This window comes from Lagenorhynchus albirostris, chromosome X (genome assembly GCF_949774975.1).
Source record: "Lagenorhynchus albirostris chromosome X, mLagAlb1.1, whole genome shotgun sequence".
Taxonomy (NCBI): domain Eukaryota; kingdom Metazoa; phylum Chordata; class Mammalia; order Artiodactyla; family Delphinidae; genus Lagenorhynchus; species Lagenorhynchus albirostris.
The window spans coordinates 39,678,995-40,832,427 of NC_083116.1; the positions used below are offsets into that span (position 1 = coordinate 39,678,995).

General features: G+C 37.5%; 4 protein-coding genes across 5 annotated transcripts; 1 reads left to right on the forward strand and 3 right to left on the reverse strand.

Annotated features, from left to right (window-relative positions):
• Nucleotides 1-2,356: 2,356 nt before the first annotated feature.
• Nucleotides 2,357-27,461, reverse strand: PWWP3B (PWWP domain containing 3B). Of its 2 annotated transcripts, XM_060137420.1 has the most exons (5): nt 23,564-23,581; nt 21,175-21,360; nt 9,695-9,826; nt 7,254-7,318; nt 2,357-6,225 (listed from the first exon to the last, which is right to left on the reverse strand). In XM_060137420.1, the coding sequence occupies exon 5, from the start codon at nt 6,000-6,002 to the stop codon at nt 3,921-3,923; it is 2,082 nt and encodes a 693-aa protein (XP_059993403.1). In that variant the 5' UTR covers nt 6,003-6,225; nt 7,254-7,318; nt 9,695-9,826; nt 21,175-21,360; nt 23,564-23,581; the 3' UTR covers nt 2,357-3,920. The 2 variants fall into 2 exon arrangements, with proteins under 2 accessions (XP_059993403.1, XP_059993404.1); XM_060137421.1 differs by lacking the exons at nt 7,254-7,318; nt 9,695-9,826; nt 21,175-21,360; nt 23,564-23,581 and adding an exon at nt 27,441-27,461.
• Nucleotides 27,462-103,159: 75,698 nt separating this feature from the next.
• SERPINA7 (serpin family A member 7) lies at nt 103,160-108,298 on the forward strand. Its single transcript, XM_060138417.1, has 5 exons — nt 103,160-103,166; nt 104,716-105,351; nt 106,431-106,704; nt 107,409-107,556; nt 108,101-108,298. Exons 1-5 carry the CDS (start codon nt 103,160-103,162, stop codon nt 108,296-108,298), a joined length of 1,263 nt encoding a protein of 420 aa, XP_059994400.1.
• Nucleotides 108,299-151,046: 42,748 nt separating this feature from the next.
• NRK (Nik related kinase) lies at nt 151,047-314,615 on the reverse strand. Its single transcript, XM_060138161.1, has 29 exons — nt 314,449-314,615; nt 307,388-307,453; nt 238,117-238,173; nt 236,726-236,797; nt 228,237-228,362; nt 225,058-225,168; nt 223,470-223,560; nt 220,699-220,829; nt 218,769-218,823; nt 214,564-214,642; nt 213,323-213,498; nt 197,706-197,769; nt 196,125-197,292; nt 193,739-193,846; nt 181,071-181,138; nt 178,809-178,903; nt 175,971-176,068; nt 174,547-174,911; nt 172,660-172,996; nt 169,409-169,595; nt 168,808-168,963; nt 166,505-166,648; nt 164,512-164,670; nt 160,770-160,874; nt 159,004-159,146; nt 158,564-158,713; nt 155,638-155,797; nt 152,850-152,989; nt 151,047-151,142 (listed from the first exon to the last, which is right to left on the reverse strand). The coding sequence occupies exons 1-29, from the start codon at nt 314,503-314,505 to the stop codon at nt 151,047-151,049; spliced, it is 4,764 nt and encodes a 1,587-aa protein (XP_059994144.1). The 5' UTR covers nt 314,506-314,615.
• A 75,657-nt stretch (nt 314,616-390,272) lies between these two features.
• On the reverse strand, nt 390,273-894,858 carry IL1RAPL2 (interleukin 1 receptor accessory protein like 2). The gene is made up of 7 exons (XM_060138167.1): nt 894,727-894,858; nt 879,794-879,947; nt 431,651-431,780; nt 417,337-417,482; nt 408,344-408,487; nt 402,806-402,976; nt 390,273-390,970 (listed from the first exon to the last, which is right to left on the reverse strand). The coding sequence occupies exons 1-7, from the start codon at nt 894,775-894,777 to the stop codon at nt 390,273-390,275; spliced, it is 1,494 nt and encodes a 497-aa protein (XP_059994150.1). The 5' UTR covers nt 894,778-894,858.
• Nucleotides 894,859-1,153,433: the final 258,575 nt, after the last annotated feature.

Here is a 1,153,433-nt window from a genome sequence, read left to right on the forward strand (position 1 = left end):
GGCACTCCATATATACTAACCTCAATAGCATATAAGGAGCTATGTTTTAATTGGCAAGTAGTTTACTGACATAGGAGGTATGGCTTTTGTTAAGAACCCCAGGAGTCTGTGTTGCAACTCCCATATTATGGCTTAGAATGACTTAGTGCATCCTTATCCATCACAGATGCTGTAAGCATTATCAGATATGCTGAGTCATATGACCTGAGTAGCAGAACAACTTGCACTGCAGATCTGAAAACTTGGTGGGGGACCACAATTTTCCACTGCAGCTGCTAACATCAGACTTTGACTTGCCAAGTCTCATGTTTTTCTTTTTGTACAAAAGAAGTGAGCTGTTCATACTCTAGCCCTGGAATACTATCTATAAGGTATTGCCACAGATTCCTGTCAGTCAAACTAGTTTGACTCCACTCTGACCTTACTTCGCATTATGGTAATTGTACCCAACTTGCTTCTGAGGTTTTGTGCTGCTAACTGGGCTCTGACATTCTGGAATCTTATCATCTCCATTGCAACATAGTTTAGTTCCAATCATGGCTTTCAGAGGAGAGCCAACATTGAGTTTCTCAAAAATGTCAAGTGTTCCCCCTCACCAGCACAGTCTTTATTATTGTAGTGTCTTCTCTGCCCTCCTAGGGCAAGTAGTTTAGAGATAGGTCCTCGTCCCATGCAATAAATTATTTCTAATACCTTCACTCCCTTTGACCTTCTCACCAATTCCTCAGTACTCTGGCAAGGAAGTTCTAATATCTCCATCTCATTTACTGTAGCCTGTTGTCCAAGCTTAAAGATGCTACCCAAGCAGCATATGAAGGCAGCTCCAGGATATTGAACCCTGAGTCATAGCTTTGTACTCCTATGACTCATGTCAGTGAGTCCTCAAAATCCATTCCAATGTATATTATCCCAGTTCATACTAGTACACATTAGCCCATTCCTACAGTTCTTTCTGGATTTTCCACCTAAACAGAGACTGTATTTTGTTCCTTGTGCTGTGATGATGCCTTACCCTTGTCATGAGTTGGAAGCAATGAAAAATATCAGTGTTGGGTGTTGAGAAAGACAAGCAATGTCTTTTTGAGGTAACTGCCTTAGATGAGGCTATTGCCTTGTCTCTAGGAACAGGGAGGTTGCTCTCCAATAGTAAGGGTTAGGGGGCTGCTTTTACCAGGCTGAGTGTACAGAGGATTATAGGTATTCAAGATTCCCACACTCATCACTATTCCAGGTCTCAGAGTTCTACTCCTTCCTTATTAGGATACATATATTGATATAGAGATCTTTGAATGTTGTGAATGCAGTTTCCATGTAGCTCTGCAACCTTACAATTAGAATCTGGGTCTGATATTCAGCAGTCTGCCTTATGACTGGAGGAGATGAGGGTCTTCTTAATCCAATGTGTTAGGGTGAATAACAGGTTGTGCATTTCCATTAGACACACAAACCTAGATTACAGATCCAGTTTAGGGCAATCTTAGAGCCTGCCCTAACAACCACTCAGGCTGAAAGGGATCTCAGAATCCACACTGAGTTGGAAGCCAAACTCATCTATTTCCACACCCCAAATGCCAACTTACTTAAAGAGAAGAATAAATGCATGTTTAGGCACATCTTCCTTACTTCAAAATATGCCACAATATAAATGACATCCTAGGAGGAATTAGGTGCCCCTCCTTTACCCCAAACCAAACACCCAGGAACTCACAAATATGGGGAATCCTCGGGCTTTGGTTTTCAAATACAGTTAGTCCATGAGGTTAAGAAATATTTCTCATTATTATGATGAAGAAGTGCATCTTAGTCATTTTAGAAATTAGATTGTCATCTGGCTCACCTTAAATCTGGTACCTTAAATTCTCAGAGCAGAGCTTTAACCCACACATTGCTTGCTCTATTGACCCACAATTGTATGAATAAATGAATAAATAAATGAATTAGGTAGTAAATAAAATATTAGAACCAAGAGATAGAGTTAGCTTCACTGAGAAAACAGAAGCTGGGTAATATATCAGAATCAAAGGGACACAATATTATAAACAGTGTGTTTTCCCAGGGTATAAGGTCCACATATAGTGTGGTGATGGTCTGTTGTCAAATGATCCTCAGAATCATGAGGATCATGAGGAAACTATGTGGATTGGTACAGGCTATATGCCCAAGGAGTCTGGTCTTTGTCAGGCAAGAGACAGGGTCCAGAGAAGGTTCTGTGAAATCTGAAGCTTACACAGTTTTGAAGGGTTTCTTTTAAAATAACACAGAATCAATCATGAAAGTGAATATTTATTTAGAATTATAAGATAATGTATAACAAGATTAAAATCATGACAACTACAATAAGCAAAAATTCCAAACAAATCATATATATATATATATATATATATATATATATATATATACGCAGAAACACCACTTATGTAGCTGTACAATCTGAAGTATGGTGAAGTGGACATCCAAGGTGAAAGATATAATAGTTTTATGGAAAATCAAAACATCGAACTTCTGCAACTTTTACATAAACACGTGGCCATGTGAACACATAACAAAAGCCCAAGAGTGACAGCTGTCTCACTCTGAAAAATGCAGACAGGTTCATGTAGAGCCCTTAGCATTTATTTTTACATCAAACTTTTAAAATAAAATAGTTCTCTTAATATTTATTCTCACTAAAGTCTTGTTTCCAGTTAGAATAAACAGTTCACTGGCTTCAGGCTTTAACTTTCAATTGTGTATTTTTAAACACATTGGGATAATTGTCATATTTTGCCAAATAGAGACTTTTTCTGTGACCCATTTCCAAATTCACAGACTTTGGTCCATCTACTCTTTCTAGTAGTGTGGAATGATTTACCAGTTGGAATTTATATTATTGAAAGCAACTGGAACTACTGCATGAATAAGCCAGATGATAAAAATTGCTTGGTTTGAAACAAGTGACTATGTATTTGGAGATACAAGACTCAGAACAAAGTGCTTGCATTTTCTACAGTTTGTATCAAACCAGATGGGCTCTTAAGCAGTCAGTCTGGACTCATACATCTAGAGTAGCCAGACCATGAATACAATGATTCTAGCTACCTTCCACGTGTGGTCAGAAGGCTATATTAAGATACAGCCAATGTCAGTTATGAAGACAGCCGAAAGCCTGTCTGTTTTAAGAAACCATTCAGCTATTGAATGATAGACACTTCCATACATGGAATTTCAGGGAAGTGTAGAATGGGCAATCTTGTTCAAGGCTGCCAAAATTATTTTCTGCATGCTGAGATGTTATTCACACACACAAAGACTGCATGCTGGTAATTCATTAACTTTATTTTTGAAGTCCACATTGTTTTCTTGCAAAAGCAATTGTAGTTAGTTATAATATATAGCAACGCATCTCTATCTTTGGTTCTATATCTCAGAGATATTTTTTTCCAAAAATAAATAAGCATGGCAAGAAAAATAATTCAGCTATCTTAAGAGAAAACCTAATATTTTATAAAAATTAAGCAAAAATATATAATTGATGCTTTTTAACTTTTTTCTAATTATCTTGCTTAATATCTAATACCAGTGCAACTTTAATGTTAAAATGATTATGCACACTGTATTTAACTATACAGCATAGACACAAAAATGTCAAAAAACAAAATAGCACTTTCCCTTATAAATCATTTAGGAATTATGCATTCTAAAAATGTATGGGAAAGTAGAACTGCTGAAATATGTTAATAATTTGACTTTGAAGAAGCACAGGAAAAGGAAATGAAGATGTAGGAATAGTCGTAGATCCTAGAGATTGCAAAGAAAAAGTGAACTCATCACCCAAGATCTCCCATTTCTGGAAAATATTTATATGTTAGAATCATTCAGAGATTTTTTTAAAAACTAGCATCTATGGAAGTTCCCTGTTATGGTTTGGACTCTCAGAAGATTTAAGGAGCTTCATTTGTTAATGGTTTCCGTCTCTTTTCGAATATGATTTTTGCATCAAATAATTCTCTTTCCCTGTATCCTAGAGATGGCCCTTTTAGATACTTTGCTTCTGCTGCCTTGTAATCTAATCCATCAACAGCAGAAATTGAACAAATGATTGCTTCCGGCAGAAGAACTTCCAGGATAAATTTAATTTTATCATCTCTTATCAGAGTCAGCATTTTTTCATCTATTTGTTTGTAGATTTCTTGTAAATATTTCACCACCTCATCCAACTGATCTTCATCCTCAAAGTATGTTTCAATACAGGGTGTGAACCTATTTGCATTCAAAAATGATTTCAGCCATCTGGACCCTTTCGTGCCTTTTAAAATGGCTAAAAGATGGCTCTCTGTTCCCTTTGTATTCACAATGAAGTCCACTAGGTTCTTGTTGGCTCGGTCCCGAGCAGACTTCATTCGGTCTGGAAGAATTTTCTGGAAGGACATTTTCTTGGTCTGGGAAGTCACAACCATTGATTCCACAGGATTTTCATTTTGCAACTTTGGAAATAAGTTCCTGAAGGTATCCTGTTTGATTACTTTCCTAAGTGGATAACTAATGTCAGCAGCATAATACTCAAGGAAAGAGCCTACAAAAGAACCACAACCTATTCTAACTCTGTAGTCACAAATCAGTGAGATGCACCAGTCAATACTTTCACTGTAGTCCTCCCTGGCTTTATCTACTAGTGCTTGTTTCTCTTTACAGTCAAATTTCTTTAATCTTCTAAAAGGCACTCTAATGCCTCTCTTTTCAGGATTCATATTTGCTTCAACAAAAAGCACACTTGCTTTTCTCTCTTTTCGCCTGATGCTTTTTACCACTGCTGGCCAAAATGGATATTTTTGATATTTAAACCAGACTATCATTCCTGTTTCAAATGAACGTGGCTCATAATGAAAAATGAAACGTGGAAGTTCTTCATCTTCCTCATTGTCATCTAATATGGAAGTATCAATAGAATTTAGATGAACTGACTTGTCAGAGGCTTGAAGTTCTTCCCCAAGTTCCTCAAAATCCAGTCTCTGAAGATTTCTTTCATTATTCACAAGGAGTGAATAATCCATGGCATGGTTAGAGGCACTAAAGGAAACCTGGTGTTCCCATGAAGAAGGCCTAGGGGATGCCACAACACCCATCTCTGATTCCACAGTAGGTTGATTCTGGCTGGTATCTGAGCATGGATTGGAGGGGCCCTCTCCAGGATCTTCACTATTCTCTGAGAAGGTAGAGCATTCAGAGGAAATAGCTGGGGCCTCTGGGCAGATGTCCTGTGCCTCCTCTTTCAAAGCTTTGGGCACAGTGAAGCTATCTGATTGTAAAGTTGGAGTGAACTTTTCATCTTTAACATATACATCCTCCTCTTTAATTGTGGAATGCAAAGGCATAATTGTTGAGATGTCAATCTTTTTCTTGCTCTCCTTTTCATCCTCATCTTCTGAAAGTGAAGGGAAAGTGTGGCGCCAGCTGAAGTTTTGTGATGACTTTGTTTCCATTTCACTTGGAATAGTATCAATGACTGCATGCACCCGTGATTTATCATCATACAGGGAATCATCACTCTCTGAAGATACTAACAGGGATGTTGAATTTTCATTTTCCTCAAGACACTTTGGTAAGTCTCCTTCGTGCTTCCGATACATTTTACGAGGGGGTGAATCAGAAAGCTTTTGTGGTACATTTTGAGACAGTGTCGTGGTCTCTCCCTCATCTGAACTGCTTGCTTGAATCAAATTTGTTATCTCATTCAGAATATCCAGTGCCATTTTTAGTGACCTTGCATAGGCTGTTTCCTCTCTAGGTGGGTTACTGACCTCTGACTGTGCTGCTAGTGAGAAGGCAATAGCTTCAACTTGAGATTTACTGAGGATCTTTGTTTCTGTGCTTTCCACTTTAATTGTTTTATCTAGTGAGAGTATCTGAACTTCTAGGGAAAATGTCTTTTTTCTCTTACTGTTTGATGAAGCCTCAGATCTGGACAAAACTTTTGCTGGCCACAGCTGGCCTTGCCAATTGCATAAGACATACTTGGCATCCATTATGATTTAGATTTGTGTGCCAAGAGTTTACTAGCAGAGATTGAGGTGTCTGGCTATTCTTGTCACTGCTAAGGAAGTTCCTACCACAAACAATACTTTTAGCAATGCCCCTGTTAAAACTACAAAGAATTACAAAGGGTTTACAGCTTGTGTGGCCTGTTCTCCAGCTGAATTTCCCAAGGATGCTTGAACACGTTGTTTGAATGGGATGATATGGAAGATACTGAAATAACGAAAAGGAAGAGAAGTATCAGCAAATAAAATTATTTTGCCAAAGTTGGTGAGCAACTGCAAATAGAGCAGAGACAGAAGAAAGGACAATGCTCAGTGGGGCATCAGACGGAGGAGAAAAATGCAGAATAATATAAGGTGTGGGATGAGAATTGGAAAAGTATTTTTATAATATCCCAAACTAAAGAACTTACCCTCATTATTGCACATGATTATTAAAGAGTGACTGTATGTGCATGATGGCAGAGATGGTGTGTCAGGAACTCTATGTTATTAGATATTTTCGGACTTCTGTGCCCCTAATGTTATACCTGGGGCAGCGGGACTCTGAACTTAGTGTGCATCAGAATCATCTGGAGGATTGTTAAAACTAGATTTCTATGCCCTATCCTGAGAATTTTATTCAGAAGGTCTAGACAGAATCCAATGTTTTGCACTTCTAATAAGTTATCAAATGATGCTGAGGCTACTTGTCTAAGAACTCTTTGGAAGCACTGCTGTAGCTGAACACACAGCTTTATAAATTTTAAGCTATAAATGCTTCCTTGTCTACCCAAAGCAGGGAGACAAAGATAATAGGGTCTCTATCTCTTGAACCCAGACCACAACACAATGACCTTGTTAATAGCATGAGCTTAGAAGATAAAAATTTAGAATGGCTACCAGGTTCACATATTGGATAGGATAATTATCAAGGATCTCTTGAGAGTCAAGTGGTTGGATAGGACCTCATGTAGAAATCTGAATAGTCTCTTGCATGAATTCTTCATAGTGGTTTAACACATGAGATTCTTTCCCCAAAGGAGAAGCTATTACTTTTAATTACAAAACATTATGGCTATAGAACAGGGAGCAAAATGAATTACACCTCAAATTCTCAACCTAACATGATTTTAATATGAAATGTAGTTTTTAATTTAAAAATGCTAAAGCTGCAGAGAAAGAAACAAAATAAATTATACCCCAAGTTCTCAACGTGTTTTTAATGTGAAATATTTTGTGAAATGAGAAGAGCCTTACCCAATGTCATGTAGATCAGGCCCTGTGATCTGTCTGTCTTGATTCTCACTCCAAAAGGAGACAGGCTGTTCAAAAGGAGACAGGGAATCAAACAAATGGACAAGGCATAAAGAAACTTCTCTACCAAAACTTTAGCAGGCATGTCATTCTGAAACACAGGAATGAAATGAAATCTCATCTGTGATGTAGATGTTTACTGTCCTCCTTGGTTTTATTATTTTAAATTCTCTCTGTGTGATATAGTTATGATATCTGGTTCATGTTTAAATCATCTTTCCCAGGAAAAGTGTGAGGTTAGGACAAGAAAGGGAAGTAACAATTGCCTTGTGTCTACTATGAACCCGACTATAGATTTTGTTTGAATCCTCAAATCAATCACCGTGTGAATTTTTCATCCTTTACACACATAATTTTTTTTCAACAGAATTTTATTCACACTCTACATGCTGTTTCACAGTCCATTAATACAAAATATGTTTCATTGCTTTATTGGCCTCCTTCATAAAAATGGTTGCCTGGAGAAAATTTAGGAAACCTGTCAAGCGCCACCTTGTGACCAGAAGCAGAACTGCAGCCTCCTCAGGAGCTATACACAGAGCCTCAATCACTATCAGATTTTTCTTATTTATGAGAAGGGTGGGAACTACATTTAGCCAGCCAGGAGCCTTTTCAGGCTTCTAGAACTTTCTAAGTTCAAGGGGTTTATTGTGTAGGATAAGAAGATTAAAGTGTCTTCAACTATAATGTTTCTGGTTATAAAACATGCAGAAGCTTATTAAAAATTGAAAAGATGCAAAAGGATATATGCAAAACTAAGTACAACTCTCTATATAAATAATCACTCTGAATATTTTCTATCTTTCCAGAGTTTTTTACATGTATAGATAAATGCATATCATTTCAAAACAACATCAGATCTCAATTAAAAGCATAGTTCGAACATCATCCTACATAAGTATTTTCCACATGATTTATGAATTACTTTAAATGAGGTTTTTTCCACATTTATAACATTTTATCTCAATATTTTTCCTGATGATGTAAAACAAGTAAATGAGTAAGTATATATCAATATTTTAAATATTTTAAAAATAGCAGTAAAGCTAGTCCTGTCTCAATATTTTTCTTGAGAACATTTTATCTCAATATTTTTCCTGATGATGTAAAACAAGTAAATGAGTAAGTATATATCAATATTTTAAATATTTTAAAAATAGCAGTAAAGCTAGTCCTGTCTCTACAACTACACAAATAAACAATCCTGTTAATAGTGTGGCAGATATGTTTTCCCAGATTTGGTTGCATGAATTATATAGTAGCATATATATGTTTTACTAACACACATATTTATTTTTAAGTGAGATAATATAACAAATGCTATGCTACAAATTGCTTTTTTCACTTTATTTCTCAGACATTTCAAATCTCTACATGTAAAGGATTATGTTTTTACTTTCCAGATACATAGGTATTCCACTTATGGATGCACACTGCCATATAATATTTTTAAAATTGCTAGTAGAAATAAGCCAAATCCTCTCTCTGTCTCACTCTTAAACTATATAGAAAAATGGTTATTGCTGACCATGGCCATACCTGTGGTCTGAAAGAATGAGTTGCAAGGAGGACACAGGCAGGGCTGTAGCCAACACAGCAACCAGGCTACACGCTTGATCAGGTCCAGGAAAATTTCCACTATCGGCAAAAGACTGGGGGGGGTATGTCTGCATGTCTATGTGTGTCTATGAATGCTTATGTGTTTGAAGCAAATTGGATATGCTGTTTCAGCTTCATTTTTCTTTCATGATTATAAAATTAATCATGGGGAAATTTACTCTAAAGATGGTGACATAGGCTAAGAAAGAATATTAAAATAGTAACTTGACCATCCAGAAATGCTAACATGGGAGCTTATTTTCTCCCAGATTTTTAAAAAATATCACACATATATACATGCATATATATGTGCAAGTGTCTTCACTCAAATACATACTTGTTCCCCTTTCCACGCTCATGTACAGGTGACACACACATAGTCTATGTGTCAATCAAATTATAGAAGTATTTCCCTCCACGCTGTCATATATTTTTATCCATCATTTTCTGTGTAAATTAATAAATGCTTAAAAATTCAAACAGTAACAGAATGTCTAGCAATATAAACATCGAATGCCAAGTCAATAAATTAGCATGAACGCCCGTGCTGCACTGAGGTCTTAATATAGAGGCTGTAATCTGATCACCCCTTCTCCCACTGTGGACTTTTAAAGCACTGGGAGATACAAAAATTCCAAAGGATTAATTCTTTCAAAATGCCAGCAATTATCTCAAAACCACACACTTATCCCACCACTCTAAGACCACTGTCCCTATTTTTCTCATCTTCATTGTAGGGTCCTGAGAAATCCCTATAAAATAACTAGCTTTAAGACAGCCATTACCTGGAAGCTTCTTGTCAGCTGCAGCCTGGTGAAATGCAGCTCCTCCCCCAAGACTGGTCAGGCGCAGCTCACTCCCAAGCTTCTCAGAGAATGCTCCGCCCCCTCCCTGTGATGAAGACAGACGGTCCTTCCCTGAATTATGGGAGGGAGAATTGCCCAGTTAAACTGCTGAAGTGTTAAAGGGTAGAAATGTTCCTTTTTAAAGAACTTGAAAGTGAATTGGCAACAAGTGTCTGTTTAGTTTCCCTTAGGGTGTTGATTTCTTGAAAAAAAGAGGTTGCAAATCACTTTATTAAAAAAAACTAATTTAAACTATTTTATATTTTTTCCTTGCCTTCTCTGCACCTTACCTTGGTAGGTAAATTTAAAACCCAGCTGGTCATGCTTCATTAAAATAGTTCACTAAGGATCTTGACTGGGATTGCACTAAAACTGCACATCATTTTGGGGAAAATGACTTCTTTATAATTTTTTTTATGTTTCCAGGCCATGGTATGTCTCTCCTTTTATTTAGTTCTTCTCTTAAATGCTTCAGAAATTTCCAGAGACGTCTTCATGAACACAGATATTTCTGTCAGAGGCTGAAAATCACTCATTAGGCAGGAAAGCACCCATTTCATATACCCTCATCAATAAATGGCAATTACTTCTTCTTATATTTTATTGGTATTTTTCACTCACACAATTCAATGTGGGGGAAGTTAACTTTCAAAAATTCACATGTATTTGTATGTCTGAAATATATCTTGCACATTCTATTAGTTAAAATGCTCCTGTGTAGGGGTTTCCCTGGTGGCGCAGTGGTTGAGAGTCTGCCTGCCGATGCAGGGGACACGCGTTCGTGCCCCGGTCAGGGAAAATCCCATATGCCGCGGAGCGGCTGGGCCCGTGAGCCATGGCTGCTGAGCCTGCGCGTCCGGAGCCTGTGCTCCACAACGGGAGAAGCCACAACAGTGAGAGGCCCGCATACCGCAAAAAAAAAAAAATTCTCCTGTGTTAAATTAAAATTTAGATTTCTGCTTTAATTTAGAAAGTCAATTTTAAATATTGCTAGTGGTAATTTTGGAAATGAAGATATATGGAATGAAGTGTTTTATTTGGTCTCTGTATTATATAATATGTAATATATATATTTATGTATAAAATATTTATAAATAAATTTATTTTATATATCTTATTTATATATAAATTTATTTATTTTATATAAAAACTTATATATAAAATAAACATATATATGTAAAAGTTTTTATTATATAATAAAAAAAGTTGATCTTATATATAATCAGCAACAAAAATAATTTTCTTATTATATAATTAATCTTTCCAAACTTTCAAAGTATTATTACCTAATTTAAAGAAGATTATCAAGCTAGTGTAAATATGGATTTATTTAAATGAAGAGATACATTCAATTATATATTTTATAATGTAATATTTCTTTCTCTCTTCTTATTTCACATGTTTGGGAAAAACCAAATGCACATAAAATATGGTCATTACATTAAAATTATACTTTGCTGTGTTTATTTTGTCTATTTTCTATATTGCACATAAATCAGGAAATACTACACCACCACACCATTTTCCAAACAAAATGCAAAGTAAAAGATTAATTCCTTGGACAATATTTTATATTTCATTGTTCTGTAGAAGGAGGAGGAGAGGAATGATACCCAAAAATAATTAATGCTACTACTACTACTACTATCATCTTAATGTAGATAATAATTATAGATATAATAATATCTATACATCGCCGTATGTATATACAATGGAATACTACTCAGCCATAAAAAAAGAACGAAATTTTCCCATTTGCAGTAACATGGATGGACTTGGAGGGTATTATGCTAACTGAAAGACACTTAGCATAATATCACATATGTGGGATCTAAAAAATACCACAAACTAGTGACTATAACAAAAATGAAACAGACTCACAGATACAGAGAACAAAGTAATGCTTACCAGTGGAGAGAGGGAAGAGGGGAGGGACAATATAGGGGTAGGGGCTTATGAGGTACAAACTACTATGTATAAAATAAGCTACAAGGATATATTGTACAACACAGGGAATATAGCCAATATTTCATAATAACTATAAATAGGAGTATAACCTTTAAAAATTGTGAACCACTATATTGTACACCTGTAACAAAAAAAAGATTATGTATTCTGAGTTGCTAATATAGTTGCTATATTAGTATGAGTTGCTAGTATAGAGTTGTTTCCATAGATACCTAATCAAGACTAATTAAGGTGTTTTCTAAACAAACAAAAAAAATAAAGTAGACACCAGCCACTGAAAACTAAGGCTTTGGCTGCTCTGGCAGAAGGATACCCAACATCATCCTAAGTTTGGGAGGACCCTAGAACTGAGGTCTTCACAACCCATAATATCTTGTGTCTCTTTACATCTCCCATTCTGGAATTCAAACTGGATTATACATTGAATGCTGTCAATTCAACAAACATTTGTTAAGCATGTGTATTTCTAGATGTTGAACTGGGTTCTGAATTAATCAGGAGCAGATAGTAATTCTCTTTGACCAAGTATTAGTTTACTAATACACCATCTCCCTCGATTCTCACAAAATCTTGTTAGGTGGGTATTCTGAATATTACCACTTTGCAGATGAGGCATTAGAGAGGTTAATTAACTTTTACAAGGATATCTAGGGACTACTGGGCATATGGGATTTGAATCCTGTACTTCGACTCCAGAGTCCATGCTTTTAATCATTAAAACACACTGAACCTACCTCATCACAAATGAAAAATGCTCTAAAAATGTGGGCTGGATGAATGGTGAATTAATGAATTTGAAATAGTTATGTACTGGGAGTCACTTCAACTTAAAAGAGAATCCTGTATCTAATTTAACATAAATTAGTCTTTTATAACATAATTATTGGAGTGACATCCCATCACTTTTGCCAAATTCTATTGATTGGAAGCAAGTCACAGGTTCTGTCCATACCTAAGGGGAGGGAACTACACAAGGGAGTTGGCCACCTAGGGTGTGTCTACCACAATACTGTATGATTACATTTATGTGACATTTTCAAAAAGAGAAAAGTATAGTGACATGATCAGTGGCTGCTAGGGGTTATAGGTAGGGAGAGGGTGTGCCTATACAGGGATAGCACAGGAAGTTGTTGGGGTGATGGAATCTTCCATATCCTGACTGTGATAGTGATTATATGAATTTATACGTGTAAAATCCAAAGAAGTATATACAAAAAGTCATATATTATATATGATACTTTAAAGTATGATTTTAATGTACAATAATTAAAAAAAATTAAATGGAAAAATTTAATAACTAGTATATAAAAATCAACTCTTGTAAGTATGCTTTAGAAATATTCAGCTTCTTCCTAAAGCACATTTAATAACAAAGAAAACAAAAAATAACACCCATACATATATTATTAGAAAGCATGAGTTCCATTTCAAATTAGGATATAAAAAGCTGTAAGAGAATGCCACCCATAACTTAATGACAAAAATCTAAATAATCTACAAAACTATAATATCCCTTGAGCTCATCACAGAACTGAGGTAAAACGAATTCCAAAGGGTAACCAGCCCCTTTGGCAAAGCATGGAGACAGAAGTAGCTGTCACACAAGCAGGTAAAAAAAAAAATCAGCTGAAAGCTTAATGAATTTTTAAATTCTTAAACTTTTAATGGGCTAGTGTGTCAGTAGTTTGGAATATGTGGCATCCAAGACACCTATACGCTCACTGCTATTTTTCACAGTCCTTAACCAGAAGCACATAAACATGACTGGGGACAACGCAGAAGACCAAAAAGAACCCATGTCAGTGTTCAGGTATGCAGGAGGCAATCAGCTGTTGCTGGCGGACAGACACGTAGCCCCACACACTAATTCAAACCCTTCAATCATGGGAAGCAAAAGCCTTAAGTCACTAGGGGAAAAGCAGACGCCACCTTCCTGGGGAGGGGAAGATAGGAAACCCTCCCATCCCCAAGACAAAGGCAGAAATCCATAGCTACCGGGGAGCAGTAAAAGCAAAAAACCTCTGCCCTTGAGAAGGAGCAGTAAACCTTTGAGTCCAGGATCCTATATGAGTAAAAAGCAGTGGTGAGCTACTGCTGAGGAAGGGGCAAGAATATATCTCCCACCAAAGGTCAACCCCAGATGTAAATCAGAGGCTAGCTGACATTCGGAGGAAAGAATGCTGAGAAAGTGCAACCATCAGGTCTAGGTACATAGTGCCTCTCTAAGGTTGAGGTTAGACAGAAAAACAGAGAACACTCCTTGCCTCACCACGAACCTAGCACCTAATAACAGAGGCCCACTGCTGCAAAACAGGCAAGAGCATGAAGAGAGACACCACGCTCCCCAACCAGTGGCACAGGTGTAAAGGGACTGCTGAAAATTTAGGATGGAGAAAGACCATTGGGAAAAATCCTCTGGCATTCAGGCTGCACTCTAAGCAAAATAAAGTTTGTTATGCAAGCCAGATGATAATGAAGTGAGAAAAGGAGGACACAATCTCCAACGTATTTTATGATGCAGCATTAACCTCATACTAGAAAAAAAATATAACAAGTGAAGAAAATTACAGATCAATATGCCTCAGAAACAAATCCAATGATACAGAAATGATATAGAATTACAGAAAATGATACAGAAAAAATCCAATGGTATAGAAAAAGGATAAAATATTATGAATAAATGGTGTTTATCCTGGAAGTTTAAGGATGGTTATGTATTTGTCAATCAATCAATGTAACTCACCATATCACAGACTAAATAAAGAAGAAAATAGAGAACATCTCAATTGATGCGGAAAAAGCATTTGACATAATTCCACAGACATTCATGATAAAAATGTTTGGCAAACTAGGATTTAAAGGGATCTCAATCAACCTGATCAAGGTTATCTATATAAAACCTAAAGTTAAAATCACACTTAATGGTGAAACATGGAATGCTTTTCACCTAAAATCAGGAACAAGGCATGGGTGTCTGCTTTCACCACTTCTATTCAACATTATACTGGAGGTCCTAACCAATAAATAACACCTGAAAAATAAATTAAAACCATGCAGATTGGAAAGGAAGAAATAAAACTGTTTTTAATTGCAGACAACATGATGATCTATGCAGAAAATCCCAATGAATTTACCAATAGAAAAAAAAGCTACGAGACCTAATACGTAAGTTTATCAGTATAATTGCATATAAGGCTAACATAATTTGTTTCTATATAATAAAATTTGGAAGTCGAAGTTTAGCAAAGTACCATTTATTATATCATCAAAACCCAGGAAATACTGTTAGAATACATCTAACAAATATGTGCATGATTTCCATGCTGAGGACTTCAAAAAAAATGGTGAGAGAAATTAAGGAAGAGCTGAATAAATGGAGAAATACATCAAGTTCACTGACTGAGAGATGAACTATTTTTAGGATGTAACTTCTCCCCAAACATATCTATAGAATCATTGCAATCTCAATCAAAATCCCAGCAGGATTTCTGTAGAAATTGAGAAGGTAACTCTAAAATGTATATGGAAAAGCAAAGGAACTAGTAGAACAGCCAGAACAATTTTGAGAAGGAAATACAAAGTTGGAAGACTCACGCTACCTGATATCAAGACTATAGTAATCAAAATAGTGTATTATTTGGCACAGGATAGACATATAGATAAATAAAATACAAATAGACCAGCAAATATGGTCTACAGATTTCTGACAATGGTAATTAAATGGAGAAATAATGGTCTTTTCAACAAATAGTGCTGGAAAAATTGGACATTATATGCAAAAATATTCACTCTGAACCCTTAGATAAGATCATATACAAAAATTAACTCAAAATGAATTACTAACTTAAATGTAAAAGCAAAAACTATGAAATTCCTAGAAGAAAACAATGTAGAAAATCTTTGAGACTTTCATTTAGGCAAAGATTTATTAGAACACAAAAAGCATGGACTATAAAAAAATTTCATAAATTTGACTTGAAAACTTCTGCTCTTCAAAAAATAAAATGAAAATCCGGAGTGGGAGAATTTATTTGCAAAACAAGTATCTGATTTAAAAAATTGTATCCAGAATATATAAAGAACTCTTACAATTCAATAATAAGATTAACAGCCCAATTTAAAAAATAGACAACTAATTTAAATAGATCTGCATCAAAGAAAATATATAAACATCAATTGAACACATTAAATAATGCTCATCACTATTAGTAATTAAAGATATGTGAGTAAAACTACAATGAGACACCACTAACACCTTTATAAAAATGGCTAATATTAAAAAGAGAAAAAAATCTGACAATATCAACTGCTTGCAATGATGCAGAGCTACTGGAACTTATACATTATTGGTGGAAATACAAAACATCACAGCTACTTTAGAAAACAGTTTGGCAGTTTCTAATATAGACATACACTTACCAAAAACCCAGATATCCCATTCCTTGGGTACTTACCCAAGAGAAATGAAACTCATGTACAAAGATCTGTTCTGGAATGTTTATAACAACTTTAATCATAATCAGCATAAACTATAAATCTACTGGTGAGTGGATACAGAATTGTAAATAACAGAATACCTGTAAGCTATAATAAAGAATAAACTACTAATACATGCACCAACATGGGTAAATATCAGAAATGTTACGCTAAGTGAAAGAAGCCAGGGGCAAAAGGCTAGATATTGTATGATTCCATTTATATGACATTCTGGAAAATGAAAAACTATAGGGACAGGAATCAGACCAGTGGTTGCTAGGAATTGGGGTTGAGAGAGAGTACTGACTACAGTCAGGCAAGAAGGAACATTTTGGAGTTATGGAAATATTCTATACCTTGACTGTACTGGTTATTACATGACTGTATATGTTTGTCAAAACTCATAAAATTATATACCTAAAAGAGTGAATTTAACTCTATGTAAATTATACCTTAATAAACCTAAGTCTTAAACAGGCATCCAATCAGAATATGACCTATCTAAGAAGTTGAAATTTTACAGTAGAGTAATGGGGATACAAACAGGAATTTTGTTTCTACTTTTGGCCAATGATTGCCAAAGGAGGTTGTGAGTTCCACTGGTATGTGTAAAAATATCCTCTGGAGTGTGCAAAGAATATATTAGATATTCAATTTGTTTAACTTCTTTATAAATTTTTTGTTATGCTTAGCATCTTTATTTTTTTAATTTTTATTTTATATTGGAGTATAGTTGATTTACAATGTTGTATTAGTTTCAGGTGTATAGTAAAGTGATTCAGTTATACATACACATATATCCATTCTATTTCAGATTCTTTCCCCATATAGGTTATTACAGAATATTGAGTAGAGTTACCTGTGCTATACAGTAGATCCTTGTTGATTACCTATTTTATATATAGTAGTATGTATATGTTAATCCCAAACTCCTAATTAACCCCTTCCCCCCACCTTTCCCCTTTGGTAACCATAAATTTGTTTTCTGTGTCTGTGAGTCTGTTTCTGTTTTGTAAATAAGTTCATCTGTATCTTTTTTTAGATTCTACATATAAGTGATATCATATGACACTTGTCTTCCTCTGTCTGACTTATTTCATTCAGTATGACCATCTCTAGGTCCATCCACGTTGTTGAAAATGGCATTATTTTGTTCTTTTTTATGGCTGAGTAGTATTCAATTGTATATATGTACCACATCTTTTTTATCCATTCCTCTGGTGATGGACATTTAGGTTGCTTCCATGTTTTAACTAACTTTTATTAACTTCTACTTCTGAATTTGTTTTAAAAATGTTGCGGGGGGCACCTAAGAACCTGACTTTTTTTTTTTTGCGGTACATGGGCCTCTCAGTGTTGTGGCCTCTCCCATTGCGGAGCACAGGCTCCGGATGCGCAGGCTCAGTGGCCATGGCTCACGGGCCCAGCCGCTCCGTGGCATGTGGGATCCTCCCGGACCGGGGCACGAACCCATGTCCCCTGCATCGGCAGGCGGACTCTCAACCACTGCGCCACCAGGGAAGCCCCAGAACCTGACTTTTGATGCGTGCCATTCAACCTTATGAGTAGAAGGACAGGAAGGAGCAGAAGTCAAAGCGCTATAATCTGGAGACAGAGATCTGGTTAAGAATATGTCCCCAGTAAGAAAGTAGAAGCCAAATAACATAAGAGATACAGAATGGTTATAGAATAAACAAATGTCAATATTTTTAGTGTATAAGGGCCATATAAAAGAGTAGAAATGGTCCATTTAGAATACTCCCAAAAACTACAAGGGGGCCATAAGCATAGTTAAAGAAAGAAATTTTAGATTCTTAATGGATATTCGAAATATTCAATGACCCCTAAGGCACAGGCACAAACAGTTGAAACTGCCTGTAAACAAAGTTAAGATCTTATTATTAATGTTCACTGGCCGAATGTCAGCCCACCTAAAGCAGAAGAGTATCAGAAGAAAACTTGCGAAGGATGAGCATTCCAGGTAAGAAAAAGGCAAGCCAGATAGTGAATCACTGCCAGGGCCAAAGGGACACAATGATCTCTGGTCAAATGCATGTAAACATGATTGGGAAAAAAGAAAAAACAACAACAACCAACCAACCAGTGACCTAGAGGTCACAAGAAGATAAACCTGCCATATTTGGAGATTTTTGTATTTCCCAAGTAATGCTAAAACCTACACAGTGTCCATGGATGAAGCTGCTAGGAATTCAAGAGTCAGGATGATGGAATGGGAAACATTAAAAGAAATAAAATGAAAGGAAGGTTGATGAGGACCCCACAACGTCATCATCACAGCACATAGCAAATAAAACTTTATTACAGGGCTTCCCTGGTGGCGCAGTGGTTGAGAATCCGCCTGCCAATGCAGGGGACACAGGTTCAAGCCCTGGTCCAGGAGGCTCCCACATGCCACGGAGCAACTAAGCCTGTGTGCCACAACTACTGGGCCTGTACTCTAGAGCCCGCGAGCCACAACTACTGAGCCCATGTGCTGCAACTACTGAAGCCTGCGTGCCTAGAGCCCATGCTCCGCAACAAGAGAAGCCACCGCAATGAGAAGCCTGCGCACTGCAACGAAGAGTAGCCCCCGCTCGCTGCAACTAGAGAAAGCCCATGCACAGCAACGAAGACCCAACACAGCCAAAAATAAATAAGTAAAATAAATAAATTTATAAAAAAGAATAAACTTAAAAATAAAAAAATAAAATTTTATTACACTCTGAGTATTCAAGTAGATAGACTAGGTTGTAGTGTTCTTCAGAGGATCATCAAGCAGAGAAAGACCTTCACTGTATCTGCCTTGGGGAATTTAAAGATAAAGGGAATCCCTTTCTCACTGCACCCTCCACCCCCACCAGCTTCTGAGACACCCAGAGGAAAAGAAAGATCCACGCTGGACCAAAATTATTCCTGTGAGCACTCTGAATAAAGGTACTTATCAGTTCTTTAGTGAGGAAATATGAGAGACTGTTAAACATATACTGTCTGAATTTCAGAATTTCTCAGACAAACTTTATGCCAAGCTTGTTATGTGTTAGAAGTCCTCAAACAGATATTCAGACATGGGTTTCTGACTCAGTTCTAACTTTAATAGCTCACTAAAGGGACCACTGGAGCTACCAGATATCAAAATATATTACAAGGTTAAAATAATTTTTAAAAGTTCAGTAACAGTCTAAGCGTGTAGCAAGGAGTAGATATGAACATAAGAAGGAAGGGGAAAAGAAGAAAAGATTTCAAAATGAGCCATTGAAGATGTGAATGTGCATGTGATTGATTGGTACATCTAGATATAGACTGGGAATCAACCAGTGAACTCCAAATCATCTAGAAAAATCCTTAGGTCATTGGTCTGTATATGACTGCCTGGTTAACCACAAACACAGTGATTTTACAGGCATCTATTTGCCTTAGGGCTACTAAGCAGTTTCCCCCTTCTGTGCTCATACATATCCTCCTGAAAACTTGCAAGGAAGCTTGAATAAACAATTCTGAATGAGCAATACTCAAAGAAATGGGAAAGAGAAAAGAGAATAAGCAAAGGGATTTCTCTGTCAAAGGAGAAGAAAGGTGGAAAATAAAAATGGAGAAGACAGGCAAAAAGATGAATAAATACTGGGCACCAAAGAAACATACTGTGGTTGGGGAAATATATTTAAAAATACAAGAAAAGAGGGCTTCCCTGGTGGCGCAGTGGTTGAGAGTCCGCCTGCCGATGCAGGGGACACGGGTTCATGCCCCGGTCTGGGAAGATCCCACATGCCATGGAGTGGCTGGGCCCGTGAGCCATGGCCGCTGAGCCTGCGCATCCAGAGCCTGTGCTCCGCAATGGGAGAGGCCACAACAGGGAGAGGCCCGCCTACCACACACACACACACACACAAATATATATATGTACAAGGAAAGAGAAATAGTTCTATAATGCCCCTGTATGTAGGCCTATTATAGCTATTAAATATAAGGAATGAATGAGCGTGTGTATGGTGGGAGCTTCAGAAAGGGGAGTGTTGAGGAATGAAATGCATCAGGGGCACCATTGCTATTACTGGGTGTTTTGGTATTTTGGGGCCTCCTGAGGGTAATTCTAGGGTGATCTTTTAAACTTTTAAAGTTTCAGTGCTGCCCTTTCTAGGCAGCAAGACACAGATACTGGGGTTTGTGTCTCTTGGATTCAGACAACAACACAATGACCTCATTAAGAGGATGAGCTTAGGAGTCAGATATTTGGAATGGCTGTCATGGCTACTTATTGGATAGGGTAGTTTTTTTTTTACATCTTTATTGGAGTATAATTGCTTTACAATGGTGTGTTAGTTTCTGCTTTATAACAAAGTGGATCAGTTATACATATACATGTGTTCCCATATCTCTTCCCTCTTGCGTCTCCCTCCGGATAGGGTAGTTTTCAAGGATTTATTGAGAGTCAGGCAGTTGGCTGGGACCTGCAAGTCTTCCAAAAGTAGACATCATCATACTCATTTGCATAACTTCTTTTTTTTTTAAAGAAGATTTCTGCTGTATCTTCAAAGTACAGAAACATACTACCAAGTGGCGATCACGGCCAGTGGCTCTCCTTAGATGGCCAGTGAGGGCCTTGGGGCACAGAAGGGCAGTGCGACCTGGACTGGGGCTGCGTCCTGTGTCTTCTGTATTATTTCTTCATAGGAGCTTAACACATTTAATTCTTTTCTGCTTAGAATCCGTGGTTTTCATTTAAAAAGTATGGTCACTGGACCAGAATCGAAACAAATTGCATCTCCCTCCCAAGAGGGAGGAGATATGGGGATATATGTATATGTATAGCTGATTCACTTTGTTATAAAGCAGAAACTAACACACCATTGTAAAGCAATCATACTCCAATAAAGATGTTAAATAAAAGTAAATTCATCTTTTCCAAAAAATAAAAAAACAAATTGCACTCCATATTCTCAATTTAACCATGTTTTAACATGAGACGGGAAGAGTCTTACCCAATGTCACATGGATTGTGCAGGATCTGGCCCTGTGACCCGGTTGTTTTTATTCTCACTCCAACTGCTTGTCCAGCAGAGCCTTCTCCCTGCTCGGCACTTTTGTGGTCGTGCTGCCTTTCTGAGGCTCAACTGGCATCACATGCAGATTCCCCAGGTCGTGTACATCTCTGATATTAATCTAAGCTGTCCAAAAGTAGACAGGGAATCAAACCAATTAAATGGAAAAGGCGTAAAGAAGCTTCCCTACCAAAACTTTAGCAGGAATATCATTCTGAAACACAGGAATTAGATGAAATCTCATGTGTGATGTAGCTGCCTTATTTTCCTTCTTGTTCATGTTATTTGAAATGTTCTTTGTGACACAGTTATGTTATTAGGTTCATGCTAAAATCATCCCTCTAGTGAAAAGTATGCTTTGGGGACTGGAAAGAAGGGAAATAACAATTGACTTGTTTCTTCTATAGGCCAAATCTGTGTAGCTTTGTTTTCAAAATGTTTCTGTTTGGGTCCCCACATCAGTCCTCATATAGGGCTTTTTTTTTCTAGGCATGTACAATTTTTTCAATGGAACTACAATCACATTCTACATGTTGTCTGATAGTCTGCTAACATAAAGTACATTTCATGGCATTGTTTCCTTACTTCATAAAAATAGTTGCCTAGAGAAAACATGGAAAACCCTACAAGCGCCATCTTGTGACCAGTACCAGAGCTGCATCCCGTTAATACTAGATCCTTCTTAAGGGAGACGGGTGGGATCTTACATCCTGGCAAGCCAGCAATTTTCTCAGGCTTCTAGAATATACCATACTCAAATTTAGAGTTTTGTTATGCATCACACAAAAAATGGAATGCTAATGTCTTTAGCTGCAAGGGTCTGACAAAAAATTGCATGCTTACTGAAAATTGAAAAGATACGATTTTTAAAAAGAAAGTATAATTCTGGAAAAATGATCAATATTATTATTTCCTGAGTATCTTTCAATATTTTTCTTTACATATATACATGATACATATAACTTCAAACCAGCTTTTTACCGTGCTCAAGCGCACAGTTTGAAAGTTTTTCCATATTGATAAGTATTTTCAATGTGACTTTGTTTCAATCACTTCAAATGTAATTTCCCCCTAATTTGTAACATTTTACCTCAAACTTTTTTCTGATATTGTTAGGAAATGACTAAATATGCGTTAAGAATCATTTTAAAATAGAGATAGTAAGGACTGTCCTCTCACACTATACAAGTAATCCCATTTAGTGTAGGTACCCTTCTATTTTTTCTGATGTTGTTACACATATTGTATTAACACAGTCCTCTATCTTTAAATGACCTAATATGGTGTTTGCCATTCTTCAATTTGCATTTTTCAGCTAGTACTACTTCTCAGACATCTTTTCAAATCGCGACATTTTCATACTTTCGTCAGCTATTTAACGTTCAATTGTAGTTGTATGGATGCACCACGTCACATAATATTTTTAAAACTGCTAGTAGAAATAAACCAAATCCTCTCTCTGTCTCACTCTTAAACTTAAAAGATATAGAAAAATTGTTATTGCTGACCATGGCCATACCTGTGGTCTGAAAGAATGAGTTGCAAGGAGGACACAGGCAGGGCTGTAGCCAACACAGCAACCAGGCTACGCGCTTGATCAGGTCCAGGAAAATTTCCACTATCGGCAAAAGACTGGTGGGGGGGAGCGGTATGTCTGAATGTCTGTGAATGCTTATGTGTCTAAAACCAAATGGATACAATTTGTTTCAGCTTCATTTTGCTCTACTAATTATAAAAATTATCATGGAATAAAACAGTTCTAAAAATGCTGAAAACTGGTTAAAATATATTTTGAAATCCCCAGAAGTCTGAACACTCCAGAGATGCTGACTATTAACATGGGAATCTAGTTCCCTCTGTAAGAAAAATGCACATATTTTTTTACAAATGTTATCACTCAACAGCATATCTGAATCCCTTCCACGTTCGTTGTACATTTATATTTGTGGTTGTATGTGCCAAGCACTTTTTATGGTTACATTTTTCTATCAGTTATGTTTTGTAGAATAATAAATGTTTAAATATAATAAAATCTGTAACGAAGATAGAAACATGGAATGCCATGTAAACAATTAACATGAACAGCATGCCTCACTTAAGTCTTAATTTAGATGCTGTAATCTGATCGCCCATTCCCACACTGTGGACTTCAAAAAATATCGGGAGAAACTGAATTTTCCAGGGGACTGATTCTGTCACAGTAACAGGAATTTCCCCCACACTATATTCTATTCCCACCTCTCCCAGGCAACAGTCTCTATTTTTTTCACCGTAACACTAAAGCCGAAAGAAATTCCCAGAAAAAAACTAGCTTTAAGACAGCCATTACCTTGAAGCTTCTTGTCAGCTGCAGCCTCGTGAAATATAGCCCCTCCCCCAAGAGTGGCCAGGCACAGCTCACATCCAAGCTTCTCAGAGGATGCTCCGCCCCCTCCCTGTGATGGGGAAAGCAGGGGGCCTTTCCCTCAATTAGAGGGAGGAGAATCGCCAAGTAAACTGAAATTCACTTAAAGGGGAAAAACGTTCATTTTTAAAGGACTTTAAAGAGAAATGGCAACATGTGTCTCTTTCATTTCCATTCAAACCACAGGGGTAGGTGATTTCCTGTAGAGAAATAGCAAATCTCTTTATCATACAGTAAAGACCCAGTTGAAAATATCTCTTACATATTTTTCTTGCCTTTTCTGGTAACATTTCTACAAATTATTTTAAGACTCAGCTGGTCAAGGTCCACTAAAAGACTACACAAAAGTCCTTGTTGTGATTGCAGTGAATTAATACACTATTTTGTGGAGAATTAAATCTCTACAATTTTAATTCTTCTGGCCCTGGGACATGATATGTCTCTTTTGTACTCAGTTTGTCTCCTTCATCCTTCAGAAAGTTTAAGTTTTTTTCAAGTAAAGTCATTTTTTAAAACACAAAACATCAACCAAAATCCTTAATGAAGAGAGATATGAGAGATATGTAACTGAATATACTAAAACTGAAAAAAGAACTACTTATGGTAAAAAACACTATAAAGCAAAGTTGAAAACATAAGAATAAACTTGACAAACTGTTTTTCATTCAAGAAACAGCTCTAAAGTAGCTCTTACAAATTAATAAGGAAAAAAAGTGAGGTAAAAAAATGAGCAAGGGACAAAAATAGACAATTCACAATATTCTGAGGGAAAAATTCTTACCCCCTCCCAACATTTACTTTCCTGTGAGCAAGCTCATGCAGTGCAACTACATCTCTGCAAGGGTATCTCTGTCCTTCTTGTACAGTTGCAAACCTCCAGGCTGTTTGGTAAAATTGTTAAAATTTGTTGTTTTAAAGTCCGCTTGACTCACAATAATCAATGCCCTGCAACTTACCTTCACCTTGTACTAAAGCTGACGTTTAGGCTTCCATCTGCAACTTCATTTGTTTTATATCAGTTTGTTCAATTTGTTCAGTGTAGAAAAGGAGGTGCTATTCAGTGGGGGTCCTCAAAACCCAAACATCCAAAATAAAAATTAAAACTAAACAATCCATAAAGGTACTCACCTCCCCTAATAAAGAGATGCAAACATAGACAGCAATGAGATTTCACTTTTCTACCTAATTTGACTTATAATGAGGCCAAAAAATGATACAATGGAGAGTTGACAAGAGAGTGAGGAAATGGGCACTCTTGCTCACGAGCAAGGTCACAAAGCTGGGAAGACGGCAAAACAAAATCAAAGCCAAAGTCTTATCAGAATCCCAAACAGAAAGATGTGTTCTCTCTCCACCAGTACTCATTGCCTCCTGGGCTTGGAATCCTGTCTCTTGAGTAGAACCAAGGATGATGTCATTCACCTTCAGATTGTAGGGGAATTAGTCAATGTAACCTCCAGTGAGTGTCAACCTATGTCCTTCCTGGTGAACACACTGGTGAACCACAATAATTTTCAATAATTACCATACTTATCTATAACTCTCCACCTCTCACACAAATTAAAAAATATATTTCTGCACTATGCTCTTGCACTGACCATATCTTCATTATAGTTTCACTTAGCCATAGAGTAGTTACGATCTGTCTCTTTTGTGTTGCAGGGTCCTGGCAGTACAACGACTGAAAATAATTTGTTACGCAGGGAAATGCCCATTTCATCCTATCCTCATTTACAATTGGCAACTTCTTGTTCTTGTGCTTTTGTTGTTTGCAATTTCTAATTCAATATCCTCTTTTATTGAGCTTTTTTGTTCACAAAATATTCAAGAAATTAAGAGTTAAATTTAGAGTTTTATTGCCTTTAACCTAGGGGTGTTGTTTCCCAGGAAGTGCCAAAACCTACATACTGCCAGTGGATCGTTCTGAGGGTTAGTTCTCTTAAGATAATGTTATGCTAATTCAAACACAAAAAATTATAAAGTGTAGGTAAAGTTGGTAAGGCCCTCACAACCCCATCCATCGTCACAGTGAACAAGTAAACACAACTCCTGTCTCTTGCCACCTCTGACTAATTCACCTTAGAGAAACAGAGCTGCAGTATGACACAGCTCTTCCTGTGATTAACAAACACAAAGAAAGAAAACTGTCTGCATGAGGGTCTCTAAAGAAAGAAGCCATCATTCTTCCAGACACATATAGCAGAAGGGTCAGGCTGGATCAAAATTATTCTGTTAACCAATCTGAGTAAAGGACATTAAAATTTCTTTGGTGAGGAGATATGGATTTCTGTCTGTAGAACCCAATGTCTAGCCTTGGGTTTTGTCACAGAGGCATTATGACAGAGTTACGTTTTTGACGTGTTCAAACAGGCAGGCAGGCAGGCAGACAGCTGTGGGTTTGAGACCTTTACTAGCTCAGTGGAGAGAAAAATTTCAAATCCTTGATAACTATGCTAACTTGTCATGTCCCCATACTAGATAGCACAGTTAAGAAACATGCATGACTCACAAGCATCTCTGACATTAACCTAGGGTTAAACCACATTTAACGGTACAAATAATAAAAAAATAGTTTAGTAGCTGTCTAAGGTGTAGTGAGAGATGGATGAGACAGGAAGGAGGGAAAAGGGGGAAAAGAAGTCCTAATTTAACCACAGGGAAACTGAATTTGCACATGTTCAGTTAGTGCACTGGGATATAGACAAGAACTCAATCAACAGATACACAATGTGCTGGAACATTCCTCAGGACCCTGGTCTGGTTCTAGTTGCCTGGTTTTCTAGAAAATCAGTATTTATGAAGAGCCCTTAACTTTATTGCATTAGGGTTAGTAAACGGCTCTCACCTGCTGTAGCCTCTTCTTATCCTCTGAAACTTCACAAAGTAGCTCGACTAAAGTGTTTTCAATGGGCGATAACTGGATTAGACTGAAATAAGGCAAAAAAGAAAAGGGATCAGATAAGAAGTTCACCCTCTTAAGCAGAAAGAACATGGACAATGAGGATGGAGGCAAGATACGAATCAGAAAAATAAGTAGTGCATAACAGACAGAGGAGGTTGGAGACATGGACATCTTTTGGGGGAGGGGAAGGAAAACAGAGAAGAATTATGATAGCACAAACCCAATATCACATCTTTATTATTTCTGTTGTACTGTAAGAACGGAATGCATGTGGGAGGGGCTTTGGAAGTGGCAGGAAAATTATTTGTGTTCCTGGATAATTTGGGCCTTTTAAATCCCACTGGGTTATTAGGAGGGAATGCTGGGCTTTAATGTTTCCAAAGCTGCTAGTGCTGCCCTGTCTGTCCAAAGCAACCAAAGATCTCATGGACACAGACAGTGAGGTTCAGCATCAACAGCCTTATTCAAGAGAGTATGCAGAAGTCTATTCAAGGAAGGCTGTGAGACCTTAAGCAGGTCTTAAGAAATACTTGTAACTATGCTATCTAGCATGTGGTGATGACAACCTAGCAAAGGTGTCAAGGATTGTAGAGTCAGGTCATTGGCTGGAACCTCTGGTAGACACCTGAATAGCCTCTTTCACTATTTCTTCATAGTGGTTTTAATACATGAGATATTTCCCCCAAAACTAGAAGCTATGACTTTTAATTACAAAACGTTATGGCTGCAAAACCAGGAGCAAATTGAATTGTATCTCAAATTCTCAACCTAACATGATTGTACTATGAAGTGTGACTTTTAAAATGCTATGGCTTCAAAGCAGGAAGCAAAATAAATTATACCCCAAGTTCTCAACATGTTTTTAATGTGAACTATTTCATGAGATGGGAAGAGCCTTACCCAATGTCATGTGGATCATGCAGGATCCGGCCCTGTGACCCGGTTGTTTCTATTCTCACTCCAACTGCTTGTCCAGCAGAGCCTTCTTGCTTGGCACTTTTGTGGTCGTGCTGCCTTTCTGAGGCTCAACTGGCATCACATGCAGATTCCCCAGGTCGTGTACATCTCTGATATTAACCTAAGCTGTCCAAAAGTAGACAGGGAATCAAACCAATTAAATGGAAAAGGCATAAAGAAGCTTCCTTACCAAAACTTTAGCAGGCATGTCATTCTGAAACACAGGAATGAGATGAAATCTCATGTGTGATGTAGCTGCCTTATTTTCCTTCTTGTTCATGTTATTTGAAATGTTCTTTGTGACACAGTTATGTTATTAGGTTCATGCTGAAATCATCCCTCTAGTGAAAAGTATGCTTTGGGGACAGGAAAGAAGGGAAATAATTGCCTTGTGCCTTTCTACAGGCCAAATCTGTGTAGCTACTTTTTTTAATGCTTTCTGTTTGAACTCTCACATCAGTCTTTGTGTGTTTTTTAATTTTATACATGTGCAATTTTTCAACGAACCGCAGTCACACTCTACATATTGTCTCATAACCTGTCTCATAATAGCAAATACATTTCATTGCTTTGTCCACTTCATGAAAATGGTTGCCTGAATTTAGGACACCTGGCAAGCGCCATCTCGTGACTAGAACCAGAACTGCAGGCACTCAGGTCCTTGGTCAGGAAGGGTGGGAACTAGAGCCATCCAGACAGCAGCTTTCTCAGGCTTCTAGACTTTTACATTAACTTAAGAGCTGTGTGCGTATTATAGAAAAATGGGATCATATTTCCTCATTTTAACGTTTGCTATTATAATATCTTTCATGCATATTGTATATCTTTCTTCATCTTTCAATTTTTCAAGAAAAAAAGCAAATCCCCACAATAATGTTCAAAATATAATGGTTTGCTCTATATATTAACAGATTTCTCTTATACATATTAATAAATGTGCATATTTTTTGAAATCAGACCTTTATCCCTCCTAAGAATATATTTTAACATCTTTCCACATCAATAAATATTTTCTACATCGTCTTTTTGTGAATAACTTTTCAAGACTATTCTACATTTCTAAAATTTTTTCTCATTTTCTCACAATGAAAATTATTCAAGCTTACTGTTTTAAAAATAAGATTTAAAAATGGAGAAATGTAATATATAAAAGGTTGAAATGTTCTGTTTCCAACTACACTTATATATCCCCAATTAATAAAGTAGCATGTATATCTCCAAAATTTTCTTACATATAATGTACTAATATTATTACAGGCCATTCTGCAATATGCTTATTTTTAGTTTTTTAGAGTATACCTTCTACATCCTTTCTTATTTTTACATTTAGCTCATTGCATTAGCTTATTCTTTTTATAGCTGCATAGTATTCAAAATTATGGATGTACTATCCTACATAACTATTCCATAATGTTTTAAACATTTTTTGAATTATTTCTCAAAAGTACATAAAACTTCAAATAAATATCTTCTGCTTGAACCAAAGTCTGTACAATAGTCTAAATATTTGAACTGCAAGAAATGCACAAGCAGCCAGATAACCAGCCTTCTCAGATCCACAGAAAAATCCACCTTCAGCTAAAGACAATGGTGTGTGTGTGGGTATCCATTTAAATGTCTGTAACAAAATGGATTTTTCTCTTTCAGCTCCATTATGTCTTTCCAAAAAAAATCTAAAGGTACATAAAATCTAAAGAAGAAAATACTCAACGTTCTTTCTCCAACCCCTGAGTTGTTTACTGCTTACATTTGAGTCTAATCCCCTTGATTTTTCCCTCATCATATATATATATGTGTGTGTGTATATATGTAATTTCAAATAATGTATTCATATATATGTACATATCAGAATACACTATTTTAAATTACATTTATTCACCAACATATTTGAACACATTTCCACGTTTCTATATGTTTACACATTTTTTTTTTGGCAGGTAGTTTTCTTCCCCCATGGTTTTAAATTCTCATCTCAGTTTTTTTTATGCTGACATAGCTACTCATGCTAAGTGAAATGTGGGAAAAGAAGTGGAAAATCTCCTCTCTTTTTTCCCTAGACATTTATTACTAGATATATTGCTGTGTTTTATTATATCAATATAAGTCTATTATTCTTCAGTTTATGATCTTACAAATATTTTTCATATTACAGTACAAATAGGACTATATCATTCTTTTCATAGCTAGGTAGAGATGTAGACAGTGATTGTCCTTTGCACATCCATAAAAAAGTGATCCTCTTAAGACATTGAGTATTCCCCGACAATAAACTAAACTTCTTATTGCCAGAAGTACTTAAATTTGCAGTTATACATTACTTCAGATTATTACTATACAAACTCCACCAAAACAGTAAGATTTGTTGGAAACACAATCAACAACCAAAGTAATATAAAGAGGTAACACTCCAAACTAATAACTTCATTTTTCATTTGGCATTATCACAATCTTTTTTTTTCAAAGTAAGGAAGATAAATTTTCAAGTTTTGTTTCATCATTTATCTCTGTTACCATTGCTTTTTGACTGAAAGATAAAATGCCCTATTCGAAAGTCAACTTTTGCAACCTCATGAAGTATTTTTTCCGCAGGTGTAATCTGATCACCTCCCCCACTTTTAAAGTGTGTACTTTTAAAATATCTGGAAGGAATACAAAATTCAGATATAATTCCCTCACAGAAACAACGACTCTCACAAAACGACACTCCTTTCCCACGACTCCAAAGCAGCAGTCCCTTCTTTTCTCACCTTAACTGCCAAGTCTCCAGAAATCTCCGAAAATAACTAGCTTTTTACGACAGCCATTACCTCCAAGCTTCTTCTCTTCTCTCTTCGGCGGAGGCTTCCGAAGTCTGTATGTAATGCGGCTCCTCCCCCAAGACTGGCCAGGGCCGGCTCACTTCCAAGCTTCTAGAGGATGCTCCGCCCCCTCCCTGTCATGGGGAAAGCAGGAGGTCCTTCCCTCGTTTAGAAGGAGGAGAACCTCCAAATTGAACCGAAATACAGTTAAAGGAAAGAAATGTTCATTTTAAAGAACTTTAACGTGTAATGGAAACATATGTCTGTTCAATTTTCTTTTAAACCCCTAGGGTCTGTGATTTCCTGAAAAAAGAAAAGGAGGTAGCAAATCTCTTTTTCATATAATAAAGATGCAGGTAAAATAATCCTTACATATTTTTTTCAGTCTATCTCTCATACTTTGTCTCTGGTAAATTTGTTAGTCAAGCTTCACTAAAAAGCATGCTAAGTGTCTTGATTGCGATTGTAGTGGATTAATAACTTTATTTTAGGAAGAATTAATTCTTTACAGTTTTGAATCTGAACCTGGAACACAATACTGTATGTCTCTCCTTTCATTCAGGTCTCCTAATACTTCCTTCCTTAGGTTATTTCTAGAGAAAAATCCCCAAACAAAATCTGACCAAACCGAAATTGAAAAAAAAAAATCAATCGTAATATCACAATAAGCCACAGTCGAAAATCAACCACACATTTACAAACGCTTTTCAATGGATATGATTGGGTAAACAAAAATATCCCTAAACTGCTGTTATATTTCAATAAAAAAGAAATGATCAACATAGCAGAATCAGACAAAGGGCACTAGCAGACAATTCACAATGTTCTTTCCTACTTGTGATATTTACTTCCCTATAACGAAAGTTCAAGCAGTGCAACTTGTAGGCTCTCTCTGCTTCTTCTAGATCAGAAAGGCCTCTAGATGATGGACAGTTTGCTTAAATCTGGGTTTCTGTTACTCTCATTTTATTCTCATAATGAGCAGTATCCTGCAATTTATTTCCCCCCTCTTAATAAAGCTGACATTTTGTTTTCATCTGCTATTCCATTTGTTTTATTGCAATTTGTTCATTATTTACCAGATATGACAGTTGTAAAGTTTTGTGTACCCACTAAGTAACATCAAAATGTGTAATACTGCAAAAAAATGTATAGAAATACATCACTCAGCAAGCAAGAAAATTTTGTTTAAAATACCGTATGCTAACGCATATATATGAAATCTAGGAAAATGGTACTGATGAACCTAGTGGCAGGGCAGGAATAAAGATGCAGATGTAGAGAACAGACTTGAGGACACGGGGAGGGGGAAGGGTAAGCTGGGATGAAGTGAGAGTGTGGCATGGACATATATACACTACCAAATGTAAAATAGATAGCTAGTGGGAAGCAGCCACATAGAACAGGGAGATCAGCTCTGTGCCTGGTGACCACCTAAAGGGGTGGGATAGGGAGGGTGGGAGGGAGGTGCAAGAGGGAGGAGATATGGGGATATATGTATACGTATAGCTGATTCACTTTGTTATACAGCAGAAACTAACACAACATTGTAAAGCAATTATACTCCAATAAAGATGTAAAAAAAAAGATAATTTTGTTTAGTTCTAACAGAAGTGAGAGAAAGTGAGGCCAGCTTTTCTTGAAGCTCTTTCAGCATACAAAGCATTTTGATTTCTCCCAGATTAAAGTCTACGTATTTGGTCTTGTAGTGTCTAATATGATTCCTTTTTTTTAAATTTTTATTTTATTATTTTTTTATACAGCAGGTTCTTATTAGTCATCAATTTTATACACATCAGTGTATACATGTCAATACCAATTGCCCAATTCATCACACCACCACCCCTATCCCCCTGCAGCATTCCCCCCTTGGTGTCCATACGTTTATTCTGTACATCTGGTTCTCAATTTCTGCCCTGAAAACCGGTTCATCTGTACCATTTTTCTAGGTTCCACATATATGCATTAATATATGATATTTTTCTCTTCCTGACTTACTTCACTCTGTATGACAGTCTCTAGATCCATCCACGTCTCAACAAATGACCCAATTTGGTTCCTTTTTATGGCTGAGTAATATTCCATTGTATATATGTACCACACCTTCTTTATCCATTTGTCTGTCGATGAGCATTTAGGTTGCTTCCATGACCTGGCTATTTTGTAAATAGTGCTGCAATGAACATTGGGGTTCATGTTTTTTTGAATTATGGTTTTCTCTGGGTACATGCCCAGTAGTGGGATTGCTGGATCATATGGTAATTCTATTTTTACTTTTTTAAGGAAACTCCATACTGTTCTCCATAGTGGCTGTATCAATTTACATTGCCACCAACAGTGCAAGAGGGTTCCCTTTTCTCCACACCCTCTCCAGCATTTGTTGTTTGAAGATTTTCTGATGATACCCGTTCTAACTGGTGTGAGGTGATTCCTCATTGTAGTTTTGATTTGCATTTCTCTAATAATTAGTGATGTTGAGCAGCTTTTCATGTGCTTCTTGGACATCTGTATGTCTTCTTTGGAGAAATGTCTATTTAGGTCTTCTGCCCATTTTTGGATTGGGTTGTTTGTTTTTTTAATATTGAGCTGCATGAGCTGTTTATATATTTTGGAGACTAATCCTTTGTCCATTGATTCGTTTGCAAATATTTTCTTCCATTCTTAGGGTGGTCTTTACATCTTGTTTATGGTTTCCTTTGCTGTGCAAAAGCTTTTAAGTTTCATTAGGTCCCATTTGTTTATTTTTGTTTTTATTTCCATTATTCTAGGAGGTGGATCAAAAAAGATCTTGCCGTGATTTATGTCAAAGAGTGATCTTCCTATGTTTTCCTCTAAGAGTTTTATAGTGTCTGGCCTTACATTTAGATCTCTAATCCATTTTGAGTTTATTTTTGTGTATGGTGTTAGGGAGTGTTCTAATTTCATTCTTTTACAGGCAGGTGTCCTGTTTTCCCAGCACCACTTATTGAAGAGACTGTCTTTTCTCCATTGTATATCCTTGCCTCCTTTGTCATACATTAGTTGACCATATTTGCATGGGTTTATCTCTGGGCTTTCTATCTTGTTTCATGGATCTATGTTTCTGTTTTTGTGCCAGTACCATAGTGTCTTGAATGCTGTAGCTCTGTAGTATAGTGTGAAGTCAGGGTGTCTGATTCCTACAGCTCTGTTTTATTCCCCTCATGACTGCTTTGGCTATTTGGGGTCTTTTTGGTCTCCATACAAATTTTAAGATTTTTTGTTCTAGTTCTGTAAAATATGCCATTGGTAATTTGATAGGGATTTCATTGAATCTGTACATTGCTTTGGATAGTATAGTCATTTTCACAATATTGATTCTTCCAATCCAAGAACATGGTATACCTCTCCATCTGTTAGTATCATCTTTAATTTCTTTCATCAGTGTCTTATAGCTTTCTGCATACAGGTCTTTTGTCTCCCTAGGTAGGTTTATTCCTAGGTATTTTATTCTTTTTGTTGCAATGGTAAATGGGAGTGTTTCCTTAATTTCCCTTTCGATTTTTCATCATTAGTGTATAGGAATGCAAAAGATTTCTGTGCATTAATTTTGTATTCTGCAACTTTACCAAATTCATTGATTAGCTCTAGTAGTTTTCTGGTGGCATCTTTAGGATTTTCTATAGTATCATGTCATCTGCAAACAGTGACAGTTTTGCTTCTTCGTTTCCAATTTGTTTTCTTTTTATTTCTTCTTCTTCTCTGATTGCCATGGCTAGGGCTTCCAAAACTATGTTGAATAATAGTGGTGAGAGTGGACATCCTTGTCTTGTTCCTGATCTTAGAGGAAATGCTTTCAGTTTTTCACCATTGAGAATGATGTTTGCTGTGGGTTTGTTATACATGGCCTTTATTATGTTGAGGTAGGTTCCCTCTATGCCCACTTTCTGGAGAGTTTTTACCATAAATGGGCGTTGAATTTTGTCAAAAGATTTTTCTGCATCTATTGAGATGATCATATGGTTTTTATTCTTCAATTTGTTCACATGGTGTATCACATTGATTAATTTGGGTATATTGAAGAATCCTTGCATCCCTGGGTTATATCCCTCTTGATCATGGTGTATGATCCTTTTAATGTGTTTTGGATTTTGTTTGCTAGTATTTCGTTGAGGATTTTTGCATGTATATTCATGAGTGATATTGGTCTGTAATTTTCTTTTTTTGTAGCATCTTTGTCTGGTTTTGGTATCAGGGTGATGGTGGCCTCATAGAATGAGTTTGGGAGTGTTCCTTCCTCTGCAGTTTTTTGGAAGAGTTTGAAAAGTATGGGTGTTAGCTCTTCTCTAAATGTTTGATAGAATTCACCTGTGAAGCCATCTGGTCCTGTACTTTTGCTTGTTGGAAGATTTTTAATCACAGTTTCAATTTCATTACTTGTGATTGGCCTGTTCATATTTTCTATTTCTTCCTGGTTCAGTCTCGGAAGGTTATACCTTTCTAAGAATTTGTCCATTTCTTCCAGGTTGTCCATTTTATTGGCATAGAGTTGCTTGTAGTAGTCCCCTAGGATGCTTTGTATTTCTGCGGTGTCTGTTGTAGCTTCTCCTTTTTCATGTCTAATTTTGTTGATTTGAGTCCTCTCCCTCTTTTTCTTGATGAGTCTGGCTTATGGTTTATCAATTTGTTTATCTTCTCAAAGAACCAGCTTTTAGTTTTATTGATATTTGCAATTGCTTTCTTTGTTTCTATTTCATTTATTCCTGCTCTGATCTTTATGATTTCTTTCCTTCTGCTAACTTTGGGTTTTGTTTGTTCTTCTTTCTAGTTCCTTTAGGTGTAAGGTTAGATTGTTTATTTGAGATTTTCCTTGTTTCTTGAGGTAGGCTTGTATAGCTATAAACTTCCCTCTTAGAAATGCTTTTGCTGCATCCCATAGGTTTTGGATCATCGTGTTTTCATTGTCATTTGTCTCTAGGTATTGTTTGATTTCCTCTTTGATTTCTTCAGTGATCTCTTGGTTATTTAGTAACGTATTGTTTAGCCTGCGTGTGTTTGTGCTTTTTACGTTTATTTCCCTGTAAATCATTTCTAATCTCATAGCGTTGTGGTCAGAAAAGAAGCTTGATATGATATCAATTTTCTTAAATTTACTGAGGCTTGATTTGTGACCCAAGATGTGATCTATCCTGGGGAATGTTCTGTGCGCACTTGAGAAGAAAGCGTAACCTGCTGTTTTTTGATGGAATGTCCTATAAATATCTATTAAATCTATCTGGTCTCTTGTGTCATTTAAAGCTTCTGTTTCCTTATTTATTTTCATTTTGGATGATCTGTCCATTGATGTATGTGAAGTGTTAAAGTCCCCCACTACTATTGTGTTACTGTCAATTTCCTGTTTTATAGCTGTTAGCAGATGCCTTATGTATTGAGGTGCTCCTATGTTGGGTGCATATATATTTATAATTGTTATATCGTCTTCTTGGATTGATCCCTTGATCATTATGTAGTGTCTTTCCTTGTCTCTTATAACATTCTTTATTTTAAAGTCTATTTTATCTGACATGAGTATTGCTCCTCCAGCTTTCTTTTGATTTCCACTTGCATGGAATATCTTTTTCCATCCCCACACTCTCAGTCTGTTTGTGTCCCTAGGTCTGAAGTGGGTCTCTTGTAGACAGCATATATATGGGTCTTGTTTTTGTATCCATTCAGCGAGCCTGTGTCTTTTGGTTGGAGCATTTAATCCATTCACGTTTAAGGTTATTATCGATATGTATGTTCCTATGACCATTTTCTTAATTGTTTTGGGTTTGTTTTTGTAGGTCCTTTTCCTCTCTTGTGTTTCCCACTTAGAGAAGTTCCTTTAGCATTTGTTGTGGAGCTGGTTTGGTGGTGCTGAATTCTCTTAGCTTTTGCTTGTCTGTAAAACATTTGATTTCTCCATCGAATCTGAATGAGATCCTTGCCGGGTAGAGTAATCTTGGTTCTGGGTTCTTCCCTTTCATCCCTTTAAATATGTCATGCCACTCCCTTCTGACTTGTAGAGTTTCTGCTGAGAAATCAACTGTTAACCTTATGGGAGTTCCCTTGTATGTTATTTGTCGTTTTTCCCTTGCTGCTTTCAATAATTTTTCTTTGTGTTTAATTTCTGCCAATTTGATTACTATGTGTCTTGGTGTGTTTCTCCTTGGGTTTATCCTGTATGGGACTTGCTGTGCTTCCTGGTCTTGGGTGGCTCTTTCCTTTCCCATGTTAGGGAAGTTTTCGACCATAATCTCTTCAAATATTTTCTCTGGTCCTTTCTCTCTCTCTTTTCCTTCTGGGACCCCTATAATGCGAATGTTGTTGTGTTTAATGTTTTCCCAGAGGTCTCTTAGGTTGTCTTCATTTCTTTTAATTCTTTCTTCTTTCTTTTGTTCCGCAGCAGTGAATTCCACCTTTTTGTCTTCCAGGTCACTTATCCGTTCTTCTGCCTCAGTTATTCTGCTATTGATTCTTTCTAGTGTGTTTTTCATTTCAGTTATTGTATTGTTCATCTCTTTGTTTGTTCTTTAATTCTTCTAGGTCTTTGTGAAACATTTCTTGCATCTTCTCGATCTTTGCATCCATTCTTTTTCCGAGGTCCTGGATCATCTTCACTGTCATTATTCTGAATTCTTTTTCTGGAGGTTGCCTATCTCCACTTCATTTAGTTGTTTTCCTGGGGTTTTATCTTGTTCCTTCATCTGGTACATAGCCCTCTGCCTTTTCATCTTGTCTATCTTTCTGTGAATGTGTTTTTTTCTCCCACAGGTTGCAGGATTGTAGTTCTTCTTGCTCCTGCTGTCTGCCCTCTATGGGAAGATTTTTCAGGACCTTGAGATTTGTCAATCACAATCCATAAAATGTTCTTACACTTACTTTTGACAAATATTGCCTAAATCTCTAAGGAAAAGTCATGGTAGGTCTATATATTTGTGTATTTTACCCAGTAGGTGAATCCATGCTCCTATCCTGATATATTCAACCACTCTAATAAATTAACAAAGCCTGTCAGTATTGTATCTCCCTTCCACATACATGTAAACTTAAGGGTCCCTGTCACAAGCTACAGGTCAATGTTTGCATATAATGGAAGAGAGTTCCATGAAAGTTAGCCATAGATCCACAATGAATGGATTGTATAAAGGACTGGAGATTCAAAATTTCTGGGACTATGTTAGTCTAGAAGCAAGGGCTTCAAGCAATAAACTGCTGATTGAAGATGAACTGAACAAGAATTAGTTATATGTGACTAAGGGAAGACTGAGTGAAAGGAATGAGAAAAATTTGTGATTGTTTGCATTGAGATGTTTTAGGTATTGTGCTTGATATTCTCTATTCAGTCTTTGTACCATCAAGTTTTTCTCTCTCTTCTTTTTTTAAACATTAACTAATGGGGTTTCTCTAGTTGCAATGAGTAGGGGTTACTCTTCATTGTGGTGTTTGGGCTTCTCATTGTGGTGGCTTCTCTTGTTGCAGATCACGGGCTCTAGGCTCGTGGACTTCAGTAGCTGTGGCTTGTGGGCTCTAGAGCACAGGCTCTGTAGTTGTGGCACATGGGATTAGTTGCTCTGCAGCATGTAGGAACTTCCTGGACCAGGGCTCAAAACCATGTCCCCTACATTGGCAGGCAGATTCTTAACCAGTGTACCACCAGGGAAGCCCCTCTCTTTCTTCTCTTTTTTCTTCTCTTCCTCCTCCTCCTTTTAAATTCTACCTCCCCAAATCATAGGGTAACAGAAATATCTCACCCTTCATGTGGCATGCAATTCAAGTGATTCCCACCCATCCCACCAAGAAAATCCACAGAGAATATATTATGGTGTAGCTCATGTCATCAAATTTTAGGATGCAACATATTAATTTCTTCAGAATATTACAAGATAGTGCATAGCCCATTAGAATTCAGAAACACATAAAATTTCATATGTGTTTATATTATGACATTTTAATGTAAAAACAGACTGTAAATATGAATTTTCAGGGGAATAAAAAACTTAGAGATGATAACTCTAGATATCTAGAAGACTGTTCAAAATCCCACTCTTTAGCCTTTGTATATTGCCAGGGAGGCATATGGAAAAATGGTTACATGTTTGATATTTTCAATATGATGGCAGTCTGACAGACATTAATTTATTTCTCAGCTCTGCCACTTATTAGTTGTGTAATCTTAAATAAATTCCTTAACTTCTGTGTGCCTCAATTTCTTTATCTATAAAATGTGTATAATCATAATATCTATTTTTAGAGTTGACAAAATTAATTGAAACAATACTGTAGTTCAACAGAAATCAAATCAAATTTGTAACTGTAACCACACTGGAAATATCACATTTGAAGGTAAAATCACCTAATCAGAATTGACAAAACTACTACCAAGAAACAAGGATTATACTTGATAACAATGCCTAAAAAGACCTCCCAGGGAACTGTCTGCTACTTGCTCTGTTGCTCAAAGAGTCGCTGCCTCACAGGTAGTAAATAATATCTCTTTTCTGTCAGGTCAGCAACCTTAGAAATTTGGGTTGATCTCTGGAAATGTGGGATTGCTGCACAGTAATAAGTATGCATACAAATATAGGTGAATTTCTTGGTCCTTGTTCTCTAACTTTGCATAAGTTCATGAAAGTGGGAAAGGGCATTTCTGAAGTAATAGGAACTATTTAAAACAGAGCTTTGAATTCCTTTCATAATCTTCCAACAAAAGTTATCAGGCCTTGGTAGTTTCTCTCCATAAAAGTTGTTAGCTATATAACTAGGAGGCATGTGTATGTTTAGTAATGTTACCAAACCAGACTTGGGTCCATTTGCCTGGGTACAGTAAAGCCAATCTACTGACACCAGGTTGTGGTAAAGGAAAGTACAGCGTTTATTGCAGGGCACCAAGCAAAGAAAATAGGCATCACATGATCAAAAGACCCAAACTCCTCAATGCCATTCAGGGAAGGGTGTTTAAAGGCAGTGTTAGGGAGGGAGCTACAGCGTGCTTGATCAGCTCATACATAATTCTCAGATTGGTTGGCATAAAGGTTAAGTTTCAAGCATCACCAATCTTCTGTTTTCAACCTGTTTGGGGTCTATGTGCTTGTGGTCAGCAGTTTTCATCTGGTGGGGGTCTGCTCCCTGTAAAAACAATGTAGGAATGTGTGTCAAGCCTGTATCTATATCTTTCAGGGAACTGGGAGTTCAGTGATTCTGCTATTTGGTGGATTTATAGTCTACATTGTTACCAGTTTCCCAGGCAAAAAGCTATTCTTTGTTTCTACATCTTCACATTTCCTAATCATCAGCTCTTGATCCAGCCTTTCCAGACTCAGTGGAGGCCTGGGAGACTAAAGCCAAAGTCTTTTGCTTCAGAAGACAGGGACACTGGGGTTTGTATATGGTTTCACTACCCCCTTTTCTTTGATACTCCTCAATCTTGAGGGGAACAGGCTCTGGAGAAGAAAGGAAATAAAGTTTTGGATAGAGACGTTAATCATAAACTCAGCTTTAGGGGGACTCAGTTTCAGTAACACTCTTGATGCACTTATGTAAATATAACAGGTTATATAGAAAAATAACACACTCTAAAAGCCCAAATTCATAGAAAAAATTAATTTGTTACCATTAAGATTGATTTACTTTGGAATTATATGGAAATTCTTCCTAGGTGTTGAAGTTGAATTAAAGCAATAATATCAATATAAGTACAAATCTTACTGATGATCATGATTGTAATAATAGTGTACAAAGTAAACCTGTGTTCAATTTTTGCTAAATTCAAAAATTGTAAAAAATGATTAATCTAACAGTAAGTTAAAATGAGAATGAGTATTGCTTTTTGGAAGAGGAAACCAAAAGGAGTGATAGTCAAAGAAAAAACAATTATCCCCAAACTAAGAAATGGGCAAACTTTATATTCTGTATCTTCATTTCAGCTTGAAAAAAACCCACTGGCACTAACTTATTTTTTGGTATGCTGTTTCCAATCTCTGTTGACTTTGTTTCATGCTTTCCTGATAGATGTCCCTATTACTCACTATTGCTGGAGGATGAAAACTGAATCCCAATCTCAGGCAGCTATATTCAGAACATTTGCTGCATAAATGCCCTGTTTTTTGCTCTTCTGACTGATAGTCAGCATGTACGATATTGCTACAAGCTTACTTTGTAACAACTGGCAAGGACATTATGTGTTTAAGACTTTGTGAAAGGAAACTTGAATTACAATAAAAAACTACTTGTATTTATGTAAGTATTCATAGTCTCCAATTTTGTAACCATTCCATTTCAATGTCCTTTCAGAACTGGCACATTCTCTTCTAAATGTTTTTGTTATCTTGCTGCTTCCCTTATTAGTGAGTTAAATTTTGACACGTTAGAGGTAAATTTATCTAAAGCAGATTTTTTATCAAATGATATACAAAGCATGTTAACAATCCCTAAGTCATTGGCCTTGACCGATATACAAGACTGGCTATTAACAAACAGCATGATCATAAGCATGCATACGGGCTAAATGTCAGCCCATCTTAAGTGCAAGAGCAGGAGAAAAGAATTTACTGGAGTTGAGCGCTCACACACAGAGAAAGGCAAGCTAATCAGTGAGTCACTGCCAGCGCCAAAAGGGACTGAGAAATCTCTGGTGAAATGTGTGTGAATATGGCAGTGAGGGAAAAAGTGCTTCCAGTGCAGAGAAATGAAGTCCCACAGAGAATCCTCTGACCTATGACCTCTACGAATACAAGTTTGAATTTGCTCCATTTGGAGATTTTGTGTTCCTGAGTCAATACTAAAACTTAGACACTGCCAATGGCTAATGATACTATGAGTTAGACCACTTAGGGTGATATTACAGTAAATTAAAAAAAATTAAGTAAGGGTGATGAAGAATTGACAACTACATTATCACAGTACACAGGTAATTAAAAAAATAACACCAGCTCTTGCCACACTCTGAGATCATAGGTTAGAGTTGCAGTGTGACACAACTCTTTTTGGGATTAACACCATAAAGCAGGTCCCTTTCTGGTCTTTCTTGAGAACTCTAAAGCAAGAAGGAGCCATCTTACTCTCTAGGGGGCCCATAAAAGAAGGATTAGGGTGGACCAGAATTATTCCTGTATTTACTTTGAATAGAGGTTATCCTCATTTTCTAGTGAGAAATGATAGATAGGTAGCTAGCTAGCTAGCTAGATAGATAGTTGTTCACAAGGTCCACTGTTTAGTCTATATAAATTGTCAGGGAAATGCATACCAGGATTGTTATATATTTGATATTCTCAATATGACAGGCAATCTGATAGATATGAATTTATTCCCCATATTGCCACTTATTAGTCATGTGATCTTATGTAAATTATTTAACATCTATATACCTCAGTTTTTTGAGTGCATAAGTATGAAATTAGAGAAATATTAATAACTATCTCTAGAGTTGATAGAAGTAATCAAAAGAATACTGTAGTTCAACTGAAATGAAAATATCTGAGAATTTCCAGGAAACTTGTGAAAAAGTTTAAGTATGGAAGACTAACAACACCGTATATGAAGGCATATAAACAAAGTAATAATGATTAAAAGTGTTTAGTACTAACCTATGTAGGTGTGTATCAAGAGGTTAAAGTAGGTATAGCAAGAATAGGAGAAAGGAAAAAAGAAGCCCAAAATGAACCACAGAGTATCTGAAGGTACACATGGTCCATTAATGTAGGTGAATATGGACAAGAAATCTAGCATGGATTCTCTATGCTCTGGAAAAATCCTTGGGCCATTGGTCTGTGTTTAATTCCTGGTTCACTACTGAAGCAGTGGTTTTAATCAGACTCTTCTGTTTTAGGATTACTAATTATTCTCACCTTTGGGGCCCTTGTCCTTTCCTCCTAAAACTCTAAGGGGGCTTGAAAACTTGTTTTGAATGGGCAATATTTGAACATACTGGATTAAGGACAGGGCAGAGAAGAAGAACCAGCAAAGGAATGTCTTATGTCAAAGAAGGAATCTTGTCAATGAGAATGCAGTAGAGACATAAGAATGAAGAGAAAAAAATGGGGATCATACAGAGTAGGCCTCATGCATGGAATCTACTTGAAAGAAAAGAACTATAAGAGTACTATCATACCCCAAGACCAACATATTCTCATTGCTATTTTATTTTAAGGTGTAAGTATGTGTGTCTGTATTCATGTGTGTGAGAGAGAGCAACACTGATGTTATAGAAATCTGCATGCTTGAAGTCACCTGTTACTTTCATCATCAGAGCCAAAGCACATGAGTGCCCTGAAGCTATGGGGATCAGAGCAGACAAGTGCTGTGTCAACAAGGCTTCTGGCACTCCCACTGCTACAGTTAGAGCCAGAGCCTGGAGCACACTGCTGCCTAGGCAGCCAGAGCATCTGTGACTTACCTGCACAACTGGGCACTTTCTGCCTGAGGAGGAATCAAGGAAAGATAGGGGAAGGGGAAGAAAGGGAAGGGAAGGAAAGAAAAGAAAAGGAAGAAAAGTGAAGAGAAGAAAAGAAAAAGAAAAGAAGAAAGGAAAGAAAAGAACACAAAGAAAAATGGCTTCTCTCTTTCTCCCACTTTCCAATCTCCTGATAGTGCCTCCCATTGACAGAACCTAATAGACACCAAGCAGGAAATGGGATCTGGGGAAAGTAGTCAATGGGTTTTCATCACCTATAATACGGAAGGATGGGAAAGGTACAATAGGTACAGTAGGAATATAGTGTCTATTGCCAATATTTTTCTGTAAAATAATTACACATGCTTATAGAAAATACAAAAATACAGAAATACAAGAAGGTGTATATATATATACTGTCTAGTATAACACACCAGAGATACTCACTGTTAATGTCTGTAGTTTTATCTTTCATAAATTTTCACACATATGCCTGTGAATGCTATTTTTTTTTACATCTTTATTGGAGTATAATTGCTTTACAATGGTGTGTTAGTTTCTGCTTTATAACAAAGTCAATCATTTATACATATACGTATGTTCCCATATCTCTTCCCTCTTGCGTCTCCCTCCCTCCCACCCTCCCTATCCCACCCCTCTAGGTGGTCATAAAGCACCGAGCTGATCTCCCTGTGCTATGCGGCTGCTTCCCACTAGCTATCTATTTTATGTTTGGTAGTGTATATATGTCCATGCCACTCATTCGCTTTGTCACAGCTTACCCTTCCCCTTTCCTATATCCTCAAGTCCATTCTCTAGTAGGTCTGCGAATGCTATTTGAAATTAGGATTATTGTATTCGACAATATACTTGAACACTTTCATACCCAAAATATTTTTCATCATTTAAAAGATAATTTTAACAAGACAGTCCCTATGTTTTTAAAATGTTATATCATTTTTCTGATGACAAATATAATGCATGTTTTTAAAGAAAATGTGAATACTACAGAATTGTATAATATAGAAGTTGATATGATCCTGTATCTCTACCACCCCCACCTCCTGCCTGCCTACCCAGATATACTCTGTTAATTATTGCCATATATTTCCAGATGTTTTTACTTTAAAAATGAGGCCATGGGATACATGCAATTCTGCATTTTACTTTTCTTTTAAATGTAATATGACATGTTTCCATATTACTACATATACCAACTCATTCTTTTCAGCAATTACATATTGTAGTATCTAGTGTATAGACCCTCTTACTTAGTGTTTCATAACCTGTTTTTCATTATACAACTTTACTGAGGTATAACTGACATATAATAAACTGCACATATATAAACTTTTACAATTAATGTTTTGATGTATGTATGCCCTGATGAAATTATCACTACAATCAATATAATTAATATATCTATCAACCCTCCAAATTTCCCTGCACTGCTTTGTTCTGCCCCTTTCCCACTCAGTTCCCAGTCAGCCACTGAGCTTCTTTCTGTCACTATAAACTTGTTTGTTTGCTTTTTTCTAGGATTTTATGTACATGCACTTATACAGTAACAATCTTTTTAATGTTTCTTTTACTCAAAATAATTATTTTGAGATTTATCCTCGTTGTATGTATCAACAGTTTATTCCTTTTTATTACTGTTACTTTTATTACTGATTAGTATTCCATTGAATGGATGTACAACAATTTATTTTTTCATCTATTAATAGGTATTTGGATTGTTTCCAGTTTTTGGCTATTAAAAATAAAGCTGCTATTCCTGCACAAGTCTGTATAGACACATGCTAGTTTTTTACTTTTGGGTAGATACTTAGGAGTAAAATGGCTAGATTATATGGTAGGTGTATGTGTAACATTTTAAGAAACTGTCAAACTGTTTTCCAAAGTGGCTGTACCATTTTACTATCCCATCTGAAGTGTATGAGAGTTCAGTCTTTCACATCTTCACCAACATTTGGTATACACGATTTTTTTCTTGTTTTTTTTTTTTTTTTTTTTTTTTGTGGTACGCGGGCCTCTCACTGTTGTGGCCTCTCCCGTTGCGGAGCACAGGCTCCGGACACGCAGGCTTAGCGGCCATGGCTCACGGGCCCAACCGCTCCGTGGCATGTGGGATCTTCCCAGACCGGGGCATGAATCCGTATCCCCTGCATCGGCAGGTGGACTCTCAACCACTGTGCCACCAGGGAAGCCCGGTATACACGTTTTTTAAGCCACTCTATTACACGTTCAGTGGTTTTGATTTATTCTTCTTTAACTACTAATGATGTTCAGCATCCTTCATATGCTTATTTGCCATTTGTAAGTCTTCCTTGGTGAAGTGCTGATTCAAATCTCTTGCCTTTTTTTAAAAAAAATTGGATTGTTTGTTTTTCGGAGCTCTTTATATATTCTGGATGGAAGTCCTTTGTGGGATATCTTCTTTTCAAATATTTTTTCACAGTCTGACTTGTCTGTTTGTTCTCTTAGAGTAATGTCTTTCAAAGACCATAATTTAAAATTTTTGATGAAGTCTGATTTATCATTTTTTTCTCATATGGATTATACTTTGATGTCATACCTAAGTAATCTTTGTCTAACTGAAGGTCACAAAGGTTTTCTTCTATGTTTTCTTAAATTTTCTTAAAATTTCTTAAATTTTTTATAGTTTTAGGTTTCAAGTTTAGTTCTATGATCTATTTTAAGTTAATTTTTGTACCTAGTGTGAGTTTTAGATCCAGTTCATTTTTTTAAAAAATGTGGTATTAAATTGATCCAGCCTCATTTGTAGAAAAGACTAACCTTTCTCCACAGAATTGCCTTGGTACCTTTGTAAAGTATCAATTGTCCAGGTATGTGTAATCTGCTCCTGGACTCTCTCTTCTATCCCACTGTTCTATATGTTTATCTTTACAGTGAAACGCCACTATCTTGATTGACACATCTTTATAATAAGTTTAGAAATATATCTTCCAACTTTGTGCTTTATCAAAATTGTTTTGGCTATTCAAATTTCTCTGTATTTCCCTGTGAATTTTAGAATCTGCTTGTTTATTTGTACCAAAAAGACTGTTAAGATGCTTACTGGGATTGTAGTGAATCAATCAATCAGTTTGGGGAGAATTGAGACCTTAACAATATTGAGTGTCCTGATCGATGGACACCAGTACACCAGTTATCTATTTAAAACCTGTACTGTCTGATATCAATACAGCCATTCCAACTTTCTCTTGATTAGCATTAGCATGGCATATTATTTCTATCCTTTTACTTTTTGGTGTACTTTTATTTTTACAGTGGGTTTCTTGTAGGCAGCATATAGTTGAGTCTTGCTTTTTTATCCAGTCTCCCAGTCTTTAGCTAAGGAGTGTTTAGACCATTTATATTTGATGTGGTTATTGATGTGATTGGGTTTAAATCTACCATCTTGCTGTTTAACCCACCTGCTCTTTGTTCCTCTTTGCTTCTTGTTCTGCCTTCTTTTGAATTAATCAGATATGTCTTATCATTCCATTTTATATTCTTTGTCGGTTTATTATCTATTACCCTTCATTAGAGTATTTACTGATTTTTTGAATTTTATTTTTTATACAGCAGGTTTTTATTAGTTATCTAGTTTATTCACATTAGTGTATATATGTCAATCCCAATCTCCTAGTTCATCCCACCACCACTGCCTCCCTCCATTTTCCCCCCTTGGTTAGAGTATTTATGGATTGCTTTAGGGTTTTAAGTATACATCTTTAACTTGCCCATAGTGTATCTCCAAGTTATATTATTCAACTTCATATATGGATTAAGAGCATTACTACGGTATGATTTGATTTCTCCAATTTCAATCTTTGTGCTGTTGTTATCACACATTTTACTTCTATATATGCTGTAAAACTCAAAATATCTTATTTTTGAAAACAATTTGAAGACATTTAAACAATAGGAAAAGTATTTACTGATGTAGTTACCATTGCTGGCAAACTTTATTACTTTGTTTAGATCCAGATTTTCATTCAGAATCATCTGAAAGACTTCTTGTAATGTATCTTCTAGCAGAATTCTGCTGGTAATGACCACTTTCAGCTTTGTATATCTGAAAGCCTATTTATTTCACATTTACTTTTAAAAGATATCTTCACTGAGTTATAAATCTAGCTTAATTTTCTTTTGTTCATTAATTTAAAGATGTAGCTCTATTGTCATCTAATTTGCATTGTCTCCAATGAGAAATCTGATATCATTACTTTCTTATTAGTCTGCACATAATATGCCCTTTTTTCCTTTTATGCTTTTAAAATGGTCTCTATCACTCATTTTAAACAATTTGGTTATGATATGACTTGCTGTAGTTTTTGTCATGGTTCATATGCTTAGAACTTATTGTATACATGGATTTATTATTTTCATCAAATTTGGAAAAATTTGAGGCAATTATTATTTCAGTTATAACTTCAAATATTTTCCTCCCTGCCCCATCTTTAAAGGGTTACAATTAAACCTGTATTAGACCACTGGAATTTATTTCATGTCTCATGCACCCTCTCTTCCCCCAGATTTCTCTCTTTGTTCTATTGCTCTGTCTTCAATGTCACTAATCTTTCTTCTGTAGTATCTAATCTGATGTTAATCCCATCCAGTGTATTTTCCATCTCAGAAGCTGTAGTTTTAATCTATAGAAGTTGGATTTAGCTCTTTTAAAATATCATTCACAGCTCTACTTAATACATTCAATTATTTCTCCAGTTTTTGGCATATGTAGAGTGCAGTTATAAATTATTTCAATGTACTTGTCTATCAGTCCTATCATCACTAATATTTCAGGGTCAATTTTGTTTCCCTCCTAATTCTGGTCATATTTCCCTCCTTCTTTACATGACTGGAATTTTTCACTGGATGCTAAACACTGATAAGTTTACCTTGTTAAGCGCTCAATATTCTTATATTCCTACAACTTTTCTTGTGCCTTATTCTAGAATATGGTTCTTGAAAATAGTTTGATCCTTTCAGGTCCTGTTTTTAAGCTTTTCTAGTTGGAATCAAAGTAGCCTCTCATAAATACACTACCAAGTGTAAAATAGCTAGTGGGAATATGCTGTATAGCACAGGGAACTCAGCTCGGTGCTCTGTGATGACCTAGATGGGTGGGATGGGGGGGGAGGGAGGTCGAAGAGGGAGGGGATATATGAATACATATAGCTGATTCACTTCATTGTACATCAGGAACTAACACGACATTGTAAAGCTATTATACTCCAATAGAAACAAACAAACAAAACCAAAGCAGCCTGTAATCTAAAGCTAATTTTGCCCCACTATAGAGGCAAAAGATTGTGAGTATTTTTACTATTCGCATGTTTATTTGCCATCTCTAATCCTATTCAATGAAATGTCTGCCCATTTTCTAATCAGATTGCTTCTTTGTTACTATTGACTTTTGAGAGTCTTTTATATATTCTAGATATTAGTCCTTTATCAGATATGTGGTGTTCAAATATTTTCTCCCAGTGTATAACTTATCCTTTCATCTTCTTAATTGTGTCTATCAGAACAAAAGTTTTAAATATTGATAAGTGACAATTTTTCATTTTTTGTTTTTATGGATTGTGCAGTTGGTTTCAAGTTTAACAACTTTGCTTAGCCCTAGATTCTGAAGATATTTTCCTCAATTTTTCCTAAAAGTTTTGTAGTTTTACATTTTATATTTAAGTAAATTATCTATTTTGAGTTAATTTTTGTATGAAGTGTAAGGTTTAGGGTGATTTTCACTTCTTTGCCTATGGCTGTCCAAATGCTCCAGCACTGTTTGTTGAAAAAGATTATTCTTCACCCATCAAATTGTCTTTGCTTGTCAGCACTCAGTTGAGTATATTTGTGTGGGTGTATTTCTGGGTTCCTCATTCTATTCAATTGATTTATGTGTCTATCTCATTGCCAGTACCACACTGTCTTGATTATTGTAACTATATATTAGGTATTACTGTCAGTAGAGTGACTTAGGTATTTTAATTCCTTTGCCTTTCCATTTTAATTTTAGAGTAAGCTTGTCTATGTCTGTAAAAACATGCTGGGATTTTGATAGGAAATGAATTAAACTTATAGATCAATCTGGGGAGAATTGACATCCTTAATGTGTTGAAATTTCTAGTCCATGAACACACAATGACTGCTCAAGTATTTAGGTCTTCTTTAATCTCTTTCATCAGCATTTTGTAATTTTCAACATACAGAACCTGTTTTGTTAAATGTATACCTGCGTATTTAATTTACATTGGAGGGAATGTAAATTCTATATATATATAAGTTCTTGGTCTCCACATGTTTATTGTTAGTATGTAGAAATATAATTGATTTTTGCATATGATCTTTTATCCTGAAACATTGCTGAACTCACTGATTAGTTCTAGAAGTGTTTTGGTAAATTCATTGGGAATTTCTACATAGGTAATTACATCACCTGTAAACAAGGCCATTTTTCTTTCTTCGTTTCCAATCTGTAAGCCTTTTATATATTTTCCTTACTTCATGTGGAATAAGGGTGGTGAGAGCAAACAACCTTGCCTTGTTCCCAGTCTTAGGACATGTCTTAGTAAAGTCAAGCTGCTATAACAGAATATCATAGATTGGGTGGTTAATAAACAACAGAAATTTATTTCTTATGGTTCTGGTGGCTGGAAAGTCCGAGATCAAGGTGCCAGCAGATTCAGAGTCTGGTGAGGGCCTGCTTCCTGGGTTATAGTTGGCTGTCTTCTCACTATGCCCTTACATGACAAAAAAGGGCAAAGGAGTCTCTGGGGTGTCTTCTTTTTTGTAGTTAAGATTTATTTATTTTTTGGCTGCATTGGTCTCAGTTGCGGCACTTGGGATCTTCATTGAGGCATGCGGGATCTTTCAATGTGGCATGCAGGCTCTTTGTTGCGATGTCTGGGCTGAGTTGTCCCATGGCAGGTGGGATCTTAGTTCCCTGATCAGGGATCAAACCCATGTCCCCTGCATTGTAAGGTGGATTCTTTACCACTGGACCACCAAGGAAGTCCCCTGTGGTGTCTTTTATAACGTGACCAATCCCATTCATAATGGCTCCATCTTCATGACCTAATCACTTCTCAAGGGCTCCACTTCCAAATGCCATCACATTGAGGGTTGGATTTCAACATATGAATTTTGTGGGGACACAAACATTCAGTCTATAGCAGAGGGAGGGTATTGCATTTCTCCATTAAATATGATGTTAGTTGTAAGTTTTTTGTAGATTCTCTTTATCAAATTGAAATAATTCCTTTGGATTCCTAGTTTTCTGAAAGTGTTTTTCATGACTGAGTATTGGGTTTTATCAAATATGTTTTCTGCATCACTTGATATGATTATATGATTTTTCTTCTTTAGCTTGTTGATATGGTATAGTACATTAATTAATCAATTTTCAAACGTTGAACCAGCTTTGCATAATTTAAATAAATTCTACTTGGTCTTGTTGCATAAACATTTTTACACATGGTTGGATTTAGTTTGCTAGTATAGTGTTGAGGACTTTTTGTGTCTAATTTCATGAGAGATGTTGCTCTGTGTTTTTTGTTTTCACTGTCTTTAACTTATTTCAATAACAGGGTAACACTAGTCTTATAAATGAATTAGGAAGTATTCCCTCCTTTTCTATTTTCTGGAAAAGATTGTGTAATATTGGTTTTAATTCTTCTGTAAATGTTTGATAGAATTCTTCAACAAAACCACCTGGAGATTTCTTTTTCTTGTGGCTTTAAGTTTTGAATGAAGTTTATTTAACATTTATGGAAGTATTCCGAGTGTATATTCCATCTTGATTGAGTTTTGTTAATTTGTGGGTTTTGAGGAATTGGTCTATTTCTTTTAAGAAGTTGAATTTATGAGCATAAAATTTTTCATAGTATTCCCTTACTATCCTTTAAATGACTGAAGGATCTTTAGTGATATCCCATAGTTTGTTTCTGATATTGGTGATTTTTTTTCTTTTTATCTTTGTCATTTTTGCTAGGTTTATCAATTTTATTGATTTTTGAAAAATAATTTGCTTTTGTTGCATTGATTTTCTCCATCATTTTTCTATTTTCAAGGATTCCTGCTCTATCTTGATTATTTCCTTTCTTCTACTTGTTTTAGGTTTACTTTGCTCTTTTTCTAGTTTGTTTAGGTGGGAAATTTGGTTATTAATTTGAGACACTTTCTTTTTTCTAATGAAAACATTTTAGTGCTATAAATTTACATTTCAACTCTGCTTTAACTGTGGCTCATGTATTTTATACTTTATATGTTGTATTTTAATTTTTTATTTAGTTCTATGTTTTTATTTCCTTTGGGACTTCTTACTTGATCCATAGGCCATTTACATGTATTTTTGTTTATTTTTCAAAAGTTCAGAAGTTTTCCTGTTGTCTTTCTGTTATTGATTTCTGGTTTGATTCCATTATGGTCAGAGAATATGATCTATCATGGTGAATGTTCCATGGGCACTTGAAAAAAAATTGTCTTCTGTTGTTGTTAGGTGGAGTGTTCTATAAATGTCAATTATTGCCTATCGATGCTGTGTTGTTTTGTTTTTGTATATCCTTGCTTATTTTCTGTGTAATATTTCTACCAATTTTTGAAAGCAGGGTATTGAAATCTCCACGTGTAATTGTGTATTCATCTGTTTTCACTTTTAGCTCTATCAGTTTTTACTTCATATATTGTAACAATCTGTTGTTTGGTATATACCTATTAAGGATTGTTATATCTTCCCAGTGGATTCATCCTTTTATCATTATGTAATATCCCTCTTTGTCTCTACTAATTTTCTTTGCTCCAAAGTCTACAATATCTAATATTAATATAACCATTCTGGCTTTTTTTCAGTTAATGATTGTATGGTGTATTATTTCCATCCCATTACTTTCAACCTAGCTATATAATTGTAGTTGAAGTGAGTTTCTTGTTGTCGGCATATTGTCGGCTCATGAGGTTTTGCTTGTTTGTTTGTTTTTTAAATATTAAAATCCCCTTTATTTAGATACATCCATTTACAAAGCAAGCAGATAATGCATATATTAGAAGTCTTTCTGTTTCAAGTTATAGAAAATCCAACTCAGTCAATGTTTTTCCAGTTTTATTGAGATATAATTGACCTACAACACTGTATAAGTTTAAGGTATGATTTTCTTACATACATCATGAAATGATTATCAGAGTAAGTTTAGTTAACATCCATCATATCATATAGATACAAAAAATGTGCTTTTCCTTGTGATGAGAACTCTACTATGTTTATTTCTTATATAACACACACCAGTGTTAACTATAGTCATCATGTTGTGCATTACATTCTCAGGACTTATTTATTTTATAAGTGCAAGTTTGTGCCTTTTGACAATCTTCATCCAAATCCCCTACACCTACACACTCCCACCTCTGGTAACCACAAATCCAGGCTCTTTTATCTATGAGTTTGATTTTGATTTTGTTTTTGATTCCACGTATAAGTGAAATAATACAGTGATGGTCTTTCTGTGTCTGACTTAGCATAATGTCCTCAAGGTCCATTCATGTTGTTGCAAACGGTAGAATTTCCTTCTTTTTTTTTTAATATGGCTGAGTAATATCTCATTGTGTGTGTGTGTGTATATATATATATATATATATATGTATACACCACACTTCTTTATTCATTCATCCATTGATGGATTTTTAGGTTGTTCCCATGTCTTGGCTGTTATAAATATTGCTGCTATGAGTATGGGAGTGCAGATATGTTTTTGTTTCATTCAGATATGTCCCAAAAGTAGAATTGCTGGATCATATGGTAGTTCTATTTTTAATTTTTTAGGAACCTCCATACTGTACTGTTTTCCATAGTGTTTGTACCAATTACAATCCCACTAAGAGTGCACGAGGGTTTCCTTTTCTCCATATCAGCTGCCTGCTAGCGTCTCCATCACCTGCTTGAAGAATCACAGTGCTGCTTGCTTCTTCTGAGTGGGGCATGAATTAGCTTCCTGGCCAGCCCCACTGACACTACCAGTAGGGAAATTAGAGTGCAGCTAATTCCATGGGGTGGGCATATACGATAGATAACCCACTTTCTGTTCACCCCACTGAAACTGGGAGAGGAGTGTGGTTTTATCATTTGTGTTTCACTGGAGTAGGGTGGGTATTATCAAAAAGTTTTTCTGTTGTTAAGCCACTGTTATCCAGGATCTGGCCAGGGGGAATAGACTTTCACTGGAACTTTTATTTATTTACTGTGTCTGTGCCTGTTGGTGTTTCTGAGTTGGAGGATTCCGCAATGCACTGTCTGGCACATATGTTAGGCAATAAGGAAACCAAAGTAGCTAACTTGCTGTGTTCTTTAAATCCTAACTCCCTAGCCAATCTGTCTCCTCCTTTCTAAATTTCAGAGTTTTCTTTGCTTGTTTGCTATGTTATTTCTTAGGTTTTTTAGTTGTAGGGATAGAGGAGGATGATCATCCTCATTAAATCTCTAAATATGCATGTGCAAAAATGATATAAAAATCAATGTATGCTTATCACTTTTACTAACATTAAAAATAAACTAATACCCTGACTTAAAGAATGTAGAAAAAAGATACACTGCTGGTGGTATTATACCTTGCTACAATGATTTTGGAGTTAATATTTTTAAAATTTTTAAAGTACTTTTCACAGCTATCACTATTATAATACTTTTTATTTCACTAAAATAGATGTATTTATATACTATCTTTGGTTCTAGTCTTTAAACTTGTTTAAAGTGAAAAAAATTGAGATATGTGTATCGGATGGTCAACCCACTTACATACATGAAATGTATTAATTTTAAAATCAGAAGTTTTACTTTTTCCAACTTTTTTCCCATTGTTTTTCACTTTTTCAGTTGAGACATACTTTTCACAAATTAAAATAAACAAAAATTAATTGTACAACTCCATGTCATTTTATGTATATAAACACCCCTATAATCACTACACAGTTCAAGATACAGAGCACTTTTCCCATTGTAGAAAGTTTGCTTGGGCTTCACTGGCAGTGCAGCAGTTAGCCTGCCAGGCACTAGTCATCTCCACCAGGAAGCCTACACAACCCACTGAACCAACCATAGCCACTGGGGACAGACACCAAAAACAATAGGAACTACGAACATGCAGCCTGCAAAAAGGAGACCCCAAACACAGTAAGATAAGCAAAATGAGAAGACAGAAAAACACACAACAGATGAAGGAGCAAGATAAAAACCCAACAGACCTAACAAATGAAGAGGAAATAGGCAGTCTACCTGAAAAGAATTCAGAATAATTATAGTAAAGATGATCCAAAATCTTGGAAATAGAATAGAGAAAGTGCAAGAAACATTTAACAAGGACCTAGAAGAACTAAAGATGAAACAAACAACGATGAACAACACAATAAATGAAATGAAAAATACTCTAGATGGGATCAGTAGCAGAATAACTGAGGCAGAAGAATGGATAAGTGACCTGGAAGATAAAATAGTGGAAATAACCACTGCAGAGCAGAATAAAGAAAAAAGCATGAAAAGAACTGAGGACAGTCTCAGAGACCTCTGGGACAACATTAAATGCACCAACATTCGAATTATAGGGGTTCCAGAAGAAGAAGAGAAAAAGAAAGGGACTGAGAATATTTGAAAAGATTATAGTTGAAAACTTCCCTAATATGGGAAAGGAAATAGTTAATCAAGTCCAGGAAGCACAGAGAGTCCCATACAGGATAAATCCAAGGAGAAATATGCCAAGACACATATTAATCAAACTGTCAAAAGTTAAATACAAAGAAAACATATTAAAAGCAGCAAGGGAAAAACAACAAATAACACACAAGGGGATCCCCATAAGGTTAACAGCTGATCTTTCAGCAGAAACTCTGCAAGCCAGAAGGGACTGGCAGGACATATTGAAAGTGATGAAGGAATAAAACCTGCAACCAAGATTACTCTACACAGCAAGGATCTCATTCAGATTTGATGGAGAAATTAAAACCTTTACAGACAAGCAAAAGCTGAGAGAGTTCAGCACCACCAAACCAGCTTTACAACAAATGCTAAAGGAACTTCTCTAGGCAGGAAACACAAGAGAAGGAAAAGACCTACAATAACGAACCCAAAACAATTTAGAAAATGGGAATAGGAACATACATATCGATAATTACCTTAAATGTAAATGGACTAAATGCTCCCACCAAAAGACACAGATTGGCTGAATGGATACAAAAACCACACCCATATATATGCTGTCTACAAGAGACCCACTGCAGACATAGAGACACATACAGACTGAAAGTAAGGGGATGGGAAAAGATATTCCATGCAAATGGAAACCAAAAGAAAGCTGGAGTAGCAATTCTCATATCAGACAAAATAGACGTTAAAATAAAGACTATTAGAAGAGACAAAAAGGACACTACATAGTGATCAAGGGATCGATCCAAGAAAAAGATATAACAATTGTAAATATTTATGCACCCAACATAGGAGCACCTCAATACATAAGGCAAATACTAACAGCCATAAAAGGGGAAATCAACAGTAACACATTCATAGTAGGGGACTTTAACACCTGACTTTCACCAATGCACGGATCATCCAAAATGAAAATAAATAAGGAAACACAAGCTTTAAATTATACATTAAACAAGATGGACTTAATTGATATTTATAGGACACTCCAGCCAAGAACAACAGAATACACATTTTTCTCAAGTGCTCATGGAACATTCTCCAGGATAGATCATATCTTGCATCACAAATCAAGCCTCGGTAAATTTAAGAAAACTGAAATTGTATCAAGTATCTTTTCCGACCACAACGCTATGAGACTACATAACAATTACAGGAAAAGATCTGTAAAAAATACAAACACATGGAGGCTAAACAATACACTACTTACTAATGAAGTGATCACTGAAGAAATCAAAGAGGAAATAAAAAAATACCTAGAAACAAATGAAAATGGAGACACGACGACCCACATTCTTGGGATGCAGCAAAAGCAGTTCTAAGAGGAAAGATTATAGCAGTACAAGCCCACCTTAAGAAACAGGAAACATATCAAATAAACAACCTAACCATGCACCTAAAGCAATTAGAGAAAGAAGAACAAAACCCCCCAAAGTTAGCAGAAGGAAAGAAATCATAAAAATCAGATCAGAAATAAATGAAAAAGAAATGAAGGAAACGATCGCAAAGATCAACAAAACTAAAAGCTGGTTATTTGAGAAGATAAACTAAATAGATAAATCATTAGCCAGACTCATCAAGAAAAAAAAGGAGAAGACTCAAATCAATAGAATTAGAAATGAAAAAGGAGAAGTAACAAATGACACTGCAGAAATACAAAAGATCATGAGAGATTACTACAAGCAAATCTTTGCCAATAAAATGGACAACCTGGAAGAAGTGGACAAATTCTTAGAAATGCACAGTGTTCCAAGACTGAATCAGGAAGAAATAGAAAATATGAACAGACCGATCACAAGCACTGAAATTGAAACTGTGATTAAAAATCTTCCAACAAACAAAGCCCTGGACCAGATGGCTTCACAGGCCAGTTCTATCAAACATTTAGAGAAGACCTAACACCTAGCCTTCTCAAACTCTTCCAAAGTATAGCAGAGGGAGGAACACTCCCAAATTCATTCTATGAGGCCACCATCACCTTGATACCAAAACCAGACAAGGATGTCACAAAGAAAGAAAACTACAGGCCAATATCACTGATGAACATAGATGCAAAAATCCTCAACAAAATACTAGCAAACAGAATCCAACATCACATTAAAAGGATCATACACCATGATCAAGTGGGGTTCATTCCAGGAATGCAAGGATTCTTCAATATACACAAATCAATCAATGTGATACACCATATTAACAAATTGAAGGAGAAAAATCATATGATCATCTCAATAGATGCAGAGAAAGCTTTCAACAAAATTCAACACCCATTTATGAAAAAACCCTGCAGAAAGTAGGCATAGAGGGAACTCTCCTCAACATATTAAAGGCCATATATGACAAACCCACAGGCAACATCATCCTGGTGAAAAACTGGTGAAAAACCCACAGGCAACATCATCCTGGTGAAAAACTGAAAGCATTTCCACTAAGATCAGGAATAAGACAAGGTTGCCCACTCTCACCACTCTTATTCAACATAGTTTTGCAAGTTTTAGCCACAGCAATCAGAGAAGAAAAAGAAATAAAAGGAATCCAAATCAGAAAAGAAGAAGTAAAGCTGTCGCTGTTTGCAGATGACATGATACTATACATAGAGAATCCTAAAGATGCTACCAGAAAACTACTAGAGCTGATCCATGAATTTGGTAAAGTTGCAGGATACAAAATTAATGCAGAGAAATCTCTGCCATTCCTATACACTAATGATGAAAAATCTGAAAGTGAAATCAAGAAAACACTCCCATTTACCAATGCAACAAAAAGAATAAAATATCTAGGAATAAACCTACCTAAGGAGACAAAAGACCTGTATGCAGAAAATTATAAGACACTGATGAAAGAAATTAAGGATGATACAATTAGATGGAGAGATATACCATGTTCTTGGATTGGAAGAATCAACATTGTGAAAATGACTCTACTACCCAGAGCAATCTACAGATTCAATTCAATCCTTATCAAACTACCACTGGCATTTTTCACAGAACTAGAACAAAAAATTTCACACTTTGTATGGAAACACAAAAGACGCCGAGTAGCCAAAGCAATCTTGAGAATGAAAAACGGAGCTGGAGGAATCAGGTTCCCTGACTTCAGACTATACTACAAAGCTACAGTAATCAAGACAGTATGGTACTGGCACAAAAACAGAAAGATAGATCAATGGAACAGGATAGAAAGCCCAGAGATAAACCCACACACATATGGTCACCTTATCTTTGATAAAGGAGGCAGGAATGTACAGTGGAGAAAGGACAGCCTCTTCAATAAGTGGTGCTGGAAAAACTGGACAGGTACATGTAAAAGTATGAGATTAGATCACTCCCTAACACCATACACAAAAATAAGCTCAAAATGGCTTAAAGACCTAAATGTAAGGCCAGAAACTATCAAACTCTTAGAGGAAAACATAGGCAGAACACTGTATGACATAAATCACAGCAAGATCCTTTAAGACCCACCTCCTAGAGAAATGGAAATAAAAACAAAAATAATCAAATGGGACCTGATGAAACTTCAGAGATTTGGCACAGCAAAGGAAATGATAAACAAGACCAAAAGACAACCCTCAGAATGGGAGAAAATATTTGCAAATGAAGCAACTGACAAAGGAATAATCTCCAAAATTTACAAGCAGCTCTTGCAGCTCAATAACAAAAAAAACAAACAACCCAATCCAAAAATGGTCAGAGGACCTAAATAGACATTTCTCCAAAGAAGATATACAGACTGCCAACAAACACATGAAAGAATGCTCAACATCATTAATCATTAGAGAAATGCAAATCAAAAACACAATGAGATATCATCTCACACCAGGCAGAATGGCCATCATCAAAAAATCTAGAAACAATAAATGCTGGAGAGGGTGTGGAGAAAAGCAAACACTCTTGCACTGCTGGTGGGAATGTGAATTGGTACAGCCACTATGGAGAACAATATGGAGGTTCCTTAAAAAACTACAAATAGAACTACCATATGACCTAGCAATCCCACTACTGGACATATACCCTGAGAAAACCATAATTCAAAAAGAGTCATGTACCAAAATGTTCATTGCAGCTCTGTTTACAATAGCCTGGAGATGGAAACAACCTAAGTGTCCATCATCGGATGAATGGATAAAGAAGATGTGGCACATATATACAATGGAATATTACTCAGCCATAAATAGAAACGAAATTGAGCTATTTGTAATGAGGTGGATAGACCTAGAGTCTGTCCTACAGAGTGAAGTAAGTCAGAAAGAGAAAGACAAATACCGCATGCTAGCACATATATATGGAATTTAAGGAAAAAAATGTCATGAAGAACCTAGGGGTAAGACAGGAATAAAGACACAGACCTACTAGAGAACAGATTTGGGGATATGGGGAGGGGGAAGGGTGAGCTGTGACAAAGCGAGAGAGAGAGGCATGGACATATATACACTACCAAACGTAAGATAGATAGCTAGTGGGAAGCAGCCGCATAGCACAGGGAGATCAGCTTGGTGCTTTGTGACCACCTGGAGGTGTGGGATAGGGAGGGTGGGAGGGAGGGAGATGCAAGAGGGAAGAGATATAGGAACATATGTATATGTATAACTGATTCACTTTGTTATAAAGCAGAAACTAACACACATTGTAAAGCAATTATACTCCAATAAAGATGTTAAAAAAATAAATGAATAAAAGTAATATACCTTTTTCAAGAAGAAAAAAAAAAGAATTTGCCTGCCAATGCAGGGGACGTGGTTTCGAGCCTAGGTCCGGGAAGATCCCACATGCTGCAGAGCAACTAAGCCCATGCGCCATAGCTACTGAAGCCCACACGCCACAACTACTGAAGCCTGCACGCCCTAGAGCCCATGCTCCACAACAAGAGAAGTGACCACAATGAGAAGTGACCCACGCACTGCAACAAAGAGTAGCCCCTGCTTGCCGCAACTAGAGAAAGCCCGCATGCAGCAATGAAGACCCAACACAGCCAAAAACTAAATAAATAAATAAAATAAAATAATAATAATAATTAATTATTTTTTTAAAAAAGAAAGTTTTCTTGTATCCTTTTCTAATCAGTATCCAGACTTCCTAATCCAACAGTTTTTCTGACCTGTATCAACATGGATTAGTTTTTTCTGCTCTTGAACATCATATAAATGGAATCATATAGCATGTATCCTTTTGTGTATGATCTCTTTCAATAAACATATATGTTAGATTCACCCATATTGAATTTATTGATAATTCCTTCTTTTTTTATTGCTGCATAGTACTCCATTGTATAAATCTCACATATACTTCAGGAGAATTGAGGGAGTGACATAGGTCATTCCCGACCCAGTGCCTCTCACAAGAAGATCAATTAGCAGCTATCCATAGACAAGACACCATTGTGAAAATCCCAGAACCTTGGAGGTGAGACTGAAGCATACTCCTAGACCACAGAGACCAAGAGAAACCACATTAGAAGTGTCCAAAGAGCAGCTTTACTTTGACCACACTGCCCCTCTCTGAGGCCAGCCCAGTGCCACACTGACAGGGTCCTCCTTGGATTTATAGTTTCTCCAGTGGGAAAAAGAGAACCAAAGATGAACATTCAGCTTCCCCAGCATTGTGGGATGCTTCTTGGAGGCCCATTTAAGTCTCATTTCATGGGGATCACTGGGGGAATCTGTGGAGTTCGACCACTGGGGATCAGATAGAGGTGGAGAAGGTGGGTGGGATTTACAGCAATGAATGCTCAATCTTGGTGGGCCATGTGCCTGCTTGCAGTGGTGCCTGAGCAGGAATCCCAGCCAGTGATTTTCTCTATTATAGAGTCAAGCCTGTAGCCCTCTGTAGCCAGGGAGCTCTGTTGGCAGTTCTGAATGGTTTGGATCCTCAGCTAACAGATTATACTAGCTGTGGAGCCCATTCTAAGGCTCTGCTAAGGCAGGGGAGCAGATTTGCAGTCTCACTCAACTGTTAAGCACAACTTCCAGTCCTGCCACTCTAGGAAGCATGGCCACAGATGGCCAGCAGCTGTGGAACACATCTTATGGCCTGCCTGGCCGGAGAGCAAATTTGCAGTCTCATCAAGTTGTTGAGCATAACCTCCAAGTCCTGCCCCTCTGGGAAAAGTGGCCACAGACATCTGGAAAGTGCAGAGCACATCTGATGGCACACCTGGACAGGGAGCCAAGCCAGCAGCCCTGACCAGCTTGTCCGAACTGTTACCATGAGCAGCCTCAGAGCACAGTCTATGGTACCACCAAGCCATGGAGCTCAGCCTAAAACTCCACTCAGAATTGGAGCAAAGCCTATAGCCTGGCCTGATTACTGAACACAGCCTGTGGCTTCACTCAGGCAGGAAGCTGAGCCAGTGACTCCACCCAATGGGGAATCATGGCCTGTGAGCCAACCTGACCAGGGAGATGGGACATCAACCCAGCATCAAACACCGTCTCCAGCTCCACCCAACTGTGGGGTACAGCTGCAGTTTCCACCCAATCAGAGAGCCTGGCTAGTGTCCTTGAACAACAGCAGAGAATAGCCAACAGCTTACCCAATTGCAAAATCCAGCCTGTGGTCCTATTCAACTTCAGGGCACAGCCTGCAGACCCCTGCTTGATCTCAGAGCACATCTGAAGCCCCATCCAACTGTGCTGCCTGGCTTGTGGTGCCACATGAATGTAGAGTCCAGCCAGTGGCACCATCTGTTTGGTTGGGGAGCACAGCTCCAGGTCCCATCCAACTGGAGGTAATTGCAGAGACTAGCTAGTGGCTTCACCTGACTGCAGAACGCAGCCAGCAGCCCTGCCCAACCAGGGAGCTCTACTTGGACAAGGAGCTCAGCCAACAGACAAACCCAACCATGGAGCCCAGGCAGTAATACCCTGCCCTCCCAGAGTACAAGCAGTGGCCTTGGCCAGCTAGAGACCCTGATAGCAGGCCCTGCCTGCCTTTGAATGCTACCAGCTGACCTATACAGTACTCCAAGTCGAGCTGACTGGTGAAGCTCTTTCCCTGCTGAAGCAAACCTGTAAAGTCTAGAAGAGGAGACTGCTCATTCAAATGTGCAGATACCAATGCAGGGATTCAAGGATCATGGAGAATAGTATAAAAATGACACCACTAATAAAGCTCTAGAATCTGACCTTAAAGAAATGGAGACCTGTGAATTGTCTGGCAAAGAATTCAGAATAGTCCTCTTAAGGAAGTTCAGCAAAATACAAGAACATACAGACCAGAAATGAGGAAGGAAGGAACAAAGGATCTATAAGACAGTCAGAAAACAATGATCAAAATAGGAATAACAAGTTCTTGCCTATCAATAATTACTCTAAAATAAAAATAGATTAAATTCTCCAATCAAAAGACATAGAATGGTTGAATGGATTAAAAAAATAAAACAAATGGGGCTTCCCTGGTGGCACAGTGGTTGAGAGTCTGCCTGCCAATGCAGGGGACATGGGTTCGTGCCCCGGTCCAGGAAGATCCCACATGCCGCGGAGCGGCTGGGCCCGTGAGCCATGGCCACTGAGCCTGTGCGTCCGGAGCCTGTGCTCCACAACGGGAGAGGCCACAACAGTGAGAGGCCCACATACCGCCAAGAAAAAAAAAAAAAAAAAAACCAAAACCAAAATCCAATAATATGCTGCCTTAAACAGACACTTTAGTTTTAAAGACAGTCTGAGAGTGAAGGGATGGAGAAAAAGATTCTAAACCTATAAATAGTAACAAAAAGAAAATGGAGGCAGCTATACTTATATCAGACAAAATAGACTTTAAGCTAAAAATGGTCACAAGATACAAAGAAGGTCATTAGATAATGATAAAGGGATTAATTCATCCAGAAGATATAACAATGCAAATATTTATGCACTCAACATCAAAGCAGCTAAAATATATAAAGCAAACACTAACAGAAGTAAAATAAGAAATAAACAGAATACAATAATAGTTGGAGTCTTTAGTATCCCACTCTCAAAAATGGATAGATCATCCAGAGAATCAATAAGGAAACAGTGGATTTGAACACTGTAGACCAAATGAACCTAACAGCCATATACAGAACATTCCATTCAACATTAGCAGAATACACATTCTTCTCAAGCACACATGGAACATTTTCTAGGATAGGCATATATTAGCGTAAAAAACAAGTCTGAACATATTTAGGAAGGTAGAAATTATGTCAAGTATCTTTCCTGACTAAAATTGTATGAAACTAGAAATTAATAACAAGAGGAAAGTTGAAAATTCACAAATTGACAAAATACAACATCTATTCATGATAAAAATTTTCATTAAAGTTGATATAGAGGGAACATACTTTAAAATAATAAAGGCCATTTATGACAAAACCACAGCTAACATCATACTCAATGGTGAAAAGCTGAAAGCTTTTCCTCTAAAATCAGGAACAAAACAAGGATGCCCAGTCTCGCCACTACTATTTAACATAGTATTGGAAACCCTAGACACAGCAATCAGACAAGAAAATGAAATAAAAAGCATCCAAATTGGAAAGGAAGGGAATCCCCAAAGAAAGAAAGCGAAGAGCTGGGACCAAAATTTGGCAGGGTGTTTTCCCATAAGACATTTGTTGATTTTGAAAGTAGTAGCTGAGGTTTTGGAGCTGAGCAGAGCTTCCAGAAGCATCTTGGGGCTTGAAGAACAATAACTGGATTTTTCTCTGATACTGAGAAAAAGCCCTTTGCATGCCCAAGGACTTCAGTAAGGAATTATGAAGGGCTAAGAATAAAAATCAGCCCTCCCAAACATTGAATCTCAGCTTTGAATCACCTGTCTGAATTAAGGTCCTCTGCCTTAACAGACATAACTACCTTGATGCAAAGGACTAAAGGATGTGTAATTGCAGCCTCAGAATGAGAGGGGATACAGAATCAATGAACAAAATATTGTAAGTAACATAGCTGGGAATTTTTTAAATATTAAAGGCATCAAAACATACATTCAAGAAATGCCACAAACACCAAAGGGAATGCAAAGGACATCACAACCACATTATGGAGAAATTACTGAAAATAAAATGCAAAGGAAAAAAATAACACACATCAGTTATTTAAATAGGTTGAATGATGAATTTTTTTAAAAAATTGGAATATTGAAAGGGACAGAAAAAGAGAAGGAAACATTGAGACAGCATACAAGAAGTAACAGCAGGAAGTAGCTACCGTAATTAGAGACAGGATGAAAAGTGGGGAAGAGATTGGGGCTATTCAAATATGTTTAGGAACCTCTCTTTCTATAACTCAAAAGTCACAAGACCATCAAATCGCAGGCCTCTGTCATCTTAAATCACAGAATAAGAGGCATATGGGCACAGCTGGACTATCAGTCTTTTCTCAGCAGAAGCAACAGGCTTCTCCCACACAAGAGGATAGATCAGATGTCACTTATCCTGAGTTACATCCTCCCCCTCAAAAAATACAAAAGCTCATAATAATGGTAGACAAGCAATAAGCCTGTTGTTGATGGAAGCATTCTTCCATCTAGTGTAAATATGCTGCTAATATTTCTGCTTCCGGAATATGTGGATATAATACAGGTATCATAGAAAGCAGAATGCCATTATAAAGTTCTAATTGTTGTTAGGTTTCTATGGAAACTGGAAAATACAAATTCATTCCCAGTGGTACCCCTTTAATCTAGACATCAGCCATTTATTTTCCACCTAATCCAATTAATAAATTAGTAAATAAAATATTAAAGGCAATATCAGCAACCCTCAAAAAAATTGAAGAAATAATCTTTTCAAATAGTGAGTTATGGAGGACACAAAGGAACAGGTTTGTCTTTTCCAGTAGACACACAGACATAGATAAACAGGGTGGAAAAGATCTCAAAGTCTACAAAGCCCCAAATTTAATCACAACACTTGGTTGCCATGATTGATCCCAAGACCCAAAGATGGAGAGAATGCAGGCATGTCTGAGATATATCTGATGATCTTTCCTAAAGATCTCAGGTTTGAGTCACTTGCCAAGGGGCCTTAGGCCCTTAGTTTCAATCCCCAAGCAAACACACACATTAAAATCTGCAAAGATTGGGTCTTTAGGGATTCCGGATATCATATCTTTGTATACAACATATAATTTCAATGCATAACTGTATTCAATAACTGGACCTCCGCCATCCCAGGCAACAGAAAAATGAAAATGCAATGGGTCACAAGACTAATGTATACATGGGTATAAATACATGGGTTGCAAGATTAACATATACTTTCTATGGCACATTCACAAGCACTGTCTTTAATACTTCTCAATGATCACACATTCCTCCCAAAGCTAGAAATGAATGAATGGATGAAGCAAAAGTGAAAAAGTTAGAACCTGGAGATAAGACTCAGGTGAGAAAGGAGAACTTAAATAATATATCTAAGTTTCTTATAAGAGATCCATATAAAGAGTGAAAATTGCCCAATTATAATAGTCACCAGGACTCTAATAAGGAGGAGAGAATTTAATGAAGATAACCTCCACAGGTTCAGAGAAAATAACCCACACTGAGGCAATGCCAGGGCCAAACATGTAGATAATCATTGGAAAAACATGTACAATGATATTGGAGAAAAATCAAGCTCCCAGAGATGAGAAACAAACTCTAAAAACTATCTTATGTTCTTGTGACCACAGGGAGAGAAATTGAGCCTGTCATATTTGGGAAATTGCATTCCCCAGGAAATGCTAAATTGATACCCTGCAAATGTATAAAGATGCCTGGAGTTAAGGAATTTTTTATCATCCTATGATGAAACAAGCAGACAAAAAAGTAAGTAGCTTTGCAGAGACCTCACATCCTCATCATCAGAGTACATAAGGAAGGACACTGTTACACAAATTCAGGATATTCCAGTTAGAGAGACAGAAACATAGTATGGCCTTGATTGATTTTGGGAGGTTAATAATAAAATTATTTTTAATTTCAATTGTTTATTAATAAGAAGATTAATAATAAAAAGCCCTATCTGTTCAGGCCTAAGTATTCTAAACAAGATGAAGCCATCTCATACCTCTGGGGCTCACAAAAGAAGAACCATCTAGGACAAGATTATACATATAGCCAAACAGGATTGTTTTCACTTCTCTCAGAGAGAAAATGTAAATAAAGAGAGACATCTTCAGAAATAAAATACTGAGAGAATAAATAGAAACGTGATTCCACATTTTAAACCTGTTTTGAATGACCTACTAGACCATTAGCATGGGTGTGAGGAAATGGTCACTCTCAAGCATGTGCCCAAAGTCACACAGATGAGAAGCAGAGGAGCCCATATTGGACCCAGGTCTGTGTCCTCCATAGCAGTCAGTTGTACTCTCTCCACCACCCTTCCCCACACCCTATGTGAGGAATCAGGCTTTGTTTTAGCAACCAGGGTGATGTTCATCCATAGAATGATAAAACTGATGATTATAATCCCAGCGTATGTTTTGTTTAATTCTATGACCCTGATGGACAGTTTTGGAAAATTCTGGCTGTTTTCAGTAAACCTATCCATATTTTTTCACTCTCCCTCACATTCTCATACTTTCATACTATCATTGTCACATTTCACACTCACTCACAGTCATTCACATACTTCTTGTTTGTTTGTTTATTATGTCTTAATATCCCTCACCTATTTCTGTCATCTTCTCATTCCCTTCCCGTCTGGTGACCACCTGTTTGCCCTCCGTATCTATGACTCTGTTTCTGTTTTGTTATGTTTATTCATTTGTTTTGTTTTTTAGATTCTGCATATAGGTGAAATCATACATTATTTGTCCTTCCCTGACTTATTTCACTTAGCATGATAACCTCTATGTCCATTCATGTTGTTGCAAATGGCAAGATTTCATTTTCTATAGCTGTATAACACTTCCTTGTGTATGCATGCCACATCTTCCTTATCCATTCATCTATTGATGGGCACTGAGGTTGCTTCCATATCTTGACTACTGTAGAAAATGCTGAGATGAATATAGGGGTGAAATCACTCAAGATGAATATATCTTTTCTAATTAGTGTTTTTGTTTTCTTTGGATAAATACCCAGTAGTGGTATGTAATGTCGTTCTTTGTCTCTTGTTACAGTCTTTGTTTTAAATTCTATTTTGTTTAATATAAGTGTTGTTACCCTGGCTTTCTTTTTTATTCCATTTGCATGGAATAACTTTTTCTATCCCTTCACTTTCAGTTTGTGTGTATGTTTAAATCTGAAGTGAGTCTCTTACAGGCAGCATATAGATAGGTCTTGTTTTTGTATACATTCACCACTCTATGTATTTTGATCAGAGCATTTACATTTAAAGTAATTATTGATAGGTATGTACTTATTACCATTTTGTTAATTGTTTTGTAGTTCCTTTTTGTTCTTTTCTTCTTCTTTTGCTCTCTTCTCTGTGATTTGATGATTATCTTTAGTATTGTGTTTGGATTCCTTTCTTTTGTGTGTGTGTGTATCTAGTATAGATTTCTTGTTTGTGGTTATCACGAGGTATATATATATTTTTTTTTTTAAGTTGATGATCTCAAGTTATAACAACCCTGAAGTTTTAATCCTCCCCACAACATTTAACGTTTTTGACATCATACTTTACATCTTTCTGTTTTGTATATCCCTTAACTACTTATTGTGGACATAGATGATTTTACTACTTTTGTCTTTTAACTTTCCTACTAGCTTTATAAGTGGTTGATCTACTACATTTACTATATATTTGTCTTTATCAATGAGATTTTTCCTTTTGTAATTTTCATATTTCTGGCTGTGGTCTCTTCTTTTCTGCTTAGAGAAATCGTTTTAACATTTCTTATAAAGCTGGTTTAGTGGTGCTAAACTCTTTTAGACTTTGGTGGTCTGTAGAACTCTTTATCTCTCCTTCAAATATGAATGATAACCTTGCTGGGTAGGGTATTCTTGGTTGTAGGTTTTTCCTTTCATCACTTTAAATATATCAATATCATGCTACTTCCTTCTTGTCTGCAGAGTTTCTGCTGAAAAGTCATATGGGAGTTCCCTTGTGTGGAACTAATTGCTTTTCCCTTCCTGGTTTTTAATAGTCTCTCTTTATTTTTAATTTTTGCCATTTTAATTACAATGTGTTTTGGTGTGGTCCTCCTTATGCTTCTTAGAACTGGATGTCTGTTTCTTTTCTGGGTTAGGGAAATTTTCAGCTATTATTTCTTCAAATAATTTCTCTGCCCCTTTCTCTCTCTCTCTTCTCCTGTAAAGTGAATATTAGTATGCTTGATGTTGTGTCAGAGGTCTCTTAAACTGTCCTCATTTAAAAAAAATATTTTTTCTTTTCAACTTGAGTGATTTCCACTATTCTGTCTTCCAGTTCACTGATTCATTCCTCTGTATCACCTAATCTATTGTTGATTCTTTCTAGTATATTTTTAAGTTCAGTTATTGGATTCTTCAGCTCTGTTTGCTTCCCCTTTATATTTTCTAACTTTTTGTTAAACTTCTTACTGTGTTCATCCAATCTTCTCCCAAGTTCATTGAGCATCTTTATGATCATTACCTTAAACTCTTTATTGGGTAGATTACTTATCTCCACTTTGCATTGCTCTTCTTCTGGGGTTTTATCTTGTTCTTTTTTTTCCCCCAAATTTTCCTTTGTCACCTTATTTTGCCTGATTCTTTGTTTTTTATTTCTATGCATGAGGTAGGTCAGGCATGTTTCCTGATATTGGAGAAATGGACTTATGTAGGAGATGTTTTATGGGTCCCAGCAACACACTCCCCTCTGTTCACCAGAGTTATATGCTCTAGGGGTGACCCCTATGTGGGCTGCATGATCCCTTCTTTTGTAGTGAGACCAACTACTGTGGGTGTTCTGCTAAGTGTGGCTAGCCCCCAAACTCATTGGTTGCTAAGTCCTGCCTAATGTGGGAGCTGCTGGCCACTAGTGGGCAGGGCTACATCTTAAGGTGGCTGGCTACAGACCCCTGGGGAATCCCAGGCCCAGTGCCAGCCCACTGTTGGGCAGATCAAGTTTCTGGAGTTGGGTCTTGGGGAGGCTGGAGTGCTCAGGATGACCTACGACTGCTGTTGGCCTTCTGATGGGTGGAACTATGTCCCTGCATGGCTAACTGCTTGGTCTCGTAGGTCCCAGAACTGAGGCTGACTGGCTGGTTGGCATGGCTGGGTCCAGGTGCCAATAAGATAGAGGAAGCACTCCAAAATGTCCTCATAGTAGAATAAGCTCCTCCAAATGGCTGCTTCCAGTGTCTGTGTCCCTAGGGTAAGTCTCAATTGCCTCCCTCTTCTCTAAGAGGCTCTCCAAAGTCAGCAAGTGGGTTGCTTAACCAGAGGTGTGAGTATTGACTATACTGTGTCTCTGACCATCCTACCCATCTCATTGTGGTTCCTTATTTATATCGTTAGTTGTAGAAGATCTTTTTTGCTAGTTTTCAGGTCATTCTCTTCAATAGTTTCTCTGTAAATAGTTGTAATGTTGGTGCACCTGTGGGAGAAGGTGAGCTCAACATCTTCCTACTCTACTATATTGGCCACTCCCTCTGGGAGGATGACATTCACATATTTCTAAACTGATTCTCAACCTTAAACAGAACATACACTCACATCTGTTTATGACCTTTCATTTAACCTTATGTAAGAGCCTTTGTCCTGATCTTAGAATGATCTAAATCAGTGGCTCTCAGACACTTTCAGATAGACAAAACATCTTCTAAGAATCGTAAAATTATAACTCAAATTAAATTATAGGACTTCTTAAAATTTCAAAGGTGTATCCTATAAGAGCTTCACAGAATTCCAAGGTAGAGAAGAAATTTCTAGGTGTGTTTTTTGTTTAATGGAGTAGATTATAAATTGATATGCAGGAAGCCCCCAAAGGTTTTAAAGGAACTGCCTCAGTTTGAACTGAAATGGATAGGGGTTATACAAAATAAAAAGAGGCATTTGGGCACCCAAACTTCTCTGAGAGTGTAGAAGACTGAGATTACTCCATTTTACACACAGGCCACTTCTTAGGGAAAAAAGAAAGATGACTCAAAGAGTAGAAGCAAGACACACAGTGCAAAGCCAAGAGCCTCAGAGAACAGATCCCAGGGAGTAGTACTACTACTTTATCAAGGAACTGCAGGAAATGACTAGTTGGATTTTAGAATTGCCATATTCAGTGGCTAAGTGCCTCTTATTTTACCTTTTGAATGGGAGTCTCTATAGTAATTTTCCTGTGCCTGTCTTAAATTTTATGTTGGGAGGGAAGGAGAAATTACTTGTCTCATTAGTTCACAGGTTTTCAGATTGAGAAGAATGGTACTCAAAGAGGCAAAATTGAAGAACAATAACCAAAGAGTGTTATGTGCACAGGGACCTGATTGAGATGATGAGATCCGGGTCTTGAGCAGAATCTTTAACAGTATGAGACTTCTGGGGGTTCTTGAAGGAGATGAATATAATTTGCATGCTGGAAGAATATAAGTAATTGTTGCTAGAGAGCAGACTGTGGAAGATTGTATTTTCCAAAGATATCTATGACTTCGTCTTCCATCCCACAGGCTGCTCAAGAGCATTGCTATATCTCATTGAGAATTGGCGCCTATGTCTCTAACCCTTTCAACTGGGCAGGTTTGGGGGGAATGTTTCATTTAATAGGGTTTGGTGAAGGTGACACTATTTGACTTCCAAGGATAGACCCTGAAAGTCAATGCAACTTTCATATGGCCTTCTGTAACACTTGTCTTTGAATTCTTGAGCTGCCATGTAATATGTTTATCCTGAGGCCAATATGCTCTAAGGAAGCCAAGCCATCTAGAGTTCACATGCATGCATGTGTTCTGATTGGCAATCCTAGCTTTTGCATCCTTTCATCTGGGCATCGTATGTGTGAGTGAATGTACCTTCATATTATTCCATTCCTCAGCTAATGAAAGACTCCTAGATTTCAGGTCTATCCAGCTGAAGCCCAAGATATAATGGAACAGAGATAAATCTTTTCTGCTATGCCATTTCAGAATTCCTGACCTAAAAAATCTGATAGCATAATAAAATTTTTGTATTATATCACAATTTGGGGGATGATTTGTTGTGCATAAATATAGCCAGAACAGGTATCAGGAGTGGTTCCAGAGGAACTGCTTTAAGGATGGCTTCTCTGAATTAGTTCTCTGATCTGATTATATTTAAAGACATTAATAGCTTTTTCCATTGGTAAAGTGCATAGTATAGTTTACGGTGTACAGCAGCAATACAATTTCTTATATTATCACCTGTAGACACCTTGAAGCAAATGCATATACATGGCAAGACTTTGAGTGTCTGAAAAACACTTGCAGCCATAAAATACTTTATTGAAATAAGGTTTATAATGAGGTTGGTTGTTTGCTTCTACATGTTTCAGAGAACTTGGGAGAGAGAATGATGAGTTCAGGGTTTTAAATTCCCAGATCAAGTTCCTGGTAGGGAAGCAAACCATATCTATGACTGCTCTAAACAACAATTGTTATCTCATGTAGTCATAAGGCTGATATTTCTGAAAAGCAAAACTAAAGTATAATCTTGTGGGTGACTGAAGTACAATGAAAATTTATTTTCCAAACTCATGGATTCTCTTATATTAAAGTTAGAACATGGATAGAAAAGTAATTGAACAATGAAAATTTAGAGAGGAACATGCAGGAAGATTATCATGAAGCTGAAGTCCTTGAAACCATAAATTCTGCCAATCTTCCATTGCTATTAGTAGCAGTCTTTACACTTGTGTCTGAGGAGATCAGTCTTCCTTAGTATGAAAAACCTGTAATGGCCTTGCCTGAGGTAACTGACTTGCAAGGGACTACTGATCCTCCTCAGCACCTACCCACACCATGTATCTTTGCTTTATTTTTACTTTCCTACCTTTATTAAGATATAATTGTCATATAATATTATGTAAGTTAACTTACATAATATTATGTAAGTTAAGGTATACAATGCATTATGACAAAATGATTATCACCATAGTGCTAGCTAACACCTCCATCATATCACATAATTACCACTGCTTTTAGGTCTATAACCAGACTCAAGTCCTAGCAGCTTCCAGAGCATGAGGTAAAAAGTGTAGCCTATGGGAAGGTATGATACATATCAAAAGAGTTATATGATTTTGTCCACTTATATTAATGAAATCTGGGGAACAATTGTGGAAATAGATCTTAAAGTTGTTGGACCATGATGTAAAAAGATATGTTGGATTGGGCCATATTTATTGATATGGTCTCACTAAGTGGAGAGTATTTAATATGTCAATTTCAGTGGCAAGAGTGAACTTAACAATTTGCTTAATTGGTTGACTGAAACACGGACCCAAAGGTATCCTATAGGAAATGAAGTCAAAATGTCGGTACTTCCTTAGAACACTGGAGATGAAGGTATCTAAAGGTTTAAGGAGTTTGAAATGGTAGAGTGGATTTATCACTTAAGACCTACTCTCAACACCCCACTGTGACATCCAGAAAAGTCCAGAAGACTCTTTCTTTACCAAAGCTGTTAGAAACACATCCATGAGGGGAGCCTCAGCATCATTGAATGCTCTGTGATGTATAGTCTTTGTAGGGCATAGATGAGAGTGGGAACTGCTGCCATCAAATTGAGCTTCCTGCATCAAAAGGGGACATTGTGTTCTTGGTTTGGAAGGAGACAAGTGGGGACATGTATTTGCCAGAGACAAGATGGGTATGGTTGCTATAATAGGTGTCAGAGCTTAAGCAGTAATGAGCATTTTCTGACTCACAGTGAGCTTTGGTGTTGACAAGTAGATTGTGGTGTCCCTAGAACTAAAATAGATGAGCAGTCTACTAAATTCTACTTCATCTGTATAAACTAAACAGCTCTATATCTAATAAATAGAAATCTGACTTGAATCGCTACAATAAAAAGTCACAGGGCCTTCTTGAGCTCAACTCCCATACTTGAGCCACTTCACAAATTCCATGCCCCGTGAATAAAGGGGAGGCCAGATCCCCTTGAAAAAGGACTCTGCTACCCAACCAAAGGAAATATTGTAAATCTTTATTTGGTCTTCCCTAAAGGAACTTGTATCCATTTATCAGGGTAACTGCAATGAGGAAGGAGGGAAATAATAAAAATTTTCAGAGATTACTAGACACTGACTCTGAAGTAATTCTAATTCCCAGAGACTCAAAATGCCACTGTGGAGTTTTGACTCAAGTGAGTGACACATATCCTGCTACACTGTTGTTATTCTCATTACAGAATGCATAAATGAAATAGACACACTCAGAAATAGACACTCAACATGGGGAAAGAATCCCCATGTTGGTTTCCTGCTCCATAGAATATGGACTATTACTGCAGGGAAGGCCAAGTGAAAAACACTAAAACTGCCTCTGTCTACTAATACAGTAAACCCAAAGCAATATTGTATAGTAAGTCCCCTGCATACAAACAAGTTCCGTTCCGAGAGTGTGTTCGTAAGTCCAATTTGTTCATAAGTCCAACAAAGTTAGCCTAGATATTGAACTAACAGAATCCGCTATATAGTACTGCACTGTAATAGGTGTATAATACTCTTCATACAAATAATACATAAGAAAACAAACACAAAAAATAAAACATTTTTAATTTTACAGTACAGTACCCTGAAAAGTACAGTAGTACCAGGTACATCACTGCTGCTTTTATGCTTGCTTCCGGACATCCTGGGCTTGAAATAAAGGTACTGTACTACTCTACTCTATACAGTAAAGTACACAAAAGCACAACTACCTGTAGAGGATGCACTCACATTACAATGTACACCGGACATGTGAACTAACTTATGTGACTGGACATGCAAATGCACGTTCGCATCTTTGAAAGTTCATGACTTGAAGATTCGTATGTAGGGGACTTACTGTATTCCTGGATGAAACTTGAGACTACTGTATTCCTGGATGAAACACCACTATCAAGGACTTCAAATATTCAGGTAGTGGACATTCTCATCATATCCCCATTCAACGTTCCTATTTGGCCTGTGTAGGAGAAAGATGGATTTTCAAGAATAGTAGTGGATTATTATAAAAGCAGTCAAATGGTGAACCCAATTGTAGATGCTATTCAAGATGTGGTTTCTTTGCTGGAGAAAAGCAACATATCCCCTGGCACCTGGTGTGAAGCTTTTTTCCCTCTGTATTTGGAAATAAAGACCCTATGAAGCAGTTTGATTTTAGCTGTCAGGGCCAGCAGGTTATCTTCACCATTCTGCCTCAGGGCTCTATCAATTCTCCAGACTTATGTCAAAAACTAATCCTTCGGGATCTTGATCACTTCTCCATACCATAGGAAATTACACTGTCCCATTACATTGATGATATCATGCTAATTGAACCTGATGAGTAGGATGCAGCAACAACCCTAGACACCTTGGTAAGATGAATGTATGTCAGAGAATGGGAAATGAACCCCACAAAAAATTCAGGGAGTGGCATCCTTGGTGAATTTTCTAGGGGTTCAGTGGTCTAGAGAACATTGAAATATTCCTTCAAGGGGAAGGAAAAGTTGCTGCACCTGGCCCATACTAGTGGGCTTCTTTTGATTTTGAAGGCATCATATATCTTACTTGGGAGTGCTAATTCTACCCATTTACTGAGTATGCTAAAAGGCTGCCAGTTTTGAGTGGGGTCCAGAATGAGAAAAAGATCTGCAATATACACAGGCTGCCATGAAACCTGCTCTTTCACTTGGTCAGAATGACCCAGCAGATCTAGTGGAATTTACAGTGACTGGCAAATCAGGATGTTGTGTGGAGCACTTTTCATACTTTTATAAGTGATAGTTTGCTTATATTTCCTTCAACTGCCCATAGCAAATAGTTTATTTGGGTTTATACCCTTCCTCAAGATAATTGTAGCATGCTACACCTCCCACCCCTTTGTTTTTTTCTCAGGGGGGACCAATATAAAGTTATTATCACTCTGACAATTCCTGCATTAATATTTTATTTTCCAAAACTAACAATATAACTTTTTTAAATGAAGAGGCTAAGAATTTCTAAATTCACAGAGACACATTTTGACAAGTTTCCAGCTTTTTTGTGGCTTACTTAGTATTTCGCTCTATGAAAAACTACCCTTACAAAAATAGAAACTGTTCTGTAGCTCATCACAATCTATGATTAACAGAGAGAAATCAAATAGGATATTGACAGGTCAGATAGGAAGGCTGTCAGGGAAGCAAAATGTTCTTAAGAAGGATTGTTTTTAAGAATGATTGTTCTGTATGATCTTAAATGGGTTCCATACAAGTGTGTATGAACAAGTTGATGGCTGTAGCCTCAAGGCGACTGTTTGCATGGGGGAGAAGTAGTTTTGAGTAAGAGGATTTATGCACCCAATATGTGTGGAGAAAGTGAGATATGAATGGGAGAAAGGGTGTATGTGATTGGGCATGGGAAGGGGAGCAAGAAGATGGTTGGTAATTATACTTTAGCCTTGCCCAGGGACTAGGTCCATAGGTCCAACCTTGTAGAATGATGAACTATGGGATCCAGCTGCAGAGACCATTTCCAAAGCAAGAAGCAACACTATTTCTGTGCCTAGGTAACAAAGTGTGACAGGGAGTGAGGATGGGAAAGGGGTAATAGGTCAAATATCTAAACTGGACCACCTGTAACATTTGAAATATTTAAAGGTTTAGGGCAAGAGTTTAATTGGGGGCTTACAGGCCATATATAAAATATGTGAAAGGTTTAAATCAACTAATAGACTGTTAAACAAAATATCTTGACATTAACCTGAATGGTCAGGTTTGCATTTGAGTAGTTGGTGTATTGTGTTGTTTTTCTTATATAGTTGACGAGGAAATTAAAAAACAAAGCTGTCAGTACAGGTGTATGTCAGGAATGGTTCGGTGGTACTCAAGATCACATCCAGATACTTATCTCCAGGGCTGTCCTGTGCTAAATCGAGTGTATTAATCATCTATTGTTATATAACAAATTACCACACAAAGGATCTCTCTCACCTTTCCATATTCTATTGGTTAGAAAGAAGTCATTAGTCCTGCCAAACTCCAGGGCAAGGAATTATACAAGATTGTGAATACCAGAAGGTGGGGATTATTGCGGATCAGCTTTTGGTCTGTCCACTATACTTGGACTCCTTTCAGTTCTGTTCCAGTGATGTGGGGAGAATAGAGCCACCACCCTAGGTCCATGGTCCTCCTCTCAGACCACAGCCTCTCCTTTACCTCTTCTTTACACTCACTGAGCTCCATTCCTCACCTCAAGAGGCTTCATATGCATATATGCAGATAATGTAGCTAACTTGTCCTCTGTTCCCTGCCTACAGCCATTACCTCTTGGTCACTTCTCAGTCCTGGGAGTATATATCTTGGCTGTGAACTCAACTCTCAGAAGCACAGGCTCACTGAAGAGGACCATGCAGGCCTCTTGGGCCTTAGGACTACAAGGGGAGAAAATTTCGGGCCTCAAATAGGTAGGGGGCAAAAGTTCTGAGCATGCACATCCCCTTAACCCCACACACTGGACTCTTGGCCATTTGCAGAGTTGAAGCCCACCTTGTAACCCTTCCCAATTAAAATTTCTTCATTTTCTCTCCACTCGATGTAGACACTATCCTAAATAAGTTGTTTATAATTCACATACATGATTTTTTGTGTGCTACATATGCATGCATAATTCTTATACATGCCTTTTATTACATGTATATTTACCCATAATCAATTTATGGCGATTGTTTTGATTGTTTTTAAACTTCATATACAAGGCATCATAATGTTTGTATACTTCTGGGACTAGATTTTTACCTTATCTATTTTTTTTTTCACTGCTACCACCCAATCTTTGTACCTGGTCTTTCTCTGTCTCTCCATACCTGAGAATTCTGGTGTCTTTCCCAGTTCAGCCTTTATTGTCCTGTTCAATTTACTTGAAACAGTCACAAGCCAGTGAAGTAAGACTGGTCATCACATAGATCAAGCCTAAGCCAGTGGTTTTCAAACTTTAGTGTACTTCAGATTCACCTAAAGGACTTGTAAAACTCTGATTGCTGGACCACCTTCAAATTTCCAATTCAGTATGTCTGGAATGGGGTCTGAGAATTTGTATTTCTAACAAGTTCCCAAATGACACTGATGCTACAGCTCCATGTCAGCCCAGTAAGAGCCCAGCATCATCTGGTCTCGAGGTAAGCTAAGTCATCCATCAGGTTCTTTCAATAAAATGCAGTAGGGCCTAGACCTCTATCCGTCTTTACATAAATTGTTTATAACTTGATATTTCAATTAATTGAAGGATGCAATAAAAGAACTTGATCCCTTTCAATGACAGTAAGGTGGGCCAAAACAGAAAGAAAGATAAATTTGAATCAGGGTTATTTATCTAAAAAAATCTTTCAGATTATTCATTTTAAACAAAGTTTTATTTTCAACTTGAACAAATGCTGTCAGATATATCTGAAAAAAGAGAAAAAATCAGATATCAGTGGATGTTACTTTTTGGGTGATGAACTTTGGAACAAACCCATGTTCATAAAATTTCCCACGGACTACTGAAAATCAGAAAATCTCAAATCCGTAAAGAACAAATTCACTGTTTCTCCTTCATCCATGTCTTTCTATGACTTCAAACTGTAGGAAGAAATAAATGAACAATTGAACACAATTAAAATACACCAGTGACTTTCTAAATCTAAGAATAGTCAATCATACATATATCTGTTGTCTCAACAAGAGAAAACACAATTTTCCTCTTGTAACCCAGACCCTTGGGTATAAGGGTGGTTGTCCATCATTTGATGCCTTCAATCATCTGATCACACCAATATCATCTCCCACTTGCCAAACACCAAAAATGCTTGTTATTTTTTTTTTGGGGGGGAGTAGGATACCACTCAGGGATATAAATATGTCTTTCCACCTTAAAAGACTGTGCTCTTTCCATAAACCATAATTTCTTAATTTCCCAGACCCTCAGTGTCCATATCTGTAAAAGGAGAAAGAAAAAAAGAGGGAAATAAAATGATAGAAGAGATATAATTTAAATTAACAATTTAATGATAACCAAAACCTTAATATAACAAATTTTCTTTTAAGTGTCACATGAAATACAAAAGTTTAAAACTAAGAAAATACTTAGGTATAAGTCATTAAATATGGTCCTACTTGAAATTCTTAACTTTTCACAATTTTTAGGTAGTCACATTATCAAAGGCATTGCCTCCTAGTTAGTACAAGAGACCACATATAATTGGCCACCGAATGATGAAGTCCCATCTAATGTATGTTCTAGTCACTTTAGCTACTAGTTCTGGCAACTGTGTTCTAAACAAATGATCTCAGTTACCAGGTGTGATAAATTTCCCACCTATAAAAGTCTTATAATTACAGCTCAAAGAATGTGTGCCTGTGAAAGAAGTACAATTCAGAATAAGCTGCATTCTATATGATGTAGTACATATGTATATTATTAACCCTAAAACTGGGTCATAAAATTTTTAAACAATTTATTATTGTTTATTGAGAAAATTTAAGAATATGACATGTGTATGGCAGGAATAGTTGGATGATATTCAACCTGGATTCTTCCAGGCTGCACTCTACTGGATTTGGATCTTTCTCAGGCCCTTCTTCTGGTTCTTCATTTTCAGCTTCTTTCTCCTCCTTGCCTTCAGATTCTTGGACCTCTTCAACAGAGTTTTCATACTGATATTTAATTGCTTCCTACATGAAGAGTAATATGGACTTTGAGATGAGAACTTCATGGAAAAAATAGCCCAACTTATAATCAGTGGTGACATCCAGAACTCTACCCTCTGGAGAATCAGGAGGGTAGAAGTAGGTGAAGAAAGAAGAGCTGGGCACCTTCCTAGGGGTCGTTACGACACTTCCAGGGCCCTCACATTTCTGCAGCTTCAGAGTTTTCACGGTGAGGTCTTTCCCGTCTTTCCAGTAGATCTCACACACTGTGCTGCTGATTATTTCTGGCCCTTTGGAGAAGAAGGATCAGAACCATCTGGGTCTGATCACATTTGGTATGTTTTTGTCAGAAAGTTGTTGAAAAAGTATTCATTTGACTTAAAGAGAAATTCTACACTGAAGCTCATGGGTTCCCAACCCCTGAAAATTTTATTTTTACATCTCTCAGGTGCTCCAGTACAAGTTCATCATTTCCCCAGATCACGCTACTGAGAATCTTTACATTTTTACAGGCCATCAACCAAAAGTGAAGTATGCCATTTGCCCCTTTCCTTCAGGCTCTCTTTCCATTTCCTGCCAAGCTCCTTCCTGAACACCTACTTGCCACTGACTTCGACTTCTGTGGGCTCATGTATTGCATTGATGATGTCAGCTCTCTTATCAAACAGAGGTTGGTAGAAGGCAGCATACTTTTTCTCAAGATCCTAAAGGTCTTTAGAGAACTGGGCTTCTACTTGTGCATATCGTACCTGAAGGTTTTTGAGAGCTTTAACCCGCTGCTTAACCGCCAGAGGGCAGCGCTGAGCGCAGCCTGCCTTTGAGGCCGATGCCCCAGCAGGGGCTGCAAGGGCCTGAGGACTGGGCCGCCACTCGCCAGCCTCGGCCCCGTCGGGTCCACACGCCGCAGTCTCCCAGGACTCGGAGGCATCAGCCAGGACCTTGCCCACCCAGAACTGGGCCTCTGCCGCCGGTTCCTCTTCCTTCTGGGATGCCGCCTCCTCTACAAGTTCCTTGGGCACTTGCGGGGAGGTTCCCTCTACCAGGTCCTCGCCCTCCCGAGATATGGGTCCCTCTTCTGGATCCTCGGGCTCTGGGGAACAACTCCTGACCACTATGCGGCCTGCATGAGGGTGATTCAAGACGTGGTCATTTTAATGGATACAGCGTGTAAGGGACTGGATCAGATCCTGGAAAAGGGATTGAAACCCTGCCATGGGTAACTAAAGGACCCCTACAACGACTACTTCACCCTCCTCCTGTACCTCTCGTTATGGTCTTCCCCTTCATACTCACCTTCCTCCTCGCCATCGTAGTCCTGTTCCTCTTCCTCCTCCTCCTTCCCCTCCTCCAGGTCCTCCTCTTGCTCTGCTGACCGGACATCCCTGTCCTCCTCGACTGTGGGCTGGGAGGCCTCCTGCTCACCCTCGTCCTCCAGAAGAGCTCTGGCAACTGCCTGGGAAGCCAGAAAGGCTGAAGCCCCCACAAATTCATCTGACCCTTCTTCAAGGGGAACCACGGGGTCCTTGATGAGTCCAGGGTCACGGTCTGCCCCACCATTAGCTCTGTCCTGGTCACCTTGAGTTGGGTCTTGCTCCTCTGTGGCAGACATGGCAGGAGGGATGCACGAATCCCTGCCTGGACCTAAGCTGTGATCCAGTGCAGTGATGACTGCGGTGAAGATGGCAGCCACCAAACTGACTGCCACTGAGGGGACGCTGCTGGCACTGGGGCCACCGGGAGGTGGTGGAGGCACAAAGAAGATGACTGCACAGGGGACAAGAGTCTGCGAAGGTGCCTGTGGGGGACCCGTGACAGGAAGGGCGGAGTGCAGCCTACCAAAACTGCACCTGCGGTGGCAGTGGACAAGGTGGGAAAGAATCTGAGGGGCGGGTGGTGTGAGCGGAAGCTTGAAGGGTCAACAAAGGACCACTTCTGTCATCGCCCAGCTCTAAGCTCATTTGCTGAGAAGTGAGGATTGACATGCCTGTGGTCCAATGAGTGATCAAGACCCCTTGGTTCTGGATTGCTTAGAATCTCCCTTTGAACCTTAGAGTCCTTGTTCGTGCTTTAGGCCCACACGAGTTCATGAGTCCTGTTAATTTCACCATTGTCAGCAAAACTATAGTATTCCAATATGGCTGCACCCTGCAGCACAGGAACTGTAATACCCTCCCACCATTTTCATCTAAGGACAGCTCATGTCAGTAGGGACAAAGTCATAAAAAATTGTATAGCTCAGATCTCAGCAGTGGCAAAAGTCTTCAAGAAGAGAGAGAGAAAGGATTTTGGATTTACTAATGTTATTAAAACTCCTTAAAAAGTACATATAAAGTTAAAATGAAATCAGTCAGAACAAAGGGTTGAAGAAATGTTAGAAACAGGAGCTGGAAGGAGTTTAATAAATGCTGCCAAAAACACATCAATCCTCTAAAGAATAAGTATAGAAAGGAGAATTCTTATTTAAGGCAACCGTAAAAGACTTTAAAAGGGCAGCCTTCTTAGTATGATTTGAGTTAAACTAAGGCTTTCTGCATTCTGACCCACTAAACCAAGAAATCAAGTGTAAAAAAATTCTTAAAAAAATGGATAGATCACGTTTATGGTATTTATTCTGAAAATTAAAATATTTTGTAACTGAAAAATATTTTAGAAAAAAGAAACATAGGAAATGAATTATGAAATATCATATATCAGAAAAATAACACTGATAAATCCCTTTCATCACTCCAACAAAATTTCAATAAATTTTAAATTTAAAAAATTTAATGATTTTTATTGAAATAATATTAGTTTATAATATTATGTAAGCTTCATGTGTGCAACATTGTATTTTTACTTCTGAATACACAACAGCATGCTTAGCACCAAAAATTTACTTTCCATCCATCACCATATTGAAACAGAGCAGGACCCTGTGGGGCCTTCCCAGGACAGACCGTCCGCCCCCTGCCCCAACCATGTCCTCTGCCTGCCTTTTGTTGGTGAAATAATCTTTAGCCAAAAAATAAGTTTAATCTGAAAAGTGAGAAAATGCAGAAACAAAAGAAAATGGTCCAACAAGACTAAATAATAATAGTTTAGTCATTAAGCATAGTCAAGGACCTTTAGTTCCTTCTCAAGGGCTATAGATAATATTCTGAGCCATATCCTTTGAACTGTTTTATAGATACTGAATCTCCCACCAGGTGGAAGAAGTTAACTACATGATGACTAGACTGTAGCCATGACATAAGCTACCATAATTCTGAGAACTGGCCTCAAGGAAATGGGACAAACCCACCCTGGAACCGAAGATTAACTGTATTTAAAACAATCAAGATAACACAGATTAGACCACTGCATGACCAATTTCAAGACGACTGTCAGAGCTGACTGTGTCGTTTCTGCATGCCCCCCTCCCTCTGCCTATAAACCCTGAAACTCCCCCTTAAAGGCTATTCCCCACTGATTGTCAGGAGAGAGTTGGCCTTTGGACATGAGTCTACCTTCTCCCCCACCTGCCAGCCTCTGGAATAAAGCAAACTTTCCTTTCTGCCAATCTTGCCTCTTGAGTATTGGCTTTTGAGCAGTGAGCAGCTGGACCTGAGTTTTGTTACCCATTTTGCCCTCCTCCTCAGTGGTTACCCTCTGGTGACCACTACTCTGTTTTCTGTATCTAGGTGTTTGTTTGGGTTGCTTTGGTTTGTTCATTTATTATGTTTGTTTGTTTTTTACATTCCAGTAATGAGCAAAATCATATGATATATGTCTTTCTCTGTCTGACTTATTTCACTTAGCATAATACCCACAAGTGGAATCCATGTTGTTGCAAATGGCAAAATTTCATTTTTTAAATGACTGAGTAATATATATATATATATTATATATAAAGAAGATATATATCACATCTTCTTTATCTATTCATCTATTGATTGTCACTAAGGTTGTTACCGTATCTTGGCTATTGTAAATAATGCTGCCATGAACAAGGGGGTACATATTTCTTTTCAAATTAGTGTTTTCATATTCTTTGGATAAGTACCCAGAAGAGGGATGGCTGGATCATATGGTAGTTAATTTTGTCTCTGGTCTCACCTCAAGAATGGAACATGGCATTGCCAAAAAACACTGATTTAAATTTGAAGGGAATGTAGCAAAGTAACTAACCAGACACAGAGAAAATCAATGTCCCAGAGCACCTAATTGGCTTGCTGAAAGTCACGCAAATTAATGGCAGAGTCAAGTCTCCATCCAAAATTTCTTGATGTCTAATCTGCATCTAAACAAGATTGCTTTTTCTATCCAGCTTAGGGGGCAACATGACATCTGAAGGTTAATTAGCCAGCCACAGAGAAAGTCAGTGGCCCCAATTAAGGGAATCTGAAAGGACCAGACTAAGCTATCTCTACCACCCTCCCTCCACCTTTGACCAAAAGCATTGCCAGGGACTGAGAAAGAGGTGCCACAGTCCCCCAAAATGAGAGGCTCAAAGCCTGGCTTGGAGAAAAGACTGAATGTGAATTGGATCTATAAAGTATCATTACACATAATACATTTACTACTAAATGTGTAGCTGAAAGAATCAGGAGGGGTCACAGTGGGTGGGCTTTTCTCAAGAAAGGAGGAGGAAGGACTTAAGGTGGGCACCGAAAGCAAGGCATCAGACACCTGACTTGGTAGGACAGTTTTTGCTTTGCCCCTTCACAGTTCCCTTGTCCTCTCAGAGTGTCCTTGACTTTTTCTCTCTGGAGGAAGGAAAATATAATGGAGATTTGACTTTACGTTACTGTAGGAACTGGTAAAACAATTTTGGTTCAGCTGTTACCTTCACATCTGGTGCTGATCCTCAACTCACAAGACACATGGCTGGGAAGGAAGAATAAATATGAACTGGGGAAATGCAGGGAAAAATTGAAACATGCAAGCAAGATGGAACCTGTATCATTCCTTTCTTTCATTGGCCCCCATGTCAGAATTTGTCTAACATCAAGCCTAAAAATTTGCTGCCATGTATGACCTGCAAGAGAAATGCAACTCTTGCCACAAAGTCCATCTTGAACTTGGCCCAGAAATGATAGAAGCTAGAGGAATATGACCCTGGAGGCTGGAGTTGTGAGCCTGGTCACTGCCATTATCAACAAGTGGAACCAGCAGATGTACAAGAAATTTTGTGATCTACATCATGGTACCTGACCTGCATCATCCTTCCAACAATAAAACATGGCTACTGTTTCATTTTAGCTTTCCAGATTTTAGGCACAATTTTTTGGTGACAAACACTAACTTGTAACATGCAAAGTAAACAATTCTGAGAAATGTAGTTTGGCTTAGACAAGTTGACACAGAACAGTGCTTTCACAGTCCAGCCCTTGTCAACTTGGCACCCATACACAATTCAACCAAAGGAAAGAGCAAAGCCATGCTTCAGCCTATCATGATGCAACTCTCCTATGTAAAAATCAGAACATGCTAACTCTCTTCATAAAAGAAGATACAATCCCCTTTGTCCATCTTGGGATCTTGGGTGATGTTCACTTTTCCTCTCAGACCACTTTGACATCTGGTAACTTGTACACCAAAACAAAAATTAACCATAAGTAGCACATGTTATATAAATAGGAAGGAATAAGGGAAAAGGAAGGTAGAAGAAAAATGGTTAATATAAAGACAGATATATTGATATCAAAATAAGGAAGAAATACTCATGACTATTACAGTCCTGGGGTTCGCAACTGGTCTGGTGATCATAACTGAGGTTTTCACCTACCTTCTTCTACTACCCATTCCATAGTCTCATTGCTGTCAGCAAGTCCCTTAGCTCGGTGAGTTTCCTTGTCTTGTGTGGAGTGACCCAATTTTTCCTTTCTGGAAGGTCTGGACCATTAGCAGTTCTCTTTGTATGGGCTGCTATAGTTTTCCATTGATTTTGTTCACAAGACATGGGAGTGTTAATGAACCAAACTTGAGTCCGCTTGCCCACATGCAATAAAGCCAATCTACTGACCCGAGGTTGTGGTGAAGGACAGTGTGATGTTTATTGCCAGGCACCAAGCAAGGAGTCCAGGTAGCTAGTGCTCAAAAAGTATGCTGGGAAAGGTTTCTAAAGGCAGGGTGAGTGATTGGGGTGGTGGGGTTGTGGGTTATGTGATCAGATTTTGGACATTCTTCTGATTGGTTGGTGGTGAGGTAATTGGGAGTCCACATTATCAACCTTCTGGTTCCAATCAGTCTGAGGTATATGTACTTGTGGGCAGCATGCAGTTAACTTCTTCCACTTGGTAGGGGGCTTTCAGTATCTTCAAAACAGCTCAAAGGACTTGGATCAGAATAATATCTATAGACCTTGAGGAGGAACTAAGTGTTCTTGACTTCGTTTAATGGCTAAAGTATTGTTATTTTGTCTTGCTTGACTAGATCTCAGGGAAGGCCTAGGAGGCTAAAGTTTTCTACAGACAAGAGGCAGGCAAAGAACATGGGGGGAAATATGTCCTGGGAAGGCGCCATAGGGTCCTGCTCAGGTACAGGAGTAGTAAGAGGAATCCCTGGGAAACTCCTGCATTACAACCCTCCATTTTGTGTGACAATGCCATTTCTTCTAGATAGTCAGGATCTACCACCCCAATCAGTACTCTAACTCCTCTCTTTTCCTGTTCATTCAGTGGCATGAGTAACCCAAGGTGGCCAGGTGACAATCTCAACTACAGGTTCAGTGGAACCATTGTTGTACCCCTCAGTGGAAGCACTCATCCATTTGAATCCAGAGAGCCTAGTTCACAGGGACAGGAAGCAAGAATTGTGCTAGTGGATTAGTAGGGGAGTAATGAGAGGATCCACACTCATTTTCACTCCTTGATTCCCCAACCTGTGAATCCAGGCTATGGGAGAAACAGCACCACATTTTGGATGCTGATTTAGAGCATATGCCACATCACAAAGGACATTGTCCTACCCTACAAGGTGTTGTCATCTAGCTGGCACTGTAACTGAGTTCAAAAGGCCTTTTCACTCTCTATTAGGCCAGCTGTTTCAAGGTGATGGGAAACATGGTCAGACCAGTGAGTTTCATGAATATCAGCCCATTGCCACATTTGGTTTGGTGTGGAACGAGATTTTTTTTGTCAGAAGTGATGCTATGTAGGGTATCATGATGGTAGATAGGGAAGTCTGTACGTCCATGGATAGTAGTTTTGGCAAAAGCATTGTGGGAAAAGAAGGCAAAGCCACATTTAGAGTCAATGTCTATTCCTGTGAGAACAAAGCAATGCCCTTTCTATAATGTATGTGGTCCAATGTAATCAAGGTAAAAGCAAATAACTTGCTAGTTCCCCTGAGGTATAGTGCCTTACTTGAAACTCAGTGTTGGTATCTGCTGTTGTTGTGGTCTCATTGAACTTGTTGAGTGGAGGTCCTCATTTCTGAGCCCATGCATAAACTTTATCTCATTTGGCATAGCCACTTTCTTCATGATCTCATCTGGCATGGACAGGAATATCTGGGAAAAGTTGCTGATTGACATCCACAGATTGCATCATCTTATCCACCTGATTATTAAAATTTCTACTCTGTTAATATTGCTCTTTGGTGAATATTTGCATGGGACAGAAATATCTTCATGCTCCATGGTCATTTGCAGAGAGTTACACACATACAGCTTCCCCAGACCTCCTATCACTTGTTTTCATTCATGTCCTTTCCATGTTCCCAATCATTCAGGCCAACTATTAACCATTGTCCATGAATTAGGGCAGATGCATAATTCTGTTCATGTTTGCTTTCAGGGAAAATGAGCAATCTGGTGCACTGCTTGAAGTCTTGGCCACTGAGATTTTCCTTCATCACTGTCCTTTTAAGAGCAGCTTATTTTTTGATCTTGAACTCTAGAACAAACTAATGTTTGACGGTGGGCCACCAAACACTCATGTAACCTGAAATGCCTATTGATGAACTGAATGTTGCTTAACCCATTAAACCATAGAGTTGGGGGTGAACAATAGTATTTCATTAACACATGATAGTGGTATTGCTGGGAAGTGGAAGATTTGTCTTGAGCAAGTCCTGAGGGGACAAGCAATTTGCACAAGTGTGGTATAATGGAAAATATATATTTGGTCTTTGTCCCTAGTTCCTAACACAGAGTTCCTAAAACACTTGGAATTTTCTGAGTTATAGGGGGTGATAGAAACTTCTTTTGTTATTCATAACAAGCCCCTTTAACCTTTAAACCATACCTGAGTTTATGCTAATGAGGTGACTCTTGGCTGGACCCTAGATAGCTTCAGGATTGGGGCTGGTTGCCAGAAAGACCAAGCCATTATTAGAGGTTTAGAACTTTCAGCCCCATGTACTAATCTCTAGGGAGGGGAGAACTGTTGGAGATTGATTTCAATCACCAATGGCAAATGATTTGATCAATCATGCCCACGTAATTAAATCTCCATTAAAAATCCCTAAACAACAGGATGTAGGAAGCCTCTAGGTTGGTAAACATCAAAGTGCTGGGAAAGTGGCATGCCTGGAGAGGGCATGGAAACTCCATGCTACTATCCCATACCTTGGTTTATGCATTTCTTCCAATTCACTATTCCTGAGTTGTATCCTTTATAATAAACCAGTAAATGTTTAATTGTTATTTTGATTTCCCATATATTTGGGTCTTTAGAAAAAGATAAAAGGATATGGAAGGCCCTTGCAGGGTCTACTACAGAGACCAAAGTGTCAATACTATAAAAGAAGGGTACACAGTTGAAGGAAGGAGGTAGACAGTGTGGTCAAACATATGGCATAAGGGCTTTTTTGGGGGAATTATTGTGTTGATACCCCAGACTACTCACTCGAGATATGTAGTCCAAGCTGGGATTATTTTGTCCCATCTTGTCAGCTGCTTAAGCTTGTCCTTTGATTATCCTTTAAATTTTCCAATTACCTCTGTGGCTTGGGCATGATATGAAGCTTGGAGATTGTATCATATATCCCATGATTGGGTCCACTGATGTGTACTTTGAATCACAAATGTGAAGCCATTATTAGATGCAATGTGTTCAGGAAACCTGAACAGAAAACAATTGTTGTTTTGTAGGTCCAGGATAATGTGACCAAGTCAGTGAAATACATATAAATGACTAGGCCAAACCCCAGAGAAAATGTCTGTACCAGTTAGGATCCAGTGAATCCCTCCAGATGTGACCAGAGACTCAATGTGATTAAACTGTTAAGAATGTCCTGGCCCATGGCTTGGGGAATGTTGGGCAGTGTTTTAAGCTTTGGGAAGGGTTTGGCAGGTGTAGTAGGTTTTCTGTGTTGTTTCAGTATTTTCTAATGGCACTGGCAGTGCATGTGTATAGACCAAGTCTAGGATTGCGTCTGAATTTCTATGAGCTATCTCTGGTGGATCCCAGGGGCAAACTATCACAAATCTACCTGCTTTAGGGTAGAAGATACTTCAGTCTCAGCATTTAGCGGACAATCACAGTCTACACATTGATTATGTTTTCCTTCACCATTATTAGAGGCCTTTCTAGTGAGCATCTGTATGGGTAACAAAAAGTTTATTAGGAGCAAAACTGATTTTTATTTAAATGTTTCTGCCCTCCAAGGGGCCCATTTTAATAGGCCAGTCTGAGACTTGCAAGTGGCCAGATCAAATTTACAAGCCATTAGCTATAACCTATGAGTCACATAGATTTATGGTTTTCCATATGACCCACTAAAATGGCCCTAATTGTAGCAATTCCCATCAGGTCCTGAGGGCAAAAGCTAGCAGAGATATATGTAGACAATATGTCAATACGAATAACACATTAAGTTGTGGGAGTCATAAAAATAGAGATTTGTAGGAGCTCTAAGGGACCCTGTCAGAGTCAAGCTTAGGTAAGGGTATTAGTGGTTGTGGATTTAGACTCCAAATCAGAGGGTATTATCTACTTTTCCCTCATCTTGGTGCCAGTGGTTGTGTGGAGCACAGTAACCTATGAAATGATACTTAGAAAGCCAAGGAGTTTAATTTTTTCACCTCTCTATTGAATTTTAACCTTTGCATAGGAACTCTGGTCCCCTGGTAACATAGGGACATTGGCTTGATCCCAGTCTTATTTGTATTTGAAAGCTGAGAGGTCAGATTCTGGTTCAAGATGGCTATATAGGAAGATCCTGAACTCACTCCCTCACATGGATACATTGAGTCTATAGCTATATGGAACAATTTCCTCTGAAGGAAACCTAAAGGCTGGCTGAGCAATGACTACACATCAAGCAAACAAGAAAAAAACAAAACCTCACAGAAGTGGGTAGAAGAGACTGGGACACAATCTTCCTATAAAACCCACCCCTAGCATGGTGACCCACAATTGGGATGGAACTCAAAACCTAGAGCTTCTCCCTGAGTAGCAAAGGATTTGAACACCACATTGGGCACCCAAACTTTTAAGACCTGCACCTGAGGGCTGAACCCCCAAAACATCTAGCTTTGAAAACCAACTGAGTTCACAGCCATGAGATCTACAAGACCGTAGCAATATGAGAAATGGCTCTAAAAGGGCTTGTGTGCTTGGGCTCACCCACGCTAGGGCCTAGCTCAGAGGTAGCCAATTGCACTCAGAGGCTAAGTGAAAGAAGTTTGTGTGTATTAAAGTATTGGCCTTAGGGGCAGGCATCTAATTTAACACACATATCTAAGAGCCTGCTGGAATACTCTCTGGGAGCAGACTATTGGGCGCCATCTTTGTACTCTCCCTCTGCCTTACTCTAGCCAGGAGGTACCATCTTTTTATTTATTTATTTTTATTTCTGGTGGGAACCATCTTTATGCTCCCCCTCTGCCTCATTACTGCTGGTAGGCACCATTTTCACACTCTCCCTCTGCCATGCTCCGAAACACCAGTATCTCAGGGAGGGGAGCTTTTATACAAATCTGGTGCCCTGATTTTTGCAGCTAACACCTAGGGTATGCCCCTTGATTTCCTGGTTCTGGAGGCCAAGAGAAATTGTGTTCCTGGGTACCATGGAACTGCATCAATCAAAGAGACAGTTCTTGGCAGTCTACCACCCCCAAGGCATTGCACATACAGTAGACTGAAACACACTCTGGTATTTATATGAAAGAGGCCTATTTGCTTGTCCAGGAACTTTGGCCTGAGGGACAGGCTTCTGGTTTAACACACATCTGGTGCCCTAAGAAGTGATTTCAGGGAACAGAGACCAATGGATGCAATCTTTGCACTCTCCCTCTGCCTCACTACAGCTCATTGTTATCTCCCAGGAAGGAGCTTATACCCTTGCCTGGTGCCCAGATTCTTGCAACTGCCACCAGGGGACACCTCTACATGGCCTGGCTCTGGTGACCAGTGGGGCTTATGCTTGTGGGTCCCACAGGATTTTAACCAACAGAAAAATAGTTCTTAAATAGTTACCATCCCAAGGGCACAGCAAGAGACAGCAGATCCAGGAGCTCAGTCTCTGAAAGAAGCCTATTAGCTAATCATCATAGATGCAGACTGAGGGGCAAGCTTATAATTAAGCACACATCTAAGGCATGACTGTAATCTTTTCCACAGACCTCAGAGGGTGGGTGCTATCTTTACACTCTCCCTCTGCTGTGCTCAGGAGCAACAGTATCTCCCAGAGGGGCACTCTTATACATGTCTTGGGCCCTGATTTTTGTGGCTGCTGCCGAGGGGATGCTCCTTGACTGCCTGGGTTTGGTGGCCAGAGACGTTCGTGTTCCTGGGTCCCATGGGACTGTAACAATCAGAGAGATATTTCTTCACAAGCTAACATCTCGATAACACTGCAGAAACAATGGACTGAAATGCACCCCCAGTCTTTCTGTGAAAGAGGCTTATTTGCTTGTCCCAGAGCACTGGCCTGAGGGGAAGGCTTCAGGTTTGGCTCATACCAAGGAGCCTATGGAACTGCTCTCAGGGAATGTAGGACAGTGGATTCCATCTTTGTGCTCTCCCTCTGTCTTACTAAAGCTTGCCAGTATCTCCCATAAAAGAGCTTATATACTTATCTGGAGACCCAACTTCTAAAACTGCTTCCAAGGGGACACCTGCAAACGGCCTGGATTTGGTGGCTAGAACGGCACACGCTTGTGATCCCACCAGACTGTGTATACTTGCATACTTTAAAAGCTGCTGCCTGAAGGTCTGGATTTCAATCAGCCTGAATCTAGGAGCTGAATGAGATCCTCCCCTTTGGGATGCTGACAGGTCTTAGCACACCCTCAACTACTTGGAGCTATTAAAATTATAATAGGCTGCTTGGACAATCAGAAAGGTTTGAGAGATAACCAAGAGCTATGGAAGGGTTGAATGACAAGGTTCATCTCCTACCTAAGGCCACTACTTCAAGGCTGGGAGAGGTGCCTGGTTCATCTAATGCACTGAAACCAACACAGAGGGTCAAGCAGAATGAAGAAACAGGGGAATATGTTCTGAATGAAAAAAGATGAAATCTCAGAAAAAAATCTTAGTGAAATGAAGATAAGTAATTTAAACCTGATAAAGAGTTAAAGGTAATGGTAAAGTAAAAGTAAAGATGTTCACCAAACTCAGGAGAAGAATGGATGAACAGACTGTGAACTTCCACAAAGAGATGGAAAATATAAGAAGTACTAAGTAAAAGAAGAAATCAAAGAAAAATTTTAAAAATACATCAACACAAACAAAAATGGAAATACAATGAATTGAAATTTAGGGGATGCAGCAAAAGCAGTTCTAAGAGGGAAGTTCATAACAATAAATGCCTACCTCAAGAAACAAGAAAAATGTCAAATAAACAACCTAACTTTAAACCTAAAGGAACTATAAAAAGAACAAATAAGCCCAAAGTTAGTAGAGGGAGGAGAATAACAAAAATCAAGCAGAAATAAATGAAATAGAGACTAAAAAGACAATAGAGAAGATCAATGAAACTAAGAGCTGGTTCTTTGGAGAAATAAACAAAATTGACAAACTTTTATTTAGACTCACTGAGAAAAAAAGAGAAAAGACTCAGATAAATAAAATCAGAAAAGAAAGAGGGGATGTTAAAACTGGTACTACAGAAATACAAAGAATCGTAAGAGCTTATTATACATCAAAAAATCTGACAACCTAGAAGAAATGAATAAATTCTTAGAAACATACAACCTACCAAAGACTGAATCATGAAGAAATAGAAAATCTGGACATATTACTAGTAAGGGGATTGAATCAATACTCAAAAACTTCCCAAGAAACAAAATTCCATCTGCACTGATAAATTCTATCAAACATTTAAAAAAAGAATTAAGAGCAATTCTTCTCAAACTCCTAAAATATAGAAGAGGAGGGAACTCTTCCAAACTCATTTTACAAAGTCAGCATTGCTCGGACATAACTAGGCAAGGACATCACAAGTAAAGAAAATTATAGGCCCAAATCTCTAATGAGCATAGAGACAAAAATCCTCAACAAAATAGTAGCAATCCAAACTCAACAATAAAGATATTAAAAGGATAATACACCATAATCAAGTGGGATTTATTCCAGGGATACAAGGATGGTTCAACATCTGTAAATCAATCAATGCAGTACATCACATTAACAAAATGAAGGATAAACGTCATCTCAATAGATGATCCTCTCAATAGAAGGTCATCTCAATAAATGCAGAAAAAGCATTTGACAAAATTAAACACCCATTTATGATAAAAATCTCAACAAATTGGGTATAGAGGGAATGTACCTCAACATAGTAAAGGGCCACATATGACAATCCCACAGCTAACATCATACTCAATGGTAAAGAGCTGAAAGCTTTTCCTCCAAGAGCAGAAACAAGACAAGGGTGCCCCCTCTCACCACTTTTATTCAACATAGTATTGGAAGTCCTAGCAAGAGCAATTAAGCAAGAAAAAGAAATAGACATCCAAATTGGAAAGAAAGAAGTAAAACTGTCACTATTTGCACATGATAAGATGTTATATATAGAAAAACCAAAAGACTCCATTAAAAAACTGCTAGAACTAATACAAGAATTTAGTAAATTTGCAGGATACAAAATCAATATACAAAAATATGTTGTGTTTCTATTCACTAGTAACAAACTATCAGAAAGAGAAATTAAGAAAACAATCCCATTTACAATTGCACCAAAAAGAATAAAATACCTAGGAATAAATTTAACCAAAGAGCTGAAAGACCTATATAATGAAAGCTACAAGAACTTAATCAAAGAAATTGTAGAAGACACAAATAAATGAAAATCTATGCCATGCACATGGATTAGAAAAATTAATATTGTTAACATGTTCATACTACCCAAAGCAATCTACAGATTTAATGCAATCCCTATCAAAATTCTAACGGCATTTTTTTATAGAAATAGAACAAACCATCCTAAAATTTGTATGGAACTGTAAAAGACCTCAAATAGCCAAATCAATCTTGAGAAAGAAGAAAAGAGGTGGAGACATCATGCTCCTAGATTTCAAAGTATATTATAAGGCTATAGAAATCAAAACTGTATGGTACTGGCAGAAAAACAGACACATAGATATCAATGGAACAGAATAGAGCACTCAGAAATAAACCCACGTATAAATAGTCAATTAATCTACAACAAAGGAGCCAAGACTATACAAGGGGGAGAAGACAATCTCTTCAATAAATAGTATTGTGAAAACTGTATAGTCACATGCAAAAGAATGAAACTGGACCATTATCTCACACCATACACAAAAATTAACTCAAGCTATATTAAAGACTTAAATTTAAGACTGGCAACCATAAACTAGAAGAAACATAGATGGTAAGCTACTTCACATAGGTCTTGGTGATAATTTTGAATCTGACATCAAAAGCAAAAGCAACAAAAGCAAACAAACAAACAAAACCAAGTGGGACTACATAAAACTGAAAAGCTTCTGCACAGCAAAGGAAACCATTAACAAAATGAAAAGGCAACCTACTGAATGAGAGAAAATATTTGTGAATCATATATCTGACAAGGGGTTAATATCTAAAATATATAAAGAACCCCTGAAACTCAAGAGCAAAAAAAAAAATGCAATTAAGAATGGGCAGAAGATCTGAATACATATTTTTTCCAAAGAAGACATACAGATAGCCAACAGGTACATGAAAAATGCTCAACATCACTTATCATCAGAGAAATGAAAATCAAGATCATAATGAGATGTCACCTCACACTTGTTAGAATGTCTATTATCAAAAAGAAAACAAATAACAAGTGTTGGTGAGTATGTGGAGAAAAGGGAATACTTGCGACTTGTTGCCAGGAATTTAAATTCGTGTAGCCACTATGTAAAAGAATATGGAGTTTCCTCAAAAAATTAAAAATAAAACTACCATGTGATCTAGCAATTCTACTTCTGGGTATTTATCTGAAGAAAACAAAAACATTAACTCAAAAAGATACATGAACCCATGTTCATAACAGCATTATTTACAACATACATTAGCCAAAGTATGGAAACAGCTTACATGTCCATCGATGGATGAATGGATAAAAAAATGTGACATACGTACATATGTGTATATATATATATATATATATACACACACACACACACGAATATATATATATACATATGTATATATGTATACATATATATATTATAATTCAGCAATAGAAAAGAATGAAATCTTACCATTTATGACAACATGGATGATCCTTGAGGGCATTAAGCTAAGTGAAAAATGTCAGATAGAAAAAGACAAACAGAATGACCATCAAAAAGTCTACAAACAATAAATGCTGCAGAAGGTGTGGAGAAAAGGGAACCCTCCTACACTGTTAGTGGGAATGTAAATTGGTACAATCACTATGGAGAACAGTATGGAGGTTCCTTAAAAAACTAAAAATAGAACTACCATATGATCCAGCAATCCCACTCCTGGGCATATATCCATTGAAAGCCATAATTTGGAAAGATGTATACACCCCAATGTTCATTGCAGCACTATTTATTTACAATAGCCAAAACATGGAAGCAACCTAAATGTCCATCGACAGAGGAATAGATAAAGAAGATGTGGTACATATATAAAATGGAATATTACTCAGTCATAAAAAGGATGAAATAATACTATTTACAGCAACATGTTGGACTTAGAGATTATCATAATAAGTGAAGTAACTCAGAGAGAGACAAATATCATATGATATCATTTATATGTGGAGTTAAAAAAAATGATACAAATGAACTTATTTACAAAACAGAAACAGACTTAGAAAACAAATTTATGGTTACCAAAGAGGAAAGGTGGGGGAGAGGGATAAATTAGGAGTTTGGGATTAACATATACACACTACTATATATAAAATAGAAAATCAACAAGGACTTACTGTTTAACACAGGGAACTCTACTCAATATTCTGTAATAACCTATGTGAGAAAATAATCTGAAAAAGAATGGATACATGTATATGTATAACTGAATCACTGTGCTGTACACCTGAAGCTAACACAACATTGTAAATCAACTATACCTCAATATAAAATAAAAATTAAATTAAAAAAGAGAAAGACAAATACTGTATGGTATCACTTATATGTGGAACATAAAAACAAAAACGAAACTTAAAATAAAACAAAACCAGGGCTTCCCTGGTGGTGCAGTGGTTGAAAGTCTGCCTGCCAATGCAGGGGACACGGGTTCGTGCCCCGGTCTGGGAAGATCCCACATGCCGCGGAGCAGCTGGGCCCGTGAGCCATGGCCACTGAGCCTGCGCGTCCAGAGCCTGTGCTCCACAACGGGAGAGGCCACAACAGTGAGAGGCCCACATACCGCAAAAAAAAAATAGTAATTAAAAAATAAAGCAAAATCAAAAACCCAAATTCATAGATACAGAGAACGGATTGGTGGTTGCCAACAGTTGTGGGTGAAGAGTGGGAAAAATGGGTAAAGGGGATCCAAAAGTATAAACTTCAGTTATAAAATAAATAAATCATGGGGATGCAATGAACAGCATGGTGACTATAGTTAATACTCTATTTCATATTTTAAAGATGCTAAGAAAGTACGTCTCATCACAAGGAAAAATTTTTTTTGTAACTATGTAAGGTGACAGATGTTAACTAGACATTGTGGTGATCATTTCACAATGTATATGCTGAATCATTATGTTGTACACGTGAAACTAATATAATGTTATATGTCAGACCTCAATTTAAAAAATATTTCTTTTAAAGAAGAAGAAAAAAAATGCTGAGAGGTCTAGACAAAGCTTCTGGGCCTTTTGATACATTCCCAGGTCCACAGGGAGGCGTGGACCTGCATCAGTCACAGGGGCTGACAACATAGAGACCCCAGCAAGGCAACCTCCCTGGATTTGGCCACAGTTTCTCTGGAGCAGGAGAGGGAGAAGGAGCAGAGAGTGGGTGAAGCAACTGACTAGGGTGGACAGCTGTTTCCTGGCTAGGACTCCTGGGGGCGTGCAGGGTGGGCCTGTTCAAGCAGCGATCAGGCTTCCCTGGAAGGAGGTGGCAACCAGAAGGCTGCAGCTGCTGTTGCTGCTGCTGTTTGCATTCTGTTATCCTGGCAACGGCTGCCATAAGGGCAATCTGAAGGACAGAGTTTGTAGTAATGCACCCCACACTGTGCCACTCTCCCTTTATTAACTTTAGCTAGATTACCTCTGGTGGGATCTAATTAAGTTTCTAAGGTCTCTTTGGGGCTGCTGGACAAAGCAATCTTGAGGGGTACTACACTTCTTTTCTCTCTTGAAGTTTCAACAACTTGCTGACAGCAGGGTGTTTATTGGCACCAGGGACATAGAGTACAAGTTACTCAGCTTGCGCGACAGCACCCCTCCCATCTCATTGTTGGAGAGCCCTAAACAGTGGCTACAATATTGCTTCCCTAGCTTTCTTTGAACCCGTCTGTTGGATCACTTGTCTGACTAGCCAGGTGAGATCTGCCAGGGAGTCAGGCACTAAGGAGGACTAGAAATTGCCCTCAGAGCTGAAAACTTTATATAAAAATATGCTAACACACTCTAAGAATGCCCCATGGCTTCCTCTAGCATTTCCCAAGACCCATACGCATGGCTGGCAAAGTGCCCCATGGGACTTTTAGACTCTTGCAAATAATCCACTAGCAACCTTTTAATATGCCCTGCAGACTCTGCTAATACCTCTCAAAGGTACTGCGCGGGATCTTCAGGCTGTTTGATTTTCCAGGATAGCATTGTGGTTAATTGACCGCTTGGCTCTCTACACCAATTTGTCAGGAGCTCAGTTGAGCTGGAGAGAAAGCTGATCTGCCAGATGTCAGAGTAGCTGTTTAAGACAACAAACCAAAGTGAAAGTAACACTCAAGCCTTACTTAAATCACTTACTGCAATAAGATAAGCAAAAAGCTAAACTGGAGAAAGTGCTGATTCCACTCTTTTCCATTTTGCCCATGGACCAGTACCAGCACAGGGTCAGATGGATGAACACAGACATGGAGATTGTCTCACTGTCTCACTGGAAGGAGCCCTGAACAAAATGCTCCCGTTGTTTTACGGTCCGAGGAGCTGGAGAATAGGAGAAGGGGAAGAGCTAAGAGTGTAATGAGTACTGATTCAGAGAGGAGAAAATGTGTCTTCAAGGTTCCTTCCCTCTCCATCCCCCACCCAAGGAGATTTCAGCAGAGGCACCTGAGGAAGGCCTCTGCCAAAGGCACCTGTTAAAAAGGCCCCCAAGTGGAGGCACTCAGGCTAGGAACGCAGCTATGTGTAAGAGCATGGCCAGCCAGGAGAGGCTGATTCCTTGACAGCAACGCCCTCCAGAGACTTCAATGCATTGGTTGTACAAGACATCTGTTGTAGGGAGAGCAATGTTCTCTTGTGAAGTCTGCCAGTTAAAGCCTTTGTAATTGCCTATGGTCAGGCCTGAAAATCACACATAAGTTTTTAACCACGAGCCAGACTCTTCATTTTCATTATATTTTTTAGTGGGTTTTTTTTAAGTGGATGCTCTAGGGCTCACCTTAACTTTTTAATACATCTTAACTTTTTAATATCAGCTTCAGATTTATATTAACTTAATTCCAGTTAGATATAGAAACACTACTTTTATATAGCTGTATTCACTTTACCCTATTTTGTGGTATTATTGTTATACATGTTAACTAATAAATGTTACAAACCCAAGAATACATTGTTATAACTATTACTTTATATAATTTTATGTTTCTTGAAGAATCTGAAAGAAGGAGAACAAGTACATGTTTATAGCTTTTGTTATATTAACGTTATTTATCATAGCTGGTTCTCTTCATTTGTTCCTGTGAATTCAAGTTACCATCTGGAGTAATTTCCTTAGTCCAATACAGCTTTGCTCCTACCTTCCACCATTGTGCTGTTTTTGCTAAATATATTACATTTCTATATGTTATAAGCTCTACAATATATTATGTACATATTTTTAATACAATTGCCTTTTAAATCTGTTAAGAAAGGAAAGGAGAGTAAATATGCTTGTATACAGTCTTTTTATAATTACATAGTTACTGTTGCTCTTTGTGTGTGCGTGTGTGTGTGTGTGTGTGTGTGTGTGTGTATTCAAATTACAATCTGGGGTCACCCATTGTCAGCCTGAAGAACTTCCTTTAGTATTTATTGTACATTGAAGCTGTAGATTGCTTTGGGTAGTAGAGTCATTTACACAATGTTGATTCTTCCAATCCAAGAACATGGTAGTATATCTCTCCACCTATTTGTATCATCTTTGAGTTCTTTCATCAGTGTCTTATAATTTTCTGCATACAGTTCTTTTGTCTCCTTAGGTAGGTTTATTCCTAGATATTTTATTCTTTTTGTTGCAATGGTAAATGGGAGTGTTTTCTTAATTTCACTTTCAGATTTTTCATCATTAGTGTATAGGAATGCCAGAGATTTCTGTGCATTAATTTTGTATCCTGCTACTTAACCAAATTCATTGATTAGCTCTAGTAGTTTTCTGGTAGCATCTTTAGGATTCTCTATGTATAGTATCATGTCATCTGCAAACAGTGACAGCTTTACTTCCTATTTTCCAATTTGGATTCCTTTTATTTCTTTTTCTTCTCTGATTGCTGTGGCTAAAACTTCCAAGACTATGTTGAATAAGAGTGGTGAGAGTGGGCAACCTTGTCTTGTTCCTGATCTTAGTGGAAATGGTTTCAGTTTTTCACCATTGAGGACGATGTTGGCTGTGGGTTTGTCATATATGGCCTTTATTATGTTGAGGAAAGTTCCCTCTACCGCAGGTATGCTAGCAACAAATTCTTTAAGCTTTTGTTTGTCAGGAATGTGTTTATTTCACCTTCATTCTTGAAAGATCACTTTGCTTGATATAGGATTACTGGTTGACAGTTTTTTTCTTTGAACACTGTATTTTGGCCTCCATTGTCTCTGTCTCTCTCTTTATTTTTTAAATTGAGGTATAGTTGACATACAAAATTATATGTTTCAGATGTATGACATAGTAATTCAACATTTATACACATTACAAATTAAAAACCACAAGTGTAGCAAACATCTGTCATTGCAACATTATTGACAATTATTGTTACAATAACTTATAATAATAAGTTATTGCAATATTATTGACAATATTCCCTATGCTGTATATTATATATCTGAGACATTTATTTTATAACTGGAAGTTTGTACCTCTGAATCTCCTTCACTTATTTTGCCCAATCCCCCACCACTCTCCCCCCTGGTGACCACTGGTTTGTTCTCTGTATCTCTGAGTCTGTTTGTTTATTTATTTATAAAATATTCCACGTATAGGTGAGATCATACAGTATTTGTCTTTTCTGACTTATTTCACTTAACATAATATCCTCAGCGACCATCCATGTTGTTGCAAATGGCAAGATTTCTTTCTTTCTTTAAGGCTGAATAATATGCCATTGTGTGTGTGTATATATATATATATATATATATATATATATATATATATATATATATATATATATATCACATATTTATCCATTCATCTATCGATGGATACTTAGGTTGCTTCCATATCTTGGCTATTGTAATTAATGCTTCAAGAAACACTGGCGTGCATATATCTTTCAAATTAGTGGGTTTTTTCTTTTTCTTTCTTTTTTTTTTATAAATACCCAGAGGTGGAATTGCTGGATTGTATGGTAGTTCTATTTTTAGATTTTTGAGGAATCTCCATACTGTTTTCCACAGTGGCTGCACCAATTTACATTCCCACCAACAGTGCACGAAGGTTCCTTTTCTCCATATCTTCACCAACACTTTTTTGTTGTCTTTTTAAAAATTTTTATTGGAATATAGTTGATTTACAATGTTGTGTTAGTTTCAGGTGTACAGCAAATTGAATCAGTTATGCACATACATATATCCACTCTTTTTAAGATTCTTTTGCTTTTTGTTGTCTTTTTGATAATAGATATTCTGATAGGTGTGTGGTAATATCTCATTATAGTTTTGAGTTGCATTTCCCTGATGATTAAGGGTATTGAGCAGCTTTCATGTATCTGTTGGCCATCTGTATGTCTTCCTTGGGAAAATGTCTATTCAAATTCTCTGCCCAATTTTATTCAGATTTTTAAATATATATTGAGTTGTGTGAGTTTATTATATATTTTAGATGTTAACCCCTCACTGGATATACTATTTGAAAATATCTTCTCCAATTCAGTAGGTTGCCTTTTGCTTTTGTTGATGGTTTCCTTTACTGTGCAAAAACTTTTTAGTTTGATGTAGTAACATTTAGTTATTTTTGTTTTTATTTCCTTTTCCTGAGGAGACTGAACCAAAAAATGTCACTCTGACTGATGTCAGAGAGTGTACTGCCTATATTTTCTTCTAGGAGTTTTATGGTTTCAGGTCTCACATTCATGTTTTTAAACCAGTTTGAGGTTATTTGTGTAGATACTATAAGAAAGTGGTCCAGTTTCATTCTTTGCATGTGGCTGTTCAGTTTTCCCAACACTATTTATCGAAGACACTGTCTTTTTCCCACTGTATATATATTCTTGGCTCCTCTTTATAAATTAATCAACCATATAAGGATAGGTTTATTTCTGGACTCTCTATTCTCTTCCATTGATATCTATGTGTCTGTTTTTGTGGCAGTGTCATATAGTTTTGATTACTATAACTTTGTAGTGTAGTTTGAAATCATGGAGTATGATACCTCCAGCTCTGTTCTTCTTTCTCAAGATTGCTTTAGCTATTCAGGGTCTTTTGTGCTTTGTACAAATGTTAAGATTATTTGTTCCAGTTCTGTGAAAAAAATTTTGATGAAATTATGAAACTTTGAAATTGATTATCTGGTCTAGTAGAGGTAAAGGGAGTTGAAAACCCTATAAGGGGAATATCAAATGAAATGACAAAGTAATTAAGTGGTACTCTGAATTATAAGGGAGATACATATTTTTAGATCTGGTTGAGTTTATTGATATGGCTGCACTTCCTAGAGATTCTTTATTCAATGTGCTAGCTCCAGCAGCTTTACACGAGACCAAAATAATTATTTTAAATATAAGAACTACCAGACGACCCAGCAATCCCACTACTGGACATATACCTTGAGAAAACCATAATTCAAAAAGAGTCATGTACCAAAATGTTCATTGCAGTTCTATTTACAATAGCCAGGACATGGAAGCAACCTAAGTGTCCATCAACAGATGAATGGATAAAGAAGATGTGGCACATATATACAATGGAATATTACTCAGCCATAAAAGGGAACGAAACTGAGTTATTTGTAGTGAGGTGGATGGACCTAGAGACTGTCATACAGAATGAAGTAAGTCAGAAAGAGAAGAACAAATACTGTATGCTAACACATATATACGGAATCTAAAAAAAAAAAATAGAAAATGGTCCAAAGAACCTAGGGGCAAGACGGGAATAAAGACGCAGACCTACTAGAGAATGGACTTGAGGATATGGGGAGGGGGAAGGGTAAGCTGGGACAAAGTGAGAGAGTGACATGGACATATATACACTACAAAACGTAAAATAGATAGCTAGTGGGAAGCAGCCTCACAGCACAGAGAGATCAGCTCGGTGCTTTGTGACCACCTAGAAGGGTGGGATAGGAAGGGTGGGAGGGAGGGAGACGGAAGAGGGAAGAGATATGGAGATATATGTATATGTATACCTGATTCACTTTGTTACAAAGCAGAAACTGACACACCATTGTAAAGCAATTATACTCTAATAAAGGTTTTAAAAAAAATAAAAATATATAAGTTTTAGAGAAGATCTTACACATTAACAGTCAATCCATCAATTTCATCTTAGGGAAAATGTGTTACCAGAAAGGAGAACTGAACAGTAGTCTGGAATGGGAGGGAGGTGGAGTACAGGGACTACGGAGACTTGGGGTGGGGGAAGAGAATCAAGATAGTAGATGAAGGGGAAGAGAATGAACAGTTTCTGGATCCCTGCTATGTGCCAGGTACTATATAGTAGCTATATATATACCACCTCTAAATTTTACTTGATACTCCTGATAACCACATGATGTGGGGATTGTTATCATTCTGCTCTAGAAGAGAGGAAACTTAAGTTCAAGAGTGTTAAGTAACTTGCCCCAAATTACACAGTTCTTACATAGCAAAGGTATGACAGGAGCACAGGACTCCAGAGCACAGAACAGGGGAGTCTTTGTGTGTGGGGGGGGGGCGGAGGGCTGCCCTTCTCATTTGTCAGCAACAGATCTTGCAGTTGTTACCTGATAGCAAAGCTCAGCTGAATCAGATACAGCAGAAAATAAGCTGTGCCATTGTCTGACTATGCCGCCAGAGGGCACAACTTTGGAAGTTTTCTTTCTGGTAGTCTGCCTGTTTCGTCTGAAGCAAATACTTATAACTGAGAGAGCAGACTGTATGTTGTATATCAAGAGTGAGTATGGACTGACTTCAGTGTTGGGAGATCTGAGCTTTCCATTGCCTTGCTGCAGGACAAATACACCCATGACCATCCTATATGTGAGGTGTGCCCTCTCCTGTTCAGTTTGGGCAGTGGGTGTCAGGTAGTTGGAAAGATCCCTTGGGTTCAGGACTGATAGCAGCAGTGGGATTTTGAAATCCCATTATTAAGTGTGGTCATTTCCACACAGTAGGAGCTCTGTCTATGTTTGCTTGAGAAGAAACAATGTCACAGTACAATCACCCTCTATCTAGTTACTGCTTTGTCAAAATCCTCCAGTGGCTTTCTAGTGCCCTCAAGGTAAAGTTTGCACTATTTAACCTGGTTTCCAAGTCCTACCATAGACTGTGATCTAAGTTTATCTCAAACTAGCTCCCATTTCCTCAACATTCATCCCAATCTTAACATACACATATCCTTAACATAGTCCTGAAGAAGTGAGTGTCTGGAATTAGATGCTTCACATCACATCCTGCACATGGTAAATACTCAATAAGCAGGAGTTTCTACTACTACTACTACTAGACCTAGAAATTGGCAGAGGCAAGGTCGAACTCAGGTGTCCTGACTGAGTCTAGTGCTCTTTGCTCCCACTGCTTCTTTGCAGCACACAGTTCAGTACATAGTGAATACCGAACAATGAAATCTTTGATTCCACACTCCTTGGCTCCTTCTGTGTTCTCTTTTGGGGTCCTGTGACACAGGCAATGGCACAGATGATTTTAGTGACCAGAGGACAGGACTGCTTTCCCCCTGAGCAGACATAGATGTGTATAGCATCAGAAGTCTAGCGTTGGAAGCTACCTTTGACATCATCTCCTACAAGCCAATGCATAAGTAATTTCTACAGCACCCATTAAAAGAGATACACCCAGCCTCTGCCTATGTATATTTTTCTCTCAAAAGGCTGCTTATCCCAGCACTGTTTGGCTGTGATGGAGAAAATAATCTTTGCCCTGCTGCCTTTTGGCATGTTTGCCCCTGGTTCTCATCCTGCCTGGTGAAAAGACATATTTCCTAGCATGAACATGGGCCCTGCCTGCTCTGACAATCTTCTTCCTCTCTTGTTATAGATGAAGGATGTGGCAGCAAAGCAATCATTCAAAGTTCTATCCTTATCATTTTTCACTTTGTTCTTTTTGGCCTTGGTTTTGTACACCAGCTTTGAAACTATCACCCCAGGGCTAATGCCTGGGGTTAATGAGTAACTAAGAACACTCTACTTTTGCAATACAGGGCATGTTATAAAAATGGAAAGATTTTGCTTTCTGAGAGATGCAAGTGGCTTCTTGGGCATGTGCTGTAAGTACATTTTTTCTCTTTTGGAACCTTGAGCATCTCTATCAACAAGTCAGAATCCCAAATAACCATGAGCTCCAAATTATTACCTCTAGAGGCCAAGGTCTAAGTGTGATCATCTGATAATTGACCTCCTACCAGCCTCTGTGACTTTTTCAGAAAAAGGACTTTGGTGACAATGTGGAGATTGGATAGAAGGGTAGAAACAGGGGGATTGGAGTGGGAGAGACTGAAGGTCGTGTGACCTGCTAGGAGCTGGTGAAGTAGTTCAGTCCATGAACTGAGGCAGTGACAGTAGAAAGGGAGAGAAAGGAACAGTTTTGAGAGGTATTTAGAAGGTAGTACTCATAAGGCATCATGACTCATTAGATGTGGGAAATGAGAATGAAGAAGCCCCTAGGATGACTCCCAGGTTTCTGGCATGGGAGCCTCAATAGACAGTGAGGTGGAATGAAGATGAAGGAGCAGCCTTGAGGGTGAAAAATATGATGCGTTTACTTTAGGAAACTGAGATTTCCAAATTGAAACTGAGGTATGTGTGGAACATTCTGGTGGCTATATGCAGTAGGCAGCTGGACAAATGGCTGGGAACACAGTACACTCTGCAATACAGTATGTAGTTTTGTGCAATGGCAGTTTAGTTCCTGGAAGTGGATGAGATCACTCAGGAAGAGAATGGAGGGCTATCTCTTCCTTCCTATCACTCATATCCATGGTCACTGGATTCCACAGCTGACTCCCTTTCTCTGCTGCCTCATACTCATCCAGGCTCGGAGAATCTTACATCATATTTTCTGGCTTCTGCTCTAATAATTAAAAGAAACCTGAATGAGTTTAAGAATAATAGTGATAAGATGTCTTGCAACTTAAATATGACTCTTTAGATGATACTGATGGTGAAAGATCTGAAATGCAAAAACTATACTTTAATCTTCCTGTTGTTTAGAAATATTCCTGTGACTTCCATATGTTGCATGAATGCATTAATTTCAGGTCATGACCTTATACATGGCTCCATAAACTACCACCCTTCCATTCCAATTAAACATATCTTGTGAAAATTATTCTCCTTTGTCTTTTATCCAAAGAAAAGTACAGGTATTCTCTTATCTCTCATAGATTTTACCTTAAGAAAAACACCAAATTAAAAAAAATTTAAATTCTTATCTATAAAAAATAACGTAAGCAGAGAGATTGCTAATTTTATCTAAAGAGTCTTCCTTCTCCAAAAGGTTGCCTCTGGTTCAAATAAAAAGTAATTCAATTTCCATAAATTTGATTTATTCCCAGAGTTTTCATATGTCACTATTACATCTGAATGACAGTCCTTGCCATTATTTCTGTGGCCTCAGGAGGCCACCTATTTCCTGCTCCTATTAGATGTGGCATCAGTTTTTCAGGTGAGAAAGGCCTCCCCACAGGCCCTAGTGAGCACACCAGTAAATATTTTCTACAGTTTTACTAATCACAATGGGTGAATATTACGTGTTTCTGGTTCAGAGTTTTCATCCAGCTAAGATCCCCAATGGTTTTCTCACCTCATCTCTTATAGATTACCCTCCTTCCAAAATGCCACTGTTCTTCTATCTGGTTTTCTTGGTACTTGGGCTTCATTGTACACCACCTAACAGCTGTGAAGGCAAAATAACCTCCTGCCTTTCCCCCCAACAAAATGCCACTCTCTATAAGATGTCATCTATCAATGCTGACTTTGCATTCAACCTGTACCGGAGGTTCACCGTGGAGACTCCAGATCAGAACATCTTCTTTTCCCCTGTGAGCATCTCTGCAGCTTTGGCCATGCTCTCCACTGGGGCCTGCTCCAGCACCCAAACTCAAATCCTGGAAAGCTTGGGGTTCAACCTTACAGACACCACAATGGCAGAGATCCAGCAGGGCTTCCAGTACCTGATCTGTTCACTGAATTTTCCAAAGAAGGAGCTGGAATTACAGATGGGAAATGCCCTTTTCATTGGGAAGCAGCTGAAACCACTGGCAAAGTTCTTGGATGATGTCAACAACCTCTATGAGACTGAAGTCTTTTCTACAAACTTCTCCAATGTTTCTGCAGCCCAGCAGGAGATCAATAGTCACGTGGAGAGGAAAACCAAAGGGAAAATTGTGGGCCTCATCCAAGACCTCAAACCAAACACCATTATGGTTCTGGTGAACTATATTTTCTTTAAAGGTAAGGTTCTAAGATGTCCATTTCTAGTTCAGTGTTCCAATAATTTCATGGGGGCACTTGGGGAAGCTCGTGGTGTCTTCTCACTGGCATCAGTAGGTGTCCCTTATACTACAGTGACCTGCTTCACTGGACATAGCTGTGTGTAGTTTTGGATCTTCCAGGAGGGATACACAGCTCGTGGATGAGCCCAGGAAATTTCTAGGGAGAGGGAACTTTCAGAGAGGTTAGTTACAATGGTATGAACACCTTCCTCACATCTAGCTACAGAATCATGGTTTCCAAAAGATTTGGTGAGGTGAGACAAGTTTGCACTTGGCAGGTAAACAGAATTAGTTTTAAACCTTAAAGTGACCCTCACTTGCTGTTCATTCTTGGGCATGTTACATAAAGACTATCATGTCGCTATCATGTACTATGTACCCACTATATACTAAGCACCATGCTACATGTGTGGTTTACACACATTTTGTCTCATCTAATCTTCACAAGTGCCCAGGTTCACACAGTTAATAAGTTTCAGAGCTGGTATTCCCACCCAGGTTTGTCTGATTCTAAAGCTGGTGCTTGTAACAACAAGAATCATGTGACTCTTTCCTGAAGGTGCTGTGCCCAAATGATTTCTGCTGGTTCTACAGCACATGTCAGCCATGTTTGGTGGAGGAGTGAACGATTCTTGGCCACAAATCACACACTTGTAGACGGATAAAACGGCAGAACAGATCTGTTGTCTCATTTCACCCTGTGTGTTGGATGTGCTTATGCCTTTTTACGGAAGAGGAAACTGTGGCTCTGATGGGTTTAGTGTAAGTATAGTGGTTCTGAACACAGATGGAACATCTGTTGAACATGGAGTCTAACAACCCTGGGTGTGACTCCTCGCTCTGCCACCAGCTACCTGGGAGAACATGTAAAGTCACATTCTCTCCCTGATCCTCAGTTACTCATTTGTAAAACTGGTTGACAGAAGGTACCTACCTCTGTGGTGGTATTAATTACTAGATTAGATGACTGATAGAGAAGTTCATATTGGCACAAATACTGGTTTTAAACAAACAACTCTCTTCTCTTTGTATTTTAAGCCCAGTGGGCAAATCCTTTTGATCCATCCAAGACAGAAGAGGGTTCCAGTTTCTTAGTGGACAAGACCACAACAGTGCAAGTGCCCATGATGCACCAGATTGAACAATACTATCACCTGGTGGATACAGAGCTGAACTGCACAGTGCTGCAAATGGACTACAGCAAGAATGCTCTGGCACTCTTTGTCCTTCCCAAGGAGGGCCAGATTGAGTGGGTGGAAGGGGCCATGTCATCTAAAACACTGAAGAAGTGGAACCGCTTACTGCGGAAGGGGTAAACATCTTAGATGATGTGAGAAGTGGAGGGTGGGCATAATGGCACAGAGACCGAATTCAGCAGAAACCCAGAGGCAGGAGACTCACTCTGAACCACTTAGGAGGTGTGTGTTGATCACTACAATATAGTGAGGACATACTCTTTGCCAATCCCTTTGCTGGGCACTTTACATACTTTATTTCACCTAAGCACATCAACAAACCTGCAAAGGAGATAGTATTATAGGCATTTTTCAAATGAAGAAATCAGGACTAGAAAAATAAAATGAACTATCCAAAGTCAGCCAGCTAGTAAATTGGTGCCTTCCCCAGAGTCCAAGTGGAGCTTGGGGGATGGGTAGGATATTGATAGATATTTCATACTGAGCTGGAAGTGCTAGATGGAAAACGATGAAATTCCCCCTGGTACTACCCATTGACATTCATGCCACTGGCTTCCCAACCTTCATGAACACCCCCAGAGATTATAAGTGGGTCACATCTTCCAACTTCCATTGTTGCAGTCCCAAATGGGCTGAACCAGAGAGCATTCCTTCCAGGATAACTTCTGAGGTTTTGGTGCCACGTGTTGGCCTGCATAGTAGTGGTTGTCAATACCTAGGGGAGGAGCAGCGCCCAATACAATAACATGGAGACAGAGAGGGAGGGAATCATGAGCTTGGTGTACTGATAGCCATATGTTCCCTTCCCCTTTCTCCACAGGTGGATTAACTTGTTTGTTCCAAAGTTTTCCATTTCTGCCACATATGACCTTGGAGCCATCCTTTTGAAGATGGGCATCCAGGATGCCTTTGCTGACACTGCTGATTTTTCTGGACTCACAAAGGACAATGGTCTTAAACTTTCCAATGTAAGTTGGTAGATTAGAGTCCTTTAATATCCTTTAGATGTAAGAGCCATTGAGAGTCAGTTAATTCAACTCTCTCATTTTATCAGTGATAATTCTGAAGCCTGTAGAGGCAGAATGACTTTTCCTAAGCCAGGTTTACTCCAGGGCCATTCTCATTACCCCCAAACAAGTCATTGTAACAGTTACTTCCATCCTTGACCTTCATGTCCTAAATGATTCTGATAGAAGAACTTAATCATAAGAATTGACTCTGATGCGATACAGTTCTTGAGGAGGTGGCGGGGGCAGGGGAAATCTTAATAAGTGACTTCTAGAGGCAGAAAGCCATGGAAAGAGTGGTGGTTCCTTGACATCTAGCTCTAAAATCACCAGAGAGTCATTAACTACACTTAGACAAGTGTCCTTCATATTCAAGCACCATCAACACAATACAGGAAAGGGGTGGCCCCATCCTTCCTTCTTCTTTCCTGCTTCTAAACTGTTCCAAAGATGTTTCCTGTTTCTTCAGGGGATCAGCAATATTTATTCTCCCCCCCCTCCACAGGCTGCCCACAAGGCTGTGCTGCATATTGGTGAAAAGGGAACTGAAGCTGTCCCTGAAGTCAGATTTCTGAATCAGCCTGAAATAACTCTTCTTCATCCTATCATCCAGTTTGATAGATCCTTCTTGTTGTTGATATTGGAGAAAAACACCAGGAGTATTCTCTTTCTAGGGAAAATTGTGGACCCAACAGAAGTGTAGTTGGGAAAGAGGTTGTTGGCTAATTGCATGTGCTTATTGCAATGAGAAATAAATAAATAGTATAGCCTGATGTGATCGATGTGGGCTTGGATGTGCTTTCCTTTGTACAGGGGTGGAGACTGGACCCTAGCCGAACTGCATTGGGTGTGAAAGAGGCCACTCTTATGTTCAGATAGTCAATGAGTGACTCATTACCCAAAGCAAAAGAAGGCCCCATGTCAATGCAATCCTCTTTGTCAGAACCCCAGTTAGTTAGCTCCCAGTTAGTTAGCTCCAAGGAATTTTACTGGGCTGACAAATGCTCTGTCTTCTGCCCTCTTGGAGAATAGTTGAAATGCAGGTCAGGTCCTCCTAACCCATTATTTTCATAATAAGTACAATGAATATTAAGCAACATAAATGCAGTAGATTATGTATGAACTTCTCAACCTCCTTCCTCCCACCCCATCAAAATTGTTCTCTGTGTTCTTGCCAGAACTGCCATTGGTGGGTTGTAAAAAGGTGTTTTCACTACAGGACTGAGTCACCGACTGAGAGCTACTGCTAGGGATGTCGCTTTTGTGACCTAACAAGCATGGGACAAAAAAGCAATAGAGACAGAGATGAACTTCACTGTACAAGCCCACCTTGCCCCTAAAAAGTTTCCTTATTGATAAGCTATAAGTTGGCAGTGGAGAAGGAAAGTGATTCATTCATATTATATCTCATGGCCCTTCCTTTTCTGTATTCTAATCAGACTCCTTTCCAAATGTTGTACCTCAGTCCCACTTGCTCAAGTATAAATCTCCTGGTTAGTTTCACTGAAGTTTGATACCTCCCTATCCTCAGATCCTTCAGCAATTTTCCCTTGTCTGTTCATGCCCTTCTACCCCCATCCACCATACTAGACTTCCTCTCAGACAATACGTATTCAAATCTTCAATATTAGAATTCAGTACACATAAATAGTACAATGACTGTTAATGATGTACTGTCTGAAGTTCTAGCCCTAAGACGAAACTCTTCAGTGACAAGGAAATAATAATAAATGCATCAGTGCTTTTGCAGATATTGTGCTTCCAGATTGAACTAAATAGATATGTTTAGAAAAGTATGTAGCCCACAAACATTCTAGTGTTTTATTAGACAATTTGCATGGAGGTTTGCTGACTCCTGGTATAGTTTGCATTTTGGTTTTATGGATAATAAACTGGAAGCCCAGGAAGGGAAGGTGATTTATAGCACAGAAAAGTCATCACTAACATGCAGTTTGGTTTCACTGAAGTTACAATACAATCCTGGCTCTGCTACTTATACTGTTTTGTGATCTTGGACAACGTATTAAACCTTGCACCTTGTTTTCCTCATCTGTAAAATGGGAACACTAATAATATTCGTGTCAGCAGGATTTTGTGAACATTCCTTGCTACAGAATATGTAATGTTCTCATCACAGAGTCAGACATCTGATAAAAAGCCTTGTAAATATTAATTGTTTTTCTTGTTGGTCAACATCAGCCAGGAGCCTAGTGTCAAAGCCAAGGTTGTAGTGTGGGTCTCCCAGTTTGCAGATTTATGTTCTCTGGCACAGACCCTACATCCAGAGGCCAGAGTTAATGTTATACAGGCACCTTCCTAAACCTCCCCAAATGAATTGGATCAGAGGTTGTTCTTGGAGGAATATCAGTTTCTCCAGGGGTAAGTCAGGAATTACCAAGACACTGTCTTTCAAGCAGAGACTAAATCTCATTCAATCATTCATTCCTGTAGCCAGATCATGAAGAACTACCACTATTCACCATATAAATCTCAGCTTATTCTAGCAAACTAGGACTAGAAGATAACTTCCTTAATTTCAAAAATGTTAACCATAAAATACCTATACCAATATTTCAGTAGTAAAAGTTCACAGCAGAATTTTTACTAAATTGGGAAAAAGACAAGTATTTTCTCTATCATTGTTTCTATTAAACTTATACTGGAGGTCCTAGTGAATACAGCAAGATAAGAAAAAGAAATACACATTATAAAAAATGTAATGTAAAGGAGGAAACAAATCTCTCTACTCAGAAAAACCAAGAAAAATCTATGGGTAAACTCTTAGAACAAAAGGGAGAAAACTTGTTGGGGGACAGGGTACAAAAGAGTAGTGGCATACATCGTATGAACTTCATCAGCTCTGTTTTCCTTTCTCCATTATAACAGAATCATAGCCACAAGGCTTCCCTGATATATTGCATTTCCTAGCCTCCCTTACAACTAAGTGTGACCATGAGACTAAGTTCTAATTAATGGAATATGAGTGTAGGTGTGGTGTGACATTTACTGGTCAGGGCATTACAATAGTTGGGTACCTCCTTCACTCTTTTTCCATCTCCTTTGAACTGGATTGTGGACTTACTTATGATCTAGTTTGACCACCAAGCAGATGAAGAGCTTTTTGGCAGTCTGGTGTAATGTATGTGCCTCTTTTCAGAATAGTTTAAATGCCAAAAATTTTAGGATTACAAAGGCCATCAGTAACATTGAAATATAATTATAAAAATAATACAATTGAAATGACTGATATAGTAATATGTATGCTTCCATCATAACATATTAATTAATAAGATCTTATAACTGGTATAATAAATACATTCTTTCCAAAGTAATAGGAAGTATAATTGTTTTGAAATTATGTGAACTTTGTTTGTGACAAAATCACAGGTACATTTGCCACTACTGTGGTTTGTGGCCCACAGTTATAAATGAACAAAATGCTAAATTTTGGTTGGAGGCTGGCAAAATTAAATATGAATTTTTTTCATAAACAAATTTATAGATTCTCAGAATTTTTCCCTTAGACATCCTTGAAGTTTCTTTGGACTCCAGGTTAAAAATTCTGCCTTTGCAGAAAAACAGGATGGAAAAGACCTGATATCTAAATACCCACATGGAAAAGAGGTGGCCACTGACCTAAAATTCTTATCCCAGATGATTAGGTGACCAGAAATAATTTTCTGTCTTCTTTAAGAATTAGACTTATTGCTGAGTCTATTTACTAATTAGGCTGCCATAACAATACTACAAACTGATTAGCTTAAAAAAGAAATTAATTTTGTCACTGTTCTGGAGGCTAGAAGTCTGTGATCAAGGTGATGGCAAATTCCATTTCTGTTGAAATCTTTCTTCCTAGCTGAAGCCTTTGTGCTATGTCCTCTCATGGCTTTTCCTCCCATGCATACATGTGTGTGGAAAGAGCAAGTGAGCTCTCAGGTATCTCTTCTTATAAGGATACTAATCTTATCAGATCACGGCCCCACTTTGGTCACGTCATTTAACCTTAATTACTTCCTTAGTCCATATATAGCCACACTGGGGGAGGGGTAGGGCTTCAATGTATGAATGGGGGGAGCAAATACATTCAGTCCATAACACTAGCCTTATTCCAAGTCATACAGAAATTGGTAGCACTAGTGGGGATGTTGCTGGTTATATTCTCCAGGAAGCAGACAGAGTTCATCATACAGGATGTTTACAGGGAGTTTCTTTGTGACCGATGCAATGAAATGGATGAGGCTTCACACAACTCCCTCAATCAGTCATTGGATATGGGCCAGACATCTCTCTACAGCTGAGGCTATCCTATAAAGGTCTAAAGCTGAAGACTTTCTACTGACAGGACACCTAGAATCTGGAAAAACAAGTCCTTTCCCTGAAGAGGAATATGTATGGTACATCTCCATGTCCAACACAATCTATTTCTTTGGGGGGGGGGGGGGGGGTTTGGATCTAGAGGGGTCAGTCAAGAAGCTGTTCTCAGATTCCTCATTTCTGTCTAGATGGCTATTCTTCTCGTGGCCTCTGTACCTCACTTCGTGACATGATTGAGACCCTCATCCCTGACAAGTTTGAAACTTCTCTGGCCAAGGTTGCTACATATGTCTATTTCCATCAAAACTGGTCAAAAGAGTATCAAAAGGCACCATTTGGATTGCTCTGGTGCCAAGCATATTCAGCTTGCTCCCACTGTGTAACATTTCTTCCTCCTCCTGATAGAGAGGGTCAATTGCCTTTGCCTTAGATGGTGTAATAGTCTGAATCCATTTTTTAATGCTTGACTGCTAACATCTTCTAAGCCTCACCCCTCCCTATTCCCCTTGTGTACCACATCTGGGCAAGCTTATAAGTAACTAAGGTGTTCCCTCCTTTGGTGCTGATGGGAGGTTCAAATCACACAGCATGTACAAAAGAATCTCCATACCCTACGCACCATAAAACCCCAAGCCAGTTTCATTTCCCTGATCTCTGAAGTCATTTTTGGACGAGCATAAGAAGCCAGCTCTTTTGAAAAATCCTTACTATGTAAGTAATAAGACTTTAACATGTGTATGTGTGTGTGTGTGTGTGTGTGTTTACCAGTCTTGACGTCTGAAACAAATTTTGAGCGGGGGTCTATTCTGTGTCTATAAGGATGGCCACAACAGATGGTGACTCCTCTTGTTGTTTGCTATTCCCTGAACAAAAGAATCCTGAAGTGTCAACACAACATCCATAGCTTATAGTACAATGGGACTCTTGCTGGTTTTCATGGGAGAAGTGTTTGTCTTTTGGAGATCATGATCTGTCACCCTAAAGAGCCCAGAATTGTAGGAACAGAAAGAAAAATTTCATCTCTGGACTGTCTTTAGATACAAGACTACAATATCAACTCTTCCCTGGATCTCTGCTCTGCTAGCATGCCCTGCAGATTTTGGACTTGCCAGCTTCCACAATCATGTGACCCAATTCCATAAAATCAAACAATGAATCTCATATACATTATATGTGTTGCTCATTTCCAGCTGAGGCCTCACTAAAGTCACCTTAATGTCCATATTTCTAGATTTCACTGTAAAACTCTTCCAGCATCTACCCGTTACCCAGTTCCAAAGCCACTTCCACATTTTTAGGTATTTGCTATAGCAGCACCCTATTTCTCACTAACAAAACATATCATAGTCTGCTTGGGCTGCCATAACAAAATGTCATCAATTGGGTGGCTTACATGACAGAAATGTATCTTATCATAGTTTTAGAGGCTAGGAGTCCCAGATCAAGGTGCAGTAGGAATTATTTCTAACAAGTATTAGCCTCCTGCCTTATAGATAACCACCTTCTCACTCTATCCTGACATAGACTTTCTCAGTGTGTGTGTGTGTGTGTGTGTGTGTGTGTGTGTGTGTGTGTGTGTGTGGAGAGAGATCGCTCTCTCTCCTTCTTCTTGTAAGGTCCTCAGTGTTATCAGATTAGGACCCCACCCTTATGGCTTCGTGTTTAGCTTAATTACAGTCTAAAAGCTCTATCTCCATATACTGTTACATTGTGGATTAGGGTTTCAGCACATAAAATTTGGAGGGACATATTCAGTCCATAGGAGTGGTCCTGCAGCATTTAAAATGCCAACAGTATACTTCTGGACTCTAAATAGAAAGACTTCAGCCTGAAAAAGTCTTCAAGAAAAAAGGCTTGTTACTATTTACAATAGCCAGGACATGGAAGCAACCTAAATGTCCATCAACAGAGGAATGGATAAAAAATATGTGGTACATATATACAATGGAATATTACTCAGCCATAAAAAAGAATGAAATAATGCCATTTGCAGCAACATCCTTGGGTCTAGAGATCATCATACTGAGTGAAGTAAGTCAGACAAAGACAAATATCATATGACGTCATTTATAAGTGGAATCTAAAAAAATGGTACAAATGAACTTATTTACAAAACAGAAATAGTCGCAGATGTAGAAAACAAACTTATGATTACTAGGGAGAGGGGGGAAGGATAAATTGGGAGATTGGGATTGACATATACACATTACTATATATAAAATAGATAACTAGTAAGGACCTACTGTATAGCACAGGGAACTCTTCTCAACACTCTGTAATGACCTATATGGGAAAAGAATCTAAAAAAGAGTGGATATGGGGCTTCCTTGGTGACGCAGTGGTTGAGCGTCTGCCTGCCGATGCAGGGGACATGGGTTCATGCCCTGGTCTGGGAGGATCCCACATGCCGCGGAGCGGCTGGGCCCGTGAGCCATGGCCGCTGAGCCTGCGCGTCTGGAGCCTGCGCTCCGCAATGGGAGAGGCCACAACAGTGAGAGGCCTGTGTAGCGCAAAAAAAAAAAAAAAAAAAGAGTGGATATATGTATATGTGTAACTTATTTACTTTGCTGTACACCTGAAACTAACACAACATTTTAAATCAGCTATACTCCAATAAATTTTTTTAAAAAGTCTCATTAAGTCTCTTCAGTTAGAGAGAAAATGGTAGAATAGAAAACCTTAAAAGCCCATTCTTCCACAAAAATAGTAAACTGGCAAAACCTGTCAGAATCAATTTTACCAAACTCTGGAAAGTTATTAATATATACACACCTAACATAGGAGCACCAAATATATGGCAGTTATTAGCAGACCTAAAGGGAGATATTGACAGCAACACAATAATAGTAACAGACTTTAACATGCCACTTACATCAATGGATAGATCATCCAGACAGAAAGTCAACAAAATAACTTCAGCCTTAAATGAAATACTATAGCAGATGGACTAATAGATATATACAGAAAATTCCAAAATGCTCAGGCCCAGGTGGCTTCACTGTCAAATTCTACCAAATTTTTATAAAAGAATTAAAATGAATTATTCTCAAACTCTTGCAAAAATATAGAAGAAAGAACACTTCCCAACTTATTCTATTAGGCCAGTATTACCTTGATACCAAGGCCAGACAAAGACTTCACACACACACACACAAAACAACAAATACCAATATCATTTATAGATATAGATGCAAATATCCTCAACAAAATACTAGTAGGCTGAACCTGGCAACATATAAAAAGTATTATACACCATGCCCATGGGAGATTTATCCCAGGAAAGCAATGGTGGTTCAACATACAAAACTCAATCAATATAATACAGTATATTAACAGAATGAATAAAAAAGCACAATAACATTTCAATAATTGAAGAGAAAGTGTTTGAAAAATTAAACACACCTTCATGATATAAGCAATCAACCAGGTAGGAATAAAAGGGAACTTCCTCAACATAATAAAGGACATTTGTTAAGAACCCAAAGCCAATACCATACTCAATAGTGAGAAACTGGCAGCATTTCTCCCCAAATCAGGAAAAAGACAAGGATGCCCAATATCACCACTTATATTCAATATTTTACTGGCATTTATATCCAAAGCAATTAAGCAAGAAAAATAAATAAATATCCGACAGATTGGAAAGGAGGAAAAATTATTTCTATTTGTAGATGAAAACCCTTAAGAATCCATAGGATACTACTGAAACTAATAAAGAAGTTCAGCCATATTGTAGGATATAAAGCAACATACAAAAATCAGGTCTATATCTATATACTAGCAATAAATAATCTTAAAGGAAATTAAGAAAACAATTCATTTACAATAGCATCATAAAGATTTAAATATTTAGGAATAAATTTAACTAAAGAAATGCAAGACTTGCACATTGAAACTATACAATATTGTTGAAAGAAAGTAAAGAATACATAAATTAATGGAAAGTCATCCGGGGTTCATGGATTAGAAGACTTAATATTGTTAAACTGGCATTACTCACCCAATATGGATCCACAGATTAAATGTAATCCTAGTCAAAATTCCAACCACCTTTTCTTGCAGAAATGGAAAAGCCGGTCCTAAAATTCATAAGGAAGTACAAGGGACACTGAGTAGCCAAAAAATCTTGAAAAAGAACAAAGATGTAGAAATTACACTTCCTGGTTTATAAACCTATGCCAACCTATAGTAATCAAAGCAGTGTGGTACTGGTATTGATAAACATGTGGATCAATGGAATAGAATTTAATTCTACAAATAAACCCATACATCTATGGTGAGTTGATTTTGGGCAAGGGTCCCAAGACCATTCAATGAGAAATTATAGTCTGTTTGACACATGATGTTGTGACAGCTGGATATCAACATGAAAAAGAATGAAGTTGGACCGTTATATCACACCATATACAAAAATTAACTTCAAATAGAAAAGGTTCTAATTAACTCAAGTAGATAAAGGTCTTTGAAAGGCTTATTAAGACTTCATTTAAACTGATACACTCAGTCTTTCAGCAAATATCAGATTATAGCTGTTTCCTTCTCACCCAACCCAACAGATTTAGATGGCCTCAATTAAGAAAAGAGGTTGACAGAGAGTGAGGAAGCAAAGAAATAAGGTAGACTTAATCGTGTCTAGCAAAAAAGTTGGATATTATTGCTGTCATGTGGGACTGAACGAATGCAAATAGACTGAAAGCTTATTGAGTTTTGAGGCAATTGCACTGACAGAGAAACCACAAACTTGTTGTAGAAGAGTTTATGACTGTATAGCCTGGTCCCCAAACCTGTACCATCAGGAAGAGGGGTGTGGAAAATTGTGTATCCACCAAGGAAGGAAATATCCCCCAAACCCACTTGAGATATTACTATGGATAATGTAATGGACAAGGGAGTTTCTCACAGAGAGAAGATTCACTATCTAATCAGTGAACCTCCCTCACTACCAGGGCAGAGTGTCTTCAGACCTGATCAGTAAGATTCCATCATTGCTATGAACAAGTGATCACAGTATATCTTTCATTCTTCCGTTTTTATAATGGAAGTTTTTATTCAGCTTACTCTGTCCATATTCCACCATTGTCTATTGGAGACGTGGGAGAGACTTATAATTTAACTTTTAGTTCAAAAGGATCTACATGTGGACCTCATGGAGAGGACTGCACATCACCCAGAGATCCTGGATTTTGAACTGAATGTAGTAACTGGTTAGAACATTGGCTTATCTTCTTTGGAGAGGGAGTCAGTATATTCTAGATGTGAGAAGAAAGATGCATACAGATATATATAGCTAAGGAAACACTGTAGATGAGGGAATAAAGGCTCAGGGGCTTAAGGAATTTTCCCAAACTTAAATGGCTTTTTTAGTGTTGAGACAGGATTCTTACTGCCATCTCACTCTGGAGCCTTTGCTCTTGGCTAGGACATTACTTGTCTCCTGGAAAAATAGTAGAAATAAGGGCATTGCCAGCAGTACTGGTATTTGTACAGTTACTTCCTGCTACAGCAGGAGGCCACCCACAGGTAAATAGAAAGCAATTAGCAAAAGCAGTCAGAAAGCTTCATCATTTTTCAACATTTCCAAGAAGTTAGTTGGAAACTTGGAACTTGGAATTAAAGGCCCAGAAGCAGAGGGGGACCCACAAACCTTCTTGATGCATTCATTCATTCATTCAACAGACATAAATGGAGGGCCTATCATGTGCCAGGATCTGTTCCAACAAAACAAAACAAAAATAGTCATGGAGATTACAATCCAAGTGTGGAAAGACTGACAGTAAACTAAATAAGTAAAATATATTAGGTCTTGCATAGTTATGAGTATCATGGAGAACAATAAAGCAAGGAAGAAGGAAAGTACAACAGTTCAGATATAATGGTCCCTTTCTGTGGGTTGGAGAAACAAGGGTTACTCTTTCTGTTTGATATACCACACTTCCCAGAACCTGAGATGAAACACCCTCACAAGGTCTAAGTTGATTTTTGCTCCCCCCTATCACCTATTTGTTTTATTTCCTTGCAAATTATTAACTTTGCAAGGTACGATTTTGCAAGGGTTTGTCTCAGTCTGCACCTCCCTTCCCCTATCCTGTTGTGGCAATTGTCTTATCTACTTTCCATCTCTCTACTGCCCATCCAACAGGCCTGTTCTTTGCTGATTGTGGGCCTATGACTCCTGATGTTGTTCCACTTATTTCCTGCCTCTTATCTCAGTCTTTTCTTATTCATTCAAGGAGCCAGACTAGCACCACAAGTGTGAGTTTTGGAATCAGAGGAACCTGAATTTAAACCTTGGTTCTATCACTTACTGGGTATGGGAACTTTGGCAAATCACTTAATGCCTGAATAGCATGAGATGAATATAATGCTAGGAAAACAATCTAAACTTGTTATTTAGATTGACAAGTTGGCACCAGAATGTAAATTAATGCGACTCTTCTCTGGCAGTACATCCGAAGGCTCAGATCAGGCAAGAATTAAAGTTTGAGTATACCACTGAACAATGAAGTCCAACTGCTAAGGTGCTGGTAAAAAGAAAAGGGTATATTAAATGGAGAGTGGAGTAAGGAAGTCATAAATGCTAAATATGATCTCAATACCAGCTAAAGAAATATGGGTTTTGCAAATAGGTCTTAACAAGTAGGTTCTTTCTTCCTGGTCATGGATTTATACCTATATATTTTAATTAATATAGTCCCTTTCTTCCAAAACTGTACATAAACTGTGTTTATGATGGCGAAATTCAGTCCACAAGTTGAGGAATATTGAAGTATAATCACAATAAGTCTAGAGGAAGTATGAGCATTACCCATAGATCCTGGAATTGGAGGTCAGTGAAGTGACTGAAGAAATGTTGGAAAGTGACAGAATTTATTTTGGATTATATATAAGATAATTGTACCTTTTTAGGTAAGAACATTTTTGGAAGAAAGTATTTGAGAAGAAGGAGATGTAGATATTGGGTAGCCCTAAGCATGGATTCTAATAGACATGTATTGCTTTTTAGCAACCCAGCATCAACTTTCCCAGTTCTTATTGTACTCCAGTTTCCTTTTAAAGAAGTACCCTTGCCTTTTATATTAAATCTACTTAAATCAATGGCACTTCTCTCCTCTAATGAAGGGGCAGGCATATCTTGACCTAAGTTAGAATAATCTAATGCTCTGTGGCTAGATTTTGGATCTTAATAATAGGGACACAAGAATGAAAATGTCTGAGGTCTAAGCAATCCATGTGTCAGTATCTTCATCAGACCAATCATGCTACATCACCACTTTTGATTATTCCTAGCCCAGTTGTCCAGTTTCCTGTTGGTTCTCTGAGCTCTTAATATCATTATAGCAAATTCACTTTTTAAGTTTGCCTGAGTTATTTTCTATTTTTTTAACTTTAAAAAATTAAAGAATTTCAATATGATAAACCAATGATGTACATGGGTACTAGCATTAGAGCATGGGTTTAAATTCTGGTCCCACAACTTATTTAAACTCTCTGGGCCTCAGTTTCTTTAGTATTTGTAGAAAGGAGATGATTAAAATGGCACCTACATCATAGAGTTATTGTGTGATGTGTCCAATAAATGTTAGCTTTTACTATCATGTAACTGACTAAATTTTCTTAAATTAAATATTCCTACCCTTTTGTCCTTCATTGCCATGTTATAAGGAGGAATCCCCTGTTGCCTGGGCAGCTCCCAGACATGGGATTTTATTGTGCTGATTGGTATAATGGATAGAGCTGCAGGACTGAAGGACCCTTAAAAGATTTGCTCAGTTTACCTTTGAAAGGTAAAGGTAAACTGAGCTAATTCTTAGGAAGAGGTGACTATTTCAAATTGATTTTCAATGATTTTTGGATATCGGACTGGAGTCTTTTGAATATAACGTTGTGATGTAACTGATCAGAGACAACAAGCTTTACATTGTATTAATTAAAATAAATTAGGTGTTTGTGCGATGTTATGGGGGAGGTTCTTCCCCTGATATGTTCCTGGGAGTTTCAGCTGAAGCATTCTGTCTTGTCCCCTCTGCCACATAATTTCTTTTTAGGCAATGTCGATCAATACTTCCTCTATCTGTGCTCATTTCCCGATTGTCTTCTGTAATTAAGTCTTCATCACCAACATGCACATAGTTAAATTTTTGACCTGAATAGTCTCTATGGTTCATAATATTCCCATTGGCCTGCCTCAGAGTTCTAAAGCACTTTGTCAATATTATTTAACTAATGTTTACTTTGAAAACACTGAGGACCTTTAAACTCTCCCCATTAAGTACTTTACTGTTTCCATCTGGCAGCAACAAGTTTTGCTAAAGACAGGGTTCAAATGTCTCTTTCCCTGGTGCTAGAGCAGGACTACTTGAGAAAAATCTCTGCTTTTAATAAAAGTGACTTTAACTATGAGAGGAACATCTTTTCTTATTGCTTATCCTAAATTATGCTCCCAGAATTTGCTAATTCTGTGGGAGCTTGGATTTATTTATTTGTTTATTTATTCATTCAGCTGTGAATCTTCCTCTTTATGGGAATGTAGCCCTTTTACTCCCCAACAATGCTGCATTTGTAGCAAAAGGCTTTGAAAATCAACTACATTTTTGATGTTCAGGCATACATACAAAACATTTAATAGTAGTTGACCCTTAGTAGTGGGGGATGGAGATGTGGATGTTGGGTATTTAAATTTTTATTTTATACATTTCTTTCTTTTTTAAAAAAAAGGATCATGTGATGCTTTTATAATTACACATTTTCCTAAACTATAGATCCTTCCTTATGAAGCCATTTTCTAAGGAAATCTATTATAATAATACTCTCTATATCTAGGTATTTTATCCAGCTCAAATTCATGCTCAATCATGATAATTATTTTCTTGCATATGCCCTTGACTCCCTTGCTCTTCTTTCATTTTGGCACACTTACTTGGGAAACCAGAACCTTGATTAAATCCACCTTTCTTTCATACCTGCACCTGAAAAGCTGACCATGACTGGAGAAAAAAATTGCACAATAAATTAATGACCACATACCTAAAGTATGTTTTTAATGCTGCCAGATACCTTGTTATTTGTTTTAAATCCATTAAATCTCCCATCCACAAAGGTGACTATTTCACAGCTTCTTCTCTCTCTTCAAACCTCTAATACCATCTCCCCCATCTTCTCTCTCAACTGATTTCTTTGCTTCCTACTTTGGAGATAAATTGAAACAAAGGGGAATTTCCACATACTCTCATCACTACTTCTAACCACTTAGCGGCATCTGCACCCATATACGCTAACTTCCTGCTTGTACAAAGATGATCTTTCCTTACTTTTCTCTAAAATCAATCTTTTTTGCACTAGATTGCATATTCTTTTAACCACTTTTGCTTAAGCCCCAGAGATTCTTCCTTCACTCTCCTATAAATTCTTATTTTTTTCTCTCTAGTGGATCATTCCAATAAATACACAAATTTCCTATTACTTCTTCCATCATAAAAGAAAAGTTCCCTGATATCACTTCCCTGTTATCTGGCACCAAATTCTTTTACTCACTTGCACAGTAAAACAAAAATTTTTACTAATACTTGACGTATACAATTTCTCTCATCCCATTCTCTGTTCTCTCTCTCTCTCTGCCCCCTCTCTCTCACACATGTGCATACACACTCATCTTTAATATAATTCACGTATTGAAATAATTATATTGGAAGTGTACCGTTCAATGAGTTTTCACAAATGTAAACACCCTCAAAATCCATCCTCAAATGGAGATATAAAATATTTACATCAATCCAGAAAGTTTCCGCATGTCCCTTTGCAATGTCTCCACATCATTTACTGTTTCCATTTCTATTACTATAGGCTAGTTTAATCTGTTCTTAAATGTAAATGTACTTAATAGTCCATAGATAGATGCTTTTATGCCTAGCTTTTTTACCTCTGTATTGTAAGTATTGAAATTCCATGTGCTGCCTTGACATCTTTGAGACTCACGTAGCCCCAAATGGTTAGCTGTGAGTTCCCCTGATCTCACCATGTATGCTCCACATCCAGCAGGGAAAGCTTCCCACCTAGTTAGTCTCTTTATCAGTGGGTTCAGCGGCACCCAATCGGGTCCTGAACCTAAGGTGTTTTACTTCCATGACAACCCGTGAAACTATTCAAACAAATTACAGGTTTGTTTAAAGGTACTGTTTTTCACACGTCTGTATTTTTATATACTTCATTATAATATTTATATAATTTTATAGTAATGATTTTGGATTTGGGCAGAATTATAAATTTCTGTAATGGATGAGAATATCTTGTTTACTTCATACCACCAGGCCTCAAGACTGGATATAAACAAGGGAATGAGTATAGACAGAGAAGGGAAATAAGGACTGAACCCTGGGGAATGCCAGTGTTAAGGGGTTAGCTAGAATAGGAGAAACTAGAAAGGGCAGTGAGAAGAAGCTGTCAATGAGGTTGGAGAAAAAAACATAAGAATGCCATTTCTTGGAAATCAAGGGAAAAAGGTTTATCAAAGAGAAGGTGTAATCAACTGTGTCAAATGCTGTTGCTAGGTCAATTAATATGAAGTCTGAACCACATATGACGCACCTCAGCCCTGGGGTCTGACACTGGGAACACAAGCCCCCTTAGCTGTTTGAAAAACAGTGAGACTTTTAGTAAATGGCTGTAAGAAGCAAAGACTCTTCTTGAAGAGCATGTGCATAGACTTGCACACTCACAGTCACAGCTCAGAGGCAGCAGATTGAAAACTGCCTAGAGTTCTGGCCAGTTTTCCAGGACTGCTGCAGCACACCCCCAGCCCACACCAGGCTCCTACTCCAGCCCCTCTTGCTCCGGTGTTGCTCCCCTCTGAGACGGAGCCTACCATTGCCAATGAGAATGCACACACTTGAAGGGAATAGAGGCAGCTCAGACCTGACCCTGCCTCTGACCAGAGCTGGGCAGCGATTACCAGCTTGCATGTCCCTGTACACACTCCAGAGAAAGTGAAGCTAGCTCCAGGGCAGAGACAGCCACTGCAGGAGCATGCATTCCTCTACACACTTGGGAGAGGGTGGGGGCTGCTCAGTGGTGTAGTACCCACCCCTCTGGCCAGGACCCAGCCTCTAACTAAGGTATGCATACCAGGGGAAAAGTGAAACCAGCACAAAAGTGCAGCACCAAGCCCTCAAGCCCCAGCCATGTCCCAGACCAAGATGGAGACTGCCTTTATACCAAGGAGAAACCCAGTTCCCTGAGGGCTCCTGCTCCAGCTCCTCAGCCCCCAACCCCACCCATGATAAGGGGATGACAGCCACTAAGCTTAGGAAAAGTCCTGACTTGCACCTGGCTTGGTTCTAGTCCCTCTGACTCCAGCCCTACCTCCCACTAAGGTGGTGGCTTCCAGCACACCCCAGGGAAAGATGCAGCCCATGCTCATTTCAGGTCCAGCTCTTCCACCAAAGCCACTGTGCACAAGCAGATTGCATAGAGATACTCCCACACAAGGGCACACCTTGAAGACTGGGATGGGTAAATGTTTCACCTAATTTCACAGAGACAGAGAAAGTTAAACAAAATGAAAAGACACAGGGACATGTTTCAAATTAAAGAACAAGGGGGAAAAATCACTGAAAAAAACCCCTAATGAAACAGAGATAATTACCTGATAAAGAGTTCAAAACAATAGTAATAAGAATGCTAACTGAAGTGAGGAAAAGACTAGATGAACATAGTGAGAATTTTAACAAATAACCAGAAAATATAAAAAAGAAACAGTCAGAGCTGAAGAATACAATAACTGAAATGAAAAATACTTTAGAGGGAATTAACAGTGGATTAGGTGATACAGAAGAGTGCATAAGTGATCTGCAAAATAGAATAATGGAAGTCACCCAATTAGAACAGTAAAAAGGAAAACAAATTTTAAAAATGAGAATAGTTTAAGGGACTTCTGGAGAAACATCAAACATATATTTTTAAAATTAATTAATTTATTTTTGGCTGCGTTGGGTCTTTGTTGCTGTGAGTAGGCTTTCTCTAGTTGTGGCAAGTGGGGGCTACTCTTCATTGCAGTGCACAGGCTTCTCATTGTGGTGGCTTGTCTTGTTGTGGAGCATGGGCTCTAGGCATGAAGTCTTCAGTAGTTGTAGCTCGTGGGCTCTAGAGCACAGGCTCAGTAGTTATAGTGCATGGGCTTAGTTGCTCCACGGCATGTGGGGTCTTCCCAGACCAGGGCTCAAACCCGTGTCCCCTGCATTGGCAGGTGGATTCTTAACCACTGCACCACAAGGGAAGCCCCATAAAATGTATTAACATTCATATTATAGGGGTCCTGGAGGGAGAAGAGAGAGAGAAAGGGGTAGAAAAATTATTTGATGGAATTATGGCTGAAAATTTCCTGAACCTGAAGAAGGAAACATATATGTCCAGGTACAGGAAATACAGAGTTCTAAACAAGATGAACCCAAGAGACCCACAACAAGACATATAATTAAGATGGCAGAAGTTAAAGATAAAATGACAATTCTGAAGGCAGCAAGAGAAAAACAAACAAGAGTCACATACAAGGGAACCCCCACAAGTCTATCAGCTGATTTTTTAGCAGAAACTTTGCAGGCCAGAGGGGAGTGCCATAATATATTTAAAGTGCTGAAAGGGAAAAGCTTACAACCTAGGATACTCTGCCTAGCAAGGTTATCATTCAGAATTGAAGGTGAGATAAAGAGCTTCTTAGACAAGCAAAAACCTAAGAGTCCATCAATACTAAACTGAACTTATAAGAAGTGTTAAAGGGTCTGCTTTAAGTGAAAAAGATAAGGCTACAACAAGAAAAATGAGTTATAGGAAGGGAAAAATCATACTGGTAAAGGCAAATGTATAGTAAAGGCTGTGGATCAGCCACTTAAATAAGCTAGTACAAAGATTAAAAGACAAAATTGTAAAATCAAATATAACTACAATAAATAGTTAATAGATAGACAGTAAGATGTAAAATATGACATCAAAAACACAAAACATGGAGGGGAGAGTAAAAAATGTAGAGCTTTTAGAATGTGTTTGAACTTAAATGATTATCAGTTTAAAACAGGTTAGATATGGTTATAGGTCAGCACATATGAACTCCATGGTAACCACAAATCAAAACCCAACAGTAGATAAACAGAAACTAGAGAGAAAGAAACAAAAACATAACACTAAACAAAATCATCAAACCACAAGGGAAGAGACTAAAAGAAGAAAAGAACAGAAAAAAACTACAAAACCAACCAGAAAACAAATAACACAATGGCAGTAAGTATTTACTTGTCAATAATCACTTTAAGTGTCAATGGATGAAATGCTCCCATCAAAAGACACAGGGTGGCTGAATGGATAAAAAAACAAACCATCTATATTCTGTTTACAAAAGACTCACTTCAGAGCTAAGGCCACAGACAGACTGAAAGTGAAGGGATGGAAGCAGATATTCCATGCAAATGGAATTGAAAAGAAATCTGGGGTAGCAATACTCATATGAGATGGAGTAGAATTTAAAACAAAGAAATCTATAATAAAAGACAAAAAAGAGCATTATATAGTGATAAAGGGATCAGTACAAGAGGATATAACTTTAGTAAATGTATATGCACCTAATATAGTAGAACTTACATATATAAGGCAAATATTAATAGACATAAAAAGAGAAACTGACAAGAATACAATAATAGTAGAGGACTTTAACACTCCACTTACATCAATGAACAGATCATCCAGACAGGAAATCAGTAGGGAAACAGTGGACTTAAATGACACACACATTATAGCAGTTGGACTTAAAAGATATCTACAGGGCATTCCATCCAAAAACAGCAGAATACACATTCTTTTCACATGCACATGGAATGTCCTCCAAGATAAATCACATGCTAGGCCACAAAACAAGTCTCAACAAATTTAAGAGGACAGAAATTATACCAAGCATCTTTTCTGACTACAAGGATATGAAAATAGAAATCAGTTACAGGAAGAAAAATGGGAAAAACATGAAAACGTAAATACTAAACAACATACTACTAAACAACCAATAGGTCAATGAAGAAATCAAAGGAAATCAGAAAATACTTCGAGACAAAAATAAAAACACAACTTTCCAAATTCTATCTGACTCAGCAAAAGCAGTTCTAAGAGGGAAGTTTATAGTGATAAAGTCATACCACAAGAAACAAAAACCCTCAAATAAACAACCTAACCTACCATCTAACAAAATTAGAAAAAGAAGAACAAACAAAATCCAAAGTTAGAAGAAGGAAGGAAACAATGAAGATCAGAGTGGAAATAAAATAGAGATCTCTGACCAAATAGAAAGATCATTGAAACCAAGAGCTGGTTTTTTAAAAAGATAAAAAAAATTGATTAGCCTTTAGCCAGGTTCATTAGAAAAAAAGAGAAAGGGCCCAAATAAACAAAATAAGAAATGAAAGGGGAGAAGTTACAATTGATATCACAGAAATACTAATATCATAAGAAAATACTATGAACAATTATAAGCAAACAAATTGGACAATCTAGAAGAAATAGATAAATTCATAGAAACATACAATTTTCCAAAACTGAATCAGGAAAAAAATAGGTAATCTGAACAGACTGATGATTAGCACTGAAATTGAATTAGTAATCAAAAAATTCCCAACAAACAAAAGTCCAGGATGAGATAGCTTCACAGGGGGATTCTACCAAACATATAAAGAAGAGGTAATACCTATCCTTCTCAAACTATTCTAAAAAATTAACAGAAGGGAACACTCCCAAATTCATTCTATGGGGACACGATTACCCTGATATGGAAACCAGAGAAAGACACTACAAAACCCCAAAATTACAGGCTAATATACCTGATGAATATATATGCAAAATATCTTCAACAAAATATTAGCAAACTGAATTCAACAATATATAAAAAGTATCATACACCGTGATCAAGTGGGATTTATTCTAGGGTTGCAGGAATGCAAGATCAATATCTGCAAATCAATGTGTGACACATATTAACAAAATGAAGTGTAAAAATCACATGATCATCTCAATAGATGCAGAAAAAGCTTTTGACAACATGCAACATCAATTTATGATAGAAACTCTCAACAAAGTGAGTATAGAGGAAATGTACCTCCACATAATAAAAGCCATAAATGACAAACCAACAGTTAACATCATACTCAATGTTAAAAAGCTGAAAGCTTTCCTCTAAGATGAAGAATAAGACAATGATGACCACTTTCATCATATCTATTCTGCATAGTATTGGAAGTACTAGCCACAGCAATTAGACAAGAATAATACATAAAAAGTATCCAAATTGGAAGGGAAGAAGTAATGCTATCACTATTTGCATATGATATACTATATATAGAAACCCATAAAATCTCCACCAAAAAATATTAGAACTAATAAATTAATTCAGTGAAGTTGTAAGATGCAAGATTACTATACAGAAATCTGTTGAATTTCTATACACTAATACCAAACTATCAGAAAGAGAACAATCCCATTTACAGTAACATAAAAAAGAATGAAATACCTAGTAATAAATTTAATCAAGGAGGTAAAAGAGCTATACTCTGAAAACTATAAGATATTGATGAAGGAAGCTGAAGGTGATAAAATAAATAGAAATATATCCCATGTTCATGAATTGGAAGAATTAATATAGTTAAAATGTCCATACTATCAAAAGCAATCTACAGATTTAATGCAACCCCTATCAAAATACCATGAAAATTTTCATAGAACTAAAACAAATAATCCTAAAATTTGTATGGAGCCACAAAAGATCCCAAATAGGCAAAGCAATCTTGAGAAAAAAGAAGAAAGCTGGAGGGATCATGCTCCCTGACTTCAGACTATACTACAAAACTATAGTAATCAAAACAGTATGGTACTGGCACAAAAACAGATACATAGATCAATGGAACAGAATAGAGAGCCCAGAAATGAACCCACATAATATGTTCAATTAATCTATGACAAAGGAAGCAAAAATATGCAATGGAGAAGATAGTCTCTTCAATATGTGGTGCTGGGAAAACTGGATAGCTACATGTAAAAGAATGAAATTAGAACATTTTTCACACCACGTACAAAAATAAACTCAAAATAAATTTAAGCTGTGACAAAGTGAGAGAGTGGCATGGACATATATACACTACCAAACGTAAAATAGATAGCTAGTGGGAAGCAGCTGCATAGCACAGAGAGATCAGCTCGGTGCTTTGTGACCACCTAGAGGGCTGGGATAGGGAGGGTGGGAGGGAGGGAGACTCAAGAGGGAAGAGATATGGGAACATATGTATATGTATAACTGATTCACTTTGTTATAAAGCAGAAACTAACACACCATTGCAAAGCAATTATACTCCAATAAAGATGTAAAGAAAAAAAGACCTAAATGTAAGACTAGAAATCATAAAATACCTAAAATAAAACATAAAATGCACGAAGTACACTCTTTGACATAAATCTTAGCAATATTTTTTTGGACCTATCTCCTCCACCAAGGGAAACAAGAGCAAAAATTAACAAATGAGATCTAATTAAACTTAAAAGCTTTTGTGTAGCTAAGGAAGCCATCAATAAAACAAAAAGACAAACTACTGAATGAGAGAAGATATTTGTAAATGATATGCCTGATAAGGGGTTAACAGCCAAAAAATATAAAAGAGTTCATCCAACTCAATATAAAAAAAAACCAACCTGATTAAAAATTGGCCGAAGATCTGAATAGACATTTTTGCAAAGAAGATATACAGATGGCCAATAGGCACATGAAAAGATGCTCAGCATCACTAATCATAAGAGAAATGCAAATCAAAACCACAATGAGATATCACCTCACACCTGTCAGAATGGCTATCATCAGAAAGACAGCAAATAATAAATGTTGGCAAGGATGTGGAGAAAAGGGAACCCTAGTACACTGTTGGTGGGAATGTAAACTGGTATAGCCACTTTGGAAAACAGTATGGAGATTCCTCAAAAAAAGTAAAAATAGAACTGCCATATAATCCAGCAATCCCACTCCTGGTCATATACCTGGAGAAATCTCTAATTCAAAAAGATACATGCACCCCAATGCTCATACAAGCACTATGCACACACACATACACACAATGGAATATTACTCAGCCATAAAAAGAATGAAATTTTGCCATTGTGACAACATGGGTGGACCTGGATGGTATTATGCTTAGTGAAGTCAGACAGAGAAAGACAAATACTGTATGTTTTCACTTATATGTGGAATCTAAAATATAAAACAGTTCTTGCTCTCCTACAGTCTATTTTCAAAAAGTCAGAGTAATCCTTTTAATACTTAAGTCAGTTCATGTTTCTTCTGCATAAAACCATCTAATGACATCCTCTCAGAATAAAATCCAAAGTCCTTTAAGTGGTTTAGACTTTAACTTTATGAATTCTTCTTCTACTATTTGTTATCTCCATCAACTACAGCAACTTTAACCTCCTTGCTCCTTGAACTTACTAGGCATGTTCCAACCTCAGAGCCTTTGTGCTTGCTATTTCCTCTTTCTGTAATGTTTTTTGTTGAAATAGACATATGACTTGCTCCCTCACCTATTTAAAATCTTTGCTCAAATATTAACTCAGTGAGACTTACCCTGACCACCCTCTTTAAAATTGCAGCCAACAATTCCAGCACTCCTCCCCTTCAGCATGTTTTATTTTTCTGTAATATTTCATCTTCTAAAATACTCTATACTGTACTTATTAATTTTCCTTATTTAGTGTCTCACTCTCCTAGAAAATAAGTTCCACGAAGACAAGGATTTTGTCTCTTTTGTTCACTGCTATGTCACCAGCACCTAGAAGAGTTACTAAAAAAATACTAGATACTCCAGAAAAGCTGGTAAATTTTGAATCAAGCTCCACCTGGACTGCTTTTAAGGCTATTCTTAACGTGACATGTGTCACATCCTGAATTCATCCATTCTCACCATTGTTACCTTGCTGCCACTGCACAGATGCAGGTGATTCCTATTACTGACACTCTCCACCTATAAGTGCTAGTTACTGCTGCCACCATTTGGGGCAAACTTGACCAATGTCCAGCTTCATGGATCTCCTGTCCAAATGCCACTGGTCACTTATGCAACCTCAGTACTCCAAACTACAACTTAGATTTTGCCTGAGTCATTATTTTCACCATCACAATGTGCTTTTGATATATTCATTTGTTATAATCATCTCTTGGTCTTAAACTTGGAACTATAAGGAAATGCCTTTTTATCACATCTCTGTGCTGGTTTAGAAAGGTCTAACAGTAAATATGCAATAACTCTTGTGCTATAACACATTTTGTTTTATGCTCACAGCTATTTCTTCTCCTAGGACACAAAGGTGCTTCTTGGGAGTGGGGTTAAGGTGAGTTCAATCGTCTTGGACTGAGTATGCCTTAATGTTGTCAGAAGGCCACATACTGTACCGATACTTACTGTTCTCTAACTTCTGTCTCTGTTACATGGGTGACTCATGTTGCTAGACTGGGTTCATTTGCAGGGCCCTAAAGTCTCTTCTGTCATACTCTCTGCATATAGTTTGTCAGATATACTTCTATGCAGGGCACATAAACCTTTAGTGTTCAAGGTTAAGTTCTTTCCTAGGAGATGAATTGCATCTAATAAGGGCCTTGATCAAAGATGGCGCTGCTATGGTCTAGTCAACACAGACTCAATCTCCTCCACATATCTGTCAGATGTGTTTAGAAGGGTGTTTATATGACAAAATGAAATCAGATTTAGTTTCATGGAGTCAAGATTCTTTTACTGAGACTGTGTATCTTTTCAGCTGTATCTGGGGCAATATTGTTGGGGAGAAGACACCATAGATTTGAAGACTGTGTGATCCTGTCTGGGAAAGCAGTGTTCTGATATAGTCAATAGGGCCTAAGGCCTGACTGCATTCCTGGCCTTTAGTTCTCCTTTTGAAAAATATTTTATCCTTATGATGTTTAGGATTAGAATCTGCGGCCAGTGACTAAAAAATTCAAAATTTCCATTGCTTAAATATTTTAGAAATGTATTTCTCTCATGTAAAATCTGGAGTTTCATATGTCAGGGGTGACATGGCAGCTCTGATCAATGAAATCTTAGAGAACTTAAGCTCCTCCAGTTCATTTTCTACCTTGCTGGGTGGGGCCCTTACCTTTAGGTCTAAAGCATCAACCACGTTCCAGGCAGCAGGACAGATGAAAAGATAAAGAAAAACGTGCAACATGCAACCTTCAGCACTTTTATAAAGAAGGTTGTTGGAAGATGTCATGTGACACTTCTGCTTTCATCTCATTGGCCAGAACTTAATCACATGTCATACATAGGGAGGCTCAGAAATTTATTCTTTATTCTAGGGAGCTACATTTCCAACTAAAAATACTATTATTTGGCTGATTGAATCGAAGGGCTTGTAGTAGGCTTGAGAAAAATGCATATTAGGAGCAATCTCTGCTACCACACTTCTCAATTACATATATATGTAGTGCAGTTAGCATCTATAGGTATATGTGTGTGTATGTAGGTGCTCATGTGTGTAATGGGAGTAGTCTTTATGCGAGAGGTGGTATGAAATGAGATAGCGGTTTAAAACATGGACTTGATTCCATTCAATTTTGCTGTAAACTTAAAACTGATCTAAAAATAAAGTATATTAAAAATAGGAAAAATAACCCATGATCTTGGGTCAGCAGACCTTAGATTTAAACCCTGATTCTTCTACTTATAGGCCCTATGAACTTGGACAAGTTATTTCACCTCCCTGAACCTCAATTTGTCATCTGTAAAGCAGAAAATATATCAACTTTTGGGGCTATTGCAATTTTAATATCAATAATATATATAACTTGCTCAAGCATAGAATTTGACACATAGTAAGTTCAACAAATAGCAGCTCATATTATTTATATATATGTATGATTATTTACATAAAAACTCACATATATATCCATATGGAAGCCATTCAAACAACAATTTCAAAATTGTTGTAGCATTGCGTATTGATTTTCAAAGAGATAGTGTGGCTTTCTGAAAGGGCCTTAAAGTCAGAAGAGCTTTTAACTCAGATGGCCTTAAGCAATTCACTTACAATTTTTTTCATTTCCTTCCTTCCTTCCTTCCTTCCTTCCTTCCTTCCTTCCTTCCTTCCTTCCTCCTTCCCTCTCTCCCTTCCTCCCTTCTGTCTCTCTCACTTTTTTTTTTAAAACATCTTTATTGGAGTACAATTGCTTTACAATGTTGTGATAGTTGCTGTTGTATAACAAAGTGAATCAGCTATACGTATACATATATCCCTATATCTCCTCCCTCTTTCGTCTCCCTCCCACCCACCCTCCCTATTCCACCCTCTAGGTGGTCACAAAGCACGGAGCTGATCACCCTGTGCTATGCAGCTGCTTCCCACTAGCTATCTATTTTACACTTGATAGTGTATATATGTCTGTGCCGCTGTCTCACTTCGTCCCAGCTTACCCTTCCCCCTCCCCTTGTCCTCAAGTCCATTCTCCACGTCTGCGTCTTTATTCCTGTCCTGCCCCTAGGTTCTTCAGAACCATTCTTTTTTTAGATTCCATATACATATATGTGTTAGCATATGGTATTTGTTTTTCTCTTTCTGACTTACTTCACTCTGTATGACAGACTCTAGGTCCATCCACCTCACTACAAATAACTCAATTTCGTTTCTTTTTATGGCTGAGTAATATTCCATTGTATCTATGTGCCACATCTTCTTTATCCATTTACCTCTAGATGGACACTTAGGTTGCTTCCATGTCCTGGTTATTGTAAATAGTGCTGCAATGAACATTGTGGTACATGACTCTTTTTGAATTATGATTTTCTCAGGGTATATGCCCAGTAGTGGGATTGCAGAGTTGTATGGTAGTTCTATTTTTAGCTTCTTGAGGAACCTCCATACTGATCTCCATAGTGGCTGTATCAATTTACATTCCCACCAACAGTGCAAGAAGGTTCCATTTTCTCCACACCCTCTCCAGTGTTTATTGTTTGTAGAATTTTTGATGATGGCTATTCTGACTGTTATGAAGTGATACCTCATCATAGTTTTGATTTGCATTTCTCTAATTATTAGTGATGTTGAGCATCCTTTCATGTGTTTGTTGGCAATCTGTATATCTTATTTGGAGAAATGTCTATTTAGGTCTTCTGCCCATTTTCGGATTGGGTTGTTTGTTTTTTTGATATTGAGCTGCTTGTATAATTTGGAGATTAATCCCTTGTCAGTTGCTTCGTTTGCAAATATTTTCTCCCATTTTGAGGGTTGTCTTCTAACTTTTTTTTCTTCTTTGCATTGTAGTATCAAGGATCACAAAAGGTAATGGAAATGAATTAGGGAAAATATAAAGTACATCCTCTTTAGCATCCCTGGTCTCTACACACTACATGCTAGTAGCACCCACCTCACTCATTTGTGACAATGCAAATTATCTTCAGACATTGCCAAATGACCTCTGGGGAACAAAATTGCCCCCAGTTAAGAGCCACTACTGTAGGCAATAAAATATTGAGAAAGTAATGCTAAGTGTTATCAGTTTAGAATAGAATCATTTAATAAAAACTCTATTAAATACGAAATAAACTTAAAGCATTTTCTTTTGTAGTCTCCTGGTGTGCAAAGTTATTCTTTCCATAATCACAGGTTCATAGTGGAATGGCATGCAGGAAGCTGGAATTTTAAAAGAAAAAGACAAAATTATATGATACTAAAATTGTTGTACGTTCTATAATACTGCAATTGTTTTTAATAATCTGGTATGAAGTAGAATAATGAAACAAGTGTCACCTGTATAACCCACCCCTAGGCCTTCTAGTGAACTCATCCAGTCTTTCAACATCTCAGTTTCTGAATACTCATTTTGAGCAAAGGAGTAAAATTTTGGGAGGAAAATCGGCCTGAATATTTGTCAGTTTTCTTGGAATATTCCAAAAACATCACTATATCTATTTTCATAAAATAATTGAACTTGTCCCTTATTTCTCATACTTGAGCCTATAGCGCCACTTAGTGGCTAGTATGGTTCACAGGAAAAGCAAGTTTAAGAGTAGTTTTCTTCCTAAGGTCTAACAGGAAAACAGGTGCTATTCCTATTTTCTGATTTTGTTACAACGCTTATTTAAAATAACCACGTGCAGCAGAACTATAATACAAATATCAAACAGCTGTATTTTCATCTAATCTCAGGGAAAAATTATATTCCCCCTTGATATTGCATTAGAGGCCTAAGCTCAAGTCCAGGTGAAGGAACTCCTTTTCTCTCCTGTGCTGCCTGAGTTTGCTCCAAAAGCAGCAATTAGAGCAAGGTAGAGGAATCAAGGGAAAAGGAATAGCTGGTAATAGCATAAAGGAGTTTTCCAGTGAAGAGGGTGATGGTGCCACCCAAACATGCCACGCAGAGCTTATGAAAATATTTTTTGAGGGGAGAGGACTTTGTTACTTTATTATTAAAGTAATACAAACAATTCAGAAAAGTATGAAGAATAAATAAGATAATATATAGTCCTACCTCTATGTAGATAATTACTTTTAACATTTTGGTGTGTGTGTGTGCATTTGTGTGTGTGTATGTGTATTTTCTATGCACAAGAGCTATAGAACAAATTGTTTTTCTCTCTGAAACTGCGACACTAAATTAAACTGAAGATTAATTTCAATTACAATTGAGGAACACAACATCCATTATTTGGTGAATTATTTTGTAATTGAAAAAGTAATATACGGGCATGACTAAAAATTCTAAGAGTACAACAGGATAGATAAAAAGATGTTTTACCCAATCAGAAACTGTTTTTCCTTCCTCAGAGACATTGTATGTTAATGTTAAAAGTTATTATGTAATATAGTAGGTAATATAAATAATATGATTCTTAATTATACTATGTACATTTTTGCACCTTGTGTAATCCCTTTAATGAATCTGATTTTCCATATTGGCCCACATAGATAAACTCCATTTTTGTTAATGGCATATTTTCTGCTGCATAGGCTTACTATACTTTTTAAACCAATCACCTGTGGATGGAAATTCAGTATTTTTTCCTCAGTCCAGTACTTTATTACAACCAATCCTGCAACAAACATTCTTGTGCATATAACTGTGTCTGAGTATATCTGTAGTATATATTTCTACAAGTAAAATTGCTGGTTCAAAGGGAATGTGTGTGCTGAATGCTATTGTCAGATTGCCTTGCAAAGAGATTGTAACAATAGAACACAAAAGTGGCGTAATATCAAAATCTTTAACCTTTGCTAATCTGACAGATAAAAAATGGTTTTTTTTTGTTCTCATTCCTGTGTTTTTTTCATTATGAGTGGGCCAAACATATTTAATAAGTTTATAAGTTATTCATATTTCTTTTGATGACCTTATTGTTCATGTTTTTAGCCTATTTTAGTCTATTGGGCTTGTCTTAGTTTGGCACTGAAAGGAGAACATTATACAAGGATATGGATTCAGATAGTTTATTTGAGAGATGATCTCAGAAAGCAGGAGTTGGAGAGTTGGTAGAGTGAGAAAAAGAGGAAGGAAAGACAATAAAATGATGTATGGATGCATTATATAGGCCACTGCAAGTTTTAGGGACAAGATGGAACAGACTCATTTCTCCCTGCTCCTTCCCACCAGGTACAGCTATAAACTCTGAATTTACAGTGCATTTGGCAACCAAAGAATTCTAAAAGGTGGTAATAGGAAGGCAAGGTTGTTGGGACTCCCAAGACTGGAGAAACAACACAGTGGCAAGTTATCATAAGTATTCCCAATCCTCAGCTGAGTAAAAAGAGATAGCCCAGATAGGATCATTTCTCCCCCAGATTTAAAGAGAGTCCCTCTGACAACATCAAGAAAGCCCAACACTACTAGAAAAGGAAATTTATCAGTAACCTCATGAGAAATAAGTGAACAAAGGAGGCACTCTTTCACCCCGCTGGGCCAGAGACTCCAATCCCACACTGGAAAATACTGGGGGTAGCCTGGTAACACCAGCAAGAGGGGTTCCACCACAATAATCAGCCCAGCCTGGAAAGCTCCTTTGTCTCCACTAGCATAAGACTCCCCTTCCCAGCCCAGAGACATTAGTTCACCAGTAGATGAGCTCCTACAACAACTGACCAGCCAGAGATATACACTCCATCATCCACAGACAGAGGAAACTATGCTACAACAACCTCATTGCCAGGGAAGCCTCTTTGGACCATGGTTTGAGACTCCCCTCTCCTACCCAGAGAACCAGGTACCTAGGACTAGGGAAACATCTTCCACCCCAGCAGCAGGTGGGAGCTACAGCAGCACCAGATAAACCAAACAGACCAAAATAATACTGCAAAGACTCTGAAAATAAATAAACTGTCATTGTAACCACAGATCACAAAAGTAGACCAGGACTTTGGTGTTAAATCTAGGCATGATGGCTTCCTGCTTAGATAAAAGATTTAAATGCGAGTCTCCTAACATAACCAATAAAATGTATAGGAAATATAAATCTATCATACCAAGAATCAGGGAAATCATAACTTGAATAAGAAAAGATAAGTAACAGATGCCAAAAGTAAGATGAATCAAATGTTGGAGTCATCTGGGCATCACTATCATGGTACCATAAGTCGTCCTTTGTATTTGTCCTCCCACTTCAACAACAAAACTTTGACAACCATCTATGAACAAAATCGCCTCTCTGAGATCCAGCACAATATGCCAAAGCACCTGGGAGGAGTCTCATCCACCTGTGCATTGGATAGCAGTCAGACAGACCTTGGTACTGGTTTGGAATTTGCAGGAGACAATGAACTGGTTCTAGTCCCTATCGCCTATGGTCTGCAAACAACTGGAGGACGCTGACTTGAGCCTGTGATCTCTCCCAGAGGAGAATGGGAGAGTAGATGGGTAAACACCTGGCTTTCCCAGCTGTGTGGGACACTGCCAAAGAGACTCATTTCTCCCTCATAGCATCTAGAGTATTAACTTGTGAGCTCCACTACTGGGAGGAAGAAACAGATCAGGGGAGTGGCATAAAAGATTCCTGGAGGGTATTAAAAGGACATGATTCCTACTGACTGCATTCTGGACTCAATTAGGAAATCTACCCAGAAGCTGTAGGGAAAATCTCAACCACAGATCCCCTGGACTGGCCCATAGACACCCACAGTGTATTGCATACCAAATCCACACCTCCTCCAACTCTGTAGCTGGCTCCCTGTGGTGACCATGAGAGTGTGATTTGGAAGAAGACTAGGGAACATTCACAGAAAGCAGGCCAGGGTTTGTGGGCAAGGGAGAAAGCACAAACTTGAGCTGTAGTATCTCCTTCAAGAAAGCAAAAGAGAGACTATCAGCAACTGGCCTGATGCACTGTAGGATCAAGAGAAGCCATACAAGCTTAAGAATTCTGCCACAAGAAGGAACAGGAAGCAGGGAACAGCTGTATCCATACAAGGTCTGAGAGACTCAGAATTTACAGCAGGACTGATTAAAGGTATTTCTACCCTGAATGCAGTTAGTAAAGATTGGAGGTGGTAACTGTTATTTCAAATGTGAAAGCAGCAACACAAACCTCCAAGGAACATGAAAAATCAAGGAAACATGACAGCACTAAAAGATCACAATAATCTTCCAGTAACCAAACACAAAGATATGGAGATCTATGATTTATACAATAAAGAATTCAAAATAGCTGTTTTAAGGAAACTCAGTGAACTACAAAAAAACCCACAGACAATTCAATGAAATCAAGAAAACAGTACACAATCAAAATGAGAAATTTAACCAAGAGAAATCATAAAAAAGAACCAAACATACAGTCAGAGCTGAAGAATTCAATGAATAAAATGAAAAAAACTGCAGTAAAGAACATAAACAGCAGAATAGGTCAAACAGAAGAAAGAATCAGTGGAATCAGCAAGATAGAGGATAGGGACTTTGAAATAACCCGGTCAGAGAACAACAAAAAGAGTGAAAAAATCCTATGTGATCTATCAGAGACCATAAAAGAAACCAATATACAAATCATTGGAATTCCAGAAGGCAAAGAGAGAGTGAAGGGGTCAGAAAGCTTATTAAATAAATAGTGGCTGAGAACTGGGGAGAGATTTAGACACCCAAATTCATGAAACTAATAGGTCACACCATTATTTCAATCCAAAACAATCTTCTCCAAGACACATTGTAATAGAACTGCCAAAATGACGACAAAGAAAGAATTTTAAAGGCAGCAAGTTGAAGAGAAGTTTGTAATCTACAAAAGAACTCTCATTAGACTATCAGTGGATTTCTCAGCAGAACACTTACAGGCCAAGAGAGAGTAGGATGATATATTCAAAGTGATGAAAGGAAAAAAAAATTTGCTAACCAAGAACTCTCTATCTGGCAAAGTTATCCTTCAATGAAAGAGAATAAAGACTTTCCCAGACAAACAAAAGCTTGGGGAATTTATCCCCACTAGACATGCCTTACAAGAAATACTGCAAGGAGTTCTTCAAAAAGAAATGAAAGGCGCTTCCCTGGTGGCACAGTGGTTGAGAGTCCTCCTGCCGATGCAGGGGACACGGGTTCGTGCCCCGGCCGGGAAGATCCCACATGCTGTGGAGCGGCTGGGCCCGTGAGCCATGGCTGCTGAGCCTGCACGTCCGGAGCCTGTGCTCCGCAACGGGGGAGGCCACAACAGTGAGAGGCCCGCGTACTGTAAAAAAAAAAAAAAAAAAAAAAAAAAAAGGAAATGAAAGGACACTATTTAGTGACAAAAACATGTGAAAATATAAAATTCAGTGGTAAAGGTAAATACACAGTTAGATTAAGACCACTCTAATTCTGTAATATGATGATGTGTTAACTACTTAACTATAGTATAAAGATTACAGGACAAGAGTATTAAAAATAACTGTAGCCACTATAATTTGTTAATGTATACATAGTATAAAAAGTGGTAAATTGTGACATTAAAAACATAAAGGGGGAAGTAAAAGGGTACAGTTTTTGTATGTGATTGAAGTTAAGTTTTTACCAGCATAACATAGAGTGTTTAACTATAAGATATTTTATGTACGTTTCATGGTAACCACAAGCTAAACTCCATAGTAGACTCACAAAAATAAAGAGAAGGGAATCAGAGCATACCACAGTGGAAAATCACCAATTCAAAAACGAAGGCAGTAAGAAAGATAGCAAGGAACAAGGGAACTACAAAACAGCTAGAAATCAATTAATAAGATGATATTAGTAAGTCCTTATATATCAATAATTATTCTAAATATAAATAGATTGAATTCTCTAATAAAAAGGCACAGAATGACTGGATGGATTGAAAAAAAACATCCAAGTATATGCTGCTTACAAGAGAATTGCTTCAGCTTTAAGGACACACTTAAGCTCAAAGTAAAGGAAAAGATATTCCATGCAAGTGAAAACCAAAAAGGAAAAGGGATAGTTGTCCTTATATCAGGTAAAATAGATTTTAAGCCAAGAACAATAATGAGACAAAGAAGGTCGCTATATAATGATAAAGAGGTCAACTAAACAAGAAGAGATAACAATTGTAAATATATACATACTTAACATCAGAGCACCTAAATATATTAAGCAAATACTAACAGATCTGAAGGGAGAAATAGACAATATAAAATAATAGTATCGAACTTTAATACCCCACTTCTAGAAATGGATAGATCATCCAGACAGAAAATAAGCAAGGTATCACTGGACTTGAACCACACTTTAGAACAAATGAATCTAACAGACACATACAGGACATTCTACCATCTACCAACAGCAGAATACACATTACTATCAAGCATGAATGGAACATTTTCCAGGATACATCATATAATAGACCACAAAACAGGTCTTAGCAAATTTAAGAAGACTAAAATCATACCAAATATCACTTCTGACCACAATGGTATGCAACTAGAAATCAAAATGAAGAAACTGGAAAATTTACAAATATATGGAATTAAACAACATTTTCCTGAACAACCAATGAATCAAAGAAGAAACCAAAAGGGAAATTTAAAATATATTAAAGAAATGAAAATGTAAAAACAACATACCAAAACACATGGGATGCTGTAAAAACAGTTCTAAGAGTTTAATCAGATTCTTGAATTGTTAGGCTTATGTCTTTCACCATATTTGGACATTTTCTGTCATTATTTCTTTATATTATTTTCCATACTACCCTCTCTTTCTCTTCTCTCCATCTGGGACCTTGACGGTACTCAAAAGTAATTAATCCAAAGACATCCACTCCCAGGCACAGAATAATCTTCTGAAAACAAAAGGCAAAGGAAAAAGTCTTGAAAGGAGACAGAAAGAAAAAAATGTATTACCTATAGAGGGGCATCAACTAGAATGAGAGCAGTGTTTTCATCTAACACCACGGAGGTCAAAAGGAACTGGCACATATTTTTCAAGTGCTGAAATAAGAGAACTGTCAATTTTGGATTCTATATCATGTGAAAATAGTCTTCAGGAATAAAGGTAGAAATACGTAAATTCATTCTAGGATTAAAGAAAACTAAAAGGATTGGTCTCTAGAAGAGCTACACTGAAAGATTGGTGAAGGGGTGTTTTTCAAACAGAAAGGAAATGATACGAGAAGCAATCTGGAGACTCAGGAAGAAGGAAGAAAAAAGGAAAGAGCCAGAAATATGATAATACAATAAACTATCCCTTCCCTCATGAGTTGTATAAATTATAATGATATTTACATGCCATTATCTAAAAATGATAGATGAAGACTAAAGCACAATCTGATACTCAAGTTAAAGATATTTTAAAATGGAGAAGGTAAAGGGACCTAAATGGAAGTAAGGTTTTCACATTTTACTTCAAGTGGTCAAATGTTGATATCATTAGGCTATGATGAATCCCATAAGTATATATATAATTTAAATTTTTTTGAAGTATAGTTGATATACAATGTTGTGTTAATTTCTGCTGTACAGCAGAGTGACTCAGTTACACACATATATTTTTCATATTCTTTTCCATTATGGTTTATCACAGGATATTGAATATAGTTCTTTGTGCTATATAGTAGGACCTCATTGTTTATCCATCTTATTTATAATAGTTTGCATCTGCTAATCCCAAACTCCCTGTAATTCCTTCCCCCACCCCCTTCCCCTTGGCAACCACAAGTTTATAAGTCTGTTCTCTATGTCTGTGAGCCTGTTTCTGTTTCATGGATAGGTTCATTTGTGCCATATTTCAGATTCCATATATAAGTGATATAATATGGCATTTGTCTTTCTCTTTATGACTTACTTTGCTTAGTATGATAATCTCTAGGTCCATCCACGTTGCTGCAAATTGCATTCTTTCTTTCTTTTTTTTTGAGGCTGAGTAATATTCCGTTGTATATATGTACCACATTTTTATCCATTTCTTTGGAGATGGACATTTAGGTTTTTTCCATGCCTTGGCTATTGTAAATAGTGCTGCTATGGACATAGGGGTGCATGTATCTTTTTGAAGTTTGTTTTTTCTGGGTATATGCCCAGTAGTGGAATTGTTGGATCATATGGTAACTCTATCTTTGTTTTTTTGGGAGGGTCCATACTGTTCTCCACATGGCTGCACAAATTTACAAGACCACCAACAGTGTAAGAGGGTTCCCTTTTCTCCACACCCTCTCCAGCATTTATTATTTGTAGACTTTTTAATGATGGCCATTCTGACCAGTGTGAGGTGGTACCTCATTGTAGTTTTGATTTGCATTTCTCTAATAATTAGTGATTATGAACATGTTTTCATGTGCCTATTGGCTATATGTATGTCTTCTTTGGGGAGATGTCTATTTAGGTCTTCTGCCCATTTTTAGATTGGGTTGTTTGTTTATTTTTGTTATTGAACTGTATGACCTGTTTGTATATTTTGGAAATTAAGCCCTTGTCAGTCGCATTGTTTGTAAATATTTTCTCCCAGTCTATAGAATGTCTTTTCATTTTGTTTATGGTTTCCTTTGCTGTGCAAAAGCTTGTAAGTTTGATTAGGTCCCATTTGTTTATTTTTGCTTTTATTTCTATTGCCTTGGGAGACTGACCTAAGAAAACATTGGTACAATTTATGTCAGAGAATGTTTTGTCTATGTTCTCTTCTAGGAGTTTTATGGTGCCTTGTCTTATGTAAGTGTTTAAGCCATTTTGAGTTTACTTTTGTGTATGGTGTGAGGGTGTGTTCTAACTTTATTGATTTACATGTGGCTATCTGACTTTCCCAGCACCATCTGCTGAAGAGACTGTCTTTTCCATTGTATATTCTTGCCTCTTTTTTCAAAGATTAATTGTCCATAAGTGTGTGGGTTGATTTCTGGGCTCTCTATTCTGTTCCATTGATCTGTATGTCTATTTTTGTGCCATTGCCATGCTGTTTTGATTACTGTAGCTTTGTAGTATTGTCTTAAGTCTGGAAAGGTTATGTGTTCTGCTTTGTTTTTTGTTTTCCTCAGGATTGCATTGGCAATTCTGGGTCTTTTATAGTTCCATATAAATTTTAGGATTATTTGTTCTAGCTCAGTAAAAAATGTCACAGGTAATTTGATAGGGATCACACTAAATCTGTAGATTGCTTTGGGTAGTATGGCCACTTTAACAATATTAATTCTTCCAATTCAAGAGCATAGGATATCTTTCCAACTTCAATTTCCTTTATTAATGTTTTGTAGTTCTCAGCATATAAGTCTTTCACCTCCTTGGTAAGGTTTATTCCTAAATATTTTATGTTTTTGATATAATTTTAAAAGTAATTGTTTGTTTACAGTCCCTTTCTGATATTTCATTATTAGTGTAAAGAACCAATAAGTATATTTTAATACCCAGTGTAACCACCAACAAATTATACAAAGCAATACACTAAAAATCATTATAAATAAACTGAAACGGCCAAGTAGCCCACAGGAAGTCAAGAAAAGAGAACTAGAAGAAAGAACTAGAAGAAAAAAAAATAATACAATGACAGAATTAGGTTTTAAATTACTTATAGCACTAGATACTTGCACTGTAAACAACGAAATGTCTCAAACCAATAATGTAAGTTCCTACCTCAAGGAAATAGAAAAAGAAGAGCAAAATGCATCTATAAAAAGCAGAAGGAAGAGAATAATAAAAATAAGAGCAAGAATCAATAAAAGTGAAAATTGGAAAACTATCTAGAAAATCAACAAAACAAAGACAAGGTTTTCAAAAAGTTAATAAAATTGATAAGCCTCTGGCAGGACATACAAAAATAAAGAGATAGAAGACATAAATCACCACTACCAAGACTGAGGCAGGGAATATCACTAAGGATCCAGCAACTTAAAATAATTGGACCACTCCTCAAAAACAATACACTACTAAAACTCAACCAAGATGAATTAAACAATCTTAACAGCCCTATAACCATTAAAAAATTTAATTCATAGTTTCACAGCTACTCCCCAAAAAGAAATCTTCAGGCACAAGTGGTTTTGTTGGAGAATTCTGCCAAAAATGAATATATCATATAAGCTGTAGATTACATGAGTTTGGAGCTCTGAAGAGTGGTTCAGACTGGAAGTAATTATTTGGATGTTGTCTGTGTATAGATGACATTAAAATGCACTAGAATAAATGTTATCACCTAAGGAGAAATTGTAGATAGAAGAGATATAATATACTAGAACTGAACCCTGAGATACTACAACATTTAGAGATCACGGAGATGAAAAGAAATCAGAAGAGGAGACAGGAAGAAATGAGACCAGTTAGCAAAATTGTTCATGACTGTAGAGCCACAATCAACTGCACTAGTGATGTAGGAGACAAATCAGGAGAGAGTGGTATCCCAGTGGCCAGAGAAGAAATTATTTCAAGGAGGAGGGACTGATCAATTTTGCCAAATTGCTGATATGTTAAATGAAAGAGGACTGGGAAAAACTGGCACTGTATTTAACAATGTAGAGGTCATTAATGACCTTGCAAATAACTCATCAGCTCTTTCTGTGGAATGATGGGAATGAAAATCTGACTGGAATTACTATAAAAATGATTTGTAGAAGAGGAATTGCAGAGAATCAACTTAATACATGGGTGGATAAGATGGTGGGAGCTACTGATTGCTTTTATTTTCTCAGTGAAGAATGCAGGTCATTAGGTGAGAAGGAGAATCAGTGGAGGCAGATTTTAGAAGATTAAGGACAGAAGAGAAAATATGAAATTTTCATCTTCCCATATGTAAGTGGGAAGAGTGAGTGGAATAGGGAAATGTTGTATAAATTACTGAGTTGCATTGCCAGCCCACTGGTGGCTTTCAGGAATGAATTCAAAATGAGACAAGTTAGCACAGTTGTGTGTTTTCTATAGCCACAATCCACTGCACTGATGTGGGTGTGGAGGAGACAAAGAATATGATTCAAGGAAATTTATAATTTTGCTAAGCTAAAGAAAGGCAATGAAGTTAAGGGCCCATGCATAGGACTGATTATGTTGATATACCACGAAATGTTAGCTGAGCCAATAAGGGATTGAGAACTTCTCTGAGTGAGGGTGAAGGGCAGTAAAAAGATGTTAGGATCATTGAATTGTGGGTCCATATGAAGTCAAAGAATTTTTGGAGTCCAGTGATGGAGTCAGTTGGAAAATGACGGTGGTGGTCTGAGACTGGAACAATTGAACCTAAGCTTGTAAAAGTATAATTAATGGTAATGATACAGTCTAGAGTGTATTACTCTGGAGGTGGGTGGCTGAGATAATGTGGTCAAGTTTAATTGGATAGTAAGCCATGGATTACAGGCCAAAGGATATTGACAGAATCATCTAAGTAGATATTAACTTTATCAAGAATTAGAAATAGTGTTGGAGGAAATGACAGCAAGCCAGCATTAAAATTTTTAAGGAATGAAGAGGAATGATGTGGCGGTCTATACATGACTGAAACAAGGATGAGTAATGGATAGTATAGTCTGATAGCAAGAGATTCAACAGTGGAGACTACCAAGGAAAGAGAGACAATGACTTAGAAGGGACAATTGTTTGGAAGCTGCAACAGGGCACAAAGGAAAGGGTCAGGGTACTAGGGAGGGGACTGTAGAGAGAGTAATGAGAAGTGATTAGACATTTCTGTACTTCCTTATCATTGCAATAATAATGTTTCACTTTGAAATGTTCATTTCTTTGATTACATTAAGTTGAATTATTTTTTCATATGTAGGTGACAGGATAAGTAATTGTGGTCTTAATTTGTTCTAACTGAATTTACTCTCCCCAAGTTTATGGATGGGTCCTTTTCCTTGGGCAGGTACAAAGGTTATACAGTGGAACTCAAGGTAAAAATTGTGTCAAAATCTCATGCTGGATTTTTGTTTACTTTTTGCTTAAGCTCTTTGACACAATTTTCACAAAGGGAAAGGAAAGAGGTAATTACATTTTATATGGGATGAGGTGAGGACAGAAGTACAAGAGCTTAACAGGAGAGAGAGAGAGAGAGAGAGAGAGAGAGAGATTCACCAGGAATAGGAAAGGATAGGAGGAACTGTGGTTACTTAAAGCAGCAGGGACCTATGCCCACCCAGCACCCAGGGAGGTACTGTGACCACCGTGGATATGACCCTAGGTATCTGGGCTCCCTGCTTTGACAAAGATTTCCATAGCTACACAAGACACAGAAGTTGCAGAGTCACCGCAAGAGACTAAGTGAGCAATGAGTGTAACAATCTTGACCAGTGTAGACTATAGATCGGTGGGGTACCCCTATTTTTTCTGATCCCTCAGACCTTCGTACAACCCTAGTAGCTAAATAAGGAAAGAACAAATAATGATTAAGTTTAAATTTCCTCTCAGACTGGTGGGATAAGAGTTGGAGTTCAAATAACCAGTTTTTGTTTGTTTTGGATTGGTTTTTGCACATACAGGTTTGTGGAATAAAATTCATAAATACTTTCTACACTGTGAAATGAAGTGCCTATTTTCCCAGCCTGTCGTATAATATTAATTTTACTTTTAGAGAGAAGATTTTCATTTTTGTGTAGTCCAATTTACTTTGAACTTCATTATATTCATTTCTCACTATCTGGACTTGTGAGACTCAACTTCATGGTGTTAAAAGTTTGCTTTTAGAATTTTGGAAATATTGTTCCATTTGGCATGCATTTTAATGGCTACCTGCAAGTCAGACACACTCTTTCATCAGCTAAAAAAGTACCTTCAGGGGATGCCTGGAATTTGATATATCGGTTTATGGGAACATAATTTAAAATTTTGGGATCAATAGTATATTGACAAACTTTGATGACCCTTAAATATGTCTCAGGATGCTGCAACGTTGAGTCATTCTTGTGAAAAAGAATCAGATTCAAATCAAATGTTTGTACAAAACAGACAGTTATATAGCTTGTTTTTGTGCTGTTTTTATGTTATTAAATAACCTTTGTCATTTCTCATGATCCTTGGGTAATTACTAAAGGGGCATAGTGGTCCCTTATGTGTTGCTTTTAAAGGTAAACAAAACTTTAAAAGACACCCTTTTAGTTTTGTTTTGACCTACTCTTTGTTACATTTCAGGTTTGTAGGGTAAAGTAATTTGAAGTTACCCAAAATAGGTCATTACACTTTGGTCACTGGAACCCAGATGGTACTCTGATTAAACAATTGGATTTGTGAGTTTCCATTTCAGGCTGTTGTAAATTAAATAGCACTAAGGACAATCAAATCAAAAAGCCTCAGTTTTCCCTTTAAACTCATGTTTTTATTGGGTCTTTGCTGTATAAGCACCAAATGAGGCACTTTGATGTATGGGATGGCAACATTATAAGAAAAAGTTAATCCCAAACCTGATTTTGTATTTCTCTACAAAGTAGGCTGTGCACTAGCTGCTGAAAATATAAATCCATATAGAATCAATTTTATTCCCTTAGGAACTATTCTTCTTTAATCAGTTGCCATGGTTGTAAACAATATAAAATGTAATACTGACAATGTTTTTTGAAACATGTTGGCCTTTATTACATTAGCTGTCTATTAAAGAGCAGGCACACTCAACCTGACTATCCTTAGGTGAGGGTTAAAGGACCTATAAAGAAAAAAGTGTTATTATACTGGAAAAAGATTGTTAATAGACTTGCAGTGTTGGAGTCTGTAAACCCACTGTTCCCTTTGAGAATGATAAAGTTACCAATAGCGATTTCTATTCATGACCTACACTATCCCATCCTTTGGTAAAGGATCCCCAGGATAATGCCATCTTTCAGCCTTAGGGCATCACCCTGCCTATTCTAATTCCAATCTGTGACGATATTTTTGTTCCTTGGCTCATAACACTGTCCCTTAAAGTAGTTGAAGTCGGTGGGTCCTATGTATCAAGCTGAATGAGTCAATTTGATCATAATGAAGTATTTTGAATTTAGCCTCTAAAAGCCTGAGCAAGCATGTCATGTCCACGTAACCCAACTCCTGAATGTCTGGCCATACTTGACAAATTAGGACCACACCAATTGGCTCTAACAGGAAAGTCTGATGAACACCTCTCCAGAATGTTCTGAGACAATAGGATCTTCATGGGACCGGTCCTCTAACGCTTTTGTGACCTGCTGAGAGAAGTGCTATTCCTCTCCTGATCCTAACTGAAGAACTTGGCTTCCTTGACAATCTTCCATGTTTATCTTCCATTTTCTACCATCACTCTGCACTAAACCCTTTATTGAATGTTAATAAACTATAAATCTTTACTCCACTTTTTGGATAAAGTTTCTCCTCTTTTTTCTCCACTGGACTTCAGGACAGACACTGGGATGGGATGGGAAGGAAGTCAACATTAAAACTTGCTCAGGTTTTACCCATACCCTGTGAGTCTGTGTGTCTGTTTAAAGTTCCACATATTTAGAGGAAAACTAATCCCACCACTGTACCCAGAAAGATTTTACTTTCTAATTCCACCACTGTACACAGAAAGATTTTAGTCAGGTTAATATACCCCTCCTTGGCTAGAATTCCTAATGGAACAATAGGCAGAACATGTAACACCTCCCAATCAGTGCATTATTATATACTTTATAGAAATGAATATTCCTTGAATGAGTCTTAATTCTGAGGTATTGGACGAGTGTATTTCAAATAATGACATCAATCAATACATTTAAAAACATTTTATTTTTAGAGGTTGAACAATGATTCATTGCAGACTTTCTGATGAAACAATTAGCAGTCTCAAAGATTATTTCAATAAATTTTAAAGTTAGAGCACAGATTGAATATAAATTGATTTAAATAGGCACAGTTTTGAAAAGAACTGAAGAGTACTTAAAAGATCCCATTGAATTCATGTGGCACTATTCCTAGTTTTATCGATAGTGTCTCAATTAAATGTCCTGGCAGAAAACACTTAGTGATTAATTTATCTAGAAACTGGTAGCACTGAAAATATTAAAATGTATGCATTCTAATGGTTTGCGTGTGTATGCTTCTATGTATACATGTGTGATTTCTGCTTTGCCTATTTTACTATCTTAATGATTATCCTTTCTTACTGCTTCCTCTGAGGCTCTTACCTTACTTCAAGAGACCTAATCACACTGAACTTTTCTTGTCAGCCCTTTGCATACATCATTTTCTAGCTTTTGAACATTTTCAATAATTCCTTCTATTTTGGACAAGGGCTTTGGTGAAAGAACTAAAGTACACTAAAATAACACTGTACTCTGTCCCAATGCTACTCACAACTTGCCAGAACTTTCATGCTTTAACTCACAGGACTCGGGAATCTGGCTTTTCAGAAATCCCCCTCAATGCTTCTCTGGTGGGCCAGGGCTTCCAGGTACTGCTGCTACAAGGTGAGGTGTAGTTATAATTTTTTCTGTCACTGTGCACTGACTGTGAAATTTAATTGTCCCTTCACTTTCTTGTTTCAGCTGGCAAAGGATGTAAAAATTCCAGATGGATTAACATCTAAATTGGAAATATTCATTACCTACAAACCACTTTAAATATTTTCAGTCCTTCCTAAGTTGGCTATCCAACATCTCAATCTCCTTTCTTAATATGTGCCCAGCTTCCTTTCCTCATTAGCACCTTATCATTTAACGCTCAATTACACATTTGCAATGTCTCTTGCTTGTTTACTTTGGGACACCTCTGTAGATGCAGTTCACTATTGTGTATATTTATTAGAATAACAGCCACAGAGCACAATGGGAGTTGACTTCCTAAAATAGTTTACTGTCTTACTGTGTTAAAAATATGATTTTAAGATAAAATTTATTTTTGAACCTTAACTGAGTAAATATTATGAAGAAAAAATGAATTCTTAAAAGACTTGATTCTACACGCTACTTAAATGAGAAAATTTTCTGAAATTCAAACATAGCAAGCTCCATTTGCTCAGCGATGAGGCACTTGCACAAAGTTCCCCATGGCCTTTTTGGTGTACAAATTTATAATAATGAAGACTACTTCTAAGGAAATAATTTGACATAAAACTTTGTTTTCTCTTTAAACTACTGCATTTAAAAAGTCATTTGAGTTGTAAACACTCAAGGATAAGCCAGTTTTAAGATCACATTATTGTGTCACAGTAACAGAAATGTGAATCACATTTACTTTTAATTCATGGATTCAGGTTCTCCTAAATTCTCATTATTGAGCTACTACATTCTTGATATAAGTTGTTAGGAAAATCCAAATCATCATTCCTGGCGCCAAGGTGCCAAGAAATAACGTGCTATCATGAAATCACACATAGTCTGCTTTTGTATTTTGGTTTAACCAGGTAGCTTGAAAATTATTATCCCACTAGCACCGTCTTCAGATTTTAGAAGCAGAACTAGAGGAATTATAGTGAGGTATACTTTGTGGTAGTTCTGTTGCTTCTCTACTGCTCCAGAACTAACCATGGTATTGAGGATGGATATGCAGAAATGATGCTTTTCACCAGGTAGCAATTACCATAGGTGACCAAACGCCACCTATCTATGGCGTCTATAACTTATTGGAGTGATGGACTAGAATGATTTTTTCACGACTATAAATTTGTAGACCTAGGTATTTGATGAAAGTTGTATTTTCTTTCAAAATCTTTTTTAACCTATTACATTAAGTCCCTACATGTGGACTTATCACTTTTAGATTAATTTCTGATATTACAGAAATAGAAACATGAAAAACACAAGCATTAGCAGCCAAAACTTTTTGCTGTTACATTTTGTAATTTTTGTTTAATGACTGGAGTGAAATTTTTATATAGTTTAATCTGGAATCAGGAAAATATTTAATGCTTCTGATGGTCACACTGTTGGCCAGATAAGAATTTTGATAAATCAACCAATTTGTCTTTGGGGATATAATTTGACGCCTACTTTAAAGTATTAAAATATACAACTTATTCTACAGTACATGTGTATAGGAGTTCAGTCCTGTATTCAGGCTTGCAAGTGTATTATTCGGTGGTTTTTAAAAACGGCTATTGCACATCTTTGGAGTTTCTGAGGAAAATCAAGCATCCGAGGCTTTCTTCCTTTCTTCTTATCAGGAGAAAACCTGATAAATGGGGTGAAAGAACACAACTGTTCTCTGTCTGTGGGCTTAACTGTCATGGAGCAATGAGGAAATGGGTGGCCTTTTCCCCTTTATCACTGTAGTTTTCTCCAGGCATGCAGGTTGTTCAGCCTTAGTCTGGTTTATGTTTAGTCCTTATTATTTTCATTTCATAATCTAACCTTTGGTTCTTTATAGGACTTGGCAAATTTACATATGGTTTGTTGCTATTTTTATTTTTTTCCAAAAAAACCCCCCTCATATAGGGCCAATTCTTTTGAAAGCTGTTTGGAATCTAACTTATTACAGGTTTCTTAACTCCATGTTGTAAAATCTGAATATAGATACTGTCCAAACTGTCCAAAGAGTAATGTTTGAATTCACAGTAACAAAAGTTACAAGGTTTGTGCAAAAGATATTGTACACCATTGGAGTACATAGAGCTTGCTATAGTTAATTTTATACATAAAGCTACATTTCTCATTAAAACTATTCTGTGCTACATTAAAAGTATCTGATTTAATTTTTCCCTACCAGTAAAACTGTATGCTCATTTAATATCAGAAATTTAAAATGCAAATTGTATATTTATGATGTTTGTAATTGTTATAATAAATCATTGGAACCTTTTAAACACCATAATTGCTTTGGAGCTCTTCAAGTTTTCCAAGGGTCATGAAGTAAACCCGGCTATGGCGATTGCGCAGGATAGAGGTAAAGAACAGCTTTAAAAAGAGAGAAAGAGACACCATCAGTAAATATTTAATACATTGCAAACTGATATTTGATAGGTACAACTATAACTTCAATTTATCTTCACCAACGAATAAAATATTAAGCCATACTGTTTTTCAGAAAGGGATTTCCTCAGATTAAAGAATACAAATTTAAATTGGTATGGAGTCTAAATTACAATTAAAAAATAACCTTTTACCATATCCTATAATTGTACTTCATATAGTTTAAATAAAATTAGATTTTTGTAGGTGGAATTCATCTGCTAAACTTCTTGATTGGTTTGGTTAACAATTCTCCTTTGCTATTTGTTTAAAATCTATTTTTATTCAAGCTGGCTTTCCTTTTTCTTTTAATATATGGAAAATATTACCTTATTTAGATGTTCACATTGTTGCTGGTGTTTAAGTGACCACTGAAATTTTCTACTTGGTGCAAGTCTCTATTTCAGTGGAACAGACTGACATCAATAGACTGAGATTATGAGCTAAACCAATCGGCTTAGAGAGGAACATGTTGTGTAAATATGGTCTGTGCCATAAAGAAAATTAGGACAGTACAATAATATAAATAGCAAACAGAGGTATCCTTGTTAGGACTAAGGTTTTCAACGTCCACAATGGATATACTTAGGAGGGTGTGTGATGTAATGATGATGATGATGATAATAACACTAGCTACCTGTGATTTAACACTTTTATGTGCCAGTCAATCTGTGAGATGCTTACTATATACATATTATTGATAATTTTCAGAATTGTTCCCAAAGTAGTTATTAATATTCCCATTCCTGAGATGAAAAAGCTAAGGTTCAGAAGGACTAGTCAAACTTCTAGGTTTTTACACGTAATTAGGTGGCAAAGCTGGGACTGCATCCTAGATCTATCCGATCTCAATCACTGGTTCTTGCCATTATATCCCTTTATATTACAAAAAAGTACCTTTTCTTGATGCCCAGTGCTTTACCCTGCTTGTTCTGATATTAATTCAAATCCTTTGCAATTTCTTCCAAATGTGAATGTTTTCTGGTCTTATTAGAATTATTTCTTCACGCTATTATTTCTCATAACATGTCGGGACTGTAATGATGTCATGCAATTCATTTTTCCATCTAAACTATATGAATTGGTTAAAATTGATCACATTACACAAATAATTGCCAAATCTTGATTTTATTTTTCTTTCCTGTGAAATGGACATAATAATGTCCACTTGTGAAGATTAACTATGATAGCTTCTAAAGTATTTAGCACAAACTCTATGATATAATTAGGTGTTCAGCAAACATAAGTAACTTTTTCCTTCTTCTGTTATTGGATTACGTTGAAAACTATAAAAGGCAGATTTACTCAAGCATTCTTTTTCAAAATATCATATTAATATGAACATGAAAAGAACTATGCACCAAAGACAATAATGGAATTTGTAAGAAATAAAATAAAGGCTAAGCTTTGCTTTGGACACAATTAGAAGTTTTACATTTTTGAAAATGATTTCTTTTGAAATCAAATTTCATGATTTACCAAATCAATGCTTCTAATGCAAATTGCAAAATTATTTTTATTAATTTATTATATTATTAAGAGTATGCCAATTTGGGAAATATATTTATAGCCAGAAAGAAAAGGATATAAATTTCCTTAGTTAATTTCATCACTTGCTTTATTTTTGCTTTAACTGGGGGATGCAAACTATACCTTGTCACCTCGGGTACACAGAAATCTCAGCTTCTTAATTGACCTGCGCTTCAGTTCACTTTCCAGAACCCTTGACTGCAAAGAGCGGACTTCAATGGCTTTTTGGCCCCATCCTGTGGCTCGCTGTGAACACTCATAAGCTACAATAAAAATTTAAAAATCAGAAAAACATAATATCTTTCTGTCAGTGATAGAAAATTATAAACGCAGTCAACATTTGATTATTAAGAGGGACATTATTACAGTTCAGGTAAATACATTCCTTTTTTCCTGCTTATAAGACTGTTGTTTGGCCATTATGCTGCTCAACAGTGTTGTTCAAACCTGCTATGTACTATCACCATTGTGACCAACTATTTAACATTGTGAATAACTAGATCTCAGTTAATGTTTGTATTCATATTCTCCAATACCACAGAAAAAGCTAAGGGTTAATCTAACCCTGTTTGTAGAAAGTCAAATCTAGCTACAGTGATTCTTTATTTTATAATCTAGTTGAGGTACAACATCCTGTAAGGGTTTCTACTTGTGCTTAAGTGACATATATGGAAACCTGACTAACTTTTCAAAATTAAAACTGCTAAAAAATGACTCGCTCAAATAATGACTTTAGCAACTCTAATGTAATTCAATTAATTACCATGTTATACATAGAACTAAAGCTAATTTGATACTGCTAAGCATTTCTCTTGCTCAGGAAATTTTTATTAAGATATAAACTATTGGACCCTGTTTTATATTACTCAGTGACAATAAAGACTATGACAATTGCTTTAAAGCAGAAAACCTAATTATGTAAATAGCTATATAGTCAGCTGACACTGTAAGGTATTTTCTGACATGGGGAGCAGTATTTTTTCCAACAACTGCATACAGCAAAATTTTCTAAACATAATGCACAGTGTACTTGCTGAGCCCAAATACACAGTTCACATGGCATTACATAATTTCTACCTTAATTCTAAAACACATTAATCAGCCACTTAACCTAGCTACTGAGCTAGCTTGTGTATGGGATGGAATCCAGTGATTTAGTTCAGAATGCTTAATGATACTTGCTGTGATTGCTAAGTCTCTATATATTTGTTTGAAAAGCCAAAGCAAAGATCTTATTCGTAAAAGCATTCATTATATCTAAAGGAATGTAGATTGGGAAAATCTGGATCTAGGTTAGTTTTAAATAACAAAGCAGTTGTTTTTAGACAGAAAAAGAGAGTAATTGATTTTCTTAATATTAGTGTTATAATGCAATCTTTATATACGCTCAAAATACCCTTCTTACACAGACCAAAATATCATGTTTTTATAGTGCTATAATTTAGTTTACACATAGAGGGATGCTTTTCAATTTTAGTGACTTAAAATAGCTCTTTGTTTTAGGTCAGAAGTTGTCCTGCCTAAGGACAAGAACTGTACCAGATGACTTTTTAAGACCTCTTTGAGTCCTATCATTGTCTACATGTGGCATAAATATGGCATAAATATAGGGGTTCTGTTTCCCATTTGAACTGAATTTCCTTATTCCAATTTCTGATTAATATATTGATCACAACCACTGTAAAGGTTAGAACAAGATTCATTATTTCAGGGTTTTTTTGTCCCAGATCTGTCAATTATATTGTAAGCGTTTACGTCTTGTCACAAAATGGTTTTAAACCCTCTGTGAGTTCTTACCTTTTGAAGAAATTGGAGGTTTTCAGGATAATCCTTAACACTATGTATGCAAAAGGAAAGGATTCTGCAGATGCAGTGCAAAGTGCCATCATCCCATAATGGAAAAAATGTCCATTAAAAAGAAGTTCTTTCAAACTGGTCTTTAAAGCCACATGTGGATCACATTTAGCCATTTTATAGAGATTTCAGAAGCTTCTGGCTTCTTTATTGATAAACTATTTTCTCTCTGTCTCTCTTGTCCTCCTTCCCTCCCTCCCTCCCTTCCTTCTCTCTCTCTCTCTCTCTCCCTCTCTCCCCCCCTCCCTCCCTCCCTCACCCTCTCCTTGTCCTTCTCCCTCTCCCTCTCCTTCTCCCTTCTCCTTTATTTGCTTCATTAACCTTATCTTACTTCCAGGAACATTTATCTTCAAGCAAATCATTCTACTCTCTCTCTAATATTTTTACTGTTCATATGCATTATTCTGTTCCCTATCTAGAATCACCTCTGTAGTCATCAAGACTCAGAGAAATACGAGTTTCAAGTTATTCAGATTGCCCAGATCAGCAGTCCTGCGATGGTCAGGAAGAAAAAAAGATGTCCTGGTCTAATGAAGATGAAAATTTTGTAAATGAAGTTTGACGAAATCTTAGTGACAACCTATATGTCACATATTCAGTTTGTATTTGATTCTTCACAGAAATATTACATGCTGAACAGAACACTATTGACTGTATAAAATGGAAGTATTTTGCTCTTCTCTTATGACTATTTGGCAGTCTCCTAAGATAAAGGTAAACCCCAAAAATCAATGTGATGGAATGAAACACTTTCAACACCTGTGTAAAAGCTGCAAGCAAAGGTATTTAAAATAAAATTACAGATTATTGTGGAAAAGAATTACTTTCCTATTTTAATTACATGATTATTAAAAATGAACAACTAAGACAGCCATAATCAGTCTCTTTGTGATAGCCTGGTGAAGTAATTAAGCATAAGACAAACATACACATTACCTTACAAGGGAGTAAGTATGCCATATCCCAAATTAACACTATATGCCTTGAGAAAAAGTGATACTTCAGGAAATAGAAGCTTTTCTGGGATCATCTGAAAGGAGAAAAATTTTATACATACCTACTGAAGATGGTATGTCTTTCCACACTTCAAGGATCTTCTTGAAGAGTTGTTCATTTGCTTCCATGGAAAGGGCTTCGGCATTGAAAGTGAGCATCATGCCAATTCCCAAGGAATCAGGTAAAATGATGATATTCTGTGGTATAATGATTTCCAGGGGCTGGAATTATGTTTCATAAGGATTTACATGTCCAACATTTTATCACTACTACTTTCATTGAAGCAGCTTGGTTGAGCAATAAAGACCAAAAAGGGGTTCAAAATGCAGGGAGGAGAGAAATTTCTATTTCAGTACTAAACAACATGCTATCCAACACTTGAAAAGAGCCTTCCCTATGTCATAAATCTGTCACTGTTTAATATTCTCCTTTATATTTAGGAGAAAACTTTGTAAAAAGCAGAGATATACTTCCAACACAGAGAAATTCATTGAAATTTCACAAACTATTATGTATAATGATAGAAGAAACATTACTTGTTTGATTTCAGATTCATTTCAGCACACTAATTAATACTTTAGTAAGGAATGTGTGAACCAAGTAACAAATACAAAATCACTGCTTATCAACCAATTTATTCAAATCAGAAATAGAAAATTAACTTTAAAATAGCTTGAGTTTAAATATTTACAAGGGGCAGCTTTATAATATCCTTCACTGCTTGAAATATATCCTCCCTTCACAAAAATATGGAATTTCTTATCTAATTTATATAATCTTAAAATATCTTCAATTCAGAGATGTATTAGGTGACAGAAGATGAAATACTAAGAAATATCTAAGAATTTCTAAATTTCATGATGCATAAAACAATGTGACAAAACTTGCCTAAACTACAGATATTGTCACATTAATCATATTTCCCTAAAAATCGAACAATTAATTCCTCTATCATTTTTCGAATTTAGCAAGTTAAAGGAAAAAATGTCAGAAACTATACTTGCCAAACCCAGCGTACTCAGGCCAAGTGCTTGAGGCCATGTCTCAGTCTCAGCAACAACAATTCTTAAAACTAAAATGGGGATCCAGAGGCGAAAAGCAATTTTAATGCGTTCCCTGGGCACTCTCATGAGCAGTTGAATCAGAAAAGAGATGAAGGAAGAGAGAAAAAGAAATTCAAGAAAAAAGATTGTCTCAAAAACTTTGTTTAGAATAGATCTGGGCTGTTGTAAATCCAGAAAGCCTCAGAGGTAATCTTCTTGCTTCTCAGATGATTCCTGAAGTAACCAGATATTCTGTAGCTTTACAGCTTTTGTAATCTAGCACTTTTGGAAAAGTATTATTTTTAGTACATTCTGTTTCAGAAGACACTCTCTCCTCCTTTATATTAGAGTCCTTTCTCTTTTAATGGGTCAAGACACTAGGGCATTTAGCTAAAAATTCTATTTTTTAATACACTTAAGGTATCCTAATTAGGCCAGAAAATGACTTTTTAAAAACCTCACCTTCTCTTATTCTTGTTTCCATAATAATTAACTGATCGTTTCAAAAGAAAATAATTCTTCTTGCTTAGTAGTCAAGTGGAACACAGAATTCAATCTTCCTAAATGACTTTCCAAATAAGTATAAACTTGGACCAACACTGTGGTGTTCAATAATGCACTACCTTCAAAATAAAGGCTATCTGACATGACATAAAAAATAAGATGCAGGAAGTGATGGAAGACACTCCAAGTGAAAAGTACTATAATATTTATAGTAAAATTAACCTACACTCATTTAAATGGCTTTGGCTGGGCTTGGTTCAGTATTTTCTGCCTTATGAACAGTGATTTCTATATAGTCATAGGTGACAACAGAATGATCAGCTAATTAGATTGTTAAATATGACCAAAACTTAAAAAAAATTCTCCACTAATGATCTGACAATTGCTCCATGTAATCTGTCAGAGATATATAGATAATTCTGAAAGCTGTGCAAAATATCACATTACTACAGTGGCTTAGCAGTACATAAAAGTTTTCTCCTGGAATTTTGTATAATGCTAAACTGCTAAAACTTTAGTGATTGACAAAATGGGGAATTCAAAAAGGGTGAAGCAGAGATTTGTTGGTTCAGTCCTTCCTTTTTAATATAATTTTCAATAGGACAAATATCATTTCTACCATCAAATTTGAGATATAGGAGAATTATATTATGTATGGTACGTGTGTGTGAGGGGTATTGTGTTATGTTCAATCTCTTTAGACAAATGATGTGTATAGTATTTTTACAACTATCCATATTTTAGATGCTGTGCCATATTTTCATATTTATAATTATTTGAGTTAAGAGTTGATGTGCATTAGCTTTTAAAATGCTGAATCTTTGATCAGAAATTCTAAGTATAACTTATACTGTAAGAGAATACTTTATGATAATTTGCTATATATCACAGTTAAAGTACTACAATCTGGATAAAGAAAGGACATACACATAATAATGTTGCAATACTGGTGTAATTTAAAAAAATCTATTAATGCATTATGAGGTGCAGAAGACTAAAGCAAGGGTTGCAAACTCATATGGCTACAAGGGCCAGTTATTATAAATACATAATGGTGGATGAATAGAGAATGTATAGCATATGTTCCATCTAAAAGTGGACAGGCACAAATTGGTTCCAGTTGATTATGGCCAGATAGTAATGTTGGCCTGATATTGTCAGATCATTGGTTTTTCAATAGAAATCCAGATTTTAAATGTAAATGATATTCACTTCAAACAAAAACCACTGTTGCAGACAAAATCTATCTGCGGAACAGACTTAGCTGTCTGGACTAAGAAACCATCAGTGATTTTTGTTTATCCATTACTACTTTCTGGCACTTTATACTTACCTTTTACATTTCAGTTCTAATATAGATATTGATACTCATATTTTTAAAACTTTAAGAGTTTTGACAGTTGGAAAATTGTGTTATACAGTAATTTCTAGGGATCTTACATTATTTGGCAGGGTCACATCAGACATAACCTCAGATTCTGCATCAATGATGTGATATCCATCTGCTGAACTGAAGAAAATCTTTAGTCTTTTTTCAGAACCAATAGCCAGGTCAACTGTCACTGGCTTATGACCAAGTGTTGGAAACACCTGTAGATATAAAACCAAATATGGCCAAAAGGCCAAAAATGACACTCTGTCTAAGGAGAAAATTCCCCTGCCCTTTTGTTTAACAGGTTTATAAAACCCAGAATTATTTTTAAAGTTACGTAATATATTTAGAGACCTATGTATTATAACTTTTCTTAGGTCTGTTATTACAATAAGAACGATTATATTCAGGTTCTAAATATTGAGTTTTCCTTCGAAGGCCAAATCTCCAAAAATCATAAGAGCCTTGTATGGCCCTGTACTCTGTTTGCTGTCTTTAAATTCCTTGCCTTGAGCTTCAGCAAATGAAGGAGCTCATCTGGTCTCTTAAACCGGTTTGCTGGATCAGCTGCCTGTATTTTTGCCAGTATTCGTATATAGGCTTCATAGGACATGTAGTCTCCTTCGGAGTCTGCTGATTGATCAACGCACACTTGGTAGGGAATGAGAAAGGCCAGACATGTTAACCTACCATAGACTGGATGTACTCTAGGCTCTTATGGCTCCTAGTCCAAGGAAACAAAAAGCCAAACAGGATTCATTGACAAGTTCAGGTCGCAGTAGAGGACTGGGCATCACAGGTTTCACCACACTGTAGTCATGAGGTGGGATTCAAGAACTGGAGTGAGGACTTGGACCAGGAATTGTGTATCAGGCTACACAGACTGTTGGTACTTACCTTCTTTGCTTTCCAGCTCCATACCAGGCAGCTCTGACCAATCAGCAGACACCCAAGAACAAACCCATATCCAAATACTGACAGCTGACCCAAGACCCAATTTAGGGAGATCAGATCAGGGATGTGATTTGTGTCAGGACAGACCCAGACTATCTATATAGTAGTCTGTGCTATTTATAAAAGAACATATTTATTGTACAAATAGACATTGAGGAGTAGTCATAGATATTAACCCATCTTTATTGTATACATGTGATGTTTTGGCCTACAAAATATACCACGTAATCAGATCCTGACCTAAGATACAATAGTATTTCACGAATATGTTGTTGGGGTCTATCATGATGTATCCCTATCAGTGCTTTGTAAAAACTTGTCCAGGGACCAACCAGTTCAAAATCTCCTGGGTTGTTTGCTAAAAATATAGATTCCCAGGCTCCACTTCAGACCTACTAATTTGGCCTGGAGTTGGGTCTGAGATCTAAACTTTTAACAAATGCTCCAGATGATTCTTATGTATATCCCAGGTTAGGAGCTACTGGACTCTATGTAATATTGCCAGCTCATTAATCAGTCCTTATTACTATAGAATAAATACAAAATAATCTTATTTATGTTGAATTCTGGAGCATTATAAAAAGATAATGAAGATAAAAATAGTCCCTAGTTTATGAGATGTGATTAAAAATTTAGTGTTTGGGCCACTAAATGGTTACCTTAAGAGGCTGATCCATAGAAGTTCAATTAAACCATAATAAGGGTGGAAACAGTACTCATAATCCAAATAAGCCTAACCACCATTCCTTGTAATAGTTCTAGAGAAGAATGTGTTTAGAGATCCAGCTTGGAAGGAATATAGAGCCATCCTTTCCTCCCCACCCCCATCTACTGTAGCCCTGGTAATTAGAGCAAAGCCTTTCTCTTCCTTCATTCCTCTTCCAGGTTCATTGCTCTACCATTCCTCTACAATGGTAGCGGTTTCCCCCTTTACCATTGTCACACCTTTCCTTACCTTCCCTCTGCTCTCCACCCCCCACTAAGAGAGAACAGGGACTTTCTCAGCTTCAAGTCATTGGGGTGGCACCCAAAGCTTGTGTTTGTGGCTTTAGAAGAGAAGGTCTTCATGTTGACTACAGGAATTGGGAGTGAGGAGCTGGTGGGGAGGTCCTTTAAGGGGAGGGGTCAGGGATTTCCCTCACACTCTCCCTTGGTGTGGTGCCTGTGAATTATCTAAAAAAGGGTTAAATGATAATTATTGACATGGTATATTTAAATTACATTAATTGTAGAAGAATGGTATATATTTCTGCTACTCTATTCCAAATACTGTTCTGTTTACAATTTCTCAAAAGAAAAACCAAAGGAAAAGGAGACCACTCACTTTAATGGCAGTGCTTTCATCAAAGGACTTTGGTGCCCATGCATACAGGTGAATTGATGATTTCAAAGCAATTGCAATATATGTTGTTTCTTCATGTTGCACTACAGTGATAAAATACAAAGAAGTAACGATGCCACAGAGTTAACAAGAACACTCAAGTATTTGTGTTTGTTGTTGAAAATGTCATAATAACAATGTAAGACCATAGATCATTTATTTTAGAATAGTTATTTGGTTACAATTTGATTCCCAAAAGAAGGTGACAAAAATACTGTATAGTTTTATGGAGTGTATGCATTAGCCTTTAAGAACACTCTAAATTGTACACTGAAAACTACAGAAAATTGCTGAAAGAAATTAAAGAAGACCTAAATAAATGGAAATACTTCCTCTGTTCATGGACAGGTAGACTTAACATTGTTAAATGAGAGATGTGATTAAAAATCATCAGCAGTCAGCAGTACTGACCTTAAGAGGTCAGTACTATCCAAAGTGATCTACAGATTCATTGCAATCTCTATTAAAGTCCCAATGCCCCCCTATGCATAGATGGAAATGCTGATTAAAATTCACTTGGAATTAGAAGAGGTTCCAAATAGCCAAAACAATCTTGAAAATGAAAAACAAAGTTGGAGGACTCACAGTTCCCAATTTCTAAACTTACTACAAGCTACAGTAATCAAAACAGTGTACTACTGACCTAAGGACACGCATATAGATCAATAGAGTAGAATTGAAAGTCTACAAGTAAAGCCATTCATTTATGGTCAGTGGTGCCAGGACTATTCAATAGGGAAAGAATAATCTCTTCATCAAATGGTACTGTGACAACTGAATATCCAAGCACTAAAAAATGAATTGGACCTCCTACCTCAATCCATATATAAAAAATAACTTGAAATGGATCAAAGACCTAAATGTAAGAGTTAAAACTATGAAACTCTTAGAAGTAAATATAGGAATAAACCTTCATGGCAATAGAGTCTATTTGACACCGAAAGCATAAGCGACAAAAGAAAGAAACAGATAAATTGGGTTTCATTAAAATTAATACTTCTATGTATCAAAGGACACTATCAAGAAAGTGAAAAGGCAAAGTATGGAATGGGAATAAATATCTGCAAATCATATATCTGATAAAGGTTTAATGTCCAGAATATATAAAGAATACTTACAACTCAACAACAAAAAAATAAATAAGCCAAGGAAGATATACAAATGATCAACAAACACTTGAAAAGATGCTCAACAACATTATTCATCAGGGAAGTGCAAATCAAAACTATAATGTGATGCCACGTTACACCCACTTGGATGGCTAGGATCAAAAGACTGACATTTACAGGTGTTGGTAAGAATGAAGAGAAAAATGGAGCTTTCATACTTATGGCAATGTAAAACAGTTCTGTCAGTCACTTTTAAAAATATTCTGGCAGTACTATCTAAGAGAAAAGAAAATATGCACTCCAATGTACAAAGACATGTATGAAAATGTTCATAGCAGAATTATTCCTAATAGCCAAAAAGTGGAAAAAGTGCAAACGTATAAAACAATGGATGTATAAAAAATTGGATAAACAAAAGGTGATATATATATATATATATATATATATATACAATGCAATACTATTCAGCAATAAAAAGGAATACTGATACATGTTGAATAGGTTAAAGCATGGATGAACCTTGAAAACATTATGCTAAGTGACAGAAGCTTGTCACAAAAGACCACATAATGTATAATTCCATTTAAATAAATCGTGGAAAAAAGACAAATCCACAGCAAAGAAAGTAGATCAGTAGCTACTTAGGACTATGAGGGGAATAAGGTAAGAGGAATAAAATATGGAGTGACTGCTAATGGCCATGAGGTTTCTTTTTGGAATGATGAAAATTAGATCATGGTGATGGTTACACAACTCTATAAACATATCCTAAAGCCTTTAATTGTACACTTTAATGGGGTGTATTTTATGATATGTAAATTATTTCAATAGAGCATTTTTTTATTAAAAAAGAGAAAAAATATAAAAAGTATATGCTTGCTCTTGGCTAGACCTTCTGGTTCTCATGAAATATTTTGTCCTACTTCTAGATTTATATTTGTGCTAAAACCCCGCTTCTTTGACTGAGACACTGCTTCTATATTCGCTAGCCAGACTTCATCTGAGACTAATATATACGAATTCTCTCTCTCCTCTCCCCTCCCCTCCTCTCTCCTTCTCTTTCTCATTCTGTGTCGCTGTCTCTCTGAGTCTAGCTTTGCTTTCTTTTTTTTTAAACCGTTCAGAAGTAGGTCAAAGAAGCATGATTAATAAACCCCCAAGAAGCAAAGGAATTCTTTGTTAAGCAAATAGTTCCAATAATTTTAATAAACGACAGTAACTGATGTCGGTCCATTATTTTGTTGACCTTGGAAGGCCATGAAAATACCACGCAAGTATGGCTATGTTGTTGTCCTCCTATGTAAAGGTGCTACTGTTCCACCTGTCAGTAGGACAAATGTCATTGGTTGTTATGAGAGCTGGGATGGGTTGGAATGCAGTCAGCCATGAAAACTGGACTAAACTAGTCCATCTGTTTACCAAAAGCATAGATTTGCAAGATGATTATCTTTGTAAACTCTCTCTTATTCAACTAAAAACTCGATAAGTTAGTAAGAGGCAGTTCTGCTCTATAAACTTTTGGGTTAACATCTGGGAATATCTTTCACCTCTGGCTACCACATTTATGTAATATGATTTGGAGGAAATTAGTGATACATAAAACTAGAAGAAAGTAGTATATTTAGTTGATGCCTAAGTTGTCTGGGTGCTCATTCCTACCTTTATTGGTGTTTGTGTACATATGTACACACATATGGAAACCTATCCTTGGAAAGGCTCTTTGTATGCAGAACAAAAACGGTCAGTCAGTGTAGAAATATACTGTTGCAACTCATATTATGTGATTCCAGCTATCTCTTACCTATGCCACTAGTTCTGCCTCACAGGCAATTAGTAAAGAGGAAAGAAGAAAACAAAGGCTGAGAGTAGAGGGGATTTGCTTCAGAAACAGAAAGAATTGGATAACATTACTTCCAAGTTGTTGACAGATTAGAGCAGGACTCTAAGACCTTGGATGTGTTACTCCATTTCACAGTGGATGGTTGTGAAGAGACAGGGGAAATGAAAACACAGTAATCAGATAGGAAATATTTAGCAATTATACTCATGAATATCGACAGTGGGAATGAGAGCCAGCAGATAATTGATGAATTTTCGTTTTGACTCATGGTAAAGTTTCCTGGTCAGTATTAAGAGGGATTTTCTGATTTTGAAAAATAGGAATTATTATGTGATCCTATTTTATTGCTGTTCCAAGAAAAGATAATGTCATATAAATCTCCTTGTAGGTTATTGAAGATACATCAACACCATTTATATAATTGAAGTTAGATAGAAGCAGGAAGAAATATCAGTTCATATGAACTAATTAGAGTGACTGGGAAGGGAAGAAAGGTGAGAAAGTGAACCAAACTTAACTCCAATAGCTATTTCAGTCAATCTATATTTTCTCAATAACAGCCAAGATTGTGACATAAAAGACCTGAAAGGTATCTCAGTGAAATTCACTCATTTTTGTATTTGAAGTTGCAAATTCTTTTCTTTCTCTACTTTGCCTTTCACAATAATGTTCTTCACCAAATGAAGGGAAGCAAAATTTATATAGCTATAGTAAACACGAAATGAGACTTACAGACACTGAAGTGTTCACAGCCTGTCAACTTATCAATAGCTTTGCAGGCTTCCTCTGTCTTGAGCATTTCCTCTTGTCTTCTTTTACTTTCTGGATCATCATTCAAAATCTTGTTTCTCAGCCAGGTCAAATGATACACCCGAAGTCTGTTCTTATGGCCTAATAAGAAAAGATACAATGTTTCAATTCAGTCTATTTTTTTTATATATTAGAACAAAAATGGTAAAGGTATTTTTGTCTTTTTAACCAAATGTTTTCATTAAAGTAAAAATGCACTTTAAAAAATCTATGCTGCATCAGAGTCTTCCCTTTAGAGTTTGGAAATGTGATAGCAAAGTCTCTCAGTCTCTCACTTCCAAGAGATAGCTGAAGTATCTACCAGCTACCTATGTAGAAGCAAATGTAAAATACTTCTTTGGGACAGGTTAAGACTGCCACTGTGCAGGCAACAGAATCACCATCCATTCATTTGTACCTTAGCTTCTTATCTAAGTCATGACCTTTCTGGGATTCAGAGACCCAGAAACTATCTCTGGTAGTGTGTATATATGAGAAGGGTGTCTTATGTATTGCTTGTTAGGCATTCTGGGCCAGTGAGATGGGTCTTTGTACTCTTTCATTCCAGTATACTTACGAAGTAAGTCCCATCAAATTTCTACAATTCCTTCAGAAAAACAAGCCATTAAAATTACACATTTCTTTTCATATATAGTGACTTTACATCCATTTTTAGGGTTTATGACTGTAAGATTCCTGGGCCCAACAATAAGATTCTCATTTATGTAATTAATCTTAAATATATTTTTTATACAACATTTTTGAGCAGTGTTAGAATTCAAGCATCTATAGCTATTGCCATTCTATTCTCAAATGGTAAAATAAAATTGAAATCCAAACTATTAGATATCTTTCTATACTGACATTCTCAGTACTATTTGATGCAAAAATAATCCACATTTAAGAGAAACTTAAGAATTAAAAAGAGAACATTTGGGTTAGAGAAAGCTGGATAAAACGTAAAGAAATCTGTTATCCAGATGTGCAGTCTGTAAGCCACCCAGATGTTTTCAAAAACTAAATGTTGCTTCTGTGTGCCTCAAGCAATTAAAAATGAATGACCAAAAAATCATGACACTTTAGTATATCTGTAGAGGATTTCTCTAACCAAAACTTAAAGCAAAGTTAATCATATTTAGGACTATACATAATCATTAATTAATGTGCAATATCGTTATTAGGTACAGACAGGAAGTATATAAACACATAAAATTACTGTGATTAGCATAATTTTATTCTACAGTCGAACCATTTAAAAAATTTTTCCTAATCTTTCAACAGTCATTTTTTTGCCTAAAGTCAGCATTAATGTTATTGCTTTCCTGATACCAAGTACTGTTTAGTAATCACAATAATTATTAACATCCATATACTTGGTCTTTCATATTTCAAGGTTCAGGATCTGACTGACCAAAACTAAGAAGTTCAACTACTATGTGGGAAGAATGGAGAGATCTTAGGGGATCCATTCTTGTTACTAGTCCTATCTGTAGGCCCTTATTATACAGCTGTGGCAGAGACAACAGAGTCTCATTTTTATCCAATTATTGTCCTTTTTGTGCTTTGTTGCTTCTAACACAGAAAGGTATATAGTGGTGGTTAGTGTGGTCGTGTGTGCATGGGTGGGTGAAGCTGTGAGTTGTGAAGATGTAGGTGGCTACTCAGAAAAGACGTGAAAGGATGCAAATGGCATGGTTTTTCTTGTCACTGACCTTGGACAGGTACATTGCAATCAAATATCCAGACACCAAAGGAGAGTCAGAAGTTTAAATTGTAAATAGGTAAGAAAATACAAGTAGGAAAGCCTGGTGTCCCAATTAAAGTGTATATTTATAGTGCTTTCCTATGAATACTTTCACTTGAGAGAGTCTTTAGCCCAGTTTGAAACCTAATTTATCTGCATAATTACTCAGTTAATTTTAGTTCTTAAACAAACCGGAGATGGTAATCAGCAAATTGAGTGGCTCTACAACTTGAATTTGACGGAATGGTCTTCGCTTTATAAGTTTAGTAATGTCTGCCTTTCCGCTTCTGTCCATCAGATACAGATTTGATCGAGTTCCCAACAGCAAATTCACTCCTGTTCGTATATGAAAAGAAAAGTGCTATATTAGCTCAGATTACATTTTTATAATTGAATTTATACTAGTATTTTTGCTACTCCAGTGTGCTGATCTATGTAAAGGTGACGTTTATCATCTTAGGCTAATGTTAACTTCATTCTGTGTAAAAATGAACTCTCTGCCAACAGAACAAATTTATTTTTATTAAAATATTGAAGATAATACCCTCTGGCAATATTCTACTGGCTGGTGTCTTGTTTGCCATCACACAAATAGAACTTTATGTATATCTCAGCACCTTTCAGTAGTGTCCCAAACTTTATAAAAATCAATCAACCTTTTTGAAAGTTACCATTAAATATAAAATATGCCTAGTATATATCAAGCCTTCAATTCAGTTGATTTCTCATTGCTAACTGTAACATGGTTTTAATGCTTTTAGAATAATTGCATGTAAATTGTTTTTAAATTGAGTGATTCTGTGTTCACACATATATTAAAAAAACTTATATTGCTAAATGCCTATAAAATTAGTTTCTACTTTCATGTATTTACACTCCTACACTCTGTTATTTGTGTGCTGGCTTTATTCATTCTAATAGAAGCACTGTTTATAGACTGAATGAGAAGACTAAAATAGCAGATTGAAGTAAAGTTAGAATATACTTCAAATGGGGGTCAGTCTCAAGATGGTGGAGTAGAAAGACCCTGAACACACCTCTTTCCATGGGCATACAAAAATTACAACTATTTACGGAGCAACTGTGTATCAGAATGACCTGAAGACTAGCAGAAAAGATTTTCCACAACTAAAGACATAAAGAAGGAGCCACAACAAGATGGAAAGGAGTGGCAGAGATGTGGTTTAGTAAAGACCCACACCCCAGGGTCGATGACTCATAAACAAAAGGGATATCATAACCACAGAGGTTCTACTCAAGGAGCAAGGGGTCTGAAACCCACATTGGGTTCCCCAGCCTGGGGGTCTGGCACTGGGAAAATGAGTTCCTAGAACATCTGCCTTTGGAAATCAGGTGGGGCTTATGTTCAGGGGAGCTGGAGGGCTATAGGAAAAGGAAATTTCATTCTTACAGGGCATGCACAAAATCTCACATGCTCCAAGTGGCATGACGCAGGGCAGATGCAGTAGTGTGAAAGATGCCTGGGTCAGAACCACTTGTTGTTCTTAGAGAATCCCCCTGGAGAGGCATGAGGCAGCTGGGACCCCCCTGAGGACTGACACTGGCAGCAGCCATTTTGGGGATCTCGGTCTACCACATTGACACATATTATAATCTTTTATTTTTCAAAATATAAAACCACAAATGATAAAAATGAGTTACTAGACATTAAGTTCATCTCTGGGTAGTTGCCTGACTGGAATGATAATGAAGTAAACTTTGCTTTCTTGTTATCCAATACATTTTATTAGTAGAACTTTGAGGATGGCTTATTTTTTTCCAAATTGTTTAATCCACATAACTATAATGTTTGCTACACTGCTCTATTTTTAATTTAAAATTCTGTCTCCTGTTCAATCATACATTAAGCAAAGTCTATGAAACTGAAGGTAGGATGTTGGCATTTATTTGGGATTTTTCCCTTCCTTTCATTCATTTATTCTGTTTCATTTATGATTCAGACCCGCTTGAGGTAAAATATTGTCTCAGCATTACCAATGTGGTTACAATTCTTCTGGAACAAAAGGTTGAAAAAGTCTATCAAAGTTAAGATATTACACAAGGAACTTTCTCTACAAATCCTCAAGATGTTTTAAAAACAAGAACCTGAAGAAATTTCTTGTAATATCTCATTAGGTATTATATGTTGCATTCTGCCCAAATTAAAAATGCTAAGCTTGAATTTTCAAATAATCATAACCTAGTCCAATTTTATATTTTAGCCAAGTTAATTTGGGCCGTAAAGAAAAACAGAATAAAAAGAGTAGGAAGTAATTCAAATAGCAAACTGCATTGAGTAAAAATAAATCAGCAAATAAATAAATAAACAAGTTAACTACTGTGTGTGTATATGTATGTGTATATATGTATATACTTGGAAATGGTTTTTCAATAGCAAACACATGTTTACATCTATGATTTTTCACAAGTTTGCTATATAGATAAAAATATATTCTTTAAAGTATAACAACTCAGTTTTAAGAAACAAAACTCACCCCACAAAGAACCACAGCAGATCTCAGAAGTGAATTCCTTTTCATACATGTGGATTAGTGGTTTTTTACATTCAGGAGAGACATAGAGTGGGTTAACATTGACTTCAGAGGGTTGCTTAGATGATTTCTCAGGTACTTCCACTAATCCAGCATATACTGTGAAGAGAAGATATTGAGAGAACTTACACCATATGCGCTTGAGTGTTTCCACAAATGAGACATAGCTTAGAAATATTCCTTTTCCTTTACTGTATTTTATTTTTTTATTGGAGCTATAATTTCTATAAATCCTAAACCATCAGTTAACACAAATCAAGATGGTCAGAATACATTTCTGAATATGAATATACTTCAAGTTACTGTGATTAAATTGCAAGTAAAATCCAGAAGAGGGACCCAATTTCTCAATTGTAGTTCAAATTTAGGTGCCATAAAGACTAAGTGAAGAGTAGATTTAAAAATATATATACGTCCATCTGAATTTATGTCAAATGAGTATCAGAATGATTTGATTCTTTTCTGATAATGAACCAGTGGTCAAACACTGTATTTAATATGTGAACAGACTGCAGCATTCGGAGATTATATTAAATACACTTACAGATGGTACTGGCAAAGTCAGCATTTGCAGCCCCTTCAGAACCTTTGGAAGGAGATGAGTGGCTGGCAGAAAAACCTGATTCTGTTGATACTTCTGATATGTCCATAGTGTCATTCTCATCACCAGGTGCTGCAGGTGCAGCGCCTGAGGCAACGGCATTTGAGGCTTCACTTCTACCACCTAACTCCTAAAAGATGATTAAAAATTTATTTTGACTTTATTAGGAAATTAACAGTGAGAGAAATATGATATGCCTAGCGGTTATTTGAAAAAGAGAATACAAAATTTGTAACATCTTATAATTCTTTATCCTTATAAAATCCACATTTACCAGTAGAACTCAACAATGTTATCAAAAAAGAAATAGGGCTTCCCTGGTGGCGCAGTGGTTGAGAGTCCGCCTGTCGATGCAGGGGACACGGGTTCATGCCCCGGTCTGGGAAGATCCCACATGCCGCGGAGCGGCTGGGCCCGTGAGCCATGGCCGCTGAGCCTGCACGTCCAGAGCCTGTGCTCCGCAACGGGAGAGGCCACAATAGTGAAAGGCCCACGTACCGAAAAAAAAAAACCAAAACTAACTAACCTATATTGAGACAACTGATGCCAAAGTAGAAATTCAAGGAGCATGAACTCCTTAGCTGTATAATTTACGGACCTAAAATTTGTGGAGTTTTTACTATGCATTAGATACCCTGCTAGGCATCTTATTTACATATTGTTGTGAATCCTTGCAACAACCCAAAAAGTAAGATCATCTCCATTTTACTTACAAGGAAACTAAAGCTTAGCGAAGTTATATAATTTATTCAAGGTCATAGAGATAATTAAGAGGATCAGTTTGAAGCCAAAGTCTGTTTGATTCCAAAGCTTACATTCAGCTATGCTATGGTAGATTCAATTCCATTTTGTCAAATGACAAAGCTAATGATGGAAAATCAACTAACACAAATTCAAGAGTGTGAACATGCTTCAGTGAAAATTTAGCCAGATTCCATTAATTTACAGAGAAGAAATTCAACGATAAAAGTCACAAAATGTGACAGAATTTATGTGGGATGCCATATCCTGTGGAAAAACATACCAACAGGTTTTGGTAAGCCTGTTTGCTGATAAGCATTTCTTTGTTTCTAAACAGTGATTGAGACAGCTGTGCTGCCCTGTCAAAGACTTGTTTTTATGACCTTTCCTGCCACAAAAGTGTTGCCGCATAGCAATGGGAGATCAGCTCGGTGCTTTGTAACCACCTAGAGGGGTGGGATAGGGAGGGTGGGAGGGAGGGAGACGCAAGAGGGAAGAGATATGGGAACATATGTATATATATAACTGATTCACTTTGTTATAAAGCAGAAACTAACACACCATTGTAAAGCAATTATACTCCAATAAAGATGTTAAATTAAAAAAATAAAAGATTATCTCATCCTAAAAAAAATTAAAATAAAAAGATCCATTTACTCTGTAAACGTCAAAAACATTTCTTAAGATAACTGGAGATAACCAGGGGTGCTATGAAAACTGTGCTGGGACATCCTTTTTTAATGTTTTTAATCAAGATAAGTAAGTAGGCAGTTAGGTAGGTAGGTAGTAGGTAGGTAGGATGGATGGATGGATGGAAAGATAGCTAGATAGACAGATAGATAGATAGGTAGATAGATAGATAGACAGATAGAGAGGCAGACATAGATACTTTCCCACTGATGTTGCTTTCCCATTGGAAACCATCTAGGGAGTTTCCTCCTTCCTTGTTTTCTTTGTTTCCTTCCTTCATTGATTTCTTCCGTAATTACTGTATGCCTGCCATAGACGAAGCCCTAGGTTGGACCCTGGGATTGTGTGAGTAGGTAAAGAAAAGTAATCAAGGATGGATTAAAAATAGTTCCTGCCTTTTAAGAGTTTACAATCTATCGTGACAGAAGAGCAAGTAAACAAATAAATAAATTACAAAGTCATAAGTACTAAAATAAAACGATGGGCAAAATGCTTGCAAGTGCAGATGAAGGGGTGTGTAATTCTGCCTTGGGAAGTCAAAGATGATATATGAGTTGGATCATGAAGGATGACTAGTTCACAAGCAGAGAAGAGGTAAGGGGAAGCCTTATAGACAAAAGGAAGTGCTTGAACATGGTCACTAATTCATGAAAGAGCGTGGCATCTTCTAAGCTAGTTATGATAGGACAATAGGCTGGGAAAATAAATTGGCATGATTTTTCCTTTGTCTGGAATCTCATCTCTGTTTTCAGATATCCAATACTCCCCATTTGTCAAGAATTAGTTCAAAACCCACGTGTTCCAGGAAATCTCTGTGATAATTCCTATTTATCTAGCATATGTGAAGCTACTTGAGTATTTTAAAACATATCTATAAAGTCTGTAAATATTTTGTGAATGACAAAATAATTGTCTAAACACAGTACACTACTTCTGTTTTAAATTGTATGTGTTAACACTTCCTCAAATAGTTAAAATAGAAGATAACAATTCCACTCCTAGGTATATAGCTCAAAGAATTAAAAAGAGAGACTCCAACAACTGATATTTGTATACCAATGTTCACAGCAGCCAAAGGTGAAAACGACCCAAGTGTCTATCAACATATGAATGGATAAACAAAATGTGATATATTCATACTACAGAATCTTATTCAGCCTTAAAAAGGAAGGAAATTCTGATACATGCTACAAAATGGATGAACCTTGAAAATATTATGCTAAGTGAAATACAGACACAAAAGGACAAATATTGTATGATTCTGCCTATATAAGGTACCTACACAGAAAGTAGAATAGAGGTTATTAGGGACTGGGGGGAGGGATAATGGGGAGTAAATTGTTTGTTTGAGATGATAAAAAATTTCCAGAAATGAATAGTAGTAATTGTTGTAAAACATTGTGAATGTACTTAATTCCACTGAACTGTACACTTAAAAAATGGTTAAAACATAAAATTTTATGTTATGTGTATTTTATCACAATAAAACCTCCCAGAAAAATGTATGTGTTAAGAGACACTATCCCAAGCATGTGATCTGAGTAATAAAGGTAAACAAATAAGATATTTTTGTCCCTGGAAGAAAATAGGAACCATCCAAATTAGAAGAAATAAAGATCTATCTACAGCTATAATTAAAAGTCTTTAAGGCTTTGGGATAGAAGTTTAAAATATATTTGTAATGGCTGGAAATATGACATATCACATGAAGAAATGCATTCACAAGGAGAAGAGTTCATTCTCCTTTTCAAATGGCGCATTACCTCTGGTTTATGTTCAAATTCCTGGGATGCTGGTCTCTCCAATACTGGATCATGTATCTCTGAGCAATTTTCTTCTCCATTGAGTTCAAGGGCTTCACTCTCTTCATTGGTTCCACTGATTCCCTCATTTCCATTACTCTCTTTGCCTCTTCTTCCACTGCCTGTATTGGCTCTGTGTCCTTCATGGTCTCCAATGGCTTCACTGCCCCTAATGGCTGTACTTCCTCCGTGGCTTCTACTAGCTCTCTGGCTTCCATTGCTGCTGAAAGTTCCTTCCCCTCCATCACTTCCATCTTTACCATCTTGCTTGTAACTTCCACCTCTGCCACAGCTTGGTCTGATAACAAGATCCAATTAATGATAGAAAACCACCCAACAAAAACATATTTGAAAGTCAACAAATGAAACAAAATTAGTATGCCTTACACATATATACTATCTCCAGGCATGTTTTTGTTCTATGTGAACACTACTGGTATGATATAGATATGAAAACTGTCCCTATGTCTTGTCAGTCTTAAATATTAAATTAACACCATAGCCACTGTCAATTCCCTGGCTGCATTTGGATGGCAGATGGAAGAGAACTTGCATCCTTTATTAGGAACATGTGTTAGGTTAGTAGCAATAATATGTTTTATTTTCTTAAACCGTAGACTACTTCATGCATTAGCAACTTCACAGCCACATGAATGATCAAGCCCATATTTTTGGTTCAACCACAACATATTTAAATAATTCTTATAATATATGTAATTTATGTTAATTTAAACATGTGCCTTTATTTTCTAACATGTGTATTGTCTGCTTTGCAACAGATTTCCATTGATTGTTCTACTGTTATCATCAGGAAGTTCAGTAATATAGATCTCATTAAGTTAAGATAGTCACTTAATTATTTGCTAAGAACACCAAGCTTAGCAAAATGTCTCAATGATCTTTTGCATAAGGGACAACATAAATATGTACCTATGATAATTCTAAAAGCAAATGAATTTAAGAACGGAATTCCTGGTAGTTTTTTAGTTGGCAAAAAAGAAAAAATGTTGAATGAATTGTAGTTTGTTCTGTCATGTATATCCCCAGTAACATTTGAAAATTAAAATAAAATATGGATTTCAATATTATAAAGCAAACAATTCTCCCACTGTTAATTACTTTTCTAAAAATATACTATATTAATGAATCACCTTTGAGAGCAGTTTAAATACAAACCATAAGCACATGTAAATAAGAACACACTGGCTGCTTATAGAGCAGGAACAAGTAACTATATATATATATATATATATATAGCATACTGGTGGTATGCCAAAAACACTACTTCACTAAATATTACCTCTTTGAGCAGCTACTCTATAAGAAGATAAAATTGAACAAGCACTGAATTTAGTTACAGCAGTCTTCAGAATCCCAAGGATAATGCTATGTTAGTAAGTTGGAGCTTAAAACTATCAAGTGAGTATCATGTTTGCACTTCATTTTTCTCAGCAAATTTAGAGATTTTGTTCACAAACATCAGGGCTTCAACTTACAATTATTAATAGGCACACTACTTAATTTGTCAGCCCATTTCTCACACTCATTGTGTTTTACAGGGTAGAATGATTCAGTAGCATTAATTTTAACAGAAACACCCAGACAGGTCCAGTTATAAAGAACTTAATAAATAGTTAAATGCTAATAAAATATAGTATTACAAGAAATGCAAAATTAAGTGTTTTGCATTAAAATAATTTAAAATCTATTGTTGAAAATCAACCATTTACCAACATGCACGTGCAATTCATTCATCCTCTTGGTAATAAATTTTAAAAGTAAACCAAAGATGCAAATAGTTTTGAAATGATAAAATATGGATAATGCAAGTAATCCAGAAAAACCAACCTTGGCCAACTAGGAGCATCATCACGACTATTGCCTTTGTCATCAACAACCTCATCATTGTCATCATCATCTTGGTCTTCACCAGCATCATTAGCCTGATCAACCTGGTTATCCAACTCATCACAGCCATTGTCATGGTCATAAGTATCTTCATAAGCATCATTAGAATCATCATCATCACCATCAGTATCAGCACCAGCATCATAGAGTTCAACATAATCACCATCCTCTTCAGGTGGCTGAATGACAGGTGCAGGAGTTAACCAATCATTCCGGAAGATTTCAGAGAGTGCATTATAGCCTACCCATTCATTTGTCAAGTAAACGGGGGGTGATATTTTTCCTACTTTAAATCCATCTGGAACCTGTGTGCACAAGAAAGGTTAATGTAGTCTCTAGTAGCCTTTCATTTTCTTCTAGATTGGAAAGCTTCCAGGCTGATAATATTTTAAAATGTATTTTCAATTGAAATGAAGATGTTCACTCACTATATAGAGCCAACATTTTTGTGAGGATGAGCTGCCAAAACCCAAACCTCAGGCTATGATCATTAATGGCCTTTCTGGATCACACAGGGCAAAATTTACTCACTTTGTTTTATATTAGTCCTACTTATCTGCTGAGAACTAGACATTTGGTTTTGGTGCTGGAGAAGAGAACAGATGATTTAACATTCTAGAGAAGACTGTCACTTTTTTCCTTTTGCTTTATCCTTTGATATTGGGATTAGCTCTTAAAATTGATATGTTAATTTCCCAGCTCTAGTTTTATACAACATAGGTTGTATTAAAGTAATGTAAACACTTTTAAGAAGTAAATTCATATAAATTCACCTTTAAGTATGGTATGTGTCCTATAAGCAACCTCTGAGCAATCTGAAAGGGGTGTATGTGTAGTAGGGTAGAGGTAATTACAAAAGTAAAACAGAATGATCTGAAAGCAAACTGCAAAAATAAGTAGAAGGCCTTTTTATTTATGAAATTGGAAGGCATTTTATTTTTTGCTAAATGTTTTATCTTTATGCATTGCCTCATCATCCACGAAATATTAGACAAAAACTGAGCATCTAAACCTTACTCCTTAATTTGAGATTAGCTTCTGCAAATAGCTTTTTATCACTCCTCTCCCGAATATGTTATGACACAAGAATGTGAAAGTAAAATATTTTATGATAGATTAAATGTTTTTATATTTTACATTACAAAACATTTTATATTAAATGTTTTTACATCGATTAAATTTAATTTCTAGATTTCATATTCTGCATACTGACATACCAATAGAAATATATATTTGAAAGATTAATTTAAAAACTGAACACTTTAGCCTTTCCCTCGAATGAAGCTGAAAATATGTAAGTTAAAAGAAATTGAAATTTAAAAAGAACAGATATAAATGCTTTAAGAGTTAAGATGGAAACCTACATGGATGTCAACCAGCAACCTCTGATCAATAGTAGAATAAGGTGGTGATGACTGGGACCTCCTCCTGGTCACAGGGCTCTCTTCCTCAGAAGAAGATTCTGTGGAATGCCAAAAAGACATTAGTAACAGTTGTGATCACAGCCATGGACTTCATTTTTATAGTGTACCAGTTCAATCCCTTGGTATTTTTCTTGTAGTCTCTTTCCATTCTGGAGATATCACTTGGTAAATTCTTATGGGGCTAAGATCCTATGTTCTGTTTTCACAGACAGTGACAGGCTCAAGGTTTGTTCTGTTAGACCTGCATGGCTTTTTTTTTCAGTATTAAGTGTACACTTGCTAGGTATTTCTCTCTATCTGTGTAACAAGGTACATAATAAGACTGGTATACAGATAGTCCCATGGAAAAAAGAGAATGTATCAAGAAAAGGAAGGGCTGGGTGGTATTTCTGGCCTCCCATACTAACCAGTAGAAAAAGAGCCCAACAGTATACTAGAAGATGATGGATTAGACAAAACTTTCAAGAGGAGAGTTGACTCTTGAATCTTAATCCCCCAATTTCTACTCAATGATATATCTTCAAGTATTTCAATACAGTTGAAAAGTGAACAACTGAAAAGTGGCAAATCTTAGCCTTTTTTATAAAGCCAGGAACCCTTCTATAGAAGCTCTCTGCAATAGAACTTTCTGCAGTAATAGAAATGTTCTGTATCTGCATTGTCCAATACAGTAGCCACTATCCACACATGGCTATTGAGCATTTGAAATATGGCCAGTGTGTCTGAGAGGTTGAATTTAAAATTTAACTTCATTTTCATTTTAGTTTTAATTTTAATAGCCACATTTTGCTAGTTGTATCACAATGCACAGCTCATTTCTATAGTGTAAATATTTCCATTTAAAATGCAAATTTGTCTGGATTAGAAATCTGGATTTTTTTTTTTTTTGCGGTACACAGGCCTCTCACTGTTGTGGCCTCTCCCGTTGCAGAGCGCAGGCTCCGGACGCACAGGCTCAGCGGCCATGGCTCACAGGCCAAGCCGCTCCCGCGGCATGTGGGATCTTCCTGGATCAGGGCACGAACCCGTGTCCCCTGCATCGGCAGGCGGACTCTCAACCACTGCGCCACCAGGGAAGCCCAGAAGACTGGATTTTTGATATTAAGATTTGTGGTATAGTAAATAACATCTGTGGTTAAAATAGAGTGAGAATATTTAGGCTCAAAGATCAGTAGATCTGGGTGAGTGTACTTAGAAAAAGCTTCACTAAGGGGACTCTCATGTCCCTTTTTATGGTTTTTGTGTGCTTGGAATTTGAAGATAAATAGTACCATCCCTCTTTTATTTGCAGCCTTGATACATAGCCAAAGTATTGACACTAGAACTCGAAAAAGCATGTATTTGAAAACATTTCTATCTTTTGAGAATATTGTACTGAACACATGTTACACTTTATGTTCACATCGTCTGACACCGTTGTACTTTTGCAATTTATTATCTTTCCGTAGGAAACTATTTTCTCTCAGGTCTTTTGGTGTATCATTAGGCTAAGTAAGAAGTTTGGGTGAATGTCTGAGATTTTGAGGCAAATTTGTAGTAAGGTGTTCTGATTTCCTGCATCATGAAGTATTGAGTCTCATGGGAACTTCAAATCATCTATGTAGCACACACAATAAAATAAAAGAATTTTAGAGCTAAAAAGAACTTTAGCTATTATCTACCCAGATACTCTCCCTTTCTCCCTCCCACCACTGTTCATAAACGTTTTGGGGCCTATTCCAGAGTTTCCTTATTTCAAAATATACAATATGAATAAACCTTAAAGTTTTAGCTGTTTCTTCAGTATTAGCAAAATTAACCCTAGTCAAACCAGAAAGATTCTGGGGAAAAAAGTCCTAAAGTTTCTCTTCACACAGGCTTATCTTATTTCTCACAAGATAATATTTCTGCACAAGGGGACACTACCATTTAAAAGAATTATGCCATTATCTGAGTCTCCTAAGAAGAAGAATGGGGTTTTAAAATTCAGGTCTTCGACTATATGATTTTCATACAGTGTACCTATATATCCATTTAATTATTGACATTTTAATAAAATCTATATGCTATATTTTACAGACAACTTGGGGACTCAGTCAGGCATTTTTCCCTTACTTAACTTACTTGAATTGCTTAAAAGTAGATAGTGCAAGATTTTATGACCCAAGGCATAACTTTTCACTTTGTTTATCTGATATGTCACAAATCTATAATTCATTTAAACTCTCTCAAAAGTACATCATAAAATAAAATACTTATTTGAAATTCATATCACAGTTTGTAAAGTTATTTTCTATGATTTTATGGATTAATTTTTCATTTTGAGTAACTACATTAATTTTTAACATTTAAGAGATACTGTATATATCTTACTTTGGGGAGGTGAAATAACAAACTGATAAATAAAACACATGCCCGCAACTACTCCATTTAATATTTCAATATTCTAAAGATTGCCTATAAATTTTAGCCTGTTGTAGAAGCCTCTCTCAAATTCCTTTCCCATATTTTTCACACATGGTTTAGAAACTAAAGCTGACACCCCCTCCCGCCTCCCTAGACACATTCTTAACTACTACCCAACTGAAAGAAGAAACTTCAGAAAAATTACTTTCCATTTCTCAAAGGTCATCACTGATCACCTAATTGCCAAATCCAACGGCCTCCTGGTCTTAATCTTACTTGGCTTCCCTGACAATATTGATTCATTCCTTCTTGAAATTCTTTCTTAACTTTTGCAAAATAAACTATTAAACATTAACTCCGTTTTGACTGTTTAAACTTTGTGCTTTGAATCACCTGATGCTGCTGGGCAATTTTGAGGATTTTGCGAACTTCTTTGTCTCATGTCAATGGGCTTCTGAGCTTGTTCCAAAAGAGACCGCTGAGGAACACTAATGAAAAGACAGAAAAGCATGTGTCACATTCTAACATTCATAAAGGGAATGTACAACTCCACATCAAGACCAACAAAAGTTTTAAGTATATGGGTATATATCAAACTAAAAAGAAGTAGAGCTTAAGTAATATTTTCCAATTTCCCCAGATCTGCTCTTTTATCTAGAAGAGAGAAACAATTTCCAAAATATAAAAAATTGTCTTTATACAAGTATGTTTCCTTCACATATATATTTATTTCTAAAAATTTCTATGAACTTTCTTTAAGCTAATATTCAGACATTATTGCTACCTGGGTAAAACAGCAAGAAACATAAATTTATAGTGTATGTGAGTATTTTAACATGATAAAAACTAAGTTATTTTTATGTTAAATATTCCACTATTATAATCCTTATTTCAAATGTTTGGAATTTGTGTTTTTTAATGTCCTGTTCCTAATTTAGATACATGGATAAATAGATAGGACACTTTAGTTTTCACTATTCAAATTCAGGGAATATTTAGAAAGTTTCTTTGGACCAGTTCTGTAAATTTTAAAGCTGCTTTGGAATTTCTAAATAGGAAGGACTTTGGTTATTGATTTAGGCCTAGAACAGACAAGAGTCTTTTCTATGACCCCAAATTTCAGGAAAGACTTAAGTTTCAGTTAAATTGATTTCATAAATATAACCATATTTAAAGTAAATATATATGCAATTCATAAATTCAAAACCCTTTTTTGTAAGAAGAACAACCAATTCCAGTTTAGTAACAATATTGATTTTTATATACCCCATGCTTAACAGTTATATTGATTTTATATCATACCCCATGATACCAAAACAGATACACAAAACTAAACTGATTTCTCCCCCTTTGTTGTCAGAAGGATCATGACAACTCATTCATTGAATGCATAGTAAGAGAAAGTTCCCAATCTTGCTTTAAAATTTTTCAAAATTTCTGCACACCAGTTAAATCTAAGGACACAAATACATGGGGGTTTTAAAGAATAATAAGATAAGAATATACATGCTAAATACTATCAGCTCTATGCTATCTGACCATACTGTCCAGAATCTTGAATACAGTAAGTACTCAATAAGTATTTACTGAATGACTGAGTGAATGAATATAGGTTAAGTTCTCTCCACTATGAGTTGGAGTTGGAAGGGGTATGATTTTCAAGGAACATCTAAATTAAAATTTAGCATTCAAAAAATATGTCATGAAGAACCTAGGGGTAAGACAGGAATAAAGACACAGACCTACTAGAGAATGGACTTGAGGATATGTGGAGGGGGAAGGGTAAGCTGTGACAAAGCGAGAGAGTGGCATGGACATATATACACTACCAAACGTAAAATAGATAGCTAGTGGGAAGCAGCCGCATAGCACAGGGAGATCAGCTTGGTGCTTTGTGACCACCTAGAGGGGTGGGATAGGGAGGGTGGGAGGGAGTAAGACGCAAGAGGGAAGAGATAAGATGGGAACATATGTATATGTATAACTGATTCACTTTGTTATAAAGCAGAAACTAACACACCATTGTAAACCAATTATACTCCAATAAAGATGTAAAAAAACCCCAAATATAACATATTGCATACATCTAAAATATGAAACATGATCTTTGAAAATTACTGAAGATTATCAATATTACAGAGTTAAAAATTACAGTGACTGGTATAAAATATTGCTATAATATTGAGTTTTAGATTTGATTTTCCCTATAGGTTATTTTAGGTTTGCCCATTCTGTGGCATTAGGTTCTGAGGTTAGCGATTATGTGTGTGTTTTACCATGTAGTACATCACAAATATCATGTAATTGAAGTGTACATGATACACATGAAATTTCACATCTTTTTATTGTAAATTACTAATTGAATGCTGTCCAAGAATTCACTGCTGTTTGTGTTATTAAATTGTGAATGTTACCAGCTAATCATCAAACTAAATAACACTGAGATTGCAGTATGTCCAAAGGTGAAAGATGTAGTTAATGGATTGTTGCAGTTTTAAGGTTTTAAATATGGGCCGGTGATATCATTGATGACTATGTTGTCATTAATATTTTAGTTTTGAATTCACACAGAACTTAGTATCAAATAAATAAGCTTTAATTTCTCATATGACAGTAAATCAGAGTAATCTGAATATAGAAATCAGAGACATATACCTTGAAGAGAACTTGACACGATGTACACGATCCTGGTTGTAAGGCATAGAAATAGATCTCTCTTGAACCTTAAAGATACAATGCAATACTTTGGTAGAATTCTGAATCATACGTTTTTTGAGTTATTAATTCATGGGAAAATGTCATTCTTCACGAAGAGATATTTTCTTAAAAATCTAGCTTATAAAATCTGATTTTCATAAATAGATTGTATTTCATTATTACTTATAGTATAACATTAGAACTACTTAACCATAATTTTTGAATACATCCTTGAATTTTAGTATAACAACAGATTCTGGAGATCATATAATAAAACACCCTCATTTATTATTGAGGAATCTGTATCCCAGAGATGGAAAATGACTTTTCTAAGAACTTTACATCAAGTCAAAGGATATCTTTAATCAGACTGTAGGTCTCCCACCTGCTAATTTAATGTTCTTTCTATGTTTTCATATTACTTTTTATACCAAGTTCAAACTTCTCACTCACTCACCCTTTCTAAAGCTAATACTAGATTTTCAAAAGTTGTAACACACATACACATCACTAAAAACCTCTCAGGAGTCTAAAATATTCCTTCTTTATTTTAAAAAATTTTTTATTGGAGTATAGATGCAATATTGTGTTAGTTTATACTGTACAGCAAAGTGAATCAGCTATATGTATACATATAGCCCCTCTTTTTTTTTTTTTTTTTTTTTTTTTTGTGGTACGCGGGCCTCTCACTGCCGTGGCCTCTCCCGTTGCAGAGCACAGGCTCCGGACGCACAGGCTCAGCGGCCATAGCTCACAGGCCCAGCCGCTCCGCGGCATGTGGGATCCTCCCAGACTGGGGCATGAACCTGTGTCCCCTGCATCGGCAGGTGGACTCTCAACCACTGCGCCACCAGGGAAGCCCCCCTCTTTTTTGGATTACCTTCTCATTTAGGTCACCACAGAGCATTGAGTAGAGTTCCCTGTGCTATACAGTAGGTTCTCATTAGTTATTTTATACATAGTATCAATAGTGTATATATGTCAATCCCAATCTCCCAATTCATCCCACCCCCCCTTTTGCCCTTGGCATCTATATGTTTGTTCTCTATGTCTCTATTTCTGCTTTGTAAATAAGATCGCCTGTACCAATTTTTTTCAGATTCCACATATGTGTGTTAATATACAATATCTGTTTTTCTCTTTCTGACTTACTTCACTCTGTATGACAGACTCTAGGTCCATCCACGTCTGCACAAATGACCAATTTCGCTCCTTTTTATGACTGAGTAATATTCTGTTTTATATATGTACCACATCTTCTTTATCCATTCCTCTGTTGACGGACATTTAGGTTGCTTCCATGTCCTGGCTATTTTAAATAGTACTACAATGAACAATGGGGTGCATGTGTCTTTTGAATTATGGTTTTCTCTGGGTATATTCCCAGTAGTGGGATTGCTGGGTCATATGGTAATTCCATATTTAGTTTTTTAAGGAATCTGATTACTGTTCTCCATAGTGGCTCTATCAATTTACATTCCCACCAACAATGCATGAAGATTCCCTTTTCTCCACACCCTCTCCAGCATTTATTGTTTGTAGATTTTTTGATGATGGACATTCTGACAGGTGTCAGGTGGTACCTCATTGTAGTTTTGATTTGCATTTCTCTAATAATTAGTGATGTTGAGCATCTTTTCATGTGTGCATCGGCCATTTGTATGTCTTCTTTGGAGAAATGTCTATTTAGGTCTTCTGCCCATTTTTGGACTGGGTTGTTTATTTTTATTGATACTGAGCTTCATGAGCTGTTTGTATATTTTGGAGATTAATCCTTTGTCAGTTGCCTCATTCGGAAATATTTTCTCTTATTCTTTGGGCTGTCTTTTCGTTTTGTTTATGGTTTCCTTTGTTGTGCAAAAGCTTTTAAGTTTAACTATGTCCCATTTGTTTATCTTTGTTTTTATTCTTATTACTCTAGGAGGTGGGTCAAAAAAGATCTTGCTAAGATTTATGTCAAAGAGTGTTCTGCCTATGTTTTCCTCCAAGAGTTTTATAGTGTCTGGCCTTACTCATCTTTAAGAAAGTATGTTTTTTTCACTTTACAACTTGACTGTAATGTCATAATAGAGTTCCAAATACTTTTCAATTCTAAATAAATAAATTTTTATTTTATTAACTATTCATTCATCTCATACAGCAAAAGACTCAAGAAAGAGCACATATAATGATCCAGCTTCCATCAGCAGTGCAGATTTACCTTCTGCCAGCATTAATATATAGGGCCATGGAGTGTTGCCTTGCCTAATTTAATTTTATATCTCTAGGTTTCTACTCAAAATAGTTTTTAGCTACCCCCCAAAATAGATCATTCTGACATTCAACAAGGCAGTCATATTAGATTCTTTAGAAAGGAAAATTCAACATGTTACAATAAAAAATAAATTTAGCATTTTCATGCTGATAACATCACGCTATAGTTTCTAGAAACTATAATAACCTTACTACACTTTTTTTCTCTTATGTAGTAACTTATCAAGGTTGTCTTTATACTCCAACAGACAGATACATAAGAAGTGAGAAATGTTGTCAATCGTTCACATGTTTTGTTAATGAATGTTTCCAAATACAACCAGATGTTTGGCAGTATGCAGGATAAGCATCTGACTGACTTTTTCCACTTTTGATTCAGATAACTGGAATCATATTGACCCAGTCTAGGCCTCCTGGTTCATGAAGCTGATCTCAGAAAGTTTATTGAAACTAGTTTACCAGAGGCCAAAATTACTCAGAAGAGATAAAGGCCCAAAATAAGTAAGGCTAATGCCTAATATGAATTGACTGTATTTGTTCTGAAAAATGGGGAGAAGAAAATGAGTAGTAAGAATAGCATATGTTATGGCAAATGATGTATTCCAAATCAACCAGACAGAGCTTATTATATTTTGGGCTTAACGTATCATGCTTATAGTAATAATTCTTATCTGGGAGTAAGAGTAAAGTCATCATTTAATAAGGCAGAGAGGGGGACACATTGCCTCTTGTAATTAAATAATAAAATCCAGCTTATGTTCCTTCTGCCAGTAATTAGTATTTATAAAGCAGTACTCTGTTATTCATTTCAGAGGACTGTTAGTATCAGAAAGAACATATTTATAAAGGATGGACCCAGCAATTCCTCTACTGGGCATATACCCAGAGAAAACCATAATTCCAAAAGACACATGTGGATAGCTTCAAGACGGCAGAGGAGTAAGACATGGAGATCACCTTCCTCCCCACAAGTACATCAAAAATACATCTACATGAGGAATAGCTCCTACAGAACACCTACTGAACGCTGGCAGAAGACCTCAGACTTCCCAAAAGGCAAGAAACTCCCCACATACTTGGGTAGGGCAAAAGAAAAAAGAAAAAACAGAGACAAAAGAATAGTGATGGGACCTGCACCTCTGGGAGGGAGCTGTGAAGGAGGAATAGTTTCCACACACTAGGAAGCCACTTCACTGGCAGAGATAGGGGGTGGGCGGCGGGGGGAAGCTTCGGAGACATGGAGGAGAGCACAGCAACAGGGGTGCTGAGGGCAAAGCGGAGAGATTCTCGCAACAGAGAATCACTGCTGACCAGGACTCACCAGCCTTAGAGGCTTGTCTGCTCACCTGCTGGGGCGGGTGGGGGCTGGAGGCTGAGGCTTGGGCTTCGGAATTCAGAACCCAGGGAGAGGACTGGGGTTGGCTGCATGAACACAGCCTGAAGGGGGCTAGTGCACCACAGCTAGCCAGGAGGGAGACTGGGAAAAAGTCTGGAATTGCCTAAGAGGCAAAAGACCATTGTTTTGGGGTGCGTGAAGAGAGGGGATTCAGAGTACCACCTAAACAAGCTCCAGAGATGGGCGTGAGCCATGGCTACCAGCACAGAACCCAGAGACAGGCATGAAATGCTAAGGCTGCTACTGCAGCCACCAAGAAGACTGTGTGCAAGCACAGGTCACTATCCACATCTCCCCTCCTGGAAGCCTGTAGAGCCCGCCACTGCCAGGGTCCCGTGATCCAGGGAAAACTTCCCCGGGAGAACACACGGCGCGCCACAGGCTGTTGCGATGTCACGTGGGCCTCCGCCACTGCAGGTTTGCCCTGCATGCCGTACCCCTCCCTCCCCCTGGCCTGAGTGAGCCAGAGTCCCCAAATCAGCAGCTACTTTAACCCTGTCCTGTCGGGGCGGGGAACAGATGCCTCAGGCGACCTACATGTAAAGGTGAGGCCAAATCCAAAGCTGAACCCCAGGAGCTGTGCGAACAAAGAAGAGAAAGGGATATCTCTCCATGCAGCCACAGGAGCAGCGGATTAAATCTCTACAATCAAATTAATGTACCCTGCATCTGTGGAATACCTGAATAGGCAATGAATCATCCCAAGATTGAGGCGGTGACTTTGGGAGCAACTATAGACTTGTGGTTTCTTTTCTGCACCTAATTTGTTTCTGGTTTTATGTTTATCTTAGTTTAGTATTTAGAGCTTATTATCATAGGTAGATTTGTTTATTGATTTGATTGCTCTCTCCCTTTCTTTATATATATATACATATATATATATATATATATATATATATATATTTCCCTTGTTCACCCTTTGTGAGTATGTATGCTTCTTTGTGTGATTTTTTTCTGTATAGCTTTGCTTTTAGCATTTGTCCTAGGGTTCTTTCTGTCGGATTTTTGGGGTTTTTTTTTTAGTATAGTTTTTAGCACTTGTTATCATTGGTGGATTTGCTTTTCGGTTTGGTTGCTCTCTTCTTTCATTAATTACTTTTTATTTTTAATAATATATATTTTATTTTAATAACTATTTTTCTTTCTTTCTTTTTTTCCTCCCTTTTCTTCAGAGCCATTTGGCTGACAGACTCTAGGTGCTCCAGCAGGTGTCAGGCCTAAGCCTCTGAGGTGGGAGAGCTGAATTCAGGACATTGGACCACCAGGGACCTCCCAGAGCCATGTAATATCAAATGGCGAGAGCTCCTTCAGAGATCTCCATCTCAACGTGAAGACCCAGCTCCACTCAACGACCAGCAAGCTACAGTGCTGGACACCCTATGCCAAACAACTAGCAAGACAGGAACACAACCCCACCCATTAGCAGAGAGGCTGCCTAAAATCACAATAAGTTCACAGACACCCAAAAACACACCACCGGATATGGTCCTGCCCACCAGAAAGACAAGATCTAGTCTCATCCACCAGAACACAGGCACCAGTCCCCTCCACCAGGAAGCCTACACAACCCACTGAATCAACCTCACGCACGGGGGGCAGACACCAAAAACAACGGAACTGTGAACCTCTAGCCTGTGAAAACGAGACCCCAAACACAGTAAGTTAAGCGAAATGAGAAGACAGAGAAATACATAGCAGACGAAGGAGCAAGCAAACCAAATAAATGAAGAGGAAATAGGCAGTCAACCTGAAAAAGAATTCAGAGTAAAGACAGTAAAGATGATCCGAAATCTTGGAAATAAAATATACAAGAAACGGGCTTCACTGGTGGCGCAGTGGTTGAGAGTCCGCCTGCCGATGCAGGGACCATGGGTTCATGCCCCGGTCTGGGAAGATCCCACATGCCACGGAGTGGCTAGGCTCATGAGCCATGGCCACTGAGCCTGTGCGTCCGGAGCCTGGGCTCCACAATGGTAGAGGCCACAAAGGTGAGAGGCCCACATACCACAAAAATAATTTAAAAAAATACAAGAAACGTTTAACAAGGACCTAGAAGAACTAAAGAGCAAACAAACAGTGATGAACAACACAATAAATGAAATGAAAAACTCTCTAGAAGGAATCAATAGCAGAAAAACTGAGGCAGAAGAACGGATAAGTGACCTGGAAGATAAAATAGTGGAAATAACTACTGCAGAGCAGGATAAAGAAAAAAGAATGAAGAGAATTGAGGACAGGCTCAGAGACCTCAGGGACAACATTAAATGCACCAGCATTTGAATTATAGCGGTCCCAAAAGAAGAAGAGAGAAAAAAAGGCACTGAGAAAATATTTGAAGAGATTATACTTGAAAACTTCCCTAATAATGGAAAGAAAATAGTCAATCAAGTCCACAAGCACAGAGGGTCCCATACAGGATAAATCCAAGGTGAAACACGTCAAGACACATATTAATCAAACTATCAAAAATAAAATAAAAAGAAAAAATATTAAAAGCAGCAAGGGAAAAGCAACAAATAACATACAAGGGAATCCCCATATGGTTAACATCTGATCTTTCTGCAGAAACTCTACAAGCCAGAAGGGAGTGGCAGGACATATTTAAAATGATGAAAGGGAAAAACCTACAACCAAGATTACTCTACCCAGCAAGGATCTCATTTAGATTCAACAGGAAATTAAAACCTTTACAGACAAGCAAAAGTTAAGAGAATTCAGCACCACCAAACCAGCTTTACAACAAATGCTAAAGGAACTTCTCTATGCAGGAAACACAAGAGAAGGAAAACACCTACAATAACAAACCCAAAACAATTAAGAAAATGGTAATAGGAACACACATATCAATAACTACCTTAAAGGTAAATGGATTAAATGCTCCAACAAAAGACACAGACTGGCTGAATGGATACAAAAACAAGACCTGTACATATGCTGTCTACAAGAGACCCACTTCAGACCTAGGGACACATACAGACTGAAAGTGAGGGGATGGAAAAACATATTCCATGCAAATGGAAATCAAAAGAAAGCTGGAGTAGCAATTCTCATATCACACGAAATACACTTTAAAATAAATACTATTACAAGAAAAAAAGAAGAACACTACATAATGATCAAGGGATCAATCCAAGAAGAAGACATAACAATTGTAAATATTTATGCACCCAACATAGGAGCACCTCAATACATAAGGCAAATGTTAACAGCCATAAAAGGGGAAATCGACAGTAACACAATCATAGTAGGGAATCTTAACACCCCACTTTCACCAATGGACAGATCATCCAAAATGAAAATAAAAAAGGAAACACAAGCTTTAAATGATACATTAAACAAGATGGATTTAATTGATATTTATAGGATATTCCATCCAAAAACAACAGAATACACTTTCTTCTCAAGTGTTCATGGAACATTCTCCAGGACAGATCATATCTTGGGTCACAAATGAAGCCTTGGTAAATTTAAGAAAACTGAAATCTTATCAAGTATCTTTTCTGACCGCAATGCTATGAGACTAGATATCCATTACAGGAAAAAACCTGTGAAACATACAAACACATGGAGGCTAAAAAACACACTACTAAATAACCAAGAGATCACTGAAGATATCAAAGAGGAAATCAAAAAATACCTAGAAACAAATGACAATGAAAACAAGATGACCCCAAACCTATGGGATGCAGCAAAAGCAGTTCTAAGAGGGAAGTTTATAGCAATACAATCCTATCTCAAGAAAGAAGAAACATCTCAAATAAACAACCTAACCTTACACCTAAAGCAATTAGAGAAAGAAGAACAAAAAAACCCCAAGGTTAGCAGAAAGAAAGAAATCATAAAAATCAGATCAGAAATAAATAAAAAAGAAATGAAGGAAACAGTAGCTGAGATCAGTAAAATGAAAAGCTGGTTCTTTGAGAAGATAAACAAAATTGATAAATCACGAGCCATACTCATAAAGAAAAATGGGAGAAGGCTCAAATCAATAGAATGAGCAATGAAGAATGATAAGTAACAACGGACACTGCAAAAATACAAAGGGTCATGAGACATTACTACAAGCAACTGTATGCCAATAAAATGGACAACCTGGAAGAAATGGACAAATTCTTAGATTAGAAAAGCATGACCTCCCGAGTCTGAACCAGGAAGAAATAGAAAATATAAACAGACCAATCACAAGCACTGAAATTGAAACTGTGATTAAAAATCTTCCAACAAACAAAAGCCCAGGACCAGATGGCTTCACAGGCGAATTCTATCAAACATTTAGAGAAGAGCTAACACCTATCCTTCTCAAACTCTTCCAAAATATACCAGAGTGAGGAACTCTCCCAAACTTATTCTACAAGGCCACTATCTCCCTGACACCAAAACCAGACAAAGACGTCACAAAAAAGATAACTATAGACCAATATCACTGATGAACATAGATGCAAAAATTGCCAACAAAATACTAGCAAACAGAATCCAACAGCACATTAAAAGATTCATACACCATGATCAAGTGAGATTTAACCCAGGAATGCAAGGATTCTTCAATATATGCAAATCAATCAATGTGATAAACCATATTAACAAATTGAAGGAGAAAAATCATATGATCATGTCAGTAGATGCAGAAAAAGCGTTCAAAAAAATTCAACAGCCATTTATGATAAAAACTCTCCAGAAAGTAGGCATAGAGGGAACCTATCTCAACATAAAAAAGGCCATATATGACAAACCCATAGCCAAAATCGTTCTCAAAGTTGAAAAACTGAAACCATTTCCACTAAGATCAGGAACAAGACAAGGTTGCCCATTCTCACCACTGTTATTCAACATAGTTTTGGAAGTTTTAGTGACAGCAATCAGAGAAGAAAAAGAAATAAAAGGAATACAAATTGGAAAAGAAGTAAAACGGCCACTGTTTGCAGATGACATAATACTATACATAGAGAATCCTAAAGATGCTACCAGAAAACTGGTAAACGTAAATCAGTGAATTTGGTGAAGTAGCAGGATATAAAATTAATGCACAGAAATCTCTTGTATTCCTAAACAGTAATGATGAAAAATCTGAAAGAGAAATTAAGAAAACACTCCCATTTACCTTTGCAACAAAAATAATAAAATACTTAGGAATAAACCTACTTAAGGAGACAAAAGACCTGCATGCAGAAACGTATAAGACACTGAAGAAAGAAATTAAAGATGATACAAACAGATGGAGAGATATACCATGTTCTTAATTGGGAAGAATCAACATTTTGAAAATGACTCTACAACCCAAAGCAATCTACAGATTAAATGCAATCCCTATCAAACTACCACTGTTATTTTTCACAGAACTAGAACAAAAAATTTCACAATTTGTATGGAAACAAAAAAGAGCCCAAATAGCTAAAGCAATCTTGAGAAAGAAAAACGGAGCTGGAGGAATTAGGCTCCCTGACTTCAGACTATACTACAAAGCTACAGTCATCAAGACAGTATGATACTGGCACAAAAACAGAAATATAGATCAATGGAAGGATAGAAAGCCCAGAGGTAAACCCATGCACGTATCACCTTATCTTTGATAAAGGAGGAAAGTGTATACAATGGAGAAAAGACAGCCTCTTCAGTAAGTGGTGCTGGGAAAACTGGACAGCTACATGTAAAAGAATGAAATTGGAACACTCTCTAACACTATACACAAAAATAAACTCAAAATGGATTAAAGATCTAAATGTAAGGCCAGACACTATAAAAATCTTAAAGGAAAACATAGCAGAACACTCCATGACATAAATCCCAGCAAGATCCTTTTCTGACCCATCGCCTAGAGAAATGGAAATAAAAACAAAAATAAACAAATGGGACCTAATGAAACTTAAACGCTTTTGCACAGCAAAGGAAACCATAAACAAGACCAAAAGACAACCCTCTTAATGGGAGAATATATTTGCAAATGAAGCAATTGACAAAGGATTAATCTCCAAAATATACAGACAGATCATGCAGGTCAATGTCAAAAAAACAAACAACCCAATCCAAAAATGGGCAGAACACCTAAATAGACATTTCTCCAAAGAAGATATACAGATTGTCAACAAACACATGAAAGGATGCTCAACATCACTAATCATTAGAGAAATGCAAATGCAAATACAGTGAAGTATCACCTCACACCAGTCAGAATGGCCATCATTAAAATATCTACAAACAATAAATGCTGGAGAGGGTGTGGAGAAAAGGGAACCCTCTTGCACTGCTGGTGGGAATGTAAATTGATACAGCCACTATGGAGAACAATATGGAGGTTCCTTAAAAAACTAAAAATAGAACTACCATACGACCCAGCAATTCCACTACTGGGCATATACCCTGAGAAAACCATAATTCAAAAAGAGTCATGGACCACAATGTTCATTGCAGCTCTATTTACAATAGCCAGGACATGGAAGCAACCTAAGTGTCCATCGACAGATGAATAGATAAAGAAGATGTGGCAATATGTATACAATGGAGTATTACCCAGCTATAAAAAGAAATGAAATTGATTTATTTGTAGTGAGGTGGATGGACCTACAGACTGTCATACAGAGTGAAGTAAGTCAGAAAGAGAAAAATAAATACTGTATGCTAATACATATATATGGAATCTAAAAAAAAATGGTTCTGAAGAATCTAGGGGCAGGACAAGAATAAGAGGCTGATGTAGAGAATGGACTTGAGGACACGGGGAGAGGGAATGGTAAGCTGGGAAGTTCTGAGTGAGTGGCATGGACATATATACACTACCAAATGTAAAATAGATAGCTAGTTGGAAGCAGCTGCATAGCACATGGAGATCAGCTTGGTGTTTTGTGTCCACCTAGAGGGGTGGGATAGGGAGGCTGGGAGGGAGATGCAAGAGGGAGGAGATATGTGGGTATATGTTTATGTAAAGCTGATTCACTTTGTTATAAAGCAGAAACTAACACACCATTGTAAAGCAATTATACTCCAATAAAGATGTTAAAAACATATGTACAGCTGCATGTAAAGGATGTTTTAAAACATCTATCATGCCTTTCTGTGTGTGTATGTGTACAGATATGGAATTAAACACATAAGAATATATAAAAAATAAGTCACATGCACCCCAATGTTCATTTCAGCACTATTTACAATAGCCTGGTCATGGAAGCAACCTAAATGCCCATCAACCGACAAATGGTTAGAGAAGATGTGGTACATATATAAAATGGAATATTACTCAGTCATAAAAAGGAACAAAACTGGATCATTTGTACTGATGTGGATGGACCTAGAGACTGTCATACAGAGTAAAGTAAGTCAAAAAGAGAAAAACAAATATCGTATATTAATGCTTTTATGTGGAATCTATTAAAATGGTACAGATGCACCAGATTGCAAGGTAGAAATAGAGACAGAGATGTAGAGAACAAACATATGGATACCAAGTGGAGAAAGCAAGGGTGGTGGGGTGGTGGTGGGATGAATTCGAAGATTGGGATTGACATATATACACTAATATGTATAAAATAGATAACTAGTAAGAATCTGCTGTATAAAAAATAAATAAGTGAAATAAAATTAAAAAAATAAGAAGGATGATTGTCCATGACATACATCATAATGGACTACTGTGAAGTATCTTGAAAGAGGAAATATAGTGATCTTGGGCCCTTGTCCTAATTAAGAACAGCAATGAGACTCATGACTCACTATGAGTAAGGCAAGAATTTCTGAGTTCTTCACCCATCCACCTATCTGTCCTTAGTGACCAAAAATTTTTTAGCTAGCTAGCTGTAAGGAATGCTGTCTATAATGACACTACCTTGTCCACACAGGAATTGAAACTGCTACTTGGTCCTCACCAATACCATGTGCTAAATATCTATTAATAAACTCGTGAAAACAAAAGTCAACCTGGACACCAGGACTGACTTGATTATTCCCATAAATCTAAGAAAATAAGTGACAGATTAAATAACCCAGACCCTGTCATAAACTACATCTCAGAACAGAAATGATCAAGGGAAGAAGTATGTGTGATTGTGTTACAAGCTGAACTACTGAATATTTCATGGGCAATATTTTTACTTAGAAGAATGACTGATGAGACAAACTGTAGTTATTCAACTTGGGTATCTGGCAGGCATTTTATTTAAAATCAACAAAGTAAGCCTATCAATTCAAAGATAAAGCAACTGATGTTAGTTGTTAGCAATGATAAAATTGAGTTTTCAATTGAATATTAGAATTTTAAACTCATCTATCACTGTGCATTTGACAGCTTATCAATACTCAATAATTTTTATGATGAAATTGATGATATTAACAAATGCCATTTTTTGGTGTTGTAAAATAAAACATGTAAATATTTGGAAAGATCTACATACACAGTGAACCAATATTTTCCGACTGAGCAATGCACGAAGATACAAAATTGTGTATGAGCAAAACATATATTCACAGCACACAAGAGACTTACAGATTTTAATATTACTGAATATTCAAAATTTCACTGATATGGTTTTGGACTCCACTTCTCTAGTTGTGGTGTATTTCAAAGAATATCCACAATTATCTGAAAAATCTATGGAAATTCTCTTTTTCCAACCACCTATATGTGAGAAGTCAGCTTTTACTCATATACTTCAACCTAAACAACATATGGCAACAGGTTGAATGCAGAAGCAGATATGAGAATCCAGCTGTTTTCCATTAAGCAAGATGGAAAATTGTTATTTTCACTAAAATTTGTTTCTTATATTAATATCTAATAGTTTTCTTACTTTTTAAATGAAGTAATAAATATTTCAAATTTTTTGGTTTTAATTTCTAATACATCATACATTGAATGACACAATCCAACTAAGTAAAAGCTTTTGGGGTCTTCAATGTTAAAGAGTATAAAGACATCCTGAGACCAAAATGTTTAAGAACCATTGTTCCAGGCACTTATTAGTGCCACAGCAACTCACATAGAGAAACTCACCTCATTTTCTTTAGGATTTGGAATGTATGGCTGCAATGGTTCTATTTGGACTTCAGCCTGAATCGAATGAAATACTTCATCATTATCTGATGATTCATCTTCCTTTTCCTTGAAACAAAAGGAAAATAAATATTTTAAACTGTAAATAATAACCTGTAAATAATACGAGCAATTCCCATCATCTTAATGTTCAATTAAAAAAATAATTTTCAAATATTCAAATTGATTTAAGCCTGTAGTTTCTAATAGTTTTTGGTCCTGGATCCCTTTCAGAATCTGAGTAATGCTACAGATTCTTTGTAGAAAACTGCATACAGACAGACACATATCTCTGCAAGTATTTTCAGGGGGATCACTGGCCACCTGCAACTCACCTATTAGACCCAGGTTAAAAATCTCTGGTCTAAAGCTTAACTCATAGCCGCAAACTGTCATATTTAATAAGCGGTTATAGCTACAAAGTTTGGTCCTCCTGTGCAGTGGAAGATCTGCAACACAGCAGTGCAAATATTTCTTCTTGATTGAGTCCTAGTAGTTTAGGAAAGTTTCTGTTTTCCCATTTAAGCCAACTGATATTTCTTCAACTCAAACAGAATAATGGGAATGTGTTTTCTTTCCTTCTAGTGAGTTGAAGCACTCACATATGTCTTTAAACTCTAATAAATTTTCAGGTATTTCAAAAGACCTATGACTTTGACTAGAACATCAATAATTTTCTTTTTCTTTATGCTTTCTTTAAGAGTTACACATAAAGGCAGGAATGCCTATACAAGATCCTAGGGTCATGGGATTAGTAACTATTATTTAGTGAATTTTTCTTCCATTTTAGAATGGCTTCTCACATAAATATTTAAAACACTGAATGCCAATAAGTATGGGTCATGCTACTAGTCTTGCAGAAATGCATAAAAGTCTTTTTAAAAAATGCAAAGCCCATTAGATCCAATTGCTACTAAGGCTCATTGGGAATAGTCATTAGCATTTTAGATGCCTTAATGTCAGGCAAATAGTAGCATTCTAGACTCATGCCACCCTTTCTCTATTTGGTTTCTTTTGCTTCTTATCTTCCTGTTTTTTGGGGGACTAGACATTCATTTCCCCTTTCGGGTCTTTCTTTTCTTGTTGCTTTTACCTTTTCTCATGTTAAACATATCAGGGAAATAGTATTTGCTCAATTAACTCAATGGACAAAAACCAAAAGTCTCCCTTATTCAGACATTCAGACAAGGTTCATTTGTAATAACTACATTAATTATTATTAGGTAAATGGATGTTGATACCAGGGTTTAATTTAGGATCTTCACAATGATTCCTTTTATGTAAATGGATGCTATGAAGTATTAGGAAACAACTGCTCTCCTGGTCTTTTTGACCTCTATAATTTGCTTACAAAGCCCACAAACCCTTCAGGATCAGATTAGATTTGCCAGATTGTATCCATGAACTCCAGCCCAATTATATCCATTTATATTAGAGAATTTTGAAAGAATGAAGTTTTGTTGACTAAACCAAAATAAGATAAAGATATTAACATATTGTACCCCACACTTCAAAAGAGTGCAGAGATGAATTTGTAACTTGTGTCATGTTCTATGCAGGTACTTCATCAATTATGTAAAATGAGTGAAAAATAAGTGAGACAAGTCATACTTATGGTAACCATGTACAAAATGTTTTAGAAAATGCTTTTCCTTCTCAGTTTGACCTTTAACATCCTGATGTACAAAAGCTAGTGCAATTCTCTTAAATAATACATTCAGCATTCTATGGGAAGGAAGAGCAAAATAAACTTAGAAGTTGGAGGAACAAAATCAAATTTGTTTTTGTGTTTAGTTTTAATGAGTTATATTTGAAATTTTGACCTATGAAAGTAATTTTTTTTTTTTTTTTGCTGTATGCGGGATGCACAGGCTCAGCGGCCATGGCACACAGGCCAAGCCGCTCCGCGGCATGTGGGATCTTCCTGGACCAGGGCACGAACCCGTGTCCCCTGCATCGACAGGTGGACCCACAACCACTGCGCCACCAGGGAAGCCCTGAAAGTAATTTTTAAAGATCCAGTATAGTAACTTTAAATGTGCATATGACATCCCTTTATTGGCTAAGGGAATAATAGGTAGAAATTTAACTAATAATTAAAGCTATATCTCTACAGAGATATTAAGCAATTACCTGGGTCATTCAAGCAAATTTTTCTTTCTCAAATTTAGTCACAATTATCTGGAAATTTCAGGATAATTTATTTGAAGCACAAGTTATTTAGATAATCTTCTCTGGGACACAAGGAATATTTATTTCATTTGGTTTTTACAGAGGGAACACTTGAGTATGAACTAGCATATTTTCTCTGCATATTTGACTTAGGAAAAATATCAGAAACTCTTACATTTGCAACTTGTCTCAATTCTTCCTCATGCTGATTAAAGATATCCTCCCATCTGCGTTGGCGCCTTTGCCTATGGGCTTCTAAATCTGATAGCTCAAACTCTTCAGGTCTGCGTGACAACTTTGCCCGGAACCTCTTTGGTGATAGTCTTTTTGCCAATGCCTGCCTTAGACTAGAAACTTTTGATTTTTTCTTCCGTGCTTGTTCTGGTTGAGAGTAAAACACGTCTGATGACAGGTTTTCCATCAGTGTTTGCAGTAGACCAAGCGGCTTTGAGTTATGTGAGTTTGGTGCTCGAAGTAAGTCTCTTGATAGTCCCTCTATCAGTGCTTGAACAGAGCCAACTGCCTGCGTGGGCTCTAGTGCCCAGGCCTGTGCTTGAGGTGACCTTTCATTTTGCCCCTCTACTGGAATGAGCACCTGAGTATCCAAATGTAGTGGCAACAGCACGTGGTGGTTCTGTGACAGTAGGGGCAGGAATACCTGGGCATGTACTCGTAATGACTCAGGTTCCTCTGCCTCTGTCTCTGCCTGTGTAGGCTCAGCAGCCTGTTCCTGTACCTCTGGCTGCTCGGGTGCCCTGTTCTGCTCCAGCTGCTGTTCAGGTACGTGGTTCTGTCTCTGCTGTTGTTCAGGGACCTGGCCCTGCCTTTGCTGTTGTTCAGGTACCTGATCTTGCCCTTGAACTTCCTCTGGTACCTGGTCCAGATCCTGCAGCTCTCCTGAGGCCTGGGGCTGGGCCTGAGCCTGCTGCTCTTTGGGTACCTGGGCCTGTACCTTTAGAGGCCTAGGGGCCTTAACCTGAGCCTGTAGTGGCATAAGCATCCAGGCTGTCCTCCGTAGTCGTGGAGGTGCCTTCATTTGCATCTGTAGGGGCCTAGATGCCTTAGCCTTAACCTGAGCCTGTAGTGGCATGAACACCCGAGCTGCCCCCTGTAGTCGCTGAGGTGCCTGGGCTTGCCCCTGTAGAGGCCTAGGTGCACTGTCATGAGCCTGTAGTGGCATGAACACCCTGGCTGCTCCCTGGAGATGCTGAAGGGCCTGAACCTGTGGCTCTTCTCGATCAGGTAACCACCTTGGCTGAGACGGTTCTCCATGCAGGACTCTAAGTGGTCTGCATCTACTGCTCGTAGGCAATCTCAGAAGCTCATGAGTACAAGAAGGTCCCCTAGAAATAAACATACAAATGAATGCTGTACAATTAGAGTTGTCAGTAGAGTGAAGTCATTCAGGGGAAATGCTTTTATTTTAAAAGATGAACATTTTCTGCAATAAAGGTATCTTCAGTAAATCTTTCTTGAATCATTCCTGTAATGTCTGAAAGTCTTTGCATTACTAATATATTCAGTACAAACGGTCTAATAATATACTTGATCATTCTATTACCAGAAATTAAGGACTCTTTGGGTAGTAATAAAAACTTTTCCTCAACATTTCCACTCAAATATCTCTTGCAAATACAGATCTGTTTTTATTTTATCAGAAAGGATTAAGTTTTCTGAGTCACATACAACAGTATGGAATCAACTGTCTTACATGAATTGCTAACATCAAATTATATATGTAATATGTCTAACGCACCTGAATCTTCTCATGGTATACTGATCCTTAATAGCTTCTTCTCTTTCAAAGATCAGAGGTATTCCTTTTTATGAAAGAGGAAAAAAATGCATAACAGTCAACAGAGATTAAGATAATCCACCTTAGTCAATGTGCACCTTTACTGCTCAGGAAGCTGAGTGAATTTATAAGGACAAGAGGACTGTAACCCTTCACATAACGCCTAGTTGGTAATGTAGACAATATCCTTGTTCCTAGGCCTACTTCTGCAGCACGGTGAATATATTCCATAGAGACTAATTTCTCTCAGCATAGGAAAAATATTTAGCAATCTGATTGCTGCAATTCTAAAGAGGAAAAATTGAGAAAGGTAAAAAGGGAAAGGGCCAAGAGAAACTAGATGGTTGGTGAGCATGGCTTACAGGTGTGTACTCTGGATTTAAGGACATTATGGCTTGGGCTCACACCTATCTTTTGTCCTTTCAATGAGAAGGTAAAAATCTAAATTCTGGGTTTTACACTTGACACACTGAAAATGTTTGGCATCTTTCCTGTCAGCTGTGAAGTACTGAAATATAGAAGCTTAAAAATAAAAGACTTTTCTTTTGAATTTCCTATATTAAAGACTTCGGGAATGCGGCCCCCACTTTTCATGCATCGCCGCAGGGACTTCTATAGCCTCATGAAGAAGCTCAGGGTAAAGGCACAGCTGCCAAAGCAGGAGTAAGAGATACTTGACACCAGGAGGGAGATCCCAAAGAGGCCGCAGCTGCAGGAGGTGGGAGTCCTGGTCACTGTTGGCCTTCCCTGAGGGCTTTGACTGGGTCCCTCAGGCTGTGCACTGGCTGAGCATCACCCGCCTCATGGACCCATCCTGCCTCACGTCACCAAACCAGTCGCCCTATTGCCAAAATGAGCTAAAGTCTGAAAATTGCTCAGCAGGACCAGGCATAGCACGAGCCTCCTATCTTGTGGTTTCACTTGCCAAGGACCACTATCTAAATAATTCCGTGTGGCTGACAGGGTCTTGGTGCTCCAGTCAGGTGTCAGGCCTGAGGCTCTGAGTGGGAGAGCTGAGTTCAGGACATTGGACGACTGGAGACCTCACAGCCCCACATAATATCAATCAGTGAAAGCTCTCCCAGAGATCTCCATCTCAATGCTAAGACCCAGCTCCACCCAACAGCCAGCAAGCTCCAGTGCTGGACGCCCCTTGCCAAACAACTAGCAAGACAGGAACACAACACCAGCCATTAGCAGAGAAGCTGCCTAAAATCATAATAAGTTCACAGCCATCCCAAAACACACCACCAGACGTGGCCCTGCCCACCTGAAAGACAATATCCAGCCTCATCCACCAGAACACAGGCACCAGTCCCCTCCACCAGGATTCCTACACAACGCACTGAACCAACCACACTCACTGGGGGCAGACACCAAAAACAACGGGAACTATGAACCTCTAGCCTGTGAAAACGAGACCCCAAACACAGTAAGTTGGGCAAAATGAGAAGACAGAGAAATACACAGCGGATGAAGGAGCAAGGTAAAAACCCACCAGACCAAACAAATGAAGAGGAAATAGGCAGTCTACCTGAAAAAGAATTCAGAAAAATGATAGTAAAGATGATACAAAATCTTGGAAATAAAATATAGAAGAGAGGACGAGGGGAAGATGGCGGAAGAGTAAGATGCGGAGATCACCTTCTTCCCCACAGATACACCAGAAATACATCTACACGTGGAACAACTCCTACAGAACACCTACTGAAGGCTGGCAGAAGACCTCAGACCTCCCAAAAGGCAAGAAATTCCCCACGTACCTGGGTAGGGCAAAAGAAAAAATAATAAACAGATACAAAAGGACAGGGAATGGGACCTGCACCAGTGGGAGGGAGCCATGAGGGAGGAAAGGTTTCCACACACTATGAAGCACCTTCGCGGGTGGAGACTGCGGGTGGCAGAGGGGGAAGTTTTGGAGCAGCGGAGGAGGGCGCAGCAACAGGGGTGCGGAGGGCAATGGGAGAGATTCCCGCACAGAGGATCGGTGCCGACCGGCACTCACCAGCCCGAGAGGCTTGTCTGCTCACCCGCCGGGGCGGGCGGGGCTGGGGGCTGAGGCTTGGGCTTCGGTCAGAGCACAGGGAGAGGACTGGGGCTGGCGGCGTGAACACAGACTGCAGGGTGCTAGTACACCACGGCTAGCCGGGAGGGAGTCTGGGGAAAAGCTGAACCTGCAGAAGAGGCAAGAGACTTTTTCTTCCCTCTTTGTTTCTGTTGCGCGAGGAGAGGGGATTAAGAGTGCTGCTTAAAGGAGCTCCAGAGATGGGCGCGAACCGCGGCTAAAAGCGCGGACCACAGAGACGTGCATGAGATGCGAAGGCTGCTGCTGCCGCGACCAAGAAGCCTGTGTGCGAGCACAGGTCACTATCCACACTCCCCTTCCGGGGAGCCTGTGCAGCCCACCACTGCCAGGGTGCCAGGATCTAGGGACAACTTCCCCGGGAGAACGCACGGCGCGCCTCAGGCTGCTGCAACGTCACGCAGGCCCGCCTCGCACTCCGTGCCACTCCCTCCCCCCCGCGGCCTGAGTGAGCCAGAGTCCCCGAAGCAGCTGCTCCTTTAACCCCGTCCTGTCTGAGGGAAGAACAGACGCCCTCCGGAGACCTACATGCAGAGGCGGGGCGAAATCCAAAGCTGAACCCCAGGAGCTGTGCGAGCAAAGAAGAGAAAGGGAAATCTCTCCCAGCAGCCTCAGAAGCAGCGGATTAAAGCTCCACAATCAACTTGATGTACCCTGCATCTGTGGAATACATGAATAGACAACGAATCATCCCAAATTGAGGAGGTGGACTTTGGGAGCAAGATTTATGATTTTTTCCCCTTTTCCTCTTTATGTGAGTGTGTATGTGTATGCTTCTGTGTGAGATTTTGTCTGTATAGCTTTGCTTCCACCATTTGTCCTAGGGTTCTATCTGTCCGTTTTTTAAAATTATTATTATTTTTTATTTTAATAACTTTATTTTATTTTACTTTATCTTCTCTTTCTTTCTTTCTTTCCTTCCTTCCTTCCTTCCTTCCCTTCTTTAGACAACGAATCACCCAAATTGAGGAGGTGCACTTCGAGAGCAAGATTTAGGATTTTTTCCCCTTTTCCTCTTTTTGTGAGTGTGTATGTGTATGCTTCTGTGTGAGATTTTGTCTGTATAGCTTTGCTTCCACCATTTGTCCTAGGGTTCTACCATCTATTTTTATTTTTTCTTAATAATTAATTTCTATTTTAATAACTTTATATTTTATCTTACTTTATTTTATTTTAATTTATCTTCTTTCTTTCTTTCTTTTCCTTCCTTCCCTCCTTCCTTCCTTCCTCCCTCCCTCCTTTCATTCTTTCTTTCTTTCTTTCTACTCCTACTAATTGCTTCTTTCTACATTTTCTCCCTTTTATTCTGAGCCAGGTAGATGAAAGGCTCTTGGTGCTGCAGCCAGGAGTCACTTCTGTGCCTCTGTGGTGGGAGAGCCAACTTCAGGACACTGGTCCACAAGAGACCTCCTAGCTCCACATAATATCAAATGGCGAAAATGTCCCAGAGATCTCCAACTCAACACCAGCACCCAGCTTCACTCAACGAGCAGCAAGCTACAGTGCTGGACACCCTATGCCAAATAACTAGCAAGACAGGAACACAACCCCACCCTTTAGCAGAGAGGCTGCCTAAAATCATAATAAGTCCACAGAAACCCCAAAACACACCAACAGACGTGGATCTGCCAACCAGAAAGACAAGATGCAGCCTCATCCACCAGAACACAGGCACTAGTCCCCTCCACCAGGAAGCCTACACAACCCACTGAACCAACCTTAGCCACTGGGGACAGACACCAAAAACAACGGGAAATACGAACTTGCAGCCTGCAAAAAGGAGACCCCAAACACAGTAAGATAAGCAAAATGAGAAGACAGAAAATATGCAGCAGATGAAGGAGCAAGATAAAACCCCACTAGACCTAACAAATGAAGAGGAAATAGGCAGTCTACCTGAAAAAGAATTCAGAATAATGATAGTAAAGATGATCCAAAATCTTGGAAATAGAATAGACAAAATGCAAGAAACATTTAACAAGGACCTAGAAGAACTAAAGATGAAACAAGCAATGATGAACAACACAATAAATGAAATTAAAAATACTCTAGAAGGGAAGAATAGCAGAATAACTGAGGCAGAAGAATAGATAAGTGACCTGGAAGATAAAATAGTGGAAATAACTACTGCAGAGCAGAATAAAGAAAAAAGAATGAAAAGAACTGAGGACAGTCTCAGAGACTTCTGGGACAATATTAAACACACCAACATTCTTATTATAGGAGTTCCAGAAGAAGAAGAGAAAAAGAAAGGAACTGAGAAAATATTTAGTTGAAAATTTGCCTAATATGGGAAAGAAAATAGTTAATCAAGTCCAGGAAGCACAGAGAGTCCCATACAGGATAAACCCAAGGAGAAACACGCCATGACACATATTAATCAAACTGTAAAAAATTAAATACAAGGAAAGCTTATTAAAAGCAGCAAGGGAAAAACAACAAATAACACACAAGGGAATCCCCATAAGGTTAACAGCTGAACTTTCAGCAGAAACTCTGCAAGCCAGAAGGGACTGGCAGGACATATTTAAAGTGATGAAGGAGAAAAAACTGCAACCAAGATTACTCTACCCAGCAAGGATCTCATTCAGATTTGATGGAGAAATTAAAACCTTTACAGACAAGCAAAAGCTGAGAGAGTTCAGCACCACAAAACCAGCTTTACAACACATGCTAAAGAAACTTCTCTAAGCAAGAAACACAAATGAGGGAAAAGACCTACAATACCAAGCCCAAAGCAATTAAGAAAATGGGAATAGGAACATACATATCGATAATAACCTTAAATGTAAGTGGACTAAATGCTCCCACCAAAAGACACAGATTGGCTGAATGGATACAAAAACAAGACCCATATATATGCTGTCTACAAGAGACCCACTTCAGACCTAGAGACACATACAGACTGAAAGTAAGGGGATGGGAAAAGATATTCCATGCAAATGGAAACCAAAAGAAAGCTGGAGTAGCAATTCTCATATCAGACAAAATAGACTTTAAAATAAAGACTATTAGAAGAGACAAAGAAGGACACTATATAATGATCAAGGGATCGATCCAAGAAGAAGGTATAACAATTGTAAATATTTATGCACCCAACATAGGAGCACCTCAATATATAAGGCAAATACTAACAGCCATAAAAGGGGAAATCGACAGTAACACATTCATAGTAGGGGACTTTAACATGCCACTTTCACCAATGGACAGATCATCCAAAATGAAAATAAATAAGGAAACACAAGCTTTAAATGATACATTAAACATAATGGACTTAATTGATAATTATAGGACATTCCATCCAAAAAGAGCAGAATGCATATTTTTCGCAACTGCTCATGGAACATTCTCCAGGATAGATCATATCTTGGGTCAGAAATCAAGCCTTGGTAAATTTAGGAAAATTGAAAATATATCAAGTATCATTTCTGTCCATGACGCTATGAGACTAGATATCAATTACAGGAAAAGATCTGTAAAAAATACAAACACATGGAGGCTAAACAATATACTACTTCATAACGAAGTGATCACTGAAAAAATCAAAGAGGAAATCAATAAATACCTAGAAACAAATGACGATGGAGATATGAGGACCCAAAACCTATGGGATGCAGCATAAGCAGTTCTAAGAGGGAAGTTTATAGCAATACAATCCTTCCTTAAGAAACAGGAAACATCTCGAATAAACAACCTAAACTTGCACCTAAAGCAATTAGAGAAAGAAAGACAAAAAAACCCCAAAGTTAGCAGAAGGAAAGAAATCATAAAAATCAGATCAGAAAAAAATGAAAAAGGAATGAAGGAAATGATAGCAAAGATCAATAAAACTAAAAGCTGGTTCTTTGAGAAGATAAACGAAATTGATAAACCATTAGCCAGACTCATCAAGAAAAAAAGGGAGAAGACTCAAATCAATAGAATTAGAAATGAAAAAGGAGAAGAAACAACTGACCCTGCAGAAATACAAAAGATCATGAGAGATTAGTACAAGCAACTCTATGCCAATAAAATGGACACCTGGAAGAAATGGACAAATTCTTAGAAATGCACAACCTGCCAAGACAGAATCAGGAAAAAATAGAAAATATGAACAGACCAATCACAAGCACTGAAATTGAAACTGTGATTAAAAATCTTCCAACAAACAAAAGCTCAGGACCAGATGGCTTAAGGCGAATTCTATCAAACATTTAGAGAAGAGCTAACACCTATCTTTCTCAAGCTCACCCAAAATATATCAGAGGGAGGAACACTCTCAAACTCTGTCTACAAGGCCACCATGACCTTGATACCAAAACCAGACAAGGAAGTCACAAAGAAAGAAAACTACAGGCCAATATCACTGATGAACATAGATGCAAAAATCCTCAACAAAATACTAGCAAACAGAATCCAACAGCACATTACAAGGATCATACGCCATGATCCAGTGGGGTTTATTGCAGGAATGCAAAGATTCCTCAATATACGCAAATCAATTAGTGTGATATACAATATTAACAAATTGAAAGAGAAAAACCATATGATCATCTCAATAGATGCAGAGAAAGCTTTCGACAAAATTCAACACCCGTTTATGATAAAAACCCTCCAGAAAGTAGGCATAGAGGAAACTATCCTCAACATAATGAAGGCCATATATTACAAACCCACAGCCAACATCGTCCTCAATGGTGAAAAACTGAAGGCATTTCCACTAAGATCAGGAACAAGACAAGGTTGCCCACTCTCAGCACTCTTATACAACATAGTTTTGGAAGTTTTAGCCACAGCAATCAGAGAAGAAAAGGAAATAAAAGTAATCCAAATTGGAAAAGAAGAACTAAAGCTGTCACGGTTTGCAGATTACATGATACTATACATAGAGAATCCTAAAGATACTACCAGAAAACTACTAGAGCTAATCAATGAATTTGGTAAAGTAGCAGGATACAAAATTAATGCACAAAATCTCTGGCATTCCTATACACTAATGAAGAAATATCTGAAAGTGAAATCAAGAAAACACTCCCATTTAGCATTGCAACAAAAAAGAATAAAATATCTAGGAATAAACCTACCTAAGGAGACAAAAGAACTGTATGCAGAAAATTATAAGACACTGATGAAAGAAATTAAAGATGATACAAATAGATAGAGAGATATACCATGCTCTTGGATTGGAAGAATCAACATTGTAAAAATGAATCTACTACCTAAAGCAATCTACAGATTCAATGCAATCCCCATCAAACTACCACTGGCATTTTTCACAGAACTAGAACAAAAAATTTCACAATTTGTATGGAAACACAAAAGACCCCGAAGAGCCAAAGCAATCTTAAGAACGAAAAACGGAGCTGGATTGGTGCTTTGTGACCACCTGGAGGGGTGGGATAGGGAGGGTGGGGCGGAGGGAGATGCAAGAGGGAAGAGATATGGGAACATATGTATATGTATAACTGTTTCACTTTGATATAAAGCAGAAACTAACACACCATAGTAAAGCAATTATACCCCAATAAAGATGTTAAAAAAAAAAGAAAAAGAAAAACGGAGCTGGAGGAATCAGGCTCCCAGACTTCAGTCTATACTACAAAGCTACAGTAATCAAGACAGTATGGTACTGGCACAAAACAGAAAGATAGATCAATTGAAAAGGATAGAAAGCCCAGAGGTAAACCCACGCACATATGGTCATCTTATCTTTGATAAAGGAGGCAGGAATGTACAGTGGAGAATGGATAGCCTCTTCAATAAGTGGTGCTGGGAAAACTCGACAGGTACATGTAAAAGTATGAGATTAGATAACTCCCTAACACCATACACAAAAATAAGCTAAAAATGGATTAACGACCTAAATGTAAGGCCAGAAACTATCAAACTCTTAGAGTAAAATATAGGGAGAACACTCTATGACATAAATCACAGCAAGGTCCTTTTTGACCCACCTCGTAGAGAAATGGAAATAAAAACAAAAATAAACAAATGGGACCTAATGAAACTTCAAAGCTTTTGCACAGCAAAGGAAACCATAAACAAGACCAAAAGACAACCCTCAGAACGGGAGAAAATATTTACCAATGAAGCAACTGACAAAGGATTAATCTCCAAAATTTATAAGCAGCTCAATAACAAAAAAACAAACAACCCATTCCAAAAATGGGCAGAAGACCTAAATAGACATTTCTCCAAAGAAGATATACAGACTGCCAACAAACACATGAAAGAATGCTCAACATCATTAATCATTACAGAAATGCAAATCAAAACTACAATGAGATACCATCTCACACCAGTCAGAATGCCAATCATCAAAAAAATCTAGAAACAATAAGTGCTGGAGAGGGTGTGGAGAAAAGGGAACACTCTTGTACTGCTGGTGGGAATGTGAATTGGTACAGCCACTATGGAAAACAGTATGGAGGTTCCTTAAAAAACTCCAAATAGAACTACCATATGACCCAGCAATCCCAGTACTGGGCATATACCCTGAGCAAACCATAATTCAAAAATAGTCATGTACCAAAATGTTCATTGCAGCTCTATTTACAATAGCCCGGAGATGGAAACAACATAAGTGTCCATCATCAGATGAATGGATAAAGAAGATGTGGCACATATATACGATGGAATATTACTCAGCCATAAAATGAAACAAAATTGAGATATCTGTAATGAGGTGGATAGACCTAGAGTCTGTCATACAGAGTGAAGTATGTCAGAAAGAGAAAGACAAATACCATATGCTAACACACATATATGGAATTTAAGAAAAAAATGTCATGAAGAACCTAGGGGTAAGACAGGAATAAAGACACAGACCTACTAGAGAACAGACTTGAGGATATGGGGAGGGGGAAGGGTGAGCTGTGACAAAGCAAGAGAGAGGCATGGACATATATACACTACCAAATGTAAGGTAGATACCTAGTGGGAAGTAGTCGCATAGCACAGGGAAATCAGCTCGGTGCTTTGTGACCACCTGGAGGGGTGGAATAGGGAGTGTGGGAGGGAGGGAGATGCAAGAGGGAAGAGATATAGGAACATATGTATATGTATAACTGATTCACTTTGTTATAAAGCAGAAACTAACACACGATTGTAAAGCAATTATACTGTAATAAAGATGTAGAAAAAAACCAAAAAGAAACCAGGGAATGAATGTGCAGGTAACAATTCACCATAATGCATATTTTACATTAATTCATAAAATATGTAGCGAGTGTCAATGTGATATATTCATATATATGCATATATATGAATATATATGCATATATTCATATGCAAGTATAAATATTATTATATGGTTGTTAACTGAAGCAGAGTTTAACCTCAACATGCATTTTCCCTAATTTTACCTTTATTCTGAGAGAATGAGAATAAGTTCTGTACCTGCTTATGCTCAGGGGAAATCAAGTCTATGCACTGAGATTTAAACAATCCAAACTCATTAAGAGGAGGTTGGGGAGGGTTTACACAAAGTCTAGTTTAAATACTGAAAACTGAAATAAATTTTTAGAAACCATGAAAAAAATATATACAAGAAACATTTAACAAGGACCTAGAAGAACTAAAGAGCAGGCAAACAGTGATGAACAACACAATAAATGAAATTAAAAATTCTCTATAAGGAATCAATAGCAGAAAAACTGAGGCAGAAGAACGGATAAAGGACCTGGAACATAAAATAGTGGAAATGACCACTGCAGAGCAGGATAAAGAAAAAAGAATGAAAAGAATTGAGGACAGTCTCAGAGACTTCTGGGACAACATTAAATGCACCAACATTCGAATTATAGTGGTCCCAAAAGAAGAACAGAGAAAAAAAGGCACTGAGAACATATTTGGAGAGATTATACTGGAAAAATTCCCTAATATGGGAAAGGAAATAGTCAATCAAGTCCACAAGCACAGAGAGTCCCATACAGGATAAATCCAAGGTGAAACACGTCAAGACACATATTAGTCAAACTATCAAAAATTAAATACAAAAAAAAATTAAACCCAGCAAGGGAAAAGCAACAAATAACATACAAGGGATCCCCATATGGTTAACATCTGATCTTGCAGCAGAAACTCTACAAGCTCGAAGGGAGTGGCAGGACATATTTAAAGTGATGAAAGAAAAAAACCTACAACCAAGATTACTCTTCCCAGCAAGGATCTCATTCAGATTCAACAGGAAATTAAAACCTTACAGACAAGCAAAAGTTAAGAGAATTCAGCATCACCAAACCAGCTTTACAACAAATGCTAAAGGAACATCTCTAGGCAGGAAACACAAGAGAAGGAAAAGACCTACAAAAACAAACACAAAACAATTAACAAAAAGGGAATAGAAACATATATATCGATAATTACCTTAAACGTAAATGGGTTAAATGATCCAACCAAAAGACACACACTGGCTGAATGGATACAAAGAAAAGACGTGTGCATATGCTGTCTACAAGAGACCTACTTCAGACTTAGGGACAAATATAGACTGAAAATGAGGGGATGGAAAAAGATATTCCATGCAAATGGAAATCAAAAGAAAGCTGGAGTATCAATTCTCGTATCAGACGAAATAGAATTTAAAATAAAGACTATTACAAGTGACAAAGAAGGACACTACATAATGATCAAGGGATGAATCCAAAAAGAAGATATAACAATTGTAAATATTTATGCACCCAACATAGGAGCACCTCAATGCATAAGGCAAATGCTAACAGCCATAAAAGGGGAAATCAACAGTAACACAATCATAGTAGGGGTCATTAACACCCCACTTTCACCAATGGACAGATCATCCAAATGAATCTAAATAAGGAAAAACAAGCTTTAAATGATACATTAAACAAGATGGACTTAATTGATATGTATAGGACAGTCCATCCAAAAACAACAGAATACACTTTCTTCTCAAGTGCTCATGGAACATCTTCCAGGATAGATCATATCTTGGGCCACAAATGAAGCCTTGATAAATTTACAAAACTTGAAATTGTATCAAGTATCTTTTCTGACCACAACGCTATGAAACTAGATACCCATTACAGGAAAGAATCTGTAAAAAATACAAACACATGGAGGCTAAACAATATGCTACTAAATAACCAAGAGATCACTTGAAGAAATCAAAGAGGAAATCAAAAAACACCTAGAAACAGATGACAATGAAAACACAGTGACCCAAAACCTATGGGATGCAGCAAAAGCAGTTCTAAGAGGGAAGTTTATAGCAATAAAAACCTACCTCAAGAAATGAGAAAAATCTCAAAGAAACAACCTAACCTTACACCAAAAGCAATTACAGAAAGAACAGCAAAAACAACAAGAAAACAACCCAAAGTTAGCAGAAGGAAAGAAATCATAAAGATCAGATCAGAAATAAATGATAAACAAATGAAGAAAATGATAGCAAAGATCAATAAAACTAAAAGCTGGTTCTTTGAGAAGACAAACAAAATTGATAAACGACTAGCAAGACTCATCAAGAAAAAAAGGGAGAAGACAAAAATTAACAGAATTAGAAATGACACTGGAGAAATAACAACAGACACTGCAGAAATACAAAGGATCATGAGAGATTAACACAAGCAAGTATATGCCAAAAAAAATGGACAACCTGAAAGAAATGGACAAATTCCTAGAAAAGCACAACCTCCTGAGCCTGAACCAGGAAGAAATAGAAAATATAAACAGACCAATCACAAGCACTGAAATTGAAACTGTGATTAAATATCTTCCAACAAACAAAAGCCAAGGACCAGATGGCTTCAAAGGCAACTTCTATCAAACATTTAGAGAAGAGCTATCACCTATCTTTCTCAAACACTTCCAAAACATAGAAGGGGGAGGAACACTCCCAAACTCATTCTATGAGGCCACCATCACCCTGATACCAAAACCAGACAAAGATGTCACAAACAAAGAAAGAAAACTACAGGCCAATATCACTGATGAACATAGATGCAAAAATCCTCAACAAAATAGTAGCAAACAGAATCCAACAGTACATTAAAAGGATCATACACGATGATCAAGTAGGGTTTATACCAGGGATGCAAGGATTTTTCAATATACGCAAATCAATCAATGTGAAACACCATATTAAAAAATTGAAGGATAAAAACCATATGATCATCTCAATAGATGCAAAAAAGTTTTCGACAAAATTCAACAACATTTAAGATAAAAATCCTCCAGAAAGTAGTCAGAGAGGGAACTTACCTCAACATAATAAAGGCCATATATGACAAACCCACAGCCAACATTGTTCTCAATGGTGAAAAACTGAAACCATTTCCACTAAGATCGGGAACAAGACAAGGTTTCCCACTTTCACCACTATTATTCAACATAGTTTTGGAAGTTTTAGCCACAGAAATCAGACAAGAAAAGAAATAAAATGAATTCAAATTGGAAAAGAAGAAGTAAAGCTGTTACTCTTTGCAGATGACATGATACTATACATAGACAGTCCTAAAGACTCTATCAGAAAACCACTAGAGCTAATCAATGAATTTGGTACACTAGCAGGATACAGAATTAATGCACAGAAATCTCTTGCATTCCTATACACTAATGATGAAAACTCTGAAAGAGAAATTAAGGAAACACTCCCATTTACCATTGCAACAAAAAGAATAAAATACCTAGGAATAAACCTACCTAAGGAGACAAAAGACCTGTATGCAGAAAATTATAAGACACTGATGAAGGAAATTAAAGTCGATACAAACAGATGGAGAGATATACCATATTCTTGGATTGGAAGAATCAACATTGTGAAAATGAATCTACTACCCAAAGCAATCTACAGATTCAGTGCAATCCCTATCAAACTACCAATGGCATTTTTCATAGAACTAGAACAAAAATTTTCACAATTTGTATGGAAACCAAAAAGAGCCCAAATAGCTAAAGCAATCTTGAGAAAGAAAAACGGAGCTGGAGGAATCAAGCTCCCAGACTTCAGACTATACTACAAAGTTACAGTAATGAAGACAGTATGGCACTGGCACAAAAACAGAAAGATAGATCAATGGAACAGGATAGAAAGCCCAGAGGTAAACCCACACACATATGGTCACCTTATGTTTGATAAAGGAGGCAAGAATATACAATGGAGAAAAGACAGCCTCTTAAGTAAGTGTGCTGGAAAAACTGGACAGCTACATATAAAAGGATGAAATTAGAACACTCCCTAACACTATGCACAAAAATGAAATGGATTAAAGACCTAAATGTAAGGCCAGACACTATAAAACTCTTAGAGGAAAACATAGACAGAACACTCTATGACATAATTCATAGCAAGATCCTTTTTGACCCACTTCCTAGAGAAATGGAAATAAAAACAAAAATAAACAAATGGGACGTAATGAAACGTAAAAGCTTTTGCACAACAAAGGAAACCATAAACAAGACGAAAAGACAGCCCTCAGAATGGGAGAATATATTTGCAAATGAAGCAACTGACAAAGAATTAATCTCCTAAATATACAGGCAGCTCATGCAGCTCAATATGAAAAAAACAAACAACCCAATCCAAAAATGGGCAGAAGACCTAAATAGACATTTCTCCAAAGAAGATATACAGATTGCCAACAAACACATGAAAGGATGCTCAACATCACTAATCCTTAGAGAAATGCAAATCAAAACTACATTGAAGTATCACCTCACACCAGTCAGAATGGCCATCATCAACAAATCTACAAACAATAAATGCTGGAGAGGAAACCAGCAAGGAACACTCTTGCACTGTTGGTGGGAATGTAAATTGATACAGCCACTATGGAGAACAGTATTGAGGTTCCTTAAAAATCTAAAAGTAGAACTACCATACGACCCAGCAATTCCACTACTGGGCATATACCCTGAGAAAACCATAATTCAAAAAGAGTCATGGACCACAATGTTCACTGCAGCTCTATTTACAATAGCCAGGACATGGAAACAACCTAAGTGTCCATCGACAGATGAATGGATAAAGAAGATGTGGCACATGTATACAATGCAGTATTACTGAGCCATAAAAAGATACGAAATTGAGTTATTTGTAGTGAGGTGGATGGACCTAGAGACTGTCATACAGAGTGAAGTAAGTCAGAAAGAGAAAAACAAATACCGTATGCTAACACATATATATGGAATCTAAAACAAAAAAAGGTCTTAAGAACCTAGGGTTAGGACAGGAATAAAGATGCAGACATAGAGAATGGATTTGAGGACACAGGGAGGGGGAAGGGTAAGCTGGGACGAAGTCAGAGAATAGCATTGACATATATACACTATCAAATGTCAATTAGATAGCTAGTGGGAAGCCGCCCCATAGCACAGGGAGATCAGCTCGGTGCTTTGTGACCACTTAGAGGGGTGGGATAGGGAGGGTTGGAGGGAGACACAAGAGGGAGGGGATATAAGTCTACATATAGCTGATTCACTTTGTTATATAGAAGAAACTACCAGAATATTTTAAAGCAATGATACTCCAATAAAGACATTAAAAAAAAAGAGTTTAGGACAACTATATTTACATCTTCCATGTAATCTCCATATAATCGTGTCTTTTCCTGCAGGTTACATTTTGAAAATCTTGCAGCTCTGGTAATTAGCGAATTCTCAACTAGATGTGTGGTCCTCCTGTATCCATTTGTGACTGGTCGGCTTCTGTGATGCTGGTCCAATAAATTCTCCACCATGGGTAAATAAATTAATTCCTTCTGCTTCTCACTCCAAAATAAGATATGTATATTTATGTAGATGGAAGGAGCTCACTGCAATCAATCTTAGAGTGAATCTGAGAATGCCTGCTATCTTTTTCAGGCTCCCCCCTTGCTATTCCATTACCACTCAACCCTGCCTATGGTGCCCTAAGTTAAATGCGGAATATGGTATACAGCCTATAAAGTTAGAACTTCCTAAGTAATTTCCTCTGGGTTTGATGAACATTCATCCTGCCATTTTTGACATTAAAATCTAGAAGCTTACTTTTATTTGCATAAATGTGTTCCTTTAATTTCATCTTAAAGTTGGAGATTCGTACATAAAATCAACTTTGTATGGTACACTGATATTACTTCAAAATTAGTAGTCAGAAAATGGATAATTACAAATCCATTTATCTCACTGGAGTTAATTAACATATTAGCCAAAAAAGAATAATAAGATATAGATTTTGTTATCTTTTTTAAAATTTTATTTCTTCAGTTAAGAGTTTTCTTAAAATGAAATTGGCATATCACAAAATTCTTCTGGAGGCCTTCAAAGTCTTTGTAAATATGAACACGTGCCAGTTGTAACTGACAAAAAATTATAATCTTATGTATATATATATGATCAGGTAAGAGATAATGAATTAAATGCATATGGCATATTAGTGGAAAAACTAAATATCAGTGGTCTCAGAATTTTTACTTTCAACCTAATTCTTAAATATTTTTTTCTGAAAAAATTTAATAAATTTTGCTCTCATTTGAATATTTATTCCAGTAAAATGAAGATTCACATATTCTACCTTTTTTCTGTCTCTTTTTAATGATTCCAGTAAGGTGCTTCTTTAATGACTCAACAACATGCCCTTCATTTTTTATATTCCGAACAAATGGGTGATGAAGCATGTTTGCAGAAGTAGGACGAAATAAGAAATTTTTTATCATGCACTTTTCCATGAAATTATGGAACTTGCGGGACCTAAAAGAAATGAGTCAAAGAGATAAAAGAGCATTCTCAGGCCTGCCACACCTCCTCCCACCTCCACCCACATGCCACTCTGAAGGTTGTATTTTTGAAGAGAGTTGTCTCTAGCTATTAATAGTCTTTTCAATAGCCAAATATTCTGCAGTTTGACAATATACATTACACAGCAATGCCATTCAAACCTCTGAAGAGGCCAGAGTCAATGGCATTTTCTACCCAAATAATAGTAGAAACTTCAATGAGTTCGGAAGTATGTACATGATAAAAAGTCAAGTGGTGTGAAGGCAATTAAGTGGTTGATGTGATTTATGTAGACCATGAGACTAGATTGGTCATCCCACAGTAGTCATACTTTGAAGCCTGAGTGTTTCACTTGACTATATGCACTTTAAGCTATAAAGGTGCCAATGTAATGATCCAGAAAAGGGTGTTAATAGTACCATGACTAATTAATCTTATAAAATGGCCCACAGAAACAGATGTGACCAGAAAGCCTGAATCTGTGGGAAGGGTTAAATTTAATCACAAGGAAGAATGTCTGCAATCAAATCATAGTAACCACTTCTACCAGGAAAGCAATAAATACTAAGACAAGCAAGAGCTTCAGGTACTAGATCAAAAAGCTTCAGGAAGAAAGATTCCCAAGTTTAGTTGGGCTGTAGCACGCTGAGAGAACAAGTCCTCTTTTCTAGGTCTTTGGATGTTTAGTTTAATGGGTAAAAAGACTGGGCTATATATCACAATCACTGACTGCCTATCTGGGCTCAGTGAGAAACTTCTCAAATGGCTTCCATTAGTCCATCCCATTACTGAAGAAATAACTGAATATGCCACTAATGCCAGGACAGTAATGTCATCACAATATACTATGGAGAGTATTATTTCTGATTGGCTAGCTAGCTCTTAATGAACACTAGTCATTTAGACCCCCTTACTTAAGGTATTGGTTTTTAGGAAATATTGTCCAATAAGGATGTTGAAGCAGGACTGACCAAATGAATTCTGCTACATAAAAATGTCAGGTTAATGTGTTTAAGAGATTAAGTCATTCATCTTTACCATCCGCTGGATTTGACTTTGGGAGCAGATTCTCGCAAAATAACGAATAGGGCTTCCAAAGGCTGAAGGTTACACAGGGCTGCAAAGTAAAATAGATAAGCTTAGAATGAGTAATAAGGGTAACTACAGAACACACTTCTTATTCCAGAGGGGATTCTCACTATTCTTTCACATATCATGTTGAATAGATACTAAGGAATAGATACAAAAGAATGTAGTTAGAGGAAAGCTGATTTTAACGCAAACAGTCCATTATATAAGATCCTAAAGCTTCACTATTGCCAGGTGTGACAAATAATAATAAATTACACTAGATAAAAATTTTGAAATGTGTGATTGATAATTTATATCTAGAGAAGTAAACAATACAGGTGGAGACAAGCACTCTTCTGTGTTTTGTACTGCAGGTATCTACAGCTGTAAAATTGGAATATGTAATTATAGGCTGAAAAAGTCAACCAGACTAATAACTATTTGCAATAATATATAAACAATGATTTAGTAGTCTAAAAAGAGGAGAATAATCTGTTTTGGAAGCTGACAGTCCTAGGAAAAGAAGTAGATAGAGTAACTATTAAGAACACACCCTCTAGAGTAAGATCATCTGTGTTCAAATCCTAATTCTACCTTTGTGACCTTGGGCAAATTACTTAACCTCTCTGTGCCTTGGTTTCTTCATCTTAAAAACAGGAAATATATCAAGAATTCCTTCAAAGAGTTGCTATGAGGATTAAATGGCAACCTACATATAAAAGTGTCTGGCACAGAGTAAGCACTTAATAAATATTAGCTATTGATATTATAAGATTTTAACTATCTGGCACCTCAATTCTGTGCCAAATTACTAGACTTTCATTCTCTTTTTTTAGACACACAGCCATACAAAGAAAAGCCTATTCCAATATGTGGTATATAATTTCATTACCTCATTGGCTTGGGAATTCTGGGATTTTCTGTAAGTGTTTAAATATGTGTCTCACTTCACTTATTTCCTCTTGTGTTTTGATTAAAGAAAACAGGCAGTGCAATAATTCCCCCAAAGGAAAGCCATAGTGTAAATTTCATCTAACACTAGAAGTGTGCCATTCATCTGAGGACATTTTGATATTAATAACTCTTTAGAGGCATCCTTCCTCTCCCAAAATACATCTCCAGAGAAATTACAATGTCGAACTGGCCTCTCATAGTAGTAGAAAGAAACTCCCCAGGGTAATTTCATTAGAGTAATATAAAGGCAATTGTTCAAAGGTCAAACTTTCGTTTCAATTACATGGGTATAAATTAATAGAAGGTGCAGGTATATAAATGAGGGCAAAATTAGCCCCCAGCTCAAAACATCAGGATAATATTTGATTCTCTTCATTCCTTTACTGTGTCCAATCAATCACCAGAATCTGTCCTTTAAACATACTGTAAGTAAATTTTTACAATATTAAGCAGTTGTCATTTATTAACATCTGAGCATCTCAGCTAACTAACAACATCTTCAGTGTCAAGAGTTAGGGCATAGGCTGGGTAAGTTTTCATGAAAGGAAACGAGAAGTCCACAAATGAATGAGGCATAGGGTGGGTACAAGAACTATGTCAAACAGCAATTGTGGAGGTTTCCTATATTGTTTAATTTTAGGAATTCCAGTTAATGTCCCCTTCACCCCATATATCCTAATGTTGCCTAAATTTTCACCATTAGAAGCTCATTCCTTTGAAGTAGTAAATCTACTTTAAAAATACATATCTTGATAGATTAGAAACATTAAACTGGGTGTAGTTTGAATTATTTTAAATAACGTGGTTTAACACCTACAATATGTTGAGATCCAAAGGAATCTTCCGAATACTGAAGAAATGGATCTCCTGATGGGACAGGGGTAAAGACACACAGGTAAAGATTGATCTGGGGTGTAAGGGAAGGACACTACAAGGAATAGAAGTAGGACTATAAACAAGCATGTCTGATAGTATTACAAACAATCTCTACAACACCAAGGAGAATGCTAACACAGGAAAAGATACAGTTCTGATTAAGGTAAATTGGCTGGTGTAGATCCTTGACAAGGAAGGAGAGTTGGAGTAAACTGTCAATCCAGTCCTGCTTCTCCAGGCAACGATTCACTTTTCTATAAAAAACAAAGAAACTAAGAACTACACATATTCAATATTAATTGACCTATGATATTCCGGTGTTTGAATAACTACTAGTAATGTTCTGGCCTTGGTTTAAAGGACTGCACATCAAGTTTGAATTTCTATCCAGAATCCAAGGACTTAAAGTCCTGATGTGTCCTGATTCTCTCTCCTCTGAGAGTCCCTACAGCACCCTTTTAGTGAGAAGGTATTCTCTATTTCTTTTTACTTCCCTGGGAGAGACTCACCAAAGGCAGAAGGGGATTTTGTTATTTGGACCTCAGAGGTAATTATCACATAACTGTCACTTTGGAAGGCCATCCTTTCTGAGATGATAAATATCACAACCTGGGGGATTTCTGTATTTAAATTGATGACAGCCATTTCCATCCAAAATTAATACTCCAGGCAATAAAGGAGACTGGTGAAAGACAAATGTTTTAGCAGTATGGCTATTTCAAGTTGTTCATGACTAAAGTTGCACCATTCCAATGACTACTTATCCAGGCATGCTGGTCCTATTTTCTACTGTGAGTTAAGAATCTCCTGGTCCTCAGCTATCTTTTGCAAAAAGTTGCCATTTGTGTATTCTGTGAAGAAATCCCTCTCTGTATTTCTTCTGTGAGTTGCTCATTACGCCTCTTTTCTCCAATGATTTATTGTTTCAGAATAAAAAAGTGAAACCAAAAAAGGTGAATCAAAAAGTACAAATCTGCAAAATGTAGAAAGCTAGTCTTTTTGGAAAGACAATAAAAATAATATACTACTTGATGCAGTCATTCATCCTAACCAAATACATGCATCAATATTCATGAAATACAATATGTGTATTTAAAGAGAGCAAGAGAGGAGGAGGAAGAGGAAGAGTGGAGGAGCTCAATATAATTTAAGCATGTTTCATAAAGAGAAATAATCATGAGATAATGAGGAATAATATGTACCTTCCCAGTTTCATCTCAATTATATATATGTGGAGTAAACAATTTTTCCATCATTTAAAAACTCACCCAATATAGGTACTTTGTAGCTTTTTGGGCACTAGCAGAGACGCAGCAGTGACCTGATCTCCACATCTGGCTCAGCTTTAATCCAAGCCCGTTCTATGATATGTGATATTCCAAGGGACACCAGGAATTCTTAACAATTCTGTTACCACTATTTCTACTCCCATTAGCCTTGAAACACAGTGATAATATAGTAGATACTGTGCAGATGAAGCAGGTAGGGACATGGGAACCTACAAGATCTGCTTGGAGAGGGAGAAGCAAAGCAATTCCAACCCCTGCCCCCTGACACACACACACTCCAGGCACTTCTCTCACTTCTCATCAATACTAGGAATGTATTTATTATTTATATCCTTGGATTTAGGTATTGAGGACAACAAATATGCTCTGCTTATGGGGTCATACATTAGATGGTTATTAATCATTTATACACAAATTCACATTCTATTTTCACTTTCCTATCAGAAAACAGTGTCCTGAGAGAACAGAATGCTGACAGGTCATTTAAATGATGGGAAGGAGGGGGAAACAAGAGGAAATGAAGCCTTCTGAACAATTAGGGGCAATGAAGTGGCTGATAGGAGCAAGGAAGGCACCAATGATGAGCTAGACTGACTCCAAAGGAAAATAAAAAACTTACTTCTCAATGTTGTTGAGGATTGGCTCAATTAAAAGGAACTACTGGGGGATTTTCTCAACTGTCACAGTCTGAAGTAGTAGCAGGGTATAACTGTAAATGTTTGGGAACCTAAATATTCCACCAGTGAATATGTACTGAATGCCTTTATATTCTGTTTGGTTAGGACTATCAGGACCAAATGTTATTGAGGCTAAATTGAAACAACACTCAATCATCCTAAAATAAGATATCTTAAGAGAGAAAAATACAAACTCTTCTTATAGACATATCTGGCCATTCCGACTGCAGTGTTCGGTAAGCAGGAAAAGGCCACCATTTATAGTTTGGCACATAGTGTGGCACCTTTGTAGCCAGTACAAGCTAGCTAGTACAAGTGACAGATTTGTACAACATGTTTCCCTAACTTTGAACAAACAACAAATATTTTTACTCACGAGGAGCCCCTTCAGCCATTTCAATAGCAGTGATTCCCACGGACCACACATCACTCTGCAAAAGAAAAGATGATCAAAAAAATGTCACTTAAAAATGGGAAACTGATAGTATTTAGAATCTCAAAACAATCTTTGGCTGAGGGGAGATGTCAATGCTACAGCCATTTTATGGGTTTTCTATAATGGGGCTTCATTAGAGACTGATGTTATAGGAAGATCTTATTGACCCTGTGACCAGCCAGTACTACACTACACAACCAGTTGACATGGGATGGGATTCAATGTAAGGAAAATTCATCTTGGATGTATTGCTATTGTTACCTTAACTGAAATAACAGAAGGAATTTATTGTAAAGAAGTCCTATCACATACTACTAGCTGTAAAGAAGTTGGATCTTAGGTAAATGATTTAACTCTTTGTATCTCAATTTCACCTTATGTAGAGATGATAATGGTATACACATCATAGAACTAGTATAAGTATTAAATGAAATACTATATATAAGCACTTCAGCAGTGCCTTGAATATAGTATATTGAGGATAGAATTATTATAATTCTAGGAAATTATGTTCTAGGAGGCTCTAGGAAATGACCCTCACTACTATTAACTGTACTTTGTTTTTTAGAATGTGGAAAGGGCACAGGGCTAGAGGTGCACTGTTTGGCTTAATGACTCCTAAGCAAGTTAACTGAATTGTTAAAACACCTGTTTATAGATGTCTTAGCTTCAAAGGGTTGTTGTGATGGTTTAAGTTTTCTTTAAGTTACATGGGACTAAAAATTAAAGACATATAATTAAAATGGGTGAAAGTCCTTGGAAGACTGCCAAAAATTGTACAGCTATAAAACATTATTTTTTTTACAGCAAGCCACTTAAAGAACATTACACTTCCATTGTCTCCATAGCTCCTAATAGTACTGGGCTATAATAAGCTCTCATCAGGTCTGCTTGCAGATCAAGCAGGGGGCATTTAAGGGAAAGGGAAAAGAGATGAAACTTGAATTAATCAACTTCAAGTATTGAGTCCTAGGTTCCATACAACGAAACCACAATGAATTGTTTGGATGACTTATGATGTGGAGAGTGAGTGTGGTTTTTCCAGTCTATAGCAAATGGAGAGTTTTCTTTCCACACCAGCTTTTTGAAATGTGTACATAGATGTATATTGTCCAAATTGCAGCTTCAGTGGAAATTTTAATAAATAGCATGAATTGTTACTTAATTTGTCTATTCCACTGATTTTCTGTGGTTTGGAGGTGAACCATGCCAAGGATTTTCTCCATTACTCTGAGTAATCAAATTATTATTTTTTTCTCTCTGGAGCTAAGTTACTGTGGGGATTAATAATTGGCTTTACATTTATTCATTTTTAAGTTTACAAAGCACTCTGTCCCTGGAAGTTAAATTTCCATATAAAGCCACATAATATAATATTTTTACCAAGAAGTTGCAAGCAATATGAACTAAACATTCTTCCTCAAATATGGATAACTCCCAATGGTCTACTTTGTCTACATTCTTAGAAAATATTATTTTTATGCACATCATTAAACCACATATAGGAACAGTGTCTAGCATTTCTTATTAGAGTCTATGTGAAAGAAGCAACTGCCTGCTTTTTATAGGGAAATCAGCTTGATGCTTTGTGATGACCTAGAGGGGTAGGATAGGGAGGGTGGGAGGGAGGCTCAAGAGGGAGGTGATATGGGGATATATGTATACATATAGCTGATTCACTTTGTTGTACAGCAGAAACTAACACAACATTGTAAGCAATTATACTCCAATAAAGATATAAAAAAGAATACATTAAAAGAATCATAAAAAGGGAGCTGCCTGCTTTTTATTCTTTTATTTCATAAATTAAAATAAAAGTCAAAAGTCCTTTCCAAAATTTGATTCCTACTATCTGAATCCTTACACTTACTCTGTAATCATAGGAGCGTCTGGGGTCCTCGTCACAGTCAATCACCTCAGGTGCCATCCAGTATGGTGTCCCAATGAAGCTATTTCTCCTCCCATTAGTTCTGCTCACCTGGGCACTCACTCCAAAATCCACTGCAAAATTCATTTGTCAAAATAATTAATCAGTAACAAGAAGGTCAATAAATTATTGCTTTAACTTGGAAAGCCAATACAAAAGCCACAATGGATAACAGATTTTCATTCCAGCCCAGCAAACTTTACCATGAAGTCTACTCCAGGAACACTGGGAAATAGGCTTTTGCTGGTATTTATATTGGAAAGAGAATCAGCAGTGCTATTATAAATCTACAGTAGGTTTGGCTGAATGTTTACCATGAATATTAAAAATAAAGTTCCATCAGTACACCCTGAACCTCTGAAGTGATAACATATGTAGTATTTGGACCTGCCACCAAGCTGGAGGAAGACCAGCACTATAAGCAACATCTAAGAAATCTAAAACTTATTAGTACTTTACTAGGAAGTCTCATTTGTGATATTAGAAAGCCCTACCACATTGATAAAGAAAAAGGAATTTATGCTAAAATTTAGTTTAAGTTCTTCTACAGATCTTCTGAATCAGATGCAAATATTTACTGCAGTATCCATATCTTAGCTTAGACTATAAAAGGTCAGTCTTCTATTCATCTGTGGAATATATTATATGAAAATATTTAGTATGGTATCCTCAGAAACAGACAGAAAAAAGGCTAAAGTAGACTGGGGTTATTTAGTCCAGAAAAATAAGACAGGGATGAAAAATGAAGTAGATTTCCTAATTTAGAATGGTTTCCAGGAATCTAGAGGATGGCTAACAACCTTGACTGAAAAGTAGTTTAAAGAACTTGGGAAAGGAAAAGAAAATTTTTAAAGTTAAGAGTTTAAGGCAGTGTTAAAGGAAGGACTAAGAAGAACAATAACAACAAAATGTCCATAATATATGAAAATCATCATTGGGTGTTGCACGATCTCATTAGCTAGATATTTTATTGAGAATAGGTTACATCAGAGCTCAGCATTTTCACTATCCCTGAGGGCCAACATTAAGGGCCAAGAAATACCTATGAAGGCCATAAACTGATATATGACATTCAGAGAAGAAAATGAAAGGAGAAAAGACTGGAAGAAACAGTGATGAATGGAAGAAAAGGGAAAAAAGAAAAGCTGAAGTTAAAAGTAGAGATGAGACCCCAGCAGTGGCATCATTCACCTTTTCTTTAAAGACCTAGGTACCAGAATATGAGGATTATTGATCAATTGCAATTGCAACAGAATCACTGTCCAGTCTCTTTCCTTTCTGTTACTCCCTTTGGCTGTCATTGAGTTTGGTTTCTGCAACTTTCTCCTTATAACATGTTGTTTAAAAATATGCTGGGATCTAAGAAATCTAAAACCAAATGTATAAGGATTATGTATATAATAAGCCTGATTAAATTTTACTCTAGTGCTAAAAGGTCTCTCCTACAGAGTCAAGTACATGATCTTTAGTGCATGGACTTTGTGACAGGTTTTTCAGTGGCTTTTCACGTATTTACAATTTCTCTTCTGTGTTGCAAATGGTAGGGCTGGCCAGTAACTTGACCCAGATATATGGTAGTGCTGCCACATGTGAACAGAGTAGCTGTGTGACATACTATCTACCCTGCACACTTGAATGTGAGATCCAAATGACTCTCATGAATTTTAACACAGTGTCTTAAAATTCTGTTTCTAGCTTTGTAGCTTGTAGACACAAAATACACAGTACATTTTCTTGAAATTACTTTTCACTTATTTTAAGAACAATTATTGCCTCATGCTTCTTCCAGAAATATTCAGTGAAAAGCATTCTCAGTGAATGAACAAACTCTCTTCTTTGGTTATATTTATTTAGCAGAAAAATGGGAATGATTTTAAAGTCATGCTAGAGACATGGTAGGCAAGAATTGATATGATTAAAAAGTAATGCAGGGTTTGATACCAGTGATTTTATGTTCTATTGTATATATCAGTGAGGTCATCTGCCATTACATAGTACTGACATTATTCATATGGTATTATTTAAAAACAAATCAGCAATATTTATTTTAAACCTTAAAAGGTGCAATATATTGTCCCCTGTGTGCCTGTGAGACATTATGTGTAGTTTTTCAAATAAATTATGCCATTCTGAACCCTGGAATAGAAAGCCAGGAACTTTTTGGTATTTTGATTTCTAATTCTCAATTTGATTTGGATATTACTGGAGCATTATTTCTAACTGATATCAGTTCTTTAAATATTTGAGGGGAAATTCCAATGAAGCAATTTGTGCTTAAGTCATTTAAAAGTTCTTTGATTTTCTTTGGAAAATATGGCTCTGTGATGTGGAAGAATTGTCTTTTTGTTTAATCCTTGTCCATGGCGCAGAAACTTCCACATAGTAAATACTCAATTCAATTGTTAAAATAAATGTAATAGCTGAATCTATTAGAGGGTTAAGCAATGATCAAAATGTAAAACTCCTATTATACTTGAAAAGTTGTTTTTATCTACATGATTTCAGAGAAGCAGTTAAGTGCATCTTTCTCTTGTCCCAACCTCCCTTCCCAAACAAATTTTCAAACTTTGACTTGTTTTGCAGGCAGGGAAGACACGGCCTAAATAAGTAGAGGGGATTGTTAGTGACATGATAGAAAACACAGTAATCTTAAAGGATTTTTCTCTATTAAGATATTTTGGGCCTCACTTAAAGTATTACAAGAATAAACTTACCTAGTTTTACTTCAGCATTATGAGTCAGTAGCACATTCTGACCTTTGATGTCCCGGTGAATTACACGGTGTGCATGAAGATGAGCTAAGCCCTGCATATATATACATATATATATATATATATACACATTTATATTAAAAAGCAACATCAGTATATATTTTTCTCTTTTTCTGGTACTCTTCTTAGTATTTTTGAAAAAACTTTTGGTAAGAAAAATGGCCCAGATTTGCATTTTTCAGACAAAATTCTTTCTTTAGGCTGGAATTACTACAACCAGTTCCCAGACATACTACTTTTGGCTATAAGGAAAGGAAAATAAATCAGGACACCCATGAAAGAAACAAAACACCAAAAATTAATGTTTGTATACATTGGGCCATTTACCGTCCTTTCTAGCCTCCATTTTTCCAACGAACCATATGAGTAAAGACCTGGATATCTTAAATATCATAGCTCGCATTGTTTTACTCTATTCCTCATCCAACCATTTGTTTAGTCCAAAATATTTTCTAGTCAACCTTGTAGGCTGAGAATTTGGGGGAATATGGAAATTCATTTTAAAGCATTTGCCATTTGTATTGGCTTACCATGCTGTCTCCAGACCATTCACCACTAAAACTAACCCTTGACCTGGCTAACCCATGCCCTGGCTTCAGTGAGATTGCTCTAGATACGAACTGGGGATTAATAACAGAAGTAACAGTAAAAACAGCTAATATTTATTGGGTCCTTATTCTTGGCCAAGCACTTTGCTAAGTGCTTTACGTGGAGTAAATTACTAAGTCCTTATAGCAACCCTTTAAGGAAGGTGCTAATACCACCCCAAATTACAGATGAGGAAAATGAGATTTGGAGAAATTAAGTAATTGGCTCAAGGACACACAACTAATACATGATGAACCAGAATTTAAACTCAGTCCAGAGTTTGCACTCTTAATATTTACACTATTACCACAAGTGAATCCAATTAAGATGACAGGAAAGACATTCTAATCTTTTATCAGTGGTGCTGTTCAGTTCTGTTAATATCCTTCTTGGGTGACCCTAAGCACTTAAGACACAAAGAAAAATTTGAGTTTGGTAGATCAAGAAGATTGGCACTTTCATCCAATTTGTTGTTAAAAATAAGGAACGTTTTAAAAGTAAGCCATTATTCAGAGAGAATATCTGTCTGCAAAACAGTTTGTAGATGGTTTGGAGCCATTGAGTAAAACACTGACTTCTCAACTTATCTTAATCTCTAATGACAGTGCTATGCTTTTTTAAAAAAAAACTTTAAAAATCATAACAACATAATAAATACTCCAAGTTGTCATATCCCTGATCCACTGAACACTACAGTCTGACTTTGACAGAGCCATTAAAGGCCATGATTTGGAAGGACCTGGTTAGCCATCTGCTGGTGTACCTTAAAGTTTAAGGACATCATCTGAAAATCTGCTTTCTCTAAAGCCTTTTTCAGTATCCTGACCCAGAAGTTATGTTAAGAATTCTCAAATCATCCTCTATGAGCAGGTATAAGGTACATTGTATATATTACCACCAGGTTTTTTCAAGACCAGGGGAGAATGACTATATGAATGCTCACCTGGAGGATTTCTCGGCAGATATAAGCAATCCAATCTTCTTTCAAACTCTGATTTCTGGTCATTCTCACTACATCAGTGACTGAGCCTGCTGCACATAACTCCATCACCATCTGCAGGGAAGCCAGCAAAGTATCAAGGTTTAGGAAGTAATTCTCTGAAAATATCTGGAGAGTTTTAGTTCATATGGCTTGTATTTATATGCAATGTTTAGACACTAAGACATTGCAAAGACTGGCTCAATTGTCTGGTAGAATGAAAAAGAACTGGGAAAAAATCCAAAGATCTGTGGAGGGAGAGAAGGCAGGTACCACACCAGGGATTTTTAACCAGGACCTGGGATTTGAGCTAAGCCTTGAAGGATAGGTAGTGTTTGTATATGCTGAGAAAGAAAAACGTTCAGTTTATTGAAAACCGAATAAGACTTGCCTTTAGAAAGAAGCTTGTACAGGGGTAAGTCTGAGTGATGACTGGAGTAGAACAAAAAACACAGTTGAGGGAATAGTTTGCAGGTGGAGAAGCAGGATATGGAGGATCTCAAAACAATTTACACTTCAACATTAAGACTAGATTTTTTTAAATTGTTGTTTTATTTTCAAATTCTAGAATATTTTCCCCAAGAAACTGGCAAAATACAACTCCAAGGGGGAAACTCTCAGTTCCATTACTGTAGGGCATTTTTTTCCAAATAACTTTACTGCTAAAGAAAATCTATTTTAAGGTTAATACTTTGACAGTATCTCATTCAGATTTTACTTTATTAATAAATGCAATTTCTCAGGAAATTTATTTTTGCCACTAATGAATCAGGTGCCCAACTAGTAAATTTGCTTCCCTATATTAGCTAATTAGAGGGCTGACCAATGTGAAGGAGAATGTAACTATTATAATCAACTTCACAAACTTTAAGCACAGGTTTATGCATTAATGCCCATGTCAATACTACCTTGCCAGTAGAACAAGACATGCCTTTTTTTAAAATAAGTGTAGGTAAGTTAATTATTGCCATAGATGAAGGGAAGCAAAGGATAAACCCCAAATCATGAATATTCAAAAAGTCTACCTTATTTCCTTTTGGAATACTAAGATTTTCTTTTCAGAAAATTACTCCCTTATTTTATATTTGTTCACAATTGATATATCATGTGTTTTTTACCTGAGTATACTCTCCCAAAAAAGAAGAAAAGAAAAACAGCCTAACAAAATCAATAATACAGATAAACCCAAAAGGTTAATTTTCATGTCAACTATATCAAACAGGCACAACATATACACTGTGGTAATGGAAGAAAAGGGGCTCATTTTGAATCATGACAAACATGAATTAAAGCCATTCACTAAGATGAACATTGGAAAATCTTGCTAGTATTACCAGAGTCAGAAGAGATCTACTGTGAAAGGAATGCAAGGCATTCTCATTTTCCTGGCTTTGTAAGCACAGTGCCTGGCACATACATTTTATACATGGTAATTATTTAGTCATTTACTTCCTATGTGTTCTGATTAACATGGGAAAGAAAGTGTGAATGGTCCCATGAAAATTCTTACCTCAATAAATAACTTTTGCATGCAGTGCCTATTCATCCTTCAGATCTCAGTGCAAGAAAAAGTTTCTCAAGGAAGAGTTTCCCATTCCTTAACTTAGATTCCTTTGTTATTTGCCCACACAGAAGCATGTTATTTCCCTTCTTACAAATTATACATTTATTTGTGTGATTATTTGATTGATATTTGTCTTTGCAAGTAAACTTTAAGTTCCAGTGGGCCAGGGTCATGTCAATTCAGCTTACCATGGTATTCTCAGCATCTAGCAAAGCCTGGCAAGTCGATGGGTTTCGAATGAATAGATGTTGAATGACTAAACAAATTGAGCACTAAGAAACATATCTAATAAGTAGACCGCCATACTGTCAGGAGGAAAAAAACTTGTAAGTAAAAATATATTAAAAGACAAATTTTGTATGCCCCCACAAAAGAAAAATAAAAACAGTAGCCGCGAAAAATGTGCAGTGATATTTAATAAAATCTGAACTGGAATTGTCAGAGAATAGAGGATTTAGTTAACTGGACATTTGGGAGAAAATAGGGTTAAATCGAAGATCTCTAAATTTGAGGGTTCTCGAAGTGTGGTACCCAGACGAATAGCATCAACATCACCTGTAAACTTGTTAAAAAGTCCAAATTTGTGGACCCACACCCCAGACCAATTGAATCAGTAACTCTGTGGGTGGGGCCCAGCAATGTGTGTTTTATCAGGATCCCCATGAAATTCTGATGCAGGCTAAAGTTTGAGAACCACTGTTTCAATTCAATCCCTTGTTGAAAACCATTCTATGTCCACTATCCTGCTTCCGAAAGTTCACACATAAAATGTAACAGAATCTTTCTTTGGCTCTTGAAGATCCTGAAAAGTCTCAGTCATTATTTTTTTAAAAAATGCTGCTCTTGACTTGGACTAGAAATCGAAATGTAAGCAAGTGTACACCGACCCCAGATTATGTTCTAAATATTCCTTTTTAAATAAAGATATCGTTGATCAAAGCTCATTTTCCTGTGATTTGATTACGTCTCCTATAGGGGGAGGCAGCAACAATTCTGGTAACTGTAGCATGGGTCTCATTTAGCCTCTAAAATTTATACCTTCATTGATTTGTAATTCATGATGCTATAGGCATGAAGCCTAAGAAAAGGATGTCAACTAACCACTTAGAAAACAGTTTCTAGGAATTATGTTTAAACATAAGTGTATATACTTAGCAAACACTTAAATTGCATTCATATGCTCTTCCCAAATGTGAATTAGAATCTATATTTATCCAGTCATTATTCCCAGGTCCATCAGGTAGTCTCCTTAGCTATACCTTTAATTTACAAGTAAATGTAGTAACTACATAAAGTTAAAAGCAACAAAACTCTATTAAAAAATATGTTAGATATTTCCAGAGTTCGAGTCTTCTCCCATCCTACCCCTGAGCCCCTTGACAGGCACTTAATTTATTTTTCCATATTTTATCACTCCCATATCCAGGAATCAGAGCACTTTTTTTCCATACTACTTTGATCAGTTGAATGCTTAAGTTTTCCTGTAGGTGCACAAAAATGACATCTCAGCTTATGAAAGTTTATGCCCTCAAGTGAGACTTAGTCTTATGCAATAAGATCAAGGTAACTGAATACACACCCAAAGTTGATGTCTCTGGCCAGGGGGACTCAGCTTGAAAAATGCACCGTAGAAGGACACAATGTTCTTGTGGAAAGAGTACTTCTTCAAAAGGTTGAGTTCAGTCCTGAGATCTTCTTCTTCATCCTGTAGAATAAGAATAGACAATAAAATTCCGAAGCTATGCCACTCAATGACTATGGGATCCTAAACTATAGTAGATCAAAGAAGGAGAATCCTATGGCAACCCATTATATCCCACAGCAATTTATAATAAGATCTCAACTAGAATTGTCAGGATGGAGATCTGGGGTTAACTGGGAATTGGGGAGAAAATAAAGGTTAATTAAATATCTTTTAATTCAATGGTTCTTTAAGTGTGATCCCTGGACCAGCAGCAATGGCCACTGTGTAAAGTTTTCACTAACTGGAATCACCCAATTAAAGTGTAAAATTCAATGGTTTTTAGCATATTTACAAAATTATTCAACCATCACCACAATCAATTTTAGAACATTTTTATCACCCCAAGAGGAAACCCCATACCCTTTAGCTATCACCCCCAAATTCTGCCACACACATTCCAGCTTTAGGCAACCACAAATATATTTTCTATCTCTGTAGATTTATCTATCTTTAACATCTTATATAAATGAAAATCATACAGTATGTGAACTTTTGTGACTAGCTTTTTTTCCCCAGAATTCATCCATTTGTAATACATATCAGTATTTCATTCCTTTTCATTTACCATTCATCAACTGAAGGAGTTATTTCTACCCTTTGGCTCTTATGAATAATGCTGCTATGAGCATTCATATCAATTTTTTGTGTGGATATGTTTTCATTTCTCATTGGTATATACCTAGAAGTGAAATTGTTAGGTCAAATGGTAATGCTATATTTAACATTTTGTTGAAATGCCAAACTTTTCCACAGTGGCTACACCATTTTACATTCCCAGATCAATGATGGTTCTCATTTCTCTATACCCTCACCAACACTTATTATTTTCTGTTTTATTATAACCATCATAGTGGGTGGAAAGTTGTATCTCATTGTGGTTTTGATTTGTAATTCCCTAAAGACTGATGGTGTTAAGGATCATTTTATGGGCAGAGGCATGTCTAATAGAATATCTTTGCCCCTACTTTTAAATTGGGTTAATAGTCTTTTTATTATTGAACTGTAAGATTTATTTATATATTCTATATATAAGTACTTTATAAGTGTATGATTTGCAAATATTTCCTCCCATTCTGCATGTGCTCATTTCACTTTCTTGATAGTGCCTTCTGAGGGACAAAATTTTTAATTTTGATGAAGTCCAGTTTATCAATTTCTTATTTTGTTGATTGTACTTTTGGTGGCATATGTAAGGATCCATTGCAAATCCAAGGTCATGAAGATGAACTCCAATTTTTCTTCAAAACATTTTATAGGTTTAGCTCTTACATTTAGGATTTTTATCCATTTTGAGGTAATTTTCATATAAAGTAGGGGACTAACTTCATTCTTTTACATGTGGATATCCAGTTGACTCAGCATCATTTGTTGAAAAGACTAGTCTTTCCCTATGAATTGTCTTTTCACCCATGTCAAAAATTAGTTGACCACAGATATATGGAAATAGTTTTATTTCACTGATCTATGTATCTATCCTTATGCTTGCACCACACTGCCTTGATTAATTTGTGATTGACTGAAGTTTAAAGGTATTGGATTGATTTGTCCTATCTTTTTAAATGCTGAAATTCATTATTTTCCTAATCATTACAGTGGTAAATATGTAAAAAAATACTACCTATCTATCTAGAGAGATAAGTGGTCTGAATTTCTACTAGCTATAAATTTCATTTCATTGTAAATAAACAAAGCTCTCCTACAGCATCTATAAAACTTCAATTTAAACTTTTCAGGAATACTATTATTGTACAAAGTGAAATATATTTGTAGTATGTAAAAAAAGACTTATTTTTTAACATCTTTATTGGAGTATAATTGCTTTACAATGGTGTGTTAGTTTCTGCTTTATAACAAAGTGAATCAGTTATACATATACATATATCCCCATATCTCTTTCCTCTTCCGTCTCCCTCCCTCCCACCCTCCCTATCCCACCCCTCTAGGTAGTCACAAAGCACCGAGCTGATCTCTCTGTGCTATGCGGCTGCTTCCCACTAGCTATCTATTTTACATTTGGCAGTGTATAAATGTCCATGGCAATCTCTCACTTTGTGCCAGCTTACCCTTCCCCCTCCCCATATCCTCAAGTTCATTCTCTAGTAGGTCTGTGTCTTTGTTCCCGTCTTGCCCCTAGGTTCTTCATGACCATTTTTTTTGTTTGTTTCTTAGATTCTATATATATGTGTTAGCATACAGTAATTGCTTCTCTCTTTCTGATTTACTTCACTCTGTATGACAGACTCTAGGTCCATCCACCACACTACAAATAACTCAATTTCGTTTCTTTTTATGGCTGAGTAATATTCCATTGTATATATGTGCCACATCTTCGTTATCCATTCATCTGTTGATGGACACTTAGGTGGCTTCCATGTCCTGGATACTGTAAATAGAGCTGCAATGAACACTGTGGTCCATGACTCTTTTTGAATTATGGTTATCTCAGGGTATATGCCCAGTAGTGGGATGGCTGGGTCGTATGGTAGTTTTATTTTTAGTTTTTTAAGGAAACTCCATACTGTTCTCCACAGTGGCTGTATCAATTTACATTCCCACCAACAGTGCAAGAGGGATTCCACACCCTCTCCAGCATTTATTGTTTGTAGATATTTTGATGATGGCCATTCTGACTGGTGTGAGGTGATACTTCACCGAAGTTTTGATTTGCATTTCTCTAATGATTAGTGATGTTGAGCATCCTTTCATGTGTTTGTTGGCAATCTGTATATCTTATTTGGAGAAATGACTTTTAGGTCTCCTGCCCGTTTTTGGATTGGGTTGTTTGTTTTTTCGATATTGAGCTACATGAGCTGTTTATATAATTTGGAGATTAATCCTTTGTCCATTGATTCATTTGCAAATATTTTCTCCAATTCTGAGGGTTGTCTTTTCGTCTTCTTTATGGTTTCCTTTGCTGTGCAAAAGCTTTGAAGTTTCATTAGGTCCCATTTGTTTATTTTTGTTTTTATTTCCTTTACTCTAGGAGGTGGGTCAAAAAGGATCTTGCTGTGATTTATGTCATAGAGTGTTCTGCCTATGTTTTCCTCTAAGTGTTTGAGAGTGTCGGCCTTACATTAGGTCTTTATTCCATTGTGAGTTTATTTTTGTGTATAGTGTTAGGGAGTGTTCTAATTTCATTCTTTTACATGTAGCTGTCCAGTTCTCCCAGCACCACTTATTGAAGAGGCTGCCTTTTCTCCACTGTATATTATTGCCTCCTTTATCAAAGATAAGGTGACCATATGTGCGTGGGTTTATCTCTGGGGTTTCTATCCTGTTCCATTGATCTATTTTTCTGTTTTTGTGCCAGTACCATACTGTCTTGATTACTGTAGCTTTGTAGTATAGTCTTATGTCAGGGAGCCTAATTCCTCCAGCTCCATTTTTCTTTCTCAAGATTATTTTGGCTATTTGGGCTCATTTTGGTTTCCATACAAATTGTGAAAATTTTTGTTGTAGTTCCGTGAAAAATGCCATTGGTAGTTGGATAGGGATAGCACTGAATCTGTAGATTGCTTTGGGTAGTATAGTCATTTTCACAATGTTGATTCTTCCAATCCAAGAACTTGGCATATCTCTCCATCTGTTTGTATAATCTTTAATTTCTTTCATCAGTGTCTTATTATTTTCTGCATACAGGTCTTTTGTCTCCTTAGGTAGGTTTATTCCTATATATTTTATTCTTTTTGTTGTAATGGTAAATGGGAGTGTTTTCTTAATTTCACTTTCAGATTTTTCATCATTAGTGTATAGGAATGCCAGAGACTTCTGGGCATTACTTTTGTATCCTGCTAGTGTACCAAATTCATTGATTAGCTCTAGTAGTTTTCTGGTAGCATCTTTAGGATTCTCTATGTATAGTACCATGTCATCTGCAAACAGTGACAGCTTTACTTCTTCTTCTCTGATTTGAGTTTCTTTTATTTCTTTTTCTTCTCTGATTTCTGTGGCTAAAACTTCCAAAACTATGTTGAATAATGGTGAGAGTGGGCAACCTTGTCTTGTTCCTGATCTTAGTGGAAATGGTTTCAGTTTTTCACCTTTGAGAACAATGTTGGCTGTGGGCTTGTCATATATGGCCTTTACTATGTTGAGGTAGGTTGCCTCTATGCCTACTTTCTGGAGAGTTTTTATCATAAGTGGGTGTTGAGTTTTGTCGAAAGCTTTTTCTGCATCTATTGAGATGATCATATATTTTTTCTCCTTCAATTTGTTAATATGGTGTATCACATTGATTGATTTGAGTATACTGAAGAATCCTTGCATCCTTGGGATAAACCCCACTTGATCATGGTGTATGATCCTTTTAATGTGTTGTTGGATTTTGTTTGCTAGTATTTTGTTGAGGATTTCTGCATCTGTGTTCAACAGAGATATTGGCCTGTAGTTTGCTTTCTTTCTGAAATCTTTGTCTGGTTTTGGTATCAGACTGATGGTGGCCTCATAGAATGAGTTTGGGAGTGTTCCTCTCTCTGCTATAGTTTGGGTGAGTTTGAGAAGGATAGGTGTTAGATCTTCTGTAAATGTTTGATAGAATTTGCCTGTGAAGCTGTCTGGTCCTGGGCTTTTGCTTGTTGAATATTTTTAATCACAGTCTCAATTTCAGTGCTTGTGATTGGTCTGTTCATATTTTCTATTTCTTTCTGGTTCAGTCTCAGAAGGCTGTGCTTTTCTAAGAATTTGTGCATTTCTTCCAGGTTGCCCATTTCATTGGCATAGAGTTGCTTGTAGTAATCTCTCATGATCCTTTGTATTTCTGCAGTGTCATTTGTTACTTCTCCTTTTTCATTTCTAATTCTGTTGATTTGAGTCTTCTCCCTTTTTTTCTTGATGAGTCTGGCTAATGGTTTATCAATTTTGTTTATTTTCTCAAAGAACTGGCTTTTAGTTTTATTGATCTTTGCTATTGTTTCCTTCATTTCTTTTTCATTTATTTCGATATAATCTTTATGATTTCTTTCCTTATGCTAACTTTTGTATTTTTTTGTTCTTCTTTCTCTAATTGCTTTAGCTGTGCGGTTAGGTTATTTATTTGAGATGTTTCTTGTTTCTTAAGGTAGGATTTTATTGCTATAAACTCCCCTCTTAGAACTGCTTTTGCTGTATCCCGTTGGTTTTGGGTCCTCGTGTTTTCATTGTGATTTGTTTCTAGGTATTTTTTGATTTCCTCTTTGATTTATTCAGTGATCTCTTGGTTATTAAGTGAAGACTTTCAAATTAAAGATACAGTTAAACTCCTGTTCTTAAATCCAGTGAAAAATGATACCTTTGGCTTATTTTGGGCAATGAATTAGAACAGGGCCAACTGACATTAAAAGCAATTAATGTGTGAACTTTTAACTATCTTTAGTTCTCCTCAGCATTTCCCTCAATTACCTTGACTTGAAGACCTGGAGGTAGGGAAAAATGCATCTCTAGAACATTTTTTAGCATTTCCCTAGGCTTTTCCAGTGGATTTATCCATAAACATTCAATTACTATAAAAAAATCTAGACACCTGTATGTCTTTGGGGGAGGGGATGGAGCCGTATTTCTCCAGTTGGAAACCCCAATGACAGTTTCTCTTTGTACTTATTGTGTAATAAAGGCATGAATGAATAAAACAATCACTTGTAGCATGAGAATTATATGGAAGTTCAGGTTCCCGTTTCGTCCCAGCCTCCCAAGGAAGCTTGGTTAATAAGTTTCCTTCGAATCCCCTTAACCTGTTTTCTACAAGGTAAAGATCAATCCTTGTGGCTTTCATTCTTGCCATGTAGGACCCTTAAACGTTCTGCCTCCCTTGTGATGTTGCCCTTCTTTGAAATTGTAACAATATCTGCAATCATAAAGGAATAAACCTCAGAACCTAGCAATTCTTTATGTACAGGGGCACTCTCAGTTCCTAGCAAAGCATCAAGGTTCTGCTGAGAGAAATATGAACTCATAAAGAGTGCAATAAATAAGAATGAGATGATGGTGTGAGGATAAGAACTCAAAGAACAGGTTAAAAAGAAGCACAGGTTAGATTGAGTCGTTTAACTTGTTTGGTAGTTTGATATCAAAGAGCTTCCTTTTCTTTTCTGGGTAAGAAATCTCATGTCCTCAGGCAGGAAGAGGAGAATGGCTCGGCTCTAGGCAGCTCTGTAGTTACATTTAACCGTACTTTTAACCTTGTTATAGGCAGGCCAAATATTCTGGTGCCATTTTACCTATGAGAAACCTGAAGCCTAGAGAGGTAAGACTACTTTTCCAAGTACTTCTTGGCTATTTAGTGGTAGACTTGGCATTTGAACTCATGTTTCTGGACTTCCACTTTATTGCTCTTTCCATAAACTCCTGACTTAATGAGATGTGTGTGCAAGTCACAAACTCTTTACCCCAAAGGATTCAGGGTGATTTAGAGACGCTAACTGGCTGATCACTTATTTTTCTTACTAAAATATATAATCAGAGGATACAAAGTTCCCAACTAGAAAAACTTTTAAGAGTGGGTTTCCCATATAAATGTAAACTCCCCCAAAACCAATAGACCAAGATCAGATATGTTTGGAAAGCATTAGTATGTTTGTCATTCTCAATTAACAGGAAGTTGAGCTTGTGAGAAACACATAAGTACATTATATCTATCAGGCCAAGTGGGTAATTTAAAACTGTCACATATATCCCAGTAATATGATGCTATAGCATTTCCTGGCTCAGGGCCAGTTGATCCCAGAGTGGCCTGAATATCCTGCTTTTTGTCAAGAAGAGGCAGCTCAAGGATGCCAAAACTTGCTTTGAAATTTCACCCAGTTCTAGAATCAAAATGTTTTTCCTTATAAAAAGAATATCAGAGAGGGTTTGAAGATGAACTTTAAATGAATTTATTAACACAAATGTTTGATGAAACCAAAATTGGTGAAACAATTATAATTTTCATACCTTACCTTCCACAGCTTTTTTTTAAAAGAATGTGATCATTTTATTATTATTTTATTTATTTTTTTGGCTGCATTGGTTCTTCGTTGCTGCACACAGGCTTCCTCTAGTTGTGGTGAGCGGGGGCTACTTTTTTTGTGGTACGCGGGCTTCTCATTGCGGTGGCTTCTCTTGTTGTGGAGCACGGGCTGTAGGAATGCGAGCTTCAGTAGTTATGGCACGTGGGCTCAGTAGTTGTGGCCCGAGGGCTCTAGAGCGCAGGCTCAGTAGTTGTGGCACACGGGCTTAGTTGCTCCACGGCATGTGGGATCCTCCTAGACCAGGGATCGAACCTGTGTCCCCTGCATTGGCAGGTGGACTCTTAACCACTGCATCACCAGGGAAGTCCCTTTCACAGATTCTTGATCAACCAAAGCATGTTATTAATCAGTACTGCCTGTTACTTTTGGATATGCTTTGTTTCCCAAGATACACTGTAAACAAAACAGGAGCCCAGTACTTACTAAACCAATCATGAAACTCTTTACCAATACCTTCCTAATATAACTAGAATGTTCTTCTGGATGTGATTGTTAATGGAAAAGGTTATTTTAAATGAGCCTGAGAGCATTTATTAAGACACAAAAGGTTGAAAATATTTGACTACTAGATAGTTAACTGCAGGGGAGACAATTAAGAAAAAAATATCAATTATATTGTAAGAGCAAAATTCTACATTTAGGCCCAGAGAATATTTTGATAGATCACCAACATCTACTGAAAAAGAATTTCCTTTGCCAGAGCTTATTCTAGAGCCAGCAAATTATCAGAGTAATAGAGATTGCTTTGTAAAGCAGTTAAAAAGCTTCAAGTAGAAAGCACTTTCACACTCCTTCATGTATTCAAGTACTGTGCCAGATGTCTGAACACTCTTAGGCTGGGTAGCCTGTTGGTTTTCTGTCTGCTACTGGTCTCACACATACAAAAAAGTAGTCATCATTGTGCTCATATATGATGGCAATGTTTCTTAGAATCATAATGGGGGGAAAGCCAGTCAGTCCGGAATACCATGTAAAAGGTGTAAAAAGGACCTTGCCAAGGCCAATTTTAGGCAAAATTCACTCTTGTTCGCATCATCTCTTTTGTTATTACTCAGCTAAAGGGCATAGAGCACTGTGAATTTACTCAGTCCTTCATCTGCAGTCAACACTTACCTGTTCAGGGAACCATTTCTTCTAGGCCCTGCTTTCTGATAGATGCTAGTGTTCACATATAATGAATGAAACTATGTGAATATGTTAAAAACATAAATATGTTATCACTTTTAGGCAAGAAAATTTTAGTGGTGGCCTTCTAAAGATAATGATACAACACAAAGGGACTTGTTTAACTTGAAAATTAAAGGAAAGACGGCTTGCGGGCTAATGAAGACTTTCAGTACTTACACTGTATCTCCACCCGACAGACTTTTGATATTTATTCACTCTCACTCGCCTCCCTATTTCAGGTAAAGGGGTCTGCAAAACCAAGAACAAAATGTTATTAAACCCACTGGTACACTCTGAAAATGATTTATTCTTAAGTGCTTTGTGCTCTTCTAGTACTAAATGGAAGAGTAACATAATATTATTCCTCTCTCAATTTTTACTAATAGTTTTAATAAAAAATCAGATTCTAATATATACAGAAACTTGGCACAAAATTCATAGTAACAAATTTAACTGCCATTAATGGTATATTACAATTTGATATTAGTAAAGTGCTATTTCCCCTAAAAAATAAACAAGGTAATTGACACTATCTATGGGCTGAACATGAGTTTTAACTATTTCAAGTTAGAGTATCTGAAATGTAGATTGTGGGTCAAAGTCTCTCAAGTTAAAAAAAGGAAATAAGTATTTTAGAGAGTCTCACTCAAAAAGCACCAGGCTGATTATTTGGAAGTCATGGTTTATAGGGCAAAATAAATCCACAAAACCTCAAAATTCATTGAAACTCACGTTGGTTTGCAACATTTGACATTTACTGGCAAAACAAAAAGCATGCAACTCTTTAAATAGTTTCAGCAATTCACTTCCTGCACAAATTGGAAAAGAACAGTTTATGGCATTGATAACAACTCAGTCAACATGTACAATTTTTCAGATATAATATTTGAGAATTTTCCTTTAGGGTGTAGTGAAGTGAATATGTTTTGACCTTTGCTATGCTCATGCTAATATTATCTTGAGAAAGTGAGGCACTCATGCTAAAGAAAGAGGACAGAAATCAGGGCTTAACAAATTCTATGACAATATGTTATGAACCACGACACAGCTTTATGAATGTTAGCAGGAACAGTGCCAATTAAACTGCCTATCTTGCGCATCTGTCAGAAAATACATGAAAAATGTGCATCTCAGACAAGTTCTTTTCCTTCTACCTGTCATTGAAAATCTAGTGTCCTCAACTCTCAAAATGAATGGTTGGGGAGGGAAAGAAATAATGATGAAACAGAGGATTAACACAACATTAGAGGAAATCGACTTTTTACTATCCCTGGAAACAGATAATCAACTAGAAATAGACAGGAGTACAGCTATTTTTTCATTTTTACAGAATACTAAAATATATAGCACTTTCATTGTGAATAAAAGTTTTTTATGTGTAAATGTAATAAATAATAAAAATAATATACTAATGATAGAAATAATATTAAATTCTAAATATAATAAATGCAGATTAAGATAATTATATATAACAATGATGGAAAAAACAAATACAATATTTTCTGAGCTGTTTATCACAAGACCATAGTCCACTAAGGGAACAGAATACCGATAGGAGGTAATATTACCTTACGAGCATTCATCACTTTAACAGCTGTAAGTGCACCAGTCTTTTCATGGAGTCCCTGAAACACAGGATAGTAATAAACATCAAATGCTGGCTATATAATCTAGCAATCAAGAAGTAAACAAAGTAAAAAATATTAAAATTAAATAAGGTTAAACATTGTAGCCTATTGTGAAATATAAAATATTATATAGAGATTAACTATAAGGTATTATGTAGAGGACAGAAATATTAAATTATGAACATTTTAAAGAAACCCCAACCATGTCACTCAAAAAATCAAGCAAATTTATGCAGTTTGCTTTTTATGTTTTGATTTGAGTAGTGGACATGATTGGCCATTTGAAGGCATTGCTTTCTTAGTATCTTTAATCTAGGTTTACATGGCACTGAAGCACCCAGATAAAAAGTAAAAATTTCAGACTGGAGATAGGGTAAAAGGAAATGTTTTATTGAACATTTTTCCAACTGATTATGTGGTACTATGCAGACAGATATTTCTATTGAACACCTCTTCACATACTAAAAAAGTTTTTTCCATAATGATCACAGATAAGAGTGATACATAATTAATTCAATGGCCTTTAAACCATTTAGTGTGCCCTCAATCATATGAACCAAAAATATTTATGAACAGGAGTTCTGAAAGATTCTTTCTTATTGAAAACACTCTGAGTTCTAAGTACTTGGACTTAGAAAATGTGAGTACAAGTTACAAGTTTATAATTTTCATAAATGAACACAGAGGTTTGGAACAAGAGTTCTTGTTTTGTGGCTGGTGCCTTTTAAAATATTTCAAGCTGTAGTCATAGAAAAAAATCAGTCTGATATTGATATGAGTAAAGCTTGAACTTGAAACAGAATGCCTTTTATGATAGTTCTCCAGCAGATTTGATTCTTCAGCTGTACTGGGTTAGACAGTATCTCCACAGAATTCAGGTTCACCCATAACCTCATATTGTGACCTTCCTCGAAAATAGGGTCTTTGCAGTTGTTATCAAGTTAAATGAGGTCATACTGGATTACAATGGTCAATGACTAGTATGTTTATAAGAGAAAAGGGAGGGATATTTGCACACACACACACACACACACACACACACACACACAAAGGGAAGATGGTCATATGAAGACAGGAAAAAAGTGGAGTGATGCAGCTATGAGTCAAGAGATGCCAAGGATTGCTGGCAACCACTAGAAGCTAGGAAGAGGGAAGGAAGTATTCTTCCCTAGAGCCTTCAGAGGGAGAATGAATCTGCAGACTTATAGTCTTGAGAACTATAAGAGAATAAATTTCTGTTTAAAGCCACCTAATTTGTGGATTTATTACTGCAACTGTAGTAAACTAATATAGGGGCAAAAAAAGGACTGTCACTAGTCACAGATCTCATGTGAAAAACAGCCACACTTTTTAACTTATAGAATGATCAAATGAGGGATGGTATTTCTGTATAATATTTTAAATATCTTGGGTAACCTGTCAAGTGAGTAACTATGCAAAATATCGAGATTCCTTGATTTCAGGACAGTGATACTTAAATATATTGTTAGTTTGTTGTTAAACCTCTCTTATAAAGCATATGCTTTGAAGTATATGAATACTGTTTTTAGATGATTCCTACAAGTTTTCTCATCAAAATAAAGCCAACTGATCAAAGAAGCTCAAAAGAAAAAGAATCCCACTCTACCATTACTATCAATGTTACATGCTACATGAGTGTCAAAACTCCATTTTATCCACTGATATGTTTGATAGGATTTAATCCCATACATTTAAGGTTACTTCAATCCTATTGATCAAGCCACTGTTTGTAAATGAAGCCATGTGTCAGAAATGGATCAGAAGACTTTCAAGGAAATACAGTAACTCTAGAAACACCAGCACTTTGATTTAACTCCAGTTCATGCCTAAGAACTAGCATTAAACAGCTATACTGGTTAGATTGTTGTAGCACTGATGGGGAATGGCATGGATTGTTGGTTTCACTTTATGCAGTCAGGCCTGTGAGAGTCAGGTCAAGGTGTTTTGTGTTCAGTTGTGTCCTCCAAAAAAATATGCTGAAGTTCTAACCACTGGTACCTGTGGGTGTGACCTTTTCTGAAAATAGAGTCTTTGTAGATGTAATCAAGTTAAGATGAAGTCATACTCAATTAGAGATGGCCCTAAAGCCAATAACTAGTGACCTTATAAGAAGAGGAAAATTTAGACACAGATACCCAGGGAGAATGCCATGTGATGACAGAAGCAAAGATTGGACCAGTGTGTCTACAAGTCAAGGAAAACCAAGGATTGCTGGCAATCGCCCAAAGCTAGAAGAGGCAAGGAAGTCTTCCTCCCTAGTGCCTTCAGAGGGAGAATGGCCCTACAGACACTTTGATTTTGGAATTCTAGCCTCCAGAATTGTGAGGGAATAAATTTCTTTTCTTTTAAGCCATCCGGTTTGTGGTAATTTGTTACAGCAGACCTAGGAAACTAGTACACAAGGCTAGAAGGATAGAAACTAAACAAAGGAATAGGGCTGGACTTGGGATACAGTTCAGAAACTAATGATCAAGGTATAAGGAAATGTCTAGGATCAGGCGAGCAGTTTTGGGTGGAGCATGACAGCTATCAAAGACTAGAATTTTTAAAGGAAAGGAAAATGTTGTAGGTTATTGACTGATCAGAGAAAAGTAATTAACATTTTAGATATTAACCCCTCATCAGATAGATGATTTGTAAATATTTTCTCTCATTCTGTAGGTTGCCTTTTCATTTTGCTGATTGTTTCTTTTGCTGTGCAGAAGATTTTTTGTTTGATGTAGTCCCACTTAAGTTTTTGATTTTGTTGCTTGTGCTTTTGGTGTCATATCCAAAAAATCCTTTCCAAGATCAACGTCAAGAAGATATTCCCCCTATGTTCTCTTCTTAGGAGCTTTACAACTCCAGGTTAAGTCTTTAACCCATTTTGTGTTAATTTTTGTAAGTGGTGTAAGATAGGGGTCCAATTTCATTCTCTTGCATGTGGAAATTTAAATATGTTGGAGAGTCCCACATTTATTTACAGCTCTGGGAGAAAATATATATTAATATTTTAATCTATTTAGCCCCATCATGACGTAGAAAGTATTGTTTTTCTAATTATTCCCATAAACACTTTTTAGTCAAATTTTACTCACATCTGTGTGCACAAATACAACATGTTGGAAACTGGTTCTCACACACCCTTTAGAGGAGTTAAAATGTTTACTCCCTTGATTCTAAGAGGTTTTTGTGAGCCAAAATACTATCCTGTGCAACACAAATATTCGGCTTGTTAGCAAAGGTATTAGCCATATATTGCATTATTTGATCTATGGTTAGTAAACCACAAAAGTTTTTAAAGTCTGGAATACACAGCCATCATACTCATGTCACATATTAGTGAGATAACTGAATATCTTTAAAAGGTGCCACCAATTGCCATAGAACAGAGAAAATCAACTTGGTTCCATCCTCATTATCTGGGATTTATTCTCTCACTTGAAAACTGCACAAAATTATTTTGACAGACAAGGAATCCTAATGTGGGGTTTTAAAAACATGCTCACTGTGTCTATAGAGGAATTAAACCCCAGATCTTGGAACCATATATGGGGTTAATATGCCTAACCATTATGCAAACTTCCATAGAAGTCTAGAATATCCAGATAATAGATAAATGGAAAACTGCTTCCTGTTAACTTAGTATTTCAGAGACTATCTTTTGTATCTGGACTTTTAGACTATTTTTATTTTAAATAATAATTTCAGACTTAGAGAACAGTTTCAAAGACAGTAAAAGAGTGTTCCTGTATATCCTTCACCCAGCTTCTTTTAATGTTAACATCTTATATGACCATGGCACAATTGTCAAAACTAAGAAATTAATATTGGTCTAATACTCTTAACTGCATTATAGTATTTATTAGGATTTCCTCAGTTTTTACACTAAAGTCCTTTTTGTAGGACTTGCATTGGGAACCTGCATTCCATTTAGCTGTCATATCTCCTTAGGCTCTTGCAATCTGTGACAGTTCCTTAGTCTACTTTTCTATTTTTCATGAACTTGAGACTTTTCAGGAATACTCGTCAAGTATTCTATAGAATGTCCCTCACTTTGGGTTTGTCTGATGCTTTCTCATGATTAGACTGAGGTCATGGGTTTGAGGAAAGAACACCACAGAGATGAAGTGCCTTTCTCATTACATCATGTCAGGGGTACATGGTATAACCATGACTTATCACTGGTGAAGTTAACCTAGATCACTTGGTTTAAGTGATGTCTGCCAGGTTTCTTTACTGTAAAGTTACTATTTGCCCCTTTCATACTCTATTCACTCTATCAATCAGAAGTGATTGATGTTGCTTTTGAAGAGGGATAACACTATTCTTGAGCATTTATCTAAAGAACGTAGAAGTCATCTTGAGATAAACAATATTTGTTCAGTGGTGCCATCTTGTGGTTCACTGACTACATAGAAGCTGTTTTGTGATCTTAGCTGAAGGTCATGTTGTCATAAACAGATTGTCTCCCAAATGAGATGTTGAACCAGCACCAGCAAATTCAATTTCTAGAATGTGCCTTTTATCAATTACAATGTATGTTTTATGGAAATTTAAACACCATTTGTTGAAAACACACATAGAGAACGCTAAGAAAGGAGTTTGGCTTTGAATTCTAGATTGAATGTTAGATAATCTCACATTTCCCACTGGTCTTAGTGACTATTATACAGGAAAATCACAAGGAAAACCTTAAACTATAAATGTGGGTTTTTTGGGTCTGATTTTCCTACCATCAGTAATTCCAATAATATCATGCAGGAGGTACTAACTGCACTGGATTAGCAATGCTCCCTTAAATAGAGTTTGTGTGCAAAGAATGACCTTTTAATTCTCAAGCATCACAGAGCAAGAAGAATATTTTCCTAGCTCTCATTCCTACCATAAGAAAAGAAGCCCTCTCATATTTTTAAATTAATTTTTATTGGAGTATAGTTGCTTTACATTGTTGTGTTAGTTTCTGCCGTACAGCAAAGTGAATCAGCTATACGTATACATATATTCCCTCTTTTCTGGATTTCCTTCCCATTTAGGTCACCACACAGCACTGATTAGATTTCCCTGTGCTATACAGTAGGTGCTCATTAGTTATCTATTTTATACATAGTAGTGTATATATGTCAATCCCAAACTCCCAATTCACCCACCCCCCTTTCCCCCCAGTATCCATACATCCATTCTACATCTGTGTCTCTATTTCTGCTTTGCAAATAAGTTCATTGGTATCATTTTTCTAGATTCCATATATAAGCGATATTACACAATATTTCTTTTTCTCCTTCTGACTTACTTCATTCTGTATGACAGTCTCTAGGTCGATACACATCTCTACAAATTGCATAATTTTGTTCCATTTTATGGCTGAGTAATATTCCACTGTATATATATACCACATCTTCTTTTTTCCATTCTTCTGTTGACATACATTTAGGTTGCTTTCATGTCCTGGCTATTGTAAATAGTGCTGCAATGAACATTGGGGTGGATGTGTCTTTTTGAATTATGGTTTTCTCTGGGTAAATGCCCAGGAGTGGGATTGCTGGGTCATATGATAGTTCTATTTTTAGTTTTTTAAGGAACCTCTATGCTTTTATCCATAGTGGTTGTATCAATTTACATTCCCATCAACACTGCAGGAGGGTTCCCTTTTCTCCACACCCTTTCCAGCATTTATTGTTTGTAGATATTTTGATGGTGGCCATTCTGACCAGTGTCAGGTGATACCTCATTGTAGTTTTGATTTTAATTTCTCTAAAAATTAGCGATGTTGAGCATACTTTCATGTGTTTTTTTGGCCATCTGTATGTCTTCTTTGGAGAAATATCTATTTAGGTCTTCCACCCATTTTTTGATTAGGTTGTTTTTTTCATATTGAGCTGCATGAGCTATTTGTATACTTTGGAAATTAATCCGTGGTCAGTTGGTTTGTTTGCAAATATTTTCTCCAATTCTGAGGGTTGTCTTTTCATCTTGTTTATAGTTTCCTTTGGTGTGCAAAAGTTTTTAAGTTTCATTAGGTCCCATTTGTTTATTTTTGTTTTTATATTCATTACTCTAGGTGGTGGGTCAAAAAAGATCTTGCTGTGATTTATGTCAAAGTGTTCTGCCTATGTTTTCCTCTAAGAGTTTTATATTATCTGGCCTTACATTTAGGTCTTTAATCCATTTTGAGTTTATTTTTGTGTATGGTGTTAGGGAGTGTTCTAATTTTATTCTTTTATGTGTAGCTGTCCAGTGTTCCCAGCATCATTTATTGAAGAGGCTGTCTTTTCTCCATTTTATATTCGTGCCTCCTTTGTGAAAGATAAGGTGACCATATGTACGTGGGTTTATCTCTGGGCTTTCTATCCTGTTCCATTGATCTATCTTTCTGTTTTTGTGCCAGTGCCATACTGTCTTGATTACTGTAGCTTTGTAGGATAGTCTGAAGTCAGGGAGCCTGATTCCTCCAGCTCCATTTTTCTTTCTCAAGATTGCTTTGGCTATTTGGGGTCTTTTGGGTTTCCATACAAATTGTAAAATTTTTTGTTCTAATTTGGTGAAACATGCCCTTGGTAATTTGATAGGGATTGAATTGAATCTGTAGATTGCTTTGTGTAGTATAGTCATTTTCATAATATTGATTCTTCCAATCCAAGAACATGGTATATCTCTCCATCTGTTTGTGTTGTCTTTAATTTCTTTCATCAGTATTTTATAGTTTTCTGAGTACAGATCTTTTGCCTCCTTATGTAGGTTTATTCCTGGGTATTTTATTCTTTTTGTTGCAACAGTAAATGGGATTGTTTCTTTAATATCTCTTTCTGATCTTTCACCGTTAGTATATAGGAATGCAAGAAATTTCTGTGCATTAATTTTGTATCCTGTTATTTTACCAAACTCATTGATGAGCTCTAGTAGCTTTCTGGTGGCATCTTTAGGATGCAAACAGTGACAGTTTTACCCCTTCTTTTCCAATTTGGACTCCTTTTTTTCTTTTTCTTCTCTGATTGCCATGGCTAGGACTTCCAAAACTATGTTGAATAAAAGTGGCGTGAGTGGACATTCTTATCTTGTTCCTGATCTTAGAGGAAATGTTTGCAGTTTTTCATCATTGAAAATGATGTTTCCTGTGGGTTTGTCATATATGGCCTTTATTTCGTTGAGGTAGGTTGCCTCTATGCCCACTTTCTGGAGTGTTTTTATCATAAATGGGTGTTGAATTTTGTTGAAAGATTTTTCTGCATCTATTCAGATGATCATATGGTTTTTATTCTTCAATTTGTTAATATGGTGCATCACATTGATTGATTTGTGTATATTGAAGAATCCTTGCATCCCTGGGATAAATCCCACTTGATCAGGGTGTATGATCCTTTTAATGTGTTGTTGGATTCTGTTTGCTAGTATTTTGTTGAGAATTTTTGCATCTATGTACATCAATGATATTGGCCTGTAATTTTCTTTTTTGGTGATACCTTTTTCTGGTTTCATTATCACCATGATGGTGGTTTTGTAGAATGAGCTCAGGAGTGTTCCTCCCTCTGCAAATTTTTGGAAAAGTTTGAGAAGGATATGTGTTAGCTCTTCTCTAAATGTTTGATAGAATTCACCTGTGAAGCCATCTGGTCCCAGACTTTTGTTTGTTGGAAGATTTTTAATCACAGTTTCAATTTCATTACTTGTGATTGGTCTATTCATATTTTCTATTTCTTCCTGGTTCAGGCTTGGAAGGTTGTACCTTTCTAAGAATTTGTCCATTTCTTTCAGGTTGTCCATTTTTTTGCATATAGTTACTTCTAGTTGTCTCTTATGATCCTTTGTATTTTTGCAGTGTCAGTTTTAACTTCTTCTTTTTCATTTCTAATTTTGTTGATTTGAGTCCTCTCCTTTTTTTCTTGATGAGTCTGGCTAATGGTTTATCAATTTTGTTTATCTTCTCAAAGAACCAGCTTTTAGTTTCATTGAAATTTGCTATTGTTCTTTTCATTTCTGTTTCATTTATTTCTGCTCTGATATTTATAATTTCTTTCCTTCTACTAACTTTGGGTTTTATTTGTTCTTCTTTCTCTAATTGCTTTTGGTGTAAGGTTAGGTTGTTTATTTGAGATTTTTCTTGTTTCTTGAGGTAGGATTATATTGCTATAAACTTCCTTTTTAGAACTGTTTTTGTTGCATCCCATAGGTTTTGTGTTGTCGTGTTTTCATTGTCATTTGTTTCTAAGTAGTTTTTAATTTCCTCTTTGATTTCCTCACTGATCCACTGGTTATTTAGTAGTATATTGTGTAGCCTCCATGTGTTTACGTTTTTTACAGTTTTTTTTTTCTGTAATTGATTTCTAATATCATAGTGTTGTGGTCAGAAAAGATGCTTGATACAATTTCAATTTTCATAGATTTACTGAGGCTTGATTTGTGACCCAAGATGTGATCTATCCTGGAGACTGTTCTGTGTGCACTTGAGAAGAAAGTGTATTCTGCTGCTTTAGGATGGAATGTCCTATTAACATTAATTATGTCTATCTGGTCTAATGTGTCATTTAAGGCTTGTGTTTCCTTATTAATTTTCTGTCTGGATCGTCTGTCCATTGGTGTAAGTGGAGTGTTAAAGTCCCCAACTATTATCGTGTTACTGTCGATTTCCCCTTTTATGGCTGTTAGCATTTGCCTTATGTATGGAGGTGCTCCTATGTTGGGTGCTTAAATATTTACAATTGCTATATCTTCTTCTTGGATTTATCCCTTGATCATTATGTAGTGTCCTTCCTTGTCTCTTGTAATTGTCTTTATCTTAAAGTCTATTTTTCTGATATGAGTATGGCTACTTCAGCTTTCTTTTGATTTCCCTTTGCATGGAATATCTTTTTCTATCCCCTCACTTTCAGTCTGTATGTGTCCCTAGGTCTGAAGTGGGTCTCTTGTAGATAGCATATATATGAGTCTTGTTTTTGTATCCATTCAGCCAATCTGTGCCTTTCGGTTGGAGCCTTTAATCCATTTACATTTAAGGTAATTATCGATATGTATGTTCCTATTACCATTTTCTTAATTGTTTTGGGTTTGTTTTTGTAGGTCTTTTTCTTCTCTTGTGTTTCCCACCTAGAGAAGTTCCTTTAGCATTTGTTGTGGAGCTGGGTTGGTGGTGCTGAATTCTCTTAGCTTTTACTTTTCTGTAACGCTTTTGATTTCTCCATCGAATTTGAATGAGATCCTTGCTGAGTAGAGTAATCTTGGTTGTAGGTTTTTCCCTTTCATCACTTTAAATATATCTTGCCACTCCCTTCTGGCCTGCAGAGTTTCTGCTGAAAAATCTGTTGATAAGCTTATGGTGATTCCCTTGTATATTATTTGTTGCTTTTTCCCTTGCTGCTTTTAATATTTTTTCTTTGTATTTAATTTTTGATAGTTTGATTAATATGTCTCAGCATGTTTCTCCTTGGATTTATCCTGTATGGGACTCTCTGCACTTCCTGGACTTGGGTGACTATTTCCTTTCTCATGTTAGGGAAGTTTTCAAGTATAATCTCTTCAAACCCTTTCTCTTTCTCTTCTTCTGGGACCCGTATAATTCAAATGTTGTTGCATTTAATGTTGTCCCAGAGGTCTCTGAGACTGTGCTCAATTCTTTGCATTCTTTTTTCTTTTTTCTGCTCTGCAGCTGTTATTTCCACCATTCTATCTTCCACCTTACTTATCCATTCTTCTGACTCAGTTATTCTGCTATTGATTCCTTCTATTGTATTTTTCGTTTCAGTTATTGTGTCATTTATCACCGTTTGTTTGTTCTTTAGTTCTTCTAGGTCTTTGTTAAACATTTCTTGTATCTTCTTGATCTGTGCCTCCATTCTATTTCCGAGATCTTGGATCATCTTTACTATCATTACCGTGAATTCCTTTTCAGGTAGCTTGCCTATTTCCTCTTCATTTATTTGGTCTTGTGGGTTTTTTATCTTGCTCCCTCATCTGCAACATATTTTTATATCTTCTCATTTTGTCTAACTTACTGTGTTTGTGTTCTCCTTTCTGCAGGCCACACGGTCATAGTTCCTCTTGCTTCTGGTGTCTGCCCCCAGGTGGGTGAGGTTGATCCAGGGGCTTGCGTAGGCTTCCTGGTGGGAGGGACTGGTGCCTGTGCTCTGGTGGGTGGAACTGAGTCTTGTCCCTCTGATGGGCATGGCAGCTTCAGGTGGTGTGCTTTGGGGGGTCTGTGAGCTTAGTACAAATTTAGGCGGCCTGTCTGCAGATGGGTGGGGCTGTGTTCCTGTCTTGCTGGTTGTTTGGCATGAGTCTTCCAGCACAGGAGCCATCTGGGTGGCCGTCTTGTCACAGAGACACCTGAGGGGTGGCCATCCTCTCATTGGCTCCTCCTCCAGGTGCAGTCTTCTGAGGGCCAGGCACTAGGTCTGAGGCATGCAGGGCGCTGGGTGCTCGGGCCTGGAGGGCTACATCTCAGCTCCAGAGTGTAGTGTTAGTAGGCTCAGCTGGTGCCTGGGGTCTAGTTTATGTCTCAGATCTGAGTTTCACCCTCTCATATTTGAGTAACAGAAGATATGTAGTAACAATTGTTTGTAGCCATTCCTGACTCTAGGCTCAAGCCTATTGACATTTGGCACCAAATCACCTATATTTCCACCTCAGGCAACTGTCTGTCTTGTCAATAAGCTCATTTAATTTATTTAAGTTTAGTTATTAATAGATGAAGCTCATATGATATGATTTTAGGGGCAACAGAAGGTCAACTACTCAAAAAATCTCCCCCTCCAATCCACCTTACAACCCACTACAAAGTATAAAATCACTATTATGGCCTCAATTTTATTAAAGGAATGATACTCTCTGATCATTCAAATGTTAGCTGAGAAAGACACATTGATTTATCATTTGTCATTAACACTTTAGCATGAGTTATAGGATCCGATTAAATATCTGCAAGATTGATAATGAACAGTTAAGTGTTGATGGAGGAAGGAAAGGGCTAGAGTCTGAGGAGTTCCAGGAGAGATTGCTCCTCAGCCATAATGAAGGTAGGAGGTGCCTAGAATGGGTGAAGGTGGCTGAGAAGGCATTCTCAAAGTGTGAGGGAGTAAAAAAAATGGGTGGCGGGGTGGAGAGATGAAGAGACAAAATGCAACAAGTCCAATTTTACTGGAGGAATATACAGTATTTAAGATGTATTACCTGAAACAATTACAGAATGAAACCAAATACAAAGACTAGTTAACAACATGAACTCGTTGGTCCCAAATATAGTCTAAGTACAGTTTAAAGGGTTCAAGAGACTAAATATATGATAAAACAAGAAGGTCTTAAATAAAGTCCTAAGAAACATCCCTTACTAATTTATGATGGTACTCTTTTCTAGGATTGTACTCCAAAATATAGTAATTAGGATAAACTTGTATTCTTTTTCCAGGACCATTTGAAATTATCCAGGAAAGAACATAAATTCCTCAATGTGTTGATTTCAATTTGGCAGTGATTTGTGTTCTTATTAATTAATTAATTTAGATAATCAAATAAACAGCATTATTTCATCTGCCTCCCCCAGGAAAAACAGAGTTTATTGCTGTGCTGTTGTTCTTCAATGGCTCCAAGCTGAATATAAGCATTGTGAATCTGTCCTATGAACATAAAATGTGACATGTCCCTGAATTTAGGGCACTAGTTACATATAAAAGATTGTTAAAAAGTATATGTGTCTGCTTTAAACAAAAAACATTACAGGAAAATCTTTGTATACATAACAAAATAAATGAAGTAATGGCCATAAAAGAACTCTCTGGTTTACAAATGGACTTATACTAGCTTTCATTAAACACCAAACTCCTCAAATTTATTTTTGGAAAGTCAAATTACCACATTTCAGATTATTTCCAATTTGAGGGAATATATCAAAAGTAGTAAAGCAAGGTCAACTTGTAGATTGGGAATCCAGAATCAAACTATAGATTACCTAATGATTACAAAAGAAAATTACAAATTGTCAGTATCCTGGTCACTTGAAACTTAGCCTTATTGACTTCTAGCAGACCAACCAGTCCACCATACTTCCTTTTGGCCCACAGCATCTCAAAATTTCCATTTTTGTTTGATTGGCTTATCTTCTGCCTTTGGACCTATTCAGATGGTGATAAATAGCTATTCCACTTATTCATTATGATTTCTGTTAGGAAATCTAGAAGATAGATGTAGATATGGAAGGAAGAGTAGGGAGAAGGAAGAGTAGGGAGAAGGAGAGTAGTAGAGCAGGGAACAGGTGACTGCCCCAGGCAGGGCCCAATCTTCTCAAATCCGTTATTATACAGAACCACATTGACAATGATAAATAAGATATATGGGTAAATTAATTACATGCAGACAATTACAATGGAAAAATAAATTAAGGCAATAAAGTCTAGTTCTCAAGCACATAATCATATCAAGGATTTAGTCACTTCATCAATAAACTCAGGTAAAAAATAAAAGTTCCTGAAATCTGGGAATATATGTCTTATATTTTGGTATCTCTAGTGCCTAGCACAACGGCTAGTATATAAGACCCTTTTAACGAATACTAGTTAAGTGAATGATGAATAGAGTAACTGGGAAGGCTTCCTGGAAGAGGTAGAATATCAATTGGACCATGAAGATGGCATAGCATTTGAACAGATTCTGAAGGGCAGGATGGACCCAGTGAGTGATACACCATGAACAAAGACTATGAGGTAATACAGATTATGAAGGCACAGCCACTGAAAAAGAAAAGAAAAGGAAAATGTGGGAGTGGCCATAAATAGAAGAGAGATGAAAAGGAGAGAATACAAGAGTGCACCTGTTTTTGTAATGCCAGAAATTTCAGTGTAAATTTTTAAAAACTAAAATCTTGTTTAAAAGAGGACAGAAGTGATCACTGAGAAATTAGCCATTAGTAGTATAGTACGTTATGACTGGCTTTTGTTAGCTAATGGTCTAATGCAAAGCTCAGGTGGTTAAAGCAATGAAAAACCAGCACTGAATTTCAGTAATGATCAATTTCTTGGGGATTACACATTTTAAACCATAACAAATGATTTAAAATAGCAGTTGTGACAGCTGTGTTGGAAAAATCCATCATTATGCAGCAGTTAATTACCACGTTTTTTCCCCCCGGAAAGAACACAAGACAGTCCTCAATGGCCTTGTAATTTTGATTAGGCTAAAAACTTTATTTTTAATAATGCAGTTAAGGAAACTGTTGTGGAAAGACTGCCAACTATTCGGCAGTTCTTACATAGTCCTTCTAGTTATTTACTTTGCCTTCTGTTGGCAAATCTAAACCACATAATCTCCAGGGCATTCTTTCTTTCTTTTCAATTGGTTTTGTGGTGGCAAAAGGCCACAAGGCACTCACTGCACTCATGTCCATTTGGTAACCTTGTTTTTCATTCACACAGTTTTGTCCTTCTAGTCATTTGTTTGGGTGCCAGCTTTCTCCTAGCAAACAAACCAAGTGAGGCTTCAAGGCCACCAAGAGTGCAGCCCTAAACAGCATTGACTGAGTACTTCATGCTGTGCTGTGGAGGGATAAGACAACATGGCTAACAGGATAGTTTTTGTCAGCATCGTGTCTATGCAGAAAAACAAAGACATGGGTCGCAAGAGAACTTTCAAAGGTTAGCAAGCCCATAACCCTGCCTCCAAGCAGGGACTTTCCTTAACCAATGTTTGAGATGGGGAGTAATGGTGGTTTGGTCCTTGTTTGAAAAGTCTTTTCCTTTGCTTCCCCTTTTAGTCTTCATCACTACCAACAAGCTCAACGATGCCAAAGGAACAGATGAATTTGGAGAAGTCAGGGTTTGGAGGTGTGGCCAAGATTGGAGAGGATCTAGCACAGACTGGTAGTAGTGGTGAGTGGGCAGAGTTGGGAGACGTATAAGGGAACATGTTAATCACCCTACACCTCACTGCTTATCCATCAGGAAGATTTATTTACTCTAAAGATTGCCAAAGGAAGAGATGCAGTCTGTTAGGGGAGCTCCTTAAAGGAACTCCATAGACTTTAACTTTAGATTTGCTTTAAAATGTTGCAAGGAACTCACAGATGTGTAGATGTTTGAAAAGCACAATTTGATAATTGACAAGATTATTAAGACTCACAATTTTTATAACTCCCACAAAGCCTAGTACAGTGCTAGGACACAACAGCTGTGTTCATTAAATTTGATTGAGGGGAAATAGTTATTTAACTGACAAGGGGTACTAAAAAGACTCTTTGATTTGATATTTGCATGAGTACCCCATCATCACAAAAGTCTTGATACAACCAAATGTATAAAAGTTGGAAAATTCTTTTTGGATGTGACTTTCTCCTTTTGGAGAGAATTCAGAATAAGCAGGAGCAGATATTTCTGGCTTTGAGCAGATGGAGCCTGGAGTTGAATAAATACTATTTTAACCTTGACACCTTAAGATAGAAAGCTTCCATAATCAAGTTGCTACAACTTGCAGAACTTGCAATTTTGGGGGAAACAGGAGATACACTTCCTTCAAGAATAGTAACAAACAGATTGTTGCTGGACTTTATATTTTTTATGACACAGTTGTCACTTCTAGGTCCCTATGAAGAAGTGTCATATCTGTATAAATATATCATGAGATTTAATCTGCATTCATGTTGTTTCAGCAACATAAATGAAACTTACATTATAAGTTGGTACTTTATATTTCTGGGGCCTCATAAATTCCTTTTACCTAATTAGTCTATTTACCTATCCATCTCCACTATTAGACTGGCAGCTCTCTAAGGACAAATTTCCTCTCTGTATATCTTTATAGTCTAGCACAAAGCCTGGCATATCACCATCACACAGCAAATATGTGTTAAACTAAACCAAGTCAGTCTCCATATGGAGCTCTAAATAGGGGAGGACAACGCATGGGCAAAGGTGTGTATGTATGTGTGGGTGTGATGGTGGGGGAGTGTGCAGAGATATGCCAAATTATGTGGGCAAAGATTTGGAGAGAGGCCAGAGTCCAATGTGCCTTATGATACACTGGGTTTTCTGACAAAGACTGAAATGCTGCACTGCAGCAGGCTACTCCAGGAACTCAAAGACCGTTACTTGTCCATAGATGAATTTCATTTTTTGACCCTATAATCACCTTTGTGGTTCCACTCTGAGGCCACTCAAAGTTCCTCACAATTCTCTTTTGTCAGAGATCCTCAAGGGAGATGATATGTGCTAGTCAGAGGGCATGATCTTACATAAATAATAGAAGTACCAAGGCTCTTGCCAAATTGGTACAAGTTTGGTTTGTCAGGTGAAATTACCTAATTCTTATCCATGCTTCCCTTAACCCATGGCTACTATTCCCAAAGCTTCTTTAGTAAAGATCTGCTGTTTATACCCCTTGTGGCTATATCTACTACAACTACATGAGACAGAAAGAGTTCCAAGTTCCTCGCTTCTTTTTTTCTTTTTGTTAGCAAGCCCCCAAATTACCCAAATTACCTGGCTAAATGGAGCCAAATAATATGTACTGAAACAGAAATTTTGTAGCTAAAAAGCTACTAACCATCAGCATAATCCAACAGAATAATGTTTTTCCTCATCCAGAAATCTGGGACAGTCATAGCAATGCTTATTAGAACTGTGAAGGGAATCAGAAGAGGGCCTTCATGGTTTAGGTGCCTATGTAGCTTAGAAACTGCCCTGTAATTTGAGGCAGTTATGTATGCTTATACAGCAGCTTCAAATGAGTTTTATTACCCTTGTTATTACTCCTGCAGGAAAAATAGGTCAAAATATGTAGCAACATCATTTGCAAATGGAGCTACTCTCTATTGTGCTACAGCATTCAAACAGCAAATTGCTCAAAATGGACAATAAAGCTCAATGTTCTTGGCTGCAGGATACACACAACATTTGCTGGAAATAAATGAATAGCTACTAGTAGGCCACTAAGGGAAGCTCTCAACGCACTGCTATGTGGCAAGCACGTCAGTGTCCACGAGGGACAAAAGTATAAAGCCATTGAGTATTTGTGCTACAAATGGGTGACATCATGAAAACTTTGATGCTGGTCACAAACTCAGGTTTAAAGTCAGTCTGTAACTATGCTCATGCTGAGTAAACTGTGTAAGAACTCTGTGAGACTAGGGACCACACTATGTCAAATGCTCTGAAAACACTTCCAAACAGCTTTGTCTATAATATATAGTGAAATAATGATCAAGTGAGAGATGATGATTTAGTTCTCCATGTGTGAAGCTTCCCCACAGTGATATCTTCCCCCTCTGAAGGCCCAATACACTACAAAAATAAAGAAAGAACTCAGCTACTAGAAGCCACTTTTGTATTCAGATTTTTTTCCTCTCAGTTTCCATTTTCTTCCATTGCCATAGATAGTATCCTTTTTTTCTTTAAGGTTTGTCTGGGCTTCACTATGGGGTAGTTGGTGAGGGCATGGGCAAGGGCAAAGGATGAACCCCTCTATAAGCAAACAGGCTTCAGCATACACTAGATAATGCTTCTTTGCAATGTCACAATGTTTTAACGCAGATTGCTGTCTTTATGCAATGCATGAATCAGTTAACACTCAGGCAAAATGCATTCCATCTGCTCACACAGATGAAAGCTACAGTGTTTTCAATTCCATCAAATAGCACAGCTAGTTGAAAGAAAAAGACAGATGGGTAAGGAAAGAGACTCAACCAAAAGAAGCAGCTTTGCCTCAAAATCTACCCAATCAAAACAGGATCCTCAACTCTCCCAGGTCTGTCTACAGAGGTACAAACACAACACCCTCAGTATGAAGCTAAGGTGGAGAGGATGCTTATGCCTTAAAGAAAAAAAGTCCTTAAAAACCTAATTGTCGGGCTTCCCTGGTGGCGCAGTGGTTGAGAGTCCGCCTGCTGATGCAGGGGACACGGGTTTGTGCCCCGGTCTGGGAGGATCCCACATGCCGTGGAGTGGCTGGGCCCATGAGCCATGTCCGCTAGGCCTGCACATCCGAAGCCTGTGCTCCGCAATGGGAAAGGTCACGTCAGTGAGAGGCACACGCATAAAACAAAAAAAAGGTACCGCATAAAACAAACAAACAAAAAAAACCTAATTGTCTCCATAATCTACAGCAGTGATTAGCAGTTCTCTAAGGCACCTTTGAAGCACCTATATTTGACAGGGATGGACACTAAGACTTAGGGAAATGCCAAGGAGAAGGGAAAATGGAAAAAGAAGGAGTAGTGGGGGAAGTGAGAGAACAGGCAGGGCATAGAAAAGATTGAGAAAGGAGGTGAAGAGAGAAAAATGGTTTCCACAGAAGATAGGCCAAGAAACACCAACAGCTTTCAGGGTCTAATCAATGCTCTAAAGCATAGATGTGAAGAAATTAAAGGGCATTTTCCACCAATATTAATTTGGTAATTTACCACTAACTCCCCATCTCTGCCAGCCTCAAAAAGTTTGGGAGTCCTCATTCTAGCCCCTAAGATGACTTAAACATACATCTCATTGAACTGACCTTTAACTGACCTTTGTGGGCAATACTTCATGCCTTAGATGTTTACCCCCTTATTACTCCACTGATACCCCATTCCTTCAGGATCCTGCTCTGGCCTTTCCAAAGTCAAAGCATTAGCTAACCTTCTCTTACTGATGTATTGGGAAGGTCTTGTCTAGTGACCTTCCTTCTCACCAAGGAACTACACGTGCATTTTAACTAGAGCTGTCTGCTTTTTGGAGGGCCTTTTTAACTCAAAGGAATTATCTAGGCAAAGGGAATTTCAACACATTTTGGCAACTATAGTGCTGGATTTGCCAATAACAGGCTGTTTACATCAAGTCTGCAGAAATGAAATCTGAAGAGTGTGAAATCAACTAAAAGGCTCGAAGTTAAACCCCTCAGTGCATCTCTCACAGTTGTGTGCAGACAGAAGTGGGTGGGGAGAAAGGATAGCGGGATATAGCCTCCCAAAAAATGCTGAGTTGAAAATTGTAACAGGATAAAAGGAGAATGGTGCTAGTACACAGGGAAATAAAAGTACAGGAAGATCTTAGATAAGGCTAATCAAAAGAGGAAAGCTACCGAGGCAAGTCAAATCTAGCAAGGCAATATGGAAGACTAAGAGACTAAGGCAATAATAAGGCTGAATAATAAGGCTGAAAACATATGTTTATGCCAAATACCTCATTATTTCATTAAATTCTGTGTGTGTGTTCACACACATGTGGGAGGAGCATCAGTGGGGAACAGTGTGTGCGTGTGTGTGTGTGTAGCAATGACGACTCCCAGATTTGCAGGAAAGGAACAAAAGAGATCTAAAGGATCATGGGGGCGTATAGAAATAAACTTTGCCTTTTACACAATTTTGACTTTTTCCTTTCCTCTTTCAAATAGTTTTGCCATTTTTTCCTGCTGTATTCTCTACCACTAGTCCCCCAGATTAGCAGCAGAGGCACAATTAAGCCCAAGACTTCCTTCACAGTCTGATGCTCCTTTCACTCCTTCACACAACCTCCATATTTAAGGAATATTTATTAAATCCCACCTATATGCTAGACACCAGGCAATACATTATAAAAATTAGTTATAGTTTCTACTTTTAAATAATTTTCTAGATAGTAATAAAGGTACACAAACTACCAACATGAAGGAGAAAAAGTGGCAACTTTTATAAGGGTGCACATGAAAACTTATGAGGTCCTTGAAAGTATCAGAATTATATTTAAGATTTTCCTATTGAAAGTATTTCACAAATCCAGACCAGCATTCCTGTAAATCAGTGAGATCCTATATATTTGACTATTTTCAAATTCCTAGTATATAACTGAAATCATACATAACAGCTACATTTTCTTAGCCCATATGTTCTATATGGTCTCATATTGATGGCAATGCCACATATTACTGTTATAATTATAAGCTTCAGGGTGGATTCTTGATGAAATCCAATGGAGCAATCTGCTAATATTTAGAGGATATAAGGAAAAGAACTGATATAATAGGCTATTTGAATTTTTTGTTTTAATTTTTATTTGTAATGGAAGGAAGAGTTTCATCTGTAAAGATCCCTGTGAATTCAAATGCAGGCACAGATGTGCTGTTTAAATATTATTTTAGCCAGATAAGTGTTTCTTTGACAATGCTGAGACATTAAATAATAGAAATATGTTTGATGAGATTTATTTTCAGGGTGGGTTTGTGTAAGTCAGGGACTGTGGCCTAATTCTTAGTCTGTCATTAGGCCACTACGTTTAGGTGGCCTATATATAACCTTAGCAGGCTCATTTTGGCTAATAATCAGACCTTTCAAAAACATATATCAGTTTTCCCAGCACCACTTATTGAAGAGGCTGTCTTTTCTCCATTGTATACTCTTGCTTCCTTTATCAAAGATAAGGTGAGCATATGTGCATGGTTTTATCTCTGGGCTTTCTATCCTGTTTCATTGATCTACATTTCTGCTTTTGTGCTGGTACCATACTGTCTTGATTACTGTAGCTTTGTAGTATAGTCTGAAGTCAGGAAGCTGGATTCTTCCAGCTCCATTTTTCTTTCTCAAGATTGCTTTGGCTATTCGGGGTCTTTTATGTTTCCATACAAATTGTGAAATTTTTTGTTCTACTTCTGTGAAAAATGCCATTGGTAGTTTGATAGGGATTGCATTGAATCTGTGGATTGCTTTGGGTAGTATAGCCATAGTATTCCTCAGAACCTCCAAAAAAACAAAAACAAACATATATCACACCTGGCTTAGGATCAGAGTACAGAGTCCAGAGAAGACACTTCACCCATACCTCACTTTGTCAAAAGAGCATCTGTAAGATGTAGCTTTGGTTGTCATTTTGCCTTTTCAGAAGATTAAGTAGATTATGCTTCATAATTTAGAAGAATTTTCAGAAAAGACATTCTGAATTATTTCAAAATCTAAATTGAAATAACTTCAGTATATTTATCCAGGTTGCCAAATAGACAATATTAAGAAATCTACTTTAATGACTGGGTAAGAATGATTTTCAATTAACTCATTAAGACTATACCAAGGATAGTTTTTCATTAATTTTTACTGCATAAAATCCAACAAAAATTAATTGAATGCCTGTTTGCAAAGCATTTTGCTAGGAAGTGTGTGATAGAAAATCTAGTGCTGCCAAAGGACTTGAAAAAAATTGTTATTCTTAACAGATTAAATAATCTTACGATTGTCTATTATATTAATTTGCTTAACACTTTTTTCCAATCAACCAACAAGTATTATTAATTATTATGCTATGTGTTTACTACTATTATTTGATATCCATGGGAGGTTCAAAATAGCCCTTTCCTATTTAATCAAAATTATTGCTGGATTGGATAAATATCTGAGTAAAAAAATATTTTTGAGTATATATTAAAATATTAATTTCTCTATGAACTATTTATATATACAAGTTTTTGATTCCTAAATACATGAGGATTTTTGTTACCATTTTGTTGTTGCTTTCTAAATTGTATTGACTTTTGGTCAGAGAGTATGTTCTTTGGGATACAGATTTTTTAATATTTAAGATTTTCTTTATAGCCAAGCATATAACCAAATTTTCAAAATGCCTCTTATGTGCTGGGAAAGAATGTTTGTTCCCTAATAGTTGGTTGCAGAGTTCTACTTATTTCTAAGAAATCAAGCTTGCTAATTATATTTTCATTAATTTTATTTTTGTCAACTTGGTCTGTAAAATTCTGAGACAGGGGTCAAAGTCTTCCACTGTGATTGGGGATAGACCAATTTCTCCTTGTAATTCTATCAATTTAGCTTCACTTACTTCTGATATTTTAATATTTTACCGATACATTTTAAATTTCATCATTATGCAATAAACTTCTTGTAATAAAAATACACTTAAGCCAGGAAAAAAATCCATTTGAGTTCATAACACAAATTAAAATCTATCATGAAAAAAATCATGCTTTTATTACTTACTTTTTGTTTTGGTTTGTTTTAAGCACCTGACTTACACTTTTTGAGAGTTATGCCACCTAGAGTACTTCCCAGGCTAAGGAGTGTCCCTTGGGCCAAACTTTGAAAACAAAACAACTGACTGAACTGGTTTATCCCTGAATTGACTGACAAATGGCTGTGTTGGCAGAATCTAAAAGAAGAAAAGATTATTTTGCCGTAGTAATGCCTACAAGGCTGTAAGACCAATATCTTTTTCCTAAATAAGTGTTCAACAGATAGGGAAATAGAGCTAGAGACCTGCAAAGCAAGGTAGCAAAGGCAGATTTTTTCTTTTATTCCAATTTTATTTATTAATACACAAAGTCCAATTACTTTCAGGCCCAAATTACAATATTTACATAAACAGTAGCTCAGCAGCCTTCACCACTTGTGTGGGTTTAAATGTTTGTTGCACCGCTTATCAGAGGCTGCAACATATTGCAGGGTTTCCACTTCAGCAAGACAATTATTTAAAAAAAGATTCCACTATCTCTCTAAGTCCACAAGTGGGATTTCACAAAACAAAAATACTCTGGTTCCAAGGGTCTTTGCTGGTGATATGGTCATGAGTCACTGTCAGTGAGGTAATACAGAAGTTGCTCTTATTTATCATATAGTGTACCTTTATTCCACTGTGAATTATGAGAAGTCAGAAAATTCCTTGTCTTTGTGGGGCAGTACCTGAAAGGGTGTGAGCTCAGGGGCCTCCTCTGGGAGGACACTGTACCTGTAAAAATTGAGCCTTCCCTCCAAGGAATAAAATGCTATCTGCTATCCTCCATTATCTCTCCTCCTGTCTTCCCCAAACTACCACTCCAGGCATAAGCTTAGAGAAATAGTGAAATTGTTTTATAATTGTCTTGCTGAAATGGAACCCCTGTAATATGTTTCAGCAGCTGAAAGGAATGCAAAAACATTTACGTTCAGGGGAGATTCACAAATTAAAATAAACATCTGGGGCAATCATGAAGGGGAAAAATATTTCTGAAGAGGACCCTGAAGAGGAGCTGTGTAGAAGAATGGAGTAGACTCATCCACTTTGACTGGGTGAAGGTGGGAAACTGGGGGAAGCAGGGAAGGGGAGGGAGGGAAGGAAGGAAAGGAGAGGGAGAGAGAGGGATGGGGAGGGAGGGAGAGAGAGAAGGAGAAGAGGGAGAAGAAGAAGAAGAAGACGAGGAGGAGGAGGGAGGGGGGAGGGAGGAGAAGGTAGAAGAGGGAGTGGGGAGGAAGATGATGAAGGCAGGAAGAGAAAGAGGTGCAGGAGGAGCAGGAGAAGGTGGAGAAGAAGGAGGAGGAGGAGGGGAGGGGAAGGAGGAGAGGGGAGGAGATGAGAAAGACTGACTCTCTTTGAGAGTAGGCAAAGTGTGCAGCCAAAGCAATTCATTTTACAAGTCCTTTCTTCTTAGTATCTATGAAGTTTACTAGTCTCGTACCAAAATTCAGACACCTTAAATGACTTAGGTTTACTCTTTCAAATTAACTCTGGACTAACCAACTCTTGCCTCAGAGAAAGCCAAATGGAAACTAGTTTTCTACCTTGACAAGTTTAACTACCAAATTACATCAATAAGATTATTCAGGTATTGAGAACCATATATGTGTGTGCATGAGCATATGTGTGTTTCACTTATTAGGTATATATTCATTAAACTTTGGATGGTTTGGTACGTTTGCCACCAGCTAAAATAAATGACAATTTTCTATAAAGATCAGATTTTTTCCTCTACTTGGTACATTTGATGGTTTCAGAGTTTTCCCACTAATACATATTTTATTCCTTTTACTTTTAAAGGATTTCGAAACTTCTAGCTCAAACAATAGGGAGAGATTTTTCTAATCAATAGGGTGAATAAATTTGCAAAATTGGCCGGATATAACTGGGCAGTGGCCTATAGTATGTTAAGATCTCCTCTATACTTACAAGGTAATGAGATGTACTACACCACATTACAGACTAAATATCTGTCTTTTGTCTGTGTCCCATTTAGAGTTTTGAAATTAAGCAGCACCGAGAACTGCAGGATCATTTCTTCAGGAATTTGTAACTCTATGTTCTGCCCCTTCGGATATATAAATTAAACTCAGCATGTCCTTGCAGTATGCATTCTAAATATACTTATAACAATAGAGAAAAACCTTTTTAATCCTTTTTTAAAAGTTTCCATTCAAATTACAACTTTATACTGTTATGCATGACACTGAATGACCATGGATAAAGAAGAACTTAGAAGATCATCCTCTTGCAAAAAGTGACTCAGTTTGGTTTAAACACATTGTTCTCCTGCATTAATGACCAAATTGACTCCAAAGGCAGAGCATCTGAGAGATGCTTTGGCATAAGGTTTTCTTATATAGTTTTCAGATATGACCACACATGGTGAGAAACAACAGTTTGAGAAATGTCAAGGTGAGAAATGAAAGTCTCCTAAATAGAATTCAGAGATTGTTAGGCTCCCTCTTTCATTTGAAAAATACAAAAAGTTCAGACGCTCCTGAAGAGACTCTACTTAAGCCAATTTGAGCATTATCATTTTTTAAAGAGAAGAATATTCTTTTACAAAGAATAACAGAAATCACTGAAGTGATGGTAATTGAATCTTTCCAGGAAAGTTTAGAGGTATTAAGGTTATAAAGCTGAGAGAAGGTTCAATGGTAACCTGGAAGATTGTCTTCAAATATACACATATATATATATACATACACACACACACACACACACACACACACACACACACACACATATATATACATATGGTGTGACTACAGGAAAGTGATAAAAAGGAAATAGGCTTTAATTAAAGCGGGAAATATTTTTTTAATTTAATTTTATTTATTTTTTTATACAGCAGGTTCTTATTAGTCATCCATTTTATACACATCAGTGTATACATGTCAATCCCAGTCTCCCAGTTCATCATAAAGCAGGAAAGATTTTGACTAAATGGAAGCAAGAATTCTTTGACAATTAGAATGATAACACATGGGAATGGGTTACCTTCTTTTCACAGAGACTTTTAAAAACTGTGTGTGTGTGTGTGTGTGTGTGTGTGTGTATAACTAACTTGAAAGTATGAAGTTTGGCCAGTCTAAATATAGGTTTTGGTGTTGAAACAAAACTCTCTATTCTCTGATATTAACAGTATTCAATAATACAACTGCCTTCTTATCTTTTGCGACTTTAGCATCCTTAGAATCATCTCTAGTGTTTTCATAGTGGCTTTCCTTCTTGTCTTTCAGGAAATGTAATCAATGTAGTACAAAAGACTGGGCTAAGGTTTCATAAAAATCATATATTATACCATCCCATAGCTTAACTATTATTCCTTGTCCACCGTTTATACAATATTGCTTTTGTTTTTCCCAGGCCTATCATGCAGGATAAATGGAATATAAACTCCCATGCTAGTTCCTAATTTTTTGGTGAATACAATTCCTAATTCTCAAATCAGTCACTCAGCATTCAGAAGATTTAAGGACAGTTAAAGTATGAATTTGCTAAGTACTATGCAGGGCCTCTCTCACCCAAATGTATTGCCCACTGGAAACAAATTCAGTCAACTCTTGATGCTGCGATGCATCAAGAGCATAACAAGCACAAGCCCCTCCACCCTGGTTTTAACATCTGCCATTAATTGTATCCATCATAAACGCTGACTTAGGAAAGTTAAAGCTACAAACACATGCATTTCATATTTTTAATTTTTTCTTCCAGTTTTATTGAGATATAACTGCCATATAGCACTGTATACATTTAAGGTGTATAGCACAATGACTTGAACTACGTACATCATGAAATGATTACCACAATACGTTTAATGAGCATTATCTCATAGATACAAAATTAAATAGCAAAAATATTTTTATTGTGATGAGAACTCTCAGGATTTACTCTCTTAACAACTTTCATATATAACATACAGCAGCATTAATTATATTTATCATGTTGTACATTACATCCCTAGTAGTTACTTATCTTACAATTGGAAGTTTGTAGCTTTTGACCACCTTCATCCAATTTCCCCTTCTCCCACCCCCACCTCTGGTACCCACAAATCTGATCTCTTTTTTCTATGAGTTTGTTTTTGAAGTATAATTGACATATAGCACTGTTAGTTCCTGTTACACAACATAGGGATTTTACCACCTGTTTTTATAAATAAAGTTTTATTGTAATACAGCCATTTACATATTGTCAATGGCTGCTTTAGTATAAACACACACATTTTAAAACCAACTTTTTCTCTGTATACTTTGTGTATTAAATGATCCATATCATAATACCAAAATATTCTGTCCTCCATTGCTATTTTTTGAAACAAATCTATGAATAATCTTAGCCAAAGGAAAGTTCTAAGGAAAGCACTTTAGAGACTATAAAATATATTTCTTCTTCATTTTGGAGATGTGTGACAACTTTCCTTTTATTCTGATTTTTTAGTGTCTTATGATTATATTTCATTTGTGTAGGATAATTATCTGGCTGTGTTTTTTCTTTTCCCCTTTGTAATTTTAGTGGTTAACCAGTAAAAAAATTATTCTTACATTTAATAGAAGGCAGTCAATGATATTTATATATTACTGTGTTCAAAACTAGCTCTTGAGTAATCCATTTCACAGTTAAGGTGAAAGTACAGTAGAGAATAATTTACTGTAACAAAGACCCAAGTATAATTATTTTCAAAATTAGAAGCCACTCACTTTTTCTTCCTTGATGACAAAATTCTTTCAATAACTATTTTAGAGCAAGTAAGTTTGTATCTTATCACTGTTTCATTTTGTGTGAAGCTCAAATATCTAAATTAAATTCATGGCAGACATCATAAAAATTTGATAATATATGAAAATAATTTTTTAACATTTTTATTGGAGTATAATTGCTTTACAATGGTGTGTTAGTTTCTGCTCTATAACAAAGTGAATCAGTTATACATATACATATGTTCCCATATCTCTTCCTTCTTGCATCTCCCTCCCTCCCACCCTCCCTATCCCACCCCTCCAGGTGGTCACAAAGCACCGAGCTGGTATGAAAATAATTTAAATTATTTAAAACTATGTCTATATGTTTATATTTATGTTCAAATGGTTGTTGACAAGAGTGTCAAGACAATCGTGGAGAAGTAATAAATTTTTTTAACAAACGGTGTTGGGATAACCTGCAAAAGAATTAAGTTGTACCCCTCCCTCATACCATATACAAAAATTAACCTGAAATGGATCAGCTGCCTAAACATGAGAGCCAAAACTATAAAACTCTTAGAAAAAAACATAGGAGTAAATCTTTGGATCAGGTAATGGTTTCTTAGAACAACTAAAGAAAATATAGATAAATTGGAGTTCATCAAAATTAAAAGAAAAGAAGAATGGGAGAAAATATTTGCAAATCACATGTCTGATCAGGGACTTATATCAGCAAAGGATTTGAGTAGACATTTACCCTAGGAAGATTCACAAGTGGTTAATAAGTACATTAAAATATACTCAACAACATTGGCCATTAGGGTAATGCAAATCAAAGCCACAATGAGACACTACTCTGTCTCCACAAGGATGGCTATAATATTTTTTTATAATGAAAAAGAGTGTTGGTGAGGAGGGAAAGAAAGCAGAAATTTTATACACTTTTAATGAGAATGTAAAATGGTGCAGCCATTGTGGAAAACAGTCTTGTAGTTCCTCAGTCATATACTTATCATGTGATCCAGAAATTTCATCCCAAGGTGTATACCCAATAGGATAGAAGACATACATCCATGCAAAAACTTGTACGTGAATCATCATAGCAACATTATTTATAATAGTCAAAAATTTTGAAATAACCTAAATCTCTATCAAAACTGAAGAATAGATAAACAAAGTGTGGTATATCCATACAATGAAGTATTATTCAGCCATTAAAAAAGAATGATGCACTGATTCACACTACAACATGATGAACCCTGAAAATAGTATGTTAAGTGAAAGTATCTGGTCACAAAAAGGTCACATATTGTATGATTCTATTATATTTATGTAAAATTTCTAGAATATGCAAATATTTTGAGATGGTATATTAGTGATTGTCAGTGGCTGGGGGAAGGGGGAATGGGGAATGATTGCAAATGGGTACAGGATTTCTTTTGTGGGTAATGAAAAGGTGGAATCAGATAGTAGTCATGGTTGCACCAATTTGTGAATATATCAATACTAAAAAATACTGAATTACACACTATTAAAAGGTGAAATTTATGTTAATTTTATCTCAACAAAGCTGTTATTGAAAAATGAAAATAAGTTAAATAATGACTGTAGGAACATTAAGTATGAATCTCCTCTAGTCTTAACAGAACAATGTAGCAAAAGAAACAGCTTAATAATAATTGCTAATATATTAGAATGGCACATAAATATATGTTTAATCTCTTTGGACAGTGAAGCAAGCTCTGGTATGGTAAAAAGAGTGTGCTGGTCTTTGAATTTCAGATGTTTACCATTACATGATTATGTGACCAGCTATCAGGCAAGTTACTTGACCTTCCTGAATCTCAGTTTCCTCATCTGTAAAATATGAATGATGATACCTTTCTCACAGGAACGTTTTGGAGGTCAAAAAAATAACGTACATGGAGGACGAGGGGAAGATGGTGGAAGAGTAAGACGCGGAGATCACCTTCCTCCCCACAGATACACCAGAAATACATCTACACGTGGAACAACTCCTACAGAACACCTACTGAATGCTGGCAGAAGACCTCAGACCTCCCAAAAGGCAAGAAACTCCCCACGTACCTGGGTAAGGCAAAAGAAAAACAGAAAAAGCAGAGACAAAAGAATAGGGACGGCACCTGCACCAGTGGGAGGGAGCTGTGAAGGAGGAAAAGTTTCCACACACTAGGAAGCCCCTTCGTGGGCGGAGACTGCGGGTGGTGGAGGGGTGGAGCTTCGAAGCCGTGGAGGAGAGTGCAGCAACAGGCGTGCAGAGGGCAAAGCAGGGAGATTCCTGCACAGAGGATCGGTGCCGACTGGCACTCACCAGCCCGAGAGGCTTGTCTGCTCACCCGCCGGGGTGGGCAGGGCTGCCAGCTGAGGCTCGGGCTTTGGTCAGAGCGCAGGGAGAGGACTGGGGTTGGCAGCGTGAGCACAGCCTGAAGGGGTTAGTACACCACAGCTAGCAGGGAGGGAGTCCGGGAAAAGGTCTGGAGCTGCCAAAGAGGCGAGAGACTTTTCCTTCCCTCTTTATTTCCTGGTGCGCGAGGAGAGGGGATTGAGAGCGCTGCTTAAAGGAGCTCCAGAGACGGGCACGAGCCGAGGCTAAAAGCGCGGACCCCAGAGACGGGTGGGAGATGCTAAGGCTGCTGCTGCCGCCACCAAGGGGCCTGTGCGTGAGCACATGTCACTATCCACACCTCTCTTCCGGGGAGCCTGTGCAGCCTGCCATTGCCAGGTTCCCGGGATCCTGGGACAACTTCCCTGGGAGAACGCATGGCGGGCCTCACTCAGGCTGGTGAAACGTCATGCCGGCCTCTGCCGCTGCAGGCTCGCCCCGCACTCCGTGGCCCTCCCTCCCCCCGGCCTGAGTGAGCCAGAGCCCCCGAATAAGCGGCTCCTTTAACCCCATCCTGTCTGAGCGAAAAACAGATGCCCTCCAGCGACCTATACGCAGAGGCGGGGCCAAATCCAAAGTTGAGCCCCTGGGAGCTGTGAGAACAAAGAAGAGAAAGGGAAATCTCTCCCAGCAGCCTCAGAAGCAGCGGATTAAAGTTCCACAATCAACTTGAGGTACCCTGCATCTGTGGAATACATGAAGAGACAATGAATCATCCCAAATTGAAGAGATAGACTTTGAGAGCAAGATTTATGATTTTTCCCCTTTTCCTCATTTTGTGAGTGTGTATGTGTATGCTTCTGTATGAGATTTTGTCTGTATAGCTTTGCTTCCACCGTTTGTCCTAGGGTTCTATGCGTCCGTTTTTTTAAAAAATTATTTTTAAAATTTTTTTCTTAATAATTAACTTTAATTTTAATAACTTTATTTTACTTTATCTTCTTTCTTTCTTTCCTTCCTTCCCTCCTTTAGAGCAACAAATCATCCCAAATTGGGAGGTGGACTTTGAGAGCAAGATTTATGATTTTTTCCCCTTTTCCTTTTTGTGAGTGTGTATGTGTATGCTTCTGTATGAGATTTTGTCTGTATAGCTTTGCTTCCACCATTTGTCCTAAGGTTCTATCCATCTGGTTTTTTTTAATTTTTTTCTTAATAATTATTTTTTAATTTAATAACTTTATTTTATTTTACTTTATCTTCTTTCTTTCTCTCTTTTTTCCTTCCTTCCTTCCTCCCACTGTCCCTCCCTCTTTTCTTTCTTTCTTTCCTTCTTTTCTCCTTCCTTCCTTCCTTCCTACCTTCCTTCCTTCCTTCCTTTCTTTCTTTCTTTCTTTCTTCCTACTTCTACTAATTCTTTCTCTCTACTTTTTCTCCCTTTTATTCTGAGCCGTGTGGATGAAAGTCTCTTGGTGCTGCAGCCAGGAGTCAGTGCTGTGCCTCTGAGGTGGGAGAGCCAACTTCAGGACACTGGTCCACAAGAGACCTCCCAGCTCCACATATATCAAATGGCGAAAATCTCCCAGAGATCTCCATCTCAACATCAACACCCAGCTTCACTCACTGACCAGCAAGCTACAGCGCTGGACACCCTATGCCAAACAACAAGCAAGAGAGGAACACAACCCCACCCATTAGCAGAGAGGCTGCCTAAAATCATAATAAGTCCACAGACACCCCAAAACACACCACCAGACGTGGACCTGCCCACCAGAGAGACAAGAACCAGCCTCATCCACCACAACACAGGCACTAGTCCCCTCCACCAGGAAGCCTACACAACCCACTGAACCAACCTTAGCCACTGGGGACAGACACCAAAAACAACGGGAACTACAAAGCTGCAGCCTGCAAAAAGGAGACCCCAAACACAGTAAGATAAGCAAAATGAGAAGACAGAAAAACACATAGCAGATGAAGGAGAAAGATAAAAATGCACCAGACCTAAAAATGAAGAGGAAATAGGCAGTCTACCTGAAAAGGAATTCAGAATAATGATAGTAAAGATGATCCCAAATCTTGGAAATAGAATAGACAAAATGCGAGAAACATTTAACAAGGACCTAGAAGAACTAAACATGAAACAAACAATGATGAACAACAGAATAAATGAAACGAAAACTACTCTAGATGGGATTAATAGCAGAAAAACGGAGGCAGAAGAAGGGATAAGTGACCTGGAAGATAAAATAGTGGAAATAACTACTGCAGAGCAGAATAAAGAAAAAAGAATGAAAAGAACTGAGAACAGTCTCAGAGACCTCAGGGACAACATTAAACATACCAACATACGAATTACAGGAGCTCCAGAAGAAGAAGAGAAAAAGAGAAAAAGAAAGGGACTGAGAAAATATTTGCAGAGATTATAGTTGAAAACTTCTCTAAGTTCTTCCCTAAGAACTTCCCTAAACTCCCCTAAGAAAAGAAATAGTTAATCAAGTCTAGGAAGCACAGAGAGTCCCATACAGGATAAAGCCAAGGAGAAATATGCCAAGACACGTATTGCCAAATATGCCAAGACATGGATTAATGAAGCTGTCAAAAATTAAATACAAAGAAATAAAAGCAGCAAGGGAAAAACAACAAATAACACACAAGGGAATCCCCATAAGGTTAACAGCTGATCTTTAAGCAGAAACTCTGCAAGCCAGAAGGGAGTAGCAGGACATATTGAAAGTGATGAAGGAGAAAAACCTGCAACCAAGATTACTTTACCCAGCAAGGATCTCATTCAGATTTGATGGAGAAATTAAAATATTTACAGACAAGCAAAAGCTGAGAGTTCAGCACCACCAAACCAGCTTTACAACAAATGCTAAAGGAACTTCTCCAGGCAAGAAACACAAGAGAAGGAAAAAACCTACAATAACGAACCCAAAACAATTTAGAAAATGGGAATAGGAACATACATATCGATAATAACCTTAAATGTAAATGGACTAAATGCTCCCACCAAAAGACACAGATTGGCTGAATGGATACAAAAACAAGACCCATATATATATGCTGTCTACAAGAGACCCACTTCTGACCTAGAGACACATACAGACAGAAAGTAAGGGGATGGAAAAAGATATTCCATGCAAATGGAAACGCAAAGAAAGCTGGAGTAGCAATTCTCATATCAGACAAAGTAGACTTTAAAATAAAGACTATTACAAGAGAAAAAGAAGGACACTACATAATGATCAAGGGATCGATCCAAGAAGAAGATATAACAATTGTAAATATTTATTCACCCAACATAGGAGCACCTCAATACATAAGGCAAATAAAAACAGCCATAAAAGGGGAAATCAACAGTAACACATTCTTAGTAGGGGACTTTAACACCCCACTTTCACCAATGGACAGATCATCCAAAATGAAAATAAATAAGGAAACACAAGCTTTAAATGATACATTAAACAAGACGGACTTAATTGATATTTGTAGGACACTCCATCCAAGCACAACAGAATACACATTTTCCTCAAGTGCTCATGGAACATTCTCCAGGATAGATCATATCTTGGGTCACAAATCAAGCCTTGGTAAATTTAAGAAAATTGAAATTGTATCAAGTATCTTTTCCGACCACAATGCTATGAGACTAGATATCAATTACAGGAAAAGATCTGTAAAAAATACAAACACATGGAGGCTAAACAATACACTACTTAATAACGAAGTGATCACTGAAGAAATCAAAGAGGAAATCAAAAAATACCTAGAAACAAATGACGATGGAGACACGATGACCCAAAACCTATGGGATGCAGCAAAAGCAGTTCTAAGAGGGAAGTTTATAGCAATACAAGCCCACCTTAAGAAACAGTAAACATCTCAAATAAACAACCTAAACTTGCACGTAAAGCAATTAGAGAAAGAAGAACAAAAAACCCCAAAGTTAGCAGAAGGAAAGAAATCATAAAAATCAGATCAGAAATAAATGAAAAAGAAATGAAGGAAATGATAGCAAAGATCAATAAAACTAAAACCTGGTTCTTTGAGAAGATATACAGAATAGATAAACCATTAGCCAGATTCATCAAGAAAAAAAGGGAAAAGACTCAAATCAATAGAATTAGAAATGAAAAAGGAGAAGTAACAACTGACACTGCAGAAATACAAAAGATCATGAGAGATTACTACAAGCAACTCTATGCCAATAAAATGGACAACCTGGAAGAAATGGACAAATTCTTAGAAATGCACAACCTGCCAAGACTGAATCAGGAAGAAATAGAAAATATGAATGGAGCAATCATAAGCACTGAAATTGAAACTGTAATTAAAAATCTTCCAACAAAAAAAGCCCAGGACCAGATGGCTTCATAGGTGAATTCTATCAAACATTTAGAGAAGAGCTAACACCTATCCTTCTCAAACTCTTCCAAAATATAGCAGAGGGAGGAACACGCCCAAATTCATTCTACGAGGTCACCATCACCTTGATACCAAAACCAGACAAGGATGTCACAAAGAAAGAAAACTACAGGCCAATATCACTGATGAACATAGACGCAAAAATCCTCAACAGAATACTAGCAAACAGAATCCAACAGCACATTAAAAGGATCATACACCATGATCAAGTGGGGTTTATTCCAGGAATGCAAGGATTCTTCAATATATGCAAAGCAATCAATGTGATAAACCATATTAACAAACTGAAGGAGAAAAACCATATGATCATCTCAATAGATGCAAAGAAAGCTTTTGACAAAATTCAACACCCATTTAAGATAAAAATCCTGCAGAAAGTAGGCATAGAGGGAACTTTCATCAACATAATAAAGGCCATATATTACAAACCCACAGCCAACATCATCCTCAATGGTGAAAACCTGAAAGCATTTCCATTAAGATCAGGAACAAGACAAGGTTGCCCACTCTCACCACTCTTATTCAACATAGTTTTGGAAGTTTTAGCCACAGCAATCAGAGAAGAAAAAGAAATAAAAGGAATCCAAATCAGAAAAGAAGAAGTAAAGCTGTCACTGTTTGCAGATAACATGATACTTTACATAGAGAATCCTAAAGATGCTACCAGAAAACTATTAGAGCTAATCAAAGAATTTCGTAAAGTTGCAGGATACAAAATTAAAGCTCAGAAATCTCTTGCATTCCTATATACTAATGATGAAAAATCTGAAAGTGAAATCAAGAAAACACTCCCATTTACCATTGCAACAAAAAGAATAAAATATCGAGGAATAAACCTACCGAAGGAGACAAAAGATCTGTATGCAGAAAATTATAAGACACTGATGAAAGAAATTAAAGATGATACAAATAGATGGAGAGATATACCATGTTCTTGGACTGGAAGAATCAACATTGTGAAAATGACTCTACTACCCAAAGCAATCTACAGATTCAATGCAATCCCTATCAAACTACCACTGTCATTTTTCACAGAACTAGAATAAAAAAATTCCACAATTTGTATGGAAATACAAAAGACCCCGAATAGCCAAAGCAATCTTGAGAACGAAAAACGGAGCTGGAGGAATCAGGCTCCCTGATTTCAGACTATACTACAAAGCTACATTAATCAAGACAGTATGGTACTGGCACAAAAACAGAAAGATAGATCAATGGAACAGGATAGAAAGCCCAGAGATAAACCCGTGCACATATGGTCACCTAATGTTTGATAAAGGAGGCAGGAATATACAGTGGAGAAAGGACAGCCTCTTCAAAAAGTGGTGCTGGAAAAACTGGACAGGTACATGTAAAAGTATGAGATTAGATCACTCCCTAACACCATACACAAAAATAAGCTAAAAATGGGTTCAAGACCTAAATGTAAGGCCAGAAACTATCAAACTCTTAGAGGAAAACATAGGCAGAACACTCTACGACATAAATCACAGCAAGATCCTTTTTGACCCACCTCCTAGAGAAATGGAAATAAAAGCATAAATAAACAAATGGGACCTAATGAAACTTCAAAGCTTTTGCACAGCAAAGGAAACCATAAATAAGACAAAAAGACAACCCTCAGAATGGGAGAAAATATTTGCAAATGAAGCAACTGACAAAGGATTAATTTCCAAAACTTTCAAGCAGCTCATGCAGCTCAATAACAAAAAACCAAACAACCCAATCCAAAAATGGGCAGAAGACCTAAATAGACATTTCTCCAAAGAAGATATACAGACTGCCAACAAACACGTGAAAGAATGCTCAACATCATTAATCATTAGAGAAATACAAATCAAAACTACCATGAGATATCATCTCACACCAGTTAGAATGGCCATCGTCAAAAAATCTAGAAACAATAAATGCTGGAGAGGGTGTGGAGAAAAGGGAACAGTCTTGCACTGCTGGTGGGAATGTGAATTGGTACAGCCACTATGGAGAACAGTATAGAGGTTCCTTAAAAAACTACAAATAGAACTACCATATGACCCAGCAATCCCACTACTGGGCATATACCCTGAGAAAACCATAATTCAAAAACAGTCATGTACCAAAATGTTCATTGCAGCTCTATTTACAATAGCCCAGAGATGGAATCAACCTACATGTCCATCATCAGATGAATGGATAAAGAAGATGTGGCACATATATACAATGGAATATTACTCAGCCATAAAAAGAAACGAAATTGAGCTATTTGTAATGATGTGGATAGACCTAGAGTCTGTCCTACAGAGTGAAGTAAGTCAGAAAGAGAAAGACAAATGCCGTATGCTAACACATATATATGGAATTTCAGAAAAAAAAATGTCATGAAGAACCTAGGGGCAAGACAGGAATAAAGTCACAGACCTACTGGAGAACGGACTTGAGGATATGGGGAGGGGAAAGGGTGAGCTGTGACAAAGCGAGAGAGAGGCATGGACATATATACACTACCAAACGTAAGGTAGATAGCTAATGGGAGGCAGCCGTATAGTACAGGGATATCAGCTCGGTGCTTTGTGACCACCTGGAGGGCTTGGGATAGGGAGAGTGTGGGGGAGGGAGACGCAAGAGGAAAGACATATGGGAGCATATGTATATGTATAACTGATTCACTTTGTTATAAAGCAGAAACTAACACACCATTGTAAAGCAATTATACCCCAATAAAGATGTTAAAAAAATAAAGAAATAACGTACATGAAAGAAGTAGCACAGTGCCTGACACAAAGCAAGCCAAAAAAAAAAAGAATCCAAACAGAACTAATTCATTCAATGCAAGGTGCTGGGCTTGAGCTTTAAAAACAAATTAAGTCAAGGACTTCACCTTCAAGAAGTTCAGGGTCAACTAGGCTATTAAAAATTACCATAAAACAGGTTTATTATTCTTTCCAAGCTTTCTGTGTAGCAAGGGCTACTCAACTGCCTATTTACCCCTCAGAAGATTTCTGTACCCTCCTACCCCCACTGTCACACATGATTATGGAAACATCAAGTAAGTTAGTACAAAGAATTCTACTTGTGTATGTTGTTGTTAAATGAACACTATAAAGCAGTTATTTCTCACTGGGGATATCTATAGTATATTTTTAAAAAGTAGTTTACAGTAGAAGCTTGGTTTCCATGCACTCTGTTGAGAAACACATTCCAGTGTGTTTCTGAGATATATGAGGACTTCTCAGTTGCTGCTGTTCTCTAGGTTCAAGCCACATTTTATCTTAACCACACCCTTGTTGGGTTATGAGTAACTAAAATAATGCTGATACTGGCTATATATAATTGTTTGACAAGTCACTGACATAAAAGTACTCTAATTTATCACTGGGGATTCTTGTCTCATAGGTTTCATTTATAGATGCTCTTTATAGGTTGAAGACAACCATGTTCAGCCAGAGAGCATAGTTTGCCTTGGCTCCTCTTATTTCTTTTTCAAAATTATCACCTTATCAAGTTTACTATTTTAATAGGTCTATTTGTGCTTGGAAATGGAAATCTGGTCTCCCAAACATAATTAGGTTATATTACAGCATATATTGCTCAATATTGCTCAATGAATTATTCTTTCACATTCAATACTGATACAATCAATGATACAGGTTTTCCTCATTTCTCTAACTGAAAGAAATATTTTTGAGCAAGCAATTACAGGAAAGCAAGACAGTAAAATATTCATAAAATAATACCCACTCCTCTTAGAGGCAATCTTTACTCTTCTAAGATGAGTATAATTCTCTTACACTGAGAATAACTGTTCATTAATTCTTTCCCCCTTCCCCCATAGCTTAAAAAAAATCTACAACAATTCCCAGTGAAAGTGAAAATAATCCTAAAAACTATAAAACTGATAATAGTCTTTTTTACATTGGCCAAAATGTCTTGGGTCAGTTAGATTCTGATTTCGGCAACCTGATACATCACTTTGACCCAGGTGACTCCATCTTGACCCAGACACTGCGATAGGCTAACAGATGTTTCTCAAATTTCACATGACATTATCCATTCCACCTGTTTTTGTGACAGATGATTTACTTTCTGACACTTAAACAAATCTCCCCTCCTCCCACCCTCCCCCCAAATCAGGTCACCTCAACAGAGAATGAGGTGACCTTAATGAGGTTCTAGTCCAACCCCTTAAGCTTATAAGAGGCAGAAACAACCTCCAGAAAGTGTAAGTAACCTTAGCGGTGTCACTTGGAGGAGGGGTGTAGCCAGTGGTGTGGCTGAGCCTGAAATTATGCCTCTGGGGTTTCAGTCTCAGTGCCTTTCTATAACTACATAATTTTATCTCTATAGCATTTTGGATATCTATCCATTCATCCATCCAGATATCTTTTAAATCACTCCCTTTCAAAATCCAAGGAGAAAACAATTGGAGATGGAGCACATTTTGGGGGGTCGGGTTTACTTAAGTAAAATTTACATTAGTAAAATTTACTTGTTTTACTGTATATTTCTATGTGTTTTGACAACCACAGTCGTGTAACTACCACCATAATCAAGATATAGAGTAGTTTCATTATCCTGGAAAATTCCCTTGGGTGGCACTTTATTCTTACTATATTGACAGTGCTGGTAATGAACTTAGCAGTCAATGGAAAGTTCTGTTTGACTAAATGTTTAGCTTAACTGTGAGGTAACCATAAACACTTTTGGTTCCACTTTTGCTGAAAAGCTTTCTAAAATGCCAGAGTACATTTGCTGCCTTATTATGTAGAAAAGAGAAAGGCAGGAGATACAGACCGATTTACTTGATCAAGTAGGGTTCCTCAGGTGACAAGTCTGGGAGGGATGCTACCAAGTTAAGGAAGGAAGGAAGGAAGGAAGAACAAAAGAGGAAGGGGAGATGGCAAAGGAAATTTTGCTTATTCATATATTTTGCAGACAGTCTTAAAGGTTGATATAGACAGAAGATTTGTGAAACCGTGGGGAATGTGTGCTTGCCTGACAGCAAATGCCTGGAAATAGCTTTTTATGCTTATTTTGTTATTTTCCTCCTTGTCCTACAAGTTATTTATGTAACAAAACCCCAGTAAATTAAGGCTCCCTTAGGTTGGGATTAACCAATCAAGATAGGATTGTAAAAAAATTAGTTTTCTTTTTCTTTTAATATAGTTTTCTACAAATTGATATAAATGTCATCAGGATTTTTTTTTAAAATTTCCTTTTCTTGGCCTCAGATGCTGAGAAATCCAGATCTTTATTATTCAACTAACTCATTTTCTGATGTTAGATTACTGGTGTAATTATCTTTATTCTTCTCCTAATTGGTTTCTGATCTCTCACCTTGATCTTAACAAATGTATATTAACATTATAAATTACCTCAACATTATAAATTACCTAATATTATAAATTACCTTTTTCTCTGAAAAAGGAGAGGTTTAATTTACATATTATTTACATCCGGTTGCTTGGAAACTGGCTAAAAAAGAGTAATGTGGAATCTAAATCTGTACCAACCTTTTGCTTTTTAACTGACAGCCCATTTTATGAGGAGTGTGATTCTAATCAAAGATTATAGAGCAATACTACTTTGTTAATAATAGATCAGAGCAATAAAAATAATGATTGCTTTAAAAAGGAAATAAATCAATCTCAATTTCTTCTACATGCTGGTTATTGTTTCACTATTACTGCAGGACAAAGAGCCATTAGACTCAAATAACTAATGACAACGATAAAAATTAAAATTTTATATGGCTTTCTATGTACTGGGTTTTGTTCTAACAATTATTACCATATATAAGCCCAATTAATCCTCACTACTACCTTATTGGGTAAGTAGTATTATTACACCCACTGTGCAGATGAGAAAATTAAGGGGTCCCATGTCCAAGATCATATAGGTACTTAAGTGTCAGAGCCAGGATACAAATTCAAAACTCCAGATCCTATGTTTTGAATGATTATACAACACTGCCTTTCACTATTTGTTGAGTCAAATAATTCTCTTAACTGAACCCAACAACCCACTTACTGATCAAACCTATTTGATTTAGCATCTATCTGAAACAGCCTCATATACATGGATAGTTAAGTTTAGATACTACTGTATCTAAGAAAACCAGGCCCTTTTATCTCTATAAGTGGTCCTGAGGTACCTATTTCTGTCCCTAAGTAGTCAGTGATCCTGTGGTGGTGGTATCCTTAGCTTGTATATTGTTTTTTTCTACTTGGAATTGCCTACAAGCATAATAAACATTGATGTCGTTTTCTACTGCTATTGCATCCATGAAGAGTCTTAAATAAGGATCACGCACATTGGCAATATTGATGTGATGCTGTAATCAAACATCTAGATGTTTAGCATCTTATGTACATAAGCACTAACCCTATGACATAGTGGACTACAATGAGACTTCTCATGGCATCCCAGGAGCATTAGTGTTACTTTATTACAGACTGTTTACATACCACTGAAGACAAAGTGGCAAAAGTGGAAAATAAACACACTCCCAGAATTTGGAATTCCTTTAAGAACAAGAATTCTGGTGAGAGTTGTTAGATACCTAGGTATTTTCTCAGCAAAGGTTTCTCATAAATTTCTTGATTTTCAAATTTTTTGTAAGCAACAATTAATGTATCTAAATAAAATGATTAGATATATTTTCATAAGGTATCAATTCAAAGCTTTGACAAACTGTCCCAAAAGATTTCTTTTTAATTAAAGAAGGAATGATTACAGGACATAGATCAATAGAAGCAACAAAAAAGTTACTATCCCCAATTTTTCTTTTGAGTGTGGTTGATAAACATAAAACTTGAAGAAAGATGGTAAAAATTAGGTAAAAAGTATCTTCATGGATCAAATGGCTCAGAGGAAAACTATCAATATAATGACTGTTGATTGACTAATAGCTATAGAGTGACTACTCATCCTAATGACCCTTAGTTTATTTATTAAATTTGTTGTTCTGTTAATGTTAGGTACATTAGAGTGGTGTTTAAAAGTGAGGCATGAACAAAGAAGTGATGCCTAAGTTAATACCTTAATTACATATTTTATCTTCCACAAAAATATAGTATCTACAGTGGTTTAGTGGATTTCACGCTATGTTCTTTGTGTCAGAGTCAGACCACAATTAAAAAATATTACTGATTCACTTTGTTATAAAGCAGAAACTAACACACCATTGTAAAGCAATTATACTCCAATAAAGATGTTAAAAGATATTACTGTCTCAATAAAAAGTGAGGCATGAATATCTATGGGTCTCTACTGCCAATAATTTTCCTTCATTCTTTTGTTTTATAAGATAAAGATCATCATTTAGGAGATAGTAACCTGAGGAGATAAACAATTATGTATGCTGCAAATGCAGACTTGTCCCCAGCTAGAGGAGGTGAGAGGGCATGAGGAGAAAGCTTCCAGAAACTCCCCCAATTTCAATCTTCTCAATCAGAATAATTTCAATGTCTTTCCCTCCTTCTCTCCCACAAACCCCCACTGTCATTCATAGCTCCTTTTATAGTACTCATTTCAATATGCACTGTATTACAATTATTTCTGAATTCTCTCCTGGTTGAATTATGAAGATACATTTCCCCTTCTCCCAATTCTAGTTTTTGCTTCTTCCCTGAGATCAGTACTTCCATTTTACCGTTCAATATTGTTTCTTCCATTGAACCAAAACTCTTTTTTATCCTTGTTATTGAATCAAAGCACAGAGATGCCAACCTCAGGCCCTTTCACCTTCTCTTTCCCTCTGTTCAACAGCTTATGTATTACCATGTGCACAGTTCATGATTGATTCTGTCAGGAAGACAAACAGTATACTCCCTTCAGGTCACTAGGACAACTCAGTGTTTATGCCTCTTAATTAAGATTAGTTTCTCAAGTGTAGATTTCTGTGTCCTGAAAGGTGGTAACTAACATTTACTGAGTACTTCTTAAGTATCAGGTACTGTATCTTGTGAGGTAAGTATTATTATCATTACTTTTGCAGATGAGGAAACCTGAGGCTCAGACTGGTTAAGGAATTTGCCTAAGGTCACACAGAAAGGGGCAGAGTTAGGGTTAAAACCCAGGTCTGAGTGACTCCAAAGCTCATGCTTTCTGCAATACACTATGCAGCTCCCGAAGGCAATCCAGGAGAGCTAGTACAACTGAGGATTCCCTTGCAAATACTGAAACTCAACCTCAGAGAGAGCAGAATATTTATCATCTGACATGTGCACTTACGATGTCATGTACCAGACCATAGTGAACCTGGGTTTAGTCAACTTGGGTGCAGGTTAAAAGAAACACAGGTGAAGTGTACTTTACTATAAAAAGTTTGGTGCTTCCTGTGACTCAAATGATTAAGTTTCATCTGAAGCCCATCAACCAGATATAAAATTATATTCATGTGGCTTGCAGATGTTAGCGTTTCCTCAGTTTCTTTCTGGGAATATATCAAACGTAGGTTGTGTCTTGAGGCTATTGTGTCCTGAATGAAATAGCCAGCCATATAGTTAATCAAGAGTTAATTTAACCAAATAATTGGTTTGACAATGTTTCTTTTTCATTATTAAACTGATTGGCTAAGTTGACTGGAATAGACCAATCTGTTTGGTGGCAAAACAACAAAAGTTCTAAAATCATTTGCAAAGTATTTCACTCTGTAAATCTTACCAGGAGAGGGGATCATACATCTCTCTCCATTACCATCCTCAACTTCTGCCCTTTCTGAGAAATCTTGCACTGGTTTACAGATCTGAAAGTTCTGCAGAAACATTTAGTGAATTCTAGCCCATCATCACAGGGAAATTTACTGCAGAATGCTGTTACAGTATTCCAAACCATGGCACTAAGCTGCCACCACTAACTTGCCAAAAAAGAACTTTGCGAAGACAGCCCCAAAATGCTACTCGACTGTGTATTAAGATATAAGGAACAAATTGCTTAAGTTTCCAATTCACTAACAGGATACATATGCAAAGCAAGGAAAAGTAACTAATTCTATAATCAAAACCAGGGCTACATGTATTTCTAAACTTTTAGGGATTTGCGGTGTGGGAGTAGAGGAGTGAGGAGATTTGCTTTTATCAATGCCCAAGGACATGCTTGCATAGTTTATAGTTTATTTTTACTGTGAAAGAGAGTCTTAAATACCTTCCTCAAGTCTATATCCTCTAAGAACTTAATCTGAAGGATAACCTATATAAATGCATGTGCTTAACATGGGGACATAGAGTATGTGCAATGGAGGGACAAAAGAGCACCTACAAGGATGGTATATAGCTAAGGAATGTACTAAGGCAGTGGCTCTCCAGGTTGGTGCATGCATCAGAATTATTTAATCTGTTAAGACAAACTGCCTGTCCGCACAACCAGCACTCCTTCCACAGAGTTTGAGTTTCTGATTTAGTAGTTCTGAGGTGGCAACCAAGAATTTGTACTTCTAACAAGTTCCTGAGTGATACTGATGCTGCTGGTCCAGATGCCAAACTTTGGGAACCACTGTGTAAGGGTATTAACATGTGAAAGTAGAATCTGTGAATCAACTGCTCCAAAAGGTCATAAAAATAAAAAATAAAGAGTAATTCTAAGGACCACTGGGACACTGCACTGAACTTTACAGGAAGAACCTGGTAAACCAGGGGAGGAAAAAAACTAATTTCATTACTCAGTTGACGGATGTGAAGTTCACAAGGGTGTAATAGGGTATTCAAAAGGATTTTTAAGTCATTATATCCCACCTTCCTTTGCCACCAAGGCTGTTAAGGTCTTACGGGTTTTGGGAAGTTGAGCATATTTCCAGTAAGTCCATATTGACTAGATTTTAATTCTACTGTATGATCTGCCAAGACGTCAGTACCAGCTTCTGGGCTCCCCGTAAAGAAAGTGGTCCCCACTCATGCCACTTCAGCTGGCTTCCTTAATTAAAAACATTGGTGCTGCTTTAGGGAATAGATGCTAACTTGGGAGCCAGGGGAGTAAAAATGAGTTCATGTGCTTGGCTTGGTTTAAATCCTGCTGCTTAGATTTGATATGTGCTTTAATCCCTGTTTTACATGGCCAAATACTAAAAAGAAAAAAAAATAATAAAAAGTCCAAGACTCAAGTCATCTGACCAAAGAGCAACGAAAAAATCCAAGAGCAGATGAATTAAAACCACATTTTTTAAGGGAACATAGTCTCTTAACTATATGTTGCTCAGGACGTCTGGACAAATGGGCTTTATTGATATCTGGAAAGAAAGATAAAAGTCATGGTAGAATTCATGATTACCAATGTCCCAAAACTTCTTTTTAACGAGACCAGTACTTTCAATATTTCACTATTTTTCATTTAACTTAAAACAACCTAATCTACAAGACCATTTTCCCCATCCCCTCTAACCAGCCTTCAGCCAAGATCCCTGTGCTTGCATTTTCAGCATATTGAAAGGTTCTGACAGGTCTTCTGAAAGGTTTCTTTCACCTAAGAGTCAGTTCCCCTATCTGCCAGAGGACGTAGTAGGACACACAACTCTGGCTGAGGTTCACGTGAGCAAACAGAAAATGGCATTTCAAAATGATATGACATAGTTTAACTAATTTCCCTGAATTGACAAATAAATTTAAAGTTGCTTTGAATTTGTGTTTTTGCCTGCGTGTGTGCATGCGTGTGTGTCTGTGTGTTTCTCTTCACTGAATAGGCCACATCAATCAGCTGTTAAATACAGTGTAACCTAAATGGTAGGGTTAAGTCCCTCCAGCCTTTCTCCTTTTGTTGCTTTGCATTTAAATGAACCAGGGTCAATGGAGGGTCATTCTAAGCAAAAGTGACTTGAGCCTGTGAGAGTAAGAGAAACAGGCTCCCTCCATCAAGGGCAAATGGATAACCTCTGGCAAAGTGTATTTTGCCTTCATCTCCTGCCCCACTTTCACTGGCTCCTCCCATGTCGCCCTTAAGGCTCTCTCTTACAGAGGTGCTACATCTGGCTTTGCTTTCCTTGGGAACAACTCCCATGTTACAAAACTCTCCCTCCCGACTCTCTCATAGCCACCAAAAATAATTTACCTGCCTTGTGCCTCATTTCCCTTGGGATTAGGGTGAGAACTAATCTCATCTGTGCTAAAATGTTAATTAGTAGTTTAATGTATTACTTAATTTATAATATGCATGTAAATAGGTGATTTCTGGTGAGAAGTCCAAAGAAATGACTCTTTAATAATGGGAATTTTCAGGAATGCAGCAGGTTTGTCTTTGGGATATATATTTGGTCTGGGATATCTTTCCTGAAACTCATACCATACTGAGTCAAATCTCTGCCCTCCCAGCACATATGCTTAATTTTTTCCACTTATGAAAAAAGTAATATACCCTCTCTGAGATTTCTAGGTTACACGTAGAATTTCAAGTTCACCTAGGCAGTGGTTCCCAGTCAGAATCTCTTAGTGTGGGTCTTGAACATTTGCATTTTTAAATGATTCCTCCAGAGGATTTTGATATGCACTCCTGCTTGAGAACCATGGAAATACAGAAGTAAGGGCATTCTGCTCCATCAGAAGGCAGCAAGTCCAGGCCTGATACTGCCTTTGCTCATAATGCTGCTTAAACACAGTTTCTTAGTTCATGTCAAATTATGAATTGCTCTGGAAAAAATGCAACATTGAAATCCATGAGTATATATTCTTTCATTCATTCTCTCTCCCTTACTGCCTCTCACCCCACCCCTGCATATCAATTATCAGTGGTTATTTGACCTGCTACAGGGCCATAAGGAACAATACAGAGAGACATTTTAAGATTAGGCAGGCCAGGACTTCACTTAATTTCAGTGCTTTCAAGTGTTCATCGCCATCTAATGTATCTGGGACAAATTACTCAAAATTTTACATAATAATACAAAGCATATGGAGATAAGCATGGTGCAAAGTGACTCTGGAAAGTCAACTAATAAGTCACTTTTACATTTCTCCAGATTTTGTCCAAAAAAATTAAAGAGACTTATAGCAGTCAAGGTCATTTACCACACTTAGAATTGTCAGTATGTAAAGAAAAAAATGAGAGGGTATATGAAACGAAAATAAAAGAACTTGTCAAGGCAAAGAGATGTAAAGTGGGGCTGATGTGAGTTGAAGATAGAGGATTCATTTTTCAGAGGCTGGAATAACTAAAGCCTGATTTATGAAATTTCTTTTTCTCCTTGTATTTTGATAAATACTAATAAGCCTCCTTAATGTAAATTGAATAATATCCTTTATTCCTAGCTGTCACTCAGAAGAGTCTGAAGGTACATTTGAATCGTCATTCTGATTTCAAAAATTATAGTTTCACTGGTATAATAAGAGAATAATTATAACTATAAACTTGAATTATTACAGTTTTAATTAGTCATAATCTGGTATGAGAGGGAAAATGAGATATTTCATCTCAGGTCCCTATGAAGAATTAGCATACTTAGGGGATGACTATCTGGAAATTAGAGCATTAGCTAACATCTAAGAAGCCTTGAACAACTGAGTATGAGTCAACAAGGAATTGGAACATGGTACTTCTAAAACAAAGTGAGGCTTTACACCTTTAGATATTTGACCTTAAGCAAGTCACATCTCCTCTCAGGGTTTGAGTTTCGTCATCTGTAAAAATCTGACCTCTAGGGAGTCCTTCCAGCTCTATCCTGCAGTCAAGTTTGATTCTTCCTCACTTGTCTCAGCTTTCTGACTAGCGAATATTAAAATAACTTTTATATTAAAGAAAGGCATCCCTCCATCAATTCCTGCACTCAGTGGTAATAACATTTTTATAATGCTTTCAGTCTTGATGAAAGGCTTTTTGCATGTTCTCTCCTGGGGATAATAACAGATGCACTGAATAATGTGTTTATTATCCCCATTATTTTTGTGAAACTGCTGCTTAGAGATGTTAAGTGACCCACCTCCTGGTCACTCACTTCATGGATTAAATTCATATCTGTATGACACCAAAACACATGCTCCCACTATGGCATGGCAGGGGACTAGACAGACTTGATTATCCAAGGATGGAAGATGCATACTTCAAACTTGTGTCAAAATAAGTCCCTACATGAATTTTTAGCTGACTACTTAGAATCTATACTATGAACCTAAACTGAAACCTTCCTGGCCAGGGCTCTCATCAAAGGGATTAGTTTTTTAAACAGTATGTGTCTACTGTCTAGTTTTTTTGAGAGAAGAGCTTTTCCTCTTGAAATTGTATAGCACAATATCGATAGCATGTCTAATTTATTTCTGTTCTGGTTGGTTCCAAAACCTATATTGTGCACCAGACACTTTGCTGTTGAAAGACTTTACATAAAATTTATTCTTAAAAATAAAAGCCAGTTCTCAGTGAGAAAATTTAATTGAATCCTTCTTAAATATTTACTATTCAGAATAGGCACTTCATGAATGGCTAATTAATTTCTCATGTAGCTTCTAATGTTCCCCATAAAATATACCATGTAATTTGGCTTTGTCAATTGACTGAAAAGATAATTCTCTAATTCTCTCTGTCTTCATTAGAAAGGCTCTCTGAGACTGAGTGGAAGAAAACAATAATGCTTGAAACTGGGAGAATTATATACACTGGAGCCTTATCCTAAACACTCCTTTGGGGCTTGGTGGAACCACCTTCTAGGTTCTCATTGATCCAACTATATCATGTATCAATAGAAAGGTGTTACTTTTTGTACTTACCAATCCTCTTGTGGTTTTATATAGCATAGTTAAAGTGAGGGCTTTGAAGGCCAGAGAGATCTGGTTTCAAACCTGGCTTGGCCACTTACTGCCTGACTTTAGATGGGTTATTTAACTTCTCCATGCCTCAGTTTCATATACAAAATGAGAAATAAGATTTATAAAATCTACCTCATGGGATTTCTATGAGGCTCAAGTCAGTTAATGTTTATAAAGAATATAGAATAGTGTCTGGTATATAGTAAGCAATTAATGGTAATGAATTGTTTTGGGCTAGGGTTCAAGACTGATTTACTTTTTATCTATATATTAGAGTGCATGGCCTTCCCCACTTATTATTTAGGAACTACTTTTGCCTGAAACACTAGAAAGAGTTGATGATGGCAGAAGGTCCAATAAATTAAGTCACTGAGAAAGCTGGGAGATGGTGACCTTGTTTTAGGCTCTATTTCTCTCTCTACTGGGGACTCTTAGCAAATCCAGAGAGGGCATAACTAACAATGTCACATCAAGTAGAGAGCTCCAGTATATCACTGCCCCTTTTGTAATCTTCTTAAAATCTACAGAAGCATTCTTCCTGTGTGATTATCAGTTGTCCTTGAGGACATTCTCTGGGCCATCCTGAGGGAATTAGGAGCAGAGCGAGATGGTTGGATTTAAACAGTTCTGCTGGCAATGTCTCTATTCTGCACTGTAGATCAGTCATGCCCTATGTATCCTTCTTTAAGGTAAACTCCCAGTATCACAGGCAAAATGATTTAACTCACAACTCTTAAAAAGAAATGAACCACATGCAGCGGGGCTCTAAACAACACAAATGGTCTTCCTATGAAGAAACAACTCTGTAAATTGAAGCCAGTGATATCCTGGCCTGTGAAACACAATAACGAAGACTGTTTACCGAGAAACAAAACAAACAAACATCATTGACTGATATTGGCTGAAATCACATTAGGTGCTTGGGTCCATATTAGGTACAATAAAACTGGAGAGTGACTAATCAAGTCATCAGCCCGGTGCCCTTCCACTTTTAGAGAAGGAAAAAAAAGTGATATTGATTCTCTTTTTCGGCCCAGGGGACTGAGCAGGCAAAATGTTCTCCTCGGCATGTCAAAGAGAAATCTCTCCTTTCCTCTACTCAGCCTCTCAGCAAAGAGAAAATTACACACTTGTACTAGGTGGGCCCTATAGCTACCAGCAAAGCAGCCTTGCTATGGAGCCTGAAAGCACACCAAACATTTGCCAGAAGAAGCAAGGAGGAGTAGCAGCTGTTCTAGGACCAGAAGACCACTCCTATCTAGACATTGGAAGCTTCTTAGTAGGCTGAACTGGCATTCTCTACCATACCACAGCAGGTGGGTGAGATAATCTCCCTCTTACTTCTTAACACAGGGCTGGTGGATGGCAAATCTGTGACCTGGGGAAAGCTGTTCTAGATAAGGCTGGCAGATAAACTATAGGACAGGCCCAGTTAAATTTGAATTTCAAATAAACAAACATTTTTTAGCATAAGTATATACTATTGGGACATACTGACACACACACAAAAATTTGTTCTTTATCAAAATTAAAATTTAACTGGGCATCCTGTATTTTTATTTGTAAAATCTGGCAGCCTTTATTGTAAGTTCTCTCTTTCCCTTCTATTTTTTAAAAAATTTTATTTTATATTGGAGTATAGTTGATGTACAATGTTGTGTTAGTTTCAGGTGTACAGCAAAGTGAATCAGTTATACATATACATTTATCTATTCTTTTTCAGATTCTTTTCCCCACATAGGTTATTACAGAGGATCGAGTAGAGCTCCCTGTACTATGGAGTAGATCTTTGTTGATTATATATTTTATATATAGTAGTGTATATATGTTAATTTTTTCCTCTCCATTTCCCCCACTCCCCCATCTGATCATCAGGGCCCTGGAATATAAGATTTTAATAAAGAAAACCACAAAGTATAGAATTAACCAATGAAATTTCATTCATCATAATGCTACTTCAGGGGATATTAAAGAAACAATGTATAGTATCTAGTCCCTGACCTCACAGCCTTTTTACAATAAAAAGTTTGATTGGGGCCAAGTGAAGTTACTTGGGGCCACATTTCATTCTGCATATTTTAATGCAAATAAAGGGCAAGTTGCATCCTTAAAGGCTCAAGTGACTTTTGCTTCTATATAAACCTGAGATACAACCTTAGGCACTAAATCTCTGTTGCTATAACTCATTCAAACTGCATTGCATTTCTCTACTAAGTACATAATGATATATTAAATGCAAATAAATGGCAAGATAATTCGCAGCACCAACAGAACTCAGAAGAGATAAGTATTTATAAAGGAGTTGATACCACATTACTATATTTACCAATACTGTAGAAAGGCCAATCATTTGCCTATTTTTTTTAAAAAATACAAACTCTGCTGATTTGTAGAGAGTTAGGAAGGCTTTACAACTCAATTTCAATGGAGTCATGTAAATAGTTACTTTGATATTTATTTCTTTAAATGAATTATCCTTATAAATTAACTGGCCATATTCTAATTGATTTATGTAAACCCTCTCCCAACCCAACTCATCACTCATGCCACTGCCAGATCCAAAATGGTGAAGGGAATGGGGGGAGGTTAATCTGAAAAGTTCTGGCCTCATACTGGAGCATCCCATCTGAAGGGCGTCAGGGAGGTAAGTTGACAGTGCGTTATGCTTCTCTAATCTCCCTCCCTTGATGTCCAAGCATTAAGATCTGTCTGAGAAGTCCCTTCTAAAAACCATTTTGGACACAATGTAAAACATCCATTTTCCATTTTAGTAAGGCTATGGGTACTAGATGGCAACAAACATTTTGGTAATTTCTGTCAAATAATCAGTCAATTAATTATGTCAGTTTATTTTTGGAGGGGATGGTGGTGGTGGTGAAGAAATCAGTCAAACCAATTTTCACATTGTGCTGGCTGGGGTAAACATAGACTCTGCTCCCTACAAATATCAACACTCTGTTTTTCACTTCTCTTAAACTACTTTGCACCTTTCTACTCCCATCTGTTAGTTCTGTCCTGAGTACAGTTGAGGGGAGGATACAACTACCTCTTACTCAGTACAATATGTTGCTCAAGTATGAAAAGGCATAAATCAAGCATGTATGTATGGTGCCCCTAACTGATGGGAGTTTCCCAAGACATGGGACTAGAAATGTAACCCAACAACCAAGGTGTGTATATATATATATATATATATATATATATATATATATATATATATACACACACACACACACATATATATAGATATATACATAGATATATACATATACATATATATGTATATATATATCAGTGTAGGGCCTTGCAAAATCCACATTACTAAAACTTTTAGAGTTTAACATTTTGGGGCATTTAATTTTTTGAAACTCACTAAAATTTAAGGTAGTTTAAAAACCCATTACTGCAACTGGCAAGCGTGGGTAGAAGGCTGAGAGAAGCAAAGGCATTTGAAGGCTCTTATTTATGTGTTTTTCTTTCTAATGGCTGCCAATCTTCCAAGTCAGGAAATATTTGCACATGTTCTAGACATCTTCCTGAAGGTATGAGGCTCTCTTGAAACCATCCTTACACTTGGCTGTGCCAAAGACACTACAGCAAACTACAGTACCCCAAGAAAAAATATACTCTTTCAAGCTTCCTAAATGACTCATTCAGCAGAAAGTAATTTAAAAAAAAGTAAGGCTAATATTTCCATCCTTTGGAAATATTTATCTCTACACAGTGCCACCTTTTTCTAATAGTCAGAGTAGAAATTTACTTAGGTGGCATAATTTTTTTTTTTTTAGGTGGCATAATTTTTAAAGGCCAACCTGTCTCCAGCACTGGCTTAACAGGGTGTCATTAGTCAATCCTTTCCATCAAGGCACATCTGCAGACAGCCCCTATTAAAATATGTCATTTGGGAGGGGGTCACTTTTGTACACATCTTTTTAGTCCCACAAGAAATTGTGCCAAGCACCCACATGTAGAAGGTATTCTGCTAGTCCCAAAGAGATTATAAAGGTGATTCAGATAGATTTTTCTGGACACACCTCATTTTTTCATAGCACGTACTTGTAGAATGACAACGATGATAATAAAATGAGAAAATGAATGTAGGCAATAGAAAACATACTAAGACATTTACATTGAATTTTTTGCTTGGCATACATTCCTGATGCTCTTTGTGCCTAGTACGTGCAAGGCACTTTATGAGGTGTTCTGGAAGTACAGCCAAAATGAAAATGTCCTGGTCTCTGCCTCTGAAGAAATTTGTGAACTAGTTTTATTTATATATTTATTTATTGTGAACTAGTTTTAAAGACTAATGAATTCTTAGGCATCAACTGCAAGCTTTGGAACTGGTTTTTTACTGTCATTGCAACACATTATTTTGTGACAAGGTGGGAGGAACTTGGCTGCCTACAAAATTCTTGTAGAGGCTAACCACCAGGAAAGCCTCAAGTTCTGCTAAAACTTGCATCTCCATCTGGAGGGATACTATAAGAAGAATTTTACTTAAGCAGCACACCTGGTATACACCTCCTCATCTTCCTCATCTCAATGCCAAACCTGCCTCCATCTACCTGTTCAACTCTCTTCCTCTGCCAGCCTCTAATCTTCCAAGCTATAGCCACTTAGCCCCTACATGTAATTTATTCCCAGCCTAGACTGTGGGAGAAGTTGTGCTCTTAAGCAGGAAACAAACAATTATTCCTAGAAATGCATCTATTAGATAATACACAGATTATTTTAAATTTGTTAATTTTAAAAATACCCACCAATCAGAAACCAATCATCCACAAAGGAGATCCTGAGGTTCTGTTTCATCTTTGAGAGCCACTAATTTTCAATGATCATTTGTTGCCTCGCCCTTCCCTGGGGCTCCCAGTAGGAGCAGTAAGTGAGGCAAAATACCTCTGGCCCTGCTCACTAGACGAGAGTAAAGCATTAGCAAGCACTTCTTTGCCTTTCTAGGGCTTCTAAGGGTTTGAGTGGGGATTTAGTCATGAGCTTCGAGTGTCCTATAAAGCCCATCTGCTTGCTCCAGTCCACTTCTGGAATTCTACTAAGTCCCTCAGACTAGACTGTGCCTTAGTGCCCATCATGAAAAAAACAAATATGCCAGAGGGACAAATCATAAATAATCGTCATCACTGACCTCAGCTCACCAGTCTCCTGTAAATTTTTATATTTGGGCAGATATATTTTTCAACTGGCTGATCTAGTTTAGTGTTTTTTGACTCTGGCTTGTACCTGTTGATCTGAATATAATGTAGTAGAGTTAGGAACACAGACCTAGTGGCCAGGCAAATTTTGGTTTGACTCCTGACTTTGCAACTTAATAGCTTTGTTCAGTAACTCAAATTTTGGATCCTTAATTTCTTCTTTTATGATATGGGGGAGATGATGATAACAATGGTACCTACCTCAAAACACTTGTATGAGATATAAATGATAGTGTAAATTAAGCACTAGGCGCAATGTAAGCACTCAGTGAATGTTACCCAGTTTTTCTTTAATGATACCAGTTCTTAGAACACTGAGCTCACTATCTCTAAAGTGACAAACATTTCATTCTCCATCTTTTTTTCTCACTCAATTTGTGTACCAAATAATTTTATTTAATTTTAATTCTTTTCTCAGAGTTAGGAAAAGCTGTCCTTCTCTGAGGACTCTCAGACATGTCCTTTTTGATCATGGTGGTGTTTTTGTTTTGTTTCTCTTCAGAGTTAATGATTTATACAAAATGTTACTGGCAGTGCTTAGAATGTAATCAATCTTCTTTTCCCTCAGGGGAACCTGAATAATCCAACCTCCTTTTCCTAGTCATAAAGGAACTCTGCCTATAAATGACATACCTAAAATGAGCTTTATTATTTTTCCAGCACGAATTACACATAAACCACCTCCATATTATTATTTCTCCAATTGAAAAGACACATAATTTATGCCTTATTGTTCCTCTCTCCATGCTCTGCTAGAGGAGGAATACAAATTACTGAGTGTAGCTGAACAGAGAAAAATAAGAGTACTGGTTAAATAACTGCTTAATATTCTGACATTCTTTGATATTTTAGCATTATTTTACTCATAGCCTCTTTATAAGAGCCTGCCTTTAATGTAGCCCCAGCAACATAAAAGTTTAAGAGCTTCCACTTTTGCTTTGGCACCTCCAGAGAGCTACAGTGGCACATTAATTTCTAAATGCTATTTTGGCATCATCTACAAAACTACCTTAGACACAGATACACAAGTATGGTATAATGTTGAAAAGTCCTAAAACCAAGTTAGGGCTCATTGTTATTTTCAAGAGTTAGAAATGCCTAAATGCTATTTTCCAAAGTGTCTGTTTCAAGAAATGTGGAGAGGACCTGGCTAACTAATTTTTTGTGGTCAACTATTAGAGGATCAAGGAAAGAAAGAACTTTTGATCCTTCAACCACCTTCACCGAATTTACTGAAAATCTGACAACAGTGTCATACACACACACACACACACACACACACACACACACACACGTATATAATATTCTATGTAGTATAAATAGATGGTATGTAGAGCTTAGAGGGGAAGATGGCGGAAGAGTAAGACGCGGAGATCACCTTCCTCCCCACAGATACACCAGAAATACATCTACACATAGAACAACTCCTACAGAACACCTACTGAACGCTGGCAGAAGATCTCAGACCTCCCAAAAGGCAAGAAAGTCCCCACGTACCTGCATAGGGCAAAAGAAAAAAGAATAAACAGAGACAAAAGGATAGGGATGGGACCTGCACCAGTGGGAGGGAGCTGTGAGGAGGAAAGGTTTCCACACACTAGGAAGACCCTTCTCGGGCGGAGACTGCGGGTGGCAGAGGGAGGAAGCTTCGGAGCCGCAGAGGAGAGCGCAGCCACAGGGGTGTGGAGGGCAAAGCGGAGAGATTCCCGCACAGAGGATCAGTGCTGACCGGCACTCACCAGCCCGAGAGGCTTGTCTGCTCCCCGCCGGGGTGGGCGGGGCTGGGAGCTGAGGCTCGGGCTTTGGTCGGAGCGCAGGGAGAGGACTGGGGTTGGCGGCGTGAACACAGCCTGCAGGGGGTTAGTGCACCGCGGCTAGCCGGGAGGGAGTCCAGGGAAAAGTCTGGACCTGCCGAAGAGGCAAGAGACTTTTTCTTCCCTCTTTATTTCCTGGTGCGCAAGGAGAGGGGATTAAGATGCTGCTTAAAGGAGCTCCAGAGACGGGCGTGAGCCGCGGCTAAAAGCGCGGACCCCAGAGACTGCATGAGACGCTACGGCTGCTGCTGCCGCCACCAAGAAGCCTGTGTGCGAGCACATGTCACTATCCACAACCCCCTTCCAGGGAAACTGTGCAGCCCGCCACTGCCAGAGTCCCGGGATCCAGGGACAACTTCCCTGGGAACGCACGGCACGCCTCAGGCTGCTGCAACATCACGCCGGCCTCTGCCGCCGCAGGCCCGCCCCGCACTCCGTGCCCCTCCCTCTCCCCCGGCCTGAGTGAGCCAGAGCCCCCGAATCAGCTGCTCCTATAACTGGGTCCTGTCTGAGCGAAGAACAGACACCCTCCAGCGACCTACACGCAGAGGCGGGGCCAAATCCAAAGCTGAGCCCTGGGAGCTGTGAGAACAAAGAAGAGAAAGGGAAATCTCTCCCAGCACCCTCAGAAGCAGATGATTAAAGCTCCACAATCAACTTGATGTACCCTGCATCTGTTGAATACCTGAATAGACAAAGAATCATCCCAAATTGAGGAGGTGGACTTTGAGAGCAAGATTTATGATTTTTTTCCCCTTTTTGTGAGTGTGTATGTGTATGTTTCTGTGTGAGATTTTGTCTGTATAGCTTTGCTTTCACCATTTGTCCTAGGGTTCTATCCGTCCATTTTTCTTTTTCTTTAAAAAATTTTTTTCCTAATAATTAATTTTTATTTTAACAACTTTATCTTACTTTCTTTTACTTTATTTTATCTTCTTTCTTTCTTTCCTTCCTTCCCTCCTTCATTTCTTCCTCTCTCTCTCCCTCCATCCCTCCCTCCTTTCTTTCTTTCTTTCTTTCTTTCTTTCTTTCTTTCTTTCTTTCTTTCTTTCTTTCTTTCTTCCGTTCTTTCTTTCCTTCTTTCTTTCTACTATTTTCCCTTTTATTCTGAGCCGTGTGGATGAAAGGCTCTTGGTGCTAGAGCCAGGAGTCAGTGCTGTGCCTCTCAGGTGGGAGAGCCAACTTCCGGACACTGGTCAACAAGAGACCTCCCAGCTCCACATAATATCAAACGGTGAAAATCTCCCAGAGATCTTCATCTCAACACAAGCACCCAGCTTCACTCAACGACCAGCAAGCTACAGTGCTGGACAACCTATACCAAGCAACTAGCAAGACAGGAACACAAACCCACCCATTAGCAGAGAGGCTGCCTAAATCATAATAACTCCACAGACACCCCAAAACACACCACCAGACATGGACCTCCCCATCAGAAAGACAAGATCCAGCCTCATCCTCCAGAACACAGGCACTAGTCTCCTCCACCAGGAAGCCTACACAACCCACTGAACCAACTTTAGCCACTGGGTACAGACACCAAAAACAACGGAAACTATGAACCTGCAGCCTGCAAAAAGGGGACCCCAAGCACAGTAAGATAAGCAAAATAAGAAGACAGAAAAACACAGAGCAGATGAAGGAGCAAGGTAAAAACCCACCAGACCTAACAAATGAAGAAGAAATAGGCAGTCTACCTGAAAAAGAATTCCAAATATTGATATAAAGATGATGCAAAATCTTGGAAATAGAATATACAAAATGCAAGAAACATTTAACAAGGACCTAGAAGAACTAAAGATGAAACAAACAACGATGAACAACACAATAAATGAAATTAGAAACACTCTAGAAGGGATCAATAGCAGAATAACTGAGGCAGAAGAACGGATAAGTGACCTGGAAGATAAAATAGTGGAAATAACTACTGCAGAGCAGAATAAAGAAAAAAGAATGAAAAGAACTGAGGACAGTCTCAGAGACCTCTGGGACAACATTAAATGCAACAATATTCGAATTATAGGGGTTCCAGAAGAAGAAGAGAAAAAGAAAGGGACTGAGAAAATATTTGAAGGATTATAGTTGAAAACTTCCCTAATATGGAAAAGGAAATAGTTAATGAAGACCAGGAAGCATAGAGAGTCCCATACAGGATAAGTCCAAGGAGAAATAGGTCAAGACACATATTAATCAAACTGACAAAAATTAAATACAAGGAAAACATATTAAAAGCAGCAAGGGAAAAACAACAAATAACACACAAGGGAATGCCCATAAGGTTAACACCTGGTCTTTCAGCAGAAACTTTGCAAGCCAGAAGGCACTGGCAGGACATATTTAAAGTGATGAAGGAGAAAAACCTACAAACAAGATTACTCTACCCAGCAAGGATCTCATTCAGATTTGATGGAGAAATTAAAACCTTTACAGACAAGCAAAAGCTGAGAGAGTTCAGCACCACCAAACCAGCTTTACAACAAATGCTAAAGGAACTTCTCCAGGCAAGAAACATAAGAGAAGGAAAAAACCTACAATAACAAACTCAAAACAATTAACAAAAAGGGAATAAGAACATAAATATCGATAATTACCTTAAATGTAAATGGACTAAATGCTCCCACCAAAAGACACAGATTGGCTGAATGGATACAAAAACAAGACCCATATATATGCTGTCTACAAGAGACCCACTTCAGACATAGAGACACATACAGACTGAAAGTAAGGGGATGGAAAAAGATATTCCATGCAAATGGAAACCAAAGGAATGCTGGAGTAGCAATTCTCATATCAGACAAAGTAGACTTTAAAATAAAGACTATTAGAAGAGACAAAGAAGGACACTACATAATGATCAAGGGATTGATCCAAGAAGAGGATATCACAATTGTAAATATTTATGCACCCAACATAGGAGCACCTCAATACATAAGGAAAATACTAACAGCCATAGAAGGGGACATCGACAGTAACACATTCTTAGTAGGGGACTTTAACAAGCCACTTTCACCAATGGACAGATCATCCAAAATGAAAATAAATAAGGAAACACAAGCTTTAAATGATACATTAAACAAGATGGACTTAATTGATATTTATAGGACATTCCATCCAAAAACAACAGAATATATATTTTTCTCAAGTGCTCATGGAACATTCTCCAGGATAGATCATATCTTGGGTCACAAATCAAGCCTTGGTAAATTTAAGAAAATTGAAATTGTATCAAGTATCTTTTCCGACAACAACACTATGAGACTAGATATCAATTACAGGAAAAGATCTGTAAAAAATACAAACAAATGGAGGCTAAACAATACACTACTTAATAACGAAGTGATCACTGAAGAAATCAAAGAGGAAATCAAAAAATACCTAGAAACAAATGACAATGGAGACACGACGACCCAAAACCTATGGGATGCAGCAAAAGCAGTTCTAAGAGGGAAGTTTATAGCAATACAATCCTTCCTTAAGAAACAGGAAACATCTCGAATAAACAACCTAACCTTGCAACTGAAGCAATTAGAGAAAGAAGAACAAAAAACCCCAAAGTTACCAGAAGGAAAGAAATCATAAAGATCAGATCAGAAATAAATGAAAAAGAAATGAAGGAAATGATAGCAAATATGAATAAAACTCAAAGCTGATTCTTTGAGAAGATAAACAAAATTGATAAACTATTAGCCAGATTCATCAAGAAAAAAAGGGAGAAGACTCAAATCCATAGAATTAGAAATGAAAGAGGTGAATTAACAACTGGCACTGCAGAAATACAAAAGATCATGAGAGATTACTACAAGCAACACTATGCCAGTAAAATGGACAACCTGGAAGAAATGGACAAATTCTTACAAATGCACAACCTGCCAAGAGTGAATCAGGAAGAAATAGAAAATATGAACAGACCAATCACAAGCACTAAAATTGAAACTGTGATTAAAAATCTTCCAACAAACTAAAGCCCAGGACCAGATGGCTTCACAGGCGAATTCTATCAAACATTTAGAGAAGAGCTAACACCTATCCTTCTCAAACTCTTCCAAAATATAACAGAGGGAGGAACACTTCCAAACTCATTCTATGAGGCCACCATCAACTTGATACGAAAACCAGACAAGGATGTCACAAACAAAGAAAACTACAGGCCAATATCACTGATGAACATAAATGCAAAAATCCTCAACAAAATAGTAGCAAACAGATCCAACAGCACATTAAAAGGATCATACACCATGATCAAGTAGGGTTTATTCCAGGAATGCAAGGATTCTTCAATATACGCAAATTAATCAACGTGATACACCATATTAACAAATTGAAGGAGAAAAACCATAGGATCATCTCAATAGATGCAGAGAAAGCTTTTGACAAAATTCAACACTGATTTATGATAAAAATCCTCCAGAAAGTAGGCATAGAGGGAACTTTCCTCAACATAATAAAGGCCATATATGACAAACCCACAGCCAACATCATTCTCAATGGTAAAAAACTGAAACCATTTCCACTAAGATCAGGAACAAGACAAGGTTGCCCACTCTCACCACTCTTATTCAATATAGTTTTGGAAGTTTTAGCCACAGCAATCAGAGAAGAAAAGGAAATAGAAGGAATCCAAATCAGAAAAGAAGAAGTAAAGCTGTCACTGTTTGCAGATGACATGATACTATACATAGAAAATCCTAAAGATGCTACCAGAAAACTACTAGAGATAATCAATGAATTTGGTAAAGTAGCAGGATACAAAATTAATGCACAGAAATCTCTGGCATTCCTATACACTAATGATGAAAAAACTGAAAGTGAAATCAAGAAAACACTCCCATTTACCACTGCAACAAAAAAGTAAAATATCTAGGAATAAACCTACCTAAGGAGACAAAAGACCTGTATGCAGAAAATTATAAGACACTGATGAAAGGCATTAAAGATGATCCAAATAGATGGAGAGATATAACATGTTCTTGGATGGGAAGAATCAACATTGTGAAAATGACTCTACTACCCAAAGCAATCTACAGATTCAATGCAATCCCTATCAAACTACCACTGGCGTTTTTCACAGAACTAGAATAAAAAATTTCACAATTTGTGTGGAAACACAAAAGACCCCGAATAGCCAAAGCAATCTTGAGAAAGAAAAATGGAGCTGGAGGAATCAGGCTCCCTGATTTCAGACTATACTACAAAGCTACAGTAATCAAGACAGTATGGTACTGGCACAAAAACAGAAAGATAGATCAATGGAACAGGATAGAAAGCCCAGAGATAAACCCACGCACATATGGTCACCTTGTCTTTGATAAAGGAGGCAGGAATATACAGTGGAGGAATGATAGCTTCTTCAGTAAGTGGTGCTGGGAAAACTGGGCAGGTACATGTAGAAGTATGAGATTAGATCACTCCCTAACACCATACACAAAAATAAGCTCAAAATGGCTTAAAGACCTAAATGTAAGGCCAGAAACTCTCAAACTGTTAGAAGAAAACATAGGCAGGACACTATGACATAAATCACAGCAAGATCCTTTTTGAAACATCTCCTGGAGAATGGAAATGAAAACAAAAATAAACAAATGGGACATTCAAAGCTTTTGCACACAAAGGAAACCATAAACAAGACCAAAAGACAACCCTCAGAATGGGAGAAAATATTTGCAAATGAAGCAACTGACAAAGGATTAATCTTTACAATTTATAAGCAGCTCATGCAGCTCAGTAACAAAATAACAAACAACCCAATTCAAAAATGGGCAGAAGACCTAAATAACATTTTTCCAAAGAAGATATACAGACGGCCAACAAAGACATGATAGAATGCTCAACATCATCAATCATTAGAGAAATGCAAGTCAAAACTACAGTGAGATATCACGTCACACCAGTCAGAATGGCCATTATCAAAAAATCTAGAAACAATAAATGCTGGAGAGGGTGTGGAGAAAAGGGAACACTTTTGTACTGCTGGTGGGAATGTGAATTGGTACAGCCACTATAGAGAACAGTATGGAGGTTCCTTAAAAAACTAAAAATAGAACTACCATATGACCCAGAAATCCCACTACTGGGCAAATGCCCTGAGAAAACCATAATTCAAAAACAGTCATGTACCAACATGTTCATTGCAGCTCTATTTACAATAGCCAGGAGATGGAAACAACCTAAGTGTCCATCATCGGATGAATGGAGAAAGAAGATGTGGCACATATATACAATGGAATATTACTCAGCCATAAAAATAAATGAAATTGAGCTATTTGTAATGCGGTGGATGGACCTAGAGTCTGTCATACAGAGTGAAGTAAGTCAGAAAGAGAAAGACAAATACCGTATGCTAACACATATATATGGAATTTAAGAAAAAAATGTCATGAAGAACCTAGGGGTAAGACAGGAATAAAGACACAGACCTACTAGAGAATTGACTTGAGGAAATTGGGAGGGGGAAGGGTAAGCTGTGACAATGTGAGAGAGTGGCGTGGCCATATATACACTACCAAACGTAAAATAGATAGCTAGTGGGAAGCAGCAGCATAGCACAGGGAGATCAGCTTGGTGCTTTGTGACCACCTAGAGGGGTGGGATAGGGAGGGTGAGAGGGAGGGAGATGCAAGAGGGAAGAGATATTGGAACATATGTATATGTATAACTGATTCACTTTATTATAAAGCAGAAACGAACATACCATTGTAAAGCAATTATACTCCAATAAATATGTAATAAAAAATGAACAAAGTAGTGGTACCGACAACAACAAGGATGAATCTCAAATGTATCATGCTAAGTGAAAGAAGCTAGACTTAAAAGGATAAATATGTGTGCATCTAATTATAGGACATTCTGGAAAATGCAAAACTATGGGGATGGAAAACAGACCACTAGTTGCCAGTGGCTGGAGTTGAGGAAGGGTTGGCTACAGAGGGGCATCAGGAGGTATTTTGGGGGGTGATGGAACTGTTCCATATCTTGATTGTCAAAATAAACTGTATGCCCCTCAAAAATATATATGGTATGTATATACATATATTTGCATTTTGTGTATATATGTATATACAAACATATGTACATTTATATGTATATTCCTATACATAAATGTACATATATAGTTTATATAAATATATTCATATATATTCAAAATAAAACAAAACTTGATTTTCAATATATTAGACAAAGAGCACATTAGTATTTTTAGCAATACTCCCAGCACTCTTTAAAATGGGCTTTTTCACATAAATTTTCCTAGGACTGATATATTTAAAACATCTTTAAGTGTAAAATTGAAGCATCAATTTTGTAATTTTGTATATCAATTTTTAAAAATTTATTTAAAAAAAATTATTGGAGTAGAGTTGCTTTATAATATTGTGTTAGTTTCTACTGCACAGCACAGTTAGTCAGCTATACATATACATATATCCCCTCTTTTCTGTATTTCCTTCCCATTTAGGTCACCACAGAGCAGTGAGTAGAGTTCTCATTAATTATCAATTTTATGCATAGTATCAATAGTGTATATATGTCAATCCCAATCTCCTAATTGTACGCCAATTTTTAAGTAACTGCATTATTTCCCACACAGAGATTTATATTTTATTAAAAATCTATAATTGGGATGCTTTTATCTGATTGAACAAAGCCACCATGCTATAGTTTATTAGTCTTGGCTTTTGTTTAGAAATATGTATTTGTCTCCATTCATTTAAATTTGTCTTTTCTGCTCATAAAACCCATTTATAAAATCAACTGGATTAAGTATATGAAGATATGAAGACATGAGACCATGATTTTTGTATTACCCCAACACACCAAATATAGAATTTCAATTTCTCCCCATATATATCTGTGAACTTATTAAATAGATGTGTAGTTGTGAAAATTTTTTATTGTGGCCTCCAGAGAGCACAAATTCTACATACGACTTTTATTTTTACCTTTCATTTCTATCATGCTATTGCTTCTTCCTCCCTCAAGTTTTATCAGGAGGCAGAAGTAAATTTTGGTATAACACAAAAAGAAAAAGACAAGCCTACAACTCAGAGACTGGGTTATATTCCACAGTTGGAGAGATGTCATGGACATGATAGAAATATTCCATTTTCTCCAAGGCCGCTAAGCCTCAGCACTTTCCACTAATTTGGTCCCCTGAGTCTCAATTTATTTAGTGTATGTTGTTTCTTTCACCCCCATTGCAAATATTCAAACTCAGTTTTCTTGTTGAGGAAAAACTTGTTCCTGGAGGGTGAGTTAGAAGGTTCATTAGACTTTCCACATTCAAAAAAAAAAAAAAAAGGACATCCCTATGTTCTCCCTCCTTTTGCCCAATCTCACCCTGGCACTCCCTTTCCTTTCTGTTACTCATCACTCCCTCCTTAATATAGAGCTACAGTCATAGGGAAAATAACTTCCTTCTTTAAGTCTACTAAAACTAAATCAATAAAAATGACCATCCCCCCCAAAAAAATGGTTTCTGGTAATTCTAACTAACACCTAGTACTTAATATATTGCTTGGGACACAGTGAACATTTGATAAATATTTTTTAATTGTATTATGGAAAATTAAACATTCAAAGCAATGTTTTTATTTAATGGATAAATTGATGTTTCCTATGCTAGAGAAGCCAGAGGATTACTTAAGAAAGACCAACCTCTACTTTTGAGGCATATAATCACAAGGGGGTGATGTCATAGGAAGAAGGAGGAACCAAGAGAGGGATCTGGTCTTATGGTACTGCACCAGGAAGGCACAACAGCCTCGTAAGCCTGTGGCCTCAACTCAGCTTCAGCTTCAGTTCCTGCTTCTGAGGCTTGCAATGTATAATGAAATGCACAGTGTTATGCACTTTATGGGTGCTTAAGCAATATTTGTTGGCTGACTTAATTGAGCTATATTTGCAAAATGGCAAGGATGTGAGGAAACTTTCCTACCTAAAAAGAAAGCATTCACAGTGCTAGACATTTGTTAGGCAAATAAACAGTATAATTTCAGCCTAAAAGGAAAAATATTCAAACCCCTATCCAATAGGCCTAGTGGCTAGGCAATCCAAATGTCAGCACCATGTTTCTGAAACTTAATTTAAAATATCATAAATTGTATGTCATCAACTTTGAGGACGTTTCTTTCCTGCCTTTCTGTTCCCGTTCCCTGTCCTAACTGCAAATCCAGAAAACGTAACTAGTAAACCTAAATATCACCTGTCTGGTGAGATTTCCAAGTAAAAGCAATGTGTCAAGCAGTGATTTAAAAAAAATCAAACTTAACAGGGACGCATTGGACAGTGTTTTAAAAAGAAATTACCGTATTCAACAGTACACTTCCAGAGAGCAATAGATTCAGGAATTTGCTCATCATTGTAATGACACACCTTCTATATCTGACTTAATCTGCTGAGTGCCAAGGGGCAGATGACCCCTCTAATATATCTCAAGGACAGATGGTTACTTATGCCCAGGGTATGTTTTTAAGTTTTAGGACAATAATATATTTGGCCCAGTCCCTTCCTTCCACCAGCATTAACTGAGTTCCAACTAGGCATCAGGGACGTGTGAAAATTAAGCTCTAGATCCAACTGTAAAGTTTTACCCTATTTCAGGTGAATTTTTCCTTTGCTTGAAACAGTTGCCTTGAACCTTTTCCCACTTCTTTTTCTGCCTTCACCACCTGCAAATGGCAACGTGGGAATAGGTGATTAAAGTTAGAAGTACAGTCAAGACGTCATGAAGGGCAAGGCAAACTGGTTCACTCTGGCGATTCAGTTCATTGTCTTACCCCAATAGTATTCTGCTTAAGAAAATGCTGTTAGATAACAGTAACACAGTTTTACCTTTGCATTGGGCATCATAGTAGTTACTGAGATAAATATTAGGTCTTGCTATCAGGTAGTAAAGTGGACGAAAGAATGGAAAAACATGATGAGAATCATTTTATTTGGTGAAATGAGGAACTACTTCACCTAATAGCCAATAATCAACTTCTATTTTGCAAGGTGGTGAAAGAACTATAAGCTAGTTATTATTATGCTGGTGACAGTAAGAATAAGAATAGTTTACATTCTTGAGTTCCAGGCACTGTGCTAGGTGTATTGTTGAAGAGCCAGAAGAACGCTGGAGATTATCTAACGAAACACATTTATTTTATACTTGAGGAAACAGGCCCAGAAAAGTCAATTTATAAGTATTGTGTCAGTTAATGGGAGAGTCAGGTTGCCACTCACTGAGCCAACCTAAGGTGCTTTGGTCTCTTTCTTAATATTTCATAAAATAACTGTGGTCTCTCCGTGTATATTGCTCTTCAGGAAATTGTTTATTTTTTAAATAGTAACATTAAAAACAAGTTTCAAACTATTTTCTTTTTGTTAATTTGGTCTCACATGGGCAAATTCTAATTCAAATGACAATTCTTAAGCTATGAGACTAGCATCTAAAAGTGAAGAGGAAACTACGTTTTATAACTCTACTAGAGGAAAAAAAGAAAGAGCAGTACTTTCTCCTAAAAAGAGAGAGAAAAATAAAACCCACAATTTTAAGTGAGGTTTGTACTGGCAGGAGGTGGGAGAGGGTAGAAAGACAGGCATTTAATTAGAAGAAAAAGAAGGAAAGGAAAAGGGTTTCAATGTGGAATGTGCAACTCAGCCTTCATTTCAACGTGCACAGACCTCAGTAGATAGCTGGAAACCTGCCAGAGAACGAGGCCTTGGAAACAAGCTGGAAGACATTGGAGAGACTTTAACCAAAACAAACACCAGCAGGGGATGTGGTTGGCAGAGCTGAAAAAGCAAAGGACTCTATGAGTCACTCTGACATTAATTTTGAATGGTATCATGCTTCCATTTTGTTATACAGGGTATCTATACAGAATTGTATATGTATGTATATATATATATATATATATATATATATATAAAATATACATACACACATACATATATATTATTTAGGTAAAGAACATGTAACATTACAGTCATTAGAAATATACAATTAAAAAATATAGAGTAGAAAAGTACATCCAGTATCTCACTATTCTAACCATTTAATTCACCATTTTTCATGTGCAAGTTTTAACAGAACTGTAAGAGTATACAAATAATATGCAATACTTTACTAAATATCATAAACATAGTTCTATGCTGCTAGATACCTTCATAAACATTGCTTTTCAGAGAAATAATATATTAACTGAGATAATTTACTTCATTTAATTTTTTACTATTTAGTGTTTTGCTGAATTTGTCTTCCTACAAGTAATAGGAACAGTGATAATGATATCAGTAGCTATCTTTTAAGGATAGCTACCATGTGCCAAGTGCTTTATATGCATTGTTTTTAAATTTTATAAAATCTTGCAAGGTAGGTATTATTAGCTCCATTTTATAAATAAGGAAATTTATACTCAGAAGTTAAGTGACTTGCTCAAGGTCATAGCTAATTAATGGCCAAGTAAGCACTGAATTAAGTCTGTCTTGTTCCAAAGCAGGTCCACTTTTCACCACAAAATGCCACCTTTCTGCTAAAATGAATATATGCTTTTTCTATATTTTTGTATTTATCATAGATTTCCAGAGGCGGAATTATTGGTATAAAGAGTATGAACATTTTAAAAGCATTTACTACATACTCAAGGTTGTTTTCCATGAAGGAGGTATTTATATAAAGTGCCACTATCCCAAAAATTTTTACAGAAGGAAATAAATTTGAGGGAGAAAAAAGAGGTTACATCAATGAGTGACAAAGGAAAATCTGTCTAATGTAAATAAAGCATCTGTAATCATTCACCTTCTGTAACATAGAGGTTTCTAGTTTGAAGATCTGATGGTAGGAAGTGTTCTCTATCTCTGGATGTGAATAGGTACATATAAAAGTCTTAGGAATTATAAATGTGTACAGGACATAGCATATAGTAGATGCTTCATGAAGGTTCAATTTGACATGGACTTCTGGCTCCTGATGAAGATGTGGAAAGCTGAAAGGAGTGCCACCTCCACCCTAACAACAATCAAAACATGAATAACCTACAAAATCATTACTTTTCTTGAACCCAGAGAGAAGTCTCAAGGCAACCAGCCAGCCTGAAGTCTGAAAAAAGACAAGCACTTGCAGGGAGAGATGGGACATGAGCACTGGCTCACCCGTGGCTACAGAGGGAAGACAGGATCACATAGAAGCTGGTATAAAGAATTCTGCTGAACATGGATGGACCTGGAGATTATCATACTAAGTGAAGTAAGTCAGACAGAGAAAGACAAATATCACATGATATCACTTATATGCAGAATCTAAAAAAATGATACAAATGCACTTATTTACAAAACAGAAACAGACTCACAGACATAGACAATGAACTTATGGTTACCAGTGGGGGAAGCGTGGAGGGGAGGGACAGATTGGGAGTTTGGGACTGACATGTACACACTGCTATATTTAAAATAGATAACCAACAAGGACCTACTGTATAGCACAGGGAACACTGTTCAATATTCTGAAGTGACCTAAATGGGAAAATAATTTTAAAAAGAATAGCTATGTGTATATGTATAACTGAATCACTTTGCTGTACACCTGAAACTAACACAACATTGTTGATCAACTGTTTCAATAAAAAATAAAAATTAAAAAAAAGAATTCTGCTGAATTTTTAATGAACTGCTAAAGGCCAAGTATGGGCTAGCATAAGAGTACAGTATGCTCATGAGCCACAGATACAAGAGGAATACATGCACAGTCATAAGCTTTTCTCCACAGATTTCTGGTACTGACCTGATGGAGAGAAGAAGCCCTTGCAGTAGGAAAAGCGTGAAACCATGTGCAATTTCTCTCCCCGCCCCCCATGGAATAAAAGCCCTAAGCCTTAGGGGAAGGGCACATCAAACCCTATTCCCCGCAGGGTGCAGAGGAAGACCTGATATAGCTGGGGGAAATGTAAAAAAAAAAATAATTCACTCCTCTATTTCTGGGGGGTAGCGCAGGAATTAGTCCTGGGTCCAAAACATTTAGGATGTCTTACCACTAATAGAGGGGCAGGGTAAATAAGAAAGTCTCACTCTCATGACCTAGAAGCACAGTATCTGCCTAAGACTGGGGTTGAATCAGGAAAACAGAGAACTCCCTGCCCCACACCATCAGGCTAACAAGCACTTAAAGAAGCGATAGCAGTTACCACTAGGGGAGGCAGGAGAGCATTGAGCGAGAATCTGAAGCACAGAAGCACGAGGAAGAAGCTCAGAGAAACCCGAGGACGGTAAATACCCCACCAAACACACACACACACACACACACACACACACACACAAAATAAAAACAAAACCCCTAGACATTTCATATTTAAACTGCTGAAAAACAAAGATAAGGAGAAAAATCTTAAAGGCAGCCAGAAGATAGAAGGAGGAAAGAAAATGACAACGGACTTCAGAAACTATGCAAGCCAGAAGACAATAGAGTGTTATCTTTAAAGTGCTGAAAGAAACTACAGTAACTGTCAACCCCAAATTCTATATCCAGTGTAAATATCTTTTAAAAATGAAGAAGTAAGGACTTCTCACACTAAAGCAGAGACTTCATTACCAGAAGCCCTGCACTAAAAGAAATGTTAGAGGAAGTTCTTCAGGCTTAAAGAGTATCGTACCCAGATAGAAACTTGGATTTACCCAACGAAATGAAGATTCCAGAAATAGCTCAAATGAGTATAAATATAAATTTTTCTTCTTTTTAAATTGCTCTAAAAGATAACTGACTAAAGAAAAAGTAGTAGTATTGAGTAGAGGGAAAATAGTAGTAGTAGTGTAGGTTCATATCATACCTAAGAGCAAAATGTATAACAACCATAAGCATAGTACACAAACTAGGACACCACACAGTGAAGTGGTAGAATACTACTTGAAGGTATACTGTGTAATTTAAGATGTATATTGAAAAGTCTTGATTGTGGTGGTAGTTACATGTCTGGACATGTTTGTCCAAACTCATAAAATTCTACACTTAAAAGGATGAATTTACCAAGTGTAAACTATACCTAAATAAGCCCTAGTTTATTTATTTTTTTAAAGATTTTTTTGATGTGGACCATTTTAAAAGTCTTTATTGAATTTGTTACAATATTGCTTGTGTTTTCTGTTTTGGTTTTTTTTGGCCACAAGGCATGTGGGATCTTAGCTCCCCAACCAGGGATCGAACCCACACCCCCTGAATTGGAAGGCGAAGTCCTAACCACTGGACTGCCAGGGAAGTCCCCTAAGCCCTAGTTTTTTAAAAAAGAGAATTATCATGCACAACTCACCTTTTTACCCTCTTGACTTTTCTTCTTATGGCATCACAATTCTGATGACTGCTGATGAGAAACCATCTTTTTGTGTTATCTAGCCTTACCTTTGCTTTTTGCCTTATATAACTGAGGTTTTTACTCCTAATATCTGATGGTGGAGAGAGCTCTATACCTTCAAATCAAGCCAAGTATACACACGCGCACACACACACACACACACACACACACTTAACTACACACCCCTCAGGAATTAAAATGTGCGTGGAGCCATGGAAATTATAAATGTGCCATAAAGAAGAGAAACTTCTATGTATAAGGTGTAGGTATCTATGCACAAAGTGGCAAAATTTGCTTAGATCACACAAATGTTAACTAATCATTCAGTCTAGAATGCAATTGAAGTAACAGAAACAATATATTTGTGTCTGTATCACATTTCCGTCTATAGCTTATTGTTTCTGTTAATAGGTCAGGTCAAAATGGCTTGAAAAAACTTTTGTCATGAATATTGATACTCTCTCTGTTCCTTATACTCACCAAGGTTCTTTCTGCTTTTAGGATCCTTCCACAATGCTATTTCTCCTACTCAAAGTCTGTGCTTTAGGCACATTTGCGCAACTTTTAAAGATCTCCCCACCCTACCTGGGTAGATGAATTTAAAAAATAAGCTACTTCTGGGCAGATGCAGCCCTAAGGTTACAAGGCTTGGCAGGCAGAGGGCACCTTTGTCTGAACTAGAAAGAGGCCCCTTCCACTGGACCCATTTCAAGACACGTCTACACAACCCATACATAGAGGACCGGTGGTCAGTCGACAGTAAGGATCAGCCTAGGGACAGTGATCTGGTTTTTGAGGGACATTCCTGGGGAAGAGGAACCCTGCATTTGTACATAACATTATACAAGGTTGAGAAAATGTCTATTCACCATATTAGAGAGTGAGGGAAGGGCACCTGATCAAGGTGATAGGGCCACTAAAGCACCCCCCATCTCCAATCCAGCCCTTACCACTGCCCCTGCTCTACCTAGAATGAATCAATATCATCCTCTACAACCATACCTTTGCTTGGTTATCTCATATTTGTCCTCCTGATGTCATTTTAACAGTGATTCCCCCAGGGAGCCTGACTTTCAATCTAAATTAAGCCCCCCGTTCTTTACTTTTATATCACTATGAATTTTCTTACAGAAATATATTACAATTGCAATTATATAGTTATTCCTGTGCTTACTTATATATTTGCCTCCTCCAAGCCCCCACGCACCCACACACAAATACACACATTTAATCACTTACATATTTCTAGACCATAAACCCTGGAAGAGTAGGGACTATCTGTTTTGTTCACCACTTAAGACTATCACAGTGCCTGGCATATATTTTATGCTTAATAAATATCATTAAACAAATGCAGAGATTTTCTTGTTAGATTATTTGGGAAGCTATCACATATGTGTGCACATTCATGTACATAGTATGATATAGAATGCTATGGAAACTTTTTGTAACATTCAGCTTAAAAGTTGAATGTCAGTAATTAGAATGGTATGGACATATAATATCAAACAAGTGATATTTTTATTTGGGTACATATTATTTGAATTAGTTCTCTTTTCCTTTAGTGATTTTATTAATTTTCTGCTAATAATGTTTAGATCTTATGTTTTGTTGGTTGGTTCACTATAGCTTTCCAATCCATTTTTTCGTAATAATTCTCACAGTTGTCACTGAGCTATCTTAATTTGATCGTTCTCTCAAAGTGAAATATGTTTTGGCATTATTTGATTTGCAGTGTAGGGTTTCGACTTAACAATCATTTTTGTTATTAGAAAATGCAGAATGAATACCTAATGTAACTCCACTTACCAAATAGATTCTGCCATAAGTACCAAGGCCAATGGTTTTATCCAATGAGAATATTCCAGTGGGATCCTGCAAAAATGTAGGATAAAACTTTTCAATTTTCTTGGAAAAACAGCCAAGCATTAAATTATCTAGAGTGGAATTTCTAATCTGTCTTGTTCCTTTAGAATTTCCATGGGAAGAACCTAAGTATTATTTACCAAAAGCATAGTGTTGTCACAATCTCCCTGGACTGAGTGTAGTCATTTATAAAAAAGAAGCAATGGTGTGAACATTAACTGTATAATTATCATAAAACTGTAAAATGCATACAATTATGTCTAGTTGAGGCATATTCATAAGTTAATTAGAAAGGCTATTAAAAGTAGAACTAAATTAATTTACTTGCAATTGAAATACTCTTTTGATATCCATCTTTTGAGTGCTAACCAGACAGGCAGAAAGTTTACCATATGGCAATGGTAATATTGAGTAGATATGTAATGATGAGTAGGTACTGGCTACAAAGTCTAGATTGTTTATATAATAGTAATTCTTAAGAAAGAATATTGCCTCTAAATATAAATAACAAAATAACATCATGGTATTAAAAGAGCATCATTTCTTTTTTAAAAAACTAGACAATATAACATGTTTATCAGCAGATTCTTAAGGCTTCCATATTTATCCTTAAACATTGTTTCCTTACCTTAAAATATGGATATTCATTTCTTGTTCACCACAAAACATGGTTTCTTGAATTTTATCACTATTTAAACTCTTACTCTAGCAGCTTATTTTGCTATTTTAGCAAAAGAGATATGAAGTATGAGTAGATGCCAATTTATGCACAAAGTAATAGGAGCACTGGCAAATTCTTGGAAATTCACATGCCTTATAGAAAGCACATTTTATATATACAAACTTTGTATAACTTTGTTTAAAAATATTTTTATCACTGTGACAAATGTGAGCTAAACAGAAAAACTATTGAGCAAATGCAATGTATATGACAAATTATAGATTCCTTTAAACTGGTGTGATATTTGTTTAATCTAGCAAAAGTGTCATAGGAAAATGACACAGCTCTGGGATTACTTCAGTCAATAAGTATTCAACTGGACAGAGTCAGGAGACTAAAGTTATAGCCCCAGTTCTGCCATTAATTAACTATATGACTTTGTGTAAGTTATTTACTCTCTCTGGGACTCAGTTTTCACATATATAAAATAAAGGTGCTGTGTTAAGTGATTTCCTAGCTCTAAAATTCTTTAGAAAAAAATCAGATTCTGACATTCTAAAATCCAGATGTTTCCAATGCATTGATATGACAATTGTTAGCAGCCTACTTTCTTAAAATTAGCATTAAACTCAATGTCACAATATGCACAGTATTACTGTAGGAAAATATTTCAGGGAACATACTCCCAATGAAAATACAAATTTTTTTTAATGATAATTTTGAGGATTCAAGAAAACTAAAAATAGATTGTTATAGTGGACTTTGATAATAGGCATATCATTGCTGTTATAATTCATTGAAAAATTTATGGGAAAAAGCCAACAAAGAAGTTCCTAAGGTTTGGCTTGAAGAGTTTATCAATTTAGCATATTTCTTTAAAGGAGATCTTTGAGGAACTTATATGAGACATTATTAATTCTGGAGAAACAGTCTCTGGTCATCTGTCAAAAGAATCAAATATGTTAGCTGATTCCTATCGGTAAACCATTCTTTGTTACAGTTGAGGCTGCATTTTAGCTAAAAACAAACAAACAAACAAACAAAACCCCGATATCATATATCAGAGAATTACTGTATTATCTGAACAAGTTTATTTCCGAATCTTTGAGCACGGTCTTTAATTTCTGTAATCCTTTTTCTAGCCCTCAATAATGTAAGTACTTTACTCATATTTGAACCCAGGTATCTACCTACTCAAAAAAGACGCCAAGGAAATGAACGGGACAACAAAATGCCGGTGGAATTCTTGAAGGCCTTATTTTATCTATATTCATGTTGTTTGGAAAATTTTTCCTGCTCACAAATGACCAGAACATCTTAATTCCCTCATGCTCACATTTAATAAAAAAAAGGTTTTTAAAAACTTTTTTTCTGTTCTTAAAGGCAGCTCATTTTAGTATTCATCTAAGACTATTTTTTTCATTAGTTTTATGCAATATTTTTTGTTTCCATCTCCACACTAATCTCTTTCAAGACTAAATGATTGTCAAACTCGGCAAAAAGAGGAAGGGAACTATGCTAATTACTAGAGTAATATTACTCAATTTCTTGTATCAGATTTTCCACTGAATTATAGTCAGAGAAAGCTTATTCTGGGCTCCCAAAGAAGGAAGTATTGAGAAGTCAACTTTTTTTGGTCACTGTGAAATTTAAAGTCCTCACCAAGGGGGTCTCTATGATTACTTGGTCTTCTCCTCTGCCCTGCTACTCGGAGATAAGAAAACCAGAAGAGGAAAGATCTTTATATTTATGACTGCTATATCAATTTAGAGAATACTTGGTGGTTCAGTATGTTCCGGTGTTCCATTTGGTTAAAAGAATGGTCACTTAACAAGAAAACTTAATTTGTGAAAGTTTTTTTCAAAAGATATTACTAAAAGTCTAAGTTTTAAAACATTTTTGAACCATAAAATGTTGGGCAAATACTCCATACTTCGTTATGTTTTTCTATGTATCTAAATTAACTCTTGCAATTTAAAAGTCCTAGTCTGCCCCCTGAAATCCTGAAATTGGGGAGTTGTTTCTGTCTTCTGAATTCAAGAAGAGGGGGGAAAATGGGAACATTGATGGGTAATTTTATTAAAGGCAGGGGGTTGGGGGTAACAGGAAGAAAAAGAACCACTAGAAGGCAGTGTTTGCTGGTCATGGAAGAGACGCAAAAGCAAAGGCTGATCTACAGGACCAAATACAGCAGAAATTAAGAACAAAGTGGAAATGATAAATGGTCATCATAGGTAGCAATAAATTTCAGATTTAGGGCAGTAAAAGAGAATCATAGAACACATTCCAGTAGTTAGACAGCTAAAGGAAGAAAAGAGATTGCACAGTACCTAGAAAGAGCAGAGGCTATTGTTCTTTTGTTTTAAATATTAGAAAATGTGATTTTATGAAAATAGTTTATGGAGAGAGAACCTGAAAGTGGCAGATAAAACAAAATAAGTGTCAGAGTAAGTTTCAGAGATATTTGGAGGAATGGGCTTCACAATTCAAGTGGAAAATTTAAAAAGGACAATCTCTTCCTTTAGACTAGTGTTTCTCAAACTGTGAACTGCATAGACTCTCCTTACATGAGACTCATCTGGAGAATCTTGTTTAAAATACAGATTCCTTGTCCCAACCATGGAATTATGAAACTAGAATTTCTGTGGATGGGTCTCAAGATCCAAGATCATTCTTGGGCACTGTTCTGGTGCACTAACATAAAACCCACTGCTCTAGATATTGAGGGGAAAAAGACTGAGAAAACTGATTGAAGTACAATGTCATTTTGAGGTGATGCTCTGGGATACCTAATGGAGGATATGTTGAATATTTCAATCTTTGTGGACTAGAAGGTAAAACTGATTCAAAATAGGGGGCTAAGGGACTTGAGAAAGTGAAAGTTTCTCATGACTGAGTGTGGAAAGCAGGCTTGGTCTGGGTGAAGGAAGACTGGGAGAGCTGGCAGTTGTATTTAAATATAAACTTAATGTAATTCAAATATAGTTTTTTGGATCATGTACTATTTCAGATCACCTCTGCCACCACTGTCCTCCAGGCCTGTCTAATCCTGACCCCAATATAGATTAGGACTACACACGGCAGTGTCAAATACCAAGGCCAGAGTTGTGAGGAATGTCATTACCATACTGGGCACAGAAGGCAAAGGGGACTATCATAGTGAAAGACATGCCAGATTTGGAGATGAAGAAATAGTTTCCAGTCCCAAGGATTGAGTGACATATGCATAGTAGGGAAAAAACCTTACATATATATATATATATATATATATATATATATATATATATCTCCCCAGGTATTGCTGCTGGCAGACAATGTGAAACACACACAGATTTTATATATATATATATATATATATACATACATATATATGTATATATATATACATATATATATGGTTTTGCCATTCTCTTTTTCAAAAAGGAAGCACAAACCACAAATCTCTGTACTTTCTTTTCTGTTTTGTCACCTATAGGAAATGTTTATTCAATAGTAAGTCAGGAAAAATGGAAAAATGACAGTAACCCACTAATTAACAAAGAAAATGTAGCTTACCCACCTGGCAGTCTCTGGTTATTATGTTTACTCTTTTATTTTACGTCTTTAACTTTAGGGAATTATGCAAAAAAGAAAGTACATTTCTCTCTCCCCTCTCCCTGCTTCCCCAGCTTTCACTATTGTTTAATATTTTAGGTCTTAAAAGATATCTATCTAATAACAAAAATGCCAAATAACCTTCTACTACTTTCTTTAAATCACAATTTGCACAGCCAGCTTGGTCTCTTTCAAAGGTCCTTGTCTTGTGGTCATTTAGCTGGCCAGCCCTAGAACGGACATAATATATCAATCTTAAACTAGACCCATATTTAATCATTCTATACTCTTCAAGATTCTTTTCTTGCTCAGTGTGAAACTCCAAAGTCTGAATCCCCCCTCATTATCTGGCTGTTGCCAAGTTGGTATACTTGGTGTTGACAGATGCCAACTTTCTGACCTCATATGTATCCTATTGAGGATAATTATCACAAGGGATCTCACCATATGCAGGTTTCTTTGCTTGCTTTATCATCTCTACTTTGCATCAAAATGCAAACTTCCAAACAGATAACTTAGATATCTCTTGACCTTTTCATTTACTCTTATTTCTTCAGCAACTTAGGAAATAAGTCAAATGCAAAGAAATCCAAAATCACTAATCTATACCTCAGTGACCAAAACAACAGTGAATGTTTTGCATCTCTAAAAATTTGATGTAAAAAAAGAATTCTAAATGGGGGTGCTCTTCTTCTGCTTGATTTCTCAGGGTTTAGACCCTGATGGATGTTCAGGAAGAGGGGAAACTTATGCATAATTTGCTCACATGGTGAAGATCTCCATGATATAAAATAGCTCCTATGTAATAGAAATTTAGAAATTGTTAGAAGTTGAGGACCTTACGAGACTTTCATGAAGTCTGTAAAATAAGGCCAAACATCAATGCCCTGAAATTTTGTCTTCTCCCTATCCCTATATTAAAAACTAACCTCATCTTTCTCCCCTCCACACCCCCACCAACCCCCAGAAAACTATTTAAGTGAGCTGCAATGTAAAGATTGTAGCCTTTCCCCTTATCTTCTTGGCTCTCACCAAGTTCTCATGTCCAGGGCCATGACCGGGTCAGTTAGTCTGGGCCATTTCCCCCCATTTTTTTTTTTTCAGCAATCAAACCTTTTCTCCTTGTTTTTGGAATTCCGTGCTCTATCATTTCTAGGAGGTCTTTCCCATTCCTCCCTTCAGTCAATTTAAAAAAGAGTTTATTTCAGTTTGCCTATGTGTGGTTTCCATATTTGCCCTAGTTTTTTTTTTTTTTTCTCTTTCCCCCACCGTACACAGAGAATGTTGGAGGAGGGTAACATTTCATTCATTGGTTTTACACTTGGGAGCAAATCTAGTCAGAATGTGAAAGTGCTGTTCAGAAAGGAAACCACCAATTGAGGCCTCCATATTCCAGAAATCTCATGTATAAACTGAGTGGAAAAATATTTAACTTTTAAAAATTCTGTGACTTTATTTTATGAAGCTGCATCAATAACCACAATGCTGATTATCTGTAATTCAACACGTTTACATTGAGGCTCCTTTAAAAAAAAGGCTGAGAACAATTTGCTAAAATGTTACCCATGTGCATCACCTCCTCCTCCACATTGTTTTAGTGTGAAATTATATAGGTGAGCCTTGGGGAATGCCCCATTTTTGAGGGGGACAGGTGTCTGCCATCATCAGGAAAACAATATTTAAATGTAAATATGTATAAAATTAAGGCACTGCTACTTTGAATAGCCCCATAACCTCAAGGTTAATATTTAGCTTTCCCCAAAGCAAGCAGGCCACTGCCCTGTACTACAGTTGCCTGGTGATCATTCCAGCACGGTGCATGCTTATTCCCTTTAGAGAGTCCAGGGGCCCTTTGCATTCAAGAGAGGGTGCGAGTGAAATGCCAATCTAAAACGGGAACTTGAAAAACGGATTTGGGTGGGATCCAATATCTGCCAGAAACCAGATGCCAATGAAATAAACGGTGCTGCTAAAATAATAAGTCTACTAATAACGACGGCGATAATAGCTCACCAATCAATTACAACTCTGGAGGAAAGCTGGGCATTTGGGAAAAGGAGAAACCGCAAACGAAAACCACGAGAAAAAGCTAAATCTGGTTAGCAAGTGAGCGCAATACATTTTATTTTTTAAATTGGGGTGTGCAGAATTCACTTCTTCCCCAAGCGGCGTCGAGTTCTTTAGCTCCAGCAATACTAAATCAGGACCAGTGCCCTGGCAGAGTAAGAAGGTTTTAGAAAGTGCTATTAGAAAGTGAGACTTCAACGCTTGAATTTTCTGGCCCGCTGGCACCTAGAAGGAAAGGTCACGCTGAGAGTGGGCATCTCTTCTGGCAAAAGAAGAAGCAAACGACGGGGCGGCAGGGTGACAGAGAGGCGTGCTTTCAGGAAGCCACGCGTCGTCGCGCTCTTTGGCCTCTCCTTGGGCCCCGCTAGGACAAGTACCCGAGCGCCGCTAGACCAAACGGGCCACATTTAGAACAGGTCCCGCTGTTTGTGGCCCGCACCAACCTACTGCCACCTCTTCCCACCATCCCTCTTCCCCCGGCCCTTTGCCTTTCCGTGAGTTTGGAGCAACCCGGGTACCCAGGGGGCGCCTTTCCCGCAAGCCCACTCCCGGGGCCCCCTCCTGCAGTCGCGGTCTTATCGAAGTCCTGGCCTAGCCAGGCTTTCGGACGTCTGTCCCCTCCATCGATGCTCAGAACTCGCAGAAGAGAGCACTTCGGGGGTGACGGGCGTCCTCTACTCACCGGCAAGTGGCCCAGATCCGTGACCTCCTTGTCCCTCCAACCCCCAGGTCCCGCCATGACTTCGAGCGGAACCGGAGCGGGTGACTGAGTTAGGCACGCTCGGGGAGTCTGAGGTGGAAGCGGACAGAAGTCGAAGGAGGAGAAGGGAAAGGGAAAGGGCCGGGGAAGGCAACGGGGACCAGGGTTTGCGGCGTGGGAGAAAGAGGAGGGGAATGTGGAGGGAAAAGAGCGAGGAGTGGAGGGAAGCCGGAGTTTGAGAGGCGGGAAAACGAGTCTGGCTAAGGCGAGAGAAGAGTCTGAGAGTCCGTCCCGGAGACCAAGGAGTGAGAAGGGTGCTCCGAGGGCGAGATCGCAGCGTCTGTCCCGGCAGGGTGCGCCTCTTTCAGGGTGGGGAGGGGGGCGGTGCAAGGAGGGGGCCCGGGAGCAGCTCGAAGGGGATTGGTGCAGCGTCACGTCGCCAGGTGGGCAGCCCCGCGGCGGGGAGGCGGGCGAGGGGGCCACTGGCCGAGAGAGGTGCTGAAGGACTATAACGGTTTGCGAGCCGGCCCCCGGCGCCCGCCCCCTCCCACGTCCACCGCTGAGCCCGCCGCCCCCGCCCCCGCTGGCGAGTGTTCCACAGGAAACTTTTTCGAGGCAGCTGCCAGCCCCGGAAAACCGGTCCCGCTCCGCGCCGCTCCCAGTCTGGGCCCCACAGCTCTGCAGTCCAAACAGCCCGCGCCCTCACCTCTCCACGAAACACTTGTGACTTTTCTAGTTGTCTATTTTCTCTTTCTGCTCCTCTAATTTTATTGCTCCATTTATTGCAAAGACCCTTCAAGATAGATAAGGAAATGACTTACCACTGGGTTAGGGATCAGACCTAGGCGAGCCCCTGTGCGGGCGGGGCGGGGAGAAAACACCAAGTGCGCCGCAGGGCTACCACAGCTTGGTCTTCGAAGCCACTAGCCTAGGGCAGCGCAGCGTGGACAGGGCCGCTGCGAAGTCCCCTCGAGGGGGTCTACATCTCTTCTAGCCCCGGGCTAGTTGGTACTAGGCCCGGGCTGCCCAGTCGGAACCGCACCTGTTCACAGGTGCTGGGAGTTAAGAGAGACTGAGTCTCAGAAGCCCTGGTTACCCCGGGTCCTAAGTTTGCAGTTCGCCGCGTTCGCAAAGCGCAGAGAAAGTTCCTGCGTCCTTCCCAGTCTCCAGCTCTTGGGCCGGGTTTCATTCATTCGCTCCTTTGTTGCAGAACATTTCCGGGTGCCCAGGCTGTTCGCCTCCGTTTCCCCACAAAGCGCAGGAGGTCCGATACACGGTTTAAAAGAATCTGACAGAGGCGATTTAACCTTGAGAGGTAAGGCACCTCTTGAAGAGTTTATGGGAAAGGGAGATGGTGTGTACGACTAACCGCATTCTAAGCTCTTGCACTGCAAAGAACTTTAGAAAACGTCCCAAAGCTGCTTACTTTCCCTGGAGCTCATCGACTGCATTCGCGCACCCGCACTCCGGAGTCAGAACGCGATGTGGGGGGTTGTTTCCGGTTTCTTTCTTTTTTAAGTAAAAAATTTCTACCTCCTCTAGGAAGATTTACAGGAATAATTCTTCCCACAGACCTGGAGCTCACCATTTCTGACCCTGGCTTCTAACTTTTGTTATTATTTTCTTTATATATTGGTGGATTTTGTTTATTTCGTGTCTGTTTCAACTTCCGAGTTTGACCCCTTTACATTCCTTAACCTCCGAACCTCAGTGAGTTCTGTAATCGCCACAGTCTGAAGAACCCGGTCTCGCTAAATAAAGAAAATTCTCTGTGAACGGGTGCGGGAAAACCAACTGCCGCCTCCCCCCAAAAAGAGACTCGGATGTTCTGGATCGAATTTTCGTGTTAATTCAAATATGATGTAAACCAAGCAAATTTTATTTTCCAAGAATTCAAATCTTGACAACTCCACCGCACAAAATCTTGCCTTTTTAAAATACAGTTTAAGCATTCCTGAATGATCAGAAAAACTCTTCTAGATCTTGCTAAATATTAATCTGAAAATAACATTTCATAGCTACAGCTGGGCAGGTGAACTAATTAATAGAAAGTTACACTTTTTAATACATATCTAGGTTTTAGAAATCAAGAGAGTCAAGAAATACAACATTTAAAGGAAATCTGAAGAGAATCTTTGCTAAAGGGAAGAAGTGTTGAGACTTTTTTTTTTTTAACAATGCAGTTTGCTGACGGTAGGGTGTGGGGAAATGCCCCGTGGCCCCCGATGGCAGAGAGTGTTTTAGCCTGTCTAAGGGGACAAGTCCAGACCAGGCAAAAGAATCCAGGCTAGATCGTTGGGCTCTCTAGTTGCAAGGCTCCGTGGGAGGCTAGCGGCTTCTTGACTCCATGGGGATTAGCCGCATCGCCGGGTGGAACCCCCGTGGTAGGGGGAGGGGAAGCTAGGTGTTTGATCAGAACTTGACAGACAAACTACACATTTTTAAAGTTATTATTATTTTCAAGGAAAAAAGAGTTATGGAAGAGCGTGGAAACTTTGCCTTGTAAGCTGCCATTATGGGGATTTTTGTGGCCAGTTTGGGGAAGGTCAGCCCGGCTAGCCGACCAGAAGGCAAATAGATGGCCCCCAAGCATGAGGCTGAGACAAACCCTGAAGTAGGGCACTTGTTTTCCAACTTCAGGACTTCTTTTCCCCTCACCCCACAGCCATCACTTCCCCTTCTCCCTTCCAAAGTGTTTTTTCTCTCTTTATTTCCTGACCTCAAACTGCGTGAAAATAACCCTAGTCAATCCAGAGTCTGGGAACTTGTCAGATTGTATTTTACCCAGAAATAATTTCTTTGCCAACACTTTATGTCCCATATTTATTCCATCCATTTCTCCTCCAATCCATTCTGTTATCTTAAGGCCCTGTGCACTTTGTAACTTTTGATTGTTGTTATTTTTTTAATAGCTAAAATTTATTGAGTACTTGCTATATGTTCTGGACAAAGTGTTTTGTATATAATTATCTCATTTAATTTTGTCAAAAATTCTTCCAGCTTTTAAATTATCTCTGTTTTATAGGCAAGGAAGTTGAGGCACAGAGAGATGAAGTAACTTTCCTAAAGCCTCACAGCTAGTAATTGGAAGAGCCTGGCTTCCAATTCAGGCAGTCTGACTCCAGAACCCACTTGTCAATGACTGTTGAAGGGCCGGTGCATATTTTGAGACTGTGTGAAGAGGAGCCAAATTCAAAAAAGCTTCAGGGTAAGTGAGATCAGATGACATTAGCTAGGCCCCTGAATATCCAGTTCCCCTTTCCCCGCTTTCGGCCTGCAAGCCCTCCTAACAGAAATAACAAGGGCTTTATAAGAAGTAATGGAACCCAGCTATACCCCAAGAGTAGCCAGTGACTTGCCTGTGCAGAGAGTACCAAGTGGATCACCTCAAAGGGAAAAATCATGGATTTCAAGCTTAAGAAACTTCCAGAGAAAAAACCCAGCAATTTTCAATGCTTAGAAAATATTAAAATCCATTCCTATTCCTTCTAGAGAGTTTTTTGGCTGAAAAGAAACCTTATTCAGTGGAGGCTTGAAGGAGGCTGTGTTTGTGAGCAATCGTGCTTAGCAGACCTGAGACGCTAAATGGCAAGGTTACAGCCAGTTAGCTCAGTTGGTAAGAGTACTGCAGACATGGTGCCAAGGGTATGGGTTTGATCCTCCAGAGGGCCGGTGTGCATCTCTCTACTCTTTGGCCCTTGATAGCACCTCACCTCTGGCCAGCCAGCGATGCTTTCATCTTTGTATACAAAGAATTGCATATTTGTTTTTTCATGTAAATTGCTAATTGCCGTAATCTGGAGAAATTATACTGTAAGAGCATGTGTGTGTTATGAAAAATACAGATTCAAAAGATTCTAGGCTGCTTTTTCTTCTTTTTTCATTTATACATTTATAACTGGTAATATATATCTTAACACTAAAAATGAATCTCATAAAATGCTTTATTACACATCTGTTAAGCATTTAAACACACAAAATGGTCTGCCATTTATTGTTTTTCCTCCATTCTGACACCTTGGGTATGAAAATGAGTATCTTGTAAACTTCTGTTAGGACAAGTTTGCAGCCTACATTACTGATCCTTAGTGGGAATAGCAGAATTAGGTTACACAGCAATCTTCTTGACAAGATACTTTGCACATTTGTGATTGTAAATACTCAAGGTCCAATATCTCCCAGTATACATGTGAATGGCTGGGGCAGCCTATCGTTAAAAGTCTCAGGATTCCTCTTTGAGGGAGGAACCTCCTTTGGGAACCATTGGGCTAAAGGACCTTCTTATGGTTTTCATTCTTCTTTTTGGAGACAACTTTGAAACTGTAGGATTTCTGCCACAGTCCCCAACACTCTTGCCACTGATTCTTTGGATTTTTCCTATGTGTCAATCTTCTGGGGACAAAGCAAAAAAAAACACCTGATGTTTCTCAGGCTAAAGGTCATGAAATGTGCCTTCTGACCATAGTTTGCAAAGCTTCTGTCACTTGTCATGGAATGCTCTTAAGCTCGGCATGATTTGAGCTATGCTTGTTTCTAAAATGGGGCCCTAGAAATCTGATCCCAGCTGAACATGGGTCTTGTCGCTATTGAAAACTGGAATGCTACTCTAAAAAAAGACAATTGTTTTATAAAGAGACCTAAAACAGGGAAATTAAAACCAAAAGTCAGTTGAATTTCTGAAGTTAGCCATGGGGCTTCCTTTTTTCTCACTCTTTTCCCTCTTTGAAGGCCATACCATCCTAGTCCTGGAATTCCCAACCCAAGAACTTCAGGCTAGCCAGCCTCCCTCCCTTAGCACAAACACATATAGGAACACATCTACCAGGATGGTAATGAAGCTTATGCTTCAAGATACCTCACTTGCACTTCTAAGGTCCTGGGAGTAGTACTAGTAATTCTGCATTGGCAATTTTATATTCTGTTTTGAAGTGGGCTCCCAAAATTATAAAAGCTTAAGATCCAACAGAACTTGGATTTGGCCCTGAATGCATAATGTATAAAGAACATAGTAAAGTTGAAGTATGTGTGTGTGTTTAATCTCCATAATATTACTGAGACTTAAAAAAGTGAGTTGCAATTAGCAATCCACAACTAGAGTGTGTGTATTTTGAAAAGACAGAAAAATAAAAGGAGGAAGAGAGAAATAGCATGGAAGTTTAAGAAATTAAACATTTACGTAGAAAGGAATACATTACATAAGTAGGATGGATATCCTTTGAATTGAGGATTAAAAGGAAAGAGAAAATGGAAGTGATATTGTTATGAGAGTGTGCTATAGACTGATGACAGGAAATATATGGGCAATGCTTTCCTAAATCTAGGTCACAGCACTGCCACTGGGGGAGGAAGTAATAATGATAGCATATTTTTAATGTCTTATATTATTGTATTAGAAAATATCAACTCATTGTAATGTCAAACAACTCAAAGTTGAATGCAGAAAAAGGTAACAGTCTCTACCTTCTCTATCCAATCACATACTACCACCACAACCCCCTCCCCCAAGTTGTTAACAATTTGGTGTACGCCATTCTCGATGACAATAAACTTTAGGAAAACACACACACATGGCATTCTCTCCTTATTCTTTTGTTCCCTTATTTTTTAATTTATTTCTCAAGAAGTAGGATTCTTGTTCATGGCTCTGTCTTGTAGAGAGCAACACATACACGCACAAATACACACAGAATCAAGAATGTCCTGAGAGAACATTACTTCAACAAAAAAATATTGTGGTACACTACACAATAGTGTTGGAAAAGAGAGAAAATTGATAAAGTACTCAGCTGTTGTGCTGAGGGGCAAATCTCTAGGCTCAGAAAAATGACAGACTTAAATTTTTTTTAAAAACCCTACATATGTGATTATGGTGATCTTCAGAATATAATAGAAGTGCTGCAAATTTGAAAACAGGCAAAATTCCAATTTTCAAAACAGAGCAAAAAGATAGATTCCAGAAACTATAGACCAGTAAACTTGATATTGGTTCTAAGGGAATTCTCACAGAATATTATATAGATGGCTCCTACGAGGTACTTCCCAGGAGCAAGCAGGGATACATTAATAAGGTACCATGACAAATCACCTCATATTTTATTTTGAATGATGTGACATCAACCTTCAAGGTAACCCCCAGTGAACCAGGCATCTTGTCATTCATGACATGACCTTATGTGGTATCCTCCCACAATTAATGAGGGCTGACCTGTGTGGCCAATAGAATATGGATGAAGTGCTAATGTATGACTTATAAAGCTAGGTCATAAAAGACATTGAAGCTTCTACCTAGGTGTCTCAGATTGCTTGATCTGGTGGAAGCCATTTGCCAGGGTTTGAAGACATTGAAGCAGCCCTGTGGTGAGACCTACATGGAGAAGAACTGAGACCTGTGGACAACATCCAATACCATCTTGACAATTATGTAATGAGTTACATTGGAAGTGAATTTCCCAGCCCCATTCAAGCCTTAAGATGATAGCACTCACAGGTAACATCTGACTGCAACTTCATGACAGACCCTGAACTAAGCCACTCCTAAATTCCTAACCCATAGAAAACATGAGAGATAAGAAAAGATGATATTTTTACACCGCTAAATTTTGGGATGAATTGTTACAAAGCAATAAATAACTAGTCAGATGAGTTGCTCACCAAGTAGACCAGGATACTACTATAGTCAATTTATTTTTATTTCAGTAAAGAATCTTATAATATCCTCTTAGACTAGATAGGCAAATGTGGGATGGAAAAAGCACAGAAGGGCATGATTAGATGAACAAAACAGTTGACCAATGAATCAATAGCAAATTGAAGAGAATTTGTGATACTGATATAAGGTTATGCTGAGCATAATGAAATATATATTCTGGAGTAGCACTGTTCAGTAGAACTTCTGTGGTGGTAAAAATGTTCAATATCTGCACTGTTAATTAAGTATGATAGCCTCTAGAAACATGTGGCTGATTACTTGAAATGTGACTATTACAACTTAGGAATTGAATTTTAAATTTAATTTAATTTTAATTGAGGTAACTTTAAATTTATTTATACAGTGCATAATTTATACAGTGTATAATTTAAAATTATACAATGGCTAGAGGCCACTATACTGGACAGTGCAACTCTCTATGATTTAAGAAATAAGGTTTGTTAAAATTAGTGGAAAAATAAATAGAATCCTAAGGAGAGTAACTCTAAAAGGAATGTGATACAGATTTTCTATCCTTGTCTTGGTTTTCAACTTATTTATCAATGTTTTAGGTGACAACATGAAAGACATGCATATAACTTTTGTTGATGAACCCAAACTGTGAAGAATTATTAATATATAGGTTGACCACCTCAAGGCTGAGCAAGAAGGGAGTAGAGCTAAGGAAGTGATTGGGCTGAGACATAAGGTAGTCTTTAGGGTTAATTCAAGGGAAAGGGTCCCAAGGTCAGAATAGGGTAGAGAAGACAAGCAATAAATTGGCCATAGGTTTGGGAGGCAGTGAAGCAGATAAGCTGAGAAGATAAAACTAGAGATGAGACTGGAGCTGCCAGGAAGCTAGAATGATGAATGAGCAGGGGGTTAGGAAAGGGAGGCAGGGGGCAAACTGAAATGCAGCAAAGAATAAGCACAAGTGAAGGCCCATTCTGCTGGTTTTTGGCTGTCTTGTTCCTCTGGTTGTTTTTGCTTATGGCATTTTGCATTTCCTCTGGGCATGGACTAGAGCATTAAAGTAGCAGAGGCATTCTGTAGAGAATCGGACTGTGCAAGAACCTAGAATTATTGGCCTAAACCAACCAGGTGACATTTTACAGATATAAGTGTGAATTTTTGCATCTTGGTTTGAAAAACAAATAATCAATTCCATAAGAACAAGAAGGGGAGAAACAACTTTAAAAGGTAACGTTAATCTAGTATTGCAGTGATACCAGAAAGACCAGTAAGATAACCAAATCAAGGACAATTTTTAAAATTGTACCCAGGTAAAGACACCAGAAGAGGGCTGATTGTTTCAGAATATTATATTTAAACAAATTAAATATTCTCCAAACTAGGGAAAATGAATAATGGTTAATAATTTAGAAATTGTGACATTTGGAAATGTTGAGGTACTGGTGATGTACAGCCTTTTGAGGAGAAGGCTTAGGGAGATGGAGTAGCTATCTTCACATATTTTTAATGGGAAGTCATAATAAAGAGGGAACAGTGGATAGATGTTCCAAGAAGGTAAAACATTTAGCAATTTAAAGAACATTCTAATAGTTGTCACTATAAAGAATTAGCTGCTTTATGAAGGAAAGAACTCTCTCTAAGTGGAAATATTTCAGGAGGAGACTACCCTGGATCATCTTCCCTGGATTTGTACAAAGAACTCATGGATTAGAAGGTAGATTGAACTAAAGCAACCCTAAATCCTTTCCAATTCTGAGAAACTGCAACTACTGTTCTTTCCCCCTATGTATTGTGGTATCTGGCTATTCACTCAGAAGTCATTGCTATTCTGTTTCCAACTTAGGGACATGTACTATCCTTAAGTCACACCCATGAAACTACATTTTATATAAAGTCACAGAACAAATGCTACACTTGGTTAGAATTCAAAGACATAACTAGCTATTTTTATATGTGGAGCAAGTGCCAAGCAATGCAAACATTGCCACCCCTCCTTCCCTCTCCCTTTAGCCTCCTCCTGATCCTAGGCGTTACCACACAAAGTGCACTCTCAATCACAATCTGCAAGTACGTACTTCCATTTCTTCTGTTTTTCTCTTTGCAGCATTCAAACATTAAAGAGGGTCTTTAAGGACAGGTTTTTGTGTGTGTATGTGTGTGTGTTGGGGGGGTAGTGTGTTACTTCTGGGAATGTATGACTATGCTACTCTCCCAACCATAATTTAGGGAACAAATCCAATCAATTATTCCTCTTATAGTGCTTCCAAGAAGAATCTGTGAGAGTGGTACATGCCCTACATGATATACATTCTCATCCAAGGAGGATACTGAAAGCACAGTGATAGTATTCTTTAATATTTTTCCATTTACAATAACCATACATACTTGCTGTAACAAGTCAAGTCATATATGGATGTGTAAAGAAAAAGTTAATAATCGCTTCTTCTCCCATCTCACATCATTGAGATAATCAGTGTTAATAGTCTGGGTTTCATCTTTCCATACTTTTATCTTTTCTCATAAAAATATGCAAGCATAATATATTTTCCTCTATTTTTTAAGTGAGAAGATAAGATTGTACTATACATATCACTCAGCAACTTGTTTTATTTCACTTAATATTTTATACACAGCAAAGCATATAGATCTAACTTACTGTTTTAAGCGCATCAGGAAAAGACTGTTAGCTTTGATCACATAAAAACTAAAATAATTCAATGGACCTGGAAAAATATTTGTAATATATATGACCAAAAAATTCTTAATCTCACTAATAGGCAAGGAGCTATTAAAAATTGATAGAGAAAAAAGTCTCTCCAATGGAAAAATGGGCAAAAGCTATGAATAGGCAATTCACAGAAGAAGAAATACAAGTAACGAATAAATATATAAAAACTTGCTCTACTTCATAGTAGTCAGGGAAAATTAAATCCAGAGAAAAAGGATATTTCATTAAAATTATGAAACTAATAAAACTTTATTGTAAAAAAGGGTAACAGTAAAACTATGAAATAAAAGTATATAAAGTAAAGAATAATAATCTCATCTTCACCTTTGCAGTCTCACTTTCCGTGAGTTAACAGTATTTACTATTTACCACACAATTCTCCATTCTTTTACAAACCTAAACAAACCCATAACAAAGGCTATTCTTTTACATTATTTTTTTCTTTTTAAATTTTATTGAAGTATAGCTAACTTAAAATATTATTTTAGTTTCAGGTGTATGACATAGTGATTAGACATTTATATACAATATGAATTGATCACCACAATGTATAGTAATGATCTGTCACCACACAAAGTTATTACAATATTATTGACTATTCTCTATGCTGTACATTACATCCCAGTGACTTATTTATTTTACAACTGGAAGTTTGTACTTCTTAATCCTTTTCATCGATTTCACCCAACCCCTCAAACTCCTCCTCTCTAAAGACCATCAGTTTTTTCCTGTTTCTATGGGTCTGTTTCTGTTTTGTTTGTTAATTTGTTTTGCTTTTTAGATTCCACATATAAGTGAAGTAGTATGGTATTTTTCTTCCTCTGACTGACTTATTTTATTTAGCATAACACCCTCTTAGTCTATCCATGTTGTTGCAAATGGCACAATTTCATTCTTCTTTATGACTGAATAATATTCCATTATATATATATATACACACATATATATGTGTATATATATATATACACATACACATATCACATCTTCTTTACCATTCATCTGTTGATGGACACTTAGGTTGCTCCCACATCTTGGCTATTGTAAATAATGCTGGAATGAACATAGGGGTGTATGTGTATATATATATATATATGTATATATATATATATATATGTGTGTATATATATATATATATATATATTCTAATTAGTGTTTTAATTTTATTCTGATAAATGCCCACAAATGGAATTTCTGGATCATATGGTAGTTCTATTTTTAATTTTATGAGGAACCTTCATGCTCTTTTGCATAGTGATTTTACCAATTTTCATTCCTATCAACAGTGCACATGGGTTCCCCTGTCCTCACCAACATATGTTAGTCCTAGCCTTTTAGATAGTAGCCATTCTGACAGGTGTGAGTTGATATCTCATGGTGGTTTTGATTTGCATTTCCTTGATGATTTGTGATGTTCAGTATCTTTTCGTGTACGTGTTAGCCATCTGTATGTTTTCTTTGGAAAAATATAGATCTTCTGCCCATTTTTAATCAGACTGCTTTTTTCTTTGATATTGAGTTGTATGAGCTTGTAATATGTTTTGATATTATCACCTTATCAGATATGTGATTTGCAAATATTTTCTCCCATTCCATAGGTTGCCTTTAAATTTTGTTGATTGTTTACTTTGCTGTGCAAAAGCTTTTTAGTTTTATATAATCTCATTTGTTTATTTTTGCTTTTGTTCCCCTTGCCTGAGGAAACAGATCCAAAAAAGTATTGCTAAGATCGATGTCAAAGAGCATATTTCCTATGCTTTATTCAAGGAGTTTTATAGTTTCAGGTATTATATTTATGTCTTTAATCCATTTTGGGGTGGTGTTTGTTTGTTTAGGGAATAAAAATGTGGTCCAAAAAAAAGTGGTCCACTTTCATTCTTTTGCATGTAGCTGTCCAGTTTTCCCAGCACCATTTATTGAAGAGACTGTCTTTTCCCCACTGTATATTCATAGCCCTTTGAAGGGACTGTCTTTTCCCCACTGTATATTCATAGCCCCTTTGTTGTAAATTAATTGACCTTGTAAGCATAGGTTTGTTTCTGGGCTCTCTTTTCTGTTCCACTGATCTGTGTATTTGTTTTTGTTTTGGTGTCAGTACCATACAGTTCTGATCACTATACCTTTGTAATAAAGTTTGAAATCAGGGAACATAAAACCTCCAGCTTTGTTCTTCTTCTTAAGACTGCATTGGCTATTCAGGTTTATTTTTGTGTGTGTGGTTCCATACAAATTTTAAGATTGTTTGTTCCAGTTCTGTAAAAAATGCCATTGGGATTTTGATAGGGATTGCATTGAATCTGTAGATTGCTTTGCATAGTATGAACATTTTAACAATATTCATTCTTAAAATCCATGAGTACAGTGTATATTTCCATTTGTTTGTGTCATCTTCTATTTCTTTCATCAATGCCTTATAGTTTCCAGAGTACAGGTCTTTCACTTCCTAGATTAAATTTATTCCTAGGTATTTTATTCTTTTTGATGCAATTGTAAATAGGATTGTTTTCTTACTTTCTCTTTCTGATAGTTTGCTATTAGTGTATAGAAATGCAAATGATTCTGTTTATTGACTTTGTAACTACAACTTTACTGAATTTATTTATAGGATATAACAGTTTTTGGTGGAGTCTTTAGAGTTTTCTTATATAGTGTCATGTTATGTGCAAGTAGTGACAGTTTTACTTCTTCCTTTCCAATTTGGCTGGCTTTATATCTCTTTTTTGGTCTGATTACTGTGGCTAGGACTTCCAATACTATGTTGAATAAAAGTGGCAAAAGTGTGAATCCTTGACTTGTTGCTGATTTTAGAGGAAAAATTTTCAGCTTGTCATTGTTGAGTATTATGTTAGCTGTGGATTGGTCATATATGGCCTTTACTATGCTGAGGAATGTTCCCGCTATACCCATTTTGTTGAAAGTTTTTAACATAAATGGATGTTGAATTTCGTCAAATGCTTTTTCTGCATCTATTGCGATGATCATATGATTTTTATACATTGTTAACATAGTGTATCATGTTTGCTGATTTATGGATATTGAAACAACCTTGTATCACTGGAATAAATCCCACTTGAACATAGTGTATGATCCTTTTAATGTATTGTTGAATTGTGCTTCCTAATAATTTGTTGAGGACTTTTGCATCTATGTTCATCAGGGATATTGGCCTGTAATTTTCTTCTTTGTAATGTCTTTATCTGGCCTTTGTTTCAGAGTAATGCTAGCCTCATAAAATAAATTTGGAAACATTTCTTCCTGTTTATTTTTTTGAAATAATTTGAGGATAGATATTAATTCTTTAAATATTTGGTAGAATTCACCTGTGATGCCCTGGACTTTTGTTTGTTGGGAGCTTTTTGATTACTGATTCAATTGCATTACTAGTAATCAGTCTGTTCATATTTTCTACTTTTTCCTGATTCAGTCTTGGAAGATTTTATGTTTATAGGACTTTATCCATTTATTCTTGGTTGTCTAATATTTTGGTGTGTAGTTGTTCATAGTTATCTCTTATGATACTTTGTTCTTCTGTGGTATATGTTGTAACTTCTCCTTTTGCATTTTTGATTTCATTTATTTGGACCCTGTCTCTTTTTCTCTTGATGAATCTAGCTAAAGGTTTATCAATTTTGTTTATCTTTTCAAAGAAGCAGCCATGAGTTTCATTGATCTTTTCTATTGCTGATTTTTTTTAATCTCTATTTTATTTCCACTATGATATTTGTCATTTCCTTCTTTCTACTAACTTTGGGCTTCGCTTGTTCTTCTTTTCCTAGTTCCTTTAAATGTAAACTTAGATTATTTGAGATTTTTCCTGAGGTAGGCCTGTATCACTGTAAACTTCCCTCTTAGAACTGCTTTTGCTGTGTCCCATAGCTTTTGGAATATTGTGTTTCCATTTTCATTTGTCTATAGGTATTTATTGATTTCCTCTTTGATTTCTTCAATGACACATTGATCATTTAGTAGCATGCTGTTTAGACTCCAGGTGTTTGCATTTTCTTCAGTTTCTTTCTTGTAATTAATTTCTAGTCTTACCTCGTTGTGGTTGGAAAAAATGCTTGATATGATTTCAATCTTCTTAAATTTGAGACGTTTTGTGACCTCACATGTGATCTATCGTGGAAAATATTCCATGTACACTTGAAAAAAATGTGTATTCTTCTATTTTGGGGTGGAACGTGTTACATATATCTACTAAGTTTATCTGGTCTAATGTATCATTTAAGGTCAATGTTTCCTTACTAATTATTTTTTTTTTGGACTGGATGATTTATCCACTGATTTTTTCTTTTTTCGGTACGCGGGCCTCTCACTACTGTGGCCTCTCACGTTGCGGAGCACAGGCTCTGGACAAGCAGGCTCAGCGGCCATGGCTCACAGGCCCAGCCGCTACGTGGCATGTGGGATCTTCCCGGACCAGGGCACGAACCCGTGTGCACTGCATCGGCAGGCGGACTCTCAACCACTGCGCCACCAGGGAAGCCCCCACTGATGTTTTATAAGTAGGGTGTTAAAATGCCCTAATATTATTGTATTACTCTCAATTTCTCTCTTTATGTATTTGCTTTATGTATTTCAGTGCTCCTATGTTGGGTGTATAGATATTTACAAGTGTTATATCGTCTTTTGGGATTGATACCTTTATCATTATATAATGGCTTTGTCTCTTGCTGCAGTCTTTGTTTTAAAGATTATTTTGTCTGATGTAAGTATTGCTACCCCAGCTGTTTTTGGTTTCCATTTTCATGGAATATCTTTCTCCTTCCCCTCATTTACAGTCTGAGTGTGTCTTTAGCTCTTAAAGTGAGCCACTTGTTGGCAGCATATATATGGATCTTGTTCTTTTAATCCATTCAGCCATGCTATGTCTTTTAATTGGAACATTTAGTTCATTTACATTTACAGTAATCATTGATAGCTATGTACTTATTGCCATATTGTTACTGTTTCTTGGTGGGTTTTATATTTCTATTTGTTTTTATAGTTCTTCTCTGTTTCTTTCTTCTCTCATTTTCCCTCTGTGATTTGATGACTTTCTTCAGTGTTTTGTTTGTATTCCTTTCTTTTTATTTTTTGTGTTTTTGTTATAGGTTTTTGATTTGTGGTTACCATGAGATTCATGTATGAAAACCTATGTAAGAAATGGAAAAATTCTTAGAAAAACACAACCTTCCAAGACTGAACCAGGAAGAAATAGAAAATATAAACAGAACAATCACAAGCACTAAAATTGAAACTGTGATTAAAAATCTTTCAACAAACAAAAGTCCAGGACCAGATGGCTTCACAGGCAAATTCTATCAAACATTGAGAGAAGAGCTAACACCTGTACTTCTCAAACCCTTCCAAAATATAGCAGAGGGAGGAACACTCCCAACCTCATTCTACAAGGCCACCATCACCCTGATAGCAAAACCAGACAAAGGTGTCATAAAGAAAGAAAACTAAAGGCCAACATCACTGAAGAACATAGATGAAAAAATCCTCAACAAAATACTAGCAAACAGAATCCAACAGAATATTAAAAGGATCATACAGTATGATCAACTGGAGTTTATCCCAGGAATGCAAAGATTTTTCAATATATGCAAATTAATCAATATGATACACCATATTAACAAATTGAAGGATAAAAACCATATGATCATCTCAATAGATGCAGAAAAAGCTTCTGACAAAATTCAACACTCATTTATGATAAAAACCCTCTAGAAAGTAGGGATAGACAGAACTTTCCTCAACATAATAAAGGCCATATATGAAAAACTCACAGCCAACATTGTTCTCAAAGGTGAAAAACTGAAACCATTTCCTCAAAGATCAGGACCAGGACATGGTTGTCCACTCGCACCACTATTATTCAACATAGTTTTGGAAGTTTTAGCCACAGCAATCAGAGAAGAAAAAGAAATAAAAGGAATCAAAATCAGAAAAGAAGAAGTAAAGCTGGTGCTGTTTGCAGATGACATGATAGTATACATAGAGAATCCTAAAGATGCTACCAGAAAACTACTAGAGCTAATCAATGAATTTCATAAAATAACAGGATACAAAATTAATGCACAGAAATCTCTTGCAATCCTATACACTAATGATGAAAAATCTGAAAGGGAAATTAAGGAAACACTCCCATTTACCATTGCAACAAAAAGAACAAAATACCTAGGAATAAACCTACCGAAGGAGACAAAAGACCTGTACGCAAAAATCTATAAGACCTGATGAAAGAAATTAAAGATAATACAAACAGATGGAGAGATATGCCATGTTCTTGGATTGGAAGAATTAACCTTGTGAAAATGACTATACAACCCAAATCAATCTACAGATACAATGCAATCCCTATCAAACTACCAATGGCATTTTTCACAGAAGTAGAACAAATAATTTCACAATTTGTATGGAAACAGAAAATACCCTGAATAGCCAAAGCAACCTTGAGAAAGAAAAACGGAGCTGGAGGAATCAGGCCCCCAGACTTCAGACTATACTACAAAGCTATAGTAATCAATACTGTATGGTACTGTCACAAAAACAGAAATATAGATCAAAGGAACAGGATAGAGAGCCCAGAGATAAACCCATGCACATATGGTAAACTTATTTTTGATACAGGAGGCAAGAATATACAATGGAGAAAAGACAGCCTTTGAAAAAGTGGTGCTGGGAAAACTGGACATCTACATGTAAAAGAATGAAATTAGAACACTCCCTAACACCATACACAAAAATAAACTCAAAATTGATTAAAGACCTAAATGTAAGGCCAGAAACTCTAAAACTCTTAAAGGAGAACAGAGGCAGAACACTCTATGACATAAATCACAGGAAGATCCTTCTTGACCCACCTCCTAGAGAAATGGAAATAAAAACAAAAATAAACAAATGGGACCTAATGAAACTTAAAAGCTTTTGTACAGCAAAGGAAACCATAAACAAGACGAAAAGACAACCCTCAGAATGGGAGAAAATATTTGCAAATGAAGCAACTGACAAAGGATTAATCTCCAAAATTTATAAGCAGCTCATGCAGCTCAATATCAACAAAACAAAAAAACCCAATCCAAAAATGGGCAGAAGACCTAATAGACATTTCTCCAAAGAAGATCACAGTGGTCAGAGTGGCCATCACAAAAAATCTACAAACTATAAGTTACATCTCACACCGGTCAGAGTGGCCATCATCAAAAAATCTACAAACTGTAAGTGTTGGAGAGGGTGTGCAGTAAAGGGAACCCTCTTGCACTGTTGGTGGGAAAGTAAATTGATACAGCCACTATGGAGAACAGTATGGAGGTTCCTTAAAAAACTCCAAATAGAACTACCATATGACCCATCAATCCCACTACTGGGCATATACCCTGAGAAAACCATAATTCAAAAGCACACATGTACCACAATATTCACTGCAGCACTATTTACAGTAGCCAGGACATGGAAGCAACCTAAGTGTCCATCGACAGATGAATGGATAAAAAAGATGTGGCACATATATACAACGGAACATTAGCCATAAAAAGAAATGAAATTGAGTTATTTTTAGTGAGGTGGATGGACCTAGAGTCTCTCATACAGAGTGAAGTAAGTCAGAAAGAGAAAAACAAGTACTATATGCTAACACATATATATGGAATCTAAAAAAAAAAAAAAGGTCCTGAAGAACCTAGGGGCAGGACAGGAATAAAGATGCAGACGTAGAGAATGGACTTGAGGACACAGGGAGGGGGAAGGGTAAGCTGGGACGAAGTGAGAGAGTGGCATGGAGATATATACACTACCAAATGTAAAATCGATAGCTAGTGGGAAACAGCCATATAGCACAGGGAGATCAGCTCGGTGCTTTGTGACCACCTAGAGGGGTGGGATAGGGAGGGCTGGAGGGAGATACAAGAGGGAGGAGATATGGGGATATATGTATATGTATGGCTGATTCAGTTTGTTTTAAAGCGGAAACTAATACAACATTGTAGAGCAATTATACTCCAATAAAAATGTTAAAAAAAACAGCCTATGTATATAGCAGTCTACTTTAATTTAATGGTTGCTTATGTTCTGGCATATATTAAAAACACTACATTTTTACTCTCCCTTTCTTGTCTTATGTTTTTGACATCATACTTTACATATTTTAATATTTTGTCTTGTTTAATTATTTTAGATATAGATGATTTTACTAATTTTGTCTTTTAACCTTCATACAAGCTTTATAGGTGATTGATTCACTACTTTTACTATATGTTTGCCTTTACCAGTGAGAGTTTTTCTTTCATGATTTTCTTATTTCTAAATATGGCCTTTTCTTTTCTTTTATATTCTGTTTAAAGAAGTCCCTATAATGAACTCCTTTAGCTTTTGCTTCTCTGGGAAAACCCTGATCTCTCCAATTCTGGACAATTTTGCTGAGTAGAGTATTTTTGTTTGTAAGTTTTTTTCTTCCTTCAGCCCTTTGAATATATCATCCCAGTCCCTTCTGGCCTCTAAAGTTTCTGCTGAAAAATCAGCTGGTAGTCTTCTATTGGTTCCCTCATATATAACTAGTAGTTTTTCTGTTGCTGCTTTAAGATTCTATCTTTATATTTAACTTTTGACATTTTAATTATAATTTTTCTTGGTGTAGGTCTCTTTGGGTTCATTTTGTTTGGGACTCCTCTCTGCTTCCTGGACGTAGATGTCTGTTTCCTTCACCAGGTTAGGGAAGTTTTCAGCTGTTATTTCTTCAGATAGGTTTTCTGTAATTTTCTATCTTTTCCTTCCTGGACCCTTACAATCTGAATGTTAGTATGATTGATTTTCTCCAGAGGTCCCTTAAACTGTCTTCATTTTTTATTTAAATCTTTACTGGAGTATAATTGCTTTACAATGGTGTGTTAGTTTCGGATTTACAACAAAGTGAAACAGTTATACATATACATATGTTCCCATATCTATTCTGTCCTGCGTCTCACTTCCTCCCACCCTCCCAATCCCACCTCTCTAGATGGTCACAAAGCACTAAGATGATCTCCCTGTGCTATATGGCTGCTTCCCACTAGCTATCTATTTTACTTTTGGTAGTGTATATATGTCCATGACACTCTCTCACTTTGTCACATCTTACCCTTTCCCCTCCCCATATCCTCAAGTCCATTCTCTAGTAGGTCTGTGTCTTTATTCCTGTCTTATCCCTAGGTTCTTCATGACAATTCTTTTTCTTAAATTCCATATATATGTGTTAGCATACGGCATTTGTCTATTTCTGACTTACTTCACTCTGTATGAAAGAATCTAGGTCTATCCACCTCATTACAAATATCTCAATTTCGTTTCTTTTTATGGCTGAGTAATATTCCATCGTATATATGTGCCACATCTTCTTTATCCATTCAACTGATGATGGACACTTAGGTTGTTTCCATCTCCTGGTAATTTTAAATAGAGCTGCGATGAACATGTTGGTACACGACTCTTTTTGAATTATGGTTTTCTCAGGGTATATGCCCAGTAGTGGGATTGATGGGTCATATGGTAGTTCTATTTGTAGTTTTTTAAGGAACCTCCATACTGTTCTCCATAGTGGCTGAACCAATTCACATTCCCACCAGCAGTGCAAGAGTGTTCCCTTTTCTCCACACCCTCTCCAGCATTTATTGTTTCTAGATTTTTGATGATGGCCATATTGACTGGTGTGAGATGATATCTCATTGTAGTTTTGATTTGTATTTCTCTGATGATAAATGATGTTGAGCATTCTTTCATGTGTTTGTTGGCAGTCTGTATATCTTCTTTGGAGAAATGTCTATTTAGGTCTTCTGCCCATTTTTGGATTGGGTTGTTTGTTTTTTTGTTATTGAGCTGCATGAGTTGCTTGTAAATTTTGGAGATTATTCCTTTGTCAGTTGCTTTATTTGCAAATGGCTTCTCCCATCCTGAGGGTTGTCATTTTGTCTTGTTTATGGTTTCCTTTGCTGTGCAAAAGCTTTGAAGTTTCATTAGGTCCCATTTGTTTATTTTCGTTTTTATTTCCATTTCTCTAGGAGGTGGGTCAAAAAGGATCTTGCTGTGATTTATGTCATAGAGTGTTTGGCCTATGTTTTCCTCTAAGAGTTTGATAGTTTCTGGCCTTACATTTAGGTCTTTAATCCATTTTGAGCTTATTTTTGTGTATGGTGTTAGGGAGTGATGTAATCTCATACTTTTATATATACCTGTCCAGTTTTGCCAGCACCACTTATTGAAGAGGCTGTCCTTTCTCCACTGTACATTCCTCCTCCTTTATCAAAGATAAGGTGACCGTATGTGCGTGGGTTTATCACTGGGCTTTCTCTCCTGTTCCGTTGATATATCTTACTGTTTTCATGCCAGTACCATACTGTCTTGATTACTGTAGCTTTGTAGTATAGTCTGAGTCAGGGAGCCTGATTCCTCCAGCACCATTTTTCATTCTCAAGATTGCTTTGGGTATTCGGGGTCTTTTGTGTTTCCATACAAATTGTGAAATTTTTTGTTCTAGTTCTGTGAAAAATGACAGTGGTAGTTTGATAGGGATTGCATTGAATCTGTAGATTGCTTTGGGTTGTAGGGTCATTTTCACAATGTTGATTCTTCCAATCCAAGAACATGGTATATCTCTCTATCTATTTGTATCATCTTTGATTTCTTTCATCTGTGTCTTATAATTTTCTGCATACAGGTCTTTCGTCTCCTTCAGTAGGTTTATTCCTCGATATTTTATTCTTTTTGTTGCAATGGTAAATGGGAGGGTTTTCTTGATTTCACTTTCAGATTTTTCATCATTAGTATACAGGAATGCCAGCAATTTCTGTGCATTAATTTTGTATCCTGTTACTTTATGAAATTCATTGATTAGCTCTAATAGTTTTCTGATAGCATCTTTAGGATTCTCTATGTATAGTACCATGTCATCTGCAAACAGTGACAGCTTTACTTCTTCTTTTTCGGTTTGCATTCCTTTTATTTCCTTTTCTTCTCTGATTGCTGTTGCTAAAACTTCCAAAACTATGTTGAACAAGAGTGGTGAGAGTGGGCAACCTTGTTTTGTTCCTGATCATAGTGGAAATGCTTTCAGTTTTTTACCATTGAGGATGATGTTGGCTGTGGGTTTGTCATATATGGCCTTTATTATGTTGAGGAAAGTTCTCTCTATGCCTACTTTCTGCAGGGTTTTTATCATAAATGGGTGTTGAATTTTGTCAAAAGCTTTCTCTGCATCTATTGAGATGACCATATGGTTTTTTCCTTCAATTTGTTAATATGGTGTATCACATTGTTTGATTTGCATATATTGAAAAATTCTTGCATTCCTGGAATAAACCCCCGTGATCATGGTGTATGATGCTTTTAATGTGTTGTTGGATTCTGTTCGCTAGTATATTGTTGATGATTTTTGCATCTATGTTCATCAGTGATATTGGCCTGTAGTTTTCTTTCTTTGTGATATCCTTGTCTGGTTTTTGGTATCAGGGTGATGTTAGCCTCGTAGAATGAGGTTGGGAGTGTTCCTCCCTCTGATATATTTTGGAAGAGTTTGAGAAAGATAGATGTTAGCTCTTCTCTCAATGTTTGATAGAATTTGCCTGTGAAGCCATCTGGTCCTGGGCTTTTGTTTGTTGGAAGATATTTAATCACGGTTTCAATTTCAGTGCTTGTGATTGGTCTGTTCATATTTTCTATTTCTTCCTTTTTCAGTCTTGGCACGTTGTGCATTTCTAAGAATTAATCCATTTCTTCCACGTTGTCCATTTTATTGGCATAGAGTTGCTTGTAGTAATCTCTCATGATCTTTTATATTTCTGCAGTGGCAGTTGTTACTTCCCCTTTTTCATTTCTAATGCTATTGATTTGAGTCTTCTACCTTTTTTTCACGATGAGTCTGGATAATGGTTTAACAATTTTTCTTATCTTCTCAAAGAACCAGCTTTTAGTTTTATTGATCTTTGCTGTCGTTTCCTTCATTTCTTTTTTATTTATTTCTTATCTGATCTTTATGATTATTTTCCTTCTGCTAACTTTGGGGTTTTTTTTTTCTCTTCTTTCTCTAATAGCTTTAGGTGCAAGTTTAGGTTGTTTATTCGAGATGTTTCCTGTTTCTAAAGGTAGGATTGTATTGCTATAAACTTCCCTCTTAGAACTGCTTTTGCTGCATCCCATAGGTTTTGGGTCGTTGTGTTTCCCTTGTCATTTGTTTCTGGGTATTTTTTGATTTCCTCTTTGATTTCTTCAGTGATCACTTCATTATTAAGTGGTGTATTGTTTAGCCTCTATGTGTTTGTATTTTTGCAGATCTTTTCCTGTAATTGATATCTAGTCTCATAGCATTGTGGTCGGAAAAGATACTTGATACAATTTCAATTTTCTTCAAGTTACCAAGGCTTGATTTGTGACCCAAGATACGATCTAGCCTGGAGAATGTTCCATGAGCACTTGAGAAAAATGTGTATTCTGTTGTTTTTGGATGGAATGTCCCATAAATATCAATTAAGTCCATCTTGTTTAATGTATAATTTAAAGCTTGTGTTTCCTTATTTATTTTCATTTTGGATGATCTGTCCATTGGTGAAAGTGGGGTGTTAAAGTCCCCTACTAAGAATGTGTTACTGTCGATTTCCCCTTTTATGGCTGTTAGTATTTGCTTTATGTATTGAGGTGCTCCTATGTTGGGTGCATAAATATTTACAATTGTTATATCTTCTTCTTGGAATGATCCCTTGATCATTATGTAGTGTCCTTCTTTTGCTCTTGTAATAGTCTTTATTTTAAAGTCTATTTTGTCTGATATGAGAATTGCTACTCCAGCTCTCTTTTTGTTTCCATTTGCATGGAATATCTTTTTCCGTCCCCTCACTTTCAGTCTGTATGTGTCTCTAGGTCTGAAGTGAGTCTCTTGTAGACAGCATATATATGGGTCTTGTTTTTGTATCCATTCAGCCAGTCAGTGTCTTTTGGTGGGAGCATTTAATCCATTTACATTTAAGGTAATTATCGATATGTATGTTCCTATTTCCATTTTCTTAATTGTTTTGGGTATGTTATTATAGGTCTTTTCCTTCTCTTGTTTTTCTTGCCTAGAGAAGATCCTATAGCATTTGTTGTAAAGCTGGTTTGGTGGTGCTGAACTCTCTCAGCTTTTGCTTGTCTGTAAAGCTTTTAATTTCTCCATCAAATCTGAATGAGACACTTGCTGGGTAGAGTAATCTTGGTTGTAGGCTTTTCTCCTTCATCACTTTCAGTATGTCCTGCCACTCCCTTCTGGCTTGCAGAGTTTCTGCTGAGAGATCAGCTGTTAACCTTATGGGGATTCCCTTGTGTGTTATTTGTTGTTTATCCCTTGCTGCCTTTAATATGCTTTCTTTGTATTTAATTTTTGACAGTTTGATTAATATGTGCCTTGGCATATTTCTCCTTGGATTTATCCTGTATGGGACTCTCTTGCTTCCTGGACTTGATTAACTATTTCCTTTCCCATATTAGGGAAGTTTTCAACTACAATCTCTTCAAATATTTTCTCAGTCCCTTTCTTTTTCTCTTCTTCTTCTGGAACCCCTATAATTCGAATATTGGTGCATTTAATGTTGTCCCAGAGGTCTCTGAGACTTTCCTCAGTTCTTTTTATTCTTTTTTCTTTATTCTGCTTTGCAGTAGTTATTTCCACTAATGTATTTTCCAGGTCACTTATCCGTTCTTCTGCTTCAGTTATTCTGCTATTGATCCCTTCTACAGTATTTTAAATTTCATTTATTGTGTTGTTCATCATTGCTTGTTTCATCTTTAGTTCTTCTAGGTCCTTGTTAAATGTTTCTTGCATTTTGTCTATTCTATTTCCAAGATTTTGGATCATCTTTACTATCATTATTCTGGAGTCTTTTTCAGGTAGACTGCCTATTTTCTCTTCATTTGTTAGGTCTGGTGGGTTTTTATCTTGCTCCTTCATCTGCTGTGTGTTTTTCTGTCTTCTCATTTTGCTTATCTTACTGTGTTTGGGGTCTCCTTTTTGCAGGCTGCAGGTTCGTAGTTCCCGTTGTTTTTGGTGTCTGTTCCCAGTGGCTAAAGTTGGTTTACTGGGTTGTGTAGGCTTCCTGGTAGAGGGGACTAGTACCTGTGTTCTGGTGGATGAGGCTGGATCTTGTCTTTCTGGTTGGGAGGCCCACATCTGGTGGTGTGTTTTGAGGTGTTTGTTGACTTATTATGATTTTAGGCATCCTCTCTGCTAAAGGGTGGGGTTGTGTTCCTGTCTCGCTAGTTGTTTGGGCTAGGGTGCCCAGCACTGTAGCTTACACGTCATTGAGTGAAGCTGGGTGTTGGCGTTGAGATGGAGATCTCTGGGAGATTTTCGTCATATGGTAGTATGTGGAGCTGGGAGGTCTTTTGTGGACCAGTGTTCTGAAGTTGGCTCTCCCACCTGAGTGGCACGGCACTGACTCCTGGCTGTAGCACCAAGAGCCTTTCATCCACACGGCTCAGAATAAAAGGGAGAAAAAGTAGCAAGCAGGAAAGAAAGAGGATAAAATAAAATAAAATAAAGTAAGGTAAAATAAAGTAAAGTTATTAAAATAAAACAATAATTATTAAATTTATTTTTAAAAGTAAAAGCAACAAACAAAAAAAACGGATGCATAGAACCCTAGGACAAATGGTGAAAGCAAAGCTATATGACAAAATGTCATACAGAAACATACACATACACACTCACAAAAAGAGGAGAAGGGGAAAAAAAAATAAATCTTGCTCTCAAAGTTCACCTCCTCAATTTGGGATGATTCGTGGTCTATTCAGGTATTCCACAGGTGTATGGTACATCAAGTTGATTTTGGAGATTTAATCCGCTGCTCCTGAGGCTGCTGGGAGAGATTTCCCTTTCTCTTCTTTGTTTGCACAGCTCCCGGGGTTCAGCTTTGGATTTGGCCCCACCTCTGCGTGTAGGTCGCTGAAGGGCGTCTGTCCTTCACTCAGGTTGGTGTTAACGGGGCTGTTGATTTGGGGGCTCTGGCTCACTCAGGCCGGGAGGAGGGAGGGGCACAGAGTGCGGGGTGAGCCTGCGGCGGCAGAGGCCAGCGTGACGTTGCACCAGCCTGAGGTGCACCATGCTTCCTCCCAGGGGAGTTGTCCCTGGATCCCGGGACCCTGGCAGTGGCAGGCTGCACAGGCTCCCGGGAAGGGAGGTGTGGATAGTGACCTGTGCTTGTGCACAGGCTTCTTGGTGGTGGCAGCAGCAGCCTTAGCATCTCCTGCCCGTCTCTGGTGTCCACGCTGTTAGCTGCGGCTCGCGCCCATCTCTAGAGCTCCTTTAAGCAGCGCTCTTTAGCCCCTCTCCTCGCGCATCAGGAAACAAAGAGGGAAGAAAAAGTCTCTTGCCTCATCGGCAGGTCCAGACTTTTCCCTGGACCCTCTCCCGGCTAGCCGTGGTGCACTAACCCCCTTCAGGCTGTGTTCATGCCGCCCACCCCAGTTCTCTCCCTGGGCTCCAACCGAAGCCTGAGCCTCAGCTGGCAGCCCCGCCTGCCCCGGCGGTTGAGCAGACAAGCCTCTTGGGCTGGTGAGTGCTGGTCAGCACCGATCCTCTGTGCAGAAATCTCTCTGCTTTGCCCTCTGCACCCCTGTTGCTGCACTCTCCTCTGTGGCCCCGAAGCTCCCCCACTCTGCCACCCATAGTCTCCACCCACGAAGGGGCTTCTAGTGTGTGGAAACCTTTTCTCCTTCATGGCTCCCTCCCACTGGTGCAGGTCCCATCCCTATTCTTTTGTCTCTGTTTATTCTTTTCTCTTTTGCCCTACCCAGGTACGTGGGGAGTTTCTTGCTTTTGGGGAGGTCTGATGTCTTCTGCCAGCATTCAGTAGGTGTTCTGTAGGAGTTGTTCCACGTGTAGATATATTTCTGATGTATCTGTGGGGAGGAAGGTGATCTCTGCATCTTACTCTTCCGCCATCTTTCCCCTCTCCTGTCTTCATTTTTAAGTCTTTTTTCTTTTTGCTGCTCTGATTGGGTGATTTCCACTACCTTGTCTTCCAGATCACTGGTCCATTCTTCTGCATACTCTAATCTGTTGTTGATTCCCTCTATTGTATTTTTCATTTCAGTTATTGTATTCTTGAGATCCATTTGGTTCTTTTTTTGTATTTTCTATCTCTTTGTTGAAGTTCTCACTGAGTTCATCCATTCTTCTCCTGAGTTTGGTGGGCATGTTTTTGACTATTGCTTTCAACTCTTTTCCTGGTAAACTGCTTATCTCCCTTTCCTTTAGTGAGCTTTTGTCTTGTTCTTTTTTTTGGAAGGTATTCCTTTGTCTCCTTTATTTTACCTAACTCTCTGTGTTTGTTTCTATGTGTTAGGTATATCAGCTATGTTTCCCTATCTTGAAAGAGTGGCATTATGTGGAAGATGTCCTGTGGGGCCCAGTGGTACAATCTCTCCAGTCATCAAAGCCAGTTTTTCCAGGTGTGCTTGATTGGGCTCTGGTTACTATGGGTACAGTGGTGGGTAGGGTTGGTCCCCAGACTGGCTGGCTGTGAGGCTTGGCTGATACTTCTGTGTGTATGCTGGTGTATGGGGCTGGTTCCCAGCATTGCTGGCTCTATGGGTTGGTCATGACTGCTATGGACATCCTGATGGGTGGGACTTCTCTCTGGCCCTGCTGACTATGAGGACTGCCTATGACTGCTGTTGGCATGTTGGTGTTTGGAGCTGGCCCCCTGGATTGAGAGCACTTTGGGAGGGGCACTGGTGCTGGCCAAGGTGGCCCACTGGGTGGGGCAGGGCAGAGCCACTTTGGAAGGGCCTGTGGGGTCGGGTCATGGTGTTAGCTAGGTTGGTGGAGAGTGACAGAAATGGTACCCATAACTGTCAGGCCAGCTAGGTGAAAGATTTTTTTTTTAAAATGACACCTATTGTCACTTCTATGCCCAGAGAAATTTCCACCAGTTTCCCTTCTATCACATGCCCTGAAATTAGTCAATTTATCTCTTTCTCATATGACACAGGTACTCTGTAAGCTGCTGCCTCTGCAGTTGGGCCTTAGAGTAAATGAATATGTACATGAACCCTTCAAGAGTACAGTCTCCGTTTTCCACATCCCTCTGGCTCTTCTGGACATAAGCCTGGCTGGTTTCAAAGCCACACAATATGGGGACTTTACTTCCCAATGCAGTCCTCTGGGCTGGGGAGTCTGACATAGGACTCAGAGCCCTTTCTACTTAGAGCAGACCTTTGTAGTTTTGATATTCCTCCTGCTTGGGGGTTGCTACACTAGGAGAGTGGATTCTGACTAGACTACCTCTCTGCCTCTCCTACCTATCTTGATATGGCCTTTTGTTTGTATTCTTTGTTGTAGAAAATCTGTTCTGCTTGTCTTCAGGTCATTCTTGGAGATAGTTGTTCTATAAGTAGTGGTAGTTTTGGTGCATCCATGGGAGGAGATGAGCTCATGATCTTCCTACCACACCATCTTGATCTGGACCAACAAAAGCTATTTTAAATAAAATTGTGACCTCCTAAGTATATTACCTTGAAACCTGCTTTTTTTCATTTAACAATTTTCATGGATACCTCCCTGGTGTATATGCAAAGACTCAGCCCATTGTTTTAAATAGCTACATAGTATTCCATAGGTTAGATCTATCACAATTTATTCAACCTATTGGTGGACTTTCAAGTAGTTTCCAGATTTTATTCCCTTATAAATAATCCTTCAATAAATATCCTTATAGTTATACCTTATGTGCTGATGCTTATATTATCTATTACAGATTTTCAGAACTGAAATTTCTGTCTCAAAGGTTATGTCCGTTTAAAATTTTTAATAATATTGTCACATTGCTTTCCAAATGTTTGGTGGTAAGCACATTCTTACCAGCAGTTTACAAGGGTTCTCCTATTTCTACACATTTGCTCCAATAGATAATTCCAATATTTTTTTCTTTTTCTTTGTATTTAATTTATTTATTTAAACATCTTTATTGGAGTATAATTGTTTACAATGTTGTGTTAGTTTATGCTGTACAACAAAATGAATCAGCTATACATATACATATATCCCCATATCCCCACCCCTCTTGCGTCTCCTTCCCACCCTCCCTATCCCACACCTCTAGGTGGTCACAAAGCACCGAGCTGATCTCCCTGTGTTATATGACTGCTTCCCACTAGCTATCTATTTTACATTTGGTTATGTATACATGTCCATGCCACTCTCTCACTTCGTCCCAGCTTACACCTACCCCTCCCTTTGTCCTCAAATCCATTCTCTATGTCTGCGTCTCCATTCCTGTCCTGCCACTAGGTTCTTCAGAACTTTTTTTTTTTTTAGATTCCAGATATATGTGTTAGCATACGGCATTTGTTTTTTCCTTTCTGACTTACTTCACTCTGCATGACAGACTCTAGGTTTTCTTTGTATTTTAAAATAACAATTGTTTTTCCATGCTGCTTGGTTCATGACAAAATATAAGCCTACAAATGTTCATCCATATCAATAATTATTCTCATTTTTAAGCCAATATAATGCATATACATATGCCTCATATAAAATAAAAGGTATTTGCTATTCGACTCTGTGTGCCTAAATTATTTTGTGGGACCTTAATTTTTTAAAATTAAGACTTTATATATTTTGAGCAGTTTTAGGTTCACAGCAAAATTGAGGGGAAGGTACAGAGTTTTTCCAGATACCCCTGCCCCCACACATGCATAATCTCCCCCATTATCAACATCTCCCATAAGAATGGGATATTTGTTACAAATGATGAACCTACACTGACACATCATAATGACCAAAGTCCATAGTTTAATATTAGGGTTCACTCTTGGTGTTGTACATTCTATGGATTTGGACAAATGTATAATGACATGTATGTATCATCATGGTGTCATACAGAATATTTTCACTGTCCTAAAAATCCTCTGTGCTCCACCTATTTATTCCTCCCTCCCCAACTGCTGGCAACCACTGATCTTGCTGTCTATAAAATTTTACCTTTTCTAGTAAAGGGGAAGTCCCATAGCTGGAATTATACAGTATATAGTCTTTTGTGATTGGCTTTTTCACTTAGTAATATGCACTTAAGTTTCCTCTATGTATTTTCACAGCTTGCATAGTGTTGCATAATGTTCCATTGTCTGGATGTACCACAGTTTATTTGCACATTCACCTACTGAAGGAAATATCAGTTGCTTTCATATTTTAGCAATTATGAATAAAGTTGCTACAAACATCTGTGGGCAAGTTTTCGTATGGATATAAGATTTTAATTCCCTTGGGTAAATACCAAGGAGAATGATTGTTGAATTATTTGTATGTTCAGTTATGTAAGAAACCACCAAACTATTGTCCAAAATGTTTATACCATTTTGCATTCTCTCCAGTAATGAATGAGAGTTTCTGTTGCTCCACATCCTTGCCAGCATTGTGTTTCCAGTGTTCTGTATTTTGGCCATTCTAATAAATGTGTGGTGGTATCTCATTATTGTTTTAATTTGCATTTCCCTGATGACATATAATGTGGAGCATCTTTTCATAAGCTTATGTGCCATCAGTATCTCTTTGTTGGTGAGATTTCCATTAAAATTTTTGGACAATTTTTAAATTAGATTTGTTTCCTTGTTGTGGAGTTTTAAGAGTTCTTTGTGTATTTATATAACCAGGCTTTTATCAGATGTGTCTTTTGTAAAAATTTTCTCCCATTCTGGGCCTTGTTTTATTATCTTGACATTGTCTTTCACAGAGCAGAAGTTCTTAATTTTAACGAAGTTCAGCTTATCAATTATTTCTTTCATAGGGTATGCCTTTGGTATTGTATCTATAAAGTCATCAGCATACACAAAGTTTTTTTTTAATTTTTATATTTTATTTTATTTATTTTTTTTATACCACAGGTTCTTATTAGTCATCAATTTTATACACATCAGTGTACACATGTCAATCCCAATCGCCCAATTCATCACACCACCATCCCCACCCCCCTGCGGCTTCCCCCCTTGGTGTCCATACGTTCATTCTCTACATCTGTGTCTCAACTTCTGCCCTGCAAACCAGTTCATCTGTACCATTTTTCTAGGTTCCACATACATGTGTTAATACACGATATTTGTTTTTCTCTTTATGACTTACTTCACTCTGTATGACAGTCTCTAGATCCATCCACATCTCAACAAATGACCCAATTTCGTTCCTTTTTATGGCTGAGTAATATTTCATTGTATATATATACCATACCTTCTTTATCCATTCGTCTGTCGAAGGGCATTTAGGTTGCTTTCATGACCTGGCTATTGTAAATAGTGCTGCAATGAATTTTGGGGTGCATGTGTCTTTTTGAATTATGGTTTTCTCTGGGTATATGCCCAGTAGTGGGATTGCTGGATCATATGGTAATACTATTTTTAGTTTTTTAAGGAATCTCCATATTTTCTCCATAGTGGCTGTATCAATTTACATTCCCACCAACAGTGCAAGAGTGTTCCCTTTTCTACACACCCTCTCCAGCATTTATTGTTTGTAGATTTTCTGATGATGCCCATTCTAACGGTGTGAGGTGATACCTCATTGTAGTTTTGATTTGCATTTCTCTAATAATTAGTGGTGTTGAGCAGCTTTTCATGTGCTTCTTGGCCATCTGTATGTCTTCTTTGGAGAAATGTCTATTTAGGTCTTCTGCCCATTTTGGGATTGGGTTGTTTCTTTCTTTAATTTTGAGTTGCATGAGCTGTTTATATATTTTGGAGATTAATCCTTTGTCCATTGATTCATTTGCAAATATTTTCTCCCATTCTGAGGGTTGTCTTTTCGTCTTGTTTATGGTTTCCTTTGCTGTTCAAAAGCTTTGAAGTTTCACTAGGTCCCATTTGTTTATTTTTGTTTTTATTTCCATTACTCTAGGAGGTGGGTCAAAAAAGATCTTGCTGTGATTTATGTCAAAGAGTGTTTTTCCTATGTTTTCCTCTAAGAATTTTATAGTGTCCGGTCTTACATTTAGGACTTGAATCCATTTATTTATTTTTATTTTTAGAGTTTATTTTTGTGTATGGTGTTAGGGAGTGTTCTAATTTCATTCTTTTACATGTAGCTGTCCAGTTTTCCCAGCACCACTTATTGAAGAGACTGTCTTTTCTCCATTGTATATCCTTGCCTCCTTTGTCATAGGCTACTTGACCATAGGTGCGTGTGTTTATCTCTGGGCTTTCTATCTTGTTCCATTGATCTATGTTTCTGCTTTTGTGCCAGTACCATATTGTCTTGATTACTGTAGCTTTGTAGTATAGTCTGAGGTCAGGGTGTCTGATTCCTCCCGCTCTGTTTTTTTCCCTCAAGATTGCTTTGGCTATTCATGGTCTTTTGTGTCTCCATACAAATTTACAGATTTTTTGTTCTATTTCTGTAAAATATGCCATTAGTAATTTGATCGGGATTGCATTGAATCTGTAGATTGCTTTGGGTAGTATAGTCATTTTCACAATCTTGATTCTTCCAATCCAAGAACATGGTATATCTCTCCATCTCTTGGTATCATCTTTAGTTTCTTTCATCAGTGTCTTGTAGTTTTTTGCATACAGGTCTTTTGTCTCCCTAGGTAGGTTTATTCCTAGGTATTTTATTCTTTTTGTTGCAATGGTAAATGGGAGTTTTTTCCTTAATTTATCTTTCAGATTTTTCATCGTTAGTGTATAGGAATGCAAGAGATTTCTGTGCATTAATTTTGTATCCTGCAACTTTACCAAATTCATTGATTAGCTCTAGTAGTTTTCTGGTAGCATCTTTAGGATTCTCTATGTATAGTATCATGTCATCTGCACACAGTGACAGTTTTACTTCTTCTTTTCCAATTTGTATTCCTTTTATTTCTTTTTCTTCTCAGATTGCCGTGGCTAGGACTTCCAAAACTGTGTTGAATAATAGTGGTGAGAGTGGACATCTTTGTCTTGTTCCTGATCTTAGAGGAAATGCTTTCAGTTTTTCACCATTGAGAATGATGTTTGCTGTGGGTTTGTCATATATGGCCTTTATTATGTTGAGGTAGGTTCCCTCTATGCCCACTTTCTGGAGAGTTTTTTAAATAAATGTGTGTTGAATTTTGTCAAAAGCTTTTTCTGCATCTATTGAGATGATCAGATGGTTTTTATTCTTCAATTTGTTAATATGGTGTATCATATTGATTTATTTGCGTATATTGAAGAATCTTTGCATCCCTGGGATAAATCCCACTTGATCATGATGTATGATCCTTTAAATGTCTGTTGGATTCTGTTTGCTACTATTTTGTTGAGGATTTTTGCATCTATATTCATCAGTGATATAGGTCTGTAATTTTCTTTTTTTGTACTATCTCTGTCTGGTTTTGGTATCATGGTGATGGTGGCCTCCTAGAATGAGTTTGGGAGTGTTCCTGCCTCTGTAATTTTTCTGGAAGAGTTTGAGAAGGATGGATGTTAGCTCTTCTCTAAATTTTTGATAGAATTCACCTGTGAAGCCATCTGGTCCTGGACTTTTGTTTGTTGGAAGAATTTTAATCACAGTTTCAATTTCATTACTTGTGATTGGTCTGTTCATATTTTCTGTTTCTTCCTGGTTCAGTCTTGGCAGGTTATACCTTTCTAAGAATTCATCCATTTCTTCCAGGTTGTCCATTTTCTTGGCATAGAGTTGCTTGTAGTAGTCTCTTAGGATGCTTTGTATTTCTTCAGCGTCTATTGTAACTTCTCCTTTTTCATATCAAATTTTATCGATTCGAGTCCTCTCACTATTTTTCTTGATGAGTCTGGCTAATGGTTTAACAATTTTGTTTATCTTCTCAAAGAACCAGCTTTTAGTTTTATTGATCTTTGCTATTGTTTTCTTTGTTTCTATTTCATTTATTTCTGCTCTGATCTTTATGATTTCTTTCCTTCTGCTAACTTTGGGTTTTGTTTGTTCTTCTTTCTAGTTCCTTTAGGTGTAAGGTTAGATTGTTTATTTGAGATTTTTCTTGTTTCTTGAAGTAGGCTTGTATAGCTATAAACTTCCCTCTTAGAACTGCTTTTGCTGCATCCCATAGGTTTTGGATCGTCGTGTTTTCATTGTCATTTGTCTCTAGGTATTTTTTGATTTTCTCTTTGATTTCTTCAGTGATCTCTTGGTTTTTTAGTAATGTATTGTTTAGCTTCCATGTGTTTGTGTTTTTTACGTTTTTTTCCCTGTAATTCATTTCTAATCTCAAAGCGTTGTGGTCAGAAGAGATGCTGGGTATGATTTTAAATTTCTTAAATTTACTGAGACTTGATTTTTGACCCAAGATGTGATCTATCCTGGGGAATGTTCCATGCACACTTGAGAAGAAGGTGGAATCTGCTGTTTTTGGATGGAATGTCCTATAAATATCTATTAAATCTATCTGGTCTATTGTATCATTTAAAGCTTCTGTTTCCTTATATTTTTTCATTTTGGATGATCTGTCCATTGGTGTAAGTGAGGTGTTAACCTCTCCTACTATTATTGTGTTACTGTCGATTTCCTCTTTTATAGCTGTTAGCAGTTGCCTTATGTATCGACGTGCTCCTATGTTGGGTACATATATATTTATAATAGTTATATCTTATTCTTGGATTGATCCCTTGATCATTATATAGTGTCCTTCCTTGTCTCTTGTAAACACTCTTTATTTTAAAGTCTATTATTTCTGATATGAGTATTGCTACTCCAGCTTTCTTTTGATTTCCATTTGCATGGAATATCTTTTTCCACCCCCTCACTTTCAGTCTGTATATGTCCCTAGGTCTGATGTGGGTCTCTTGTAAACAGCATATATATGGGTCTTATTTTTGTATACATTCAGCAAGCCTATGTCTTTTGGTTGGAGCATTTAATCCATTCACGTTTAAGGTAATTATCGATATGCATGTTCCTATTCCCATTTTCTTAATTGTTTTGGGTTTGTTTTGTAGGTCCTTTTTTCTCTTGTGTTTCCCACTTAGAGAAGTTCCTTTAGCATTTGTTGTAGAGCTGGTTTCATGGTGCTGAATTCTCTTAGCTTTTGCCTGTCTATGAAGCTTTTGATTTCTCCATCGAATCTGAATGAGATCCTTCTGGGGTAGAGTAATCTTGGTTGTAGGTTCTTCCCTTTCATCACTTTAAATATATCATGCCAATCCCTTCTGGCTTGTAGAGTTTCTGCAGATAAATCAGCTGTTAACCTTATGGGAGTTCCTTTGTATGTTATTTGTCATTTTTCCCTTGCTGCTTTCAATAATTTTTCTTTGTCTTTAATTTTTGCCAAATTGATCACTATGTGTCTCGGCGTGTTTCTCTTTGGGTTTATCCTGTATGGGACTCACTGTGCTTCCTGGACTTGTGTGGCTATTTGCTTTCCCATGTTAGGGAAGTTTTCGACTATAATCTCTTCAAATATTTTCTCTGGTCCTTTCTCTCTCTCTTCTCCTTCTGAGACCCCTATAATACGAATGTTGTTGCGTTTAATGTTGTCCCAGAGGTCTCTTAGGCTGTCTTGATTTCTTTTAATTCTTTTTTCTTTATTCTGTTCCACAGCAGTGAATTCCACCTGTCCACCTGAATTCCATTCTGTCTTCCGGGTCACTTATCCGCTCTTCTGCCTCAGTTATTCTGCTATTGATTCCTTCTAGTGTGGTTTTCATTTTAGTTATTGTATTGCTCATGTTTGTTTATTTGTTCTTTAATTCTTCTAGGTCTTTTAAAAATATTTCTTGCATCTTCTCGATCTTTGCCTCCATTCTTTTCCTGAGGTCCTGGATCATCTTCACTGTCATTATTCTGAATTCTTTTTCTGGAAGGTTACCTATCTCCACTTCATTTAGTTGTTTTTCTGGGGTTTTATCTTCTTCCTTCATCTGGCACAAAGCTCTCTGCCTTTTCATCTTGTCTATCTTTCTGTGAATGTAGTTTTTGTTCCACAGGCTGCAGGATTGTAGTTCGTCTTGCTTCTGCTGTCTGCCCTCTGGTGAATGAGGCTATCTAAGACGCTTGTGTAAGTTTCCTGATTGGAGGGACTGGTGATGCATAGAGCTGACTGTTGCTCTGGTGGGCAGAGCTCAGTAAAACTTTAATCTGCTTGACTATTGATGGTTGGGGCTGGGTTCCCTCCTTGTTGGTTGTTTGGCCTGAGGCAACCCAACACTGGAGCCTACCTGGGCTCTTTGGTGGGGCTAATGGCAGTCTCTTGGAGGGCTCACGCCAAGGAATACTTCCCAGAACTTCTGCTGCCAGTGTCCTTGTCCCCACGGTGAGCCAGAGCTACCCCCCGCCTCTTCAGGAGACCCTCCAACACAAGCAGGTAGGTTTGGTTCAGTCTCCCTTGGGGTCACTGCTCCTTTCCCTGGGTCCCGATGTGCACACTACTTTGTATGTGCCCTTCACGAGTGGTGTCTCTGTTTCTCCCAGTCCTGTCAAAGTCCTGCAATCAAATCCCACTAGGCTTCAAAGTCTGATTCTCTAAGAATTCCTCCTCCCGTTGCCAGACCCCCAGGTTGGGAAGCCGGATGTGGGGCTCAGAACCTTCACTCCAGTGGGTGGACTTCTGTGGTATAAGTGTTCTGCAGTCTGTGAGTCACCCACCCAGCAGTTGCGGGATTTGATTTTACTGTGATTTTGCCCCTCCTACCATTTTATTGTCGCTTCTCCTTTGTCTTTGGATATGGGTTATCTTTTTTGGTGAGTTCCAGTGTCTTCCTGTCGATGATTGTCCAGCAGCTAGTTGTGATTCTGGTGTTCTCACAAGAGGGAGTGAGAATACCTCCTTCTACTCCACCATCTTGGTTCCTCCATACCCAAGATTTTCTAGGCATTCTCCTATGTTATCTTCTAGGAGTTTTGTAGTTTTGGCATTTTACAATTAGGTCTGACTTATTTTGATTAATTTTTATAACAGGTATAAGGTCTGTATCTAGATTCTTTCTTGTTTTATTTATTTATTTTTACATATCGAGGTCCAACTATTCTAACATTATTTGTTGAAAATATTATTTTTGCTCCATGTATTGCCTTTGCTCCTTTGTCGAATATCCATTGACTATATTTATGTGGGTTTATTTTTTTAGCTTTGTGTTCTGTTTCCTTGATTTATTTGTATGTTCTTTTACTAATATCATACTGTCATGATTAGTGTAGCTTTATATTAAGTCTTGAAGTCTGGTAGTGTCAGTCTTCCAACTTTGTTCTCTCCTTCAATGTTGTGTTTGTTATTCTGTGTCTTTTGCCACTCCATATAAACTTTAGTGTTAGTTGTCAATATTCACAAAATGACTTGCTGGGATTTTGATTGGGATTGCATGAAATCTATAGATCAAGTTGGGAAGAATCGACATCTTGACAGTATTTTCTTCCTATCCATGAACATGGAGCATCTCTCCATTTATTTAGCTCTTCTTTGATTCATTTATCAGATTTATGCAGTTTTTCTCATGTAGATCTTATACATTATTTTTTTTAGATTTATACCTCAGTATTTCATTTTGGGGGGTCCTAATGTAAATGATATTGTGTTTTAAATTTCAAATTCCACTTGTTCATTGCTGGTATATAAGAAAGTGATTGACTTTGTATATTAACCTTGTGTCTTCCATCCTAGCTATAAATGTTTATTAGCTCCAGGAGTTTCTCTGTTGATTCTTTCAGATTTTCTACTTAGACAATCATATCTTCTGCAAACAAATAGAGTTTTAATTTTTCTTTCTCAATCTGTATACTTTTTATTTCCTTTTTTTGTCTTATTGCATTAATTAGGACTTCCAGGATGATGTTGAAAGGAGTGTGTATGGTTAGGCCATGCAAGATGGCTGTTCTCTTGCTCTCTGTACATCCCCTTTGCTCGACCAGCCCTGCTCTCACATGACTATCCAATCCTCTTAATTATAGGGCTTAATTAGTAACTGCCTTTGAAGTTGCCCCCTACCCCAGCTGCTGGTTTCCCTGCTAATTGATGAGTCAACCTGACGTCAATCTCTCCTATTAATGGTAACTTCCTTCTTACCCGAGTAGTGAAGATGGCTACCGTGTTCTGCTTGCCGTCTGCTGGCCATGGTGTAGTGTCACTCCAGGACCTTTGTTTCAGACATGTAAGATCCCCTGTCCAATAAACCCTTGATATCTCTGTCACTGTCTCTGGGCTCTTTCTTCAGTCTCAAGGCTGGGCAACTACAAGGCTTGCAGGCCCATAGGGTGTAGTTTAACAATTGACAAGACATCCAGGAGGCCATGGAAGCTCCTGTGAACACTGAGATGTTGGGAATTAAGGACAGGGAATGGAACGTTGTGGAGGAAATCCTGAGGTGGCTGTCCACTAGCATGTGGGTCCCTGTGGCAGCTGACTACCATGAGAGATGTCTTTCTCTGCCATTATACTGATGATATTTTGTTGACCTCAGGGTCTCTTTCCAGTTTAAAAGTTGCAGCCCTGTGCTCATAGTTCCTCTGACTGCATGTGAATGGCTGGTGAATACAAACAAAACACAAGGACCTGGATTACCTACAAAATACAAGCATACTCCCAACACGCTACCCATAAACAATAACAGACACAGGATTTAGGGATATTGACTCAGGGATAGACTTGTGAATTGGACATGGCCAGTTACCCAGAGGCGTTTGGTTGAGGCCTGTGGCAATGACAAAGTATCCTTCGGCTTCTAGTCCCAGCTATGGCGGGGGCAGAGCAACAATACAGTGTAGTGGAACAACATCTATATGCAGGCTACAGTGAATTACAACAGGTCAAAGACATTACAAAAGGCCTACCCAAGTCATTGAGCAATGCAGAAAAATGCTATTGGGGGTCTAGAACAGCTGTGCATGACATAGAGGACCCCCATGGGCATCGATAGCGACCAAGGAATCCACTTTACCAGCCATGAAGTTCAGGAATGGGCCAATAAAAATGACATACACTGGTATTTCCACCTGCCCTACAACTCCATTGCTACCACGCTAACTGGAGGGATGAATGGGCTGCTTAAACAGCAGTTGAGACTGGAAACTTGCTCTTAACATGTGGACCAGAGGTTAACTCAAGCCCTGTGAACTGTAACTGAACATCCCAGGAGAAATCGTCCCAGTGCCTATGCTATGTTAACCCAGAAGCAACTAGTCAACACCATCAAGTTCAACTGTTGACCACCGAAGGACCTTTGCTAACTATTGATCAGGACAATAACTTACTTTTGCCCTAGCTACAGGATCTACTTCCAGGTGAATACGTTATAAAATGGCCCTAGGACTGGCAGGTATGTCCCTGGTGGTTTGGGTTTGCCACCCCATGGGGAATAGGATTAGAAAGGGACTTACAGGTTTCACCTGTGCTCTACCCGACCCCACCTAAGACTACTAAGGTAATTTATCCAGATCTCCTACTGGAGAAAGACATCACTCTATTAACCATATGGTCTGTTGTTATACTGCCTCTTCAGTATTTGGCACCGGCTGTGGAAACTGAGGGTGGACCGGTAGTATGGTACTGCAGGCCAGGACAAAGACCAAAGGCAGGGGTGGTATTATCTCAGAATGTTGTTACTGCTTGTATTTTGTTTAATGGTCATGATATTCTTTGTATTGTGCCTGTTAAACGTCTCACTTTCATCCCTAGTCTCAGTGGAGGGAATCTCTTCATGGACTGGGCAAAAATGGTGGCCTCACTGTAAAACGAGTTTGATTGCTGGGTCTGCAGTGAGATGCCATTGTTGTCCTCCTCTAGACTTCGATGAAAAACTGACCCAACAAGCACCTGGCTCCAAAGTTAGCCTACCTCCAGGACTCTTGATACTCTTTAGTTGCTGTCTTTATTGCACTTGTGGTATTTGGCTGCAGTGCACTTCTACATACCTGACCCTAGGGATATCATGGAAAAGGGCAGACCAAGACTGTAAGTGTCATGCAGAGTGTGTAGGGGTTGAGTGTATGATCAGGCCACTCAAGATGGCTGTTCTCTTGCTCTCTGTACATCCCCGTGCTCAACCAGTACCTGCTTCTCTCACATAACTATCTAATCTTCCTAATTATAGGGCTTAATTAGTAATGCCTAGGTATTGAATACTTGCCCCTTGCCCCAGCTGCTGATTTCCTTAGTAACTGATGAGCCAACCTTACATCAATTCCTCCCTGTAAATTGTAGCCTCCTTCTCCCCTGAGTAACGAAGATGGCTGTCAGGTCCTACCTACCGTCTGCCATCTGTGGTGAGGAGTTACTCCAGGACGTTTGTTTTGGATGTGTAAAATGCCCTGTCCAGTAAGCCACTGATGTCTCTGTTGTTGTCTCCGGGTTCTTTCCTCAGTCTCAAGGCTGGGCGACTACAAGGCTTGCAGCCCAACAGAGTGGTAAGAGAGGACATCCTTGCCTTGTTCCTGATCTTAGTGGAAAAGCTTCCAGTTTCTCATTATGAAGTATGTTAGCTTTATCAAGCTGAAGAAGTTCCCATTTATTTCTACTTTCTGAGAGTTTTAATCACAAACGCATGTTGGATTTTGTCAATTATGATGACTTTTTAGATACAGTGTTTCTTCTATTAATATTTTCATGTGATTTTTCTTTTCTTGCCTGTTATTTTTTCCTTCCCTCTTAGTTGGGATAGAATGGTTAGAGTGGGCTGGAGTTGGATATTTCACTTCACCCAGGTCAGTTAAGCTCTGATTATACCCTGGAAGGTTAGGTTCTGGTTAACAAGTTTCCCATGAGGGTGGGCATTAAGGAGAACCGAGTACTCTGATGTATTGATATTTCAGAATGGTTCCTTTACCTTTTCCCCTGCTGGAAGCACAAGAAGATTTTTCTCCAGTATCTACTGTGAGAACCTATTCAACTCCGGGAGGTAAGTTTCACAATATCATTGGGGCCCCTCTGACTGGGTCCCCCTGGAGTTTTAACTCTCAGACTTGTCCACACTGAGCCTCCAGCAATTCCTCATTTACAGTTCAGGTTTTTCTACCCAGGCATTTGTTCCCACTGCAGTTTCCGCTCATGAGTTTCCATTCTTATAAGCTGCAAATCTCTGTATTCCCGTTTGTCTCTCCAATTTTGAGGACAGTGGTTTGACTTGTGCCCTCTCCTCTCTTATGGTTGTTGATTTTTTTCACTCTGTTCAGCTTTTTACTTGTTTGTTAGAGTGGTGATTTCCAAACACCTTACATACAGAACAGGGTCTTGAATCTATTGATTTTTTTTTCTTTCAAGTGTATGGGTTTGTGGCCAGGGGTGATAGTGGTAGGGGAAAGTGTTTAAATATAGCAGAAAGTATTATTACATTGAGGCCTATCATTCATTTCATTTTATCTAACTCTGCAGAATTCTTAGCTCATTCTTTGGTGTCTGGCCTATCTGGTAGACTGATGAGAAGACGTTCAACTAATACAGCCAATGTGCCAACTAAAATTTAGAGGCAATATTTTTGCACACCTCCTGGCCAGACTAGCATAATAATCATCATTTCACTGAGGAATTACGTTATCATTGTAGTAGTATGCTTTTATGGAGATTTTCTAGCAGATTAGAAACTTCCTAAAAAGAAGGTTCTGATGCTTTATTTGGGGTAAGAAAAAAATAGCAAATATTGATTTTCCAGATTGCAGCCTAGAACTTCTTGGTCAGATATCTCAGTAAGAACAACAGAACTGCCACCAAGGGTCTTTCATGACCCATACAGTCCAGCATTTTGTCTCAGACCCAGAGAAGATTATTTATAATACCTTTGATTTATTGAATGCTTAAATCATGAAAATCACTGTGCTAATGTTTTACATTAATCATCTCATATGAGTTCTATGAGGATGACATTAATATCTCCACTTTTGCATAAGACAATTGAGGCTCACAGAAGTAATTTGTTCAAGGCAGAGTGAGAACTTAAACCCAATTCTGTGAAATTTTAAAGCTACTATGGTCCATGGCAGGTCAGCAAACTTTTTCTATAAATGGTCATATAGTAAATATTTCTGGCTTTGCAGACAATACAGTCTCTGCAACTAATTCACTCTGCCATTGTTGCATGAAAGCAGCCATAGATAATACACAAACAAATGAGAATGGCTGTGTTCCACTGAATCTTTATTTAAAAATACTGAAATTTGAATGCCACATAATTTTCACTTGTCATGAAATACCATTTTCCTTTTTCTTTCAACCATTTAAAAATATAAAAAACATTCTTAGATCATGGGTCTTCCAAAAGCAGGTGGTGGTTCAGATTTGTCTTGTGGGGCCATAGTTTGCTGATCCCTAATCTATGGCATCTCAAAGGTTGCAGAGCTTATCAAGCACATAAATTGAAAGACTTCTTCAGCCATTAACTTTCTCTTAATAGCTCAATATGGGTCAGTCATTCATGCCCACATCTAAGCCTTTTTGGAGATGTTTGTCTATTCAGTACCATATATATACTGATTTTATCTGGTACAAAGTAATCCTCTTCTAAGGACCTATTCAAATATTCTAGCATTCACTGAACAATCCTGTATTTATTGGAGTCTTTTATTTTTTTTAAACTGGCTCTTCATTTTACATACCATGCTAAACGTCTGCCCACTATGCCAACATTTGTTCTACAACATATTCATCCTCCAACAGCTTAGGGGCATCTTCTACACAGCAATTAATGACTCTCATAAAAATAACAAATATGGGGCTTCCCTGGTGGCGCAGTGGTTGAGAGTCCGCCTGCCGATGCAGGGGACACGGGTTCGTGCCCCGGTCCGGGAAGATCCCACATGCCGCGGAGCGGCTAGGCCCATAAGCCATGGCCGCTGAGCCTGCGTGTCCGGAGCCTGTGCTCCGCAACGGGAGAGGCCGCAATAGTGAGAGGCCCGCGTACCACAAAAAAACCCACAACCCCCCCCAAAACCCCCTAAAACAACAAAAAAACGAATATGTAACTTTTAAAGTATTAAGAGTGATTGAAGGATTATACCATTGTCAGTGATTTCAATAATAGACAGCATTACTAAAAAGCTCTTAGACATTGCAGTCCATTCCAAGAAATGCCTTTTTTTCTTTCCTGATTCCTTTAAACATTACTCTTTTGCACTTTATCCCTCAATGCCAAGAGATAATGGGAGCAGTGGCAGCAAATGTCTTGCTCACCAGTGCCTAGCACAGTGCCTGTCACATAGTAGGTACTCACTTGTTAAATAACTGAATTATTCAGCGTCCCATGTTAGCTGGAAAATTCCCACACTGCTCAGATCATGGGCTTTGATGACTTTGTTGAGATACAGCATAAGATTTAGTCTCTTCAACAGGATTAATGGTCCCCCAAATGCTGGCAGGTCAGAGATATTCTAAAGCTTTGGGAGGAAGAAAAACGGGAGACGTTTTCAACACTTTTTATTTGTCAGAGGATTTGCTGGTAGGCCAGAAAATTACTTTAGAATGATACTGCCTCCTCTTCCACAACTTCTGGTGACTGATGGGATGGAGAATCCCCCAAGTTATTCTATACCACTTTTTTTTTTTGGCTGCGCCGTGCAGCTTGCGGGATCTTAGTTCCCTGACCAGGGATTGAACCCGGGGCAGTGGCAGTGAAAGTGCCGAGTCCTACCCACTGGACTGCCAGGGAACTCCCTATTCTATACCTTGAAGATCATCATTTGGGCCAGAGTTACTGTCTGGTGAGGGGAATTGCGAAGTTATTTCTTGGTGTCTGTAGGCTTGGCTTTATTATTTGTATGCTCTGTTATCTGAATAAATGTGAGGAAAAAAAGGTTAACAAGATCAAAATTGTGGGTATAGTTTTCATGTGTACCTTTTAGTTTTTGCTGTGTTCCAGAACTGTAGACCCCAACACTAACCATTGTCAATTCTATGGTGTAACTTATGGCTTTCATCATAAGATGGGCAGAGTGTGTATGTGAATAGCTCAATACAAAATCTCCCTCCACTACATTTAAATAAGTTCATAGCCTATGGCTTACTAGTGGTGGTGGGTCAGAAGTGTCTGTCACCCTAGAAAAGATGTCCAAAGGGAAACAAAAGTAAGTGGGGAGTGATGGAAGATTATTATTTCAGTGTGCAAAATAGGGAAACTATCTGCCATATCTCTAGGCCCTGACTAGACTTTCTTGGAAATAAGTAGGATTCATTCATTTAAGGAATATTTATGGGGTACCTATTATGTGTCAAATAGACAAAAACTGCCTTTTAACAATTGCTAGGAAAATAATAAAAAGGATAGGAGAATAATAATGGGACTGTCCTTATATAAGGTAGTAAAATTAAAGTCTCATTGAAAAGGTGACATTTAGCTGAGAATGCTACCTGCTATATATGTTTTATGCCTCATTTTGCCGTAAGACCAACTGTTTTATTGAGTTGGGGTAAATATTTTCTATCCCTCTTTTTTTTTTCTGGCCATGCTGTGCGGCTTGTGGGATCTTAGTTCCCTGACCAGGGATCAAACTTGCACCCTCTGCAGTGAAAGCACAGAGTACTAAACACTGGACTGCCAGGGAATTACTGAGAATATTTTCTATGTGAGAACTTTTCCCACTAAAATAATCTGTAGACATTAGAGAGCAAGTTTTTAGGTTCTGTGCAGAAAGGAAGAGAACTGATATTTATTGAGCATTTGCCCTCAACCAGACTCCTCACATATATTATTTCATTATATTTATTTCCTAAAAGAGGTCCAGGCAGTCTGCATTATTATTTCCATTTTGTGGATGAACATACTGAGACTGAATAAGGTAAAATAACTTGCCCAAAGTAACGTAGGAGTCCGGGATTCAAAATTAAGATTGCTTTTCCTCTGAAATCCATGTTCTTGTTATTATACCATGATGCTACCCAGCAGTGTGAGTTAATTCACCAAGAATACTCATTGCTACCATATTGGGAGAGGTACTGCATTAACAGCTTTAGGGACATTCTTTCACTTGACCCACAGTTGGTTCCTGCAGGAACTACTAACATTCTATGTATGAAGAAATCAAGCGTGGACTAGGAGACTTAAGCAACTTGCTCAAGTCACATAGCTAGTCAATTACAGATACCCACTTTCACCACCTGATAATTTTTCAGGAGGTGCTCTGCTTGTCAAGCTTTAGACTTATGACTGGGCCAGTTTGATGTTCCCAAAGTGGCTTTCTCTCAAAGTCAGGTTGAAGGAAATGCTAACCATTCAGTTGGGTCCTCACATTTCTTCCATCCAGGTCCAGATTCTCTGGGACCAAAGTGAGGCAGTAAAACAAGATCACTCTCCGAATGCAAAGCAAACGGAATAAGACAGGGGATACTGTTGGTACTTTCCTTTGCCAAAGAAATGCTATTTCCCCTAGGAAATAAAAAAAAGCCAGAAGTCACAAGGGAAGCTCAGCAAGAGAGTGAATTCAGCCTACTGCCAGAAGTAAAATGCCTGCCTGTGAGCATCCCTTCCTTTTAAATATAGTTTTCAATACATTACTACTTTTTTAAAAACACCTTTATTGGAGTATAATTGCTTTACAATGTTGTGTTAGTTGCTGCTGTATAACAAAGTGAATCAGTACAAAGTGAATATGTATATATGTATACATATAATCCCATATCCCCTCCTTCTTGCGTCTCCCTCCCACCCTCCCTATCCCACCCCTCTAGGTGGTCACAAAGCACCGAGCTGATCTCCCTGTGCTATGTGGCTGCTTCCCACCGGCTATCTATTTTACGTTTGGTAGAGTATACATGTCCATGCCACTCTCTCACTTTGTCCCAGCTCACCCTTCCCCCTCCCCATGTCCTCAAGTCCATTTTCTTTGTCTGCGTCTTTATTCCTGTCCTGCCCCTAGGTTCATCAGGACCATTTTTTTTTCTTTTTAGATTCCATATATATGTGTTAGCATACAGTATTTGTTTTTCTATTTCTGACTTACTTCACTCTGTATGACAGACTCTAGGTCCATCCACCTCACTACAATTAACTCAGTTTCGTTTCTTTTTATGGCTGTGTAATATTCCACTGTATATATGTGTCACATCTTTTTATTTTTAAACATCTTTATTGGAGTATAATTGCTTTACAATGGTATGTTAGTTTCTGCTTTTTAACAAAGTGAATCAGTTATACACATACCTATGTTCCCATATCTCTTCCCTCTTGCGTCTCCCTCCCTCCCACCCTCCTTATCCCACCCCACTAGGTGGTCACAAAGCACCGAGCTGATCTCCCTGTGCTATGTGGCTGCTTCCCACTGGCTATCTATTTTACGTTTGGTAGTGTATATATGTCCATGCCACTCTCTCACTTTATCACAGCTTACCCTTCCCCCTCCCCATATCCTCAAGTCCATTCTCTAGTAGGTCTGTGTCTTTATTCCCATCTTACCCCTAGGTTCTTCATGACCGCTTTTTTTTCCCCTTAGATTCCATATTTATGTGTTAGCATATGGTATTTGTTTTTCTCTTTCTGACTTACTTCACTCTGTATGACAGACTCTAGGTCCACCCACCTCACTACAAATAACTCAATTTTGTATCTTTTTATGGCTCAGTAATATTCCATTGTATATATATGCAACATCTTTATCCATTCATCTGTCGATGGACACTTAGGTTGCTTCCATGTCCTGACTATTGTAAATAGTGCTGCAATGAACCTTGTGGTACATGACTCTTTTTGAATTATGGTTTTCTCAGGGGTTATGCCCAGTACTGTGATTGCTGTGTCGTATGATAGTTCTATTTTTAGTTTTTTAAGGAACCTCCATACAGTTCTCCATAGTGGCTGTATCAATTTACATTCCCACCAACAGTACTACATTTTTTAAAGATGTTTTTGAACATTTTTATTATGAGGACAGATGTTTTGTTGTTCTACTCGGAAAACCAAGGCTCACAAACCTGATTTGTCTAAGCAGCTGGAAAATATCGAAAGCAGAAGGGAGAGGGGCTGGAGCCTAGAAAACTTGTGAGGTTGAGGGTATATTTTAGGTTCTGCATTGCTGTTCACGCATCCCCTCCCCTCACCTAGAGTGACGGTGCTCTCGCCATCACACATAGCCTCCTCTATAACCTGGTGTCCTCTCTGCATTTTTACCTCCTCATGTACTGTTCTGAGGAAGGGAGCTGCTAAATTCATCAGAAAATGATGGATAAAGCTAAACATTTTCTCTTCCTAAGGAGGGTGGCTGAATTTTAATAATTTAATGTGTATTACAAACTTCTTGACACTGTGCTAAATATTAAATTTAATAAATTTAATTAAGTTTAATCTGTGATAATCCAATAAGGTAGGCATTGTTATTATTAGCACCACCCTCATTTTATAAATTTGGGAAAATGGGCTCAGAGAGATTGAATAATTTTCCCAAGCCCACCAAGCTAATAAGTAGTACAGATATGATTAGAATATAAGTCTGACTGAATCTTAAGTGTGTGTTCTTAACCAATACTACAGTATTTTGGCTTTAAACCAAAAAGACAAAGCACTAACTGCAATTTAGGTATCAGCAAACTGGATGAGGGAGGTATTTGTGGGATAGTGAGGAACAGGGAAGAAGACAAAAAGTGTCTTCATGATATCCCTATAATCACACCATGAATTAGGCTGCCTATTCCACTCACTACTCATCCACTCACTACTCATAATGATGAAGAACGGCTCTTCCAAGCCCAGTGTCTCTCAGTCTATATCATTACTGAATGGGTGAAAATATCATTGTTCTATCCTATGCATGAACAATGCAAGCTGGTTCTAATGCTAAATCATACCCTTTTGGAGAAAAGGGAAAAGGAAATTTTTCTCTAGAGAATTGTTAGCATATGTCCCAAGGGGTTTAAATCTGTATACTACTTGATACTAACCTTTGATTTGTTAGCACCCTTTGAAAGTGAATAAACATTGCTGAGTTGGTACAACAGAATCCAAAAGTGTACTATAGTTTACTCTTCTTGACTTGTGGGTTCTACCCGCTTTGACCATTATGCCATGATCAGTTTTCAGGTGAATGAAATAGTCCCAATTCCCAGAAGAATATATTGAATTCTGAGTTGGGTGATATAGCCATTAATTTGGGGATCTTAAATTATATTGGTCTTGCATTAGTAATGGGAAAAGACAACTGGCTTTTTATCCTCATGGATCTACTAACAGATAAAAGGTTGCTAATATACATGCCATTTAATAGCCTTACTTTAGTAGATGGTAATTTTTAACAACTTTTATTTCTCTCAGACTTCTGAGTTTATTTCAGTGGATTCTGCCCCACCCCAAATTTCACAAGTTCTGTTTCTCCCTTCCCCCAAGTATTGAAGGAGGCAAGTTGGAAGAGGATCTTAGTATGTTAACCATGTTGTACCCTTAATCCCCTTAGCCAAACTTGAGCCCCAAGTCTCACTCACACCATATTTTAGTCACTGGAAAATGTACTCCTTGGTGCTTTATTCAAAAATACCACCCATTAAATTTGTGCAAAGTAGCATTTTCAGCAATGTTTCTGGGTTTCTCAGGAGATATATATATATATATATATATAATTTTTTTCCCTCACAGTATTAGCCTCTATGCTCAAATCTGTCTTACAATATGACATGATTTCTCAAGTAACACTGGTTATTAGAGGTTTTCTGTTTACATTTACAAACACACCCACACAGCGAATTTTCCTTTGGGGAAATTTTCAACAGTATTTCCATAGGCCTGTCTGGCTACCAAATTACTTTTTAAATTTTTTTGCTTACTGGGCTAGGATTTGGCTTCCTTGGGTCTATGCCCTTGGCTTGGAATGTACTCTCATTTATGCAAATGAGGACCCCAACTAATGAGAGATTTTTTTGTTTGGGATGAATATTCTTCAAATATTAAGTATTTAAAATTTATAGATTAAAATTAAATTTAAGTAATATTAATTATTTTTTCAAGTGCCTTTAAAACAAACTACTTTGCTGTGAGAAGAAATCCTCAAGCTCATCAACACAAATACTATATTTTATTGATTTCTAAAGGACAAAAAAGTACTTTCTGGTTCATTTAATGCAGTTTCACTCTGACATATTGCTATTTGTACTGTTACAGGATGTATGTATTGTTATAGGATCAGGATAAACTAGGTTGCAGTGAAAGGAATATGCTCCCTAATTATGTCTTTGTTTTTATCTAAACACATAGTTGGAATACATCACCCCGGTGTCTAAATCTTTACAGAAATTCTGATGGGAAAAAAATGTCATTCTATTTTCTTTTTATTTTCAACTTGAATTGAGAGATTTTTAACATCTTCATTTTATTTAACTTTTTTTTGCTGCCACTGTCAATTTCTATATGAACTATTGGATCACTTGGCTGTTAGCAGTGTGATGACAGCATTTTTATGAGGAAAGGAAGGGTCCTGCTAACCCCCACCATATGGGTACTGGCATGTCGTTAGTTAGATGGCCTTAGAAGGTGAAATGAGAGGCTTAGCTCTGTATTTGATATCACTGGGGACACCCATTTAAAGATGAGTAGCTTTATGTAAATGGTTATTATGTGTTTGCTACATTCTGTTTAACACTCTTCTCCTTTTGAGCAAAAGAGTTGCCTTAATTCTCAGGTCTTCCTGATTGATTCATTCTTGATTCAATATCTTGCCCTATTATGAAGAAATGTCATTATTTTTTGTATTTTTAGACAAGAAACTCATACTGTATTTTTTAAGTGATAAGGAGTTCAGTACTTGCAAAGGTTGGAGTGAGTATAGGCTGACAAGAGTAGAGCAGGAAGAACATTATTCCTGTGTTTGGTGACATTAGGTCTGCTCTTTGACCTGGAAGCTACCTACTAATACTTCCACCCTCCTGGACACTCCTTTTGCTCTTCTTTCTCTGCAAGTGCCAAAAAATATGTTGCTTATGTATGGTGTTGTGGACAGTAGGTGGGAAATATATGTTATTGAGAGATACATTGCCCCCCAAGATGTGATTAGTATTGAATTTATGTTATTGCCTAATGCAATACTTTTAATCATATTATTATTGTTGTATTTGTTGTCTAATGTAGTTTATCAACTTTAAAATGGCCCTGTTTCTCAGCAATTTGTATTTCACTATGTGTAGATTCCATGGTATAAGTTGAAAGATGTTGAAATCCCTCCCTGCTCCCCATTGTCTCTGTAGTCAGCCTGTGCCAGTGCTTGAAGTTCCCAACTTAGAGTATCCTTTCATCCCTTGGATCAAGTCTTTGTCGAAGTCTCCTGCTAAAATATATAGATACATGGGAGTTAATAAATCACCCTGAGCCTTTAATTCCTTAGCTTATATGAATTTACAAGATTATATCTAGTATAAAACAGGCTGCTAAAGGAATATGACACAGGGTAAGGAAGTTTAAATAGGAAGAAATGGGGGAGGAAATATTTTAGATATTTCTGGAAATTGGGCAGCAGGTTGGATTAATTCAACAATTTTGCCTGTTGATCCCAATTAAAGGTACATCAAGTGGCCTAACCCTACCTGCATAGCAGTATATTGCATTAACATTGCCTATCTCAATGGTTTCCACATTGTTATTGTTGCTGTTGTTGTTTGTTCTTATTTACCATCTTTTTTCCCCTTTTTCCCACCTTGCAAACCATGTTGGAGGTCTATCTTTCCTTTTTAGTCTCTCTCCTTTTCAAAGACTCATTTGAATTCTCTTTTGAAGGCCATTTAAATCTGTTAGATTCATCTTCTTTCTAAATGATTTCTAACTGAATAGAGACATGCGGTTGGAACTTGTTTACTGATAGGTTAAGGCATTCAGATAAAAACTGAGAAAATTACTTTATTCTGTTTCTTTTTTTAAAAAAAACTACCTTTTTTGAAATTTTTAAAGCATTCAAGGACCAACAGTGAATTTTCTTAATTTTCTCTTTTACTTCCAAACAAGGGACATTCTGTCTGCTATCCTTTTTAATTTACTGAAGTGAAAGCTACAGGAGATATTAACTATCTCTGCTCCAAGGTTAACATCTTTCCTCCAATCAATAGAACTCACAATAATCAGGCTTACATTGTAGTTTCCAATTTCTCACCTTTTAGCTTCCAAAGCTTTTTGGGTGGTGCTTTAAAAAAATTTTTTTATTGGAGTACATAGAGTTGGTTTACAATGTTGTGTTAGTTTCAGGTGTACAATAAAGTGAATCAGTTGTGTGTATATATATATATATATATATATATATATATATATATATATATATATACATTCCAGAAATATCTTGTAAAGGATTTTATATTTAGATTTGAGTTTATTGTTGGGAATATTAATACCTGCCTTGTGGGGTTATTGTGGGAATTAAAGGAGATAATGTATGAGAAAGCATTTTGTAATCACAGAAATGTAATTCTGAAAGTCTACCTGCCAGCCTCAAAAAAAGCCAGAAAAACCCTTTATGCTTCTCTTTCCTTTGGCTGAGAATCTCTGAATGAGCATTAGTCCTAGAATCAGGCTACCTTGGTTCTATTTTCTGTCACTTTTTAGCTGTGTTATCATTGGACGAGTCACTTAACTTCTATGGGCCTTGATTTCTTCTTCTATAAAACAAAGATAATATCTACCTAACATAAGTATTGAGAGGATTAAATATGATGATATGAAAAATGCATGCACAGTGCTTGGAACACAGGAAGTACTTAATACATTGTAGGTCCCATCTCACTGGTACCATTGTAGGTAACCATTAAAAGCATGAAGAAAACTTTGTCAAAGTAGAACCTCTATTTTGTCTTACTTGTTGAATTCCACCTTTTCAAAATTGCAAGATCCCCTAAATACCTTCTTCTGGATTTGTGATTTGGTTAAGATGATGATTACCGAGGCAGGTTTACAGTGAAATCTGGAATGATCAGTCTACAGCATTGCTCAGTTCTCCTTGTGCAGTTCCATGAGAGACCCACACTTGTTGGAAGAAGCTAACCTTCACAGAGAGAAGAATATGTTCTTTGGTTAAGGTTACAGGAGCAGCTATACACTCCTATGAAAAGGCTCTAGATATATGCATTGGCACCTCTGATAACCTTTTCTCTGTGTGTTGACGTTTCTGTTGCCTTTGCATAGTCCTTAATGTTTTAATATGTTTAGGCAAAGTTGATAGGCTCTTGCCTAGCAAAGTAGGACTTAGCTACAACAGAGCCTGGTGGTTTCCATATGTGGACCTTAATATATGAATTATCTTCCAAGATTTGCTTTCAGAATGCTTGACAGGCACATAAATTTACTGATATCAACCTCATCTGTCATTATAATTAGAAAATGAGGCTTTCATGTCTCAATGATATTCTTGACTTACAAACTAGGCATTATATTCCAAGTATCCCATATGCTCTAGATTTCTTTTGTCTTTTAAGACACTCATGGAAGCTCTGCCAGAATTAAGAGGCTGTCAAAGTTCTATTACAAGCATGGTTTAATTACTGATGTAGGGCAAGGGTAAAGAACATATCATAGATGTTATGGCCAAAGCTGAGCCTTCCTACATTGCAGCCCCAGTTATAAACATTTTTCTGTGATGCATATAAACATTAGTGACTTACATGTCTATCCACCTTTTAAACATAGATCCAAGGGCTTCTGCAAAGCAACTAAGTGGAGGTGGCAAACTTAACATGCAGAAGTATACAGAAAGATTGATTAAGGGGTCTTTTGAATATTTTCCCTTAAATATCCCAAGGAATTCAGAGACTCTTAATCCCTAGAAAGGATCCTGTCAAGTTTAACCAAACCCAAGGAATTATTTGGGCCCCAGCTCAGTGGATACAATGGACATATTCCAGGTTGAGACTGGAATTGATATGGGGGTAAAAAGAATGTGAACAGGTTTTGTTCATTTTCCTTTCCTTCTATCACACAGACATGTTTGTTCCCCACTCTCATAGGAGGGTCATGCAGAGGGAAAAATAGAGTGGGAGAGACATAAAGCAAGGGAAAAGTGTGTATGTGGGAACCAAGAAGGCAAAAATGGCGAAAATGTCAAGATACAACTAAGCAGGGTGTTGCATTGGGTTTTGTGCAGCAAAAGAAAATGAAAGTTGGAACCAGAAACTCCAAGAGACCAGAGTGGTCTTAAGGGTCTAGCTGGCAAGAGGTTAGTTAGCTTAGGGAAGGTTCTGGGAATCTGAGCTCAGATTTTTATATAGGATTGGACTCACCCATTAAAATCATTTTCTTTTCACATTTCTGGTATCCACTCAGCTAAGTTTATTGAAGCAGCCATTTGTATAATCAAGGTCATAGTTTTCACTGTTAGACATTTATTTCCTTTTGTATTGTGCTTATCTATGCAGATTATCAATGTGTCAATTACAACATCTTGATCAGCTTAAAGAGGATAAACCCCATTGCACCCAAAGAAAATTGGGGTGGTTACCATCACTGTACCTTTGGAAATAAAAAAGAGTCATGTATGCCTCCCTCAAGAACTTACAATCCAGCTGGTTTTCTCCCAGTAGTTTAGCAGCTTGTAGAATCCCCTTGATATCTCAGTTCTTATTGGCTAGGTTATACCATAATAATATGCCAAAATCACAGTTCTTAAAAATGGCTGATGTTTGAGCCAGATTTCACACTCATCTGTGTGGAAGCTTGATTCCTATTAAGTAAGAGGTTGTGAAATATATGGAAAATAGGAGGTACTTGCCCTCATACAGATCAAAAGATTAGGTTGATTGACACTCTTCAAGCAGGGTTGTACCATTTACTATCTTTTTTCTTTTTTCCACCCAACCTAAGTGGTTTTATAACTCTTCAAAAGTTACTTAACAGAGACTGAGCGTTAAAGTCCTCATCTGTATAATGGGAGTAATATTATTTACCTTACAGGGTAATTATGAGAATCGATGGGATAAAAATACGTAAATTGTCTGTGGTAGAAACCATGAATTGTTTCCCCAAATTCTGCACTATCCTTCTTTCTTTATAGCAGAATGTGTACTTTTATTTTGCCACATGCCCATCTAGAATAAAGGCTTCATCTCCCAGTCTCTTTTGAATCTGGGTGTGGCCATGTGACTAAGTTCTGACCAAAGCAATTAGGTTGGAGAAGAAGGAACTGACAAGGAACAGGGAGCAACCTCCAGCCAACTGCCAGGAAAGAACTGAATCCTGCCAACTGTGAGTTAGCTTGGAATCAGATTTGTCCCCAGTCAAACCTTCACATGAAACACAGACTCAGTCAACACCTTGATTGTAACCTTGTGAGAGAATGTGAGACAGGAGTTGCAACTAAGCCATGCCCAGATTCTTGACCCACAGAACTGAGTCATTTTAAATTGCTAGATGTTGGGATAACGTATAATGCAGCAGTAGGAAATTGGGACAGGGATAAATTATGAATGGAATATGTGAATTCCAGAAAGTGTCCTTAAGGAGACAGAGTGTGCCCTTCTTCAGCTCCTTTGTCTTGATAGATGGAAGAAGTATACAATGACTGGAACTATAGCAGCTATTTTGAACAGTGAAGTGAGAACAGAGCAGAGCAACAAGTAAACAGGGACCTGGATTCCTGAAATTATTATGTGAAATACTGCTATAGATCATCTGTATCTATCTAAACAACAGAGAGAAAAAATACCAACTTTTTGTTTATTTTATTTTGTTTATTTTGATTTTATTCTTGGGTCTCCTGTCACTTGAAGACAAATCTAGTCCTAGCTAATAGGGGTGTCTGATACTACTCTTAACACCTGATAAATATTTAATAAATACTAGTTTTCTTTCTTTGCATCAAAAAGAATAAAATACCTAGGAACATATTTAACCAATGAGGCAAAAGACTTCTCCACTTAAAATTATAAGACATTAATGAACGAAGTTTAAGAAGACACAAATAAATGGAAATATATTCCATGTTCATGGATTGGAAGAATTAATAATGTTAATATATATATACTACCCAAAGTGATCTACAGATCCAGTGCAATTCCTATCAAAATCCCAATGGCATTTTTCACAGAAGTGGATAAAAACAATTCTAAAATTTGTATGGAACCACAGAAGGACCCAAATAGCTAAAGCAATCTTAAGAAAGAAGAACAGAGCTAGAGACACACACTCCCTGATTTCAAACTATACTACAAAGCTATAGTAATTAAAACAGTATGGTTTTGGCATCAAAACAGACTCATAGATCAGTGGGACAGAATAGAGAGCTAAGAAAAAAACCTCACATATATACGGTCAATTTATTATAAGGAAGCCAGGAATATACAGCGGGAAAAGGACAGTCTCTTAATTAAATGGAGTTGGGAAAACTGGAGAACTGCATACAAAAGAATAAAACTAGACAACTACCTAGCACCATATACAAAAATTAACTCGAAATGGATCAAAGACTTGTATGTAAGACCTTACACTATTAAACTCCTAGAAGAAAACACAGGCAGTAAACTCCTTGACATCAGCCTCGGTGATGATTTTTTGGAACTGACAACAAAAGCAAAGGGAACAAAAGCAAAAATAAATGGGTAGGACTACATCAAACTAAAAAGCTTTTGCACAGCAAAGGAATAATCAACAAAAAAGGCAACCTATTAAATGGGAGAAAATATTTGCAATTCATAAATCTGATAAGGGGTTAATATCTAAAATATATAAAGAACTCATACAACTCAATAGCAAAAACTCAAAAAATCTGATTTTAAAATGGGCAGAGGATCTGAATAAACATTTTACCAAAGAAGACTTTCAGATGGTCAACAGGTACATGAAAATAGGCTCAACATCACTCATCAGAGAAATGTGAATCAAAACCACGAGATATCACCTCACACCTGTCACAATGGCTATCATCACAAAGACAACAAATAACAAGTGTTGCCAATGATGTGGAGAAAAGGGAGCTCTTTTTTTATTTTTTTAACATCTTTATTGGATATAATTGCTTTACAATGGTGTGTTAGTTTCTGCTGTATAACAAAGTGAATCAGCTATATATATATACATATATCCCCATATCCCCTCCCTCTTGCATCTCCCTCCCACCCTTCCTATCCCACCCCTCTAGGTGGTCACAAAGCACTGAGCTGATCTCCCTGTGCTATGTGGGAGGGGAGGGAATGTATCAATTTACATTCCCACCAACAGTGCAAGAGGGTTCCGAAAAGTCACCTCTTGTGCACTGAAGATGGGAACATAAACTGGTGCAGCCATTATGGGAAACAGTATGGACATTCCTCAAAAAATTAAAAAATAGAACTACCATATGATCCGGAAATTTCACTTCTGGGTATTTATCAGGAAAAAGTAAAAACATTAACTCAGAACATATTTTCACCCTCATGTTCATTGCAGCATTATTTACAATAGTAAAGATATGAAAATAACTTAAATGTCATGGATAGATGAATGGATAATGAAAATGTTACACACATACACAATGGAATATTATTCAGCCATAAAAAGAATGAAGTCTTGCCATTTGTATCAACATGGATGGACCTTGAGGGCATTATGCTATGCGAAATAAGTCAGAGAAAGACAAATACCATATAATCTCACTTATATGTGGAACCTAAAAAGAAAAAAACTCAGAGATACAGAGAACATATTGGTGGTTACCAGAGGCCTGGTGTGAGGCGTGGGTTAAATGGATAAATGGGGTCAAAAGGTACAAATTTCCAGTTAAAAATAAGTAAGTCATGTGAATTTAATGTACATCATGGTGACTATAGTTAATAACACTGTACTGCATATCTTAAAGTTGTTAAGAGAGTAGATTCTAAAAGTTCTCATCATAAGAAAAATAATGAAACTATGTATGGTGATGGATATTTACTAGACTTATTGTGGTGATCATTTTGGAACATAAACAAATATCAAATCATGTTGTACACCTGAAGCTAATAAAATGTTATATGCCAATTATACCTCAATAATTTAGAAAAAGAAATTCTAGTTTTCTTTCTACCCCAAGTGTCATGGAAGAATGAATACAATATACATTATGGTGAAGTTCTTGTCTTTCAGAAACATGCAGTCTAACTTCAAAATTGTTTTAATGGTTTAGCTAAATTTTTCTCACTAAACTCCATTCCCAGAAGTCTCTCCCTCTTAACATTTAAATATGCCAGATTCTCTAAAGAATGCTGAATCTGTTTTGTAATGGGAAAAATTTATTTTGTGATAGCAATATTCACCCCTAATTCTATCCATTGGGTAAAAAAATGGAGCTTTCTATATTTTTCTTCTTACTTAACTAAGAATCTTTACATATATAATGCGTTCTGGTTTTATCACTGGCAAATTGTATTAATTTACCCAAGCTCCTTACCATCTTGGAGACTCAGACTCCCCATTGGCAAGACAAAAATAATATTACCCTCCTCATAGTGTAGACTAAATGAGATAATGCACCTAAAATATTTATCATAGTACTCCACACAAGTAAATACTATATAAATTCAAGTATCATGTTATTTAAAGTGTTATTATAAATACATTTCTCTAGGGCAAAATTTTTGAGTTGATCTTGGCCTATTTTAAATTAATATATTGACTCTGAGGTCCTCTGGAGACAATGCTTAAACCTGAAAGAATGAGTCTGATGTTGAAATACTCAGGTACTAAGGCAGACTAATAGGGTGGATTTTTTTGTTTTGTTTTGTTTTTGTTCAGGGGGTGAACTTTCCCAAACATCCATCAAATTCCTCTCCATGAAGGAAGGCACCATCGATTCTTATATCTATGGCAGGCCCAATAACAACAGATGATTACATTTTTTTTTAAGAACTTCACAGGTGGAAACTTTATCCACCCTACCTCACCTTTATTCAGTATTCCATTATGTTTTCCTGTCCCTTAGCTCTTCAAGAAGCTCTTCCTTAGGTCTTGGTTTGTATACCTGGACTCATAGAAAGACCTAAATACCTAGAAGTTTCTTCACTAGCTGACCTTTGGTATCATTTACAACTTATACAATGTATATATTTAAGGACAAAATGGAGCTCAAATTTTGGTCTCTCTGGATTTTATGTGCTTTTGGCTGTGGGGCTCATCTGTGGGATAATTAATTTTGGCAAATATTTGCTGGCCTGGTTTTCTGGAAGTAAGAGATTGTCATTAATCTGGTCCTAGGTTCTTATGAATTTCTCTATGCTGCTCATCCAGCTGCTTTGGCTTGCCAGAGACTCCTCAATACTAAAATTTTCATACAAAGCTCTGTGCTCTCCACCCGGCTCAAGCAGCTTAGTTCCCTCAGGAGTGTGCTCAGAATTGAAATCACTGGAAAATTATTGTAGCTCTAATTGATGATAAAGAAATCCTGAGCTGGCCCCAGGGTTTAACAGGATCAGATATTTTATAAAAATGAGATTTTGACAGAACAAATAGCATCTATAGGCTTTAATGTTAATGAAGAAGTACATTCTTCATAGAAGATAAAGATGTTCTAACTTGTCATCATGAGATTTCAGTGTGGTTTTCTTTCTTTTTCTGGCTGTGTAGCTAGATATGGTTATACACTTTACTCTCCTTTCGAGGATTTGGGTTGAGTGTGTGTGTGTGTGTGTGTGTGTGTGTGTGTATATATATACACATCTCCTTATCTCTAGAATGAAGTAAACAGTCTTTTTTTTTAGAAAGTGTGATACTTGTGACTTATTGATATTCATGGTTTTTAACCAGTGGTGCTAAATGTCCACAGATTTTAATGCTCTAGTCCAGAGACCAACGAAATTTTCCACTAGTTGATGTGATTGCCCGTCAGAGTGTATTTGGAGTCTATTTATTTTCTCTCCCTGTCTTGTATTGTGGCATATCCTACCTTATTCACACCCACTTGGATGGCCATAACTTAAAAAAAAAACCTGAAAACAGTAAGCGTTGGTGAGGATGTGGTGAAATTGGAACCCTCATATATTTCTGGTAGGAATATAAAATGATGCAGCTGCAGGAAAACAGTTTAGCAGTTCCTCAAAAAGTTAATCATAGAATTAATACAGAACCCAGCAATTCCACTCCACTCATAGGTATATACCCAAAAGAACTGAAAATGGATGTTTAAGAAAAAAGCCTATACATGAATGTACATAACAGCACTATTCACAATAACCAAAAGGTGGAAACAACCCAACCCAAGTGTCCATCAGCTTATGAGGAGATAAACAAAATGTGGTATATCCATATAACGTAATATTATTCAGCCATTAAAAGGGGTGAAGTACTAATACATGCTACAGTATTGATGAACATTGAATATGTGATGCTAACTGAATTATGCCAGACACAAAAAGTCACATATTGAATGATTCCATTTATATTAAATAACCAGAATAGGTAAATACATAGAGCCAGGAAGCAGATTGGTGGTTGCCAAGGGCTGGGGGGAGGAGGGAAGTAGTAGTGATTGCTTAATGGGTATGGAGTTTTCTTTTGGTGTGATGAAAATGTTTTGGAACTAGATAGAGGTATTGGTCACACACAAAACATTCTAAATGTACTAAATGTCACTTAATTGTACACTTTAAATGGTTAATTTTATGTTACATGAATTTAACCTCAAAAATTTTTTTATCTTATTGGTTTATCAAGGAACTCTACTGGCTTCTTTAGTAGGCTGTCACATTCATGTTGCTTTTGTGGGAATGTGTGTCATAGCAGTGAGGTTCACATTTTGCACTCTGAAATGAATTGGGTTTTAGAGAGCAGAAGATACAGAAAAACACCTCTTTGAGGTAAAGGTATATATTTTTAAAAAACAGTATTAGCCAGTTGAGAGCCCCAATGTCCAGTTAAAAGGCTCTTAAAGTCATCTGGGTCAACCTAATCCCTAATTATAACTCTCTTGGGTGCCATAGATCATGGCTATTGAAAATCAATGAGTCTAACTGAAACGCTAACTTTCTTCTGTTTAACTTGTCGCATGTTATGCTTCAGCAACAGTATCTTGTTTGCACATCTCCAGATATGAATTTTATTTCATTTCTTGTTCTCTTTGTATTTTCTGTACATTTTCTTTGGAATGTTCTTCTCCTTGGTCACATAGCACACTTTTACTCTTCTTTTGAGACATAAGTCAAAGTATCACCTCTTCAAGAACACTTAGGTAGAATAGCAGAAGGAAAAACTAATATCTTGTACATACTTCTATTAGTCCACTTAGGACAGGTAATTATAATTGCATGCTTGAATTTCTAACTTCCACACTAGACTGTGTTCCTTAAGGACAGGAACCTTATCCACTATGCTCTCTGCTATGTTATTTTCTGCCTGGGAAATTGCAGGGCCTATAAGAGGAATTCATAAATGTATGTTATGCAAAAGACAGTATGATGTTGGTTTTCTTGGAGGCAAGAAAATAATGAAAACACCCTTGGAAATCTAGTAATATCTGAGAGTGATCTCAGCTGCCATAGAATTCTTTTTGAGAATTTTAGCTTCAAGGAATCCTGTCTCAAAGCCTTAATCATCTATCTCCTCCCAAGATATAATGTCTCTGCTGTTTTGATCCCAGCTTCTCCAGTTCAGAAAGGTTCCTGATTATTTGTGCTGGCAAGAGTATTTCCTGTAGATGCTCTTAATGTAAAATACAGCATTCTGAGATCATGGGATCTACACCGAAGAACTTTTTTTCTACTTGTATCTGCTGCCATGGCTCAATTGTTCTGAAGACTTGGACACTTCTTTTGTGACCTGATTTTCTCTAAAAAAGACAACTCCCTCATCCCTAGAGCCCTTGAAGGTCTCTAGAAGCTTTAGCGAGGCAGATGAGTCCGCCAACCCCAGCACTCTGCCAGTTTCCATCCTGTACATGTTTTTAACCCTCAGGGTAGAGTGAATGCCTGGAGATATTCTTTCATAACATTTGTTTGGCAAGAAAAATAGAAAAAAATGATAGCAGCCAAGGGTCACAGTTTCTACATTCTGCAAGAATATCTTTAAGCATATTCTGCTTTTATTTTTGTAAAGTAAAAAAGCTCATTTTTGTAACAACTCCTTGCATTCTTTTTTGTTTTGTTTTGTTCCTGGGATGGGACTATCTCAGCTCTAATTCTAGATTGCTTGTATCATTTGCATTTTTGTTTTACTTGAAAGTGTTATGCTATACTCCCTACCTTTTCTCTTATTATGCATCCCATCCTTCCCATATTTAATTTTCAACTTCTAGAGGAGGCACTCTTAATAAGGGACCACTGGCCCTTAATGGCACACATAGATGGGCTTCTGGAAATACATGAAGCCTCTCAGATTTGTGAGCTGAGCAAACTTATGTATATTCATATATTTTTTGAGGAATCGAATCCATAAATTTCACCAGATTCTCAACATGGTCTATGAGCCAAAAATATGTTCAGAACTATCACTGTATACAAACCTAGACAAATCTGCCTTAAGAGACTTCTTCAGAAAATAAAGTGTCTCTGGCCTGAAAAGGAGTTTCTTCTCAAGAGGAGCTTTCTTTTTCTTTGGGGAGTTCTCATGAAATGAGACTAGAACTTTCTGGACTGTAAAAAACTGGTTTTGGAATTACACCCTCACACCTAGAGATTGAGTCTCCTTGTTCAAGCTGCTGGAACTTACAGACTACTAGCTGAGCTGTTAGAAATCACATAAAAAACACCAGTTGTAGCTCCTAAAGGAGAAACAGCAAAGGAACTGTTGCTGGACTTATAAATCTTTTTCAAATATTTGAGGTCCAGTTGTTATTTGTAGGTTGCTGGGGAAAATGTTCCAGCATATTAATATCTGTGAATTTATATGTGTAAACCTGTGTACATTTCTTTATCAATCTGCATTTATTCAGCACTCTAAAATGATTTACACCCTCCCAGTCCCTGAATACCCTGAGGACAGAGTGTTACACATACTCCCAATTATTTATGCATAAAAATATGAGGTTTGGCTATTGGACCCACTGACATAGCTAAACATTTTTGGCCTCCTCACAAGGTAAAGAGTGGAGATGTGGCGGTTTGTGGACTTACATTCCATAGTCTGCATTGGTCTGTGGGGGAAGTAAAAAGTGGGGAGAAAAAGTTTCTTCAACTTCTTAAGCTACACTCTCAGAAACAGTTTCACCCATTGAGGCACAATATCAGAAGTAGGGCACTTTCAGCTTTTGTCAACTTGGAGCTCTAATTTCTGCCCTTAAATCATCCCCTTCCCCAATACTATACGCTATGCATATGTTTGCCTTGGTGAGATGGGGGAGGGTTACATATGAAGTGCTTATATTTCATACTTGGTACATTTCTTGTCTAGGATCATAAAAGCAGGGACCATGATTTAAACTTTACATGCACAATGTTCAGCATATAATAATATCTACTGATTGATTTCAATTTTCATGTTGACTAGTAATTTCTGACCTTTGCTGACTTAAAATGATATCTCTGAGTCCTAGAGATAGGGTGGTTGGACTTTCATTTAAAGGTACAAAACCAAAAGGCAGAGATCACCAAATACAGGCATTCTTTTCTTACTGGTGGTCAACTTGGTTTGGATCTAGTTAGATTGGATATAACTAGTTAGACTGGACAAGACTGGAAGCTTCCAGGACTTACTTTCATTCACACAAGCATGACAGATGACCCTTCTAATAGGTGTATTAAAATACATGGAAAAGAATCCAGTTTCCAAAATTGTTCCACATGGTAAGACCTGTGTTGTTTAGTTCAAGTCAATTTAGCGATGAGCAAGGAAGTTTTACAGAAGGGCAAGTCAGATGAACTATTGTTTCAACAAACCCTTCTTTTCTGGGAGCTTATTGGCCATCCATTAAAATGTAAGTGCTATGGGGACAGGCATTTGTATTTGTTTTGTTCACTTTAGTGACCTAGTGAGTAGAACAGTGCCTGGCAGAGAGAGTGCACAGTAAAACTTTCCAGGTAGACTCAATTAACAAGAGCTTAGTGAGCAGTAATTATATGCCTAACAAAGTGGTAATTTCTTTGAAGATACGAAGAAAATTTTAAATATGAAGCACTCCTTATCCTCCATAAATTTAGAATCCACCTGAGAAGATTAAATAAGCAGATATAAAAACAATTACAGAGACGCAAAAGGGAGGAGATATGGGGATATATGTATATGTAAAGCTGATTCACTTTGTTATAAAGCAGAAACTAACACACCATTGTAAAGCAATTATACTCCAATAAAGGTGTTTAAAAAAACAACCCCAAAAAACCCAAAACCGAAAAACAATTACATGCTAAAACACCCAGACCAAAAACAGATGTTTGAGTTCTCTTTATGGCTCTGCTACTAATATGCTGGGATACCTTGGACAAGTCACTTTATTTGGGGGCAATATAATTTCCTTATTTGGAAAATTGTGGATTACATAAAATTAGAGATTGAAAATAAGACAGTGCTATATTTACAAATTCAGAGAAACAGGAGACACAGTGGACTTGTAATAGCCAAAGAAAGTGTTAGGCAAAAGATGGACTAGAACTTGGCCCTGAAAGATGAATGTCAGTTAATTTTGTGGATGGAAGGATTAAAATAATTTCAGGAAGAAATACAGTACATACAAAGGCATAGAATAAAATATGAGTTTGACTTAGTTAGGATGTCTTCAATAGTTGAGAATATATTTTGGAGAAGAGGGAGGGATAAAGTTGCCAAGAGGGAGAAGTTCATGTAGTAGGAGGTGCAAAGTGTCAGAAAAGAGACTTGGACCCAGTTCAGGAGATAAGAATCAGTCATGTATAAAGTGTGTTTGTATGTGTACATATAGTGTTTATAACAGTGCCTGGCACACAGTGAACTCCATCTATGTCTAAACAATTACGTGCATGTGTGTGAAATAGAAGGGGAGGTGGAATGTAGTAAATAAAAATTGAGTGAAAAGATTAGTCTGACAAGAGTGTAGTAATAATAGTGTTCAAGGTGGATTAGAAGAGAGATCAGCTAGATGGGTATTTCACTATTTGAGCATATAGTCATGGAACTATAATCATAGATCCCAGTTGAAAATATTCTTAGATATCGAGTACTTTAACCTCACACTTAAGGTAGAAATCCTTTCTGCATTCTCCCAATCTCTGACAGTTTGCAGTGACAGAGTTTACTGTTTTGCAAGGCAGCCCATTCCATTTATGGGTATTTTGTATCCTTAGAGCTTTCTGATCCTAAGCCTAAATTTGCCTCCTCATGACTTCTACTCATTATCTTGGTTCTCCCCTTGGTACTGCACTGTATATGTCTAATTTTGTTTCCACATCATATTCTGGCTAAATTTTCTCTTTTTCAGGAAAAAAACATTTCCAGTTTATTCAAACATCCCTCCTTGGCATGATTTTAGAAACTTCACCATCTGGACTATCTTATTCTGAAATGTCTTTAGACTGATAGACTTCCCATTAGAATGTGGGTGCCCAGAAATGAACACAGCCTACAAGATGTGGTCTGACTAGTGCTGAGTCCCTCCTTTGAACTGGGCATTCTCTTTGTATTGCTCTCTTCTAACACTGCATTTGCTTTCTAAGAAGCTACATCACACTATTGACTCATTTCAACTTCTGATTGCCTAAAAGCCACAACTATGTAATGGCTTGTTGACCTGGTGAACTTCCTCTTTACTATTTTGGCCTTTCAAACCTGTTGATATCTTGTGAGTAGAAAATCCAGGGGACTAGGCAGGTTGAAAAACTTCTTTCTTAAAAATGTCTAGGTTTGTTGTTATTTTGGGGGAGAAGGGAGTGTTGAGGTATAGTTACAACTCAGTAATTCAAGAGTAGTTGGAAGATCTATCTACTGAATCAGTGAAAAGTCTGAATCACTTTCTAATGTGAAAAAAATGATGTTTGAAATAACAATAGTAATTGGAATAAAGGCTTTGAAATTTTCAAGGAAAGGATGTGTTAGTCATCTTTGAATAACAGGCATGACTAGTAATTAACAGTACCCTACCTTACACATATTTCATGTTTAGAATCCTTTAAAATAGTCCCTGTAATGGTCAATGTTGGACATTAATTTGATGAGCCAACATTTTTTCCCTATACAGCAGAGAGAAAAATACAAGTAATAGCTAACTCTTTTATAGCAACTACTATATGTGAGGCTGTCTTCTAAGCACTTTACATGTTCATTTGAACTTCTCAATGATTCCATAATGTGAGCACTATTGTTATAATCACTTCCTCATCTCTATTTTACAGCTGAGGAAACTGAGGTATTGAGAATTTAACTAAATTCTGCAAAGCCAGTAATTTCAAATATGGAATTTGAATCCAGATAGTCTGGCTCCAGAGTTGGTGCTCATAGTATTTCTCATATACAATCACTCATTTCAATCAGAATAGCATAATCCAAATACTGATTTACAGTATCTAGAAAATGTCCCCAACTTGCTTGGGCTAAGAAGACCAAACTTAAGTAAGTTAAGTTTCTATACTCCAGACTAATATATCTTCTCTCCTGCAAGTGGTGGTGGTGGCTGTGGGGGAGGAAGTTTTTCAATTGATTCCAGTCCCTTTGTGCATGTAGTATATTTGATTAAACATTTTAAAATCTCACAGATGAATCCACATGACATAAAGACGTTTGAAAAGATTTAAAGTTATATGAATTGGGAAAACATTGGCTGCCCTCCACCTGAAAAGGTGGATGGATGGATAAATATCTTAAGGATCCAGTTTATGAATTGCTGAGAGCATGACTGAAATAGTGGAAAGAGAGGTCAAATAGAAATATTGGATTCTACTTTTGCCTCTGTCACTAATTAGCTCTCTGGCCTTGGATAAGTCACTTAACCTTTCTGAGTCTCAGTTTCCCCCTCTTTAAAATAAGAGGATTAGATGATCTTTCAGGACTCTTCCAATCCTAACATTCCATGCTTTAAAAGATTAAGGAAACCAATGGTAGAGAAGTAGAAAAAATGTTTAAAGAACCACCATGAATGGAGAAATAAAACCTAGCCTTGGCCTCACCAGTTTTAATCATCCTGGGTTGTAACTGGAGCTGAAAAACAAAGGAGATCAATGACCCTCATCCTCCACAATGTGGCTCAGAACTGGGTTTGCTCACATTAAAAGAAAGGAAAGGGAAGGGAAGGAAAAAACAAATATTTCAACCTAATAAAGCTAATTTCATGTGAATTGGCATCAGTGCAAAACAAATTAGATGAGTAGTTTACAGTATATCTCCCATAATAATCTGGCTTGTCTTGAAACGTTGAGCTTTTTAAACAAATTTTACTGCCTAGTCTACGGCTTTGTGGTTTCATCGTGCTCAAGGAAAAATGCTGACAACTTGTTTTCTGTTTCCACTGGCAGCATTACTGTTTTTAAATTGAAATGATAAATGGTTGGGTATGGTGCAATGGTAGAACTCTGAATTCTATACTGATATTCTATATTTCTCTTTAATGAATACATTTTAATTCCCTGGTAGGTTTCAACTGTGTTAGACAAAATGGCCATCATGTGATAATTGTAATCAGTGAACAATTATATGTATTTTGGTCCTAATACTTGAGGTTACATCCTAATTTAGGCTTTTTTTTTTCATTATATGGGAGTACTTTCAAGAAGACCAGGGAACTCTGAAGAGAAAATTCCTTTTTGTTTTTTCTACTTGGGGAAACACAGGTGTGCAGAATATTTTTGTAAATTTTTTTGTCTGTGACTTTCAAAGCATTTGAGAACAGTTGATTTGTATTTTCTCCACACATATTGCCAAAGACAGTGCTAGAGACCTTGGAAAGATACATTTTGATCTGAAGCAAGATTTTTTTTTGTTTTTGTGCCATGTGCTTATGAAATTGAGCACCTGATAATCAAAACCAACTCACCAAATTTGAGCTTAGTTCTTTGATGCCTTATTTGAGTCTTTGGGGGAAAGCTTAAACCTTTACATCTTCATCTGTCAAATGAGCTGATCCAAGCCCCAAACAACATTATGCTCAATGGTTTTTAACCACTGTGGAAGATGGAGCAAAGGCAGCTATCTGTGTTAAGTAGTGTTGTTTATATTGACAAAATTATTCATGGGTGAAGCATATTCTTGTTGGGTCCTCTGCTTGGTGTCCATCTAAGTCTTACTCCTATCTTCAGCATAATCCCAGCATTTCCTGTGTACCCAGTGCTTTCACGAATTCCAGAATCCTTTCTATTTTCTGTCTCTGTCTCCTTCCACCTTTATGAAAATGTATACATTAATTGCCTCATAATTATAGGCTTTTGTATTCCATGTCACTTGAGCAAGTCACTTAGTTTCTGGGCCTCAGTTTTCCCATAAGTAAAATAAAGGGGTTGAAATAGATGACCTTGAAGGTCCGTGTTCAGCTCTAGAATCGTATGAGTTAATACCTGTGTTAATGTGGTATCTAGTAAATGTACTTTACTTCCTGATAGAAGAGTTTGGTAGAATCATAAAGGCCAGATTGTGGCAACTCCCTGGGAATATTATGATTTAACGTAGTTAAAATTATTTTAGAACACCAATGATAGGCATTTCAGGGAATTCCTCATGGTTTTTGATTTCCTTAAAATCACATTCCATAAATGGCTACCTATTTTGTTTATAGTCAACTCCTTTTGTTGGTTTTCAGGTAGCAAATATCCAGTCATTTCATAACCAGAAGAAAAGATTTATATGTATTCTTTTGGACTTAACTCCTTATTTAGTTGAGTTCAGATCCTCTTAGGGAAATAAATAATATTTCTGAAGTTTCTTTAGCAAACTGTCCTTTACTGTTGGTATCATCCCAGCCACACTTTCCCAGATAGTTCATTATGATCAACTCTTCCAAAATATTGTCTCACTCTGAAAAGCATCACTTCTCACAAATGCTACTCGTGAATCAGATGTCTTTTTTAAGTTAAAAAAAAAACTCCTCTTGAAAACAGCTCATCTAGTGATATTATCAACAAGATTCCTAATAAGCTTTGGTGCATTTTAAATTTCTACGACAAAAAAGTAGTTCAATTTTGCCCAGGTTAAGGAAATAGACAAACCATGGTGGAATTTTTTTTCTTTTGGCTTCTTTTTCTTTTAAAACAAAGAACAAAATGACAAATCGAAAATCTGAGACATCTGGATGTTTCCCATCATGTGGCTTAAGCATCTGCATTTTTTCACTTCTCATCCAGATGTTTTGGTCTTATGTAAACCTAGCTAAAGTGAAGGAGAATATCAAGCAATCATCTGGGGACTTTGATTAACATGGACAGCAAATCTGAACAATCCATGTTCTGAGAGTCCTGTTTTTTGTCTAGCTCAGAACACATTACTAATGAGGTCAAAGTTACCATAGGTTTGTTCCTTGTATGGGCCAGTTAGCTCTGATTTTTTCCATGACCACAGAATGCACCTCTAGCCTCAGCCAGCTGTCTGGAAAATGAGTGTCCTTGGTCCTACAGGTAGTCATGCAAGAAACTGAATAGCTGATCTCTACCAATTGGAAAGTAAAATAAAAATGCGTTTCCTATGGATGGTGGGTCGGTGGTGCCATTTTTGTATGAAAATAATTATAATTATTATAATATTAACTCTTATATAGTGACTATTTTGTGTCAAACACTGTTCTTAGCACTTTATGTGCTAAGAACATTAAATCACAATGTTCACAACAACCCTGTGTGTATTATTATTATTCTCATGTTACAGGTGAGGAAATAGGGTCACAGAAAGTTAAGTAATTTGCCCAAGATGAAAATGGATGACATTCTCATTTTTCTGTTCATTTTCCCACATTCCCTCTGTCAAGAAGGTCAGGTTACAATGTACTGACTGTCTAGAAAATATGTCAAAAGAGGAGAGAAACTTGGATATTTTTGCATAGTGAATTAATTGGTGGACCTGCTACTGTGGCACGCCAGTTGCCCAGTAAAGGAGGTTAATCTAATTCCTATTCTTCCACCCAATATGATAATTATCGGCATAAAAGTACCCTTTGCAAAAAAGAAAAACAATGTTTTTGTTGGCAATAAGTCAGTATATAAAGTATATATTTAAGAAACAGGACTATGTGGTTAGGAGCAATGAACTACATTGGGTGGCCTCATAGAACTAAATTGTCTGAATGTTCTGAGGAAGAATGATTTCTTTGACTGGAAAAATGCTTAAGAAACTTTGATCTCCAACCACAAATTGACTTAGAATCCTAAAATTCTAGACCTAGACAGGATGTAAAGAGATAATCTGTTTTTCTTTTTTTTAAATTGTAAACAATAAATTACTTGTTGAAAGAAGCAAAAGAAAAAAAATTCCTCTTATATTTTTAAGGACTCCAGGAATTAAAAGTTCACAGATGCTCTCAAATTTATTTGTCCATTTATCAAGAAATGTGATGTGAGCGTCTACTCTGTGACCAGCACTGTTACGTGTGCTTGGATTATAACAAGGAATAAGACATGACCATTGATCTTCAGAAACTCTTCATCTAGTCTGGTGTATTCTGCTTTAGAAAGTAAAGGCTCTCCTTCCTATAACTTTCCTGCCTATTTTAAATTAATTAATTAATTAATTATTGACTGCATTGGGTCTTTGTTGCTGTGCACCGGCTTTCTCTAGTTGCGGCGAGCAGGGGTGACTCTTCATTGCAGTTCGCGGTCTTCTCATCGCGGTGGCTTCTCCTGTTGCAGAGCATGGGCTGTAGGCGCATGGGCTTCAGTAGTTGTGGCACACAGGCTCAGTAGTTGTGGCTCACAGGCTCTAGAGCGCAGGCTCAATAGTTGTGGTGCACGGGCTTAGTTGCTCTGTGGCATGTGGGATCTTCCCGGACCAGGGCTCGAACCTGTGTCCCCTGCATTGGCAGGTGGACTTTTAACCACTGTGCCACCAGAGAAGTCCCTTTCCTGACTATTTTTAGTTTAATCTTCTAGCATTATGGAAAAGAATTGCTCAGCATCTTACTAATGGAGACTATGTTCATTAAGCTACATTTCCTTTTCCTTCTGGGCAATGCTAGACTACATTTCCTACCCCCTAAACTCTCTCCCCCTTTCCTCCCTCTTGGCATATGAGTGTTTTTTATGGGCCATTTGGTACCAGCTTCCATGTCCTCTTTCTTTACCAATCTACTGGCTAAATGGTGAGGATTCCTTGGACCTAGAGGATATCAGAGAAACAAAATGGAAAAACCCTATCTCTGACTGTGGAGCAGAGCCTCTCCTCATAACCCCATCTAATCCTCATTGGACTGATTTGAGAAAACAATACATGCAGGATTGGGGTTATTGACCTTAACAACAGTTATCTATTCTTACTAATATGATGTCCCTTATAAAATTTCTTCATACTTTAAAAGATGGTAATCACTCTGCCTTCAATTTTGGTGGAAATTTGGTTCCTTGTGTTCAATACTTATATGGTTATTAATTCTTTATTGTTCATCAACAGTCCACTCTCTGCACCCCCTCCCACCACTCCAACACACTTCAACATGTCCCATTTTTCTCTTTGTGAACATTGTCCACTTTCTCTGTTTTTCTTCTTTCGTATTACCTTTTTAATTTAAGTGTAGTTGGTTTACAATATTGTGTTAGTTTCAGGTGTACAGCATAGTGACTCAGTTATATATATATATATATATATCCTTTTTCATATTCTTTTCCAATATGATTTATCATGGGATATAGTTCCCTGTGCTATACAGTAGATCCCTCTTGTTTATCTATTTTATATATGGTACCATGCATCTGTCAGTCCCATACTCCCAATTTACTCTCCCCCCCCCCAACTTCCCATTTGGTGACCATAAGTTTGTTTTGTATTTCTGTGAATCTGTTTTGTAAATAAGTTCATTTGTACTATTTTTTAGATTCCACATATAAGTGATATCATATGATATTTGTCTTTGCCTGACTTTGCTTAGTATGTAATCTCTAGGTCCATCCATGTTGCTGCAAAAGGCATTAGTTCATTCTTTTTTATGGCTGAGTAATATTCCATTGCGTGTATGTATGTGTGTGTGTGTGTGTGTGTGTGTGTATGTATGTATACCACAGTTTCTTTATCCATTCATCTGTCGATGGGCATTTAGGTTGCTTCCATGTCTTGCCTGTTGTAAATAGTGCCACTGTGAACATTGGCATGCATGTATCTTTTCTGATTAGTGCTTTTGATCTTTCTGGATATATGCCCAGGAATGGGATTGCTGGATCATGTGGTAATTCTTAGTTTTTTAAGGAACCTCCATACTGTTTTCCATAGTGGCTACGCCAATTTACATTCCCACCAACAGTGTAAGAGGGTCCCTTTTCTCCACATCCTCTCCAGCATTTATTATTTGTAGACATTTTGATGACAGCCATTCTGACCCACGTGAGGTGATACCTCATTGTAGTTTTGATTTGCATTTCTCTAATAATTAGCAATGTTGAGCATCTTTTCATGTGCCTGTTGGCCATCTGTATGTCTTCTTTGGAGAAATGTCTATTTAGGTCTTCTGCCCATTTTTTGACTGGGTTGTTTGGTTTTTTGTTGAGTTGTACGAGCAGTTTGTATATGTTGGAAATTAAGCCCTGGTCAGTTGCAATGTTTGCAAATATTTTCTCCCAGTCTGTAGGTTGTCTTTTTGTTTATGGTTTCCTTTGTTGTGCAAAAGCTTATAAGTTTGACTGGGTCCCATTTGTTTATTTTTGCTTTTATTTCTACTGCCTTGGTAGACTGACCTAAGGAAACATTGGTACAATTTATGTCAGAGAATGTTTTGCCTATGTTCTCTTCTAGGAATTTTATGGTTTCATGCCTTATGTTTAAGTCTTTAAGCCATTTTTAGTTTATTTCTGGGCTCTTATTCTGTTCTATTCTGATCTATGTGTCTGTTTTTCTGTTTTTGTGCCAGTACCACACTGTTTTGATTACTATAGCTTTGTAGTATTGTCTGAAGTCTGGAAAGGTTATGCCTCCAGATTTACTCATTTTCCTCAGGATTGCTTTGGCAATTCTGGGTCTTTTGCAGTTCCATATAAAGATTAGGATTATTCTAGCTCTGTAAAAATATGTCATGGGTAATTTGATAGGGATTGCATTAAATCTGTAGACTGCTTTTGGTAGTATGGCCATTTTAACTATATTAATTCTTCCAATACAAGAGCATGGCATACATTTTCATTTCCTTGAATCATCTTCAATTTCTTTTATCAGTGTTTTATAGTTCTCAGCCTATAAGTCTTTCATCTCCTTGGTTAGGTTTATTCCTAGGTATTTTATTTTTTTGATGTGATTTTAAATGGGATTGTTTTTACTTTCTCCTTATATTTCACTGTTAGCGTAAAGAAGTGCAACAGATTTCTGTATATTAATCTTGTATCCTGCTACCTTGCTGAATTCATTTATCAGTTCTAATAGTTTTTGTGTGGAGTCTTTAGGGTTTTCTATATAGAGTATCATGTCATCAGCATATAATGACAATTTTACTCTTCCCTTCCTGTTTGGAGACCTTTTATTTCTTTTTCTTGTTTGATTGCTGTGGCTGGAACTTCCAATACTATGTTGAATAGAACTGGTGAGAGTGTGCATCCTGGTCTTATTCCAGAATTTAATGAGAAGGCTTTCAGCTTTTCACCATTTAGTATTATGTTGGCTGTGTGTTTGTCATAAATGGCTTTTATTATGTTGAGATATGTTCCCTCTATACCAACTTTGGCAAGAATTTTTATTATGAACTGATATTGAAGTTTATCAAATGCTTTTGCTGAATTTATGTGTTTTTTTTCTTTTATTGATGTGTAATATCGCATTGATTTGCATATGTTGAACCATTCTTGTGACCCTGGAATGGATCCAACTTGATCATGGTGTATGATACTTTTTATGTGTTGTTGAGTTTTGTTTGCTAATATTTTGTTGGGGATTTTGTATCTATATTCATCAAAGATATTGTTGCTTTTTCTGTTTTAAAACTCATGGCAAACACCCCCAATCTCTGCCTCCTAGAGTTTCCTCTGATTGAATAACTTCAGTGTCTTTAAGATCATAATTCTTTACTCCAAAGTGAAGTGAAGAATTTGAAGAGAATCAGATGAAATATAAATGATCAAATTCCATCAATTCCTTGTTTAAGATTTTGTGATTATACTCAGTGGAGTAAATGTAATTTTGTTTCTAAATCAGATTTGCTGAAGCACTTTGCCTTTCCTGACAAATATTCTCCTGCAAACACTTCAGGTTTGATCCAGTAGCAAATATACCTATTGTTATGTTGTCTCTATCCTTGTCTTTACAGTGTGAGGGTGCTCAGTTAAGAAGGTAAGTTAAATATTCTAAAATAATTCCTTTGATACAACTAAATTTTCTGAACTTTGGAGTCTTTATTGACTGTGTTTTCTCTTCATTTCCATTTTTCACATCCCACATCCTGCCTATTCCTCTTCATCCTCAAATTTGCCTTTTTTTTGAGAATATCCAGGCCATCACCCTCCATCTCTTATCACCTCACGTGTGGACTATGACAACAGCCCCCCGACTGGCCTCCCTGACACAATTGTTTCCCTCCATCTAATTCTCCGTACCAGGTGCATGTTGCAGAGATTCTCCTAGCCTTATTTTTTATTATGCGCTCACATAGATTTCTGCCCTTGCTAGCCAAATTTGCTCATCAGCTAAATAGGACTTATTTATTTCCCCCTCAGTCTTTACATGTGCTATTCTCCACATTTGGGAAATTGCCTTTTTTTCACTACTTGTTCCCTCTGTTCCAAACTTAACTCTTGCCCAATTCAGGACTGAATCACCCCACCTCACTTATCAGCTCTGTGTGTACGATATTAATTTTTCTACACTGGACTGTGTTCTGCAAATACCCCTTTCTTCTTGCATTTGATGTGTAAAATACTTGAGAACAGGGACTTCAATTTTTTAAAAATATTTCTATCATACTTTTTGTAGTGGAGAGTACACAGTGGGCATCTAATAGTCACGATTGACTTTAGTAATATCTGGAGAAATTTGTTTGATTAACTAGCAGTGAGCATTTGGGAAGACAAGCTTTGATGGGTGTAGGTGATTTTACAAGTTCTGATTTCACAGCAATTAGAGTGCTGAATAATCTTCTTAAATTGCCTATGGCTGATTTTAGTTCTAAAAAGGACAAATTTGATATGAAAGAGTTTGAAGTGAATTATTGTTTATCAAACAGCCCCGTATATTCATCAGAGTGCCTTGATGTTCAACACTGTGACCTCCTATCAAACATCTTAGAACAAAAATGCATGAGTCATAGAGAAATTTGAGCCAGACAATTTTCTACATTAAATTATCTCCCAGAAAAGAGCAACAACAATTGCAAGTGTTCAAACTTAGCTGGACACTATGGAACTATTTTCTGTCTTAACTTCACTCTGGTTTTATCAGATCACTACCTCACCTTGGAAAATGAATACAAGGAGCATAAAGATTTATATGTGCAATTTTCAGGATATTTCCCTTGGTCATTATTTAATCTTCTAGAAAACACTTGGTGAAAACCAGCTAATTTATTTAAAAATAAAATGCCAAAGGGCAGTAAATGCTTGAAACCAGTGGTTCTATATACTTGTAAGCCCTTCAACCACCAAGTGCCTCAGAGAGTCTCCTTCTTTTACTTGCCATGATTTCCTTCTTTCTCACACCAGCCATTTTCCAACTTGTTACAGAGGTAATACATAGGATACTACTCATTTCCATGTTCTCTTGAAAATCTTGTATAAATTTCTATAAATTTCCTTCATAACTGAACTGTTTCTCCTCTCACTGAAGCCTATTTCCTACTTTTAAACAGCCACAGATCTTCAACAAAATATCACCTTTTCACATGATGAAAAGTTGGGTTTGTCTTATCAGAAGCCCTCAAGTGCCATTTTACCCATTTTTAAATGAGAGTGATTGAAAGCAGAACATATTTGGATCTAATTCAATTAAGACTTGGGATGAGAAGAGATACCTTCTTACGTCTTTTCAAGAACCATCCAGCTACCTTTCAGAGTCTCCAGTTAGATTGGAGCACATAGATTGCCAAACCTGCTGGATTTCACACTTTGTCAAATTAAAACCATGTATGTGTTGTCCATCTCTCTGAGCGTTGTTTATTTTTAATGCAGTTTTCATTTCCTATGTATCTATTGCTTTTGTGCATTTCTCACTTGTCTCATAATTTCTGACATTTTCAGAATGTTTCACCTTAAAATAGCCTCAATTTTAAAAAGTAAGCATACTGTTGGTGGATGAGCTATATAAAGTTGTTATGAATGTATGGGAACTAGTTACATCAGTATTTTTCTAAATTTCCAAAATCCATTTCAGTGAAAAACTGAGAAGAAAAATTTTTCCCACTGTGAAAGCAACTGGAAGAATGCATCATGTTCTAGACTAAATACTTATTATGTCCATATGGGCTATATCTTTTTAAAAAATCTCAGATGAAAATTGAATTTTGAATTGCCATCTAGAAATAAATTTTTATAGATAGTGTACACATTGGTTCCTGAAAATGGTAGAAAAGGTTTCTTGTCAAGTTCCCCAACACAAGTGTGAATGCTCTGTTTTTGACTACCTACTAGTAGTGAAAGGACACATTGTGGCCAGCCAACTCAAATTGCTACCCACGTTTAATCATTGTAAATAAAGGAAGCAGAGAGACCCATGTTATATTTTCAGAACTGGCATGCTCAATACAGAACTATTAGTTTAAAAATACCACTGAACATTCTATTTGAATTAATCTAGACTTCTGTGAAAAACAAACTAATAAAAAGTACAATTGGTCACTTAAACATGTACTACTCATTTCATGCAGGTTATTAACTTAGTAATTACACATATCACTAAAGAACAATGAGAGTAAATACAACTTTGTAACACTTGGAAAACAGTTCAGAATCGATAAATTTCCATTTTGAAATACCTAAAGTTTCTACAGAAGCAAAAATCACTTTTCTCAGTGGAAAAAAATACATCTATGAAACACCTATGCATTGGACAGTACTTTTTAAAGGAGCAACTAATTGTCCCACTGTGAAATGAACATGTATCACTGCTAAGGTTTCACATACTGTTGGTGCATAATGCATTTTCTGAGCAGCTGGATATAGAAAAGCAGCAGAAAAACAAGTACTTTGAACAAAACCCATGGATTATAGGGAATCAGTCATGTAAAGAGGTTGAAAGAAATAATCAAACATGTTACCTAATGTTCTCTTACACATTTGAGTTTCACAATTACAAGGACTGGGAAAATTCTTACACACTGTGTACATTTGTACTTGTTTATATTTGCCCCAAAACATGACTTAAGAACCATATACAAAATGCCAGAATGAAACTCAATTAACAATTTACCCCCCACAGGAATCTTTGTGGAGAGCACACCAAAATTAATCGGAAAGAACATAAAGTAGTAATTCACAATAAATATTAGAATAGGGGCACATTCCTTTCAGCAAATTCATAATATGTTAGATATTCACAGGAATTTTCTGATATGGTACAGTCACAGTCACAATGTGAGGGTAGAGAAGTTTAGTCTATAAAATATACATATTGAAGCATCAGGAATAGAGATACTTCTGAAGGAGCCTTGCACACATGGCCAAGCAGATATTGTGTATGTACAGAATAGTCTGTTTCACAACTAAATTTCAGATGAGAATCACTGCAATTGCTGCTCTAACACTAGTAAACTTGAATCATTTAGTACTTCATCTGTGAATATTGTTTCATTTCTTTTCTACTGCTGACTCTTGCAGTCAATATTTATTTAAATTCAAACTCCAACGATGTTGAAATAAAAGTAGGAAGATGTGAGCATCTTCATATAAAGCTTATATCAGGTCAAGAGATCATTTGGAAAAAATCCAAATCTGAATTTTTTAGCAAGCAATAAAATGCATAACTTAAAATGTGTTTTCAAATGTGTAAAACTTTGTTAATAGGCTAAAATGCCATAAGATTTGTTTAACACCATCCTAAAAGAACAGCCTATTCATTTGCTTAAGAAATGTACATTGTTTATCTACCTACCAGTTTGCCTACAGAAGATGTGCTTCCCTAATAAAACTAAAAACTCTCATTATGAGTGTTGATTTAGTACACAGAAGTTGTCCATTATGTTGAAGAAGTTCTAAACGTTTCAATCAGATTTTTTCTTAACTGATCTTCCTCTACAAACAATCTTCCACTTGGGATGCCTCAACACTTCTTTCTTGATAATTCCTGATTTTTGGTTACTCTATAGAAGTTCTCTTTTCCCCTTAAAACTTAGTTCAGAAATTTCAAATTCAGTTAAAGTCTTTAAATTTCCTGCTTTCAAATAACATGTAAATACTGAAATATTCATAAATATTAACTTACCTACCAAACTTGCAGTCTAAGTGGTATCATAAAACCTACTCTATAGAATAGAATTTAATATTGTTTTCTTTTAAGGAAGAAATCAAAACTGTACATTGGAACAACGTACTATACTACAAAAGCAGGTCCTTCTATCCCCCCACTACTCTGGAAATGTAAACAAAAAGAATTAGATACAAAAGTGATTTCTGTGCCTTTTTCTTTGAACACCTTTTCAGCACCTCAATGTTATTAGGTGTACTTTTTGCTTGGTATAGCAGAAATTTTTATGCTCACATAGCTGTTCAGAAGACTTCAGATTTTCCGCTACCAAATATCACTGGTGAAGCTAAGCTCTTTGGATGATAAAGGTAGCAGGGAACTGTTCCTATGAAATTCCTGGGTATCTTTCAGGGCATTATTAAGGGGTAGCTGTCCATTGAGTAGTGTCAGAGGCAGGTTACAATAGGTGTGGTGGTTGCCTAAGGAAGGTACTGGCAAGGTGGTGGTTGGCATCTCGTGTTTATAACCTCTGCAACAGTGCCTCATTTGCATCGAATCTGAATGGTGGAAATCTGGGAGGTCAGCTTGAGATGACACCAGAGAGGCCGAGGTACTGGTCATGGCAATAGATGGTATAGGCTGGAGTTCTCCAAAAAGTCCTTGTTCTGCGGAGTCCAGAACATGACACCGAGAAAGCATTTCTTTTTTCCTGATGGGCATTTCATATACTAAGTGCTTCCAAAACTTAGAATTTAATTTGCTGCTCTTGGGTCCCTTCCACTTGATCAAGGACAGAAGTTTGATGCTGCGCTTTAGTGATTCCACTTCCTGGCAATTCACCTTCCCCTTTAATTCTGTACATTCAATCAAAATCACTTTGATTTCTCCACTGACTAGCATGTTATGGAGTCTGCTTTCCAATTCGAAAACACTCCATCCTCGTCTGAGAATATAGTCTGGAGTTAGCACAATAATAAGTCTTCTGCTTTGCTCAACACATCTTGTGAGATCTTCAATGTAGGCTACAAATCACAGAAAGAGAGAAAAAGTAAAACAAAGACATTTCCAGTCTTTAAAGCATTAGGTTTGCACCCTAGTATAGCAAAGATCCAGTCTTTCACTAAGGTACATCACATTTTCTTTTCTTGTATTGCACACTCAGAAGGCTCGTTGCCTTAAAAATAAAAATGAAAAAAAAATCTTCTAATACTTTTCTTTCCCCTCATCATTACTTACAGTGTTCTGTTAGCTATATAAACTCTGACTTCTTAAGAGCTTAGGTGTAGTTCAGTTATTTTTATTTACTTAATCATTTAATTCAAGGCAGGCTTCAAGGCTAGTACTCTTAAGTGAACAAGCAATCAGCGGGTTGATGAAAAGAGAAATGGAACCTTTTAATGAAGGTCACTGTATTTACGGGTTTGGTTTGCTTTTCCCCCAGTTTCCAACTACTAAACAAGTAGGGGGTCTATGTATATATAATATATATATATATTTTATATATATATATATATATATATATATATATATATATATACAAATGCTTCAAAGATAATGTGCTAGAGATGGTGGAAAATCTCTTCTACAATCCTAGCTTGTTTCTCAGAATACCTTCTGTTCTTTGCAACCTTACATTCTCCATTTTGCCCTTCAAACCCGGAGGTAGGGAAGTGGTGTGTGTGTGTGTGTGTGTGTGTGTGTGTGTGTGTCCATGAGTTTAATCTGAACCAGCTGCTCTTTGTTCAGAGGAGGAGTGAGGGGTGGAGTCAGAGGTGGGGGGTGGTGTGGAAAGAACAGTAAGGGGGGAGGAGTCTATCAACTGAGAAGTCTTTGCTCTACTTTGTGGAACAATTCTGAAAGTGAGGTGAACAAGTTATGTCCTTTTCCTAGTAGAAAAACACTCAACGAACTCTAGATTTGTTTATCCCATGGAATAATCCTTTTGCAACCGTGCTTCCCAAAGTCTTATCCGCCAAAAAGGGAAACACACACATGTGTTAACAAATGGAGACTTGGACACAGGTGCTGCAACAGAGAGCTGTCTTTACTAAGCAGAGCACAAGGCCTTGTCTAATGTACAGTGCCCTCTAGCAGAAGCAGTGCTTACAGAAGCATAGCAACATTTGTCACTGCAAATCTGCCCAAGGTTACAGACTGCTTTCAAGGAGTCACGTCCAGTACACAGTGAGGGGCCACCAAACAGCCCAGTACAAGCCATTTGAAAAGAGAAACTTATTTTACAGATGCATATTTTACAGATGATCTCTCTTTTCCAGGGTTTTATTTCTACCATTTGGCAGCAAGAACACTTTCACAAGTGAAAAAGAGCAAATTTTCTATACACCCTACAGATAAACAAAAAACTTTTTGAGAGATACACAGAGAATTGCCCATTTAACAATTTGTTGTTACTGCTGTTTTGGTTTTTACTTAATACATTTCAGGACTTTCTCATGCAGTAGTTACAGAGACTGTATCTGAGGGAATAAGGCAACTTCTAAGTGGGGAGGGAACCCATTAAGAATTTTATGCATTTTCTTTTAGAGATCATGTTTTCAAGGAAAAAAAATCAGCATTGAAATCTGCAAAAAATAAAAATGAAAACAAAAAACCAAACAAAAATACCACACAAGTAGCAATGGGGAAGTTATCACTCTGTAATTGTCATTTAGAGAACTGGTGAAACAGAATGGAAGGAAAGGTAGAAAGTTTCAATAGAGTGGAAAAATATTATCCCAATGTATCAACAGCTCTGACTCTTCATTTTCTTCCTTTCTTTCTGCTCCCAAAAAGAAAGAAGTTATGTGGGAAGCTTCATCATTAGAAGTTGGATCTGTAAGATACAGTAAAATAAACTATCATGCATCTTTCCCATTATTCTTTTCACCTTTCCTCCAAACAAAATGAAACAAAACCAAACCCCAAACTTATACATGGTATAAGTGCAGGAGTCCATGAAAACACAGTTTTACCAGGTTATGTATGAGTTAATTGTTATTTTTACAGAAGAATTCCTTACCAAATGATTTACTGAGGAATTATTCCAAGTAGCATTCTTCCCTCATTAATTGTAGCTTTACATTTAATTTTTAAAAATTGATCTGTACAAACCTTGGCAGGAGCACATTTGTCACAGAAACTATACCTCTATGAACAACGCTGTTTCTATGTGTTGGGATGTAATTTATTTTTAAAATATACTTTTAAAAACAAAAGGTATAGCTATACATATCTCTATCCATTTCAAGAAAATTACAACTCAAGTGTTCAGTCATAAGAGAAACTATATACATACACACTAATGAATTTGACTGGGAAGTCATAGGCTTTGGCTTTATTATCCTCTTTCTTGATTGGGGAAGGGAACAGGGTACAACATTTTTCCGCATTAATATTGTTCTCCCCCTTCACCATTCTATTACACTTTGCCATTTGACAGCTAAGCAGAATGCAAAATTTAGGGTTTGGGGGGCTTCTTAGAGATTCATTAAACAGAATTTTCACTTGCCCCCAGAAAGAATGCCTGTCAGGACAGATCCCACTACACTCAGCTGCACAGGGTGTGGGTGTTGAAGGGAACCTTGGAGAGAGGGAGTGGTCCCTGTCTCCTGCATACTACACTGGCTGTGCTTATCCTGGCAAAGCCTAGTGGAGAGTTGAGGCAACCATCCAGATAATTCCGGCTGAAAACCTGCTCTGGAAGAAAAAAAGGTCTGAATTATCCTGGTTTGCCCTATATATACATTAATCATATGCACTGGAGTCAGTCAGTCAGTACATCTAAATTTTCCCTGGGTAGACACAGCCCAAGTGTCCCAAAGAAAACATGAGCCATTTTCTTGGGCCCTGAATTTCGTGTTCCATTTCACTTGGTGAAAAACCAAGTGGAAGTTTTCAGATGTGAAGCCCACATTTCACTTCTTGGGATGGTGATCAGTGGCTGGGCAGCAACCTCAATGTTTGAAAGCAGCTGGGGAGGTGCCGCTAAGAGCTGCCTGGCTCTCAGGAAAAGGAGAGACTGTGCCCTAGCTTCCATATTCTGGCTTGTTCTCTCTGTTTTTCTATGTTTTTTTTTCTTATTCTCACCCCCTTTGCTCCTCTTTCTTTCTCCATTTCTTTTTTTTTTCTTTTCCTGTGCTGGTTCTCTTGTCTTTTTACCTCCCTCTTTGCTTTCTCACTTTTTTCTCCCTTCCCCTGTCTTACTCTCCCTTCCTCTTTTGCCTATCTCCCTTTGCCCCCTTTCTCCCTCCCTTCCTAAATCTTTTCTTTCTGTCTCTTTATCTTTGGGAAAAAACAAGGACCTAGATATCATGAAAAGTATAAATAAATTAGCAAGGGACCCAACAGGTAGAGTTAATATTTTTTACTTGCTAATCTTTAGCCAGGCAGTCGTTGCTGGCTCCTACACAGCAAGTGCCCAAAATAATTTTCCCCTTACCCTGGGGTTGCATGTCTGTATCCAATGACTGTGAATTGGAGCCTGATCCATTAGGACCATGTCCTGTTTTTGTATGGCCTGTGAGCTAAGAATGATTTTTTAAAACATTTTTAAAGGGTTGTAAAAGAAATAAAGAATATGATGCAACAGAGACCATATATAACCTACAAAGCCTAAAATATTTATTCTCTGGACCTTTACAGAGAAAGGTTGCCACCCCTGAATTAGAGACCAATCAGGATGTTTAGGTTTGGAAAAGTTCCAAATAAACTAAGCAGAAACAGGCATCAAGTTAAGGCATTGCTGGTCCATAGCTAGTGTAGTCCATGACAGGCAGTGGTGTTTGTCATGGTAGGGCTGTGGTTTTGTGGGAGACATGTTAGAAAACTTCAGAAACCGTTTTAAAAGGTTTCTTACCACGAAGAGATAATAAAGAAATGTTTTTCAAAAAAAAATCCCTAAATCCACAACACATAAGAATACTCGCTAAATCTTGCCCTGACTTGTTCAGGCAAATTTAGCAACTGAGTAGCAGGAATCCCTTAAAAGACTCTTTTTTTCCACATAAAAATATAAAGTATCCCTTAAATGAAAGGTCATTATTTCTTTGCAGATTTTAGTTTGAAGTAACTTACGATGACAGAAAAAACTAAAGAGGGTTGTGTCTGACAGCATTCTGTTTCTCTAAACAAGGCTATGAAACCACACTAGATTATCAGCCATGAAACAAAGCTATTACACTTAACCTATTTGTGATCTTCACAATTTTGTAAAAAAACAAACAAACAAAAAAAACGGACAGTTGTATAAACCAAAATTCCAGTGTATTTAGAAAAATAGAATTCAGTCTACAAAAGTGACTTGAAAACAGGACACATTAACAAAGCAAAATGTAAACTGAAGGAAGAAATAAAAGGACAAAATAGAAGCAGAAAGAATATAATGGCAGCCCCAAGAAATTGCTTCTAATGGGGTGTATATTCTTTCCCAAAAGAACTCAGTACTCTTAAATGCCAGGCTTTGAATCTACTGCAGATGTAGGCAGAAGGACAAGGTGAAAACACTCTCATTCATGAATTTCTATGTGGTCTTGCTACTGCCTACTAACCATATGATTTATCAAACTAATCAATTAGCTACTTATAAATTATCTTTGTGTTGACACTTCCACTTATGTCAGGATCATTATTAGGGGCAGATAGCATATTAAAAATTAAAAGACAAATACTTAGTCTGTAAACAAAAGCATAATTTATTACTTTGCCAGGTTCAAATAATAGAATCTTGGTAGGCTTATATTCACAGCTATGTACAACCAATATCAGTTAAACAGAAAAATCATTAGGGTGAGATAGGATGCATCAAAACTGAATAATACCCCACCAATTTTAGTGAATATTAGTTAATTGATAGCTATAAATGGTGATATTTATTAAACCTATGGGTTAATATGTCAATACTTAAAATCAAGACAATTTCTGACAGTGATTGATCCACTCCTATGACTGGTGAGGAAAAACCAGCAAAAATAATACAGGTTTCACATGTATCAAAAAAAGTGTATTACTCAGCACTAAATATTTGGTAAAAAATTATTAGACCTCTGGTATAAATAGAGGCATACAGTGAGGTACTTTATAATGTAGTCTTACTGAAAATACTACCTGCATGTAAAATAATGATACTTAATACTAACCTATTGAAAGAGATACAGGTTGACAACTTCACTCTTTGTCTTGGCCAACGTTGCTAAAGCTTTTGGGTCTTGCTTCTGTATCTGGCAGATGTAAGAATCTGTGTTGTCTGCCACAGATATTGAGGGTACAAAATTTTTTATTTAGCCAGGTGTGTGTGAGGGGAGTAGGGGGCTTTCTGAACAGTGTGTGATATTACTTGCCCTATAAAAACCTTCCCTGGCCCCTCCTCTAAGTCCTTGGCTTGATAATTCATAGTTCACTGGGCTAAATTTTTTGGCAGGAGTTTTGTTTTCTATTGACTAGTGTAAGTGTTCTAACTGATTCTGATTAAAAAGTTGATCAACATTAACATGGATTTGTTGAGTCCTTGTGAGTGCAGGGAACCACAATTTATTTACAGTTTTGAGTTTGGAGGCTGTATTTCTGGTAATGAATCCTTTACTTTTGCTATAGCATTTCACCAGTGGATGGACAGGGAAGCATGACAGTGGGCAGAATTTACTCTGGAATGTTGTCCACATCTCTAAATTCTTTCTCTTCCCTCTTTACCTCTTCACTGAGAATAGAGGTAAGTAATAGAACACATTCAGAGAATACTAAAAGAAAGAAAATGTGGAGAGTAGCAAACAAAGAGAGTCTGCAAAATGTTCTTCCCCTCCTCTTTTCCCCCTTAAACTCATGCCCTAAAAATTTGTAGATATAACTAATTCTAATCAGTGCAATCTTGATAAATATGGAACAAGACAACTTGCTCCTTATATAGTCTTTTCTGTGGTTCCTTTGGTACTTAAGACAATTTTATCCTGGTCTTCTACTTTTTTTTTAAGGTGTCTGTTCTTTGTGCTATCCAAAAAGTAGATTTCCTGATTGAAATTCTACACAGTGGATTCTTCCTTTACCTCAAACATTGATGAGAAACCTCAGTCCATTGACCGCAGTATTTTGCTGGGCATATTGGATACAGTTCCCTCTCTCTTGACTAACATGAAGGGAATGGTGGGCTTATCTAATTTTATTCCATGTGAGTAAATTGTACACAATGTGTTAAATTTCCATGCCTGTGCATGTCACCCCTGCCTCACACTTTTTAGGTCACAGACGTCAGATTGCCTGGAAAAGGAATTTATTACTCCCCAAGGACAATTTCCTTGAATGGTATCCAATATGTCCAGCTATTAGAGGAACTATTGGCAATGAGTAGCTACAGATCCATGTACAAAAATGTTTTTTGCATGCCTCACTTCATAAGTGACTAGGGATCATGTGACACCAGATGTATTCTCTAGTCATTTGTCATTTCAATGTCAGCACAATCACATGGCCATTAAAGAACTGAAGATTAGAATAGGGAGGAAGTTCTAGCACATGCAAGAATGTAATCAGACATTATAATTTTCCCTTAAATTACTGAAAGAGTCCTAGGATTCTTGAGTGAGAGAAACTAATAGAAATTTGAGCATGAAAACAAATGGAAAGACAATTTGATATTTGAGGCCAAATTCATAAATATAATTTCAATAGACATGGCTGATCAGCCATACGCACGATAATATTTTTCACTCACTAGTGTCTTTCTCTGGTGCAATAATGCAGGAAGAACTCACACAGAGATCCCCATAGTCTTCCTATGATTAGAAGAGGAAACTGAGCTAAAAGACTTTAAAAGATTTTTTCTCTTTAATGTGCACTTAATCATCTATAGATTTTTCTAAAACTTCAGCCCAAACTAGCTCAATTTATAATTGTTAATCAGTATTGCACATACACTTTTAAGCACCTTGCTTGCTTTCTCTTAAGGGCAAACAAAAGCTATAAGATTGGGTTGTTTCTACTTTTAGTCTTGGAGTACTATTCTCTCCATCTGACCAGTTGATTAACTTTTATATTTTTATGCTTTTAAATCTCTGCAGAAACACTGAGATAAGATGGGCTCAAAAGCCTAAATGGTACTCATCCAAAAATGTCCCCAATCTCAGGATCTCAACTGCACAGCTGGGTTCTGTTGGTCACATGTCAGCTTCAGAGCACATCTGTTCATTCCTAAAGGATCCACTAGGCCCTATGAACACAATGTGCTCTGTGTAGAGTACTTTACACCACAAAACCCAGCAGCTGCATGGGTGAGAAAATCTCTACTTCTCAAGTTTGTGTCTCTAGGCAGTTTGAGTAGGGTGTTTTCTCTCTGGCTTTCTTTTGGTTGCCTGTCACTCCTGACATTCAGATGCCTGTTGGCAACAAAGTTGCTTTTGCTATTCTACTACAGATGTTTCTAGCCTGGGAAGAGACAGACCAAACTTTTACTGGAAAGTAGAAATTCTTGCCACATTCATGCACCAAACCTGAGAAAACATAAGGAAGATCCTGGCCACAGGCTCAAGTATGGAAAGGTAGGTCACTGCCAGGAAAATAATGTCCAGATCTGAAGACTTTTAGTTTTAGCATTTAGGAAAAATGTTTGTGTCAAATCTTCCCACCTGTGCTGTTCCATGATGGTCAAACGACACTTCTCTAGTAGGGCATGCGAGAAGGGTACAGTTACCTATACCTCACCTTGGAGAGTGACATCTTTATATTGAAGCTTTCTGTGAACTCACAGTCATGCGTGCATTGGTGTCAGGGGGAGGAAGAAGGGTGGGGGACACCCATTCATGTACTTCTGAAACTGTATACATTAGAAATATTTGTGTGTTGATGAGGTTGAATTGGAATACCACGAGAGTGGTACAAATGAAACTGAAGATACATCAAAAGTGAAGGCATTAAACATGAATGGGTTTATGTCATAGACTTCATTAGTTTGATTCATAGAAAATTATTGTTGTAGGTCAAGAATGATATTATGAAGTCTGATTTTACAATTCTCAAAGGCCTCATTGCTAGTTTTTAGAGGAAGGAGCAGTCTTGGGTCAACATGTTTTAAATGAGATGTGAGGGACAAACATAGCTTATAATATTGTAACTACTTCCCCCCCCACAGGAATGTGTCTATATTTATATAGCATAGCCTGTTAAATCTGTACCAATGGCTGCAACTACAGACCACAGAAGCTTCTTTAATAACACACATACACCAAGTCCAAAATGTTCTACTCTGTCATTCATGTGTAAATCAAGTATATTATTCATATACTTCATCGACTTCCTGAATGCGTGCTAAAAATGCCAAGGAAAAACTCGTTAATCGTGACATGGTGACTGCTCAGCCAGCTCTGAAATGTTGATGGAAAAGAAAAATGGTCAAAGGGCCTTTTTAAGAACCTTTGCAGGTTACACTCGCAAATCGGAATTCAGAGAACATGAATTTCCTCATTCAGGAAGGAAGGATTAAAATCAAACACCCTCCAGTGGTTGCATCTAAAAACTGCATAGTTGTCCCAAATGGCTTAGTTGTAAAAGGAGTCTTCCTGTGTACCACTGAGTACCCAGGATCCAAGTCCCTGCTCAGTCTAATTGTTGTACAATCTCAAAAACACTAAAATGATCTTCTACGGACTATAAAAATCTCTCTTCTCCCTAATAACATCATCTTGGGTATTTTTATTTTGAGTTCTTTAAATGCCAGGGTATATGAGGTGACAACCTTCTATTATCTCTTATGTAGCGTGTTATAGTCCTCAACTAAAATCTTGTAGTTTTGTGCTAGGAAATATGGCTTGTGTAAGCCTCATACCCCATGGTCAAGGAGGACATTCAGACCTGTCTGTGATACACCAGAACAACTAATCAATTTCAATCAATTTAGCCAGTCAACTAGCTGACTCAATGAGGTGTAAAATAGTCTACCACCTGTTTGGCTAAATTGACACAGCAGGTTGATTCAATTGGCCTGTCATCATCAAAATAGACTATCTGAGAGAACTAAGAGAACACAGTTTGAGGATGCATCTCTCTCACTCTCATGCTCTCTGGGTCTCACTCTCACCCATGCACAATAGCTGCTTCTTTATATAATAAGCAAGTGTCATCTACTGAGTCTCAAGTAAAGTGACTCGCCTGTATTCCATGTTGTCCCTATTTCCTTTTCTGATGTGCACAATGTTGAAGCATTGTTTTCCAGGTCAGAAGAAAGATAATCAAATTTGATGTGTTCGGACATGAAGGGTGACATTTTTAAGTCACTTGCGTTGATAAAGACTGTCTATTGTGGTGCCAACAATTTTGTAATGCAATAAGGCAGAAATTGAATCCATATTGAATCCTACTGAAGGTGACTTGACATAGAGTATAAATTCCACTTTGGTAATGATATTACTTTAATACAATTTAGTACACTATCACTCTAAAAATCGATGTTGCAGAATTTTGATAGTTAACAAGATGCTCTTGGCAAAAATGCAAAAAGTGCATAGGAATCTAAGGAATTAAACCAAAAATAGTAAAGGGATATTTTTGTCATTTCATTAATGATTGATCAACCTCTTGTAGATATTCTTTCTAATATCTGAAAAAATAAAAGTAGTATACACATTAGGACTGAAACTATTCCTATTAACTACATTTTTTTTTCTTTCAGCAGAAAGCTCCTTGTTTAGATTTCACATTCACTTTGTTAAAAAAAATGCCTTTCAGATACTGTCATGCAAAAATTAACATTTTTACTTATTTCATTCTTATTATTTCCTCTTGTCTTAAACCAATACTATTAAAACAAAATCAACAAGCATCTATGAAGCATCTACTGAGTTTAGGTATTTTGGTAGATGATAACAGGTGTATGAAGATGAATGAGAGACAGTACTTGCCCTCATGGAGCTTATAGTTTTGCTGAGAAGATAAGACAAATAGCTGGAACACTACATTAAAAAAAGAAAATAATACAAAATATCACAGGAGTAAGGAGTACATAATTTATAGTCAAACAAGTGATTATACACCACATACTCTAGGGCTAGAGAAATTATTATGGACTTTTCACAGAGGCAGTGTTATGGAGAGTATACATAGTATTTGTAAAGGTGTAGGAGGCTAACATGAACAAAAGTGTTGCATCAGACTGTAGCAGTGTTTAGCTAAGGGTTAATGGATATTATCCTATAAGAAATGGTGAAGAATTTAAGGTTGTTGAATAGGGGAGAGACATGATCAAGGAGGTATACATATTAGTGGGACTAGATGCGTAAGAGGAAAAATAGGGAAGGCAGAGAGTAATCAACATTCAGGAATGAGTTGATTAGGGCCTATACTAGAATGGTGGAAGTGGTAATGGAAAAGATGCAATGGGCACTGGATTTGGGAGAGAGATACAAAAGAATCAAAAATGACTCTGAGGTATCTGCATGTTCCTTGGGGCTCGATCAATGTAGAAGTGGTATTTAAAGTCATGAAAATAAAGGAAATTACAGAAAGAAGCGAGGAGAGGACCATGGGAAGAAATTTGGGGAAATATTACATTTGTAGAAAGTAATATACCAGAAAATATTGTCTGGTTTCTTTCTATACATGTGTAAGTGTGCATACTCATGTGCAAACCCAAACATATACAGAAATGTATGCACACTGAAAAAAGAGATGAACAAAAAAATTCAGTTGTTTCAATTTGTTTCCTGTCAGTTTAGTGACCACAGTAGACTTCTGATAATCTGAATAAAAGTTATTGAGGAATAAATAGCGTGATCTAGAGGAGTGAGAACCGGAATCAAACAGATATAGGTTCTTATTCCATCTCTACCATTTGCCAGCTGACTGGTCTTGGACTTCTTTCAGGCCTTATTTCCTCATCTGTAAGATGAAGATAACAGTACCTGCTCTTTCTCCACATAGGGTTATTGTAAAGATGAAAAGAAATAATGTATGTGAAAATAATGTATGTGAAATAATGTATGTGAAAATATTCTATATACTGTGAAGTACTAAATATATAAGCTGTTAAATTTTGTTAGCCCATGTGTATAAATTACCATATTCTGATTTGTGGTCACAGCTTAATCTCCCCCTCTCAAGGATATTAATATAGACATGCAAATGAATTCTAGCACTTTTATGTTCCCTCAATGGCATTTCAAGCTCGAGGGCAGAGACCATATCTTTTCTGTATTTACCTCACACTTTACTGTGTACAGTACACTGAACAGAAACAGGAAAAAAGTATGTATTTTTACTTGAACCTGAATTTATTCTGTAAGCTCATATATAGCTTTCAATATGTAGCATAATTTAAAAGTAGCACTCAAGCCTACATAGTCTAGAACTTCTTAAAAAGAATTTAAATACACAGTGAAGGTGCCATACGCCATGGCCTCACTTTCATTTTTAAGTGGATTTTCTTCTGCAAATCTGGAAATGAGTATTAAAGCATAAATTCTGAGTTATTAGTGACAATGATTGTAGGTATAAGTAGAAGCACAATGACAGAAGACCAGATTTGGAACTGAAATGTATTGAAAATCTGAAATGCAAAAAATCTGAAATGCAAAAAGTCTGAAATGCAAAAAATATCTTATACACATTTTTTTAATGATCATCATTTTCTCAGAACACTAAGGCAATATAATAAAGCATACCATTAAAGCACAATTTAAAAACCATACCTAAAATATAAGTGAGAGTGCCTTTAAAAAAAATTTGGATGCTAGAAAGTCAGAACACAGGTATTGGGGAAAAATTTGAATTTAATAAAATCTCCTGTAAGAAAAACTATCTAAATACTTGGCTCTGACATATGAAGTCTCCACATAACTTAAGTGAAGCCAAACTTTTAAAATACAAAAATTGAAAGTACTTACTTCCACTTGGAATTAGGTCCCTTTCTGGGATGAAGAGTTTATATCCATAGTGTTTTTCTAGCACATCTGGCAGTATTTCAAGAGCAAACTGCTCTTCTTCAGGGTTGTCACATTCCAAAGTATCTTGGTCCACTTTTGTGTAAGAGAGATAGGCATCATATTCCTTGTTGTCTTAGAAACAAAGAAAACAAAAGGGTTGTATGTATCATTAGGTTCTCTTTAAGTACTAAATGTCTATAATCATTAACAGGCTGGAATATGCACTATAATTAGTGACTGTCATTAATAACTGGAAAAAATAAGTTACATGCAATGCTATAAGAAGTCTAGTACATTTCAACATAACTTAGTTATAGTCGTAGGATATGAACTGAAACTGTTATGCAGTGGGCAACATATAGTCAGGACAGAATAAAAGAGAACTATTACTTGTGACTTTTGGTGTGAATGATCAGCTCAGTGTGTTTGAATGCAGGACTAAATAGACTCATGGATTTGAACTCTTTCTGTGCCAGTTGGCTTGGCTCTGTTACTCGGTCACAGACTATACCTTGTTTGCACAAATATGTGTAAGAGATCCAAGAGGGGCTGGGCCCTAGAGTGTGGAAGATCGAAATAATCCAGCCTCACTCCTGGAGACACTACTTGTAGCACATGCCATACTTCCAGTTGGTTAGTGTCGTCATTCTCATATACAAAATGCAGTTCATTACCAAATATTAGAGACAGCAGCTGGGTTTTATACAAGTGCATTGCCTGTTATTCTTGTTCAATCCATGGCCAACTAATTTGACACAAGCTACCAAAAGAACCCTTTGTTTCAGAATATACATCCTTCCAATATTGCCAAATTAGGTTTTCCCTTCACACATTTAGTCAGAGGGTTAACTGTGCTTTGAGAATGTATTTTTTCTTCCTTTGCTATATTGGCTCAGAGCCAGTCTCCCCAAAGAGAAAATTCTCTCTCTCTCTCTCTCTCTCTCTCTCTCTCTCTCTCTCTCTCTCTATATATATATATATATATATATATATATATGCAGTTCTTTCTCAAAGTATTAGTCCCCGCTGGTTTTAGAAGGAACACATTGGAAAAGTTATATTGGTTTTCAAAATTCCCTTATTTATAGAAAAAAATTTAAAAGTTAATGTAATGAACCTAGACTCATATGGAACTATTAGTATTTTTTAAATCTAGTTACTTGCAAATAATAATTTTAAAAGACCAGCAAACATTTCAGGATTTGTTTCTAAAACACAGAAATATTTTCCATTAAAACAGACCTGATTAGAATATAGCTAAAACTTGACCAAAAGTTAATTTACAAGATGAAGCAGCCACTCACTTCCCTATACCACTAAAATGTGGTTCTACCTGCTGAAAGAGGAATATGTGATAGGCATATAAAGAGATATAAATACCCTATGGTAGGAGTACGCAGCACCCCCTGACTATCTAGTGATAACTGAGGCAGGATTATATTGTTCTAAGTCTAGTAAGATTCCAGGCTTCACTACCCCCACATGAACGGGACTCTGCTTATTTATATTAAGATGGTGCCTGAAGCCAGGAGGCTTCTCTTTAGCCTGTCCTCTATCTGGAAAAGACTGCTGTGAACCTTGGTTCGGTACTTGATTGCCTAGAAGCAGATGCACATGAAGGACTACCCTGATAGTTGAGATCACTTGGCTTACAAATGGGGCACATTCTGCTGTTATGCATAAAACGCCACTTGGAAGTGAGAATGTTCATAAGCAATGCTAATGTAAGAACCTCCTGGTAATCCTAGCACCTCTGCCCCTGTTCCAATCAAGCTCAGGATGCACCTGCAGGCCCTTGACTTTCTCCAGCTATAATTACTCACCTGGGACTGAGAGCTGCCGATGATACACAGCTGGAAGAATAAAATAGGCCAAAGGACAAACAGATCCATTTCTATGAGCAGACTGTATTTCATTGTTCTTGATGGATGGTGTTGCTGCCTCAAACTTCATAATGTTAGACTAGGCCCTAGTTTCCTCTGACTTTGATAACTCTATGTTACAAACCTCCTGAAATGCAACCACTTATTAATTCATTCAACAGTGATTTGTTGAGCATCTATTATGAGCTAGCCATCTGCAATGACTACCTGACTCTTTCACCCATCTGGCCAGAACTTCTAGACTCATGCCATATTGCTTGTCCTGACTATGACTATTTGCCCTCCAACCATGCCTAATCTTACATATCCCTGGTCCTATCCTTACTTGCTTCACCTATATTCTAATATAGGTGATGCTACAAAGACTTTTTTTCCAGAAAATATTGCTATATTTGCATATCCCAAGTCAAGTTATGAGAAAGAAAATGGATATCTTTGCTATGTGTTAACACCCAACACATCTGGATAACAAATTGTACATAACATTCTAGAAACACATCATTCTTTGGAAAATGGTTGCTTCTGTTTTCAGACATGTCCCTTTAAGGTGAACTAAAGGTGAAGAGCTTATGGTAGCTGGCCAGAGCAGGAAGAGAGCTCTCAAGCCACCATGTCAGATGTCCCAGAAGGTCTAGGATGCCAGCTAGTGAGCAAGCAGTGATGCAGATGCAACAGTTTTAAAAGTGCACTTCAGCTCTATGTAGACAGCCAAGAAAACCTCATGAAGAGCCACAGCTGTTGCTTACAAAGAGGAGCAAGATGGATAGAGCAATATCAACAATATGATGCAAATAAAGGTTAACAGCAAGTCCTGAATATTGTTTTAAAACCGAATGGCAATTCAGCAACACCACTTTGCTAGGTGAGGCTAATGAGCATTCCTCTGTGTTAAATCATGCTGACTAAGTTCAACTGAGGAACCAGAAAACAGCACGATGGAGACAAAACATTATAAGGAAGAAGGCTCGCACAGTGGTCACCATAGGTATGCTGTTACCAATGAAGAGAGAAGTTATGACAAAGGGAACCAAACTCTCTGTGGAAGAATTTTCCTGTTGTCACACTGTCCTTTCCATTTTAAAATCTCATTTTAATCCTGTTCACCATTAGGAAGCCATTCCTGTTTACAATGTAGTTCTTCTGGGGCTCTGCTAAACACAGTGCTAAATCCTTAGCTTCTAAAGTGCAAAGACTGTGTAACTTTGTTATTATTGTGTCTCCAATGCCTACTATACTACCAGTGTGTGTGTGTGTGTGTGTGTGTGTGTGTGTGTGTAGGGTTAATCCAGGTGAAGAATATATGTAAGTATATACATCATTCATAGTGCTTGGCACACAGTAGACACTTAATAAGTATTTAATGACTGCATAATTCAAAGATCAAATAAATGAAGCAATCATTGATGAAATGAAATGAATTATATCAAAAATGTTTAAGAAGTCAGTTTGATAGATTTTATTTTATAAAAAATATGGCATTTTTATAAGAACTTTCAGGAAATGCTACCATAGATATGAATCCAAGAGAAAACATGAACAAAAAGTACATGGGTAAAACTATGGTGTGTCTATGAGATGTCAAAATATTTAAATAAAGAAATGAAAATTCAGTAGGCTATCCAGCTGACATTTGGCATCATGAAACTGGATATTTCTAGAAGGGCTTTAATATTCATTTATTCATCCTCACTACATACCTGCTGACTTTTTAGTATTCTATTCAGCTAGTACAGAGATTGTGTGTTTAAAGTCCAAGTTTCCATGTAGGAATATAAACTATTTTAATTTTCCTTCCTGCTGAAAATCCTTGAAGCTCCCCCCCAATTGAATTTTTCCCTAAGATAATTGGTTTGGAACCAATACACACAATTCTCTAACCAAAATGCTCTAGATTACTTGTCATCTTTGGCCACATGGGCCACATTGGTGATATAGATGCAAAATGTCGTATGATATTAGCATGAATTTAATCTTACAAATATGTACTACAACTGATCAGTTAGTCTGGATTATTGGATATGGGTGATGAAAGTAATTATTTCAGATTAACTTCATAAACTATATCACCTCTTGCAGAAAGTATTAACAAATTGCTTGTAATCATGACCTAAAGCAAATGAATCAGAGCAGACTCCCTTTCATGTACTTTCGTATAGACAATGCATCTTTAACATTCCCAGTTAGATACTTTAGCCGTTTGTTGGCGCTTGGGAACCAGTGAAATTTTCCTCAATAGCATATTTCATCTCATTATTTTATGTGTGCAGGTTAAGAAGTCAGATCTTTCAATATTAATTATTGTATACAGAAACTGAAGGTAATTGACTACATTTTCATACATATTGTTGGAGCATGTAATTATCATCAGAACAGGCCCTAATTTCTCATATTGAAGATATATCTAAATAAGGGTCTTTGGTACTTTTAAATAGGCTGCTATAATCATTAGGTAAATACACTGCTTTGATAATGAGCATGCATATGTATTCACCAAACAGCATTTGTCGAATTTACTGTGGAAACATAAAAGTCAATTAAAACACACTCATATCATTGTTCATATAATAGTAACAATAAGACCAAAATCAAAGATTCTTCAAAAATTTTGATGTTACATTCACCACTCTGCCTTTCTCCTATCACTATATAAATAAAACAAAATCATAAACTGCTCTCCTTTGAGGATCTCAAAACAAACAAAAGCTCTAACTTTCATTATTCCAATAGAATGAAAACTAAAATTTAAATCTGGCTTTTTAAAGTAATGACTTACAATTGAACTTCTTTTTTATCTTGGCTTACCTAAGGCATTCCATACACGTTTCCAAGGCTTATAGTAGTTTGTGGGTGAGGACTGTATGCATAAGGAGTGATATGTAATGATTTCTTATTGATATTGATTGGAAATATGATAATTTGTTCTCTTGAAAAATTAAATCATTTTTGAATGTTCAAAGAAACAAGGCTCAATACAACGTTTTGTTGATATTTCATATATAAGATTTTCAAGGGCCATAAATGGCAAACAGAAGAAAATTATAAGCCACATTCTGAATTTTTTTCCATTGAGGTCACCTTTGAGAATTGTGCTACAATCATACAAAATATATCAGTCCAGATGTACTATGAGCTTTAAAATGAGTATCTCCATAGCTTTTAATATGTTTTTTGAATAATTTGTTTTTTTCAATGCCAGGAAGAGCTAAATATGATCTGTGCCTAAATTTGAATTTTCTGGAAGAAAAAAATGAAATTGATTCTTAATTTCTTTCTTAATAAGGGAAAGGGCTTTGACAGCAATTGTTTGATCTCCTGACCAACTAATATCTCCTTGTTAAACTATTTTTTTGGAAATAAATTTCAAGAAATAAAATTATTTTAAAGAACACCCATATATTCTTTACCCAGTTTCATCTATTAATATTTTCTCCCCTTTGCTGTCTTTCTTGATAGATTAATACCATTTTTTTCTGAACTATTTGAGGGTAAGTTGCATTAGTCATAGCCTTTTAACTCTAAATTTTTCATCATGTATCTCCTAAGAATAGGGATATTCTCTTACATAATCACAAATTCATGCCTTTTAATTGAATTTGAACAATAAGAGATAGCTTACCATCTGCAGTTTCATCACCTCCAAAATGCTGTCGGTAGAAGAGCATCAATTCAATATTGTAGCACTTGTAGATGACCACGAGCAATACAAGGAGGAGAAAGATTGCTCCCAGGCCTCCTGCAAGTTCAATTTTGTAGATTAAATCTGGAACAAATAAAATAAACAGGAAAAGGTAATTAAATCAGCAACACTGAGGAACTTCCCATATTTCTAGTCTCTAAGATGTACAACCCATTCTGTTTTTCTTTACAGAAGATTCTTGCTTAATGCAGTAAGTAGATGCATTCTTGATACATTTGTGTAAATCAATTTCTTGTTAAATTAACTCTTTTCTAAATATTTGAAAATTTTTTTTTTAGATTTTATTTTATTTTATTTTATTTTACATCTTTATTGGGGTATAATTGCTTTACAATGGTGTGTTAGTTTCTGCTTTATAACAAAGTGAATCAGTTATACATAAACATATGTTCCCATATGTCTTCCCTGTTGCAAATTTTACTGTTGAAAGTGATGTCTATCTGAAAAAGAATAGTCTCTCCCACTTTGTTTTGAACACATCTAGACCTCACATGTATACTTTTGCTTTAAGTGTACTTCAGGAAACTATTAGAGCTGCCTTTTAGTGGGTTCAGGTCCAATATTTTGTTGTTTCTGTTAAATTATCTTTTGGCTTAGCAAGATTACAATCTAATACTTCTTAGGCCACAGGCCCTATTCTTCTACAGGAGAACAGCATCATAAAATTATTCTCAGAATCAAATAAAATCCGATGAGCCTACAGGATTTAACTGTTTCATTTAACCACAGTAGAACATAATCCAATAGAAGGTAGGCAGGGGAAATTAGCTTATCCATTTCCCCTACTTATCTGAATAAATGACTATAATTTGTATGTGATATAATATGCCCAATGGGGCTAAAAGAGAATGAGAAATCTAGGCTAATCACTTGGCCTATTCAGCCAACACCAGGCTACCTGATAGCAGCCTTAGGCTTTTCCAGTGGGGCACCCCTAGAACTCTGAGAGTTGGAGCAATTAAATCAACACATAATGGAAGGAGACATAGTATATCCTAGGCCCAGGAAATAGTGACTTACATGTAGCTTAATTAGTGATATTAACAAAATCTAGGGTGTATCATCAAAAGAGGGGATAGCATCATGGAATTTAGAGAAAGGGGAAGTCAGAGAAGAATTTAGAATATGAATTCAGCAATGTCCAGAGGAGAAATGCTGAATCTGGAAGACACTAGACCAGAGATATTTTCCACTGTGTGACAGGGAAATTCACTGGTCTCAACATAATACAGATAAAACTATCTTAAAAATTAGCTAAGCTCCCCTTAATCTAATTCCACAATTACCAAGTGATTCTTTTATTATTAATTCAGCTTACCATGTAACTACAAACTGAAAAAGGGAGTGGCATTTTAGTTTGTACATCAGTTGCTTATGAGTTTGCTTGGCAGCAATCAGCCTCCCTGGATGGATCAATTCTGGGGTACTGCCAAAATCAAATTGATGACAATGACAGACTGCCATTCTTGAAGGTCTCTTGACAGTAAAATCATGAGCCTTTCCCTGGGATTGTCCCTTGTCTCTATATAGGCTTATTGCTCAAGATGAATTAGGCTCAGTATAACAATAAGATTAAGAAAAAAGATGAACATATATAATATATACTACAAGTAATGTATATTATAGATAAAATTTTCTACCAGTCTACTATCTATTCTCTAAGTAATCCTTTAGGGCAAGAATTGTTGGTCCAAATTCATCACTGAAGAATCTAAGACTCAGTAGTTTAATTCACTTACCCAAGGTCATACACCTAAGAAGTGGCCAAGATGGGACTTGAGCCCAGATATTCTAACTTCATATTTAAGGTTCTTTTTATTACACCACAGTTTTGTAAGCTCCTCTGGAAAGTGACGATGAAATTCCTTCTCCCTCTTCCTCCATAGAACTGTTGGTAATGCTTTTCAAGAACATGTGACCTGCGGTGAATTTTGGATGCTTCTGCCCTTTCAATTCCAAGGAAAGAAGCTAAACTACAATTGCCAGGCAGAATGATAGGACCGAGCAGATCTCAGTTTATTGGAGGGTATTGAAGAATTCTGCAGCTATATCAAGAAGGAACGAGGGGCTCCTTGGAGTCCAGCATATGAAAAGTTTTAGGTTTTGTAGGGAGATAGAGAGTTTGGTATTTTAAAGGAGGTGGAGTAATAGAGAAGATGGTAGTGGCCAGAGACAGCATGGCCAATGAGGAGAGTCGCTGAGTAGAAATGTAAGAAATATAAATGTATTCTTTTTCAGTAAGGAGAGAGGGAGAAGGATAGAAAAAAAAAAGGGAGTGAAGCTGTTGTGAGAGACAAAATATATTAATAAGGAGCATTATGAGGGGCCACATAATGAGTAGGGATAGGAAATTGGAATCTATCTCTGTCATGCCTACTGCAAGAGGTGGTCATTTGGAAAATTAAGCCACAAAATTTCAGGTAAAAATAATCCTACCTCATATTAGCTCTGCCTTCTGCCCTCCCTATAGAAAATGACTCCCCAGGAACCACTGCCTGTCTCTATGTGGTTGGTAAGGCAGGCTTGCTTATGAGACCTCTGTGGGGCTGCAGTATCACAACCTTTGCTTGTTTTCTTACTGTTTATCAATTATGCATTCTTTTTTTATTCAAAAAAAATATCAAGTGTCTTTATATTTTTTAACATCTTTATTGGAGTATAATTGCTTTACAATGGTGTGTTAGTTTCTGCTTTATAACAAAGTGAATCAGCTATACATATACATATACCCCCATATCTCCTCCCTCTTGTGTCTCCCTCCTACTCTCCCTATCCCACCCCTCTAGGTCGTCACAAAGCACCGACCTGATCTCCCTGTGCTATGCGGCTCCTTCCCACTAGCTTTCGGTTTTACATTTCGTAGTGTATATAAGTCCATGCCACTCTCTCACTTCGTCCCAGCTTACCCTTCCCCCTCCTGCTGTCCTCAAGTCCATTCTCTATGTCTGTGTCTTTATTCCTGTCCTGCCCCTAGGTTCTTCAGAACCATTTTTTTAAAAAATTCCATATATATATATTAGCATACGGTATTTGTTTTTCTAGCCAGTGTGAAATTGACAGGGCAATATGATTTTTTTTTGTTTACTCTGAAAACTGAATTCTCTTTGATCTTAGGTCATTGATTGACTTGATTCAACATGTTTTTCCTGTTGTAAAATGTTCATTTAATGTTGTAATTTTGTTAACTCTCTGTCTCTGTCTCTCTCCCTCTGTCTCACTCTCTGGTCAGAACAGCTTTCAACTGTTTTCAAAGTCACTGAATGGGATTTTTTTCCAGCAATTTCTATGTTATTTACAGAGTAGAGTTGCTATTAGGTAGATGGAAAGCTTCAGCAGCAGGAACAATTTGTGCTCCCAAGTAGCAGACACCTTTTTCAGCAGTAAATATATGGAAGAAAACTGTGGTGTGAAAAGTACCTTTGTGGTTTCGGGGTCCATTTTATAAAAATATCTTTGAAAGATATTACCTAGTGATGGCTGTTTACATTGAAAACTGTGAACCGAGTCCCTGAGACTCAACCAGTATTCTTTGATTCAGCACAGGCAGTCACATTAAAAGGGAAACATGTATCCTATAATCAGAGGGCAGAATTGCCATCACCCAGTTGACACCTAGCTTTTCTTTTGTCTTCTGTTTTCAACTGCCATTTTCCATCTCAGCAGGATCTATACTTCTAGGGACATTTCCTGACTGAGAAGGTGGAAGTCATTTTATTTGGACTGTGTCGTGTATACGCTTCACAAGGATAGAGATAGCCAGAAGAGCAAATATTTATGGGATTGTAACTTTTTCCAGGCACCCAAAGTACAAGTGTAGTTCTTTTTAACCTTCTTAGTTTGAACCCAGCTAGTTCTTCACTTTGAACATGAAGATCAGACAGCATAGAATGGGACAAATAATAGCTGAAGTCAAGGGACTGGAGAGCAGGAAGACTGGAACTGTTCTGAGCTTGCTCATAAGTTGGGAAGCAGGTTAGGAGATCCCACCTGAGGGTCTCCTATACAGGTTGGGGGTTCAGGGTGGGGCAGTAGCACTAGGAATGAAGAGAAAGAGAGAGTCATTGATATGTCTCTGTTTGTGGGAAAGGGAGTATATACAGAGAAGGCATAATTATCAGAATTTTCCTAGCATTAAGTTCAGAGTCTTGGTTCACCAAAAAAAAAAAAAAAGAATTTCTTACTAAAATGTTAGCTGTACTTGTTGGCAAATAGTTCATTGGAGAGTGAGGGCATAGCAGGTTAGTAAATGAAGGTAGAAGTTGCATAGGTAAGAGACATCTTGCTTTGAGAATGCCTGACCCTGTTAATTGCATATATTAGACATGAGTTTTCATTTTACGAAAGGCCTTTTCACTTTGTGAAAGGATTCATGAAATGTTTCTTCTCTATAATGACCACTTATGGCATTTTTGATATTTGACTTATAGATCATCAGGAAGTTATTGTTCCATAAAACGAGCCATACTCATATTCCAGGTGGAAATCCTGTGGCTACTGATGCCAGGCTATGTTGTGATAAAGCCTGAAAGGTTCAACTCCAAAGGAAATAACTGAAATTTTGCAATACAAGCCAGAGCTCAGTCTGATTTAATATGCTGGATCAGGACCATAGGGCTTATTGTTCTTTTCTTGACCTCTACCATATTGTCGATAGCTCCTAAAAAAATGGAGTAAGGGAAGATGAACTGCATCCTTTTGCAAAGCGCAGTGAAAAAATTTAAATGCTACCTAAAACAGGGAGTACAAACTGGTATACAATGGGCCAGAAAAAAGGTTTTTGTTGGTCTATATGTTTCCCAAAAAGTAGATACTAATATTTTAAAATAAAAATATTGCATATCCAGACTTTCAACTTCACTTGAAAACCTTGAAGCTCTCATATCCTTAGGTTCACATTTCAGCAAGCATGGCAATAATCTAGAAAAGAATAGTGACTGCCCTTTAAAGAAAGGCATGTTTCCTCTAGCCTGTGTTTAATATCCAGCCCTCTTTTTCTTTTAATTTCAATATCTACCTGGCTATTAATGTCTTTGAGTTTTTATCCCCCAATCTGGAAATTGAATGTTTTGAAAAGAAATGCATTCAGATAACCCAGAATAGACACTAGTCAAGGCCAGATCTCAGGGAAATCCTCTCTTTACCAATCCCCGTTACCCATCCTCTATCCTATTGCACCTGTCCTCTAGGAGGACCATTTTCGCCCAACAAATGTTTTTGAGCACTTACTATATTCTATGTGCTAGGGATACAGCAGTAAATAAGGCAGGAAAACGTCCCTGTTCTTATGAAGTTTACATCCTAGTGTGTGTGTGTGGGGGGTGGGGGGAGTGGGAGGGAGACAAGAAGAAAACAAGTATGTAATATGATATCAGATAGTAGTAAATACAATAAACAGAAATAGAGCCAAGTGAGAGGGAAAAGAAGGTGATGGGTAGTCCATCGATGGATGAATGGATCCAGAAAATATGGCATATATACACAATGGAATATTATTCAGCCTTAAGAGAGGAGATTCTGTCATTTGCTACAACATGGATGAACCTATAGGGCATTATGCTAAGTGAAATAAGCCAGAGCGAGAAAGATAAATATTATAGTGCATGGTATCACTTATATGTGGAATCTCAAAAAAAAAGCTGAAGTCACAGAAACAGAGAGGAGAAAAGTGGTTGTCAGGGGATGGACGGTGGGAAAGGAAATAGGGAGAGGTTAGTAAAAGGGTACAAACTTTCAGGCAGATGAATCTGGTCTGAGGATCTAATGTATAACATGGTGACAGTAGTGGATAACACTGTACTGTATAAACTGAAATTTGCTGAGAAGGTACAACCTAAATGTTCTTACACACACAGAAATAAAATGTAGATGTGTGAGGTGATTGATGTGTTAATTAACTCAATGTGGGGAGTCATTTCACAGTGTACACATATATCAAATCATCACGTTGTACACTTAATATATCTATATATCATACAATTTTATTTGTCAGTTTTACCTCAATAAAGCTAAAAATTTTTTAAAAGAAAATGATTGGGTAGTACTATTTTATAAAAAGTGGCCAGGGAAAGGCCTATTGAGTAGGTAATATTTAAGCAGGCACCTGTATGAAAAGAGGGAATGAGTCATGGGAACAGCTGGGGGAAACAGCAGTGTTTCAGGCAGAGGAAATAGCAAGTGCAAAGATCATGAGCCAGGACTGTGCTCGGTGAGCGTGAGAAATAGAAAGGAGGCTAGTGTGTGCAAGGTTTGAGGCAGATTGTGGTAGAAAATGAGATCAGAAATGTCTTGAAGGCCATGGCAAAGATTTGGGGTTTCATTCTAAGTGTAACAGTGAGGGTCCAGTAATTGGATGGTTCTAATTAGGGAAATAATATGATCTGACCTAGATATTAAAAGGATCACTCCAGATGCTGTGATGAGAATAGACTGTGAGGGGACAAGGGGGAAGCAGGGAGACCGTTCACGGGGCTATTGCAGTGATCCAGGCAATTGATGCTGGTGGCTTAGACTCAGATGATAACAGTGAAGATGGGGAAAGTGCTCAGAGTACATATGTTTTAAAAGTAGAGCCATGGAATTTGCTGGTAGACTAGATATAGCGTATGAGCAGAGAAAAGAAGAAGTCAATGATGACTCCAAGGATTTTGGGCCTGAGCAACTGGAAGGATGGTGATGGAGATGAAGAAGGCAACTGGAGGATCAAGTTTATAGGGAGGAGAAATCAGGAATCCTGTGTGGGACAAGTGAAGCTTGATATGCCTGCTAGATATGTCTACTAGTGGAGTTTTTGAATAGTTGCTGAATAGGCAGTTAGGAATACAACTCTGGAGTTTAGGCGAGAAGTCCAAGCTAGAGATATAAATTTGGGAGATGTCAGCATATAAATCGTAAGCAAAACTGAGGTGGAGATGGAATTGAAATCATCTAGGGAGTGAGTGAGAAAAGGGGACCTGAACCCTGGGGAACTCTAATATTTAACGATTAGGAAGATGAAAATTAATATCCGCAGTTATTCATGATTTAGACACATTTCCTTGCAGAAGCCATGGGAGGCAGCAATTTTGCAGCGTACCTTGGTTTCTAGTGTCAGATTATTAGAAATTTGAAGGGCTGCTAGTGGTTGCTTTACTTATTAAAGGGAAATGGATTTATTTTAAAACTCAAGGCTATTTCTGTCTCTACTGACTGACTATATGGTAAGACCCCCATTATTTTTCCTCAGAGCAGGCTTTTAATTGTAACACCATACACATTTTGTGCAATTTTTTGTTTCATGTTTGAGCTTTGTCTTTCTTTGCACCCTCACTGCCCTGAAGACTATAAGCCCCCCACAGACTTGGGGATGACTATTCCCTAGTACCTAACACGATGCTTGCTATACATGATCCTCAATAATAAAAGAGAATATTATTCATTTATTAACCAGAATGAGTTCTAAGTGCCTATTAGTGGCCGGACACTGCCCAAGTTGCTGAGGATACAGAGGTGCAGCAGAGTCTGGCTTGGAGGATCTCTAAGCCTAAAATAAGACTGAGATGGACAGGAACAAAGCAATCCTTGCAAGAAGGTATCTGGACATAATCAATGTCTGCCCTTCAAGTAGGTGGACAAGTGGTTGCTTAGTGGATACAAGTTATCCAAATTCCATTTAATAACAAATCTTGTTTGAGCATGGTATATTTCACACCATATCATTATTATTTGAACCTTAAAGTGACTCTACAAGGTAGGTATTTTTACCCCTATTTTATAGATGAGGAAACTAAAGTTTAGGATGTCTAATCAGACAAGTTAGTCCTACTGAAGTAGGTAGCCAAGGCAGGGGCTGAACCAGGATCTCCTGAAGCAGGGTCTCCTAGTTTCACTTTCTATATTAGACTCCTCTATACTTAAATACTCCATTATTTTAAGATGAAATCAAGTCCAACAGAGTAAGAAATGGTGCTAGAGAGATAAAAGCATTATTCTCAGAATAATGACATTTCCCTGCTTCTCCTAGAACTGCTGGTCAAGGTTATATATTAGGGCTGGTTGGAAAATAGAAATTCCATCTTGGCTACAAGGTACAACTAGTGACCTTGCTGATTGAATCTGTTCTAGCTCTATAGCCTAGACAAAAAGAACACTGATTGAGAACATTTGTTGTGTTACATTTACAAAACCTTTGCCAGATGCACACATACAGAAAGTATTTAGCCTTTTGCAGTAATCAGGAGTTATTTCATGGTAAGAGCCAATCTCAGAAGTTGCTCCAGCAGCTGGGATTGTTGTTCCTATGTCTGTTTTTATCTCTTTTATTTGTAAATTTATAGTTTCTTTTCTTTGCTCATTATATACAATTTCCACCCCATATGGAATCAACTCTAGAGAGGGATCTACATAAATGCCAAAGTATTTAAAAATATATGCACCTGCTGAAGGCCTTCAACACCAGGTCATATCATGAAATATTGTTCATGATCTTTATTATAATAATTGTAAAAATTATATGATACTATCTATTATTTTTATTTATATTTTAGTCAGGGAATAAAGAAGTGATTTTGTTTCTCATCCAATAGTAAAACCCCTATTATTTAATTTAAGCAATATAGGATGAAGTGAAATATAGAGAAAATGTTTAATATCAATGCCTATCAAATTTTATGTAACACTTATAACCAAGGTATATTTCACCTCACTGGATTTAACAAATAACAACATTTCATTTAATTTATCCACTTCCTAATGGTATGGAAGATCATAGGAATTTTATGCTAATATCCACAGCAAGAGAGAGATATTTCCTTAAAAAGACAAAATGTTTAATAGACATTTATACTAAATGATAAAATCAGGCCAGGAAACATACTTAACTTCAATAGTTACTTGATAGGTAAACAAACTATAGTAACAGTTATTTAAAAAAATACCCTTTTTACGCAGCAGAACACTTGCATGTTTTCGTCCATTTCGGTTTTCCACATGGCAGGTATAATTTGCCAGGTCAGCCTCCACCACTGAATCAAAGATGAGTGCCAACTCAACTTCTTTTTCTCCAAGATGCTCTTTGAGGAGCCTGAAATAAAGGAAAGTATTCTTGGCTGAATTGGTTTGATTTGGGGAGAGCCCAGCCATGCAAGGACTAAAGATGGTTACGTAGCTTACTAAGGTCTCCAGTGGGCTGGAGAGTCCTGACGGGGTGTATGTGCAGAAACTTGGAAAAGAAAACACAAAAAGTGACTCTTAATGCAAAGATCAGATGGAAAATGAAAAAAGTGAGGAATTCACTCAGCAAAAAGAAATATTATCATGCCACTAGGCTTTGATAAATGAAGCCAATATGATTTGTGTGGCAAAGAGGAGGAGACGTTGGACTCCATATTCTAAGCTGAGCTTATGAAAACAAATTGGATTTTTGCAACACGGCATGAAGGGAAAAATGTCTGTAGAAATGTAGAGTTTATGTCAGAGGCTAGAGTTTTGACAACAGGGGGCAAGATGGTAAAGAAATGGGCCTTGAAAATGACTGCCTTATGAGAATTAAACTAAGGGTGTTTAGTGGCCTTTTATCCCCAAATATCAGTGAGAAGCCTGTTTTCTACTTTCTCCTGCCTTCTGTCCAATGCAGGTATATACCCCTAATCCTCCAATGACCTACCATGGCCCTGCTTTCTCCCGACATTGCTCGCCATTTGTCTTTCTCCTTCCCTCCACACCCTCCCATGCCCCTAGGAGGAACTGCCCTATGTGACATTTTCTCATAGTGCTGCCTTTTGCTTTCTCAAGTGAAGTTGCAAAGGTTCTTGAATGGCCAGTAACAGTTGTTCTTCACAGAGGAGCTGAGTTGCCAGGAACCTTTCCTGAGGAGCGTGCCTCTTGTTTCTCTGGAGAGTTATATTCTTGCCAATGGCCAGCTGCCTCCTGGGTGAGGTGAAAGTAGGTACACTGCCTACTATTACTTTCTAACTCCTGGTTTTGACCAAAGAAAGAGAAAATTGTGAGTCTAAATAGTGGAAAGCCTGCTGTTAAGTTCTGGGGTGAGGTTGTTAAATACATGAATTTGCAAGATGGAACATTTGGGGCATTTAAAGTAATTCTCATCTCCTTTTTGACACCTGGTTAGGAAGGCAGAGAAGAACATTCAGATTTACTGGCATTTAGAATAAAGTTGGAAAAGACAACTGTACTCAGAGAAAACTGGGTTATAAATATGGGCCTCCCACTTACAAGCTCAAGCTGTATTCTTACAAAGTAATTAACTCAATGGCACCTTAATATAACTCATCTTTAAGTTGGGAAAAATACCTGCCATACTTAACTTTGTTGTGGGGGTAAAATGGGTAAAATGATTTCAAGATTAAATGGCATATGCAAATGCAAATGAATGTTATTAAACACCAACATTTCATTATCCAAAGGTGAACTTTATAAATTTTGGCTCCTCGAAACATATTTGTATTTATACTTATTGATATTTCAATTTGGTTTGGATTAATCTCTTCTGGCTCCCCTTTAAGAGAAGGAAAGACTTAAAGTTGGGTTGGTGAGAGGGAGTTCTTAGAATCTGAGAATCTCCCATACTGAAATCCTAAACCCAGATTATATTCCAAATAGAGATGTTTTTAAAATTAACCCTATTTCTGTTACCTTCCAATAATATACATATCAGAGAGTTGACAATACTGGCGTTGGTAACTTGAGTAAATCTCTTTAGTATAAGAATTTTCTTAACCATATTTCACTGGTAGTCTATTCATTTTTTTCTTCCTGGCTAAACTTGCAGTTTTCCTCTCTTTCTCCTCTCCCAACACATACCTAGACAAGGAAAAATGGGAATTTACTGTCCTAATGGTTTATATTGAATTTTACTCTATTTTCCCCCTGCTATGTGTATATCACACTATACTCAATTCTTTTAGTTCTGTGTGACCTGCTATGGGATAACCCCCTTTAGGCCAGAAGCTGCTTAAGCACCACAAATTAAGTTTGATTTAAAGCTTCACATGTAGGGCAGCCACAGCCTTTGCCAGGCATAAGGCAGAAAGCTGATCCTGTCCCTCCAGACAAAGCCTTTCCCTCTTCATTTCTAATGCAGTTTCCAAAAACAGCTCTTCACAGGCTGCAGAAAGAATCTAGAGAGAGGATTTGAAAAATGATCCTTCATCTATTAATATATATGAGGTGTCTTAATTATCAGCTCTTGAAAATCTAGAGTAGACCTGCTTTTTTGTAATTAAAGAGAAAATTGGTGTTTATGTCTATAAATCATTCTGCAGAGCAGTCACAATTTCCTAGCAAATATTGATATGTAACAATCTATCAATTATTCTTTGTCATTCCCCTGAGTGCCTAGCTCTGGGATAGGTATTTGGTGTAAGAGCAGTATAAGCACTAAAAGACCAGGTGCCTGCTCCCAGTAAGCATTAAAATTTAAACAAGGAGACAAAATCTACACAGCTGAAAAAATTATAGGCGGAATGAAGTAAAACAGGATGGTACAGTCATTCTTACAATGGAATTTCAAAAAAGGGAGAGATTATTATTTACTAAATTAGCTGGAGAAGGCTTGAGAAGACTCTGCCTAAACAAAAGGAAGAAGGAAGTGTTTTCTAGGAGGGAAGATAGGAACAGGTTTTTGCAAAATGTTTGAAAGAGAGACACTGAAGGGACTGGTTTTGGAATGGAGGATACAAATAAGGGGGTCTTGGGATATACTTCAAATAACTTCAGAAGTATCTCATTCCAAGGATTAATATTGAAGGCAGGTTATAGGCAACAGTGAACACTGGCAAAATAAAAAATACTAAATTCAGGTGACAGAAATCACTAGTTTCAAAAGTTTTATTGTTAAGACCTATTATTAAAAAGTAATACTAGAAAATGTTTAGAAGTTGTCACTCTCATCCTTACAAGAGAAAAAGCAAACAAAATAAAAGTCAACAACTTTTCGTAGATCCATCAGAGAATTGAGGTCACAGGGCAAACTCCTGCCCCCTAAATTTGAGATAGCTAGACAATTACTGAGAATCACAGTGTACTGGGAGCAGAAACCCAGGAGCAGGAATCAGCATGAATAAAAACACTTAAAATGTAATTGATGAGTCACTGTAGGCCCAATATGGACTAGATTGAGAGTTAAAAAAAAAAACAAAACTCCATGGGATCTAATCTTAGGGGTGCCCTGTACTTTCATGAGTTTTGCTTCCAAGAGCCTGTCCAGAGTTTCAGGGTGAAGATCAGAGAATCCTTTATGCTTTTGGCACAGGAAGGGGAAAAGCAACTATCTTGAAATGAGCCCAGAGCACTCTTTCTTCTTAACAAAGGCACACCCTCAAGTGAAACTCTTTAGCAGAACCTAAATTACTTGGGTTTTACCGAAACTGGGGGAAGAGAAATATCCAACTCCAGCCTCCTCAAGCCTTCCTGTCTCATCTAAGAAAAGGAGGAAAGCTGAGGAATACTTGTAAAGGTCACAGCCTGAAGGTACAGGTTCATTGAAAGACTAAGACTTTACCATAGGATTATAGAATACTTACCACCACACCAATCAAGCTCCTGTATGATTACAAAGGTTTTCAGCTGAAAAACCTACAAAGCTCAGACCTTATTTAAGAAGCAGTCTCTAGGAAAACTGAAAGAAACAGTGGAGACATAAACAAGTACATTATAGGAAATTTTAGCCTCTTACACCTACGACTACAGAAAACAGTAAACACAGCCTAACTCCTAGCCACATAAACATAAAATCTCACAATAAAGACCTATTTACTTCAGTTCCTTTTATCTGATACATCACATCTGGCTTTCAATCAAAAAATGATAAGGCATGTTAAAAAGAAAGTCTGAAAAGACAATGCAAGTGTCAGAACCATATTCAGGTATGGCAGAGAATTATCAGAATGGGAATATAAAATAACCATTATTAATATGTTAAAGGCTCAAATGGAAAAAGTGAACAACATAAATCAATAGCTTGGTAGCATAACCAGAGAGATGGAAATTCTAAGAAAGGCTCAGAAGGAAATGCTAGAAATAAAAACACTGTAATAGAAATAAAGAGTGGCTTTCATGGGCCATTAACAGACTGGACGTGGCCAAAGAATCAGTGATCCTGAAGACAATCAACAGAAATTTCCTAAATTGAAACACAAAGAGAAAAGAACATGGCAAAAAAAGGGACAAAACATTGAACACCTGAGGTATAACTACAAAAGGCATAACATACATGTAATCTAAATACCAAAAGAGAAAGGAACAATAGAAATATTTGAAGTAGTAATAACTGAGAATTTTCCAAAGATACCAGACCACAGATGCAGAAGTTCAGAGAATACCAAGCAGAGTGAAAATTAGAAAAGTTACACCTTGATGCATCATATTCTAACTGTATAAAGTGAAAAAATGAGAGAAAATCTTAAAAGAATTCAGAGGAAAAAGCTTAGCTATAGAGGAATAAGAATAAGAAATACATCAGACTTCTCTTTAGAAACTATGTAAGCAAGAAGAGAGTGGAGTGAAATATTGAAAGTGTTGAAAGAAAATTACTACCAACCTAGAATACTGTATCCATTTATCCTTCAAATGTGAAGGAAAAATAAAGACTTTTTCAGACAAATAAAAACTGAGGGAATTTGTTGTCAGTATACCTGTCTTGCAAGAAATGTTAAAAGAACCTCTTAAGAGAAAATGAAAATGATATAGGTCAGAAATTTGGATCTACATAATGAAAGGAAGAGTGTTAGAGAAGGAATAAATAAAGAAAAAATATTTTATTTTTCCTATTCATAATTGATCTAACTGGTAACAGTTTGTTTAAAATAATAATAGCAATAAAAGCAGTTATAAGAAGTTCTGAGGATCTAATATACAGCATGGTGACTATAGTTAGTAACATGTATTTTATACGTGAACGTTGCTGAGATTAGATCTTAAGCATTCTCACCACATTAATAAAAGAGTTAACTATGTTAACTATGTGAGCTTAACTAATATAATGGTATATGTCAATTATACCTCAATAAAATAAAATGAGAGTGAAAATGTAACCTGCAGAATGGGAGAAAATATTTGCAAACCATATATCTGATAACGGGTTAATATCCGTTGGCAAGAATGTGGAGAAAATGGAACACTGTATACTAATCGTGGGAATGCAATTTGGTGCAGCCATTGTGGAAAAGAGTACAGAGATTCCTCCAAAAACTAAAAATGGAACTACCATATGATCCAGCAATCCCGCTTCTGGGTATATATCAAAGGAAATGAAATCAAGATCTCAAAAAGATATTTGTACTCTCACGCTCAATTTAGCATTATTCATAATAGGCAAGATGTGGAAACAACTTGTGTCCATCAGTAGATGAATGGAAAAAGAATATATGGTTTATGTTTACAATGAAATATTATTCAGTCTCAAAAAAGAAAAGAAAAGAAAATCTTGCAATTTATGACAACGTAGGGGAACCTGGAGAATATTAAGTCAAATAAGTCAGACAGAGAATGAAAAATACTGAAAAATACTGTATAATATTACTTATATATGAACTCTAGACAAGCCAAACTAATAGTGACAGAATGGTGGTTACCAGGAGCTGGAGGGTGGAAGAAATAGGGAGATGCTGGTTGGTAGATGAAATGGGGAATTGCTGGTCAAAGAGTACAAACTTTCAGTTGTAAGATAATAAGTTCTGGAAACCTAATGTACAGCATGGTGACTATAGTTAACAATACTGTACTGTATCCTTGAAATTTGAGAGGAGAGTAAATCTCAAGTGTTTTCACCATACACACACAAAAATGATAACTGTGTGGTGATGGATATGTTAATTAGTTTATTGTGGTAATCATTTCACAATGTATACATATACCAAAACATCACATTGTATACATTAAATATATACAATTTTTATTTGTCAATCATACTTCAATAAAGATGGAATTTTTTAAAAATCAAAAATGAAATAGAGCAAAGAGATTGGATTCCCCCCAAAATAAAAAATAAATAAAATAAAATAAAATAAAATGAAAGCTTGTAATTCTTGGAACATATGGTAGTTCTATTTTTAGTTTTTTGAGGAACTTCCATACTGTTTTCTACAGTGGCTGCACCCATTTACAATCCCACCAACAGTGTACTAGGGTACCCTTTCCTCCACATCCTCTCCAACATTTGTTATTTGTGTTCTTTTTGATGAGAACCATTCTGACAGGTGTGAGGTGATCTCTCATTTTGGTTTTGATTTGCATTTCCCTGATGATTAGCGATGTTTAGCATCTTTTCATGTGCCTGTTGGCCTTCTGCATTTCCTCTTTGGAAAAATGTTTATTCAGGTCTTCTGCTCATTTTTAATTGGGTTCTTTGTTTTTTTGATGTTGAGTTGTATGTGCTGTTCCAGTTTCCATTAACTGTAAATAGTCCCTGAAACCAAACTGAATCCTCCTTTGACGACTAGGTATCTTGCAAGTCTCTGGGTCTTTATTCTGAGTATGAGTAATCATTATCCAGGAATAATGATTGAGAACATCAATAATAGGAGATAGTTTTTAAAAACCCTCTTAAGGAAACAAAATCTTTATTTTAGTGTCATTTGCTTTTTAAAAAATTTCCTGTTAAAGCCTTATTAGTCAAAGACCAGGATCAAGCCCGTAGGCTGACACAATCAGATTTGTTGACTGAATACACTGTGGAAGGAACGCTCCAGAGGAACTGTGGATTGTTTCTTGATTGAAGAGAAGAAAAAAGCATCTTTTGTAACATTTGGGTTCCCACTAAAGATTCTGAGGATGGTGTAAAGAAGCAGAAATAAGTTCTGGATTGATTGCAACTTCTGAGGCAGTTGGTGGTATGGGGGGAGGATTGACTAGGAATTGTGTACTGTCATGAGGTGGAGGTGGTTTACTAATTGGGTATTCCCAGTAATATGAAAATAGCAAAGCAGGTCTGGGCATCACTGGTAAGAAAACAGTAGTCACTCCAAAGAGGTGGGGGTCATTATGGCATTATACAACTGCTGCATGACCTTGGAAGAAACAGTATTTTCTGTTAACTTTGCAGCTGGTTTTATCTGTCTGTCCTCCCAGCCTGATTAATAGCTGGGCTGCTTATTCTCAGTCCCAACTGATTTTTTACTCTTTCAGTCCTGGGCAGGTTTTGACTCTTTATATCCTAAATGTGGACTACAACAGATCATTCTGAGAATTGATGATTCTTGCTAGCTGTGTTCTGATAAAGTCAATGTAGCTCCACTGGAACTATGAATCAACTGCCCAAGGACAGCTCTTCCTCAGTCACTAAACCTCAGATTTTTTAATCTGTAAAATAAACTGATATGATTTATCTCAGATGGTTATCATAAAAATCTAATGTAATTTAGGATGTCAAAATGTTTTTGCAACGTACTGTGTAGCATAGAAACATGGAGGAATTATTATTTACTAACTATAGTTGCTTGTCTCGAGCAGCTTACAATAGAAAACACCATATTTGAGACTAGGCATCTATAATCTGCTCAGTAAATGAAGAGAGATAACAAATATGTCTTAGGTAGCCTTTAAATATTTTATGCATACGTCAAGGCTAAGACCCACTGTGGAAGTGGAACTGTGGATAGTAGAGTCACCACTCCTCCAAAAATCATCCTTCAGATAAATGGTCATTAAGGCTGCCCTTAGGTAAAACTATGCTGCTTATGAAGTTTACTTTTCCATTGAAGACTCCTTATGACTTACAATATCTACACTTACATATATATATATGATGAGGTTTGAAAATTATTTAAGTCAAGGCAAAGTGATCAATCAATATTCCTCCTTCCAGTGGGATGACCTGAGAGTGGGAGAAAACAAGGGATTATGTGTGTGTTAGGGGATTGTTTTGTTGTTTTTAGTTCAATTTTGGGGCAGCCAGAGCAGGTTGGGTGTTTCAAGGCACTGAAAAAGCATGGTGGGAAGCTGCCAAAACAGAGCTCATCATTTTGCCTTGGCCTTCCTGGGGAAAAATTAATATTCCCAGCTCCATATTATTTGTTTAAATTGGTGAGATATTAATAGGTTATTTTGGATCTTTAACATAGACTCACACTATTTTAAGAATAAAATCTTTTCATACCTGTATCACATTCCCTTCTTTGTCAAGAGCATTTCACTTACTCAAGAAAGGTATGTTAAGGTAAAGGGATGGAAACAGAAGGCTGGAAAGTGGTAGAAGCAGGAGTGAAAAAAACAAAACTTACAAGTGAACAAAGCCCATATTCAACTTGTAGCCTTTTAGGAATTGAAAGTAAATTAAATTATTTGCATTTTAAGAAGCTTGTCTGAAAAGCCTTAAGATAAATTGAATATGTTTTTCAGGTCAAGAATTATACAAGATTTGGTAAACTTGCTTTATGGTATTGGCTGGGGGAAAAACATTAGCTATTGATAGGGAGATTTGTAAAGTGAGATTTATAATCGAAAATTACTCTCCATTGGGGCAAAGCAATTGCACTGAAATTCATGCAGTCTCCATCGACTATCAGATGCAATTCACAACCCTGCAGGGAAGCTTAAGGACTATTATTTCTTGTTTAATAGGATTAGTTCAGTTTCTCTGGCATTTTTTATTAACACTGTGGAATATGTACCTCACTGTAATTTTTTTAAAAAAATTCTCAAGCCTCTGTTAAGATTAATTAAAAGGAAGGTCTGTAAAGGTGTGGAACTGGGTTGGTCTTGCTAGAATGCTCATACCCAAAGACTACTCCTGTTCATGAACTCTCTTACCCCACTTTGCAAGCCGTTCCCATTAAGTTTAAACAGAGGGACAGAAATTAGGAAGTCCTCTCCTAAGGATAGTTTCCACTGTGTCTCCTCCCAATAATAATTTGACTTCTCTGAATAGACATGGTAGAGCTTGTAGAGAGCAGCTTGTTGCAAGGACTTTAAAATGGTAGATAAAAATAACCAGATTTGCACAACTGTAGCTTATGCTACTGCACATGCAAAATTCCCTTAACATCCCCACAGATGACATCTTTTGGAGTCAGTGGAAATGCTGCGATGCAGTTGTATGGGATAGGCTGGCAGTTGTGATTGGATGCTACATTTGGGTTCAAATTTCCTTAGGGCTCAGTCTCTTAAAACATCATGGACTTTGGTAGGGCTATGCCAAATTTCTGCCTAAAGGGAGATAAAGGAGAATCTGTATGCCCAGAGTGGAGTTTGAGTACTTTGGCAGCAGGTTGCAAGTAAGGAGATACAAGGAACCATGGTGGTCAAAGTAACCCAGAGAACAAACAAATAAGAACTCCAAAACCCTGGTCAGGATTCAATCAAATCTGCTAGTCAAACTGCAAGGGGGGGCTTCCCTGGTGGTGCAGTGGTTGGGAGTCTGCCTGCCGATGCGGGGGACGCGGGTTCGTGCCCCGGTCCGGGAGGATCCCACGTGCAGCGGAGCGGCTGGGCCCGTGAGCCATGGCCGCTGGGCCTGCGCGTCCGGAGCCTGTGCTCCGCGGTGGGAGAGGCCACAGCGGTGAGGGGCCCGCGTACCGCAAAACAAACAAACAAACAAAAAAAAAATGCAAGGGAACTGCTGAATACAGAGGCTGCACTGACTATAGATTAGGCTGCACTAATCTACCCTTAGGTAGATTTTTTCTTCAAAGTCTTCTATTCCTCTGGGGCAATACTAAGAGATAAAAAGGTACAACACATACTTCTAGGATCAAGCTGCTGCCCAGGAAATGGAGAACCTAGGCAGCATGGTCAGTCGTCTTGCCAGATCCATTGCCTCTGCAGCAGCTTCTCCATAAGTTAACTTCTTAAGAGCAATTAATTTACATCCCCACTTCTTAGATCTACTGGGCAGTGCACTTCTGACATATGTGCACAACACAAGAGTTGTGATTCAATTAAAATATGAAGTAAATACAATACCCTTTGGGAGAGCTATGCATTCAGAAGGAAATTTTGTTTCCAGAAATGATTTTGAGAGGAATCCTCTACTTCACATCTTCAGCATTCTGCTGTCAGAACTGCTCCCTTTGGAGAATATATGTGGGCTATGAAAGAATGTAGATCTTTTCTTGATTGAACTAATGATATGATTAGCAACTTTGTTTTCGATGAAACTACCAGATTTGTTCCAATCCACCATACTGTGTAAAAATCTTGTTTCAAGGACATTGCTTTTGGAAGCTAGAAAACAGAATCTAGTAATTAACTCGTGTTTTAGCATAAATGGCCGTAGCCTGAATGAATTCCCACACCCACACAAGCTCCCAAATAGATCATAGATCATACAATTAATATTACAAAATGGCCAACTATATGTTTCTCTTGGCCAGGAATTCCTGCCTCTTTGTTTGCACTTCTCTGAAAGTGTCTCTAGTTAGCTAGTAAGGTTTTGTGAAATTTTCAGAACAAATTCTATGTTACTTTCCTCCCCTGCAAAAATATAAGTATGCACCCTTTGTTACTGGAAGGGTTGCAGATGGTAGAGAAAGAGGATCTAACAGAATCCAGTAAACAATGATGTTTTGCAAATCCTGAAAGTTTGACTTCCTATAGCGCTTTAATATCTGGGTGACTCATTTGGCACCTAATACAGTGGCTGGGACTGGATTAAACTGTTTCACATATGTGTGCTTTGTCTCCCACCACTCTAATCATTTGCTGCTGGAGCAGCAGCATGGCCTAACTTTTCTTTTGTAAAATGGTATAACCACTTTGGAGTATAGTTTGGAAGATTCTTAAAAAGTCAGATAATCCTGGAGAAAAAAAAAAGACAGTAAGTAAAAACTAAGGCCATTTGAATGAAGTATTGACTTTAGTTAATAATAACGTATCAATTTTGGTTCTTTAATTGTAACAAATGTACCATAGTAACTTAAGATGTTAATAACAAGAAAAACTGCCTCTTTTGCCATGTGAGGACACTGAGGGTACAGTAAGAAAATGGCCATCTATCAACCAGGAAGTGAGCTCACATCAGCCATTGAGTCTGCTGGTGCCTTGATTTTGGACTTCCCAATCTCTAGAACTGTGAGAAATAAATATTTGTTGTTTAACCCACCCAGTCTATGAAATTTATAGCAGCTGAACAGAATAAGACACTATCTTTACAATTTTTATGTAAATCTAAAATTATTCTAAAAAGTAAAGATTTTTTTAAAAAAGCTTTAAAAGGAACTAAAACAGTTAAATGTACACTTACTATCAAATTCATCCATTCCATGTCTAGACATTTATCCAGGAATAAAGGAAATATATATGCATGCAAAGATGCATACATGTATGTTCATAGCAGCTTTATCTGTAATAGCCCTCAAACTGGAAACAACCCAAATGTCAATCAACAAGTGAATGGATAACCAAATTGTTTATATCCATATAATGGAATAATACTGAGCAATTAAAAAAAAGAATGAACTACTGATACTTGTAACAAGACAGATGAATCTCAAAATAATTGTGTTTAGTGAAATAATCCAGACAATAAAAGAGCACGTACTGCATGATTCCATTTATATAAAACTCTATAAAATGCAAACTGATTTATAGTGACAGAAAGATAAGTGTTGTTTTGAAAGAAGGGCAGGAGGGGGGCATTAGCAAGGAGCACCAGGAAACTTGTGGGTAATTTATATGTTCATTATCTTCATTATGATGATGGTTTCATAGGTGGATACATATATCAATCAGCCCTTACAGATTATACACTCTAAATTGTGTGTTTATTGTATGTCAATTATGTGCCAATAAACCTGTTTATTTTTTTAAAAATCCAATTAGTCATGTATAGGAAAAGGGAAATAATTATCTTAGGCTCATATAACTACTACCTTTGATCATTAAACATAGCTCTGAGCTTTTTGGTAGTGGAAATTTTGCTTCTTTGTACCACTGTACCTACCACTGGCTGTTTGGGGACCAGTTTCTTTCTCTGAAAAATGACGAGTGACCCTTAAAGTCTTTTACAGGCAGATATATTGAGAATAATTCTAAACATGTATCTTCTGAAATAAGTTAATATAAATTCATTTGCATTAATTTCATAAACCTTAACTTGAAATTGGCTAATAAAGTGATACCTATTAGGAACCTTAAAGATTAAATGGGAATTAATAGTTAAGAACTATTTGTAAGTAGTATACTGATTATTTTTTTCTGAGTATCTTTTTATGTCAGGCAATCAGTTAGAAGTATTTTTTAAAAAATAGCTTTATTGAGATATCATTTACATACCATACAATTCATCCATTTAAAATGCACAATTCACTGTTTTTTAGTATATTCATAAGTATGTGCAACCATCAGCACAGTCAATTTTGTAACATTTTCATCACCTCCAAAAGAAGCCTTAGACTCAAAGGGCATAGAGATTCCTCTTGGGGTGATGAAAAATTTCTAGAACTAGATAGTGGTGGTGGTTGCACAACATTGTGAATGTATTAAATGTTACTGAATTGTACACTTTAAAATAATGCATTTTAGATTACAATATTGTACCCAGCACATCAAAACCCACTCCATAAAACTTACCCATATACTCTAGGTACTTACCCTTATCACTCCATTCTCCCAGCTCTAAGCAAATACTAGTATACTTTTGTCTCTATAGATTGGCCTATTCTAGGCATTTCATATAAATGAAATCATATAATATGTGGTCTTTTGTCACTGACTTCTTTCACTGAGAATGTTTTCAAGGTTCATCCATGTTGTAGTGTGTATCACTATCTCATTTATTCCTTTATATGGCTAAACACTATTCCACTGTATGAATACATCACATTTTATTTATCCATGCATCAGTTAATGGTCATTTAGGCTGTTTCCACCTATTGTCTATTATGAATAATGCTACTGTGAACATTTATATACAAGTTTTTGTGTGGATATATGTTTTGATTTCTCTTGGTTATATACCTAGGAAGGGAATTGCTGATAACTCTTTGTTTAACCATTTGAGGAATTGCAGAAAGTGGCTGCACCATTTTACACTCCCACCAGAAGTGTATGAGGGTTCCAATTTCTCTGCATCCTCGTCAGCACTTGTTGTAATCTGACATTTTGATTATAGCCATCCTAGTGAGTATGAAGTATTGGCCAAAAAGTTTGTTGGGGTTTTCCATACCATCGTACAGAAAATCCCGAACGAACTTTTTGGCCGACCCAATATTATCACATGGTTTTGATTTATCTTTCCCCGATGACTAATGGTGTCAGGTACATTTTCATGTACTTTTCTTCCTAGAAATATGCTCATATAGAGAATATTTTGCATAAACTCTCAGGGGGTTCATAGACCCTCAAAGATATGTACCCCTAGGGGGGAGTTATTACATGGACACATGAAGAAAAACTGTCATGGTAGTTATTATAAATTATACCTAATCATAGTAAATAATATAATGTGTACATTTTTCTTTTAAACTGCTCTATATTTAATAAGAAAAATAAAAGAACACATTTTAACATTAGTTGCACTGAAATACTGGTTTGATTTCTATTTCATGATTCTTAATAGCGGTGGAGGGGGAGGGGTCCCAATTCCTATTGGAGTGAGAAAAGTACATTATATATCACCATTTCTGAAATCAAAGGGTAACCCCATAGACTGAGGTAGAAAAAATTACCTATCTCTTATTTGTACAATGTGGTCATATACATAGGATTGGAAAACCAATAGAATAGATATCTATATACCAGGGAGGTATCTGTGTAACAGGAGAGTGAAAAGAGGTCTAGGGAGGTACTAACCTGAAAGTCACTTTCAGGATGTGCAGTGGGTACTGGGAAAAAGAAACACTATTCAACAAGAGTCAACAGTTATTTTGGCGAGTACTGGCTTACTACTGCCACCACAGCTTTATACTTATGACATATGAAAGTTGTCTGTTCCCAGGGAGTAAATGAGCATTTGCTCTGTGGTCTGAAGAGTCACCTACAAAGTTTGGATCTTTGCTGGGACTAGAGAAACAGTGGCCTAAGCTTTGAAACCTTAAAGGAATTTGCTTAGGCAGCTTTGAGGGAATCATTATACCCCATGGTATATTCTTAGAACCTGAGAAAACTTCCTTATATTGGAAGCTTATACATTAGCATTTCTTAAGACAGTCAGCCTCATTCTCTCCACCAGATCAGCTTTTAGAAAATGGAATGATTTGGAGTTGCAATTAAAATCCCAGGCAGAAGCTCTTCTAGGATGTTCCATTGCTTAACTGCAAACACAGCAAAGAAAAGTAAGCAATTCAAGTTCTGTACCTTATTTCACCTTCTCTAATGTGACCTGCCAGTTCCTCAATAAACTTCTCCCCTTTCATCCAGTAAATCATTGGTCCAGACTCTCCACTGAATCCAAAGAATGCTTTGCAAGGGATGTTCAGAGGCTTACCTGAGAATGACAGAGAAAAAAATGAGCAAATGGCTCTGGTTATCATTGGAAGACAGAAAAGGACCATTTAACATCCAAAGGAAAACTCAGAAGTGACCCATTTATAACTCTTCTTCCAATCACCTTATCACTGCAAATGAGAACATTTTAAAATAGTTACAAGGGCCTCTGGGAAATTTTAAAATTCAATATATTATCAAAAATGAGAAAGTAAAGAAAGTTACTAAGTTTTTAGAACTGCTTATTTTTACTGCCTCCCTCCTAGGAACTAATATGAAAGAATCATATGGAAGGAACCCTCTTTTATTTTCCTTTTTTGAGCATATTAATAACTGCTTACTTGGACTTACCTTTGAAGTTAACATTAATCAAAGTATAAGTTAATTTTTGATTTGTGAGAAAATATATAATAGACTATCCACTATTACTAAGATTGCATAGAGAAATTTTGTTAATTCTGATTATTGTATATTCTGAGAAAAATTGGATAATTAAAATCAAATAAGAATTTTATAATTATAAGAATATCTATAGAAAGTACATGCAGTGAAAACTCAGTCTAACCATATCTTCGATATTTCTTGTGTCACCTACAGAACTTAAATAATTCTAGGCAATACTGCAGTTTTTTACTATGCATCTTGCTGATTATAGCTAAAAACTTTGTTTTAATTATGAATTTATCATCAAATATATAAGCAATTTTTTTTTTGCTGGCGTTGATTTTATTTTCTTCTTACAAAGTACATCAGTAAGGGAAGAATGGTATAGAGAGTACAATCTTGACATTTCTGACAAAGGAATCCCCTAATTCATAAATCATAATATAACATATCATTTTCTCTATAACATGTAATTTTTGCCCTGGTTGGAGCACTAGATAAAGCAATTTCAAAAATATTTTTTTCCTTGTATAGTACATGGTGAAATTGTTCCCATTATAACTCTGAGCTGTGTAAAATTTCTCCTTTCTATTCTTAAATTGATCCAAAACTTCCATGTTCTAAGAACCATTACTTTTTGGGAACCTTTCTATTTAATCACCATAACTAGCAGATGGCTTGCCTTGAGGACCATTTTCACCAAGAAACAATTTTAATTGGAGTTAGGGTCTACATTGAGACTGTGGAAATTAAGAAAACCTCATAGACATATGGATGCTGGGTGATAGGCTGGGCTTAACCACAATAAGTGCTACCAAATATTGGTCTTTTTATAGTGTAAATTTCTCTCTCAGCAAATGACTTGTCATGGACCTTTGGGATCATTCAATTACTCTCAAAAGCTTTGATATCAACAGTCTTTCATATATGTCATGCTAATCTGAAACAAGGTTATTCATTGTTTCTTTGAACATGTGTTTCGTGATACAAACTTGTCTAAAAAATGGAAGACAGCCTTGTATAGCTAAGAGATGTGGGTCCTTGTTTTGGATCTATCATTAAAAAGTAGACTCTCTGGCCCTGGGTACATTACCTAACCTTTTACAAACTGATTTCTCATATATGTAATACGGATGGTAATAATACTTTGGATGCTCAGATAAGACAATATCTACAAAAGTGCTTGGTGAACGTGCAAGTCCCATCCAAATTTAGCATGGTTGTGTTTTCCTTCCAAGGCTTGGTCTTTCAAAAAGTCAAGTTTGAGGCATAATTCTATATATGTAATGAGATAGATAACTGTTCATTTTGATCCTGCCAATCTCATGTCCTTCTTTTACTTATGAGTGCCTATGGGGTAATATCCTTTTCTTATCAATGCTCTATAAATATTTCCCAGATTCTAGAGTAGGTGTGATTCATCCAAGCAGGCCCTGTGTTCTCTAAACCCGAACACAGGGTCTTTTTATGCCTTACTGCTCTTCATTCCCATGAAACTAAAGGTATTACAGAATGTCAACCTAGATGGCAAAAGATCCAGAGACTGTGATAAACATTATTATAAGGATCCCAGTTGCTAAAACTACCAGTATATACATTTATACAAATAAATTCTGGTTGTCATTCCTTTGGGCTATGTTGAAAGAATATATCAAATAAAATACCTTTTAGTGATTCCTAGCATGTGGGTACTCAGGCCTGGTTTGATTTTAATGGAAAAAGACGATTATAGCGATGTGCAAAAAGGTGCCTCCCTGAGGTGGTCTATCAAAAATGACAGCATCTGCCCTTTCCTTGGCACTACACAATGGGTACTGACTATTGCAGCGATTTCTCCTGGGAATGTTTTTACTCTCCTATCAGACAGGTTTTGCTAAATAAATGCAAGAGACATATTTCAGCAGTCTGGTTTCTACAAATGCTGAACAAATATCCTGAAGCCTTTGTCAACGGCTAAAACAGGAAGATGGTTCAATCATCATACGCAGTACTCTGAGGAGAGTCCCAAAATGATCAGCTCTTGCGCCAGATAGTAAGAATCAATGTGTGCCACGTTGTGAATACCTCTTCTTTCAAAAGGCCTGGGAGGGATCTCAGCACTGATTGAGCAAATAACCTGAAACAGTCTCTCCAGGTTTTTCTAAAATCTGGCTTACATGCATGTGCAAACTCCTATCTACAATTTGTATCTGTTTGCTATTGTATTGTTTTGCCTCCAGATGTTTTCAAAGTCATTCCTATGGTACTGTATATCCTACTAGTAGAGATGACCAACTCATATTTGTATCTAAAAAGGATTGTACAGTAGGTTAAAGACTATCAAAATAAAAATAACTTTGCGAGCTTCTCAGTGTTTTGTGCTATTTACAAGGTAACAGCTTTAGACATAACTCCCTTTTAGGTTCAGTCTGTATTACTAGCAATTTCTCTATCACTTTATTAAGTCTAGACCAGTCAATAAAACATGTGTTCATACAAAGACTTATATATGAATGTTCATACCAGCTTTATTTGTAATACCCCAAAACTGGAAATAGTCCAAATGTTCATCAACAGGTGAAGGAATACTCTGGTACATCCATACAAAAAATATTCATCAGGTATGAAAAGGATGAAGTACTGATACATACCACAACATATGATTTTTGAGATTTAAAGCAATTATACTAAGTTAAAGAGGTCAAACAAAAGAGTACATGCTTTATGACTCAATTTATATAAAATTCTAGGAAGTTAAAATTAATCTATAGTTTCTTAAAAAGTTGAACATCTGCCATGTGATCCAACCATTCCATATGAAAGCCTATGTCTATATAAAGACTTGTACACAAATATTCATATCAGCTTTATTTTTTCAATTGAGGTATAATTGACATATAATATATTAGTTTTAGGTATATAATACAATGATTTGATATTATATATTGCAAAATGATCACCAAAATAAGTCTAGTTAACATGTCACCACACAGTCGTGAATTTATTTTTTCTTGTGATGAAGGCTTTTACGATCTACTCTCTTAGCAACTTTCAAAATGCAATACAGTACTAACTATAGTCACCATGTTGTACATTATATCACCATGACTTATTTACTTTATAACTGGAAGTTTGTACCTATTGACCTCTCATTTTGCCCACCCACCACAAACCCCACCTCTGGCAACCACCAATCTATTTTTATCTATGAGTTTGTTTTATGTTTACTTATTTGTTTGTTTTAGATTCCACATATAATTGAGGTCATACAGTATTTGTCTTTGTATGACTTATTTCACTTAGCATAATGCCCTCAACATCCATCCATGTTGTTTCAAATAGTGAGATTTCATTCTTTTTCATGGGTGAATGATATTTCATTACACACACACACACACACACACACACACACACACACACCACCTTTTCTTTATCCATTCACCCATTGATGGACACTTAGGTTGTTTCCATATCTTGGCTATTGTAAGTAATGCTCCAATGAATATGGGGGTGCAGATACCTTTTTGAGCTAGTGTGTTCATTTTCTTTGGATAAATACTCAGAGCGGAATTACTGAATCATATGGTAGTTCTATTTTTAATTTTGAGAAAACTCCATACTGTTTTCCATATAGTGGCTACACTAATTTATATTCCTACCAACAGTGCACAAGGTTTCCCTTTTTTCCACATCCTCACCGACACTTGTTATTTGTTGTCTTTTTGATAATAGCCATTCTAACAGGTGTGAGGTGATCTCATTGTGGTTTGATTTGCATTTCTCTGATGATTATTTCATGTACCTGTTAGCAATCTGTTGATTATCATTTCATGTACCTGTTGGCCATCTGCATGTCTTCTTTGGAAATATGTTTGTTCAGATCTGCCCATTTCTAAATCAAGTTTTTTTTTTTTTTGGTTTGGTTTGCTATTGAGTTATATGTGTTCTTTATATATTTTGGATATTTACCACCTATCATATATATGATTTGCAAATATTTTCTCTTATTCAGTCAGTTGCCTTTTCATTGTTGATGGTTTCCTTTACTGTGCAAAAGCTTTTTTGTTTGATGTAATCCCATTTGTTTATTTTTGTTTTTGTTGCTTTTGGTTTGGAGTCAGATTTTAAAAATCATCTCCAAACTAACTGATATCAAGGAGTTTACTGCCTATGTTTTGTTCTAGGAGTTTTATAGGTTCAGGTGTTTCATTCTACTCTTTAATCCATTTTGAGTTAATTTTTGTATATGGTATAGGATATTCATCCAGTTTCATTCTTTTGCATGTGGCTGTCTAGTTTTCCCAATAACATTTATTGAAGATACTGGCCTTTCCTCATTGTATATTTTTGACTCCTGTGTCATAAATTAATTGACCATATATGTGTGGGTGTATTTCTGGGCTCTATATTCTGTTCCATTGATCTATGTGTCTGTTTTTATGCCAGTACCATACTGTTTTGATTACTGTAGCTTTGTAATACAGTTTGAAATCAGGGAGTATGATGCCTCCATATTTGTTCTTCTTTCTAAAAATGTTTTGGCTATCTATGTCTTTTATTGTCCCATACAAATTTTAGGATTGTTTATTCTATTTATGTGAAAAAATGCCATTGCCATTTTGATAGGGATTGTATTGAATCTGTAGATTGCTTTGGGTAGTATAGACATTTTAACAGTATTGTTCCTTCCAATCCATGAGCATAGGATACCTTTCCATTTATTTTTGTCTTCTTCCATTTCTTTCATGATGTCTTATAGTGTTCAATGTATAGGTCTTTCACTTCTTTGGTTAAATTTATTCCTAGGAATTTTATTCTCTTGATGCTGTTGTAAATGGAGTTTTATTCTTAATTTCTCTTAATGATAGTTTGTTATTAGTGTATAGAAATGTGACAGACTTTGGTATATTGATTTCATATCCTGCAACTTTACTAAATTCATTTATTAGTCTTAACAGTTTTTTTGTGGAGTCTTTATGGTTTTCTATACATAATATCATGTCATCTGCAAATAGTAACAGTTTTAATTATTCCTATTCACTTTGGATGATTTTATTTATTTTTCTTACCTAATTGCTCTGGTTAGGACTTCCAATACTCTGTTGAATTAAAAATGGTGAAAGTAGACATTCTTTTCTTGTTCTTAATCTTAGAAGAAAAGCTTTTAGCTCTTCACCATTGAGTATGATGTTAGCTGTGGGCCTGTCATATATGGCCTTTATTATGTTGAGGGATGTTCCCTGTATAACCACTGTGTTGAGAATTTCTATCATACTTGGAAGTTGAATTTTATCAAATGCTTTTCCTGCATCTATTGAGATGATCATATCATTTTTAGCCTTTATTTTTTTGAATTTTATTTACATTTTTTATACAGAAGGTTCTTATTAGTTATCTATTTTATATATATTAGTGTATACATGTCAATCCCAATCTCCCAATTCATCCCCCCACCCACCACCACTTCCCCCCTTAGTGTCCATACGTTTGTTTTCTACATCTGTGTCTCTATTTTTGCTCTGCAAACCAGTTCATCTGTGCCATTTTTCTAGGTTCCACATATATGCCTTTACTTTTTAATGTGATGTATCCCATTGATTTGCAGTTGTTTAGCCATTCTTGCATGCCTGGAATAAATATCACTTGATTATGGGGTACAATCCTTTTCATAAATTGTTGAATTTTGTTTGATAATGTTTTGTTGAGGATTTTTGCATCTATTTTCATTTGGGATATTGGCCTGTAATTTTATTTTCTTGTGGTGTCCTAGTCTGGTTTTGGTTTCATGGTAACACTAGCCTTGTAAAATGAAGCTGGAAGTGTTCCCTCCTCTACAGGTTTTTGGAAGAGTTTGAGAATAATTGGTATTAATCCTTTCATGTTGGGTAGAATCCATCAGTGAAGACATCCGATTCTGGACTTCTGTTTCTTGGGAAGTTTTTGACTACTGATTCAACCTCCTTACTAGTAATCAGTCTGTTCAGATTTTCTTTCTTCAGGATTCAGTCTTAGAATGTTGTCTATTTCTAGGAATTTACCCATTTCTTCTAGGTTATCCAGTTTGTTGGCATATGATTTTCATAGTAGCCTCTTAAGATCCTTTTATCTGTGGTATCATTTCTAATGTTTCTTCTTTCATTTGTTATGTTATTTTTGTGAGCCCTCTCTTTTTCTTGGTGAGTATAGCTAAAGGTTTGTCAATTTTGTTTACCTTTTCAGAGAACCAACACTTAGTTTCACTAATCTTTTCTATTGTCTTTTTAGTCTTTATTTCATTTATTTCCACTCTGATCTTTGATATTTCCTTCCTTCTACTAACTTTGGGCTTCATTTGTTTTTCTTTCTCTAATTCCTTGAAGTATAGTTAGGTTACTTATTTAAGATTTTTTGTTTGTTTGTTTCTTGAGGTAAGCATTTATTGCTATGAACTTCCCTCTTAGAACTGCTTTTGCTGCATCCCACGAATTCTGGTATGTTGTATTTCCATTTTCATTTGCTGAACAGTATTTTATAATTTCTCTTTTGCCTTCTTTGTTGATCCATTTGTTGTTTAGCAGCATGTTTAATATTCATATATTTGTGTATTTTGCAGTTTTCTTCTTTTAATTAATTTCTAGATTCATTTGATTGTTGTTGAAATGATGCTTGATATGATTATTTTTGTAAGTTTTAAAACGCTGTGTTTATTTTTTTAACATCTTTATTGGAGTATAATTGCTTTACAATGTGTTCATTTCTGCTGCATAACAGTGAATCAGCTATACATACACACACACACACACACACACACACACACACACACACACACACATATATATATGTACATATATCCCCATATACCCTCCCTGTTGTGTATCCCTCCCACCCTCTCTATCTCACCACTCTAGGTGGTCACAAAGCACCGAGCTGATCTCCCTGTGCTAAGGGTAAGCTTGATATGATTTTGATCTTCTTAAATGTATTAAGACTTATTCTGTGGCCTAACATATGATCTATTCTGGAGAATGTTCCATGTGCACTTGAGAAAAAATGTTTATGCTGCTGCTTATGTAATGCCCTTTGATTATATAATGAAGTTTGATTATTTTATTCATTGAATCCATGAATATAGAACCCTCAAATATGAAGGGACGACTGTATACAGTTATGTGTCTTGGTGTAGGTCTCTTTGGGTTCCTCATACAAGGAACTCTCCAGGTTTCTTGGATTTGGGTGTCCATCTCCTTCCCAGGTTAGGGAAGTTTTCAGCCATTATTTCTTCAAATATGTTGTATGGCCTTTTCTCTCTCTCTTCTTCTGGGACTTCCTATAATGCAAATGTTAGTCTGCTTGGTGTTGTCTCATAAATCTCTTAAGCTATCTTCACTTTTTTCCCATCCTTTTTCTTTTTGCTGCTCTGATTGGGTGAGTTCTACTGCCTTGTCTTCAGGTAAACTTTTCTTTGCTTCATCTATTATAGTGTGATGTTGAATCCCTCCAGTGTATTTTTCAGTTCAGTTATTGTATTCTTCAGCTCTGTGACTTCTGTTTGGTACTTTCTTACATTTTCTATCTCTGTGTTGAAATTCTCATCCTGTGCTCATCCGTTCTTCTCCCAAATTTGGTGAGTATTTTTATGACAATTACTTTGAACTCTATCAAGTAAATTACTTATCTCCATTTCATTAAGGTATTTTACTGAGATTTTATTTTGTTCTTTTGCTTAAAACATATTCCTCTGTTTATTTTCCTTCACCCTCTGTGTTGACTTCTATGAATTAGATAGAACAACCACCTTTTCCAGTCTTGAAGTGGTGACCTCATGTAGGAGATGAACCTTGTTGCTCAACTCACCCTAGCTTTTGGTTGTCTCTCAAACCTTTGTGATTGTCCAAGCAGTCTATTATATTTTTAATAGCTCCCAGTAATTTAGGGTGTGCCAAGACTTGTCAGTGGCCTAAAGAGGGGAGGATCTCAGTCAGCACTTATATTCAGGCTGATTGGAACTCAGATCCTCAGGAAGCAGCTTTTAAAGTATTCATATATAACAGTCCTGTGGATCCACAAGTGTAATCCCTGCTAGCCACAAGAGCTAGGCAATCTGGTAGTGTTCCCTGGGCAAACTTGGGGCTCTAGATTAATCTATAAGCTCCTCACTGGGAGACACAGATGAGCTGGAGTGAGTCAGAGGGAGAGCACAAAGATGATGTCACCTAGCCTGCATTCCTTGAGAGTACCTCCATTGTATCTAGGTGTGAGCCAAATCTGAAGCTCTTGACTCAGGCTGAGGCCCCAGGACTAGCAAGTAGGCCTTTTTCACTGAAAAGCTGGGGATGTGTTCCAGTCTGCTGTCTGTGCAGTGCCCTGGGGGTGGTAGTCCGCCAATAACCCTTTCTTCAATTGTTACAGTCACATGGGACTCAGGAACGCAAGCCCCCTGACTCCCAGAGCCAGATGATCAAGAGGCATTTGCTGGGCAGCAACTTCAAAAACGGAGGCACCAGATGTAAAATCTGGGGTACCAGACACAGATAAAAGTTCCCTTCTGAAAGATACTGGTGCTCTGGGGTGTGACAGAGAGAGAGCACAAAGACAGTGCCAGCCCTCTGAGGTCTCTGGGAAGGTTTATAGTCAATCTTCAGATGTGTTTAATTAGAAGTCTCCCCTCAGGCTGCAGCCATGATGATAAGCTAACAGGCCTGTTTCACAGAAAGATTGAGCTTCTGGGTCTATTGTCTCTTCTTGTGCCCTGAGAGTGGTAGCTGTTTAAGAACTCTTTCTCTATTGATTATAGTCTTTTGGGACCTGCAAGTGTAAGCCCCACTGACCCTCAGAGCCAGGTGATGTAGAGGTGTCCACTGGAAGCAGCTGCAAAAAGCAAGGCACCAGATGTAAAAAGCAAGGCACCAGATGTAAAAACTGTGGTACCAGACACATGTAAAAGCTCCCGTCTGGGAGACACTGGTATTATGGAGCAGGCAGAGGGAAAGTGCAAAGATGGCGCCCACTGAGAAAAGAAAAAAAAAAAAAAGATGGTGCCTGTCACCTTTAGCAAGGAAGAAGGAGAGTGTGAAAATGGCCCTAAACAGCCTCTGTCCCTAGGAGACTGGTGCTTTAAGGTTAGCAAATTAATCTCTTTCACATAAAGGCTGGGTGCTTTTCAAACAGCTGCTTCTCTGCTGGGCCCTGGGGTGAGTGAGTCCACATGTGAGCACTTTAAGAGCTCTTTCTCAGTTTGCTACAGCCCTTTGGGTCTTGGGGATATAAGCCCTGTTGGTTTTCAAAGTCAGATGTTTTGGGAACTCATCTGTTAGGTGCAGACCTTAAAAGCTGGGGTGATCGATGTGGAGTATGAATCCTTCACTCCTCAGGAAGAAGCTCCAGGTTGGTGACTTCTCTCCCAACTGTGCGTTGCCATACTTGGGGTGGTATTTATGGTGAGTTTGTATCTCAGCCTCTCCTACCTGTCTTCTTTTCATTTGCCTAATGTGAAGGAGTTTCTTAGCTAGTTTCTACGACTTTTTCAGAGGAAATTATTCCATATGTAGTTGTTAATTTGGTGTGCCTGTGGGAGGAGATCAATTCAGGATCTTCCTACATCATCAATTCAAACCACCTCCCTGTATCAGCTTTATTTGTAATAGCCCCAAACAACTCAAATTTCAGTCAACATGTGGATGGTTACTGACACATTCTACATGAATAAAACTCAAAATCATTATGCTGAGTGAAAGAAGCCAAATACAAAAGTCTGCATATTGTATGATTTCATTTATATTAAATTTTTAGAGAACACATGACTATAAAAACAGAAGCAGATCAGTAATTACTTATGGCTGGGGTCAGGGATTGACTGAAAATCTGAAGGAGGAAACTCTTAGGAAATGATAGCAGTGTTTTAAAGCTGCATTGGGATGATGGCTGCACTAATATGTAAACTTACTAAGAGCCATTGAATGGTACACTTTCATGGGTAAATTGTATGATATGTAAATTTCAGCTCAACAAAGTTGTTAAAAGCTAAAAGAAATCCATGTCCTCAGGAAGTTTATGTCTGGGAGGGGAAAGAGGAAGAGGTGAAGGACAATACACAAAATGAATTAAATATAATGCAAGTTGCAAACATGTTATAGACATCTCAATCTTTGTGTTTTAAGAGCCAAAGTCATCACCCTAATCACTGAATTGTCTATGTATAAGTCTCCTGCAAGCCCAAGGAGACTCTATTTTGCATTTCAAATCCATACAGTTGCTCTGGGACAACTTTAAAGGAACCAGAGGCTGAATTATCTAATGCGAGAGAATTGCAGGTAAGAGTGGAATGATAAAATTTATTTAATTTGGCCACACATCTTAATCTCCCCCTGTACCTGGACTTTCTAAGAATTTCTCAAGGGCAAAAATTTGACTTTCAACTTCTTTATCTAGATAGATCTGCCCCTCCCTGTATCCGTATCCCATGATGGGCTATGGATTTTATAAAGGCCGCAGATAACCAGCAAGGCTCTACTCTTGCCTCACAGTTGTTCTTCATTCTTTGTTTTTCTCTTAAAACAGTTTTCAACAAACCTCTTTCAAATTGTCCTATTATCTCTATTTCTTGGGATGCAATTTTTTTTCTGTTTGTGTCAGTGGAAGCACACATATGGTGGTTAATTTTCTTGCAAGGTTTGTAATTACTGTGTTTTTATCTACAGTAGGGATTGTTTCCTCTGGGAGTCCTGGGTGGTGAGTGCTGTGGAGGCATTCCCTCAGAGTGGTTCCGAGTTTGCCTCTGCCAAGTTCTTACAAGTTTCACTGGTCTGGAAACAGTTTTTCTGTTAATTTCTTAGCTTGGGGGTTTGTACCACATGGGGGTTGTGTGAATTTAAAGTCCACATCCATGCTTGGTACAAGTTTAGAGTTCCAGTTTCTCTGGAGTGTCTCTTCATTCATGACCATGGACCAGACAGAATGTGAATTTCCTGGTTACTTTCCTAGACCAATGAGCAGAGTTTTCTACTTCCTGTTTCATAGAGTTTCAGGCTTCATAGATTATTCAGGCTTCTAGATTTTTGTTGGGCTCTCAGTTCTAGCTCCACACTTCACACAGATCTGTGGCTCTATCATCTGACCTTGAGCTCAAGCCCTTAGATTCCTAAGATCCTTATCTGATTCTGATAGCCTCAGGAGGTATTTAGCCTCCGTTTATGCTCCCTTCTCTGGGTTTGAGTTCCCTTTTCATTCCTAAAGCTTGGGAATTTCCCTTACTTGCTTTCATGCTGAGCTAAGCATGTACAATCTTTATTTTGACCAGCATTTCTCTGTGTTTAGAACAAGAGATGATTCTTTACCATATCAATTCAGTCTATCATATTAACTAGTTGTATAAAGTTCCACCACTGAAATCTATAAGCAGTATATCTTAGGCCTGAATGATCAAGTTAATTTTACATTCATCCAAGGAATTGAAGGTAGAATTTCTATTCCTGTTACTGCTAACATAAACGAAGGTTTTTCTTTCTTCCCTGGGCTCACACTTAAATTTGACCTTTACAAGATGAGATGAAAAGAGGAGTGGATATTTGTGATGCCCAATGTAAAAGCCATCCACCTTCTTGCTGTGCTTTATGTACTTAAGTTTGTAGTTTCAACTTTCAAGAGCTTTATTCTTTCAGAAGAGAATGCATAATTAGGGCACACAACTTTTGCTTTTTTGCCCATGAAGTGCTGAGAGTGTCCTGAGACACATGCTTCAATCCAGTTGGTTAATATTAGGACACACAAAACATAGGGGCATGTGTCTCATACTTTCAGTTGTGAGACACATTTTAAGAAGTTTGTTCTAATAATACACTGAATTTGTAAATTAGTTCCTCAAAAACTCATAGCAGAGCTGAGGTTATCATTATTTTGGTGTCACTCTTACTCATCATATTCATTTGAATATGCCCTTTTTTGAGTGAAAGATAAAGGATGGAGTCATAACTTGCGTATGGGGAATGTCCATTAAGAGTCTGTCTGATAGTGAATGTCATCTGTCCAGTGTGTTAAAGAGGGAAAAAGTTGAGAACCACTGATCCATGGATGTGGTTTTCTTGAGTTGAAGAGAAACATATATTCTCTCACTTTGAAAAATTACACACAAGCACACACACACAAAGCAAAATAGCTCAGGTGTGGTTGAATCCCAAGATAGTTCTTCATTGTTCACACTGGCCTTTCCTATCAATCATCTAATATGCTAAGTAACCATTTGTAGCCCAAACTATACTGGTGAAAACTCCAGGGTCCTTGATTTCACTGAGATTACAGACTCATATTGAATGGATCATTGTGATTTAGACACAGGCTCACACAGAAATAAACTGACTTTCCTGAGGTAAAATAATGATCTAGTTTCAATGCTGAAAAACTAATTCGTGTCTTCTAATATGTTAATACAGTGTTCAATCTACTATAGACAATGTTGCCTTCCCATTTCTATGTATCTGGAAAAGAAAGAATCCTTGACATTCTAGAGTGATTTTTTTTCTTTATTTGTGTATAATTGCTTTACAATGTTGTGTTAGTTTCTGCTGTATAACTAACACAACAGCTATATTGTGAGTGAATATAGCTATATATATACATATATCCCCTATATATATACATATATAGCTATATATATATATATATATACATATATCCCCATATCTCCTCTCTCTTGCATCTCCCTCCTACCCTCCCTATCCCACCCCTCAAGGTGTCACAAAGCACCGAGCTGATCTCCCTGTGCTATGCAGCTGCTTCCCACTATCTATTTTACATTTTGTAGTGTATGATAATCTCAATAGATGCAGAAAAAGCTTTTGACAAAATTCAACACCCATTTATGATTAAAAACTCTCCAGAAAGTAGGCATAGAGGGAACCTACCTCAACATAATAAAGGCCATATATGACAAACCCACAGCCAACATCGTTCTCAATGGTGAAAAACTGAAACCATTTCCTCTAAGATCAGGAAAAAGAGAAGGTTGTCCACTCACAGCACTATTATTCAACATAGTTTTGGAAGTTTTTGCCACAGCAATCAGAGAAGAAAAAGAAATAAAAGGAATCCAAATTGGAAAAGAAGTAAAGCTGTCACTGTTTGCAGGAGACATGATTCTATACATAGAGAATCCTAAAGATGCTACTAGAGCCAATCAATGAATTTGGTAGAGTGGCAGGATTTAATGCACAGAAATCTCTTGCATTCCTATACATTAATGATGAAAAATCTGAAAGAGAAATTAAGGAAACATTCCCACTTACCATTGCAACAAAAGAATAAAATACCTAGGAATAAACCTACCTAAAGAGACAAAAGACCTATATGCAGAAAACTATAAGACACTGATGAAAGAAATTAAAGATGATACAAACAGATGGAGAGATATACCATGTTCTTGGTTTGGAAGAATCAACATTGTGAAAATGACTATACTACCCAAAGCAATCTACAGATTCAATGCAATCCCTATCAAACTACCAATGGCATTTTTCATAGAACTAGAACAAAAAATTTCACAATATGTATGGAAACACAAAAGACCCAGAGTGATTTTGTGCACCTTTCCCCCCACTTCTTTCTAAAGAAGAACCCTCTTGCCATAATTTTCTAAATTAATTGATACAGCCACTGGAGTGAATTATAAATTATAGTTGAGAGCAAGCAATTATGAAGCTAAAGGCAGGAAGAAAGAATGTATTTTTTTCCAGTAAGATTCAAAAGGAGATGAAAAGTTGATGAGGCAGAGACAGGCAATGGTTATCCCAGATGGTGGAAACTGCAGCAAAGTAGGGTTTTCGACCCAGAAGAGATTAAGACTTTGTGAGAAAAGAAAGTGGGTACCAAAGCTAATTGACAACTGACTGGGGAAGGAACAACACTGGGAGAAAATCCTTGAGTACCCTTAAACTAATTATTTGGAAATGGTGAAAAATATGTGTGTGTGTGTGTGTGTGTGTGTGTGTGTGTGAGAGAGAGAGAGAGAGAGACAGAGAGAGAGAGAGACAGAGAGACAGAGAGACAGAGAGATGGAAACATCCTACTGTTTCATGTTTCGCAACGCATGTAAAGCCAGGAAATCTTTTTAGGGATGATGCCCACAGCTATTTGTCTATACTAGAGACAAGTAGCATAGCAGCAGGACTCAAAGGTGAGACAGAGCACTGTTTTCATGACTAAAAGTTTAAGCAATGAGGTTGCTTTGGTCTATAATCGGCTCTTAGGGATAAGTGGCACAAAGTTCAGTGAAAAATGAAATGTTTAGAGTTACAGGACTTACCAAGCTGTCACATCAAGTAGCCTCAATCTCAATAGAAGTTTCTTGCACTGAATTTCATCAAGGGTAAATAAACAGAACTCCCTTTGTGACTACATAGCATGCCCATAAACCTTACTTACTTTACCTCTTTCATCTCCTTAGAACAGGGATTGGTTGGCTCAGTGTCTGAAGATACTTGTTTTCTCATTCATATTTCTGATTCAAGGACATAAGGTATAGGCAAGGCAGAAACACAGCATGGGAAGAGTACTGGAGTCAGGACACTGAAATTATAGACCTGGTGGTTTCACTAGGTTGTGTGGGGTTTTTTGCTGTTTTTCGTTTGTTTGTTTTGATAAGTTCATTCTCCCAAATAGCCTCAGTTTCTTCTAAAAAATGACAGTCAACTAAGAGAATTTCTAAGGACCCTTTCAGGTCTGACATTCTCATATTTCAAGAAGCTGGCGTACAAGAGTGAGTGTTAGGATTTTCCAGGTGGGAAGAATTTCTTCCATTGGAGTACAAGCCCTGGAGTAGCAGTCGTTAGTTCTCTTTGTAAAAGGAAGAGGATGTGAGTCCCTCTGCCTTGGGTAGGTTTTGGCTTTAGCTCCAAGGTCCCTTGGCCCTGGTGTTTTGTGTCTGAGTCTGCCTGCCTGCTGTGCCTGGAGTCCTAGTTCCTGTGTATCCCCCCTTAACCTCTGTTTACTGCAGAGTGAGTTTCCTGCCTATGCACCCTACCTTGCCTTGAACCCTAGTTCCTCTCTGTCCCACTGGCCCCTAGATGCTTATGTTGGCTCTGCTGATCTTGGCTTATGGCCCTGCTTTCCTTGACCCAGTGCTTTCCATATCTCAGTTTGACAAAGGGATTTTAAAAAGTTCCCTATGGGAAAAGACAAAGACCTTGAGTATTAACTCACTACACTAGCAAGTCCAACTCATACTCGGCAAATTGAGACGGCAAGAGAGTGGAAGTAAGCAAATACTCTATCTGTGTGTGTGTATGCAAGTGTATATATAGTTGCAAAAGAATTCATCTGAATTGAATTAATTAATAGTTCAAAATTAAATACACATGATTCTCTATAATTTGTTAGGTGGAAGAATAAACAGACAACACTTTTAATCCTTTACTATTAAATGACTTCATTTTTTAAAAATTCCCTTATTGATCTAGAAATCTAGGTTTGTAGGGTAGCCAACCTGTGTAATCATATCAGTTGAAAAGTGATTTAAATCCATGTCAGATTCATATTTAAAGTTATTTTCATTTGTTTCAAAAGTTATTTACTTGGTTTCCAACTATATGGAATTAAATGTTAAGGTTTATAACGTTACATCTATTCTAGGAACCAAAAATAAAACACAGGGTAACCATTACTTTCTGTAAAGGAGGTCACTTTTGTCATTTGAGAACATCTGATTGGAAACAAATCTTTTTCATTTTCTCCCCTTCTGCATCATCAAAAGTGCTTTTGAATCCCTTACTGATAAGATCACAACTTCAGGTACTAAGAATTACTGGCTAGTCAAATCCTGCTGTACCAGTTCAGAGGAGAAATGCATCAATACAACCATGGTAATTCTTACTGTGTATCTGAAGATTGATCCAGGTATTATATGGTGACTGAAGAAAATGCTGATCTGTTTTCTGGGTATAATAGTGTGATTTAAAACGTGGTTGTGGAAAGCTTTAAAAATCTTCAACAAAATAAAAATAAAATGTGGCTGTAGATTTTTTGGTTTTTTTTTTTTTTTTTTTTTTTTTTTTTTTCGCCGTACGCGGGCCTCTCACTGTTGTGGCCTCTCCCGTTGCGGAGCAATAGGCTCCGGACGCGCAGGCTCAGCGGCCATGGCTCACGGGCGCAGCCACTCCACGGCATGTGGGATCTTCCCGGATCGGGGCATGAACCCGTGTCTCCTGCATCGGCAGGAGGACTCTCAACCACTGTGCCACCAGGGAAGCCCGTGGCCATAGTTTTAACATAGGTGACATTCACTTTGATAAGCCTTGCTGGCTGTTTGCAGGCTGTGACTCCAGAATCAATGTTTAAAATAATCCCACAAGGATCCTTTAATACTTCAGAAAAAGGAAATATCAAGGTTTAATGCCAGGTGAGAATATGAAACCTGAAGTTATCCACAGATTTCTGATCAGGTTCATGTCACACTATTGATTTTCTGAAGTCCCACAACAGTTTTTTGGACTATTAATTTTCTTTGACAACAAATTCCCCTTGTCTTGCCATTCATTAAACTATTTTGCTGCCTACTTGATTGACATGCCTCTACATTCCTCTTTTGCCCATTTGAAGCCTCACCATTCAAGCCTCACCATTCAAGGTGAGGTGTAGCTCAAGTGTAATCTATACCATGAAGTCAGTCTATACAAGGTGTAGCTCAAGTGTAATCTATACCATGAAGTCAGCCCTGACTACCCTAAGTGCACGCTGACATATCTCGTTTTCTCTAAAATCTATTTGCATATGTTCATAGGGAGTTAAACATCTAGTTGTGCTCCACCTCATAAATTATTACAGCAAAAATAAGCTAAGCACCTAATATGTTCTAAGTTAATCCCCAAAGACACCCAGTGAGTAAGGTACTAATATTCTCAGTTTACAAATGAGCAAATGGAAGCAGAGAGAAGTTAAACATCTTGTCCAAAGCCACAGATATTGAAAGTAGGAAAGCTTAAAACCAGACAAGTTTAGCTCCATAGTCAAAGATCCTAACCACTCTTCAATACTGCCTTTTCACAGATGTTTGTCTCATTTACCAATTAAATGTTATAGTCTTTAAAAGTGGAAACCATATTTCATATTTCACTTTCATTTCCATAGAGAGACTAGCATAGTGCAAGGCATGCAGTTGTGCCCAATAGTACTTGCTTGTTTCTCAATATCTTAGCTCAAATTTCAACTTTTCTTATTTTAAAAATTCTCTCTTATGGCATTAAATGTATCTTTGTAAGCCATCAAAATCCATCCATTTTGGAATAAAGCAGCACACAAATAATAATTGAATGCCCTGCAGTTCAAGATTTTTCCTTTCTTTCCCCAACTCTCTTAAAGCGGGAGGAGGGAACAAAGGAAAAGGAAGAGGAACAGATGTGATCCATCCGTGTTGCCTTTTGAAAAATTACATCAAGGCATAGTCAACAACAAAATGAGAGGAAACTTCAACGGTTATATGCCTGTGAAAATCAGCCAATATGCTGTTTCAGGCAATACCAATAAAAGAGGGCAACTGTCACTTTTGCTTTGGATTTTATCTTGAATTGTTCTGTGCATGGAATCTTTCTCTGCCCATGTCCATAAATTCCAGAAGAAAAAGAGTTGGTTCAATGAATCTAGAAAGGGAGAATAGAACAATTACATTCCTTTCATTTAATAGTTCAAATAAATTTTCTATTCTTTAGACAGAAGGATACATGAACAACAGAAAATAAAGGATTTTGAAGCTAATTATTACAATTAACAATATCATAATACACAAGAAGTCACCTCCTCTTTATGCCTTTGCTGAAAGGTATGATGATTAATAGAAACAAAGACCCATCATTAAAGTCAGAAATCAAGTTCTGAGTCTTATGCCAGAAACAACATGGAATGAAATTCTGAAAGTCAGTGAAGTATATTTTGGGGATTTTGTGCACCTTCCAGTAATTTATCTCCATTCCTTGAGCCATATAATCCCCAGTTCTGGGTCCTCACTTTGTTTCTCCTGCAACAACAATGAGCCAACCACCTTGCTGGAGACGGATTCCCTACCTCATCATTCCTCTACCCTTCCCTACTGGTATCCTGCACTGCTCTTAGCCACTCAGTCTTCATAACTTAAACAACTCTTCCCCACTGTAACTTTCCACTAAAAACTCTTTGTACCTTCCATAGTGAAAAAATTGACTAATTAAAAAAAATAATCCATGATAATTTGCTAATATGGGGTAAAGCCAAAGAAGGGGGTTCTCCATACTCTTCCACATAATATGTGTTTTTTTTCTTTGAAAACTAATGTACATCTTCAGCAAAGTTTCTCAAAGAGCAGGCCAATATAATATTTGCTTAACAGAGTAGACCTTTCTAAAATTCCTCTCTACTCATCTATTGACTCTAAGTTCTCAAATTGCTGCTCACAATCTTTTCTCTCCCTCCTCTAAAATTCTTTCCCAATTACACAGGGAACTATCCTGTCTCCTCAATCATCCCCACTCTCTCTGCCCTCTGGATCTAGTTCTATCGTCCTTCCCTTTCCTTTCCCTACCATTTCCTTTATAAAGGCTCTATAAAGCTATGAATTTTTAGTATAAAATAATAAATGCTTATAAAATTCAACAGTGCACAAAATTTTTAAAAAATCAAAATCCCCTATTTTCCCAAAACAGTCACACGCTGCAACCTCCCAATTACACTGTTAATTGCTTTGTAAGTATCTTGTAACTAGGCTTCTGGGAACAATGATCTCCTTAGGTTTTGAATTTTCATAGCTTCTACAGTTCCTTGCACAGGTATGCCACTTCATTTCAACAAACATATAACAAGTGCCTACCATGGGCAAAGTCTTTTTCCTTGGTGTTGAGAGGATATAAAATTAAATAATACATGGTTGGTCTCTGCCTTCAAAGATATCATGGTGTCACTACGCATTCTTTATCAAGATAGTTTCATGGCATTTCTTAGGTTGGTAGTTTTCCTCTCACCTGTTTGTGTTCAGTATTATTCTGAACTATTCACATGCTTGCTAGACCAGGATGATGTTTTATGCAGTCCCATATTTCCCACAGTGTGAATATTATACAAGCAGTAGGCCAGGAGTGACCTAGTTGGAAAACAATCTCAGAGCCAATTGTTTCTGTCACACCCTCCTCTCTATTTGACTGGAGCCAACAGGGACCTCTCAACATCATTCCACCCTGGCCCATTCCCTACACCCTCTTTCACTTACTCCTTATAGTCAATACCTGATTGAAAACAACCTCTTTCCCCTCCAGCTCTCAAGTAGATACTCAAAGATAATTTTCCTTGACTATCCAGCTCAGAAAATGAAGGAAATCACCTTTCCCAGTGCATTTGGGCAGGAAACTGGTTAATGTGAGTTATACCTTATGCACATGTACTGGCCCTCTGCCACACTAACATTCATGGCCATCTGAAGGAAGAGACAGCCTATCTGTAAGAAGCCATGTCAGATGTGACTGAGGAAAGTTGTCTAATTTGCCAGCTAGAAGTCAGGGCTAGGAAGTCAGCCTGTAAACGGAGGAAACAGGGATACAGCTTTTGGAAGAAATACTCAAGTTGACAATGTCAAATAGCCTCTGCAACTAGGAGTACAGATGGTGATGTAAAAGACCCAATAATCTTGTTATCTCTATTCCTTGTATTCATCATCACAACCACTCAACGAAGATCTAGGTTTTCTGCATATGATTTTCTCAAGAGGACAGACATTGAGCTCCTTGAGGATAGAGAACTGGGTCTCTTTTTCCCCATCCTCTTTAGTAGCTTGCACATTATTAGGCACACAGAAGGTTTGAATTTCTTTTCTGACTAGAGTACCCCTAGTTTAAGGATAGAGGAGATTGCATTCAGGAAAGAAAGGTATGCTTGTTTTAATTAAATCCCTTGTTTCATTTTTCTCTTTCAGGAGATTGTGCTCTAGACCTCGGTTTCATTTTCACTATTATCACTTTTTTACTATCAGAAGCCACTACAACCTCTAGGTTTTCCTTTAGTAGTCTATTCCCAGTTGCACTTCCTTGTATTTCCTTATCCCTAATATTTATTCTAATCCTTTCTTTTCTTATCTACAAATGACTAGTCTTAGCAATCCCAAGTTATGTGAATAATTTCCTTCCTGCGTTTATATTATTGTCTTGAATATACATTCAAGAACAGCATCTTGTACTTAGCTTCTTTCTCTTCATGAGTCTTTCCTTAGAACATTCTTGCTTTCTCTTTTTGTACTTTATATTGCAGATTTTCTTCTGTTTATCCCCACTCTTCCTGTATGTGTTACAAGATCTATATGCATCATTCCAGATGTTGCCTTGTAAAGGTCAAAATTACCTGAACATAATTGCCCATGGTTTTCTACAAAGAGGCAACAGGGAAAACAGAGTTTACTGAAATCCATAAATGGTATGAAACCATGTTTTGTATATTAGTTTGAACTTCTCTTTATAGTTTTTCCCCCCAAAGATAGCTAAAGAAGCCAAACTGACTCGGCTGTTAATTCCATTCTCTGCCTGTTCACTAAATAAGGAAAGAAAAGCAGTGCAGTAACTTAGCAGGTAAAAGGAAGGAAAATAAGCCATTCAAATGGTGTAACTAATTCCTGAATAGTTGCCAGTTGTCTATCTTTTATCTCTTTGGCCTAGACATACATATAAACACCTATTCACTCACATATATCCACTTAACGAAGATATTGTTCTTTACTATGATCTCTATCTCTCTCTCTATCTGTGACGTGGCATTTTCTCCCTGAGTTAATTACATCTGTCTCCACCATATTCCCCTCATACTATGTATGTATGCACATAAGTTTGTACCTCAAAAATGATCTCAAGTAGGACCTGTTAACCAAAGTTATACATCTGCTATGTACACAGCTCTGCTGATAGCCTGAAGAGAGGGCAAGAAAGAAAATAATAGAAAATAGCTCAACAGGAAAAGTGTCCATACAAAATCTGCACTTAGTTTTATGGCATATAGCAAAACCTTAACATTTAAAAAATCTGCTAATTTAGAACAAAGATTGCTAAAGCAAGAAACACAATAGTATAGATAAGATTTTAAGAAGGATATTTAATGTATCACAGTCTTACAAAAGGAGAATGATTTCAAGCTATTTAAAACAACCATTTACATACAAACAATTTGCTAGTTTCCAAACATTCTTGTCTACTTGTTAAGGCTCCACTGGCAAATGAGGTCAGCCTATGGGTGGAACAATTACAATTAAGTTATATATTACTCAGGCACAATTGAGTTGACAGATGTTTGTTTGCCATGTATTTTTCTTAAAATTTTTAGACTCAATGAAAAAGTTGTATGTATTTTTAAACATCTTTATTGGAGTATAATTGTTTTACATTGTTGTGTTAGTTTCTGCTGTAAATCAAATTGAATCAGCTATACGTATACATATATCCCCATATCCCCTCCCTCTTGCGTCTCCCTCCCACCCTCCCTATCCCACCCCTCTAGGTGGTCACAAAGCACCGAGCTGATCTCCCTGTGCTATGCGGCTGCTTCCCACTAGCTATCTATTTTATGTTTGGTAGTATATATATGTCCATTCCACTCTCTCACTTTGTCCCAGTTTACCCTTCCCCCCTCCCCGTATCCTCAAGTCCATTCTCTGGTAGGTCTGTGTCTTTATTCCTGCCCTGCCCCTAGGTTCTTCAGAACCTCTTTTTTTTTTTTTTTTAGATTCCATATATATATGTTAGCATATATTTACAATAGCCAGGACATGGAAGCAACCTAAGTGTCCATCGACAGATGAATGGATAAAGAAGATGTGGCACATATATACAATGGAATATTACTCAGCCATTAAAAGAAACAAAATTGAGTTATTTGTAGTGAGGTCTATGGACCTAGAGTCTGTCATACAGAGTGAAGTAAGTCAGAAAGAGAAAGTTGTATGTATTTTTAAAAGTTGATTTATTTTTTAAGCCTGAGATTAAGCTGTATTCTACACTATTTAACAATTTGAAAATCAGCCTGTTGATGTGCATGAGACTTGCACGTACAGTTTGTCTGGAATGTATTATATTCTGCTCTGTATTACAGTTGTGTATATTGCTGACCTTCCTTACTGTACTGCAAACTTCTTGGCAGGCCCCATAATTTATCTTTTTAACCCCTGCGAAGCCCAGCAGTGTCTTACACTGAGTATGCTTTCAGCAAATGCTAAATTAATTAAACTAGATTCCAAAACACCTCGCCTAGGCAATACTTCAATCTCTATGTTCCAGGTATTTTATGTAATACATGTACATGTCTTTAAAATGCATTTCCTAATTCAGATTTTTCACTATTTCTGACTTGCCTTTTCACCCAACTATATCTAAAAAGTGAGGTCATACTCTTTACCTTTACACAGCAAAGTCAGACACACATTTGGTACCACCAATATTCTTTTGAAAGACATATGGAGAAGAGTGGATGTGGTTAATGTTAGTGATAACATTTGCATAGCTATCTTTAACAGACTCAAAGTATATGGAGCTAGAAGGGAACCTTGAGATCATCATCTCACTCTCTCTCTGTGTAGATGAGTAATGGAGGGCACAAAGGTAAATAACTTGTCCAAGAACACATACTAACTGCTGGCAGAGCTTGCAGTGTAATCCAAATGTCTTACCTATAAGCTAAATGCTCTTTCCAAGACAGCAGCTACCTCTGGTTCTTACACTGAGACCATCGCCATATCTTCCGGCCAGACCTTTTTGCCTTCAATCTCTTCCCCTTTCCAATTTGTCTTGTAGACTTTGCATGTTTTTCTTCCCTAAGCATAGATTCAGTCATGACACTTCTCTGCTTCAAAATCTAAAATGGCTTTATTTGGCATTATAAATATACCAATTCAAGTGGTCTCAGTGGGGGGGAATTCTGCCCCAGAAGGGGATACTTGGCAGTGTCTTGAGCCATTTTTGGTTGTCACAACTGGGGAAGGAAGTGTTATTGGCATCTAGTGGGTAGAGGACAGGGGTGCTTCTAAACATCCTGCAATACACAGGACAGGCCCCCACAACAAAGAATTCTGTGGCACCAACTGTCAATAAGTGCTGAGGTTGAGAAACCCTGTTCTAGATTTAGAGGACTTTCATGGCCTGACCTCAACTTTATTTTCTAACTTTATTTTCCACTACCTTCTGGCAACTTAGAAAATGTAAACTACTTCTTATTTCTTGTATACGTTCCATACTTTCTCATTGCCTTGATTTTGCTTAACTTGAAATGTTTTTTTTTCATCTTTCCACATTCTTTCTATTTGTTAAAGACTAAACTATATGTGGCTTCCTTCATAAAAATCTTCCCTGATCCTTACAACTAGATCATTGTTTCTCTTCTCAAGTCTCATAGAAATTTGTATGTAAGCTATTAAAAATATATATATTATTTTGGGAAGTCTGGCTGTTAGACTATGAAGCAGCTGTGAGAAAAATACACTAAGGTTGGAGTCCAAAGACTTATGACTTCACCATTTATTAAGCATGTTTGATCTTGGACATGCCATTTAATCTCACCAGGCTTCAAATTTTTCATCACTAAAATGGGACAAATAATGCCTACTTCCTAAACATGGTGAGAGGAGGAAGCAAAATTAAATAAATGAAAGTGCTTTTTAAGTTTTAAAGCACTATGCCAACTTGAGGGATTGTTATTTTTATTGCAAGGGGAGTTAGTCCTTGAAAGGTAGGTAAAGCTTCCATTTAACCTTGTGTAGGGAATAAGAAATGCCATTGACCATACTGCAAGTTTTCTGGCTGACCTTGTGTGAGGGCTTGGAATATGCTAAAGTCTAATTTTCCAAATGAAGAGTACAGTATGTTCTTTATGACTCGTATCTACTCGGTGTGGTGGTAAGGAAAACACTTCCTTTCTCTGGAGAAGAAAGAGAACAGGTGAGTTCACCAGCCAATTATTCACAGCAGGATTGCCAGGGGCAACAAGAGACCTGCAAAACAATTTTTCTGCAGCCAAATACATCCAACTCAAAGAAAGTCATAATTTACTTCCAGTTACTTGCAAGGGCATTTCAGGAAGTGTTGTCCTTGCCATTTCATAATCCCCAGAATGCAAGTGTCCTTTGGTAGCCAAAGTTTGGGAATAAAATATATGAGAGTTAATAAGAAGAAACCTGACAGGGTTTTATTCTTGGATGATAATTTGTCATATTTGCGGAGGCCTGGTTATCTAAATTTTGTATAACACCAATACCTATGGAAATCAGGGCTGGATAAGAGGCCCTGGAGCTTGAGATCATAACTATACAGATGTTTCACACTAGAGGTCACTCTTGCAATCTAAGAACAAGATTCTGAAAATAAGAAAACACAGCAAAACAGAACAAAAAGCAAACACCCATCAACAACAACAACACAACACAGACATGACATCAATGCAAAAGCTGAGGATACAGTTTTTCATTTGAAATCTATGAGGGTGGTTTCAAAATGATCAAATGAATTGGTAATATGATGGGTAGTTATTATTGAGTACAGGAGGGAGCTAAAAAATAACAATTGTTCTACCTGGCAGGCAGGCAGGTAAACAGCCTGTTCTTCCATGACTTGGGACATCAACCCACAGCTGCACTGAAATGATCAGCTTGATACAGATCTAACTAGACTGGAATGACATACACATTTTAAACTGAGTTGTTGGTAAGAGGAATTGCAGGAATTCAATGCAGCAATATAGCAAAGAATAAATACTCTCTGTTCCTGGCTTTGTAAAGAAAAGTAGTTTTTATTGTGAAAGTTCATTTCTTAAACCGATGTCAAATGTCTAAGTGAGTAGATTAGAATCATCCTATGAGATGTCTCAAGGACTAGGCACATATTTAAACATAACAGGCCACCACTATGTATTTTATGAGGGAATGGCTCAAACTCTTCTCCTGCTTCTCCATACCTTCATCTCTGCTGCAAACTTAATTGGCCTGCACAGTGCCTGAAATTCCAGCTATCATTCATTCCTCAGGTAAATGCATTTTACTTTCATGTGGCCCTTATTAAAACCCAAAATCTCCTGGAAGAAGAAGAGGGGAAAGAGGTAAAGTTTTTATCATCATTCAAACCTCACTTTTAAGGTAGATTCTCATTTGGGAACCTGGCAATAAAGTCCAAAGGAAGACAGGACATGTGACACAGGAGGAAATATTGATGTGGTTCAGAGGAGAGGAAAGACAGGTATGGGTGGTAAACATGAGGCACCACTGGGGAGCACTTGAGAAGGGAGGGGAGTACTGAAAAAAACAATGAGATAATAATGATTTCAAATTTTATCAAGCTAGTAGTATAAGAGAGATTTAAAAATCTGGCCTTGGGCTTCCCTGGTGGTGCAGTGGTTAAGAATCTGCCTGCCAATGCAGGGGACATGGGTTTGAGCCCTGGTCCAAGAAGATCCCACATGTCGTGGAGCAACTAAGCCTGTGTGCAACAACTACAGAGCCTGTGTTCTAGAGCCCATGAGCCACAACTACTGAGCCCACATGACACAACTACTGAAGCCCATGTGCCTAGAGCCCGTGCTCCGCAACAAGAGAAGCCACCGCAATGAGAAGCTCATACACCACAACAAAGAGTAGCCCCCGCTTGCTGCAACTAGAGAAAGCCCATGTGCATCAACGAAGACCCAATGCAACCAAAAATAAATGAATGAATGAATAAGTAAATAAATTTATTAAATAAATAAATAAAAATTAAAAAAATAAAAATCTGGTCTTTCATCTGCAAATTAAATCAATACAAGTATGAAGAAAACTTTTATTTTCTCTATGAAAGAAGGATAAATAATGAATAATATTATTAAATAGACTCTAATATATATATATATATATATATATATATATATACACTAGACCGGTAATAAATCAAAGGAATACTGACACAGTAAGTTTGATCTGTCCAACATATCCTCTTTCTTAATGGCATGTGTTTAACAAAAACAAAACCATAGAAATGGGGCTTTGGTTTCAAGACCTAGGATGTTTTGTTACCAAAGCACATTAGCAAAATGTCACCATAAAGCCTGACTGAGATTTAAGCACTTTTCAAGAACTTTGACCTCAAGCGCCTGGGAGAATGGTAGGTAGCTATACTGGAATAAGGGAAATCAAATTATAGGACTTGAGTCCAGAAGAGTAGGTGAGTCATTTAGGGAAATTCTCTTTACAATGTACACCTTTGAAGAAAATCAGATGATTTATAAGGTTCTGTCTAAACATCAGGAATAAAGTGGTTACGAGACTCAGTTATCTCAATAATTCAAGCCCAACATAGCCCACTCTTGCCTCAGTTTCAGATTTAGCTCCCTGCCAAATCTGTCCAGGAAATTGACTTCAGAACTCACTTTTCTCTGAAGGCACTGATGGAGCCAAAGGCAGTGCAGAAAAAGTGACTCTTACTGAACAATTTAGCCCATGCCAGTTTATACTGTTACTTTTGCTGTAATTCATAACCTTGGGAGAATTTACCTTTTCTTATTAGTACCAACCACATCCACAGTGAGTTAAAAGTGGGAGAAATTGTTAGAGAGAAAAATTCTGTTGGCAAATGAAAACTAAAAACTAGGAAAAAATATATAATATGATACTACTGAGAAAAATTCAGTGGCTGCTGGAAGACATTTTAAGGACTAACCTCTGATTCTTCTACCTAGAAAGTAAAAATTGATGGCTAATAATCTGTTCTCTGCAACATAAGAGCTGCCTGAACTTGGAAACTCAAAAAATCTAAGCAGTGACCTAGAGAAAAGGACAAAAAGCCCCAACAAGTTTATGTTCAGGGTGTGTTTCATCCAAAAAAGATACAATAAAGCCATGTTAAAAATAAGTAAGCTTCTCTAAGAAAAGCATCTCACTTCAATTCTAGGACCCTTGAGAAGGTCACAGGGAAAGCAGAGATTTGTCTAAGACTTGAAGAGGGTTGATTCCAAACCCCACCCCCCAGAGGAATGTGGAAGAAGAAAAAAGAGCCATGGTAGGTTAAGCTAATCAAATAAAGAGAGATAAACTGAAGGGAGAATATCTGGGTTCAGTGCCAAAATTATTTACTCATTTTAAAATTCTATGACAGAGGATAAATATCTGTATAACCTGTTGTAAGTTCACTATAATGTATGATCTATGAGGCCAGAAATTTTAATCTGTGATGTTCATTGCTATATTTCCAGAGCCTAGAAGAATAATCGACACATAGTAGGTCTTCAATAAGTATTTGCTGAAAGACTGAATGGGTGAGGGCATCTCTCTAATCTGTATATATAAAATGTAAAATGTATATATCTAGGAATATTGTGAGGGTTAGGTGGCAGAATGCATGTACAGGTGTCAATCCAGGTTTTGTGGGCCTAAGGTCTACACAGTTCAAGGGGGTACCTTTAAGAAAAAGAATACAGAATTATAAGTATAGAATTAGGTATGAAAGTGAATATATTTTTAGAATGAGAAAATAAATCACTTTATATTACACATTTTGAAAACCTGATAAATGCCATAAACATCACAGAATCAAAAGAATAGTTCCATGAATAAACTACCTGACACACTTTATATTTTTATTCCTTACATTTTTAACTGCATATACCCTGCTTTCCTTCTCATATGACAACAATTTTATAATATTTTCTTTAGACAGAACATAAAGATAATCCAATCTTTCCTCTAGCACAGTTGATTGAAATTTTCTTTTTATTATTGATAAGTTTAGAAGTTTCCTTCAGCTTCAGAACTTATTATTAATGTCATGTAAAGTCTGAGAATTGCTGTCAAATTAGGGGGAAGCACGTACCAACTTTAAAATCAATTTTCTACCAGTTTTCTGGTAGATATAGAATAATCTTCCATAGGCTGCTTCTAGCCCTATATATGTCAAAGCTTATTTCTCTTACATTCACTTATACTTCTGTTGCCAAACACTTTGGGACGTGTTATTGTTGTAACAGGACTTCTGGTTCTGCAGCTTCAGGTCACTGGGTGAGTCAGCACAGTGGGTGGTAGGATGATTTCCTGGAAGCCATTCCATACTGGGGTAGCTAGCATAACAAAACTGTGAATCCTATGTCCTACCAAACCCAAATTAAGTGTTTTGCTAGGTCAACTGAGTCTTCTCAGATCCCTAAAATGCTCATGTTTACTCCAATGCCATCAGGTAAGAGGGAAAATGACTTAACTGAATTCAGGTAAAATATCTTCTACAAATTTTACAAAGACATAGGACACGGCGAGGGGGAAGGGTAAACTGGGATGAAGTGAGACGGTGGCATGGACACATATACACTACCAAATGTAAAATAGATAGCTAGTGGGAAGCAGCCACATAGCACAGGGAGATCAGCTCGGTGCTTTGTGACCACCTAGACGGGAGGGGTGGGATAGGGAGGATGGGAGGGAGACGCAAGAGGGAGGAGATATGGGGATATATGTATATGTATAGCTGATTCACTTTGTTATAAAGCAGAAACTAGCACACCATTGTAAAGCAATTATACTCCAATAAAGATGTTAAAAAAAAAGAAAAACATATGACCAGAAAAGAACATTTCTAAGGCTATTCTCAGAGGTTTGGAGGGAGCCTATAAGGCTTATACTTCATTAACTTCACAACAAACCAACCTCTGTGGATATGTGAGTGTACTTTGTAAAGTGCAGAGTGTAATAAAAACATTGATGATGGTGATGATGATTGTATTACAAAATATGTAGCCTAGTGACATTTGTAGAAAGTAACAAGTTATGGGAGAAGCCATACTGGTCTCTTTAAGAGTCATTTCATGCTGTGTGTACTCTACTCCCTGAAAATCCCTGGTAGAAACCATATCCTGATTGCCTGACCTGAATCTCAGGAAGCAGGAAGGAAAAATGTTGGCTTGTATAACTATGTCATTTATGCAGTGATTCCATAAAAAAGGGGCTCTAGAAACTAGCCCCAGTGATGTCAAAAATTCCCTGGATCACCCCCTTTTATTTTTAGTATGCATTTTTTAGAAAAATATATAATGATAGAAAATATCTACTAATTCACTAATGATTTGAAATAAGCTGCCATTTTATTCATCACAACAGCATTTGCACATAACTCAAAAATGTCAGTGGTATAAATATATGAATAAGACATAATAATGATTCAGTCTTCAGGTGTCGTGTGTGTATATAGCTTCTTCATAACCCCTATAGTTTCTAAGCCAGTTCTGACCTGGGAGGAGCGAATGTTAGGACTATTAATCCAACCCATAAATGGGTGAATTCTGGAATTCATCTTTCTGTCTTGATATTCTTTAAGCCACCAAGTCCACTGTAAATCCCAGCCATTCAGCTGGCACCATATAAACACAAGGCTCAATGAATCTCTCACCATACAGATTCAACATTCAGGTTTGGCCTTTGACACTGTATTGTTACTTAGGTTCTTGTCTTCCCTCCTTGACTGACATGTTGGTTTTCTTTTTCAGCTATGTTGCCTTAGGCCACCTAAAACAAATATCCTGTTTTGTCTATGTCTGGCTTCCAGGAACTCCTATTCTGAGGTCCCTAAGTTTTCTCTGGTCCTATGAGTGGAAACTGGATAATAGGACTAGTACATGGTATCTTTAAAGTCAGCCCTAGGTGTTCACATGTGCCCTGAGTCAGTCATGGTCTTCTCTGTATCCCTGTCATGTTTACCCAGTTCTTACAACTTCCCACATGAGATTAGTGACTGACCTTGAACTCTAGTCCATTTGGCCAGAACCATGATCCTTTGCCTAATTTTTGCTGGTCTTTCAACTCTTGCTTTATGGGGGTTGGATATGGTGTCCCATATTCACTCATCAACAAGAATTGCATTGTTAGCACTTCATCTGCTTTGAAGTATTACTAGTCCTAAACACCAGATTGGGGCTCCTTGATTGTTTATTAACCATAGTCTGGATGAACCTCTTCCCTTTTGTAGTATATCTCTTTAGATATGACACACTGGGATGATAGCCAATCACCTAGAATCAAGATGTCCAGCTGTGTCAGTTCCATTAACATTTGTCCTGGGCTGGCCTATCCCTCCTTCTTCACCTACATATGTAGCTGAAGACCCATCTGCCTTAGATAAAGCATGACCAATTTGGGCACTTGCTTTTATACAATCATCTATGATTCTCTAGTTATTTCATTTGGTAGCCTTATCTCTCTAACTAGATTGTGAACTCCTTGAGGAAAGGAACCATGCCATATGCTTATATATTTCCATGGTCCTGGCTACATATTGAGTATTGTGTTTGAATTTTTCAAAGCAGAGTGAAGATACATGAGTTGGTGAGGTACCAGAATTGGGAGAGGAGTGGTAGTTAAGTGGGGATCCCATCCCAGTTCTCTAATTCTCCTCCTGGACTTAGATGGCACACCATTAGAGAAGACTGTATGCAGAAACTGCAGCACATGCAAAAGAGCAATTAAGTACTTGGCTTTGGAGTCAGTTGTGGGTATTTGGTCAAATCACTTATTCTTTTCACTTCAACTTCCTCATTTATAAAATTGTGAAGGTAATATTACTTACTATATAATGCTTCTGTGGTAACTAAATGAGTCATTAAAATGCCTAGCACAGTGCTTGACACAAAGTAATGCTCAATAAGGGTAGCTTTTCTATTGTTACTATAGCTACTTGCTTTGTAACTTTAGGCCTAAATAAAGCTATGACTTTTTACACACAAATAATACATATCAAGGAAGTATCTGCATATCACATTTTACATTGTTTTCTACAAATTTCTAATATAATGACAATAATAATAGCATCTAGCATTTATTGAATACTTATCCTCTACTGGTTCAATTTCCTGCCATAGAAAAAGGCTACTACCATTTAGCTGTAAGACTCATGGAAGTAAAATGGACACTCTATAATTCATAGCACTCTGTATTTGGTGGCATAGTGATTTTCAATATGAAAGTTTACTTTGTATCTGACATGTTTTCTCTAAAATATGGTATTTTTTTGTTTATTGACTACTTCATTTATCTATTGATTCATAAAATAATGTAAGAGTAATTGTCTACTGGGATTGAGACCAAAACCTAGAAGGTAGCTTTTTACATAGAAATTAGAAGTAAGAATATTTAGAAACAATTTTTTGATAACTTTAAGAACACCACTTACCATATTTATCTTTGCAATTTTCAAGATACTATGTGAGGAGATATGTACATGGTTGCTAAGGAAACTAGCTACATGATATAATGGCTCTTAAGAAATGAAACTAACCTTCCTCAACTTGAGGTGTTTGTTAGTTCCTTGGTTCAATAATGATTCCCAAGGAGAAAGAGAGAGGAAATATCATTTCCAGGGAAAGAAGCCATAAAGGACATCTCTTCCTTTATAAACCACAACCCCCCCCCCAGATTAAATCTTAGTCAACTCAGCATCTTATACCTACTGTCCTATTAGTATGATTACTAACAGATGGCTTTATTTGGATCTGCATTTTCATTATTAGCTTCTCTATTGATTTTCACATTATCTGGCTGGGAACGTGTTGATGTTGCTGTACCAGTTACATAAAAGCCCGAGAGTGAAAGTAAACATGGGTATCCATTCCAGATGAAAGAGTAAGCAGGGACATACTTCCATTAATCATCTAAGATCTCAGGAAAGAATGAGGTAAAAGTAGGGCTATTGGGATATGTAAGCAACATAGTCCAGCCAGGAGAAAAGATCAGGGGGTCAGTAGTCTTGTGTTCTAGTTCAAGCTATGGGACATCAGACAAATCATTTAATCTCTGGGCTATATATAGGTGATAATGTTTCTTCCTGCATTAAAAGTAGGTGATAATCAAATATGTTTCATCTCCCTCACCCTCTATATTCATTTAATCATCAGATTTTGATGGTTTTACCTTCTAAATATCTTTTGAACCGCTCCTTTCCTTTCCATCTCTCCTACAGCAACTTAAAATCTTTTTTACTTCTTACCTGGATTACTCTGACTCCTAACCAGTTGTAGTGGATTTTAAAAGGCAACATATTTCTTATAGTCCTTACCATCAAGAGATGAATTATATTTCCCTACCCTTGAATCTGGGCTGGCCTTGTGACTTGCTTTGACCAATAGAATGGGGCAAAAGTGACATTGTGCAACTTCTGAGCTAGGTCTCAGGAGGCCTTTTAGCTTCTGTTTTTATTTAATCTCTTGCCGCTTTGAGATTGCCATGTATATTAGCTTCCTATAGCTGCTGTAAAAACTAGCACAAATTTGGTAGCTTGAAATAACACAAATTTACCATATAGTTCTGAAGGTCAGAAGTCCAAAATCAGTCTCAGTGAATTAAAGTCAAGGTGTCAACAGATCTGGTTCCTTCTGGAGTCTCTGGAGGGGAATCTGTTTCCTTGTATTTTCCACCTTCTATAGACTGCCTGCATTCCTTGGTTCAGTGCTCTTTTTCCAGCTTCAAAGCCAGCAGTATAGTATCTTCAAATTTCTCTCCAACTCTTATATCTGCATTGTCTCTTTTGCTACTTAAGATAATGTATTCACAGGTTCTGGAGACTAGGACATGAGCACTTTTGGTGGGGGGGGCATTATTCTGCCTATCACACCATGTAAAGGAACATGGGCTATCCTTCTTGAAGATGAAAAACCACAGGGAGAGGGAGGTCCAGGAAACAGCACAAATGATCAGATGTGTGGATGAGGCCCCAAGAGAGATCTACAGAAGAACAGCCCAGCTGAGCACAGCCCAAACTGCTGATGGACAGAATCTTGAGCAAATAAATAGTCCACTAAATTTTGAGGTTTTTTTTTTTTTAAGACAAAAGATACATCAGTCTCTTTGGATCCAGGCTTACTGACTATTTAATTCCTTTTCCATTCTGCTGCTGAAGCAATCTTTCTAAAACGCAATTCTTGCTTAAAATCTTACAATTTCTCCCCTTGGCCTTCAGGATAATGTTAAAGTTACTTTGCATGATATTCAAGGCCCTCCCCAACTTCATCCCTGCACATATCTTCAACTTTTTCTTTCATTCAGTATTCGTTTCTTAGAAATGTGTATTCCTGCATCAGTGAACTGTTAGCTTGTGTTATTACACATTATAATTGTGTGAGTATATGTCTGTCTCCCTTCCTTGTTTGGGAATTTGAGGCCATGGGTATTGCCTCACTTACATATTGTAGGGTTTCTTGACCCTTTTAGGGTCCCTGGCTGGGTGTGAAAATTAAACTGCAAAGACAGATGAACAGGATAAATGCATGAAAATTTATTTAATATAAATTTTATGTGACATGGGAGACTTCATCAGAAAATAAAGACCTGAAGAAACAGTTAGAGCTGAGTATTTTATGCTATGTTTGATGAAAAGTGGGTAGTTGTATAGAAACATGATAGGTTAAGGAATATGAGGTAAGTACAGTAAACTGTGGAAATTTAGCAAGGCCTGTCTGTTCAGATTCCTCTTGGCATCATTTTGTTTTCAGAGATAAGGATGTTCCATTCTTCCAGGTATAAGAAGGGCACCTCTCACTTGAGAGTTTTATGACCTGTTTCTGTGAAGAAGGGTAGGGGTGGGGAGGAGATCAGAGTGATTTTCCTGCTTCTTCCATTTCCTCAGACTCCTTCAACTTAAAATAATTAATATGCCAAGGTGCCATAGTTTGGGTTAGTGTGTCCTAAACCCCATCATTACGTACTTGAAGCACTTGGCACAGCATCTGGGATATAGTAACAATCAATAATTATTCAATGAACCAGTGAAAAAACAAAGGGTCATTCTGTTTTCAAGAAAGTTCTGTTTTCTGGTATTTTGTAGATTATACGAAACATCTCATTAAAATGTTTCTCCAAATACTAACTAGTGCATATCTCAGTGGCCTACTTACTGGTATTTGTTAGTTGTGGAACCATACACATATTATTTTAATTTTCTGTGTCTTAGTTTCTTCACCTGTAAAATGGGGATAATATTAGTTATAATATTAGTAATATTAGTACCTAATTCATAGAGTTGTTGTGGGGAATAAATAGGTGTATGTAAAGTGCTTAGAAACATGGTTGGCACAGAGTAAGTGCTATGTCAGTATCAAGAATCATTATTATGATTGTCACGGTGGTAGTGTTGGTGGTGGTTGTTAACCCCACAGTCTATGAGAGTGTGTGAACTCAGTCGAAGATTAGCTGGAACAAAATTAGGTTAGAAATGTAATCTGTAATATTCCCAACAAAACTAATTACAGAACGCATTCTAAAAATATATATATCAAAAACAAAAAACAGTTCTCAATTATTCCTATATGTAGAAAAAAATCCTGTGTATCAGTGGAAATCTATGTTTCAGTGGAAAACTTGTGGACTGTCTTATTCAGTCCTCTTCATTTTCTTTGAGCTATTTTGCAACCATATGTAAATTGTAAATTCTGTTTTCCTGGTAGAGGTTTAGTTGATTTCCCTCCCTTCACCCTCATGGAAAAACCAATTTTATCTCCATTTTCAATTCATACCAATACTATATTCCATATACATTCGTGCTCTTCTGTCTTTTCCTTTAAACAGGTTATAACATCTGCTTGGTCCCCTCATATCATGAAAGTAAAATCTTTAGCACATGTTTATTTTATATCTATATGAAAATCATGATTTTTGCTTTTTTCTAAAAATTATATTTTAACGGTTTTAGCCCAGTCATGTCTTCTTTTGGTTCCCAGAGGTGACTCTAGACTGACAATGAAATATGCTGTCTTTCTAATTTGAATTTTGCTCTCCACTAATCTTGTTTTTGGTTTGTTTACACCAATAAGTTATTCCCCATTGAGAATGTGATTTTATGGTCTGACCATTTGGTGATTTCTGGAAATGGATTGTTTATAGAAATCTATTCTTTGTTAGGTGAAAGATGACAGAGAATATATTTTGTTAGCCTTTTTGATTGGGAATTTGGTTTTATGGTTTGATCATTTGATGACCCCCATAAATTGATTAATAGTTGTACAGAGATCTTGTTCCTGTTGGGCGAGAGATAACAGAGAATCTGGTTTGTTAATATTTTCTGATTGTCTGTATTGAACTCAAGTCAGTTATTTTACCCACTGAGAGGAGAATAGCTCTTTGATATGGATCAGAGAGTTATATGTGTTTGTTTACTCTTCACCCATGGCTGAAATTTTGGAATTGAAGCTATAAGTTCTACCTGTGTGAGAGTGTGCTACGGATTAAAATGTATCCCCCCAAAATTCATGTGGATGTTCTAATCCCCAATGTGACTGTATCTGGAGATAGGGTCATTAAGAGGTAATTAAGGTTAAATGGGGTCATAAGGGTGGGGTCCTAATCTGATAAAACTGTGGTCTTTTAAGAAGAGGAAGACTTCTCTCTCTCTCTCTCTCTCTCTCTCTCTCTCTCTCTCTCTCTTGCGCCTTCCCCCACCCTCCCTCCCTCTTTTCCTCCACTGATTTTGCCTTCACAAAGCCAAATCTCAGATACAGAATAAAAATAAAATAAAATAAAACTTCTAAGTTACCTTTTACACCTAAAACTATCTTTTTAGTCTTCCTGGAAAGACACACAGATTTGATTTTGGTAAAAAGAGAGGTTATAGAAGCAAGTAGGTTTATTTGTTATGTTGCATGGGGAGAGTTTTCAAATCAGAAGAGATGCTCAGCCTTCTCTAAGTTAAATTTGTGTGGGTAAGATGTTATTAGTATAAATATTTCAGAAATTGTATACAGTGTGGGAAGTTCCAAGCGAATTGTCAAACACTTTGGTGCTTTGCCTGATATTAGATGATAGCAGTAGTGTTATCAGTCGTAATTTCAGTTATTTGAAAAACGTTAACTGGGACTTCCCTGTTGGTCCAGTGGTTAAGGCTTTGCCTTCCAATGCAGAGGGTATGGGTTCAATCCCTGGTCGGGGAGCTAAGATCCCACATGTCTCATGGCCAAAAATCCAAAATATAAAACAGAAGCAATGTTGTAATAAATTCAATAACTACTTTAAAAATGGTCCACATCAAAAAAAAAATCTTAAAAAAATATTGTCACAACTTTGACCCCTTAATTTGATTCTTGCATCTTCTATGCCAGGGTTTTCTAATGGGGATTCATATCACTTACCTATGGAGTTTTTTTTGTTTTGTTTTTTTGCATTACGCGGGCCTCTCACTGTTGTGGCCTCTCCCGTTGTGGAACACAGGCTCTGGACGCGCAGGCTCAGCGGCTATGGCTCACGGGTCCAGCCACTCCACGGCATGTGGGATGTTCCCGGACCGGAGCACGAACCCGTGTCCCCTGCATCGGCAGGCAGACCCTCAACAACTGCGCCACCAGGGAAGCCCTACCTATGGAGTTTTATTAATATACAGATGTTTAGGATGTACTCCATACCGGATCACTTTACCTGATATTAATGTATTCTTGGTATATTCTTACTCTATGCTTGGAATGTTCATTCTATACTGTGTCATGATTATTTTATCTTAAGATTATTTTCTCACTAAAATTATTTTAATGTTCTGTTTTCTGGATACATAAGGAAGTCATTTCTCTTTCCTCTTAAGCTTTCTATCACCCTCAACAATTTAGTAGACTCTGCTTTTGTAAAACCCAAATTAAACATTTGTAAATGAGATTTTATTCTTCTTATCTGATCCTCAGATTTCAAACTCTTATTTAATGTTCTTATTTTCATATTGTAGTTATTTGCATGGATTAAATAAGAATCTGTTCTCCTTTTACTAGGACATAATTAGAAATGTTGGTTATACAACTAAGGACTTGCCTGGGATGTTATATTTGAGAATTATGCTCATTTAATCATATGTGACCTGATGCTTTAAAGGAACTAAGGCTGACTTTATGAAGCCAAAGCATAAAATGTGCTCTCTCAGGAAACCTGGCCTGGAACCTGGCTTCCAGGGTTCTTAGTCTTACAGATGAGTAAGGAAGGTCATTTCCTGGTAGACCAGGAGCCTAGGCTATTTTGAAGACCTTAAGAAGAGAGGAATTCACCCAAAAGTATGTGTACTACAGGTGAAATCTGGCTTGCTTCCTAGCTTCAGGACTGCAAATAATAAGAGGCTTGTCAAAGTCCAATCTGAGATGCCTCATGAAAATTTCCATCGAAACAAATTTCAGAAGGTCACATGGCAAATGAACATACTTGCTGCTGCACCTATGTAAGTCATCAGGTCAGCTCTAATGACACACATCATATTTTGTGATCAAGATAATCTTTTTCGAGATTGTTTTTGATCAAAGGAGGGGGTAATTGTAACAAAAAAAAGTTGTTTTTCACTGGAAAACTATGTATCATCTAGAGCACACCCTTCAGGCCTATCTGGTAGAAATTTAGTTGACTCCCAAACCTCACCCTAGAAAAACCAGTTTTGTCTCCATTTGTAATTCATTTCAACATTCCTTTACTCCATAAAAATATGTGCCCTTTTGACTCTTTAACCAGTTATAATATCTGCTTGCTTCCCTCATATGATATGAGTAAAATAAAACATTAACCTGCATTTATTTTGATGTCTGTAGGAAAATCATGGTTTTACCTTTCTGAGAAAATTATTTTTTAAGAAAATTGCATTTAATTCTTAATTACCTTTCTGAGTTTAGATTATAGAGTTGACTATGTTCTCTCTATCACAGAACTTTATGATTTAACAAAAAGGATTCATAAAAAGAAGTGACTGACCTGTCATGACATATAACTTAAGTGACAACTTAAGTAGAACCCAAGTGTCATTTTAGTTTCATATTCAGTTCTTCATTTATTTTCACTCTGTTTCCATATAGCAAACAAGTCTAGGGGATCATAAGCTGTGGAAATTAAATAATGACTTTGTCTGCCACATGCTAGTAAAACAAGATAGACTTTTCAGAAGCCGTCTTTTCACATATTTGGAGGATGTAATTCATCCCCTAACAAAATCATATTTTGCCTTCTTCATTTATGCTCCATTCCCTCTTTTCCTGGTTGTGTATAGATATTTTAAAACTAATGTTTCTGCCTGTTGGTTTAGAGAAAATTATTTTCCTTTTTTTCGTCATATGCAAGATAAATTAACTTTAATTACCTTCTAGTTTGTTAAAAGAAGATTTAACAGAGCTGTTGCTTTTTAATAAAACTTGGGTATATCTGTAGGGCCCTATATAGGGATTGTGTGTGTGTGTGTGTGTGTGTGTGTGTGTGTGTGTGTGTGAAGTAATGTTGGAGACTCTTGATCTTACTCTTGTCACTGTGGTTATTACACTGTTGACTCCTAGTATGAGCTATTAAAAAAACAGGAAAAGACAAGGAAATCAGTGGTGATTGATTCTATAACCTGAAGGGTAGTTACCAACTATAGGTCTTCCTATAAAATATGGGGTTACTATCTCCTACCTCCATCACGCCTATTGCTCATCTGTTACTCATGCATAATGACAGCACTGAATCTTACAGATTACAGTGTCTATGTGGTATTTGCATTTATCCTCTTTCCGTCTATTGTCCACCTCTATTACATATATGTTTTTGACATCTCTTGGTTTGGGTCACAAATCAGAAAATAATGCATCCATAATTTTGATATTAGGTAATGAATCAGAACTTCCAGATATGATAAACACTCCCAGTTTGCACTTCACTAGTAAAGGGCAGGGGTTATAGCTTTTATCTCAGTAAATTCTCCTGGAATAGCTTCACTTCCCTAATAAGTTGTAGAATTTGACTATTCCTCACTCTCCATGAGCACAATCTTTTTCAACATCCATTAAAACTTCTCAGAGTGTTCTAAGTTCATTCTTTTACATGTAGCTGTCCAGTTTTCCCAGCACCACTTATTGAAGAGGCTGTCTTTTCTCCATTGTACATTCTTGCCTCCTTTATCAAAGATAAGGTGACCATATGTGCGTGGGTTTATCTCTGGGCTTTCTATCCTGTTCCATTGATCTATATCTCTGTTTTTGTGCCAGTACCATACTCTCTTGATTACCGTAGCCTTGTAGTATAGTCTGAGGTCCAGGAGCCTAATTCCTCCAGCTCCGTTTTTCTTTTTCAAGATTGTTTGGCTATTCAGGCACCTTTGTGTTTCCATACAAATTGTGAAATTTTTTGTTCTAGTTCGGTGAAAAATGCCAGTGGTAGTTTGATAAGGATTGCATTCAATCTGTAGATTGCTTTGGGTAGTAGAGTCATTTTCACAATGTTGATTCTTCCAATCCAAAAACATGGTATATCTCTCCATCTATTTGTATCATCTTCAATTTCTTTCATCAGTGTCTTACAATTTTATGCATACAGTTCTTTTGTTTTCTTAGGTAGGTTTATTCCCAGGTATTTTATTCTTTTTGTTGCAATGGTAAATGGGAGTATTTTCTTGATTTCACTTTCAGATTTTTCATTATTAGTGTATAGGAATGCTTGTAAAATAATGAAATTAGAACACTCTTTAATACCATACACAAAAAAAACTTAAAATGGATTAAAGACCTAAATGTAAGGGCAGACACTATCAAACTCTTAGAGGAAAACATAGGCAGGACACTCTAATACATAAATCATAGCAAGATCCTTTTTGACCCACCTCCTAGAGAAATGGAAATAAGAACAAAAATAAACAAATGGGACCTAATGAAACTTAAAAGCTTTTGCACAGCAAAGGAAACCATAAACAAGACGAAAAGACAACCCTCAGAATGGGAGAAAATACTTGCAAACGAAGCAACTGACAGAGGATTAATCTCCAAAATATACAAGCAGCTTATGCAGCTCAATATCTAAAAAACAAACAACCCAATCCAAAAATGGGCAGAAGACCTAAATAGACATTTTTCCAAAGAAGATATACAGATTGCCAAAAAACACATGAAAGAATGCTCAACAGCACTAATCCTTAGAGAAACGCAAATCAAAACTACAATGAGGTATCACCTCACACCCGTCAGAATGTCCATCATCAAAAAATCTACAAACAATAAATGCTTGAGAGGGTGTGGAGAAAAAGGAACCCTCATATACTGTTTGTGGGAATGTAAATTGATACAGCCACTATGGAGAACAGCATGGAGGTTCCTTAAAAACCTAAAAATAGAACTACCATACAACCCAGCAATCCAACTACTGGGCATATACCCTGAGAAAACCATAATTCAAAAAGAGTCATGTACCAAAATGTTCATTACAGCTCTATTTACAATAGCCAGGAGATGGAAGCAACCTAAGTGTCCATCATCGGATGAATGGATAAAGAAGATGTGGCACATATATACAATGGAATATTACTCCACCATAAAAAGAAACGAAATTGAGTTATTTGTAGTGAGGTGGATGGACCTAGAGTCTGTCATACAGAGTGAAGTAAGTCAGAAAGAGAAAAATAAATACCATATGATAACACATATATATGGAATCTAAAAAAAAATGGTTATGAAGAACCTAGGGGCAAGATGGGAATAAAGACGCAGACCTACTGGAGAATGGACTTGAGGACACGTGGAGTGGGAAGGGTACGCTGGGACAAAGTGAGAGAGTGGTATGGACATATATACACTACCCAATGTAAAATAGATAGCTAGTGGGAAGAAGTCACATAGCACAGGGAGATCAGCTCTGTACTTTGTGACCAGCTCGAAGGGTGGGATAGGGAGGGTGGGAGGGAGGGAGATGCAAGAGGGAGGAGATATGGCGATATATGTACATGTATAACTGATTCACTTTGTTATAAAGCAAAAACTAACACACCATTGTAAAGCAGTTATACTCCAATAAAAACATTAAAAAAAAAAAACCTTCTCAGAGAGTATGTGTAGCTCCATAGCACTGGGGGTGATCTTGTCCCCCTGGGGATGTTTGGCGATGTCTGGAGCCATTTTGAGTAGTCACAACTGATCAGGAGTGCTACTGGCCTTTAGCTGGTAGAAAGTAGGGGGTGCTACTAAAAGCCCAGGACAGCCCCCTACAAAGAATTTTCTAGTCCTAAATGTCAGTAGTGCTGATATTGGGAGACCTTGGCCTAGTGTTTGAACAATGCTACCTGCCTGATATTGAACTGCTTATATTTCAAATAAGGACTACCCTGAAAAAACAGTTTTCTGACTTTCTTAGAATAAGACTATTAATGTGGTCTGCAACTTAACCCAAGTATTTCTCTTTTCTTGTTTAAGGGCATCATGATAAGGAGTGGGGAAATTACACAAGCTTACATAACACAGAAGGAGGGAAGTAGTATGAGTTTGGGAATGTGCAATACATATAGATGCTTAGTGAAAAAATAATTCTATAAAGTTAAACAAGTTTTACTTATCCTATGAGATCCAATAATTATGCATAATACAAACAGAGGAAATTAATCAGGAACTGTTATAACTGATGGCATTTTCTTTCATCTGGCACTGTTCAGTGATAATTTTGCCTTGTAATCTAAATTATTGACTTTAAAAATCTCCAATGCACAAAACTAGAAGATGGAAACAATATTAAATTATTTACATTATTCAATTACAAAATAAAGTGCCTCTTTAATGCAACATAAGTCAATAAAAAGCTGTAATAATCAAAACAACAATAATAACCCCAAGAGATATTTTAAACTTTAAAAAATGAGAGGTATAGTTAATATAGCAAACAGCAGAAAATAATGAAATTACTGTGTGTGTTGTCAAATATTATTTAAGAATAGAATTTTAGGGGCTTCCCTGGTGGCACAGTGGTTGAGAATCCGCCTGCCAATGCAGGGGACACGGGTTCGAGCCCTGGTCTGGGAAGATCCCACATGCCACGGAGCAACTAGGCCTGTCAGCCACAACTACTGAGCCTATGAGTCTGGAGCTTGTGCTCCACAGCAAGAGAGGCCACGCCAGTGAGAGGCCCGCGCACTGCAATGAAGAGTGGCCCCCGCTCGCTGCAACTAGAAAAGCCCATGCACAGAAACGAAGACCCAACACAGCCAAAAATAATAAATAAAGAAAGAAAGAAAACATAATAGAATTTTATCTCTTACCTCTTTATTTAGTAAATAAATATGTAGTCACTAAAGCATTATGACTTAATATCTTACTGTTTTTCTCATATAATAGCATTAGTTGAGGGAAATGAAAGCTACCATGTAATTATTATCCAGTTTTGACAAGGTGTCATGTAGTTACACATTCAGTTGTTGCTATGTAATTACTGAGGAGGCCATTCGTCTAACATTTTTTTTGTGCCTTGGCAGTAGCCCCTGCAATATGGTACCAGAGTCTAATGGTGAAACAAATCTCCCAAGATTTGTAGCAGTAATCTTTAAAAAGCAGATCCCTTCAGTGATGTAGGTTTTCAAGTGATAGAAATTCCTTTGGCCAAAGGGGAAGTCTTTGGATACGAGGGAATACCTTTCTCCTCCATTGCTTTAGTTAGCCCCATCTTGGTAGCCTTTGAGTAATTACTAAGTGGATTCTAATGAGCCTAATGCCATCTAGAGAAATACAATTTTCTGTGCAGTCTCTTTGTAATCAACTCTGACCACCTGTGGTGGTTCTAAACAGCCCTCCAGCCTTCCAACTGACCAGTAAAAGAGCAATTGTGTCTGAGAGAATATTTATCACCAACAACAACCTATATCAAACTACCATGAGATGATGAAAGTTAATGTGAATGAACTCTAGTCTGGCCTGTGATGTTTCAGGGATCTTGAAGGAGCTCATTATCTTTTACCAGTGGGAGAGGTACCCAGGTGGACACAATGCTTATTTTAAAAAATTGCTTTAGGAGGCTTTTGCTTCTGGGAAGATGGAATAGATGTACTTTCCCCTATTCCTCCTCCTATGTACAACTAAGCTCTGGATATTATGTATAAAGCATATATAAGAAGACTGTTAAAGATGACAGAGTAATAGGGGCCTCAGGATCCGTGGAACGACATGGTGGTGCATTCTCTGGGTTGTCTTTGTGTCTCACAAATTGCAGACTTATCGCTGACAAGCCAGCAATCTAGAAATATCAACAGGCACAGAGAGAAAGTGTTCAATGAAGACTTGCTCTCTCTAGCTAAAGGAAAAGGAAAAGGGAAGTCTACAAAGATAGAAAACTTTTAGACAATAATCCCCCTACTCAAGCCATACATCACAGAAAAAAAACTATGGCCCCACTCATACATATGCCAGCAAAGGCTGATTGGGGAACCTAGACATCCAATCTCAGGATGCTGTCATAAATTTCCCTAACATTCCCATTGGAGAGGTATCAGAGACAGTCAAATAGGAAGCCAAGACTCTCACCCTCACCATCTGATAACAAGGACGACCCTGCTCCCCTCCTTCTGTGTTGTCAATGGACACCATGTGTGGAGTCTGGACTTCTGCCCCCACCCAGCTGTAATGAGGTACCCCTCCACTTTTCCACTGGGTTGCTGTCAGAAGAAGACTTTCACCATTGCCAAGTGATAATGGTGCCACACATACCATGGTGTCAATGGAGACCATGGGAGAACCTGGAACTCCTACCCATATAGCAGTAGAGAGGAGATCCTCAGTTTGGGTGTTAATGGAAGTTGAGTAGTGAACTCAGACTTCTACCTTTGCCAGGCAGTACTGAGATGACCTTCGTTTTCCTCTGATAAGCAATGTCAGAGAAAGCTATCTAAAATGAAAAGTTTAAATAAGAACATAAGAGAAAAATGTACAGATTTAAATTGAAAACTACTAGTCATAGCAAAAACTAAGAAAATCTCAATGAAATGAAGAAAGCTAGTCAATAGACATTAATACAGTAAGTCCCTTACATATGAATGAGTTCCATTCTGAGAGCACGTTAGTAAGTCCAATTTGTTCATAAGTCCAACTAAGTTAGCCTAGGTACTCAGTTAACAATCCGCTATATAGTACTATATAATACTTTTTACACAAATAATACATAAAAAACAAAAACAAAAAATAAAGAAAACATTTTAAATCTTACAGTACCTTGAAAAGTACAGTAGTACAGCACAATAGCTGGCATACAGGGACTAGCAATCGAGTGAACAGGCAAGAAGAGTTACTGACTGGAGGAGGGAGGGGAGGTGGGAGATACTGAAGGACTGTCAGCAGTAAGAGATGGAGGGCAAGCTGCAACTTCACTCACACCTGACGGTAATAGCACAGGTTCTGGTTCCTTGCTGGATTCAATTCTATCTACTCTCTTGAGAAAACAATCCAGTATATGTCTGGGTAGTAGCTGTTTTTTTCTTGTCATAGATCACACGTAGCACTGGATTGCATTCTGAACGGCTGCTGCAACCTTCGTGTACCTTTCTACGTTCAGGTCCTATGCCTCAAAAACTAACAGTGACTCCTCAGATAAAGAAAATCCCCTTGAAATTTCCTGCATCATGAATCTCTTTGGTTCTTCAGTTACTTCTTCTTCCTCTTGTCTCTCTTCATCCTTTCTCTGGGCCTCCAATTCCATCAGGTCTTCATTAGTAAGCTCCTCCTGTTGCACAGCAAGGAGTTCAATGAAGTCATCCTTTTATAGATCTAGCTCCAGCTTCTCGATGAGGGTCACTAAGTTGCTGAAGACTTCTTTGGACCCATCATCCACCTTCTCAAATCCATGAAGATTGTGAACTGTGGGCAAAGGTTCTTCCAAACCCCATTTATGGTGACAGCCATAACCTCACGCTAAGCAAAGTCAATGTTTTTTATGGCCTTGTAGATGTTATAGTCCTTCCAAAATTGTCACAAGGTTGTTCCTGATTTGTCACTTGCCTTTATTGCCTGACAAAAAGTGTGTTGTAAATAATATTTCTTGAAAGTCGCTCTAACTGCCTGGTACATAGGTTGGATGAACGATGTAATATTTGATGGCAGATGCACTACTTTGACATTGGGATAAAAGTCATCCATGAATGGGGGTGGCCTGGAGCATTGTCCAGCAGGAAAAGAATGTTGAATGGGACATCCTTCTCCAAGCAATATTTCTCTACCTCTGGGATAAAGTGGTGGAAAAACCAGTCCTGGAAAATGGCCCGTGTAATCCAGGCTTTGGGGTTACTCTTCCACACAACAGGAAGAAAGCCCTTGGCTATGTCTTGTTCCTGATCATAGAGGAAATGGTTTCAGTTTTTCACCATTGAGAATGATGTTGGCTCTGGGTTCATCATATATGACCTTTATTATGTTGAGGTATGTTCCCTCTATGTGCACTTTCTGGAGAGTTTTTACCGTAAATGGGTGTTGAATTTTGTCAAAAATTTTTCTGCATCTACTGAGATGGTCATATGGTTTTTATTCTTCAGTTTGTTAATATGGTGTATCATATTGATTGATTTACATATATTGAAGAATACTTGCATCCCTGGGATAAATCTCACCTGATCATTGTGTGATCCTTTTAATGTGTTGTTGGATTCGGTTTGCTAGTATTTTGTTGAGGATTTTTGCGTCTATGTTCATCAGTGATATTAGCCTCTAATTTACTCAAAGTTGTCTACAGATTTATACAAGCCCTATCAAATTACCATTCGCATTTTTCACAGAATTAGAACAAAACATTTTATAATTTGTATGGAAACACAAAAGACCCAAAATAGCTTAAGCAGTCTTGAGAAAGAAAAACAGAGCTGGAGGAATCAGGCTTCCTGACTTCAGACTATACTACAAAGCTACAATAATCAAAACAGTATGGTACTGGCACAAAAACAGAAAAGATCAATGGAAGAGGATAGAAAATCCAGAGATAAACCAATGCACCTATGGTCACCTGATCTATGACAAAGGAGGCAAGAATATGCAATGGAGAAAAGGCAGTCTCTTCAATAAGTAATGCTGGGAAAACTAGACAGCTACATGTAAAAGAATGAGATTAGAACACCCCCTAACACCGTACACAAAAATAAACTCAAAATGGATTAAAGATCTAAATGTATGACCAGATACTATAAAACTCTCAGAGGAAATCATAGGCAGAACACTGTCTGACATAAATCGCTGCAAGATCTTTTCTGATCCACGTCCTAGAGTAATGAAAGTAAAAACACAAATAAACAAATGAGACCTAATTCTTTTGCACAGCAAAGGAAATGATAAACAAAATGAAAAGACAACATACAGAATGGGAGAAAATATGTGCAAACAAAGCAATTGACAAGGGGTTAATCTCCAAAATATACAGGCAGCTCATGCAGCTCAATATGAAACACATCACTTTGCTGTACACCTTAAACTAACACAACACTGTAAGTCAACTATACTCCAATAAAATTTTTTTAAAAAATCAAGAAAACAAACCACCCAATCAAAAACATTGGCAGAAGATCTAAATAGGCATTTCTCCAAAGAAGACATACAGATGGCCAAAAAGAACATTAAAAGATGCTCAACATCACTAATTATTAGAGAAATGCAAATCAAAACTACAATCAGGTATCATCTCACACTGGTCAGAATGGCCATCATCAAAAAATCTACAAACAATAAATGCTGGAGAGGGTGTAGAGAAAAGGGAACCCTCATACACTGTTGGTGGGAATGTAAATTGGTACAGCCACTATGGAGAACAGTATGGAGGTTCCTTAAAAAACTAAAAGTAGAGTTACCATATGATCCTGCAATCCCACTCCTGGGCATATATCTGGAGAAAATCATAATTTGAAAAGATACATACACCCCAATATTCACTGCAGCACTGTTTACAATAGCCAGGACATGGAAGCAACCTACGTGTCCATCAGTGGATGAATGAATAAAGAAGATGTGGTATATATATACAATGGAATATTACTCAGCCATATAAACGAACAATACCATTTGCAGCAACATGGACAGAACTAGAGATTGTCATACTGAGTGAGGTAAGTCAAACAGAGAAAGACAAATATTATATGTTATTGCTTATAGGTAGAATCTAAAAATGGTACAAATCAACTTATTTACAAAACAGAATCACAGATATAGAAAACAAACTTATGATTACCAAGGGGGAAGGGAGGGAGGGATAAATGGGATATTGGGATTGATATATACACACTACATTATATAAAATAGATAACTAATAAGAACCTACTGTATCGCACAGGGAAATCTACTCAATACTCTAATGACCTGTATGGGAAAAGAATCTAAAAAAGAGTAGATATATGTATGTGTATAAGTGATTCACTTTGCTGTACAGCAGAAACAAACACAATATTGTAAATCAACTATACTATAATAAAAATTAATTAAAAAACATATACTATAAATGTTCAAGGATCAATTGTATTTCTATAAACTATCATGAATCCATGGATATACAAATTAAAAATACCAAATGAAAATAAAAAGTGAATAAAAATACAATGTCATTTCAATCACTAAATTAAATGCTTAGGTGTAAATCTAAGAAATCATGTACAAGATTTATGTGCTAAAAACTACAGAATACTGAAGAGATAAAGCTACAAAGAGGATCTAAATAGATGGAGAAACACTATGTTCATGGATCAGAAGATTCAACATAGTAAAAATGTCAGTTCTCCACAAATTGATATAAAGGTTTAATTCATTCTTATCAAATTTCCAGCAAGACATTTTGTATATATAGACAACATTATTCTAAATCTATATGGAAAGGCAAAGGACCTAGAATAGCTAAAACAATACTGAAAAAGAAGAGAAAAGTGGAAGGAATTAGTCTATGTGATTTCAAGAGCTACTATATAGCTACAATCATCAAGACTATGTGGTACTGATGGAGAGACAGACACATAGATCAACAGAACAGAAACCCAGAAATTGACTCACAGAAATAGGCCTGACTTAATTTTTACAAAAATGTAAAAGCAAGTCAATGGAGGAAAGATAGGCTTTTCAACAAATGATGCTGTAATAATGGGACATACTTAAGCAAAAATAATGAAACTTGAAATGTCTCACAACTTACACAATAAAATTAACTCAAAATGGATCAAGGACATAAATATTAAAAAAAGGAAAGAAAATGGTGAGAAGAACCTAGGGGCAAGACAGGAATAAAGATGCAGACCTACTAGAGAATGGACTTGAGGATACGGGGAGGGGGAAGGGTAAGCTGAGACAAAGTGAGGGAGTGACATGGACATATATACACTATCAAACATAAAATAGATAGCTAGTGGGAAGCAGCCGCATAACACAGAGAGATCAGCTCGGTCCTTTGTGACCACCTAGAGGGGTGGGATAGGGAGGGTGGGAGGGAGGGAGATGCAAGAGGGAAGAGATATGGGGACATATGTATATGTATAACTGATTCACTTTGTTATAAAGCAGAAACTGACACACCATCATAAAGCAATTATACTCTAATAAAGATGTTTAAAAATCAATAAAAAAGTAAATTAAACTAAAATATAAAACTATGAAACTTTTTGAAGAAAAGTATTGGGACAAATCTTTGGAAACTAGGGCTAGGCAAAGAGTTCTTAGACTTGACACCAAAAGCCCAATCCATAAAAGGAAAAATGGGTAAATTGGACTTTATCAAAATTAAACATTTTGCTCTGTGAACTACTCTATTAAAAGGATAAAAAGTCAATTTCTTCCACAGAGAGGGAGAAAATATGGGCAAACCACATATCTGACAAATAAATAGTATCAAATCAAACAAAAAACTATAGTATCTAGAATATTTTTAGTAATTTAAAGAGTATTTCAAAATTGTACAGTAATGAAACAAAATAATAAATTAGAAAATGGGCAAAAGTCTTGAAGAGAGATTTCACTGAATAGGATGTATAGATGGCTAATAAGCCCATGGAAACATGTTTAGCATCACCAGATACTAGGAAAATATAAATTAAAACCACAATGTGGTATCACTGTAAACCTATCAGAATGACTTAAAAAATAGTGACAACACCAAATGCTGGGAAGGATGTAAAGAAACTTGACCATTCATACATCGCTTGTGGAAGTGTAAAATGGTATAGCTACTCTGAAACAGTTGATAGTTTATTTAAAAATTAGACATGTAAGTACCATATAACCCAGCAATTATATTCCTGGGTATTTATCCCAGATAAATGAAGACTTACATCTCTACATATATATAAAAACCTGTACTTGTATGTTTATATCAGCTTTATTCACAGTAGCCAAAACCTGGAGACAATGTAGATGACCTTCAAGGGATAATGGTTAAACAGTTTGGCCCATCCATACCATGGACTCCTACTCAACAATAAAAAATAACAAATCTATGGATTAATATACAACCTGGATGAATCTCCAGGGGATTATGCTGAGTGAAAAAAGCCAATCCCCAAAGGTTTTATACTCTATGATTCCATTTATGTAACACTCTCAAAATGAATATTTACAGAAATGGATAGCAGCTTAATGGTTGCCAGGAGTTAAGGAGGGGAAGAGGGTGGGAGGGAAGTAGGTGTTGCTATAAGAGAGCAACATGAAGGATCTTTGTGGTGATAGAACTGTTCTGTGTCATGACTGCATCAGCATTCTGGTTGTGGTATTTCACTACAGTTCTGCGAGAGGTTACCATTTGGGGGAAACTGGGTAAAGCGTACATGGGATCTCTCTATACTATTTCTTACACCTGCAAGTGAGTGTACAATTATCTCAAATTAAAAAGTTTAATTAGAAAAATTGTTTTTAGTGGGAAAAATGAAAAGAAAGCAGCATAACAATGACAATCTGATGTTTGGATTTATCTTTCAAGAAATGGAATCTGACGTGTTGTTTGGCTCTGGAAACCGTGCGTGGTTTTTGGATAGGACAAGCCAGGCTTTTCTATACATAACTGATATAAAATGTTTGTCCCTTTCCTGTCCTTCATGGGTAATGAGTTCATGTCCAGAAGACTGGGAAAACTTGAACAATGAAACCCAAAATGAGGAATGAATGAGAGATCACTAACATGAAATCTTTTTTTTTTTGCTTGTTTGTATAATGTTGAAGACCTATTTTTTTATCCTAAGGTATTTTGGAGTCTATACAATTCACAAAAATAAGTAATTTTATTTTTATTTAGACATTAATGTTGAAAACATTTAAAAAATCATAAATAAACTAATTGTGAGCTATAGCTTGATATTAAAATAATGTTAGATAATTTTAAAGCTATTTGAAATGGATTACAAAAGTAAGCAGTTTTTATTGTTTTAACTTTTAAGTTGGGGCAACTTAGTAAAAAATTCTATATTTTGTACTCCATTTTTACTCAAAGAAGCAAAACTCATTTTGAGAAAACTTCAAAAAGGAGATAAAAAATAAATTCAGTTCAATAAATATATACTCAGTAAACAATTTACAGTGAAATTAATCTCTTCTAATATATCAAAATGAAACATCTTATTATTTGTCCTTTTCATAAAAATAAGTTATATTAAATAGCATTATGGTGGGTATAATTTTTAAAAGGTCAAGTATTTTAGAAGTCCATTCATAAAAATGCAACAGGTGTGCTCTTGTAGTTTGGCTTTGTTCTCTCAAATGATAGGAGGAAAAATAGTACATCATACTGCTCTGTTAAGGTAACTAAACTTTTACACACACACACACACACACACACACACACACACACACACACACATACACCTCACCTCCATACAAAATAAGGGCTTGTTAAATTTCCTTTTATCTGAGACTTAGCTCCTTGGGTTACAACTATTCAGGATAGGAATCAACGCATGAAAATCCATTCTGCTTCATGGATTCAACTATCTCATCTATCAGGTAGAGGTAAGTATTATACAGAAAACAATCTAAGCTTTTTTGAGAGATGTAATAATCTAATTGTTTAAACCTATTAATGTCTTCTTAATTATATATTTCTATGTCAAAAATTACCCTAAAATTTAGTGGCTTAAAATAACAAACATTTATTACTTCACAATTTTTGTTGTTCAGGAGTTTGGGAGTGGCTTAGTTGGGTGGTTCTGGTGCAGCATCTCTTAAGAGTCAGACTCTCAAGATGTCAGCTGAGGCTGCAGTCATTAGAAATCTTGACTGAGGCTTTAGGATTCACTTCAAGATTACTCACTCATACAGCTATTAGCAGGAGTTCTATTCCTTACATGGTAGGCCTTTACATAAGCTGCTTGAGTGTCTTCACAACATGGCAGCTAACTTTCTCCATGGTGAGCAGTCTGAGAGTGAGAAAGAAGCCACAGTGCCTTTTATGATCTAGTCTCCAGGGTCACACACCACTGCTTCTGCCTTATTCTATTTGTTAGAAATGAGTCATTAAAGCCAGTGCATAATCCAAGAGAGGAGAATTAGGCTCCACCTCCTGAAGGGAGGAGTTTCAAAGACTTTGAGGATATATTTTAAAAGCTCAACTACAGCCAACTCCAGTTTATTCTGGGTATTTTCCCTTGCACAGAGTTGGTAAAACTCGCAATTTTTGCACATCAAATAAGATATCAGTTACACAGATGTGAACCATACACCACAAAACTCAGTGCCAGCCGAGGAATGGAAAGCATAATGACTCAAAATCTGGGATTTTAAAACTGAAACTTCTGAGAGTTCTGCCTGAGGTGTGGAATCACCTTGTAAAGAGATAGCATGCTAACAGAGGCTTTCCAGATGGAATCCCCACTCATAAGCATGGGAATTCTACAAGTATAGCTGGAAGAGTTTTTGATATGCATGCAGAAGAAAACAATCCCATTGTCTACAGCAGCGGTCCCCAAACTTTTTGGCACGAGGGACCGGTTTCGTGGAAGACAATTTTTCCACGGGGTGAGGGGGATGGTTCAGGCGGTAATGCGAGCGATGGGGAGCAGCAGATGAAGCTTCGCTCGCTTGCCGGCTGTTCACCCCTGCTGTGCAACCTGGTTCTTAATAGGCCATGGACCCAGTACCGGTCTGAGGCCTCGGGGTTGGGGACCCCTGGTCTACAGGCTGTTACTGACGCCAAAACTAACATTTGGAGTAGCAACATCTCACTAGTATATTAACCGTACTAGGGAAAATGGGCTCAAGATAATGTAAATAAACAAGAACTCAAATGGATTATTTTTTCCATTTTTAAATGAAACATAATAATTCAGAATTATTACATTAAGAAATATTCATTGTGAAAATTCAGACATTACATATGAATCTGGTAAGAAGTTCAGAAGTTAGCCACTACCCCTAATCCTGGTTCTTTTTCCAGAAGAAGCCCATGGTTAACAGTTTCATGTGTTTTGCTTCTCAGATTTCAATGTATATATGACTCACCTAGGAATTTTGTTGAAATGTAGATTCTGATTCAGTAGATTTGGGATTGGCCTGATAATCTGAATTTCTTTTATTTCCTCCAGCTTTACTGAGGAATAATTGACAAATGTATATATTTAAAGAGTACAACATGATGATTTGATATACATATACACTGTGAAATGATTACCAAGATAAAGATAATTAACACATCCCACCTTATATAGTTAACTCTTTTTGTGTTTATGTGATGGAATGCTCAAGATCTACTCTAAGCAGATTTCAAGTATACAACGCCATGTTATTAACTATAGTCACTATGCTGTACATTAGATCCTCAGAACTTATTCATCTTATAATTGAAAGTTTGTACACTTTCACCTATATCTCTCACTCAGCCCCTGTCAATCAGCATTCTACATTCTATTCTCTGTTTCTATGAAAGCACCTTCTTTTTTTCTTTTTTAGTGTCCACAAATATGTGATACCATATAGTACTTGTCTTTTTCTGTCTGACTTATTTCACTCAGCATAATGCCCTCTGGGTTCATCCATGCTGTTGCAAATGACAGGATTTCCTTCTCTGTTATGGCTAACATATATATATATATATATATATATATATATATTTACTTATTTACTTACTTAATCTACCTACCTATTTACTTACTTACATCACATTTTCTTTATCTGGAGTGGATTCCTTTCTGAATTCTTAGCCCGTGTAGCTTTCTGGGAGAAGAGTGGGTCTTATGCATTATTAACTCATTAACAGTTTACATAGGGTAATAGTATTATACTCTAACATCTCCTTGGCCAAGCAAGTTATAATAATCTTATTAATTGGACTTACATCTGTTTTAGTAGATTCTAGAAAGTCCATTTTCTTACTTGATGAAAGTAAGTGGCTTAATTTTAAGCCACTAAAACATAATAGATCCCCACTGTACAAGGCCTTTAGAATGATGATGATGATGACACTGATTTAAATCTTTTAATGCATCATTACATGCTGAACTCTACTGGAAGCTAGAAGCAAAGTAAAACATACCTCTTAAGTCCAAGATAGCATAGCTCCTATTAAGGTAGATGTTTACAATATCATGACAGAGATGGAGGAGAAAACACAAAATTGGTGACCAAATAATCCAAGATAAGCCAAAAGAGTACAGCTTCATAAATAATTTTTGGGAAATTAAACAGAACACTTACACTTCCCACAGTGGATAGTAGACACATAGAGCTTATTGTACAAAGAGGTAGAGCTGGCTCAAAATATAATTAGTTCAAGGAGAAGTTAAAATAAATTCCTACATGATAGACTCATCATAAATTAAGGACAGATAGAAATATATAGGGATGGCTTTTACTTTTTGAGGTTGACATCATGGATAGCATCATCATAGCACAACTATTTATCTTGATGCTCTTGTCAAGAACAGTGCATCTGTGTGTGTCTGTGCACAGTATCAGTAGCATGGGTGATAGTAAATTTTTTAGGGCCTGTAAATGTGAGTAGGAAATTGATTCTAATTGCAAAAGTTGAAAAAAATGTAAAATTGTTTTTCATGGTTAAGGATATTAATGGAAAGTTATGTATAACCTATGTGTGATCCATGAGTCTGGGGCAAGTCAGAAGTAGAATAAACAACATTCTGAATAGTGAATTGTTGCTTTCTTTAGAACAGAGAATGTGCTTCTTGTGAGTTGAATCCAGGACTGCTGGTTTGAGAGACACAGGGATCAGCGATATCCTTTGTAAGACCTTTCAACTATGCACCCTGTGAAAGGAGAGGAAAAAACCCTAAAAACCTCATGAGCAAAAAGGTATTGTCACAAAAGCCAGTAGAAACCAAGGTACCCCTTATGGACAGGGACCCCCAAAGAGTGATGGTTTATGTCTTATGGTCTCCACCTTTCAGGGAAACAAAACAAAGAAAACAAAATGAAACAACCACTGGACAATACACTCTCTGGAGACATGTATCCATATCTTAGACATTTTGGGTCTCCCAGAGCACTTGATGAAGTGCTTTGTACAAAACAGGCACTCAATAAATATGTTTTATTTTTTCTCTTCTGTTGAATAATAGTAGAAAAATAGGTTGTCATGTGAAGACTTGCTATTAAGTCATGCTGATGCTTTTTCTTCCATCTGTCTACTCTCCACCCCAAAACAAAGAAACAAATAACAGGGACACATATGTGCACAGGTCACTTGCTTCTTTCTTCACTCTCTACCTGCTCCCTTCCACAATAACAAAAAGATTAAAAATGAGGACAAAAATGTCAAAGACATAGGTCATTCTCCCAATATTTCAACTCGGACGATAACCTGATAATTGCGATGATGAGGCAAAGCTTCTGACAGATGTGCCATGTTGATAACAATGATCTAATTCCTTAATCAACAAAATACAGCTGTTCAAAGAATTAAAATCAGAAAATAGTGCTCATTGCTACATACTCTACTGTTTGATTTCTGTTTTTTTCAAAGACCCAGGTTTATGGGTGAAATGGTAAATGGATCAGAGAAGAAAAGGAAATAAAAGGAATCCAAATCAGAAAAGAAGAAGTAAAGCTGTCACTGTTTGCAGATGACATCATACTATACATAGAGAATCCTAAAGATGCTACCAGAAAACTACTAGAGCTAATCAATGAATTTGGTAAAGTAGCAGGATACAAAATTAATGCACAGAAATCTCTGGCATTCCTATATACTAATGATGAAAAATCTGAAAGTGAAATCAAGAAAACACTCCCATTGACCACTGCAACAAAACGAATAAAATATCTAGGAATAAACCTACCTAAGGAGACAAAAGACCTGTATGCAGAAAATTATAAGACACTGATGAAAGAAATTAAAGATGATACAAATAGATGGAGAGATATACCATGTTCTTGGATTGGAAGAATCAACATTGTGAAAATGACTCTACTACCCAAAGCAAGCTACAGATTCAATGCAATCCCTATCAAACTAACACTGGCATTTTTCACCAAACTAGAACAAAAAATTTCACAATTTGTATGGAAACACAAAAGACCCCAAATAGCCAAAGCAATCTTGAGAAAGAAAAATTGAGCTGGAGTAATCAGGCTCCCTGATTTCAGACTATACTACAAAGCTACAGTAATCAAGACAGTATGGTACTGGCACAAAAACAGAAAGATAGATCAATGGAACAGGATAGAAAGCCCAGAGATAAGCCCACGCACATATGGGCACCTTATCTTTGATAAAGGAGGCAGGAATGTGCAGTGGAGAAAGGACAGCCTCTTCAATAAGTGGTGCTGGGAAAACTGGACAGGTACATGTAAAAGTATGAGATTAGATCACTCCCTAACACCACACACAAAAATAAGCTCAAAATGGATTAAAGACCTAAAGATAAAGCCAGAAACTATCAAACTCTTAGAGGAAAACATAAGCAGAACACTCTATGACATAAATCACAGCAAGATCCTTTTTGACCTTGGGACCTAATGAAACTTCAAAGCTTTTGCACAGCAAAGGAAAACATAAACAAGACCAAAAGACAACCCTCAGAATGGGAGAAAATATTTACCAATGAAGCAACTAACAAAGGATTAATCTCGAAAATTTATAAGCAGCTCATGCATCTCAATAACCAAACAAACAACCCAATCCCAAAATGGGCAGGAGACCTAAATAGACATTTCTCCAAAGAAGATATACAGACTGCCAACAAACACATGAAAGAATGCTCAACATCATTAATCATTAGAGACATGCAAATCAAAACTACAATGAGATATCATCTCACACCAGTCAGAATGGCCATCATCAAAACATCTAGAAACAATAAATGCTGGAGAGGGTGTGGAGAAAAGGGAACACTCTTGCATTGCTGGTGGGAATGTGAATTGGTACAGCCACTATGGAGAACAGTATGGAGGTTCCTTAAAAAACTACAAATAGAACTACCATATGACCCAGCAGTCCCACTACTGGGCATATACCCTGAGAAAACCATAATTCAAAAACAGTCATGTACCAAAATGTTCATTGCAGCTCTATTTACAATAGCCCAGAGATGGAAACAACCTAAGTGTCCATCATCAGATGAATGGATAAAGAAGATGTGGCACATATATACAATGGAATATTACTCAGTCATAAAAAGAAACGAAATTGAGCTATTTGTAATGAGGTGGATAGACCTAGAGTCTGTCATACAGAGTGAAGTAAGTCAGAAAGAGAAAGACAAATACCGTATGCTAACACATATATATGGAATTTAAGAAAAAATTGTAATGAAGAACCTAGGGGTAAGACAGGAATAAAGACACAGATGTACTGGAGAATGGACTTGAGGATATGGGGAGCGGGAAGGGTAAACTGTGACAAAGCGAGAGAGAAGCATGGACATATATACACTACCAAATGTAAGGTAGATAGCTAGTGGGAAGCAGCCGCATAGCACAGAGAGATCAGCTCGGTGCTTTGTGACCACCTGGAGGGGTGGGATAGGGAGGGTGGGAGGGAGGGAGACGCAAGAGGGAAGAGATATGGGAACATATGTATATGTCTAACTGATTCACTTTGTTATGAAGCAGAAACTAATGCACCATTGTAAAGCAATTATACTCCAATAAAGACGTTAAAAAAAAGAAAATAAATAAAATAAAATAAAATGTGTTCTATTTTTTACCTTGACAGTGAAGTAATACAGATAGTGACAAAATAGTATCAGTCTATTCATAACATTTTGCAGCCAAACATGTCCATTGGAATATAAGAAGAGCAACATGGCCTGGACAATATTATAAAGTCCAACAAGCCAAAAGTTACCAAGCAATTGGCAATAAAGAAGACAATTTCAGAATTAGAAGAGAAATGCTTATTTTGTAATTAAAGCAATTACATATGTAAACAGAACAGGTTGGGTTAGAATAAGATGTAATATGGTAGGTCAGATGGTATGTCCCATCTGACACGTCTGGTGACAGACCAAACATTGGTACTTGGTGACTGGGTCCTGGCTTAGAGCCCAGGATGCATGTTTGTCTTCAGTACAGAAAAGTGATACTTGGACACTTGTTAGGAACAGAATCACTGGCTTAATAGATTAGGGGTATGACATAATGTTACTTTCCTTATGTTGGGCTTGCAGCAGTAGGAAACATGCAAATAAAATTCTAATGAAAAGAAGTCAGCCTACATGGTCCTAACGGAAAAAGCTTCACTGTCAAAACAACATGAGAGTTTTCCACCATTTCAATCATTTCTAAAATTGCTTTAAATTTCTACATTTCCCTGGGGCTTCTGCCCACCCTCTACTCCAGTGATTGTCTGTCTATGGGTTAGGTGGGCAGGGCAGGAAGTGAGAATTCAACTGAAGAGTAACGTGTACCTAGATCTCATGGACTATCCAAATTTATTTTCTTTCAGTCCAAATTCTGATGACAGGAAATGAAATTGATGTGTTTCTGAGAACCATAGTAGCATGTTCTGAAAAGCAAAGAATATTACAAAGTGGGAAGTTGATAAATGCCAGAAACATGGCTTTGGGAGTATTGTATTAAAATGAAGCTTGCTTATTTGCAGAAGAACAAACAAAACAAGAAGCCAAAATAAGAAGCCTTTAGTCTGTTTGAGAATAGATGTTGGTATACAAGCAATGTAGGAAGAGAAGAAAGGAAGTCTGGGGCTTTTTAATTGTTTAATAAGGAAATATTCTTACTCAAAATGGTTTAAAAGGACCTTTTAAAATAACAGTTTTTAAGGCAAACCACTTATCAGTTTCTCCTTGAATTAATATAGACATATTCCAGATTAATATTGGATATTGAACATGAACTCTATTCAAAATATCAAGGAAAAAGTTCTCTTCATTCCAGGTTTAAATCTTCATGTCTCATAAGCTAAGAGAAGAGATTACAGGAGGTAAAAGAAAAGTGGAATTTGAGCCTGTGAAGTGTTGAACTAGAGAGGAAATAAATGGCCTAAAACAAAAACTAACTCTTGCTTCCCCATTTGGGTAGAAGGAGACCTAATTTCTGTTTTCCACTGACCTCTAGAGATCTAGACAAGAGTTCATAATACTTCACAAAGTTCTTCTGGAGTGAAGAGTTAAAAATATTTGATCATCCAGCTTAAGCCTTCACCTCAAAGGTGAAAGGATGGCTAACTCACAGCCAAGGCAGTGGAATCTCCACCACTTGCTTTTGACATTTCTGTGGCTTCTTTTTCACCCCTGGATCTAGTTGGGCACATTTGAAGGATGTTAATTGTAGCTCTCCAATTCTCTAACATAAGGAGTGTGTGTATAAGTGTGTATACATAAATATTGTATATACACATATGGGAATTAAGAAATAAGGCCCCGCAATCAATTTATAAAGGAGATTGACATTCAGCTTCATGACTCATTTCCCCCAATATATGCACAGGCCAACACACATATACCTGCAATGTGCTGGATGACCTTATTCTCTTAAACTAAAACATTTAGTCTCAGAGAGAAAATAGTATTTATCTTGAGAAATTCTGAAGACATACCCTCAAGATCAACTTTATATGGATAATACTTATTTGAAGGTGAGGAAGGGAGCACATTTTTCTCTTTCTAAGTTTTTAAATTGCTCTACTTCTGTGGGGGGAATAATAGTATGTCTACCTCATTAAAAGAAAAAATTCTCAGCAAAGAAGGAAGGAAGGAAGGAAGGAAGTGGGGAAGGAGGGAAGGAGGGAGGGAGGAAAATAAAATGACCCATAGCTGGAGATGCATAAAATATCACTGTTATATCAGATATGGTGTGAATCTCTTTGCCTGGATTCATAAACTCATTGAGTTTCAAAAATTTTCTACTTTATACTGCATCTGTGATATGCCATTACTTTGCCAAACAATGGGTAGAGGCTCTTCTTTTGAGTATTACAAATTATTTCTATTATTCTGTTGTGTCACATTCTCATGTACTTTTTCTTTTGAATTTTATTTATTTTTTATACATCAGGTTCTTATTAGTTATCTATTTTATACATATTAGTGTATATATGTCAATCCCAATCTCCTAATTCATCCCACCACCACCACCACCACCATTTTCCCCCCATGGCATCCATATATTTGTTCTCTACATCTGTGTCTCTATTTCTGCCTTGCAAACTGGTACCATTTTCCTAGATTCCACATATATGTGTTAATATACAATATTTGTTTTTCTCTTTCACTTCACTCTGTATGACAGTCTCATGTACTTTTTAAATGCCAGGTATAAGGAAAAGAGAAAACCCAAATTGTTAAAGAAAACTAAAATCCAAGAGGAGGGTATTTTCTCGGGACTCCAAAAGTATTCTTTCCCTATTCCAGTACTACACAGTACTACTCAGTTCAGCACCATGTTGGTATTGTGTCTTTTGGTTTGTTTGGCTTCTGTTTTGTTTACTGAGCTTTATTATATTGTCCTCTGTAACTGTGCGTTTATTATTGTCTTCCCATCTAGATTGTGAGGTAAAATTTCCCATTCTCTCTTATTCATCATAGATCACAGCATGGTATTGGGTATACAGTAGATGCCCAATAAAATATTTGTTAATGAAGTGATAACCTACAGTTGGTGCCACAGGATACAACTTCACCAAATCCTGATTACCCCATCCTTTGCTTCCTTCCTTCCTCCCCCCTTTCCTTTCCTTTCCTTTCCTTTCCTTTCCTTTCCTTTCCTTTTTCTTACAGTCCTATATTTATTGTGGGCCTACTATGTATTTTGCATTATAATGGCATAAAATTGTATAAGCCAGAGTTTTTCCCTTCAATGAGCTTACAGTTTTATCAGGAAATAATATTTACATGAGAAACTGTTAAATAAGCTTTAGTGCCTTAATAAATGGTAAAAACAATAGGTATTATAAATTCAGAGAAGGGGGCATTACTATGATTCAGTTGGTTAAAGGAGATCTCCTAGAAGAGACACTATTAGAAATGAGCTCTGAACAACAATATCTACCTCATAGTGTTCTTGCAAATACTAAGCTGGATGATAAATTTGAAGGTTTAACACAATGTCTTAAACATAGTTAACAATCAACAAATAGTGTCTGTGATGATGACAGTGGTGATGATGGGAGAAAGGTGAGGAGAAGGAAAACTATTTTGATGGAGAGGCTGGTAGTTTTCAGGTGGTGGAAAGCATCTAGGCAAACAGTAGATTTTAGGATAAGCATGGTAAGATGGGAGCAGTTAAGTTAAAAGAGAGCACTCATTCTGAGGAATCAAAATAACAGAGAGGAAGGTCCATGTCAAGATTGAGGAGAACTTTGAGTGTCAGGTTGATGCATTAAGACTCACTTTTCTATAGGCAGTGAGGAACCATTTGCATTTGAAAGATTCTCGTTGCAGTCTATTGGATTTTGAAGTCTTCTCACTAAGATTGCAATACCATGTACCTACATTTCCCCAACACAACCTAGTAAAAAGAAAAATTCAGGCAATCAAGTAAAAAATTTTTATTGAAAGGTGTCTATTAAGTGTATTGATGGTTTCTCTTTCTAACTCTAGACTCTTACCCCATCTTAGAATGATTGAACCGAATGGTTTTCTTGAAGAAGACATGGCAAACATGGCTCCTAAGACATATACTCACTGAAGGCCAAGTGAAAAGATTATAGATTATACTGATTATCATTGTATGGGATCACATTCTCTCATATTGCATCACATCCTGAAATTATAAAACAATAATTAGCTATTAAATTGACCTCAGACAGTCAATGTGTTAAATGATGTGCAAAGCCTGCACATGCTCTCAGGAGTTCTTTGCAGGAGAGTGAACACACAACTGAAAAGTGGGAGAATTAGCAAAAAGAGAAAAAGAAATAGAAAAGAGAGGAAGAGCAGTGAGGCAGAGTCATAGTTTTCAACAATCTAACAGGGTAGAAAAGTTACATAATAAACTTTCATAACTGGGAATAACTGAGAAATTGAATCTTCATAGAGAGAAAATATAATGTAAAAAGCACATTGTAAAACCAGCACCTTAGGGGACATGGTGCAAATAAAGATACAGACTTCATAGAATCATAGAACTTAAGAAAAATCTTGAAATATAATTTTGTCCATTCCCCTAATCTTCAAGTAAAACCTCACCTCAATCATCTCAGACAAGAGAGAAACTATGCTGTTTGACACCAAAATGTAAAAAAGTCCAGAGTTCATAACCTCCACAGTAATGTATTCTGATGTTTGACAGCCTTCACTGCCAGTAAATTCTTTCTCATGCTATAGTGTCATTTCCATTGGCTCCGCCCTCACTGCAGATGGGGAGCATCTGGTCCTAATGACTGCCCTTCAGATCCTAGAAGATCATTACTAAATCACCTCTTAGCCAGCTTTTCTATGAGCTGAACAATCTCAATTCCCTTTGGTTTTCTCTTCTTCAGTTTATTTTCCTGCTGTTTATCATCTATGCTCTGGGATAGCTTTATAATAAGAAAAACAATCTTGCTGTCTTCCATGCCAAATAATCATACAATTAAAGCTCTAACTTAAAAAAAGAGCATATATCCGCCTTGGCTCCTAGGCCAAGAATATTTTAAAAATTAGCCTCTTTTCCTTTTCTCGATGACAGATGCCAGTGGAAAATCTTACTTAACCTAAAAAACAGTATTTCTCTAAGGAGTTGAACTGTGCAGAAGAATTATTTCTGCTGTGGACAGAGATCAACCTTTTTTTTTCCTATCTTCATGGGTAAATTGTGAAGTTACATAAAAGGAAAAATTACTCAAAGTGCCACTGACATAGGGAGTTTTACCAACTTACATAGCCCCAAGCAAAGGTTATGTTCCTGAACTCTGAACCCACCTTTCCTAGCTTTCCTCAGTAACCCAACAGAGCTAATGATACAGAAAAATCTTCAGGCCTTCAAATGATAAAGTAACACTTTCCCAAAACCTAAGGGAAAAGTACTGTCAGAGGATTGATAAAGTCATAAGCAATTTTAGAAACATTTGACCCATAAAATATAGAAAGACAACTCTGAAATTCTATCTCACTCCTGCAATTCAGATGAAAGTTTTAGGTATTGTTTCTAAGGCAATAGAGTTTACCAACTTAATTGTACATTATGCCATTTACAGAGTCTTGGTGGTTTGTCTCTTCACTTGGAAGCCAGGTCCCTGAGCCCCTGCTAGAATTTAGGTATAATTTTCATACGAAAGAGATTAAGATTGTAACTTAATTTCTATGTGAGCTTTTTAGCTTTATTCTGTTATGTGGGCACTGGCAACCTCGTGAATTCATAATATGGACCAAGTGATGTACAAATATGGACTAAGTGATGTACAAACCTATTTAGAGAAGAGGTTGGCAAGGAATTCCATTCAGGGTAAAATGCTAACTTTCTCTAATGGCAGTACAGTATTATTATTTCTATAAAGAGAAGATTTGGGGAAAATGTCATGTTTTTAAACAAATAGCAGGCATTTTCTCCATGCCCCATCAGTTTGATTTAGTAAAAATATGAAGAGTTTGAGTCCCAATAACACTGGTAACAAACAAACAAACAAAAACGTATAAGGAACTTTGGTCTTATCCTCTAATAGGGTAATAGCTGGAACTCAACCACCCTGTGAGAATGACATTGCCCTCCATCACCATGAGGTGGCCCTTGAAATGATTCTGTAAACCAGTGGCTCTCAACTAGGGGGCAGTTTTGCCTCCCAGGGGACATTTGGCAGTCTGGAGTAGTTTTTGGTTGTCACAACTCGGGGGGGGGGCTAGGGCTACTGGCATCCAGTAGATTGAGGTTGAGGATGCTGCTCAACATCCTCCAGTGCACAAGATGGCCCCCAACAGCAAAGAAATACCCAGCCCAAAATGTCAAGAGTGCTGAGGTTAAAAAATCCTGGCTTAGTCTCCTGACTTACGACACTAAGGGAGAACAGCTCTTGTTGCAGTTTGGACCCTATGTCACAGTCTGCCTTACCTAGGATGTTGCTTCTCTACCAACGTGCTGCATGCTTGTCCCTGCTATCTCTCTCCTGCTCCTTACTTTCTGAAGGATGGGAAAACTTGAGAAGACTCAAGATATCTTTCCTTATCTCCCTGGGAAGACAGTGCCAAGTTCTACCCCTAAGGGCTGTGTTCTTTCTGTTGCCTATTCTCTAATCTCTAGTCTTGTGGAAAACTCCAGAGGGAGCGTATGCCCTTTCTCCGAGGAGATGAGAGGAATGCTCCTCTGGAGTTCACAGAGGGCCAAGCTGCTCTGCCCAGTTTCTTGAATACTTCCATTTCTACCCTCAGGCAGATTTCCTATAACCCCCATGTTTGGCGGCTACCTCTTTGTAGTTTCTGGCTACACTTGTATGCACTCAACTCAAGTATTTGTTGGGAAGTTGGGAAGTTACCTACATAGTGATTTGAGCTTGGCTAATTTGTTTTCAAGCTCCTAATGACTATAATTTAGTACTGGAAGCAATATGAATCACCCTGGTTTATCAGAGACTCTGGTTAACTGAGAGTCATCAGAGATACCATGCCAGAACCACTGATTGTTTTATCAAGGAGTTGGAAAGAGACCAAATACACTAAACACTAAAACCATAGCGAACATCATTTAATCTTTACTTGAAAATTTAAATGACTCATTAGGATCTTTTATTGCCTTACAGTCATTATTAGAATCCTCTCTCTCTTTGTCTCATTTGCTTGACTGATGCTTGGTGGAAGAATTAGTTCAATTAAGGAATTCTGGGAGACAGAATTGGGCCCTAAGTAAAAAATCATATGCAGACTAATGCAAGCAGATAGAGGCTACCCCACTGTGGAAATCTATTGTCCAAATCTTGACATTTAAAAAAAAATCTAGAAGCATAAAAAAACATGGAAAGCAGAGAGCTAAAAATGAATGCTACCCTCAGTTGCATATTGGATCTCTCAGTTGTAATTTCCTATTATCATCTACCAGTAACTCAGAAAAATGGTACTTTTTCAATGTGAAAGGCTTTAACTCTAGCTTTATTTAAATAACCTACTGAATTTCCTCACTCACCTGTTACTAGGTGTACTGTATTCTTTTTTGCCTTCAGCCTAGGGCTCTGAGACCACACGTACTTGGGGATCGACTGCACTGGAAGCTTCACCCTGTTATGCTTTCCCTGACCCTTTCCCAGACATCACAGGAATTCTCTATACTTAGGCAAGTACAGGAACTTGGTGACCAGCTTGCCTGTGGCTTTTGCCAAAGGAAAGATCACAGTTGTATTTTGTTTGCTTGGAAAACAGAAGACACTAATACTGAGGTGTCACATATGTTAAACACCTAATAGCTTTATTCTCAGTCCAGCAAATACTACAAGGTCAGAGAGATGCAGCCCTGAGGGAATCAGAATTTGCCCTTTCTCTCCCTTTTTTCTTCTTGCACAGCTCTTCACTGCTCTACATATTTCCTGTAGTATCACAGAGCAGGTGACATTGTTGAGGATAGTTAAACAAAGCCATATCTGCATATCTGATTATCAATTTGCATCTTAGAACTTGAAATTCATTTTCTTGCTTTTCGTTTCTTTTTTTTAACTTTTTGTTCTTTTCTTGTCCCCTCCCAGCCTGAGATAACCTGCATGAAGCAATCAGGACAAGTTCCCAGCATTTTAAGCCATAGGCAGGTTCCAGGAGCCCAGACCCCCCGTACTGAACATTTTCTACCTGTTACCATTTCTGCTAGAAAAGAACAAAGAGCACAATTCTGAGCACCAGAAAAATTCCTGATTCCCTTTTGAACACTATCTGTTTTTTCTTTTTTTTTCCTAATGAGAAAGTGTTGTCATTCATTTACGAAGCTGCTGCATAAGATCTGCCATTAGTAGGAAAGTTATTTTCTCATTAATATGAATAAATGTGTCAAGTGTTTACTATATTATAGGGATTCTGTGTTTATTATCATGATTCTCCCCAAGGACACTGCAAGGTAGTATTCTGAACCCTATTTCATAGGTATTGCAACAGGATCAGAGAACTTAAGTGAAAAGTTTATGTTCTTTTTCTTACACTCTATGCTATGCTACTGGAGCACTGGAATGTTCATTCGGTCTAGCTTGTGACCTCGCCACTTATAAAGTCAGCTGACACAGCTGTAGGATGTGTTGGTTCAGGTCCTCTGAGAAGCAGATGCCATGGCAGGATGAGACATGCCAGAGCTTCACTGGGGGAGGGGAAAACCTGTGAGGGAAAATAGAGAGAAGACAAAGGAGGCTGGGAGAGCCAATAGACTGTGATATGGTTCTGACACTTGTGGAGGAGAGAGGGAAGGAAGGAAGGTTAGTTAATAAGAGTTTTAAATTGCAGAGAAATTCTAAGAAAGTTTTGGCAAAGCCAACGAGGAATCCTTGAGCTAAAGTCATCCATCCAAGGAATTCTGCATCTCCCAGGAACAGGTCTGCCCTAGTGTCCTTGCGATGCTCAGTCACTGGCTGGAGGCAGCCTGTGAGAAGTGTGGCTCCTAACATAGTGGTAGATTCAGAGCATAGCAGCTGTGGCTACCTGTCAGTTACATTCCCTGAGAAGCAGATTTTTATTGTTGCCATGGGGAGATAGACTGGGCTAGGTTCAGGGGTTTATTAGAGGCCTTTGACCTAATTATGAAAGTCCATTTACCATATTTTACTAACCAAGTTCTTTTGAGGATAGGGGTTTTGTCTTACTCATTTCTGTGTCTTTCAGAGCACCTGGTTGGGTGCAAAATAGGTGCTCAGTGATTGATATGGACTGAACATGACTTGGCCAGCAGCAGTCTGCCCTCTTGCAAGGTAATAAAAATGATTTGATGACACTTTGCAAAAATGAAATGATAAAGTCCTTAAATGGATCTTAAAATGAATAGCTGTAAAAAAGCAAAGCTGACAAATACTGCTAATTACAATTACAATCATTAAGAATAAGAGCAGTAATTCTAATTCTTTGCCCTTCCTAACCTAACCCCCCTTTACAGGATGCAAAGCCTCAAGATTTGAACTATTGGACAAAGCCTCACAAAATCACTGATAAACCAGTGCATACAAACCCAGGCAGACACCTACATATGCACAAACAGTCACCCTTCCAGACAGAGCTGTGATCTAATTTCAACTGTGTGGAAATTGACTCTGGAGTGCAAAGCAACTCTGAATGCATAGAAGAGCTTCCCTCACCCCCAGGGTCACCATTAAAGCAGAGAGAGAGAGAGAGTGTAAGAAAGCTCTTGCATACCCGGGGTGAAATCAAGTCTATGTCATGGGCAGGCTAGGAAGAAAAAATGAGAGGGAGAAAGAAGTAAGGCATCTTTGAAGTAAAGAAGGGCAAGAGGGAGAACATAAGAGGAGAGGGGAAGGAAAAGAAGGATGAACTTATGCTGGAGATCATAACACATCTGTGATAATGATCTTGGGGTTGACAGGGCAGGCCCAGGCTCTAGATTACCCTTGCCAGCGACTGCAGACACAGGAATTCACTTGTTTAGGCAATTAATCTGAATAAACACCAAGCATAATATTACTGACCATGTGTTGAACACTCATGTGCCAGGTTCTGTGCTAAGCACTTTACCTGAGTTATCTCAAATAATTATTTTAATACAACCCTGTGAAATAGATCCTAATATACTCCCATTTTCAGATGAAGCAACTGTCTGCAAAGATATTAATTACCTTGTGGAAGGTGACACAGCTAATAAATGGCAGAGCTCAGATGGGAACCCAGTTCTGTCAGATGTATTTACCCTCTACACTAATTTATTCCTCACCTATCAAGACTATTTAGACTATCAAGACTATTTATATTACATTGTATTTGAGACTTTGAGTCCTTAGCTAAGATTAGACATGGTCCCTCCTATCAAAGACCACAAATTTTGTCATCTGATTAAAGAAAGTACACTCAACCTCTCAAAATGAACACACAAAAGCAGCCCAGGATTCCAAAAATGACAAAAGCGTATTGAGAGAAGGGAATCATTATGGCAGGTTGGAGACTGGGCTGGGTCTATCAGGAAAAGCTTTCTGAGGATATGGCAACCTTAAGCCACACAATCAAAGGGAGAATAAAATACAGCATGGTTTGAAGTTTAGGACAGAAATCTCACATCATTTTGTGAGAATAAATGAAGCAGGACTTGCTGCAGGGGTGCCTGGAAAAGAAGTGCTGAAAACTCAGACGTTAGGCCTGAGATCTTGTTTCTGAACAAGAGGTATGATGGAAAAGCTTGCTTGAATATATTATTGTACCATAGGACAACATTGTCAATATGAGCCAGACGGGTCATCATCAGAAAGTGTTACCACTGGGTGGGATCAAATCACGAGCACAAATGGCACCCTCTTGAGCAGTTTCAGCCAAGATGCCAAAGGCCGACTGGGCACAAAAGGTGGCAGATGGACAGTGCTGAAAAGGAGCTTGCCCAGCTGCTGACACTGCGTAATACTTTATCCAGCTGTGAAACTTTTTCTGGGCCAGAGTAAGTGGAATTCTGGGATCATCAACTTGAATCCAGTTTTCTTGCAAAGAAGCAAAGAGCCAGAAGCATGACCCAGGAAAAGCACATATTCAAACTGTTTTCTATCAGCCTGTGGTGTTGTTTTGTCCTCTGCCGTTGGTCCTTTACATGGATTTGGCCCATCTCTGTAATATACTAATAGGAACATGCAGAAGCTTGGGTGTAGGCAGCAGCCCTCTGCCTCAGGTCTTTATCTTATTATTCTCCTGCTTGCCCGTTTCCACCAGATCTCCTTTTTTCTGATTCTCAGACCTGAATGGACCTACTCTCTGGCTACTATTGTGTGCCTTAGGTCCTCCTCACTCTGACAATCTATTTAGACTTATTTCCCTGGTTTATTTCCATCAGTTCTCTGTATACATTTTCAACTTTCAACTTTGTACACACCATGAACATCATGAGCACCTGCAGGTGTGGGCAAGAGACAGTCCTGCCACCCACCCCAGCCCTGTAGGGCCCACACTAGTTATGCCAGCTTGTTTGGAATCCTTGCCAAGATAGGAGATGGGACACCTGGCACAGAGGAACTTTTCTCCCTTGAAAAGGCAGTTTAAAAAATCCAAAAATTATATTTGGTGGCATGCTCAGGTGTTTAAAGGCCCAAAGGGGAATTAGAGGGGACAGAGCCTTGTCAGTCAAGATGATTAATTGTAAGGTGTAAAAGGGGATTGTGTTTCAAGCAGAGCAGGTGATGGCAGCATGCCTACACAGACAGTTGAGTTATAGTGGAAAGAAAACTAGCCTAGGTGTCAGGAGACCTGGGTTCTCGCCAAAATCAACCATGAATAGTTGTGTGAACTTGGGTCAGTCCTGTCCCCTTTCTGAGCCTTGGTTTTTTATCTAATAAAGAAAGTACCCAATTAAGTGACCTTCTGGGGTCAATTCCGCCTCTCATCATCTAGGACTAATTGGTTGCTTAATAGGCAAGTAAAGAGGGCAGAATTTACTCTTTGTGGATGCCCTGAAACCTGATTGCCAATGAAGCAGATTTATTGTTGGAAAATAAAAGCAATAAATTGAAAAACTGAATAAGAGAGATCAGGAATTGGACATTGGTTGTGTGTTGTGGGTCCGAGGCAGGGGAGTACAGTTGGTGAGGAATAATTTATGTGGAACAAAGGTTTCTGGTGGACTAAAAGTCCAAAAACAGGGTTTTTAATGAAGCTGGAATATATGTGAGTAATGATGTTTAGGTGATAGTGTTTAAGGAATTGAAGGGGCTAAGTTGATGTCCAATGCCTTCTCTGCTATTCTACCATTATGTTGTAATTCCCACTTTTTTGGTGTCTGTTAAAAAGCAAATATATTACTAGGGGAGTATGGCACATAAATCCACAATTGATCATTTACACCTGAGCAAAACCTAATTTCTTCAGATTAGCCAATCACCCAGCAGGGTTCTGAGGGCATGGAATGCAAGATCGATAGATGTTGATGGGAGCAGGGGTGGTGGGGAGTGGAGGGCAGGAGTCTGTGTATGAAGGGGAAAGTGATTCAGAATGTGGGGGACTATTTAGGATAGAGATATGGTAACACATTCTGCCTTTCTTCCCTAGTAGGGATCCCTAGGCAGTCAGTGAATACTGTGAGGATATAAGGAACTTGAAGAAACCTTGTGGAATTAGAGAGGGAACAATACACAGAAAGGACCAGAAAGTGAAAGCAGAGGCACAAGCTTTCTAAATATCAATTATAGGCACATAAACAAACATAAAGGTTCAAGCCTTTCTCCTGAGCTCCACACCCATATATTCAATTACATAATGTACATCCACATCTAGGTGTCCCACCAAGCACCACAAAACCAAAACATGACCACAATAGAGTTACCATTGTCATCCATAAATATTCTGTATTTTCCATCTTGGTTGATGGGATCACATTCTAATTACCTTGACATCCAAGTCAGAAATGCAGAATTTCTTCCAGAATATTTTCTTTTCCTCATCATTCCATCTCCCTTTCAAGCATCACAAAGCCCTTAGATCCAAGTTTTTCCTTTTAAACAATTTAAATATTTGTTACCTCCTCTCCATTCTCTGTCACTGCCTTTGTTCAAGCCCACCTTGCTTAATGCCTGGATGACTGCCACAGCCTCCTAACCGATCTGTCTGTATCCAGCCTTCTCCCATGATAATGCTGTCAGATCCTCCATAATGCTGTCTGAGTAATCTAAGCTATAATTCTAATCACGTCACACCTTTGCATGTCACCACTGGCTTTCATTTGCCTAAAGAATATACCCCACACTCCACTACATGGCTTATAAGGCATGGTTTGGCATTTATTTATCTCTCTGCTCTTGTCATCCATCACTTTCCTACATGTTTCTTTTAACTTGCATCAAATTACTACTTATCTTTTCCCAAAGTTGCAATGCTAATTCATGTCCATGTGCCTTTGAATTTGCAAACTCCTCTATCCATCACCCATTTTGAGCTAGCTAGCTCACCCCTTAGGACTTACTCAGGTATCAGATCTTCAAGGAAGCCTATATCTCTGCCCTCTCTGACTACCCCCCCCAATAGTTGAAGTATGCTTCCACTGTGTTCTCACAGAATCTTATGCATAGCTATGCTATAGTCATTGCTATGGTATCAAGAATTTTAGTTATTTTTCTGGTCTTTCAACTAGCTTGTGAGCTCCTCAAATACTACATTTTTTCATCTCTATATCCCCTACCTAGTAGACTACCTGGCATAGGGTAGGTGTTCAGTAAATGCTTGCTGAATGTATGAATGAACAAAGGAACTTAAGGAATTTATTTTAAAATAAATTGTTGGATCTCATATTCTAACTAGGAAAAAAAGTCTTAAAGTGCAAATTAAGGATTTTTGTGGGTAGGCATATCAACTCGAGAAAATCTCTTTCCCGATGGCCTCACAACCTTATAGGCTGAATAAATTGCAGAACTTGAGATGCTATCCTAGAGTTCTCCCATCTTAAATATTTACAGCCTAAGTCTAGCTAACTTGTGCTTAATTTTCATTAGTTTACCATCTATTTTCAATACTGTATTTACTCAGCTATCAATTCCTTTTATAAAGAGCTACCCAATTAGGATTCCCACATCACTTACACTGGCATTGTTGCACCTGTCAATCAGTTCCAGCCATTAACAGATTAGTTGGGAAGCAAAAGAGCCAGGGTTTAAGGGAGGGGAAGAAACACAAATGGTCAAACCTGTTTGGCTGTTTTAATTTTTTTTTTTTTTTTACTGAAAAAGCTTTGTGTACCTTAATGACCAGTCCTTACATTATTTTTTAGAACTTTTGAAATGGTTTGGGGCTTTTAGACACACAGCTTGTTAGTCCACCCCAGTCTTTTTGGTCACAACTGTGCACAGTGAAAGCAAACACTGTCAGCAATTTAAGCTCCTAAGACAAAAATCTGGTTGATATGATCCTCTTGGATCCTCAATGGATGTGGGTATTTTGAACCTGCTGCAACATTATTTGTAGTTTACTGCACAGGATAAAATAGACTGAGGTAGAAAGAGGATTCCCTTCATGGCTGATACAGAGAGGTGGGGGGACCTGGGGGTGGTGTCTTGCAGTAGGTCTGTGACTGCTCCATGTTGGTGCTAGGCATTCCTGAGCAGCTAGGCCAGTAAAAGTTTTCTGCAAGTTCATTTTTTCAAGTTAGTTCCTGGCCCTAATTCAAATCCCTAACATAAACCTGAATGAATTTAGATATGAGTTGTATCAACAGTAAAAACTACTAAAAGCTCCTCCTGTGTATTTCACAAAACATAAGTAATTCCTATAGTCTTCAGCCCGATATAAAACATGATAGATGTGGGTAGATAGATATGGTTGTGGCCTTTCACAGATTCTCTTTGGAACTTTAGCAGATATAAATGATGGTAAAGGGCAGACTCCAAGTTTGACATGACTTGACTGGCTGTAATGAGAAACCAATGACTCTGCAGAGGACCATGAAAAATAGAATGCCATACGGTAGCTGTCACTTCTGCCAATAGGCTTCATATCTTGGGTACTTTAAACTCATGGCTTTTTTTGTGTGAGTCTGTGGGGCTTTTTTCCCCTTTTTTCTCTCTTTCTCTTTGTGTGTGTGTGTGTATGTGTGCAGGGCGGTCAAAGCGAATGGTGAGGGGAATAGATGACCAGGAGATTTTAGTTGGAAAAATGGAGCTGGGACTGGATATTCTACAATAAAGATGAGCAGTGATGATTACTCGTGTGAAGGTAAACTGTAAAATTAAAAGCCTTGTATAGGGAGAAAAATTAATTCTAGTTTTCTATGAGGGTTCACACTTTTTAAAGACTCTCTAGTTCTATAAGATATTATCTTTAACTCCAAGAATATAGCTCCTCTGCTTTCAGATATGTTCTAGATCTTCTCTTACTCACCCTTTTAGAATTTCTATTTTCAGAACCTTAATGGTAATATTTTGAGTGCTGCACAAAGGTTCACATCTTCCCTGTGCCGGATTTCACAAGAGCAAGGATTTAACTTGGCTGTGTATGGAAAATGCCCAGTGGAAAGTTATGGCAGGTTGTGTCCCATGCAATGCAGTAAGTTCCTGATGGTCTTTATGTGGGGATTAATAAGGTTATAAGCATGATATTAGATTTATTTAAGAAAGAAGTGTTTTGAAATCATATATTGATATAGCATGGGGATATCCAACATGATTTTACGTTTGAAATAATTACTGACTTTTCTCGTAAACACAAATCTGACAAAATCCATACTAAACTGAATACAACTTAATACTAACCGGGAAAATGTACAAGAAAAAGGAAAATAAACCTCCCCAAACAGAACTTGTATTTCTACTTAGATTCCCTCTATGGCTAAATTATTAAGCATTCTATGTGCTAACCCAGGTTTAGAAATGAAATAGTGATTTGATCATTAATGCAATTTTCTTCTCTATTACTTTTCCATGAGGCATCACTTCTGGATGTTTCTGGACAAAGAATAAGAGAAAAATATAAACCAGGTCAACATGAAAGCCTGAGCCAGATCAGGGGGATCCCAGGATATGAATTAAAAAGCTTTGTACTTTTCAAAAGAATGCCTACCCAGCACCATACATGGTGCCCACTGTGTACAAATTATCTGCTATGAAAACTGAAATATTTTATTTTTAATAAGATTTAACTCAATTGCAATTCAATTTCTTCTAATAGTTTTAATTATTTAGAATTATATTGCTTTCTTTTTTTCTTTTCTCTTGAAGAGCCATATTTGAAGCAGTGGTTCATTTCAAATGCTTTTGTATTGATTAGAATTATCCTTCTTCCATACCATAAAAGGGTCTTCTAAAGCAGGAAACCTTCCCAGGTACAAGACAAAATTGTCCATGTTGCTGGGTTAATAAATCTGTAGGCCACCTGAGGATGACACAGCAGAATCTTAAAATTTTCAGGGTGAAAGATCTCTTTCTTCCCCCTTCAGACTGGCAAACCATCCAGGATAGATGACTGTCTCTTTGCTACTTCAAATTATCTTTAGTAAAGATGTTTTCTTGTATTAAAAACTCCTTCACCAAAACAGCAAGAAGAGCAACATCAAATAAATAAAACAAAACAAAGAATCTTTCAAAAATCTTCAGGAGTACAAAATCCATAATGTCTTCCAGTACAGCCAAACCCATTATTTTATTTACCTGATGTTCTTCCTTATGTCTAACTGTAGTCTTTCCTGCTTCAATTTATGGATATTACCTTTTGTTAAGAGAAGGAAAATGAGAGGCAAATTTAAAAGGCAAACTGTTCAAGCTGAGTCTTCTCTATATCAAGTCTGCAAATGAATGAATATAGGGGGCAATGCTAAATAATTTAATACTAAAAACAGACAATTGCCATTCAGAGTTTCTTTGGAGGCTCAGCATCATGCCAGGACAGAGGGATACAATGGAGTGATCGGACTGAGGGAGTCATTTCAGAATTTCCTCTTTATAAAATTTAAATTTAGTTTTCAGTTTCCTAGAGTGACCATTCCAGATGGTCCAAGTGGTTCAGATAAAATAGAAACTGACCTACAGTCACTCTCTAGTTTCGAGGGAAGGGGAAATGGAGCTTAGTTGAGGTGGTTTTTCATTTCTAAATGTCTCTGCACTGAGGTGAGATATATGTACTCCCTTTTCATGTGGACAAAGTTGCAAGAATAAAGGCTGAAACAAGACAAGTGGTATATATACAGAGAGAACGCTTTCTTCCCAGTAGGCAGAAAGATCTAATAGTGAGGTAGCTGTTACTGCCTTCCTTCCTTCTTCTAGGCCCTCTCCACTTTCCTTTTCTGCTTTCTCACCATCCCAACCCTGGAAAAGGCAAAGCTATCCATTTAGATTATAATTTGGAACTAATAGCCCTCATCTTCTCCTACTACCCAATAGCCCGGAGGTTAGATTTAGAGCCATTTTATATGCCATCCCCCTTAAACTTTCAGCTCAGTGACCTTGATGTCAGACATTGAAGATGAAGCCAGGGTGGTGAGTTGCAGCTGTTGCCTGTAATGTGATCCCTTAGGGGAATGCCTGGCCCCTTGTGTAGGTCCCTATAAAAGCAACAGTACAAGGTCAAAACTCATCTCAAATATCACCTCCTTTGGGAAGTCTTCCCGGCACTCCGCCTCCTGTCTCCTTACACAGTGCTCCAGGGTTTCATGGTTTTCACCTCTATCACAGCATTCATCATGCTACACTATACTGTGTTGATTTCTCTGCCTCCTCTACTAGGCTGTGAGATCTTTAGGGATGTAAACTCTTTTATCTCTGTATCTCCAATGCTTAACATAGAGTGTGGCACAAAACAAACTTCAGTAAATGTTTACTGAATGAATGCCAGGTTCACTCTAACATAGTCTGTATCTGAGCATCACGGGCAGGTATGTGTATGAATTTCTTCACTGTTTCCAACATTTCTACAAAAACTCAACTATCATAAATTTAATATATTATGTTATTATCTAACACCTTAGTACCTCTAATTTATTCATTACTTATAATTTCTAATTAATTGTATCTAGTATATCATATTAATTTCACATTTTAATTATTATACTTATATAAATAAATGTTCATATAATATATACCAATTATAACTAATAAGTAATTATACTTAACCAAGTAAGGTGTTAACTGAATCAGACACAGGGAAGTCACATTTTGATAGGATCAAAGAGAGGAGAAAAAGTTAAGAAAATGGGTTACCTAATAAATTTCTTTCTTCTTTCTAAACTGAACCTTTCCCCTTATCCTCTTAATCTTACCCCTCCCTTCTCTGCCACATTCCTGTTCCATAAATCATGCCCTCTCTCTTCCTCTCTGCTGGCTACTCTTTGACCAATGATAGGTTCAGTCCTCCCTTATCCTAAAAGAAACTTTTCCTTGACTCTTCTATTCCCTTAAGCTACTCTCCCCTACTGTTTACCTTCCTTTGTGAACACTTCTGAATTGTAAACAGAATAAGTTGATACTTATAACTTCCACTGTCTTACCACCCACTCATTCCACAATCATTCGCACATCTGTCCTCTCCTTTCCAATCAATCTTTGCTATTTGATTCCTATCCTTATTACTCTGCTGAAACCTCTCTCTCAAAGGTGACCATAAATTCAATAGCAGTAGATCTTAGAGATTAAGAACATGGGCTTCAGAGTTAAACAGATTTGTGCTTATGTCCAGGCTGTACCTCTTAACTAGCTATGAGGCCTTGATCAAGTTTCTTACCCTCTCTAAACTTCAGTTTCCTCATCTTTAAAATGGGGGTAAACAACAGTCCTTAACTCACAAGTGGTTCTGAGGATTAAATGGGGAAATTTCCTGTAAAGTGCTTAGCGCAGTAACTGGAGCACAAGAAGTGACCAAAAGCGGTAGAAATTTAGCATGCTATAAGTCCTGATTCTCTTCAAATTTTATGCTATTTGACACTAGGGACCAAACACCTTCTTCTGGAACCCTGACTTTCCATGGCATCTACAATACTTGAAACCTCCATCCACATTGCTGATGGCTCTTCCTCCTCCTACCCCATCAGTGTGATCATGTCCTAAGATTCTGATAACTCTTTTTTCCTTTCTCAATCTCTCCCTCAATGAAGATGGAAATATGGGTCTTGGATTTAGGAGCGAGGTTATTGCAAGTCCACAGCCACACTCATCGTCATTCCTTCTAAACTGGCTTTCCTCCTAACTTTGCTCTTTTTTGTCACTAGCATCACAGATTTGGCTTTGCTGCAGCTAAACTCTACCATTTGCAACCCTCTAAATATAGCATATATGCTTTACAGCCTCCACAATTTTGCTTGTATTGGCTTATTTGTTAAACTCCAACCCATTTCTCAAAGACCATCTTAAATATTATCTCTTCTGTAAAATGTTTCCTATCAACATGAGTTCTGGAATAACACTTGTTCTACTACTTTCTACTTGCGTGACGAGGGAGAAGTTACTAAATCACCCAGCTTCAATTTCTTCATTCAGAGTATGAGGATAATCATGATCCCTAACTGATCAAGTTGATATGAGGATGAAAGTAAAGGAGAAAAATTTGTATAAAAGTGCTTTGCATAGCATCTCACATATAATAACCTCAATAGGTGCTAGTGCTTACTGTTGTTTCTCCTCCTTACCCCCCCTCCCCTTCCCCCTTCTTCTTCTTCTCCTGCTCCTTCTCCTTTTCCCTCTCTTCTTCTTCTTTGACTACTACCATTAGTATTACTACTACTATTGATATTACCATATCTTCATTTGGAACTCCAGAGCAATTGAGTTCTGCCTCTTCTATTGAATTTTTCTAATTCTAACTTTTGTTAGAGTTATTTATCTACATAGTTGACACCTGTCATTAACCCCCTCCAACTATTATCTTATAAGGACAAGAACCATGTCTTCCTTATCTTACTGTGTAGGGGCTCAATATGCTTTTGCTGAATTTAAGTAAATTGTATCCTATTTCCTGCTCGTCCCTTTTGGCATTAATTTTTGTTCCTTCCTCTTTTGTTCAGTTCCAAAGGAAGCAGTAGTGATTAGTGTAAGAATGTAAGACATTTCATCGTAATATTTTCCTTCTACCTTTGAATAGAGTCTTGCTTTCCTTTGTTTGGTCTCTCATGGCAAATTGTTTACTCAGGGATTGTGATGACTGGGAGTAAGTGGGCAGGGGACTTAGCCATGGAGTTAATGGGGGAAATTATAGCCCTGATTATAAGGAGGGGAAGGCTTATCTTTCTTTTCTATATACCTTTCAGACACTATCATTTATGTTCTCTTTTTGAACTAGGAAAGCCAGTCAATATTATTCCTTGACTTATTTTGGTGTACATACCCTTAGGCACCCAAAAGCATATAAGAAAAGCAGCAGACACACTCTCTAAAAAGAGTTCAGTTTAGCTCTGTAGTTTCTTTCCTGAGCTGTCACACAGAACCCTAAAAGATGAAGGAAGGGAAAGAGTAAAAACTACCCTCATTGGGAGCATTACTAGAGTAATATATAGGCAAAATCATGAAACAAAGTCATTTATGTCCTTGTACCAGGTCCCTCTATTTAACCCCTTCTGTGGCCCTTCTCAGGTGCTGGGCACCAAATGTTTTCTCCCTAAACTCAAATTCAAAATCAAGTATCCATCTCTCATTTATACTCAAGTATAAATTTCTGAGAACAGCTTAGGGAGTTTCATTGCCTGTGTGTATGTACATGTATATTACATTTTAAACAGAAATAAATACTTTAAGTCTAAAATATGTCATTTCGATGGTTAGATTTTAAACATTAGTCAAGAGGTGTGGAAGAGAAGTGATGGTAGAAATTCTGAGTGTACAGAGAAGCTTTCCTAGGGCTTTTAAGTCCATATCACATAGGTCACCTTCTCTGCCTACATAGAAGGTCCCTACAAACTTGCTGTCAAATTGGTACAGGCTCAATAACAAAATTATTAGTTTTTCTCTTTTATTTGAAAATTTCAAGACCCAAGGTAAGCAGTTGTTCCTGTGTTCATATTATCTGAAGATCAATAAACAAAGAAGAAATGAGTATGCAATCAGATAAGCCCAACTAAGATAATAACTAGGGGTCACTTTAGGTTTATCATATATCCCTGGGGGGGGGAAAAAGCAAAGAATAATTATCAATAAACATCTTTTTTTAGATTCCATATATATGTGTTAGTATATGGTATTTGTTTTTCTCTTTCTGACTTACTTCACTCTGTGGGAAGCAGCCACATAGCACAGGGAGATCAGCTCAGTCTTTTGTGACTACCTAGAGGGGTGGTATATTGAGGGTGGGAGGGAGACGCAAGAGGGAGGAGATACGGGGGTATATGTATATGTATAGCTGATTCACTTTGTTATAAAGCAGAAAGTAACACAGACACAAATACAGACACACACACACACACACACACACACAAATAAATAAATAAATTTATTTTAAAAAGTTTTCAAACCAAAACACACAAAGATGAAAAATTTTTCTTGAATATAAAAAAAACATCTTAAGTGAGGACTTATGAATGTATAAATGTGTTAGTTCTCTCTTACATCCATAACATGCTGCATGAAAATCTAGCTGACTTAGTTTTTGGTTGTCCCCTTTATCTACAAAGTCTCTTGGCCTTAATGACTATATGACAGTGAAAAAAATCTTCAGCAAGAAATGAAATAGTGAAAAATGTTGGTAGAGAAACAGCATTGTAACGCTCAGTCCACTTCATCTGTTTTCATGCTTGGCCTGTAGCCCATTTTCTCTTTTCTCTCTGAGAGGTGAGAGAAATTTCCTTGGCTGGGAAGAGAATGAAATGAATGAATGCATTGATGGTGCACCTTCACACTTGAGCACTAAGAGAAAGTTCTGTGCCAAATTCCTTTCCTTATAGCAGCAAGGAAGAGAAACTTAGTTTTGTGTAAAACTTGCACAACCGGGTGTGGCTGAAACTCCTCTCAGGGAGAACTGGCATGTGTGATTATATCTGTCTGGGACTGTGGCTTTCCTAAGTGAGAACGTTAACCATTTTGATTTGTTGTATTTGGAATTATTTCCTCAATGACAAGTTTTTACACAAATTATATGGCCTCAGTGAAGGCATATTATAAATGGAAGGGTGGAAGAGTCCACAGCCTATTAGAATTCAAGTATTAAAACTTCTATTCAGCAGAAATAAAACTGAGCTAACCTCTTGCATGATTTGGAATCATTTCCTAAAAGTGAGATGTCTGTTTGGGGGTAAAACAGAAGCATGATGGTTGCCAAGAAGTATTATAAAGAAGTTCCTCCAACACTTTCCTCTACTACCTTCAGTAAAAAATGACAACTTTGACTTCCTCTTGGGGCTGTTAACAAATCTCATTCGATATTGATGGAATAGGAATATTAAAAATCTATGGTCTCTCCAGCAGGCCAATTCCGAGACCTCATGTCAATGTCAAATTCTGTCAGCTGTCAAAAGCCAAAATGTCTTATTCCCAGAAATATGTGGAACCCTAGAGGAATGATTCACCCATTACATTTAACTAAAAAGGATTTATTGACCATTTCCTCAGCATCCTGCCCTAGATGTGGTGGAGAATGAAAAAGTATATGGCAGGGCCTTTAATCTCAGGGAGGAGTTTATGAAGATCACACCTGAACACCCTGAAGGTCAGGGGCCAGTGACTTTTTTAGTTCTGTGTTGCTGTCAACAGAGTTAAGCCCCAGTGAGTTCAGACAGGCTTTAGGCACAGGCAGAAATGAAAAAGAAAGGGAGAGGAATAAAAGAGGACCTGGGAGAGTATGAGAAGATAAAGGAAAGATTTGTGAGACTGTAGAAAGAATAAGATATAAAGAAGGGGCGTGGAAGAGAGAGCAATAGTTAGGAAGAGGGAAGACAACTTGGGGAACCTAAAGTTTAGGCTGCCTCGCCTCTTTCATTAATATCCACACTAACTTTAAAAGTTCTGGATTCCTTAAGTCAAAATCCAGCATCCACAGTTGGGTTAGCTGTGATTTTTGTGCTGAATGAGTTTGAAGGAAGGAAAAAGGACAGGGGCCTTTGACATGCTTGAATCCCTTCATCTACCTATCACAATGTCAAGGTGTTGGAAGTTTCTAAGCCTGCACTGAGAGTGAATCTTGCCTTCTTATTGCATAAGACACCGAGGCTTGAATAGTGCCAGACCATCTTGTCTTTTCTAGGGAGGCTAAATTTCCAGTCAATAAATAACTGGGCTACTATATTGCACCCCGGAGAAGCAGGTCTGAGTTTGTTTGTTTATTCATTCTTGAAATTGGATTCCGGATGCTGGAGAAAGGGCGGCTGTTTTCTGAGGAAATTAGAGACTGTGTCAGGGCAGCATGCCCTCACCATCCCTCTCCATTTGCTGTGAAGAAGGACCAGACGGGATGATGGATAGCTGGGGCGTTCATGGCTGTTGAATATGCCTAATCTGAATTCTCGGCAATTAGGGCTATTCAGCTTTAACCCTTTGGCTGGACTATACATTTCACCAAATGCAGCAGAAGCACTGACTAAATCTGTCTTTACCTCTCTGGTACCTCTCATCTGTCTGAACACTTTCCCTCAGATACAAATGTGTTCTATTTACAAAGATGCTGTGGACACATTTCAAAGTATAGTTATGGAACACACCATTCCCCCCACCCCCCTTACCACAGTTAAGTTTTTGTACAAAAAGGCTATGTAAGTTCTCTGGGCTGCTTTTCTGGAGATATGCATTTCCTTTCAAGAATTCTTACCCCATAACTGAATCAGATCCTTGCATGAAATCTTCATCGCTCTCCATTCTTCAATCCACATGATGTAAGCAAGACTCCCATGTTATCATATAATCACAGAATCTCAGCTAGAGGGAACTAGGGACCATTTAGTTATCCTCATAACTTAAGAAGTGAGGAAATCAAGACCCAGAGAGGAAATGGGATTTACCCACATTCACACAGCAATTTATGGTAGAGCTGGGGCCTTTGACTTGGACAGGAGTAAATAAATGGGGTCATAAGAAATTTCATATTTAATATCTCTGTTTTCCTTTTTCAGATCTCTTCTAATATTTCGGTTTTCAATTCATTGACATTTAATTCACTTAATGCTTATTTTCTAGATAGTTTTCTTTCTTTTTTTCCTGAAACCCAAATGAATAATCAATTTTCCACTTTGGTTAAAACCATTAAGGGCAGTTGTTGAATTTTGTACAATTTTTGTTCTTCATAGTGCCTTTCACAGTTCTGGCACATAACTCATTTGATAAAAATATGGGGAAGCAGTACAGTTTAGCAAAAAAGTCCTGAATTTGAAGCCAGACAAACCTAATTTTCATCTCAGCGCTGATGCTTAACCAGCTATGAGGCCTTGAGTAACTTATGTGCTATACTGGAGCCTTATTTCTGCATCTATAAAATGGAACTAATAATGGTACCTATGTCATGGGATTTTTGTGACAATTGAGGTAATTCATATAGAGTGTCTGCACTAGTAAGCACGCAATAAATGGTGGCCATTCATATTACTTAATGAAAGGGTGAGTGAAAGTGAGCGAGATCTACTCTCAACAGGACAGTCACAGGGGAGAGCTAAACAGAGGGTCAAAAGGAGAAATTGAATAGCTTCCCAGCGCCCCCTTGAGTTAGAGTTTGGATTGATTTTTTACTTTACTGTTGGTTTAAAACCAATCCCTAGAATATCCTGAAGTTGTCAGAGCAAAAGGGACTTTAGAGATCATTTTGTTCAAACCTCTCATTTTGTAGTGTTGCAAAGTGAGGCTGAAAGATAAACAGAATTCACTTGGTCACAAACCTAGTTGAGGTGGGACCATACTTTGAGTTTTAAAGTGTTTCTTTCCAGAACATTTTCTCTATAATGCCTGCTTCCATAAGTCACATCTGATTTCAAGCATCAGCATAAAAATATACTTCAAAGCCACATTACATGATTTGGGCCTTACCTAGCATTTTTAATTAGCCATGCCTCTGCTCCTCTTCTTTAACATGAATAATCAAATGGATGATAACATAATCTGGGGGTAAACTTGAAGATTTAATTCCTAAAGGGTGTGCATATGATATGTGTGTGTGTGTGTGTGTGTGTACCAAGTCTCACTGCATGTAATCTTGGTGAATGAAATATACAAAAAGAAAAAGAGAATCTGTCAAATGGAAGACAAAACAAGTTTACCAAGTCAAAAGCAAACTGCTGTGGCAGGCTGGGCTTTATGGTGTGGAAGAGAGTAGCACCTTGGAGTATTCTCTTTCTTTGGGGAAAGGGAATCTGGAGTGGAAATGGAATAGGAAAGTGTGGCTTTTTAGCCCCTGACTTTTTCAGAGAAGTGGCTAATCTCTTCTTCTGTTTCCTTGCCATGACACTGAAACTGTCCTGTGAACAAATTGTGCCATTTTAAAGGAACAGAGGGGGAAAAAAGAACTCAGCAGCAGGCTGAAGGCATCCTAAAACAAGTTTCAAGAAATGTTTTTGTAAATTGGTCAGTTCAGGATCAAGGAGACCTGGCAGCTGGAAGCCTATGGCTTTTAGCCCACTGGTTAGTCTTACCAAGGCCTGGGCTATTTCCCCCAACACAGTGCAGGAAAAAAAAAATATCTTTGAATGGAAAACTATGCATTGTTTAGATCACACCCTTCCACTATATCTGATTCTAATCTTTCACTGTGTTTGAGCAATTTTATAACTTTGTAAACTGTAGAAAACTGATAGCAGTACAAAATAATTCTTGTCCATAGACATGTAAATTGTATCCACTGGATGCCCAGTGGTCTCCCCACCACACACGGACACACTTTGTAGGAGGCCAGTCAGCCTCCATTTACACATCCATTTCAATATTACTGATCTACAGTGTCCTTCTTTTTTCTTGAATTCCCCCTCAGACTGGTTGTGTAACACCTCAACAGTTTCCTCAGTAATGAGTTAGGGAAAGTCTTTAATATTTGTTCATTTTTACAGCTGAATGGGTGTCATGATTTTACATTCTTTTGCCAAATTATCTTTTTTTTTTTTTTTTTTGCCGTATGCGGGCCTCTCACTGTTGTGGCCTCTCCCGTTGGAACAGGCTCCGGACGCGCAGGATGCGCAGGCTCAGCAGCCATTGTTCACGGGCCCAGTCGCTTCGCGGCATGTGGGATCTTCCAGGACCCGGGCACGAACTCGTGTCCCCTGTATCGGCAGGCAGACTCTCAACCACTGCGCCACCAGGGAAGCCCTGCCAAATTATCTTTTAATGGCAGCCATGCCAAAGACATAAAAGTCCCTTATCCCTTGGCTATCTAGACAACATATACAACAGATAGAAGATTTTGAAAAAGGAAGGCTTTGGTTAATAATTCAGACCCTTCAGATGTAGTTATTGGCAAGTCGTGATTTCCTTGTGTTTGGTAGACTAATCTTTGTTGAGTTAGAGTAAGCAAGCTGGGTCTTTTCACTTTTGAAATGGGCAGCAAGACCAATGCACCTTGGCATCAAAGCAGCTCCCCAGGAAGGGCTGCAAGCCTATTTGCAAAAGGAGCAAAAGGCACAGTCAGCACCAGGAAATGCTCCTCTAACCCCTACTCCACCCCCTCCATCCCCAGACACACAAGCTCCAGCAAAATAAAGGGATTCTGCTAACACAGTCTCGCCTGAACAGAGAAAGTAAACTTTCACAGAGGTTCTGTAGTCAATGATTTCAGCAACTTAGGTGCCATTCCTGAACCTGCCATATGTAGAATGGCTGAGGAAAGCTGACTTTGTGAAGCCAACTAGCTTCCTTAATTATTGAATGGAGCTCTGGGACATGTGCTCAGCATACACCTTTGGGCCTATTCATACCCTAGCCACAAAATGATGTGAAAAAACTGTTTTCATCAGGGCTCAAAGATAGATCTGATTTCAAATGGTGATCGGCACAATTTCATATCATCAAGAGAAGAACTTTCTGACTTTCCAAGGATTTCAAGCAACAAAATTAATTCTCAAAAAATGAAAAAAGAACTTCAAGTTGAAGGTAGATGAGATGTAGTAGGGGAAGTGGGATGTAGGTTGACCAGATGGGGCAGGGAAACATTTTAGTATCCATGGCTCAAATGTCAATTGGTGGACTTCTATCCATATTTTCTAGCTTATAGAAGTACTACCTGATAGACTATTGCCTTGAGATTCAGAAAATATAGATCCTCTCCTTCTCTGCCAGTGGTTACTGTGTGATTTTAGGCTAGTCACCTAACTTCTTTGCATTTTTTATTGTTTTTACTTGTAAACTAGAGTTGTAAGTGTAAACTAGGTAATGTTTGCTCTGAGTTGGAAAAATTATAATCTTAAAAAGAGGATGTTTACTAGAAGATAATGTTTAAATATAAGTCATTATGGATATGACAATAAGTTGTTTCTTTTTTTTTAAATAAAGCAATAAGTGTTAGTCTGGCACAAAGTGCAGTCTTAATTTAGAAAATTAAAAAATTTTTAAAAAGCCATGTCAGCCCTTTCTAAAGAAAGGAAGCCTTTTAAAGTACAAGACAGGCTTGCTCTTCAATTCAATTCCATTAAAAACAATAAGAAATAAATATAAAACAGTTTCTAAGATGAACTGAAAAGCTGTTTCCCTCTTATTATTACTTTATGTTTTCTTGTCACTAGTCCTGCAGATTCCCAGGCCAAACCTCAGGCTTAATAAATAAGGATCTTTAGTGAGAGGGGGAGCAGGAGACTGAATTCTACACAATTTCTCAAAGTGTTTCCAATGCACACTGAAGTCTGATAAATGCTTGGCTTAGAAGACAGGAGTGATTTTAAGGACAGGTAAAGAATAATATTTCAATGGATTTTAAATGACTAGTGTGGAGAACTTTTCAATTCTTTGTGTTTTTATTTCAACACCTAATAAAATTTTTCACCTCTTAAACACAGTTGCCACTGACCATGTTTATATTTAAAATCTTCCCCCCAAACCGAGGAGTCTGAAATTTCCATTCATCATACTTAGAAGTAAAGGGTAACCTGGAAACCACCATCACATTTAAATACTTTCCTCTTTTTACATTGCTCTGGGTTGAAGAGGGAGTTCTGGGTATGTCAGCACAAGTTCCACCTGGGACCATTCTGATCTCAGATAATAGATTTAATGAGCTTGAAATGGGTTGGTGACCTTCCTCCAACTCATTAATGCCTTTCGGCAGCTCTCCTCATTTCTCACTCCCTGTCAGCTTCTTTCCAAACACACCTTCTTGTGGCATTCAACTGACAAAAGGATGCATGTGCACCTCAAAAATTAAAAAAAAACCCTTTCAAAGGCTCATCTGACAAAAACCAGGGTTTGAAAGAATTTCATTGCATCCTTGCTTTTTTCTTATGTCAGGTTGCTCCTACTCTGAAATGTATACAGCTTTGAGAGCCTGTAAATCTGTCTATTATTTTCATTAATACATGCTTAACCTACCTGTCTTTGGACCAGCTAAGAATATTCCAGCTAAGGTTTTTAACAGAATTTAAATAAAGCACTCCTAAAGCAATGTGCTGTAAATTCAGATTAATACGCATTGAGAAAGATTCTGATACACTAAACTTATTTTTCTCTTTTGAGATATTATGCAGTAGAGAATATTTGAATGGCTCTCTAAACATCTAGGTAGTTCAAGTCTGAACTGATGTTTGAATCTGCAAGAACAATGCTTTCTGCTTTTTTCTAAGTATTCCAACTCACCCTGAACTCTCTTCTCTGTATACACTCTGAGGCAGCTCCACAGTGAATAGTACTTTATTGTTCCCTAATTGCCATCTTGGGTTCTTTTCACTTCCAACTCTCTGGCCTGTAGGCACTTGAAGACAGGGATCAAATGATCTGTTTCTCTATCCCCCCAACCCCCCTAGCACAGAGTGAACAGTCAGGAAAGACGTGTCAATTGATCTGAGGAAAATACACTACAAATCATAATGTGTTCAGTAGTTATAGGATAAAATGCAATTTTTAAGTTGCTTTGAAGCAAGTGAGTCTAGAGATGTCAGCATGTGTATTGAAGTCAGATATACAAAATAAGAGGTCTAGTCACTGTGACCACATCCATAGGCAGAATTCATTGCCCCTTACTCTGTGCTCCCACAGAACATATTTAAGTAACACTTGTTTGATCCTGCCTAGTGATATAGATAGTTCCAAACAGATATGTCATACCCATTTGACTATGAACCTCTTGAGGGTATGGATTATGCTTAATCTTTACTACCTCCAGGACCTAGCATGGAACCTGGCAAAAAGAAAATAGTCAAGGAGTATTCTGTGATACGTATATATGCATGTGTTGTGTATGATTCAGGATTAGGACCCTTCATCACTATTTTCACTAAAAGGTAAGGATGCCAATGGTTTCCTAAAGCTCCTTTTAGATGCTAGTACTATGGTTCCATAAAAATAATGTAGGAACTGTTCGTGGGAATGTAAACTGGTACAGCCACTATGGAAAACAGTATGGAGGTCCTTAAAAAACTAAAAACAGAGTTATCATATGATCCAGCAATCTCACTCCTGGGCATATATCCAGAGAAAACTCTAATTTGAAAAAATACATGGACCCCAATGTTCAAAGCAGCACCATTTACAGTAGCCAAGACATGGAAGCAACCTAAATGTCCATCAACAGAGGAATGGATAAAGAAGATGTGGCATACATACACACACAGAAACACACACACACACACACACACACACACAATGGAATATTAACCATAAAAAGAAGGAAATAATGCCATCTGCAGCAACATGGAAGGAAATTATCATGCTAAGTGAAGTAAGTCAGATAGAGAAAGACAAATATATATGACATCACTTATATGTGGAATCTAAAAAAAATGATACAGGCAGTCGTACTATCTCAGCTTGGTGAGCCTGTGAGGACCTGAGGTTCGGGGGCTGCCTGGCCACCAGGAGCCAAAGCAGGTCTGAGGAGGGTACCAAGGTACCCCTGGAGACACCTCAGTGCTGGGCAAACGACCACTGCCCTTGGCCTCCAAGTCCTCCTCCCCCACCTGACCCCCAGCCCCTGCCTGTCCTGTCCTGTGTGGTGTGCTGGCCCATGCTGAGGTGCGCTGCGAGGCAACATGCTCCTTCAGGTTGTGAAGCCAAGATAAAGGTGCTAGGTGGATAAAATTTAAGATAGAGATCGCAGAATTCAAGGGACGAGACAAGCCATGTGGCTGACAGGGTCTTGGTGCTCTGGCCGGGTGTCAGGCCTGAGCCTCTGAGGCGGGAGAGCCGAGATGAGGACATTGGTCCACCAGAGACCTCCCAGCGCCATGTAATATCAAATGGCGAAAGCTCTCCCAAAGATCTTCATATCAATGCTAAGACCCAGCTCCACTCAACAACCAGCAAGGTACAGTGCTGGACACACTATGCCAAACAACTAGCAAGACAGAAACACAACCCCAACCATTAGCAGAGAGGCTTCCTAAAACCATAATAAGTTCACAAACACCCCAAAACACACCACTGGACGTGTTCCTGCCCACCAGAAAGACAAGATCCAGCCTCATCCACCAGAACAAAAGCACCAGTCTCCTCCACCAGGAAGCCTACACAACCCACTGAACCAACCTCACCCACTGGGAGCAGACACCAAAAACAACAGGAATTACAAACCGGCAGCCTGTGAAACAGAGACCCCAGACACAGTAAGTTAAGCAAAATGAGAAGACAGAGAAATACAGAGAAGGTGAAGGAGCAAGGTAAAAACCCACCAGACCAAAAATATGGAGATGAAATAGGCAGTCTACCTGAAAAAGAATTCAGAATAATGATAGTAAGGATGATACAAAATCTTGGAAGTAGAATGGAGCGAATACAAGAAACGTTTAACAAGGACCTAGAAGGACAAAAGAGCAAACAATGATGAAAAACACAATAAATGAAATTAAAAATTCTCTAGAAGGAATCAATAGCAGAATAACTGAGGCAGAAGAACAGATAAGTGACCTGGAAGACAAAATAGTGGAAATAACTACTGCAGAGAAGAATAAAGAAAAAAGAACGAAAAGAATTGAGGACAGTCTCAGAGACCACTGGGACAACACTAAACGCACCAACATTCAAATTATAGGGGTCCACGAAGAGGAAGAGAAAAAAAAGGGACTGAGAAAATATTTGAAAAGATTATGGTTGAAAACTTCCCTAACATAGGTAAGGAAACAGTCAGTCAAATCCAGGAAGTGCACAGAGTCCCATATAGGATAAATTCAACTAGAAACATGCCAAGACACATATTAATCAAAAGATCAAAAATTAAATACAAAGAAAAAATATTAAAAGCAGCAAGGGAAAAGCAACAATTAATAGACAAGGGAATACCCATAAGGTTAACAGCTGACCTTTCAGCAGAAACTCTGCAAGCCAGAAGGGAGTGGCAGGACATATTGAAAGTGATGAAAGGGAAAAACCTACAACCAAGATGACTCTACCCAGCAAGGATCTCATTCAGATTTGATGGAGAAATTAAAATCTTTACAGACAAGTAAAAGCTAAGAGAATTCAGTACCACCAAACCAGCTCTACAACAAACGCTAAAGGAACTTCTCTAGCAAGGAAACACAAGAGAAGGAAAAGACTTACAATAACAAACCAAAAATAATTAAGAAAATGGTAATAGAAACATACAGATCAATAACTACCTTAAATGAAAATGGATTAAATGCTCCAACCAAAAGACATAGACTGGCTGAATGGATACAAAGACAAGGCCCGTACATATGCTGTCTACAACAGAACCACTTCACACCTAGGGGCACATACAGACTGAAAGTGAGGGGATGGAAAAAGATATTCCATGCAAATGGAAATCAAAAGAAAGATGGAGGAGCAATTCTCATATCAGACAAAATAGACTTTAAAATAAAGACTATTACAAGAGAAAAAGAAGGACACTACATAATGATCAAGAGATCATTCCAAGAAGATATAACAATTGTAAATATTTACGTGCCCAACATAGGAGCACCTCAATACATAAGGCAAATGCTAACAGCCATAAGGGGGCTTTAACATCCCACTTTCACCAATGGACAGATTTCCAAAATGAAATAAATAAGGAAACACAAGCTTTAAATTATACATTAAACAAGATCGACTTAATTGATATTTATAGGACATTCCATCAACAAGCAGCAGATTACACTTTCTTCTCAAGTGCTCATGGATCATTCTCCAGGATAGATCATATCTTGGGTCACAAATCAAGCCTTGGTAAATTTAAGAAAATTGAAATTGTATCAAGTATCTTTTCAGACCACAACACTATGAGACTAGATATGAATTACAGGAAAAAATCTGTAAAAAAATACAACCACATGGAGGCTAAACAATACACTACTAAATAACCAAGAGATCACTGAAGAAATCAAAGCAGAAATAAAAAAAATACCTAGAAACAAATGACAATGAAATACGATGACCCAAAACCTATGGGATGAAGCAAAAGCAGTTTAAGAGGGAAGTTTATAGTAATACAATCTTACCTCAAGAAACAAGAAACATCTCTAATAAAACACATAATCTTACAGCTGAAGCAATTAGAGAAAGAAGAACAAAAAAAAAAACCCCAAAGTTAACAGAAGGAAAGAAATCATAAATATCAGATCAGAAATAAATGAAAAAGAAATGAAGGAAACAATAGCTAAGATCAATAAAACTAAACCCTGGTTCTTTGAGAAGATAAACAAAATTGATAAACCATTAGCCAGACTCATCAAGAAAAAAAGGGAGAAGACAAATCAATAGAATTAGAAATGAAAAATGAGAAGTAGCAACTGGCAATGCAGAAATACAAAGGATCATGAGAGATTACTACAAGCAACTATATGCCAATAAAAGGGAAAACTTGGAAGAAATGGACAAATTCTTAGAAACGCACAACCTTCCGAGACTGAACCAGGAAGAAATAGAAAATATGAACAGACCAATTACAACCACTGAAATTGAAACTGTGATTAAAAATCTTCCAACAGAGGTGCTGGGAAGATGGTGGAAGAGTAAGATGCGGAGATCACCTTCCTCCCCACAGATACACCAGAAATACATCTACACATGGAACAACTCCTACAGAACACCTACTGAACACTGGCAGAAGACCTCAGACCTCCCAAAAGGCAAGAAAGTCCCCATATACCTGGGTAGGGCAAAAGAAAAAAAAAAGAAAAAACAGAGACAAAAGAATAGGGATGGCACCTGCACCAGTGGGAGGGAGCTGTGAAAGAGGAAAGGTTTCCACACACTAGGAAGCCCCTTCGCGGGTGGAGACTGCGGGAGGTGGAGGGGGGAGCTTCAGAGCCACGGAGGAGAGCACAGCAACAGGGGTGCGGAGGGCAAAGTGGGGAGATTCCCGCACAGAGGATCGGTGCCGACCAGCACTCACCAGCCCGAGAGGCTTGTCTGTTCACCCGCCGGGGTGGGCGGGGCTGAGGCTCGGGCTTAGGTCGGAGCACAGGGAGTCCGGGGAAAAGTCTGCACCTGCCGAAGAGGCAACAGACTTTTTCTTCTCTCTTTGTTTCCTGGTGCGCGAGGAGAGGGCTTTAAGAGCGCTGCTTAAAGGAACTCCAGAGACAGGTGCGAGCCGCGGCTAAAAGCGCGGACCCCAGAGACGGGTGGGAGACGTTAAGGGTGCTGCTGCCGTCACCAAGGGGCCTGTGTGCGAGCACAGGTCACTATCCACACCTCTCTTCCAGGGAGCCTGTGGAGCCCGCCACTGCCAGGTTTCCGGGATCCAGGGACAACTTCCCCTGGAGAACGCACAGCAGGCCTCAGGCTGGTGCAACGTCACGCCGGCCTCTGCCACTGCAGGCCCGCCCCGCATGCCGTGCCCCTCCCTCCCCCTGGCCTGAGTGCGCCAGAGCCCCCGAATAAGCGGCTCCTTTAACCCCGTCCTGTCTGAGCAAAAAACAGACGCCCTCCAGCAACCTACACGCAGAGGCAGGGCCAAATCCAAAGCTGAGCCCCTGTGAGCTGTGAGAACAAAGAAGAGAAAGGGAAATCTCTCCCAGCAGCCTCAGAAACGACGGATTAAAGCTCCACAATCAACTTGATGTACCCTGCATCTGTGGAATACATGAATAGACAACGAATCATCCCAAATTGAGGAGGTGGACTTCGAGAGCAAGATCTATGATTTTTTCCACTTTTCCTCTTTTTGTGAATGTGTATGTGTATGCTTCTGTGTGAGATCTTGTCTGTATAGCTTTGCTTCCACCATTTGTCCTAGGGTTCTATCCGTCCATTTAAAAAAAAATTTTTTTCTTAATAATTAATTTTAATAACTTTATGATACTTTTCTTTCTTTCTTTCTTTCTTTCTTTCTTTCTTTCTTTCTTTCTTTCTTTCTTTCTTTCTTTCTTTCTTTCTTTCTTTCTTTCTTTCTTTCTTTCTTTCTTTCTTTCTTTCTTTCTTTCCTACCCTCCTTTAGACAATGAATCATCCCAAATTGAGGAGGTGGACTTTGAGAGCAAGATTTATGATTTTTTCCCCTTTACCTCTTTTTGTGAGGGTGTATGTGTATGCTTCTGTGTAAGATTTTGTCTGTATAGTTTTGCTTCCACCATTTGTCCTAAGGTTCTATCTGTCCCTTTTTTTTTCTAAATAATTATTCTTTAACTCAATAAATTTATTATACTTTATTTTACTGTATCTTCTTTCTTTCTTTTTTCCTTCCTTCCCTCCTTCTTTCCTTCCTTCCTTCCTCCCTCCCTCCATCCCTCCATTCTTTCCTTCTTGCATTCTTTCCTTCTTTCTTTCTTTCTTCCTTCCTTCCTTCCTTCCCTCCCTTCCTTCCTTCCTTCCTTTCTTTCTTTCTTTCTTTCTTTCTTTCTTTCTTTCTTTCTTTCTTTCTTTCTTTCTTTCCTTCTTCCTACTTCTACTAATTCTCAATACTTTTTCTCCCTTTTATTCTGAGCCGTGTGGATGAAAGGCTCTTGGTGCTCCAGCCAGGAGTCAGGGCTCTGCCTCTGAGGTGGGAGAGCTAACTTCAGTACACTGGTCAACAAGAGACCTCCCAGCTCCACATAATATCAAATGGTGAAAATATCCCAGAGACCTCCATCTTAACACCAGCACCCAGCTTCACTCAATGACCAGCAAGCTACAGTGCTGGACAACCTATGCCAAACAACTAGCAAAACAGGAACCCAACCCCACCCATTAGCAGAGAGGCTGCCTAAAATCATAATAAGTCCACAGACGCCCCAAAACACACCACCAGACATGGACCTGCCCACCAGAGAGAAAAGAATCAGCCTCATCCACCACAACACAGGCACTAGTCCCCTCCACCAGGAAGCCTACACAACCCACTGAACCAACCTTAGCCACTGGAGACACACATCAAAAACAACGGGAACTACGAACCTGCAGCCTGCAAAAAGGAGACCCCAAACACAGTAATATAAGCAAAATTAGAAGACAGAAAAACACACAGCAGATGAAGGAGCAAGATAAAAATGCACCAGACCTAAAAATGAAGAGGAAATAGGCAGTGTACCTGAAAAAGACTTCAGAATAATGATAGTAAAGATGATCCAAAATCTTGGAAATATAATGGACAAAATGCAAGAAACATTTAACAAGGACCTAGAAGAAATAAAGATGAAACAAGCAATGATGAACAACACAATAAATGAAATTAAAAATACTCTAGATGGGATCAATAGCAGAATAACTGAGGCAGAGGAACGGATAAGTGACCTGGAAGATAAAATAGTGGAAATAACTACTGCAGAGCAGAATAAAGAAAACAGAATGAATAGAACTGAGGGCAGTCTCAGAGACCTCTGGGACAACATTAAACGCACCAACATTCGAATTATAGGGGTTCCAGAAGAAGAAGAGAAAAAGAAAGGGACTGAGAAAATATTTGAAGAGATTATAGTTGAAAACTTCCCTAATATGGGAAAGGAAATAGTTAATCAAGTCCAGGAAGCACAGAGAGTCCCATACAGGGTAAATCCAAGGAGAAATACGCCAAGACACATATTAATCGAACTGTCAAAAATTAAATACAAAGAAAGCATATTAAAAGCAGCAAGGGAAAAACAGTGGCAGGACATACTGAAAGTGATTAAGGAGAAAAACCCGCAACCAATATTACTCTACCCAGCGAGGATCTCATTCAGATTCAATGGAGAAATTAAAACCTTTACAGACAAGCAAAAGCTGAGAGAGTTCAGCACCACCAAACCAGCTTTACAACAAATTCTAAAGGAACTTTTCTAGACAAGAAACACAAGAGAAGGAAAAGACCTATAATAACGAAGCCAAAACAATCTGGAAAATGGGATTAGGAATATACATATCGATAATTACCTTAAATGTAAATGGACTAAATGCTCCCACCAAAAGACACAGATTGGCTGAATGGATACAAAAACAAGACCCATATATGGGCTGTCTACAAGAGACCCACTTCAGACCTAGAGACACATACAGACTGAAAGTAAGGGGATGGAAAAAGATATTCCATGCAAATGGAAACCAAAAGAAAGCTGGAGTAGCAATTGTCCTATCAGACAAAATAGACTTTAAAATAAAGACTATTAGAAGACACAAAGAAGGACACTACATAATGATCAAGGGATCGATCCAAGAAGAAGATATAAGAATTGTAAATATTTATGCACCCAACATAGGAGCACCTCAATACATAAGGCAAAAATTAACAGCCATAAAAGGGGAAATCAACAGTAACACATTCATAGTAGGGGACTTTAACACCCCACTTTCACCAATGGACAGATCTTCCAAAATGAAAATAAATAAGGAAACACAACCTTTAAATGAAACATTAAACAAGATGGACTTAATTGATATTTATAGGACACTCCATCCAAAAGCAACAGAATACACATTTTTCTCAAGTGCTCATGGAACATTCTCCAGGATAGATCATATCTTGGGTCACAAATCAAGCCTTGGTAAATTTAAGAAAATTGAAATTGTATCAAGTATCTTTTCCGACCACAAGGCAATGAGACTAAATATCAGTTACAGGAAAAGATGTGTAAAAAATACAAACACATGGAGGCTAAACAATACACTAGTTAATAATGAAGTGATCACTGAAGAAATCAAAGAGGAAATAAAAAAATACCTAGAAACAAATGACAGTGGAAACACAATGACCCAAAACCTATGGGATGCAGCAAAAGCAGTTCTAAGAGGAAAGTTTATAGCAATACAAGCCCACCTTAAGAGCAGGAAACATCTTGTATAAACAACCTAACCTTGCACCTCAAACAATTAGAGAAAGAAGAACAAAAAAAAACCCCAAAGTTAGCAAAAGGAAAGAAATCATAAAAATCAGATCACAAATAAATGAAAAAGAAATGAAGGAAACAATAGCAAAGATCAATAAAACTAAAAGCTGGTTCTTTGAGAAGATAAACAAAATAGATAAACCATTAGCCAGACTCATCAAGAAAAAAGAGAAAAGACTCAATTCAATAGAATTAGAAATGAAAAAGGAGAAGTAACAACTGACACTGCAGAAATAAAAAAGATCATGAGAGAATACTACAAGCAACTCTATGCCAATAAAATGGACAATCTGGAAGAAATGGACAAATTCTTAAAAATGCAGAACATGCCAAGACTGAATCCGGAAGAAATAGAAAATATGAACAGACCAATCACAAGCACTGAAATTGAAACTGTGATTAAAAATCTTCCAACAAAGAAAAGCCCAGAACCAGATGGCTTCACAGGCGAATTCTATCAAACATTTAGAGAAGAGCTAACACCTATCCTTCTCAAACTCTTCCAAAATATAGCAGAGGGAGGAACACTCCCAAACTCATTCTATGAGGCCACCATCACCTTGATACCAAAACCAGACAAGGAGGTCACAAAGAAAGAAAACTACAGGCCAATATCACTGATGAACATAGATGCAAAAATCCTCAACAAAATACTAGCAAACAGAATCCAACAGCACATTAAAAGAATCATACACCATGATCAAGTGGGGTTTATTCCAGGAATGCAAGGATTCTTCAATATACGCAAATCTATCAATGTGATAAACCATATTAACAGATTGAAGGAGAAAAACCATATGATCATCTCAATAGATGCAGAGAAATCTTTTGACAAAATTCAACACCCATTTATGATTAAAAACCCTGCAGAAAGTAGGCATAGAGGGAACTTTCCTCAACATAATAAAGGCCATATATGACAAGCCCACAGGCAACATCATCCTCAATGGTGAAAAACTGAAAGCATTTCCACTATGATCAGGAACAAGACAAGGTTGTCCACTCTCACCACTCTTATTCAACATAGTTTTGGAAGTTCTAGCCACAGCAATCAGAGAAGAAAAGGAAATAAAAGGAATCCAAATCGGAAAAGAAATAAAGCTGTCACTGTTTGCAGATGACATGATACTATACATAGAGAATCCTAAAGATACTACCAGAAAACTACTAGAGCTAATCAATGAATTTGGTAAAGTAGCAGAATACAAAATTAATGCACAGAAATCTCTTGCATTCCTATATACTAATGATGAAATATCTGAAATTGAAATCAAGAAAACACTCCCATTTACCATTGCAACGAAAAACACTTCCATCTAGGAATAAACCTACCTAAGGAGACAAAAGACCTGTATGCAGAAAATTATAAGAAACTGATGAAAGAAATTAAGGATGATACAAATAGATGGAGAGATATACCATGTTCTTGGATTGGAAGAATCAACATTGTGAAAATGACTCTACTACCCAAAGCAATCTATGGATTCAATTCAGTCCCTATCAAACTACCACTGGCATTTTTCACAGAAGTAGAACAAAAAATTTCACAATTTGTATGGAAACACAAAAGACCTTGAAGAGCCAAAGCAATCTTGAGAACGAAAAATGGAGGTGGAGGAATCAGGCTCCCTGATTTCAGACTATACTACAAAGCTACAGTAATCAAGACAGCATGGTACTGGCACAAAAACAGAAATATAGATCAATGGAACAGGATAGAAAGCCCAGAGATAACCCCACGCACATATGGACACCTTATCTTTGATAAAGGTGGCAGGAATGTACAGTGGAGAAAGGACAGCCTCTTCAATAAGTGGTGCTGGAAAAACTGGACAGGTACATGTAGAAGTATGAGATTAGATCACTCCCTAACACCATACACAAAAATAAGCTCAAAATGGATTAAAGACCTAAAGGTAAGGCCAGACACTATCAGACTCTTAGAGGAAAACATAGGCAGAACACTCTATGACATATATCACAGAAAGATCCTTTTTGACCCACTGCCTAGAGAAATGGAAATAAAAATAAACAAATGGGACCTAATAAAACTTCAAAGCTTTTGCACAACAAAGGAAACCATAAAGAAGACCAAAAGACAACCTTCAGAATGGGAGAAATATTTGCAAATGGAGCAACTGACAAAGGATTAATTTCCAAAATTTACAAGCAGCTCATGCATCTCAATAACAAAACAACAAAAAACCCAATCCCAAAATGGGCAGCAGACCTAAATAGACATTTCTCCAAAGAAGATATACAGACTGCCAATAAACACATGAAAGAATGCTCAACATCATTAATCATTAGAGAAATGCAAATCAAAACTACCATGAGATATCATCTCACACCAGTCAGAATGGCCATCATCAAAAAATCTAGAAACAATAAATGCTGCAGAGGGTGTGGAGAAAAGGGAACACCCTTCCTCTGCTGGTGGGAATGTGAATTGGTACAGCCACTATGGAGAACAGTATGGAGGTTCCTTAAAAAACTACAAATAGAACTACCATATGACCCAGCAATCCCACTACTGGGCATATACCCTGAGAAAACCAACATTCAATAAGAGTCATGTACCAAAATGTTCATTGCAGCTCTATTTACAATAGCTCAGAGATGGAAACAACCTAAGTGCCCATCATTGGATGAATGGATAAAGAAGATGTGGCACATATATACAATGGAATATTACTCAGCCATAAAAAGAAATGAAATTGAGCTATTTGTAATGAGGTGGATAGAACTAGAGTCTGTCATACAGAGTGAAGTAAGTCAGAAAGAGAAAGATAAATACCATATGCTAACACATACATATGGAATTTAAGAAAAAAAATGTCATGAAGAACCTAGGGGTAAGACAGGAATAAAGACACAGACCTATTGGAGAACGGACTTGAGGATATGGGGAGGGAGAAGGGTGAGCTGTGACAGTGCGTGAGAGAGGCGTGGACATATATACAGTAACAAACGTAAGGTACATAGCTAGTGGGAAGCAGTGGCATGGCACAGGGATATCAGCTTGGTGCTTTGTGACCACCTGGAGGGGTGGGATAGGGAGGGTGGGAGGGAGGGAGACGCAAGAGGGAAGAGATACGGGAACATATGTATATGTATAACTGATTCACTTTGTTATAAAGCAGAAACTAACACACCATTGTAAAGCAATTATACCCCAATAAAGATGTTAAGAAAAAAAAAAAAGAAGCTGAAGTTAATAAACACCATTTTAATTCAGAGTTTTCACAAAATTAAGCCTGAAATCTAATTTTATTAAAATAAAACCATATTTACATCACTAAAAGAAAAAAATCTTCCAACAAACAAAAACTCAGTACCAGATGGCCTCACAGCCGAATTCTATCAAACATTTAGAGAAGAGCTAACACCTATCCTTCTCAAACTCTTCCATAATATACCAGAGGGGGAACACTTCCAAACTCATTCTATGAGGCCACCATCATGCTGCTACCAGAACCAGACAAAGATGTCACAAAGAAAGAAAACTACAGGCCAATATCACTGATGAACACAGATGCAAAAATCCTCAACAAAATACTGGCAAACAGAATTCAAGAGCACATTAAAAGGATCATACACTATGATCAAGTGGGGTTTATCTCAGGAATGCAAGGATTCTCCAATATACACAAATCAGTCAATGTGATAAACCATATTAACAAACCTAAGGAGAAAAACCATACGATCATCTCAATAGATGCAGAAAAACCTTTCGACAAAATTTAATATCCATTTATGATAAAAACCGCCCAGAAAGTAGGCATAGAGGGAACTTACCTCACTTAGTAAAGGCCATATATGACAAACCCACAGCCAACATCGTCCTCAATGGTGAAAAACTGAAAGCATTTCCTCTAATATCAGGAATAAGACAAGGTTGTCCACTCTCACCAGTGTTATTCAACATGGTTTTGGAAGTTTTAGGCACAGCAATCAGAGAAGAAAAAGAAAGAAAAGGATTCCAAATCGGAAAAGAAGAAGTAAAGCTGTCACTGTTTGCAGATGACATGATCCTATACATAGAGAACCCTAAAGATGCTACCAGAAAACTACTAGAGCTAATCAATGAATTTAGTAAAGTAGCAGGATACAAAATTAATGCACAGAAATCTCTGGCATTCCTATACACTAAGGATGAAGAAACTGAAAATGAAATCAAGAAAACACTCCCATTTACCATTGCAACAAAAAGAATAAAATATCTAGGAATAAACCTACCTAAGGAGACAAAAGACCTGTATGCAGAACACTATAAGACACTGATGAACGAAATTAAGGATGATACAAATAGATGGAGAGATATACCATGATCTTGAACTGGAAGAATCAACATTGCAAAAAAATTTCACAATTTGTATGGAAACCCAAAGACCCCAAAGAGCCAAGGAAATCTTGAGATAGAAAAATGGAGCTGGAGGAATCAGGTTCCCTGACTTCAGAGTATACTACAAAGCTACATTAATCAAGACAGTATGGTACTGGCACAAAAACAGAACTATAGATCAATGGAATAAGATAGGAAGTCCAGAGGTAAACCCACACACATATGGTCACCTTATCTTTTGATAAAGGAGGCAAGAATATACAGTGGAGAAAAGGCAGCCTCTTCAATAAGTGATGCTGGGAAAACTGGACAGCTACATATAAACAAATGAAATTAGAACAATCCTTAATACTATACACAAAAATAAACTCAAAATGAATTAAACACCTAAATGTAAGGCCAGACACTGTAAAATTCTTAGAGGAAAACATAGGCAGAACACTCTATGACATAAATCACAGCAAGATCCTTTTTGACCCACCTCCTAGAGAAATGGAAATAAAAACAAAAATAAACAAATTGGACCTAATGAAACTTAAAAGATTTTGCACAGCAAAGGCAAACATAAACAAGACAAAAAGACAACCCTCAGAATGGGAGAAAATATTTGCAAATGAAGCAACTGATAAAGGATTAATCTCCAAAACATGCAAGCAGCTCATGCAGCTCAATATCAAAAAACAAAACCAAACAATGCAATCCAAAACTAGTTGGAAGACCTAAATAGACATTTCTCCAAAGAAGATATACAGATTGCCAACAAACACATGAAAGGATGCTCAATGTCACTAATCATTAGAGAAATGCAAATCAAAACTACAGTGAAGTATCACCTCACACCAGTCAGGGTGGCCATCATCAAACTGGATCTTATACCGAAATATAAGTACTGAATCTATAGACCTTCTGAAAGAAACAAAGTACCCTTGGATTAGGCAAAGGTATCTTTTTTTTTTTTTTTTAACATCTTTATTGGAGTATAAGTGCTTTACAATGGTATGTTAGCTTCAGCTTCACAACAAAATGAATCAGCTATATACACACATATATTCCCATATCTCTTCCCGCTTGCGTCTCCCTCCCTCCCACCCTCCCCATCCCACCCCTCCAGGCGGTCACAAAGCACCGAGCTGATCTCCCTGTGCTATGCGGCTGCTTCCCACTAGCTATTTACCTTACGTTTGGTAGTGTATATATGTCCATGCCTCTTTATCGCTTTGTCACCGTTTACCCTTCCCCCTCCCCATAACCTCAAGTCCATTCTCTAATAAGTCTGTGTCTTTATTCCTGTTTCACCCCTAGGTTTTTCATGACATTTTTTTTTAAATTCCATATATATGTGTTAGCATACGGTATTTGTCTCTCTCTTTCTGACTTACTTCACTCTGTATGACAGACTCTAGGTCTATCCACCTCATTACAAATAGTTCAATTTCGTCTCTTTTTATGGCTGAGTAATATTCCATTGTATATATGTGCCACATCTTCTTTATCCATTCATCCAATGATGGACACTTAGGTTGTTTCCATCTCTGGGCTATTGTAAATAGAGCTGCAATGAACATTTTGGTACATGACTCTTTTTGAATTATGGTTTTCTCAGGGTATATGCCCAGTAGTGGGATTGCTGGGTCATATGGTAGTTCTATTTGTAGCTTTTTAAGGAACCTCCATACTGTTCTCCACAGTGGCTGTATCAATTTACATTCCCACCAACAGTGTAAGAGGGTTCCCTTTTCTCCACACCCTCTCCAGCATTTATTGTTTCTAGATTTTTTGATGATGGCCATTCTGACTGGTGTGAGATGATATCTCATTGTAGTTTTGATTTGCATTTCTCTCATGATTAGTGATGTTGAGCATTCTTTCATGTGTTTGTTGGCACTCTGTATATCTTCTTTGGAGAAATGTCTATTTAGGTCTTCTGCCCATTTTTGGATTGGGTTGTTTGTTTTTTTGTTATTAAGCTGCATGAGCTGCTTATAAATTTTGGAGATCAATCCTTTGTCAGTTGCTTCATTTGCAAATATTTTCTCCCATTCTGAGGGTTGTCTATTGGTCTTCTTTATGGTTTCCTTTGCTGCGCAAAAGCTTTTAAGTTTCATTAGGTCCCATTTGTTTACTCTTGGTTTTATTTCCATTTCTCTAGGAGGTGGGTCAAAAAGGACCTTGCTGTGATTTATGTCATAGAGTGTTCTGCCTATGTTTTCCTCTAAGAGTTTGATAGTTTCTGGCCTTACATTTAGGTCTTTAATCCATTTTGAGCTTATTTTTGTGTATGGTGTTAGGGAGTGATCTAATTTCATACCTTTACATGTAGCTGTCCAGTTTTCCCAGCACCACTTATTGAATAGGCTGTCCTTTCTCCACTGTACATTTCTGCCTCCTTTGTCAAAGATAAGGTGACCATATGTGCGTGGGTTTATCTCTGGGCTTTCTATCCTGTTCCATTGATCTATCTTTCTGTTTTTGTGCCAGTACCATACCGTCTTGATAACTGTAGCTTTGTAGTATAGTCTGAAGTCTGGGAGCCTGATTCCTCCAGTTCCTTCTTTCGTTCTCAAAATTGCTTTGGCTATTCGGGGTCTTTTGTGTTTCCATACAAATTGCAAAATTTTTTGTTCTAGTTCTGTGAAAAATGCCAGTGGTAGTTTGATAGGGATTGCATTGAATCTATAGATTGCTTTCGGTAGTAGAGTCATTTTCACAATGTTGATTCTTCCAATCCAAGAACATGGTATATCTCTCCATCTATTTGTATCGTCTTTAATTTCTTTCATCAGTGTCTTATAATTTTCTGCATACAGATCTTTTGTCTCCTTAGGTAGGTTTATTCCTAGATATTTTATTCTTTTTGTTGCAATGGTAAATGGGAGTGTTTTCTTGATTTCACTTTCTGATTTTTCATCATTAGTATATAGGAATGCCAGAGATTTCTGTGCATTAATTTTGTATCCTGCCACTTTACCAAATTCATTGATTAGCTCTAGTAGTTTTCTGGTAGCATCTTTAGGGTTCTCTATGTATAGGATCATGTCATCTGCAAACAGTGACAGCTTTACTTCTTCTTTTCCGATTTGGATTCCTTTTATTTCCTTTTCTTCTCTGATTGCTGTGGCTAAAACTTCCAAAACTATGTTGAATAAGAGTGGTGAGAGTGGGCAACCTTGTCTTGCTCCTGATCTTAGTGGAAATGCTTTCAGTTTTTCACCATTGAGGATGATGTTTGCTGTGGGCTTGTCATATATGGCCTTTATTATGTTGAGGAAAGTTCCCTCTATGCCTACTTTCTGGAGGGTTTTTATCATAAATGGGTGTTGAATTTTGTCAAAAGCTTTCTCTGCATCTATTGAGATGATCATATGGTTTTTCTCCTTCAGTTTGTTAATATGGTTTATCACATTGATAGATTTGCGTATATTGAAGAATCCTTGCATTCCTGGAATAAACCCCACTTGATCATGGTGTATGATCCTTTTAATGTGCTGTTGGATTCTGTTTGCTAGTATTTTGTTGAGGATTTTTGCATCTATGTTCATCAGTGATATTGGCCTGTAGTTTTCTTTCTTTGTGACATCCTTGTCTGGTTTTGGTATCAAGGTGATGGTGGCCTCATAGAAGGAGTTTGGGAGTGTTCCTCCCTCTGCTATATACAAAATAGATAAACCACTAGCCAGACTCATCAATAAAAAAAGGGAGAAGACTCAAATCAATAGAATTAGAAATGAAAAAGGAGAGGTAACAACTGACACTGCAGAAATAAAAGAGATCATGAGAGATTACTACAAGCAACTCTATGCCAATAAAATGGACAATCTGGAAGAAATGGACAAATTCTTGGAAATGCACAACCTGCCAAGACTGAATCAGGAAGAAATAGAAAATATGAACAGACCAATTACAAGCACTGAAATTGAAACTGTGATTAAAAATCTTCCAACAAAGAAAAGCCCAGGACCAGATGGCTTCACAGGCGAATTCTATCAAACATTTAGAGAAGAGCTAACACCTATCCTTCTCAAACTCTTCCAAAATATAGGCAAAGGTATCTTAAATGTGACACAAAAATAAACATGAACTCCAAAATTAAAAAAAATCAATTGTCTTTTATCAAAATTTAAAACTTTTGTTCCTTATATTATACTATTAAGGAAATGAAAGGCAAGTACCAGACTAGAAGAGAAGATTTTCAAAACATCTGATAAAGACTGTGCACCTCAAACATGTAAAGAACTCTTACAACTCAGTAATAAGAAGGCAAGTCCCCTGATTTTAAAAAGTGAGCAAAATATTTGAACACTTACTTCTCCAAAGATGATACATGGCTCATGAAACTCAATATCAAAGAAGCAAACATCCTTATCAAAGAAGTGGGCAGAAGACCTGAAATGGCATTTTTCCAAAGAAGATATGCAGATGGTGAAGAGGGACATGAAAAGATGGTTCAGCATCACTAATCATCAGAGGAATGCAAATCAAAACCACAATGAAATATCACCTCACATCTGTCAGAATAACTATGATCAAAAAGTCTACAAATAAGAAATGTTGGGGAAAATATGGAGAAAAGAGAACCCTAGTACACTGTGGGTGGGAATGTAAATTGGAGCAGCCACTAGGGAATACAGTATAAATATTCCTCAAAAAACTAAAACTAGAACTATCATATGATCCAGCAATTCCACTCCTGGGTATATATCCAAAGAAAACAAAAACACTAATTTGAAAAGATACATGTATCCCAATGTTCATAGCAGCATTATTTATAATGGCCAAGATATGTCCATAAGTGACCTTCAACAGATGAATGGATAAAGAAGATGTGCACACAAACATACACACAGACAATGGAATATTACTCAGCCATAAAAAAGAATTAAATTTTGTCATTTGCAGCAACATGGATGGGCTTAGAAGGCATTATGCTTAGTGAAATCAGTCAGACAGAGAAAGACAAATATCAATATTATACTTTATCACTTATATGTGGAATCTAAAAAGTAAAACAAACTAGTGAATATAACAAAAAAGAAACAAATACACTCACAGATATAGAGAACAAACTAGTGGTTACCAGTGGGGAAAGCAATGGGCGGAGTGGCAAGATAGGGGTAGGGGATTAAGAGGCACAAACTACTATGCATAAAATAAATAAGCTACAGGTATACATTGTACAACACAGGGGATATAACCAATATTTTATAATAACTTTAATGAAGTATAATCTATAAAAACATTAAATCACTATGTTGTACACCTAAAACTAATATAATATTGTAAATCAACTATACTTTAGTTAAAACAAAGATGATATATGAGTGGCTAATAAGTATTGGGTTGGCCAACAAGTTCATTCGGGTTTTTCTGTAACATGGAAAAACACAAACAAACTTGTTGGCCAACCCAATACATGAAAATAATAGCATTGTTAGTCATCAAGAAAATGCAAATTAACACCACATTGAGATGCTACTTCACATGCAACAGAATGGCTAAAATTAAAAATCTTGACAATACCATATGTTGACAATGATGTGGGGCAACTGGAATGCTTGAGAGAATACAAGATAGTTCATCACTTTAGAAAAGAGTTTGGTTGCTTCTTTCAAACTTGCACTTACCATATGGACAAGCAATTCTTTTCAAGGGCAGTAAAAACATATGCCCTCACAAAGAATGCTCACAGCAGCTCTTTTTCATGATAGCCCCAAACTAGGAAAACCTCATATGTCCAGGAACTAGGGAATGCATAAACAATTGTGGTATATTCATGCAATTAAAAACATGGTTGGAACTACCAATACATATAATAGCATGGATGATCTCAAAAGAATTATACTAAGTGAAACATGCCATACACAAAATACCATATACTGTATACTCTCATTTTTATGAAATTCTAGAAAAGGCAAAACTATAATGCTATAAATCAGGTCATTGGTTGCCTGGGGCTAGATAGGTAGGGGGAATTGACTGTAAATTGGAACAAGGGAATTTTGAGGGGTGATGGAAATATCCTACATCTTGATTGTTGTGATAGTTACACAACTGAACATTACCAAAAATCATTAAACTGTACACTCAAAATTGGTTAACTTTATTTTATTTAAATTATTCCTCAAAGAAGCTGGGATAAAATTTGTGACAAATATAGCAGATGATGGTTTTATATCTTTGATATATATAGAAATATATGTGTATATATGTAGATAGATAAAAATATTAACATCCAAGTCAAAATTTGCCAAAGTACATGAATAGATAACTCAAGAAAAACTACAAATAGCCTATAAACCAAAATCCTAACTCAAAAGTAATACAAATACTAGTAAATGAAATACTATTTTCCTACATAAAATATGCATGTATATGTGTATTCTAGACCTTGGAGGGTATGGCAAGATGGACACTTATATATACTGCCAGTATGGTTGTAAATATATACAATATTCCTGGAAAGCAGTTTAGCTATGTTATCAAGAGCCTCAAAAATATGTATTCTCTTTGATATAATAATCTCCACATCTAGGACCCTACCTCAAGGTCCTATATGCAAATATATGCTTATTTGCATAGATAATTTTAAAATTATTAACAGTGATATTCACTATACTGGTGAAAAATTAGACACAGTCTAAATATTCAAAGAGTAGTATGCTTAAATAAATTATGGTATATCCAAGTGGTGAAGAAAATCATAACACATAATTCAATTTCCTTGTGAAGAATATTTACATGGGGAATGTTCATAATAAAATATTAAATAAAAGATGGATAAAAACTTAAGCAGTTAGATCTCAAGTTCATAATCTCTCTATATTTATAACTTTATATGAATACCGGCCAGAAATACACTGAAATATTAAAAGCCATTAACTTCAAATGGTGGGATTATAGATCATTATTTTATTTATTATTCCTATACTTTCCAAATTTTCTATAATGAATATTTGTAACTTTTATAATCAGCAAATAAAAAACTGTCAACATTATTTTGAAAGTACAGAAACAAATCAAATTTTAAATGTTACTTTTGGTTATAGAAAGAGAAATTGCATGATCATAGCAGTACAGTCAAGCCCAAATTAACTTTGTGCAGTTAATCCCTTTTGTAGTTCATCTATAACAGATGGTACATCCCAGATTCTAGGTTAAGCTTTTGCTTCTAGGTTCCCTATCCTATGCCAGTTGGTGTGTCCAGGGACTTTCAACTACTTTAGATATTAGTCTGAACAAAAACTAAGGTGGGTCCACAGAAGAAAAAAATATTTCAGAATGCATTTCTGAACCAAATGTTAGTGATTTAGGATTACCTCTCTCGTCTCCCCCCTTTTAAATTATGTTACCCTTCTCCCTCTTACTTAGCAGCATTCAAATTTAAGATATTTTCTAATTTTATTTTTTAAATTTCCATAAAATGCTTTAAGTTGTAGACAATGGGCCTCATAAGGCTTAGCAGAATTCATTCTAAACAATCAAAAGGGTTGCCAAACCTTCTCCCTTTTAAGGGTTATCCTAGGGATATTTCTCTGCCTTATTCTCTGAGCAGCCTTTTCTAGTAGAGCTTCAAAATCTTGGCTTCATAATGTTTTGGTTTGACAAATTTGTTTCCCTGCCCTGTCCTGCAACATTTAGGTACCTATGTTGTGAAATCTGTCTGGCTGCTGGCTCTTCTTTCTCAAAATTCATGCTATTCTGCTACTGTTGTCGCAGAATCCCCAGTTGTCCCTAGAGTGGGTGAGTCAAGGTGATTGCCCTGGGCCCCTTGTTAGGGGAAATGGGGGATACATATTCCTGGCAGCTGTACAGTTGTTCAGCTGGTGGATACAAGGGAAGTGGCCTTTGCTAGAGTATGCCAGAAAACACATGAGGCTCACTTAACATTAATTCTTAGCCATCCTCCTCCTGCCAGCACCAAGGCATAAACATTGCCTAGAAATATCCTTCTCCAGTTTTATTTCTCTCTATATAACTGAGGCTGCCTATTTAAAAGTTCTTTTCCATTTTGGGTTATTTTAGCCTGATTTCACTGGATACGAATATGGAACTTGGGTCAGGAAAGCACATAGGATGATTTTTCATCAATGCTCCATTGAATAGCCTTAATAATATAACAGATTTATTTACCAACACATACCTATTAAGTGTGGAGTGCAAAGATGGTTTTATCTGAACAATTTACTTGCAGCAAATAAGCTGTACAAGCAACCTGCCTTACAGTATCTGGGGGAGGGGGAGAGAGAGAGTGTATGCAATATGGGTAAGGCAAGAGAATAAAACCTGGGCTTCAAAGACTATCTTGGTCTCTTAGCTATCAATGTAATGATCTGTCAGGACACTACAACAATTCCAAATCATTTATTTTGGGCTTAGGAAGGGTATCCAATTTTTCTTATTTGCTGCATTATTACCAACCTATTGATGATCTGAGGCAATATGGACTGATGGATAATAACATAGACAGTTGTTAGAGAAGAACTGAGTATTGGCTTTCATATCTTCATATTTATGTGATCTTAAGCAAGTTAATGTTCCTTTTTGAGCCTTAGTTCCTTATCTATTATGTGGAGTATTAAAATATATTGTACAAATTAATTGTGAAGAATTAGTGTGATAATTAATTTAAAAATTAGCTTAGTGCCTGGCCCTTAGGAAAGTCTCAATGCTTATTAGTAACAGTAGCAGCAAAAATAGTAGAAGTAGCAGTAATAGAGTTGTTGTTATTATTATGTATTCTCAGCCTGCTATTTCAGTGATTACTACATACAGATTATTCAATGACATGGTGGAGGCTAGTTTGATAATGTTTCCTTGGAGAAATAGAAAAAGCAAATGTGTTTGGTTATCTTTTTTTCTAAGTCTTTTAAAAAAATGTTTAAGATATTTTTAAAAGTTTTAGCCATGATTGTATTTAAACTTTCATTTTCCTCATGTGCATTTATTTTAGAGGTTGAAAAATTACCTTAGGGTTTGCAATTTTTCCCCTGAAAGTGAAGCTAAAGTCATTAGTATAAGACAGATATGAAAAGTTGATTGGAGGAAAAACAATTACTCTATTTTAACACCAATATTCCCAAATGCCAAGTGTAAATGTAACTAACCAGCAGAACTTTTTTCCCCCAGTGGAAAGCTCATCCATAAGACCTGCAAGTCAAGCAAAAGTCATGTAGTTGGCAAATATTGAGAATCTACCTATAACATTATTCCTGAGGGGAGAGGGCTAGATACTACTGTAGCTGGAGTCTATCCAGTGGGATTCAATTCCTGAAGAAGTAGATAGTCCTCAATATAAAATAGTCCTCAATATAAAATGGATAAAAATTATAAGGTAGCCCTACCACATGGACCTTGAGGGCAACACGGACTCATTATTTTATTTATTTATTCAACAAACATTTATTGATCACATAGCTCTGGAAAGTCATTAAAGAAAGGGCCCAGGGCTTCCCTGGTAGCGCAGTGGTTGAGAGTCCACCTGCCGATGCAGGGGACACGAGTTCGTGCCCCGGTCCGTGAGGATCCCACATGCCGCGGAGTGGCTGGGCTCGTGAGCCATGACCGCTGAGCCTGCGCGTCCGGAGCCTGTGCTCCACAACGGGAGAGGCCACAACAGTGAGAGGCCCACGTACCGCAAAAAATAAATAAATAAATAAAATAAAATAAAATAAAGAAAGGGCCCATTATACAGACTTTAGAAAACAGTGATAGATTTTCAATGTCTCCTAGTGATAGGAACAGGATGAATTTTTCTGATAAGTATTGGGACTAGAGTTTGGCTTCGGCACCCTTTGTAATTATTAGTGGTGTACTTTCAAGAGGCCAACAGCTTTGAAAAGATCTCACCCCACACTGCGCTCCAATAACACTTGCATCGGGGTTTTCTTGGCTTCTCTGTCTCCTTACCTTTGGTATTTGGAATTCAAGAAGGTTAAACTAAAGAGAAAATATTCCTATTCCAGTGATGTAGACTGTATTACTTCAGAAAAGGTATTAGTCACTGTGATTTAAAGTGATTTAAAGCATAATTAAAGGTACTTGTAGGAAAAATGTCAAATGTAAATAATAAAATATCAAACTAAGCTCAGTAGGCATGGTCTATGTCTTATATAACCCCTATGTTTGACATATCACTTAACCTTAAACATAGTAGGTGACTCCTCCCTTGAAAAATATTTTGTTTCAGGACCTATTCCCAGTGTGAGACAATCATATATATTTGCTAATCTATAAGCATATTCATGGAAGCTGGTCAAAAGCACTTACAGCTTTTCTGCTGTTACAGATGATTATAAAGTAAGTCTTGTACAAAGAAAGTGAAAAATTTCCTACAACTGGAAACATCTTGAACTCTTCAAGGCTGACATAACTTCAGAGCAATGGAAACCACATTTTTGACTGCATCCTAGGTCCTACCACAGAATGGAAAAAGAGATGGCGTTTGGTGGGGGGAGTAGAGAAGTGTGGTCAGCAGAGGGGAAATTATTATAGTCTGGCACTTTAATCTTCTTCAATATAGAGTTATGGGGTGGGTGGGGGTGGTGGGTACATGCTTTCTCACGGATAAGAGTAGTCTGGAAAATATGCCCTCAATTTTGGCTGAAGAGAGAGATATTTAATATCTTTTAAAAATCAATCAAATCAATCACAATGGTACATACCTAGTGCCTACTATATGGGAGGAATAGGGAAGCAGAAGAGATATACTACCTTCGATACAACTAAAACCTAGTTGAGGTGAAAAAACATACACAGATTGTGGTAAATCATGTTTCACTCTGCTAGTGCCATTAGTATTTAGCATGAGGGCAAAGATGTGGCTTCAGAGTTATTGGAAAGAAATTCTCTGGCTCAACCTTTCACAGATTGCTCCAAGCAGTATTCAATGAGAATATTAAAATAAGTTCTAGGCATCCTTTTTTTTTCAATTTTTCTAGAAGTAACTTTCCACTAATGTTAACTAATGTTACATAGGCCCATCAGAAAAGATGATGGGTTTTTTTCAGTCTTCAGCTCCATTATCAAAGAAATCCTTTGCCCATAGTAGGTATTGATACTTGATGAAATTTTGTTGAATAAATGAATTTTTGGTAATTGCCTTTTCTAAAATAATTAATCATATAGCTGGTTTATATTACTCACTGCAATACTCTCATGGCATCTGCTACTTCTGGGGCATTTTGCAGTTTTCCCCATTAAGTCTACATAATACTAACAAGGTAGTAAGGTCATGTAGGTGTTGCACATAAGTATTCTATCATATAACTATGTCTCAGTGCCCTAACAGAACATAAGTTCCTCAAAGGAAGTGACTGGGCTAAGCTTTCTGACCATCTCCAAGGTGACTTCTGGAATCTGCATATAGAGTGTGAACACACTGTATCCTGTTGACCTACTGACCTACTGGAACTTGGCATATATATTCAGAAGGCTTAGTAATACTAGACTGATTCCTTATCAACTTTTGTATCTTCGATTCTAATTTTGCACCAATGGGTGATTTACATTAGTAAATCTTACATTATTCTGTAAGATTCAGGAGATGTTTTAATGAATTGTACATATTAGCATGTTGTATTGAATGCTTCTTTTTACCACCACACATCCAGCAATGTGCACTGCTGCAGTCTCACAAAAATGTACCATTTACCACAGAGAAGAATGAGCTCATGTTTCTCCCAAGTATACTTAACACTACTATTTTACTTCTCTAAACACAGTATTAACATGGAGCTGATTGCACATTCAAGTACCATGACAGATAGCAAAGGGACCAGTTAACAATCCACACACCCACTTACTCTCTAGCCTCCCTCTGGACCTTCCAGTGATTCCTGCCTGATGGAAAAAGAAATTAAAACATGTTCCCCTTAGTTGATCCTACTAAAGAAAGACAGATCTGAGAAAGCAAGTGTCATTGAGCTATGAATCATGTTCTCAGACATGTGATTATCATCCAAAGTTTAAATGTCAGCTCTTTTTTATTAGCCTGGATGACAGTGACCTGAGGAACTAGAAGATGGGACTGTCATGTACAGACCTTGCTTGGCAAGGGAGCCTGAAGATCCAGTGGGCCTTTCTTGAATCTTCTCCCTCCTCTCTGGAGACTCCATCTCCCCGGCGTAATTAATGCACTCAAGTCTTTCCCATCCTCAAGAAATACTCCCTTGATTTAAGAATCCTCTAGTTATTGGCTTCTCCAGTATTCTACAGAAAAATTAGTTGAAAGATTAGCTTACATTAACTGTTTCTTTTTTCTTCCTTCCCAGTCACTGCTTTCACTAAGGTCACCAGTGACCTCCATATTTACCAACCCAGTGAATAATCTTCTGCCATGTATTATTTCATTACTTGATCTCTCTTAGGTATTTGACATTCTCTCTTAAATTTTCATTTTCTCTTGGCTTTCATGATATTCCTTTTTTCCCTCCTTACCAGTTGGAAGCTCATATTCAGTGTCCTTCATGGTCTTCCCATTCTTCTTCATGGACTTCCTCCACAATCATTTAGATATTGGTGTTACCCCTGATGCTGTTTTACTCTATAGAGTTCTTTGACTGATTTATTCCAAACCATGGCCTATATTTCCAGTTATGGCTGATGACTTCATGTCTGTATTTCAGAACTCTTAATTGTGTTCCAGACTCATGTTACAACTTGCTTAAAGACTATTTCCACCTAGATGTCTCACAAGCATATAATATTCAACACATACAAAACCTAACCCATTTTATTTCCCTGAAATTTTCCTCCTTGTTTTGTGGTACTAACATGCATGTAGTTTTCTAAGTCAGAAATCTGTAAGTTATCTCACATTCTTCCCTTTTCCTTACTATTAACATCCATTTACCCATTCACAAAATCATGTTGTTTCTGTCTTGTTAATAACACTAGCATCTGTTTCTTTCAGCTTCATTCGGACTTCATTCTTTACCACATAAGTTCAGGTATTCATCATTTCTTGACTGGTTAACAATACTTTCCTAATTGATTTCTTTCCAAATCATGTCAGTCCACTGAAATAAATACCTTCCATGGCTTCCCACTATTTTCAGGATAAAGTTTAAACTCTTTAGCTAAATACACAAAGTTCTTCATGACCTCTTTCCACTCCACTAGCTTTATCTCTATCCCTTTTGTACATGTGCACTTTTCTCCAGCCATATCAAAATACATTTAATTCCTCCAAATAAATCACATTCATGCAATTTGAATAACACTAGAGTAATTTGAATGCACTAGAGTAGGAGTTATCAAACTTTTTCTGTAAATGGCCTGATAGTAAATAATTCGTGTTTTGCCAGCCAGAGTTTCTGTTGCAGCAACTTTGCTGATGTAGTGTGTGTAAAAACAGCCATAAATAATCCCTAAACTTAATGAATGGGCATGACTGTGTCCTAATAAAAGTTTATTTACAAAAATAAGGGCTGGTCAGGTTTGGTCCTTGGGTCACAGTTTGCTGACTCTAGAATTAGAGGACCATATATAAAGAAATCCTGTCTTGAATCCTTTTATAGAGCTAAAAACTAATTTTGATTTTTGTGCCAATTGTGATTTTCAAAAGTTAGGTTTACTTAAAACAAGTTATACCTGTACTTAAGACACATTAACCTCAGAGAGATCTGGGATAAAAAAGTAATTAATTTCCATCCATGAACTATATTCCCGGCCATAATACAAACTTAAGCTTTCCTAAATATTACATAAGTCTATGTTTTCACTTGGAAAATAAACAATATTCCAAGAATTATTGGCTTCATTGGATTTGACATATTAATTTATCCTTATGGTTAATTTTACTTTTTCCTGATGCTAAAATTTCTTGTAAATTACTTCTCATTTCTAGGTGTTTGTGCCTCCAGAGTAGGGGGAAATCCAGAGTCTGATAATTATTGGGCATGTCAGGGAAAGACTGATGTCACCAAATGCTCCTATGACCGATTATGTTATGGGGCATGCAGACTGAGCGTCCTTACTCTGAAGGAAAAGTGAAATTAGAAATACTTGGAATGTCTTCATTTCTAGGTAAAGTTTTAAAAATCTGATTTTGAAGTTTTATCTAGGGATTGATAATTAAGGAAGGCTATGGTAATTCCCTCCTTAGTAGAAGAGGGAAAATTAGGGGCAAAGCAAGGGTTTAATTCTATATATAAGCAGAGGGGGTAGTTATCTTCTGTGGTCCAATTCTTGTGAGCCTCCCCCAAGTCTTCCTTACCATACTGTCAAATTACCAAGCATTAGTAGACATGCATTATCATCTCCTCTTTTAGTGTTCTCCTTTCCAGAGAAAAATCTGGAAAAGCTTAGTGTGTTAATTATTCTAGGCAACATTCCATTTGAATTAAGATAATGCTCTTTAAGAATAAACCAAGTAGAAATAAATTGTTATCAAAAGGGACTACTTACATATAGACGAACATGTGAGGGGGAACACAAACAAACCACTTCAGTCTCGGTTAAGACAGTAGATATTTAGTTGTTTTGTTGTTGTTGTTATTGTTACAGCAGCCCAACTTCCTATATCATAATTAATTTGAATGATTTACCATCATCATCATCACCACCATTAATACTGTCATTTACCAATACACAGAGGATCTAGTTTATGCTTTAGGCTACCAAAACTACTTACAGAAAAATTAGATCCATTTAAGATTTCATTAAATAGATATATTATAAATCCTGACAGTCATATGTATATATCCAGGAAATGTAGATAGCTTTGTATGAAATGAGCCAAAGTCTCCTCTTTCTGGGTCTCAGTTTCCTCATGTATAAGAGAGAGAGTTGGACTGCATAATTTCTAAGGCTTCTTCCATTTATAAAGGTAATGATTCTAAGAGTCTATAGACTCTACCTTATTTTTCCTTGTGAGTGATTTGGTGAGCTCAACCAAGGAAAGAGAATGGGATTTTGAACATGGTGAGCGGAAAGCTATATTTAAGCCTGAATTATGGCTTCAAGAATTGACTGTTAATTTTTTTTAATGCTGTGGAAACATCTAACATCTGCACTCTCAGAAATGATCCAGTATATTCAGAGAAATCTACTTCTATCTTGACAGAAGGGAATATTGGTTCAAAGTGGTGCTAAAGATAACTATCCTCCCTTCCCAATCCCTATACATTCTCTTCCTTTTTCCTCTTTCATAGGTAATATCTGAAATGCACTTAAGCTCAATAGGGCAAAAAGTTTCCAAGTTCATGGTATTGTGATCACTGCCATGCTCTTCTTACTATTCACAGTCTTCCCCTTTCATGTCAAATATCTTCCTTGCTGATGCAAAGTAAAGAAAGAGAAAGTGCTCAACCAGCTTAAAAGTGGGAGGTAGAATTGCTGGACTCATGAAATTCCTTTAAGCTCTTAATCTGTGACTAATCTATCATCACTACACTTAAAAAGAATAGGGCATTGACTCTCATTCCAGTACACCTACCAAATCCAAAATTATTTAATCTGAGAGTCCTTATAAAATGTTGCTAATGTAGCTGTGCAAAAATACTGCTGGCCTCAAAGGAGCAAGTTTCAACAGATATGAAACTATTAGGGAGACATACTTAAATGAGAATATACTGGTCATTCCCATTGAAAAAGTATATCCATAAGTCAGGATAAAATAGGTTATGCCTTAAAAACAAACAATCATCCAAATATCCTTATCTTAAAACAGCAAAAGTTTATTTTTTATTTAGGTTTCACATACAATGTAGGTTGATGGGGTGGAGGCTCTGTCCAAGGTAATCATTAAAAGACCCAGGCTTAAGGAGGATCCATCTAAAAAAGAGCTTCCACAATCAGCAAAGAAAGATAATTGAAAGGCTGAAACCAACACTGGCAATTAAATGCTTCCACTAAGAAATGACATGTGTCACTTCTGCTCACATTTCAATGACCAAAGTAAGTCATGTTGGCCACACCTAATTTCAGCTGGGCAGGAAAGTGAATTCCTACCATATGGCTAGAAGGACTGAAATATTTCTGACAGCCTTACTGACTATCACAGAGTATAAGACTGTAAATAATGTGACCAGAATTTCAGATTTAGTTATACTGTCAGATATGTGAGCTACAGCTTTTAAACTCAATGGGCTTCATCATCTTCCACACTGGTTTGTTGTGAGGATCAGAGAGGTAATAGAAAATGAAAAGTATAAACCATTAATGAAATATAATTTTTAATTATCCATAATTTTATGATGAATTATTTTATCTAAAAATAAGGGCATGAATGCTTCTTCTGTAGACAGAGTGCAAAATCTCAATTTGTGGGAATTTGGAATGGCAATCAAATAACAGTAACCATTCAGCAATAAATTACTACTTATAAAAATGTATATAAACAATTACTTACTTGAAATGGTATGGGATTTGACTCTCTATAAAAAATGAAAATACTGCCAATGTAGCCCTGGGGTGAGTGACATACTCCAGAGATCAGGGTCTGTGTTGAGAGAGGGCTGGATGCAATGCCCATTACTTTATGCATTTAACAAAGGTAGCAACCACTCTCACATTCAGATAACTTCTTTTTTTTAAAGCCAGCTTACCATGCAATGCCATAATGGAAAGTATTAATTCAATGAATTGCTGCAATTAAAATTGACCTTAACTGAAATTCACCCAGTTGATATTTCCTGGATTGACCTGTGTAGGGAAAAAGGTTAGGAGTCTAACAAGGCGGTAACCAAAAATTCCCTTCTTGCTTCTCTGAAGGAGCCAAATAACCATTAGTGTTTTAAATAGGCTAAACTTCAGGGATGTCCAAATATTTTTTCAAATACATATCAGTCACATAATATGTCAGGACAGCCTAACCTGAGTTTAATGATATCCCCCTTTTCTTCCATCACCTGCACCAGGGGTGTTTTGAGTTACCTCAAAAGGTGTCATAAGATTCTAATAAGAATGTTCAAGTAAAGGTATTTTAACTATATTCTGATTTTCCTTTTTTAAACATCAGTTTTAGTGAGATATAACTCATATACTGTTTTTCTTTTTAATAAATCAGTGCTTTATGGCACATTGAGGAGAGGCAGAGAATGCCACAAAATCAAAGGGTTTATAGGGGATAATGCTTAAAGAAAGAAGGCGGATATCGCCACTCATGATTCATCTTCTTGAGCAAGATTTTTCTCTCTGAGCAGGCAACAATAATTTCAAACAATGTGGTAACTGCTGTATTTATGGCTGTTATTTTAATTTTTGTTTTTTTCTGTTTCTCTGTGTCTCTAACTCTGACTCTTCCTGTTTCTCTTACTTACACACACACACACACACACACACACACACACACACACACATACACACACACAGAGTTTTAACAGTTTTATTATCTTCTCTTATTCTCCTATTCAAATTATGTTGATATGCCCTGGAACCTGGTAGCAGAGGGTACCCTTTGTAAAATCTAACAAACGAGTGAAAGTACTTAAAAGAAGTGATTCCATGAGGGCAACTTTCTGAATTTTTTTCTTCTTTAGGACTTTATCTTCCTTTTAAGAAAACTCTCCACAAATCCCTGGATAAATGCCAAAGGATATAGATATTTAGCAAAAGTTCCCTGAGGAAAAATATGAAACTTTTAATGTATCAATAATGTTATATTTAACAAAATCTGTAAAACTTTCTAGGCTGAGAAAATCCAAGACAAATTCACAAATGAGATTCTATATGTCAGTCTTCCAGATTCAACCACAAATAATGGTATGGTGGAAGATACCAAATAATTCATAATGACATAATCCTTTGCAATGGAATTAATGATTCAAATGTAAATGAACTCTTAAGAAGAAAGGGAAAAAAGATAATTCATTACTCAGAGATCTATACCTTTGGTAAGATGCTGTTTTATTTAGCTGGAAGTCCTCTGATCCTCTTATATTGTTGGCATAATTCTCCACGGGGTGTCTGGCTCATCTCTAATCCTTAACATAAATTATTCTGATTTTCCGCTAGAACCATGGTTTACATATGCGTATTGTTTGCATATGAATGTTCCCTGCCTGTGTGTCAGAGTATGGAGAATGCTCATGTCTTTCATAGTCCATGGACCTCAAATCTAAGCTACTTTCCCCATAAATCTACAGCTTTAGCCTTAAGGGAGGGTTCTGCTCTGGTTTCATGCTTAGTGAAGTGTTTGATTCATTGCTTTGCATCTCTGTATCTGTACCACTCTCCTCAATCCCCTAATTTGTCTTGGATAGCTAGTACGTTTTAAGTTCTGGATCTTAGGTGCATTTTCCCCCCTAACAGGAGCTGGCTTTAAAGATTCCACTTAAAAAATACTTTCAAAACTAAAGTAAGCAATTTTCTCCCTCTATCATCTCTATCTTCATTTCTAGAGTTATCAAATTAGATAATTTCAAGTATTTGCTGCACCCTTTCCCTCAAAGCATATACACACCCAGATGAATAGGAAGATAGTTCCTCCGGAAATATCTGGGGAAGAATAGAAGTACATTTGTAGAAAGGATGCTCGGAGAGATCCTCTAATCCAAGCACCTGCCTTCAGGCTGCTGTCAAATTATTTAGGTCTCAGGATTATTGTATCTCGCCTTGAAGATCTACATAGTTTCCATCCAGGTGTCTCATTCTAGTCTGTTTCACTAGAATAGCTAAAAACCATCTTCCTTATATCCCACTGAAATATTTTTAACTATAATTTTATCCCACTTCCTTGTTTACTCTTCTACAAATTAATAAATAGAAATCAAAGGTTTAAAAACCTCCTCTAAAAACATTTCTTATACATGCAGACATTATTTTGGTCACTCTTCAAGTCACAACATCTCAGGCTGTTTGGGTTTTCAGGTGTCCTTAATGTGCTGTGTTCTAGCTTTCTCAAACCGCTTTGAAAACTTCTTGTCAAGAGATTATCTGAGGTAAGAGAGGAAGGGCAGCCAATACTGAAAAAAGGAAAGGTAAATAAAGAAAGAGAGCAGACAGCTTAAGAAGGCATATACTTTTCCAGTACTACCATTCACCCATTCATCAAAATCGGAGACCTAGATATCAACCCCTACTCCTTTCTCTCCTTCATGTCACACATACAATCAGTTACCAAGTTTTGTCATTACTATTCCTATGTCTAAAACGAAGCCCTTTACTTATCTTCCACCATCTCTTGCTTACTCACCCCCACCCTAACTGCCAACACACAAACAAACTGTGTAATACTGAAGATCTACCCTTCAGCAGTTTGAATGTGCATCACTGCAACAGCTCTTAGCCAGTCTATTTTCAGTATACCATCCAATTCATCTTCCAGACAATACCACAAAACGATATCCCTAAAATGTAAATCTGAACATGATTTCTTCTCCTCAAAATTGTCAGATAGCCACTATTACCTAAGAATGAAGTCTGACAGGAGTTTAGAATATGGTGGAAGAGTAAGACGCAGAGATCACCATCCTCCCCACAGATACATCAGAAATACATCTACGTGTGGAACAATTCCTACAGAACACCCACTGAACGCTGGCAGAAGACCTCAGACCTCCCAAAAGGCAAGAAACTCCCCACGTACCTGGGTAGGGCAAAAGAGAAAAGAATAAACAGAGACAAAATAATAGGGACGGGACCTGCACCAGTAAGAGGGAGCTGTGAAGGAAGAAAGGTTTCCACACACTAGAAGCCCCTTTGCGGGCAGAGACTGCGGGTGGCGGAGGTGGGGAGCTTCGGAGCTGCGGAGGAGAGCACAGCAACAGGGGTCCGGAAGGCAAAGCGGACAGATTCCCGCACAGAGGATCGGTGCCGACCATCACTCACCAGCCCAATTACCGCACACAGGATCGTTGCCGACCAGCACTCACCAGCCCGAGAGGCTTGTCTGCTCACCAGCCAGTGTGGGCAGGGCTGGGAGCTGAGGCTCAGGCTTTGGTCGGAGCGCAGGGAGATGACTGGCAGCGTGAACACAGCCTGAAGGGGTTAGTGCATCACGGCTAGCCAGGAGGGAGTCCGGGAAAAGGTCTGGAACAGCCGAAGAGGAAGGAGACTTTTTCTTCCCTCTTCGAGGAGAGGGGATTAAGAGCTCCACTTAAAGGAGCTCCAGAGATGCGTGCGAGCCACGGCTACCAGCAAGGACACCAGAGACGGGCATGAGACACTAAAGCTGCTGCTGCCACCACCAAGAAGCCTGTGTGCGAGCACAGGTCACTATCCACACCTCCCTGCCGGGGAGACTGTGCAGCCCGCCACTGCCAGGGTCACGGGATCCAGGGACAACTTCCCTGGGAGAACGCATGGCACGCCTCCAGCTGGTGCAACGTCACGCTGGCCTCTGCCGCCGCAGGCTCGCCCCACACTCCGTGCCCCTCCTTCCCCATGGCCTGAGTGAGCCAGAGCCCCTGAGTCAGCTGTTCCTTTAACCCCATCCTGCCTGAGCGAAGAAAAGACACCCTCCAGCGACCTACATGCAGAGGCGGGGCCAAATCCAAAGCTGAGCAACGGGAGCTGTGTGAACAAAGAAGAAAAAGGGAAATCTCTCCCATCAGCCTCAGGAGCAGCGGATTAAATCTCCACAATCAACTTGATGTACCCTGCATCTGTGGAATACATGAATAGACAACGAATCATCCCAAATTGAGGAGGTGGACTTTGAGAGCAAGATTTATTATTTTTTTCCCTTTTCCTCTTTTTGTGACTGTGTACATGTACACATCTGTGTGAGATTTTTGTCTGTATAGCTTTGCTTTCACCATTTGTCCTAGGGTTCTATCCATCCGTTTCTGTTTTGTTTTGTTATTAACTTTTTAAAGAATTTTTTTCTTAATAATTATTTTTTATTTTAATAACTTTATTTTATCTTACTTTCTTTTCTTTTCTTTCATCTTCTTTCTTCCTTTCTTTCTACTTTTTCTCTCTTTTATTCTGAGCCATGTGGATGAAGGCTCTTGGTACTGCAGCCAGGAGTCAGTGCTGTGCCTCTCAGGTGGGAGAGCCAACTTCAGGACACTGGTCAACAAGAGACCTCCCAGCTCCATGTAATATCAAACAGTGAAAATCTCCCAGAGATCTCCATCTCAACACCAGCACTCAGCTTCACTCAACGACCAGCAAGCTACAGTGCTGGACACCCTATGCCAAACAACTAGCAAGATAGGAACAAAATCCCACCCATTGGCCGAGAGGCTGCCTAAAATCATAATAATTCCACAGACACACCAAAACACACCAGCAGATGTGGACCTGCCCAACAGAAAGACAAGATCCAGCCTCATCCACCAGAACACAGACACTAGTCCCCCCCACCAGGAAGCCTACACAACCCACTGAACCAACTTTAGCCACTGGGGACACACACTAAAAACAACGGAAACTACGAACCTGCAGCCTGTAAAAAGGAGACCCCAAACAAAGTAAGATAAGTAATATGAGAAGATAGAACAACACACAGAAGAAGAAGGAGGAAGATAAAAACCCACCAGACCTAACAAATGAAGAGGAAATAGGCAGTGTACCTGAAAAAGAATTCAGAATAATGATAGTAAAGATGATCCAAAATCTTGGAAATAGAATGGACAAAATGCAAGAAACATTTAACAAGGACCTAGAAGAAATAAAGTGGAAACAAGCAATGATGAACAACACAGTAAATGAAATTAAAAATACTCTAGAAGGGATCAATAGCAGAATAACTGAGGCAGAAGAATGGATAAGTGATCTGGAAGATAAAATAGTGGAAATAACTACTGCAGAGCAGAAGAAAGAAAAAAGAATGAGGACAGTCTCAGAGACCTATGGGACAACATTAAATGCACCAACATTCGAATTATAGGGGTTCCAGAAGAAGAAGAGAAAAAGAAAGGGACTGAGAAAATATTTGAAGAGATTATACTTGAAAACTTCCCTAATATGGGAAAGGAAATAGTTAATCAAGTCCAGGAAGCACAGAGAGTCCCATACAGGATAAATCCAAGGAGAAACACTCCAAGACACATATTAATCAAACTGTCAAAAATTAAATACAAAGAAAGCATATTAAAAGCAGCAAAGGAAAAACAACAAATAACAAACAAGGGAATCCCTATAAGGTTAACAGCTGATCTTTCAGCAGAAATTCTGCAAGCCAGAAAGGAGTGGCAGCACATATTTAAAGTGATGAAGGAGAAAAACCTGCAACCAAGATTACTCTACCCAGCGAGGATCTCATTCAGATTTGATGGAGAAATTAAAACCTTTACAGACAAGCAAAAGCTGAGAGAGTTCAGCACCACCAAACCAGCTATACAATAAATGCTAAAGGATCTTCTCTAGGCAAGAAACACAAGAGAAGGAAAAGACCTACAATAACGAACCAAAAACACTGAAGAAAATGGGAATAAGAACATGCATATCGATAATTACCTTAAATGTAAATGGATTAAATGCTCCCCCAAAAAAGACACAGACTGGCTGAATGGATACAAAAACAAGACCCATATATATGCTGTCTACAGGCGACCCACTTCAGACCAAGAGACACATACAGACTGAAAGTCAGGGAATGGAAAAAGATACTCCATGCTAATGGAAACCAAAAGAAAGCTGGACTAGCAATTCTCATATCAGACAAAATAGACTTTAAAATATAGAGTATTAGAAGAGACAAAGAAGGACACTACATAATGATCATGGGATCAATCCAAGAAGAGGATATAACAATTGTAAATATTTATGCACCCAACATAGGAGCACCTCAATATATAAGGCAAATACTAACAGCCATAAAAGGGGAAATCGACAGTAACACATTATAGTATGGGACTTTAACACTCCACTTTCACCAATGGACAGATCTTCCAAAATGAAAATAAATAAGGAAACACAAGCTTTAAATGATACATTAAACAAGATTGACTTAATTCATATTTATAGGACATTCCATGCAAAAACAACAGAATACACATTTTTCTCAAGTGCTCATGGAACATTTTCCAGGATAGATCATATCTTGGGTCACAAATCAAGCCTTGGTAAATTTAAGAAAATTGAAATCGTATCAAGTATCTTTTCCAACCACAACGCTATGAGACTAGATATCAGTTACAGGAAAAGATCTGTAAAAAATAAAAACACATGGAGGCTAAACAATACACTACTTCATAACCAAGTGATCATTGAAGAAATCAAAAAGGAAATAAAAAAAATACCTAGAAACAAATGACAATGGAGACACGACGACCCAAAACCTATGGGATGCAGCAATAGCAGTTCTAAGAGGGAAGTTTATAGCAGTACAGTGCTACCTTAAGAAACAGGAAACATTTCGAATAAGCAACCTAACTTTGCACTTAAAGTAATTAGAGAAAGAAGAACAAAAAAACCCCAAAGTTAGCAGAAGGAAAGAAATCATAGAAATCAGATAAGAAATAAATGAAAAAGAAATGAAGGAAATGATAGCAAAGATCAATAAAACTAAAAGCTGGTTCTTTGAGAAGATAAACAAAATTGATAAACCATTAGCCAGACTCATCAAGAAAAAAGGGAAAAGACTCAAATCAACAGAATTAGAAATGAAAAAGGAGAAGTAACAACTGACACTGAAGAAATACAAAGATCATGAGAGATTACTACAAGCAACGCTATGCCAAAAAAATGGACAACCTGGAAGAAATGGACAAATTCTTAGAAATGCACAACCTGCCGAAACTGAATCAGGAAGAAATAGAAAATATGAACAGACCAATCACAAGCACTGAAATTGAAATTGTGATTAAAAATCTCCAACAAACAAAAGCCCAGGACCAGATGGCTTCACAGGCGAATTCTATCATACATTTAGAGAAGAGCTAACACCTATCCTTCTCAAACTCTTCCAAAATATAGCAGAGGGAGGAACACTCCCAAACTCATTCTACGAGGGCAACATCACCCTGATACCAAAATCAGACAAAGATGTCACAAAGAAAGAATACTACACGCCAATATCACTGATGAACACAGATGCAAAAATCCTCAACAAAATACTAGCAAACAGAATCCAACAGCACACTTAAAAGATCATACACCATTATCAAGTAGGGTTTATTCCAGGAATGCAAGGATTCTTCAATATACACAAATCAATCAACGTGATACACCATATTAACAAACTGAAGGAGAACAACCATATTATCATCTCAATAGATGCAAAGAAAGCTTTCGACAAAATTCAACACCCATTTATGATAAAAACCCTGCAGAAAGCAAGCATAGAGAGAAATTTCCTCAACATAATAAAGGCCATATATGACAAAGCCACAGCCAACGTCGTGCTCAATGGTGAAAACCTGAAACCATTTCCACTAAGATCAGGAAAAAGAAAAGTTTGCCCATTCTCACCACTCTTGTTAAACATAGTTTGGGAAGTTTTCTCCACAGCAATCAGAGAAGAAAAGGAAATAAAAGGAATCCAAATCAGCAAAGAAGAAGTAAATCTGTCACTGTTTGCAGATTACATGATATTATACAGAGTATCCTAAAGATGCTACCAGAAAACTACTAGAGCTAATCAATGAATTTGGTAATGTAGCAGGATACAAAATTAATGCACAGAAATCTCTGGCATTCCTGTACACTAATGATGAAAAATCTGAAAGTGAAATTAAGAAAACACTGCCATTTGTCACTGCAACAAAAAGAATAAAATATCTAGGAATAACACTACCTAAGGAGGCAAAAGACCTGTATGCAGAAAATTATAAGACACTGATGAAAGAAATTAAAGATGGTACAAATAAATGGAGAGATATACCGTTTTCTTGGATTGGAAGATTCAACATTGTGAAAATGACTCTACTACCCAAAGCAATCTACAGATTCAATGCAATCCCTATCAAACTACCACTGTAATTTTTCGCAGAACTAGAAAAAATTTCACAAATTGTATGGAAACACAAAAGACCCCGAATAGCCAAAGCAATCTTGAGAATGAAAAATGGAGCTGGAGGAATCAGGCTTCCTGTCTTTAGACTATACTACAAAGCTACAGTAATCAAGACAGTATGGTACTGGCACAAAAACAGAAATATAGATCAATGGAGCAGGATAGAAAGCCCAGAGATAAGCCCACACACATATGGTCACCTTATCTTTGATAAAGGAGGCAGGAATGTTCAGTGGAGAAAGGACAGGCTCTTCAGTAAGTGATGCTGGGAAAACTGGACAGCTATATGTAAAAGTCTGAGGTTAGAGAACTCCCTAACACCATACACAAAAATAAGCTCAAAATGGATTAAAGACCTATATGTAAGGCCAGACACTATCAAACTCTTAGAGTAAAACATAGGCAGAACACTCTATGACATAAATCACAGCAAGACCCTTTTTGACCCACCGCCTAGAGAAATGGAAATAAAAACAAATATAAACAAATGGGACCTAATGAAACTTCAAAGCTTTTACACAGCAAAGAAACCATAAACAGGACAAAAAGACAACCCTCAGAATGGGAGAAAACATTTGCAAATGAAGCAGCTGACAAAGGACTAATCTCCAAAGTTTCCAAGCAGCTCATGCAGTTCAATAACATAAAACAAAAAACCCATTCCAAAAATGGGCAGAAGACCTAAATAGACATTTCTCCAAAGAAGATATACAGACTGCCAACAAACACATGAAAGAATGCCCAACATCCTTAATCATTAGAGAAATGCAAATCAAAACTACAATGGGATATCATCTCAGACTGGTCAGAATGGCCTTCATCCAAAAATCTAGAAGCAAAATGCTGGAGAGGGTGTGGAGAAAAGGGAACACTCTTGCACTGCTGGTGGGAATGTGAATTGGTACAACCACTATGGAGAACAGTATGGAGGTTCCTTAAAAAACTACAAATAGAACTATCATATGACCCAGCAATCTCACTACCGGGCATATACCCTGAGAAAACCATCATTCAAAAAGAGTCTTGTACCAAAATGTTCATTGCAGGTCTATTTACAATAGCCAGGAGATGGAAGCAACCTAAGTGTCCATCATCAGATGAATGGATAAAAAAGATGTGGCACATATATACAATGGAATATTACTCAGCCATAAAAAGAAACGAAACTGAGTTATTTGTAGTGAGGTGGATGGACCTAGCGTCTGTCATACAGAGTGAAGTAAGTCAGAAAGAGAAAGACAAATACTGTATGCTAACACATATATAAGGAATCTAAGAAAAAAAAGTGTCATGAAGATCCTTGGGGTAAGATGGGAATAAAGACACAGACCTACTAGAGAATGGACTTGAGGATATGGGGAGGGGGAAGGGTAAGCTGTGACAAAGTGAGAGAGTGACATGGACATATATACACTACCAAACGTAAAATAGATAGCTAGTGGGAAGCAGCTGCATAGCACAGGGAGATCAGCTTGGTGCTTTGTGACCACCTAGAGGGGTAGGATAGGGAGGGTGGGAGGGAGGGAGACGCAAGAGGGAAGAGATATGGGATCATATGTATATGTATAACTGATTCACATTTTTATAAAGCCGAAAGTAATACACAATTTTAAAGAAATTATACTCCAATAAAGATGTAAAAAAATTTTTTTTTCCAAAAAAAAAGAATGAAGTCTATTTTTGTTTTTAATCTAATCCTAGGAGTCTGTGCATTAGTTTGGTCTAAGTTAGCTTTTTGGCTTCAATAAATAGCATTTCTCCATTCATATCATATGTTCCCCACATTGTACTGGGTAATTTTGCTTCCTTAAACAGGCCACATACCTTTATGCCTCTGTGCCTTTTCACTTGTTGTTCTCCTCCGTCTAGAATATTTTTCTGTCATGTCTCTGCCTTTAACCTGCTTAAATATTATCATCTCTGTGGATCAGTCTCCAATCTCCCAGGCATAGTTTTTCATGTGCCTCTTTTTAACTCTTAACTCATAATATTTCAACAACTTCTTTATACCTATACCTCTGGTACTAGATTGAGAGGGACTCTATCTTATTCACTTTGTATTTTCAATGCCTAGTACAGTGTCTGCTGTAGATTTAGTGCTCTGAAGACTTTTTACAACAGGTGAATGGATGAAATATTTGAGGATGAAGAGAAGGAGTTGTGATAGACAGATGGCCAAACTGGAGCACATCCTGTAGTTGGCATCTGTACCTTTGTTTGGAAGGCTGGCTTATGTCAGGTTGAGAAATAGGGAACTTGAGATTTTGATGTCCTTAACACAATGAAAATGCATGAATACACTTCCAGTTTAACCAGAAATAGATACTATGGTCCAGGTTTTCAATTCTGGTTTATTAGGAAAGAATGTAAAGGCCAGAGTCCCCTGGGTAAGTAGCTAGGTAGTCAAAGGCAGAAACTTAAAGGTACTTAAAAACTGTGGCCAAGAAGCACAATGGGAGAGATGCTACATGCAGGTACCTATTTCTGGGGCCCTTTTCCTGTCCCACTACTTCTAAGCAACCTGCCCTCTGGAGCTTAATACTAGACTCTTATGCCAGGCTCTTCCTGGGTTGCTGCCATTAAGAATACACATGTTCCAGTTGTGGAATTGGCAATGGTTTTATTTCTCTGAGGAGACTTCTGTAAACAAAGCACTTTGTTTTGTTTTCCTCTTGTCTGGCCTCCATGCATACTGGCTTCACCCTGCCCCCACCATTCCCACATGGAAACACTACAAGCCAAGTTAGATGACAGCTCTTAGATTCTGAAGCTGACATGACACTCTGAAGATCTTCACCAGCCAAATTACTCTCCATAAATTGCTTAATTTGTGGAACATGTTCCATAATCACATTTTTCTCCTGACTACCCTACAACCTCTTCTTCTCCTATCTCTTTGCCCCATTTCCTTTCCCTTGCTGACAGCAGGTGGTCAGTGGTGTCTTGGAAAGAGAACCTGGCACCAATTCAACCCAAAGCAACAGAAAGTGTGATTCAGTTAACTATTATTTGCCAAGTATAGACTTTGATGGGACTCTAGGCATTTCCTTACTGACTGCATAGATGGCCAGGGCTGAGGGTGGAGGTGTAATGTGGGGAAGTGGTACAGAGACAGCAATATCCAGATTTACAACCACACCATGTCAGTCCATTAAAAGTCAACTTGATTTTTCCATACTTTATTTATAAAATGAGATTAAAATTCCTGGAAAATATTGGCTCAGAATATTTATGGTTAAAATGGCACTGCACCCATTTTATGGATGGGCCACTGGTGAGAGGAGATGTCACAGAAGTCCCTCATAGCAAAATTGGAAAACACATACCAGAATAGAATTCCTTGGTTTCTTGGTCCTCAGAGCCTATGTACTTGCCAAAATCTCCTCAAAATCAACTTCATTAAAATTTTATTTATATTAAACTTCTAGTTCTAGTTCCATTTTCAACAGAAAATAGGTTATAAGCCCATTGCCTTGCTCTGTAGAGCCAAAGGTGAATTTCAGTGGATTCTCTGGTTCACTGGGTATATTCTAAAATGAACTACGTTTTCCTTTTAAAATACCAATTTTCCCAACACCTAATGAGTTCACAAACATCTAGTTCTCAAGGATGTGTAAAGAATTCTAGAAAGTTTTTAGGAAGCAATAGCCACTAACATAGCATTTTATAGCTGAAAAAAATGGAGGCTTAAAAGATTTACCTGAAGAATACAAATGATAGAGCCAGCTAGTCTCCCACACTGGGCCTCCCTCAGCTTCCCTTTGTGGGGAGCTACCTAAGGCCCTATTAAGGATAAAACAGGCAAGTTTCTTTGCTGCTTTATTTGTTTGTCTAATATTCAGCAAAAATCAAAGGCTTTGACAGTGTGTGGGAAAAGAAGGGGAGGGAAGAGAAAGGCAAAGCAAGGCAGAGCAGGCGTACGGTCAGACGGAGACTTGCTGCTTGTCCAGAATAATGAATGGGTGAGTCAGCCCCATCCCACAAGTGATCTGATCACATCCTGGCTTCCCCATACCACACAAAGGCTATGACACAAGACAGACAGTGCTCTACTTGGCTTTCTGTAGAGCCATCAGCCTGACATCAGCCATCTGACATTCTGCCCATCAGCCTATAATTCTGACATTCCCACAGTGTTACTACTGTACTATTAGAAAGGGAAACGTTGATAGGCAAGGTATATCTAAAGTTATTTCATTAAAGCTGACAGCTTTAAAATGTGCTTCTGAAGGGAAAAAAAATAAATATATATCAAATAACTGCATGCTAGTCCTCAAATAACCAATGGGTCTTAAATTTTCCTTCACGGCTTTACCAATTTTACGTACCATGTTTTCCTGGAGCACCTGATTCAATGACAGTGGCAGTTGTAGAAAATGATGCACTGCCCAAGGGCTATTTCACATATAGATACCGGGTCTTGTTGAGAAACTCGACATGTCAATTCTTAAAATCCCCAAATCGTAGAAACTCTCAAGAACACACTGAAGTTGGTATGGGAGAAGAAATTGAAGATGAAGATGTCATTAAAATTTCCTTAAGCCACTGTCAATTCTGGCCCTCCAAACCTATTAAGTCATTATTTTTCTGTCTCTCTCTCTTTCTCACTTGGCCTCCATGTATTTCACTCTGTATTTCTTTGACTTTATTTTCGCTCCGGAGACAGCATGGTATATTAGAAAGAGTACGGACTTTGGCGACAGACTAACCCAAATTTATAACCTTGTTCCTTTGTGGCTGTGAGATCTTGAGCAACAGGTATACTTATAACTACCTCATGGGTTTGTTGTAAGGATTAAATAAGACCGTATGAGTAAAATAGCTTACACATACATAGAAAACTCTTGAATGTTAGTCATTTTGTTTCCCCTTCTCTTTCCCTGCTTTCTCTGTCAGTTATCACCCTTACTCTGCTTCTTTTTGCATAGTCCTGTTGGTACCTCACAGGGTTAATGCGACAGTGTGCACATCCCTCTGCCTTTTACACAGAGTCCAAAATGCCAAGTATCACAGTGATTCCAAGCATGGGATTTTGTGTCAGACTGCTCGAGTTCAAACCCCAGCTCTGTTACTAGCTATGTTTCCTTGTCCAAGTTATTTAACTTCTCTAAGGCTCCATTTTCCCATTTATAAAACAAGAATAATAATACTCCTACACCATAGGATTTCAGTGAAGATGTAATGAGTTAATTCAAGTTGTTGGCACATAATATGTGCTAACTAAATGTGCATTATTAAAAATCAAATGTTACCTTCTCAGAGATGCTTTCCTTGGCTATCTATTCAAAATTGTAGCCATTATTCTTATTCCGCTTTACCTCGCCATGCTTCATTTTTATTCTTAACAATTATAACCCTCTGACTAAATATATATTTATCAGTTTATATATTTGCTTATTTTTATCTTGCTCCCTCTATCACTAGAACATTACCTCCGTGCAAGCAAGCTTTTTATTTTCTTTAATCCCCAACACCTAAAAGAGTACCTGGAACATAGTAGGCACTAAATAAACATCCATTGACTGAATGAATGTATTCTACCTAAGGCATTCCAATAAGAGGAGAATCTCAGCTCTTTCAGGATGAGGGTGGCCGTAACCCGAGTGTGGGGGCCTTCCTATTGTCTATCGATCCTCCTCCTAGGAAGAGAGCATCCTGAAATCCGAACTAAGCCCTCTGGGTAGCTACAACACTTGATTACTTCTCTTAAGTGCATTCATAAACTCCTACTTACCTGGCAGCCTGGCTGTGAGGCCTGTAATTAATCACTAAGACATCTTGTATTGTGTGGCTTTTTAAAAAATATTCTGCTTCCTTTAAATTTTCTTCCCAGATCATAAAAGATTTTAAGTGGTTTATTACCTTAATAGATTAACCCTGGATCTCAAATCCTGCCTTTTCCTTTTTAGTAATATACTATTGGAGCAGATATGACAGGTCAGTGAGAGTCAGAGCAACTCTATACACAATGGGAGTGAGGAACAAGAGAGGTTTAAGCCAAGTGGTTCCAGCCAAGTGCCTCCAGGCATCTCCAGTGCCCATGTCTACTTGTAAATCACAGGAACGTTGAAATGCTGCTCTGCACAGTTAGCTTGGTTTCTACTTTAACCCTGAGATCTTCTGTTGATGTTATACCTGGCTGGGTGTTGTTCACTTGGTTTTGTGAATCTTTTCCCTCTTCTGATGTGAAACTCTGCATTGTCCCCAAAGCTTCCCTTCTGCTTATTTCTGCATAGCACTATTATTTTTAAGAAATATACTGTAGCAAAGGTCAGGAGAGAAGAGGGGATTAGACTTTAGCTCAGGGAGAAGCCAGACTATTGTGTAGTGGCAAAATGAAGCAGAGGCACTCTATTTACCAAATTGTGAGAGGAAATAGCCCTGAGCCTTAGCATTACTCATATATGCTTTATATGCATGACCTTCAAATGGCAGTAATGAATATCACTTTTCCTGTTGATAAATATTGATTACTCTGTGCTGGTGGGAATCTCAAGTCCATTTGGATTTGATAACTACCAGCTGTGACTTATTAAGAGGCTACATGCCCCTCAGCATGTTTGGCTGCTTGGGTAACTCCTGTTTTTACCCACCTACCAATTTTAGGTCAGGACTTTCAAAGCAAATATAGATCAAAGAAGATTTCTGCCAGCACTTCTTCACTTTAGACCTGACTCTGAAGGTGAAGCTGAATCTTAATGGTTTCTGAAGGTGAGTTGTACACATAGCTATTTACTTGGCCACATCCTTATTAACTGCCAGCAACTATATCTCAGTGAGCATATACTATAAGGGTGTCTCATTCATATGAGTATGGTAATACCCCATTCTAAAGGTCCATGCGTGGGTCATTTTACAGGTAAAACATCCTACTGCTGACATTTTTCTGGAGAATAACATCTCTTTGTAGGTTTAAGACTTATCTGGTTTGAGGTTGATGGATTCTCTGGCTCAAGTGAACTATGATGAGCTAACTTCCATAATGTCATAGATCAGCTGTGAAAATAAAAAAGCAGCCTACTTAGAACAAGCCTGAAAATAAGTAGAACTGTGGGGCCCTAAGAAGTATCTGCTAATGAAAACTGGGCCACTTATCTCTAGACTCTATTTTCCTCTCTATTTCTGCTTCTTTTGTTTGATTTTATGGAGGATAGGTTTATGGTAGTGTCTTTGCTCTATTTTCTTTTGTTGGTGGTTGTTTTATGATTGCAATAGAATATGATAAGAGAGGTAAAGAAAGAATAGGTAAGATGCCCATAAACAAGAGAAAGGGACGAAATAGCATCTTTCCCCCCCAACAGGGCATCAAAATAACATTTGGAAAAGAAAAGGTTTTTCTCTTCATAGAGTAGGATGGAGAATGCAATGTCAGAGATTTGATTATCAGGCAGTGTATTTCGTCAAATGTGTGGTCCTCAGAAAGCACTATGAACCCAGGAAGGTTTATCTTCATACTGACAGTGTGACTGTCTTTCACCTTTTTTCCTCCCTTTGGAGTTCATACTCCATGTTCTCTCTCTGAGCTTGACTCTATCCTGATCTTTTCCTATCAAAACCTGCACAGTGCCTTCATTTTCACTCAGCTGTAGATGACTGATAACAGTGTGGCATGTTCCCTCTTCCAGGAAGAATACTGTGTAAAGATCAAAGGACTTAAGTGAGAGGAGAAATCTCTGAGAGTAAAGTCCAGGTATCCAACCAAAAGTTGAGGAAAGACTGAGATGTATGTGTGGACCACAAGTGGATATCAGTATCCTCCTTGTTACCTTGAAATCCTACCAAAGAGTATATTTTACTCTAAGTTGCCCTAGCTCAGAAAAAGTCTTCATATAGACTCCTGAGGAGATTTCCTTCTTTAAACTTGTGGCAGAGACCTCAGCTTAAGACTTGTTATGTCCACTGCTAGAGTTCAGGCAAGTTGGGATGATTACAGTGAACTAGTACAGTTAATTTGTATGAAGGCTGAAGGAAGATGGAGGGTTTTGTCCATTTTTTGCACAGGTTACTTAGGAAATAAAGGGAAATAGAGAGGTTATATGATGTCTGGTGTCCCACCTAGTCTCAAGGATTGCTATCTGAGCCCCATGGAGAACAAGACTTCAGACTGAATCCAAATGAGCTATTTTTACAATAGCAATAGGGAAAGATAACAAAACAAGCAATACTGCTTCAATGCCCAAGTGAAAAAATGCTATAGATTGGGGGCAGAGTAACACTTTCCCCATCTTACCCAGAGTGGCACTGACACAGTGAGACCTGAAAAGATCTTAAGTGTTATCTTGACTCTTCACAAGGTGTGCTATTTTGAAGAGCACAAGAAGAAATTATCCTAAGCAAGAAATCATGGTCCCACAAGATGGCATGGCAGCAGTGACAGCAGTAAAGTGACATTTTCAAGTGTCCTCTTGCAGAACAGATATTGACAAAAGGCCTGAAATGGATGAATATGAAAATACTGTTTGTGAGCACAGGTGAGAAATGTCTAGAGATTCTCCTGTATAACTAACTGGGTGACACTTTGGGGAAAAGAGTCAAGGGATCCTGAAATATGCACGTGGAAATAATAAGACAGTGATATTGGTACTGATATTACAGTTCATGTGACCTGATTTATAACCATTGGTTGGAGAGGTCTGAAGTAGTCACACTGCATAAACAAGGATGGCTCTACTGATTCAGAACTTGTCAGGTGTGCATCTTGCATCTGACTTTTCTTTTCTTTTTTTTTTTTTTAAGCAATGAATATGGCTTTTTGCTTACGAATCTACAACCTCTCAATGAATCTCCCTTTTGGTCAAGAGTACACATTTATATCAGAGCTATCCTGGTGGAAAAGGGTAAAGCTAACTGGCCCTTATAAGAATCAAATTCACAGCCTTGACCTCATTAGTATGTTCCAACCATCTGAGTTAACTGGCCGTGATCCTGGGAAACGTTTTCCTTCTGAACTCTAGAAACTCAATAGTTTCAGTAATGTGATAAAGATAAGTTGGGTCATGAGTAAAAATTAGAAGACTCTCAGAGTCAATGGCTTTAGGCTTAGAAGAGGCAATGTAAAATAAAGATAAACGTCTGCTCTAGGCAGGGATTAAAAACTGCACCAAGAGATAGAGTGGAACCTATACCCAGGGAATTAAAAAAATGTAAAGAAACGAGGTAAACAGATTTAATTAAAACACAGACTTCCTAAATCCATTTTCTGTGATTATTCTTAGGAGCTGATTAAGCAGTAGCAGATGTCACTAATACACAAATCGCATTACACATGTTAAATGTGTTCAGTACATAGAAGACCATGATTAGAACATTTCTGCAAGATACTGCTAACTACTTCCTACTTGATTTAAAAGGAAATTTTTACTTTAGAATTCTGAAAGTACATAAAATTTGAGTCAAACCTTGAGTCACTTTCTGGGAAATTATCAAACCAAATTGAATTTGTCCTTTTTATTCAGATAGACAAATATTCATTGAGTGTAAATACATGCACAACATTTAGAATAGGAAAATAACTATTTAAAAATGTTTGCCTTTGCCTTAAAGAATAAAGAGGGCAAAAAAATGAGAGTGGAGTGGAGGGCATTATCCCCTTCTGGCCAATCCAGAAGTTGCTTCACTTAGACAACATTCTGAAATGAAGGTAGTATGGAAGGAAAATAGTGAGATATGTCTTTTTTGCTATGAGGGACTTTCTATTTACAGTTAACACCTGAGTACCTGTGTAGTGTTTATCATGGGCCAGGCATACTAAGTACCTTGCATATGTTCACTTGCTACCACAACTCTATGAGACAGGTACTACCATATCCCCATTTTATAGTAAAAGAAACTATAATAAAAAGATGTGACAAAACTTGCCCAAGGTCAAGGTCATAGGACCAGTAACTGGGACTTGACTCCAGGCAGTTTGATCCTAGCGTCCACACTCTTCACCACCACCCCACGCTGCCTCTCAGTACAGGTGCTGGAAGTATTTGGGTTGTGAATCCCTAAATATTCAGAATTACTTTACTACTTTGAATAAGCAAATACCTTTAATAAGAAAAACATATTAAAGAGAAAACATTCCAAAGGAATAGTATGCATGCTTCCTTAACTTCCGAAATAAATAAATGTATGTGGTGCAAGTCAACAGTTTCATAGAGTGCAGAGCAATCTCCTGTGAAAGCATAACACATACCTTTCCAGGGTCCTGAACTGTTCAAAACTATGTGAATTTCCAACTAGAATCTTTTTTATTGCAGAGTTGCAGGTGGGAGGGCTACTGTTCCTTACTCTTACACAGCATTTAAATACTCCTTCTATAAGCTTCAATGACATGAAAATGGGAAATTATGTCAATGTTTGTACTTGTGTTTGAGGATGGAGTTAAGAAGAGAGCCCTTTTATTGGTCTTCTATTTCAGGGAAACGGAATATCATGAAAACTGCAAAGGAACAGTATAATTTGTTGCCCAAATTAAATGGTATTCACAAGACATATTTTTGAATTAATGAAGACATAAGCATCAAGAACTTGTTTCCGTTCCCTGTTAAAGCTGCTAACATTTGTATTTACTCAAAAATATGTAGATTCCTGGTATTTCTTTCAGAATCTGGCAGAATGTAATATTTTGTCAGAAAATACTACTTCTTTTAGGATCTCCAGAAGAGAGAAAAAAAAAAGAGTTGCTGGCTACTATTACATTGTATTATTCCACTGTTTCTATTTCATTTAAGAGGCTTTGGGGCAATGGTCTCTCACCTCTTTGGAAATATGACAGCTCACCACTAATAGCAATGATGGGGAAGAGGAGGAGTTAGAACATCTGCAGGACAACTTTCTAAACCTTTTCTAAGCCACAGTACACAGTATAATTCCTTTTTCTAAAATGCTATGAAAAGGCTTTCAACTTCAAACAACCAGATAATAAACAAATATATCCCCATGTGAGAAATCAAAAGGAAATTTTATATAACCCTATGTTTTGTAGCAATTTGGCAGAAAGGCTATATGAAGCAGACCACTATCTTATGTATTTCCCTGATTTCCTAAAGAGTGATTTAGTAGTAAAGAGAGATTTTTGCTGTCTCATATTTCTTTATTACCTAATTTATTTTCTGTATTTATTTATATAATATTTAGTTAGCAAAGTAATTATTTCAAATTTTATTTTGATGGCTAAAAAGAGCTGAGCAAATCTTCCATTAAACATTTATAACATGTGGTAAGCAAAGTAAAAACTAAAGAAAAGACTGAACCTTTTCTAGGAAATGCTAATTACAAGGCCAGTCACATATATGTCCTCAAATTTAAACACTATTTGAGATTATTATTAATTAAATTTTTGCATGTATCATAGTTTTATCAATAGAGATTACTATGCAAACAATGAAATGAGGGGTTTAATGGGATGTAGTTATTCATATGCAACTTGGATGGAATGAAGATATTGGGGGTGGGATGATGGTGTTGGGGATGCTATGATGGGGTCGAAGGCAGGTTGCATTATTTGCATCAAAAATCCCAGCAGAGGGCTTCCCTGGTGGTGCAGTGGTTGGGAGTCCGCCTGCCGATGCAGGGGACGCGGGTTCGTGCCCCGGTCCGGGAGGATCCCGCGTGCTGTGGAGCGGCTGGGCCCGTGGGCCAGGGCTGCTGGGCATGCGCGTCCGGAGCTTGTGCTCCGCAGCGGGAAAGGCCACAGCAGTGAGAGGCCTGCGTACCGCAAAAAACAAAACAACAACAAAAAACAAAACAAAACAAAAAAACTCAGCAGAAAAGAGCAGCTTGGCTTAGAGACTCATCAAGAGATGGAGTTTTGTGTTTTGTGTTCTAATTCCATTTCTTGATTGCTGGATGACCTTGAATAAATGTCTTGTCTCTTGGCTCTCAGCTTCCCTGTTGGGGGAGGGGGACCAAGTGGTGGTACTATCATGTAGTTATAGATAAATCATTATTTTAAATTATTTTTAAGAAACTCTTCACAAGCATGCAGCAAAAGCCTAACAAAACAATTTCAGATAGGCCAAGAGAAAAGCACGCATACAAAGCTTCTGGTAATATCCCCCTATGACATGTCAAAATTTGACAGTACAAACACAATAGTCATTCATTTTATTTGCTCTTTTCTGTAAAGCACAATACTAAATTGTGGTGGGGTGAATGGTGGATAATGCTTCTAGTTTAAGGAAGAACAAACTAAATGACTAACATAATCTTGGCCTGTCTCTTCACTTCTTTGCAAAGGCCTCTGAAGCCCAAATTATTTTACTGATCACTGACTACTAATGATATATGATGTAAATGAGAGATGAATAAAATAAGACCTGCATTTCCAGTTCACAAAGGTCTAAAACCTGCTCTTAAAAGAGGATAAAATGTTTCTGTTCTCCATCTGGAACTCCCAACAATCTTTTAGACAAAAGAACAACTCTCAAATGTTTAGGTACTGAATGAGGACAATTGAATATACCTCTAATTTGAAGTTTTACTCTCAAAAGCTTTTCTCCAAAGCCAAAGATTTAATGTAATCTCATAATATGGTGTGGATTTGGTTGGACAAGGGAAGGAGTGTGTAAAAACAAGATACTATAAGACACTAAGAGTTCATCTATATTTCAGCTAATAAGAAATTATTATTGTCTGAAATATCCTTTGATCAAACTGGAGCTATCAAGAGACCAGATGTTATGCTAAGCCATAGAGGGAAGCCATCTCTGAAGTATGATGGAAAACTTTTAAAAGGATTCCTTGGGACTTATGCTTTTGGCCCTGAAGGAATAACTGGTACTTGACTTACTCTCTCACCATAGAAAACTAGGGAAGTGTACAAAAGATACGGAATAACTGTTTTCAAGTATTGGATGATGGGCAACACAGGTCTCTGACACCCTGGCTTTCTGCCTAGGGGAATATTTTGAACTGCAGAGTAGGGCAAGGGAACTCAAGTAGAAGATGGTGGTCTTGCTAAGTTGAGGAAACAGACAGTGAAGTTTGGGAAGACTGAAGGGGCTAGGATTTGCAAGACAGAGTGCTGGAGAGAATGGGGCTACTCAGAAAAATAGCTCCAGAAATCTGCATGTGGTCCTCTTTCATCTTTGTCATAATATTAAGCTGCACATGCATAGGGTAAAACTATACGGCTAGTCAGAGAACAACTACCAGAGAGCTGTAAGCTGAAAAATTCCCAAAACTCACACAGAGTTATGAAAAGTTTGAGTCCTGATGTTACAGAGTGGAAAAATCTCACTGAATGCCTAAGCCAATCAGCAGAGAATGTAGAAGGGTCTAGACTTACTAGTAAAATGTCATGCCTAACTAGGAAAAATCAGTCAATAGAAACAGACTTCAAAATGATAGAGTGATGGAATTATCATACAAGGATTTTAAAAGTCATTATAAATATTATTAAGGATTTAAAGGAAAATATAATAAAAATAGAAATGAAAAATATTTTTAAAAGAACTAAATACAAATAGACATCAAAACATTGAAAATTCAATAGATGGGCTTAATAGAAAATTAAACATTGCAGAAGCAAAGAAAACTGAACTTTCAGATTAAGTAATAGAAACTATCATAACTAAAGGACATTGAAGAAAAAAGCTGAAAACATTAAACAGATAATCAGGGACCTGTGAAGCAATATCACAATCTACTATATGTGTAAATGTCTAGAAAGGGGATAGGCAGAAAAACTATGTGGATAAATACTGCCTGAAAGTTCTCAAAATTAGATTAAAAATAGCAACCATAAATTTGAGAAGGTCAGTGAATCCCATGTAGACTAAATACAAAGAATAATACACAAAGACATATTATCAAATTACTGAAAATCAGCATCAATGAAAAAAAATTTTAAGCAGCCAAAGGGACAAAAATGTTCCTTGACCTCAAAGGGCGCTGTCTTTCTAGAAACCTTGGTTAAACGGTAAATACTTTTTTCCCCCCAGGCTTTACTGAGATACAACTGACATATAACATTGTGTAAGTTTAAGTTTGATAAACACTGTGTTTCTCAAACAACATGTTGATTTGATACACATATATATTGCAGATTGATTATAGTCATAGCATTAGCTAACACCTCAATCAGGTCACATAACTATCATTTTTTCTTTTTCTTTTTTCTTTTGGTGAAAATATTTAAGATCTACTCTCTTAGCAACTTTCAAGTATATAATACAGTATTATCAAATACAAATACTCTTGAGGAGAGAATACATTATACAATTCAAACTACCCTGTGGAGGAGTTTCAGGATTATTTTGGAATAGGGCATCTGTTGAAGGGTAGAGCCTTTAGGCAATGGAGAACAGGTTAGATAAATGTGAATAAGCCCTGGTATGTGGAGCAACCCCACATGATGTGTTACTTAGAGGGGATGTGAAAAGATACAGCAGACAAATTTTATCAACTTTGAAATTTGGACTCAGGATGATTGTGGCCTCAGACTAAGGATCCTGATTGGGGAATTTGGTGTTGAAGATGAAAGTTTTCAAAATTGGAAAGAGACTTGTAACCTTATGGAGTTAGATTTCTATGGTCAGTCCCTATTGAGTTAGCCTATTTTTCTTTAGGAACTAAGGCTGAGATTTCCAAGTCTTGTCCCCAAGTGATCAGTGGCACCTTGGGTAATAGAATGTAAACCATGTGTTTGGGGTTGCTTCAATAGTGGAAGATTGAGAAAGCAATAAAATATGAATATTTCATACTTGACATATTTTGTTTTAAAGGCAATTATTAAAATAATAGCACAAATATTGGTTAACTAAACTCATTTAAGTTATCACATAGAATAATTTAAAAAGAAATAGAAAACTTAGAGATAAATGTTACCTATGTTTATTATCTAAACACAGAGTGATTATTCATCACCTTGACTAAATTGGGACTTTCTTATATATACTATTACAAAAATATGTAACTTTTAAAAATCCGTAGGTATTGGCTTAACCCACTCTAAGTCATTTGTAGCTGTGGAGTAAAAATTCCTTTTAGCTATTGTACTTTCTCCTTTTGCTAGTTTTAGTTGTCCTAGTGAGAGTTTCCTCTTGGTTTGCTTGCTGCACATTCCAGTGTGCCCCGCTTTAGGTAGTTTCTGTGGCCTGATACAGATGGTTCTCTGCTTCAAGGTCCCTGCCAACTGCTCACAGAAAAGCTCCTAAAATACACAGTCACTCATAATTCTCTAGGCCATGTTTTCCTATGATTATCTCTTTTTTATCCCAACCATCCCACTATGGTTTATTTCTTCTCTAAGGAAGCTCAGATTGAGTGACAGATCTTTTCCATACAATAGCTAAAGGTCACCTATTCACTGAGCTCTGCCATAGACATCCAGGAATGTCTACTAGGAAATTCTGGTTAAAACTGCTTCTTAAGAGTGAAGGGTATTTTTCTGCCTTTGAATTTTTCAGAAAACAATATGCCAGATATCAAAGCACTGTGATACATATTTTCATATGCTACATATGAAAATAAAACCAATTTGAGTACAAAGAATACTTCACCCAATTTAAACTTAACAGAACAAAGTTTAAATTCAATAGTATTCCAAAAACTGGTGTGAGCCCTAATTGAAAATTTTGCAGACATTGAACAAGTACAATAACATACTGAAATTAAGTATTCTAGACATGTATTAGTTAAAGTAACATTAGCTTCAGCAGCAGTTAAACCAAGAAATCTCAATTGCTCATCATAATAAAAATTTCTCACTTATTCAGAGACCCAGGCTCTGCCACCTTCAACACATGGGTTCCAAAGTTACTTTTGGATCCAACACCTAGTCAACAGATGGGGGAATTGAGAAAGAGGACAGAATTGCATGGGAAGTAATGTGCCAGGCCTGGAAGTAAGTTGCATCATCTCCAGAAATCCACTGAAATGGCCACATCTAAGTTAAGGAAGGCTGTGAGTATATTCTAACTATGTGCCAAGGAAGAAAGGGAAACAAATTCAGTGAGTAATTAGACTATCTCTGCCACAAGGCATATCTTGGGGAAAATGGAAGTGGTATTTTTTACCAAGAAATCCTTGTCACAGGCTTAAGAATACCACTTAACAAATATTTATTGAGTCCCTATTATGAGCTAGGCACTTTGTTAAGCAACAGAACTAAAGAAAAACTAGAATTTACTTACTATACTTTGTTTATTATGGTACAGTGAGGGATAACACACTTAACTGATTTTTGCCATTCAGAGTGATAAATGTTATGGGAGAGGTAAATACAGGGAATCAAAAATCTTGTCTCTAAAGCGAATTCTTCTCATTTACAATTTACCCACTCTTTAGCTCAGGAGAGATGACATTTTTCACTGCATATTAAGGGAGTATGAGCTGGGTAGTTAGGAAGAAGTCATAACTTTTATCACTTCCTTGCTGCAATGTGGACGTTTTTATTTGCAGCCTAGAAGTTACATATACTTCATGGGGCTAAATTCTTGCTTATTTAACATTCACTAAACATTCTGCCTTATATGCCTTAGCAACATTTTTTAAGTGAAAAAAAAAGGATAAATTTTTTAAGCTATTGAGGCCTGCTTTTCTGCAGGTCTGCTGTTTTGAGGGACATGAAGGCAGTTGGAGGTGAGGAGTTGTTGTTTCACAGAAATGTCCAGAGATGAAAGAGAAATAAATTCATGAATATAATAAAATTGCTCTTATCAAAAATGGGACATATGAGGTTCTTAAAGGCCTCTTTTATCTTCATCATAAAGCAAAAGGGCATCTATAATTCTTTTCTTTGGAAAATGCATTGATTCTGAGTGATTTTTTTGGCAAGTGCATTGATTCTCTTTCATTCCATTTGCATAAGTGATGCTGTTAGAATACTGCTAATGATAAGCATGTTCAGAGACATAATGGGATCCTGAAATTTTGAGGAAGATGCTCTTTAAGGCAACTTCTCCACTTCTCTTTAAAACTGGAGTAGGTTTGTGGAAAGAAAATTAGGCTAAGTGTTAGAAGAAGAAAATTGTAGTCCCATTCTACCACCACTCACTACAAGAATCTAGATAGCATGCCACTTCATTTCACCTTGCTTCACTTCAGTCTCTGTAAGTACAAAGGATGATGAATAATGCTAGTTATATGTACGTGTGTGTATGTGTGTGTGTGTATATATATATATATATGTCTGTGTGTATAATAATAAGACATAATAATACCAGTCACATATATATGTGTGTTTGTGTGTATGAAAGTGTAGCACGAAGATTTTCTAGAATGTAAAACCTACTTTGTTCTTCTTCATAAAATTCATTACAAAAGTGATATAACTTTAATGTATAGAATACAGCTAATCCAAGTAAAAATTATCTGTAATCCCACTCTGCAGAGATAACCACTGTTTATGGAATAAACTCCCAAACTTTTTGTCCTTTGGTAAACACTACTTCTCAGAATCTTTAACGCTCTTAGTATGTCCTGAGAACACACCCTGCATTAAAAAATTCTCTTCTTTGCATACCTGAACCACATCCCATTTTCAGAAATAGTCTACAAGCAACCAGGGGAGTATTTTTTCCATTATCAGTGTATGAGGCATCAGCTATTTTCTGTTTGAAAGACCCTGTGAGCTTGCAACAAAAAGAAAGGGAGTATGCTGATGACTTCATGGTAAGGAACAGGGATTGTATGGATAAGGCTGTAAATAATACTAAAACTAGTGAAATGACCTGAGTGGGACAGAAAGATTTATTTCATAGTTTATCTGAACACTTTTGGGAAATAGACAATGGAATATAGCCTTAGTGTTCAATTCCATTCCTTTTTATTGAGTCAGGGGATGTTTAAAGAAATTTATAGAGCTCTTTTTAAGTCAGCATTTTCGGTAAGTGGCACTGAGAAAAGATTATACTGAGGGAGACCCAGGTGACAATACAGAACATGAGACATGAGGGAATTTATAATGGTTGAGCTAATTAAGGTAGAGGACACACAGGGAGGTGGCCCCCGTGAATTATCTGCTCAACATTCTTACTACTGCCTATTCCCCTGCCTCTCTCTCTTTATCAATGACAATTTCAGAGTTCTCAGATCCTATCTTCTGGAACTGAATTGCTATGTAAAAGCCTTTGGTCTGTATAGCAGTGCCACTCTCAGACCCAGAAATCATTCCTGATATAGAAATATATCTTAGGATAAATCCAATCAAATCTCATAGACTTTGGAACCCAGGAGGAGATCACATTTTTTCTGAGCATACAGAAAAGCAACAAAAAAGAATTAAAGAAACGGAAAATGGAGCCTATGGAGAAAGATTTAATAAAGAAGGTGGCCAGAATATCTAGAGCCTAGATTTGGAATTAAGACTAGGATTCTAGATTCTAGAATAGATCTGGATTCTGGGTCCAGATCCACAAATAGATGTGAGCTACAGAAATTAAGAGATGTTACAGGTTGTGTTCTCTGGAAAGAGATACTGAAATGGAATTTATTAGGGCATGCTGGGTGTTTATTAGGGATCAACACCTGTTGAAGAGAAGAGGAGGAAGCCGGATCATACAGATCAAGAAAAACTGCCATGCTGGCCAACCCCACAGGGAAGTCTGGAGTACATATGGCTCCCCAGCATGTCTCACATTGGGCTTGGAAGGCTGAGCCTCTCTACTCCCACTGTAATTCATCATTGGATAGGAAGCGTAAGCCCATATGAAAATTTGCTCTCTGTTGCTGAGATAAACCCTAAAGCAAGTGGGAGCACTCCCACAGATGGACCAACAAGCCCTTCCTTTAAGGGCAGTCTGGGCAGCACATATCTCTGTCCACCACAAAAAGGGAGTGAGGTGAAAAAGAGTTAGATTAGATGTTTAAGGTTTCTTTTAGCCCTAAAAACTGATTTTTTAAAGAATAATAACATATCATAATAGACTGGGGTCATTTAAAAAAAATTACTGCTGTCAAGAGAAAAGTATAACCACTATATTACAGAGAAAGACATTCCAGTCATTGTTATTAACTTGGTGAATATGACCAATTAGAGATAGACACACACATATATACACAAACATGCACCTATACATGTCAGGAAATAAGTAAGAAGATACTTTGTGTCAGGGTTTGTAAGATAGTGTACTAACTGCATGTTCTTCATACCCAGAAAGAGCCAAATCCAAGTCACTGAGTTTATTTTATATCATAAATGAAGGACTCAGATTAGATTTTTTAATGATTTTCCTATCCAAAAATCCTTTTGGATAGTTAAAACAGGAAGTCCAGTTAAAACTCACATGTTAAGAATATATTTGGAGGATCATGGCCCAATATTGTTAAGGGACCAAAAAAGGAATCATACTAATAACTATCATTTAGTCACAATTTACTATGTGTTAGAGATTGTGTTAAGCACTTTACTTAAGTTATTCTACTTAATTCACATAACAACTCATGAGGTAGCTACTGTAATCTCCATTTTACAGGTTCAAGATCACACAGTAAATGGCAGAGTGTGGGGGGGGGGAAGGCGGAAGATGGCGGAAGAGTAAGACGCGGAGATCACCTTCCTCCCCACAGATACACCAGAAATACATCTACACGTGGAACAACTCCTACAGAACACCTACTGAAGGCTGGCAGAAGACCTCAGACCTCCCAAAAGGCAAGAAACTCCCCACATACCTGGGTAGGGCAAAAGAAAAAACAGAGACAAAAGAATAGGGATGGCACCTGCACCAGTGGGAGGGAGCGGTGAAGGAGGAAAAGTTTCCACACTCTAGGAAGCCCCTTCGCGGGCGGAGACTGCGGGAGGCGGAGGGGGGAGCTTCGAAGCTGCGGAGGAGAGCACAGCAACAGGTGCGGAGGGCAAAGCGGGGAGATTCCCGCACAGAGGATCGGTGCCGACCGGCACTCACCAGCCCGAGAGGCTTGTCTGCTCACCCGCCGGGGCGGGCGGGGCTGCGAGCTGAGGCCGGAGCGCAGGGAGAGGACTGGGGTTGGCGGCTTGAACATAGCCTGAAGGGGTTAGTGCACCACAGCTAGCCGGGAGGGAGTCCGGGGAAAAGCCTGCACCTGCAGAAGAGGCAGGAGACTTTTCCTTCCCTCTTTGTTTCCTGGAGCGTGAGGAGAGGGGTTTAAGAACGCTGCTTAAAGGAACTCCAGAGACGGGCGCGAGCCGCGGCTAAAAGCGCGAACCCCAGAGACGGGCGCGAGCCGTGGCTGAAAGCGCGGACCCCAGAGACGGGCGCGAGCCGCGGCTGAAAGCGCGGAATCCAGAGACGGGCGCGAGCCGCGGCTGAAAGCGCGGAATTCAGAGACGGGCGCAAGCCGCGGCTAAAAGCGCGGACCCCAGAGGCGGGCGGGAGACGTTAAGGCTGCTGCTGCCGCCACCGAGGGGCCTGTGTGCGAGCACAGGTCACTCTCCACACCCCTCTTCCGCGGAGCCTGTGCAGCCCGCCACTGCCGGGTTCCCGGGATCCAGGGACAACTTCCCTGGGAGAGCGCACAGCGCGCCTCAGGCTGGTGCAAAGTCACGCCGGCCTTTGCCACCGCAGGCCCGCCCCGCACTCTGTGCCCCTCCGTCCCCGCCGGCCTGAGTGCGCCAGAGCCCCCAATCAGCGGCTCTTTTAACCCCATCCTGTCTGAGCAAAAAACAGACGCCCTCCAGCGATCTACACGCAGTGGCAGGGCCAAATCCAAAGCTTAGCCCTGGGAGCTGTGAGAACAAAGAAGAGAAAGGGAAATCTCTCCCAGCAGCCTCAGAAGCAGCGGATTAAAGCTCCACAATCAACTTGATGTACCCTGCATCTGTGGAATACCTGAATAGACAACCAATCATCCCAAATTAAGGAAGTGGACTTTAGGAGCAAGATCTATGATTTTTTCCCCTTTCCTCTTTTTGTGAATGTGTATGTGTATGCTTCTGTGTGAGATCTTGTCTGTATAGTCTTGCTTCCACCATTTGTCCTAGGGTTCTATCCGTCCATGTTTTTTTTTTTAATTTTTTTCTTAATAATTAATTTTAATAACCTTATTATACTTTACCTTCGTTCTTTCTTTCTTTCTTTCCGTCCTTCCTTCCCTCCTTTAGACAATGAATCATCCCAAATTGAGGAGGTGGTCTCTGACAGCAAGATTTAGGATTTTTCCCCATTTACCTCTTTTAGTGAGGGTGTATGTGTATGCTTCTGTGTAAGATTTTGTCTGTATAGCTTTGCTTCCAACATTTGTCCTAAGGTTCTTTCCGTCCCTTTTTTTTTTTCTAAATAAGAAGTTTTTAATTCAATAACTTTATTATACTTTATTTTATTTTTACTGTATCTTCTTTCTTTCTGTCTTTTTTCCTTCTTTCCCTCCTTCCTTCCTTCCTCCCTCCCTCCCTCCCTCCTTTCTTTCCTTCTTGCCTTCTTGCCTTCTTTGCTTCTTTCTTTCTTTCTTCCTTCCTTCCTACCCTCCTTTCCTTCTTTCTTTCCTCATACTTCTACTAATTCCCTCTACTTTTTCTCCCTTTTATCCTGAGCCTGTGGATGAAAAGCTTTTGGTGCTCCAGCCAGGAGGCAGGGCTCTGCCTCTGAGGTAGGACAGCCAACTTCAGGACACTGATCAACAAGAGACCTCCCAGCTCCACATAATATCAAACGGCGAAAATCTCCCAGAGACCTTCATCTTAACACCAGCACCTAGCTTCACTCAACGACCAGCAAGCCACAGTGCTGGAAAACCTATGCCAAACAACTAGCAAAACAGGAACCCAACCCCACCCATTAGCAGAGAGGCTGCCTAAAATCATAATAAGGCCACAGACGCCCCCAAACACACCACCGGACGTGAACCTGCCCACTAGAGAGACAAGATCCAGCCTCATCCACCACAACACAGGCACTAGCCCCCTCCACCAGGAAGCCTACACAACCCACTGAACCAACCTTAGCCACTGGAGACAGACATCAAAAACAGGAGGAACTACAAACCTGCAGCCTGCAAAAAGGAGACCCCAAACACAGTAAGATAAGCAAAATGAGAAGACAGAAAAACACACAGCAGATAAAGGAGCAAGATAAAAATGCACCAGACCTAACAAATGAAGAGGAAATAGGCAGTCTACCTGAAAGAGAATTCAGAATAATGATAGTAAGGTTGATCCGAAATCTTGGAGATAGAATGGACAATAGATTGGACAAAATGCAAGAATCAGTTAACAAGGACCTAGAAGAACTAAAGATGAAACAAGCAACGATGAACAACACAATAAATGAAATTAAAAGTACTCTAGATGGGATCAATAGCAGAATAACTGAGGCAGAAGAACGGATAAGTGACCTGGAAGATAAAATAGTGGAAATAACTACTGCAGAGCAGAATAAAGAAAAAAGAATGAAAAGAACTGAGGACAGTCTCAGAGACCTCTGGGACAACATTAAACGCACCAACATTCGAATTATAGGGGTTCCAGAAGAAGAAGAGAAAAAGAAAGGGACTGAGAAAATATTTGAAGAGATTATAGTTGAAAACTTCCCTAATATGGGAAAGGAAATAGTTAATCAAGTCCAGGAAGCACAGAGAGTCCCATACAAGATAAATACAAGGAGAAATACGCCAAGACACATATTAATCAAACTGTCAAAAATTAAATACAAAGAAAGCATATTAAAAGCAGCAAGGGAAAAACAACAAATAACACATAAGGGAATCCCCATAAGGTTAACAGCTGATCTCTCAGCAGAACCCCTACAAGCCAGAAGGGAGTGGCAGGACATACTGAAAGTGATGAAGGAGAAAAACCTGCAGCCAAGACTACTCTACCCAGCAAGGATCTCATTCAGATTTGATGGAGAAATTAAAACCTTTACAGACAAGCAAAAGCTGAGAGAGTTCAGCACCACCAAACCAGCTTTACAACAAATGCTAAAGGATCTTCTCTAGGCAAGAAACACAAGAGAAGGAAAAGACCTATAATAACGAACCCAAAACAATTTAGAAAATGGGAATAGGAACATACATATCGATAATTACCTTAAATGTAAATGGACTAAATGCTCCCACCAAAAGACACAGATTAGCTGAATGGATACAAAAACAAGACCCTTATATATGCTGTCTACAAGAGACCCACTTCAGACCTAGAGACACATACAGACTGAAAGTAAGGGGATGGAAAAAGATATTCCATGCAAATGGAAGCCAAAAGAAAGCTGGAGTAGCAATTCTCATATCAGACAAAATAGACTTTAAAATAAGGACTATTAAAAGAGACAAAGAAGGACACTACATAATGATCAAGGGATCGATCCAAGAAGATATAACAATTGTAAATATTTATGCACCCAACATAGGAGCACCTCAATACATTAGGCAAATACTAACAGCCATAAAAGGGGAAATCGACAGTAACACATTCATAGTAGGGGACTTAAACACTCCACTTTCACCCATGGACAGATCATCCAAAATGAAAATAAATAAGGAAACACAAGCTTTAAATGATACATTAAACAAGATGGACTTAATTGATATTTATAGGACACTCCATCCAAAAACAACAGAATACACATTTTTCTCAAGTGCTCATGGAACATTCTCCAGGATAGATCATATCTTAGGTCACAAATCAAGCCTTGGTAAATTTAAGAAAATTGAAATTGTATCAAGTATCTTTTCTGACCTCAACGCCATGAGACTAGATATCAATTACAGGAAAAGATCTGTAAAAAATACAAACACATGGAGGCTAAACAATACACTACTTAATAATGAAGAGATCACTGAAGAAATCAAAGAGGAAATCAAAAAATACCTAGAAACAAATGACAATGGAGATACAACGACCCAAAACCTGTGGGATGCAGCAAAAGCAGTTCTAAGAGGGAATTTTATAGCAATACAAGCCCACCTTAAGAAGCAGGAAACATCTAGAATAAACAACCTAACCTTGCACCTCAAGCAATTAGAGAAAGAAGAACAAAAAAACCCCAAAGCTAGCAGAAGGAAAGAAATCATAAAAATCAGATCAGAAATAAATGAAAAAGAAATGAAGGAAACAATAGCAAAGACCAATAAAACTAAAAGCTGGTTCTTTGAGAAGATAAACAAAATAGATAAACCACTAGCCAGACTCATCAAGAAAAAAAGGGAGAAGACTCAAATCAATAGAATTAGAAATGAAAAAGGAGAGGTAACAACTGACACTGCAGAGATAAAAGAGATCATGAGAGATTACTACAAGCAACTCTATGCCAATAAAATGGACAATCTGGAAGAAATGGACAAATTCTTAGAAATGCACAACCTGCCAAGACTGAATCAGGAAGAAATAGAAAATATGAACAGACCAATCACAAGCACTGAAATTGAAACTGTGATTAAAAATCTTCCAACAAAGAAAAGCCCAAGACCAGATGGCTTCACAGGCGAATTCTATCAAACATTTAGAGAAGAGCTAACACCTATCCTTCTCAAACTCTTCCAAAATATAGCAGAGGGAGGACCACTCCCTAACTCCTTCTACGAGGCCACCATCACCTTGATACCAAAACCAGACAAGGATGTCACAAAGAAAGAAAACTACAGGCCAATATCACTGATGAACATAGATGCAAAAATCCTCAACAAAATACTAGCAAACAGAATCCAACAGCACATTAAAAGGATCATACACCATGATCAAGTGGGGTTTATTCCAGGAATGCAAGGATTCTTCAATATACGCAAATCTATCAATGTGATAAACCATATTAACAAACTGAAGGAGAAAAACCATATGATCATCTCAATAGATGCAGAGAAAGCTTTTGACAAAATTCAACACTGATTTATGATAAAAACCCTCCAGAAAGTAGGCATAGAGGGAACTTTCCTCAACATAATAAAGGCCATATATGACAAGCCCACAGCAAACATCATCCTCAATGGTGAAAAACTGAAAGCATTTCCACCAAGATCAGGAGCAAGACAAGGTTGCCCACTCTCACCACTCTTATTCAACATAGTTTTGGAAGTTTTAGCCACAGCAATCAGAGAAGAAAAGGAAATAAAAGGAATCCAAATCGGAAAAGAAGAAGTAAAGCTGTCACTGTTTGCAGATGACATGATCCTATACATAGAGAACCCTAAAGATGCTACCAGAAAACTACTAGAGCTAATCAATGAATTTGGTAAAGTGGCAGGATACAAAATTAATGCACAGAAATCTCTGGCATTCCTATATACTAATGATGAAAAATCAGAAAGTGAAATCAAGAAAACACTCCCATTTACCATTGCAACAAAAAGAATAAAATATCTAGGAATAAACCTACCTAAGGAGACAAAAGACCTGTATGCAGAAAATTATAAGACACTGATGAAAGAAATTAAAGATGATATAAATAGATGGAGAGATATACCATGTTCTTGGATTGGAAGAATCAACATTGTGAAAATGACTCTACTACCGAAAGCAATCTATAGATTCAATGCAATCCCTATCAAACTACCACTGGCATTTTTCACAGAACTAGAACAAAAAATTTCACAATTTGTATGGAAACACAAAAGACCCCGAATAGCCAAAGCAATCTTGAGAACGAAAGAAGGAACTGGAGGAATCAGGCTCCCTGACTTCAGACTATACTACAAAGCTACAGTCATCAAGACGGTATGGTACTGGCACAAAAACAGAAAGATAGATCAATGGAACAGGATAGAAAGCCCAGAGATAAACCCATGCACATATGGACACCTTATCTTTGATAAAGGTGGCAGGAATGTACAGTGGAGAAAGGACAGCCTCTTCAATAAGTGGTGCTGGGAAAACTGGACAGGTACATGTAAAAGTATGAGATTAGATCACTCCCTAACACCATACACAAAAATAAGCTCAAAATGGATTAAAGACCTAAATGTAAGGCCAGAAACTATCAAACTCTTAGAGGAAAACATAGGCAGAACACTCTATGACATAAATCAAAGCAAGATCCTTTCTGACCCACCTCCTAGAGTAATGGGAATAAAAACAAAAATAAACAAATGGGACCTAATGAAACTTCAAAGCTTTTGCACAGCAAAGGAAACCATAAACAAGACCAAAAGACAACCCTCAGAATGGGAGAAAATATTTGCAAATGAAGCAACCGACAAAGGATTAATCTCCAAAATTTACAAGCAGCTCATGCAGCTCAATAACAAGAAAACAAACAACCCAATCCAAAAATGGGCAGAAGACCTAAATAGACATTTCTCCAAAGAAGATATACAGACTGCCAACAAACACATGAAAGAATGCTCAACATCACTAATCATTAGAGAAATGCAAATCAAAACTACCATGAGATATCATCTCACACCAGTCAGAATGGCCATCATCAAAAAATCTAGAAACAATAAATGCTGGAGAGGGTGTGGAGAAAAGGGAACCCTCTTACACTGTTGGTGGGAATGTAAATTGATACAGCCACTGTGGAGAACAGTATGGAGGTTCCTTAAAAAGCTACAAATAGAACTACCATATGACCCAGCAATCCCACTACTGGGCATATACCTTGAGAAAACCATAATTCAAAAAGAGACATGTACCAAAATGTTCATTGCAGCTCTATTTACCATAGCCCGGAGATGGAAACAACCTAAATGCCCATCATCGGATGAATGGATAAAGAAGATGTGGCACATATATACAATGGAATATTACTCAGCCATAAAAAGAAACGAAATTGAGCTATTTGTAATGAGGTGGATAGACCTAGAGTCTGTCATACAGAGTGAAGTAAGTCAGAAAGAGAGAGACAAATACCGTATGCTAACACATATATATGGAATTTAAGAAAAAAAATGTCATGAAAAACCTAGTGGTAAAGCAGGAATAAAGACGCAGACCTCTTAGAGAACGGACTTGAGGTTATGGGGAGGGGGAAGGGTGAGCTGTGACAGGGCGAGAGAGAGTCATGGGCATATACACACTAACAAACGCAGTAAGGTAGATAGCTAGTGGGAAGCAGCTGCATGGCACAGGGATATTGGCTCGGTTCTTTGTGACAGCCTGGAGGGGTGGGATAGGGAGGGTGGGAGGGAGGGAGACGCAACAGGGAAGACATATGGGAACATATGTTTATGTATGACTGATTCACTTTGTTATAAAACAGAAACTAACACACCATTGTAAAGCAATTATACCCCAATAAAGATGTAAAAAAATTAAAAAAAAATGGCAGAGTGTGGGTTCTTATCTAGAAAATCTGATGCTAGAGCCTATACTCTTAACTACTATCTTAAACTGCTATCATATAAAAGAGGGATCTGATTGTTCTCTATGGCTCCAAGAAATAAAATGACAAAACTTCTCAAGGCTCTACACAACTAGTCCACTGCCTACTTCTTCAAGAGTACATTCCATTTTGAGTACACTTTCCATTTTACCCCACTGTATTGGCTTGGAACAAGTAAAGTTCTTTCCACCTCATAGCCTTTGTATTTGCATATATACTCTGCCTGAAACATTCTTTCCCTGCTCTTCACCTGTCTACACTTTATGTAACTCCTTCAAGTAAGCTTTTCTTGACCCCCTCTCCCTCAGACTAGTTTAGATTCTCCTGTTACATGCTTTTATGGTTCCCCTGACTACTTCAAGGCATATATACTATTTTCAGAATACAATTGTCCCTTTACTTGTTTACTGTTTGTCTCCTCACAGTATATATAACTTTCATGACAGAAAGGATCACATTTGATCTATTCACTATATTTTTCTATGCTATTTAGTACTTAGCATATTAGGTGATTATCTGCTGTCCGGCTGTATAACTGTGTACATAGATAAAAACTATAACCAATGAATGGAAGCTATAGGGAGTCAGAACTGAACTATAATGAAAGAAGCTACTTTGGAATGTACTAACTTCTTTCCATTGGAGATGATCAAGCAAAAGATATATAGCCACAATAACAGAATCCATAGACCACTTAATAGCTACAAATTTGTTACATTGTGCTTGCAAGAACTGTGACTTTCCTCCTCCTTGTAAGAAGGAATAGTCTATTTATTCACCCCTGAAGCTAGGCTTGTTCATGTGACGTGCTTTAGCAATGGGACATTAACAAAGTGACAGAAGTAGTGACTTGGAAAGTGTGAGCACATTGAAACTTGTCCTCTCTGGAAACACGGTTGCCACCATTTGGAGTCTGAACTAAACTTGAGAATGAGAGAACAACTGGAGAGAGATGCAGTTGACAGCCAGTAGTAACCACTGGACATATGAGCGAGGCTATATTAGACCACTGCTAGATGATAAAGCGACCATATGACTACAGTCACATAAGTGCACCAGGTAAAACCAGGAAAAGACTTGTATAGCTAAGCTTGGCCCAAATTGGTGACTTACAGTACCATGAGCAAAAAAAATATATATGCTGGTCACTAGATTTTGGAGAGGTTGGTTGGACAGTAATAGCAGAATCAGGGGCTACTGTAGAAGATTTTCCAATAACAGGTAGACGTGTTTACTAGATGACCTTAAATGACCCTTTCAATCTTAAGAATCTATAATTGTACTGAATGTTTTTTTAAATACTTAAATGTCATTCAAAACAACTGAAAAGTCCCTTTTTGATAAAAATGCACCATAGAGGCTATTCATACATTTGTTTGGATTTACCATACATGTTATAATTAAAGAAGCATTTCAGCATTTGATTTGTACTTAAAGCTCACATAATTTTAAATACATTCTCTAAATTCTTCTTAGGAAGCAAAATAACATTTATGCTGAAATCTGTCTCGTGGCCTGTTCTATATCTCCATGTACAGACTGCAGGAGTTATAATTCATCCATAATGACAGCTGAAATATGCACTGCTTTGAAATGTTTTAATCTTGTGCACAAGAGACTGGAGGAGAAAATTAACTGCCGTATGCTGCCTTATTCAAAGTATCAGATGGATAATAATAAAACAGAAAACATATAAAATCATTTAGAGCCATTTTAGGACCATATGCTTAACTTCATTGACAAGAATCAACTATAATATATTTCAGAAAATAGAAGTGGAGAGAATATAATTTTACTCATTATATTGGGTATTAGATTCAAAATCATTCGAAAATATCATGGATCTATAGAAATGTAGTTTTTATCTAGAGATAACTAGACCGCTGATTAAGATGAATTTAGTTACTCATGGGGAATGTTTTTCCTCTTTTTTTTTTTGCCATAACTCAAGTCTCTCTTCCTTCACAGGTCACATCCAAGCTCACTGTTTTCAGGGCATCATCCCAGATGCAACAAAATTCATGTGGATTCCTCCTTCCCATTGTGCCTACCCAATTCTGTACATGTCTGTACATATATTAGTAGACAGTGAGTATTATTAGCTTTGCAAAAACTCACCATAGGTTTCCTTTAAGCAGAAAGAACCCCTAGTACTATTTTCTTATTTTCCCTTCTCCCTCTCTCCATTTATCTTACTGTATTGTTTTGTTTATTTGCAAGAATGTTTTCCTAATTAAATATTAAGTTCCTTGTGGATGTGTGAATTATGTGACTTCAAATATTGGATTAAAATATGGCACATATTAGGTTCTCAAGAAATTAATTGTTGAATGAAAAAAATGATTGAATTTAAAATACTATGCTACAGACCTTCAAGATGGCGGAGGAGTAAGACGTGGAGATCACCTTCCTCCCCACACATACATCAGAAATACATCTACATGTGGGACAGCTGCTACAGAACACCTACTGAATACTGACAGAAGACATCAGACTTCCCCAAAGGCAAGAAACTCCCCACGTACCTGGGTAGGGCAAAAGAAAAAAGAAAAAACAGACACAAAAGAATAGGGACAGGACCTGCAACTTGAGGAGGGAGCTGTGAAGGAGGAAAAGTTTCCACACACTAGAAAGCCCCTTAACTGGCAGAGATGGGGGGTGGTGGGGGCGTGGAATCTTTGGAGCCACAGAGGAGAGAACAGCAACAGGGGTGCGGAGAGCAAAGCAGAGAGATTCCCGCACAGAGGATCGGTGCCGACCAGCACTCACCAGCCCGAGAAGTTTGTCTCCTCACCTGCCGGGGCGGGCGGGGGCTGGGAGCTGAGGCTCAGGCTTCAGAGGTCAGATCCCAGGGAGAGGATTGGGGTTGGCTGTGTGAACACAGCCTGAAGGGGGCTAGTGCCCCACAGCTAGCTGGGAAGGAGTCTGGGAAAAAGTGTGGAACTGCCTAAGAGACAAGAGACCATTGTTTCAGGGTGTGCAAGGAGAGGGGATTCAGAGCACTAAACGAGATCCAGAGACGGGCACGAGCCGCAGATATCTGTGTGAACACCAGGGATGGGCATGAAACGCTAAGGCTGCTGCTGCAGCCACCAAGAAGCCTGTGTGCAAGCACAGGTCACTCTCCACACCTCCCCTCCTGGGAGCCTGTGCAGCCCGCCGCCGCCAGGGTCCCGTGATCCAGGGACAACTTCACCGGGAGAACGCATGGTGCACCTCAGGCTGGGGCAACATCACACTAGACTCTGCCAGCACAGGCTCGCCCTGCATTCCGTACCCTTCCCTCCCCCCAGGCCGGAGTGAGCGGAAGCCCCCTAATCAGCTGCTCCTTTAACCCCTTCCTTTCTGAGCCAAGAACAGATTTCCTCAGGCGACCTACACACAGAGGCAGGGCCAAATCCAAAGCTGAACCCCAGGAGCTGAGCAAACAAAGAAGAGAAAGGGAAATCTCTCCCAGCAGCCTCAGGATCAGCAGATTAAATCTCCACAATCAACGTGATGTACGCTGCATCTCTGGAATACCTGAACAGACAATGAATCATCCCAAAATTGAGGCAGTGCACTTTGCGAGCAACTATAGACTTGGGGTTTGCTTTCTGCAAATAATTTGTTTCTGGTTTGATGTTTATCTTAGTTTAGTATTTAGAGTTTATTATCATTAGTAGATATGTTTATTGATTTGGTTGCTCTCTTCCTTTTATATTTTATATATAGATATCTATTAATTTCCTTTTTCTCTTTTTGTGAGTGCCTATGTGTAGATTTCTTTGTGTGAGTTTGTATAGCTTTGTTTTACCACTTGTCCTACGGTTCTGTCTGTCCATTTTCTTTTATTTTACTGTAGCTTTTAGCGCTTGTTATCATTGGTGGATTTGTTTTTGGTTTGGTTCCTCTCTCCTTTCTTTCTTTCTTTTTCTAATCTTTAATTTTTAATATTTTTTATTTTAATAATTCTTTCTTTCTTTCTTTCTTTCTCTCTGTCTCTCTCTCTCTCTCTTTATCTCTTTCTTTCATTCTATCTTCCTTTTTTTCCCTTTTCTTCTTAGCTGGGTGGCTGACAGGGTCTTGGTGCTCTGGCCAGGTATTAAGCCTGAAGCTCTGAGGTGGGAGAGCCGAGTTGAGGACATTGGTCCACTAGAGACCTCCCAGCTCCATGTAATGCCAAACAGCGAAAGCTATCTCAGAGATCTCCATCTCAATGCTAAGACCCAGTCCACTCAATGACCAGCAAGCTACAGTGCTAGATAACCTATGCCAAACAAACAGCAAGACAGGAACACAACCTCATCCATTAGCAGAGAGGCTGCCTAAAATCATAGTAAGGTCACAGACACCCGAAAACACAACACCGTATGTGGTCCTACCCACCAGAAAAACAAGATCTAGCCTCATCCACCAGAACACAGACATGAGTCCACTCCAGCAGGAAGCCTAAAGAACCCACTAAACAAACCTTAGCAGTGGGGGCAGACACCAAAAACAAGGGGAACAACGAACCTGCAGCCTGTGAAAAGGAGAACCCAAACACAGTAAGGTAAGCAAAATGAAAAGACAGAGAAACACACAGCAGATGAAGGACCAAGGTAAAAACGCACCAGACCAAACAAATGAAAAGGAAAAAGGCAGTCTACCTGAAAAATAATTCAGAGTAATGATAGTAAAGATAATCAAAAGTCTTGGAAATAGAATGGAGAAAATATAAGAAATGTTTAACAAGGACCTAGAGGAACTAAAGAGCAAAAAAACTATGATGAACAACATGATAAATGACATTAAAAATTCCCTAGAAGGAATCAATAGCAGAATAATGAGGCAGATGAACAGAGAAGTGACCTGGAAGATAAAATACTGGAAATAGAAACTGCAGAGCAGATTAAAGAAAAAAGAATGAAAAGAATTGAGGACAGTCTCAGAGACCTCTGGGACAACATTAAACGTACCAACATTCGAATTGTAGGGATCTCAGAAGAAAACGTGAAATAGAAAGGGACTGAGAAAATAATTGAAGAGATTATAGTTGAAAACTTCCCAAATATGGGAAAGAAAATAGTCAACCAAATCCAGGAAGCCCACAGAGACAATTACAGGATAATTCCAAGGAGAAACATGCCAAGACACATATTAATCAAACTATCAAAAATTAAATACAAAGAAAAAATATTAAAATCAGCAAGGGAAAAACAACAAATAACATACAAGGGAAGCCCCATAAGGTTAACAGCTGATCTTTCAGCAGAAATTCTGCAAGCCAGAAGGGAGTGGCAGGACATATTCAAAGTGATGAAAGGGAAAAACCTACAGCCAAGATTACTCTACACAGAAAGGATCTCATTCAGATTTGATGGAGAAATTGAAACCTCTACAAGCAAAAGTTAACAGAAACAGCACCACCAAACCAGCTTTACAACAAATGCTAAAGGAACATCTCTAGGCAGGAAACACAAGAGAAGGAAAAGACCTAGAATAACAAACCCCAAACAATTAAGAAAATGGTAATAGGAACATACATATCGATAACTACCGTAAGTGTAAATGGATTAAATGCTCCCACCAAAAGCCACAGACTGGCTGAATGGATACAAAAGCAAGACCTGTATATATGCTGTCTACAAGAGACCCACTTCAGACCTAAGGACACATAAAGACTAAAAGTGAGGGGATGGAAAAAGATATTCTATGCAAATGGAAATCAAAAGAAAGCTGGAGGAGCAATTCTCATATCAGACAAAATAGACTAAAATAAAGACCATTGCAAGAGACAAAGAAGGACACTAAATAATGATCAAGGGATCAATCCAAGAAGAAGATACAACAATTCTAAATATTTATGTACCCAACATAGGAGCACCTCAATAAATAATGCAAATGCTAACAGCCATAAGAGGGGAAATGGACAGTAACACAATCATAGTAGTGGACTTTAACACCCCACTTTCACCAACGGACAGATCATCCTAAATGAAAATAAATAAGGAAACACAAGCTTTAAATGATACATTAAGCAAGATGGACTTAATTCATATTTATAGGACATTCCATCCAAAAACAACAGAATACACATTCTTCTCAAGTGCTCATGGAACAGTCTCCAGGATAGATCATATCTTGGGTCACAAATCAAGCCTTGGTAAATTTAAGAAATTTGAAATCGTATCAAGTATCTTTTCTGACCACAACGCTTTGAGACTAGATATCAATTACAGGGAAAAGTCTGTAAAAAATACAAGCACATGGAGGCTAAACAATACAGAACTTAATAACCAAGAGATCATTGAAGAAATCAGAGGAAATAAAAAAATACCTAGAAACAAATGGCAATGAAAACAAAACGACCCAAAACATATGGGATGCAGGAAAATCAGTTCTAAGAGGGAAGTTTACAGCAATACAATCCTACCCTAAAAACAAGAAACATCTCAAATAAACAACCTAACTTTGCACCTAAAGCAATTAGAGAAAGAAGAACAAGAAAACCCCACTTAGCAGAAGGAAAGAAATCATAGCAATCAGATCAGAAATAAATGGAAAATAAATGAAGGAAACGATAGCAAAGATTAATAAAACTAAAAGTTTGGTCTTTGAGAAGATAAGCAAAATTGGTAAACCATTAGCCAGACTCATCAAGGAAAAAAAGGGAGAAGACTCAAATAAATAGAATTAGAAATGAAAAAGGAGAAGTAACTACTGACACTGAAGAAATACAAAGGATCATGAGAGATTACTACAAGCAACTCTATGCCAGTAAAATGGACAACCCGGAAGAAATGGACAAATTCTTAGAAATGCACAACCTGCCAAGACTGAACCAGGAAGAAATAGAAAATATGAACAGACCAATCACGAGCACTGAAACTGAAACTGTGATTAAAAATCTTTCATCAGGGCTTCCCTGGTGGTGCAGTGGTTGAGACTCCGCCTGCCGATGCAGGAGAAATGGGTTCGTGCCCTAGTCCGGGAAGATACCACACGCTGCAGAGTGGCTAGACCCGTGAGCAATGGCCACTGAGCCTGCACGTCCAGAGCCTGTGCTCCGCAATGGGAGAGGCCACAACAGTGAGAGGCCCACATACCACAAAAAAAAAAAAAAATCTTCCGACAAACAAAATCCCAGGACCAGATGGCTTAACAGGCGAATTCTATCGAACATTTTGGGAAGAGCTAACACCAATCCTTCTCAAACTCTTCCAAAATATAGCAGAGGGAGGAACACACTCAAACACATTCTACGAGGCCAACATCACCCTGATACCAAAACCAAAGATGTCACAAAAAAAGGAAACTACAGGCCAATATCACTGATGAACATAGATGAAAAAATCCTCAACAAAATACTAGCAAACAGAATCCAAAGCACATTAAAATGATCATACAACATGATCAAGTGGGGTTTATCCAAGGAATGCAAGGATTCTTCAGTATATGCAAATAAATCAATGTGATACACCATATTAAAAAATTGAAGGAGAATAATGATATGATCATGTCAATCAATGCAGAGAAAGCTTTCAAAAAATTCCACATCCATTTATGATAAAAACCCTGCAGAAAGTCAGCATACAGGAACTTTCCTCAACATAATAAAGGCCATATATGACAAACCCACAGTCAAAATAGTCCTCAATGGTGAAAATGTGAAATCATTTCCAGTAAGATCAGAACAAGGCAAGGTTGCCCATTCTCACCACTTCATTCAATATAGTTTTGGAAGTTTTAGCCACGACAGTCAGAGAATAAAAAGGAATCCAAATCAGAAAAGAAGAAATAAAGCTGTCACTGTTTGCAGATGACACGATATTATACATAGAGAATCCTAAAGATGCTACCAGAAAAATACTAGAGCTAATCAATGAATTTGGTAAAGTGGCAGGATACAAAATTAATGCACAGAAGTCTCTAGCATTCCTATATACTAATGATGAAAAATCTGAAAGTGAAATTAAGAAAACACTCCCATTTACCATTGCAACAAAAAGAATAAAATATCTAGGAATAAACCTACTTAAGGAGACAAAAAACCTGTATGCAGAAAATTATAAGACACTGATGAAAGAAATTAAAGATGATACAAACAGATGGAGAGATATACCATGTTCTTGGATTGGAAGAATCAACATTGTGAAAATGACTCTACTACCCAAAGCAATCTATAGATTCATTGCAATCCCTATAAAACTATCACTGGCATTTTTCACAGAACTAGAACAAAAAAATTCACAATTTGTATGGAAACACAAAAGATCCCAAATACCCAAAGCAATCTTGAGAAAGAAAAACAGAGCTGGAGGAATCAGGTTCCCTGACTTCAGAGTATACTAGAAAGCTACAGTAAGCAACAGAGTATGGTACTGACAAAAAACAGAAATATAGATCAATGGACCAGGATAGAAAGCCCAGAGATAAACCCATGCACATATGGTCAATTTATCTTTGATAAAGGAGGCAAGAATATACAGTGGAGAAAAGACAGCCTCTTCAATAAGTGGTGGTAGGAAAACTGGACAGGGACATGTAAAAGTATGAAATTAGAACACTCCCTAACATTATACACAAAAATAAACTGAAAATCGATTAAAGACCTAAATATAAGGCCAGAAACTATCAAACTCTTAGAGGAAAACATAGGCAGAACACTCTATGACATTAGTCACAGCAAGATCTTTTTGACCCACCTCCTAGAGAAATGGAAATAAAAACAAAAGTAACAAATGGGACCTAATGAAACTTAAAGGCTTTTCACAGCAAAGGAAACCATAAACAAGACAAAAAGACAACCCTCAGAATGGGAGAAACTACTTGCAAATGAAGCAACTGACAAAGGATTAATCTCCAAAATATGCAAGCAGTTCATGCAGCTCAATATCAAAAAACAAACAATGAAATACCAAAATCGGCAGAAGACCCAAATAGACATTTCTCCAAAGAAAATATTCAGATTGCCTACAAACACATGAAAGGATTCTCTACATCATTAATCATTAGAGGAATGCAAATCAAAACAACAATGTGGTATCAGCTCACACCGGTCAAAATGGGCATCATCAGCAAATCTACAAGCAATAAATGCTGGAGAGGGTGTAGAGAAAAGGGAACTCTCTTGCACTGTTGGTGGGAATGTAAATTGATACAGCCACTATGGAGAACAGTATGGAGGTTCCTTTAAAAACTACAAATAGAACTACCATATGACCCAGCAATCCCGCTACTGGGCATATACCCTGAGGAAACCATAATTCAAAAAGAGTCATATACTAATATGTTCATTGCAGCTCTATTTACAAGATCCAGGACATGGAAGCAACCTAAGTGTCCATCATCAGATGAATGGATAAAGAAGATGTGGCACATATATACAATGGAATATTACTCCACCATAAAAAGAAACAAAATTGACTTATTTGTAGTGAGGTGGATGGACCTAGCGTCTGTCATACAGAGTGAAGTAAGTCAGAAAGAGAAAAACCAATACCATATGCTGACACATATATATGGAATCTAAGGGAAAAAAAAAACAGAATAAAAACGGTCATGAAGAACCTAGGGATAAGACGGGAATAAAGATACAGACCTACTAGGGAATGGACTTGTGGATATGGGGAGGGGGAAGTGTAATCTGTGACAAAGTGAGAGAGTGGTGTGGACATATATGCACTACCAAATGTAAAATAGATAGCTAGTGGGAAGCAGCCGCATAGCACAAGGAGATCAGCTCGGTGCATTGTGACCATCAGGAGGGGTGGGATAGGGAGGGTGGGAAGGAGGTAGATGCAAGAGGGAAGAGATATCGGATCATATGTATATGTATAACTGATTTACTTTGTTATAAAGCAGACACTAACAGACCCTTATAAAGCAATTATAGTCCAATAAAAATGTTTAAAAAAATAGAAGTACCATATGACCCAGCAATCCCACTACTGGGCATATACCCTGAGAAAACCATAATTCAAAAAAAGTCATGTACCACAATGTTCATTTCAGCTCTATTTACAATAGCCAGGACATGGAAGCAACCTAAGTGTCCTTCAAGTGATGAATGGATAAAGAAGATGTGGCACATATATACAATGGAATATTACTCAGCCATAAAAGGTAAGAAATTGAGTTATTTGTATTGAGGTGGATGGACCTAGGGTTTGTCATACAGAGTGAAGTAAGTCAGAAAGAGAAAAACAAACACCATATGCTAACACATGTATATGGAATCTAAGAAAAAATAGAAAGAAAACTACAGGCCAGTATCCCTGATGAACATAGATACAAAAATCCTCAACAAAATACTAGCAAACAGAATCCAACAGCACACTGAAACGATCATACACCATGAGCAAGTTGGGTGTATCCAAGGAATGCAAGGATTATTCAATATAAGCAAATCAATCAATGTGACATGCCATATTAACAAAGTGAAGGATAAAAACCATATGATCATCTCAATAGATGCAGAAAAACCTTTTGACAAATTTCAACACCTATGTATGATAAAAAAAAAACCCTCCAGAAAGTAGGCATAGAGAAACCTACCTCAACATAATATAGGCCATATATGACAAACCCACAGCCAACATCATTCTCAATGGTGAAAAACTGAAATCATTTCCTCTAAGATGAAGTACAAGACAAGGTTGCCACTCTCACCACTATTATTCAACATAGTTTTGGAAGTTTTAGTCACAGCCATCAGAGAAGAAAAATAAATAAAATAATCCAAATCAGAAATGACATAAAGCTGTCACTGTTTGCAGATGACATGATACTATACATAGAGAATCCTAAAGATGCTAGCAGAAAACTACTAGCTCTAATCAATGAATTTCGTAATGTAGCAGGATACAGAATTTATGTACAGAAATCACTTGCATTCATATACACTAATGATGCCAAATCTGAAACCGAAATTAAGGAAACACTCCCATATACCACTGCAAGAAAAAGAATAAAATACCTAGGAATAAACCTACCTAAGGAGACAAAAGACCTGTATGCAGAAAACTATAAGACACTGATGACAGAAATTAAAGATGATACAAACAGATGGAGAGATATACCATGTTCTTTCATTGGAATTGGAAGAATCAACATTGTTAAAATGACTAAACAACCCAAAGCAATCTACAGTTTCAATGCAATCCCTATCAATCTACCAATGACATTTTTCTCAGAACTAGAACAAAAAATTTCACAATTTGTATGGAAACAAAAAAGACCATGAATAGCCAGAGCAACTTTGAGAAAGAACAATGGAGCTTGAGGAATCAGGCTCCCTGACTTCAGACCATACTACAAAACTACAGTCATCAAGAGAGTATGGTACTGGCACAAAAACAGAAATATAGATCCATGGAACAGGATAGAAAGCCCAGAGATAAACCCACGCACATATGGTGACCTTATTTTTGACAAATGAGGCAAGAGTATACAATGGAGAAAAGACAGCCTCTTCAATAAGTTGTGCTGTGAAAACTGGACAGCTACATATAAAAGCATGAAATCAGAACACTCCCTAACACCATACACAAAAGAAACTCAAAGTGAATTAAAGCCCTAAATGGAAGGCCAGATGCTATAAAACTCTTAGAGGAAAACATAGGCAGAACACTCTATGACATAAATCACAGCAAGATCCTTTTTGACCCACATCTTACAGAAATGGAAATAAAAACAAAAGTAAGCAAATGGGACCTAATGAAACTTAAAGGCTTTCCACAGCAAAGGAAACCATAAACAAGACAAAAAGACAACCCTCAGAATGGGAGCAACTACTTGCAAATGAAGCAACTAACAAAGGATTAATCTCCAAAATATGCAAGCAGCTCATGCAGCTCAATATCAAAAAGCAATGAAATACCAAAATGGGCAGAAGACCTAAATAGACATTTCTCCAAAGAAAATATTCAGATTGCCAACAAACACATGAAAGGATTCTCTACATCATTAATCATTAGAGGATGCAAATCAAAACTACAATGTGATATCAGCTCACACTGGTCAGAATGGGCATCATCAGCAAATCCACAAACAATAAATGCTGGAGAGGGTGTGGAGAAAAGGGAACTCTCTTGCACTGTTGGTGGGAATGTAAATTAATACAGCCACTATGGAGGTTCCTTCAAAAACTAAAAAGAGATTTACCATATGACCCAGCGATCCCCCCACTGGGCATATACCCTGAGAAAAGTATAACTCAAAAAGAGTCATGTATCACAATATTCGTTGCAGCTCTATTTACAATAGTAGGACTTGGAAGCAACCTATGAATAGGACAGATGAATAGATAAAGAAGATGTGGCACTTATATACATTGGAATATTAGTTCGCCATAAAAAGAAATGAAATTGAATTATTTGTAGTGAGGTGGATTTACCTACAGTCTGTCATACAGAGTGAAGTAAGTCAGAAAGAGAAAAACAAATATCATATGCTAGCACATATATATGGATCCTTAAAAAAAGAAAAAAATTGTTCTGAAGAACCAAGGGGCAGGACAGGAATAAAGACACAGACGTAGAGAATGGACTTGAGGTTATGGCGAGGGGAAGAGTAAGGTGTGACAAAGTGAGAGAGTGGCATGGACATATATACACTACCAAATGTAAAATAGATAGCTAGTGGGAAGCAGTCGCATAGCACAGGGAGATCAGCTAGGTTGTTTGTGACCACCTAGAAGGGTGGGATACGGAAGGTGGGTAGGAGGGAGTCTCAAGATTTAAGAGATATGGGAACATATGTATATGTGTAACTGATTCACTTTGTTATAAAGTAGAAACTAACACACCATTGTAAAGCAATTATATACCAATAAAGATGTTAGAAAAAAGAATGAGGCAGTTGTTTGCTTTAGTCATGTCTGTTTGACACTTTACAAGAGGTTTTGGCTAGATCAATGAGGAGAAACAAACAAAAAAGAAAAATTAAAAAGAGAAAAAAGAAAAGAAAAGAATCTAAAGTGTCTAAGTTAGAAATGGAAAACTTAAACTGTCTTTAATCTGGATATAAAACATCTATAAGAGACCTGGGATCTATTAAAAATGTACAAAAACAAATGTAGCAAATTGCAAGATGCAAGATTAATATACAGAAAGAAATTTTGTATCTAAATTCCAATGAATAATCTAAAAATAAAATTTTTAAAATAATTTAATTGACAATATTATCAAAAAGAATAAAATACTCAGGGATAAATACATCAAATGTAGTGCAATTTTTATATACTGAATAAACTACAGAACATTGTTGAGGGAAATTAAAGAAAATATAAGTAAATGGAAATACATTCTATGTTCATGGGTTTTAAGACTGACAAAAAATAAATGAAAAGTATCCCCAAATTAATCTATAAATTCGATGTAAACACTATTAATATTCCAGCTAGCTCTTTTTTCTCTCCTTCCCCCAGATTTACTGAGGTATAATTGACAAATAAAATTCTATATATTTAAAGTGTACAATGTGATGATTTGATGTACATATATATTGTGAAATATTTACCACAATCGAGTGGTAATCTAACACCTCATATATTTCCTTTTATTCCCTTTAGTGAGAATACTTAAGATACACTCTCAGCAAATTTCAAATTTACAAGACAGATAGTATTATTAACAATAGTCACCAGTTACCTTTTTATAGAAATGGACATGCTGATCCTAAATTTTATGGGGTAATACAATAGACCCAGTATAGTTAAAACGATCTTGAAAAAGAATAGTTATGGATTATTCACACTTCCTGATTTAAAACTTATTATAAACCACCAGTGTGGTATTAGCACAATAATGAATATATAGTTTCAATGGAATAGAAATGAGAGTCCAGAAATGAAGCCTTACATTTATCGTCAATTACATTTTGACTAGGGTGCCACAACAAGCACTAAAAGTCACTCAAAATGGATCATAAGTGTAAGCATAGAAGTAAATCTATTAATTTTCTAGACAAAAACATAAAAGAGAACTTTGTGATCCTGACTTGGGAAAAACATCTTTATGGAAAAAGAGCTTTCTAGAAAAGAAATCACAGTCCATAAAAGAAAATTTTGATACATTGAACTTTATCAAAAAACAATTAATTGCACTTCAAAAGAAACCATTAATAAAATGAAAAGACAAGACGCAGACTGGGAGAACATATGTGTAAATCATACATCTGTTAAATAATTGTCTCTAGGTTACATAAAGCACCTTTACAACTCAATAATAAAAAGATAAGTGATGTAATTTTAAGGAACAAAATATTTGAATAGACATTTCTCCAAAGAAGATACAGAAATGGTCAATAAGCCCATGAAAAAATGCTCAACACCATTTGTCTTAGGAAAATGCAAACCAAAATTACAATGAGGGGGACCTTGAAGATGGCGGAAGAGTAAGACGCGGAGATCACCTTCCTCCCCACAGATACACCAGAAATACATCTACACGTGGAACAACTCCTACAGAACACCTACTGAAGGCTGGCAGAAGACCTCAGACCTCCCAAAAGGCAAGAAACTCCCCACGTACCTGGGTAGGGCAAAAGAAAAAAAAGAAAAAACAGAGACAAAAGAATAGGGACGGCACCTGCACCAGTGGGAGGGAGCTGTGAAGGAGGAAAGGTTTCCACACACTAGGAAGCCCCTTCGCGGGCGGAGACTGCAGGGGGCGGAGGGGGGAGCTTCGGAGCCGTGGAGGAGTGCACAGCAACGGGTGCGGAGGGCAAAGCGGGGAGATTCCCGCACAGAGGATCGGTGCCGACCGGCACTCACCAGCCCGAGAGGCTTGTCTGCTCACCCGCCGGGGCGGGCGGGGCTGCGAGCTGAGGCCGGAGCGCAGGGAGAGGACTGGGGTTGGCGGCTTGAACATAGCCTGAAGGGGTTAGTGCACCACGGCTAGCTGGGAGGGAGTCCGGGGAAAAGTCTGCACCTGCCGAAGAGGCAAGAGACTTTTTCTTCCCTCTTTGTTTCCTGGTGCGTGAGGAGAGGGGTTTAAGAACGCTGCTTAAAGGAGCTCCAGAGACGGGCGCGAGCCGCGGCTAAAAGCGCGAACCCCAGAGACGGGCGGGAGACGATAAGGCTGCAGCTGCCGCCACCGAGAGCCCTGTGTGCGAGCACTGGTCACTCTCCACACCCCTCTTCCGCGGAGCCTGTGCAGCCCGCCACTGCCAGGTTCCCGGGATCCAGGGACAACTTCCCCGGGAGAACGCACAGCGGGCCTCAGGCTGGTGCAAAGTCACGCCGGCCTTTGCCGCCGCAGGCCCGCCCCGCACGCCGTGCCCCTCCCGCCCCGCCGGCCTGAGTGCGCCAGAGCCCCCGAATCAGCGGCTCTTTTAACCCCGCCCTGTCTGAGCAAAAAACACACGCCCTCCAGCGACCTACACGCAGTGGCAGGGCCAAATCCAAAGCTGAGCCCCTGGAAGCTGTGAGAACAAAGAAGAGAAAGGGAAATCTCTCCCAGCAGCCTCAGAAGCAGCGGATTAAAGCTCCACAATCAACTTGATGTACCCTGCATCTGTGGAATACCTGAATAGACAACCAATCATCCCAAATTAAGGAAGTGGACTTTAGGAGCAAGATCTATGATTTTTTTCCCTTTTCCTCTCTTTGTGAATGTATATGTGTATACTTCTGTGTGAGATCTTGTCTGTATAGTCTTGCTTCCACCATTTGTCCTAGGGTTCTATCCGTCCATGGTTTTTTTAAAAAAATTTGTTTCTTAATAATCAATTTTAATTTTAATAACGTTATTATACTTTACCTTCTTTCTTTCTTTCTTTCTTTCTTTCTTTCTTTCTTTCTTTCTTTCTTTCTTTCTTTCTTTCTTTCTTTCTTTCTTTCTTTCTTTCTTTCTTTCTTTCTTTCCTTCCTTCCTTCCCTCCTTTAGACAACGAATCATCCCAAATTGAGGAGGTGGTCTCTGACAGCAAGATTTATGATTTTTCCCCCTTTACCTCTTTTAGTGAGGGAGTATGTGTATGCTTCTGTGTAAGATTTTGTCTGTATAGCTTTGCTTCCAACATTTGTCCTAAGGTTCTATCCGTCCCTTTTTTTTTTTCTAAATAAGAATTTTTTAATTCAATAATTTTATTATACTTTATTTTATATTTACTGTATCTTCTTTCTTTCTGTCTTTTTTCCTTCTTTCCCTCCTTCCTTCCTTCCTCCCTCCCTCCCTCCCTCCTTTCTTTCCTTCTTTCCTTCTTTGCTTCCTTCTTTCTTTCTTCCTTCCTTCCTTCCCTCCTTTCCTTCTTTCTTTCCTCATACTTCTACTAATTCCCTCTACTTGTTCTCCCTTTTATTCTGAGCCGTGTGGATGAAAAGCTCTTCGTGCTCCAGCCAGGAGTCAGGGCTCTGCCTCTGAGGTAGGAGAGCCAACTTCAGGACACTGGTCAACAAAAGACCTCCCAGCTCCACATAATATCAAATGGTGAAAATCTCCCAGAGACCTCCATCTTAACACCAGCACCCAGCTTCACTCAATGACCAGCAAGCCACAGTGCTGGACAACCTATGCCAAACAACTAGCAAAACAGGAACCCAACCCCACCCATTAGCAGAGAGGCTGCCTAAAATCATAATAAGGCCACAGACACCCCAAACACACCACCAGACGTGAGCCTGCCCACTAGAGAGACAAGATTCAGCCTCATCCACCACAACACAGGCACTAGTCCCCTCCACCAGGAAACCTACACAACCCACTGAACCAACCTTAGCCACTGGGGACAGACATCAAAAACAGCAGGAACTACGAACCTGCAGCCTGCAAAAAGGAGACCCCAAACACAGTAAGATAAGCAAAATGAGAAGACAGAAAAACACACAGCAGATGAAGGAGAAAGATAAAAATGCACCAGACCTAACAAATGAAGAGGAAATAGGCAGCTTACCTGAAAAAGAATTCAGAATAATGATAGTAAGGATGATCCGAAATCTTGGAGATAGAATGGACAAAATGCAAGAATCAGTTAACAAGGACCTAGAAGAACTAAAGATGAAACAAGCAACGATGAACAACACAATAAATGAAATTAAAAGTACTCTAGATGGGATCAATAGCAGAATAACTGAGGCAGAAGAACGGATAAGTGACCTGGAAGATAAAATAGTGGAAATAACTACTGCAGAGCAGAATAAAGAAAAAAGAATGAAAAGAACTGAGGACAGTCTCAGAGACCTCTGGGACAACATTAAACGCACCAACATTCGAATTATAGGGGTTCCAGAAGAAGAAGAGAAAAAGAAAGGGACTGAGAAGATATTTGAAGAGAGTTTAGTTGAAAACTTCCTTAATATGGGAAAGGAAATAGTTAATCAAGTCCAGGAAGCACAGAGAGTCCCATACAGGATAAATACAAGGAGAAATACGCCAAGACACATATTAATCAAACTGTCAAAAATTAAATGCAAAGAAAGCATATTAAAAGCAGCAAGGGAAAAACAACAAATAACACATAAGGGAATCCCCATAAGGTTAACAGCTGATCTCTCAGCAGAACCCCTACAAGCCAGAAGGGAGTGGCAGGACATACTGAAAGTGATGAAGGAGAAAAACCTGCAGCCAAGACTACTCTACCCAGCAAGGATCTCATTCAGATTTGATGGAGAAATTAAAACCTTTACAGACAAGCAAAAGCTGAGAGAGTTCAGCACCACCAAACCAGCTTTACAACAAATGCTAAAGGATCTTCTCTAGGCAAGAAACACAAGAGAAGGAAAAGACCTATAATAACGAACCCAAAACAATTTAGAAAATGGGAATAGGAACATACATATCGATAATTACCTTAAATGTAAATGGACTAAATGCTCCCACCAAAAGACACAGATTAGCTGAATGGATACAAAAACAAGACCCATATATATGCTGTCTACAAGAGACCCACTTCAGACCTAGAGACACATACAGACTGAAAGTAAGGGGATGGAAAAAGATATTCCATGCAAATGGAAACCAAAAGAAAGCTGGAGTAGCAATTCTCATATCAGACAAAATAGACTTTAAAATAAGGACTATTAAAAGAGACAAAGAAGGACACTACATAATGATCAAGGGATCGATCCAAGAAGAAGATATAACAATTGTAAATATTTATGCACCCAACATAGGAGCACCTCAATACATAAGGCAAATACTAACAGCCATAAAAGGAGAAATCGACAGTAACACATTCATAGTAGGGGACTTAAACACTCCACTTTCACCTATGGACAGATCATCCAAAATGAAAATAAATAAGGAAACACAAGCTTTAAATGATACATTAAACAAGATGGACTTAATTGATATTTATAAAACACTCTATCCAAAAACAACAGAATACACATTTTTCTCAAGTGCTCATGGAACATTCTCCAGGATAGATCATATCTTGGGTCACAAATCAAGCCTTGGTAAATTTAAGGAAATTGAAATTGTATCAAGTATCTTTTCTGACCACAATGCCATGAGACTAGATATCAATTACAGGAAAAGATCTGTAAAAAATACAAACACATGGAGGCTAAACAATACACTAGTTAATAATGAAGTGATCACTGAAGAAATCAAAGAGGAAATTAAAAAATACCTAGAAACAAATGACAATGGAGACACGACGACCCAAAACTTGTGGGATGCAGCAAAAGCAGTTCTAAGAGGGAATTTTATAGCAATACAAGCCCACCTTAAGAAGCAGGAAACATCTAGAATAAACAACCTAACCTTGCACCTCAAGCAATTAGAGAAAGAAGAACAAAAAAACCCCAAAGCTAGCAGAAGGAAAGAAATCATAAAAATCAGATCAGAAATAAATGAAAAAGAAATGAAGGAAACAATAGCAAAGACCAATAAAACTAAAAGCTGGTTCTTTGAGAAGATAAACAAAATAGATAAACCACTAGCCAGACTCATCAAGAAAAAAAGGGAGAAGACTCAAATCAATAGAATTAGAAATGAAAAAGGAGAGGTAACAACTGACACTGCAGAGATAAAAGAGATCATGAGAGATTACTACAAGCAACTCTATGCCAATAAAATGGACAATCTGGAAGAAATGGACAAATTCTTAGAAATGCACAACCTGCCAAGACTGAATCAGGAAGAAATAGAAAATATGAACAGACCAATCACAAGCACTGAAATTGAAACTGTGATTAAAAATCTTCCAACAAAGAAAAGCCCAGAACCAGATGGCTTCACAGGCGAATTCTATCAAACATTTAGAGAACAGCTAACACCTATCCTTCTCAAACTCTTCCAAAATATAGCAGAGGGAGGAACACTCCCAAACTCCTTCTACGAGTCCACCATCCCCTTGATACCAAAACCAGACAAGGATGTCACAAAGAAAGAAAACTACAGGCCAATATCACTGATGAACATAGATGCAAAAATCCTCAACAAAATACTAGCAAACAGAATCCAACAGCACATTAAAAGGATAATACACCATGATCAAGTGGGGTTTATTCCAGAAATGCAAGGATTCTTCAATATACGCAAATCTATCAATGTGATAAATCATATTAACAAATTGAAGAAGAAAAACCACATGATCATCTCAATAGATGCAGAGAAAGCTTTTGACAAAATTCAACACCCATTTATGATAAAAACCCTCCAGAAAGTAGGCATAGAGGGATCTTCCCTCAACATAATAAAGGCCATATATGACAAGCCCACAGGCAACATCATCCTCAATGGTGAAAAACTGAAAGCATTTCCACTAAGATCAGGAACAAGACAAGGTTGCCCACTCTCACCACCCTTATTCAACATACTTTTGGAAGTTTTAGCCACAGCAATCAGAGAAGAAAAGGAAATAAAAGGAATCCAAATCGGAAAAGAAGAAGTAAAGCTGTCACTGTTTGCAGATGACATGATCCTATACATAGAGAATCCTAAAGATGCTATCAGAAAACTACTAGAGCTAATCAATGAATCTGGTAAAGTGGCAGGATACAAAATTAATGCACAGAAATCTCTGGCATTCCTATATACTAATGATGAAAAATCTGAAAGTGAAATCAAGAAAACACTCCCATTTACCATTGCAACAAAAAGAATAAAATATCTAGGAATAAACCTACCTAAGGAGACAAAAGACCTGTATGCAGAAAATTATAAGACACTGATGAAAGAAATTAAAGATGATATAAATAGATGGAGAGATATACCATGTTCTTGGATTGGAAGAATCAACATTGTGAAAATGACTCTACTACCGAAAGCAATCTATAGATTCAATGCAATCCCTATCAAACTACCACTGGCATTTTTCACAGAAGTAGAACAAAAAAATTTGCAATTTGTATGGAAACACAAAAGACCCCGAATAGCCAAAGCAATCTTGAGAACGAAAAAAGGAACTGGAGGAATCAGGCACCCTGACTTCAGACTATACTACAAAGCTACAGTTATCAAGACGGTATGGTACTGGCACAAAAACAGAAATATAGATCAATGGACCAGGATAGAAAGCCCAGAGATAAACCCATGCACATATGGACACCTTATCTTTGATAAAGGTGGCAGGAATGTACAGTGGAGAAAGGACAGCCTCTTCAATAAGTGGTGCTGGGAAAACTGGACAGGTACATGTAAAAGTATGAGATTAGATCACTCCCTAACACCATACACAAAAATAAGCTCAAAATGGATTAAAGACCTAAATATAAGGCCAGAAACTATCAAACTCTTAGAGGAAAACATAGGCAGAACACTCTATGACATAAATCACAGCAAGATTCTTTCTGACCCACCTCCTAGAGTAATGGAAATAAAAACAAATATAAACAAATGGGACCTAATGAAACTTCAAAGCTTTTGCACAGCAAAGGAAACCATAAACAAGACCAAAAGACAACCCTCAGAATGGGAGAAAATATTTGCATATGAAGTAACCGACAATGGATTAATCTCCAAAATTTACAAGCAGCTCATGCAGCTCAATAACAAGAAAACAAACAACCCAATCCAAAAATGGGCAGAAGACCTAAATAGACATTTCTCCAAAGAAGATATACAGACTGCCAACAAACACATGAAAGAATGCTCAACATCATTAATCATTAGAGAAATGCAAATCAAAACTACAATGAGATATCATCTCACACCAGTCAGAATGGCCATCACCAAAAAATCTAGAAACAATAAATGCTGGAGAGGGTGTGGAGAAAAGGGAACACTCTTGCACTGCTGGTGGGAATGTGAATTGGTTCAGCCACTATGGAGAACAGTATGGAGGTTCCTTAAAAAGCTACAAATAGAACTACCATATGACCCAGCAATCCCACTACTGGGCATATACCCTGAGAAAACCGAAATTCAAAAAGAGACATGTACCAAAATGTTCATTGCAGCTCTATTTACAATAACCCGGAGATGGAAACAACCTAAGTGCCCATCATCGGATGAATTGATAAAGAAGATGTGGCACATATATACAATGGAATATTACTCAGCCATAAAAAGAAACGAAATTGAGCTATTTGTAATGAGGTGGATAGACCTAGAGTCTGTCATACAGAGTGAAGTAAGTCAGAAAGAAAAATACAAATACCGTATGCTAACACATATATATGGAATTTAAGAAAAAAAAATGTCATGAAGAACCTAGGGGTAAGGCAGGAATAAAGACGCAGACCTCCTAGAGAACGGACTTGAGGTTATGGGGAGGGGGAAGGGTGAGCTGTGACAGGGCGAGAGAGAGTCATGGACATATACACACTAACAAACGTAGTAAGGTAGATAGCTAGTTGGAAGCAGCCGCATGGCACAGGGATATTGGCTTGGTGCTTTGTGACAGCCTGGAGGGGTGGGATAGGGAGGGTGGGAGGGAGGGAGACGCAAGAGGGAAGGGATATGGGAACATATGTATATGTATAACTGATTCACTTTGTTATAAAGCAGAAACTAACACACCATTGTAAAGCAATTATACCCCAATAAAGATGTTAAAAAAATTACAATGAGATACCACTATATGCAAACTAGGATGACTATAATAAAAAATGTCAGTTAATAATGTATAAGTAAGGATGTGAAGAAATTGGAAGACTCATGGATTACTGGTGGGATTTTAAAATCTGACAATTTCCTCAGTTATACATAGCTTTACCTTATGACCCACCCAGCAACTTTAAGATATATACCCAAGATAAAGGAAAACATGTCCACATAAAAAGTTGTACGTGAATGTTCATAGCAGTATTTTTTATAGTATTCAAAAAGTGAAAAAGACACAAATGTCCATCAATTGATGAATGGGTAAACACCTGATATATTCATACAAGGGAATGTTATTCAGTCATGAAAAGGAACAAAGTACTGATGCATGCTACAAAGGATGATCATCAAAAATAGTATACTAAGTGAAGAAAGCTAGTCACAAGGGACCATACATTGTATAATTCCATAGGAAGTGAACTATGCTTGACTCATAGTAGGTGGTCAGTCACCACTATGGTCTTTGTTGTCTTCAGATGTCTCATGCTGATTCTCCAGGAATGTTCATAGTCTCAGCCTCAGCCAGCCCTCCATGTCATGTGAGCATCAATGCCGTCCAGAAGAAACCTTGCAAATAAACTCAGCATATCTCACACTCAGTGCATTTGCATAGCTCCAATATGCTATCCAGGGAAGAAGGAGCCACTGTGTGGTATGGGAAAAGACCAGAAATGTTTATATTTGGATTTTTCTCCAACTCTACAGTACTCATTCAAAAAAAGTTTAACCCATTCAATGCAGTGCTCCTGATATTGCTGAATATTTTTGTGTAACCATATTTCTTTTCTCTTATTCCTTATAGGATTGGGCCACACAGTATGTACTCAAGAATTACTATTGATTGATTGGTTGAACTTTGTGAGTCTACTGTTTTCACAGGATTTAGATGAAAGAAGATGCCAGGTCACTTCCTTGGAAATATATTTGCATAAGGAGTTATTGTCTCATGGTACCATAAAAGAGCAGTGTTTTCTTACAAAGAGACGAATGTTACAAATTCTTCTCAGAAGTCTGAAGAGGTTGCCTCCCCAATAAACTAACATATTTGTTTCTGCTAAACAGTAGTACCTATGAGTGTAGCATGGTGGTTAATTAGTAGACACTATGGGGCCAGACTGTATGGATTTTAATCCCAACTTCTCCAGTTCCTAGACTGAATTTGAATTCTGATTTATTCACTTACTCTATGCTTCAGTTACTGTATATATAAAATGAACATAATAGGATCTATTTTATAGGATTGTTTTGAGGATTAAACAACACATAGGAAGCATTCAATAAATGTTGCTGACCCCACTCATTCTCTTCCACAACACCTCCATTAAAGGAGGAAGAAAAAACACAGTGCTATTAGTGGCATAGAGACGATATATAGTCTAATTTCTCCAATGAAAGCCATTTGTGTAGCCTGTTTTCCATAGAGGCCAAGAGGGAGGTTTGTTCTATCAGTACATTCTTTGGAGAGAGTTCATCAAACTAGACTGGCTGACTACAATGGGTTGCATCACCCATCCTCCTATACTCTTGATCTTTAAAGTGTAGTATTATTAATAATAATGTAAGACTTTGTCTTATTCACCTTTGTATCCTCAATGGCTGATACAATGTTCCTTACAAGAGTGGTACAGGTGAAATATTATGGAGATTCAGAGGAGGGAAATTACTAACAACTTGGGAGGGTGGAAAAACAGTAAAATCTTGGTAGAAAAGATGTTTAAGCTGCTCAGGATTCAGACATATCCAGCTTGAGAGAAAAGGAACTGGAAGAATGTACTATAAGGGGAGACAACTATGTGCAAAGGGAGAGAGGGGGAAAAAAGCATAGGATGTGCAGAGAGGGCAGTGTGAGGTAAGATGCATGAAGTGTGGGTGAAGAATACAAAGACTGTAAATGTAGTTTAAATTGCCTAATATGTGTGTAAAGGGAGTTCAGAGGAGTGAAGCTTGAACTACACTACTATGGAGTTTGGATTTTATCTTGTAGCCAACACAGAATGACAGAAGTTCCCTGAAGAAGGAAATCATATGACCAGAGCTGTGTATTAGAAAGATTAAGCTGGTAAGAAGGTTAAGAGAAGGAGAGGAGGGTCCAATTTGTAAGTTGTTTGAATAGTCCAGGCAAGAGGTAACTTGGGTTAGAAACAGGGAAAAGGTAATGGGTAATGTAAAGGAGAGGATAGATTAAAGAGGAATTTCAGGAGAAAACATAAATGAGGATTTGACAGTCTATCACATTCCTACTCTGCTTAGGCTATGTCACAGTTCAGCATTCAGTACTCTCCACAATCTGTTCCAACTACTTTCTTCAGATTTATCTTTCACTAAGCAAGCCACATGCTCATTCTCCAAGCTGTAGTGGATTGAATTTCTTTATTAAAGCATACCCTGCACTTATCCATTTACTCTCCTTATCTCCACATGTATAAATTCTATCCATCCTTGAAACTTCAGTTCAAATGTCATCTCTTTCATCAACCTCTCCTGATTTTCCTTCAACCAGAATTAACTCCTTCTTCTATTCTTTCCTAGCATTTTATTTTAACTCTGGTTTAGCATGCATCCCACTTTGTACATACAGTCCACAATATTTTATCACCAAGAGAATAAAGTTCAAAAGCCTTACCATGGCATCCAAGGTCTCTAACACAAAGAAGTATTTATTTGGTCATTGATTAATTCACTAATTAATTCATCCAAAAATATTTGCATACCTAATTATGCCAGGCACTTTGCTGAACCCTGCAAATACAATAGGGAAGAAGACAGATATAGTGCTTTAGCTTATGGAGCACATATTCTACTGGAAGAAGCAGGCAAAAACAAATAACTAAATAAACTGATTGAGAGTTATAGTCAGTGATATAAAGGACATGCTCAAGGGGCTGATATTGAGAATGATGTAGATCGAGAGAAAGTTCTATGTCAACAAAGGCTTGACTGAGGATATAATATTTAAGACCTAAAGGATAGGAAGGAGGGAGTTTTGTGGAGGGTATGGAAAAGGGCATTCTAGGCAAAAAGAGTAACATACGCACAGGCACTGAGATAAGAAAGGCCTTGGTACAATACATTCAAAGAACCGAAAGAAGGGCTTCCCTGGTGGCACAGTGGTTGAAAGTCCGCCTGCCGATGCAGGGGACACGGGTTCGTGACCCGGTCCGGGAAGATCCCACATGCCACGGAGTGGCTGGGCCCATGAGTCATGGCCACTGGGCCTGTGCGTCTGGAGCCTGTGCTCCACAACAGGAGAGGTCACAACAGTGAGAGGCCCGTGTACCGCCAAAAAAAAAATAATAATAATACTGAAAGAAAATTGATGTGGGGTTGAGCACAGTGAAAGGTATGAGGCTGGAGGCTTTGTGAGACATAAATAAACTGGAGAAAATTATTTCAGAATTGGATGAGATTACTTAGAGAGAATGCAGAGAGAGAAGAGGACAAAACACTCAGTCCTGAAGCATTCTACCATTTAGAAGGTAGAGAAGAAGCCTACACATAAGACTTATTCAAAGTAGCTATTGGGGTAGAAAAAACAACATGACAGAGCATGAGGTTGATGAAAGCAAAGAATATTTCAAGACAAATAGTGAGGTAAATTGTGCCATATGCTACTCAGGTCAAGTAAGAAGATGACAGAGACAGGTCCATTGGATTTTGCATTATGGAAGTTGTTGGTGACTGTGTCAAGAGTATTTTCATTTGAGTTGTAGAGAAAGAAGCCAGAATGGAGTGGGTTGAAGGGTAAATGGAAGCTCATAAATTAAAGAAAGTAAGTGTGGCTAAATCTTCCAATGCGTTTAACTAGGATGAATAACAGAGAAATACAGAGATAGTTAGAGTAGAGGTGACGTCAAGAAAGGTTGTTTCTTTTTGCAAAATGAGAGACTGGGAAGTAGGAAGGCATGCTAATGTTGTTGGCATTGATCCAGTAAAGAAGGAAAAATTAATGATGTAGAAAAAGGAGAAGATAAATGAAGTAGCAAAAATTTTGAATAGGAGAAAAAGGATGGGAAATAAAGAGCAGTTGAAAGAATTTGCCTGTGACAGAAGGAGGGATATATCCTCATTTGGAAACTGTGGGAAAGGGGAAGAATATGAATGCAGACAAAGGTAGTATTGTATTGATAGATTTGGGCATGGGAAGATGAGGGAATGATTAGATGATGATGATGATGATGATAACAAACTCTTACAGACACTTATTATTTTCCAGGCATTACACACCCACATCCACACCCACCCACACACTTAATCAAAACTATCAGGCAAGTACTATTATTAGCTTCATTTTGTAGATGAAGAAACTGAAACACAGAAAGGTTAATAAACTTGCTCAATGTTATGCAGTTGGTATTCACATACAGCTGCAATTCATGCCTAGTCAGTATAGATTCAAAGTTCATGCTTTTAACCATATGTTACTTTTTCAGTGAGTTAAGAAATAAAGTAATCAGATATAAGCAAAGTTTGAAAACCTTGGATGAAAGAGGAAAAGATATGAAATAGTCATTTTGATAAATGGAAAGGTGAGCAAAAAGAGGAATATAGTACAGTTACAAAGTAGCATTACATGCCTGTTTTAGGTTTGAGATTTAATTTAAACAGAATCTAGGCAGCTATAATTAACAGCAGGTTCAGGAAAGTGATGTATAGGTCTCTGTTTCCCAAGAAATTATGGATTCCTTGAGATGAGGAATGTGCTACTTTTGTCTGTATATTCACCAGAGCATCCTGCAAATAATAGGTACCTAATGTCTATTTAATTGAGTTTGATCTATTGCTCCCAATTAAAATCATATGAGAGGATTGTTAAACAATCACTCTATGATTCAAAATCCAGATGCAATAAAATATTGGAAAATTTGATTACATAAAATTTTCTGCAGGGCAAGAAAAATCATAGCAAGCAAAAATTCAAATTACAAACTAGTTCAAAATGTTACTTGCAACATGCATCACAAAAAAGGGCTAATATCCCTAATATAGAGATATGTATTCTTCAAAATAGATGAAAACAAAAGATCAAAATTGGGTAAGACATATAGGCAAAAACCATGGACAAACAGTTAACAAAAATATATAAACAATTATTCTTAAGTATATAAAAAATGAAGCTCAAGTTTGCTTATAATAAGAGAAATGTAAATCAAAACCGCAATGAGAAAAAATTTCTAATCCACAAGTTTGATAAACTTCAAAAGTTTGACAATACACTGTTGGTGAGGCTGTGGGGGAAACAGGCACTCTCATATATTTCTGGTAAAAGTGCAGAATGGCATTAATTCTTCAACAGGAATTTCAAAATACACAATGGTGTGGCAGTAAATGTTTGACAGCTGGTTCTCTGGAAACAACCAAAACCCAAACCGAAAAGCTCTGAGGTATAGCATTTGTTGATTTCCTTGGTGAAAGTAGTCTCACCATGGCCAATTTCAAGCTTCTAAGGTAACATCACTGAACACAGATTGGAAAGAGATACACATTAGCATACATTTATATAGATTTCCTACCATATAGTTACAATTAACATGACTATCTGAGAGAACATAGCTAATAGCAAAATGTAGTTTTAAAAAATTAGGATTAGTGATGAATTTAGAGTATTCATTGCCTTACTTTTAAATATTTTTTTAAAATGATGAGTTTAGAGGATTTAATTTTTACTACTAGTTATGTTTTACAACTAGCTCACAAAATTCCTGAAAATGTAAAAATTGATTCTGAAAACCCACTATGAACCACTTTAAGCACACTACTGAAATAGCTGAAAAGCTAAATACACATTTATCCTTTGACCCAACAATCCTACTTCTAGGAATTTACTCGAAGATATATCTTCAACATACAAAAATGAATATGTACAAATTATTCACTGCAGGATTGTTTATAATCTCAAAATTTTGGAAACAATCTATGTGCCCATACATTAGAAATCCACACAGTGAAGTTTTATGTGGCTGCAAAAATGAATGAGGATAAAGGAACTTGTACATGAATGTTCAGAGCAGATTTATTTATTCATTATAGCTAAAAACTGGGAACTACCCAAATGTCCTTTAGTGGGTGAATAGTTAAACTGTGGTACATCTATTCCATAGTATACTGCTCAGCAATAACAAAGAACAAACTACTAGTACACATAACTTGGATAAAACTCAAGGAAATTTTACTGAGTGAAGGAAAATATCCAGTCTCAGAAGGATACATATTGTATGATGCCATTCATGTAACATTTGTGAAACAGCATAATTATAGAGACAAAAAATAGATTAGTGGCTCTCTAGCATTAAGGATAGTGGGGGAGAGGAAGGGTATGTCTATAAAGAGGTAACTTAAGGGAGTCTTTTTCTTCCAGCTTTATTGAGATTTAATTGAGATATTAATATGGCATCAATTTAGTGTACAATGTGATGATTTGATATAGGTATATATTGTGAAATGATTACTAAAAGGTCAGTTAACACTTCCATCACCTCACACAGTTATCATGTGAATGTGTGTGTGGTGAGAAATTTTAAGATCTACTCTCTTTTTATACTTCCAAGTATATAAAGTTTTATCACATATATAGACTTGTATAACTACAAGTTATAGTCACCATGGTGTATATTAGATACCCAGAACTTATTCATCTTATAACTGAAAGTTTGTACCCTTTGACCAGCATCTCCTTATTGCACCCCTACCTGCCCCTAGCAACTACCAGTCTACTCTCTGTTTCTACAAAGATATCATACAGTATTTGTCTTCCTCTCTCTGACATATTTCACTTATTAGCATAATGCTCTCAAGGGTCACCCACATTGAAAATGGTATTTTACTTCTTTTTATGGCTGAATAATATTCCACTGCATATATATATATATATATATATATATATATACATACATACATACTATTTTTCATAGTGTCTGTACCAATTTACATGCCCACCAACAGCACAAGGGTTCACTTTTCTCCATACCTTTGAGGAAATCTTGTGATATTACAGTACAATATCTTGATTGTTGTGGTAGTTATACAAGTCCATATATGTGATAAAACTTCAAAAACCTGAACACACACAAATACAAATAAGTATATATGTAAGTGGTGAAATCTGAATAAGCTCTGTGGATTGTAACAATGTCAAATTCCTGGGTTTCGATATTGAACTGCAGTTATATAAGATATTATCAGGAAGGCTGGGGGAAGGAAATAAAGGACTGTCCTATACATTCTTTGCAACCACCTGTGAATCTATAATTATTTCAAAGTTAAATTTTAAAAAGAATGAGGTTTTCCATGAGCTGATATGAGCTGAAATATATGGAGTAATTTTCCAGGATATATTGTCAGGACATATATTTTCCAGGATATATTGTCAAGTTAAAAAAATACAAAAGAAAATGTACATTTAATATACTATATTTCATGAAAGAAAGAAGGTGAAAATGTGAGAAGAGAAAAATATGTGTATGTATAACTGATTCACTTTGTTATAAAGCAGAAACTAACACACCATTGTAAAGCAATTATACTCTAATAAAGATGTTAAAAAATGTAATTATATATTTGCTTTTGCAAAATGTGACAAAGGAATAATGACACAGAAATAAATGAAATTGTTTCCATAAAAGGGCAAAATTAACTGCACAGAAATTCTGAGCTTTAATTATCAGATTTATTGTGGATGCTTCAATAGGTGTAGAAATTCCAAAACTGTATGTGTGTGTGTGTGTGTGTGTGTGTGTGTGTAAATGCTTTAGGGAATCAGCGTTCACACTTTGGGTGGAGAGTACAAATATAAAATGGAGGAAAGAGAGAATGAAACCTGTGGTTTTGAGTGGAATTAGAGATATTGGTATCAACCCATTTACCTACTGAAAATGTCTAAAATCAATGACACCTCAATAGAAATGAGCACAACTGATGCCTAGACATCTTGGTTTCAAAAGGCCATCCCCCACTAAAATGAACCAGTGCTCCTTCCAGGGCTGGGAAAGGGGAAGTACACAGCGAGTCTAGAACACTATGTGCCAGATCATAAGGAAATATTAAAAAACTGATGGAGATAGTTCAAAAGAACACAGAAGCTAGCTTGAAGTGGTTCTCACTGGCCTAATTAGGAAAAAGGTGAGTATTGAAAAAGAATAATATGGACTTATCAAATTTCAAAACTTCTGTTCATCAAAAAAACATGATTAGGAAAGTGAAGAGGCAAGCCACAAACTGGGTGAAAATATCCAATCTCAGTCTCTAGCTATATTTTTCTCTCTCTCATCCAGAAAATATAAAGAACTCCTAAAACTCAGTGAGGAAAACAAATAATTTTAAAAACCATATAAAAACTGATCCAAAGTCCTGAAAAGGCAGCCCCCAAAGAAGATATCTGAATGGCCAATAAGCATATGAAAAAGTGGTCAATATCATGTGCAATCAAGGAAATGCAAATTAAAATCACCAAGAGATACTACCACACACACCAGAAAGGACAAAATGACAAAGAATTATAATACCAAGATCTTACAACTACTTTGAAAAATGATTTAGCAATTCCTTTTAAAATTGAACATATACTTACCACATAACCTAGTTATTCCACACCTATGTATTTATCCAAGGAAAATGAGTCCATATGTTTACCAAAGACCTTAACAGGAATGTTGATATTAGCTTTATTTACAGAAGCAAAAACCTGGAAATAACCCAAATGCCCTTTAACAAGAGAATGGATAAACAAAATTTGGCATATTCATGCAATAGAATCTCTACAGCAATAAAATAATGAATTGCCGAACTAGAGATAATATGAATGCATCTCAAAAACATATTGAGCACAACATATCTCTGCCTGTCCACCACTGGACTGAAAGACATCCAGCTACACTCTAGCAAAACTGATACTCCTACAGTTCTCCAAATGAGCCCAGCATGTCCAGGACCACAAGAGCCATATTATTGATCCAAGGCTGTCCATCCAGTTCAGTTTGCATCTGCTTTATACTACCACTTCAAGTGGTGGTAAGTTCTTTCTCTTATTAAACCTTAAGTTCCTTGAAAGTAGGGACTTTGTATCATATTTCTGTGTATTCTTGACATGTTTACTTGACAAAATGTAGGCACTGAATAAACTTCTGTTCAAAAAAATGAGCAACAGGATGTGTACTGTTTGTATCTATTATATGAAGTTCAAACACTTGCCAATTAAATATATGGTAATAGACACCACAATAGTGCTTAGGGAGTTTTAACTAGAAAGGGACATGAAAGAATTTTCTGGGATGATGGAAAAGTTCTAATCTTGATGTGTTGATTACATGGGTACATTTATATTTAAAAATTCACTGAGCTGGATAAAAATCAATACAAAAAATCAATTGTGTTTCTACATATTAACAATGAACAATTCAAAAAGGAAATTAAGAAAACAATTCCATTTCCAATATCATCAAAAATAATAAAATACTTAGGAATAAACTTAACCAAAGAGGTGAAAGCCTTGTGCACTGAAAAGTACAAATGTTGCTGAAATAAATTAAATACGCAAATAATTAAAAAGATATCCTGCATTCATGGATTGGAAGAATTAATATTGTTAATATGGGAATAATACTCAAAGCAATCTACAGCTTCAATGAAATCCCTATCAAAATCCCAATGAGTTTTTTTTTTCATAAACAGGAAAATCCATCCTAAAACCCCATATGGAATATGGGACTCTCAGGGCACCCTGAATAGCCAAAGCAATCTTGAAAAATAATAAAGTTGAAGGCCTCATACTTTCTGATTTCAAAAGTTACTACAAAGCTCAAGTAATCAAAACAGTACAGTACTATTATAAAGAGAGACATTTAAACCAATGGAATAGAATACAGAGCCCAGAAATAAAACTTCACATATGCAGTCAAATTATTTTGGTAAGGGTGCCAAGGCCACTTAATGGGGGAAAAGACAGTCTTTTGAACAATTGATATTGGGAAAACTGGATATCCACATGAAAAAGAACGAAGTTGGACCTTTACCTTACACCATATACAAAAATTCAGTCAAAATGGATCAAAAATCTAAACATAAGAGGAAGAATTATAAAACTCTTACAAGAAAATATAGGAGAAAATTTCATGACACTGAATTTGACCATGATTTCTTGGGTACAGAAAGCACAGGCAACAAAAGGAAAAAAAAGATAAATTGGGATTTCATCAAAATTTAAAACTTTTGTGCATCAATGGACACTATCAACAGAGTGAAAATGTAACCCGCAGGAGAAAATATTTGCAAATCATATATCTGATAAGGGATTAATATCCAAAATATATAAAGAACTCCTGTAACTCAACAACAAATAAACCCAATTTTTTAAATGGACACAGGACTTGAGTAGAAATTTCTGCAAAGAAGATACACAAATGGCCAATAAGTACTTGAAAAGATGCTCAATGTCACTAATCACCAGAGAAACATAAATCAAAACCATAATGAGATACAATTTCATATCCATTAGAATGACGTGTGTGTGTCTGTTTGTGTGTGTGTATAAACAACAGAAAAATGTGTGTGGCAAGGATGTGGAAAAATTGTAACCCTTGCATATTACTGGTAGGAATGTAAAATGGTGCAGCTGCTACAGAAAACGATGTGACAGTTCTACAGAAAATTAAAATTAAGTATATAGGTACTATATGATCCAATTCTACTTCTAGGCATATACCCCCCAAAGTTAAAAGCAGGAACTCAAACAGATATTTGTACACCAATATTTACAGAAACATTATTTATAATGGCCAAAAAGTGGAAGCGACCCAAGTATCCATATAAAGATAAATGGATAAACAAAATGAGATATATACAAAAATGGAATATTCAGCTTTAAAAAGAAATTCTGATGCTACAACATGGTTGGATCTTGAAGACACTATGCTAAGTGAAATAAGCCATTCCACTTATATGAGGTACCTAGAATAGTTACATTTGTAGAGACAGAAAGTAGAATGGTGGTTGCCAGGGGCTTGGGATAGGGGGAAATGGGGAGCTACTGTTTAGTGGGTATGTAGTTTCAGTTTGGGAAGATGAAAATGTTCTGGAGATGGATGCGGGTGATGGGTTTTAAAAAATGTGAATGTTATAAATGTCCTGAAATGGACACTTACATATGGTTAAAATTGTAATAAAAATAATTCTCTGAGATTACATTGAAGATCTGTGCATTTCAGAATGGACAGAATTGGATGGCAAAGAGTCTATGGGTCCACAGTAATACTAATAAAAGAGGGAAGAGCTCCTTTTTATATAAGAATACCAACTAATATATGGAGAATGACTTAAAAATCACCAGTTGGCCACCACCATTGTAATAGCTGATTCAGGAAAGAATCATCAATGAAAAGTTTTGTGAAACAAGGTATTTAAATTGGCTCAAGGTATCACCCAACAGATTATTCATTAGTTATACTCTGTTGAATTATAATTAATTACAGTGGATTAATCTGTCAGATACTTCCTCAAATAAATGATCAAACTCAGAATAATCAATAATGAGACAAAGTAAATCACGTACCTACCTCTTGAAGTTAGGCACAGAGAAGGACACAAAAATCATGCAAGTCGTATTCTAGTCAAAAATGTATAATGTGAATCTAATCATGAGGAAACAATCAGATGAATTCAAATTGAAGATAATTCTACAAAACAATTGGCCTAGTTGTTTCAAAGATGTCAATGTCATGAAATCAATTTTAAATAAATTTAAATTTAAAAATCTAGGGAACTGTTCTACATTAAAGGAGAAAGACATGATAAAAAATGTAATGCATAATCTTCTATTGGATTCTGGATCAGAAAAATACCATAAAGGACAGTATTGGGACAAATGGGGAGATTTGAATATAGAATATACATTAGATATAGTATTGTATCAAAGTTAAGTTTACTGAATGTGATAATTATATTGCAGCTATGTAGGAGAAGGTCCTTATTCTTATGAGCCACATGCTAAATTATTTAGGGGTGAAGTATCATATCTGCAGTTAACTTTCAAATGGTTCAGAAAAAAACATACTTAGGCACATATGTATACATAGAAATAATACAAATGTCGCACGATGTTAACAATTGGTGAATTTAGATAAAAGGTAATTTTCTCACAATTTTCCCACTTGAAATGTTTGAAATGAACATTTTGAAATGTTTCCAAATAAATAAAGCTATAAAAAATAAAATTAAAATCTCTTAAAAAAGATATTCACTCTCTCTCCTTAAAGTCATCTACTATGCTGAGGCTGAAGCTGCTATATTTGAAGGAAGAAAGGAATGGCTGGATGACTGGATAAATAGTCAGATGCCCTAAATTCTAGTCCAGGTACTGTCATTAACTTGTCATTTAACTTGGGTTTTTTCATGGGTCAAATAGGGGGTGATAATACCTCTTTGCCATGTCTACTTTATAGGGCTGTTGTGAGAATTAAATGAGATAACAGATGGGAAAGTACACTGACAAGGGGAAAAAGTGCTATTCAAATTCAGAACACTCACTGTTATGTCATCTTAGTCAGAATATTTTTACATTGTCTACTACCAAATTCATATCTGGAAACTGACAATTACTGATTTGCACATTTTCGATGATGTGCATTTACCCCTTTGCTTTTGAAATTCCTGTATCCTATGATGGGTATTCCCTAAAATGATTGATGGCCCTTGCAGGCTATCATTAGCACTGAATGACACCACTGGTGTCCAAGAGGATTCTGCCACATGCCTGCTTTCTGGGCAGCAGTTCTGCATATTTTCCATTTGAGTCAGTGGTAGTAGTTCTGGTTAAATCAAGTGTAACCAGAGAAGATGGTGAACAGAAGAGAGGTTGGTGGAAGGAAAGAGGAAGGAAAGGTGGCAGTGTCATGAAGAGACTCCTTGGTACATTTTAAGGGAGAGGACCAGAAAGTCTTGACACTGTTATATACAGGTATCTATCTCCCTGGGGTGTTCTTACATTTCACTAGAGCAATCACTTACCGCTGCTCACAAATTTGCCATATAGTTAGTGGTGGGAAGACTGTCCAAAAGTCAATGTCTCATTCACACTGTATGGAAATACCCAAGTTAATTCTTTTTCAATAATCATTACATGAGGCAGGACTCATTTTACACTTAATTAATGATTCAATATCCTTGGCATGCAAAATGTGCCATAGATAATCTAAGGGTAACTTTTGGTAAAAAAAAAATAAGATATTCAAACTATTTCAGAAAGGATAATCAGACATATGCATGCACTCACATTCACTGAATGTCTTCTTTCTCTTGTAGGCTCTGGGAAGAAAGCCACATTTATGACCCATAATTGTCCATTATTTACTCGGTAGAGACCTCGATCAACATGCAGACCTAAATAATAGAGACTTAGAAATACAGGTCCATTCAATTGTACCACCTTATGAATAAAGGTTACTGGTCAATCTTCTCTAAATTATATCTGCTGCCATTCATTCATTCAATTCTTACAGCTGACTCTAGAACCTAGTCTCCTGGCTTATAGTTAAGTGCCCTTTGTCAAATTCTCATTAATAGGAAAAACAAGTTAGATTATGAGGCAGCACATTACACTTGGCCACAGTTCAAGAGAGCTGGGCTCTCTTCCTGGCCTTTATGATCTCAGGAAATTAAAATTAAAAATGTTCTTAACATGCTCACCTATAAAATGGACCTATTAGTTCTTGCTCAACTTTAGTGTTATGATGATGATCAAATCCAGAAATGCATTTAAGGTGATCCATACTAGCAAACATGAACATAGTACTTTGCATCAAATTTTGACTTATGTAAAATACATATCTCCTGCCCAGAAAGCACTAAACCAGAAAAAAGAGCCAGACAACACAAAGACAACTTAGTGTATTTTTCAGTTATGACTAATTCAACAGCCAAGATGTCAAATAGCGCTCCTAAAATCTCTGTGTATCCAACTTGTAAAGCTTAGAAGAAAGCTTAGAGCCTGGCAAAGAGCAACTGCTAAAATGCCAGAGTCCCTTTTTCCTGGCAGCATTAATGGAGCCCATAATAGCAAAGAGTGACAGCAGTCCTGTCAGTAACTATGAGCATGGGAATAAGAGCTGTACAGTGCTTGTCTAGGCATGATGGAACCCATGCTATTTCTAAATGTGATGTTTTGTCCAAGATTAAATATTTGACTCAAGATTTAATCTCTAATACATGGGAGAACACAATCATGGAAGAATGAATTGAGGAAAACATTGATGAAAGATGTTATTAAATAATTAGGTGGATTTTCCATGTGGTGAAGCATTATTTTGGCCTGAGTTCCCCCAGAGAAGAATGATGTGATTAAATCATGTATTTCTTTAAAGAAACAAAACAACAAAACAAAAAGCAAAAAACAGGCAAAGCCTCAAATGGACAATAAACTGATCACATATGATAAAATTCAAGGGGGTTTCATATCACGAGTATGCAGAGAATTATTCAACATTTTCTAAAATGATGAAAGAATTTTACAAAGCTAGAAAGGAAGGAGAGGAAAATATTCTCTGTGGGAAAGGTGGGGAGAGATTGGGGCTAGTGGTTAACCTGGCTTGTCTTATTGCTGCTAGAGTTGATATAGTAACAATTTTAATTATTACTAACACAATTCATTTCAACTGTGGGATTAAGATACCTCAGGGTATATATTGCAACTTCCAGCCATGAATCACAAATTATCTAACAAACATTAACTACCACAGTTCGTGAGAAGTCAGTGATTTTTGCCAATGGGGAAAGAGTTATTAACTTGCCTACAGATGCAGGGTGCCAATAGGGAGGGGCAACCTGTATGAATTTACAGAGGGAGAAGAATTTAATTTGCCTCCATTCTTTTCTCTCTTGATGATTTGGGGAGGGGCAGGAATGAGGGAACAAGAGCAGTAGAAATGGGTTTTCTACCTTTTTTGTTCTGGAGGAAAGAACTGAGCAAATACAATAAAACTGCATTAAGCAATTAAATGACTAGGCACTTCATGAGGATGCACTGAGCACATATACCCATTTCTGTGTCAGTCACTGAGATAAAGAATAGCAGAAGCCCCTATCCCTGCCCTTCAAGGAGTCCGTAGTCTTTTAAAATGCGCTAATTCATATTGTTAATTTTGTCACTTGTTTTAATAATGCTATAGTTACAAAAGAAAATGTCCTTATTTTTTAAGACATGCATGCTGAAGTATTTAGGGGTGAAACACCATGTATTTTTAATTACCATAAAATATATATGGAAAAATAAAGAGGTAGCAAATGTGGCAGAATGTTAATAATTGTAAAATCTAGGTACTTGATACATGGGTGTTCATCAGATTATTTTCTTTGCTTTTCTGCATGTCTTCAAACTTTTATAATAAAGGTTAATTTTTTTACCAATCAGATTAATGGGGAAAAGCCAATTTCAATCATAAGAAAGTTTTTTTTGGCCACACCGCATGACATGCAGGATCTTAGTTCCCTGACCAGGGATCGAACCAGTGCCCCCCTACAGTGGAAGGGCAGAGTCTTAACCACTGGACTGCCAGAGAAGTCCTGACAACAACTTTTGAAAGAGACTATTAACTTTGATTCTTCATAGTAGCTGAAGCTAAGCTAGTTTTGCCTTATATATGCCTTGTTTAAAAAGGAATTACAGAGGTTCAAGCAATTTAACAAAGTCAAATAGATTTAAAATAATAGTAAAAATGTAAGAAGGAATCACAACATGCAAGTTTTTATCCTTGTGTGAAGTGGGCCACAAAGTGAACCTTAAGCTGTCTGGCGGCAACATAAAGAGGGAAATATTCAATACAATGTTTATTTGAAAAAAAAATAAACTGGTTACTAAGAAAACATTATGATACTATTAGAGCTAACATTTACTGAACATTTACCATGTTTGTCAGGCATAGTTCTAAGCACTTTTCACGTATAAATTCATTGAATCCTCACCATAGGGGCTACTATTTTCCCCAATTTTACGGGTGAGGAAATTGAGGCTCATAGAAGTTAAGTGACTTGTCAAAGTTCACACAGCCAAAAGGTGAAAGAGTTAGGATTTAACCACAGCTAGTCTGGACTAGAAGACTTTGATCTCTAATTAATACTATCACATTAAAACTATCACATTTTAATCTCTAATTAATACTATCTCTTTTCCTGGTAAGCGTAACTTTTTCTAATAATGAAACCAGAGAGAAACATATATTCCAGGAGATTTGTAGAGCAAATAATGAAAAACATGCTCAAAAAACATCTTTACTGTAAACACAGTGACAAGTTTCATCGAGTTTGTCACGATGATTTATAATTATTCTATCTAGTATTTGTAGCAAATAACTTCTTAGGTACTTAACAAGCGATGTGTTTTAAGTAGCTTAAACACACTTCCCTTAATCTGCTAACACTATTAATCTGCCAAGAATAATTGCACCCCTTTTCTTCAGAGAAGTCTGATTCATCACAAATTCTGAATTACTAGAGCCCGAACCTCTGAAATGTTAAAAGTGGTAAGGCTCATTTAGACTTAATTTATACTTATTCTAGATAGGATCATGTATGGCAGTCTTTGAATGTTGTGATAGATTAAATAATGAGGTCAAATGGTGGGAAATGATTGCTGAGCAGCCTGACAATGTTAAATTCAGCTATGATAGCATACTGTGAATTTGGTCTTGAACAAATCAACCAAGTATTCCACCACCTACATACCTCTATATCCTTTCCTCTACTTATTTCTTATTCACCCCTCTAAGTGGAGCCTTTGAACCTAGAACTTCTGTTTAGAGAATATCTCAATGATAAATGTGCAATAAACACGATAAGCAGGGCATGGATCTTTTCTTAAAATCTAGAATTATCTGATTATGTAAAATGCAAAATTGAGATGAACTGTCATTAAATTACAGCATTATAGCACTTCAAAGTCTGAGTTTGTTCACTTCAGGAGCACTAGTCATCCATGCACTGAACTGAGAAGGAGGCAGGGGAAACAGGTGGTCTATTACTAGATCCATTAAACAAGAGATTTATGCATTATATATCCATCTTGAGGCAATTAGGCTGATCATTTTTTTTCTTTTATGGCTTCACTGAAAACTCCCAGCAGTAAAGTAATTATTATGTCAGTATCCTAGCATTTATCTATGATATCAAAGGCAATGGACTTTTCATGCATTAAAAGTAAAGTGGACCTCTATTCACTTTTCCCCTGTGAAATTCAGTACTTCCAAGGCAAAGTCACTGTTTTGAAAGATGTGTAAATATGAGAGGTCTAGTATATGAATGGTAAATAAGATGGATGAGGTAATTTGTTTTAACTACCAAATCATTGTTTGTTAATTTTAAACAAACTCTAATTATTACCTGTCAAATTTTCATTTGAAAACAGAGCTGCTAACATGGATTTAAACAATATGTACCCTGCTCTGTGTGGAGCATGTTATGGGTATTATTTCACTTAATGATCACAACCCTAATAATTATGATCATTATCTATATTGTATAGATGTGAAAATTGAGGCTAGGAGAGGTTACATTAGTAATCCAAGGTCATCTAGTTAGAAAATGGTGGAACCAGGATTTAATTTCAGACAGCCTAACTCTGAATTCACTACCATGCTATACCATTTGTGATAGGATGATGCCAAAATATTTGGGAGAAAAGGAAAAAACAATTCACAATCATTTAGATACCGATGTAAATCAATTTCTAGTGGTAAGTTGGGGCAGACTGCACAGGATCAGGACTCAAAATCTAGTAAGATCCCTAGATTTGATTAAAGGTTAGGGGTCAGAACATAGAGGAAAGGCACAATATTCTGGAAAATAGGAAACCTGTCAACAAAGAACCAGGTTCCAAGACATACTGTTTCTAGCAGGGCCGGATCAAGCATGTGATTGAGTTTTAAGTGAAAAGAATTTGGTAGGAGTCCAAGTAGGGAGGTTACTGATAGGAGATAAATAATTTTCAGAGACACAGTCATTGAGAAACACTGGGGAATTGATGTACTAAATAGGAAATTGATTATTGGAGAAGTATTGAAGTACCAAGGGCAGCATAGAACCAGTAAGTGAATGAACTAGATCAGTGGTTCTTAACCTTGCCTCTACATTAAAACTACCTAGCAAACTTCTAAAAAAACCTGATACCTACACTATACTCCTGGCCAACTACATCAGAATCTCTGGGAGGTAACATTGGGTATCAATACTTTTCAAAGCTGCTCATTGACTATAATATCCAGACAAAATTTAGAACCACTAAACTAAGTACCAAGCATGGAGTAACTAGAACTCTTTATTTTCTCCTATGTAGACACATAAATTATCCCAGAAACTGGGATAGGATTGAACCTACAGGTATGTAATTACTGGTCTCAACACTGAAAGTTAGAGTAATGCACACAGGCAAGCATGTCATGTTACTTGTTTCTAAATAATGCCAAATGTCCAGATGGTACTAAATTTGATTGATGTATGGTTCTAAATATCCAGATGCTTGACATCATGTAGGAAATTATCTTGCTGACTAAATAAAATTCAATTTTTTACCTAAAGTGTTGATATATACACATTAGGTTGATGCACATTAGTACTAACTAATATAGCTATGAGATTTATCATGAAGACTCAGATATACTTTATGTCAAATCACCTCTTTCAAACCAAATAATTCCATATAGCAAAGCTTCATGACACTACCTTCAAGCTTGCCATATTCATAAAATAAATTTCCAACTCTTGAAACCTTAGTTCTGAATTCAATTAAAATTCGTTGATGGTGCACCATGTACCAAATACTTGATTTAATATGTATCGATATATTAGAGATGTGTGATATTAAGACTGCATAATAGCCAAGTCAAGAGTTTCTGAGAGGATCAATTGAAATAACATATGTGAAAGTGCTGGTCAATATTAAGTGCTAGAAAATGTTAAAAATTAAAACTGATTTAATGAAAATTCCATAAACCATGTAGGTACCCTGTGGGCCAGTGGGCTATAGTTGTCTATACAACTACTACTAAGTGACTTCTTATATTACTTGGTGGTGAGGATGATTCACATCACCAAGACACATGCAGCTTCATGATGAGCACCTAAACATCAGATGATGGACTGTTCTCTTTAAATTTCTTGGTGTCATATAACTGCAGTTAAAGAGTAAGTCACAGTCTATTTGCTCTTCCCTGGTTCCATTTTGTTATTGTTGTTGTTACCCTCCAAATCTCCATGTGAGTTCCTGATCCATTTAATGCAGCTGGCAAAACTCAGATGCTCCAAACTTGAATTCCCTTGCTCTGTTAGAACTAGCTCTAATAGAGGAACTACCTGGTTAACATCACATGATCAGCTAAATGAAATCTAATGGAGGAGTCTAAGCAGTTGCAGTTTTAGCAAGTACAGCATTCTAGCCGCATTCCTGACTTGTGAATTTCCCTTCAATTCATTTGGGTTCACCTTTGGACTCATTGAGTCTTTTCCCACTTAAAATTCTGCATGACTTTGTAACTAAATATCTGTATGTGTTGGAGTAATTTAGGGAAATGGGTTGGCCATAAACTGTTGCTTCAAGAAGAAAAAAATATGGCACAATTTTAAGTTAAAAAGAGGAAAAATACACAGCCTTGACTCTGTTGTGGTTTAAAATTGAATAAAGAAGAATTTAAGGCTTTGGAGATAGTTTTCTCTTTTATTTATTTTTATTTTTTTAATATCTTTATTGGAGTATAATTGCTTTACAATGATGTGTTAGTTTCTGCTTTATAACAAAGTGAATCTGTTATACATATACATATGTCCGCATATCTCTTCCCTCTTGCACCTCCCTCCTTCCCACTCTCCCTATCCCACCCCTCTAGGTGGTCACAAAGCACCGATAGTTTTCTTATGCAGCTGAGAGAACTCAAAATTGTATCATTTTTATAAATCAAACTAGACAGGTGATTAATATCTAATAAGTACTAATTAAAGTGGCTTGGAAAACAATTTATAAAACTATATTAAAACACAGCCAAAAAGGGCTTCCCTGGTGGTGCAGTGGTTGAGAGTCCGCCTGCCGATACAGGGGACACGAGTTCGTGCCCCGGTCCGGGAAGATCCCACATGCCGCGGAGCGGCTGGGCCCGTGAGCCATGGCCACTGACCCTGCGCCTCCAGAGCCTGTGCTCCGCAACGGGAGAGGCCATAACAGTGAGAGGCCCACGTACTGCAAAACAAAAACAAAACAAAACAAAAAACACAGCCAAAAAGCAATATCTGAAAATCACCTGAGCATGATCATCTACCTCAAAATGCAAATGATGACACCAACTCATTGACAAATGTGGTGTAAGCTATATGGGTATAAAGAAAGTTTATTCTGGTCCAACCTGATGAAAAGGTAAATAGAATGATCCATTCCAGACACTTAATTCTTGCAGCACTAATGGGTCCTCAATTAAAACCTTTACAACTCAAGCAGTTCTTATCAGGGAGAGCAATCATTATGTAGCATATAATAGAAGAAGCCTACTCAATTAGACGAGCCATCAAAACAACTGCTAATACTGGATAAAGAAACTTGATACCATCCATTTAGTGTTTTTAGACAATTCATAACTGATCAACTTCTGAATAGGTCCCCCAAAGTATGAATTTTAGGAGAACAAATAGAATTCAGTTTTCTAGAATGTGCTTAAAGTAAAAACAAGGATTCTGTAGTCAGGTAGATGTTGAAAAAGTCTGGATTAAATAAAGTAAAACAATTTTAATTAATGCAGGACTTCTTTGAGGCTTTAATATACATTGTGAATTGAAAACCAAACTGTTTACTTTCACACTCACTCTGGACACTGAGAATCAAAACCACACCTTACTGTCTATATTAACATGACTTTGCTATTTCATTTTCTTTATTAGCATTTCTTCACTCTTCCAGGACTATCTTGTCCATGCAAATGGTTTGACTATTTATTACAGGAAATTCCTGAAAGACTCACTAACTCTTCAGTGGAAAGCATCCAACAGCTTGAGCCCTAAGATTCGTTGAATCCTATCTTCAAAATCCTTACCTTGCTGCTTCCACCAATCCTGGACTGTTGTATCACAATTCTTAGTCAATACTAGTCAAACTCCCACATTTAAATACCCCCCATAAACCAAATTTCCAGTTCTTAATAAATTCTGTCCTCACCTTCCTCACTCTGAAACACAGCCCAAGTTCTGTGAAAGTATTTAAGAAATAAACACAACTTTGTTTTATCCACAAGTTGTGTTGGTGATATTCCAGGAGACTTCATAACAGAATCTTCAAGAGGATGGCATAGCACACATAACTTTCTAAATTTGACTTTCCTCAACATATACATACATGTACATGAATGTGTGTGCATGTGCACGTGTGTCTGTGTGTATGTAACACTTTGCACATTCATACATTTTGAGAAAGGCTGATGTAGAGGAAAGGATCTTGGACTAACAGGAAATCTGTGTTCCATCTGTGTTCCTGCTTCTAACTACTTGTGGTTTTGGGTAAGTCCCTCCCCTTATCTGGGCCTTAACTTTGCTCACCTGTAAATGAAATGATAGGACTAAATGATCTCTCAAGATGTGGTTGAGTATTAATCTTTTTGTTCTACCAGGGCACTAATGGTGAAAGAAATACAGATGTCTGAGTTGTAGCATAAGGCAGGTTGTGGATTATAAACAATTCCTGTCAGACTAGCCTTTATTTCTCATTCAAGAATTAAGACAGGGAATGGCTTCAAGATGGCAGAAGGGTAAGATGTGGAAATCACCTTCTTCCTCACAAATATATCAGAAATACATCTACATGTGGAAAACCCCCTACAGAACACATACTGAACGCTGGCAGAAGACCTCAGACCTCCCAAAAGGCAAGAAACTCCTCACGTACCTGGGTAGGGCAAAAGAAAAAACAGAGACAAAAGAATAGGGACAGGATCTGCACCAATGGGAGGGAGCTGTGAAGGAGGAAAGGTTGCCACACACTAGGAAGGCCCTCCGTGGGTGGAGACTGCGGGTGCCAGAGGGGGGAAGCTTCGGAGCCGCGGAGGAGAGCGCAGCAATAGGGGTGTGGAGGGCAAAGCGGAGAGATTCCCGCACAGAGGATTGGTGCCGACCGGCACTCACCAGCCCGAGAGGCTTGTCTGCTCACCCGCTGGGGTGGGCGGGGCTGCGAGCTGAGGCTTGGGATTCGGTCGGAGCACAGGGAGAGGACTGGGGTTGGCAGCATGAACACAGCCTGAAGGGGCTAGTGTGCCACGGCTAGCCGGGAGGGAGTCCGGGAAAAGTCTGGAGCTGCCGAAGAGACAAGAGACTTTTTCTTGCCTCTTCGTTTCTTGGCACGCGATGAGAGGGGATTAAGAGCGTCGCTGAAAGGAGCTCCAGAGACGGGCGCGAGCTGCGGCTATCAGCGCAAACCCCAGACGGGCATGAGCCGCTAAGGCTGCTGCTGCCACCACCAAGGGGCCTGTGTGCAAGCACAGGTCACTATCCACACCTCCCCTCCCGGGAGCCTGTGCAGCACACCACTGCCAGGGTCCCGGGATCCAGGGACAACTTCCCTGGGAGAACGCACGGCATGCCTCAGGCTGGTGCAACGTCATGCTGGACTCTGCCGCCACAGGCTCGCCCTGCAACCCATACCCATCCCTCCCCCAAGCCTGAGTGAGCCAGAGCCCCCGAATCAGCTGCTCCTTTAACCCTGTCCTTTCTAAGCGAAGAATAGACGGCCTCAGGCAACCTACACGCAGAGGTGGGTCCAAATCCAAGGCTGAACCCCGGGAGCTGTGCGAACAAAGAAGAGGAAGGGAAATTTCTCCCAGCAGCCTCAGGAGCAGCGGATTAAGTCTCCACAATCAACTTGATATACTCTGCATCTGTGGAATACCTGAATAAACAATGAATCATCCCAAATTGAGGAGGTGGACTTTGGGAGCAACAATATAAATATATTTTTCCCTTTTTCTCTTTTTCTGAGTGTGTATGTGTACACTTCTGTGTATGATTTTGTCTGTATAGCTTTGCTGTTACCATCTGTCCTAGGGTTCTGTCTTTCTTTCTTTTTTTTTACTTAAACATTTTTTTTCTTGATAATTTTATTTGTTATTTTAATAATTTATGTTATTTTACTTTATTTTATCTTCTTCTTTCGTTCTCTCTTTTCTCCCTTTTATTCTGAGCTGTGTGGAGGACAGGCTCTTGGTGTTCCAGCCAGCCATCAGGGATGTGCCACTGAGGTGGGAGAGACAAGTTCAGGACACTGGTCCACAAGAGACCTCCCAGCTCCATGTAATATCAAAGAGTGAAAATCTCCCAGAGCTCTCCATCTCAAGGCCAAGACCCAGCTTCACTCAACGACCAGCAAGCTACAGTGCAGGACACCCTATGCCAGACATCTAGCAAGAGAGGAACACAACCCCATCCATTAGCACAGAGGCTGCCTAAAATCATATTAAGGCCACAGAAACCCCAAAACACACAACTAGATGTGGACCTGCCCACCAGAAAGACAAGATCCAGCCTCATCCACCAGAATACAAACACTAGTCCCCTCCACCAGGAAGCCTACACAACACACTGAACCAACATTAGCCACTGGGGACAGACACCCAAAACAATGGAAACTAAGAAGCTGCAGCCTGCAAAAAGGAGACCCCAAACACAGAGAGTTAAGCAGAATGAGAAGACAGAGAAACACAGAGCAGATGAAGAAGCAAGGCAAAAGCCCACCAGAGCTAACAAATGAAGAGGAAATAGGCACTCTACCTGAAAAATAATACAGAATAATGATAGTAAAGTTGATCCAAAATCTTGGAAATAGAATAGAGAAAATTCAAGAAACATTTAACAAGGAACTAGGAGAACTAAAGAGCAAACAGTGTTGAACAACACAATAAATGAAATTAAAAATTCTCTTGAAGGGATCAATAGCAGAATAACTGAGGCAGAAGAATGGATAAGTGAACTGGAAGATAAAATATTGGAAATAACTAGTGCAGAGCAGAATAAAGAAAAAAGAATGAAAACAATTGAGGACAGTCTCAGAGACTTCTGGAACAACATTAAACGCACCAACATTCGAATTATAGGGGTCCCAGAAGAAGAAGAGAAAAAGAAAGGGACTGAGAAAATATTTGAAGAGGTTATAGTTGAAAACTTCCCTAATATGGGAAAGGAAATAGTTAATAAACTCCAGGAAGCACAGAGAGTCCCATACAGGACAAATCCAAGGAGAAACACACCAAGCCACATATTAATCAAACTATCAAAAATTAAATACAAAGAACAAATTTTAAAAGCAGCAAGGGAAAAAATAATAACACATAAGTGAATCCCCATAAGGTTAACAGCTGATCTTTTAGCAGAAACTCTGCAAGCCAGAAGGGAGTGGCAAGACATATTGAAAGTGATGAAGGAGAAAAACCTACAACCAAGATTATTCTACCAAGCAAGGACCTCATGCAGATTTGAAAGAGAATCTAAAAGCTTTACATAAAAGCAAAAGTTAAGAGAATTCAGCACCAACCATCCAGCTTTACAACAAATGCTAAAGGAACTTCTCTAGGCAGGAAACACAAGAGAAAGAAAAGACCAAAAATAATAAACCCCAAACAATTAAGAAAATGGTAATGGGAATATACATATCAATAATTACCTTAAATGTAAATGGATTAAATGCTCCCACCAAAAGACATAGACTAGCTGAATGGATACAAAAACAAGGCCTGTATATATGCTCTCTACAAGAGACAAAATTCAGACCTGGGACACATACAGACTGAAAGTGAGGGGATGAAAAAAGATATTCCATGCAAATGGAAATCAAAAGGAAGCTGGAGGAGCAATTCTCATATCAGACAAAATAGACTTTAAAATAAAGACTATTACAAGAGACAAAGAAGGATACTACATAATGATCAATGGATCAATCTGAGAAGATATAACAATCATAAATATTTATGCACCCAATATAGGAGCACCTCAAAACATAAGGCACATACTAACAGCCATCAAAGGGGAAATTGACAGTAACACATTCATAGTAGGGGACTTTAACACCCCACTTTCACCAATGGACAGATCATCCAAAATGAAAATAAATAAGGAAACACAAGCTTTAAATGATATATTAAACAAGATGGACTTAATTGATACTTATAGGACATTCCATCCAAAAACAACAGAATACAGATTTTTCTCAAGTGTTCATGGAACATTCTCCAGGATAGATCATATCTTGGGTCACAAACCAAGCCTTGGTAAATATAAGAAAATTGAAATAGTGTCAAGTATCTTTCCCGACCACAAGGCTATGAGACAAGATATCAATTATAGGAAAAAATCTGTAAGAAATACAAACACATGGAAGCTAAACAACACACTATTTAATAACCAAGAGATCACTGAAGAAATCAAAGAGGAATTCAAAAAATACCTAGAAACTAATGACAATGAAAACACAAGGACCCAAAACCTATGGGATTTGGCAACAGCACTTCTAAGAGGGAAGTTTATAGCTATACATGCCTACCTTAAGAAACAAGAAACATCTCAAATAAACAACCTAACCTTATACCTAAAGCAATTAGAGAAAGGAGAAAAAAAACCCTGAAAGTTAGCAGAAGGAAATAAATCATAAAGATCAGATCAGAAAGAAATGAAGGAAATCATAGCAAAGATCAATAAAACAAAAGCTGGTTCTCTGAGAAGAGAAACAAAATTGATAAACCATTAGCCAGACTTATCAAGAAAAAATGGAAGAAGACTCAAATCAATAGAATTAGAAATGAAAAAGGAGAAGTAACAGCTGACACTGAAGAAACACAAAGGATCATGAGAGATTACTACAAGCAACTATATGCCAATAAGATGGATAACCTGGAAGAAAAGGCCAAATTCTTAGAAATGCACAACCTGCCGAGACTGAACCAGGAAGAAATAGAAAATATGAACAGACCAATCACAAGCACTGAAATGGAAACTGTGATTAAAAATCTTCCAACAGGGTTTCCCTGGTGGCGCAGTGGTTGAGAGTCCGCCTGCTGATGCAGGGGACACGGGTTCGTGCCCCGGTCTGGGAAGATCCCACATGCCATGGAGCGGCTGGGCCCGTGAGCCATGGCCACAATGGGAGAGGCCACAACAGTAAGAGGCCCGCATACCACCAAAAAGAAAAAAAAATCTTCCAACAAACAAAAGCCCGGATGGCTTCACAGGCAAATTCTATCAAACATTTAGGGAAGAGCTAACACCTATCCTTCTCAAACTCTTCCAAAATACAGCAGAGGGAGGAACACTCCCAAACTCATTCTACAAGTCCACCATCACTCTGATACCAAAACCAGAAAAAATATGTCACAATGAAAGAAAACTACAGGCCAATATGACTGATGAACATATATGCAAAAATCCTCAACAAAATACTAGCAAGGAGAATCCAACAGCACATAAAATGTATCATACATTCTGATCAAGTGGGGTTTATTCCAGGAATGCAAGGATTCTTCAATATACTCAAATCAATCAACGTGATACACCATATTAACAAACTGAAGGAGAAAAACCATATGATCATCTCAATAGATGCAGAGAAAGCTTTTGACAAAATTCAACACCTATTTATGATAAAAAACCCTGCAGAAAGTAGGCATAGAGGGAACTTTCCTCAACATAATAAAGGTCATATATGAGAAAGTCACAGCCAATATCATCCTCAATGGTGAAAAACTGAAACCTTTTCCACTATAATCAGGAACAAGACAAGGTTGCCCACTCTCACCATTATTATTCATTATAGTTCTGGAAGTATTAGTCACAGCAATCAGAGAAGAAAAAGAAATAAAAGGAATCCAAATCAGAAAAGAAGAAGTAAAGCTGTCACTGTTTGCAGGTGACATGATACTCTACATAGAGAATCCTAAATATGCTACCAGAAAACTAGAGATAATCAATGAATGTGGTAAAGTAGCAGGATAAAAAATTAATGCCCAGAAATCTCTTGCAGTCCTATACACTAATGATGAAAAATCTGAAGATGAAATTAAGAAAACACTGCCATTTACCATTGCAACAAAAAGAATAAAATATCTAGGAATAATCCTACCTAAGGAGACAAAAGACCTGTATGCAGAAAACTATAGGACACTGATGAAAGAAATTAAAGATGATACAAACAGATAGAGAGATATACCATGTTTTTGGATTGGAAGAATGAACATTGTGAAAATGAGTCTACTACCCAAAGCAATCTACAGATTCAATGCAATCCCTATCAAACTACCACTGGCCTTTTTCACAGAACTAGAACAAAAAATTTCACAATTTGTATGGAAATGCCTAAGACCCCGAATAGCAAAAGCAATCTTGAAAAAGAAAAACGGAGCTAGCAGAATCAGGCTCCCTCACTTCAGTCTATACTACAAAGCTACAGTAATCAAGACAGTATTGTACTGGCACAAAAAGAGAAATATAGATCAATGGAACAGGATAGAAAGCCCAGAGATAAACCCATGCACGGATGGTCACCTTATTGTTGGAGAAAAGACAACCCCTTCCATAAGTGGTGCTGGGAAAACTGGACAGCTACATGTAAAAGAATGAAATTAGAACGCTCCCTAACACCATACACAAAAATAAATGGAAATGGATTAAAGACCTAAATGTAAGGCCAGACAGCATCAAACTCTTAAAGGAAAACATAGGCAGAACACTCTATGACATTAGTCACAGCAAGATCCTTTTTGACCCACCTCCTAGAGAAATGGAAATAAAAACAAATGGGAACTAATGAAACTTAAAAGCTTTTGCACAGCAAAGGAAAACATAAACAAGCTGAAAAGACAAAACTCAGAATGGTAGAAAATATTTGCAAATGAAGCAACTGACAAAGGATTAATCTCCAAAACATACAAGCAACTCATGCAGCTCAATATCTAAAAAACAAATAACCCAATCCAAACATGGGCAGAAGAACTAAATAGACATTTCTCCAAAGAAGATATACAGATTGCCAACAAACACATGAAGGAATGCTCAACATTATTAATCATTAAAGAAATGCAAGTCAAAACTACAATGAGATATCATCTCACACCGGCCAGAATGGCCATCATCAAAAATCTACAAACAATAAATGCTGAAGAGGGTGTGGAGAAAAGGGAACCCTCCTGCACTGTTTTGGGGAATGTAAATTGATACAGCCACTATGGAGAACAGTATGGAAATTCCTTAAAGAACTAAAAATAGAACTACTATGTGACCCAGCAATCCCACCACTGGGCATATACCCTGAGAAAACCATAATTCAAAAAGAGTCATTTACCAAAATGTTCATTGCAGGTCTATTTACAGTAGCATGGATATGGAAGCAACCTAAGTGTCCATCAACAGGTGACTGGATAAAGAAGATGTGGCACATATATACAGTGGTATATTACTCAGCCATCAAGAGGAATTAAATTGAGTTATTTGTAGTGAGGTGGATGGATCCAGAGACTGTCCTACAGAGTGAAGTAAGTCAGAAAGAGAGAAACAAATACTGTATGCTAACACATATATATGGAATCTAAAAAAAGAAAAAAAGTTGTCAGAAGAACCTACAGGCAAGATGGGACTAAAGATGCAGACCTAATGGAAAATGGACTTGAGGATACGGGGAAGGGTAAGGGTAAGCTGGGACAAAGTGAGAGAGTGGCATGGACATATATACACTACCAAACGTAAAGTGGATAGCTAGTGGGAAGCAGCTGCATAGCACAGGGAGATCAGCTCGGTGCTTTGTGACCACCTGGAGGGGTGGGATAGGGAGGGTGGGAGGGAGGGAGACGCAAGAGGGAAGACATATGGGAGCATATGTATATGTATAACTGATTCTCTTTGTTATAAAGTAGAAGCTAACACACCATTGTAAAGCAATTGTACTCTAGTAAAGATGTTAAAAAATAAAGAATTAAGATAGGCTTTGTGACCACCTAAAGGAGTGGGATAAGGAGGGTGGGAAGGAGACGCAAGAGGGAGGAGATATGGGTATATAGGTATATGTATAGCTGATTCCCTTTGTTATAAAGTAGAAATTAACACAGCATTGTAAAGCAATTATACTCCAATAAAGATGTTTTAAAAATAATAAAGTAAAATTGCAAAAAAGAAGAAGAATTAAGATAGAATTGTAAGCCAATGAGTGATATTATTATAGGGCTATATTTGGATCTGTTCACAAGTTTTACTATTTAGAAAGTACTTGAAATATGTCCCTAGTAAATAGTAACCTGGAGGATGAAAGTAAAATCAAATTCATACAATACCTGGTACTGAGCTCAATCCTGAGCTCAATCCCAGCAGATGCACAGCAAGTCATGACAACTGTTAACTGGACGTCTGCAAACTCTTGCCCCTAATATTTTTCTGGACTGGTGATTGAATGTCTCCTCATTTGTAGAGCTCTTTAAAACGATGCTAATTATATTATGTTACATTTGTATAGAACTTTACATTTTGCTGGTCTCTTTTGCTCACATTCTTACTGAACCCATATGATAAAGCTGAGATGTAGATGAAGGAGTGGTTATTGCTCTCTTTTTGGAGATGGGGAAGGAGTTTCACAAAATTTAACTTGCTTAAGGTTATGCAGTAGAAGACCCAGTAGTCCAGTACAGATTTTCAGATTCCATTTCTTTCTTTCTTTCTTTTTTTCATCAAAATAATTTTTTCCTTTTTATTATTCATATTAATATCAGAATGGCATACTGGGAGCATACATAAATCTTTTTATTCCTTCTTTAGTTAGTAAATTTGACATGTTATATTTTATAAATTTAAGGTATACAGCATAATTACTTTGATACATTTACATATTGTAATACAATTGCCATTGAAGCAATATTTATCACGTTACCTCATTTGGGACAACATGGATGCACCTTGAGCACATTATGCTAAGCAAGATAAGTCAGACAAATTCCAATTCTTTATCTTTTCTCCTGCCCTCAAAATTTCTCCATATCATCACTCTTTCCCCACCAAAATCCTATTAAATCCAATGGTCTCTTCATTTGTTCTTTCTTCATCCTTCCATTCGTTCAACAGATATTCATTGTTCATTCCTCTTTCTTGATTTTTCTACCTTCTTCAACATTGTTAAGCATCCCTTTCACCTTGTTCTCTCTCACTGCTTTGCTACTTATCTGTCCCCTTCTCTGGCGCCTTTCCCCCTCAGGTCCCCTAAAATGTGTTTCCCTAAACTCTGACCTTGACATTTTTCTATTATCTCTTTGTACTTTGTCCTTTGGCAATTTCATTTTACTTTAAGACATCAATTATTATATCTGTATGGATGACACCCAAATCTCTCTTTCTAGTATGAGAGAAGTACAGATAAAATGCTATAAAAGCTTGAACAAATAAGTCACTTCCAGATTTTATTTTGTTTTTTAAGAGATGATAAAGTGGGAATCAGAAATTCCCTGGTGGGGATGCAGGTTTTCAGTGGGGCCTTAAAGTCTGGAGTAAAATATAGATAAGCAGAAATGGTAGAAAAAGCTTCTCAATAGAGGAAACAGGGTGGACAAAGGCACATTGTTGGGAAACGATAAAGCATGTGTCAGGAACAGCAAGCATTTCAGTTTGCATTATAAAATGATTGAATGCAGTAGTGAGAATTAATGTTTGCTGAGATGTGTGGGGAGGTCTTAAGTGATAGACATAGGATTTTGACTACATTTGAACTTAAGGTACTAGCAGGATGATCAGGTTGAATCATCCAGTAGGGAGCTGCATAGGTGAAATTGGAATTAGGAAGAAAATTCACTACTACATTTACAACATTATACCTGGTTGTTTTTTAGTTTCTTGAGAGAATGATCTGTGGACACTTCATACTGATAACCTACCCCATTATCAGCATTTTGTGTTGATATCTTGGAGTTAATAAAAGAATAAATGATGCCTACTTAATTACTGGCAACATTGCCTTTTAAAACACTCCTGATCTTTGATTTTCTGACCTTACACAACATATTTCTTGTGTCTAGTGGAAAGGACTCTAGTCTGAAAATCTGGAGCCCAATTTCAAGTTTTCTACTAATACCATCCTAATTTCACTGTATCTCCTCTGTGCCTGGAGTCCTGTTCAACCCTCCAATCTGGGTCAGGTGCCCCTCTTCTGAAATATTTTAGGACTGTGTGCACATCTCTATCACACCCCTACTCACTATGCACTTGGGCTGTGGGATCCGCCTAGAAAAGGACTATGTATTTTACTTCTGTATTACCAGGCATGTGCCTAGGACACAGTGGACACTAAAAACAGCATCCAGTGAATGTAGGAATGATTGTTGTTCCAAAGTCTTTTTTTAAATATCACTACTTATTCTTGCATTATTACATTTATTGTTTTCTAAGTGTATGATACTCCAATTAGTATAGTGTGATATCAGATGAATTATGTCCTCAAATAGCTTTTCATGTACTAGGGGATATGTGACCTGTATAAATAAATAAATAAATAAATAAACAAACATTATATATATATACACACACACACACAAACTAAAAAGGTCAACAATTTCGAAGCAGGTGATTTCACTGTCCCCTAAAAGTCTTTCATTGTAGCCAGGTATTTGAGATCCTGGATACCCAACACCTGGCTGATTCCTGACTTCTCCTCCAGATGTCATGTCATCTTGTAATTATAGGCTAAGTCTCCCCTGTGTTCTGGGGCTGCTGTCAAAGTCGACTTTGAGTGACTTGCTGTGACTTTTGAAAACAGTGCAGTAAGTTCAGAATGATGGATTAAATGAAAAATCTCTGCCCAGTGCAAGAGGAATAAAGTTCTGTCTTGCCAAATCACTGCTGTAAGAGTTACTTGCTGTCTAAATAAACAATGTGCACTCGATGAGAACTTCGTCTGGCTTGGGAAAACCAGACAGACTACCAGCTGTCTCCAGACCCTGAATCACATATTCAAGAGAAAATGTTTGAATATGTGATAATATTTATTCAAATCCATTCCTGACTCCTTCCCCTGACTTGTGGGCTTTGAACTCCTCTCAGAAATACATTCTTACACCTTACAAATTTCTAAATCCTACTGCCAACCCAGCAAATTCTCTAGGGATAGATTTTCTGTGAATCCAAGCACAGCTCAGAAACTGTTGTTGTCACATATACTAAAACAAGTCACAAGGATAAAGGTGCAATACTTACAGGTTTATATTATATTTTCCCATTTACTTTTATCAGGTAAGCTAGATCCATTTCCCTGATGCCAGGTCACAAAACAGATATCAAGGGATTCAGATCATAGCTGTTCCACCCTCCACTCCTCCTGGTCACGAGTTCCTGGTTTTCTTTTCTACCACACCCCTAGCAGTAATCTTTGCCCAGTCAAGACAATCTTATGTAATAACTTGAGCAAGTCTTTTCTTCTCTCTCCTACTTTAAATGTTCCAAGGACAGCTCAGATTCTTGGGACTCACTGAAGAGTCCCTTGATAACTCAAGCCTGCAATGAACTCCCAAAACACTTATCAGCTATTGCATTCCAGTCACGCTCCATCCTGCTAATCCCTGACCTGTAAGTTGATTCAAATTTTAAGACCTAAATGTCCAAGTCAGAAAATACTCTAAAATCCTCACTGATTTTTCTTCTCAGTGGTAGAGCTGGCAAATGAGCATACAAGAAGATCCTAAAGTAGTCCAATGATAAACAGAGGTCTCTAAACTGGGTTGCAAGACACTATGAACTTCCTTATATTACATGCACAATTTTCAGCTTATGGATTATTATTTTCTATGCAAAGTTTGTACAGTTTTTATTAGATTCTCAAAATGATCTGTAATTGACAAATAGTTAAGAACTATAGGAGGTTTTGTCTTGTGGCCTTATCAGGAAAGTTTTGGTCTGAAATGATGAAAGGATGTTGTGATCAGTGAATGTACTTCCTCTCTGACTTCCCAGGGACTGTGAATGAGGGAATGGCTACAAATCTATAGATGCCCCTAAAGAAAAGAACTCTGTGCTCAGAGCCTAGGAGTAGCATTATTATTACCATTCATATTTATTTTTTTCTGGGATGTTCATAGTGCTGGACAATTTTACAAAGATCTTATGTACTGCCTCCATTCCTATCCTAACTCTGTTCTTTCTCCCACTTCTCCTTCTCCTCAACCTTGATTTGACTGATTTGCTCTAGCAGGATCTGCCCTGGAAGCTGACAAAGGTTAATGTTTTAAACAAATTAAAGAAAGCAGGACTTTCATTTAGTGGCATACTGGTGCGGCTGATCTTTAAGGAGCTTGATTAGGTAGAACTGTATAGCAAAACTTCTATTAACTCTTTCTTCCTTTTGGTGGGTACCACCATCCCACTGCACAACAGTAGTTTCTCCTCAAAACCAGCCTTTTATTGCCCACCTTTGATTCTGGGTATACTTCTTATATACTTCTGGGAAATTTCTGTCCATATTTCTTAGTTGCACTTAGTGTTGTGGGTTACAATGCAATGTCTATTTCTAACTACATTCTATGTTTTTGGACTTTTATTCTATCTATTTCAAAGGTTTACTACATATATGACTTTTTTTTACTTGCCTCTGGCAGACATCTTTCCTTTCATTTGGTAAATGAATAAACCAAGGCACAGAAGGTTCTAGGAAGTTGATGGAGCAGAGTTGGAAGCAATCTCTTGTTGCCCCACCTGCCTCCAGATTACACTCGATCATATTGCTTCTCCTGCATTGGAAATATTAAACACAGGGGTTCCAGTGGTTATTGCTTCTAAATGATAAACCGGGATAGGCAACTTTTCAAAGTGTTGTCTGGTGAGAGAATCTTTGGTTATTTGGTCAAAGCCTAAAAGTAGAAAATGTACCAGACATCAAATTCTTCTTAGGAAATACCCACTGAGAGTAGATTGATGTTTGTTAAAACAAGATTGTTTTTTGACTCATCACTTTTCTGACAACCCACAGACTTGCAGTTCGTGATACTAGTCTTCCCTATTCTACTGTCATTTAATATGATTTGATAGAGAATCTAAATCAGATATGATGGAGTCATCTTAAACTTTTAAACATTGCCGGTTTCAATCTAGGGTACAGCTAGATATTAAAAGTTTATGCACATGCCTGCCAGCAGTTCTGTTGCCCCCTACTTAATTCCATAATCATCTGTTACTATCAACAGGAAAGTCAGATATCTTTGTTTACTTTCTGCTAAACGTTTTATGAATTTTTGAGAGAATACCCAACACACACCAAAAAAAATGACAGAATTATTAGGAAGCCAAATTATTCAAAGAAATTCCTTTTTTAGGGATTTTTAAAACATTTATTGGAATATAACTGCTTTACAATGGTGTGTTAGTTTCTGTTTTATAACAAAGTGAATCAGCTATACATATACCTATATCCCCAAAACTCCCCCTTTTTTGTCTCCCTCCCATCCTCCGTATCCCACACCTGTAGGTGGTCACAAATCACCAAGCTGATCTCCCTGTGCTACGCAGCTGCTTCACACTAGCTAGCTAGTTTACATTTGGTAGTGTACTGCTTCACACTAGCTAGCTAGTTTACATTTGGTAGTGTACATATGTCCATGTCACGCTCTCATTTTGTCCCAGATTACACTTCCCCCTCCCCGTGTCCTCAAGTCCATTCTCTACATCTGCGTCTTTATTCCAGTCCTGCCTCGAGGTTTTTCAGAACATTTTTTTTTTTAGATTCCATATATATGTGATAGCATATGGTATTTGTTTTTCTTTTTCTGACTTACTTCACTCTGTATGACAGACTCTAGGTCCATCCACCTCACTATAAATGACTCATTTTCATTCCTCTTTATGGCTGAGTAATATTCCATTGTATATATGTGCCACAACTTCTTTATCCATTCATCTGTCGATGGACACTTAGGTTGTTTCCATGTCCTGGCTATTGTAAATAGAGCTGCAATGAACATTGTGGTACATGACTCTTTTTGAGTTATGGTTTTCTCAGGGTATATGCCCAGTAGTGGGATTGCAGGGTCGAATGGTAGTTCTATTTATAGTTTTTTAAGGAACCACCATACTGTTCTCCATAGTGACTGTATTAGCTTCCCACCAACAGTGCAAGAGGGTCCCCTTTTCTCCACACCCTCTCCAGCATTTATTGGTTGTAGATTTGCTGATGATGCCCATTTTGACTGGTGTGATCTGACACCTCATTGTATTTTTGATTTGCATTTCTCTAATGATTAGTGATGCTGAGCATTCTTTCATGTGTTTGTTGGCAATCTGTATATATTCTTTGAAGAAATGACTATTTAGGTCTTCTGCCCATTTATGGATTGGGTGGTTTGCTTTTTGGATATTGAGCTGCATGAGCTGCTTGTAAATTGGAGATTAATCCTTTGTCAGTTGCTTCATTTGCAAATATTTTCTCCCATTCTGAGGGTTGTCTTTTAGTCTTGTTTATGGTTTCCTTTGCTGTGCAAAAGTTTTTAGGTCTCATTAGGTCCCATTTGTTTATTTTTGTTTTTATTTCCATTTTTTCTAGGAGGTGGGTCAAGAAGGATCTTTCTGTGATTTACGTCATAGAGTGTTATGCCTATGTTTTCCTCTAAGAGTTTAATAATGTTTGGCCTTACATTTAGGTCTTTAATCCATTTTGAGTTTATTTTTGTGTATGGTGTTAGGGAGTGTTCTAATTTCATTCTTTTACATGTAGCAGTACAGTATTCCCAGCATTTATTGAAGAGGCTGTCTTTTCTCCATTGGATATTCTTGTCACCTTTATCAAAAATAAGGTGACAATATGTGCATGGATTTGGGGCTTTCTATCCTGTTCCATTGATCTATCTTTCTGTTTTTGTGCCAGTACCATACTGTCTTGACTACTGTAGCTTTGTAGTATAGTCTGAAGTCGGGGAGCTTGATTCCTCCAGCTTCGTTTTTCTTTCTTAAGATTGCTTTGGTTATTCGGGGCCTTTTGTGTTTCCATTAAATTGTAAAATGTTTTGTTCTAGTTCAGTGAAAAATGCCATTGGTAGTTAGATAGGGATTGCATTGAATCTGTAGATTGCTTTGGGTAGTATAGTTGTTTTCACAGTGTTGATTCTTCCAATCCAAGAACATGGTATATCTCTCCATCTGTTTGTATCATCTTTAATTACTTTCATCAGCATCCTATAGTTTTCTGCATACAGGTCTTTTGTCTCCTTATGTAGGTTGATTCCTAGGTATTTTATTCATTTTTTTGCAGTGGTAAATGGGAATATTTCCTTAATTTCTCTTTCAGATTTTTCATCATTAGTGTATAGGAATGCCAGATATTTCTGTGCATTAATTCTGTATCCTGCTACTTTACCAAATTCATTGATTAGCTCTAGTAGTTTTCTGGTAGCATCTTTAGGATTCTCTAAGTATAGTGTCATGTCATCTGCAAACAGTGACACCTTTATTTTTCTTTTCCGATTTGGATTCCTTTGCTTTCTTTTCCTTCTCTGATTGCTGTGGGTGAAACTTCCAAAACCATGTTGAATAATAGTGATGAGAATGAACAACCTTGTCTTGTTCCTGATCTTAGAGGCAATGGTTTCAGTTTTTCACCATTGAGAACAATATTTCCTGTGGATTTGTTGTATATGGCCTTTATTATGTTGAGGTAGGTTCCCTCTATGCTCACTTTCTGGAGAGTTTTTATCATAAATTGATGTTGAATTTTGTCAAAAGCTTTTTTGTGTCTATTGAGATGATCACATTGTTTTTCTCCTCCAATTTGTTAATATGGTTTACCACACTGATTGACTTGCATATACTGAAGAATCCTTGAATTGCTGGGATAAACCCCACTTGATCATGGTGTATGATCCTTTTGATGTGCGGTTTGGATTCTGTTTGCTAGTATTTTTTGAGGATTTATACATCTATTTTCATCAGTGATATTGGCCTATAATTTTCTTTCTTTGTGACGTCTTTGTCTGGTTTGGCTGTCAGGGTGATAGTGGCCTCATAGAATGAGTTTGGGAGTGTTCCACCCTCTGCTATATGTTGGTGGAGTTTGAGAAGGAAAGGTGTTAGCTTTTCTCTAAATGTTTGATAGAATTTGCCTGTGAGACCATCTGGTCCTGGGGTTTTGTTTGTTGGAAGATTTTTAATCACATTCTCAATATCAGTGCTTGTGCTTGGTCTGCTTATATTTTCTATTTATTCCTGGTTCACAGTCAGAAGGTTGTGCTTTTCTAAGGACTTGTCCATTTCTTCCAGGTTGTCCATGTTATTGGCATATACTTGCTTGTAGTTATAACTCATTATTTGTTGTATTTCTGCAGTGTCTGTTGTTACTTCTCCTTTTTCATTTCTAGTTCTACTGATTTGAGTCTTCTCCCTTTTTTTCTTGATGAGTCTGGCTCATGGTTTATCAATTTTATTTATCTTGTCAAAGAACCAGCTTTTAGTTTTATTGATCTTTGCTATTGTTTCCTTCATTTCTTTTTCATTTAGTTCTGATCTGATCTTTATGATTTCTTCCTTCTGTTAACTTTGGGGTTGTTTTGTTCTTCCTCCTCTAATTGCTTTAGGATAAGGTTAGGTTGTTTATTTGACATGTTTCTTGTTTCTTGAAGTAGGACTGTATTGCTATAAACTTCCCTCTTAAACTGCTTTTGCTGCATCCCATAGGTTTTGGGTCGTCCTATTTTCATTGTCATTTGTTTCTAGGTATTTTTGGATTTCCTCTTTGATTTCCTCAGTGATCTCTTCGTTATTTAGTAGTGTATTGTTTAGCCTCCATGTTTTTGTATTTTTTACAGATTTTGTCCTATAATTGATATCTAGTCTCATAGAGTTGTGGTTGGAAAAGATACTTGGTACAATTGCAATTTTCTTAAATTTACCATGGCTTGATTTGTGACCCAAGATATGATCTCTTCTGGAGAATATTCCATGAACACTTGAAAAGAAAGTATAATCTGTTGTTTTTGGATGGAATGTCTTATAAATATCATTTAAGTCCATCTTGTTTAATGTATCATTTAAAGCTTGTGTTTCCTTATTTATTTCATTTTGTATGATCTGTCCATTGGTGAAAGTGGGATATTAAAGTCCCCTACTATGATTGTGTTACAGTTGATTTCCCCTTTTATGGCTGTTAGTAGTTGCCTTATGTATTGAGGTGCTCCTATGTTGGGTGCATATTTACAATTGTTATATTTTCTTCTTGGATTGATCCATTGATCATTATGTAGTGTCCTTCTTTGTCTCTTGTACAAGTCTTTATTTTAAATTCTATTTTGTCTGATATGAGAATTGCTCCTCCAGCTTCCTTTTGATTTCCATTTGCATGGAATATCTTTTTCCATCCCCTCATTTTCAGTCTGTATGTGTCCCTAGGTCTGAAGTGGTTCTCTTGTAGACAGCATATATATGGGTCTTGTTTTTGTAACCATTCAGCCATTCTATGTCTTTTGGTGGGAACATTTAATCCATTTACATTTAAGGTAGTTATCGATATGTATGTTCCTATTACCATTTTCTTAATTGTTTTGGGTTTGTTCTTGTAGGTGTTTTTTTCCTCTTGTTTTTCCTGCCTAGAGAAGTTCTTTTAGCATTTGTTTGAAACCTGGTGTGTTGGTGCTGAATTCTCTTAGCTTTTGCTTGTCTGTAAATGTTTTAATTTCTCCATCATATCTGAATGAGATTCTTGCTGGGTAGAATCATCTTGGTTGTAGGTTTTTCCCTTTCATTACTTTGAATATGTCCTGCCACTCCCTTCTGGCTTGCAGAGTTTCTGCTGAAAGATCATCTGTTAACTTTATGGGGATTCAATTGTATATTTACTGTTGCTTTTCCCTTGCTGCTTTTAATATTTTTTCTTTGCATTTAACTTTGGATCTTTTGATTAATATGTGTCTTGGCATGTTTCTCCTTGAATTTATTCTGTATTGGACTCTGTGCACTTTCTGGACTTGATTGACTGTTTTCTTACCTATGTTAGGGAAGTTTTCAACCATAATTTCTTCAAATATTTTCTCAGTCCCTTTTTTTTTTCTCTTCATCTTTGTGGACCCCTATAATTTGAATGTTGGTACATTTAATGTTGTCCCAGAAGTCTCTGAAGCTGTCCTCAATTCTTTTCATTCTTTTTTCTTTATTCTTCTCTGTTGTATTTATTTTCACTATTTTATCTTCCAGGTCACTTATCCGTTCTTCTATCTCAGTTATTCTGCTATTGATTCCTTCTAGAGAATTTTTAATTTCATTTATTGTGTTATTCATCATTGTTTGTTTGCTCTTTAGTTCTTCTAGGTCCTTGTTAAAGGTTTCCTGTATTTTCTCCATTCTATTTCCCAGATTTAAGATCATCTTTACTATCATTATTCTGAATTCATTTCTAGATAGACTGCCTATTTCCCCTTCATTTGTTTGGTCTGGTGGGTTTTTACCTTGCACCTTCATCTGCTGTGTATTTCTCTGTCTTCTCATTTTGCTTAACTTACTGTGTTTGGGGTCTCCTTTTTGAACGCTGAATGTTTGCAGTTCCCATTGTTTTTTGCTGTCTTACCCCAGTGGTTAATGTTGGTTTAGTGGGTTGTGTAGGCTTCCTGTTGGATGGGACTTGTGCCTGTGTTCTGGTGGATGAGCATGGATCTTGTCTTTCTGGTGTGTAGGACCGCAACTGGTGGTGTGTTTTGGAGTGTCTATTACCTTATTATGATTTTAGGCAGCGTCTCTGCTAATGGGTGGGGTTGTGTTCCTGTCTTGCTAGTTATTTGCCATAGGGTGATGAGAACTGTAGCTTACTGATCATTGAGTGGAGCTTGGTCTTAGCGTTGTGATGGAGATCTCTGGGAGAGCTTTCACCTTTTGATATTATGTGGAGCAGGAGGACTCTGGTGGACCAATGTCCTGCTCTCAGCTCTCCCTGCTGAGAGGCACAAGCCTGACACCTGGCCAGAGCACCAAGACCCTCTCAGCCACATGGCTCAGAAGAAAAGGGAAGAAGACAGAAAGAAAGAAAGAAAGAAAGAAAGAAAGAAAGAAAGAAAGAAAGAAAGAAAGAAAGAAAGAAAAAAAGAAAGAAAGATAGAAATAAAGAAAGAAAGATAGAAAGAAAGAAAGAAGGAAGGAAGGAAAGAAAGAATGAAAGAAAGAAAGAAAATAAAGTTATTAAAATAAAAAATATATTAAAAATTTTTAAAATTAAAAATTAATTTAAAAAAAGAAAGAAGAGAGCTATCAAACCGAAAAACAAATCCACCAATGACAACAATTGCTAAAAACTATACTAAAAAAACCCCAATAAACAAAAATGCAGACAGACAGAACCCCAGGACAAATGGTAAATGCAAAGCTATACAGACAAAATCACACAAAGAAGCAGACACATACAGACTCACAAAAAGAGAAAAAGGAAAACATATACATATATCTATATATATATAAAAGGAGGAGAGCAACCAAATCAATAAACAAATCCAGCAATGACAATAAAATCTAAATACTAAACTAAGATAAATATAAGCCCGGAAATAATTTAGATGCAGAAAGCAAACCACAAGTCTAGAGTTGCTCCCAAAGTCCACTGCCTCAATTTTGGGATGATTCATTGTCTATTCACATATTCCAGTGATGCTGGGTACATCAAGTTGATTGTGGAGATTTAATCTGCTTCTCCTGAGGCTGCTGGGAGAGATTTCCCTTTCTCTTCTTGGTTCGCACAGCTCCTGGGGTTCAGCTTTGTATTTGGCCCCGCCTCTGTGTGTAGGTTGCCTGAGGGTGTCTGTTCTTCGCTCAGACAGAACGGGGTTAAAGTAGCAGCTGATTAGGGGGCTCTGGATTGCTCAGGCCAGGGAGATGGAGGGGTATGGAATGCGGGGCAAGCCTGCAGTGGCAGAGGCCAGTGTGACATTTCAACAGCTGTGTGTTCTCCCAGGGAAGTTGTCCCTGGATCCCGGGACCCTGGCAGTGGCGCGCTGCACAGGCTCCCGGGAGGGGAGGTGTGGAGAGTGACCTGTGCTTGCACACAGGCTTCTTGGTGGCTGCAGCAGCAGCCTTAGAGTTTCATGCCTGTCTCTGGGGTCCACTCTGATAGCCTCAGCTCGCGCCAGTGTCTGGATCTCGTTTAGGCAGTGCTCTGATTCCCCTCTCCTCGTGCACCCCGAAACAATGGTTTCTTGCCTCTTAGGCAGTTCCAGACTTTTCCCGGACTCCCTCCGGGCTAGCTGTGGCGCACTACCCCCTTCAGGCTGTGTTCACGCATCCAACCCCAGTCCTCTCCCTCGGATCTGATCTCTGAAGCTGGAGCCTCTGCTCCCAGCCCCCACCCACTCCACTGGTTGAGCAGACAAGCCTCTCTGGCTAGTGAGTGCTGGTTGGCAGCAATCCTCTGTTCGGGAATCTCTCCCCTTTGCCCTCTGTACCCCTATTGCTGTGTTCTCCTCCGTAGCTCTGAAGCTTCCCCCTGCCACCCTCCGTCTCTATCAGTGAAGGGGCTTCCTAGTGTATGGAAACTTTTCCTCCTTCACTGTTCCCTCCCCGAGTTGCAGGTCCTTTCCCTATTCTTTTGTCTCTCTTTTTTCTTTTGCCCTAGCCAGGTACGTGGGGAGTTGCTTGCCTTTTGGGAAGTCTGAGGTCTTCTGCCAGCATTCCGTAGGCGTTCTGTAAGAGTTGTTCCACATGTAGATGTATTTCTGATGTATTTGTGGGGAGGAAGGTGATCTCCACGTCTTACTCCTCCACCATCTTGAAGGTCTCTCTTCAATGAAACTTTGAGGGAAAAGACTAGAAAAGTGCTGGATTGGTGCTCCTGGCAAGAAGTAGACTTAGAGGTAATAATCTCACCTTGCATGTCAACTGACTCAAATCCTAAAGGTAAATAGTGTCATCAGGTCCTGAATAAATTCATGTAAATTTAGAAACTATTCACAGAACAGTTTAGGAAAAAAGAGATGCTACAGTTTCAGAGGAGAGCAATTCCCAGTCAAGAATAATATTCAGTCTTGGGTAGGCCTTCCTCTAAAGGCAATTTTTCTGGGAAATCCATTTTTTTGCAATTGACAGAATTTAGTAGAGTTTTTAAAAAGTTAAAATTTGAGTACTCTTGTTTGTTTTGTTTTTTTTTTGTGCCCACGTGTTTTCAGAAAAGCCCTATAAACCAATATAGGGTTGGCTAAAAAGTTTTTCTTTAAATTCAGTCATCTGTTTCTTTTGGCAATATGTTAGTATAAAGATAAAAGGACCTGTAACTTGAATTTTTTAAAATCTGATTTGTTTGTGTATACTATCCGACCCTAGTTTGAAAAAAGACTCTTACTTGAATTTTCTAAAACTGTTCTCATTCATGAATTTTATTTTTTTCAGTAAACTTGGTGTGTTAAATATATAACCAAATGTGATTTTATTTTTATATATTTAAAGGACTTTCTATGTAAGTAAATTCACAAATCAGAAAAAGAAAAACGATGCTAGATAATGCATTCTGTTTTTTGGTTCAGAAAATATGGGTATTAACACTTCATTGGGCTTGATGAGAGGAAGAAACGCCATAATTGAAGTACAATTTTGTCCTCTATGTTGCCAAAATATACAGATAAAGTGTCCTATCTGTAGAAAAACACCAGGAAAATATTATCTTGTGGACTCAGAGAGACAGCTCTGTTGTAATTGAACCTACTAAAAGAGTCTAGAGCTACTTCTTACCACTGACCTAAAGTCAGTAAGAAACCACCAAGAGAGTCAAGCAAGACAGCAAAGAGAAGTCCAGGACCAGATGGCTTCACTGGTGAAGTCTACCAAACATTAAAAAAAAACTAATATCAATCCTTCCCAAATTCTTCCAAAAAATAGAAAAGGAGCGAGCACTTCAAAACTCATTTTATGAGGCCAGCACTACCCTAATAGCAAAGCCAGAGGAGGACATTACTAGAAAAGAAAATTACAAGTAATACCCCTGATGAATATAAATGCAAACTGAATTCAACAATACATTAAAAGGATCATACACCACGATCAAGTAAGATTTATTCCAGGGGTACTAGGCTGGTTCAACAGCCACAAATCAATGATTATGATACAGCACATTCACAAAATGAAGAATAAAAATCATATGATTACCTCAATAGACGTAGAAAAAGCATTGGAAAAATTCAGCATTCATTTATGATTAAGAAAACTCTCCAGAAAGTGGGCATGGAGGGAACATACCTCAACATAATAAAGGCCATATACGACATGCCTACAGCAAACATCATTCTCAATGGTGAAAAACTAAAACCTTTTCCTCTAATGTCAGGAACAACACAAGGATGCCCACTCTCACCACTTTTATTCAACATACTATTAGAAGTCCTAGCCAGAGAAATTAGGGTAATTAATAATAATAATAAGTAAATGGCAACTGAATCAGAAAGGAGGAAGCAAAATTGTCTCTATTTGCAAATGACATGATATTATACATAGAAAATCCTAAAGACTCCACCAGAAAAACTAATAAACAAATTTAGTAAAATTGCAGGGTACAAAATCAAAAACGTAACTGTCTTTCTATACACTAACAATGAATGATCAGAAAGAAAACAATTCCATTTACAATAGTATCAAAAAATAAACTACTTAGAAATAACATAAACCAAAGATGTGAAAGAGCTGTACACTGAAAACTATAAGACTTTGATGAAAGAAACTGAAGAAGACATAAATAAGTGAAAAGACATCCTCTGTTCGTGGACTGGAAGAATTAATATTGTTAAAATGCTGATATTACACAAAATGATCTATAGATTCAATGCAATCCCTATCAAAATTCCAATGCCATTTTCTACAGAAGTAGTGTAAACAATCCTATAATTTGTATAGAATCAAAATAGTCAAGTAGTCAAAACAATTTTGAGAAAGAAGAACAAAGATGGAGGCATCACAATTCCTTATTTCAAACTATATTACAAAGCTACAGTAATCAAAGCAGTATGGCATTGCCGTAAAAGACACATAGGTCAATGGAACAATATAGAGAAACCCAGAAATAAACCTATGCTTATATGATCAATTAATTTAAAACAAAGGAGCCAAGAATATACAATGAGGAAAGAATAGTCTCTTCAATAAATGGTGCTGGGAAATCTGTAGAGCCACATGCAAAACAATGAAACTGGATCCCTATCTTACACCATACACAAAAATCAACTCAAAATGGATTAAAGGCTTGAATGTTAGACCTGAGTCATAAAACTAGAAGAAAACATAAGTGGTAAGCTTCATGACACTGGCCTTGGCAAAAGGAAGGGCAACAAAAGCAAAGATAATCAACTGGGACTACATCAAACTAAAAGGTTTATGCACAGCAAAGGAAACTATCAACAAAATGAAAAGACAACTTATGAAATGGTAGAAAATATTTGCAAATCATACATCTGATAAGAGGTTAATATCCAAAATGTTCAAGAAACTCATATAATTCAATAACAAATATATCCAATAACCCAGTTAATAAATGGGCAAAGGATCTGAATAGACATTTTTCCAAAGAAAACATACAAATGGCCATCAGGTACATGAAAAAGTGCTCGACATTACCAATCATCAGGGAAATGCAAAATCACAAAGAGATATCACCTCACATCTCTTAGGATGTATGTGATCAAAAAGACAAAAGATAACAAATGCTGGCAAGGATATGGAGAAAAGCAAACCCTTGTGCACTGTTGGTGGGGATGTAAACTGGTACAGCCACTATGTAAAACAGTATGGATGTTCCTCAAGAAATTAAATATAGAACTACCATAGGATCCAACAATTCCAATTCTGGGTATATATCCAAAGGAAATGAAATCATTATCTCAGAGAGACACCTGTACTTACATGTTTATTCCAGCATTACTCACATTAGCCAAAGTATAGGAACAACCTAAGTGCTTGTGCACAGATGAATGGATAAAGAAAATGTAATCAGTATAATGTGTATGTACACACACAAACAGGAATATTATTCAGCTTTAAAATAGAAGGAAATCCTGTCATTTGTGACAACGTAGATGAACCTAGAGGGCATTATGCTAAGTGAAATAAGTCAGAGAAAGACAAATACCGCATGCTATCACTTATATGTGGAACCAAAAAAAAGTTGAAGTCATAGAAGCAGAGAGGAAAAAAGTGGTTGCTGGGGCTGGAGGGCAGGGAAAATAAGGACAGTTTGGTGAAAGAGTAAAAACTTTCAGTTGTAAGATGTATAAAGACTGAAGACATAATGTATAGTTGATAACACTATATTATATAATTGCTAAGAGGGTAGAACTTAGATGTTTTAACTAAAAAGAGGAAGGTAAATATGTGAGGTGATAGGTGTATTAATGAACTTGATGGGGAGAATTCTCTTAAAATGTATATGCATATCAAATCATCATGTTGTACACTTTAAATATCTTATCACTGTGTTTGTCAATTATACCTCAATAATTTTTGTTTAATATCACATGCCAAAAAAAAAAAAGAAAGAAAGAAAGAAAAGAAGCCGCAGAGAAGAGGTGAAACGCCCATGTCAAACTACAATATCTACCTTGAGAACTGTTGGATTGGAGCAAATTTAATTACCCATGAAAACAAAAGCTGCCTGTGACAATTTTTCACCCAGAAATGCCATATGGTTGTACTGAAATTAAGGAGAAAACTTTAAAAGTTTGGAATTAGAATCTTGAAGTATTTGCATCACATATATTATTTTAAACATGGTTTCAGTCAAATTTCCTGTTCCTCTGTTAGCTGTTACTGTAGGAGCCAATCACCTGAAAGGACTTGTATACATGTGGTATATAGTATATAAATATACAAGAGTTCAGTTTAAAAAACAAAATATATCCTTTGTAAAACATTCAGTTCAGCATGAGATATTAACAGTCTCATCTACTTGGATGTTTATTTTAAGATGTTTGATACAAAGAAGAGATAGCCTTTTGCTCAATACTGTGCTAAACAGAAGATGCTAAGATAATAATTCTCAAAGCTAAAGTTGAAATATTATTTTTTTTCTGTTAGTTTACCTGGCTACTAATGAGACAAGTTCATGGGTCCAGGTGTTATAAAGGCCAATCAACTTCTTTCTAGTTCATCCACACAATCATTGTCTCAGTCTACATTTTGATCTTGGCCAATGAAATGCTGGCTATTTATTTTGGATGGAACACTTGTGGTTAGGTGGGTAGACAGTTCAGGAAAATTCTTCTTTATGGCTAGAAAAACAACTCAAAACATATGCCCTAGTGAGGCTAGGTGCATAAAGCTTGTTTTGTGTATACAGGACAGCACAAAATAGCCTATTGAAAAAATTTTTTCTAGAAAATTCCTTCCAGCTTTCAAGAAGCAGGACCCAAGAATACTTGCTGCAGAAATGAAATTAGTAAAAATAGACATCATTCATACTCATGATAATATGATGTTTTGTGGACCTGGAGCTAGTGCAATGGAAAACAGTTATCTCAAAATGCCCAATGATCTTTTCTAAGATCCTCAAGAGCTAGTTAAACAGAACCAGTGAAAAATATGAAAAGTGCTTATAAGTGAAATGATCTCTAAGATTGACATGCCTTATAAAGCTCAATCAGATCTTCATTTGCATCCACTCTCTCTATATATGTGAGTGGTCAACTTCAGTACTGTATCTAGTCAGTGTGGTTGAGGGAACTGCATTATTTTTTTATTGAAGTATAGTATACAATATTGTGTTAGTTTCAGGTGTTCAGCAAAGTGATTCTGGAGCTGCATTTTTTATGTCATATCAACAGAATAATCTACTAAATGTGTCCTCTATATGGTGTTGGTAACACAGTGCAATCTTACCCTAAGGTAAGGTGTATTTGTTATCTACTGTGCTGTAACAAGTTATCACACACTTGGTGGCTTAAAATCACAAAAAATTATTATCTTTTTAGCTTTATTGAGGTATATTTGATATACAAAAATTGCTTATATTTAATGTATACATCTTGTTGAGTTTAGACATATGCATATACTCTTGGTACTATCACCACACAAGATACTAAACATATCCATCACTTCCAAAAGTCTCCTATGCTCTTTTATGTTTTGTTTGTTTGTTGCAGTAAGAACAGTTAACATAAGATCTCTCCTCTTAACGTATTTTAAAATTTACAATACTGTGTTGTTAACTACAGGTACTTTATTATATAGCAAGCCGATCTCTAGAACTTATTCATCTTGCATAACAGAAACTTTATACCCAATGAGAAACAACTCCTCAATTTCTCCTTTCCCCATCCCCTGGCAACCACTATTTTATTCTCTGCTTCTATGAGTTTGACTGGTTTAGATATCAAATATAAATGAAATCATATATCATTTTTCATTATATGATTGGCTTATTTTACTTAGCATAAAGTCTTCTAGGTTCACCCATGTTGTTGCAAATGGCAGGATTTCTTTCTTTTTAAATATTGAATAATATTCCATTGTATGTATTTCCACATTTTAAAATCTATTCACCAATGGTATTTGGGTTGTTTCCATATCTTGGCTATTGTGAACAATGTTGCAATGAACATGGGAGTGCAGGTATCTATTTGAGATCATGATTACAATTATTTTGAGTATACACTCAGAAGTGGGATTACTGAATCATATGGTAGTTGTATTTTTAATTTTTTTTTTTTTTTTTGCGGTACGCGGGCCTCTCACTGTTGTGGCCTCTCCCGTTGCAGAGCACAGGCTCCGGACGCACAGGCTCAGCGGCCATGGCTCACGGGCCCAGCCGCTCCGTGGCATGTGGGATCTTCCCGCACCGGGGCACGAACCTGCGTCCCCTGCATCGGCAGGCGGACTCTCAACCACTGCGCCACCAGGGAAGCCCCTATTTTTAATTTTTTGAGGAACATCCATATTGTTTTCCATAATGGCCACACCATTCTATATTCTCACTGACAGTGTACAAGCCTCCAGTTTCTCCACACCCTTACCAACACTTGCTGTTATCTTTTGAGTTTTTAAAAAATATAATAGCCATTCTAACAAGTGTGAGATGATATCTCATTGTAGGTTTTTTTTTTTTTTTTTTAGTACGTGGGCCTCTCACTGTTGTGGCCTCTCCCGTTGCGGAGCACAGGCTCCGGACACGCAGGCTCAGTGGCCGTGGCCAAGCCGCTCTGCGGCATGTGGGATCTTTCCAGACCGGGGCACGAACCCGCGTCCCCTGCATCAACAGGCGGACTCTCAACCACTGCACCACCAGGGAAGCCCCTCATTGTAGTTTTGATCTGCATTTCCCTGATAATTAGTGAAGTTGAACACTTTTTCATATACTGGTGGCCATTTGTATGTCTTATTTGGAGAAATGTCTGTTCAAGTCCTTGGCTCAATTTTAAAATCAGGGTTTTGCTTTTGTTTTTGCTATTTAATTGTAGGCAGTTCTTATATATTTTAGATAATTAACTTGTTATCTTCAGATAGATGGTTTGCAAATATTTTCCCCTATTCCGTAGGTTGCAAATTTATTATATTGTAGTTCTGTAGTTCACAAGTCTGACATGGGTCTCATTTGGGCTAAAATCAACGTGTTGGCAAGACTGCATATCTTTCTTGATACTATGGGGGACAATCTGTTTCCTTGCCTTTTCTAGCTTCTAGCACCTGACATGTTCCTTAGCTAGTGGCCTCTTTTATCCATTTTCAAAGCCAACAACAGTGAGCTGAACCCATCTCACATTAAATCACATCACTCTGACCTATTCTGCCTCCATCTTCCACTTGTTAGGACTCTTGTAATTACAATGAGCCCACCAGATAATATAAGATAATTCCAGCTGCAAACTTAATTCCCTTTGTCATGTAAAATAACACCATCACAGGTTTAAGGGATTAGGATATGTACATCTTTTGAGGGAGCATTATTCTATCTACCACATGGAGTACAGTTCAGCACTACAAAACAGAATCCATTTGGTTTTCATACAAAACTCATATCTAGATTTTTCTAAGGTGTGTTCAGTGGGATGTGTGTGGGTGCAATGCACACACATACATAAATACATGCATCACACCCACACATATATACACAAAACACACACATTCACACACAAATTATTCCATGGTGAAATATGTTAAGGAAATGATAGATTAACCAAAATTCAATAGGTTTCCTTATTACATGATATTGCAGAGATTTTGATGGACTAATTAATATTCACTATACAACTCCAAGATGGGGAGAGCGTATGGGGCCATTCCCAATCTTAACTGATTATAAAACTCTTGTTTGTGAGTGTATCACACTGGACTTTTGGGAAACACTACCTTAAGGTTTTTGACATCTGATTCCAGTTGCTTACAGAGACTGAAACTAAGGTGACTGGATAACAGTCCAATTGGTCTATTCTGTGGCTACAAACTACACTTACTAATTGATCATCCCCTTTGAAATGTTTATTCATTGGTTTTCATTGGTTACTGGCTCACTGCTCACTGTCAGTAGAACTTGGAGGCATAGCACATACAAATATACATGTGCTTATTTCTCTTACTTTATGAAATTAAACATAATTTATGTATTTTTAAACTTGTTAACTCATGAGAAAATTCTGTTACTTTTACTCTGAAAGCAGCACTATGTCTATGACTTATGGCTGCATTAGCTTTGGTTACTGTTTCAGAAATCAGTTATTTATGCTTATCTTGGCAATATGATCTCTGAAAAGGACCCTAATGTTGACGATAGTCCCAGATATTGAATAGAGTCTAACTGTGGGCCTAGTACTGTCAAGGTTGCTATATGGGGTCTTGAAGAAATAAAAAAATAATCCTCTCCTGCATGCAGGGAGTTTCTGAGTCTCATATTTCCTTGGGACAAAGTGATGAAAGTTTGCTTTATAGAAGGTCAGTGGCTGTTTCAGGCAGCAGCACATTGCAATAGAACAGAGGTTTTCAGAAGCCACTCTTCAGAGCAAAGGGGATCTATGACAGTGTTTGGGCCCCAGTGGGATTGGGACCTCATTAGGAATCTCCTTCTTCACTAAAGTTGCCTCCTCTTAATATATTTTCATATTGAGATTCAATTTTAAATTGTTTTTCTAGAAATGGTTCCACTACTAAAAGGGGAATTCAACTGAAATAGACAATAATTTTTAACTTCTGTAAAGTCCAAACACTACCAATTTGACTTGATACCCTGTGCTTCTCTCAAATATGTGCTAAATGTTCTTTCCAATATTAACATTAAAATAAATTAAAATTAAATTTCTAATCAAAACTTTAGAAAATTGAGATAGTTAGAGATCCCTAAGGAAGTTTTAAGCTTAGGGTTGATAAGTGTAGCACTATCAAAGCCATTTGGGAAATGGACCTAAAGACTGCCCATACTCAGGAAAATTCCTTTTCAAAATGGACTCAAACATTAGTGCAACTTTAGTTATTATATTATTCATTTCTACCATCCACACCATCCATCATCATGTGAACAGTCTTTTAAATCAGATGTCCCTATTGTATGTGTATGGTGGGGGAGAGGAGAAGGGGGGGAGTAATAAGACAGACTTATCCTGATTTTAATCCTTGCTTTGAAAAATAGACTCATGATTCATTATTTTGACCTTCTCAGTATTGTATATTTTGATTTGATGGCCATTCCACCTCTATTCCATAGTTCACTGAGGCTGTAAACAAGAGAAGATGTACAATGGCATACCCTGAAAATTATACATTGTTGAAAAGGTCAAAATAGTAGAGGCGAATGTTGCTATTTGTAATTTACAGAATATATGAGACATTCAAATTCAAATAACTCATTCTCTTGACAGACAGAGTAAGAACAACATAAAATGGAACACCATGAATCCATCTGGGAAACAGGCAAAAGAAATAAAACATAGACAGAGCCCAATTTATTTCTTGGTTTTCTAAGATGATGCTCCACTTACTTATCCAGGCACTTAGAAACCCATGAGGTTCCCTAGAAAATAAGTTATATTTCCTTCAAATGTTAGCTTGAAAAATGTTGAATGAAGGAAAATTCGAGAGTAGATCACATTTTGTTATACAAAAGGATAGCAGGAATGTAGTTTAAAAAGCACTTGAGATAACTGTACCTCCGATATCATGCTCTAATTAGCTGTATGACCTTAAAATGTCACTTTTATTCTCTGGGGTTGAGTTTTCTCACATGAAAAACAATGCAATTAGACCAGAAGCTCTCTTGGGATCCCCCTAGCTCTATTATTCTGACGTATCATTTGATTTTGTGATTTATAATCCAAATCTTCTTTCAGACATTTCCATGGCAGTAGATTATTTCTGAAGATTGTCATCACCTATTGATACATTGTGCATGTATCAATAGTTCTTTTGAGAGGTGGAATCGATTTCCCTTCCTCTTGAATTTGGGCTTGCATTGTGCCATGCTTTGACCAATAGAATATCGTGAAAATGATGCCCATTTCAGGCCTAGTTTTTTTTTTTTTTTTTTTTTTTGCGGTACGCGGGCCTCTCGCTGCTGTGGCCTCTCCCGTTGCGGAGCACAGGCTCTGGACGCGCAGGCTCAGCGGCCATGGCCCACGGGCCCAGCCGCTCCATGGCATGTGGGATCTTCCCGGACCGGGGCACGAACCCGCGTCCCCTGCATCGGCAGGCGGACTCTCAACCACTGCGCCACCAGGGAAGCCCCAGGCCTAGTTTTTAAGAGACCTTGTATCTTCTGCCTGTCTTAGTAGTGAGTTGCTAAGTAAACAAGGACTAAAAAAGTGAATAATAAAATATCACGTGGAGAAAAGAAGCTACATGGAGGAGAAATGAGGTACTTTTGACAAAGGTCATCACCAAGGTCCCATAAATGTGAGTTAGGCCATGATAGGTATTCCAGGCTCAGCCAAGCTCTCAGCTGAATGCAACTGCATGAATGACCACCGTAAAAATCATGTGCAGCAAAAGAACCACCCAGATGACTATAACACCATATAAAATAATTGCTTTTAAGCCACTAAATTTTGGAGGGTGTTTGTCACAGAGCAATTCATAATTGAAATGCCCATTTTAGTAAATTACATCTCTACTCTCTCAACTGTTCAGAGTCAGAAACTTGGAAGACTTTCATTAGTTGACCCTCCTTCTCATCACCTCATATCCAATCCACTATTAAGTCCACTAAATTGCAAGCTTCTTGAAGGCAGGAACCATGTCTCTCTTGCTCACTACTGCATCTCCAGCAACTAACCCAATATCTGAGAGATAGTAGGTTAATTTAAGGGAATGGCTATTGATCTTACCTCCACCAACAGATTCAACTTCATCTTTTGCCTAAAATACTACAAATCCTTTTAATTAGGGTCCACAGTAAAAGAAGCTGGGTGAATGGTATACAAGAACTCTGCTGATTTTGCAATATTTCTATAAGTCTAAAATTATTTCAAACTAAAAATTTAAATATAGATGTATGCATATAAATTGCATCATGAGATTTTTTTTGTTTATAACATTATATGTTTCATGTGTACAATATTATATTTTGACTTCTGTATAGAAGACTTCTTTGATTAGAACCCTTGCATGAGGTTCTGCATAATGTGACAACTCCTTACCTCTCTGATGTCAATTCATGCCATCCCTACTTCCATTGCCAGAGATTACAATGTTTAAGCTACACTGGATTTAAGTCTCTCAAATATTTCCAACTTTTCTGCCTCTGCAGGACCTTAACATATGCAATTCCCTTTGCATGAAACACATGCCCCTAAATTTTCACATGGTGTTTCCTTCTCATCCTATAAGTCTTAGCTTCTAAACTTTCTGAAACCATACAGCTCTACCCATCCACAATTTTACTGATATTCTCTCATAGAACTCTCTTCTTCCCATTCATAACACAATCACAGTAAGTAATTTTACATTCACATGAAATAGTAGGTTAATTTACTTAACCTGTCTCCCCTGTTAGACAATAGTCACCATGAGAAAATAAACCATATCTGTCTTATACTCACAGTGTTTAGAACATCATTAGCATTCGATAACTCTTTGTTGAGTGAGTTAAATCTAATGGATCCTCACTGAAATTACCGATTTGTATCAAGTCTAATTAAATTAAAATATATGCAAGTTAGGATAATTGGCAAAGATCATGTTTGTGGCCATGAACAGCACCCTCGGGTTAGGAAGGGAAGGTGAGAGGTTACTTTATGGCTCTAGACAGAACAAAGACCAAACCATCCCACATGACCATACCAGTATTAAAAGGACCTAGGGATTACAACAAAAGTAAATGTCACATATTTATTTACTAGACATAGTAATACTACATTTATTTATTCAGCACTTTTTGATGATCTATTGTGTGGACTGCCTATTGTCTACACCGACTACACATGACATTTACACTGCCCTGTACTAGGTGCTAGGAGGAAGACGCAGGTTGCATCATACGTTCAGACTGAAAGAAATTCCAATGATACAAAGTAATGCACAAATACCGCTCCTACACAGAAATAATATAGAAATTCACTATATAATTATCTGTAATCTACTTACAGGAAAATAATAGATGTATGTCACCTATTTTGTTCCATTTTCCAAGCTACCCCTTTTCTCTATCATTTTTGGGCTAAGATAAGAAACGAACATAACCCTGAAACTGCACTTGCTTACTATACCACTTCTGTCATGTATGTATACCCTTAGATTAAATTGGCCAGATTTTGCTCTCCTCGGTACTATGTTATAATGAAAGACTTTTATTCAATTTTTTCTGATCTATAAACTGATATGGCTCCATAAATACAAACTCAATAAACACATCAGGATCTCTGAAATTTCCCAGCGTTGAGAAAATATTTCTGCCAAGGGAGACAGCTGAAATGAGTAAGCCCTTATGGCCCTAGGCAGGGAGGAAAAAACAATACTTGAAATAAGGCCCACTTTTGAAAGGGGCTCCATATATACAAAAGGATTTCCTCTCCTGGACTTGGTAAGCTAGACTTGTAGATTCAGCACTGAGGCCACAACCTATTTTTAGATAAGACTTCCTTTTTAAGATCTGCACAAGTCATGCCAATGTGCTTTTCTAAGAGTATATCTTTCCAGAGGCCTCCAATGATATGAAAACTGAAATGTCCAGGCTTCTAAATGATCAGATTTTAGTACAGCAAACTTCTCATTTTGGGACTGAAGATCTTACTTCTCATCCAGATGTTCACTGTCATATGAATATCAATATAAGAAGGTGTGGTGTTATGGATTGAATTGTGCCCCCCAAAAGCTATGTACTTTTAACCTGTGGTACCTGTGACTGTGACCTTATTGGGAAATAGGGGCTTTGCAGAGTTGAGACAAGGTTATACTGGAGTATGGTGAGACCTATAATCCAATCACTGGTGCCCTTATAAAAAGAGGGAAAATTAGACACAGAAAGAGACAGATAGGGAAAGAAGAGCATGTGGTAACAGAGACAGAGATTGAAGGGATGCATCCACAAGGCAAGGGACACCAAGCATTACTGGAAGCTCCAGAAGCTAGGAGAGAGACATGAACCAGCTTCTCCCTCAGAGACTCAAAAGGGAACCAATACTGCTGACACCTTGATTTCAGATTTCTAGTCTCCGGAACTATGAGACAATAAATTTCTGTTGTTTTAAGACACGTAGTTTGTGGCATTTTGTTACAGCTGACCCAGGAAATTAGTGAATGTAGTAAAGTTAAAGGTGGGTATGTTAGAGTAAAATGCAACCAGCCTGCCTACATAGGATGCACCACTATATTCTTGTGATAGACAATCAGAGAGATACTGTTAATATTTTAGGCTCAGTCAAAACCCCTATGTACTTTTCACTATCCAATATGGAAGCTGATTTCTTTCCTTTTTCTCTTATTTAGTAAACTGGAAAGTCTGGTCTACCAAGACTGAAGAAAGTTAATATACTTCAAACATCACATAATGTAGTTGCCTTTAACAAATTAAAGTAGTACAATTAATTCATTCGGAACTATTTAAAAACTCAATATTTGAAAACACCGTCACATTCCCTATGGAGAAGTACAAATAGACTAACCAATTAAAATGACAGCATTAAAAAAGTTCTGATCCTTTCATTATGGACTATTAATCTTGGATTAAGAGATGGCTCTGATTTATGGGCTTGAAAAGTAAATGATCCAGAACATTCCTAGAGAGGGAAAAGAATATGGTGGAAAAGGTATGTTTTTCCATTTTTCTGCTTTAACTATACTAATCGTGAGATTTCAAGGCTATTATTTATGATTTCTGTGCTTCTGTATAATTTAAATTGGTCGTACTGTTTGCAAATTCCAAGAAAATGTGTAGTTCTTGACCACAGAAAGCAGTTAATGAAAACAAAACCATTAGCTACTAAAGAGGAAATCAAAAGTTTAAGGCCAGTCCCACACCATAACCACAAATAGACAAAAGAAGACTTAAATCAGGTATTTGTTGTCATGCAGAGAAAATTTTTTTTAAAATGCTTAGCTAACTGAATTTGTACTTAAGAAAAAAACCCAACACTGAATTTGGTCAAAGTGGTTTTGTGTGGGTTGATAGGACTTAAATCTTATCAAAAATTTTAAATTGGTAGTTAGCCCTGGAAATCTAGACACTATTAAGCTTATTTACTCAAAGGCAAAAAATGAATGGCATATTTATTACCAACCATGGAACAAATGATTATGGGGCTCTTTCATGTAGCAATTCCTGTGAAAAAGGTTTGGTGATTTAGCTGACCACAAGTTTAAAATACTGGCCAACAGTGTGATGTGGCTGCTGAATAAGCTAACGCAATCTCAAGCTACATTTATAATAATAATGATACCTTCCACGAGCATGCTGCTTTACATTGTGAAAAGTGCTTTCATACAGATGATCTCATTTTACATAGTGGCCAGCTTACAGGAAGTCACTATCCTGTTCTCTACAAGAGTTTGGTCACATTTAGTGTATGGTCTCATATTTTAAGAAGTTCACTGACAACCTTCGTTAGAGTATATCCAGAGGAGAGTAGCCATAATAGTGGAAAGTTCCTATAAGAAATTATTAAAAACTGGAAATACTTATCCTAAAGAAGACAAGATCCTGGGGGAATCTGCTACTTTATTCAAATATTTAAAGGGCTTAATTGAAGAAAAATAGTTTTACTCTCTCTTATTACAAGAGGGAGATCACAGCTCAGAATAAAGAACTTTCTAGTGATGAGAATTTTATAATACTTGAACAGGCTGCCTTGTGAAGATAGTGAGTGTTCCCCTATCATAGAACTCTCTTCTTCCAAAGAATCCTCTTTTAAGGATACTCTCATAGGACAAGATGACTGCTGTAGGGATAGTCAATGCTCACCCATATCATGTGTTCCTCTACAGTCTACAGCCTTCCTTGAAATTAGGTTGGCCATGTAGCTGAACTCTGAACAAAAAAATGTGGTTGGAAGTAAAATACACTACTTTCTGTTCTGGCACCTTAAAACATTCTTGTGATGTATCTATCTATCAATCAATCTCCCTCCCTCCCTCCCTCCCTCTCTCCCCACCTCCTTCTGTCCCTTTCTTTCTCCCTCCCTCTCTCTCCTTCTCTCTCCCTTTCTCTGCCTCTCTCTCTCTCCCTCCCTTCCCTAGATAAACAAAAGGACACAGCAGAAGGCTCTGAAAGGTCACTAGGAAATGGTAAAGCTACTATCACAGAAAATCATCTGAACACCCAGCTAGACTTTGTGTTAGCAAAAAGTAAACTTTTATTATGTTCAGCCACTGTGATTTTGTGGTTATTATACTTGCTGGAGTTATTTACCCTTACTAATAAAACCACTAAGTTTCCTTCTAAGTCTAAGATTCTATGTTTCTTGATAGCATGAAATACAACCACAGGTTCTCTTCTAAAGTAAATTTAGTTTGTGAAAGTATACAAAAGTTAATAGGAGGGCTACTGTGAGGGATAGTGCCAGCCATCTGGAATTTGGTTATCTCAAATATTCATTCACTTTTTTATTCATTTATTCATGTGTATGTGAAATTCACTGACCATCAGGCACTGTGCTAATTTCTAGGGAAAAATGTTGAACAAAATATCTAAGTATCAAGTTCACAGTCTAGTAAATAGAGACTGACGTATCAACAAATAAAGGTATAATTAAGAGCTATATATGCTGGGACACAAAATTCATAAGATATAGTAGGGATATTTTTTAAAAGGAGATATATCTTCTTCTTGGAATTATGGATCAGGGATCAGTAAAAGCATCATTAGGAGGTGATGCTAAAATCAATTTTGCTCTATAAAAATAGTCTTTGACAGGTGACTGTGGGTGGAGAAGGGCATGGGTTGCTTCACAAGTGAAAGTAATGGAAACAGTTTGGTATATTTAGAATAATGGGTGCAAGGAGAGGATAGGACTAGAAAAGTAGGTGGCAGCCAGTAATCAAGGCAAAATGTGTTTTCTTTTCTAGATAGGTAATGGAGAGTTACTGAAGCTATTTAATTCGAAGATATAAATGAGAGTTACATTTTTACATTTTACTGGTTATGTATGAGAATTGATTGAAGGTAAGCAAGACTGGAGGCAGAGACACCTGTTTGGAATTGATAATAATACCTGCCCCAGTGAGAAATATGGGAGCCTGATCTGAAGCTGTTTAAGCAATGATACATAATATTCTAAGTAGGGAGAATCCTAAGCACTGTTGGTATGATATGCAAGATGTGGTAAAGGGAAGAGTGCATTTTAAGCCTGAGGTTTCTGGTTTGGAAGATCTCAGAATACTTCTTAACAACAGCTCAGTAATTCTTTTTAGTTTTAGCAACAAACATATAACACATAACCTACCTTCTTAACAAAGCTTTAAGGGTACGGTACAGTATTGTTAATTATATGCCTGTTGTTGTACAGCAAATCTCTGGAAATTTTTCATCTTGCATGACTGAAACTCTATACCCATTGAAAAGCAAATCCCCCTTTCTCCCTCTCCCCAGCCCCTGTGAACCACAATCCTAATTTCTGCTTCTAAAAGTTTGACTCTTTTAGTTACCTCATATAAGTGTAATCATGCAGTATTTGTCTTCCAGTGACTGACTTAGAATAATGTCTTCAAGTTTCATCCATGCTGTTGTACATGACAGGATTCATATGCTTATATTTTTAAGGTTGAATAATATTCCATTGTATGTATATAACACATTTTCTTTATCCAGTCATCTGTTGATGAACTTTTAGATTGTTTCCATACCTTGGCCATTGTGAATAATGCTGCAAAAAATATGGGAGTGCAAATATGTCTTCAAGATACGGATTTCAGTTCTTTTGGATAAATAGAAGTGGGATTGCTGGATCAAATACTAGTTCTATCCTTAACTTTTTGAGGAATATTCACACTGTTTCTCATAGCAGCTGCACCATTTTGCATTTCCACCAAGTGTGTATAAGGGTTCCAATTTCTCCATATCTTCAACAGTACTCGTTATTTTCTGGGGTTTTTTTGTTTGCTTATTGTTTTTAATGCACATCCTGACAGCTGTGCAGTGATATCCCATTAGGGTTTTGATTTGTATTTTCTTAATTATTAGTGATGTTAAGTATCTTTTCATAAACCTGCTGACCATTCGTATGTCTTCTTTGGAGAAATGACTATTCAATTCTTTTGTCAATTTTTAAAATCAGGTAATTTGTTTTCTTGTTACTGAATTGTAGGAGTTCCTTATATTTTTGGGTATTAATCCCTTACCAGAAATGTTTTGCAAATATTTTTTTCCCATTCTGTAGGTTGCCTCTTTACTGATTATTTCCTTTGATGTGCAGAAACTTTTTAGTGTGTTGTGTCCCACTCATCTATTTTTACTTTTGTTGCCTGTCCTTTGGTGTCATATCCAAGAAATTATTACCAAGACCAAACTTTTGAAGGTTTTCCCATGTTTTCTTCTAGGAGTTGTATAGTTTTAGGCCTTCATTTAAGTCTCTAATCCACTCTGAGTTGATTTTTGTGTATGGTGTAAAGAAAGGGTCTAATTTTATTCTTTTGCATGTGGCTATCCATTTTTCTCAACAAATTTATTGAAGAGATTATCCTTTCCCATTGAGAGATCTTGACACCTTTTTGTAAGATCATTTGACCACACATGTATGGGTTTATTTCTGGGTTTTCTAGTCTATTCCATCGGTCTATATGTATATTCTCATGCCAGTACAATGCTGCTTTGCTTGGTTTCTGTGGTTTTATAATATGTTTTGAAGTCAGGAAGTGTGAGGCCTCCAGATTTGTTCTTCTGTCTCAAGATTGTTCTGGCTATTTAGGTCCATTGTAGTTCCATTTGAATTTTAGGATTGTTTTTTACTATTTCTGTGGAAAATGCTATTGGAATTTTTCGCTTTGAATTTGTAGATTGTTTGGGGTCATAAGGACATTTTAACAGTATTGTCTTCCTATCCATGAACATGATGTGTTTTCCCATTTATTTGTGTCTTCTTTAATTTCTTTCAGCAATATTTTAAGCAATATTTTATAGTCTTCAGTGTACAAGTAATTCACCTTCTTAGTTAAATTCATTCCTCAGTATTTTATTCTTTTTAATGCTACTATAAATAGGATTTTTAAAATTTCCTTCTTGGATTGCTCATTGTTAGTGTATAAAAAATGCAACAGAATTTTTAATGATTTATATCCTGCAACTTTGCTGAATTCATTTATTAGATAACAGGAATTTTTCTGGAATCTTTACGGTTTTCTACATACAAGATATCACCATCTATGAACAGAGAAAATTTTACTTCTTCATTTCTGACTTGGATGAATTTAATTTCTTGCTCTTGCCTAATTTCTCTGGCTAGGACTTCTAGTATTGTATTAAATAGAAATTTCAAGAGATGGCATCCTTGACTTGTTTCTGATCTTAAAGGAAAATCTTTCAGTTTTTTACTATTGAATGTAATGTTAACTGTGGAATTTTGAAATATGGCCTTTATTATATTGAGGTAATTTGCTTCTGTTCCTAGTTTAGTCATTGTTTTTATTATAAAAGAGTGTTGAATTTTGCCAAATGGTTTTCTGCATCTATTGAGATAATCCTGTGATATTGATATTTGTCTTTTCTTCTGTTAATGTGGTGTATCACACTGATTGACTTCCATATGTTGAACCATCCTCTCACCCCAGGGATAAATCCCACTTGGTCATGGTGCAAGATCGTTTTAATGCAATGTTGAATTCAGTTTGCTAATATCTTGTTGAGCATTCTTGCATCCATACTCATCAGGGATATTGGCCTGCAGTTCTGTTTTCTTGTAGTGCCCTTGTCTAGCTTTGTTATCAGGGTATGCTGTCCTCATAAAATGAGTTTGGAAATGATCCCTCCAGTTCACATTTGTGGTAGAGTTTGAAAAGATTGGTACTAAGTTTTATATAAATTTTTGATAGAATTCTCCAGTGAAGCCACTTACTCCTGGGTTTTTCTTTGTTGGAAAGTTTTTGGTACTACTTTAATCTCTTTACAGTTATAGGTCTGTTCAGATGTTCTAATTCTTTATGATTCAGTTTTGGTAGGTTGTATGGTCCTAGGAATTTATCCTTTTTTTCCAGGTAATCCAATTTGTTAGTAGATAATTGTTCATAGTGATCTCATAATCCTTTTTATTTCTGTGGAATCAGTTGTATTTTCTTCTTTAATTTTTTACTTATTTGAATCTTCTTTATTTTTTCTTAATCTAGTTTGTCAATTTTGTTTTTTTCAGAAAAAAACTGTTAGTTTTGTTGATATTTTCTATTGTTTTTGTATTTTTTAATTGATTAATTTCCCCTCTAATCATTCTTATTTCCTTCCTTCTACTAATTTTGGGATTAATTTGTTCTTTTTCTAGTTATTTGAGGTGTACAGTTAGGTTTTTTTAATTTTGAAACTTTATTCTTTTTAATGTAGGTGTTTATCACTATAAACTTCCCTCAATACTGCTTTTGCTTCATCCTTTAAATTTTGGTATATTGTATTTTAAATTCGTTTATCTTGAGATATTTTCAAACTGCTCTTTTGATTTCTTCTTTTGCCCATTTGTTGTTAAAAATTGTGTTATTTAATTTCTACATATTTATGAATTTTCCAATTTTCATCCTGCTATTTGTTTCTAGTTTCATTCCATTGTTGTCAGAAAAGATACTTGGTATGATTTCAATCTTCTAAAATTTGTTAAGACTTATTTTGTGACCTACCATGTGATTTATCCTGGTAAATGTTCTATGTGTGCTTCAGAAGAATGTTATTCTGACGATGTTGGGTGGATTGTTCTGTATATATCTGTTAAATGCATTGGTCTATAGTACATTGGCCAAGTCCTCTGTCTCCTTATTGACCTGTCTGGATATTCTATCCATTATTGAAAGTGGGGTTCTTGAAATCCTCTGTCAATGATTGCTTTATATATTTGGGTGCTCTGATATTGGGTGCATATATGTTTATAGTTGTTTTATATTCCTGGTGAATTGAGCCTTTTGTCATTACATAATGTCTTTATGTCTTTTTTTAATCTCTTGTGACAGTTTTTGTCTTGAAGTCTCTGTTTTGTTTGCTCTATGTATGGCCACCCCTTCTCTCTTTTGGTTAACATTGCATAGGACATAATTTCCATTCTTTTACTTTCTACCTATGTGTGCCCTTAAATCTAAATGAGGCTCCTGTAGACACCAAATAGTTTTCTCTTGATTTTTGTTTGTTTGTTAGTTGGCTTTATTTTTATCTATTCATTTTGATTTGAAGTAATTAGTGATAGTGCAAGACTTACTCTTGATATTTTGTTAGTTGTTTTCTGTCTGTTTTGCAGCTTTTTCATCCCTCTTTGGTTGCTGTCTTCCACTGTGTTTTCCTGATTTTATTTTTGTAGTGACATTCTTTGATTCTTTTTTCTTTATCTTTTATACATATACTACACGCATTTTATTTTGGGTTACCATGTGGCTGACATAAAATACCTTGTAGTTTTAACAATATATTTTAGTTGATAATAACTTAACTTCAATTTCATGAGAAAAACTACTCTTCTACATTTCCCCCCAAATTCTGTTTTAGTGATGTCACAAATTACATATTTTATATTGTTACCCATTAACATATTTTATAGTTATATTTATTTGTATACTTTTGTCCTTTAACTCCTATACCATAATTAAAAATATTTATGCACCACCATTACAGTATTACAGTTTCCTGTATATGTCTGTATAGTTACTTTTACCAGCAAGTTTTATACTTTCATATGTTTTCATGTTGCTGCCTAGTGTCCTTTCATTTCAACCTGAAGGACTTCCTTCAGCATTTTCCATGAGGCAGGCCTAATGATAATAAACTCCCTCAGTTTTTGTTAATCTGGGGAAGTCTTTATTTCTCCTTTGTTTTTGAAGGACAGTTTTGCTGGATATAGTATACTTGGTTGGCAGTTTTCTATTTCTTTTAGCACTTTGAATATATCATTCCATTTTCTTCTGGCTTGCAAAGTTTATGCTGAGAAATTCACTTATAGTCTTATGGGTGTCGCTTGTACATGATGAGTCACTTTTGTCTTGTAGCTTTCAAAATTCTTTCCTTGTCTTTGATTTTTGACAATTTACTCATAATGTGTCTTGGTGTGGACTCTCTGTGTTCATCTTTATTGGAATGTTTTGGGCTTCTTGAATCTGGATGTCCACTACCTTTCCAAGATTTGGGGGTTTCTCCCATTATTTCTTCAAATAAAATTTCTCCTTTTTTTCTATTTCTTCCCCTTCTGAGACTCCCATAATGCATATACTGATCTGCTTACTGGTATCCCATAAGTCTCAGGCTTTGTTTACTCATTCTTTTTTCTTTTGCTCCTTTAACTGGATAATTTCAAGTGACCTGTCTTGAGGTCACTGATTTTTCTTCTGCTTAATCATGTCTACTGTGGAGCTTCTGTAGCAAACTTTTCAGTTCAGTTTTTGTGTACTTCAGCTTTAAAATTTAGGTTGTTTTTTTTTTAATTTTCTAATTCTTTGTAGATATTTTCACTTTGTTCATGCATCATTTTTCTGAGCTTGTTGAACATATTCATGAGGCTTATTTTAAATTCTTTGTCAGGTAATCCATATTCCTCCATTTCTTTAGGGTTGATTTCTGGAGATTTATTTTGTTCCTTCAATTAGGCCACATTTTCCTATTTCTTTGTGTGCCTTGAAAGTTTGTGTTGTTATCCATGCATTTTAAAACACAGCCACCTCTCCCACTCTTTATAGAAAATCTTCACACAGGGAAATGCCTTCACTAATCAAGCTGTCTAGATATTCTGAGAGCCTCTCAAAACTCTTCTGGGAATGCATCTTCTCTAGCTATATTCACTGTTTTTTCTGGAGCCTGTAGTATCTTGCTCCCTCTGGTATCTGTCTGTAAGCTGTCTTGCACTGCCTCAAGCCAATTGGCTCTATTTAAATTTCTGTGACCCCTAGGCATCCCAGGCATGCTGATTCCCCATCAGTACCCTGTGTCAGGAGAGACAGAACCAGTCCTTTGCTCAGTCCCCTGAAAATCTGGATCACTGGATGTATGTTCTACTCTTTTCTTTCCCTCCCAAGGGAGAAGCTGTAAGTTGGGTTTTTCTTCCAACTGCTGGTTATGCCAGCTTGGGGGAGGAGATGACATGGTTGAAATGTGATTTTTCTTACTTTTTCAATGTAACTATTCTTGGCTTTGAGCTTGTCTGGGGTAATGTGACTTCCTATCTAATTTTTGGAGTTTTCATAAAGGCTTTTTGGATCATTTATTGTTGTTAAGTGGGTGTTTCTGTAGAAGCACAAGGTCAGAAGCTTCCTATTCTACTGTCTTACTGATGTCACCTCATACTCTGTATTGTTTGTTTATCTCAATCACATCAGATAAATTCTAGTCTCCATAGGAACTATGTCTACATTTAGCCATCTGTGTGTCTCCATAGGATCTTATACACAGTGGGTGTTCAATTAATATCTCAGTTACTGGAGAAATCTTATTAATAATCCTAGTTCAAAATGAGAGTCCCTTCTTAAAGCTTTCATTAATTAAGAATAGACATTCCTTTTTACCAAATAAGCCAAAGCAGGCACTTCTATCTTATTTAATAAAGGCCTACATATTACCCAAACCCATGTTCTCATAATGTAAATTTGTGAATATTTAAAAATTATCCTTATGGTTTAAACTTGTACTGATCCTATTTCCCACTAACACCAACTAACGAAGTAGTTGTAGGAAGAGAGATTAGAAAGAGAAATTGAGAATAAACAAGAAGATAATTAGGTTAAGAACTAGAAGAGTAAACAGGAGATTTGGAAGAAAATGGAGGTATTCTTCACACACTAAACATGTACTGTGTGCCAAGCAAGGTACTGGAAAAGAACATATTCAACGGTGCCAAAAGGTATAAAATGATCCTAAAATGGAAGAGGCAATAGAGGAGGCCGCAGAATTAATTATAAGAAGATAATTAATTAAATAACTGAGAGGTGAGCTTCAACAGAATTGTGGCATTGAAGTCAGGTTCAGTAAGGTGGGAAGTGAATGATATATGATAAAACAGATGGTCTATGTATCAAGCAATTGAGTGTGGACAGGAAAAATAGAGACAGAACAGTGTATCTTGAAGAAGAAGAAGCAGGATACAGAAAATGTTTTTTTTTTCTAATATATATTTTGTTTAGGATGGGAGAAAAATTAGTGTATTTACTTTGGGACAGAGTTTAAAAATGCAGTTGAAAGAAAGAATAATGCATGGGTAACAAAAGACATGGGAAGGGGTGGAATAAAGAGCAGGCATAGACAATTTAAATTTGGAAAGAATTCATGGCACCTCTTCTTCCTAGAATAGAGGAAAGGGGAAAAGAAAGGATAAAAATTAAGAGACATTTTGAAACAGAGGGGAAAAGTTTGAGACATTTTATACTGAATGATCTTGGTCTGTTTGTTCAGTGACTTTTGATGTGATGCTGGTTTCCAGATCTGTAGAATGAAATAAATTGTACTAAGTTTACGTCTGCTATAAATAAAGGGATGTAATTAAGATGCTGATAAGAGTAGATTAAATATAATAAAACAATCCATTTGGAGAAGACAACTGAAGGTGATTAATAGAATTATTCTTTGGCATATACAGACATAACAGAAGTCAAATAGAAGGTTTAAAAGAAACAATAGCCTAGAGGACTAATAGAACCATGGACTTGCCTTTGACAAAGAGAAATTCCATTCTTACTGAACTATTTCTACACATTGTATGAAGGCAGGGTCTCCCTCTTGTCCTTTGCAAATGTTAACATGTACCCACTACTATCACCATTTTATTTGCTTTTTACCTGTCCTCTTTAAGAATACTTTGCACATCAGAAGAATATAAAAACTAAAATACCAAGAATCAACACATAGAGCCAAAGAGTAAATGCAAACACAGGCTACCAATCTTCAAAGTTTAATACCTACTAGTCTGATATACTAAGTGGTCACTCATGAGAACAGCTGTTACTAGGTTAATAAAGCTAATTACTAGAGTGAGATAGAAAGTAGTAAAACATCCAGAAGTGAGTAAATAGATCATCCTTGCTATACAATTGTACATATATAATAGCAGAGTCAACAGTAATTCTGAGCTGCCTGATAATTGGTCAGGCTAATAATCATTTATTTAATGAATAAATGAACATTTATTCATTTATTACTGGTCCAGCTAATTCCTCACTAGTATGTTTAGTTAAAATGCCTGTGGGTGTCACAAAGAACTTTAATCTCAACACGCCAATGGTTAATAATGACTCATCCTATTTTCCAAAAATATTAAAGAAATTAAGTAAATAGTACCTGACAAAAACTTTGAGTTACTTAGAGAAGTATACTGCATAAATATGAGATATAAGTATTAAAATTAATCCTTTCCCCATAAGGAACTCTGCTCAGTGTTATGTGGCAGCCTGGATGGGAGGGGAGTCTGGGGCAGAATGGACACATGCACATGTATGGCTGGGTCCCTTTGCTGTGCACCTGAAACTATCACAACATTGTTAATCAGCTCTATTCCAAAATAAATTAAAAAGTTAAAAAAAATAATTTTCCCTTCTGTAATTCTCTTATCTAAAATTATCACAATTCTTTCCTCTCTAAAGAACTTAATATTTTCCCATAATTGAGATAAGGGTTTTTCAGTTTGGGCCTTAACCAAAATTCCCTCTCCTCTATGGCAGGGTCTCACTCCAAACGTTCACCTTTTTTCTGTTCCTCTGCTGACTCATCATCACAATCAGCCTTGAGACACACCATGGTTATCATCTCACCAAGTAAAAATCTTATCAAACAGCTTAGCTATTAAATGGAAAATCATCATTATAGCAATGGGAGGACTCCCAACACATTTGCAATGAAGGAAACAAACTACCTGTTATAGGCCCTCAGTGGACCAAAGCTGCTGTTCATGGAAAACAAATGTATAAAGCATATGCAAAATATCAATATATGGAAGCTCTGGGGTTGATATTGCATTTGTAAACAAAACTAAAATGTATTTTTGGACATGATGCATATACTATTAATTCAATTTTAAAAATTCAGGTATTGGCAAAGACTAGACTATTTCTATCAGAACTGGTCTCAGGCTAAGTTTGCCTTTCACTCTTTTTGATGGAGCTCCCTTTCTCACCCCTGTGTTCATAAACTGCTCCTAACTGTCAGGTGGATCCTCCTCTGCATTACTTTAAGCCCCAGTTCTTTCCAACTTCCTTTTTAGGGACCATGCCCAGTGACAATACCTTTCTCTTATGGGAAACAAGTGCCAACTCTTACAGGTCTAATGCCACTGTTTTTGATTTTTCAGTATCCATGTGTTGCTTGATTTTGGATGGCTTCTCAGCCTTTGACTTTCTCACCTTGCTAGGAGCCCAAGATTGGTGTGTTCTTTGACCTGACCTATTTGCTCACCACCTTGCTGTAAACTTCCAGACTTCAGGTTGTTACCTTGACTCTAGACTATCAGCTCTGTCTTCAGAAACTTCTGAGTTTTTCCTCCAGATCTCTTGCCTGGCCCTTATTTTGTGTTGAGTCTGATCTACGGTTGTCCACCATAACAGTGTAGGAGATAATTAGGGTAAGGATGGGAAGGAAAGTGGGAAAATTTCGGGTGTTCTCTAATTAACAGCAGCACATGTGCCTATTAACAAAACCATATATTTATATAACACTCCTGATATCTCTATGTGATTTCTGAAAAAAAATAACCTATTTCTAAAGAAGCAAAAGATCTTCCAAAGCTTAAGCCAGATCTGTACAAATGAAGTGTATAAAATAATTAAGGGACTTATTTAAATGATGCAAAGCCACACTTCCACCTCAATTCTGAAGACACTTAAAAGTCATTTATGTGTGAACCAGCCAGGTGATATTTCCCTCAATTTTCTACAAGTTTACCTATAATATAAAATCCACTTTTATTTACATAAAATAAGCTATTTGAGTTGGAAGGGGTGTCTAAATTATTCTTTTTTCCCCCCTGTTCATGTTGGATGTTAAGACATAGTCAAAAGAGGTAGCTTTATTTTTTCCCTTTCCAGATATTTAAAAAGCATACACTATCCACTTGTTAAAATGGGTTAGAGGACAGAACTGCTGAAAAGAATTATAAAGCTGATGGTATTGATATTAATAAAGACAAAACATGCTATTAGGGAATAGTGTCCTTAGTTGACACATATTCCTAATAAGTTCCAAAAGTAGAGAGTTTCTGGGCTCCCCTTGTGGCGCAGTGGTTGAGAGTCTGCCTGCCGATGCAGAGAAGACGGGTTTGTGTCCCGGTCCGGGAAGATCCCACATGCCGCGAAGCGGCTGGGCCCGTGAGCCATGGCCGCTGAGCCTGCACGTCCGGAGCCTGTGCTCCGCACGGGAGAGGCCACAGCAGTGAGAGGCCCGCGTACTGCAAAAAAAAAAAAAAAAAAGTTAGGAAACTCTCTACTTTTTCTTTTTCTTTTTTTTTTTTTCTTTTTTTTTGCAGTACACTGGCCTCTCACTGCTGTGGCCTCTCCCGTGCGGAGCACAGGCTCCGGACGTGCAGGCTCAGCGGCCATGGCTCACGGGCCCAGCCGCTTCGCGGCATGTGGGATCTTCCCGGACCGGGACACAAACCCGTCTTCTCTGCATCGGCAGGCAGACTCTCAACCACTGCGCCACAAGGGAAGCCCCCTAACGTATTTTTTAGTCTCTAATCTATCCCTCCTATTATTGAGTGACACAGATGAATTTCTTGGTATTTGTTCAGATGATGAAGCATACATGCAGCTTCCTGGTCACTTAAGTGTACATCCCTTTGGAAAGTTTTGCCATACTGCCTTGTGTTTCATAGCCTGTTTTCAAGTATGCCTGCAGGTTCTGAATTAGTTTGCCATTTGAAAATGTGTTTTGGCATGCGTTACAAAGGTCAATAACTCAAAATAATTCTCTCTTACTCATTCCTATTCTCCCACTGAATTAATTCACACAGGATACTCTTTTAACTTATAGGATCACTCGACTTCTGTCCAAAATCCATTTTAAAATGGGAACAGAACTAAGCCCCCAATGCAAAGAGACTGAGTAAACAACAGTACTAACATTAATGGACATTATGGGTAAGTGTTAAGAGTGTCAACTTACTTAGGCCTCACTATTTATAAACTGCTTACTAACTTGGGTAAGTTATATGACCTCTCTGAGCCAAATTTTCTCATTTTAAAAATGATCCATAGACATTTCTCCAAAGATATACAAATGGCAAATAAACACGCAAAAAAGATACTTAACATAATTAACCATTACAGAAGTGTAAATCAAAACCAAAATGAGATACCACTAAATACCTACTAGGATAACTATTATCAAAAGAATGGAAAAGAACAAGTGTTGGTGAGGATGTGAATAAATTGGAATGCTTGTGTATTTCTACTGAGAATGTAAAATGGTGTAGTTGCTTTGGGAAAAATCTGGCAGTTCCTTAAAAGTTTAAATATAGAGTAACCAGTGATCCAACAGTTCTATTCCTAGGTAGAAATGATAACCCAAGAGAAATGATAACATATATCCATACAAAAATGTGTACACTAACATTTATAGAAGCATTCTTTATAATAGCCAAAGAGTAGAAACAATGAAAATGTCCTTAAATTGATATATGGATAAATAATATGTGGTATATCCATACAATGGAATATTATTTGGCAGTTAAAAAGGGGTGAAGTACTTATATAAGCTACAACATGTTTGAACCTTGAGCACAATATACTAAGTATAAGAAGCCAATCACAAAAGACCACATGTTGTATGATTTCATTTATATTAAATGTCCAGAATAGGCAAATTTATAGACAAAGAAAATTGATTAGTGGTTGCGTAGAGATGGTGGTGGGGGTGAAGGTGCGGGACTGAGAAGTGACTGCTAATGGGTTTGGAGTTTCTTTTGGGGATGTTGAAATGTTCTGAAATTGATTGTGGTGAGGGTTGCCCAATTTTGAATATATTAGGAATAATTGAAATGTATGATTTAAGTAGATCAGTTGTATGGTGTATGAATAATATCTTAATGATTCTCTTAAAAATGGGACAAATAGTTGCATCCATTCCACAAAGTCATTGGGAGGATTAAATGAGATAGCTCATATAAAGTATTAATATAGTGTCAGTATGCGGTAAGCAAGCAATAAATGATAGCTCTACTATCATTACTGCTACTACTACTACCACTGCAACAACTACTACTGGCAATAAAAACTAGTAGTAGTAGTAGAACTATTATTAAATAATCATACTAAATATTATTATAACAATAATAATTATTACTAGTAGAGCTATTGCTAAATAATTACTATTTCACATGTAGTTATAATACATATAATACAATTATTATTGTTGTTGTTATTATTATTAAAATGTCTCTATTGGCCTGATAGCTTTTTTGAGGATATAATTTTGGGCCTAGATAAAGTTACCATACTCAGTATGCTGCAATAAAAATAACGCAAACTTTGGAGTCAGACAAATCTGATCGAAATCCCATTTTTACCACTTACTAAATATGTAACCTCAGGAAAATTATTTCATCTGTCTGAGGCCAAGTTTCCTCATCTGCAAAATGGTTCAACAGTACCTACTACTACTTTGGGCTCTTGTGAGGAATAAATAAGACAGTGTATGTACACATGCCTATTGCAGTGTCTATACATAGTAAATTCTCAAATTTTGCTTTGATATGTATAAAATCATTGTATTGGCATTAGTGAAAGTGTGATGAAACACCCTCAAGCTTATATTAATTATCTCAATGAGCCATAAACTTCAGCAATGCCCCCAAATAGCAATATATGGAATAGAGGTCTGGTCAACAATCATGTTATTCCTAAGATGTTCATAATTAACTCATTACATTACAGATAAATCTTAAGTGTTAACTTTTTTCTTTTCATTGTCAAGTGCCTCAAAACAAGTATGATTTTTTTTACATCTTTTTTGGAGTATAATTGCTTTACAATGGTGTGTTAGTTTCTGCTTTATAACAAAGTGAATCAGTTATACATATACATATGTTCCTAAATCTCTTCCCTCTTGCGTCTCCCTCCCTCCCCCCCTCCCTATCCCACCCCTCCAGGCGGTCACAAAGCACCGAGCTGATCTCCCTGTGCTATTAAGTTATACAAACTTAGACAAAGTAAGTAAACCAGATTCAATCTCAAGCATTAATATGGCAGCCAACTCTTAGGGAAAAGGCTTGGCTCAGAATTTCCAAAGCTGTAAATAATGCACACGTTGTACAATCTGGGGAATAGAATAGTTTGCAGTTTGGTGTAGCCCCAGGCTAAGCTTGTACATGTTATCCTGCAAAAAATAGATCTTTTGGAAACAGCTCACTAACCCTAGAATATCTACAAGGGACAGTGAATGCTGCCATGAACCAGCTCCAATTATGTGTGCCAAGAATGCTGAGTGAACTCATGATACCCTTCTTCTTCCTCTCCAAAGTCTTCACTTATTCAAGATTAAATTAAGTGAAGGTTTTAAGGAGTTATTTGAAGTTAAAAGCATAGGAGGGGTATACAAAAACAAAAATAATTAAATAAATCCCTTGCTACCACCATTATATACACGACACATACATGATTCGAGCTTATGGAATAATCATGTATTGCTATTTATATTGATATTAATTATGGCTTGACACTTTAGCTCAATTTGTTGGTGACCTGCTTTGGATTATTTGTTCTATGACAACTTTAGAAATAGTTGGCTAATTTTGCTAAACTGAAGAGACTCAGGGATATCATAAGTTTCCATTTTTAGTATTTACCATATTGAAGAAATGGTAGATAATTTATTATTATAAAAGGTTATATCTTGGCAATTTTTAATTATTTTCACATAAATTTAATACTTGGATTGAGGTTACAGAGATTTGTCATTATATTGAGTGAAAGTCAAAGAGTATAGAACTGTTAATTTATGAGGTCTTGCCACAAAAATGTCACTCTCCCTTTTCCCATCTCTGTTTTGGCCGTTATCTCTGTTTTGGCCGTTATCATATTGCATTGTAATTCTGCTTACACATCTCTCTTCCCCACTAGACTGAGAAACACCTTAAGGCCAAGGCCCTCATTTTGTTAACCTCTATATCCCCAGGTTCTAACACAGTGTTTGGCATCAACTAAGAACGCAAAAAATGTTTTTATGTATATTGAGTTTAAAAATAAGATTGATTTGGCTAAACAGCTAATTTCCTAAATTAGGGTTCAATTAGTTATTTTTTTGCCTTGTAGTCCTGAGTATTGCATTAAATATTATATTTTCCCTTATTCTCTTGTAGTATACAGTGGTCTCTTAGGGGACCTAATATAATTTTAAGTAGAAACTGATGGTGACATTGAGTTCTGATGAAGATTAAAACTCCTTATACACACAGAGAAAGTTTTTGAGCCAGTAGCACATAACACAGTCATTAAGTATGAATTTAAACAGCCTATAAAAATAAAACAAATTCTGAATGAGAATAGAAGAGAAATAAAGAGACTTTTTCATACTGGATCAGATTCATCTGGTATTCAATTAGCTTGGAACTATTCCACTGGTCTGAGTTTTTCTTATATGACTGAGGCCCACAGGCCTCCTTTTTGACTCTTTAACACAGAAAAAGAAAATAAACAGTGTTTATATTTATTTTTTCTATACCCTGAGGTTTATTATCAAAACAATAGTCTTTGCTTAATTTTTAGAACCAACATAGGAAACAGCACTAGCGAGTTGCAATTTACTAATTTGCATACTTTAGCAAATATCTTATGGTCGTCATGAGCATAATGATCCAAGGTTATCCGCAAGAATTATTTTCATTTAAAATCCTCAGGGTAATGTAAATAACCATATTAACAATTAGTGAGTAAACACTTTTACTCAACATGAAGTTGATGTTCAGCATCTGAGGTGCCTAGTACTTTTTGCTTCTACACCAGGGACCAGCAAGCTGCAACCCCGGGGACACAGCGGGCCCAACTTCTGTTTTGGTATGGTCCACATGCTATGATTTTTACATTTTTCAAATATTTGCAAACAAATTGAAGGAAGAATAATATTTCATGACATATGAAAATTATGTATGTAACATTGAAATCCTAGTTCTCATAAATAAAGTTTTATGAGGACTCAGTCATGCTCATATAAATATCTGTGCTACTTTCACACTACATGATACTTATAGTGAAGAACATATAGCACACAAAGCCTAAAATATTTACTATCTAGGCTTTTACAAAAAGTTTGAAGACACTTATTCTAAATCCACCTTTGGTAATCCATTTACATTTGCCTGAAATTGCTTTCACTTGCCACAATCCTCAAAACTATTCTACTTTTTTTACATCTTTATTGGAGTATAATTCCTTTACAGTGTTGTGTTAGTTTCTGCTGTAAAACAAAGTGAATCAGCTATATGTATACGTATATTCCCATATCCCCTCCCTCTTGAGCCTCCCTATCCCACCCCTCTATGTGGTCACAAAGCATGGAGATGATCTCCCTGTGCAATGTAGCTGCTTCCCACTAGCTATCTATTTTACATTCGGCAGTGTATATATGTCAATGCTACTCTCTCACTTCGTCACAGCTTCTCCTCCCCACCCCGTGTCCTCAAGTCCATTGTATACGTCTGTGTCTTTATTCCTGTCATGCTCCTAGGTCCATCAAAAGCTTTTTTTTTTTATTCCATATATATGTGTTAGCATACTGTATTTGTTTTTCTCTTTCTGACTTACTTCACTCTGTATGACAGACTCTAGGTCCATCCACCTCACTACAAATAACTCAATTTTTTTTTTACATCTTTCTTGGAGTATAATTGCTTTACAATGGTGTGTTAGTTTCTGCTTTGTAACAAAGTGAATCAGTTATACATATACATATGTTCCCATATCTCTTCCCTCTTGCATCTCCCTCCCTCCCACCCTCCCTATGCCACCCCTCTAGGTGGTCACAAAGCACCGAGCTGATCTCCCTGTGCTATGCAGCTGCTTCCCACTAGCTACCTACCTTACGTTTGGTAGTGTATATATGTCCATGCCTCTCTCTCATTCAATTTTGTTGCTTTTTATGGCTGAGTAATATTCCATTGTATATATGTGACACATCTTCTTTATCCATTCATCTGTTGATGGACACGTAGGTTGCTTCCATGTCCTGGCTATTGTAGATAGTGCTGCAATGAATATTGTGGTACATGTCTCCTTCTGAATTATGGTTTTCTCAGGATATATGTCCACTAGTGGGATTGCTGGGCCATATGGTAGTTCTATTTTGAGTTTTTTAAGGAACTTCCATACTCTTCTCCATAGTGGCTGTATCAATTTACATTCCCACCAGCAGTGCAAGAGGGTTCCCTTTTCTCCACGCCCTATCCAGCATTTATTGTTAGTAGATTTTCTGATGATAGCCATTCTGACCAGTGTGAGCTGATATCTCATTGTAGTTTTGATTTGCATTTCTCTAAAGATTAGTGATGTTGATCATCCTTTCATGTGTTTGTTGGCAATCTGTATATCTTCTGTGGAGAAATGTCTATTTAGGTCTTCCACCCATTTTTGGATTGCGTTGTTTGTTTTTTTGATATTGAACTGCATTAGCTATTTGTATATTTTGGAGAATAATTCTCTGTCAGTTGCTTCATTTGCAAATATTTTCTCCCATTCTGAGGGTTGTCTTTCCCTCTTGTTTATGTTTTTGTTCGCTGTGCAAAAGCTTTTAAGGTTCATTAGGTCCCATTTGTTTATTTTTGTTTTTATTTCCATTTCTCTAGGAGGTGGATAAAAAGGATCTTGCTGTGATTTATGTCATAGTGTGTTCTGCCTATGTTTTCCTCTAAGAGTTTTATAGTGTCTGGCCTTACATTTATATCTTTAATCCATTTTGAGTTTATTTTTGTGTATGGTGTTAGGAAGTTTTCTAATTTCATTCTTTTACATGTAGCTGTCCAATTTTCCCAGCACCACATATTAAAGAGGCTGTCTTTTCTCCATTGTACATTCTTGCCTCCTTTGTCAAAGATAAGGTGACCATATGTGTGTGGGTTTATCTTTGGGCTTCCTATCCTGTCCCACTGATGTGTATTTCTGTTTTTGCACCAGTACCATACCATCTTGATGACTGTAGATTTGTAGTATAGTCTGAAGTCAGGGAGCCTGATTCCTCCAGCTCCGTTTTTCTTTCTCAAGATTGCTTTGGCTATTCAGGGCCCTTTATGTTTCCATACAAATTGTAAAATTATTTGGTCTAGTTCTGTGAAAAATGCCCTTAATAGTTTAATAGGAATTGCACTGAATCTGAAGATTGCTTTGGGTAGTATAATCATTTTCACAATGTTGATTCTTCCAATCCAAGAACGTGGTATATCTCTCCATCTGTTTGTATCATCTTTGATTTCTTTCATCAGTGTCTTATAGTTTTCTGCATACAGGTCTTTTGTCTCCTTAGGTAGGTTGATTCCTAGTTATTTTATTATTTTTGTTGCAATGATAAATGGGAATGTTTCCTTAATTTCTCTTTCATATTTTGCATCATTAGTGAATAGGAATGCAAGAGATTTCTGTGCATTAATTCTGTATCCTGCTATTTTACCAAATTCATTGTTTAGCTCTAGTAGTTTTCTGGTAGCATCTTTAGGATTCTCTATGTATAGTATCATGTCTCCTGCAAACAGTGAGAGCTTTACCTCTCCTTTTCTGGTTTGCATTCCTTTTATTTCTTTTTCTTCTCTGATTACTGTGGCTAAAACTTCCAAAACTATGTTGAATAATAGTGATGAGAGTGGACAACCTTGTTTTGTTCCTGATCTTAGAGGAAATGGTTTCAGTTTTTCACCATTGAGAACAATGTTGGCTGTGGGTTTGTCATATATGGCCTTTATTATGTTGAGGTAAGTTCCCTCTATGCCTACTTTCTGGAGGGTTTTTATCAAAAATGGGTGTTGAATTTTGTCAAAAGCTTTTTCTGCATCTCTTGAGAAGATCATATGGTTTTTCTCCTTCAATTTGTTAATATGGCTTATCACGTTTATTGATTTGCATATATTGAAGAGTCCTTGCATTCCTGGGATAAGCCCCATTTGATCATGGTGTATGATCCTTTTAATGTGCTATTCGATTCTGTTTGCTAGTATTTTTTTGAGGGGTTTTGCATCTATGTTCGTCAGTTGTATTGACCTGTAGTTTTCTTTCTTTGTGGTTTTGGTATTAGGATGATGGTGGCCTCGTAGAATGAGTTTCGGAGTGCTCCTCCCTCCGTTATATTTTGGAAGAGTTTGTGAAGGATAGGTGTTAGTTCTTCTCTAAGTGTTTGATAGAATTCGCCTGTGAAGCCATGTGGCCCTGGGCTTTTGTTTGTTGGAAGATTTTTAATCACAGTTTCAATTTCAGTGCTTGTGTTTGGTCTGTTCATGTTTTCTATTTCTTCCTGGTATATTTATTTTATGCATAACACTGACTGGTAGTTTAAGTCTTAGGAACTCCCAGGAAAATAGTTATCATCATCAATGAGAGGAACAGGGCACATTTCCTAATTCACCGTTAACTGAAATGAAATGTCAGATCTCAAATCTTTTCACCCACATTTGTTCATAGCTTTTTCAAAGTTTCTAGGCATCTGTAACAGTTTGTAAAGCATGCGTTTGTGTTCTATAAAAGAAACAGTAACCAAAAGAGGGTCTACCTAGCATCAATACATTTCAAGTGGGGCAGATATCACTATGATGCTTTAATAATTTTGTATTAAAGTACAATATAAATTAATATACTGTGATGCAGTGTTATTTTTTCTACTTTCAGAGGGAGAAAATAAATGGAAGGTAATAAGGCCAAACTGGATTTGTGTGTGTGTTTTATACATTGCTTTTATCTTTATATTTCATACATTACCACAGGCAGCTTTAGCTGAATAGACTTGCTTTGTGAGAGCAGTAATTTTAATATTATTTTGTTAAGAACATGTTTATCATCTCAACATATATAGTTATTTGTTAAGATTAATCTTCTTTCAGCATTATAGTGTGAACAAAATTTAGCAACAACCAAACTGTCATCACTATGTCAGCAAAAATATGTAAATTTCTATAACCTTGTGGATGAGTAATGGATTACACTATAGGAGAGAGAAAGTCAAGATGTTTATTTTCCTCTAGAGACACAACAAAATATCTGTACTGATGCCAACTCCATGCACTAAAAAGTGTTCATCTGGACTGAAAATTTTCATTTACTGGATTGCCTTTACAAATGTGCAGAACTGTTAACTGAGTGCAGCCCTCAAACAAACACATAAATAATAATTCTAGATCATGCTTTCTAAAACTATCTTGAAGCTAATACTCAAATATTTCCTACAATATTTCTAACTTTGCATAAAATGCCTGCATGAGACTCTTGTTCATGGGTAAAGTGGACTTCAAAATGTTCTAGAGAAAATTAATTAATGTTTGTTCCAGGTATCTATTGTTTAACCAACTATACCTAGCTTAGTGACTAGTGATAACCATTTTTTTTGGTTGATTATGACTTTTTGGGTCAGAAATCTAAGAAGAGTTCAGCTCAGTAGTTTATCTCTGAACTACATGGCATAGGTCAGGGCATCTGAGACTGGAGGATCCACTTCCAATATGGGTTCATACACTCACATGTCTGGTGCCTTGGTGTTTTATTGGCCTTTCTTTCTCCACATGGCATCTCAACCTCTAGGGTCTCTACATGTGTCTTGAGTTTCTCACAGCATGGTAGTTTCAGACCAGACCAAGAGATCCAAAGAGAAGTTACAAGATTCCTTTTGACCCAACCTCCAACATCTCAGAATATCATTTCTGCCATACTCTATTGGTCAAGTATATCCTAGGCCAACCAGATTCAAGGGGAGGGGGATGAGAAACTATGTTTAGATGGTAGGAATAGGAGAAAATCTGGGGCTAACTTTAATCCACTACAATGCTATCCCAAATTTTCAAATATTGGGATTTGACAAAACTGAACTTGGTAATGTGCTTAGCCATTTAGATTGGATTGTTGTATTTTGGGTAGTTCTAATTTTAGTTCTAGTTTAAGGATGTGTAAAACTGCATGTGCTAGGTAAACTTTAAAAAATGAAGGAAAATAATTTCTAGAAGTTTTGAGGTCTTAGTTAATTCTAAAAGTTTTCAAGATATAGACAGGGATGTCCAATCACCACAGTTATCTTTCTCTAGCTCATTTTTATGCCTAGGGTTTCTAAGCCCTCATCATTCTGACTGCAGAGCCCCCACCAACACTGAAGAGCTCTCTGGCATTTATAGTGCTTCTAACATCACCTTACTATTGAGGCATGAATAAATTACAAAATGATTTCCAGTTGTGAATAAACAGTACTAAATAAATCTGTGGAAAAGTTAAAAATCACTTAAAATTAACCAGTCATGTGCTCCTTGAAATGCCAAAGATCTTGTTTAAGTGATTTTGTTTTTCTTTCTCTGAATTACATGGTCGATTTAGCATCTTGGAGAAACAGTCTTTCTGGAATGAAAAATGGGCAGGTCTCCATTTTTCTGTCAATAAAGTTGTTTCCAAATTGTGTAACAAACTAAAAACTGAAAAGTTCAGCCTTGCATCTAACGTAAATTGGAGGCAAATTACTTTAATGATTTTACAGGGTGGTGTTGGTGAGTTATTTTGGTATACATACCTGTGTTGGAATACATATTTATAAAAAGTACACATCTTAGAGATGTCCTGAATACAACAGACAAGTGTGACACCCAGTGAATCTGAATGAAATTTACTTCCTACAAGGGTCTCCCTCCTTCCTTTAGAGCAACACTCCTCAAACTTTTCTGTTGAAGTTTGCTTAATGGCAGAAGAGAATGAAGAAGTATCCCCCTAGGGGCCACAAACACAAAATTTAGTCATGTTTTAATTGAAATAGTTGTGTGAATTTTGCTTGCTACTCTTTAGTTTATGTTTTCATATAGAAATAACTTATTCACTTGAATCTTCAACAAATGATACAAGATCATCTTATGGCTTCATGTAACCCCTGGCAAACCAGAGTACCCTTGAGGTATTTTATATCAGTGTGGATGGAAAGATGTGAGTATATAAAACTTACTGAAGGAGTGTGTCTGCACATCTAGATTTGGCTTTAACAAAATATGATGACTCTGCAAAATAATATACAATAGGTGGGGAGAAAGCCATAGTCTAATCTTCAACATTATCAACAAAATATTCACCATCCCACTCTTAACAACATGTTTATGATTTTCTTTTTGTTTTAAAATACTTAACTCTAGTACTCATACTGCTAGGCTGCATTAACTATAATGTGTTATATTTCATTCTTAAAAAATGAACAAGCTCTTAGGAATGTAATTTTCTCTCACCTATTTTTAAGATAGAAATAAGTCTCTAACAATCCAAGTTAGATTGGAAAGATCAAAAGTTGAGTCAAAAACTTCCGAAGTGACTGAAATATTGGGGCCAATTCATCTTCCCTAGCTATATAATTGGTAGGTACCACTGGTCACATATTTCAATGTCATATGCCCAAAGTACGACTAATATGTTACCAGCATATTTACCCAGTTCTCTTGTTTAGAATTGAAGAAATTATTAGAACTGAAGAATAGAATAAAACCCAAGATAGATGAAAGCTCACAGATGTTAAAGAATATAGTTTAGAGTAAAGGCCGTGGTTTGAAAGAGACCCTAGCAAGCCTCTGAGTTTCAAGCTTAAATTTCTTGAAACATAAGGTTTAGTGGCAGGAGGCTCAACACCTTGTGACTTTGAATCTGTAAAAAGGCACTAGCACCCATGAATCAACTTGTTATATTTTCTTACTCCAGATGATTCATAAATATTTAGGATCTCAACCTAAAAATACGTTTTAAATAGCCCTGGATTGTGCCATTGGAAATAATATTATCAGATCGTTTTAAAGTCTGTACTGAGGGGCTCTTTTATTTTAAAAAAGGGCTTGTTCTCCAGGAGTTAGTGCTCTCTAAATAAAAATTTGGGACTGACAAGCATGAAAAGTTTTCTGTACCAATCACCAATTCACGACACCCAGGAATCTATCAATCACAGATTTAAAAAGCTCTGTCCTACAGCACACTTAATACCCAGTGTAACCACTTAGTATTACCATTCCTTGATGCAATACAAACTCATTTCCTTAAACTGCTATTGCAATGAACTCCAGGGTTATAAATGAGCAGACACAAATTGATTTGCATGTAATAACAGTAGCAATAAACCTTTCCTGGTTCATGCAATTTTCCCCATCTGTTAACAGAGAGGAAGTTTAGGACCTATTATTCCCAGAAGGAGACTTACCCAGCTGGACATCTATAACACTTGGCTGATTCTCCATGGGGAACAATGGCTTGGGAGGTTTGTCTGTGAGTAAAGCTAGAAGAGAAAATGAAAGAAGGTAATGGAAAAATTGAGATAAATTACAGGATGAGAAAGATTCTATCGTGTATGATATTTAAAGTTTGTAGACTTGACAGTACGTAAACATTTATTAGACAGTGTTCCTACTTGAGCTGTTACTCTATCCATACAATCTCCACTTCCCAACACATTTAGAGCACCATTGATTCACTGTGAATATGCCACTTTGACAGCTACACTTTCCAACAAGATCAAACGAATGGTCTATTTTGAGTGGTTTTATAAGCTTGTGAGTGTAAAGAAATACAGATTTTAAGAGTATAATCATATAAATATTAAATCTTCATACCCACTTTGTGGTACTAAATATTCTTAATGAAATATAACCCTAATGGACATTTATGGTGGACTGAACCTTCTATACCTCTGAATCATCCCTCACTCCCTACCTCAATCTCTAAAACAATATGATAAAACACTGGTACCTTCATTAGGATAAATGATCAAAAATACTGATTGAGCATCTTTTGTCCACTAAGTCTTATGCTAAGTGCTAAGGGAAAAGAAGTAAAATCTTTATCTTTGTCTTCAATATATAATCTAGGACTATGAACACAGAATTAGCACATGAAAGTAAAGAGATGAACAAAGAATACAATTTAGTAAAAATAAAATTGTAGCATTTCATCTCTAAGGCTATATGTGGTAAAGGAATGGAGAAAGGAGAGGTCAGTATTTGTTGTCAGGGTCGGGCAAAGTTTTATGAAGGAAATGAGTCTCCACACAGACCTTAAGGAATGGAGAAGATTTGGAAAGGCAGAGTAAGGAAAAAGAAATGCAAGAAAAATTAATAACACAAATCGAGGAATAGAGGTAGAACTTAGAGAGGCACCTAGAAGAAAGAAATGTCAGGACTTGGCACACACAGACATAAAATGCTTTATGACAAACCTTATATGAAGCTATTATTTATACCCTGAGTTCCTTTTACTTGTTCCCGTGTTTATGCCTTACTTCAACTATCCAACTAGACTCTTACCTATCAAAGGGAAATGTTTTATAAGTCTTTGTAATTCACAAGAGACATAGAATATAGCTGGGTATGAAAGAGATAATCATTAACCCATTGTTAATTGAGTGGTTTAGGAATTCTGTGCCGACCTGAGAGAAGTTCATCTCATATTTGCAAAGATATTTAGAAGAGAAAGAGAGAAACAAAAGTTGATCACATGATAGGAAAAGTTAGGGAAATATACAAATTTGGTGATATTCCCAAAATAATTGTTGATAACAAAAAATGCACCAGGAAAGAGTTTTACATAACATTAGCTTTATCTTCCTGATATCCAAACTGTTAAGGAAAAATTTTAGTGACTTGTTCTCATTTTTCCAACAAATCTTTATTGATGGCCTGTAATGCATCTTGTCCTTATGGAATTGAATGATATATTTTTCTAACTAAGCTAATTTTGGCATAATACAGGCAAACACACAAATACAATATCTATAGTCTTCATTTCTTCAATATTTCAGTTATTCTTAATAACCTTATATCAATATTTAAATATTATTTGAAATATAAAGGATATGCTTTTAAACAAAATTTAAATATTTGTATTCAAAATCCAGTCACAACAGATGTTCAGTTTTGTTGTTTGCTATCAGTTGGAATAGGAAAATATTGAGAACTACCAAAATATCCATCAGTAAGAGGTTGGTTAAATAATATTATGTTACTTCCATATAATGATATATTACAATACATCTACTTAAAAGAATTAGGTAAATCTGTACGTCTATTATGAAATATCTCCAAGATATATTATTCAATGAAAAAGCAATGTTCCAAACAGTGTGCACAGTACACTATCCTTTGTGTAAAAAATATACGTGTGTGTGTGCACGCACACGTGCCGTGCATATATATATTTGTACAAGTGTGGAATATTTCTGAATGGATACATGTGAAACTCATAACAGTGATTTCCTTTGAGGAGATGAGCTAGGTGATTGGGGAATAGTGGTGGGTAAGGTTGGGTTAGGGAGGTACTGGCCAGCGGAGGAAGATTTAATTTTCACTGTATACCTGTTATACATTTTGAACAACATTCATATACTGTGTATTCAAAACATGAATAAAAATTTTAAAATTCCAGCCACCTACATTTTATTTATAAAAGAATTATTTTGGTTACTTGGCATAATTATTGTCAATTTGCCTTACACATCCAGATTATTGACACTTAGATTGCTGGAAACTGTTCTTAGTATTATTTTCAAATATGTCTTGCCTGCAAATGTATTAATTGGGATGTGGTAGGTGGGAAGTAACTGTAGGTAATGTATTTAATGCTCAAAGGTGAATACCTTGTTTTACTTTCATCAGGATATGAATCTGGAGTCATTGTTGCCCCCCATCCTTACCTCCTGCCATGGACTATGGATATACTTACTCTGATTTTATTATTGTTAAATGTCAATTACTAAAATTTATTAATATTAATGATAATTTTAAGTGCCTTACATTTACAGGTGGTTCATAATTTTTAAGGTGCTTTCAGATACATTAGTTCATGTGATCTACACAATGACCTTGGAAGGTAAGGAAGATAGTTACAATTATGGCCACCTTAGAGATGAAGCTAAATGAAGCTTGCATTGTCTCATTTGGTGCCCCCTTGTCACCAAAAGCCCCTATATGCAGAATGGATAGGAAGATAGATATAAGTTGTAGGCAGAACAGGTAAAAATGCTCAGTACTGAATCAATGGTTTTAGCCTCTTTGACTACAAACTAATTAAGCTAAGTTTCCCAGGCCAGTGGGAGCGGCTTTGTGGCAAACAGCCAGCTGAAACACAGTTTCTGTAGAACATTCCATGCACATACATTTTTTTCCCTAAACTCATGAATGAAAGGAGATGAACTTACACTTATCCTAATGCATCCCAGTGGGATGTATGGGCGTGGAACCTCATTAAATTCCAATATCATGTCTAGGCCTGGGAATTGCCAAGAAGTGCAAAACATTTGTGATGATAAAGCAGGAACTGCAGCAGTTCATCTGGATCCTGACCACCAGCCCAGAGACAAATCTATCAGCGCCCAGCATAATTATAGCATTTGCAGATTAGCTAGAGCACATGCTGCCATGAGTAGGCAAGCTCATTTCATTTTTCTTCTTTTTAAAAAAATATCACCTGAAAATCACAGTTATTGTTTGGGAAATGAAGGGGAGAACTGTCAATACTAGACCCCATGAACAACACAGTGGGGATTTACAATTTTATTAGAAAACTTATCCTGGACCCCTAGAGGGATTAACTGGGGTCTGAGCTAGTCTTTCAATTTTCTGCTCAAGCTTCATGCTTTGATTGAAAGAATGGGAGCAAGGGATGCAGTTTGGTACTAACATTTCAGTCCACAATTCCTCCCTGCGTTTCCCTCTGTAGCCGCTTATGTTTAATTATCCTTAACTATAATTGCTCTACTGAGTATACCATGGTATTAGTCTTAATGTGCTAGTGAAGCTATGACTGTTACTGCCTGCTTCTTCCCAAAGCTAGGTTTTATATGTTCAACACTAACTTTCCTGAGAATGTCCAAATTAGCTCTTTCTTTTCTATTGCAGGCAAAGGTGTGTCTACCTATATAACCAGATCAATTAATTTGGCTGAAATGATTGGTAAATTTCTATGAACTTAGTATAAGAAATCAGTAGAATTAACTGTTTGAATAAATCAATTTATGTGACTATATTGCCTAAGTGTTACATACAGTTATTATAAGTTTCATCGTCCTCTTTTGTTGATTTGTCTCTTTAATTAGACTTGCTAGCAAGCCAAGTGGAAGGGAATAGAAGGACAGCTTGATGCAAAGGACACTAAGTGTACGAACCCAGTAGGATCACAAAGTAGCTATTTAATTTCTAGGAATGAAGACATTATGAAATGTGTATGTTAAGGTCAATGAAATGGATCTCTCCAAATCCATTCAATGTATCAGCACTGAAATCACATTCCAAAATCATTATTTTCACCACAACATTTAACCATACAAAATCTCCCAATGACCCCTACATTTACAAGAGGATAAAATCTGAACCTGTCAGGTGTAAACATAAAGGCAGTCATGATATAGCCTTAAAAAAAGGCTTCCTGTCTTCTTACCCACTCTTCTACTTTATCTGTGCTTTGTTTGGCCAAGTTACTTTCCTTATTTAGACATTGCATTAATTTCCAACTCTGCATCTTGGCTTAAACACTTTCCCTAAGCTTAGAGACAAATAATAATAGTTACCATAGTTAGCATTTATTTAGTATCTGCTGTGTGCTAGGCCCTGTTCTAAGGCATTTTATATTACATTTTACAAATAACTTTCCCAAAGTCAAGGAGCTTATAAAAGAGGGATCTGAAATGAGTAATGTCTGATCTCACCGTGCCCACAGTGTCTAAGACCTTCCCCTTCCTTTTTGCCATCCCAAGTCCTATCTATCTTCCAAAAGTCAGTTTAAGTCCAACATCCTCCAGAAAACCTTCTCTAATAAAAGCCCAAACAAACCTTTCCTCTCTCTGAAACCCTAAAGCATTTACTATTTCTTTGAACCACTCAGTTGGTTCACAGCATACATTTCTTTGAAAACGAATTAAACTTCACCTTATATGGGTATATCTAGTCTCCCTAACTAGATTTTGAAGTTCCTAGATGACAAGAATCATGTCTCACATAACCCAACAATCAAGGTAGTGTCTGACACTGTGGAACAAATAAACACGATCTTCAAATTATTTTCCCATTGTATTCTTTCTCTAAAAATGGGTGCCTCCAATAGGGTTCTTAGGTTACAAGGAAGAGAAACACACTCTTGCTAATTTAAGCAAAAAGGGAATTTATCAGAAGGATGTCTCAATGATGGACAGGATGTCTGGGGAACTAAGTTTAGATACAGGAAAGAAACCAGGCTAGGTCTAGATGTACAGGCAAAAGGGACTGCACAACAATTTCATCTTGATCCCATCATAGGACTGAATTCACTCCAACTGGTTTGTGTGTGTGTGTGTGTGTGTGTGTGTGTGTGTATGTGTGTTTAATTTGTTTTGTCTTATTGTGTTGTAACTTGTTTTCTGTCCTTGTGTCACTTTGACCAAGATTCAAAATCCCAGGAGAGGATGAATGGATAAGTTTTTAACTCCAGCCCTAGCCAAGACTGCATGCACACACCGAGGAAAACAAGAATCTCCCTAAAGCAGGCTTTCACAACCTCAGCAATATTAATTTTCAGTGCCAGATAATTCTCTCTTGTAGGTGGCTATCTTGTGCATTATAGGATGTTTAACAGCATCCCTGGCCTCTACCCACTAAATCTAGTAGCGCCTTCCCCCAGTTGTAAAACCCAAAAATATGTCCAGATATTGGCACATGCCCCTGGGGAGCAAAATCACCCCAGGTTGAGAACCACTGCCCTGCAGAAAACCTAGGTTCTCTGATGTTCTGAGGGAACCAAAGATCTTCAGAAAAAAGACTTGGGAATAGTCTTCACATGGGAAAAGAAAATGGAGGTCCTTACTAAACAAATTAGATCTAGGGAGAGTCAAGGATCTTGTTAATATCCTTAAAGGTTTCCTGTAATCATGAAGGGAGATTATCCAAGTCTAGCCAAAGTAGTCGACTAGTTTCAAGATTTTGTAAATTGAACACAGAATGAATCCAGAAATTGCTGAGTTCTGGAAACATCATAAGCATTATTATTTCTTGGAAAGGAATATCTCTTTCTGAAATTAACATTAGAGACTTCCTAATTCTGAATTATGAGGCACATATTTTACTAGCTACTTAGTGAATATAAAGTCCCATATACTGTGAATATTTCATTTCTAGGATTACTAAGCTGAGAATCCCCTAATTTAGGTGATCATTCAGGAAAAAATATACAATAAATATGATTATGTAATATTATCTTTAATCCTCCAAACTTATAAACCCAAACAGGATCAGTCTTGGATATAATGTGTCTCCTTTGCCCTAAGCTTCCTTGTTTTGTGTACCTTACTTCAGAGGAGTTTCTTCTCCAGCCTGCTTTTAGACACCCAGTGTTGTGTCTCTCTAATCAAAACTCGCTGCAAAGAAATCTCTGCAATTTAAACCTTAGAATGAACTTAAGGTACCTGAATCTCCTCTCCTAAGGCTAGTTGCTTTTGAAGGATTGTCTGGAAATGTGGAAGGGCAGGCTTTATTCCTTAGTAGGGGGTTAAACAGCAGGCATATAATTGGCCCCAGGACCCTTCTCTTTACTCCTGTCTTCATATTGGTGTTGGTCAACAGACAGGGTGGGCTTCAGTGGAAGTTAATGAAGACAGATACAGTTATTTTCCTCAAGATTCCAACCAGCATTATTATGAGTGATTTCTCCACTTCTTAACGTATCTTAGGAAAGAGAGCCCAGCATAGTTTAAATTTAAAAATACATCAATGTTTCACTTGTTTTCACTTCAGCCTGTTACTACCTCCATCAACTAAGCACTATAGCAATTAATTTTTTATAAATATTTTCTCCACCAAAACTCTAATATATCTACCTCATTTAAAATAGGAGGGGTTCTTATTAGTTATCCATTTTATACATATTAGTGTATATATGTCAATCCCAATCCCAACTAATAAGAACCTGCTGTGTAAAAAATAAAATAAAATTAAATTAAAATAAATAAGTAAATAAATAAATAAAACAGGAGGGGGCAGACTGACATATGTTGTCCATTAATTCCATCCAAAAAGAATATGTATTCTCTAGGTGTTCCAACTATAGTAGAAAGGCTGAGATGGGGTCAGAAAAAAAAATCAAGCCAGTGATTCCAAGAGTCATTTGGAGATTTGTTTTAAACCACTGGTGGCTCAACCTTTGGATATTTAGATATGTGTCTCCCACACCTCCCTACTACTGACTAAGAATAATTTCCTTTAGTAAGTCACTATTATTGATGGTGGTGGCTCACGTTCCTCATGTGTGTATTTGAAAGATAAAATTATTGAGAACCACGGAGTCAAACAGACAGGAGGTCATATTCATAGGATTAAATTGCTTTTTAATACAAACACATTCTAGTTGAATTAAAATACTCCTACCATAATTTAAAGCCATTCCAAGTATTTGTCTTTATTTAAAACATAAAGTTAGGTATTTTCTTTGAATCAATAGGTGATCCTTTAACAGGCAGACGCTAAGCTGCCAGGGAAGTGCTGGGCAACCTACCAGGCCATTGCCCCTGCACAGCTCAGGATCTCGTTAGCAACTGCTCTGGGCATCTGGCTCAAAGATCCTGTGCTGCCTTGCAATTCAATGGATGTGCCTTGAGGGTCCTGAATGCTCAGGGGTGCTGTGAAGTTGCCCTGAGGTGCCCTTTCCTCTAGATTCCGTATTTATTTCCACTAATATTTGAGTTTTGAGCAATGCATGAGCTTTGGGAAAGCTTGAGCATAAAGGCAGGGCAATTTCTTCTTGATGCCATTTAACACAGGGCTCTTCTCTGGAGAGAACAATGTTTATTCAGCACAAATCCGCCCAGACATAAAACAACTTCTTCAAACTTGAAAAGAAAACAACCTTGGGGGAAATGGAAACTTAAACAGAGGTTGTGATGGTAGTTTTTTTTTTTTTCTCTACACAGAACATGCTTTTTCTTCTCTTTTGCCTTTTCCCCCTCAAGAAAGATTTTTGCCTTCTCTCTTTAAAATAGTACTCTCTGGGCACTTAAATGTTGATGTCTAACACATTCCAAATGTGGTTACTATCAAATAAATTACCTGAGATAGTGTACTTCTGAATTCTACACAGAACTTGGGATATAGTTTATGCTAAAACAATGAGAGGTTACACATAGAAGATAGATCAGTTTTAATTTTTTTCAGCTTTATTGAAATATAATTGACATATAACATTGTGTAAGTTTACGGTATACAATCTGTTGATTTGACACACATATATTGCAATACAATTACCACCATATAGCTAAGTAATACCTCCATCAGGTCACATAATTATAATTTCTTTTTTGTGGTGAGAACATTTAAGGTCTACTCTCTTAGTAGCTTTCAAGTATACACAACAGTAATGTTCATTATAATCACCATGCTGTGTATTAGATCCCTAGAACTTACTCATCTTCTAACAAGAAGTTTGTACTCTTTGACCAACATTGCCTTATTTTTCCCACCTTCCAGCCCCTGGTAACCACCATACCAGTCTCTGTTTCTATGAGTTCAGCTTTTTTAGATTCCATGTATAAGTGATATCATGCAGTATTTTTCTTGTCTGAATTATTCCACTTAGCACAGTGCCCTCCAGGTCCATCTATGGTGGCACAAATGGCAGGATTTCCTTCTTTCTCACAGCTAAATTGTATTCCATTGTGTATCTTTATAAGATAGATCAATTTTCAACTTGCATCAAGATCCTCATTGGCTTCTGTGGTTACTGATCTGTCAGATTCTAGAAATTTGGCCCTGATAGTTATGCTTAAGAATATAATAAGATACTCTGGGATGGATAATTTTAGAGCTAGACAGGCTCTTATTTGTCTAATTCATCTGGCTATTTTGAAAGATGAAGAAACTGAAAGGTAGAAAATGAAAGGATTTTCTGAATATCATATCACAAATTAGTGATCAAACAGAAGACTAAAACCCATGTTTCCTGAATTAAAGATCAATATCCTTGCAGCTGCACCATGGCTAACATTGACTAAGCATGCATTCCACGCCAAGCTCTTTTACATTCATTCCATCATTAAATCCTCACGACAATACATGAAGTAGGTCCTAACATTATCAACATTTGACAGATGAGACAATTGAGGCTTAGTGAGATTAAGTGACTTGCCTAAAGTCATATTGCTGATAAATACATTATGGGTCCAGGAATCAGCCTAAGTCTATTTGGCTCTTGAGTCTGAGCTCATAGACACTACTCTATACAGTTACCCCTCTTCCTTGTTTTTTGATTTAAGACTTTGTTTCTTTTATTCAAAACATATCCTGTTTCCATATAAACATCTCAGAAAATACTTATTTAATTAGTGGAGTTTGGGGATGAATTGACTGAATACCTTATACTGTATCTATACAATTCTACAAGTCAAAGAGTGGGATGAAAATTCAATTTGGATTATCTGGTGTCATTCATTCTTTCAATCAGTTAACAAATGTTTATAGTTCTATTATAGAAAGTTACTGTAATAAATAGTGTATGTGTCTGTGCTGGAGTTGGGGATGTAAAGCACAAATTTGAACAATATGTGGAGTCATATAAAAAGGGTTAATCTAGTATGAGAGATAGGCATGTACAAATGGCTGACAAAAAGAGGAAATTGTCTATTTTAGTTTTTCTTGCTATTATAACAAGTTACCACAAACTTTGTGGTTTAAAACAACACATTTATTATTATTTTATAGTTTAAGACGTCAGAATTCTGACGTGGATCTTACTGGACTAAAATTAAGGTGCTGGCAAAGCTGTGTCCTTTTCTGAGGCCCTAGGGGACAATTTATTTCCTTTCCTTTTCCAGCTTATAGAGGCTGCCCACATTCTTTGGTGCTTGGTCATCTTCCATCTACAAAGCCAGCAATGGTATCAATAGGTTGAGTCCTTCCCACATTACATCATACCAACCTTCTCTTCTGCCTCCCTCTTCTACTTTTAACAACGCTTGTGATTCTATTGGGCTCATTTGGATAATTAAGATTAATTTCCGTATTTTATAGTCACATGATTAGCAATCGTAAATCCATTTGCAACGTTAATTTGCCTTTGCTATATAACCTAACAGATTCCTAAGAGATTAAGATGTGGACATCTTTGGGGGGCCATTATCCTGCTTACTAAAATGCCACAACAGGTAATCAAATAAAATACAAATGGAATTTATAGAAGGATATGACTTCTTGGCTGTCATATGGAACAACAACATACATTATTGCATGCATTGTATTTTAATGAAATAAAGTTTTATTTACTGGTCTCATTTCAGCCAAGTCAGTTTGTGAACAGGGACATAATCTTTGTTTTCAAACAGAAGTCCATCCAGACAATTAATTATTTGAGTAGATTGGGCTTGTATTGATACTTCTGTTTTCAGCTTAATGATTTATTTATTTACAAGTACTGAACTGATTAGGCATCCATAGCCTATCAATATAATGTTTTATAATGCAAAAGAATAAGAAAAAGCAGAATATCACTTAAGCAATTTTATCCATTTGGATGTGCTTATAGTCCCTAATGAGGACTACAACTGTAGACATTAAATAAGGAATTGCTTTAGAATCAAAATTTCATGCCAAGAATAATTTTCTAATTCACAGAATAATCTTTTGGTGGACATTAAACATGATGTGATATTTAGAACTCAGGAATAAATTGTCCTCCTAAGTGGAGAACTTTTCTAACATAAAGACTGACTTTCGGGTCCGAAGTTGAAAAAAACAGCTGGTATCAATCACAGGGCATTATCCCTTCATGTCAGCTTTGCATTTCCAGAAAATTTTTCATGATCATGATTAACCCATTTGTTTGCATGAAAGCAAGTCAAATGCATGGTCATCAAAAACACTATAAATTGCAGTGTATTATTTTGACTTTGCAGATGAGGAAACTGAGGTTCAGAAAACTTAATTTACTCACCTAAGGATACCCTGCTACTAAGGGACAGAACCAGGATTTTAAATCCAATTCCCTTACTCCTATTCTGTAGTCTCCTAGTTTCATTTAATCCTCACAACATTCCTATGAGGTGAGCACTACTATAATTCCTGTTTTATTGTTGAGGAAATTAAGGTTCAGAGAGGTTGGGTAGCATAACCAGCTAGCAAAAGGGGCAGAAATGTTACCCAGATCTACAACTATCTGACATTAAAGCTGGGATCTTTCCCCCTAAAACTCTCTAGGACGAATATGTCATAGTATTTCAAATCAACTCAATCCTACTACAAATATATCTGAAAATAAAATCATTTTGCTTTCCATTTTCATCACTGAAGTCAGAACCTGGCCTTCAAAATCTTGATTGATTTCCCACATGATGGCAGCACTCTGGGAGGTTTCCAAGCTTGTTCCCTGTCTTCGTAAACACTGATGAGCACTAATGTAATTAATCAAATATAAGTTGATGACGTATGATGTTGAAATTGATTTTCAAATGAAGCCAATTATGATTGTTCTCAGTTCCAAGGAGAAAATATAAGCTGAGTGATTTCAAGACACAATTTTTGAATGCAGAAAAATTGAAGACAAGAGAAGGAAAAACCGAATTTACAAAGCACTTTCCCTTTTCAATTATTATCTCATTAAATCCAACTGAGAGGCTAGTAGGGCAAGGATTGCTGTCTTCAGAAACTGAGATATGAAATCTCAGAAATTTTTCAAAGTAGGATCCAAGTCTCCCAAAACAGAATGCCTTGATATTTTTAATCAACCTCATAAACTTCCCCTCTAACTGTAGAACTTTAATGATAGACCCATATTTTCTGATAGGATAAGCACTTCCTCAGCTGTCAGTATCATTCATCTCCTGATATAATTTTGTCAAGAGATTGGACTCAATGCTCAGAAGGAGAATATGCATCTCTGAATAAGAAGCCTTTCATTACCATAAGGCAGGCTAATGCTATGACAGGATAGTCACTCTCTGGCACTCCACATTACAGTCTTCTTCATACTGGTTGAAATGAAGCAGCTTCCAAGTGTGGGTTAATCCACCTGAGGGTCTGCATGTACCCCCTCCCCACGCCATCATCCACTGATCTGGACTAATGCTTCACTTCGGAACATTCCAGTACAAATGAAACCCAGGTGCTCAAGGCTGCTCTGGCCTTATGCCATATTGATCTGGTGTCACTGGATATTTCTACAGCAAACACACACTTTCTCCAATAGTGTCTTTAGTCAAGAAGTGGTCAGGTCATTTGTGAGAGAACAAAAGGCTTTTCAAGGAACTTTCTTCTGTAGCGGTGGTTACCTGGGGTTATCAACCTGTTACAACACTGCAGACAGATCTTGCTGTATTAGGTGACTCAGTGTCTACTGCTCTGCTTTTAGCCTGCTAAGTTACTGATATGTCTAACCAAAACCGGGGCCTTCAGGATCTTCGTCTGAATGCTTCAGCCTGAGCCTGACAGCTGGAGCTCACTAGCATACAGCCATTTAGTCTCAGAGATCCTTAAAGAAGAAAAAAGCGCTGTCCATTTCTTGAAGAGAGAATTTTAGTTCCTGGGACAGCAAAAGCTCCTCATCCTTGCCTGTCTTATGTGTATCCAGACCTTGGAAATGTCTGTGATGTTCATCAGCACTGGGCTGATCTCACTCTAATTCAGAGCAGATGGCTGCTTATATGTTATGATTTTAAAAGGAAAGCCTCTTCCAACTTTCAAAAACATCTGCCACCCACTATCTAGGTCATAAACCCTATAATATTGCTGTTTAAAGCACAGACTCTGGGTTAAGAATACCTGAGTTTGAATCTGGATCTGCCACCTACTGTGTGACCTTGATCACGTTTCATAATTCCTCCAGGATTCCATTTCCTTAATGAATAACTGTGGATGGTAATTGTACCCACTCTTTAGGATTGTTATGAGGATTAAATGAGATGATGCTTCTGAAGTGCAAAGTAGAGAACTGGCTCATAGTTCTCAATCAATGGTAGCAATTATTAATTGGCCAATTAAAGAAAACACTGAGCCGTATCTACTTCTAGGGAGAGAACCCAATGTAATGTATGACTGAGAATAGGTATGGCAATGAGAGAAAGGTTGAAAGGACAAGGGTAGGGTACTGAAGGGAAGAAGTGGGAGTAGGGTAGAGACAGAGCAACGGGATCACCAAAGCAATTTGCACTCATTTTAACAATCCCATTTTCCAATACCTTGAGCAATCACAGTACTTGTGTATAGAGATCCAGATCTAAAACTCACACGGCCAGCTTCTGCCTTGGTAAGGGGATTGGATTTTTCTTTACAAGCTTAAAAAATATCTATAATATTGTGTAGGAAATAGATGAGCTGGCAGGTGTGTTTCAATAGTATCTATGTGGATAATACACTGAACCTAAGTCAGTGATTTTACTGACTCCTCCTACCCGTGCAAAATTAAAAGGAAATTGAGCTGGTTGGTTGGAGTTTCAGGCTGATATCCATTTTGCTGCAAAACAGGTAGGCAAATTATTGGCACAATAATAGAAGCCACTTCATCAGCTTAATGAAATGTCTTCCACAGAATGGATAGACTAAAAGAAGCTCACTCTGCATGAGGTATATTTTTTAAGTCCTGGCCTGAAATTTCAGAGACCTGAGTTCTAATCCAGACTGCTAATAATATACTGTGTGACCTTGGACAATTCAGATAACTTTTCAGTTGCTTAGTTTCCCCATCTTCAAAATGGGGATGATGATCACCCTGTATAGTTTGTATGGTTAGTATAAGGACCAAATGAAATAAAAAATATAAAAGCCCTATGCAGTTTTCAAAAAGAACTCTAAAAATATAAGCTATAAAGTAGGAAATGTCCTCCTAAACTAACAACTTCCAACAATGCATCCCAGAGATAGAGCTGTCTTCTGCCATTCCTAGAAGTATCCAAGGAGGAAATCTACAGGACCAGTTTGTTTGCTTGTTCAGTGTTTTAAAATATTTTGTCACCATACCATTCTACTTTATGTCTAGTATAAATATCTAACTGCAATGAAAGGCTACATTTACTAAAGAAAAGGGAGAAGAATCATCAACTATATCTGTAGAAAATAATATATGACACTCATATGGCACTTACTATAAGTCAGGTACTATTCTAAGGACTTAGATATTAATTCACTTAAAGCTTACAATAACTCTATGATTGAGGTACATACTTTTATTATCTCTATTTTATAGATAAAATACTGAGGCATCAAAAAATTAGGTGACCTGCCCAAGGTAACATATCTAGTAAGAAACAGAGCTGAGGTTTGAATTTAGGCAGTCTGGCTGCAGAGTTCTTGCTAAGTATAAGCTTAATACAATCCCGATCAATTTGTCACTTCGACAAGCATTTAGTCCTACAAAATCATAATTAGAAATATACTAGTCCTCCTAACACATAAATTCCTTCTAAAGAGTCCCCAGCATTTAGTCTTGGCTTTATAACTTTTCTGCAATAGACTCACTACCTCACAAGGTTGATCATTTCAATTTTAAATAACTCTATTAAAAATTTATTCTTTAGATTCATCTAAAATTTGTCTCTTTGTATGTTTTATCTGCTGGTCCTATTTCTGCTCTTTGGAATAACACAGAATAAACCAACACACCTTTTATATACCAATGCCTAAAATATTTGCAGGCAGATCTCTTGATTTCTTCCACCCCCCTACCTTTCTGAAAATCTTACCCTTTCCAGGCTAAACACTCTCAGTTCCTTCAATTGTCCATTGTCTTTTAGGTGATATGTATTCCGAAACCCTTTACCATCCTAGACGTCCTTTTTTGGGCAAAATGTAGTCTGTCAATAGGTCTCTTAAATAAGGCAAAATAAACTGAACACATGATTTCAGATGTCATCTAAAGTGCAGTGGAACCAATACTTCTATTGTTCTGGACCCTGCCTTCCTGCGATGCAGACTAAGAATAAATTAGCATTTTTGGCAACTAGTCATACTGCTTGTGTTCTTAGCCAAATAAAAACCCGAGACTGTACTTTTGCAGTTGGATTTTTGGACCTGAAAGAAAAACTTTACATTTTTTTGATTAAATGTCATCTGGTTAGTTTCAACCCATCATTCCAAACTACTGAGATCTTTTTGAACAAGAATTATGTCCTCCAAAGAATTAACTGTCCCTCCCAACTTCCTCTCATCTGCAAATGTGATAAGTATAATTTATATGTCATCTAAGTCACTGATAAAAAATGCAGAACTGGACAGCACCCTGAGAGAGGGCTCTCTGGTGGTCAACAACATTGATTCACTAATCAACACTTCTGAAGTATAGTGTCTGCTGCCTGCCCAATGTTCCCCACTGTGCCACATTTCTCTGGCTCTGTCTCATGCTCTGAGCCATTCTTCTCCAAATAGGACAAGCTAAGTATTTTGTGGAGGCCAGGGCAAAACTTAAGAATTTTAAGACAGTAACACTAGATTATTAAACCAAGTGTGGGGCCCTTCTAAGCATGGGACCCTGTATGACTACACAGGTCCTGTGCCCATGCAGCTAGCCCTATCCCCAAACTTTCCTGTGACAGAGACTGCTAGCTGTTCTGCAAAATCTGTTTTCTTTTCTTTCTGAGCAGATACCTAGACTATATGTGTCAGCCTCCACTGCAGTTAGGTGTGACTATGAGTCTGAGTTCTAGCCAATACAATGTGAATGGAAGTGACATATATCAATTCCAGACCTGGCTCATAAAAATTTCACACACGAGTTTTTTCATGCCATTTTCTCTTTCATCAGCTTGATACAGATGATAATGGAGACCTTGGAAGCCACATGCTAGAGGTGGTAAAATTTCAAGAATGAAGGAACCAAAGTACTTGAATTAAGAATACGTTTTAAAAAGAGTCATGTACCACAATGTTCATTGCAGCTCTATTTACAATAGCCAGGACATGGAAGCAACATAAGTGTCCATCGACAGATGAATGGATAAAGAAGATGTGGCACATATATACAATGGAATATTACTCAGCCATAAAAAGAAACGAAATTGAGTTATTTGTAGTGAGGTGGATGGACCTAGAGTCTGTCATACAGAGTGAAGTAAGTCAGAAAGAGAAAAACAAATACCATATGCTAACACATATATATGGAATCGAAAAAAAATGGTTATGAAGAACCAAGGGGAAAGCCGTGAAAAAAGACACAGACCTACTAGAAAGTGGACCTGAGGACATGGGGAGGGGGAAGGGTAAGCTGAGACAAAGTGAGAGAGTGGCATGGACATATATACACTACCAAATGTAAAATAGATAGCTAGTGGGAAGCAGTCGCATAGCACAGGGAGATCAGCTTGGTGCTTTGTGACCAGCTAGAGGGGAGGTATAGGGAGGGTTGGAGTGAGGAAGATGCAAGAGGGAAGAGATATGGGATATATGTGTATGTATAACTGATTCACTTTGATTGTAAAGCAATTATACTCCAATAAGAACATTAAAAAATAAAGAACTAAAGGAGAAAAAAAAGAATACTTTTTTTTAGAATTTTGTGTGAAAAAATTAATTTATATCAGGGTTGAATCATTACACATCTTTGGGTTTGCTTCTTAAGCTGCTAATGTCACTCTGGAAAATACATTGCTTGAATATCAGAATTACGTAGAAGGCTAGTCAAAATTCACCTGGTTCCCCCAACTAGAGAATACAATCCAGTGGGTCTGAGGTGGGGACCGGAAATCTGGGTTCTTAACCAACCCCTCACAGCTCATTCTGATGATAAGACAAGTTTGGAGACCCATTGTCTAGGCTTTTCCTTCCATTTTCCTTATCACAATACCCCCATCCTATGTTTGATTTTCTCCTGGTTCTTATTTCCCAGGTGATATTTACCTCATGTATTTAATTAATCTGCTTCATGGAATGCAGTTTTGATGTCTGGCATTCCAGCAGCCATCTTGTAATTTGGGGATGGAAGTTATATGCAAAAAATGGAGGAGCAGAAAGAGAGTAAAAGCCTAGATCACTGACGACTTCTTGAAACTTCCATACCAACTCTGGACTAACTCCTGATTCTTTTTGCTTTGAGAGAATGAATGTTTATGTGTTTGAAAAACTATTCAGTAGAGTTTTCTGTTATGTAGTTTTCTATTCTATGTAGTAGAAGCTAATCCTAACCCACAGGGAATTATGTTAGAATATGCTGTTCTTTCAGGGCCCGTGATATACATTTCCTTATGCTGATGGTTGCTCTTTATCTTCATATAAAACCAGGCCTTCTCTGAGTAACTTGTCCAAGCAATTGAGTAGTATGGTGGAAGCAATGGAAGTCAGTACTTCATTTCACTAGGATCTTAAATCAGATTGTATTTCTCTGTAGTCATCAAGAAATCCCTCTTACAAGGCTAGAGATATCACTGTCAAAGTCTTAAAAATCTCAGAGACAATATCCTGTGTTTGATATTTTTCAATGAAAAAATATTTACCTTATATCAGCTTGCTATGGTCTGAATGTATGTGTCCCCTCAAAATTCATATGTTGAAACCTAATGCCCAAAGTGATAATATTCAGAGGTGAGGCACTTTGGAGGTAGGTCACATGAATGGGATTAATGCCTTTATAAAAGAGACCCCAGAGAGATCCCTTGCCTCTTCTGCCATGTGGGGTTACATTGAGAAAACCACTGTCAATGAGGAATGAGGCTCTCATCAGACTAAATCTACCAATGACTTGATCTGGAACTTCCCAGCCTGCAGAACTGTAAGAAATAAATTTCTGTTGTTCATAAGCCACCCAGTCTATATGGTATTTTTGTCATAGCAGCCCAGATAGACTAAGACAGAGCTCATGCTCTTCCTAATCTGATGAAAGGAAATAAGTGTGCTTTTGAGAAGCAAGATGATTGAGGCACCCCTTTTGGTTCAAGATGATTTTGAAAAGCATGGATGCACATGGTTCTTTCTTTCATTCTTCTTTCATCTATTAAAAAGTAAAGATGGAGTGACAGATGCACAGGACCTGATCATCCATCTTAAAGGGGCAGTTGGAGTTTTTGCATACAAATGAAAGCTATCATTCTTGTCAACTTTAAGCTGGAGTTCTAAACACGATGTCTGCAGCCAATTAATACTCCATGACCAATCAGAGCACTCATGCAGACTGTTCTCCCATCCCGAAACATAATCCCAATGCCCAAAATTATTAATTACAGAAGATAGAGAAGTTTTAACTTGTGATTTCCAATCAAATTGACTCAATATATTATTCATTTATGCTAAAAACATGTATTTTCCAAAAATATTTTGACTGTCTTGACAATGAAAAGCTGCTGAATAAAAGGTCTAAATTATTTGAGATTAGGTGTTCTGTAATGTAATGTCACAAAGAAGTCCAGCCCCACGAAGGTCAGCTTCTTAAGGATCATAGTCGTGACTAGAGACATGCAGAGTTCTGATTTCTGATTCAGGAGACAAAATCGTCACTTGGCTGTGAGAATTGGACCATCAATTCTGTCTTTCAGTGATGCTACCTCTATCCCTCGCAAATCCTTGGAATATGCCAATTTGGATGGTCTAAGAAGATATATGTGTGACATCAATAATGTCAGGGATAAAGTATGCCCACTGAGTATGCCCAAGGGATCTTGTGCCCTTAAAAGAGAGAAAAGCTAGAGAACAAAGATAACAGGCTTACTGACAGCTAACAAGCAGCCACAAGCAGCTTTAAAGCTGGACTGAGTCAGAAGTAGTATTTGCTTAAAAGCCCATTGTCCTTGAACAAAGAGAAAACCCCTTGCACAGAAGAGGCTTTTCCCACTCTGAAATGTTGACAGCACTTTCCTTGCTAGGCTAGCAATCTACTAAGTGGGAGAATGGTTGATTTCCTTACTGCTCAGTTCTGCAAATATATCTATGGGTGGTCCCTTCTGGCTAGCCAGAGTCAGGTTAAAATTCAACATTAGGTGAAGCATTACTCATTAGGATGGATTGATAAGTGCCTACAAATGCAGCGTCCATCTCTATAAAAAGCTGAATTTTGAGAAGAATATTAACATCCTTGTACATTTATGTTAACACCTTTAACGTAAAAGCAAGTCTGTCTTTAAGTAATAACAGAGGAAAATAAATCAACAATAGTTTACAATTAATAATCTATGTTTAAAATAAGAACCAGCTCTCAAGTTCCATAATTATTCATTTCCATGACTTAATAGTACAAAATGAGAATGTGTTTTCCCTTCAAAGAAATTCTTGATACCAAGTCCACTTTACATTCTTAGGAAAAAAGCCTTCTATGGAGTCAGTTTGAAAGAGGGAAGACATGGATATCTCTCAGGATTGAAGCTTAAAAAGAAGCGAATGCTATGTTTTCTTCTTTCTAGATGGGATGGGAACTAAGGCAATACAACAGTGGTTAAAGGCTTACTAACTAGACATGAATTCGAATCCCAGCTCCACTACTTATTAGCAATATGAAAATTATGTAAACACTCTATGCCTCAGTTTCCTCACAAGTAAATGAGAATATTAGAATTTTTATTATATAGGGTTGTTATAAGGATTAAATGAGATAATGTAAGCACTTATTAAATTAGAGCTGATGTGATTTTGATCATCACCACAGTCTTATTCTGTTGGTCCAATTTATAACCTTTACAAAATTCAAATAGCAATGTCCAAACATTGGTGCTGTATCTCAATGTCATTTCTTAAAGATATCTGTGTCAGAAGAGATTTACTGAGTATCTGTTATGTGCCTGGAATTTTGCTAGATACTGTAAAGAAGAAAGAAGATTTTACAGCTACTGCCTTCAAAGAATGTAGTCAAAGTTGGAGTATATACTCTAGTTTTTTTTTTTTTTACATCTTTATTGGAGTATAATTGCTTTACAATGATGTGTTACTTTCTGCTTTATAACAAGGTGAATCAGTTATACATATACATATGTTCCCATATCTCTTCCCTCTTGCATCTCCCTCCCTCCCACCCTCCCTATACCACCCCTCTAGGTGGTCACAAAGCACCTAGCTGATCTCCCTGTGCTATGCGGCTGCTTCTCACTAGCTATCTATTTTACGTTTGGTAGTGTATATATGTCAATGCTACTCTCTCTCTTCATCCCAGCTTACCCTTCCCCCTCCCCGTGTCCTCAAGTCCATTCTCTAGGAGGTCTGTGTCTTTATTCCTGTCTTACCCCTAGGTTCTTCATGACATTTTTTTCCTTAAATTCCATATATATGTGTTAGTATACGGTATTTCTCTTTCTCTTTCTGCCTTACTTCACTCTGTATGGCAGACTCTAGGTCCATCCACCTCATTACAAATAGCTCAATGTCGCTTCTTTTATGACTGAGTAATATTCCATTGTATATATGTGCCACATCTTCTTTATCCAGGCATCCAATGATGGACATTTAGGACGTTTCCATCTCCTGGCTATTGTAAATAGAGCTGCAATGAACATTTTGGTACATGACTCTTTTTTTTTTTTTTTTTTTTTGGCGGTACGCGGGCCTCTCACTGTTGTGGACTCTCCCGTTGCGGAGCCCAGGCTCCGGACGCGCAAGCTCAGCGGCCATGGCTCACGGGCGCAGCCGCTCCGCGGCATGTGGGATTTTCCCGGACCAGGGCATGAACCCGTGTCCCCTACATCAGCAGGCGGACTCTCAACCACTGCGCCAACAGGGAAGCCCTATGACTCTTTTTGAATTATGGTTTTCTCAGGGTATATGCCCGGTAGTGGGATTGCGGGGTCATATGGTAGTTCTATTTGCAGTTTTTAAAGGAAACTCCATACTGTCCTCCATAGTGGCTGTACCAATTCACATTCCCACCAGCAGTGCAAGAGTGTTCCCTTTTCTCCACACCCTCTCCAGCATTTATTGTTTCTAGATTTTTAATGAAGGCAATTCTGACTGGTGTGAGATGATATCTCACTGTAGTTTTGATTTGCATTTCCATAGTGATTAATGATGTTGAGCATTCTTTCATGTGTTTGTTGGCAGACTGTATATCTTCTTTGGAGAAATGTCTATTTAGGTCTTCTGTCCATTTTTGGATTGGGTTGTTTGTTTTTTTGTTATTGAGCTGCATGTGCTGCTTGTAAATTTTGGAGATTAATCCTTTGTCAGTTGCTTCATTTGCAAATATTTTCTCCCATGCTGAGGGTTGTCTTTTGGTCTTGTTTATGGTTTCCTTTGCTTGCAAAAGCTTTGCAGTTTCATTAAGTCCCATTGGTTTACTTTTGTTTTAATTTCCATTTCTCAAGGAGGTGGGTCAAAAAGGATCATGCTGTGATTTATGTCATAGTGTTCTGCTTATGTTTTCCTCTAAGAGTTTGACAGTTTCTGGCCTTACATTTAGGCCTTTAATCCATTTTGAGCTTATTTTTGTGGATGTTGTGGGGAGTGATCTAATCTCATACTTTCACATGTACCTGTCTAGTTTTCCTGGCACCACTTATTGAAGGGGCTGTCCTTTCTCCACTGTACATTCCTGCCTCCTTTATAAAAGATAAGGTGACCATATGTGCGTGGGTTTATCTCTGGGCTTTGTATCCTGTTCCATTTATCTATATTTCTGTTTTTGTGCCAGTACCATACTGTCTTGATTACTGTAGCTTTGTACTATAATCTGAAGGCAGGGAGCCTGATTCCTCCAGCTCCGTTTTTCATTCTCAAGATTGTTTTGGCTATTCGGGGTCTTTTGTGTTTCCATACAAATTGTGAAATTTTTCGTTCTATTTCTGTGAAATATGCTAGTGGTAGTTTGATAGGGATTTCATTGAATCTGTAGATTGCTTTGGGTGTTAGACTCATTTTTACAATGTTGATTCTTCCAATCCAAGAACATGGTATAGCTCTCCATCTATTTGTATCATCCTTAATTTCTTTCATCAGTGTCTTATAATTTTCTGCATACAGGTCTTTTGTCTCCTTAGGTAGGTTTATTCCTAGATATTTTATTCTTTTTGTTGCAATGGTAAATGGGAGTGTTTTCTTGATTTCACTTTCAGATTTTTCATCATTAGTGTATAGGAATGCCAGAGATTTCTGTGCATTAGTTTTGTATCCTGCTACTTTACCAAATTCATTGATTAGCTCTAGTAGTTTTCTGGTAGCATCTTTGGGATTCTCTATGTATAGTATCATGTCATCTGCAAACAGTGACAGGTTTACTACTTCTTTTCTGATTTGGATTCCTTTTATTTCCTTTTATTCTCTGAATGCTGTGGCTAAAACTTCCAAAATTATGTTGAATAAGAGTGGTGAGAGTGGGCAACCTTGTCTTGTTCCTGATCTTAGTGGAAATGCCTTCAGTTTTTCACCATTGAGGATAATGTTGGCTCTGGGTTTGTCATATATGCCCTTTATAATTTTGAGGAAATTTCCCTCTATGCCTACTTTCTGCAGCGTTTTTATCATAAATGGGTGTTGAATTTTGTCAAAAGCTTTCTCTGCATCTATTGAGATGACCATATGTTTTTTCTCTTTCAATATGTTAATATGGTGTATCACATTGATTGATGTGCGTATATTGAAGAATCCTTGCATTCCTGGAATAACCCCCACTTGATCATGGTGTATGATGCATTTAATGTGCTGTTGGATTCTGTTTGCTAGTATTTTGTTGAGGATTTTTGCATCTATGTTCATCAGTGATATTGGCCTGTAGTTTTCTTTCTTTGTGACATCCTTGTCTGGCTTTGGTATCAGGGTGATGGTGGCCTCGTAGAATGAGTTTGGGAGTGTTCCTCCCTCTGCTATATTTTGGAAGATTTGAGAAGGATAGGTGTTACTTCTTCTCTAAATGTTTGATAGAATTCGCCTGTGAAGCCATCTGGTCCTGGGCTTTTGTTTGTTGGACGATTTTTAATCAGTTTCAATTTCAGTGCTTGTGATTGGTCTGTTCATACTTTCTATTTCTTCTGGGTACAGTCTCAACAGGTTGTGTGTTTCTAAGAATTTGTCCATTTGTTCCAGGTTGTCCATTTTACTGGCATAGAGTTGCTTGTAGTAATCTCTCATGATCTTTTGTATTTCTGCAGTGTCAGTTGTTACTTCTCCTTTTTCATTTCTAATTCTATTGATTTGATTCTTCTCCCTTTTTTTCTTGATGAGTTTGGGTAATGGTTTATCAATTTTTTTTAGCTTCTCAAAGAACCAGCTTTTAGTTTTATTGACCTTTGCTATTGTTTCCTTCATTTCTTTTCATTTATTTCTGATCTGATTTTTATGATTTCTTCCCTTCTGCTAACTTTGGGGGTTTTATTGTTCTTCTTTCTCTAATTGCTTTAGGTACAAGTTTAGGTTGTTTATTTGAGATGTTTCCTGTTTCTCAAGGTAGGATTGTATTGCTATAAACTTCCCTCTTAGAACTGCTATTGCTGCATCCCATAGGTTTTGTGTCTTCGTGTCTCCATTGTAATTTGTTTCTAGGTATTTTTTGATTTCCTCTTTGATTTCTTCCGTGATCACTTCGTTATTAAGTAGTGTATTGTTTAACCTCCATGTGTTTGAATTTTTTACAGATCTTTTCCTGTAATTGATATCTAGTCTAGAGCATTTTGGTCGGAAAAGATACTTGATACAATTTCAATTTTCTTAAATTTACCAAGTCTTGATTTCTGACCCAAGATATGATCTATCCTGGAGAATGTTCCATGAGCACTTGAGAAAAATGTGTATTATGTGGTTTTGGGATGGAATGTCCTATAAATATCAATTAAGTCCATCTTGTTTAATGTATCATTTAAAGCTTGTGTTTCCTTATTTATTTTCATTTTGGATGATCTGTCCATTGGTGAAAGTGGGGTGTTAAAGTCCCCTACTATGAATGTGTTACTGTCGATTTCCCCTTTTATAGCTGTTAGTATTTGCCTTATGCATTGAGGTGCTCCTATGTTGGGTGCATAAATATTTTCAATTGTTATATCTTCTTCTTGGATTGAGCCCTTGATCATTATGTAGTTTCCTTCTTTGTCTCTTCTAATAGTCTTTATTTTAAAGTCTACTTTGTCTGATATGAGAATTGCTACTCCAGCTTTCTTTTGGTTTCCATTTGCATGGAATATCTTTTTCCATCCCCTCACTTTCAGTCTGTATGTGTCTCTAGGTCTGAAGTGGGTCGCCTGTAGACACCATATATATGGGTCTTGTTTTTGTATCCATTCAGCCAGTCTGTGTCTTTTGGTGGGAGCATTTAATCCATTTACATTTAAGGTAATTATCGATATGCATGTTCTTATTCCCATTTTCTTAATTGTTTGGGTTTGTTATTATAAGTCTTTTCCTTGTCTTGTGTTTCTTGCCTAGTGAAGATCCTTCAGCATTTGTTGTAAAGCTGGTTTGGTGGTGCTGAACTCTCTCAGCTTTTGCTTGTCTGTAAAGGCTTAAATTTCTCCATCAAATCCGAATGAGATCTTTGCTGGGTAGCGTCATCTTGGTTGTAGATTTTTCTCCTTCATCACTTTAAATATGTCCTGCCAGTGCCTTCTGGCTTGCAGAGTTTCTGCTGAAAGGTCAGCTGTTAACCTTATGGGGATTCCCTTGTGTGTTATTTGTTGTGTTTCCCTTGCTGCTTTTAATATGTTTTCTTTGTATTTAATTTTTGACAGTTTGATTAGTATGTGACTTGGTGTGTTTCTCCTTGGATTTATCCTGTATGAGACTCTCTGAGATTACTGGATTTGACTAAATAATTCCTTTTCCATATTAGGGAAGTTTCCAACTATAATCTCTTCAAATATTTTCTCAGTCCCTTTCTTTTTCTCTTCTTCTTCTGGAACCCCTATAATTCGAATGTTGGTGCATTTAATGTTGTCCCAGAAGTCTCTGAGACTGTCCTCAGTTCTTTTCATTCTTTTTTCTTTATTCTGCTCTGCAGTTGTTATTTCCACTATTTTATCTTCCAGGTCACTTATCCATTCTTCTGCCTCAGTTATTCTGCTATTGTTCCCTTCTAGAGTATTTTTAATTTCATTTATTGTGTTGTTCATTGTTGCTTGTTTCATCTTTACTTCTTCTAGGTCCTTGTTAAATGTTTCTTGCATTTTCCCTATTCTATTTCCAAGATTTTGTATCATCTTTACTATCATTATTCTGAATTCTTTTTCAGGTAGACTGCCTATTTCCTCTTCATTTGTTAGGTGTGGTGGGTTTTTATCTTGCTCCTTCATCTGTGGTGTGTTTTTCTGTCTTCTCATTTTGCTTATCTTACTGTGTTTGGGGTCTCCTTTTTGCAGGCTGCAGGTTCATAGTTCCCGTTGTTTTTGGTGTGTTTCCCCAGTGGCTAAAGTTGGTTCAGTGGGTTGTGTAGGCTTCCTGGCGGAGGGGACTAGTGCCTGTGTTCTGGTGGATGAGCCTGGATCTTGTTTTTCTCGTGGGCAGGTCCATGTCTGGTGGTGTGTTTTGGGGTGTCTGTGGCCTTATTATGATTTTAGGCAGCCTCTCTGCTAATGGGTGGGGTTGTGTTCCTGACTTGCTAGTTGTTTGGCATAGGGTGTCCAGCAATGTAGCTTGCTGGTCGTTGAGTGAAGCTGGATGTTGGTGTTGAGATGGAGATCTCTGGGAGATTTTCACCGTTTGATATTATGTGGAGATGGGAGGTCTCTTGTGGACCAGTGTCCTGAAGTTGGGTCTCCCACCTCTGAGGCACAGCATTGATTCCTGGATGCAGCACCAAGAGCCTTTGATCCACATGGCTCAGAATAAGAGGGAGAAAAAGTAGAAAGAAAGGAAGAAAGAGGATAAAAGAAAAGGAAATACAACTAAAATAAAGTTTTTAAAATAAAAAAATAATTATTAAGAAAACATTTTTTTAAAGTTAAAAAAAAAACGGATGGATAGAACCCTAGGTCAAATGGTGAAAGCAAAGCTATACAGACAAAATCTCACACGTAAGCATACACATACACTCTCAGAAAAAGAGGAAAAGGGGAAAAAATAATAAATCTTGCTCTCAAAGTCCACCTCCTCAAGTTGGGATGATTCTTTGTCTATTCAGGTATTCAACAGATGCAGGGTACATCAAGTTGATTGTGGAGATTTAATCCGCTGCTTCTGAGGCTGCTGGGAGAGAGTTCCCTTTCTCTTCTTTGTTCTCACAGCTCCCGGGGCTCAGCTTTGGATTTGGCCCCGCCTCTGCATGTAGGTCGCTGGAGGGTGTCTGTTCTTCGCTCAGGCAGGACGGGGTTAAAGTAGCCGCTGATTCGGGGGCTCAGGCCCACTCAGGCTGGGGAGAGGGAGGGGCACGGAGTGTGGGGCGAGCCTGCAGCGGCAGAGGCCAGTGTGACGTTGCAGCAGCCTGAGGCGCGCCGTGCGTTCTCCCGGGGAAGTTGTCCCTGGATCCCAGGACCCTGGCAGTGGCGGGCTGCACAGGCTCCCCGGAAGGGATGTGTGGATAGTGACCTGTGCTCGCACACAGGCTTCTTGGTGGTGTCAGCAGCAGCCTTAGCGTCTCATGCCCGTCTCTGGGGTCCGTGCTGTCAGACGCAGCTCGCGTCCATCTCTTGAGCTCCTTTAAGCAGTGCTCTTAATCCCCTCTCCTCGCGCACCAGGAAAAAAAGAGGGAAGAAAAAGTCTCTTGCCTCTTCAGCAGGTCCAGACTTTTTCCCGGACTCCCTCCCGGCTAGCCGTGGTGCACTAACCCCCTGCAGGCTGTGTTCACGCCGCCAACCCCAGTCCTCTCCCTGCACTCTGACTGAAGCCCGAGCCTCAGCTCCCAGCTCCGCCCGCTCTGGTGGTGAGCAGACAAGCTCTCGGGCTGGTGAGTGCTGGTCGGCACCAGTCTTCTGTGCAGGAATCTCTCCGTTCTGCCCTCCGTACCCCTGTGGCTGCGCTCTCCTCTGCGGCTCCGAAGCTCCCCCCCCCTTCCACCTGCAGTCTCTTCCCCCGAAGGGGCTTTTAGTGTGTGGAAACATTTCCTCCTTCATGGCTCCCTCCCACTGGTGCAGGTCCCATCCCTATTCTTTTGTCTCTGTTTATTCTTTTTTCTTTTGCCCTACCCAGGTACGTGGGGAGTTTCTTGCCTTTTGGGAGGTCTGAAGTCTTCTGCCAGCTTTCAGTAGGTGTTCTGTAGGAGTTGCTCCATGTGTAGATGTATTTCTGATGTATCTATGGGGAGGAAGGTGATCTCCGCATCTTACTCTTCCGCCATCTTCCCCCTCTCTCCTATATAGTCTAGTTATGACAGAGTCTCTGGCGGATGCTAGAAATGCTTAATCTATAATGAGTAGTATATGCCCAGGACTAGAATATAAAACTAGCCTAGACTGCTTAAATGGGAGAACGGATACTAAGATCATGTTGAAAAATGATTTATTCTCAGATTTTAGATAAACCTGAAAGTTAGGTAAGGCAAAATTTCTCAGCACAGCCATTAATTTGTACACTTAAGAGACAAAATAAAATTTAAGCCTTAAATCCTAGAAGGAGCATTCTTTGACTCATTATTCTCTCTCTTGACTGCTTACTTTGTGTTTTATTTGAGCACATGCACATGAAAGAGAGAGAGAGAGAAAAAGAGAAGTAGAAATTAAGCTCAATCCCCTATTTTTATACAAACAGGAACCCAAAGAGGTAAAATGATTTTGCCTAAAGTCAAATACTTGTTTATTAGCAAAACCAGAATTATAACCCTGAGCTAGAACTACCTAGCACCTTTCTAGGCTCTGGGAGGATTATCAAATCAATGACTTAGTTCCTTCAAAGGAAGCCAAGCAGGATCCACATCTTTAGCATCCTTTGCCTCCACCTACTCAACTACCCCTTACTGTCTATTGGTTGGAGAGCACACTGAGTGCTCAATAGATGCTTATTTAGTCAAGGGAAAATAATGTGGTTTGATTCAACAGTTGTGGAAAAAAATCTGTGGACTTGCCTATTCCATAGATGGTAAATGTATTGTTGCTCAAGAAAAAGATAGTGATACTTTCTGCTATCCCTAACATGTCAAATTAATAAGATTCTTATCTGTTGTTATACCAAATAATCACATTTCACAGACTAAACCATTCACCTAAATGGATTACCCAGTGTTTTCAAGATAGTGGTTTCGTGAGACCGAAAATGGAACCTTTCTAACACCTACCAGAGGGAAGAGAAAATGGGGGTCAGGCTGCAAATGGCAGATCAGGAGAGTGATCTAGGGGTGAGTAGTGTGAACTGACTGAATTGGGAAAAAGCCCCCATGTGTTGTGGCAGGAGTATTTAACCTCTTAATTTTGATGCATGGCTGAAAAATTATATTGGAAAGAGGAGTAGGAAGAAAGTGAGGGAAAGCATTGATGCTAAAACAACTGGGCTGCTTCTCTCATAGGCACTGGTTTGATGACTTGCCAGGTAGAAAGAGAATTCATAGATTTGTCTCTGAGAAAAATCATTCTGACCTTAATTTTTTCAATAGTATTTTAACAAACTCTCCTTAAAACTTCTAAACTGATAGTAGCTAAGTGCAAGTAGACAATTTTTTTCTCTCTTCACACAATGGCAAAGTGTAATTAAAACCAACTGCTATTTCAAGGGTCTTCTTTAATAAATAAGGCCAGAATACAATTTTGTTTGTGTATCAATTCCAAGCATTCCTCATTTTAACTAAAATGACATGGGGAATGCAAATCCATAGCTTCAGCAAATTTTCTCTTTCTAACAGTGATTTATCACCGTCAGATTACTTTGCAATTTCATGAAATGAGCTTCAGTGGCATTTTGAAAAATTAGGAAAGGGGGGATTGCAACTGGAATGGAATAAAGAAAATATTACATAACCCCAAGTGAGATATTAATCTCCATTCAGATGACCATTGTGCTTTCATTATCAGGAAACAAAGCCTCACACAGCTCCTTAATAACCCAACTTTTGATAGCACTAAGCAGCCCAGTAATAATATAATTTGGGAACTATCCTCAGGCAGGAGGAATTAATGATGTTCTATAAAAGATTTGTATGGGAAGGAGGCGGGGATGGGGTATGAAAGCCAAGAGTACAGTTCAAGGTGGATGTTTTCCAGTGTCCTGTTTGTTTAGGAACCAAAAGAGCAACATCTCTAATAAGATACTTATTTCCTAAGGAGCTGCACTTTATAAATTATACACACACACACACCACACGTATACCTAGAAAGAGCTTCTTTCTTCTGTATGTGAAGCATTCACATACCTCTTGCCTATAGTTCACCTCCACCACCTCTCTTGTTCTTCTACTATACTCTGCTACTATTACTCACTTCATTTCTATTGCAGTGAATTTGTGACAGAATGCTTCTTCTCCACAATGAAAGGAATTATTTATGAAGGAAGGTTCAGTGATTTTCTTAAATATAGATTGCTTAAGAGAACCTAGACGCTTACTCTTTTGACAGACTGAGCCTTCACGAGGAAAGAAACACAGGCTGAGATTAATTCGTGCAGATGTGTAGGGATTTGTGTTCAGATTACTTTTAGGGCCTAACATACTCTATTTGGAAGTGGCATTAACCCTTTCAAGTCACTAGGGTGACATTTAGTAAGATGGACACTCTAACTCAAATTGACTTTGGTGACGATTCAAAGACGTAAAGGCAAGTATCCATGGGGGTAAAAGTCATTAGCATAAGCTTCTTCTTGACTCAGTCCCTAATCATCTCCTTCTATACAGTTAACCTGAAGTAGACTGTGTTCTTCTCCTGCTAGAAGGCACTAAGGACAACTGACACTACAGAAAAACATGTATAAAATATGAAGTAACTGCTTTGGGCTCCACAGGACTTGGGGCCCTGGAAACCCTCTTTGAATGTCAGCAATAGCCAACAATAATCACTGAGTGCTTACTATGTGCCAAGCACAGTGTTAGGCATTTCGCATATCTTATTTCATTTAATCCTCTTGACTTCAAACATCTCAACCCTCAATATGGCATAGGAAGCGCATATATTTTATATATAAGGAAAAGAGCAAATATACAGAAGAACATAGATTTAAACCTACATCTGTCTGACTCAAGTACTTGTATTCCTTTAATGTTCTCTTTCCAGAGACAAACTGAAATGAACCATTTTAAATAACTTTGTATGAATACAGACATGGCATTATTCTGGCTAAATGTGGGAATTGCTGCCTGCTGTTTGGTCTAGGCTAGTAAGTGACTGAGTTTTAGTACACATCTGTGTAAAGGGTCATGATATGCTGAATACAGGTGATCTCCTAAAAGGAGAATTCTTTTAAAAACATGAAGATGGAAGAGACCAGTGAAACCCTTCTTGCCCATTGGTAGCTAAACAATACCGGATGTTTCAGTCTATTTAGCATCATAATATTCTAGTCACAGGTGCTGCCATTATATAGCTTGCTAGCCTCCATTGTTTGAAAAATTTCCCAGTTGAGAAGTGTGTCATTTTTTATGCACTTATGTGATTAATACTCCATATTTGAGAGCCATAATGTAAAAAGAATTGTTTCATCTGTGCCTGGAAGGAAGAGAGGGAGGGAGGGCTGGGAAAAGAAAGGAAGGGAAGGAGGGGAGGAGGGAGTCAGGCAGGAAGGCAGGCAGGAAGGAAGGAAGGAAGGAAAGAGACGTCAGAGCATCAGCATCCTTTGTTTTACAAGGAGATACATGGTGAGATTCTTAGGGTTGGGTATATATTCCCTCCTGCTGTTTACCTTTCCTTTCTTAAATGAGAATGTCTGTTATTAAAACATGTTCGTGGTCACTTAGAGAGCCTTATATAGAGAGGGTTACTTGCTTGCCCATGTACTGTGACAGAAGAAAAACAAGGAAACAAGGAACTCGATCTGGGAGATTTGTGGGCACTGAAGACAGTACTCTGCCTGCTTCACCATTTTGACAAGATAGGCACTGAAGAAATATGATTAGCTGCTGGACAATCTGATAGCAAAGAATCCTTTACTATTCCAAAGGGGAATAGTGGCACTCCAACTTAGCACGGCCAAAATGACTGAAGTACAAGATTATGTTGGTAAATTGGATATATTCACACTTAGGTTAGTATTTTTTGCCAATTGGATTTTCTCTATAGGGATTTAATGAGTACATAGTTATTTTTGCTTATATTTCTGAATTTGGATCCTTGGTTTGGATCATGATCCTGGCTGGGATAGCAGAGCAAATTGATGAAAGAAAGTTAGAGGACATTTCTAATAAAGGTTTCTTGTTTTAAACAGAAAACATACATTCACACACATGTCCCAAACACTCACACTATTTATGTTGGATTGTCTTTAGTTTCTACATGAAAGGCTGTTAAATATATTTAAATAGATTTTCTATTATTACAGCAAACTTCTTGCTCTCTTGAAGACATGTTGTATTATTATCCTGTGTGTCCTGCTCACGTTCCCAAGCCTGAAAGATAAAGTCTTGAATATTGCACTGTTGCTAAAATCCAAACACAAAGGTATAGATGATGATATAAGAGGAAAAGGAGGCTGACCTTTAAAGGAGAGCCAAAAGAATTGTAAAAATAACATATCTTTAAATAAATATTCCAGAACCAACACAAGGCGAGAAGGTATACAGTCTAAGTAGATGAACAGAATTTAAAAATTACATATATATGAGATTAAAACACATCAGACACAGAGAGACATACGTACATGCACACACACAAACACACACATGCATTCTATGCTGAATTAAACATTTTAAAACCATTCATCCAAGATAGGCACTTCGGGAAGGGTGGAGTAAGGACCTTAAAAATCTACTCCTTCATAAAAGCAATGACAGCATTGGTACAAATTGTCAAGTAAAACTTTTTCAGAACACTGAAAAATAACTAGGACTTGCAACAATCCAAGCAGTGTTTATTAAAGAAAAATGGCCGAATCTCGTTAAAATCAATGAGCTTTGTGGCATTTTAACTTGCCCTAATCCTAAGCTCCACACTAGCCTTAAAAACCAACAGCCTCACAATTATGGTAGCTTGAAAATCAGCAGTCTAGCTGCTATTGGAGAAAGCAGAACACGTTTGGAGCAATCCAAAAGCCTCACCGCCAGATAATTGATACTATATGAGATGTCTGGAAGTTTGGTGAAAAGCTCCATTCTCAGGGCTTGACTTCTTTGGCCAGACACAGAGCCTACTTTGTGCAAACAGTTTTGTCCACAGGGACTTTATAAAAAATGATCAGTAGCAATTGTTTAATGCTGCTGCTGCCTGGGGTGGCATTACTAGTTGGCATTAACAAGAGGCTGACCAAAAAATGTAAAAAGGAAAAACTGGGGAGTGAGATATCCATGGAGGGCTTTGAAAAGCTCTGAGATATTCATAGTCACCCTAAGGTCACACACATGAGCAAGACTGTTCACAAGCCCAGGAAAAGACCTAAAAAGATCTGCTGATGGTTATGGATTTCTTTTTAGGGTGTTAAAGGTATCCTAAAATTGATTTTGGTTATGGTTTCACAACTCTTTGCACATACTATCTTAACATACAGTTTTATGATTTATCCATGTATTAATTCTTCATTCTTTTTTTTATTGGTGAGAAAGTAATACTCCATTGTATGGTTATACCATGTTTTCTTTGTCCATTCATCAATTGTTAGACATTTAGGTTGTTTCCACCTTTTGACTATTGTGAGCATTTGTGTACAAGTTATTTTATGTAGACATACACTTTTATTTCAGCAGCACCAGATAATCAAAGCAGACCAAAATAGCTCCCTAAATGTTCTGAAAATTAAATTGAAACCACAGCCTACAAAAATAAACTAGCTTCTGAGTGGTAAATCTAAGCAGGTGACTGCCTGCTAGAGTAAAATATTTAAACAGGACCTAGATTCTCCTAATGTAATAGACAAAATGTCCAAGGAATAATAAAAAAATCACCCACTACACCAAGAACCAGAGAAACCACAACTTGAATGAGAAAATGCAATGAATTGTCTCAAACAATGAGATGAATTGGATGTTAGGATTATCTGAAAAGGATTTTGAAGCAGGCATCATAAAAATACTTGAAAAATTAATTACAAATTCTCATAAAACAAATGAAAAAATAATAAAATTTCAGCAAAGAAATAGGAGTAACTAAGAATCACAATCATAAAGCTGAAAAATACAAAACAAGAATTTATAAAAACTCTAAGGATAGACTCAATAGTAGAGTGGAGATATAAGCTGATAGAATCAGCAGACTTGAGGACAAAGTAATATAGTTCATACAATCTAAACAACAGAGAGCAAATAAACTGAATATTAACCGACAGAACCTCATAGACTTGCAGGATAATAAAAAAAAATCTGATATTTGTATCATCAGAGTCTCAGAATGAGAGGAGAAAAACAGTGAGGCTGAAAGAATATTGAAAGAAATGGCTGAATCTTTCCCCAAATGGGAAAACTCTGTAATTCTATATCCAGCAAAAGAATCTTTTAATAATGAAAGATAAATACAGACATCTTCAGATGAAGGAAAACTAAAAGAATTGGTTGCTAGCAGATCTGCCCTTAAAGCTTGATTAAAGGACACTCTTCAAACAAAAAAGAAAATGATAAATGAAAGAATCTTATAGCATCCAGAAGGAAGAAGGAATAATAGAAAAGAGCAGAAATATGAGTACATAAAAGTGACCACCCTTTTATTCATGAATTTTGTAAATCTTATTTAATGACAGAAAAATTATAATATTTATACTAAAAACAATGATATTTAAAGCTGGGGAAGGTAAAGAGACCTAATGGAAGTGAGTTGTCTACACTTCACTCAAAGTGGTAAAATGATGACACAAGTAGACTGTCATAAGGCACATATGTATAATCATGATACACAAAGCAACCAGTTCAAAAGTTATACAAAAAAGATAAATTTAAAATAACTGTAAATAAATCAAAATTCAATCTTAAAAGGTGTTCAAGCAACCCACAGGAAGACAAGAAAAAAGAAATATAGAAATAAGAACTAGAGGAAATAAACTGAAAAATAAAATCAGTAAGAAATAATAAAATCAAGCACATATAGACCAATGAAGTACAATACAGAACCCAGACATAAGACCTCACATATATAGTCAATTGCTTTACAACAAGGGTATGAAGATCATTCAATGGAGAAAGGACAGTCTTCAAGGAACTCAGAAACTGGTTATCTATATACTAAAGAATAAAGGTGGACCTTTACCTTACACCTTATGTAAAAAGTAAATCAAAATTGATCAAAGTCCTAAACTTAAAAGCTAAAATTATAAAACCCTTAAAAAAAAACCTTCATGGCATTAGGTTTGGCAATGATTTCTTGGATATGGCACCAAAAGATTAGGCAAAAACAAGTTATATATATGTATGTATGTGTATATATGTATGACTTCACTAAAATTGAGAACTTTTTCACATCAAAGGACATGATCAAGAAGAAGAAAAGACAACTACAGAGTGGGAGAAAATATTTGCAAATATTATAAAGGATTAATATCCAGAATATATAAAAAACTATAACTCAACATTAAAAAACAACACAATTAAAAAATGAGCAAAGGACTTGGATAGACACTTCTTTCAAAGAAGATATACAAATAGCCAATAAGCACATAAAATGATGCTCAACATCATCAGTCATTAAGGAAATACAATTAAAAAAGCACAATGAGATACCACTTCAAACCCATAAGGATGACTATTATTAAGACAAAAAGAAAAATAAACATAAAATAAGCATTGGTAAGGATGTAGAGAAATTGAAAATCTGTGCATTGCTCTTGGGAATATAAATTGAACAACCACTGTGGAAACTGGTAGTTTCTCAAAAATTTAAACACAGATTTACCACATGACCCAGCAACTCCACTCCTAAGAATATACTGAAATGAATTGAAAGCAGAGATTCAAAGATACTTGTACACTGATGTTTTAGCAGCATTATTCACAATAGCCAAAAGATGGAAATAATCCAAATACTCACCGGTAGATGAATGGAAAAACAACATGTAATATATACATACATACAATGAAATATTATTCAGCTATAAAAAGTAATGGAATTTTGATATATGCTACAACATGGATAGACCTTGAAAACATCTTGCTAAGTGAAGTAAATGAGACATTAAGACAAATACTGTATGATTCCACTTATATGAAGTACCTAGAATAGGTAAATTCATAGAGACAGAAGATAGAATAGGGGTTACCAAAGGATGGGGGAGAGGGGAAATGAGGAGTTAGCTTAGTGTGTACAGAGTTTATGTTTGAGATGATGAAAAATTTGTGGTATAGATAGTGGTGATGGATGCACTAAACTGTGAATGTATTTAATGCCACTGAATTATACATTTACAAATTGTTAAAGTGATGAATATTACGTATATTTTACCATAATAAAATAAAATTTATTTTATCATAATAAAATGGTAAAATAAATAAATAAATTTAAAAAATGATTATCTTAAATATAAATGGTCTAAATGTACCAATCAAAAATGTTATGGATAAAAGAGCAGGATCAAAATATATACTGTTTACAATAACTCACTTGAATTTCAACAACATATGTATATTTAATATAAAAGGATGAAAAGAGATATATTATGAAATAATTAATCCAGAAAAGAGCAGGAGTGTCTATATTAGTATCAAAGAAAGTAGACTTCAGAGCAAAGAAAATAACTAGAGAAGAGGTACATTACATAATGTTATAGTAAGCTATCAGGAAGACATGATGATCCTAAAATGTGTATGGACCAAAACAACACAGCCACAAAATACAAGAAGCAAAAACTGATGGAACTATAGAAAAGAAGAGACAAATCAACAATTATAGCAACACCCCTACCTCAGCAACTGATAGAATTCCTAGACATAAAATCAGCAATTATATAGAAAAACTGAAAATACAACCAACCAATAAGATCTCATTGAAATCAACAGAGTACTTCACTCAACATCAGACCACATAATTTTTTTGTGTCCAAAGAACATTCATCAAACAGATCATATCCTGAACCATAATACAAACAAACATCAACAAATTTAAAATAACTGAAAATTTTACAGATTATGTTATCTGATCAGAGTGGAATCAAACTAGAAACCAATGACAGAATGAAAAGAGGAAAGTTCTCCAAATACTTGGAAATTAAACAACACACATCTAAATAATGCATGAGTCAAAGAGAAAGTCCCAAAGGAAATTTAGAAATACACAAACTGATTATAAATAAATTTATACCATGGCAATATATGAGATGTAACTAAAGAAGTTCTGAGAGGGAAATTTATAGCACTAAATTTATAGCACTTATATTAGAAACAAGGAAAGATCTGAAATCTATAGTCTAAGGTCCTATTTCAAGAAAACAGAAAAACAAGAGTAAAATAAGTCCAAAGCAAGAAAGAAGGAAAGAATAAACAGAAGAAATCAATAAAATTGGAAATGGGAAAACAAATCGAGAAAATTCATAAAACAAAAAGCTGGTACTTTGAAAAAAATTAATGAAATGGAAAGTTGTGTAGCAAGACAGACAAACACTGAGAGAAGACATAAATTACCCATAGCAGGTTGAAATAAGGGCTATTACTACAGATTATACAGCCACCAAAAGAATAATAGGGGAATATTATGAACAACATTACACTTGTAAGTTCTACAATTTAGAAGAAACAGACCAATTCCCTGAAAAATACCAAAATCAAGAAAGATAAAATAGATAATCTGATTATCTGAATATCTGATTATATTATAGTCTTATAACCATTAAAAAAATTGAATTTGTTAATAGAAAGCTCCTGAAAAAATACATCTTTAGGCCTTGAACCAGTTTTACACAGTGTCTTCCAAAATATAGAGAGGAAGGAGCACTTATCAACTCATTATTTGAGGACAGTATTATTCTGATAACAAACCTAGGAAAAACAATTCAAAAATAGAAAACTACAGACCAATGTCTCTTACAAGCTTAGCTGCAAAATCCTCAACAAAATATCAGCAACAGAATTCAACAATGTATGAAAACAATTATGCACCACAACCAAGTGACATTTATAACAAGTATGCCAAGACGGTTCTAGATCTGAATTCAATTAGTGTAATCTACAATATTAACAAGTTAAAGAAGAAAAGTGATAGGAACATGTCAATTGCATGAGAAAAAGCATTTGACAAAATCCAAAAACAATTTATTATAAAAACTCTCAACAAGTTTAGAAGGGAATTACCTCAAAATGAAAAATGTGTCAAAATGAAAAAAAGAATGTGTCAAAAGTCTACATCTAACATCATACTTAATTTTGAAAGACTGAATATTTTCCCTTGAATATCATCTACAAGGCAAGAATGTCTGTTATTACCACATTTATTCAACATGGTACTGGACATTCTAGTTACTGCAATAAGTGAAAAAAGGGTATGGGGGAAGCATACAGATTTTAAAGGAAGAAATAAATTTGAAGATGACATGATTGTCTAAATAGAAAATCCCAGGGAACCTCCCAACAAACAGTAAAACTAACAAATGAGCTCAGCAAATTCACAGGACACACACAAAAGATAAATGCACAAAAACTCAAGTGTATTTCTGTATACTAATAATAAACATGTAGAAACCAAAATTTAAAACACAACACCATTTATAATTTCTGCAAGGAGATGAAATAGCCACAAACTTAACAAAACATGTACAGGATCTGTATGTTGAAAACTACAAAGTATTCATGAGGGAAATCAAAGAACACTATCTAAATGGAGATAAATCACGTGTTCATAGATTGGAAGACTCAACATAGTAAATATATCAATTCTCCCCCCAAAAGTTTTTAAGTATAATGTAATTTATTTCCTAATCTTAGCAAAGTATTTTTCATATTCAGGCTTATTCTAAAATTTATATGAAAAGTCACAGGCCCTAGAATAGTGAAAACAATCTTGACAAAGAAGAATTAGTTGGGAGGAATCACTCTACCTAAAGTAAGTCTTATTATATACCTACAATTATCAAGGTGGTGTGGTATTTGTGGAGGGACAGACATAGATGAATGGAAAAGATATAAAACCCAGAAACAAACCTTCAGAATCATGCAAAATAGATTTTTGACAAAGGGGAAAAACAATTCATTGGAGGGAGTATAGCATTTTCAACAAATGATGCCAGAACGATGGTACATTTGTAATAAAAAAAAAAGAACCTTGACCTAAAACTCATTCCTTATATAAAAGTTAACTAAAATGGACCATGGACTTAGATATAAAATTTAAAACTATAAAACATTTAGGAAAAAAAAGACACAGGAGAATATCTTTAGAATCCAGAGTTAGGCACAGAGTCCTTAGAGTTGACAACAAAAGCACAATCCAGAAAAGGAAAAACTAATAAATTAGATATCATCAAATTAAAAACATGTGCTCTGTTAAAGACCCTCTTACATGAGGAAAAAACAACTTACATAGTAGAAGAAAATATCTGGAGACTGGTTCAAGATGGCAGAGTAGAAGGACGGGCTCTCACTCCCTCTTGCGAGAGCACTGGAATCACAATTAACTGATGAACAATCATCGACAGGAAGACACTGGAACTCACCAAAAAAGATACCCCACATCCAAAGACAAAGGAGAAGCCACAGTGAGACATAGGAGGGGAGCGATCACAATAAAATCAAATCACATAACTGCAGGGTGGGTGACTCATAAACTGGAGAACACTTATATCACAGAAGTCCACACACTGGAGTGAAGGTTTGGAGCCACACATCAGGCTTCCCAACCTGGGGGTCCGGCAACGAGAGAAGGAATTCCTAGAGAATCAGACATTGAAGGCTAGTGGGATTTGATTGCAGGACTTCAACAGGATTGGGGGAAACAGAAACACCACTCTTGGAGGGGGCACACAAAGTAGTGTGAACGTTAGGACACAAGGGAAGGAGCAGTGACCCCATAGGAGACTGAACCAGACCTACCTGCCAGTGTTGGAGGGTCTCCTGCAGAGGCAGGGGGTGGCTGTCTCTCACCATGAGGACAAGGACATGGGCAGCAGAAGTTCTGGCAAGTACTCCTGGGCATGAGTCCTCCCAGAGTCCACCATTAGCCCCACCAAATAGCCCCTGTAGGCTCCAGTGTTGGGTTGCCTCAGGCCAAAAAACCAACAAGGAGGGAACCCAGCCCCATAGATCAGCAGACAACTGGATTAAAGTTTTACTCAGCTCTGTCCACCAGAGGAACAGCCAGTTCTACCCACCACCAGTCCTTCCCATCAGGAAACTTGCACAAGCCTCTTAGATAGCCTCATCCACCAGAACTACAATCCTGCAGCCTGTGGATCAAAAAGCACATTCACAGAAAGAGAGACAAGATGAAAAGGCAGGGGGCTATGTACCAGATGAAGGAACAAGTTAAAACCCCAGGAAAACAACTAAATGAAGTAGAGATAGGCAACCTTCCAGGAAAAGAATTCAGAATAATGATAGTGAAGATGACCAGGACCTCAGAAAAAGAATGGGGGCAAAGATCAAGAAACTACAAGAAATGATTAACAAAGACTTAGAAGAATTAAAGAACAAACAAACAGAGATGAACAATACAATAACTGAAATGAAAACTACACTAGAAGGAATCAATAGCAGAACAACTGAGGCAGAAGAACAGATAAGTGACCTGAAAAAAAGAATGGTGGAATTCACTGCCACGGAACAGAATAAAGAAAAAAGAATGAAAAGAAACAAAGACAGCTTAAGAGATCTCTGGGACAACATTAAACGCAACAACATTCACATTATAGAGGTCCCAGAAGGCGAAGAGAGAGAGAAAGTACCCAAGAAAATATCTGAAGAGATTAAAGTTGAAAATGTCCCTAGCATGGGGAAGGAAAGAGCCACCCAAGTCCCATACAGGATAACCCAAGGAGAAACACACTGAGACACACAGAACTCAAATTGGCAAAAATAAGGACAAAGAAAAATTATTGAAAGCAGCAAGGGAAAAATGACAAATAATATACAAGGGAATTCCCATAAGGTTAACAGCTGATTTCTCAGCAGAAACTCTACAAGCCAGAAGGCAGTGGCATGACATATTTAAAGTGATGAAAAGGAAGAACCTACAACTAAGATTACTCTACCCAGCAAGGACCTCATTCAGATCTGATAGAGAAATCAAATGTTTTACAGACAAGCAAAAGCTAACAGAATTGAGCACCACAAATCCAGCTCTAAAACAAAAGCTAAAGGAACACAAGAAAAGAAAACGACCTACAAAAACAAACACAAAACAATTAAGAAAATGGTCAGAGGAACATACATATCTATAATTACCTTAAACATAAATGGATTAAATGCTCCAACTGAAAGACACAGATTGGCTGAATAGATACAAAAACAAGACCCATATATATGCTGTCTACAAGAGACCCACTGCAGACCTAGGGACACATGTAGATGGAAAGTAAGGAGATGGAAAAAGATATTCCATGCAAATGGAAATCAAAAGAAATCTGGAGTACCAATACACATATAGGATAAATAGACTTTAAAATAAAGAGTGTTACAAGAGACAAGGAAGGACACTACATAATGATCAAGGGATCAATCCAAGAAGAAGATATAACAATTACAAAAATATATATGCACCCAACATAGGAGCACCTCAATACATAAGGCAACTGCTAACAGCTATAAAAGAGGAAATCAACAGTAACACAGTAATAGTGGGGGATTTTAACACCACACTTACACTAATGGACAGGTCATCCAAAAAGAAAATTAATAAGGAACCACAAGCTTTAAATGACACAATAGACCAGATAGATTTAATTGATATTCAGAGGACATACCATGCAAAAACAGCAGATTACATTTTCTTCTCAAGTGCGCACGGAACATTCTCCAGGATAGATCACAACTTGGATAACAAATCAAGCTTTGGTAAATTTAAGAAAATTGAAATCATATCAAGCATCTGTTCTGACCACAACGCTATGAGATTAGAAATGAATTACAGGGAAAAAACCGTAAGAAACACAAACACATGAAGGCTAAACAATACATTACTAAATAACCAAGAGATCACTGAAGAAATCAAAGAGGAAATAAAAAAAAATACCTAGAGACAAATGACAATGAAAACACGACTATCCCAAACCTATGGGATTCAACAAAAGCAGTTCTAAGAGGGAAGTTTATACAATACAAGCCTACGATGAGAAACAAGAAAAATCTCAAATAAACAATCTAACCTTACACCTAAAGGACCTAGAGAAGGAAGAACAAACAAAACCCAAAGTTAGCAGAAGGAAAGAAATCATAAAGATCAGAGCAGAAATAAATGAAAGAGAAACAAAGGAAACAATAGCAAAGATCAATAAAACTAAAAGCTGGTTCTTTGAGAATATAAACAAATTTGATAAACCATTAGCCAGACTAATCAAGAAAAAGAGGGAGAGGACTCAAATCAATAAAATTAGAAATGAAAAGGAGAGGTTACAACAGACACTGCAGAAATACAAAGCATCCTAAGAGACTACTACAAGCAACTCTATGCCAATAAAATGGACAACCTGGAAGAAAAGGACAAATTCTTAGAAAGGTATAAACTTCCAAGACTGAACCCAGAAGAAATAGAAAATATGAAGAGACCAATCACAAGTAATGAAATGGAAACTGTGATTTAAAATCTTCAAACAAACAAAAGTCCAGGACAAGATGGCTTCACAGGTGAATTCTATCAAACATTTAGAGAAGAGCTAACACCCATCCTTCTCAAACTCTTCCAAAAAATAGCACAGGAAGGAACACCCCCAAATTCATTCTCTGAGGCCACAATCACCCTGATACCAAAACCAGACAACGATACTACAACAAAAGAAAATTACAGACCGATATCACTGATGAATATAGATGCAAAACTTCTCAATAAAATATTAGCAAACAGAATCCAACAACACATTAAAAGGATAATACACCATGATCAAGTGGGATTTATCCCAGGGATGCAAGGATTCTTCAATATACCCAAATCAATCAATGTGATACACCATTTTAACAAATCGAAGAAGAAAAACCATATGATCATCTCAAAAGATGCAGAAAAAGCTTTGACAAAATTCAACACCCATTTATGATAAAAACTCTCCAGAAAGTGGGCATAGAGGGAACCTACCTCAACAAAATAAAAGCCATATACGACAAACCCATAGCAAACATCATTCTCAATGGTGAAAAACTGAAAGCATTTCCTCTAAGATCTGGACAAGACAAGGATGTCCACTCTCACCACTCCAATTCAACACAGTGTTGGAAGTCCTAGCCATGGCAATCAGAGAAGGAAAAGAAATAAAAGGAATACAAATTGGAAAAGAAGAAGTAAAACTGCTACTGTTAGCAAGTGACATGATACTGTACATAGAGAATCTGAAAGATGCCACCAGAAAACTACTAGAGCTAATCACTGAATTTAGTAAAGTTGCAGGGTACAAAATTAATGCCCAGAAATCTCTTGCATTCCTATACACTAATGATGAAAAATCTGAAAGAGAAATTGAGGAAACACTCCCATTTACCATTGCAACAAAAAGAATAAAATACCTAGGAATAAACCTACCTAGGGAGAGATAAAACCTGTATGCAGAAAACTATAAGACACTGATGAAAGAAATTAAAGATAATACAAACAGATGGAGAGATATACCATGTTCTCAGATTGGAAGAATCAACATTTTGAAAATAACTATACTACCCAAAGCAATCTACACAATCAATGCAATCCCTATCAAACAACCAATGGCATTTTTCACAGAACTAGAACAAAAAAATTCCCAGTGGAAACACAGAAGACCCCGAATAACCAAAGCAATCTTGAGAAAAAGAAAAATAGATCTGGAGGAATTAGGATCCCTGACTTCAGACATACTACAATGCTACAGAACTCAAGACAATGTGGTACTGGCACAAAAACAGAAATATACATAAATGGAACAGGATAGAAAACCCAGAGATAAACACATGCACCTATGGTCAACTAATCTATGACAAAGGAGGCAAGGATACACAATGGAGAAAAGACCATCTCTTCAATAAATGGTGCTGGGAAAATTGGACAGCTACATGTAACAGAAAGAAATTAGAACACTCCCTAAAACCATACACAAAAATAAACTCAAAATGGATTAGAGGTCTAAGTGTAAGACTGGACACTATAAAACTTGTAGAAGAAAACATAGGAAGTATATTCTTTGATATAAATCACAGCAAGATCTTTTTTGATCCACTTCCTAGAGTTATGGAAATAAAAACATAATGAAACAAATGGGATCTATTGAAACTTAAAAGCTTTTGCAAAGCAAAGGAATCTACAAACAAGATGAACAAACAATCCACAGAATGGGAGAAAATATTTGCAAGTGAATCAACACACAAAGGATTAATCTCCAAAATATATAAACAGTTCATGCAACTCAATATTAAAAAACAAAGAACCCAATCCAAAAATGGGCAGAAGACCTAAATAGACATTTCTCCAAAGAAGACATACAGATAGCCAACAAACACATGAAAAGCTGCTCAACATCACTAATTATTAGCAAAATGCAAATCAAAATTACAATAAGGTATCACCTCATACCAGTTAGAATGGGCATCATGAGAAAATCTACAAACAACAAATGCTGGAGAGGGTGTGGAGAAAAGGGAATTCTCTTGCACTGGTGCTGGGAATGTAAATTGATACAGCCACTATGGAGAACAGTATGGAGGTTCCTTAAAAAACTACAAATAGAACTACCATATGACCCAGCAATCCCACTACTGGGCATATACCCTGAGAAAACCGAAATTCAAAAAGAGTCATGTACCAAAATGTTCATTGCAGCTCTATTTACAATAGCCCGGAGATGGAAACAACCTAAGTGCCCATCATTGGATGAATGGATAAAGAAGATGTGGCACATATATACAATGGAATATTACTCAGCCATGAAAAGAAACGAAATTGAGCTATTTGTAATGAGGTGGATAGACCTAGAGTCTGTCCTACAGAGTGAAGTAAGTCAGAAAGAAAAAGACAAATACCGTATGCTAACACATATATATGGAATTTAAGAAAAAAAATGTCATGAAGAACCTAGGGGTAAAGCAGGAATAAAGACTCAGACCTCCTAGAGAACGGACTTGAGGTATGGGGAGGGGGAAGGGTGAGCTGTGACAGGGCGAGAGAGAGTCATGGGCATATACACACTAACAAACGTAGTAAGGTAGATAGCTAGTGGGAAGCAGCCGCATGGCACAGGGATATTGGCTCGGTGCTTTGTGACAGCCTGGAGGGGTGGGATAGGGAAGGTGGGAGGGAGGGAGACGCAGGAGGGAAGACATATGGGAACATATGTTTATGTATGACTGATTCACTTTTTTATGGGGCAGAAACTAGCACACCATTGTAAAGCAATTATACCCCAATAAAGATGTTAAAAAAAATTAAAATAAATAAAATAAAAAACAATGCTGCAATGAAAAAAAAATGTAAAAAAAAAAAAACCTAAAAATAGAATTACCATATAACCCAGCAATCCCACTATTGGGCATATATCTGGAGAAAACTGTAAATCAAAAAGACACATGCACCCCAGTGTTCATTGCAGCACTATTTACAATAGCCAGGTCATGGAAGCAACTTAAATATCCATCAACAGACGAATGGACAGAGAAGATGTGGTACATATATTAAATGGAATATTACTCAGCCATCCAAAGGAACAATATTGGGTCGTTTGTAGAGACGTGGTTGAATCTAAAGACTGTCGTACATAGTGAAGGAAGTCAGAGAGAGAAAAACAGAATGTGGAAGCTGGAAAAATGGTACATATGAACCGGTTTGCAGGGCAGAAATTGAGACACAGGTGTAGAGAACAAACGTATGGACACCAAGGGGGGGAAGTGGTGGGTGGTAGTGGTGGTGGTGTGATGAACTGGGAGATTGGGTTTGACATATATACACTAACATGTATAAAATGGATAAGTAATAAGAACTTGCTGTATAAAAAATCAATAAAATTAAAAAATTAAAAAAGAAAAAAAAAGATAATATTTGCAAACCAAATATCCAACAAAGGAATAGTATAGAGAATGTATAAAGAACTCTTAAAGCAACAGTAAAAAAAACAGTTCAGGGGTTCGGGGGAAGATGGAAGAAGAGTAAGACGTGGAGATCACCTTCCTCCCCAAAGATACATCAGAAATACATCTCCACGTGGAACAACTCCTACAGAACACCTACTGAACGCTGGCAGAAGACCTCAGACCTCCTAAAAAGCCAGAAACCCCCCACGTACCTGGGTAGGGTAAAAGAAAAAAGAATAAACAGAGACAAAAGAATAGGGATGGGACCTGCACCAGTGGGAGGGAGTTGTGAAGGAGGAAAGGTTTCCACACACTAGGAAGCCCCTTTGCAGGTGGAGACTGTGGGTGGCGAGGGGGGAAGCTTCGGAGTGGTGGAGGAGAGCGCAGCAACAGGGGTGCGGAGGGCAAAGTGGAGAGATTCCCGCACAGAGGGTCAGTGCCGACCAGCACTCACCAGCCCGAGACGCTTGTCTGCTCACCCGCCGGGGTGGGCGGGACTGGGAGCTGAGGCTCGAGCTTCGGACGGAGCACAGAGAGAGGACTGGCGGCGTGAACACAGCCCGAAGGGGTTAGCGCACCATGGCTAGGCTGGAGGGAGTCCGGGGAAAAGTCTGGACCTGCCGAAGAGGCAAGAGACTTTTACTTCCCTCTTTGTTTCCTGGTGCGCGAGGAGAGGGGATTAAAAGCGCTGATTAAGGAGCTCCAGAGATGGGCACAAGCCGCAGCTATCAGCGTGGACAACAGAGATGGGCATAAGACGCTAAGGCTGCTGCTTCCGCCACCAAGAAGCCTGTGTGCGAACACAGGTCACTATACACGCTTCCCTTCCAGGGAGCCTGTTTAGCCTGCCACTGCCAGGGTGCCGGGATCCAGGGACAACTTCCCCGGGAGAACACACGGCACACCTCCAGCTGGTGCAACTTCATGCCGGCCTCTGCCCTCGCAGGCTCGCCTCGCATCGTGCCCCTCCCTACCCCCAGCCTGAGGGAGCCAGAGACCCCAAATCAGCGGCTCCTTTAACCCCATCTGGTCTGAGCGAAGAACAGACGCCCTCCGGCGACCTACACGCAGAGGCAGGGCCAAATCCAAAGCTTAGCCCCGGGAGCTGTGCAAACAAAGAAGAGAAAGGGAAATCTCTCCCAGCAGCTTCAGGAGCAGCGGATTAAATCTCCACAATCAACTTGATGTACCCTGCATCTGTGGAATAACTGAAGAGACAACGAATCATCCCAAATTGAGGAGGTGGACTTTGAGAGCAAGATTTATTATTTTTCCCCTTTTCCTCTTTTTGTGATAGTGTATGTGTATGCTTCTGTGTGAGATTTTGTCTGTATAGCTTTGCTTTCACCATTTGTCCTAGGGTTCTATCCGTCCGTTTTTTATTTTTTTTATTAATAATTATTTTTACTTTAATAACTTTATTTTATTTTATTTTATCCTCCTTCTGTCTTTCTTTCTATTTTTCTCCTTTTATTCTGAGCCTTGGGGATGAAAGGATCTTGCTGCTGCAGCCAAGCATCAGTGCTGTGCCTCTGAGGTGGGAGAGCCAACTTCAAGACACTGGTCCACAAGAGACCTCTCAGCTCCACGTAATATCAAACGGCGAAAATCTCCTAGAGACCTCCATCTCAACACCAACACCCAGCTTCACTCAACGACCAGCAAGGTACAGTGTTGGACACCCTATGCCACACAACTAGCAAGACAAGAACACCACCCCATCCATTAGCAGATAGGCTGCCTAAAATCATAATAAGGCCACAAATGCCCCAAAACACACCACCAGACATGGACCTGCCCACCAGAGAGACAAGATCCAGCCTGATCCACCAGAACAAAGGCACTACTCCCCTCCACCAGGAATCCTACACAACCCACTGAACCAACTTTAGCCACTGGGGACAGACAACAAAAACAACGGGAACTACGACCCTGCAGACTGTAAAAAGGAGACCCCAAGCAAAGTAAGATAAGCAAAATGGGAAGACAGAAAAACACACAGCAGATGAAGGAGCAAGATAAAAACCCACCAGACCTAACAAATGAAGAGGAAATAGGCAGTCTACCTGAAGAAGCATTCAGAATAATGATAGTAAAGATTATTCAAAATCTTGGAAATAGAATAGGGAAAATGCAAGAAACATTTAACAAGGACCTAGAAGAACTAAAGATGAAACAAGTAATGATGAACAACACAATAAATGAAATTAAAAATACTCTAGAAGGGATCAATATCAGAATAACTGAGGCAGAAGAACGGATAAGTGATCTCAAAAATAAAATAGTGGAAATAACTACTGCAGAGCAGAATAAAGAAAATTGAATGAAAACAACTGAGGACAGTCTCAGAGACCTATGGGACAACATTAAATGCACCAACATTCGAATTCTAGGGGTTCCAGAAGAAGAGAAAAATAAAGGGACTGAGAAAATATTTCAAGGGATTATAGATGAAAACTTCCCTAATATGGGAAAGGAAATATTTAGTCAAGTCTAGGAAGCACAGAGAATCTCATATAGGATAAATCCAAGGAGAAACACGCCAAGGCACATATTAATCAAACTGTCAAAAATTAAATACAAAGAAAACATATTAAAAGCAACAAGGGGAAAACAACAAATAACACACAAAGGAATCCCTATAAGGTTAACAGCTGACCTTTCAGCAGAAACTCTGCAAGCCAGAAGGGACTGGCAGGACATATTTAAGGTGATGAAGGAGAAAAACATACAATCAAGATTACTCTACCCAGCAAGGATCTCATTCAGATTTGATGGAAAAATTAAAAACTTTACAGACAAGCAAAAACTGAGAGAGTTCAGCACCAACAAACCAGCTTTACAACAAATGCTAAAGGATCTTCTCTAGGCAAGAAACACAACAGAAGGAAAAGGCCTACAATAACAAACCCAAAGCACTTAAGAAAATGGGAACACGAACACACATATCGATAATTACCTTAAATGTAAATGGATTAAATGCTCCCACCAAAAGACACAGACTGGCTGAATGGATACAAAAACAAGACCCATATATATGGTGTCTACAAGAGACCCACTTCAGACCTAGAGACACATACAGACTGAAAGTGAGGGGATGGAAAAAGATATTCCATGCAAATGGAAACCAAAAGAAAGCTGGAGTAGCAATTCTCATATCAGACAAAGTAGACTTTAAAATAAAGACTATTAGAAGAGACAAAGATGGAAACTACATAATGATCAAGGGATTGATCCACAAAGAAGATATAACAACTGTAAATATTCATGCACCCAACATAGGAGCACCTCAATACATAAGGCAAATACAGCCATAAAAGGGGAAATCAACAGTAACACTTTCATAGTAGGGGACTTTAACACTCCACTTTCACTAATGAACAGACAATCCAAAATGAAAATAAATAAGGAAACACAAGCTTTAAATGATACATAAAACAAGATGGAGTTAATTGATATTTACAGGACATTCCATCCAAAAACAACAGAATACACATTTTTCTCAAGTGCTCATGGAGCATTCTCCAGGATAAATCATATCTTGGGTCACAAATCAAGCCTTTGTAAATTAAAGAAAATTGAAATTGTATCAAGTATCTTTTCCGACAACATCGCTATGAGACTAGATATCAATTACAGGAAAAGATATGTAAAAAATACAAGCACATGGAGGCTAAACAATACACTACTTAATAACAAAGTGATCACGGAAGAAATCAAAGAGGAAATCAAAAATTACCTAGAAACAAATGACAAAGGAGACACGACGACCCATCACCTATGAGATGCAGGAAAAGCAGTTCTAAGAGGGAAGTTTATAGCAATACAAGCCTACCTTAAGAAACAGGAAACATCTCGAATAAACAACCTAATCTTGCACTTAAAGCAATTAGAGAAAGAAGAACAAAAAAATCCCAAAGTTAGCAGAAGGAAAGAAATCATAAAAATCAGATCAGAAATAAATGAAAAAGAAATGAAGGAAACGATAGCAGAGATCAATAAAACTAAAAGCTGGTTCTTTGAGAAGATAAACAAAATTGATAAACCACTAGCCAAACTCATCAAGAAAAAAAGGGAGAAGAATCAAATCAATAGGATTAGAAACGAAAAAGGAGAAGTAATAACTGACACTGCAGAAATACAAAAGATCATGAGAGATTACTACAGGCAACTCTATGCCAATAAAATGGACAACCTGGAAGAAATGGACAAAATCTTAGAAACACACAACCTGTTGAGACTGTACCCGGAAGAAATAGAAAGTATGAACAGACCAATCACAAGCACTGAAATTGAAACTGTGATTAAAAATCTTCCAACAAACAAAAGCCCAGATGGCTTCACAGGCGAATTCTATCAAACATTTAGGGAAGAGCTAACACGTATCCTTCTCAAACTCTTCTAAAATATAGCAGAGGAAGGAACACTCCCTTACTCATTCTACCATGCCACCATCACCCTGATACCAAAACCAGACAAGGATGTCACAAGAAAGAAAACTATAGGCCAATATCACTGATGAACATAGATGCAAAATTCCTCAACAAAATACTAGCAAACAGAATCCAACAGCACATTAAGAGGACCATACATCATGATCAAGTGGCGTTTATTCCAGGAATGCAAGGATTCTTCAATATATGCACATCAATCAATGTGATACACCATATTAACAAAGTGCAGAAAAACAATATGATCATCTCTATAGATGCAGAGAAAGCTTCGATAAAATTCAACATCCAGTTATGATAAAAGCCCTGCAGAAAGTACGCATAGAGGGAAATTTCCCAAACATAATAAAGGCCATATATGACAAACACACGACAAACATGTCCTCAATGGTGAAAAACTGAAACCATCTTCACTAAGATCAGGAACAATACAAGATTGCCCACTCTCACCACTCTTATTCAACATAGTTTTGGAAGTTTTAGCCACAGCAATCAGAGAAGAAAAGGAATCCAAATCGGAAAAGAAGAAGTAAAGCTGTCACTGTTTGCAGATGACACGATACTATACATAGAGAATCCTAAGGATGTTACCAGAAAACTACTAGAGCTAATCAATGAACTTGATGAAGTAGCAGGATACAAAATTAATGCACAGAAATCTCTGGCACACTAATGATGAAAAGTCTGAAAGTTAAATCCAGAAAACACTCCCATTTACCATTGCAACAAAAAGAATAAAATATCTAGCAATAAACCTACCTAAGGAGACAAAAGACCTGTATGCAGAAAATTATAAGACACTGATAAAAGAAATTAAAGATAATACAAATAGATGGAGAGATATACCATGTTCTTGGATTGGAAGAATCAACCTTGTGAAAATGACTCTACTATCCAAAGCAATCTACAGATTCAATGTAATCCCTATCAAACTACCACTGGAATTTTTCACAGAACTAGAAAAAAAATTTTCACAATTTGTATGGAAACACAAAAGACTGCGAAGAGCCAAAGCAATCTTGAGAACGAAAAACGGAGCTGGAGGAATCAGCCTCCATGACTTCAGACTATAGTACAAAGCTACAGTAATCAAGACAGTATGGTACTGGCACTAAAACAGATATATAGATCAATGGAACAGGATACAAAGCCCAGAGATAAACCCACAGAATACGGTCACCTTATCTTTGATAAAGGAGGCAGGAATGTACAGTGGGGAAAGGACAGCCTCTTCAATAAGTCATGCTGGGAAAAATGAACAGGTACATGGAAAAGTATTAGATTAGAACACTCCCTAACACCATACGCAAAAATAAGCTCAAAATGAATAAAAGACCTAAATGTAAGGCCAGAACCTATGAAACTCTTAGAGGAAAACATAGGCAGAACACTCTATGACATAAATCACAGCAAGATCCTTTTTGACCCACCTCCTAGAGAATTGGAAATAAAAACAAAAATAAACAAATGGGACCTAATGAAACTTCAAAGCTTTTGCACAGCAAAGAAAACCATAAACAAGACCAAAAGACAACCCTCAGAATGGGAGACAATATTTGCAAATGCAGCAACTGACAAAGGATTAATCTCCAAAATTTACAAGCAGGTCATGCAGCTCAATAACAAAAAAAACAAACAACCCAATCCACAAATGGGCAGAAGACCTAAATAGACATTTCTCCAAAGAAGTTATACAGAGTGCCAACAAACACATGAAAGAATGCTCAACATTATTAATCATTAGAGAAATGCAAATCAAAACTACAATGAGATATCATCTCATTCTGGTCAGAATGGCCATCATCAAAAAATCTAGAAACAATAAATGCTGGAGAGGGTGTGGAGAAAAGGCAACACTCTTGCACTGCTGGTGGGAATGTAAATTGGTTCAGCCACTATGGAGAACAGTATGGAGGTTCCTTAAAAAGCTACAAATAGAACTACCATATGACCCCGCAATCCCATTACTGGGCATATACCCTGAGAAAACCATAATTCAAAAAGAGTCATGTACCAAAATGTTCATTGCTGCTCTATTTACAATAGCCCGGAGGTGGAAACAACCTAAGTGCCCATCTTCGGATGAATGGATAAAGAAGATGTGGCACATATATACAATGGAATATTACTCAGCCATAAAAAGAAACGAAGTTTAGATATTTGTAGTGAGGTGGATAGACCTAGAGTCTGTCATAGAGAGTGAAGTAAGTCAGAAAGAGAAAAACAAATACCGTATGCTAACACATATATATGCAATCTAAGAAAAAAAAAAGGTCATGAAGAACCTAGGGGTCAGATTGGAATAAAGACACAGTCCTACTAGAGAATGGACTTGAAGATATGAGGAGGGGGAACGGTAAGCTGTGCCAAAGTAAGAGAGTGGCATGGACATATATACACTACCAAACGTAAAATAGATAGCTAGTGGGAAGCAGCCGCAGAGCACAGGGAGATCAGCTCGGTGCTTTGTGACCACCTAGACGGGTGGGATAGGGAGGGTGGGAGCGAGGGAGATGCAAGAGGGAAGAGATATGGGAACATATGTATATGTATAACTGATTCACTTTGTTATAAAGCAGAAACTAACACACCATCATAAAGCAATTATACTCCAATAGAGATATGAAAAAAAAAAAAGAAAAAAAAACTGCAGGGGCTTCCCTGGTGGCACAGTGGTTGAGAGTCTGCCTGCCGGTGCAGGGGACATGGGTTCATGCCCTAGTCCAGGAAGATCCCACATGTCGCGGAGTGGCTGGGCCCGTGAGCCTTGGCCACTGAGCCTGCACGTCCGGAGCCTGTGCTCCGCAACAGGAGAGGCCACAACAGTGAGAGGCCCGTGTCCCACAAACAAACAAACAAACAAAACTATAATGAGGTATCATCTCACACCAGTTAGAATGGGCATCATCAGAAAATCTACAAGCAACAATGCTGGAGCATCTGTGGAGAAAAGGGAACCCTCTTGCACTGTTGGTGGGAATGTAATTTGATACAGCCACTATGGAGAACAGTATGGACGTTTCTTAAAAAGCTAAAAATAGAATTACCATATGATCCAGCAATCCCATTCCTTGTCATATACCCAGAGAAAAACATAATTCCAAAAGACACGTGCACCCAAATGTTCATTGCAGCACTATTTACAATAGCCATGTCATGGAAGCAACCTAAATGACCATCGACAGATGAATGGATAAAGAATTTGTGGTACATATATACAATGGAATATTACTCAGCCATAAAAAAGAACGATATTGGGTCATTTGTTGAGACGTGGATGGATCCAGAGACTGTCATACATAGTGAAGTAAGTCAGAAAGAGAAAAACAAATATCATATATTAACGCATATGTGTGGAGCCTAGAAAAATGGTACAGATGAACTGGTTTTCAGGGCAGAAATTGAGACACAGATGTAGAGAAAAAACGTATGGACACCAAGGGGGGAAAGTGGTGGTGGTGGTGGTGGTGGTGGTGTGATGAATTGGGCGATTGGGATTGACATGTATACACTGATGTGTATAGAATTGATGACTAATAAGAACCTGCTGTATAAAAAAATTAAATTAAATTAAAAAATTAAAAAAAGATCAATAACAGCCTCAAAAATAGGATAAAGTTTCATTTTAGCTCTAAAATTGGCCAAAATTGCAGGGTTTTCTTCTTTAGATATGGAGTTTTTTCCATCCCTTATTTTAATGTACACATCAAGTTTAGATCATTACAAGATGATTCAAAATTCTTTCAATGGTGTTATTTATCATAACAAGAAGGATTCAACACTGGAGATTTTGCCAAGAATGAAGCATAGTTTTAAGTACCTCCTATAGCAAGAAGTACAATTGAAAATGTAGCTTCAGGAAACATCTAAATGTGTTATAAAGGTTTTTTTTTAAGACCACATGCCTATATTTGTTATTTTTTAACATCTTTATTGGAGTATAATTGCTTTACAATGGAGTGTTAGTTTCTGCTTTATAACAAAGTGAATCAGTTATACATATACATATGTTCGCATCACATGCCTATATTTGGATTAGTAATTATATACTGGAGGACTTTTCACAGGACCATATGAAAACAATGTCTATGAGTTTGTGATTATCAGTGGGGAAAAACTCTACCCATCTCTCTATTGCATGTGGCTACTGGGTTATTCACCAAATATCTTTGTACCTTTCATTAAGCATACTCACAATGGCAGCATTAAACTGAACTGGATGACATGGGTTCCTGCAGGCAATAAGTATGCAGAAGTGGTTTTAACCTCTATGGATATTATGCTTACACACATACCTCATCTCTTCACAGATGTTATTATGGATAGACTAATCTGGGAACAGGAATGTTTATGTAATCAAAGCACAGATGTTCATAGAGGGAGCTGTGGAACTGCAGGCATGCCTAAAGCCAAAGGGAATCACTAAGAAGACTTTAAAAGGATTTAAAACACTGTCTTTCCTTTCTCTCACTCTTCAAAACTTAATATCTACATCCTACACTAGTAGCTCCTATTTATTGAGTGCCTTTCCATGTGCCAGAAACGATGCCAGGCATTTTTGTATTCATTCTCATTCAACTGTCATAGTCCTATAAAATAGTAATTATTATCCCCATCTGTTGGGCAAGAAAACTGAGAGAAAGATAAATCTGACACTTTCCCGGTGAAAGTACAATTCTGGGTACAGGCCATCAGATAAGCCCATGGGAGAAAGCAGGGAAGTAAGGGATATAGATGTTTAAAGGCCATTTGTACAAATAGAATAGCTCCTGTTTCATTCCCACAGTTTAATTTGGACAAAATGTAAGACATGAAAAATTAAATGCTTTATTTTAGAGTATAAACTAGAAGTTCCGTGGAAGTTCTGAAAAGAGGAAGATTCAGGAATAATCAGAGAAGGCTCCACGGAGGAAGTAAGATTTGTACTAATTCCAAGAGAAAGGGGAGGAGACATTCTAGGCAAGAGAACAAAATGTGAAAGGATATGGAGATACAAATGAGTAATGTCATTAATTAATCCAGATAATTAAAAAAAACAATACCAACAATTATGATTGTAATTCTAACAGAGAAGTACAAAAAACAAAGAGAGTTAGGATTGAGTTGTGCATCATTAATGCCTGTGTATCTTTGACAAATTTTGTAAAATTGGAATACCAAGGCCTGTCCTACTTTCCTCATAAGGTTGTTGTACAAATGAAATCCACAAATGTGTTTGAATGTGCCCTGTTAACATAAAGATTTACTCAAACAGAAGAGATTATTATTCCATATTATTCAAAGTTCATTTTCCTCACAAACATCCATTCTTGGAAAATCTCCAGCTACAAACTGAAAACTTCAATACAAATAGTTTTGTTTCCTCCTCTCAGAGTTCTTCACTGGGTATTTATAAAGTACTCTGTGAGTAAAACTGAGAGTCTGAAGCTAGCCTTCAGACAAGCAAAGTCCACATTTATTGCTGGTTTAATGGATTTAACTGGATACTGATTGGCTGTCAGACTGAATTAGAAACCATCCAAATAGGTTTGAATTACCAATCCAATGAAGACATTATATAAGAAGTGCTCATAGGTTATGATCTACCCTTTTGAATTGAAGATTTTTTGTTCTCCCTTAAAGAAGAAGGGACCCAGTATATGGGCATATGCCAAGACTGTCTAGACAGCATCTGCTGCACAGTATGATGAGGTAGAAACAGTGCAAAAGTGGAGGTGTTAACAATGAAAATGTAGGCAGAGCTCCATGTGTGCTTCTGTCAGAGCTGAAAACTATAATCATGTAGGATATGGAAGGTTGGTATCATTTGGAGCCACCAGAGGCTAGAGACAGCTTTTAAATGTGCTGCCAGGTTTAGGAATACTAGGGAGTTAACATCTGTGAGTAGCAATAGAGGGTAATACTGAAGGGATTAAACAAATTTGCCCCTCATGCATTTGTTTGCCTGGGCCTATGATCAGGGGTGCACTCTTATACCCCAGGTATACAATTACCCAATTCATAATAATGAGCCTTTTTTTGGTAGTTGTTGTTACTTATGAATGCTATAAATCAAATACTTTGTGTGGAAAACAATTATAGTAGAAAGAGTTGAAGCCTAAGTCAGCATGGATCAGCTAAGGTACTACTATACTTCACTTGCAAAGAAATTCTGTCTCTCACTTCCAGGTACCCTGTCATCTCCCTGTACTGAATGAGGCCCCATCCAAAGCCTCTACAAAAACACATAAAAATTCAGGTAAGTTTACACACTTATATAATCAACTTCACACACACATACACACAAACACACAAACATCTCCCCATGCACCGCCAGATCTAGAACAGAATGGAGGCTACTACCTGTAAATAAGTTTCAGCTCCCAGCATATTCATTAGTCAGGGTCATGTTTACATCACTTTGGGAACCTGTCATGTCTTAGTTTGACTTTAATAAACTAAGTATACCTCCGTTCAAGGCTGTCAGTATGAAAAAATAGCTTGAATGTTGTACATATAATACATATGAACTAGTATGTTTTAGGAGAGGTCTAGGTTCATGTGATATTAGAAATATTGACAGTTCTCTTCAAGGCCTAGAGGCTTAAGTGAATACTTCATTATCTGGCACTACAGAGAGATAACCTCATCTCTTATCAACTAATTTTCCCAAATTCTCTTTCTTCTCCACTTATAGAACTTAGCTATTGGCATTCACATAGCTTAGTGCCATACTATACTTGATGTGGTAGTTGTACTGAAAGACACAATATGGGCAATCCCTTGTATTTTCTCCCCCACAGTGACATTTACTAAGTAAGAGTATACACTATTTTCTTCACTGAGGAATAGACCAAGTAGAAAACAATATTCACTAAACACAATTTCTTCTAAAGTTTTAGAGTACTCACCCTAAATCTGATAGACATCGGATTCCAAATAATACTGCCTAAGGTAAGACAGCAGCCCTACAGTCTACTGTAATTACTGACACTTTACATTGTTCACAGTTGTATTAATAAACCTTTAAACCGTTTAAATATTTCATAACCAGTTTGGGGGTAAGTTGGTCTTTGTGAACAAAACTGTTTCTTTAGCCCTATTTTTTATTTTAATATTACAACAGCTGGTGATATTTTTTTCCCTCAGGAGCATGTTTGGCTCCAGCTGTACAAACTACTTAAGTTACTGTTAGTAGCATATATAGATTTTGTTAGTATTCAAAACTACAAAGGTATTTCATTTCAAAGTGATGTAGCGTTCAGCTTTTTCATCTCTGAATGATGAGCAACATTACTATAAATGACATCTTTTTGTCAGAGTTGCTAGGGATAAAGACAGAATGAATCCATTTGTATAAACGGTGGCTTTGCTATTGAAGGATGATAAAAATATATTGTGCTACACTTAAACCTAAAACTATTAAGGTAGTTAAAATATTGCCATCTTTTCACTAGAAAAACTAGCAAGTGCTTAAAATACTATCATCAATCACGACTAATTCACTAAATACACTATTGAAGCAGCAATAGAAAAAAGAAAACACTGTTGGGCAGATCATCTGTCACTAAGTCAAATATCTCCATTTGCCATTGGACGAAGTGACTAAAGACTTTCAAGGACTACAGTATAGATAATTCAGAATTGAATTCCTTTTCCAAGGGGACAACACTTCACATGCTGTCATTTTTGGGGATGTTTTCTGGGTTGGTATATAAATTAATTTTGAAAGGTAAACTTCCATGACGTTTTTCTACATGAGTCTGTATGTTTCAATTTAGCTGTGGAAAACATTCACCCAGGAAGTTCTCACCTTGTTTTTGCAGTCACAAATAGTTGTCAAAAAGGAAATAATACCTAGATTCTTGCTCCTAAAGCCCCAAACCATCTTTTAAGTCAGGTTTACTTTAGTAGTTGCCTAAGGTCACCAGATGTTTTTCATTATGCAGGATAATCTTGGATTTCAACTTCCTATCCCATTCTCATTGATATTTTTTGTCCTCATTGGGCCTGACTCCTTTCCAGACCTACATAACACTACTCTGGGCCAGAGAAATTATCCATCCTGTGCAGTATGTTTTTCTCTGACCTGTATCAAGAAACATTTGAAAGGAGAAGAAGGTTCTTATTCCTTGTGAAATAAAACACAAAAGGCTAAGTAGAATCTCTGAGCTACCCTGTCTCCTTAGTATCATTTCCCTTTTATCCTCCTCCTCACCCCATTTTTCTCATTTAACAAAAGTTATATTGCTAGGGGAAGGGTCTTGGGCACTTTTGGCTGAGCCACTGTAATGGGATTAATAGGAGTCATAGCACAATCCAAGCAAAAATTCCAAAACCAAACATTCTGGTAAGGGGCAATTAAGACTTGTGGTTGGGCGTTTAGGCTCAGAAACACAGGATCTAATCAGGATCTGAAGTAAAGCAGATGCAGCAAAAAGGAAGTGAGGTCATAAACATATAAGAACTGGGCCAATGGCCAAGCCAAGATCACAGAAGAGATAGGGTTCAAGCTTACAAATGGCAACAGGGTAGGGACAAAAAGCAGGTCACTAACTGACAGGATAGAGGGAACTATGTGGCTTCTCATTTTCTATATGAATCTGAGGTCAGCATAACTTCCTTATTCTCAGTTATTTGTCTTCTCTTTGAGGTCTTGATGACTAATGGAAGAGGACGGATGCCATAGCAATACTCTACAATCTTGCCACTCTGATGTGTTGAAGGACTCAATTTTAAGCAAATCCAACTTTGTTGCAGGTCACCACAAACCAGTCCATCTGACAGCAGCAAAAACTGGTATGATGTCAACTTAGTACAAACTATGGGCACTAAAATGGATTCTATTATCTCTAGGATTCATTTTCCCCAACACAGCACTTCTCTCTGATGTACCCAGATACCCCATCTCTAACTCACCTCTTAAGTCAACCCCAAACTGAGTTTTCAATAGTTACTCCTTTGGGTTACCAAGTTTGATCTTTTAGCTCTTTTCCCGAATTCTCTCCTGACTTAATATTCCCTTATCTGGATAAGGAAAGGGATAATAAAAATTATATATATGCACATATATATACATATATATTCAAACAATGAGCTTGCATAGTTTCAGAATTTTTATGTAAGAAATTCATCAATTAAATGATTTCTTTTATTAAGAAGTTAAGATTTCAAGACATTTATTTTCATTCCAACAACGATTTCCTTTCCCGAGCTGAGTGTATGTGGGAAGGTCATATACATATCTATATATTCATCTGTATTACCACCCAGACTACACTTCCAAAATAAAATTTGAAGAGCTAAGCAAATATGTTTCAGTGTCAGAAATGCATAGAAGACTGTCCTGGCTCTTCCCCACTAGAATGGCTCCTTTACTCAGTGGCCAGTGCTTGGAATACCACTCACTGAGAAGCATTACTTCAACTTAAGACTTTGGTGACCTGTTCAAGTGAAAATCACCCTACTAGAAGACACATGTGCAACTATCAGTAGTTATTTAAATTTTTATGTGAATTGGTTCACCAGAATTCTTCTTCATTTTGTGTACACAGCTCAAGGAAATTTATTCTCCCCCCTTATTTTGTATTTACAATAGTAAATGGGACTAGGCTTCAATACCACAGTTATCCAATAGATGCTTCTCTCTAATATAAACTGTATACCAGCTACATAAAAAAGAGAGAAAGAGAAGAAAATAAAAGATGAAGGAAGGAAGGAAGGAAGGGAGGGAGGGAGGAAGGAAGGAAGGAAGGGAGGGAAGGAGAAAGGAAGGAAGGAAAGAAGGAAGGAAGGAAGGGAGAAATCCTCCTGAGACTGGAAGTTGTAGGTTTGTAAGAAGAGTTAATTCTTTAGGCTAGGGGCCAGGGTCTGAAAACTATGTTTGCTATATATGACCCATGGTCAAATTCAGCTCTATGTCTGTTTTTATAAATAAAGTTTTACTGGAACACAGTCACTCCCACCTGTTTACTTATTGTCTATGGCTGCTTTCATGCTACAACAACAGAGTTCATTAGTTGCCAAAGGCAGTTTATTGTCAACTTGCTTTGTTCATTAAAATGCAGATTCTTGGGCTAATACCAAATCCACTGAATGAAACTCTTTGTTAAGGGGCCAAATATCTGCACTTTATAAAGCATGACAGTTTATTCTGAAGCATATTAAATTGTGAAAACTATTGTTTTATGTCACAAATTTTATAAGTATAGTCTCTGAATCAAATATATTGTTGAGGGATGCCTACAGTATCTTTAATCTGCCAGATTGATTAAATATTTGCATAGTGTTCCTAGAGCCAAATAACAGAAATTCCATTTGTTTCTCTCCTGAACATTCAATATTCTGCCCATGTTGAGGTTCAGTTACAGCTCATGTATAACTTGAAGCTCATTTTCACAATTTTTGATCAATATACTAATTTCTGTAGTCCCATTTTTATGTAGAATCTGCATAGCATTAGACCATGTGCTAAGTAAGTGGTGAACAATTTCTGTGATAAAAAGTATGATTTAGGATAAGACTCTGGAATTCATACCCTAATCTTATTTTCACATTCTAAAGCTTTCTTCGGTGAAGTCTAGCATGGCTTTCATTTCAGATCAAGATATTTCTGAGTGTTCTTGAGTTTCTGTCTTTGGGACAAAACCTGTCCCCATCTAATCTAGCAGACTGCCTCGAGGGAAAGGAAAATCACAGGTTTTTCAGATTTAGGGGAAAAAACAAGCACAGTCCACCTATTTTCCAAGTCTCTCACCCAAATCTGAATTCTTAAGGCAACTGACCTTTTGGAACTCATTTTACATAAATCATGATGATCCTGGGAGTAAGAAATAAATGAGGGTTAAGCACAAATGGCTAGTTCTATAATGGGAAAACTACATCCCTAAAGTTCTCAGATCAGGAGACTATACAAATGTACCACCGATTTAGTATTGACTAAATCTAGGTAGTCTGCTTTAAATTCCTTCTGCTTTGATTATCTCTCATTTATGTATGTTAGAAATTATAAAACTATCGGTTGCTATCATTTGCCAAATGCAAAAACAGGGCAAGTAAAGCTTCTTTTCTTTGTAGAGGTCAATGAAATGGGCAGAAGGTGAATGGTGGAGGTGGAGTCAAATGACCACTAGAAATTTAGGAGTCTCAGACAGAGCTGGCTGCTGCTATCAAGAACTCTGGGGGAAACGGCTTCTGAGATTATCAAAGCAAATGGCAGTTAGACAAAGTAAATCTGAGTTAGCAAAGTCACGACCCAGGAATGAAAATAAAGCTGAGAGTTAGCTAAATTCAGTTTCAACAGAGAAAAAGAAAGCTGCCACATTTATTTGTACCCCTAGAGTCTGGAAGTGGGCAGTTTTTACAACTCACACAAATTTTAGACTACTCCTGCCTGCATGTAAGAAGCTTTAGGCTTTTAGAAATCCTTGATAGTTCAACTTATTTAGTGCATCAAATATTTTATAGTTTTTTCTTTAGATATTATCATTTCTTTCATTTTTGACACTACATTTTGAAAATAGGGAATCCAAGACATTGCTGTATGATTCAATTTTACTTTCTATTGTAACATTAACTAAAATATTTATGATTCTTATTTTCTTTTCAATTTTCTCATATACTTTTTGAATTTGTATATATTGAAGGCATATTTTTCAATATTTTAAACCACAATCTTTTGTAATATTCCAAACCTCCAATATCTAGTTATGATGACTTTATATATATTTTATATATTTTCAATAGTGACTAAATTAGAAACTCAATCACAGATTTGCTAAATGACCCTTCCTATTACTAATAGAAGCCAGCAGTTAGTATTAGTCTTAAACCATAACCTAAATCTAACCTACACAAATGTAGTTCTCAAAATGTCAAAGGAATGAAGATGTTTCCTTCCGTGGAAGACAGTCCTTTTGGAGTCTACCTCCTCTAATTACACCAATAAGCTTTCAGATTTGATCCAATTCAATTAAACAATACTTACTGAATGTCTGATAAAGACAAGGAGTAGTGCCAGGAGCAGCAAATCAGCAAGGTCTATATGTAGTACATGCATCTGCTGCATTTATAAACATGACTGCAGAAAGTTTAGAGAAATGACACTTACTAGGAAGAATAGGAAGGCAGAAGTGATACATCCTAAAGTAAATAAAATATTTGAGGTGGCTCCATTTGGGAAAAATCCTTCCCGGGGCCTAGTCATCTAAACCCCCCTGTTGGACACATGACTGACTCAGAGACAGAAACAACAGCTGCTCAAAATCATGGGATGTTAGAGAGTCCCAGAGGAGGTGGGAGGATTAAGAAACTGGAGAGACAGGGAGACAGTGCTGGCAGCAGAAGGCCTGACCAGGAGCCTGTACAAGCCCTGGCCCCCAACCCAGCAAGAGGAAGAATGGAGCCCAACTCAGGACAGCAACTAATCCAAGGTGACCCGATTAAAATGCCTTACTAGGCCCAGCTAGTCAAACTCCCAAAAGACTCTGTAGCACCCAGCTGGGAATTTGCTGCTTGTGACAAAAATAACATGGTACATTGTATTGCTGCAAGTGTGTTATATTACAAAAAAATCCAGTTTTAGACCCAAGCCATTTTGTATATAAGAAATGGAGGGCTTCCCTGGTGGCGCAGTGGTTGAGAGTCCACCTGCCGATGCAGGGGACACGGGTTCGTGCCCTGGTCCGGGAGGATCCCACATGCCGAGGAGCGGCTGGGCCCGTGGGCCATGGCCGCTGAGCCAGCATGTCCGGAGCCTGTGCTCCGCAACGAGAGAGGCCACAACAGTGAGAGGCCCACATAACGCAAAAAAAAAAAAAAAAAAAAAAAAAGAAATGGAAATAAAAGTGATTCCTGTCCTTCTTAGTTCCTCCTTTCAAAATAAATTATTTTTGTAATTTCCTTTCAAATCATTGAAGTATAATTGGGGTTATCAAGATATTTCTAACACAAGATTTCCTCTGGCGTGGACTGAGAGCCTATCGCCATACCTAGAATATCATAAAAACACCAGGCCTCAGGAGGTCATGTCTGAATATTAAGGGATGGGGGAAGGAAAACTAGTAACGCATTTATTAGTTTCCTTACTCAGTTAATCAATCAGCAAATATTTAACTGTCAACTGTGTACCAAAGATGTGTTAGGTACTGGGGATACAGAGTTGAGCAAACAAAGGCACAGTCCCAGTCCTCATAGATACCACAATGGGGGAGGCAGATAATAAAGAGTAAATAGTTTTATAATTACAAATTTTTTTGTGAAAAGCACATTGAAGGAAGTAAGCAGGGTGCAGTGAGAGAGAACAACAAGGTGGGGGGCGGTCTACTTAGATGGGATGTCCAAGGAGTTCTCACTTAGGTGCTTTTTTATAATCAGAACTGAAGGACTGTCAAGCCAGGAAAGAGCATATAGGTAATGAAAGGGCATGTGTGACACCCTGAGGTAGGAAGATCATGGTGTGTGAGAGGAGTTGAAAGACCAGGAAGAGAACAGACTGGGGTTGGGGACATAATCAGGACACAGGATTTCACAGTCTAGCGGTCTGAGTCTCTCCCGAGGATTTGTTCTACCTGCTCACTGAGACTCACCATTCATTCATTCATCCATCCATTCATTCAGTAAATGTTGAATGAGTGCCTGCTATGCCCTCTTCTAGGCCATGGGAATATATATCCTAGGGAAAAAAATAGTTAATCCCTGCCCTCAGGGATCTGATATTCTACTGAAAGGAAGGCAGGCAGTAAATAAGAAAAGAGGAAAAATAAACAAGATAATTACAGATTTTTATATATGCTATGGCAGAAATAGATAAGTGCTATTACAGAGAATAATAGGGGGAGGGAACCCCTTTAATCAATTTCATCTCCTGACCTAGGGCTTTGCACTGGTTGGGTTTATATTATTGCTTTTGTTGCTGTTGGGGGTTTGAGCATTTGTATTGAAATAAACTAAATTAAATCTGGAAAACTATTGGTGAAGAGAAGGAAGAAATTCACTCTTTTGCTCTCTAGTTCTCCAACTTAAAAAATACACTTTAAAAATTACATTGTACACTTGGGCTTCTCTGGTGGTGCCACAGTGGTTAAGAATCTGCCTGCCAATGCAGGGGACACGGGTTCGAGCCCTAGTCCGGGAAGATCCCACATGCTGCAGAGCAACTAAGCCCATGCGCTACAACTACTGAGCCTGCGCTCTAGAGCCCTCGAGCCACAACTACTGAGCCCACGTGCCACAACTACTGAAGTCTGCGGGCCTAGAGCCTGTGCTCCTCAACAAGAGACGCCACCGCAATGAGAAGCCTGCACAACCCAATGAAGAGTAGCCCCCGCTTGCCGCAACTAGAGAAAGCCCTCGCGCAACAATGAACACCCAACGCAGCCAAAAATAAATAAATAAAATAAATTTATTTTAAAAATGACATTGTACACCTAAATATATAAAATTTTTGTCAATCATACTTCAATAAAACTGGGGGTAAAAAAGAAAAAAAAGAAATTCAAAACTTCACTCCAGTTCTACAAAGACCTTGTGAGAATAATTAGGGGTTGGAGGAGGCAATGTCATCACACTTTCTCAGCTTCCCTTTCCGATAATGGGCTTGTGCACATAGGCCAACAAAGGAAAGGTAGAGGATACTAGGGGTTGACATATATATTGAGTCAAAAAACTGGTTATCGTCATTTAATTTCAAACTTGCTGAATTCTTTCCATAGAAATTGGCTTAAAGAAGAAAAAAAGAAACAGTTAAAAGAATGACTGTATTACAATCCCTGGGGGGAATGCTGTTATCACCCTTAATTATATCCCTTTCCTTTTCCTATCTCTTCAGTTTCCCTTTTCCTGCCTCTTCCCTACTCTCATCTTCTTTATTCTCCCATCCACTTTTTTTCTGTCTCTTCCCCTGCCTATTTTTGCCTTAGGTCAGTCAGATGTTTTCTTGGAAGGTGACATCTGCCTCCTTGGTTGCACTCAGAGCAAAGAGAGTTGTTGAGCTCTAACCCAAAAAATCTCTATTCTGCCCACACCCTTCCATGGTTTAGTCAGAGTGTTGTTCTCTGTTCAGAGTCTGGGTTATGACAGTCTCCTCTCCAAGGTGAGATTTAATTTTCCCTCTTTCAGGTTAGCTGCACTCTGGAACACTGGTTTATCTGTTGGGGCAGATTCATAGCTGCCCTAAATTTCTTTTCAGTCTGACCGTGTCCTGGTGCCTCAGTTGGATGGAGACTGAGAATCAACAAGCTAGCCCTTCAATCCCAGCTGACCGCCTGAATAGGACACCCCTGGGTGGTGTTATACAGGATCATGAGGCATGGCAGAGCTGTGAACTGAGCTAAGCAAGAGACAAGTTTCCTGGGAAGGAAGACATGGTAGAAAGAAAAGGCTTGTCAGTTACACACTCAGACCCTTTGTTCACTGTTTAGCTTCCCACCCTCCCCTTCAGTTTCAATGTAAACCCTTTTTATCATTCCACTTCCTACCCCAATTGTGTACTATTCTTATCCTAAGCAGTATGATTATCTTGGCAAAGGTTTCCCAGGCTTGTCTTTCTTGAGGAAGTTCAGAAGTAGAAGGAAGTCTTTCTGTCCAGGAGCAGCCGTAGGCTGGAGTTAAATCCAATTGTAACCCTGCTATCTCTGAGTAGGCTAGTGGGGTTTTCAGTCAAACTTCCCAGTACTGACTGAGTTGGTGCTGTCAAACAGACAAATCTTAATCTTAAATACTCAGCCAAGATTTAAGTTGTTTTTGGAAGCCATTGCTGGGAAAACATTTAAATAAAGCTTAGCTATTAACTATGGAGCATAAACCTATGGATATTTTTGCTTTATCAATATAAATGTACCTTACATTATAATTTGGTTTCTTGATATATACACTCCATAGTCCCTGAGACAGAATTATCTAAGCAAAACAAGGAGTCTTCGATGGGCCAAACACATGTCTGACTGAGGAGGGTTCTTTGTGAGGCTGCTGGAAACACACTACTGGGGGGAAGTTTCTAGGACTTTGGTTTAATATGCAAAAACTTTCTCTCAATTATAATTGTCCAGAAATGGAATGGGCCACCTTGAGTCTGAATGACCACATGTTAAGGACTTGTAAAGGGAATTCCACAATGGCTAAGGAGTTGTAACAGATCAGTAGTTCCAAAATAGTATATGGGCCAGTTATATTGAAAGTACCCAGTAGGCTTGTTTATAATGCAGGTTCTCAGGCCCCATTTCAGAGCTCCTGAATTGAAATCTCAGAGTAGAGCCCAAGACTGTATTTTCAAAAAGTTCTTGTAGGTGGTTCATAATGTGAAGATTGGTTTGGGAGTCAGTGATCCAAATGACTTCAAAAATCCCTGTCAGATTCAATTTTCCTTTTATCTGTTGTACTTAAAGTAAAACAAAAACCTGGGTTTAATTTTCTCATCTCAAACCTATATTTTTTTAATGTGAAGGAGACTCTGAAACACTGGATCATATACATTATCATTTATCGATAACAAACATGCATTTGTAACTATTTCCTCCTTCAACAAATGGCCTTGCCTTATAACAAGGGGGAAAGGGGGGGGGCGGCGTGTTTGTGGAAATCCCTGCATATAACATTTCATATTAATTCCAATATATAGGCCATAAAAAATGACAAGATGAAGAAACATCTAATGAAAGGAGATGTAACTGGTTTTAAAACTCCTATTTGATTTCATTTACTGAATCAAATATTATCCATCACTTTGGAGTTGCCTCTGGGTTAGACTTGCTGATGCTGCACTCCAGCAGCTTTGTAGACCAAGCTGTCAGCAAAAGAATATATATAATTGTTGGCACAAATTTTCTGTGATACTTGCACTGCTCTGAGTCTGAAATAAATATAGCACTTTTTTCTTTACATCTGTTGCCTTCTCATGCGGATGTGTTTGAGATCATCTGTCCAAAATATAGTAGCATGCAAGTCTGTTTCTGGAAAACAACAAACAACATCCCCACTCTCAATTCAGTAGAATTCTGGCTTTGAAGAAGGCTTATTTAAATAGTCAGATGTGGAATCCTTGGTACATATAGAATGAAGGCAAAAACTCAAAGTAACTGCATGTGATGACTGTAAAATGTTTGTTATGCTGAATGATATTTCTATCACAAGCCCCTCCAATACTTAAAAAAATAGAAATAAGAAAACAATAATAACAAAAGGTTATTACAGCCATATTTCTATAGTAATAGTGGACTGATAATACGGACAAACCCCATGAAAACAACTATTGTAACAGTGGAATTTTCCATTATAATAAATGGATTTTAAAGATGTGGCTGCTCACCCGTATGTTTCATGATGAATTTTAACAAAACTGTCACACACTGTGGATGTCCACTTGGCAATTGTTATAACGGAATTTGCCATGTGTTATTCTGAATTTTTAAAGCACTCATACATATCAATAGAAGCAATCTAATTTTGTGAGGGTAACTAGATGATATACTTCTGGGGAATTCTATATTTTCACTCCCAATCCAATGAATATAGAGATTAAGAAATCTGCTAATGTCAGCAAAACAAACCAGTGGTTCTAACTCAGGATGGTGGGGCATATCTGTTATGGGTTTTTGTCAGTTATGGTCCAGTCACTTTCAAAATGCCTCATTTTCTCAGATCCCCAAACAACTGGAAGGCAAAAGTAATTAGGATATTTTCTGCTTTTGATTTTATAATAATAAGGTAGATGACAAATAAGAAATTTGTCAGGTATTTTTTTAAAGAATAAATCCCTATATGCATTTTGGGATTAGTGTAGATTCAAATCAGTATTCTCCACCTGCCATATCTACCATCCAATGATCACAGAATCCCTGAACAAATACCAGATCATTATTCAACAATGTTGAGTATAATTGTAATGGTGAGTATATATTTCTGTATCTTAATTTCATGAAAATTAGTCAATGATTATTCTCAGCAAAAAGATTAATCCAAAGATGCAATTAACCAGAATATCCCTCAATTAGTTATGCATGTTAACATTATGCTTCAGGTGATGTAATTTTACCTACAGTTAATTTTGTTTTGTTTGTTTTTCTACACACATTCTGTGCTGGATGCTCACAGCATTAAACATAATAACAATGGTGATGGCAAAGTCAAGGACGGACAGAAGGTACAAGAATGGACAAAAGTAAAGGAGGAGTGAGATTGAGGTAAAGAGAAATTTAACCATGAAAAGGGGGATTTGAACTTGACACCTGGGACCATATTACACAATATAACAATTGTTCATATTTTTTTACATCTTTTAGCGTATTTTTGGTAATTATTCACTGAGTGTTGATTAATTTTTTTCAATTAACCCTGTGTTGAGCAGTAACTATATGCCAGACATTTTCATCAGGCCTAGAATTACACAGATCAACTATATAAATTACCATACCTTTTGGAGTTCACGTTAAAGCTGAAGAGATGATAAATAGGTAATTATGGTTCAATGTACTAAGTGCTAAGAGAGGTATATGAAAAGGGCTAGAAGTGGGCAGGGGCAAGAGGTATTTGTTCTGCTTGGAGAGGATGCTCAGAGAAGAATTCACTAAGAAGATACTATTAGAGTTATACTTTGACAAATGAATAACAGTTCACTAAGCAGAAAGTGAGGAGAAGGGCATTCTAGGCAGAGAAAATCGTGGAAGAGAGATATAAATGTACAGGTCATATTCTCTGTGGACCAGAGAGATTAGAGGAGAGGACGGGCCAGAAAGGTAGGCTGAGATGAGAATTACTGCTATTTATGTACACGGGTCATCCTTTCTGCTAGACTGCAAGCTTCTTGAGGTTAAGATCCAAGTCTCACCCTTTCATCATTCCATCTGGTCATTCAATAAACATCTTTTCAGTGTCCCCTACAAGACAAAGACTAGAGCTGGAAGACAGTATTACCAAGGCATTGACCTTGCCCTGAAGGAACTCATATTATGGTGACAGAGAAAAACATAAAAACAAATAATTGCAGTATATGTGTTGAAAGCTAGCCAAATGAAATTCCCCTCTTGCAGGATTTTCTAACAATTTAATATAAATTTTATACAAATCTAACTTCCTATTTGGTAGAAAGAAGAGGTGGTCCCGAAAATTTTGTTTCATAAAAACTCCCCTGCTCCCTCTCAATTCCCTAACACAGGGCCAAGTGCTCATTAAATACTTGTTGATCCTGAATGAAATGAACTAACAATGGAAGAAAGAAGAAAGCTAGGGCTGCAATTTACAAAACTGAGCTAGATAACCAGCAAGATATGGGATAGGGAACAAAGGCAAAATATGAAGAAATACTGTGGCATGGGTATCAGGAAGCTGAGGAAAATGGAGTAATCAAAGAACCAGCTTTGATGTTCTGCATTGTTTCTTAATACATTGCTTTTTTGGTTAGGATTACGTTAGTCAAAGATATGGTCCTTTAACTTTGTCAGTCTCTTCCTCTTGACAATGAAAAGCAAATGAGACTAAGGCAAAGGTGGGGTGAGAGAATAGCCCTTATATGTTTTCTTTAATACAGGTAGGCTATGAGGAGAAGGATGCTTTAAAGATGTAGTTTAATAATGTAGGGTATTTAGAGGGCCAGTAGTAAAAAATCAATAGTATCATTAATAGCATAATTTAAAGTAATAAAATAACATATTTATTGTGAGCATTATGTAAAAATATTTTACATGCATTACTTTTTATCTTCATAACAATTATATAAAGTAGTAGCATCATTATTCCCACTTTACAGATACAGATACTGAAGTACAGAAATATCAGGTGACTTGCCAAGGCCATATGGCTAGTAGGTGGTGAAGAGAGATTTGAACTCGGTCAGTCTGATTCAAGACACCATGACTGGAGAAGGTGCAGAGGCAGAGATGGGAGCACTTGGGGTATTGTGATAGAGATAAAATAGGTATGCGTGCCTGGGTAGAGCTGAAGGTGGTGGCAAAAGAGACATAGAGATTTATCTAAGGCAAACAATGTTAGGTATACAGGAATCATATAATAGCACTTCTCTGGTTGTAGTTTTTTCAGTGATATCTTGTAATAATGACACATTCCCATTCTTTAAAGCTGTCTTAAGTCTATTTATATCTATATCTATAAACTTATATCTCTGGCCATATATAATTATCTCTCTCTCTCTATATATATCTCTCTCTCTACCTATATTAAAAGGTTTTAGTTTGTTTTGGTTTTCCAAATCTGAAATGAGCAGATCAACCTTCATTCTGAAAGTATCAATTCTTGGGTATTACTTTTCAAATATCAAATTGGGATGTTCTTATTAAAGGTAAAGAATTGGTTATGATAACTGTTTCTCAAGAATTAATTCAGTGACTTCAAAAACAGTGGCCTTAATCTTAGTCTAAGATATAGAGAAGCTATGCCATAAGGAAAACACAAAAACAAAATCCAGGAAAACAACTTTTCTAACATAAGTATTTTTTTATATTGCTCTTTTACAACATTCCCATTTAAATGCAGATTGTAATGTGCTACTAAGTATAAGGTAAACTTTTTTGGGCTATTAAAATGCTAATGGAAAGGTTAACTTTAAGTCAGAAACCACTGTTGAAAAGGCACAAAGGTAGGAAAATTTAAGGTAATTTAAGAAAGGCTAGGATTAAGCTCTGACTTTTTTCAGTGAAAAAAGAAATTTCTTGTTAGAAAAAATATAAAGAAAGCACAGTACAATTATACTTGTTTATAGCAATACGGCTGATCATTACACTACGGGACGCATTATTTCATTTTAGTGGCAAAACCTAACAGTCTCAAGTAGACAAACATCTCTGGACAGCTTCACCTACAGTACAAATAGTGAACTGATAGGCTGTGCAAATATTTGTTACCCCTGCACCTACTCTCCTAAAAATGATGAACTTCACAAGGCCCTAATACAGTAGTTGCAGAATAACTTCAGATATATTTGGGGCTTTCTGAATCTCCTCAAAGCTTTATCTTCCCAAATATTCAATTTCCTTTTTAGCCCAGAAGATACTGACTCATGGCCTACTGCCCATCACAATGGCTTGTAATGGCATTCCCACACCCTCTGTGTATTTACCCAAGGCTACCAGATGAACTGCTCCCACGCAATTCAATAAAAAAAAGCTCTTGTGAATGGTGTTGCCAGTGATATATTCAGTTGTTGAAAAGACCAATAAGTGACAGGAATAGAGGAGCAGGAGAGACTGGAAAAATAGGAACCTGAAAGTACCAGTGGATGGTAGGAATGTTTTTCTCATTGCTCCTTTTGTGTTCTGATTTCCTATATGAAAACTATTACAAAAATATCCCCAATGTTGTTGTTGCTTTTCTTTCTTCACCCCTCCCACTCCATTTCCATGGTGTCCTCTACTGTGGAAATAGAGATGTATGTCTTAGAGAATGCAAGAGGGAATCTGAGTCAGCAGCCAACAGTTTTGTGAGCTTCCTATAATAAGAAATTCTTTAAGAAGAAAAAAAGAAGAAATTTAAGAAGGACTTCATTTAAGAACTTCCTTTAAGGAGAAATGTATCTTTGAAAATACAAGCATTTTCAAAAGGCAATGTAGAGAGATTGGTTCAAGATGGTGGAGTAGAAGAACATGTGCTCACTCCCTCTTGTGAGAGCACCAGAATCACAACTAACTGCTGAACGGTCATCAACAGGAAGACACTGGAACTCCCGAAAAAAGATACCCCACATCCAAAGACAAAGGAGAAGCCACAATGAGACAGAAGGAGGGGCACAATCACAATAAAATCAAATGCCATAACCGCTGGGTGGGTGACTCACAAACTGGAGAAGAATTATACCATAGAAGTCCACCCACTGGAGTGAAGGTTCTGAGCCCCACATCAGGCTTCCCAACCTTGGAGTCTGGCAAAGGGAGAAGGAATTCCCAGAGAATCAGACTTTGAAGGCTAGCGGGATTTGACTGCAGGACTTTGACAGGACTGGGGGAAACAGAGACAACACTCCTGGAGTGCACACACAAAGTAGTGTGCAGATCAGGACCCAGGGAGAAGAAGCAGTGATCCCATAGGACACTGAACCAGACCTACCTACTAGTGTTGGAGGGTCTCCTGCAGAGGTGGGGCATGGCTGTGGCTCACCACAGGGACAAGGACACTGGCAGCAGAAGGTGTGGGAAGTACTCCTTGGCATGAGCCCTCCCAGAGACCACCATTAGCCTTACCAAAGAGCCTGTAGCTTCCAGTGCTGGGTCACCTCAAGCCAAGAAACCAACAGGGAGGGAACTCAGCTGCACCCATCAGCAGACAAGCAGATTAAAGTTTTACTGAGCTCTGCCCACCAGAGCAACAGCCAGCTCTACCCACCACCAGTCTAACCCATCAGGAAGTTTGCACAAGCCTCATAGATAGCCTCATCCACCAGAGGGCAGACAGCAGAAGCAAGAAGAACTAAAATCCTGAAGCCTGTGGAACGAAAACCACATTCACAGAAAGACAAACAAAATGAAAAGGCAGAGGAATATGTACCAGGTGAAGGAACAAGATAAAACCCCAGAAACACAACTAAATGAAGTGGAGATAAATAACCTTGCAGAAAAATTCAGAATAATGATAGTGAAGATGATCCAGGGCCTCGGAAAAAGAATGGAGGCAAAGATCAAGAAGATGCAAGAAATGTTCAACAAACACCTAGAAGAATTAAAGAACAAACAAACAGAGATGAACAATACAATAATTGAAATAAAAAATACACTAGAAGGAATCAATAGCAGAACGATGGAGGCAGAAGAATGGAAAAGTGACCTGGAAAACAGAATGGTGGAATTCACTGCCACACAACAGAATAAAGAAAAAAGAATGAAAAGAAATGAAGACAGCCTAAGAGAACTCTGAGACAACATTAAACGCATCAACATTCGCATTATAGGGGTCCAGAAGGAGAAGAGAGAGAGAAAGGTCCTGAGAAAATATTTGAAGAGATTACAGTCGAAACCTTCCCCAACATGGGAAAGGAAATAGCCACCCAAGTAAAGGAAGCTGAGAGTCCCAGGCAGGATAATCCCAAGGAGAAACATGCCGACACACATAGTAACCAAATTGACAAAAATTAAAGACAAAGAAAAATTATTAAAAGCAGCAAGGGAAAAATAACAAATAACATACAAGGAAACTCCCATAAGGTTAACAGTTGATTTCTAAGCAGAAACTCCACAAGCCAGAAGGGAGTGGCACTATATATATATATATATATATATATATATATATATATTTTTTTTTTTTTTTTTTTTTGCGGTATGCAGGCCTCTCACTGCTGTGGCCTCTCCCGTTGTGGAGCACAGGCTCCGGACGCGCAGGCCCAGCGGCCATGACTCACGGGCCCAGCCAGTCCGTGGCATGTGGGATCCGCCCGGACCAGGGCATGAAGCTGCATCCCCTGCATCTGCAGGCAGACTCCCAACCACTGCACCACCAGGGAAGCCCAGCATGATATATTTAAAGTGATGATAAGGGAAGAATCTACAACCAAGATTACTCTATCTGGCAAGGATCTCATTCAGGTTCAATGGAGAAATCAAAAGCTTTACAGACAAACAAAAGCTAAGAGAATTCAGCACCACCAAACCAGCTCTACAACAAATGCTAAAGGAACTTCTCTAAGTGGAAAAAACAAGAAAAGAAAAGGATCTACAAAAACAAACCCAAAACAATTAAGAAAATGGTCATAGGAACATACATATCTATAATTACCTTATACGTGAATGGATTAAATGCTCCAACCAAAAGACACAGGCTCGCTGAATGGATACAAAACCAAGACTTATATATATGTTGTCTACAAGACACCCACTTCAGACCTAAGAACACATTCAGACTGAAAGTGAGGGGATGGAAAAAGATATTCCATGCAAATGGAAATGAAAAGAAAGCTGGAGTCCCAATACTCATAACAGATAACATAGACTTTAATATAAAGAATGTTACAAGAGACAAGGAAGGACACTACAAAATGATCAAGGGATCAATCCAAGAAGAAGATGCAACAATTATAAATATATATGCACTCAACCTAGGGGGATCTCCATACATAAGGTTAATGCTAACAGCTATAAAAGAGGAAATCAACAGTAACAAAATAACAGTGGGGGACATTAACACCTCACTTACACCAATGGACAGATCACCCAGACAGAAAATTAATAAGGAAACACAAGCTTTAAATGACAAAACAAACCAGGTAGATTTGATATTTATAGGACATTCCACCAAAAACAGCAGATTACACTTTCTTCTCAAGTGCACATGGAACATTCTCCAAGATAGATCATATCTTGGATCACAAATCAAGCCTCAGCAAATTTAAGAAATTTGAAATCATATCAAGCATGTTTTCTGACCACAATGCTATGAGAATAGAAGTCAATTACAGGGAAAAAACACATAAAAAACACAAACACATGGAGGCTAAAGAATATGTTAGTAAATAACCAAGAGATCACTGAAGAAATCAAAGAGTAAATCAAAAAATACCTAGAGACAAATGAAAACGAAAAAATGACAATCCTAAACCTATGAGATACAGCGAAAGTAGCTCTAAGAGGGCAGTTTATAGCAATAAAATCCTACCTCAGGAAACAAGAAACATCTCAAATAAACAATCTAAACTTACACCTAAAGGAATGGGAGAAAGAAGAACAAACAAAACCCAAAGTTAGTAGATGGAAAGAACTCATAAAGATTGAGTAGAGATAAATGAAATAGAAACAAAGAAAACAATAGCAAAGATCAATAAAACTAAAAGCTGGTTCTTTGGGAAGATAAACAAATTTGATAAAACTTTAGCCTGATTCACAAGTAAAAGAGGGAGAGGACTCAACTCAATAAAATTAAAAACGAAAAAGCAGAAGCTATAATGGACAGTGCAGAAATACAAAGCAGCGTAAGAGACTACTACAAGCAATACTATGCCAATAAAATGGACAACCTGGAGGAAATGGACAAATTCTGAGAAAGGCATAACCTTCCAAGACTGAACCGGGAAGAAATAGAAAATATGAACAGACCAATCACAAGTAATGAAATTGAAACTCTCATTAAAAATCTTCCAACAAACAAGATGAAAAGATAACCCTCAGAATGGGAGAAAATATTTGCAAGTGAATCAACACAAAAAGGATTAAACTCCAAAATATATAAACAGCTCATGCAGCTCAATATTAAAAAAACCAAACAACCCAATCCAAAAATCAGCAGAAGACCTAAATAGATGTTTCTCCAAATAAGATATACAGATGGCCAAGAAGCACATGAAAGGCTGCTCAATAACACTAATTATTAGAGAAATGCAAATCAAAACTACAATGAGGTATCACCTCACACAAGTTAGAATGGCCATCTCAGGAAATCTACAAACAACAAATGCTGGAGAGGGTGTGGATAAAAGGGAATCCTCTTGTACTGTTGGTGGGAATGTAAATTGATACAGCCACTATGGAGAACAGTATGGAGGTTCCTTCAAAAACTAACAGTAGAATTACCATATGACCCAGCAATCCCACTGCTGGGCATATACCCAGAGAAAACCATAATTCAAAAAGACACATGCACCCCAAAGTTCACTGCAGCACTATTTACAATAGCCAGGTCATGGAAGCAACCTAAATGCCCATCGACAGACAAATGGATAAAGAAGATATGGTACATATATACAATGGAATATTACTCAGGCATAAAAAGAACGAAATTGGGTCATTTGTAGAGACGTGGATGGACCTAGAGACTGCCATACAGAGTGAATTAAGTCAGAAAGAAAAAAACAAATACCGTATATTAATGCGTATATGTGGAACCTAGCAAAATGGTACAGATGAACCAGTTTGCAGGGCAGAAATAGAGATGCACATGTACAGAACAAACATATGGACACCAAGGGGGGACAGTGGGGTGGTGCTGGTGGTGGGATGAACTGGGAGACTGGGATTGACATATATACACTAATATGTATAAAATGGATAACTAATAAGAACCCACTGTATAAAAAAATAAATAAAATTCAAAAAAATAAATATATAAAAAAATAAAAACGGACAGCACTAATCATCAGAGTAATGCAAACCACAACTACAGTGAGATATCACCTTAGAATAGCTACCGTCCAAAAGACTACAGGGACTTCCCTGGTGGCGCAGTGGTTAAGAATCCACCTGCCAGTGCAGGGGACACGGGTTTGAGCCCTGGTCCAGGAAGATCCTACATGCCACAGAGCAACTAAGCCCGTGCACCACAACTACCAGTTTGTAGGGCAGAAATTGAGACACAGATGTAGAGAACAAACTTGTGGACACCAAGGGGGGAAAGTGGGGGTGGGGGGTGGGGGTGTGATGAATTGGGAGATTGGGATTGACATATATACACTAATGTGTATAAAATGGATAACTAATAAGAACTTGCTGTATAAAAAAATAAATAAATAAAATTCAAAAATAAAATCTTCCCATGAACAAAAGTCCAGGACCAGATGGCTTCACAGGTGAATTCTATCAAACATTTAGAGAACAGCTAACACCTATCCTTCTCAAACTCTTCCAAAAAATTGCAGAAGCAGGAACACTCCCAAACACATTCTACAAGACCACCATCACCCTGATGCCAAAACCAGACAAAGATACTACAAAAAAAGAAAATTACAGACCAATAACACTGATGAATATAGATGCAAAAATCCTCAACAAAATAATAGCAAACACAATCCAACAACACATGAAAAGGATCATACACTATGATCAAATGAGATTTATCCCAGGGATACAAGGATTCTTCAATATACCCAAATCAATGTGTGATTCACCATATTAACAAACTGAAGAATAAAAACCATATAATCATCTCAATAGATGCAGAAAAAGCTTTTGACAAAGTTCAACACCCATTTATGATAAGAACCCTCCAGAAAGTAGGCATAGAGAGAACTTACCTCAACATAATAAAGGCCATATATGACAAACTCACAGCCAACATTGTTCTCAACAGTGAAAAACTGAAAGCATTTCCTCTAAGATCAGGATCAAGACAAGGATGCCCACACTCGCCACTTTTATTCAACATTGTTTTGGAAGTTTTAGCCATGACAATCAGAGAAGAAAAAGAAATAAAAGGAATCAAAATAGGAAAAGAAGAAGTAAAACTGTCACTTTGCAGATTACATGATATGATACATAAATAATCCTAAAGAGGCCACCAGAAAACTACTAGAGCTAATCAATGAATTTGGTAAAGTAACAGGATACAAAATTAATGCACAGAAATCTCTGGCAATCCTATACACTAACAACAAAAGATCAGAAAGAGAAATTAAGGAAACAATCCCATTCACCAATGCAACAAAAAGAATAAAATACCTAGGAATAAACCTACTTAGGGAGACAAAAGACATGTACTCAGAAAACTATAAGACACTGATGAAAGAAATCAATGATGACACAGAAAGATGGAGAGATATACCATGTTCTTGGACTGGAAGAATCAATATTGTGAAAATGACTATAGTACCCAAAGCAATCTACAGATTCAATGCAATCCCTATCAAATTACCAATGGCATTTTTTATGGAACTAGAACAAAAATTTCACAATTTGTTTGGAAACACAAACAACCCCAAATAGCCAAAGCAATCTTGAGGGAAAAAGAAGGAGCTGGAGGAATCAGGCTCCCTGACTTCAGACTATATTACAAAGCTACAGTAATCAAGAAAACATGGTACTGGCACAGAAACTGAAATATAGATAAATGGAAAAGGATAGAAAGCCCAGAGATAAACCCACACACCTATAGTCAACTAATCTATGACAAAGGAGGCAAGGATATACAATGTAGAAAAGACGGTCTCTTCAATAAGTGGTGCTGGGAAAACTGGACAGCTACATGTAAAAGAATGAAATTAGAACACTCCCTAACGCCATACACAAAAATAAGATAAAAATGGATTAAAGACCTAAATGTAAGACCAGATACTATAAAACACTTAGCGGAAAACATAGGAGGAACAGTCCTTAACATAAATCACAGCAAGATCTTTTTTGACCCACATCCTTGAGTAATGGAAATAAAAACAAATAAAACAAATGGGACCTAATGAAACCTAAAGGCTTTTGCACAGCAAAGGGAACCATAAACAAGACGAAAAGACAACCCTCAGAATGGGAGAAAATATTTGCAAACGAATCAACGGACAAAGGTTTAATCTCCAAAATATTTAAACAGTTCATGCAGCTCAATATTAAAAAAAAACAAACAACCCAATCCAAAAATGGGCAGAAGACCTAAACAGATATTTCTCCAAGGAAGGCATACAATGTCCAAGGGGCACATGAAAGGCTGCTCAACATCACTAATTATTAGAGAAATGCAAATCAAAACTACTATGATGAATCACCTCACACTTGTGAGAATAAGCATCATCAGAAAATCTACAAACAACAAATCCTGGAGAGGGTGTGGAGAAAAGGGAACCCTCTTGCACTGTTGGTGGGAATGTAAATTGATACAGCCACTATGGATAACAGTATGGAGGTTCCTTATAAAACTAAAAATAGAATTACCATATGACCCAGCAATCCCACTACTGGGCATATACCCTGAGAAAACCATAATTCAAAAAGACACATGTACTACAGTGTTCATTGCAGCACTATTTACAATAGCCAGGTCATGGAAGCAACCTAAATGCCCATCAACAGATGAATGGATAAGGAAGATATGGTACATATATACAATGGAATGTTACTCAGCCATCAAAAGGAATGAAATTGGGTCATTTGTAGAAACGTGGATGGACCTAGTGACTGAAGTAAGTCAGAAAGAGAAAAACAAATATCGTATATTAACGCATATATGTGGAATCTAGCAAAATGGTACAGATAAACCGGTTTGCAGGGAAGAAATGAGACAGAGATGTAGAGAACATACTTGTGGACACCAAGGGGGGAAAGGGGGAGGTTGTTGGTTGTGGTGGTGGTATGAATTGGGATATTGGTATTGACATATATACATTAATATGTATAAAATAGATAACTAATAGAGCCTGCTGTATAAAAAATTAAACTAAAATAAAATTCAAAAAATAAATAAAGAAAAAATAAATAAAAGGCAATGTAATAAAGTTGTCTATTGTGCTATTTTTTCCAAATGGTTTGAAGATATAACCTAAGATATCAAGAAAATCTATTTAAAAATTCACGTATGACAAGTAGTTTAAAACTACTTCAATTTATTTTCTTCTTTCTCTTCCTTCTCATCTTCCTGCATCTCTTCCTATTACTATCACTACTATCAGCCTATCACATCTATATATTACATTACAGTTGACAAAGTGCTTATGTAGACATTATCTCATTTAATCATTCTACACCCATGTAATACACATTTACTGAGCAGCTATACCTTGCCTGGCCTTGAGCATACAGTAGTTAAAAAAAATACATTGAGGTGATCATTTGCAAAGGGAATTTTAAAGATAAACAAATAAGTCTATCCTTACAACTTGTGAAAAGTGCCACTAAGGAAAAGAACACAATGTTTTGAATGAGAAGGCACAATGGATCAGTTTACACTGGGAGGCCGGAGAAGTTCTTTCTGAGCAGACTTGAGCTGAGATGGAAGAATGACAAGTCTTCACTCAGATGAATAGTGGGATGAAGAGTTTTCTGGGCCTAGTGAACAACATGTGCAATGGCCCTGAGGCAGAAACAGGCTTGGCCCATTAGAATGGAGAAGAAGAGGCAAAACATGAAGTTAGATACGGACCAGAAGCCAGGTGATGCAGGATCTTATAAGTTCAAGGGTTTGAAGTATATTTCAAGTACAGTTGGAAGCTAGTGAAGGGCTTTAAATTGGGAAATTACAGTATCCTATTAACATTTTATCAGGGCTACCTAAAAGAAATATAATTTTAAATTCTCTAGTAGCCACATTCAAAAAGTAAAATAGAACAGGTGATGTCAATTTTACTATTGTCTTTTGTTTAACCCAATATTTCCAAATTATCATTTCAATATGAAGTCAGTGTATGAAATCATTAATGAGATATTTTACATTTTTATACTAAGTCTTTGAAACCTAGTGTGTACTTTACACATATAGCACACCTCATTTTAGAGCAGCCACATTTCAAGTGCTCATTTGTCACATGTGGCTAGTGGCTACTGTACTGGACAATGTAGGGTTGTAAAGTTTACTCTGGCTGCTGTATAGAGAATAAATTAGAGAGGAATGGTTTAAAGCAAGTATTTTTTTTCGATAGCTACTCTTGCAAATTATCACAAATTTAGTGGCTTAAAACAACACAGATGTATTATCTTACAATTTCACAGGTCAGAATTCCAACATGGGTCTCCATGGGCTAAAATCAAGGTGTTGGCAGGGTTGCATTCCTTCTGTGGGCTTTAGGGGAGAATCTGTTTCCTTGCATTTTCCAGCTCCTAGAAGTCACCTATGTGCCTTGGCTCACGGTCCCATTGCTCCATCTACAAACCTAACAGCCTTGGGCTGTGTCCCTCTTATGCTACCACCTCTCTGGTTCTCTCTTCTACTTCTCTCTTCTTTTTGTAAGGACCCTTGTGATTACAATGGGTCCACCTGGGTAGTTCAGCAAATCTCTCTAATCTCAAGGTCAGCTGATTAGCAACCATAATTCCATCTGCAAACTTAACTACCCATTGCTATGTAACCAAACATAATCACATGTTCCAGGGATTAGGATGTGGACATCTACAGGGGAGGTGTGGGGAATGATTCTGTCTACCACAGCAAGAAAACACGTTATCTACACTAAAACAATATTTTAAAAATAATAATGAATTTAACATTTTATAGAAACAATATGCCTTCTTATGACAAAGTTAATAAAATAGAGAAAAGCACAAAGAATAAATTAAACAACAAAACACTACTACATGAAATCTTAATACTCAGAAACATTTTTACTAACATTTATTAAACATCATTTCAGCCACCTCTCTATGTACAGATACAGGTAGAAAGATGGAGAGAAAAATAATTTCACAAAAATAAGCTCACACTCATATTCTATTTTGAATAAAAAGTATTACATTCAATCATTTTACCTGAATTTAACAGAAGAAAAATAAATTGAATGGAATTAGAAGAAACTACTGAACTTCAAATACATTTTTCTTCACCAGAATAGATATTAATTCCTAAAATCTCTCTCTGGGGTTTAAAAAAATTATAAATAGTATTGAGCTTGGAATCATTACACATTTAAATTCCATGTTTTAACTTTAAACGATATCCTTTGATACTCAAAGAGAAAAGAACCTAAAGCTAAGAGAGCCCAAGTGACTTGCCCCAAATCAAAGAGTACATTATTCTTCTGTTTCCCTTAGTAGGTTTTATTTTTTTCCCATGGTCCATTAATACTATTTTATCTCTTCTCTTTTCTCCTCAAAGTTTCTACATCTGTTCATCTGCAGCCCTGGATCTTTGGTTGTTGACCTTACTGTGCTTCATTGAGAAAATGGGAGTACTCAGAGAGAAATTCCCAAACATGAATGCTCAGAATCTTCCTTCACTGCTATAGCTTTGCATAAAAAGCTTCTCCTACTTTAAAGGCCGGCAACTCCTTTGTGCAATGGATACTGCCACTTTCACCTCTTCATGAACTTTGCCCCTACAATTATCCCCTTTCTCTCCTCTGGCAAAATTTTTTCCTCTCTACTGATTTCTTTCCATCAATAAACATCAAGTTCTAGTATGTCCAGTCTTGCAAAAAATAAAACAAATACCCTTCCTTGACATATAATATGCCCGTTTTGCTACAGCCTCCTATCTCCCATCTCCTTCACAGCAAAACTTCTTGAAACAGTTGTGTGGAATAGCTGACTTCATTTCAGCATTCCACATTCTTTCCTCAGTCAATATTAATTGGGCTTCCTTTACCATCACTCAGTGATCTCCATACTGCCACTTCTGATAGCCACCTCTCAGTTCTTATCCTAATTATCTTCTCAGCAACATTTGACATAGCTTACTACTCCCTCCCACTTGAAATGCGTTCTTTCTTTTGGTTTCCCTCATACCACAGTCTCTCCTTGTTCTCCTTCTACCTCACTGACCAACCTTTGTCTTTGCTAACTCCTCCTTCTCTATTTAAATTCTAAATATTAGAATGTCTAATCTCCTTACAATTCCTCAAACACGCTGGGCTTATTTTTGCTTTGGAAATTTGCATATCATCAGCCTGGAATATTGTCCCCACTCATCTTCATATGGCTAACTCCTTTGTGGCATTCAGATCTCAGCCTTTCCTTACTGTGTAATGCATCCCATCCTATCAATCTCAACCACATCACATATGTTGTTTCTCCGGATGGCACTTACCACTAGCTGATATTATTTTCTTATTTATTTTCTTATCTATTTTATATCTCTCTCCCAAAGAATATTATCTCTGTAAGAGCAGGGACATTATTTATCATTTTTATAGCACTTGCTCCTGAAAGCAATGCCTAAAACCATAGTAGAGTCTCAAAATATAATTGTTAAATGTATAGAGTTTTTAAAGAATATATTATCTATAGCATTTTTCATAGGACAATGTTTATTTATCCTGACTTTTGCATATGCTTTCAACAACTTCATTATACACAGAAATTAATTTACCAGTTTAGAAGAATAGGTACTCAAAAATTAGTTATGAAAAAAGTTAATAAATGTAAATATGAATGTCCTTCTTGACACTTTAAGCTATATACCTGTGGACACACCTAAGCATTTCAAAAGAGAGAGAGATGTAGGAAATAAACCTAGTATCAGCCATATGAAAAATTTTGGTACTACGCTCCGAGTTAGAATGATCTGTTGTAACTGAATTTTACAGATAGTGGCATTAAGGCCCAGAGAAGAAAAATAATTTGTCCAAGATTATATAACAAGTAAGTGGTAGAAGTATATCTAAAATCTAGGCTATATCACTCGTAACTTTCAGACCAAGTTCAAAAAGTAAATACTACACTATATGATAAAAGGGTCTTATCGTATTTTATACTTGGAAGCTACTTAAAGTTCTCATACAATTATGGGTTGTTAATGCAGGATTTTTCTCTTAGTGTTCTCAATTATTTCTTTCTTAAGAGCAACCCAAATTTATATCACCATTACTCTTACGTTACTAAATCGAATCAGAGTGAAACCTAGGAGTAAATAAAGGAAGAATATGTGAGTGTTTATATGTTCAGTGAAAATTCTGTACAGACTTATGAAAATACATGTAGATTTTATCAACTGTCTTACTTTTTATTATTCTGTGACTAAATAATTTTCATATCTATGAAATTCCAAAAATCAGACTAAACACATCTATAAAAACTAACCTAAAAATACAATACATTGTACTGACACTTACATGAACCACATATCATTTATCAAAAACATATCTATATCTATCACTGTGTGTGACAATAAAGTCTCAAAACTACTTGCTTAGAATGTTTTCAAAACACAAACAAAAAATCTGTATTGGAAATACATAAATTTGTTCATGGAATTTTTATTGGTTAGGGTAACATATCACCTAGGTATAAGTAGTAAATAATATTTTAAGAAATTATAGTAAAATATATTAATATGTGTTAATTTTATTCTGTAAGCCAAAAGAATCTTTTCTTTTCCAGTACTACAGGCTGAATGTATACTGAGATCCTTGCTGTAACTTCTCAAGCTATGAGGAAAGAAACCTTGTTTAGATGACACACCATCAGTGCCAGAAACTGTAGGATCATTGCCTGTATAATTGTTGAACCACTTGAATATAAATATGTAAAATACAGAATTGTAAAATGAGGAGACCCAGCCATACCTACCAACTACCATATCTGCTCTCTTTGTCAGGAAAAAAAAATTTCCTCCCTCCTGTCCCTGAAGAGGAAAGAAAAAAACAAAACAAAACAGAAAGATAGAGTAAAAAATTTCAGGGAAGAAGAAAGCACAATCTTGCAGGGATAACAAATTACATATTTAAAATCATCTGCAACAAGAGCAACAAATATTAACATTCTAGCCCATGGTAGTAAGATGAGGTAAACTAGGGGTTGGGAAAAGAGGCGAGGATATGTCATCATGACATTAGTCTAGTTGATCTGTAAGGCTGAACATGAGAAATGAGAACATGGCTAACATCAACTAAGAAAATCCTCTAGACCAGTCTCAGGCCCTGATAGACAAGGATGAAGCTTAAAGTCTGATCTTTTTTCTGGTGCTTCGTCACTAGGTGGCTCATATCTCTGTGGTTGGAGGAAACATGAGGCAGCATGAAAGACTCCCTGCTCTATTTATCTTCTAAACATAATGTCTAAGACTAGTTGAGTGACAAAACACAGGATCAATCAATCAATAAATCTTTGCTGAACATCGATTTTATAACTATCCTGTATAAGGCACGCTGGGAGAGAGAAGCATGTAACTATGTACCTACCTGTAAGAAGTATGTCATCTAAAACACTGCATGCAAATAGCAAAGTAGGAAGCAATATATTTTTGTTTTGTAAAGAGAAATTAGTTGGAAAATTATTCCATTAACAAAGTAAGGAACAAAGAGCTTGACAGAAGTAACACTGCAAAATTTTATAACCCTTTGGAGGTTGAGAGAAATTGGTTAGGGCCAGCATGTGGAGAAGAGTCTCAAATCATGCAGGCTGAGGTGGGGAGTAGCCCAGACCTTATCACATGAGATTTTTCTGGAAGTTTGACCCTGAACCACTCCCCATACATCTGAAGGTTACAAAGCGTGAGTCCCAAATACTCCCCAAGACATTAACATTAAAGCACATGACAGAAACATGATGAATGTGACATGTACTCCATGTGAGTTACCTAATGCCTTTGTTTTTGTATTGGTTCTTTATACAGATTCTATTTCCATGAGCTTCTCTATAAATCACAAGCATCTGCAACCAAATTGCACCAGTAAATCTCATAAAACAGCTTCCCTGAGACTAGATTCAAGATGTTAACACAACAAGAAGAGTTTCCTCATTTTATATAATGGCTGGGTAGGTCTTTTAAGGAAAAAAAATATTTCAAAATGTCATTTACTTGGTGGAGAAGTTCCAGGAAAATGGCACTGTTGAATATCTTTAGTAAACTGTGTATTTGTACTCGTTCTTAGAAGGCATTTAGAAAGAAAAATGTTATATTAACCTCTAACTGTTTCACCAAATCCCCCATTGTAAAGAAATATGGCATTCTCCTCCCTGAGCTAAACAAATACTTTGAAATGCAGGTTCCAGCTAAAGAACTTAGAACCTTCTAATCATTACATGACTAGGTGAAATTGGCTAGTATAACAAACCAGGGAAAGAAAAATAAACTAGTATAAATCATGCATTTCTCCATGAATCATACAATAGTTTTATTCTTCCCCACTATGTTGCAGTACACTTTAATTGAGGAAGTCTCTCCTTTAACATACACAGGATTTTCAAGATTTGCAAAGCTTTAAGTGGAACAGGTAATAAGAAAAAATAAATTAAATAAGCTAGAAATATGAACAGCTTGAGCCTCTGTTATGAGTTCATAAATGCCTTAAATTAGGAAGAATTACAGTGGGATTTAGAGCTATTGGGATATATTTGCATCTTGAGCTGGTCTTTTTACTACTAAGTAGAACAATTTACTGACTTATTCCTTTGTAGGAAACAAAGGCATATTGTTACCTACTGTAATCTGTTAGCATAAAATATTTTGAATGCACTATAATGTGGGCACACAGAGTTTGAGACATATGTTCAGAATTGGAATCTGCACAAGATTTTAATTTTAATCAAAGCCAAAGCAGCCCATGACTCGGGTCATCGTCTGTCCTCCAGCAACGAAAACAATGTAGTTACTCTCAGAGGTTTTGTTTCATCCTATTTTCATCATATAAGAGTACAGTTGCTAGGAAGAAGACATAAAAGATATGGACAAAAAGGGACTTAAGTTCATTCAGGGAATACCTACAATAGTACATTCTTACAACCCCCTGCCTTTTAAAATATTTATACATACTTTGAAAACAGGCTAGGAAAGTAGTTTTCTTGTTATCCTTATCTTGCTGAAAGTCTTGCCAATATTCAAGTTGAGATGTATGACTACAGAAGCTCTGGCTCGTAATCATTAATACTGTGAAATGAGTGTATCATAACAGGATGGTATAGCCTATTTGAAAATTTCTTTTTTTTAAATATTTTTTTAAATTTTTGGCTGCGTTGGGTCTTCATTGCTGCGTACAGGCTTTCTCTAGTTGCGGCGAGTGGGGGCTACTTTTTGTTGCGGTGCACAGGCTTCTCATTGTGGGAGCTTCTCTTGTTGCGGAGCACGGGCTCTAGGCGTGCGGGCTTCAGTAGTTGTGGCACATGGGCTCAGTATTTGTGGCTCACGGGCTCTAGAGCGCAGGCTCAGTAGTTGTAGCACACGAGCTTAGTTGCTCCACAGCATGTGGGATCTTCTCGGTCCAGGGCTCGAACCCGTGTCCCCTGCATTGGCAGGAGGATTCTTAACCACTGCGCCATCAGGGAAGCCCTGGAAAATTCTTATAATTTAATGATAATGCCGTGAATCTGTATTTCTTTGAATATAATAACTGAAGGTGTTAAAAAAAGATTATCAATGGATATGAGGTTATTTTTAAATTTTAGTCTCATTTTTGCAATTTTGTTGACGGCTTCTCTATGAGACCTTTGAGCAGCAGCCCCTGATGTGACATGCTCCACTGAATTAAGCAGTTTATTAATTAAACAATTAATTAAAATTGTCTAATTTTAGGAGCATGTTTCTTCAAATGTCTGTTCACAAAGCAGAAATTTTTTTCAAGCACCTAAACTCTGCTAGTTACCTCCAGGATGCTTAAAAATATATGTTGATTAGTAGAATAATTGGCTTTGCTGTGTCTCCTCCAATTGGACAAGTATTTTAGTCAAGTTTTAGTCAAATCCAGGAATTAGGGTGAATAATATTATTCTCTATACTTAGCCAAAACCTTTTGCAAAGGAAAAAAAAAAAAAAGCTAATTCTCAGTGGCTGATTGCTGATCTCTATCTGTGGACTTCTCCATAACTGGTTAGTGGCATAACAAAGAGAATCACAGACCTCAAAGAGTCCTGACTCTGAACTGCCTCACAACTGGAAGATAATTTACCTAGATTTACTGAAAAATGTAGATGAATTGTTATCCCTACAAAATTCCGCTTTTCATATTACTCATACAATGCCTGTGAAGAACTACAATAATCACAGAGGAAATTATTATTCTGTGAATTACAAAATTATTATTTTGTAGGGTGCATTGAACACACCCTACAATATCCAGACTTTGTATTCCTAATCTTACAGTGTGGCTGAATTTCCTATGAAAATGACATGCATCATTTACAAACTGCTTAAGGATTATGACTGTCAACCAATCCATATTACTCTTTGGAGGAATTGAAATGTGCTTATTCTTAGTAGCTATGGGTACCATCTCTTTGAGCTTTGTGATGGTCAAGATCATGTCATATTCATCTTTTAATCCCCAGTATCCACCTGCAAAATGGCTGTTCCATAACATTCATTCAATACATTCTTATTGAGTGAGTAAAGTGCTGATTGATATAGTGAAAAGATAAGTCAACTTAGTGAAACAATTGTCATGATGTAACCTATAAAACCAGTTGATGTGATTCTTTTTTCATTTTTCCAATTGCTGCTCTTGTATCATCAGAAAGAGCACTAGTGTAAAAATATTTCCCTTCATCTCTTACAGGTATTGGTTTGTATTTGGTTTCATGCTCAGTGTATGTTTGGAATACAGTATGAATAGAGTACTGGGCTATGGATATTTAAGATGGGTTCAGAAGACAATTATTACACAGTCTCTTGAGCCAAAATCCATGTATGAAACTACTATAAAAACACAAGGTAGGATGATATGAGGCATTATAATGAGTGTATGAATAGCACAATTTAGTGTAGCAAAAATCAAAAGGTTACTCTATCTAGACTGAAGTAATCAAGGAATAATCTTGGAGGACATAAGATTTGAACTACATCTCAATGTCTAACAAGAGTTGAATTATTGGAAAGTAGTGGTGATTAGAATACAAGTGGAGGGTAGTATGGTTAGAAGTATGTAGACTAAGCTTTGTAGTTTTGGAAAACAACAGAAAGATCAAGAGTTTCTTAGGCCATATTTCCTCTTGCTTTTAGGATAAAGACAAAATCTCCTTAACATGGCTTTAAGTTGCTACATGATTTAGAATCTACTTACTTCTCCAGCCTCATCCCCCACCCTTTGCTGCCTCTGATCAAGCCTTGCATGGCACTGTTCTCACATCCTGGAAGATTTTCTTTTGCTTTTTACCTAGGCAATGCCAAGTCATCTTTCAGATCTCAATTCAAGTATCACTTTCTTTTGGATTAGGTCAACTTCCCATCCTGCCCTGCTATTAGCTATTATAGCACTATGTACCTCTCCTTAATGACACTTAACACAGTTGTAATTTTACATTTATTTGTTTGATTATGAGTGTGCCTCCTCCACTGGACTATTAGTTCTATAAGAGTATGGATCATCTCTATTTTCATTTACCATGCTATCCACAGTGCCTAACAGTGCCTGATGCATAATAGGTGCTCATACACAAATGGAGTTGGATAATTAAAATAGGCTCAGATTAGTGAAGGCCTTTACAATGGGCTAGTGAATTTTACTATATTGAAGCATCATACATTCATTGATCTAACAAATATATTTTGAATACTGATTATACACTGGACTTTGTACCAGGTACGGAAGATACAAAAATGGAAGATACGTCTTGCCTGTGATCTATTCAATATGAGGGAGACAGATAAAAATAACAGGCATTTACAATGTAGGGTGAGCAATGCTTCTATGATAGACAGAAATATAGTACTTTTGGAGCATTAAGGAACAGACCTCTAAAAAGGATAGTGATGGCAAGGGGAGGCTGCCTGGTAGATACGGGTAATATCTAAATTGATTTTTGACCTTTACTCTGCTTATAATATAAGAATGAATCTAAAAACTAACCAGTAAAGTAGCATCAGTAAATAATAGAATGCCTTTTAAAGTTTATAGATTAAAATCAAATAAACAGGAACAGAAATGGTTCAGAGAATTGGAACCCAGAGCATCGGTGGGGCCAATGAGAGAGCAGATGAGTTAGGAGGGTGAGTTTACCAGCCTCCTATTCTTATGGTCCTTTCTAGGGGATTTCTGAAGATTATACGAATTACCTCATCGCTTTTCTGAAATTTTGTTCTATATGCATGTGAACTATAATGAGCATCTGTTCCACAGATATAACCTTGTCTCCAGACTTAGATGAGAACCCATTTCTAAATATAGTGTCGACAGGGATACTCTAAAGGAGGAGGTAGGGGACAAGATGTTGTTTTTGTAAACTTTCAAATCAAGAAGTATAGACTGAGTTTCTGTTTCTCCTGCACTATACTAGGCAATATGGAGAAGAGAGGAGATGAAGACTATTCTTACCCTAGAGGAAGATAAATGTGCTCTTTATAAGAGCTGACATTCAAAATCACTTTCTAGTTGCTACAAAAAGGCACTAAAAAGGAAAGAGCCCTTATGTTTATAATGTATTTCATTCACAGGCAACTATTAGAAATTTTAAAGTGAATAAATTTTAAAGTGAAGGGTTAAAAACTAAACATCCAAATATTCCTAAAGCATATTGGTTCAGTTCCAAGGCATTTGCTAAAATTAGGAATAGAGCCTCACTTAGAAATAAATATAGCAAATTGCTACTTTGGAAATTGGGCTCTTGGGAATCTCTGCTCCTATTTCAAGTGGTCATTCTTAATTACACACATGAAAAAAATCAAATATATCTTTAGATCAGATTTTTCTCTTAAGACAAAAATAATTATCCTGCTTCAACCTAGGTATAATATTCCTTCTTTTACTGTGAAGCTACTTACATCTTTCAGCAAATAACAAGTCAACAAAGTCAAAGCAAAGCCTACTGGAATAAGCAAATTTACTCTGATGCATTTTAGAATCACTATAAAGAAGATTCTAGGAAGCTCTTTCCAGATGAAGAAGGTAGGCAACAAGGGTTACTTTCTACTGGAAGAACAGAGCAGGGGATGAAAATGGAACGTTCCTGAGGTTGGAGGGTTTGGGAAAGATCCTGGCAGGAAGACTAAGAAGTCAAATGATATCTGTCAACTATTTGCAACATATTAGAACATGACTTTCAAAGCCAATTGAATTCTACTTACTGTAGCTCAATGGGAAGGCAAACAGGAAGCCAGAGACAGTATAATTATTCAGTATTTCTCTGAGTATAAAAAGATCTAGTCACAACTCAGCATCTCCTGTCTCAGAAAGGAAAACTTTGGACATGGATGAGATCTGCTCAAGAGACTGAATATAGTGACAAAAAAGAGAGGTGAGGATGAAAGATTAGGGAAAAACCAATGAAGAGTAAGTAGATGAGAGAGAAAATATCAAAAGAAATGGCCTTCATTCATTCAACAAACATTTCTGGAGCCTTGCATATTAAAGGACTGAAAAAAACTGTCTGTTCACTTGAGGACTCTCAGTTAAGTTGAGAGAGGCAGATGATTTAATAGATAATAATAACACGATATTCAAAGCTAATATCTCCTCTTGTGCCCTGGATCTTATCTCCTCACTCCTCTGAGACCTTATTCCATCACGTTCCCCCTCTCTTTACTTTATCTTCAAACTTTCCTTCTTAGCTCACTTGTTTTCTTTTGGATTGTAAACATACAAAATTTTCTTGGTTAGTAAAAACAAAAACAAAAACAAAAAAACCTCCCACTGATGTTGTTTCTCAATCTGTCTGTCACTGCCCCTTCCTTTCCTTCCTTTCACATATAAGTTATATTTAAAGTTTCAACTTAATGTATTCCAATTCACTCCTCAATTTATTGCTGTCTTGTGCTCTCAAAATTTCCCTGAAGCTGTGATTACTAAGGACATCAGTGACTCCATGAATGACAAATAAAATTAATTAGTTCTTTTCTTACTTGACCTGTCTATGGCATTTGATACTGTTGACCTCATTGAAATTCTATCCTCCCATCTCCATGATATCAGTTTTCTGGCTCTCTCCCTTACTCTCTAGCCATTCCTATTTTCTCTGAAGTCCTCCCTTAAATATTGGTGTTTTTCAGAACTTCGTCTTTGGTCCTCTTCTCACCCTCAATGTTCTTCTGGGTGACTTAACCCATTCGGGCAATATCTATTACCATCTAGTACACTGTTGACACCAAAATCTTTATCTGTAGGCAATGACCTCTATCTTGAGGTTCAGACTCAAATATCCAAATTTTTACCAAACATTGACACATGGCACCCTAACACGACTCAATATATATATATATATATATATATATATATATATATATATATATATAACAGAAAGAGAAGAAAAAACAAAACATTAATTATTTTCTTCATACCCTGACCATCATGTTTACTTAGTGTTATAAGACCAGTCAACCTGACTACTCCCTCTTTACCCTATGCATACAAATGGTAACATCAATCAATCAATTCTAACTCTTTAATATCTCATAAATCTATATTCTCTTCTCTCATTTTTTGATTTTTTGTATTCTACTAATTGGTTCTGCTACTTTAGTTTTACTCTATTCCATTCCATCTCCCACATAAATTTCAGAATGACTTTTCTAAAATGCCTATCCTACTAGGTCACCTGCCTGCCTTAAGCCTCTCAAAAATTCTTCATTGTCTGCAGCTGTGGCTCTTAAACTTTCCTGTGCGTAAGTATACTTAGGAGGATTGGTTAAAACATGGAGTGTTGGGTCCCATCCCCAGGGTTTCTGATTCAGGAGCTGTGGTGTTGGGCCTCAAAATTTACATTTCTAACAGCTTCCCAGGTTAATTTGGATGTATACTCAACAGAATTTATCACTTGGCTGTGCAGCGAGGGGAAGGAAAAATAAGGAGTGCAGGGTGACAGCTGAATTTCTGACATCAGAAACTTAAGAAGTTGGGTGGGTGTTGGTGCAATCACTGAGAAGGAGGATAGAAGGAGTTATCTGGGAAGAGGACACCAAACGTGATGAGCTTAATTTTGAAATGTTAAGGTGTTGTTTCATACTGTACCCTCTATTTCCATACCCTTACTTGCCTTGAACCAACTCTAGTTTCCAGCCACTTTGTACTATTTATAAGTCACTGAATGCAATGAAGATATATCATGTCTCTCTTCTAAAGAACTGTATGTCTGTAATTCCTTTGCCTCTCCCCCTTCTTTCTGATGAATATTCAACTTATCCTTCATGACCCAGCCTAAGCATCTCTTTCTCACTTTAGTCTTCCCTTCTCAGTCTCCACTTTCTCATCTCTAAAATGAGCTTAAGAAGAATATCATTTTTCTTTATAATGGTTACATGAGGACTTATATGAGGATACCCTTAGACCCAGAGGAGGAAGACTGATTGGAGAAGTGGTCTCTAGTTTCATCTAGTGTCAAGATTTGCATGTTTGAAGAAACACCATACATTTGTCAATGGCAAAACAATATGCATCACCATATACACTATTCCTAATTCCATCTAGTCAAATTAGGTAATGTTAAATTCATGGAGTCTCTATACTTCCTAGCTCATAAAATAAACAAAGAAAAGTTATTGAATTACTGTACAGTACTCTGCTGCTAGACTCTTTGGGGAGTTGTAGTCTGGTTACATAGACAAAACCAACACATATCAAATAATTAGAGAGCAATTACATACTAAAATGTGTGTTACAATTATAATGGGGTAATCAGAGAAGGTGGAACTGAGTATCACCAGAAGTAATAGAGAAGACTTCATAGAGGATTTAGAGTTTGAGCTGAATGTTGGCAGTTGGTGAGAATTGGATAGATGGAAAGGAGAAAAAACATTGAGTGTCAGGACAATGACAAGAACAAAATCTTGGATGTAGGAATTAGCATAGCCTATGTAGAAGACAATGAGAAAATCAGGTTAACCAGAACAGAATGTGAAAACCAGAGACCAGAAAGTGAAACCAGACTAGATTTGTGATCAAGAGTCAGCATTTGAAAGATCCTGAAAACAGTACAGAGACATTTGGTCTTGATATGGTAAGCAATGAGGATTTTTTTTAACTTTTTATTTTATACTGGAATATAGTTGATTAACAATGTTGTTTTAGTTTCAGGTGTACAGCAAAGTGATTCAGTTATACATATACATGTATTATTTTTTTTTAATTTGTATTAGAGCATAGCTGTTTGCAATGTTGTGTTAGTTTCTGTTGTACAGCAAAGTGAATCAGTTATACATATACATATATCCACTCTTTTTTAGATTCTTTTCCCATATAAGTCATTAGAGAGTATTGAGTAGAATTCCCTGTACTACACAGTAGGTCCTTATTAGTTATCTATTTTATATATAGTAGTGTGTATATGTCAATCCCAATCTTTCAATTTATCCCTCCCCCTCCCTTACCCCCTGGTAACCATAAGTTTGTTTTCTATACCTGTAACTCTATTTCCATATACAGGTATTCTTTACAGGTTCCTGAATTAAAGAAGTAGAGTTTTGGTAAGGTAAGTTTATAAATAGTAATTTAAAAGGTTAGAAGAAGAGAGAGACTGGAGACAGGCAACTAGTTATGAGAGATGACTATCAAAGAAGGGTGATATTCTGAGAATTTGAGAAGGAAAGAAAAAACAGTTCTTTGCAGATTTTAGAAATGACGCGTGATTGGATGAATAAGAGAATTCCCAAGTCCCACGTATTCAACAAGGATGTAAATTAAGACATTTAGAGGTCTTCAGTACTGAATAGATAATATCCCTAAATATCGGTAATTCAAAGTAAACACAATTCTAAAATATAAAATAAATTCTAGCAAACCAAAAAGATCTTTTTCTCATGACTACTTCTATACTTTAAAAATATTCATCAAAATTTACAGATATCTCTGCATTGTTAATGCCATAAGGACATGCTTTGTCTGCCCATTAAGCAAACCAGTAGCACAAGTAAAATTAGCTAACAACAAAAAACCTCCCATGGTGGGTCAGAGTACACAAAAGCCATTTTACAAACTTCATCCTATTTTATCAGACAATACTGTGAACTTGCTTATTTATCTTCATTTTAAAGAAAAGCACAAAATTATTAAATGCATGGTCAAAAACCTTTTGATCAGAGACAGGTCATTATAATTCTCTGAGCCTCAGTTTCCTCATCTATTTAATAGGGAGGTTAATAATAATGCTCTCAGGGCTTCCCTGGTGGTGCAGTGGTTGAGAGTCCACCTGCCAATGCAGGGGACACGGGTTCGTGCCCCGGTCCGGGAAGATCCCACATGTCGTGGAGTGGCTGGGCCTGTGAACCATGGCCGCTGAGCCTGCACGTCCAGAGCCTGTGCTCTGCAACGGGAGAGGCCACAACAGTGAGAGGCCCGCGTACAGCAAAATAATAATAATAATAATAATAATAATAATAATAATGCTCTCAGAGGGTAGCTGCAAACATTAAATGAGATGTGGTATGTCTCAGTGTCTAGTATAGCCCATATATGCATATAGATATAGATATATTGCAACAATATTTATTGAATTGACTCAATAAATGCTCAAAAGTACTTATTGAACTGATATCTTCATGAGATCAGCAGATTCTTAGAAAATTCCTTATAACCATGCTTTATTTCTAATTATTTTTCATCAAGTACCCCAATTTTAAAATGGATGCCAATAGGAACCAAAGACTTAGAGAGTACAGCCAACAGGAATGAACTAAGATTTGTTAACTTGAAAAGGGGGTCTATTCAAGTTTCTGCATGTTTTCATCAAAGTCAAACTCTGGAGGAAACATACATATACACATATACATATACATACACACTCATTCAACCCTTCAGCACAACCGATGGGAATACTAAAGGTACACATATATCTCCATACATGAATTTGAGAACATTGTACATTGTCATGGCTGATTTATGAGGCCCTTTCACTAAGAGGGATAAATGTATTATTAGGACTACTGAGAATAAGGCTCATAAGTCAAATATGCCATTTGTACCTTTAAAAATATGTCACTGTCAAAATTCCTCACCTTCTCCTGGGATTTGTGGCATGCTGCACAATGTCTTAAATGTGAAAAATACTTGATACACATTTTGGTGACAATTCAGTATTCAAATACTGGTGAAGTGCCAGGAGATTGTACCTAGAACTCTACTTATTTTTTGTCAACTGAGGCCAACATCAGAGGACATCATTTATTTATTTATCAATATATTTATTTGTTTGTTTTGTTTATTTTGTTTTTTGGGAGGGGAGTGTAACACAAGATTTTTCTATACAATCTCTGCTTCCTAAGAATGTTTCAAACTAGCTCTGTGAACTGCTGTGATGAGAGGTCATAAATAGACAAGTGAATAAAACCTCAGTGGTTTCTGATTATGCCACTTAAGTATTCAGAGTCAGTAGCCAACAGAGCCTGGCTAAACTTTATCACTCTAATCTTCATCACTCTAATCTTCAGATACAGTCAGTCTTCTTTAAGCCTAGTGGCCTGGTTTTGCAGAACAGCATATCTTTTTTAAAAAAAGTTTATTCATTTATTTACCTATTTTTGGCTGCATTGGGTCTTCGTTGCTGCGCATGGGCTTCTCATTGCGGGGGCTTCTCTTGTTGTGGAGCACAGGCTCTAGGCATGTGGGCTTCAGTAGTTGTAGCATGTAGACTCAGTAGTTGTGGCTCGCAGGCTCTAGAGCACAGGCTCAGTAGTTGGGGCACATGGGCTTAGTTGCTCCATGGCCAGTGGGATCCAGGGCTTGAACCCATGTCCCCTGCAATGGCAGGCGGGTTCTTACCCACTGTGCCACCAGGGAAGCCCAAACAGCATATTTTAAATAAGCCGAAGTTATGCTAGGATTGAGACTCCTTAGGTATCATTAATTTACTGGAGTACCCTACAACATGATTATTATTCACTCTGGAGTCTCATAAATAATTGAAGGCTAACTACATTGGCTGAAATAAATGAACAAAATATCACAAGCTAGTTTTCTCATGTGTAAAAAAAAAGGATAATAATAACTACCTTGCCTTGCTTAACTCACAGAGTTCACCCCATAGGCCCAAGGATTAAATGAAGAAAATATCTGTGAAAATGTTTTGTGTGCTGTAATATAAAGCATTATCGTGAGGTTGGTGATAGTAATTCCAGGTCTTTAACTTATTTCATCACATATTTTCCTTACCTATAGATTTAAAAAATTTAGTCTTTGTCAGTGGGTCTCTTACTCACCAGACTTATCTGAAGTAAAGACATCTAAAACACATATTTACAAGATTAGCTTTTCACCCTGGATGTACCAGAGGCAAAAACCTGTACCATGGATAGTGTAACTATCTGTGAAGATATTTCCCTCACACAGAATTTCAAGTAAAATATGGTTAATTAAGGCCTTGGGAATTGGCTTGCTATTACTAATATATTAACTTCCCTTAAGCATGTTAAAGGCCCATAAGATAGTGGGGAATACTATTTTATAGAGCAATTTCTCTGTACTTTGCTTAAAAAAACAATATAGGAAACTCTTAAACAAGCAGATTAAGAGGATGATAGTTGCTATATACTAATTCATATTACAAATAGATTACCTTAAATAAAATCCCCTATAGCATTTAACTCTTCATTCATTCTTTTATTCAATAAACATTTATTGGGATTTGACATGTACACACTGCTATATATAAAATGGATAACCTACAAGGACCTACTGGGGAACACAGGGAACTCTGCTCAATATTATGTAACAACCTAAATGGGAAAAGAATTTGAAAAAGAATAGATACATGTATATGTATAACTGAATCACGTTGCTGTACACGTGAAACTAACACAACATTGTTAATCAACTATACTGCAATAGAAAGTTAAAAAATAAATAAAAATAAACTTAAATAACATCAAAAATAATTTATTGAACACCAATTATACTTTAGGCACTCTGCTGGATGATGGGACAATTTTGATATATACACACACTCCTTACTTCTAGGATTCAACAGTATGAATGTTTCTGTATTATTAGAATGATAGCTTATGAATGGGGAGCAATTTGTGATTGGTGAAAGGAGAGAAGTAGAAAATGGTGGGATTTGAGGCAGGGGCCAAATCACAAAGGCCTTGGTGATGGAGACTCACTGACGTTTTAATGTAGTGTAGTGATGTGATTAGATTTGCATTTTAGAAAGAGCATGGTGTAATCTTCCTTTTTCTCTGAAAGTCTGACTATTAAAGGGGCACAACTACAGAGGAGGGCAAACTGGAAACATATGATGAAAAAACATTTTTTAATTGATCGGAAGACAGATGAGTAGGAGATGTTTATTTTTTAAGTGACTCCTAAAAGAGGAACACAAATCAATATGACTGAAGAGTCTCTGAGCTATGTGTGTCTCATAGACCATTTCCATAGGATAGGGGGAGGGGAGATGGGGAGGATGAGGAAGGGTGGGAGCAGGGTTGAGGCAAATCTCCATGTTGTCCCAAGTTGACTAGATCATACAATGCAGTTGCCTGGGACGGTCCCAATTTAGGCCAGTTGTCCCAGCATAATTTTTAGTAATTTATCCTCCTTCAGTCTCAAAAGTTATCTAGTTTGGAAGATAAATTATATAGGCACCCTACCTAAAGGCAGACTCTACTAACAAAGTATTCATTCATCACCTGGGAAGTCATTGGAAAAAGAACTATCTTAGAGATCCCAGCTGCTCCTCTAGACAGAACAAAGTAAAACATGCTCTGTATTCACTCCACACTAGAAGGACAGTAATTCCCAAAAACAACATGAGATGACTAATGGGATGTTTGTCAAACCTATGGCTGACTAGTCTCAAGTTCCTATCCTGAAAACATTGAGCACAATTACCCTGAGGAAACTTCTCTAAGACATTCACAGCTCCTGAATGGTACTTGCCTAACAACTGCATAATCCAGCTCAAGTTACCACAACAGTAGAATTTGGTAATTAAGAGAGAGACTCAATGGACATCTTTTAGGGAAAATGGCATTTTAATGCCTATGCCCAGCTCCTGGCTATAGAAGAAAGTGAGGAGGCCAACAAATGGCAGTATCTAAGATTATACTTTGATTCCAAGATAAACAGAATCCAACTCAATCTGATGCTCCACTATATGTCAAAGAAACATAAAATTACAAATAAAATATTCTATAAATTTCAAATAGTAACAAAATAACACTATCAAGCAAGTGGTATATCTTAGAAGCCACACTAGGAATGGCATAGGAAAGCATAAAATAATCTTCTACCAAAACTAAGCAGGAGGGGCTTCCCTGGTGGCACAGTGGTTGAGAGTCCGCCTGCCGATTCAGGGGACACATGTTCGTGCCCCGGTCCGGGAAGATCCCACGTGCCGCGGAGCGGCTGGGCCCGTGAGCCATGGCCGCTGAGCCTGCACATCCGGAGCCTGTGCTCCGCAACGGGAGAGGCCACAACAGCGAGAGGCCCGTGTAATGCAAAAAAAACCTCCAAAAAACAAAAACTAAGCAGGAGGAAGAACTCTCCTGTGAGCATATTTTAAAAAGACATTAAAATTAAAATATAATAATTTATGCTGATAATATATCATGCTAGGAATTCCTTTGCAGTCAATTATTTATAATCAGAAATACAAACTTGCAACTCAAGTTGCAAATTTCAAATGACCCTAATAAGGAACTAATTCCCAAAGATTAGTACCCCTTTTATGTAATAAGACACAAAGCAAATCAAATCAAAACAAAATGATAACAAGATGCAATCAGGATGTATTAAATAAAACTAAATTGTGGATAAAAGAGATGTTTTATACAAAAAACTCTGACAAATCTAGACATAAGAAAGTGCATATTTTGTTCCAATTAAAGGGTGATTTTAAGAACAATATAGTCATTGGTTACAAGATTGAGAGATGCAAGCCTTACACTATTTTCAATGGTAAGTTGGACCATTACTGAATTGGCCTCTTCATAGACTGTGGTTATTGCTCTTACCTGTTTTCCATTTGTCAGACTAGCTTGTCCTTATAACATGGGGAAGTTAAGTTAGAAATTATAAAGATCTCTCAATTAAAAAGCATAAATTTGCCCAATTTTTTTAATAATGTTTGCAGAAAATCTGTGGTCATAACAATTCATTTTGTCTTCTTAATCGTATTAACTTTGAGTCACTATTAGTGAAAAAACCTTTGTGTGTTGGTAAAGTATTTGTTTTGATCCAAAACTTCTTGTGGTATGTCTCAATATGAGTATGTGTATTCTAAATTTTTTGTTTAGGTAGGCAAAACTGTGGCAGGTGACATGGTCAGAGTTACTAATTTATGCTTTTATAGAATAGCTTGTTTCCTTCAACTACTCACGTACTAGAGACTCAATGCATAATATATATCAATCACTTTCTGCTTTTTAAATTAACCTGAGCTGAAGAGGTCTTAATTTTTTAAGTGTATTGCAAATGTGAAGTCCTTTATTCCTTAATTTGCAAAGAGATCTTTATTAACTTAAATATTATGATGAACTAATTTCACACTGTAATTACATTTCACTTACAGTATAGTTTTATGTTTCATGGTAAGGAAATGGTCCTGATTACTGTGATAGCATAAACAAAATAAAATAGAACTGTTCGCTTGTAATCATCAAGTGAGAACATTTTTATAGCAAATGTACACAGTGAAAGTTGTGATGAAAAATATATGCAGGTGACAAGGTTGACAAATAAGTATACAATTTCTGATCACAGGTACAAAACAGCAACAAAAGAATAAATATGCTTTATAATGAATTTGGAGTTGTGCTCTGCCTTCACAAATGATCTAAGATCCATAGTGTTAACTAAATAATATATATTTGTGTGTATATACATATACAGTTACATATACATCATCTACTCTGAACCTCAAAAGGATGGTAGACTTGAAAACAAGAAGGGACCTTAAAGATCATGTTGTCCATCCTGTCTCTTTCTCCCCAACTCCCATTTTATAGATGAGAAAACTGGGGCTCAGAGAGGTAAAGCACTTTCATTAAGGTCCCGTAACAAGGTAGTGGCAGAGCCAGCTTGAGAATTCATGTCTCATACATCTCACTTTTATTGTATGATCATATAGGTAGGATTAAATCTAATAGTGCTAGAGAAATGTCCTAATGTATTAAGTCACAGCAAGACTCTGTATGTATCTCTTAACCTCACATCAGTACTTCTCAAACTAGAGGTTTTGGGGGGCAGAACTTTTTATGAGAATACTTGTGTGTGTTTCAACTGAACTAAATCAACAAAATATATTTTCAGTATGCTACGTGATCACCTCAAAACTGGGTACTGCCACATGGCTTTAGTGCCAACATTTACATATTTGTGATTATATTGGCAACAACTAATATTATATATAAATGCATACATATAAATGTATATAAATGATGATTTCGTATTAAATGAGAACCAAAGGATATCATGGTGCACCATAGTCCAAGTAATAAATAATGGTAGGGAAACTGCAGCACCTCATGGCACACAGTAACCCAGCCATGCACAACTCAAAAGAACCTGCACTTGTCAGCCAGTACATATTTCAAGCAATGATTTTATTTCAGTAAAATCTGACCGCTTAATATGACTTTTAAATTTATCCATTTTGTGGTTTTATTTATGTTACATTTGTAATTTTATTTCTGAAAAATAGTTATAGATCTAAAGATTTACAGCTAACTCGATATCTGTTTGCAATTTTATAAAAGGTATAGTGAACAAAATTTAAGATCACCATAGGGCAACACAGGAAGTTTTCTTCCTTTAAAGGTCTAATTTGTTAACCAGTTCCTTTCCTGAATGGGTTTACATTCTATTGTGTCTTCATATTTGTGCAGAGGAGTCTGAGAAAGCAAAGGAACATCCTAGTTTGGAACACGTTACATCTGAGGTCTCATTTTATTGCAACACTAACATCACGGGGAAAGAGAAGGATGAAATGTCTACATGTTGTAAGCCTTCGCTCCTTCTAGGTTCTCATCAATTCTCCTGGCTTCCACTATCCTTTCTCCTCATACCTCTCCTTTGCCTTCAGAGCCCAGTTTTGATTTTTTTTAACATTTTTAATTGGAGTATAATTGCTTTACAATGGTGTGTTAGGTTCTACTTTATAACAAAGTGAATCAGCTATACATATACATATGCCCCCATATCTCCTCCTGGTTCTGATTTTACATTTGATCTTCAATTCCATATTTTATCTGCTTAATAGATACTTCTACCATCAACCCAATCTCAGAATGTCAGAAACCAAAGTAAGTATTTTTTTCTCCCAAGTCTTTATCCCTTTAGATTAAAAAATTAACAATAATCTCTATCAATGGTACCATCATTCCCCTTGTCACTCAAATCTGAGACTTGGCAAATCGCATTGCTTCTTTCTCCAAAATGGCTATTGCATTCATATCCTCGTTTCTGTTCTCATTGTAACTGACCCAGTTTATACCTTTATTTCCTCACATCTGGATTATTTTAAACAATCATTCAATTGTGTTATTATGTACTCTGCTGTAAGTACTATCCTGACCACAATCTCTGGAAACTGGCTGCGTCTATTTAAATCTCTCTTACATAAATTCTGCTACTTATTACCTGGGGGTTCTTGGCAAGTTATTTTATTTCTCTATGCTTTAGTTTCTCCATCTAAATAACAGGGAGGATAATAACAACAAAACCTGTCTTATAGGGTTGCTGTAAGAATTAGACATATTAAAATGTATAAAAAGTGTACTGGCTGACATATAATAAGTAGTCAATAAATGTTGTCTCTTAACATAAAATGTTTCCTATCTGCTCTACCTAAATCTAACAGCTTCTGCATATCATCCCCTCTGTTTAGTGTGTGAGGAGACCTATGCACCACTTGTTTCAATAATATGAATGCATTTTGCCTTTCTATCTTTGGTTTCCTGATTTTCATGTTTTCTGTACCATGACATAAAGAAAAGATGGATACAAGGGGAAGTGGGAGTTGAGACTAATGGCAGAAAGAAATTCTCTGCTGAGGCAGCACAGTTAGGAATAAAACTAGGAAAGAATAATAGAAAAACATGCATGTAAGAGACAAATTTTGGTTCAACTTCCAAACCTAATATTCCTGGCTGTGTGATCTTGACTAAGTCATTTATCAACTCTATCTTTACTTCCTCATTTGTAAATTAGGGATAATAACTACCAATCTTATAAGGTTGTTGTGAGGTAATGTAAAAACACTTGGAAAATAAACTGTGAGCTCCATGAGGGTAGACTTTCATCTGTCTTGTTTACTGCTATATCATTTTTTAGCACAGTAGGCACTCAATAAGTAGAGATGCATGAGTAAACTTCCTGGCACATGATGGGTGCTTATTAAATTATAGCTGCTATCATTATTCATCCCTTTTCCTCTGTACCTGTTGCATTTGTATGAACTCTGAAAAATGAAGTTGAACCAGAGAATTCTCAGTACAGCTTCAGAGTAGGAGATGGTAATCTGTACTGTCAAGTCAATAAAGAAGCCAATCAATACAAAGGAGACTTTTGTATGTTAGGTGTCTGTAAGTCTCTAATTGCATTTTCATTCATCTTCTAACAAGTGTTTTCTTTGACTAGAACAGGTCAATATTAAAATCAGGCCTAGGGAAATTCCATTGTGGACACTCTGATGAATTCAAGACAGGATGACTATATTGCCTTGCTTTGGAGTGGAGAGAGCTATGGAACTGGGAGTCACGAGACTGGGTTGAAATACTGGCTCTGCCACAAGCTGCATCTGTCAACCTTGCCAATTCTTTACCCCTCCTTGGGTCTCAGCTTCCTTGTCTTCTCACAGGAAGAAACCACAAGTCATGTCCTCATTTTTAGCATACTTATTATGTGAAAAAATTACCTTTAGGATCTCAAACTCTGAAATTCTCTCTGACCACAACTTCTTATTTTTCTGCCCTCCTTATTCCCCTCTCTCCCTGAGCCAGAAAGGAAGCATGGTGTACTGCATTGCTTCTCAAGAGTTTCAGCAACAGGGGAATTTTTCTTTTTCTTTCATGTTCTCCTAAGTTTAAAAAAAATCACCTATATCAACTGCATTTATGATATAAAATTCACTTTTACCATTTCCATTCATCAAAGACATATATGGCTGCCAATCAGTTTCCCATCAGCATAAGATAGTCACTATTACCAAAATGAGCTGATATAATTTCAGGCAAAAGCAAAGAAACTTGACATTTTAGTCAGGTTGTGTAATTTATCACAAGTAAATGAATGTTCTCTGTTAGGCTCCTTTCAAATATTGAAAATGATTAATAGATTCTCATTACTACCTTTAGATATATCCCCAGGGAGAGGGTAGGGGCAGAAAACTCAGGCTAGGAATCACTGGTATAATAGAAAGAATGCTGGATTCTAATAAATGACACAGAATTGCAGAGCCTCAGTTTTGACTTTCTATTAAAAGAGAACAATATCTCACATACTACCTTGTAGCTACCATTTTTGAGTATGCCCTATGTGTAAGTTACATTGCTAAGTGCTTTATATATGCAGTCTTATTTAAACCTTACAGTCACCTCATGATGTTATCCCCATTTACAAGTGAGAAAACTGAGGCATAAGTGGTCAAATCAATGTCCAAGATTATACCACTTGTAAATGGCAGACCTGGAGTATAAACCAAGGTTTGTTTGAGTCCAAAGCCATCCTCTTAACATCTCTGTCATACTCGCACATGCTAGGGATAAGTGATATCAAAACACTTTGCAGATTAAACATTATACAAATACAAGGCACAATTGCTATCAGCATTCATGGAAGAAGTCCATTCTTATAACCCCTCCCTATGCTCCCAGCCCATCATCTCTCTTTTAGCTTCCCTATCTACCACTCAAATATATACCCATTCGCTAACTCCTTCAAAAATAAAAGCCTTCAAAGGTTGACTTTCTGCCATTATTTCCTCATCAGTGATAAATCCTAAGTAATACTCAGGATGGAGAAAGTCCACAAAAGAGGCAGAGTCATTCTCATGACCCTTTTTCTGCCTATCAAAGCCTAATCCTTCAGGGCCACTACCTCTGTGAAGCAATTAATGATATCATCCATTGATATGATAGCTCCTACTTTTGAATCCCTATATCGTTTTGTTTGTAACACTCTTTTGAAATTATTGATATAATTCTGCTTTCTCTCATAGATTTTTTGTGTAACAGTTTCAACCTGAACAAAATACTGTAAACTTCTTGGGGATACAAACTGTTTTACTCACTGGATTGGATCATATCATAGCTGAAAGGAATCTCAGAGATCATCAAATCCAGCCCCTAGGCCATAAAATGGGAAGTGAATCTCTAAATCGCATAACTAAGTGGCAGAGCTGGGATTAGAGGGCAAATCTCCTGACTCTAAGACCAGCGGACTGCCTTTTGAGTTTGCATTCTCCACAATGCCTACTGTGATGCTTTGCACATAGTAACTATTCAAAAAATACTGGTTGACTAGAATAGAAAACTGGACAAAACATTACATTTTTGAGAAGCTGATATATTTTTTTACTTTATTAAAGGTTAGAGCATATGTTCTTAGTTGGTGAACATGTTTCAAGGAATAGGAGGTAAATGGCTGACTGAAATATTTATGCATGAAAAAACTTTTTCGCTAAATGTTTTAATGTTCAAATACAAAATCTGTTATGGGAAAGTCGTTCTTTCCCATCTACTGCTTTCATCTTAACTAAATGTACTCTATGAAACCTGCTCATTCATTCTGTTATCACAACACATTTTCTAAAATTCTGGATATCTAGCAGAGCATGCTTTCCTCCAAATGTATCTTATCCCATTTTACCACTGTATCATTTTTCTCAAATGATTATATTAGCACGAGGAAGCCTATAACACACTGGTAAAATACAGCATTCTTCCTAAAGTGAAAATTATGATTCCTGTCTTCTCTAAAACATATACCTGCTCGATTTTCATGTACAACATTTTTTTTGGAAACATGGCAATATTTATTCATAATAATAAACATGATTTTTTAAAATATTTTTGAAAATTATTTTATTTATTTTTTTATACAGCAGGTTCTTATTAGTCATCAATTTTATAAGTATTAGTGTATATATGTCAATCCCAATCTCCCAATTCATATCACCACCCCTGCCCCTGCTTTCCCCCCTTGGTGTCCATTAATTGGTTCTCTACATCTGTGTCTCTATTTCTGCCTTGCAAACTGGTTCATCTGTACCATTTTTCTAAATTCCACATATATGCATTAATATACAATATTTGTTTTTCTCTTTCTGACTTACTTCACTCTGTATGAGAGTCTCTAGGTCCATCCACATCTCTACAAATGACCCAATTTTGTTCCCTTTTATGGCTGAGTAATATTCCATTGTATATATGTACCACATCTTCTTTATCCAGTCATCTGTTAATGGACATGTAGGTTGCTTCCATGGCCTGGCTATTGTAAATAGTACTGCAATGAACACTGTGGTGCATGTGCCTTTTTGAATTATGGTTTTCTCTGGGTATATGCCAAGTAGTGGGATTGCAGGGTCATATGGTAATTCTATTTTTAGTTTCTGAAGGAACCTCCATACTGTTCTCCATAGTGGCTGTATCAATTTACATTCCCACCAACAGTGCAAGAGGGTTCGCTTTTCTCCACACCCTCTGCAGCATTTGTTGTTTGTAGATTTTCTGATGATGCTCATTCTAACCAGTGTGAGGTGATTCACCATAGTAGTTTTGATTTGCATTTCTCTAATAATTAGTGATGTTGAGCAGGTTTTCATGTGCCTCTTGGCCATCTGTATGTCTTCTTTGGAGAAATGTCTATTTAGGTCTTCTGCCCATTTTTGGATTGGGTTGTTTGTTTTTTTTAATATTGAGTTGCATGAGCTGCTTATATATTTTGGAGATTAAACCTTTGTCCGCTGATTCATTTGCAAATATTTTTTCCCATTCTGAGCGTTGTTTTTTCGTCTTGTTTATAGTTGCCTTTGTTGTGCAAAAGCTTTTAAGTTTCATTAGGTCCCATTTGTTTATTTTTGTTTATATTTCCATTACTCAAGGACGTGGGTCAAAAAAGATCTTGCTGTGATTTATGTCAAGGAGTATTCTTCCTATGTTTTCTGCTAAGAGTTTTATAGTGTCCAGTCTTACATTTAGGTCTTTAATCTATTTTGAGTTTATTTTTGTGTATGGTGTTAGGAAGTGTTCTAATTTCATTCTTTTACATATAGCTGTCCAGTTTTCCCAGCACCACTTATTGAAGAGACTGTCTTTTCTACATTGTGTATCTTTGCCTCGTTTGTCATAGATTAGTTGACCATAGGTTCATGGCTTTTTCTCTGGGCTTTCTATCCTGTTCCATTGACCTATATTTCTGTTTTTGTGCCAGTACCATATTGTCTTGAGTTCTGTAGCTTTGTAGTATAGTCTGAAGTCAGGGAGCCTGATTCCTCCAGATCCGTTTTTCTTTCTCAAGATTGCTTTGGCTATTCGGGGTTTTTTGTGTTTCCATACAAATTGTGAAATTTTTGTTCTAGTTCTGTGAAAAATGCCATTGGTAGTTTTATAGAGATTGCATTGAATCTGTAGATTGCTTTGGGTACTATAGTCATTTTCACAATATTGATTCTTCCAGTCCAAGAACATGGTATATCTCTCCATCTGTCTGTGTCATCTTTGATTTCTTTCATCAGTGTCTTAAAGTTTTCTTAATACAGAAATTTTACCTCCTTCAGTAGGTTTATTCCTAGGTATTTTATTCTTTTTGTTGCATTGGTGAATGGGATTGTTTCCTTAATTTCTCTTTCTGATCTGTCGTTGTTAGTGTATAGGAATGCCAGAGATTTCTGTGCATTAATTTTGTATCCTGCTACTTTACCAAATTCATTGATTAACTCTAGTAGCTTTCTGGTGGCATCTTTAGGATTATCTATATATCGTATCATGTCATCTGCAAAGTGACAATTTTACTTCTTCTTTTCCTATTTTGATTCCTTTTATTTCTTTTTCTTCTCTGATTGTCATGGCCCAAACTTCCAAAGTATGTTGAATAAGAGTGGCGAAAGTGGGCATCATTTTCTCATTCCTGATCTTAGAGGAAATGTTTTCAGTTTTTCACCATTGAGAATGATGTTTGCTGTGGGTTTGCCATATATGGCCTTTATTATGTTGAGGTAGGTTCCCTCTGTGCTCACTTTCTGGAGAGTTTTTATCATAAATGGGTGTTGAATTTTGTCAAAAGCTTTTGCTGTATCCATCGAGATGATTATACTGTTTTTATTCTTCAATTTGTTAATATGGTGTATCACACTGATTGATTTGCATATATTGAAGAATCCTTGCATCCCTGGGATAAACCCCACTTGATCATGGTGTATGTTCCTTTTAATGTGTTGTTGGATTTTGTTTGTTATTATTTTGTTGAGGATTTTTGCATCTATATTCATCAGTGATATTGGTCTGTAATTTTCTTTTTTTGTAGTATCTTTGTCTGGTTTTGGCATCAGGGTGATGGTGGCCTTTTAGAATGAGTTTGGGAGTGTCCCTTCCTCTGCAATTTTTTGGAAGAATTTGAGAAGGATGGGTGTTATCTCCCCTCTAAATGTTTGATAGAATTTTCCTGTGAAGCCGTCTGGTCCTGGACTTCTGCTTTTTGGAATATTTTTAATGAGATTTTCAATTTAATTACTTGTGATTGGTCTGTGCATATTTTCTATTTCTTCCTGGTTCAGTCTTGGAAGGTTATACCTTTCTCAGAAATTGTCCATTTCCTCCAGCTTGTCCATTTTATTGGCATAGTGTTGTCTGTAGTAGTCTCTTATGATGCTTTGTATCTCTGCAGTGTCCGTTATAACGTCTCCTTTTTCATTTCTAATTTTATTGATTTGAGTCCTCTCCCTCTTTTTCTTGAGTCTGGGTAAAGTTTTATCAATTTTGTTTATCTTCTGAAAGAACCAGCTTTTAGTTTTATTGATCTTTGCTATTGTTTTCTTTGCTTCTATTTCATTTATTTCTGCTCTGATCTTTATGATTTCTTTCCTTCTGCTAAGTTTGGGTTTTGTTTGTTCTTCTTTCTCTAGTTCCTTTAGGTGTAAGGTTAGATTGTTTAGTTGAGATGTTTCTTGTTTCTTGAGGTGTGATTGTATTGCTATAAACTTCCCTCATAGAGCTGCTTTTGCTGCTTCCCATAGGTTTTGGATTGTCATGTTTTCATTGTCATTTGTCTCTAGGTATCTTTTGATTTCTTCTTTGATTTATTAACTGATCTCTTGGTTATTTAGTAATATATTGTTTAGCCTCCATGTGTTTGTGTTTTTATGGGTTTTTTTTTACCTGTATTTGATTTCTAATCTCATAGTGTTGTGGTTGGAAAAGATGCTTGATATGATTTCAATTTTCTTAAATTTACTGAGGCTTGATTTGAGAGCCAAGATGTTATCTATCCTGGAAAATGTTCCATCTGCTCTTGAGAAGAGAGTGTATTCTGCTGTTTTCAGGTGGAATGTCCTATAAATATCAAATCTACCTAGTCTATTGTGTCATTTAAAGCTTGTGTTTCCTTTTTAATTTTCTGTCTGGATGATCTGTCCGTTGGTGTGAGTTATTAAAGTCCCCCACTATTATTGTGTTACTGTTGATATCCTCTTTTATAGCTGTTAGCATTTGCCTTATGTATTGAGGTGCTCCTATGTTGGGTGCATATATAGTTATAATTGTTACATTTTCTTCTTGGGTTGATCCCTTGATCATTATGTAGTGCCTTTCCTTGTCTCTTGTAGCATTCTTTATTTTAAAGCCTATTTTATCTATAAACATCGTTACTCCAGCTTTCTTTTCATTTCCATTTGTATGGAATATCTTTTTCCATCTCCTTACTTTCTGTCTATATATGTCCCTAGGTCTGAAGTGGGTCTCTTGTAGACAGCATATATACGGATGTTGTTTCTGTATCCATTCAGCGAGCTTGTGTCTTTTGGTTGGAGCGTTTAATCCATTCACATTTAAGGTAATTATCAATATGTATGTTCTTATTGCCCTTTTCTTAGTTGTTTTGGCTTTGTTTTCGTAGGTCCTTTACTTCTCTTGTGTTTCCCACTTAGAGAAGTTCCTTTGGCATTTGTTGTAGAGCTGGTTTGGTGGTGCTGAATTCTCTTAGCTTTTGCTTGTCTGTAAAGCTTTTGATTTCCCCATTGAATCTGAATGAGATCCTTGCCGGGTAGAGTAATCTTGATTGGAGGTTCTTCCCTTATTATCACTTTAAATATATCGTGCCACTCCCTTCTGGCTTGTGGAGTTTCTGCTTAGAAATCAGCTGTTAACCTTATGGGAGTTCCCTTGTATGTTATTTTTCATTTTTCCCTTGCTGCTTTTAATAATTTTTCTGTCTTTAATTTTTGTCAATTTGATTACTATGTGTCTCACCGTGTTTCTCCTTGGGTTTATCCTGCCTGGGACTCTGTGCACTTCCTGGACTTGGGTGCCTATTTCCTTTCCCATGTTGGGGATGTTTTCCACTGTAATCTCTTCAAATACTTTTTTTGGGTCCTTTCTCTCTCTCTTCTCCTTCTGGGACCCCTATAATGCCAATGTTGGTGCGTTTAATGTTGCCACAGAGCTCTCTTAGGCTGTCTTCATTTCTTTCATTCTTTTTTCTTTATTCTGTTCCCTCACAGTGAATTCTACCATTCTGTCTTCCAGGTCACTTATCTGTTCTTCTGCCTCAGTTATTCTGCTATTGATTCCTTCTAGTGTATTTTTCATTTCAGTTACTGTATTGTTCATCTCTGTTTGTTTGTTTTTTAATTCTTCTAGGTGTTTGTTCATTAATTCTTCTTGGTGTTTGTTAAATATTTCTTGCATCTTCTCGATCTTTGCCTCCATTCTTTTTCTGAGGTTCTGAATCATCTTCACTATCATTATTCTGAATTCTTTTTCTGGAAGGTTACCTATCTATCATTTAGTTGCTTTTCTCAGGTTTTATCTTGTTGCTTCATCTGGTACATAGTCTTCTGTTTTTTCATTTTGTCTATCTTTCTGTGAATGTGGTTTTCATTCCACAGGCTGCAGGATTGTAGTTCTTCTTGCTTCTGCTGTCTGCCCTCTGGTGGATGAGGCTATCTAGGAGGCTTGTGCAAACTTCCTGATGGGTTAGACTGGTGGTGGGTAGAGCTGTGTGTTGCTCTGGTGAGCAGAGTTCAGTAAAACTTTAATCCACTTGTCTGCTGAGGGTTGGTGCTGAGTTCCCTCCCTGTTGTTTGTTTGGCCTGAGCCGACCCAACACTGGAGCCTACCTGGGGTCTTTGGTGGGGCTAATGGTGGTCTCTGGGAGAGCTCATGCCAAGGAGTACTTCCCAGACCTTCTGCCATTGTCCTTGTCCACACGGTGAGACACGGCTACCCCGTGCCTCTGCAGGAGACCCTTCAACACTAGCAGGTGGGTCTGGTTCAGTCTTCTATGGGGTCACTGCTCCTTCCCCCTGGGTCTTGATGCGCAAACTACTTTGTGTGTGCCTTCCAAGAGTGGAGTCTCTGTTTCCCCCAGTCCCGTCAAAGTCCTGCAATCATATCCCGCTAGACTTCAAAGTATGATTCTCTGGGAATTCCTCCTCCCATTGCCAGGCCTCCAGGTTGGGAAGCCTGACATGACATGGGGCTCAGAACCTTCACTCCAGTGGTTGGACTTCTGTGGTATAATTGTTCTCCAGTTTGTGAGTCACCCACCCAGTGGTTATGGAATTTGGTTTTATTGTGATTGACCCCCTTGTGCCATCTCATTGTGGCTTCTCCTTTGTCTTCGTATGTGGGGTATCTGTTTTGGTGAGTTGCAGTGTCTTCCTGTCAATTATTGTTCAGCAGTTAGTTGTGATTCTGGTGCTCTCACAAGAGAGAGTGAGTGCACATCCTTCTATTTCACCATCTTGAACCATTCTCCCCATGTCCAATATTTTAAACCTCAAGAATCTTCCTTCTACTGAAAACCTCAATGTTCAGTAGTTTAACCAACATCAACCTCCTCTCTTATTATTTTTTCTCTTTTGCTTCTCTAAAATGGGGACATCATTTTTCCAGTCAGTAGTTTACAGTGAAATAAGTAGAATGAATGCCATTTTGAAAATGAATTCGAGTCATTATACCTATACAATGGAGATAAGCTCATTCCTGTGCATTTTGGAAAGTCTATTATTCAGTTTTTGTTGTGGCAAAGTAGCCTTGATATAGAGAAATATCATTTCAATCTGTAGTTTGTTTTTGTCAGATTTGCTTACTTCTTATAAAGCTGTTTGTGAGGAAAGCAGCCTCATGGTCTTCAAAATTTGTCCACAGTCTTCAAATTTGCAATTAGTTTAAACTTCAGATGTCCCAGAAGTGCAGGCCATATTCCTAGTGTGGAGTTCTTTTGATGGAGAGAGTCACTTCAGCTGGCCTGTACACACAGCCTGCTGCTAGTCTCGGAGACTTCTTGTTTATATTGAGCCCCTAAGTGAGTTCACATTAGGGTTCCTTTTCCAGTGTACCCCGTCTCATATTCTCTAATTAATTCATGTGTGGATGTCTGGTCTTACAACAAAGCAAATGTGTATGAGGAGGAATTTTGTCTTATAAAAAATTTTTATATACAACAGTGTCTAGCACAGTACTGGATACAGAATAAGCCTTCACAAATACTCAAATAATTGAAATGATAGATTTTTCCCCCACCTGGTATAACTGTGAAATATCAAGAAAAAGATCATGTTAACAAATGGTCATTCCAATCTGTTTGGCAGATTCATCCACTGATAAATTGAATATTTATGATTCTCTCTCTGTGTGTCTCTGTCTCTCTCTCTTTCACACACACACACACACACACACACACACACACACACACACACAGACTCCTAAATATCCTAGATGGAGGTGGAGACTTGTTACATTCAGTAGTTTAAAAGGATGTTTAGGTCAATATATGCTGAAATGAAATGCTCTCCAAGACCTATTGTGAAGTGAGGCGGTGGGGGGCACGACACAAGGTGTAGAACTTCATATCAAGTTACTCCCATTTGTGTAAAAGGCGAAAAAAGGATATATAGAAACACAGAAATACCCTCTATGCTTATATATTTATAGAAATTTGGGGGAAGTTTAGAAAAAAATTTGTTAAGATATTGCCTCTCAGAAGCAAGACTGATGGTGTGGGGTTGGAGATATACTTACTTTTGTTACACCTGATGTTATACTGCTTGAACATTTTATTCACTTTCATTTTTCAATTAATAAAATTAATTAAAAATTTTGATATATTAGTGTATCAAATGACTGATACATATATGTATAGCTGATTTGGCATTTTTCTTCACTGTTTGACAATCAACATATAGATTTTTCAACAAGACAAAATTATTTACTGCAAATTTTACCTTAATAATTCTCTATAGGTTGATGTTCTAAAACAGGGCATTTAGAACTAAAACATATCTTTAATCAATAACTAGTTTCCTTTTTACCTACTTCTATTATGCTGATATGACCTGGAAAAAAATACTTATTTTTTAATACTCAGAGTAGAAACATCTCAGTGACTCTTTTACAGTAGTGATAATTTCTGCAAAGAAGTGTCTAAGGGTTTATCTTCTACCATGAAGAACAACAAAATCTCAGGTAATTTGAGAAATGCTGAGTAGCAGACTTAGAAGCATCAGAGTAAGGTGGCTGCCATTTTTCAGCTGATTGAAGCGAGAGCAGCAGAAAAAAGGATTTTCTTTGGTAAAGATTGAAAAATAGGTTAATATAAAATCTTCATGACTGGATACAAATTTCATATTTCTTACAAGAGGGAGAAGGAAGAATACTTGCCAGGAGGAAGAGTAAATCTCTCAAAGTAAACATGTAAAGCATGACTTGGGGGAGCACTTGGCCTAATTTGTGAACACTCTTTGTCAGTGGTCCACAAAGAGCATGTTAAAGCCACATGTACAGCTTTCAACTTGCTAGGACCAGCTAGTCTCAATAAGTGCACCATCTGTACGAGCTGGGGTGCCTGACATCTGAGAAGCAGCTTAGGAACTTTTAGTTTTTTCTTCAGCATTGAGGCCTGACTTCTCTAAGTCATCTAAACTTCCCTGCCCAGTTTTCATGTGACTGAAGTCTTCCTAGAAAGCTGGGTGGGGTTAATAGCATCAACTGGAATGTTAGAATGGAGCCAAGCTACACAACCCACATGCAGATTTTCTCTAGTTAAGAAATAATTATTAAGTGCTTACTGTACTAGATGTTGTGGGGGGAGGAGGGGAAACTGCAAAAGAAGACATGAGCCTTGGTTTCAAAAAGCTTATGAAACAGTTGGCAAGACTTGTGCACACGAACTAGAGAATAATAAAAGTCATTATGTAACCAAGTGCTAGGCTATAAAGAACAGATTGTGAATGTTATTGTTCAAATAATTAGTGGTTTATTTCAACAAACTGATAAATTGAATATTTATGATTCTCTCTCTATGTGTCTCTGTCTCTCTCTCTTTCACACACACACACACACACACACACACACACACACACACACACACACAGACTCCTAAATAACCTAGATGGAGGTGGGGACATCTCATAAATGGGGGTAGATGTCAATTATCTCAAAAGCAAGTAACATGGCAATAAACAGTTAACAGATTTCCTTTAAACAAGTTGACTAATTTCCAGAATGCCAAGTTTAGTTTCGAATAATTGAATGGGGTCAAGATATGTTACCTCAAACTATGCTATCTTGGCATATTGATTAACTTGAGTTGACTGCAACTGAAAAACAGAAGACCCAGAATGAGCTCTCTGTCCTCCTTCTTCCTGACTAAAAGCACTGTATAAATTTCTCTTTGTAAAGGTCTCCCCCTGACAAGTCCCCTCCACTCCTTACCAGGAAAGAGGACAAAGATTCTTATCACAAAAGACAACGTGAGTTTGCCTGATAAACCTTACTAAACAATTCATATCCACCATACATTTCCTAGTCCCCTTCCCTTTTCCTTTCCCACCACTAAGCACAAACCTTCTTTTTCCTTTGTCTAGTCACTTCTCCACAGTTTATCCCCCTTTGTTAAAATGGTATATAAGCCCCCTAGTTTGCCTCTTTAGGTTTTTACTTTTTTTCTGAGAAGCTCCAAATGCATGTAAAAATATTAATAAAATCTGTATGCCTCTTCCATTATTAATCTGTCTTTTGTCAGTTTCATTTGAGGGTCCCAGTGACTAAATCTGATGGTAGAAGAAAAGTTTTTCCTCCCCTACATAATAAATGATAACTTTTGCCTTTCTTTGTAATACCCTGTGAAATATAGCAAGTTCAGGTTGTTCTTCAGGCCATTTGGCACAAACCTGATTGCCCTTTGAGATTCTGACCCTCTCAGGATATAGGAGTTTGTGGGGCAGTATGCCCTGAATGACTTACCAGGCCTCCTCTCTTTAAATATTCTGATACTGACTGATCTAGTAAGAGAAGTTATTAGGAATCTCACCTCTACAGATTAAGTTAATTTTAAAAGAGGTAAATAGTTAATTTGACGTTGTGTTGATGAGATTGTAAAAATTTGATGAAATATTTAAAGGTGAAGATTGCACCAAAACTGTGTCTGCAACAGGTAGAATGCAATAACAAGTTGATGCTATTGTTTGTATGATTCAGCACTATGAGCCCTAACAAGAGCAACAAAAATTGGTTCCAATTAAATATCAGGGAAATTAAATTCTTATTAAAATGGGGTTTAGTTTTGATATTATATATATATATTTTTTCTCTTATGGGTGCTAATACCTGGGATATTAGTATATAACAGCGTCTTCAGTGGGTCCCTGAAAATAATGAAAGGGTCTGAAAACCATGCCATCAATATAAAGATTCATTGAAAGAGCAAGGGCTTGAGTAAAGGGAAAAATGTGATCATTTTATATTAAGATAGTAAGATATTAAGAGGATCGATGTGTAGAAAAGGAAGTAAATGTATTCTCTGTGGACCCAAAGAGTACAACTAAATCTAATGGATAGGAGTTGTAAGGACATAGATTTATGTTTATTTAAAAGAAGGCCTTTTAAATAGCTGAGCAACAAGGTCAGGTTGTGGTTTAAGAGGTAATGAGTTTTCTGTTATAGCAGATATTCAAACATAGACTTAGTAACCCGTAACAATGATGTTATAGAGAAAATTCCAGCACAGAAGACATGAAAAGGAAGGAATTTATGTGAAGCCTCAATATTTAAGGGATATGCTAAATTTAGTACCAAACTACTATAACTTCCTCATTTGCATCCATTTCCTGAACAACCACCTCAGATATTACCAAATGAAGACATAAAGATTTTTAAATGTCCTGGTCTATAGTAGATGATTTCAAACCTAATCACTAGTTTATTAAGCAAAAAACTGGAATGGCATATTTGGGTATATCTTCCATGCCAAACACTGAAACAAAAGGTGTTTATGCCCAGTTTACTAGAAAAGTAATTTGAACCTTCATTCCCTGACCAGTCTATCTTTATTGCATTGAAATAAGGAAAAACAATAAATAATATTGATATATCATCATTACTATAACAATCATATTCTAAACATATCTATCTACCTACCAACCTATCTATCTATTTGAGAGAACTGTCTGGAAAAATATACACTAAATATTAATTGTGGCTGACTCTGGATGGTGGGTCTACAAATGGTTATTATTTTTACCTTCTAATTTTCCTAAAAAAATTTTATTTCCTGCACAATCATCAGGGTTTCCAAATTTACATGCTATAGGAGGCAGACTGGCAAAATAAATGAATGAATTAGCCAAGGGTGTAAGACAATAGGGAAGAATAGCGACTTGTATAACCTGGAGAATATATTCTTTTGAAAGGAGGTGGCTGCTACTCAGCTCTAGCTGTGATTGACATAAAGGGGTTTAAGAGATTTTATGTGATTTTTAGATGTTTAAATAAATGTTGGCAACTAATGTAAATTTTGAAAACACTGGAGATCAAACAAAACATATATATGGACCCACATCTGGTCAGTTTACCAATTCTGAAATGAACACGCATATTGTAAATCTAAAAAAAAAAATTATGTGTTCATGGTTCTATAGCCAGTTTCACAGAGAACACCTAAAGGTCCTTCATAGGAGACAAATATAAATTGAGAAAATACAGTGACACAGTGTGATCAACAAACACAAACACTCTGAACAATTAAAAATGGGTAATTGAGGGTGTCATGAGATTTACATGTTTGACGGGGAGGAAACAATGGGAAGTTATTTAGTATTTTGGTTTCATAGAGAGATTTGGCATGTCTTGGGAAAGCAGACTGGGTAAGAGAGAAGTCAGGTAGGCTGGAATCCAAGAATAGGGAGAACAGTTCAAGCTCTAGGTATGTGCTAATTGCATGAAAAAGAGTTGATTCCCCGAGGCTAGCATTATAAGTAACAGGGAAGGCAAAAAGTGAGGAATAATGAAAGGGCACCATCCAGCTTTTGGAAATTATTTCTGGTAAAGGAGATTATTATTTCAACTACAGAATCATATTTCAGAGACTCACTTATTCAGATTATTCAAATCATCTAAGTAAAATAATATGTTTGCCAGTTCAATGCTATTGCTCTTTCCTATAAAAACCCCTCTGGTATTAAAGCGGCAAGGTTTAAAATTGGAAAAAAAGTCATTTCCTAATAAAATCTTACTCCATAAGCATTCAGTCCCCAAAAGAAATGTATAAATGGTGTTTCTTTTCATTGAAAATCCAAACTAATAGCCATGATCCAAATATTGTCACTTTCCAACAGCCAGACATAGTAGACCCCTAGAAAAAGTCTTGATTCATTTTCTATAAAGGGTTAATATTGATTGCAGCAGAGGTCAGTCTTGGGTACCTCTGGCTGCTGAGTTTCTCCACTGAGGAGACTGTGTGGCAAAAGCAACTGTCCTTTTAAACAGTGACAGTGGAGTTAGCCAAATTTGGGCTTGAATCCTAGTTGGTACTAGTGACCTACTGTGGGCAAGTCAATTAATCTCTTTGTGTCTCAGTTCTCTTATCAATAAACTGAGGAGGTGAATAACAGTGCCTACTGCAAAAGTTTGCTCTGGGTATCAAAAGTGAAGAACTTAGAATAGTGCCTACTAGTATACAAATAATGACAATGTTTTTTTTTCTTATTCTCACCCCCATTAAAACTGATTAGCCTAATTTTCATTTTCCCAAGGGCATTTCTTTCCACTAGGAATGGGTTAATATCATGCCAGATGTGTGTGCATGCATATTCAAAAAACCTTTAAAAGTTAATGTTAATGATGGAATTGTATGCCAGGCCTGTGGAAAGACATTTAAGCTTGAGGTCTTTCATGCCCCTCAAGGCATTTCTAACCACGCATGCCTAGTTGGCTCAAAAGTTGGGTTGGACCTATGGAAATAATTAACAATCATGCTGAAACAATCATGATGATAATTATGCTAATAAACTGCTACAACTAACAATGTTACTATTGTTAATAATAATAGTGGATAATTGACTTTGAGCACTGATTATTGATAAGACATTGTACTAAAGACTTTACATGGATTGTCTCATTTAATGCTCACAATAACTAACCTTATGAGGTTGATACAGCTAAGAACTCAAAATAAGGAAACTGAACTTTAGCAAGGTTAACTAACACCCCCCAAACTATATATCTAGTACCACAGGCTTGGATTATATATGAAATTATTCTATCTTCAAAGCTTATGATCTTATTAGTCTCACTTTATGGATAAGAAAACTTAATGGAAAACACAGTAGACTAGGAGTCAGGAAGACTGGCCTTTGGTCCTAATTCTGCCTTATTTACTACCCATGTGAGCCTGGGCAAATTACTTAACTTCTCTGATTTCAGTATCTCTGAAATCAGTTTTGATTTCTAAGGATTTAGTGATGAAAAAGTTCTGGTTAATTGAGATTCATAATGCTTTGGGTATTTATTAATCAAGATTTTACTAATGAAGAGGATCAGAATATGCCCACCCTAAAACATGCCATTTGGCATAAGGATTATTTTGAGCTAAAGAAACAAGCAATTAAGAAACAGCAGACACAGGAAGAACTCTTTTCCCTCCTCCTTTTGACTTGAAAGCAAAGTATAAATTTTCCTTTCTGAAAGTGTCCTCCCGCCCCTCTCCCATACCAGGAGGAAGGGAACAACACTTAACACAGGAGATGGAAAGTCAGTACCAAGATGAGTCTGAATTAAGAAAAAGCTTATAAAATAACTCTTATCTTCCATTAGCTTCTGTGTATGTTTACCTTTCCATAATTTACTGCCCCTAGAAGCGCAAACTCCTTTTCCTTTGTCTTGTCACTTCTCCAAAAAATAGCACCCTTTGGTTAAAGTGGTATATAAGTTCTCAAGCCTAACCATTTCTTTGGGTTTTCACTTCTTTTCTGTGCATCCAAAATAAACATTTTCTCCTGTTAGTCTGTCTTTTGTCAGTTTAATTCACACGCCTCAGATACAGAATACGAGAGAGTAGATGAAAGGTTTTTTCTTTGCTAATTTGGTGGCATTTGAATGCAAAGCCATTAGTTTTGTGAGAAATAACACCCTACAAATCCCCATGTTGGTTTAGTCATGACTTTTTTTTTTTTTTTTGCGGTACGCGGGCCTCTCACTGCTGTGGCCTCTCCCGCTGTGGAGCACAGGCTCCGGACACGCAGGCTCAGCGGCCATGGTTCACAGGCCCAGCCGCTCCGCGGCATGTGGGATCTCCCCGGACCGGGGCATGAACCCGTGTCCCCTGAATCGGCAGGCGGACTCTCAACCACTGCGCCACCAGGGAAGCCCAGTCCTGACTTTTAAGCTGTAACTCATCCTGAACAAAATAAAGAACCAGTTCAGTGTCATATATCAAATTGATTATAACCTAAACAGTATATTTAGATTTATGTTTGTTTTTGTTTATGAATGATAGCCTCCTGATTCCACAAGATGTTTGCTGGAGAGCTGGGATTTTAGTGAGATAAGAGACTTGTTTATTCAAAGTATTTTCCTTCACTGATGACACAGTAGGGTTGTTTATTGTCGAAGATAAAACCTATTGTCTCTTGAGAAGTAGAGTTTGCAAAAGTTCCTACCCCTTCAGGTTGTGAAGAAAAAAAAAGCTAGACTCCCATATAGTCTATAATAGAAAAAAGTTGTAAAATATGTCTTAAAACTTTATTATCTACTTTAATTGAGAGAATTATATAATTCCATCAGTCTCCTGCATGGGAAAACATATTAGTTTGGAATAAATCAGTCCCTTTCCCTTTTAAATTAAATGGAACTCTTGACAGGAGCTGTGGGTTTTATCACATTGACTTATAAAGCAAAAAGCACCCATTCACCTTCACATTTTCAAGGATTCCAGCAAAGACTAGAGAATGATGAAACGCTGCAGCAGGGAAATGATTCTGTTCCACATTTGCTAACACAAAAAGATAAATATATGTGTTAATTATAAGTTAAAAAGCTTTAAAGACATTCTGAAGATCAATGAGAATCTCACATGATTTTTTTGAACAGATGATTATGTGTCTGGTGATAAAGGAATTCAACGAATGACATTATTGTTTAGCAGTCAGCAGAGTAATTACATACTCAGTAAAAGCCTGAAGTGTTCAAAGTGCAAAAGAGTATATGGATACCATATAAAAGAGAATCTCATGTGGAGGGTGACAGACCTTATTCCAGAAGATTTAGATTGCTACATTCAAGTATCTCAAAACCAAGGTAGGGTTCTATATATGAGGAAAGATCTTCTGGAGATCTTAAAGTGTCATGAATCCTATTTATCCTGACTCTATACAGAACTGTAGCTAAGGCTTCTGTAAGAAGTGAAAAGTTTTATGGAAATTATTTCCCCAGCTTCCCTTGGAGACGTATCAAAGAGTGAGACCTAAGGGATGGTTTAAGGCACTGATTAGTAGTTTAAAACAGTACAAGTTGATCATATCATATTTTCCATGGATGGAGAGTCCAGGCACAGCTTAGCTAGATCCACTGCTCCCAGGTCTCAGCAGGGTGCAATCCAGGTGTTGGCTGGTGCTGCAGTCTCATCAGTTTGACCAGGGAAATATCTCCTTCCAAGGTCATTCGTGTTGTTGGAACAGTTTATTCCCATGTGGTTGTAGGACTGAGGTCCTATTTTCTTGATGGCTCTCATTCAAGGGTCGCTCTCTGCTTCTAGAAGCTGCAAGCTGTTCCTTGTCATGTGACCCCTTTCTATAGGCCTTCTCAAAACATGGCTGCTTACTTCTTCAAAGCAATGGAAAGAGTCTCCTACTATAGTCTGCTAAGACAGAATCTCATATAAAAATGTGTGTCAATCCAGAGTGTCTACCCATCACTTTGCTATATTCTATTGGTAAGAAGCGAGTCACAGGTGTGCCCACATGCTAGGAAATGGGATTACACAGAGGCCTTAGTATTTGGATATGGGGACTCATTTGGGGTGGGAGGTTTACCTCAGGATCTGGCTGCCTCAGAGAGGAAAAAAATTTCTCTCTGGCCTCTCTAAAACTTTTAGTTAGTTTTTATCTTATGGGTACTATATACCAAAGAACTGATCATTTCCTGGGATCCTTCCATTTTTTTTCTGGAAATATCAAACTTAAATGTATGTGGCCTCCCCCTAGCTAACTGTGCAGGATCTAACAGCTGGCAGTTTAGGATGTTTTACCATAATTTTATCATATCTTATTTCTCCTACTGCTATTATTTCCTCATAATTTCCTCTCTTACTTTTTAATCTTGTATATTATATACATAGCTGTGTAGCCTTTTTCAACTCCTTTTTGGAAGAGACAAGACATAAATATGTACATAAAAAATAATAGAATGAATGCACCAATCAATCCTCCCTAGGAAGCCACTTTCAGGCTTACTCACCTTAATATCAAGTTCACACTTGTCTCTAGGACCATGTTACTCATGCAATTGACTCAGAACTATCAATAAAGCTGGATTTTTAGAGTTTTTTCCCCTTATATCGAAACACTTCTTTTAGCTTGAAAACAAAATGGAAATTAATTCCCTTCCAAAATTGCTCAATTCAACCTCTTTTCTTTATTTTTCTAAATTTTTCACCTGTTGACTGAATACAGTCATGCTCCTGCCTCCTACTACCCCAAAATAATTCTCATGTTACCAGAGGACACATTCTCTCTTGACTGATTTTCTAATTTGTAGCTATCTCCTAAAGGGAAGGGAAGAACTTAGTCCTCAGAAGGCTGTTCCACAGCTCCTTATAAAAACCCTGCATGGGACTGCTAAAGATAGTCATTAAGTAGCCCATCTTACTTATTTCTTCTTGATGAGTTGGCTTCAAACACTTTAATCTTTTCCCATTGGTCCTTTTCATCTTATGCTAAATCTACTCTAGTGGGAAATACATAGCCAACTTTGGGAAAGGCCTTTTAAATCTTTTATATCACTGGTGAATCATTTGGCAAATATTATAATAACATCTCATTAATTGTATTTTGGTGTTCCTCTAACACACCAGGAAAGCTCCTGCCTCCAGGCCTTCACGTTTGTTGTTCCCTCTGCCTGCAACACTCTTCCTCAGCATATCTGCATGGCTCACTTCTCTTCCTTCAGATCTCTGTTCATATATCATCTTACCAAAAAACCCCTCCTGGCTACCCTATGTAAAATATTAACCCTCTCTCCAACCCTAACCTACTCCCAATCCTCCTTACTAGGTTTAATTTTTCTCCAGAGCACTGATCACCATCTTGAGATATTACATATTTAACTAATTGTGACTCACTTGTCTCCTGGCTCTAGGATATAAACTCTATGAGTACAGGGACTTTGCCTCAGTTATTTTGACATCTAAACAGTGTCCAGCACACAGTAAGACTCAACATATATTTGTTATAATAAAGGATGGGTGAATGATGGGCATGAAATGATGAATAAGGTCAACCCAACTGACATAGGCTACAGAGCCTGAAACCTGGAAGAAATCAAGTAAAGACTCACTCCTCTGAGCTCACCAGTTCACTCTCTGATCTCATATAATATTCCTGTTAGCCACCTTTGTGAAAACTGTGGACACTTAAGTAGAGAGGCAAAGCCACTTATCCCAGGTTGCTAAGGTGATAAGTAATCACTAAGTATCAATAAAGTGTTCAGTGATGTACCAAGCACTATAGAAGATACAAAAAAAAAAGGCTTAAAGTATGCTGCTTAAAATCATGGACTTTGGGAGTCAAAGGGACCTGGATTCTAATCTCAGCTCCATCACAGTTGAGCTATGTGATATTGAACAAGTTTATTTTACTGTCTGAGTTTCAGATACTTCATCCATAAAATAAGAACAATACTACCTTCCTCTGGTTTGTTGTGAGGATAAATGCTTTAATCCACAGAAAGAGGGAGAGAGGGAGAAAGTTTAACATAGTCTTGGCAAATAATAACCAGTACTAATAATATTACTACTAATAATGAATGTATTATCATTAAAAGATTATAGTCCTGAGACATCTAGAGATCAACACAATAAAGTATGAGACCAAGGACCAGAACATCTCTTATAGACTCTCCACATCCTACCACCACCATTTGCAGGCATATTTCTCAGTTTCCAGTCATATAAACATGGTGTAATGGATGGAGAAGTCTTTGGAGACAGAAGACTAGAGTCTGAGTGCTAGCTCCACCACTTCATGGGTGACTTTGTGCAGTTCATAACCACACTGAGATGCATTTTTCTCATATATGAAATGGAATAAGCCTGAAGGGTTATAATAATGACTAAATGAGATACTACATTATAAAAATTCCTAGCACCTGTTAAACGTAGGAATTCAACAAAAGTCAGTTGAATTAAAGTCTGATTTATTTGTTGTATCCAGAATATAACTTGCCTATTTCCATACCATTCCTCACCCAAGACTGCATATCTGTCAATTCTCCTCTAGTACACTTATATAAATCTTATTCAACCTTCAAAGGCCTGTTCAAATTGTAATGCCTTGTAGTAGATGCTCCAGTACTCTTCTCAGGGCAGACTCTTCAGGCCAGTGCACCCAGCTGCTGAGAATATCGTATTGCTGACCCTCAAAGCTAGACCCACACTGAGAGCTGCCTTTGATTACAAAGAGCTGCCTTTGCTAAGGCCAACACCCTTGCAGGGAGTGGTCCATGGCCAAAGACTGGATGATACAGAGATTCAAAAGCCCAGGCTCCTTGCCTCCATTTGGGATAACTTTGAAAACCCATCCCAGCTCCAGATATCTCTAAGATCTGCTGAGGGCATGTAGCAACCACATTATCAGTCAACTTCCCCCTCTTCTGAATCTTGCCTTTTGTCTTTCTTACTTCCTTATAGGTGTAATTTCCCAAGAACACTCTAGAATCAACCTTAATCATGCAACTCCTTGTTTCAGAATCTGTTTTTAGGGAACCCAAACTAAGATACCCCCAGAAGACTTTTAAGCTCATTAGAGCTTATAAGAGGTATTTTTCCATGAGGACTCATACTGATTTGTCATTATAGTATATTCTGCCTTGTGTGATGAGCTGTATTTCCAGGTATGCATATCACATTTCCCCAACTAGATTTGAGGTTCTTTGAAGGTAGAGACACAGTTTCATAGTTTCATACTTTCTCCATTGACACATAGTAGGTATTCAATGAAGATTTTAGATTGCTATTGGTTTGTTAACCATAATGTTTAAAAAGCAACTTGTTTTCATGATTAAAAAATAAGACTGAGTTTGTCAGTAATGTCAGTTAGTTTTCTCCTAAATAACCACTCACAGTATATTGACATAAAATAAATGACATAGTAAAAGAGATAGTGAAATGAGATAGTGAAAGAAAAATTACTGTGTAGAAATAAAACACATAAAGTCATATGGTAATTCTAGCTTAAAATTTTTGAGGAACCTCCATACTTTTTTCCATAATGATTGTAGCAATACAATAATCACCAAGAGTACACAAGGATTCCCTTTTCTCCAACCCCTCACCGATACTTGTTATCTCTTGCCTTTTTAATAGTGGCCATTCTAAGAGGTGTGAAGTGATATCTTTTTGGACAAAAAAGTGGTAACTATGTGAGGTGATGGGTATATTAATTAACTTGCTTGTAGTAATCATTTCATAATGTGTATGTATATTAAATCATACATCATACACCTTTTAAAGAATCATGATGTACAACCTAAATACATACAACTTTTCTTTGTCAACTGTATCTCAATAAACCTGGAAAAAATGCTTGAAGAACCCCCCCAAAGCATGTAAGGTCAAATTAGAATATAAACTTGGAGAACAGCAGAGGTATCTTTCTAAAGTTTGCAAATTTACAATGGGTCAAACTGTGGCTACCAATAGTACTTACAATTTGCTTAAGCATCTGAAAAACACTTCCTTCAACTATTCTCCATAGTGGTCCTTGGTAGGAAACATTTTAATATACATAATAAATATATAAACATATATGTATACTATGCACGCATCTATATACATACACACTTTTAGAAACTGGAGAAGTTATGTCAGGTTCATGAAAACAAGGATGTCCTTGAATGAATTTTAAATATGGTTCAGAAAATAAAGCAAAAACCATGTAGCCATTATGGCCAAATCCTATTTTATCCTGTCCTGATGTTTTTTGTAAACTTCCAGTGTTAAAACAAACAAATCCTTCAGTTTGCTCATTTCTGAACAATTTACATGAATGATAAGAGCAATAACCCTTATTGCTTTAAAAGCAAAGATATCCCACGTCTACTCCAAACAATTTAAAAGATAATACTTACTGCAATTAAGACAACTAATCTGTGCCCAATATTAAAAAGAGTAATTTTGTCCCATAAGCATTCCATCGAAAATAATTCAATTTAAATAACATAAAACTATTATAATGATGATAATTATAATACTTACAGCTAACAATTACTGAATATATACTATTCCCCGATACCTAAGGGCATAACATGCTAAGAACACAGAACAACAGTAATAATAATAGCTACCTCAATAAAATAGTCCGAAGTGCATTGTTCTAAGTACATTAAATGTATTGTATCTAATCCTCACCACTATGAGGTTGGTATGATCTGATTTTCATTTTATAAGCACAGAAAGCAAGGCTCATAGAGGTTAAGTAACTCTTGCAAAATCACGTAACTTGAATGGTGAAGTCAGGATTTGAACCCAGGTCTTCCTGAATTTCAAAACTATGGTCTTATTAACCATACATATGGCCACCCAGTGATAAAAACAACCATTATTTTTATAGTCTGTGTGTTGTAGCTGAGAGTTTCAAAATGTGTTTCATTCCCAGCTATTTGTTCTTTAAAAATATATTTATTCAGAGCCTACCATGAGCAAGGTAATAATGCTGGGGTTATAGTAATGAAGATATTCTTGATTCCTCCTCCCTTTCTTTCACCTACAGCATCCATCCATTGCTAAGCCCTGTTGAATTTGACAGAGGATCATAAGTGAGAGATAAGGGAGCACTGACTTACACTGGAAGGTCAGAGAAGACTTCTTTAAGGATGGGCACTGAAGCTTGTTACAGTTCCCACTCCTGACCCAAACATGTCTTTTGGCACTGTCCTCTGCCATGTAACATGGGCTGTTATTCAGAGAGCTTGCTTAAAATTATAACAGTATTCTCATCATTCTGTTTGTTTGCTCTGGACTCAACAAATCCAAATGGTCTGAGCAGGGAGAATGCTTACACACAAGAAGAGTGAGTCAGGCTTAAGGCATAAACTGTAAAAAGAAAAAATCACCAGTGATAATGTTTTGTTCATCTTTTACAAAGAAAATTAGTCATTTAGGTTGAGTCAGCTGCAAACAAAAATCAGAAGAGAAGCTTCCTGCCTTTATAGGTTATTGTGATACACAATTCAGGTACTATGATGCATACAAAGAGGCTGAGATTCGAGCCCATTATTTGCAATATGAATCATCTGTGACTGATAACATCTTTATATGTTCTTGATGATGAAAATAGAATCAATAAACATTGAAAATATATTCTCAATAGATAAAGTACCCCACAAAAATCTGGAATGATGATTAAAGTAAAATATTTGCTTTCATTGTGAAGCTGTCACCCTAACCATACCTTCCCATAAAGTCCACCCTGAATTCAGTCCCCAAGAAACACACACACACACACACACACACACACACACACATGAAGGCCTATGCATCCTAGGTCACTTTAAGATTTTTACAATTTTTATTATCTAAAATGCAGCAGAATCCCTAGTTGAACAGTCATATAATAGCTTGGTGAAGCTACAGGGTATTCCTCAATTTAAACCAGGTAAGGTAGGGATATTTTGTGGAGGGGTGTGGGAAGACCACCTGAAATGCAATGTTATAAACAGTCAGTGCTAGTATCAGCCTAAAATCCTTGGATTGTATAGAGTTGTGTTGCAACCTAGGTTTAGTAAAAATATGCACTAAAATTCTTATCCTTGACTGTACCACGTTTCCTGGCCAACTAAGAAAAAATAGCTTAGTCATGTATTTACCAAATATTTACCAGCAGTTTATAATATATATGGTTCCATGAAAGGGCATTATATCATAAAAGACTTCTTTGACTTTCAGGAAATTACAATCAAATCAAGGAAATAAAATAGGCATGCAAGTCATAATAGTGTAAGCGTAAATGTAATTTGAGACTTTTATTCATACAGCATGCATTTATTGAGTGCCTACTGTATGCCAGAGCTAAGAGCTAGAATAGAATACTAAGCATAATAGATATGATCCCTGACCTCATGTTCATATAGTGTAGCCAGAAAGGAAATCAGTTAAACAATCAATTATAACACAATGTGGTGTGACATATGTGGCACAAGGTACTGTGCCATGGGGTGTCCAATCAAAATTAGGGGCTCAAGGAAGGTGTCCTAAAGAAAGTGTTCCAGGCAATGTAAACAGCATATGTGAAGGTCCAGAGAGGTAAGAAGCAATTAGAGTCAGCAAGCAAGAATATGCAAGAGTGAGAAAAATGCTTTCAAAGAGTTGAATGTTTGGGAAGGCTGAAGGAAACATGCAAATGAAAGAGGAGTAAGAGATGAGGCTAGAGAAGTAGGCAAGGATACTATATCTTATATAACATGTTCAACATTCTAGACTTTATCTTGAAGGTTATGGAAAACCACTGAAGGCCTTTACAAGGAGAGGTACCAGACCCAAAATTGGCTGCTAAATAACAAATGGATTGTAGGGGGGAACAAGGAGACACAAAGAGACCTGTGTAGTAGACAAGTTAAAGGATTCAAGTAGACATACAGAAGATGAGCTCTGGAGGTAAAGATGGCAGGATTTCATGATTATTAGATATTGGTGTAAGCAGTCGTAAGGGATGACTTCAAGGTTTCCAGCTTGAGCAGTTGGGTAGATGGTGATGCCATTTACTGAGATGGAGAACACAGAAAGGAGTATAGGCCATGGATGATGACAGTCTGGTCAAAATACAATGTGCTGATAAATGGTATATATTCGGCAGGGGAAGCACAGAAAAGAGAAGAATCCCTTCTGACATTGAGTTATTGTAAAAGAGGCAATGCTTGAACTGGGTGGGACTTTAGGAGAATAGTTAGTGCAGTGAAAGAATGCAAGGCATATTCAAGGAATGGCAAATGACTGTTCAGAGCATAGGGTTTATTTTAGGGCACACTAACAATAAAGATGCAGAGGCATACTGGAATTTAAATACAGAAGAGTTTTGAATATTATGGTAAAGAGTTGAAGCTAACATGAGGATTTGCAGTCCAAGATTGCTACTATCAGTATGGCCTTAGGCAGGTCACTTAATCCTTCTTTCCTCATTTATGAAATGAGTGGCTCCCAGACTTTTGGATTGCATGGATGAGTAAAATTGTAAAAAGGGGTGGCCATGAAGCAACAAAGAGTTGCCAACATCATTTTACCAAGTATGGACATTAAGAAAAGCAAACGTATAAAAAACTATCATCTAGTACCATCACTTCATAAAATAAAAGATATTTCAAAAAAAAAGAAAGATAATTTCAAAGACGTTTTAAAATGGATACATTTGGTTTTATGGAATAGCCAGATAATAGTCACTTCATTGTTTTTATTTTTATATTTCCATTGAGGATTCATGCAAACTTCTGGCACTGGTTCAGAGACCAGAGTTTGGCAACCACTGAATTATACTCCAGGATTCATTCCAATGCTGACATTCTAGAATTTCTATGATTCCTAAGAGTTTATTCATCAAGCAGTAGGGAACCATTGAAGGATTTTGGGGTAGTGAAATCATATTATGAAAGCTATGTTTTAGGAAGTTAATATGGGAGGTCTTGGAAGAGGAAAAGCAAGCAATACAATCATGTGGCTAACACCAAAGCTGAAGCACAAATTAATAAAGGCACAAACTAAAGAATTGACAATGGCAATGGAAAATTGGAATAAATGTGTCCAGGGGCACAGATTCTGGTAGAGCTGACAGTGCTATGTTAAGTCAGACCTTGGTTGGAAGGGTTGGCTTCATCTCAGTAGGTCCATTTGTACATCCTTTTGTTTAGTAGACTTTTCAGGAAGCTGACTCAAAAACACCATTTTTTTTTCTGGCTCAACATATTTAAACCACAATTTAAAATGTCTCTGGGAGGAAGATAGTGTATTATTCATATTGTGCTGAAGAGACCAAGGAATCAATTGGTTGAATGGGGTGAATCATACAGAGGAAGCATATGCAAATGAGTTGCTTAAAAATCAGTGCTTGGAGAGGTCACAAATGAAAAACAGCCCTATCATGCCACAAAACCAAAGCCACAGGACTCAAACAGAAAATCAGAGAAAATCGCCCTTTTTATATCCTGGGCTATTTTTGCTCCAGCCCTTTCCAAAGAAAGTTACAAAATAGAAAGAGCGGGTCATCACATGAAATTTGATTGAAGAGCTCCTGTTCTCTAACATTATTGAGTTAAATTCTCATACCTCTACACTTGTGGGATTTGCTAGACTCTGAAGCTTCACAGAAAAAAATGCATACGTGTTTAAAACTTCATAATATTCAATGGAACTTGCCTTTGTTTTATTTTATCTACACTTCTTCAAATAAACCACAAAATAGCTTACAGACCTTGTAAGGCCTGTGGACCTAGAAGATGCTGCAGTCTATGTGTCAAAAACCGTGAATCAGAATTTCTAACTGGGTCACAATTTGGACCTTTCTTCTTTAATTTTGATGAGCCTGGTGCAAAGCTTTCAAACCAGAGCGCTGTGGACCACTGCATGTCACAAATGGGTTACACATAGCTAATATATTGATCTCCTCAGCCCTCAGGTTGTCAGAGCCTCCTCCCTCTATTCCAGTTTGCTGGACAAATATTTATCATTTTCAGTATGCACCGTGACATGAAAAGCTTGGCAGCTTTTTTTGGAGCACTGTGATGGTGCCTGGAGGTTAGTTAACTCTTGGATTATGCTAATAGTTCTCTCATAGGTGTCTTTATGGGAGTAGTAATAATAATAGTTTATACTTACATGGTGTTTGCCATTGTGCCAGGCAGTGTTCTAAGTATGTTTTAACCCACCTGATCCTACAACAACCCTATGAAGTACTAACTATTAATATCCTTGTTTTACAAATGGAAGAAAATAGAGACGTTAAGGTCACTAAGTGAGTAATTGACAGAGCTGGGATTCCAACCCAGGATGTATGGCTCCAGAGTCCTCATTTCAACTGCCCTTTATACAAAAATTTAAAGGAAAGGCTCTGGTAGGCGGCCATTGGTCTAGCACTAGGGATTGGGAGATAAGGGCTGGAAGGCCGAAGTAGGGAACAATAAGTTGTTAGTCCAGAGATGTATTAACGGTCAGAACTGGCTGTCACAAAGTTTCAGGTTTAGAATAAGGCAAGAAGAGAATGTGATTTAGGTTCCAAAATGACGGTCAAAGCCAGGGAACTTCAAGAAACCAAAATGAGAGTATGAGAAAAAAATCAAAGTTGCCAGATGAAACCAGAGGCAAGATAATAAAGAGTAACAGGTATATGAATGGTAGAATGGCAGATAGTTTTCAGGGAAATTATTAAACCAAAGAATGCCTAGAGCAATGGTTCTCAACTGGGGGCAATATTGCCCCCCCGCCACCAGAGGCCATATGACAACATCTGAAGACATTTCTGGTTGCACAGCTTGGAGTTTGGGGACAGGAATGTGTGCTACTGGTAGGTATCTAATGGGTGGAAGACAGGGATGCTGCTAAACATCCTACAATGCACAGGACAGCTTCTTCCCACCCTAACCAAGAATTATCCATCCCCAAATTTCAGTGTCATTATTGAGAAACTCTGGCCTAGAGGCTTCTACTTGACTCCATGACCAACCCTGACCTTATAGACAATGTTCACCAAAGATTATGATGATGGTGATGATGAAGAAATACGAATTTAGAATACTCCAACAAAAAGTAAAAGCAGAATCTACAAAACATGTCTAGTGTTTACTAGACACTGTACTAAGTTCTTTATTACACTATCTTGCTTAATCCTCAAAGCAAACCTATGAAATAGGTGCTATTATGAGTCCAAATTTCCACATGTGGAAAATGAGGCTCAGAGAAGTAAGTACCTTGCCCAGGATCACATAACTAGTGAGTGAACCAATCAGGATTCACATCCAAGTCTGACCCCAGACACCACTACATTAAACACTTCACAGTATGTGTACAATTGGTTAAGGGTTAACACTTGGTCCAAAAGTCAGGAGCCAGAATTGGACACAAGATAAACCCTTTCCAGGTTCTGGGGTGGGGGTAGGTGGAGGAGGGTACTATGAAGAAGAATTTGAGAAAAAAAACCCACTGATATAATTCAATGAATTTTCAAAAAGATTCATCACTTGACAAGCAGGTGTGTATGCCATTTTAGGAAAGGAACCATTGGGAATCAGTTTATTTCAAACTTGATGCAACATTCACATTTCTTCTGGACTTGGCAGCCAGACTTCTTTCTCACCAAGGACAACCTGTGTATTATCTCTGCTAAAAGTAGAGGAGGCTGTCTAAAATTGTCCATTTCAACAATTCTACCTGGAGAAAAATAGCTACATTTACTATTCTTTTCAATGCTAAATTATTGCACAATACAGTCCTTAAAAAAAACCCCTACTTTTGGGCTTCCCTGGTGGTGCAGTGGTTGAGAGTCCGCCTGCCGATGCAGGGGACACGGTTTCGTGTCCTGGTCCAGGAAGATCCCGCATGCCGTGGAGCGGCTGGGCCCGTGAGCCATGGCCGCTGAGCCTGTACGTCTGGAGCCTGTGCTCCACAGCGGGAGAGGCCACAACAGTGAGAGACCCGCGTAACGCAAAAACAAAACAAAACAAAACAAAAAAAACACCCTACTTTTAAACTAGAGTAGGCCCCCCTTACATTAGAACTGCTTATGATATCCAGAGGCCAGGCTGCATCTTGGAAATATAACAGCCCCATTCAGTCAAAATCAGCTCTATCCCAGCTTGCTTGTGACACTGATGTTAGTCCTGTCCCCCAAAACCAGCATTACAAAGGCCTGACGTTCTTCTTCAGGGCCTTTCAAGTCAGATCCTATTTTCCTGCTGTCACAAATTAAAGCCTCAGTCAGTACGACATCTACTTCCGCATTTAGCAGAAGGCTCTCTGGTGACAATAAAAATGAAGGTACTTTCTTTTCTGATAGATTTTAGAGCTTATTCATAGACAGAGCTTTTGTTTCCTTGTGGGTTATACTAGTACAGTGAAGTAAGTATCCAAGCACTCCAGTAATTTTCATTTCTCTTATTTTTATAACAAAAAAAATCACTGCTCATAGAAATCAAAAGTGAAACTCCTGGAGTTCATACACTGCATTGTGTGTTTAAAGCTCTCAATATTACCAAACTCTTTTCATTTCATTTTATTCTCCTGGGACATGGAATTGTTGATTCTTGGTTTAACTCCCTTGGTTTATGGGAGTTATTAAACTGCATTTCCTAATACAATCAGAGTTTATTAGGCCTAAGTGAGAGGCAGCTTGTTCAAAAGCCTTGTAGACTTTACACTCAGTGGTTTCTTCTTAAGATAGATCGTGTGTGTGTGTGTGTGTGTGTGTGTGTGTGTGTGTGTGTGTGTGAACTTTACAGTGCTTCATATTTAAGTGAGGGAGAGTTTGAGAAAAGCTGAGTGTAGGCTTGAGTGATGTCAGTTTCTGGGTACACTCCCTGCCTTGATGATCCAAATAATAACTTCCTGTCTGGAGCCTGCCACATTGCAGGCAGTAATTATGCCCTGACCATCAAGTGCCTTATTATGTTGTGTGTTGGTGTGATTTTCATATTACTCCCTAGAATAGAAATACAGACAAACAGGTTAATCCTATTCCTGTGCTTATGCCATGACTAGCATGTATCAGTAGTTGCTGTCTTTTGATTTCAGGGTTAGAAGAGGAGGCAAATTAAATTCCTAATTGCCGCCTGAGGCTACATTCTGTGGTATGTCCCAGGTCATGAAAAGAAGATGATAATACCTGAAGGAAAAAGGGAAAACACAATATTTGGTGAATGGCCTAAAATGCCATTATCATGCTCAGAACAAGAAGAGTCTAATTGGAAAAATATTAATTTGCAGTCCATTTCACATATGCTATAAAGCTTTTGAAATGAAAAAGAAAAACTTCTAGGTAACTTGGTGGATATTTACTTTGCTTTCTTCAAAGTAGCAAAGTATCATAAGACTGAAAAAGACTGCCATGGGTCTCAGAAATGCCTCATGTTAAAAAGACTTCATCCATGTGGTATAGTAGAAGTACATTATATGTTACATATATGAAAATCCTGCACTTAATTAACAGACGAAATAATGATTATTCATTGCATGAACTAGTCTCTCTGGTGATTCTTCATCCAGTGAGTTTCTCTACTATACTTGTTTGTTTATATATTGTTTTGGGAAATAAAATGGCAGGAAGCAGGTAATTGAGTGGGGATCTGGTAAATGATTTTTGAATGGAGGTGACTGTGATGAAAGGCATTGACTTCTTATATCCACTCAAGAATTTATAAATTATTCCCCAGAATTAAGTGTGAGTCTCTAGGTAGATTGTTCATCCTGAAATTATAAAATAAATGAAGCCCAGTTCTCATTTTTATATTTACTGATAGGTTGTATCTTGTAAATCTTTAGTATATGGGCCAGTAAATATGATAGTCAGTTTTGCAATGTTTGATGAAGTAAAAAAATCAATTCTGCTTCTAGGAGAAAGCCATCTTTGAGAATTATAGAGATTTGTACCAAGACATAGCCACTTCTACAAATTTTCAGATTTATATTTCACTGCACTCTACTTAAGTTCAGTGCCAATCATATATAAAATTGTAAGATATGTGAGGATTGTCTCTGAAATGTATACAGTGTCCTCTCTGATCACCAGAATAGTTTTACTGAAGGATAAAGCAGAATATCCTGAGAGCCCTGGGTGCTTGGACAAGAAAGAAATGGGAAGCAAGCTTTCAAAGGCAATCCTCACATATCAGTGTGAGGAGTGAGAGGGTTGGATTGCTGTTCCAGTCCCAAATAATAATGAAGCTGAGATTTATGGAGTGTTTATTATATTGGACGTTGTTCTCTTTACATGGAATAACTCATTTATTCTCAAAACACAGATATGAGGTCAACAGCTTTATGAGCTATACATCATCATTATCCCAATTTACAGACAAGAAAGCTGAGGTACAGAGAGTTTAAGTTACTTGTCTAAGATCACAGAGCTAAAAAGTAGTTCAGCAGAAAATCAAACCTGGGCAATCTGCCTCCAGGGCCTGTGCTTTAAGTCATTACACTTTACTCTGATTTTGCTCTATTATCATTTCTTAATTTAAAAAGTAATACATATTCATTATAGAAAATTTTGAAAATAACTAAAATTAAATGAAATTAGTTACTTATTTGCAAACCTACCAGTAGAAATAATCACTGTTAAATTTTAAGTATATATGTATCTTTCCAGACACACACACATCTTTTGCAAAAAATCAAACTGTAATATTTTATAAAAGAAGTATGCCCTTTGACCTAATGTTTTGATTTGTGGATGGCTATACTAGAGAAAAATATCCAGTTATGGAGGAATAATGACATGGATACATTCCCACCAAATAGTTGTTTACATGGTCCAAATTGGAAAGAATTCAAATGTCCATCATCATGATACATTTATTCAATGGACCATTATGGAACCATTAAAATCATGATTTGAGAATTTCATAATAGCTTGGAAAATGTTTATGATAAAATATTAAGTTTTAAAAAGCAGCATAGAAAATTGTAAAGACAGTTTTATTACAACTATGTAACCTTTATGGATAGGAGAAAAGACTGAAATTAAATACACCAAAATGCTAATAGAAGTTGTATAAGCATAGTGGTATTGGGGTAAATCTTTTAAAATTCATTCTATATTTTATAAGTATTTGCAATATAGTTTTTCTAATTAATTATTTTCTATTTTAAAGACATAAAAGAAAAAATACTCCAAAGAACATATTAAGCTACATATAAGGCTAGCCTTACCTTGCTTGATAGAAAGTTCACTAGCTCTGTCTAATGACTTTCTGAGGATAAATTAGCCTTCCAAGGACCATGACTCTTCAACTTAACTACCTGACCAACCTTTCCATTTTAGAGGATTCCTTATTTTTTTTCAACACAGTAGCTATGTCAGATCTATTGCCTAGGTTTCAGTATGCAGCCAATTGCTATACTTTCCTGGTTTTCTTTTAAGATAAAACATGATATATGAGACCTTGGAAAGATAGAAATGAGGTCTTCCTTATTACAGAGTAGGAATTTTCAAAATTTATCCCCCAAAGTGATACAGTGTCAGACCAAATTGCCAGGGCCTCCTGACTTAAAAGATCAATTTAATTGCAACATGCTGCTTCTTGTTTCTTTTTAAATAAATCAACAAATGGTCTTCTGTGCCTTAATTGAGATTAAATAAATGAGAAACAGGATTAACCTTATTACAGAATTGATATTTTCAACATTTTGTCTCAGAAAGTTATATCCTGTCTGTTTTGACCATTGGCTCAGTTCCATAAATATAGCTGACTTGTCTGGTTCATTGATGGTTAAAACAGAATGTACTGAATCTGCTCTGAGGTTATATTTTCTACCCCATTCTACTCTGCCCTATGAAGCTAGCCCGTGATCTTTCCCTCTTCTCAACAAAAGCATTTGGGGACAATTGTACTAGATGTGGCCAAAAGAATCAGCAGGATTTCCTTGAGAAAGTGAAGAAAACTTAGAGAAAAAAATCACGGGTAATGATGGAAAAGAAAAAGATCATATAATTAAAATGTTTATAATGAAATATTTCAGTATAGGAATCTCTAAGAAATTAATGAATTGCATTCTTTACCTATGAGGTAGAAATAACAATTCTTAACATTTGTCACGTAATGTAATATCTCATTTACAGATCAGTTGGAGACTAAAAGTTAGTTTAAAATGCCATTTAAGAGTTAATTCAGGTAACTTTCTAGGTGGTTTCTCTCATTCACCTTCCTTTGTTCTTACTGGAAATATTTGTATCAATGAGAGGATAAGTAAACAATCATGCTAATGGAAACAAATGTCTTGTGTAATTACTTTCAAAACAATCCTCAGTAAAGGACAATATAAACCACACAGACTGAATGTGCCAGTGTGTAGGAGGGAATTAGAGTAACTGACATTTGCCGAAGCAGGGGAATTCTTCCTACAATATATTTCTCATCTAGGTTGAGAGAAAGTAAGGGACTGCACATGTGTATGCACAAGCATTTACAATTTCTGTTAAGAATAAGGTTATAATCTAAACAAGACAATACACAAACATATACAAATTCTACCGAGTGCAAGCAAGTCTATATTGAACAGCCCAGTTATGATATGTAGACCTGTCAGAAGACTGAACTTCCCTATCTCCAGGCAGTTAAGTTACTTTCATAGCAAATGAGATAGATGTAGTTAAAGTCATTTATTCATTCAATATTCATTCAGTATTTTTCATTTAATAATTTATTGCACATATACATTCTCTCACAAAGGAACTATTCTAGGCACTGGGAATATGTGAGTGAACAAGAGACAAAAATTCATGCTTACATTCTAGTGAGGGAAGACAGACAAGAAACAAGCAAAACTAATAAATAAATTGCATAGACTGTTAGAAAGTCATAAATTACATAGAAAAAGAAAACCTTAGATCAAGGTAAGGTGGATAGAGAGTGTGGTGCAGTGGTCTCTTTCTCTCTCTCTCTCTCTCTCTCTCTCTCTCTCAACTTTCCTCCATGTGTGTGTCTGTGTTAGGAAACAGTCCACTCTAGCAGCAGAGGAGTTTTTGTTACTAACATTGTTCAGAATTGCTGACAAATGGTGATAATAAAAAACAGACCAACATTTAGTTAGACTTATAATTATTTATACTTCTGTGCAGGCAATGCATTCCTTTATTGTCTGCACCCAGAGCGGACTGCTTCCATGGTTTCACCCTTAGTATGCCACTGAGTGTGTTTTTGCACACTCCAGCTTAAAATCTGAAATAATTAAGTCAAACTGGATTTTGTTGTACGTGTATATTCCACCGGTTTTGCATCTGATTGCTATCTGCGTTTGTTCTCTTAATTCTAATTAGAAGCCTCCCTAACCAGGTTTCCTTTGAACTTTTGAGCAGGCAGGTGGTTTCTGAGATAACATATCTGCCCTGTGCCCAACCTGGCATAAGCATAGGATAACATTGGATTATGATTACAAAAAAATTAGGAGTTTTGATTTTTAAGAAGTGAGTTTTTGTTTTGATGATTTCATTTAAAATGCTACTTCCCTTATCCTCATGTACATACTTACCATATGTTGACCCAACTTCCTTACCATCTCCCCACCTTTAGTTCCATTCCAAGTGCTCCACACACTATTAATTATGAGATTCTAAAAATGTATTTGGTGAAAGAGATCCAACACATAAAATCTGAGGCCAGCTATTAATTTGGAGGCTTTATTAATAAACAATTCTCTATATGTTTTGAGGAACTCCTAGACTTTCCAATAAGGAATCTACGTGGAAGATGACAGAGTAGAGCATCCAAGATAAACCATCAAAAACAATGCTAGCCTTCTGTGTCAAACAACTGGGATCTGTGCTGGCAGTGGCAAGCCGATAGTATTACAACCTCCAAGTGGGGGAGGGGGGCATCACGCCCAACAGTTTGCCATGCTGCTCTTTTATATGAAAAGATAGTTAAACTGCTTCAGCTAATCAGTTGTAGAGGGAGGTGGGGGCAGCGAAAGATGCTGAGGGAGGAAAACAAGAACAACAATGGAAAAGGTTATCCTTTAGAAGCATAACTCTTCAGAAGCCCTATTGCCGGGCCCAACTGGAGTAGGGTTGTTGCAGTTTGGCTCCCCTTGGCTTCACCATAGCGCAGCCTGTCTGCCATGGTGTGATGATGGAACTGTGAGCACCTTCAAAAACAGCAGAGCACCAAGGGCTTTGGGGAGGAGGGCATGGTGGAAGAGAGACAGGCAGAAGGCAGTATAATCTGTATCTGAGCCTAGACAAAGGATTGGGCTCCAATGAACAACACTGAACTTTTAAATTCAGCTAGAGGAAATCCATCAAAAAGAGTTTAGGAATAGCCTCTATGTTTGTTGCACAATTCTAGGTGCTGTGACTGACAAAGAAGTAAGCCACAGTCTTTCTAAGTTGTTTGCAGGCTCACCTCTCTTCATCAGCAAAGAATATCAGTATCTATGGCTACAATCCTGGTACTAACATAACTAAGGCAAGTGCTCCACTGTATCTCTTCCTATGCAAGTAGAGAGCGAAGGTAATGAGAACATCAAAACTGGGCTTCTAGACCTACAGCATGTACCACCCAGCTCAATATGTTGACCTTTAATAGAGAATAAAGAAGTATGTGATGGGAAGGTATGATTAATTTCCAATCATCTTTTCCTGAAACAGTTTGGGTTCCCTTAAAGTTCCATGTTTTGTCATTTATAAATGCATAGAATGGGTTTGTTTATTCAAAGTATTAAATTTATTTGAAGCTATTGATACTTTCAGAAATGTACTTCTCACCATTTAAAGTAACATCTCCATTTATCAGTTTTATATTTACTGCTTTCAATCATCAAGAGACTCTCTTTCATTTGTCCCAGTGTTAGGAGTTTGAGTAAAATAAGTACCCATTCTCCCTCTTCAACCTCTCTATACCCAGAGTATTTGCAGTGTAGGATGTAAAACATCAAAATAAAGTAATTCTATTTCATATTTTATATACTCTCTCCATCCTTCAAAGTTCAGATTAAATCCCTTCTCCTCTGTGAATCCTTCTCTGAGTATTCCCAACCAAAATGATCTCTCTTTTCTTTCACTACATGGAAAACTTATTGCCTACTCCACTTTTCTACAATACTTTTCTATTTTCGGCTTTGGATTGTTACTAAATAATTTCACACACATATATGTTTTCCAGTCATGTTATAAGCTTTTTGAGGAAAAGGCACTCAATCCAAGATATTGCTTGACTACCTGTTAGATGCAAGGTACTGGGTCAGTGCCATGGAGAACAGAGCTGAATTAGAGTGAACTAGAGAGTATATGTCTATCTTAGAGGCAGTCACATTTTAAAAAATCAATGTTTTGCTATTTAAACAAACACATCTGGCTTGCAGGCTGCCAGTTTGTAAATAATGTGTTTAATGTGTTAAACTAAGGTGTTGGAAGTACGAATGGAAAAGAGAAAATACACAGGAAAGGTAGAATTTATAAGCTGTGAAGGCTCATTTGATTTTTGACCAGAAGAAAAAAAAATGACATCAAAGAAAAGGATTAGGTAGAAGATAATATGTGTGGTTCATCCCATAAAGAAGGTGTCAATAGCGTAACCATGATGATGTTGCCAGTAGGGCAGCTGGAAGTCCGTATCTAGAATTCAGGAGAGAAGCCAGAGGTTGAGATGTATATTTTAAGAGTCATGCTGAATATGGGATATTACTCAGAGAGAGTGTAGAACAAGAAAAGAAACAAGGACAAAGCCCTGGGGAACACATGTGTGTGGTCAGGACACTCAAGATGGCTACTTTCTTGCTCTCTCTATATCCCCTGCTCGACCAGCACCTGCTTCATCTACAGACATGCTTCATCTACTCACATGACTGACCTTCCTATGTACTTGCCCCAGCCCCAGCTAGTGATGGTTCTAACTTTATATCAGAGCATCTCCACTATGATAGTTTATCAAAGGGGAGATGAGGGGAATGCCCCTTTACTGGTTTCCCTGGTAACTAATGAGCCCACCTGATGTCAATTCCCCTATAACTGGCCATCTCCCCTTACCCCTGGGAGTAAAGCCTGCTGCCATGTCCTGCCCGCCATCTGTCACACACAGTGAGGTGTCACTCTAGCACCTTGCTTCAGACACATAAGCTCCCCTTCCATTAAACCACTGATGTCTCTGTCGCTGACTCCAGGCTCTTTCTTCAGTCTTGAAGCTGGGCAAGCACACAGTTTGTAATCTTGTGGGGTGCAGCCCAACAACGTGTTATAGATAAAAAGAGAAAGGGAAGGCTGCATCTGTGACTAAGGAGCAGACAAGAGAATGTAATGTCTCAGAACCCAAAGCAGAAAAATGTTGTAGGGAATAGCATAGACTTGAAAGACTACCGAAGTGTTTGGTACATAGTAAGCATGCAATACAGATTTATTGAATGAATGAATGAGGACTGAGAGGATCCATAGCAGAGCAAATCAGGCCACATCAGAGCCGTTTTCAGGACAAGAGCATCTCAGCTACCACCAGCAACTGGGCATCTCAATTCTAACTCTGCAATGTGTAAGTGAGTGATTCTATTATTTTACAACTTTATCTGATCTATTCTGTAAGGCTCAGCACACCTTGTGCTTGGATGACAATCATTTTCTTTTGAGTTGAATGGCTCTCTGATCACTTGTATTTTCAGAGTGGAAAATGTGTGGCTATTCACCAGCACTATAACTCAGTTTCAGTTGGTTTCAATCAGTTTCGAGGTTTGTAAAGGGCTGCAGAAATTTTCTTCATAACAGCCATGAAAACTCTAAATGAGAAATATTTAATCTCAACTAATAACTGTACTCATTTGGGTGTGCATTTTTATTGGCAAACATTCTCCTGTGTTACTGGAAAAAGATGTCTCCAGAGAAAAACTAGGGGCATTAACTTCTCCCACCCATGGTTTCCGCTACTGTGTAGTGAGACCAGAATTCATAAAGTAAAAGGTTTGATAGAGCAAGGCAACATTAAAGCTCAGTTTGTGCTTTCCAGGGGAATCCTCTGTTTTCAGCCCTTTCAACACAATCTATCTATCCCTTCTGGTCACAACTCAAGGGTGGTTTTCCCCAAAACAGAACAACGTTTATTAAAAATGGATTCAACTATTTGATGTAGTCCACTGGAAAGATTTTCATCTAAGTTTTTGTATCTGGTATAAATGGGTTTTGTATGTATGTGTCTGTGCTCTCACATGCTTGGATACCTCAGACATTCATTTAAAATCTCTGCCCTGGGCCTGAACTATGTCCTGGTTCAATATGGCTTTTTTACTAAGTTTGAAGTAATTAGGCCAGGATCTAGGAGCTAAAGCAATACTGTGGCTGGCAGATGAAAGGCATTGGGAATAAGTGTTAACCCTTTTTTTTGTTTGTTTCAGAGAGATCCACTGAGAAGAGCTCTTTGTGTGACACAGCTCTGTGCCACATTGTGGCACCAGTTAGCTCTGAGTTAGTTTAATCATCATTTGGCAGAATGTACCTTCTTTATATATATATATATATATATATATATATATATATATATATATATATATATATTCATATATACATACATATACCTGTTGAGAGAAGAGATCTGGCCCTGACTACTGAACAGCTGTAGTACAGCTAATCTGGGTATGAATGAATGTCCAGGATCATGGAAGAGGACCTCAAAGGCCAAATTCTTGATAAAGACATGCATGTGTGGTCACCAGACTGAGAGAAGCAACATAGAATCCCTTGGAATACAGGGGACAAAGGAATAGAGGGTCTGAGCAGAAGGGCAGCCTGGGCATTCTCAGGTCGAGAATATTGTATCATTAGGCTTTACTATACCGAGACCCAGAAAGTGATACCTTTGTTTCAAGGATTCACCCTGCCATCCACTTACTCTGCTGGATTATTCTAGTACTTCACTTTAAGAAAACCTCTATATGAAAATGGATTCGCTTTTTCTTTAAATAAACTAATTTTCAAGTGTAGTTGTATGTTTCTGTTGTGTGAAGGATGGTATGTGTGTGAGCACCTATGTACTCACAGGATTTGAGTGGTGATAAGACACTGAAGTTCATCCCAGGAGAGATAAGACTACGATGCTAATTCACATACCATGAGCTCAAGTCAGTATGTGGAAGATTTCATGAGTAGTACACACTAAGTGTTTAGCAGGAGAGAGAGATTGTTCCCAACATCAGAATCTAGAGAAAGCGTTTTTACGAAGAGAACATTTGAAAAACAAATAAAATAGTGAACGATTTTTAAAAAGAGACAATGGCAAGATAAAGAATGGATCAAAGGCAGAACTAGCATAAGCAAAGACAGGCAGGCAGAAAGGAGCAATGAATGTTCAAAGAATCACCATAGCAATCCAAATGAATTACAGCAGAAAGTTCCTGTCGGGGACCAGCAACAAATGCAGATGAACAAAATCGAAGCCATAGCTCAGTGGTTCTCAAACATTTATGTGCATCTGCATTACTTGGGGGATGGCTTGTTAAAAATAAAGATTTTTGGATCCACTTCTAGGGATTCTACTTCATAGGTCTGAGGTACCACTGAGGAATTTGGAAGTTTAATAGGTACCTGCAAGGGAGGCTGATGCAGGTTGTCAGAGTCCACACTTCAGGAAACATTAAGTTAGGAGGTGATATTCTGGTAGGATTCACTAACAGGTTCCTTTAAATTCCAAGTTTGCTTAATGATATTATGACAATATTTCATTTGAAGTAACTTCATTAAATTATATGGCTTCTAGAATAGATACAATTTGTAAAGCAAGTTTTGCCTGTAATTCCTTTTTCAAATGAAACAGGAGAAAAACACCAAGTAATAGTGCTTCAAATTTTTATAAATAAACAGGCTGACCACAATCATTTTTCTTTAAATTACTCAGTGTCTGTTTGAAGGTCACAAAACAACTCTTTTTCCTCTCAGTTTGGATAAATTATGAGACCACCTGCTGTTCTGTTTACAAAAATTAGCTGTTCAATTCACCATCTGAGAGAGCTTTGGTTACTTTGGTTGGAAAGTTCATGGGAATGAAATCTGAAATGTTGCCACATATTCCATTTGGACATCATACATTTATCAAATGGAATATATAAGCTTCCAGCATTAGATAATTACAGTTCACAGGTGTATTTCAATATAAAAGCATGGGATATAGGTACATTTTTGCCATCAAAAAGAAGCCTTGAGTGCCAGGAACCAACTCAAGCAAAACAAACAAAAAAGTTCGAAGTAGGATTTTTCCAGGCACAAAAATAAAGTAAGCGTATTTCAGGCAGAGCAAACAGTATGAAGGAACATGCATAAACCATAAAATGCTTTGTGTATTGTAAGAAATAGAACACTGGTTTCACTAGAAAGGTAGGTTGAGGTCATATGATATAAAGGGTCTTGAACAACAACCATAATATAAGGTAATAGCTGCATAATGCTTACTCTGGACCAGGCACTGTTCTGAATGCTTTACATACATTAACTTACTTAATTATCACAATAAACCTTTTATGTAGGTACTATTATTAGCCTCATTTTACAAGGAGATTGAGTTACTAAGAGGTCAAGGAAAGGCTTTAGGCATGATCAGATTTGTATGTGAGAAATGTATTAATGGCTTCAATATGGAAGATGCTTAGACAGGAGAGAATAGAGGCAGAAGATTAAAAAATGATGCTAGTATGGGCTTCCCTGGTGGCGCAGTGGTTGAGAGTCCGCCTGTCGATGCAGGGGACACGGGTTCGTGCCCCGGTCCGGGAAGATCCCACATGCCGCGGAGCGGCTGGGCCCGTGAGCCATGGCCGCTGAACCTGCGCGTCCGGAGCCTGTGCTCTGCAACGGGAGAGGCCGCAACAGTGAGAGGCCCGCATACCGGAAAAAAAAAAAAAAAAGATGCTAGTGTAATAATTCAGGCAAGATTTAATGAAAACTGAATTAAAGACAGTAGAAATGGAAATCAAGAACATATTCAAGAGAGAGAGATCTGAGGCAAATTGACCATACTCAGTAGCCAGTTGGATTTCAGGTTAAGGGAGAACAGTGAGAAAAGAATTATTAATTATGACTTCCAAGTTTCACTTGTGTGTATAGGTAGGTGATGGTGACATTCATCAGGACAGGAAATGCAAAAGAAAGCATACTTTATAGGTAAGGTAGTTAATTTCATTTTGGACAGCTTGTATTGACATTCCAGTAGTACACCAGGGCTAAATATAAAACACAGTCTGCTGTCCAGATGTAGAACCAGGAGAGATAACTGAGCAGAAGATAGATTTGTGTATCAATAGTATTTTCACTTTTCATCTTTGGCCTTCTGGAGTTCCTGCCTTCATCACTGCTGTATGATTTATTAGTAAGAATCATGGTGTAAAAGAAGGGTAGAATTCTTTGAGAGCAGGAGACCTTGGCATATAAAGGCAGCTTAAAAATATACCAAAGCTTAGAGCCAGAATGTCTTGGGTTGACCTGGCCCTAATTGCCACATGTCAAGGCCAAAGATGTCTAACATGTTTTACATGGGGGACTAGGAAGTATATGAATAAAGAATGCATGTGCTAGATTAGTATTTATCAAGCTTTAGTGTACATAGAAGTCACTTTGAGAATCATGTTAAAATGCAGATTTTGGATTCAGTAGGTTTGGTGTGGGACATAAAACTCTGCATTTATATCAAGCTCTTGGGAAATGCCAATGTTGGTGGTCCATACGTTGAGTAGCAACAATCTAGATAAGTGCTGCCCATAGAAATATATTAGCCATATATTTAATGTAAAATTTTCTAGTAGCCACATTAAAAAAGTAAAAAGAAACTTGTGGTATTCATTCTAATAATAAATTTAATTAACCCAATATATCCAAATAATATAATTACAATATGTATCTAATATTTAAAACATTAATGAGATATTTTACATCCTTTTTTGTACTAATATTAATGTTTAGAAATACAGTGTGTAGTTTACCCTTACATTTCATCTATTTCAGTTTTAACTAGCCACATTTCAAGTGCTTAAAAGTCACATTCAAAGGATGGCACAGGCCCAGATACTCAGTTCTAAATCATGTGTTGAATCCATGATAAACAAACTGAAATCATCCACATGAAAATAGATCTCAATTTTCCACAATGCATATGAAAAATTTCATCCCACTCTGTTCATAGCTATCTGCTCTCTTAGTTTTCAATGTGAATTCAACAGTTACATAGCTCAGACAATATTCACTTTCAACTTCCATGTAGCTACCAAATATGTGATAAACTCATTCCAGACCAGGTCAATTAAGAAATTGAACAGGTTAATTAAGAAATTGAATAAGCACCAGAGTAGAAGTCTGGAGATATAAATGCAGGCGCAAGAGAGTTTTGTCCCCATTTAGTTGCTTATAACTTGGGTCACATAGTTCCCTACGTGGTAAAATGTGTATGTGTGTGTGTTGAGGTGGGGGTAGTTTGGACCAGATGATCTCTAAGGTTCCTCCCAGTTCTCATTTTCTACTAATCTGTATCTAATGCTATGTATTGTGAACACTTGGAGCAACAAATGGTCACAAGCCAACACTTCCAGGCCCTGAATTATTTCCACAATGTATCAATTCTGTTGACAAATGAGCACTGAATGAGAATCCATAGCCAAATATTTTCTAATGACTGAACAGATAGTCAATCAACAAAGAAAAATAGCCTTTGCTATGGCAGCAGTGACCTGCCAGGAATAGAGCTTTGATAAACACCACCCAATAACTCAATCATAATTAGCTGTCTAAATACTGAGCTGAATTCTGTAGGGTTTTGCCACTTGCAACAGGTCATTCCAAGGCTAAAATGAAGCAAGCAGATACAAAGCAAGAAGGAAAAGAAGAAATTAGTATACTTATTACACCCACTCAAATGGAAAAACCATAAAAAGTTAAAATCTCTTCTTCATTTCAAGTTGGTAAAATTTTACTTAATACAATCTACTTCTTCCTGTAAGTATATTAGGATGGATTAGAGCCATGAGAATTAAGCTACTAAATGAAAATGGAATCAGAACAGTTGAGCTTATACAAAGCACAGCAGAATTTTACTTTAAAATGGTGAGGTTCCCCATGGTTTCCAAAAACAATTCGTTAATGGCATTTTTCTTGAGAGTATGGGGCTATCTGAGGACTATTACAACTTCCTTCTAGGCTCAGAAAATAATTTGACAAAGGGGCCAAATTTAGGTTAAACTAAATTCTTTGCCCCAGACAGGACTCCTGCTTCTTTCATAGTTGTAGTATTGAGATTTTATATATATATATATATATATATATATATATATATATATATATATATATATATAATACTATCTTAATTTAAGAACTTTCCACTTCACAACTCATCTTTTTCCTTTGCTGGAGGCTAAAAAGCCATCACAATGGAAAGGAGCTTAAAATCATATGATAGCATGGGGATCTTTGGTAAGTAACCCCCAGAGAAGATTGATTTTTAGAGATATAAAGAGATTAAATCATAGCTAAGAAATTATGCTTTCCTAATTTTTTAAAAATTTCAGTGTATAATTCCCACATATATAAAGAAGATGAGATGCCACAGAAATGCCTACTACAGGAAAATACAGTTTTCAGTAGTCTCCCTACTCTACCTATAGGCTGTTTTCAAGGCCATGCTTCTCATCTGCTTCCTTAAACTACCTCTTCCCATGACATTAACATCAATAGCTACAAAGTCCACATCCTATAAAAGAAACCCTCCCACAAGCCCTGGGACTTCCTACTCAGTCTACTCTCATGGTGTAAAAGCAAGGCATACAGGTTCATAGAGGGAAGTCTCATACATAATTTATTTAGACCATTCCTTAGCAAATCTTAAATAATCCTACTGCTAGATCTTCAATAATCAATTCTGTTGAGGCCCAGTAAAATTATCCTTGCTACTTCTCCAGGAACAACCATGACCTAGTCAAGTACATGAATGCAGTGACAGCCTGAATGTAGGAGAACCTATATTGAATAGTATTAGGGATACAATAAAGCTGAGTATCAAGGAAAACTGGTTCTGGGCCAGAGTGATCAGGTTCTTCTATTAAAGTTCTCCTGGAGAGGAAGAAGAGTATTACTTAATCATGTATTGTGATGGCCATGTGAATGTACCTCACAGATTTACAACTACAAAGAATATAATTGACCAGGGGCTTTAGTTGCTGTATGCTAATATCCATCACCACACTGGTGTTGTGGTCATGTGTCCCATAGACTTCTCCCAACCATTGACTGTGCATGGCAGGAATACTAAGGCAGGTCTGTCCATTCCTAGGAGACAGAAAACACCTTGTTGGTGACTTTGGCTTGAGGACTCACTGGTGGCCTTGTCCAACCTTCCTTAGACTGTTGGAAACTCTAGGATTCTACCTTCTATCTCTCTTTCATTGATTCATTCAATGAATACATACAATAAAACACTCACTCAACTTTGTTTCTCAAAAAATGCTAGACAATACAACTTGTATTAGACTACAATTCAGCATTGTCTTTTCTTATACATACAGCCTTTGCTAGAACAAAATTGGAAAACTATTTTACAAAAAGAAGTTTTTCATTTATGTACTCATTGAATAAATATGTATTATTAAAGAAGACCTAAATGAATGAAGAGGCATTTGATGTCCATGGATTGAAGATTCAATATTATTAAGACTACAATTATCCTCCAATTGATCTATAAATTCAACACAATCTCTCTTAAAATCTCAGTAGGATTTTTTTGGGCAGACACAGCCAAATTACTCCTTGAATTTTTATGGAAAGGCAAAGAACCTAGAACAGCCAGAACAATCTTGGAATAAAGAACAAATTCAGAGGGCTTACACTTTCCTAAGGATAGATATATAGATCAATGGAAGAAAAATAAACCCTTACATTTACAGTCAATAGATTTATGACAAAGGTGAAAAGGTATTTCAGTGGAGAAAGTATAGTATTTTCAAAAAATGGTACTGGGGCAACACAAAAAGATTAATTTAGATCTCTACCACACACTGTACACAAACATTTACTAAAAATGGACTCCAGACTTAAGGGTAAGAGCTAAAACTATAAAACTCATAGAGGATAATATTGGCATAAATCTTTGTGATCTTGGATTAGGCAACTATTTCTTAGATATGACACCAAACTCACAAGTGACAAAATAAAAACTAGGTCAATTGGAGTTCATCAAAATAAAAAAAATAATTTATGTGTCCAGGTCACCATTAAGAAAATGAAGACAAGTCACACGGTGGGAGAAAATAATTTGCAATGTTATCTCCTGACTCTGTTCCTTGCTAAGAGTAAAGGTTGGGACTTTCTGATTGTTGGTTTTATCATCTGTAACCAAGAGAACAATAGACGAATCTACGTTAAATTGCTTTTTACACATAAGTTGCAATATAAATTAAAGGGTTGGTTTTTTTATTAGTAGTGGTAGAGAAGATAAAATGTACCTATACATAAACTATGCTAAAGAGCAGAAAATGACCTGAGAGAGATATAGATAACATACTATCTATATATGATTTCAAAGGAGGGAGAGTCTCTTTTTTGGCCTGAGTGAACAGAAAAGTTTCATGGAGATGCTGACATTTAAACTGGACCATGATGGATATTTGCATTTGAGCAAGTAGAGAAGGGATCTAGGAATCCAGTCAGAAAAATCAGAGGAAGTGTGGGTCACACATGGACAGGTAAAATACACCTATTTACCTGAAGTATGGCTTTCTTGCTTCCTTATCTCTTCTTACACCTGAAAGGATTCCCCCCTCTGTAATCCTTTTCTATTCACACACTGCAAATTTCACCTCCTCTGCTTTATTCTTCTCTAACTCAGTACCCTGCCCAACCCCCATTTCCTCCATCAGATGTGACATGTGATCTGACCCAAGACTTTGCTCTCATTTGTCTCAAATGTCTCTCATTTCACACAGTTCTAACCCAGCATTACATTACAATCTCTGGGTTGTGATTATCTTATCCTCTCTAAATTGTAAACTTGAGGTACAGAGTTTTGTCATATTGTTTGTTATGGTTCCTACACACAATATCTTCTCAAAGTCATTCACTGAATCAAAGTGAATTCACTGAATATTTATTAAGGGTTTATTCACTGCCCAATATCATGCTATATGGAATATAGCATAGGACTTGATTCTTGCCCTCAAGTTGCTTACAGACTAGCCAGAAGGTCCCAAGCTTCATGTGAAATAATTTAGAGCACAGTAGGAAATTAAATATAATGTATTCAGCACTGGTGATTGTCTGCCCCAGCTAATGTCTAACAGGAAAAGTAAAATATATCTGACTTAACTATGCCTTGCCATTAGTCAAACTGTTATAGACAGTCAGGTGGAAGAGGAGAGTGGAGACACAGGCAAATGTGATAAAGAGAGTAGCAGATCCTCCATCAATGGTAAATTTTAAAACACACTAATAGCAAAATCTGTTTCAAATGTCCATTAGTAACTGGTTTAAACAAAGATGTACAATAAAAGATATGTTTTAAATGAAAATTGAGCCATCTCCTGTCTCATCTTAATAAACACTACACTTGAATTATTTGGTTCTCAATGAGACACTGGTAAAATTCTTTCAAAAATAAGTATTTGGTTCTAGGTCATTTCTTCCCAATGCATATTATCTGGCCCATCAGTGGTTCTTAATGGCATTTGGGTCATGGACCTCCAATGATGAAAGCTGGTAGTTGCTGTGCTTAGGAAAAATGCACAATCACAAATTTTTACATGACATCTTAGATGATTTTTGGACATGCCTTCAAAGTTCATTCATGGACATTGTGGTAGGGAGAATTCTAAGATGGCCTCCAAGAATCCTGACCCCTGGTGTCCATATCTTGTACAATCCCCTCTGTGAATATGATAGGATATCATTTTCATGATTAGGTTATGTTAGATTGCAAAGGTAAAAGAATCTTGCAGATGAGATTAAAGTCCCTAATCAGTTGACTCTGAGTTAATAAAAAGGAGGTTTTTCCTCATTAAGCCTAACCTAATCAGGTGAAACCTTAAAAGACTAAAGAAGTCTGAGAAACTCTAAGCAGCAGAGATGCTCTCCTCCTGGCCTGGAAGAAAGCAAATAATCATTTTAGAAACTTCCTATGTAGAGGGCCATGCAGGTAGAAACTGATGGCAGCCTCTAGAATCTGAGAATGACTCACAGGTGACAGTAAAGAAGAAAATGGAGACCTCATTTCTATAACCACAGGAATACAATGCTGCCAACAACGTAAATGAGCTTGAAAAAGGAACCCCAAAATCTAGATGAGAACACAGACCACACATCAACTTGATTTCAGCCTTGTGACACTCTCAACAGAGAAATCAGCTACACTGTGCCTGGACTTCTGACCAATAGAAACTTGGGATAAAAATAGGTGGCTTGAAAGCCATTAAGTTTGTGGTGTTATCTAGCAATAAAAAACTAATACGAACATAAATTAAGAAACTATGACCTAAAGGGATAATATGGAACACACAGACAATATTCATAGCAGTTGTGACTTTCAGAGGTTCTGATGGCAGCATAAAGATTCCAGTGATTTCAGACATCTCAGAAAAGTTTTTATTATTCTTTAGGCCTAAGCTTTACTAAGGGAGCTAGCTACACATCAATTCTGCAGGCAAATCAGATCTAATAAATTCACATTTATTTCTGTACTCTAAACCATTCCTTATTAAATATGTACAGTTATCCAGTAGACAGCTAATTTTTTTTTTCTTTTCCTCCCAGGTTCCTGGCCTGATATGACCATAAAGCCTTCTCCCCAGTCACGGTTGCTAAGCATTTGAAATTCATTCTTCTTACAAGTCAGAGACCCTGTGTTTATTACTTAGGAAGTGCTTATACTGGACAGCACTTGTAGCAACCTCAGCTTATGTGTGAAACTCATGTGCACATCCCAATATAAATGTTGGTAACTCTATGTCTCATGTTCCAGACTTATTTTTCTTCTCTCCAGTGCTTTCATCAAAACAAACTTGTCTAGTGTTCTGCTCTTATTTATTCCTGGCAGATGAGAGGTGTTAATTCAATCCATTCATTCATCCAACATGTATTTATATAATGACCTATCACATGCAAGATACAGTCAATCTGTATCTCGGTGGGACACAGCTGGCCTCATGAGTCTGTGACTTGTGTAGTTGCACAGGGCTCTGTATGTAGAAAGGCCCTGTGTTTGGTTTAATGCTCTGCTTTTGCCATCTTGAAATTTCTAGTAATTTTGAGCTAGCAGCCCTGCATTTTCACTTTACACTGGGCCCTACAAATTACATAGCCAGTCCTACCATGGGAATATACTATAATAGGGTACATAATGGGACTATAATATAAACGGGTTTGCAACTACATGCTTGTCTCAGTTGTCTCTTCTATAAATTGAGGGGATAAGACTGGGTCAGAATTTCTGAAACCTACCTGATAATGAGAATCGCCAGGGGTGGTTATGACTACGAAGCACAGATTCTGAATGCAAGCCTCTAATCCTTTTGGTCAACTTCCCATCCCAATGTCCCCAACACTCCTCTGCACCCCAGTGCTAATTGCCCATAACTACAGGGGAGGTCAGATCCCTTGGGGGTGCAGAACATGAAATCAGGGAAGGTTTCATGGAGGAGGCTGCACCTGAGCTGTACCTGGAGAGATGGGTCAAGATTTCCCAGGCAGAGATGAAGGGAAAGATTTTTCCAGAGAGAGACTGCATTTCTGTGCAAAACAAGAGGCAGTGTATAGGTGCAAGGAATGGGCTCATGAGTCAGGAGGAGGGGGTTCAAATCAAACTCTGGAACTAACTCCTTCTCCTCATGGTCCCCAGTCCTCTTCTCTCTTCTGTGTCAGGGTGAACTTTACAAACACACACACACTCTTACACACTCATACATACACAATATCACAATATGTATATGTATGTGTGTATGTGTGTGTATGTGTGTGTCTATATATATATATATATATATATATATATATATATATATATATCCCTTGATTTCACTTTGGTCCTCTTCCATTTTTGAGAACATAAACCATTCTGGTATTTTGTCAGTTGAAATGTGAGCTCTGCCTTTTTTGCTTGCATTCTTTTCTATGGCAGCCCATTAAAACTGTGTGTGTATAAGTGTACGCAGTGTTATTTTCACCACATGTGCATCTTATTTGTGATATCCTGGCATTATTGACACATTTTAGAACATCTGCATATGTTGTACAAGCAGAAGTAAAATCACCAAATAGTAAACAGCATCAATTTGATTTGATTTGACTGACATATAGTATACCATAAAGTAAATTAGGGGATAAAAATCAGTAGCAAGAAAGCCAACATGAGAGCACCCTTTTTTAATCCACCAATAGTTCATGATTGCATGGCACTTTTCAGAATCATCTTGCTTCTTTTATGAACACATTCCCATTACGATGAGTGAAAATAGCCACGTCAATGCCAATAATTCCAAAGTTATGATGTTCCCACCCTTGAGCTCAATTTCCTAAAATCACTGCCTAATGCTTCATACCAGGCACAATTCAGATGCCTGACTTTGCAAATATGGGTATCAACATTTAACACATTGGGAGTTTTGCACTAGCTTGGATCATTTCATGCAATTCGACAAGCTACCAGCTTTGTAAGTGACCTTGCTGTGGCATTAGGAGGAGCTAAGTTTACTGATTCTTAACCCTCTCACTGATAGCAGAATAAGTTACAGGTCAACCTGGGATCTTTGTCAGGTTGAAACTTAAACATCAACCAATGCAGAAAGAACAGCTCATCTCAAAGCTCTTTTTCTGGGCTGTGGGAAAGTTGGGGCAGTGGCACAATATCTAAACTCTGAGAAGGCCTTATTAAGTGTGACAGCAGCAGCTGGAGCTGCTAGAACTGGCAGAGCGTTGAAAGAAACACAGGTCTGTCAGAGAAAGGAGAAAAATATATAATTTGAAATATTAAATAATGTATCTCTGGGATGCTGGTAGGCATGAAAATCCTAGCAGCTTGAGTGGAGTTGTGTATTGCTTTGAAGGCAATAGTTATGAATCCCTTTGGACACTTTGGCTCATCTTGTCACATTTCCCCTTACAAATATAATCTATAAGAGCACTTTGGAAAACCAATGTATCTCATGCTCCACTTGATGGATAACAATAGTGAGAGTGCTTGGGACAAGCAGAAATTTGCTTATTCAATAAATAACTCTAAAGCAGAGAGAAACCCCAGAGGTTGGCATTCAAGGCCTTCTACCTGCTTAGATTACCCTGCCACACCAGACCTCATTCCACTGCTCTGTACTATGAACATGTCATGAATCCTTTTAGCACATACTATATAGTTCTTCTCTCTGTGCCTTCACTCTATTTGTGACTCTGGTTGAAGTAACCCTCTCTCTCCTACCTCCAACTTCAAAAAATGTACTTCTTACATTTTCCTTTGAGAGCTACCTCAGGTCACATCTCCTCCAAAAAGTCCTCCCTGACTTGACAAACCACAGTGATGTCTTCCTTCTACTTCTTTCTTTATTATTATTATTAAAGGTTAGGATATTTATTTATTTTTAAATTGAAGTTTAGTTGATTTACAATGTCGCATTCGTTTCAGGTGTACAGCACAGTGATTCATATATATATATATATATATATATATATATATATATTCCTTTTCAGATTCTTTTCCCTTATAGGTTATTACAAAATATTGAGTATAGTTTCCTATGCTATACAGTAGGTCCCTGTTGTTTATCTATTTTATATATAGTAGTGTATATATGTTAATCTCACACTTCTAATATATCCCTGCCCATCCCTTCCCCTTTGGTAACCATAACTTTGTTTTTTTTTTTTTTTTTTTTTTGGCGGTACGCGGGCCTCACTGTTGTGACCTCTCCCATTGCGGAGCACAGGCTCCGGACGCGCAGGCTCAGCGGCCATGGCTCATGGGCCCAGCCGCTCCGCAGCATGTGGGATCTTCCCGGATCGGGGCACGAACCCCCGTCCCCTGCATCGGCAGGCGGACTCTCAACCACTGCGCCACCAGGGAAGCCCCATAACTTTGTTTTATATTTATTTCTGTAGTGCTTACTGGCTATACCACATAGCCTGGTCCCTGCATTTACACGATCTTGTATAGTTCGCTAATATAAAACTCCTGGAGGTCAAGGACTTATAGTCCCCATAGTGCCTACAAGTGCTCATCACATAGTCATTTGTAAAAATACTTCATGTTTAGTTGTGTGACCACTAAAGCCCAACTCTAATGCCTATCTGTGTGACTCCAGGCAAGTAACTTACTTTACTAAACTCCAGTTTTCTCATCTGTGAAATGGAAATAATAACAGCTACCTCACAGAATTAGCTCTGTCCTGTTCTCAAATTTAATTTCTTCCAATGAAGTTACATCAAAGCTTTTACTTTTTAGGGAAAAAAAAAGAAAAATAGAAATGCCACATCAGTAAGGTCTACCTTGCTTAGTAAAGAAGGCTGTTGAAGACAGACCCAAATCAGTGGGTGGAATGACCGTCAAACATGATTTCTGACCTTAAATAGGGGACTGAAAATAGGAGATTTTTCATCCCGTTTTCCTCTTTCTTCCAAAATCTCATCGTCTGGGTGCCTATGGGCATGTAGGGAATCACTGCTGTTCATCCATAATCTAAAGGTGGGCTATTGAAAGGTGCTGAAAATAAGAATCATAGCCTTAGGTAGTATTTGTGAAAGTAGTCTAAAACTAATAGTAGTAGTAGTAGTAGTAGTAGTAGTAGTAGTAGTAGTAGTAGTTGTAGTAGTACTGTGGTAGTAGTAGTAGCAGCAGTAACAATAATAAATTTTTCTGACATTTCCTAAGTACTTATTAAGTGCCAGGCACCGTTCTAAATACTTTGCATAGATTAACTCATTTTGCACTCATCTGAATGTAATTGGGTATATATTATGGTTATTCTCATTTTATAGATGAGGAAGCTGAGTCACAGAAAGATTCAGCAACTTCCCTAAGGTTACACAGCAAGGAAGGAGTGGGGTCATGTTTTGAACCCAGATCTATCTGACTCTACAACCTGTGTTCCTAATCATTTTATCATTCTGAGTCTCCAGCAGATTTAGAAAAGAATGAAAAGAAACCTAATAACTAAAGTTTTACAAATAAATATGGTTACAGGTGAATTGGCTGCTTGTTGGTTGGTTTTTAATTTAAATGAATGGTACCAGAAATCTTACCTAATTTCTCTCCCTGACTTCCCACACCTAACCACTCACCAAGTCCTACTGATTCTACCTCCCAAATAGCTCTCAAATCCATTTATTCTATTCTTCTCCACAGTCACCACCCTAGTTTAGGCATCATCTCTTGCCTCTTAACTGGTCTCCTGACTCTAGCCTTTCCCTCCTCTAGTCCAGAGAGCAGCTAAAGTTATTTTTCAAAAGTGGAAACCTGATAATATCACACCTTGCATAAAACCCATAAGTGGCTCCCAGGTGCCTTAATAATAAAAATCTAAACTTTGTAACCTGGCTCATATCATAAAAGATACTTCATGATTTGGATTATGTTTACCTCTCCAGACTAATATCTTGTAAAGACACCTTTCCCCCAAGTGTGGATTACAACAATAAAAAAATAATTACAATTCTTTAAAAATGCTTTTGTCCCTCTGAAATCATAGGACATACAGAGAAAACATTATGGCTTGGGCTGAAGGGATATAAGAAGTTGCTAAGGGCTTTAGGAGAAACTAAGAGAGAAGCTCAGAGCAGAAAGAGTGGACACCCTGTGCAAATGAATAAACATAATCAGTGCCTTTTTCATATTTGCAAAATACCTCCCAAAATAAGTTGAACTACTAGTGACTGCAATTTACAGAGGAATTCGATACTGGCAATTAAATCCTTATTAAATGTTTCGTAGGAAGCATTTTTTTTCTTGTTTTTGCAGGTCCAGCAAACAGATATTTGTAAATATTCAAACTATAAGTTGTGAGTTCTATTTCAAAGAGTTTTTTCAACATACAGCCTATTTTTACTTTGAAAAATCACTATGAGATAGGGAGGGTAAGATAAGAAAATCAGATGAGAAAGGGTAAATTACTAGCCTAATATCACCAAGTTAATTACTAATGAAGCCCAGATTAGAGCCTCTAGTGATTCCTAATCCAACTATCTCGTTTGACTTTATATAGATAATGCGTATTTTACATAAAAAAAATATTGGAGACCTTCACCCTTGAGTCATGGGTTAAAATTCAACACTTAAATCCATGTTTTCCTCTCAATATTTCTAGTGCATCTGGCTCCAAGAGACTTAAGAGTCACTGAACAGTAGAAGATGAATTGTGCCATTAGGCAGTGAATGCAAAATTGGCTCCTCCAGTTTATACCCATTGTCACTCCCAGTAGCCTCTGCCTACCAACAATATGCCCAAGCATTTGAATATGGATTAAGTTGAATTTCCTTCTTATAAGTAAGTTTCATCTTTGATTTTGTCTTCATTGAGTTATTTTACAGGGGAGAGCAGTGTTTATATCATACAGTAACCAATTCTTTCCTTCTTATGGTGGAAAGTCTAAGCATTTAAATACTCAAGTTTCCTGATTCTCTTTTTTCCTGCCTGATTTCATCAATAACTGTTTGGCAATGTCTTTATTTTAACCAAATTGTCTACATATCTTTGCTTCACTCTTCTGGTTAAAGCCAGATAACTAATGAGTGCATGGTCCTGGCCGTCACTCATTTCATGCCTTTTTTCATTGATTAACAAGTTGATTTTTCTATGATGGCCCATCACCAGCTATATTTATTTTTTAATACACTTGTTATTGCACCAGGCTAATTTTCCCAGCATTAGTTCCATCTGTTTTTCACCAGCCTTATCAAATAGCATACAGTCAAAATGGATGCGCAACAGAAAGCAAATTAGTGATTGCCAGGAGTTGGGAGAGGTGGGGAGATAGGGAATGGCTGCTTAATGGATATGGGGTTTCCTTTTGGTGTAATGAATATGTTTTGGAAGTAGACAAAGGTTATGGTTGTACAAAGTTGTGAATATACTAATGGGCACTGAATTGTACACTTTAAAATGACTACTTTTAGGTCATGTGAATTTCAACACAATGTTTTTGAAAGGTAATAACAAATTATATACCCACGTGACACTTATATGCTAATGGGAAAAAGGCAGACAATACACAAAATAAGAAAGTAAATTACATTCTATTTTAGAAGGTGCTAAGTGCCAAAGAGTAAAATCAAACAAGGTTGTACTGAAGAAAGTGGATGTGGTTTTAAATAGGGTTGTCAAAGAAGACCTCATTGAAAAGATGACATTTAAGTAAAGACTTGAGGATGTTAAAGGAGCTATCCACTTGGGTATAAGGTAGAAGGGCACTCCACACTGAAGAAATAGTAAGTGCAAAGGTCCTAAGGTCCTAAAGGTATCCGAAGGCTATCTATTCAAAATTGCTATTGCCTGACTTTAAGGTCGACTGCAGGGGCTAAGACAACGTCACCATCTTCTGGCAGCGTGGAAGGGCTCAGCATCTGAGGGCAAGTCATTTTCTGTCTGATGGCTGAGTTGCCTGCCAAAGCTGAACAGAATGAGGATAACACTCTGGAACAAGGAACTGACATTTATTATCACTTAGACCTTATATTTCTACAAGTGAATGGAAGCCCATATACGTTTGGTTGGAATTCCAATTGTCATTTTGGTCATTGGCCATTTAAAATGTCAATAGCCTCTCAATAGAAGAGCTAAATAACTTTAAGGTGATACATTAAGATTCAAGTATGTTTCTGACAATATGAAAGTACCTGTATGAACACATATTCCAAAGTCAAGTATTTCAGTGGATATGGTGGACTCTCACAATCTTAAATTTTCATTACCCTATACCTCTTGTTCTTTTAATTGAGACTTAGCTATAGTTTGAATCTAGGAAAGATATCTTGGGAAAATGGGAAAAGAAAAGTCCAAAGTTGCCTTTTATCTTAACTATTTTTACCATGTATATATAAAATTCTGAGAGTATCTATACAATTCTTAACAACCTGAATATGCTTTTACAATTCAAATATTTCACATTAATTTTTGAGTATTCATGTATAATGCTATACAACTTCAGGAAATGTCATGCTAACTATTTCTGTATCCAAACAGATTTCCCAACAAAGAATAAAGAGTAACTTGTCTCAAGGAGCAATGGTAGGACATAAGGTTTCTGATTATATCACTTAGGGTTGGAAATTAAAGGCCGTTTTCCATAATGGAACTATTTTGAGGCATTGACATTACTGCTATAACAACACATAATTCACAGTCATCTTTAACTGACTTCTTAAAAGTCTCTAGATACTGAATTAGATGATGTCCACTTCCAATAAAAGAGAACTGATGCATCGCATTGCTTCAGGTGAATTATGGATTTCATTTTTTTTCCTGGAGGGAGTATCATATTACTGCCCATTCTTTGCAACTAACCTGTCCTTGTCCTAACCTGAAACAATGCTTCTGTTTCACACTCTGCCCAGGTATTAAAGGAATAACTAAGTCTCAGATGGTCATTTTGCAAAAAAGGTGTTTAAATGATGTATAAAAGAGGTCACTTACCCCCAATCATGACCACCAGTAGAAGAGACACTTGTATCGATAACTCCCTTGCCCAATTTTCTTGTGAAAATGTCACACAAATCAATATGCACACTCATAGTGTCTCTATGTAAATGTGCATATACACATATACACACATTGATAGTAATTAGTGAATTATGTTGAATTATCAAGGAATATATATATTCACCTAAGTGAAGTTTCAAGATAAAGTCTCAGAAATGAAAGCTTTCTAAAATATTATTATATATTTACCTGACTTTGAAAACTATATTTACTGATTGATACTTAATAATATTTAACACTATTTTATGTGCATTGTAATTTAGAATAGCAATTGCTATGCTATGTTGCGGTGATCTTCTTAGAGTTTTACTCAATACTACATGGTCTCAGTAGACTATCAATTTTTAGTCCCTGTGTCCATTTTTCTCAACTTTTCTATCTCCCCCCTAGCTCTCAGTTTATTAACTATCACTTTTTGATGCTCCTGTACACTTACTTGGAGATGCCTCCTAGCTCTTAAAGTTAAAAATTATAACATTTTATTGGGGTTACAATGTATATAAAATAGAATGTAAATACAAATATAAATTATATATAAATACACATATGAAATACATATAATTGTCCACAAAGGATGAGAGTAGATAAAATATACTGTTGCAAAGTTCCCGTATTTTATAAGAAGTAGAAAATTAACTCTTAGTAAACTGGGATAAAATTAAGACACATATTGAATCCACAAACACCTAAAATGAATGGAAAGAAACCTAGTTAAATGGCCATAAAGAAATTAAAATGTAATAAAAAATATATTTGATTACCCCCCAAAAAAGGGGCATGAAAGGAGGAATAGAAGAAGAAACCAGATTGGCCAAATAGAAAATATATAGCAAATTGAAAGTATAGACACAGGTGTCTCAACAAGTACATTAAATGAAAAGAGAGTTACATATATATATATATATATATGAATATATTTTTAAAGGGGAGTAAATAGATATATACTATAAAATATTTTATATACTATAAAATATTTCAAAATTTGAAATACTACAAATACATTCTCTGAATGTAGTGGAATTCAATTAGAAATGAGTAACAACAAGATAGTAAGCTATCTTAAAAAGTCCTAATAATTGGAAATTAAACAACACTTTTCTAAATACACTGTTAACCAAGAAGAAATCATCATTATAGTAAGTGGAAAATATTTTGAACTGGATAATGATGAAAATACAGCACATGATAATTTGTAAGATTCAACTAAAGCAATTATCAGAGGAAATTTTGTAATTCGAATGCTTATACTAAAAAATTAATTCAATGATATATATTTCTACCTTAAGAAACTACAAAAAGACAAGAAAATTAAATCTAAAGTAAGTAGAAGGAAGGAAATAATAAAGATAAAATCAGAAATAAATTGAAGGTAGAAAAACATTAGAAAAATCAATAAAGCCGAAAAGTTGACTATCCAAACAGATAACAAAAAGTCATAAACTTCTAGCAAGACTGATGGCAAAAAATAAAAAGAAAATACACAAATTAACACTACTATAGCATTACAAATCTTACAGATATGAAAAGCATAAGACAAAATTAAGAACTACTTTATACCAATACAAAATTTAGGCAAAAGAGACAAATTCCTTAAGAAACAGTTACCAAAACTGAAAAAAAGATGAAATAGTGTTAGAAAACATAAATAGCTTTATATTTATGAAATAAATTAATTTCATCTCCAAAAGCCTTCCCACAAAGGATATATCCAGGCCCAGGTGGTTTCACTGTGAATTCCATGAAACATTTTAAGAGGAAATAATACTAATTTTATGTAAACAATTTCAGAAGAAGAGTCAGAGGGACCACTTCCCAACTTATTTTATAAGACCAGTATAATCATGATACTCAAAGAGATAAAGATATTAGAAGAAAAGTATAGAACAATATATGCCTCATGAACATAGATACAAAAGCCTTTATCAAAATATTAGCAAATAGAATCCAGCAATATATAAAAATATATACACTTGACAAGTAGAAAGTATATGCAAAATATATATCTGACATAGGACTTTCTTCAGAATATATATATTTTAAAAAAACGTTTTACAGCACAATAATAGGGAAAATCCTAATTTTAAAAAATGGAGGGACTTCCCTGGTGGCGCAGTGGTTGAGAGTCTGCCTGCTAATGCAGGCGACGCGGGTTCATGCCCCGATCCAGGAAGATCCGCCATGCCGCGGAGCAGCTGGGCCCGTGAGCCATGGCTGCTGAGCCTGCGCGTCCGGAGCCTGTGCTCCGCAGCGGGAGATGCCACAACGAGAGACCCGCGTACCGCAAAAAAAAAAAAAAAAATGGAGAAAAAACTAAAAGGACATTTACAAGAGAAAATCTATGATTAGTCATTGGGGAAGGGGTGGGATAGGGAGGGTTGGAGGGAGATGCAAGAGGGAGGAGATATGGGGATATATGTATATGTATAGCTGATTCACTTTGTTATAAAGCAGAAACTAACACACCATTATAAAGCAATTCTACTCCAATAAAGATGTTTAAAAAAAACCCCACTACAATAAGATACCAACACTAATGCACTAGAATGAAAAAGAATGAAAGCATGAGAAAGAGAACACCAAATGAGGCAAGGATATAGAGTTGCTGGATTCTCACACGTTGCTAATGGAATATAAAATGATATAATTACTTTGGCAAAATATTTGACATTTTCTTTTTGAGATAAACATTCCTCTACTCTTTGAACCAGCAATTCCACCACTAAGTATTTACCCAAGAAGAAAGGAAACATGTCTGTAAAGATTTGTATGAGAATGTTCATAAGCAGCTTTATTCATAATTGCCCCAAAATAGAAACAACCTGGATATCTATCAACAGAATGGTTACCCAGTAGTAAAGGAGAATGAACTGCCGATACATGCAATACTATGGACAAATCCCTCAGATACAAAAAAAATTACATAGTGTATGTTTCCATTTATATGAAATTCTAGAAAAGGAAAAAATAATTTGCGGTAAAAAAAAAAAACAAACCTCAGAACATTGGGTACATCTATAAAGGAGAGAGGGATTGACTGGGAAGGGACACAAGAAAACTTTCTGGAGTGATTGAAATGTTCTAAATCTTCATAGGGGTGTGCATCGCATGGCTGTATCCATTTGTCAAAATTCATTGATTGTACTCTTACGATTTAAGCATCTCAAGGGATACAAATCTTACATCAATGAAAATGAAAAGCACTGTAGACAAATATTGAATCCTTTCTGAGCTACCTAATTGTAGTAGAATGGGTTAGCAATTCTAAAATCTGTATATTCTAAATTCTGTATAGCCTAGGCTTGAGCAAATGAATAAATCTATTGAGGATAGTGGAAGCCATGTTTCTCTTAGTTATAAATATGGAAAAAGGGAAGACCAGAATGTTCTCTGTGATGCTGGAATGAAATTGGAGGTATCAGTATGAACTCAACGTTTTTAATAGAGATATGTCTTTTCTCACTCTGTTCCCTCAGATGAACTAGAAACGATGATGCAGCTTATTGGAATGAGCACATCTAGTGCCCAGATCTTGGTTTTAAAATACTTCTCTTTACTAAACTAACCAGAATCCCATGAAAAAATGTCTGGTTTTAATTCTGGAGCAGGGAAAGGATAATAAGAGCCTGGAACAGCTTGTTGCATCTTAAAGTAAGGAAGTGCTCAACAAATAAAATAAGATATGCTAAAAGGGCACTGGAGCCAGCTTGCAGGAGCTCCTAATGGTCAATTCTGTGACAATTTGCACATCAAAAAAGTAGGTATAAAGGATTGTAACGCATTGAATAAATAAGAATCCATGACTTCACGATGATTAAATAATGAAATAAATAGGGAAGAAAGGAAACCTCTTTTATTGTGAAATGCCAACTAATAAATATAAAAGAAATGCTGGAGTTGGAAAATTACCAGTAGATGCTAAAACTAGTAGTGAAAAGTTTGATAAGGCAAAGAATATACACATGGCCTCAAAGTGTTTCCTTACAAATTGCTAATTACTTACAAAGAGAAAATAAATACTAACTCCATATTTGAGAAACCTGGAGGACACTACCTTAACCAAGTCTTCAAACTTAACCTCACCAATATTGAGACAAGCTCAAATCATATGCCACATAATAACATGCACTGAAAAAGACACAATCTCTATTTAGTGGTATTCCTACCAAAAATGCATAACCTGAACCTAAGTAGGAGGAAACATCAGGAAATCTCAAAGTGAGGGGCCTTCTATAAAATAATTGGTATATACTTTTCAAAAATGTCAAAGTTAAGGAACACAAAGTCTTAAAAACTATTCCAAGTTAACAATGATTAAAGAGATATAACTAAATGCAATGTGCGATCCTGAATTGGGAAAAAAAAACTAGCTATAAAAGACATGATTAAGACAATCACACAAACTTGAATATGGACTGCAGATTAGATAAAACTAATGTATTAGTGTTAAACCTCCTGATTTTAATAACTGTACCCTTGCAGGTCTCCAACTTAATTTTTTATCCTATACCTTGATAAATTATCTCTAAATGTTATAAATTAAATTCTTTACCCCCCCAGTGTGGAATATTAGCCATAATAAAGGATCAATCTTATTATCCAGCAATAGTAGTTTACAGTGTATATGTATGTATATTATATATTTATATATATTCCCTAGCTAAGATCACTCGCTAGTTGCTCTTTATATAGTGACAGCCCTTGACATTACATCTCCAGTACTGACTTCTCTTCAAACTCCAGACTCACATATCCAATTATATCTCTTATTTCTGCATTTGAATATCTAAAACATATTTAAAATTTATCATATCACAGACTTAACTCTTCATTCAACTTTTAGCCTCAACCCTCCAATCTATTCTTTCCCTCTGTTTTTCCAATTTTAGTAAATGGTATCACCATCCAACCCAGTTGGTTAAGTAAGAAACCTGAGTCATCCCTTAATTCTCTCTTTTCCTTTACTCCTCCATAACCAATCCATTAACAAGTCCTGCCCATTCTCCTTCCAATTATATCTCAAATATATCCACTTCTTTCTATGTCCACTGTTACCACTCTAGTCTAATCAATTTCATCTCTTGAAGTGACCTTTTTAATAGCTTTCTAAACAGTCTCTGTGCATCCACTCTTGCCATCCATTCTCTAATGGTAGCCAGAGTGATCATTTTAAAACATAAGGCAGATCATGTCCCTACCCTGCTTAAAGTCTTCCAATGGTTTCCCATTATGCTTAGAATAACATCTAACTTTTTACCCTGTTGAAAAGGCTCCATATGACCTAGTTCCTGACTACCTCTCTGTTTTCGTCCATCCAGGCTGTTACAACAAAATACCTTAGACTGGATTTCTTATAAATAACAGAATTTTTTTATTTCTTACAGTTCTAGAGGCCAGTCATTTGCCGCAACATGGATGCAACTAGAGATTGTCATACTAAAGGAAGTAAGTCAGAAAGAGAAAGACAAATACCATATGATATCACTTACATGTGGAATCTAAAATATGACACAAATGAACCTATCAGAAACAGACTCACGGACACAGAGAACAGATTGGTGGTTGCCAAGGGGGAAGGGGTTGGGGGAGGGATGGCATGGGAGGTTGGGGTTAGCAGATGTAAGCTTTTATATATAGAATGGATAAACAACAAGGTCCTACTGTACAACACAGAGAACTGTATTCAATATCCTATGATAAACCATAATGGAAAAGAATATGTGTGTGTGTGTGTGTGTGTGTGTATTTGTTTGTTTATTTATTTATTTATTTATTTATTTATATATATATAAAACTGAGTCACTTTGCTGTACAGCAGAAATTAACACAACATTTTAAATCAACCATAGTTTAATTTAAAAAATGAGAACAGTTCTAGAGGCTAGGAAATCCAAGATCAAGGTGCTAGCAGATACTGTGTCTAGTGAGGGCCCACTTCCTGGTTCACAGATTTGGCCGTCTTCTCACTACACCCTCACATGTCCTCAAGTGGCAAAAGAGAGAAGAGAGCTCTCTGGAGTCCTTTTTGTAAGGGTACTAATCCCATTCCTTAGGGTTCCTCTCATGAGCTAATCAACTCCCCAAATCCCCACCTCCTAGTACCACCACATGGGGCATTAAGTTTCAACATATGAATTTGGCGAGGGACACAGACACTCAGTCCATAGCACTCTCTGACCTCACCTCCCACAACCCAACTGCTTGCTCTGTATGGCCCAGGCTTTCATTGTGTTCCTACAAAGAGCAAAGCACATTCTGACCTCAGGGGTTTTACATAGCAGTTCCCTCTGTCTGGTATGCTTTTCTACCTAGATCTCTCAGTTTCATATAGACCTCTGTTCAAATGTTACCTCCCCACAGAGACCTTTCCTGTCATTCTCCTTCCCTTTGCCTTATTTTATTTTTATTTTAGCATTTACCACTACCTTTCTATATTACATTTGTTTACTGTCTGTCTTCACTACCATAATGCTAGGTCCATGAAAGTATATAGTTTTTTTTTTAACATCTTTATTGGAGTATAACTGCTTTACAATGGTGTGTTAGTTTCTGCTGTATAACAAAGTGAATCAGCTATACATAAACATATATCCCCATATCTCCTTACTCTTGCATCTCCTTCCCACCCTCCCTATCCCACCCCTCTAGGTGGACACAAAGCACGGAGCTGATCTCCCTGTGTATATTGTTCAATGCTGTATCCCCAGTAAGGTCCTAGTAAATATTTGCTAAGTGAATGAAATTTGCACAGTAAATAATCTAGGGTTAAATGTTAGAAAATACTTTAAGTTAACTAGACCAGTCCCATATTTTTATAGGACCAGTCCCTTAAGCCAAAAAAAAAAAAAAAACCCAGAGAGATCAAATGGCATATTAAAGGTGACAGAATTTTCTGGTGACAGAGCCAACACTAGTGTTGAGTTCTTCTGATTCCTAGCCCAGTGCTCTTTCTTCCGGTCCATTCTGTCTCATGCTGTCAGCAACACTGAGAAAAATATTGGGAAAATACTTTGCTGAACTATATAATGTCATACTGCTTAGATAAAAACAAAAAGATACTGAATTGTGTCATGGATTCAGTATTCTTATTTATTTAGCAGCTGTTTATTGACCATCTACCATATGCAAAGCACTGTTTCCACTGTAGAGGTGAACAAGAAGCAACGCTAAAAAAGAGAATAAACCCAATTGATATACTGCAAGACAGAATGCGATGAGTCTCACGTGGGTGATAAAAAGTATTGTGAGTCCAGAGAAGGAATTAACTATGCACAGCTGATTCAGGATTATAACAGTATTGATAGAAGAGGTAATATTTGATATGAGCCTTAAAGGATGAGAATGGCAAGTAAATGAGGAATGACATGAACAAAGACATGCGGAAATGAAAATACATGTATTCTGGAGAGAGCAAGTAATACAGTTAAGTTGATCCGTGGGGTCTCTGTGGTGCTACAGTAATCAGTAAAGTTGGAAAGATATTTGGGGCAATAATATAAAAGGCTTTGCATATCTGACTAAACCAAGAGTTTGGGCTTCATTTCTTGGGGGTACAATCATCACTTATTGAGTGAACATTAAATAAATGAAGGGAGGACCATTCTTTCTTTAGGTAAAGGAGAATGGCATTATGTGAGTAGTGCTATAGAAATATTGATCTAGAAGCTGGGTATGTGATGGATTGGTAGGGCAGTTTGTGATTTGTGGAGAAATCAGGGGAGGGCATTCAAGGTGAAGCAAAAATATGAGAACACTATAGAGGAAGAAACAAACAATACATCTTTCTGAGATTAATCAATCTAACTTGAACATGAGGAGTTATAGAAAATGAAGTTGGATAGGAAGGGTGGAGATGAATTATAGAGGACCTTGAAAGCTAAAGCATATACTTTAGGCATAAACTATGTGCTTGATATACTGAAACCATACAGGTCAGTTTGGTGGTTAGAAATGGGCCATGCAACAGATAAAGAGGGCCCAAAAAGGAAAGTGATGATAGGACTTTTCAACTAATTTTCAAAGTCAATCATGTAGGCTGACAATTTACATGGGAGGAAAAAAGACTAATTCAGTGTTCTGCTCTAGATTAGAGACTTTCAAACTTCTTTTTTACCACAAGCCATAGTAATAAATGTATTTTATGGCATGACTCAATGCAAATGTGTGCACACATGTACATACACAACTGAAATAAAATTTCACAAACATACTTTCTTTTAATATCTGCAATGCTATTCTATTTTCTATTTCATTTAAAAATATCAATCACAAACTTTGACACTGATTTATAACCAACTAATGGGCCATACCCCACAGTTTGAAAAAAATATTGCTCTAGATTTAGTCCTAGTGATTTAGATGTCACTAACTCACATATACCTCCAGATCATGGGCTTCACTTTACATTTGTTTAACCATCTACCAAAAGTTAATCAATTTGACCTGAAGCAAATAATTCAAAGCCTTTGAAACCTATCTCTTACAATGCTATAATTTGAAAGGAGACTCATCTACCTCACATCAGACTACTTCAATAACCTCAGATCTAGTCACTCTGCCACCAAACATACCACTGTCGGAGTAATCTGCCTAAATCTTCTATGGTTCTCTACTGCCTAGTCCCAAAAGCCTTAACTATATGTTGTAGATTTCAAGGTCCTCTGTAATTTATCTCCACTTTTCCTATTCAACTTCATCTTCTACAACTCCTCATGTTCAAGTTAGACTGATTAATCTCACAAACATGTACTGCTTGTTCCTTCCTCTATAGTGTGCTCATATTGTTGCCACTGTCTTGAATGTCTCCCCCTTATTTCTCCACCAATCACAAAAAATGCCTACCTACCCTAGCCCATCTACGTCAGGAGGGATCTTCTGCTAATTACTCTGTTTCACAGTGAATTGCTTTCACACACACACACACACACACACACTCACTCACACACACACACACACACACACACTCAACCACGGAGTGTTTGACTTTACCATCGTGTGCTCTTTAATTATTTCAAATGTATTAGATTTATCTCCATAACCTGAGAAAACATGATTAGCAGAAAGAGCATAAACTTTGGAGCCAGACGGACCTAAGTTTAAATCGGGAATCTGCCATTTACCAGTCATGCCTCCTTTGGTAAATTACTTCTGTAAGCCTTAAACCGCATATCCATTAAGTACCAATAATAGTGCCTACTTCATAAGGTTATTTTGAGCATTTACATGAGATAGGATGTATAAAGGATCTATCAATAGTACAATGCCTGATATGACTCAACAACTATTTTCCCTTTCATGTTCTTTCACTAGAAAGGGGTTTCATGTCTTATACAGTATCTAACAGAGGGTTGAGTACATAGTAGACACTTACTAAAATCTGATTATTTACTGGTCAATCAATTCACTCTCCTCCACTAGCATTGTACAGTAATCCACCCTTATCTGTGGTTTTGCTTCCCATGTTTTCATGTACCTGGGGTCAACTGTGGTCTGAAAATATTAAATAGAAAATTACATAAATTAAAAATTTATAAGTTTTAAATTATGTGCTATTCTGAGTAGCATGATGAAATCTTGAGTCAACTTGCTCCATCCCACTAGGGATGTAAATTATCCCTTTGTCCGGCATATCCAGTCCTTCAGTCACTTAGTAGCCATTCAGGTTATCAGATTGGCTATCACAGTATCACAGTGCTTGTGTTCAAGTAAGCTCTATTTTACTTAGTAATGGCTCCAAACCTCAAGAGTAGTGATGCTGGCAATTCAGACATGCCAACGAGAAACCGTAAAGTGTGTCTTTCAAGTGAAAAGGTGAAAGTTCTCGACTTATTAAAGAAAGAAAAAAGATCACATGCTGAGGTTTGCTAAGATCTACAGTAATAACAAATCATCTATCCATGAAATTGTGTAGAAGGATAAAGAAATCTATGCTTGCTTTGTTATTGTACCTTATACTGCAAAAGTTACAGCCACAGTATGTGTTACGTGCTTAGTTAAGATGAAAAAGGCATTAAATGTGTACAATAAAGATATTATGAGAGACAGACCACGTTCACGTAACTTTTATTATAGTATATTTTTATAATTGTTCTATTTTATCATCAGTTATTATTGTTAGTCTTTTACCGTGCCTAACATAAATTAAACTTTATCATAGGTATGTATGTATAGGAAAAAACCATAGTATATATAGTGCTTGGTACTGTCTGTAGTTTCAGGCATCCATTGGGGGTCTTGGAATGTATCCCCCACAGATAAGGGGAGACTACTGTATATAACTAATTTAAAATTTCCCCAGTCAGTATAGCCAACTAAACAGCAAAGCAAGAAATAAAGGTAAATCTTCATATTTTTTCATTTGGCTAACTTTTGTTGAAAATTAGCAGTGAGAGGTTCCCAAAGATATTTTGTGCTTTCCCCTGATCCCATTTTGTGTTGCTGTGACTCCTCCTCTACTCTCTTCCTCTACTCTCTTCAGCAGTTTTGTTTGTTGTGTCCTCTGCACCAGCAGACTCAAAACAGACATGCCAATTATATGGCTGTGATCTTTGCTAGAAAATTTTCACATCTGTGTTGGGTGAAAAGCTCCATCATATTAAAAAAATAGTAACTGTAATTCAATCCTATTCTCTCATGGAATAGGCTCATTTCTGAAATTACTCCAGTCATTATTAAACTCTAGTTTTTTTTTTTATAAAAGTCTACAGAAATTTCCTTTTGCCTTGGCTCCAAGAAAGCAGAGCTCTGGTGAATGAAAACTGCAGGATCTTGAAGAACTTGTCCACTGAACTGTGGGAAATGGTGACAAATCCAGGAATAATGTGACCCATTGTTTTCCACAAAGGACAGGTAAAGGGAACAGCACATCACTTACATGTAGGAACAAAATGTTTTTTATTACATTATGATCTATTGTTCCAAATTGCTTTTGCTCAACTCTCTAGTTTTAGTTATATCATATTACAAACAGTTCAATCACTGTGATGTAAACCTGCTAAGATAACTTCTAACATAGCTCAATTGGATCTGTTACTGTTTTGAAGCTGAATATCTGAACTGAAAGGGCTCTTAATGTTTAAGGTACTGAGCGCATTCCTAAAGGGAAAATTGAAGTTTACATTAATTTTTCTAAGAATTATATTTAGAAATTTAAAGATTGCCTGTGCCAAGGTTCTTTTTAAAGAAGTGAAACTATATGGTTCACAGAAATGTAAAATGTAATAGTTTTGAAATATATGAAGACATGTTTAACCCCAATCATAATAAGATAAATCAAATAAACCTACAATAAGATATAATGTTTTTGCCATATGCTTGGCAAAGAGCAAGACATTTGAGGAAAAACTGTGCTGACAAGGTTTTGGGGAATCAAGTATTCTCAGACACCTTTTGATGTCATTATACATATGTATAACCTCCCTGGAAATGGAATTGCTGGATATTTGTTAATATCACCATTCATTTTATCAGCATTATTAGGAAAATAGTCTTGAACTTGTATGGATCCCACAAAAGGGTCTTGGGGCTTCTGAGAATACTTGATTTATACTTTGAGAATCACTGTTACATGCAATTGAATAGTGGATGATATCCAAGAAACTGGAAAAAAATGATTGCATTTAAGTAAGGGGTTGGAGGTACAAGAGAGATTTTTCAGTGCATACATATTTGTAGTTTGTATTTTTTTGCTGTGTGCTAGTATTACATATTCAAAAATAAATAAAGACTGACAGAGGTATCCTCTTTGTTTCTTTAATAAAGCTAAGTGACTTCACCAATAATTCCTAACAGAACAAAAGGCCTATGTTTGAGAATTGTGGCTTATATTTCTGATGATTTTGTGATCATTTCATAAATGCCACAAATCCATTATGATAATTTGAGAAGCATTAGAATTCAGTTGGACACAGGCCTTCACGATAAAGTTTCACCCTTGTTTCCCTTCTCTCAAACAGTTAATGAAGAGTAAACAGATATTTAAAGGCCATAGGAAGGCCTTTTGCCATTGAAAATATATACCTCTAATACATCTGTTCTATAAGATTCTTGTTTCCTTTTTTTTTTCTAAAGCACAAAAAGTTGTACAAAGGTCCTAGTGAACTCAATTCTCAAACATCCTGTTCTATGTAAGAGGCTTAGACAAGTAGTGATTCAGCACAAAATGTAATAATTCATTATATTTTAAAGGGTTTTGATTTTGATCAAGCCTAGAGGAGGCTTTAAATAGGCAGAAATGGTCTTTATGAGGGACTAAGGGCCCAGCTGTGGATTTCATCTGATGGCCCTTCAGAGCCATGTGTCCCAGCACTTGACCCACTTTTGCCTTAGCAAAAGAGAAATGTTCCTATTAGAAAAGTAAAGTTCAATGAACTTGGACGGTTCACTTAGAGGAAAATCCAACTCCATTAAGCATTAGTAAAGCATCTGGTTTTTCAGTATTCACTTCTCTAGTGTAAGGATACTCGATTCTAATCAAATTTGAGCAAGAAATTTGTACTCCTTCCGACATACTCAATACTGGAACTTCAATGATCTTGGAGACTTTGGTATAACCATCAACTCAATCAGCCAAGCAGAAAATAAGGAATGTATTCACTTAACCTTCTTTTCTCTTCCCCCTTCCCAATTTATCACCACTAAGTCCTCTAATAGAAATCTTCCCCCACTTAAAGTCTTCAATGGCAATGAATCATCTGCAAGATAAAATCTAAGTTCCTTAGCATGGCACCCAGGACGCTGAATCATTTGGCCCTTTGCCTATCTCTCTGGCCCTTCCTCACTTGTCCACTTGATAAATTACAATCCATCTTTCAAAACAATATTCTGATGTTTCGTACAGATGTTTCAACTGTATAAAGCATTTCAAGATAAATTCTGCTTATGGTTACTGGACCTTTACCCACTGCTGAATTCTCTTTGTCGAAAGTCACCCCCTTTGCAAAGCTTTCCACCATGCTCCACCTCCACCCAAGATGAATTCTGTGTTCCCATAATATTTTGTTCATATTTCTACTGCAGCACTAAACATGCTATATTATCATTGTTAATGTATCTCTTTTGTCTACTATACCATGGATTCCCTAGGGACAGAGATCAAAGCTTATTTATCTTTGGGTTTTAGCACCTGGCACACAACAGACCAATGCCCAGCACACAACAGGCTCTTAAGTAAATGCTAATAAAGGAATGAAGAAATACTCTCAAGGACAAGAATATGAAAAGGCATCATGGTATAGTGAAAGGAAAACAGATGTAAGGATTGAGATTTTTGTCAACTAGCAATAGCCATGTTTCTAAATCAAAAGGTCAGTTCTGATCCCTACCTTACATGACCAGTCAACAGCATTCAACACAGTCCTCACTCTCCTTGATCCACTATCTTCACTTACTCCCTCTTGGTTTTCCTCTTGCTTTATTGGGTGCTCCTCTTCAATCTCCTCTGTAGTCTCCCTCATATCCCCGGCCTCTAATGCTGGCATGCATTCACAGTTCAGAACTTGGACTACTTCTGTTATCTAACTGCATTCCCCAATGATCTCATGAATTTGCTTATCATTTATATGCTGTTCACTCCCAACTTGATTTCTCTATGGTGGACTTCTCCCTTCAACTCATGTACTCAACATCTCCACTCAGATGTCTGAGATGTCTCAAATTAAACATGTAGAAAACCAAATTCCTGATCCCTAATCTTCCCCATCTCAATAATCAGCAAATCCACTCTTAGTTACACAAGCCAAGAAATCTGGAATCATCTGTGACTTGTCTCTTTCTCTCACACCCCACACTCAATAGAACCAAAAATTGTTGGTTCTAACTTCAAAATATAATCAGAACTCTATCACTTTTAATTCCCCTTGCTGCTAACACCCTAGTTCAAGTCACCATCATCTTCCCTCTGGACTATAGCAATATCCTCTTAATTGGTCTCCCTGCTCCAGTCCTTGCCTGTTAAGTCTGAGTTCCACCCGGGGTCCAGAATGCACCTTGTAAAATATACCATACCATGCCAAGTCTCTGCTCAGAACCCTCCAATGCTTTTCATCTGTGAGTAAAAGCCAAAATCCTTACAACTGCATACATAGCCCTACATGATCTGACCCTACCACCTCCTCAAGACATCAACTTCTAATTCCTCTCTAATTCTCCACTGTTCACTCTACTCCAACCACTCTGGCCTCCTTATTGTTCAGTGAAGCCTAAAGGCTCTCACCCAGGGCCTTTACACTTGCTACCCCTCTGCCTAAAATAATCATTCCTGAGATATCAACACGACAAAAATCCCTCCCTTTTGTCAGGTCTCTGTTCAAGTACAACCTTATAAATGAGGCTTGCTCTGACCATTCTGTATAATATAGTCAAAATTCCCTACCATCTTGCTTGATTTTTCTCCACAGCACGCCTCTCTCTCCATCCCTCTCTCTCCCAAACACACACACACACACACACACACACACACACACACACAGCTCATTTGTTTATTGTCAATCTTCCTATCTTCCTCCACTAAAGTGTACACTCCATGAAGACAGTTGGGGTTTTTTGCAACTACTAAATCTTCATCCCCTAGAATAATACTCAGAGTATATTAGATGCTTGATAAATATTTGTTGATTGAATGGATGACCAAACACACTGGTTGTTAACATCAAGCAAGTCACTTCGACCCTCTAGATTCTTATGATCTCCAATCAAATGAGAGTTTTAGACTAAAACTTCTTCCAGTTTCATCATTCTATGAACTTATAACTTAATCTTCTTCTCAATCATCTCAGGCCTCCTTAGCACACTATCAGGAAAAGTATGTATTCAGTAAATTCTTATTTGTGTTCTATGATTTGGGATTAGAAGGACCTGCATTCATTAATAGCTCTTCCATGCCAGGCAGAATTTATATGCAATATGACTTTTAATCTTCATGATAATCCTATAAAGAATTTATTACTATTCTCACTTTACAGATGGGGGAAACTGACACTCAGAAAAGCTAGGTGCCTTGTTCAGGTTCATACAACTGGCAAAAGGGTAAGACAAGAATTAAACTCTAGTCCGTATGGCAAGTCCTGTGCCCATTCCAATAAACTAGCTTTGTCCTATGAAGGTTAAAAATGACAGTTTTAACAAAAAGAAAAAGACAGTACCAATACCTAATGGTAACTTAGTTTGTGTGGAAATGACTGAAAGCCTGTGATGAAGGCCCATTATTTTGTAGCCAGCCCCCCGCAGATTATTTTTCCCAGAATTCCCTCTTTGCAAACAGTACCACCACCACCACGACCCAAGGATGCATACTAAAACAAGCATGATGTGATCACCATTTTCCCCTAGTCTATGTAGTCACTCATATACAGCCATAAGGTTAGGATATAAGAATTCTAATTTAAAGTAAATAAAAGGGGGAGTGTTTTTCCCCCAGTATATGCTCAGAACAATTCACTAGAGTCCATTAAATGTGAGAGCCATGCTCAAACTAATCAAGTGACAAAGAGTAGATAGATGATTTCCTGGGACCTGGAGTGAAGGGGATTAACTACAACTTTGTAGGGTTACATAGTAGCAGATATTTGTCAAAACTCATTAATGGGTGCGTTTTATTGAATATAAACTTTATCTCAATAAAGTTGATTTAAAAATAAATGAATGTGAGAAAAATCTATTTAGAAGTTAGTTAAATAAAACAATAAAATAATAGGTACTGCCTTAAGCAAAGCTGAGGAATTAAATGGGAGTATATGGAAGAAAATTTGAAAATAATATTTTAATTTATAAAACTAAATAGCAAACTACCCTGTTTATTTAAAGCAGGATTTAATTTGCCCCAATTTGATTTACACACCACTTTTCAGGAGTCTGTTGTATCTTATAATGAGAGAGGAACACTTAAGAGTCTGCCAGAGATTGAGAAATCAGTCAGTGACACTAGAAATTGCCTCTTGACTCATAGGCATAGAATATACAGCCAGGTTGCATATTGTACTAAGCGGAGGATAGAGAAGGAGGAAGGGGGAAAAGGGTATCTTTTCCTTTACAAAGCTTAATGTCTAGTGAACATGTCCGACAAATGAGTGCATATAAATCCAAAATAACCCAACTCCACAATGACCCCTCTATTCTTTGGCCTCCCTGAACACAGTTCCCTAACTCTGTCTAGTCTCTAGCCAATTCCCCTCCTCTAGGCTTCCATAGCACCCTTGGCAGACGCCTATCAGATATTTAGTCCACCACTGAACTCACTGTAACTACATGCTGATTTTCTGTACCCCTCCCTGATTAGACTGTGAGGTTCTTGAGGATAAGCACCATAATTTATTCATCTCTGAATCTCCAACACCTATCATGATACCTAGCACATAGTAGCATATAGAAAGATCTGTGATTGAATAAACCTTGTCGTACCTGGACCTCTCACTGAAAGGCACCACAATCCATCCAGTTGAACGAGCAAGGAGCCTAAGAATTACTTAGGAGACAGCCTTCTACTCATCTAATACTCCATATCTAATCTATCATCAAGTCCTGTTGATTTTACATTCTAACTAGCCCCTCAAGTCCATCTGCTTCTCTCCATCACCACAACTTCCACCCTAGTCCAAGTTACTATCACCTCTAGCCTAGACTAGAGCAATCCCATCTATTCTGGCTCCCCTCGAATCCATTCTCCATACTGAAATCATCTGATGGGTTCATTGCCATACCCTTCCTTAAAATCACTTTAATGGCTTTCCATTACTCTTAGGATAAAGAGGCAATCTTTAGTGTGGCATAAAGGCCCTACATTGTCTGTCTCCTAATCGCCACCTTAGCCTCATTTTATTCTAGTCTTTTCCTCCCTCACTTCACTCCAGCCAGCTGAAGTTGGCCTTATTTTAGCTTCTGGTATTTACCATGATCTCTCCACAGAGCACAGTTGTACATGCTGATGCTTTTGCGAGAAAAGCCCTTCCTTCCTTTCTTTTCCTAGTTAATGCCCATTTACACTTTGTATGTCTGCTAAAGCTTTACTTTCTCTAAGAAGCCTTTCCTGAACTCTCTGATTAGGTCAAATCCCCCTAATACATGTTCTTTTAACAGATGTAGCTCTTTCCTTCATACTATTTTCATAATTAAAGCTTCATATTTATTTTTCTGATTGTTTAAGTTCTGTTTCTCCCACTAGATTTTAAGCTCTTAAATGTAATAACTGTGTATGATTTTGCTTCCCACTGCATTCCCAGAGCTTTGCACAGTGTCTGTCATACAGTTGGATCTCAAATATATATATATATATATATATATATAAATATATATATATTTGTGTATGTGAAATTTTGAATTTTATTTACTTTGTTATACAGCAGGTTCTTATTAGTCATCAATTCTATACACATCAGTGTATACATGTCAATCCCAATCGCCCAATTCATCACACCCCCACCACCACCCCCCCGCGGCTTTCCCCCCTTGGTGTCCATACATTTGTTCTCTACATCTGCGTCTCAAATTCTATCCTGCAAACCGGTTCATCTGTACCATTTTTCTAGGTTCCACATATATGCACTAATATATAATATTTGTTTTTCTCTTTCTGACTTACTTCACTCTGTATGACAGTCTCTAGATCCATCCACATCTCAACAAATGACCCAATTTCGTTCCTTTTTATGGCTGATTAATATTCCATTGAATATATGTACCACACCTTCTTTATCCATTCATCTGTCAATGGGAATTTAGGTTGCTTCCATGACCTGGCTATTGTAAACAGTGCTGCAATGAACACTGGGGTGCGTGTGTCTTTTGGAATTATGGTTTTCTCTGGGTATATGCCCAGTAGTGAGATTGCTGGATCATATGGTAATAATATTTTTAGTTTTTTAAGGATCTTCCATACTGTTCTCCATAGTGGCTGTATCAAATTACATTCCCACCAACAGTGAAAAAGTGTTCCCTTTTCTCCACAGACTCTCTAGCATTTGTTGTTTGTAGATTTTCTGATGATGCCCATTCTAACTGGTGTGAGGTGATACCTCATTGTAGTTTTGTTTTGCATTTCTCTAATAATTAGCAATGCTGAGCAGCTTTTCATGTGCTTCTTGGCCATCTGTATGTCTTCTTTGGAGAAATGTCTATTTAGGTCTTCTGCCCATTTTTGGATTGGGTTGTTTGTTTTTTTAATATGGAGCTGCATGAGCTGTTTATATATTTTAGAGATTAATCCTTTGTCCATTTGATTCATTTGCAAATATTTTCTCCCATTCTGAGGGCTGTCTTTTTGTCTTGTTTATGGTTTCCTTTGCTATGCAAAAGATTTGAAGTTTCATTAGGTCCCATTTGTTTATTTTTGTTTTTCTTTCCATTACTCTAGGAGGTGGATCAAAAAAGATCTTGCTGTGATTTATGTCAAAGAGTGTTCTTCCTATGTTTTCCCCTAAGAGTTTTATAGTGTCCGGTCTTACATTTAGGTCTCTAATCCATTTTGAGTTTGTGTATGGTGTTAGGGAGTGTTTTAATTTCATTCTTTTACATGTAGCTGTCCAGTTTTCCCAGCACAACTTATTGAAGAGACTGTCTTTTCTCCATTTTATATCCTTGCCTCTTTTGTCATAGATTAGTTGACCATAGGTGCAGGGGATTATCTCTGGGCCTTCTATCTTGTTCCATTGATTTATATTTCTGTTTTTGTGCCAGTACCATATTGTCTTGATTACTGTAGCTTTGTAGTATAGTCAGAAGTCAGGGAGTCTGATTCCTCCAGCTCCGTTTTTTTCCCTCAAGACTGCTTTGGATATTTGGGGTATTTCGTGTCTCCATACAAATTTTAAGATTTTTTTGTTCTAGTTCCATAAAAAATGCCATTGGTAATTTGATAGGTATTGCATTGAATCTGTAGATTGCTTTGGGTAGTATAATCATTTTCACAATATTGATTCTTCCAATCTAAGAACATGGTATATCTCTCCATCTGTTGGTATCATCTTTAATTTCTTTAATCAGTGTCATATTTTTCTGCATACAGGTATTTTGTCTCCCTAGGTAGGTTTATTCCTAGATATTTTATTCTTTTTGTTGCAGTGGTAAATGAGAGTGTTTCCTTAATTTCTCTTTCAGATTTTTCATCATTAATGTATAGGAATGCAAGAGATTTCTGTGCATTAATTTTGTATCCTGCAACTTTACCAAATTCATTGGTTAGCTCTACTAGTTTTCTGGTGGCATCTTTAGGATTTTCTATGTATAGTATCATGTCATCTGCAAACAGTGACAGTTTTACTTCTTCTTTTCCAATTTGTATTCCTTTTATTTCTTTTTCTTCTCTGATTGCTGTGGGTAGGACTTCCAAAACTATGTTGAATAATAGTGGTGACAGTGGACAGCCTTGTCTTTTTCCTGATATTAGAGGAAATACTTTCAGTTTTTCACAATTGAGAATGATGTTTGCTGTGGGTTTGTCGTATATGGCTTTTATTATGTTGAAGTATGTTCCCTCTATGCCCACTTTCTGGAGAGTTTTTATCATAAATGGGTGTTGAATTTTGTCAAAAGCTTTTTCTGCATGTATTGAGATGATCATATGGTTTTTTATTCTTCAATTTGTTAATATGGTGTATCACATTGATTGATTTGTATATACTGAAGAATCCTTGCATCGCTGGGATAAATCCCACTTGATCATGGTGGTATGATCCTTTTAATGTGTTGTTGGATTCTGTATGGTAGTATTTTGTTGAGGATTTTTACATCTATATTCATCAGTGATATTGCTCTGTAATTTCCTTTTTTTCGTAGTATCTTTTTCTGGTTTTAGCATCAGGGTGATGGTTGCCTTGTAGAATGAGTTTGGGAGTCTTCCTTCCTCTGCAATATTTTTGGAGGAGTTTGAGAAGGATGGGTGTTAGCTCTTCTCTAAATGTTTGATAGAATTCACCTGTGAAACCATCTGGTCCTGGACTTTTGTTTGTTGGAAGATTTTTAATCATAGTTTCAATTTTATTACTTGTGATTGGTCTGTTCATATTTTCTATTTCTTCCTGGTTCAGTCTTGGAGGTTATACCCTTCTAAGAATTTGTCCATTTGTTCCAGGTTGTCCATTTTATTGGCATAGATTTGCTTGCAGTAGTCTCTTAGGATGCTTTGTATATCTGCAGTGTCTGTTGTATCTTCTCCTTTTTCTTTTCTAATTATTGAGTTGAGTCCTCTCCCCCTTTTTCTTAATGAGTGTGGCTAATGGTTTATCAAATTTGTTTATCTCCTCAAAGAACCAGCTTTTAGTTTTATTGATCTTTGCTATTGTTTTCTTTGTTTCTACTTCATTTATTTCTGCTCTGATCTTTATGATTTCTTTCCTTCTGCTAACTTTAGGTTTTGTTTGTTCTTCTTTCTCTAGTTCCTTTAGGTGTAAGGTTAGATTGTTTATTTGTGATTTTCCTTGTTTCTTGAGGTAGGCTTGTATAGCTATAAACTTCCCTCTTACAACTGCTTTTGTTGCATCCCATATGGTTTGGATCGTTGTGTTTTCATTGTCATTTGTTTCTAGGTATTTTTTGATTTCCTCTTTGATTCCTTCAGTGATCTCTTGGTTATTTAGTAACGTATTGTTTAGCCTCCATGTGTTTGTGTTTTTTAAGTTTTTTTCCCTGTAATTCATTTCTAATCTCATAGCAATGTGGCCAGAAAAGATGATATGATTTTAATTTTCTTAAATTTACTACGCTTGATTTGTGACCCAAGATGTGATCTATCTTGGAGAATGTTCTGTGCACACTTGAGAAGAATGTGTAATCTGCTGTTTGTGGATGGAATGTCTTATCAATATCAATTATATCTATCTGGTCTATTGTGTCATTTAAAGTTTCTGTTTCCTTATTTATTACCATTTTGGATGATCTGTCCATTGGTGTAAGTGAGGTGTTAAAGTCCCCCACTATTATTGTATTACTGTCGGTTTCCTCCTTTATAGCTGTTAGCAGTTGCCTTATATATTGAGGTGCTCCAATGTTGGCTGCATATATGTTTATAATTGTTATATCTTCTTCTTGGATTGATCCCTTGATCATTATGTAGTGTCCTTCCTTGCCTCTTGTAAACACTCTTTATTTTAAACTCTATTTTATCTGATATGAGTATTGCTACTCCAGCTTTCTTTTGATTTCCATTTGCATGGAATATCTTTTTCCATCCCCTCACTTTCAGTCTGTATGTGTCCCTAGGTCTGAAGTGGGTCTCTTGTAGACAGCCTATATATGGGTCTTGTTTCTGTATCCATTCAGCAAGCCTGTTTCTTTTGGTTGGAGCATTTAATCCATTCACATTTAAGTTAATTATAAATATGTATGTTCCTACGACCATTTTCTTAATTGTTTTGGGTTTGTTTTTGTAGGTCCTTTTCTTCTCTTGTGTTTCCCACTTAGAGAATTTTCTTTAGCATTTGTTGTAGAGCTGGTTTGGTGATGCTGAATTCTCTTAGCTTTTGCTTTTCTGTAAAGCTTTTGATTTCTCCATCAAATCTGAATGAGATCCTTGCCAGGTAGAGTAATCTTGGTTGTAGGTTCTTCCCTTTCATCATTTCAAAGGGATGTGCCACTCCCTTCTGGCTTGTAGAGTTTCTGCTGAGATATCAGCGGTTAACCTTATGGGAGTTCCCTTGTATGTTATTTGTCATTTTTCCCTTGCTGCTTTCAATAATTTTTCTTTGCCTTTAATTTTTGCCAATTTGATTACTATGTGTTTCAGCGTGTTTCTCCTTGGGTTTATCCTGTATGGGACTCTCTATGCTTCCTGGACTTGGGTGGTATTTCCTTTCCCATGTTAGGGAATTTTTCAACTATAATCTCTTCAAATATTTTCTCGGGTCCTTTCTCTCTCTCTTCTCCTTCTGCGAACCTTATAATGTGAATGTTGTTGTGTTTAATGTTATCCCAGAGGTCTCTTAGGCTGTCTTCATTTATTTTCATCCTTTTTTCTTTATTCTGTTCTGCAGCAGTGAATTCCACCATTCTGTCTTCCAGGTTATCCGTTCTTCTGCTTATCCGTTCTTCTGCTTCAGTTATTCTGCTCTTGATTCTTTCTAGTGTAGTTTTCATTTCAGTTATTGTATTGTTTATCTCTGTTTGTTCTTTAATTCTTCTAGGTCTTTGTTAAACATTTCTTGCATCTTCTGGATCTTTGCATCCATTCTTTTTCCGATGTCCTGGATCATCTTCACTATCATTATTCTGAATTCTTTTTCTGGAAGGTTGCCTATCTCCACTTCATTTAGTTGTTTTTCTTGGGTTTTATCTTGTTCCTTCATCTGGTACATAGCCCTCTGCCTTTTCATCTTGTCTCTCTTTCTGTGTATGTGGTTTTTGTTCCACAGGCTGCAGGATTGTAGTTCTTCTTGCTTGTGCTCTCAAATATATTTTAAGCAAATAAAAAAATACAACTATACAGAAACAACAGCAAACTAAAGAATACACAGTTTTACTTCTAGGAATTTCTATCGCTTATTCAATAAATATTCTTTCATCTTTGAAACAAAGTTGTTTCAAGCACTGTGCTAAAGAGAGGAATGCAAAGGGGCAAGACTGATATAACTCCTGTCCTAATGGAACTTAACTTCTAGTTTAATGAGAGGGTTATTTTTCTAACACTTTTATTTATGAAGTCATATATTCTATAACTCAACTAAAGTACTATTTTTACTGAGTAAGTTATTTGCACTTTCTAACTTTTAATGTATTATTAGAAGCTGCTCTGTTCTATCCTGTGTCAAGGCTTTTCTGCTCTTGAGCTGATTCCATCTGCCAATATACTATATGTGAGGGCCGTTTCCTTCCTTTCAGCCTACTAAGTAGGTTAGTGGTAGTAATAGTAGTAGCAGTGGTAGTACTAGTACTAGTAGTACTGGTCATAGGACCAGTAAATAATATTCATAATGACAATGGCAATGATAGAAATGGGTATCATTTACTCTGTTATCTCAAATTCTCTCAAGAACTCTGCAGCATAAAAGTATACAAACAGATGTAGACATGCAGGCTTAGAGAAGTTCAATAACTTACCCAGGGTCATTTGGCAAGTTACTGTTAAAGAAAGAATTTGAAACCAAATCTTTCTGACTTTAAATCTTGTGCTCTTTCCACTCACCATACTTTTTGTAGAGCAAGGGAGACTGCTGGGGTGATTTTCTCAGTTCTGCTTCCTGGTATCTCCCTGCTAATAGACTTTAATGTTCATGACATAGTTCATGAGTTGATTTTGTAGTGCATATAATCCCTAAGGAGGGGAGAAGGTTTTGAGGATCAAAAAATCTTTGGAGTACAAAATTGACTTGTGAACCAACCAAAAAGGGATAAATATGGAGTTTGTAAGGGCTAGTTTGAAAATTGTCCTCTTTTAATGTACATTCTGAGAATTAGTGAAGAATATCAGTTAATAGCTTCTGGAAAATGTCAAAAATCCCACATACTTCCACAGTTTTGCTTGAATGACTTTTATAAACCAGATAAGCAGAACTCTCTGAAGTCTTTACATTAATCTGATTTAAATATTTCAATTATAATGAAGATATCAATTAAATTTGGCATAAAAAAGCCTCTGAGGCAAGATTTAGGACTAAGTTAGAAAGGCACTGTGGAGCAGTAGAAAGTGGTAGAAAGCAGCATTGTATTAGGACAAATCCCAGCTTATCTACTCCCAAACTGTGTCTTTAGGGTACATAAATTAACCTCTCTGGATTCTGCTACCTCATGTAAAAACATGAGGGAATCAGATCATATTCTCATCGAAGTCTCTTCTAGCTCTTATCCCCTCCTGAAGCTATTTCTACTTCGCAGATGTTACTGGGTAAATCAAAAGTCTGTGTAGCTAAAATTCCAACTGAGTAAAAATCAATTGATCAATCAACTGAAAAAGAAGCCTCCAAGAATTGGAGAATATTTGATTGACAGGACAGTATAAATGTGTGCTCTCTCTTGCAGAAGCTCTAAGGAAATTATTTTGGCTATCTCTCCCGTATCTTTCTTCTTAGTCCTTCCCATCCCCAGACTTACATAGGCCAGCTGGTATGGTGTACCTGCATGCCCCCAACAACCAGTGCAGCAGCAATTACTTTAGTGCCTTTGCAGAGAAGAGACTCAGAAAAATCTTCCTAGAATTGAGTTAAAATGAGGAACTATAAGAAGGAAAGGTGTGCAAACCAGAAAGCACAAGGGAAGGCAAGCCCTCTGGGCTCTAAGAGGCACAGGCTAAGGAGCAGGGTTTATGCACAGTTGTGAGGGATTTTAGTTGGGAAACAGGTACCTAACATCCAAATGCTGGACCCTGCTTATCTGTGAGAAAAATCATAGCTCTTCCATTGTGCATATTCCCAAATATTCCAAGAATATGAGTTATTCTCCCTGGCACTCAAGGTCCTCCAGCAATCAAGTCTACTTTACCTATCTAAATTTACCTCCCAATGTTCTCTAGCACAGTCCCCTGGCTTCACCTTCTCATTCAACTTGAGGAGGTATGGATTATAAGCTTAGAAATTAGAGAGATTCAGGGCTTCTCTGGTGGTACAGTGGTTAAGAATCTGCCTGCCAATGCAAGGGACACGGGTTCGAGGCCTGGCCTGGGAAGATCCCACATGCCGCTGAGCAACTAAGCCCGTGCATCAGAACTACTGAGCCTGAGCTCTAGAGCCTGCAAGTCACAACTACTGAGCCCACGTGCCACAACTACTGAAGCCTGCGTGCCTAGAGCCTGTGCTCCGCAACAGGAGAGGCCACGACAATGAGACGCCCGCACACTGCAACGAAGAGTAGCCCCCATTCACTGCAACTAAAGAATGCTTGTGCACAGCAACAAAGACCCAACACAGCCAAAAATAAATAAATAAATAAATAAATTTATTTAAAAAAAAAGAAATTAGAGAGTGGCCTTCAAATTCCAACTTAGTCCCTTAATAGCCGTGTGACCTTGGGCAAGTTACTTAACCTCAGAGTTTTGATTTTCTTACCAGTAAAATAATAACACCTACTTCACAAGGCTTTTGTGAAGTTATCATTCAATGAGGTGATGAAAATTATCATAATAGCTATCATTTATTGTGAACCAACTACATACCAGGTTCTATGCTCCTCTCATTGTCCTGCACTTAGGGAATTATACTCCTGTTGGAAGTAAACATCAAATTAAGAATTCAGAACAAAGTATCCCAAAATTATAAAGGCAGCTGCTAGTCTAGGTAGGCAGTCACCTTCAGAATGGCCAGCAAGCTTAAGTGTCAATTTTATCTCAGTAAACCTGGGAGGGTGAAGAATGATCAGCCAGTGCTGAGTATCCCAACAGCAGGATGTGTGCATGCACCAGGAATCAAGGACCGGGCCCCGTGCAACAATCCAAATTAGCAGACTTTTATTCAAAATTGAGGAGATTTAGCAATAAGTTTGCACACCTCAGTATTTTCTTTATTTTCATTAGGGTGTAAAAGACTTAGGAAATCTGAAGAATTTGAAAGGAAATTTAGAATCGTGTTTCCTAAAGTGTGGGATTGGAATAGGGAATGGACAGCTGTATACTTGCTGTGTGGCCTTGAGCAAGTCATGTAACTTCTTGAATCTGAGTTTCTTTATATAAAAATTGGGGCCCGTACTTTGAAGGGCTGGAGTAATGATTAGAAATAAATATTTGTAAAGTGATTTATACGGTACCTGAAATAGATTATAAATAGTGTCTGTAGTTATTATGGCAATAGTTATATTCCTCTAGCTCTGACGGATTCAAAAGTCAGCTAAATACAGGATGTCATTCCCACATATCAGCAAAAATACAAGTACAGACAGCATGCCTGATATTTAGCAAGTTGATGAGGTTTGGAAAAATCATGATAAGTGGCTTTATTACACTGTCCTGATCCTGGAGAAAATATGTAACACAGGGCCTAGGAGCTGCAGTTTTCATTGATCTCCTATAGTAATCATCAGTTGCCACACACAATTTAGTATTTCATTGTATTCTACCTTATATACCATGCAGACTGCTCCCAAATTTATACCTCCATCCCAGACTTCTCCCTGAATGCAGGACTTACATATCCAACTGCCTATTCAACATCTCCTCCAGGATGTCTAGTGGGTATCTCAAATAAAAATGGCCAAAACAGAACTCTTGGATCTTGCCACAAAATCTTGTCTCCCCCACTCTAATTCAGTTCAGTAAATACAACTAGTGTCCACTCTATTACTGAAACCAAAAACCTAGGAATCATCATGAGAAAGTCCAGTCATTTTTATCTCTATAATATCTCTTGAATCTGTCCACATTTTACTATCTCTATCACCACCACTCTAGTCCAAGCCATCATCATCTTTCTTTTGGATGCTGTAATGGCCTCTTAACCTGTCTCCCTGCCTCCTTCCATCTCTTATCCATGAAGCATCCAGAGGAAGATTATTTTTACGTAAGTCAGAAGGAATGTGACATTGTTCTACTTAAAATCATCAAAAGGTGTCCTCCCACTCTAGGATAAAGACAAAACCCTAAAAGGCACTGTGTTATCTGGTCCTTGCCTACCTTTCCAATCTCATTTTGTCCCACTCCCCGTCACTACTCCCTGTGATCCAGCCACATCACTCTCTTTCTGTTCCCTAAGCATGCAGGGATCTTTGGCACCTCAAAGTCAACACATGCTATTCCCTCTGAAATATTTTTCTGATCATCTTTCACCATGATGGCTTTTTCTTAACCTTCAGGGTCCAGCCTAAATGTTATTTTGCTTCAAGTAGACCTTCTCCAATGGTCCAATATAAAGTAACAGCCTACCTACTTCTCAGTTATTTTCCTTTATATCACTTACTGCAATTATTAATTATATACTTATACATGTGTTTTTCGTTTTGTCTCTTATCTATTCCCACCCCACATTACACTACAAGCTCTATTAGGGCAGAACATGTCTCTTTTAGCTCACTTCTACTCTGCACAATGAATATTTGATGAAGGTTAAAAAAAATCAAATATATTCATTGTGGATCCAGGGTTGATAATCACTGTATTAGACACTAAATACTTGTTCACTTGTCCCAAAATGTCCCTTTCACCTTTCACCTCATATTGTAGACAGGACGTAAATTAAATAGCATTGTGAAGATAATTTTACTGGCACAAAAGATAAGGATATTGATATTAACAGATGTCCGTTTTAGAAGCAAGGTGGATTAGATGATTTAATTATAATGTTAAACACCTTTTATCAGAAAAAAAATTCAAGCCCAATTATTACTCATGCAACTTTTATGCCAAAGTTTATAGTGAAGCTATGATGCCCTGAATATCAAAATTGAGCAAACGACTCAGGGTATTGATCCAATATCTCTGAACATTATTATTACAGCTTTGCCATCTCATTTTCCCAGAGTACAGCTGAAGAGAATTATCAGAAATTACAGGTAGGGTCTGATGCAAAGAATTCAAAACACACAAAACATTAAAATTCACTCATCCAACAAATATATCATATGATTACTATAAGCCAGAAACACAACCGGGTGTTTTTTCTAACCAGTCAGAGAGGATCAAGGCAATGTGCCCCAGAAATGAATCAACCTTCTCTGCCTGCAGACCCATGCCTAAGCATCTCATCACTTAGGCTTCTGCATCTGGTGCTTCCCAGTTATTTCTTAGGATCCCCACTGGAGAGTGGTGCCAAATCATGGGGAGATTTCTAGCTATATAAAATTCTCCTGGCACCAAGAAATGATTTATGGACTTGAACTGATGAATTATTTTCCTATTTGACAGCCAAAGGAGGCCATTTCACTGCCTTTTATAAACCACCAGTGATGAATTATAATGCCATAAGGAATTGCTGGACAGGAAAAGGCCATTCTCCTTAACATGCCTGTTCTAGGGACTCATTTCCACCTCAGCTTTGTCTCTGCAGCCTTTCCTATTGGCTCACACATCATTAAAATGTCTTGCTGGCTGCAAAAGCTCATTTATACAGACAACATTTGCTCTGACCACCTTAATTGACAAATTATTCCACATGATTGCATCTCCTTGAATGAAATAGTTTTGCCTAAAATACAAACATGTGTAGCCCTTTGCTTGAGTTTGTCATAGCCCCTAGTTAACTTCCTAATTTTTAAAATTCATCCCCTGTAAATGAAGCACCCTATTAAAAATATCAATTTGTTTTAGACAATTTATCAGACTGTTTTCTTGTGGTAAAATGGCTGTGAGATCATTTTTGCAAGTGTTCCAGTAATAATGATGATGATAATGATACTAATCATAATAATTAATATCATTGATTGAATACCTACTATTTCCCAGACACCATTATAAGTGTTTTTCATATATTTTCTTCACTCAGCACAGCTACTACACCTCCCCATTTTGCATGGAGAAAAAACTGAAATTCAGAAGAGTAAATTAAAGTTCTCAAAGTCACACAGCTACAAGGATTTGAATCAGATTTTTCTGGTTCTAAATCAGGACATAAGGGAGCAAATCAAGTTTTCAGAGTTTTCCAAGGGTCTTCTCTTAGAATCATACTCTTTGTTTTGCTAAGATTCCTGTGTGTGTGTGTGTATGTGTGTGTGCGCATCTGTATCTTAACCTTCTACATATAAGAAAATTTTTTGTTGTCAAATCAGATCATAGTACTATGAGCAATACATTGTTCTATAAGCATTTACTAGTGGAAGGGGCTCAGGCTTTGAGAAAACAATAGCCACCTGAATCTTCATTCTAGCATCATTGTTCAGTTGTTGTAAAACACTGAGAGAAATTACCTAACATCTCCAAATTTCAACTTCAGCATCTGTAAAGAGGGGCTAAGGTGACAATACCACACAGGATCTTTTTGATACTTAAATGAAACCATATCTGTGAAAACATTGAGCCAGCTCCTAGCTCCATAATTGTATTTTGTGTCTAAATGTCAAGATAAACCTTTGTATGGGGAACCAAGAATCTTGGAGAACATTAATCTAACTGGTGAGACAAAACCTAAACAAAGATGTCTAAGATAATTAATTATAAATTAGCATCAGTCAGTGTGGTGAAAACTTTTATAAAATTGCCAAGGGAATTTAGGAGAAATAAACAGGTGATTGTAAAATAAAGTTAATCAAAGTTAATCTGTGAAGACTTCCTGGAGGAAGTCCAGAAGTGCAAATATGTCCTGGCAAAGAAGAGTATGAAGGCATGAAGTAGGCAAACAAGCAGGAAGGTAAGGAGTTAATGGCATTTATGTAGTACTGTTATGTGCAAGAGCCATGCAGGTAGTCTGTGGCATGTTGCTTTAAAAGCAAGGTTTTAGAACAAAGGTGGGTTCAGATCCTAGCCCCACCACTTACTAGCCGTGTGACCATAGACAAGTAACTTAACCTGAGTCTCCATTTCTTCCCTTACAAAATAAAGACAATATTGGCAACCTTCCAATGTTGTTGTGAACTTTGACTGATTGTGAAGTACAGTGCCTGACCCAATAAATGGGCATTCTCTGAGCATCTACTCCACTGTGTTGGATCTAGTTCATGGCTAATCTCCCACCATACTAAGCTTCTAGTTTTCATCCCTTTACAAGGGTAGCTTGATAGAATATTCTCAGCCTTCTCAAACCAATGCTTTCAGGTTAGCAGAGAGCAAGGTAGCTGAGAGTCTCACAAATGAACATAATGGAACTAGGGAAATCTGTGCCCATGGATCTAAGGTGCCTATACACCTAGGATTCATAATGTAATTCCTTCCTAAGAACTCCTTCCCCCACCCCTAACTCAAGTCAGAAAAGTCAGTCAAGGAGTCAATGATCACCTCAGGTGCTGGAAGAGAGCCACTGGAGCGGAACTGGCCTAGACTGGGCACGTTTGCCACATCCTGCTGCTACGGTGCTCTAACTTGCTCACCCCCAGCCCTCCCAACAAGCTGGTCTCCCGCACAGCTACTTGCGAAAGACTCCCACAGGAATGAATGTTCTCATAGTCCCTGACTTTGCAGAGGAACAAGAGTGTCTTTCTGCTGATGGGACAGTTTAATAGTGTTCGTTCATCTCCCTGTAGGGCATAGAAACACGACACAAAAATTTTCCTAGGACAGAGACTGGAAATCTCTTTGATCCTGGCTGTCACTAATAGGGTAAGAGATAGCACTGTGTCATAGGTTGAGGCAAAGGAGGGAAATAAGGGGGAGAAAGGAGAGACAAAATAAGAGTAGCAGAAGAGGAAGGGAAAAAAATCACTCTAGACTGACATTCAAGGCCCTCCTTCCCACTAATTCTAAGTAGGCTTTTTTTATTCCTCCTTGTCCCCCAAGGTCATGAGTAGAGCTGACCTTGTTTCTAGAGGAAGCAAACAGACACCTGTAGGGTATGAATTGTGACACTGTGGGAAAGGCCCCCCACAGGCACTGCAAAGCTGCCAGAAATTCCCACCATTAGTCATGCCTATGAGTTACAGAATTGAAATATCTATTAAATTGCAAATATGTTAGCTTAGAAGGGAAACATTTTGGCCAATATCAGTCATGAATTCTTTATCTCTTTGAGGTATTAGATTAGTCCCACCAGAAAGCAAGGATCTGGGGAGATGGGCTACAGAGAAGACATGACATTAGGACATTTAAAAGAGCTAGAGAGGGACAAAGATGTCATTCAGGGTGGGCTGGGTAGGGTAGGAAAGGCCAGGGTGACCCAGGAAAAGAGGGAGGCCTAGGAGGAAAGGCAAAGGAGCTGCTGCAAGTCGGTTTGGGTCATAAGATTTCTGTACCTGAAACTGTGCAAAAGAACAGTCAATTATGAAATGCACAGTCAGTCATGTGAAAGCTCCATTAATGTAGCCAAGAACTATTGACTGCTGAGGTCTTTCCTCATTAAGTCACAGAAAAGGTATAAATGAGATATATTCTCATACGATAATCGGGATACAGACATTCAGATCATATCAACTGGCTGCTGAGAGGGAACAGGAAGGAGAGAGAACACACGCCAATGATTTGTCCCCCTTGGTGCTTCACATGGCACTGCTTCGATGCTGCTCTAAGGTGGCTGCTTTATCCCCAGAGCTCTTCATTTATCTGTAACATTTGAGACCAACTTGCTTCATCATCTAAATCGCTCTTCTCTGGAAGGTGATCAATTTGTCAATACCCTTCCTGTAGTATTACATCCATAAATTGTGCCCTTCACTCTCTGCTTGGATCGACCAGTCTGTTGGATGGTGTGATTAGGATAGCTTCTGAGTGCTGTTCTCAGTTTGTCTATTAACTGCTCTCCGGACCACTTTAAGATTTTTTTCCCCACTTGCTGCTGGAGATGGAAATCATGGAGCAGAGTGTGCACCCACCACACAGCCAGTCGCTTGTTTAAAAGTGCTACTGAACCAAATTCTTTAAGGCAAAGGCCACAAATAGGCAGCCCTCAAACAGAATTTAGCCTGCAGGCATGTTTTATTTGGTCCACACAATGCTCAACAAGCCAGGGATTTCCACATAAAAATTTAGACTTCTAGCATCTCTTCAAAAATTAGAGGGCCTAGCAGCACTGGATCCTTAATTTCATATAACAGCAATCAGCTAGGGCTGAGTTGGTACTGCAAGGACTCTCCAACTTGCTCCCCTCTGTGGCCTCACACACTCACTCAGGTATATGACCTGCCTGGCTTCTAGAAGCATTTTGAATATTGATTAGGGAATTACCCCTTCACTGGCCTAGCGTCAGCCATCAGCAGTAAATGCTTTTCCTTTTAAAGAAGGAATCGAATCAGAGCTATTTATTCTTAAAGCCAAAACAGTGGATTGGCAAATAAGCATTTTAAATAACAGGTTATTTCAGGGATCCTTAGCTCTGGAGACCTGAGCTCTGGAGTCACCATTTTTGGAGTCCTCTTTTGGGTTGCATCTCCTTTTTATCTGGCCCAGAACCCAGGATTAAGGGACTGTGGACAGAGTAACAGGGGGATAGGATAGGAAAGTATTGTGTTAGGAATCAGCAGATATGGGTTCTAGTCCTGGCTATGCCATTCACCAGTTCCCAGCCCAGGGCAAATGGTTTAAACACTGAGCCATAATTTACCCTGCTGAAAAATACAAAATACAAATAATGATAGCAACAACAACAACAATCTTTGCCAACTCCATAAAGTTCTGTGAGAAACAGAATGAGATCTCAGAAGTGAAAGTGCTTTGAAATTATAAAGTTCTCTACAAATACCAAGCTGTCTTATTTGTGCCCAACTGAAGCACTCATCAATGAAATAAGCACCCAACCAATCCAAGCTACACGTAATGTCTGAGTACTTACTATATGCTCAGCACTTGGGGAGATGCAAAAGAATTGGTCAACAAAACCCTGTCCTTAAGGAGCTTATAGGCTAGTTGAGAAAATAAGATAAACAATGGAAAACAAGATTATAATTGTAACATAAAGATAATGCCTGCTAAGTATATTACTGAAACTGTTAGAGATACAGTCATCAGTAGGATGCCAGTAGACCCAGGTATTCACTTGACTACTCAATTAGCTTTTTTTTTTTTTTTTTTTTTTTTTTTTACAGTTTATTCTGTGGAAACAGCATCTTCAGATACTCTCAACCAGGGGAAAAGTGTTACGTGGTCATACAGTTTAGGAAATGTTCTAAACTATGGCCCATCTTCCTTTTAGAAAATTATAATATATATTAGAATATTATATACACTAAGATGCCCTGAAATGCCTTGCAAGAAGGAAAGCTATATAACTTTGACCTAGCAGATAAACACATTGCCACAGGACTTCTCACCATTCTCTCTTCCTTTCCTTTTTCTCTCCCCAAAGTAACCATTAACATCTCTTAGAATTGGAGCTCCATAGAACACAGTTGGGGAAACACTATTTGTCCTAATGAACATATTTTAAATTTTCACAGCTTCCAAAGGGAATAAATTCTGTCTCTACCTGTCTCCTTCAAGAACCACATTAGAAACTTAGATCCTATGCTCCTGGTTGCACAGAGTAGACATTGATTTTTGTGATGATTGGTCTTTACCAATTGAATCAATGTTGTTTAACTAGACTGTTCTCTATTTCTTCACTTCTACTAATTTGAAATCATTGCCATAACTGCAATGAACCTTACTGGAATTGATTTTTTTTCTCAATACGGATTTTCTATTAATAGGGCCACATGGCATCAAAACATGCAGCCTGGCAAATTCTATCTTCTGTACATTCTTGCTTTTCCTGGAACCATGTTGCTCCTTGTTTCTCTCCTGGCACTGTCCTAAGCTCAGATTTAATTATGTGTCCCATTACTACTAATCTCATCTAAGGTGCTAACTGAGAGCTAAGGACTAGGCTCCAAAATGTCAAGTGTATTCTTTTTAGGGTTATCTAAATTCCAGCAGGGACTTCAAATTGAAGACCAAATAGTTAATGTCTAAAAAGGTCATTATAGTGGGATGATGTACACTGTGATCAATATTTTGGCATCTTTTTCAATGTATATAATATGGGTGAAATTGTATGGTTTGTGCTTGGTGATGGTTGAAAAGTTATAGTTGAGAGTCAGAAAGACCTAGATTCGTATTTGTGCTTGGCCAATTACAAAGTATGTGACCTTGGGACATAGCCTCTTTAAGTTTTAGCTTCTTATTCTATAAAATGAGGACAATAATAGTAACCACTCTCATATGGTTGTTGTGAGGAATAGATGAGAAAATGAATGAAATACACTAAGCACAATGTCTCCTTCACAGTAAGCTGTCAATAGACATTAGCTCTCAGGGTGCCCCTATTATGATAACTTAGTTGTTGGCTTAGAGATCACTTCTCCTGATGCATTATTATCACTCAGTCAGAATCTCCACTTCTTTTTATTCCCCCATCTCTCCACCATATCTTTAAATTCCACTGTTTTTCCTAAACCCACTCTCACCCCAGTGTCTCAGGATTAACTGTAGAGGCATGAAAGAACAAAGAGCCAGGGCCAGGAAAAGCCCATTTTCAAATCTGATGGGAAATTGCTTCCTCTGTGTGTAAACAGATGCCATTCTCCACACCAAAGGAAGGTTACCCTAACAAGCTATACAGTCTAAGTGACACCTTCAACAATGCACTACAGTTGGTTTTAGCTTTGCAAAGTGAAATTAAAAGCACTTACTGAAGCCATGCATTTGAACATCTTCACCAAAGACTGATTCCAGCTTCCAGTTTGCAATTTAATCAAACCTTGCATGACCAGATTGATTTTCTGCTATTATAGTAATCCAGCAGCAAATCTTTGCAACCTATCCATAGAATAAATCTCTCTTTCTAGCCATGACATTAAGACACCAATGGGTTAAGAAGTCTCTCATCCCTAATAAGTGAAGAGTCTCAAGTCAGGAGCCCTAGAACTATCTAAGATAATCAGGAGTAGGGGTATTATTTGCATATTCACCAGAGAACAGATTAGTGTTTTTTTTCCTAAATAGTCAATATGCTTTTCTGAAAAGGCATAAAATCATGTATTTATGAATGATTTGTTAGGTGAAGGGTGAATTATCTTCTAAATAGAGTTAATTAGTATTGGCTTCCTGCTTGGGTTCATTTTTGGGAGCCCCTATAATTTATGTCTGTCATTGACCTTCTCAAGGTAGACGTTCTCCTCTATTATAATAGGAGACCCTATTCCATTATCTTATCCACTCTCTCCCACTCCTCTTCTCCTTCTTCTATTATCACCTGTTCTACATTCTCATGTAGTCAACCTTCCCTTCTTTCCTTATCACTTTGACTAGGCTTCTGCACAAAATTCAATGTGAGAATAAAGGAAAAAATATCTTTAAAATAGCAAATATCCACCTGAAAAATGCTGTGGGAAATACAACTGTTAGTTGTTGGTATCTTTGGCAAATGACCTAAATACCCTGTTGTACATGTCTATATGTTGTTAAACCACTCCCTATTTATCTGCAGCCTCTAAAAGTATAAAAAAGAAATGTCTACAATAACAGTACACAGGTCTTCTATGATTTAAATATTAAGATTCCAGAAAAGTTGCATATAAATCAAATCCTACTTAAATGCAGCTGGCTATTTAAAGAAATCTCATGACAAATTCTTTTATATTGAAAAAATAATTTCATAAAGCCAAAGATTACCTTCTATTTAATCAGTTTTGAATAACTAGATCTTTTTACAACCGGTATATTTAAAGCAAGTAGTACCTATACACTTTAAGAGAGCACTTGTTTCACTGAAGAAATATTTCTGATTTATAAATTTAAAAGAACAGTGAGAAAATAATCTTTTAAAATTTTGATAATCTTTTTAAACTTGCATACTTGCAATACACAATCTTAAAAACCTCTACCTACATGATTTTGTAATTAACCAACTCTATGATTTTTGTATTAATATTCCTAGCCCATGCCTGCATATCGCTAAACTCAAAACAAGTATAAGTGGGTTACTCTTTAAATAATCCCAGCCTTATATTTTGAAATATAAGAGGACAATCTGTTAATTGCTCGTTTTTTTAACATCTTTATTAGAGTATAACTGTACAATGGTGTGTTAGTTTCTGCTTTATAACAAAGTGAATCAGTTATACATATACATATGTCCCCATATCTCTTCCCTCTTGCATCTCCCTCCCTCCCACCCTCCCTATCCCGCCCCTCTACGTGGTCACAAAGCACCGAGCTGATCTCCCTGTGCTATGCGGCTGCTTCCCACTAGCTATCTATTTTACGTTGGGTAGTGTATATATGTCCATGCCACTCTCTCACATTGTTCCAGCTTACCCTTCCCCCTCCCCGTATCCTCAAGTCCATTCTCTAGTAAGTCTCATCTTTATTCCCATCTTGCCCCTAGGTTCCTCATGACCATTTTTTTATTAGATTCCTTATACATGTGTTAGCATACAGTATTTGTTTTTCTCTTTCTGACTTACTTCACTCTGTATAACAGTCTCTAGGTCCATCCACCTCACTACAAATAACTCAGTTTTTTTCCTTTTTATGGCTGAGTAATTGCTCTTTAAACAAGGAAACAAGGAATAATATAGCTTAGACAATATTGCAAATAAAATAAATCTTCACAGAGCAACCTCTTGAACTTCCATACTGAGAAGACATTTTGTCTCTACATCAAATATAACATTTGAACTCTGTGAATAAATAAACTTGATATATACTTACATGAACAATGACTCAAGGATAAGTTTGAATTATTTTTTTCTAGTATGTAATATATACTCAGTATATTTTTATTTAAATACCAAATGAATAAATTACTGTTTCAGTGGCTGAGGTTTTATCCTCACCCTCCCTTGACAGATTTCCCTTAGTGATCAAAACTCTGTATTTTCATGACAGCTGTTAGGAGCTTAGGTGAAACAATTTGGGACCTATGAAAATTAGTTTTGGTGTGTGTGTGTCTGTGTGTGTATGTGTGAACTAACATGCTCACAAGGGAATCATACCTGTGACTGACTTCTTTGGCACCATTTTCTCAGCTAGTATTTCTCAAAGCATGATCCTTGAAAGGCATGCAAGAGATTCCCCAGGACAAAAAGATAAATTCCCTGTCTTACTGATGTACTAAATTAGAATTTGGAGGAGAGAGATGGGAATCTATATTTAAGGAGCCTTATCTTTACCATACCTGGGTTCTTCCATGTGATTCTGATGCACATTAAAGTCTGAGAAACTCTGAGAGGTAGAGTTCAGGTGAAATTTTAAATCCCCAGTTCAACTTTTCTTAAAGTTTAGGGCAAGTGAATTAATGCCTTATAAGACACCCAAAATAAGCTCCAGAATCTAAAAACAAACTAAAGAAACAAATGTGTTGTCACCATAACCCAACAGATGGAAGCATAAAAGAGGTTTGATATTTACTTTATTCTGGTCCAACTTAAAATATAAGCTAAACACTATAATGTTACAAACTTTACTAAATGACCTCCAAATGGAAGTGTTCTGAAAACATCAGATAAGGATTGTGTGACTGTGGTCAAAGTGATGATTCTGCAAGGATTTGTGCATGGTCAGGCCACTTATGAATGATGTATAACTGCCTATGATTGACTCTTCTGCTTGAATGAGGCAGGAAGTCTAGTTCATACTAAGGGAATCAGAAATTAAACAAAAGCAGATCTTTGCTATTTGGATTGGCGAAATACGGTAGTTATTTTGAAAGCTCATGGAGAAGCAACGTGCAATTCTAATCAAAATAATAATTCAAACCTTCACAGAAGGTACTTTACAATTTCAGACTAAGAAGTAGAACTGTCATGTATCAGAATAGAGAATGAACTAAAGTATATATATATTAATTTTTAATTAATTTTAAAGTATATATATATTGATTTTTATTTTTACTCCTTTTGTTAACATTTAGAATTTAGAAAAAGATGAAAAAAGAAACTAGTTGGCTCTCAGGGATCAAAAACTAAATCAAATATATGTTATACAAATGAACTTATTAAGCAAGTATCATTATTAGTAGACTGATTTTAACACTATCCCATAAAGGTCAGCTAGCCATAAACAAAAACAATATAGAAGAAAATCTATATTCCTAACATTAATGAGAGTATGTTGTAACTAAACAACTAGTTGATGTCAACATTAGATGGTTAAACAGGTAATGCTCAAGCTAATAAGTGCAATAAATATTACACTTGTCTGGATAATGTCGAATTTTACCATGGCTCAGATTTCACCCACAATACAAAAATGTGTGTGTGTACTTATACACACACACATACATCTAAAACATATATAAGAAGAATAGAATTAGTCAATATTTGCTCAGGCACAATAGTAGGTGGACCTTTTGTCACACTGTTTCTTAAGGTCCATCACACCCATTGTCAGGGATAATCTTTATGTCATTAGGGTCTGTCCTATTTTGCTGAAAATTACTTACTAACATTCTCCACCAGGTAAGAATATTCTGAGTCTCTCTCTTCCATTGTGAGTAGAATTACTAATTTACAATTTGCTTGTACTTCTGATGTAAAACACACATGTGCATGCTATTCATTTGGAGTTGCTCCATTTAAGAATCACTAGAACCTCACAATAACATCACTCATTTATGAGAAATTCTATATAAATGATATTTTGGATGCAGTCCAAGAAGATTTCATTACAAAAGCCCAACAGAACCTCATTCTGAGGCAGCCTTCACCTGCAAGAAGACTCCACATATGGGGTAAGTCAACATTCTAAAGTGGTTCCAGCATATTTCTTCTGAGACGCTTAGTAACAATCAATGATACGCTGAAGAGTTAAGAACCTTTCATAAAAGCAGAGAACAGATATGCAGTAACTGGTACCATGTTCCCTAAATTAATTGTCCATATTCCACATATAGCTTATCAGTATAACTTGTTAATAGTGAGTTTCACAACTATTTTATTTGTAGCTAATTATAAATTCACAGCTAGTTTACCCTTTGTTTGAAAACTTTTTCTTCCTGTACCAAATTATACTTAAAATCTCATTTGCCATGATTTGGTTAAACCAATGCTTACCTGTAACTTTCAATTCAGTTGTTCTTCTTACAAGTTTTCCTTCATACTTAAGCTCACAAGTGTAATTTCCCCCATCTTCTTCTTGAACTTCCTGGATTAGAAGGGCATTTCCTTTCTGTATTATGATGCTTCTCCACATTTTTGGCTTGCATTCCTGCAGAGAAAGTATTTTCAAGTAAGCAAAAAATAAAAATTCACATCACTAAGTCTTAGTACTGGCAAGTTAGTACTTTCACTTTTTTGTACTCTTCTCTTTAGTTTTCAAAATATGTAGCTAAAGAGTTACGTCAATGACCAGAAAACATCACAAATGCATCTTATTGTATCCAATTGAAACATCACAACTACCACCCTAAGAACCACTTTAAAGGCCTGATCCCAAGAGCAGAATGTCCTTAGAGACATTCTGCAAAAACAGAAAAGCATACAAGATCCCCAAACGCAAAAGAGGTAGAGCAGTCACTGAGTAGCATTTTAATGCCCTGGTTCTTTCTATATGACAGGAATATGTCCTAAGAGTTCTAAGAGGATAGTGTTCACTTAGCAACATAATATAAACAAGGGAGCCTTAGGCATTATTTAAAAATTCTAATTGGCTTTTACACTGGCAATGGTTTAATTATTTTTTATAGTAAAAACTAATAATAATATTCAAGAGTCTCTCTCCCCATAGTCAAGAGATCTATTGTGAGGAGGTTGAGAGGGGAAGGGGATCAAGAAAATGAGGCTTGAGGAATTCTCTAGAAACATAGCTAGGTAAAATGAGGACACACTTTGTTGTAATAAGGTAATGGGGAAATGATCCACTTATTTTCTGAGTTCAGTGATCTGTGACCAGATAATAAGATTTGGGTTTTGAGGTCAATTCTTTTACTCATCTGGTAAGAATGTGTTGCTACTGGAATTGGACTTTACTAGAAAGGAATGATTCATTTCCGTTGACTGACAGAGATACAACAATAGCAGAGTATGTAAGAATATTCAGCCAAGTGGCTTTGTCTTTTGGGAATTTTCTCAGACTACTTTTTACATATTGCTCCAGTTTGTCTACCACTTATCTCAAATGTTCAATGAAAGTGGTGGCCAAAAGCTGTGCAAATATCAGTGAAGCTGTGGGGGATAGGTGTGAGGGGGTACTGAAGTATTTTATCATTTAAATTCTGGATCTGTCAGTTAAGGAATTAAAAAATTGATCATGAGGCAGATGACATGAATAATAGTTGAGGACAGTTTCCATATTCCCCATGGTATATACAACATCTATTCTACCTCTCCTTCTCCCCACCCTTACTCCCATCCTCTGCAGACACATCCTAAATATTCATGTAAAAGTAAAATCAGTGCTGACTCTCAATCCCCAGCTCTGCATGCTTGAGTGTGTGCATGTGTGTGTGCGCACATGTCGTAAAATGATTTGGAAGTGTGAGTACCCATTTATTAGATTTTACTGTAACAAAATTTCTTCTGTTATGATAACAGAAGTGAAAACAAAACACAAAAACTGACACTTAAGTTCACAGGTATAATATTTAAGAGATACACTTGCTTTATGTCCAATACAACTACCCACACACATTGTCAGAGAGTAAATAAAAGTAATACTGTCTAGGGCATCTAGATATAAAGCTGCTTCACTCCCTAGGGTCTTTCCAAAGAACACTTAAGGGTCTGTCTGAAATTCTATTACATACCATGTCTGGCAAGGTTTATCACCTATATGAGATTTGCTTCTGAGTTAAACCTTGGGATATAAGGTTTCTGGGAAAATGAAAAAGAAAGACTGAACAGAAAGAAAAAAAATAGCCCAGCTGCCACTATCGTCATACAATAATAATCCACAATTATTTTCGCATTGCTTCCAACTCTGATAGCCTCAGATTTCTAAAGAATCATTCTGAAGGTCATTAAACAAAAATATGGTCCCTCTGGGCATTTTGAGAGGAAAGGAAAATGAAAACTGAGCTGCTTCACTTTCACATAGCAGTGGTGGGGGCAGGCAAGTGAGCCCACACACTCACTTCATTCAAAGACAAATGGCATTGTTTTCTAATGTCATTTTTTGGGGGAAAGTCCATATGCAATTAGCTCTGACCATTTTCATCTTCTCTGCACACTGCTTTGTTTTTTTTCCCCAGGAAGTAAAATCTAAAGAGTGTACAGGAATTATAAAATAACTCCTGATGAGGAACAGCCTGGAATCTTCACATGTTCTTTGGGATAGATACAGATAGTCCCAAGTGCTTTTCAAGTTGTCATCTAGCCTTATAAAGGATTCCTTGTACCCAACAGAGTTTTTGTTTTTAACTGTGTTATAGGAAAATGTTATCTTCAGGTCACCTCCATCCTTCTGGAACAATGTAGTATAGATGAAAAAGGCAAACTGGCTTCAGAGCAAGACAGCTCTAGGTCAAAATCTGGGGTTCACCCAAGTTCTGTGATCTTGGGAAAATTTGCCTAACTTCTTTAGGTCTCAGTTTTTTACTCTGCATGTAGGGATACTATACACTACCATATGAACAACCAGAATCCAGAGGCTTGCAGAGTTTATTCATTACACTCTTGTTGGGCAGCACTATATTTAGTGGTCATCCAACACAGAGAATGCTTTTCATCCCTAAACTTTCACAATCCTGGATTATATCTCCTCCAAACGTCTGGCTCTACTTGGTGAAACTTGGTGCTAATGGACTAATCAGATAAGAACAAATCTTCACTAATTGGTTAACCATCCCCCAGCAACGTAATACTTTAACCCACTGAAAATGTATAGCTCCTAAGAGGCCACTCCAACACTAATCCTAGCAGGTGGGTAGAGAAATTATATTTTGTTCAGAAGAGCCTTGTAGATGATATCCTGCCCCCACCAACCCATCCTTCACCAAGTTACCTCATTGGCTATCCTGCCCACGTCTGGGTGCCTATATCAAATCTCAGAAGTCTTCCAGGTTTTTTACTCCATTATTTGCAGCATCTCTGCCTTAAGCTGCTGGCTGCGAGGCTTACTACTGTCACTGCTTCTCTCCTGCCCCCAGTCTTCCCATCATCTCTTTCCTATTGGACAGACAACATTACCACACTTCACTCCCTCCAGACCTGTTTAGTTTAATTCTGACAGACTGGTGGGCAATAAAGTTTGCAGCACATAGGTCAAGTCTCAAGATGGTTGTTTATCTGAGGTAAGGACAAACTACCAGAACCTCGAATGGGAACAGGCCCCTAATATTGTCCTCAGTGTGTAATGCCTCTATTAGTTAATGCCTCTGAGACCATTACATTGAACTTAATCAACTGGAAGTTTTCGCTGAGGACCAGTTTTACCTAAGTTTAACAAACAGCTTCAGTTCATGGTCCAGCTGTCCTCTCACAGAACAGTTTGCTGTAGGACATCCTTGCTCAGTCAAAATCACATCAGCCTTTAAATTCCAGCTTCCTTCCCTTCTTCCCAGCCTTCCTGAGTGGAAGATGTTATTTGCCAGCAGTTGCTAGGTTGGGAGCCTAGGATGTTCAACAGAAACATCTGTTGACCCAGCCCCTTGAAGCTGCCAGCCATATTTGGATCTTGGAGTTCCCACCCTGAAATATTCACCACTACATTCACAGTCTACTTCTGAGATAGCATCATCACAACCACAGGTGTATTTCAATCAGTTTGATTTGTTAGTCATGGTTACTTCAGTGCTATTCAGAGCACATGACTCATTTCTCACAGCAAGAACATGAGGAAGATTCATTTAAATATTTATTCTGATTCTGAATTTCAGACACAAAGCAGCTGTGCAACCATAAGGCAATCACATACCCTCTGGTCCTCTTCAAATACTTAACACCCATTCCCTCACACCAAACTTCTCTCCTTTGCCCTGGAGACTGAACTATTCCACAGAGCATCTAGGCTCTGCCTAACAATTTGTAGGAAACCTGAACTTTCTTCACTTTAAAGATGGAAGAGATAGGAGCACAATTGTGAATTGGGTATCAATCTTGTACTTCCACTCCAAATGCCTAGGATAACCCACTGCAGAGAGTCCTTCCCCTCCCTAGTTCTTTTCCTCTAACTTTCTATCTTCACAGTCCTAATGTTCAATTTTGGTACCCCCACAGCAGTTCAGTATAAATCCCACATTCAAATACTTGGGATGAAATCCCAAATTATATGTTCTTGAGCATACTACTTAACCAATCTAAGCCTCAGTTGCTTCACCTATTTTTAAAAAGTTGGTGATAATCATATTATATACCAAATAGGGGTAATTATTAGGATTAAATGAGGTAATGCATATAAATCCTCTGTAATATAGAGCATCACATGCTAAAACCACTCAATAAATATTAACTATTATTCTATCATTGTCATTACCCTCAGCATCCAGCTTTCAAATTACATACACAACTATCTTGATATGTTAATAACTATTAGGAGTTAATGTGATTCATATTTCTATAGGAGTCTGGAGACAATCCAAAAGACAATCCAACGTTACCATTCCAATGAAGGGGTTGATTTACTTTCTTATCTGACACATAAAGGACCTGAAAGTTATTACTGCCATCCTAACAACAAGAAAAAAGCTGAACAAACTGAAACTCAATAACTTCTTTTATTTCCATCAGGTAATTGAGGTCACAGTAAAAGCCACTGTCCCAGAAACTGGAGAGACAGGTAGATACAGAGAATCACAGTTTACTGGGAGCAGAAACAGCCTCAGGAGCCAACTGGTAGGAACACTTAAAGGATAATTGAGTAATTTCTGGAGACTAAGTGTGAACTAGCTTGAGAAATAAAAAATCCCTGAGGGCCCAGTCTTGGAAGGCAGCCCACACTTCTGTAAGGTTTACCTCCATGAGCCCCACCAGGTTCTTCTCAGACTGAACATCAGAGAAAAATCCTGCTTCTGGAAAAGGATGGGGAAAGTAAACCATTTTGAAATATACCCAAAGAGCCTGCCCATAAAAGACGTAGGGTACAGGAAATATACAACCCCAGCCTCCTCTAGCCTTTGAAGTGGGGAAAGAAATAGCCAGCTCCAGTCCTCTCTATTTTTCCTGTCTTACAGGAAGCTGAGAAGCACATATGATGGTCACAGGCCAGGGACTAGGCTCACTAAAAGACAGAATCTAATCACAGGATTATAGAGTGCTTTCCCTTGCCCAACCCCTTACCAGCACATCAATAGGGCTCCTGTATAATAACACGATATTACAGTTGAAAGAAATGCACAACACAGACCTTATTTAAGAATATATCTCTAGGGGCTTCCCTGGTGGCGCAATGGTTGAGAGTCCGCCTGCCGATGCAGGGGACACGGGTTCGTGCCCCAGTCCGGGAAGATCCCACATGCCGCGGAGTGGCTGGGCCCGTGAGCCATGGCCGCTGAGCCTGCACATCCGGAGCCTGTGCTACAGGACGGGAGAGGCCACAACAGTGAGAGGCCCGCGTACCACAAAAAAAAAAAAGAAAAAAAAAAGAATATATCTCTAGAAAGATAACAGGGAAGTAAAAAATAAGGACACCAGAGAGACTTTTAGCTTCTAACACCTACAGCAAGTAGTAAAAACAGCCTGACTCTTAGCCAGATAAACATAAAAAAAAGCTCACAGTAAAGGCCTATTTACTTCAGTTCCTTTTACCAAGTACATCACGTCTGGATTTTTAAAAATATTTACAAGGCATACTAAAAGACAGAAAAAAACACTGTTCAAAGAGAAAGAAGAAGCATCAGAACCAGACTAAGATAGGGCAGAAATTTTAGAATTACCAGTCTGGGAATTTAAAATAAGTATGATTAATATGTTAATGACACTAATAGAAATAGTGGACAATATGTAAGAACAGAAGAGAGATGGAAACTCTTAGAATCAAAAGAGAAATGCTAGAAATCAAAACACTGTAACAGAAATAAAGAATGTCTTTGATAGGCATATTCATAGACTGGACATGGCCGAGGAAAGAATTAGTGAGCTTGAAGGTATATCAATAGAAACCTCCCAAACTAAAAAACAGAGGAAAAAGAATGAAAAGAAATTGAACAGAATATCCAAGAACTGTGAGAGGAGTACAAAAGATGTAACATAAATGTAATGGGAATACCAGAAGGAGAAGAAAGTGAAAAAGGAACAGAAGAAATATTTGAAGTCATTCTAATGCTGGCTCATCCAAGATTACCAGACTAGATCATACCAGACTGGGTATGACAGAGAGGTTTGGTGTACAGATAGGTTACTATAAGCAAATGAAATGAGTTTTGAACAATATATAAAAGTTAGGCAGGCAAGCAGGACATACAAGACAGAGGGAATAACATGTGTAGAAGAACTCAGATGTGAAAAACCATGGAGTGGACAAAAAAATATGAATAGTTTTGCTCTCTTGAGAGTGGCAATGAGTAGGCGGAGGCCAGATACTAAAAGCCTTAAATTCCATTCTAAGATATTTGTACACTGTCAGGTTTCAAATCTCAGCTCTGTCACTATATAACCTATCTCATAAGACTGTTCTAAGAATTGAATTAGCTAATTAATGAACATGTGTGGCACAGTGTCAGGCCCTGTAAATACTCAACAAAAAGGAACTACTAACTAAAAGTTTTTATAGAATCATTGGAGTGCTTTAAATAGTGGCACACTATGATCAGATGTGCATTTCTAAAAGATCATTCTAATGGATATATAGAAGGTAGTCAGATTATAAAAAGAGACATTGCTTAAAAGGCTTTAATTTACTTTGATCTGTTTTTATCCCTCAAATGTCATTAATGCCATTAAGGATACACAGGAAGACCCTTTAAAGTCTGGATTCTTATAACAATTTAGGAAAGATCAATAGCAAACTCCTGTTAAATTTGAGAAAAACAAACATGTCAATAATTATAGAAGTTGACAAAAACATATCATTTTGATAAATCCAGAAATTGGACAGTCAAAACTCAACCTTATAAGATCTTTATTCCTAATCACCAAAACCCAGCAGCAAATGGTCATCAATGGGTGAATGGCTAAACAGTGGTACATCTCTACAGTGGAATATTGGACTATTATTCAGCAATAAAAGGAATGAACTATTGTTATATACCACAACATTGACAAATCTCAAATGAATTATGCTAAGTGAGCAAAGATAGGCACAAAAGGCTACATATCATATTATTCCATTTATATGACATTCTGGAAAATACAAAACCATAGGAATAGAAAACATATCTTTTTAGCAAGGACTGGGGCTTGGAGGAAGGGACTGAATACAAAAGGACATGGAGAAAATTGCAATGATGAAAATGTTCTGTATCTTGTTTGTGGTGTATATATTTGCCAAAACACATCAAGTTGTTCAAGTAAAAAGGATGCATTTTATGTTTGTAGATTATACAGAATAACAGGACTTTAAAAACCCTCAATCTTAAATTCCCAATTGGAGTTTGAGATGTCCTAACTTTGCTTCTAGCTTTCTATGTAACTTTTTCCTTTCTATAGTAGCAGCAAATATCAAGGACTTTAGTCATTAGATGTTTATAACATGTCTGAGATATATGGCATACATTGTTATATCTATTTTATATGTGGGAAAATAGAGGCCCAGGGTCATCCAATTACTCATCCACATTAATGGTGTAATGGTGACCAGAATCCAGGTCCCCAGGCTCAAAGACCAGTGCTTCTTACACATATTAAATACCCATTCCTCAAATAGCAACCCATCTTCTCTATAATTTGCAAATAATAAATAACCATTTTCCCATTTCTAATGCCATACCTAAAAATAAAAACAAGGATAAACGGGTCTTAAATCTTGTGTCACTGACTGTGGTTTTAGGGCATACAAAATTGAAGCCTTCATGGGATTCCTAGCTCATTCCTTCCGGATAAAAGTATCTTTGAAAATTCTAGTTAAATAGATTAAGATTTTCAGGATGGAATGTAATTTTATGGTTACAAAATAAGGTACATACTAATATCAATACATTTTCAAAAGGGATTCAAAAACCCCAAGCATTTTGCCAAACCATTTTTATAGCCAAAATGTGTCGGCCATTTGGGCTGTGGTATTACAAGGTCTTCAATGACCTTCTTTTTCCCTCTTTAAGAAAATTGTCAGGATTTTCTGGGAGACAAGATTGCAGATTAGAAAGACTTGAGCTCACCTCCTCTCATGAAAACACCAAAATCACAACTTATTGCTGTACAACCATTGACAAAAAAGACTGGAACCTACCAAAAAAGATATTCTACATCCAAAGGCAAATAAGAAACCACAGGACGGTAGGAGGGGAACTTTCATGATATAATCAAATCCTATAACCACCGAGTGGGTGACCCACAAACTGGAAAATAATTATATCACAGATGTTCACCCATAGGAGTGAGAGTTCTGAGCCCCATGTCAGGTTCCCCAGCCTGGGGGTCTGGCATCAGGAGGAGGAGCCCCCAGAGCATTTGGCTTTGAAGACCAGTGGGCTTGTGTACAGGAGATCCACAGGATGGAGGGAAACAGAGACTCCACTCTTCAAGGGCACACACAAGGTTTCACGTGCACTGGGACTGTGGGCAAAACAGTGACTCCATAGAAGCCTGGGCCAGACCTACCTGTGGGTCTTGGAGGCTCTCCTTGGGAGGCAAGGGTTGGCTGTGGCCCACTACAGGGGCAAGGACACTGGTGGCAGAGACCCCAGGCAGTATTCCTCAGAGTGAGCTTCCCTGGTGGTCACCATTTTGGCACCGAGACCTGGCCCCACCCAACAGCCTGAAGGCTCCAGTGCTGGGACACCTCAGGCTAAACAACAAACAGAGTGGAAACACAGACCCACCCATCAACAGACAGGGGGCTTAAAGTTGTCCTGAGCCCACAGCCATCTCTAGACACACCCCTTGACACAGCCCTGCCCATCAGAGGGACAAGACCCAGCGCCACCCACCAGTGGACAGGCACCAGTCCCTCCCACCAGGAAGCCTGCACAAAACCTTGGACCAACCTCACCCACGAGGGGGCATACACCAGAAGCAGGAAGAACTACAATCCTACAGCCTGTAGAACAGAGACCACAAATACAGAAAGTTAGACAAAATGGGATGGCAGAGAAACATGTTCCAGATGCAGGAACAAGATAAAAGCCCAGAAGAACAACTAAGTGAAGTGGAGATAGGCAATCTGCCTGAAAAGGAATTCAGAATAATGATAGTAAAGATGATCCAAGATCTCAGAAAAAGAATGGAGGAACAGACTGAGAAGGTACAAGAAATGTTTAACAAAGAACCAGAAGATTTAAAGAACAAACAGAGATAAACAATACAATAACTGAAATGAAAAATACACTAGAAGGAATCAATAGCAGAATAAATGAGGCAGAAGAAGGAATAAGTGAGCTGGAAGACAGACTGGTGGAAATAATTGTCACAAAACAGAATAAAGAAAAAGGAGTGGAAAGAAATGAGGACAGTCTAAGAGACTTCTGGGACAACTTCAAACACACCAACATTTGCATTATAGGGGTCCCAGAAGGAGAAGAGAGAGAACCTGCCTGAGAAAACATTTGAAGAGATAGTAGCTGAAAACTTCCCTAACATGGGTAAGGAAACACTCAAGTTCAGGAAGCACAGAGAGTCCGACACAGGATAAACCCAAGGAGAAACACGCCAAGACACATTTTAATCAAATTGACAAAACTTAAAGACAAAGAGAAAATATTTAAGGCAACAAGGGAAAAGCAACAAATAACATACAAGGGAATGCCCATAAGGTTAACAGCTGATTTTTCAGCAGAAGCTCAAATGAACGTATTTACAAAGTGGAAACAGACTCACAGACTTCAAAAACAAACTCATGGTTACCAAAAGGGAAAGGTCGGGGGGAGGCATACATTAGGAGTTTGGGATTAACATATACACACTACTATATATAAAATAGATAATCAACAAGGACCTATTGTATAGCACAGGGAACTCTATTCAATATTCTATAATAACCTATATGGGAAAAGAATCTGAAAAAGAATAGATATATGTATCTGTATGACTGAATCACTTTGCTGTACACCTGAAATTAACACAACATTGTAAATCAACTATACTCAAATATAAAATAAAAATTAAATTAAAAAAAAACTCCATACTACCCAACTTAGCATTTAAAAAAAAGAAAAAACTGTCAGAATGTTTAGCAAGATAAATAACTGTAAAGCTCTTAACTTTGGAAGCTTATCTCATTGTAATGAGTGACAGCATTTAGAAATGGTCATTCCTAGACTATTATTTAGGAGATGAAATTAACTCCTCACAATCCATCTGCAATTTTCTTAAACATGGTATGAGTCAGATATCTATTTTTTTGCAAGTGAATTGTCAATTATGTGCACATCATTTTTAATAAGGCGTTATCCCCCCTCCAAACCCATTAAAATGATATGTTATTATATACTAAATTCTCATATATACATACTTTATCTGTTTCTGGATTCTCTATTCTATTTAACTGATCTATTTATGCTTTCTTAAACTTACTATTTTAATTGCTACTGTTTTGCAGTAAGTTCAGTCTCAGTTAGACTAAGTCCCCTCTTATTAATGTTTTCTTCCAAAATTTCATTTGCAAAACTGATATATTCACTCATCCATATGAATGTTATAATGTTTATCATGTTGTCTAATTTCTAAAAATTCATATTTTAGCAAATTGGATTACTTATTTATATAATATTGGGAATAACTGATCTTTTTTTCTATGAGATCTTCCAATGCAGAAATATGTTCTGTCTCTCCATTAATTTAGACTATATTTTATGTCCTTCAATAAAATTATATTTTTATATAGGTCTCCTCCCATCTTTGTTAAATGTATTCCAAAGTGTTTTACAGTTTTTCATTGTTGTAAATGGGATAATTTCATTTTTTCCTTTACATATCTAACCGATTATTACTGGCAAAAATAAAAATTATTGAATAGTTTGTATATTTTTATTAAGCTAACTTATCAAATTATCTCATTAGTTCTATTTTTTTGTTGTTGTTTAATCTCTTGGGTTTTCTTGGTATACAATTATACAATCTGAAAAATAAGATTATTTTGTCCTCCTTTTCCAATGTTTGTATAGTGTATTTCATTTAAATTTCTTATGGCATCAGCTAGAACCTCCAAAACAATACTGAATAATAGAACTGACAGAGATCATTCCTATCTTGTACGCCATGGATGTAAGGATATAAGTATGTTTTCAAGGATGTTTACTGCAATACTTGGATTATTTTTAAAAAACTAGAAAAAATTGAATATCCATCTGAAAAATGGTTGAATAAAGCAAGGTTATATCTAGCCTATGAACTATGATACAGCTATTAAAATGAATTAGATATATAGTCAACATGCACATAGTAGGCACCCAGTATATATATACTAACTGAATGAATGAATTTGCACTGACCTATCCATAATGCACTCAACCATTCCATTATAACCAACGGCAAACATCTGAAATTAAGATAATTGTGGCAAGAAAAATGAGGATTCAAACTGGAAGACTTGACTTCATTAACATCAGCCTTTTATCAGTAGAGGTAACTAATGACACAGATATGCGTTTTACCCCAAGGAACATATTTGTATTTTCATTCCTAATGTCCTATTAAGGTTAGGGAATTTTTTTGTTTAGAAATGGGATAAAGGGACTCTACACTCTTGTGTCAAGTGTTCTCAGTGAATAATGAGGTTGTTCTTGTGTTCTTAGTTCAATAAAGAAAATAATCTTTATCTCTCATTTCAAAAATGTTTCCAAAAGCATTGACATAATTGTATATTCTGTTCTAATATTTAAGCCCCATACATAGCGTCAGGAGGAAGTGCTGAAAGTGTAGCCCCTCTCCTCACTTCCTTTTGCTAACAGAGTTCAGATAGAGGAGTTACAGCCCCCTTATGTATATCTCTTACATTCCAAGGACAACCAGGATAGGCTTACTCATTCATCTTTATGAACACGCCCCAGTGCCATATGAGCCACCTCTACCTTCCTATTCACCTGTGATTACCTGCAGGCATGGAAGAATAGTCCTCAAAGGCCTGCCATAACAGGATGGTTGGAAAGTAAACAAGTTTAAAGATTACATATATTTGAAAAGAAGACTGGGAAAAGGATCATGCAACACATACTTTTCACTGTTAAAACACTGGAGATAATACATTGTACATTTCTAACTTTGGATATGCACCAGAATTAACTCCAGACAAATGTGTCCTCCTTTTTTCATTGTTGTAGCCAGAGCAAAATCACTTCATGTTCAGTCTGGTAGGAAATGCACAGACTACAAAGCAAGCAAGGCAGATTATCGAAGTATTGGCTAAAAAGGAAACGTTTTCCTAATATGTCAATTTTTCAAGGATTTACTTAAAACCATGTGTGAAAAGTGGGGTTAACAATGCATTTGGGAGCTTCACAGACTCTTTAACTTTTGGTTTTAATTTTTTATCCTGATCCATTTGTATAGTGTAATGGCTAAGTGGAAGGGCCCAGGAGCCAAACTGCAAGTCACAAACAGCTGTGTGACATTTGTTGAGTCACTTAACTCGTCTGAGTCTCCAGTCATGTCTTTTGTAAAATGGGGATAATAATAATACCTACATAAGACATAAGATTGAGACTGAGAAACTAGAAGTTGAGTTAATCCATCTAAAGCACTTAAAATAGAGTCTGGCATATAGTAAATACTTAATAAATATTACCTATCATTATGCTTATTATTTATCAATTGTAAAATGTTATACAAATATTAAGTGTTATTATCCAGGCAGAGCTGGAAAAGCCCTTTGTTTCACCATCATTGGTCCATTTCTAAGAAAGAGTGAGGGTTAGCTTTTTCCAAGGAATAAACTGCTTTGGTAGACAATGACTATGGTGATGTATAGAGATGTGAAGAAAGGGGAAAAAGAATTTAGTGAAAAGACAAAAAGATGAGATAGAATGAACACTGTAAGAGAAAGCTGATGACCTGGAGTTTACTCCTAGCTGCTAACCCTTGAGCTAGTCAACCTCCCTTCCTGAAGTATAAAATTGAAATAAAACCTTTTTTACTCATCTTAAAGAAGTGCCTGCAATCGAGGCTGGGTTTAGCTCCAGGCCTATTGCAGGAGAGGTTAGTGATTAAGAAAATGGACTCTGGAACCACACTGCCTTGAATATAAAATGAAGCTTTGTTAGCTGAGTAGCTTTGGACAAGTCTCTACATTCCTGTAAGACTCAAGTTTTTTCCTCTGTTAAATGATGATAATAGTGCCCACCACACAGAGTTGCATTGAGACTTAAGTGAGATAACATAGAGACCAAGCTTAGCACAGCAAATGGCACATAGTAAGTGATTAAGAAATACTAACAAGGCTAGGACTTTCCCTGGTTGTCGAGTGGTTAAGACTCTGTACCTCCACTGCAGGGCGTGCAGGTTTGATCCCTGGTCAGGGAACTAAGATCCCACATGCCATGCAACGTGGCCAAAAAAAAAAAAATTAAAGAAAAAAGAACTACTAACAAGGCTGATGATGGCATGAAGGGTCCCACTAAGTATGGATATTCTATATTTATGCATAATGAACATCATGTTCCTTTTTATGTGTCAGAATATTAAGAAAAAAAAAAGGAGGATGACACTTCACAAAGAGACTTGAGGTTCTAGTTCAGGACATGCTCTTGCTGTCTCTTGTCGAGTTCCCCCAGGCATGAAGATAGAGGAACTTCCAAATGTAAAAGCACCTGACAACTGTAGGAGCTAGGGTTTAGGCTTTCCTGGAAACTGAGGGTCTGTCAGATACTACAGAAACAACCTGTCCTACCTTTTATGTATGTTTGGTTGCAATAATGTGCACAGTACCTGTGCAGAAAACCCCCTTGGTCACCTCTGGCCACCATATATAGTCATATATGGTCACCATGGGCCAACAAGTGTGGCTCAGAGGTGGCAAAGGGTGCTCAGTCCTCTTTTAGAACCACAGTGCCCCAGGCTCGCAGCCAGAATATCATAGTTGAAAGGTTGTATGTTTATTTTTCTGCTTCCTGCCCTAGATCCATGCTCTGCCTTTGTCTGACCTACTCTGGGCCCAGAGAAGCTGAAGACTATTGATTCTACCCCCTGGTTTTGCTTTCTGAATTATCTTTGAACTCACATGGTGGGAGGGAAGACACTAGCAAGAAACCAGAAGGCGGGAGTTAAGAGGGGTTAGGGTGTCCATTCTATCCACTCCCTCTCTGTTTTCCACAGTTAATATGCTCCTCTAAGGTCACAGCTCTTGACAGGCCTGCTCCGCTCTTGCCAGGTTCCAGAGATACAGCTCCTTCCCCTTGCCACTCTAGACCTAGGAGCGGTAATTTACAGCTTTTTCCCTTTTTGGTTCCCTTAACCCTAACCACACCTCTGTAAACAGTTCCTTCATTCAACTCTCATCTGTACAACCTTTGAGTGTGGTTTATTTCCAGATAAACACGTTATTTCCAGTGTTCACATATCCTGCACTGGGCCCATTTCTCTCCTCTGCACTGACTGCAGTGGTTCTCACAATATAGACCATGATAATCGTTGTTATTTCTTGTAAGCACCATTCCTTGTAAAGATGGGCCTTTGTTCCTAACAGTGAATAATATTTCTAGGTCCCTCAAATAATTTCTTTCATGTGTTATTTCAGTCTTCACTCTTCTTCCCATTTGCTCTCATGAGTTGGGGTAAAGGGATATTTTCCTTATTTTTAGTCATTGGAGAAGCTGGGATTGCTTCTGACACCTGCTGATGGAAGTACATGAAAACCAGTAATATATAGGGATCATAGCTCTGAATTATTTAGCTGTGGATCTGCTGATTCTTCTCAGTGAAATATCTAATACCAAAAACTCAAAATAAAATCTCTCCCTTTTTATCTCCCCAAGCCAGCTATTGACTTAGGGTAAAAAAATGCATTTGACATCATGCTGAGTTACCTTGTACCACACAACATCAGGCTCCTGATCGGACTTTTTAAAGTCATCCATGTCTGGGCAGGATATCTCCTTTCTTTTAGTGACTTCAGATTTTTCCAAATAACGGATCCTGCTATTGTAGCACAGACCTGATTCATTCTCTGCAACAGTCAAGGACATTGACACCTTCATGCAATATGTCGAGTTTCTGTAGGGATAGAGAAATAGCAAAATGGCTTTATTGGGTGTTTACACCTATGTTTTTACTCTGTATATTTCAAGAATATTGACTTTTCCACTTAGGACCTTGCCTAGAAATCAGAAACAACATGGAAACAACACAGAACATTTTTCTACTTCAACTGACATGAAGATATGGAACAAAATGCTAATGTGGACATCTCTGGCCATGAGATAGCTACATAGAGCAGCTGTACCCATCTTCTGAAATGTAAAACAGTCAGACTGCTTTCCCAGTGGTAAACATTGCTATGTTGACAATCTGATAGCAAAAACTTATGAGAAAGTCTATAACTAGGGCTATAGCCATTTCTGGTTTGCCCTTATGGCCAGTCCCTTAACAGGTATTCCAAGGATTGTTAATTTTTCCATTGGTTTCTAAGCCAACATTTTCTTTTATAGGATACATACCAAAAAACAGATCAACAACTTGTATGGGTATAAGTGAATCACTTTGTTGTACACCTGTAACTAGCACATCATTGTTAATTAACTATACTCCAATATAAAATAAAAATAAAAACAGATCAACATATAGAAGATACCCATTAACTCACATAGCTTTTTAAGGTGTTTACTGAGATATGTCAGGGGTCAAATTTGGGTTCCTACAAAGAACAAATCCTAGCAGAGTGGATTAATTTTATTCATCAAAACTAGAATTATAAAGGAATTTCAACATTGAATTTTACCATAAAGCTGCTTTAGAAATTGGACATTACTGGGCTAACCCATAATAGAAGGGTATTTATGAAATTGAATTCTGCCTTCATTTCCCTATATATATCCCATGACATTTCCCTACCCTACTCTACCTAGACTCCAGAAGATATCAACCTCACAAAAGAAATCTGGAAAGTATGAGGAAGAGATCAGAAGCAGCCTGGTAAGACTCAAAAGAAGGTCAACTGTAAATCTCTTGGTGAGACATTTCAGAATCATATGTGTTCTAAACATCAAGAGATACCTGCTGTTAAAAAACAAAAGTGCCAGGGATAATTCAAAACCGAGTATTTTTACAACTAAGTAAAAACAATCCTGATAAATGGGATTAACATGCCAACCAATAATTTTAAGATGGCCTCAAATGATTGTTACTATTTGTACTTCTTAGTATTCATTGAAATTTCACAATATGCCAGACACCATACAAAACACAGGAGTGCAGATGGCTGCTGCCCATTGGGTTTACAAACTAAGTTAATCAAAATGACTGCTACTTGGATTTCTAGTGAAGTTAATTACTGGCAAGTACTCCTGACTATGTGATGCCTGTGTCATCTGAAGATACACTTCCATTCTGATATTCAGATGTAACCCCATTATACAATGTAGATTGTGAGCTATTGCTTTTCTCTCTTCCTCAATGTAGGTTCTTAGGGTTTAATATATGGCCACTAGGGATCAAATGTAAGAACATTTAATTCTATTAGATGTTTGACAGCTTCTTTAAGAGCCATGAAGCTAAAGCCACCAGAAATGTTTTTAAGTCTCAGCCAATAAGGTAAAATTTGGTTCAATCAATTTGGCTCTTCTTGACTCCATTTTCAATACTTCAGTGCTAAACATGCCCATGTCTTCTTGCTTTCTTTAACATCCTACATGATGTGGCCTATCGTAACATTCTGTCCTTCACTCATTAGGGTGCAGTCGCAATCGTATTTACTCTGTTTCTTGAATATACTAAGCCTATTTGAGCCATGGTTGTTTATACTTGCTCTTCTCTTTGATTTTCTATCATGTGCTTTTTGTTAAGTGTGAGCAAAGAATTTGTTGCTCTTGTTCATCACTCTATTCCTGGGATCTAAGTTGATAGCACGGGCTTAGTAAATGTTAGTTGATTAAATGTGTGGGCATCAAAAGGTATGTATTCAAGAGACATGTCCTCCCTGCTCTACTTTTGCATAAACTCATTATGGAACTAACCACCCCATCCCCATTCTACAGAGTCATGTGTGTATGTGGCTGGTCAAATATCACATTCCCTGTTTAAATATGACTCAAGATAATTCTGCAGGTATTCTTGTACCACCAGGGTAAGGATTAGCCAAATTTGGTGCATCAGCATACCAGCAAAGAAAAAACTATAATGACTATATCTGGGAGACAAGGAGGACTAGGGTATGTATAGGGGATGGAAGGAAGATAAATGGTCACAGTTTTTAAAAAGTTTTAAACGAAGCAGAAAGAAAATCACCTCTGCTAAGAATGTAAAATATTATGAACAGTTGTTAATGTCACAGACTTTGATCATATCTGTTCCATGGTATCCATCCATACAGGTGAAATCTTCCCATTTTTGTGTTACAAACCCAGGGAGAGAGAGCTGTTGTCCAGCAGTCTCAACAATAGAAGTATTAGACAGAATGTACAGTTCCCTGAAAGGAGCTTACTATCCCAGATCTATTTAGTCCTGAGGATAAAATAGGATAGACTAAGTAAGGGACCAATATAATATTGTGGTTTCATAACAAAGCACTAGCTTTGAACTAAGATCCACTAGGTTCAACTAGCTCTGTGTCCTTGAGCAAGTTATGTAACATCTCTCAGTCTCAGATTCCTCAGCTGAAAAATGAGGATAAGAAATCCTTTATGGTGGCTCCACTGGAGTTTGGAGGAGGAAGCTCTTTTATTATACAAACTTAAGCAAAAACAAGTTTACTGTTTTCAGTTGGAATGGTTATAATATCTGACCTCTCCAGGCTGCTGTAACTATTAAGCAAATATAAAACATGTAACACAGCATCTGACCCATAGTAAATATTTAATAGACTGCCATTAGAATTGTTTTTTTTTTGTTTTGTTTTTTTTACCACTTGTATTAGTTCCTACATATATTGTTGATAAATTAATAATTATAATTTATATGTGATGTAGTAATTGTGAACAATCATCAGTATAATAAAAACAATACATTGGCAGTGATGGGTTAAGATATGCCACTGGCCTGGGGTGCCACTTGAGAGAAGAGTCTAGAAGAGGTCAGTTAGGCAAAAGGCCTAGTACCAGTGTGCCATGAAGGTCTGAAAGGATCAAAAAGATATGCTGACCTAGGCACAAAAAGAAGTTAATCAAGAGAAAGCAACTAAGGCAAGAAGGAACTTCCAGGTACTGTGAATACCAGCTACTAGGCAAAGGCCAGAACTTTGGAGGTCGAATTGTTAGTAAGAGTTCCACTAAGCCTTTTGCAAGTTTCTTAGACAAACACCTTCTATAATAAAGCCCAGACCCCTAGGCAAGGTTTCGTGTTCCCTCTCCAAAATGCCCAAAGTATACACTATGTAGGTCATGCCAGCAGCACTTTCATTAACTTGGGATGAGGATGAGGGCAGGGAACCCACCCTGGAAATGGCTGATAGGTTGAAGGAGGAAATATTCTCTAACCCTTATCCACAAACAATCTTGACCAGGGCTCTGCATGAATTCACTCTTGCTCTGGTCTTTACCATGTAAAAGCCTGCTGACAGATTGCTTGTTACCCCATGAGCAAGCCCTAGTATGAAGTCCTTGATGACGACCAAATTCTCCGGAACTCAAGACAAGGCCTGGTGTGAGTCCTGTTGTTTCCATTGCTGACTTGGGGAAGGTGTGATCAAGGATGTCTGACAGTCTGAGACTCAGATTGATTTTGATTAGTTGTGTAATCCAGCCCTGGCACAGTTCCTGTTAATAATCTTGCATTATATAGATTTTACTTTGAAAAATGCCGCAGGCCAGTTCTATTTAAAATGTTTCCTGCAACTGGGACCTAAAAATGTTACTTTTCTTTCATTAGGTACAATTAGAGCTGTGCAAGTTTGAGGAGGCAGACTGACAAGTGTGCAAGAATGGGAATTGTACTTTTTTCTGTCCTCCCTTCACATCCTGAGGGGGACAAGGAGCACATTCAGGCTCAACATGAGCAAAGGGCCTTCACAGTGATGTTGCAGCAATGCCTTACAATTGTATACATTTGTAATCTTTCAAGTATTTCCATATCTCTTGTCTTACTTAATTCTGGCAATAATCCAGGAAAAGGTGCACGGTAAGTATCATCTACATTTTGTATAGGAGTAAAACAGAGACACAGAGAGGATAAATAACTTAGTCAAGATCATATAGCTGGTCAGTGGCTTAGAACCAAGGTTCTGGCTGTTAGCCCCTGGCCACTCTCAGAACTTGGTGCTATCAGCTGAACTAACTCATGGTTATCCACACCAACTTGGGGATGCTCACAGAAAGAAATGCAGATGTGTACAGATAACACTTAAAGAACACTGTTATTAAAATGCACAGCACAGAATTTTCAAATTTGTAAATAAACCTTGCTTTCTATTCCAAAGGTTTAATGTTAGCTACTTTAGGTCATAATTTATACACTTTTTTTGCAGAAATATTTCTAAGGGACAATGTTGATCATCTTGGGTTTCCTAAGGGGAAAAGTGAGACCTAGGATTTAAAACATACATGAGAAATACAGATGCCCCTTTCCAATTCCCATTTATAAAACATGCTAATATTATAAAATCTAAAGTTGTATTTCAAAATATGAGTTTAAGTGCATTTGCTGTATCACCAGGGTTAGCCTACTGAAAATAAACTAAATAAATTAGGGAATTCTTTCATATCTAAAAGCAGAAGCCCAGAAAAAATGTGTCAGGATATAGTTGAAACTTTTCTAAATGGTTCCTTCAACTGTCTTATCTTCATTTCAAAATACTTTCCTTGAAAATCACAGAACTATCTAATGGTTAGTAAACTAAAACCAAGTTTGTTTTCTGATATTTTTGAAATGTGAATTGACCACTATGCATAACTATCAATTAATCAATCTACCATTACTGGATGATATTGTCCTCAAACCAAAAGAACTATGAACTGATATTATACCAATTCAGGGAAGGGAAACAAATGAATAAACAAACAGGATATTAGGCCCTTTGGTGAATTCCATTTCTTGAGAATCATTATAAAATAAGAAGATTTTACTGAAAAACATATTTGTGTGGAAAAGGAGACTTTCAGATGAGTGCAGAAATAAGTACATATAACTGCAAACATGAAATGTTAATACTTTAAAAGACCAAGAGGAGAAAAAATGGGGGAGGATATAAATTACTAATATCAGAAATAAAAGAGGGGACATACAAATCCCATGAATACTAAAAGGATAACATAGGAATATTGTGAACAGCTCTATGCCCACAAATCTGATAACCTAGATGAAATGGACCAATTTTTTGAAAGGCAGAATCTGCCAAAACTCATACAAGAAGAATCAGACAATATGAATAGACGTATAGCTATTAAAGTAATTGAATAGATAATTAATAACCTTCCAAAACAGAAAGCACCAGGCCCAGATAGATTCACTGGTAAATTCTATCAAATATTTAAGAAGGAAATTATATCAATTCTCTATAATCTCTTTCAGAAGATAGAAGCAGAAGGAATACTTTCTAACTCATTCTATGAGGCCATCATTACCCTAATACCCAAACCAAAGACATTAAAAGAAAACTGCAGACCAATATTTCTCATGAACATAGATGCAAAATACTCAACAAAATGTTAGCAAATCAAATCCAATAATGTATAAAAAGAATTATACACCACAACCAAGTGAGATTTATCCTGGTTCGACATTCAAAAAGCAATTAATGTAATCCATCATATCAACAAGCTAAAGTAGAAAAAATCACATGATCAGATCAGTAGACACAGAAAAAGCATTTGACAAAATCCAAAACGCATTCATAATAAAAACTCTCAGTAAACTAGGACTAGAGGGGAAATTCCTCAACTTGATAAAGAATATCTACAAAAAACCCTACAGTTAACATATTTAGGGTGAGAAACTAGAAGCTTTCCGACAATGACCAGGAATAAGGCAGTATGTCCTCTCTCACTACTCTTTTTCAACGTTATACTGGAAGTCCTAGTTAATGCAGTAGACATGAAAATTCATAGATTACATGATTTCCTATGTAGAAAATCTGAAAGAACTGACAAAAAAATGCCTGGAACTAATAAGCATTTATAGCAAGGTTGCAGGATATAAGGTTAATACACAAAAGTCAATTGCTTTCCTATATGTCAGAAATGAACAAGTTTTAAATTTGAAATTAAAATCACAATACCATTTATATTTTAGAAAACCCTAAATGAAACACATAGATATATATCTAACAAAATATTTACAAGATCTAGATGATGATAACTACAATACTGAGAAGAACAAAGCTGGAGGACTGACACTACCTGACGTCAAGGTCTACTATCAAGCTATAGTAATTAAGGCATTGTGATAATGGGGAAATAATAGACAAATAGATCAATGGAATAGAATGTTGAGCCTGGAAATAAATCCACATAAATATAGTCAACTGATCTTTTTTTTTAAACATCTTTATTGGAGTTGCTTTACAATGGTGTGTTAGTTTCTGCTTTACAACAAAATGAATCAGTTATATATATACATATGTTCCCATATCTCTTCCCTCTTGCGTCTCCCTCCCTCCCACCCTCCCTATTTTTTTTTTAATCTGAGAAATCTTTCCTTTGCCTTCATTTTTTAAAAAATTATTTATTTTATTTTTGGCTGCGTTGGGTCTTCTTTGCTGCATGGGGGCTACACTTTCTCTAGTTGCAGCAAGTGGGGGCTACACTTCCTTGCAGTGCACGGGCTTCTCGTTACAGTGGCTTCTCTTGTTGTGGAGCATGGGCTCTAAGCTCATGGGCTTCAGTAGTTGTGACTCGTGGGCTCTAGAGCTCAGGCTCAGTAGTTGTGGCACACGGGCTTAGTTGCTCTGCAGCATGTGGGATCTTCCCGGACCAGGGCTCGAACCCGTGTCCCCTGCATTGGCAGGAGGATTCTTAACCACTGAACCACCAGGGAAGCCCTCAACTGATCTTTGGCGAAGAAGCAAAGGCAATACAATGGAGCAAAGACAGTCTTTGCAACAAATGGTACTGGAACAACTGCACATCCACATGCAAAAAAAAATGAATCTAGACACAGATCCTTATGCCCATCACTAAAAGTAACTCAGCATGGGTCACAGACCTAAACATAAAATGCAAAACTATAAAACTCCTAGAAGACAACATAGAAGAAAACCTAGATGACATTGGATATGGCAATAATTTTTTTAAATTACAACACCAAAGGCATGATCCATGAAAGAAATAATTAATAAGCTGAACTTCATTAAAATGAAAAACTTCTGCTCTACCAAAAACAGTATCAAAAGAATTAGAAAACAAGCCACAGACTGGGAGAAAATATTTGCCAAAGACACATCTAATAAAGTTATCCCAAATACACAAAGAATTCTTAAAACTTAACAATAAGAAAATAACCCGACATAAAAATGAGCCAAAGACCTTAACAGACACCTCACCAAAGGAGGTACACAGATGGCAAATAAGCATTTGGAAAGATGTACATCATATGTCATCAGGGAAATGCAAATTAAAGCAATGAGATACTATTGCACACCTACCAGAATGGCCAAAATCCAGAACAAGTGACATCACCAAATGCTGGTGAGGATGCAGATCAACAGGAACACTCATTCATTAATGGTAGGAATGCAAAATGGTACAGCCACTTTGCAAGATAGTTTGACAGTTTCTTACAAAACGAAACATACTCTTACCATGTGATTTAGTATTCATGTTCTTTGGTATCCATCCAAAGGAGTAAAGAAATTATGTCCACACAAAAACCTGCACATAGACATTTATAGCAGTTTTGTTCATAATTACCAAAACTTAGAAGCAACCAAGATGTCTTTCAGTTAGGTGAATGGATAAACTGTGGTGCATCTAAGACAATGGCATATTATTTAGTGCTAAAAAGAAATGAGCTATCAGGCCAGGAAAGATATGGAGGAACATTAAATACATGTTACTAAGAAAGAAAAAAAAAGGCACTCTATAAAGGCTACATACTGCAGGATTCCAACTATGTGACCTTGTAGAAAAGGCAAATCTATGGAGACAATAAAAGATCAGTGGTTGCCAAGATTTGGGGGGAGGTATGAATAGGTAGGGTACTGAGGATTTTTAGGGTAGTGAAAATACTCGTTATGATACTATAACTGTAGATACATGTCACTATACATTTGTCCAATCCCATAGAATGTACAATGCCAAGAGTGAACCACAATGAAAACTATGGACTTCGGGTGATAATGATGTGCCAATGTAGGTTAATCAATTGTAACAAATGTTCCACTCTGATGAGAGAGGTTGATAATGGTGTATGCATGTATGTGGGCAGGAGGTATATGGGAAATCTCTGTATCTTCCTCTCAATTTTATCATGAACCTAAAACTTCTCTGAAAAATAAAGTCTTTTTTCAAGAAAAGACCAAGAGGGCCAAAGCTCTGACCAATTTCTTAATATTATCATTTTATGAAGAGCCACAACCTTTTAGATGAATTCAAATGACATTTTTGAGAAACTTCTATGTGCCATGCTGATTGGGTATATTAAAAAAAGCAGATGTAAACTTAACACAATAACAAAAAATATCTGTGCTATAATAAGTTGAGGGAATACAAGATCTTTTGAAAATGTCACTTTTCTACTTTTCAGTCTATAAGCAAATAACCTTATTTATAGTTGTGAAGAGTTCAGGGATTTTTGTGTTTTTTGTTTGTTTTTTAATAAACAATGTTATCTTTCATGGGTGATATCTCTAGTCTATAATAATGTCAATATAATAGGTTTGAATTTATGTACATTCGTTCCATTAGGCAGAAACACAGTTAATAAACAAACAAGGATTCATTGTAGGTGTGAACAGGGAATACTTTATTAACTTCTCCCCTGCTGAAATGAACACTCAGCCTTTGGAATGACATTGATAATCTCCAACCCAGGACTATTCAAACATAATTTCCTAATGGTTCTTGATGCAGTCCAAGAAAAGGTCAACCCAGGGACTTGAACTGAACTGGACTTGAGAATTCTCACTGCTTGGGAATGTGGCCACTACGGTCAGAGAGGCTTCGTTTCAAATCCCTACTCTATCATGCCCTAACCATGGATCTTTAGACAGGTCACTGAGCTTCATTTTTGTATATGTAAAATGTGAATAATAAAAGTTATCCTAATAGAGTTGTTTTGTTACACAAGTGTTAAAAAACATGTAGGGTCTGAGATTTTTACCATACTTCTAATTTTCATGGGTGTTGGTAGAAGACAAGAGACTCTTGGGTCAGAAACAATGGACAGTTAATTATTCACAGCAATAGAAATAGCCAGAATATCAGCATTTGTTTTGCTTCCCCAAACCCAGTTCCCACAAGGCAATACAAAGAGGGCCAGATGACACCAGCACAAGCAGTAGGCTGCATTACAGGACAGGAATCCCAAGCTTAGGAGGCACAACTCTTTAATAATGGGACACAGGCATGCCTGCCTTTTGCTCCAGAGGGAGATACTATCTATATTTTCCAAGGCTGCAAGCAAAACTGTCATTTGCTCTGATGGGAGGCGCAATTTCTACCTTTTACGACTGTTCTCTATACATACATCCCTGAAAAGATAATCTGGGACAAGGGACAGTGCCTCTGTGCATAAGCCATGCAGAAATGCAAGAGATCCATAGGGAATTGTCTCTCAACAATGAGTTAATTTAAAGCTCTTAGCACAGTACCTGACATGTGGTAAGTGCTCCATAGAAAGTAACCCCCTCTTACATCATCACCACTGTATAATTAATACATTATCCACTGACTCCCAAACCAAACTGTAAAGTAAATCTAGATGTTTTGTTTTGTTGTTTAAAGAAAGAGTAGCCAATGGACCAGGTTACAATAGAAATTATATATATTCTAAAAACTACTGGCTCAAGATAAAATTTGTTATCAAAATATCATTCACCCTGAATTCAAAAAAAACTATAATTTATCTGGGGGTGGAGTAGTTAAGTCAGATACCTACTCAAGAAAAATATTGCCTGTGTGTGTGTGCGTGTGCGTGTGTGTGTGTGTAAAATAACCCACTCATAGATAACTGAGAATTTTGGATCTTTCCTGTGGCAAGTTCGTCACCATTCTCAAGGAAAGCAATTTCAATCTGCCACCTAGGGGTGTGGGTAACTAGTTAAAAATCTGTTGCCAGTGGCTGACCGACATGTGGGTAAAGGTAAGGGAATAATCAAGGGAAATTCAAAAGATTCCCCGCCACTATCATAACCCACAACATGTTACGAGTGACCCCTGATTTATTGTTTGGTTGAAGACAATTTTTCACTGACTATAACTACAGTTGAACAGTGAGGAGGTTAGGGGTGCCAATGCTCTGTGCAATCATAAATCCACATATAACTTATAGTTGGCCCTCCATATAAATGGTTCCTCCATCTGTGGTTCTGCATCCATGATTCAACCAACTGTGGATTGTGTAATACTGTAGTATTTACTATTGAGAAAAACTGGCACCTATGTGGACCCATGCAGTTCAAACCCATGTTGTTCAAAGGTCAACTGTATTTCTTACTTCTTCACTGCTTCCTATTTAGATTACACTAATATTTTTGTATCTGTCAAAAAGTAGTTTTATAATTATTCTTATAATATTCACAAAAGTTTTGCTTTATCGTCCAAGTTATATTGCAAATACTTCAAAAGCACCGAGCTTCCTTTATATGTGGTTATCTTGCTCCTCATACAGTAGCCAGAATATTCTCTCTATCTTTGTGTTGACAATTATATAAGTTAGTTGTCTTAGCAACTAAGCTGTCATATCCTATGCCTCCATGATCTATTCTCTGATCCCTGCCTACCCACCATAACTGTCACTGTCAGAGGTCTTAAAAGACTGGTAAACATTCAAAATTTCTGCATGCTGCTATAACTTCACTCTATGACCCACTAACATTTGGTTTCTTCCCCATAATTCTTTTGAATTTCTATAATTAGACTCAAGGACATCTTACTAGCCAAATCTAATGACCTCTTGTGTACCCTCAGCCTATCTTACCTCCATGCATAGTTTGAAACTTGTAACTCTCCTTCAACTTTCTAAATCTCTTGTTACTTCTAAGATATCTCTCACTTAGGATTGTCTACTTCTCTGACCACTCCTTATAACTCTACTGCTGGCTTTTCTTCCCTGAGCTATCTCCAGAATGTTAGCCATCTTCCCCTAGGCCTCAGGTTTCCTGCCTCTGTTTTGTTTGCTTGCTTATTTGTGTTTTTCTTCTCTCCCTCCAAACTTCATCTCCAGAAATTTTGTTCAAGCACTAGATTCCAACCACAAACTAAGTGCTGAAGACATCCAAATGTATAATATTTTTCTCTAGCTCTATCCTCTCTCTTAAGATCCAGCCTAGTACATCCATCTAACTATGATTCCATATTACTGTCATGAAAGCACTTATCAGTCCCAAACTGAACTTAGTACCTCTTCCCTACAGTCTGTTATTCCTCCTGTATTATCTATCATGATTAGAGGCATCACTACCTAGTTGCTCAAGTCAGATGCCTCAAAGTCATCTCCACTCCACCTCTCCATACTTATCTCCCTTATACAATTGGCTAACAAGTTTCGCTAATTCTATTTCAAAATTCTCTCCTTATCTGATATTTCACCTAGGTCCTGCCACAGTTCAAGCCCTAATAGTGTCTTGCCTGTACTACTAAAGTAGGATCTTAACAGGTTTCCCTGTCTTCATTTTCTCCCTCCTCCAATCCTTTGGCCAAAAGAAATTATTTATCTTTTATTTCCTAAAAGTGTTTATAAGCAGAAGTGGAAGGATGGTAGCATACAGAGGCAAGTGATCACAAGCTGAAGTTCACATTTAAAGTGTTATAGAAGGAATAAAAAAGGTAGGGCAAAAGATGTTCTGAGGCTAGAAGAAGAGACGGCAAAGAAGTAAACAGGTAAGCTATAAAGCTGTCGATGAGAGTGGACAGTGGCAGAAAGGAAGAGGTCAAGGGAGGAAAGCTAGGGATCTGTCCTAGGCACTCTGTTTTTCTTGTTCTATATCCTCTCCCTGGGTTATTTTAACCACTGCTTCAAATCCAGCTTCCACTTCTCAATACTACATCTCCAGCCCTGATGTCTCTCCTAAGGTCTAGACTCACACATCTAACTGCCTATAGGGTATCTCAACTGGCATGTGCCACAGTCTCCGTACGTCTAAAGGTTGAACCCACCACAGTTTCTCCTTCATTCTCCATATAAGTATACAGCATCACTATCAACGTAGTTCCCTATAGTAGAAACCTGGGAATTACCCTACTCATTCTCTCATCCCTGCCCCTCTCTGGCATTCCCATGAATTCTACCTAGCAAAAAGCTCTGTTCATGTACCACTCCATCCCAAATTCCACTGCCCTTAGTTTACGTTTTGAATTACTGTGGCATCCCCCTAATGGGTCTCCCTGACTCCAGTATCTCCCCTTTCCTCACCATTCCAATTTCTACATTATGTTTTTTTTTGATCTAAAAATTTATTTTCAAAAAATTGGATAGCATTGATAATACAGAAGTAAAAAATTAAAACTAGGTGATCTTTGCTTTCCTGAAGGTGTAGGGTTTTGAATGCTCTTTCTGCAGAAGTCCCTCGAGAACAAGGGAAAACATGAACCCTTCCCACTAAGGTCTGATAATTAAAATACAAAAATTGAAATGGAAAGAAGACACATGATAACATGTTTAAAGAGAGCTAAAACAGTGGGATTTATACCTCTGGTACTTAACCACCTTCTTATGTAATACTTTAATGCCTGATTTATCATTTTTTTCCTCTGTCACTATCTGATATAAACCCTTAAAGAATAAATGTTGTCTTTTTCAAACTAGTTCATAGAACAGAATATAATGTTCATATAACAAATAATGAATGTCTGATTTTTCAGATGGAAAAATAAATTAAAACCCACAAGTGTCTCTGCATGGCTAGTCCCTTGGGTACATAAATAAGGGGTGAGAAGAAAATAGAGACAGCTAGCCTGAGATGAGACCTAACATCAAGCCAAGTAATTTGTCACATGAAGCCATCAAATTTTTTTTAAGCTTGAGAGTAATGTGATCATAGGAAAGGTTAGGAGGATATTAGGAATTAGAAAGAGATTAAAGTCAGGGAGATAATTTATAAAGCAACAGGGGCATTCCCTAAATGGGAATGGATGTCAAAAAAAGTTCCTTAGGTATTAGCAATAAGACTTGGTGACTGATTTGATTGTTATTAAAGGGAGGTAGTCTTGGTGATTTTGAGATTTCTATACTGAACAACACAGGGATATAGGAGTAAAATCATTTCTTGGGGAAAAGGTTGACTTATGAACATTTGAATTTGGGATATCTATGGGACACACAGGAAATATGAGTCTAGATCAGGAGTTAGCAAACTACAGGCCAAATCCTACCAGTTGTCTGTTTCTATAAATAAAAATTTGCTGGAACATAGCTACTTCTTCAAGTATTGCTTATGATTGCTTTTGTGCTACAAGTAGTTGGGACGAGGTCTTTTGCTTACAAAGTCTCAAATAATTACTATATGGCCCTTTAAAGAAAGTTTCCTGACCAAGTATCAGAATCTGGCTGTGTCTAGAACAGGACCTACAGAACCTTCCTAGCAAGGGGGGCGCCAGAGGCTACTGAGAGATTGGGGCTGTTTCCTGTTCTAGAACATTCCATCTCTAGGAGGGGAGGGCCCCCGAGTGGTAAAACCATTATGGTGGTGGTGGTGGTGGGAGGGTGTTTGAGACTTTTTGTACTTGATTACAAGGACTTCACATTCTTGGCTCTGAATCTTTTCTGACCACTCCTGTTTCTTCCCACCTTCAAAGACTTTCAACAGTGTAGGGGGTTCTCTTATGTCCTGGGGGTTTTGGGAATTTTCCTCATGCACCCCTCCCACCCCCCACTGTTTCTGGAAGTTGGAACAGTCCCATGTTACTCTGACTTGGTCCCTGGCCCGTCCCCCGACCTGCCCTCAGTCCCGTGCCCGCCCCCCACCCCAGTCCTGTTTGCCGCCCCACCCCCAGAACAGGTCTCAGATCTGCTCACTTCTCTCCAGGAGTCGGTTGCAAAGGGACCAGGCCTGGCCACTGCCAGTGGGACGGGGCAGAAGGAGCAGGTGAGGAGGAAGAAGAGGCAGAGGCCACTGCTCCTACTGCAGCCACTTCTGGAGCCACAGGAGGAGGAGGAAGACAGAAGGACGTGGAAGGGTCAGAAGCTGCCGAGGGAGCAGAGGAGCTGCGTGGAGACCTTATGCAGCCTCTCGGAGTTGGGAACCAGAAAATTTACACCTCTGGTGGGCAGAGGGAGGGAGAGCTCAGGTCCCTGGACACAGCCACGCTTTATTTACCTGGGATAGCGAAGTCCAGGTCCACAGCCTCATAGGAACCCCCTCCTGTCCAGCTCCCTGCCTCATTCCCATCCTCACACTCACGCCCCTTATTCCCCTTCCCAGACGCACCCACGTCCTCCCCACCAGCAGCGCCGTTCACAGCAGGAGTTCCATCTCAGACGTCTCCCTGCTGGGGGCCCTCTGATTCTAGCTTGTGGTCTGATGTGGGGGGCCAGGGAATGGGCCCTCAAGAACCACAAAGAGACGGGAGGGACTCTGATCGCCACCAGCAGGGGAGACCTCCAGTACTTCAAAGGCCAGGGGACAAAACTTGCTTCCACTGTGGGAGGGGAATCTGGCTATAAAACCCTTGAATTCAGAAATGTGAAACAGAATAGAAACGTACCCTGATGGGAAATCAATTTTCAGAGGGAGGGGGAGGGGTGGGGGAGGGCTTGGGAAGAGTGGAAGGAAAGGGTGGGTGAATGGGGCAAGGGAGCTGCGAGAGAGATGGGGAAATGGGGTGGAAGGTAGGGTATGGGGTGGTGGCCAGGGAAGTTGTAGATTGGGGGCTTACGGAGAGAGAGACCTAGAAAGACAGACGTGTTCTGATGACCGTCTTTGTGTTCCAGAGCACTAGTACTCGACACCCCAGAACTACTGCCTCTTCTGTGTGTGCCTCTCCCCAACTCTAGCATCTGGTGGACCTGGGCAGACAGTATATAACACCCTTGTCTCTGCTTCCCCTCCCACCCCTGAAACTAGACTGTAGATGACTGGAGCACGAGTGGACATTTGACCCATCCTGAGCCAAACAGATCCTCACACTAGAGAATCTGAACAGAGGGGCAGAGTTCATAGCCAGGATGGTGTCGGGCAATGAAGCAGTGGGGCAGATTTCATAGCCAGGGTGGTGTTGGGCAATGAAGCAGTGGGGCACTGGGAGTCGGGGGCAAGGTCGGTGTCATGGACACCGAGGCCACAGCTGAGGCCTGGCCTTGGCTGTGGGGGAACAGAACCGTGTGCTCTACAAAGGCCCAGTGCCCTTTAGGGAATCACAGTCTGAGGCCCCAGGGAGCAGAGAGACAGAGAAGCAGAGAGGAGTTGATCCCATGACCCCAGACGTGCAGAGTGGCAGCCCGACCACTTTTCACTTCCTGCAGTTGTGCTGAGTGAAAATCCACTTTACACAGATCCTTTTTTCTTTAAGCTAACTTCACAGGGTTCTTGTTCTGGGCAACCAGATTATTGCCAAGCCAGAAATTTACACCAGAAGAGCAGTTGCAAACCACAAACCATCAAAGAAAATGTCAGAACTGGCAGGGGAGGTGCATCAGGGAGTGATGGGTAGTGGGGATTCCTGCATCACAAGTCTCCAGCAATGAACTGGACAGGAAGCTCATTCATGTTCTGGGCGAGTTATATCATGAGAAACAATCAAAACAGGCCTGGGGTCAACCCCGGGCTTACAACAGGGCCACCCCAAAGGAATCCTTCAGGGCTGCATACAGAGGACGCCAGCACCAGCTGCAGACGAGGACTACTATAGTTTTTCAGCCCCATGACAGGAGAATCCTCCCCAGTGCCCAGTGGGCAGAACTGGGGACAGATCTGAACAGGGAACTTGTGTCACTGCCAAGGAGGCTAGTCAGCAACTTGACAGTGCCTGGAGGGTTTGCTGGTCTAGACCACTGACCACAGTATTTTGCCATCCTGAGATTTTCTCTCTCCCATCACCAGGATAACAGTGGGAGAGGAATCTGGCTACAAAGCTCCTTGTGAATTCAGAAATGTAGAATAGAACATACCCCGATGTGAAATCAATTTTCAGAGGGAGAGGGTGAAAGGGGGAGGGGGAGGATGGTCTACATCTCCCCCTCTGATGACTAAGCTGTGTTGATGGGGGCTAAATGTATGGTTTAGCCCACAGGTGGAAACATGTTGAGGAGTCATACCTGGACCAGACTGAGACACAACTGGAGGAGCCCTGAACATTAACTGGGGACTGTGAACCTAGGTACTGAAGCTTTCATGGCCCTGACCCTAACTCTAACTCTGGGATATTTCTGCAGCAGCTGGATGTGACTCTGAGTTTTCTCCTTTGGGGGCAGATATGCATAATCATTATCAGGATTTGGAGCCAGATCTCTAGCTAGTTATTAAAGGGCCTGCACTTGACAGAAACCTTGGGCTTATTTATATCCCTATAGAGTAGGATTTCACAGCTTCAGCACTCCTGACAGTTGGGGCTAGATTTCCAGAGGCTGTCCTGTGAATTGTAGGATGTTTGGCAGAATCCCTGGCCTCTACCCACTAGATGCCAGTAGCACACCCCACACCCCCAGAAAATCGTGACAACCAAAAATGTCTCCACGTGTTGTCACATGTCCACTGGAGGGCAGAATCGCCCCTAATTGGGAACCATGGAGACAGTGAAATACTTAGGAGTAGTCGAGACAGGGGGAAGAGAGTTGCAAGGGGAGTGTGTTCAGCAGTGCTAAGGACTGCAGGGGGTGGGGCGCTAAGATGGGAGGTGAAAAGTGTTCACTGGGTCTGGCCATATCTGATCTTTGAGCAGATCAGGGGAGTGGGGGGACCGAAGATGACAGAAGCCTAAGTGCAAAGACTGAGGAGTGAGTGAAAGTGAGGAAGTGCTCAGTGAAGGGGGGCTCTTCTTCAGGGACCTTTGACTGTGAAGGGAAGGAGTGAAGTAGGGTACAAGACTGAGAGAGAGAGAGTACTTTTGAATATGGGAGAAACTTGGGCCATAGGGAAGGAGATAGCTGCAGAAATCTTGAAAACACAAGAAATATGTAAAAGAATGAAGTAGATCCTGCATACTGTATTGGAGGCATGTCCACTGCACTGTTCAATGAAAACAAATATGATGGCCAATTGTGTTTTTTTTGTGAAACAAAATCTCTCCCCACATTATTCATTATTCTGTGCGTGTATGTGATACACACACACACACACACACACACACACACACACACACACACACATATATGGATTTATGTAAGCATAGAAATGTTCTGGAAAAAAACTTTTTTTTCCAGAAAAATGGAGTAGGGTAGGGGCAGTAGGATAGAGGGTTTTTACTTCTTTATATACTTCTTTGTTAGGAAAGTAAAACAATTAAATGTTTACAAATATACAAAAAACAAGAAGAATTAATTTGCTGGCTTGGGTAGATTTAGAAAGGCCACCTCTTCCTTTGGGACAGGACGAGAAGAGAGCAGACACTGATCTCTGACGCGAAGGGATGAGAAACCAAGAGGGCTCCTGCCTGTGTGTCCCTTAGACTAGGGATCTGAGAGTGAGTAAGGAAAGGTCAGGGTGGGGGCTTCTGGACAGTGGCACGTTTAGGAATAACTTCCATAAGTGGGGAATGGGGAAGGGGAAAGAAAAAATCATCTGGTTGCACAGAGGGCCCAGTTGGGCCCAAATGAAAGGAAACCAAAGGGCACTGCAACAAGAGCCTAGGAGGGGGCACTAGAAAGGAAGGTGAGTAGTTCCAGAAGGGGCGCCAGACACAAATCTCTATGTTACAGACTGTTTTCATAACTTTTTTTTTTCAGTAAATGATTCGGTTTGTTTGGATTTGGGTTTGATAGGATTAAGGGAAGATACTGACATTTTAATGATTTTGTGTATCACACCCAATATAAAGGTTTTTTTTTTTCCCTCCGTACGTCCAGAGGAAAGGAGTTAATAAAGTTAATTCCACTTCTACCACTAAATATCCTCAACAGATCCAACAGAGGTGATATGACTTGGACTTTGAGCCCTTGTGCTTGCATGCATAGATGAGCAGCTCAAGAGTAAGACAGCTGTAAAAACGATGTTGCTGGAAGAAAGACCCAGCTTCAGTGGGCAAGTGAAGGGAATGGAAATTTCATAGGTGCCAATAGTTTGGTCAAAGTCATTGATTTTATATCTAGAAAAATGGTAGTGAGCCTCTCTGGGCTTGAGATAATGACAAAGTAGTGAAAGGGAATGAATAACGAAGGTGTTTCTTTTGACCACTCTCTTTCAAATGATCTGTCCACACACTGGACAGTCAAACATGGCTACACCTGTCTCTAAAACAATGGAAAGTAAAAATAAGTCATATTTTATTTAGAAACAACAATGCTTTTCAATGTTTGTTTTATGTCATGTGGAATCAAAGTCGAAAGTTTGCCAGAGTGTTTATATAATACAACAAAACTACATAATAAGAAATTTCCCTAAATGCCTTAAAATTTAGAATTTTCTGTGACATTGCACCATGCTATAAAATACTGATGTTCCCAGCATCATTCTTTGCACTGTCATCTCATAATAAGTGCCTTCCTGCTGTTTCTATTGGTAAAATTTAACATATTAGAAAAGAAAAGATTTCATGCGACCAAATTAAAAATCCGTAGACCCTAATGATCTGAGGGCTACAGCCAGTAAGTCAGTAACCCACATGTATGGAAAGCCTGCTCTATGCGTGTAGAAACTGTGTGAGGGGGTAGTCCAGGGGTAAGTTTTAGACCCAGTTAAAATGGAAGAGATAGACCAAAGGAAAGAAAGGGAGGGAGGGAGGGAGGAAGGCGAGAGGGACTGCTCTCCTTTACAGGGAGTCAGAGAAAGGTGTTGGGAGGGGGCAGGGTAATGGGGCTGAAAAATGCATATGGCATCTCTATATTGCCTTAATATTGAAGAGTATGATCCAGTCTGGAAATGAGTGTGTGTAGATTCATGTTAATCTGTGTCTTGTTTTACTGAGATCAAGGCCCTGGAGTGGAACTACACATCACCATCCTACTTGGCTTTTCTCCGTTTCATAGCCATAGAGACTGTACCCACTGAACCTTAACCAGCTATCTTGCCAAGGTGGATCATTCTTCAGAGTGGCAAGAGAGTGGGGATGGCTCCATATGAATTCATTCCCATCCCTGAGAAAACTAGTTGGAGTGCATGTTCTGACTGATAATGCTGAGGTCAGCAGCATCTCCTTTGTTATTAAGGGTAGAGTCATAGAAGGGAATTTACTCCCTTTAAATACTCCATTTTCTCCATGGAAACATCACCTGTTAAAAACATGCATTATTATCTGACTGCATGTTAAGGTGCTCATTAGTTCTGTCCTTTATCTTATTTTCTAAGAATTGGTCGATGTGTTAAAGTCTTACATTCCAAAAATATATCTGAAACCTCTATAAAGCAAGGGTTAGTTATTGTTATGTTCATATTTAGAAAAAAATGCCTTGATAAATGCAGGTTCCAGCCACACTGACCTCCCTGTTTTCCTCTGGACATAACCCATGTTTTACTGCATCCTTGTTCTTGAACACTGCTTCATCTGCCTGGTAATTCCTCTACTATTGCCACCTGTTTAGATCATCAAGAACCATCTCAAACACCATGATTCTATAAGTCAAAAGCTATTTTTCCTTACTGTCTACTACTACTTTATCTCCATCTTTCTTATAGCACTTTTCACTTCCTCTCATGTGTGATGGAATAAAAGACAGGAAGTTAGCATTGGCAGTTTTCCCCTTCTCCCTGCCCTCCAGAGATAATCCTCTTTTTGGCTGCAGGGGTCTCTCCAAATTCAGCAACTTCTATGGAGATTCTTGGTGCGCCAGATCAGTATCTGGGCTTTCAATGTGCAGAATAGGTGTAGGGAAGAAAGCTGAAAAACTGCAAGGAGTAATGCTAGTTTAATTAAATTATATTAGAACGGGGAACAAGAACTACTTGCAAGGAAAAAAAAGAAGTGACAGAAGACGAAAAAGGACAAAAAGAGGAAAAACTTGCAGGGGATGCATTCCAGGGTGAGTTTTTTAGTTGGGAATGAGAATGAGGAGTGATGAGAGAGGTTTCTGGGCAGCTGCCTCATGTAATAAATATTGAGCATGAAAGTAATGGGAAAAGATGATTTCAAATGTTGCCGGGTGGGGGATACAGACTGGTTTCCCCTTGATGTTTTTCAAAGGACTACATTAAATACCTAAATATTCAAACTTTTAAAATTATGTTTATTTGCTGGACTGTTTCCTAGGATACAATTCTCTGATGAGCCATATGAGATCCTCTCTTTTACTTAAGTTATACTTGTTTGCTTGTAATTTGTATATACGTCCTAATTCCCCTTTAAATTTGTTAGGAGGCAGGAGCCCTGTCATTTGATTTTGCCTTTTTTGGTAGCTTTTATAGAATAGGTGCTCAGTAAATATTTATTTAGTGAAAAATAGGTACCTGAAATGATATCAGCTGAAAAATATCACTTTTATTCAAAATAAACAAAATAATATAAAACTGTACTCAGGAAGGAATGCACTTCAATTTTCTACTTCTATGAAATACCTTTAGGGTAAATGGAGGGAAGTAGTTACATGCAATAAGTTCTTGAAAAACATAGCCATGCATTTATACACCTGATTATATTCATTCCAGTACTTTGTCACAGACTGATGTATATGCTTCTCTAATTGATTCATCGTGAATCTTATACCTTGCAGGTTTGGGAGTGAGAGTAAATGGACAAAAGAAAGCCAATTAAGGACATACGTCCAACAAGGTTCCTCCATCCCTTTTCTTTGGTAGCGAACAACTTTTAAGCACTTCTGTATAATGTTTGGAAACTGATAAATGATTGCAAAGGGTTTCACACTTTGTAAGACAAGTAGTCTGGTTTTTTAACTCTGGAAATTTCTGCTTTAACTTGATCCTCACTTTTCGTGAATTTAGGATCTCTATTTCACTGTCTTCTGTTGTCCACCTTTAAACAGTAGATTCCATCCTCATCTCCAGACAATACTGTATACCATGGAACCTGAAAACAGATGGAATCACAGAACTTTCTACAAACAGGAATTTAACCATATCTCATTTGTTGTGATATACAGATACAGGTACCTACAAAGAATAGTAAACATAGGTAATAAACAAAAAGACGGTAGAGAAAACTGATTATGTGCATGAGCTAGGTAGACCTGGGTTCAAGTCTTAGCTCCATTATTTACGAGCCGTGTATCACGGGACAAGTTCTTTAACCTCTATGAGTATCAGTTTTATCACCTTCAATAATATGACCTACCTCATAGGGTTACTGAGGATTATCACAGTGTTTGCCATATAATAAGGGCTAAAAATCATAGATAGTAGTAACAATGGTAGTTGTAGTAAAAGTAGAAATAAGAGATAATGTGTTGAGTGCTTACTCTGTGTCAGCATTGGTGCTAAGTGCTTGTCAGCATTCCCTGAGGTAGACACTGTTATCCTTGCTCCTCTCCAGGCCTTCTCTTATCTCAGTTACTAGCACCACGATTCACTCAACTGCTTAAGTTAGAAACACTTGAGTCATACTTTACTCAACTATTTCTCCCATTTCTCACATCCAGTGCATCAGTATGTCCTGGTGCTCATCCTTCAGTGCATATCTAGAACGCATTCACTTCTCCCCATCTCCAAGTTACCACCCCAATCCAAGCTTACCATCACATATCTGTTCAAATAACACAATTCCGTCCAAACTTTGTCTCCTTCTTTGTCTCTCTACAGTCCCTTCCCACCAGGGCAGGCAGAGTGATCTTTTTAAAGTGGAAATCTGATCATGTTACTCCCCAGTCTAAAACAAACAGACAAAATACAACACTCCCTTTGCCCCTGATTACTAATAAAAATCAATTTTTATCCTAGACCACAATATGCAAAAGGATCTAGCCTCTGCCTGCCTCTCCAGCCTCATCCAGTACCATTTTCCTCCAGCTCACTGCACTCCATCCAGACTGGCCTTCTTTAGCTTCCTTGAATATAAAAAGCCTGTTCCTGTTTCATGACCTTTGCACTTGCTGTTCACTCTGACTGGAACACTGTTCCTATAGATCTTCACAAGGCTGGTTCCTTCCTTTCATGCATGTCTCAGCTGATAAGTCCCTTTCTCTGGGAGGCCCTCTAGACCACTTAACCAAAAATGGCCTCCCAGTTACTCCTGCAACATGACCCTTCTTTTTTTTTTTTTTATTCTCATCATACACATTACCCAATGTAGTCTTGTGAATTTGTTATTTGTATGTTTCCCCCACTCTAGAAGGTAATTTCCAGAATAGGAACTTTAATCTGTTTTGTTTAATGCTACATACGAAACACCTAAAACAAGTGTTCAATGTATCTTAAGCTGAGTAAACAAATTAATCTTCATTTTCCAGGTTAGGAAAGCAAGGCACAGGTCACACAATTATAATATACCATCACTCCCTAGGTTAATGTTAGAGTTAGAATTTAGTAGTTCAGAGTTTGCCAACTGTGAATCCACTGGTTGAATCTGAGTAGGGACTTTTTTGGGAGGAGAGCCCTGAAAACTTTTAAATTTGAGAAATTTCACATAAATATTCAGATTTAAAGTTTTTCTTTAAAAAATCAGAAGCTCTGGCAATACTTTGTCCTATATTCTTAAACGGTAAAAATAATTTATATCTGTCAGGCAGCTACCTGACTTTAAATGGAAAATAGCTCATTCATTCATTATTTATTTATTGAGTGTCTACTATGTGCCACACACTATTCTAGGCCCTTGAAATGTATTAGTGAACAACAACAACAAAAAGGCAAAGATCTCTGTCCTTAAGAACATTACATTCTAGCATGGGGAAATAGACAAATAAAAACAATAAATATAATACATAAGTTATATATATTATATATATAATAAAAGGTGATAATTGCTATGGAAACAGAAAAAATAGAGGAAGGCAAGTATCAGGACAGAAGATGGGGACTGAGTGAAAGAGAACCTTAATATTACAAATAAGGTAGTCAAGGAAGGCCCACTGATAAGATTAGAATAGAAGAAATTATACAATTGAAAGAAATGAGGGAGTTGGTCATGTGAGTATAGAAGAGGAAAACATTCTAGACAGAGGGAAGAGCCAGTGAAAAACCCCTAAGGATGGAGTATACTTGACATGTTTGAGAAACAGCAAGGAGGTCAGAGTGGCTGGAGTAGAGTAAGCCAAAGAGATAAGAATGGGAAAGTAGTAGTTAGAATGGTACCAGGGACTAGATCACCTCCAGGGCCATAGTAAGGACTTGGCTTTTATTCCAAATGAAATGAGAAGCCATCAGGAGGTCTTGAGCAGAACAGAACACAGACGTAGGTGACTTACGTTTTCAAAAGACCACTCTGGGGCTTCCCTGGTGGTGCAGTGGTTGAGAGTCCGCCTGCCGATGCAGGGGACACAGGTTCGTGTCCCGGTCCGGGAGGATCCCACATGCCGCGGAGCGGCTGGACCCGTGAGCCATGGCCGCTGAGCCTGCGCGTCCGGAGCCTGTTGCTCCGCAACGGGAGAGGCCACAACAGTGAGAGGCCCGCGTACCGCAAAAAAAAAAAAAAAAAAAATAGATTGAAGGGAGACGTGCGAAAGCAGAGAAACGAATTAGGAGTTTATTGTAACAAGAGAGATAAGAGACCTTGGCTTGGGCCAGCAGTGGTATGGAAGGCACGGATTATGCAATCCGCAAAATTCAAGGTGGTTAAGACCCTGTGGAATAACCCCTTGAACAACGGGAGATGGGAGCTGAGAAATAAATTGTTCCCCATTTCTTCTCCTGGATCGTTTGTCACAATACCTTTCCTTCTCCCTGCCTCACTTTCCTTTTCCTTCACTCCTGTTTTTCTGGGATTACACTCCCTAATACATATTAGCTTTTTGCCCCAGGGTTTACTTTCTAGGACCAATGATAAGATAGGAGGAAGATCAGGAGTTCAGTTTTGGAATATTGGTTTTGACACAAGTGGAGATGGTGAAAAGTCTGTTGGATAAAAAAGACTTCAGAGAGATCTGGGCTGGAAGGTATACATGTTGAAGTTACCAGTGTGCAGATGGTATATAAAACTATAAGACTGTATAAACAGGTTATGGAGGGAGGGAGCATGGGTAGAGATGAAAAAACCTAAGGACCAAGCCCTAAGGGCCCTCTAACATTAAGAGGTCAGGGGGAATATGAGGGGTCAGCAAAGGAACTTTAGAAAGGATAACTGATGAAATAAGAGGAAAACTAGGAGGGTGTGATTCTCTGGAACTCAGGTAAAGGACATATCAAAAAGAAGGGATGATCAACTGTGCTAAATGTGCTGATTATGTAAAAAGTTTCCTTGCAATATGGCATAAAGCAAGTCCCATGACTGTTGACTGAAATATAAGACTTGTTTAATATATGCTACATAGGCACTTTTAAGTCAGGATCATTTAAGAGCCATCAAAATCAGGCAAAATTACAGTATACTTATACTTATTTCTTATTCTTTTTAATTATGAACATTTCAAATATATTCAAAAATAAAAAAATGTAATGAATCCTCATGTACTCATTGTACAGATTCAAAAATTAGCTATTGATACATACTACATTTCTTGTTTTGAATATCTCCAACTCCCCTCAATTCTTCTGGTAATGTTGTTTTGCTAGAGTAATAATCACTCAAATGTGATGAATAGCAAAGCAAATGTCATGCCTCAGAACTGTGTAAATGCATTAAAGAACCCTTTAGAATGAGTTTGTAAGGCAGTCAGATTTTGAGAACCTCATTTATTTCAATGATTACTAAAGACCAAAAAGAGTTGGGTTATCTTCCTGTTTAAGAAGAGGGTTCCTTATTCCATTTACTTCATTGGAGAGGTAAATAGTCATGATAGTTTTGAACTTATGACTGATTCTCTGCACTTGGCCATTGTCATCCCCAAACACACAGGTTTCTGCAGATATTCAATTATATTTAATCACTCTTTTCAAAATCTGTGAATTCAATTCAGGATTATAGGAATACATCTATCTTCATCCACAGCTTAAGTCACCCCTTGTTCCAAGTTGTTGGGAAAGTGATATGGGGGATTTTGTCAGATAAGATGACTCTCATCATTTTTATTCTAAGTGCCTCAACTGAAAAGATTTGAGCGGAAAGGGGAGTAGACAGTAATTCTTGGATTGGCACAGCTCTCAAAATATGACTCACTTCTCCACCATTCCTCTATCACTAACCCACCGACATGCTGAGAAATTCAAGTAATCACTCTTGAAACTGGCCAAAGAAAAACACAAAAATGAGTAACTGGCTACTGAAAGGTCACAAACAGTAAACCTTTCTTGCTGTGACTTAAATGGGTGGAGCATATTACTAAATATTTCATAACTGCATTTTTAACCACACTGAAATCCATAGAGTAACTTTTAATGAGGTCGATAAAGCATAGAAAAATCATTCCATAATTACCTTAAAATAGTATCAAATTTGGGATTTTAGGTGACATAGACATTGCCAAATTCAGAGCCTTTTTCACTATAGATGTCACTCTCTTGCCATTCTGAAAGAGATTTCTATATCTCTGAGTTGACAAAAGACGGTTGCATCCTTTAGAACAGTGATTCCCAAATATTTTTTCTCCTTACCAAGACACACATGAGGGATAATATTCAAAATTTCCCCCACCCCATCAGTCCCAATCGTTCCCTAAGACCTGCTGCACGAATAAAAGAGGTTGCCACCTATGCTTGCATCTAAGTCTCTGCTCAGTGGAATACCACTCTTTTCTCTTCTACTGATCTAGATGTGAGGTGAGAATTACTGACTTAGATGATATCTACAAAAAATACAAGTAAGGTCAATCTAATATATACTTGAAAGAGGGGGCCACCTATAGGAAAGGATTTCAGGGGCATTGGGAAATCCCCCTTGTGTATGAGGTATTACAAGGCTTTGTTTAAAAGCACAATAGGCTGTCAGCTGAGCGGGCCTAGAAGCAACAATTCCCCAGTAGCAAAGAGCACACCTAGCACCCAAATCTTGGTGTCTAATATCATTCTTCATTAAAAGGAATCAAGGGTCCTTGGGAAAATGGCTGACTCTAGGACTGGGGGCAGGGAATATATAAGATAAGCCTGGGGCTTCCCTGGTGGCGCAGTTGTTGAGAGTCTGCCTGCCAATGCAGGGGATACGGGTTCGTGCCCCGGTCCGGGAAGATCCCACAAGCCGCGGAGCAGCTGGGCCCGTGAGCCATGGCCGCTGAGCCTGCGCATCCGGAGCCTGTGCTCCGCAACGGGAGAGACCACAACAGTGAGAGGCCCCTTTACCGCAAAAAAAAAATAAAATAAAAAGATAAGCCTGGAACATCTTAGAGTGCTGAAATATAAGAAAATACTAAACAAACAAACAGACAACAACATAAAACAATGAGGTGATTATGTCAGAGGAACAGATGTACCAACTGAAAGAGCTCCCAGTGGTCAAAGGTGGATAAATTTGACCCAGAAAATACAATTGCATTGGATTATTACCCAATGTATAATATAAATATCCATGAGTCCATTGTGATATAAATAAATGATTGAATAAATAAATAAATGGGAGAAAAAACCAAGTATCTCATGCAGAAGAATTCTAAATAATTTTATGTAGATACTTTGGTCTTAATGAAGTGGAGCATAACTACCACTCCTTATGTATGGACTGTGAATAACTACTTTCTTCCAAAGAGGGCAATTTGAAAAGGGAGTGAAGAAAGAACAACTTTATAGTGGAGAAAGACAAATACTATCTTGAGCCAGCTGATCAATATCAACAATGGAAAAGCATACTGATACTCCACATCCTTGTTATGATGTGATGAAAATAGTATTGTATCTCTGTGTTCTTTCTCCCCAAAACACATTACCCCAGTATAAACATGAAAAAAATAAATCTCAATTGAGGGACATTCTACAAAATATCTGAATAGTACTGCTCAAACTGTCAAGGTCATCAGAAACAAGGAGAGTCTGAGAAACCACCACGGCCAAAAGGAGCTTAAGGAGACACGAAGATCAAATGCAAGGTGGGGTATCCCAGATGGAATCCTGGAACAGAAAAAGGGCATTAAGGAAAATCTGAGGAAGGCTGAATAAAATGTGGACTTTAGTTAATAATGATGTATCACTATTGGTTCATTAGTTGTAATAAGTGTATCACAGTCATGGAAAATGTTAATACTAGGGGAATATGGGTGTAGGGCATACAGGAACTTTCTGTACTATCTTTGCAATAATTCTGTAAATCTAAAACTGTTCTAAAATTTAGAAGTGTATTTAAAAGCAAAGTGGGAGTTTTAATTGCAGCACTTTTTATAGGGACAAAAGCACTGGAAACAAAGTATATGCACATCAATAATGAAATGATTTACTAAATTGTGGTATCATAGACTATTAAACAACACCGAATATTATGTACTTAAAAGGATGAGTGAGCTCTCTATCAATTGACTTGTAAATATTTCCACTATGTATTTTTAATAAGGAGAGAAAATGCATGGAAATATGTAACTCTCTTTTTATTTTGTAAAACAGTGAGGAGAAATCCGCATGTAGATATGCTTGTATAATTAAAAGAATAAGGGGAAGGTATGCAAGGATACACACTATATTGTTAGCATTTCTCAGGGTAGGGGAATGGGTGAGAGGAGAGGAAGGAAGAAAGGAGAGATAGCCAGACTGGGGAAATAAGCAGGGCAGGGGAAGTAAGCAGTAATTAATTCAATAATTCATTATAAGTATAGCACCTGTATATAGTAGGCTGATGCTCTACAAATAAAATTTTAAATTTGTGAAAACAAAACAAACAGAGCAAATGGAATAGGGGGAGGAAAAGAGATCTATTTTAGATTGGCAGGATTTAGTGAAGGTGGGAATGAAGAGGGTGTAAGCAGGGAGAGAGTAGCAGCACTGTAAAGAACAGAGTGTCAGACAGTGGAACCGAATTACACCCACTTCTCATTTCTGCCAAGAGCTGTCCAAGGAGGTGAAAATACTGATTATTGCTAAGGGTGTGATCAGAATGATTGCTATTTTTGCCAATATCCTGGGGCTTTTGCCCACCGCAAAGAGACTAAACTTGCTCCCCCAACACTTCCTCCCAATATACATACAAAAGTGATTCTTAGAGCATCAAGAAGGTTCTCTATTTATACACCACCTTGTTCTCCTGCCCTTTTGAACAATGAGGCCACACCAGGGGCTTCCAAGTGCTCTTTATGAAGAGGTGACATAGCTTTGGCATCAGACAAAGTCCACAGGAAACAAAAATGGAAGGGTCTGCATTTCCAAGAAGGTAAAATCAAACAGTAGAGTGCAGGTCCCTGGTGAGCAAGATCAGACACTTCTAAAATGGCAGTATTGAAGAGTGGTTTAAAGGTCACCTCAGCTACTTACTTCAACACCTAATGCAGTCTCTATCTGAGATTTGAGATCCTGACACTGGGATGGAGGGGGGAGGAAGGACATACTGTGGAATCACTGGGGATAAAACAGACTGCTTTTCACTGTAAACTTCTTGCAAGTAGGAACTGTGTCTGTGGTATCTTCCCAGAATAGTATATAGGAACACAGGATGACCATGTGCTTATAGGGTCCCATGTTGAATATTTAGATACAGTAGACTCAAATTCACATTGTAAATCCCATGAAGAATTTCACCAGAAGCATTTGAAGCTATTTTCCATCAATAAGAAAGGGCGAGAGAGAGTCATGGGCATATACACACTAACAAACGCAGTAAGGTAGATAGCTAGTGGGAAGCAGCCGCATGGCACAGGGATATTGGCTCGGTGCTTTGTGACAGCCTGGAGGGGTGGGATAGGGAGGGTGGGAGGGAGGGAGACGCAACAGGGAAGACATATGGGAACATATGTTTATGTATGACTGATTCACTTTGTTATAAAGCAGAAACTAATACACCATTGTAAAGCAATTATACCCCAATAAAGATGTTAAAAAAAAAAAAAGAAAAAAAAGAAAGGAAAGACCCTGACCTAAATGATACTTTAGGTCATTTTCATAGCCAGATATGCAAAAACAATTTTTAATACAGATCTTCCTGTACTAACAATTGGGGTTATGTCCCGATAAACCCATAGTAAGCTGAAAATATCTTAAGTCAAAAATGCATTTAATACACCTAACCTAACGAACATCATAGCTTAGCCTAGCCTACCTTAAATGTGGTCAGAACACTTACATTAGCCTGCAGTTGGGCAAAATTATCTAATTCAAAGTCTATTTTATAATGAAGTATGCATATTTCATGTAATTGATTGAATACTGTACTAAAAGTGAGAAATGGAATGGTTGTATGGGGACAGAGTGATTTTAAGTGTATCAGTTGTTTACCTCATGATCACTTGGCTGACTGGGAGCTGCAGCTTACTGCCTGCCACTGCCCAGCATTATGAGATAATATCATACCGCATATTGCTAGCCTGGAAAAAGTTCAAAATCCAAAGTGAGGTTTCTACTGAATGTGTGTCACTTTTGCACCATTGTAAAGTTGCAAAATTCTAAGTCCAACCATAATTAAGTCAGGGACCATCTATATAAGACCCTGGGGCAGGGGTGGAGTTGGGAAATAAATGAATCACAAAATTTTCTGAATTAAATGAGAATACATAGTAAATGGGAATCTTATGAAAATGTGATAAGAACTTGCTATATTGTTCCCATAAATAATTAGAATTGAATTTATTGAAGCTCCACATGCACTGCAGCCTTTCAAGAATATATCCACTGTATAACATGAGGCACACCCATACACACTCCAGTCCCAAAGCAAGACTACCACCCGTGACATTGAGCAGTTTTCACACAGCACTTACCTTAAAACACAAGTGTAGAATCCACTGTCTTGCGCCTCAGCTGAGTGAAACCATATTGAATCTTCCTCTTTGCTCATCCTGACCTCTGAAAAGATGATGGGCTCTTCCAAATCACCTTTGTTTTTGTACCACATCAGCCTGAGCCCAGTGCTCTGGGCCATGCTATAGTTGGTACGAATGTAACTGTAGAAAAGGGCACATTTCACTCGGACTGGTTCACCTGCCAAAGCCATATATGTCTTGAGATCCACTGACCAGTCAATGCAGCCATCCACTGAAAGAAAACCAGATTGGGCATGAGATGCAGTGAGCATTGTTGACAATAATGAGAAGAGCAACAATTATTGCCAACACGTACTGAGGACTTGCTGTGAGCTAGACACTGAGTCACATGCTTTACATAGATTACCTCATTCAGTCTTCCCAGTGATCCTATGAGATAGATCAGTATCCTCCTTAGACCTGGGCAAGCAGGATTCCTGCCCTAGCCCTGTGCCTTTGGGGTATTTCCAGTCCTCTGCAGTAAACTTTGGGTTGACTAGATCTTCCAAGGAGCTCCAGCACTCACACCTATGGGGTTTTCCTGGGGCCCCACAGATAGATATCAATTCCAGTGGATCACTCCTGCCAGTCACGAGGCATCCGCTTAATAGAATTTTGTGAGATTGGATGGCTACAATGACACTGACATGTTGATTTTTAGCGACTCAAATTGTTTATATAGACAGGAGCCCCACAAAACAAAGATTTCCTTAGGACCCATATAGAGCCTAGGAGCAGTCCTGAGATTGACCCTTTTATTATTCTTATGTTATAGATGAGAAAACTGAGACTCAGAAAAGTTCAGCAACTTTGCCTATGGACACAGAGCTAATAAGTGGTGGAAAACCAGTCTCTGATTCCCAAGACTCTGTTCTTAACCACTATCCTATACTGCCTCTGCCTGTAATTGTGACAGGAACCATTGTTTTATTTATTTGCCTTTGAGAAAGTAGATGCCTGGGTTGGAAGCAGTGGATACCTAAAATGATTATTTGCCATTATCTACATGCCAGTTTTCCATGGTATGACCTACTAATAGCAGATATTTAATCACACTTCAGTTTCTTTTTATACCCTTAGATCTCCCTTGCTGCTCAGCTGGTGTACGCTCATGGGAATATATTATATTAATGTCAGGTTTAATCAAATAATATTAGGTGGGTAAATCTACCATTAAAGAAAGACATATACAATAAATTCTCTCTTTTCCAGAAGGGTTGGAAATGAGACACTGTGGCTAATTTTATATGCTAATTTTATATGCTAATCAATACAATTAGCATAGTTATTCTACCTCCAATTGCTGATTTTCAAAGAATTTCATCAAATTGTGCTACATTATATTACTTGATTACCCTTTATAAAATAATCCTTTCATAAACTCTATAAACACTGTCATTTTAAAATTATATGTTTCGCTTATCATTTTGTGAACTGATCTGCTTCCTTTTTTAGATGTTGAGAACTCTGCAACCCAGTGTGTTTATCTTTTAACCTCAGTTGACAGGAAGCTCAGAGCTAAATGCAATGCTCAAGTGAAATAACTATCTTACCTCAGGATTTTGCTTTCTCTACATAAGGGGTTCTTGACCTGGGGTTCAAGGACACCCAGGGGCAGAGTGCCTGGATAGACTTCAAGGTTGTGCCTATTTGCATAGCTATACTTTTCTGAAGAGATGTTCCACAGCTCTTTATCAGATCTTCAAAGGGGTCTATGGCCCAAGAAAGTTTTTGAACTCTGTGGTTTCTGATGTCTCTTTGTGACTTCATTTTTCACTGCCTTGCTGCATAGGAGCTTTTATTATAAGTTGCCTCAAATCCTCTTATAGTATGTGAAGTATTCATTAGAAATAAATCAATAACCAAATAAATAACTCATCCTAAATTTATAATGAAGGGCATTTGAACTTTGAGTACTCACAGGGCACCAGATTCATCACTATGAATTTTGATGACCATTGTGCACTGCTGAAGTCAAGAAGGTACAACTGAATTGGACTAAGTACGTACTGATATCTGGCTATCTCTTGGGGGGCTTTTTTATTCACTCCCAAGTATCAGTTGTTTACCTGTCATTTGTCATTCTCACAACTGTCAAGAACAGAGAGGGGGAAATCTGCATTCGTTAAACTTTCTGGGTCATGGTAAATTACTGATGATACATCTCTGTATTAAATGCAATTTTAATATTTATTGTTTTATCATCTTTAAATTAATTTTATATTATTCCTTTTTAAGAATTATTTGTGATACTGTTCCCATGCATTAACACAACTGAGAGGAAACTGTTTTTTTTGAGAATATATTTTTTCTCATAGCTTTATTTTAAAAGTTTGTTAATAGAAAGAAAATATGGGGATAAATTTTTTTTAAACTCCTTAATATTCCAGTTTTTGTTTTCTCCAACCCTAAGATGCACAGCAAGTGTTTCTGAATTAACAAATTTGTCTTGGTGAAGTAGTTTCAAACCTCTATAACTACCTACTTGTTAGAAAAAAAATCTGGAATTTTTTTTCATTTGCACACTAAATCCCTTTAGTTACTTCCTCTAAACAATCTGTTGCATAATCTACACCTGTACAATGTTTAACAGGCTGGTTTGTCCCATTAGTGACAGGACATGGCTGGTATAGAAAATAATCAAAAATCTGCTCCTGGGACACAACCATCATGTTCAAAGGCAGTTGAAGACATTTAACTGCCATTACAACTAGCTTTGTCATACGGACCTTGCGAGTACACTGAGAATTCATTTCCTTCTAAGTACTAGCTGAGCAAAATGTATTTGACTTAATAAATTTATGGTTCCTTTTCTTCTGTTCCCTTGCTTTAGGTAGCAGAGAGGGAATCTTTAGTTATAAAGTAGTCAATAAACAGAGAATAGATATTCAATAATAAGGACAACAAATTCCAAACGTTATTCCTTTATTCTTTTCTCTTAGTATAGTCATACCTCAGTATCTGCAGGGGATTGGTTTCAGGACCCCCATGGATATTAACACCTGTGAATGCTCAAGTCCCTTATATAAAATGACTTAGTAGTAGCATATAACCTACATATACCTTCTGATATACTTCAAATCATCTCTAGATCACTTATAATAGCTAATACAATGTAAATGTGATGTAGTTGTAAATGCAATGTAAAAGTTGCCAGTGTGCAGCAAATTCAAGTTTTTCTTTGTGGAACTTTCTGCAAATTTAAAAAATATTTTCCATCCACGGTTGGTTGAATCCAAGGATGTAGAACCTGCGAATACGGGCAGGGTTGGGGGCGACTGTACTCACAATACAGGTTACAATATAACATATCTCAAGAGACCTCAGGCGATTTTCCCAAAAAAAGTAGACAAAGTGTATGATCCATGAAGGCCCATCTGACACCGAATATTTTCCCATGCTGAACTTTACTCATGGGAAATCCATTCCCATGAGTAAAGGCCTTGTAGCCTTATATCTAGAGAGTATAGGACCACTACTAGATTCCAGCAAGGTGGTATGATTTTTTTTTTTTTTTACATTTTTTTAACATCTTTATTGGAGTATAATTGCTTTACAATGGTATGTTAGTTTCAGCTTCACAACAAAATGAATCAGTTATATATATACATATATTCCCATATCTCTTCCCGCTTGCGTCTCCCTCCCTCCCACCCTGCCTATCCCACCCCTCCAGGCGGTCACAAAGCACCGAGCTGATCTCCCTGTGCTATGCGGCTGCTTCCCACTAGCTAACTACCTTACTTTTGGTAGTGTATATATGGATTGCTATTCCTAGGAAAACCAACAGAGAGAGAGGCAAGATGGGATGAAGTACTACAATGTGGTGCATTTATCTTTAGACTTGGGACTGATGAAACAACTAAAAAGGGCCTACTGAGGTAAGAGGCCTGGAAACTCAGGTGGCAAGGGAACATGATGGGATTGAAACCTTGAGGTTAAGAGGGAAGGTTAAGAGAAAGCAAAGGGAAAGAGATATGGGAACATATGTATATGTATAACTGATTCACTTTGTTATAAAGCAGAAACTAACACACCATTGTAAAGCAATTATACTCCAATAAAGATGTTAAAAAAAAGAGAGAAAGCATGAGAGGGTCACAAAAAGGCAGGAAGAGGAGAAGGCTCACATAAAACTCAATTTGTCAAGGGCCATTCCAGGGATCAAAGATGGTGCCATCAGAAGTCACCAGTAAAACTCACATTTCTGTCATGAGAAGGAGTTTGTAATACATGCCACACGTTCAGAGCCCTATGCACTTTGACACTCCAGATATATTTGGCAAATAGGTGAATGAATAGATCTGTGATGCAGGTGACAAGGGAGCATGCTATGGCCAGGTTGGGGACATAATGGAACTGAGTAGCCCACAGAGGAAGCCTACCTGCAAACTTGACCTTATCAGCAAGGCCTCTCATTCACAGAGGGATCCAGCCCTATTCTGTTCACAACTCCAGTCGCACCTGTGTAGGTTTGTCCCCAAAAGACTTCTAAGAAAAGTGGTTTCTGGACAGATTGGCTTCTCCCACAGGTGGTTTGATAACTACGTTTCACTAACCAGCCACAAGTGTAAATAGAGGCACTGTAAGAAGGAAAATGGTTTTCCCCCCAAAAAACAGCAACGTTCTGCAGTTGGATTGAAATTTGCTACAGAACAAACCCATCAAAAGCATCACTGAATGCATGCCTGTCCTCTGCTTCACAATTTCTCAGTATGGCTATAAATATTCCCATCATTCCATTAAAAAATACCTATTTCTAAATTATCCATTCCCTGTTCACTCTTGAGTCTTGTTATGAACAGCAATTCAAGTATTTAAAGAACAATTGTGTTTCTCTAGATGCTCATCTCTGTTCCCTTGATTTAGGTTTCCGTAAGGCTTAAAATCATTACTCTTAGTTTGGTCTTGTTGGTAGAAATGCTTTGATATCTGAGCTATACAAAACAATTACAATGCAGCAAAGAAAGCCACTTCTTTAAAACGTAGGTCTCTATTTTAATCATTTTCATTTCAAACTGCAAAACAAGTGTATGCTTAAGGAGTTTGACATGAAGATTCAAAAAAAAAGGAGCATATGAAACATATAAAGGGACATGCCAATGTCCACGCAATTTATTTTACCAAGAGGAGATTCCTAGGGGTAAAACTAATGCAGTATCCTGGAAAGTGCCCTGGGTGACCAAAGCAAACTTATTTAGCCTGCTTATAGACAAGCCTCGGCTTCCTCCTCAAGGCATCTGGAAAAGCAAATCCTGTCACACCTATCTGCTGTGAAAACAAAGTCCTGAGAAAAGTTTTTAATCCCTAGAAGAGGATAAGATGTTATTATCAACAACAATAATTATATTATTTTAGAAAAAAAGAATATTGCATGCAGTAAAATTACAAGCTCTAATGGCTATGTACATTACAGTTTTTATTGGGGGATAGGATATATAGGTATGCATAGGATTGCCAATTTTGGATTTTTGCCCCAAACTGGGAATCTCTTTAGGTAAAATGGCTAATTAGCATATGAAAATATGCAATCTCCAGATATCTTGATAATGTTCACTACAACTTAAGTCCTTTGCCTGAGATGTACATCCAATATTAGTTTATTATATGTTCTTGATTAATAAATTGATTTGTTAAACCAGGTGTTTTCTGGTAACTATGTCAGCTGTATATATCCCATTCTTTTTTTTTTTTTGCTTTTTAAAAAATCAGGTTTACTGAGATATATTTTACATACAATGAAATCCATCCTCCTTAGCTGTACTGTCCTATGAGTTTTTTTTTTTTACATCTTTATTGGAGTATAATTGCTTTACAATGGTGTGTTGGTTTCTGCTTTATAACAAAGTGAATCAGTTATACATATACATATGTTCCCATATCTCTTGCCTCTTGCGTCTCCCTCCCTCCCACCTTCCCTATCCCACCCTTCCAGGCGGTCACAAAGCACCGAGCTGATCCCCCTGTGCTATGCGGCTGCACACAGACCTCCTAGAGAATGGACTTGAGGATATGGCGAGCGGGAAGGGTAAGCTGTGACAAAGCGAGAGAGAGGCATGAACATATATACACTGCCAAACGTAAGGTAGATAGCTAGTGAGAAGCAGCCGCATATCCCATTCATTTTTATGGCCAGCTCTCCTGTTTGTGAATCAACGGGGCAATTGTTGGGGGCAATTCATCAAAATACCACTAGAGGGCGGGCTGCACAAGTTTTTGTGTAGCACGGTAGATTTTCCCCACCTAATTTCTAAAAATAAGGATTTGCTATCTGCCAATCACTGGTTGTGAGGAGGGATCACAGCAACCTCTGGGAATGCGTCCTTGGGGGTGGGTGATAGGGGGAGCCAAAAGTTGAGCATGTAGCTAAGGTCTTGCTCAAATTGGATGACCAGGTTACATATGCCAGGTAAATGACCCAGCTTAGAAAGGTGCAACAGCAGCTACTGGCATTCATTGAGCCCTCAGTACAAAACAGGTAGGTACTGTGACAGGTGCTTTGCATGTAGTTTTCTCATTTCATTATCATGTCAACTCCGGGAGGTAGGGACTCTTGCTCTTCTAATTTTACTGAGGAGAAAAGAAAAGCTCAGAGACTTTAAGTGACTTGCTCAAGATCACTCAGGTTGTGATGGCAGAATTTGGACCCCAATGCAGGTGAGTTAAACTCCAGAACCTACGTTCTTAACCACTGTGTGTTCTATATACTGCCTCCTATACTCCTCATCCCAGTCCATGAGACATTACAATATTAAAATTTGCTTGGTGCTAATCCAAATTGTCATATGTATTCCAATAGCACATGCCTGTTCAGTAGAGCGGACCTTTCCAGCTGAGTAATAGTCTGTCCCTAAATAATAACCATTGTGGGAATAATAACCATCAAATAATGTATGCCAATTATTTACCTCTGAATTATACAGTTTTTACAGAGTAATGAATTATTAATAATCTGTGTACTTGATTTAACCTCTGAAGATCAGTCCTAAAACTTGGATAAATTTTATCTGGCCCATATTGACTCATTTAAAATTAAATATCTAAGGATGATCACCCAATTCCTAACATTACAGCCTAGAAATAGAGTTCTATGTTTAATATTTGTACTTATTATATATTATGCCTATTGAATACATTACTCTCCTTATTTCTAATATTTTAATGTGGGAGTTGTACACCCTCTGTTTCTCTCTCAGCTCTCCTTCAAACACATGCCTAAAGACAAAATTCTTTTTATTTATATGCATCACAGTGTACGCCGTCTGCCTCTAGTGGGCAGCCTCCGAGCACAAAAAGTCAAACTCCCTAAGAAGTGAGTGGCCTGTGCCCCAGCTGCTGGACATATGCCTTCATGCCCCCAGCCTAGAAATATGGACAGAGTTGTTTCGTCATCTTTAAAATAAAGTTCTGACAGTGGGAAAATTTTCTTGGTTTTTAAAATTTCATCTGCACATCCGTATCTATCAATAGAGAAAATATCCCCCACTCCAGCTCTATAAATACAATGAATGATTATTGCTTCAGATTTTAAAAAGCATTTTTACATTTTTTATGGATTGGATTATACGCTTTCCTTTCACTCTTTTACCCCCCACTATTCGTCAATGGGAAAGTTCTGCCTAAATGAAGTCCTTCATCTCATTTCAACCCAGTTATCACACTTAATAATGGGCTGGCAACCATCTTCCTTACCCTTTCATTACAGAATCTGTACTATGCTTTGTCAAGATCATTCCTTCAATCTTTATCCCAAATGAGAGCCTCAATTATGTTCTGGAGGTGTGGCCACGTGAGGCATTACAACCAACTCTTCAACTCCTGATTACCTCAGGCCTGATAAGCCTCCTTGGGTATTACCCACTAGCCTGAAGCTCTTCTCAAATGCACTGATGTTAATTCGAAGGCTGCAGCTGCAAATGTATCTGTGGGAGACAGGATATCAGTACTGCCCACCAACCCCTCTAGCCGACTTTCTGCTACTCTCTCAAATCCAGGACGCTTGCCAGTGAGCTTATCTCCAATGCCAAATCTTCTCTGTCTCTCATGTTCAGTCATCCAAGCCAAAACTTTTGGAAGCCATCCCTGAATCTTGTTTTCCATTCCAGTCTGTTCTTTAAACTGCTACCAAGGTGATGTTTCTGATGTACAAGACCATGTCCCTTTACCACTCAAAACCTGCAGTGGCTCCTGGTATGCAAATCCCTAAGCCTAGCTCCCCTGTCACACCAGCGACTGCCTGTCTTTCCTGTCCCCAGCCACAGCTCTTCACACACCGTACCCTTCAGTAAATACTCACCACTCCCCGACATGTCATTCACTTCTCTGCCATTGTTCTCTGGTTCCTTCCACTTTGCCTCTGTGCCTATCAATTGAGATTCTACTTATCTTCCAAGACAGCTTCAAATGCCACGTCGTCCAAAAAACTGCACTTCACTGCCCTGTGTGAATTCTTTCCCCTGCAGTGCTCTGACCACATGTTTGTCTACAGATCTCCTTCCCAGTTAGATGGGTGCCTCATTTCCTTTGTATCTCTAGGACAAGGCCCAGTGCATTGTACATAGTAGGCACTAATTAAATCTTTATGGGATGAAATTGTGTGGGGATTTTCCCCAAAAAAATTCACTAATAATCAGAAGTTGTTTGCATTTGTCAACCTTAAGATTCCTCCTACTGCTTCCCACCAGAGCAGGGATGCATCCAAACTCTGATAGGAATGCTAGGAGCCAGGCTCCAAGGTACAAAATGTGTTCACAATAACAAATGATTGCTATTTTCCCATTAGCTAGCATCACAACAAACAGGAATCACAAAATAAACTCACTGCCATATCCCTGCTCCAGAACTCATGATTCTATGGTAAGTCGATCAAAATCACCAAGTCTATCACCCAAGCCCTTTCAAATCAGGCCTCATCCTATCAAAATGGCTGCCTATCACTTTCCAAGAGAAATGTTCTTGAAGCGGGCCTCCTCCCTCACAGAGCTACCCTAACCCTCCTTGTTAGGAAGCAGTTATGTTGTGGGCCCTTGCCCATTCAACTCTTTCCTGTCTCCACCCTTATACCACTTCTCCCACTTCCCATGCCTCTCCCAAACCAAATCTTAGTCAAGTCCTGAGCTTAATTTACCTAGGTGTCAAGTTAGAAACGGCAGCTTGGTTTTCCAACCATATTGACTAGCACATTAGTCAAGGTCAGAGACTTCTCATGTTTTTTTTTTTTTTTTTGGTTTGGTTTTTTCTTTTCATCTCTCCTCAAACACCTCCCAGACCAGACATTTAGTAGGTCTTACTAAATATAGGTTGATATATCCTCATCTCATGAGACTTCGCTTAATTAAGTACTATTAGAGTGCACTGCTTTGGTTAATTCATTTTTGCATTAGCTGAAGTTTAACCTTTGGATTGTTGAAGATCTTTTTCTGAAAAGTCCGAATCCATTTTTTTGCCTAAGTAGAGAATCGTGATGAGAATAAAATTTTCTGGATTGACTAAGGATTTGTCAGGTCCTTAGGGTCATCACCCTAGATCTTGATGCCAAGACAGTATAAGAATAGAGCCTGGCGGTGTGAAAAGAGCATAGAGCTAGCTGGGGATCTGAAACCCTGGGTTTACATTCCACCTCTGCCTCCTCAAGGAGATACGTGACTTTGGGAAGTCAGTGTCTACTCCCAAAAGAAATGAAGACATTAAACTAGACAAGTTCTAACCCAGCACCAAGAAAACAGATTATATGATGGTTGCTGAGGTCTTTGGTCAAGAAGACCAGCTGCATATGTGCTAAATTGGAAAATCTCTCCCTGGCAATCTTCATTTTTTTCTCTCTTAATTTCAAAGTTACACAGAAATAAAAAGAGTACTATTACAAACTCCCATGATCTCAGCATCCAAAGTTAATAATGTTAACTTTTTTCCAATTTGCTTTCAGTAGCTTTGTTTTATTAAAGAAATAAAGCATTGCAGATATAGCTAATGTCCCCTTTTAACCACCATACACAGTCCCATCCTTATCTCAAACCCCTGCCTGGATGTAACCACTATTCTTTCCAACTTTTAGACTCTTACATACATAGGTGGATACCCTGAAGAAAAAATATTGTAGGGATTAAAAGTTTATCTTACAATAGGGAGCAGAGGTGGGAATAAAAGCCTGTTAACGGAGGGCTCTTATGAGGTGGGTTCTAGTCAACTGAGGTCTAAGAGAGTATACTTACAGCTGCGCACACACTCCACACATGTGCCACCTGCACCTCTAACACACAGAGTCTGAGTGGGGACCAACCTCAGAGTCTACAGGGGTTTTCTGTCTGAAGTTAGTTGTTTCCACACCATGTGTGGCCACACAGATTTCAGGATGAGATCTCTGGTCCTGTTGGAGTTCTGCTCTGTTGTGGGGAGAGTTCTGATTCACGGAAGAGACACAACTGTTACTCATCAAATAGCCAGGCTCTAGAAGTTAGAGGCATGAGGCAGGGTCCACATCATATGTTCTACACTCAGCTGCCTCTATTTTAAATCAAATTCTGGGTCAACTAGGATATACAGACTCCAAATAAGTGCCCAATAGGGCTTACTCTTATTCTTTAGATAACTTATTTCCCTCTCCATTTCTAAGTTTAGCACACCATTCAGCTACCATAAACCCCTCCTCTTTTTTTTTTCACATCTTTATTGGAGTATAATTGCTTTACAATGGTGTGTTAGTTTCTGCTGTATCACAAAGTGAATCAGCTATACACATACATATATCCCCATATCTCCTCCCTCTTGCACCTCTCTCCCACCCTCCCTATCCCACCCCTCTAGGTGGTCACCAAGCACCAAGCTGCATATGTGCTAAATTGGAAAATCTCTCCCTGGCAATCTTCATTTTTTTCTCTCTTAATTTCAAAGTTACACAGAAATAAAAAGAGTACTATTACAAACTCCCATGATCTCAGCATCCAAAGTTAATAATGTTAACTTTTTTCCAATTTGCTTTCAGTAGCTTTGTTTTATTAAAGAAATAAAGCATTGCAGATATAGCTAATGTCCCCTTTTAACCACCATACACAGTCCCATCCTTATCTCAAACCCCTGCCTGGATGTAACCACTATTCTTTCCAACTTTTAGACTCTTACATACATAGGTGGATACCCTGAAGAAAAAATATTGTAGGGATTAAAAGTTTATCTTACAATAGGGAGCAGAGGTGGGAATAAAAGCCTGTTAACGGAGGGCTCTTATGAGGTGGGTTCTAGTCAACTGAGGTCTAAGAGAGTATACTTACAGCTGCGCACACACTCCACACATGTGCCACCTGCACCTCTAACACACAGAGTCTGAGTGGGGACCAACCTCAGAGTCTACAGGGGTTTTCTGTCTGAAGTTAGTTGTTTCCACACCATGTGTGGCCACACAGATTTCAGGATGAGATCTCTGGTCCTGTTGGAGTTCTGCTCTGTTGTGGGGAGAGTTCTGATTCACGGAAGAGACACAACTGTTACTCATCAAATAGCCAGGCTCTAGAAGTTAGAGGCATGAGGCAGGGTCCACATCATATGTTCTACACTCAGCTGCCTCTATTTTAAATCAAATTCTGGGTCAACTAGGATATACAGACTCCAAATAAGTGCCCAATAGGGCTTACTCTTATTCTTTAGATAACTTATTTCCCTCTCCATTTCTAAGTTTAGCACACCATTCAGCTACCATAAACCCCTCCTCTTTTTTTTTTCACATCTTTATTGGAGTATAATTGCTTTACAATGGTGTGTTAGTTTCTGCTGTATCACAAAGTGAATCAGCTATACACATACATATATCCCCATATCTCCTCCCTCTTGCACCTCTCTCCCACCCTCCCTATCCCACCCCTCTAGGTGGTCACCAAGCACCAAGCTGATCTCCCTGTGCTCTGCGGCTGCTTCCCACTAGCTATCTATTCTACATTTGGTAGTGTATATATGCCCATGCCACTCTGTCACTGCATCCCAGCTTACCCTTCCCCCTCCCCATGTCCTCAAGTCCATTCTCTACGTCTGCGTCTTTACTCCTGTCCTGCCCCCAGGTTCTTCAGAACTTTTTTTTTTTTTAGATTCCATATATATGTGTTAGCATACGGTATTTGTTTTTCTCTTTCTGACTTACTTTACTCTGCATGACAGACTCTAGGTCCATCCACCTCACTACAGAAAACTCAATTTCTAAACCCCTCCTCTTAACAAACAGTGGAAGCCCTCTCCAGGCTCTGACTATCAGGGGACTGTGAAGATTAAATACATTAATGTACTTCAAGTCCTTAGAACTAGAACAAACGGTGCCTTGCACACATACAATGATCAGTAAATATTTCCTTTACTACCTCAACTACTACTATTTCTTCTTTTAATTATATATCTATTTTTTAAATTATTCTATTGTACTTCTCAAGTCTTTACATACAACAATGTGCATTATTTCAATGAAAATTGTCTTTTACACCATCTTTATATTAAAGTTAGGCCATTAAAATGTTTTATAATTAAATTTGTTTTTCAAATTTGGGGCATAGGTAAGTCATATTACTTATAAATTTCATTTCAGGACAGTAAAGGGCCATTAAGTAATATTTTAGCATGATATATATGTTTCAATATTAACTGTATATAATAGTATAGAGTAATATGTGTGTATCACTCTACACTATTATAATATGTATACTTGCTATATTATAACAATATTATATTATTGAAGACTGCATATATTTATATGTATATATTATATATACATTTACTCTATTACAGATTGCTTATCATAGTTTATAAATTTGCATATATTTATGTGTTTATTTTAAGTTTATATAGTTATATAATGTGTATTTATAATATAAAATAAATTGTTGTAACTAAATATATATAATTATATTTATATGTTTACTATAATAGGTTGAATCATATGAAATTGCTGCTTAAGTCAAAAAGATCAAATACTGGGACTTCCCTGGTGGTGCAGTGGTTAAGAATCCGCCTGCCAATGCAGGGAACATGGGTTCGAGCCCTGGTCTGGGAAGATCCCACATGCCGCGGAGCAACTAAGCCCGTGCGCCACAACTACTGAGCCTGCGCTCTAGAGCCCATGTGCCACAACTATTGAAGCCTGCGTGCCTAGAGCTCGTGCTCTGCAATAAGAGAAGCCACCGTAATGAGAAGACCATGCACAGCAACGAAGAGTAGCCCCTGCTCACTGCAACTAGAGAAAGCTTGCACGCAGCAACAAAGACCTAATGCAGCCAAAAATAAATTTATAAAAAAAGACCAAATATTGACAACTTCATGTGATTCATCCTAATATATATCTTATATAAGATGTCATAAATTCAAATAAACGTTTGTTATATAAAATTGCAACTATCCTCAAAAGGGAGAGTAGAACCAGATAGAGTTGAGAACTACTCTGTTAGTTGCTTAATATTGTTATTATTTGTCATTACAAACTGGTCCATGCTAGGGTCCTTCAGATAGTTCATAAAATCAGCAGAGCTTCTTTTAAATCCAGGCCTTTGCAATGTCTGTGCCCTATGCCTAGTACACTGTTCCCTCAGACATCCACATGGCTCACTGGCTACCAACCTCCTTCACTTATCTGTTCAAATAATTTCGGGGTGAGGAGAATTTACTGATTCCATGATTGATCAGACAAAGGAATGTGTAGCTTGATAACCTCCTCCAACTCACTTCATCTCCAGAAGAACCTTCCAGACCCTGAGCATTTCCTTTCCTTCCCCCATCTCCCAAGTGCATCTGATCCCTATCCACTTGCAAAAGAGTTTGTGGTCTGTACTGTGAACCCCCGCCTTCCCCAGGTAGGTGTCCAGGAAAGGAGGAAGGGTGGTAATGGAAGGGGGAAGCAGTTTTTCCTCTCTGTCTCTACCCAGTTGTTCCCCCCACCCCCAGTCTGGTCCTCCAATCCACCTCTGTGGCTGGGGGCAGTGGCAGCCTTGGGGCACCTGGAAGTGCCCATTTGTGGGTTAGTCCACATGGCCTTGAGGAGGAAATGTCCATGGCTTTGGTTCCATGGAGTGCCACTCCTCAGTGACTACAAGAGGATAGCACTTTCTGGGGAGAGATGCAGAGGGGCACTGTGAGCTGAGGGGACGCTGGCAGGGTGTCAAAACCGGTGCCTGCACTCCAAGTGACTGGGAGGTACTGTGCAGTGCAGGTACTTACCTATAGCATTGATATGGCCTAGGTGGTGCTCAAGGAGGTGCCACCCACTGTGGAGCTGGCCCTGCCTTCCCTGCCAGGGAAATAGCCAAGCTCAAAGGATTTTCTGGGTTCCTGGGTAGACTGTACCTGCAAAGTGTTAGCACCATTATCATAGTTTCACTACCTAGGATGCTGGTCTTTGCCTCCCAGAAATGGGTATGGTTACAGGACAGCCCACAATGTTGCTATATGCATTTAGGTTAACATTAGAGGATTAATATACGTCTCAGTGTACGGGTACTGATTGTCCCCAGGGTAAAAGGGGCATAATTATTGCATATCCATATTATTATTTATAATTCTACAATATTATAATGTTATAATATTAGCCAGGACGCACCACCAGGGAGGCTTGTGTTATGCTTTACTTGCTGTTAACTGGAGATAATTACTGTGCATTATTATTATTCGTGTTTACATTATTGTAAATTACTTATATTATTTAATTATTTTACCTTTATAATACCCATTATTATAATTAAGGTCATAATTAAATGATTATATCATTAGTCATTATAATGATTAATAGTAATAGTAATACAATCACGATTGTATTACTATGTATACCATAATTGTATTAAGTATTACAAGTATTATAGTAAGTGTAACACAGGTTAATAATTTAGTAATAAATATAATTAGTAATAAATTAATTCTGTACTGCTAAGAAACCCTGCTGTTCCATATTGCTAAGAAACCTTTTATCTCATCAGAATCAGGATAACTGAGGTACAGCATTAATGCAGTTACTTGCATTATTGTGATATTTTTAAAACACTATAGTAACTACCACTCCTGGTAATGCTGGTGTGGTATTTTCTTCTCTGGGAAATGGCATAATTATATCATGTGGTTAATGTTGTTATTGCTGTTGTTGTTGTTTTTATTATCACTAATGTTATTTTATCATATATCCTAATGATGGACACTAATATACAAATAATGGTATTATCTGTTCCTGTCTGTGAAATGGAAATGATTTTGGAATATTGATAATTTACATTCTATTGATATTATAGTCATAATTAATACCACTACTGAGAATCTTGGCATGCATCTGTAAAATGGACATAATTTTGAGGCATCATTGATACTGATATTATTTGCATTTACATTAGTGCTAGAGTCACAATTACTATTAGGAATGAGTATTTCTTGTAAACTATGGAGAAATTCACACCTCAGAGGGTTTTTGTCAGACTTAAATGACTTTGAACTTGGTACACCGTAGTAAGGATAATAATATTAGTAATAGGAGAGTTTAACTCCTTACTGTGTATCAGGTACTGCTTTAAGCACTTTACATGCATTGACTCATTTAGTTGTCACAACAACCTTATAAGTAAGATAGGTATTATAGATATGACCAGTTTACATCTGTGCAAACTGGGACTCAGAGAGGTTAAATGTCTTGCCTGAGATTCCACAGCCAGTTTGAGTCCATGTTCCATTCTTTTAACCACTACTACTCTCTTGGGTATTAATGGGAATAATTATCATATGTAACTAATAATTTTAGGCAAGTTATAATCTTATTATTATGATGTATCAGACAAGAATGAGGATTTCTTTCTTTTTCATCATAAAATGGTCACAGGCACAGGCAGTGGCTAGTGTTGGAGGTTCTAATGTTGGGGATCCAGGCAGGTGTGGGATGACCAGTATAAAGAGGGGCTGAATCTCTCCCTCCTGATGTTGTCAGGAGACTCATTTAAAGTAGCTCAAGCCAAAAGTACCTAGTAGAGTGTTGGTGCACAATAAATGCTTCTCAAAAATTTGTTACTCCTTCATTATAGCCCTTAGCTCCTAGTAGCCCAGGTAAAAAGTGTGAGCCAATTTTAAAAAGGAGAAATGCAAAGGAAAGATATTATTCCCAGTGCTCAGTCAGTAAGTGTTCTTTTCTCTCTCCATCTGTGGCAGCCCCCCTCTCTACTTTATCCACCTGCCCTGCCCTCCCTGCCCAAAGGAAAACTCATCATGTCAACAGTCTATTGTTCATGGCTGTTTATGTAGCTAGTATTTGACATCACACAGTGGTACAAGGCTTCTAGGTTGCACGTGTCCGATATGTACTTGGATAAGGCCCAGATCACTTGATGTAGCCTGGAAGACTATGGAGGGAATGGAATGAGTCTCCACTCCCTGGGGCGCTGAAGGGATGAATGATGATGATGTCTGGGTGAATGAGGAATTGAGAGAAGGAAGAGGGGAGATTTGTTAATGGATAGAGGTTTGTCAGCAAGAGTTCCCTCTAGGAGTGGTGGGAGGTTGAATGTGAGACTTACCAATAGGATTGGTTAGAAGTCTGCTTAAGAAGCAGTCAGAACCCCAGGTACACCACCCCAACATCAGTTCCACACACTAGTAGAAGGCTGGATAAAAGATCTCTAGAGGGTAAAACAGAAAGGGTGTGATTTACATGGGCATACCTACCCACACCAGGCCACGGTTTCCTGTTAATCATTATTTATCTGCCACTGAGCTTGGGCATTTTATAGAAACTTTGAAAGTAACAAAGCCCAGACTGCCAGGGTTCGGACCATTGGGACAAAGAGCCCCAGATTCAGAACCCCTTCCCTCCACCAGACCATGGAGGCCTGACCACTTATTTCCCCTCCTGCATGACCCCTGGAAAACCAGAGTTAGATGCCAGAGACCCCATTTTCTTGTTGGTCTCTGCTTTGCTTCTGGCTCTGTCCCAAATCATTCCTGAATAAGTATGCAGTTTTTACCTGCTGTATCTCTAGCTCATTAAATGTGACTCAAAGACATGATCCTGGACACCAGATACATCCCTACCACATAGGTCTCACCATGCAATTCCAGAGGGGCAAGGAATGACCCCATTTAAGTGGCTAGGTGGGGAGGAAGGCTTTTCATACTCTTTTTAGGAGACTTGGGAATGGGAGAATCTTAAGTCCCAGAACACTGAGAGCCCTCCTGACCCATTTCTCCCTCTTTCAGTCCTCACCTCCAGTCACTGTAGCTCAATTTCTGGGGCCCACCAATATCACTAGACCATAAGTTGTTAAGAGATAACTATTGCCAGGGTATGTCTACCATCTTCTCCGTACATCCATCTCCCCAGCCAAAACATAAGCTCCTGGACCCTGTTTTGGCTGAGGGTGTGGGGTAGGTCTTTGGAGCCTGATGTTCCTAGTGAAATCCTAATTCCCTGCCCCTGAAACCCATAAACTCTCTTGTAGTACAATGACCGCCCAAAAGATGCCCCATCCTCATCCTCAGAACCTGTGAATAGGATGAAATATCACTTATGTGATAATGTTATTTTATACGGCACAGTTGACCATAAAATAGAGAGATTATTCAGATGGACCTGATCTAATCACATGGGGGCTGAAGAGCAGCGTGTTTTCTCCAGCTATAGCAGAAGGGGGAGTCAGAGAAACCTGAAGTGTGAAAAGCACACGATGCAGGATTTCTGGCTTTGAAGATGGAGGGGGCCACTTGAGAAGGAATGACAGCAGCCTCAAGGTACAAAAAGTGGCTCCCAACTGACAGCTAGCTCAGTCCTCCAGTCAGCAAGAACTAGATTCGGCCAGTACCCTGAATGAGCCTCCATCCAAGAGCCCAGCTCGGGTGACATTTGACTTTGGCCTTGTGAGACCCTAAGCGGAAAACTCAGGTGAGCCCAGCTGGACATACCAAACAGTGAGTTAATAAATAGGTGTTGTATTAAGCTGCTAAAAAAAATTGTGGTAATCTGTGATGGCAGTGGTAGAAAACTAACATAACTTCTTAATCCCTACCCCTTTTCTTTTCCCTTCACAGATTATTAGGGTCCTGAGGAGGCCTCACACATCAGCTCCTCTCCTTGTCCATCCAGGAGGACGACTGGTTTTGTCCATAAGGTAATGTCCCCAGCCTCTTGCCCTTGCTGCCTTTGCCCTGCTCAAACTCTTTGCCCACAGGTCTTCCACACATACATTTCACCCACCGAGTTCCCTCCAACTGTCCTGCCAGGACTGCCAAGCACAGCTGATGCTCTCCTCACCCGAGGGCATCCTGGCCTTCTGGTACTGATGGTTGGCAGACCACAGGGTGTTCTTGTCCTGGGGCACACTGTGCTGACCCTCTCAGCATGGTCTCTGCCCCTCTCCAGAGTCCTTGGGGGTTGGGAATATGCAATTCTCAAAAACACAATAAGGTATACTTTTGTTTGAGCTTAGCCGAGATAGGGTCTCCTGGAAAGGATGTGACAATTCTGTGAATGTGTCCTTCCCAGGTGATCCTGCAGCCTCAGGGGCTGCTCCCTGTGACTTCCAGCTGTCCCTGATCCCTCTAGCTCTCTTCAGGTCCCTGTTGTTTCCCCCTTTTCAGGATAGAGAATAAGGACAAGAGGTAGTGGAGGGGGGAGCACTGTGGCCCTTCCACCCACAGGTGCTGCCCTGCCTCCATTGCCCAACCTCATGCTCCAAAGCCAGCGAAGCATGCTGCCTATGGGTGGATGCATGCATGAACCACCCCACCAGCTAAACAATGCCACATGCTTCAGCTGCCTACCCAAGAGGCCTGGGAAATATGACAAGATCCTCATAGATCCCAGTTGTCAGCTTCACACTTGACTAAAGACTCACCAAGACTGGCTCCCTTCGCGATGATGATCATCTTATTATTATTACTATTATTACTTGCGGGACAGCAAACAACATGAACATCAGCATATTTGCATAGGTTTCCCGTGTCCCTCAACTCCCACAGGAATGACACAGAACAGTCCAGAAGGCTGCTGTGCAACAGAGTCGAGGAACACTGAGCTTGGGTATCCACTAATTCACAGCAAGCAGCAAGCTCAGTCTTTACCCTGAGAGAGATTTTACCACATTCCTTAAGGCTGTGTGCTGCAAACACAGCACTGAGAAATGGTCCAGGTAAAGGACCTCAATGCCTTGCATTCTTGGCATTCCCCGCAAGATGTGTGGGAGCATGAGAGTCTCCCCCAACAATTATCCTTCAATAAAATCCCCCCCCAAAATACCCTGACTGACAACACCCCCCACCATTAACAAATCTTCCTCCTCCTCTCAACTCCTCATTCACTTCTTTCTTCTCTCTTCCACCCACTGCCCTCATGCCTGGTGCTATTCCTTTTCTAAATGGTTCTCTCTCTCCTCACCCCAGCCAGGGCATGAACTCTAAGCCAGAGAAGGGGCTGGATTCAGAGAGATCTGGGATTGGACACTGTCACATTGTGAACCCTGCGGAAAGATTTCCCGAAACATGAATCACCTGTGGTGGTGGCAGCCAGGGATGGGGCATTCCCTGTTGCCCCAGCACTAGCCTCCACCCTTCAGCATTTGTATGTGCCAGGCAGACATAAGCAGGTAGGCAGGCCAGGAGAGTCGGGGTAGAGAGTAGAGGGAGCGTGCTCAACAGGGTCTGCCCAGGCCACACTCACACATGCCTACACACAGAGGTGCTGACTATTTTAGTTAGCATGGAGCTTAGCAGGCCTGCAGCCTAAATAGGAACAAATGGGGATATCGGGACCAATGTCCCCAGGTATGCTCCCTAACATATGTTGGAGGTTAGATCACCTTCCTCTACAGACACCCCAAAATACAGGGCAGTGGAAAGAGACTACCCCTCAAAATACAAACCTAGCCTTATCCTCTGTGCTGCAGAAAGATAGGGAGTGAGGGGATAGAGGGAAGATGAGGAGCAATCTGGCCTGGGGGGAGCCCTGTTGTTTCTGCCACGTATCATGAGCCCCACCTTCTTCCTTACTTCTGCAAGCCTGTGCTTCAGTTTCCATATCAGCAAAACAGACATAATATCTGTGCCTACTTCATAGGGTCATTGTGAGGATTTAAAGACGAATACATGTCAGGCACTTAGAACACACAGTACCTAACACCTAGTAAATACTCAATAAGTATTAGTTATGGTTAATAGTAGTGACAATAAATATAATTTGATTTATAACTATAGAAGTATGATTATTATCAGTAATATAATTTATGATATTTGAAATAATGTTTAATGTTAGAAATGATACTGCATATTATTAGAAATAATATATAATATCAGTAGTGATAATTCAATTCTCACTGGTAACCATAACAACTCATTATCTTGCTAATCCCCCCTTAAGATGTTATAAATTCTTATACTCATTTGTAATTTCTCCTATTATTATGATATTTGCATAGTACTTACACAAAAGATTCAAACGACTCTATCCCTTTGTTATATATCTCTTTGGATGGGGTCATATTTAGCAAGCTGCATGGAAACTTTTTGTAACAAGGCAGAAGCTGTGGCTATGTCGTTTATGACATTGACCTCAATATAATGAGGTGGCTGGGAATGGGGACCGGAAGTGGACTCGTTTGTATCTGCTGACTTTCAAAGATGCAGCTTACAAAGCTCTTCCCAACTGTGCCTGAAAATCAACTCAATTTATAGTAGGAACAAGCAGAATCCTGCCCCACGCCCCACAACTTCTATCCATTAGGTCTTGTTCAGTTTGAGAGGCACTGAAAAGCTTCCCAGCCAAAGGGATTTACCTGGGTTTATCTCCTCTGTGTCACATTTTATAGTGTTTGGAATCATGCAGTTTTACTGAATTAGAATGTATTACTCCCTAGGAGTAGTGTAAAACCTCCTAACAGAGATATTATATATGAGCACAAATTCCTTAATCTGAGTAACCCATTACTCCCTATCATCACCCAGCACAAACCTATTGATAAAATACGACCCTGAAAAGTTTTAAGTAGAAATGGGAGTAGGAAAAAGGAAAGGGGTACTTGGCCTTTGGGTGTTCTCTGGCCCTTATTAAGTCATGTCATCACCAAAGAGTGGTATGACGAATAGATGGTAGAGGCCAAAGGGCACAACACTTGTGGATATCTCGGTTTGATCCCATTTTATTATCTGTAAAATGGAGATACTAGCTCTACTTACTGTACAGACTTGTTGTAAAGATCCAGGAAGTGGACCTGAAGGGAAGAATCTTTTATAAAGTCCTTACCAGGTATCAGGTACCACTGCTAGGTGACTATGACGGTTAATTTTATGACTGGGCCACAGATTGCCTAGCCATATGGTCAAACATTATTCTGGGTGTGTCTGTGAGGGTGTTTCTGGATAAGAATAACATTTTTTTTACATCTTTATTGGAGTATAATTGCTTTACAATGGTGTGTTAATTTCTGCTTTATAACAAAGTGAATCAGTTATACATATACATATGTTCCCGTATCTCTTCCCTCTTGCGTCTCCCTCCCTCGCACCCTCCCTATCCCAACCCTCTAGGTGGTCACAAAGCACCAAGCTGATCTCCCTGTGCTATGCGGCTGCTTCCCACTACCTATCTATTTTACGTTTGGTAGTGTATATATGTTAATGCCACTCTCTCACTTTGTCACAGCTTACACTTCCCCCTCCCCATATCTTCAAGTCCATTCTCTAGGAGGTCTGTGTCTTTATTCCTGTCTTACCCCTAGGTTGTTCATGACATTTTTTTTTCTTAGATTCCATATATATGTGTTAGCATAGAGTATTTGTCTTTCTCTTTCTGACTTACTTCACTCTGTATGACAGACTCTAGGTCCATCCACCTCACTACAAATAACTCATATCGTTTCTTTTTATGGCTGAGCAATATTCCATTGTATATATGTGCCACATCTTCTTTATCCATTCATCCGATGATGGACACTTAAGTTGCTTCCATCTCCTGGCTATTGTAAATAGAGCTGCAATGAACATTTTGGTACATGACTCTTTTTGAATTATGGTTTTCTCAGGGTATATGCCCAGTAGTGGGATTGCTGGGTCATATGGTAGTTGTATTTGTAGTTTTTTAAGAAACCTCCATACTGTTCTCCATAGTGGCTGTACCAATTCACATTCCCACCAGCAGTGCAAGAGTGTTCCCTTTTCTCCACACCCTCTCCAGCATTTACTGTTTCTAGATTTTTTGATGATGGCCATGCTGACCAGTGTGAGATGATATCTCATTGTAGTTACGATTTGCATTTCTCTAATGATTAATGATGTTGAGCATTCTTTCATGTGATTGTTGGCAGTCTGTATATCTTCTTTGGAGAAATGTCTATTTAGGTCTTCTGCCCATTTTTGGATTGCGTTGTTTTTGTTATTTTTTTTATTGAGCTGCATGAGCTGCTTATAAATTTCGGAGATTAATCCTTTGTCAGTTGCTTCATTTGCAAATATTTTCTCCCATTCTGAGGGTTGTCTTTTGCTTTTGTTCATGGTTTCCTTTGCTGTGCAAGAGCTCTTAAGTTTCATTAGGTCCCATTTGTTTATTTTTGTTTTTATTTCTATTTCTCTAGGAGGTGGGTCGAAAAGGATCTTGCTGTGATTTATGTCATAGAGTGTTCTGCCTACATTTTCCTCTAAGAGTTTGATAGTTTCTGGCCTTACATTTAGGTCTTTAATCCATTTTGAACTCATTTTTGTGTATAGTGCTGAGAGTGTTCTAATCTCATACTTCTACATGTAGCTGTCCAGTTTTCCCAGCACCACTTATTGAAGAGGCTGCCCTTTCTCCACTGTACATTCCTACCTCCTTTATCAAAGATAAGGTGACCATATGTGCATGGGTTTATCTCTGGGCTTTCTATCCTGTTCCATTGATCTATATTTCTGTTTTTGTGCCAGTATCATACTGTCTTGATTACTGTAGCTTTGTAGTATAGTCTGAAGTCAGGGAGCCTGATTCCTCCAGCTCCGTTGTTCTTTCTCAAATTGCTTTGGCTATTCACGGTGTTTTGTGTTTCCATACAAATTGTGAATTTTTTTGTTCTAGTTCTGTGAAAAATGCCAGTGGTAGTTTCATAGGGATTGTAGAGAATCTGTAGATTGCTTTGGGTAGTAGAGTCATTTTCACAATGTTGATTCTTCCAATCCAAGAACATGGTATATCTCTCCATCTATTTGTATCATCATTAATTTCTTTCATCAGTGTCTTATAATTTTCCGCATACAGGTTTTTGTCTCCTTAGGTAGGTTTATTCCTAGATATTTTATTCTTTTTGTTGCAATGGTAAATGGTAGTGTTTTCTTGATTTCACTTTCAGATTTTTCATCATTAGTGTATAGGAATGCCAGAGATTTCTGTGCATTAATTTTGTATCCTGCTATTTTACCAAATTCGTTAATTAGCTCTAGTATTTTTCTGGTAGCATCTTTAGGATTCTCTATGTGTAGTATCATGTCATCTGCAAACAGTGCCAGCTTTACTTCTTCTTTTCCGATTTGGATTCCTTTTATTTCCTTTTCTTCTCTGATTTCTGTGGCTAAAATTTCCAAAACTATGTTGAATAAGAGTGGTGAGAGTAGGCAACCTTGTCTTGTTCCTGATCTTAGTGGAAATGCTTTCAGTTTTTCACCATTGAGGATGATGTTGGCTGTGGGTTTGTCATATATGGCCTTTATTATGTTGAGGAAAGTTCCCTCTATGCCTACTTTCTGGAGGGTTTTTTATCATAAATAGGCATTGAATTTTGTCGAAAGATTTCTCTGCATCTGTTGAGATGACCATAACGTTTTTCTCCTTCAATTTGTTAATATGGTTTTTCACATTGATTGATTTGCGCATATTGAAGAATCCTTGCATTCCTGGAATAAACCCCACTTGATCATGGTGTATGATCCTTTTAATGTGCTGTTGGATTCTGCATGCTAGTATTTTGCTGGGGATTTTTGCATCTATGTTCATCAGTGATATTGGCCTGTAGTTTTCTTTCTTTGTGACATCTTTGTCTGGTTTGGTATCAGGGTGATGTTGGACTCACAGAATGAGTGTTCTGTGAAAGAGTTGTCCTCCCTCTGCTATATTTTGGAAGAGTTTGAGAAGGATAGGTGTTATCTCTTCTCTAAATGTTTGATAGAATTCGCCTGTGAAGCCATCTGGTCTTGGGATTTTGTTTGTTGGAAGATTTTTAATCACAGTTTCAATTTCAGTGTTTGTGATTGGTCTGTTTATATTTTCTATTTCTTCCTGGTTTAGTCTCGGAAGGTTGTGCATTTCTAAGAATTTGTCCGTGACTTCCAGGTTGTCCATTTTATTGGCATATAGTTGCTTTTAGTAGTCTCTCATGATCTTCTGTATATCTGCAGTGTCAGTTGTTACTTCTCCTTTTTCATTTCTAATTCTATTGATTTGAGTCTTCTCCCTTTTTTTCTTGATCAGTCTGGCTAATGGTTTATCGATTTTTCTCGTCTTCTCAAACAACCAGCTTTTAGTCTTATTGATCTTTGTTATCGTTTCCTTCATTTCTTTTTCATTTTTTTCTGATCTGATTTTTATGATTTCTTCTGCTAACTTTGGGGGTTTTTTTGTTCTTCTTTCTCTAAATGTTTTAGCTGCAAGGTTAGGTTGTTTATTCGAGATATTTCCTGTTTCTTATGGTAGGATTGTATTGCTATAAACTTCCTTCTTACAACTGCTTTTTCTGCATCCCATAGGTTTTGGGTCATCGAGTCTCCATTGTCATTTGTTTCTAGGTATTTTTTGATTTCCTCTTTGACTTCTTCAGTGATCACTTCGTTATTAAGTAGTGTATTGTTTAGCCTCCATGTGTTTGTATTTTTTACAGATCTTTCCTGTACTTGATATCTAGTCTCATATCATTGTGGTCGGAAAAGATACTTGATACAATTTCAATTTTGTTAATTTTACCAAGTCTTAATTTGTGACCCATGATATGATCTATCCTGGAGAATGTTCCATGAGCACTTGAGAAAAATGTGTATTCTGTTGTTTTTGAATGGAATGTCCTATAAATATCAATTAAGTCCATCTTGTTTTATTTATCATTTAAAGCTTGTGTTTCCTTATTTATTTTCATTTTGGATGATCTGTTCATTGGTGAAAGTGGGATGTTAAAGTCCCCTACTATGAATGTGTTACTGTCAATTTCCCCTTTTATGGCTGTTAGTATTTGCCTTATGTATTGAGGTGCTCCTATGTTGGGTACATAAATATTTACAATTGTTACATCTTCTTGGATCGATCCCGTGATCATTGTGAAGTGTCCTTCTTTGTCTCTTCTAATAGTCTTTATTATAAAGTCTATTTTTTCTGATATGAGAATTGCTACTCCAGCTTTCTTTTGGTTTCCATTTGCATGGAATATCTTTTTCCATCCCCTCACTTTCAGTCTGTATGTGTCTCTAGGTGTGAAGTGGGTCTCTTGTAGACAGCATATATATGGGTCTTGTTTTTGTATCCATTCAGCCAGTCTGTGTCTTTTGGTGGGAGCATTTAATCCATTTACATTTAAGGTAATTATCGATATGTATGTTCCTATTCCCATTTTCTTAATTGTTTTGGGTTTGTTATTGTAGGTCTTTTCCTTCTCTTGTGTTTCTTGCCTAGAGAAGATCCTTTAGCATTTGTTGTAAAGCTGGTTTGGTGGTGCTGAACTCTCTCAGCTTTTGCTTCTCTGTAAAGATTTTAATTTATCCATCAAATGTGAATGAGATCCTTGCTGGATAGAGTACTCTTGGTTGTAGGTTTTTCTCCTTCATCACTTTAAATATGTCCTGCCAGTCCCTTTTGGCTTGCAGAGTTTCTGTTGAAGTATTAGCTGTTAACCTTATGGGGATTCCCTTGTGTGTTATTTGTTGTTTTTCCCTTGCTGCTTTTAATATGCTTTCTTTGTATTTAATTTTTTACAGTTTGATTAATATGTGTCTTGGCGTGGTTCTCCTTGGACTTTTTCTGTATGGGACTCTCTGTGCTTCCTGGACTTGATTAAATATTTCCTTTCCCATATTAGGGATATTTTCAACTATAATCTCTTCAAATATTTTCTCAGTCCCTTTCTTTTTCTCTTCTTCTTCTGGAACCCCTGTAATTCGAATGTTGGTGCATTTAATGTTGTCCCAGAGGTCTCTGAGACTGTCCCCAGTCCTTTTCATTCTTTTTTCTTTATTCTGCTCTGCAGTAGTTATTTCCACTATTTATCTTCCAGGTCACTTATCCGTTCTTCTGCCTCAGTTATTCTGCTGTTGATCCCTTCTAGAGTATTTCTAATTTTATTTATTGTGTTGTTCATCATTGCTTGTTTCATCTTTAGTTCTTCTAGGTCCTTTTTCAATGTTTCTTGCATTTTCTCTATTCTATGTCCAAGATTTGTATCATCTTTACTCTCATTATTCTGAATTTTTTTTCAGGTAGACTGCCTATTTCCTCTTCATTTGTTAGGTCTGATGTGTTTTTATCTTGCTCCTTCATCTGCTGTGTGTTTTTCTGTCTTTTCATTTTGCTTATCTTACTGTGTTTGGGGTCTCCTTTTTGCAGGCTGCAGGTTCGTAGTTCCCATTGTTTTTGGTGTCTGTTCCCAGTGGCTAAAATTTGTTCAGTGTGTTGTGCAGGCTTCCTGGTGGAGGGGACTAATGCCTGTGTTCTGGTGGATGAGGCTGGATCTTGTCTTTTTCGTGGGCAGGTTCACGTCTGGTGGTGTGCTTTGGTGTGTCTGTGGCCTTTTTATGATTTTAGGCAGCCTCTCTGTTAATTGGTGGGGTTGTGTTCCTGTCTTGCTAGTTGTTTGGCATAGGGTGTCCAGCAACGTAGCTTGCTGGTCGTTGAGTGAAGCTGGGTGTTGGTGTTGAGATGGAGATCTCTGGGAGATTTTTGCCATTTGGTATTATGTGGAGCTGGGAGGTCTCTTGTGGACCAGTGTCCTGAATTTGGCTCTCCCACCTCAGAGGCACAGCACTGACTCCTGGCTGGAGCACCAAGAACATTTCATCCACACAGCTCAGAATAAAAGGGAGAAAAAGAAGAAAGAAAGAAAGAAAGAAAAGAAAGAAAGAAAGAAAGAAAGAAAGAAAGAAAGAAAGAAAGAAAGAAAGAAAGAAAGAAAGGAAGGAAGGAAGGAAGGAAGGAAGGAAGAAAGAAAGAAGAAAGGAAGGAAGGAAGGAAGGAAGAGGATAAAATAAAATAAATTAAGATAAAGTTGTTAAAATAAAAAAATAATTATTAAAAAAAATTTTTTTAAGTAAAAAAGAAAAAAAACGGACGTATAGAACCCTAGGACAAATGGTGAAAGCAAAGCTATACAGATAAAATCTCACACAGAAGCATACACATACACTCTAACAAAAAGAGGAAAAGGGAAAAAAATAATAAATATTTATCTCAAAGTCCACCTCCTCAATTTGGGATGATTCCTTGTCTATTCAGGTATTCCACAGACGCAGGGTACATCAAGTTGATTGTGGAGCTTTAATCCGCTGCTCCTGAGGCTGCTGGGAGAGATTTCACTTTCTCTTCTTTGTTCGCACTGCTCCTGGGGTTCAGCTTTGGAATTGGGCCCGCCTCTGCGTGTAGGTCACCTGATGGCGTCTGTTTTTCACTCAGACAGGACAGGGTTAAAGGAGCAGCTGACTTGGGGGCTCTGGCTCACTCAGGCTGGGGGGAGGGAGCGGTACGGAGTGCGGGGCGAGCCTGCAGTGGCAGAGGCCGGCATGACGTTGCACAAGCCTGAGGTGCGCCATGCGTTCTCCCGGGGAAGTTGTCCCTGGATCCCGGGACCCTGGCAGTGGCGGGCTGCACAGGCTCCCCGGAAGGGATGTGTGGATAGTGACCTGTGCTCGCACACAGGCTCCCTGGCGGCGGCAGCAGCAGCCTTAGCGTCTCATGCCCGTCTCTTGGGTCCGCGCTGTTAGCCGCGGCTCCCCCTCTCTGGAGCTCCTTTAAGCAGAGCTCTTAATCCCCTCTCATTGCACACCAGGAAACAAAGAGGAAAGAAAATGTCTTACCTCTTCGGCAGGTCCACACTTTTCCCCGGACTCCCTCCCGGCTAGCCGTGGTGCACTAACCGCCTGCAGGCTGTGTTCACGCCGCCAACCCTAGTCCTCTCCCGGCGCTCCGACCGAAGCCTGAGCCTCAGCTCCCAGCCCCGCCCGCCCCAGCGGGTGAGCAGACAAGCCTCTCGGGCTGGTGAATGCTGGTCGGCACCGATCCTCTGTGCGGGAATCTCTCCGCTCTGCCCTCCGCATCCCTGTGGCTGCGCTCTCCTCCGCGGCTCCGAAGCTCCCCCGCTCCAACACCCGCAGTCTCCGCCCGCAAAGGGGCTTCTATTGTGTGGAAACCTTTCCTCCTTCACAGCTCCCTCCCACTGGTGCAGGTCCCGTCCCTATTCTTTTGTCTCTGTTTATTCTTTTTTTTTTCTTTTTTTTGCCCTACCCAGGTACGTGGGGAGTTTCTTGTCTTTTGGGAGGTCTGAGGTCTTTTCTGCCAGCATTCAGTAGGTGTTCTGTAGGAGGTGTTCCACATGTAGTTGTATTTCTGATGTATCTGTGGGGAGGAAGGTGATCTCTGCGTCTTACTCTTCTACCATCTTCCCCCTCTCCTCAAGAGTAACATATGAATCAGTAGACTGAGAAAAGGAAATTGCCCTCCCTCATATGGTTAGACCTCATCCAATCCACTGAAGGCCTGAATGGAACTAAAAGGCTGACCTTCCCCTGAGTAAGAGAGAATTTCCCCCTGGCTAATTGCTTTGAGCTGGGACATTGGTTTTTTGCCTGCCTTTAGACTCAAACTGAAACATCAGCTCTTCCTAGGTCAAGCCTGCCGGCAATAGGACTGGAACTTACACTGTTGGCTCTCTTGGGTCTCTGCTGACCATAGATCTTCGAAGCTGTCAGCCTCCATAATTGCATGAACCAATTCCTTATAATAAGTATCTTTATATACATATATAGGGACAGCCTGGGGATAGGTAGGTAGATAGATAGATGATAGGTAGATAGATAGATAGATAGATAGATAGATAGATAGATAGATAGATAGATAGATGATAGTCTCTGTAGAGTCCTGACTAATACAGTGACTTATGTATCTCATTTTATATGCACTAAAACCCTAACACATAAATATGATTAGTCCCACAATATAGATGAGGACACTGAAATTCACTGCCATAACTTTTTCATGTCATCATACACATAGAAAATGATAAAATGTGTTTGTTCATTGGGATAAAATGACAAGGTTTCTAGCAGCTTGAAGTAACTGGCCATCCCGGACCTTATTGGCCACCCAAGAGCTGAGGAATCAATGTGCTGTCACCCCTGTAGCTTAGCAATAGCATACTGGTTGGGAAGCTCAGGGTTAAATACTTGGCCATGGTCACATGTTTGTTGGAGAAGCAGAAGAGGAAAAACGTTAAGAATTTAGGCATTGGAATTAGACATACCTATGTTTGAATTCAGAATCTGCTATTGTTTGTGGCTCTATGACTTTGGGCAATTAGGATAACCTCTCTGTGCCTCTAGTTTTCCCACCTATAAAATGGGGGTCATAATAGTACCTTTCTCCTGGGTCATTAGAGAATGAAATGTAAATTATATAAAGCACCCAGCATAGATTTTTGTACCTAGTAAACACTCTATACATACTAATACTACTAATAATAACAATAATAACAATAATAATAAGATAGAAAACAGTATCTTGCTGTTCTTTCACTGCCTTTTCTGAAGACACACATCCCCAGCTTTACAGTTTTGAGATAAAGCTGCCCCCATTTCCATTGGAGGCAAGGCTGTTCTAGAAGCTGCTGTGTTGGTACGTGTATGCATCCAGGGGATGGGATGGGGTGGAACAGTGCTATGCTTTCTCAGTTCTGTCTGCAACTGCCCCAAAGCCATTTTCACATAATTGTGTTTGTTTGTCATCTCCTGTTAAAGTGACTGACCAGTGGATTGACTGAATCAACCAAATCAACCAGGTGCTTTGCCATCATTAGCAACAGTCTAAGAGTGTGGTGTTGTAGCTAGAACAAATTCATGAGGAAAATGTCTAAAGGAAAAGAAACAAAACTGACTGAATAAAAGTAATGATTATCTCCTGAAAATTGTGTGTCAGCCCATACAGCCAGCTCACAGAGTTAGGGAATCATTCCTTAGGAAGAGGCACCTTGCTGGGGGCCAGCAAAATTGTTGGTCATAAAAGATAAATACTTCCACCTCTTCATCACAGAGTATTGGGCCAACCCTTCCCCACCTCATTATCTCTGAATATGAGAGTTCAAACAGCTATCTCAGTGCTCTAGTCAGTGATCTGGGATGCCTTAATTGTAGGTTCAGACAAGAGGTGAGAGAAGTTGGAACACAAAGCCCAGCTTGCCTAGTTATCTCCTTGAAGAAAGGCAATATCAAATCCCACAGAATAGTAACAATGAGAAAGAGAATCGGACTGAAGTAAGGTAATAATTTATAATAAGGCTTGTAACAATTCTATGGCATTTTAAAAATGGTCTTGCAGTGAGTTTGGACTAAGTCTTAATTATAGAAGCGTTGCCAGTCAAATAGAAGATTCCTCCCCACTCCCCATTAACAGCGTCATCAAGCAGGCTTCTCTTGTGTAACTGTAGAGTCTCCAATCTAGGTCAGCCTCTCTCCATTAATGCGAAGCAGAGATGTTCTTTTTGCTGTTCTGTCAGTCATCCCGGTTCATGTGCTTTCTGATTAATCTGCAATCTGGCAAATTCTCGAAAACATCTCTTCAAGTGTCTAGAATGAGCCGGATGGAGCACAGCTAGCTCCATGACTAAGAAGCCTTTCCACTTTTTTTTTTTCTTCTTTAGCGATTTGCTAGGATTTCACTTTTGGAACTGGGATGGTGTCATCCTTTGATTATTTTCCCAAGTCTTAAAAGTGATAACAAAGGTAAAATCTCCTGGCATTGAAAAATGGAGCTAAGTCTGCATCCTTTCCCCCAAATAGCACAGTAGACGTTGCATACGCCAAAAGAAAGGGCCAGCTCCAGACATTAGCCTCTGTCTCTTCCAGGTACATGAGGCTAAATGGGGATTGGCAAGTTGAGATGTTAAATGATTTTGGTGGGGAAGGCATTTCAGTTCTCCATTTCTTTATTCATTCATTCACTGGATCATTTTTCAACAAGCATTTATTGAGCACTCATGTAGCAGACACTAGAGTAGGCCCTGGGGCTATACTGTAAGTAATACATGGTCCTTACTCTCAGGAATCTTACAGTCTAGTGGGATTATTAAATTAAAAGTTATGGCAATAATGGTATCAATAAATGACACAAAGTGCTTACCATGTGCCAGGTACTATTCTAAGCATTTTACATGTATTAACTCATCTAATCCTCACAACAACACCTTGAGATAGGTTTGATTATTTTTATTTCCCCAGTTTTTAAACAAAGACACTGAGAGTTAAGTAACCTGACCAAAGCCACATGGTGGTATGTGTGAGAGCCAATATTCAAATCTAGGGAGACTGCTCCTGAGGCTATGTGTTTAACCATTAAGCAGACTGCCTCTTCAGTGTGATACCGCAAACAAAAAAGGTGTCATAGGAGCCCCGAAGTCAGATTGGGAGGTCAAGGAGAGCTTCACAGAGGAGGTGACCCTCGAATTAAGTTTAGAAGAAGGAGGAGCCAATAGCTAAATGAATACAGAGTAGAGAACATTCCAAGCAGAGGAAACCACACATGTGAGGTCACAGAGGGCTGAAACAATGTGACATGTTCAGGAAACTACAAGTAGTTCCATATAGCTGGAACATATGGGTAAGTGTCAGGAGAAGATTACAGTGAGGTAAATAAGAGACAGATCATAAAAGCGCTTTGTATGGTAAGCCAAGAAGTTTGACAATTATCCTGAAAGCTATGTGGAGTCACTGAAGGATCTTTTGAATAGTTTTTTACAACAATCATTCTGGTAGTAGTATTGAGCAAAGACTGGGAGAGGTCAAGACTGGAAGGAGAGATGGTTTATGAAATTACCACAGTTCAGGTTAAAAAAAATGTGAACATGGTCGAAAAGAGACTAGTAAAGGATATAAGCAATGCTAAGGAGGTAGAAAGTCTGGCCTTGGAGAATGAGGGAGAGCATGGGGTTAGTGGCTCCCAGGTTTCTGCTTGGTTGACAGTAAGACCAAGCTCCCAAAATTTATAGCACAGTAAGTGGCACCCAATAAATGTTTTATAATAAATGAAGAATATCTATATCAAAGAATGAATGAATGGTCAGTATTTGATATTTAGGGAGTATGAAATATCATTGTCTGGATGTAGGGTGTGAAGGAAAGGAAGGAGTCACCAACGGTCAAAAGTTTCTGGCTCAGGTAACTTTCTTCCTTCACTGAGATAGGCAACATGGGAGGAGGAACAGCTGGGAACAAGAATGAGGAGTTCAAGTTTAAATACATTAAGTTGGAGGTGCCTATAAGACACCCACATGACAGTGATATGTGCAAAGAAGAATACAGATGGACATAGATGTATCATAATAGTAGCTAACACTAAGTGCATGCTAAGCTCCAGACACTGTTCTAAGTGCTTTGTAATGACTTATTTAATATTTCTCTAAGTCCCACTATTACTAATAGCTATTACTATTAGTATCCTTTTTCACAGATAGTGAATTCAGAAACAGAGAGGTTAAATAACCCACTCAAAGTCACACAGCTTATAAGTGGTGGGGCCAGGATTTAAACCCACACTGTCTGATTCCCAAGACTGAGGTTTTAAGCATTGTGCTATACTGGCAATCCGTAGCAGAGATAGCACATGAATTGAAAGTACTTAAAGGAGGCTGTGGTTAAGCCAGGGAGTCCCTGTTATGTGACCCACTTCAGTAAGCCAGCAGAGCTTTTATCATTGCTCTGTTTATTTTGCTTGTTAGCAGATCTCACTTCTGCCACTAGCTGGCATTTGATCGCCTTTTTCCACATTTCTTTGCACAGTATCTAGGGTTGAACTATTGTTTTCTCCAATAGTCACACCTGGGGTGACCAACTTGTCCCAGTTTGTTTGGAACTAAAAGGTTTCCCAGAACATGGCACTTCTACTTTGAAAACCAGAACAGTCCTGGGCGAACCAGGACAAATTTTTCACCCTGGACACATTTAACCATAATCAAAAATGGGAAGCTTTGGGATCACCTCAGGCCACTTCCAATCTTACCAACACCTCTCTTCCAAAGAAGGATATGAGAACTCCATCAATCGCTGCTTCTGAAGCACAGCCTGATTACTGGGCAATCTGCTGCCAGCTAAGGATTGGGGAATTCCAATATAGTACAAGATTTCTGTTTTGTTTTTCAAAAGCACTTAAAATCCTTTTAGATTATTCTTCCCCACCTTTAGCTGTTGACAGGAACAGGTGAATGTCCTCAACTCGTTACAAAAAGTGTCTAATTCATCAGTTTCCCTGATACCTTATATAGAGTTTGATATCTTCAGAAGAGTTCTCTTAACTCTCCTCTTTAGACCTTAGGTGGGACATGGGAGGGGGCTCTTAACCAAATGGCAGGCCTCTAGATAGAGATCAGTGATGTGATGGACAAGCACAAGGAGGAAAGGACCTTGGACCAGTCTCTTCATAACTTGGGCCAAGCCTGACTCTGAACAGTTCCTCCCTTTCCTGAGACTGAAATGGTCACCATTTTAGGAATGGGGTGTGAGTTGTGCAGACACCTGCAAGACCTAGGGATCCAGAAATGATGAAAGCTCACAGACACCAGGGTAGAAAGCACAGAGGGTATCTGTTGTGTATTGCACTTGCAGGTTCTGCTAATTCGACATGAAACATGAATGTTAGCAGAGATATATCAAAGGTACTAGAAAACATGAATTATCCCCCTACAATATTTGTACATACAGTAAAATCTTTCAAATTTGCTAGGGAACTCAGTTAGTGAAGATTAGCTACTGTTCTTTGGCCACGGCTCACGGGCCCAGCCGCTCCGTGGCATGTGGGATCCTCCCAGACCAGGGCACGAACCCGTGCTCCCTGCATCGGCAGGCGGACTCTCAACCACTGCGCCACCTAGCTACTGTTCTTATTGGCTATATGGGCAGAGTTGGAAAGAGAATTGGAAGGAATCAAAACCAAAAGCAAGAGCCTTGACAGCTGATCCTTGCAGCTTCTTTCATTGGGTAAAATTAAGCCCTTAAAAAAGCTGGTACACATCAGGGGAGAAGGATGCATTTCATTTGAAAAGGGGGAGAAATTTTTGAGAAACCTTTTCTGCAAGGTATAGAGCAGGAGTCAGCAAACTTTTTCTGCAGAGCCTGATAATAAATTTTTTCAACTTTGTATGCCATACTGTCTGTCAGAAATACTCAACGCTCCCACTTTAATGTGAAAGCAGCCATAGACAGTATATAAACAATTAAGCATGTCTGTGTTCCAACAGAACTTTTAAAAACAGGCAGTGTGCCAGGTTTGGCCCCTTGGTTATAGTTTGACTATACCTGATCTAGAGGCTAAAGGAACTCCAAGACAATTGCCTAACTCTACCACCATACACAGCATTAAGCATAGTGTCTACATTTTCATAAGTGTGAGTTTGTAAATGAGAATTCATTAAGTTTCCCTCATTACGTATTTTTAAAAACATGATAATTCAGTTACATAAAATAATGGATGAAGCATTGGTCATATTATCATTCAAAACACAGAAATAATTGTTCAAGGAAATTTGTGTTTATTTTCTCTTCAGAAAATTGTGGCCACTATATATATAAAACATGCCCTGGAATATTTCTGTGCCTGACTTTGAGTGAGGCCTAAATTCCAAAGTTGTCCCTGGCCACACACACACATTGAATAGTCTTATAAAGCAATTGATCTTCATTTCAGCAGCAAAAGAAATATTCTCCATTCTAAATTTATGAAGCATTTTCCCACGAATTTGCATTTCTTCCTCACAACAGTCGTGGGTGGTGGACAGAGTACATGGTTATTCCCAGTTACATGGGAATCTGAGGCTCAGAGAAACTATGCAACTTATTCATATCACACGGTAAGTTGAAGTCCCACTCTTGACTTCACAGCCAGTGCTGCTGCCACTGTAGCATAAGTAAGACAACTAAACACTTTATATTATTATATAACTCTAGACTTACAGTATCATCCAACAATGGTGAGTGGACATAAACTGGGTTGAATAACTAGACATTTATTCTTGAGTAAGGAAATTTATTCCAGTCATAAAACACAGTTCGAGAAGATATGCAGAGATAAGCCTGCCGAAGCCTCCTGTAACACAGTTTTCAGGATCAGAGCCCGGAAAGCCACATTATAAGGGAAAGTACCTTATGCCATCCAGTAACTAAATCCCCTTGGAGAGGGTCCAAGGCATACCTATCTTATAAGGAACTCTAATTTATGGCAAATAATATTTTAGTGAGATTTCAGTGTCAGATATTTCTGTTGTGGTTTTGCAAGCAATGTGGTCTTAAAAGCTGTCATAAAATGAAGATTTTGACAGATAGGTGATAACAAATAAAAAAGTCACACACAAATTGCCATGTTCCAAGGTTAATATTAATTTTATAATGCAGATTACATTTTCCAATTCCTAACAATTTGCATTTTTCTTATTTAAAATAAAAACATGTGGTATAGACAAACTGGGTGAATTTTAGCATGGACCACAATAATTTATGAGCAATTATAAAAGCACATGTACTCAGTCTCTGAGTAATTTGCCTTTCTGCTTGCTGTCAAACAAGTAATTTTTGCATCTTGAATCTGCCTGTAGTAATCGTGCTATGGCACCATCACCTGGAGCAATTTATACTGTACAGTTTTTACACCTATTTGTCATATATCTTGTTACCTAAAATCCAATTTTAAATTCAAGTAAATGAGAAAGACCATAGTAATTTGTTGATGTACTTTCTAAAACAGGCTAGTGACTTAAGTAGCAACTTCTTTTAACTATGCACAGTTCAAAGGGAGCTCAATCTATCAGGTAACAACCAGAGGTTACAATACAAATGGATCATTTCAAATAGTTTTATGTCTTGGGCAAGGAACACAAATTCTCAATTAGATATTCTGTTGAGTTTCCTTTCTTATATGTTTATGAATTAAGTTGGTAGACTTCTCCAGTTTGAAAGCAAAGCAAATGGGAAAACTTGATGCCTTTTTGATGATCTCAGATAAATCAAAATCAAGTAATCAATCTCAATCAATATCCTCCCCATCCCTCCCTCCCTTCCTTCTTCTCTTTTAGATCTATGGCTTATTTGTTAAATTCCAGATGACTAGTTTTGGGGAGGATGAAAGAAGGGCAGATGGATAAACTAGTTTGTGTGTATATATACAAACATATATATAAATACCTGAATATTTCTGTGTGAATATATATATGTTCACTTTCTCTGAATATATATATATATATATGTGTGTGTGTGTGTGTGTGTGTGTGTGCACGTGTGTGTGTGTGTGTTCAGAGAAACTTCAAAACTCTTGCACAATTAAATAGGGAATTAGACTTCCGGGAAGATGGCGGAAGAGTAAGACGTGGAGCTCACCGTCCTCTCCACAGATACACCAGAAATACATCTACGCGTGGAACAACTCCTACGGAGCACCTACTGAACGCTGGCAGAAGACCTCAGACCTCCCAAAAGGCAAGGAACCCCCCACGTACCTGGTTAGGGCAAAAGAAAAAACTAAACAGAGACAAAAGGATAGGGACGGGTCCTGCACCAGCGGGAGAGAGCTGTGAAGGAGGAAAAGTGTCCACACACTAGCAAGCCCCTTCGCGGGTGGAGACTTCGGGAGGCGGAGTGGGGGAGCTTGGGAGCCGCGGAGGAGAGCACAGCAACAGGGGTGCAGAGGGCAAAGTGGACAGATTCCAGCGCAGAGGATCGGGCCGACCGGCACTCACCAGCGAGAGGCTTGTCTGCTCACCCGCCGGGGCGGGCGGGACTGGGAGCTGAGGCTCCGGCTTTTGTCGGAGCGCCGGGAGAGGACTGAGGTTGGCGGCGTGAACACAGCCTGCAGGGCGTTGGTGCGCCGCGGCTGGCCAGGAGAGAGTCCGGGGAGGGGTCTGGAGCTGCCAAAGAGGCAAGAGACTTTTACGTCCCTCTTTGTTTCCTGGTGCAGGAGGAGAGGGGATTAAGAACGCTGCTTGAGAGAGCTCCAGGGACGGGCACGAGCCGCGGCTAAGAGTGCGGAGCCCAGAGACGGACATGGGACGCTAAGGCCGCTGCTGCTGCCGCCGCCAGGAGGCCTGTGTGCGAACGCAGGTCACTAGCCACACGCCCTTCCGAGGAGCCTGTGCAGCCCGCCATTGCCAGGGTCCCGGGATCCAGGGACAACTCCCCCGGGAGAACGCATGGCCTCAGGCTGCAGCGTCACGCCGGCCTCTGCCGCTGCAGGCCCGCCCCGCACTCCGTGACCCTCCCTACCCCCCCGGCCTGGGTGAGCCAGAGCCTCCGAATCAGCGGCTCCTTTAACCCCGTCCTGTCTGTGCAAAGAACAGACGCCCTCCGGCGACCTACACGCACAGGCGGGGCCAAATCCAAAGCTGAGCCCCTGGGAACTGTGAGAACAAAGAAGAGAAAGGGAAATCTCTCCCAGCAGCCTCAGAAGCAGCGGATTAAAGCTCCACAATCAACTTGATATACCCTGCATCTGTGGAATACCTGAATAGACAACGAATCATCCCAAATTAAGGAGCCCTGTGGATGAAAGGCTCTTGGTGCTGCAGCCAGGAGTCAGTGCTGTGCCTCTGAGGTGGGAGAGCCAACTTCAGGACACTGGTCCACAAGAGGCCTCCCAGCTGCACATAATATCAAACAGCAAAAATCTCCGAGAGATCTCCATCTCAACGCCAGCACCCAGCTTCACTCAACGACCAGCAAGCTACAGTGCTGGACATCCTATGCCAAACAACTAGCAAGACAGGAACACAACCCCACCCATTAGCAGAGAGGCTGCCCAAAATCATAATAAGTCTACAGACACCCCAAAACACACCACCAGACGTGGACCTGCCCACCAGAAAGACAAGATCCAGCCTCATCCACCAGAACACAGGCACTAGTACCCTCCACCAGGAAGCCTACACAACCCACTGAACCAACCTTAGCCACTGGGGACAGACACAAAAAACAACAGGAACTACGAACCTTCAGCCTGCAAAAAAGGAGACCCCAAACACAGTAAGATAAGCAAAATGAAAAGACAGAAAAACACACAGCAGATGAAGGAGCAAGATAAAAACCCACCAGACCTAACAAATGAAGAGGAAATAGGCAGTCTACCTGAAAAAGAATTCAGAATAATGATAGTAAGGTTGATCCGAAATCTTGGAGATAGAATGGACAATAGAATGGACAAATTGCAAGAATCAGTTAACAAGGACCTAGAAGAACTAAAGATGAAACAAGCAACGATGAACAACACAATAAATGAAATTAAAAGTACTCTAGATGGAATCAATAGCAGAATAACTGAGGCAGAAGAACGGATAAGTGACCTGGAAGATAAAATAGTGGAAATAACTACTGCAGAGCAGAATAAAGAAAAAAGAATGAAAAGAACTGAGGACAGTCTCAGAGACCTCTGGGACAACATTAAACGCACCAACATTCGAATTATAGGGGTTCCAGAAGAAGAAGAGAAAAAGAAAGGGACTGAGAAAATATTTGAAGAGATTATAGTTGAAAACTTCCCTAATATGGGAAAGGAAATAGTTAATCAAGTCCAGGAAGCACAGAGAGTCCCATACAGGATAAATCCAAGGAGAAATACGCCAAGACACATATTAATCAAACTGTCAAAAATTAAATACAAAGAAAACATATTAAAAGCAGCAAGAGAAAAACAACAAATAACACACAAGGGAATCCCCATAAGGTTAACAGCTGATCTTTCAGCAGAAACTCTGCAAGCAGAAGGGAGTGGCAGGACATATTGAAAGTGTTGAAGGAGAAAAACCTGCAACCAAGATTACTCTACCCATCAAGGATCTCATTCAGATTTGATGGAGAAATTAAAACCTTTACAGACAAGCAAAAGCTGAGAGAGTTCAGCACCACCAAACCAGCTCTACAACAACTGCTACAGGAACTTCTCTAGGCAAGAAACACAAAAGAAGGAAAGGACCTACAATAACGAACCCAAAACAATTAAGAAAATGGGAATAGGAACACACATATCGATAATTACCTTAAATGTAAATGGACTAAATGCTCCCACCAAAAGACACAGATTGGCTGAATGGATACAAAAACAAGACCCATATATTTGCTGTCTACAAGAGACCCACTTCAGACCTAGAAACACATACAGACTGAAAGTAAGGGGATGGAAAAAGGTATTTCATGCAAATGGAAACCAAAAGAAAGCTGGAGTAGCAATTCTCATATCAGACAAAATAGACTTTAAAACAAAGACTATTAGAAGAGACAAAGAAGGATACTACATAATGATCAAGGGATCGATCCAAGAGGAAGATATAACAATTGTAAATATTTATGCACCCAACATAGGTGCACCTCAATACATAAGGCAAATACTGACAACCATAAAAGGGGAAATCGACAGTAACACATTCATAGTAGGGGACTTTAACACCCCACTTTCACCAATGGACAGATCATCCAAAATGAAAATAAATAAGGAAACACAAGCTTTAAATGATACATTAAGCAAGATGGACTTAATTGATATTTATAGGACATTCCATCCAGAAACAACAGAATACACATTTTTCTCAAGTGCTCATGGAACATTCTCCAGGATAGATCATATTTTGGGTCACAAATCAAGCCTTGGTAAATTTAAGAAAATTGAAATTGTATCAAGTATCTTTTCTGACCACAACGCCATGAGACTAGATATCAATTACAGGAAAAGATCTGTAAAAAATACAAACACATGGAGGCTAAACAATACACTACTTAATAATGAAGTGATCACTGAAGAAATCAAAGAGGAAATCAAAAAATACCTAGAAACAAATGACAATGGAGACACAACGACCCAAAACCTGTGGGATGCAGCAAAAGCAGTTCTAAGGGGGAAGTTTATAGCAATACAAGCCCACCTTAAGAAGCAGGAAATATCTCGAATAAACAACCTAACCTTGCACCTCAAGCAATTAGAGAAAGAAGAACAAAAAAACCCCAAGGCTAGCAGAAGGAAAGAAATCATAAAAATCAGATCAGAAATAAATGAAAAAGAAATGAAGGAAACAATAGCAAAGATCAATAAAACTAAAAGCTGGTTCTTTGAGAAGATAAACAAAATAGATAAACCACTAGCCAGACTCATCAAGAAAAAAAGGGAGAAGACTCAAATCAATAGAATTAGAAATGAAAAAGGAGAGGTAACAACTGACACTGCAGAGATAAAAGAGATCATGAGAGATTACTACAAGCAACTCTATGCCAATAAAATGGACAATCTGGAAGAAATGGACAAATTCTTAGAAATGCACAACCTGCCAAGACTGAATCAGGAAGAAATAGAAAATATGAACAGACCAATCACAAGCACTGAAATTGAAACTGTGATTAAAAATCTTCCAACAAAGAAAAGCCCAGGACCAGATGGCTTCACAGGCGAATTCTATCAAACATTTAGAGAAGAGCTAACACCTATCCTTCTCAAACTCTTCCAAAATATAGCAGAGGGAGGAACACTCCCAAACTCCTTCTATGAGGCCACCATCACCTTGATACCAAAACCAGACAAGGATGTCACAAAGAAAGAAAACTACAGGCCAATATCACTGATGAACATAGATGCAAAAATCCTCAACAAAATACTAGCAAACAGAATCCAACAGCACATTAAAAGGATCATACACCATGATCAAGTGGGGTTTATTCCAGGAATGCAAGGATTCTTCAATATACGCAAATCTATCAATGTGATAAACCATATTAACAAACTGAAGGAGAAAAACCATATGATCATCTCAATCGATGCAGAGAAAGCTTTTGACAAAATTCAACACCCATTTATGATAAAAACCCTGCAGAAAGTAGGCATAGAGGGAACTTTCCTCAACATAATAAAGGCCATATATGACAAGCCCACAGCAAACATCATCCTCAATGGTGAAAAACTGAAAGCATTTCCACTAAGATCAGGAACAAGACAAGGTTGCCCACTCTCACCACTCTTATTCAACATAGTTTTGGAAGTTTTAGCCACAGCAATCAGAGAAGAAAAGGAAATAAAAGGAATCCAAATCGGAAAAGAAGAAGTAAAGCTGTCACTGTTTGCAGATGACATGATCCTATACATAGAGAACCCTAAAGATGCTACCAGAAAACTACTAGAGCTAATCAATGAATTTGGTAAAGTTGCAGGATACAAAATTAATGCACAGAAATCTCTGGCATTCCTATATACTAATGATGAAAAATCTGAAAGTGAAATCAAGAAAACACTCCCATTTACCATTGCAACAAAAAGAATAAAGTATCTAGGAATAAACCTACCTAAGGAGACAAAAGATCTGTATGCAGAAAATTATAAGACACTGATGAAAGAAATTAAAGATGATACAAATAGATGGAGAGATATACCATGTTCTTGGATTGGAAGAATCAACATTGTGAAAATGACTCTACTACCCAAAGCAATCTATAGATTCAATGCAATCCCTATCAAACTACCACTGGCATTTTTCACAGAACTAGAACAAAAAATTTTGCAATTTGTATGGAAACACAAAAGACCCCGAATAGCCAAAGCAATCTTGAGAACGAAAGAAGGAACTGGAGGAATCAGGCTCCCTGACTTCAGACTATACTACAAAGCTACAGTTACCAAGACGGTATGGTACTGGCACAAAAACAGAAAGATAGATCAATGGAACAGGATAGAAAGCCCAGAGATAAACCCAGGCACATATGGTCACCTTATCTATGACAAAGGAGGCAGAAATGTACAGTGGAGAAAGGACAGCCTATTCAATAAGTGGTGCTGGGAAAACTGGACAGCTACATGTAAAAGTATGAGATTAGATCACTCCCTAACACCATACACAAAAATAAGCTCAAAATGGATTAAAGACCTAAATGTAAGGCCAGAAACTATCAAACTCTTAGAGGAAAACATAGGCAGAACACTCTATGACATAAATCACAGCAAGGTCCTTTTTGACCCACCTCCTAGAGAAATGGAAATAAAAACAAAAGTAAACAAATGGGACCTAATGAAACTTAAAAGCTTTTGCGCAGCAAAGGAAACCATAAAGAAGACCAAAAGACAACCCTCAGAATGGGAGAAAATATTTGCAAATGAAGCAACTGACAAAGGATTAATCTCCAAAATTTATAAGCAGCTCATGCAGCTTAATAACAAAAAAACAAACAACCCAATCCAAAAATGGGCAGAAGACCTAAATAGACATTTCTCCAAAGAAGATATACAGAGTGCCAACAAACACATGAAAGAATGCTCAACATCACTAATCATTAGAGAAATGCAAATCAAAACTACAATGAGATATCATCTCACACCAGTCAGAATGGCCATCATCAAAAAATCTAGAAACAATAAATGCTGGAGAGGGTGTGGAGAAAAGGGAACCCTCTTACACTGTTGGTGGGAATGTAAATTGATACAGCCACTGTGGAGAACAGTATGGAGGTTCCTTAAAAAGCTACAAATAGAACTACCATATGACCCAGCAATCCCACTACTGGGCATATACCCTGAGAAAACCATAATTCAAAAAGAGTCATGTACCAAAATGTTCATTGCAGCTCTATTTACAATAGCCCAGAGATGGAAACAACCTAAGTGTCCATCATCGGATGAATGGATAAAGAACATGTGGCACATATATACAATGGAATATTACTCAGCCATAAAAAGAGACGAAATTGAGCTATTTGTAATGAGGTGGATAGACCTAGAGTCTGTCATACAGAGTGAAGTAAGTCAGAAAGAGAGAGACAAATACCGTATGCTAACACATATATATGGAATTTAAAAAAAAATGTCATGAAAAACCTAGGGGTGAAACAGGAATAAAGACACAGACTTACTAGAGAATGGACTTGAGGCTATGGGGAGGGGGAAGGGTAAACGGTGACAAAGCGATAAAGAGGCATGGACATATATACACTACCAAACGTAAGGTAGATAGCTAGTGGGAAGCAGCCGCATAGCACAGGGAGATCAGCTCGGTGCTTTGTGACCGCCTGGAGGGGTGGGATAGGGAGGGTGGGAGGGAGGGAGACGCAAGCGGGAAGAGATATGGGAATATATGTATATATATAACTGATTCATTTTGTTGTGAAGCTGAAACTAACATAGCATTGTAAAGCAATTATACTCCAATAAAAAAAAAGAAAAGAAAAAAAATAGGGAATTAAATGTATAAAAGCATAAATTAAAATATATATGATATCAAGGCCATTCTCACATTCTTCTCTTGAGTTGTAGTACTTCCCCTAAATGGTGCAGTCATCCCTGGATGTGGTGTAAACACACTTATACTATTTCATCACATTGTATAACAGAAATAATGTGGTAGAATGCATCCAGGATGCCAGAACAATTTCTACATCTGCTTGTACTGGGCTGTGGAATGAATGCAGGAACCAATGAGTCATTAAAACAAGCTCACTCAAAATCATCCACAAGAAACCTAGAACTGAATCGCATATTTGTAAATGGACTGCAAAGAAAGTTTTACAGTTCTATGGATCTTCATTGCCAACTTTTGCGGGAAAGGAGGAACACAGGCAACAGAGTTGGTAAAGGCTCTAGAATAATAGCAAATGTTCAAAGCAGCACGGGCCACAGGCTGGATCACTAGGTCAGGCCCTAATAGATTACATTCTGTGAAAGTAAGCATTTACATTACAAACAACAAGTATGTTGGCTATTTAAACTAGTTCTATGTAATTTTTAACTGACTAACCTTAGGCAAGTCACTTAACCCATGTAGTCTGTTTCCTCTCATGAAAAAATGAGGGGCTTGGGCTCCATGAACTTTAAGGTCTCTTTTAATTCAAAGTCTGCGATTTTATGATGAGGGCAAAATAATCACCTGTCCTCAGGTACTGGGTTAAGCCAAATGTCAGGGAGCATGGCAAGGCTTGCAGAAAGCAGAGTAAACTGCAGTGTATGTGGAATGAAGAGCAGCAATCTGCCCGAAGTACTTCACATGTCAGTCCACAAATGGCTCTTCCACTGTCCAGCCTTGGCACTTAAAATTCCCCTTCTATGACAGTAAGGGCTTTGTGTGAAAGTAGTGTGTTTCCAGGAGGCCAATTTGGAAATTTATGAGAGGTGCAACTTTTTAGCCCACTGCCACCAAGTTATGCAGACTAGTTTATTCCTAAAGAAAAAGAAGATCCCTGAAGGGATCTGGTACAGGGCAAGGCTACTGCCATATCTTATTCTCTTTCTCCCTCCTCCCTTCTTAACATTTTATTTATTTTGGTAGTAAAGGAGGCAGAGAAAGACCCCTAGTAGGAATCTTTAGGAGGAGATGGGGATTTCTCACTTGCTTGGCTTCTCAATCTAAAGGGAATAATGTCAGCACTTGATATTTTTCCCACCTCCACTCTGGACCTATATTATCAAAACTTCCCACCAAACTTTAGACCATAGAGAAATGGAAGGATACTCCCTCTTACAGAGGGCCTGGAAAAGCCTGGTCTAACTCTTATTAGCTTTATAAGTTGGGTAAGTCATTTAATGTCGCTAGAGCTTAGTTTCTTTATCTCCAAAATGGGAAAAAAAAATAGCTACTTCACAGAGTTGTGGAGAGGTTTAAACAAGATATGTATGTAAAGTGCCCAGTATAATTCTTGGTACACAGTAAGTGCCATAAGTAGTGGAATTTCCTCTCCCACAACCACCAGCCTGGAGCATTGGGTGTTGTGAAGGGAGAGTCCCTCCAGCCAGCCAATGGATAGGATCACAGGGGATCCAGAAGCAAGGTAATGAGGGCAAGTAAGGTGGGGAAACACAATGCTGCAAGGGAAATATATCCTTTAGAAACCCCTTCATGTTGCAGAGAGGTGAAATGACTTGCCCCACTTTGCACAGTTAGTTAATGGAAGAGATGGAACAAGAGCCCATATCATCTGACTCATTCTAGAGTTCTCTTCCCTAGTCAAACCACCTCCTAAACATCTACTTTAGCTATTGCATTATACAGCCAAAAGCAGGCAATCACACAGGCTCTCACAATAGTCCCAATAAGAGATGATGATGGGCTTGACCAGCAAGATAGCAGTGGAGGACATGATGGAATTTGGAATCTATTCTGAGGAACTGGATGGTAGATTGGATGTGGTAGAAATACAGGAACCAAGAAAAACCCTTAGGTTTTATGCCTGAGTCAAAATGAATGGGATTATCAATTATTGAGAGAAAAGAAGTAAAATAACACATGAGGGAAAGGTGAGAATCAAGAATTCAGTTTTGAATATGTTAGGACTGAGATGCATTACTGAGCACCTTGTCTAGACTTTGAAAGTAAGATGTAAAAAAGGGCCTAACCATAGATGAAACTTTTTTATCAGTCCCTCATAGTTCTGCTCTTTTTTAAACTAGTGCTTGATACTAGCTCCCAAGGAGTCCATATTCATACTTCTCAAACAAAAACCTCTTTTTCAAGAAGGAAGCTAAAACGCATCCACCCTAAAGATAGCTAATTAATAACATCTTGAAATATACCTTATATTTACAGCAAACTTTGTGTTTTAACAATAACAACAATGAAAATCTCTCCCTCCCGCTGGTTAATTTGTGAAATGTTACCCATTAAGCACTATCTCTTACTGTTCAATAAGAAATGGTACTTACTTTTTGATTCATAGAAATTCAGTGTTGGAAGATGTACTGGGTAAGCTTCAGGGTATCTGTCTGCCTGTTCATACACTTTTCTGAAATATACCTTTTGCTGTCCTTAACTCCTATTTTGGTTTCGTATGAACCAACCTCTTACCTCCAAAAGCCAAAACTAATTGGACCATTGTGGACACAACACAAAAGCATTCATTCCATAGGCTGGGCAACAACATATGACTTATGAGCTCTGGCTTGAAAAGAGCTTAACCAATCATTTTCTCTCCTGAATTAACTGGAAATTGAGATGATGAGGCTGATAATTGTGGGGGTGGAGTTAGAAGGTCATGGGAGACTTAGAGCTAGAACCTTAGTGGGTCATGTGTAAGCCAAAGCTACAAGTGGTAGAAAGACAAGAATACTAAGAAGAATACTGCAGATATGTGGAGAGAAGAACAGAAAGAGAGATGGAGGGAGGGAGAAAGGAAAGGGAGGGGGGGAAACGGAGGCAGAGAGAGAGAGAGAGAATGAACAAAGTAGCTTTGTAATTAGCCAGATCCTGACAAAAAGTAACTTCCAATCTTGATGGCTTCCTGTCCCCATTCTAATTTCCATGAGGCCTGGGTGTGCTGGAGCAGAACCTATTCTTAGAGTCCTACAAGTCCCTGAAATTTCCATTTTATATGGTTTTCAAAAGGCTTTATTTTTACCCTTGATCTAACTTGAAGCCCAAAATAGTGCTAAGATAGAAAGTGATTTAGTTCAACACTCTGGTTTTGTAGATGGTGGGAAAAGAGACCCAGGAAAGTCAAGTACCATGTCTAAGTTCTCATAACACTTAAGGGGCAGACCTGGCACTAGAATGCAGGGCTCTCAAATTTAGCCATAACAGAGAAATTCCTGTAACAATTTCCTCTAATGGGAATTACTGTCAAATACATTAAATCTTATCAATATAAATTGTATAAATCTTATCAATATAAATTGTATAAATCTTATCAATTTAAGGTAACATTTATATGTATGTAGAAATTGGCATCAGTATATGAGGGAAAGGTACTTGGGGAAAGAGTCTCAAGGTCAAATAAATATTTTGTTTACAGAGATAGTCCATTCCCTGGTTGCCCTATAATATTAGGCTCATAAAGCAAACTGTATTTTTCAGGCAATAGCAAATCTCTTCAGAGATGAGTAGCCATATAGTTCACTTGAATAAAAATATTTTGAAAATGAAAAGAAATGAACGAAATTTTAAACAGTTTACAAAATTAAACAAATGAAATCTGTCATTTCTGCAAATACATTCACTTTTTGGAGTGTAGCTAAAGTATGCAAATGGAATTAAAGCTGCATGAGCTATGAAGCAGAGCCCACACCACAGCCTGGAATGTGAGAATAAATCAATCAACATTTACCAAGCACCCAATGAAACATAAAATATGTGCTTTCATTCAGTAAACACTACCAGAAGAAGAAAATAGACTATGGAAGAAGAGATACTGAAAGTCTCTGTAAGTACCTGAGGTCCAGATGTGATAGTACAGCTAAACTGCAATCCTCATCAGCATAATGGACAGGGAAATATGCCTGTACGTTAACTGATCCAAGCCCCCTGAGAGAATAAAAGGAAACAATCAAGGAAAATGTTTTTAACAACTACTATGGGTCTAGAACTGGATGATGTAGGATGGGGATCTAAGGAACAAGACATGGTTTCTGTCCTCCAGAGGCTCCTGATTGCTCTCACCATAGAGATAAAGCATACTCAAATTAAAAGCCAGTTGAATAGAAGGCATGCAGTTTACGCTGAGTACTCACTAAAAGTACAATCATAAGGTCTCTAGAACTTCAAAGCTTGCAAAATCACTGCCAGCTGGAGTGGGCATTCACTTAATCCTGTTTGAGCATCTATTATGAACAAGGTGTCTTGCTCCCAGTGCTTTTTCAGGACAAACGCTCTTACAGGAGGAAGCACTGAAGCTTGAAGGATAGGAACATTTTGATAGATACTTTCCTGGTCATCTGGACTCTAACCCTCCCACTCTCCTCCCTCAGCCCCCACTCGGGGGATGGGGGTAAATTCAGCCTTTCACAAAACCTTATCAAATTTCCTGCCATAATACTTCTCACATCTGCATCCATCTCATTAGTTCTGTTCCCACTGCCATCCTATTGAAAGCCTTCATTAACTCACATCTGAACTCTATTATAACCTCTTAACCAGGCCTCCTCTCTCCAGTCTCTCCTCCCACTAATCTACCCTGCACACAGCTGCCAGATTCATCGTCCTGAAATGCCAATTTCATCATGTCTCTATGCATTTTCTACAGGATACATTTTAAATTCCTTTGCCTGGTATGCAAGATGCCCTACAATCAGAGCCCAAGCTACATTTGCAACCTCATTTTTCCTGCAATAATGTTCTGGTTCATCCAGGACTACTAACTGTCCCCAAACTTTTCCTACATTTCTATCTCAAGCTTCTGTTTACACACTTTTCCCAATCTTAAATGCCTCCCTCAGGCATTTTTTATTGATATAAAATCTAAATTCCATCTCGTTCATAGAGTTTTCCCTGATTACCCTGGCCAACAATGAGAGCTTGCTCCCTTGACTTCAAACTATTATATTGGCACTTATTTTAACTCTACTTTATTACGGGTGTATTCCTCCTACCTAACCTCAGCACACAGGTGATGGGGATATGAAATCAGAAAAGGCACCAGGTGGTAAGCACCTTGGAAGCCAGGAGACCAGTTAGAAAGTTATTGTACTCTTGCAAGCAAGAGACAATGATGACTGGAAAATCTTTAGGCCCCAGGAACACAAAGGAACTAATGGTGAGGTACATTACCAGAAAAAGAATCAGCAGGACTAGATTGAGGAGATAAGGGAATCAGAAAAATGAATAATGATGAGTTTTGAGGCTGAATCACACCATTAAAATTTAAAAAGGAGAGTCAAACTGGTTTGGTAAAGGTGATGAGTTTGTCTTAGGCCAGTTGAGCTCCTATCAGGGTATAGTAGATGGTTAAAGAGAAAAGAGCTTGTAAAAGTGATTAGAGCTGGTGATACTTGTTGGAGGGAAAGCTGCATAGATGTAGTGACTAAAGTCATGATTATGAATGCATTTATAAAGAGCAAGAATGAATGAAGAATGAGAAAACAAGGGGGAACAAGACAAGAGAATCCAGGGGAGGAGACACAGGAACAATAGAAAGAAACAGGAGAGTTAAATAATCAAAGAGCTTGAATACAACAAAGAAGAAGAAGAAAAAAGAAATTCAACAACCCTAATTCTCATCCTTAGAAGATCAACAGTAACATCTAAGATGCCATATTTAGGGCTCAAAGCCATCGGCATTGGATGTAGGATGCCTTAAGTGGTAAGAAAAAGAAGGCAATAGGTGTTTGGCGCTGAGATTAAGAGAAGAAAAAAAATGGGACAGAAGCAAAAGGGCACAGAAGGGCAAACCAGTAATTTTGGTGTAATGGGGCTCTACCATATCATGTGCGACATTGCTGAGTTGTATGGTTTAGTGATTAAGAGTATACATACTAGTATCAGGCTAGCTGAGTTCATCCCAGGTCTGCCACTTTTAACCCCTGCAAAATTGGACATTTATCCGCCGCTTCATAATTCACTTTCCTCATACATTAATCAGGGATAATGAAAATAAAACCTACCTGATTGGGTTGTTGTCAGAATTAAATAAGGTAATATAGATCATGTGATTAGAATATAAACCGTGTTCAATACATGTTAGCTATATCATAATGGTAGTTCATCGTGATCCAGTTAATACTGGGGTCCTTTGCAGGTACCTGCACCTTTGCTCAGAAGGCCTCCAACTTGGAAGAATTATTCAAAAATCAACCATGGTGTTAATGCCTGTTGAAAGAGGACTAACATACAGATGTCAAGTTGTCTCAAAGGTCAGCTGACCTAAATAAACAAAACAGTTAACTAATTAAATTATATTTGTGCTGTTCAGAAATTGAGACGTTTTCTAACTAGACTTTTAAATGCCATTGAATTGTGCCCATGTAAGCTACCTATGAATAGTCAGGATTTTGCATATAATCTCTAACATGTATGATGTTTTAAATGAATTGCAGGATACATAAAATGCCTCATTTAATTTGATTAGAGAATTTAGTAAACAATAAATGAACTAGATGTTGCTATGCAGTGGCTCCTTAGAATAATACTGTATCTAATAATAAAAATGTTCCTTGTTTTTTTATGGGCTATAGAGCACATTCAGTGAACTGTGAATAGGATGATAATCAACCAGCTGAAAATTCTATCTTTTACAAGATGAACTGTATGCACTCACAGTCAGCAGTATATAACTGAACAAATAATTTTTCTAGGAGTTAAAATTTGTCATGTAATCATATAGCCCATTTTATAATACTTTGAAATAACATGGGCTCTGGGTACTGTCCCAATTTTATATTTATCATCTTACCCCCATTCCCAGTAGTCAGTAAAATAAAGGAAGTAGAATTTTCCTTCTAGCTGAATTCTCTCCTGTCCACTATGATAAATCTATAAAACCTTCTACATCATAAATGTTCCCATAGAATGTACACCATTTTGGTTATTGTGATCTCTCTCTCTCTCTCCCTCTCCCCTCCTCCTCCCTCCCTCCTTCTCCCTCTACCCCTAATTTTTCTACTAGAATACAGTCTTGATTAACCAGATCACAATTATCACAATTAAGAGAACTCTCAATTCATGATTTGAATACTTAGAAAAAGAAGTGGCAAGTCACATGGAGATCGAAATCATGGCAGTAATTTCATTAAAAATACTTCTAGGGAATGAATGAGGAACTCAGTGCAATTCAGCTGAATCTCCTAAACCATCTCCATCAATGACTATGGACATTGTTCACTGATGGTCAAAGCAGTGGTCCAGACACACTGAGCACCACAGTTGCATAATGAAGTTGCTCAAGGACACTACAAGAAGAGCTGCCATCATTATACAAAGGTTTCTTTCAATTTGATCAACTTTTTATTAAGACAGGAAAGTAAACACAATTTAGAAAGATATCCTAATAATTTGAACTCTAAAGCAAACTTTGAAACAGTGACAAATAATTATAACAATCTCTTCAGAAATATAACGTGCGTGTGTGTGTATGTGTGTGTGTGTGTGTGTGTGTGTGTGTGTGTGTGTGTATCCCCTAAAAAATACAGTGATGTTCTCTGTTTCTTCACAAATTTAGGACATTCCTATCACTTGATTCTTTTGCCATTTTCTCACTTTTCAAGACAGGTCAAGGAAATAGTGTGGCAAATGATTTAAGCTCTGTTTGTCACCTGCAGTGATGAACTTCGACATTTGGTTGCTATATTAGTAATACAAGTGTTGTTTCTAAGTGCATAACCAAAAGGGTAATTTATTAAGATCCATGACGGATTGAGTGCTAAAGCCTGAGCCATTATAGAGGAACCAACCAACAGGAGAAGTGCTTATTAACCTCCATGAAAGACAGACTACTTTGTTCTTTCCCTAAAGGCTGAGGCAGCCTGAGAACTGTCAGCCCAGTCCAGTCTGAGACAGACAGTGTATATCCTTTCTACTGAGGCAGCTGTTCATTTACTCAAAGGAAAGAAGATGTTTAACAAGATCAGGAAGTAAAGAAACGTCAGAAAGAATGCACTGTGTAGAGGAAGAAAGACACCTGGGAGCCCTTTAAACAAGCAGTTTCCAGCTCCAGTGAAATATTTGAATAGATGGATTTTTAACCCTCAATGGGCCTGGTGAAAACAAATCCAGCTGAGACCGGGCTTGTTATTCAGGACCCTGAAGGTAGAGGCTGCTCCTCCTTGCTATCACTGCCACACTGGCAGAAGAGAGTTAAATGTTGAACACTGACCCAGTTACCAAGGAGAATAACTAAAATCAAGTCCTGAGGGCACAGTGTGTCTTTTGATCATAGTATTTGGATGTTTTAGTGCTTTGTTAATTAAATAGCATTTGATTTAATTGTGTTTTAAGTGATTTCCCTGCTTGGCTGGTGATTCTATATTGATTTTGAGCCTACTGGTACTTGAGCGTCTTCATTTCATATATTTTACTGTGAAGTAAAGGGAAATAGTACAAAAGCCTAGATTTTGAAAGGAACATGTGTTAACTGATAAAAATTTAAATTCATGTAAATCTAGGCTTCCCCTTCACCTCATCCAGATACCGTAGACTCTCCTTTCTACAAAGAACAATGTGTTATTGTCATTATTAATTAAAATTTCAATTTCAGTTTTAAATAATTACTTAAATGCATATTTGTTTTGTGATTTACTGTTTGCATAGTGCTTTCATATACATGTCCCCATTTGATCTCCACAACCTTATAAGGTAAGTATCATTATTATCTACCCCCATCTTACAGATGAGGAAACTATAGCACAGAATAGTTAAGGAATATACTCAAGCTCATACACCTAGTAAGTGGCTGAGGTTGGACTTGAATCAGATGCTAAGTCCACTGCTCTTTCTCCCCTTTTCCTGCTACTTTTTACAGATTTTGCAGTTTAACTTAAGGCTTTCCATATGTTCCTTTTTCCTGGTCCTCAGGTCCCTCAAGTGAAATTTCACTCTATGGGGATCATGCATATAGATATACCTTAAAGAAACATTTGGTATTTTATTTTATTTTTTATTTTTTAAAATGATTCCATAGATGCTATCACAAAAAAAAAATCAAAGAAAAGGGCTTCAGACTAAAAGAACAGTGTGGTTTGTTGTCTATAAATTCTCTGTCTCTGAGAAGTTGGCTTCATCTTTTCATTCCTCATGAATTCAGTGTTTTGGTTTTCTTTTCTGCTTCACAGACAGAGCCAAAGAGCATGTACATCCAATGACCTATGAGAATGTCCTTGCTAATCAAGGAAACTTTCTTTAAAGGATGTCTTAGATTCAGGAAGAAACTCAAACCCATTAGTGGGTATGAAATAGCAACTCAGAAATCTCTTTAAGGGGAAATTATAAATCACTATCTTCCCCACCCTCACAGGATTGTGGAATCCTTTGCACCAAAACAGGTTTCCTAGGTTCCAATAAAATGTTAAGTAAATTTAAGAAGAAAATAGGTTTTATGAAATCTATTGGGTGACACACCCATAGCATACTATTTATAAAATCCAAATAGTATATTTTCAAATAACTTACTTTGTATACTCTCAAACCACTGTTGCTGTTCAGGTGTAAGCTGAAAGTTAAAACATTACATTTTTCATCAGAATTGTAATTTGTAGAGAGTCTTGAGCAGACAGAACATGTTATAATTTATCATTGACTTTTGATAAGCAAAAAATCCACATTACCTCATTACATGAGGTTTATAAGCATAATAATTCCATGCTTTGATTATTTTGAAGGCAGGAAAAAAGCAACTTCCTCTTTTCCTTGCAACTTTCCTTTAATAATTAGGTTTGTTTACTGATTTAGAGGGTGGGGGTGGCAATGTGTTCCTCCTCCCACCATCATAATGGAACAAAGTGGGTATTTGTGTTTCTATAGACGTCTGGAGTCTTAATATTAAAAGTGAATTAGCAATTCCACTCCGAGGTACATGCCCAACAGAAATAAAAACTTATGTGCACACAAAAATGTGTACATGAATATTCATAGAAGTTTTATTCAAAATAGCCAAAAAGTGGAAACAATCCAAACGTCCATAAGTAGATGAGTAAACACACAAAATGTGACATATCCATACAATGGAATATTATCACCGTAAAAAGGAATGAAGTTCTGATACATGCTACAACATGGATGAGCTTTGAAAACATTACACTAAATTGAAAGAAGGCCCCAAATCCACATATATGATTCCATTTGTATGAAATGTTCAGAATAGGCTCGGAGACAGAAAGTAGATTTAGTGGTTGCCAGGGGCTGATTTGGAGGGTGGGGAGGGATTGATTGTTCTAAAATGTTCTAAAACTGATTGTGGTAATGGTTGCACAATTCTGTGAATACACTAAAGACCACTGAATTTTACACTTTAAATGGATAAATTGTGTGGTATGTGAATTTTATCTCAATAAATGTGTTATATTAAAAATAAGTGAATTAGAAGACAGGAAGGGTGGTTTCTGAAGTACAATTTACAAATATAAGATTTGTATTAGCCAGATAAGATAATTTGGAAAATTCTAGATTGCTCATATAGAAGGAATGGGGGAGTCCAAGACTCTTCTCCCACCCTCTCATAGACTAGGGCTGTAGAATACGTTCTCAGACTTTCTAATCTTAGTAGAGCAGGGACAGGAAGGGGAAGCTCTATGAAGGACTAGAGGGAAATTCGGAACCACAATAGGGCATACAATCAGTGCCAGAGGGATCAGAACCTGCTTGGACCAGGCCAGCTTAAAGGCAGAGCAGGATATACCTAGTTTTCAGGAAATGGCAGAACACACAGCCCAGAATGAATTTCTTAGGAGTGAGAGGTACTCTAGTCATAGTAGCAAAGGAGATAACTGACATCAGTGCAGGCTGGATCACAGTGGTAGAGTTGGGCCCCCAAAAGAAATTACCTGACTTCTACAGAGACAGAGAGGAGAACATCCTATACCTCTCAAACACTCAGAAGCATATTAAAAGGAAGCAACCATGCTAGGTGTACCTAGTGAATCTGTTTAGTGTTTGAAATCTGAGTCTGCAGGGTCATCTCTGCAGCTGGGTGATTCTGAATCTAAGAAAGTGGATCATAACTAATGCTATTCTTCTTTGAAAATAATCCCCACTCTGACAGTCCCTCACCAGTCTGCTTCCTTCTCTGTACTGAATCACTGTGGGAGAATACTAGGAGTTTTAGGAACCAAAGGGAACAGAGGAAGGTTGAAGTAGGAAAGTGCAGGGTTCTGGCTTTCACTGGAAGTGCTCTGAGTTGTTTCTTTTATTTGACATGTACAAAATAGATAATAATGCAACTCATCAGTTTAATACTTTAGAATTCATAAAGCACCTTTATATCATAAAGCACTATCTCAATTTAATATCCACAATAGTGACCACTACTAAAAGGACTTAAGAGTTCTGGCTTCAGGAGTCTGGTTTGGTGTTAGAAGAGCAGAAATTAGGTTTCACTTGACAAGGGATTTTCTTATCCTCATTCTCTAAAAAAAGATTTGGGTTCAAGAAACACTTATTGAGCATCCCTTCTCGGAAAGGCCCTTTATCAGGTGTTGAGGACACAGAACAGAATAAAACATGGCCCTTGCCTTTAAAGAAGTTCACTGCTTTCCTCTATGGTAAGTATTATGGGGGGTGGGAAAGTATGGGATGCTTTGGGAGAAAAGAGAGGTTCCTGCTTAGCCTGGATTGGTGGAGAAGGTATGTGGATGTAGTCAGTGAAGGAACCCCTGAGCAAAGTCTTAAGAGGTACATAAAAATCATTCAGTCATTCAATCATTCAACCAATATGATTCTAGCAGCTACTATGTTTCAGGTTCTGTGGTAGGCACTGGCTATGTGTAGTTGGCCAAAGAATTAGAATAAAAATGCTCCTAGTATAGGAAACACTGTGAACAAAAACAGGGAGGCACCAAACCACAGAGGGCTCATGGAGAAAGCAGAAACCATTCTGCAGGACTAGAAAGCAAAGTGAGAAGATGGTAAGTGATAGCGAAAGATAGATAAGAGGTGCTAGGGCCAAGTCCTGAAGGATCTTAACTATGCCAAGGAGCAAAAATTTTATCCCATAAACAAGGGGAAGCCACCAAAGGTTTGAGCAGGATGTGTGAGTTTTAACACCACCACTCTGGCTGCAGAGCAGATGATGAATGTGAAGGATATACACTTGGGAAGCTATTGAAAAAGAACTTGCATAAGGACAGTGGCATGAGGAGATAGATTATACTCTTCTCGAGAAGACCCCATGCACTAGCCCCTTCCTTCCCCCTTGGCACCCAAACTTATCTATCTTTGGCCTCACCCCTTAGAGGTTGATTGATAGTGAGGCTAACCTCTAACAACCTAATTAGCATAGAGGAGTTAATAGCTGAAACTGGTTTAATGTGCAGTCCTCCCAAGTTTTGCATCTGATGTAAGAGCTTGAACTGCCTGTGATTCAAAGGAGTGAAAAGAAAAAAACCAAAATGTTTTAGCCCAGAATCTCCCAATATTAATGGTAAATCTTTTGATTTATCTATCATAGGTAGACGGAAAGAAGAACACAGAAAAGTGAAAAGTAACTCAGAAAAAAAAAACGTTGCTAATGATGAGGCATTGGTGTCAGTAAGTGGTTGCTTCCACCAAGGCGAGAAGGAGAAGCCATGCGCACTGGAAAGGTTGGCAGGAGCAAATAGGGAGGCAAAGAAACAGAGGGAAGACAACAGATTCACACACACTCCACATCGTATGTCCAAAGGAGACTCTGGCTGTAATCTCTTGGGTACAGGAGGTATAACAAGAGAACTAAGTATTCTGTATAAAGGTATCTCTATGCAAAAAAATAGAAAAGTCCCACACACTGGAAATGTCTTCTGAAAGTTACAGATTTAAACAACCCTCACTGAAGCTGCAGAGGGACTATTTCCTTGGCTCCACCTCCCCTCTCTTCCCCCCTTGTGCCTAATGATGGAAAAAACATAGCATCTAGGAAGGGCCTCTCCAACAAGAAGTGAAAGATGAAATGAACCCAGGTGAATGAAGTGGAAATTGCTGGAAAAATGAACAGGACAAAACTTTATTCCTGTTTAAGTGATGAGGAAAAAAATGAGACACCTGGGGAAAAAAGTACAATAAGATCAACCAGTAGATAAGAATAAAGGTAGTTACATGAGTACTTTATGGCAAAGTCCCCTTCAAAGGTGCAATTTGTCTTAGCAAAAGTGTTGTGCACCGGGCTTCCCTGGTGGTGCAGTGGTTGAGAGTCTGCCTGCCAATGCAGGGGACACGGGTTCGTGCCCCGGTCCGGGAAGATCCCACGTGCCGCGGAGCGGCTGGGCCCGTGAGCCATGGCCGCTGAGCCTGCGCGTCCGGAGCCTGTGCTCCGCAACGGGAGAGGCCACAACAGTGAGAAGCCCGCGTACCACAAAAAAAAAAAACAAAACAAAACAAAAAAAAAACAAAAACTGTTGTGCACCTAAAGGACTATTGGGATACAGATGAAGACTAAGGAGAAAAATCTGAATGTCAAAATCCTTCAGTGATCAGCTCAATTCTTCTTCTTCTTTCTTTTTTTACTGAGATTGGGAGGAAAGAACACATCTGACACATCTACACATCTGAGAGAAAAAGCAAGCAACTTCAGGGAAAAGAGAATTTGTTCTTCCTCTTATGAACTTAACGATGAAAGCAGTCATTTCTCTTACTTTGTCTGATATGCTTGGTTGTAAAACAAAGAACCAGTATTTGAGCTTGCATTTGACAGTGTAATAAATGCAATTATAATCATTTGCATATTAAAGGCATTATTATTACTTCGTGGCAAATATTTCCAACAAGATTAAATTGAAAAGAATCCCTCCTCCCAAGCGGGCTACACATGTTTTGTAGGATTTGACATAATCTGAAACCATGCTGTGTCAAACTGTCAATTGCAGGAATTCTCCAAAGCTACCACAGATCTTGTCCTAATCTCTTTTAAGACTCATTTGATGCCACATAATTGAAAAAAAGCCATTGGTTGTGATGTGTTAATTTTATGCAAGGAAAATAATAGGGTACTGATGTTATATTTTCAGCCAACTATTTTTGGGGGAAAACTGTACAAAATTCTTAGTCTCTATGACAGCTCGCCTTAGGGTATATAACCCTTTATAATGTCATTTTGGGGCCCTATTTAAACCCAAATATCCTGAAATATGGCATCCAAAATGATGAGACCTAAGGTTTCCTTTCTCTGAGGCATAGTAGCTTGCCTTAGGTACTTTACATAAAATTGTAGCCTAATTTATTTCGACCAACAAACTTAAGATGGGAAAAGAATCTCTCTCTCTCTCTCTCTCTCTCTCTCTCTCTCTCTCTCTCTCTTTCACTCTCGATCTCTCTGTCTCTACCTTTCTCTTTCTCTCTCTAACTTACAATATCACTGGTTATTTCACTTGACATCCCTTAAGTGACCTATAAAGATAAACCTCATCATTCAAAGGCTTGCAACACTCTAAGCCTTCTAAGCTAATGTTCACCTATGTGTTTCAAATATTTCTTCCTGTCTATCTGGGGTATTTCAATAAATTACATATAGCCTGTAGCTTAAAATCTTAATGAAAGATGTAGCTTAGACGGAACCTTGGAAAACAAGGTGAAAATTTAATGAGATATAAATTAGTAATAGCTAAAGCTTTCCCTTAAAGAAAACATTATTGATTTTAAAGAACTTACTAATGAAAAAGAATGGCACTCATTTAGGCCTGAGATACATCATAGATTCATTTATAAGAATAAATGAGGATGTGGATCCCAGAGAAGGGGCTTTGCATTCTGGCCGTGTCACTCCCCTGCAACCTCTTTTTGAGCCTATTAGTTTGGAGGATTTTGTAGTTATTGTTTGGCCCCATGATATCTGATGTCCCTTCTACACCACTTGTACCTCTTTACACACCTACATCCACTTCTCATACCACTAATATTAATGTATTCCTCATTTGGATTTCTTTAAAATGCCTTCCTCTCATGAACATAATTTTATACTACAACCCCACATTAGCATTTGCTATCAAACACCTGAAATTGCTCCTTTAATCCTTCAAAGCTTCCACCTAAGCTTAAAAACTCTTCCATAAAGCCTCTTAGGGTGTTAGCATTACATATTCATTTGCACTTTGGGATAGTCTACTCCATGGCATTGTATCAATTGGGTTTGCATTTCACTTTGAGTAGTAACAGAAAACCCAAATTCAGTGGCTTAAACAAATGGGTGGGTATTTTGTTTTTTTTTTCTCCCTCTCACATAACGAAAACGCCAGAGGTAAGCAGTTCAGGGCCAGGGACAGATCCTTCACAATGTCATCAACATTCCAGGTTCATTATATCCTTACACTTTATCTATGACGTTTGATTTTCATCCTTGTGCTTGTCATTTCCTGGTCCCAGGATGGCTGCTCTACCTCCAGCCTAATAGTGTGTGCATTCTAACCAAAAATGGAAGGAAAGCAGGAAGAGGTAGTTCCTAATCTCAATCTATGTGCCATTCGGCAGGAAATTATCACACAAACCACCATAGCTACAAGTGAATCTGAGAAGGCAAGTTGCTGTCAACAACAAAATTGGGGTCCTTAAAAAGGTAAAAAGTAGAATGACTATTGAGGTTTCAGTGGCATTTTCTGCTACAGTGTTCTTCAGTATGTTGTGTGACTACAATCTATCCCCTAATCAAGCTATAAACTCTGAGATCAGAGGTCATTAATTAAGTGTATTTCTTTTGTATCTTCTTCCTCCCATTGTCATACTTGAACCCTTTCATGCCTAATGGTAACTAAATGAACCAAGTAGGCAGCTCTACCACATGTCCTCTTCTACCACATAGCTAGATGATATTTGTCTATGTCAATATGAGATTCATCTATAAAAAGAGAGAGCAAACAATAATTTCTCATTTTTAAACAGCTGGGGTAACATTAGTTGATGGTTTGGGTTTTTATTTCTACCAAGTAAATTCCAACTACTTACTTAGCTTTTGAGACCTTCCCCAACCTAGACTCTTTCTACCAATCTCTCCTGCTTTAGGTCCCACTGCTCCCTTCCATATTCCATTTCCTTTCTCAAACTGAACTACACGCTGTTATGAATTTAATCTGCAAATGACTTATTTTGTGTAATATGTTCAAACGAACAACAAAGAAACAAACAAGCAATGACAACAACAAAAAACCCTGGCACTTGAATTTGTCAGTGTATATACAGTGTCCTCTTAGCATATTCAATATCCAAATTTCTTCTATGTCTTCCATAAAACCTTTTCTGATTAGGTGAGATATTGTGAGTATTGGGAGAGGGCACAGGATTAAGTGTCATGCCCCTATAGCTCCTTTCCAGTCTTATTCCTCGGGTATAGTAAGGGTTATTTTTAGCACCATAGGCAAAATTACACACCAAAAATTATCAGTATTAGCAAGAAAGAGTTTTATTTGTCTTTGTGCTGCTCCAACATCAATAAGCCAAAAGCATTTAACCTTATCTCTGTGGAAGTCTAAAAGAATCAGCATGGATCCAGGAAGGATAGTTTCACAGGCTTCCACCATATGGGCTACTAGCATGATGGAGCCAGGACTCTGGGGAGAGGGCAGAGGAGTGGAAAGGGGAAGAGGGAAGGTAGTACCAAGTGCTAATTAGAGTCTGACTTTCTATGGGTTACAAAGTCAAGAAATGATGTATACCATCCTGTGGACTCTAAGAATATTCATATTTAGCTACTACTGAAAATGTATGATTTCTATAACAGAATGTACCTTTTTACATGGTAAAAGGTAAAAACCTGGCATGTACTAGGTTGCCACTCAATAAATGGCAGCTACCCTTCCAGTTCCCTAGCCCCAGAGGAGTTTTCCTCCTCTCACTTTTCATAGCACTTTGCCTATGCCCCCTATTGGTGATTTCCATTTTTCTCTCTTTTTTTCTTAACAGTTATCCCACTGGATTATAAATACCTCAAGGGCAGGTAGTGCCTAATTTAACCTCACAAACTCCACAAGATCTGCTAATAGTGCCTCAAAGATGGTAGTTGCTCCATTGTTGAATGAAAGAATGAAAACATAAACTAATGCTTTAATTCATCCAAAATAACAGTTGAACCATCTAAATGGATTTTCTTGCTGGTCAGTGGAGGCATTAGGGAAGGGTGCAAGGGAAGACAACAGTAGTGTTCTCACTTGTTTACACATACAAAAAAAGAGTTTTGTGGTCACTCTGGCACTCATAGCTCTCTAAGGGCCTCCTATCACTTAAGGTGTCAAATAGTTATTCCTGCCCATTGCTTTAGAACAGTGCTTCCAATAGAATTTTCTGGGGTGGTAAAAATGTTCTGTATCTGTGCTTTCCAATATAGTAGTGGTTAGCCATATTGAGCATTTGAAATGTAGCTAGTGTAACTAAGGAACTTACTTTTCAGTTGAATTGAATTTTCATTCATTTACATTTAAATAGACACATGTGGTTAGTGGCTATTGCACTGTACAGCACGACTCTAGAATATGTAGAAAGGCCCCTTCTTACAGGGCTGTCCACTCTCACTACCTGCCTCAGGCCATCTTGCATTCCTCCCTCTCCATTCATCAAGGTTCTCCTCCTCTGTAAGTCTTCATTCTACCACTAGAAAGCACACAATGACTTGGATGGATTCCACATTCCTCACTTCGTTTACTTGGTAGGGCAGGGGACAGCTCGGGGTGCAGGAGTGACTCCATCCACTATGAGTTTATATAGCTTTATCTCTGCCCAAGATCTCTCCATTCCCAGGCATAAGAAAACCCAGCAGGACATAGTAACTTGGCTCTACTGCCCTCTCACCCATATCCCTCTCATAAGTGAATTTAGAAGTTGATTTCTCCAGAAAATTTCCCTAACGAATCCTCCCAGTTCTCTATTCCTCCTCCTCTAATCTCTTGCTACTCTATTTTCATATGCAGTGTACACAGTGACGCAAGGGTGAGGAGTTAGAAGAAAATAGGAGTTTGTTGTTGTCACAACCTACTTTCAACTAAAATATTGAGATAATACTGTAATTTTCTGACAATGACTTCAGTTCTTCCAAAAAACCTGAATACATGCACCATGAGCAAATTATGATGACACTCTTTTGAGTCAATTAGTGCATGTAAATAAACACCACACTTGAGCACAGCCTCCTTAACGGTGTGTCTCACTGTAGTCAATCAAATGCTCATTTATTTCATCGCATTTGTTGCACTGCCTGTAGCAGAGTGTGACAGAAAACACAGATCACATTTGCATGTGCCTCCATGAATGATATTTACTGCATCCATTTGCAACTGCCCAAAAAGGAGGGTTTAGGAGAAACAGACAATAAAGGTCAAAGTAAACAAAATCAGTACTAGGGAAAATCTAATATAAGCCTGGGCCTTATAACAGTTGTTGGCTGTAGAAAAATCTATACCACCTCCTGAAGTCAGCTGGATAAACGTGAATGAGCACTATCCTAATGAAATCTGCTTTCAATAAGAAAACATTAACCTGGATGCATATTCAGGTGCAGTGAGTAATCATCTTGTTAACACTTGAATACATTCGATAATGCACAAAGTCACAAAACACTATCCTCCCTGATGCCCCTGGTTAGTCTTAATTCCACGCTTTATTTGACATACATGGAGCTGATTCCATTAAAGATGATGATACTGCCTTCTAGACCACTGTGGCAATCTCTCTCCCAGGTCTCATTGTAATGGCAATCTTAAGAAAGTGCTAAAGTGTGGAGTTAGTTCCAAGTCCACAGCTTGAGTTTTTAGAACCTCTGCTTAAGGTTTCTCTAGAGCAGAACAGTAACTAGTAATTAAAAACCCTAAACCCCTCCTGACACAGTGTGCAAAGGCAGTAGTCTTTGGGAGGATCTGGCCATCTGCATAGAATATCTTCTCGTGGAAGACTATGAAAGGTAAATATTTTCCAAGCTTCCTCTGAAATCCCTAAACTAGAGCAGTAACACATTATCAACTTTTTGATATTTTAAGTTTATCAAATCATTTTTGAGCATTTGTGTGCCCATCACTATGCAGTTATTAAAGATTACAAATATCATTTAAGGTACAACTCATATCTCCAAAGACCTTAGAGTTTAGTTCTCCACTCTAGTTCTACTATCATGTATTAGTAATGGCAAAAATATTTATTTAGCAATTATCTGTACTATTGCAAAATGAGTCTTTCCATGTAATGCAGTCTGCAAATGGATAATGAAATGCTTGGACAGCATAAAGATTTGCTTTTTAAATTCTACTTTTATTTTAATCTAGATAAACAACCAACTAAATTGGCATTTTGCTAGCCTTTGAAAGAAAGAAATGCAAAAACAGTAACACGTGTTTCTAGGAGAGTCCTACAAACACACCAAATCATTTAATGGCTGCTCTAAGTACTGAACCACCAGTCACCAAATATAGCAGTTAAACTCATGAGACGAACTGAAGTAAAAGCACCAGGAGGAGTCTCCTTATGCTACTGTATCCCACAGGGTATGGCAAGGCATACTTATTAAATACATTAAATAGTAATGACCATTACCTGGAAATGTTTAATTGTGTTACCCAGGAGATGGCATAGGCAAATAGCACAAATAGTACCAAGCGGGGGTTCTACTTTTTAGCTCTGAATCCAAGTAAGATATGACTTCTCCAAAGTAGCACCCCTCATTTTTTCTGCCCCATGTTGGCCCCAACCAGCAGAACAATTCTGGTAGAGAGATTAGAGAGATAACAAACTCCAGTTGGAGAAGCAGGGATATAGCAATTTTACAGTAATTTCTGAAGTTATGGACTTAGAATGAACAGCCTTACAAGAAAATAAAAGGCAGAGATTAGACTCAGTGGAATACATACAAACATAGGGCACACACAAGATCCATCCCTGGCCAGGACTAGCACTAGATTCTTTCTGAAAAATAAATGGAGGCTGACATTAGAATTCATTGTAAAGTCTTGTAAAATGTATATAGTCCTCATTACAGAGTGTGGGGCCTCATAATTATCAATTCTTTATTTCATTGCCCATAAAATATCCCCTGCCACTCCTCAGATTAAAAACCTTAGTAAATACTATTAAGTACCTGACCTAGTGAAGCCTACTTGGCTATTAGAATCACAGTGTTGATACCAGAGTGGGGAAAACTAAGCAAGCAACTGCTCTTGAATAATCCTTTTCTTTTTCTTTTTTTATGATGTTGGCCAGAAAATTTAGTGTTTACGTTTTCCTGACAAACTGATTAACAGTTAACACAATACAGGAGGATGGAAGCTCTGTCAACTTAAAAACCTCTGCTGGCTCTCCCTTGCCTATCAAATTAATTCTGATCTTAGCGTGGCTCATCTGCCTGTTGTACTGGCCTCATCTTTTGCCAAAGACACCCCCACCCGCCAGCTCATTTCACCTTCCCACCACACTTTCTTAAAAATGAACTAACACACTTTCAGCATATATTTTAATTATTTTAAACTATTTATTATTTTACTAGCGATAGAAAGAGGCTCAACAAAGCAAAATATCCTGCCTGAGGTCCCCCACCCAGTAAGTGGCAGTGGTGTTATTCCAAAACCACTCCTCCTTTCCTAAGCCCTCCCCTCCTGTGCCTTGGCTTACATCATTCCCTCTGCCAAAAGGACTCCCAAACTCACCTGGCAGTGAGCAATTACTGACTCTCTAATGCCAGCTCAGTCTTCTCTTAGTACTTCTTCATGTCGACCCTGAGACAAAACGAGCCACTGGTCCATTTGTGTACCCAGGGACCCTTGCCTACTTCTCTTAGGGAAAGAGTAAAACCCTCTGTATTTATACCTCTGTTTACTCCATTGCCACACGGCTCTTGAAGGCAAGGTCCTTATGCCCTTGAATAATTGTCTATAAGCATACTAAAGAGAGGGACACTGTCCTATTCCTCACTGTATCTCTAGAACTTAGAGCAGTGTCAATCACATAATAGGCAATCAGTAAGCATTTGCTGAATGAATGAATGTGCAACACATTACTCTGGTTCAATGACATGGAGTTGGGGGATGGAAGCCCATAGTATGGCTGTGTCTATGTGAAACTACTTTGGCTACAATCTTTATTTAATTGACCAGAAATTTCATTCAAACCATTGGCCAATTCCATCAGAAAAGAGGTTGAATTGAATTTGCTCACTAGATTGATCAGGTAATTAACTAATATGACTGAATCAACTTTGAACTATTATTGCATCACAGGTAAATGTTTATAGTTAATAAAAGCTGTTGGTAGCATCAGAAATCATGCAAGTTGAAGAGGTCAATCAGAAACTGGAAATAAAATGCAGTCAGAGATTAGCAAGACAGTCTTACAAACACTAGGCAATAATATATCTCACAGAAAAGTGGTAGAATGTCTCATTTTCTGATAAGAATACATTTAAAGGTCTTCCTGTGATGGTGGAATATAAATAAATATATCATTTGAAATTATTTGATTGTTGGTCCTGAGAGAAAATTTATATGAAAGACACTTGGGGTGTATACACACACACACATATGCACACACTCCTATACACACACAGGTAGAATCCATTACATAAAATCCTAAAATTAAGAGCCCATAAAATGAGATGGCTATTTGTGTAAATATTATTTCCACCATACTTAAAATATTAAAGTTGAATTGCCTTAAGTTCCAAGTACATTTAAATATTTGCTTATAACTTGCTATTTCACAAAAGTTAGGAGTAGGACGGAAAAGATACAATGCTAAACTGTTAGAAATCACAGTCTACTGAAGATCAATAAAAATAACATTAAATTTCTCTCCCAAATTATGAAAATCAGTGGGGAAACAAAATTTGATTCAGAGGTTTTATTTACACCCAATATTTCCAATAATGTCTTTACTGGGCAAAATTAATTCTACCTCCATTTCAATATCTTAGTAGGTTTTTAGATAATTATAGATATCTTCAGATTTGTAAACTTTTGGATGTTTACAAGAAAAGAAGCAATGGTGGTGATCCTGATGCTCAACTAGTGCCTGTGAACTAGGGAGAGCAATGTAACTTCATAGAAACATTTTTATTGAACAAACTTCAACTCCACAAGGAACTCTACACATATCACGCTTTTAGCTGATTAAAGTTTCCTATGTTCAGAGCAGCAGTTTTTACTCATTGCTTTTTCCCATATTGATTTCAATTAAGTTTCACCTCTGAGAACCCAAGAAACTTCAAATTGTGCTCTTCTCCCCCAATGAGTTTGATCAAAATGTCTTCTCTCTGCTATAATCACAATACAGGGAATACAAGAAACAGCATGACCAGTTCTTAGTAAATATTCTGAGAGTTTAATTCTTTCTTTTACATATATGCCTAGTAAAATTTCTTTTCTAGGTTTCCTTGTGGGATAACTTTTTATGAGGGAAGTCATGGGTTTGGGAAAGGAGGAAGCGTAGGAAGCCAGCCAGGCACATCATCCTCTTTCCTTGGCCATCTTCCTGTTGCAGCTGGTTATTCCAAGGCTGGGCAGTCTGCAAAAATATCATGCTGGAATGGACAAATTCATGTTTGTGTTTTCTCCCTGAAACCTATTTTTTTAAAGAACCCTGAATTTTGCATTGATTGTTATTATTATATGGACACTTACTGACTTTTAAATGCTGAAAATTATCTTAATTGAACCATTTTAAGAAGAGGAAACCTACCCACCATTTTCAATAAAGCATACAAAGGCTAATGACATTTGATAGCATTCTGGTTGGATTTCCAACTGTGATTTCCCTTTGATTAAAATAAATAAATAAAGAAATGGTGGAGCACCAATTTTGTCACCTAAGCATTGTTAAATCTGACATTTGCAAAACATCTATGCTAATATGACATTTTTCCTTTTTTTCTTGGTACTGTGGTGTGATCTGATAATGAACCAAGAGGACTTAGCTTGAAACTTTTGGTATTTCACCAATTGCCACCTGTACATCAGTTGCTTTCAAACTATTGTCATTTTCCTGCTTCCCTGTCATGAATTAAAGGAACAGACTGCATTAAAACTTCAGCATATTCCGTATCCCCTAAACTGTGAGTAGGATAGAACATAGACTGCTTTAAAGAACTGCAAAGTCCTTTTTGTTAAAAAGACTACTATGGCTATGGTGAAGCAAATTGCTTTGTAGCATGCCTACCTACTTGGGCTTTCCCCATTTCTGCCTGGAGATTAGAAATAACTTAGCAACGCATAAATATCCACTCATAAGCAACCATATGCCTCTTTCTGACTGTTGGCTTTCTTTTGCAAATAAAATTCCTGTAACACCACTAACTCTGCAAGTGAACTTTGAAAGACTACTTATTTTCCACGTCATACTCAAGAAATAAATACCTGCTCAATTTGAGGAAATATTATATTAGCATTTGATTGGAAGAACTAATTTATAGGCGAGATCAGCAAATTATGGCCCTTGGGCTAAATATGGCCTGCTGCCTTTTTTTTTTTGAATTTTTGAATTTTATTTTATTTATTTTTTCATACAGCAGGTTATTACTTATCCATTTTATATATATATATATATATTAGTGTATATGTGTCAATACCAATCTCCCAATTCATCACACCACCACCCCCTCCCCCCCGCCGCTTTCCCCCCCTTGGTGTCCATAGGATTGTTCTCTACATCTGTGTCTCAATTTCTGCCCTGCAAACCGGTTAATCTGTACCATTTTTCTATGTCTCACATATATGCATTCATATACGATATTTGTTTTTCTCTTTCTGACTTACTTCACTCTGTATGACAGCCTCTAGATTCATCCATGTCTCTACATATGACCCAATTTCATTCATTTTTATGCATGAGTAATATTCCATTGTATATATGTACCACATCTACTTTATCCATTCATCTCTTGATGGACATTTAGGTTGCTTCCATGACCTGGCTATTGTAAATACTGCTGCAATGAACATTAGGGTGCATGTGTCTTTTTGAATTATGGTTTTCTCTGGGTATATGCCCAGTAGTGGGATTGCTTGATGATATGGTAATTCTATTTGTAGTTTTTTAAGGAACCTCCATACTGTTCTCCATAGTGGCTGTATCAATTTACATTCCCACCAACAGTGCAAGAGGGTTCCCTTTTCTCAACACCCTCTCCAGCATTTGTTGTTTGTAGACTTTCTGATGATGCCCATTCTAACTGGTGTGAAGTGATACCTCATTGTAGTTTTGATTTGCATTTCTCTAATGATCAGTGATGTTGAGCAGCTTTTCATGTGCTTCGTGGTCATCTGTATGTCTTCTTTGGAGAAATGTCTATTTAGGTCTTCTGCCCATTTTTGGATTGGGTTGTTTTTTTAATATTGAGCTGCATGAGCTGTTTATATATTTTGGAGATTAATCCTTTGTCCGTTGATTCATTTGCAAATATTTTCTCCCATTCTGAGGGTTGTCTTTTTGTCTTATTTGTAGTTTCCTTTGCTTTGCAAAAGTTTTGAAGTTTCATTAGGTCCCATTTGTTTATTTTTGTTTTTATTTCCATTACTCTAGGAGGTGGATCAAAAAAGATCTTGCTGTGATTTATGTCAGAGTGTTCTTCCTAAGTTTTCCTCTAAGAGTTTTATAGTCTCCGGTCTTACATTTAGGTCTGTAATGCATTTTGAGTTTATTTTTGTGTATGGTGTTAGGGAGGGTTCTACTTTCACTCTTTTACATGTAGGTGCCCAGTTTTCCCAGCACCACTTATTGAAGAGACTGCCTTTTCTCCATTGTGTATCCTTGCCTCCTTTGTCATAGATTAGTTGACCATAGGTGCGTGGGTTTATCTCTGGGCTTTCTATGCTGTTCCATTGATCTATATTTCTGTTTTTGCACCAGTACCATATTGTCTTGATTACTGAAGCTTTGTAGTATAGACTGAAGTCAGGAAGTCTGATTCCTCCAGCTCTGGTTTTTTCCCTCAAGACTGCTTTGGCTATTCGGGGTCTTTGGTGCCTCCATACAAATTTTAAGATTTTTTGTTCTAGTTCTGTAAAAAATGCCATTGGTAGTTTGATAGGGATTGCATTGAATCTGTAGATTGCTTTGGGTAGTACAGTCATTTTCACAATATTGATTCTTCCAATCGAAGAACATGGTATATCTCTCCATCTGTTAGTATCATCTTTAATTTCTTTCAGCAGTATCTTATAGTTTTCTGCATACAGGTCTTTTGTCTCCCTAGGTAGGTTCATTCCTAGATATTTTATTCTTTTTGTTGCAATGGTAAATGGGAGTGTTTCCTTAATTTCTATTTCAGATTTTTCATCATTAGTGTATAGGAATACCAGAGATTTCTGTGTATTAATTTTGTATCCTGCAACTTTATCAAATTCATTGATTAGTTCTAGTAGTTTTCTGCTGGCATCTTTAGGATTTTCTATGTATAGTATCATGTCATCTGCAAACAGTGACAGTTTTACTTCTTCTTTTCCAATTTGTATTCCTTTTATTTATCTTTCTTCTCTGATTGCCATGGCTAGGACTTCCAAAACTGTGTTCAGCAATAGTGGTGAGAGTTGACATCCTTGTCTTGTTCCAGATCTTAGATGAAATGCTTTCAGTTTTTCACCATTGAGAATGATGTTTGCTGTGGGTTTGTCGTACATGGCCTTTATTATGTAGAGATAGGTTCCCTCTATGCCCACTTTCTGGAGAGTTTTTATCATAAATGGGTGTTGAATTTTGTCAAAAGCTTTTTCTGCATCTATTGAGATGATCATATGGTTCTTATCCTTCAATTTGTTAACATGGTGTATCACATTGATTGATTTGTGTATATTGAAGAATCCTTGCATCCCTGGGATAAATCCCACTTGATCATGGTGTATGATCCTTTTAATGTGTTGTTGGATTCTGTTTGCTAGTATTTTGTTGAGGATTTTTGCATCTATATTCATCAGTGATATTGGTCTGTAATTTCCTTTTTTTGGTAGTATCTTTGTCTAGTTTTGGTATTAGGGTGATGGTGGCCTCATAGAATGAGTTTGGGAGTGTTCCTTCCTCTGCAATTTTTTTGGAAGAGTTTGAGAAGGATGGGTGTTAGCTCTTCTCTAAATGTTTGATAGAATTCACCTGTGAAGCCATCTGGTCCTGGACTTTTGTTTATTGGATTATTTTTAATCACAGTTTCAATTTCATTACTTGTGATTGGTCTGTTCATATTTTCTATTTCTTCCTGGTTCAGTCTTGGAAGGTTATACCTTTCTAAGAATTTGTCCATTTCTTCCAGGTTGTCCATTTTATTGGCATAGAGTTGCTTGTAGTTGTCTCTTAGGAGACTTTGTATTTCTGCGGTGTCTGTTGTAACTTCTCCTTTTTCATTTCCAATTTTATTGATTTGAGTCCTTTCCCTCTTTTTCTTGATGAGGCTGGCTAATGGTTTATCAATTTTGTTTATCTTCTCAAAGAAACAGCTTTTAGTTTTATTGATCTTTGCTATTGTTTTCTTTTTTCTAATTAATTTATTTCTGGTCTGATCTTTACAATTTCTTTCTTTCTACTAACTTTGCATTTTGTTTGTTCTTCTTTCTCTAGTTCCTTTAGGTGTAAGGTTAGATTGTTTATTTGAGATGTTTGTTGTTCCTTGAGGTAGGCTTGTATTGCTCTAAACTTCCCTCTTAGAACTGTTTTTGCTGCATCCCATAGGTTTTGGATCATCATGTTTTCATTGTCATTTGTCTCTAGGTATTTTTTGATTTCCTCTTTGATTTCTTCAGTGATCTCTTGGTTATTTAGTAACGCATTATTTAGCCTCCATGTATATGTCTTTTTTACGTTTTTTTTCCCTGTAATTGATTTGTAATCTCATAGTGTTGTGGTCAGAAAAGATGCTTGATATGATTTCAATTTTCCTAAATGTACTGAGACTTGATATTTGACCCAAGATGTGATCTATCCTGGAGAATGTTCTGTGCACACTTGAGAAGAAAGTGTAATCTGCTGTTTTTGGATGGAATATCCTATAATTATCAGTTAAATCTATCTGGTGTATTGTGTCATTTAAAGCTTGTGTATCCTTCTTAATTTTCTGTTTGGATGATCTGTCCATTGGTGTACATGAGCTGTTAAAATCTCCCGCTATTATTGTGTTACACTTGATTTCCACTTCTACAGCTGTTAGCAGTTGCCTTATGTATTGAGGTGCTCCTATGTTGGGTGTGTATATATTTATAATTGTTATATATTCTTCTTGGATTGATCCCTTGATCATTATGTAGTGTCCTTCCTTGTCTCTTGTGACATTCTTTCTTTTAAAGTCTATTTTATCTGATATGAGTATTGCTACTCCAGGTTTCTTTTGATTTCCATTTGCATGGAATATCTTTTTCCATCCCCTCACTTTCAGTCTGAATGTTTCCCTAGGTCTGAAGTGGGTCTCTTGTAGACAGCATAGATATGGGTCTTGTTTTTGTATCCATTCAGTGAGCCTGTGTCTTTTGGTTGGAGCATTTAATCCATTCACATTTAAGGTAATTATTGATGTGTATTTTCCTATGACCATTTTCTTAATTGTTTTGGGTTTGTTTTTGTAGGTCCTTTTCTTCTCTTGTGCTTCCCACTTAGAGAAGTTCCTTTAGCATTTGTTGTAGAGCTGGTTTGGTGGTGCTGAATTCTCTTAGCTTTTGCTTGTCTGTAAAGCTTTTGATTTCTCCATCAAATGTGAATGCGATCCTTGTCTGGTAGAGTAATCTTGGTTGTAGGTTCTTGTCTTTCATCACTTCAAGTATACCATGCCACTCCCTGCTGGCTTGTAGAGCCTATGCTGAGAAATAAGCTGTTACCCTTATGGGAGTTCCCTTGTATGTTATTTGTCATTTTTCCCTTGCTGCTTTCTATAATTTTTCTTTGTCTTTAATTTTTGCCAATTTGATTACTATGTGTCTCAGTGTGTTTCTCCTTGGGTTTATTCTGTATGGGACTCTCTGCGCTTTCTGGACTTAGGTGGCTATTTCCTTTCCCATGTTAGGGAATTTTTCAACTATAATCTCTTCAAATATTTCCTCGGGTCCTTTCTCTCTCTCTTCTCCTTCTGGGACCCGTATAATGTGAATGTTGTTGTGTTTAATGTTGTCCCAGAAGTCTCTTAGGCTGTCTTCATTTGTTTTCATTCTTTTTTCTTTATTCTGTTCCACAGCAGTGAATTCCACCATGCTGTCTTCCAGGTCACTTATCCGTTCTTCTGCCTCAGTTATTCTGCTATTTATTCCTTCTAGTGTATTTTTCATTTCAGTTATTGTATTGTTTATCTCTGTTTTTTCTTTAATTCTTCCAGATCTTTGTTAAACATTTCTTGCATCTTCTCGATCTTTGCCTCCATTCTTTTTCCAAGGTCCTGAATTGTCTTCACTATCATTATTCTGATTTCTTTTTCTGGAAGGTTGCCTATCTCCACTTTATTTAGTTGTTTTTCTGGGGTTTTATCTTGTTCCTTCATCTGGTACATAGCCCTCTGCCTTGTCATCTTGTCTATCTTTCTGTGAGTGTGGTTTTTGTTCCACAGGCTGCAGGATTGTAGTTAGTCTTTCTTCTGCTGTCTGCCCTCTGATGGATGAGTCTATCTAAGAGGTTTGTGCAAGGTTCCTGATGGGAGGAACTGGTGGTGGGTAGAGCTGGCTCTTGCTCTGGTGGGCAGAGCTCAGTAAAACTTTAATCCCCTTGTCTGCTGATGGGTGGGGCTGGGTTCCCTCCCTGTTGGTTTTTGGCCTGAGGTGACCCAACACTGGAGCCTACCCAAGCCCTTTGGTTGGGCTAATGGCGGGCTCTGGGAGGGCTCACGTCAGGGAGTACTTCCCAGAACTTCTGCTGCCAGTGTCCTTGTCCTCACAGTGAGACACAGCCACCGCCTGCCTCTGCAGAAGACCCTCCAACACCAGCAGGCAGGTCTGGTTCTGTCTCCCATGGGGTCACTGCTCCCTCCCCTGGGTCCCGACATGCACACCACCCTGTGTATGCCCTCCAAGAGTGGAGTCTCTGCTTCCCCCAGTCCTGTCGAAGTCCTGCACTCAAATCCTGCTAGCCTTCAAAGTCTGATTCTCTATGCTATCCTCCTCCCATTGCCGGACCCTCACATTGGGACACCTGACGTGGGGCTCAGAACCGTCACTCCAGATGGTGGACTTCTGTGGTATAAGTATTTTCCAGTTTGTGAGTCACTCACCCAGCAGTTATTGGATTTGATTTTATTGTGATTGCGCCCCTCGTACCATCTCATTGTGGCTTCTCTTTTGTCTTTGGACATGGGGTATCCTTTTTAGTGAGTTCCAGTGTCTTCCTGTTGTTGATTGTTGAGCAGTTAGTTGTGATTCCTGTGCTCTTGCAAGAGGGAGTGGCCTGCTACCTTTTTGTTGTAATGGTTTATGAGCTAAGAATGGCTTTTACAGTTTAATTTAAAATGGTCTTAAAATCAAAAGAATAATAATACTTCATGAAAATTCAAGATTCTGTGTCCATAGCCATGGTCACTTTATACACACACACACACACACACACACACACACACATACATATATTATATATTACTGTTTCTGTGCTACAATAGCAGTTGAGTAGTTGTGATAGAGATGATATGGCCCACAAAGCTAAAATGTTTACTACCTGGCCCTTTACAGAATAAAGGTTTCCTTAACCTTGTCTAGAGTCATATTTAATTAGGGGAAAACAGTTATAAGAGTCGACCTCTTTCTCCTTAAATAAAGCAGTAAAAATACAGCTCTCAAACACTCAGGCCAAGATAGAATTAAGGATACTTTTCGAAAACAAAAATTTCAATATGGAAAAATAAAACTCTAACCAAACTAACATTTGAGTTCCAGCTCTGCCACTAATTCCCTGTGTGAATTTAGTCACACTATCTTCCCTTTCTTGCCTTTCTTTACATATCTTTAGAACTAAAAGTTTAAATAAAATTATCTCTCTGGTCCTTTTCAGATCTCAGAATCTAAGATTTTCTTCTCTTTTTAAATTTCTTAGTTACATAAAAGAGATCATTCACTTTACTAAAGAACTCACCACTGGGTTTCTCTATTTAGTAAGCTCTTCCTTCTTTAAGTACTTGAGTATTTGTGTAAGTGGTCATTCCTTACCAAGTACTTGACTGATAAAGTTGAAGTGAATGCTATTAGAGATCTGTAAGAAATAAATAATGGCAGCACCTGAAATTATCATGAAAGTCAATGTGAAAAAGGAATTCAAGTAACAGAAATTAGACTTGCAGGGGACTTTTCTGGTATATATCTATCATGTAACATATTATTCAACTAAAATTAATTCCATGTTTATGCTAAACTCACATTCTATCTTGGTCCACTGACTAAAGCATGTATAGTGTAGATCTTTGGACCAGCAACGTGAGTATCCCCTGGAAGCTTGTTAGAAAGGCAGAAAGTCAGACCCCGCCCCAGACTCTCTGAGTCAGCATCTGCAGTTTAAGGAGATCCCCAGGTGAATCGTATGCATAGTAAAGTTTGAGAAGCATTGGTGTAAGACAGTACTTCTCAAACCCTGGCCTGTGATACCTCAGAATCACCTGTGGGTGCTAAGTGTGCATATTGCTCAGCCCTGACTCTAGACCTATTGAATCTGAATCTCTTAAATGAGATCTGAAAATCAGTCTCTTTTAAAGCACTCCAGGTGATTATCATGCATAATAACATTTGAGAAGCACTGGAATAGTGGTTAAGAATGTGAATTTTTTTTAGTGGAACATTCTTAGTTTTCTTACTTAATAGCTCTGAAATAGCATGTTACTTAACCAATGTGATTCTCAATTTAGTCTTCTATAAAATAGGGATAACAAAAATACCTGCCTTACAGGTTTTTATGAAGATTTAAGTAGAGAGTGAATGAGTCTGGCATACAGTAAGCACTCAATACATATTAGCTATTATTATCAGAATTATCATAATTGGGACTTCTCTGGTCGTCCAGGAGTTAAGATGCCACGGTTTCAATGCAGGGGATGAAGGTTTGAACCCTTGTGGGGAACCAAGATCCCGCATGCTGCGTGGCCAAGAAAAATAAAAAAAAAGAATTATCATCATTGCCACCACTACCACTACTACCATGAGGAGTGGTGAAAGCTTGAGCTGAATATGTAGGTGCCCTATTTCCATACAAATCAACTTGTTCTTTAATCTGCACATACTGGAGAGCCATTGAAGGCTTTTAAGCAGAGGCATTACCGAAGCTTTGATGAACTTGGTTTTGGAGGATGGTGAGGGAGTCTAGACCAAAAATGGTCAAGGAGGATCACTTAGTTCTCAATAGGCTTGTGGTGTTCAGTTGCATACTAAGAACTCTACTCCTAGCCATCCTCAATATGTAGGCTAGATGGTAATTGATGTGGGGCTGAGATATACCTCTTCAGCAATTCCTGAGTTACCAGAGATTTGGAATGGCCCTAGATCTAGAACTCCTGAGGTCTTTCTATTCTGTCAATAAATCAGTCACACTGGCTAAGAGTCAACAGAGGGGTAAAGATAAAATCAAAATTCCAAGAAGAAGCCATAACTTAATGGAGACCAAAAAAATGCACAGAACTAAGCATCATCACAGAAGAGATATAAATGAATTAAATGTCTGGCAGAAATAACAGTACAAAGAAAACTTAAAGGCTCTGAGATTCTTCTATCCTTTCCTTGTCTAGAGTCAGAGCTCTAAAACTTCTACTCCACTATTGTCAAATTATCAGCTGATACTCTTGCTCTGTGAACACACTTGTTTTGTTTTTTTTACTGTGGCTGATATTAGACAAGTTCCATGTATGTCCTTAAGGAGCTTACAATTCCTTTAAAAAACTAAGGCTGAAATATAAGAAATCACTAGAGGGCAATGGAAGACAGACTAGAAGCAAGTGCTAGAAGAGGTGGCTTAGTCAGGGCAATAGCAGGAAGAGACGTGAGACTTGGAAAATATATAGAATATGGAGCAGAAGTAAAAAGAGGGTGAGTCAGCAATATAAAATGTATGGAGTCAGGAAAACACTATAGGAATGGTTGAACAAGTTATGATACACTCACACCTTACAACACTACAAAGTAATTTTTAAAATAATGAGTTAGACTTACCAGCTAACTTAGAGGGATTTCCAAGATGTACCATTCAATGAGAAGGCAGAATATATAGCATAATATCACTTGTGTAAAACAAACAAAATCTCTTATGTGTGTGCTTATGTATAGAAAGTTACGTATGGATATACACCAGCTTGTGAAAATTGGTTTGAGGGTAGTGGTAGGTAGTTGGCTCTGACGGGAGAGGGTAGTAAAGGGTAATAGGAAGAGGAAAGAGTAAGTAAAAGACATCACACAGTCCAATTTTTGAGCAAGTGATTTAAAAAAACAAAATCCAGAAACTAAGAGTGAGCAATAGGAGATATTTCGCTAAGGCATTTCTTGAAACAAAAAGGAGGTATTTCACTAAAACCTGGTTGGAAGAAACCCAGGGACACAAAAAGGAGGAAGAATTCTGTTAGATCCTTTTCTTAGCCACTGCTGTATAAGTTCCTTAAGCAGAAGAAATCGGAAGTAGAGAGCAGACTGTTGGATATTATTTTGATTTAGTTGCATACAAGTATACACAGCAAATCACAAAGTATTCGCATCTCTCTCTCTCTCTCTCTCTCTCTCTCTCTCTCTCTCTCTATATATATATATATATATATATATATATATATATATAAAATATAAAATTCCCCCTTTCTCTAAAGGGAATGAAGTCTAGGAGATTACCCTGAATATGTATGTAAGCAGTGCACTCTGGAAGTTGACTGTTTTCTATTTGCAGTTGTTGTTTACTTGTCTAAAATTCTCAATTAAAAATTTGTTTTTGTTTCTTTTTCCAGAATGAAACATTTTAGTTTCAGCTGTCCTTGTGGTATTCTCATGACTTAGAAGTTAACACAGCTACTAAGGTGCCAAAGAATGTCCTTTATATAAGAACTATTTAGCCTGATACAACTTATTTAGCAAGGCTCAAATTTGTTATAAATCTTGAGGGGATTATTTTGGAGGCTTTTTTCCAATCTTTTGTATAATGACTTCTAAAAAGGGTCACATAAAGAGTTCTATCATGGTTTCCCATGAACCAGCTGTGAGACTTTGGACAAGTCACTCTAACTCCTCTAAGTGTATCATTTTTCTTAGTCTAATTTGGCCTGAAGCTCAAAATATATTAGCTTCTTCCAATTTTAAAAATCTATTGTCCTAAAAAAATCACCACATAGAACTTACACTCATGCTCAAACTAAGGTACTAATAGCCCTCAGTCACATAACTTTTTCATGATAAAATGCACACACCTACACATAAAATAATAAAAATCCATGATAAACATATTGAACAAATATTTGGTTGACAGTTGTTGGGGGAAAGTAGTTTGCAATAGAGTTCTTCCTTTGCTGGAATGAAAAAATCTATCTCCAAGGCTGTCAGTCTTTCAAATATTGAAAGTATTGCTTGGGAAAAATGTTATTGGTTTCTAACTGCATTATAACTTCACTGATTACCCTGTCCTTATCTGAGATCTACTCAAATGCATCTAGCAATTACATCCCTTTCCTTGCTTGCTCTTTGGGGAGTCTCTATAGCATACATGTAAAAATGGGAGGAAAATCACCAGACTCAAATTTTCAGAAATAAAAAAGGAGGCAAAGATGAAGCTTTAGCTAATGTTCATAGCTTTTTGCTATACTGTAATTAATTTCCAACTCTCAACAACATTTCTGGGCAAAATATCAAAGGTCATAGAGGGGAGGCTTATGCTCATTATTATATATGGTGATGCCCTTCTGGCAGAACCTTACAGCAATACTTGATCAACTTGGGAAGAATACTGAGTCTCTGGTATTCTGCCTTGTTGTGTTTGTTAATAAGAAAATATTATGCTGGCATTCAGAGAAAATTAATACACTTGACATCTACGTCATGACATAAGCCTTCCCTGCCTAGTCATCTGTAATGAGAACTAAGATGAAAAGAATAGTTTCCCACAATTAAAATTTCTGGCCCATTTCAGAGGCATATTAATTCACTTTGATGCACCTGCTACACTCAACTCCAGCCAGTAAGAATAATGCTTTCACCTCTTTAACAAATGGCTAGATGGAGAGCTTATTTAATCCTTAGCCAAAAAAAAAAAAGGCATCACAATAAAACAGCATTGATACCACTAACTTGGAGCTTGTAAAATTTCAGAAAGGAAGCTTGATGAAGTTTGCTTTTCAATATATGCAGGGAGGAAGAAGGAACACACTAAACAAATGAATGGTGGTCATAAGCTTACATAGAGAACATCTAGTGTCAACTATCTAGTGTCAACTATGTAGGAATGTTCACCAGCATGATTCCATGTCCATATTCTCATGATCAATGAATCTTGAGAACTGATTCCCTGTGGAGAGGGGACAGATCAGGGAGAAAATTGTGGATATAATCTCTATTCTCCAAATGACTTCTTACAGCTTATTCCTTGCTTAAAATTTCTCAGACACGAGCTAGTAGAGATTAGTGTAGAGTTACATACTAGGTCAATAGGTAAGTCTGTCAGCTCCACTTGATGTCATCAAATAAATGAAGCATTTACATGTGGAAAATAAAGTAAACTTATGTTGTGTGCCTACAGAGGTTTAATTAGGACCAAATACAGAACAATTACAGGGAGGCAGAATTTGAGTCAATATTAGTGAAGAACTTTTCAACAATGGAATATACTGCCTTTAAAAATAACATGTTTGTGGTCATTGCAATGGATATTGTCAAAAGATTTCCTATACTGGGTGGGAACTTGAACTAAATAGTTTCTAAGGTCCTTCTAATTCTGAAATTGTATTTTGTAGGACTATATTTAACTATTGAAAGAAATAATTTTAAGTACCTTGTAAATATCTACTGAGAAAAAAAGTAATAAATTATTATTACCTACTTCTTAAATACAATGGAACATCTATTTAGAAACAGTTTTTCTTAGCTTAGTTGGAATTTCTGTGCTTGAGTGAAATAACATTGAATTCCTTCAAAAATGTTTTGTTATTTTGTCTGGCCTTCCTCCCATTTGATACCTGTCACTATAATCACGATTCAGCCAGAATTAGTGAAGAGCTAGCACATGACTTTGAGAAAAATGGATGAGCGTTGAAGAAGCTTGCAGGATTAGAATGATTAAATGACCTTTTAAAACATTAAGCTTTTTTTTCCAAATTAGCAAGATTGGTGCCTTATTATACATTCCACACACAGTTTTTGAGCAACTTCTGTCTGCCAGGCACTGTGCTAAACTCTGGGAATAGGCAAAGGAAAACAAAACAGAGACAACCCCTTCCCTCTTGTAATTTATAACATTAACCACTATAACTTTAGTGAGGAAATTTATTCATATTTAACAAACAGTATCCACTATTCTAAATGCTTGGACATCAATGACAAGCAGTTGTAAGAGAAAGTAACACAAGCTCTATGTCATTGGAACAAAGAATATCAAGACTGTCCTTAGGCAAACATATGGCTGTTTAAGGTGTGGGGTGCATAAAAAATTATTCTTTAAGTAAAAATAAGTAAATAAATAAATAAAGCAAGATAATACATTTAAGAGTCATAAAAACATACTCTGAACATTTTATTCAAAATGTACACACTTGTCACTATAACTAACTTAATGAAAAATCAAGTCTTTCAAAGTAGGTGAGAAAGTTCAAAGAGAAATTCAAAGAGGGAAAAAAATAGAAATAGACACACTTTTCAATAATTTTAAAATATGATTATATAAATGAGCCTATAAGTAGGCATACATAATATTTACTTCAAATAAATAAGTTTGTGACTCATATCATCTTGACACTGAAACCTTGTAATCTGAGGTCTATGGATGGGCTTCACAAGTCTATAAGTCCCCTGAAAATGTATGTAAAACCGTGTGTATATGTGCATTTTTCTTCTGTGGAAAGATTTCACAATTTTCTCCAGATTCTCAAAAATGACCTGGTCTACTCCCCTCCCACCCCCATCCACTGCAAAGTTTAAAAATCACTGTTTTAAAAGTAGCATGGCGAGAGACCCCCAGAAAGGCAAGATGGGCTATTGGCAGCATAAAGGCTTTGTAGTACAGGGTGGAATAATGACTAGTTAGCACTTTAACAAAGTGCCAGGGCTGTTATGAGCCAATTTGCAAATGATGGGAAGTCATGGTTGTGCCTTAAAAAACTTTGAAATTGTCCTGACGATGCCACATTTAGATACATGATTAATAGGAGTGAAGTTGATGAGAATTTTCTGCCTCCAAAAAGAAACTATAAATGATTATAGCACTGAACTAAGCCAGGTTTGAGGTTACTCATCTCTAAATCATCTTGGGAGAGGCCCAGGAACAGATATGTTGATTAGTTATGGAGGGTCTTTGTTTAAAAGCCTGTAGGTTTTGAAGGACAGTAGAGAGGGATAAAATGAGAACTTTGATAAATGTAGCCCTATCTCAAGGTCACACAAGGAAAGAGAAATATTAGTTCACGTGCATTCCAGAATGCATAGCTTTAGCTTTGAATATTTAAATATGTATTTAATAATCCCCTTCCACATTACCACAACTATCAACACTCACAAAAAATCTCTTTCAGTACTCTCTTTGTTCTGAAAGGTCTGGCAGTATCCATGGTTCTAATTCACCAACTAAATCTCAGTTAATATATCTACCAATTATTCCCATGCATCACTGACCGAACAGAAAGGGGATATGGTTGATCCATTCTTCTTTCCAGTAGTGGGGAATATGTACTCCTGCTTGTGATTTGTTGCTTGCATTTGTATTATGACTTGTTGGGGTAAGAGTTTGGGATAGATCTAAGCTAACTGGTTCAAAGACTGAATCTTTAACTATGAGGCCATCCTAAGATGGGGCTCCCACCAACAAACCTAAGCTACTTGGAGATTGTCCCAATATTAAAACAAATCCTTAAATATGATCACAAAAATAAAATTTTCCTGACCCCATCCCCTCATCTTTATTTCTATGTCTCAGCTTCTCATTTTAATTTTTATCTTTTTTTAGAGATCACTGTTTTTCTCCACCAGGATATAAGTACCTTAGGTTTGTAGCAACATGGATGGACCTAGAGATTATCATACTAAGTGAAGTAAGTCAGAAAGAGAAAGACAACTATCATATAATATTGCTTATATGTGGAATCTAAAAAAAGAAAAGTCACAAATGAACTTATTTACAAAACAGAAACAGACTCACAGACATATAAAACAAACTTATGGTTACCAAAGAGGAAAGGGGGGAGGAATAAATTAGGAGTCTGAGGTTTAATATACACACTACTGTATATAAAATAGATAACCAACAAGGGCCTACTGTATAGCACAGGGAACTATACTCAATATATTATAATAACCTACAATGGAAAAGAGTCTAAAAAGGAATATATATATATGTACGTATGTATAACTGAATCACTTTGTTGTACAACCGAAACTAACACAACATTGTAAATCAACTATATTTCAATAAAAATTTTTACAAATAAATAAATTCTATTTTAAAAAAAAAACATACTTTAGGTGAAGGTGTCTTGGCAGAATCTAATCCTGTATTCTTCCCACTGCACCACAGCAAGTACTATATGGACTTGGGCAAAACAAAAGGAAAGTTTTCAAAGTAAATGGCTAACATGTACATTATTTCATTGAAATGAGTATACATGTTCCATTGCATTTTTGCTTATCAACATGCTCTTTGGAATCTCAGGAAAGCATCATAAATATTTGTCTTTGAACCAACATCCAAATGCTAGACTAATTAACAGGTCCTGAGCACTGTACAGAACAGATAACAGGTTTATTTGCTTATTGTCTGCCTTCCCCCCACTGGAATATTTGCTTTATGAGAATACAAACTTCATTTTGTTCACTAACACATCCCCTGAAACTAAGACAATGGTGGGAATGTATTAGATGGTCAACAAAAGTTTCCCCACTGCATAAATGGATGAATATGATTCTTGCCTCTTGTAGATACACTCAAATACATTCTGCTAGGAAATTCCATTTGGATTTTTGCTTATAAATAAGATCCCGTGTACAAACGATTTTCACATTGGCAAATTAAGTTCTCTTATTTGATTCAGGAATGGCTACGTCAAGGTCATGCTTCCCCAGAGAGCAATGGGCATTTGCCTGATTATCATCCTCTTTAAACCCTCCAGCCTCTCATGTGAGTTAGTCTGACTCACTCCGTGGATACTGCTTGTCCCTTGTTGTGGTTCAAATTTTATTTAAGGCATTTTAAAACTGGTGTATATTTTAAACCTTTGGTTTCCAAGCACTCTCCATTACATCACATGAGTGTAGTTTCTTTCTTCCTTTTTTATCTTCCAAACCCAAAGAGGAGACATTTAACAACCCCCTCCAAGAAGTTGGGAGTTTAACTAGAGCAGACCCTCTTGTTAAAATTTGTACCGTTTGTTCAGAACAGGACAAAACCATAATCTACTAAAGTTCACCCTGGTTTCAAGGGTTACCAATTTTTCCCTTGCGGAGTTCTAATAACAGAAGTACATTGAAGTACTGTTGAAACAGACACTCCAAAGACCAGAAATTAAATAGACTATCACAAGATAACCTGGATACAAACAGATGGACAAATACTGGATCTTTAGCTGCACCATTTGGTGGGGTTTCCTTTAGCCAGTTTGAATGTCTCTGAGGCTGAGAGCCTTTACACCTGACACATCTGTGTTCCAGATCCCCTGCCTTTAAAATGACTTTCCTGAGTGTTATTGGAAACAACAACATTAAGATAATGGCAAGAATGACAATAAGACATGCACAAGGGAAGTAAAATAAATGAAATCAATTAGTATTATAAATATAGGTTCCTCATTCACGTCTTTCTTGTCAATTACATACATGCAACATCTTGAGGCTCCAACTACGAACCATCTTGCTTTGATCAGATAACAAAAACTAGAAAGCAAAAAACATGGGTGCTTCTATTTTGCTATTTTTATCACTGTCTCTTTTTAATGCCACTTAAATTTATAGAACAAAATGCAATTTTAAAAAACTCTCCAATATAATCTACTGCTTGTAAAAACTGAAAAAATATTCAGGAAATAAAATAGTGGTTTAAATAAACTCATTTAATAGAAAAGCAGATGCTCCATTTTACTTGATTTAATGGAAAACCACGCAGAGCCCAGTATAAATGAAGACAAAATGTGCATAACTAACAGCTCTATTAAAATGGGCAGTAACAGAATGTATCATTTTGAGGTCAGCTGTCATTCTGTTTGAATGGGTCCCTTAACAGATCACAGAGCAGATGGAAAAGGCCAGTATGACATGACTCTCTGACTTAATTATAGCATTACCAAGACAGCATATGGACTTTGTATGTACTAGATAATTTTTATTCAGTGAGTTTATTTGCACATAAATTCTGTGATGTGCCTCATTTGGTTTTACATTACCTTCAATATTTATATTTCACTTTAATTGAATCATTTTTATCTATGGATTAATAGGTCAGGCTGTTCTACCAATTACAGTTGATGCTTGTTGAAGCCCATATAAAAAAGGTATAGAATTTGGATTTATGTCTTATTCAAGATTCCTCAATTTAGAACACTATTACTGCTCTGCACACAGCTGTCATTCCTGCAATTAGGGGGGAAGGGTCTTAATGCACCAGGTATTTGACACCTTCTAAGGTACGGGGGAGAGCAGCCATCTTTTGCTTTCAGGAAGCTGATTGGTCTGCCAGATGGTAAAATGCACAGCAGGACAAAAATACACTGAAGAGAACTCAATCAGTTTTGTGGGAAACACATCACCTTACAACCCATCCCAAAGTCAAATCCGCGGGAGCTACTGATCTAATTTATTACAAAAAGGAGTTGGAGAGCTCCGAGATTTTACTGCAAATCTGTCACACACAACTCTGCATGGACACGGTATGCATCACTGGAAAATAATTTAAAACTTCTGCAGACATAGGGGAGTATAGTCTAAGTGCTAAATTTAGGTGACAGCACAGATAAAACAGGAGATGAAATACTGCCCAAAGAAACCAGCCCTTGACTTGGTCAAAGCCAGATTTAGATCCACAATCCACAATATATCAGCAGCTGTAATTTAACTGGATTCCCAGAAGAGCAATAAAACGGTAGCTCAGGAAGAGGGCAGTAACACCACATACACCAGCTTCGGCTTCCACTCCAAAGTGCTGGATTTTACTCTTGGTCTATGCTAAAAGGCATATCTAATTTGAACTCAGATAAATATTAAGGCAAAGAGACAAATGGGTAATGCTCTGATCATCATATTTAAAAGTTATTTCATTTACCTGAAAGCTCTGGAATAACTCAAATGAGAGAGAATATTTATTCTCTTTCATCCTCATAGACATAAATATTTCTTGAGGTTCTAATCCTTTTCTCCCTCTATATGAACGTGGGAGTAATATATAGATTATGTTATTATTATTAACAATTTATAGATTTATTTATGTTATTATTATTAATTTATAGATTATGTTATTATTATTAACAATTTTTCTGTTAGTAAAAACTGGGATAATAATAAAATCTACTTTACAGGGTTGTTGTGAAGATTAAATAACAGCATATGTAATATGCTTGACAAAAGCTCTGTAAATATAGATTTTAATTACTGCAGCAATTTAATGACTATAGTCATCATTATCATCATTGTGACAATAATGTCTGTTTCTGACACATCAGTCAATTTGTCTGCAGTATCCAACTAACTCTTTTAGCTTAAACTGCATTGTTCACAGCTGTACATTCTTTTTCTAAACCTTTTGACCCCAACACTGCTTGGGTGGACACACACGCTGGGAGTGAGTTGATTCATTGACCAAAAAAGCCAGTCCAATTCTCTTAAGAATTTGAACAAAGAGAAACAAGACTAAATAGGTCAGAAGTTATAGATCAGAAGTTATTGGGCACCAGAAGTGTAAGGTCCAAAACATTTGAGAGCAGAATAGGCAAAGCCCAAGGTGAGCTGGAGATATGGGAAAGTAGAAATTAAGAATCAGACTGGTGAAAGGCATTCTGCAAAAGGCAGGATGAAGCAGCAGTGCTGAAAGAAGCAGAGATGACAGATTGTGTGGCTAGAGAGAATGAGAATGGATAGATAAGCTGCCTGACAATTTCCAATTCTCTGTGAGAATGGGCTCCATGAGACTCCCTTTACCTTTTAAATGCATTTTCCTTTACTTAGCTGAGCTTGTGACAGTTTCTGTTCTTGCAATCAAATAGCTTCTAAAGACACAATGACAGACCTCAATTTGTATTAAAATTCTTCTTGCTTGCTTCGTCATTTCTTTTAAACCTGACCTACGTTCTCCCCCACACGAGACATAGGTGTTCAAGTTGATTTATTGAACTGTATAAAACACAACAGAACCCTGTTATGACAGGGCTTGTAGCTAAAAACCTTGGCTATATCACAAGTCAAAATGGGTCCTATGAAATGTAACAACCACACTTAGCTTGGTTTCTCTGCAAGACTGACATCTATAAGGTCTGTCCCCAAGACACTGTCTGGGCTAACCAGTGTATCAGAAGATGTGGCACATATATACAATGGAATATTACTCAGCCATAAAAAGAAATAAAATTGAGTTATTTGTAGTCGGGTGGATGGACCTAGAGTCTGAAATACAGAGTGAAATAAGTCAGAAAGAGAAAAACAAATACCGTATGCTAACATATATATATGGAATCTAAAAAAAAAAAAAAGGTTCTGATGAACCTAGGGGCAGGACAGGAAGAATAAGACGCAGATGTAGAGAATGGACTTGAGGACACGGGGAGGGGGAAGGGTAAGCTGGGATGAAGTGAGGGAGTAGCATGGACATATATACACTACCAAAAGTAAAATAGATAGCTAGTGGGAAGCAGCCGCATGGCACAGGGAGATCAGCTCGGTACTTTGTGACACCTAGAGGGGTGGGATAGGGAGGGTGAGAAGGAGACACAAGAGGGAGGAGATATGGTGATATATGTATATGTGTAGCTGATTCACTTTGTTGTATAGCAGAAACTAACACAACACTGTAAAGCAATTATACTCCAATAAATATGCTAAAATAATGTACATAGTTGCTGATAACAAAAGAAAAACAGAAACACCAATCTATTTTAATTTTTTGCATCTCATTTTTATTAGGGTTCTGTACTACACTTTTTTGAACTATCACACATGATGGATATTTCCTAATATACTCAAATGTCTCTGCTTACAGGGGAATAGCTATCTGTGAGTGAGGTTCCCCATACAGGAATAGTTAGCTGTCACTGAAATGCCAAATCCAGAGAAAAGAAAAGCAATATATTTCAGAAGATCAGAAATTGTGTATAAGCCCATGGAGATTTTAAGGCTTTTGTAATATGTTTTTCTCTTTCTTTTTTTATCGTTTCTTTATTTGGTTTGATTGGTATTCTTTTTACTTTTTCTTTTCTTAAACGTACCCACAGAGCTGTAGTAGTAAAAGGCTGGTCTGCTCAGCCACCTCTTTGGAATAATTTAGTCCTAACACAAATTGGCTTCAATTTACTTGCACATTTGTGAATGGAGTAAGTGTGTTACTCAGTTGGTGTTACCAGCTGCCCCTGAGACAAGAAAACAGGCCAGTAGCTGCCTGGGGCTGTTCTCTCCTCTCAGCTCACCAGTCCCAGTTGTCAGAGGCAATGTGCACTATTGTCTTCCTTCAGTTATTGGGGCTGATGGCTATGACCTTTGGTGAATAACAGATTAACTCTTCATTTGTTGGTTTTTTGTTCTGGCTCACCAAAGGCCCCATATAAATTGTTGGATAAGTCCACCTGAAATATTTTCTTGAATCAGTCACAGTACGTATAGATAGACTCTTGTTTTCTACAGTGGTGTGAGAACTTAGTCACATTCAACAACTATTTCAGAATTTCCATTTGAATATTTGCTGAGGTTTATGGGTCCAAGATTTACTTTAAGGCTGGCAGGCAACAATGAACAGATAAAGTTGAAAAGCGGAGTTTATATCTGTCTTTACACAGTCCTACAAAGTAGAAAGTGGGTCACTTAATTCATGTGCCTAAGTTATGTTAGTGACCTCAACAACAACAACAACAAACTTTAAACTTTGGCTTGTTTATCCAGTAGTGTGGCTGGGTTACTCTCCATCAGTCCCTCTTGTGAATGGTATAAGTTGGTTGGAATGAATGATACCATCTTAAGACCAGTGCCTATTCAGTCATGTGCTGAGTGCCTAACTGTGTCAACTCTGGGAAGGCAACTTTTCCTTTTTAAGGGTTTAACCCAAGGGATTACTACTGTTCCATTAGAATCAAGATGTCAGGAAAAGAATGTTTCTAACAATCCCCCCAGAAAACCCCAAAATCCCCAAACAAAACAATACTGCATTCTCTCTACTATACTAGTCTCCCCATCCTACCCCTGATCAAACCCACTGGTTTCCCACAAATAACTGGGCAATCCAGTCTTGACTCTAAGATACTGAATCTCTACATTTGTACTTGACTTATAAGAAAGTGTCATATTCTTTTCTTTTTAAAATCTCTTACTTTCAAAACACAAAATATTCTAAATAGTGATTTTGATGTACAAGATACACCAGAGATACACAGAAATGACGTATGACAGTAAAAAGTTCACCAAATTAGAAGTCCTAAAATGGTTGCAAATAATTGTTTCAAGAAGATGTCATTTTATTAGATGGCTCTTTAGGGAAAACCTTAATTTTTAAAAAAGGAGTTTTCTGAAATATCTTGGCAATTATTCTCTGGACCTAGGTGAAACTGAAGTTGTACTACAGGTACATTTGTCAGCAATGTTAAGTTAGCCAAGAAAAAACAGGGCTCCAGATAGGGGATGTTTCATGAGCCTGAGAAAGAGTGAAAGGCATTAATGCCATCACTCTACAACTCTAATTTCTCACCAAAAAATCAGTTCTATATTGGAAAAAAAATGTTTTGGCAAAAAAACGATGTTTAAAAATAATCTTCAAAAGCATACTTAAATTTTAAAAAGATATTTTATGCTGTTATTTATGGAAGAGGAAGTGAGGAAAGAGGCTAGGAGAAGAATGTCATTCCCACTTAGCATGAGCTACACAGAGTAGAGCCCAACAGCAGCACATAACAGCATTACTGCTATCACTAATGAAGCTCCCCAAGGGAATAGCTGTGCTCCTTCAGTGTAGATAAGCTTATTTCCCGTTTGCTGGTAGTCAGACTCTAGAGAATGCACTGCTAATAGAGCTCTGGGCTCTAAGTAGAGATTTGGTGTCATCCCCACATAATTACAGCCATCTGCCCTTGTACCAATTGCAACAGATGCAAGGTTTGCTCCAAGACACTTGCCTTTGGTTACCAGTGGTGAGATCTGTGCAGACAGCTTTTTTCTTTTATTTACCTGTTAGGCAGGCTTAGCAATTTTTTCAATGCCACTTCTAATGTAGGTCTGAGACCAGTACGGCCCTTTACAGATAATATGATCACTTTAGAGGAAAACAGTAAAGAATGAACGAACCTGCATAATTCCCTCAAGGAATACTTGCTGCTCTTGAGAGCATCTAGAAAGCGAAAAGCAGAATTCATCTCTTTTAACAATTTTCTTGGTAGTAATGTTGACTGCAGAGGATGCCTACCTCCGCAAGAGGGTGGAGTGGAGATGTGGGACTTGACCCACACAGAGCTGTGTTGCATTTGAGGCTTTCATGTTTACGAAAAATGCAAGTGGGCACATACATTCAAAAACATAAACTAATATATACTCTGTGACCTTGTGCTTTTGACTAATAGACTACACACCTTACATTCCCCAAAATGTCTTATTCACATACTTTTCCATTGACTTTTGTATATAATGCCTTTATGTGAAACATTTTAATTACTGCAGAGAATAGTATAAGTCCAGTTCCAGAGTCTTGTTTTTCTTTTTAACCTATAAAAGCCCTACTCTAATTGTCCAGAAAACCCATAGAAAGTTCAAACAAAATTTAGCTAAGTATCTGCATATATTTGCATATTTGCATGTATGATCTTTTTTTTGTGGGGGTGAAGAGCAAGAAAAGAGTATGTAGTCAGTCAACATACTTTTCTTTAAACAAGGCTCTGTGGAAACAAAAAAATTTTTTTAGAAAGTCCCTGACAACAGCAATATAGTCACTTTAAAGAAAATTAATAGTTTTCCTAGAGGCAAGTGCTCCTGTAGTTAAATTGTCTATAGACTAATTTAACTTGTCTCAGGCTGCTGGGTAATAGAATTCCTCATGCTTCAGAAAAGGGTGTCCTCTTCATGCAGTGGATACAGACAATAAGGTTTGGGGCCAGAATCACTAAAATTTAAACTGTTCCATTTGGCAGAGGCTGAGTTGGTTCACTGGCCCGGGAAGTAGCACAGTAAAGTACGTAGATGTCAGAGTTGGAAAGCTCTAGACAATTCTGACCAAAGATGAATTCCTCCTATAATAGTTAAATATCATCACTGTCTTAATTTCTTTCTTTTCATGAATGGGAGCATGAAAAAGGAGACCAGCCATTAATTTATGTCATCTAGAGAGAGATTCAGAAAGAATGCATTAACTACCTCCCATATAATTTCCTTCTTTGATTCTCAGTTTCAAAACAACAACAACCAAAACATATGCCCAAAGAAACTTTATAAGTTAATTAGAAGTCAGAAATATTTTCCTGAAGACTGTCGTTACTTCATGGGTACTCATTAAAATGCCTCAAAACAACCTATGCTATCTAATATCATTAGCAGATCAAGAAACTTGAAGTATTCTTCAGGACAGATAATTAACTTATCTAGAGGAATTGTTGCCATTGCATGTTCTTCCCTACAAATGGACAATCTTACATAATGCTTGGGGTTGATATGAAGCTAAGTCAACAGAGTAAAAGGGATCCTGCAGACCTGGTTTCTTCATCACAATACAGCATACAGGAGAGAACTAGCCACACTTTCCTTTTTGTGCTTCTAGGTATTTTCAGCACCATTAACATCTATTTCCTTCGGGAAGACTGTTGCAAACTACAAGAGAAAAGAGGCTGCTATACCATCTGCAACCTAGACCTCCCAAATACGATTTTAATTTAGAGAGGTTGTCTCCCACAAATAGAGAAAACAAATAGAAAAAATATGAAAAATGCTGTCAATCACATCTTATTAAAAGGACTACTACTATGGCCGGGGAGCTTCAAGATGGCAGAAGAGTGAGACGTGGAGATCACCTTCCTCCCCACAGATACATCAGAAATACAACTACATGTGGAACAACTCCTACAGAACACCTACTGAACGCTGGCACAACACCTTAGACCTCCCGAAAGGCAAGAAACTCTCCACGTACCTGGGTAGGGCAAAAGATAAAAGAATAAACAGAGACAAAAGGATAGGGATGGGACCTGCACCAGTGGGAGGGAGCTGTGAAGGAGGAAAGGTTTCCACACACTAGGAAGCCCCTTTGCGGGTGGAGACTGCGGGTGGCAGAGGGGGAAAACTTTGGAGCTACGGAGGAGAGGACAGCAACAGGGGTGCAGAGGGCAAAGCGGAGAGATTCCCTCACAGAGGATCGGGGCTGACCAGCACTCACCAGCCCGAGAGGCTTGTCTGCTCACCCGCTGGGGTGGGCGGGGCTGGGAGCTGAGGCTCAGGCTTCGGTAGGAGCGCAGGGAGAGGACTGGGGTTGGCTGCGTGAACACAGCCTGAAGGGGTTAATGCACCACAGCTAGCGGGGAGGGAGTCCGGAAAAAGTCTGGAGCTGCCGAAGGGGCAAGAGACCATTGTTTCCTGGTGCGCGAGGAGAGAGGATTCAGAGAACAGATTAAACGAGCTCCAGAGACTGGTGTGAGCCGCGGCTAAAAGCGCTGATCCCAGAGACGGCATGAGACGCTAAGGCTGCTGCTGCCACCACCAAGAAGCCTGTGTGTGAGCACAGGTCACTATCCACACCTCCCCTCCTGCAAGCCTGTGCAGACCGCCACTGCCAGGGTCCCGTGATCCAGGGACAACTTCCCCGGGAGAACGCATGGCACACCTCAGGCTGGTGCAACGTCATGCCGGCCTCTGCTGCCGCAGGCTCGCCCCACACTCCATGCCCCTCCCTCCCCCCGGCTGGAGTGAGCCAGAGCCCCCGAATCAGCGGCTGCTTTAACCCCGTCCTGTCTGAGCGAAGAACAGACGCCCTCAGACGACCTATACGCAGAGGCAGGCCCAAAGCCGGGAGCTATGCGAACAAAGAAGAGAAAGTGAAATCTCTCCCAGCAGCCTCAGGAGAAGCGGATTAAATCTCCACAATCAATTTGGTGTACACTGCATCTGTGGAATGCCTGAATATACAACGAATCATCCCACATTGAGGAGGTGGGCTGTGGGAGCAACGATATATATATTTTTTTCCCCTTTATCTCTTTTTGTGAGTGTGTATGGGTATGCTTCTGTGTGTGATTTTGTCTATATAGCTTTGCTTTTACCGTTTATCCTAGGGTTCTGTCTGTCCATTTTTTTTTTAGTATAGTTTTTAGCACTTGTTATCATTGGTGGATTTGTTTTTTGGTTTGGTTGCTATCTTCTTTCCTTCTTTCTTTTTTTATTACATAAAAATTATTTTTTAATAATTTTTATTTTAATAACTTTATTTTATTTTACTTTATTTTATTTTATCTTCTTTCTCTTTCTTTCTTTCTTTCTTTCTTTCTTTCTTTCTTTCTTTCCTTCTCTCTCTCTTTCTTCTTTCTTTTCTTTCTCTCCCTTTTATTCTGAGTTGTGTGGAGGACATGCTCTTGGTGCTCCAGGCAGGCGTCAGGGCTGTGCCACTGAGGTGGGAGAGCCAAGTTCAGGACACTGATCCACAAGAAACCTCCCAGCTCCACATAATATCAAATGGCGAAAATCCCCCAGAGATCTCCATCTCAACACCAAGACCCAGCTCCGCTCAACGATCAGCAAGCTACAGTGTTGGACACCCTATGCCACACAACTAGCAAGACAAGAGCACCACCCATTAGCAGATAGCCTATCCATTAGCAGATAGGCTGCCTAAAATCATAATAAGGCCACAAATGCCCCAAAACACACCACCAGACGTGGACCTGCCCACCAGAGAGACAAGATCCAGCCTGATCCACCAGAACAAAGGCACTACTCCCCTCCACCAGGAATCCTACACAACCCACTGAAACAACCTTAGCCACTGGGGACAGAGACCAAAAACAATGGGAACTATGAACCTGTAGACTGCAAAAAGGAGACCCCAAACACAGTAAGTTAAGCAAACTGAGAAGACAGAGAAACACAAAGCGGATGAAGGAGCAAGGCAAAAACCCATCAGACCTAACAAATGTAGAGGAAATAGGCAGTCTACCTGAAAAAGAATTAAGAATAATGATAGTAAAGGTGACCCAATCTTGGAAATAGAATGGAGAAAAAACAAGAAACGATTAACAAGGAGCTAGAAGAATGAAAGAGCAAACAAACAGTGATGAACAACACAATAAATGAAATTAAAAATTCTCTAGAAGGGATCAATAGCAGAATAACTGAGGCAGAAGAACAGATAAGTGACCTGGAATATAAAATAGTGGAAATAACTACTGCAGAGCAGAATAAAGAAAAAAGAATGAAAAGAATTAAGGACAGTCTCACAGACCTCTGGGACAACATTAAATGCACCAACATTCGAAGTATAGGGGTCCCAGAAGATGAAGAGAAAAAGAAAGGCTATGAGAAAATATTTGAAGAGATTATAGTTGAAAACTTCCCTAATATGGGAAAGGAAATAATTAATCAAGCCCAGGAAGCACAAAGAGTCCAATACAGATAAATCCAAGAAGAAACATGCCGAGATACATATTAATCAAACTATCAAAAATTAAATACAAAGAAAACATATTAAAAGCAGCAAGGGGAAAATAACACATAAGGGAATCCCCATAAGGTTAACAGCTGATCTTTCAGCAGAAACTCTGCAAGCCAGAAGGGAGTGGCAGGACATACTGAAAGTGATGAAGGAGAAAAACCTACAACCAAGGTTACTACACAGCAAGGATCTTATTCAGATTTGAAAGGGAAGTTAAAACGTTTACAGACAAGCAAATGTTCAGAGAATTCAACACCACCAAACCTGCTTTACGACAATTGCTAAAGTAACATCTCTAGGCAGGAAACACAAGAGAAGGAAAAGACCTACAATATCAAACCCAAAACAATTAAGAATATGGTAATAGAAACATACATATCGATAATTACCTTAAATGTAAATGGGTTAAATGATCCAACCAAAAGACATAGACTGGCTGAACGGATACAAAAGCAAGACCCGTATATATGCTGTCTACAAGAGACCCACGTCAGACCTAGGGACACATACAGACTGAAAGTGAGAGGATGGAAAAAGATATTCCAAGCAAATGGAAATCAAAAGAAAGCTGGAGTAGCAATTCTCATATCAGACAAAATAGACTTTAAAACAAAGACTATTACAAGAGACAAAGAAGGACACTACATAATGATCAAGGGATTGATCCAAGAAGAAGATATAACAATTGTAAATATTTATGCACCCAACATAGGAGTACCTCAATACATAAGGCAAATACTAACAGCCATAAAAGGGGAAATCAAGAGTAACAAATCATAGTAGGGGACCTAACACCCCACTTTCACCAACGGACAGACCATCCAAAATGAAAATAAATAAGGAAACACAAGCTTTAAATGATACATTAAACAAGATGGACTTAATTGATATTTATAGGACATTCCATCCAAAAACAGCAGAATACACATTCTTCTCAAGTGCTCATGGAACATTCTCCAGGATAGATCATATCTTGGGTCATAAATCAGGCTTTGGTAAATTTAAGAAAACTGAAATTGTATCAAGTATCTTTTCCAACCACAATGCTATGAGACTAGATATCGATTACAGGAAAAAATCTGGAAAAAATACAAGCACATGGGGGCTAAACCACACACTACTGAATAACCATGAGACCACTGAAGAAATCAAAGAAGAAATCAAAAAATACTTAGAAACAAATGACAATGAAAACACGATGAGCCAAAACCTATGGGATGCAGCAAAAGCAGTTCTAAGAGGGAAGTTTATAGCAATACAATCCTACCTTAAGAAACAAGAAACAGCTAAAAAAAAAACCAACCTAACATTACACCTAAGGCAATTAGAGAAAGAAGAGGAAAAAAAACACCAAAGTTATCGGATGGAAAGAAATCATAAAGATCAGATCAAAAATAAAGAAAAAAGAAATGAAGGAAACGATAGAAAAGATCAATAAAACTAAAGCTGGTTCTTTGAGAAGATAAACAAAATTGTTAAACCATTAGGCAGACTCATCAGGAAACAAAGGGAGAAGACTCAAATCAGTAGAACTAGAAGTGAAAAAGGAGAAGTAACAACTGACACTGCAGAAATACAAAGGATCATGAGAGATTACTACAAGCAACCATATGCCAATAAAGTGGACAACCTGGAAGAAATGGACAAATTCTTAGAAATGCACAACCTTCCGAGACTGAACCAGGAAGAAATAGAAAATATGAACAGACCAATCACAAGCACTGAGATAGAAACTCTGATGAAAAATCTTCCAACAAACAAAAGCCCAGGACGAGACGGCTTCACAGGCGAATTCTATCAAACATTTAGAGAAGAGCTAACACCTATCCTTCTTAAACTCTTCCAAAATATAGCAGAGGGAGGAACACTCCCAAACTCATTCTACGAGGCCACCATCACCCTGATAACAAAACGAGACAAAGATGTCACAAAGAAAGAAAACTACAGGCCAATATCACTGATGAACATAGATTCAAAAATACTCAACAAAATACTAGCAAACAGAATCCATCGGCACATTAAGAGGATCATACACCATGATCAAGTGGGGTTCATCCCAGGGATGCAAGGATTCTTCAATCTACGCAAATCAATCAATGTGATACACCATATTAACAAATTGAAGGAGAAAACTATACAATCATCTCAATAGATGCAGAGAAAATTCAACACCCATTTATGATAAAAACCCTGCAGAAAGTAGGCATAGAGGGAAGTTTCCTCAACATAATAAAGGCCATATATGACAAACCCATAGCCAACATCGTCCTCAGTGGTGAAAACTTGAAACCATTTCCACTAAGATCAGGAACAAAACAAATGTGCCCACTCTAACCACTATTATTCAATATAGTTTTGGAAGTTTTAGCCACAGCAATACGGGAAGAAAAAGAAATAAAAGGAATCCAAACCGGAAAAGTAGAAGTAAAGCTGTCACTGTTTGCAGATAACATGATACTATACTTAGACATTCCTAAAGATGTTACCAGGATACTAGAGTTAATCAATGTATTTGGTAAAGTAGCAGGATACAAAATTATGGCACAGAAGTCTCTTGCATACCTATACACTACTGATGAAAATTCTGAAAGTAAAATTAAGAACGCACTCCCACTTACCATTGCAACAAAAAGAATAAAATATCTCGCAATACACCTACCTAAGAAGACAATAGGCCTGTATGCAGAAAATTATAAGATGCTGATGAAAGAAATTAAAGATGATACACATAGACGGAGAGATATACCATGTTTTTGGATTAGAAGAATCAATATTGTGAAAATGAGTATACTACCCAAAGCATTCTACAGATTCAATGCAATCCCTATCAAACTACCACTGGCATTTTTCACAGAACTAGAACAAAAAATTTCACAATTTGTATGGAAACACAAAAGACCCCAAATAGCCAAAGCAATCTTGAGAAAGAAAAATGGGGCTAGAGGAATCAGGCTCCCTGACTTCAGACTATACTACAAAGTTACTGTAATCAAGACAGTATGGTACTGGCACAAAAACAGAAATATAGATCAATGGAACAGGATAGAAAACCCAGAGATAAGCCCATGCACATATGGTCACCTTATCTTTGATAAAGGAGGCAAGAATATACAGTGGAGAAAAGATAGCCTCTTCAATAAGTGGTGCTGGGAAACCTGGACAGCTATGTGTAAAAGAATGCAATTAGAACACTCCATAAAACCATACACAAAAAATAAACTCAAAATGGATTAAAGACCTAAATGTAAGGCCAGATACTATCGAGTTCTTACAGGAAAATATAGGCAGAACCCTCTATGACATAAATCACAGCAAGGTCCTTTTTGGCCCACCTCCTAGAGAAATGGAAATAGAAACAAAAGGAAACAAATGGGACCTAATGAAACTTCAAAGCTTTTGCACAGCAAAGGAAACCATAAACAAGACCAAAAGACAACCCTCAGAATGGGAGAAAATATTTGCAAATGAAGCAACTGACAGGGGATTAGTCTACAAAATTTACAAGCAGCTCATGCATCTCAATATTAAAAACACAAACACCCAATCCAAAAATGGGCAGAAGACCTAAATAGACATTTCTCCAAAGAAGATATACAGATGCCAACAAACACATGAAAGAACGCTCACCATCATTAATCATTAGAGAAATGGAAATAGAAACTACAGTACGGGCTTCCCTGGTGGCGCAGTGGTTGAGAGTCCGCCTGCTGATGCAGGGGACATGGGTTCGTGCCCCAGTCTGGGAAGATCTCACATGCCGCGGAGCGGCTGGGCCCGTGAGCCATGGCTGCTGAGCCTGCACGTCCAGAGCCTGTGCTCTGCAACGGGAGAAGCCATAACAGTGAGAGGCCCGTGTACTGGTAAAAACAAACAAACAAACAAACAAACAAAAAAACTACAATGAGTTATCATCTCACACCGCTCAGAATGGCCATCATCAAAAAATCTACAAACAATAAATGCTGGAGTGGGTGTGGAGAAAAGGGAACACTCTTGCACTGTTGGTGCAAATGTAAATTCATACAGCAACTATGGAGAACAGTATGGAGGTTCCTTAAAAAACTACAAATTGAACTACCATATGACCCAGCAATCCCACTACTGGGCATATACCGTGAGAAAACCATAATTCAAAAAGAGTCATGTACCAAAATATTCATTGAAGCACTAATTACAATAGCCAGGATGTGAAAGCAACGTAAGTGTCCGTCAACAGATGAATGGCTAAAGACGATGTGGCACATATAGACAATGGAATATTACTCGGCCATAAAAAGAAATGAAACTGAGTTATTTGTAGTGAGGTGGATGGACCTAGAGTCTGTCATACAGAGTGAAGTAAGTCAGAAACAGAAAAATAAATACTGTATGCTAACACATATATACTGAATCTTAAGAAAAAAAATGGTCATGAAGAATCTAGGGGCTAGACGGGAATGTAGACACAGACCTACTAGAGAATGGACTTGAGGATACAGGGAGGGAGAATGGTAAGCTGGGACAAAGTGAGAGAGTGGCATGGACATATATACACTACCAAACGTAAAATAGATAGCTAATGGGAAGCAGCCGCATAGCACAGGGAGATCAGTTCGGTGCTTTGTGACCATCTAGAGGGGTGGGATAGGGAGTGTGGGAGGGAGGGAGACTCAAGAGGGAAGAGATATGGGGACATATGTTTATGTATAACTGATTCACTTTGTTATAAAGCAGAACTTAACACACCATTTTAAAGCAATTATACCCCAATAAAGATGCTTTTTAAAAAAAGTGTCATGTGCACTGGAAAGATGGCTTAACCACAAAAAAAAAAAAAAAAAAGGACTACTACTGTGGCCAAGAATAAAGTGGAGGATTAAAAATACTTAAATCCCTGCAATTTTTTTTTACATTCTAGAACAATTTGGGTTTTTTTGAACAATTTTATATAGAAATATTATCTGTTCTTGTCAACCCTTTCCTGTTAGCTACTTACTTAGACATAGCAAAGAAGAACATATGAGGCAAAATTTTGAACTTTTACTGTTTTTAAAAAAGACAACAAGAAGTCTCTCGGTATTTTTTACATTCCAGGTTGCAATTTGCATTCCAAAAGGGTGTTTCACCTCCTGTCTTTATTCCAGGATAGTGAGTGTTGCCTTGATATTTTTCTAAAATAAATTCGCATTCATTTGAGCCAGTGATACCTTGTAGCCAGTCCCTGCCAAATGCAGTTTACTCAGGAACTGCTGAGCCTCTCGACTAGTGCTAGAGATGTTTATCATGAAAGGGGTTCAATGTGTGACTTTTGCTTTCACACTCTATTTGAAAAATTGATGCTGACTTCAGAAGTAACCTCAGATAACAACAGATTCTTCTAGGTCTAAATACTGGCCTATCCAAAATTTCCAGCAAAAGGATCTGTGGCAGAAACTACAAGTTGCCTCCTCAAAGTCCATTCCTCCTTTGTCTTACTAAGAGAAAGTACATTTCTCAGCTTCCCTTGAAGACGGGGGTGAACAATAATTTATAAGAAGAAGTTGTCATGAAGGGCTTCTGGGAAAGTTCTTAAGGAGACCAATTTGGATGGGTATAATGGAAAGAACCCTGAAATGAGACTCAGGAGACAAGGGATTTAGTATGGGTCTGGTTATTAATTTTCTGTGTGAACTTGGTGAGTCACTTTACCTTTGTACCCCCATTTACTCACACGTAGAGTGAAACAGTTGAATTATAGATTCTCCGAGGTCCTTTCCAAATTTAGGTCCCAATGCTTGCTCTCTCCCAGTTGCAAAGTCCCAAGTAGATAAAAAACAGATGCATGAAATGGGTGTGTGTAATTTGTAAGACCTTTATTATTTCCTGTTTCTTAACCCTCCAGCAAATTAAAAATCACTCAGTACAGTTTACATTGTTTACACACTTTCACAGTGATATGTGGTTTACATTACATACATGCACTTTTAAGAACTTTATCAAGATGTAATTCACATACCATCAATCCACTCATTTAAAATGTAAACTTCAGTGGTGTTTATTATATTTACAGAGTTGTAGGTCCATCACCACTATCTAAATTTTAGAACAAAAAGTAACTTCATACTCTTTGGCAGTCATATTCCCTCCTCTTCCTAGCCTCTGGCAGCAACTAATCTTTCCATTTCTATGGATTTGCCTATTTTGGATATTTCTTCTTAAATAGAACCACACATTGCATGGTCTTTTGTGACTGGCTTCTTTCATTTATCATAATGTTTTCAAGGTTCACTTGTGCTATAACTTTAATCAATAATTTATTATTTTTATGGCTAAATAATATTCCATAGTATGGATATACCACAATTTTTTATCCATACATAAGATAATGGACATGTGGGTAGTTTCTATTCTTTGGCTATTATGAGTGATGTTGCTATGAACATTTGTGTAAGATTCATTTTTAACAAGTGTCTACTTATATGCCAGGTGTTGTGCTTGGTGAATAAGATAGACACAGTCACTGCCCTCAAGGAACTTACTGTCTAATATGGAGGACAAACATTGAATAAGTAATGAAATTGGTTCTGAGTGGGAAGAAAGGTAAAATGCTGGGTTCTACACAAAATACGTAGACTAACCTACCCTAGGTCAAAGGTTGGTTAAGGAAGGTTTCCTGGTGGAAGTGATACTTAAATTATAACCTGAAATGTGAGGAGAGGAGAGAGAAAAAGCATGCATGAAAGCACTGAGAGAGGAAGCTCAGTATGTAGAGTGAGGAGGGAAGTGCAGTGGGAGAAAGGTAAAAAATGAAGTTGGAGAAAGGTAATGATTTGGGAGATTTATTCTAAGGGCAATGTAAATCTATTAAGGAGTTTCAAACAAGGACATGAAAGTATTCAATTTACATGTGTAAACAATCATTCAGGTAAATGGACTTTGGGTGTGAAGAAGGAGTGCCTGTGCTGGATTCAGTTAAGAGACTATTTCAGTGGTCTAGCACAGACACAACTGAGGCTTAGACAAGGGTGTTAGCATAGAAGATTAATAGATTTTAACATAGACAAGATATATTTTGGGACTTCCCTGGTGACACAGTGGTTAAGAATCCACCTGCCAATGCAGGGGACATGGGTTCGATCCCTAGCCTGGGAAGATCCCACATGCCATGGAGCAACTAAGCCCATGTGCTACAACTACTAAGCCTGCTTTCTAGAGCCTGCAAGCCACAACTACTGAAGCTTGCAAGCCTAGAGCCTGTGCTCCACAACAAGAGAAGCCACCACAAAAAGAAGCCTGCACACCCCAATGAAGAGTAGTCCCTGCTCGCCAAAACTAGAGAAAGCCCATGCACAGCAACGAAGACCCAATGAAGAAAAAAAGAAAGATATATTTTGGTGTAAATAGCAACCGAACTTGCTAATGGATTAGACTGGGGAGGGATGAAGAAGAATACTCTCAAGGGTGAAACCTACATTTCTGCCATAATGGGTGGATGGTCTTACCCTTTACTGAAATGGGAACAATTAAAGGAGTAGCTGAATGTGTTGCAGAAGAGAGATTAGTTGATAAATTCATCTTGTAACATTTTGAGTTTAAGATACTTGTAGGATATGGACATCCAGATTCAGTTGTTGACAAGGCAGTTGGCTATGTGGGTTTTTAGTCCAGGACAGCTTGGCTAAAGATGAATGATCTGGGTCTCCTTTATGTACAGATGGTAACTGAAGCCTAGGGAGGGTAGACTTGTGTGAAGAAAAGAGGGTCTAGATATGACTGATCCTTGAGGACTTCTGTCATATAATTTGTAGATAATGGAAGAGGGGCTTAAAAAGGAGTCTGAGAAAGAGCAGCTATAAAGGAAACCAGAAGACTGTGTCACAGAAGCACAAGGAAGACACTGTGTCAAAGAGAGACTGGCCAAGTATGGCGAATACTGTTGAAAAGTCACATAAAATGAGGATCTAGAAGTGACCATAGGATTTATTGACAATAAAGTCACTGATAAACTTGGCAAAATAAAATTTTGGTGCCATGGTAGAGGATGGGAGAATGGGAAGCAAGTTATGGCTTTTATGTCTTTCTAAATCTTCTCAAAGAAAATGAGTTCTTTTTAAAGAACCAGATTTTAGTTTCATTGATCTATTCTGTTGGTTTTTCTGGATTCTATTTCATTTATTTCTGCTCTGATCTTCATGATTTCTTTCCTTCTACTAACATTGGGTTTTGTTTGTTCTTCTTTCTCTAGCTCCTTTAGGTGTAAGGTTAGGTTGTTTGAGAATTTTCTTATTTCCAGAGGTGAGCTTGTATCACTATAAACTTCCCTTAGAACTGCTTTTGCTGTGTCCCATAGGTTGGACTGTCATGTTTTCATTTGTCTCTAGGTATTGTTTTTTATTTCCTCTTTGATTTATTCAGTGATCCACTGGTTGTCTAGTAGTATATTTTTTAGTTTCCATGTTTTTGTGTTCTTTGCAGTTTTATTTTCTTGTAGTTGATTTCTAGTCTCATAGCTTTGTGGTCATAAAAGATGCTTGATATAATTTCAATTTTCTTAAATTTAATGAGCCTTGTTTTGTAGCCTAGTATGTGATCTATGCTGGAGAACATTTCATGGGCACTTGAGAAGAAATTGTATGCTGCTGTTTTCAGATGGAATGCTGTATATATATCAATTAAGTCCATTTCGTCTAATGTGTCATTTAAGGTCTATATTTCCTTATTGATTTTCTGTCTGGAAGATCTGTCCTTTGATGTAAGTGGGATGTTAAAGTCCCCTACTATTATTGTGTTACTGTAGATTTCTCCTTTTATGTCTCTTAAAATTTGCCTTATATATTTAGGTTCTCCTATGTTGGGTGCATATATATTTACAATTGTTAGATCTTCTTGGATTGATCCCTTGATCACTATGTAGTGTCCTTCTTTGTCTCTTGTAACAGTCTTTATTTTAAAGTCAAATGTTTTCTGATATAAGTATTGCTACGCCAGCTTTCTTTCGATTTCCATTTGCATGGAATACCTTTTTCCATCCCCTCAAGGGAAATGACCTCATTTAAAGCAGAGACCCTTTTGTCTTCTGCTGAATGAATGAAAGACTGAATAACAGGATAATTCTTGAATCCAGCTGCTTTCCATTTTCTAATTCATTTAATATTCTCAGCAACACAGCTGTTAAATGACTCATCCAAGGTCACTCAACTGGTCAAAGTCCTTACCCAAACTCAAATTTTCTGATTTCAAGGCTGGTACTTTCCCTAAAGCCTGATAGCTGCATTCCTTTTTATATCATTCCCAAGGTACCCACTAAGAATAAGTACTCTAAAAATGCTTTGTGAATGGTTTTCTCATTAAGATACTGTGTTAAAAGTAAGATAAAGAATGAACTTTTACAACCAGTCCTAAAATAGGCAGTTTAACACCATCTGGTCTTTAAAATTATGTATACTGAAAGCTAAGTGATAAAGAGAAGGAGATAAATGGTGGCAAATAATGCCTGTGGTTGGAAATGTTCACTGAGAAGAAAAATGGCTTTATAAAATCTGTATCCTCTTAGATTGGACACCTCTTGAGGGCAGGGGATGCATCTCAGCCTTCTTTCCTGTACCTAGCACAGTGCTTGGCTCAGACGGAGAGCACAATAAATGTTTACTGAATCACATGGTATAGTATAAGGAAACAAGTTTTAATTTTCTGACCTTTTCTCCCATATGACAACAATAGTAATTGTTACCATTTACTGCTATGCCAGACACGGTTCTAAGCCATTTCTTCAATTAATCTCATTTTGTATTTAGAAAACTCCTAGGCTGTAGATATTATAATTAGCCCCATTTTATAGATGGAGTAACTGAGGCACAGAAAGGAAAAGTGACTCCTCCATGGCTGTGAAGGTAGCAGACGGAAGAGCCAGGCTTTAATGAAGGCAGAATGACTCCAGAGGCCAAGCTCTTAATCATGAATACTTCCTCTCATCTAAATTTAGCTCTTCTATGTCACATTCTTTATACTTTTCCTATGTGACAGCTGCACTGATAAATGAACTGGTAACAAATGGTTTGTGACATTACCTTTCTATATTTCCTCACTCTAGGTATTCTTATATTTCCAAATTTAATAAAAGTCATATACAAATATTTTAAAGAGCAAATGATGGGACTTCCATGTTTTCAGGCCCCTGAAATCTGCACCAAGTAGGAAGCTCTTATTCACTATATCTGTACTGGTCAAACTTCAGTGAACTCATTCTGTCTAGCTGTTCTTAACACCATGTGCTTTTATTTTGGATCTTCTTGACTACATCTCTTCCACAAGTTGGCTATGAATTTTTATGACTATAAAGTTGAGGATAGGTCTTCAAACCAAGGAGACCTCACATTCTACTTTGCTCAGGCTATTTCCCTTCTCCTCAATAGAAAGTACAGAATTGGAAGCTGCCCAGAAATGGATCTATACAATCATCACTGTCAAGGTTCACAAAATACAAGGAGACTTTAATATTTGTAGCCCCATTCAGAAAACAAACCTTTCTAGGAGGAACTACATTTGAAAGTCACTGAGACAAGGGAGGAGATAACATGGCTGTATCAAATAAAACTGAACTGCAATTCAGGAGCTCTAGTTCTGGCCTTAGCTTTATCAGTGAGAGAACACATAAGCTTGAGGAACTAACTTTCTCTTTCTTGTTCTGGTTTCTTTCTCTGCAGTACTCAAACTAAAATAATGAGTCCAAATGCCAATGAAATAAGTCAGAAACACACTATTTGGCATTCTCCTACAGCACAGATAAAGCTCAGGCAGCCCTCACAACCCCAGTCAAGCACCTTGGTGTAGTAGAGAGAGCATAAACATTGAGAACACACACTGGAATTAACTCTGGACTGTGTCGCCTCCTAGATGTATGACCCTGAATGGGTCATTTCACCTCAGAATCCTCATATATAAAAAGGGGGTAATGATAGTACTTACCTCACAGAATTGTTGTGAGAATTCAACAAAGTAATCTATACAGAGAATCTAGCACCATGGCTTACATATAGTAAGCATTCATAAAAGCATTATAATAATTATTAGTAGTAGGAGAGTCTTTATTTTATTCTGACCCCCAAGTCTATATCAATCCAAAGTCTCATATCCTTATCTTATAGGGTCAGTATGATAGTTTCTGTATTTCCCACCTAACAGGGCTAATGTGAAGATAACGTGAAGATAAAAATGCTTGCATTCAATCACCAAACTAATAATTACTGAACACTGAGCAAGCCCCTGAAAATATAGCTGTAAACAAGGCAGCCAAAGCCCTTGCTCTCTTGGAGCTTTGAGTAAAGTTGGAAGAAATAGAAATTAAATATATAAATGAAAAATTGAGATCATTTCAAGTAATGAAAAGTGCTAGAGTGTGGTAGGATCCATCCAGGCTTTGAAGTATGAAGACTAAATCACCACAACAGTGTCTGTGGTCAACATTCAATAGCATTTATCACAACTTTTTATTATTGAATTTATTTCCTGACATATTTGTCAATCTGAACCACTGAGATGTGAATTCCAGAAAAATGGATCATGTCTGTCTGATTTATCACTGTAAACTAAGGCCTTAATAGAGCCCAGAATGACTAATCAATACATGTGTGTTGGGGGGTAGAGTCAAGATGGCGGAGTAGGAGGACACAGAGTTCACATCTCCTCACAACTAGGGCAACTACCAGGCACTGGTGGGGGACCTTGGACACCTAAGGGGAGGAATCCCCGAGTGACCAGGTAGGACGTGGGGGGAACGTGAGGGCAGGAGAATGGGACTGGTGCCCCTGAGGGGTGGCTGGGGGAGAGGAGGGATTCCCACACTCAGTATGGGTCCATTCATGGTGAGGAGATCGGCAAGAACAGAGAGAGACCCTCAGGGGACAGGAGGATAGGAAGGAAACAGGCCAGAGTTTCCACCTCCCACTTGGGCCCTAGGGAGCCTGCCAAGGTCCCAGGCCTGACCCTTCTCACTCTGAGGGCCCTGCTAGCCAGGCCAAGCCTAGGCCCCACCCTCCACCTCCCCACAGGGCCTTTTCCAGCTGTGTGGGTCCTGAGACTAGGCCCCACCCCCTGCCTAAACCCTGCTCCTGCGAAAGCCTCGAAGCACCAACTCCCCAACGCTTTTTACAGTACCATGGGCCCTGAGACTAGGCCCTCTCCTCCTAACGCCCTCCCCCACCTAAGCCATGCCCCTGCCTAAGCCCTGCCTCCCCACAGCCAAGGCATTTTCTGGTTTTTTTTTTTTTTTTTTTTTTTTGCTGTTGTGGTTCTATTTTACATTGTTGTTTTTGTTTCATTTGTACTTTTACTTTTTCTAATAATTTTCTTTCTTTTTCTAGTTTTATTTTATTTTTTATTTTTATTCTTTATTATTGCTCTGCCTTTTTTTTTTTTTTGCCATGTCACATGGCTTGCGGGATCTTGGCTCCCAGGCCAGGGGTCAGCCCAGAGCTCCTGTGGTGGGAGCACTGAGTCCAAACTACTGGACTAACAGAGAACCTCAGACCCCAGGGAATATTAATCAGAGTGAGGCATCCCAGAGGTCCTAATCTCTGCATCAAGACCAGGATCCACACAACTGGTTACAAACACCAGTGCTGGACACCGCAGGTCAAACAACTAATAAGACAGGAACACAGCCCAACCCAAGAAGAAAAATGAGGTGACAAAAAAAAATATGTTACAGATGAAGGAGCAAAGTAAACACCTACAAGACCAAATAAATGAAGAGGAAATGGGCAACCTACCTGAAAAAGAATACAGAGTAATGATAGTAAAGATGATCCAAAATCTCAGAAACAGAATGGAGTCATGGATTGAGAAAATACAAAAAATGTTTAACAAAGACCTAGAAGAACTAAATAACAAACAAACAGTGATGAACAACACAATAACTGAAATGAAAAATACTCTAGAAGGAATCAACAGAGAATAACTGAGGCAGCAGAACAAATAAGTGAGCTGGAAGATGGAATGGTGGAAATAACCATCAAAGAGCAGAATAAAGAAAAAAGAATGAAAAGAATTGAAGACAGACTTAGAGACTTCTGGGACAATATTAAATGTACCAACATTTGAATTACAGGGGTTCCAGAAGAAGAAGAGAAAGAGAAAGGGTCTGAAAAAATATTTGAAGAGATTATAGTCAAAAACGTCCCTTACATGAGAAGAAAATAGCCACCTAAGTCCAGGAAGAGCAGAAAGTCTCATACAGGATAAACCCTAGGAGAAACACACCAAGACACATATTAATCAAACTAACAAAAAGTGAATTCAAAGAAACAATACTAAAAGCAGCAAGGAAAAAGCAACAAATAACATACAAGGGAAACAACATAAGGGTATCAGCTGATTTTTCAGCAGAAACTCTGCAGGCCAGAAGGAGTGGCAGGATATATTTAAAGTGATGAAACGGAAAAACCCACAACAAAGATTACTCTACCCAGCAAGGATCTCACTCACATTCAATGGAGAAATTAAAAGCTTTAAAGACAAGCAAAAACTAAGAGAATTCAGCAACACCAAACCAGCTTTACAACAATTGCTAAAGGGGCTTCTCTTGATGGGAAACACAAAAGAAGAAAAGACTCACAAAAATGAACCCAAAACAATTAAGAAAATGATAATAGGAACATACATATTGATAATTACCTTGAATGTAAATGGATTAAATGCTCCAATCAAAAGACACAGACTGGCTAAATGGATACAAAAAGAAGACCCATACACATACTATCTACAAGAGACCCACTTCAGACCTAGGCATACATACAGCTTGAAAGTGAGAGGATGGAAAAATATATTCCATACAAATGGTAATCAAAAGGAACCTGGAGTAACAATTCTCACATCAGATAAAATAGACTTTCAAATAAAGACTATTACAAGAGATAAGGAAGGACACTACATAATGATCAAGGGATCAATCCAAGAAGAAGATATAAAAAAATTATAAATATTTATGCACCCAACATAGGAGCACCTCAATACATAAGGCAAATGCTAACAGCCATAAAAGGAGAAATCAACAGTATCACAATAAAAGTGGGGGACATTAACACTTCACTTACACCAATGGACAGATCATCCAAACAGAAAATAAATAAGGAACAGAAACTTTAAATGACACAATAGACCAGATAGACTTAATTGATATTTATATGACATTCCACCCAAAAGTGGCAGAATCCACTCTCTTCTCAAGTGCACATGGAAAGAATATTCTCAAGGATAGATCACATCTTGACTCCAAGTCAGGCCTCAGAAAATTTACGAAAACTGAAATCATATCAAGCATCTTTTCTGACCACAACTCTATGAGATTAGAAAACAATTACAGGAAAAAAAAAACTGTAAAAAACACAAACATATGGAGGCTAAACAGTGTGTTGCTAAATAGCCAAGCAATCGCTAAAGAAATCAAACAGAAAATTAAAAAATGCACAGAAATAAATGACAACAAAACCACAATGACCCAAAACCCATAGGTCACAGTAAAATCGGTTCTAACAGGGAAGTTTATAGTAATTCAATCTCACCTCATGAAACAAGAAAAACCTCAAATAAACAATCTAACCTTACACCTAAATCAACTAGAGAATGAATGACAAACAAAACCCAAAGTTAGTAGAAGGAAAGAAACCATAAGGATCAGAGCAGAAATTAATAAAATAGAGAAAAAGAAAACAAGAGCAATGACCAATAAAACTAAAGTTGGTACTTTGAGAAGATAAACGAAATTGATAAATCTTTAGCCAGACTCATCAAAAAAAAATGGAGAGGACTCAAATCAATAAAATTAGAAATGAAAAAGGAGAAATTACAATTGACACCAGAGAAATACAAAGGATCATGAGAGATTACTACAAGCAACTATATGCCAATAAAATGGACAACCTGGAAGAAATGGAAAAATTCTGGGAAAGGTACAACCCTTGAAGACTGAACCAGGAAGAAGTAGAAAGTATAAACAGACCAACCACAAGTAATGAAATTGAAACTTATTAAAAATCTTCCAACAAACAGAAGTCCAGGACCAGATGGCTCCACAGGTGAATTCTACCAAACATTTAGAAAAGAGCTAACACCTATCCTTCTCAAACTCTTCCAAAAAATTGCAGAGGAATGAACACTCCCAAACTGGTTCTATGAGGCCACCATCACCCTGATACCAATACCAGACAAATATATTTTAAGAAAAAGAAAATTACAGACCAATATCACTGATGAACATAGAAGCAAAAAAACCTCAACAAAACACTAGCAAACAGAATCCAACAACACATTAAAAGGATCATACACCATGTTCAAGTGGGATTTATCCCAGCGATGCAAGGATTCTTCAATATATGCAAATCAATCAATGTGGTACACCACATTAACAAATTAAAGAATAAAAACTATATGATCATCCCAATAGATGCAGAAAAAGCTTTTGACAAAATTCCACACCCATTCATGATGAATACTCTCCAGAAGGTGGGCCTAGAGGGAACCCTAACTTAACATAATAAAGGCCATATATAACAAACCCACAGCAAACTTCATTCTCAATGGTAAAAAACTGAAAGCATTTCCACTAAGATCAGGAACAAGACAAGGATGTCCACTCTCAACATTATTATTCAACAGAGTCTTGGAAGTCCTAGCCACAGAAATCAGAGAAGAAAAAGAAATAAAAGGAATCCAGATTGGAAAAGAACAAGTAAAACTGTCACTGTTTGCAGATGACATGATACTATACTTAGAAAATCTGAAAGATATCACCAGACAACTACTAGAGCTAATCAGTGAATTTGGTAAAGTTGCAGGATACAAAATTAATACACAGAAATCTCTGGCATTCCTATACACTAACAACAAAAAAACAGAAAGAGAAATTAAGGAAACAATCCCATTTACCACTGTGACAAAAAGAATAAAATATCTAGGAATAAACCTACCTAAGGAGGCAAAAGACCTGTACACAGAAAATTATAAGACATTAATGAAAGAAATCAAAGATGACACAAACAGATGGAGAGATATACCATGTTCTTGGACTGGAAGAATCAATATTGTGAAAATGACTATACTACCGAAAGCAATCTATAGATTCAATGCAATCCCTATCAAATTACCAATGGTATTTTTCACAGAATTAGAACAAAAAATTTCACAATTTGTATGGTAACACATAAGACCCCGAATAGTCAAAGCAATCTTGAGAAAGAAAAAGAGAGCTGGAGGAATCACGTTCCCTGACTTCAGACTACAATACAAAGCTACAGTAACCAAGACAGTATGGTACTGGCACAAAAACAGAAATATAGATCAATGGAAAAGGTTAGAACTCCCAGATTTAAACCCACGCACCTCTGGTCACCTAATCTATGATAAAGGAGTCAAGAATATACAATGGAGAATAGACAGCCTCTTCAATAAGTGGTGCTGGGAAAACTGGAAAGCTACATGTAAAAGAATGAAATTAGAACACTCCCTAACACCGTACAGAAAAATAAAGTCAAAATGAATTAAAGACCTGAATGTAAGCCTGGACACTATAAAACTCTTAGAGGAGGGCTTCCCTGGTGGCGCAGTGGTTGAGAGTCTGCCTGCCGATGCAGGGGACACGGGTTCGTGCCCCCGTCCAGAAAGATCCCACATGCCACAGAGCGATGGCCACTGAGCCATGGCCACTGAGCCTGTGCGTCTGGCGCCTGTGCTCTGTAACGGGAGAGGCCACAACAGTGAGAGGCCCGCATACCGCAAAAAGAAAAAAAAAAAACTCTTAGAGGAAAACATAGGCAGAACACTTTGACATAAATCACACCAAGATATGTTTTGACCCACCTCCTAGAGTAATGGAAATATAAACAAACAAATGGGACCTAACGAAACTTAAAAGCTTTTGCAAAGCAAAGTAAACCATAAACAAGATGAAAAGACAACCCTCAGAATGGGAGAAAATATTTGCAAATGAAGCAACGGACAAAGGATTAATCTCCAAAATACACAAATAGCACATGCACTCAATGTCAAAAAACAAACAACCCAATCAAAAAATGGGCAGAAGACCTAAATAGACATTTCTCCAAAGAAGACACACAGATGGCCAAGAGGCACATGAAACAATGCTCAGTATCAGTAATTATTAGAGAAATGCAAATCAAAACTACAACGAGGTATCACTTCACACCCATCAGAATGGCTATCATTAAAAAATCTACAAACAACAAATGCTGGAGAGGGTGTGGAGAAAAGGGAACCCTCTTACACTGTTGGTGGGAATGTAAATGGATACAGCCATTGTGGAGAACAGTATGGAGGTTCCTTAAAAAACTAAAAATAGAAATACCATATGACCCAGCAATCCCACGCCTGGGCATATACCCTGAGAAAACCGTAATTCAAAAAAAAGAGATATGTACCACAATGTTCATTGCAGCACTATTTACAATAGCCAGGACATGGGAACAACCTAAATGTTCACTGACAGATGAATGGATAAAGAAGATGTGGTACATATATACAATGGAATGTTACTCAGCCTTCAAAAGGAAGGAAACTTGGTCATTTGTAGAGACATGGTTGGACCTAGGGTGTGTCATACAGAGTGATGTAAGTCAGAAAGAGAAAAACATATATATTAACTTGTATATGTGGAATATAGAAAAATAGTACATATGAACCTATTTTCAGGGCAGGAATAGAGACACAGATGTAGAGAACAGATGTGTGGACACAGTGGGGGAAGGGGAGGGTTTGATGAATTGGGAGATTAGGTTTGACATAAATATACTACTACCATGGTTAAAATAGATAGCTAGTGGGAACTTGCAGTATAGCACAGGGAGCTCATTTCGGTGCTCTGTGATGATACTGATGGGTGAGATGGGGGGTGGGAGTGGGAGGGAGGCCCAAGAGGGAGGGGATATATGTATACATATAGCTGATTCACTTCGTTGTACAGCAGAAACTAACACAACATTGCAAAGCAGTTATACTCCAATAAAAAAACACAAATGTTTGTTGAATACACACATGTGTACGTGTGCACACATATACACTCACACATTTACAAATGGATATATGTACGTGTATGCTCATAAGCAAAAACGACATGGTGAAATTTTAGCATATGAAGAATAAGGCAACATTCAGCAAACTTCCAAGAAGCAAAAATTAATTACAAAGGTGAGAATCATACAGATACCAAACTTATTAGCAACAGTGGAGTAATATAATAAAACATTAGGAAATCTGTTATAAAATAAATACCATATCATATACAATGAGAATTTCATATCAGTGAAATGTTACTCAGACCTTTCAATAGTTTCACTCTTTGAAATAAATATTGAATAATATTGTAGAGTTAAAATTTTGCTAAATAAGAAAGACAGTAATCAGTTGTAGCAATGCCTTAATTTGTATCAGGAAAAATTATTTTCAACCTAAAATTATATTCAATCAAGCATAAGGCAAAATAATATTTTTGTCATGCAAAAAACCAAGAAAGCACTTGGGAAAAACTGTTTGTTGATTGAATTAATAAATCTTCCCTTTCTGGACCTCTAGCAACATCAACCATTGCCCAGGGACCAATGAGCTTTTCCTGTCCCCTGACTATTCCAGAGTCCAACTAAGAACTTCAGCCCTTTTTGCCCCACAAAAGGCTATTCACATTTATATTCACTGTCCATTCAGCTATACTCACCAGATTTCAAAATAACTTTGCTCCTTGCTTCCCAATTCTTATATTCTTTGAATTTAATTTTTAGATCTTACACCACCCATGCCTACACACACACACACACACACACACACACACACACACACATACACACCTATAACAAAACAACTCCCTCCCTCCAATATCTACTATAAAGCTTCCTCGTTGGGTTTTTTTTTTCTTCAACTTTTCTCCAAAACAGGGAGGCATAAGCAGTAGGAGATGATGATCCCTAAATATTCCTCTTTGTGGAAATAAAATTGTTATAGCCAATGACTCATCTTTCATGGCCCAAAACCCTTTTCTGGGCCCAGGGCTAGTGCTACTGGCAGATCTCAGAAGGAGCTTCTGGTTCTGCTCAGCCTGCAACTCTCAGCAGCACTAGAAACCACCAATGGAGAGAAAGGCCCTGGAGCTCAGGACCTTCTCTGACAGAAATATTGTTTGCCAACTTTACACTATAGCCAACCCAGTTACTGGATCTTCTGGGTAACTTCTAGTGATTAAGGCAATCCCTTCAGGAGAAGAAGCCACCCCAGCAGACTTCTACCTAAGCATTTAAAAACTACCCTACACAAAATAATTATCATTTGTCTTTTATTAAGGAATCAATAACTTAATCTTCCACCTAACCCTCAGGATGGCAAAACTAATCTTGGGTCACTGTGCCTGCCCTAAGGTTGAAAGGACTTGTCTGTGTTGGTGCTAGTATGTAAATCTCTGTCACATAATTTTTGTTAAAAAATTTTATTGGGTCTTCCCTGGTGGCGCAGTGGTTGAGAGTCCACCTGCCGATGCAGGGGACACGGGTTCGTGCCCCGGTCCGGGAAGATCCCACATGCCGTGGAGCGGCTAGGCCTGTGAGCCATGGCCGCTTAGCCTGTGCATCTGGAGCCTGTGCTCCGCAACGGGAGAAGCCACAACAGTGAGAGGCCTGCGTACCACCCCCACACACACACAAAAATATTGGAGTATAGTTGTTTTACAATGTTGTGTTAGTTTCTACTGTACAGCAAATGAATCAGCTATACGTATACATATATCCCCTCTTTTCTGGATTTCCTTCCCATTTAGGTCACCACAGAGCATTGAGTAGAGTTCCCTGTGCTATACAGTAGGTTCTCATTAGTCATCTATTTTATACATAGTATCAATAGTGTATATATGTCAATCCCAATCTCCCAATTCATCACACTCCCCCTTTCCCCCTTGGTTCTCTATGTTGGTGTGTCTATTTCTGCTTCGTAAATAAGATTGTCTGATCAGAATGGCCATCATCACAAAATCCACAGACAGTAAATGCTGGAGAGGGTGTAGAGAATAGGGGATCCTATTACACTGTTGGTGGGAATGTAAATTGATACAGCCACTATGGAGAGCAGTACGGAGGTTCCTTAAAAACTAAAAATAGAACTACCATGTGACCCAGCGATCCCACTACTGGGCATATATCCAGAGAGAACCATAATTCAAAAAGACACATGCACTCCAGTGTTCATTGCAGCACTATTTAAAATAACCAGGACATGGAAACAACCTAAATGTCCATCAACAGAGGAATGGATAAACAAGATGTAGTACATATATACAATGGAATATTACTCAGCCATAAAATGGAATGAAATTGGGTCATTTGTAGAGACATGGATGGACCTAGAGAATGTCATACAGAGTGAAGTAAGTCAGAAAGAGAAAAGCAAATATCATGTATTAATGAATATATGTGGAATATGAAAAAATTGGTAGAGGCGATCTGTCATATAATCTTAGAAGACACTCACTCTCATTGTCTTTCTTGGACCCAGCATCCCTGTTCTGCCTTGTCCACCATCAAGTTGCAAAGATGGGTGTACATGTCCAGTTGTACATATTTATGTACCCAGAGACTATAAGCCCACACATGTACACACATACACATTTATTAACATTAGTGAACTGTGTGGATATTCTGGAATTTTCTGGCTTTGCTATAAAATCTGGATTGGGGAGGTATTTGAAAAACTGCAAGGGAAAGTTGGTCAGATCATCTTATTACATGAAAAGTTGCATACTAAGTTCATTAGTCAAGTCAGTATAAGTAGTCTTCTCTGTGACTAATCAAAGAAGATTGCATAGGTTTACAATGTAAGTATTGATGTAAGAAGATTAATAACAGGCATCCTAGCCGTTTTCCTTCCCCACAGAAGGGAAATCAGAGCAAACAGGGCTTTCTTGATACTCCCAGAGAACAGAATGTGTGAGACTAAATAGAGATACCTTAGAAAGAGTTCAAAGGAAATTATCAAATTTTTTAAAAGTCTCACTTGATATCAAATGTGAGAATCCATGGAGAGAGAGTAGAATGACTTGGTAATATGAAGTGGTTGTGACTGAGAGGAGGTAGAGGGAAGTTAAAGGGCATTCATTCATTCAGTTAAAAATATTTACTGAGTGCTGACCCTATGCTTGCACTGTTCTAGGCACCAAAGATATTTTATTTGTGTCTCAAAATGATGTCTAAAAGATGTTGAACCAAATATGCTTAAGACTGCACTCACAGTTCCTCCATTCCCAGAAACCTCTCACAGTCTTCCTCATCATAGTAAACAGCAACTTCATCCTTTCATTTGAGCGGGGAAAAAATGCCGTCATCTTTGTTCTCGTTCTCTCACATCCGTCATTCCAATCCATTAGCAAATATTGTTGCCTGTGTTTTTAAACACATACAGACTTTACTCTGACTACTTCTCACCAGTTCCACTGTTACCACCCGTTCTATCGATACATCCCCATCATCTTTTACACTGTATTTTTGCAATGGCCTATTAATTAGTCTCTCTCCTTCTACCCTTGCCCTCCTACTGTTTATTCTCCATCCAGAAGCCAGATTGATGCTTCTAAAAAATATGTCATGCCACTTCTCTATTCAAATTGAGCCACTGGCACTCCATGTAGCTTAGAAGAAAATCCAGAGACCTTACCATGACCTACCATGCCCTACATGATGTGGCCACCCCTCCCGTCACTCCCAGCCTCATTCACTTATTCCATTCCAGCCACACTGGGTTCCTTGATATTCTTTGACTATACTCTGTGTGTTCCATATCTGGGCATTTATATTTGATCTTCCCCCCAAAATACAGATGGCTCCAACCCTCAACCCTCATGTCTTTTCTCAAACGTTCCCACATCATTGTGGCCTTTCCTAACAATCTTTTTAAAAATTGTCACATACACACACACACACACACACACACACACACACACACATCACCATCACCACCATCACCACCATCACCATCACCACAGGGCATTCATTAACTTCCTTTCCTGCTTTTCATCCTCTGGTATAGATACAGTTTACAATTTCTTTTCTTACTGTCTATCTAAACCTAGTAGAAAATAAGCTTCAAGAGAGCAGTGATTTTTACCTCTTTATATACTGCAATATCTCCAGGGACCCTAGAACAGTGCCTGGTACATAGTGGGCCCTCAATAAATAAATATGGAATGAATAAAATAGTGAACAATAACCCTGTTCTCATAAACATTACATTCTGGTAAGAGGAGACAGACTATAAACAAACAAACAAACAGAGACCTATAAGATTGGTAAGTGCTATGCAAAAATTTAAAACAGGTTGTTGGGTGGGTAGTGCTTAGGTGGTTCTTTTAGAGTTGGTGGCCCAGAAGGTCTCTCTGATGAGGCAAAATGACAAGGAGCCAAGCCACATAAAAATTAGAGGAAAGACTGTTCAGGCACAAGAAATACGTTGTGCAAAGGCTATAAGGCAGGACACGTTTGTATGATTTCAGTAACAGCAAGCAGGCAAGCACAGCTGGGGCTCAGTGAGAAAGGGCGGAGTAGTAGAATGGGAGATCTAAGGCGGAGGATGGATCAGATCACCTAAAACTCTGTAGACCAGGGAAAGAAGTTTGGGTTTTATTCTAAGTAAAGGAGAGTTTTTAAATAGGAGGACACCTTGATAGGATTTATGTTTCAAGATTATACTTATTATACTGCTGAGAATGAATTTGGGCAAAAGGTGAAAGTGACTTGGATTACAACAGTGGTGAAGAGGGTGAAAAGTGGGAGGGGGGATTGGGGCTTTATTCGAAGGATAATAACAAGACTAACATTCATTGAGTGATATCTATGTTTCAGGTACTCTGCTAAGCATTTCACATGGATTAATTTCCCTAATCCGCACAACTACCCATGAGATTGGTACCATCATTAATCTCCATTTTACAGATGAGGATACTGAGACATAGGGAGGCTTTGTAACCTGTGGTTCCATGATTCAAACCTAGGTCACATGAGTCCGTGTTCCTAATGACCACAGTACACTGTCTCACAAAGTAAAGAAAGAAAACCTGATTTGGTCCTTTGAATCATCTACCTGCACTTTCTTAACCATCCACTTAAGCAGTAATGTCTAATTATTTTCAGGCAGGTTAGATAGAAGGTCATAATCACTAAGGCTGTTGGAATGGCACAGTCATCGCCAGAATTAGAGGAACAGACAACTATCACCACACACATTCATTTTCAGATAACCACAGATGCATTTACATATGCATTATACTGGCTATACACATATCTGAATATGCCTCAGATCAAAGATGTTTAATATTGCCCAGACCAAGTAGATACTGGTGACAGCTTATGTGCAAATGGAGTCAGAATGACTCTCCCAAAAATGTTATCCCCAAAAGATCTCAGAAAGACTCTATGTGCCACTTATTCTAAAATAGGACTAATCATTAAAATGTAGCATTCTCAGGCATAAAGGTGTGCTAGTCACCTAGCATTTGGCATCTGTCTGGAACAGATGCTAGGTAAACTCTTGTGTTTACTTTAGGCTTGTCCTGCCCTTGCTGATCAGAAAAGACTGAGTTTTTAAACTTGACTTATCCAAGTTTAATGAGGTAGCACCAAATAAACTCTATCTAGATTTAAAACCTAACCTTCTGGGAGCCCATTGGAGCTTAGGTCTGTGGTGAAGACATTTTTACTACGAAGCCAATTAATCACATACCCATAGGGGTAAGAAAGGGGCAGTTACTCATTCTCTAAGTTGAGTATAATTACACTAAATTGAGTTATGAAAACTGTGAGCACATTTAGGCTGGGACCCTTGAATCAAATATAAGCAATTTCCCTGTCTATGTGACATATACATAGGAAGACCCACAGAGCTAAGAATAAATTGGCACCAGCAAGTGCTCTTTAAATGCACATTTAAGGAAAGTGGAGTTGGCATTCAGCAATTCTTCTAGTGTCTCAGCAAGTTAAACTTCACAGAATCCTATGCCTGAAGATATCTGCTTCAGGCCCCCTACCTTCAGGCTGCTAATAACCTACACCATCCAGAATAAGTAGGAACCTATTCATTTGTTGAATTCTCCAGCCTCCTTCATTCAATCATTTTGATATTTTTAACACCAGGCAATCCAGAAAATCCTTCCTATTAAGAATGTCTCTCTGCCAGAGAACTGCCATCATCCCCCACCCCTCCCACCAGCATTCACTATCTACCAAAACAGGCTGTTCTTGATCATTTTTACCAGTCAGACTTCAGGCCATGTTCAGTGAGGACTGGTATCTCTAAGATAAGCACCAAGGAAGCAGAGATTGGGATTAGGAAATTAGCTGAATTATACTATTGAAGACTTTCTTTGGTTGGAACATGTTGTCTGATACTCTAAACTCCAAACTAGGGTTACTTAAGACCTCCCACTGCATCCCTGAGAAGGAATCCCTTTATCCATTATTTACTTATGTCTTAAGACTTTATGATATACAGAAGGGCATAGAAAGCTTTCAAGATGTTTCCTGGCTTTAGTTTGAATAGTAGTGATCTTAAGGTTGTGGAAAAATCCAGTTAGCTGAAGCTTATTATGGAAGCACTTAAAATTATAATTAATGAACTATGTATGTGACTGTTTAATATTGGTCTCCCTTTTTAGACTATAAATTCTCTCAGGGGTCACAACATTCTTGTACATGGCTACACCCCTAGTGCATTGTACAGTGCCTGACCAAGTATTTGCTCACTAAATGTTTGCTGAATTAATACACACAAACTGAGAGCAATGTATAGAGAACACAGTTGGCTTCATCACAGTCTTGACTACAGATGTGAAGAGAGAATTTTCTCCCCCACTACCTTGTCCTAATATCATCTCTGTCTTGGAAATAACTTTTTTCAAACCACACCTTCGCCATGTTACATTTACCCCATAGTTTTCTGACATGACGTGATTTTTCTTGTCAGTCATTCATTCCAGTTACATCAGAAGAACACAGAACAAACCATAACTGAAAATGGACAACTTCCCAAATCAAATGCGACTATGACCCAAATCAGGAGGGGAAGAAACAGTAATTCATTCTGGCACCTTAATTAATTATCACACAGATTGCTTATTGATTTTCTTGTATTCAGTCTGATGCTTTATGAAGCACACTCCTTTCAAACAAAGTGTGGACAGCATAAGGAAGGCCTGCAGATCAAAATATATCTAAATATTTGGGAACACACGATCAGAGATTTTCCTAGGAGTCATTTCAAATTGTGCCCAGGAAGACACCCTGTATTTGAAAATATATTTCCTTTACTTAGGTGACCAAATTTCTGTGACTCAGAGGCAAGACAAAAAAGTGTTTCAAAGTGAAAGATACCCTGTGGGGATTTTTCCTGTTAGGTGACCAGTAGCAGGAACAAATGGGGAATCCAGCCAAGAATTACAGGTAGAACCAGAGAGCAGATTAGGGAGGCCAGAAAGGAAGGGACTGATCAAGAGAAGTAGGCAGACCTAGTTATGAAAATTCTGTCTAGATAGTAAAAATGAAAGAATTGTAAACTGTTCTTTATCAAGGAAACAGAGTAGAAAACAGACACAGAGAAATTAAAAATAAGGATTAAGGGCAGGAGGCAGAAGGAGGAAATTGAAGGGGCCAGTAAAAGACAAAAATTCTATAAGAGATGTATGGATGCATCATACTATGAAGAGGGAGATAATGTTAAAATTCAGAGTTGTCCAGCCTTAAAAAGGACATTTTGCTTCTCAAGGGTCCCAGTGAAGGTGTAGACACTTCTACCACATGCTATCTCAGAAGTATTTTTCACTTATCTTCTGGAATGAGCATTGTGTTCCATTCTTAGAGAAAGGAAAAGGGACAAAATGCGAACCCTTCTCCCTATATAATGGGTACATTTCCCATCTTTGTTTTCCACAGTTCCAGGCATATAGTTACATATCTCAAACATAGCCCACATCAGGAGATTCTGTAGTAGCCCCATCGATACTAAAATCTATACTGGAAACCCTACTTACATTGCTTATATTTCTATTGAGGCAGTTTGTATGTGGGGCAGGGAAAGGATTATGCTAAGGGAAAGTAGTTTGAGTTAGGGGAAAGGAAAAATCACTGAGAATTCAGAGAACCATAAAACAGGACATTTTCCAATTATAGTTAATTACTGCTACACAACAAACAACATATGCATATCTGAATATATTGAACATAACACACTGTTTTTTCCCATTCATCAGTTGATGGACATTTGGGTTGCTTCCACTTTTTGACTGTTATGAATAATGCTGCTATGAATATTCATGTATGAGTGTATGCATGGATACACATTTTCATTTCTCTTGAGTATATATCTAGGAATGTAATTGCTGGGTCATATGGTAACTCTAGGTTTAGCTTTCTGAGAAATTGCCAAACTATTTTCCATAATGGCTGTACCATTTTACCTTCCCATCAGCAACGCATTAGGTTTCCAATTTCTCCATATTCTCACCAACACTCATTATTTTTTCTTTTTTTAAATTAATTATAGTCATTCTAAGTGATGTAAAATGGTATCTCATAGTGGTTTTGATTTACATTTCCCTAATGACTGATAATATTGAGCATCTTTTCATGTGCTTATTGGCCATTAGTATATCTTCTTCGGTGAAATGTCTATTCAAGCCCAACCCATAAAAAATGAGTTATATTTTGTTGATTTATAAGAGTTCTTGATATATTCTGGATATATGACTTGCAAACTTTTTCTCCCATTATGTGAGTTGACTTTTCGTTTTCTTCATTGTATCCTTTGTGCACAAAAGTTGTTCATTTTGATGCAGTCTAATTTATCTACTTTTTCTTTGGTGCTTGTACTTTAAGTTTCATATCTAAAACCCACTGCCTAATCCAAGATCAAAACAATTTACACCTATGTTTTCTTCTAAGAGTTTTATAGTTTTAGTTAATATATATATCATATGTATATATATGATATATATGATCCTTTTTTTTAAGTTTTGTATATAGTGTTAGATAGGTGTCCAAATTCATTCTTTCACATGTGGATATCCAGCTGTTCTAGTGCCATTTGTTGTAAACACTGTTCATTCCCCATTGAGTGTTTTCTGCACCCTTATTAAAAACTCAATTGACCATAGATATATGGGGTTTCTTCTGGACTCTCAAATCTATTCCATTAATCTTTATGTCTATTCTTATACCAGGATCACATAGTCTTGATTTCTGAACCTTTGTAATATGAATAGAATAAAGAGATAAAAACCCACATCATCATCTCAACAGACACAGAAAAAACATTTGACAAAACCCAATACCATTTCATGATAAAAAACACTCAATAAACTCAGAATACAAAGGAATTTCCTTATCCTGATAAAAGTAATCTATGAAAAACCCAGAGCTAGAAGAATACTTAGTGGTGAAAGACTGAAAGCTTTTTCCCAAATGTCAAGAATGAAGTAAGAATGCCCACTCTTTCTACTTTTACTGAACATTGTATTGGAGGTACAGGGTAATAGCAGGGCAATTGGGCAAGAAAATGAATTAAAATAATCCAGATTGGTAAAGAAATAAAACTACTTTCAGATGACATGATCTTCTATTTATAAAATGCCCAGGAATCCACTAAAAATCTATTAAAGATAACTAATGTATTCATCAAGGTTGCAAGATACAAGATCAATATACAAAAATATACAATAGCAAAAATAATCTGAAAATAAAATTAAGAAAAAATCCCATTAATAGCATGAAAAAGAGTAAAATCCTTAGAAATACATTTAGCCAAGGAAATGTAAGAATTATACACTGATACTGTAAGACGTCACTTAAAGAAATTTTAAAAGACCTAAAAAAATGAAAAGACATACTGTATTCATGGATGGGAAGACTTAATGTTGTTAAGATAACAATACTCCCCAAGGTGATGTACAGACTCAATGCACTACCTATCAAAATTCTAACTCCCTTTTTTTTTTTTTTGTAAAAAGTGGACAGGCTAATTTGAAAGTTCTTGTGGAAGTACAAGGGACTCTGAATAATGAAAATAATTTGTAAATGAAGAACAAAGTTGGAGGATTCACACTTTCTGATTTTAAAACACTACAAAGCTACAGTGTGATAGTGGTGGTAAGTATAGACACATGGATCAATGGAATAGAATTGAGAGTCTAGGAAAACACACATACATCTATGGTCAATTGATTTTAACTGGGGGGGCAAGGTCATTCAATGGGGGAAAGAGAGTCTTTCCAATATATGCGTGTATATATATATATTTATGTATTTATACATGTACACATTATGTATGTGTGTGTGACAAGTGGTTTGTATAAAAATATCTTATTGTATCTATTGTTTAGCTGTTAAAGAAAATGCTCATTCTTTAATCTCTGGAAACACTGAGGGGCAAAAGAATGTAATACGCTGTGATAGGTCCTTTACATAACTTGCAAGGTATTTGCTATCACTCTTGTTTTACAGATAAGAGTACTGAGTCTCAGAAAGTCTAAGCATTTTCCATTTTCTCTAGGAAAATATGTAGGTCACACAACTTGAAAGTGGCATATCCTGGATTCAAATCTGTATTTATGACCCCCATAATGCAAGATGTTACCATTGTACCAAGCAGGTTAACAAAACTTTGCTAATGTTTTTGTCACACCTGAGAGAATGGCTCAGTACATACTCCAGTCATCAGCCTTTTATGCACTATTGCCCATTGCCAAATAAGGATTAGAGGCAACAATGACCTCAAAGACCTGGTAATGTACTTCTTGGAAAGCATTTTCACATTCAGTATAGAAAAAGATGTTCCCAAAGCCCTGTGATACAGCAGGACAGTTATTTCCATTTTATACATGAAAACAGTACATATCATCATCATCATTATTATAACTCATTTATTGGATGTTTGCCTTGTGCCAAACACAGTGCTAAACACTTATTTAATCACTGTAAATGTCCTATGAGATTTGTTCTATTATTAGCACTAGTTGTACTGGTGAGAAACTGAGGGTTAGAGAAGGTATATAATCTTCCTATGGTCACATAGCTATTAGTAGAGTTGGGATTTAAACTCTGGTGTGTCTGTCTCTAAGGCTACTGCTGTTTCTTCTGCTAGCCTCTATAATAAATTAGCTGTAATTTTGCATTATTTGTCCTTTTCCAATAGAAAGATATAACCAAAAAATGGGCTTTATCAAACTCCTTACCTTCGTTTTGTTAAATATACCCTAAGCCTGCTCTTGTTTATTTAAGCTTTGGATGCTCTTCTGTGTGATGTGGACCTTTGAATTCTGTTTCCCCACTTCTGAACAGGCGCAGATTATTTCAGAGCTTCAGAGTGTCTCTCCTGCCTTCCTTCCCTGTTTCTCTCTCCTCTTTGTACTTGCTGTTTTTCCACCCCTGTCTCTGGCCCCTAGCACCACACAAGTGAATGGGATAGCTGGCCGTATTGTGAATTTGAGGATATCCAGTAAGATAATATAGCTTCACAAACACCTGTTTTAAATCTCATCAAATTATATTAATTTCTTTGCCTTCATGATTGTTCTATGTTCAAGAGCCTCATATTTTTTTTAAAAAATGGCCCTGGGAAGAATTTTCAAATTTTATTTAACACTTAAGATGGAATTTCTCAAATAGGCCATGGAGAATAGAGCCCATTGTGAGAAGATGTGTGTGTGTGTGTGTGCACTCTTGAGCATGTGCGTGTGTATATGTGAGTGTGTTTATGAGTCTGAGTGCACAAGAGAGGAGGTTAGTGGAATAGGAGTATGCCCTAGACAAACTATCTATCCACCTTCATCTACTTTACATTTTTCCCAGTGTGGACCTAGGTTAGGGTTCAAAGCATAAAAAATGGTTCAAGTTGGAGAACAGTGGGAGGGAAAAGGTAGATGGGGGAGGAGTAATATTTCTGCCTTCTGCCCATTATTTTTACTTCTAGTCAAGCCTTTCTTTGATCTATATATAAAAGTACACATTATTTTATAACACATTAAAACATCATTTGTCAGACACACAGGGAAAATAATAGAAACTAAAAACATGGGTACTGGAGGGAGGTTGACTAGAGTTTACATGTACTAGCTCTGCAACCTCTGGCAAGTTGATTGACATCTCTGCACCTCTATATAGTAAAGAAACTAAACTTGTTCCAAAAAGGATCTGGACTTTTCCTTCAGCTTCTGGAAGATAATATTTCTTTGTCTGGGCCTTTGGGCTAACCAGATAATAACAATGTGATTTAGAGTAGGTGCTTTGGTATCAGTCTGGAAATTGAAATTAACCATGTTGGCAATCAATCAGTCATGTCTATATAACAGAGTCTCAGTAAAAACTCTGAGCACTGAGCTTGCCTAAGCTTTCTGGTTTGGCAATGCTCCATGCATATTGGCACACATCAATGCCAGGATAGTAATGTGTCCTGAATCCATAGGGAGAAGATAATGGAAGCTTTACATTTGGTATTTCTCCTGGATTCTGCCCTATGTGCTTCTTCCTTTAGCTGATTTCAACGTGTGTTCTTTCCTTGTAATAAACCATAACTGTGAATATGATAGCTTTCAGTAAGTTTTGTGAGTCCTTCCAGTGAATTATCTTACATGAGGGTGGTTTTAGGAACCATCCAAACGTGCAGTTGGTGTCACAAGTGAGGGTTATCTTGAGGACTGTGCCCTCTAACTTTGTAGTTGACCATAACTCTTTGCAATCTTAGTTTCCTCATTTCTAAAATGGGTATAATACCTACCTACACCTATTTGAAGGATAATTATAAAGATGAAACAAAATAAAACATTGATAGGGCCTAGAACTCAGTACATTCCTCAGTAAAAGGCAGGTATTTTTATCAAGCACACATCATAATCACAATCATCAGTGGTTTTTTTGTGTGTCCTATGAAATATATACACTGTCTCTCTCACACATAGATTGTCTCAATTCTTGGAAGTAATTATATTTCCATTATGGATGAGAAAATGGAGGGCTAGTGCAAATACATGACTTATTAACTCATTCATTCATTAGGTAAGTGTTGAGTGCCTACTTCATGCGAGGCATTGTGCTAAGTGTTGAAGATGCACCAGGGAACAAAGAAGACATGATACTAGCGCTCATTGAGTTTACTCTCTAATACTATAGAGAATGATATAGAATCAAAATCTTGTTAAATACTATGAACAAACTGAAGAATATATGGTTAAATATAATAAGTGACACTGGTAGGACTTGAACCCAGATCTTTGAAGACCAGTGTTGTTTCTATTGTACTATATGGCCTAAGACAAGTCTAGTAGGGTAACCAACCATCCTGGTTTCCTTTGGATGTAGGGGATTCTCTTGACGTAGGATTTTCAGTGCTAAACCTGGAACAATCCTAGGCAAACCAGGATGGTGTATTCAAAGGTCTAGTGTCCAATGACTTGGTTTTTCCTATTCTAAGACCAATTCCCATATGTGTGGACTTTGTCAGGCATCATGTCTAGTAAGTCAGTAACAGAAGAGAATCAGAAGGAAGATGACCCAGAAATTCTTAACCTCAAAGACACTATGGGAAAGTCAATGCCAGGTGCATCTTTGAGACCTGGCTGTCTTTGCAATGAACCCAGGCCACCTCTGGTGAAGGGCTGTTCCAGCTGGAGAAGAAAGCTAGAGTATGGTCAGGAAGTGAATGCAAGAGTACATATTTCAGGTTAGTTTCAGAAGGTATGGTTCTCACTTACACTTTTATTAAAGTAAAAGTTTCTATCTTAAAATCACCTGCAGTTCCCAAAGTTGCTAATTTATATAAGTCACACACAAACACAGTTGGGGAGCAAAACAGAGCTTTCAACCAGCAAAGGCAATTGCCACTAAAGCAGAGCTGAACAGTTCCCTTAAGTATCTAGGGCCAGCTGGATCCTGAGCTCTTATGGTTCATATTAAAGAAAACAAATTTTTTTACATTCAGGGAGTCAGACTCGTACACGGCTAATTAGAAATGGGAGTTGAAACCCGTAAGACCCCAGAGTGTACCCAGCAGAGAGCAGTGGTTTTGGAAGTGGGGAATAAGCCCTGGTATAGCAGCAAATATTTCAGTGCATAGTCTTGGGGTTGGAAGAACTCTTATACCCAGGGCAATGGCACTCTTCCTATCATCTGGAGGCTGGGTCCAATTTTTATATTGTCCATCATCTGATTTAGCCCTAGGAGAATCATACAGATTTGTACTCAGTAGGCTCTAGGAGAAGTTGAGGTAACCTCAGAGGTCTGCTTGGCCTGTGTCTATAGACCTTTTAAGGAAAGTGTCCTGAAAAAGTTCTTGCTTACTAAGTTACTATGACTTGTGTTGAGTAAAACCAACCCTGCTACCCTGGCCACAAATCATTGGGCGAGGAATTTGTTCATGAACGCAGAAGGGAGATGGGGGATATTTATGTCATTTTCACTGCATCACCTCAGCTTTGGGTAGCACACCCTTACCAAAGAGCATGAGAAGCCTAGAGGTTATCCATTTGGATTCTTGAATAGGGCAAACTATCCACTCCAGGATGAGAGTTAATTATTCTTCCTCTTCCATCCCTTCTTTTCCTCACCTACCTTATCCTCTCTCTCTCTCCCCACCCTGCACTTTTTCAATAAGACAGAATGCAGCAAAATCTGATAACAAACTATAAATACTTAAGAGGTAACAACCATTAAGGACTTTTTTCAAAACACTTTCAGGGATATTAACTCTTATTGTTTTTCCTAAATCTAAGAAGGCAGTCTAGAGTAGTAGCAGTTAAGAGATTGGACATTTGGAATTAAACAAACAAGAGTGAGTCTTCTTACTCACTGTGGGACCTTAGATAAGTCATTTAATCTTCCTAAGTCTCAATTTCATCATCTGTAAAAGTGAGGATTAAATGAAGTACTGAGGGCTTCCCTGGTGGCGCAGTGGTTGAGAGTCCGCCTGCTGATGCAGGGGACACGGGTTCGTGCCCCAGTCCAGGAAAATCCCACATGCTGCAGAGCGGCTGGGCCCGTGAGCCATGGCCGCTGAGCCTGCGTGTCCGGAGCCTGTGCTCCGCAACGGGAGAGACCACAATAGTGAGAGGCCTGCGTATCGCAAAAAAAAAAAAAAAATGAAGTACTGACTATAAAATACTTGAAGAGCACCTGGAGCACAATAAAATAGTCATTATACTCAACACTGGCTATTGTTTTCATTGTTACTTTATGATTCCTCCTACTGCCATTACTACAACTAACATTCTTGATAAACATCAGTGGTCTGATTAAATGGACTCAGAACAAGTAAGTTTTGTGACATCAGAGACAGAAAAGGAGTGCAGGCTTGTCTGAGGCATCATACTAGAAGAACCTGGGCTAGGAAGAAGACCACTGGGCATATTAGAGTTGGGAGGGTTAGAGAAGGAGAAGCATGCAGAGAGTTGGAAGAACAATGGGGAGCCACTTCACCTGTCTCACAATTTAGTTTATCTGTGCACTTGTTGGAAATTTTGGCACATCCACTTCTATATATTTCCTCTTCTCTTGCTAGACTGAAAAAGGTTTTGGAGTTGAGGATGGGAAAAACAAGGGACATTTAAACATCCTCAAATGTGGGGGGAGGAGTGCCTAATCGTGCGTGTAGAAAGAGTATCATGGCTGAAAATAGGTTGGAGGAGTACAGAACACTCCCTCCATTTAAGGAAGAAAACAATGGCAATCTACCTAAATTAAAATCAATTTTAGTGGCTCCTTTATTACATTTTTATGGTCTACAAAGTTCCATCATTTTCATGCTGCAGGGTGAATGGTATGTAATTCTATACCAATGATAAATTTCCTGTTAGAAGAGAAGGGAAGGTTTTAACTTTTTAATAAGAATTATTTCCCTAGACTTTTTATCCGGTATTCAAACCATTTAATTTGTAAGGCCATATCTCTGATTCACAAAACTTTAAATGACACTAATTGCACTCAGCTATTTTCATTATTAATGTACAAGAATGCTAATCTAGTGTGACTTGACTCTTTAGCCATAGTATTAAGGTTTTACTTTACCTTAAAGCAGAATTTAAGATTAGCAATAAAATTTAACATTTTTGTATTATCTACTTATTTTACTGACATTACATTCATTGGAGATTAACTGGCACAAATAAGTGGGTCTCTATTTAAAAATACACATTTAGTTCTGGTGTTTTCAGGGGACTGTTCTAATCCCAACATCACATGTAGAGTGGCACTAAAGGTGAAATTTATAATAAGAAAAAACAAAGCAGTAAAAGACAGCATAATCTAGAGCCTTCTCTAGGTTTTGCTCTTCCTAGATTTATTATTGTAATAAGTCCTCATTAATGTGGACCTGATAAACTCAAGTTTTGTGATGATTTGGACACAGGTTGGGCTTAAGGTGACCTTGTATTATGTATGAAGAAAGGCTTTGCTAAGCATATAATCAGTATAAACAGAAATGCTGGAGGAATATTCAAACTACTTAATAGACCAAACTGTGCTTTCAAATACTTTAATACCATCCTATTATTACAGTGATTACAATTAAAAATTAATCTTATCTTTCATTAAAGCAGGCCCAGCATGATTCCTACTCATCACAAACTACCCATCACTCCTTTTCACATATTCTACTGTTTAGATTCATCACCAGGTCAGATAGGTTTCTCCTACACTTAGACTGAATTAATAGTGACAGACCAACTAACACAACACTGTAAATCAACTATACTCCAATAAAAAGTTTTAAAAATAGTGACTGACCATTTGGATTGATGTTATGATTTACACAGTATTCTTCCCTGGAAGAGCTTCATAAACATTATGTTAAAGTTTAACACCTCCCTTTAAATGGACTGACATTTCCAGTAGATCTTGGAGAAAGAATCATGCAACAGAGTATGTTGCAAGCTTGTGTTTCAAATGTGTTACAAAATTACATTACTCCAAATGAACTGTGTGTGACAAGGTTCATAAACCACGTAGTCAGAAGTGCCTACCTTTCTTTCAGAGCTAAGAAAGTGAATGGAGATTCAAGAATACAAAAGTAATCCCAGCACTGAATCTCAAGGAAATAGGCTTTAAATATTTTCTTTCCTCAAATGTTACAGGACATCATGTAGTTGGGGCTGAGGTTAAGTGGAAAGAGGGCCCAGTAAAGATATTGGATATATCATGAAATCTAGACTAAAGTGAGGGCACTCCCAGTATATCAAAGAAACTGTCTCCTTTGTAGCTACTCTAAGAAGACACTTTCAAGTAGATGGATCCATATGTCCTAAGTATGCAAGAGATTTGCTAGCTGTTCCTAATTAATTATCACAGCAACCCTATAGGAAGTTTTCATTATCCTGCTTGGACAAAGTAAACACCTGAAGAGCATTTGAAGAGCTGCCCTGTCTCTGAGGGTGTTGCAGAGTTGAGATCAGAACCTAAGTCCCCAGCATCTGCATGCCGTGGTTGGTGGTGGTGATGAATGAGCCACTCAGTTGCTTCTGTTAATAGAAGTGAAAATGGTAGTAGCAGCGTACTTTGTGTTAGGCATTAAGTATTTACCATGAAATTTTCACTGAATCCTCACAATACAATGAGGTAGGAGGTAGGTACTATTATTACCCCCATTTTATAGATGAGGAAACTGATCAAGAAAGAGGGTAGATGACCTTCATAAGTTCACACAAGTAGTAAGCATTAGAACTGGGACTTTATCCACAGTCTGATTATAAATCCTAAGCATTAACAAATTTATCTCCAGTAAACTAAACTGCTCCCTGCCTTTAGCCTTATACTCAGTGAGGTAGTCCAGGAGACTCCTTTGTCTCCCTTGAGGTAAACCCTCAGTTATCTCAGCTGACTAGAATTCTGTGCTTATAAGGTCTGGCCCACAAAGACCAATGCACATGCTTAATTTTAATCTATTTTAAACTCATTTAATTTTTACCTGTGTCATGGCCCTTGACCATATCCCCAGCTACCGGTAGTCATCACACAAAGGCAAATAAATATTGTTGATAAGGAGGATGGAAGAGGGGAAAGCATGTTTCTCTGTCTTAAGTGAATATCCCATTGACGGTGGGAAAGAAAGAATTATGAGTCTCATTTTACATACTTGATAACCAAGACTCAAGGAGGCTAAGTGACTTGCCCAAAGTCACACAGTTAAGGAGCCCAGTACGTGGCAGGATCAAGATTCAAACCTAGTTTTGTCTATGCCAAAACTCATGCCATTTCCAGTTCTCCACATGGTCCTCCACATGCTTAAGCTCAGGGAGGTACTTTCTGGAGCTAGACTGCCTAGGTTGGAATCAACCCTCTAACACTTTGTGTCTTGGATAGGTACCTAATCTCTCTGTGACTTGCTTCTTATATCTGTTAATAGAACCTATCTCATGGGCTTGTGAAGATTAAGTGAGATGATGCAACTCCAGGAAAACACTGGTATCCCAGTACCCAGTGGTATACTCCTCACACCACTGTTGTTTTCTTCTCTGAGTTCCTGGTTCCTCCTATGTCGATTTGCACTGCCCAGTAATAGCCAATGGCCACATGTGTCTACTAAAATTTTAATTTAAACTAATTAAAATTACTTAAAATTACAAAACTCAGTTCCTCAGTCACACTAGACATATTTCAAGTATTAAACAGCCACATGTAGCTAAGAGCTACCATATTGGTTAGTGCAGATTTATAACATTTTCCACATGGCAGAATGTTTCATTGGACACAAAGAAAAATCACATAGGCTTATATATACATGTGTATGTAAATATATAGAAAAGGAACTGGAAAGATGTAAATGAGACCATTGAGAATGGGATAAGAGGTTAAAGAGGACCTTCATGTTTTGTTCTGTATGCTTTCATATTGTTTGAAAGGTGAATATATTCATTATGACTTTTGAAATCTAAGAAAACATAAAAACTCTCTTTAAAAGTAAGCAAATTTTGGGGGGAAAAAAAGATTGCTTTCAGATCTTAGGATAATGAAGGCCTTCCTAAGCAAAGGAGAAAAGCCTGAGGGCAGGTGCCCTTCATGGTAGAGGATATTCACCTAAAGACTCTGATTGGATGTTTCCTCAGTGTCTGGCACACAGCAAACATTTGCTGCCAAATAAAGTGCTAATTAGAAAACAGCTCCGTTGAAGCCAGGGGCAGAGGAGCGTATTTTTTCTTTTTGCCTAGATAGTAAGGAGCCTTTGTAAGATAATATTCTCCAAGGGGCAAAACAGTCTCTTCAGCCTGGCCTTGCCCAGTCCTCTTGGATTCCCAAGCCACATTTAGAGCAACTCTTGAAATATCAGGCAACAAGCATATCAAGAAAATCACAAGCCATCCTATGCCCAGCAAAAGAAGTTATGGTGTGCCCTTCATCACCCAGGCAAGGGGCCAATGATCAGGGGCTAGCCATGCTGACCTGCTTGGTACCTTAGAGAGAACATCTTGAATTATTCCATGGCTCCTCACCAAAAGGTTGATGAAGTAAAGCAAGAAACAGAAAATCAATTCTAATGAGAACAATAGCTTTTAACTTTTAGATTAAAAGAGAAAAGCTGATAATGCAAAGGCTCTGACAATTCAACTCCTGTTGGAAGAAAAAAAATGATTACCTCAAGCCTCCTCCTTCCTAACCACAGCCGCTACCTGGCTCTTTCTTGAGTCACTTTCCCTAGGAGGAAGTTTTCCTCACCTTCTTCTATCTTGGAGGACAGATCAAGGAGCAGTGTGGCTAAAAGCACAAAGAGGCTCAGTAGCTTTCCAGAAACCTCTTCTTCTGATCTTGACAAATTTTAAAACATGGTAAAACCAGATGCAGCATCAACAATCTCAAAATGGAAGCATTAAAATGCAAATGGGGGCTTCCCTGGTGGCACAGTGGTTGAGAGTCCGCCTGCCGATGCAGGGGACACGGGTTCATGCCCCGGTCCGGGAAGATCCCACATGCCACGGAATGGCTGGGCCCGTGAGCCATGGCCGCTGAGCCTGCGCGTCCATAGCCTGTGCTCTGCAACGGGAGAGGCCACAACAGTGAGAGGCCCGCGTACTGCAAAAAAAAAAAAAAAAAGGCAAAGGGAACAATTTCTTGCATCCTATCAACCATTTTACATGTTTTGCAGCATCCCTAATTCTCAGGAATTTAAAGAGTATAATGCACTGCCTCTTTAGAACCGTGGTGTAATTGAATGTTAGCCTAACACTTCTTCTGGTGAAATCACTGAGCATGATGTTACCTGACAACACCTAATGAAAGTTGACAGATTCATTTCTGCCAGGTAAGAGAAGTCAGCTGCCCACCACAGAGCACTACATTCTTTCTAATTGATGCTCACTCATAGATCCAGGAGTTAGGCAGGAACTCATTGTTGCTTTGAAGAAGTATAAGTCATAAACTTCCTGTCACAATGCCTCTTAACAATGTTAATACTGGTAGAGACTTTGGAGAGATCATCCAAGGCAAACCCATCCACCTTACAGATGAAGAAACTGAGGCTTTGAGAAGGGAGAGAAAGAACATAGATCTCATTTGTCTCAGAGCTGAGACTAGAACTCAGGTTCCTTTATATGTAGATTACTCACTGATCTAACTTACTGATAAAAGACTGTTCTGAAAGGTCAGCACAGCAAAATGGATTAACAAACAGAGAAGACTAAATATATGGACTAGTTTCTGAAGTTCTGGTTGCTGGATTTAGTGGTAACAGGTCATAACACTGATATTGCTGGAGTCCATTTCAAGGTCATCAAGAAGGCCAGGACTTTTCTTCTTTTTTTAATTTATTTTTATTTTTGGCTCCACTGAGTCTTTGTTGCTGCACGCAGGCTTTCTCTAGTTGTTTCAAACAGGGGCTACTCTACGATGTTGTGCATGGGCTTCTCAAGGCAGCAGCTTCTCTTATTGCAGAGCACAGGCTCTAGGCGTGCAGGCTCAGTAGTTGTGGCTCACAGGCTCTAGAGCGTAGGCTCACTAGTTGTGGTACACGGGCTTAGTTGCTCAGCGGCAGGTGGGATCTTCCTGGACCAGGGATTGAACCCGTGTCCCCTGCATTGACAGGCAGATTCTTAACCACTGCACCACCAGGGAAGTCCAGGGTTTTTCTTGATTTGTAAAAATGCAAGAAGGGAAGACTACAATCATATGTTTAAATGATAATAGTAAACACTCACATGGGTTTGATTTGTGTCCTGTTTCTCCCTTCCCCTCCCCCTGGAATAAGGTTTCATGGCAGAGCCTATTTTTCAGCTATTCATCTTGTTTTAGGAGAGAGTAAAGTTGATTCATGTGCTCCTTAATATTCATAAACCAGGTCGAGGTGTCTTCTCTTACTCCGGTTAATGTCATAAGTTATCATCATATACAGTTATTTCATAATGTTCACAGGATTTTGATATACAATTAACTTAAGAATAATCAGTAAATTTCTGTGATATAATTTTTGTGCCTTTTTACTTATGATAGAAGATTGTTGGTAGCATTTTGAACAAGCTAAGTACCTCTCTTTACCTTGATTTGCAAAATGGGGATGGTGATAACAGTACCTACCTCATAGGATTGATATGACACTGTTAAATGAGCTAATATTTTAAAGCACCTGTAACAGTGCTTGGCAAATTGTATTTGTTAAATAAATCAGTTACACAATAAAGCATCTACCTCCAGGTGAAATTTAGACATCTGGGGCAGGGGTTTTTCGATGTTGGCTTTACAGCAGAATGTCCTGTGGAGCATTTAAAAATGCAGATGCTTAGGCTCTACTCCAGATTTATGGAATGTGAACTTCCAGTGGAGAGAAAATGTGGGTGGAAAGGGTCTCTATAATTTGTCTCTGTGTGTGTGCATGTGTGTGTCTATGTGTGTATGCATTTGCCAGCATTTTAAAATTTCCTAGATACCCCTATTAAGAACCACTGGTTTAGACACTGGTGACTACATGAGGCAATTTCTAACTTTCTATGGAATGCTGAAACCTGAACTTACCAAACTGGTACTCCTTTTGAATTCACCAGCACCAACCAATCCTTCCAACTTACCCCAAGTGCAAAATTATTAAAGCACACTCCTGACAGTGCTTCTGGTCTAGAAAATGGTTTAAATGTGGTCTATATTTAAAGAAATAGCACATTAACTCAGATAGCATTTCAAAGAGGATTCTGGGAAGGGAGAGTTTTGGCATATCATTTAGAACTCTATTGCCTCCTCTGCCTTAGCTTTTGAGCAAATTTCACCATAATATTGCCAGTGCTATTTTTATACCCTGCCCTAATTTGCCTTCTTTGCACTGAAGCATATTTAATAAAAGCTAATTAAAAATGTATTTTGAAGGAGAAAAAGGGAGCCATAGTATTAAAGAAAAGGCTGCCCACCATTATAACACTGATCATTTTGAGTATACAGACTTAAGAGTTCTCAAGTTCCTCCCACAAGCCACATTGGTATTTATTAAATCTATGTTGGTCCTTGATGAGTTTCACAACCCTGAGACACCAATCAAAAATACATTTCCATGGGGCCAGTTAGTCCAGGCATTTATGTAACTGACAAAAGTCTACTTGCTCTGTGCCTTACAACCATCATATTTTTCAGTCAAAATGTCAGCAGCTGCTCCTAGGACACATTTGAGTTTAGTCAGTATCACAGTTGGTACTAGTAGGTTTTGCTTCAGGGAACTGTTACTCAGGAAATCAAGTGTAATTTTGTATATAAAGTGGTTAAAAATTAATAGGCAACAAGGGTTGGATGTGGTAAGCAGGCAAGATTGCTAGGGAAACTGATAAAGACATGTTGTGGGACCAGAACAAAGGCAACTGCCTCACTGAAGTACTATGGAGAAACAAAGAAGAGATCAACTTTCAAGAATGGGGACAGAGAGAGAAATTTTTGCATCAATGTTCAGTAGAAAGCCTTTCAGGTTTCTGTGCCAATGCATTTCAGCCTGCCTCCCATTCAAAGTCTCCACACCTCCCTTCATCTATGTTCCCTGACTCTCCCACCACCAGTAACTTGCAGTGTTCAGCTAATTCCAATCTCCCTTTCACCCCATGGGTGAATGCAACACTAATCTGAAAACCACCTCAGGGAACTTCCCTCCAGAGTTGGGAAGCAAGGGATGAGGGTAGGAGAAAGAGACACAAACACCAGATTAACCTAAAAAGAATCACCTCTCAACAGCCAGGTATCCTATCATGATTACCAAATTTAATAGAACTCCTGCCTAAGGGAATATTCTATGTTGTAGGCCCTAATCACTGCAACTTGTAAAACAGCAATTAAAACAAAGTACAGGAAAAAACCACATTTCTTCAAACAACAATGGTAACACAACCCTGCTGCCAGCATTTTACATAAAAGGGACAGCTTTTTTGTATTTGAACACTGAGAGTCTTTTATATTTTTTGCAACATCCTTCATACTCATCAGTTCTAGCTGTTCTCCAAGATTGACAGTAGGTTACTAACTTGAGGCCATATTTCCAATCTTTGATTTTTTCCCCAAATAGCTTTAGTCCTGACTCTCTGCTCCTCCATACCTTGCCCACTTCTTAGGCTAGCAAGGAACAGAAAGGATGCCAACCAGAGTTCAAAACTAGTATTTTTAGGATGAGATGCCAATAAGAGATATTTATATGAGTATGATAGAAATGAATTCATATAAATAACCATGCAACTATGAGATCAGGTCTCAAACCACCGAGGAGCCATTTTTATAACCCCCCTGTTTCATCAAACTCCATTTGAGGAGTTCTATTTTATGTCAAAATAGAAACTAAACAGTATTGTCTCCAAGTATGTGTCACTGGAACCCTCAGATCCTTACCTTCCTAGTTGACCTTTCTAACTATTTAAACTGGACTTGATGCTCTTCAGGGGCCAGTCTTTTCATTACCAGCAAATTTTGGTTTTGTTTCACTTTTTCCAGTCAAATTCAATTACTATATTGAGCTGCCTATTTCATCTTCATAGCTTTGTTTCCAGAAGACTATATTTAAATCATTTCAAATGCTTTCCTCACTTACAGTTTCAGTACATATAGCCAGTAGGTTTTAGAAACTCAACAGGTTTGCACTTCCTTTGACTCAAAGGAAAGTGGCTGACAGGTGAGTGATGAGAAAAGTTCACACCTATTTAGTAGCCATTCAGACCAGGTGGCTCCAAATCTTTGTCAGAACAGTTGAAGCAGAACATTATTCAACACTTTCCATGAAATAAATTGAAAGTTTCTCAGAATTTAGTTGCAATGAGCTTGGTAAGTATAAAATGAAGATAAAAAACCCAGTTCCTTGATTAGAGGATTTGGAACTGAGATCAAAGATGGAAACATGAAGCCCTCAAAGACCAACTCTGAATTCTCTGGCCAAAGGGCCTAGCTTGTATACTGTTGATGGAGGCAAGAGACTATTATCCTTGTTTACCATGGGGTGAACCATCAACATTGTAGCTGATGTTAATCAGATTCTTCTCCTTTACTCAACAACGAAGCAGAAAGCAAGCTCTTCCAACATGAAGAGCATTTTCAGCACCTTAGTTTTTGGTCAGTCAACAGACTGTCATGAAGCATGTCCCTAGCATGCACATTTGCATTTACCTCTGAAGCAGACAACTGTTCATAATTATATGTCAACAATTTACAAACATCTTCGTTCTTGGTTGTCAGGATTACACTTGGATATAAAATGGCCTTGATCCTACTCTTGCATTTTTAAGCTTTGAAGTAATTAGGCAGAAAACTGCCTGTGTGATTATCCTCATTAAATTATTTGGCTTTCATCATGGAAACTGACATGGCAGTTCCCTCACTTGGTGCTGAGTTATGTTCATATTTAAGAGAAAATCATTCATTTAGTGTGTCAGCTCTTCCCTTCTGTGGGTACGCCTTCTCCACTTCGTCAATGTCACCATCTAAACTGAGTTAATTCTAAGTTATAAATTTGGTGTTTTGTTTTGTTTTAAAACAAAGGAAAAAAACTGTAAAATGGCTCTCTGTGTTGTAAGCTGCCCTTGTTTCCTATATACTCAGTCAACAAATTTAACTGAATCTCTACTATACATGTCTAAATATGAAAGATATTTGTTATCAAAGATTTGGCCAATTTTCTCTTACTGACAGCAGGGGGAGTGAAAGAGAGAAATAAGTTTCCAAATACATTCAGATAACATGCTGTTTCATCTTGGCTAAAATTGGTTGGAGGGATCTAATTTAATATAACTACAAACCTGGCCCTGAAAGAGCAACCTATTAGTCAAAAATAATCCCCAGTTCCTGTTCCATTGTTTAGTTCATTAGTCATTTATGAAGCGTCTACTATTTGCTAGACTCTGTGTTCTGTGCCAGAGATGCAATGATGAAAAGCCCCACTTCCTTCCTCACAATAGAGAGATCCTACCGTTCACTGTAAGGGAAAGCTGCTAAATGGAGGGAGCTAGATTTTGACTTGGCATAGGAAACAAGGTGACAGAAGAGAATTGACTAGCAAGTGTTCCTAGAAGTAGGTAAGGGGCCTCAGTATCACTGACTGAGTTGGCTGGGAAACAGGATAATTGTGGTATCAGAAATTTCAACTACTTCTGCTAATGCCTGACCATGCTCATCATATACAAAGTGTCTTTGCCTTAGCCAAACCTACATATATCACTGTTCATGCAATTTGCTCTTTACTAAACAGAATAATAGAATGCAACCGATCACATCAGTGCAGACATCTAGCCAGGCCAAACAATCCACTTGCTCCAATTAATTAACTTACTAGCTGGTTTAAAGAATGCACAATAAAATCTTGATTAACTGGTATGCTTGGGGAACAGAATATTGTAGGTAATTGAACTATCTAACCAAAAGTTGAGCAGAAAGCATTTTTGCTGTTTTTAATCCTTGTTGAAAATTATCTTTAAATGGTCAAGGCAAATTTCCAGCTCATGTGAGTAAAATCTAGCATACAGAGTTGCATTTCTACTGGGCAATTATGACTATTCAGGATTTCATGGTCATCACTGTGCACATCAGCACTCACTCTCCAGAGCAAGGGATGGAAAATTAGAATGACTAAGACTGTGGTTTGACCTAAAAATATTTCCTGGAAGTCATTTTTTAATGAATTCCTGATACTAGCTTGCTTGGGTTTTCCCCAAAATTAAATTAACAACAACAACAATAGTAGTAATAATAATGTATTCAGGCTAATTCAGTGTTTGAGTAGAGTCTTTGAAAATACTAACAAGCTGTTTAAACTTTGGCAAATAACAGGAAATCATACATAGACCATAAGACCTGAAAGGAGTTTTAACTTTTTCTTTTCTTTCACAGTATACTATTTATTTTATTAATTTTTCGTTAATATCTTTATTGGAGTATAATTGCTTTACATTGCTGTGTTAGTTTCTGCTGTATAACAAAGTGAATCAGCTGTACATATACATATATCCCCATATTCTCTCCCTTTTGTGTCTCCCTCCCACCCTCCCTATCCCACCCCTCTAGGTGGTCACAAAGCACTTAGCTGGTCTCCCTGTGCTATGCGGCTGCTTCCCACTAGCTATCTATTTTACATTTGTTAGTGTATATATGTCCATGTCACTCTCTCACTTTACACCAGCTCACCCTTCCCCCTCCCCGTGCCATCAAGTCCATTTTCTACGTCTGCGTTTTATTCCTGTCCTGCCTCTAGGCTCTTCAGAACGAATTTTTTTTGTTTTTTTAGATTCCATAGACATGTGTTAGCATACAGTATTTGTTTTCCTCTTTCTGACTTACTTCACTCTGTATGACAGACTCTAGGTCCATCCACCTCACTACAAATAACTCAATTCGTTTCTTTTTATGGCTGAGTAATATTCCATTGTATATATATGCCACATCTTCTTTATTCATTCATCTGTCAATGGACACTTAGGTTGCTTCCATGTCCTAGCGATTGTAAATAGAGTTGTAATGAACACTGTGGTAAATGTCCCTTTTCAATTATGGTTTTCTCAGGGTATGTGCCCAGTAGTGGGATTGCTGGGACACATGGTAGTTCTATTTTTAGTTTTCTAAGGAACTTCCATACTGTTCTCCATAGTGGCTGTATCAATTTACATTCCCACCAACAGTGCAAGAGTGTTCCCTTTTCTCCACACCCTCTCCAGCATTTATTGTTTGTAGATTTTTTGATGATGGGCACTCTGACAGGTGTGAGGTGATACCTCATTGTACTTTTGATTTGCATTTCTCTAACGATTAGTGATTTTGAGCATCCTTTCATGATGTTAGGGAGTGTTCTAATCTCATTCTTTTACATGTAGCTGTCCAGTTTTCCCAGCATCATTTATTGAAGGGTCTGTCTCTTCTCCTTTGTATACTCTTGCCTCCTTTATCAAAGATAAGGTGACCATATGTGCATGGGTTTATCTCTGGGTTTTCTATCCTGTTCCATTGATCTACACTTTTGTTTCTGTGCCAATACCATACTGTCTTGATTACTTTAGCTTTGTAGTATAGTCTGAACTCAAGGAGACTGAGTTCTCCAGTTCCATTCTGCTTTCTCAAGATTTCTTGGCTATTCGGGGTAGGTATTTTTTGATTTCCTCTTTGATTTCTTTTTTTTTTAATTTTTTAATTTTTTTTTATTTTTTTTAACATCTTTATTGGAGTATAATTGCTTTACAATGGTATGTTAGCTTCAGCTTCACAACAAAATGAATCAGTTATATACATACATATATTCCCATATCTCTTCCCGCTTGCGTCTCCCTCCCTCCCACCCTCCCTATCCCACCCCTCCAGGCGGTCACAAAGCACCGAGCTGATCTCCCTGTGCTTTCCTCTTTGATTTCTTGAGTGATCTCTTGGTTATTTAGTAGTGTACTGTTTAGCCTCCATGTGTCAGTATTTTTTACAGATTTTATCCTGTAATTGATATCTACTCTCATAGCATTGTGGCCGGAAAAGATACTTGATACACTTTCCATTTTCTTAAATTTACCAAGGCTTGATTTGTGACCCAGGATATGATCTATCCTGGAGAATGTTCCATGAGCACTTAAGAAGAAAGTATATTCTGTTGTTTTTGGATGGAATGTCCTATAAATGTCAATTAAGTCCATCTTATTTAATGTGTCATTTAAAGCTTGTGTTTTCTTATTTATTTTCATTTTGGTTGATCTTTCCATTGGTGAAAGTGTGGTGTTAAAGTCCCCTACTATGATTGTGTTACTGTCGATTTCCCCTTTTATGCCTGCTAGCATTTGCCTTATGTATTGAGGTGCTCCTATGTTGGGTGCATAAATATTTACAATTGTTATATCTTCTTCTTGGATTGATCCCTTGATCATTATGTAGTGTCCTTCTTTGTCACTTCTAATAGTCTTTATTTTAAAGTCTATTTTTTTCTGATATGAGAATTGCTCCTCCATCTTTCTTTTGATTTCCATTTGCATGGAATATCTTTTTCCATCCCCTCACTTTCAGTCTGTATGTGTCCCTGGGTCTGAAGTGTGTCTCTTGTAGACAGCATATATACGGGTCTTGTTTTTGTATCCATTCAGCCAGTCTATGTCTTTTGTTGGAGCATTTAATCCATTTACATTTAAGGTAATTATCGATATGTATGTTCCTATTACTATTTTCTTAATTGTTTCGGGTTTGTCATTTTAGGTCTTTTCCTTCTCTTGTATTTCCTACCTCGTGAAGTTCCTTTAGAATTTGTTGTAAAGCTGGTTGGATGGTGCTGACTTCTCTTAACTTTTGCCTGTCTGTAAAGGTTTTAATTTCTCCATTGGATCTGAATGAGATCCTTGCTGGGTACAGTAATCCTGGTTGTAGGTTTTTCCCTTTCATCACTTTAAATATGTCCTGCCACTCCCTTCTGGCTTGCAGAGTTTCTGCTAAAAGATCAGTTGTTAACTTTATGGGGATTCCATTGTATATTATTTGTTGCTTTTTCCCTTGTAGCTTTTAATATTTTTTCTTTGTATTTAATTTTTGATGGTCTGATTAATATGTCCTTGGATTTATCCTGTATGGGACTCTCTTCACTTCCTGGACTTGATTGACTATTTCTTTTCCCATATTAGGGAAGTTTTCAACTATAATCTCTTCAAATATTTTCTCAGTCCCTTTTTTTTCTCTTCTTCTTCTGGGACCCCTATAATTCAAATGTTGGTGTGTTTAATGTTGTCCCAGAGGTCTCTGAGACTGTCCTCAATTCTTTTCATTCTTTTTTCTTTATTCTGCTCTGAGGTAGTTATTTCCATTATTTTATCTTCCAGGTCACTTATCCTTTCTTCTGCCTCAGTTATTCTGCTATTGATTCCTTCTACAGAATTCTTAATTTCATTTATTGTGTTGTTCATCATTGTTTGCTCTTTAGTTCTTCTAGGTCCTTATTAAACATTTCTGTATTCTCTCCATTTTATTTCCAACATTTTGGATCATCCTTTACTATCATTACTCTGAATTCTTTTCCAGGTAGACTACCCATTTCCTTTCGTTTGTTTGCTCTGGTGGGTTTTTACCTTGCTACTTCATCTACTGCATATTTCCCTGTCTTCTCATTTTGCTTAACTTACTGTATTTGGAGTCTCCTTTGCTCAGGCTGTAGGTTCATAGCTCCTGTTGCTTTTGGTGTCTGCCCCCAGTTGGTAAGGTTGGTTCAAGTAGGTTGTGTAGGCTTCCTGGTGGAGGGGACTAGTGCCTGTGTTCTGGTGGTTGAGGCTGGATCTTGTCTTTCTGGTGGGCAGGACCACATCTGGTGGTGTGTTTTGTGGTGTCTGTGAACTTATTATGATTTTAGGCAGCCTGTCTGATAATGGGTGGAGTTGTGTTCTTGCCTTGCTAGTTGTTTGGCATTGTGTGTCTAGCACTGGAGCTTGCTGGTCATTGAGTGGAGCTGGGTCTTAGCATTGAGACAGAGGTCTCTGGGAGAGCTCTCATCAATTGATATTATGTGGGGCCAGGAGGTCTCTGATGGTCCAATGTCCTGAACTCAGCTCTCTCACCTCAGAGGTTCTCGCCGGGCACCCGGCCAGAGCACCAAGACCCTGTCAGCCACTCGGCCAGGTACGTGCAGATTTTCTTGCCTTTTTGGAAGGCTGAGGTCTTCTGCCAGCATTCAGTGGTGTTCTGTAGGAGTTGTTCCACATGTAGTTGTATTTTTGTTTTGTTTTGTTTTGTTTTTAAGAGAGGAGGAAGCAGAGATCCAGGGAAAGTGAAACGGACTTAGCCAAAGTCCCACAATTAATCTTAGAGCTGAGCTCTACATCCAAATTTCATCTTTCAGAATTCAGGATTTGATCTATATAGCCACAGTCAATACTAAGTTCTCTCGGGTTATTATTTTTTTTTCTCTCAAAAGGATTCGTCTTAATGATGTTGTCTCTCCCACCCCTAAATTTCTCGATTTCTCCAAATCAGGACTGTAATTTCTATACCTGCTTTAGAATGCTTGCTTTTGATTTTTTTAACCAGTTCAGAGGTGTAGATATTATAATGACAAAGGATATTTTTGGATTTTCTATAGTACCTCAAAGTAGACAATGCAACACAGGGTGCTGAAAATTGTCAGAACACTCCTTTTATCTCAGAGGTGCACTGAAATGGAACTTTGAAAGATCATGTCTGTTCTGTCCCATGGCTGATGTTCTTTGACTGAAATGCAAATCTATTTTTTTCCAGAATAACTGTTAGTGCTAAGAAAACCTTTTGTATACAGAGGTGAAAATATATGCTTCTTTAATATGACTTTTTATTACTTTCAGTTGGAGCTCTTTATTCAGAAGGAATACAGGTAGGAAAATTACTGGTTTGACTGTGATGCTCAGTAGAAGAAACTTGTCATATTTCTTTTAAAATTTAAATAACCTAGGTGTTTGCTACTTTAACTTCTGAAAGAATAGATATTCAAATTATAGAAAATTGTTGCTTTTTAAAGTTAAACGTTTCTCTTTTCACCTTTGAAAAAAGAAAAATGGGCCTAAGTCTAGGCTGCCGTATATTAAGTCATTTTGGTGCTCTTTCCCTCGCCAACTACCAGAGTACTCTTTTAATATAGTATTTTCAAATAGGCAAACCCACTGGGCTTTTTCAGTAAAAGCTGATGTGATTTAGTGAAACTGAGCACTTTTACCGCAAAGGTTTTGAAGTTGTAACTATTGATGATTCTAAAGGATAGGATTTTGCATTTGATTGTATATCAAATCCACAGATGAATCCAGTTTCTTTTCTAAATACCCACCTTTCAATCTTTATCATAAATTTATAAAATAGCAAAGGATAAAGATTAGAATTAATTGTATTTGGCTCCTACACACTGATATGCATCTTTGTGTTTCTCATTTTATTTTCACCATTGTCAAAACATTCACTGCACAATACTGACAATAATAAGAAGCAAGTTATTCCATTATAATTTTAAAAGGACTAATAGATGCCATGTAGGGCAAAGCTGTGCTATATCAGACACTGACTATGTAGAGCTGATATTATGTGTCTGACAGGATTTCACCATTTATATAACAATAAGAAAGGTTATAAAGAGGACATGATAATGGATTGGTGATGATTTCAGGGACAGTATTCAAGGAATATTCACATTTTTCTCTCAACTGTTTGTTTATAAATACAGAATTTATGAGGCAAAATGATAAACTCAGTCACTATCTTCTTAAAGATGTTCTACCTGTTTCACTTTGCCCATATCTACACAGACAGATAATTCAGAGTATAAGAAAATCCAGGTTAGGATCTGAGTTATCTAGATCAGTACTCTCCAAGAGACTCGCTGTGATGGTAGGCATGTTCCATATCTGCACCATTCGATATGCTAGCCACTAGCCACTTGTGTCTAAGGAGCACATGGTAGGTGGGTGGTATGATGAAGCACTGAAATTTTAATTTTGTTTAAATTAATTAATTCCAATTTAAATGTAAGTACCCACATGTGGCTACCATATTGAACAGCATGGATCTAGATATTTTGCATATGGAATAATGTTAACCAGTCAGGGCATATTGTGCTTAAGACTGGGCTGAGGGGGGATCTGGATTCAGCTTTCCTAGGTATGAATCCTGGATTCCATCACTCATTAGCTGTGGGGATTAGTACAAATTATGTTCCCTCTAAGAGCTTCAGTTTCCCCACTTGAAACCTAAGGACAATAATAATAGTCCTACTTCATAGGGTTGTTCTGAAGATTTAATGAGATAATATAAGTAAAATCCATAGCACAATGCCTGGCATAGAGTAAGCACTCGAAGCACAGTGGTCATTATTATTATTACTTGATCAACTCCAAAACTTCAATTAATTTTATGTTATATAGACAGTTTTAATGTCAGCAGAGGTGCTTCAATGTGTACCAACAAAAAAAAAATGCAGAATGGAAAAGAATACAAAGTTCAGGCCTATAAGAAAAGAATTCAACGTTTTTTCTCCCCATGACAGACATATTATGCCAGAGGGGAAAATTGGAAAGTGACTTCTTATCATGAGAGTGTAGGAAGTTTCAATAAGAAACAGTTGAAATCCAAGGGATTTTAAGACCTATGAGAGTAGCAGAAATTTTCGTATGCTGTGGTGAGAGGGGCTCTGAAATTATAGTAAGCCAGGGGGGAAAAAGGCATTATAAGTAATTCTTTGGGGAAGTTCTACCAGAAACTTAGTCACTTCCTTTATTTTTCTAGCAGCGGCTGCCAGGCTCATGAAATGGTCTTTGGCTGAACAAAAATCCCATGCCAGAGAAGAGTATGGCACAGACACCTGTTTTTTCCCCAATATCCCCTTTGTCCTCTAGTAACAGAATTCCAAATTTTTAGCTGATCATATGGTTACCCAGCATAAAGATTTCCCAGTGGTCCTTGTAGCTAATTGTGACCAGGAGACTAAGTCCTGGTCAATGGGATATAAGTGGAGGTAGAGTATACAAACCCTGGAAAATGTCCTTAAAGGGAGGGTTCTGTCCTTCTCTTTCCTTTCCTCCTTCTTGCTGGCCAGAATGGCTGGAGGTAGCCCTCTTTGACCACGAGATATCCTTCATAGTGGAGGCCAGACATGGAAGAGCTCTGAAACCAACAGGCTAGACCATATCAGCCCTGCTATGGTAACTCTGCACTTGAACGCATGAGAGAAACAACCTGTTTTGTTTAAGCTACTCTTATTTAAGGTTTTCTATCCCTGTCACCCAAACTTAAGTCTAACTAATCACAGTTGTTCTAGTGTAGACTGTGTAAATATCTCCTTGTGATAAACAAGTGTTCCAAGGCAGATTTACTTAAGTTTTACCTTTTTTTTTTTAAGTGACGGACACACTAACAGGGGGTACTCAAATAAGAATTTAGTGTACTTTGAAACTCATCCTTACAGGATTCAGGGGATCAGTCAAAAATCAAATAGGCTGCTAAAGGCCACATAAAGAGGGGATAACAAGGAACAACAGAACTATGGATGTCATGGAAAATGTAGCACCATCTTACAGCATCCATCTGTTGAACAGCAAGAGAAATGGAAAAGTGAAAGCTACATTTTTCAGTGTAACTAAGTCCTGCTTCTGAAAAGCTTCCTTTACACTTAGATGAGATATTTAAATTGATCATGCTGTGCCTATGGACAGGAACAGGGTTGTTTTTCTGCCATGTCATGCTAGTGAACCTTTGATGAGGACTATCTGCTATTGAAAATCTACTGTTGGGCTCACAATGCAAGTGCTTGGTGGTAGATTGTGGAAGCAAAGCAGCCAAAGGTCTCCTGATAATTTTATCCTGTTAGAATGAAACGGATTCCTTTTAGCTATTCTTTGAAGGATCAATTAGTATTGCATTTTAGGGAGAAAAGATCATTAATCAGAACCATTATTAGGACAACTCAGTGGTTTTAGAATTCAACAGCTATTTGGTTTATTATTTTTTAAGAACTAAGAACTTGTACAGTTTTGGGACAAAGTACTCCCACAGGCCTATAAAAAGAAATCAATAGTTTCCCCCACTTTAATACTGGATTCGTTATTCAGAGTGCAGGGAGTACTTAATTTTCAAGAGCCATGTGTGAGTATTGACATTTCAGCTATATAGACATAACTTTATTTACTGTAGTAAAAGCATATTAATGTTGATTTATTTAAACACTTCAGTGAAGTGGCAGTTCAGTTTAACCAAACACCAACCTAATTGGGTTATGTTTGATTTAAAAGTTTCAAAACACTACTATAAGACTAGTTAAAGGCTGAATTTAGAAAAGTTATAATCATTAAAAATTTACATTATGTGCTAAGGCTATACTGACTTTAGTGGCAAATTTCCAAGAAGCAGACCTTTTAAAAGACTAACTGTCTGTAACTATGTAATACCCTCAGCGCTGAGCAGGCCTTGCCATTGACTTGCAAATATGAAGTTAGAACACTGCCCAGAGCATAGACAAGAAAAAAAAATGCCTAAAATGTAGAAGGGGTAAAAAGAGTATTGCTATATGTTTGCATCTTTCTTTCTTTTTAATTTCCAAATTGCACATTCTACAATTGTCATAGCACCAGCTAAAATTATGTTTTGTAAGTTATCGAAGCATACTCAGAAATTCACTCCTCACAACTCTTTACAGATGTGCCATATATTCTAAGCACAGGATGCCACATATCCTTATGAAACTTGAAAAATGCAATTATTGAGAGAGAAGGGGTATCAACATAACTGAATTTTTCAAGATTCTCTTGAAAAATTTTGCATCCTGTAGGCAAGGCCATAGTAAGCTTTTATTGAGCAGAGGGGGAGGGAAGAAGTTCATAAAGTGAAAGAGGATTTTGGACTGAAATGATAAAATAATTTTTTTCATCAAAGTTAATACAAATGCCCTGTAATTGATATTTTTCTCTAATTTTCAGTTTAGATAGTAGAAGTATTAAGTCTCTAAACCTGTGGTGACTAATAGAGTAGTCACTTGCTTAATAACATATGGTTATTGAGAACTTGAAATGCAGCTAGTGCAACCAAGGTACATTTTTAGTTTTAATTAATTTTTATTAATTTAAATTTAAATTGACACATGTTGCTAGTGGTCACATATTAGACAGTACAGATCTAGCAGCTTGATCAAATTCTGCTTTGTTTTCTTTTCAAGACAACTTCATAGGTGGTGATGAAAAGATGGGTTCCTCTAAACCTGTACTGTCCAATATGGCAGCCGTTAGCCACACATGACTTTGAGCACATGAAATGGGCCTAGTGCAAATTAAGATGCACTGTAAGTGCAAAATACACACTGAGTTTCTATGTATTTGTATGAAAAAAGAATGTACTATATCTTATCAATAATCTTTTAAATAGATTACTTGGTGAAATTATGATATTTAATACCTTATGTTAAATTATTAGTTTAATTTCACCCTTCATTTTATATATTTTTTATTTGGCTAGTAGAAAAATTTAAATAATATATATATAACTCACATTATATTTCCATTGGACAGTATTGCCCTAAACAAACCATGCCAATAATTTAGTTCACTAAGCATGAAAATATAGCATCAGTGAAAAAGCATTGAAATAGTACTGCAACTACACCACAATAAAAATTAAAAAAAAATAATACTACAAAAATTTGCTATTCTTTGACTGATTACTCCATTTTTAAATGAACTCTTTCTTTACCATGTGCCTCATGGCACACAACATGAAAATCTCATTAATATCTTATGGCAAACTAACTTGTCCCCTCACAGCTTTGGTTCCTCTGTCTTCTCTACCTAGACTGTCCCAATGGATACTCTTCCTGGTGTGCGGTCTTTATTCCTTCTTCTCCCACTTTGCTGTCTCCTTACCTCTGCATTGCAGCCTTAGCTTTGATCTTAGTGGTGGTCTGTGAAGCTGTTTCCAAAACAGATCCTTCAGGCTACTGAGTCACCATTCTTTGATCGGGTTTGCTATACAACTGCCATCTCTTTTTCTCTCTTCTTTTTCCCCTCAATCTATTGACTCTCAGAAATAGAGTTTCTTTTCTGAGATTAAATATGTTTTGGGCATGATTTGATACCACAGATTTCCTGTGATGCCATCCAATCTTTCTTGGTGAAGGACAATGACAGCTGTTTTTCAGTAGCATCCCCATTTTTCACCATATTGTCTCTTTTTCCAAATTACGATGATTGAATCAGGGGAGACTCCATGGCTTACTCACAAAACCTAAACTGCCTACTCTGAAAAGAATTAACCTAGAGCTGGTACTTTTCTTTATTTTTTTAAGTTAATTTTATTTATTTTTTTTATATAGCAGGTCCTTCTTAGTCATCCATTTTACACACATCAGTGTATACATGTCAATCCCAATCTCCCAATTCATCACACTCCCACCCCCACCCCAAACTGCTTTCCCCACTTGGAGTCCATACATTTGCTCCCTACATCTATGTCTCAATTTCTGCCTTGCAAAACGGTTTATCTGTACCATTTTTCTAGGTTCCACATATATGCGTTAATCTGCGATATTTGTTTTTCTCTTTCTGACTTACTTCACTCTGTATGACAGTCTCTAGATTCATCCACGTCTCTAAAAATGACCCAATTTTGTTTTTTTTAATGGCTGAGTAATATTCCATTGTATATATGTACCACATCTTCTTTATCCATTCAGCTGTCAATGGGTATTTAGGTTGCTTCCATGACCTGGCTATTGTAAATAGTGCTGCAATGAACATTGGGGTGCATGTGTCTTTCTGAATTATGGTTTTCTCTGGGTATATGCCCAGTAGTAGGATTTCTGGGTCATATGGTAATTCTATTTTTATTTTTTTAAGGAATCTCCAAACTGTTCTCCATAGGGGCTGTATCACATTACATTCCCACCGACAGAGCAAGAGAGTTTCCTTTTCTCCACACCCACTCCAGGATGTGTTGTTTTTAGATTTTCTGATGATGCCCATTCTAACTGGTGTGAGGTGATACCTCAATGTAGTTTTGATTTGCATTTTTCTAATAATTAGTGATGTTAAGCAGCTTTTCATGTCCTTCTTGGCCATCTGTATGTCCTCTTTGGAGAAATGTCTATTTAGGTCTTCTGCCCATTTTTGGATTGGGTTGTTTGGTTTTTTTTAATATTGAGCTGCATGAGCTGTTCAGATATTTTGGAGATTAACCCTTTGTCTGTTGATTCGTTTGCAAATAATTTTTCCCATTGTGAGGGTTGTCTTTTCGTCTTGTTTGTAGTTTCCTTTGCTTTGCAAAAGCTTTTAAGTTTCATTAGGTCCCATTTGTTTATTTTTGTGTTTATTTCCATTACTCTAGAAGGTGGATCAAAAAAGAACTTGGTGTGATTTATGTCAAAGAGTGTTCTTCCTAAGTTTTCCTCTAAGAGTTTTATGGTGTCTGGTCTTAAATTTAGGTATCTAATCCATTTTGAGTTTACTTTTGTGTATGGTGTTAGGGAGTGTTCTACTTTGATTCTTTTACATGTAGCTGTCCAGTTTTCCCAGCACCACTTATTGAAGAGACTGTCTTTTCTCCCTTGCCTCCTTTGTCAGAGATTAGTTGACCATAGGTGCGTGGGTTTATCTCTGGGATTTCTATCCTGTTCCATTGATCTATATGTCTCTTTCTGTGCCAGAACCATGTTGTCTTGATTACTGTAGCTTTGTAGTATAGTCTGAAGTCAGGGAGTCTGATTCCTCCAGCTCCGATTTTTCCCTGAAGACTGCTTTGTCTATTCGGAGACTTTTGTGTCTCTATACAAATTTTAAGATTTTTTGTTGTAGTTCTGCAAAAAATGACATTGGTAATTTGATAGGGAATGCATTGAATCTGTAGATTGCTTTGGGTAGTATAGTCATTTTCACAATATTGATTCTTCAAATCCAAAAACATGGTATATCTCTCCATCTGTGTGTATCATCTTTAATTTCTTTCATCAGTGTCTTATCGTTTTCTGCATACAGTTCTTTTGCCTCCCTAGGTCAGTTTATTCTTCGGTATTTTATTCTTTTTGTTGCAATGGTAAATGGGAGTGTTTCCTTAATTTCTCTTTTAGATTTTTCACCATTAGTGTATAGGAATGCAAGAGATTTCTGTGCATTAATTTTGTATCCTGCAACTTTACCAAATTCATTGATTAGCTCTACTAGTTTCCTGGTGGCATCTTTAGGATTCTCTATGTATAGTATCATGTCATCTGCAAACAGTGACAGTTTTACTTCTTTTTAAATTTGTATTCCTTTTATTTCTTTTTCTTCTCTGATTACCGTGGCTAGGACTTTCAAAACTATGTTGAAAAATAGTGATGAAAGTGGACATCCTTGTCTTGTTCCTGATCGTAGAGGAAATGCTTTCACTTTTTCGCCATTGAGAATGATGTTTGCTGTGGGTTTGGCATGTATGGACTTTATTATGTTGAGGTATGTTCCCTCTATGCCCACTTTCTGGAGAGTTTTTATCATAAATAGGTGTTGAATTTTGTCAAAAGCTTTTTCTGCATCTATTGAGGTGATCATATGTTTTTTCTTGTTCAATTTGTTAATATGGTGTATCACATTGATTGATTTGTGTATATGGAAGAATCCTAGCAGCCCTGGGATAAATCCCACTTGATCATGGTGCATGATCCTTTTAATGTTTTGTTGAATTCTGTTTGCTAGTATTTTGTTGAGGATTTTTGCATCTATATTCATCAGTGATATTGGTCTGTAATTTCCTTTTTTTGCAGTATCTTTGTCTGGTTTTGGTATCAGTGTGATGGTGGCCTCATAGAATGAGTTTGGGAGTGTTCCTTCCTCTGCAATTTTTTGGAAGAGCTTGAGAAGTGTGGGTGTTAGCTCTTCTCTAAATGTTTGATATAATTCACCTATGAAGCCATCTGGTCCTGGACTTTTGTTTGTTGGAAGAATTTTAATCACAGTTTCAATTTCATTACTTGTGATTGGTCTGTTCATATTTTCTATTTCTTCTTGGTTCAGTCTTGGAAAGTTATACCTTCCCAAGAATTTGTCCATTTCTTCCAGGTTTTCCATTTTATTGGCATAGAGTTGCTTGTAGTAGTCTCTTAGGATGCTTTGCATTTCTGTGGTGTCTGTTGTAACTTCTCCTTTTTCATTTCTAATTTTATTGATTTGAGTCCTCTCCCTCTTTTTCTTGATGAGTCTGGCTAATGGTTTATCGATTTTGTTTATCTTCTCCAAGAAGCAGCTTTTAGTTTTACTGATCTTAGTAATTGTTTGTTTTTCTATTTCATTTATTTCTGCTCTGATGTTTATGATTTATTTCCTTCTGCTAACTTTGGGTTTTGTTTGTTCTTCTTTCTCTAGTTCCTTTAGGTGTAAGGTTACATTGTTTATTTGAGATTGTTCTTGTTTCTTGAAGTAGGATTGTATTGCTATAAACTTCCCTCTTAGAACTGCTTTTGCTGCATCCCATAGGATTTGGATCATCGTGTTTTTATTATCATTTGTCTCTAAGTATTTTTTTTTATTTCCTCAGTGATCTCTTGGTTATTTAGTAACATATTGTGTAGCCTCCATCTGTTTGTGTTTTTTACTTTTTTTTCTCTGTAATTGATTTCTCATCTCATAGCACTGTGATCAGAAAAGATGCTTGATATGATTTCAATTTTCTTAAATTTACTGAGGCTTGGTTTGTGACTCAAGATGTGATCTATCCTGGAGAATGTTCTATGCACACTTGAGAAGAATGTGTAATCTTCTGTGTTTGGATGGGATGTTCTATAAATATAAATTAAATCTACCTGGTCTATTGTGTCATTTCAAGCTTGTGTTTCCTTCTTAATTTTCTGTTTGGATGATCTATCCATTGGTGTAAGTGAGGTGTTAATGTCCCCCACTATTACTGTGTTACTGTCAATTTCCTCTTTTACAGCTGTTAGCAGTTGCCTTATGTATTGAGGTGCTCCTATGTTGGGTGCATATATATTTATAATTGTTATACCTTCTTGTTGGATTGATCCCTTGATCATTATGTCATGTCATTCCTTCTCTCTTGTAAATTTCTTTCTTTTAAAGTCTACTTTATCTGATATGAGTATTGCTACTCCAGCTTTCTTTTGATTTCCATTTGCATGGAATATCTTTTTCCATCCCCTCACTTTCAGTCTGAATGTGTCCCTACGTCTGAAGTGGGTCTCTTGTAGACAGCATATATATGGGTCTTGTTTTTGTATCCATTCAGCAAGCCTCTGCCTTTTGGTTGGAGCATTTAATCCATTCACGGTTAAGGTAATTATTGATATGTATGTTCCTATTACCATTTTCTTAATTGTTTTGGGTTGTTTTTGTAGGTCCTTTTCTTCTCTTGTGTTTCCCACTTAGAGAAGTTCCTTTAGCATTTGTTGTAGAGCTTGTTTGGTGATGCTGAGTCCTCTTAGCTTTTGCATGTCTGTAAAGCTTTTGATTTCTCCATTGAATCTGAATGAGATCCTTGCCTGGTAGAGTAATCTTGGTTGTAGGTTCTTCCCTTTCATCACTTTAAATATGTCATGCCACTCCCTTCTGGCTTGTAGAGTTTCTGCTGAGAAATCAGCTGTTAACATTATGGGAGTTCCCTTGTATATTATTTGTCATTTTTCCCTTGCTGCTTTCAATAATTTTTCTTTGTCTTTAATTTTTGCCAATGTGATTACTATGTGTCTCGGTGTGTTTCCCCTTGGGTTTATCCTGTACGGGAATCTCTGCACTTCCTCGACTTGGTTGGCTATTTCCTTTCCCATGTTAGGGAAGTTTTCGACTATAATCCCTTCAAATATTCTCTCTGGTCCTTTCTCTCTCTTCTCCTTCTGGGACCCCTATCATGTGAATGTTGTTGCACTTAATGTTGTCCCAGAGGTCTCTTAGGCTGTCTTCATTTCTTTTCATTCTTTTTTCTTTATTCTGTTCTCCAGCAGTGAATTCCACCATTCTCTTTTCCAGGTCACTTATCTGTTCTTCTGCCTCAGTTATTCTGCTACTGATTCCTTCTAGGGTATTTTTCATTTCAGTTATTGTGTTTTTCATCTCTGTTTGTTTGTTCTTTAATTCTTCTAGATCTTTATTAAACATTTCTTGCATCTTCTCAATCTTTTTCTCCATTCTTTTTTCGACGTCCTGGATCATCTTCACTATCATTACTCTGAATTCTTTTTCTGGAAGGTTTCCTATCTCTACTTCATTTAGTTGTTTTTCTGGGATTTTATCCTGTTCCTTCATCTGGTACATAGCGCTCTGCCTTCTCATTTTGTCTGTCTTTCTATGAATGTGGGTTTTGCTCCACAGGTTGCAGGATTGTAGTTCTTCTTGCTTCTGCTGTCTGCCCTCTGGTGGATAAGGCTATCTAAGAGGCTTGTGCAAGTTTCCTGATCTAGAGCTGGCACTTTTAAATAAGAAAATTTCTTATTATAAGAGAAGACAAGCAGATGAGGGGGTATTCACTCTTAATTACTTCTAAAATCTTCTCCCTAGATCATAGGAATCCTACATCACTACCAGCTGGACTAAAAACCATAAAACCCAAGCTAATATCAAGAATTATCAACCAGAAGGAAATATTTCAGGGAATTGAATTCCCCTTCTTGCTAAAAATTAATGAATAAGTGAATAGATTAATTGCTTAGAAAAAAAGAAAAGCCATTTTCTGTTTTTATTGGCTAAAACAGCACACTAACCTTACACAGAATAAAATGGTATACCAAACATACAAAAAGGGTTCATAATTATTAGAGGTCTGAAAGAAAAAAAGAAGCCTGAAGAAAATACAAGTTACCAAAGCTGTGATAATATTCCGATATAATAATGAATGATGTGAAATAAATATGTGTAATCTTCCAAGCCAAAATTAAAACATTCAAATTAAGTTCTAACTTCAAAAAAATAAAAAAGAACACTCTATATAAGGAAAGTATACAACTCCCTGCACATAGTGAGACATGAATGGCACCAGAAACACCTCTCATCCCCCTTCTCCCCTGCCTTCTATTACTTGCTATCCCCTCCTAGACACACACATACATACACAGACACCTGTACCTTCTTTGGGTACTGTACAATGAAGGAGCCCATTAAGGTACAGCTATTACCTAGGAGGAGAATTACATTAAAGGAATCTCAACCCTTACCACTTGAATTAGGCTTTCAGTTCTATCTCCTAGCAGAGAACATAGCCCAAGCTGGACTGAAATGTATACAGTTACATTTTGTTAGGTATGAGAGGGCAATATAGGGCTGGATACGGTATGCTTCCTCACATGTGGGAGGAATCACACCAGCAATCTCTAGATATTCAGGAGTAGAGGTAGAGGACAGGATGAGGATTACGATCATATGAAAAGATGCGATGTGACAAATAGGAGAAAGGGAGAAGAGTAAGGGAGATGAAGAAATATCCCAGAGAAAAATTCCTTGTGCTGGCGTTTTACTAGGTCTGGCACCCTCCCCCACAAAGCTCTTAATGCTTATGAGGGTAAATATAGCAGAGTGGAAAATGGACAATGAAAGATGGATGGCACCTAACAAAGAAACCATTAGTAAGAATATAAAAAGAAATATCACTGTGTTGAAACCTACCAGTAAACAACACTTACATGCCATTTTGATGGTCACCAACCTGATGTATTTAAAATTATAACTGAAATTCTTAGTGAGTCAAGTATAATTTATTTCTTATTAGAATACACCAGATACTAATGCAGGGACTGGACAAAGACATGAATGAGAGACAGAGAAGAATCAGCACTTGGATTTACCAAGAGGCAAGAGATGGGTTCAGTCTGGAATTTTAGCCTTACTGCCAGTGATGTGTGTAAGAACTGGTAACTGAATTTTTTAAATAAACACCAAGAACCAACTAAAGAGAAAGATATACAAATTGTAATCCAGGGAGAAATTATAACCAGGACAACTCTTATCTAACTCTGGAACCTGAGGTGAGGGTCAGTTGTGGAACATAAAAATTTCTCTTAGACTAGTACTATTCATGGTAGCTTTCACTTATGAGTTGGTTATTTTCACATTTGCTCTCCATCTATTTTTCAGAGGATGCACATATGTGGTCATGCAATATCCAAAGGGAAAATTCCCTTATGTCTGTGACAAGGAGTACATTCACAAACAGATTTTTTAAATTTATTTTTTTCATTCATAATGATTTTTTAAAAAATGTTATTGGAGTACACTTGATTTACAATGTTGTGTTAGTTTCAGGTATATAGTAAAGTGAATCAGTTATACATATACATATATACACTCGTTTTTAGATTCTTTTCCCATATAGGCTATTACAGAGTACTGAGGAAACTATTCACATGAGTAACTTGAGTGCTTCATGTACTATGGAGTCTGTGAGAGCCTGGAACATTTAATGTAACTTCTTCCTTCATAGCATCTAATCTAACGAAGGGGAGTGAAGCTCAAGCTCTTGGGAGAAGAAAGTATTAAAGTATTTCATAGTCTTTGAATTTTCGAAGCAGCAGACTTTGAAGGTTATTTAGTCAAACTTAATGCTTTCTTAAAAATTAATTTCACTCAGTAACAAATCTCCACCTTTAAAGAGTCAACTAGTACTACTAGGCTTATAATGACAAGAACAATCCCTGCCCCATCCTCTGCAAAAGCAAACCACATCCAACCCTTTCCTCTGTTTCTTCTGATATTTACCTCCCCCTATCTAAATTACACACTTACACTGTTATTTTAACATTTTTTTCAATTTAAAATACTATCTGTTGACTTCCTATTATAAGATGAGAATTCAGCTTTCCTAAATTCCCCCTTCGTCCTACACATACACCGTATTTGGTTAAATCAGTTCAATGTTTACACTATTATGATGATATAACATTATTTATAGCTGAACTACTCAATGTTTTATGATTACCTTCCTTTTCTTGTACTACTTTTAAAAAAATTTTGGAGCTCATTAATTGGCTCATATTTTCATTTGCTTAGTTTTTTATGTGCCAAAATTAATTCACTCCCAAATTCTCTAAAGAATCGAAAAACCTCTGAATATGCATTCAAAGATATCAGTATGCTATCGATGCCATGTTCTTGGAGGAATCCCTCTTAGAGCTTTCTGTCTTCCTGCTTCAATGTATACTGGGTGAGAAACCTGGCTGCCAGTTTCTTGGACTTCAGTATGGAAAGGCAATTGAAGCTTTTACTGTTCAACACGTAGACTTCCTCTTATTTCCCCTGTTTTCAGAAAAAAGCATCTCCTCTGTCCTCAGTTGGGCCTGGTGTCTCTGAGTGCAGAGCCTGAGTGGTTAAGCCGTTCCAAAGAGTAAACTTTCAGTCTCCAACCAGAATAGGGGTGGGAGAAACAGCTGTCTGGGGGGACAGGATGGGAAGCGGACCTGGGGTGGGAGTTTAACTCCATGTTTTAAGACATTTCATCAGGCAGCCTATTTTCAGTCTCACCCAATGCCCTGCCTGAAGAACTATTTGATATTTCTAGTTTTTGAAACTTTCTGGGATTCTCTGGTAAAAATGTGATTGCTTCCTGCTTCCCAACCCCCCTCCTTTGCAGGCTTAGGTTTCACTTATTCAGGGTCTGTTGAATCAGTATAACACTTGTCCGTCTGCTTTCCAACCTCCAGCTTTTTTGTTTGTTTGTTTGCTATCTCATCTGCTGTCATCTCCTAGCCAATTGGGGTTGTTTTCTCATTTGGTAAGTTATGCCCTTTTTACTTCTTTAATATCATTTTAGGGGGATTAGAAGATGGAACGGAGGTACGTGCTTGCATTCAGTTCACCATGTAAAGATCATTCATTTAAAAATACTATTTAAGGGGACTTCCTTGGTGGCACAGTTGTTAGGAATCCGCCTGCATGGGTTTGATCTCTGGTCTGGGAAGATCCCACATGCTGTGGAGCAACTAAGCTCATGTGCCACAAGTACTGAGCCTGCGCTCTAGAGCCCACGAGCCACAACTACTGAGCCTGTGTGCCACAACTACTGATGCCTGCGTGCCTAGAGCTTGTGCTCTGCAACAAGAGAAACCACTGCAATGAGAAGCCTACGGACCACAACGAAGAGCAGCCCCTGCTCACCACAACTAGAGAAAGCTTGCACACAGCAATGAAGACCCAATGCAGCCAAAAATAAATTAAAAATTAAAAAAAAAATTAAAATACTATTTAAATACTACTTAAAATACTTTAAGATTTGGGAATATCCAGTAGGTCTAAGTCCACAATATTTCCAAATGACAGAACCAGGTCCAGAGAGAACCCAGAATTCCTAAATCTTGGTTCTGTGCACTTTCCACTTATCCTACTGACTCCCTCATATGTAAAGACTATCTTCTCCACTGTTTTTTTTTTTTTTTTTTTTTTTTTTTGCTGTATGCGGGCCTCTCACCGCTGTGGCCTCTCCCGCTGCGGAGCACAGGCTCCGGACGCGCAGGCTCAGCGGCCATGGCTCACGGGCCCAGCCGCTCCGCGGCATGTGGGATCCTCCCGGACCGGGGCACGAACCCGTGTCCCCTGCATCGGCAGGCGGACTCCCAACCACTGCGCCACCAGGGAAGCCCTTTTCCACTGTTTTGACATTCTAATAAGTGCTTAGAGCTTTCTATCAAGTATTCTGAGTACAAGGTTTAATGCATTTAGAGGTCTGTTTATTACAGGTTGACTAATTGCCCTACGAGTGGTTTCTTTTGCCAATTTTTAAACAGTACTCAACCCTAGGTATGCTTAGGAATACATAGTTAAAACGCCGTAGTTGACATTCATAAAATTAGACTCAATAACTCCAGAATCTTAGTTTGTTATTACTAATTAGACTCGGCAATTTCAAAGAGATTATAACTCTTTGCTGGTGGTTGGGAAACTGTGGCTCTTTCAGGATGAAAAGAACAGCCTAAATATGAACAGGGCAAACTTCCATTGGTCAGTTTAAGAACTTTATGGCAATAGCTCCCCCTCCATCTGAATGTGTAAAGAGTAGTGTTAAAGTCAGTTGTCTCTTAGAGAACTGGAAAAATCCCCAACTGCCTCCTAAGCACATACTAACTATGGCTCTGATTACACATTGTAAGGATTTGGGGAGAAATCATTTGGGCTATGATATTAAAGCAATAACTGGGCAGAGAAGGGAATGGGGGAAGGTAAAAGAAGGAGGGACTTATTTCACAGCAGTTATAAGAAGGTAGTGCAAGAGGGGAAATGGAAGAGGGGATTGGGAGTCAGAGACTGGCTGCCTTCCTTGCCTAAACAAAAGGTTTTAGGACAGTGCTCCCTAATCAGTGTTTTAAAGAACACTGATTTGCCAAGAATGGGTTCCAGGTTAGCCAACATATTGATCCCCTCAGTCCTTGGGGTGGTTGAGCAGAATCTGAGGCAGCCAGAGTCCCTGATGGTCTCTGATATCTGCCACACACATATTTTTGTTTTCTTTATGTGCTCTGGTGTGGAAAAAAAAAGTTGGTAATTATTGTCTTTAAAAGATCAAGGCATAACTACAGGCAGAAGTTTACCTAGAACCCATTTATAGATATGTTGGGAAGCACAGGTACTGTTATCCCCATTAAGGCCACAAAAGACAGAGTAGTAGTGTTCTTTGCTGCTGCACAGACTTGGAGTTGAGGATGTCACTGATCTTGCAAAATAGCCACTTGTTTCATTAAATAGAGTTGGTCTCCCTTTATTAATAAAGGCTCTCTTTAAAGGACATTCCATGGCTTACTCTACATGTTTATTCTAATATTTCCATCACATCTTCTCTGGTAACTTTAAGCGTAACTTCATTATTCTTAGTTACAGCTCCTTTGTATCTTTTACTAAGCTAAATCTACCTTTTCTCTTGCTAATGTTTGCACAATTGGAGACATATGTAGAACTTTAGACCTCCCCCTAAGCCAAGTTATATGTATTTTATTCTTTTAATCATCTTTATAAATTACCCGCTCTCATTCCTTAAGCCAAGGGAATTTTATTTCCTCATACTATTGAAATATGGCATATTTTCTCTGCTATGACACTGTAGTTTATAGACATCGGTCCTATATTATATTCCCTCTCTGTCTTTTTTAATCTGCTACTTTAGTTAAGTAAGACGTGGATTCAGAATGATAAATTTCAAAAGGCACATTCCTATAGGGACACAAAATGCAGACAGAAGGCAGAGGTGCAAAGAAGGGACTAGAAATTAATGCAAGATGTAGATATTAACCTTCTAGCACCAGGAGACAGGACACTGGAGGTTCAGCCACTAATCATGCACCTAGAAAAGATTCTATAACCACTGTACTCTTCTATGAAAGTAGTATGAGACACAAAACACCATGCATGCTTCCTCTGCCCCAGTGCCCTGCAGTCTAAGAATTAAAGGTCAAGAGAGTGAGAAGGACTAGACAGTAAAGTAGGAGAAAAATCAGGCCAGTATAATGTCAAGCAATCCAGGAGAAACAGTGGTTCAAGAAGACATGATTAACAGGATCAGATACAACCAAGATGTTGAGAAAGATGAAGACACAGTTACCAGTGGATTTTACATCATGGTGGTCATCCATGGTTTTACCAAAAGCTGTTTTGGTTGGTTGGAATGGACAGGGGCCAGATTGCAGTGTATTGAAGTGTGAGCATGATGCTGCGGGTGTGTCCTGGCCAGAGGAGCAGGTTTGGGCAATTGGTGGGGGATCAAGTGCATTTTTAAGAGACGGAAAACCTTTGACTAATTTCTCTGTTTCATGGTCATGCTTTCCCACAGCTTACTTTAATAGTTTTTCACCATATTCTTAACAATTATTATGAAAGCATAATACTTTTGCAGAATTTGCCTCAAGGGGAAAGTCTGTTCCCCTTGCTCTACCCTCAGCTGTGTTCAAAAGCCAATTAGAGATGTGGAAATGGAGTCAATGATTGTGAAAAACTCTTTCAAGTTCTTCCATGAAAGGGAGTAGAGAAACATGGCCGTAGATAAGAGAGATTTGCTAGTTTAGGAGTTGCATTTGCTTATTTCTTTAAAATAGGAAAGAGTAGAGCATGTTTGAATGCCATTAGAAATGTTTCAGTCAAAAAAGAGAGATTAAGGTGATGGGATCCAGAGCACAAATGGCAGGGCTGGCCTTTGACAGGGGCTTGAACTCTTCAGCCATTGTAATATGAGGGGAAACAGAGCATGGATATGGATTCAGGAATAAATAACACTTAGAGGGCCACTAGGAAGACTTCAGTGAGATAATAAATGTGACTCTCCTGGCCTCCTGATTGGCACATGGAAGGTGCTTGATGTATACTACTTCCCCTGGCCGCTGCTCACCCTGCCATCTCATACTCTCATGTACCCAGATCACACTCCCTAGTCTGGAATTGCTGACCCCCTGTAACTATCCAAACTGTCCTCTCTCCCTTCACTGACAAGAATCCTTCATTCTGTCAAGGCCCATTCCCCCCTGATTAGCCCCACACACCGTGCTCAGTGCTCCCTCACAAGTCACTATCACACTACACCTCAATTTCCCTGTAGCCTTTTTCAAGTAACATCATCATCTTCCCTACAATTTCTCTATCTTTCCTTCCAATCCAACTATCAATTTTGACATTAAAGTAATGAGCGTCATCCCACAAACTCTTACTCAGCCTTTTTTGGTTATTATACACTTGTGCATTTCCTATTCCTCTTGCAGATTTTCTCTACTCCTTTCGTCTTCTAGGAAATTAGCAAGCAGTATACATCAGCAAAGTTGTACATATTAGTATCCACAAAAGAATGACTCCATCTTCTATATTACTGTGCTTCCCACAAGCACATACAAAGTTAACTTGTGAGTTAAAGAGTTCCTCCATTATCCCTGACAGGACTCTATGATGAAGATAAAATGTAGTAATTCTGTTTTATTTTTTTTCAGCTTTACTGAGATATAATTGACACACAACATTTTATAAGTTTAAGGTGTACAATGTGCTGATTTTATACACATATATACTGTGAAATGGTTACCACAATGAGGTTAGTTAACACATCTTTAACCTCACATACTTACCATTTGTTGTTGTTGTTGTTGTTGTTGTTATGGTGAGAACACTAAAACCCTACTTTCATAGCAACTTTCAAGTATACAACACAGTACTGTTAACTGGAGTCACCATGATGTACCTTAGATTCCTAGAACTCATTCCTCCTATATCTGAAAGTTTTACCCAACAGCTCCCCATTTTCCCCACCCCTTAGCCCCTGGCAACCACCATTCGACTCTCTGTTTCTATGAGTATAATGTTTTTAGATTCCATATATAAGACAAATACTATATTACCATATGATAATATAGTATTTGTCTTTCTATGTCTGACTTATTACACTTAGCATAATGCCCTCAAGGTTCATCTATGTGTCACAAATGGCAGGACTTCCTTATTATTTATGTCTAATATTCCAGTAAATATACACAATATATATTATATATAATATATATAATAGATAATACTCCATTTTATATATACACACACACACACACACATTTCCTTTATCCATTCATCCATTGCTGGACACCTAGGTTGTTCCCATATCTTAGCTATTACAAATAATGCTTCAAAGAACATAGGAGTGAAGATATCTCTTCAAGATAGTGATTTTGTTTTCTTTAGATATATAGCCAGAAGTGAGATTGCTGGATAATATAGTTATATTTAAAATTTTTGTAGAAACCTCCATACTGTTTTCCATAGTGGCTGTACCATTTTGCATTCCTACCAATTGTACACAAGCGTTACCTTTCTCCACACCCTTGCCGACTTATCTCTTGTATATTTGATGATAGCCATTATGACAGGTGTGAGATGACATCTCATGTGGTTCTGATTTTCTGTTCCCTGATGATTAGTGATGTTGATCATCTCTTCATGTACATGTTAGCCATTGAAAATGTAGTAACTGAATAAAAGGTCTCATTTAGACATGGATCTTCTTTTTTTTTTTTTTTTTTGCGGTACGTGGGCCTCTCACTGCTGTGGCCTCTCCTGTTGCAGAGCACAGCCTCCGGACGCGCAGGCTCAGTGGCCATGGCTCACTGGTCCAGCCGCTCCGCGGCACGTGGGATCTTCCCAGACCGGGTCACGAACCCGTGTCCCCTGCATCAGCAGGCGGACTCTCAACCACTGCGCCACCAGGGAAGCCCGGATCTTCATTTTTCTCCCTTTATATTGTATATTATTATCACGCTCATCTTCAATAGCTCCAAAAGCACAATCATGACCAATTTTTGTGAATAAGAGTTGAGAGTTCAAGTTCATACCATAAACGTGTTATTGTCTGTCACATTAATGAGGTCTCAGGAATCCTTCAACATATGAGTTCTTGACACCAACCAACTCTTCAGGTGGGCTATGATGTCAAGGTATGTGCTAGACAGAAAGGCAATTCTTCCCAATAAACCTTATATATTTTAAAAAATGTATTTGATATTCCAAAGAAAAATGTTTCTGGCATTTTTCTTTTAATTTAGTAAATGGCCCAACTAAATGTCTCTCTGATGTCATTTTACAAGTGTGGTATTTATTTGGCTTGTGTGTGTGTGTGTGTGTGTGTATGTTGTAGGTAGTAGTTGTTGGTTTTGGAAATTCCAAAATATCTTGGATTAGAAATGGGATTGTTCCATAAGAAAGAGAAGCCAGGACTAGGTTGAATAACATCTTTTCTACGTTTCTAACTAGCTGTGTGATCTTGGCTAATTAGCTTAAACTTTCTGTGCTCTCATTTCTTACAATCTTAGTGAGGGGATTTGGTTTGGATCCATGGTTGTCTGTGCTCCAAGGTGTTTCAGGAACCCATATTGTAGGCTGCTGGGATTAAAGAGGGCATTGAGCTAACCAGAGGTTTAGAAATAAGAAGCCCTAAGTTAAGGTAAAGTGCCTTTCTCATAGACATTGGTCAAATTCCTTTTAGTTATTTTTGGTTTTGCCTCATCACCAAAAGAATGAAAATTATGCTTCATGAACTTTCATGGGACCATGGTTAGTGGAGGGAGCCATATAAGCTACATGAGGCACTGGATTTAGAAATGAGGGACCCATACACAGAAAGGGAAACTTCATTACTATATTAAAGCATCATAGCAATACTTTGTAATACCCGTTCAGTGGAACAGAGTAGATAGTTAATGTTGGATTGAAGAGAACAGAGAAGAAATGCTCAGTAAACGTAAGTAAGAGTATAAGATGGAAAAAGATTGAATTTAATTTCCTCATGGAATAAAAAGGACAATTTGTTTTTGGTATAATCTATGTATAAAGATGCATTAAACACAAATGTAGTTATGTGAATTTTTTCTCCCTTTAATGAGTAGATCTTTTATATTACTTTTCTGGGAATAAATGAAAATATAAAAACACATTGGATTCTTTTGTTTTAATGAACATTAGATCCATAAGATATAAATAAGGAGCTGGTAAAAAGTGAGTTCAACAGTCATATAAATCTGTTTAAAGCCAGATTAAATTTGTTTTTCTCTCTGTGATACCTTTTAGAGCCATTACTTTATAGATGTGAATTGAGAATCTGCTCTTGGTAGATTCTGGTTTAGTGTTTCCCAAATTTGTTTTAACATGATTCCCTTTCTGAAGAGGATTAGGTGTGTCAGAGAACATGCTAGGGAATGCAGTGCTTAATAGGGATCTTATCATCAATTAATGGTAATATTATAATCATTAATTTGAAAATTCAAATAAAAAACAGCTAGCAATATATATCTAGTGCTTCAGCAAAGACATAGAGTGATAAATAGACTTCATAAATCTAAAATACAAAATGGAGCACTCAAAATATAAAGGTACTACAAACAGATCTTGAACAACTTTATTTAAAGACAGCAAATCTGACCAAGTACAATCATGAAAATTATATAAAATGTAAATATATAAGTATTCATAAATTTACCATGTCCCCAGGGTGTGTGTTTATGCTCATACTCCCTCACATATTTAATGTCCTTAGTTCTCTAGCCTTCCAGACTAACTTTTTCTTTTAATATCAAATGAAAAATATTCAAGTCCCTATTCTTATACAATTGCAGGAAGTCCAACACTCTTCTCAATATTCTCTTGTTTTTCCTAGTTGTTGCTAATACCTTTAATTCTGAATTCCAGCTTCTAGTTCAGTTCTTGATCTACTTCAGCCATCTTGGCACTATTATTACTGATATTTGTTCTCTCTCTTCACTGACTCACTCCACATGTAGATACTGAGTTGGTCAGAAGCTTTATTTGTTTTTTTTTCCTTAAAATGGCTCCAGTAGCACTTAGTTGTCTTAAATTTCATTCAAAACAATTCTGTTAGATTGTATTGTGACAACTGTCATATCAGCATGCATTAAAAAAACTTATTAAAATTGGTGAATTTTTGTGTAGTCATTTTAATATTGAAGATGGAAGAAAAAAAGCAACATTTTAGGCATATTATGCGTTATTATTCCAAGAAAGGTAAAAATGCAACTGAAACGCAAAAAAAGATTTGTGCAGTGTATGGAGAAGTGCTGCAACTGATTGAACATGTCAAAAGTGGTTTGCAAAGTTTCCTGCTGGAGATTTCTCACTCTATGATGCTCCATGGTTGGGTAGACCAATTGAAGTTTACAGTGATCAAATCAAGACATTAACTGAGAACAATCAACATTATAACACACGCAAGATAACCGACATACTCAAAATATCCAAATCAAGCACTGAAAATCATTTGCACCAGCTTGGTTATGTTAGTCACTTTGATGTTTGGGTTCCACATAATTTAAGCACAAAAAACCTTCTTGACCATATTTCTGCATGTGATTCCCTACTTAAATGTAACAAAAACATTCTGTTTTTAAAACAAATTGTGACAGGTAATGAAAACTGGATACTGTACAATAACATGGAACAGAAGAGTTCATGGGGAAGTTAAATGAACTACCAGCAACCACGCCAAAGGCTGGTCTTCAACCAAAGAAGGTGATGTTGTATATATGGTAGGATTGGAAGGGAGTTCTGTATTATTAGCTCCTTGCAGAAAAAACAAACGATTAATTCCAACAAGTATTGCTCCAAATTAGACCAAGTGAAAGCAGCACTCAGTGAAAAGCATCCAGAATTAGTCAAGAAAAAGCACATAATCTTCTACTGCAAGACCTCATGTTTCTTTAATGAACAGGTAAAATCTGTTCAGCTTGGCTGGGAAGTTCTGATTCCTCTGCCGTATTAACCAGACACTGCACCTTCAGATTGCCACTTATTTTGGTCTTTACAAAGCTCTCTTAATGGAAAAAATTCAATTCCCTGGAAGACTGTAAAAGGCAACGGGAACAGTTCTTTACTCAAAAAGATAAAAAATTGTGGGAAGATGGAATTATGAAGTTGCCTGAAAAATGGCAGAGGGTAGCAGAACAAAACGTTGAATATGTTGCTCAATAAAGTTCTTGGTGAAAATGAAAAATGTGTCTTTCATATTTATTTAAAATCAGAATGAACTTTTTGGCCAACCCAATGAAACCCACTCTGCATGACCCCTCAAGGTACCACTAACACAGTGCTTTTGCATGCAATGGACTTTCTATTAAGCTGGCCTAGCAGAGGGAGATTACTGGACAGAGCAGGTATCAACTTGTAAAAATTGACATAAGTTCCTGCCATAGTGATGTTTTGTTATTGAGAATCTGCCATGATTCTGGAGCCCATTCTCCCATTAACTCTTTTCCACAGATTCCTGATTCCTACTCTTGTCTCTGGCTGCTTGAGAGAAAATTCAAAATGCTTATAGAGGAGATCAATTTAGCTCCTATTTATTTCAACCTCTACTTTCAGCTCAAAGTCTTACCTTCATAACTGAAAGCCTCATTAATATGTTTCCCCAAACAAATCAGCTGTCTTTGTTCTTCTTCCCACCTTGACTACAGAAACAGCTGCAACTATTCATTTATTTATTTATTTATTTGGCTGTGCTAGGTCTTAGTTGTAGCATGCAGGACCTTTGTTGCAGCATGTGGGATCTTTTAATTGCAGCATGTGGGCTGTTAGTTGCAGCATGGAGGATCTAGTTCCCTGACCAGGGATCGAACCTGGGCCCCCTGCCTTGGGAGCATGGAATCCAAACCACTGGATCACCAGGGAAGTCCCAGCTGCAGTTATTTAAACAACACTTTTTTTTTCATAAAACACCTTTAGCCAAATATGAAAGAATTTTGTGGCTAATAATGGATTCCTGAGAAGGTGTAAAGGGAGGGACTATAAGAAATATGGGCAACCATTTGTGAATGACTTTGCCTTGTAAAATAACTTATGAACACCCTTACACAATTTGTTTTTATTATTTTCTTTTGAAGTAACATAACCTAATAAGTTCCATGCTGTGATCAAGGTGATTCTTTTGTGCTTTAAGAAATAAAATCTAGATTGGTTCAAGATGGTGGAGTAGAAGGACGTGCTCCCACTCCCTCTTGCGAGAGCAGCAGAATCACAACTAACTGCTGAAGAAGCATCGATAGAAAGACACTGGAACTCACCAAAAAAGATACCCCACATCCAAAGACAAAGGAGAAGCCAGAGTGAGACCGGATGAGGGGCGCAATCACAATAAAATCAAATCCCATGACTGCTGGGTGGGTGACTTGCAAACTGGAGAACACTTATACCACAGAAGTCAACCCACTGGAGTGAAGGTTCTGAGCCTCAAGTCAGGCTTCCCAACCAGGGGGTCCGGCAACAGGAGGAGGGATTCCTAGAGATTCAGACTTTGAAGGCTAGCAGGATTTGATTGCAGGACCTCAACAGGACTGGGGGAAACAGACACTCCACTCTTGGAGGGCACACACAAAGTAATGTGCTCATCAGGACCCAGGGGAAGGAGCAGTGATGCCACAGGAGACGGAACCAGACCTACCTGCTAGTGTTGGAGGGTCCACTGCAGAGGTAGGGGGTGGCTGTGTCTCACCATGAGGACAAGGACACTGGCAGCAGAAGTTCTGGGAAGTACTCCTTGGCATGAGCCCACCAAGGGTCTGCCATGAGCCCCACCAAACAGCCCAGGTAGGCTCCAGTGTTGGAACACAACAGGCCTCACCTCAGGGAGGGAACCAAGCGCCACCCATCAGCAGACAAGCAGATTAAAGTTTTATTGAGCTCTTCCCACCAGAGCAAGAGCTAGCTCTACCAATCACCAGTCCCTCCCATCAGGAAACTTGCACAAGCCTCTTAGATAGCCTCATCCACCAGAGGGCAGAGAGCAGAAACAAGAAGAAATAAAATCCTGCAGCCTGTGGAACTACAACCACATTCACAGAAAGAGAGACAAGATGAAAAGGCAGTGCACTATGTACCAGATGAAGGAACAAGACAAAACCCCAGAAAAACAACTAAATGAAGTGGAGATAGGCAATGTTCCAGAGAAAAGAATTCAGAATAATGATAGTGTAGATGATCCAGGACCTTGGAGAAAGAATGGAGGCAAATAGCGAGAAGATGCAAGGAATGTTCAACAAAGCCCTAGAAGAATTAAAGAACAAAAAAACAGAGATGAATAATACAATAACTTAAATGAAAAATACACGAGAAGGAATCAATAGCAGAATAACTGAGGCAGAAGAATGGATAAGTGACCTGGAAGACAGAATGGTGGAATTCACTGCTGTGGAACAGAATAAAGAAAAAAGAATGAAAACAAATGAAGACAGCCTAAGAGACCTCTGGAACAACATAAAACATAACAACATTCGCATGATAGGGGTCCCAGAAGGAGAAGAGAGAGAGAAAGGACCCAAGAAAATATTTGAAGAGATTATAGTTGAAAACTTCCTTAATATGGGAAAGGAAATAGTCAATCAAGTCCAGAAAGTGCAGAGAGTCCCATACGGGATACATCCAAGGACATATTAATCAAACCATCAAAAATTAAATACAAAGAAAAAAATATTAAAAGCAGCAAGAGAAAAAGCAACAAATAACATACAATGGAATCCCCATAAAGTTAACAATTGATCTTTCAGCAGAAACTCTGCAAGCCAGAAGGGAGTGGCAGGACATATTTAAAGTGATGAAAGGGAAAAACCTAAAACCAGGATTACTGTACCAGGCAAGGATCTCATTCAGATCCAATGGAGAAATTAAAACCTTTACCGACAAGCAAAAAAGCTAAGAGAAGTCAGCACCACCCAAACAGCTTTACAACAAATGCTAAAGGAACTTCACGAGGTAGGAAATACAAGAGAAAGAAAAGACCTAAAATGACAAACCCAAAACACTTAAGAAAATAGTAATAGGAATATACATATCGATAATTGTCTTAAACGCAAATGGATTAAATGCTCCAACAAAAGACACAGACTGGCTGAATGGATACAAAAAAAAGACCCGTATATATGCTGTATACAAGAGATGCACTTCAGACCTAGGGACACATACAGACTGAAAGTGAGGGGATGAAAAAAGATATTCCATGCAAATGGAAATCAAAAGAAAGCTGGAGTAGCAGTGCTCATATCAGATAAAATAGATCTTAAAATAAAGAATGTTACAAGAGACAAGGAAGGACACTACATAATCATCAAGGGATCAATCCAAGAAGAATATATAACAATTATAAATATATATGCACCCAACATAGGAGCACTTCAATACATAAGGCAACTGCTAACAGCTGTAAAAGCGGAAGTCGAGTGTAACACAAAAACAGTGGGGGATTTTAACAGCTCACTTACACCAATGGACAGATCACCCAAACAGAAAATTAAGAAGGAAACACAAGCTTTAAATGATACAATAGACCAGATAGATTTAATTGATAATTATAGGATATTCCATCCAAAAACAGCAGATTACACTTTCTTCTCAATGTGCACAGAACATTCTCCAGGATACATCACATCTTGGGTCACAAATCAAGCCTCATTAAATTTAAGCTAATTGAAATCATATCAAGCATCTATTCTGACCACAATGCTATGAGATAAGAAATCAAGTACAGAGAAAAAAATGTAAAAAACACAAACACATGGAGGCTAAACAATACGTTACTAAATAACCAAGAGATCACTGAAGAAATCAAAGAGGATATCCAAAAATACCTAGAGACGAATGATAATGAAAACACGATGATCCAAAACCTATGGAATGCAGCAAAAGTAGTTCTAAGAGGGAAGTATAGAGCAATACAATCCTACCTAAAGAAACAACAAACATCTCAAATAAACAATCTAACTTTACACCTAAAGAAAGTCGAAAAAGAAGAACACACAAAACCCAAAGTTAGTAGAAGGAAAGAAACCAAAAAGACCAGAGCAGAAATAACTGAAATAGAAAGAAAGAAAAGAATAGAAAATATCAATAAAGCTAAAAGCTGGTTCCTTGAGAAGATAAAAAAAATTGATAAACCATTAGGCAGACTCATGAAGAAAAAGAGGGAAAGGAATCAGATCAATAAAATTAGAAATGAAAAAGGAGAGGTTACAACAGGCCCTGCAGTAATACAAAGCATCCTAAGAGACTACTACAAGCAACTCTATGCCAATAAAATGGGCAACCTGGAAGAAATGGACAATTCTTAGAAAGGTATAACCTTCCAAGACTGAACCAGGAAGAAATAGAAAATATGAACAGACCGATCACAAGTAATGAAACTGAAACTGTGATTTAAAATCTTCAAAGCAACAAAAGTAAAGGACCAGATGGCTTTACAGGTGAATTCTAACAAACATTTAGAGAAGAGTTAACTCCCATGCTTCTCAAATTCTTCCAAAAAATTCCAGAGGAAGGAACACTCCCAAATTCATTCTGTGAGGCCACCATCACCCTGATACCAAACCAGACAAAGATACTACAAAAAAAGGAAATTAGAGACCAATAACACTGATGAATACAGATGCAAAAATCCTCAAAAAAATACTAGCAAACAGATTCCAACAAAACATTAAAAGGATCATACACCTTGATCAAGTGGGATTTATCCCAGGGATGCAAGGATTCTTCAATATACACAAATCAATCAATGTGATACACCATATTAACAAATTGAAGAATAAAAACCATATGATCATCTCAATAGATGCAGAAAAAGCTTCTGACAAAATTCACCACATATTTATGATAAAAACTCTCCAGAAAGTGGGCATAGAGTGAACCTACCTCAACATAATAAATGCCATATATGACAAACCCACAGCAAACATCCTTCTCAATGGTGAAAAAGTGAAAGCATTTCCTCTAAGATCAGGAGCAAGACAAGGATATTGATTCTCACCACTACTATTCAACATAGTTTTGGAAGTCCTAGCCACAGCAATCAGAGAAGAAAAAGAAATAAAAGCAATACAAATTGGAAAAGAAGAAGTAAAACTGTTACTGTTTGCAGATGACATGATACTATACATAGAGAATCCTAAAGATGCTACCAGAAAAGTACTAGAGCTAATCAATGAATTAGGTAACGTTGCAGGATACAAAATTAATGCCCATAAATCTCTTGCATGCCTATACACTAATGATGAACAATCTGAAAGAGAAATTAAAGAAACACTCCCATTTACCAATGCAACAAAAAGAATAAGATACCTAGGAATAAACCTACCTACGGAGACAAAAGACCTGTATGCAGAAAACTATAAGCCACTGATGAAAGAAATTAAAGATGATAGAAACAGATGGAGAGATATACCATGTTCTTGGATTGGTAGAATCAGTATTGTGAAAATGACTATACTACCCAAAGCAATCTACAGATTCAATGCAATCCCTATCAAATTACCAATGGCATTTTTAACAGAACTAGAACAAAAAAATCTTAAAATTTGTATGGAGACACAAAAGACTCCGAATAGCCAAAGTGGTCTTAAGAGAAAAAAACGGAGCTGGAGGAATCAGACACCCTGACTTCAGGCTATACTACAAAGCTACAGTAATCAAGACAATATGGTACTGGCACAAAAACAGAAATATAGATCAATGGAACAGGATAGAAAGCCCAGAGATATACCCACGCACCTACGGTCAACTAATCTATGATAAAGGAGGCAAGGATATACAATGGAAATAAGACAGTCTCTTCAATAAGTTGTGCTGGGAAAACTGGACAGCTACATGTAAAGAATGAAAGTAGAACACTCCCTAACACCATACACAAAAATAAACTCAAAATGGATTAAAGACTTAAATGTAAGACTGGACACTATAAAACTCTTAGAGGAAAACATAGGAAAAACACTCTTTGACATAAATCACACCAAGTTCTTTTTTGATCCACCTTCTAGAGTAATGGAAATAAACACAAAAATAAACAAATGGGACCTAATGAAACTTAAAAGCTTTTGCACAGCAAAGGAAACTACAAACAAGATGAAAAGACAACCCTCAGAATGGGAGAAAATATTGCAAACAAATCAACGGACAAAGGATTAATCTCCAAAATATATAAATAGCTCATGCAGATCAATATTAATAAAACAAACAACTCAATCCAAAAATGGGCAGAAGAGCTAAATAGACATTTCTGCAAAGAAGACATACAGATGGCCAAGAAGAACATGAAAAGCTGCTCAGCATCACTAATTATTAGAGAAATGCAAATCAAAACTACAATGAGGTATCACCTCACATCAGTTAGAATGGGCATCATCAGAAAATTCACAAACAACAAATGCTGGAGAGGGTGTGGAGAAAAGGGAATCCTCTTGCATTGTTTGTGGGAATGTAAATTGATACAGCCACTATGGAGAACAGTGTGAAAGTTCCTTAAAAAACTAAAAATAGAATTACCCTATGACCCAGTAATCCCACTATTTGGCATATACCCAGAGAAAACCATAATTCAAAAAGACATATGCATCCCAATGTTTACTGCAGCACTATTTACAATAGCCACGACATGGAAGCAACCTAAGTGCCCATCGACAGACAAATGGATAAAGAAGATGTGGTACGTATATACAATGGAATATTACTTAGCCATAAAAATGAACGAAATTGGGTGATGACCCATGTCTTTTTAGAGACGTGGGTGGATCTAGAGACTGTCATACAGAGTGAAGTAAGTCAGAAAGAGAAAAATAAATATCATATGGTAATGCATATATGTGGAACCTAGAAAAATGGTACAGATGAACCGGTTTGCAGGGCAGAAATTGAGACACAGATGTAGAGAACAAACGTATGGACACCAAGGGGTGAAATTGGTGGGGGGTGGGGGGCAGTGGTGGTGGTGGTGTGATGAACTGGGAGATTGGGTTTGACATATATACACTAATATGTATAAAATGGATAACTAATGAGAATCTGCTGTCTAAAAAATAAAATAAAATTCAAAAAACAAAAAAGAAAAGAAATCCTATGCAGCCAAAAATAAATTATTAATTTACAAAAAAGAAATAAAATCTAATTTATAGCCACTGTACCCAAAAAGAGGAAAAGGGCATAGGGAATAGTGCACTATTGTTGAGCTAATAGAAAAAAAAAAAGGAACCATTTTCAACATTAATTCCATGGGCTTTTAAGACTAATTTGTCATTTAAGGGCAGGTCAGAAATATGCTGAAGTCAAAGATAAAGTCTGGTCAGCCTACTGGTTAAGGAAAGTATAACAGCCCAGCTACTTGAGGGCAGAGGAAATAATTTTCACTTGAAATTTTTTTTTAAGTGGTCCTAATGATAAGACTGAGTAACAATTAGAGTTATAAGTTTTCAAATAAAATCATAATAAAGGATTTACTTGTCTTATGTAAGTGAGTTTTACTTCCTCCTTGGATAATAGTCAAGGAAAACTAGAAAAATGTTTTGAGACTCCTTCTCTCTTTTCTTCCTGGATCCTACTTAAAGATAAGAAGATTAAGAGTGTGTGAAACTGATAACAGTTCTAAGCAGGAAAAAAACAAGATCCCTTAAAATAATTTTTCTTTAATTTATTTATTTTTGGCTGTGTTGGGTCTTGGTTGCTGTGCGGGGGCTTTCTCTAGTTGTGGCGAGCGGGGGCTACTCTTTGTTGCAGTGCGTTGGCTTCTCATTGCGGTGGTTTTACTTGTTGAGGAGCACAGGCTCTAGGCATGTGGGCGTCAGTAGTTGTGGCACGTGGGCTCTAGAGTGCAGGCTCAGTAGTTGTGGCTCACGGGCTTAGTTGCTCCACGGCATGTGGGATCTTCCCAGACCAGGGCTCGAACCTGTGTCCCCTGAATTGGCAGGCAGATTCTTAACCACTGCGCCACCAGGGAAGCCCCTTAAAAGAGTTTTTGTCTATAATCCCCCTACAATACACGGTGGAAAACATTGCAAGTTCATTTTCAAATGTCACCACAGAGAAGAAATGGTTAAGGAAAAGCCTGACGTGATAGCAATAGGCATAGAAAACACTTTTCCATCCAAACAAACAAACAAAAAAAGGCATCATCCCTGCTACCAAAGAAAAGCAAAGAAAAAGTGTGAAAAACAACATAGCAACTCTACTCACAAATCAGCAGAAGTTGGAAAGAAGTTAGACAGATAACAACTAATAAGAATCCCTTGCCAAGTTTATAACTACTTCATCTCTGTCAACATCAATATGCTGTCTTCTCTTACTGAACACCACCCGACACACCTCCCAGAAGCTGTTACAAGGAAATTGAAGAGAGAGTTGTAAAAGCTTGCAGTTAATGGTAAAGATGCCTCTTTTTGCTTTTGTTTGTAGAATTACATACCTTCTGCTCAACCAGTGAATCTTTCAGAAAACATCACTTTCCCCAAACAACAAGAAAACCAGTAACACCTAATTTTCCCAGTCTTTGTTATCAACATTCACTCCTTACCTGTTTCCAAACCTCTAAGTACCTCTAGGCAATAATTTGATTCTTACATCATTTTTTGTTATTTAATCATGTCCTATTCCACACACAGAATTTTGTGCTATTATTTCTGTTCACATCATGGTCATACACTACTATCTTCTCTTGTGCTACTTGAAACATTGTAAAAGCACAAGTTTATATATGTCTGTACTTGATAGTGTCCATAACTAAACCCAGAGGGTGGACTTCTGAAAAAGAAAGTGTAACATACATATCATGTAAAGATAAGCCTGGAAGATGAAGGGACTATTTCTAGTTCTAGATTAAAAGCAGAATTTGATTCGAAGTCTCCCTATATTGTCCATTGCCAAGATGCTTCAAGGCAAAATTATATGATAGGTAGAAAGGTATTTGACTTGGAAAAGTGCTAAATGAGAATTTGAATTTGACACAAGGGACTATTCTCATTAAGCTGTTAGATGCAGGGTATTCAATAAAACAAGGCAAATACTCTCCTTTTGGTGTTAAAATACTCTTTCTGTTCTTTGATCTTATTTTAAAGAAGTATAATAATTGCCAAATATATAAAGAGGTCCATTGCACAGTTTTAGTTAATCATGAGCTATATACAGCTCTTCAAGTATGTTCTCTATCCTCAGCATGAAGTCAATGTCCTTGAAAATATTTCAGAAAATGAAGATAATTGAAATGGGAAAAATCACTTTTAGGCAGGGTTGTAACTAGTAAATTAATTTAAATAATGCCACTCTTGAAATAAACAAGCACTTACAACTACTACCTGCCCTAGTAAAATAAAAACATAATATACTGATGCTGCCAAGAGGATTTCTTACTCAATGCCTGCTCTAGTTTTTTTAATTCTTCTTATCATTTTATTGACTATTTGAAGTAATGAAACCTGGAATTAGAAGAAATTTTTCTCTGCCTAAGGGTCTGTGCTTAATATTGTCTTCCAAACTTATTGGAGGTTCTTTGGAATCCTAATTTAACAAAAATTAATGGAGTAAAACTATTTGGGAGCCCATCCCTAGAACTGCTGGTACATTCTTCATCAAATATTTATTGAGATGCTATTTTGTGTTGGACACTATTCTAAGTACTGGGGATTCAGCAGTGAATAAGCAAACGAAGTCCCTGTCATTATGAAAGTTAGATTCTAGCAGAGGAGAGAGACAATACACAGAATAAGAATTAATTATATAATATAATTTCAGGGAGTGGTAATTGCTATAGAGCGAAATAAAGCAAGTAAAGCAAGTAAGTTAAAGCACTGGAGCATGAATGTACAATTTTAGATAGGGTGGTCAGGGAAGACATCTGATTAGACATTTGACCAGAATAAAGAATGTGAGAGAAGATTCAAAAGTTTCAGAAACCTGAAATGACATTCTTTTTTTTCACCCAAAATTTATTGAACATTTATCATGTATCAGGCCATACCTAGGGACAAGCGATTAAAAAAAAAACTACTAAAATCTGGGTTCCTACCTTCCAAGGGCTTACAGTCAAGTGGAGCAAGAGAGACACAAAACTCAAGGACTCTGATTGTTATACTGTGATTAGCTCTATAAAGGAGGGCAGTGTCAGCTTAACAAAATTATAAAATAAGAAAGGTTGCCTTAGGTTACTCACATTCTATCTCCTTTTCATGTTCATTTCCCTCTAACTTAGTGCCCTATGTTTTTTTTTTTATTTTCATGTATATATAACTCAACTTGCAGATGGTGTCAAGAGGTACCAAGATTCAGTGGCCTTAGCATCCACTGATCTTAAAACTGTAGAAAACCACCTGAAGGCATTTCAGATTTTGGACCTTTTCTGAGTCCTTCTCCACAGGGGAAAAATCTACTAGCCCACTAACCATCTCCTCCAAGGAATGAGACTATGTGGTGCTGCCCTCTCAGAGCAGCTATTTGACATTCAAATATAGACTTACATAGACCTCAAAGTAGTCACTGAAATGGGAGAGGTTTCTGTTTGTGAGGAGGCTGACCACTGAAACTTTCAGCACCTCTCACATCCTCTTTAACAAGCAGTCTCTTATGCCATCTACCCATGGGTGTTAGCCCCCATTAATGATCACAGAGATGAAAGCCAGGCGAGCCTGAGATATCCATAAAAAGACTTTTCTTATTTCCCTAGTAACTTGGAGTGTGGAGGTGGACATCACTTAAGTTTTAAATGTATTCTGCTTCTTGATTGAGCCATTCATTAAGATAGAGAGGGGAAAGATGTATCCATAAGTCATTTAGCACATGTCACTGGGAAATCTTTAGAAAAGGGGCACTTAGAAAGTAAAATAGTAGTATCTTCAGAAATTAAAGATTATAATCTGGTTCATCTTGATTTTCTCTTGTATCAGAGTAAGACTAAGTAAACTGTTTGGAACCAGTCACATTTCTTAAATCCCCTCATTCCCCCACATGCTGGCTGCCTATCTTTACAAGAGTTTCAGTAACCTTGGACTATACATATTTCAAATCTATAAAATGTATATATATATATATATATATGTGTGTGTGTGTGTGTGTGTGTGTGTGTGTGTATATATATATATATATATAGTATTCTGCATCTAAATATGTTATTTAGATTTCTTAAAAGTTCCTCAAGAGAAAAGAGAACATAAATCTCATAAAGGATAAGAATAACATATAAAGTGTTCAGAAATGTGCATTAGGGAGGCCTCCATTCACTGGTCACTTTCTAGAATTGAATGACTGCTATCAATGCTCATATCTTAACTGTACTGACTAGCCAACGGCAAGGGCCATGCATGTTTTAATTGCCATAATGTATCTCCATCCCCACCCTCTGTCTGTCATATGGTAGGTATACACTCAAATATTATTTACTACTTGAATAAATGGGGGAAAAGGAAGGAATCAAGGGAAGAAGGAGGCTCAGGTTAACTTACCACAGGCAAATGCCCACATACTGCCTTGGGAAGTCCAGTCTAGTCATGAACAAAATCATCTAAAGAACAAGTAAATTTAACAGAATGAGAGCAGTTGTGGTAAATGAAAACAGATGAACTCTACCTTAAATATTTGAGCCTCCTGAAACAATCTTCTGAGAATCCTCCTGTTCACTAAATAAGTACCAGTGGCAGAGATGCCCTCAGCCCTGGCTGGTGTTTTGGGAAACCCTGTACTGCTGACGGACTGAGCAACAACCCAGAAAGGCGGACAGAGGAGAGGTCCTCGGTTCCTTAGCTATCTCATTTGTTTACAAGCTCCACAGCCACCAAAAACTCCCAGGATCATACCCAAGAATGGGTTTTCCCTCCATTCTCACAGACTGTTTAGATTTTTTTAAGCTGATTTATGGGGATAAAAGTGTGAAGATCTCTTCCTCAGTATAGCTTTCCCTGATCTGCTCAGTCCCTTAGATGGTCCTGGAGCCACAGCACCCTAGAATTAACATCAACAGTCTTGCTGAGGAAATAAGCATGAAAGGATTGGAATGACAGCTGTGTTGGAGGCACTGACCTTGCACTAGAATTGAATGCAAACCAGGACTTTTACTTGAGTACATCTCAAGGGATTTGTGGAATGTACACATAGGTTATCTCGAAATGATTCAAGTCTACCTCTCCAAGTTAGATCTGACAATTAGATTAAAACTGAAGAGAACAGGACGTCAGCTTATTTTGCAGTGTGGCTCTCTCTTAGAAACCTGCTGACACTGTTCTAACAACCATGATAAATGATGTGAAAAAAATGGATATGCTAAGATAGGGATGGAACATCTTTAAATATATGCATGGTCACCTTAATTTAGCATGAAGTCCTCATTCTCCCATATCTAATCTATATTATATAAGAGGTATCATTTCTTTTACCTCTGCTCTGTCCACCTTGCTGAGTCAATGCTCAAGTCTAGCAGCAGTGTAGGTTTTCCTCAGACACTAGCCAATGCTGGGGAATCTCTGCCCTCTGATAATCAAACGGTGAACAGGGGTATTCTTGGGAGTAACAGTAAGAGCCAATACCATTCAAAAGCCTATGTGTCACTGTGCTAAATAATAATAATAGTAGCTAACGTTTATTGAGTGCTTACTACATGCCAGGTACTGTGCTGTTTTACCTCCATCAGCTCCTTGCATTCACATAGCCCTGTGTAGTGAATATTAATATTATTAATCCTCATCTTACGGATCTCAGATCAATCTGCCTCCATTAAGTAAAGACATCAGACTGTCATTCGGGATAACTCTCTGGTCTATCCTGCCCAAAATTTTGTCACAGGAATAACACCACCACCATCAACAACAGCAACAACAACAAAACAAACACAACAGCGGCAGTAGCACTGGGCTAAATGCTTGATTGCATTATTTCCTTTAAACCCTGCAATAACACTATAAGCTGGGAAATATTACTTCCGCTTTATAGAGAAGGAAACAGGTTTAGTGAAATTAAAAAACTGCCCGGGGTCCCACATGTAGTGGGGAAGACACAACTTTAACACTCAGGTTTCTCTGGCTCCAAAGTCTGGACCCTTGCCCCTGCTCTCCAGGAGCCCCTATGACTCTTCATGGTCTGCTACATTCAGGAGGTAAACCAAATATCCTTCATGTGATTTTCATATGTGAGTTAAAGATATTTTTAAATTCAAAGTCTATTGTAATCATAATCAGAAATCGCTCTCTTTAACAATTAACAGTTGAGGTCTACAATTACTTTTGAGGGAGTCCCTGAACATGGGAATAAGGTCAGAGGAAAATTGTTGTCAGTTCTTATTTCTAGCTCAATTTTTAAGAAATCAGAACTTTTATTATTATTGTGCAGCTCTTTTGGGGGAATTCCCAAGAGTATTTTTAGCAGGCAACAAGACATTCTTTTGTTATTCTTTAACTATTTATTATGTTTCAAGAAGAGAGCATCTATTACCTACTGATTTTGAGGGTTGGATATTTCTCTCATAACAGATGGTCTTTTGTTCACGTCTCCATTCTGCTGACTTTCTAATTGCTAATGTATGTGTTACTACTAATCATACCTTAACAGTAACCTCACTCCAGTAAGAAGGCGCTTTTGGCTGTTTTTACAGAGCTGGTGTTTCAACATTTATAGCTTTCCCTCTGAACTAGCTTCCAGACTTGAACAGGACTTCAAACAATGATTGAAGGTATAGTTCTCTTCTTATTGCTTTGAAAAAAAAAGTCTAGAGGAACAGTGAGAGAATAAAAGACAAAATAAAAAAAAATAATTCTACAAGAAAGCAAAAGATGCTACTGAAGAATAGAGTCATATACCCTCAGGCTACCCAATTCCATACTTGAATACTCTCATTGCATGTCTGCCCAACTTATATGCATTGCTTATCCATGATGAAAAACAGAGAACTATAAATAAAATACTTGGCTTAGTGCCTGAGCACATTAGAAGTTAGCCCTCAAGATATGGTAACAATTTTGATTAAGATTATTGGCTATTTCTCAGATGGCCACAGCAACACCTGGCATTTCTCAGCTACCTCACTCTGAGAAGCTACAATCTCCTTCTAGTTTACTCCCTGTTTAAACTCAGTGGTCACATAAGGAAGACGGGAGACCAGTCTCTTGATGATGTTTGTAGGAAATACGAAAAATAGGAGTTTTAGTAACTTGCTGGGATTAAAAAGTGATTCAGTGTAGAAACTCAAAACAGCACTCAATATTGTTGACTCCTAGCCCTGTTTCTTTTGTATTTTTCCATAGAAGGAGGCTTAAAACATCTGAGCAGACTAAGGACTTTCATGCACATGCAATATTTTATTTAAATCTCTCCATAATACTATTAGACATTATTGTTTTTGTTGTTAACCCTGTTTTTTAAACAAAACTGAGGCTCAGAGAAATTATGTAATTTATCCAAGATCACCCAGCTAGGAAATGCCAGAACAGGAATTCTAATCCAAGTTTCTCTGACTCCAGTGCCCCAGATTTTAAGCACAGTACCACCTCTACCATGTGATACACATGATTATGAAAGCATCAGTTGTTTTAGGAGCATGAAACTATGATCTAGAAAGGAACACAGATACTGAAACTACTAATTACAATACATTAACAGCATTGCTCAACGTTAGGCATATGCAAATTGCAGTGGAAGTACAGGAGAAGGCAACACAAGGAAAGCTTCACAGAGGAGACATTTTTGAGCTTAGGTTGGTAGAAAGGTAGGAGGCGGGCATTTTCAGCAGAGGGAATGGTACATAAAAAGGTACAGGAGCACGAATGTGTGTTCATTTATGGCTGGAGTGTAATGAGCAAGGGGGTAGGGATTAGGAAGAGATGAGGCTGGGCAGGTCATATCATGTTATGCTTCATTCCTCTAGAATAGCGGGCACATTTAAAAGTATTCTAAAAGACTTTCTGTGAAGGGTCCATTTCCCATAACAAAGCTGTAGGTATTTTAACCCTTCCAGTCAATTTAAATTGCTCTTTAAGGAATGACACCTGGAAATACAACACCTTAACCCAAATAATGAGTTTAATGGTGGGGATTTGAGGCACATCATGGGGTTTAGTTCTACTTTTGGCCAAGAGGCTTCTCTTGGTAAGCCTTTGTGCTACACTCGGTAGCTTGCCTAAAAGCAGTTGAGGGTCAGCTTGCTTTCTTGCATTCCTGAGTAGTCATTTTTTTTTTTTTTTGGTGGGGCATATGAAATGCTTGGGTCTCTGCCATGGTTTCCCTCTTAGTCACTTTCTTCCAAGCTTCCTACTACAAACTGTTTTCCTTTTACCTCTGTTTTCTATTCCATCTATGTTTTTCTTTTTGTTTTCATTGCTAGACATGCTCTCCTCCCTCCCCAACCCATTCCATTCTATTCATATTCAGTTCTTACCCCCTCTCTACTCAGTGTTATGCTACCAGTGCCACCTCTTTGGTTTCTTCTCTCTTTTTTAATAATACTTTAATTACAGGCTGAAATCTTTTTTTGTGTTGTGTGGTTCTTAACAGCTAGAGTCCTTGATGTTTTAAAAAGCTATGTCCTTTCAAAGACAAATTCAGAAACTTAAAAGTGCGAGCCAAGGGCTCAATTATTTTCCTTTGGTTTTGAGGGACCCCCCCTTTCCTTTATAAACAAAATCTGACTTACTTGCAAAAGTTTGTTTGTTGGTTGGTTTGCTGTGAGTTCAAATTTATCAAGCTTACAGATACTTTTCACTTAATAAAATGCCTTTTTTCTGATGTGAGTTTCCCATTTCTTTACCGGCATTCTTCCTACCTCCCCTATAGAACATTAGCCCTGAAGATACTCTATACAATTCCAATAATAGAATTATAAATAATTGTAGGAAAGAAAAAATTTCATTCTACCCTCCTAAGTTTTCTGGCTGAGCCTAAGTATTAAACTGACCTAAGACAGTGTAAAATGAGAAAAGCATACAAATTTTATTTAATAGTTTTACATGCACACAGGAGCCTTCAAAAGGAAAATGATGACCCGAAGAACCCATTAGGCCCAAAAGCTTGTATACCTTTTGAAACAAAGAATGATAAATTGTGGGGATGTGGCAAAACTAAGGGACTTAGGCTAGGGGAAGTAATTTGTGGGATAGTGAATAAGAAATATATAGGGTAAACTATTAGAAAATAAGGGTTATTTCAGAAGGTCTGTTTGTACAGATCCATTTTAGCACTGACTCTAGTCTCCAGTGATAAGAATGTTCTTCTCTCCTGGTGTAGAGAGAGCACCTTTCTCATGGGAAATTTTATGACCTGCTTTTAGGTAGAAAAGGGGAGGTCAGAGAGCTGTTTCTGCATCTGCAATTTCTCAAGTGCCTTCAGCTCAAAATAATCAATATGCCAGAGCAGCATATTTTGGGGTGATATGTTAAAAACTCCTAAATCAACATCCCAGGCATTTCAGTTCAGGTGACTGAATGCTTACTATACGCCTAATGCATATTATGCTAGATTTGCTGAGTCAAATTGTAGGAGTCAAGGCAGCTTCTTTCTCATCAAGTTACATTTGGATAACTGATGCAGATAAAGCAAAGATAATATCAAGGCCTCCACTTCGGTGTTCTCAAACCAGTGTGTATCACAATCACCTGGAGAGTGAGATCAAAATGACTACTGTGGGGCCCAACTTCCATGCAGTTTCAGCATGTGCTCTAGGTTATTTGGTTGAAGGAATTTCCTTGGACCACACTTTGAGAAACCCTGCTCCACAGTTACCTGACAGAATCCTTTTGACTTGGCACACTGTTCAATGAGTTTTACTATTACAGTTCAAATCAGAATAACTCATTTCCAGCAGGTTCCCACTAGCTATCTGTTTTACACATGGTGGTGCACATGGTGGGGGGAGGTTCAAGAAGGAGCAGATAAATGTACACATATAGCTGATTCACTTCACTGTACAGCAGAAACTAACACAAAATTGTAAAGCAACTACACCCCAATAAAAAAAGAATAACTCATTTCCTTCTGATAAAAGATGTGAATAGGGCAAGCACTAGGAACCAAACAAAGAAACTACAATGACAGAGAATGTAAATATATGATTTCATTGACTACTTAACCTGAATACTGCAACCTACCTTGCTTTTGTTGAAATCCTATGGTACCATATAAATTAGAACTTAATAACATTGCATTTTATCATTCTCTGTTGGAGTGTGTGGGTGTGTGCGTGTGTGTATTTAGCCCTGCGTCCCTGTTTAAAGAACTAGTTCTACAAGCTGGGCACACAGTTGGTACTGATATATGTCAATAGTAGGCCCACAATATGAGCATCACTTACTTTTCAGGAACTCACTTATTGCTTTAAGTGAAGGGCAACTGAATATGACCCCTAAGCTGGGAAGCTAGAAAGACCTGATGCCTTTGCTGTGGACAAACCACTGTGTAGCCCTGCTTGCCATAGAACTGTATTTCATTCCACTGAATGGTGTGAAAGCATTCCTCTGTTAAGGGCTGATTTGTGTATCCCAGGAAAAAAAAAAGGCAGGAATGTCACAAGATATATCTTCCTGGCTTTGATGCCCAGATTCAGACACCATTATTTATACCCCATATTAATCACTGGGAAATCTGCACCATCCTGAGACATTGTATGCCCTATTGACATTCAGATGGTTATCTTACAAAAGTGGAAATAAGACAAAACGTGAGGTGTTAAAAAACAAAACAAAAACATTGTTTTCAGAATTCTCCCAAAGGTGATGTGAATAAAATGTCTTCAGATGATCCATTCTGTGACTAAACTTGGTTTCCTACAGGGATCTTTCAATTTTTTATTTATTTAAGGCCGATTGTTTTTTGTTTTGTTTTGTTTTCCGGGATGCTTCTTTAATGGGCATCTGAAGTTAGTTACTTTGTTTTGCTGTAGTTATCAATGCATCTGTCAGGTGAATTATGATACAGTAGTAAACACTACTGCTAATATTAATAGTAATGCCACCACAATTAGACCTGCACATAAATGTTCATAGCAGTATTACTCATCATAGCCAAAAAGTGGAAACAAACTCACATGCCCATCAACTGATGAATGGATAAAAATGTGGTATATCCACACAATGGAATATTATTCAGCCATAGAAAGGAAGGAAGTACTTATTGATGCTACAACATGGATATTTCAACATGAACCTTGAAAACATCATATAAGTGAAAGAAGCCAGTCACAAAAGATCACATTTTATATGATTCCAATTACATGAATTGTCCAAAATAGTTAATTCCACAGAGATGGAAAGTAGGTTAGTGGTTTCCTGCTGATGGCTATGATGAAAATGTTCTAAACTGGATTATGGCGATGGTTGCAAAGCTTGTCAAATTTACTAAAATTCATTTAAATATATAATTAAAATAGGTGACTTTTATGGTGTGTGAATTTATACCTCAGTAAGTTCTTAAAGCAATTCTAAAAAGCAAGGGAAAATCTGAAACAGCATTTTTAAATACTTCAATAAAAGGAGAAACCTAGGGGTGGGGCATAATAAACATTGAGAATTAAATATTAATGCATTTTCCATTATTGAACACTTAATACATGCCAGTCTATGAACAGTACTATGAACTGCTTTACATATAGCATCTCCTTTGAATCTCAAAGCAACAGTATGAAGTTAAATTATTGTACCACCTTCACATATGAGGAGGCAGACTCATAGAGTTTAAGTGAATTGTCCAAAACCACACAACTAATAAGGAGCAGAACTAAGACTTAAAGACAAAGCCCAAGTCCTTAACCATATGTTGTAATTTTCAAGTAAATTTATTACTCCTAATTCCCATTCAAGACCCTCCCCTCAGGTTTCCAAGACTGCCACCTCTCCAACCCCATCCCCTGCCCATTTCTCACTCATCTCAGAAGGAAAGTGATTTATCCTGAGTCACCCTACCTCCTTCAGTCTCTACTATGGAGCTGTACATAATTTGAGAAATTAAAAAAAATAATTTAAATGCTATGGTTAAAAATTACTTTGGAGCTAGGACTTATCCAATATCATAAATGCTTGTTAATTCTGACTTCTCCAAAATTCTGATTGCTTTTGTTAATTTCTTTTCAGTTCACCCTTCCTCTGGCCTATGCCATGCAGTGAACGTCAAACAGCAGGGCTAGAGTCTTTGGTAAGCCCATTTGGTGAAGGTCTGAAAATATTTATGAAAATATAAGAATGAGTGAATCAAAGATGAAGCCCACTCTCACCACTCTTATTCAACATAGTTTTGGAAGTTTTAGCCACAGCAATCAGAGAAGAAAAGGAAATAAAAGGAATCCAAATCGGAAAAGAACAAGTAAAGCTGTCACTGTTTGCAGATGACATGATACTCTACATAGAGAATCCTAAAGATGCTACCAGAAAACTAATAGAGCTAATCGACGAATTTGGTAAAGTAGCAGGATACAAAATTAATGCACAGAAATCTCTGGCATTCCTATACACTAATGACGAAAAATCTGAAAGTGAAATCAAGAAAACACTCCCATTTACCATTGCAACAAAAAGAATAAAATATCTAGGAATAAACTTACCTAAGGAGACAAAAGACCTGTATGCAGAAAATTATAAGACACTGATGAAAGAAATTAAACATGATACAAATAGATGGAGAGATATACCATGTTCTTGGATTGGAAGAATCAACATTGTGAAAATGACTATATTACACAAAGCAATCTACAGATTCAATGCAATGCCTATCAAACTACCACTGGTATTTCTCACAGAACTAGAACAAAAAATTTCACAATTTTTATGGAAACACAAAAGACCCCGAGTAGCCAAAGCAATCTTGAGAAAGAAAAACGGAGCTGCAGGAATCAGGCTCCCTGTCTTCAAACTACACTACAAAGCTACAGTAATCAAGACAGTATGGTACTGGCACAAAAACAGAAAAATAGATCAATGGAACAGGATAGAAAGTGCAGAGATAAACCCACGCACATATGGTCACATTATCTTTGATAAAGGAGGCAGGAATGTACAGTGGAGAAAGGACAGCCTCTTCAATAAGTGGTGCTGGGAAAACTGGACAGGTACATGTAAAAGTATGAGATTAGATCACTCCCTAATGCCATACACAAAAATAAGCTCAAAATGGATTAAAGACCTACATGAAAGGCCAGAAACTATCAAACTCTTAGAGGAAAACATAGGCAGAACACTCTATGACATAAATCACAGCAAGATCCTTTTTGATCCGCCTCCTAGAAAAATGGAAATAAAAATAAACGAATGGGATCTAATGAAACTTAAAAGCTTTTGCACAGCAAAGGAAACCATAAACAAGACCAAAAGACAACCCTCAGAATGGGAGAAAATATTTCCAAATGAAGCAACTGACAAAGGATTAATCTCCAAAATTTATAAGCAGCTTATGCAGCTCAATAACAATAAAACAAACAACCCAATCCAAAAATGGGCAGAAGACCTAAATAGACATTTCTCCAAAGAAGATATACAGATTGCCAACAAACACATGAAAGAATGCTCAACATCATTAATTGTTAGAGAAATGCAAATTAAAACAACAATGAGATGTCATCTCACACCAGTCAGAATGGCCATCATCAAAAAATCTAGAAAAAATAAATGCTGGAGAGGGTGTGGAGAAAAGGGAACCCTCTTGCACTGCTGGTGGGAATGTGAATTGGTACAGCCACTATGGAGAACAGTATGGAGGTTCCTTAAAAAACTACAAATAGAACTACCTTATGACCCAGCAATCCCCCTACTGGGCATATACCCTGAGAAAACCATAATTCAAAAAGAGTCATGTACCAAAATATTCATTGCAGCTCTATTTACAATAGCCCGGAGATGGAAACAACCTAAGCGTCCATCAACAGATGAATGGATAAAGAAGATGTGGCATATATATACAATGGAATATTACTCAGCCATAAAAAGAAACGAAATTGAGTTATTTGTAGTGAGGTGGATGGACCTAGAGTCTGACATACAGAGTGAAGTAAGTCAGAAAGAGAAAAACAAATACCATATGCTAACACATATATATGGAATCTAAGAAAAAAAAGGTCATGAAGAACCTAGGGGTAAGACAGGAATAAAGACACAGACCTACTAGAGCATGGACTTGAGGATATGGGGAGGGGGAAGGGTAAGCTTTGACAAAGTGAGAGAGTGGCATGGACATAGATACACTACCAAACGTAAAATAAATAGCTAGTGGGAAGCAGCAGCATAGCAGAGGGCGATCAGCTCACTGCTTTGTGACCACCTAGAGGGGTGGCTTAGGAAGGGTAGGAGGGAAGGATACACAAGAGGGAAGAGATATGGGAACATATGTATAACTGATTCACTTTGTTATAAAGCAGAAACTAACACAGCATTGTAAAGCAATTATACTCCAATAAAGATGTAAAAAAAAAAAATGAAGCGGCACAAATGCCTTTTGCTGAACATTGCTATCTAAAAAAAACCCTTCGCTCTGGAATGCTATTAAGGCAGGGGAAATGGCCAATTACCACAGTGATATTCTCTCCCTTCCATTAAAATTTCTAATATAAACATTAAAAGAGAGGAGATAGTTCCCTTGTGGATCTAACAAGGAAACTTATGAATCTGGTAAAAAAAAAAAGATAATAAAAAGCAAAAGTGTATCTTAAAAGTATATAATCAATTACCACTATAACAGGCATGCTAAAGAAACACTAAAAGTCCATCCCAGAATGAGAGTAAAACTCTTGCACCATGGTAAATAGGTAAGTAATAAAACTGGCTGAAATGCACACACTGCCAAGGTGCCAAGTGCTATTTTGGGAAAAAGCCTCTATTTGTACTACATCAGACTGGCATTTCTGGGTTAACAGAATGTACCCTAACTTTCAGGGAAGCCATTCAAATATGCAATTCATTATTTACTCTTGAGACTAAGCTGTTCTTAAAATAGTTTGACTGAAAACCAAAAACACAATCAAAAGTACCTCTACAGAAAATATAAGAATCACTTTGCAAGGTAATACAAAGCCCCTGCTGACAAAGCTAAACGATTAAAATATTAGGCACAGTTAATTTTTCAAAACTGCATTTAAAAATTGTGCATAGTTTATTTCCAAAGAGTGTATAGATCTCAAGGATAAGCTTATTTAAGGTAACAGGCAGAGGTTTCTGCAAGAGGATGGTAAGGATCCACCCATACTCAGAGGGAAACACTCCATTAAAAGCACAGTGTTGGAAAGTGTGATTTACACACAAATCAAAACAGTATTACAAAGAGATAAAAACACTATTTTCATTACATTTGTTCTCTAATTGAAAATCTGTCCAAACAATATTGAGTGCCTCTCATTAGTCAGAGCTCTGTCACTCTCTTTTGTAATCTTGGACAAGTTGCTGTATTTCTTTCATTCTTGGTCACATCTGCTGAAGTTCCTTCTAGCTTTAAAAGTCTATGAAAATGTCTTCTGATTCTTCTGTTCCCCCTACAGCATCTAATGATATGACACTAACCTTCACTTCCTAAACCCAATGAATGGGGGGATCAGCATTATTCATTCACTTGCCTGATAAATTTTGTTACTTGACTCTCGGACAGGCCCTCCTGAAACAAAATTGTTAAGTAGGCTGTTTACCTGTCCCTACCTAGCATCCATGTTGTAGACCCTTTATCTGCAGTAGAGCCCTAGGACTCTCATTGTTGTTCCTCCTCTTCCCTTTATAGATAGAGGCTCAGACACTCTATTTATATGAAGCTGCCAATGATTAGTGACAATCTGATTTATGGTCTAGGAGGACTGTACCAAAGACTAAGGTCTTCAACTAACAGAATAACATTTAGACAGGAGAATTTCATGTGCTCATTGATAAAGCTAGGAGTGCAGGAAGGAGAAGAAATGCCTGACCCTTCCTGATACCTGAAATTGTGCCATATATTGGTTACCTATTCCACATATTCTGGACAAGGATGGTGTTCCTTAAGCCAAGACCACACATCCAATTCTATTCACTTAATATTCCTTTACTTGATGACCACAGACTTCATCATACACCTATCCACATGAATCTTGCAAATGCACACTACATGAAGGAAAATAAGGACCCAGAGGAGAAGATATGAGCTCCAAACCTAGAGAGAACCATCTGAGAAGGCATAGTATAGGAGGAATAACCCTATAACTTGTATATGTTGAAAAATACCACCCTAAAACCAGTGTGTGGAACCAGGGAAGATGTTTCTCTCTTTCATTAGAAAGTGCAGTTGTCACTTTGAAACATTACTCTTGCCTTTATTAATCAGTTTGATTAGTGAGTCAGTCAGTCAGTTGAAGGTATAGTGTTTATGATCCCAAAAAGCTTCTGACTTTTTCTGCTTTGCCTTTGTAGCTTCTTTCCATGAACTTTATCCTTCTTGGCATTTGCCTTCTCACTTCTCCAGGTCTTTGCATCATTTCTGACCTCAGCATTAGATCTCTGTAGCCTATCTACATTATCAGCTCACATTCCCACTGTGACTCTAACACAATTACCCTTATTAAAAAGAACACTTCAAGAAAAACACGACTAGGTAGAATTGAACATTCCATCTTCTTGAAAAGGGAGGAGCAGTGCTACGGTGTGTGTGGCACTCTGCTTAGTATGAATCACTTTCACCTTCAGCACTGGTGGATTTTGTGATCGTAGCATCTTAGCACCAGAAGAGACTTTACAGATTGTCAGGCTCTACTGCCATCCAGTTTAAATCCTAAATCCTGTTTTATGTCACTAGGATTTAAATTAAGACAGAGTTTCCTTTCTCAGCACAAACAGGAGGTATCCTCCTAGACTGAGCCAAATAGCGGTAGAGATGAGTTGGCCTATGGAGTACTAACCATATATCATACGGGAAAAGCAGTACCAACCTGCATGAGATGACCTAGGCTTAGTTCAGTTTTGGACAAATCATGCTATCTGGGCCAGTTTCTACATCTACAAAATGAAGTTGTAGACTATGCATCAGCATTCCAAAGCTGTTCCTAATGAGGAACTGTTCTTTTTGATTTCCCCCAAAGTTTGAAAAACTGTTCAATTGAACACATAGCTGAGCATCTCTCATTAGTCAGTTCTGCCATTATCTTTCACAAGTGAAGACAAGTCACTTCACTTCTTTCAGTTGCAGTATTCCTCTCATTCATCTTTGTATTTTTGTATCTGCTTCAGCGTCTAGTCAAGCATTTCACTTACAGGGGAGTTAGAGATACAACTTGCTGGCCAGAGTGCAAGGCAGTTATGAGAGTGAAGCACAGATAGGGAATAATAAAGGCAGCTGCCAGCTAGATATTTTTTTCTTGGCAGAGAGCCCCCTTGAGAGAAAGCTGTAATTGCAATAATTCTGTTTTTACAATTGACCAGGTAAGACTTTATAGAACCACTGGTATCTTGAAACTGAATACTTGTGGGTCCTGGTTCTATCCTATTCACTCTAAGCCTTGCAAATCTACCCTCTTCTTTTGAGAAAGGAACTAACAAGGGTTTCAGTTATCCTGCCTAGGTGGTGGTAGAGATAGGGGTGGTGGTAAGATGATACAACTGGAACTCAACAGTGACACAATCTCAAAATGCATCCTTGGTTCATTCGTGGAGACCATAGTTCTCAGGGTTCCAGGTGAGCTTAATTGCTTAATAATTGATGAGCTGGATTGGATTTCGGGGGGTTATAAAATGTACTGCTTACATGCATAGAGGAATTGACTGAGAGTCAATGTGATTTCTTTAATAGATCTTGGAACTCTGGAGCTAATCATCTATCACTTCCTTGAAATGTAAGACCTACATAGGGGTCCTGAGAAAGTCATGTACAAGGAGCTGATGCTGTTTTAATTTAATGAAACACATGTTTTAATTCAGCAGAAAATATCCATTACTATATTCCTTCTACAAATTAGTATATTATATCTGTCTATGAAGATTTAAACTTTCTTCTCTCCAAATGATGTGAATTTCAGTGAGATGTTTCCTCCCAGGCTCTCATAAAGGTTCACATAAAGTCAGTCATAAAAAGCCTTATTCCGAACACCCATTTGCTTGCCCCTCCCTTCTGTCGTAGTTCAGTTCAAAGTTCACAAAGTAAGAGTGACACAAATACCCACAAGGAGGGGAAAAATAACACCCAATACTGCTTCTCCGAAGGGCCAGAATTAATCACAGCTGTTAACTGTATTCAAAAATGATGGTAATATATCATATAATCTCATTAAATTTTGAAACACCACGGCTTTCAGAGAGACAAAACACAGCAAACATCCACATTAGGTAAAGATAAAAATCCCTCAAGTGTTTGAAATCTCAGAATAAATTTCTTTTAATTGATTTGCACCTTATTTACATAAAACATAAGTAATATTCCATACTTATGAGAATCAGAAATCATTCCCTTTGGGGAAATTATCTCCCTACCAAACCTCTGCTCATCATTTAAAGGGAATAATATTGTACTCCATGATTTTTTAGAGAAAGGACAAGTAACATCGGTCTAGGACACATAAGACTGAGCAGGCTGAAAATTATCTCCTCTGTTCATATAATTTCAACAAACCTATTTGAGGAAGCAGAGATGATTAGATGTTACCTTTTTTTTTTTTTTTTTTTTGCGGTACGCGAGCCTCTCACTGCTGTGGCCCCTCCCGCCACGGAGCACAGGCTCTGGATGCACAGGCCCAGCGGCCATGGCTCACAGGCCCAGCCGCTCCACGGCATGTGGGATCCTCCCGGACTGGGGCACGAACCCGTGTCCCCTGCATCGGCAGGCGGACTCTCAACCACTGAGCCACCAGGGAAGCCCAGATGTTACTTTTTATGAAGAGTTCAAAGCATTATAGTGAGGACTAACCCTTAAAAAACTTGGGATTATATGGTGAACTAGAAAGGTAGAATTAGGAGGTTCCTAATGTAAGCAGAAGAGGAAGAAAGAGAGAAAAAATTAGCTGGGGCACACAAGAAGAAATATAAGATAAAGAGAAAGAAAGAGGTGTTCAGTACAATTAGTCAAGTACAGCCCTGAATGCAATAAAACAATGCTTCAAGACATTAATGTGCATACAAATCACATGAAGATCTTTTTCCAATGCACACTGCAATTCAGTAAGACTGAGATGGGGCCTGAGAGTCTGCATTACTTATAAGCTTGCAGGTAATGCTCTTGTTGTTGGGTCATGTACAATAGACATGAACATAGACATAGAAAGGTTCATAGACAAAAAAGTTGTTGAGTAGTCTGGGGTGTTACTTGTCACACACACTGGCTATTTCAAATCAACATCCTTAAAACTTTATTAAGCACCTCTCCTATGTGAGGCACTGTAGGAGGCCACGTGAAAGTAAATCTCTGTCCTTGTTCTTATTTATCTTACACTCTAGTTCAAGAGGAAATATTCAAAAGTAGTTTTCCCCAAAGTCATAGAAATGATACTTCATGTTTAGCTCTCTTGATTTATCCTCTGTGCAACATGGTATTTAAATACTTTCTTGGGGGAATCCAAAGAGACCACAGATTGGGGTAGAGGGAGGAAGGCTCAGGGAGTGAACATAGAACATAGACAGAGGATTTAACTTCACAGTCTAAAGCTATTTCACAGGTGAAATTTTTTCCATTAACATTGAACAAACCATTTTTCCTCCCCACCCTCATTGAGGGAGGGGGGACAGTTTAACCTTGAACCAAAGGTGTGAATTGAATTTAAATAATATCATCTCACATTCTGCAGAGGAAACTTCACAATATATAAAGGAGGGGTATGGTGAACCCAATTTTAAGACAATTTGTAGTAATACCCTGGCTCTTGAGGTACCACAAGATCCTTATTAAAAATGAGTGCGGGGGATTCAGGAGAAGATGCTGGAAGAGAAGGATGCGGAGACCACCTTCCTCCCCACAGATACATCAGAAATACATCTACACGTGGAACTGCTCCTATAGAACACCAACTGAACGCTGGCAGAAGACCTCAGACCTCCCAAAAGGCAAGGAACTCCCCCACGTACCTGGGTAGGGCAAAAGAAAAAAGAAAAAGCAGAGGCAAAAGAATAGGGATGGGACCTGCACCAGTGGGAGGGAGCTGTGAAGGAGGAAAGGTTTCCACACACTAGAAGCCCCTTCACAGGAGGAGACTGCAGATGGCAGAGGGGGGAAGTTTCAGGGCCACGCAGGAGAGCACAGCAACAGGGGTGCGGAGGGCAAAGTGGAGAGATTCCCGCACAGAGGATTGGTGCCAACCAGCACTCACCAGCCCGAGAGACTTGTCTGCTCACCTGCCGGGACGGGCTGGGGCTGGGAGCTGAGGCTCCGGCTCCAGAGCTTAGATCCCAAGGAGAGGACAGGAGTTGGCTGCGGGAACACAGCCTGAGGGGGTTAGTGCGCCACGGCTAGCCGGGAGGGAGTCGGGAAAAGTCTGGAGCTGCCGAAGAGACAAGAGACTTTTTCTTGCCTCTTTGTTTCCTGGTGCTAGAGGAGAGGGGATTAAGAGTGCTGCTTAAAGGAGCTCCAGAGACGGGCGCGAGCCGCGGCTATCAGCGCAGATCCCAGAGACGGGCATGAGACGCTAAGGCTGCTGCTGCAGCCACCAAGAAGCCTGTGTGCGAGCACAGGTCACCATCCACACCTCCCCTCCCGGGAGCCTGTGCAGTCTGCCACTGCCAGGGTCCCGTGATCCAGGGACAACTTCCCTGGGAGAACGCATGGCACGCATCAGGCTGGTGCAACGTCATGCTGGCCTCTGCCGCTGCAGGCCGGCCCTGCATCAGTACCCCTCCCTCCCCACAGCCTGAGTGAGGCAGAGACCCCAAATCAGTGGCTCCTTTAACCCCATCCACTCTGAGCGAAGAACAGACGCCCTCAGGTGACGTAGACGCCCTCAGGTGACGTACACGCAGAGGCAGGGCCAAATCCAAAGCTGAACCCCCGGGAGCTGTGCGAACAAAGAAGAGAAAGGGAAATTTCTCCCAGTAGCTTCAGGAGCAGCGGATTAAATCTCCACAATCAACTTGATGTACCCTGCAACTGTAGAATACATGAACAGACAATGAATCATCCCAAACTGAGGAGGTGGATTTTGGGGGCAAGATAGATTATTTTTTCCCTTTGTCCTCTTTTTGTGAATGTGTATGTGTATGCTTCTGTGTGAGATTTTTGTCTGTATAGATTTGTTTTCACCATTTGTCCTAGGGTTCTGTACATCTGTTTTTTGTTTGTTTGTTTTTGTTTGCTTTTTATTTAAAAATTTTTTTTAATAATTTACTTTTTATTTTAATAACTTTATTTTATCTTACTTTTTTATTTCATCTTCTTTCTTTCTTTCTTTCTTTTTTTTCTCCCTTTTATTCTGAGCCGTGTGGAGGACAGTCTCTTGGTGCTCCAGCCAGGCGGCAGGGCTGTGCAACTGAGGTGGAAGAGCCACGTTCAAGACACTGGTCCACATGAGACCTCCCAGCTCCACGTAATATCAAACAGTGAAAATCTCCCAGAGATCTCCATCTCAACATCAACAGGCAGCTTCACTCAATGACTAGCAAGCACACCCTATGCCAAACAACTATCAAGACAGGAACACAGCCCCATCCATTAGCAGAGACACTGCCAAAAATCATAATAAGGCCACAGACACTGCAAAACACACCACCAGATGTGGACTTGCCAACCAGAAAGACAAGATCCAGGCTCATCCACCAGAACACAGGCACTAGTCCCCTCCCCCAGGAAACCTACACAACCCACTGAACCAACCTTAGCCACTGGGGACAGACACCAAAAGCAACGGGAAATATGAACCTGCAGCCTGCAAAAAGGAGACCCCAAACACAGTAAGATAAGCAAAATGAGAAGACAGAAAAACACACCACAGATGAAGGAGGAAGATAAAAACCCACCAGACCTAACAAATGAAGAGGAAACAGGCAGTCTACCTGAAAAAGAATTCAGAATAATGATAGTAAAGATGATCCAAAATCTTGGAAATAAAATAGACAAAATGCAAGAAATATTTAACAAGGACCTAGAAGAACTAAAGAGGAAACAAGCAATGATGAACAACACAATAAACGAAATTAAAAATACTCTAGAAGGGATCAATAGCAGAATATCTGAGGCAGAAGAACGGATAAGTGACCTGGAATATAAAATAGTGGAAATAATTACAGCAGAGCAGAATAAGGAAAAAAGAATGAAAAGAACTAAGGACAGTCTCAGAGACCTCTGGGACAACATTAAACACACCAACATTCGAATTACAGGGGTTCCAGAAGAAGAGAAAAAGAAAGGGACTGAGAAAATATTTGAAGAGATTAGGGTTGAAAAATTCCCTAATATGGGAAAGGAAATAGTCAATCAAGTACAGGAAGAACAGAGAGTCCCATACAAGATAAATCCAAGGAGAAACACACCAAGACACATATTAATCAAACTATCAAAAATTAAATACAAAGAAAACATATTAAAAGCAGCAAGGGAAAAACAACAAATAACACACAAGGGAATCCCCATAAGGTTAACAGCTGATTTTTCAGCAGAAACTCTGCAAGACAGAAGGGAGTGGCAGGACATATTTAAAGTGATGAGGGAGAAAAACGTACAACCAAGATTACTCTACCCAGCAAGGATCTCATTCAGATTTGATGGAGAAATTAAAACGTTACAGACAAGCAGAAGCTGAGAGAGTTCAGCACCACCAAACCAGCTTTACAACAAATACTAAAGGAACTTTTCTAGGCAAGAAAAACAAGAGGAGGAAAAGACCTACAAAAACAAAACAATCAAGAAAATGGGAATAGGAACATACATATCAATAATGACCTTAAATGTAAATGGACTAAATGCTCCAACTAAAAGACACAGACTGCTGAATGGATACAAAAACAAGACCCGTATATATGCTGTCTACAAGAGACCCACTTCAGACCTAGGGACACATACAGACTGAAAGTGAGGGGATGGAAAAAGGTATTCCATGCAAATGGAAATCAGAAGAAAGCTGGAGTAGCAATTCTCATATCAGACAAAAGAGACCTTAAAATAAAGACTATTAGAAGAGACAAAGAAGGACACTACATAATGATCAAGGGATCAATCCAAGAAGAAAATATAACAATTGCAAATATTTATGCGCCCAACATAGGAGCACCTCAATACATAAAGCAACTACTAACAGCCATAAAATGGGAAATTGACAGTAACACAATCATAGTAGGGGACTTTAACACCCCACTTTCACCAATGAACAGATCATCCAAAATGAAAATAAATAAGGAAACACAAGCTTTAAAGGATACATTAAACAAGATGGACTTAATTGATATTTATAGAACATTCTATCCAAAACAACAGAATACATATTTTTATCAAGTGCTCATGGAACATTCTCCAGGATACATCATATCTTGGGTCACAAATCTAGCCTTGGTAAATTTAAGAAAATTGAAATTGCATCAAATATCTTTTCCGACCACACCACTATGAGACTAGATATCAATTACAGGAAAGAATCTGTAAAAAATACAAACACATGGAGGTTAAACAATACACAACTTAATAATGAAGTGGGGCTTCCCTGGTGGCGCAGTGGTTGAGAGTCCGCCTGCCAATGCAGGGGACACGGGTTCATGCCCCAGTCCGGGAAGATCCCACGTGCCACGGAGCGGCTGGGCCCGTGAGCCATGGCTTTTGAGCCTGCGCATCCGGAGCCTGTGCTGCAAAATGGGAGAGGCCACAATGGTGAGAGGCCTGCGTACCGCAAAAAAAAATAAAAATAAAAAATAATGAAGTGATCTCTGAAGAAATCAAAGAGGAAATCGAAACACACCTAGAAACAAATGACAATGGAGAAATGACGGCCCAAAACCTATGGGATGCAGCAAAAGCAGTTCTAAGAGGGAAGTTTATAGCAATAAAATCCTACCTTAAGAAACAGGAAGCATTTCAAATGAACAACCTAAACTTGCACCTAAAGCAATTAGAGAAAAAAAGAACCAAAAAAACCACAAAGTTATCAGAAGGAAAGAAATAATAAAGATTAGATCAGAAATAAATGAAAAAGAAATGAAGGAAATGATAGCAAGATCAATAAAACTAAAATCTGGTTCTTTGAGAAGATAAACAAAATTGATCAACCATTAGCCAGACTCATCAAGAAAAAAAGGGAGAAGACTCAAATCAATAGAATTAGAAATGAAAAAGGAGAAGTAACAACAGGCACTTCAGAAATACAAAAGATCATGAGAGATTACTACAAGCAACTCTATGCCACTAAAATGGACAAACTGGAAGAAATGGACAAATTCTTAGAAATGCACAACGTGCTGAGACTGAACCAGGAAAAAATAGAAAATATGAACAGACCAATCACAAGCACTGAAATTGAAACTGTGATTAAACATCTTCCAACAAACAAAAGCCCAGGACCAGATGGCGTCACAGGTCAATTCTATCAAACATTTACAGAAGAGCTAACACTTATCCTTCTCAATCTCTTCCAAAATATAGCAGAGGGAGGAACACTCCCAAACTCATTCTACGAGGCCACAATCACTATGACACCAAAACCAGACAAAGATGTCACAAAGAAAGAAAACTACAGGCCAATATCACTGATGAACACAGATGCAAAAATCCTCAACAAAATACTAGCAAACAGAATCCAACAGCACATTAAAAGCATCATACAACATGATCAAGTGGGGTTTATTCAAGGAATGCAAGGATTCTTCAGTATACGCAAATCAATCAGTGTGATACACCATATTAACAAATTGAAGGAGAAAAACCATATGATCATCTCAATAAATGCAGAGAAACTTTCGACAAACTTCAACACCCATTTATGATAAAAACCCTAGAGAATGTAGGCATAGAGGGAACTTTCCTCACCATAGTAAAGGCCATATGTGAAAAACCCACAGCCAACATCGTCCTCAATAATGAAAAACTGAAACCATTTCCACTAAGATCAGGAACAAGACAAGGTTGCCCACTCTCACCACTCTTATTCAACATAGTTTTGGAAGTTTTAGCCACAGCAATCAGAGAAGAAAGGGAAATAAAAGGAATCCAAATCGGAAAAGAAGAAGTAAAGCTGTCACTGTTTGCAGATGACGTGATACTATACATAGAGAATGCTAAGGATGCTACCAGAAAACAACTAGAGCTAATCAATGAATTTGGTCAAGTAGAAGGATACAAAATTAATGCACAGAAATCTCTGGCATTCATATACACTAAGTGATGAGAAATCTGAAAGTTAAATCAAGAAAACATTCCCATTTACCATTGCAACAAAAAGAATAAAATATCTAGGAATAAACCTACCTAAGGAGACAAAAACCTGTATGCAGAAAATTATAAGACACTGATGAAAGAAATTAATGATGATATAAATAGATGGAGAGATATACCATGTTCTTGGATTGGAAGAATCAACGTTGTGAAAATGACTCTAGTACCCAAAGCAATCTACAGATTCAATGCAATCCCTATCAAACTACCACTGGCATTTTTCACAGAACTAGAAAAAAGAGTTTCACTATTTGTATGGAAACACAAAAGACCCCGAATAGCCAAAGCAATCTTGAGAATGAAAAATTGAGCTGGAGGAATCAGGCTCCCTGACTTCAGACTATACTACAAAGCTACAGTAATCAAGACAGTATGGTACTGGCACAAAAACAGAAAAATAGATCAATGGAACAGGATAGAAAGCCCAGAGATAAACCCACACACATATGGTCACCTTATCTTTGATAAAGGAGGCAAGAATATACAGTGGAGAATAGGCAGTCTCTCCAATAAGTGGTGCTGAGAAAACTGGTCAGGTACATGTAAAAGTAAGAAATTAGAACACTCCCTAATACCATACAGAAAAATAAGCTCAAAATGGATTAAAGACCTAAATGTAAGGCCAGAAACTATCAAACTCTTAGAGGAAAACATAGGCAGAACACTCTATGACATAAATCACAGCAAGATCCTTTTTGACCCACCTCCTAGAGAAATGGAAATAAAAACAAAAATAAACAAATGGGACCTAATGAAACTTCAAAGCTTTTGCACAGCAAAGGAAACCACAAACAACACCAAAAGACAACCCTCAGAATGGGAGAAAATATTTGCAAATGAAGCAACTGATGGAGGATTAATCTCCAAAATTTATAAGCAGCTCATGCAGCTCAATAACAAAAACAAAAAACCCAATCCAAAAATGGGCAGAGGGCCTAAATAGACATTTCTCCAAAGAAGATATACAGACTGCCAACAAACACATGAAAGAATGCTCAACATCATTAATCATTAGAGAAATGCAAACCAAAACTAAAATGTGATATCTCACACCGGTCAAATGGCCATGATCAAAAAATCTACAAACAATAGATGCTGGAGAAGGTGTGGAGAAAAGGGAACCCTCTTGCACTTCTGGTGGGATTGTGAATTGGTACAGCCACTGGGGAGAACAGTATGGAGGTTCCTTAAGAAACTACAAATAGAACTACCATACGACCCAGCAATCCCACTACTGGGCATATATCATCTCACACCGGTCAGAATGGCCATCATCAAAAAATCTAGAAACAGGGGCTTCCTTGGTGGCACAGTGGTTGGCAGTCCACCTGTCGATGCAGGGGACACGGGTTTGTGCCCTGGTCCAGGACGATCCCACATGTCCCGGAGCGGCTGGGCCCGTGAGCCATGGCCACTGGGCCTGCACGTCCGGAGCCTGTGCTCCACAATGGGAGAGGCCACAGCAGTGACAGGCACACGTACCGAAAAAAAAAAAAATCTAGAAACGATAAATGCTGGATAGGGTGTGGAGCAAAGGGAACACTCTTGCACTGTTGCTGGGAATGTAAATTGATACAGCCAGTTTGGAGAACATTATGGTGGTTCCTTAAAAAACTAAAAATAGAACTACCATATGACCCAGCAATCCCACTACTGGGCACATACCCTGAGAAAACCATAAGTCAAAAAGAGTCATGTACCAAAATGTTCATTGCAGCTCTGTTTACAATAGCCAGGAAGTGGAAGCAACCTAAGTGTCCATCAACAGATGAATGGATAAAGAAGATGACTATTACTCAGCCATAAAAAGAAACAAAATTGAGTTATTTGTAGTGAGGTGGATGGACCTAGAGTCTGTCATACAGAGTGAAGTAAGTCAGAAAGAGAAAAACAAATACCGTATGCTAACACATATATATGCAATCTAAGAAAACAAAAGTCATGAAGAACCTAGGGGTAAGACGGGAATAAAGACACAGACCTACTAGAGCATGGACTTGAGGATATGGGGAGGGGCAAGGGTAAGCTTTGACAAAGTGAGAGAGTGGCATGGACATATATACACTACCAAACGTAAAATAGATAGCTAGTGGGAAGTAGCCGCATAGCACAGGGAGATCAGCTAGGTGGTTTGTGACCACCTAGAGGAGTGGGATAGGGAGGGTGGGTGGGAGGGAGACGCAAGAGGCAAGAGATATCGGAACATATGTATATGTATAACTGATTCACTTTGTTATTAACAGAAACTAACACGCAATTGTAAAGCAATTATACTACAATAAAGATGTTAAAATAAATATGAGTGGGAAGGGGACACAGTGTCTTCTCAATATTTTCATCCTTCAATAAATTTTTTAACATTACTTGTAAGCATAATTTGTTGAAAATTAAATTATATTCCTGAACCTCAAAAGGTACATACTGCTCAGTATTTTCATGCATAGTATAATTTTAATGTTAAAGATAGGTAGGAGTGTAATTAAAATGAAGTTATATTGCAGAACTCCAAGAGCAAGACACCAATTCTTATCACAGATTCGACGTGTTCTCATTTCACTAACTGCATGTTTCCCACACCTTGTAAGAACTCAATATTGAAAATTTTTTAAAAGTCTAGATCCAGGACTGTAAAAATCTTAAGAAATAAGAAAGAAGTTTCTTCCATGTTTGTGATATCAGCATCTTTTACTATGACTTCAAGATGCAGCTCGTAGCTTCAACCTCTCCCTGCCCATTTTATTTTCACTTATTCTTCGTAATGTTTAACCTGGTAATTCATCACTTGAAACCCAAGTCGCTTTCCTTTTCTGATGACTTGGAGCATTAAAACCACCTCACCAGGAGAGATATGTATGTTGAAAACAGATATCAAGACATCCAGCTGGAATAGTAAATGGACAACCCTTTCAGGTGGTAGACAGATGATCTGGAACTCTAAAAGACTCTCCTGTCTAAAGATTCTTCAAGCCCTGAAGAAGAAAATCTCAGGAGTGAGAAGTCTGATTTTTTCCCATTTTGTAATGTTTCTGAAACGCTCTTGAAATTTGGAATAAATTTGGAGAAAGCCTAGTGTTTCATTTTGGGAATCTTTGAGATAGCTCAACATATCAGGTTTCTTAGGTTTCTTCACTTAAACATAATATATTGATAAAAAGTGTGCCATCTGGAGCCAGACTATTTGCAATTTGATTTCTGTCTTTGCCACTGTGCAAATTTAAGAAATTTATATAGTCTACCTCAAACTTAAGAAATTTATATAGTCACTTTCCTCATCTGTTGAGTATGAAAATGATAATAAAATAATAATTGTACCTATCCCATAGGGTTATAATGAGGATTAGATGAATTAATATTTATAAAGCTCTTAGAATAGTACCTGGGGCATAGTAAGCACTCAATAAACACTAGCTACTCTAATGTCAATTATTATTTTTCATCTTGGAAGTGAGGAGGAATGACTTTTGCAAGTATGGATGTGAGCGCATGGGGATGGAGGGAGGAGAATGGGGAAGCCAGATATACGGAGGAAGGTAATATTAGTAATGTGTGAATGGAGAGATGAATAGAGCAGAGAGCTACAGAATCAGGTACGGAAATGTGAAGAAGAATGGTGCCTTCTCTCACCCTTACCAAGTGACCCAGCGTCAGACTGACAGCAGTAATAAAAACCTCCTCCAGAGAAGGAGTTGAAATGTGGGGAAGAAAATTATGGAAAGATACACAGAGGATAAAAAAGTAATTATCTTTCTTTAAATCTGTGTGACAATGAGAATGAGAGAGAGAGAATGAATATGACCTAAATAGGATATGAAAAATTGCTAAGCACTAAAAGTTAGGGCTTTGTTATGTTCACCTGTAAAACCAAATCTATAAGCGGAGGATCCCAAATATTTGCTATTTTAAGAAGTATCTATATTTTGGGTGATAATTAAGTACTCTAAACTTCCATCAAAATTATTGCCAACTCTTTGATGGCTCATTGATTTTTAGAGGCCATATCACTTTTCACTCTCTCCCTGGATGCTTACAGTAAGGTAGAGTAATAAAAATTAAACAACATGCTGAATGGTGATTTAAAACCAGCTGTGCATTTTATATTTGGGAGAGACAGAAGGGGCAGGAATATAATTTAAGCATATCCTGGGTGATTTTCCTACCAAACACTGATATAAAAATAAATCTATCATATATAAATACCAGCACAATGGTGGGAAGAAGAAGAACATTTAGAAACTCCACTGATTACATCCTCCCATCCAGAAAAATATCACTGTCTTAAACAATCAACCCATTTCTTTACCTATCTCAGCAACTCTCAGGGATATGAAAGACCTTAGAACTCTAACATACCGTCTCAGTAAGACATTATGAATGGAATATATTTTGATGGTATTTATAGAACTAGATCATCTGAAATTGTGAGTCTTAATATCATAGACCAGAGTTTTCTTTACCCCATTCTCCCTCCTTAAAAATACTCAATTTTAAAAGGACTTAATTCATAGACTCTCTTTAGAAAAAAAAATTCTTCTTCTATAGTATTGATACATAATGACGTTGGTGTGTGGTGTGTGTGTGTGTGAGTGTGTGTGCGCACACGCGCATGCGTGCTGCAGGGGTTGCGGTAATGGCTACTGACATTCTTCACTCTAGGAAGGAAGGTTTTATATGTAAACAACACAAATCCCACCATTATGAAAACAAAGTTTAAGATTTTCTTTCCCAGAGAGTTCATGGACCACCATCTACAAGATTTAAAACATTCAGTTCCTATGACTTCAAAAAGGATTCCAAGACCTCATTCCTCAAATCGAGGAGAAATTTCAAAATATGTAAAACACGACTTCCAGATCACAAAAGGTGCTATTTAGGTGGAGGTCATTTCTGCCTATGATTCAGAAAACCAAAACTGTGAAACGGATGGACTTTCAAGGCATCTTATATACGTTAGCTCTTCTTTTCATTCTCTTCCTTTGATAGGCTTATCTTTATTTTACACTCAAACTCGTTCTGTGGTATTTTCCTCTCTCCCTGTAAACCTTATGTTTTATTCCTTGAATAGACCTCCCTTTGTCCTGCCATGCTTTTTGCATATAGCAGTTCAGACACAGAAGGCCTCTTTAGCTCCTATTATTGTTATTGGTGGATGACAGGCGGAACTCTTAGGACCCTATTGAAGGATCTTTAATGCTTTGCATTTCTATTCTGTGCTGTTTCCTGCTTGCATTCATCCAATTTCACACAGGTCTTGCTGCAGTCTTCCCAAATTTGTTCTGCAGAAACTCATCACTTCTATTTTTACCCCCTTTGCTTTCACTTTGGTCCCAATTACCAACCTAACTAGATTCTGATTTCTGTTCATTTCAGGAGTACCCCCACTTTTCACATAATCTTTTTTCACATCGTCTTTCACTCTTTTGATATGCAAACCCGAGCCTATGAATTGCTTCTGCTTTTTCTCTCCTGAGTTTACCTACTGTGTAATAAGAAAGCCCTTTACCATGTCATATCGCTTCGTGTATCCATTTATTAAGATCCCATGCTTAGAACTATCATCTTCAAACTTCACTTTAAAAGATGCCCAATTTTCCCATGAAGTTCACTCTACTAAGAATCGACACTCTCCATATGCCTTTCTTTTGGTTTTCCCTCTTCAGAAGCAAGTATTTAAATGTTCTTTTTTTAAAATTGTTAGGTTTTTTTTTATATTTATTTATTTATCTTGTCTGCACCGAGTCTTAGTTACAGCATGCATGTGGGATCTAGTTCCCCGACCGCGGATTGAACCCTGGCACCCGGCATTAGGAGTGGAGAGTCTTACCCACTAGACCACCAGGGAAGTCCCAGTATTCAAATGTTCTTTAGTCTGTTTGATTTCGGCCGAACCAAGTTTCAGCCTCACAGTTTTGGTTAGAAAGGTATGTCTAGAAAGCCTCAAATAGAAACAAGATAATCAAACCTTAATGATGAAATAGGTTGAGCCTCCTGATGGCCAGCTTTCTTATCTTGATCTATTTATTGTTTAGTGAACAAAGTGAAAGAACTAAGTTCTTTTGCAAATGATTACATTGAGTAACTATTGCCAAGGGCCCAAAGAGAATTACTTTCTATAGAAGAGACTAGAGAAGAGATGTCCAGTATCCTGGAGACTAGACGTACTCACCCGAGTAGTATAGGTATTCTGTGCAGATCACAGTAGGAGGCAATGTTAGGATGTCTAACCAGATAGGCAGTTGGCATTAAGAAGACCCAATGTTAGGTAACATAGGACATCTCAAAAGGTGGCTAGGGCCAATTTTTAGGATAATTTAGTAGTAACAATTTACTTGGTAGTGCCAGAAAGGGTCAGGTACAGGGTCAGGAGAGCAAGTGGTGGGAACCCAGTTACTTAAACTGAGGTACCAGCAAGGATTTGGCTAAAAGGAACAAGCAAGAGTAGATGAAGGCTGACTTGCTGCTGGGTTAAGGGCTCCAATGGATTTTTATATTTCCTTCATTAGGGGCCAGATTGATCTTCAGGTGCTGGAACAAGCTGGGGGTTAAAATATCCCAGCCATGGAGGCTGAAGGCAGAGAGGCGGCAAACCACGCTTGTCATTATAGCTGGAGTTCAACACTGACAGATTCTTATGGTTAATAACTATAATTTAATTATAATCAACCTGTAGTTCTTTGGACTTCATATAGCACACTGGAACTAGTGTAATTGTTGTTCAGCAACAGGTGCCATTTTAATATAACATTTAATATTTGGAGTATTTAAAAGTACCAGCGATTAGACTTTCTTGAAAGCATAATAAAAAGTTTCTTAATTTAAAGTTAATTTGATTTTTGTACTTCAGTAGATGTAGTTATTGATTAGTGAGAGTGTTTCTTTAAAAAAGAGCCAGGGTTAATGAAGGAATCATCATACCACTTTTGAACATTAAAAAAAGAACATATATACCAACAATGAGACTAGAGACTGATGATGTTATGATCAGTATTTTTAGATTACCAGAACCATCTCAGGTAAGAACCCTGACATCTGTCATCTTAGCAGAGAGCAAACAGACCCCAGTCTCCCAGTGCCATCCATGAAATATCTCTAGCTTGCACCTATTTTTATGCTGTCCCAAGTCTTCAACAATAATTCTCTAATTTCAGTTGAATTACTAACATCAAGTGATCCAAAAAATCTATAGCTGTACATGGAAAGTAGATTTCTAATTGTAATTCCATAGTAATGAAAGGTGCTCTTTTTCTGGAGTTTAGGCTAGGTCAGGAAAATAATCTTCACAGAGGAACTTTTAAGAAATAGTAATAAGAATCTTGCTGAGAGAATATATTTCATATGAAAGGAATAGCACAATAAAATTTACCAGTGCAGGGCTTCCCTGGTGGCGCAGTGGTTGAGAGTTCGCCTGCCGATGTGGGGGATGCGGGTTCGTGACCCGGTCCGGGAGGATCCCGCCTGCCGCGGAGCGGCTGGGCCCGTGGACCGTGGCCGCTGGGCCTGCGCGTCCGGAGCCTGTGCTCCGCGGCAGGAGAGGCCACACCAGTGAGAGGCCCGCGTACCGCAGGAAAAAAAAAAAAATTTACCAGTGCATGATGTGGTAGGGAGTGAATCTACAACTAAGAGGTTTTGAGAAGGAAACGAAAGAGGAAGAAGGAGCTGAGGAAGGATGGAGGAACCATAGAAGAACATAAATACTTAAAGGAATGAGAGATAGCAGAGAAATGTGACCAAAGTAGTGTGTGGAAAGGAAAAAGAAATGGTATGAGTAGGAGGGGTAACAATTTTGAAGTATAAGATTAACTCGTAGAAGACTTAGTAGGAAATTGGAAATACCAGACATAAAATTAAATGTTTGCCTTATACATAGGGAAAAGTGTCATTTGGCATTATGACCATCATAGGACAGGATGTACACTAGCACTAAGGCAAGCTTGGGGACATTTTGTTAAGCTAGCCTAAGTGAACATCAAGCAACATTAAAAAAAAAAAGTAAGCAACAAGTAGGTTCCTATGACCTTAGCTATAGAACATCTTATTAGGAACATCTTCTTTTAGTTCCTTCTTTCAGTTCCAAAATATTGTTGCAGAAAACTCTATAACTGTGCAGATTGGTCTCACTTTAAATGCATGGCCATAAATCTCAAATGTCACAAACACTGCCACCCAGAAATGTTCCTACACTTCCCTAGTATATTTACTTTTGCACTTTGAAAAAAAAAAAGTTTCACACGTTGTCCACTCTACTCAAACTGCCTGCAATAGCTCATTTCACTGCTCTTCTCCCCTCCATACTCTCCCACCTCATGTATACATAATCTCAGCTGGTGGTCTTGCCACACTCTTAGCCTGCAGCCTGCTACTGCTACAATGGATGATGCATCCCTGTTCCCATTAAAGTTTCATCTAGATTGCTCAAGACGTCACTCCTGCAATTGTCCCTTTTTTCTCTTGTGTTATCAATACTGCCCTCTATGTGATAATTCCCCTCTGCATTTACAATACTCTAGTACCTCTCGTTTTAATAAAACACAAAGAAATTCCTCCTTATTAACATTCTTTCTCCAGCTACTATCCCATTTCTCTGCTCCCCCTCAGGGCAAATCTTGAAAGAGTTTTCATATTCACTGTCTCCACTTCCTCACCCACATTCTCCCCTCAACCCACTCCAATGGGGCTTCTGCCACTGTCACTTCACCATCAAGGTCACCAATGACTTCTATCTTACCAAATAGAATCATTTCTCTCTCTTTACGTGAATTGATTTCTCAACAGCATGTAACACTGTTGACAACTCCCTCCTAGTATACAACACTTTCTATAGTTCTTTCTTCTGCATTACTACTTTTTTTCTTCTAACTCACCAGATGTTCCTTATCTTTTTTCCTGGATTCTCCTTCTTTTACCCTTGATATTATTGCAACTTTCTGGGATGTTCCTCCCCCAATTCTCACTTGACTGATTCCCTCTTATAATTCATGTCTCAGCTTAAATTCACCTCCTATCTAATCAAAAAGAAACCTCCTAGTCTTTTTAATTTTTAATATTTATCAGTGTCTGGTATCTTCTCGCTTATTGTCCTGTTGTCGTTATCCTCCCACTAGATATAAGCACCCTGATAACGAAGACATGGTCTGCCTTATTAGCTATTAAATTCCTGGGGCCTAGAGCAGTGTCTGGTATATAGTAGGCACTCAATAAATGTTTACTGAATTACTGAATAAATTCATTCAACGTATGACATTCTCTCCATATCCAACTCTTTGTTATCTACTTAAGAAACAAGCCAATGGACTTTGGCATGGCTGCTTGTTAGCATGTATGCTAGAATCAAAGATGTGGTCACTTAATGTGAAATATAATAACCATTTTCAGTCTGTCCATGGCTAATTTCCACTTATCTTACAAGTTTCAGCCTAAAAATTGCCTCCTTAGGGAAGCATTTTCTGATACTATAGACTATTTTTTCCATGCTGTTTTTACCCAGCATATCTTCCTTTATATTACTCATCATACCTGTAATTACTTGTTACATACTTATGGGCTATATTCTCCATGAGGGCATAGGTTATGTTTTTTTTAAATCTCTTTATCTAGTACAGTGTCTAGCATGGAGCAAGAGTTCATTAAATGTTTTCTGGATTGAATTAAACAGACCTGGCTCACACTGGCATTGAAGCTAGTAAGTCTGAACCTCAATATATACTTTCTTACTGAGTGAATCTAAGTTCCAATTATGAAAGAAAATTGAACTGTCATGTTTGTGGGATGACTCTATGATAGGAGAAAAATATTAAAGCATAAATCATGTATTGCTCTGGTAGCATAACTTCCCTTCTTTTATTAGCCTAAATTAAGAATCTGATATTCAGACATTTCAGAAAATCTGAGAAGGTTCAAACCACTAAAATAGCCATATTTGTGAGTGGTTGGGTAGATATGTCTCTACTTAAATTAAAATAGTGCCTTGTTTGGAACTCTGCAGGTTGCTAGAGAAATGGTAAAATGGTGACACCCTTTCAGGAAGAGAGATAAGAGGGATCAAAGCCAGCTTATGGGTGGAAAAGAAGATAATCCTCTATCGCATGAAGGATTGATCTCTTTCAGTATGAAAGGAAACTAGCTCTGACAGATGTCAATACATAGAAAAGCAGCACTTCCTGCTTCTATCATAAAGATAAATTGGAGCAAATGCCTTAGCTCTTGAGACTATTTGAACTCCACAGCCCAGGTGGCAGAAACTACAATGAGAAGACTGCTCAATTCAGTCCAATGGCCTGCCTGTTACTTACCTCTTCTTGATAATTGGCTGATTAATTAGTTACAGTAAGCACTTGTTATGAAACAGACCAATGTTTTTGAGTATCATACGCTAACTCTAGGCATAAGTAGTCATACTCTTATGCCATGTAAGAGGCAGGCCTTTCTCTCACTGGGATAAACCTGCACTGTTTTCTTTTGATCAGCAGGTTTTATAATCAATGTCTTACTTTTAACAAATACCTATTGATCACGTGCTTTGTGCCAGACACTTTTCCAGACACTGAGGATATAGTAGTGAGCAAGACATATAAAGCCCAAGTCCTCAGGGGGCTTATAGTCTAGTGAAAAGAGACAGAGTAATTAGATAAAGCAATAATTTTGTAGCATAATATAAGGGCTATGAAGAAGAGCAAAGCAAGGTAAGAGGACAGAGAGTGATGGTGAGGGTAGGGTGTAATTATTGTAGATAATATGGTCAAGAAAGGTCTCCCCAAGGAGGTGTCATCTGAGCAGAGACATGAATACACTGAAGAAGAAAGCCAAGGGAATAGCTGGGGCTGTGAGTTTCAGAGGAAACAGAAGCTTATCTGCTGACATTTTGCTCAAGGCTAAAGCCTTGAATGCTCTAGGACAATTTTCAGAAGCATTCTGGGGGCCTTCCAGCCTGCCTCTGTACCTCTTCTGCTTGGGAAGTCTGAAATGCCCAGACCTTTTCTTGTCCCACTCTAGGCCAGGTACCCAGAAGAAAGTCATCTGGCATCCCAGCTACATGACTGGGTCCTACTTATTTTTGCTCTAGTGTATTAAGCACTGGTATCAATATTACAGAGATGACAATCCATGGATCTTCCCTCAAGAAGACCACAGTCATTTCCTTGGGGATAGGCTTGGGCTATAATATCATTTTCTTAAGACCTTTTGGCCAAAACTCTTAGAATCACCTGGCTAGGAACATTTCATCATTCCACTGTGGATCTTCAAAGCTTCATCCCAGTCTCCTCAGAGGAGATGGCCTTGATTCTGGATTCTTGGCCTGATAATGGATTTGGATATGATCTACACATTTGAACTATGTAAAAGTTTTTTTGAGGGTTAAATTTTGCTCTTTTTGTTTGCTTATTTTACATTTCTATGGGGTATAATTTCTAAGGAGTGAAATGCACAGATCTTACATATACAGTTCAATGAGTTTTTCCAAATTTATAAACCTGTGTGTCCCACATCCCAATCAAGTTAAATGGTATTTTTAACATCCCAGAAATTTTCTTTCTACTCTTTCTAGTCAATCCTTCTCCAGAGGTAACCACTATTCTGATTTTTTTTCACCAAAGTGCAGTTTTGCCTATTTTTGAACTTTATATAAATGGAATCATACAGTATGTACTCGCCCCTGTGCCTGGATTCTTTCACTCATCCTTATGTCTGTGAAATTCATCCATGCTGTATGTATTAGCAATTCATCTTCTTTAACTGTTGAGTGGTATTCTATTTTATGAATATACCACAATCCATTTACCTATTGATAGAAGTTTGGATTGTTTCCAATTTGGGGCTATTATGAATAAAGCAGATATAAACATTTGTGAAAAAGTCTTTCTATGGACATATGTTTTCATTTTTCTGGGGTAAGTATCTAGGAGTGGAAGTTGGATGATAGGGTATGATAGCATTAAGAATTTTAATATATACAAAATTTTGGCTCTGAAGCCAGACTACCTGTTGGTAATGGTATGAACCCTCTTCTGAGCCTTGACAATTTTGATTCTGGCTGAAAAACCACTGTATTAAGATAGTATAGCACAGTGGTTATGAGTAAGGTTTGTGGACTTGGACTGCCAAAGTTCACATCTTGGCCCCATTACTTAAAAGTTGTGAGGGCCTTGGGCATATTATTTAATGACCATGGACCTTGGATTCCTTATATGTAAAATACACTTGTTTCATAGGATTGTGTAGTGAGAATTCAATGAGATATTCTCTACAAAAGTAGTTAGTACAGTGCCTGGGCACTTCATAAAGTTTCAGTAAATATTGACTTGGGAGTTGGGGGAAATTAAGTCCTATCTGCACGTGCCTGAATGCTTCATTGAATATAACATCAAAATGAAAGGCAACCATATACCAAAAGGTACGTAATCAAATCACAAGGAAAGACCAAACTTGGAGCTTAATAAGAAACCAAATTTAAGTTAAATGATTGGTCTTAAATAATAGTGCACAAGCAAATATTGATTAATTGTTCACCTTTACCCTTCAGACAAACTTCATCTTCAGCAACACTGTATTTTCTTGTTAAATGATATTCAGCATATACATGTATACCTAATACATTCTCACTTCCTTGTAACTTATTAACATTCACAGGGGTGCCAATAATAACAGCTGAACTTGCAAAATATTAATATAAGGATCAGTTCAGCAACATCATTAGGGACAATGAATGTCACTCGAGCATACAGATGCATAAACTATAAGAAACATTTTATGACTTGGCAATTACTAATTTATATATGTTTTACTTATCAATTTCGATAAAATCAATATCCTGACTCTCTGCTGAATATAGTTTTGGTCAGCTAGCATTAGATGATGAAAAACACAAATGTATGAATATCGGAGGAACTTTTCTTTCAAGTGATTCTGCTAGGTTTGCAATGTCAAGGTACCCAGCTGTTTGATTCATAACTGCAGCAAATGCCAGGGCCACAACTCAAAACAGATAACGATGACCTTTGATTTCATTTCCAAAGGAAACAGTAATCACTGATGCAGCTGTGGATTCTAACCCAAGAGAAACTGAAAATCTAAAATTAAAATTTTCCTGTTCTCCCTCAAGCTAAATTATTGAACAATATTGCTTGAGCTAGGGGTGTCTGTGATATTGGTATAAACTTAAATTCATTTTAAGGAGAAATTGAAAAGTTGTTTGAATTTTGTAGCCTTTCCAATTATTTGAATGGAAAAAAACAAAGTTCATATATTCATATTGAATAGAGAAGGTGCAAAGAGAAATATCAAATTCCTGATTTTCCCTAATGACATTGCTGGTGATATGAAATGTCAGTATTCTGCCTCAAAAAAAGTCATGAGGGCCATGTTGGAGCTGACATCTTTCTTGATGCCATCCTCAAAGTGTCAGAAAATGCCTCCCCTCCCCACATCTTGGTAGCTCTCTATGTACATTCTGCAGCTGTAATATATGGATGTGTTGGACATCACTATGTCCTTCAATCATCACATCCTGGCAAATGTCCTGAATTCCTATAAACTTAAAAAGTACTCAAAATTCTGGAGGAAAAAAAAAGAGCTCAAATTAAATAACTCTGCATTCCACAAATGGTTGTACCAGTTTTATTGGCTTATTTAACCTGTCAGTTATTAACTGAGTTCAGTGCACCCTTCTGTGTACCTCCCCTGTACTCCTTTAACTCAACTGCTTACCTCTATTATAGTACTTACCACATAGCTGTCAGTTTGATTTCTTTCTAGCATGCAAATCTCATTATGTCACTCCCTGCTTAGCATCCTTCAGTGGTTTTCTGCTGTTTCCAAGGTAACATCAGACTCTTTTACTTTGGCCTCCAAAGGCTCTTCCTGATCTGACCCTTGTTTATCTTTCTAGCATCATCTCCTGCCATCTTTTCCCTTTCATCTCCAGTGTTAGCCGAACTTCCCTACCTGTAGCTCCCGCAAGAAGCTACACTTGCATCTCTCAATGTCTTAGCACATATCTTTTCCTGCTAATTTAAATGCCTTTCCCCCGGCTCCATTGAACTGGTCAATTCTCCTTATTTTTAAAAATTCAACTCTAGTGACATTTTCTTCTAAGATCATTTTTGTTTTTGCTCACATATGACCAACAGCTCAAACCTACATAAAATGCAGGTGTCTCTCCATTGCCCTCCCTCAGCTCCTACTGAATAATATTATCATAGCACTTAATGCTTTCATAATAGTGAAATTTTCTCAGTACTCTTCCCCAGTATACTGTGAGCTTGTGGGAGGCAGGGACACTATCTTATAAATTTCTGTATTCCTTACAGCCTGTACCAGCGCCTGGCTCAAAGTGGGTGTTCAGTAAGTGTTATCTGGGGACTTACCTGGTGGTCCAGTGGTAAAGAATCTGCCTTACAATGCATGGGACATAGGTTTGATCCCTGGTCAGGGAACTAAGATCCCACATGCCATGGGGCAGCTAAGCCCACATGCCACAACGACTGAGCTCGTGTGCCTCAACAAGAGAACCCATGTGCTACAACTAGAGAAGAGAAAACACACACACCACAACTAGAGAGAAGCTCATGCACCACAAGGAATAGCCCGTGTGCCACAACTAAGACCCGATGCAGCCAAAAATAAATTAAATAAATAAAGAATAAATAAATCTTAAAAAAAATAAGTGCTGTCTGAAAATGCGACAAAGGGAAGAAAAAACCCTTGAAATTCCAATTGATACACTCATTTTTTTGAGTTCTTAATAGACATAGCTTTGACCTGTAAACCTTCAATGTCAACACAATGTGAACACTCTGAGCCTAATTCATTATCATCTGTGACCCTCTGGACAGTCCTGCTGTTTTCCTGCCTTTTGGAAGGCAGTCCTCTGGCATTCTGTCAATTCTGTGAAAGGCTTTCTAGCCTCCTGTCCATGTTCTACTTACCATCTCAATTTCCTGTTGGGGCCTGATTCCAAGACTCTTATCCTTCCGCTGGCCACTGTGTGGACCTCTCCTCCGAATCTCCCTTTGACCAACTCAAGTAACTTGTCTGGTCCCTTGATCACTGATTCCGAGGCATGTACAGCATGAACTCTTCCTTTGCCCAGGTTGTTTAATAACTTAAATGCACTAATATATTAACATTTTGTAGAAAAAACAATGAGACACTGAGTAGAGCCAAAAGTATCAATAATATGTCTGGAGCCATAAAATACTCAAGGTCTTAGGGAGAGGGGGGTATGAAAGCACGGGTAGCAAGCACTCTCACTACTCATTGCTCCCCAGTAACACCACTTCCTTAAATCTATAGGAGCAAATTCTGTTCTAATGTCCTCTACTGGTAAACTGAATTTCAGGCCAATTTCCATGTAGTCAGTCATCTTATGGGATTTTTTTTTCCACCAGGCTTCACTGGAGTTAATATATTCCTACTAAAGTATTTTTTTCTCTAATAGGCCCTAAACATCTTGCAGGGGTAGGCCAGTATCCCTACAGTAATTACCATTCCAAAAAAAAAAAAAAAGAAAAAGAAAAAGATGTGTTTAAACAGCTTTAGAAATAGAATGCATCTAGAATAAAACAGCTGTTGACCTTTAAATATAATTTTGTAACATAGGTCCTTCAACTGCTACTGACCCCAAAGAAGGCATCAAATAATGCATTTGCCTTATTGAATAATAATTTGCAATATGCTTTAAAGGTCTCCTCCCTCTCTTGGGCCATTGATGTTTTCGTGCTTTTGAAGAGTATTCAATGTCTGTTATGTTTTTATAATCCTTAAATCACCTTATATTCATCTGCAAGATCCACTGTGTTTCATGATTTGCTGTGGAGATTAGTGCATTAATGATACTTTTCCTTTTGTATGCTTTGTAAAGAAAAAAGAAAAAGAAGCATGGATGCAGGACTGTTTCAATGTCATTTTGAAATCTCTCATTATGTACTGCTACCATTTAAAAAATATATATCCATCCCATGCTGGGGGTAGGGGTGTTGGAGGTGGATAAGTCATTTGTAAAATGTTATAGAGTTTTTATTTGTGTGAATAAAATGAGGAAGAAACTTCTAAATCTCCCATCAGCCAAGCAAAATAGCAATACTTTCCTGCGACTTTTAAACCACACAAGGAAAGACATGACTGCATATTTTTATAGTGTTTTCTAGTAACTCCTTATACAGAGAGAAATTGTCAAAACTTCCTATTTTGAGTGACAAGGTATGCATTGGTCTTAGTTTGCCAACCTACAACAGATTTTGGTGATGTAGGAAGTAGAATTCAAAAGAATTCATCCTTAGCAACAGCACTCAACTGCCTAGTGCAGAAAACAATTGTGATTGAGAGCACATATGATGGTCAGGAGCCAAATTGTTTCTAACTTCTGTACAGAAAACGAGGAGTGATGAATTAACTACCTGAAACGTGAACTAAAACAGGGGAACTTAGGCAATGCTTCTAGCTCCTTTAAAGGCAAGAGGGCATGAGAAAACAAAAATATGGCAGTGGCCTCTGATATCAGAGGTAAGAAAATGAAAGAGATGAAGAAAAAAATGAAAGAGAGCAAAATAGTGCAATGATATAATGAGTTCAAATATCTAGTCTGAGATGATTCAGTAAATAGTTATATATTTGGTTAAAACTAATTTTAGGGTTTCCATCTGAAATCCAGACTAGAGAGAGGATATTTAAACAGAGTTTTCAGTCAAGCAGAAATATAGCTTTTGTTGATGCAGGAAACAATTCTGTGGTGAGAGAATATGTCCATTTCACCCCCAAACTTGAAATGTCTCAAATATTAGACAGTAAAAGTCATTGTACAAGAGTAAATAACAGGCATGATACTTGTCCTAGGAGAAAATATAGTCCAAGGGAAAAACAGCTGCCCATGATGAACAAAACAGTCTCAGAAACGTGAGACTTATCCTTGCCGATAATATGATTCTTTATTCTCTTTCACATACTGCTTATTCCCAGGATCAGGTACAAACTGCATTCTGAGTTGGTTTCCCAGATATGATGGTAGGTTGGGCCATCTACACTCCCTCATCCAGTCCTCTTTGGGACTAGAAGTGCAGATTTATAAGACGACCCATTCTAGGGGACATTATAGTAATGTTAGAGTATTCAGTACCCAAAGTATAAAAAGAAAGGCCAAACCCTATACTTTATTTGCCACCAAGGCTCAGGATGTACACTCCAGTATGCCTGCGGTGAAAGTAACTACAAGGGAATGAGTGAAAGAGGGAACACATTTCTTATACACAGCATTTCCAGAAGGTCACTAGGATTTTCTAAGGAAAGGTATGTACAATTTTTCCGCCAACTTCTCACTGTGTCACTGTGGCTGAGGTGAGATATATGTAGTTGACACTTGCCTCTGTAGCCAGGTGGGAAAGGAAGAACAATAAAGTAATAAAATGGGAGAAATAGAATTCAGTTTATGAAAGCTCACTTTGTGGTCGGCTCTGAATAAGACTCTATTACCTTAAGTGTAGTGCAAAAAGTACCAGCCGTTCCCTTACCGCCATGTAGTCGGTAAGTTTGTATATCAGAAAATTACATGTCCATACTCACTAAAAAATTGCATACCTAACTGAGGACAAAGGGTAGCTTTCTTTAACCAGTGAATTTGCTGGACGCAGTTTTGAAAACATAACTTCTCAACAGCATTTTAGTATGTGTGTAGTGCATGTTTTTAAATTTAAAAAACAATTGGCTTCAATAGAAGCAAAATAAAAAGTAAAACAAAAATGTTTTAAGCCGTAGTATTGTTATGGTAACTTCTCAAGGCTTAACTAGAATGAGATTAAAGATCATATGCTAACAAAAGATGGCAAAGTGTCTATATTGATGCCTTGCTATCAATAAAGCTATAATAAAATGAGCTGTAGTATGCCTGTGACATCAATCTTTGATGCATACAGAGACAGAACACTACATCCAGTTCTGTATGAAAGATTACTATTAGGATGCATAAAAACTACTATGTCCCATAATTCATTTATAAAATTGTACATAACTAGGCATTAGCTCCTAACAATATATCAGTCCCGATTTCTTAGTGTTTAGTGAGCAAGTAGAAAATTTAACCTTGATCAATTAAACTAACCTCTAAATTGCTACCTGAGCATGTTGGTGACAGCTGTCAATTCAGAAGCAGTTTATAAAAACTGAAAGATGACAAGAAAATGCTGAGTTGATATGACAGTGATGACAAAAATTTGCTAAGGCATGTATCCTTTAGAAAATGTCTCTGCACCACAACAGATGGCCAGTGGTCAGGGAAAAACCATTAAAGCCAGAACTGTGGAAACTTTAACTCTTCACTCTGGGAAACTAAAGACTTACTACAAATCAAATCTTAAAAGCAGAGCTTGGTCTTAGAGCCTCATGGATGTTGGCAAAGGTGTCTGTACTATGCCTTGGGTTGGCAAGATAAACTAAAGCACTTAGAAAGAAAAACACTGAAATTTTCCACTAACAGTCTATAAAATTTATCAGACATGCTTTACTGCGGGGGCTGTGCTATCAATGCCTATTGCCACGGGAGAGACACCTCATGAAGGTAATGAATGATGCACTGAGAAACACACACGCAAGCCATACCCATTTGTACTTGCTGTCACAAAGCAGCTGAGGGCTGCTCTGCGTCATTCGGTGGGGGCTGCCTTGATCCCCCAGCAATAAGCTCCTGATGAAGCTACATTTTGGACCACCTCTGAGGGTGACGTTTCTGAGCAGTAGGAAAGGACAGGGGCAAAAACATGAGACCACCAGTGATCTAACCAAACAATGAGAGGGCCTGAAAATTTTCATTTAGGGCCTGATTTGATATAGGGCACACAGCAAGGAAAAATCAAACAACCAAACAACCCTCACTGATTAAATAAGGAATAGTACATTTCCATAGTTGAGAGTGCCATAGCTGTACTCATTAACAGTATGGTCTCTGTTCTGTCTTAATTCGTAAAATTGTTCAGTTTTTCTGCATTATGATCACTTATAAACTACTTCAAACTCCTCTGAAAGAAATCAGGGTATAAACTCCAAATAAATAAGTTACTGCCACTACCCTGTGTATTTGCCAGAAGCATATATCACTTTGAGTCACAATGTGACAAGCCTGTGCTATCCCTTGGCCTTTTCAAAACCTGCATTGACTCAGGTCCCTGGAGTACTATTTTCAGTGTTGAAAGGGTCATTCTCTTGCATAGCACTGACTGCTGAGTAAGATATTTGCTCACAGGCTGGAGCAATTGTGTGCTTATTGTCTAAACAGTCAGCGAAGTGAAGTCCACTTCAAAATGGAATGTATTTCTTATCACCAAAATGTAAAGAGATGGGAATATAGAAGAGACCACCATATGGAAGAATATGGGGAACAAGGTCACTATTCATGTAGTGCTGCTTTGCCAAGCAAAATACATATCAACACAGTGCCTGTGAGGCTGACAGACAGCGCAAGGGACTTTTATGCCATTTCTTTCGTTTGTTTGTTTTTTAACATCTTTATTGGAGTATAATTGCTTTACAATGGTGTGTTAGTTTCTGCTTTATAACAAAGTGAATCAGCTATACATATACATATGTTTCCATATCTCTTCCCTCTTGCATCCCCCTCCCTCCCGCCCTCCCCATCCCACCCCCCTAGGTGGTCAAAAACCACTGAGCTGATCTACCTGTGCTATGCAGCTGCTTCCCACTAGCTATCCATTTTACCTTTGGTAGTGTATATACGTCCATGCCACTCTCCCACTATGTCACAGCTTACCCTTCCCTCTCCCCATATCCTCAAGTCCATTCTCTACTAGGTCTGTGTCTTTATTCCCGTCTTACCCTTAGGTTCTTCATGACCTTTTTATTTATTTTTTCTTAGATTCCACATATACGTGTTAGCATACGGTATCTGTTTTTCTCTTTCTGACGTACTTCACTCTGTATGACAGACTCTAGGTCCATCCACCTCACTACAAATAACTCAATTTCATTTCCTTTTATGGCGGAGTAATATTCCATTGACTATATGTGCCACATCTTCTTTATCAATTCATCCATTGATGGACACTTAGGTTGCTTCCATGTCCTGGCTATTGTAAATAGAGCTGCAATGAACATTTTGGTACATGACTCTTTTTGAATTATGGTTTTCTCATGGTATATTCCCAGTAGTGGGATTGCTGGGTTGTATAATAGTTCTATTTTTACATTTTTAAGGAACCTCCATACTGTTCTCCATAGTGGCTCTATCAATTTAAATGCCCACCAACAGTGCAAGAGTGTTCTCTTTTCTTGACACCCTCTCCAGCATTTATTGTTTCTAGATTTTTTGATTATGGCCATTCTGACTGGTGTGAGATGATATCTCATTGTAGTTTTGATTTGCATTTCTTTAATGATTAATGATGTTGAGCATTCTTTCATGTGTTTGTTGGTAATCTGTATAGAGCTAATCAATGAATTTGGTAAAGTAGCAGGATACAAAATTAATGCACAGAAATCTCTGGCATTCCTATACACTAATGATGAAAAATCTGAAAGTGAAATTAAGAAAGCACTCCCATTTACCACTGCAACAAAAAGAATAAAATATCTAGGAATAAACCTACCTAAGGAGACAAAAGACCTGTATGAAGAAAATTATAAGACACTGATGAAAGAAATTAAAGATGATACAAATAGAGGGAGAGATATACCATGTTCTCGGATTGGAAGAATCAACACTGTAAAAATCACTCTATTACCCCAAGCAATCTACAGATTCAATGCAATCCCTATCAAACTACCACTGGCATTTTTCACAGAACTAGAACAAAAAGTTTCACTATTTGTATGGAAACACAAAAGACCCCGAATAGCCAAAGCAATCTTGAGAATGAAAAATTGAGCTGGAGTAATCAGGCTCCCTGACTTCAGACTATACTACAAAGCTACAGTAATCATGACAGTATGGTACTGGCACAAAAACAGAAATATAGATCAATGGAACAGGATAGAAAGCCCAGAGATAAACCCATGCACATATGGTCAACTTATCTTTGATAAAGGAGGCAGGGATGTACAGTGGAGAAAGGACAGCCTCTTCAATAAGTGGTGCTGGGAAAACTGGACAGGTACATGTAAAAGTATGAGATTAGATCACTCCCTAACACCATACACAAAAATAAGCTCAAAATGGATTAAAGACCTACATGAAAGGCCAGAAACTATCAAACTCTTAGAGGAAAACATAGGCAGAACACTCTATGACATACATCACAGCAAGACCCTTTTTGACCCACCTCCTAGAGAAATGGAAATAAAAACAAAAATAAACAAATGGGACCTAATGAAACTTCAAAGCTTTTGCACAGCAAAGGAAACCATAAACAAAAGCAAAAGACAACCCTCAGAATGGGAGAAAATATTTGCAAATGAAGCAACTGACAAAGGATTAATCTCCAAATTTACAAGCAGCTCATGAATCTCAATAACAAAAAAAACCAAACAACCCAATCCAAAAATGGGCAGAAGACCTAAATAGACATTTCTCCAAAGAAGATATGCACTAATATTTTTGAAACAATAATGTTGTAATCCATCCTACAAGGCCCACCTACACCATAAGACCTGCTCCGATTACCCCAGTCAATTCGAAATTTTATGCTTCTATCATATTTGTCTGAGTCACCCAATGCAGTGATTGTTTCCATGTTAATTATTAACTCCAGAGCTAACCTGAAGGCAAAGATCAGGTCTTATTCTACTTTTGTGGCTCCCTTACATACTATCTAGCAAAGTAACAGGTAGGAACAGATAAGTAAGATAGTTGCCAATGGGAAAGTTTGAGAGCAGGGGTAATGGGAATGTTGTGGGTCATGTTTTCTCAAGAGTGCTCTTCATATTTTTTTCTTAATTAAATGTTCTGAAAATCCCATATGTGTGATTAACTCTGTGCTCATAAATTATTCTGGAAGAGACTGAAAGTTCTTAGTCTGGACACTATAATTAGCCGTGGCAGATTTTCTTACATTGGCTTTACACTTAGAAAAAATAAACTAGTTATTTCTCCCCCTTCTTCCTTCAATTTATCCAAGGTTGAAATCCAATAAACATTACAACTGGCTAAATTATTAACGGTAGTAACAGCAACATCTGGATCTTATATTTTTTCTTCTATCTGAGAAGCTAAAAGTTAGTTCTAGATGTTCAGATGTTCGTTTGTGTACACCTTATTAATGCGCCCCCAAAATGTACATTGCTAAATGGCTAACTCAATTGGGTCCTTGTCAAGGAAAATACCTGTAGAAAGGCCAGAGTATCTTAAGTTTCTACATCTACCCTTGCTAACGTGATTTGATTTAAAATTTGAAAACAAGAGAAATTGCTGTATAGCTAGAATATGGTTAGAATAGAAAGTGAGTTCACTAAATTTTTTTGTTGAAGTATAGTTGCTTTTCAATGTTGTGTTAATTTCTGCTGTATAGAAAACTGATTCAGTTATATATATATACACACACACACACACATATATATATATATACACACATGTATACATATATGTATACATTCTTTTTTATATTCTTTTCCATTATGGGTTATCACAGGATATTAAATACAGTTCCCTGTGCTATACAATAGGACATTTTTGTTTATCCGTTCTATATATAATAGTTTGCATCTACTAACCCCAAACTCCCAATCCATTCCCCCCCCACTCCCCCTCCCTATTGGCAACCACAGATCTGTTTTCTATGTCTGGTGAGCTCACTAACTTTGCACTAGTTGGGATGAGGTTGAACTGAGGAATGAAGGTGTGTTTAAGCAATAGCATATACACTGAAGTACAGTAACCACTGTTAAGCGGGTAGTCAATGGCTGTAATAATGCTTCACAGGGGGAGAAACTATGGCCCATTTGTATTAGATGCTAGAATTGTGTTGGGAATAGAGAATGCTATATGCATAGGATATTAGATAATGCAGAATAATTTTCCCCCTCTAGTAAAGAAATCAGAGCTATAGTGATAAATATATCAAATTCTGACTTGAAAACACTTATGAATATGTTCATGTATGGAGAGACTAGTAAGACCCAGAAAGACTAGGATATGGCAAGACTCAGTACTGTCACACTTTCCAACCAAGCCCAAATCTGATTTTAAAACGTTTTTAGAGAATGCAAAATGGCTCAAAAGACCAAGAGCTTCTAATTCCATAATAAAACTCCTACTGCAGTTTTACCTTATCACGGGATGGATGAAACGGATGATGCATTCCTCAAGAAACAACCTAATGAGTTTCTCTACTATATCTCATGTTGTTCCTAAAGAAATGGAGGTGTGATGATGATGGACATGTTTCATCCTCATGAATATCTGAAATGCTGCTTTTCAGCAGAATCATAAAATAGTTAAGAAACATAGAGGCTAGAGAGGTTAAAAGAAGTGTCTCATTCACTTCTAGAATTGCTGTGTCATTTGTAAAATAAAAGCAAATAGTATTTTCCCCAGTGAGACATATAAAAAATGACTGACACTTAAAAGTAGCAATTACAATTTCAGTGGAACTGCTATAAGAATTGAAATGATTTTATTACAGGAACTTTAATAAAAAAACTTTACCTAGGTATATTATACTATACAGGGTTGATTTCTGTTCAGAAAATGCAGTATATACTCAAATGTTAAGCTCAAAAACTACTAAACAACACTAGAGTTTAGGCTGCTAACAGATGGAAAAATCTTATTTTGTTTCTGTTTGCTTTTGGTTTTCTGCTTATCTATTTATAGTTCACTATATATTATAAGCCCTCATTCAGTTCAATTCAATCTAACAACCATTTATTGACCAATGATTATGCCTTAGGCACTCTGGTGCACATTGTAACTGGTTCAAAGATGAATACCACATGGTTTTGCCCTTGAAAAGCTCACAATCTAACGCGGGTTCTTGGGGTGGAGGCAAGAAGAAAACCAAAATTTCATAAATCACTACAACACAGGGTATGAGTGCCCTAAAACTGAGGATACTAGAAAAGACTGGGTTTAGAAAGTGGTCTTTGAGATGGGACTTTCCATGAGGGATTTGTTTTTTTTTACATCTTTATTGGAGTATAATTGCTTTATAATGTTGTGCTAGTTTCTGCTATATAATGAAGTGAATCAACTATATGTATACACATATCCCCATATCCCCTCCCTCTTGAGCCTCCCTCCCACCCTCCCTATCCCACCCCTCTAGGTGGTCACAAAGCACCGAGCTGATCTCCCTGTGCTATGCGGCTGCTTCCCACTAGCTATTTTACATTTGGTAGTGTATATGTGTCCATGCCACCCTCTCACTTCGTCCCAGCTTACCCTTCCCCCTTCCTGTGTCCTCAAGTCCATTCTCTATGTTTGTGTCTTTATTCCTGTCCTGCCCCTAGGTTCTTCAGAGCAATTTTTTTTTTTTTAGATTCCATATATATGTGCTAGCACACAGTATTTGTTTTCCTCTTTTTGACTTACTTCACTCTGTATGACACTCTCTAGGTCCATCCACCTCACTACAAATAACTCAATTTCGTTTCCTTTTATGGCTGAGTAATATCCCATTGTATATATGTGCCACATCTTCTTTATCCATTCATCTGTCGATGGACATTTAGGTTTCTTCCATGTCCTGGTTATTGTAAATAGTGCTGCAATGAACATTGTGGTACATGTCTCTTTTTGAATTGTGGTTTTCTCAGGGTATATGCCCAGTAGTGGGATTGCTGGGTCATTCCTTGAGGGATTAAAAAAAAAATTTTAAGAAGTCAGTTGGGAGAAAGACTTCATTGGCAGAAGGTACAGAGCAAAAACAAACAGACAAATAAATCTTGGTCCATCTTCCCTGGAGAGCAGGTTTTTTTTAGGGAGAAAATGGGTAAGAAGGCTGGGGAAGGTAAGATGGAGTAATATTAGCCTGGATTTCTTAAAAAAGTATGAAAAAAATACCCACTCATAAAGTAAAATATCAAATGCAACAAAAGAGAACACAATAAAAAGTGAGTGTCCCCGCCTAGACCCATTACCCAAGAGTGACTATTTTCAATAATTTCTTGTGATGCTTGCAGATTTTCACATGTATATGCATATATATATATATATATATATATATATATTCATGTATACCCTTTTCTATTTCACAAATGGGGACATATATTGTATACATGTTCTGAATCCTGATTTTTTCTTTACTTAGCATACCTCGTAAATATTTTCCTATCAGTATATATGTACTTTATTATTTTTATAGACTGTATAATAGCACTCTGTGAATATGTCATAGTTTATGTGATCAGACTTCTATTGATGGACACTTAGGTTGCTTCCAGTCTTTTGTTTTTTACAAATGATGCTGCAAAGAACACCCTTGAACGTACATCTTTGTATGCTTGTATATCTATAGTAGGATTTCTCAACCTCAGCATAATTGACACTTTCAGCCAGATAATTATTTGTTGCAGGGTGTTGTTTAATGCACTGTAGGATGTTTAGAAATATCCCTGGCTTCTATTCACTAAATTCCAGTAGCACACCCACCCCTCTTGTGACAATCAAAAATGCCTCCAGACATTGCCAAATGTCCCCTTAGGGGCAAATTTCCCAGGTTAAGAACTACCAATCAGTAGTACAAATTTCTAGTAACAGAGTTGCTTCTAACTATGTTATCTGTTCACTTGCCAACACTGTATATTATACAAAATTAATATTTACCACTTACTTTAATCTGCATTTACTCATGAGTGAAACTGAAGTTTCCTATGTTTATAAGCCATTTCTATTTCTCTTTAATTGAATTGCTTGTTATCGCTTTTCTTTTGTATTAAATAGTGATCTTGTACTGATTCATAAGAATGCCAATTATTAGACTTTTATCTATAATATGTGTTGAAAAATATTTTCTAGCTTTTCCCTTTGATCATTATACTTTTTCTCCTGTGAAGGATTTTAAAATTTATATAGTGACAGTTATTAATATTATTCACTAGAGTTTCTATATTTTATGTCTTAGACCTTTTATATTTCAAGACCCCTACCCACCTTCTACATGGCCAGTGTTCACTTCCAATACTTTTATAATTTTACTTATTTCATCTTCAAATCTATGATCTCCCTGGAATTAATTTCACTATAGAGAATGAGATAGGGACTCATCCTTATTTACCTTTCTCACCCTAAATGGATAGTCAGTTTCAACATAATTTTCTCGTATTTTAACATGGCTCTCTAATTATATGTTAGTGTTAGGTCTATTTCTGGGATAAAAAATCTCTTTATTTGACATGTCTTCCTATTCCTGTACCTTAATTACTTTAGTTTATAATATATGTTATAAAGTTAATCTTTATTCATTACTCCTACTTTTCAGAATTTCCTAGCTATACTCACATGTTTATTTTCATATTTTCCATGTATTTTGTAATCATTATGTCTAGCCCAAAGTTCCCTTGGCATTTTAGTCAGGTTCACATTAGCTAACATCTTTTAATATTGTCTTCCTATCCAAGAAGAAGGTAAACAAGGTATCTCTTTCCATCTATTCATGTCCCTCAATATAGTTTTAAAATTTTTCTTCAGATTGGGTGTATAAATTTCTTAATGATCAGACAATAGTAATTCTAGGTTTTAGGTGCTTTTATACAGGGAATCCATTACATAATTTCTATATTTCTACAGATATGTACTTATATGTTGTATAATTCTAATAATTTCCAGTTAGTACACTTGGATTTTCCATGTATAACAATCATATCATTTGTAAATGATGATCATTTTCCCTCTTTTTTCCAATTTTTAAATATTTTACATCTTTCTTTCATCTAATTGTATTAGCTGATACATCCAGAATTGAGTCAAATAATAGTGGTGATATTGCCTTGTTCCCAGCTTCAATGAGAATACTTTTATTTTCATAATTAACCACAATGCTACATTTTTGTATTGGCATTTTTATTAAAACATTTTTATCATATAAGGAATTATTCTGCTCTTCCACTAACTTTAACTGGAGGTCTAAAAATGGGCTGTATTAGACTGATCATGAAGCAGTGTAGTTAGAGCTAAAAGGGTCTAGATCAGTGGTTTTCCCAAAGTATGGTTTCCAGACCAGCAACATCAGCATCACCTGGAAACCTGTTAGCAATACAAATTCTTGCTGTCTTCCCTTATCTACTGAATTAGAGGAGCTCAACAATCTGTACTTTAACAAAGCTCTTCAGGTGATCTGATGCATTCTAAAATTGGAGGACCACTGACCCAGTACAGGGGTCAGCAATTACAGCTCTCAGGCCAAATCTGGTTCTGCTTCCTGTATTTGTAAATAAAATTTATTCAAATATACCACACTCATTCATTTCTGTATTGTCTAAAGTTGCCTTCAAGCTACAATGGAAAAGTTGAGTAGTTGCAACAGACATTGTCTGACTTGCTAAGCCTAAAATGTTTACTATGTGGTCCTTTACAGAAAATGCTTGCCAACCCTGACCTCGAGCAATGATTCTCTGCCTTGGCTGAACATTAAAATCATGTGGGGCACTTAAAAAAATACTCATGGGGCTTCCCTAGTGGCGCAGTGGTTGAGAGTCTGCCTGCTGATGCAGGGGACACAGGTTCGTGCCCCGGTCCGGGAAGATCCCACATGCCGCGGAGCGGCTGGGCCCGTGAGCCATGGCCACTGAGCCTGCGCGTCCGGAGCCTGTGCTCCGCAACGGGAGAGGCCACAAGAGTGAGAGGCCCGCGTACCGCAAAAAAAAAAAAAAACACATACTCATGTCAGAGTCCCATAACCTACCATTTAAATAGAATCTCCAGGGTGGGATCCGTACATGAGGGTTTTTCCTTTAGAGCACCCTACTAGATTCCAGTCTGCCATATTATCCAAACTAACTAATATTCATGAATAATATCTGCATGTCTTTGATGTTGATTTAGGCAGAGATGGATAAAGACTTATTTCTTCTTTTTCATGGATACACAAGAAATTAATCCCTGGTACAATGTAATACTATGATAAAGGCAAGTAATGCAAAAAAAAAAAAATGACAAGTCAACCATTATGCATATTTCTCAGAGAAAGCCAAAGGGGCTTTCTTCCTCTGAAGGTTTTGTTTAAGAATTGGTTGAAATGAATGAATCTAAATTATACTAGTTCTATAAAGCAGTTATTGGACAATTTTCAAACCCAACCTGGATTAATCAATGAATTTTGAGTAACATGCACTCACCATCAAATTTCGTACATCATCGAAAATACAAGTGAACCTATCATAGATCCATAAAAAGTATCTGATTGCATACTTACACACACAAACACATGCACAAATAGATCCTATCATTAAGTTATGGTATATGTGGAAAATGAATCCTATATACTTGAAAGATACTTATGTTTATGTCTTGTTATTTGCAAAGATACACTGTTTACTTTTAATCTTATACAAAGAACCTTTTAAAGCAGCACTGAGAGTTTTTATTTATTTTTTTTATAGTTTTTTTTTTTTTTGACTGTGCTGTGCAGCATTCCGGATCTTCCCCAACCAGGGATTGAACCTGTAACCCCTGCAGTAGGAGCACGGAGTCTTAACCACTGGACCAACTGTGGTCATTTTTAAGTCTTTTGTCATTACAGACAGTTCTGGGTGTACTCTGATGCTTTTGCAAAAATATTCCTATAAAAGGGTTTCATCTTCAAGGAATTCATGGAAAAGACTCTGACAAGTACAGGTTTCTGGTAACTGACTATACTGCTGAACTGAATGAATAAGCATTTTCAGAACTCTAATGGAAAACTGATGAATTCATAAAAGCACCAACAAAAGATCAAGATTAAAAAAAATTAATTACATGGGACTGAGTGAACTGATGAGGATGATTATAATTTTTGTGACTTTCTGTTTGAATAAAAAAAATCCCACAAGGACTCAGAGGCAAAAAATATACAAATCTATTTTCACTGCAAAGTAAAGGAGCTGTTACAGTGGAGGATTACTGAACTGAATGTCAATATTATGACACAGTATGAGTGTGTTTTGTGTTTGGTAATTGCAATCATTGTCGCTTTTGTTGTGTTCATCCATTTACAATGCTTGGTGTCAGTTTATCTCTTGTAAAAATAAAATACAGTGTGTGTGTGTGTGTGTGTGAAAAAAATAAAATAAAAAGAAATAAATACTTTTTAAGAAAATAAATAAATAAAGCAGCACTGAGAGAAACCTGGTGTCAAAAATATTAGAATAGGAGCAGAGGAAGAATAGATGAGTCAAAAAAGAAGACATTTTGTTTCTCCTCTTACCCAATTTAAACTCCAAACTTAAAAATCATCACCTATTTCAGGAATTATAGAGTGGCCCAAGGAAGGTAAAGGACACTACTGAAACATTATTTGAGTCCCAGGACATGGAATCTACTTACTAGTCCTAAGGACACAACAGGATCCAGGGGTGATTTCTAATTCGGAATGGCAGGTGAGGGCACTGACCCCATTAATGTCCAGGAGAAACACTTAGACTCAGAATGTTTTCCATAAAGCCAAACTGATGTGTGTAGGACATGCTCAGCATTCCTGAGGGAAATGATTTCTTGTTATGCAAATAGCATTACTGTATGAAATGTGTGAGATACATATGAATAATTAGATTTATAGTGAAATCTCCTGGTTGGAAGAGCAAATGTGATAATTACTGCCTTAAGATGATTCAAAATATTTTTCTTAATCAAAATCATGTGAAGACAATTAAAAGTAAAAGTTACATTTTTGTAACTTTTAAAAAATAAAGTCCAATATACACATACTAAAACCTGGAAAACTCTACAATATCTCAGTTAAATCCAGATCTCATTTCTGAAATCCCATCACTACCACTAATCAACTATTCAGTAACTGATCACTGAGACCCCAAGGAACTGTGGGTGCTTTAATCCTGGTAGGCAGCCACATGTAATGAGAAGAACTGGTTACCGTTAGCATCTGTCCAGGATAAAGAAACCCAAGTAAGTAATAATGACCATTAAAATGACCAAACAATGCCACATTTATGAACTTTTTTGCCATACAGAGAAAATTAGATAACAGCCATTCAACACTCCTATTTCGTGGATAGAGCTTGTAGCATCGCCCTCACTGCCCAAATAGGGGATGCAGAGTCCCAGAGAAGGTAAGTCAATTATTTAAAAAGCACAATTAAGGTCTTAAAACAGTACTTTCTAATATCCCTAAACAAGGATGTTGATGTGTCTTATCCCAGTAAAAGAAAAGGTCTAACGACATACAGCAAAAACAAAGTTCTCTCAGCTTCAGCTCTAAAGTGTCCTTTTCTTCCTTAGAGTAAATGCATGTAAAGCACTGAGAATGGTGCCTTGGAGGTGGTTGTCATTAGCAGTGATTGCTGATTTAGTTTCCTACCTTTTGCACTTGGGGCAAATAATTTTTCTTCATCCCAGTGCTTCCTCTTAAGACTTAACATCTTTCCGTATAGAAAAGAAGTCAATAAGCCTAAAGAAAATTACTATAATACCTAAATCACTATGAAGAGGTCAACTTAGCCTCACTGTAGTTTGCCTTTAGGTGCACAGGACAAAAATCTTGGCAAAACATCAGCTTCCCAAGTGTATTTATTTACCTTCAGTTTGGGCGTGTTAGGAGATAACCATGCCAACATTTTTAGAACTCAATGAGCTAACAGTGAATTAGAAGGAAGCAAGGTGGCTGGAAATATTCCTGAAGCAAGTCAAACCAAACTCTGCAGCTCTGAAGAGCGCCTTGGAAATAGCTTGTTCCATGAATCCTGAAACAGTACTGAATGGCTGCTGCTGTGAAAGCCACAGTGAGAGGAAACAACAACGAACACAGCACACATCAACATTTCAAAGTCTGGCATTTCTGTTGGTAAACTCTTCAGGAGGCCAGCAGTGTCTTCTCTGCAAAACAGGTAATCAGGTGGTAAGTATATAATGGGTGTTTAATAAGTACCTGCCAAATTCAGTCATTCATTAATTCATTCATCCATCCATCCTTCCGTCCAGCAAATATTTATCGAGCACCTACTCTGAGCCAGGACTGTGCTGGGAGCCTGGGAAAAAGTGCTGACTATAAAGCAGACAGGGCCTCTGCTCTTAAGTAGCTTACATGTCAGTGGGGGAAATCGGACAATAAATGAATAAACACGTTAGGTAATCTGAATTAATAATATGCTCTATGGAAAAATAAAACAAAATAATGGGACTGAGAGTTCTTGAAGGGATGGGTTGGGGGAGCTATTTTACATATGTTGGTCAGGGAAGAATTATTGGATGAGATGACAACGGAGCTGAGACTGAAAGGAGACTTGAAAAAATATTATCCATGGGAAGGGGAGCCAAGTCATGATAATGGCAGCACCCTCTAGCATCAGCACATGGCTGGCATCAAAACAGACATCATTTTACAGAGGGGATGGAGACAAGAGATCCAGCAACTCAAGCAAAGCTGAAAGGAAATTCACATCTTTGATCCAACAAGACAATAAAAAACAGGCAAGGGCTCAGGATTCAGGTCAGTTCAAATCTCCAAATGTGATCTGACTTCAAGGCAGCAATATTTGACCTCTCACTGCTTTTCTTTTCTTTTTTTTTCTTTCCTTTCCTTTCCTTTTCCCTTCCATTCCCTTTTTAAATTTTTTAATAGCAACCACCATTAAGCACTTACTATGTGCCAGACATTGTGCTCAATCTTTATATATTATCTCATTTAATCCTCAAAAAAAATCTGATGACCTAAGTACTCTTATTATTGCCATTGTGCAGGTGTGGAAACTGAGATCCAAGGTCACACAGTTAGAAGGTGCTGAAGTTGGGATGTGAACAAAGGCGGTCTGAGTCTAGAGCCCAATCTCTTAAACTCTGTGCATTTATATTTCTATCCTAAATGCTGTTACTTAGAGAAGTAACTGAATACACAGGAATCTGAGTCAAGGACTTTGATACTAGCTCTGGATCATCCATTACAGCCTGGGCACCTTGTTTAATCTCTTCCTGCCACACTTTCAATGATTCTGATTTGCCTTTAGGATAAAAATCAAAGCTCCTTAGTCTGGCATTCAATGCCCCTATTCAATTCTGCTTTGTTCACTGGAGTTTGCTTTTTGTGTTTGCTTTTTTGGTTTTGTTTTGGTCTACTCAGGCAGCTTCCTTTGATTTTGAAACATATAATTTCTTTTTCCTTTCTTCTGAGCACAGGTGACACTGAGGCTGATAGGCACATGAAGGGCCACTGTAGGTAGAAGGATATGTCAGAGCCCCCCCCCCCAGATTACTCTGATTATTACTCTAGTAGGTCAGAGAAACTAGAGTTCTCAGGAGGCTTTTACAAACTTTTTTATACCTCCTCCTCTGCCTCTTATCCAAAACTCATTATTTTCTGTTACTGTATAGCAACATGCTTTTGTGCATTTTTCAAATGCAAAGCAATCAAAACATGAAGCGGTATCATTCTAATTTGTGTCTCCTTTCCAAAAACAAAGTTAGAAAAGTAGGCAACTTATTCATGAAGAGCAAAGTCATAAATGCACAAGATCAAGGAGCCATATTGCTGAGCTTTCAGTTTTTCCCCCTCCATTCTACTATTTGGTGTTGCTATGGGAATGCAACACAAAGTGGTACTGGAGCTTGATTCAGTAAAATCAATGAAAATTCCAGGTGTGAATATAGCAGTATGTAGTCTGTAATTTTTCTTGCAAAACTGTAATTAGATGCTTGAGGGTAGGAGGGGAGGGAAGGTGGGACGTGAAGAGGAGTGAAATAGGGGGAGGGGAGGAGTTGTTAGAAGAATGAGGGGGAAGATGAAGAGAGATTAACATTTCAGTTTTAGCTCACATACTGTAA

What these genes read in the sequence shown, in the direction of transcription:
- PWWP3B (XM_060137421.1), bottom strand. Translation starts at nt 6,002, where the DNA reads ATGGATGCCAAGTATGTCTTATGCAATTGGCAAGGCCAGCTGTGGCCA.
- SERPINA7 (XM_060138417.1), top strand. An exon ending in AACCGCTTACTGCGGAAGGG is followed by an intron (nt 106,705 to 107,408) that starts GTAAACATCTTA and finishes CTTTCTCCACAG; the next exon opens with GTGGATTAACTTGTTTGTTC. An exon ending in ATGGTCTTAAACTTTCCAAT is followed by an intron (nt 107,557 to 108,100) that starts GTAAGTTGGTAG and finishes CCCCCTCCACAG; the next exon opens with GCTGCCCACAAGGCTGTGCT.
- NRK (XM_060138161.1), bottom strand. Translation starts at nt 314,505, where the DNA reads ATGGCGGGACCTGGGGGTTGGAGGGACAAGGAGGTCACGGATCTGGGC. An exon ending in TCTGCCGAGAAATCCTCCAG is followed by an intron (nt 223,561 to 225,057) that starts GTGAGCATTCAT and finishes ATATATATGCAG; the next exon opens with GGCTTAGCTCATCTTCATGC. An exon ending in AAATTGCCCAGCAGCATCAG is followed by an intron (nt 176,069 to 178,808) that starts GTGATTCAAAGC and finishes GGCATTCCACAG; the next exon opens with AATCTTCTTCTGAGGAAGAG.
- IL1RAPL2 (XM_060138167.1), bottom strand. Translation starts at nt 894,777, where the DNA reads ATGGATGACTTTAAAAAGTCCGATCAGGAGCCTGATGTTGTGTGGTAC. An exon ending in CTGATGTTGTGTGGTACAAG is followed by an intron (nt 879,948 to 894,726) that starts GTAACTCAGCAT and finishes CTTTCTCTGCAG; the next exon opens with GAATGCAAGCCAAAAATGTG. An exon ending in TGTTCTGCTGCGTAAAAAGG is followed by an intron (nt 408,488 to 417,336) that starts GTATTTTTTTAA and finishes TATTTGTTCCAG; the next exon opens with ATTTAATCTACAAAATTGAA.